The following is a 1153433-nucleotide window of genomic DNA, read 5'->3' as shown; positions in this document are numbered from 1 at the left end:
CAAGTCAATGCAGCCTCTGCCTCACACCCTGGGACACATGCTTGTATACCCCTGAGCCGCCACGTAAGAAGCCCAACTAGCTCAAAGCGACCACGGTGTGAAGAGTTCAAGAACACATAAAGAAGACACCTAAACAGGCTTCAGTTGGCAGCCCCAGCTGAGCTCTCAGCCAACTGCCAGCAAAACCTGCCAGCCAGGTGGGTGAGCCACCTTGGCCATCCAACCCGATAAGCCTTCATAGTGTCCTAGTCGGGCTATAATGCAACCTCAGGAGAAACCTCAAGTGAGAACTGCCAGGCAAGCAAGTGCTTCTGAATTCCAGATGCACAAAAAAGATGGGCAAAATAAAATCGTTGAAGTGTTGGATCATTCATTATGCAGTGATCAAGAACTGGTACACAATCTTATCCCAAATCTCCACTCTGGGATGGAGCTTTTGGGTGAAATGATTCCAGTAAAGGGGATCTTCCCTCATATGTTAGCCATTTTTTGGATAACTATTGTGTTCCTCGTGTTAGACCAAAAGTGTCATCTCTCTAACTTCAAAGTAAAATTAGGGATTAACCTCTAGTTCAGCATAAAACAAATCTGTTTTCTTCAACATGAAAGCTTGCCATGTAGACAAAAGCACTCTGCTAATATCTTGTTGATCTTTTCTCTTACAGGAAAATGATGCCCCATTCTTTCAGACTTGCCTCAAAAGATATGATTTTCAGAATTCCGTGTGCCTTCCTCTGAACAGACCTCAACTGGAGAAGTCTGTCTTAAAATACAGAGCAAAAAATTTGACACATTATTCTATGTCAGCTCACTAGAACAGAATTTGGTGAAACTTTTTTTCTATTGCCTCTGTTGTGCTAGACACACTAATTCATTAATGCAACTTACAAATGCATTAGTTTATTTTTCAAACAGCCACATCACACTATTGGCTTACAACATTGTTGTCATCAAATTTTTGTCCCAGAACTTTTCCATCTGTACTGTGACCAAGCCAGCTCACTCTCATGCAATTGAACATGAAACTTTCTGAACCTAAATAGAACTTGCAGTTTGTTTCTGCTTCATTTCATTTCATTGGTTTTAGACCAATGTGTCAACTGACATCACCTTCATTCTTGAGTCTGTCACCTGTAAGTTTTAGCTATGCGTCCCACCTACGCATCCTCACTTCTAACTCTATCAAAGTTATATATAGAAATATTGAACCAACAGGGCTAAAAGTATAGCCTAGTCAAGCTCTGCTAGCAAACTACAGAACTATTTACCAACACATAGCAGGCAAAAGGCACTCAGTAGCAATAGCTCTGTCATTCAGTGTACTTCCTACCCATGATGTTCTTGCAAAAGATATTGTCAGAGGTGGTGATGTAATTGAAATAATCAAAATGCATTTTATCCATGGAATTTTCTGCTCTCTAGAGATTGTAACAAGGGAAATCACATGAGTTTAGCATGATTTATCTTGAATAAATGTATGCTGGCTCCTGGAATTTATTATAGTATCTTCCAAGGTTATGAACTATGTGTATGGTAGTCCATTCTAGAATACTGTGTTGAACTAAGGTAGAAAAGGCAATAATGTCCATAATAAGTCTTTGTCACCATTTTTAAGGCCAAGATATAATGTTCCTACTTCAGAAATCTTATTTTCTGATAGCTCTTGAAAATTAGAGTGTAGCTATCTTACACTAGCAGCTAACTTTTATTAAATGAATGAAATGATTAATAAGTGAATGTTTGTTCATGAACCATTCCATTCTTGTTTTATTTTCTTTATAACATCACTCTATGATGTTACATTGTTCATTTATTGTTCACTTTATTTATAGTTCTCTGTCTACTCCTCGCTCCTAAGTGCAGATCTCATCTAACTTTCTCAATACTGTGTCCACAGTGCCTAAATTAGTGGCCCCCTGCCACTGCCCACCCCAACCCCCACATAATATGCCCACTGAAGGAATAACCCATTAAGCCATTAAGGCCTCCAGGTTTAAATTCACTAAATTACTCACTCAATATTGCAGTATTCAATCTACTCCTCTGGGTGGAAAAACCTTTTTCTTATTGAAGAAGACTGATACAAAATAGCAGCTCAGTTTTTTTCTCTCTCCCTTAATGGATTTCCAAGAAACACCAACTTTGTTCTCATTCTTATGCCAGATATTCTTACAAAACTAGGTATTTTCAGTAGGTTCCCCCAGAAGCAATATTCCAGTGCAAGCTGTTTATTTTGGAGGTGACGCCAGAAACCCTGGGAGGGAGGTTGGGAAGTAAGACAGACAAAGGCAGAACAAAGAGTTTGATGTTTCCACCCACATGGAAGAATGCATCCTTGGATCTCTGCAATTGGAACAGTCATTCAGAGCAACCTCAAGAGCTTGGTGGAGCAACGCTTTGCTGACTTTGTATGTTAAGCATTTTCCCCTCTTTTCAAAACAAAGTCATGTTCTCTCTCCTTCAGCACTTTGGGAAAGACTGAGTTGCCCCACACATACCTGCAGGTTGACATAGATTGAAATGGAACATTTATGTATATCTGACTTTTACATCTCTTATTTCCCCCATTTTGTCTTGTGATTTGTTGAAGTACACATGCTTCTGGAATTAGCATATTGGAATTAAAATGTAAATATGTACACAAATGTATATCACTCTCAAAAAACTTGATAATCATAAATATCCATTCACTATTGTATAAAATAACTATCAGACATTGAATGACATAAAAGTGTGACAATTAGTTTTTACCATAAAATGAAAAACAATTTCAAGGAAGTATATATAATATGAATTTATTTTTATAAAAATGTGTGCATGTGCATCTGTGTGTGCATAAACATAATCCAGAGTGGTATAGATGGTAGGATTTGGGGTGAGTTTTTGTTCCTTCTTTTAATTATCTATGTGTGTTTTTCAAAAATACATCACATTTGGCAGAGCCAAGATGGTGGCATGAGTAGAGCAGCAGAAATCTCCTCCCAAAACCACATATATCTATGAAAATATAACAAAGACAACTCTTCCTAGAATAAAGACCAGACGACACAGGACAACATCCAGACCACATCCACACCTGCGAGAACCCAGCGCCTCGCAAAGGGGGTAAGATACAAGCCCCGGCCCCGCGGGAGCCGAGCGCCCCTACCCCCAGCTCCCTGCGGGAGAAGAGCAGGCAGAGCGGGAGGGAGACGGAGCCCAGGACTGCCGAACACCCAGCCCCAGCCATCCGGGCCAGAGCGCAGACACAGTGCATGCGTGGGGCCCTGGTTACTAGGGAAACAGGGCAGCAAGACCAGCGAGAAAGTATCGGAGGCCGGCGCCGGAGAACAAAAGGAAAGAAAGCGGCCATTTATTGTTGTTGTTGTTGTTGTTTTGTTTGGGCGAGCGCTTTTTGGAAGTCTTAAAGGGACAGGGGCCCCAATACTAGGGAAACAGGGCAGCAAGACCGGTGAGCAGGTGCCCGAGACTGATGCCGGAGAATAAAGAAAAATGAGCGGCCTTTTTCTTTTTTTCTTTTTTTTTTTTTGTTGTTGTTTTGTTTTGGTGGGTGCTTTTTGGTAGTCATAAAGGTGCAGGGCGGGACACTTAGTCCAGAGGTAGCGAATCCAAGGGTCTCTGGGCACTCTAATCACCTGAGCTGCAGGGAGCACTGAGGCCCCTTATGGAAATAAAAAGCCTCCCAGCCGCTCCTGCTCCAACGCGACTCCACCACTTTGGAGCCCCTGCCGGAGCCAGGCCACGCCCACAGCAACAGCGGAGATAAACTCCATAGCAGCCAGGCAGGAAGCAGAAGCCCTGTCTGCGCGCAGCTGCGCAGCACAAGCCACTAGAGGCCGCTGTTCTCCCAGGAGAGGAGGGCCACAAACCAACAAGAAAGGAAGTCCTTCCAGCCGTCACTCGTCCCAGTTCTGCAGACTATTCCTATCACCATGAAAAGGCAAAGCTACAGGCAGACAAAGATCACAGAGACAACAGAGAAGGAGACAGACCTAACCAGTCTTCCTGACAAATTTCAAAATAAAAATCATAAACATGCTGACAGAGATGCAGAGACATATGCAAGAGAAATGGGATGAAGTCTGGAGGGCGATCACAGATGCCAGAAGGAGATTACAGAAATGAAACAAACTCTGGAAGGATTTATAAGCAGAAAGAATAAGATGCAAGACGCCATTGATGCAATTGAAACCAGAGAACAGGAATGCATAGAGGCTGACATAGAGAGAGATAAAAGGATCTCCAGGAATGAAACAATATTAAGAGAACTGTGTGACCGATCCAAAAGGAACAATATCCATATAATAGGGGTACCAGAAGAAGAAGAGAGAGGAAAAGGGACGGAAAGTATCTTGGAAGAAATAATTGCTGAAAACTTCCCCAAACTGGGGGAGGAAATAATCGAACAGACCACAGAACTACACAGAACCCCCAACAGAAAGGATCCAAGAAGGACAACACCAAGACACATAATAATTAAAATGGCAAAGATCAAGGACAAGGGAAGAGCTTTAAAGGCAGCTAGAGAGAAAAAGGTCACCTATAAAGGAAAACGCATCAGGCTAACATCAGACTTCTCGACAGAAACCCTACAGGCCAGAAGAGAATGGCATGATATATTTAATGCAATGAAACAGAAGGGCCTTGAACCAAGGACACTGTACCCAGCACGACTATCATTTAAATATGATGGTGGGATTAAACAATTCCCAGACAAGCAAAAGCTGAGGGAATTTGCTTCCCACAAACCACCTCTAAAGGACATCTTACAGGGACTGCTCTAGATGGGAGCTCTCCTAGAAAGAGCACAGAACAAAACACCCAACATACGAAGAATGGAGGAGGAAGAATAAGAAGGGAGAGAAGAAAAGAATCTCCAGACAGTGTATATAACAGCTCAATAAGCGAGCTAAGTTAGGTGGTAAGATACTAAAGAGGCTAACCTTGAACCTTTGGTAACCACGAATTTAAAGCCTGCAATGGCAATAAGTACATATCTTTCAATAGTTACCCTAAATGTTAATGGACTGAATGCACCAATCAAAAAACACAGAGTAATAGAATGGATAAAAAAGCAAGACCCATGTCTATGCTGCTTACAAGAAACTCACCTCAAACCCAAAGACATGTACAGACTAAAAGTCAAGGGATGGAAAAACATTTTTCAGGCAAACAACAGAGAGAAGAAAGCAGGGGTTGCAGTACTAATATCAGACAAAATAGACTTCAAAACAAAGAAAATAACAAGAGATAAAGAAGGACACTACATAATGATAAAGGGCTCAGTCCAACAAGAGGATATAACCATTCTAAATATATATGCACCCAACACAGGAGCCCCAGCATATGTGAAACAAATACTAACAGAACTAAAGGGGGAAATAGACTGCAATGCATTCATTTTAGGAGACTTCAACACACCACTCACCCCAAAGGATAGATCCACCGGGCAGAAAATAAGTAAGGACACGGAAGCACTGAACAACACAGTAGAGCAGATGGACCTAATAGACATCTATAGAACTCTACATCCAAAAGCAACAGGATATACATTCTTCTCAAGTGTACATGGAACATTCTCCAGAATAGACCACATACTAGCCCACAAAAACAGCCTCAGCAAAATCCAAAATATTGAAATTCTACCAACCAATTTTTCAGACCACAAAGGTATAAAAGTAGAAATAAATTCTACAAAGAAAACAAAAAGGCTCACAAACACATGGAGGCTTAACAAAATGCTCCTAAATAATCAATGGATCAACGAACAAATTAAAATAGAGATCAAGGAATATATGGAAACAAATGACAACAACAACACAAAGCCCCAACTTCTGTGGGATGCAGCGAAAGCAGTCTTAAGAGGAAAGTATATAGTGATCCAGGCACACTTGAAGAAGGAAGAACAATCCCAAATGAATAGTCTAACATCACAATTATCGAAACTGGAAAAAGAAAAACAAATGAGGCCTAAAGTCAGCAGAAGGAGGGACATAATGAAGATCAGAGAAATAAACAAAATTGAGAAAAATAAAACAATAGCAAAAATCAATGAAACCAAGAGCTGGTTCTTTGATAAAATAAACAAAATAGATAAGCCTCTAGCCAAACTTATTAAGAGAAAAAGAGAATCAACACAAATTAACAGAATCAGAAATGAGAAAGGTAAAATCACGACAGACTCCACAGAAATACAAAGAATTATTAAAGACTACTATGAAAACTTATACACCAACAAGCTGGAAAACCTAGAAGAAATGGACAACTTCCTAGAAAAATGCAACCCTCCAAGATTGACCAAGGAAGAAACACAAAATCTAAACAAACCAATTACCAGCAAAGAAATTGAAGCAGTAAAAAAAAAACTACCCAAGAACAAAATCCCCAGGCCAGAAGGATTTAACACAGAATTTTATCAGACATACAGGGAAGATATAACATCCATTCTCCTTAAATTTTTCCAAAAAATAGAGGAGGGAATACTCCCAAACTCATTCTATGAAGCCAACATCACCCTAATACCAAAACCAGGCAAAGACCCCACCAAAAAAGAAAATTACAGACCAATATGCCTGATGAACGTAGATGCAAAAATACTCAACAAAATATTAGCAAACCAAATTCAAAAATACATCATAGGGATCATACACCATGACCAAGTGGGATTCATCCCAGGGATGCAAGGATGGTACAACATTTTAAAATCCATCAACATCATCCACAACATCAACAAAAAGAAGGACAAAAACCACATGATCATCTCCATAGATGCTGAAAGAACATTTGACAAAATTCAACATCCATTCATGATAAAAACTCTCAGCAAAATGGGAATAGAGGGCAAGTACCTCAACATAATAAAGGCCATATATCATAAACCCACAGCCAACATTATAATGAACAGCGAGAAGCTGAAAGCTTTTCCTCTGAAATCGGGAACTAGACAGGGATGCCCACTCTCCCCACTGCTATTTAACATAGTACTGGAGGTCCTAGCCACAGCAATCAGACAAAACAAAGAAATACAAGGAATCCAGATTGGTAAAGAAGAAGTTAAACTGTCACTATTTGCAGATGACATGATACTGTACATAAAAAACCCTAAAGACTCCACCCCAAAACTACTAGAACTGATATCGGAATACAGCAAAGTTGCAGGATACAAAATTAACACACAGAAATCTGTAGCTTTCCTATACACTAACAATGAACCAATAGAAAGAGAAATCAGAAAAACAATTCCATTCACAATTGCATCAAAAAGAATAAAATACCTAGGAATAAATCTAACCAAAGAAGTGAATGACCTATACTCTAAAAACTACAAATCACTCTTAAGAGAAATTAAAGGGGACACTAACAAATGGAAACTCATCCCATGCTCATGGCTAGGAAGAATCAATATCGTCAAAATGGCCATCATGCCCAAAGCAATATACAGATTTGATGCAATCCCTATCAAATTACCAGCAACATTCTTCAATGAACTGGAACAAATAATTCAAAAATTCATATGGAAACACCAAAGACCCCGAATAGCCAAAGCAATCCTGAGAAAGAAGAATAAAGTAGTGGGGATCTCACTCCCCAACTTCAAGCTCTACTATAAAGCCATAGTAATCAAGACAATTTGGTACTGGCACAAGAACAGAGCCACAGACCAGTGGAACAGACTAGAGACTCCAGACATTAACCCAAACATATATGGTCAATTAATATTTGATAAAGGAGCCATGGACATACAATGGGGAAATGACAGTCTCTTCAACAGATGGTGCTGGCAAAACTGGACAGCTACATGTAGGAGAATGAAACTGGACCATTGTCTAACCCCATATACAAAAGTAAATTCAAAATGGATCAAAGACCTGAATGTAAGTCATGAATCCATTAAACTCGTGGAAAAAAACATAGGCAAAAACCTCTTAGACATAAACATGAGTGACCTCTTCTTGAACATATCTCCCCGAGCAAGGAAAACAACAGCAAAAATGAACAAGTGGGACTATATTAAGCTGAAAAGCTTCTGTACAGCAAAAGACACCATCAATAGAACAAAAAGGAACCCTACAGTATGGGAGAATATATTTGTAAATGACAGATCCGATGAAGGCTTGACATCCAAAATATATAAAGAGCACAATGCCTCAACAAACAAAAATCAAATAATCCAATTAAAAAATGGGCAGAGGAACTGAACAGACAGTTCTCCAAAAAAGAAATACAGATGGCCAACAGACACATGAAATGATGCTCCACATCACTAATTATCAGAGAAATGCAAATTAAAACTACAATGAGGTATCATCTCACACCAGTAAGGATGGCTGCCATCCAAAAGACAAACAACAACAAATGTTGGCGAGGCTGTGGAGAAAGGGGAACTCGCCTACACAGCTGGTGGGAATGTAAATTAGTTCAACCATTGTGGAAAGCAGTATGGAGGTTCATCAAAATGCTCAAAACAGAATTACCATTTGACCCAGGAATTCCACTCCTAGGAATTTACCCTAAGAATGCAGCAATTAAGTTTGAGAAAGACAGATGCACCCCTATGTTTATCACAGCACTATTTACAATAGCCAAGAATTGGAAGCAACCTAAATGTCCATCGGTAGATGAATGGATAAAGAAGATGTGGTACATATACACAATGGAATACTACTCAGCCATAAGAAGAGGGCAAATCCTACCATTTGCAGCAACATGGATGGACCTGGAGGGTATTATGCTCAGTGAAATAAGCCAAGCAGAGAAAGAGAAATAACAAATGATTTCACTCATCTGTGGAGTATAAGAACAAAGGAAAAACTGAAGGAACAAAACAGCAGCGGAATCACAGAACCCAAGAATTGACTAACAGGTACCAAAGGGAAAGGGACTGGGGAGGATGGGTGGGTGGGGAGGGATAAGGGGGGGAGAAGAAGAGGGGTATTAAGATTAGCATGCATAGCGGGGGGTGGGAGAAAGGGGAGGGCTGTACAACACAGAGAAGACAAGTAGTGATTCTACAAAATTTTGCTATGCTGATGGACAGTGACTGTAAAGGGGTTTATAGGGGGGACCTGGTATAGGGGAGAGCCTAGAAGACATAATATTCTTCTTGTAAGTGTAGATTAAAGATAACAAAAAAAAAAGAAAGAAAGAAAGAAAGTGAAGGGGAATTACTCCCTGATAGGATGAAACCAACTGTAAATCAACGATTAATGCATGCTTTAAGTATCCTTAATTTTGATCACTTAAAGGGTGTCAGATGATCGGCTATGGAGGTACACTTTTCTGATAATATTCCTTTCTCTTAGAAAAAAAGCAGTTCCTGTGTGGTGACCTCCAATGAGATCTACACAATGGTATAAAGGGCATATCAAAGTGTGGGCAAAGGGTCTGTTTGTGTTTACACAGAGGATCAAATCCTAATTGGGCTACCCAGAAAATGAACTAAGATACAATATGAAGAAGAACTTCCAACATCAGCACTCTCTGGAAGAGTCACACCAGAAGATGTTCATCAAAAAACCTCAACAAAGATCCAGGCGATGCTGCAGTTGTAGCTGCATTCATCCCACTGGTTCCTGGACTTGCCATTGGAATGAAGAAGGAGATATCTAAGCTGGCCTGTGCATACAGTAAAACAACAAATTTGACTGGATCTATACTGTTGGAACTCAACCAAGAATTAGGAGAAGTGCAAGTTGTAGCGCTCCAAAATCTTACAACTACAGACTATCTACTGTTAAAAGAACATATGGGATGTAAACCGTTTCCAGGAATGGGTTTTAATTTGTCTGATTTCTCTCAGACTGTTCAAGTTCAGTTGGACAATATCCACCATATCATAGATAAGTTTTCACAAATATCCAACATATCATAGATAAGTTTTCAGTCTAGGATGCCGAACTGGTTTTCTTGGTTTCACAGGAGATAGCTGGTAATTATAGGTCTGCTTTGGTTATGTAACTGTATTATTATTATGTTAATATGTGTACACAATTTAATTAGTAGTTGAAAACCTATACATGCTTAAGTTACTCTACAAGAAGATATGTCAAAGAAATAATCAATCTTCCCATGTTTTCTTCCATCTGATACTCCTCTAGCTTTTCTTCTTCCTTCCTAATTACAACCCTTAAATAGAATTTGTGCCTCAAATCGAATTTACCGAGTATCATAATTCTTTCAAGTGGTAAAGATACCTCAAGACAAATGCTGGGCATAAAAGCCACAGGGCATAAATCTGCAAAGAAGTTAAAAGCTAACCATTTCAAACAATAAGGCTTCTCTCTCACTTACCAACTTCACATTTCCCTGTATGGCCCAGGAAGATGACTGGTTAGCCAGAGACGGGTAAGATTCCTCAAGGGAGGAACAACCTAAGACAGGCACAGTTGCAGGGGGGCCATCAGGTGAGAAATTGGGGATCAACAGAGGTGAGGCTTAGAACCTCACCCCCCCTGTTTTGAGAGAAATCTTCTGCATCTATGGATGTTTTATTGCCCTTGTCTAACTTGAATTAACACTTAGTCTACAGGCACACACCTGATCATCTACATTTGCTCTCTTACAGCACTAAACTATGTTTTCTACCTTTATCTTGCATCTACCTACCACTTCAGCATTTTATTAAAAATAACAATAATAATAAAGGGAGAAAGGTGGGATTCACATATAAATCAAGTATAAAAATCAAACGAATATTCATATTTGACCTGATTATTTATAGTTCATAATGACTGATCAAAACCGAAAGTTTCTGTGATGACTGCCCTTGTACTGTTCACCATGTAAGAACTTATTCACTATGTAAGAACTTGTCCATGTAAGAACTTGTTCATTATGCTTCAGAAGATTGGAGACTGATGAGAATTAGGCTTGGGGTGGATTAATGATTGTGCATTGAGCATTGACTCCCCTATACAGAATTTTATTGTTGTTAACAACCATTTGATCAATAAATATGAGAGATGTCCTCTAAAAAAAAAAAATACATAGCATTTTATTTTTGTAATAAGCAATAAAAAGTTTGGTAGTTGGTATAAACAAATATCCAAAATAAGAAAGTAGATAAATTAAAAGACAATATTCACAGATACCTATGTGACAAAAATGTCCTTACTTTATCAAAGAACATGTCGTCCACACTGATTATTTTCACAATAAGTTCTCATCACTTTTTCTATTAAAATATGGTTAGATGGTCCCAACCATATATGGTCAATTAATATATGATAAAGGAGCCATGACATACAATGGGGAAATGACAGCCTCTTCAACAACTGGTGTTGGCAAAGCTGGACAGCTACATGCAAGAGAATGAAACTGGATTATTGTTTAGCACCATACACAAAAGTAAACTTGAAATGGATCAAAGACCTGAATGTAAGTCATGAAACCATTAGAAGACATGAAAATTTAGAAGACAACATAGGCAAAAATCTCCTGAATATAAACATGAGCAACTTCTTCCTGAACGCATCTCCTCAAGCAAGGGAAACAAAAGTAAAAATGGACTCAAAGGACTACATCAAACTAAAAAGCTTCTGTACAGCAAAGGACACCATCAACAGAACAAAAAGGCATCCTATGGTATGGGAGAATATACTTGTAAATGACATATCTAACAAGAGGTTAACATCCAAAATACATAAAGAACTCACATGCCTCAACAACCAAAAAACAAATAACCCAATTAAAAAATGGGCGGAGGATATGAAGAGACAATTTTCCAAAGAAGAAATTCAGATGGCCAACAGACACATGAAAAGACGCTTCACATCACTAATCATCAGGGAAATGCAAATTTAAACCACAATGAGGTATCACCTCACACCAGTTAGGATGGCCAGCACCGAAAAGCAAAGAACAACAAATGCTGGTGAGGTTGTGGAGAAAGGGGAACCCTCCTACACTGCTGGTGGGAATGTAAGCTAGTTCAACCATTGTGGAAAGCAATATGGAGGTTCCTCAAAAAACTAAAAATAGAAATACCATTTGACCCGGAAATCCCACTCCTTGGAATTTACCCAAAGAATACAACTTCTCAGATTCAAAAAGACATATGCACCCCTATGTTTATTGCAGCAGTATTTACAATAGCCAAGATATGGAAGCAACCTAAGTGTCCATCAGCAGATGAATGGATAAAGAAGATGTGGTTCATATACACAATGGAATACAATTCGGCCATAAGAGAGAAACAAATCTTACCATTTGTAGCAACCTGGATGGAGCTGGAGAATATTATGCTCAGTGAAATAAGCCAGGCAGAGAAAGATGAGTACCAAATGATTTCCCTCATTTGTGGAGTATAACAACAAAGCAAAGCTGAAGGAACAAAACAGCAGCAGACTCACAGACTCCAAGAAGGGACTAGTGGTTACCAAAGGGGAGGGCTGTGAGAGGGCAGGTGGGGAGGGAGGGAGAAGGGGATGGAGGGGTATTATGTTTAGTACACATGGTGTAGGGGTCATGGGGAAGACGATGTAGCACAGAGAAAGCAAATAGTGAATCTGTGGCACCTTACTACACTGATGGACAGTGACTGCATTGGGGTATGGGTGGAGACTTGATAATATGGGTAAATGTAGTAACCACATTGTTTTTTTCATGTGAAACCTTCATAAAAGTGTATATCAATAATACCTTAATAAAAAAAATATGGTTAGATGGCATAAGGTAGGACTATTTTATATGTATTTTAAATAAAGTTCAGGTTGCAAATTTTAGTCTACCCATAATTTTCACGTGTAATATATTTGAAAATCTTAGATGAGGTAGAGAACAGAAAAGGTGTAGGAATTTCTAGTAATTCATTCCTAGTTCCCTAATTTTCCATGTCTGCTTGGATTAAATACCAAAAAACATACAGGAGACTAGGTGAACTTAATAGATTAGTTTGATCCAAACATAATATCATCATCACCACCATCACCACCATCATAAATAAACAACAAGAACAACTAAGTTTTCAGATGACAAAGTATAAATAGCTTATGTTGGCATACATTACTTGGAAATCATCCTGAGCATACACTTTAGTGTGCAGCCACCCAGTAAGATGAACAAAAGAAATAAGGTGGCAGCTGGCAGGGCCAGTACCTTTCTGGAAAGCAGTCACCTGGAGATTCCAACGCACTGGATGATCTATTTCTAAGGGACCCACTCAAGTACCTGCCAGTTGGTTCATCCAGGCCACTAGTGTCCTCACAGCATGGCAGCTGGTTTCTGGAACCAAAGATCCCAGCTGTTGAAGCAAAAGTGGTAATACCTTTTATAATCTAGCCTTGGATGTCTCTCCCATCACTTGTACCATATTCAGTTGGTCACACAGGCCAGTCCTGAGTAATTCAGTGTGGGAGAGGGCAGCACCACAGCATGAATATTAGGAGACAAAGATCACTGGGGGGCCATCTCAGAGGCTGACTGCCACACTTAGTAGTGTTTCCAACTAAATTATAGGGACCAATAACCAGGAAGAGAGAACATAACCAAGAGGAATGCAGTCACACTGTCTCTGGTTCCTGAGCATGTTTTGCCTAGTGGTCCCAAGAAATCTGATGTCTCATTCACCCCTTGAGCTTTCCTCAAAAGATCAAGATGCTGGAACTCTTCTTGTTTACTGGCCTTCCCCATGCAAAACATAAATTCCATGTAAGGGGAGGAAACTCTCCAAACTTAGACGGCAAAGCTTCTGAGCCTTTAGTCACAAAATAGAATGATTGGAAGTCTTGGAAAACAAAAATAAAACCTGATACCAGAGTTCTAATGTTATTGGCCTAGGTGCAGCCCAAGAGGCAAAATTTTAAAAGCTTCCCAGATTATTCTAATGTGCAGCAAAAGTTGAGAACTAAATGGAGGAAACTACTTCTGAATGACATCTGTCCTTCCTTAATCTCTCCATCCCGATCTCACAAACCTTATCTTTTAAAATCTGGCTCCTTATTTCTAAACGCTATTCCTGGGAAAACTCATAATTTCCCACAGAATTTGGAGAATTTCTTAGTCCCTTTCAGTGTCTACTTAGCTCCATTAAACCCAAGATGTTGGCCCTTACAAACCCCTAAAGGGCAGGAATTGGCTGTATTCCCAAGACCAGGAGAGAAAGTGGAATGTGTGAATCCACTTCAGGCTCTTGGCTGTGGAGGCTGCAGTTAATTTCCTCACTAATTACCTGAAACACATGCACAACTTATCCAAGGGAAAATTAGAAAACAAATTCTCCCTATGAATGTGACCTTGACTCCATTCCTTGTGAGAATAAATAAAATAAATAACCTCAGCATGATTGTGTAAAGGCACATCCCTTTAGGATGTGACATAGAAGAGCCACCATACTGGTAGAGAAAGACTCCTATTTTATCCATTTGGACTGGTGCTTAACAGTTCTACCTGATGCTTTTAGACCCTCTGTCTCTTCTCCAGGAGGAAGGAGAGGGATGTCTCACTTTACCACATCATCAAACAGTCAAACTCTGCATGCTCACCTCCAAAGGCATTTACAGAAGAAAAAACTCTATATATCAGCAATTCTCAAAATTTAGCACAAAGAGTGGGAGCCAAGATGGCAGCATGAGTAAGGAAGTGGAAATCTCCTCCCAAAACCATACATATTTTTGAAAATACAACAAATACAACTATTCCTAAAAGAGAGACCAGTGGATACAGTACAACAGCCAGGCTACATCTACACCTGCGAGAACTCAGCACCTCACGAAGGGGGTAAGATACAAGCCGCGGCCCAGTGGGACCTGAGTGCTCCTCCCACCCCAGCACCCTGGCAGGAGGAAAGGAGTCAGAGTGGGGAGGCAGTGAAATTTCAGGACTGCTAAACAACCAGCTCTGGAAATCCACACCAGGAGCGCAGACTCACCCTGCGTGGTGTACTGGATAATAGAGAAACAGAAAAGCAAAATCTGTGAGTGGGTCCCCACAACCAGCTCCTCTGGGACAAAAGAAAAGTGAGTGCTTTTTGTAAGTCTTAAGGAGACAGGGGCCTAACAGCTGGACAGAAGTATCCCAGCACACTCAGCCTAGCAGGTTGGGAATCCTGAGGAACATCAGGCACCCCAGCCACCTGGGTGACAACACAGCCCTGAAGCCCCTCACAGTGATAAGCAGCCTGCCAGTCATTCCCCTGGCTGGTGCAGCCCATGACACAGTGGACCAGTAGCCGGAGAGCAGCTGTTCATGCCTGAGGCAGCAGTGGAGCAGCTCAGGAGAGGCCCGTGGCAGTAGCAGAGCAGCCAGGGAGAGGCTGTGCCCCCACCAGCTGCCCATAATATGCTCACTGTGCACAGTCACCCAGGCCGGACACAAAGGCCACTGCCAGCATGCAGCTGCCCGGCGCAGGCAGAAGAAACTGGGGCAAGGCACAAAGGGGTGCCGCTTTTTCAGGACAGCACACCTGCTGTGCGTGCTACTCCCTGCAGGGCTCTGGGCTACCCTGAGGGCGATCCCACCCATGGCAGCTTAGGAGATTAATCCAGAGGCTGCTCCAGGAGAGCGGGTAACCGACACAGGAAGTGGAGAAAGGCAAAGTGACCAGCAAACAGGAAAGGACTTTGTTCTTCCAGCTGACACACATGCTACCTGCCTATGGCTACCTCTATTGCCATAAAAAGACAGAAGAATTTGGTCCAGTCCAGAATTACCCAGAAAACACCTGAGAGAGGGTCTGGGGAGATAGATTTAACCAATGTTCCTGAAAAAGAATTCAAAATAAAGGTCATAACCATGTTGATGGACCTGCAGAGAAATATGCAAGAGCTAAAGGATCAAGTTGGGAGGGAGAATACAGAAATAAAACAATCTCTGGAAGGACTTAAGAGCAGACTGGATGAGGTGCAAAAGGCCATTAAAGGAATATAAATCAGAGAACAGGAACACAGAGAAGTTGACACAGAGAAAGATTAAAGGATCTCCAGGAATGAAAGAATATTAAGAGAACTGTGTGACCAATCCAAACAGAATAATATTCATATTATAGGGGTACCAGAAGAAGAAGAGAGAGAAAAAATGGATACAAAGTGTATTTGAAGAAATAATTGCTGAAAACTTCCCCAAACTGGGGGAGGAAATAATCGATCAGACCACAGAAGTACACAGAACTCCCAACAGAAGGGACCCAAGGAGGACAACACCAAGACACATAATAATTAAAATAGCAAAGATCAAGGACAAGGACAGAGTATTAAAAGCAGCCAGAGAGAGAAAAAAGGTCATCTACAAAGGAAAACCCATCAGGCTATCATCAGACTTCTCAACAGAAACCTTACAGGCCAGAAGAGAATGGCATGATATATTTAATGCAATGAAACAGAAGGGCCTTGAACCAAGGATACTGTATCCAGCACGATTATCATTCAAATATAAAGGAGGGATTAAACAATTCCCAGACAAACAAAAGTTGAAGGAATTTGTCTCCCACAAACCACCTCTACAGGATATTTTAAAGGGACTTCTCTAGATGGAAGCACTCCTAAGGCTAAATAGATGTCAACAGAGAAAATAAAATCACACCAAAGTGCTTTCTTTGCTGGTCTGCTTTGACCAACAAAATACTAAATAAAGGCAAAAAATAAAATCAACTACTCACAAAAGTAGTCAAAGGAAACACAAAACAGTACAGAATAAAACACCTAACATATAAAGAATGGAGGAGGAGTAATAAGAAGGAATAGAAATAAAGAATCATCAGACTGTGTTTATAATAGCTTAATAAGAGAGTTAAGTTAGATGGCTAAATAGTAAAGAAGCTAACCTTGAACCTTTGGTAACCATGAATCTAAAGCCTGCAATGGCAATAGGTACATATCTTTTAATAATCACCCTAAATGTAAATGGACTGAATGCAGCAATCAAAAGACACAGAGTAAGAGAATGGATAAAAAAGCAAGACCCATCTATATGCTGCTTACAAGAGACTCACCTCAAAACCAAAGAAATACACAGACTAAAAGTCAAGGGATGGAAAAAGATAATTCATACAAACAATAGGGAGAAAAAAGCAGGTGTTGCAGTACTAGTATCAGACAAAATAGACTTCAAAAACAAAGAAAGTAACAAGAGATAAAGAAGGACATTACATAATGATAAAGGGGTCAGTCCAACAAGAGGATATAACCATTATAAATATATATGCACCCAATACAGGAGCACCAACATATGTGAAACAAATACTAACAGAATTTAAGGAGGAAATAGAATGCAATGCATTCGTTCTAGGAAACTTCAACACACCACTCACTCTAAAGGACATAACAACCAAACAGAAAATAAGTAAGGACACAGAAGAACTGAACAACACGTGAGAACAGATGGACTTAACAGACATCACCAGAACTCTCCACCCAAAAGCAGCAAGATATACATTCTTCTCATATTGTCTGAGAAAATAAAATCACATGGAACATTTTCCAGAATAGACCACATACTAGGCCACAAAAAGAGCCTCAGTAAATTCAAAAAGATTGAAATTCTACCAACCAACTTCTCAGATCACAAAGGCATAAAACTAGAAATAGATTGTACAAAGAAAACAAAAAGGCTCACAAACACATGGAGGCTTAACAACATGCTCCTAAATAATCAATGGATCAATGACCAAATTAAAACAGAGATCAAGCATTTTATGGAGACAAATGACAACAACAGCATAAAGCCACAACTTCTGTGGTATGTAGTAAAGGCAGTTCTAAGAGGAAAGTATTAGCAATCCAGGCCTATTTAAAGAAGGAAGAAAAATCCCAAATGAATAGTCTAAAGTCACAATTATTGAAACTGGAAAAAGAAGAACAAATGAGGCCCAAAGTCAGCAGAAGGAGGGGCATAATAAAGATCAGAGAAGAATGAAACAATAGAAAAAAATCAATGAAACCAAGAGCTGGTTCTTTGAAAAAATAAACAAAATAGATAAACCCCAAGCTAGACTTATTAAGAGAAAAAGAGAATCTACACACATCAACAGAATCAGAAATGAGAAAGGAAAAATCCCGACAGACACCACAGAAATACAAAAAATTATGAGAGAATACTATGAAAATCTATATGCTAAGAAGCTGGAAAACCTAGAAGAAATGGACAACTTCCTAGAAAAATACAACCTTCCAAGACTGACCAAAGAAGAAACAGAAAATCTAAACAGACCAATTACCAGCAAAGAAATTGAATCGGTAATCAAAAACTATCCAAGAACAAAAGCCCTGGACCAGATGGATTCACCACTGAATTTTATCAGACATATAGAGAAGATATAATACCCGTTCTCCTTAAAGATTTCCAAAAAATAGAAGAGGAGGGAATACTTCCAAAGTCATTCTGTGAAGCCAGCATCACTCTAATACCAAAACCAGGCAAAGACCCCACCAAAAAAGAAAATTACAGACCAATATCCCTGATGAACGAAGATGCAAAAATACTCAACAAAATATTAGCAAACCAAATTCAAAAATACATCAAGAGGATCATACACTATGATCAAGTGGGATTCAAGTCAGGGATGCAGGGATAGTAAAACAATCGAAAATCCATCAACATCATCCACCACATCAACAAAAAGAAGGACAAAACCACATGATCATTTCCATAGACGCTGAAAAAGCATTCAACAAAATTCAACATCCATTCATGATAAAAACTCTCAACAAAATGGGTATAGAGGGCAATTACCTCAACATAATAAAGGCCATGTACATCAAACCCACAGCCAACATCATACTTAGCAGCGAGAAGCTGAAAGCTTTTTCTCTAAGATCAGGAACAAAACAGATGCCCACTCTCCTCACTGTTATTCAACATAGTACTGGAGGTCCTAGCCACAGCAATCAGACAAAACAAAGAAATACAAGGCATCCAGATTGGTAAAGAAGAAGTCAAACTGTCACTATTTGCATATGACATGATATTGTACATAAAAACCCTAAAGACTCCACTCCAAAACTACTAGAACTAATATCTGAATTCAACAAAGTTGCAGGATACAAAATAAATACGCAGAAACCTGTTGCTTTCCTATACACTAACGATGAACTAACAGAAAGAGATACCAGGAAAACAATTCCTTTCACAGTTACATCAAAAAGAATAAAATACTGAGGAATAAACCTAACCAAGGCAGTGAAAAACCTATACCCTGAAAACTACAAGACACTCTTGAGAGAAATTAAAGAGGACACTAACAAATGGAAACTCATCCCATGCTCTTGGCTAGGAAGAATTAATATCATCAAAATGGCCATCCTGCCTAAAGTAATCTACAGATTCAATGCAATGCCTATCAACATACCAACAACATTCTTCAATGAACTGGAACAAATAGTTTTAAAATTCACATGGAACCACAGAAGAATCAGAATATAGAAATAAATACAATAGCTAAAGCAATCCTGAGAAGGAACAAAAAAGTGGGGGGTATCTTGCTTCCCAACTTCAAGCTCTACTACAAAGCCACAGTAATCAAGACAATTTGGTACTGGCACAAGAACAGACCCACAGACCAGTGGAACAGAATAGAGAGTCCAGATGTTAACCCAAACATATATGGTCTATTAATATATACTAAAGGAGCCATGAATATATAATGGGGAAATGACAGCCTCTTCAACAGCTGCTGTTGGCAAAACTGGACAGCTACATGTAAGAGAATGAAACTGGATCATTGTCTAGCCCCAATTTACAAAAGTAAATTCTAAATGGATCAAAGACCTAAATGTAAGCCATGAAACCATAAAATTCTTAGAAAAAAACATAGGCAAAAATCTCTTGGACATAAACATGAGTGACTTCTTCATGAATATATCTTCCCAGGCAAGGGAAACAAAAGCAAAATGAACAACTGGGACTACATCAAACTGAAAAGCTTCTGTACAGCAAAGGACACCACCAATAGAACAAAAAGGCATCCTACAGTATGGGAGGATATATTCATAAATGACAGATCCAATAAAGGGTTGACATCCAAAATATATAAAGAGCTCATGCACCTCAACAAACAAAAAGCAAATAATCCAGTCAAAAAATGGCCAGAGGAACTGAACAGACAGTTCTCCAAAGAAGAAATTCAAATGGCCAACAGATACATGAAAAGATGCTCCACATCGCTAGTCATCAGAGAAATGCAAATTAAAACCCCAATGAGATATCACCTCACACCAGTAAGGATTGCCACCATCCAAGACAAACAACAACAAATGTTGGTGAGGTTGTGGAGAAAGGGGAACCCTCCTACACTGCTGGTGGGAATGTAAATTAGTTCAACCATTGTGGAAAGCAGTATGGAGTTTCCTCAAAATGCTCAAAATAGTCTTACCATTTGACCCAGGAATTCCACTTCTAGGAATTTACCCTAAGAATACAGGAGCCCAGTTTGAAAAAGACAGATGCACCCCTATGTTTATTGCAGCACTATTTACAATAGCCAAGAATTGCAAGCAACCTAAGTGTCCATCAGTAGATGAATGGATAAAGAAGATGTGGTACATATACACAATGGAATATTATTCAGCCATAAGAAGAAAACAAATCCTACTATTTGCAACAATGTGGATGGCGCTAGAGGGTATTATACTCAGTGAAATAAGCCAGGAGGAGAAAGACAAGTATCAAATGATTTCACTCATCTGTGGAGAATAAGAACAAAGAAAAAACTGAAGGAGCAAAACAGCAGCGGAATCACAGAACCCAAGAATGGACTAACAGTTACCAAAGGGAAAGGGACTGGGGAGAATGGGTGGCAAGGGAGGGATAAGTGAGGGGAAAAGAAAGGGGGCATTATGATTAGCATGCATGTGGGGGCACGGAGCATGGGGAAGGCTGTACAACACAAGAGAGGAAAGGTAGTAATTCCACAGCATCTTACTACTCTGATGGACAGTGACTGCAATGAGCTATGTGGGGGGAACTTGGTGATGGGGGGGAGTCTAGTAAACATAATGTTCCTTATGTAATTGCAGATTAATGATACCAAAAAAAAAAAACTTTAGCACATTTATATAAATTACCTGTCTTGTTAAAATGCAATTCTGAACCTATAGTGGGGGTTGCAATTCTGCATTTCTAACGAGCTCCTAAGAGAGGTGTATATTGCCACTCCATAGGTCACACCAGGTATAGATATTACAGAAAAATAAAAATGATGACTACAGACCACTTTCTTTTTTTGTTTCCTTCTTTTTAAATTGAAGCATGGCTGACATAAAAGCATATTGGTTTCAAGTGTACAATATAGTGATTCAACAACTCATATGCATTACAAAAAGCTCACCATGAAAAGTGTAGTTACCATCTGTCACTATGCAAAGGTATTACAATATTATTGAATATATATCCTATGCTGTATTTTTCATCCCTGTGACTTATTCATTTGGTAACTCTTTACCTCCTTCCATATCTCCCCTTTGATCTCATGCTTGCCTGCAGGACTAAAATAGTTTTATCCTGCTCCTCTTTTTTTTTATTGACATAGTCTATAATATTCAGAGAGTTCTATTATTTTTATACTTCCAATTTCATCTGTTTTTTTATGGTAAAAAGCTCTCTGAACATCTTTATGTTAAAGATTGTAGATCATTTTGTGAAAGAAGGACTGAGAGGAACAAACTTGTATCCTAATAAAATTTGTTCTGTTTCTAACAAGCCTTGCTGTATTCATGCAGCAATTAGCCATACCAACTCCAAGTCCTTTCTCTTCACTCTTTGAGAAAAAAAAAATCCCATAAAATATAAGTAAATCCACTTTACCACCCAGACTAAATATTGCACAAATATGTGCTCTCTTAGAATTGTTACCATAAAACACACAGGACATAATACTTACACTACCGACATGACTCATGCCCAGTGATATTGTGGTTCCATGTTAGCAGGGAGTACACTGAGCTGTGTTTCATTACTTTATCCCATTAGTCAATCTATTATTCAGGTCTTTAGGACACGGGAAAAAAATATATGTTCATTTGAAACAAAGTACCTCTTAACTTTGGAAGAAAAAAACTTGTTTTCTGATCAGCTATAGTCACTTATAGGAATTGTCCTCATTGTTCTACTATTTCTTTTAAGCAGCTTGTGACATTATGAACCTTTGGCCATTCCAATGTGTTATATTCAGTAATAAAGCCAATTCAGAGATCTTCTTTGCCATCTATAAAATAGTGCCAGTTCAAAGTAAAAATTACTAACATACTTCAAATAGTCATTTCCCTGTGTTAATAACAAGACAGTGAATAAGATTATGGCTTTCTTTTGGTATTTGTAATTATAGAGAAAAAGTTCACTGTAAAAAGAAAGAATAAAATACCGAAAACAACTCAAAGGACACAGGATGTGTCCTTGTAATCCTGGCTACTCACTACAATTAAGTCAAACTTAAAAAAAATTCTACTTAAATCCAAAACCTTTCTAACTGTGTAGAGGCACCAACCAAATATGACTCACTATCAAACATATTCTATTGTTCTTGAAGCTGTGTTGTGTTATTAGCATTACTCTAAACTGTTTTCAATTAATATTCTTATATCAATTCACATTTAGGCCCAAAGGGAAAATTTACCCCCCAAATTGCTATAAAAGTAGTTCTGTGTATATTGAATCATTATAGAAGAAAAAAAATCTCTGCTTCTTTGCCTGCATGGTGCAGCCAGCCGGATCATATGATATTTCCGAGTTCCGCCCAGCCAGCCCAGAATGAATAAATGTATGAGATGACACTGCAACTTGGAAGCCCAATATTTACAATAGCTGACTACTACACAGGAGTCACCCTCACCACAATCTTTACCTTGGAAATTACATCTGAAGTGGCTGAAGCCATCCCTTCAAACAGCATATGTTGAAATTTAAGTCTAACTCCATGGTAACCATAGCAATGTTTATTTCATTACTAACTTTCATAATGAACATAAAGAACTTTGGACATAAATGTTTGGCAGCAGTAATGAAATTGCCTAACTCTGGGGCTGTTGTTCCACTGGCTCCTGGGAGACCATAGTGAAATATAAAGATCAAGTCCTCAACCAGACTCCATAACTAAATTGTGGTTTAATGGGGCGATTTCCATTTGCCTAGAATTTCAAAGATGTGTGTTGCTGTCCTGCTTTGCCACTGACCAATTGTTTGAATTTATGGATAAGAAGACCAATTTAGCCAAGCATTAGTCAGTTTATCTATAAAATGAGAAATGATTTCTTTAGCTATCTCTGAAGTGACTTTGATCAATATAAATATAAATTATTAGTCCAATTATATTTTAATAGTGAAAGAAAAACTTGAGCCAAATATTAAACCTTTTTGGAAAATGTCACCCACAAACTTTGAGTCACTAATTACATTCCTGGCTGCCCATCCCAGACAAAGGAATATACAACAGCCTACAAAAGTGCAGGCTAATTATTAGCCAGCAAATATTCACTGAGAAGCTTCTAGAGATGATGCTACATAAAACTGATTAGTATTTGAGCTCCACTGAGAACAAACTATGGGGAAAGTGGGTAGTGGTACTTCCTTTAACTGGGAATCTGATTAAACAGTGAAGCCCGTAAGTGACGATCAAAGCAGAGAGATGCAGAGTCCTCTTAAAGAGGAATCATAGCCCTCCAACTAAGCCTGGGTAGTAACCAGATGGAGGTGTTAGCATATTTGAAAAAGAAAACTGTGTCAAAGCAAAAGCATTGGTCAGCCTTAGAAGTTTAGAGGTACAACCTTGAGAACTTATCTCTAGGATCTACAAGCACCTCTTAAGAAAGGTCCTCAGAAATAGAAGAGAGATAACTATCAGGCTAAATGGTTACTTTCTGTCAACTAATCCCACTTTCACTGTATCCATGCCACTAAACTACCTTCTGATTCAAATCGGACTTCCCACATATCTATCACTGTCAGGCAGGGAAAATTTGGACTCACTCCAAAAAGGAGGTAATATTTTTTTTCTGAGTGGGATTGTTAGCTCTTAATGCACTGATAAATCCCATTCTCTGAGCTTCTCAAAATGTTGGGGCAGGGGGAGGTATAATTGCTTCGGCTATTGGTAGACTTTCCCAAGGAACACTGTACATCTCAACTGGGCTTATTTCCCCTCATACTTCCATACATTTACTCTTTCTGTCTGTCCTCCTCACTGTAATCCTCCTTCTTCTCTTCCAATAAAGATAACGAACTGATGTGCACCTGAGTTTTAAAAATGGTGGAGACCAGACAGATGCTAGAAGATGGAATTTCAGAGAGAGGGGTGATTAAAAGGAGGTGGGGAACTAAGAAGACCAGACCAGCCAGTTTAAAGAGGAGTAGTAAGGCCAGGTGAGATGAGACTAGAAACTTAATCTGTATTTGGATCAGGAAGACCTCCAAAGAGCATGAAGACACCTTGTCCTAAACAGCTGACTATGAGAGCTCTTAGGGTTTCTTGAAAAGTAGTGACATAGGTAATTTTGAATATTAGGGAGATTGTGCATACTATATACAATCATTCATGAAGGAGTCACACTGCAAACTGTATTTAACACAAAAGTATCTAGTTTGGTACTTTGAACTTCAAAGACATCACACATTCCTCTTTGGCACATGGAGGTAAGACACTTGGAAGGAAATGACTAATGTTTATTCACAGGACAACTGGGACTCGGGGAGGGATGTGGGTCTATCCATGAGTAATGGAAAGAAGAAGGAAAAGAAAAACTGGAGATCCCTCTAATTCATCCAGCATCTTTCTTCAGGGACAGAGTTTACCTCCAAAATGACTGGCATGTCAACACTGGTCTCAACTCAGCCACCACAGCAACATCCAGGAGCTAACAGAACCACAGCACACTTTGAAACACATGAGTCTGGGTTTCAGTGGTATTCCCAAGAAATGTCTGTAGTGTTCCCCCAAAACCCCCTTGTCTGAGGAACGGGAATTAGTGTGGCACATGGCAAGAAGGGACAGCTGGACACGCTGGCTGAATCAGAACATCTGGTGAGGACCTTCCTGCTATCGCAGAACCTGAGAGATGCTCAATAATCATTCCAGCTTCCCAGGGTAGGTCGTTCTGGGAGAAGGTACAACAGCTTCAGAATTCCAACTCAGGCAGAAATGTGTTCGCATCAGCGTGAGCGAAAGGAAATGTGTGTGTGTGTGTGTGTGTGTGTGTGTGTGTGTGTGTGTGTGTGTGTGTGTGTGTGTGTTTCAAGCAAAACATGAACACAAAATCACACGGCCTTCTGGTGTGATGGGCTCTCCTGGGCCGAATGTTTCAGTGATGTAGTTTGGCACGGGGGCCTTCATCTGAGCTGAGGTTCCCTCCCTGTCTTTTTACTTTAGCTCTGTGTTTCGCTTGAATCTGAGTCATAAACTCCTTAAGCTGGCAGGAAGCAGGGAGTCGGGCTGGCAGCTCCCTCTCCCCCAAACAGAGGGGAGTGTCTTGGCTGACACCTAAGCAACCTTTTCCATCCCCAGACTCAGGAACAGAACCAATGAACATTAGCAGAACGGAAGGCTGGGCTACATTCACAGAGCAGGAGAAAGAAGAAACCATCCTAGAGAAATCCATTAGCTCAAGCCGTGCTTAAAAACAGAAATGGCACTATGGAATTACCTCAGCCATTCACCAGACCCTTCACATGTTTTGCATTTATCCCCCAAAGCTGGCCTCTAGACACTCTTTAACTGAGTCCCCACCCCGACCCCACAGGACTTCTTTATCAAGCTCCAGCCTCCGTCCTTCCCTTTATTTCTCCTACACCACAGCTACTCTAACAGCTAAGCTCACATTCTCAGGGTTGGCCCACACTCATGTCAAAGCAATAAGCTGTAATCTGAAGGAATCAAGGAAAGGCTTCTTTCCTGCTTGGGGGGTTTCCTCTTTCTGTGTTAGGAAGAATATACATGTGATCAGAGAGGGAGGAAAGGCTGAGATGGTATCAGTCATTGACACCCTGGCTCCAATCAGCTGTCGAATTGGTTCCAGCAGAGATCAGTTAGGGGTCAAGGGCATGAGTAAAAAGGGCATGAGGGAAGGCAGAAAAACTGGGAAGAAAAGTTTGGAATAGGAAGGTCTCCAGTGATTACTGCAATGTGGGTGACGCCGTATGTGGCAGTTCAGGGGGAGGGGGAGGAGTCTGAACACCTGGATGGACAGAATCTGCCAAAAGAGCTACAGGGTGTCAAAAAGTAATGGCAGAAGGTTGGAAACAACCTTACCTCCTTCATAGTTTTTCCTTCAATCAACTTGCTAACTTAAGTTTAGGACTGAGCCTTGGCAAGTTTTCTGCATGCAGACCCTAACATAAAAACCCCGCCTTGCCCCATGCGGTGCCAACAATCCATAGTCCCCTCTCCCGACTCCCTCTGTCTTAGAGGTCACAACCTACCACAGTCCTTTCTCTCTCTGGCTCTCATCCACCTCATCTTCGGCCTCCTCAGATGCCACTTCTGACATATGGCAAGACTCCCAGGCCTGTTTTCTGCGCTGTGCTCCCATTCCTTCCTGTCTATGCCATTGCCTGATGCCATCTGACTGCTCAGACCAGGGCTCAGCTGTCAATCAAGTGCTTGACCTCCAGAAGGCAGTCTTCAGCCATTCAATTTAAAAGTAAAAATAGAACACGCACACACAAAAAAAATCTCTAAAATATTTGAAACAGGTTCTGTTTGGAAAGTTAAAATTGGTGAATGCTGAGTGTGTAAAATAACATCGCTCACTGTCCTAGAGAGAACTTTGCAAAGCAGCTATATTTCCTATATTAGAAATATATGCAGTTTTGTTATGAATTGAGCTCTTTCTTTTCACAGACACTAGTTCTTTGTTTATTTCTGATATAAGCAGCTATACAGCTGCTCCCCAGTTCAATATTTGCAGCATATTAGTTTTGAGAGATAACATTGAATTATTAATATAAATACTGTGCTAATACTGCCCCACCTGTATATGTAAAGGGTCTTGGAAAATAGTCTCCATGCCTAGTTGAAAACGACTTTTCATAGAGGAGAAGAGGGTACCTCATAACCACTCGAATTAAGTAAGTTCATTTCTCCCTTTCAGCTGGTTCACACAGGATGTGTCCTACCGTCTTTCTGTCCATGTGCAATCTGAACATTTGAATGCCAGTCTTCCTGCAGACAGTTCCACCTTAGAGCAACTCAGCCAAACTCGGGCTTGGTGTTTGAGCATTGCAGACCTTATCTGACAGCTTTGGTTTGGAAATATAAGGGATGGAAGCAATTAACCATGGAGCAAAGAATGTAATAAAGAAGGCTTGGTATGAAGTGCAAGACCCTGCAAGGAAACGTCCTTCACTCAGAGGAAAGATCAATCTGAAGAAATGTGACTTACAGAAGAAAGAGATGGATGGGAAGCCTCTGAGACTCTGAATGCTTGTCATAATTCTGTTTCTGAGATGGGTCACCTGAAGCAAGATTAAGTGTTTTCTCAAGTCCCATAATATGGGAAGTATAATGTAGTCCCAAGTAAACAGTGAAGACTAAATGTCTTCTGAAGTCCTATGATACATCATTTATTCTCTGCATCTCTCTGCATACAGGCTCAGAAAATGGTCAAATAGACCTAGTTCATGCAAAAATAGAACTCACAAAATAACCTAAATTATTCGGATTTTAAAAACTCCTTGAAGTGGACAGAGAGTCTCCTGTAATAGTTTAAGGAAAAAAATTTGTTTTTGGCTCTCATCCCCTGATTAAAGCACAGAAGCCATTCCCAAGGCACTTCCTGCAAAATAGCAAGAGCATATTGCCCTCTAAACCGCGTGTCCTCCAGGCATTTACCCCTTCTTTCCCTTCACCACTTCGTCACATTATAATGGCAATTGATTGCCTTTTGCTAATCCTTTCCCTCCTCTCCGCACCCGGGTCCTGTTCCTCTACCATCTTGTGCTAGTCCTCTGTCACAAATGCCAGCAGGGTGGGTCAGACCCTCCTCAGAGGGCAGAACTGAAGGGGCCAGAGTCCTCTTTAATACGTAGGGCCTGAGAAACAATGAACTTGCATGGAGGAATGGTTCTTATCCATCCCCTTTCAGGCTATGTTCATTTCCTAGGGCTGCTGTAACAAATCGCCATAAACATGGTGCTTTGAAATAACAGACATTTATTCTTTCACATTCTGGAGGCTTGAAGTTCAAATACAAAGTGTCGATTTGTAATTATCTGAAAGCAAAAATAGAGTCACATTTTATTCTAACCTACAGCACCTAGCTTTGTACTTTGCTCCTAAAATAAGCTCTATAGTGTTTAAATAAATTTTAATTTAATTGTAATGGTGAGGAGGATTTCCTATCAAGGTAATTTCAGTGATGGTTTATACATGCTTCTAAAGAGAAATGAGATGAAAAAAATACATAGTGCACACCAAATCCACTTCCAAATGGAAATTCTAAACTTTGGTCAATTACTGTGAAGAACTTACATTAAAGTAGATTGTACAGCATTTGATGAAAATTAATGCATGAGAGTTATGTGCATCAATGTACATGATTCTCATGCATCCTTGCTTTCTCTTCTGGTGCTCTCACCTTTTAATAACACCTTGGTCTCCACAGACTTTCACCTCTGTCTCCTCTACTCAGAGCATCTACCACGTTCTTCCTGGGTCTCCCCTCTGTGAATCACAACCTGGAGACTCTCTCAGGGAAGTAAGCCAGGGGACAGCCAGGGGGCTTGGCACACTTGGTCTCTGTCTCAGGTATCACTAATGGCCAATGTCCTACCAAAACATTTTTTCATATATTTTGCCTGAGTTTTTGGTTATTTCAGGTAAGCAGGTAAATCCATTTCCTCTGCATCACTCCAAAAGAGGGCCTACCAGCTACAGATTTAACGAAAATCCAGGCTGTATTTGGTAAGTTAAACTGCTAAAGATCTAGTTTCAGACTCATAATGCCCCTTCTACAGGTCAAAACCAAATTTCAAAAAAGATCTGATACACCTCATTATACTTTGTATTTTTAAAACACTGTACCACCCCTTTCAGGCTATGTTCATTTCCTAGGGCTGCTGTAACAAATCGCCATAAACATGGTGCTTTGAAATAACAGACATTTATTCTTTCACATTCTGGAGGCTTGAAGTTCAAATACAAAGTGTCGATTTGTAATTATCTGAAAGCAAAAATAGAGTCACATTTTATTCTAACCTACAGCACCTAGCTTTGTACTTTGCTCCTAAAATAAGCTCTATAGTGTTTAAATAAATTTTAATTTAATTGTAATGGTGAGGAGGATTTCCTATCAAGGTAATTTCAGGCACCCAGTTTTAAATGTAGGGCTTTCTAAAAACAGTGCCAAGTATGCAATTATAATATGCTTATAAGTGACAGTTGGCTTAGAAACAAATAGTATTTTTTCCACTTGTGCAGAAGTTAGTGGAACGCCAAACTAGAGAGCTTTCACTATTATATATGCTACAGAGAAAACAAAATGGTCTGTATAAAACTATTCATTAATGCCACAATAACATCAATTATAAAATGCATCTCTGACTTCATAGATAATTAAAATAGGAAATATATTTGTTTAGAATCAGATATATCCCATGTGGGTTTGTTCTTTGAAACATGTGAGTAAATGTTAACATGTTTATGTGCCATAGATATTTCATGGGGTTGCTGTCTTGCAAGTTACCATTTAACCTGTGCAGAAAATTTCCCCAGCTTCCTACATTCTGAGATTTGCCCATCCCCAGCCCCACCTCCTCAACACATCCAGCCACCCTACAGCCTACTGGCCCAATCTTGCTTGGCCAGTCATACTTCAAACTTAAAACAGACGTACCCAAAGTTGGGAATCTTTGTAGCCAAGTCCCATTAACAACAACCGTCTGTCATATGGTGTTTGGATGTCTCATAAATTTCCTTTAGCCTATCCTTTCCAAAGACCTAGGGTTTAATCATGCTTCAGTTCCACAAAATACCCCAATTTCCTTCCAGTAAATTCCTTTTTGTGGCTTAAGTTAGCCGGAGTTTATTTCTGTGGCCTGAAACCAAAAGAACCTTAACTAATGCAATGCCCTAAGAACACTGCTGGAAAGATACACGAGAAATTAATACTAATTATCTCTGAGAAATGGATGGGACTGTGGGTCCAGAAGGTGCAGAGGGGAACTTCCATTATTATTTTATTACACACTGTACAATTGAATGGTGTGTTTTTACCGTTTGCTCTAGCTGGGTCTGGTATGTTCATTTTTACAACATGAGCATGTGTGACTTGCATACTTTATTCCACTAGGTTTATTTCTTCTCTTTCTTTTCTTTTACTGCCACATTTGGAAAGGAATGATATGATAATAGCTTTCTGATTTCTCACAGCCCACCTTTACCTCTACTCTGTTTGAGCCCCATCATTTCAGGGGCCTGCAAACTGAGCCTAGAATAGGCATGATATGCAAACTATTTCATAGTGATCAGAACCATGAAGTCTGTTTTTTTAGACCAGTCCAGAACTGTTCTTATCTTGTCATAGGGTGAATAATGATTTTATTTTTAGGTGCAGTAGATACTAACTGATCAAACATGTTCCTGTTAAGCTGTTTTAAATTCTTTGCTTTTACTTAATATCCCAAATTTATTCAATTTCAGATTCTTTCTGGTTAATAATTTCCTATTTTCAGAAGAACATCAAGCTTAGATGGGTTGGTGACTGATCATTTCACCCTTTAACGTGAATTCTCTTTATCAGGTTAAATTTAGTCAGACACTTGGATAAAATCACTGACTGACTGAGCTGGGAATTCTGATGAACAGTGGTAAATCTAGAATGTTGGGAGTTACATAAGCATACTCTTCTAGCTCCCTCCTCCATCTTTCCCCAGGACTACTACTTAAAAAAAAATTAATACTGTCAGAAACATCTCAACCCCCTAGAGAGGAAATTAGCACAAGTCAAGACAAATGGACCAAATTAGCCATCTGCAGAAACAACCCGTCCTGGGAGGTGACCTATAAATGCCTTGTCGATGGGAGCAAAGGGTTTCTAGTCCTGAGAAGGATCAGGAAAACAGGACTGGCATGTAATAATTATCAAGCAGACAACAGCAGTCATATTTTACCTTGCTTTGAATGATGTCATGGTGCTTTAGCCACTGACTTTGAAATAAGAAGCAGAGAATAGAAATGTGTCAGTGTTCGTACAGAACTGTCTTGAAAATCGGAGCACCTCCAAGGATCACTCTGATCCTACCTGAGGGATCACAATGCTTTAGACAAGCAGCAGGTATTTCCTAGAGCATCAAACTGCGGGGAAACAGGGTCACAGAGAAAGAGAGAAAGAAGGGAGGAAGGAGAATGTGGAGGGAGGGGTACAGGAAGGACGGAGGAGTGGGGAGAGAAAGGGAAAGGATTAGGGGCAAAGGAAAGGGACAGAAAATAAGGGAAGCCCCCTTCTCAGAAAACGAACAAACAATTTGGCCAATCCAAGTGTCAGAATGTGTTTTTTGGGGTGGGCGGTGGAAGCTGAAGTCAGAATTCTTTTCTCCCTATCCCACCCCATCTACTGTAACAGCATGTTAACTGATTTTCCTGATACGGATTTACATTACTTCTGAGTGTGATCTGAAACACTGAAATTATTAGCCATCTCCTGCTTAAAGCTCATGATTAGTCCTCTTCCTCCTTTGGCATAATATCGTTTATCAGTTAATGCTGCGTTCCCTGCCTCAGGAGCCTCACCTCCCAGCCACACTCTTCCCCAGCGCCCTATTTTTTTGTTGATACCTGCAGTTCCCATAAATATGTCTGCTTTTTTCACACCCATGAATCTTTCCATCTTCTGTTCCCTCTAGATGGAATGGAAAGCCTACTTTCCAGCCCCCAGCCATCACCTCTCTTTTTTCCTCGTTTTTTTTTTTTTTGCTGATGAGAATTTCAACCAGCGGGACTCTGCCCAAACAATATTTTTTCAGTAGGACCATGAATGCCCTTACATAAGAGAATGACGTATTAAGGCTCCACTGGCATCTATCAAATGACCTGCAATTATCTGAGTACATCCTTTTCCTCCACCTAAATATCGAGCTCCTAAAGAATAGATATCACATGCTCACCTGTGTGCCAGTCTCTAAGACATGCTCATAAGAGACCTTCAAAAATACTTAGATTAATAAGTGAAGCAATGAAAACTCTTGTCAGGAAAATTTATCCAAGACTTGGAAATGATTTTTTAAAGGTTATTTCTTGGCTATTTTATAATTCTATTGCATGGGTGTTCATTTGTAGAAAAGAAGTAGCAATGTGAATGACTCATGTCAATCACAGTACAAATGAATTACATAAATCCCACTAGGTCAAATTCTCATTTGGACTTGTTTTAACATCTTTTTTGGTTCTCTCATTTATTAAGGAGTTGAATAAAATCTTTGACATGCATTCATTTTCTATTTGTATGAATAATGATTTTATCTTCTTGAAAATCATACCTTAATATTATAATAGAATCTCTTCATTTAATGTGTCTGTGCATAAACTACCAAATAGCATAGATTGAGTGTGTGTTAATAGAATATAAAGAATGTTTTCTGCTAAACAGCCTAACATAATAGTTGTAAGGCAATTTGAAAGTGAAATGAATCTATCTGTTAAAACCATAATACTAACTGAAAACACCAACAGAATAATACAATAGAGCCTTTTAAAGCCAATGGTTGCCTAATGTATATATGCATGTAATACAGAAACATATGCACATACATGTGTTAAAATGTAACTGATACATTGTAGCCAATCTATTTTCCATACAGTAGTTCTGAGTTTATAGGTTTCTTCATCACAAGTATGTATCACACTCTATTAAACATGTGGTCATAAGGGCACAATGTTAACTGTGTTGCTTAACTTTTAAAATCACTATTACTCACCCTTGCCTGATATTTGCTTTTCCATCATTCTCTGTAACTAAAGCTTATGTATCATCCCCCACCAGACGTGGTCCCACTCCTTTAAGTGGAAATAGCAGCTTTTCCCCATAAAGGCAGCTGAGCAGACCACATTAAGAAAAAGACTCCAAATCTAATGGCTCATTAGTCATAGTCAACTGGCGATCACTGATGACTGACCAGGTAACTGGGCCATCTAGCTCAAGGGAAGGGTTTACTAAGCCTATAAAGCATTTATTTGCCTGGGCCACTCAAATAGCCCTGCCCTACACCACCCCCAAACCCACACACTAGGCAAGATGTGTGCGAGCCGTAGGGCTGCCTACGCCATTCCCTAGAGTGGAAACACCTCTCGCTTTCCCAAATGCAAGTCCCCTGCTTCCACCTCCACCCACAGACAGACGACGGCCCCAGGAGCCACATGGCTCATCAGCTGGGCAATGCGGGTTTCTCCCGAAGATGGGCACACTTCGAACGACTGGGCACACACCCTCTTCCTAAGACTCAGACGCCCACTAAGAGAGGTCATTCATTGCAATGTTACTGGCCTAGCTCTCTAGTTAAAAAAAAAAAAGCACCACATCACTTTTTAAGATACACATAATATATGATTAGAATTTCATTCGATTTTTCTCCCTCTCTTAGATGGCATTCCTTGGGAGTGGAAAAAAAAATCAAAGGCATTCCCACACAAAAGTCCACATTGAAGTATGTTTAAGTGTCAGATTAAAATTAACAAAAGACAGGAAACAGAGAGCTAAGACCTTTCTCAGTCCTGAACTCACCCTATTGTGCCAGGTACCAAGGGGTCAGGAAAGATCTCTTAGATCCAGAATTAGCTGCTTCTGTTTCCTTTCACTGCTGAGATATTAAACTTCAAAAAATATTAAATGCACAAGAAATCCCCAAGCACTCATAACCCATACAGGGTGGTAATCCTTGCATATCTCTGACTTTGAAAGGCATGTTTCAACCTTATATTTTATAGAACTAGAAAAACATCTGTTCCCTTTGGTCCATCCCCTTTCCTATGTATCCATTTCTGGCTGTCCTGAGCCCTTTCCCTTTCACTAAATAAATAAATAGGAGAAGAAAAGATGCCAGGAATAGGAAGAGGCAGGGATGTCTTATCAGATAATGACCAGCAACTTATTTTTAGTTTTCTTACATGTAAGTTTAATATTCTAATCCAGGACGGCCTCCACTGCCAGGTATGATTCTGATTCCTCCTGCTCACTTTTCAAAGACATCCAACAGTAATAATTCTAAAATGTCTCTAGCTTATCTGCCAGTGAGCTGGCTCACCTTGTCCATGAAGACAGACTTCCCTTGGGGACTGCTGCTTCTTTGCCTAGAGTTTCCTCACCCCACAGCTGACATAGATGCTACTCGGGTAAGAATATGAGTCAGTTATTTGGAACTGGGAAATGCACTTTGTGTTTTGGGTAATGATAAGCCATAGTTAACACCCCACAATCCATAATATTGTGGAAGAAATGGTGGAAATTAACAGGAGTTACTGACATTCTAAGCACACGTGTAACGTAAGGCATACTTGGGGAGAGAAACTTAGAGCTCTAACAACCCAGGGTCCCTGGAACTTTTCCTGAATGCTCCTTGTGCTCTGTAACTTCAGACAGATGTTCTCACAGGTCTGTCTCTTGACCTTGATCAAGTTCAGACTGGACTGGAGTATGTCTACTGTCTCAAAAAATCAGTGAAGCCTCTTCCCCTGATGCATGGGAGGTCAGAGACTAGCTCAATGCTTGCCAGTTTCCTCTTGTGAGCACACAGACAAACTGCATTCCCCTGACATCCTGTATTTGGGTGAGGACGTATGACTGGTTCTTGCCAATGGAATATGAATGGCAGACATCCCTTTCGGTCTAATGCAAGGATCAGCAGACTATAGCCTACTGACCAAATTTGGCTCACCATAAGTCTTTGTAAAGTTTTCTTGGAAAATAGCCACCTAGGTTCATTTACATGCTGTCTACTTTTACACTGGAATAGCAGAATTCAATAGTTGTAACAGGGAGTATGTGGCCCACAGAGCCTAAAATATGTATTATCTGGTCCTTTGCAGAAAAAGTGTGCCAACACTTGATTTAAGGCATCTTAAAGTTAAGTGCCTATTGCACTCTGTCTTCTACTTACTTGCTATCTAGAAGGTGTCAAAGCAATTCTGAAACCTGAAAAAACTTGGGTCCTTGAATGATTCATTCAAGGACACTCCTCAGCATGGAGCTGAGGCCCCCTGTCCAAATGACTTCTTTGGGACTCATCTTGAACCATGATATGGGTAAAAAATAAAACTTTATTGTATACTGAGATCTGGGGCTTCTTTGTACAGCAGCTAACACTGATTACAGTGACTAATATAAAATGGGGAAACATAATACGCTGTACAAATAAGATATTACAAATTGGGGTAATCATAGCATAGAAAAATTAATGCATTGACCCAAGGCCTATATCAAAGATGGGAGAGACAGAAGTGGTTACCATTACCCAGTTATTGAGATGAGATGAATTGGCAGAGACCCACCACAGACCAAGTCCAGCACTGACCCTAGGGCCTTCCCCACGTAATGTGACCTGAGGAAAATTGGAGGTTCAAGCATAAAAGAATATCTCCCTGGTGACTTGTCACTAATGTCTGCCTGATTCATTATCAAAGGCTGCTACATTTCTGTTGAAATAAATATGAACATCCCAGAGAAGAGTATACCAAAAATCATTAGTTACTCCCTGTTAAGAAAGATGTTATTATATCCTTTCATAAGCAAAAATAGATAAACGAGCCAGAAATATGACTATTAGAACCCTAGGCATCTGAAAGAGAGGACTGTGAAAAGAAAGGTGATCCTAGACATCTGAAAGAGAGGACTGTGAAAAGTAGGTGATTTTTGGGAAAATGGAAGGTTGCCGAACTTTGCCCTCTAACTGGTTCATGGCATGACTTTGGACTCTGAGATATCTTAACCAGGTATCAGGAACCTAGCAATTGTCTTGAACTCAGAAGCCACAATGTTGTCCTGCCCACAGTTTCCTCTGTCCTACACATGCCTTGTCACCTCTTCTTTAGGGTCACTTCCCCTGGTAATTCTTCCCTGACCTATCCAGATACGTCCTTTCTTTTGCCTTATTCAACCCCTGCAATTAATAGATGCCTCAGGAAAGCATGAATCATACTGCATTACAAGTATAAATTTACACATCTGTCTCTTCTACCAGGTGTCAGGCTGGGGCCACTCCCTAGCATAATTTCTACAGAATATGCTTCATACAGAATATGCTTAATAAATATTTGCTGAATTAACAGGAAACTGTTGTCTAGGCCAATGGGTTTCCAAATCTGCTCAAGAATTAAAATCACTTGGGAAACACATAGAAATATGGATTCTCAGTCCTACTGAATCACAACCTCCATGGCTAAGACTACAAAACTGCAGTATTCATACAGTCATTGTGGGGCACTGCGTCCCAGGCTTCAATCCCTCTAGCCAGGAAATCTCCCAATCCCCAGAATCTAGTTGAGCTGCAATACTTTTCTTTGGTGCTCTGCTGGGGTCTTACATCATGCAAGTGAGTTAGGGATAATCATTCATTCATTCAATCACGGCAACTGAGTGCCTCCTATATGTGGAGCACTATTCTAGGCTTTGGGATACTGTAGGGAATAAAATGGACAAGGATCTCTGTCCTCATGGAAGTTATACTCTAGGAAGTTATGGGGGATGACAAGCAGGATAAATAAGTACAGGTTATATATGTTTGTAATAAGCACTGAACAGAGAAATTTAATCAGGAAAGGAATAGGAAGTGGTTAAAGAGGAGTTCTATTTTAAATAGAGCTCCAGGGAAGGTCACAATAAGAAGGTAATATTGTAAGTAAGAAGGTAAGATAAAGATCTGAACGAAATGAAGAGAATGGTATCTGGGCAGGGAGCATTCAAGGTAAGGGAAAGTGAACAGATCTGAAGGTAGAGGACTTCCTGGCAGGTCTGCACAAGAACAGAGGGCCCTGAGTGATGAGAAGTGACACAAAACAGGGTCCCAAGGTGAGGAGGGGCCACATCACACAGGGCTGTGCAGGGTACTGTGAAGTGTTCGTCCTTCTTCAGTGCGAGATAGAAAGCCACTAGCGGGTCTGGGCAAAGGAGTGACAAGGTCTGACTTACCTTTCAACAGCTCACTATGGCTTCTTTGCTGAGATTAGATTGAAGTGGGGACCAGCTTGAAACAGCTAAACCTGTTAGAAAACTCTTGTCCGAATTCATGCACGAGACCACAGTGGGTCAGACCAGGGTATAACAAGAGAGGGGCAAGAAGTGATTAGATCTGAATATATTTTAAAGGGAGAGCCCATGGATTTTGCTTGTAAATCAGGTGTATAAAGTAAGAAAGATGGATTAACACATAGTCTACAGGCACACACTTGATCATCTACATTTGCTCTCTTACAACACTAAACTATGTTTTCTACCTTTATCTTGTATCTACCTACCACTTCAGCATTTTATTAAAAATAATAATAATAAAGAGAGAAATGTGGTATCCACATATAAATCAAGTACAAAAATCAAATGAGTATTCATATTTGAACTGACTGTTTATAGTGCATAATGCATGAGCAAAACCGAAGGTTTCTGTGATGGCTGCCCTTGTACTGTTCACCATGTAAGAACTTATTCACTATGTAAGAATTTGTTCTCCATGTAAGAACTTGTTTGTTATGCCTCAGAAGATTGGAGACTGACGAAAATTAGGCTTGGGGTGGATTAATGATTGTGCATTGAGCATTGACTCCCCTATACAGAATTTTATTGTTGTTAACAACCATTTGATCAATAAATATGAGAGATGCCCTCACAAAAAAAAAAAAAAGTATACACTTCCAATGGTAAAATAATAAGTAACCGGGATGTAATGAATATAGTCAAGATATTGTAACAGCTTGGTATGGTGATAGCTGGTACCTAGAATTGTCATGTATATAAATGTTGAATCACTGTGTTGTACACCTGAAACTAATGTAATGTAATACTGTGTGTCAACTACCCTTCAATAAAAAATAATTATCTACAAAAAAAAAAAAAAAAAGTAAGAAAGAGTAGAGTCAGGGACAACTCCAAAGTTTGGGAGCTGAGATCTGAAAGCATGACACTGCCATAACTGAGACAGAGAAGATAGAAAACTGAGCAGATTGGGAGTGGATATCAGAAGCTCAGTGTGGGATTTGAAACATCCAAGTGGGGATCTAAATGAAGATAGAGAATCCATCCTCACCAACCTTCTCTGGCTTGGACCTCCAATGCCCTAATCAAATCTCCATTTTCTAAGGAAGTGGATAATTACATACGTTTGTAAAAGTGCTCTGTGAAACCATGAAGCACTATAAAGTGAACGTTATTACTGTTTATACATGGAAGTCCCAGGATGATGCCATCAACCTCAAGAAGGGCTTTTTATTTGGCCTTCAGAAAACCAGGCTATAGGAAACATACTAGAGTCCAGTGCTCCTAATGGTTTTGGGGCCAGAGGAATACAGCCTGGGTTATTTGAAAGCAAATATAGTGCCTTTTCTGGAAACCTTCACATTTTGCTAAATGATTGGAAAATTAAACACCCACCATTAAATCATACCCTAAGGGGACATGAAACAACAACTGACCACGTACACCCACCTCTTCTTGTCCAGGAAATAAAAGCATTGTGTACAGCTAGAGGAAATATAAGTTCAGTTGAGAATATCTGAAACCCATGGATTTCCTTTTTAAAGAAACCATAGTCTATTCTTTCAATCCATCTCCCACTCCCATCCCATCTTGCAACCGCCGGCTCTGCCCTCGCTCCCACCCATCAAATCTTGGTAGAAACAGCTGTCACCACAAAAGTCATAGCAGGGCCAGGACGGCCAGCTGGCTCTGTGATTCACAAACAAATTAACCTTGGGATTTTATTTTGAGCAAAGGGGCTTCCTATCCTATGTTCTTAGCGGCCATCCATATTTTTGCTCTTGGATAAACAAACACCAACTCCGATGTCACATAAGGTTGAGCCATATTGTGGTTTTTCGGTGCCACTGCCCACTACTGCTTTTTAAATGTTTGCTTTTTAATCAAAAGCTTTTATCTCTTGACAACTTTTCCAATGAACAAAGTATACCTAGTTTAAAGGACTGATCCATGCCTGGGGTTTCACTTCTCAAAGAGGAAAGGGATGTGAACAGCATTGTTCTATTAACTATATAACAATCATTTCTCAAAGTATAGGCAGAAGGCATAGGATTAACAGACGACATAATATGATATTTAAAAGTTTTAAGAAGCTAACGTATATATGTGCTGCAGCACAACGCCATCTACTGGCCAAATAGGGAATGAATGTAGACAGACCAAAGGGCGGAGAGGGGGAGAGAGAGAGAATTAACAGCAGAAGAGAGCGAGCGTGAGAGGAAGGAAAGGCTGGAGGGGAAGCGGAAGGGAAAAGGAAAAGAAAAGAAAGGGAAGGAAAAAAAAAACAGACTTTGCATTTCCTCTAATCCAATTCCTCATTCCACAGAAAGAAACTGAGCTCAGAAAATTTAGTTGAATTCACTAAGGGTGCAGAAGACTCTCAAGTCATCTAATCAGAAGAAAAATCACTTCCACATTTTCAAGGTTTAAAAAATAATTAGCCTGCTGCGGTACTGGAGAATGAATAGACATTATAGATCAAAGGAACAGAATAAAGAAGCCAGAAATAGACCCACATATTGAGTGTATTATTTTCTATAAAGGTGCAAAAGCTATTCAATAAAGAAACAATAATCTTTACAACAAATTTTGCTGGAATAATTATACAAAACATACACAACCTCAACCTGTACCTTGTATCTTATATAAAAATTAACTAAATATGGATCATTAATCAAATAAAAATCATAAAACTATAAGATTTCCAGAATAAAACATAGAAGAAAATCCTTATGACTCTGGATTGGGCAAAGAAATCTCAGATATGACACAAAAAGCACAATAATTAAAGAAAAAAATATTAAATGAACACTATCAAAAAGTAAAAATTTCTACTCTTTGGCAGATACTGTTTAAAGGATGAAAAGCAAACCAGAGACTAGGATTAACATTTACAAATCACATATCTGATAAAGAACTTGTACCCAGAATACATACTGAATCAAAAGAAAAGTAGTAAGAAAGCATTGAACTTAAATGATCAAAACACTTGAATAGACAAAAATGTTCAGTATCAATGCTCAAAAGGAAAATTAAAATCACAATGAGATACCATTACATAGCTATAAGAATGTCTGAAATTTTTAAATAACTGAAAATACCAAAGGACACAGTGATAGGAAATCTTTTATTTTGCCAATGGGAATAAATATGGCACAGCCCTTTTGGAAAACAGTTTGGCAATTTTTTTATACAGCTAAATAAACACTTGCTATATGACACAGCAATCCTACATTCAGGTATTTATCCAAGTGAAATAAAAATTTATGTTAAGAAAAGCTGCGTAAGAATATTTGTAGCACATTTATATTCACCAAAAGTTGGAGCAAACACAAATGTTACTTAGGTAAATGGATAAACAGTGATATAACAGAATGTTACTCAACAATGAAAGTGAAGGAATTCACAATGAACCAGGACATCTATATAGAGCCTATGGACATTAAAAGGGCAATAAAGGAATAACATAAACACCCCTATGACCACAAATTTGATAACTTAAATGAAATGGGCCAATTTCTTGAAAAACACAATTTGCCAAAACTCATACAAGAAGAAATTGACAATCTTGATAGGCCTATATCTATTAAAGAAATTGAATCAATAATTAATAACATTCCAAAACAGAAAGCATCAGACCCAAATGGGCTCACTAGTGAATCCTACCAAACACTTAGGAAAGAAATTATGCCAATGCTTTATAATCTCTTTCAAAAGATACATGCAAAGGGAATACGTCCTAACTCATTCTGTGAGTCCAGCATTATCCTATTTTGCTAAAACCAGACAAAGACATTACAAAAAAAGAAAACTATATACCAATGTCTTTCATGAGAATAGATGGAAAAACTCTCAATAAAATATTGACAAACAAATCTAACAATGTATAAAAAGAATTATGCACCACAACAAAGTGGTCTCTACCCAGGAATGCAAGGCTGGTTCAACATTAAAAAAATCAATTAATGTAATCCATCACAATAGAATAAAAATGAAAAATTATACCATTATATCAATAGAGGCAGAAAAAACGTGATAAAATGCAACAGTCTTTAATGATAAAAACTCTCGTAAATTAGGAATAGAGGGGCACATCCTCAAACTGATAAAGAAAACCTACAAAATCTGTAGTTAACATCATACTTAATCATGAGAAATGCAAAGATTTCCCACTAAGATCAGGAACAAGACAAGGATGTCTTTTCTCACCACTCCTTTTCAACATCATACTGGAAGTTTCAACTAAAACAGCAAGACAAGGAAAGGAAATAAAAGGCATACAGATTGGGGAGAAATAAACAAGATTATCATTGCACACAGATGACATGATAATGTGTGCAGAAACTTTGGAAGAATCAACAACCAAAAAAAAAAAACCTTAAAACAAATAAGCAATTATAGCAAGGTTAATACACAAAGGTCAGTTGCTTTCCTATATACCAGCGATGAAAAACAGAACATGAGATTAAAAACACAACACCATTTGCATTAATACCCCAAAAATGAAATTCTTAGGTATAAATCCAATAAAATATGTTCAAGTCCATATGAGGACAATTACAAAACTCTGATAAGTAAAGCCAAACAAGAACTGTATAATGGGAGACAGTCCATATTCATGGATAGGAAAACCCAACATTGTCAAAACGTCAATTCTTCCAAACTTGATCTACAGATTCAAGGCAATCCCAATCAAAACCTCAGCAAGTTAATTGTGTGGTTACTGACAAAGTGATTCTTTACATGGAGAGGCAAAAGACCCAAAATAGCCGAAGTAATATTGAAGAAGAACAAAGTTGTAGGATATAACCAGACCTGAAGACTTACTATAAAGCAGCAATAATCAAGACAGTGTGGCATTGGTGAAAGAGTAGACAAATATATCAGTGGAGCAGAATAGAGATCCCAGAAATGACTCACATGCAGAATCAACTGATCTTTGACAAGGGAGCAAAGACAACACCCTGGAGCAAAGACAATCTCTTCAACAAATGGTGCTGGAACAACTGGACACCCACATTTTAAAAAATGAATCTAGATGCAGACCTTATACCCTTCACAAAAATTAAGTCATAATGAATCACAGACCTAAATATAAAAAGAGAGACTATAAAACTCCTATAAGATAATATATGAGAAAGTCTAGGTGACTTTGGAAATGGAGATGACTTTTTTAGAAAAATACCAAAGTCACACTCTGTGAAAGAAGTTGTTAATAAGATGGACTTCGCTAAAATTGTAAACTTTGGCTCTACAAAAGTCAGTGCCCAGAGAATGAGAATACAAGTCAGACAGGGAAAAAATATTTGTAGAAGACACATCTGATAAAAGACTATTACCCAAAATGGAGAAGGAGGCGAGGGAGGACAGGGAAGAGGAAAGAGGAGGAGAAGAAAAGGAACAACCTGGTTAAAAAGTGGGCCCAGCACCTTAACAGACACTTCACAAAAGGAAGACATAAATATGGCAAAGGCATATGAAAAAGATGGTTCACACCATGTCATCAAGGAAATGCAAATTAAAACAATGATATACCACAACATACCTATTGCAGTGACAAAATTGAGAATACTGACATCATCAAATACTGGTAAGGGTGTGGAGAAATAGGAACTCTCAGTCACTGATGGTGTGAAAGCAAAATGGTATGGCCACTTTGGAAGATAGCTTGGCAGTTTCTTACAAAACTAAAAATATATATATATTCTTATCTCACACTCCATCAGTTGTGCTCCTTGATATTTAGCCAAAGGAGCTGAAAACTTATGTCTACTCAAAAATTTGTACATGCATGTTTATAACAGCTTTATTCATAAGTTCCAAAACTTGAAAACAGACAAATTGTCCTTCAGTAGGTGACTAAATAAGTAAGTAGTGGTACATCCAGACACTGGAATATTACTCTGCACTAAAAAGAAATGAGCTGTGAAGCCATGAAAAGACACGGAAGAGCTTTCATTGCACATCCTAAAGTGAAAGAAGCCAATGTGAATTGGCTACAGACTGTATGATTCCAACTACATGACATTGTGGAAAAGGAAAAAACTGTGCAAACAGTAAAAATATCAGTGTTTGCCAGGGATTGGGTGAGGAGGACGAATAGATGGAGCACGGATTTTTAGGGAAGTGAAAATACTCTTTATGATATTAATGATAGACACATGTCATTATATATTTATCAAAACACATAGAATGTACAACATCAAGAGTGAACCATAATATAGACTGTAGACCATGGGTGACAATATGTCAAAGTAGGTTCATCAATTATAATAAATGTGCCACTCTGGTTGAATGTTGATAATGTGGGAGACTATCTATGTGTGGGGCAAGGGGTTTATGGAATATCTCAGTACCTTCTTCTCAGTTTTGCCATAAACTTGAAACTGCTTTAAAAGCATGATATTTTAAAAAAATAAATACTAGAAGAAAAATCCTACAGAATTGTTCACAACATGGAAAGAAAAATGAACTAATGATTCATCTAACAACATGAATGAATCCCAAGTGGATTATGTTTAGTAACATAAACCATTATCAAAGGGCTACATACTACATTATTCCATTTCATGATATTCTGGAAAAGTAAAACCTATTGGAACAGAAAATATATGAGTGGGGTGACCAGGGTGGGAGGAGGTGACTACAGAAAAGCATAGGGGAATTTTGGGGCACGAGTAAACTGTTCTATACCTTGATTGAGGTGGGAAATATAACTAAATGCATTTGTCAAAATTCTCAGATCTATAAAATAGAAAGTGGATTTTAGGGTATGCAAATCACACCTGAATACAAAAATGTAAAAAGTAATTAACCTATGGTCCAATATATGATTTAGGTTGAAACTAAAAGTATTTTCTACCCTCATACACTATTTTTTAAACAAACCCATTTATTCTTAAAAAGAAAGCACTTGTTAAATAAAAACTAACCCTGGCTCCTGTATAAAATATCCCACATTTTAAAATAATGGAATCTGAATTGGTAAGTTTTTAGTGTAATATAAACAGTTATTTATTACCCACATTTTAATGAAAAAAACATTATAAACATTATAGAGAGTGGATTATACTGGCATTTAGTGCAATCTCTGAGGACACTTTTAACCCAAATGTTTATCTGCATGATATGCCTTCAGAAATTCTTTCTGGTAATTTACACTGTATGAATAACTGAATACACAGTTCTGAATGCTGTCCCTTTCTTTTCAAACTCCAAATTACACTCTGACCTGCCTTCCTGGAGCCAAACAATTCTTCTCACAACCGAGGTGACTTCTTAGCCACAAATAGAAGCCTTCGAATGTTGCCACCTAATACATTGTATTGGAATAATGATGCCAGGAGTAAGGGTCAGCCAGAGGAAGAGGAGGGATGGAAAAACTCTTAAAACCCTCATTTTTCCACACTGACATTCACTTCATCAGTGATTTGTTTACTGCTTCTCTTTAGAAACTTCATCTACGTATATGATTCTTGGGCTATATAAAATTCATTTACTGAACAGTTACTTTTTGTATAGCTGTTATGTAAGCCACACTGCTAAAAACAAACTCGGGGTGTGGTGGCAAAAAGAAAGACCAAGAACCTAGTCTAAGACAGCTTGCCACATTAGGGAAGATATAGACACACAAAGTTGGAAACGACAGTACAGTAGGCTCAGAGCATGATGGGAGAGTCCAGGAGTACAAGAGAGGAAGGTGATTCAAATCAGGGAAGGGTGCTTAGGAAGGAAAAAAAGTTATGAGGGTCTGGACACTAACATTTTAATGCCTTTTAACCACCCATTAACCAGTTTGACTGGGGAAGAAAATATGAATGAAACTCTAAAGGCTTAGAAGTCCGTGGCTTTATATAATAATGTAATTTAAGTTTTTCTATGTGGTAAGAAATGCTCATAATGAAGATTCAGTACAAGTGCAGAAAATTTTAAATCTCTGATTTTTAGGTATCTAATTGAAGTAATCCAATTGATATGAAGTGGAAACAGAAGAAATAAATTTAATTCAGAGAAAATTCTATCCCCAAATAGCACAATTAATTTGTATTTGATTGGTAGAAATATTTTAACATTAGAGTAATTTATTCTAGACAACTGAACTCTCATAGAATGTTGTCAGTCAAGCAAAAAGCAAAGTGCATTAAACAGTCTCCACTAGTCTTTCTCGTTCTGAATAAAACTAGAAAAAAAATGAAGAAACTACTAATTCAAATACACTTGGGGAGAGTCTGACCAGAATGATTTCTGATAGATGTTATTTTAGAGATTGATAGTAATCTCTTATTTTATTAATTTCCTGCAACAAAAATGTTTTGCACATTTAATTTTGCTTTTCCTTTGCATAAAAAGTTCATCATTCACAGAAAAAACATTCATTTATTCAACAATCTTCATATAGTTCCCACAATGTGCCCCGACCCAGAATCCTCATTTGTGTTATGAACTTGAGTAATTGCTCTCATCAGTCATAGAAGGTCTGAAGATACACATAAAATTACTTAACCAATAGCTTAAATGCTTAGGTCAAGTCCCCCTCAAACCTCAAAACCTATAATAAAATGAAGGCTAATATGTCACAAACCTAGCCATATTTTTTCAGATAGAGTTTCAATAAATATTATTCCTTTATCATGCCATAAATTTGCCTTTCTATAGTTTCAAAAACTTGGTCATAGTTCTCAGTTTTATTGAATTTGTCCATGCTCAACCATCAGTCTTTGCACTTTCAAAATACTCATAATAAATAATTCAGAAATAGCATCTCATTTTTTTCCTGGATAATATTCTTTGTATACTGCTCTTATGTTTTCCCCTTCTCCTTTTTTAAGATCTTATTCTCCCTTCATTATGCAAGGAACATTCTGATATTTAATTATGGTAACTTAACAATATAGGTTAAGGTCACCTTTTTGAGGGGGTGGCCTGATCCTTTAAACTCTGGCTGGCATTTAGAAAGAGTTTAAGAATTACCAAAAAAAAACCTAGCACCCCGATTGTTTTCTCAACAAACTAAGTAATAGTGGAAAGCTTTCTCCTCTTTTCAAGCTCCTATAATATTCTGCAAGATCCATTTATACCATTTAGCTGGAAACCATTCCTTCAAGTCCCTGTTTCTCCTAAGCAATGATACGAGGTGGACTGACTGAGGCATTCTTTCATGTGGGTAATGTATTGCTTCAGGTAGAAGAAAACACTCCTCTAATAAATTCTCTGGGGTGACTAGCTCCACAAGGGTCTTGAAAAGCTGAGAAAAACAACAGAAGAACCAAATGTGAAAGGTGAAGCAGATGTCACTGCTCACACATGCAGTTACAAACACTCACACTGTTTGCCATGCGTACCTGCTCAAGTTAGCAAATTGACTGAGTTCTCTTTTACTCTTTTATTTTTATAAACCAAGAGAGGAATACAAGCAAAAGATCTTACCTTTATGTTTATAACCCAAGAAAGGAACTCAAGAAAAAGTGAGTTTTGCAGATTACTCACTATTTACTTTGGGCAGTTATCATTAACTCCTAGAAGTTAAGTCAAAAGAAATACAGTATTTCATCAAACTTGGGCAGGGCTAGAGAATATTCACCCCATGTCTTTGGCACATATACGCAAGGCCCCTTCAGAATTAGACATTCTACCATCTTGGGAAGTAGCAGGCTGAGACCCTGCTGAAGGGAGATCACTTATTACACCCACCTCATACAGTATCTACAGATATTTTGTTCATGTCCACTCTGCTAATTTCTAACTTATAGGTTGCTACCCAATTTCATCCAAGTGTTAATACTTTCTTCATAAATCTGCTTTTAAGTTTTGATTTGTGCTGAACCTACATGCCATAGCCCTTAAGTCACACTACAACTAAGAACTTTATGTGGAGGATGAAATAAATACCTTCCCTGAAATTCCCACCCTCAATCCCACATCTAAAACAGTCTCTACCGATACCGAGCGGTCACTTAGAGATCTGGTCGTAGGAAGCGACTGCTGCAGGGAACACAGCTGGACTTCATCCGGAGGCCCTTGAATTCCCTGTGCCATGTCTGTGTGACCATCCACAAGCTTTGGAGGGCTCTCTGCATGAGGCCTGCACCTGTGACTCCCTCAGAAGGCTGACCTTGGACCACTGGGTCCACTTTGCTGTCCAGAGAGCCAGAAGTGCTTGGTAATTTACTTCTTTCAAGAGTGACCAACCAGCCCAGTTTGTCTGAAGCTGAAGGGTTTCCCTAGGTGAGGGATTTTCAGTACTAAAGCAGGATAGTCCCAGGTCAACTGAGATGGTTGGTCACCCAATGCACTCCCAATACCACTAGTGGGCAATCCTCAGCCGAAATCTGACTAGCGCGGGTGTATGAAAGCCCATTTGCCTGGCCTTGTTAGGACAAAATTTCAGGCACAATTATATTCCAGAGCTCATTGCAGCGGCCAGCTGAGGCTGGAATTTCCCCTCCTTGGTATCTTCGCTCTGTATCTTGTTTCCCTCCTCTCACGTTCCATGTCTCCTGGAAGGACTTTCTTCATAAATCACTTGCATCTCGTTCTTATGTCAGTGAAACATTTATCCCCACTGAAGACTCCTGCCTTTCCAGAGTGTTAGAAAATCACAGTATGTGTCTGTCACGGAAATCCACAAGGTGGTCACAAAGTTCATTTTAGCCAATTATTTGGGCCTCCTCTCCTGAACTAAAACTAGTAATAGAGATAGCAGCAGGTGGGAAAAATCTCTTATCTTCGTGAGTTTCCTTGTCTTGTTTCCAGAGTCTTGGATCAATTTGGAAGTGATAAAAAGATGGTAGAAATGGCAGCAGATGATAAAGGTGGCTCTGATAGGCAAAGAAACAGTTAAAAGGAGGGATGTGATATTTAAATAATAAACCCCCAACTGATTAAGAATTGATTATTGCTAATACTATGGGGCTCAAGGGGTATCTTTCCAGAAATAAAACTAAACTATCCATCACATTTTAAGAAAACAATTTCCTCTACTATGATATCAGTAATTATATTATTTATATATACTTACAGATTTTTTTTTTCTGAAACTGTAACTCAATAAAATATTCGCCTAGCCTGGAATTGTCTTTTAAAAAAAAAAAAATTTAATGCTCTACTTCACTGACTTGCTCTCTTTGAATCATTGATGTTACTGTACAATGAGGAGTGATTTGTAATAATTTGTCCCCCCCAAAAAAGACTAATAATAAGGTAGTTCTACATCCTGTGTGTTTGACTGAAGGAAAAGGGCTTCCTTTTCAGGACCCCATGAATGTACAAAGTTCAAACAAAGTGCGGGGCGCTAATGAACAGACTGTTTTCCTGTGCAGGGCCCCTGAACAGAATGACTTCATTCAGAGCTCCTGCTCGCGCATGGAAAGTGTTGGTAAAAAATCCCACAGAGTTCAGACGACCTTTTTCTAACTTTCGTTTTTTTTTCCCCTGTTTGTCTTTCGGGTCTAAGCCAGGGATAACATAAATATTCATCAGCTGATATTTGCAGTAGCTGTGAAGTTATGAATGAGGCCATGCGGCTTCCCTCCTAGGCCATCTATAGCAGGGCAGCTTCTCCACTCAGCTCCCAGCCAAACAACACTTTCCGAAATCCCCGAAGTGTACTAGTAGGCTTTTCAAATTCAGTCTTTTTTTTTTTTTCTTTAATGCTCAAAGCAGAAATGCTGTCTGCTGAATATTTACCCTGGGATTATAGAAGAAGAAAAAGAAAAACATTCCGTTGCCTAGCTTTAAACTTTCAGATGCCTTGACATAATAGGCAAACGGGTTAGTAGCTCAATATATGGGTAGCATATATCAATGGTTATGATGGCTGCAGGTTTCCTTTTTGTATTAAATAACAGACAGCTACCTGAGGCATTTATTGTGTGAAAAACAAGGGGAAAACCACAGCTTTGATCTGTTTCTGCTGCTTTGTTAGTCACCTGGGCAGGTGTTGGAGATTTTGGAAATACTTTTGAGTAAGACAATTTCAAATTGGTCCTCAAGGCTGAGACATAAAAACATGGAAACTGTGCTGTCATAGGGCCTGGAATAGAGTTGGTCTTCCTGTAATCCAGATTTCCCACAAATCATCACTTTAGGATCTGGATTTTTTTTTTTTTTTAAATCTCCCTGAGCCTCTCATTCAAATAAAACCTAAATAGAAAGCAAGTTGTAAATGGACACAAGAGACTGTGTGGTAGCAAACAGCAATTGATGAATCAATCTCTAGCAGTTAATAAACATAAATAAAACATGTCTTTATAGATATAGGGTCAGCGTTGTCAATGTACAATATTCTCTTTTTGACCTTGCTTACAGTGCGTTTTATTCAAAACCCAACATCTGGTGTGTTCTTGTCTCTTATGAAATGCTACCTACCTGTATGAGTTAGCTGGGTAATTATGGGATATGAGGATCCTTTTTAACAAGTGTTATTTCAACTGCCATACTTGGAAGAATCTTCCTGGGAATGTTCTGTATTTCTGAACTTTAAATAACAATGGCAGAGCCAAATCCCCTATAATCACTGTTCTGTATTTTGCTGGTTTCAGCCATCTTACATGGAAATAATTCTCTAAGCCACCAAATCATAGAGATGAAGAGGAGGATCTCAGGTGTTCACATAAGGGCCAGATCCCAGTCTGGCAAGAAATCCAACTGGAACAGACACTCAGGCTGGATTCCCGCCTCTGTCTTCATCCTGGAGTCTCCCTTTGCCAGGACTAGCATGGACGCCAGAGGCAAGGGCTCAGCTGTGTTCTCCCTTGCTCCAGTCCTCCCCAGAACAAGACCTGATGAAGAGCTATTGGAAGTAGTCAAAGGCAATGACCTTCTGCAGGAAAAACTAGACAGTGGGCAGGAATGATGGATTGTCACATGTGCACAGACATTTGGGAGGCCAGATGAATTAGAGCAGGCAGGAAAACATTTTCTCTTCTTCTCGTCCTTTCCCAGTGCTGAGCATTTGACCTGGAATTGGTAGAGAGGAGAATTAGATGTTGATCCTTTTCTATGAAACTCTTCTTTTTGAAGAACCTCAAATCACAAGGTCAAAAATAATTTCAATTAAATATTCATTTCTCTCATGTTACCAGGCTCAACAGTGGCCTGTAAAATCTTATGTACAAGTGATTTTGTGCTTTGATCTTGGGCACAAGCAAGCAAAGGTTTTTGTTTATTTGCTTGTTTTTCTTTGGTTTTAAGGGACTATTTGCATATTAAAGATCACTTCCTAAATTCTATCCTTTCTTGATCCTTCTTGCTTCTTAAGAAACATTTTCCCTGCCAACACCTCATCCATTCAAGTACACAGCCAGAATTTTCAACAGTATAAGGGAACTTCAGATCAGTTGAGGCATATCATAAGTGTAGTTCATACTGTTCCATCATAGTGGCCCATGTAAATGTTATCCAAATTGGGAGAGTTTGGGTATAAGTGGGGCATTTACACTGGGAGAATGGGTCTAAAACTGGGACTGTTGCAGTAAACTGGAGCATATGATCACCCTACACACACAGTCTTCTAGCTGATTCTCTCTACTTTTATCTTCAGTCTCCACTTTTGTTCCCTGGATAAAGAGTTGCTTTCCTATTAGGTGATTTAATGCCACTTTATTTGGCTGCTATGCCAAATTAACATTGATATACCTTACTCATCCTGCATCCTTCTGAGGTCGCTTTGAGAGATGTCATCTTCCTTCTATCTTCCCCTAGATGATTTTAATCATTTTTAAAGCATATCGTATAAGCAGCTATGACTCTGCCTGTATGTAGAGCCAGTACTATCTCAGGAAAAATAGAAGATTAGATTGTTTATTTCCCTTACCTCTTAGAGAGGATATTGACTATCCAATTGTTGGTTCTCTATACTAAAGTATGCTCAGCTCCTGATAACAGCATCTAGACATTAACAATGTATGCAAGGGGCTCAGACTATTTCCATGGGGTCAGTGTCCATTGATGATAGAAAAGAGCACTTTGATAAATTGGCAACTTCAACACGCTGCTTTTGGCTTCAGGGCTCCATAATACCAGCTGATTTCCAATTACTCTGTGGTGAATTCCTCTTACTGCTTTGTGATTCTGAAGCACTACTGTACCTCTCTTGCTTTCTGTATTCCTTCAGCATTGCTAAGTGAACAATAAAATTGTACCACTTCAAAGTTCATACAATTTTTTGGTACTAATTACCTAAAGTCTGCAGATGCTATTTAGACTGACGAAGAATATTCCAACCAGGATTTGCATGAAATATATTTTCTAAAAATTTCTGGCCATTCAACATTGAATTATTTTGCTATTAAGACTTCATTAGTTCTCTCCACTCTGATACTGTTATTTGACTGATCTTGGGTAAAACATGATTCTTTTGCATCAGTTTCCTAAACTAAAGATGAAAGGGCTGGGTTTTTAACATATCTCATACTGTGTTCCACAGAACTTGGGTTCTTTATTAATTGTAGACATGCATGAGGTATTTATGGAAAATACCTGGTTTAGTAAGGTAAGTAGATTTATTTAAGACTTGAGATACATTATAGGCAGATGTGCCTTATCAAACCACAAGACTAAATTTTAAATTTGTATGATTAAGTTGTGCACTTCAACAATAAGGCAATCATGAAGTTAAATTTGCAAGAATACACATACTAGCTTTGGAGTAACAGGTAACATTTTGTGGTCTTACGCTGACAGTATGTCCTGGTCTTTGCATGGTCAAGCAAAGTAAGACCCTATTCACAGTAGGATTTCAGGCAATTCTCTGACCAGCATCAAATTTCCCAGTTGCCAAGTGACTCTGTACCCTTCAAGTGTTATAAGATTAAGGTTAAAGAAATGTTTCCTAAGTTCCCTTTCTTATGAAAATATGACTGGAAAACATTGTTAATTTGTAAGGAGACCCACAAAGTTAGCACACACATATACACACAAAATATAGAGTACCAAGTTAAATTTGAATATCAGATGAACAAATACTTTTTTATGATAAGTATGTCCCAAATATTGAATGGGATATACTTATACTAAAAAAGCATTTGCTGTTTCTACGGGGAACACCTATTATTTGGTTCCCAATAAAAGTTCCTCACTCTGGAAACAGCAGTATCCTCCTCTTCCCTCTTCTCCACACTATATGATACACAGTAGCCCTGTATTCACATTGTACCTTTTCTCCCTGACCATCTTCGGTTGGTTGAGGGCTGCATAAGTGATCCAATTAGAGTTCTGCTCTTGAATAATCTTGAACTGCAGCTGGAACAAAAGCATGAATTCTTGGTGGCAGAGCTAGGAGATATGAATCTAGGGAGCTCCAGGAGACCCACTAAGTCTGGTCTGCAGTGAGAAAGCAATAAAACCAACATTCTGGGAGATTCAAGGGGAAAAAAGCAAAATGAGTCCTTATTGCTTTCAAAGCCCTGAACCCAAGTTTCCCAAGGTCCAGCTGCATTCACATTCTTCCTGCGGCTTGGTGGTCCAACACTCTGTGATTCAGCGAGATTCTAAGAACCCCTCCTTTTACTTGTCCTAATTCAAGTTGTGCTTTTTTTCTTTCCAAAAAAGGGTTGTTAGGTATAAAATCTTAATGGGACATTGTTCAAGATGCTTAAATAAAAGTTAATTTTCTTAGAAGGACTGAACAGTAATCAACTACTGACCACTCTTTAGGGACTAACTATTGCACAATTGCAACATGGCACATACACATTACCCAGCTTACGTGGCCACAGACCCATTGTTCAGAGAGCAGATCATAGGGCTTGTCCATAGAATACATGTGGCCAAACAGGATGTGACATATTCTAAGCAACTCTAAAAGTCTTTGACTTTGTGACAATTTATCATATTATCAATCTCAATTTGGTAGTTATATGCTATGAAATCATAATCAAAGAAATTTTTAAATAATGAAATCTACCCTTGGGAAAATTATACTTCTTAGTATTATAGTAATGTCCTCTTTTTATTTCTGTTTTGAAAGTCAAACACAATTTCACAATAGCAATTATGATTATAAAGTGCTCATGTATAAAATCAGAGTTCTTAGAATTTTCCATTAAATATTGTTATTAAAATTTTCTAATGGAATGCTTTAAATATTTGCTATATTTGATGCCAAACATAGAACATCACAGTTGGTTCTAAAAAAAAAAATTCTGTAATCCCTGACAAATGTTTAGCAATTAATTTAACAAATATTTATTGACTAACTAGTTGTTCATGGGAGGTGGTAGTACAACAAAACACAAGGCAGACACGACAATCCAGCTTCCAGCACTATTTCCTCAGAAATTTTCCTTATTGGTATTTGTTCTTAGTACACCATGGTGTAAGTTTACCCATATAAACAGTTAACAGCGAGTAAGAAAGTAAAGACCACCGCATGTCAGCTCCAGCTGGAGTAACCTGCATGGCCTGGTGGCCAGCACCTGCACCGTTGCGTAGTTTCCCCTGAATGCTCTCAGTGTGGCCATAACACGAAGCAAGGCAGCAGAGCAGAGAGAGCACAGCTGAGGCGGACTCTATTGTTCCTGACACTACATTTCTGTTAACTTATTAAGGAATTAATAAGTATTACCATTACTGATAATAGAACTCTGCCCTTGCTGAGATAAATATTCAAAGCACCAAAGAGCACTACAGAAAACAGTGTGCCATACAGAAAGAGGTCTCTGTCAGGAGCCCAGAGATCTGGATGGCAGCTTTACTCCAATAGGCAGCACGGCAGACCTCAATGCTTAGAGGTATCTGATGGCATCTAGGCATCCTTTAAGATATTAAAGGTTATGTCTGCAAAATTCCAACCATTTACTCATTCACACCTTCCACATGGAATTGGTTAAAAGTTTTTTTTTAATCCTGTATTTTTTTAGTTACTGATGTGTTACCAGGTGCTAGCCAGTGACAAATATAATTATTCATTTTACTGAAATGCTTCGATAGCCCAGGCAAGTCTGATTATGAGCATTTTCTAACAGGGTCTGATATTTTTCAGTTTCATTCTTTTTTTTTGCAGTTTTATTTTTTTTTAATTTTTTATTAAGGTATGATTGATATACACTGTTATGAAGGTTTCACATGTAAAAACTATGTGGTTACTACATTTACCTATATTATCAAGTCCCCACCCATACCTGATGCAGTCACTGTCCATCAGTGCATCAAGATGCCAGAGATCCACTATGTGCCTTCTCTGTGCTACACTGTCCACCCCGTGATCCCCCACACCATGTGTATACTAAACATAATACCCCTCAGTCCCCTTTTCCCTCCCTCCCCACCCACTCTCCCACACCCCTCCCCTTTGGTAACCACTAGTTCATTCTTGGAGTCTCTGAGTCTTGCTGCCATTTTCTTCCTTCAGTTTTGCTTCATTGTTATACTCCACAAATGAGGGAAATCATTTGACATTTGTCTTTCTCTGCCTGGCTTATTTCACTGAGCATAATGTCCTCCAGCTCCATCCATGTTGTTGCAAATGGTAGGATTTGTTTCTTTCTTATGGCCGAATAGTATTCCATTGTGTATATGTACCACATCTTCTTTATCCATCATCTACTGATGGACACTTAGGCTGCTTCCATATCTTAGCTATTGTAAAAAGTGCTGCAATAAACATAGGGGTGCATATGTCTTTTTGAATCTGAGAAGTTGTATTCTTTAGGTAAATTCCAAGGAGTGGGATTCCCAGGTCAAATGGTATTTCTATTTTGAGTTTTTTTTGAGGCACCTCCATACTGCTTTCCACAATGGTTGAACTAGCTTACATTCCCACCAGCAGTGTAGGAGGGTTCCCCTTTCTCCGCATCCTCTCCAGCATTTGTTGTTCTTAGTCAGTTTCATTCTTAACCCTAAGTTTGATGGAAGCAAAAATATAAATGTAACTAGAAAGGGAAATCATGTTGGCTTCTTACATTAGATTGGACTACTAAGAATACTGGATTTATGCATCACTTCTGATGAGATTTAAAAACTCAGAAGCAATAGCTGTAAATAAACTGAAATTGATGTGAGCAGTTGGATTCTTGCAGGACATGAGTCTTATTTTGTCATTGTAGCTCGATCTTCTCTCATTCTCCTCTATCAGGTTCTCCTCTACCAGGTGAGTAAAAAATATTGGAGGAAAATTATTGGAGACTAAATAATTTTAATTAGTCCATCATATATCATTTTTAATTAACTTTAAAAGATCCATGTTGCTACTTTTTGCTTTTCTGATGCCTTTGAAGAACTTTGGAATTAGGAGTGTTAATGGAGAGGACATTTAGTAGAGAAGAGATTCTCATTCCTGAACTCCTGGGAGGAGACATCTCAGATGGGAGGCAGTTTGGGCATTAGCCCCTTTTAACCACTCCCTTCTTGAGAAAGGGCCAACAACTGTGCAGAGTGTCTTGCTTTCCAAAGACCTTTCTTTCTATGTTTATTTGCTTGCACCTACATCATTTTCTCCATCATATGCCTGCCCAACAAAGGATGGACAAGAGATGGCCAAAGCACTGAAAGCCAATCAAACCATTCTGGATAAATTGTTAACAGACCCAGAATGAGATTAGCCAAGAAACGTTTAGCTAAAATAGGGCTTGGGGGGAAATCTACAGATTTCATTTACATTGTGTTTACATGGCAACTAAGCATTTGGTTGATTTGGTGGTAAGTAGGCTGTTTATGCTGTTGTGTAGGCAAAACCACCAGTTGATCCAATGACTGCATTTTCAAATTTAAAGATTCTGGCTTTCATATATGCTGCCCTGCCATAATCATGAGTGTCTGATAGTTGCCTAAATTACATCTGTGTTTTTTCTTTTTTTGGTAGATTAACAGTTTACTAATGCCTGAATCTTCAAATAATTCTGTTGGTTTCTCACGTGGTTGTAATTTTTCCTATATATGCATATACATATATATGTGTATATATATATATATACACACACACACACACACACACACACACACACAGTTGGGAGTGTTTCATACACACACACACACACACACACACAAAACATATATATGTGCTTCAGAATGTTGGAAACTGAATTTTAACTTTATTCAGTGGGATTATTGAATACTTCTTTAAAGAGTTCCTCCTGACTGCACTTTTTAGTGCATTAAGAAGTCCCTACTTAAAATAGGGATGCTCACATTATGATAAATTACTATTATTCAGAAATTCAAAAAATTGGAGCAATATTGCTCACTGATATTTAAACTAGATGGTGTGGTTATAACGTCAACTAATAGTCAAACCAAAAATATATTCTTGACTTGGGCAAAGCTATAGTCTACTATTATTCAGAAATTTCCAAAACCTCTGAGAGGTTTGCTCATCAATATTAAAACCAGATAACACTGTATCAACCGTCAAGGAATATCAGAACCCAAAGTGTGTTCTTGACTTGGGCAATGCTACTTATTCATATGGCAAATAAATTTGTGGTCCTGGATCAAGGAGATGCCAAAGTTCCTTAGAGAAAGACTCCTTGTTGGTGCCAATTGGCTCTTTAGGATAAAGGATTTTGTCTACAGGACATATTGCACTATGTCTAACAAACTTTACTCAACCTTTTCAGATATCCAATATGTCAGCCATTATACTACATGTCATATATTCTTGTAACTATTATTTTTATAATAGCTTACATATATATTATTCCTTACTGTTTAAAAGGGCATCACTATTCATTATTACATCCCATTGATTAATGATATTAGTATTCTACCTAAAGGTTGAAAATTAACATTCAATATTATTTCTCAGTATGTATTCACTTGGTGGTTTAGGCTGGGAAATGAACTCAACAGTTTAAACAAAATTCTTGGGATCTTCTCAGTAAAGCATAACTGAAAAGATTAATAATAAAACAAAACTTCTTTAGACCAATATAGTATTCTCCTTCAACATGATTTTAAACATTATTAAATTTATTATTACAGTCAATGTGCCTACCATACAGGTAAGAGCTACTATACGATTTTATGCTTTAAATTAGAAAGCTACATTGAAAAGATTTTATGTGACTTGTCCAGGGTAACCATGTAGCAAGACTGGTCTTGAGTCTATTAGGTAGTTTCTTCAGTGTCTTCAGTTGCTCTGAACATCCAATCTGTGCTGTCCAATATGGTACAAACAGGCCACATGTGACTACTTAAATATAAATCCATTAAAATTAAATAAAGCATTCAATAGTAGGCACATTTCAATTGTCCAATTGCCATATGTAACCAATGGCTACCACATTGGACAGCACAGATACAAAACATTTTCATCATCAAGGAATTTTCCTGGGAAAGGGCTCAACTGGATAATAAGAGTCTTAAAAACTTTGTTTTAATGGAATGTATGTCCAGAAATTTATAATAACTATTGAAATTACCATTGTTATAACATTGTTGGTAAGGCTAACAGAAAAGTAGAGGGCAATTCATAAAAATATATGTTAACAATTGATATTAGTTAAGTTTTTTTTTCACTTGTAAGTTAAAAACAGAATGTGCTAGGTATAGTTCTGTTTTAAAATTATGAGTCATATGATATGTAGCATTACTTCAACTGAAGTTATTGAAATTCACAGATAAGGAAATAGTTTTTCAGCTATCAGATTTTTTCGGGGGTGAGACGACTTTACAACAAAAGGAGGAAAGCAGGCCAGTCTCTCATTTCTCCACATCAAATTCAATACCAGATGGCAATCCAAAATGTCTGCATAAAGAAAGTGTGACCCCAAAATTATATACGCATCTAAGCTGCCAAATATAAAAGCATGTGCAGATTTTTTAACATGCACAAACTCCAGGAATATAACTATATTCTTGAAAATACAATTTACCAATAAAATCCAGGGAACCAGAAGAGGTGAATCAAAGTTGAGGGCTAGTATTGGAGAAACTATGAAGATTATGATAAGTACTCAACCCATGTCAGTGGAAGCTAATATTAAACAATTCCAGAAGTTGTAGTTACAGAGGAGGATGTTTTATACCTTGATGATATAAAAATAATAACATATTAAGAAAGTTGGGAGAGAAGGGGAGTAAAAAAGGAAGGGAGGGTAGATGTAAGAAGCTAATTTCTTCATTTTTTATAGCAATGAGTCAACTGATAACTGTCTAAAATTGAAACACATAAATTGAAAATTACTACAACTTCTTAGGTGTTTCATAACTTTAAAAATACCTTAAGCAGGCACTTTTACCCTCTTTTTGAAAGAAGCATTTGCCTTAATTTTAAATAATTCCTTCAATTTCACTTTTTCTTCTACTAAATTCAAGTTAAAACCAAATAGAATATTTACTTAAATGTAACATCTATTGTGTAGTCCTATTTTAGTAAAGCCATTTCTATCTATCCAGCTGTTGTTTATTACGTGTATACAACATATACAGAAATATCTGAAATGGTATTCACCTAATATAAATAACAATTGTCTCTATGTGGTAAAATACAATTTTTATTTTTGGAAATAAGTAATGTAAAAACAAATACATTTTGGAACTTGTTATATTATCTCTCCTGACAGTAATTATTATTAGGACCTTGAATGTCAATTTATAATTCACAATACATTCTCACATGTTCCACCATGCCGGGTCCTCTTTCCACAGCTGAGAATCTGAGAGTCCTCAAGTTAGATAATGTTTCTTTCACTATGCTAGTCACTCAGATCTTCAGGATCATGAATCCATTGCTTTCAGGCAGGTGGATCTGGACTTTAATTCAGCGAGGACAGTAATGGAGCTCTAACATATAATGTGAATCGTATTACCATGAACAACTCCATCAATAAGAAGACCATAGTGTTAGAAACAGGCTAAGGAGTTTGTCATGGAAAACAAATCAGTTTTAAATATAGATGATCTAACCAGAGAATACAGGTAGCCAGAAAGTTTTCCCTAATGATGCTGAATCAAATCAACAAACAAAATAAAATTTACTGCTCACTTGAATTCCATCCCTTATTTTGGCTTCATTTAGGGTAACAGAACTCATGGTTTTCAGAGGAAAACCTGGAGAAATTTCAGTTGAACCTATGCTCATTATCTAAAATGATATTCAGAAAACTAACAGTAGAGAAACAAATAGATAACCGGATAAAATGAAGCATTTCTTATTTTGCTCAGCCAACTGTAGGAAACCACATGAGGGAGGAAAGAAGGTATCTGCTGCTCAAGTTAGATTTGGATAAGGACAGGAAATTGCATCTTTTAAAGTAGATAATATTTTCCATTACATAAACATATAAATAATAGCCTTCTATCCTTTCGGCTAACATTTATTTTACCTAAAATAAACTCTCATCCTGATGTCATTTTATAATTGGCATGTGACAGAGTGTACAATGAAGCAAATATAAATTCAGAATGCATCCTCTACCTTTATAAGAAACCTTCAGATTTTCCTAAACAGACAAACTTTATTTTGTTGCTATATAACTGATATGCAATACAGTCCATCAGACAGTAAATAAATTATGAATTTTACAACAAAAAGTCTTCTCCCCTGTTTGAGAACAAGCCACAACATCCTTTCATGCTATACTAATCTACCACAGCTCTGTAAAGCTGTTTCATGAATGCTAGTATTTTGGCAAGATAAATAAATGAATGAATAACACAGCAATGACACAGATGCAGTTTGCGAACTTCATGCCAAGAAGCCTCAATACTGTCTGATTCACTCCTACAGGCCTGGGAACCTTGGTACCCCAAACCTGGTAGAAAGAAGGAAGTTCATTGCACACCCACCCACACTCTTCAGGTAGCAGAATATAAGCAAGTTTAAACAAAAGAGATTCTGACAAATTCTGCTGGCAGGCACCCACCAGTGTTACATGTCTCAGGCACGATTCTGTGTAGGGGCCTAAGACTGATTTTAGCCATGAAGGAAACATCAGTGAGGACAAGATATTACAGGTGATGAGAACCTGTGACTCAGGTGCCACAGCCATTCTTAACATGATCTGCTCCATGTTCAAAACGGTATTTGCTAACATTTACAATCTTTACAGAGCAATAGAGATGCATGCTTAGCTTTTCTCAAAAAATCAGAAAATAACACTGAATTTTAAATTTTTACAAAAACCAGTTGGAATCAGCTTCCAGCAGAAAAACTGCAAACAACCAAAACATATAACAGTAAGAGAATGGATTGATAAATTGTGGTACATTCATACATTGGATTACTACAGAGTAATAAACAGAACAAACTACTTATATACTCAAAACGTGAATGGATTTCACATACCTTATGCAAAAGAAATCAAAACTCAAAGTTTCTGCACAGTGCCATTTGAATGAAATTCAAGAACAGCCAAAACTAATCAGTGGTGATGGGAGTTAGCATTAATTTTCTTCTGGTAGAGGGAGTACTTCTGGGGATGAGGGACATGCTCTATATCTCAGTCTGGGTGGTAGTGGTCACATGGGTTTATACATAAAGTGTATCTGTCTATGCACTTAGGTTTGAGCTCTTTACACACCTCACTGTAAGAACTTTATATCTCAGTAAGAAATAAAATTCAACAAAAGACCCAACTGACAAAGGAGAAGTTGGCTTTTTCAGGTGGAGCATGATCCACACCCAACAGCTGGCTCGTTACGGGATCCACTTGGCAAATCTGAAGCGCTGCTTCTTGCTCTAGACTAGAATGGTGGTCCTCAAAGTATGAGGCCCAGATGAGCCATATCAGCCTCACCTGGAAGTATGTTAGAAAAGCAGATTTCCAGGCCCCACCAGAAACCTGCTGACTCAGAATCTGTGGGCACAAGGCCCAGCAACATGTTTAACAAGCCTTCCAGGAGATTATGATGTACTCTACAGCTTGAGAAGCACTACTCTGGAGCATTCGATACATTAAATAACATACAAGAAAAGCTGACCTGGCCTATATTAACCTATCCATTTCCTATTACCCCTTCTCCCAATATATTTCAAGGAACTCCGAACAGAAGTCAACTGGCTGCCTCAAAGAACTGTCAGGTTCAAGCAAGAAAATCCCCAGAAACAGATGTGCAACCAACATGCCCCATTCCTTAGCCTTCTGAAGGCAAAGCTATCTTAGCCTTTAGACAGTTCTGGTTTTAGGATTGTTACAATGGGACTGGAAACATTCTCCAAAAAAAGTAAAAACAACTTTATATCTTTGTTTTGGAATCAATATATATCATAAAGCATTCAGCTATATCACAATTCTAAAGAAAAAATGGAAATCTACTTTCAAGAGATAGCATAGCTCTAGGTGTTATAAAAGTGTCCAGAAATGCACAGATTAAGACCAGTGATCCCCATTCCTACATAATTTACATAAAACTTAAAACACTAGGTGTGGATCTCTGTTTGCTGGAAAAGTTATCAACTTTTTCGCAAGGCACCACCCAACCACACAGTATGGTGTAGCCAAAGTGGACAGTCTTTGCCAACAACAAAGGCATTTCTGAATCAGGGCCTCAAAGAAGTGTTTATTATATACCTATTAATTGATTCATATAAATTGAAAAACTATACAACAATCACATGATATGATCGTAACATTCCCTCTTTGCATTTGGAGAAAAAACTGAGGGACAGCTATTCCTTCTTACAAGATTAAGTAATCCTTTTTAAAATCAGTTTAGATACCTAATTTCAGAAGAAAGATCTATGTTGGTGTCCATCATAGTATTTAAGAACACCCTAGCATCTAAAGGAAGGGAAAGAAGGAAGGAGAGAGAGATGGATCTGAAAATAATAAAATGTAGAAATAAAAGAGTAAAACAAAATACAGCAATCATATTTAAAGGAAGTAATTCTCTCAATTGCTTCATTCAACACCTCATAGTGGTGGAACAACCAGAGAGATGGTGAAAAAAATCAATTTCAAAATTCCTTTGGCTACCCAATGCCTGGTTTGGAGACAAACCTGAAAGTCATGTGCCCAGGGCCTTGTGGACATGCTACCAGTGCAGTCGCACAAGCCTCCATGATCAGAATGGAGCCTCACCCTTGGGTTGAACGCTCCGTGGTTGTTGGCTTGGAATTCTTAATGATTTTATCTTTGAGTTCATGTTTTGTAAGTAAAGGCCAGTGGGACAGTGGAACATGTTGTGGAGGCTTGGAGCCTAGAGTCACACATTGCCCCATCTCCCTCCATCTTCCTACCTCCCCTGAATGGGTCCTTGGCTGCTGGCTCAGCCACCTGCCCAGTGACAGCATTGCCATCCACCCTTGGCAGCATCCAGGACACAGGTGCAGAAGAGTCAGGGCAGAAGAGCACAGCCAGGGTTCAGGCACCTCTGCAAGTATACACTTGCCATGGGAGTATCCTCATACCTAAGAAAATATGATATTAAGTAGCAAATAAAGATACTATAAGAGAAACACTGTAGAAGAAAGGAAAAGGCCTTTCTCCTGCCTTCTGAACAAGGGGCCCACATTTCATTTGGCATGATCCTCACAAATGATGTAGGGGGCCCTGTATATAATGGTAAATGGGAAAGACGCAAAAGAATACAGAACAGGAACAAGGACATCTAAGAGAAATAGTAAGGTTATGAATTAGGAGAAAAGGGAAGCAATTAGGGTTCAGAGATTAAAATGGTTGAGTTCCATGTTGTTATAAATGGACCAGATAAATTCTTTTCAAGAAGTGCTTTATTTCTTTCCAATAAAAAAGCAATATATTGTAAAATATCAGTATATTCAGACACTAAAGACGTGAATGGAAATCTATATTCAGTGAAGTAGCATAGCTCACGGTGTTAAAAAGTATCTAGAAAATGACAAATTACCACCAATGCATCCCTTCTATCAAATGCCACCTCCTCAGGGTTGCAAATCCAAACAGGCTATTTCTCCAGGCACATCCAACCTTTTGAACCTGAGCTTACAATTTTGGAACACTGTTTTAAAGATGTGCCAACACAATGCAGGTCAATAAACAGTGAGGTCACTATCTTTTCACCTCAGCCTTAGCTACCTCCAATTTTACCCAAGGATATCTTTTGTGTTTCAGCACTTTAGCCTGCCAGGGGGTGATGTTGTCTAAACACATTTTCAATGTTTTGTTTTTAACAGTTAATATATTTCCAGGATGCAAGTCCATTTCTTTCTAAAAGGTTCCTAGGACACCCATTGAAAAGTCAAAAGCAATGAACTAAAAGGGATTCTATTTTGTTGGAGAAGAACGACACCCTTGTATCGAACTGGGGAATTACAGACTGTGGTCACCCTCTGCACAGTGTCTCTTTGTCAAGTAATACATGCCGAAAAAAAAATAATACAGATGGGAAAATATTGTGCACTGTCAGATCTTGGAAACGGCCAAAGGATTTTTCCTCACCAATGTCTTGTCGATGACTTTCACATTCTGGCACCCTGAAAAAATAATGCACACATTTAATATGAAATGAATGCAATAATAATCAGGCAGGTAATCGTTTTCCCAAGGAATGTAAAACTTGACAAATGTAAGGTTTATGATTCAAGGTAGGCTTGCCAAATCTTATGTGGCATGAGACCATTTTTATTACCTAAACAGTCCTTAACACAAGATGACTGGCACATACTTTTATTAACACAAAGAGTATATTCTTTCTGCCACATTTAATAGAGAGTCAGTGGCTGAAAGCTCTCTTTTAGGATATGTCTGTAGTGAATTGAAATGTGTAGCAAGGATTCACAGAAGGCATTCTTCTCACTGAGGCTGCATCCACACACATTCAGTATTGATCCCGGGAAATCTATCTACAGGGACAATCTGGGTGATACGGAACAAAGAAATGGAAACCCCCATTACCTTCAGAAGTGGGGAAGTTGATAATTAACTCAAGGACATTCTTGGCATCTAGAGGTCCATTCTGAGTCAAATTCAAAACAATCACTAGTAATAATGGTTCACTATTTATTTATTCATTCCTTCAGCAAATATTGTTTACGTGCCAGGCATTCTAACTACTGGGGAGGACTGCAGTGAAGAGAACACACAGTGCTTCCTGCCTCATGCTCACACCCTAGAGAGGAAACAGGTAATACAGAATGTGTGTAATTTGAGAAGTAAATTATATGATAGATGATCTATAGAAGGTGATAGCTGCTATGGAAAAAGAATGAAATAATAACAGGGAAAGAACACTGGAAGATGAGTGGGAGGAGAGAGGGTGGATGGCCATTTCAAACAGGGTGCTCAGGCTTTCACCCTTTGAGAAGTACGATTAAGTGAAGACTGGAAGGAGGTAAGGGAGTTAGCCTTGTAGGTATTTGGGGAAAGAGCACCTGGACAGATGGAATCACCAGTGCAAAGGCCCCAATGCTGAAACACATTTGACATAGTCAGGGAAGGCAAATGTGGGTGGGGTGAATTAAGCAAAGGTGACAGTAGTAGGAGTTGAGGTCAGAGAGATGACAGAGGTCAAACCACATAAGGCCTCGTAGACCATTGTAAGGACTTTGGCGTTTACTCTGGGTAACCAAGAGCCATTGGTGACTTCCAATTAGAAGAGTGGCATGATCCGAATTAATGTTTAACAAGATCATTCTGACTGCCTGACATCCTTGCAAACTTTCCCGTCACCCCACCCATCCTTTTCTGTGGACAGAGCAGGTTTAACAGGAAAAGTTAGCAGTTTAGTTTTGGACAGGTAGAGTTTGAGATGTCACTTAGACATCCAAATTAGAGATGCTAACTAGCCAATTCGTTTTACTGTTCATGTGTTATAAGATGAAGAAGAGTAAAATGTAGCATTCACCCTTTGGTACTGATACTCACCAAAATGTCCCTGGTAAGATTGTCAAAGACAGAGGCTGTGTGACTACTACAGATTATGCACACTGTAGGGTTCCTCAGTTCAGAGAGTGCTCTGCACCAAAGTTGTAAATAGGGAGCCGACCTCAAATTTAATTACAGCCCGAATGATTCCATCCTCTTCCCCTCAAGTTCCCTTCTCCTCCCAGGGAGCCTGGCTTAGCGACCAGTAGGAGAAAAAAAGTTATCAATGAGATGACAAGTCTTACCACTCAGACCCATTGCCAACCGGAATTCTTCCTTCAGTATCTCAAGGACATTCTGAACACCTTTCTCTCCCTAAGCAAGTAAAAGATACAGATCTCTGGGGTAAGTCAGTCTGACTTGATTCACATATTTATTTCACTGTCAAATCATCCTGTGTTACACATTTATTTCTTTGTCCTCCAATTACCTGCGAAGCCAAGCCCCAGATGACTGGCCTCCCCACAAACACCGCTTTGGCTCCCAGGGCCAGAGCTTTCAGAACATCGGTGCCTTTCCGCACACCCCCATCCAGGAAGACCTCCACCTTCCCTTCCACAGCCTCCACGACTTCTGGTAGAGCATCGATCTGTGGCAAGAAGAGGTCACGACTGTGACAGATGCATGGTGCATTGTTACCCAACTCAGTCTCCACTGATCATCCCACTAACAAGGGTTTAGAGTAAAAGAAGCTAAGTAGGTATGGAATCAACAGTAAAAGACTTCTCTCCTGAAGGAAAAAATGGTGCAAATGTTAGTAACTAAAACACTACCTGAATTTGGAATTGAATGGTTTATTTTTCTTTCAAAGTCTGTTTCTTTTTTACTTCCTGATAGTCAAATTCAAAAATCCTCATTTAAAAAAATTAAACGTAATTTAAAAACACTTGATGCACTTTTATAGCTATCTTTTAAAAGATATGTAAATGAAGTATCTTGCTCATATAAATTATTCTGAACATTATTTACTCACTGAAAATCAACTGTTAAAGTCCGTGCTCACTTGATAGTGGAAGCAGTAGTGTATAAAAATGCAAACACAGCTAGTAGTGAAAAACATCTCTCATATCCCTGTCCAACATACTTTGTATTCAGCCATACATTCGAGAACTCTCCATGGAAATATTTCTCTTGCTTTTAAAGGAATATGACTATATGGATCTAGCAGGTCCACATCTTGACTCGCAAATGATGATGGGTTTATATCAGCACTAGAGAATGTAAGATCCTCGTAGAGGTTGATCTAGTAGGTGGGGTCGTTGTTCCAGATCCTTCGCAGTGCTCTGAAGCCACTCCATTTCCAAGGCAACTTTGCAGAGTTTCCCACTAAAAGAGGGTGCTTGCCCACTCCTTGACATTGACCTTGGCCTTTGCAACCCTACTTTGACCAGAAACATGTATAGAGGTGGCAGAGTGCTTAAACCGGGCATAGACCTTAAACGACCTCACGCATTTCAACTTTCTCTTGCACCTGTGCCATTTTCCATGAGAGGCGCATCCTCTGGGCAGTGCTTCCCTGTTAGCTGGGGCCCCAGGATAAACATTCAGGAAGCAAAGCTAATCCGGCTGGACACGAAACCTGGAGCACAGCCACCTAACCAGTACCAAGTCCAAGTTGACACAAAGCTTTATGGGACAAAATGATTGTTGGTTTCAATAACTGAGTTTGGAAACTTTTGTTTTACAGCAACATGTGGCAATAGCTAATACAGTTAGCTAATAGCCAATACCATTAATAACTAATAGCTGATATAGTTGGCCACCTTGATGTAAATCTTTGCACTTGGGAATGGAAACCATTCCCACCATGATCTGTAGGTCAAAATCTGTAGAAATTACCCTGTGCATGTAAAAATCATCTCAAAATATTTAAATACAAAATTAAGTCCAACCCCTTTTAAAATGCATGCTGAAGGAGCTACTATACCCCTGAGTGCAGTTTTTATTTTTAAGAAATAATTGTGCTCAAATCCCTCAAAGGCTTTCCTGCTTCTCCCTTAAAATTTTAGAACCTAAACTTAAAGAGAGTTTTATGTAAAAGGCTGAAGACCAAACCCGGCTACAGATTTGGAGGAAGTGAAGGCAACATTTGGCACACGGCCTTTAAATGTTTGGCAGGTAATGTGATTTTCCCCTTTCCCTTTTGGCTTTTCTGCCTTGCCAAACATGCCTTGGATCCATTTACATATGTCCCTTTACCTATACATAGTCCTCTTTTTACAGTCAGGCAAGTTACATCAACATATAAATGTTACAATCTCCAAGCGATGATGCAAGCTATAATTAAGCATATTTCCCCATTTGAAACCAGAACCAAAGAAAAATATTAGCTAGCTTGGGTTCAACACACATTTTCGAAGTCACGCAAATCAAGTCTGTTTAGGTTGTTTCCAGTGACCAGCCTGGCCTAAAAGGAAACTAATAAGGATACTTAAAATGTGAATCCTGGGTTGTAAAACAGAGACCATATTGGTGTTTCATGTGTCTGTGGATGATGATATTTTCTGTCTGTTACTGAACATTTCTACCTTCCCCCTTTTTCCTTTTGAAGCAGCAGTTTTACTGGCTATATATTTTGGAGAATAATTCTGATCAGAGGAGATTTAAAAAATAAACATACTAAACAAATTTACTATTTTATGACTGTTATGTTTCCTCTTTTCAGTTTGCTACATATCTAAGAGACCATTCATTTTAGCTGTTCTTTGCTTAGTGGTTCTTCAGACAGTTAATTGTGGGCTTACTCCAGCAGGGTTCATCTACAGGCAAAGACGGTAAGATCCCAGTGTACTCCTGCTCACTCATCCATCCATTCATTGACTAATCAAACTTTACTGAGGACCTGGTGTATTCTAGACACTGCATCAGGCAGTTTAAGGGATCAGAAAAAAATATCCTACAAGGATCCTACTCACAAAGAGACTCCTCTTTCCTGTTCTTGCTCAAGCCACACTCTTTCCAGGACGCTCCTTGTCCCACAAAACTTCTACTCACAGGGAGCTCTTGCCTTTCTACCTTCCCATAGCATCCATTGCTGTACTACTGATTTCTGACATATTAAGCATAGAACCCTTCAAAGGTTTCAAACCAAAGCACCTGAACATAAAGAAAAGCAGATAAAGCTAGAGCTGCTTTAGTTAAAATTAAAGAAGACAGAGTCCAGGACCCTGCCTATAAATCTTCCTTTTACCCTCTACCCCACCCCACCCATCACACTTCACCAGGAAGTCCTGTTGTGGGGGTTCTACTGGGCAGGCTTAGAAAATCACTGGTCCACACAGGCTTGGCTGTGTGTTTGCAATTGCAAAATGGCTACAATTATTTCCCTTCCTATCTCTATTTCTTTGAATGTGACATTTCAGCTCTTCCTATCATGTGGGAGAAATGGGCTGGAAGAGTCTATTTTCCCACCCCTTGAACCCAAACTAGCCTTGTTACTGGCCATCACCAACAGAATGTGAGAACAACAGTGTGGTTGTTCTAAGCCTAGATCTTAAGAGGCCTTGCATTCTTGCATTTACTTCTAGGAAACCTGCCACCTATGAGAACTAGCCTGTCTAAGGCCCTAGATGTGAAATAATGCAGAGCTGTCGCTGCTGAGGCCATCTTACCAGCCTGTCCTAGTAGACCCAGCAGCTGACTGCAGAGACCTACAGTTGAGCCCAGCCAAGAGAAAAAAAATGCCTTCTAGCTGATCTCAGCCCAAATTACCAACACCCAAAATTCAACATGAATTAATGGCTATTGAATTTTGGCCAGTATGTTTCAGTTGTTACATAGCAAAAGCTAACTGATACATCAGGTGTTTCTCAAAGGTAGAATTGCATGGATCTCTTTTCAAAGGAACAATAAAATCTCTTAGATCTCACAGAACATGCCAAAGGACTCAGTTTTGGAAACATCTGACTTAACAACACAAATACTTATTTTATGAGTTTTGCAGGTGAGAATTTTCACTGGGAAAGAATGTCATATTTTTAAACTTCAGGTTGATTGGGCCCAACTAGCATCAAAACAAAAAATAAAAAGTGGAAGAAGAAATGCTTCTAGATGGTTCTAGAGTTCAAAGACTCCAGGGAATTTGTCTTTAGACCCCAATTTGAGATGTTCCAGTACTATGGATTTGGGAAATTGATTCCATTCTGTCATATTGTTCTTGAACTACTTCAAGACCAATCTTGGCCCCATGATTAACTTGAAAGTAAAGACCTTGACATAAACTTAATTTTTAACTTTCTACCACTCACCTCAAAACCCACACACTAAGGGAAAAACATCTTCACCATAAACCAAAGCCTTTCTCACATTTCTGTCACGATCATTGGTCTTAAATTTGCTCTAAAGTAGGAGGCAAAACTCAAGCAAGCATCTCCTCTCTCACACACAGCATGCAAAGGGGAGGGTCATTATTTTTTTAAAAACAGTCTCTGAGACCACAGCTCAAAAAGCCTTTTTAGATAAGTTTCCATATCCCCTCAGCCAGAGGGAAATAAACCACAGCATTTAGATATTTTCCCCTTAAAACCTAGTTAGATTTGATTTCAGTAGATTTAGATTTTATTTTTAGAAAACAAACTTAATTTGACCTGCACACTAGGTCTATGTGTCCATGCACAAGAGACATATAAATCTGCACAGAGGCCTTGGGATGTGACCAGCTTCTCCCTGATGCCCAGAGGAGGCCTTCGTTCTCCACCTCTATTTATTTGCTGGCAACATTCAGTATTAATTACAAAAATGGGTCTCTATATGTAAAGCTGAATTGGGAAGGCTTGAAAACCTCCAGTTTTGTCATTGAAATTTTTGACTCTGTCATTCCTCAGTGTGCACAGATGAGGTTCATTCCCACCACTAGTGCCTTAAGGAAAAACTGTGGGTACAAATATGGATGCCAAACAGCGCCCCACCATCAGTTAGTCTGCTCTAAGACCCACACACCTGGTCTGTGGATTCAGGTAAGTCAACCTGCTATTCCCATGAAACAACAATCCACTCCTGCTTGACTAAATTATTTGTTCTGCTCTACTTCCAGTTGCTTGAATAAATTCACTGGTCATCCTGATTAAAGCCATCCACTTACCATGACTGAATCATTCTGATAAACGGGATGAAATGCGTAATGATGATCCAGTTCAGAGATGGTGGTATGGAAAATCCATCCATATTATTTTGTAAATACATTTTTCAAGTTTTGTTAGGTGATGCTAGCATACTTTGCCTATAATAAGTTGGATTCTAGAATATTGGTTTGGAGTGGAAATCGATTCCCTCTGCTTTGTTGTAGTTCAGACCCCTCTTTCTTTCTCTGTCCATCTTAATTATCCAGACCACTTAATTAGTCTTCCTGCCTCCTGTTATGCCAAATTCCTATTTCACTGCTACTAAATCAAGGCTTTTTTTATTGCATATCGAATTACTTAAAATATTCAAGAAACCCCCCCGTTACCTGTCTGAGCAGACACATTCCCCAGGACTCCCCTACCACCACCAGACACCACAAACCAAATTGATTTCCCAAACACATCCAACTCTTCCTGGTACACATTTAGGCCACACCTCTAAAAACAGAAGGTCCACACAGGGATGGAGCAGAGGTGAAAGTCAGCTGCAACACCAGTGCCTCATCTAAAATGATCTTGGTTAGCCAAGGTTAGGTCCCCACGGTGGGCAGCATGTAAGGGAACTACTTTTTAACCCCACCTACAGCTCTTGGCCACTATTCTGAATCATGGATCCATGAAACCCTCTCTGGGATATGTGTCTATCTCCATGACTTTTGATCCATTTCTGGGCCCCCAATTCCTGATCTTAAAATCTACCCCAGTGCCTCTGTTGGTCTTTGTGGCTCATGGACCTCTTGGGGCTAATTGCTATCCATTACAGGTTTTATTCAGTCCCATACCTTTCCAGCCAACTTAGTTTACTTTTATATCTAGGTTCTGGATTCTGATTCATTTAAGAGTGTGTGCATAGTGTACAAAAATCATAGATTCACATTGGAATCTTCAGGGTAGCTTTAAAAACACTGGTGCCTATGCCGGCTTCTCCCAGAGAGTCTGATGAATTGATCTAGGGTATAGCCTAAGCGTTAGGACTCTTTAAAGTTCCTCAGGTAATTCTAATGTGCAGCCAAGGTAGTTTACAACTCAAGCCGGGTAGTGTATGTGCAGTGGACCTCCCCTCACCCAGGCCACAGGATGTCCATCGCCTTTCCCCACCCACCCACCTGCTCTCTGAAGCTCAATTCCCACATCCACAGGAATTCCTCTTTCCCTCATTTTGGCTTCTTGTGACAATTGTACCAATGATCTCAAACTCCAACTAAGCCTTTTGTAACTGCAACTGTCTGTTAGCAACTCTTCTTTGGGCTCTCATGGCATAAACACTTCTTTCTTACTCCAATTTACAGTATACATATTGAACAGAAGAATAATACCTACCCACAAATGACATTATTTAACAGGGACTCTTACAAGTTTATAAATAAATGTGTTGGACTAATAAAGGATCTGGCTTAGGTAGTTATATGCCACTAAATTTAAAATCCAAGATCTCATATATTCACACATATTTTCACCTTCAGTGTTCACACAAAAATATTCACGGAGAAGAGGCAGACACAGAGATAGTCAAAACTGATGGAAATGGGAACTCCAAAGAAAAATCCCAGCATTTGCTGGAACTCACAGTGGCTGGCACTCCATCAAGTTGTCGAGCCCCATGATTCGACACCAAAATCCCATCCAGACCATGTTTAACTGCCTCCCTGGCATCATCACCTAGAAAAAGCAGGACAACCATCATATAGAAAAGGCTACTTAACAGAAGGCTTGAGTTTAGAGTTAGAACATTCCAGTCAATAGGAGCCTGACTTCACACATATATATATTGCTCAGAACCTTTAGCATAGAAATACACCCATGGGTTATATCTAGGATAGTAGTGATGGTTTGTTTCTGCCAAAGAAAATTAGTGCTTATGACTAATTATGAAATAAAATTACCAATAGATTGCAAATTGACATGCAGTTAAAATTTATTTATGCTCATAAGGAAGTACTCCTGCTTAGTATTTTTATTATTATTATTATTAATGAGATCATACATATCATTTAGCATTTACCAAAATTACTCCTCTATAGTTGGGATAGCATAAGAGCATGTATAAGTAGCAAACCCTTTAAGTGTAACAGGTAATGAACAAGTCTATTTCAAAAACATTCTTTAATACAAAGTTACAATTTCAGTAACCAATTTACATTGTTTTATAATTAAATTTATTTCACCCATTGAAATATATAAAAAATGTAGTATTAAAATTATATGCTTCAATCATGTTTCAAATTATGCTATAAAATATATTGGGTTCTGGAAATGTATTTTGAAAATAGATTAAAGTTCTCATAAATTAATTTTCAACCAGCTTTTTATATTTTATATTTAACCTATTATTTTCAGCATGCTCCAAATAGCAAACCATTTGCTAACCGAATCATGAAAGTAATACTGATTCTCAAATTTAACACTCAAAAATAATTGGTTCAAAGTTGTAGGAAAAGGCAGATTTTGGACACTTAAGCAGATGGATAGGAAACATGGCATATTTATAAATTCAGCAATGGTGAGCAAAGGCTGGGGTGACTAAGAATAATGAAAAAAGATTCACTAGACAATTTTTAATTCTGATTGTTCAAAAATTTTGTGGTAAAACATTTTCAAACTGTGTTTCTTGAAATACTAGTTTAAAAATATTCCCATTTTTAAATATGATGTTATTATTTTTCTTCTAAAGTTATATGAAAATGTTAAACCCATGTTTCATGGACTGCATGTTTGCATCCTCCCCAAGATCCACATGTTGAAGCCGTAACTGGCCATGTGAGCCTATTTGGAGATGGGATCTTTGGGAAGTACTAGGATTAGATGAAGTCCTGAGGGTGGGACCCTCATGGTGGTGTTAGTGCCCTTATCAGAAGATACCAAAGAATATACATGCTCCCTTTCTCTCTCCATACTCACACAGAGAGGTCATGTGAACACACAGTGGAAAGGCAGCCTCTACAACCCAAGGGAAGAGCCTGCACAAGAAACTAACTATGCTAAAATCTTGGATTTTCAGCCTCCAAAAATGTGAGAAAATACACTTCTGCTGTTTAAGCCACCCAATCTGTGTTATTTTGTTATGGCACACAAAAGTTGACTAAGACATCATGTCATGATGTTGTTGTTCACATTCATCTTTAAGGAACTCTATGACAAGCCCTAAAGTGCAATGAAGTAGTATGAAAGGTGTTCTGATATATGAATTGTCAGTGCTTATCAACAACCTACTTCGTATGTTATCTATTCACCTGTAAGCCTGTGTTGCATTTTGTTATAGACTCAATATATGACTGATATTCCATATCTATTTCATATTAAGATATAAAACATAATGTTTCTATGATGCTATTTTTGGTCACCTGTTTTAATCCAGCATGCATTCTATCCTGTGGGATCTAAATGGAAACTTCTGAGTCACTTGGAGGAAAAAGGCCCTAGGTAGTATCAAGATTGAAAGATGACTTTTACCCACCCCATTGACTGATTCACATTTTACAGTTTAATCTTGCTTCATATTTGGACCATATGTGTTTTATTATACAGCTTTCTCCCCCTGGATATCTAATTGTCTTTCTTTTATTTTCTTTGTTCTCGATTTATTATGAGACTTTAGAGTATTCTCAAGTTCTTCAAACCTTTCAATTATTCCATCAAAGAATTCAAATCATTCATTTTCCCTCTGGAGACACTCCTCATGAGCCCTCTAACTTCTCATTCTACACTGCCCTGGTTACTCTCAATACTGACCTTAATCTTATAAGATTTCTCCTACTCTCTCTAGGGTTGACTTTATCATAGTTTAATTTATGACTTCATTTGGTTTATGTTCTCATTTGTTTGTAGTACATTCCTTTGTAACTTCATTAAAAAGGCTCCATGGGAGGTAAACTTACAGGACACTTAAATGACTTCTCCTATGTCTGATAAGTGGCTTAGATGTAATATTCTAGGTTGAAAAATCCTTTGCCTTACAACCTTAAAGACATTACTCCATTGCCTTCTAGTACCCATTGTTGTTGACAAGATTGATGCCAACTGACTCCCGTTCTTTCATAAGTAAATTGTGCTATGTTTTCCTCTTTTTATACACATTATTTTTCTGAAATTACATAAGGGATGTAATAAGCTATGATTTGTATTTTCAGTGTAATGGCTTATGACTCCAGAATTCAGACTGTGTCTCTCCCTAATAATTTCCTCTCTGCCTCTTTCTTTTATTTTCCACCCTGAAGCCCCTGTCAGTTGGATATTGGACATTTTAAAGGGACTGCCAGACTCTCTTTCATTTAATCATAGTTTTTCTTTTTGCTTGTTGTAGCTTTATATTTGGGAACGTCATTTACTCTATTGTTCAAACAATATTTCGTTTTTATTCCAGAAATCATGTTTTTAATCTTTGGGAGCTCTTTTTTATATTTTGATTTACTTTTTATGGCAGACTCTTCTTATTTAGGTATATTTTCAACTTCTCTGGGTCTGTCATTTGGAGTGCATAAGGTTCTTTTTCTTGTTTTATCTCTTTCCCATTCTCTTCCCTGGATTAATTTTGGTCTTTTACATTTTGTTGTTTCTGATATGCCCCATGATGCTCAATTTTCCACTTATATTTAAGGAAGAAAGACTGCTATAGCTACCAGGGCTGTTTTGCAGATCAGTTTCCTTCCTTCCAAGTGTTTGCTTGGAGTAGAAATTCTTTCTTGGAGCTCCATGTGGGACAAAACAAGAAATGTTAAGTAACGGTTTATTGGATTGTTTGTTCCTCAGTGTCAGAATGAGGACAGCATTGTGTCATATTGTAAATGTTATCCACCCATAAATTGTCCAGCCATCTATTCACTTCTTTGGACAGACCAAACTACTTTGCCAAGTAACTCATGTTGCACAAGAGGTGAGGAAGGGAGACAGGATTCCTGGTTGGTATAATAGCTGCACAAACAGAACTACAATTAATTCCCTTGCTTTCAGCCTCCACTTCTCATCCCCCGTCTCTGTCACACTTGCAGACTGGCAGCTGTGGCTTCTCAGACATTCCATTATATAATTTGCCCCTGTCTCCTCTAGGGTTCCCCTTGAGCCTATCTTGAGGGGCAGTTTTCTTTATATTTTCTCCTGTCAATATGCTCTCATACATTTTGTTTATCTCATAAATTTTTTGAAGAATCTCTGCTCTTTGTGCCCCTCATCTTCCTTTGCTTTACTGTCATAAGTCTTATGTATTTTTGTATTTCTGTACCTTAATTTCAGTGGTGTCTCAGGTTTGATAAGAGGCTATGTAAGAGGTACTCAGTCTGTCATTTTGAACCATAAGGCCAATACATTGTCATTTTAAACTGTTCTTGGAAAAATGGTTCCCTTTAGATACAGCCTTAATACAATGTAAAATGCATTTGACATTGGTAAGGTTTGCTCTGGTTATATGTATGTATGAAACCAAACATCAAAAGTCAAAATATATATATATGTAGTTCCAATGTGTGTTTTGAGAAATTGAATATTATCAATAAACTGATCCTATACAGTATTAAAAAGTGATTAACTGCTTATGCTTACTGGTCAGACCTCCTGGATTTGAATCTCCTATCTGCTACTTGCTTCCCATGTAAGTGGAGAGTTAGCTTCTCTGAGCATCAGTGTCCTAAACCATAAACTGGGGATAATAATCCATGTAAGATTGGCTTGTGGGTTAAATTAATTGATTGAGGTTTAGAAGGTGCCTGACACACACTGAGCACTCAGATAAATATTAACTATTATTATTGTTTTCCACTGATGGTGTGGGGAGTATAAACTAAGATGAGCAGGTGTAGGAAAATTCGTTTGCTGGATGCTTTCTGCAAGTCCATTTGAATTTTGTTTATAACATTAAATGTTCATCCTAGTGAAGATTACCTTTATAAAAAGCCTTTCACTTGAAGTCAGTGCTACTTAAGTAACAGTTTGTTATCTTCTATCATTTCAAGTGGTTTTCCATGTGTTTCCAGGCAGTGTTGGGAATGTAGGGGGAAATGGCAGAATGGTTTGCTTGAAGATAGGATCATGAATATCTAGGGAAGCCAAGAGTAAGAATAATTCATAGCCAGATATGAGCCCTCTTCACTAGCTGATTATGAAACCTTGTCTGAAGTTTTACATGTTGGAGAGAAATGCTTTTTTAATAGAGGGGTCAAAATGTTCTGACTTAGCAAAATGTTCATGAATTATGAATTAATTTCCATTAAGCATTAAGCATTTACTACTATGGTATTCCAAAATGGTTAATTTGCCAGTTAATATATTAAATGATAAATACAACTGTCAATAGGGAATAGCACTGTTTGCTACCTTATTAATACATATTTAATCTAAATTACCAAAGTGAAATATAAGTACTCAAGATTTATTCTCAAGCCCTTGGAGCCCTTGACCTAAGACAGTGCTATCTTACAGGAGTTTAGTAACTAAATCCTAGATATCTGGCAGCAGTTTTGAACACAATCTGAAACACTGAGTGAATATTCTTTGAGATATCTTGGAAAACATATATATAGGAAAAGAGTTAGTTAGAGAACAATTTCTGAGAAATGAAAAGCCACTGGATGTGAGACAGCCTAATTTAAAATTTTTTTTAATTTAAAAAAACTCTAAAAAGCACTGTGCTTTTGCTCAAAAAGTCATTTGTTAGCATGAGTTCTGGTGAAGACCAAATCGGGTCTCAAATATTTGTTTGGGGTTGGTGTTGAAGTTTTCCAAGGGCAGCATTTAACTCTACAGTAAAACATTGCATCTTGCATTCCAATTTGCATTCATTAAAATACAATTCTTAAAATGGTGGTAAGGGGAGCATGTTTCATTGAGGTCTTTCCAGTTTCTCAGGAGTTCATGTTCCTGAAGATCTGTGAAAGAGTGACAGCTAGATTTCCCAGAACTTGCCCTGGCACTTGCCCCTCCTCCGTCTCCAGACTGAGCATATGCGCTACGTGATGGCTGTTGTCATAGAGATGATTCTTGTTTGTTAAATAAATGGAACAAATAGTTACCAAAAAAACTGGACAGTGTAAACTGCACATGGATAAAGAAGTTACTTCATTTCAAATGCCAAATGCCCCATCTCTCTTTCTCTTGCTTTTGAGTTCTCTCCAACTATATAGATGTGTATAGTTTTCACTGAGGGTTTTATTCAATAAACATTTGGGCTATCTGCTATGTGCAAAACATTATGAAAATCTGTAGAAACAAGTCACATGACCGATATGGATGAAAAGAAAAGAGAGGCGATGGAGGTGGTTCTAGGTAAGACGGCCACAGAATGAAGTTCCAGAAACCAAAGTATTTTTCAACTTGACACATGATGGCAAACTTTAATTAAATAGATTTTTATCATATCCAGAGGACAAAGTTGTGGAAGATGATATATATTGGGAATCTCCATTGAAAAGTTGGTTGAGTTATTAAATAACCTCATTCTTATATTTGTTCCCTATTTAACTTAGACAAATATGGGACTATACTACCATTTGATTCTTCCTTGGTGATTGAAGCCAGTTGCCTGGGGCCACCTCTGGGATGAGAGTGATTTAAATACTTGAAACTATATTAATTTTCTAATTCAAGTACACCTGCTGCTACTCACAATCATGCCTTGCCTAGGCAACAAGTGTTTCTTAAATGTCCTCCCTGACCACCATTTTGCCACCTCCATCCATTAGGCCTATTATAAAATGCATGATTTTTTTAAAATGCTAATCTCATGAGGTTGCTTCCCTGATCAAGATCCTTAATGATTCTCAAACATCTTATAGTCTACTTCTCTACTATGACTTATATACTTTATAAATTGTTACTCATAAATGCTTTATTCTGCCACATTTTCAGTCTGAAAAGAGTCTCTTGAGCCGATATCGTAGCAAAACTCAAGCATCATCTTTCATTCTGTAAGTGAAGCCTTCCTAATCCACTCATAAGGGCCCATGCCCAATTTGAAGCCCCATTGATACATTGCATAGACTCCTATCTCAGCACCTGTAACATCTTATTGCACCCAAATTCTTGTTTGTATGTCTATCTCCTCTAAGAACAGGCTCTCCTTTTTAGCCAAAGACGTCAAATTCCTATCGTTATTTTTTCAAATTTAAGCACATGGTAAATACAATAAATGATTACAAAGTGAACAACTGAGTGAGCAAACAAGAGAACAGATGAATGAATGAGTGAGTCAGAACCTTCAGGTTCACGTTCTTTAGTACCTACCTGTGAAATACACAGAAAGTAGCACTAACAATCATGAATAACCATATAGGTGTGAGCAAGGTAAGTGAAATCCAACTTGCTTAAAGGCTTCTGTAATGCCAGGATATACTCACTAAAGTATAATCCACAAAAATTTTGAATTAGGACAATGATCAACAGGATAGAGTGTAACAATATTTTTTAAAAGCACAGATTAAGATAGATCTGGACTTAAACAAACATATCTCCACTACTTTAAAGCTCTGCTGTGCCCATTCTGTTACTTTTATTCACATCATTTCTGTGTACTTAAGATGAAGTAGATAAGGCCAGGGGCATACCTATAGCTTTATAGTTAGGGGCCATGTGACTCACACATATTCAAGTAAAATTTATGAAAAAGTTTTTATTCTAAGTCATTGTTAACAGTGAGATGAGTTAATAGAATCTCTCACCCTAGATGCACTTACTTAAACATTCCCATTTAAAATAATGTTTTTGGCAGTTATCTATAAAACCAGTTTAAAAAAATGTTTTCAAAGGCAAGAAAACATTTTTGTGGGTGAACACATTTACACTCCAAATTATTATAGACATTGGTATCTCCCTGTGGGATCTGACTACATGTTGAGAGCTAGGAAGTCGTTAAGTTCCTTGATATCCACCTCATTTGAGGATTTTAATGTCCTAGTCAACCATTCTTTACAGGGAGGTGATGTGGGATTCACCACACTCAAAATTCAGTCTTGTCATTGGTACTTGCAAGGAACAGGAGAAAAATAGAAAAGTCTCTTAAAATGGGTCTGGCTGTCATAATATCACTGTTGGGGATTCTTGGGCTGAAGGCTGCAGCTCGAAACCTCAAAACTTCTACCTAGATCTTGCCAAGCTCCATGATTCAGTGACAGCTCCAAAATAAGGCCAACAGCATCCCAATACTTTTTAAAAAGGTGATTTCTTACCTCATGAAAGCCCAGCTCTTCTTCAGTATATTACCCAAGAATGAAAAAATACTTACTCCCTACTATCAAAAGGGAGAATTGAGAGACAGAATCTCTCCTTAGAGTTCCATGTTAATTTTCCCTTAAAAATATCATGATCTAGCCACAAAGGATCATAAAATCAGTGTGAACTCAAGTGGAGATATAAACAAACCTCTCAAAATGCCTTTTGCTACAATTGGTAGTGATGTCAGTCCCCTCAGCCACTTGATGTCCTCCCAGCTGATCGATGGGTCTATTTCTTTGGCCACATATGCAGCAAGTCCACTGGTATCTCCATAATTTTTCTTAGGAGAAAATGCTAAATTACTGGTTTCAAAATTTTTCATTCTGAAATAAAGACATACTAAAGTGAAAAACTTCCTAAAGTTAGAGGTACCTTTACAATGGTTCATTCAATGAAAAAAGGAAAGTTACCCTTTTCATATCAATTAGATGTTCATTCCTCAACTATCATTCTTCAACCACTTGGCTGCGTGCATATTTTCCGTGTTTTGATGTAGGATTCTAGGCTAAATGTGACAATCTAGTGGACTTAATTGGTCATTTAAAGTTTATTTTACATCTTAGGCTGTGTTTATGTCAGTAAATCAGTTTCAAGGAAATCAGGTCTCAGTTGAATCCTGGCAGTTGCATTTGACTTCAGGAAACCTTCCAATGTCCTCTTGGAAAATTCTAGAGGGGAGTGGAGCAGTAGTAATATGTTAATACCTTCTGCCCTTTGCCACTGTAGACCTCTTTGCTACCCTACTATTGTGGTTGGGGTTGGGGTGGGCATGGGGAGAAGAGGCAAGCATTTCCCAAAAGATGAGTTGTCCACTCTGTCTTTTCCTCCTCTATTTAGTTATTTTCTCTTTGCCTGTAGTGTGATGTCTAATTTTATATATCGAGATCATTGGATAAGGGATGCTTAGAAAGCTGGTAAAACATTATTTCTGGGTGTGTCTCAGAGGATGTTTCTAGATGAGATTAGTATTCACAACAGCAGACTGAGTTAAGATGATAGCCCTCATCATTGTGGGTGGTATTGTCTAATTTGTTTAGGTTCCAAATCAAATAAAAAGGTGGATGAAGTACAAATTTGTTCTCTCTGCTTGAGCTGGGATGTCCATCATCTGCTGCTTTTGGACATTGGAGCTACTGGTTACCAAGCCTTCAGATCTGGAGCAGGATTTACATTATGGGTTCCCCAGTTATTAGGCCTTCAAACTCAGACTGATTCACATCATTAGATCCCCTGGGTCTCAAGCCTTCTGGTTTGGACTGGACCTTCACTACCAGGGTCTCCAACTTGTACACAGCAGGCTGTGGGACTTCTCAGCCTCCATAATTATGTGAAACAATCCCTCATAATGAATCTCTCTCTCTCTTTAGGAGAGCCTGAACCACCACCAGCATGGCAGACTTGAAGTGTCACAGATGGTGGTGTATAAATACCCCAGCTCCCTCAACCCTAGGCAGATTAACTCTGAGATATGTTCTATATGATCTTCCAGAATGTCCCATCAGGATTAAGCTTCAGTTGTCCCCAGCTGTACCTGTTGATAACATGCCTATTGTTCACACCTTGCCTCCCTTGCATCGCCTCCCACTCGTTTCCCTTGGTCTTCCAAAGGAATTACTTGCACTAAAACCACTGGCTCGCTGTGCGCTCCTAGGGGAACAGACACAGCTCCTCTGAAATGTTGCCTTCCTCTGTGTCTAATTTTGTTAACCAAGCTTAGACCAGCATTTCTCTAGCGAACCTGTAAGACTGCTACTGGCTCACTCTGCACCCAAAGTCTTTTCTCTTGGTCTAATATCCTGATATCCTGACTAGATTTTGGCAGTTGCCCAAATTAGGGACAGTCTTTTCTGCCTGCCTCTCTGGTCACTAGCTGCACCTCTGGCCATCTGAATATACAACAGCACCAGCCATGTGACTTAGCTGCTTACAGACCCAAATCCAAGTACAAACTTCATTTCTCTGAAAGTCTGAGTGATGACAATGATCTGGATTCACCTTTTTCTTCTGCACTTTATAAATTACCCTGCAAGGCAATCTCCTCTCTGGATAAAAGCACAGCTGTATATTGATCTCTAGCTGGGTCACAGCTCTTTCTCCCTTTCCACTAGCTCTCCCACTGAACATAGAAAAGATCTTGGAACCGTGACTCTAATGATAAATGATTTTTATATAAACCTAGAAGTACATAGGCACTCAATTTTAAAATTATTTTTTAAAAGAAACATAAGACTTTTTCATTGCTAAAATAGCTATTAAAATAGCTGGCATATATTATCATAAGGATATGAATATTTACATCCCATGCAGTTTTATTCAAGCCATTGGCAATGTGTTCTCAATAAGGATTGAACAGTTAGTCCCACAGTTTCATTGACTCAGGTGGCCATTAAAGATCACAGAAAATTCCAATTTTATGAGAGGCATACTGATACCCATCTATTTATTGAGCTGTGGTCCAGATTTTAGCTGAAATAATTAAGCATTTCTAGGGTTGTACATTTTATCATCGAGTTTAGTCTTCTGTGGTCATCCTAATTTGAATTAGGCTTACCTTCTGGTCAATAAACACATCCATATTATGGAGGCCTATTCCATTACTTAGAAATGATATTAAGTGATATTAAATTGCAAACTTTTAAATAATATTGTTAATAAGAAAAAGGTACGGTCTGTCTATTCCACAGCAAGACCAGGGGGAAAAAAAAGAAAAACATTTGTACTTGTATATACCCTGCATAGCACCCCACCCCCATCCCAAACAAGCTACAGTGTTTCAGCAGGGGTGGGGTGAAAGGGTGAAATGGATAGGAAAAAACAGAAACATGGATAAAATTATATAAATAACTGTTGTTATTCTTGGAAGGTGAAATGCAGATCAACACTTGAATGAATGTTGCCTTACAGAAATTTCAGTGCACAATGAAGCCTTGTTGTTACTCTAAAACGTTGTTCAAAGCCAGAAGCCAAGAAAAAGTTTTCAGATATCTTGACAGAGACCCACGATGGAGTGTTTTACCAATGGCTCCGAAGGAAACCTCCATGAATGCTATTTTTATTCGAATTATGACATATACAAAAAAAACACTTGAAGTGGCTTCTGATAACCGAACTATTCCATTTCATATGGAAGGAAAAGAGCAACATCAAAATAATAACATGATTACCTAGGACTTAATTCTCTGACTTCCAATCTGTTTTATGACCCAAAGGCAAGGTATAAAATTTCTTCTTTGTAAGAGACTCACTGTGCCTTGAATATATTTTTAAATCTAATATAGAAATTTTTTTAGCTTTTAGAAAGTTAATATTATGAGAATAGCAACAATTACTAAAGAAAGTTAAACATTATTAAACAACCAATAGAAACACTAATAGTAACGAACATCATGAGAAATATATATTATTTGTTATAAGTACGGATAATGTGATATTAAAGATAAAGTTATATATCTCCATAGTGGAAAACAAAACATAAAATAACAACCAGTAGGGCACATGATATCAACAAAATATGAGAGCAATAGATTCATAATACATATAGGAATTGGTGCATGGGCCACAAGCCTTTAATTCTGTGGTTAGGAAAACATAGCCCTGCTAATTTCTTCCACAATTAGAATGAATATTTAGTGCACAGATTTTAAGTTTGAGCTCACACCGTTGTTCAATTTACTAGTCATGTTTAACTGGGTAAATTTCATCTGACCTAATAAATTTTTATTGATTGATTCAACATTACTTATTGAGTACCTACTATGTGCCAGTGTTTTAGATGTTCAGGATATACCAGTAAGTAAAAGAATCAAAAATACCTGGCTACCTAGGGTTGACATTCTAGGTAGGGGAGACAGAAAATAAACAATAAATATGATCACGAGGTAATTTATGCAGCATGTTAGAACATAAGTACCATACAAAATAAAGAAAACAGTGAGCAGAATGAGAGGGATGGGAGCTGGTAGAGGCTTAACTTGAAAGTGTAAATATGGTCGTCAGACTTGGCCTCACCAAGAAGCTACCTCGAAAGGAAATGAGCAGAGCAATGTTATTTCATTTGTTTCCTGTTGCTTCTATAACAAATGACCACAAACTTAAAGGCTTTAAACTAACACAAATTTATCATACTGAAGTTCTAGAGGTCAGAAGTCCAGAATGTATCTCACTAGACTAAACTCACTGTCAGTAGGGCTGTGTTCCTTCCAGAAGCTCTCGGGGAAAATCCATTCCCTTGCCTTTTCCAGCTTTTAGAGACTCCCTCCATTCCTTGCCTCCTGAAGATACCCTTCCAATTTCTACCATCACATCTTTAAGTCTGACACTCCTGTTTCCCTCCTATAGGGACCCTTTTAATGACATTAAAGTTACTGGGATCAGCCAGGATAATCTTCCATCTCAAGGTTCTTAACTTAATCCAATCTGCGAAATCCCTTTTGCCATGTAAAGTAACATATTCACAGGTTCAAGGGATTAGGATGTGGACATTTTGGGGAGGTCATTATTCTATTTAATATGATTATACTGTGAATGTTTTCATAACCAAGAAATTTACAGGCTATTGGGCCATGTACTTCACAAATCTTTCTCTCTTGTCTCCGCCCCCACCCAAGGCTCTCCACACATACTGTGTCCCTATTCTGATCTCTACTGTCAATTTTTATTCTGGTGGCCCAACGTAAAGACGTGAAGATCCCTCCTTAATGTCAAAACATAAAACTAGTGAAGAAATTAGTTGTCCATTGATTTGGGGAAAGAACGTTATAGGCAGGGGAAAGAGTCAATTCTGAGGCTCTCAGGTGGAAGCGTGCCTGGCATGTTGAAATTAGGGAAGCCGGGGCAGCTGGGAGGAGTGAATGAAGATACGGGTGCAGATGATGGGGTCAGAGAAGTAAAGGGGGCCTGTCATAAGAGGGCCTCACAGACTAGTTTTTTCAATGAGAGACCTGGGAAGATAATGGCAGTCTGATCTTTTTGTGTGTGATCTGCCCTGGCTATTATGAGCCCACGTTTCAAGGCAGCAAATCACTAAAAGAGTAGATATTATGATTAAACTTGATCTTAGTCAGTGACTGGAAGTTTCTTTTCCTCTCTTTCAACTGTCCTGGTGCTGCACTGAAGAGAGAAATCTTCACACAGAGCAAATGAACCATCTCCATAGGGTACAGAGAAAGAAAAAGACCCCTGTCTCAAAGCCTCACAAATCACTCTGGCGAACTAGCTTCATTCCTTGCTGCTTCTCAGAGCAGATGAGAATTCTCCTTACTCCTGCTCAGTTTCTGGAACCTGTGTGCCATTACAATTCACACACACATGTGTTTTGTGTATAGACTGAGCAGAGACTACCAAACCCCTGAACTCTGGCTGGTCACAGGTGCCAGGAGCCGGGACCCTGCCCCCCACCCAGGCAGAGGAAGCAGCCAGGGCGGGAAGGAGCCGCTGCCTTACAGACTCATTCTCCTCTGGATTTCCTGCCTCCCTCGCCTGCCAAACCTCACTTCTGAAAAGCCCCGCTTCACCTTCTATGAGTCAGGTCAGCTGCGGAAAAAAACCTGATTTCATATCAGGCGGTAACAGATGCGTATTTGGTTGTACGCAGCCCGGAGCGGAAGCCTGGGCCTCCCGTTCGTGTGCCCTGCCTGCAACTGCTGCCCATGGGCTGCTTTGGAGCTGACAGAGGGCACCGGCCCGTCCTGGAGTCAAAGCAACAAACAGGGCCAGCGTGCGTGCGCTCTGGGAGCCGCGGCCCGGCTGCAGGGTGTGTCCTGTGTTCCCCCATCACCTGGATGTGTTGCTCATTATTTGATCATCTTCAGACGGGAGATGTGACACGCTGGGGAGCTGTGGCCACTGCTGGGAACATCGGCAGCTGAAAAGGGCCTTTGTCTCCTGGTCCTTCGCGTCACCTGGGCAGGAGCCCGGGAGCAAAAGGGGGAAAAAGCAAATTGACCTTCCGGCTCCTGAGTGGCGCTGGCACCAGGGAAGCAAGTGATACCCGCCCGAACTGTGTCATCTCCGCACCTAAGGCGAAACACGTTGTCATCCAGAGCAAGGAAGCACTTCCTAAGCTGCAACCCCCGTCCTGTATTATTTATTATGATTGTGGGTAGTTGTAGTATTAAGGAGGAGGAAAAGGAATAGCAAACTCCTTTCCAAATGGCCAAAAGGAAGTGTGAGGAGGGTTTCCTATCAGAAGTCTAAAGAGTGGGAAACTATTTTAGCAAGTCTAAAAAATAAGAAAACCAAAATAGAGAAATAATATGAACACAGATTTCATATTAAGGAAATTGGAAGCCATCTATTTTCAGATCAGCTTGGCAAGAAGTAGAAATATGTCAGGGACTTTTGTTTTTGTTTTTGCTCATACAAGGTGTTTGGGTAACCGTGTCTGGGATACAGGCTAATGGACAGCTCTGTCAGGGAGAGCATTTGTCTTCTTGTCATTGGGCCACTGAAGGTACCACATACAGAAATAATACCCTAAACCTGTCTGGAAGTATCAAGGATATCATCACACAGCTAATTTAATGGTTCAACGGCAAGATTTATGCTCAAAAGTTGATACTCAAATGGGTATGTGCACAGCAGAGTGATACAACAGTTTTGTGACACTTATACGAGACTGTATGTGGACTTCTGCAGTGGGTGGCATACATCCCACCCTATAATATATATGGAATTCCTGACTTCCAACAATCCTCCTGTCCTTCTATGGCATGCTGGTTTGATTTGAATCTTTTACATTTTGGATCTTATGGAAAGGTTAACTCTATATACAGACAGAATAAGCAATGGCCCATGTGAAATGAGGTCTGGGGTCCAAGGAAGGCATCCCTCACCATTCACATACTCTGATGAATGCTTTGAAATTCCACTATCAAAATGTCTTACATTTAAACTAAGATTCTGATGCCTGTTCAAGCAGTTTAAGCCCTGAAGTCTCTCAGTCACACACTGGTATGAAAAAAACCTAAGAGCAGATTTTGGTGGGAATCAGGAGAAGGAAAACACAAAGGAGAAAAGAGGCCAGTAGCTCTGGGAGGTTGGGGTCTTCCTCGGTCAACTCCAGGAGTTCCTAGCTTTGACAGAAGTGGATTCAAATCTGAAAGTGTTATGGGGAAAAGGACAATTCCCTGGTAATAGACAGGCTAAATGACCTGATAAACCATCAAAGGTCACTTTTAGTTCTCTAGATATATTGTTTGGGTTGAGCTGAGTGTGTCAGTGAATCAGTGAATGAATTAATGAGTCTTGATCCGTGGAGGAACCACACTGAAAGAGGAACATTGCTGAAAGAAGTCAGCAGATGAGGGAATCAAACACGTGGGGTCTTAGTCTCCATTCTTTCAGATTTCTTCAATCTTCCTAGCTACAGTTGTTCCAAACACAATTAAAAATAAAATTAAAAGGTGGCTCTTTGATTTCAACAAAGAAAATGGGTATTGGTATAATAATAACCAACAGTATCTTCTATCTATATGGCAGTTCATACTATCCATGGTGCTAATGCGCTTGGTGCATCAATTTCTCTGACTTCTACAAGTATATCAACAATTGCTCTCTCTGTCTCATAGCTTGAGAACATGACACCCACAAAAGGGGTGTGATTTGCTGCAGGCCACGTGGCTATCTGGCAGTGATACTATCTCTAGATAGTATCCCAGGCTTTATCATCCCTAGACAGGTCCCCATCAAACATACTTTGGGACCAACATTTGTGAAGACCTAATTCCCCAGGGCACCCACTTGGAAACTGGAGAAAAACTGTTGGGGCTGGTATGTGACAAGAACAAAGAGGACTAGAAAAGCAACTCGGAGCCCAGGTAATCGGAGACCCATGGTTACCTGAGATGAGGAGGCAGCTTGAATCTGTTACGCACATCATCGAAGCGGTGGCCGAGGTAGGGGGTGTCCGCTGTCAGGAATATGGCCTTGTAGCCCATTCGCTCAGCCCGACGCACTAGCTGCTTGGTGACCTCACGGTCCTTGTAGATGTACAGCTGCAGCCAGCGGAGTGCTTCAGGAGCGGCCTCTGCCACTTCTTCAATTGAGGAGGTGGCCCAGGTACTCAGCATCATGCCTGTTCCCAGGGATCGGCAGGCTGAGGGAGAAAAGAGAAAAATCAAGGCAAGCCTGGAATATTCCTTACTCCAAATCTTCCTGGTTTTAGTTCAAGTGGTAAAGACATCCATTTAGTGCAAGGGCATTTTGGTAATAAGAAGCTAAATCTTTAAAAGTTAGAAATATGCATTCCTTCCCAACTTCTGTGAATTGATCTTGAAGACAAAAATGAGTCAAACAGCCAAAGATGTACTCTGTGTAAGGATGAAAAACTTGGGAACAACCTGAATCTCCAACCTTAGGAGACTGGATAAACTGCAGTAATATTTTTGGGATGATTAATTTTATGTGTCAAATTACCTAGGTGATGGTCCCCAGATGTTATTCAAATATATCTGGATGTTGCTGTGAAGATATATTTTAGGGAAGATTAGCATTTTAATCAGTAGATTCTGAGTAAAGAAGGTGACTTTCCATAATGTGAATGGGTCTCATCTAATCAGTTGAAGGCCTTAAAGAAAAAGACTCAGCTTCCCTGAGGAAGGGATTCCTTCAGCAGGCTGCGTTCAGACTCAAACAGCAACATCTACTCTTCCCTGGGTCTCCAACCTGCCATCTTACCCTGCAGATTCTGTACTTGCCAGTCTCCATGACTGCATGAGCTAATTCCTTAAATCACCTCCCCCTCCCCTTCCTCAATATAAAAACATAAATATGTGTATTTGTCCTGTTCTATCACAGTTATAAAAGAATAATACTAACAGACATAAAAATGTTTGCAAGATACATTGAGAACAAGTCTACAAAATGACATGTGTAACATGATTCCGTATTTGTACAAATGTGATTATTGATATACGAACCTAAAACTAATGAAAGAAATTCTGCAAAGTATTGTCCCACAAACCACATTTTAAAAGTAGTAACACATGAACATCTGAACCACTGTCTGATTTTCATTAAAATTTGTAAGTATGGAAAATAGCTCCAGGTCATCCATCACATTTGGAAGGAAGACAGGGGACATTGATTGCTTGAGTCAGAATCCCCTAACTATCAATATACTATAAAGAAAATATGTCCTGAAGTGGCTGTGACCTAACTAAGGTCACACAGAGGGAGCAGCTGAGTGAGATGAGAATGCAGCATGTCTGACCACTCACCCAGGGCAATGATATTTCTAGAACTCCCAGATGCCCCAAGGACTCCACTGGTATCAAGCATAGATAAGTGCATTCCCCCCAGTCCTTCAGGCCATGACACCCAAGGGAGCAGTTCTGCCATGTCCCTGAGGAATGTCGCCATGCCAACAACTCTAGGAAGACCTTGAAACTTGGGAACCAGTGGGCAATCCTTAGAAAGATCTCCTTGAATTCATAAGAAACACCTACAGACACTCCACATACTTTGTTAAAAGGCTACAAACTGATGCACCAATAACATATACCTTACCTAAACTATCAACCTCACAGACGTGTCGGCCTTCACAAACATTTTGCCCATTTCGCTTAAGTAGGTATGCGCAGAGACAAGCAAGATCAGTCCATGCCATCTATATCTGGAGTCTGCCAGTTCCAATACTAATGGCTTCTGATGTTATTGGTGCACAATGTTTATATTCCAATGATTAAAGCCCATGAGGCTGAATTTTTGGATTAGGGCCTCCCAAATTCTAAGTTACCATTTTATCCAGTTGTGGGCATCAATAAATATTTGGTATTTTAATGAATTTGTTCCAAGAGTCTCCTGAATGCAGGGACTATCAGAGTCTATACTGACATTTTATGAGTTGAGGCTAAGATATTATTCCCAGGGGAGACAGAAGCAAAACATAGGCAGCTCCATGCTCTTTGGAACATATATTACTGACCACTGTGATCCTATTCACCTGGGATTATTCATTGTGATAAAGGAACATTACTGTTGAGTTATATCTATTGTTTCAACAGTATTATGTTAGAATGAGATAAGGGAGCCTGAGCTTTTGCAAGAACCACTCAGACAATCACAAATTAGCCTGGTCCTACTGAGGACATATTTTTGGTTAAGTTGGTACACACCAGTATGAAAATTCTGCTTGCTAAAATATTGAGATTCTTCCATCCCAATTGGTAAATAACCATGGCTCTGAGTAAATGATGCTCCCCTTCCTGAGTCCCTTCAAAATGCCATCACTCCCTTCTCTCTCCAAAGAACCCCTGGACACCTCCACACACACACACAGAGTCTGACAATTTAAAGGTTCAGGCTTGGCTAAGCTGGGGGCATCCAGAGACTAAAGACCAGCATCTGAGTATCTCTTCTAACTGGCCAAAGTCCTTCGCTGTATGTGTTGCTCAATATCTCAACTATCATCTTTGCCTGAGAGATAAAGCTACACACCTGTAGCTCACATCACTCTTTGGGGGACAAAAATTACAAGCTTTTACATTTTATAAATACCCTGGCATAGTCAGACTTCATTCAGAGATTCTAATTAAAGTTATCCTAGTCTAGCACTTGAAAGCACAAATGTATTTTGAAATCCACTTTCTCTCCCTATTCATTTTCCACAATGGAACTCCAACCTTCTGCTCCCAAAAGCAGCAACTGTCAGATTTCATTCTACAAAGGACGGGTATCAACTTGCAAGGAGCCCTGTTCCTAACTTGTGGTGCAATAACAAGACTCCAATATGTGTTGTATTTTTGCAACTTCTGGTAAAAACCCTGAGGTGATACTACTAAAAAGTCAAGACTTGGTTCTTGCCCATGACCAAGGTCCCTCATGTTGATCCATATCTAAAAGTTTTAGCCTTCATAGCAGCAGTATATCCAAGAGACAACATATCCAGGAGGGTACAGCATCAGGTAAACACGATCCCATGAGACATCCCAGGATTCTGTTTCTTTGCTTTGACTCACTCCATTTTTTACCCCTAAAATACATCTTCAAGGATACTCACCTAGACTTTTATGCTGTATATATATATTCAGACTTTGTTTATATTTCTTTCTTTCTCTCCCTTATTTAGAGGAAACATTAATACATTATGCCATTGCTATATGAAAAATGCTTATGAGAGACACACACATGAATCACTAAAAAAAACCCTAATAGGACTTGGGTATTGAAACATCAAAGATAAAGCCTATAAATGACCTAGGTGATAATATCTGCCTTGCAGAAAGACAGCAGGATAAATGCACTGAGAGTCAGAAGGCTTGGTCTACAGTCCCCACCTTGCCATCCAGGACGCACATTTCATCTGCAAAATATCTTCAACCGTGGCTGTTTCCCTGTCCACTCAGTTACTGGATAGTCCATCGAGCTGTTTGTGAACATTTTCTGTATAAGTTCTGAAGCCATGCAATTGTAAAGGGTTAAGTAAGAGAATGCCTAATACTACTGGCGGGGATGGGGGATTGAGGGAGAAAGTCCTAGATAGCTTTTTAAATGTTCAAAATTTTACCAAGGACCTGGATTTCTTATCACTAGTCATAATCTTCTTGACACCCTGCTTTCTTCTGCAATGATGTAGATACTCAAAATACCCATTCCTCTTTGAAAATGGAGTGTTAAATGCTCACCACCTTAAGCAAGAAAGCTCTTAAAAGAGAGGAATCTTCTTTAGGCCAAGGAATTCTGTACTAGGACTGATACAGGGAGAGGATATCAAAGGAGTTAATTCCTACATTCCCAGGATGTACATCCTTTTGGAAATACAAGAAGACAATAGCAAATAATCCAAGACGTGTAATAGGAACATGCCTTCCCCTCCCCGACCCCTACACCTTATCTGTCTAGGGGTCCATGGTAGGAATTGCAGAGTAGATCTAATTGTAAAGAAGAAATTTGCAGAAGAAAAAATTTTAAATCCTTACTACATATTTGTTTCTCTAGTCTTTTGTCATGCAAATGTATGTATAATAATATGGAAATAAATGAGCTTAATATCATCCTTCACTATCACCTATAACCCCTCCATTCCACCCCAAAATGAGCTATGGGCTAATAGAAAACATTGCATTCTGTTTTAACAAAATAAGTTATCCTCACACCTACCCATAGTAAATTTTCTTACTGGTTAAGTCACTTGCCCTAGGGTGGGAATACGCTACAAGGGTCTGCAATAAACTGGCAGAGGACTGGGCATAGTTCTGCCTCCCAGATAACAATTCAATGAGCATTAACACAATTTCCTACAATATGGAACCTGTAATCACCTACTGACATTTACATCAACTCAGATATGAATGCCACCACCTCTGAGGTTGATGCAAATCCTAAACTCCAATGTACTGTGTTTTAATTGGGCTAGAACAGGTAAATAGCTTTGTAAAACAGCCAGTACTGGCAGAATCCTTCCCATGGCTAAGAAATACAATTGTACTTCTAGATTTTGGCAGGGTTTCACTTTATATCAAGCCTTAATGGAAACGTTTATATCTGATCCAGGCAATGTGGATGTGGAGGACAGAAGAGAGGAAACCTATCATGGACACTAAACCTATCTAGGGGACACTAAGTCTGCTGGTCCCAGTTGTTTAATTGAAAACTACTTTGTATACATCTCTCTCATTTATTTAGAATGCTTCTTCCTGCTTATTTCAGGGAAGCATCCTGGTATCAGCTCTCAGATCTTAGAGGGTCATCAGATGGAAATGATATTCGTGCCATATCTAACACTCTTTCATCTTTGAGGATTTAAACTGTGTGTTTGGCCGGGAACCACCAGGAGCTTTTATTCTGGCTCTGTTCCGGTGTTTCACAAGCTGTGATGTGCATAGGAATCATGTGGGGATGTTGATAAAATTTAGATTCTGATTCAGTAGGTCTGGGGTAGGGCCTGAGATTCTGCATTTCTAACCTGTCCTGAGTGGCGATGACTCTATTTTGAGAACAATAAGGTGGATATTTTCTTTCTCAAGGACTCACCCAAGTTAAGTAGATATGTCTGATGGCCTAAGGAAAGATAGGAATGTATAGAAAATGGGAGGGAGAAACATGGTGGTAGAGTACATAGCGGCTTGCTTGCGGCTTGCCAATTGCTAATAATGAATCTGTCTTTCCCCTCCCTTGGTGTCCCTCTGGAGAGCGACACTGCACATTTTCTTATGCATTCATCTCTTACTAGTTTTGAAGTCAGGCAATGAAACTGCATTACAGTAATAGCCCCTCAGCACACTTAAACATTGTTAGATCTATTTAATAACCTTGCATATCTGGGATTTGCCCAGCTTCCTAGATTTCAGATTCCAAGGGGAAAAAAAAATCATAAATAAATTAATTAATTAAATGGTAGAAGATAAGAAGAGAAAGAGGTTACTTAAAGCTAAGAAGGTACAGCTTATCAATTATGAAATAGCTTTTGAATGTTTAATGTCAGGTCCAAGCATCTTACACATAACAAATAAGATGCCGAATCGTCAAGTAAAACTAAAGTTCATCATGCTGGGCTTGACAGGGAAGGGAATTATCACACATCTGAGAATGGTGTTCATTCATAGCCATTACACAGCAACAGCCACAGAGGAAAATACAAACTATTAGTTATCAGTGGGAGTAAATGTCTATTATTTGGACACTAATTCATGTGGGGCAAATCATATACCCAGATTAGGGCAGAACAATTAAGCAATGTGCTCCTTTGGGTCCAAATTATTTCTTTGAAAATGGCTTTCCTTTATGGGAAAGGTGAGTTAAGTTTCCAAAATTATGTGTCTAAAGGAAAAGGGATAACATGATGAAAGAGCCTAACATTTATTTTAGGTACATTTGATTAAAGAGCTTCTGCAAAACTTAGTCACCAAAACAGCTGCACAGAAAATTCTGTTGAGAAAACGCATTCTGTCCCCTGCTCAGGAAGCCATTCTGTAATGTGGAAAATATGCGATGACAAAGTACTGAGCCGTGGTGTGATTCTGAACTCAGGGTGACATGCTGAAGTGCCTGCATATACATACACCCCAACATCCCCTGAGCATGTCAGCCTTTCTTCATGTGGAAACCATCACTATACTCATTCATTAAAGACACAAACAACATTATTGTCTGACTGTCTAAAATTACTATTGTGATTACTCAGAAGAATAATGTTCTGAAATCAGTAATCTAAGAGAAGAATAAAACGTCCACTACAATATGTGTGAAAAACTTAGAAGTGGCCAAACAAATCTTAACAATTCTAGGGGATGTAACCAATTTAAACACTGCCAAGAAAGGCCAGGGAACAAGATTTCATCTTTCTAGTGCTCCAGTGATGGTTTGTTGTCTGAATTTGGAGCATATAATCTTGAGCGATCACACTGTCACTATACCTCAAGAACTCCTTTTTACTGTGTGGAAATATTTTCATGGCACAGTTAGTCGCAATGACATCTTAGCTCTCCCTTCCTTGCTTCAATTTCACCTCAGGGCTCTGGGACAGAACTCTGCAATAGACCGTAACATTAGCTTTACTGTAATGATTCCCAGGGTATTAATCTGTCACTTTATTGAGCAGTCAGGTCCTGATGTAACTGGCATATCGCAAGGAAATCACACCACAGTGAGATGCCATTGAATGACAGTTTCAAGGAGTATCAAGTTCGCATGTGATGACTTCAATCAACCTCCCTCAGCTTAACAACCATGGTGTGGGGATAGGCATGTGAGCCTCTGATTTTCTACCTTCGCACTTTAATGTCATTAGGCACACTAATAATTTGAGAAGGAGCAATCTCCTACTCCCAAGAAAGCTGCCCAACAGCTTAAATTTTGGTGCAAAATCCTAGAAATCCTATCAATCTGATGTTGGTCTCTGACATAGCTACAGTCTAATTTTTTAAAAGCTGTATTTGATTAATGAAGTTTGTCTCATTGAAAAATGATTTCAATGCTGAATCTATCATGTTCTGAAAATTTTTATATAGGAATTATGCTCTTTTATATGTATCTATGCATATATATAGAGGTCCATAATCTTTTTATATGTATATTGTGTGTGTTGTGTGTATATGTATGTGTTTATGTATGTATGCACATACATGTAATGTGTATGAGTGTGTGTAGAACGAGTAAGTCCATCCACTTTTGATTGTTGGAAAAAAACATCTGAAACAAAATTGAGCTGAGTATATATGTTGAAAATAAAGGTGAGAAAAGTTGTGAATTGATTTTTTTTTAACTACAGGATGCAAAGAGCTTTTTCCTTCCAAATGTTTAAAAGACATAATTTGGAGAAAGTTTTAGTGAACTGTCCTTTCTCGTTTATCTGCCTAATTTTGTTTCTTCTCAGTAATAATGAATAAAATAATGGAAGAAGACAAACAAGTAGGTGAAACTCTAAAGTGAAACATGTTTTGGTTCAAACCCCATCTTAACCATTGATCAGCATAGACCTCGGTCAAGGGCATCCTTCCCCGCTGCTGAATGAGGAAAATGATAAACGAAAATCACCTCACAGGCCTACTGTGAGGATTAATGACAGGGATGCCAAATCCAAGGACCTGGTGCAAAAAAAGGCACTCACTTCAGAAAGAGTAAAAAGTTTCATTTAGAGTAAATCTGGTGCTTTTCCTGGATTTCGGTAAAATTGAGAATAATGGGGATATTTTCCTCACAGGTAAGCTGAAATGTATATCTACTCGGTCATCTAGTACAACACATAAATATATAAGTCAATAAAGCTTTCAAAAAATACATCGTTTGAGTCTGGAGCAAAGGAAATGACAATTTTTCTTGCTGAATGGTCTTTCACTCAATATTAAGGTTGATCACTTAATCTCGGAAAATCCAGAAAATTCAACAGCTAAAGCTCTCACCTACACCCTAATTCAGTTCTTTGGGGTCTGTATGGCTCTTTGTGTTACTCCACAATCTGTTCCACCTGCACCTTAATAGGTGGTCAAATCATAGCTGAGTCCCAAAACTTCACTTTGGAATGTTCTAGCCTTTTAGGCTCTAAAAGAAAGTGTTTAGATTTAATGGTTTTATGGCCCATCAAATCCTGTGTGGTAGCCTCTAATTGCATCCAGGGGCAGGAATTTCTTTAAAAAAAATTTTTTTTGACAGTTTAATAAGAATTTGCTAATATGCTGAGCATTCCTGGAACGCATTAAGTGGGTTTTAATTTCTCTCCATTTGAGGTCCCAGCACTCCCTCATGTGGTCCTTGTCCACATAACAAGTCAGAGCAAAAGGATAAATGAATATTTAATCATTTTTTTCCTTTTCATTTCCCATGTTTAAATGTAGCAAAAGAGCTAATGTAGCTCCACGGAGGATGAAATAAAATTTTATTACGGCCATTGTGCATAAAACCAGAGAGCTTTCCACGATAATGTTCTAAAAGCCTAAGTGGAATATTAAGCATTTTATTAATTGGCTCTTTGAGAAGTCAGAGATGCTCTACTTATATTGCAAGATGGGAATTTAACCTAATGAGACCACCTCTCTTATATGCTACTAGTATTTATTTATTATTGCTATTTCCTTCATCATGTTAAATATTTGCAGAAATGATTCTGTGTTCATCCTTGCAGCTTATATGAAGGATAAAACTTTAAAAATCTAATAGAGTTTCAAATGGATGTGGCATCATAGGTAGAGGTATTTGTATGACTGTTCAAATATTATGACAGTATCAGTTATTAAAATGTTGACTGAGCCCTCTACTGCAATAAATCTCTAATTCATAACACAATGTACAGCAAACTGCTCTCCACTCGGTGTTGCCCTGTTATTTTCCTTCCATCTTGAAAGAGTTTTAGGAGTTCTAATATTTGTTGTTTAACATTCAAAACAATTGTTAAAATTTTCCACCTAAAGCATTATTTATGCTCCTAAGTTTTGCACAAGGCTCACGTTTCCTAATGAGTTTCATATTCTGTGGCTTATTCTATCCTTTCAAAACTAAAAGGATAAAACTATAAAAACATAGAAAGTTTGCAGTTACTATTCCAAGACTGTAACATAGAGCTTGTTTTAGGGGCTGGCTGCAGTTGGTAACATTTGGGAAAGTCAGTAACTGACCAGGATGGTATAGACAGCATTGCATAAGTGATTAATAACCTGGAGCATGGTATTTAACCTCTCTAAGCCTCAGTTTCTGTAGCCATAGGATTTAGAGAAACAGCCTTAGGGCTTTGGACTCACACATTTGAAGATGGTAGTAAGAGATAGACAAGTTAATGACTGCAAATTGCCTGGCACAAATTCATTGTTCAATAAATAAATAATAATTTTTCACAAGAGTTTGAGGTATCACCTTTTACATTTATGTAGCACTTACTGAGCATATATTTATGTCTTCAGCAAGATCCAGAAATAAACACATATCTGCTTGCTCTCATCTATTCCAAGAATGCAGTTATGAGAAATGAAAATCAAATGCACATAAACCCTCACACGACTGTATTCTCCAGGGCTGGCATGAAAGATAGAAGGTAGAGGAAAGAGGAGGGATTTCAGAAATTTAAGGACAGGCAGTTCTCTTCTCTGAATGTTCCCTTTTTGTATTTGAAAAAATTACAAATGGGGACAAACCACTTTTTCATATACTGAAAAAAAAATTGCAAATATCTTCTATCCCTGATGGGAATTTTCTGATTTTGTTTTTCGAGTTTTCTCATTGTGGAGGTTTTTCCTTGTTTCTGTCTTAGCAGCAGAACTCCTTTAAAGAACTGTCCTTTGAATCCCAACATGTGACACAGTAGCTGTGTGCACGGTGATGCACCAAACCTTCCTAAGCAACCTAGGAAAAATCCCCACCTCCTCAGAACTGGGTAAGCCAACCACTCCTCTTGGTTAAGCAGCTCACTTTATCAATGAGGAAATGTAATCCTCCTAGAGAGTGCAAATGACCTGCCACAGAAATGAAACTAGAAATGAAACTAGTCAGTGGTGAATTTCCACATAAATCAGATGTCCCAGCCTGACACCCCAGGGGACAGTAGGAGCCCACAAAAAGTATTTACTTTGGCCCACACATTGTTGCCCCAAACAGTGTTTTAAAGAATTCTGATTTATTTGCCAAGATATAAAAACCAGGAGATTACACATAAAAATCAAGGTTTTGGCTTCTCTTCAGTTTTTGAAGTTTTGGCACCACCACATCCTCATTCCTTTGGGGCAACAGCTAGCTGGCCTAAGAGGTGGCTGCCCCCTTAAAATGGAACCTGCAATCTCAGGTTCACTCAGTCTCCACCATCAAGCTTGGATTGTTGTTTTCTTAACGTCATCCCTCTTTGGAGATTTGTGTTACCAGTCTGACCTTTAAAGCCATTTCTTTTTGACTGCATAAAGCCATTTTCTTTGACGGCATTAAACTTAAAACAAAAATATCTTTAGCAAAGTAAAAAGAGGCTTTCATTCCCACTAAAATGTAGACAGATGTACTTTTTTGAAAGTCAGTTTTTTATGTGGAAGGGAAAGATCTGGGGGACTTTGGACTCTGAGGGACCAATAAAATGTATACCCCATTTTGGGAAGTTTTTCCTAGCATTTGTCTCATGTGATCCTCACAAGAACCCCTAGAGGTAAGAGCTTTTATTCAACTAGGCTTACCAGATACAGCAAATAAACATAGATATTCAGTTATAAGTGATTTGCAGTTTTTCTGAAACTCAGATATAACTGGCTCCCTGTATTTTATTGTCATCTTGAAAATGGAGAAAGAGTAGTTCCGTTGGTCGCTCTGAAACCACCCAGCTGTTCCAAAGGTAGACCTCTGTTCTTGGGCCCGTTGGTCCTGGGGATGTGTTCCACAGCGGTGAGAAGAAAGGCCAAAAGACCCTTGAAGCAGGACTCTGAGGACATCTGGAGAGCCAACTGGGAATGTGAGACTGTGGTATGGTGGCAACTTTCAGAACTTTCTGGATGTTCATTCTAAATTTTTCAAGCCGGACCATTCCCTGATCTGAATGACCTTCACCTACTTTTACTGACCAGGCTGATGGGGATGCTTTCTGCAGAGAGCACTGCTAACTAACCCCTGTCCTCTGAACTTGGCCTCACCTTCTTCTAATTGGGGGCTACAGCTCTGGAAACAGAAAATCTTGATTAGGAGCCAGATAATCAAGAGGGTGGGAAAAAATGACCTTCACAACAACTTCCATAGATTTCACCATCTCCTCAAGGATCAGGCTTGCTTGAGAGAGGATTTCCATGTTTTGAAATTATAGGGTAAATTGAGTATCAGCTGCATAATTCCCATGTGAATTTTTCTGAGTTTTGAGAAAAAAAGCAATCACTACCAAACAGAAATGTCCTTATACTCTTACTTAAATTTGTGTGTGGCTATATATAATCTTCAGCTAGCCATTATCTGGTTTGCATTTTTGCAGAAGCCAACAATGAGACAAAAATAGGAGTGCAGGCTTTTAATGGGGGTGATCCCAAGGCGAGCGGAAGGAGTAGGAAAGTGAGAGAAGGATGGGAAGGCAGTCAGTGAAGGGTGTGCAATAGGCAGGTAACTTCTGAAGGCAGAGAAGGATCAATCCCACTGAAGAACACTAGGTGATAATATTTAGAAAGTGCCTTAGTTACCCTGAGCAAATAGAGCTGAAGTATTTATCCATTAACACTGTATCATTAGCTGAGGGGTCCCCTCCAACTCACCCACCCACAACCAACCCATCCATCAGCTTCTGTTGCCAGAGAAAATGGGTCAGGCAAAAAGTTGCAGGTTCTGGTAGAAATGATAAATAACAAAGGAGGATATTCAGAGTATGAAGGGCAACTGCTCCAGGCATATATGCTTTCCTTCCAAGTAACCTATCTGCCCTACAGCCAAAACATATCAATCAAGGAATACTCCTGGTTACGAGCTGATCACCACAGTCTTTCAGGATTTATCTAAACATTAAATAGGCTATCAATCCATAGCTGGTAACTGTAACATAGCAGAATATATTTTAAATGTTGAAATCCTTGATGGAGGTTTTTACTATAAATCTGCTTATAAACTGATATTCCATACAGAAACCTGATCCAGGAACTTAGATTCTCCAGGGCAGTGTGTACAACCTATCTCCGTGTTCTGTGTCACCACACTGTCTTTGCTTTATCTGTTCTACTTAATCCTGATGTCTGTCATGTATCTCACTTTCCTGGGGGCTTGCTTTGCATGCACCAAAGCCATAAATTAATAACTTTTAGGGGACTGTAATTGACAGATAATGGCTTCCCCCTCATGACATTTGATGGGATTTTCTGGCTATTAAAAGCAACACAAGGTAGTGAGCCAAGACTACATAGATATGAATCCCTGTCTGTCACTTATGAGTGTGATCCTGGGCAACTTACTCATCTGCTGTGTGCCTCAGTTTCTCATGTGTAAAATGGGCTTAATAATAGTACTATTCTTTGGGGTCCTCCAAGGATTGGATGCTTTCATACCTGTAATATATTTAGAATGTGCCTGGAACATGGTAATTGCTTCTTAATGTTTATAGATATATCTAGAGGAATACTCCAGCAGGTGCTTAATAACACCTCATGGTTAGTGCCAGGAGGAAGTAATGTTGGATAAAATAATCCTGCACATGCTATCCACTTAGTTTCCATGCAGGGTTTCTTCTTATTTTTCTTTCCACCCCATCCCCCCAAAAATAAGGAGTCCTAATCATGGAACCATTGGGGTAAGGTGGAAAGAAAGTCTGTCATTTACTTACTAGGGAAACCTGCTTTCTCTGGAACTCTGGCTCTTTGCCCACAAAATGGGGACAGTGACAACTGTCAATATCAAATAAAGTAACATATAGATACATAAATAATTTGCAGGCTTCAGGGTACTGAACCAAGTGAGCTCTGTTTATTGCACCCCCCGTTTTGTTTTTACCTCCTCTCCTTCATTTCCATTCTTTGCACGGTCCCTTCTCCATTTTTCTCTCCTCCTTTAGGTTCGTTTCTTTTTGTTTCCTTCTTACAAAATAATTCAAAGGAAATTTTATAAATATGGACCCAAAATAAGAAGAATACAAAGACAGGAATAATCATTCATAAATAAATACTTGTTAAATGTAGTCTGCAATCTTTGTCTTTAAAAATAAGTGTATTTTGGGACCTTACTATTGTTTGTAACTGATTATTAAAAATTAATATATTGCAACATCTTTCCATACCACTATAATCTTTTCTATGACATGATTTTTTAAAATTTTATCCCATTTTTAATGTGCTCAACTTTTGCAGTGAGTCTCCAATTATGGGACATTTGGGTGCTTTTTGTCAACTTTTCTTTCATTAAAAATAACAAATGCATCAAAATCTTTGCAGAATTCTCATTCCTCAAAAACGTAATTATCAACTTGGAATTCATAGAACAGATGTTACAGCATTAGGTGGAATTCACATTTTTAAAGCTTTAATACATACACCATCCCAAATTATTTTCTAGAAAGATATTTCACTTTACACTCTTCCTCTCAGCATTTGAAAATGCACATTTTCCTTCCAACCTCATCACACTGTATAATCTTAAACTAATAATTTGATATTCAGAAAATAAAGGATATAGAATAATTTACATTTATTTGATACTTAGTGAAATTGAATACTTTTCATATATTAGACGTTTTTATGTCTCCATTTGTAAATTTCCCACAATTGCCTTTTTGTTATTTTATCTATGTCTTTTTTCCACTTATATCTTCTGCTCTTTTTGGGGTTATATATTATTTTATTATTCAAATATGAGGGCTCTTTACATACAGAGGACAATAACCCTTTGCAATCTCATAATTTTTTAATTTTTTTTTTAGTCTGTCATTTTGTTTTCAATTTTATAGAAATTTGAGAGCATGGAGATTTCCATTTTTTGTGTTGATTTGTTTGTTTTTGTTTTAATGTTTGTTGTCTATGGCACACTTGGGAAGGCTTCTCTTATTCCAGCCCTTTCTGTACCCATATTTCAGAATTACTTCAGACAAATGGCTGGGGCCACACACTTCTCTGTGTGTGGTCCTAGTACTAGGGAAGCCCCAGGCTCTAACCTATGTCTGTCCAGCACAACCTCCCATGTCATGCTGATATCTCTGGCAGAATTCTGTGGAAAGACCTGAATTTCCTACCCTGCTTAGCAATCAAAGGAAGTCAGATAGAATTCACTCCCAGTGTTTATAGGAGTTTCTGAAGCAGAATGTGGGGAAATTTATCCCTGTGCATACCCTTTCCAATGTTCATAGTTCCTAGAGGATTGGGAGTTCATAAATTAGCCCTAGTAAGGAATTTCTTTACATCATATTTGAATTTCTCATCACTCACTCAGTTAGAACATATTCTATTGGGTAGTTAGAAATGTCCTACTGGGGATATAACCTATTTGTAGAAAAGAATCATGGATCAGAACGATGGCAGAAAACCCAATACTGGGTCATTGCACTGGCCTCCACTGTGAGAAGCACATGAGTCTGGGGAGCAGGAAGGGTTTTGAAATACAGTAGCCACAAGGTTGAACACCATCTCTGCAACTACCTAGGCTGTATGACCCTGGGTGAGTCAGTTTCTCAAACCTCCATTTTCTGAGATGTTGGTCTTACTACTCACAATAGAACCAAATGTTATTGAGCCACTACTTGGTGCCAGGCAGTGCTATGCACTTTCTATGTGTGAACTCATTGATTCTTCACAGTAACCCAAGAAGGTAGATGCAATTCTTATTCTGTTTTACAGCTGATCAAACTCAGGCACAAAGAGTACCTTGCCCACAAAAAGCCAGCCAGCCAAAAAGCAAAGGAGCAGGATGTACAAGAACAGGCACTTGGGTGGCAATCAATGATGAGCTTAATTTGGGGGAGTGTAAAAACATCCAAGGAAGTGCTTGCTTGATGAATACAGAGTAAGGAGTCACCAAATGTTAGCCCTCTTCTGTCCCTTCCGGGGCACTTTCTGCCTACCTCTAGCAGTTGCGAGCTCCCCATCCACGTGAGCCATGCACTGCATGGCCGTAGCCCCAGCACATATTGGCATGCTGATTCTCTGCCCCAAAACCGAAGATGACAGGTCTATTCCAGCAACATTCCTGAGCATCCGTGGATACAGCTTCCATCTAGAATTTTAAAAAGAAAGGTTTTACTATTCCAAAAGCATGACCAAAGCTTTGACATTATGTTAAAAAGAGAAAAACATCTCATAGTTTTTACATCCAGCAAATTACTTGACAAAGGTAAGGAAAAGAGGCAAATTTAATGTTTGCTAAGATGGAAAGTTAACAATAAGATACTAATGAATTTCGTAAGCCATTTTCTCAGTAAGGTATAAGCAACACATAGTAGAATTCCCCCATTTGAGTGTACAGTCTTGTGTGCTTTAACAAATGCATATAGTTGTGAACTGCCCCATTAACATCTAGGACAGTTTAAGCACCCTGAAAAATTTTCCTGTTTCCTTTTGTAGTGAAACTTTTCCCTCAACAATCCCCTAACAACTGCTAATATATTTTTTGTGTGTGTATCATTTCTCTTTGTAAGAATATCGTATAAATGGAATCATATAGCATGTAACCTTTTCAGTCTGGCTTCTTTCACTTAGCATAATGCATTTGAGATTCATCCACATTGGTGTTTGCATGAATAGTTTGTTCCTTTTGATTGATGAATAGTATTCCATTGTATGGAGGCACCACGGTTTGTTTATCCGTTCCCAACTAAGAGATACTTGGAATGTTTCCAGTTTGTAGCAATTATAAATAAAACCACTATAAACATTCACTCCAAAATTTTTATGTGACCATAGCTTTCATTCCACTTCCTCCAAGCCATTTTGAAGGTGGAATACAAAGACATGAAGATTAGACTATAGTTTAAGATCTGTCTACTTTGTCTTTTTTAAATATGTATTACAGACAGTAGCTTCAGACAATTACTTTTAAAATTATAATGTAGTCTCTTTAAAATCCTTAAGCTGAATTCTATATCCATTGAAGTGTGATGATGAGGAAAGATAATATTTTTTTTAATTTAATAGAGCATTTTCCTCAAACATGTTGTTTGGCAGAGACTGGACTTTTCACTTAAAATTTTTTTGATTCCTGAATATTATCTCAAATAACATTTTTTTCAATTCTTTCAGGTCGTAATGAAAACTACCAGCAAACCAACAACAAAAAAATGTCCTGTAAAATTTACAGGAGAACTAGTTCTCTTTCCTCTCAGCAAAATTTATATCTCCTATTTGTTCAGGATTTTTCTACTCCTCAGTAGTAACTGATTAAAACTAAAGAAAATAAAGCCCTATTTCTAATGAACACAAAGACAATAGTGTGTAGGCACACACACACACCTAACCAGCACTCCCCTTTCACTAGCTGAACTTAGCACTGCTTCCAGAGAGATCGAGATTTTTAGTTAATACAGCGAAGTGTGATTTGGGAATGGAGTCACCATAATAAATTGAACGTCCAAAGCCTTAATTGAAGCCTACTTCCTGCAGCGGAAGGAGAAATTCTGCCTTCATGTTGCTTTGTGGAACAGTTAAGGGTCTGTAATCCAATCCTTCCCTACACAATAAAGTGAAAACAGCTAGCCCCTGGAAAGCATAATAAAGAAGTTTTACTGTGCGATTTCTCTGCAGTTCCTTTGAACATCATAATTGTCATTATTTTCTGTCACACCACATGATCTACCGCTGGAAGTCTTTTCTTCTCGACTGACCCTCACAGCGTGGTTCTTTGATCTCCATTTTGAAGGGGGAGAGGCAGAAGCCTTGAAGAGAGTTTTTATTACCAATTATCTCTAAGTGTATTATTAGAATGAGGGAAAAAGATTTTAATAGCAGTCGCTCGCATGCTGGCCTTGGAAGGCATTAATATTTACATAGAGCTGAGGAAACAATGAAAGCTTTTATGAAGAGCACACGGAGCCGCGGGGCATCAGCTCTGTGTGTGTGTGTGTGTGTGTGTGTGTGTGTGTGTGTGTGTGTGTGTGTGTGCCGCGGGGCATCAGCTCTGTGTGTGTGTGTGTGTGTGTGTGTGTGTGTGTGTGTGTGTGTGTGTATGTCTGCCTGACTGTCTGTCTGAGAGGCAGAAAGGACATTTTCAAATCTCCAATTCCCATTTATAAATAGGCAAGGCGCAATCCTATCTCCAGGCAGTAGCTTTAGGCTTGTCCACATGGTGGCGCAGTTCCTTTAATAACGGTGTGTTTTGCTTCCCCTTACACATTTTCTGTTCTGAGGATGACATTACAGACTTGTCAACCAGTGCACAAAATGCAATTCTCAGGCAAAATTAGGTAAGAGCAATGGAGTGGGAAATGGATTTTCTCAAAAAGTCCTCCACGTTTTGATATTTTCCAAAGGGTAATTACCGCAATCTTATCAGGTCGTTCCAATAGCTTTCCCCACCTGACCCCACCCCCAATCTGAGTGATCTTCCCAAATTCTGCGTAAAATAATAGCTGACTATATATAACCTTGGATTGTGCTTTAATGGGACCTCGACTTTGGAAAAAGCATGTGAGGGTTGCCAAAACAATTGAACCAATGAATAAGAAACCTTTTTCAAAGAATGGAAAAAAAGATGCCTGAGCAAAGGAAGTGGGGAAAGGTGGGAGTCCTTTCACAGGGCTCATAATGCACACTTCACATTTCAACAAGGGCCTCAAATTTAATTAATCAAAAAGCCAAGTGATGTCCACACTCCCTAAGACAGGGTACTCCATTAAAGGAAGACAGTTACCACATAACTTTAAAGCTGTGTGCGGTGACTGAATCTGAATACCACCAATTGAGCACAGTAAATGAGTGTTGTATAAGTTCTGTAAGATGATCATATTGCATTCCAATTTCCCCACATTTGTTTTTTATTCTAAGAACTTAAAACACATAAAATACATGCATATATGTACGTAAAATATACCACAACTTTTGTAATCTTATTTTTACCGTTCATTATAATATTGTGCGACTTTAAAACATTTAACTAGGTTACTATCAGCCTCTGAATCACCCTAGTAAAAGGAAGAGGCTGGTAGGCATTGAAGTCTGAAAAAGGCATAGCATGGTAATTAACCATATTTAAACAGTCAAACCACTTTTTGATTGTCTTGGTGTGTAGGTAGGCTTCAGAAGGCCCAAGAACATCCTGAAATGGCATGTGTGTGTGTGTGTGTGTGTGTGTGTGTAGGTTTGTCAATATTTGTCTGGATAAACAAGCACAGCTTTGGGGTCCAATACAGGTAGGATGGGGGAGGGTGGAGGGAGAAGGAGAGAAGAGGAGAAAACAGAGCTGGGATATCTGGGATATGAAACCTCTTCCCATGTGAATCTTCAAAAGCAAGAGACAATTAGCTGCTTTTCATAACACAAGAGCAAAAAGCAGCGTCCACCTATTGGGCACACTAGCTGAATGATCCTGTGACATTTACACCCATGAGAATATAGAAAATGCCACCAATGAGTTTATATTGCTTCTCAAATATGGAAATGAGAGAATGATAGCACTTTTACCATCTGTTATTGAAAAGAAAACCATGCAATTTTCAGTGTAAGTGATGCAACAGGAAAAAGAAGAGCTTCATTTCCTAATATCATCAGGACTTCTAAACACCCAAATGGTAGAATTACTTTCCAACAATGACAATTTCACAAGAAGCCACAGAACACACACAGGCTGTGTTTTAGAAGGATACACTGAGTTAATGTGTAAGAGACACAAAGTTTGTTTTTTAATCAACTCCAATCAGGTCAGACCATGCAAACTGTAGCAAACTGATATTTGCTCTATTCTTGTGGTGTTTACAACAGGAAACAATGTTCTTTTGTGTGGTCCCATTTGTTTGACTTCATTTGTCTTTTGCATTTTATTTTTAATTTTCATTTATTTTATTTTATATTTAATTTTTTAGTCACAACCATAATAGAGTCCCAAGTCTTATCCAGAAATGTCTCCAAGCAACTGCTGGGTCATGTAAGTAAACCATGCCCCCAGAACTCCAAAATGTGGTGGTCAGAGTTGAATGCTGAGATAAAAGCTGTCTCTGTGAATGACCCTTTATTGCACTTATAGGAGGGGAAGGTATACACATTTCATAAATGTCTTTTAAAATACACTGGCACTGTGTCATAGCAGGTTATCTGAGGTTTGGTCATTCTGCAGTATTTATTTGAAAAGAATGAGAGATTTCAGATTCATCTCCTTCGTTCCATCCATACAGAGCCACCACAACCCTGGAAGAAAATGCATTCTTAGTTTCATGTGACCAGCTCGATGATACAGGGTGAGGAATGAAAGTTCACCTAGCAAGTTATACAGCAAAAGAGGAATGAAAATCTCACATAGGCAATGCCTCCTAATGTTTGCTGCAATAAAAACTCCTCAAGTGGTTGATAGTAAGAGTTTCAGCCACCCTCCAGAGAAAGTTGACTAATCCATAGATTTTCCCTTTTAAATCTGAACAGAGAAAGGTGACATTGCAAACTCATTCTCATGATCTGTGTCCTGTCCCAAAGTTACTCAGTACATTGATAGCCGGGGAATGCTCAGTGGAGTCCTGTGTCTTTCACACAAGGAAAGTCACTCACACAGGAGTCACTCACCCAGCTCACAATCTGGAAGTCACCACAGGCTTTTACATCTTGCAAAGTGTGTAGAATTTCTAGGGTTGCAGAGGTAGGTGGTCTGTCTGTTTTGCTGTACCCCTTTACTTCCTCTTTGAGGCCTTCACTGGGCCAATTGTTTTGGAATCATTTTGCATCAGTTCAACCCACCAGCATTATGGATGCCAAAGATCAGTGTGCATCCACTGGAGTGTGAGCTCCTGTGGACAGGAATTGTGTCTGGCTCACTGCTCTGTCCTCAGCATATAGGACAGAGTTCAGCCCACAGAGATTCCTAATTAAGTATCAGTTAATGAACTAGTGTTCAGAGAAGGGGGCTAGAGGGTAGATGAGGAAGGCTATATATAAGTGGAATGGGTGGTCACCTGAGCATGTGACCTGAGGAATGCAGAGACACCCACTCCATCAGCTTGTCAAGGGCCTGACATTTCCTTAGTTTAAATAACCAGTTTGGGCTAAAGTATTGTTTTCAGGAGACTACTAATAGGCAAACCACATTACCTAGTGAACAGTTGCTATGGGTCCAAGAAGGGGCATCTTACAAGAGCAGAAAACTTTGAAGGGGCCCAAAATGTTAAATAATAATGGAAAAGGCATTCAGAATTTTAAGCTCCTCCACTCTCAGCCAGCTTTTTCCTTTCCATGGCTCTTTCAGGATTTTTTGAGTTAATTTAAGTTCCAGGGAAGATCTGAGACAAAGTCAAGGCTTTTAGGGGCTTGGAGAAGCCCCACCCTTTGCCCCAGTCTCAGGTTCCTATGGATGAATTGGTGCCGCATGCCAGGGACCACCTTGGTTAGAATGATTTCATTTTTTCCAGTTTATATACAGAAAAGTGATCTTGAGAGATGTTACTCCAGACTAAAGAAGAAATCAAAAAGGCAGATTCTTTCCCATGGATAATTTCTGCTTTTTTTTTTAAGCATATCACCATCAGTGAGCATTCACAACCCTCATCAGCTTTACTAAAGGCTATCATGTAAAATGGATAAGCCTGGAAGAGTATGATGTATTGAGGGCTCTCCTCCCCTACCCCAGCAAATAAACTGTTTTTTGTAACTGTGGAGAGAAAAAAAACTCCTTCAAAGTTATTTTGTTTCTTATTTTTATTACAAACAGAAAACATAAACCATGACACCCACCATCTTGTGCTTTGAAATATGAAAGTCAAGGGAAAATTAATTTGGGGAAAGAGATGAAGCGCTTTGGAGGACAGATGAAACAGCAAAGTTGATAGATTAACATCAGATAGACAAATGAAAAATCTGAAGTGAAAGTTTAGACAACAGTAATCAAAGTGAGTGATCATGGAAAGCCAACAGGATGGAAACATAGGAGGCAACAATTCGATCTGATTTGACCAGATAAGGTGGCTATCTTGTATTTGATGCTGTTTCCACACAGTAAACACAGACCCTCAGTATCAGACTCAGAAAATGGATTCTTTTCCCACTATCACTACTTATCAGAATGTATCACTATTTTTATATGTAGTGAGATTAATTATCCACATAATTCCCAGTGAGGAAAATTAGGGTTGGTTTTTTCCAGCCAACTGTTCAAGATTCCTAGGCTTGGATGATTTTTAAACAATTTAAATTAAAAGCCCAAGATTACTCACAGCCTGAGAATTCTCCCCCTCCCTAGATTGTATCTAAGCAAATAATTTCACATCATCAACATTCGAACTAGGAGATCTTATTTTGGTAGAATGCCTTCATGTAATTTTAAAACATGATGTAAAAGTTAAATTTTCTTACCTGGAAAATGCTGCAACATTATCAGCCAAGGTTTCCTGATCATTTGCCCCAGACCTGTAATAGTCATAAATAGACTTTGGAAGTACTGATTTAGCGTGTTGTTCATAATCATTGATACAAACTAGCTGGGGGAACATCTTCACAGGTGATCACCACCCCAGGTCTTTTTTTTTTTTTTCCCTGCACTGCCTTCTACATCCTGACAATTCCATTATTTGTCAATTATTAACAGGCTTCCCCAAGGATCAGATTTAGTTCTCTGACACATTAGGTGAGCAAACATATGCTTAGACTTTGAAATTTCATTTGCAGCCGTCTGCCAAAGAAGAGCTACCTCTAAGCCACAAGAAGTTAGGGTTGATGAGGCATTAAGAGGGGATTAATTATCTGTCACATTAAAAAAGGCAGATAAATGAGTCAAAAATGAACAACTTCAGAGTAGTATTTGCATGGAATCACTCCTGGCTCTGCTCTAAGGCTGTTGCTTCCACACAGTATGTACCTTTGCTCTTTGCTTGGTACCCAGAGTGGGCTGCCCACTCATTTTTCTTCCACATTTGGATCATGCACATATCATGTGACAAAGAGCTCATGAAATGAATGGGTATCCCATAAATACAGGTGTCTACCCAATATGAAATTCGGCTGATTATAAACCTTTGGCTTTAACAGGGAACATGAAGGCCAAATTAACAGCTAATTCTTTTAAAAATCTTATCTGGCACTGGAAAGGATGTAGGCAGGCGTCATTCCAAAAGACCTTGTGGTCTCAATCTAAAATTTCACTGCATCATGGAATACCTGGGGAAGATGTGTATTAATAAGACATGATTGAGAAAACAATGGTTCTGACATCAGTCAGACCTGGGTCTCAGTCTAGGAGCCTTCACCTAAAGCTACTCACCAGCTGTTCAGCAGCTGAGTTCCAACTGCCTACATCCGAAGGCATCTGTAGACTGTTTCCTTGAGCTTGGAGCTTGCTTTTCCACCCACATGGCACGCTAAAGTGCTGTGGAATCATTGTCCCAGAGAACAACCCTCAAGCAAGGACTTGAGAGAGTTGGTTTTAAATACCTTCTTGCCAATGGGTTTCAGCTCCAGGCAAGTTTGCTATGGTTTCAATGTGACCAAAGAATGACAGTAGAACGTTGTTGGGGTGACAGGGTTTATCATCCGGCTTGTTCTCCCAGCGGTAGGTTGGGCACTAGCATCTCTGCCTCCACCCAGAGCACTGGGCCAACTCTCTATACAGCGCAAGAATAGCTTATTACCTAGGGTGTGGAAGCAGTAACCTAGCAACAGGCCAGTTACATCAAGTGGTTTAAGTTCAGTGAGGATCCTGGCCATAGGAATGCCAACTTCCCCACAATACCCCAGCTCCCTGACTCCTCTGCTGGTTTGCTCCTGGATGTATAGTCCACACCATGGGCTCCAGTTGCCTACAGCATTAGCTGGGCTGATAACCTGCCCTGTATTAGCTGCCTTCATTTCCAGTCTCACTTCCCTGATCCTTAATTTGATAAAAAAGCTTTATGTTGGTAGATCAGCATTGAATTAGTTTTATTCCAAAAGTTCACAAAATGTTTACTTTTTGCATCAATATGGTGATAGGTAACATGACATGTAAAATTGCTTTTGGAATGTGAGAATCTGTTAATATAATAAGGGAGTCCTAAAAAAAAAAAAACAGATTTCATAGTTAACAAAAATCACTGTGAAAGTTGATCTAAGGAATCTTAACTGCTGCTAACAACTGATTCAAAATTTGCAGATTAAAGCCTGACCTTTGTCTTGCCTGAGGGTTTCAGCCCCCGGCAAGTTCATTATGGATTTGGTGAGACCAAGAAATTATAATGGAACATTCTTGAGGTAAAAGGGTTTATACTGGCTTTATTCTCATTCTCACTGTAGGTCCAGCACTAGGATCATCCAGCAGTTTCTAGGTCTGTAACCCTCCTCTGCCTGCCTCCTGCAGGGCAATGGGCAGAGCTCTTTATATAGTGACTCAGTCAATAACAGCTTTTGCCTACGGTTGTGGAAGCAGTAGTCTAGCAGCAGGCCACTTACATCATCAAGTACTTTAGGGTCACCTGAATGTCCATTTTCCCCACAACCTTTTACTTAACATATTCACTTATTTGCAACTTTAACAATTAGTAAAACTGTCAGCACCTTGCAACTAATGTAATTTTGATGCAGAGGAAATTTAATATTCTAGAATGAACTTTCAACAGGTCAAGCCCTGGTGAAAGTAAAGAAGATAAAGGCCAATGCTTCTTAAAGCGTGGCTCTGGACCAGCAGCATCAGCCTGACCAGGTGTCTTGCCAATGGGTTTCACTGTGGATTCAATGTGACCAAAGAAATGACAGTGGAACATTCTTGGGGTGAAAGGGTTTATACCCAACTTTATTCCCACGGTGGCAGGTCATTCACTAGAATCCCGTCCACTCAGAGCCAGTCTGCATGCAACAAGCTGGTCTCTGCCTCTGGGCCTCTCTGCCCCTGCAGCTGTCTCAGCCTCTGTCCTCAGCGCTGCCACCGCTGCAGTCTCTGCTCTCCTGCAGCTGTGCAGCCCTGCCCCTGTGCAGCCCAGAGCAATGGGTGGAGATCTTTATATAGAGTCAATAACAAGGTATTGCGCACACGGTGAGCAACCGATCAGGGCCAGGTGAGCATCCTAGCCACAGGAACCTTCACTTTCTCCACACCAGGGAACCTGTTAGAAATGCACATTCTCAGGCACCAGCCCAGTCTTGCTGAATTAGAAACTCTTCAGCCATTTGTGCTGTAAGAAGCCTGACATGATTCTAGTGTACAGTAGTACTTGAGAACCACTGCTCTTGGCAAGATGGAGAGTAAAGGAGGATTTTTTTTTTTAAAGAGTCTTGAATTTAAAAAAGAAGTTCCACTCTCCTCTATACTATTGTGGCCCAACAAGCTGATTTGGAATACCATCTCAGTGGATAAACTTGCGTTGCTTAATTACTGTGGTGGCAAGAACTAAAAGAAGTGGTTGGAGTTCAGAACAGTGTCTGGATTAATTTGTGTTAATTACATTGTTTAAATACCTCACATTCTTTCAGAGACAATAGTGTTGTGTAAAACTCCTCTCCAGGCCTCTGTGAAGTGAGGGGCTGAGGGCGTTAACAGGACAGAACAAGTTCAGAGTCTTCAAGCTGCAGGGAGCCCACTCGCCCCGGCCCCTCCCGGTCTGGGAGTCCGGCTTGTAAATGCCCATGCCCTGGCCTCAGGAGGATTGGGTTGCTCCCTCCTGCACCCAGCCAAAAGAATGGGGACCTTATAATGTTTGAACACTGGACTTCATAAAATCTCAATTCACTTCCAATCCGTCCTAATATCCCAATAAAATGGTCAGCTGAATAATGCCTCACCATCTCCACTACCCTTGGTATTTTCCAAACCGCCGGGAACTAACTCTTCTGTCTCCAGCGCTGAGGAATATGTGAGCATGCGCCGGAAAACTCCACATCCTCCTCTCGGTCTGTCTCATTTGTCTTGAGAGGTGATTAAAACTACTGCCTGGGGAAAGTCTTGTTTCTTTTTTTACCCTTCCCAGAGGCTTTTCAGTTTCAGTGAGGGGTAGAGTTAGTGAAATCAGTCGTCTCCACCATTCTAGGCTCCAGAGGAGGCCGTGTTTACACCTATAGACACCAGGGTACCCAGGGCAGCCAGAGAAGTCCCCTCCAAGGGTAAAAACCATTTCATGGCAGTTTAGCTTTGCAGTTCCCTGATGACTAATGGATTTGATCATCTTTTGTAAGTTTATTCATTGGCCTTTTATTTTTCCAATTTGTGAAATGCTTACTCATGTCTTTTTTTTCTCTCTCTCTTAGATTTGTTGTTACTGATTGGCAGAATTCCTTTATATACTCTGGACACAGATCCTTTGTGGGTATATATATGTATATATATATATACATATATATACATATATATGTATGTATGTATGTATCAGGCACATTTTTACTAAATTCTTGGCTTTTTTCACATGAAAAGTGCAACATCAGCCTCAAAGCTGTATGACTGACAGCATGTGGTTTTAGATATTCTCCATTTTCTTCCTTCATTCCTTCCTCCCTATCTCCCTCCCTCCCTCTCTTCCTTTCTTTGTGTCTTCATCTTTTACTTAGTGTCCTCTGTATTTTCTTCTTCCCCTTCCTCTTCTTATGCCTCCTCATTTTCTTATAATTATCCCTCCTTTATTTTTCCCTCCTTATTCTAATTAGAGCCAAATTCTAGAAAGGCAAGTTGCCTCTAGGTAGGATATTATTTTCTGGTTCACCCACTAAATTGGTTACTCGCTGAGGTCCTGGCTTTGAGCTGGGATGAAAGGGTATGTGAATGTTACAGACTTCTGGAAACCTTCCCTCTTTCATGCAGTGCAACAGGGCGGGAATTTGCAAGCAGTCACCTGGGGGTGTTCTGAAGATGGAGATGAGGGGTACAAAGACTTTACCTGGGCTTCTCCACTACTGGTTGACATCCTTTTCAGTATCCACCTTAGAGCAATACAGTTTGTCTTCAGTTCCCCAAAGTCCATGAGGTTATTAACATAAAGCTCCAAAACTGGGTTCAGCGTGTATATTTTTATAAACTCTTTGAGCCTTTAGAAATACATGTTATATTTTAAATAACTAAGTTATTTTTGGCAGGATGATTGAATTGACATATTTTAGATCATGCAAATGGTAAGAAGTGGGCAAGAAATCATTTGACTACTCACTACACATAGAAATTACTGTTTTGTTTTTCCTACTATCCCAGATGTAGTCTGTGGGAACAGGACATTTCCCTTTGGGTCTTCCCTTGCAGGAAGAGATGGGGTTTTTTTTTTCCCACCACTATCCTTCCACTGAGGTAGTGGTTCCCATTTTTATACAGGTGTCCGCATGGCTTTCTCTCCTCAACTGCAGAGCTACAAACACAAAAACTCTCAGTGAATAGAGCTTAGTACATGTGCTTCGGGCAAACCTCAGCTTCAGTGTCATTTACCAACTTTTGTTTGTGAGTTTTTGTTTTTGTTTTCTTGCTGTGTTTGCTTATTTGATTTTTCGAGACTATCCATTCCTTTCTTGCCATTTCAGCAACACATTGAGAAATATGCTTTTAATATTTTTCTCACATCCATAGGTGTTCTATGAGAGACCTGTTCTCAGTAAACCCAATCCACAGTATTTTCAAAAAACTGAAGTTCATGATTTTTCCTGAATTATTGGTCTTCCACTTTGTGGAAATTTAGATTTTAGGATGGAGTCAAGTTTATCAATAATTTTATTGGTTTGGGCTGAAGTCACAAATGCGTTCTCCCATATTTTCTTCCATCTGGCACTGGCCTTTGCGCACTGTGGTAGTCATTACTGCTCTTCAGCAAACAGGTCTTTCTGTCAATAGGCCTTCAGTAAATAGGCCTGTCTTAGGATTGCACGCCCTGATTTGCCTGTGGTACGTTTGGGCCATGAGCCCTGCTCTGGGCAAAGAATCATGGGTGGAAGTATAGTATGTCATTTCTAGGACAGAGAATTTAATTGCCAGCTGAAACCCTTTGGTGCTCTCTTTTCTTTGCCTCAGCAGCTAACAATGTTCCAGAATGGCTGCCCCATCAGCCTGAGCTCCCACATATGGGCATCATGGAAAGTGGTCCCTACCAGATCAAAATGGCTTTGTAGTGTAAGCAAGAATAAACTTTTCATTTTAAGACATGAAATTTTGAAGCTTGTTACTGAAGTATAATCCAACCCACCCTGACTAACTTTAAAAAATAGTATGAGAGAGGGAGTAAAAAAATATTTATATTGGGTATTTGGGTAGGGAGTGAGTGGTAGGAAAACTGTTGAAGGCAGGGAGGATGAAAATTCATGTCATGCAGGGGCAAAACCCTTTTTATTTATGTCATTTGCAGTAACAGAAGGTGCATCGTGTACTTAATGGACACGTGCCCCCAAGGGAAGGAGTTGGAACATGAAATATGTACTATGAGTTGGCTACTATTGTCTGTATTGGGTGAATTATTACAAGAAAACTAAATAAGCTCACAAAGAGTTGGCTGGCTTATGCACAGGAAAAAAGATTCCCCAGTGGGGTATCCAAGAGATTCTCCAAAGAGAGAACCCAGAAATGTGGAGATTTAAAAGGCTTGGAGCAGCTACTGTTTCCCAAATCCTGTCAATAAAATGTAAACTTTAAAAGATATTTGAGTGATAAAGGCCATTTCAAACTCAGTTCAATGTAGGCTCAAATCTGGGGCATGGAACTCACACTCCTTGTTAACACAACTGAACGAAGTAAGCCATCTCAGAGCAAGACCCGTATAAGGAAATGACACTCAGTAATCTTCTCGACTGGATAAACGGCTTGTGGAAAAGAATAAAAACAGGTAGCTGCTGCACCTGAGGTCTGCTGTTCGTTATCCAGTGCTATATAGCAGACCACCCCAAATCTAGTGACATAAAGCCAGATTCATTTTTGTTATGCTCATGGATTCTGTACATGAGGAATTTGGACAAAGCAAGCGAGGACAGCTTCACTCTCTTGATGTGTGGCCTCAGATGGTATGACATGAATGGACAGGGGCTAGAATCATCAGAGGCTAATCACTCACATTTCTGGCACCCTGGCTGGGATGTCTCAAAAGGTTTGGTCAGTTGGGACAGCCAACCAGAATACCTACCACCTGAAGCTTCTCCATGTCACTAGGACTTCTTCACATCATTATAGCCTCAGGCAATGGGCCTTCTTACGTGAAGGCTAAGCACTCCAAGGTGAATGTTCTAGCAAACAATGCATAAGCGACAGTGTTTTATAATCCAGCTTCAGAAGTCACATAGTATCACATGCTCTGTTTTTGGTCAAAGCAGTATCAAGTTCACCTAGATTCAAAGGGAAGAATATAAGACTCCAATTTTTAATGAAATGAGTGTCAAAGATTTTGGCCACCTTTTAAAACCAACCTAAATACACAATGAGGTTAAACAAAAGAGAAAAAGAACAGCAAAGGAGCAAAATACCAGCATCTTCCTATTTATTAGCTCTCAGGAATCCCTTCGTAAAAATTTGAAATTCTACATTAAACTGCAAATTAGAAGCCTACTTCCTATTATTTAATGGGAGGAAATTATAATACATTAAACGCCAATGATACTCAACCCTCAATCAATTTCCTAAAAATAGAACCAAAATAAAGAATGTAAAACATCTACATGTAAGTTCTAAACTATCATGTCAGGATGTAAAATGCTTAACATATCACTTCTTGATGCTCAAACAATTTAAAAGGTTGTAAACAATCACTCTGTATATGCACTAAGAAGCCACACATCTCTACATACCCTCAGCACACTTTTCAAAACCTCTGCATGTGTTTTTGCCATTTTACAAATTGTAAACAGAAAGTAATGCAACATTTTTCACCCACGTCATTTTGTTTAAAATGTCCAATTTTATTTGAGGGATATAAATATTCATTTTTGTGTGTGTGCATTGTCCAAATAAACAATTGAAATCATATGGATGGTTTGTAGCTATTAAGAATAAAAATTTGTCTTATTAAAAACTAAGATAGGACATTAGAATTACTACAGACAAATGCCTCCTGAAGACTCTTATTCCTTCTTCCCCTTTATGGCAACTCTGTTCCTATTCTGTCTGCAGGACAGTGCTTAGCAACCTTTTATCAGAATCACTGGGGGATTAAGCACAGATTCCTAGGCTAACCTCCAGCATTTCTTATTTAGTAGGTCTGCAGAGGTCTGAAAATTTACATTTCAAATATTGATGCTGCTGATCCACAATTTGAGTGGAGTAATGCCTCTATAATGGACAGAAAAGGTGTAACTCCAGGGGAAAATCCCACGGCAAAATACCTTTGAGACTGAAATCAGTCAAAGGGAGAAATAAAGTTTAAGAAACCAGTTTATTTCTTACAAGCAGTCATCCTGTCTCTCTCTTGACCAGGCTGCAGCAGAAGAGAGCTCCACCCAACCTTTCCAGTCCAGATAAACCCTCACATGCTGTGGATAAAGTGAAGGCTCCTATGGACAGGATTCTCAACCTAGCCCTGGTTGGCTAGCTTACTACACACATGTGGGCAATACGTCATTATTGACTCTATAAAAGAGCTCAGCCCAGTGCCCTGGGAGACACCGTGGCTCACCTCCAAGGCTGCAGGAGAGATGAGACTGGAGTGGTGGCAGCACCAAGGACAGAGATTGAGATGACTGCAGGGGGTAGAGAGGCTCAGAAGCAGAGGCCGGTTTGCTGCATGCAGAATCGCTCTGAGTGGTTGGGATTCTAGTGATTGACCTGCCACTGTGGAAATAAAGTTGGGTGTAACCCTTTCACCCCCAAGAACATTCTACTGTCATTTCTTTGGTCACGTTGAATCCATAGTGAACTTGCCCAGGAATGAAACCCAATGGCAAGACACACACCATTGTATTTACCTACTGATATATACTACGTTTCTCCACCCCTTGGAAACACCTGTTGATATGCAGATGCATGCACTAAAGCCAGGTGAGAGATTCTGGAAATACCCACAGCCCATGTCTCCAGAAATCTCGCCTCACAGTCTACACATTTCCATCTTCTGCAACGGCTCCTGTGTGAGAAAACTGGAGCACTGTAATCAGGCTAATAACATAAAATAGCAATAGCAATAAAATCATGATAATCCTCAAACTGGAAGCTTCAGCTAGATTCAAAGTCCTAGGCAGATTAAGTCCATGGCTCACCCATTCCACAGGCAGTCAGTAGCTGAACAGGTAGGGAGTTCAAAGCAATCATCACATGGCAGCTGCAGCCAGGGTATGCATACAGGACACAGGGACTGTAGAAGAAGAAAATAACCTTAAGGGTGATAAGATACATGTTTGACAACAGCATAGGCAAATCTTATCCATCAGGTAGGATACATGCAAGAGAGTGGTCTTATGATAGGACAGTGGCAGGAATGGGATCTCATCTTGGTCTAGTATACTGGACTTTCACCACCCTCCCTGTGGGAGTTACAGATGGGTCAATATATAGGGTTATGGGAGGTACATGCACTGGACATAAAGATAAAACAAAATTTCCTCGTAAGATGCTCTTACCTCCTGGACGTTTTGGGTACACTACCGTGATCTTTGGGGGCCACTCTGCTGTTACTCCAGGAATACACACAAGGCCAGCTTCCAGGCCTTTTCTCCAAGGTACCAGAAGGGCAAGCCATCACTGGTCCATGTGTCAAAATGTCCCAGGCCACATCCATTCAACAGTGTCTCCAGGGTTGAATGCAGCTGGGGCTGGCAGCTGTATGTTGCTCTATTGGCCATATCTGGGCTTCAATAATTCCTCTTTGGTTTGCACATACAGTTGTATAGGAGAGGCAGTGAGGTGTGTCAGCATATCCACAGGGCTCAAGGCTCCTTTCTGGGGCTCCTCATTCAAACGCTGTAGCACTGTCCATAAGTGAACTGACCAGCCCTGTAGACTGGTGGTGTTTGACTTAAGGCCAGATTTCAACAAACCATTGTACCTCTCTATCATTCGCCCCAGCAGGGTTATATGGTACATGAAACTTCCACTTTATTCCTAATTGCTACACCCATACTTGTACTGCATGCCCAGTAAAATGGGTGCCTTTATTGCTCTCAACCACCTGCAACCAGCCATAGACTGCAAAGAGACATTCTAGGCCCCTCTTAGTGATTTGCTGATCTGCACAACATGCAGGAAAAGCAAACAACAGGTCAGTAGCTGTATCCATACAAGCTGTGGAATACCGATATCCTTCTGATATGGTCAAAGGCCCAATAAAGTCTATCTGCCACCTGACAAGGGGCATTGGCCCCTTTATTATTGTCCCATGTTGCTGCGGGACTTGGTGTAAGTCCCTCTTAGAGCACACAAGGCACTCCTTCCAGGCTCTGCTGATTTCTTCAAAGGTCAATGACAAGCCACACTGATGGACTACAGCCCACATTGTCTTTTGCCCTATGTGCAACAAATGCTGATGTAACCACTGAGCTACATCAGAGGCAGGTTTCCTTCTAGCCAATGCACTTGGGCCAATATGTCTGCTTCATCATTCCCTGGGGATGCCAAAGGCAAATGGCCAGTCACATGATATATATGGTAACAGTCTTAGTCTGACCAGAGGCTCATAGGTCTTGCCACAACTCTTGCCCCCAAAGGGGCCAGTGATCAACCATCCAGCTGGCATGATACCATGTCAGTAGCCACAGGGTCAAGCCCCAACAGATGGCCCAGCTGTCAGTGCAGGCAACTACAGGGGAGGGCTCCTAGGTGATCATGAGCCATACTGCCTGCAACTCAGCTCATTGGCTGCTCTTCCCCTCTCCATCCTCCATCCATATTGTCTCAGAATTAAAATGGAAAGCGACAGCCTCCACTTGGGGGCTGCCCATGACTGGAGCTGTCTGTATACCAAGCATCTTCAGGTATAGGGGCTTTTCCCTCCTGATAAGTACTCTTGGCTACCAATGGCTCAAAAGCAAGTTCTTCCTGCTTTCTACTGGTATGTGTCACTGACCCTAGTAAGTGTTGGAGTTCTCCATTTAAGGGGCTAGTAGAGAGGGTGCTATGCTGCTGTAAATATGCACCCCATTTGGCCAGTGTAAGTGTCTGTGCCATGACATTCTGGGGCCTTTGGGTCCAGTCTCGCACCCACCCCTCAATGGGATAGGTGGTTATTACCTTCGCTGGAGCTGTTCCAGTGATGGACTCCATAGCCACCAGGTATGGTACACAGTAGCCAGTTGCTTCTCTATCAAAGTGTACCAGACCTCTGCTCCTTTCTAGAGTTGTGACCAGAATCCAATGGGTTGGTGTGTCCATTCAAGCCACTGCCAAAGACCCCATCCATAACCATCTTCAGTTACATGAACATCTAGCTCACAGGGCTCTGATGAGTCCATTACACTCAAGGCCTGTACAGCCTTGACTGACCACTTGGCAGCAGTAAAAGCAGCTGCATATGTCTCATCCCAGTCCCACCTGATGCCCTTTCATACAAATTGGTTGTAAGGGCTACAGGATTTGTGCCAACTGCAGGACACTCTCCAGTAGCCCAAAAGACCCCAAAACTCTTGTAATACTGCCACAGTAGTAGGGGTAGGGAAAGCCTGGACCTTGTCTATGACTGCTTCAGGAATAATTTTAGTTGTAAAATTATTGTCCAGACAACCCCCAAGAACTTTACAGACAAACCAGGTCCCTGAACCTTGGTGCTGTTCACAGCCCATCGTTTCTCCTGTAGATGTTGCAGCAGTCTAGGAACTGCCCCTTCTACATCTGAAAGAGAATCAGATGTGAGCAGAATCTGCACTGTTTGCGGTTTCCTCCATGTGGCCAAGTCCTGGGCTACAAGTCCGTGACAGATGGTGGGACTGTGGAGGTATCCCTGTGGAAGGACAGTGAATGTCCACTGCCGGCCTTCCCACATGAAGGCAAACTGTTCCTGACTTTCCTGTACTATGTCAATAGAGAAGAAAGCATTAGCAAGTCCACAACATAATGATACATCCCCAGTTCACAACTGAGGGTGTCCATAAGGACTGCTATAGAGGGGACAGCAGCATGCAAAGGGGGTGTGACTTATGCAATTCCCTATAGTTCACAGTCATACACCAGGAGCTGTCTGGCTTTTTCACTGGCCACACTGCAGAATTAAAAGGACTATGAGTGGGCTTTATGATGCCCACCTTTTCTGACTCCTGTAGAGTTTCTCCAATTTCCTTGTGCCCTCTAGGCAATTTATACTGCTTAGTATTTGTCACTCCCCTAGGTACAGGCAGAGCTACAGGTGGGTGCTTAGCATGTAACCTCAGTCTAAACTCACCTGCAGTGGTCTATAACCACAGATCCTGAAAGATATCTACCCCCAAAATATATTCATGGCTGGGAGAAATTACATGGTATACTCCTTTGGGGACAAACAGCCTATCCCAATGGGATTTGGGTTTTCTTCACTCTAATCGCCTCACCCCCATAGCCATCTATTACAGCAGCGGTCCCAGGAAACCGCTCAGGATTGCCATACTTCAAAGAATATTCGGCTCCAGTGTCCACCAGTGTCACGACATGCTGTACATTCACAGGGGACCAATGACTTGCTAATTCTCTGGGTCCTTGAGACCATCACAGGGCACTTTGCACCTCTCCTTTCAGTCGTAACCTGAACTTCCTTCCATGCTCTTATTGTTTCAACCTCCCCCAGATCTGCTAAATTACAAGTGGCTTCACTTAGGGGTTGCCCTACATGGGGGGGCAAAAATAGTCCCTAGGGACCCAAAAAAGAGATTTGGGAGCTGTATGCAGCACCATACTTCTCATTCCTATGGTGAACAACTCATGGGAACCCTGGGCATCCATATTACAGATGAAATTTTTTCATGTCCAATTCCCGCAATACCTGTTGGAGCTCTGCATATATTTTCCAGCTGGTGGATAAGTATGGCAAATCACCCTGATTAGGCCAAACTGCCCTGATGGCTGCTGTCAGCCAATCCAGAAGCACCCGATTCCCTGAGGTGTGATGGGCACTTTGTAACCGCTGCAGTAGGGAAGGGTGAGTCATCAGGGAAGCCAGTCTACTCATTTCAGAACCCGACATAACAATGTTTTCCACCCCCATATCCTAGAGATGCAAATGCCATCTAGGCGGAGGTTCTGATGGCTTCTCTGATACTGGACACTCATGTCCACCAGCTCATCCTGGGTATAGGGGTAGAGCATGGAGTGCTCCACAACCTGGGAAGGGGGCCACTCCTCCACCTCAGGAATTCACTGTTGTGTTTTTACTTTCTTAATTACAACAGTTCAGGCCTTTAATACCAGAGAGGCTGGTGCCTCAGGCGGTGGACTCGGCAACAAATTGGCCCTCGGCCCTACCCCCTCATCCTCTCCCAACACCTCCTCCACCATCTCCACCTCTTCCACCATTTCTGGAGCTGAAGGCACTGCTTTTTCCTCCCCCTCCCCTATGACTTTCTGCAAAGCTGACTCTCCTGTTGTCTCCCCTTCACTGCTGCTAAGGAATTTTCCGGAGTGTGACCCAGCCTTTCAATAACTCTCTCTCTTCCTTAAGGGCATCCCATAGATCATCACCCAGCTCCTCCAAGAATGCTGAAGTGTGTCTCTCTCCTGCCGAAGTCTCTCTCTCTCTCCTCTAAAACCCTCTCTCTCTCCTCAATGACCCTCTCTCTCCTCAGTAATGTTTTCCACTCTCTCGACAAAAAGAGACCCTACATTGCCAGCTGCCACACAGCCATTCAGGGCCTCTGAGTAGTCTTCTCTGATGGAGGACTAATTCTGCAGCTTCTGGAGTCTCCACCCTTCCCCAATTCCGAGAAGGTCCCACCCCTCTAGGAAGTGCTTTACCCTAGACCAATTTCCCACTAGAGGCTCCCCAATTGGAAGCCCCACATATAGGGGATTCCTGAGTAAAGCTGCACCCTTTACTGCTACAGCCATTGTGGGCCTCCCCATCATCCCTAGAGGCAGCCCGCCTAAGAGTTCACACCCATTTAGACAGATTTTGGGTTCAGAGGTCCTACCAACTACCACCAGATGTAACTCCAGGGGAAAATCCTGGGGCAAAATACCTTTGAGACCGAAATCAGTGAAAGGGAGAAATAAAGTTTAAGAAAACTGTTTATTTCTTACAGGCAGTCATGCTGTCTCTCTCGTGACCAGGCAGAAGAAGAGAGCTCCACCCAACCTCTCCAGTCCAGATAAACCCTCCTCTCCCTTGTAATTACCTATTGATATGTAGATGGCACTCTTCTCCACCCCTTGGACAAACACCTATTGATATGCAGATGCACTAAAGCCAGATGAGAGATTCTGGAAATATTACAATTTTACCCACAAAAGGGTTTTTGAATTTTTTTTTTTTAAGTTCATAGATCTCCATAAAAAGGGAAACCACATTCCAGCCCAATTTCCCATGCATCACCTCTGATGTCAAAACTTCCCCACAACATACAGTAGATATTCTGGAGTCTGAGCTGAATGCCATTATTAAATGGGATTTTGTTTCCTTTCCCTTGGCAAGGGAATGAGTTCATTTTGCTTCAGGAGGCAAACTGAGCCAGATATTTAGTTCAACAAATATATCCAGTTACTCCCTTCAGGGTACATGACAGTGGTGCATGCTCTGATTCCCTTGTGGATGGGTTCTACTAGTTCTGGGATGTGTAACTTGTTCTGGCCAATGAATTGTTAGGGGAAGTGATTACTTTCAGTTTGGGTTGGAGAACTTGAGACTCTTCCTACCTCTCATGTATCACAGCTGGTAATATCCTAACAGCGGCTACCTCATCAGCTTGAGTCATGGACTGAAGGTGATGTAATCACAAAGTACACCTTCATTGTTCTAAGTCATATATTGTATCCCAATCTTACCTTATTGATACACTGTGGGTAAAACTGCAATATTTCCAGTATTTCTCACCTGGCCTTAGTACATCTCCATATCAATAGGTGTTTTCAAGGGGTAGAGAGAAGTAGTCCATCTCTATATCAGTGGGTAATTACAAGGGGGAGTGAGGGCATACCTGGACCCAAGAGGTTGGGTGAGGCCCCTTTTTGCAGCCAGGTTGTGAGAGACATGGGTGAACAGAAGTGGAGAACTGATTGTAGGCAATAAATGGGCTTCTCCCACTTTATTTCTACCTTTGACTGATTTCGGTTTCAAAGGTATTTTGCCCCAAGCTGTGAAAATATTTTCCCCATTGAGTGACATATACTAATATGTGCATGCATGTGTGTACATCCTAAGGAAGGAATTAATTCATTTTTTCAAATAGCTAACCAATTGTCTCACCATCATTTATTGAATAGCTCTTTATCACTCATTAATAATATGCTTTAAGGAAGAATGTCATATTTTACATAATAATCATTAGAACCTAAAACTTATCTTTTCTATAACAAAACCAACTGAATGCCACACTATTTCCTATATAAAGATATTCCCCAAGGTTAACAATGAAAGAAAATGGATAGTAAGTGCAAAAAATTATGCTTTCTATAAGCAGTGTACAGAAAGGTAAGCCAGCAATCTTCAGAGGCGGTCCTCTTTAAACACAGCCAAACTTGGAACTCTTGAGCAAAGCAGACTGACTATCCCGAGATGGCAGCCTCTTTGACTTTAGAGATTAAGAATCAGAATTCTTAAACAGTGCAGTTTTATTTAGATATAGTCTTGTAACAGAAGGAATAAAAACTCTGGATATTTAAAACACGACACAGTTTCTTCAAGAAGGTAATTTGAATTCATACAAGAAGGATAGCTCTGCCTAGAAGGGGATGCTGAAAGGAAATTGCTACACTCACAGGCCCATCCTGGATTTGGGTCCGATCCTGCAGGCACTTGGTCTTAGAGGTTGAAAAAGAGAGAGATGTATATACTTGTTCTATATGTTCAACTATTTGAGACCCTTGAGAATGTTAAAGATGAAAATAAACTGCATGTTCCCTTTTAAACGATTCCCAATCAGTAAGGGTGAAAGTCACATTTCCATGTATATGTCAAGTGAAAAACTCCTGTAAGCATATTTGAAAAGTGGAAAATTGTTGGAGCCAACATCTTTTGGAAATGCTAAAATAAAAGAATTACTTTTGTGAGAAATGTGTGTGGGAATTATGCAAATGTACTAAAAGCAAATGAATTTGGGAAAAGGAGCAGATTAAATAAATTTCTGTCCCTCCTCTCTCGTTCTGCTGATAGTGGTAAGAGTGAGATTTTTTAAAATAAATAAATAATGACTCAGGTTTTTGGAAGAATTGTAAAAAGGTTTTTTATATGTTGCTACTTTGACTCAATATGATACTAATACTGCTGAAAATAATCTTTTGTGGCAAGCACAGGTAGCTTCCTATCCACAAAGGATAGCATAGGAAGAAGAAAATATTTAACTTATCACTTCTAACTTATTACCATCATGAAGTCTTATTACTGGATGGAGTCCAAGCTGAAGGTGGCAGGGCAGAAACAGACAAGGAGGCCGGGCAGTCCTGAGGCCCACAGAGATGCCATGCCAACTGAAAACCCCCTGCCTCCTGACTTTCTTCACATTCTAGAATATAACCCTTTTTCTTATTCATGTTCTTTATGTTGGGGTTGTCTTTGCTAGCATCCACATACAGCTCCTCAACAACCTAGACCTCAGTTTATCAGAATGCCCAGAAAGGATGCAGTAAGGTAATAATATGATACATAATATATTATATACACACACATATACTGTATATTTACGCACAATATTTTGTATAGATACAAATACGTGAATTGCACTTTGCCTTATATCTTTGCAATTAGTTGTGAGTTACAGTTAGCAAATAATTAAATGTAGCTTCATATAGTATCTATAGAACTAGAGATATTAGAAGTCATTGAAATTAGTCTAAGTACAATCCCAGAAATAATCTTAAAATGTTGGTTCTTGTTTTTCTTTTCTACAAATTTATTGGGATGAACATGGGTATATGTGTGTAGGTGTGTGTGTGTTCTGTGATTCTGACATTGAACATTGAAAAGAAAAATCTTGATCTGAAGATTCTGTTTTGACTCTTAATCAACTGCAATTTTCCCATATAATCCAACACTATCAATGAGGGCAGGACAAAAAAGGATGAGACTACTCATAGTGCCCAACTGGAGCTTCTAATGTCACAAGAGTAGAATGACTGACTCCTCCTCCAGTGCCCTTATAAACTACTTTTTTAAAAAACCAATATGCCCCCAAACTGGAAGGCCACATAGTTTCTTAGACTGAAAACAGATAAAACATCATGTCACTTGGCTTCAGAAATCCCAACAGAAGAAATTGCCTGTTCTGTAAAAGACAGGTAAAAGACATAGATGCCGACCTGACCCAGCACCCCAGGAAACCCTCACAGCTGAGGCAGGGTGGCACTAAGATGATGTTGTCCTCAGTAAGGCCCTTGTTTCTTGATGAACCCATCCCACAGCTATCAAGTGCAAAGGAAGACTCTTTGAATCGACTGAATGAGACCTTTGCTTGGTGAGCTCTCTCCTCAACAATAAACAACAACAGAATGTTCTATAGGTTACTATAAATGTACCTCAAGCCAATAGCTCATTATAATCAGGAAAACAAAGGATGCTTGCAACTCCTGTGCAGCACCTGAGTACAAGTCAGCTCATTATAGAAAATAAAAGCAAACAACTTTTCGGTGTTCAGTTATAACTGCAAAGTCCCAGCGATGGACAGTCCCTTGAGTGAAAAGATAAATCAGTTTTTTTGTGCTCGCTTTCCTTCCAAGCTAGAATGAGATAATGGTATAATGCTGAAGCTTGTGGCTCATTTCTTTTCTGAGCCTTGCTTTCAGTTGAAAGTTAAAAAGATGTGTGTTTAAGAATCCCATTGCACCCTAAGAGAGAGAAAAACCACACACACACACACACACACACACACAGAGGAATTGTTGAAAAGAATATGGTGAATTTGCAGCAGAATGACAACTGGAAAAACACATCTTAACATTCTCTACAACAAGTCGCTTTCGAAAATTATTCCCTATGAGCTCTTATGTCACTTCTGAAAACAATAATGATGAATTCACCTCTGGTGTTTTCTTGCAAGTCCTCAGCACACCCACATCTACCTTTTCCTCCTCTTAGTGTCCACATTAATCTCTTCAGTTCAGTTAGACAACATGGGAACCAGGCCAGTTCCATAATTCTCAGCCCTTTTATCTTAATAGAATTTTCGGGAAATCATGTGGATATGGATCATACAAATTATTCTGCCCCTTCATCCATCAGTAGCAGGAAAGTGTCTTAGTTAATGAGATTTCAGTATTGATAGACATCAACATTTTCCAGAAAGGAGATGGCATCATTTTCAATGTGCAGGAAACAATTTCTCAACAGATAGCTAAGCTCAAAAAACACAGGAAATAGAAAATGATGGATGTATAACTATGGTTATATGGGAAGGTCATTAATTTTTGACCAATATTTCTCAGCAGAAATATTTACCATTTTTAGTAATAGTATTTTTACTTTTCGTCCAGGCTGGAGTCACTATCTACTGCTACAAAAATCAATTTGATAACACTAAATAATTCTTGTCAATAGAGGATATGTAAATTCTCAAAATGTTTGGATATATATAAAATGAACAGTACCTGGAGTTCAACTAATGAGACACATAATCTATTTTGTATGTGCCTTTTTTCATTTCCCACATTGACAGAAAGGCAGCAGCTTCTAAAGTCATTTCCCAAAGTAGATTCCATGGATCACTAATAATATTTCTTGACAGAAATGTATGTAGGAAAAAATTTGTGCTTCAGTGTAGAACTATGATTGTTTAGATGATACTCTTCCAGGTTATCTGATTTTAGTCCCTCATTGTGTTTGAGCTATTTTGCAACTTTGTAAGTTGTAGCATCTGAAGGAGATGCAAAATAATTCGTGTCTTCAGACAAGTAAATTCAGTCCTGTCCTATAGATCAATAGACTTCCCTCTCTTCTTGTAGAAACACCAATATTGCTTCCATTTGCATATTCATCTTAATGCTGCTGATCTAGAAATCTGTTTTCAACCCTTTCTGTCTGGTTTCCACACTGATCATGAGTTAAATAAAAACTTTAACACATATTCGTTTTTACATCTAGGATCATTGTACCCCCTTATCTTTTTACATGTGTGTATATATTTTTAAGAAGATAATACAAGTTTGGGAAAGGCTGGCAGAGAGGACAGTGCAATGAGCTGAGACTCTTGAGACCTGAGTACTTTTCCAAACTGCATCAGCCGTAGGACAGCTATCTTGTTACTTTCCATTATGGAACGTTTCAAACAGATTCAAAAGTAGAGAGAACGTTATAAACACCTTCCCTCCGTTTAACCACTACCCAGCTTTCCAAATTGCCAACTCATGCTCAAGCTATCTTCTTCTATCTTCTCCCCACAGCTCCCTGTGGGATTATTTTGAAGCAAATTCCAGTATCTCTAAAAGATAAAGGCCTTAAAAAAAAAAAAAAGCTTCAATACCACTATCATACCTAAAATTTAACAAAAATTCCTTAAAATCATCTAATGTTCAGTTACTGTTCAAAATGCAACTTACTGACAAATCATTTTCTGGCCCTTAACAGCACTTCCTTGGCAAAGGGAGGCAGAACATCGAAGACCCGGTTCTTGTCTGCTGTGCTATTTGAGGTGCAGCTTCTGGGGAATCTTGGTTTTATGCAGTAGCTGAGCTTCTGAAATACTGAGCTTGGTCTGCAACTTTAAAAACCTTGTTCAAATGTGCCACAATTAATTACTACCTAAAGGAGATGAGCAGTAAATAGTTCTGAATGAGCATCTCCTCTTAATGTGTTCATATATCTAGATTTTTAGGTGTCAGTTTTCCTCAAATGAGGCACTTCTTACCAGATGGTCTGCAATTGGCTTACTTCAAAAAGTCTTATAAAATGACTATCCTTCACAAACACAAGCCATTACTAAAATAGGATCTTTGAATACCTCTACAAGATCATGAACACAAGAGGTATTCTTCCTATCTTTAGATTTGCTTCTAACAAATACGCCAGTCAGAAGCACTCTGGAACCAGAGATGGAATTGTCTTCACTGTCAATGGTTGGGAGCAGTTGGCTTGGGCTGCTTTAACAAAATATCACAGATTGGTGGCTTAAGCAGAAATCTGGGTCACAGTTCTGGAGGTAGGGAATTCCAAGATCAAGGTGCTGGCTGCTCTGTTTGGTTCCTGGGCAGTGTTCTCTTCCTGGCTCGCAAATGGCCACTCTTCACTGTGTCCCCACATGGCAGTGGCGGGGTGGGGTGGGGAGGTGGAGGGCAGAAAGAGCGAGCTTTGGTATCTCTTCCTTATCTTAGGGTGCCAGACCTATCACATCAGGGCCCTGCCCCTAAGACTATCTAAACTTATCACTGCCTTACAGGCCCTAATGCCAAAGAGATTCATACTGAGAGTTAGGGTTTCAACATATGAGTTTAGGGAGGGGGGCACAAACCTTCAGTCCATAGCAGTAGTTAATCCAGTAATTCCAATTTTCATGCATTATTCACTTAGATGTTCAGGCCAAAAATCTAGGAAACATTACTAATTCTTCTCTTTCCCTTTCACCCTCCACTTCCAATCCAGCAGCAAGCCCTATTGGCTTACATTAAATTACATCTCAATTCCCATTATTAATCAACACCTGTATTTCAATCACTGTGGTCTGTGCCACCATCCTCTCACTTGAACTGATGACCAGAAGATTAACTTAAAAACTTAAGTCAAATCATATTACTCTTCTGCTTTCAACACTCTAGTGACTTTTCGTCATACTTGGAATAAAATCCATAGTCCTTATCAAGTGGCCTTCTCAATGTTATTTATACAGGCCTGCCCTCCCACCACATGCATGCTATATGCCCCATCTCCAACTATTCTCCCTTTATGTTTGCTTGAATATATCAAAATCATTCTAGATCCAGAGCCTTTATAATTGCTTTCTTCTCCAAGAAACACTATCTTCTAGATTTTTCTATAGCTTATCCTTCTTATTCAATAAACTGTTCAAAAGGCACCTTTTCAGAAAGGCCTTCTTTCATAGTCCTATTTAAAACTGCATTCTCCTTCCCTAACCCTGCCCCTTATCCTGCTTTATTTTCTTTATAACACTTATGAAAATCTGAAATTAATTAATTCACTTATTAATATTGATGCCCTCTACTAGAATGTAAACTCCTCATAGTCTCACCTCTCTCTTACATTTGAATCTCCAGTATCCAGAACTGAGTGTGTCCTGTAGGATGCTTGGAAGGCTGCATAACTGCCCCCAGGGTCCCCTTCAAGATGCCCACCTTCTAATCCCTGCAATCTGAATAAATTACCTTGAACAGCAAGGGGTCTTTACAGGTGTGGTTAAATTAAGGATCTCAAAATGGGGAGATTATTCTGTTTTATCTGAGTAAGCCCTAAATATAATCATAAGGGTTTTTAGAAGAGAGAAGTAACAAGGTCAATAGGGGAGAAGGTGGTAATGTTGAGGCAGGAGGTAGCCAGTGGGGTAGGTAGAACAGGACATGTTGCTTTGGCAGAGATTGGCCAAGTGGGAAGCTTACGCACGGCATCGTAGTCAGCTGGTCAAGTGGGGCCCTGATCAACAAGGCCTCATCCTGAAAGAACTGGTACAGAACGCCAATACACCATGCTCAACCCTAGCAACAAGCCCTGGCCAGCTCCTAGCAATGAGCCCTGGTAAAATGTGAACTTCCTTCTTTTAGTGCTTAGAAACCCTTAAGCATTGTAGCCCTAGTGGCCTCCTCCTTGGAGCCCCTCCTGATTAGCAGGAGCCTTTTTCTTCTCACTCTTCATTGAAAGCTTTGCTGGTTGCTCCATACTCATCTGTTGGCTTCATTCTTTGGCACCTCCAAGACAGCACGATCCTGGGCAAAACAGCATCTCAGCTGGTTAACAATGTGATGACAAAAGTAGAGATCGGAGTAACATGGCCAGGAACCCAAGAATGCTGGCAGCCTAGAGAAGCTGGAAGAGGCAAGGAAGCAGACTTTCTCCTGGAGCCTCCAGAGGAAACAGCCCTGCTGACACCTTGATTTTAGTCCCCTGAGACCCATTTTACACTTCTGACCTCCAGAACTGTAAGAGAATAAATCTGTGTTGTTTTAAGCCATGAAATTTGTAGTAATTTTTATAGCAGCAGTAGGAAACTGAAACTGAGTGAGATGTATTTATAGATATTTTCTTAATGAATCAATTCCTTATAGAGCAATAAAGTTATGATTGAGAACATAAACTGTAAACTAAGACTTCCTGGATTCAAATCTAACCTCTTAGATTAAGGAGACAGTACATGTAAAACACTTTATACAATCACTCAGTAAATGCAGCTGTATTATTATTATTATTACTGTGTTTTTAGTCCAAAGACAAGTCCTCATACTAAAATCACTTGACGAGGTTTAAAATGCTCATGCTTTATCTCCCAAAGGCAGGGCCAACTGTATAATTTGCAGGACCCCTTATTCATAAATTATTAAGAATTTCAAAACAGCAACAACATAGCATTTAAACCAAGATTTAGGCCCTTGTAAGCATGTATGTTAGTCAGTCCTATATGACTGCACAAGTTTCATCCCCATGGAACTCCTTTGTGCAAAGGTTCTAAAAGAATTTATCTAAGGTAGTGTTCTGGTGTGTGTAACATTTACAGTCAAGTTACTCTAATATAAAGCCACAGCTGAGATCACTGATATAGTCCAATATCATTTAATAAATCAAAAACACTGAGACGTGTTCCAAAGATGGCACCCCAGAATATCACTAAGACAACCTGTTGCTAGGACAAAACCGAGTTTATTGCTTACTACAATAAGGCCAAGCACTACCTAACACATTCTTAGTAATGTATCAGAGGGGGCAGGGCAAAATTGGGTACTGATTAAAATTTGGAAGTCTCCTTTTAGATATTTGTTTTCCCATGAGTGAGGGCAGACTTGGTGAGGACTTGTTAAGAAGCAGGGCACAGTTAGGTTAGGATCAGTAAACAATAAGCCAAAAAAAAAGACTTGAAAACTGTCTTTTGATGCCTTCTATTGAAGAGTCTGATGGGCCTTTTAGAAAGTTTCTGGAAATAACATATTATAAAGTTCCTTGTAACTTTTAACTTCCTGTGCAAGTTTCCAGGAATAGTAAAGTTCAACTGATGAAGACAGTAAAAATAATGAAGTTGTGTTAATACAACAGTAAACTGGGTAGATTGGCTTCTCTCCCAGAAGGATTAAATGATTTGCATAGTATCATCCAAGTTGTAGGTGAATCAAACTAGAACCTAAAGGTTCTGATTCTAAAGATAGTGCTCATCCCACTTTACAGGCTGCTTTTATAGGACACATGGGATGCACAGCCATCTAATTAAAACCTCTTGAGTTACACAAAGAATTTTCACAAAACTGCAATAAGTATTAAACGTCCAAGAAAATAGTAAAAGAGTAACTTCCAGTTGTATTATATATCAAAAAAGCTGAAAGTATTAATTTTCATCACTACAAAGATACTATTTTCAAATCTAAAGGTAATTTAGGAGCACAATTTTGAGGATTTTTTTAATTGTTAGTCACATATGCAATACATCTGTAAATCTTACAGTTACGTTTGTATCAGGGAATGCTGAGCTGGTTCAGAAATTGGGTTTGAGAAGGCTTCACAAATGATGATTTCATCACTATTACTGTAAACTGAAACATATCTCAGTCTTCCATCTAAGTTTTTCCCTTTTTTCAAAGGATGCAGTACTGTGTTTTAGAACCTTTTACAAGAAATCCTCATCTCCCTTTTCACTGAGTGACATCAAGCAGCATTTGCTGGATTCACCTAAATTAGAGAAGTGTTGTTCTGAAAAAAATCAGCCCACATTTTTTGCAAACTTTTATAATAAACTCTTTAATTTCATTTTGGTATTAGCTATTTTGCTAAAAGAAAAGTCATCAATAATATTTTCTTTGATGGAGAGATTGTTTCCTTGAGTTGACAATGGTATATTGCTGAGAGGAATGTAGTCCTCTGGAGAGATTTTTACGTATAAAATTAAATTACATAAAGAAAAATGAACAAACATTGGCCATCGCACATTCTTTGTGAGGAACTTAATGATGATAACCTGGAGGGAAGGAGAGAAGCAGGGGAATTATTCTTCCTATACTGGAACGGTAGATGTGAGATTTTTCTTTTTCTACTACCTCAAGGCTAATTTACCTGTGGGCTAACAGAAAGGACTGAATGGAATTAGTATGACCAACTTGTGAACTCATTATAACATCTTTCACTCAAATGTGAAACATGGTATAAGTAAATGTTGGGGAAGGAATAAAGGAAGAACAATAGTTTTATTTGCAGTTTTAGATTGAAGACTCAAAGTGTCAGACTCAGAGAGATAAAGGGGAGAGGGGAGCGGGAGGTGGACAAAAACATGGTCCACTGAGGCAACAAATTATATCAGCTTAGTTTACTATTCTTACACTGTAACGAAACAGGGACCATACATTAATTTATGAGCATTTGATAATTCTCCCAGTGAGGAGTAGCACAGCTGCATCTCATTTCTTCTTTCGTCCTCCTTCCCCCAGACCTTATAATACCGACTCAGAGCAATCAGGCAGAGACAGAGGACAAGGGAAAATAAAAGATAAAACAGATTTGTAGCAGAAAAGCGTGAGGTTTTTTTGTGAAAGGAGAAATAAAGAGAGACGTGGAAGGAAAAGGGAAGGAGGAAAAAAGCAGGAGCTTATGCAAAGGGAGCCCCAGCGTAAGTTTTTGGGAAGAGAGTGGGAACGAGAGAAGGTGTGAAGGTGAAGCGCAGCCTCGGGTGCCCATGTGTGAGGTGGTGGAAAATACAGACAGGGTAGCCTACAGAGTGAACTGAACCCTCCTTACTCTTTTTCCAGAGAAAGAATTAATTATTAATGTTTCTGGTTCCTGGGCTGAGTTGTGTAGGATGAAAAGACTGAACCGTGCAGAGTCAGTGAATTTAGATGGCTTATATTTTGAGAGTGAAATCTCCAAGTCCTAGGATTTGTGACGTGACAGCCAACTGCATCTTGCATTAAACTATCTCCTGAGTCACTAGTGCATTTTGGTAATGAAGGCCAGAGTCTTGGAACAGAAATGAAGAGGTGGAAACTGAAGAGTGGGCTCTTGACACAACTGCAGAAAGCCAGAGTGATGTGGCTGAGGATTTGCTGAAATGAATGTTGTAATTGGAGGGGGGAAGGAAGAATAATTCCAATTTGGAATTCAGATTTATGAAGCAAATATAACGAAATCAATTGAGGTTGCCTTTAAAACTTTCCTGTGAAATTGCAAACTGGACATTAGTTTTAAGACAGCTTCAATGGCCATCTAACTTCTTAAGAAATTGTATTCCTCTCTTAACAAAGGAGGCCTATATCAATCCTGCCGGAGCCATGAAAAGCTGGTACCCAGCTTCACTGTTGGTGAACACATTCATTCCAGGGGGATCTGGCTGCTGTGTGGATGTCAATTTCAAGCAGACTTCAAAATCACCGGAACAGAATAATAGCTCCCAGAAACTTGAGAAATCTGTGGGAAGGGCTAAATAAAAAACACTAATTTGACCATTCCACCAAAATGGTAAAGATGCACAGACACAAAAATAAAGAGATGCTAACATCTAACATTCTACACCAGGGGTGACTTATGAAATCAAAGCTAGAAAAGCTGTCATTAATGTTTGGGATGGTTTTGAAAGGATGTGCCCATAGGAAATAAACAGCTAGAAGAATTCCTAAGCTGGACTGTCTACCAGGAGTGATGGAATGAGGCTTGGCCAATCTAATGGTTGAAGCAACTAGGTGAGTGAGCCATGGTTTTCTGAGTTTTAATCCCAAAGCAAAGCCTTATGAATTCTCACTACTGGAGAAGCAGACCCAGACTGAGGATGAAGAATGGATTGTAATGGTTTTCAGGATCACCTCATGGAGCTCATGCCAGACACCTTGAACAGATTAAAAGAACTGGAAGTTACAGCAAGGTTATACCATTGTAAGTCTTCTCAGGTGAACAGGAATAGGATCCAAATTCCAATCCGGGACCCAGAGAGACAGCTCTTCTTGCACACTGGACACCACGTTGCTTCCCATACAAATAAGATTCCTGCGATGAGAGGACATTGGAAAGAACCAAGCATACGTGAGTCCGTGCAGGAATCATCCTTGGCCTGCCTGGTCAAAACTGGAGGGCTGGATTTGCCCATTTTGCTTCTGCTGTAGAGAAGAGGAGATAGAGTAGCCTTCGCCTTGAGGGTGTTTATCAGATGAATCATCTTTTGATACATGAGGCCTGGAGACTGAGGAGACAAGGGGAGATTCTTGGGGGTAGGGGATGTTGGGGATGGGGAGGAATTCAGTACTAAATATGACACGTTGGCCATGGAATGGAGGATTCTCATTCTCTGACTCCAATGTTTGTGGAAAGGTCAATGATGCATTTTGGCAGAGGCAGTGATCCTGCCAGTTCCTCCTGTCAGAGATACCTGACAGGGATTTGATCTGCCCAGAACAAACTAGAGAAGTTGGGGGACAGAGATGGAAAGTGTAATAGGAACACAGGCACCCTTTCTTTTGACACGTGGGCATTCATGGCCTCCCTCCTTCTCAAGGAGAACTCTGGCAGTGTCATTTTGGTATTTACTACTTTCCTGTGGCTCTGTGGCCTAATTGGGCAGTGAAAGAAACTTATAAACCAAGAAGGGGTACCTGTTGCAGAAAGGATCCTTGGAAAAAGGATGTTTCTCCAGAAAGAGTGCAAATGCAGAGGTAGTAGGTAAGAGGATAATGGAAGGGGAAAGAGAGCAATTAATGTTCACATTTTGGGGATGCCATAGAAAATTTTTCAAAGATATACTAAAGAATAAAAGGAGAGATAGTGCTGGCTTAGGGAAGGGATTGCTCTGGGGACTGAAAGATGCAGAGAATGAAAAGAATATAAGGAAATCAATGTTTACTTTTGATTGCAAGATTATGAGGTGTTTTGAATACAATAATTCACAAAAACAGGACTATATGAGTCCCAGGATTTACTTAGATCATGGAATCCTACCTCATAGAAAGTAAAAATGCCAGAGAATTCACCACTCAACTCAATCCAAATTTGTCTGTAACTTCATTCATGGGTGTGGAAGTCCCTTCCAACCCCCACTGTAAAGAAGTTAGGCAACTTGCTCAAGTTCTCACCGCTGGTAAACGGTGGGCCTGGGATTCAACCCCAGAAAGACCTGCTCCAGCACCTGTTTCCTCAAGCATCTGCTCCCTGCAAGGGTGACTGACATTGCCTTCTGGTGGTAGAAAAAATCAAATCTTGGAACACCCTGAGGAACATATTTCTAACACTTATTCCAGTATTTCAACCAAAGATTATTAGTAACGCAGTCCTAGAAATGTCTCATAATCAGAAGATTCGAAAGGCCAGACGAGAACCCGAAGAGTTTACAGGTCTTTTAACACAAGAATGGATAAACAATGTGTTGTATAAGCATACACTTAAATACTACACACCAATAAAAAATATGGAACTACTAATACATGCAGCACAGACAAATCTAAAACACATGATTTTGAGGGTAAAAAAACAACCTTACTTTTTGTTAATAATTTTTTGTTCCTTCACTGTTTTTTTTAAAGTTCAACAATTTATTTGATATTATTATTATCCTAAAATTAGGGCAAACCTAATTCTGTTGTCTGATGAATAGCTTCCATGTGTAATTTGTAATTGTATATTGTGAGTTCACCTTAGGTGGGACTTTTTCTATGGGCAACTTTATGTCAGGTTGAGGGTGTTTTTCAAGAGCACTTCATTTTATGCTTGCTTCTGCTAGTATGCCCTCCCTCCTTCATTAGCCTCATGAGAATTTCTTGATTTGGGACCTTTTGAGACAATGAAGCTAGTGTAAATTCAAACTTCAGCTTTTAAAGGTCAGGCCTGTGTTTAAGATTTCTTAGGAAAATCTATTGTTTTTGAACACATACACCAGATCAAGAAAGATAAGCCTTCCTATAGTCTCTACTTGCCAGTGAGCAGATTTTTTGTTTAACTGAGTCTGTTGCTTGGAATTTCAGTTTCAACTTCCCATCTAACTACAGTTAAGACCTTGTACCCTATACCTATGTGGCCAATAAAGCACACACTCCCTGGTTACGTAAGGCAGCAGTTCTCCACCCCAATTGGGGCAGTTCCAATGCCAGGTCATGTTTGTTTACGTCATGGTTTGGGTCCCTGTAAATTTTTCTTTCTTTTGCGGTCAGCTATGTCTTTAAGAAGGTATCAGTTGTATCGTAGTCAACATTTGTAGTTTTTGTAGTGGAGGGTTTTCAAACTTTGCGTTGCACAATAATTCTTTGTCAAATAAGTTTTGGAAATGCTAGACTAAACTCCTCCTTGGAGAGTCACACCACACGCCTGTTAAAAGCCAACAACTTAACTCTTTTAGAACACCATACATTAAGATCTCTCCTGACCTGGGTTAACCTCTAAATCACCACTTTGCATACTATCAATGTGGCCGTTCTTCCTGCTCAAGAACAGTCATGGGCTTAACTCTTCCTTGAAGCCACTACTTTAGCCCATCACTAGGACAGAGATGTACCCACAGGGAGGGGGTCTTGTCTTTCTGCTATAGCCTGAGCAGACTGGCAGTTCTAAAACAAATGCCAGTACTACTCATCTGTATTCAAAAGCAAAGAAGAGAAAAAAAAATCACCCTATTTTGTGGCATTTAATAGGACAATTTGCTTTGTGAGGATGTATTCTTACTTGTCCAGTGTCAGTAAAATAAAGGCTGTGAAGGGGGTCAGATGTCTTGATACGACGGTATAATCAGATGGCTTTGCTGTTTCCCATCTGTGGAGCAGTCAAGGATATGAAAAGTCGTAGAACACTCTGTACAATATTGCTATTAGTCAAAAAATTTTAACTATTTTAAAGATCAATGGTCAACCCTGCAGGTTTCTAATGCTATTTATTAGGTTGAGGTTCATGTTCAGAATGTATTGCACAAAGAGCTAAAGTTTGAAGGACAATCCCATAGAGTGACAGCTCTGTAGTCTTGTGAACTTAGCACACTGTCCCTTTGGGAGACAAACATGCTTCTGGGTCTATCCTATGGTTTCTACCAAAGCAACTAATTATAATAAATAATTTTAGGAATTATATGCCTCAGCAGCAGAACACAAAGAATTCTGATAGCATACATCTTCCAAAGTGTAATTTTTAGGTTAACATGATTCATCAGATGTCTATTAACCAGAATCAGGTATAGAGATATTTATGGAATTCATAAATTATTGATTAAATAGGAAAGATACTGAAATGGGAGTAAAAACTCATATAAAGATCAGTAAGAAACTGTTCCACTATCACTCCATCATAAAAAAGGAAAATAAGGTCCCAACCTTCCCTGGGAGCTTGGCAAAGTACCTCCCGTTGACATAAATATTAGTCCTACTTCTCCGTATGCGCAGCTTCCAGGTTGTTTGGATACATCAAAGGGGTCCCGATTCCATCTCTGCCTGAGCAACCCTAATCCTGCTCTCCTGGTCACATCTAAACTCTCAGTGTAGATCAACTTCCCTTTTCATAAGCTCTCAAGGCATCTCAAATTTTTCCATTTGTAATTCTTGTCCTACTTATTAACATCCATCTTCCCAAATAAAACACAAGCTCTATGACAGCACACCACTCATGGTTTGAAAATAATAGCAAAGTTCAGAAGGACAACCAGCACTGGGCCCAGCCATACTCTTCCGTCTCCTGCCACCTGGGCATTCCTGCCACCACCATTTCTCAGGCACTTACTCTTCAGGAGGCACTGGGGTTACAAAGGTGGATTAAGATTAAGTCACCATGGCAGAGACATGAGCTCTCAAATCTCCCTTTGTTCTTAGCACACGGCAAAATGATATATTTCAGTCTCCCTTGCAGGTGGGTGACACTGGGACTAAGTCCTCTCCTAGAAAAATGAACAGAAGTGATGCATGTGTGCCTCTCCACAGCCTGACTTTAAAGTCTCCCCCCGGTGTTCCTTCATGCTCTTTCCTCTCTGACTGGGATGCACATGACCAGTCACCTCAGAAGCCATGTGTCAGAGAGCAAAGCCAACCTTGACCTGGGTCCCAGAAAAACCTGCATGAAACAGAGCCCCTCCTGTCTGTGACACCTAACCTGAAAGAAGTGAAACAGTAATAAAATTCTCAGTCTTAATAAAGCCTTGGAGATTTTGGACTGTTAACACAGCCTATACTAGCCTGACACAGTTATCAGTCTCAAGAAGTTCACATGTCCTAGGAAGGAATTCCTATTACTGTGGACTATGTTCCCAAGAGCCTTTGAGACTCTGGTGGGGGGCTGTGTTTTGCCAATTCAGTGATGCTGGCTTCAAAAGCTGCAGGTTTGTTCCCATTAAGGATGGATGGCCAAGTTCATTTAGGCTGAGATACTGCATAATGGATTATTTTTTTCTATACAAACAAGCATTCTGAACCAGTTTTTCTGAGGGAATAATTTGGTGGTATGTAAGCTCAACTGTTTTCTTCTCACTACTCATCCCCCTACCATCTTTCAAAAGTGAAAAATCCAGTAGCCATTATTTCAGCCCCTGAGTAAGAGTTCTCACCTCCTTTGTGCTTTTGCACTGCTACAGTGATAGGCAAGGTTCGGTGCAGATGGGTCTTCCAAATGCCCTAGGAGACGAGGCAGGCCAGTGTCTTGAAGGATAAGCAGGATCCCTTGCCGTCTGCTCCAGCCCCGGCCACGTCTAGGCCTCAGGACAGAGGGAGACCTGAGAAGTGAGTGCAGTGAGTTTCTACAGGCAACACAAAGGGAAGCCTTGAATCTCTGGATTTGTCCTTCGTCTTGGGCACTTTACAGAGCAGCTAAAAGGCACAAAGTTTGGATTAAGTCAAAGAGGAGAGGAAAAAAAGAGGGAAAATGATCAGACTGGACGGAGGATGGACACATGAAAATTATTTTTTAACAAAATAACACTTTTCACTGCTGAGGCAAATGGCTTTTATAAAAGTGCTTAATGAAAAGCAATATATTATTTTGTTTTTACTTATCACTATCATCATGTTTTGATGCAAACAGATATTTACAATGAAACCAAAACATGTTAAGATCAAGGATTATGTACAATTTTGTGAAAAGATGATTTATAATCAGGCAATGTACCACTTGAGACTCATTCTAGTTGCTAGAGATGCTATTTGAGGAAGCAAAGAATACATAGGTGAAGAGAAAAATAATTAAGTATCACCGGGCTAAATAATTAAGACTATTACAAAGAATATAAATAACAAATTTATAATGTTTTGCAATACAAATAGACAGTATTTGTAGTAGAAAAATTGCATTTGCACCAAGCTATTTAAAACAAATAGGATTAAACTACATCAGAAACATGTTAAAGGTACATGAGTCACACATATACACTGTCACAGTTCACATGAAACTTTATTCACATGGCCATGTGAGGGCCATGCCCTGGTCTGAAACTACCAAAAGGCTTTCAACCAAACCTCCTGGTTTGGGAAAGCTGCTCAAAAAGCTGCCCAACAGGGCTCTTCAGATTTGATGACTCCATGTTTGGTTTTTCAAAAGAAGCTATAATGTTCTAAGGACAAAACATGTAGGACTGAGGTAAAGAGATACTAAACAAGAAGGAACTTTTCTGTTGGCACAAAAGTTTTACATGAATACTTTCCAAAATGTTGTATATTTGACAGGATGGGTCAACCACACATTTGTAATACCAGCAGAAATAACACTTCAATATTGAGGACATAAATGAACTATTGATGCACATTAGCAAAAGCACCAATCTCTCCCTTACTTCTCTCACTTCATGCTAAATTAAGGTTTTATGCTGGAATCTCAGGTGTACCTTACCATTTCTATTTTTTTTTAAGAGTCTTTAATATTTCCCATCCTACAAAGCAGCATACAGACTCTGCTCTTGAAGGACATGGTAATTAAGTCACATGTGAAGTTATTTGCCTTAAAAGACATTTTTATCATCTACCTCAAAGGTGGTACAGGATGCAGGCTCTGTAGGTTTACATACCCCCACATCAGGTAGTAACACGATATCTATCAACAAGGGTTTGGGCCATAGAAAAGTCAAAATTTGGCTGTTTCCACTGTCACAAGGCAACCCCAGGCCAAAGGTTGTTTACTTCAGATTACAGTCATTATTTGGGTTTCATAGTTAGAGAGGCCTGTGCCTAACAGGGATCATCCACAGGAGAGGTGAGGTTGCAAGGCCGTAAGTACTGTGGCGTGGCCTGGGAACTGCAGGACCCTGCTTCTCAGCCCAGGCAATGTGCACTTCCCGAAGGGAAGAAGTGCGGTTGCCTCAGTGTTGCTTCACTCTGAGATCTAAGCAGGTCAGGGTGGTTTAGTAGTTCTGGCAAGAGATGAATAATAAAAGAAACAAAGAAAGAGGTTCCAAACTTTCCTTCTAATCAATGAAAAGTCACTCTGCTCCCCCTACTCACACACAAAGCCCTGCCCCCCATCCTAAAATCCACACTTTTAATTGACCTGATTTTGACTTGTATCAAATACTATTTTGTAATTAAATAACTGATATTGCAATACAGGGAAGCATGGTTATTTTTAATTTTTAAAATTAAAATCAAGTTTCCACGCACTTGACTTCTAGATCAAATATATTCTAAATAGGAAAAGTCCATAAGGTCTTACTGAAATGTTTATTTGTTAACAGTAATGTATTAATTATTTCAGGTTGACTTTTTTCATTTAGTTTAAATTCAGTAAGTAGTGAAAACAAACAAAGTCTCAAGTGGAAAGAAATTAAATTGGATGAGTATTTGTCAGGCCATTTAGTAAAAACCCCATCTTTTGCCAGGATATTAAAAAAAAGGGGAAAGCAGAAAAATGGTTCCCACAGTCAGACACTTCCATTTTTAATGGGTCCTCTTCTCCAAACTGTTTTCCCCTCTTCTTCCAATTTTTTTTTTAAGTATTGCTGAGAAAGAAAATACATTTTTCTTATTACATAATTAGGTACTATTTGGGGTCCCACTGGAAATTGGCCTTACATTTATAAAAAGCCAAAATAGATTTTATTTCTTCATTCTTTCCTCTCTAGTCAACCACTCAACTTTACAAGAATATATGAATATTTTAATACAGCAGGGGCATTATACAGAATACCCAAACTCTGAAATCTTTCTTATTCCATACCTCTGAACTTAAACTTAATGGACTTTGAAGACTCTGTTACAGCTGATTATATAAGAAAGAAATCCGGTGACAGGACGCAGACCCAACTCAGGAATGACCCAGAAAAGCTTCCTAGCATCAGGGAGATGGAGTCACTGCCTTCAAAACCACGGCACTTCCAATGAGGATGTGTCAAGACCTACATGCGGGAGTGGCAGAAAATGAGCCAAAGTCAAGATTTCCCCAAGCTATTGGTTCTGCTCATGGCCTCAAATTCTAGGTTGTGTTATAGAAAGAGAAAGTATTGGTGACTCTTAATGAAGAACCTCAGTGTAGTGGGGGATGAGATTGTCAGGCAACTGAGTTGAAAGATGAAAAATAACCACTTCTAAAAATTGGATTCTATCAGAATAAAAACTCCCTTTGTATGAGGCTTGCAACAGGCTCATTCAACCAGGCCAGGGTAGTTTCAGAACCTCCCCCTCCTCCAGTGAGCCATGTTCAAAGTTAATACAATGCAAGGGTTATCTAAACAGCCAGATAGGAGTATACTGCATACTTCTTCTTAAAGATGACAGAAACTCTTTGAATTTCATAAACCTATACTAACTTGTTATTCTGTCTGGACCCAAGGGGTATAGGATCAACTTTAGCCATCTTACATAAGCTTGGAATCTAATTTTATGAATTTATTCTAAGACATAAATCAGGTAAGGCAGAAGTGGACGGATGTATTTTTTGAAAGAAATTGAGCCCCCAGGGTACATTTAGTAGATTGAGTATTGAGAGATTTACAGGGATAAAAATCTTTATAAGATTAAGGAAGAAGGAAACGAAACCAAATCTTTCATTTTCAGATACTCACTTCACTAATTCTTTCACCAAAAGCACATCACTGAAGGAAAACCAGAAATGGTTTTTCAGTTATTATTAAAGTGGTTCAAGAGCCAGGTAACCCTTTGAGACCGGATATAAAATAACAGTTTCAAGTTTTCTTCACAAGACTACCTTGTACTGGCAAGACTTAGGGGACTTCTGGCTTCAAAAAGAATATTGAGAAAGCAACTTAAAAAAAAAAGTCACTACATTTTGGCCAAAAAACAACAACAAAATTTCTCCTGTAAAATACCTACTTCCTTTTGAACCTCCAAATGTTAGATTTTACTTGAGATGCTTGGCAGTCACAGCTTCATGGGCTATGGTTCTTGATTTCCTAAACCCTTAGGTCAGAAAAGCACAGCTGATGTCACCCGGCTGCTGTGTGAGTCCTCTCACTGAGGATGGACTGTGAAGACAGCGGGGAGCCTGCAGGTCCCTGGTGGGAACTCTGTGAAGGTTACAGGTAATAAATAAAGCATGATCAAGGAAATTCAGAGAGCTGGGATGACTTCCAAGCCCTTTTCTGTAATCATTTCCAAGGCTCTCTCAATCTCTCTCTCTAAAATGTGTCCCTGTACTATGCACCTGATGTTTCTTACAATTTGACCAAAATAAATACTTAATCCAAGAAGAGGAAGCAAGACTTCTGCTACACTTTGGGGAAGCTCTCAGGCTGCTTGCTTTCATTTCATGGAGGCTGCAGCCCTTTCCGTGAAAGGTGCTAATGAGGGCCTGGGGTTGTTTCCTTTGGTCAAAGCCCTCTGGCCCCAACTAAATGAACTTGCGCCCATCCCAAGTCCCAGAGCATAACCATGTTTGTTTTTCTGTACCCTGATTGTCATGCCTGAAAGATTCTCAATATACATGAAGCTTAATGCCATGAGACTACACTACTAGCAACTGTTTTATAAGAGAAGCTTGCTCATTCAGGAAAATATAAGGATTTGGTCTAATCTGCACACCAGAGGGAGGCTGACATGCGTTCCGCCTTACTCTATGAAATGCTCTCATTAGGCTGATGATCCCTATCAGCACTCGGACTCTTGCGCTGCCTCAGCGTGTCTCCGGCCACCTCTGTGCCAGCCGACCGGGGCTGCTCAGGGGCAGCCTCTTCAGTCTCATCAGGTCCCACGTCCTCCTGCGTGTCATTCCTCTCCTCATCCACACCAACAGCCAGGCTGTCCTCCTCCTCTTCCTCCTCTCCTTCATCCTCATCACCAAGGTCTTCCTTCTCTTCATCATCATCTATGAGGCTGTCTTTGTTTTCTTCTTCATTTGAATCATCTTTTTCCTCCTCTGCATCCTGCAACTGTTCGGCCCTCTGTGCTTCCTCCGACCTCTGATTCTGCTCTGTGCAGGGGAGAGAGGGGAATGTCCTCTGAATAAATATTGGTCATTTAAGCGCATCCAGGCACAGGGCGGTTTCCTTTACTTTGAAACTGTTGCCACACAGGGCAGCTCTCTGGTCAGTGTCCTGGCCCCATCAGGCTCCTCCATCCCTCTCTATAGAGGTTTCACTGACCGTGCTGGCTTTGGCAGAGTACAGGGGTCAGGAAGATGAAGGTCCTATAATGCTTTGTATTTTGTCCCTTTCAGAAAACTCAGTGACCCATCCACTGGCCATGGTGATTGGTTCAGAGATGTGACTTCAGCCAGGCCAAGCAGAGCACTACCCAGGAATTTTTGGTCAAGGTCTGAAAGAAAAGCTTTCTCTCTTCTACAGGGGCCACTACCCTGATAAAATGTGAGTTGGGGCTACTGACAGTCATTGAATCAGCCACACAGAAACCTAACATCCCTTCGGCTGTGCTTGAAGCCAGAACATCCCTGGCCTTTTCAGTTATGTGAGCTAATAAATTCTATTTTTTTTCCTCCTGGGTTTCTTTAAACTGGGTTTTTGTTACTTTAGGAATTCTAAGGAACAAAATACATTTTATAATTATCTATGGAAATCTCAAAGCCTTGAAAACTTCAAGAACTAAAAAAAAGATGTTTATTTAAACTCCCACATAAAATTGAACATTACAAACTCTCATAAAAATCTTGCAAAGTCTCAAAAATAGCAGTAAAACCATGTAAACCCAGGGCTATTTGGTCCCAGAAAAAGTGTGGAGCAGTTAAAGAACTTAGGACAGTTACTGGTCCTCAGGAGAGATTCCCTTCCCTCCCTTCTCGTTTCAGTGTGATTGAAAGAAAAGGTGTCAACTGATAATGAAAGGCATACACTGTATGGGAAAAAGCCACTGCCAAAGTGAAATGTTCCTTAATTGAAGAGAGGAAAACCAGAATTTGTGTTTAAGTCTGTCTGGAGCATATATTTTAAGTCATCTGGTGGTGGTGATAGTTTGATCAGGTAGCAAATCAGGGAAAGCCACTGTCTGTAGGAGCACAAAAGGGCACACCACGGAATTCCAAAAACACTCTATTGCGTGAGTTTATCATACTTACCAGAACCTTCAGATAAATGCCTTGGAAGGGGCACAGAGAAACATTCTGATATTACCACCAAGACCTGGAGGGAAAAAAGTGATTTTACAGTGAGTAGACAAGACGTTTATTACCAAAGAACCCCAAAGTTAAGCCTTGCCTCTACACCCAGATATTCAAAGCCAACTAACTAGTCAGCAGTTAGTCAAAAGTACACAAAAAAGACGAGGGTATAATTAAGAATTACCTACTTTTCAAATGACATAATGTAGGAAAATACTATTAATTTAGAACAGGGGTCACAAGCTCAAATGTCTACAGAGAGCCCACTAAAAACAGATCAATTCAGCAGGCATACGAAAATAGATGCTATCAGCCAAGCTGTCAGCCATCAACAAAGACCTTCTTCAAGACGAACAAAACTAGTTTCACAAGGGACTGCCCTCACCAACGGGTAGCCACCAACTGAGCTGAAGAACTTTTCCAAGTCTAAAGTAATAAGAGTACCATAAGAAATTTCTACAGGTACACTGTGAGAAAAGTCACCACGGTATGAACTAGATGCCATTTTGGACAGTGACTGATTGGCTTGGCTTCCCCTCCGACCTTGGTTGTACTATGAGCCACTTTCTCCTTACTGTAAGCATGCCTTTCCCTTGAAGAACTGCCAGTTCCCTAGGAGCAGGTTCACCCCACGGCGATGAAGCTGACCAGCAGGGGCATCTGGGCCGCAATGAGCTGGAGAGGCACTTTCTGCCTTCTCCCAGAGCACCACACAACACAGTGATCCAGCATACGAAGAGGCGGCCCATTGCGAAGGGCTGTAAATTGTTTTTTGTACCTAAGTCACTCCCAACTTTGTTTCACTTTGAATAATTGCCCAGATTTTAAAACAGGCATACATTAGTGTTTTAAAGGTGCTCTAAATTTTTAAAGAACCAAAGGCATAACCCTTTTGATTCGATTTTATAAACATTACATGAGTACCTACTTTGTGTTCAGGATTATTACCCTCTGTATATTTATTTATTTATTACTTTACTCAATATTTGGTTCTTTAGGTTCAAGGTATCATGATAATCTCTATGGCAAAGGATGAAAAGGAGAAACAAATTGCAGCTTAATTCTAAAGCAATATGAAACATGAGTTTCCTAAGAAAAAATAAGTAAAGCACTTTGCTCCATATTTCAGAGATACAGAGATTACAGGCAGTTTTGGGACTGGGAAGGATCAAGGATGACCACTTGAAGGTGGTGGCATTTCAGGCCCTGGGCACAGTCGGAGGAGAAGCGTAGCAACAGCTGTCTGGCTCAAGTGGGGCAAGGGGATCCGGGAAGCTCTGTGGGTTGGGGAGGGACAATTTACAAGCCATTGAATTAATCTGAACAACAAAGTGGTAGATAATCCTATCTGAAAAGCTAGAGGCTGAAAACTTACATTTTAAAGGTGATAGTCATGTGTTTATTAGCTATTCACAGATACAATTTTTTGTTACTTTTTTTTTTGCTTTTCTTAATGGAAGGGAAAAATTTGGTCCTGACATATTGCAAGGGAAAGAAGAAACACCTGCCAGTGACAAGAAATACTGGCATTTATGATGAAGGCTGGGAGGAAGTCAACCATACCTAGTAATGGTTGAAATATTTTAGTAAATGTTATTTTTCACATGTAAATAAAAGGCTCAGTTTTAGAAATCAAGTATGTATTTTGCATTTTAAACCAATATGGGGAAGATCCCCGAGTGCATAGCCTGTATGTGAAATCACTCTGGCAGGAGCATTTTTTGCCATCAGCAACTGCTCTGAAGGATGGAAGACAGCAAAGCTCTCAGCAAGCAGAAAAGCAATGAAAACACAGGCGGTGTTTTAGGACATCAAGGATCTAGAGGGCCAGGTAGAGAGGGTATAGAACAGGCTTGTGGAACACTAGCCTCAAGCTTGTTCCTCAATTGCTGTGTGACCCTGGACAAGTCACGTAACTGCTTGCTCACTTGTACCCTCTTGAAAGGAAGGGTTTGGACAAGCCTATCACCAAGGTCTGTTTTATGTCTAATAGTACACAATTCGATTACATAGTCTTCTTTTTCAGAAACTGGTTGGAAAACCCTCTCATTCTCAGTTCAAAATCTATTTTCTGGTCTAGAGAACCATTTCCCTGGAATGGGCCACTTTCTCAGCTACTAAGAATGGCACTGTTTAAAAACAAGGTCTATAGGAGAATTGGTGCCCTCCTTTCTATCTTCCTTTCCAGGAGTGCATCTTCAGGCTTCAGCTTTTACCCAGGCGGGTACAAGATAGTTAAGCATCTAACTGAGGAGAGCACATGGATTTGCCATATTTCATAGACAGTGACATCTACTCCTCCTCATGCTGGAGGCCCTCCTCTGTAGGAGGCTCTGTGTTAAGCACCAGTCAGCAGCGTGCAGAAAATAACAGCAAAACTTAGTGTCTATTGTTACCAACCGCAGTGGAGAACAGACAAGAGGTGCGAGATCACTGCCTGTGTGTGTTTTCATTGCTTTCCTGCTTGTCGAGAGCTTTGCTGTCTTCCATCCTTCAGAGCAGAGTCGCTGTTGGCAGAAAACGCTGCTACCAGAGTAATTTCACATACAGGCTACGCACTTAGGGATTGTGGGTAAAACTGTAATATTTCCAGAATCTCTCGCCTGGGCTTTAATGTATCTCCGTACAATAGGTGTTTCTAGTGGGTGGAGAGGACTAGTCCATCTCCATATGAATAGGTAATTACTAGGGCAAGCGAGGGCTTATCTGGACCAGAGGTTGGGTCAGGGGCTCTTCTGCAGCCTGTTTGCGAGAGCAGAAGTGGACGACTGCTTGTAAGAAATAAACTTTTATTTCTCCCTTTGACTGATTTCAGTTTCAAAGGTATTTGCCTGGGATTTTCACCCTGGAGTTACAGGGATCTTTCCCATATTGGTTTAAGATGCAAAATATATACTGGATATCTAAAACTGAGCCCTTTGTTTACATGTGAAAAATCACATTTAGTAAAATACTTCAACCATCACTAGACTCAACCAAGAAAATAAACAAAAATCAAACTACCAGCCTTGTTTTGACTTCCCATCTTCTAAAATTGGGAAAAAATAGGAAACTTGGTAGTCAGGCTTATGGGAAATGATGACTTGATCAGGAAACCACTGCTCTATGGAAAACATCCTGCCCCTTCTGAGCACTGTCTAACTTAAACTCTGTGAAGACTCATAAAGGCAGAGAACCTCCAAGGTCAAGCTTCGCATGACTGTATGTCTGGGCTCTGCTTTCAGTCCCAGGTAATGGCAAAGGTACCACAGGGCACCGAACTGCACAGCTGGAGGCCTCCCTGAAGGCAAAAATTCCAAGTGCTGTGTATTTCTTCCAACACATACTACAGTTGTAGAAAAGGCACTTAGAGAAAAAAAATTCCAAAAATTTGCTACTTTATGGAAATGAATTAACCAAAAATTTATGAGCTTATTATTGCTTTGAAATTATTATTTTGTTTAAAAAAAGTTATCTTCCCCATTTTATATAAAGGAACAACATTGTACATCAATTAATCAACTTGAACAGTCAAGAATCAACTCTCTTCTTTCTTTAGGCTAAATCTATAATAACCTTCCTGTACTGATTATTTGAATCTAAGGTTCCAAATGAACTGTTTTCTTAGAGTTAAAGTCCATCTCAAAGATAAAATTCTAAAAGTTTTCATGCTGAGAAAAGTTTTCAACCATTTTCCAGGAGGCTCACACTCAACCTGCATTCTCTGTAACTACACCTCATGATTGCCTAGGATCTCATACTGTTCCCCCTCCAAGAACCTTACATTCATGTGGCTCCAGAATACACTGCTAGAAAAATCCAACACTAGACAGTAGATGAGAGAAGTATGTTTATATACAGTCAAATTTAAAATGAAAGCTAAATCCTTGTAGGCCAGAGCATCAGAGACATGTTAATTAGCAGTAAGAGTAATGCGACAGAATGGGACACACCCAGCACCCAATGAATGACATACCTAAGTTCTACTCCCATCTGTGAACTTAACACCAACAGTCAAATCTCAAATATAAACTATAATATGAAGCAAGCATGTTCATGGCAAAATAAAATCAGGTGTCTTTGGCTCTTTGGAGTACAAATTTGTTACCAAGTTATGATTGCTATAAAGGCTATTGCTAACATTGTAAACTTATTTTTAAAAAGACTTTGCTGAAAAGCCAAAATTCATTATAAAATGTAAGGATAAACTAAGATAATCTCACCTAAAAGTCTGTCCTTTCTATGTAAATTTTTAGTGTTTATCAATTATTCCTATCATACAGTGTTTAGGAGCTATGTGATTACTATAGAGTATAATGGCTTTTAAGAACTTCTTAAGAGTCTAAAGCTCTATCAAATTGATCAAGTGTAAGTAAAAAGATTAAAAAATGATGTCAAGAAATAAAAAATGCCATAACACATATAGTTGTTTATGTTGTTACGCAAATAAATTTATTTTTATTCAAACTCTTACCAAAAACACCTAGGGGGAAAAAGCAGATACCTCCTAGATCATTGATTTTCAAACCCAAAGAAGATACAGTGATGTGTTTTGCAACTTACTTTTTTCCATAAAAATGGCTGTGTTTTTTTATCTACATTAACTTACAAAATCCACCTTTGGGAAACCAGAGTGTATGTATAAGCAGCTGGTCAGGATGTGAGATTCAAAGGGAGGACATGAAGAAGACAAAATCATCTTGTTCCCCAAAGCTAATGCTTTGGCCTTATCACCACAATGCTCTAATCCAGCAGGCAATGTGTGAAGTCACAGCTGACTTGGTTGTCTTGGAAACTACCAATTCAAGTAAGTAAGTTCTCTATATTCTAGGCAGAACACATCTTTAGAATATTTAAGGGACAGAATCAGGAGTTAATAATTTAATGAATTTTATATTATATCTCAAATTACAGCTGAAAGCAGTGTAAAATTTTTTAACTGCTTAGGTTTCACACAAAAAATTATGTTTGTTTTTTGTGCTTTTTCTTTCTTGGCTGCATAGTAATTTTGCATGAGATCCATTTGACTTTAAAGACAGGAAAAAAGATTGGCATTATCGCTTACCAGACCCATGAAAAGGCCAAAAATCAAGGTGGCTATGACGAAAAAGACATAGGAACACCAAGCAGGAATTCCAAGGGTCACTGTGAAATAGTTGTGAAGATGCTGTAGTCAGAAGAAAAAATGGAGGTGAAATATTAACTTACAATGAGGACCAAACAAATGTTCAAATCTCCCTCTCTAGCTATAACTCAAGTGTGAAAATTATTTCTACATATATGAGCTCCCACAAAGGCCATTCAGTGGTTTTTGCATCTATGATTCTAAAAAAACTCATCAAATTTTATAATATTACAAATCTGAGAGTAAAAAGTCATATCTACTAGTAAGAGTTATATTTCTTTGTTCATACTACAGAAGAACTCTGACAGAATTGTTTTTCTAGTATTTTTCCATTTTTTTAAAGTGTATATATTTATTGAAGTATAGTTGATATATAGTACTATATTGGTTTCAAGTATACAACACAGTGATTCAACAGTTACACACATTATTAAATCCTCACCCCAATAGTACAGTTATTATCTGTCAACATAGAAAGATGTGACAGAATCATTGGCTATATTTTCCATGCTGCACTTCCATCCTGGTAACCAATTTCTATTATGTGCTCTTTAACCCCTTACCCTCCTGACCCACCCACCCCAACCTCTCCCCCATGGTAACCGTCAGTCACTTCTCAGTGTCTATGAGTCTACTGCTATTTTGTTCATTTTATTTTGGTTTTAGATTTAACATATTAAGTAAAATCATATGGTATTTGTCTTTCCTGCCTGCCTTATTTCACTTAGCATAATATCCTCTCCATCATGATAGATTTTTTTTTTTGGTCATATTTCCCTAATAATTCCATATACCTCAATTTTTACTTGCAACATGGCATCCATAAAAATTTAACTTCTCAGGCCTTCACCAATTTTTAAGTAGAACTAAATTATTAGTTATGAACATCAACCATTTAAAATCTCTCCATTATTCCTTTTTCTAGCCAGATTCTCATTGCTCTATGCCCACTTAAAATTTCCCTAAATCATCATAAAACTAAAATGTAATAGTAGACAAAAGAAAGTTTCTCCAGTTAATTCATTATGAGCATATGAGATTTCATCAGTCTTTGAGTACACATCCCTTCATACTTACTATTCCCTGGGGCTCTGTTTGATGCCAAACACTAAAAAAATGAGTGAAGAGATACAATCTTACATAGAAATTAGTTACATGCCAAATCATACAGGAATTACAGCTATACCCCTGCTAGTCTGGAGTGAAAGCCCCCTTAGCTGTGAACTTGCAGGAGCTATGCTTCCTCATGATGGTTTAGTGATCATCTGTTTAAGGCCCTTACAGCTTCAAAAACAGCCATTCATTATAATCCAAACAATTACTGACACCATGAAACGACTCCAAGCTAATGCCAAAGCAGGCAAAGATAACGACTAAAGTACTTGCCCAGAACTGATGAGGTTGCTGAAAGTAAGTCTAACTTGCTATTTTAATGTTTCTGAAAATCTAAATTACTCAAGTATCTCCACTGGTTTCTTGGTTTATAAATACCAATATAATGGAATAATATATTTCATTCTGGCTAAATTCTCTGAATGATAAACAAAAAGCTTGTTACCTGATCTAGCATAATCTGAGATCTCCAATTTCTTTTTCAGCAGAAGAGAGAGATCTAAAGACTCAGCAAGTATTTTAAACACTGACACATGTAATCAAAGTATTTTAAAAATATTTGTTAAATAAGGAAAAGATACTAGCAGATCTTCCAACTATACATAGGAAATGCAAACAACTCTTAATTTGAACACTGTCATCTGTTCTCTACTGATGCCACTGCGTCATGGGCAACTGTTACTAAGAATAATCTAGCATTCTGCAACCCAGCAAGCAAAAGAGGTATATGGGATATCAAAAGGTTGTTTCATTCAAACTCTTTTCAATGGAAGTTCTAAAATATATTGTACAGGTCCTTACTTTAGAAAGTTCTATGTGTTGAACATGGTATGCTTTTCTTGATGATTCAGTGACATCATCAGGATTAAAGTCTAAAAGGTGCCAAATAATTAGAAGATATGGAAGCCAGTCTGCCTTTGTGCTGACCCATGGATGTATGTACTCTGGAACCTGGGACTTGTTTTATAAATAATATATGTCCATTTAGATTACTCATATAGTTAGAATAAATAATGCACAGTTACAAGTCCTTCCAGACAGTACCTTATGTCCTTTCTGTAAAATAAATGATTAATGTAGCCCTCAAGAAACTTTGTAAGTTATTTTTTAGAATTCAGTACTTATTTGCCTCTGAAATAAGTGCATTCTGAGTCACACACTTAGCACATTCAAAATATCCTTTTATTTTAATAAGCTCCACTTCAATTTTCTTGTATAAACTTATTCTTTAAAGGATTTATTTCAGCTTCTTAGAGAAACCCTGCCATCTTGTGGCCTTTTAGATAATTATTATAAAGCCTCATTATTCAAGTTGTTTTATCACAACTACAGACATAAATCTGTACCTGTTAACTTTATCTGAGTACACAGTGGTTTTAGAACACCTTAAGAATATTAGGGTTCATGGTACTAGGTACTTGAAGTTTTGGTGTATATGTTCCCAACTAATAACTTGATTAAAACTCATCTAGATTTCTGTGTTTCTGTTTCTTTAAATGCCAGGGCAAGTAATAGTTTTCATTCGTGGGAAATACTGATCCTTGTCAATATTTTATGCACACATTACAAGGAAGCATCCTACTCTGCTTCATTAAAATACACAAAAATGTTGCCTGATGGGCCTACTTATACTGTTACACAGTTGTGACAGATGACCAAGATAGAGCTATTTTTTGGTATACACAGATTTGAGTGAGAGGACTAAATGAAGGCACCATTACAGCAGAATAAATGAGAAGAATATTCCAACCAGTGGTCAGATGGATTTAAGAAATGGAGCCTGGACAAGGCATCCATGGATCAGAGGTAGAGCCTCCCCTCCCCAGGAGGCCAGCACTCTCTGTTGCATCTGAACTACTGCAGGTCAGGTTAAACACAGCCCAGTGTTGAACAGTCTCATTCAGAACTGTGCTGGCCACAAAGGACAGAGATCTTTTTGGATTTAGATCCTACCTACAGCACAGGATATACTCTGAGGAATTTTGGGACAAGTCCTATATCCTTTTCAGACACAGATCAGATCGTAAAACTATCTTTGCATGGGAGCAGCTCAGAAGACTTCTCCATGACGGCGAAGGGCTAATTTACCCTTCCATGTTTTAGCCTCTCCACATCTGCAACATGACACAAACTTGTAGCCTCTTACAATATAGGCATTACAAGAGGTACCTGTGACCATACACCATCTATCTCACTGTAATATTTTTCTAGATATTTTTACAAGGAAAAACAAAAACTAAAGTAGTAAAAGAAGAAATATCAGTATTTAAAACAGAGGGATGTTTTGGAGTTTTAAAATACACTTTTGTTATTCTCTAGTCTAAACACTCATGGCCTTTTCCTCATAGTGAGATAATTATAAAGCATTAAATCTCCATCATACGGATTGTCCTCCCAAGGATGTAGCACACCTTTCTGTAGCCAAAATTTGCCACATGCTGCATCCTTTCATAATAGCACATCCTTTCACAAAACTAAGGAAAGGTAAGTTACATATTAGCTCAGCAAGCAGCACAAATTCACCAAATCAAAAAAAATATTTAAAAACATTCAAATGCTAAACCTAGTTAGCAAAACTGTACACTCTACAACAGCCACAGAACCCTATTTAATCCTGCTATCAGCCTTGGTAAAAAAAGAAATAAATAAAAAGTATTCCTTCTTGCCTAATAGAGGGGAAAAGTGAAATAGTGATGACAAAAATGATTAATGAATATACCTAACAAAAAACAGTTTCAAGTATATAGTAGGTACCAGGTTCTATGCTAAGCATTCACAGTGTCCTAGTAACTACAGTGTACCGCAGGGAAAACACAGGGGTTCAGACATACACACAAGGTGGAGAACAATGACTTCCCTTGTCTCCCTGCATCACTCCAGCCAATTGGGAAGAGACGAGAAAACAGACAAAAGGAAGTCTCTCCATACATGAGCCAGATAAAATCTTATTCCAAGGACTCCTAACCCTGGCTGTGGCACCAGTACTGACAGCAGTGCTTCCCAAGTTCCATCTTCTGCATATAGGTTTCCTGGCATTACCTTCACCTTGTGCTATCCTTTAAATTATTAACATTTTTCATGACACGGAGTCACTTTCTAAAATTGAATGTAATTTTTAGGAAATTTCATATTGTTACTATAAGTTGAAAATAAGTATCAATTCTGTATCTAGAAGATACCTACTCTTTGAGAAACTCCTGTAGTTATACGTCTTCTAGGCTTCAGGGACACTTGTGAGATAGGCAGAATGTGCAGACTGTACATGAGGATAGGTATTGTAGCTAAAGTGGCAATGACTTTTGTGAGTTTAAAAATTAAAATACCTAGAGGTGGATACCATCATGACTGGATTAGAAAGACAATTGGAATTTTGGTGGTAGAATGCTTAAGATCGTCTTCCCTTCTCTTACTTTGTAGCACAAATTAGCTATCAAGGATCCCTAGGATTCCAGGTGGCATCAGGAAGCACACAGTTTTCCAATTTATAAGACTATTCAAGGGACCTCCTCAACCCAAAAGTTTATTCAAACAAGAACATGTGGCTGGTGGGCACAGAACTGTTAAGAAAGCCAAATGCAGACCGAACAAATTGCAGACCTGAGCTCACAGGAACTCAGTTGTGTGGGTGTCTCCTCGCCAAGCAATCCTGACATCCTGAGGACCAGCTTCTGTCTCTAGAATTCCAGACCCAGAAGGCTGGCTTCAATCCTCAGGTAGAAACTCAAGGACTTTAAGGAATCACTAGTTCAGTAGTCTCTGATCTTCTAGATATTGCTTTTGTTTTTGTTTTCTCTTTTTCATTACAGAAAAGTTAGAAATACAGAGAAAGATAAGAGACTTTTTAAAAAGTCAGCCATAGCTTCAACATCAGAGATAGCCATTGTTGATAACTGATTAATCCCTCTACGTACTTTCCTATATACATATAAAACTTCCATATAAACATAACAGTACATAAATTCTTTTGTTATCTTTTCCCCTGCTTAATAACATGCAATTTTCCCTATCCAAGTGTTTATATCTAACTAGCTACCCATCTAGGGCAGACAGTTGCTCAGGAAAGACTAACTCCTATCTGCTCACATACCTATAAAATCTCTGCAGAATAAAAGAAATTGGGGGTGGGCATCAACAAGCTTGCCCCACTGGCATTAGCCCCTTGTGTCAGTCCTTCTTCCTGTTTTGATCTTATTTCTTGGAGACTTTACACTCTGTTAGTTCTAACCACGCTCCTTCTCCTACCTTGGGCAATGCTGCTTCTGTTCATTATTAATATGGTTGCACTCTAGTTTTATATTGTCTAAACATGAGTTAAAAATGGATTATGTTCCCTACAATTATACATTCAACACTGATGGGAAGATCCCAGGCAGGGGAGAAGAGTTCCCTGATACTGTCTTTGAAAGTAGCAGAAGGAAACTATATGAAACTAAAACTATCTGGAAAGAGGGAACATGATAATTATTGTCTAATGTGATTCTTAAAATGCCAGAAAAGTAACAAATGTTAACCAAAAAAGATTGAATCCAAGTCACCAATTCAGCTTCTGTTTGAAAAAAAAAAAAATTCCTGAAATAGGTAATCTATCTCACAAGACAGAAAATATAATACAACTGAGAGACAGGGACACAAAAGGTTTTTCTTATATTTCCCTCAACATATATCAATGTGTATGAGAAACAGAAAAGGAGTTTTCATGAGCTCCTTGAATATTAAATTCAAGTTATGCACCATGACCTATACTCATAGCTTAGAAAAGACAAGTATAGGGGGGACTCACTCCTAAAGATTTTTTGAAATACTTTTAGAATACATATTTAATTCTATCATAATTTTGTTAAATCTGTCAGGATTTAGCCCACCCTAAGCATAAAGGAGAGGAAAGGGTTATAAGACACATTCAAGTTCATAGTTCAACATTTTAACCTAATAACGGTTCCATCTCACTGAAACGACTCAGTGGCATGGTACAATTGCAAATAGCAGGTAGCACAAACTTTTCCCGATAGGGTCAGATAGTAAACATTTTGGACTCATGGGCCTATGGTCTCTGTCACAACTACTCAAGTCTACCATTGTATCATGAAAGCAGACATAGAAAAGAGGTAATGAATGAATGGCTGTGTTCCAGTAAATCTTTATTTACAAAAACTGGAGGCCAGTCCACAAGCTACAGTTTGTTGATCCCTAACATAGTCACTTTCAGGCTTAGATAATCTTGATTTTGTGGAGACATATGACAGTGGGAAAATAAGATTAAGTAAAACCACATAAGCCCTTTCAGCTTTGATAAAGGAATTCATCACCAATCTAAGACAACATGATTGACACAGTAGTTACATATCCTTATTCAATTTATGTCCTTCTATACAAAGGCATACTTCCACAGGGACCCCACATCATAGTTGTATGGCTTAAGAACAAAAGTGAAATTATAAAAGTTTTTATAAGTGTTTTATCTTCCCATTGTTTAGAAGCCACATTCTTACTCTTAAAAAACCCTCTGACAAGACAATCGCAGGGGGTGTATTTAAGATTACTCACCCATATCTTGCCAGAGATGCTAAAAAGACCAGCCATTCCAGACATCCTTAAAAAAAAAGACAGAACCACTGGTGATACATATGATGAAAAAACTAAACAAAACTTGGGTCATAAAGTTATCTTCCCCTCCACTTCCTGAAATACACTGTTCTCTCTCCCAGATTCACTTCTTTTCCTATAGAGTTTAGATTCGAGTGCCATCATTTCAATCACTGCTGTAAATACATTCAAATCCCCTGGCCCTTTCTCCCACCGTTGTACATACCTGGAAAAACCCCAACCCTGAGCAGCTTCATGTTTCTGGGGAGAAATCACATGACATGTCTCTCTCCCCAGTCACAAACCCCAGCAAGCACTCAATACTGCAACTGTCCAGGCACTAGCTGAGATGACAATGATAGCTCACGGTCTTTTCCTCTCTTCAAACCTTACAGACCCTCCCCTCCCCCTGCCCTCTCAGCTAATGGACACTCCTTGTGTGTCACTGAGGAATCAGAGGCCATCATCTGATCTCTTATTGTCCCACCACCAAATCTGAGCCTAGGTGGTTGATACCTGATTAATCTCTCTACGTACTTTCCTATATACTTCCTTATAACAGAGAAAGGCTATCTGCCCGACCACATTCCAACCCTCCACGTGTAACTTGGATCCCATCCCCCTCATCTGGTTAATGACTTGGTTCTGTCATCCCTCTTCCTGCATTTGCAATTTCTCCCTCTGCTAGGTCATGCCAGCCCCATCAGAAAATGCTCTACCCAACCCCCCTCATCTTTTAAAGAGCATCTATGGATCTCACGCGGCCCCCCCATCCTCAGACAAACTTCTCTGAAGAGCAGTCCACACTTTGTTTCTTCTTCCTCGTCAATCTTTAACCCATTCAGATCTGGCTTCTGTCCTCACTACTGCTTCACCAGTACTTGTCCAGGCCACGGTGACCTCACATTGCTTACTCAATGTCCATGGCTCAGACTTGGTCTTTCTTCTTCTTGGTAACATGGGGCACAAGTGAATACTCCCTCCTTCTCGAACACCACTTTCTTGGCTTCTAGAAACTGCACATTCCTGTTTGTCTTCTGGCCTCACTGGCACTCATTTCAGTTTCCTTTAGCTGACTCTGCATTTCTAAGCCTTTAAACACTATTACATGCTTTGTACTTGTGTTCCCCATGGCGACCTATCTCCATGCATCGAACCTGACAGCTCTACAAAGAAATCTGCATTCAAGCTTAAAATGTCCAACACTGAACCCTTGATTTGCTCTTGCTCAAATCAGTAAGTGGTACCAAGACCCACCAAATACTCAAACCAGGAACCCAGGAGTTTTTATTTGGTAATCTTCCCTCTCCTTTTCCTTTGCTACATCTGTCTTCAAAAGATAGTTTGAATCCACCCATCCTCTCCATCCCACTGCTGCCACCACCCTGAGGCTGGACACCCCAACAGCCTCCTAACCACCTCGCCTCACCCATTCTGGAGCTCTCCAGTCCCTTCTCTGAAGAGCCACCTTCTCATCGTCTCGACTGACAACATCCATCTTCTTCCCTGTGGCCACAGTCCCTGTGTGATGTGGCACCAGCCTGTCTCTCTTACTTGGCTTATGCTGCTCTCCTTCCTTTTCACTGGGCTCCACCCTGGTCACCTTTCTGTTCCCCCACTCACTACACTCTTTCCAGATTGGGGCCTATGCATACGCTACACCCGTTCACAGAAATATTCCCCTACTACTTTTTACCTGGTCAGGTCCTTCTGGACTTTGCATCTCTCCTCAGAGCCATCTCTCCTGGTCCCTCCATCTAATGTAGGTCCATGCCCCCACAGTGATTCCCTTCTTGGTAAATGTTTGTTTGATTGTTTTAAACAGACCTTATCCAGACTATGATTCTCTATATCCTGGTTGTCTTAATCTGTTTTACTCTTAAATTACAGGGGAGCAAAGGGACTATGTCTGCCTGGTTCACTATTGAATATCTAGCATCTCAGATAGTATCTGGCATAAAATCAGTACTCAAATATTTGTAGAATGAAATGCCAGAGGTGAGCCACCTTTAGGGTTAGCTATGTATTTCCTGGGTATCACACAGGTACCAGTAGATGATTTATTTCTTAAATATTGCATGCCTTGCTCCTATTTCAGAAGAAATATTCCTTACACTTGTATATGCTAACAGAAAATTAATTACAAATAACTCATTCAAAATTAAAACCAACTGTATAAAAAGTTATTATTTGGCCTCATCTCCCTAACCAAGTATTAGAGTTTGCTGTCATGGCCAAAAGCTATCCCCAGCAGTATTCTGCTAGGCAGCCTCAGACACCATAGGTTTTATTTTCCACATAATATACAGTAGCAATTCTTTCATGAACTATAATTCAAGAGTTACTGCTCTATCAGGAAGAGGAGTGGTACATGGTGTTCAACACCCTATTTTGTAAAAAGAAAACAGCATGGCTTAGTGCAAAAGCCAGGGAGAGATTTTCTGTAACCCACCCAAATCTGGCTACTTAACTCCCAATACGCTAGTAACTAGCTAAAACATATGGAGGTCATAAAGTCAGAAACATCAATTTATAAAGCATGATCATGTGTAGCCTGCATATCAAAAGTGATTATGAAGAAAAATGTAGACTTTAAAGGCCCATGGCTGTTACCTTGATACCTCCTGTTTTATTAATAACACCTTGTCATTAAAAAAAAAAAACAGCAAATTACGTTAGAGAAGCTGGGGATTTCCAGCCAGTCAGAGGTTCAACTGATTGCCATTTCTTCTCCAAGATATAATTCTGCAGGTCTTCATAGACTCCTGGGCCACGGTAACGGCGGAATATCCCATCCTTTGCACTATAAATTATGAAAATAAATCAATTAAAACATCAAGTGCTACAGATAATAAAAATCAAAATAATTATTGGTTATACATGTGAACTCTACTCCGATTTTAACTTTTCTCAAATTAAGAAAAAAATACTGTTAGGCACAAATCAGAAAACATGCATAAATATTAAACTATTACAAATGAGAAATTCCAAAACAGAGAGCATTAAACATTCTTTTTATCACTGCACAATTTGTGATTAAAAGCAAAGTTCTTGGCAACGTTTCATCTGCCATGTCACTTGTACCATTTTTGCTACCAATTACTTTGACTTTCCTTATAACAGAAAACAGCACTTGTTATCAAGTTTTAAAAAATTAAACCCACATTTTCAAATGTATGTCATTCAAGTCGTCCCTCTTAAAGTCAATAAAACACCACTTAGTCTCACGTGCTCCTTCAGTCTTCCCCCCCCCTCTTGCTTCTTGCCACCAACTAAGCTTCCTAAGGAAGAGTCTGAACTTGCCATGTTCTCCTCCTGTATTACTCATTCACTACTTGGTGTGATGAGGAGATCTCCAATGACTCCTAAGTGCCATATCCACGGAGCATTTTCTGCCACTTTTCCATCATCTTGTCACTGGCCCTGACCACTACTGAATGCTCCTTCCTTCCTCCACTCCCTGGCTTCTGCCATGACATTAGCTCCCTGGACTTCTGCCGACCACTCTGACCATCCCTTCTCAGTTCCTTACTCCCCATCTTCTTTTGCACATGTCCTAATGTTGGTCAACCCTAGGTTCTATCCTTGATCTACTTCTTTTCCCATTGCATATGTTCTGTCTAGATATAGTTCAACTGTTACTTACCTTGAAGCTGAGGAGCTGCCAATATGTATCTCCAGTCTAGATCTTTCTTCTGAGCTCTAGATCCTGATATCCAACTGTCAACTGAATTTCTCCATTTGGAATTACCACAGGCACTTCACACTATTTTCTCCTTTCTGGTCTCTGTTGCCCATCTTATTTTAATGGCTCTTCAAAGGCTTTTTCAAGTTTTACATGGCCTGTTGGTAGTCATCATAGGCTTGTCCTTCCCTATAGCTCATCAGTCATCAAGTTCCAAAAATCCTATTTCCTAAGTATTTCCAGAATCCATCCCTTCCTTTGTCTTTTCCGTCACTGCCTGAGCCTCTCTAGCTTCATCACCTAGAATGATCCAGCTGCACCCTGTGGATAGCCAGCCATACAGAACTACAGAACTAGTTACAGTTCTCAGAGGGTATCTCATTTTCTCCTGGCTTTTCCGTGACATCTCCTCTGTTTGGAAAGGCCTTCTCCACCTTCTCTGCCTAAATAATTTCTACTTATCTATTAAGAATAATTCCACCTTTAATATCATCAGGAAAATCTTCTTTGATCCCCCCACCCCTAGCTATTCACCGCCTGAATCAGGTTCCTTTCTCTGTGGCATTCTGGGCATCCATCTCTGCTAATAGCTGTCATTTTTGCAGACCAGTCTTTCTGCCTTCAAATATTAAACTGAATTAAGTTATGGAAAATAACTTAAAATTCCTTGTACACATCTAATAATTTCTAATTTTGAAAGACCAGAAAATTATTTAACTTACTGAAAAAATGCTGGGAGAGTGGTGACAAAGAAGCGGCCACTCAAACCTACAAGAAACATAAACGAAAAGTTACAAGTCAGACTCAGACTGACCCAAGCAACTAACTTGAGTTCTAAGAACAAGCAGACTTGAGCTTACTTTCACAAACACATTATTAAAATCATTACAATAACTGAATCAAATTTCCTATTTACTTTTTGACTTAGGGAAATTTTGTTTTACCCGTTTTTATTTACCTAACACTTTCTAGTCACTGACAGGCAACTTGTTTATCTTCTATGTATTACGTTAGAGTAGTCTGGCTTGTACATCACCTAGAATCATATGATGGATGAAAGGATAAGTTTTAGAGTCATGCAAACTGGATTAAATACCAAATTCTCCACTTACTAGCTTTGTGATCTCAGAAATGTTAAGCTCTCTGAGCCTTAGTTATCTCATCTGTAAAATGGGTATAAGAAGACTAACTGAATTTTTTCCAAAGTTAGACTAGATCAGTATGTTAAGTGCTTAGAACACAGTATACAGGACTCAGTAAATTAAAGGTATTACATTAGTTATAGGTTTAAAAAGAATATGGAATATGAAATAAGATCATGTGTAATCTTTGCACACTTAAAAAATTTGCAAGTACTGTCAAGGGCCTGCAGATTTTTTCAACTTGCCTTAGGAAATTACTAGACACTAACTACATACATATCAAATGCTATGCTAGGTATATGTGAAGACAAAGATAAATATTTTTTTAGCATTTAGTTAGTGCTTATATTTCAGACACTGTATTAAGTGCTTTGTAAATATAAAATGACACTCAACAAATATTTACTAAGCTCCTTCTTGTTCCAGGGACTGTGATAACTGCTCAAGAAACACAGATAAGCAAAAACATGTATAGTTTCATTCTCACAGAACTTACAGTCTAGGGGCAAAGGAAAAGAAGTTACTTTAACCAGAGATAGATGATATCAAGTAAGGGGCTTGCAACAAAAATCTGACTGAGACTATGAATAAAGAACAGATCCCTGCTCTTCAAATGTACACAAATAAATAATATTTACGTGGGAACTCAGAAAGGGTTAGCCCAGTTCTGGCAAAGAGAAGGAAAGATAAAGGAACCGTGGCCAGCATGGAAAGACGGTAGAAACATTATTTTAACAATTCCCATCACTTCTGCCTTTCCCACTGAAGAACAATCTGGAAAAAATCAAATATTCAAATAAAGTTGCTCAAATTTTACATCTTTGGGTTATCTGCAGCGTAAAATACTGAAGGTTCTTTCAATAACATGGGAAATTTGTGTATCACCCATTTTGTAAATTAAATCTATATTCAGCATATGATGCCTTCCCAAAGAAGGATTTTCTATTTTTCTCATGTCAAAACAAGTAGACTTTAAAACATTCCAGTGGTGGTTAAAAGAAAACACAGTACTTCAAAGGCAAAAAAAATCAGTGTCACAAAAAGAAACATTCATTACATACATTTTTCATTATATGTACATTAAAAAAAAACACATTGTACTGGCAGTAACAAAAACACAAGTGACGTGAGAAGTCCACTGCAGATTCTAACAAGCATCTCTGTTTACAGGGCATTTTCACCTTCAACATTGCTTAGGATTTCACCCTAACAGTATATTTTCAACTCTAAATCACCGGGGGAAAACTACTGGTAATTCTAAAGGCTTAAAAATTATTATATGCTTTGGCTTAAAATAACCATTATAAACAGTCTCATATCTCACTTCTTTCCTAGTTATAGGTTCTAATGACTGCCTAAAATTTTATCTAAGGAGAATTACAGTGTTTGAGAATTATGTTTTAATTATATGGCCTTCTAAAATGGAATGAACGAACAAATGACATCCCATCACTTCTTCAAGTTTCCATTTATGTTTTCTTTTTATCAGAATAAATAGATAGAACTTCTACTAAATACTAGGTATCAGTAAAGGCAGTATTTTTAATTTGTTCTTTAAAATCCTTCATATGTTTTTATAAAAATATTTCATAAAATTCATTAACTTACACAATATGCAAAACGGAATTCCCAGATTCACATGCCAGCTTGTTGGGAGTTAAAATTAAAACTAAGAAGAAGAAGTAGGGCTTAAGTTTTGGTTTTAATTCATTTTAATCTGGAACATTAAATTCAAACTCTCCAGGCTTCAGTTTTCTTAATGGAATCATAGTTTCTGTCTCATCGTATTTTAGTATTAAATCATTTTATATTTACAAAGCACATAGAACATAGTGTCTGAAATATAAGTACTAACTAAATGCTAGCTATTACTTCCTATATTTTAATCTCTGATTCAAAATTAGAAGAATCTAAGAGGATATAACAAACAAAAACTAATTTAGTGTTAAGTGCTTTGGAAATTATACATTATCATGGGTAATACAACTTACATCTTCACAAATAAATGTGCCCATGAAAATCAATGAGTACAGAGAAAATAAGAAAAAAGAAACAGTGACAGATGGTCTCTGAGATTTTTCTGCATCTTTCTGGTTCAGGCTAGAAGGTATAACATGACACTCATTCCCCAAATTGCTAGATTAAAGAGTGTAAGAATTTATGGCTCTTGACATGAATTACTGGGTCATTTTCCATAACTACTGTAAGAATTTACAAGACCATCAATTTTGCTTTCATTTATGTTTCCTTTTCAATATTTCTTCAAATGACAACCCATGTGGAATATTCATAAGGTTATAGCATCTAACTTACATATGAATTCTGTTTGTTGTCTGGAATAATATACTGGCACTCAGAATGTATTCAGAAAATTCAACAACAACAAAATTAAGAGCTGCCAATGTAGTCCTTATATTGTGACACATTAGTAAACTCTTGAAGATCTGGAACCATAGGAAATTCCTCTCAAATAAATGTCACTTCTGAGAGGCTGACAAGAATCAGAAGGCTTGGGGTCTCATGTCAGTGCCCCACAGCATGCCTTCTAACCTTTGATGCTGATGCTGTAATGTATCAAGGAGGACTTTCATTGCCTGACAAGTTACATCATCATCACCTTAAAACAGAGAAGCACAATCAGAGTTATAGACTAAGGACTTAAAAACAACAAGTTACATGTGGATCTTAACACAGAATTATAACAGCACACAGCAGCTCACTTCACGGTCTGTGTCACGGTTCACTGCAATAAACTCCAGCAAGTGCAGAAGAAACTAGTACATTCTTACACCTTTAACTAAAAGAGAGAAAGTTTGACCACAAGGTCTCACAAAACTCCTGCATATTTTTGCTTTAAGAGTAACTTCTACTAGTGCAAGTTGCAGTGCTCCAAAATCGTGCGACTATAGACTATCTACTGTTAAAAGTAACATATGGGATGTGAACAGTTCCCAGGAATGTGTTGTTTTAATTTGTCTGATTTTTCTCAAACTATTCAAATTCAGTTGGACAATATCTATCATATCATTGATAAGTTTTCACAAATGCCTAGGGTACCTAACTGGTTTTCTTGGTTTCACTGGATATGGCTGGTAGTTGTAGGTCTGCTTTGGTTATGTAACTGTATTCCTATTATGTTAATGTGTGCGTGCAATTTAATTAGTAGTTTAAAACCTATACATGCTTATGTTACTCTACAAGAAGATATGTCAAAGAAATAATCAATCTTCCCATGTTTTCTTCCGTCTGCTACTTCTATAGCTTTTCTTCTTCCTTCCTACCTTTAGTAGAATTCGTGCCTCATATTGAAAATTACCGAGTATCATAATTCTTCCAAGTGGTAAAGATACCTCAAGACAATTGCTGGGCATAGAAGCCACAGGGCATAAATCTGCGAAGAAGTAAAAAGCTAACCTTTTCAAAGAATATTGCTTCTCTCTCACTTACCAACTTTACATTTCCCTGTATGGCCCCGGAAGATGGCTGGTTAGCCAGAGACGGGTAAGATTCCTCAAGGGAGGAACAACCTAAGACAGGCACAGTCGCAGGGGGGTCATCAGGTGAGAAATTGGGGATCAACAGAGGTGAGGCTTAGAACCTCAACCCCCGTTTTGAGAGAAATCTTCTGCATCCGTGGATGTTTTGTTGCCCTTGTCTAGCTTGGATTAATACTTAGTCTATAGGCACACACCTGATCATCTACATTTGCCCTCTTACAGCACTAAATTATGTTTTCTACCTTTACCTTGCATCTACCTACCACTTCAGCATTTTATTAAAATAATAATAATAGTAATAATAATAATAAGGGAGAAATGTGGGATTCACATATAAATCAAGTATAAAAATCAAACGAATAATCATATCTGACTTGATTGTTTATAGTTCATGATGCATGATCAAAACCGAAAGTTTCTGTGATATGACTGCCCTTGCACTGTTCACCATGTAAGAACTTATTCACTATGTAAGAACTTATTCACCATGTAAGAACTTGTTCATTATGCTTCAGAAGATTGGAGACTGTTGAGAATTAGGCTTGGGGTTGATTAATGATTGTGCATTGAGTCCCCTATACAGAATTTTATTGTTGTTAACAACCATTTGATCAATAAATACGAGAGATGCCCTCTAAAAAAAAAGAGTAACTTCTACTTTAAAATGAAGACTATATTGCAACATAAAAGGGGCATTAATCCAAAATGCAGAAAAAAAATTAATTTCTTATTAGCAACCTTATCTTAAACACATACAGCAAAAGAAAATAATTAAAAGATAAGAGAAAAAACTTACGGCATGGAACTATATTTTTGTATGCAAAAACACAACAGAAATTCTTGAAGTTCAACATTGAGAAAATGGGGAGAGCTATTAACTTCTGTTCTGACATTTATTAACTGTGTTACCTTTGATATGTTACTTAACATCTTTGAGCCTTGGTTCTCAGGGTAATATAAACAGTTTGCTTTCCTAGGGTTATTAGGAAGCTAAAATGTATGTAACTGCTTAACACAATTAGAGGCTGAAGTAAACGCTTAACTGAATGCTAGTTATCACCAAAGAGAGAAGCACAAGTTAAACAATGAAAAAAAGTAGAACTAGCCTTATCTTTGAGGTTTAAATGAAGCTGTTAATATAAGAGAATACAAGTAATTTTTATAATTATACAATTAAACTATTAACACTAATTGAGGTATAGTAAACTAAATTGGCTTCTGTAATACATCAGTGGTTTTAAACACAATGCTTTTTCTTGGCCATGGTCGGGGTCTGGTTGACCTCTACTCTAGTGAAATAGCCATCACCCATGGCTTCTCTATGAACAGCTGCTGTTTCCTGTCCTTGATAACTAAGCTCATGGAACAGAAGGTCAAGTACGTACTCATTAATTTCCCAAAGTCAACTCAACTGGAACATCACCTGGTCTATGCAGTATTAAGCAGGCAATGTAATGTAACCTAATCAAAGACCTGTCCTTTCCTTAACTCCTACAGCTCACATGAAAAAATACAACGTGTTTATCATTACCTTTATTATTCTGGCACCTTACTGTCTGTTTAAAATACTTAAAAAAATCTTTTTGGATCTACCAATAGAATAATTATAGGCGTAACTAGTATGCACGAACACTTCAAAAATTCTTGCTTTCTCTTCTTTTTAAATTTTACTTGCAAGAAAAGAAATGCAATTATCCATTATTAGGCCTCCTGTGGCAAGACAGACATGAAGAAAGAATATACTAATAGAGATTTGTAATCAAATATAAATCTGCACAGAAATATCTAGTAAGTGCTCAACTGTGGAAAAAAATAGTATCACTTCAATGGTTTCCCAATGCTGATTCAGGAAGTTACATTTTGTAAAAATGAAGTAAATGTTAAAATAGCTTCCAAGAATAGGAATAAGCTGCCCAGAAGCTTGCCAATAAGTCAGTGCCACATAAAATACCCTCTCTTCATCTGGCTTCCAGGATCTGCCTACTTCCCCATCTCTTTCTTACCTCACCAGCTTCTCCTTTTCCTCTGTTGTAACTGTTTCCTTTCTTCTAAATGTTAGCATGCCCTGGTTCGCAATCCTCAAAACACTTCTCTGGCACATACTCCCTAGGTAACCTCAGTTCTTCCCCAAGTTTTAAATACCATTACACTAATGGTATAGTAGTGTAACCTCTAGCTCCTCCAATTGGATTTCTATTAAACCTCCTGAACTTAAGCCCTGTCCCAAATCTGTTCCTCCTCAGCCTTCTGCATCTTTCTCTCTTTCCATGAAATACTAACCACCAATCTCTCAGAACTCCTTTTGGATATTCCAGCTGACATAGTATCACAAATCCAGCCACTAACCCCTACTGCTACTAGTCCAAGACACCATCTTTTCCACTCTGGACTACTTACTGCCTTCACCCCTTAACCTCTCTTCTTGCTTCCACTTCTGTCCTCCTATAGGCAATTTTTCACATAGTAGCCAAAGGAATTCTTTTGAAACATGAATCACATAATGTCATTCCCTCGCTCAAAATCTAAGAGTAGTTTCCTTTCCACTCCTCTCCAATCCCATTTATCCTGAGTACCCATTAAATCATTCCTCAAATGAGCCAAGCACACTCCCACCTGCCCATGGTGTTTGTTCTGCCTGCAGAGCTCCTCCCCTAAGGCATGTTGAAATTTACTTCCTCAATTTGTCAAGACCCGTAGTCAACAGACCTTCCCTGCACATCCTATTTAAAAGGCTCCCACCCTTGTCTACATTTTTACCCTGCTTTCTTTTCTTCATTGCCTTTACCACTACGAAACATGATTTTCCATTTTCCTTTTGTTACTGTTTAATCTCCTTCACTACAACATAAGCTCAATGAGGAGCCAGGTCTCCATCTTCCTTATTCACCTGTATCATTCATCTGTATCATCAGGACCTGGAACAGTGCCGGTGCATGGCAGGGACTCAAATATTTGTTGAATAAACATTACTTCTAACCCCTATTAAAGGATTAATTGAAGGCACTGGGTTTGTAATTTAAAAGTATCAAGATAAAATAATATAATCTGAAGTGAATTCTCTAGGCTATTCAATCATGTGTATAGAATTTTGTCTAATTTTTATTTATGAATTAACAATTTTTAAAGCTTTTATCATTTAAAAGAATTCTAGAGCCTCTACTTTTAACAATTATTCTAATACCTAAAACAATTACTACTTTTCCTTCTTGGACTTTCTTTAACTATTTCTATAGAATCCTAGACCAAAGACTTTCTTTCTTCTTTGATAAGTATTTCAAATACATAGTTTATATTTACATAAATACTATGAGTCAATGATAAATTTGTTTTAAAAATATTTTACCATAATGAATTTCTCTCTTCATTATCAAAAAAAGCAATCCAGTCACAATGGAAAAAAACAGCTATAAATCTACATTTTAGATGGAACTATATTCAAATAGACTTTAGATTTTTGAATCCATCATAAAGCTAGTATTTAATTTTCTTCAAATCATGCTGTGAATTCACAGCAGGCATATACCAAGAGACTTAACTGTGACTAGGCCAGCTCTATTTCTAAGAAATTCATTCATAAAATGTGTCTGATGCCCACTAACTAATAAGGCTTAAACCTGATTTTATTGGACTCAAACTACTAAAAGATGAAAACAGGTTTACAGCAAAATGTAAGTGCAGTGACTTGACCTCCAAATAATCCCCAGAATAAGACATTATAGTCAAAATCATGAACTAACAACTATAATTGTCCATCCCTAAATAGCAGATGGACAGAAGGGGCTTTGATTAAAATACTGAAAAAGGTAGACCATTGAGGACTTAATGGCTTTTAACAGAAATCTCTCTCCATGGTTTGTCAACCCAACAGTCTTAACAGATGCCATTATTCTGTTGTCCAAGTAATTGGTAATTCATTACTCTGTGTTTTTTAACTTACAGTTATAAGAGAAAAGTAATAGCTTCACTTCCATATGTATCTTCTTTTTTCCCTTGTAAAGGGATACAATAAGTAGAAATTGAATGTAGACAAGAAAAAATAACTAATAATGTTTGAAAATAGTCAAATTTGAGATTTGAATCATAAAAACCCCCCTTTTCTTCTCAATTTTACAGAATTTTTTAACTACAAATATAAATTAATTGTATGTCTCTTTTCAGAATTCAAGTTTCCTTTCTCTCTTTTTCATTCTTGATAAATTATATCATAACAGCTAATAAATGTAGATGAAACACAGAATTAGAAACTCACCATTCTGAAATCCAGAACAAAATACTTAATTCAAGTAAGATCATCATGGATCTTAAAATTCCAAAGTATCACCCCACAGATTATTTGCTAATCACAAAGTTGGGTCTTTTCTTTAAAACTGAGATATTTAGTGTCATGACCTTATTAGCCAAGTGCTCAAATTCAATACCACAATGGTGAAAATGTACGTCTTCTGATAAGATATAAGTAAAGTCACAGCCTCGAGTCACTGTTGCTATAAATGTCTAACCTGAATCATGCCTCAAGACTAAACCTCAAGTTTACAGAAATGCAGAAAATGTAAGAATAAGTTGAATGTCACCATGAAGAAACATCTAGAGCAATCCCTGGCCTGCTCTCTTCAGAATATCGATGTCATGAAAAATTGGGGGACTATTTTCTAGATTGAGGGAGACTAAAAAGACATAGCAATCAAATTCAGTTGGTAAGCCTTTACAGATTCTGGTTCAAAAATTATAAAAAGACATGTGGCAAATAATTAGGGAGTTTTTAACATACTGAAATATTGAAGTAGCTATCATGATGTCTACAACTTTTTCAAATAGCAAACCAAAAAAATAATAAAAATATGAAAATAAATACATATATGTTTATGAAAACACAAATACACATAGGCCCAGATATGCCAAAATGTTATCTGTGGATTCTAGGTGGTCAGTTCAGGGGAACTCAGTATCTTAATTATTCAACTATTCTACATGTTTGAAAAACTTCAAACTAAAACGTAACACACTTTTGTATTTTATTTTATTTTTAGGTATCATTAATATACACTTACTTGAGCCACCTTGTGGTTACTAGATTCCCCCCATTATCAAGTCCCCATACCAAGTGACTTAACTGTGAATAGGCCAGTTCTATTTCTAAGAAATTCATCATAAAATGTGTCTGATGTTCACTAACAAGGCTAAAATCTGATTTTACTGGACTCAGACTACTAAAATACCCCATTACAGTCACTGTCCATCAGCATAGTAAGATGCTATAGAATCACGACTTGTCGTCTCTCTGCTATACTGCCTTCCCCGTGCGGCCCCCTTACATTATGTGTGCTAATCGTAATGCCCCTTTTTCCCCTTATCTCTCCCTTCCCATCCATCCTCTGTAGTCCCTTTCCCTTTGGCAACTGTTAGTCCATTCTTGGGTTCTGTGAGTCTGCTGCTGCTCTATTCCTTCAGTTTTTGCTTAGTTCTTATACTCCACAGATGAATGAAATCATTCAGTACTTGTCTTTCTCCACCTGGCTTATTTCACTGAGTATAATACCCTCTAACTCAATCCATGTTGTTGCAAATGGGAGAATTTGTTTTCTTCTTGTGGCTGAATAGTATTCCATTGTGTATATGTACCACATCTTCTTTATCCATTCATCTACTGATGGACACTTAGGTTGCTTCCATTTCTTGGCTATTGTAAATAGTGCTGCAGTTAACATAGGGGTGCATGTATCTTTTTCAAACTGGGCTGCTGCACTCTTAGGGGAAATTCCTAGGAGTGGAATTCCTGGGTTAAATGGTATTTCTATTTTTAGGTTTTGAGGAACCTCCATACTGCTAGCCATGATGGTGGAACTAATTTACATTCCCACCAGCAGTGTAGGAGGGTTCCCCTTTTTCCACATCCTCACCAACACTTGTTGTTTGTCTTTTGGGTGGTGGTCATCCTTACTGGTGTGAGGTGATATCTCACTGTGGTTTTGATTTGCATTTCTCTGATGACGAGCGATGTGGAGCATCTTTTCATGTGTCTGTTGGCCATCTGAATTTCTTCTTTGGAGAAGTGTCTGTTCAGATCCTCTGCCCATTTTTTAACTGGATTATTTGCTTTTTGTTTGTTGAGGTGCGTGAACTCTTTGTATATTTTGGATGTCAACCCCTTATCACATATGTCATTTATGAATATATTCTTTCATACTGTAGGATGCCTTTCTGTTCTACTGATGGTGTCCTTTGCTGTACAGAAGCTTTTTAGTTTGATATAGTCCCACTTGTTCATTTTTGCTTTTGTTTCCCTTGCCCAGGTAGATATGTTCATAAAGAAGTTGTTCATGTTTATATTCAAGAGATTTTTGCCTATGTTTTGTTCTAAGAGTTTTCTGGTTTCATAACTTACATTGAAGTCTTTGATCCATTTCGAGTTTACTTTTGTGTATAGAGTTAGACAGCAATCCAGTTTCATTCTCTTACATGTAGCTGTCCAGTTTTGCCAACACCAGCAGCTGTTGAAGATGCTGTCATTTCCCCATTGTATATCCATGGCTCCTTTATCATATATTAATTGAACATATATACTTGAGTTAATATCTGGACTCTCTCTTCAGTTCCACTGGTTTATGGGTCTGTTCTTGTGCCAGTACCAAATTGTCTTGGTTACTGTGGCTTTGTAGTAGAGCTTGAAGTTGGGAAGTGAGATCCCTCCTGCTTTATTCTTCTCAGGATTGCTTTAGCTATGCAGGGTCTTTTGTGCTTCCATATGAATCTTAGAACTATTTATTACAGTTCATTGAAGAATGCTGTCGGCATTTTGATAGGGATTGCATTGAATCTGTAGATTGCTTTAGGCAGGATGGCCATTTTGAAAATATTCATTCTTCCAACCCAAGAGCATGGGATGCATTTCCATTTATTAGTGTCCTCTTTAATTTATCTTAAGAGTGTCTTGTAGTGTTCAGGGTACAGGTCTTTCACTTGGTAAGGTTTATTCCTGGGTATTTTGTCCTTTTTGATGCAATTGTGAATGGAACTGTTACCTGATTTCTGTTTCTGCTAGTTCATCATTAGCATACAGGAATGAAACAGATTTCTGTGTATTAATTTTGTATCCTACAACTTTGCTCAATTCAAATATTAGTTCTAGTAGTTTGGGAGTGGATTATTTAGGGATTTTTATGTACAATATCATGTCATATGCAAATAGGGCCAGTTTGACTTCTTCCTTACCAATCTGGATGCCTTTTATTTCTTTGTGTTATCTGATGCCTTGGCTAGGACCTCCAGGACTATGTTGAATAAAAGCAGGGAGAGTGGGCATCCTTCTCTTGTTCCCAATCTTAGAGGAAAAGCTTTCAGCTTCTCACTGTTAAGTATGATGTTGGCTGTGGGTTTGTCATATATGGCCTTCATTATGTTGAGGTACCTGCCCTGTACTACCATTTTGTTGAGAGTTTTTATCATGAATGGGTGTTGAATTTTGTCAAATGCTTTTTCAGCATCTATGGAAATGACCATTTGGTTTTTGTCCTTCTTTTTGTTGATGTGGTGGATGATGTTGATGGATTTTCAAATGTTGTACCATCCTTGCATTCCTGGGATGAATCTCACTTGATCATGGTGTATGATCCTATTGATGTATTTTTGAATTTGGTGTGCTAATATTTTGTTGAGTATTTTTGCATCTATGTTCATCAGAGACACTGGTCTGTAATTTTCTTTCTGTGTCTTTGCCTGGTTTTGGTATTTGAGTGATGCTTGCTTCATAGAATGAGTTTGGAAGTAACCCCTCCTCTTCTATTTTTTGGAAATCTTTAAGAAGAATGGGTATTATGTCTTCTCTAAATGTCTGATAAAATTCAGCGGTGAATCTCTCTGGTCTGGGAGTTTTGTTCTTGGGTAGTTTTTTGATTACCAATTCAATTTCATTGCTGGTAATTGGTCTGTTTAGATTTTCTGTCCTGGGTCAGTCTTGCAAGGTTGTATTTTCTAGAAAGTTGTCCATTTCTTCTAGGTTATCCAGTTAGTTAGCATATAGATTTTCATAGTATTCTCTAATAATTCTTTGTATTTCTGTGGTGTCTGTCATGATTTTTCTTTTCTCATTTCTGATTCTGTTTATGTGTGTAGACTCTCTTTTTCTCTTAATAAGACTGGCTAGGGGTTTATCTATTTTGTTTATTTTCTCAAAGAACCAGCTCTTGGTTTCATTAATTTTTTCTATTGTTTTATTTTCCTCAATTGTCCTTCTACTGACTTTTGGCCTCATTTGTTCTTCTTTTTCCAGTTTCAATAATTGTGAATTTAGACTATTCATTTGGGATTGTTCTTCCTTCTTTAAATGGTCCTGGATTGCTATACTTTCCTCTTAAAACTGCCTTTGCTGCTTCCCACAGAACTTGGGGCGTTGTGCTGTTGTTTTCATTTGTCTCCATATATTGCTTGATCTCTGTTTTAATTTGGTTATTGATTCAATGATTATTTAGGAGCATGTTGTTTAGCTTCCATGTGTTTGTAAGCCTTGTTTTCTTTGTACAATTTATGTCTAGTTTTATACCTTTGTGATCTGAGAAGTTGGTTGGTAGAATTTCAATCATTTTGAATTTACTGAGGCTCTTTTTGTGGCCTTATATGTAGTCTATTCTAGAAAATGTTCCGTGTGCACTTGAGAAGAATGTGTATCCTGCTAATTTTGGGTGTGGAGTTCTGTAGATGTCTGTTAGGTTCATCTGTTCTAATGTGTTGTTCAGTCCCTCTGTGTCCTTACTTATTTTCTGTCTGCTTGATCTGTCCTTTGGAGTGAGTGGTGTGTTGAATGCATTGCATTCTGTTTGCCCCTCTAATTCTGTTAGTATTTGTTTCACATATGTAGGTGCTCCTGTGTTGGGTGCAGTTGGGTGCATAGATATTTATAATGATTATATCCTCTTGTTGGATTGACCCCTTTATCATTATGTAATGTCCTTCTTTGTCTCTTGTTACTTTCTTTGTTCTGAAGTCTATTTTGTGAACAGGTGAGCAGCACATGTTCTGCCATAAGAACAAAGCCTTTGTGCCTCCCAGACTCTGTGCCAGTCTCCACTGCCTGTGCTGGTCAACTGCGTAAAGGAAGCAGCCTCTGGGTCTGGGCCAGTTAGCCACGCACAGGGAGAAGCCTCTGTGCTAAGCTGTGTGGTTGCTGTAGGTGGTGCTGCTCCCGGGCTGTTCCATAGCAATAGCTGCCAATGGGGAGCGGAAGGAATGGTATGCTGCTTATGTCTGCGAGGGGCTTCAGAGCTGTGTTGCCACCCAGGGGGTTAGGATGCCTGAAGTTCCTTAAAGTCCCCAACCTGCTGGGCTGAGTGTGCCAGGACGATGTCCACCTGTTAAACCCTTGTCCATTTAAGACATTTAAAGCACCCGCTTTTCTTTTGTCCCAGGGCAGCTGGCTGTGGGAACCTTTTTGCAGTCTCAATCTTGGACCTTGCTTTTCTGCTCCTCCAATATCCAGTGCACCATGCAATGTGTGTCTGTGCTCCCAGGGCAGACCACCAGGACTGGTTATTTAGCAGTCCTGTGCTTCCACTCGCTTCCCACTCTGATTCCCTTCCTCCCGCTGGTGAGCTGGGGTTGGGGGAGTGCTTGGGTCCTGCCAGGTCACGGCTTTGTATCCTACCCTTTTCCATGATATGTTGGGCTCTCACAGACGTAGCCTGGCTCATGTACTGTATCTTCCAGTCACTTAGGAATAGTTGTATTCACTGTATTTTCAAAATATATATGGTCTTGGTATTTCCACCACCCTACTCACGCTGCCACTTGACAATCCCTGTATACTTTTGAATTTAATGGTCAACATTTACAGTACCTGGTTCTTGAATGACATCTACTTTCCCCACACTGATCTGAAGTATGTCACCATTCTTTGCAAACGTCTCCCATTCCGAATCAGTCTGCTGGCAGGATGGACACCAAGGGGCATAACTATAAAAGAAGAATAGCTAATCAATATAAACATATGAAAAAAGTACCTGTACAAGGCAATAGTCTTAAAAGGAAGCACAAAAACAAGCATTCCCAAAGTCATCTGATATAGAAAAACAGAAGCATATTTCCTTCCTAGAATTTAATTTATGAATATCAATTCCCTGGGAAAGAATTAGCCAAAATTTAGTAAGATTTTCACAAATTATTGTAATGTACAAAATATTTTATTTCAATGTTATTACAAATAACACAAAATTTTCACTTTCCAAATAGCTTTTGATTATTGAGGGTGAAGACTGGTTTGAGTGCCCCACTGAAGGGCAATTTTCACAAGGGTTTCCCTAAACTAACCAAACCAGTTTCAGATCCATCAAAGCTAGATCTGACCAGATGATCTGCTGCTAGTGAGTCCCCAAGAATGTGAGCCATTTCCAAAGATACGTGGCAGTTCTGAACCATTCTAAGTAAGAAAGTAAAACCTACAGGGTAAACCAGTGCTCCCTAAAACTTTCTTAAATAAATGAGGAGTGAGAAATATCTGGGATCTTCCAACAGACACACGAAAAGATGCTTAAATATCACTATTCATCAGGAAAATGCAGATCAAAACCAGTGAGATATCACCAGTCAGAATGGCTAGATTCAAAAAGACAAGAAATAACAAAGTGTTAGTGAGGGTGTGGGGGAAAGGGAACCCTTGTACACTGCTGGTGGGAATGTAAATTGGTGCAGCCAGTATGGAAAACAGTATGCAGTTTCCTCAAAAAAATTAAAAGTAATAATATCATATGCCCCAGTAATTCCACTTCTGAGAATTTACCCAAAGAAAACAAAAGCACTATTTCAAAAGATATATGCACCTCTGTTTATTCCAACACTTTTTAGAGTAGCCAAGATATGGAAGCAACCTGCATGTCCATCAGTAAATGAATAGATACAGAAGATGTGATACATATGCACAATGGAATCTTATTCAGCCATAAAAAAGAATGAAATGTTGCCATTTGTGACAACATGGATGGACCTAGAGGGTACCGTGCTAAGTGAAATAAATCAGAGAGAAAAATAGATATCATATGATTTCACTTAGATGTGGAATCTAAAAAAATAGAACAAATGAATAAACAAACAGACTCATAAATACAGTGAATAAACTGATGGTTGCCATAGAAAGGGAGTGGGGACAGACAAAACAGGTGAAGGGGATAAAGAGGTAAAAGCTTCCTCCAAAAAAAGAAATACAAGGGCCTTCAACGAGGACCCTGCTTTTTATGTTTACTTTTTCATTCAATGAACATGAACTGAGTAGCATACTAGAAGCTGATGCTAAAACTGTGAACAGCACAGATGTGGTGCCTCTTCTCCTTGTTGTTTGTATAATTCAGAGATGAAAAGATGCCAGCATAGGAGTAATTACAATCCAGGAGGCAAATGCCATGACTGAGAGTGGGGAACAGAAGTTACGGAGACATGCAAGGGCTGGGTGATCTCAGAAGGGTCCACAGAGAAAGAAGCATCTGTGCTAAGATCCAGTGTAGGAGTAACAGCCAAAGAAGGGTGAAGGAATGTTCTAACCTAAGCAGAGAGAAGAATAGTTAAGTGTGAAGACATCTATAGTTTTTTTAAAAGTTGTATAAGGAGTTAGGACTTTATTCAAAGCTTCATGGTAAGCCCCTAAGAGGTAAGAGAATTACAATCAGTTTACATTTTGGAAAAATCCCCTGGCAGCTCTGTGGGTAATGGTCAGGGAAGAATGTGATGGAAGCAAAGAGAAGAATGGGAAAGCTGGGCCATCATCCTGACAACAGGCTAAGTGGCCTCACTTTGCCCTTGAATGTCCTGAAGAGCATCACAAATAGACCATAAATTCTGAAGTGGTCCAGCATTCCATCTGCACGTGTTAAAATGGGAATCCAGTGAAATTTGCTGTTTGCAATGTACAGTGGATACAACAGCATTCCTTAAAAAAGATATGTCCATGCCCTAAGCCCTGGTAGCTGTGAATATGCCCTTACTTGGAATAAGAGTATTTACACATATAATTAAATTAAGGGTCTTGGAATGAGCTTGTCCCAGACTTAGGGTGGGTCCCAAATCCAGTGACTAGTGTTCTTGTAAGAGAAAGAAGAGGGAGATTTGACCGAGACACAGGAGGAAGACCATGTGAAGATGGCAGAGACTGGCATTACACAGCCACAGGCAAAGAATGCCAAAGGCTGCTGGCAGCCCCAAAAACGAGGAGAGGCGCAGGCTCTCACAGGGCCTCTGGGGGATCCCAACCTGCCAACATGTTGACTTGGGATTTTTAGTCTCCAGACTTGTGAGACAATAAACTTCTGTTGTTTTAAGCCACTGAAAGTTTGTGGAATTTGCAGTAGCCCAAGGAAACTAATAAAGGAAGATAACATATGAATTAGAAGGGAGAGATCAGATAAGCCTTATGGAGACTTAGAGTAGGTAGGGCTGTGCTTAATATAAAATATTATGAACAAACAATACCATATGCTGGAAATTCATTTAAAAATACTATCATATGACACAGTTAAAAGGAAAATTAACATTTACAGAACAATGTGACAGAAATGCATTAGTACAATTGGAGAGACATCTTGTTTTGCTTACTAATACCCAGAAGGAAAAAAGCAGAAAATAAACAAGTTAATCAAAGCTTGTAAAATAGAACAGGGTAACTCCAGGGGGAAAATAATCACCAGGCACTCTGCATTTCAGGAAGCCAGCAAACTAGACCTGATATTTTAAAGATTTTCTTACATCTGCTTAAGTTACACTTTAGAAAGATCCTTAAGTCAAAATACTGAGGGCATAAAAACAATACTTTTAAAAGACTGATATCACTGAATCATTTACATACAATGGGTGAATATTTATAGTATGTAAACTATACTTGCCACCAAGGGGTAGAGGGCAGGAGATACAGGTGAACCAAGATTAGCAACATGTTGATAACTAGTGGAACTGGATGACGGAGGATGGGGGCTCACCATACTACTACTCCTAGTTTGGGTAGGTTTGAAATGTTTCATAATAAATAGTTTTTGTTTGCAGTATAACTGCATGTAACACTATATTAGTGTCAGGTGTATGACATAGTGATTAAACAGTTTTTTTCTTAAGACTTGATAAAATGGGAAGATACAACAAGTTCTGGATAGGCAGGCTCAATACTGTAAACTGTCAACTTCCTCCAATTTATTTTCCATTTCTGAATTGTTTTTATAAAATGTGGCAGCTATTATTTTATGTCGAGAAGATAGATAGGAAAAAATACCTCCCAAAAGAATAATACACACACACACACACACACACACACACAGAAAAAAGCCTTGGGAAAGTAAAAGGGGGAAAATTGTTAAACTGATCCAATTCTCTAACAAGATTTGTAGGTTCAAAGGTCCTGTCAGGTCATCATTACAAGTCCTTTTCTCTTAAACTGTGCAGAAGCATTTATATAAGTGCCATTCAAAACTCAAGGCAATGATGCATACAAACCAACTTTGCTGAATAACAACAAAAACACTGAAACTGGGCAAGATTTTGATCTTTTATATTATGACCAGGTTGGGGAGGGGGTGGTTAAAAAGTCAAGTCTAGGGAGAGGAATGCATTTACTTCAGGAAAACTATTGAGATTGGGCACAGCCCAAAAGAAAAAGGGATGCGCAAGGCAAGGCATGCATTTCTCTCTCCAGCCAGGTCCAGAAGCAGCCACATAGTAAGCCTCTCAGCCTCACACTCAGGTCATCCTCTCAATGCCATCTCTACAAAGAACCTGTATCAAGAAGTCCAAGATCATTCTAAAAGGTCACTGATCTTTCCATTACAGCTCACTGTCTAATCCCTGAAACTCCTACGACATGGACAAGACAAGAGAACCCGTTCTAAGAACAATCTGCTGACATCTTTGAACACTGCATTTTTAAAAGACTTGTTATCTCTGCATTTCCAGGGCAAAGTATATTCCTGGGACAGTAAATGCCCAATAAATGTCTGCTGAATAAATGACCAAACTTTAAAGAAAATTATATTCTTTTACTGAGAAAAGAGTTTTTTCCTATATATTTTCTACATATCCATATGGCAGATGAGACTGGAACAAGCAGTTGGTAAACTTTAGGAAAAAAGGAAATATTTCATATTAAGTACACTTCAGTATTTCAGTATATTGGATAGGAGTTCTGCCAGAGGACTCAGGAAGACCAACTACAAACTAACCATGCAACAACTTTGGCCCAGTTAATAATCACTCCATGCTTCTGCTTCCTCAACTGCAAAACAGGATAGTAACAGTAGATACCTCAGATGGTTATGGGAGATGAGAGGACATATGAGAAGCTGGCGCAAATTAAGAACAATCATTAATACCAATTACATTTGTAACTGCTTTGTTTCAGAGACACTTTTATGATGCATTAGCTCAACTGAACCTCACAACCTCACTGTCAAAAACAGACAAGGCAGACTTCGAAAGACTTACTTAAGGTCACCTAAGACCTACACAGAGCTAGAACACAGAGAGAGGTATTTATGTGATAAAAATTTACAAGAAAAAGAAGATCCAACATCAAAAAAGGGAGAGACATACAGATAGAAGAGGTAAGAAAGAAATCATCTAAAATAAGGAAGAATCTTAAAGTATAATTTAATGAACTCTAGATCCTCTTTGTTTTGTTTTTCTAGGCCTCTGTCTTTGCATGTAACTCAGACACATGTGCTACATCAGCAATTATTAAATCATGCAAATTTCATCATTTAAAAAGAAATCCCTAATCTCTAGACAGGCTATTATATAAATTGGGTTTTCGATGATTCTGATCCTCAGATATACAAATGTCCTTGAGGTAATTTTAGATATTCCATTTTCTGTGTAGCTCGTCTCTGGGACTGTTAAAACCATTATTTCTGAAATTTAATCAAAGCTTATTGTGTTGGAATGCACCAAGATTATCACTAACATACTGGAGGCGGAGTTAGCTCCAAGGGTCAGGTATGGGAACTGGTCCGTTGTTGCTTCAGGTTTTTAAATTATTCGTATTCTTTTGTACCTAAAGAACAGTAATTTAGACTAATTTAGAACCTGCTATGAGGAAAATACCTCCAGGGGTCAAATGAATACAAAGAAGGAAAATCGTATGATTTTCATTCTCTTCTCTCTGTCTGTATAATTATGCATAAATGTAATTTTTATGCACACAGGGATAAATAAAATTCATCTGAAAGGACTAAACATGATCTTCACTTATATTATTTAAAACTAGTTCATAGTGTCAGTCTTAAGCACTAGATAATAAGAGTTCACCTGCCTCTAAAAAAAAGAGTAATTTGTCTTTTACATTCAAATTAATCCTTTGATTAAGAGAATCCAAGATGAATTAAAACTTTTATTATCATGGAAATTATATTATCTTTCTATTTAAACATTTTGCAGGTGGTAGCAATATATAAAATGCTTCATAAAGGCATTTGGAATATATTCCAGATAGCTAAAACAGTTAAATTACACCCAACTTGGATATCAGTCCAATGTTTTTAACCATTTCTGGGAAACAAACTCAATGGCATATGTCTGTTACCCATGTTAGTATTCAGGCACAAATTGCATTTAGATTCTGCTATGTGTAAGGCGGTTGAAGGCCCTTAATTCTCTGATTACATGCCATCACTGAATTTGGTGTGAGATTTCACTAAGTGTACTAAACACTTCAGGGGAAGGAGTTACATAAGTATATTTCCTAGAAATAATATTTTATTAAAAACACATTTTTATTCACTAATAATGGACAATTTTTCTTCTGCCATGGCTCAAATTTCATCAGTGTTTCCCAGTACCTTTTCTTATCTCTGCAGAAATAAGATGGACAATGACAGACACAATCAATTTTCACGTAGAACATATTTTGACCAAAACAAAAGAATCTGACAGTGAAGATGAAAGACATACACTAGGTTCATTTTTCTATGACTTAATAAATGAAACTGAATCAAAATGTCAACAAACTTAACTACATTAAGTGTTATTCTGCTTTCTGGAATATCTGGAAAAACTTACTGACCCAAAAGCTGGAAGCCTTATGCTTAATTCTATTTATTTAGAAGATCATTTTTAGAACATGTTATCATAAAATATAGAGGAAAAATAAAAACTGACAGCTCTATGAGAACAATGGCACTTGCCAAAGAAAATGGAATTCACTACTTTCACCAGAGTGGACGCTCCACAAGGAGAGCTGGTACCTAGAACAGAGCCTGGCAGGTCTTAGGCCACAGTAACTATTTATTACATTAATGAACAAATGGGAGATGGGAATGACAGTGATTGCCCTTAATACTTAAGAAATACATACAGATGTTTCCTTTACTGATATAGTTGAGGAAGCTCTTGATTAAAGGAACAATTAGTCTTATTCATTCAGTCCCTTAGTCAAAAAGTATTTACCAAACACCTAGTAACTTGAAAATTATAAGACTCTGGAAATAAATAGGAATAAGAAAAAATTCATTTATTTAAAAATTTATCATCTGAGGAGGAATCAGACAACCACCTAGCACAAAAGCATATATTAATTAACAATTTTAAGTTGTGATAAGGGCCATGCTAAATACAAATGAGACACAGTGAGAATTTTCCTGGGAAGCTGGAGTATAGGGGAAGGCTCAACACATGTTTGATAGTAAAGAGTATCAAGAATGAGTATATAGCTATAGCGTTCTTCATGTGCAGAAACTAGAGAGATGATAAAACCATGGATGGGCCTTGAATCCTTCAAGGAAAGGCCTTCCCTCACGTGGGTCTGGGTGCTAACACGTTTCTCCGGGTTCCCTTACTGCCTAGCTACTCTTCCAGGCTTGCACTGGGGACTGTAAAACTCATGCCTACATTCTAGTTCTGGCCTTGTCCACCACTTACTAAGGATGTGGCCTTGGCCAAAGCTTTAACCTTTCATGTTTTCATGGTTAATGAGAATGACAATGGTAATTCCACACCAGATTGCTGGGACAATCAAATAAAAAAGCATTTAGAACATGAGATATAAGCAATGCAACTGTTTACATTGTTTAAGATAATGATAATGATGTTGATGATGGAGATGGATGTGGATGATAACCCTTTGTAGAAACAGAAATCAAATACTTCTATATGTTAGTTTGTGAGCTCTCTTGCATGTTTTTAAAACCCAAAACAGTACCTAGGGCAGTGGCATTTTCAATCAGAGGCATTTGGAATGTGCATAGAAGATGGAGATTGACTTTTTTTTTTAATGTCACATGACTACTAGAATGTAATGGGCAGGGACCAGGGATGCCAAAGGTTCTCCAATGGGTGGGTCATTCCCATATGTCAAAGAACTTTGTCCAGCCCAAAATGCCAACAGTGCCCTGATGAGAACCACAGCTGAATGGTTGACAGAGAAGTATTCATTAAATATTTGCTAAATAAATGAATGCTATATATGCTATTTCTTTCTTTCAGTGGACAGTAAATTGTCAGTCCCTTGAAATCAAGGACTGTAGCTCATTTTCGTTTTCCCAAGACCCAACCCTGAACCTGACAGGTTATAACATTTAACAACTATCTCTTAAACATTCAATCAAGAAATCAAGACAAGTTATTAAACTGCAAGAAATTATAACTATTTGATTGGACAAGTTAAGGCAATGATGTTTAAGACTTTTTCCTTAGGTATAAGAAGGATACTGGAAATATAATACTAAAGAGTTTAAAACCTAAAGAAATAAATGAGACTTTCCTATACCACCATATGACTAATTTCAATTGTGAAACATGATCATCTCAAGAACAGTCACAAAAGGTAGTGCTTCATAAAGATCTATATGCTTTACAGAGATAAATTAATTCAACCCAAAGACATACTTTTCCCAGATGTCAGTTTAAAAGTAAGGTCAAAATCAAACAACTTGGATACCTATTTCTTTTGGGGAAAAAAGCCACCAGAACAGTATATAGAATACATTACACTGTATACTTTTGTGTTTCAAAATAACAGAAGTATTACTCTCAAGGACTGATATAAGGGGAGCCAGGCAAGTTTAAAATAGCAAAAGGTTACAACACAACCAAATGAAGGACAGTATGAAACAAAACAACTAGGAAAGAGAAAACATCAGAAGGCATTTTTAAAATTAGATAATCTTCCCTAATCTGAAAAAGGATAAACTTCATCAGAGGTTAAGATGAAAAATGTACAGCAAGTCAGTTTTAGAGACATGGCAAAAATGGGGGTAAAAATCACACAACAATGTAAGAAAGAAAGAAGAAGGGGAAAACTAAATATATAATAAGTTTATGGAGCATTAAAGAAGTAAGTCATGGGAGAATTTTTCAGATTTTAAAAAAGTTTTCATAATAGAAATGAATTGGTACAAATGTGTTTTTCACTGATAAGACTCTTAACAGAGAAGTACTTTTTAAACTAATAATTCAATTGCAAGGGTCTAAAAAATTGACTGAAAGACAAAGAAAATATAAAAAATTAAATATTATAATAGGAGCTTTTCAAGTTTCAGAGCAAACACTGTCAGGTCCATAAAAGTACATTAAATTATCCATACCAATATAATTAGGAATTGCATCATAGGAACTTGGTATGAAGTGGAATAGAAGAGAAAAACTTCCCCGAACAGAGTAGCATATAAGCAAATGAACAAGTAATGAACTGTCATTCAAAGTAATGTCTTCTTAATACTATGAGAAAGCCTCCTAACCTGCTCCTTTAGAGAAGTTAAATACATCATCTATGGACCCCTGACTATCTCCATACACTATGACCAGTTCACATGAACAAAGTGTTCACATGCGAGCTAGTCATAACACATTTTGCTTTTCTCTGTTACATTACATACATCAGAAAAAAATACTGATAATTTATTAGCTTGTTTGAATGAATTCTTAGAAATTTATGGTAGACTTTTATAATGGTACTGGGAATATAATCAATCATATATTTTTGAAAGTGCTAGACTTTATCAAAAGGAGGAGAGGGAATATCACGAATAGACAAGAGACACAGTATTTCTTCTTTACGACGAGCACCTAGCTTCTGGCATACAGGAGAAAGTTGGATGTAATGGTTCAAGTCCTCTTTCCTTTATAGCCTTGACCTATTCTGAAGTGTAGTCAATGGAAAGAGAACGTCTATTAAAACGATCTCAAAAGTCTACACTGCTTCCAGGTTACAAGTCCCATCATGCATCACAGGCCAAATATATCCCAGGTAATGGATGCATGGCAAGCTTAGAGCAACTGATGTTTAGGGAAGTAAAACTTGAACTGTCAACATGTCCAAACACAGGAACTGCTGACTGTTGCTCATTTAAAAGCTTAATGTGACTTACACTTACCTGAGCTTCAGTTTTCTTTTCTAATGTTTTTTTTCCCCTTTACCTATTTCATTCATCCTCTGATCCCCTTCTCCTATGGTAACCACCAGTCTGTTCTTTGTATTTTAGTTTTGTTTTAGTTTGTTAATTCTTTGACTTAAAATATTAAAAAAGCTATTCCAAAAGGAACTATAAAGGAGTTGAGGCCTTTCTGCTTTGACCTTCATCAAGTAAACACATAAACTCAGTTTTAATCAGAAAACTGATATCTAGAAAAACTCCATTGTATAAGCATCTACTGAAAAAAAAGAATTTCTGTAGTACTAGCTAAAAGAATGCAGTCTAAAATTCATACAATTATTACAAACATGACAATCTTAAAGTTCCACTTACTTTACAAGTTTCTCTTACAAATGGAAAATTGCCTCACCTTCATCCAAAGTAATTAAGTAACTTCATAAGTGCTTCATGTCTATAGATCTCTTTAATAATTTCACTGATTCATTATTATACTAAAGGAATTTTACTTTGAAGTCTAAAATAGCTCCTTTGTGAATAAAAGGTAAATGCATGTTTGAAGGAGTAATGTGTATTGTGTTCTTTGAGCAATGGTGACTTTTAACTTTGGCCCTGATCTCACATGGAGGTTCGCACTGCACAGGTATCTGCTTGCAATCTAAATTCAAAGAATCAAAATTCGGTATTGGACAAATAAAGGGAAGATCCAATTCTGTGTGTCCTCAAGGTCAAATTAATTACCAAATAGTAGTGATGGAGTATGCATACTGCCTGAAACCAAAGGCTAATGAGATGTGGTCTGGGTGATGATGTCTTTAGACGTTTGTCATTTTCCCTGCAAGCCCACCATAATGGTCTCTCAAGCCTATTCAGACACCTGCCAACTGTCTACGTCAAGACTTCTTTCAAACGATCACTTCCTTCCTATAAGTTAATTTTAAGATATGAACAAATCCCCTCCTGCACCTAACTCAAAACTATATTTTCCCCTCTCCTTCAAGCAAAGGCACTATCCACGATTTACATTCTACAATTCAAAAGGGGCAATTTATTAATGTTCTTTTCTTTATGACGCTAGCACAATTAAGTTTTATCTACCCAGAAAGACCCACAGCTAAAAATGATAATATCGACATTTATTTGAAAAATTATTTTAAAACTTCAAAGTCATCCCATCTTTCTGTTTTATTTTTCAGTGACATCTCGGGATCTTCAAAATGAAAACTAAGACACACTGTACAGATTGGTCTGCCCTTCACCAAACTGCAATTATTCATGTAACAAATACCTTGCTTAGCCTAATACGTACAAAAACGTGTACTGTACATAAATGTCACTGAATGACGCCCTTTCTCCTCTACATGCACACCGGTGTCAAAAGCACGCGATTTGCTTGCGTACTTTCTCCATTCCCCTTCATCCCCTTGGTAAATCGCCCACCCCACCACTAACGCACTTTTCCCCAAAGCAGCGGATGAGCGAGGCAGGGGATGGGGATGCGCTCCACCCGCCACTGTCACCGCAGCGAGCCTGATGCGCGTGCGCAGGCGTGAGCCATCGGGCCCGGCGCCGCAGGTCGCAGGGAGGCCGGGCCGCGGCCCTAGGTCGGGCCCAGCGGGCAGTGAGGGGTCCCTCGCGGCCCGCGCGGTCTAGGAGGGCAGCGCCCACGCGGGCAGGGTGGCATGCGGGGCAGGCGGGTATACTCACAATTTCAGCATCCACTCGCCCTCCATCACCAGCGTCCAGTTGGAGGCGGTCATGGGCAGCACCCGGCTCTGCTCCTCCGGCGGCGCTGCCTGCTCGGGGCCGGCTTCCGCCGCTGCCGCCGCGACCTGGGCTGCCAGGAGCGCAGTCAGCAGCGGGCCCCAGCGTCCGCCCGCCATGTTGGGGAGCGGGACGCGGCCTCCCTGCAAGAGGGTGTAAGGAAAGGAAAACGGTGGGCCCGCAGGGCCGCTCCCGCCTGATGGGGCCTTTCCAGGTAATCGGAGGAGATGCCAGGCCGCCCCGCCTCCGCCCGACAGCGCCGACAAGCCGGGCTCTCGACACGGGCCAACACCGCCTCTTATCGGCCTGGGCTCGCCGAGGCCACGCCCCCAACCGCCTCAACTTGCCGTTGCCCGGGGTGTCGGTTGCCTTGGCAACGGCCGCCCTTTCTGCGTGACCCCTCCCATCACAGCTGAAAATAAACAGATGACCCAACGTTGCTTAAGTTAGATCCTGGTCAGCATGTGCCCGGGCTCCGGTGAAGGGGGGGGATTGACACGCGTGGGTGCTTGCTTCTAAAGGGAACCATGGCCAGTAATTGAAAAATTCACCCCCTAGGCAATGGTAGCAAAAATGATAACGCACTGCAAAGCAAATCTTTTTAATGAAAAAATGGAGGGCAGTGTGCGCATCTCCTGATGAAAAGGAGAGGAAAATTTAAGTACTCTGCCTGTGTGTATTGAAGTATCACTGACTAATGTGGAACTAGTCACCTGGACTAAGTGAAACTAGACTATGCACTTGTATTTTTTACAAAAATTTCAGTTTCACAAAAACTTAAAACATGGATACATCGAGTTAAAAAATGAGTATAAAATAACAATGAGTCAGTTAATAAGAATATTGCCAGTTGGAATAAAATGGGCCTTCCCTTGGCTACAGTTTTTTCAGGTCTAAAATGAGAGTAGCCTTAAGTGATCTCTACATCTCTTTCCAGATTCATATTAGATGCATTCTGTACCTTGAGATCACCAAGGCACCCTCAGTATGTATGACTGAATTACAATATAGAGGATGGGTGGGCCTTTTCAAAGTGTGCTTTGTAAGAATTTATTAAGTGTGCAAAGCATAAAACTGGTTAATGTGGTCAATATGTCCTGAAAAAGTGTGGTTTCTGTCCTGGGCTTAAAACAAAGACAGCTATACAACTAAAAGGATTGTAGGGCACATGAGATCAATCTCCAATCAGTATGTACAGGAAAGATTAATTTTGCCTGCAAAGAAGATCTTATCTGAATTGGTGTTAATTAGTAGTAGCTCAATTCCATGTGGAGCCAGTCCTTATCATCAAAATATGAGACTGAAATATAGAAGCTACTGTAAATTTGGAAAGTGTCCTAATAAATATTACTAAGAGTCACTGTTAATGTATACAAAGCAATCCTATAAACTCATCAAAAACATTTTATTTTGCCTATAAGAAGAAATGATGTTTACAGGAATTCTATTATTCTTTCAGTGCAGCTTTGTATATATGTGATTGGTAAAAAAAAAAAATTCTTAAAAATAATGATCTACTATTAAGGAAATACTATTAATTTTGTTGGGTGTGGTAATGGTGTTATGATTCTATTTCTATTTTTTAAAGTATTGGTTTTGGATAGTAAAATAGTTATGGGTGAAATAATATGATATCTAGAATTCACTTTAAAGCGTTCCAGAAATAAAATTTGGGGAAAAGACGGCAGATGGATGAAACAAAAGTGGTACAATGTCAATCAGTGTCGAAGCTAAGTTCATTTTTGCTATTCTCTCTACTTTTGTGTATGTTGGAAAATTTGCAAAATGAAAAATTAGAAAGATCATATCTGAGGCAGAAAGAAAACTCATTGCTATAACTCTTCCTATGTCTAATATAAAGTATATGTTCAAGGATCACATTTCTTGGCCTTCAGACTAAGGTCAGTAGAAAGGAATATCACAAGAATGTGTGGGAGCAAGTGTGTGGAGGGGTTGGCACAGATCACAGTGTGGGAGCGGCTGCCATCAGACCATGGTTGGTATCTTGGTCCTGACACTTCCTACCTGTGTGACTTGAGGGTAAAACTACTTAATGCCAAGGCTCTGTTTAAATGCAGATAATAATACCGCATAAGGTGGCTGTGAAGATTAAATGAGATAAATACAAAGCCTAGCAAAAGGTATGGTTAACAGAGCTTATATATTATTATTTGGTGGCAACAACATGCTATAATGCTTGTACAGTTCTCTGTTTTCCCTAGATTAAAGCCAAATTAGCTTATCATGGTACACAAAAGTCCTTCATAATCCAGCTTCGGTTTTGCCCACTTTACATTCCACCATTCCCACATCCGCAAGCTCCAGTGACACAGAACAACTCCCCATTCATTGCCCAGGCACAGGATGAACACTGGTGAGATCTCTAAGAGTGCCATGAGGTCGGGTCAGCAATGGTTTCCCACCCTGCTTCCCCTTCTCTAGCATTGAAGAGGGAGTTAAAATCCAAATGCCCTTTCCCTACACCCACAGATCTGCATATTTCTCACTGATGTGTCACATTTCTGTGAGAGTGTCCGTTCCCGAATTTACTGTGTCATCCACATCACATTATTTCAGTTACAGTCAGGTGTCCATAGAAAATAGTATGTTGACATTTGTTGAACAAAGAGTTGACTCCTTTTTTTTTAACTCTTCCCCCACCATTACCTTCTCCCTGACACCTCTTCCCCACCATTTAGGATGACAAAGTGTTTAAACAGAATAATGGGTGGGTCTCTCTGACTCCACAGTACAGCAGCAAGTGACAACCAAGGAAGCAGTTTGCATGGCTAGAAACCTCCCAGAAAAGCAGGGAGGGACACCCAGCTGTAACAATGCCACAGCCACTGTCTCATTAAATCCATACTCTCTAAACAAACAAAAAACCCAAGGTGCTTGTATGCCTTCTTGCTCCTTCATTCTGCTTATGATACTCTTACCTAGTGAATCATTATTCAGCCTCTGTCATGTAGCTCACATTGTACCTCCAATAGCTGTGCTTAATTAGCAGCTATCTCTCCTTACATCCAATAGTTCTTCTCCATACTCTACCACACTTCTTTCCTATTCTGAAGTAATTACACAGTTATCATCCTTTCCACTCACTCCTTCAAACTCCTCTGGGAACTCTTCAAAATTAAGGGCTTTGCCTTCTTTAATGTTGTGTTTCCTGCATGGTGGAATTCCCATACCATAGGGGTACTGGGGGGCAGTCTCCCATATGGCCCCAATATCCCCACCTCCTGGGGGTCAGACTGTTGTATAACCATCTCCCCTTGAGTGAGGGCTGGGCCTAATGACTTACTTCTAATGCAGATATATGGCAAAAATAATGGGATATCACCTCTTTGATGAGGTTACAAACAACTGGGACTTCCATCTTTCTCTCTTGCTTGCTCGCTCTGAGACACTCAGTGCACTACTCCATGTGATAAGGAACTAAGAGCAGCCCCGGCCAACATCTTGTGAGAAACCGAGGCCTCAATCTCAGCCCTGCAGGAACTGAATCCTGCAAACAAAAAGCCATGGGAGTGACCTAGGGACAGATTCTTCCCCTACTCTTGAGATGACTGAACCTTACAAGTGACCCAGAGCCAGAGGGAAAAGCTTACCTGGGCCCTCTAACCCACAGATACTGAAACAGTAAGTGATGTTTTAAGCCACTAAATTTGCAGCAATCTGTTATACAACAGTAGAGAACTAGATCAGTGCTTTAAATGCAGAATAACAATTTTAAGAAGATTGGTACAGGGTACTACAAGAAAGAGCTTTTGTCCCTAGAGTAGTTTTCAAAGGTGACACTGTGGGGCTGCTATGATCACAAAATACATGGTTTCTAGTAGGAAAAAGAATTTCTTGAATTCTGATGATATAGCCAAAGAGAGGGGAAGAATGTGGTAGATGCATATCCTGTTCCCTCATTTCCCAGCCTACACAGGATTATGCTTCTATACCTCCTTTGAAGTTAGGCAGGCCAGTATAAAAGTGTTCTCTTCTCCTGCTATGAATATTTTAGAGAAAAGATCCTGGTCTTGCAGTCTACGAGACTACAGAGAAGCCTGGATTGCTGAGGTGTCTCATGGAGAACCGTTGTCCTGGATGGTCCCTTGGATTCTCAATGGACTTGGCATCGGCAAGAAATACATTTTATTACGTGAAGCCTATATGGGTTACCTGCATAGCTAACCACTCCCAATATCGTGTCTCATGATTCTGGGGGTTGATGGGCTCAGCTGGGCTATTTACTTTGGCCTGCATATGTTCACAGACATTTGGAGGCTAAGGCTAGAGTTATTTGAAGTCTTTTGCACTCACAAATCTGGCACCTGGTGGAGGATATTTAGAATGGCTGGAGACAGGTGCTGCATGTCTCCTACGTACCTGGCCCCTCCGTGTGGCTCCTTGGGCTTCCCTTCAACATGGCAGTCTTCACTGTCATATTTACTTTCTCCTGAGTGAGAGTTTCCAGAGGCCTACAAGGAAGCTGCACTGGTGCCTAAGATCTCACTTTAGAAGCCTGAGAATGTCACTTCTACCATATTTAATTGGTCAAACAAGTTATTAAAGGCCAGCCCAGGTTAAAGGGAAGAGGAATTAAACTTTGCCCCTTAACAAGAAGCAGCAAAATAAATTGTGACATTCTTTCAACTATCAAAAAGCCTCTCTGAAAAGTTGTAATTGTCACTGGAGCATCATCTAGCCACTCTAACTAACCCACTGTCTTCCACTGATGACTTAATTAAGAGTAGTCTGGGAGGAGGGGGAATATTGGGAGGATGACATTTCCAGAAAGCAGAGTGGGAACTATATGTCTCCCCTTTTACCTTTAATGCATAGACCTGCCCTGCCAAGTGCCTGTTTGGGCAGAAAGTATTGGAAAAGATAGTTTTCAAGCCTTTGAGCAGCCACCTGCTTTGACATCATGACATTTAAATATACATGGGACCTCACAGGATTTTTGTTAAACTTGTTGCAAAAAGACTTAAAAGGATGTGGTAAGATTTATTAAGATTTATGTATAAGGATCAGATATCTGTCTTTTGTACTCTAAATCCTTATTACACATTGAATAATGGATATAACAAAACAAATCATCAAACGAGACAAGAATTTGTATTCTAATGGTAGGGACTTTTAATACACAGTAACAAACAAAGACCTTGATGAAATTGACAACTTGGGACTTGATATTAAGAAGATAATAAGAGAAGGAGCTTGTACTCAGATCACAAACTCTATAATGATACAGTATAGAAATAATATACAATGTTTACTGAAGATGGTGAAACCAATACGGAAATATTAAATAAGCTGCACAGTGCTGTGAAATTAGTCCATAAGTAATAATAGTAGAGGAATTTAATTGCACAAACAGATTTGCTAAATGCCTTACAGGAACAAGAGGTATAAGAAGAATTTAAGTAGGACACTTCCTAGAATAGATGGTAGAAGGGACCACAAATGATGGCAACACACTGAATTTTCTCAGGCTAGTGACTAGAAACAAATTCAGAAGGAGACTTGATCAGACTCTATTAAATAGCAATCCCAGAGCCACTTCTTGGTGAAAAAGAATCAATTAATTGTTCAAAACTAGTAAGTAAGCTCAGAAAAAGCTGCTTGTAAAACAAATATACTCAAATAAATTATCTTCTTATATACCAGTTAAGAATTCATTTTGAAATGTGAAATAGACGAAGATCTCATTCAAGAGCAACAAAAACTACAAAAAAAATTAAAGAAATATGCAAGACACATGAAAAAAGGTAGACATGTGGTGATGTCAATTTTAGCAAGTTAATCATAAATATAATACAATATGATTCAAAATCCAGCAAGGTCTTTTATATAGAATTCTAAAAAACTATCTTAATAAGTGAGTGCTAAGACTAGCCAACAGGATTTTGAAAAAGAACAATGATGTAAATCTTGCCCTCTCAGGTATTAAAGTCTGTAATAAAATTACAATAAAACATGGAGGAACTGGTGTAGGAAGAAGGAAATAGATGGATCAGAGTAAAGGCTCAAGAAATAAAACTATGTGTATATGGATATTTATATACGTTAAAGGTGGTACATTAGTCAGGATGAGGTAGACTTAGGCTGCAGTGACAAACAATCTCAGAATCTCAGAGGTGTGACACATAAAGCTCATTTCTCTGTCATGCCCCCAAATCCACCTCATATCTAAGAGACTTTCTAGGAAAACTGAGCACCAGGGTCTACACAATACAGACAGCTTATGGCTCTGCCATGCCAACATGAGGTCTCCTCCATGATCAGGAAAAGAGTAAAGTAAAAAGCTTCGAGGAGCTCTTGGCTTCTTTAGTCCAGAAGTAGCACCTACCAGTTCAGCTCATAGTCCACTAGCCAGAACTAATCATATAGCTGCCTAACTTATAGTAAGGGCGGTTATCCATGGGAACTGAATACTGATGAACAGTAATAATGTCCACAAATGGCATTTTAAATCAATGGGAGGAATTAGACAAATGCACAGTAGTGTTGGGACAATTTCCTCTTCATCAAGAGGAAGAGTATTTATTTCCACCTCAATCTATACACCAAAATAAATATCAGATCCACTGATGAAAAAGCACAGAATAACAAATGCTCTTGGAAACGTTTTGGGAGAATACTGTTACAATTGCCTGGTGGGCAAAGTCTTCCTAAGTAACACATGAAGCACTGAAGCCATTAGGGATCCTGGTAAATTTAACACACCACAAAAAGGTAAATTAAGTAAAGCCAAAGCATGCAAATGACCTGAAATACACATGATACACAAAGATTTCATATTCCTGAAATTCAAGAAGTCCTTCTAATAATTAGGAAAAAGATATACAACTTAACAGGAAAATAGATTATAAATGCCCACAGAAGAAAAAATACAAATGGCAGATGAATATGTAAAGTTGCTTGTGCATAATGCTGATCAGGAAAGTACATTTTATGGGTAGTAATGCAGTTTATCTGATGATTCCCTATGATTCCCCTCTGGGTTCAAACAACTGTGATTAGGACCCCAATATAATAAAATCTTCAGTGGACTCTAAGTACAACAGCCCCAATTCTGTAACTACTTGACCCCATCACTTGTAGATTATATTGTCTGATTACATGATATTTGGGAACTTAGCATGTGTGTATCAATCTTAAAGTAGGATTAAGTAGAAACTGAAAAGGAGGGAGACATAAATTTTATTCTACCACAATAGTGTATCACAAATATGCCAAGTTATATATGAAGAGGGAAGAAAACTTCAAAGAATCAAAATGTCAAAAGTATCAAAGTTTCTTACAGTGTTTGGTGATCTCTAATGATCATCAGGCCTTGAATATGGAGCTGTTGTCTTCATTTAATTCAACAAATTTTGCAGAGCTTACACTGTGTGCAGGCCTTATGCTAGATTCTGTTTTTAAGGAGCAAGGCATTCATTGATAAAGCATTAAATAATAAAAGTTAAGTCATGTTCAGACAATACTGTGTTGGACAGTCTGGAACATTTCAGCATAGGAAGCCTGACAGCTACTCTAATACAGAAGTAGGAATAGAACCCATCAAGAAAACAGGCAGAGAAAATTCCAGATGGAGAATGACACAATAACACGGAAGTATAAAAACCTCAAAGTTTAATCTAAACCATGTTTATTATGAACAAATATCTGTGGTCTTATGGCATTTGAAAGTTGAGGACCGAGGAATTGTATCTATGTGCTCTAACATATTAAGTCAAATTAATTTTTATTGTAGAGGAAACTGGAAAGGAACAGAGATGTCCATTGAGTGTATTGCTCTGTTCCAAGACAATGAAATGTGTTAACTAAATGTGTTAATACTCGTTTTTGTGTGTCTATACAAGAATTCACTTTACAGATCTCATTTTAGTAACTATTTCTTGATATTTGAGCCAAATATTTCCCAAGATATTTAAATCATTTAAAAAATTATTTTGTTTTGTTTACATTTCAGTGAACATGGAAAACGCCACTTAATAAACTGAATTTTATGCTCCTATGTTTCATTTTTGTTCATTTATTTCAAGCTCTACTCCCTTTTTCACCATATAAATTATTGAAACTAAAAATTAGATACAGATAAGCATTAAATAATGTAGGCCAAGAATTCAACATCTTGCATTTTACCTAATAAAATGCTTTAGGATAATTGCTAGGCAGTAATTTATAAGTTCCTGATAGAAGCTGGAAAAACAATTCATACCTATTCTGTAAGAGAAAACAGTACTAAAATGGCGCTAAAACAAAAATCCATATTTCACATAAATCACTAGTACAGTTTATCAGTAAAGTATAAACATATAAAATTATAAATGTAACAGGACAGATTCTATGGAACACCATTTTAGGCCAAGTTCCTGTGGCATGATGGTAAATATTTAACAACACACATCCCTGAGTCCAGGAAGCCCTGGTTTGCTGAGTTGGCCAATTTCTGTGCTCTAAGTACTCCCACCATGGCTGATTTCCAACTACTAACTTGATGTCTACCAGCTTGTAACAAATCTGAAAATTCATTAATTGGCTCTTATAATCTTGGGCAAAATGACTCCAGCATTACCCACTGCAAACACCAATAATGTGCTTGCCATTTATTTATTATTCTAAATACTAAAGAGATGGGTTTAAAACTGTAAAATACTTTTAAAATAATGAATATAGAGGTGTGTGTAAGGGTTTTGCATATTTATGAACTTAGAATGCTACAGTACATTCAATCCTATGCTTTTGACACTTTATTAAATTTCCTTGAAGTTTCTTTTAAACATACCAAAGAATACATGTTGTCTAAGATGAATTCTTACACATAAGTTTAAGATGAATTCTCACACACAACCATAAGTTTAACTGGTGCCAAGTTCCTGCTTGCGTCTTTTGCTCTGCACACACATACACCCACTCTTGAGTTTTTAAATGACTCGATTTAGTACAGATGGTTGGACTGTGGCAATGATCCTCTTTTCAGCATAACCAAATGACATTTTCCCTATGTCCCTTGACAGATTTATGACACTGCTTAAGCCCTAATGAATTACAGCATCAATTTTTTCTCATATGCACTTACTTAAAAGACAACATGTACTTTAAAGCATCTGTAATATAAAACATGCACCATGTTGTCAAGTAATTTTAATGTCTACCTTTTTTGACCAATAAAAATGGAAATAAATCTAAGTAACACTTAAAAATGCTTATTTTTGCCATACTAATGGGTCAGAAATAGTAACCTAGTTTTCTTTTCAGATGTTTCATTTGAAAGTATAAGACTTTCTCCATCGATCTTATTCCATGACATACAAAAGAGAATTTTCATCACATCACTGAAAATGATGAAAAAGTTCTCTTCTATCAACTACTGGCCCCTAAAACTCTCATAGGATAAAGGAACTAAGAAATAGAAGCAGCCTCAAACTCAGGATTTGGAAGGATAACTGAAAACATTCCTTCTGGAGAAAGGTACACAAACGCCCTACATTTTGTAATTATGTTCAAAGGGAGCAGGTTTAAGCAAAATTGTGTTGGCTCTTGTGAAGAGTAAGAGCCATTCTTGTATTAGTGGCAATTTTCATTGGAAAATTACTGTGTCACTGGTTCTCAATGAAGGAATGGGAGGAGGGTGATTTTGTTCCCTAGGGGATGTTTGGCAATGTCTGGAGACATTTCAGTCATCACCACTGCAAGGGGGGAATGTTACTGGTATCTAGTGGGTAGAGACCAGAGATGTGGCTAAATTTCCTGCAATGCTCAGGGTAGCCTCCCACAACAAAGACCCAAAATGTCAATAGAAACCTTTCACTATCCCCAAACATTTACACACGTGCATGTTCACCCAGGTGAAGAGATGGAATGTCACCAACACCACTGAATCTCCCCACCCACAACTCCCTCCACCCTCTCTAAGAGTGACTACCTCAATTTATGAGGTAATTACTTCCTTGTTATCTTTATAGTTTTTCTATGTATGCATGCACCACTAAACATGAGAATGAGTTTTGTCTGTTTTGAGTTTTATATGAATACAACTTTGTACCTTCATCAGGTATTTTTCTGCATCATACTTCACTTGTCCAACATTCTATCTATGAAGTTCATACATTTTGTTGAGTGCGGCTCTGCTATCTTCCTTTATATTGCTGCACATGATTGCACTGTATGAACAAAACATGATTGAATGATCCAACTTAATGCAGATCGATGTTTCCACTGTTTCTAGTTTGGGACTACTGCAGACAACACTGCCATGACCTTGGGGCACATGTGTACTTGGGGGCACAGTTGCTCTAAGTTCCATGCAGAAGATTGGGATACTAACTTCCAGGGTATTATGTGTTTTCAGTGTTCTTAGATAGTACCAAATTCTCTTCCAGAATGGTTATACCAATTTATAGTTCCACTAATATATGAGAATCCCTACTGAATGACATCTTCTCCAAAATTTGCCATTCTCAGACTTTTTAATTCTACCAGTGTGGTGGGTGTGTAATATTTCATTGAGATTTTAATTTCTATTTACCTGATCACTAACAAAATTGAGAACCTTCACAGATATTTTTGGCCAATTTTTCCTTTTTAATTAAGGTCCATGTTAGGTCTTTTTCTCACTAATTTTTACTAGGTTGTCTAATATTTTTTTTATTGACTTGTAGACCTTCTTTATATCTTCTGGAAATTAGTCTTTGGCCAGTTATGTGTGCTTGTTTTTCACTAATTTTATTGTATCATATTAATTAATTCAAATTTTTACATTTGTGGCAGAGTTGTATTTACCTACTTTCCCTTTTTGTTAGTGCTTTTGTGTCCTATTTAAAAGATTTCTCTTAATATTAGACCATGAAGCCATTTTTCCTATAATACCCTCTAAATATTTCCCAGTTACACATTTAATTGTTATGCCTTTATACCCCTTAAAATTGTTTTTAGGAAATAACATATATGTGATTTTTATGTTGTTGGTAATTACAAAGTTACACAAGCTTGTTTTAGAATGTTTAATACATGAACTTGTATTCTAAATGAATAATGAGTTTAATGTCTTCCTTTTCAGTTTTTAAACCATTTATTTCTTATTTTTTCCTTACTGCTCTAAAATCTCTAATACAAAGTTGACTAGAAATGATGGTAGTAGCATTATTGTCCAGGTCTTTATATCAAAGGGAAAGTTTTCAATGTTTCAGTATGAAGTATGATATTTACCATAGGATTTTTGTAGGCAGTTTAATGTACACTATATATTAAGCAACTCCTGTTAATCCCTAGTTTGCTAAGAATTTCTTAAAGAAATGGATGTTGAATTTTATCAAACACTTCTTCTGCACCTTTAAAAGTATCATACTATCTTATCCTTCAAATGGTTAATGTGTTGTATCATACGAATTGAATTCCTAACATTCAGACGACTTTCATTCTAGGGGAGGTGGGGAGAGAAGAGAAATTTAGCCATGGTGCTGTAGTTTTTAAATAAATTTTTGGATTCTCTTTGCCAATGTTTGGTCTAGGATTTTCACATCTATATTAGTAAGTGAGAGTGATTCTGAATTTTTCTTTATTTTTCCATCTTCTTTGTGTTTTGATATCAAGAAGATGCTAGTTTGTGCAATGAGTTCTCTGAAAGAGTTGTGTAAGATTGCATTTTTTCCCCCTTGATTATGTTTAAGAACTAAATGGTAAAGTGTCTGTATCTGGAGGACTACTGAAGGATTGGTTTTAATAGTGTCTTCAGGTTGTCAAGATAGACACATTAAATATGCTAACAGAACACTCAAATATACTAAGCTAAATTTGCTCTCAGTTGATTACTGTTGTAGAAACATATCCACAGAAATTGAATGAGACTCTAAATCAGTGCTTCCTGAACTTATGTGACCACTAAACACTCATGTAATCTTAATTTGTGAAATAGAGTATATTTTGTTAATTTAAAACTTACTTTCAGTAAAGATCCAACGAAAAGAATTCATTTAGTATACTGTTTCATATACACTATATCCTAAATAATATGTCAAATATGTGTGAAATTTAAATACTAAATTGTAATCAATTAGTTTATGATACATTTATAAAATGCTTTATATCATTAAACATATTTAATACATAATAACATATGCATTAAAGCTCAGATTTTTCATTCATGATACACATACAGCTGTCAACCATGTGGTTCCTGTTTTGATCAAGAACACAAAGTAACACCAAAAGTAATGTCAAAATAACCTTATTTGTAGTTCTCAGGTCTTATGAAAGGGACACTTAAGCCACATAGTGCTTCCTAGAGGAATAAAAACATAAAAATGAAATTTGATTTCTCCCACTAATTCCTCATATATCAAGAGCTACTCTCGTCTCTTGCTCACACACACACACACACACACACACTCACAAACACCTGAAAAATCTATCCCCCTTTCTTAGACCTTGGCTTCCTGTTCCTTTCTTCCATCAATAAGAGCTCCTAAAGTTATAGATTCACTTAAGGATGGGAGAGAAAGCAAGCCTGGAAGGAGTTAAGGCCAACCTTGTAAGAATATATAATTTATCCTCCTTTTGCCCCATGGTCCCAAGCACATAAGCCGGTGAGAATTATGCCTGGGCTTGCCTGGGTTTACCCTGCCTTATCTCTAAACATCCCCACCCTCCCCCAAAGCAACAGGCCAAGCTGATCTGCCACAATAAAAGGCACCACGCTGCTGCCCTCTCTCTCTCTCTCTCTCTCTGTGTCTGTCTGTCTCACTGCTCTCTCTCTCTCTGTCTCTGTCTGTCTCTCTGCTGCCCTCTCTCTCTCTGTCCCCCTGCTCTCTCTCTCTCCCTCTCTCTCTCTCTCTCTCTCTGCTCTCTGCTCTCTCTGTCCCACTGCTCTCTCTGCAGCTCCCTCTCTCTCTCTCTCTCTCTCTCTCTCTCTCTCTCTCTCTCCCTCCACCTCCCTCTGGGGCAGCCACTCTCTCTTTCAGATAATAAAGTCTCTTGGGTGGGCCCGTGTCTCCTGAGTCATTCTGGTTAAGGAGGGTCGCGGTGAGATACCCTTTCATTGGTGCCGTGACTTCGGATGAGGCTCTCCCATTGACTTTGATCTTCTTCTGGGAACCTGAGTTGCTTTGGGAACCCTCACTGCCCGATCCTCCTCCACAGGCTCACCATCCACTTCCCTGGTCACTCGTCTTCCTGCCCAACACTGGCCTTCAATTTGGTGAGTCTCCCCTTCATGGTCAACTTAAATGTCCCTTTGGAACCTGGGAAGTGACTGTTGAGGGTCTGGCACCCCCAAGGGCTCCTCTGGGACAGGGGCACCCCCAACCACGACTTTCAGAGTCAAGGTTGATCCCCATAGTTGACCCTTCTCTGCCTCCCCATGGTGAGAATCCTCATCGACTGAGGCCAGATCTCCCTTTATCTACGTATCTACTCGACTCGAAAACTCCTGGTACCAGGTACCGAGCCTCCCTGGCGTTTTCGCCTCGACCCCACAGTTAGAGGTGGTGACGACCCCCTAACTGTGCCTGGTCTTCTCCATGACCTTCTCAATTGCTCAGGGACGCCTCAGCGACTTCTGAACAGTCTCGTTCTCACCATGGGATCTGGCCCCTCCGTTCCCACAGATTCACTGCTAGGGTGCTTACTCAATAATCTAAAGCCCCTCCACCTCACTCCAGACCTCAAACCTTTTCGCTACTGTAGTGAGATCTGGCCACAATATCCCTTAGGCAATCAGTCTAAATGGCCCCCCAATGGCTCTTTAGATCCTAAAATTCTCCGTGACTTATACAACTTCTGTGAACACACGGGCAAATGGAAAGAGATCCCGTATATCCAGGCTTTCTCCTACCTCCAAACCAAGCTCTCTCTCTATCTCCCCTGCAATCCTAAACACCTACTACTTGCCTTTAAAGTCCACACCCCTAAGCTTTTTTCAGGTTCTCAAATATCCTCAACTGCCTATAAAACTCCTAGGCAATGCACCACCATGGGCTCTCTTGTCCCCTCCTGGCTCATGCCAGGAGCTCTGTCCTCTCACTGTATCATTACGTCTCAATCTGTATGTTTGTCTCTAAGTGTGTAAATGAAAAATTTTTTTCTACCTCTGGATGGTATTAATAAAAATTGACTTAAAGACAAGCGCTTGTAAAAATTGGGCATTCTAAAATTTCCAGAAAATTCTAATAGAAGATATTAAGCATTAATGCTAATTTAAGTTGAACTGAATAGACATGTCCTTATAGTTATCAGCTGCCTGAGTTTACCTAAAGTCTTTTAAGTTGATGGTATCTGTTAAATCTTTCAAAGAAAAATGCTTAAAGTGAAGTGTAGTTTTGTCTAATGTGAGTAACTATTTAAGCAAGTGCCTTAAAACTTTTAACAGCTTCCCAAAATCAAATTCAAAAAGGTACTTTTATCTCTAGTTAACTCTGATATTTTCCAGAGGGCCCCTGGAACATATTAGAGGAATTTTTCTCATTGGAGAAAATATTTGGCTAATTTGGCTTATTTACCTGCTTAATTACCTGGAAGGAACTATCACGGAGAATGATGCTAAACTTTGTTACTAAATGTTTTATGTAACAGAAATATCCAAATTTCCTTATGTCAACTGTTTTACAGTAAGCTCTCATCAGATCTTTAACCATTGTCATTTGTAAGTCTTTTGTCATCTATACTCACTGTTTTATTACTCCTAAACTAGTAAAAAACTAGATATCAGAACAGGTATTAGTTACATAGGATTAAGTAGACTAAGGAAGATGATTTGGTGGCTTTTTGTTTCAAATGTTGCTGATAAAGTGTTTTAAGCTTTTTCTCTTAAGCTGACAACAGTTTAGTAAATGACTGCCTTTATAAGCAGAATTGAAACTTTATCTTTCTCTCTACCTGATCCCTCCAGAATTTAAAAACTCTCAGTGACTATTTTTATATTTCATGGCAGTATGTTTATTTGCATAAGTTCAATAAGAATCTGCTTTCCTTGTAAGAGGACTAATTAAAAACACTGGTTATATTACCAAGGCTTTGACTGGAACATCATACCTGAGAGACACGAGTGTAAACTCAGATATGAACACACAGCTTTAAGGAACTAAGATTGACTTTATAAAGCCAACAAAGCTCCTTATAAGAACTGGCCTGGTACCTTCCTTACAGAGTTCCCAGCAGCCTTACCAGGTGAGTAAGGAAGGTCACTTCCTGGCAGGTGCAGGAACCTCAGGAATGTCTTGGGAATCTCAAGAAGAGAGGAATTCACCCAAATCTACAGGTACTGCAGGCACAAGCTGATGGCAAGTCTGGCTTGGCTTTCTGGCCTCAAGAAGCCCTTAAAAGTTCAATCTGAAATTCCTTACAAAAAGTTCCAGCAAAGCATATTTAAAAGAGCCTATGTAATCTATTGCTCTTCTTGCTGCACTTATGCAAATAATCAAGCCAAGTGTTGCTTATTTTCTTAACCTGGTTACTTCTAATAAAAATGAGGGTGAATTAAGAGAAAAGTATTGTTTCAATAATGCAGTCTTATCTATACTAAATCCTAGTACTAGTCATTTAGATGTAAACTCAATCCAGAATTCTAGTTTCCCCATGATACCTGGCTATGATTCTCAATTAGACTCTTCTTATTTCTAGTTCTCATATTCAGCCATGCATTCTTAATCTCGTCAAGTTTGTCCTTCCAGAATGGAAAATCCAACTCCAGATGTTGCTAGTTAACCTAATAACAATTTGTTCTACCTTGCCTAGAAGCCACAAAACTGCAAATAGTAATAGAAATGAAACCCAGAATAGAAGCGCTAACCTTCCGAGGCCCTCTCAACTGACCCGTGATGGAGACCTAGCTGTACCCTTTACTGTGCCCCCTCTCAGCATGAAGCAGCCAGAGCGGTCATCGTCTCCTTTCCTTAGCAGCAGCTAGAGTCTCCATCTGTAGAGGGAGTAATGAGACAGGGACCATAGGCTTTAGAATAAGGTGAGAGCCTCTGGAGAAAGCCAGGCAGGATATTTGCAGTCAGAGCAAAATAACTACATGCTAGGAATACCTCCCCACTAAAACAGTTGAACATTCTTCAGTGAGATCAGTTAATGTTCCCCAGATAAAGAGGAGTAGCACATGTTTTATTATGCTAATCATTTGTAACCATGTGTAAGATTCACTTTAGCATACTAAAAAGCCCAGGCCTATGTGCTGTCTTTCCTCCTCCAGATCTGACGAGGTAATTTTGCAAACTGAGCAACTAACTTAGCATGCAGACCCAGCTGTAGACGGCATAGTAAAAGGCAGGATTCTTTAGCAAATAGACAATGCCTTAGCCCACCTTGGGAGCTGAGCAGGCAGCCTTTTGTTATGCTCCCAGACCAAGATGCCAGTATCCCAGAGAAAAATCAAGGCAGGAAATTCCTTATGTTAAGTTAATTTTTAATATTCAGAGAACACTTAACAAGTCCTTCCCCAAGGCTTTAGAGATAGTCCCCACCTTTTTGGACAGGCTCTAACACAAGACCTCAAATCCCTTACTCTCTCGAGCTCCACCCTCCTTCAATATGTAGATGATCTTCTCCCGTGCAGTCCCTCCCTACAAACCTCACAACAGGATCTATTCTCCTTTTAAACTTTCTCTCAGAACACGGCTATCGAGTTTCACCCTCCTAAGTTCAGCTGTCTGCCGCTCAGGTCACATACCTGGGATCCCGTTCAGCTCTCCCCGCGCTACAAGGCCATTACCATAGACAGGAAAAAACTTCTCCAAACCATTCCCATTCCAAGACCAAACTCCAGAGTCTTCCCCATTAGATACACAACTCTGACCTTAAGCCGTTTGTCTCAGCTTATTCCCCTCCCACCAAGTCTCCCACAGGTTCCTACTCCTCCACCCTGACAGGACCTTTTACTCCCCGCATTTCGCGCTGCTCATCTCCGCTTCCACTCATCACTGAAGAAGTTTCTGCCCGCACGGAGTCCTAAGACCTCCCTTACAACGGCCATGTGTCATGCTTCAGGATTATTAACCCTGGTCTCAACACTTATTCTCTCACCAGACCTATCTTCCCAACACCAGCCCTTTCTTCTCTTTCAGACTGTCCAAAAGATTGCACCATCAAGGATTCCCTTTGCCCTACAGGTCGCTTTTCTGCCTACACATATTTCCCCCAAAATGCTATTAATTCAGCCACCCTATGTAAACATAGCAATCAGCCCAAATGCAAAAAATTTCTAACCAAACCTTTAACCAGCTTACATTACAGGATTACCAACCCCTCTCCAAAGACGATCATCCTTATTGAATCTGGAAAATGCCATCACCACTGCATACCAAGGGCTCATCTGAAGACCGCCCCCCATCAGTACAAAAATGAACTTCATCACCCCTAATCAGCAAGAAACAGTTACTGAAGACTAACCTTACCCCTTCCCAAATCCTCTACCATTTATAAAACAGAAAAGGGAGGAATGTAAGAATACATATTTATCCTCCTTTTGTCCCATGGTCCCAAGCACATAAACCGGTGAGAATTATGCCTGGGCTTGCCTGGGGCTTGCTGGGCTTACCCCGCCTAATCTCTAAACATCCGGACCCTCCCCCAAAGCAACAGGCCAGGTGGATCTGCCACAATAAAAGACACCTTGCTGCTGCCCTCTCTCTCTCTCTCTCTCTCTCTCTCCCCCCACCCCCCTCTGGGGCAGCCACTCTCTCTTTCAGATAATAAAGTCTCTTGAGTGGGCCCGTGTCTCCTGAGTCATTCTGGATAAGGAGAGTCACGGTGAGATCCCCTTTCAAACCTCACTTCAGCAGACAAGGAGAAGGCTGGAAACTCATTATAAGCCATGGGCTTTATGTTACACATTGACAGACCACTCCACTCATAAGGACCAATCATCACATGCTAACAAGAGCAATTATATGTATATGCTTGGTAATTTATTTATAATTTTAAAGATTTTCTAAGAAAAAAATTATTCCCTGTGTTTGGTTTCCTTGCTTCCAATAGTATTCCCACCAATTTTCTATGGAATACTAGATTTTGGAGGGAGAAAAAGATGGCAGTGTGAGAAGTGAGGCAGAAATGTCCTCCTAAAACCACATAAAACACAAAAATACAACTATTCTTGAAAGAGTGACCTGAAGACTTCAGAACAAACTGCCTATATCTGGGGGAAAAGAGACCTCACAGAAAAGGGTAAAATAACAAACCTGTGATCTGGCAGGACCCAAGCCCTCCCCCGCTCCCCAGTCCACAGATCTGAGGAAGAGAAATGGAGTGGGGAGGGAGTAGAAGCCCAGGCCTACTGAACACCCAGCCCTGGAGATCTGCTCCAGGAACATGAACTCACATTAGATGGTGCTCTGGAGATTAGAGGGGTTGGAAAGCAAAGACAGGCAGAATACTTGGAAAGACAGATTTTAGCCACTTGTAGAGAATAGGTACTCACTACTGGCCCCTGGGACAAAAGAAAGGTGAGCAGTTTGAAAGACTTCCCAGCAGTGAAAGGGGTGTTAAAGGGGCAAAGATCACACAGAACTTGCTGCTCAGGAGAAAAGGCAGGTGGACAAAATCATCTTGGCACACTCAGTCCAGCAGGTTGGGAACTCGCAGGACCTTCAGATGCTCCACCCTGCTGACTGGCAATGCAACCCCGAGGCCCACCACTGAGGTTCACAGCCTGCCGCTCCTTCCTCCCAGCAGGCACTGGTCCTGCACACCTGCTGCCCCCACCATCAAGGCAGGCCAGTTGGAGGGTGGCCACACCTATAGCACCTACAGGGGCATAGCACAGAGGCTCTCTCTGCATGCTCAGCCCACTGGACCTGGCAGTGGAGGTAGGCACTATAGCTAGGAAGACAGGAAAGAGCTCTTTCTTCCCAATAGATGCTGGTTCTGCTTACCTGTGACCCCAGACATTGCTGCAGGTGCTAGGACCCTCCAGAGAGTAGAGCTTCTGGGCACTAGGGTGCCACCTACACAGTTATTATTTCATAGGAAACACTAAAAAAATGAAATGGCAAAAGAATTTTGTCCAAACAAAACCGCAGGAAAAAATACCAGAAAGAGATCTAAGTGAAGCTGAAATCACCAATCTTCTTGATAAATATTTCAAAATAAAAGTCTTAAACATGCTCATGGAGCTACAGAAAAATATTCACTATCTCAGGGAGGATTTCAACAGAGACAGAAACTTTGAAAAATACAGTATCTGAAATGAAATGGACAATGGAGGACTTTAAAAGTAGATTAGATGAAGTAGAAGAAATGTAAATGAAATAGAAATTAGAAAACAGGAATACAAAGAAACTGAGGCACAGAGAAAAAAGGATCTCTAGGAATGAAAGTAATAAAAGAGCTATGTGATCAATCCAAACAGAACAATATTTGCCTTATAGGGGTACCAGAAGAAGAGAGAGAAAAAGTAATAGAAAGTCTCTTTGAGGAAATAATTGCTGAAAACTTCCCCAAGCTGGGGAAGCAAATAGTCTCTCAGGTCATAGAACTGCAGAGATCTCCCAACACAAGGGAACCTAGGAAAACAACACCAAGACATATAATAATTAAAATGGCAAAGATCAAGGACAAAGAGAGAGTATTAAAAGCAGCCAGAGAGAGAAAGAAAATTATGTATAAAAGAAAGCCCATCAGGCTATCATCAGACTTCTCAGCAGAAACCTTACAGGCCAGAAGAGAATGGCATAATATATTTAATTCCATGAAACAGAAGGGCCTCAAATCAAGAATACTCTACCCAGCAAGATTATCACTTAAATTTGAAGCATGGATTAAACAATTTTCAGATAAGCTAAAGTTGAAGGAATTCACCACCCACAAATGGTCTCTACGGTGTATTTTAAAGAGATTGTCCTAGATAGAAGTGCTCATAAGGCTAAATAGCTGTCACCAAAGAAAATAAAACCACAGTAAAGGAAGCAGACCAATTAATTACTAAACAAATGCAAAATTAAATCAACTACTCACAAAGTTATTCAAGGGATATACAAAAAGTACAGAATATGACACCTATATATAAAGAGTAGAGCAGGAAGAAGAAGAAGTGGGGGGAAAAGAACCTTTATATTGTGTTTGAAATAGCATAATAAGCAAATTAAGACAGACTGTTAGATAATAAGGAAGCTGCCTTAATTATTTGGTAACCACAAATCTAAAGCCTACAATGGCAAAACCTGCATATCTATTGATAATCACCCTAAATGTAAATGGACAATGTACCAATCAAAGGACAAACAGTTACAAATGGATAGAAAAACAAGACTCATCTATATGCTGCCTACAAGAGACTCATTTCATACAGACTAAAAGTGAAGGGATGGAAAAAGATATTTCATGCAAATAATAGGGAGAAAAAAAGCAGGATGGCAGTAATTATAAATCAGACAAAATTTCAAAACAAAGAAAATAACAAGAGACAAAGAAGGACATTATATAATGATAAAGGGGTCAGCCCAACAATAGGATGTGAAACAAGCACTAACAGAATTAAAGGAGGAAATAGAATGCAATGCATTCATTTTAGGAGACTTCAACATACCACTCACACCAAAAGACAGATCAACCAGACAGAAAATAAGTAAGGAAACAGAGGCATTGAGCAATGCATTAGAACAGATGGACCTAACAGACATCTACAGAACACTCCACCCAAAAATAGCAGGATAGATGTTCTTCTCAAGTGCACATGGAACATTTTCCAGAATAGATCACATTCTAGGCCACAAAAAGAGCCTCAGTAAATTAAAAAATATTGAAATTATGCCAACCAGCTTCTCAGACCACAAAGGTATGAAGCTAGAAAAAAATTATGCAAAGGAATACTAGATTTCTAATTTTCACAGAATATATTGGTTGTTAAAGCCTCATTTAGTTTTTAAATGTCTTTCTTAATCATTTCTTTCAAATGATCATTTTTACAGTGACTTACATATGTCCTTATTGAAAACGTACTAAAAAACAAAATTGGTAGGTGCAGTATACAGCCCAGTGTCAGCCATATAAAAGATACTCAGAAATTGTTTGTGGGCTTAATTCATTAGAAGCCATTATCACTTTTAACCATGTGAGTTTATGTGAATAGGTTCAGCTACACATGTCACATCATAGATCCTTCACAAGCTCAATTTGTAAATGATCAACTTATAAGAGCAGTGTAAAATAAGTTTCAGTTAACTCATCAGAAATTAGTCATGATTGGCCCTTTATTGCTAATGGAAAATATTTTGCAATCTTTAAAATACAAAATTTGTATTTGTTAAAATGGGAATTTATTCCAAACAGGACTGATTGTGAATTCATGAACATGTCGGGAGAGAACAGATAGAGATTGCACAGATGTTTTGAGGTGGGTTTACTCATTTTGTGGTAATTCATTGAGCTATATGCTTGTGGTTTGTCAGCTTTTCTATATGTATGTGTTTAATTAAAGCATTTGAACATTTCATATTCTTGTGGTTTATTTAACAAAGTTACATTGATCAAATTAGAGAATATAATAGGTTATGAATGAACACATGTAATATATCATATTGGAAAAATACAGAAGTGTACAAAAAACCCTTTAAAATATAAATATCAGCAATTTCCTAGCAGTTAATAAAAAAGAGTTGCCATGTGGAGCTGTGATGAATATAGTTTATAGATAGTGCTATATCAGTATAAAAGAGCTTCCTTATTTTTTTTTTTACAACTTCAGTGTTTCTGCATAAGTTAATCAGCTTTCTATTGATGGCATTTAGGTTATTTCTAAAATTACTCTCATGAACAGTGTTGCAATGAATAATCTTGTACACATAATGCACTGCATATGTGCATGTACATCTGTGGAATAATTTCCTAGAAGTAGAACTGCTGACTTAAAGGAAATGTGCAGTCATGCACATTGACAGTCATGGCCCAATGGTCCTTCATAAGGCTATCTCAATTTATGAAATTGAGACATAAGCAATGTATGAAAGTTCTCATTTCCACACATCTCTGACAACACAACTTGAATTTATTCCATTTCTCCCAAAAAAACTTGCTTACTGCAGAAAATGTAAAAGCCACACAACAAAGTATTTTGGTGGTATTATAAGTGATTCCCTCTCCTTTTGTTGTTTTGCTTTGCTTTTTTTAGATTTTTTAATTACAGGGGAAAAAAATCAAGTTACAGAACAGTATGTATTATATACTACCAAAGATGTAAAAAATGTTAGAAAAAGAATAGAAGTTTGTTTTTATGTAAATGCATGAAAGTTGAGTAACACGTAGACTCCCATATTTCCCAGTATCAAGTTTTATTAAGAATGGCAAGGGCCTATGCAATTGAAATGCTCAGATGAAGCAAAGAGAGGTCTGTGAAGTCATAGAGACTCTCCCTCACCACCTCCCACCATCTAGAGATGTATTCTTTGTGTGCGGTTCAGAGGATCACCTCTCACAGTGGGAACATTGATTTATGAAGCATCTCTATTCCAGGTATAGTCTACCTGACATTCTCCCAGGAGGCCCACCTCAGTGAATCTGGGTTCCATTTATTACAGGCTATCCTTAGCCAAGGACTGCCTACTAAGGGTCTTTTAAAAACCATGTCTTTTCCTCCTAACAAATATCAGTACATCTATTCATCTGGAGGTCCAGACGAGAGAAGCTAGACCAGTTTGAGGTGGGTTTATTCATTTTGTGGTAATTCATTGAGCTATAAGCTTGTGGTTTGTCATGAGTAGATCTCAGGTAGCTAATTTAACTCCTTCCTCCCAGAAGGATATACCACAGTGTCTTGGGGAAGTTGGTTAGCTAAGAATGGGTAAGATGGAGATTTTAAACAAATCCTTTTGGTCCATGTGAATGTATTACCTATTAAAATTAATTGTATAAATACAAAAAGTAATAAAAACATGCAGCTTGTAACAGGTGGAACGTGATATTTCTGGGATTCCTATTTTGTTTGCATTCATGGAACATGCTTCTATGCTATGCTTAAACATTGCCAATTTAATTTTGTTAATGGAATATTTGGCACAGGAAAGATTGGGAATGAGGAAGAGAGTGTAATAAGATTAAAATCCTTTGGCTAAGCACAGCACAGATCTTTATGTTTAGCTTTGGAGCTCTGCCTAGTAACAGTCTATTTTTTTCCCTCCTGAAATATATTAGTGAATGTTGTATGCATTCTGAATTTATTAATTAAATTTCCATTTTTAAGTTTGACCATTGTGTTTTATTGTGCTCTATGAAGTAATGGCAAGGCTTCAGGACATTATCATACTAGTGCTGTGTTTGTTACTTTATTACCTTAGCAAGACACAACTTTTTTTGTCTTAGGTGCAGATATAGTATGAAGCAGACCTAGAATCCAGGCTGGATTTGGCCCGCCACTTGCTATTTATGTGACTTCAAAATTATTCAGCTTCTCTGAGTTTCACTAATATTATCCCCACCTGTAAAATGGGGCTATCAGTGCTTACTGCTTCAGCCCAGATTTCCTAGAAACTGGAGCCTGAGGTCAGGGAAAGTAATGATACTTAATTTGAGGCATGTATGTATGAAAATCTGGAGTAAAAGAAAGAAGGGAGTGAAGCTCAAAGAGGTACAGAGCCATGGTAATCAGCCTATGTGCCCACCTGGCTTGGCATATCCTGAATTGCTCAAAAAATATCTATACCTCAGACCAGTCCACCAGAGGGAGGAAATCGAAGGAATATATCAGCTGGGCTCCACACATCACCTCTTGCTCACTGGTCAAAGTTGGCATTAATAGAATTTTATCCCCCACACTGCCAAGTGGCATCATTTGGCCCTTTCAACTGCCATATGGACCCAAAACACATGGTATGATATTTGATTGAAATGCTCAAATGGCTGGAGGAGTCAGAACTCCAGATGTGCCTGCCTGGCTGCTTTGTGGTGGCCATGAGGAGGGTTCCAGCCTTCATGGGACAAGTGACTGTCATTCCTGAAGGTGACATGAGTTTGAGCAGAGTTGGAATGACATGGAAGGAGGTGACTGAGGTCCCTGGTATGGGACCTGATATTCATCCTAATATTTTGTGCTGACAAAAGGGTTGTTTTTTTCTTCCATAAGCAAAGCAGCCAATGACTTACATGATACAATTTCAGGACATTAAACAAGATATCTTAACCTGTAATAGTGCCTGAAATTCCAACATTAGTTACTCATTTGCTTGGTCTTAAAAGGTTTTTGGTCTTTGAAGTTCTCAAATTAAAATTCAAATATTCCTAAATATTGAAATATCTTAAGGCATCATCAAAGAACATTTTAGAAGTTGAAAACTAGACTAGATCAAATCTTGAAGGAAGGCACCCCAGACTAGCTGGATATGGTAGTAGAGTGCAGAAATGAAGTAGAAGGATGCCTGAACCAACTCTGCCTGCTATATAACTCTTTTATAGTCACTGTCAGAAATCACTAGCAAAAGAACTCCATTAAAATGCACTCTTGTTGGGGAATGCACTATCTTTTCTTAATGAGTACTACAATGAAATGATACCTGTGAGTCTAAGGGTCATGATTATGCACTCTGCAGCCAGACTTCCTGGCTTCAAACCCTAATACTTTCTATTGCGACCTATGAGACCCTGGTACAGTTGTCCAGCTTCTTGGTACAGCAGTTTTTTGGTCTGTAAAATGTCTTAATATACACTAAATTAGTCAATGTATGTAAAACTCTTATAACAGTGCCTGATACTTTGGTGGACACCCAACAAGTGTTGGCAAACGATCCATCAACTTTCAAATACTTTATGTACTGCAATTCTGAGTTTAACTTCCTAAAACTTCCTTGTGACTGGGCCATCAGGATCTTTGAGTGAATAGACTCACTACTATATAAGTTACATACTTTTTATTACAAATGATTTTATTGGAGATATCTGTGCTCAATTTGATTGCATCAGGTCAGAGGAGATATGAAAATTCAATACTTTGTGAAATATTACTTGATTGTATCAAAAAAACCTCTACAGTTTTACCATCATAATTATGGCCAATGTCTATACATTTCCCCATCACTGCTGTGTTCTATAAAAATTATAAGCTACCAAATTAATAATTAAAATCTCTTCTAAATTTTTCCATAGGTCTTTGAGGTAATTCTTTCAGTTATTTCTCTATCCATTAAGTCAATTATCTCTGAAGGAAAAAAAAGTCTGCCATGATTTATTTTTAAATATTAGAATCATTTAAAAATAATAATTCCTGGCAATTCATAAATGCTCTGATATATTTTCAAATAATATTGAAATAACTGATTGTATACACATTTTCCTTGTCTCTGTGAAATATATTCATCATATTAGACTGCTGAAACATGTTCTCTCTCTCTCTCTCTCACTTTCTCCCTCTCTCTCTGTGTATGTTTCTGTGTGTGTGTGTCTCTCTCTATATATTTTACATATCCTTCTTGACCTGTGAGACAGTACAAGCCAGTCAGATATATTTCAGTTCTAAGTCAGCATATGAGCAGTAAGAAAATATGAAGAAGGCATGATTCAAAAGACAAGCTAAAATGCAATACTAACAAAGCCCATTCAATGGGGAAAAATTACCTTTTCAAAAAATGGTACTGGGAAAACTCGTTATCTATATGCAAAAGAATGAAGTTGGACCCTTACCATATACAAAAATTAATTCAAAATGAATAAAAAACCTAAACATAAGAGCTAAAACTATGAAACTCTTGAAAGAAAACAGGGGGACAACTTCATGACATTAGTTTGGCAATGATTTACTGACTATGACATCAAAATCATAGTTAACAAAAGAAAAAGAAGATAAACTGGACTATATCAAAATTTAAAACTTCTGTAATCCCGAGACTCAATCAACAGAGTAAAAAGGCAACCCATGAAATGGTAGAAAATATTTACAAATCACATATCTGATAAGGAGTCAATATCCAGAATATATAAATAATCTCCACAGTTTAACAGCAAAAAAAACTAACAACCCTGTTGGTAGCCGCACCCAGAAAATGGCACCCAACGTGGAGCAGCTGGAAAGCCCCGTACGTTCCGGCGGGAAAGTACCCTACGTCATAAAGCCGCATGCAAATCACACCTCAACAAGCGCACCAATCAGATTCACTAAATAGGTATGCAAATTAAGCGCTTAAAGCAGTACCAATCAGCATAGAGCATGAGACCTATATAAGCTAGCCCCTTTTCTCCAGTCGGGGTCCTGCCTAACACACTTATTCACAAAAGAACTGAAAATAAAGCTTTCTGCAGAAGAATCCTGCTGTTGTTGCGTGCTGTTCTTGCTGGCGAGGATGGAGCGCGCGAAAATTGGTGCCGAAACCCGGGATCCAGAACATCGCCGGCACAGGGCGGACCCTTCAGACATCTGGAGAGGATTCAGAACTGCAGGTCAGAAGAAAACCCGGAGAGGTAAGTTCCGAGAGACGCGCTTTTACGGGAGGCGGCTGATGGTTCTCTGTAAATAAAGAGGCACCATGGGGAATGCACCATCATTGGTCACAGCACTCCAGGCAGCTCTTAAAGAGCGAAATCTGAAGGTCTCCACCAAGGTTTTAAGATCGTTTGTTAAAGAAATAGACCGTGTAGCTCCTTAGTTTATCTGTTCAGGGTCCCTCTCCATCCCGAGCTGGGACAAGTTGGGGAAAGACTTTGATAGAGAGGAAGAAGGGGGAGGCTTGAGGGGAGGCACTAGACCTTTATGGAAACTGATTAGAGCTTGCCTACAAGACGAAAAGTGTGAAAAGGTCTGATAAAAGCAGGTCAGAGAGCTTTGACAGACCTCCAAGAAAGCATGTCAGAAACGGAACGGGAGACAGAACGAGCTCGCGGCCGTAGAAGGGCCACAAAAATGAAAGTAAGAAACCCCCAAAGTGAGGGAGAAAGCCCAGCCAGGGCCAAAACGAGAGAGCCCCGAGAAGCAGGTGACGACCGCCTCGGAGAAGGTAGCAAATACCCCTGGGAGGAGTTGAGAGAACTCCAACTCTCCAATAAGGAATCAGAGGATGAACTAATGTCCTCAGGAGAGGAGGAAGAGAATAGAACCACAGGGTGCGGAGGCAGGGAATGTAGCAAAACTGAGAAGCAGACCAGAGAGAAAATGAAAGCAGGGTGCACTCCAACACCCTCGGCTCCGCCACCTTATGTGAGCGGCGCAATTTCCTTTTGCCACCCTGATACTATTCAAGCAATTAGACAAATGTTCCCTGTGTTTGAGGACAATGGCATACGCTCTCACCAGCCCCTGAGTCATAAACAAGTTAAGGATCTAGCAGAATCCGTTCGGGCTTATGGAGTTAGTGCCAACTACACCATAGCACAGATTGAAAGGATGACAGAGACAGCTATGACACCCACAGATTGGCAGTATGTAGCTAAGGCATGCCTTTCTAGTATGGGACAATATATAGAATGGAAGGCACTGTGGCATGATATTAGCATGGCCCAAGCACGCGCAAACACTGCTGAAGGACAACCCGCGTGGTCATATGATATGCTAACGGGCCAAGGACAGTGGGTTGCTAACCAGACCGCCTTCCCCATACAGGTATACGCACAAATAAATGCGTGCGCTGCCAAGGCATGGAAAGCCCTCACTAACAAAGGGGAAGTGTCTGGTAATTTGACGAAAATAATTCAAGGGCCGAGCGAACCATTTTCAGATTTTGTTGCTCGCATGATGGAGGCCGCAGGTAGAGTCTTTGGAGATCAAGAGCAGGCTATGCCCCTTGTGGAACAGTTGGTATTTAAGCAATGCACCAAAGAATGTAAACAAGCAATAGCACCGTGGAAACAGAAGGGGATACACGCCTGGCTAAAGGCCTGCAGGGAAATAGGGGGACCCCTCACTAATACGGGTCTGGCCGCAGCTATATTGCAGAGCCACAAACAAGCTAGAATTACTAGCAAAAGCATTAAGTGCTTTCAATGTGGAAAAATGGGTCATATAAAGAGAGAGTGTAGAAGCTCGGCTCCCGAGCCGATGGCCCAAAGAACCCCCGGACTATGCCCTAAGTGCAAGAAAGGCAGGCATTGGGCTAATGAATGCCGATCCACTAAAGATATGGAAGGGAGACCTTTGGAACCGCCAAAAAACGCCCAGAGGGGCCCTCGCCACCAGGGCCCACAAATATATGGGGCAACCAGCACACAAGTGGCATTCGGGAGCAAAGCCCCCCAAGGAGAGCCACTCCAGGTTCCGCGGGACTGGACATCCATGCCACCACCAGAATAGTGCTAACACCGCAGATGGGAGTTCAACCTATCCCCTCAGATTTGAAAGGCCCCTTACCACCTGATACAGTTGGGTTACTCTTAGGGCGCTCTTCTACTACCCTGAAAGGCCTAGTAGTCCATCCCGGAGTGATCGATCAAGATTATGAAAGACAGGTAAAAATCATGTGTTCAGCCCCCAGAGGACTCTACCCTATATCCCCAGGAGACTGTATAGCCCAACTCTTAGTATTGCCTAGTCTCCATGCCAATTATCCAGCCGCCACCACTGAAAGAGGAGAAAAGAGCTTTGGCTCCTCTGATTATAATTCAGCTTTCATAGTATTAGATTTGGCAGACAGACCAAAATTAACTCTTAAGATAGAGGGAAAAAATTTTGAAGGAATCCTAGATACTGGGGCAGATAAAAGTATTATTTCTGCAACATGGTGGCCCTCTAAGTGGCCCGTGACACAATCCTCACATTCACTACAGGGTTTGGGATACGAATCTAGCCCTACTATTAGCGCCAAACCATTAAAATGGCGAGCTCCCGAAGGACAAGAAGGCACAGTTACCCCTTATGTGCTCCCATTGCCAGTTAATCTATGGGGAAGAGATGTCATGCGGGACCTAGGCCTCAAACTCATTAATGAATACTCCACCCCTGCCCAAGGCATGATGATGGATATGGGATATATCCCTGGTAAAGGTCTAGGAAAGCACCAACAGGGACGCACAGAGCCTATCCTACCCAAAATAAAAAATGACCGTCATGGCCTGGGTTTTTCCTAGGGGCCATTGGAGATGCCTTGCCCATACCTTGGCTTACAGAGGAGGCCGTATAGGTACCCCAGTGGCCTCTATCCTCTGAGAAATTAGACGCAGCTCACCATTTGGTACAGGAGCAGCTCCAATTAGGACATTTAGAGCCCTCCACATCCCCATGGAATACACCTATATTTGTAATCAGAAAGAAATTGGGATCATGGAGGTTGCTTCATGATTTGAGAGCAGTTAATGCACAAATGAGAATGCTTGGACCCGTTCAACGGGGACTTCCACTTCTCTCCGCATTATCCAAAAAATGGAAGGTAATTATAATCGACATTAAAGATTGTTTCTTCTCCATTCCCCTAAACTCCAAGGATAGAGAAAGATTCGCTTTCACCCTACCAGCTGTTAATCATGAACAACCAGACACTAGATTTCAGTGGAAAGTCCTCCCTCAAGGAATGGCAAATAGCCCCACCATGTGCCAGCTATATGTTCAGCAAGTACTAACTCCGATTCGTAAACGCTACCCCAAACTAAAAATCGTTCACTATATGGATGATATCCTTCTCTGCTCCTCACAACCAGCAGAAGTAGAAGAGGCCTATATAGACCTCACTAAATCCCTAGGAACTTGGGGACTGAATATAGAGAGTGAAAAGGTCCAAAAATCTAGTGTCAGCAAATTCCTAGGAGCCACCATATACACAGATGTTATTTGCCCCAAAAGCTTGAGATAAGACATGATCAGCTACGGACTTTGAATGATTTTCAGAAACTCCTAGGAGACATTAACTGGCTGCGGCCATACCTAAAGATACCAACCTCTGACTTAAAACCGCTGTTTGAAATCTTAGAAGGAGACCCCCAGCTAACATCACCACGCTCCCTTACACCTGAGGCGGTGCAGGCCATCCGCAAAGTGGAACAGGCCCTTATGACAGCACAATTGAATAGGTTGCAACTAAATGAACCCTTTGAGTTGTGCATCCTTCCTACCCCCGGACTGCCAACTGCAGTCCTGTGGCAACAAGGTCCACTGATCTGGATCCATCCCCAAGCCTCTCAGGCTAGAACAATAGAATACTACCCGGCTGCTACAGCCAGACTCGCTCTGCGGGGAGTGAAAACCTCCATAACACATTTTGGAAGAGCTCCGGCGACCATCATAACCCCTTACAACATGGAACAGATACAAACGTTATGTGCTATGAATGATGATTGGGCCATACTCGCTTATAGATTCCCAGGAACCTTTGATAATCATTTCCCAAAACATCCCCTCATTAATTTTGCTAGGAATCATCCCCTAGTATTCCCCCGGGTCACTAGCCTAACCCCATTGTCAAATGGAGAAACAGTCTACACAGACAGATCCAAAACAGGTACAGGTGCCTATGTCCATGATGGCAAGGTTGTGACAAGAAACTATACACCCAATACCCCACAAATAGTAGAATGCCACATAGTTTTAGAAGTACTACAAGCCTTTCCTGGGCCCTTAAATGTTGTGTCAGATTCTTGTTATGTAGTCAATGCAGTTAAATCTCTAGAAGTGGCCGGGCTCATCAGAACCTCCAGCACAGTAGCCTCCTTATTCAAGCAGCTACAATCAGAATTACTTAATAGACGGGCACCATTATATATAACCCACATCAGAGCTCATTCAGGCCTTCCCGGACCTATGGCCCGGGGCAACCAACTAGCAGACCTCGCAACTAGAAGTGTAGCCTTCCCTCTGCTAGACCCTGTCGCTACAGCTTCCCAATTCCACTCACAATATCATGTCACCGCTGAAACACTGCGCCTGCGGTTCTCTATAACCAGAGCCGAAGCCAGGAACATTGTTCTTAGTTGCCAACACTGCTGTAGTTTTCTCCCCGCCCCCCATGTCGGGATTAATCCTCGTGGTATTAAGCCCCTACAGGTCTGGCAGATGGATGTGACACATGTCTCTTCCTTTGGGAAGTTGAAATACATACATGTATTTGTGGATACTTGCTCAGGGGTCATCTTCGCCTCCCCATTATCTGGGGAGAAAGTTTCCCATGTCATTCACCACTGCCTTGAAGCCTAGAGCGCATGGGGGCTGCCCCAGATTCTCAAAACAGACAACGGCCCAGCCTATACCTCTGCCAAGTTTGCTCAATTTTGTCATCATATGGACATAAAACATGTCACTGGTCTGCCATACAACCCACAAGGTCAAGGTATCGTAGAGCGCGCGAACCGCACTCTCAAATCCTATTTAGTAAAACAAAAAGGGGGTATTGGGGACATACCCCCCACACCTAGAACAGCAATAGCCCTAGCACTTTTCACTATAAATTTTTTGAACCTGGATGCTCGAGGCCATACAGCAGCGGATCGCCATAATCAATGGCCAAAAGACCCACAAGAACTAGTAAAATGGAAGGATGTATTGTCTAACCAATGGAGGGGCCCAGATCCAATTATCATAAGATCCAGGGGAGCTGTATGTGTTTTCCCCCAGGGTGAAGAAAACCCCTTCTGGATCCCGGAGCGCCTGACAAGGAAGGTCCTGGACAAAAGAGATGACCTCCCTGTATCTGCTGACGCTGCTCCTGTCACTGGGAATCTGGATCCAGGGAGTATTAAGATGGGGAATATTGTCAGCCTTTCCTAAGCCCATGCCCGTCAGATTCAATGCGGCAGTTTTCCCACGCTTTTTTACTACCAACTCTAGCATAAATTTGCCCTACCTAGCGAAGGACACCCTGACAGCCCCTTTGGGAGAAAACCGATCCTTCACAGTTAATGGATCTCTATGCTTCACCACTCAAGGCCTCCCAAACTGCTTGTCCCTGAAACAGCAAAGATATGGCTGGTTCAGTGACATCATCTTAGAGCCCAGTGGCACTCCCCTTATATCAGGAAAATTTGAAGGGACGTCTACTTCGGGGGAAACCTATAAGAACCTAACTATCCACCGGATAGTTCTCTGGATCAATGGAACATTTGTAGATCCTCCCAGAGACCATAACTCAACCACCAGCCCCCGGCAACCCAAATATGCCCCCCACTGCTTGGGTGAATATGAGGGAGAGCCATGGCCCTGGACAGACTGTCAGTCAGCTATAGGGACATGGGCAGATAATAGGCATGAGTTTACCATCTCTCCAGACATGGCTGGGCCCTCAACAAAAGATATGTTGAGGATGACACAGGGAGAATTCCGTCAACAACTAAGCATGAACCCATTTCATAAATAGATGTTATGTGGAGTTAATGGCTCGTGTACTGACCTTTCCCCTTTTTCCGCCCTCCTGAGTGGAGGAATCGGTCTAAAGAATGTCACCTTTCTATGCGATAACAATTCCACAAACAAAAGCATGGTCATGGTACACGAAAATAAAAACTTTTCATGTGAACTTCAAGCAGCACCAGATGCCCCCGATTCCGGGTTTCCAACATCCCCAGTATGTGTCTACCCCCCATTTCTGTTTGTCTTGTCTAACAGTAGCTTTGACTCTTGCTCCAATGACACCTGTTTCTTGTCTCAATGCTGGGATGCGCTGAACTTTACCAATGCTATGGTAGCCCGTATTCCTCGTTGGCTCCCCATCCCAGTAGACACACCTGATACCATGACTCTGTTTCGAGGGAAACGCGACTTCGGTGTCACAGCCGCCATAGTGTTACTAATCTCCATGACCGCCGTCGCAGCCACCGCAGCTGGCATAGCTTTAGATACTTCTGTCAAAACAGCCGCTGAGCTCAATAACCTTGCAGGATCAGTAGCCTCTGCCCTTGACCGTCAGTCCACGCTTGATGGCAAGCTAAAAGGGGAAATATTGGTCCTCAATCAGCGCGTAGATCTAGTAGAAGAGCAATTAGATGTGCTCTGGCAGCTGGCCCAATTGGGATATGAACGAAAATTTCGCGCTCTCTGCATTACTAGCATACAATATGAAAACTTCACATGAGCGGCTAATCTGTCGCGAGATCTGTCTCAATATCTTTCAGGAAACTGGTCCCAAGGTTTTGATGGAACGCTGGAAGAGCTACGGCGAGAAATAATCCACATCAACTCCACTCGGCTAGATATGTCCGTGGTGGAAGGGCTCTCCTCCTGGTTCCACCGAGCTCTCTCCCACGTCAAAGAATGGGTGGGCATGGCTGGGACGAGTGTATTCATGCTTGGAGGTCTCATGCTCCTACTCTGGTTGCTCTGCAGGCTCCGTGCCCAACATAAGCAAGATAAGGTGATCATTGTTCAAGCCTTGCTTGCGGTAGACATTGGTGCATCTCCCCAGGTATGGCTTAATATGCTCAATAAGGAGGCTCAGCTCTAGCCTAAGGTAGCCCTTACACCCTGAGCCCTTGCGGCATTGCACCAGGCACGGGTACCTTATCGCTGGCCTGCAGCTGTTTACTAGGATACCCGTGATGCAAGAGGGTCAAAGAAAAGGTCCAGACCCTTTGCACCAGGCGGTCCCGACGCCCGCTAGAGGATGCGAGGCAAAGCACTGCAAGAGGTTTTGGACCCCTCTGAGAGACACGCCTGACTGCATAGGGGTGGATGCCCAAAGACCCCTCTCCAAAAAAAGGGCATCAAGAAATGTTTACTGGAGGTCAGGCCTCTATCTCCGCCTCAGCGGGCATGTTCCGTCCCGGGTTTTCAATCAAACAAAAAAGGAGGAGGTGTTGGTAGCCGCACCCAGAAAATGGCACCCAACGTGGAGCAGCTGGAAAGCCCTGTACGTTCCGGCGGGAAAGTACCCTACGTCATAAAGCTGCATGCAAATCACACCTCAACAAGCGCACCAATCAGATTCACTAAATAGGTATGCAAATTAAGTGCTTAAAGCAGTACCAATCAGCATAGAGCATGAGACCTATATAAGCTAGCCCCTTTTCTCCAGTCGGGGTCCTGCCTAACACACTTATTCACAAAAGAGCTGAAAATAAAGCTTTCTGCAGAAGAATCCTGCTGTTGTTGCGTGCTGTTCTTGCTGGCGAGGACGGAGCGCGCGACACAACCCAATTTAAAAAATGGGCTTAAGTAAATATTTGTCCAGTGAGGATATACAGATGACCAATAAGCACAGAAAAGGTGCCTAACGTCAGTAATTATTAGGGAAACACAAATAAAAACTACAGTGAAATACCACCTCATATCCTTTAGGATGACTACTATTAAAAAAAAAACAGAAAATAACAAGTGTTGACAAGGATGTGGAAAAATAAGAATCTGTATGCACCATTTGTAGGAATGTAACATGGTGTAGCCACTGTGGAAAGAGTATTGTAGTCCCTCAAAAAATTAAAAATATAACTACCATGTGATCCAATCATTCTACGCTGGTTGCATATACAAATTAACTGAACACAGGGTTTCAAGAAGATATTTGTACACTCATATTCAGAGCAGCATTATTCATAATAGCCAAAAGGTAGGAGAAACCAAAGTGTCTATCAACTGGATAAATGGATAAATATGATATGATATATATACATATGCAGTATTACACAGCCTTAAACAGAAGGAAATTCTGACATATGCTACAACATGCATAAAGCTTGAGGACATTATGCTAAGTGGAAAAAAGCTAGTTGAAAGACAAATACTGCATGATTCCACTTAAATGAGGTACCCTAGAATAAAACAATTCTTAGAGACAGAAAGTAGAATGGTGATTTCCAGGGCTACAGAGAAGGGGGAGAGGGGACTATTTTTTAGTGGGTACAGAGTTTCAGTTTTGCTAGATGAAAAGAATTCTGTACTTAATGACACTGAACTGCACACTTAAAAATTATTAAGATAGTAAATTGTATGTTATATGTATTAAAATAATACACAATTGAAATAATATTAATAAGAAATAAGTACAAATGCAGTTTTGAAGAAATAGGAACACCTGTAAGTTTGCTGGTGGGAATATAAAATGTTGCAGTGCTATGGGAAACAGTTTGGAGTTTCCTCAGTAAGTTAAATATAGAATTATCATATGACCCAGCATTCACACTGATAGGTATATACCCCAAAGGTTTAAAAATGGTGACTAAAATGGATACTTATGTGTGAATGTTCACAAAAACATTATTCAAATAGCCAAAAGTGGAAACAACCCAACTGTGCATTAACAGATAAATGAATAAGCAAAACATGGTCTATACATACAATGGAATATTATTCAGCCATAAAAGGAATGAAGTCCTGATACATGGTACAACATAGATGACCCTTAAAATGATTAACATAAACGAAATAAGCCAGACACAAAAGGACAAATATTGTAGGATTCCAATTTTATGAAATATCTAAAGAGGCAAATTTATAGGGACAGAAAGTAGGTTCAAGGTTATCAGGGGCTGGGGAGGGAGGAATGGGAAGTTAATGTTTAATGGGTAGAGTTTCTGTTTGGGGTGATGGAAGAGTTTTGGAAATAGATAATGGTGATGGCTGTACAACATTATGGGTGCAATTAATGTCACTGAATTGTGCACTTTAAAATTATTAAAATGGAAAATTTTATTTTATGTATTTTACCACAGTTAAAAAATGGATATTAAAAATAAAGAATGGGGTTACTGAGATTTTTCTGGCCAGTTTTAGGAAGTGAATGAAAGGAAGGAATTGGTGAGCACATTAAGATTTCATAGACTGTGAGGCTATTTGTGCTATCAATATAGAGCCCATAGAGGGATGGGAAATGGGACTATGAGAACGAGAGGGGGTCTGCTCATTGGGTTTTGATGATGCTCAATTTGAGATTGGTTACAGGGTATTGGGAATACGATCCAAACCGTGTAGAAATACATTTGGAAATCAGTAGCATTTAGTGGTAGCTGGGGAAAAAAATGGCCTAATAGTGATCATTAAAACTTGAGACAGTTTTAGGAAAATTTAAGCTCCTCTTCCAGTCTAATAAATACAGCTACTTTATACTTAAAAAAAAAAAAAAACAAAATAAAACCAGAAAATAGCTTCCTAAGTTCTTAACCCTAGTCATAATTCTCTTTTTACTTTTCTCAACATGGAAAAATTAAAGAGTGAACATTGTTATATCACCTCATAGCAAAAACCTAACTTAATTTTCTTTTGGTTACTGCTGAAAATTTGATTAGGTACATAACCGAGTCATGAATAGTTTGTCTATTTATTCTAGGGGACAAGTGGACTTTTGAAGGCTGGTTCTGAGAATCCACTTACTTAAGTGCCCTGTGCCCTCTGTGGGAGCTCAGATTGTTGTTAAGACCCCAGATACATGAATATGGATATTGTTGGAAGATTAATGGGCTCTACCATGGAAGGACCTCACAGTGATAGCACCCTGAGCCAAGGTTCAGAGTAATACACAAGAAAATCTTAACATAATTTAAAATTATATGTAAATATCATTTATTATTATTGTAAAACTAAGGCTGAGTCAGTGGATCAATGCATTATTAACACGAGCGTGTTAAAAGGGATGTTAGCAGCGTGATGATTTTTTTATGTGTGTGTTATATTAGTTGGTTGGCACTAGACAATTCTGAAACAGTTCCTTAACTAGTTCCTATAACACTGTGTCTTCAGTGTATTTAACATTATTAATGTTTGGGACCAGATCATTCTTTTTGTGGGGCTGTCCTGTGCATTGTAGGAAGTTTATCAGCATCCCTGGCCTCAATTCAATAGATAATGGCACCACCTCCCCAGTTCTGGCAATCAAGTATAACTCTAAACACTGTCAAATGTTTGCTGGAGAGGAAGCAAAATTGCCCCAGGCTGAAACCACTGCAGTGTATACAGGTATTTACATCTTGACTCATTTATAACAAAGATAAATAGTACTCAAGAACAGGGCTCTAACTGCCACCTAATTGAAATATTGCCCTTGAGAGATGCTAAGTGAGAGATGCTTAGCTACTGGAGAGTAGGGGAGTTATTCGCAGAGCAGCCGTAGGTACCAGAGCCCTAACAGCATGGGGCAAGTGGAGCAACCAAGTGAAGGGAGGGCAGGGCGAAGAGGTGACATTTCCCCATGTCCCTGGAGGCCTCATTCCTCTCTGCATCTCTGGTTTCACTTTTTTAGCCCTATCCTCTCCCAAAATAGCCACTGACAATATAGCACCACCATCATAGAATAAGTCACTCTGAGGAAAGGGTGGAGTTTGCCCCACTTAGGGAGAGATGGGTAATGTTTTTCATTATTTTTAAAATCAGTTTCTGAAAAACTGATAGAATCAAAGTAGCCATAAAAACTCTAAAGATAACCTCCCTCTTGGTTGTCTGGTGTGGGCAAGAACACATGCTACACATTTGTGGATAATATATATTTAGAAAGTCTCAGTGGTTTTTTGCTCTTCTTTTTTCTCTTCTCAAAGTACAAATGTGGAATTTGGTTTAAAGTGCGTGAAAAACCAAGGAGCCTTTTCATTACTGGTTAAGTAAAAAATAATAAGAGCTAATACCAGCATAGGATAGAACTCTAACAAAGAGAAACTAATGTTTAATACATACACATACAGACATCCATATAAATGCACAAATTTTATTTTGAAATCATTTTAAGTTTACAGATAAATTATTTTAAAAATACAGATAGTTCCTATTCACCCCTCACCCAGATTCCCCTAATGTTAATATCTTACAATTATCAAACCCAGGATAAGAAGATTGGTACAATATTATGACCTAAGCTGCTTTATTTGAAGTTTATAAGTGTTTCCACTAATGTCTGTTTTTCTGTTCCAAGAGCTAATTCAAGATCCTACATTGTATTTAATTGTCCTGTCTGCTTGGTTCCTCCAATCTGTAACAGCTTTTCAATCTTTCCTTCTTTATCATGGCTGTGGCAGATTGAATATTCTTTGATGTGGATTGATGTGATGTTTACTTGTGATTAGACTGAGCTTCTGTAGTCTTGGCAAGACCACCACACAAGTGATGTTCTCTGCTTCTATCAGGCGGCTTTTGGTGAAAATGTGTCTTGTCAACGACTGTTATCCTTGTTCACCTGGTGAAGGTGGTGTCTGCCAGGTTTCTGCTCCATAACTTCACTATTTTTCCACTTAGCAAATTAATTACTGTCTTGGGGAAGATGCTTTGAGACTATGCAAAAATCCCGCTTCTCAAATTTGTGCCTACTACCTTTAGCGTTTACCAGTGGTTCTTGCCTGCAACGATTATTTCTGTTGTGTTTGCCTTGTGATTTCCTCTTCCCTCATTCTTTCTACATTTACTAATTAGATTTCTACTCTAGGTAGAAGTTTCTATTTTCCTCCACTTCTTTATTTATTCAACTATCTTTTTTCTGTCAGCATGAATGCAAGGTTATTTCTTTTATTCTCTGGGTTATAATACAATGTATAAGCATTTATTAAGTTGTTCATATGACCTAGCTTTGACTGTAGGAGCCTCTTTGAGTTGGTGCCTGTGTTGTTTCAACATACCCATCCTTTCCCGAGCATTTCTTCCTTAGATTCTCATTTTTGTTTTTGTTATTTTAATCGAATCTTCTCTTTCTTCTCATTTTCAAATATAGGAAGAAAAGGATTTTTCATGCAATTAAAAAAAAATAACTACAACTTACAAAAGCCAAATACTTATTCTAAAAGAAAAAGCATTTAATCTCTGAAGAGGGGACAGAGTGTAGCTTTTGAGAGGAAAACACAAAAAGAACATACAGAAAAGCAGTGAAAATGTGCATGAAGGAAAGGGGTGAGCTTGAGGAGAGAAACAACATAAGTGGGAACAGAGGGAAAGAGTCTTTAAAGCACTCTAAAGCACAGTAAATAAAAAAAAGAAAAGGCATTGAAAAAGAGACATGCAATGGAGATTTTTAACGAAGAGTGATTCACATTTGACTTTATATGGCATTGGGGCACCTTACAGTATTAAAATTAAATACTTTGTTTTTTGCAATAACGTTTATGAAAGTTGGGGAAATACCGCAATCCCCAGTCCTCAATTGCTCGAGTTCTTTTGGTTATAGAGTTTGTTAAATTCGTGGATGATTCCCTTCTCTGACATGGAACACACATTGATTGCCTTTTTTGTTTTTCCCCAAAAACTGTGATGGAGGAGACAAAATGATCACGAAATCTCACATGCCCTTTCTTTATTATCAATTACAAGGCCACGTGTTGGTTAGTTTCCACACGTTCTGCTTTTGGGCTTCTCCCTGAAGAAGGTGATCTTAAGTTCTGTTCTGGGCTCTAGAGCTGGTGTTGATCCCCCCAGTCATCAGGAACTGACTGCCCAGAGGCTGGTTTTGCTGTCTCAGTTTTGTGTCTGCTGCCTCTCTGTCTACACTAGACTTCTCCCTATGGTAGGAACTCTGGGATCTAGGTGAAATCCAATTTTTATCTTCCTTCTGTATCAGTTGGATATAAAAGGACAGGTTCCCCTCTACTTTACTCAGAAAACATATATAAAAAAGAATCAAACTAACAAGGCTTTCTGGCCCCAATCCCCAACCTAACCTATTGGCCATGACATATAGCAAGACCAATAGATTCGAAAAATTAACCTCAAATCTCAGAAATATCTGAAATAAATAAAATATGCCAGTTGTCTTGTGGTGTGTAATGAACAACAATGGTGTATTACTGCTCATGAGTATGTGGGTCAAGTGGGAAATTCTATAGTAATTTGCTGGTCAGCCAGGGTTGGCCTGCCAATGCCCTATCAGACCACTGGTACTGACTGTCAGTAGAGACAATGGGGTGACTGGCCAAATGTATCTCATCACCCAGCAGCTCCTAAATGTATAAATTTCTGGAAAAAATACAAAATGCCAAAATCAGCACAAATAAATAGAAAACTTGACTAAAAAATAACCACTAAGAAGCACTAAAAATGCCCCATGATTTTCAGGTGAGTTATATACATTTTGAGTGAAGAGATAATCTCTGCTTTAGAAAAGAAGCTCTGTTAATGTTTTTCAAATGTTCATCCTCCCTAACTTACTCTAAAACCTCAAAGAAATTCCAATCAAAATTCCCATAGGGCATTTTAAGAAACTTGAAAAGTTAGTCTTAAATTTACATGAAAGAATTGACCCATACAAATGATTAGGTTGATTTTGAAAGAGAAGAGCTAACAGGGAGAACACGCCGAATTAGCCATGTGTCTGCTGTTTCAGAAGGGTCTCTGTTCTGGGTAAGTGTTCTGCCATGGGCAAGGGCACTAGTCTCAGGTGAAAAGCCCTTTCACCAGAAATAAGATGTGCTACAAAGCCAGAGAAAAAAGAACAAAGTCCTGGAACCGTGTAGCAAGCTTAAAAAATGGATTCATGTATGTATGGAAACTTAGTATAGGATAAAAGTCACATCTCAAATCAGTAGGCAAGTAATAACTTGTTTACTAGAAGGTATAGTGCTGGGAAAACTGGATAAATGTGTGGAAGTAAGGTTGGATCCCTTCCTCCCATTGTATCATCAGGGAGTCTGGGGCAGGTAAGAACTTCTTAAGAAATACTCCAAAAAGCCCAAACCGTAAGGTAAAAATATGGATGGATTTGCCTTGCAACGTAACTAAGAGTTGTTCAAAGCAGGGCATCATGGACAAAATTTGGGAGCAGTCAAATGCCCTGTCAAATACCTATTGATACTGATATCAATATAATATGAAAGGACACAAATAGTGGACATCCAATAGAAAAATAGACAAAAAAGAGAAGAACAGGCAAAATACATGAATAAATCATTCGTTGTAGAAACAAAAATGGCTCTTCAAGGACATGAAAAAATACTTCACCATTCTAGAAATCAGATTAATGGAATGCAACAATAATGACCCTATCTTTTTGGCAAAAGCAAAACAAAGAACAGTGATGTAATATAAAGTGTTAGCAAGGCTATGGAGAAATGGGAGCCTCACGCACTCCAGGTACAAGTTTGGACATTGCAGCATTAGGAAAAGAAATAATTCACTTTTTAATGAAATTGTATCTGTAAAATCCCTATAAATTGTGCCTGAGAATATAAAGCACGGTAATTCCTGCATGAGGGTCATATGCAAGGATTCTTACCTAAGCATTGCTTATAATACCAAGAGTAAGAAGCAATCTGATAGCCTTTCACTAGAAAAAAAACGGAACCAAGAAAAGTGATGTGAAGTTAGACACAAATAACGAGTAGAAACAGCAAAGAGAGGATCCTCAAAAGAGTTTGGGGAGAAAATAAGTAAGAAATGGAATGGTATCTAGAGATAAAGTAAGATAAAATAAGAGAGGGACTTTGTGTGAAAAAATGATAGTGTCCCAAGAATTGGGTGCATGATTATTTTAACTCTACACTCAGCTGAAGCAAACCAAACATTTTTGCACTTTTCTCTACTGCAGATATGCAACCTGTCTTATTTAACATATCCTTTGGTCTGGCTTCTACATGATAAATAAACATTAAGGTCAAGGCCAAACTAAGTTTATATCTTTATATATCTCCTGTTTTTATACTCAGCAAAGTTTTTTAAAATCGTTTTTATTCTATGATCAACACACATACTTATAATTTTAACATAACTTAGAAAACACTAGTAGAAACATTTATTTACTCATGCATGTGGTCTTTCCCACAAGGTTGAGTTATGGGCCTTCAAAAGCTTAACTGATATGTCTCCTTACTGTGATGTCAAAATAACCTTAAAAAAAGAATGTATTTTGTGTTTACTTTACCTTTTAGGTTGATGATTTTCATTGAATCTGATGATCATTCTTCTAATTGTTATCAAAATCAGGAAAATAATGTGCAGAAAAAATGTCCTATAACTTCAAATAGTTTAAATAAAAATGAAAACGAAGTTCTACGCCTTCAAATAATTTAAATAAAAGTCATTGAATTTTCCTATTTTTATTTAAAGGAAAATATTGTAAACATTACTTCTGAAGCAACAAATTCCCTTCATGTACTAAGGAAAAAATTAAAACTTTTCCTAAAATGATAACTTAGTCTTTTTGACAAGCGAAATAACACAAACATGTTTTACATTCCATTGGCTTAATTTCTCCCACTCCTTTCTTTTAGAGTCTAAACAAAGAAGCCTATAACTAATATATTAACACCCCACACCACTCACTCTTCTGCATTCTGGCCGAGAACAGAGAGAAAAACACATTCTATGGCCTTTGATTCCTGAGAATGAATGAAGCTGGAGGCTCCCCGGCAGGTCCAATTGTAAAACTGCTCTGCTGATTGGTTCTAGCAGGTTTTTAAGATTTGTGCCACTAGATGGTGATAGAGTTTCTAACTACGGAGCCAATTCTTTTAAGTCATGGTATCTTAGTGCTCTACTATTCATGCTTTTAATTTATTTTAAATGATTCTTTATTATACGAATAGAGATACTGCTCAGATAAAATTATATAGAATGGTAATACATATATAAATATATAAATGTAACAAACTATATTATATACCTAATATAAATTATATGTATATTATATGTAAATAGGAAATTTAACATAACAGCAACATATGCACCTTTGCTCACTGTCTTATAAAACTTAATCCCAAGACTCGCCAACCTTCTTCACACTTGAAACAGCAATTCTTTGTTTACCCATTTAGTAAAGTCTGACAAACAGCAAGAACTTTATCAAATGAATGATTGTAGTCACTCGGCTCTTGTCTTCTCCATTCTAATTAAGCTAATAATCATCATTTCAAATATATGTTACAGCCTTAAAGTCAAGATTAACGACTATTCAGTCTGACAGTTGTACAAGAGCATCAGACTCAATTATTATACTGAACTCAGTCTCTGCTGCATCTCCTAAAATAATCATACTTTCCTATACTTATTTTTAAAGTTTTCCTGTCATAGAAATCAAACACACCAGGAGGAGAAAAAACCATCATTTTTTCATATGTCTAAAATCGGATGAACCTGAAAGGGATCATACAGTCATAAATGAGAGTGAATTCCACATCTGCTCTGCTCGCAACTTCCTGTGTTACTTGGAAAAGTCACTCAATATCACTTAATGACCATGTAACAAAACAGGCTCACTCAATTAAGTGAGAATGTGTATGTACCATGTGTTCAGTCAAGAGCTACATTTTTTCTATATTGTTCTCTCCTCCCCAGAGAGCAGGCCATTTCTGATCCATTCCTGAATGTTGGAGTGAACTTTAATATGTGCCTAAGTTCTTCTGAGTTGATGGGACCTCTACTCCAAGCCCAGAGACATCACCACCAGCTGCCATGTGCCATCTCAGAGGTCTGGGTGCCAGCCTTCTGCCCACTGGACTGGGCACCTTATCCATGCCCAACTGGCCAGTACCACCTTCACAGATGTCTGAGGTGCAGCTCCAGAGTCCCTTCTCTAAATTTCTCATTTAAATTAATCTAACACTTCCCTTTTTTCCCTTAGTCCATGGGGTGCTAAGTAGTGATAACTTAAAAAAAAAAAGTCTTTAGTTCTGGGTTAACAATTCCTTGAATTCTCTGTCAACAACACTGTCAGCAGCCCTGGTGTAGTTTCCATCCTCTGAGTAGACACACTAATAAACCCCTCTGTTGGCCTGAACACTCCTCAGATCTGCTCTGTTGCAATCTCGGTAAATGTCTCATCCAGGTTAAGAAGAAGTGAACTAGACTTAGGAAACATTCATCTTTCTTCTGAAATTAAAATAAGACTCCTAATGGAAGAATAGAAAAACACCAAGGGAGAGTGAGCAAACGTGTCATTATTTTGGCAAAGTATATACCTTGGTTCTACAGCGAAAACGTATCATTACAGATATTACTACTTAAGCTGACTGAAACAAACAGAGCTCAATGACTTCAAAAATGGGAGGCCACTTTGGCCCCGAAACTGGAAACAACAGTATCCCATCAAATAGTGAAAGAAAACTGCATATGCTTAAGGAATTTTATTACATTGTCCACAAAGTTAGTAACAGTTTGTTTTATGTAATTTGTTGCTTCTCAAAGAGGAAGTCACTTGGACATTTCATTCTCATTCATCAGCTTGCCTTTCTCCAAAGAGTAGTAGTGCTTTAATTGGGAAGAAGTTCTATCAGAGGAAAATTAGCCAAGATTAAGTCTCACAGTTTATTATTTCTTATCTATTCTGATAACTTCTGTTTATCTGTAATATTTCCAAGACAATGGACTAGGATAGGTGGCTTAATTTTATTTTGTTTTGTTTTAATGAGATGTCCCAGGATGCTTTTCTTATTACAGTATATGTTACTATGGCTACTGTGTTTTTGAAGATTCAGTATTTTCCTTGTTATGAGCATGCTTTTATTAAGCTTCTTTTTTCCAGATTACATAAATAATACTTGCTTTAAAAAAAATCAGAAGGTACATCAAATTATATGAAGTAAAATTAAGTGACATTATATTAAATAATATATTATTTTATAATTTTATAAATTAAGTAAAAATTAAATGAAAGTAAACATCACCAAAATCTCACCACCTTACTTGTTATGCATTGACATTAATTTGCCTACTTTTAGGTAAAACTTATGGTAAAAACTTCTTGTTATATACCACTTGATAAAACTATTTGGTGTTCTATTATAAACCTAACCGTATGCAAAGCCTACAACCTAACAATTCCATCCTTAGGTATATATATATACCTGAGAAACTCTTGTTTATAAGCCTCAGGAGACTTACACAGGGGTTTTAAGATGCATGATTAGCTCATGGACATCACCTGATTGGCTGAGCATTAGGTCACCAGAAGATAATTCGAGAATCTTAATCATCAATCTTCTGGGGTCTACATGCTTGTGTTGAGCATGGGGTCCATATGGTGGGGTCTCGGCTCCTGGGAAACAGCTCAAGGACATGGGTCAAGACTTTACCTATAGTTTTCTAGGGGCAACTGAAGTCCTATGACCTCAATTTACATCCAAGCTAAGGTATTATTACTCTTGCCTAATATTTTCCTCTGCTGCTGAATGTACCCATTGCCTTAATCAGCATTAACTATCTAGTCCAATGCCCACACCCTGGCTTGGAGGGCTCCAGCCTTTAGTGGAAGAAAAGGCTGAGGGGCATCACTGAGGAGGGGGTACTTGTGCAGTTTCACTAAGAACATAATATTTGAAGGAGAAAAAGCAATTTGCAAAAGAATACATACAATATAATTCTATTTTCTATGAAGCTGATAAGCAAGGGAAACTCAGTTTTGTTTAGGGATGTGTGGTTCATCTATTAGTAAAAGTAAGGGAATGATAAAGCCCCATAATCTTTTCCTTTTTTGTTACCTCTACCCTCCCACCAACTCTCCAGTCTAACATTTTCACTCCCTATCAAAATCCTGGCATACGTGCTGTCATGGAAGTACACTGCTTGGATCTGACTTCAAGAAAACTCACATTCAGCTGCAAGGAACGCAGTCAGCTGACCGCCTCCAATGGTTAGGGCTTTCATGTCCACCTCAGCTTTTCAGTTGATACTACACTTTTCTTGGGGTAGACCCCAACCCATGACTGGCCATTTGTGCCCAATGTGGACTCTTCCATTGGGAATTTTTGTTCTAGAGCTTCCTATTGGGCTTTCATGTCCACCTCAGCTTTTGAGTTGATACTACACTTTTCTTGGGGTAGACCCCAACCCATGACTGGCCATTTGTGCCCAATGGGAATTTTTGTTCTAGAGCTTCCTATTGGGTTGAGCAAGATTTTGACCTAGCTGAATCATAGTCCATGGCTCACTCTATCCTATTCTACCTCCTCTCCCTTTTATCTTTCACAGGTATTGTCCTCCTAAGAACCTCTTGTACCCTCCAATCCATCTCAACAGCTGCTCCCCAAAGGACCCAACTGAAATACTCACTTTCTCCAACTGACCTAATTATACACAAATGCATTAGAAAGTTCAGCATTGTTTACACAACTGTGATAATATTGCATACGATTCTATTCATTTTGCTTTCTTCACTCTACAAGAGAGTGTGGCTATGGCTCCAAGTCCACTGTAGAGATCTAGCTCATCATTTAATGGTTGTATAATGTCTGAGGGCATTGATGTCCTTCAGTTTGTCAGCTAACCCACTGATAAAATTTTTGTGTTCAACCTTTTTGCATTTCAAACAATGCTGCTTTCATCACAGTTGTATATACAATCTTATGTACCAGACTTTTTATTTCAGTGGGATAGATTTTCAAAAGTAGGATTTCAGGAACTATGAATATGTGTATTTTGAATTTGAGTAAATATTGGCCAAGTGCATTCCAAAAGGCCCTAAACAGGACACATGCACATCAGCCAAGGGAAAGGATCGTTTCTCCTCCTCTCTGCTGGTAGCAGGTGTAACTACACTCATGTTTTCTTCCAGTCTGAGAATAATAAAGTTATAAAGAGTTATAAAGAAATAAAATATATTTCTATTCTTTAACTACTGGGGAAACTGAGCATTTTTCCCCCGTGTTTGTTATTTATCTGTATTTGCTTTTCCATAGATCACCATTTCATATCACCAATCTATTTTACTATCAATTTTTTTCTTAAGAGCTCTTTGAATGTTAATGTTATGTGGTATAACTACATACATTTTAAATTTGTGTAAGTCAAATATGTTTATTTTTCTCATACAGTTTCTTAGCTTTCCTATCTTCATTTAAAATGTTTCCATAACTCCTTTTTTTTCAAATTGTTTCCTAAACTTCTTTCTATAATGCATATTGTTTCCTCTTTTCTTTTAATATTTCTGTATTTAATCCAACTGAATTGATTAAGCTACATGATATAAGGTTAGGGTGAATCTGTCATTTTCAGATATAAATCAACATCCATGATGATTTTTTAAAAACATCATGTTTCCCACATTATTTTCAATACCATCTTTGGTCATATACTGAATTTCTACATATACAGAGATGTGTTTGGAAGATTTCCAGTCTATTTTATTCTATATATTAGTTTGATTATAGTGGCTTTGGAGTAGGTCTTAGTACTTGAGAAATCAAGTTCTAAATCAGTCTTCTTTTTCATAGTTCCCTGCCTGGTTTTAATACTTACTCTTTCACATGAACTTATTTTCTATCTTTTGATAAAATTTTTATAATTTTCTTCACATTAGTCCTTTACCCTTCTTTTCAAAATTACTCACAAGTATTTTGTAGATTTTGCCCCTAATATGTATATTTTCCTACCTTCTTTTTCCTAGTTTACTATTTCTGTTATCATAAACTTATCTTCTAATTAATTATCTGATTTCTTTAGTAATTCTGTTAATTTTTAACAGGATCTCTTGCTTTTTAGGTAAGAAGATATTAGTACATATTTTAAAAATAAGATTTTACTTTCTTGCTTTTTAAAAATTCACTACAATGTCCAAAGTAATGGTAAATAATGACCATAGCAGGCACCTCTTCTAATTGCTTATTTTAATGGGATGGATTTAGTGCTTCATTAATCAGAATGTGACCTTTAGTTTTTGAAGGCAAAAATATTAGTTTCTTTTTCTCCGTATTTTACTTAGATTTTTATTGTCAGTGACTACTAAATTTTCTCAAATCCCTTTTCAATATCTATGCAATATATTTTTGCTTTCTTTTTAATTTATTGACTTAATATAATAAATGGATTTTTTTATTCATGTATTAGCATTATTTGAGTATGCCTGAAACCCACCCTAGCTTTTCCCCCTTTTTTTACAGTGTATTATTTTGATATGTTGACTTCATATAATGAAAAGAGGAAGCTTTCCAAGTTTTTTCCTTTACTAAGGAGTTAACATTAAAATGATCTATTGTGAAAAACAGCATTTATTTGGTTTTAGTGCCTTTCTTATGTTTTTAAAAGGCTAATTATGTTTTCAACTTGTTCTTAGGCAATTGACCTCTTCATGTTTGGTTTTTACAAAGTTGGAGTCAATTTGGGGAATTTTCATTTTTTGTAAGGAAACATGCCATTATTCTCTAAAATTTCAAGTTTTATATCATAGTGCTGTATATAACCATTTCTTTTCCTTTGTTTCATCTTTCACTTACACAGCTTCTTTTCCATGTTATCAGTGAATATTTTTAAACTTTCCCCTCTACCCACTAAATCATATTTTAGGTCTGCTACTTTCTCTAATTTTCTATTTTTAAAATTTCACTTTATATCTTTATTCATCCCCTTTCCTTTTGCATTTTCATTTATGTCTGTGTTCTTTCAACTTCTTAAGATGATTTTTAACATAGTGGTTTAGAGTGTACATTGGGACGAGACTTCTCTGGCTTTGAAGCCTGGTGCTACCAGTTGCTAGCTGTGTTACACTTGTCAAACTGAGTAACCTCTCTGTGCCTTAGTTTCCTCATCTAAATAATAGGGCTAATAATATCTACCTGTAAAGATTTTTGAGATAATTAAATAATTTGATATATACATAAATAACATACAATGTTATCTAGCATGTAGTAAGCATTCTAGAGTCATGGGATTTTTTCCTGAAAAATCTTTCTCTTTTGATAACAAAGACATTTCAGACTGCATGTTTTCCTCTAATTACACTTTAGCTATATCTCAACTGATGTAAAATGTTTTTTTTATAATCCTTTATACGTAGATTTTCCTGTTGACTTTGTTTTGCTAATTAACTCAAAGGTCATTTGGTGCTTTTTTAATTGAAGTGTACTTGACGTACATACAATCTTTTTTTTTTGTAAGGGTATGGCTAGATTTAGAATGCTAAAGCCAGCGCTTCATTGTCTTCAAGCCTCTAGTTTATTGTTAAGTCCTATGCTATTTTAATTCTTTTTATTTATTTATTTATATATTTTGGTATAATTCATATACAATTACATGAGCAACATTGTGGTTACTAGATTGCCTGCATTATCAAGTCCCCACCACATACCCCATTACAGTCACTGTCCATCAGTATAGTAAGATGCTATAGAATCACTACTTGTCTTCTCTGTATAATATACAATCTTATATTGGTTTCAAGTATACAACAGTGGTTCAACAGTTACCCATATTATTAAATCCTCACTCCAATTAGTGTAGTTAATATCTGCATCATAGAAAGCTATTACAGAATCATTGGCTATATTCTCCATACTGTACTAACATCCCCGTGCCTAACTTGTATTATGATTGAGAATTTTTGTGCCCCTTTATCCCCCTCACCTCTTCCACCCATCCATCTCGGCCCCTCCGCGATGGTAACCACCAGTCACTTCCCACTGTCTATGAGTCCACTTCTGTTTTCTTCATTTTGTTTTGTTTGGTTTCTAGATTCCACATAAAAATGAAATCATATAGTATTTGTTTTTCTCTGCCTGCCTAATTTTACTTAGCATAATACCCTCTCACTCATCCATGTTGTCACAAATGGCAGGATTTCTTTCTTTTTTGTGGCTGAATAATATACCATTCTGTATATGTACCACATCTTCTTTATCCATTAATCTATTGATGGACATTTTGGTTGCTTCCATATCTTTGGTGCTGTTTTAATAAACTTACCTACCAGAAACTTTCAGCAAAAATCGTACTTATTGGTGATATATATAAGAGGCATGCCTATTAAATTCTTAAACAAAGCATGGGTAGCTGCTATCATGGTTGATGCATTGGTGGTCATAACCAATGTACTAAGAAAAAGAAATTAAATACATTGATTAGAAAGGAAAGGCCAAAACTGGCATTATTTACAGATGACATCATCTGCTGAGAAAATCTAAGAGTGAAAATCAAAATATTATTAGAACTAAAACACAAAAATTTAACAAGTTCAGATGTAGGATTAACCTACAGATCTCAGATACCATTCAAAAGTAGTAATAAATACTCTAAGACGTCTAGAAACAAACCTACCCAGAGAAGAAAATAATGCATGACTATACAGAGAAATATTCAAAAGTCTGAGATGAGAAAATTCAATACTGTAAATATTTCAGCTCTTCACACATTAGTCCTTAAATTCAATGCAATAATAAGTAAAATCCACACTGGAATTTTTTATATGAATTTTTATATAAACTTGAGAAAATATATTTAAATTTCATCTGAAAGTGGAAAAACAAATAAATATGTAAATAGAAGAACAGCCAATATACTTTCATAAAACGTAATAATAATAATGAGTCAATTGCCTGGCCTGATAACTGAATTTATTCTAAATCTACAGAATTAAAATAGTGTGGTGATACTTTCAGAAAATATAAATAGAAGAGTCAGACCGTAAGGCCATAAAACAGGTCTTTGTTCAATGGGAAATTCAGGTTATGGCAAAGGGGACACTTTACATCAAAAGGATTAATTGTTCAGTGTAAGGGAGTGAGATTATGAATTAGGCAATTGGAAGAAAAATAAATTCAGTAAGGTCAAATCTGTTGCAAACTAGGCTCCCCTGGAAAGAGTTTTTGAGACCTGTTGGCAGGTAGTTTTGAGGAGTTGCTTATGGATCAGTACCTGAGGGGATGTGAAGGGAAGTGATGGACAGAGGGAGAAATTGAGCAGCAATTAGTGTCAGTGGCCTCAGCCAACCATAGGGGGAGCTCTGCAGCTGGGATGTCCCTGTCGAGCTGTGAGCCCTGGGGTCAGGTTGCTGGTGTGTCAGTCCCACATGGGTAAGTCACTGGATGTGGGCTGCCCCCAGGAAGGAGGTGTGACCTTGAGCAAGGCAGCTCTCCCAGATGAGGGCAACTTTCCAGGGTGGGTTGACACTACAAGAATATTCACAAAATGATTTCCAGATGTATCTGAAAACCAGTTGTAAGAAACTAAAATATGGGATGTGAATTTCAAAAAAAAATACATTTATAAACTTAGGGTAAGAAGACCCTTCTAATGGTAGATGAATTTGATGACTTAGAGTTGAGAACATCTATAAACATATTCTAACATAAAGAAAGCCAAGACTGGGAAAAAATATCTGCAATGTGTTTTAACCAATGCATGATGTTTGGGATATAACAAAATATAATTTTACTTTTGTCTTCCAAATGACACCCTACAAACTATTTCATAAAAGAAGCTTTAATAGGCCCCATGACTTTTCTGTGCTATGTTCGTATTAAGTTAAAAACGTGCTCTTTTTTCAGTCTGAGATATTAATCAACACTTAAAGCTTCTTTCTAAGATAAGATTCCTTCTCCTCCTCTCTCACCCTGTGCTGTATTTTGTGGGCCCCCGGTCTTCAGGGAAGGGGATGTGGTTAGTTTCCGTTCGTTCTTTATCTCTTCTCCCCTCACACTCTCTTGCTAGCTGTGGGTTTAGACCTTGCTTGGTGGTCAAGGGTGAGGAGAAGGAAGGGGACAGAAAGAGACAGCGCAGGAACGTTCCTGCTTAGCTGGGGATTGCCTCTTTCCCAACTGACTTATGCTCTGGACCTGGCTGGTGTTTAAAGGGAACTTTCGTAGGGAATTTAGTGAGGTCTTTGGAGACCAGATGATCCCCCTCAGTTCCACCCAGAGCATTCACGTTCATTTGGTTCATGCCTCCAGCAAGTGCTGAACCACTCCTCAGAATAGTTAGTGCTATTAATGTTACCATATCCTTTTAGGTAGTTTAGGACACAGTTGAGGAAGACCACCACATTCCTGGACCCCTGTGAGTGGGAAAAGAGTTACCTCCCTTATGTTGCCCTTTACATTCTTTCTCATGAGTTTATCTGTCTGCCACCTTCCAGATATCTTGAACAAGAAACAAACAGGAATCCACTTTTCCCCAGCTGCAACCCCATGGAGAACTTTGCTCACTGAGTGTAGAGGAAAGGGAGAAGCATTTCAGCTTGCAGAGGGGCAAGGGCTGGGGTGGGGTTGGAACTCGCACTGAGCAGAGGCTCTCAAGATTTAAGAAATCCTTTATAAATCCCTGCTCATCTTCTCAGCCTCTTGTGGATGAGATTGTTTGTTGGATTGTTTTAGGTTCAAATGCATTCTTTTTGAAAACATCTTATCACAATATATAACAGAAAAGTGATTAATATCCAGAACACCAAAAGAGTTTCTACAAATCAATGCAATTAATTTGCAGAAGACAAATACAAAAGGACAATTAAACAAAGAAAAGATACTCAAACTCATCGGTAATCACTAAAATAGAATTCAACTCAACCGGCACTAGGATTATCATAAACAAAGAAACTCAAAGCATCTAGCTTGGCAGAGATGTGGGGAAGGGATATTCTCATTCACTGCAGTGAGAATTTGAATTGGCATTTTAACAAGGACTGTTAAAATGTTGGAGGGTAGTTTGGCTGTATAATTAAAATTTTAAACCCTTACACTCTTCAATCCAGCAATTCCCCACAAGTGACTACATTACATTTTCCAAAATGAGTAAAAATGTATCACCAGAGATCAAGAAAATATGCGTAGTGGTAAAATAGAGATTTATGTTTATACACATCTGATTTGTGGCTATCAAAATTATATCTGCAGCATATGCTTATTGGAGTTTTTACAAGAATACATTCCTGTTTTTGCAAGGATATATTATCCACTTAAAATATTTTAAAGAGATCATTTCAGTTTATTATTGTTTGGCAATAATTTAGCTCCATAACTACAACATTTATTTCATAAGACAAAAAATGATTTCATCAATACACTCTCTTTTGCCCCTGTCTAGGCTACTAGCTTCTGGAAGGTAAGTAACACTTTTTTTTTTTAACAAGCATTTTTTTGCAGGGGAATAATTTTAAAGTGGCAGCATTAGAAGAGCAAGACATTCCTTTAAGCCTTGGCTTCCCAGTTTCACTAGGTCATCTCCTACATCTCTTAAGATTGTAAACATCAGATACAACTCTAATTTGCACAATTAAAATTGTCTTTAATTGTTTTCTTGAGTTATCCTATTGGCTTCCCAATTTCTCTTTTCTAACTCTAGTTCGAAGCAAATTTCTGCTTTTCAAAACTGAAAGAGCTCCAAACAGTAAGGACCACATTTCAAACATTTTAATTACATTGAACCCTACATAGGTTTTGTCCATAGCAGGCTCATCTACAACAAAACTGCCCCTTGTTGCTGCAGAAGAAGGCTCTGACCTCCACTGCCTCTTACCTCACCAACCACAGCCGCAGGTGACACCTTTAGCTCAGCAGGAGCCTGAACCACAGCACTTGACAGCACACACCACAGCATGTTGCAGGGAGAAACACAAGAGTAGTGTGCTGCTCGTTTAACATAAAGTAGAAGGAAATGAAGTTTTCAACCAAGAACAGTTTTTGAAATAAAGGTTATTAATGTATAACTTACACACCATAAATTTACCCTTTTTTGGTATGCCATTCCATGAGTCTTGACAAAATACCCTATATAATCATAGTTGTATAATCACCACCACCATTAAGGGAATAGCACAATTCCATTTCTTCGCATGACCTCTACCATGCCTTTATAATCAATTCTCTTCAACTCATTCCCAGCCTTTCGCAAGTACTGATCTCACCTCTTCTCTGGAGTTTAGAGTTTTCCAGGAAGGGGTATATATGGAATCATACAGTGTACAGCTCTTTCACCTGCTGTTAATGGATTTGAGGTTCATCCATGTTGTTGCATTTATCAGTAGCTCATCTCCTTGTATTGCTCAGTAGTTATTCTATTACAAGAACATACCACAATTTTAAAAAACCATTCCCCCATGAGGGAAATTTGGGTTGATTTCAATATACAATATTGTACATATAGCAGAAAAGAATAAGAATGAGTCTTGTCATAGAGTCTTAATTTCTCAACTCTACATATTTTCAGGTCATTTTGAGTTTCTTAGGAGCAAAAGTTAGAAATCAGCAGTCTGATATGAAACATGCAAGTTTTGAAGGGGAGCAAGGGTCTCTTTCTCCTCAAGTGTTTTTCCACTGTATTCTTTTCTGGTTTGATGCAATTCAAACGGTATGTTTATGGAGAGTGTAGAAAGTGGATTATGTTCCAAAGGGTAACAGCTGGCCTCATAGCAATGGGATGACAAAAGGATGATCCAACTGCGTAATTTGTAAAAATTGGGCCAGGAGCCAGAGTGGAGGCTGGAACACCCTCTTGGGCAGACTTTAAAGGCTCGGGCCCTCAGTGGTGCCGCTGATCAGGCAATCACAGGCTTTCTGTGCGATGGAGAGTGAACAGGTAAGTGCAGTAAGCGCTCCATGAAGAAAGAACATGGATGTCTCTGCTCTTCCCATTACCCAGCATCCTCTCAGGGATACCGCAGAGCGAGTCATTTCACATGCTGTGCAAGATTTCAATAGATGAGACACTAATTTTTTTTTTGAGAGGGCATCTCTCACATTTATTGATCATATGGTTGATAACAACAGTAAAATCTGTATAGGGGACTCAATGCACAATCATTAATCAACCCCAAGCCTAATTCTCAACAGTCTCCAATCTTCTGAAGCATAACGAACAAGTTTTTACATGGTGAACAAGTTCTTACATAGTGAATAAGTTCTTACATGGTGAGCAGTGCAAGGGCAGTCATCACAGAAACTTTCGGTTTTGATCATGCATCATGAACTATAAACAATCAGGTCAATTATGATTATTCATTTGATTTTTATACTTGATTTATATGTGAATCCCACATTTCTCCCTTATTATTACTATTATTATTTTTAATAAAATGCTGAAGTGGTAGGTAGATGCAAGATAAAGGTAGAAAACATAGTTTAGTGCTGTAAGAGGGCAAATGTAGATGATCAGGTGTGTGCCTATAGACTAAGTATTAATCCAAGCTAGACAAGGGCAACAAAACGTCCACGGATGCAGATTTCTCTCAAAACAGGGGGGGTGAGGTTCTAAGCCTCACCTCTGTTGATCCTCAATTTCCCACCTGATGGCCCCCCTGCGACTGTGCCTGTCTTAGATTGTTCTTTCCTTGAGGAATCTTACCAGGATGAGACACTAATTTTAAATCCATTAAAAATGAGCCCATATCAGCAATGTCTCCATGACCCCGTGCCTTTAAGACAACAGAGAACAATGCTGCCTCACTGATTTTCTCATGCTATTGTATCATTTGCATAAAACAGATGTGCCGCAAACGTTTCACTGCCAACTCGACATAATCTGCCCGCACGGTTCTCTAATTTCACTGTCAATGCAGCCATCTTCTCTCCTCTGTGAAAAGGCTCCCCAGACCACTGTAATGCCAATGCATACCGAATTGAAGTCAAATAATACAGTTGCCTTTCCCACTAACTTTGCATCTTGGTAAAGCAAAAAAAAAAAAATAGAAATGGGTTTTGGAGTGAGACACTCAATACTAAATTTGTCTGGTTTTGTGACAGCCAGTATTTCTAAAAAGAAGAAAAATTATAGGAAAAGATAAAAAGTTCCCCATCATGCTTAAAGTCTCAAGTTACATGTTTTTATTATTTATTTACTGTCAGTCCCTTTCATTGTATCACAGACCTTTCCTCTGAGGAGTTTCCATTGAGAAATGAAATGAGTGTGCGCTTACACGTACACGCCGACCATCTTTTCCTTTTTCCTCTCCCAGCTAGTTTCCCGCTCATGCTGCTTTCTTAGTAATACTCATCAGCAGTGTCCTGGGCATACATGACTGGACACTTATAGTTATTCACAGATACTTCTACCAGGATCACAAAATACACACTTATTTGTCTACATTGATCATTTGTGTACAATGACTGGGAATTAAAACAGATTTTATTATTTTTATCTCCCATGAAATGGGTATGTATAAATAAATTCCTATGAACAATTACATAAATATATATCTGGACTCCTAAAGTGTATATGTGATGAAATACATATATACAGATGTACACATACGTGTATATGTGAGCATATGTAATACATGTGTATAACTTCTCAAATAAAAGTGGGCCCACAGAATTCCCAGCTCCAGCACTCTTTTGACCACATCCCTTACCTTCCTGCTCTTGCTTACTTCACTCTGACCCCACACATCTCTCAGTTTCTTAAGCACACCAAACGAATTCCCACATCCTGGTTTTTGTCTTGTGCATTCTCTTGGTCCCCGAAAGCTCTCTCCTGTGAGGCCAGCAGGACCAAGCCCCTCTACCTAGCATATTTCAACTTAATATCACACTCTCAGAAGGATATTTCTTGGCCAGTTTAGCACAGCTACTGTGTCATTGCAATTAGCTATGTTTCTGTTGGCTTTTTAGTTCCAAGTGGTGTGCTGTCTGTCCCTTTGCAGCTGAAGGTTGTCCCTCTCCAGTTGTCCCTCTTTCCCAGGCTTCCCTCTTAGCCCTGTGGCCCTAGCACCTGATCCTCCCTCCCAGGAGCACACTCAGCCTGCACAACTGTGCAGGTCAAAGAGCACCAAGTTTCCCTTCCTGGAGCTTTCAGGATGCTGTCTGAAGGCTGATGGAAACTTAGGTGGGATGACACTGAGATGAACTTTGCAAAATATATCAGAAATCCTGAGCAACATTGAGCCCCAGTTGTCCGAAGCAGTATCAGCTCTTTAACACACTTTCATAATCTTCCTTCTCTTCCCTATTTTCCTGCCCCTCTCCACATCATCTCTGAAGTAAACCAGTTGTGTCCATGTTCTTGTTTCAGGGTCTGCTTCTGAAAGAACCCAACCTAAGATTCTCCCTCAACTGGAATGTAAGCCCCACTAAAAGCAGGAAACATCTGACTTATTCACTATTATACACCCTTCCCCCACCCAGGTCTGGCACACGTGGAGCACGTGATAGTTATTTGTTAAATGAGTGTTAGGACATAATTTGGATATCTTAAGAGGTCCTTCTCCTGACTCTAAGACCTTCCTATCTCCTAACATAGGAGACCTCTTTATTGCCGTGGGGCCCGAGTATCAAAGAGAAAACACAAAAGCATGAACAGGAAGTGAAAAGACAATTTGGGACTTTTGAGGTTTTAAACGGATGTTTAAAACTGTGTCTGAAAGTCGAGCATTTGATTTTTGAGAGGAGAATTTTTTGAGAAAGAAGACGTTTTCACATTCTCATTGTGAAAGGTCCCAAATTAAACTGCAGAGTAAGGTGGATGGTTCAGAGAAATCTAAGAACACACCAGCCTGCAATTGCCGACTGGCACTTTTCTTCTTTAAATTAGCAGAAAAAGGGAAATTGGATTTTCTGGAGATTGTCTTTTTCTTTAACAAAGTCATATGTTACTATTGTTCAAACATAGTTGTCCTGCACTCTACTATTCAATCAAACATAGTTGTCCTACACCTATGCATATTTTCAGGAACTGTTTTAGGCATTGAGGTTATGACTATGAACAAAATAGCACAAAACACCTTCTCTGACAGAGCTTATATTTGAGTGGACAGAAGCAGTTCCATGAGCAATTTTTTTTTAATGGATAGATAGTAATATCAGTGTTGAAAATAAAGTAAGGTAAGGTGGTGGAGAGAATGTTATTTTATATGTAGAGGTGGGGGCAGGTCTCTCCAATGAGATGACATTTGAGCAGATGTCTTTTGCTCAACATTATATTTTCAAGATACATTTGTATTGTTGCATGTAGTTGTATTTTGTTCATTATCTTTGAATTATTGTGTATGAATTACTTTGGGTGACTATCTTACAATTTATGTATCATTCTGATATTGGCGGGCATTAATGAAGGGGAAGCAAGTTCTGCAGATTCCTCTGGAGGGAGAGCATTTGAAGTAGATGGAATAGTTCAGGGCAAAAGCCATTATTAGGCAGGAGCATGCCCGGCATGGTTGAGTTGCTGCAAGGAGACTCTGAGGCTGAGCTGGGTGAAGGAGGAGAGTGAGGTGCAAGGTTGAGGCCAAAGACATAGCAAGGAGCCTCTGGTGTGAAGTATAAACTCTCCATTATTTCCAAATCATCTTTGTTTGACCTGAAGTCAATTAATTTGACAATGGTGTGTTATCGGAGGGGCTACTCTACGATAAAGCTGCTTCATGGTCACAAGATGGCTGCTGTCTTCCAGCCTTAGGCCACAATGTTAGCAAAAACAGCAAATGTTAACTTATATGTATAAAATCCGATTGAAGGATAACATGGATATTGAAAAATGCAAAAATTGTAAGTGTGCGTCTTGATGAATTTTCACAAACAGAACACATCCATGAAAACAACATCCAGAACAAGAAATAGAATGTTCCTTAACCTCCCAAAGGTAACCCTATTCTAACTCCTACCACCATGGATTTTTTGCCTCTTCTTAAACTCTATATACATGGAATCAAATAGTACGTAATTCTTGAATATCTGATGTCTTTTGCTCAACATTATATTTCAAGATACATTTGTATTGTTGAATGTAGTTGTATTTTGTTCATTATCTTTGAATTATTGTGTATGAATTACTTTGGGTGACTATCTTACAATTTACGTATCATTCTGATATTGGCGGGCATTAATATTTTTCAGTTTGGGTTACTACAAAAAAGTGCTATTACTATTCTTTGCCTGTATCTTTTGGTGAATATTTCTGTGGGTATTTAACTAGAAGTTGAGTTGTTGGGTTAAGAAACATGCATCTTTTTTACTCAGCTAGATTCTGCCAAACAGTTTTCCCAAGTGATTGGCCAAATTTTTCTCCCTTTGGCAGTGTTTTAGAATCTCAACTGGTCCATCAGACAACTGGTATTGTCTGTTTCATTTTAGCCATCCAGTACAGAAATATTGGGTTGTAATTTTAAGTTACATACTCTTGATTATTAATGAAGCCTAGCTGTTTGTATTTTGCTGGCAATTAAATGTTTATATATTAAAAAGCAGCTTATAAGTCATTCCAAAAATAGTTATGCGAATTACAAATGAAAATAATAATAGTATCCGCATTACGGGGTGGGAGATAATTGCATGAAAAAGATACATGTACAAACATTCATTATGATGCCTGGCAGAGAGTAAGAGCACAATTCATTTTATGTATTGTTATCATTATCATTATCTTATATGATTAGAAAACATAGCCTAAAAAATGTGATGATCTTTTTTGCTACTACGTATTCCATTTGAAAATGAAATCCAGAGGCACTGCCGAGTGAAAACAAGTAAAGATAATTCACTTTCATAGAGCCATTAGAAACAAAAGGGCACTGGAATCAAACACCAAGCAAAGTAATTTCAGAGGCTGCACTCTTTTCATTTCAGTGGTAAATACAGTCTTAAACATCAAAATGAGGGTCACAATAATGACATTAAAAGGCTCCATTTTTAACAGCTTTTACGTCCTTTAGGTTTGGTTATTGACATGTCTCACTGATGGTTAGATGTTTTTATCTTTGGCCTGTGAATTAATGTTCTTTGAAGATTTATAACAGGCATTTGGTTATATTCAGCACAACTAATCTGAGGTTTGTTTTCACGATTATTACCATTAGGTATCAGCTGAGTCATCAAGTGGACTCTGGACTGAGTTAGGGCCAAACTAAAGCCTACTTAGAAGAAACAGAAATAAACATGATGGAGCTAACATCTGATCTCAACCTTAAAGGATGAGGAGGACTTAGGGAGTTGAAGGCAAGAAGAATAAGAAGGACTATCAAGCCATTAAAATAAGAGCAACAGAAGAACTGACAAAATATCGTACATGTTATGTTCAGATGATCATGAGGTCTGGAAATGCAGATATGCAATAAGCAAGCAGGGGGATGTAGGCTGCAAAGATTATGATCTTGGTTATCAAGCTAGATTTGGTTCTGTAGCCTGTAGGGATTTGTGAAATGATTCTGAATTGAAAAATTACATGCCTATATTCTGGGAAGGTCACTTGAAAACAATGGATGTGGTGACATTAGGTTTAGGAGCAATAAAACCCTGAAGACTTTTATTAGAGAAGAGTTGGTTTATCGTGAGAGCCCAGCCATAGGTGATAAAAGAGAAAAGGCACAAGAGGTGATTAATTTGAAATATACTTTTGAAACAAACTTGATTGAACTCAATGACCTCTTGGGTGAAGAGAACTAAGATGACATTGAGGATTTCGGTTAGTACTTGTACTTTCTTATTCTAAGTATTAATAGGACTGGATGGAGACCAAATCTGAGAAGATAATGGGTTTAGTTTGGGACTTTTAGACATTGGTAATTCAATTCCTTTGCATTTGTTAATGTAATGGAAACAACAATAAAGAAGAATGGAAAATCAAGGGGAGAAGCATTTGTTTTGGGAAAATAAATTACAGGAGGGAGTAGAAGGATAAACAGTAAGAACTCTGGGTAAATTTATGAGACAAAAATTTGAACAATGAAATGACAAATTGGGATTAAGTATGGCATGACGTATGATACAAGTCTAAAACATAACGCAGATTTTTCCATGAATACATAGACCCTCCTCCTTAGTATCTTCCCACCAACCTTATCCAACTGAGGAGTCATCAGCACTACAGTAAGAGAGTAAATAAGAGAAATCATAGTAATTAACCTTCATGTTTTTTAATACTCTTAAAATTGGGAAACAGATCTTCCAAACAGGTTGTCTTTTAAAGTTATTCTTTTATCAATCTTTTGTATTATTATAACTCATTCATGGCAAAGTATGTTTTTTAAATTCTGTGTTGTAGGCACTGTTACATAAGCATTGGGATATAGCAGTGCATATAATGAAGCCCCAATTTCAGTCCTTTTCGAGAACCTTTTAATTGTTATCCAGAAAATAATCCCACCCCACAAAAATGAACAGCAACTTCTTCTCTATGTATTTACTTTCTTCCTCCTTTCCTGTCAAAGGCAACCACAGCCAAACAGTCTCACGATTGTAATATGCCACTTCCATTACACTGGGCAATTGCAGTGGACCGAGTGACATCTGTCTAATAGAGACGAGTGAGTATTGTGATTTCAACACAACTGTGCTGCTCACTGTAAAATGCTAAATAAACATTTACTGTGCCTCCTATAATTCAGTAAATGAAACTAGTGTTTTATGAATAGATATTAATCCATGTTCATGACTGTTCTAATTTTTTCACATCCTGAGAGCTTTTGACATTACACAGTTCATTTTCCCAGAAAGGACAGTGAGTCCTTAAAATAATTATTTAACTAACCTCTGAGTGAACTAGCTCTGCTGTCACTGTGACAATTTGAATGTATTCATTGTATTAATAGTCTTTGGCTCATTTCTGCTTCTTTATTTCCACCTTGAAAGAATGGATCTTGCACTCAGTGGTCAACATCATGAAAAGATAAAAGGGATATTTTAAATGAACCCTACTGTTGCTTTTAACTATTATTTCCCCTTAGAATTTGTTTCTGGAATCCCACATAGTTAAATCATAAAATAGAAGACATTGAGAACACTTCATCATGAGAAATTACCTTATGTAATGTTGGTTCACACTATTAAAACTGGCTGATACGTTATCTTAGTCCCAGAAAAGTTCCCAGGACTACCAACATGTTAGTAAATGCATTTTAAAATAATATTTGGGCATGTTTTTATCCTATTTGAACTGTGGCCTCTGTGTAATATAAATTTTGCTTTGAAATTCATTGCTATAGTTACTTATTTTTGCTGCTTTGATTAACACAATTCAAGATGCACAGATGTACAAGTTGCCTGAAGTACTAAGACTTCATTGACATAAAGCAAAACATTTCAAAATAGCCAAGGAAATCCGGAATTTAGGAAGATAGTCTCACCTTGAATGAGCATCATTTTTTGAATAAAGAAGTTCTGTTCCATTGTATTTAAAAATTTTGCAGATGCCTTGAAATGTGTTTTTCCTCTGAGAGAATATAAAGAATCTAAATATCAGCAGGCGTTCATGAGAAAGTACATCTTAAATAAAACTATCTATGCAAGGAGGGAGAAAAAAAAGAACTGAATAGATTTTTATTTTTATCAACACTGACTGGTTTTTCCTGAAAAGGTTCCAGTAGGGAAAAATCATAAAATAAAATTATAAATAAAATAGCTTGCTAAAATTATTATGTGTCAAAAACTTCCTCTAGTATGTTCTAAGATGAAAGGAATTTATATCCATATTTCAGTGTTCTTCATATATTCCGTACATAAACTGTTCCATTTCATTATGAATTCTCCAGTCTTTAGAGTAGATCTTGAATTGTTTTATACATCATACCTCCAAGATTTATTTGGAGCATTGACTTGGTTTTTCAAAACATCTGATTCAAATGGTTTGTATACATTTTTATTTTTACCACCACGCTAAGTATCTTTATAGGCGTGCCATGTCTATATATGTATAGTTTGCATGAAAACCTTTGCATGGTCTGGATTAAAGGAATGACATGCAGTTTCTCTCTCACTCTCCTTTAGGTCAAAGTTTATTTCTCACTCCACTGAAGTTCGAAGTTTATTTCTTATTTTGCCGAAGTTCTATATTACTTCTCACTTTACTGAATACTGCAAGATAAAACCAAATCTTTAAAAAAAAATAAACCACCGAGAGTGTGGTGGAGATGAGCAGCATGGTGGTATTTCTCTGAGTGACAGCCGATTGTGCGACTAGAGATTCCATGGTCTTTAAAAACAAGCTGATTGCATGTGCTGTTTAAAATGTCTGAAAAATATTGAGGCACATACCTTTTGACTATGCCTTTGGATTTTAAGACTAAGTGGAAACAATCCTAGTTGTATAAATAATCACTTAGGTTGACTGAAGCTGCCAGAAGGTGTCCCAGAGTTTATAGTTCCTGGGAGGCCAGGAATATTTCCAGGCTGCAAAAGCCAGGTCAGCAGCAATCCGGTTACACCAGAAGGAGAAAGTCACAGGCTTCCTGGGCATGGGAGGTAAGGTGGTGGGAGTAGCCCTGTGTCCATTTATTCTGAGGACTATGACAGTGCCCTTTAAACCACATCACGGCAGACAGAAACCTTCAGACTTGCTTTTTACCAGAGTGTGGAAACTGGAGCAAGGCAGCCATAAAATGACATTGTAACTAAAGAGAATGACCTTGGAATGAAAGATGTTCTTCCACTGCCATAAAATTTGAGAAGAAATAGATTTAAGTATAAAGGCAACATTTTCAGTTTTTAACTGGCTACATAAATGAGTAAAATTCAGCAAGTAGATGAAGATACATTATGTGAGAAGCTTTAAATAAGTAATGCATAGCTGAAAAAACGTATTTGTGCATTCTTCCTTTTGGAAAACTCTTATTTTTCATAAAATAGTTCATAATGCTGCCATTCATTGTTCATTTTATATTGGCTTCCCTATTTTCTAAGGACCCTGATTTTTTTAAATAAAAATTAAGGGCAAGTAAATTTATAATTCTTATATGTTAAACTTTGGGAACCAGCTATTTCTTTTTTTTACAGTAAGATAAGCAGAATGTTTTTGAATGTCCACTAAGTGCTAGGTACTGGGAATTAGAAGTATGTATCAAAATGTCAGAAAATGAGTGCATCACTATATAAACACTATTACAAAGTAGGATATAATTATTCCAAGTAACTGGTACAGACAGGAAGTACTGTGCAGATTTAAAGGAGACAGATTTCTTGAGATAAGGTTCAGAGAAGGAACTGAAGGGAAAACAAATAATTAAAAATATGTTGTGATAGATTTTATGTGATAAAGGCATATACAAAAGTTTTGGCATCACTATAAGAGAGGTCTTCCAGGATGAAATTTTCAGTGAACTGCCTTGCTTCTCATTTGTACTTATTCTAGGACATCTTAAGACATGACTGTGTGGATTGTAGAGTAGATGCCATCGGTACTCCATCTGCAGCCCTCAGGTCTGTGCCCTCCTGTATCTACTGGCCTGCTTTCAAGACCAAGTATGAACATCACTGTGCTGAAGAGCTTTCACTTTAAAATGTAGAAAGATGTAGTCTGAAAAAAACAAACAAAAACCACAATTCACTTTGTATCGCTTTTGTTGTCCAGCATTGCCAAGCTGAAGGTGGGATATGATGACTGAAAAAGATATATTCAAGAATTGGTGGTGGGAGAGAGCCAGTAGCACAGGGGAAAAGCCATTTTCCATGTGTTTGGGTTTTTCTGTAGTCTTTCTCTTTCAGCCCGTGGATTCCCAGAAAATCACCAATTTGATTTTCCAAGAATGATCTCAGATTCCACTTAGTAACACTATTATTTTATTTTACTTTTTTGTGAAATGATAGCAATTCCCTCATCTCTTGTTAAAATGAGGAGAAAGAAAATGGAATTAAAAACAGAAGCTCTTACAGGGGCAGATATGAGAAGGCATGTTCAGTGGTCAGAGTTAATTATAACCTGTGGATTCCAGATTACATAATTTGTAGACAATAGACTTTCAGTCCAAGAATTAACCTCATCAAATTATATTCCCAAGTTATATTTACTTACTAAATGAAGCTCCCATTCATTTCAAGTCACTTTATTACCAGCACTTTGCAGCTCCCTTAATACAAGTCCACGTAAGAGTAATGTGCAATGAACAGAACTTCTAAGTGCTGGGAAACAGACCACTTATTAAAATGATCAAAATAATTAAAAGTATGACTCCTTTCCTCAGGGAAGGTGTAGAAAGATGATCCATAAAAAGTTCAGCGACTTCCTTCCTGTCCTTGGAACATCAAGAGTATGCCTGTCGAAAAATTGGATCGGAGTCCTCCTTAGCTGTACAATGTAATGCCTATGTCAAATCAAATTGTGAAGAAGCAATTTGCAAATATTAGTAATTCATACATAGCATTACCTAATTAAAAAACTACTTTCAGGAGTGAGCCATATCTGTCAGAGGTCCAATTTTTAGAGTTGCTATAACTAGTTTCATTTTTTAGAACATGAAATAGAAAAGTTAAGAAAGCTCTCCTAAAACTCAAAGCAGGCAGGTCTGGATCGAGAAACTGCCCTTTACCATGATGCTATAGCTAAGAAGAAATAGGACCCTGGATAAATGTGACATGAAATCTATTAATTTGAAAAAGTGAAGATTGGGAACATGAGGTACTGCCTTCATAGGCTGCTACAACTCTTGAACAGAGAAGAAACCAGTCTTAATTTCACCAGATTGTTCATAATTTATGTAGTATTCTCAAATTGTTATTACCCTTTGAAATTACAAGTATTTTTACTTCATTTGTTGTGTCTTTATTCTGTGGCCAATTTTATATAGTTAGTGGGAAACACAAACAAACAAGGGAGGTTTCATTCCAGAGACTCTCTGCTTTGTTATTTTTCAACCTTTCATTACTTAAGGTCAATCTTGAAAGGAAAATATCATCTGATCATATGGGAATTTTCCATGTTAATGAATTGATTGTGATAATATCTAACTAATCATCAAAAGGGACAGTAGCTCATACTTTTATTTAGTTCCAGTCTCCTTTGTCTTCCATTATTTACTTGGCTATATCTTTGAAAGATAAATAACTGGGAAGAAACATAAGGCATGAATGCCCTGTAAATCTTTTAATGATATTATTTAGTTCCTGTAAATAGCAACAGACTGTAGTCAAGTTGTGCCAAACTTACTGATTAAGCTATATCAAAATTTTAATAAATTCAGGTAACTTTGTCTAGCAGTAGCTACATACTCATCAAAGAATGCAAAATATCAAAGTCATTAAAGTTGGAACAACGACATAGGCCTTTTCCTGGTAACTTTTTTTCCCTGGAGACAGGAAGACTAAGTCACTAAGATCCTTGTATCTCTCCCCTGACCAAGGGTACATCTCAGCTAAGCCATGGGATCAGCAAATGACAGAAGGCCAAAAACTGGGCTGAGACTGAATCCTATTAGTCAATGACACTTCTCCAGAAGCAATCCTAAGACCAGGATACCTATGCAAATGACTTATTAAGTGAGTGTTCCCAGGGAAACCAGTAAGACACAGAATAGGGAGGGGGAGAAAGCTAAGTAAAAGTATGATTCCAAGTAAAGCCCCATCCTTGACTTAATCCACTGGGAGCTCTGGAGCAAAAGTCACACATTAGAGTTTGTTGCTGCTCAAAACAAATGGAGTGGCTTTTATGCTCCTGTGCCAGTCAGTCACTGGCTACAGATTGTCTCTAGGGAACATGAAAACCCAATTACTTCTGACTGTCCAAGATCCTGATGAAATAGCTTAATGTTGGTCCTTTGAGGAAAGTTGGAGCTAAGAATTGTTAAGAACAAAACATAAAATCAGTGGCACAGGTACACAGAACCGGTACAAGGTGGGGCTAGAGGTGGGAATGGTCATAACTCCTACTACAGATACAAGTGTGCAATTCTAGCACATTGGACATGATAATACTTGTCACTGTGACCATTCATATTTAGGATTAGTTGTGTTACATTAGCCAGCTGTTTTGGTTAAGTAAGAAACCCAGTTTGGCAACCTTATTTCAGGAAGTGCTGGATTTGGCTCATGCTCTGGGCCATAGTTTGCTGATCCCTGAACAAGATTAATGGTATAAGATAAACATTCTGCACAACCATACCACTGTTAATACTAACATCAAGACCTACTGCCTAAGCTGAAACAAGGCAAACTGACTATTTTTCCCCAATGCTGGAGTATTATCTATAGCACCAAAAATAGAAATTCAGTCCATAAAGGTGAAAGGAATCCTTTCATTTCTTTTTAAAGTATCCATATTCCCAATAGCTCTGCATTTTCCTGTACTCTCAACAGGATATTTTGCAAGAGAAAGAGTTTCAGAGTCAAAGTGATAGGGAAGCAAAATAAAATACACGTTTCTACTGTAGGACTTTGTAGTCTCTTAATGTATGTTGTAAATCCCTAGGAAGGATGTCATTAAATATGAAATTGTCATACTGAAAAAACTGTCTAAACTTTATTGTCTGGGGCATTTTTGAAAGACTAACATTCACAGGCACACTCTAGTGAATTCTGTTAGGAATGAATAATGTAGAAAATTTATAAATCCATTTGGCTCATTATATATTATCGATGCAAATATCCTAAGTAAAATATGTGTATATGAATTGAATCAGTGTATTTAAAAATGATGATACGCCACGACCAAATGAATTTAAGCTATAACAGTGTATATATTTCATCACACAAAGAGAAAAACACAGAATCATTTTAATAGTTGCAGATAGGCACTTGCAAAATATATGCCCAATCATGATTTTAAAAAAGCAACTAATTACTCTAGGAGTAGACGGAAATTTTAAGTTCTATCAAACATTAAAAAAAAAAACCTAGAGCAAACATCATTCAAAGGAGGAACATTTAGAATATCCTCTTTAAAATTAATTGTAAGAATCTCTACTATAATTAATTTTACTAATTGTATTGGAGGTCTCGTCTAGTACGGTAAGAAAAGAAAAAGAATTGAGATAAAAGCATGTGAGTATAAGAATTACATCTCAGTATTGCATGGGATGCTTGCTGACATAGAAAATACAGAAGAATTCAAAAACATTATTAGATGTAAAATAATTTATTAAGGTGGTTAGTTATAAGACTAATATTCAAGTCATTTGCATATTTATACAACAATGTAAACACTTAGAAAACATAAGAGAAAAAGATACCATATACAATAGCATCAGAGAATATCAAGGACCCAGGAATAAATTTCAGAGAAGATATGTATGAACTACATGGGGAAAATTAAAAAATTGTATTAAGAGATATCAAAGATGATATAAATACATGGAGAGTGATTTATGATTAAGAAGACTTAATGTTATAAATATCCTGATGTTTTCTCCAGTGAACCTATGGATTCAATGCAATTCCAATTAAGATCCTGATAGTGCTATTCTTGGAAAGTGGTAAAATAATGCTACAGTTGACATGGATGTATAACAGGCCAGGAATAGTCAGGACCTATTTTGAAGACCCTTTTGAAGCAAGGAGAGCAGACTTGCTGTACCAAGAATCCAGATACATTGTGAAACTATGGAATTCAAAACAGGAAGGTAATGACATAGGAAAAGAAATATTAAACAAAGGAATTTAACAAAAACACAGAAAGGGACCTCAGTAAGTAATGAACTTTGGTCTGTAACACAGGAGAAATGGGTGGATGTTCAACAGCAGAACTTGGGAACATGGTTAGTTGTTTGGAAAACAATGAAGTTGGATTTCTGTTTCACACCATATTAAAAAATAAACTGCTGGGTTAAAGTCTTAAACGTTTTTTAAAGTTTTAAAAGTTTGAAAGCTATAGGTAAATATTTTAAGGATATTGAGTCAGAAAGAGGAAACCAAGGGACTTACAAATGCAGGATTCAGGATGATGATTATCTCCAGTAATGAGAGATAGGATGAGATTGAAAGAGACCTCATTTATATAGGTTAGTTTCAAAACTTTAGCTTTTACTGTGGCTGGTTAGCTGATGAGCAAATAGCCTATTATTTTTAAATAACAAATCAAATAAATTAAGTAATATAGCCAAAAAGTAGGCTATACATTAGAATTACAAACCAAGAGTTGTGACTAATCCAATTTTGTCTAAATTTCTCATACAAAATATATATATATATATTTTTTCATCTTTAGTATATTTATGTTTTATGATTCAAAATATATGAGCAAAGGAAACATTATTACACAATGTTTATGAGCATGAATGTCAGTCAAGGAAACATGGGTTTACATCTTGATTTCACCCTTTAAATCTAACTAATCCTGTGCAAGTTTGTGAAGTGTTTTAAAGCCTCAGTTTTCTCATCTGTAAAAAGTGTGACAACATCTTTACCTGGAACTGGTTTCAGATTTTAAAGACAAGAACATATGATCATTGATGCTAGTGATTCCCAAGTACTTCACACAAGTTTTCCAGATAGAAGAGAAGAGTGAATGGGTATCTCTGGATAGAAGCAAAAGCCATCTTCCACAAGGATAAGCTTTCTTTGGGCTCTGGTCTATTGTCTCTAAAATTTCATGCTAGTTTTGACAAATTTTAGGTCTCCTTATGAAATGTTTTAAATCATTTATCATCAGTGAGCATGGGGAAAAATAAAACTGTCACAGAAGACCCAGTGAAAACTCAATTTGTAAAATTGTGTGTGTGTGTGTGTCTGTGTTTGTGTGCTCATGCTCGTGCTCGCTGTAGCAGAAAGATCCCACACTTGGCCCTGGGGGCAAGAGGTCAAGAGCTGAGATGGGAAAAAATATGAATTCTCCAGATGAGTCCACCACTGGAAAGGTGGACAAATTTTTAACGTATCTAAAGATAGGCTTGTCCACTTGGGCCATCAGATCATGCTTTGAAGTTCTATGGGAATTTAATAAACTCTCAGAGAGTCAAAAAGGGAGACTGGTGTCAATTTTCTATGTCTCACTAGAACATATAGAGGGAAATGCTTTGGAATTTCTAAGGGGTGTGTCCCTGCAGTTAATTACATCTGCAGTAATAGGGCCTTTGGAGAGAAGGACCTAGTTTGGAGACCTAAGTTAAGAGATCCTGACCTTGGAAGAACATAAGTCTTTGCAGGGCCAAGAGAATCCCAACAGCGCACGGCTCAGCAGAATCAGCAAGAAACCAGAGGCGATCTCACAAACGAGTGCATTTTGCATCAGGGAAAAACAGAAGCAAGAGCCAAATTAGAGTTTAAAACACCAAGATTCCTACCCATGACGGAGTGGAAGTCTGAGATCCACAGCCCTGGAATGCTTAGATGTGAAAGCAGCATGAAGCTACAGGAATTTGATACTGGATCTCCATTAGAGAGGGCCTAACACAAATTCTAATATAATTTTAGCAACAAATTAAAATGATACTCCTTGAACTCACATTTTCATGGAACAATTCTCTTTCTGTCAAGTTAATGGGAGAAATTATGTTGAACCAGTCTTTCCACACCAGAAAATGGGGCCAAACTGAAGAGTGAGGAGATCTGATATCTGATAACATGTCTCTTTTACATGTTTGTAGCCCAAAACTGAAAGAACCCCAGACTTTATTCAAATAGAAGATTGGGAAAGTATATATACATAAGATATAATTCAGAGTGGAAACAAAAACTACTAGTACCATGAATAAATCTGAAAAAGAGCTGTGGCAAGCCCTTTTTGGGGAAAAATTGTTTAAAAAATGATAAAAGGAGCAAAGAAAGGCCTGACTAAATGATGAGATATATCATATCCTAGGTGAAAGAATTCAGTATAAAAAGATGTCTATTCTCTCCATGCTAGCCATAACAAGGAATACAGTCAGTTCCAATAAAACAATAAACAAAATGTATCAAAGAATTTGACATACTCATTCTTAAACTTGTTTAGAATAAACAAAACCATTTTGAAAAAGTTAAGATGACTTACCAATTATCAAAATTTGTGATAAAACTATAATTATTATGAAAATGCTTTTAAAAAAACTGTAGTAATAATGTCCACAATAGTTAAATAGACCAATAAAACAAAACAAAAGGAAATAAAATCATGCAAAGGATACTGATATATGAAATAAATGAGGATCTGAAATTTGTTGGGGACAGAATGGTATTAAGATATTTAGTTTCCTATATAGAAAAAAGTCATCCAAAATTCATGTCATAAAATACCACAAAATAATTACAGATTAGTTTTGACAAAAAAATTAATCTGTAAGTTAAGAGCATAGCTCATTGTCTTTACTACCTCAGAATACAGAATGATTTTTGAACAAAGAGATGAAGGAAAGTGTAAAACCATGAACAAAAGACTGTTATCCTAATAGATTGATACATTGAGTTACATCATGTTTAAAAGCTTCTGTACAAAAAAGACAGTGCAGTAGGCAGATTCTAAGATGGTTCCCAGTTACCCCTTTTGCTTGGCATTCATGACTTTGGGTAATCCCTTCCTCTGGAGTAACTTGCATTTAACCCATAGAATACTTCAACATAACTTAAGGTTGTGTCTTCTGTGGTTAGATTACAAGAGGTTCTGACTACAGTCTTGCCACCAAGACTGCTTGCTTGCTTGCTTTGATGCAACCAGTTACCATGTTGCTTTTCCAAATGCCACCTAGGAAGTGAATCCCTCAGTCTGGAAGCCGATCCTTCCTCAGTTGATCTTTCGGTAGGACCCTGGCCCTGGGTGACACCTTGACTGCAGCTCTGTAACAGACTCTGAAGCACTGGGCTCAGTTAAGTCATGTCTAGATTCCTGACCCAGAGAAACTCTAAGACAATAAATGTGGGCTGTTTTAAGCTGCTATGTTTGTGGTTTTGTTTCACAGCAATAGACAACCAGTACAGATACCAGGAACAGATAGACATGAGCCAGCCAGAGTGGGATGAGCTATTAGAACATGTATAGTTTAGTATTCAGAAAGGGTAGTACATAAGAAACTCATACAAGTTAACATAAAAAGATCATTCAATAGAAAAATGAAATGATCAGGTAATTCACAGAACAGAAACTTGCATTGACAATAAACATGAAATGATGGTGATTTTTTATAGCATTCTGGGAATGAAACTTGAAGAACAAATAATATTTTATATCTGTTTGATTGACAAAATCTTTAAAAGTTTAATAAAGTCAGGTAAGACCTGGTATCTGGAAATGGGAAATTCACATGCACTGCTGGTAAAAGTGTAAATTGTCACAACTGCTCTGAAAGTCAATACAGCACCACTTCAGAAATTCCATTTCTAGGTATAGTCTCAAGAAGATTTGAACAAAGATAAATAATTTGGTATTTTCATAATAGTGAAAAATAGGACACAGCACAAATGTCCATCAGTATTAGGATATTATAGTTATGCTTTGGAATTATATATAGCACTTAAAATGAATTAATTAGAACTATATTTAGATAGATCTCAAAAAAATTTTAAGGACAGAGAAGTTGAAGAGCATAATACACAGTATCATGTTACTTATGCAGTTCATTAATAATATAATTTTAAAATGCCATTCAAAAATATGGATTAAACAATAACATATAATAATTATAAATTAATATTATTATTTTAAAAGTTGACCAAATATACACTAAATTCATGATACCATTACTTTGGGAAAGGAGAGAGGAAAGTGGTCCCAGGGGAAACCAAATTCTATTATTTAATTTTTATATCTTTTTATTATTTTATTTCTTCTAACAAATTATAACTATGCATACAAAATATAAACGTGTTTAAATTTTGGGTGGTGGGTACAAAGTTGTTTGTTACCCTTGTTCTTTTTGGTATTATTTTACAAAGTAAAAAAAGAATATTAAAAGCAAAAATGATTGTGTGTGCCAATTATTTTATTGCCTGAGTGATGCCCAGGGGAGTCACCAAGAGATTTTCAGTGAACTGCCTAAATTAACATATGACAGCCTTTCTGACTATTGTCAGTCAACATGTTTATGGAGAAATCTTGCTTCAAAGTCTTTTCACATGTCACATATGTCAGACTGGAGAGGTGGTATGAGTTTTGTCTACTAGAACATTAATGTAGTCATTTTCTTCACATATAAATACACTGCATGACTTAAAAACAAATAATTGCCACTGTCAGCTTTCTTTATTTAACTCATTACTTCATAGTTCATTGTAGTAACCTGATCACCTACTGTATCACTTGCGGCTGTGTTAAAAAAATCACTCTGAATCTTAGTGTTTTAAAACAACAGCCGCTTGTTATTTCTTATGGGTGTATGGCTCAGTTTACTGTTTCTGCTGATCTTGGCCAGACTCATCCATGTGTCTCAGGTCCACTTTGGAGTTGGCTGGGGACTGGATGGTTTAGCATGACTTCAGTGGGACAATTCAGATCCAGCCCACGCGTCTCATCCTGCCGCAGGTTAATCCAAACATGTTCTTATAGTAATGGCAGGGGTCTAAGAATGAAAGTAGAAATACGTAAGTGCTTTTTCAAGGCTCTTATCTAGTCAAAAATCACCTTTCCAAAACCAGAATCAGTGCAGGAGAGGAATACCGAAATGTGTAGATGAAGGAAGTGTGAAAAATTTAGAACATTAACAGAAATCATCTCATACTGGCTTATAAATAGTCATGGTTTTTCTTAAAGCTCTTTTTAAAACAGTGATTACATTATGAATAGATATACATTATGAAATGCTCACCATGATAAGTATAGTTTCCATCTTTAGTTCTCTTAATGAAATTTATTAAATTGGCCAACTTCAAAATCCATATTATTATTAAATTCATAACTCTATATTATTTGTGGTACAAATAACATTTTTCATGGAGTCCCCAGACTGTTACTTTTTATTCCCTACTTGCCAATAACAGAAGTTCTGAAGGTGATTTTATTTCCTTCCTCAGTTTGAGTCCACTCCATTAGAGACCAGGAACCTAGGAATGCTCATAATTGAAAGAGAGTGCAGTCCAGTCCATTTTGGCCTTACAGTGTTAGAGGGGTGCTGGCTGCCAGGAGAAGCTACTGTCTCCTAATTCTGAGGCAACCATGGATGGTAGAGTGGTACCTTGTCTGGTGCTAGATTTTCCTCAAGGTTGAGCTGACCCCATGAGGGAGGGTTGGTGTTCATTCATCCTCTTATACATCATTTCCAGGTGCCGTTAGCCCCCAAGAGATGGAGAGGGACAGGTCTGGTGTCTTGGTGGAGATGAAGATTGCAGTGTAACAGAGCTTCCAGGGGCCACTATACCTTTAATTGTTGACTACAGAAGGCTGTCCCATGGGCAGATGAAATGCTGTTTACATTAGTGAAAGATCTTTGCTGGTTGGAAGAAAACTGGTGAGAAGAGACCCCTGTTCTGCTGCTACCATCAAAGCCACAGCTGAAACACATTCTTGACTTGGCAGGATCAGTGGAGCAGAGACTTAAATTCTGGCTATTAGAATTCTCTGTGAGCAGCCTTTCCAGTCATGCACAGTGACTTCATTGGCTGGATGAAGGCATAGTCTTGCTATTTATATAACTCTTACGCCAGAGCAGGTAGATTCCTCCACCAACCGTTGCTAAACTCAAGAGTTGGAGCTGACCTTGGAATCCATTTCACTTCAGACTTGCAACTTAATTTCAACTTAACCTACAGCTCCTCCTTGCCACAGGCTCTCAGTGATTGTCAACATGGTTGGTTCAGCCCTAAGAATCCTTAAAATTTTGAACCTCTCTTAGCAGGAAATGTTTGGATTCCTCCCAGGAAACCCAAGGCTCCTTATACAGACCGGTTTATCTCCTCCATCTGCAAATAGCTCTGGCAACCAAGTGATTCTCTTCTTGCAGTACCTTCCTCTGACTAAGCATAACAAATTTGCCTAAATAAGGAATATTTAGAACACACTCTTTAAAGGCCATGTTTTACCACCCCAGGTACTGGATTGGCAGAGAAAACCAAGTGCCAGGTTCCCTGAAGGTTAGATGTTTAACCTTCAGAGAACTGAAAGAGCTTGATACAGTATCCAAAATTAGTCTTATTATATATGTGGTCCTACATGTCCATACACAGATGTCAGTTCATACAACATGCACTAGAAACAGAAGTGAAACATAATAATATATATACATGAATACATATGACTACTATATATCTAGCATTAATGCATTCATGAACAACAGTAACCACCTTGTGCTAGGCACAGTGCCAAGTACCAGGGACAGGAAGACAACGGCATGGCTGTTGTTCTTGAGCTTCTGTACAATTTTTAAGCAGGAAAAGCTGTAGAAAAAAATGAGAAATTTTCCATGTATATATTACTTCTAATTTTACACAAATATTAAACACAAATATTTACACAAATATTAAACACATAAAATGCACAAATGATAAACACTCATTGTGCATTATCAGAGCTCAATAAATACTCATTGTGCATTATCAGAGCTCAGAGTAAAAACATGGATAAATTGTGTGTGATTCATAAGTTAATATAGTTTGCATGCCTACAGGAATTCTTTAAATAAAAGTAATAAAAGTATCAGAATGGAATTTATCAGAAGCAGGCCTATTGCATGCTTGGAAAAGATAACCAAGGTTAGTCAACTCCTAGCTTTTTCTTTTGATGTAACTCAGATGATTGTGATTTTGCCAAAGTTATAAATAGCCAACAGGCCCTTGGAACACATATTTCTTTTTTATCGTGAAATATAAGTTTTATATCTTCTACTTTGGCAAATTTTGCAAATGACAACAAGCAGCAGCCATTTTGGAGAAAAGCCATGGATGTCTGCTTTTTTGGGGTCCTCATTGATTGTGCCTTTTCTGTTATATTTTTGGAAACTCTCCATATACATAGTTATTAATTGATGGAGTGTCCTTTCAACTGATGTTTGCATTCATAACTTAAAGAATTATTAAATAGTTTCTTCCCTGCCTTTATTTTCCAATAGTGACTTTTACTTTGAGCTAGGCTTGACAACTGTAGAAACAATTGGGCATTAGTACATCATTTCACTTTCAATAATTCAAAACATGGCGTGAAATTAATTTCCATTTCCATGATGCATACTCAGATCTAAGTGAAAGAGAGAGAAGTAGAGTAAAACAGAGAGAGAGACTGAAAGAGAGAAGGAACAAATTTCCTTTCCAGATTCCAAAAGTAGAAACAGCTTAATTCTCTGATGATATTAGCAAAAATAACATTTTATCCCATCTTCACTAGAGTAACCCTTAAAATATGGAAAGAATACATTATCATTATTTTAAAGGCCTGAAGCACAACAGTATATTTAAAAGCATGTATCTAACACTTTTAGAAAGTATGAGACATTACAAAATCAAGTCATAAAGCAGAATTAACTTTTCAATATTTAAGGAATTGATTTCAAACATTTAAGGAATTGGAAACTGGTATAAATCAGTCCCCCCAAACTGATAATGTACTTGGCAAAATGGTTTAAAAAAACAGAAACAAATAAATGGTTGAGGTCACTCCACCATGGGCAATTTTATTTGGTCAGGAAGAGCAGTAATCTTCATTATGCTAAATAGTAGATCTGGCCTACGTTTTAAGAGGGGCTTTAACACATGGTTTGGTATTTCACACAGAAATTTTTCAAAATGAATATGATAATTTTCCAGAATGAAAATAAAAGTAATCACTGACTCTATTTTTATATGTTTGTTCAGCAAGCAATAGGAACAAATATTGGGAATTAAGTCATTGCACAGAATGAATTTTTGTCATTGAAAAGACATTCCTTTATTACACACAGATTTTAAAAAGAGATCTTCAGTTGAAAGGATGGCACTTCAAGCCTATTTTTGAAAATGGTCAATTTTCTAGTTAATTATTGGGCAAGATGTGCTCTGCTGGTGGACACTGGTCTTAAGCTCTTTGACTCTCAGAGAAGAGAAGCTGCTGCATTCCTGGGTCTGTCTAGCCCTGGGAAATCACTGACTGGAGTCAGAATCATGTACAGGGAGTTATCAAGAACCTTAAACATTGGGCGCAGCAGGGGCAGGGGGCGGGGTGGGGGAGAAATCTGATGTGATGAGTACTCTGTACATTTCCCTCTTTCTGGAAATGTCTGTCTGGTCTCCCATGGGCATGCCTGGGAGGAAAATGAGCAAAAGGGATTTTAAAATTTGTTTAGGAGAAGTAACACTTCCAATTAATTTATATGCCTGATGGCTTTTAGATTAATTAAATTGATTTTATTTTCATTATGTGAATTAATACATAGATTGTATTGCCAAATTTTGCGTTCAAGACAGCCAACAAAATGAAAGCACTTTTGAATAGAGTATTGGCAATACCTCATTTTTTTCCCCTCCTATTTTTCCCTCATTTACTTACCCTCTTTACTGTCACAAAGCTAACACTTTCCTTCTGACACTTCTAGTCACCAGGTATATGGAGGTGTTTCTCCGCACCAAACAATTCTCCACAACTCCAGCTAGGTATCCTATAATGTAACTCGATTCTGACACTATCTACCTGGAAATCTCACAGGTTAAGGGTTGCAAGACTGCTCTCACCCTACTTCAGATGCCATTTGCAATAGGTAGGTCCCTAGGACACCCACAACTTCTGTCTGACTGTGCTACAGAACGGAGGTTGCCACAAGCCCCTCCTTGGTTTCAGTGAGTTTGCTAGAGCAGCTTACAAACTTTTCCTGACAGTTCAGGGAAACACTTATGATTACCAGTTTATAAAAGGATACAGATGAACAGCCGGTTGACAAGTCAGATAGGGTGAGGTCTGGGAGGGGCCTGAGGACAGGAACTTTTGTCCCTGTGGAATTGGGGTGTCTCACCTTGCCAATATGGGGCTGTGTTCACCCACCTGGAAGATCATATACATAGTTCTTGTTCCAGTACCATACTATTGGCATTTTTCTGGAGACTTCGATCATTAACTTCATTTTCAGCCCTTTTCCACTTTAGAGAATGGGGCAGCAGGGCTGAAAATTCCAAGCTTGTAATCATGGCTTATTCTTTCTGGTGACTAGCCCTTATTCACCAGCCATCCAGAAGCCCACCTGGAGTTGAATCATTAGAACAGAAGACGCTCTTAACGCCCAGGAAATTACAAGGGTTTCAGGAACCGTCAGGAACTGGGGGCAAAGACCAAATGTTAGAACAAAAGATGCTCCTACAGTCCTTATCTCTTAGAAACGTTGAAGGGTTTTAGGAGCTCTGTATCAGGAACTGAGGGCAGAGACCAATATAATATTTCTTACTATAATTCACACTATCACACATAGCCACTAATCCTAGCCCCTCTACTGTGTATCCTTTCATGTTTTTGTATGTGTGTATCTGGGTGTGTGGATATGAACATGTGCACTCAGTTATAAAAATATAAGTAACACGTGTAGCTTAACATAATTTCCGTAGTTGTTGGTCACTTGCCTTCCCTCCTCTATGAATTTCCTATCTAGAGAACATAAAGAAATATAGAGTTGGAAATACAAAGGGATTTTTTATATATGAATGGTTTTGTATGTACCACTATACAGGCCACACAGGGATGTTTAGATAGAGATCTTTCCTTGTCAGAATGTATAGAACTACTAATTTCTTTTTAACTGCTGTGTATAGTTACATCAAAGGAAAGATTGAACAGGTTTTATTTAACCATGCCCTCGGATGTGCCTCTCTGCACACCTGTCAGGCTTTTTCCCTGCATAGCCAGAAGCAGAACTGTTCAGTCAAAAGGAATATATATTTTAATTTTTAAGGAATCCTGCCAAATTTTCCTCCAAAATGGCTGTGCCAAATTATTCTTATCAGTCATGCATGAAAGTTAATGTATCTCCCACCCTAGCCAATACTTGAAGTTAACAAATGTTTTAATTTTTGCCAAGTTGATACAAATCATTGCATCAAATTTGTTTGAATTTTCAGTTCCCTGGGTGACAAGTGCATTTTCAATATAATTGAATTTTCAATATAATTGTTCGTCAGTTGTATTTCCTCCTTTTGAATTTTACATTTATGAAATTCAAAGAAAAAATGCAATGATTTTGTTGCTTAATATAATATTATGTTTAATCTATCTCTTAGCTATATGTTGTGAGAGCATTTTCTCATTGAATTGGAAAGTTATATATCCTGGGTATCTACTGAATTTGTGTTATGAAAGGTTTCCTCTATTTTATTACTTGTCTTTTAACTTAAATAATGATATATTTGATACTTTTATTATAATTAATCTTAATATTATATGGTTTATTTTTTTTCTTTATGACATTTTCATGACTTTCCCAAAGTCATAAACATAATCCCTCACTTCTGTGAAGGTTTTGTTTATATATTTAGATTTTAATCTGGAATTAATTTTTGTGAGTGATGGGTGGGAGATAGGGTTTGAACTTTATTTTCTTCCAGTTGGAAAATCTGTTGCCTCCATATCATTTAGTGGGTGTTTGATTTCCTCACTGATAGGAGACACCACCTAATTTTTATGTGAAATTTTCATAGAAACACATGTGTTCTTGCCTCTCTAGATTGTCACTTCTAAAACTTCAAAAATATACCACTTATATATACCAGGAAGTTGGCTATTATTGGTAACAATTAATTATGGTCTCTACTTATTCAGCAGTGTTCACTGAGTGCCTATTATGTGCCAGTCACACTATTCTAAGCCCTGGAAGGAAAAATGGAACTGAGCATGCCATGTCCTTGTACTCATGGCTGTTATGTTCTGCACTGGGGGCCAGGCGCTGGAGGACACCACACAACCAATAGGTATAATACAGTTGATCTGCAAGATGTCAAGTTTAAAAATAATTTACTTTCTCTTTTATAGTATTAAACAATATAGGTGCATTTAAGCTACACCTAAGTAACCATAAAGTATTTTTTGTTTGGTCTTGTTTTCACTGACTCAATGCTAAACTACCCATCAAAGACAATATTCAAAACTCTAAAAATACAGCAAGTATTTTCATATGGCAAGTATTTTCAAAGCATATGGCAAGTTCTTTTCCCTCAAAAAAATTTAAAATATATGAGGAAATGAGAAATGAACAGTAAAAAAGAAATGATACAGACAAAAGCAATAATCAATGAAAGGCTTCAAGACAGTACAGCATTAGTTTTCAAAATAAGTTAAACCATAAAAAGCATGCCAATCTGCGGGACTGTGATGTGGAACAACTGAGCTAGATTCTGAAGGCAGCTATGGAAATGCAAATAGTGGACACAAAGGGCATGCCATTCTCAATCAGGGGAATTCCTCAATTCTTTGTCAGTTTTACTGTGGGAAAAATTGCAGTATTTCCAGAATCTCTCGCCTGGCTTTAGTGCATCTCCATATCAACAGGTGTTCCTAAGGAGTGTAGAGAGGCAGTTTATCTCCATATCAATGTGGAATTATCTGGGTGGGGGCTAATCTGAAACTGAGAGGTTGGGGGTAGTATTCGCTTGCTTCTGTCTCAGCAGGAGAGAGACACCAGATGGCTTTTTGTAAGCAATAAACTTTATTTCTCCCTTTGACTGATTCCGGTTTCAGCTAGGTATTTTGCCCCGGGATTTCCTCTCCCCAGATTTACATTTACTAAAATGGAAAAAAAGGAGCATGTGTGTGGATAAAGTGAAGGTTCCTGTGGCCAGGATTCTCACCTGGCCCTGGTTGGCCAGCTCACTACACACATGTGGGCAATATGTCATTACTTACTCTATATAAAGAGTCCTGCCCAGTGCTCTAGGCGACATGGTGGCATGGCTGCAAGGCTGCAGGAGAGCAGAGCAGAGGCTGGAGTGGTTGCAGCACGGAGGATAGAGACTTGGATGGCTGTGCAGGCAGAGAGGCCCAGAGGATGGCTGTGCGGGTAGACCCCAGGCAGAGACCGGCCTGCTGCATGCAGACTCGCTCTGAGTAAGATTTTAGTGATCTATCTGCCACCATGGAAATAAAGTTGGGTATAACTCTTTGACCCAAGAACATTCTACTATCATTTCTTTGGTCATACTGAATCCATAGTGAACTTGCCCAGGGCTGAAATCCATTGGCAAGACAATGTGTCATTAGAGAATGGACTAAAAGAGCACTGAGAGGGCTTCAGATGAGGAGCTTTGATTTTATGTTACATGCATCAAGGGAAATTAAAACAAAACTTTTAAGCAGGTCATGGTCAACATGTGGTTTCAAAAAACTGATGGTCTTAGGAACCTTAAAGAGAGGATTGCCATAGTCAAAAATCTATCTTTATTTCAACTCTCCTTACGGAGTTCCCTCTTCTCCCCAAGGTGCTCAGTGTTAATGGGCTGACCTTTTCTCCTGTGGCAGGCTACTTCAAAAATGCCAAATATTATTCTCCACTTCCCAACCACCTCCATGCTCAATTAGATGTTTGAGACTCCAATAATATTCCTGCTAATGATGATCAAGTCACACTTGAACACCTCTCATGTTCTGAACAGTTTCCTACAGTTAATTTTTAGTTGGGTTTGGAAATTTCCCCTGTAATTGTTATTTGATGGTGATGCACATTTATGTCTCTGTGCTCACCTATCATTTAATATTTATTTCTCATGTGGAATAAGAAAATTATATTATTGGTTAAGACTAATAGAAAACATGTGTTATCTAGGTCATATATGTGATCTAGTGAGTCTGTAGTCAAGTTTCCTGTGTAAAACACGTCATCTCAGAACACTTAAATGGACAGTGGCAACACAATAGTGCTCTGAAACCATAATAGTGTAAAATGAATTATCAACAGTTATAATAAATACACATAACTTTTTTTAAATGAAATATGTGACAAATTGCAGACATGTCAATAATTTGGCTTCTTCAAGAAGAAAATCTGTGCAATAATAATCCAGCTCACAAGATTACTTTATGAAGTTCTCTTCATTAACCACAAGCATGGGTCAGCTGTAATGTGTCTCATATCCCAAAGCATTTCCCAACTACTTCGCTAACAAATGGAAGTCATACACCCAATGTGGTGAAGCTAGCCGTTCAGTTGAAGCTGTGAAAGAATGGTCAGCTTAACTAGACTCTGAAGGTAATTTAACTGGCAAGGAAAACTGAAAAGAGGCAGCATTCCTGCATGATTTACGTCACTGAAGCTATTGAGAGCCCTCTCTTATCCCCTTGGGACTCCTCCCTACTTTGTGAAGGCTGCTTATTACAAACACCTGCTGCTCTCCTCCTGTGAGCTTTCATTCTGGCCCATACTCAGGACAAACTGGAAGTGCTGGAGGGAGGATGATGTTCAATGTCAGAGCAGAGGTTGGAACCTAGATAGGCTATCTCCCCTACTGCTCTGTAGGCATAACTCTAATGCATGTTGTACACTGTGTCTCAGAGCTCCCAGTCACATTTAAGCAGCAGTTGCCCACAATGGTAACTTGTTAGATAATGGAACTTTTATTACTTGATTTCTCTTCCCTATTCCACTACCAGTGTTTCTTGAGATCACTCCTAGTAACTATCAGTATCCCAGGGGTCACCCACATAAAATATTTGGACTCAAATCCATGTCTCAGGGTTTGGTGGCTAGTTGGGTTCAATGTCTCAGGAGCCGAACCTTAGCTCACTTGGCAGTTGCACATTCAAATCAGATATCACACTCTTAAAGAATCTGGAGTTTTATATCCACTGAAATGCTTAATAATAGTGCACACAAAACAGTAAGTTTTCTTGATTTAGGAGCCAAAATCAGACCTGGGATATCACCTTAATGTAAGTTATGAATTATTGCTACATTTCTCTTTCCTATCTCAATTTTGAGGCTATGCCAAAAGTCTATGTGCTTTTCTTACAACAAAGATTTCCAACATGGTGTCCAAAATTTCATGAAACACAAAGTAACTGGTAGTACTTCTCAACCCAAGAAGACGTGGATTCATAAAGAAAGACTCACAATACAATAATAATCCTACCCCACTGACTGCTACCTACAGGTCAGGAATGTATTTTTGCTATTCTATAGTCAAAATAACTTTAAATTTAGGTACTGTACTTAATGTGTTTTCTGTAACAAGTTTTTGTTGACATAAAAACTGCAGATACTTACAGTGTACAATTTTATGTCTAGACATATGTATACTCCTGTGAAACTATTACTATGATCCAGACAGTCAACATATCCATAACTCCCAGAAGTTTCTTTGTGATTTTTTGAAATCTTTCTCCATTTCTTACCTTTTCTATGCCCTCCCTCCATCCCCATGGACTACCCCTTCCTCAGAAGACTGTCGCTATTGAAAGGGACTTCGTTTTTTCCTCAGGATTTAATTTTATTTTTAGACGCTCCCTTAGCATGTATCCACAGTCAATCAGGATCCAGATCCTACTGCAGCCAATCAGGACCCGGATCCTACCACAGCCAATCGGGACCTGGATTCTCCCTCAGTGAATCGGGACCCGGATCCTACCGCAGCCAATTGGGACACTGATTCTCCCTCAGCCAGTCAATTGAGACACAGATCCTACTGCAGCCAATCGAGACCCAGACTCTCCCTTCACCAGTCAGCAAGAAGCCCACCAACTCCCTAGCCAATCAGACAGAGCCACAGCCATCACCCCACCAACTGCCCCTAAACCCAATAAAACCTTTGTATTTTTTGAAACTAGCTCTCTCTGGCATCTCACTGCTGCGTCAGTGTAGATGGGAGATTGAAGATGGGAGATTGAGCTTGAGCTAGCTGGAATAAAGGCTCTGCTTTTGCATAGGTGTTGGCTCCTCAGTGGTCTTCTGGGATTCGTGACTTTGGGCACAACACAACAGATTAGTTTGCATTTTCTAGCATCTTATATAAATAAAATAATACAAAATTTACTCCTTTATTATCTAGCATCTTTCACATAATTATTTTGAGATGTACCCATATCATTGTGTACATTTAAAATTCGTTCCTTTTCATTGTGGAGTTTATTCCATGTATGGACACCATATAATTTGTTTATCCATTTGCCTGTTGTAGGGAGAATGGAAGTTCCATGGCCAGGATCCTCACCTGATACCCATTGTGTACATGTGATGAGGTCATATGTCAGCCTATTGCGCAGACACATGCTTGAATACTAGTTGGTAATAACCACTACTGCCAGTATTGCTGTAAGGAGAATTCCACCTACTGCCAGGGGCAGATGGAAGCAGGGAGCAGAGCCTACAGAAGAGCTGAGATGAGGGAGAAGAGAGCAGAGACTGAGACAGGCTTGCTGGTGCAGAGCCAGATGTGATTCTAGCGCTTTACCTGCCATTGTGAGAATAAAGCTTGGTATGCTTTTACCCTTTCTACCCCCAATTTTTTCTTGGGATTCCATTGGTCTATACTTATGTATTTTCAAATTCTGTTATTAAATGCATAAAGTAGTAGGGTTATCATGTCCTTTTGATGGACATAACCTAAAATCAAAAGATTTTTCCTCACTGTAATTTAATAAATGAGAAATTGAAACAAAGGGAATAACTTGTTTGAGTGGTGAAGTCAGAATTCAAACATAAAGTTTCAATTCCAGAACATTTGTTCTTAACCACCAGTCTCTACAATTTATATAAATCCTATTCCAGTCCTTGCCACCTAGTTAGGACTCAACAAATTTATTACTTATTTTAATATAGTAAGAGGAAAATTATTAAATTGGAGAAAAAAATTGAAATGGAACTGGAATTTTTTTCTAAGGATTAGCTTACTTACAAACAGCCAAGGAGTTCTAGACCACACAAACTAATTATATGAGATACAGAAGTTATTCAAATGTAGACATCAAGGAGTTATTTTCAAATAGCTAAAGTTAAACAAAAAGAAATAAATCTGTAGCCTAACACAGTAGATTCATATTAAACTTTAAGAAGAAATTCTTACTTCTGAACATTTAAAAACCCTTTACTTGGGTTACCAAAAGTTCAGAATTGGCAATTTGACCGAAGAAAATGACAGTAAAACGTTCTTGGGGTGAAAGGGTTAAACCCAACTTTATTTCCAGGTGGCAGGTCAGTCACTAGAATCCCATTCACTCAGAGTGAGTCTGCATGCAGCAAGCTGGTCTCTGCCTCTGGGCCCCTCTGTCTGCACAGCTGTCCTCTGGACCTCTCTGCTTGCACAGCAGTCCCACACACCCGTCCTCTGGGCCTCTGTCCTCGGTGCTGCCATCACTCCAGCCTCTGCTCTGTTCTCCTGCAGCCTTGCAGCCCTGTCACCGTGTCGTGCCCAGAGCACTGGGCACAGCTCTTTATATAGAGTCAAATTGCCCACAGGTGTACAGTGAGCTGGTCAACCAGGGCCAGGTGAGAATCCTGGCCACAGGAACTCTCATTTTATTCACACTTGGCCACAGCAATAATTTCATTTTGTGTATATATCAAATCATACTATTGTATAACTTAAATAAATAATAATTTTAAAAGAAAAAAAAAGTTGAGAATCGGATATGCATGCAAACATCAATAAGGGCTTTCTCCAATGAGTATCCAGAAACCCAATAAGTTAAACCTATTAAGTGTTTTTATGAAAAAAAAATGGGTTAACATTTCTAATTTTCTGGAGATATGTGAATGAAAACCCTGGATTATTATGTATCAGAGTTAAGAAGAGAAAAGAAGGTAGACCTTATCAGTCGTCTATTGTCACATTTGTTTTATTTTTTTAAAGGGGCATCTTGATCATTTTGTTTTGATGCATATATACATGTATGTACTGAACTAGCATATATATTTCCAAGTCTGCAAAAGCCTGATAAACCTAGAAGTGATTCTTACAGTCTTTCTCAGCCCTAGGATTTTATCTAGTGAATGCCAACCACTTCTCTTGGATTGCACTAGCGGGCGGGTAGTATTCTGCATTTGCAGCTGAGAAAGTGATTTTTCTTATGAAGCTTGAAGTGGAGAAAATACTGAAGTAGCTCCCCTTTATCCTATCTGCCTCCATACAGCTAAAGAGCCTGGCATGGTGACTGGTACAGAGTAGGTGTCTAATAATTGGCACTCCACGTTTTTATGAATGAAACCTTTTGGGGATAAAATATTATAGAGGGAGAGAATAATGAGGAATTTAAGTGACAGGAAAAGAGAGAACAAGGGAGGGCAGCACTGTGGCAGGGCACTAGGAATAAAATTCATCCATGCAGAAACAGGAAAATGGATGGAAGGTATAGGTAAAGCAGTGAAGAACATAAACAATCATTTTTAATTTCAGATCAAGGCCAAGTTCAGAACTTATCCATAGATCCTAAAAATGACAAAGTGCTAAATAAGCATGGATGACCACCATCTCTACTGACTCCAGGGATAACCTTTATTTTGAAAGGTATTTTAAGGCTACTGAATCAAGAAAAGAAATGTAAAGCTGAGGGTTTCAACAGGGGTGGAGAAATGGAGAGGGGACTTGTATTTTAAAGGTAGATATTTCAGGATAAATGGTAAGTCAGCTTTGGAAGACAGATGCCTCCTGCACTATAATGTTTGCCCATCTTTGGTAACTCCATGCTGACATTAGTGGCTTTATTCTAATTTGCTTACTAATACTTCATATTTCAAAAAAATGCTTAGCCAATTTAACATCCTTGAAACAGTAATTAAATATAAAAAATTCTACAAATACTTACTAAAAATATTCACATATTTTATCAGATGATTATATACAATGAAGTAAACCTCCTATTAGTTTTCCTTATTTAAAAAAAAATCTTTCCTACTTTCAAATATCTCATACCTCAAATTTTTCAGCTGAGCTGTGTGCTTTTCTTTTGCAAATTATTAGTAGTTTTGCTTCAAACCCACCATCCTGAGTTTATTTTCATTCATATCTGTGGTCCCCTCATATTTTTTCTCTTCACCTTTCAGACAATAGAAATATGATTATTATAGGTAATGGTTTGTTATCTGCAACTCCCAGAAGACACAGTTCCTTAGATACTCTAAGTATTTCATCACAGGCTACAGCAATGTACATTTAGGAACAAACTAGAAAGAACTGAGTGTCCACTTGTGTAAAATATTTCTGTGGCTGCAAAATTATTCTGGAGAAATTACATTTTGCCTCCTCCTTCTTATCATTTAATAGCATGCTTTGAAGTGCATACACCTTCAGGGGAGATATGCTCTTTCCCCAATGGGGTTACTGACCCTTTTCATCAAACCCTTTTTTTTTTAGACCCAGTTTTTTTTTCATATATGTATTTAGCTCTCAATTGGAAAATAAATGGTATCCAAGGCTGAGTGCCTTAGCAAACGAATGATGCATGGAAATTGCATAGCCATCTACTTTCTAGAATTGTCTCACAAAATTGGTGTAATGAGATGGAGAAGAAAATTAACTTTTTCCAATTATGATTTCTCTAATTCAACATTCCATTGCTGAGTGTCAAAGAGAGCTCCACAAATAATCCAGAGGTCAACAATTAAATGCCATGATCAGAGTTTCAGTGATCTCATTTTCTCTTTTAAAATGAATGTTGATATTCCTTCAATGAGACTTCTTTCATTTCAAAAATATTCGGCCTGTGGGCAGTTTGCACCTTTGCTCCAAAAACACAGGGGAAAAATTATTTTTCAAAATCTGAGGGCATCAAAGAACTTCTTTAACTAAATGGGAAAACCATAGTCTAAGAGCATGCTGTTGGGATAAAAAAAACTGGATCTGAATGTCGGCTCTTCCTTTCCTAGTTATGGGATATTAGACAAATTGCATAGTCTCTGGTTCCTTTCTTATGAACTGGGAGTATTATTAGCTATTTTTTTTACAGAGTTGTAATGAGAATCAAATGGATTAACATATGTAAATTACCTGACAATAAATATAATTTCCTTATATTTTCACGGTAAATCACAATACTGTGAGTTCGAATCTTGTTAACCACTGGAGGTAGAGAAATCAGGGAAGTATCAATATTTACCTGCCAGGATTTATGGCTTACAGTAATATTTGGGCCAGTTTAATAAAATAAGTAATCTTGTCCTCTCTCAGCAGATTTTTCCCAAGGAATTTGTGTAGTTCATCTTAGTATTTTTCAGCTGTAGGTAAAATTGCAATATTTCCAGAATCTCTCACCTGGCTTTAGCACATCTCCATATCAACAGGTGTTTCCAAGGGGTGGAGAGAAGTAGTCCATTTCCACATCAATGGGTAATTACATGGGCAAGTGAGGGCTTATCTGGACTGGAGAGGTTGGGGAGAGGATTTGCTGCCTTCTGTTGCAGCAGGAGAAAGAGACACGGGACTACTGCTTGTAAACAATAAACGGGTTTTAAACTTTATTTCTCCCTTTGACTGATGTCAGTTTCAAAGGTTTTTTGTCCCAGGATTTCCTGTCCCCGGAGTTACACCATTCCATTGCAGTCCTGAAGGCAACTAACTGCTGTGGTATATGTAGGAAAACTGATGGTTTATGCAGAGCCCAGCAAATTCTTTAACTCTACTAGCCTACTATAGAGACAGATTCTGATTCAACTCTACTTTGATTTTCTAGGTGCCTTAAAACAACACCTTATCCTCTAAATCTGTGATATCTGCATTTTGATCCCCAAGTGCTTCAGTAAAAATAATCATGCATACTATAAGTAAGTATATTAATAAATGATAAGTACGGCCTTCTTTACTAACACAGTTCACACTGTTTAAAACACAGACAAAACAAATAGAAATAAAAGTTCTATTATTTTCTTGCCATGTTGCAGTATATCATCTTTCACATTCTTTGGTGTCCATTGCCTCTGAGACAGGATGTTCTTCCTGTTGAAACTTGCATGACGGTTGGGAATGAACGAAGCAGAGCGGCTGTTGCTAGAAACCAGCACTGCTCCATGTTGGCCAAATCTGTGGTATGATTGATTCTCCAGATATCATTTTACAGGTAGCTGAGTCAGGGTCCTTAACTTTGCCAACAAGGGCAGGAGGAAACCCTGAGTGCCAGCCAATCCTTTTGCTAGCTTTATGCTTTTCTAATCAAATATTACATTGTGTCCTTTGAGATTTACAAATTGGCTTGAATCCCCACCCCGAGTCCTGTGCAAATTTTCTTGCTCTCTGTAAGATTTCTACAAGTTGAAGGGACCCCACTCATAAGATGGTGAACTTCCTGCTTCTCTTCCGGGTCCTCGGTTCCCGCCGGCGCCACCTGAAGCCCAATCACCTCTCTCCCCCCTCCCAATCCCAGCACCTAGCCAATAGCCACCAGCCCCGTAGAAGTAACACCACAATCACCACATGCCCCATCCTATATAACCCAGCACCTTTCCCTAATAAGGCAGAATTCTCCAGTGAATTGCTGCTGTGTGTCGCTCCTTTCCTTTCATTGGTGCCGAAACCTGGGAGATGGGACACCCCAACTGGGCCCCGTCTTCCCCCGACACCAGCAGCAGCTTGCCCTCGTCCTCTTTTTCCGGCGCTGGCTCCTCACACTCACCACTCCTCTCTGGCCTTTGGGTAAGTTTTCCCCCAGAGTGGGCCACTCTTCCCCGAGCTATCGCAGCGCCATTGACCGTGATCGTCCGGCAAGGCCCTGACGCTCGGGGACGAGGAGGGAGCTCTCCCCGCCTTAGGTCTTCATGGCTGCGGCGGACACTCAGGCCCCTCCTCCAACAGCCATAAACGAGGTGACTCCTTTGTGGATGAGAACGCTCCCTTCCCCCCACCCTCCTCTTTCCGTTCCTTCCGCCGAAAATTCCTTCTGCCGAAAATTCCTAGTACTAGGTACCTTGTGACTCTGGCACTCTGCCTTCTTAGAGAAGTCTGGGTGACGACCCACACTTCCTAAGAAATTCCAACTCATATACGAGTTTCCGCAGACCACCAGGGATCATCGGGGACGCCATTTGTCTCCTTGCGCTCTGCTCCCAGTCCGAGGGTCTCCGTTCGTCTTCCCCTGTTTGTCTCCTTCTCTGTCCTTTAGCCATGGGAGACTCCTCATCCCTCCCTGAAAGTTCACTTCTTGAATGTCTGCTCAAGCATCTAACTACCCTCTCCCTGACACCTGATATAAAACCAAAACTTTTCCATAAATACTGCTCCCAAGATTGGCCAACATACCCCCTAGACAATAACAACCAATGGCCCGCAGGGGGAACTCTTGATCCTAACATCACTCGCGATCTCTTTAACTACTGCCAGCGCCTGAAAAACTGGAAGGAGATTCCCTATATCGAAGCTTTTCGCCTCCTAGCTCAAAATCCCAGCCTCTGCACCACCTTTTCCCGCCCCAAGTTCTCCTAGCCTGCAAGCTGCCTCCCTCCCCCCCCCACACTCCCAGTCCCTCTTTGATTACCTTTGACCCGGCTGACGAACCTCCACCATACAGGCTTCCCCCTTCAGCTCCCCCTCCTACAAACCCTCCACACTCTTCTGCTGTTGCCGCCGCCTCCCCCTCCTCTCCCACAACAGCCCCTCCCCCTTCCTCCACCACCATCTCCTCCTCCATCACACCTACTCTGCCTTCTTCCCCCTCACCTGCCCCTCCCCTTCAGATTGAGCCTGAGCCTTTCAGCCCCCCTTTAACTAGGTCCCAGGGGCATCCTCTGTCTTTGTCCTCATCACCTGTTTCTCCCCCACAGACTGAGCCAGAACCCTTCAGTTCCCCCTCAGACTCGGTCCCTAGGGCCTCCCAAAATTAACCCCCCCCCCCCGCCGGGAGGTAGCAGGATCTGAAGGCATCGTGCGCGTTCACGTCCCTTTCTCCTTAGGAGATTTAGCCCAACTTGAGAAACGCCTAGGTTCCTTTTCCACTGATCCCACGACATATATCAGGGAGTTTCAATGGACCCTCCAGTCATACAGCCTCACACATCATGACATTTTCATGCTCCTGGCCAATACCCTCCTTCCTGAAGAGCATGGACAAGTTTGGGACTTTGCCCAAACGCACACTAACGAAACCCACAGGACTGACCCCACCTACCCCCCTGGCCCCACCGCTGTCCCTGAACAAGACCCACACTGGGATTATAACACCGCCGTGGGTCTCCGCTCTCGAGATATTTTCACCTCCTGCTTAATAGCAGGTCTGAAAAAGGCAGCTCATAAAGTAGTCTCGAGAGATATGAAGGGTACTGTGGGGGGTCGAGGACCCCCCATAGTAAACTGAGGCTGTGACTCCAATGGCCCATCGAGAGTTCCAGGGATCTGGGATTGATAAGGAGAATGAGCTGTTGGGATATTTTATGAAACGGTTAGAGGAGTAATACTGTGGGTACCGGGAGTTACCCATGTAGTGAATGGCGCAAGACCAGTAGGGACATCTCTGTAGGTGTCTGGCCATCGCCTGCAACAGGCTTGTTTTTGGTCATAGAGGAAGCAGAGGTAGGAGAATAAAGGTAGCTGCTAGTGAACACTTCGGTGGAGGGAGGAAAGTGGAGGTATAAAGGCTCGGAGCAGCCTTTCAGAGGGCAGTCTGATGTGGCAATGAGGGCAGTAATTTTTGATGCTGTGTGTAAGTCTGTCTGACTTTGAATCTCCATAAAAAGGAGGCTGGGGTGGCGGGGAGGACAATAGGAATGAGGAAAAAAAGCGAGAGAGAGCGAGGGAGCAGTAAAGGAGGAAAAAGTCATGATTCGGTATGGATGGCAAAGGGGGTGAATGGAAGATGCGGAGTTTCAAGGGATCAGAGGGATGAGGCGTGGTAGAGTAGACAGCGTCTTGGGCTGTATCTGAAGGACTCTGGATTGTGACTGATGGGTCTTGGGTGTCCAAAGAAGGTGGGTCCTGGGTGTTTGGTTTCAACCTGGAGATATGAATCCAAGGGGTGACTGAGTTATCAGGCAGTAAGAGCTTGGCGGCCGAGGGGGTGCAGAGAATAACTGAGTGTGGACCTTCCCATTTTGGGGTGAGAGAGGGCCAATCCTGTAAGACAGGAGGATTTTGGGAGGCGGATGCATCAGGAAGGAGCCAATCCTGATATTTCCACAATTCTGTGCAGAGGAGAGAGAGTAGCAGAAGGGCCATATTGGGAGGAATTGGTCCTTTGTGGGAAGGGAGCCCTGGGGGTAGAATTGGGCGGCCGTACATGATCTCAAAGGGTGACAAGAAGGAAGGCTTCTTTGGGAGGGCCCGAATGCGGAGTAGAGCTAAGGGAAGTAAGCGAACCCAGTCAAGGTGTATTTCTAGAGATAGTTTGGTCAGGATGTCTTTTAGAGTCCTATTGGCTCTTTCTACTTTTCCTGAAGCCTGTGGTCAATAAGGACAGTGTAGATGCCAGGGGAGTGAGAGCGACTTGGAGAGGTTCTGAATGATTTGGGCAGTGAATTCAGGGCCGTTATCTGATTGGAGGGAAGTGGGCATCCCGAACCTAGGAAAGATCTGGGTGAGGAGGATAGAGGCAACTGCGGATGCTCGTTTGTTAGTGGTGGGGAAAGCCTCGACCCGTCCTGAAAATGTATCTACTAACATGAGTAGGTATCTGGTACACCATATGGGGGGCATGTTAGTGAAGTCTATTTGCCAATCTGCAGTGGGGACATTACCCCTTGCTTGATGAGCCGGGAAGGGTCGAGCCTTGAGGGGGGTATTAGGGTTAGTGCGTAGGCAAATGGTGCACCTGCAGGTGATTTGGTCAAGTAGGGTTTTGTCTTCAGGAGAGAGAGAGAAAAAAAGGATTTAAAAAAATGGATTAAGGATTGGGGGCTAGAATTGAACAGATCGTGTAAGAGGCGGAAGAGAGACTCTCTGTCCTGGGAACAGAGGGTGTCTTTTGATAAAGCTAAAACCGCAGGGGCAGATGGATCACTGTCTGGTGCTTCTTCAGATAGGGCAATCTGCCGGACTACTCTGTCAGCTTTATTGTTACCTCTTGTAATGGGGGAGTCATCCTTTTGAGGTGATTTGCAGTGGACTGTGCCCAGTCAGTGTGGGAGTTGTGAAGCCTCTAGAAGTTTAGTAATTAAGGCTGAATTAGTGATGGAATTTCCTATTGTGGTGAGGAGGCCTCGTTCTTTCCGTACTGCTGCGTGAGACAAGAGAATGTGGAATACGTATTTGGAGTCAGTGTACAGTGTGAGAGACGTGTCCCGGGCCAGAGTGCAAGCTCTGGTGGCTGCAATGAGTTCAGCCTGTTGATTGGTTGTACCGGGGGGTAGGGTTTATGCCTCGATGACGTCTTCGAGGGAGAACTTCCTGCTTCTCTTCCGGGTCCTCAGTTCCCGCCGGCACCACCTGAAGCCCAATCACCTCTCTTCCCCCCCACAACCCCAGCACCTAGCCAATAGCCACCAGTCCCGTAGAAGTAACACCGCAATCACCCCATTTCCCTTCCCATATAACCCAGCACCTTTCCCTAATAAAGCGGAATTCTCCGGTGAATTGCTGCTGTGTGTCGCTCCTTTCCTTTCACAAGTTCCAGGAAGGGTTTACATCCCCATGGTTACCTTCCCCTCTAGTTTCTTATTCTTATGGAATTCTCTATCTTGTTTATTCTTGCCACCCTGCAGGAGTTCTGTCTCTCACCTTGTGTCCACTCAGGGGATGAATGTGGGGCACCAGTATAGGACATATTGTAACAGCTAAGATGGTGTTACAGGACTGAGGAGCAGATATTTACAATTAAGTAGTGCTATCCTGTGATCTTTATTCTTTCAGTTCCCCAGTCCTTATCTGACTCTATGCTGAGTTTCCACTTAGATGTCCCTGAACTTGCCCTCTGATGATATGCCAATCTCTCTCAAGATTATCCATCTGTCACCCACTATCTTGGGCAGTTTTTTCAAAGAGGTGAATTCTAGGACAAGGGGACCAACCCCAGACCAATGGGACAATATTTCAGGTAACAGCTGTTGATCCTTGTGTCCCTTCATTGATTGATTGTGTCACAATCAATTTTGAAATGTGATGCAAGTAATTTATCATTATACTGTGAATCCTTTTTATTTCTAAATATGTGATTTCCCAGGCTAGGTCATAAAAGGACATCCAGGCTTTATCTTGTTTGCTGAAACACTTGTCCTGGTGACCCTGAACCACCATGTAAGAAGTCCAGATACCCTGAGACCACCATGCTGTGAGGGAGCCCAAGCTGTCAGACACCGTGATCCTTCAAAAGTCCCAGTTGAGCCTAGCCTCAGCACTAGACATATGAGTAAAGAGGCCTCAGATGATCCCATATCTTAGCATTTTGAGTCACTCCCAACTATTTGAGACTTTCCAGTTGAAGATCCAGGTATTATGGATCAAAGACAAACCATCCACTGTCCAAATTCCTGGCCCATAGAGTACACAAAGAAAATGTCCATTGTTTTATATTACTAGGTTTTGTAATGGCTCTTAATACAATGACAATCTGAATAGCAAAATGCATGAATATATCAGTACATATTAGTAATTTATAAACAGTTCTAAGTTGTGATGGTAAATGGAAAAAATAATTTTTACTGATGGAATTCAAGGTCAAGAAATATGAAGACTGTTGAGCTAAATATTAGACAGTGATCCTAGGGCAAATAGAAACTAAAGATAAAGACAATAAATTTGTACAACCAGATGGCCTTGTATGATCAAGTATAGAGCTAAACAGCAGAGAAAAAATACAGTGTATTAGCCAAGCAAGTGGTCAGCAATCAAATTTACCAAATGTAAGAATCAAATACTCCACAGAGATTAGGTAAAATCCAATTCCATAGGTGAAGTAGGCCAAAGGAACTCAGATACTTTGTGATGATCTAGAGACCCACAGAAAAATTTCAGTCCCATTAAGAACTTCCATAAACTTTCTATTAGGGTAGAAAAATCTTCAGGCTGGTAGTCAGCAGAAACAGGTGAGTGTGTGCACCAAACTGGAAAGAAGGATTGAGGGGGACAGCTCAGAGGAGAATCCTGGTAAGTTAGGATTTTCTTGACCAGCAGAAGCATGTTACTTTCTCTTAGGATTGTATATATTTCCTTTAAAATATTGAGATATAATTCACATATCATAAAATTTACCTATTCAAAGTATACAGTTCAGTGGTTTTCAGTATCTTCTCAAAGTTGTACAGTTATCACCACTAATTGCAGATTATTTTCATCATATCACAAAGAAACCTTCCTAAAAGTATAAAGTGGGAGGAATTGGTCTATTTGATTTCAAGGATTTTTATATTTTTATATAGCTACAGTAGTCAACATTGTGGTATTGACAGAGAAACAGACACATAGATCAATGGAACAGAATAGAGAACCAAGAAATAGATCTACACAACTATGCCCAAATGATTTTTGACAAATTTGGAAAAGCAATTCAATGGAGGAAGAATAGTCTTTTCAACAAATGGTGCTGAAGCAGTAGGCAAAATAAAATAAAATGAAAATAATAACCTCAAACTAAACTTCATGCTTTATCTTAAAATTGAATCAAAATTGATCACAGAATTAAATATAAAATGTAAATCTATACATATTCAGTGAAATAAGCCAGGCAGAGAAAGACAAATACCAAATGATTTTACTTATTTGTGGAGTATAAAAACAAAGCAAAACAAAAGGAAAAAAACAGCAGTAGACTCATAGACACTGAGAAGGGACTAGTGGTTACCAAGGGGAAGGAGTTGGGGAGAGTTGAGAGGAGGGGGATGGGCATAAAGGAACACAATAATTTGCAGTCACAATATAGGTTGTTCACAGGGATGGTAGTAGAGCACGGAGAGTACAGTTTATGATTCTGTAACATCTTACTACATTGATAGATATAACCACATAGAGGGGGTGAAGATTTAATAATATGGGTAACTGTTGAAATACTGTGTTGTATATTTGAAACCAACATAAGATTGTGTATCAATGATAATTTAATTTTTAAAAAGTAAATCTAAAAAAATTAATGAGTCAATAAAATTTTACAAAGAAATTGTAAGAGAAAGTCTTTGGGATCTAGGGTTAGGGAAAGAGTTCTAAGACTTGACACTAGAAGCATGAATTAAAAAAGGAAAAATTGATAAATTTTACCTCATCAAATTTAAAAACTTTTATTCTGTAAAATTCTTGCTAACAGGATGAAAATACAAGCTACATAATGGAAGAAAATATTTGTAAATCACATGTCTTAATCCATTTGGGTGACTATAACAAATTATCACAGACTGGTGGCTTATAAACAACAGACATGTATTGCTCACAGTTTTGGAAGTTGGAGGTCCAAGATCAGGCCAGTATGGTCATGTCACATATCCAACAAAGGACCAGTTAGTCTGTAGAATACATAAAGAACACTCAAAACTCAACAATAAAAGAATAAGCATCTAAGTAGAACCTGGTCTAAAGATGTGAAGAAACATTGTTGGTTTATAAACTTGTGAGTTTCCTTGGTGAAATTTGAAACTGGTCCTGGTATGCAGAAGGCAAGAAGAGACTGAAGAAAGATACAGACCAGGCCAGATAGGTAGGTTTAATAAGCAAGGGAAATTATATGTGAGGTTTGTCTTAGGTGGCCTCAAGATGAGTAGATTTCTATACCTACTAGCCAGAATCTTAAAAGTTTATATAGAGGCCTTAATGGGGTTCAGTCACATATCCAGTCCAGATGGTCTCAGCAACACATTTTTCTCTCAAAGCTGCATCCTTGAAGTGGCTCCTTGTACAGAAACAGTGGGAAGATTGTACATTCCAAGAACAGGGCAAGGGGTGAAGGGCCTCCAACTGCTCCAGTTCAGTGGTCATGTCCAATTGATGACATCCTCCAACAAATATTTCATCAAAAAAAATATGTTGATGTCAAACAACCACATAAAAAGAAGTTCAGCATCATTTGTCATTAGGGAAATACAAGTTAAAACCCCAATAGATATTGCTGCATACCTATCATAAAGGTTAAAATTAACAAAATTTGGTAACACCAAATGCTGGCAATGATGTTGAGAACCACATCACTCTGAATGGAATGGAAAGTGGTAAGGCCACTCTACAAAAAAGTTTGGCAGTTTCTTAAAACTAGTTTTGCTTTTTCTTAAAAAACTAAACATATGACAAGCATATAACCCTGATACTGTACTCCACGGGTGTTTATTCCAGAGAAATAAAGACTAACATGCACACAGAAACCTGTACACAAATGTTTACAGCATCTTTATTCATAATAGCCCAAAGCTGGAAACAAACCAGATAGTCAACAGGTGAATGGTTAAACACTCTGTTAAATATCCATACTCTGGAATACTACTCAACAATATAAACAACTATTTACATATGAAACAACTTGGATGGATTGCCACAGTATTATGCTGAGTGGAAAAAGCTAGTCCGGAAAAGTTTTTTACTATGTGATTCCATTTTTATAACATTCTGGAAATGACAACATTGTAGAAATGGAGAACAGATTAGTGGTTGCCAAGTTTAAGGAATGAGTGGAGTCAGGAGGTAAATGGGCATGCCTACAAAAGGACACTCAGAGCGATTCTTTTGGTGATGGTTCTGTACCTTTGTGTATCAATGTCATTGTGATATTGCACTGTGATAGTGCACTTTTGTTTTCCAAGATGTTATCTTGGGGGAAATTGGGTAGAGCATAAACAAGATGTGTCTATATTTTTTTGTAAAATTGGGTATGAATTTACAGTTACCTAAAAGTAAAAGGTTACATTGAAAAATATAGATAGAAGTGGAACTGACTTAACACAACTGAAGCATTGCAGCCAGGATTTGATCGGGATTACATCGGGATGGCATGATGCTTATGATTTGTTACTACAGAATAATCCATTGGACAAAGAAGGACAACAAACTAGGCTTTCAAGGAAGTGTGTAGTTGGTAATAGGTGGCCTCATGGTGCAAGACTTTTGTGAGAACAAAATGGACTTTTTTTCTAAAGATGCAACCCATTGGAGCACATAGCTAGGCAAGGGGATAATGAAGTGGATTTTAGTCCCGCATAGCTAACCACCTGAGGAAAACTAAAATCTTTCTGATCTTGAATGACTTGGATTATAAACAGAAAAAGAGAAAGAGAGGTCATTTTCAGTCAAAGAGAATGGCTAGTCAGGAAAGTTTTGCAAGGGAAACAAAATTTCAGGGTATTGTTGGTTCACATTTGGCCAGGACAGTGGAACTAGCCACTATGTTCCACATTGCTTCACTGAGCAGTGCACTTGTCTTGGACCCCTGCAAGGGAATGTGTTTAACTATTATGCATCTTTGGTTTTAGGGTGGGATTCAGAGGGGAAAAATGGGAAATTTATTATTGTTTGGTTTTTACCAGATTCACGGTGCAAATACTTCTGTGGTGTTATATCTTGTTTTTGCTATTTTAATGGATTTATTCCCAAGCCTAGTTTTCCTCATCTGTAAAAATATGTAAATACCTCAATATGTAACTACCACATAATGTTATTCCCTCACAGTGACTGACACATGGCAAGTTAGAACTTTCAAGAGATCTTCTCTATTTATGACCTTATCATATTCAATAACATTTTGATCTCTTCTTTGTGAAATAATCTTCTACAATTAACTGTGACATGAACAATAGGTGATAGGGTATTATATGTATCTTTAAAACCTGAGTGGTGATAGCTGCAAACTCATAGACTTAATTGCAAAATAAATTTGTTATTAGCTCACATAACTAGTTACGTCTGCGTTGCTTGCCTATTGTATTCTAGGCAGCAACTTAACTTTGGAGAAAAGACACACCTTTTTAAAAGACAGCGTTTTCCCAGCACAGTAGCCAGAGTGAACCAGATTTAACATAAGTCAGATCATGACAGTCTTACTCAAACCCTACACTGGCTCCTCATTTCTCTTGAGAGTGAAACAAAGCCCTTGCAATAGCCAATCAAATCCTATATGATCTGCCCCAGTACCTCTTGGGCTTCATCGTCTACTACTCTTGCCCTCACTTGTTCCAATCCAGCCACACAACCTCTCTGCTTTACCTCTACCTCCCCAGAAGGTACAGAGATTTTGTGCAAGGTTTTCTTTCTCCCTGGACCTCCTGTTTCCCTCCAGATACTCTGTTGACCCAGTTCCTCGTCTCCTCAAGCCTTCGCTTATATCTTAGTTTAACAGTAAGGCTGGCCCTGATGGTCTCCTTTAGGTTCCAAAACTTGCCCTCACACAGTATTCCTGATGTTTGTTTCCATGCTCTCTTATTTGTTATCTAACACTCTGATTTTCACTTCTTTAGTGCATTTGTATTTATTGTCTAACTCCAACAGCTAGAGGTCACTCTGAAAGACAGGACTTTGTATCTGTCGCCACTGGTATATCCCAAGTACCTAGCACATGGTATCAGAACTGGACACATTGTAGATATTTAAGTAGCATTTGTTGACTGAATAAGTAACTTTATGCCCTGGAAAGTTAAGTGATGTGTTTTCTTCCAGCTCCTCAATTAAACATTTTATTCAGAAATTCTACTTTGAATTTATATGAATCACATTTTTTATCAACATGTTCCTTGATCGTAGCTTCCTTTTATTTTATAATGTAAAGTCAATCATCTTGACCTGAAAATAATAATTAGCATACATCTAAGTTATTTTTTTCCTCAAATTTTCATTAGAGAAAAGGGGAATCCTAATTTCTAATTCATCCAGCCATTTTCATTTTAAGTAGTGCATCAATATGCACTATTTAAGGCTTGATTTTCAGTTCCAGATACTTACATCAAATTAGCTTAAGCAAAGAAAGGATTTTTCTTCCTTTTCTGCTGATGTAATGGAAAAATTCACAGGTAGATCTGTTTTAATTTATGGGTGAATCATCTATCTTACCCTCCACCTTTTGGATAGGCTTTCCTCATGATGAGGAAGATGTCCATTCTATTAGTTTACTAACCCCAGTGACACGCAGAAATCTTTCCAAGTATATGCAACAGAGTAGTTTCAGTGAAGATTCTGATTGGCCCATGTGGGGTCATATGACTAATCTTAAACTAAACCTCGATAGCTTCAGCTAGAAGGTTCAATATACAGAACACCATTTATCTTCAGAGAAAGCTGAGTACAACCAGCAAACTATTTTATTCATTGTTTTTTAAACTAGTTTAAGCAGTATTTTTAAACTCCTATCTGGGCAGTTATTTATGGCTTAATAGAATCATCAGGATTCCATTAACTTTGTGACTTCATTTCTATAGTCTTTCATAAATACCATTTAATGAATATGAGATTAAAGTTCATTAGATAAGATGTTCAAGACATTTATTTATTCTTATCTCTTGAAATTCATGCTAGGCAAATGTTTTTCCCAGAGAGAAGTAATACCTAAGTTGCAATAATGCCAGAAAGGAACAAACACTATAATAAATTAATGTTAAAAGGGTAAGGAATAAAGCAAGTAACATAATAATGTAATAATAACATGATAGTAATACTTCTACCAACAATAACCTTACTGTTGAATATTAGTATTTCAAAATATTCATCTATATTGTCTAATCACTTGTTTTCTCATCTCATGAAATTAGCAGGATAGATATCATTGTGCTCATTTATCAAACAAGAAAATTGAAAGTCATTGAAGGCAAATACAGCATTTATATAAACTATCACGTAGCTTTTATCAGATTGCATTAGAGACCATTGTTTATGTCTCTATATTATCTGTTAGGATTATGAGCTATATGGGGGTGGATATCTTGTATTATTTATTTTTGTATTCCCAGGTCCTAGCCAGTGCCTGGCACATATCAGATGATAAGATAAAAAAGAGTTTTCAAAACAGAATTTAATTGCCTGTGGTCACAAAGCTAAGTCACATATGGTTGGGATGAAAACCAAGTTCTTATGCTTTTCAATACAGCATGTAGATGGCTCACTAAAATGCAATCAATGTGTCACATGTGTTTTTAAGTACATGAACACAATAACCTTGATGGAACTAGTGAGATGCCATCCAAGAAAGTATGAGTCAGGGGTCCCAGATGATACACTTAAGCTGGGTAATTGAAAAAGGTTAATAAAGGAACTATTATAAAGTTTAGGGATGGAAATGAGATAGAGCAAGAACTTGGGACTAGTAATAACAGCAGGAAGCTGCCACCAGTCCTAGACCCAAAGAGGTATAGAGAAGAGGTTCCCAGAACCCATGGACAGAGCCATAAGGGCAACTCAATAGGAACTGGGGTCCTCGGTAAATGGAATCACCTAACTTTAAGAGATCCAGGAGGCAGGAAGCCAGGAGAATAAATACCACGCCTTTACCTTCCCTCTTTCCTTCCATCTCATCTTGATGTACCCCAGGATTGAAGCCAATCAGAAGAAAGAGAGCAAGATACTCCTATTGATAAATCCATCCAGGTAAGCATCCCAGGGGTCAGGGCAGAGAGAAGGGTATAGGATGGAGAGTGGATCTGGAGGGGCCGACAGAGACAACCAACACAGAGAGAGTTTGTTACCCCAAGCCTTAAGTGATACAAGTGAAAACTTACTGGAGTACTTAGCCTGCACTTGACTGGAGACTGAGGAAGCTAATGTACTTGGAAGGACCTGATGTGCTAACGGGGCTGCTGCCAATCTTTGGAGGAGTTTCTTGTTTTTATCAAGAAGCATGAACAGATGGGGTCCACGGTTTCATTCACCACTTACACTGTGTGCAGCTGTCAGTTGTGGATTCCAGAGGGTTGCAGGCTGTAATTGGAGGATCATGGGTACAAGAGAACAACTGGCATACTCTTTGCACAGTAAGTACAGGCTCAATCTATCCATGCTGCTAGTATCAAACGATATTCTTCATTAATTGAATGTGACAGTTCATGTACCCCTCCTTTTCTTAGAGAACAAAATACTGATTCAAAGATTGTTCTGACTATGAACTCCAAAAAGCACACACACAACAGAAGTCCATGAATCAGTTTGGTCTATTTCTTCATGAATAGTTTCTTCTGTGTGGTGTGTCTGAGGGAGTCCTAACTTGCAAAATCTCAACACAACTCACCCAGCAGTCATCTCTCCTTTTACGTACTTGGCATGGCTTTTTGTCTTGGGCCATGATGATCTCAACTCTAGTGGTGTGCAACTTGTATACACACAGAATATTAAGGAAATGACCTGAATAAATCTCTTTCAAGCAAAGGGTCAGACTCAGGCTTCTGGTATTGCTATCTAAAAATCTGGATGAACCACATCTGGTTCCATCATCATATGACCCTGGTGAACTTGTTAATCTCTCTAAACTTTGCTATTTCCATCTATCAAAGGAGACTTCTAACTTCCCTACCTACATCCTCAGAGTTTTGAAATCTCTGAAGTGCTACCTAATTGTAAGTTACTAAAATCACCTAATACATAGTTATAAACATTATATTAATATTAAATACTTGAAAGGAGTTACATTTGCCATTTGGTTCTGCAGAATAGTTTAGGGGGATTAGGAAGTAGCATGTCTTAGTTGTAGTAGAGCAAAATCACTTATTGGTTTTTAAGATTCAGATTTCCTGTGTGAGAAATGGGGATGATAAGAATAATTACCTCCCAAATCTTCTCTGGAACTAAAAGAATAAGCACTTTTAAAAAAATCAAGTGTCATAAAAATGAAAGTTACTCCTTAGGTTAGTGTAGGGGATGAGTCATAACATTTGATACGTCAATTTGTTTCCATGTTATGTAAATAGACTTTTATTACTCTTGACTAATACTAGAATAAGATTTCTAATCTGTGAAAATGGGATTTTTTAGGATTTCTGCAAAGAACATACAAAGGTCATGACCTGAATGGCTTTGGTCAAGTGGAAGCAAACCCTGAATTTGCAAAGAGAAAGAATACTAATGAACTGATTCTGAAAAAAGAAAAAGTCTGTATTATAAGTTTAGTAAGATATTGGCTTATAGATAGATAAAGGCATACTTGTATCACTCGTATCATTTATCTATTGCTGAAACAATGCTGTGCTATAAACTACTCCCAACCCTGTGGTTTTAAACAGCACACATTTATTACTGCTTATGAGTATGCGGGTCAAAGCTGGACAGGTCTTCTGGTACTGGCTGGACACACCCATACATTTGCAATCAGTTGTGGCTGGGGAGGCAACGCTGTTGACCTTGGCTGGGCTCTCTCACATACATGGGGGTGGGTTGATTCTAAGCTGTTTTAGGATGGGTTCAGCTGGAATGGTTAAGCTTCTCTTCTCTGGGTTCCCGCATCCCTATTCCCACATGAGAATAAGGGGTTATTCTCATGGTGGCTGGGTATGGTTGAGGCTTAGGCTCAGAACTGGCATACTGCCCTTCTGCCCCATTCTTCTGGGTAAACCAAGTCACAACACCAGCCCTCATCTGAGGAGGTGGCAAAGACTTCACTGCTGGATGGGAGAAGTTGCAAAATCACATCGCAAAGGGTATGGAGGCAGGAATAGGTAGCATTTTTGCATTCTACCACACTATTCAAATTTCTTATGGACAATAGTCAAAGGCTTATAAACATCTGGGAAGCTTTAAAAATTTGGACATTGCTACACCAGCATGCCACTACAACAAGCAGCCTGCATAAAGCAAACCATATTTGTACTTAGAGGGATCTGTAAGACATGCCAATTAATTTTATGAATGTACAAGCCTGACTGACATACATTTTCTGTATACAATATCTGTAATGTCCCATTTGTGCTACTTGAGCAAACAAATCAGATGCATTAGCTGGTGGTGTAATACCCTTCTCAGCCACTCTTACAAACTTGCTTATATTTTTAGAAGGAGGAAAGTTATCTTTACTTCATCATATTTGGAAATTATGGGCAATTATATAGAATATTTACTTATCTGTCTTAGTATTTAAATACCAAAAAGTATGGTGTGTGGTGAGGGGCTGGGGAGGGAGTTACAATCACTTGCTTCTGTAGACTATTTCTCCATTTAAATATGGAGCTTTAAAGAGGAATTTAGATCAATGATATTAACATTCTTTTGTTTGGCCTTTTAAAGTTTTTTGCTTGTATAAACATTGAACATAGAGAAAATAGAATTAAAGGATGTTACTAGGTAAGACCAGATAATTAAGATATTACTTAAATTTCTACAGAAAATGTAAAATTATATAATTAAGGAGATGGTGACTGGGGATGGGTGAAATGCATAGAGTCAAAAGGTATGAACTTCCAGTGATAAAATAAATCATTCATGGGCTATAATGTGTAACGTGGTGACTACCGTTAAGGATACGGCAGCATATATTTGAAGGTTGCTAAAAGAGTAGACCTTGAAAGTTCTCATCATAAGAAAAAAATTGTAACTCTGTATAGTGATAGATGTTAACTAGACTTATTGTGGTGATCATTTCACAATGTATATAAATATTGAACCATTATGTTGCACATCTGAACCTAATATGTTATATGTTAATTGTATCTCAAAAAAATAGAATAGTGACTATAACCCATTGATGGTTTTAGATATTTCAGAATACATATAGCAGAGGCAGCTACCTGGCCATGTTTATACTTGGAGAATGCAGGAAAGTTATAAAATGTAGGAGTAATGCATTTAGAGGAGTCAACAGCTTTCTAAGTAGTCATGAAGTTGGAAAATAATCTTTACAAATAAAGTCTGCAACCTGCAATGTTTTTACTAGCTTTAGTCAGTTTTAAAATGTCAGCTAATGTTTAGAAAATGTATGTAGCAGGAATTATTTGGGAAAACGGCTATTACTCCAATAGTTCATTGTCTAAAGTTCTAATTAGAATGCTTCTTTCTTCCAAGTTCTCATTCTTTTAAGCCTATTGAATTGCTCTTGAACCCAAAGCCCTGTGCCACTTTACATCTATGTGTAGAGACTAAAATCTTGTCTAACTTTGGGGTGTCAGAATTCTGTTTTAACTTTTATTTACCCAACATTACTGATTATCTATTGTAACTCTTGTTCACTGAATTTATGTATTTATTTAAGTGGGATATTGTAATATTTTAAAATAATAATCATTGTTAAGCCAATGTTGAGAAATCTTGAGTTTTGGATTCAAATCCTGGCTCCTATATCACTATTTGCTATTGATAAGGTGGTAGTTCACCTCTCTAAGCCTCATTTCCTCAACTTGAAATTGGGGATAATAATGTTGCTTATCTCAGAGGATTATTACAGTGATACAGGAGGTAATGTACATATTGTAAACATTTAGTAAGCATTTCATAAATAAAGATAGCTGAAAGGTCACACTTACTTTAAAATATACTGATACCATAACCTGTGGAAGAATCTTTGCTGGGAAAAATGACCAACATAAGAGAAATTGATATTGAAAATATTGATATGGAAGTTACCCAAGGAAATAGCCCAGTCTGATTACCATACCATGTGAGCTACACTTAACTAGGCTCTGCCCAGGTACTTAAAGCATTCAATTAGCCTTTTTCTTGCTGCATTCTTTAAAACAAACCAGTAGCCAAGGATCACCAGATATTTGTGGGGCCTGTGTGTTATGAATAATAAAGACAAAGCAAGCAGGAGAAAGCAAACTGGTGGGAACCAGACTAGTCATTAGAAGGAACTCTAAAAATAAAGACTTTTAACATTATGAAGAGAATTGGAAATGACATGAGAATGCTGTAAAAATGATCACTCAGAAAACAAAAAAAAAGAGCTCTTCAAAATTAAAAATGTGACAGCAGAGAGGAAAACTGAAACAGAAGAGTTGGAAGGTAAAGCTAGAAAATTCCACAGGAAGTAGAGCAAAAATAAAGACATGAAGACAGGAAAGAAAAGGTGGGAAAAATTAGAGGAACAATCTAGAAGGTCCATTATCCAAAACAGGAAGTGCTCCAGAAAGAGAGAAATTAAGGAGAGGAAGTAATCAATAAAATAGTTCTAGAACACTGACCAGAATTTTAAGACACAGTTTTCTAAATTAAAAGAGTCTGATGACTGCCCAGCACAATGAGTTAAAATAATCCAAAACAAAGTCCAAACTTTAGGAAATTCAGAACACTGGGGACAGAGAGAAGAAAAAAAATGTGTTTCCGTATAAAGGATAAAGACAGAGAATCAGATTTCTCAAAAGCAAGGAAGCTGAAAGACAATAAAAGAAAGCCTTCCAAATTCTGAGAGAAAATCATTTTTAAACTAGAATTTTTCTTTCAACCAAAATATCAATTAATTGCAAAGGGCACTTTCATACATGTCAGCCTCTCAAAAAATTTACTTTCTTAGCACACTTACTCAGGAAGCCACATAAAGACAAAGTTCTTGAAAATAAGAGGATTAAGCAAAAATGAGGAAGACAAGCAATCGAGAGTTCCAACACAGCAATGAGGCAAAGGGAATCCTCGGTTTGATGAAGGGAAATCTCCAGAAGACAGTGGTGAGGGGACTAGGAGGACAGAGAATCCAGATTGGAGAGGGTCAGGAGTATCAAGGAAGACTTTTTCAAGAAAAAGAGACTGAGAGAATACGCAACATGTTTGCACATATCACAAAGAGATTTCAACAAATCTCCTGGAATCAGGCTGTCTGCAATTAGTAGTTAAGCACAGAACAAGCTAATCAAATGATAAAACAAGTCAAAGGGAATAAAACATTGTGCAGAAAATGAAAATTATGACAGTTGCATGACTCAGCTATGAATAGTATATGTGCATATATAATGTCCATATATACACATTGTTATTACATATATACATGGGTGTGCTGTACATATACATATATGTTTGCAGGTATATATGTATATAGTAATAACAATGTGAATATGAAATCTAGAACTAACCAAAATTAAGATAAATCTACATCCATGGGGGGATTATGAGGGCAGTGGAAAGATGGGGAAAAGATTTTGAAAAAGAGCAAATTCCTCATCTTCCATAGTGAGAAATCAATGGGTAGTGAACAGAGTGAATTACTTAGGAGTAATCTAAATATATTATTTGAGGATATGGAGCCGAATGCCAAAAGAATTAGGTAAAATAATTGAAACTACTTATATCTGAAGAGAGGGAAATTGGATAGGGTTGGGACAGGAGGCTGTTTCTATTTATAAGAAGCTCTGTAGACTTATTTGGCACTTAAAAACTAAGTGTTTGTATAATTTGAAGAAAATAAAACCTAAATGTTATAAACAATGTATCTATAGCATTGCTTGTATTGGTTCAGTGTTTTGAATAATGAAGACAAATATTTCCCAAAGTAAAGTTATGTGAGAGACTTTAAACATGAAAACATTCACACACACACACACACTGATGTCATCACTATCACCAGCCGACTAGATGTAAAGCCTATTTTTCCAGTTTGTGAACACTGCAGTTGTCTCTCTTTTAACTTTAGATTTAATCTCACATTCTTGAGAAACCAAACTTGTCAAGCAACTTTACGGCTAAGGCTAGTCAACAAGAAAGCAGTGACCAGCCTTCCTTCTCCTTCTGCTCCTTCCTTTGGAATAAAAAACAGATATACAAATATAGGATATATTTTATTACTAAAAAAATAATGCTTCTAAAAATGGACCAAGATGATAACTGGTCTTATCAACATTTACAAGTCTTTGACTACATGAGGGACTGAATTAAATATACATAAAGGAGACAAATAATTATATAAATAGATAATATGAATATTTACAAATTCAAGTATCAAGTATTAGCATCTTAGACTCATGTCCTGTCCTTTTTCTGAATAGCACTGGCCATTGGACCATGGGGATAAAATCAATTCTCTCAACATTCAGGGATGAGAAGTGGAAAGGCATTAGGGCAAATGAACTTTCTGAGATAAAAATTAAGCAGTACAGTGGTCCCCCCCTTATCCACAGTTTCACTTTGTATGGTTTCAGTTACTCACAGTCAACTGATGTCAAGAAATGGATCACCTTCCTTCTGAAATATTGTCAGGAGGTCAATTGTAGCTAGTCATGCTACATCACAATGCCTGGGTCATTCACTTCACTTCATCTCATCACATAGGCGTTTTATCATCTCACAACATCACAAGAAGAAAGATGAGTATGGTCCAATAAGATATTTTGAGAGACCACATTCACATGAAATCTATTAAAGCATATTCTTTAATTGTTCTATTTTATTATTATTGTTGGTAATCTCTTACCGTGCCTACTTTATAAATTCAAGTTTATCAGAGGTATGCATGTATAGGAAGAAAACAGTATACATAGGCTTTAGTACTACCTGTGCTCTCGGGCTTCCATTAGGTGTCTTGGAACATGTCCCCTATGTACAAAGGGGGACTACTGAATGTTACCATTCTCATGTGGTCAGTATGATTTTTCCACCACACACACACAAAACATAACTAATGTGGGTAACTGGCTTATCAATATGTTTCCCATGGGGTGTGGAGTCCATGTATATTTTCCCCCACTTCAACAGTCCATCAAAGCTTAAACTAAGCTACTCCACTATACAGAGTTGGCTTCAACTATTCTGTGAAGAATATACATTACAGGAGATGAGGCTTAAGATACATGCCTAGAAGGCATTATGATTATTTTATTCATATTAAAATAGTTGGATTCTCCTCAATGCCAAGATAATTCTTGAAAAGAAATGAGTTCTAAAGAATTTGGAACCAGGACTCTAGGACATCAGAGAATCATTTACTTGACTGCGGTCCTAATACATTACATAGATACTACTCAATTCTGGTGTGCACACCTTGGGCTTTGGACTAAAGTGCGTCCGCTGATGCAGCAGGTCCAATGGACGCTAATGCCACTGGTCTGTGGATTACAGACTGACTAGCATGGTGCTAAATGATACCAGAAACTTCATTTACTAGATACTAGGTTTCATATATTTGCATAAAAGAGAAAAATCTAACTATAGAGGTCAATAGATGATCTATCACACAGCGGAACTCAATTAACATCTTTTAAAAGACTATGCTATCCTTGGACAAGTATAGAGTTAAAGTTAAACCCCAGAGAAGATACCTGAGCCATTTAATGGGAGCTCTGCTGTCATGTATATATACTTGGTACAGTTTTATATTTCACTCAATACAAATAATGAGAAAGGCTATTTTAATAACTTCATTCCTTACATGTTTTCAGGAGAGGTTAATTTAAATAGTTGTAGATTAGATACACCAATCATTATTTTATGGAGAACATGCATTTTGCAAGATGATTTCTTTAGATTTTTTTTATTGTGGGTTTTATTGTTGCCAGGCTGTTTTTGTTGCTATGCAGTTGTTATGAGCCAAATTTTTTTTTTTTTTCTCATTTATTTTTTTTAATAATTATTTTTTATTGAAGGGTAGTTGACACACAGTATTACACTACATGAGTTTCAAGTGTACAACACAGTGGTAGAACATTTATATACATAATTCTAGGTTCCAGCTATCACCCTACCAGGCTGTTACAATATCTTGACTATATTCCTTATGCTATACATTACATCCCGGTTACTAATTTATTTTACCATTGGAAGTCTGTCCTTTTTTTTTTTTTTTTTTTGTTTTTGTTTTTGTTTTTGTTTTTGTGAGGGCATCTCTCATATTTATTGATCAAATGGTTGTTAACGACAATAAAATTCTGTATAGGGGAGTCAATGCTCAATGCACAATCATTATTCCACCCCAAGCCTAATTTTTGTCAGTCTCCAATCTTCTGAGGCATAACAAACAAGTTTTTACATGTAGAACAAATTCTTACATAATGAATAAGTTACATAGTGAACAGTACAAGGGCAGTCATCACAGAAACTTTCGGTTTTGCTCATGCATTATGAACTATAAACAGTCAGTTCAAATATGAATACTCATTTGGTTTTTATACTTGATTTATTTGTGGATACCACATTTCTCTCTTTATTATTATTATTTTTAATAAAATGCTGAAGTGGTAGGTAGATACAAGATAAAGGTAGAAAACATAGTTTAGTGTTGTAAGAGAGCACATGTAGATGATCAGGTGTGTGCCTGTAGACTATGTGTTAATCCAAGCTAGACCAGGGCAATAAAACATCCACGTATGCAGAAGATTTCTCTCAGAACGGGGGGGTGAGGTTCTAAGCCTCACCTCTGTTGATCCCCAATTTCTCACCTGATGGCCCCCCTGCGACTGTGCCTGTCTTAGGTTGTTCCTCCCTTGAGGAATCTTACCCGTCTCTGGCTAACCAGTCATCTTCCGGGGCCATACAGGGAAATGTGAAGTTGGTAAGTGAGAGAGAAGCCTTGTTGTTTGAAAAAGTTAGCTTTTTACTTCTTTGCATATTTATGCCCTGTGGCTTCTATGCCCAGCATTTGTCTTGAGGTATCTTTACCACTTGGAAGAATTATGATACTCGGTAAATTTGATATGAGGCACGAATTCTATTTAAGGGTTGTAATTAGGAAGGAAGAAGAAAAGCTATAGAAGTAGCAGGCGGAAGAAAACATGGGAAGATTGATTATTTCTTTGATATATCTTCTTGTAGAGTAACTTCAGCATGTATAGGTTTTAAGCTACTACTTAAATTGCACACACACATTAACATAATAGGAGTATAGTTACATAACCAAAGCATATCTGTAATTACCAGCCATCTGCAGTGAAACCAAGAAAACCAGTTAGGCACCTTAGGCATTTGTGAAAACTTATCTATGATATGGTGGATATTGTCCAAATGAACTTGAACAGTCTGAGAGAAATCAGACAAATTAAAACAACCCATTCCTGGGGACTGTTCACATGCCATATGTTCTTTTAACAATAAATAGTTTGTAGTTGTAAGACTTTGGAGCGCTACAATTTGCACTTCTCCAAATTCTTGGTTGAGTTCCAACAGTATAGATCCAGTCCAATTTTGTTGTTTTACTGTATGCACAGGCCAGCTTAGATATCTCCTTCCTCATTCCCATGGCAGGTCCAGGAACTGGTGGGATGAGTGCATCTACAGCTGTAGCAGTGCATGGATCTTTGTTGGGGTTTTTTGATGATCATCTTCTGGCATGAGTCTTCCAGAGGGTGCAGATGTTGGAAGTTCTTTTTCATATCGTATCTTAGTTCATTTTCGGGGTAGCCCAATTAGGCTTTGATCCTCTGTATAAACACAAACAGACCCTTTGCCTACACTTTTATATGCCCTTTATACCCTTGTGTAGAACTCGTTGGAGGTTACCACACAGGAACTGCCCTTTTTTTTTTTTTTTTTTTTTTTTGCTATCACTAATCTACACTTACATGACGAATATTATGTTTACTAGGCTCTCCCCTATACCAGGTCTCCCCTATAAACCCCTTTACAGTCACTGTCCATCAGCATAGCAAAATGTTGTAGAATCACTACTTGCCTTCTCTGTGTTGTACAGCCCTCCCTTTTCTCCTACCCCCCCATGCATGTTAATCTTAATACCCCCCTACTTCTCCCCCCCTTATCCCTCCCTACCCACCCATCCTCCCCAGTCCCTTTCCCTTTGGTACCTGTTAGTCCATTCTTGAGTTCTGTGATTCTGCTGCTGTTTTGTTCCTTCAGTTTTTCCTTTGTTCTTATATTCCACAGATAAGTGAAATCATTTGGTATTTCTCTTTCTCCGCTTGGCTTGTTTCACTGAGCATAATACCCTCCAGCTCCATCCATGTTGCTGCAAATGATTGGATTTGCCCTTTTCTTATAGCTGAGTAGTATTCCATTGTGTATATGTACCACATCTTCTTTATCCATTCATCTATTGATGGACATTTAGGTTGCTTCCAATTCTTGGCTATTGTAAATAGTGCTGCAATAAACATAGGGGAGCATCTGTCTTTCTCAAACTTGATTGCTGCATTCTTAGGGTAAATTCCTAGGAGTGGAATTCCTGGGTCAAATGGTAAGTCTGTTTTGAGCATTTTGATGTACCTCCATACTGCTTTCCACAATGGTTGAACTAACTTACATTCCCACCAGCAGTGTAGGAGGGTTCCCCTTTCTCCACAGCCTCGCCAACATTTGTTGTTGTTTGTCTTTTGGATGGCAGCCATCCTTACTGGTGTGAGGTGATACCTCATTGTAGTTTTAATTTGCATTTCTCTGATAATTAGCGATGTGGAGCATCTTTTCATGTGTCTGTTGGCCATCTGTATTTCTTTTTTGGAGAACTGTCTGTTCAGTTCCTCTGCCCATTTTTTAATTGGGTTATTTGTTTTTTGTTTCTTGAGGCGTGAGAGCTCCTTATATATTCTGGACGTCAAGCCTTTATCGGATGTGTCATTTTCAAATATATTCTCCCATACTGTAGGGATCCTTCTTGTTCTATTGATGGTGTCTTTTGCTGTACAGAAGCTTTTCAGCTTAATATAGTCCCACTTACTCATTTTTGCTGTTGTTTTCCTTGCCCGGGGAGAGATGTTCAAGAAGAGGTCACTCATGTTTATGTCTAAGAGGTTTTCGCCTATGTTTTCTTCCAGGAGTTTAATGGTTTCATGGCTTACATTCAGGTCTTTGATCCATTTTGAGTTTACTTTTGTATATGGGGTTAGACAATGGTCCAGTTTCATTCTCCTACATGTAGCTGTCCAGTTTTGCCAGCACCACCTGTTGAAGAGACTGTCATTTCGCCATTGTATGTCCATGGCTCCTTTATCAAATATTAATTGACCATATATGTCTGGGTTAATGTCTGGATTCTCTAGTCTGTTCCATTGGTCTGTGGCTCTGCTCTTGTGCCAGTACCAAATTGTCTTGTTTACTATGGCTTTATAGTAGAGCTTGAAGTTGGGGAGTGAGATCCCCCCTACTTTATTCTTCTTTCTCAGGATTGCTTTGGCTATTCGGGGTCTTTGGTGTTTCCATATGAATTTTTGAATTATTTGTTCCAGTTCATTGAAGAATGTTGCTGGTAGTTTCATAGGGATTGCATCAAATCTGTATATTGCTTTGGGCAGGATGGCCATTTTAACGATATTAATTCTTCCTAGCCACGAGCATGGGATGAGTTTCCATCTGTTAGTGTCCCCTTTAATTTCTCTTAAGAGTGACTTGTAGTTTTCAGAGTATAAGTCTTTCACTTCTTTGGTTAGGTTTATTCCTAGGTATTTTATTTTTTTTGATGCAATTGTGAATGGAGTTGTTTTCCTGATTTCTCTCTCTGTTGGTTCATTGTTAGTATATAGGAAAGCCACAGATTTCTGTGTGTTGATTTTGTATCCTGCAACTTTGCTGTATTCCGATATCAGTTCTAGTAGTTTTGGGGTGGAGTCTTTAGGGTTTTTTATGTACAGTATCATGTCATCTGCAAATAGTGACAGTTTAACTTCTTCTTTACCAATCTGGATTCCTTGTATTTCTTTATTTTGTCTGATTGCCGTGGCTAGGACCTCCAGTACTATGTTAAATAACAGTGGAGAGAGTGGGCATCCCTGTCTAGTTCCCGATCTCAGAGGAAATGCTTTCAGCTTCTCGCTGTTCAATATAATGTTGGCTGTGGGTTTATCATAGATGGCCTTTATTATGTTGAGGTACTTGCCCTCTATTCCCATTTTGCTGAGAGTTTTTAACATGAATGGATGTTGAACTTTGTCAAATGCTTTTTCAGCATCTATGGAGATGATCATGTGGTTTTTGTCTTTCTTTTTGTTGATGTGGTGGATGATGTTGATGGACTTTCGAATGTTGTACCATCCTTTCATCCCTGGAATGAATCCCACTTGGTCATGGTGTATGATCCTTTTGATGTATTTTTGAATTCGGTTTGCTAATATTTTGTTGAGTATTTTTGCATCTACGTTCATCAGGGATATTGGTCTGTAGTTTTCTTTTTTGGTGGGGTCTTTGCCTGGTTTTGGTATTAGGGTGATGTTAGCTTCATAGAATGAGTTTGGGAGTATCCCCTCCTCCTCTATTTTTTGGAAAACTTTAAGGAGAATGGGTATTATGTCTTCCCTGTATGTCTGATAAAATTCCGAGGTAAATCCATCTGGCCCGGGGGTTTTGTTCTTTGGTAGTTTTTTGATTACCTCTTCAATTTCGTTGCTGGTAATTGGTCTGTTTAGATTTTCTGTTTCTTCCTGGGTCAATCTTGGAAGGTTATATTTTTCTAGGAAGTTGTCCATTTCTCCTAGGTTTCCGAGCTTGTTAGCATATAGGTTTTCATAGTATTCTCCAATAATTCTTTGCATTTCCGTGGGGTCCGTCGTGATTTTTCCTTTCTCGTTTCTGATACTGTTGATTTGTGTTGACTCTCTTTTCTTCTTAATAAGTCTGGCTAGAGGCTTATCTATTTTGTTTATTTTCTCGAAGAACCAGCTCTTGGTTTCATTGATTTTTGCTATTGTTTTATTCTTCTCAATTTTATTTATTTCTTCTCTGATCTTTATTATATCCCTCCTTCTGCTGACCTTAGGCCTCATCTGTTCTTCTTTTTCCAATTTTGATAATTGTGACATTAGACCATTCATTTGGGATTGCTCTTCCTTTTTTAAATATGCTTGGATTGCTATATACTTTCCTCTTAAGACTGCTTTTGCTGTGTCCCACAGAAGTTGGGGCTTAGTGTTGTTGTTGTCATTTGTTTCCATATATTGCTGGATCTCCATTTTGATTTGGTCATTGATCCATTGATTATTTAGGAGCGTGTTGTTAAGCCTCCATGTGTTCGTGAGCCTCTTTGCTTTCTTTGTACAGTTTATTTCTAGTTTTATGCCTTTGTGGTCTGAAAAGTTGGTTGGTAGGATTTCAATCTCTTGGAATTTTCTGAGGCTCTTTTTGTGGCCTAGTATGTGGTCTATTCTGGAGAATGTTCCATGTGCACTTGAGAAGAATGTATATCCCGCTGCTTTTGGATGTAGAGTTCTATAGATGTCTATTAGGTCCATCTGCTCTACTGTGTTGTTCAGTGCTTCCGTGTCCTTACTTATTTTCTGCCCAGTGGATCTATCCTTTGGGGTGAGTGGTGTGTTGAAGTCTCCTAGAATGAATGCATTGCAGTCTATATCCCCCTTTAGTTCTGTTAGTATTTGTTTCACATATGCTGGTGCTCCTGTGTTGGGTGCATATATATTTAGTATGGTTATATCCTCTTGTTTGACTGAGCCCTTTATCATTATTTATTGTCCTTCTTTATCTCTTGTTACTTTCTTTGTTTTGAAGTCTATTTTGTCTGATATTAGTACTGCAACCCCTGCTTTCTTCTCACTGTTGTTTGCTTGAAATATGTTTTTCCATCCCTTGACTTTTAGTCTGTACATGTCTTTGGGTTTGAGGTGAGTTTCTTGTAAGCAGCATATAGATGGGTCTTGCTTTTTTATCCATTCTGTTACTCTGTGTCTTTTGATTGGTGCATTCAACCCATTAACATTTAGGGTGACTATTGAAAGATATGTACTTATTGCCATTGCAGGCTTTAAATTCGTGGTTACCAAAGGTTCAAGGTTAGCCTCTTTAGTATCTTACTGCCTAACTTAGCTCGCTTATTGAGCTGTTATATACACTGTCTGGAGATTCTTTTCTTCTCTCCCTTCTTGTTCCTCCTCCTCGATTCTTCATATGTTGGGTGTTTTGTGCTGTGCTCCTTCTAGGAGTGCTCCCATCTAGAGCAGTCCATGTAAGATGTTCTGTAGAGGTGGTTTGTGGAAAGCAAATTCCCTCAGCTTTTGTTTGTCTGGGAATTGTTTAATCCCACCGTCATATTTGAATGATAGTCGTGCTGGATACAGTATCCTTGGTTCAAGGCCCTTCTGTTTCATTGTATTAAATATATCATGCCATTCTCTTCTGGCCTGTAGGGTTTCTGTTGAGAAATCTGACGTTAGCCTGATGGGTTTCCCTTTATAGGTGACCTTTTTCTCTCTAGCTGCCTTTAACACTCTTTCCTTGTCCTTGATCTTTGCCATTTTAATTATTATGTGTCTTGGTGTTGCCCTTCTTGGATCCTTTCTGTTGGGGGTTCTGTGTATTTCCGTGGTCTGTTTGATTACTTCCTCCCCCAGTGTGGGGAAGTTTTCAGCAATTATTTCTTCTAAGATACTTTCCATCTCTTTTCCTCTATCTTCTTCTTCTGGGACCCCTATAATACGGATATTGCTCCTTTTAGATTGGTCACACAGTTCTCTTAATATTGTTTCATTCCTGGAGATCCTTTTGTCTCTCTCTATGTCAGCTTCCATGCGTTCCTGTTCTCTGATTTCAATTCCATCAATGGCCTCTTGCATTCTATCCATTCTGTTTATAAACCCTTCCAGAGTTTGTTTCATTTCTGCGATCTCCTTTCTGGCATCTGTGATCTCTTTCCGGACTTCATCCCATTTTTCTTGCGTATTTCTCTGCATCTCTGTCAGCATGTTTATGATTCTTATTTTGAATTCTTTGTCAGGAAGACTGGTTAGGTCTGTCTCCTTCTCTGGTGTTGTCTCTGTGATCTTTGTCTGCCTGTAGCTTTGCCTTTTCATGGTGATAGGAATAGTCTGCAGAACTGGGACGAGTGACGGCTGGAAGGACTTCCTTTCTTGTTGGTTTGTGGCCCTCCTCTCCTGGGAGAACAGCGGCCTCTAGTGGCTTGTGCTGCGCAGCTGCGCGCAGACAGGGTTTCTGCTTCCTGCCCGGCTGCTATGGAGTTAATCTCCGCTGTTGCTGTGGGCGTGGCCTGGCTCGGGCAGCTACTCCAAAATGGTGGAGTCGCGTTGGAGCAGGAGCTGCTGGGAGGCTATTTATCTCCGTAAGGGGCCTCCCTGCTCCCTGCAGCCCAGGGGTTAGGGTGCCCAGAGATCCCGGATTCCCTACCTCTGGATTAAGTGGCCCGCCCTGCCCCTTTAAGACTTCCAAAAAGCACCCGCCAAAACAAAACAACGACCACAAAAAAAAACAAGAAAAAAAATTTTTTTAATTAAAAAAAAAAATTTTTTAATTAAAAAAAAAAAGGTGGTCGTTCGTTTTTCTTTATTCTCCGGTGCCAGCCTCAGGCCTCTGCTCACCGGTCTTTCTGCCCTGTTTCCCTAATATTGGGGTCCCTGTCCCTTTAAGACTTCCAAAAAGCGCTCGCCAAAACAAAGCAGCAAAAAAGCAAAAAAAAAAAATGGTCGCGCGCTTTTCTTATGTCCTCTGTCGCCCAGCCTCCAGTGCCTGCTCACTGTTCTTGCTGCCCTGTTTTCCCAGTATCGAGGGCCCTGCACTCTGGCCCGGATGGCTGGGGCTGGGTGCTCGGCAGTCCTGGGCTCCGTCTCCCTCCCGCTCTGCCTGCTCTTCTCCCGCCGGGAGCTGGGGGCAGGGGCGCTCGGCTCCCGCGGGGCCGGGGCTTGTATCTTACCCCCTTCGCGAGGCGCTGGGTTCTCTCAGGTGTGGATGTGGTCTGGATATTGTCCTGTGTCCTCTGGTCTTTATTCTAGGAAGGGTTGTCTTTGTTATATTTTCATAGATATATGTTGTTTTGGGAGGAGATTTCCGCTGCTCTACTCACACCGCCATCTTCCGCCCCACCTCTATGAGCCAAATTTTTATATTAACTTATATTCACCTAGTTCAGTTAGTTGCTTGTCTTCCTACATAGAACATATCCTGCTTCAGATCTGCTGTATATGTGGGTTTACTTGTTTATGGTATACTAGTAGAATTAGTTGAAGTTATACATTAGATGCCATGGAGCAATAAAGAGGCAATAAGTGCTTAATTACTTTAAGGGAAAGGTGCAAGAAATATGAACTGATTTCTTCTTGTAGAAAAAGAGTTTGCAAACTATAGCCTATGGACCAAATGCAGCCTGCCACCAGTTTTGTAAATAAAGTTTTGTTGGAACACAGGTAGGTTCTTTCATTTACATTCTAAGGCTGTTTTCAGGCTACAGTGGTGAAATTGATTAGTTGCGATAGAGATCATATGACCCCCAATGCCTAAAGTATTTACTTTCTGACATGACATTTTCTTAAACAGTGTGTGCCTATTCAGCCATACAACTGAAGGCTATATTCTTTCTAATAAGTTCATTTGAATAGGTAACAGGAAGGAGCATAATGTGGGACAGTTGGAAACCTTACATTGTTTCATCCTTTGGAAGACACAGTGGCAACCTAACTCAAATAACATAGTATATATCATTTATTGGAGCTGGAGAGTTTCTTACTGTCTTTGTTTACAATTTTCTTTTACAGCCACTCCCCAACAAAAGTGACTACTTGTTTTTAGGGCATTTTCGTATTTTCCCCCTCTGTAGTCATGAAAAGGGAGTATCTTTGCATCTTTGTATTGATTATTTGAAATGTTTTTACTACAATTTTAAGTAAACCATTTTTCCAAGTTATTTTTCTTTTTTAGTTTGTAACATGATCACTGCCATCTGTTGCTTGGCTTAGTTGTTCTCTGCTCTTTGTACATGTTTTTTATATGGAAATCTGATATTTAATATGTACCCATGGAGGTAATATTTAACAGGAAAATGCATATATGTTTATAAAATAACTGCATTTACCCAACATATATCCATACAAATTGTTCAGTTTTTCATCTGCCTTATAGTTCTAACCTGGTACTCTTTTCATGAATGCAAAATCCCAGGTCAACGTTATTGTCCATCAGTATGATTAAGTTTGATATTACAAAGTTGGGTCAATAGTAATATGGGATTATTTATTTACATCAGACTTTAAGATCTGTTGTTAACTGGCATGTATTTCTTTCCTTTGAGTCAGGCTATTTAGTTCAATGAAGAGTGAAATTGTCCAAACTCCTGTTCTGTCCATTCCCTAGCATATCACAATGTCAACATTAATATAAAAGATGGTATTCAAGTGAGAAAAAGCAAAACCTCACAATCTCTGTAAATCATCATAAATTGTCATACATCTACCCCTAATTATGTAGCTGCTACAGTGGCATTGGGATTCTTTTTTTTTATTTTTTATTGAAGGGTAGTTGACACACAGTATTACATTAGTTTCAGGTGTACAACACAGTGATTCAACATTTATATACATGATAATTCTAGGTACCAGCTATCACCACACCAAGTTGTTACAATATTTTGACTATATTCCTTATGCTATACATTACATCCCGGTTACTTATTTATTTTACAATTGGAAGTGTATATATATATATATATATATATATATTTTGTGAGGGCATCTCTCATATTTATTGATCAAATGGTTGTTAACAACAATAAAATTCTGTATAGGGAACTCAATGCTCAATGTACAATCATTAATCCACCCCAAGCCTAATTTTCATCAGTCTCCAATCTTCTGAAGCATAACGAACAAGTTCTTACATGGAGAACAAATTCTTACATAGTGAATAAGTTACATGGTGAACATTACAAGGGCAGTCATCACAGAAGCTTTCGGTTTTCCTCATGCATTATGAACTATAAACAGTCAGTTCAAATATGAATATTCATTTGATTTTTAAACTTGATTTATATGTGGATACCACATTTCTCTCTTTATTATTATTATTTTTAATAAAATGCTGAAGTGGTAGGTAGATACAGGATAAAGGTAGAAAACATAGTTTAGTGTTGTAAGAGAGCAAATGTAGATGATCAGGTGTGTGCCTGTAGACTATGTGTTAATCCAAGCTAGACACGGGCAATAAAACATCCACGTATGCAGATTTCTCTCAGAACGGGGGTGGGTGGGGAGGTTCTAAGCCTCACCTCTGTTGATCCCTATTTTCTCACCTGATGGCCCCCCTGCGACTGTGCCTGTCTTAGGTTGTTCCTCCCTTGAGGAATTTTACCCATCTCTGGCTAACCAGTCATCTTCCGGGGCCATACAGGGAAATGTTAAGTTGGTAAGTGAGAGAGAAGCCTTATTGTTTGAAAAGGTTAGCTTTTTACTTCTTTGCAGATTTATGCCCTGTGGCTTCTATGCCCAGCATTTGTCTTGAGGTGTCTTTACCACTTGGGAGAATTATGATACTCGGTAAATTCGATATGTGGCACGAATTCTATTTAAGGGTTGTAATTAGGAAGGAAGAAGAAAAGCTATAGAAGTAGCAGATGGAAGAAAACATGGGGAGATTGATTATTTCTTTGACATATCTTCTTGTAGAGTAACTTAAGCATGTATAGGTTTTAAACTACTAATTAAATTGCACACACACATTAACATAATAGGAATACAGTTACTTAACCAAAGGAGATCTACAATTACCAGCCATCTCCAGTGAAGCCAAGAAAACCAGTTAGGCACCCTAGGCATTTGTGAAAATTTGTCTATGATATGATGGATATTGTCCAACTGTACTTGAACAGTCTGAGAGAAATCAGACAAATTAAAACAGCCCATTCCTGGGAACTGTTCACATCCCATATGTTCTTTTAACAGTAGATAGTCTGTAGTTGTAAGATTTTGGAGCGCTACAACTTGCACCTCTCCTATTTCTTGGTTGAGTTCCAACAGTGTAGATCCAGTCAAATTTGTTGTTTTACTGTATGCACAGGCCAGCTTAGATATCTCCTTTTTCATTCCCATGGCAAGTCCAGGAACTGATGGGATGAGTGCATCTACACCTGTAGCAGTGCGTGGATCTTTGTTGGGGTTTTTTTGATGATCATCTTCTGGCATGAGTCTTCCCGAGAGTGCTGATGTTGGAAGTTCTTTTTCATATCGTATCTTAGTTCATTTTTGGGGTAGCCAAATTAGGCTTTGATCCTCTGTATAAACACAAACAGACCCTTTGCCTACACTTTTATATGCCCTTTATATCATTGTGTAGAACTCATTGGAGGTGGGATTTATTTTTTATAAAATGCTTTACTGTGCTAACTCCCTCATTACTTACCCTCACAAATACTTTGAGTATACTCCTTTTCCATGAAAACCAGTATTTCTGTGTGGATCCTGTGTTGAGGGAATGACTGAGAACTAGCAATTTCTTTGGGAACAAAAATCCTGTAGAAATTCATAGAAAAAGACATTATTTCCTAGCCTGCTGGTATAAAGCATTGAGAGGTATTGGAAAACTGATGTGAAAAAAAATAATAGTACTAGAAGCCACCAGAATGTTCTGTTTGTTTTTACTTCAGTTAGGGTTCATTGTGACTATACAGGCTGAAAACTCCCAATTATAAGGGTTTAAACAAGATAAAAATCTATTTATTTTTCTCATTTAAATCCAGGTGATCCAGGGTGGTATGGTCTTTGGAAGACCCAACAACTTTTATCTTTCTGTTCTACCAGCTAGCTCTCGGTGTCCATTCTCAAGGTTATCTCATGTTTGGAAATTCACCTCAAGGCCGGAACTTCAGCCATCAGGTGGGCATTCCAAGGAGCAAGGAGTAGGAAGGAGGGATAGTAAACACAGCAAATTGCTATTCCAAATTAATTTGGAGTATGTTGACTGAGGTCATCAATAGGACAAGACTGCTGGTTGACACAAGAGTTGGGTCTGGGCAATTGGAGGCTCCTCATCCCCGTCCTTGGAATGTACATTTTGCCCACCATTCCCATACAAGAAGCCATTTCAAGTATGCAGCCTTGAAATAGTAGGGTGTTGCCGAGACCACCTGGACTGGGTATATGACTGAACCCCATTAAAACCTCTTTATAAACTTTCAAGATTCTGAGCAGTGGTGTGGACATTACTTTTCTTGCAACCCACCAGGACAAGCCTCAGAAGTAAGTTCCCTTGCTTATGAAAACTGCCACCTACCAATCTGGATGGGGTTGCCTCTTTCTTTGGTCTCTCTTTGACCTCCTTGTATGGGGACAGTTTTGAATTTTCCCCTCAGGAAACTCCCGAGGTTTCAACCAACAGAGTCTTGCTGCTAATTGACTCTGGGAGAATAGACACTGAGTAGGCAACGTGAGCCTATGTAACAGCCTCTATGAAAAGCAACTTTCCCCCACTGCCTTTGTATGTTTTAAATAATAAGAATAGTTTGCTCTTATATCTGTAAGGTGGGGCAACTGTAGTGAAATGAACGAATCCCAGAAAAGTCCTGATCTGAAACAAAGCCATGTACTTGTTTGTTAAAAGCCCAGGAAAATGAGAAAAGCTGTTTTTCCATATTTTATAGCTATTATAGTTATCTGTAAATGGTGACCGACACCTTTGAATAAGAAGTACAGAATTGTAGAATTAACTTCAATTTATTTAAGGAGAGGATTATTACCTGAAACCAGTATGCCAAGAGATTTTTTTAAAATGTGAATCTATGCATAATGTTCTAACACTCAACAATAAAAAGACACTTCCTTTAAGTTCTGTGGAGATATCACTAGAGACCCAAGGCTTGGTGGTTATATTTGAAGTGTGAAAGGATTACAAGTGTGCTGATGTTTATTTTTACAGTACAGGGAGGACACATTTTGGAAGATGATTATATCTTGACCCTTGTGTGTCTCAAGTCACTATGTTGGATGGTCCAAAGATGGCAGGAGGGAAGCAGAGTGAGATGAAGAGTTCTTTCCACAAGCTTCTTATCCATCCTGAGGCATTGTTTCTGTGGTCCTCACTCCCTAATACCTATGTTTTCTGGGAAATCTGGATTCTGCTGAGCATGTCTCTCTTTAAGCACTTTTGGGTCTGTCCTTCCAAATTATTTTTTTCAAAATGGTGTTTAAGGCAATCAGCCAGATTTCAATGAAAGCTTTTGCTTTAAATGAAGGATAAAATAGAGCTTCCATGAATATCAGGTCATTTTTCTTATTTTTCAAGAAGAAAAAAAGAACCCCACCATTTTTGTAACATAACTAAATCAGTTTGAAAGCCTTTTTCTTTTGTGTGATAAAATTTATAGAAAATGCATTGTGCTATTAAGAAAGGGTTCAAACAAGAGACTCTGGGAAAGGAAAAGTAAAGCTCTTTCCATGTGCTGCTGATAATTTTCAATTGTCTTCTTCTGTGTTTTTGTCTATCTCAGTGTTTTACTTGATTACGGACTTCACTGAGTCACAACTTGGCAATTCCATCACAATGCATGTTCTTATTTACCATCTAAAATGTATGACCCTTATCTCTTACACTGATGTAAAATATAATGATGATGCTAATGATGCTAGTTTCTAAAAGTGTACTCCTTGTTCACATAACTGTAATGGGCAGGTAAACAAGTACTCACCATGATGACCTTCACCCCGCAATCACTCATGGACCCAGGCTAACGGAACTGCCTTCTTTAACAGATGCCTGACAAGGTCACTGAAGAGATCATCTTATTCCAGACAGCCAGGCAGGGAAAGGGTATGGAACAGCACATGTAGAGGGTTTTATGTGCCAAAGACTGTTTAGTGTAACCCAGATGTGATTTTTATAAAGCTGGCTCTGGGCAGTTTTTCCCCATATCTCTCTGTTACTTCAAAAAAGATAGAGGAACCCTGATGCTTAGACGTAATTAGAACTCATTTATTCATAATGGAAAAGAGCTTTAGAGTTCTAGAAGGTTAGAGATGAAAATGGCTATGATTGAACTTCATAGAATCAATGGAGGCCAAAAAAAGTTGACTGACTCACAGACTACAGAATTAGGATGCTGCTTTTGAATACTGCACATAAAAGGTTATTCTAGGGCACATAAAGGCAATATAGTACAATTAAAAAATAATTGTAAGTGCATTAACTACTATTGATTATCACAATGTAACAGAGACTTACACAGAGGATTTCATTTGATCTTCACAATAACTCTTCCGTATAGTGTAGTGTGGTAATCAAATGTGCCAATTAATTAAACAATTAAATGACCAACTGTCTGGGTTTGAATTCTGGTTTTTCTACTAATTAGTTGGAAAATCTTGGACAAGCATTTAACTCTTCCTTGACTCAGTTTCCTCCACCATAAAATGGAGATAATAATAGTAACCCAGTTCCTAGTATTAATACGAGGATTAATTCATTAAAAGTGTAAAAACCTAGAACAGTGACTGGCATGTAATAAGCTTTCATTCTCATTAATATATTAGGCTATTATATTTCAGAAGGGGTAAGAGACTTTCCAATAGCACATAGCTAGTAATTGGTAGAACTGGCCGTTAGAAAAATATGTTCAAATCAGAACATCTGTCCTTCCCGTCCTTCCCGTGATGACAGGCCTCAAATGCATGATGAAGTGATAGAAGATGGGTAGATATCACAATCAGTTCTCTAGGGGAATTAGGAATATCTACATTATAATGTGGTTAAAAGTCAGGAGAAATGGCTCAAATCTGAGTTGTAAGTTCTAGAATTGTTTAGCATGGTGGCTAGAGTCAAGTTCTGAAGTCAGAGTTTCTAGCTCTCAGTCCCTGGGTCCAATTGTGTGACCTTGGGCAGGTTAATTTACATCTCCAAGATTCAGTTTTAAAATTAGTAAAATGGGGGAAATAATATTGCCCACTGGATTAGCTGAGAGTAACAATAAGGCTTAAGCAATAAAAACATGTATTACCTCATTTATCAGGAAGTTTAGAAAAGGCTCAAAGGATCAACAATCTCATAAAGGACAGACTCTTTGCATCTTTCTACTTGGCTATCCTCTTTACATAGCATAACAAAAAAAACACAATAAGAAAAAGAAGAAGAAAAAAGAATAAGAGAGAAAGAAAGAAACGTTTCCTTAAAGCCCTGCCTCCCTTAATTCATTGGCCAGATTTCAGTCCCTTAACCACTGTCTAAACCAATCCTAGATAAAGAAAAATGGGATTCTATAATTGGTTTAGATCCATAGACCAATCACAGTTTGTCCTCTGGGCAGAGGGAGGAGCCACACCATCTGTAAGTACTTTTGCCACCTAAACCAAATCACGGTTTGCTTACAAGAGAGAGAGGGTGGGAAGGTGCTGCCCAATAGTAAGGATTATGTTGAGTATCTGGGAAGTGCTTAGCTTAGTGCTCTGGCTTATATTGAATACTCAATAAAGGTTAGCTTTGCCAACTCCCTGAGGCTGACATCCTGGAGGGCAATTTTGTGCTGTCACAAATAACAGACCTCTCTATTGTTTTAAAACCAGAACAGAGCACTGAACTTGACGGATCACAGGCTTGGCTCACACAATTTTGGATGTTCTTACAGGTCCGTTTGCATGGCAAAAATTCTCATACTTTAAAAATGTTTCTGTCTTGTATCTTTCCTAGAGAATTGTAAAAGAGGAGGGTGTTGACCCAACCTGCCTCAAGCCTCACCCTACATATTGGAGGCGTTTATCCTGCAGTGCTCCTGGATCAAACTGCATTCCTTTTCTGGCTGTGGAACCTTCCACAACCCATATTTGTCTTGAAGACAAACACTGTTCAGATTTCTACAGCTTTATTCTCCTTCTTACATTCACATTCACAGCAACAGCTGGGAAGGATCAAGAATATCAGATGAATGACTCAACCATCTATTGCTACAACAATGGTATGTTACAAATGACCCCAGCTCAGTGGCATTCAACAATGAGCATTTATTGTCGTAAGTCACAAGTGCTCTTAAGTCTGCAGGTTGGCTGGGTTCTGGCAGATCTAGGATGGGTTTGATTTGTCTCCACTTTGCAGACTGGGTCTGGGTCAGCCCTATATAGCTCCCTAAAATATGCTAATCTCATGTCAATGAGAAGAATCTGAAGAGATGAGCCCAGTCTCACAAAGCATATTTCAAGCCTTTGCTCATTTCACGTCTTCTACCACTCCATTGGCCAAAGCAAGTCACTTTGGCCAACATCAGTGGGGCAGACAAATACATAGTGTGTTTCGTTGAAAACCACAGGTCACATGGCAAAATAGTGGATGCAGAGAAGGGCAAGGAAATGAAACAGAACAATGATGTAATGGCCCTCATGATCAGGCTTGATCCACCTTCCCATTTAGTTACAGCTATTTCAAGTCCTCCAAATTCTCCTTCTACAGGGCACATCTCTTTCCTGTCTTGCTTTCCTAAGCCACTCTGGTGGGGTAAACCTATTTGATCAATAATCTTTCTAGTAGATAACCAAGGGATGGCAGGGGGAAAGAAGAGACAGAACAGAAAAAAGAACAACCCTGGTAGGATCAGTTGCAAGGACAATTAAGAAGGCTGGGACCCCTGGAAGTCCAGTTTTGTTGTAGTCCTCTAAGTAAAGGAAAGCAATGGGAGAACATAACTGGTGCCTTTTGTATGGTAATTAGCAGGCCAAGGCTGCTGATTAGAAGGTCTATTGACAGTATACTCAGGTTTTGGTTTAGAGTCATGTGATCAAAATGAAACAAGTCAGTCTTTAAAGAGATTCTTTGTAGCACAGGGCTCCCAAGGATAAGGCAAGGTCTCCAAAAGAGAGTAGGAGTCAGGGGTGGTGGTCACCAGGTTATCGGTGGTGATTATCACAGTGCCTAGCATATAGCTTGTGGATCAAATGTGTTTTTTGAATGCATTGAAATATTTAATAGCAAATCATCCCATCTGATTTTTAGTAATATTTTGACTGTACTTATAAACATTGAGCCTTGGAAGCCTGAGGGCAGAGGTTAGGGAGAATAAACACTTAAGAAAAGGAGTTTCCCTCATGCTCTCGTTGTTCATATTCCTTTTTCTTGTTAAAAGTCAGCCTTAAAAAGACATAATTTACTTACAATAAAATGCACTCATTTTAGCTGTACAGTTGTATGAGTTTTAACAAATGTGTACATACATAATATAGAACATTCCTGTCACCCCCAAATTTCCCCTGTACTCCTTCCCTGACAGTTCCTGTCCATTCTTGGCCACAGGCAACCCCTGAACTGCTGTCAATATAGGCTGATTTGCCTATTCTAGAATTCCTCAAATGGTATCATGCAGTAAGGAGTCTACTGCTTCCAGCTTCTTTCACTAGGCTTAACACCTGTATGATTCATCCAAGTGGTTCCATGGCCATTCCTTTCCATTACCAAATAGCATTCTATTATTTGGGCATATCACCATTTGTTTATTCATTCATTTGCTGATTGCCGTTATGGTATTTTTCGGCTATTACAAAGAAAGCTATGAACACTGTTGCATAAGTCTTGTGAACGTGTGTTTTCATATCTCTTGGGCAAATACCTAGAAGTGGAGGTTCTGGATTTTAAGAAAAGTCAATGTTAAACTTTATGAGAAACTGTTCTCCAAAGTGGCTTTACTTACTATTTTACACTGTCCAGCACCGACTGAGAGTTCCAGTTGCTATACATCCTCTCAAGCGCTGGTATTATCCATCTTAAAATTTTTCCCATACTGGTGGGGGTAGCTCATATCTAATTTTTTAAAGACCTGAGAAATGTTGGTTGACTGGAGACAATCATTCTTAGACTTTTGTTACTAAACTGGTATTGGTAAGACATCCACTTTCTCTGTCTCTCTCTCACACACACTTGCACATCCTACACGGAGAGGAGTGGGGGGGCCTATAAAATAAAATAAAAGTGTCGTTGCTCTCAGGATAGGCTTTCTCTCTCAAAAGCACAACTTAATAGCATGCCCAGGCTTCAAGACCAGCGTGTTGAAAACTCTCAGGCGCGGCGAGGTTTCCCCAAAGAGCTCTCGCTCCAAGCTCTCAACGGATCTCTTCTCTACTAATAAATAATAATTGTCTTTTCAGAAAGCTGGTTTGTGGCCGGCGCTGGAGAGCTCCGGCTAGAGGGGAAAGCGGTGGTTGCCTCTCGGATCTCGCCCGATAGCTGCCTTTCCCTACCTAGTCTGGATGCAAGCCCACTCCCAGGCTCCAGCTCAAGTTCCCCAGAAAACCCCAAGGAACGTCCGGTGGCTGGACTACCCCAGCCCCCCTGCGCGGCAGGGCGTGGGGCCTGCTCGGAGGGCGCGCGGGAGGCGCCGGCTGCAGTGGGGCCCAGGAGCCGGGAGGTGCCGCTGCGTCCCCGCTTCCCGGCCCTGACCCAGCGCGCAAAGTTGGGCTGGAAGCCGCCGGGGGAAGGAGGGACCGAGCGAGCGCGGGTGGCGGGGAAGGGGGGGCGGGGGGAGGAGGGAGGAGGGGAAGAAGCAGAGCGGGGGGGGCGCCGAGCGTGTGTCACTCGCTCTCTCCCTCTGTGTATAGAGGATGTGCTGAATGGTGCGCTCGGAGGCGGCGGCGGCTGAGGAGCGGTATCCGGCGGCAGCTGGCAGCCTCGGGTGCCCGGCTCGGCTTCTCCTCGCCCTCCGAGGCTTCGCATCCACCGCGGGCGCCCGACCCCGCGTCCCGCCCGGGGCATGGCCGGGCGCCTGGCCCCCGCGCGCCCCGCCTGCTGAGCCGCGCCGGAGGAGGTGCGGAGGCCGGGAGGCCGGGGGAGGCCGGCGGGGGAGCAGAGTCGAGAGCCTCCAGAGCAGAGAAAGGAGCCCGCGCCCGGCGCCCCGTCCCTGCCGCGCTCGCCCGGGCCGCCCGGAGCCCCGATGAGCCCAGATGGCCGGGGCTCAGCCCGGAGTGCACGCTTTGCAACTCAAGCCCGTGTGCGTGTCGGACAGCCTCAAGAAGGGCACCAAATTCGTCAAGTGGGATGATGTAAGTCCCGGGGCGGCCGGGTCGGGGCGCTGGCGGGGGCCGGGGGCCGGGCGGCGTGGGGGTGGGGCGAGGGGCGCGTTATGCAATGGGCGCGCGGCGCGCGGCTGGCCGCCTGGGCGCACAGGTTGGCTGCTGCCGCGGCGGGTAGCAAAGCCCGGGGCTTTGCGCGCGCCCCTGTGGTCTCGGGGTTTCGGAGGTGACATCTTCGCCGAGTCTGGCAAGCGCCCCTCGAGGGTCTTAAGTCTTTTGGGACAGCGGAGCATGAGGGGCAGTCTTAGCCCGGTGCCGGGTCCTGAGAGTTTGGCAAGTGGGGAGAGCTTCAAGTTGGGACCATCTGGAAAGCGCTGGGGTGTGAGCAAGACGCGCCCCTCTCCTCCCGCAGTCGCACCCCCTGTTACCTCCTTTGCCCCGTTTCAAGGAGGAACAACCCTGAAGTCCGAAAATGTCCAGTGATTGCTAGCCCTCTTAGCTCTTTCATGGGAGCCCATGCGCCTGAGGATACAGCGGCCCAGCCGACAGGTGGTCGCTGATTCCAAACTTCAGCGCCCGGCTCCGGAGTGAGGGGCTCTTTGAAGGCTGGGGTGGACGTACCTGAGGAGGGCTAGAGAGCGGAAGGAGGGCACTGAGGGGTCGAGGAGGGCTCAGTGGACCTGTAGGCAAATGCGGAGGGCTAGTTTTTGAGAACTGAGTGGGCAGGAGTCTTCAGATTAAAATAGACACGTGAAGACATCCCCCCACAACTTGCCAACATCTTTTGCCAGGTGGCGCCGAGCTTAGCCCAGCCCGGATCTCCAGTGTTTCACACGAGCCCTGGACTCTAGGACTTCATGTAAACCCCCACCCGGATTGCCTTCAAACACTTAAATTAATATCTTGCTGAAATAGGGGAATCTTCAGATTGAGGACACTAAACTATCAATTTTATGTCCCGGGTGTCATCGGAAAGGTTTGAAAAGAACAACCCACTGGAATAAACCTGAGCTATCAGGATCTAGGGAAATTTAGGTCCGACTGTCGAAGGCATCTCTTAAACAGGAGGAATTAGAGGAGAAGGAGGCATTCTTGCTGAACAGATTTTCCACCTAGTAAATTATAGCCTATTATTCTCCAGGGTATTTTTCTTTAATCTTCTTAAGCCATTTTCCAGTGTCTGAAAACAATTTAAATATTCCAGGTAACGAATCCAATTATTTCGTGGAGTGGATCTGTGTCTCTATTTTGTCCAGTTGGAAGTGTGATCAGAATTTGGAGTATGAGCCACAGCTTCCTTGAAAGTTCATACCAATTGTTAAATGCTGTATGGGAGGATATAAGCATGTGTCCTTTTATCCTTCTAGTGTGGGCTTTATACTTTTTTCCTGTGCCTGTCTAGTGACCGAATGTTTTTGTAAATGGAATAGAATTTAAACAGTAAGTTCAGACACAGATTAAATGCTTCGCTCGTGTCAAAGGAGAACACAACACAACAAAACAAAACAAAAGGAAACGAAAAAAGAAAATGCAATTCAACAACAAATAAAACAGTCTTGCCAATCCTGAGATCCTAGGCTAGAGAGCTAATGTTAAGATGAATTTTCTGAGGAGAGTCAAGGGCAGAAGGAAAGAGAGAGGAGACTTTGCAGAATTAAAAAAAAAAAAAATTCTAGCATAAGCTCTGAATTTATTCACAGAGATTTTAAACTCGATTTTAAATAATTCTCCAGAATGTCTTGTTTGGAAGAAACTATCCAGTGCCACTTTGAAAAGGAAGGTCTTCTGTGGAAACACAGTTTGATACATCCAGGTAGATGATTTTTATTATGTGCATTTATGTCACAAGTATTTCTTCCTCACTCACTAATGCCAGGCCTGGGACTAGATCCTGGGATCTGGTAAGGAAAGTAAACAAAATCCCTGCTGTTACAGACCTTACACGCTAGACTGAGGAAGTGAAAAATTATCAATAACACCAGTGATTTAGAGATTATGAGTGTTGCCCTGAGAGTAAGGGAGAGGCCGATAGTCAAATCATCTGGAAAAGGTGAGAAAAAATTCCTCTGAGCACTGTGGCAGGGATTTTCCTGGGAAGCCCTACAGAAAGGATACAGGCAGTAAGGAGAGGGCCAGTAGAATCTCAGATTTTTTATAGGGGAGAACCAGTCTGCACCCAGGAGCTGAGTTACCTGGAATATGGTGAACTCTCCTCCAAGTTCCTTGGCTTTCTGTCTCCACCATCATCTGTGGACTAAAAGGGATCCAGACTTTCTTAGATTCCTGAGTCCTCACCAGGTGCCACCCCTCTCCTCTTCCTAGTTCACATTTGCCCTTCTAGATTCAAGTGAGTTTAGGTGATCTGGCTAATATATTGCATCTTATTGAGACTGTGTTGAAGACAAAAGAGACCTAGATCTTGAGTCGGAAAGTCTGGCCTTACTTGCTAGTTTATTTTGCCAGTCAGCTGTGTGATGTTTGGTTAATCACTTAACCTCTCTGAATTTTTGCTGCCTCTTGTGCAAGACTGTAAGAATGCTCCATTTCCTGCCTGTTTCATCTCTTGTTGGGGGTAGCCAAATGGATAAAGCAGTACCTCCCACATTCGAGCCTGCATCAGAAATATCTGGAGGGCTTGGTAACTTGAAGCTTGCTAGGTCCCACCCTGTTTGCCATTCAGAGGGTCAGAAGTGAGGCCAAGAATCTGCATTTCTACCTGGATCTTGTGTGATGCTGATGCTGTTGGTCTGGGGAGCCACACTTTGAAACCAATGAGATATGGTTTGTGAAAGAACCTGAAAAATATGGTAAGATGGTGAGCACACTCTTACTAGCCTGTGTAAGTTTTCACTGGTTTGTGAGTTAAATTTTACCTCTGTATTTGCATTTTGAGAAATTCATGCAATTGTTACTTTTCTGCATAAGAGGCACAAAGACCTCAATGACATAATCATGAACAATCATTTTGGATCTTCTGGGCTATTTTATGAAATATTTCTGATGCCCAGGCTGGCTTAACTCAGATTCATACATTCTTTCGAATTTCTGACATGCAATGAAAATTTTTCAGCATTTTTGCCTGCTTCTAGTGGGACTATTAAAAGGAGTGAGAGAAGAGTTTTGAAAGGCTGTCTAGTTTGACTTCATGTCTTTGAGCAGGAGACTGTTGTGGCCTCTGACTTTGGGAGGTACTTGCTGCCCCCTGCCCCAAGGGTGGGTCCCCATCTGCTTGTCCACTTATTTAGATAAAAAGTGAATAGCTGGAGATAACTTCAAAATCTTTCAAATATCTTATCTCACTTAAATATTAGAGCATCCTGCTTCTCTGTCTTTCGGATGAAGTATGGACAACCTCATAAAACAGACCCTCAATGGCCCATTTGAAAGCATTATGATACATTTGAAAATGATGAGTTTGTGGCTATTTAGAATTGTGAAGAGATTATCTCTTGTTCCTTGAGTAGTTAAAGCGCCATAATCACCACTCCCATTGTCCCGACTACCATGTGGACTAGAAGATGTCACTCAGAAGTGCAGTGCCCTGCATAAGCTGTTGGCTACCTTCCAATGTCATGGTGAGGCTGTGGATGCTCTAGGGTGGTAGTTAAAAGCTTTGACTTAGGCACTAACTTGACAAAACAGACAACAGGTGGGGTGTGGAGCTGGAGCAGTTTCCATAAGACACTGTAGCACCACAGCCAGACACTAACCTTTCTTTCACCCAAACATGGGGAGTTCTGGGGGTCCCCAGGGATTCTGGGAGCATATGGAAGTATTTCAATGTTGGAACAGCTAGTGATGGGTGGACAGACAGTCTGAAGATCAAGGTCAAACTTCATCTTCTAGAACTTGGCCAGCAGCTAAAGGACTAACCTATTGTTGTTACCTCTTTCCCCAGTGTGGGGAAAATGGAAGTTCCTATGGCCAGGATCCTCACCTGACCCTAAACTACTTGATGATGTAAGTGGCCTACAGCTAGGCTACTGCTTCCACACCCATAGGCAATAAGCTATTACTGACCGAGTCACTATATAAACAGCTCTGCCCCAGAGGTAGAGATGAAGGAGGATTACAGACCTGCAGACTGCTGGATGCAGACCTGATCCTAGTGCTCCACCTACCACCATGAGAAAAAAGCCAGTATAAACTGTTTTACCTCAAGAATGTTCCATTGTCATTTCTCATTCCATTGTCATTTCTCGGTCTCACTGAATCCATAGTGAACTTGCCTGGGGCCGAAACCCTCAGGCCAGACACCCAGTGATATCACAGGATGCAGCTTTATCCTTGCTTTTAGTTTGTATTTGTATATTATCAGGCTCTGCTGCTCAGAGGTGGTTGTACAGGACTGTGGGCATTATGGACAGTTCTGGTGACATGGACAGTGGAAGAGGGTTACTTTCTCCATCTCAGGGAGCTGGGGAGATTGAGAGTCTGGCCCATCTCATTTCTGTTTCTGTGTTTGGCTGTACTCTGTATTGGACAGGATGTGGAGGGAACAAGGATAAAGACCATGTAGTAGGCCCCCAACCCCTGGTTTGCCCCTGCTTGATATCTCAGGACTCTTCTTTGTTTCCCAACATCTGGAACATGGAAGACTTCTCAAGGGCTTGTTCTTTTTCTCTACTCTCGCCTTCCAAATTTAGATCTGACTGTGGGAAGTTACTTAATACATCTCAACCTCAGTTTCCTCATCTGTAATGTGAAGATTGTAATATTTCCTGCTGCACAGAACAGCTGTAAAGTGAGCAAAGGTATATGTGTTGTTTTGCATAGTGCTTGGCATACAGTAAACTCTGGAAAAAAAAAGCAAACTATCTTTTTAAATGTTATTGTCTCCCCAGTAGTTAGGGAGCTATGGATTTTATCAAAATGCTCAGTTTTTGTTTTTTATTTTACAACTGGGAAGATCCAGACCTTCCTTCCATTTCCTTTAATGTGTGTTTTGATTTTCATATTTTATAATTAGAAAAAATCAGTTTTTTACCCCTTTAAGAAGATTTAGGTGTTTCAGTGAAAGTGAATCTGCATATAAAGCAGGACCCATTTTCTTTAAAGCAAGTTAATTTACAAAGCAGCCAGAAGTTTTATTTCTACTTAAATTCCTTCAAAAAAAAAAATGTACACGCACACATGTAGTAGCTGCACAGGTATCACGCATGGAAGGAGGAAACAGTCAAACAAAACTCTTGTAATTTAGCAAGGATTCATATATGTAAATAAGTATATATAAAGACAATCTTACATCATATATCCTGTCTCACAAACAAATCTAACATTCAAAGTTGTAATTGCTGTATACATGCTACACTCTGATAAAAAGCTTAAAATAACTTTACCCAGTTTTGAAAAGTTGTACTTTCACATTTGTGTTAAAATGGTTAAAGACTGGCTAAATTGAGAAGAAGGCTGAAGAAGTGCAGAGGTTTGGCTTTGCATTAATGCCCTGTAGATTTGAAAAAAATAACTCCCTCCTCCCTCTCCATTACCTCCTCCCTATCCCATGCCAATGGCCCCAAAAGCCCTACAGCTGAATCAGCTAATAATACTAATAATGAAACATGCTAGTGTATTGCACATTTCCTAGCATCCTACACAAAAGCTTTGTTAGTACTTTTACATTATGTAGAATCTGCAGTTACAGTTTCCGAAATGATAAGAATATGATGGGAAGACAACAGATTAATGAGGGAGCAGATGGGAAGGGTTTATGAGGTGGGCATTGAACAACATTCACTTTGAGAAGGTTATGGGAAATAGGGAAGAAACAGCTCTGGTTGGTAGGTGGGGGCTCCACAGCAAGAGGCGCAGGTGTCCTCAGAAATGCCAGTTAAATATGCCCACTTATTCATGTCTATAGAGCTTTTGTTGAATTTCTTATTGACAATAATCACTTTAATCCAAATGTGAAAATACAACTTTTCAAAAGTGGGTTAAGCTCTTTTAAGCTTTTTATCAGAGTGTAGCATGTACACAGTAAAACATGCAAATCTTGTGCCCAGCTGGGTCTGATTTCACAAAATGAATGTCCCAGGTGAGCAGCACCAGATCAAGAAACAGTCTTGCAAGCCCCACAAGTCCTTGAGTACCCTGTTTCAGTCCTTACACTTCCTCCCAAGGGTAATGGTTATCCTGCTTTATAACTCCTTAGATTGGTTTTGCCTGTTTTTTATCTAATAAAGCTATTTTTTATTTTCAGTGAAAACAAAAGAAACCCTCTTCAGCCTAAAGCACTTTTATCATTGCAGAGTGAACCCCCTTGAACAGTAACAGCAAAAGTGACTTATCTTCTGTTTAGATGGCACTTGATTAGGCCCTTATTTGCCCTAAGGTGAAGTCTGGGAAGTGAAGCAGGTGCAAATGCCCCAAAGGAGGAAACAGTTAAACAGAGCTCTAGTAATTTAGCAAGGAAATGAAATGCCTACAGGCTGTTATTGGCATAGCAAAGCAGACTAGTGGAGTGCTGTTTCTGGAATATACTTTCCTTTCATAGGTTTTCTATCTTATCTCGCCTGACTGTGATATTCCTACTTATGGCACATTAGGATAATTTGCTCTGGCTATTAGCATATCTCAAATACTTCCCTTGAAGGTTTAGCCTCTCAATAAATAGCTTCAAGTTATATTTACCTTCAATGACGTTTAAATGGGACAGGAACATTTTGCTTTTTTATGTTGAACTTGTAACCTGTAGCTAAACATTTCTTTATCAGGATTGCTTCCTGTTATCATGAACAAGGAGTGCCAGCAGAAAATGGAATGGGATTGATTGTGAATTGGTGACTAATGCTGTGGGTCTCACCTAAATAACAAATCCTTGGTAACTGAAAATGTGAGTTTTCCTATTAGCCGAGCTAATACTAGGTTCATGCAAGCTTTTCAGATTGTGTTATAAATTTCATCTGCTCAGATGGATTTCATAATGCTCCCCTTTCCCCATCTATGCCATAACTATGTGCCCCTGTAGATCAGTAGGGAAAGGAACTAGAGACATGTTTCTGAGAACAGTTAGTTATACATGAGATCCTAAGGAAGGCATCCATTTCTGGAAAAACTACCTTAAATAGCTTAAAAAGAGGGCTAGACAATTTAAGTCTTTCTGGTTCTCCTCTGATCTCTTTAAGTTCTGATATTTGAATTTATTATCTTCCCATGTTAATTTCAATTTTTGGAAATTTTTAATTTGTATTTTGAAAAAATGGTTAGGTGTAGGTATTAACTGATGTCGATCAAATCTATATCTGGCAAGAAACAAAATTACTGTCACTGGGGGAACAGACTATTAAGTAAAATAAGAAAAATTATATAGTATTCAAACAGAATTAAAAGCATCCTACATCTGTTTTGTATTTCAAAGATTCTTTTAGTCCACAATATTTTCTTAATGTTTTTGTTTTTTTTATTGCACTGAAATTTTATACTCAGGTTTCAGAGAAAATGGAATAGTTAGTAAAGAAAGTTCTTTTACTTGAACTAGTTTGGTGGGTATCATTAAATAACTGATAAGTAGGAGGTCAAGAGATAATTTTGCTGTTAAAAAACAAACTTTTTGGAACTTGTTTATGACTCAGGTAAGGGAAAGTTACTTTTGTTCATTTCATAGATGAGGCCATGGGATCTCAAAATGGAGATCAAAGGCCACAGAGCAAGTCAGCAGGTGGTTCAGCAGATTAAAAAAAAAGAAAGTGAAGGATATTATCCATGATGCTCTCTGAGGTGTGCTGTCTTTGATATAGTTGCATCTCACCTAGCATCCATTCCCATGTCCTCTTAGTGAGACTTTTTGTAATAAAGTCTGGAAATCTAAGGCTTCATTTGCTAGACTCCCATGAGGTGTCTAATATCCTGGCTGCAAAATTTATGTTCTGCCGATATTAGATGCATGAGTGTGAGATTTGAGGAGGGGACGGAAATGTGAAAGATTCCACCTTTCTGCATTCTGTGGGTTGTTTCTACAGATACGTGAGATGTTTAAGGAGCAAGCATGATGTTCTGTGGTTGTTCTCCAGGGCCTGGTGCCCAAGTCCATGGGCCTAAGGAGGCGGCGGTGGTGGTGGCGGCTGCTCCCTTCCCAGATGACTCTTTTGTCTTCTGTTAAGCTGGTGTGTTTTTGAGGCCAGGAGTTCCTCCTTTATTTCCCACCTTTCTGAATGTGATGAAGGCGATGGTTTCTCTCTTCAAGGGTCAGTGCTGTGGTGTTCTGGGGTCATTCACGGTGGCCCAGCCTGAAGCCCACTTCTTCTCCAATCCTTGTGATTCTGTCAAGTGCATAATTACCTGTAATTGCATCCCTTTGGGGTCAAAATGTCCAGAGGGGCTTTTGTTTCCTTCACTAACCCCTGTTTTCTATGGCTTTTTATGGTTCTAAGACTTAATGACTCTCAGTCCTACTATGCAGTAACCATCTAGACATCCTCTGTGATTTTCTCCTTCAATATTACATTTGAATAAAATAGTTTTATATAATGTTGCCTCTGGGGTTCAAAATTGAGAGGCCTAATGACAGGCACTTATACTTGTGAAGCACTATATTTATTTATATCCACCCCCCCATTTAGTCATCAAGTCAACAAAGTAACCACCTTGAGTAACAGGAAAAAAGCAAGTGTTACTATTCCCATTGTACATACAAGCAAATTGAGGCTAGTGGGTTGTGATTTGCTCAAGGACATGAGGCTAATTAGAGCCAGAATCTAAATTTTAAACTAGGTCTTCTGGTGAAATACAGCACCCTTACCTGCCTACCCTGGAATGCCCAAACATCCCCTTCAGTAGAAAAGACTTTTAATGGAATCTAATTGAATACAAATGGAAAGGATGCATTGACTTTTCCAAAGAATCTCCCTGATTTTTAGGATTCACACAAATGAGGCTTAGATCCCTACAAACTCAACCCTTTTTGCTAGTATCTTCAAGACCAGCTGTTTTTATGGCATAGATACAAAGTCCATTTTTGCCTACACTATGCAGGATGTGGAAACATAGGAAAAATTCGTTGATGCTTTGAGGCACAGAGGCCAGTGTAAGCTCTAGTCTACATATGGTTTTACATCAGTCAATCAGTGTAGAAACATGCACGGAGGAAGATATTCAGGAATGGCGTTAAAACAAAGGTAACTTTTTTCATTGCCTAGTAAGTAACAGTTTTGTTTTAGTGAGACTCATTACATGTGCTTCTCTGTCTTTTTCTTCTTCCCAAAAAACTTGCAAATGTCTTTTGTTGGATGTCCATTAAGACTGGGCCCATCCCATAGCTTCTTAGGGAAATCATTGATCTTGAAAAATTAAGGATTTGGTAGGCATAAGGGAAATGTAAAGGATGAATCATCAACTGCCAGGCAAGATGCAGACCTGCTTGGAATTCAGGTAATGTCAAAGGCGAGGCCAGATCTGGATGAACAATGCAGGAAGGTGCATAGAGGAAGGTGAATATGCCTTGTCTAGATTACAGTTGACCAGGGCTCCTGGAGGACTTGTTATTTATCTTCTTTCCCAAGGGGAGAGCATAGGCCTGGCACTCAGCAGGTGCTCAGGGAATGTTTGTGGCATGAAGGATGTGTCTGATGTGTGTCTGGCTCACAGAGAGTTCACACAGGGGAGCATGCAGTCTTGAGGCAGACTTGGAGAGGGTCATGTTCTGAAGAGATCTTTGTGACTCACTGCCTGTGGCTCTGGTTAAAAACCATGCTCCAATCCTTCCATTCCATCTGAACCCTCCCTCTGTGGCCTTCTTAAATCCGGGTTTTCCATGTGAATTTGAGAAGCAAAATGTTTATTGTCAATACAGAGCTGACTGCCATCACAGCACTAATTTCCTGTACCATCTAAATGTGGCTTAGGGTTGAGTGCATACTCACATTGTGACTCCATATTGGTTAAAAATTATGATGCTTAATGTATTTGCACCTCATGTTCTGAACATTACCAGTGGCTTCTGTTTTCTGAAAAAGATGCTCACAAATGTACCTAGATATTGCAATGAAAATGTCCCTTAAAGGCATTCAGAAGTGTTAGTAGTGACAGAACAAAAGACTGATGGTTGTGAAAACATTTCCTTTATTATGGTAATGATTCATGAAGACTTCCTTCCTTCTCCACTCCTGGTTTAATATGCTGGGGCCACCTACATTCTCTCATCTTCCCTCTTGTCCCTGGAAATGCTACACTCCTCTCTGGAGCCCATGCTCCCTGGTGTCTCTGGATCCTGGCTTTAAAATTGTCCCTTCCTTTGACAGTAATGGTGAAAGTTTTCCCTCTGTTGAAAGTCCTCTAAGAACTTATCGATATGTCTTCTAGTCCTAAAAAAAATGCCCACATAGAATTCAGCTCCATCCTTCCTTCCTTCTGTACTATTCTCTCCCTCTTCTTCCTGCCCCCTGTGGAAGTGTAGCTTATACCCACCATCTACATCTACCTTTTCTCACACCCTACCCACTGCTCAGCCCTCCAGTGCCTTGTTCTGCCTTTACCACTGCTTTGAAATTTCTCTTGCCAAGGCAGCTGTCAGCCTGTGAGGTGCCAGCCCCCCCACTGATACTTGGCAGAGTCTTCCCTGCTGCCTCTGAGTATCTTTCCCCCCACCCATTCAGTACTCATCATTTAAATGTGTATCGCTGCCTCTTACAGACTGGACATTTTGTGAGGGATGTGGATTTATGATGCTAAATGATTTGGTTCCTACCCTCATAGTATTCTACTGGGGTAGACAGATGTTAAACAACACACATATAATTATTTCATTATAACTGTAGTAAGTGTTACGGAAGAAGGTACAGAAATACAAGTGATTATAAGAAATATGGAGGGTGTCCCTGGAGAAATTTCATTTATGGAAAGAACTGAGTTTTAAGTAGGACTTAGTCAAGCCAACAGGAGGGAGGGGGAGTGTGTCAGGCCGAGGGAACAGCACTTGTGGGCATCCCATGGAGGAAAGCAGTGGGCAACCTTGAAGGACAGCCGAATAAGCAAGTAGGGAGCTTGTGGCTCAGATAATGCTGGCAGGATGGCAAGGCTTGCATAGGTGTTGCTTAGGCCACTCTAAGATTTTATCATAAAGTCAATGGGAAGTCATTAAAAGTATGTTTCTCAGCCTGGGCACTATTGACCCTTGGGGCTAGGAAATTCTTTTGCCATGTTGGGGGGCCGGCCTGCACATTTTAGGATGTGTAGCTGCATTTCTGGCCTCTATCCATTCGATGCCATTAGCAAAAACCCAGTGTTACAAAGAAACAAACAAATTGTCTCCAGACATTGCCAGAATTTCCTCCTGGTTCAGAACCACTGATTGAAATTTAAACCACTGACTTAAATCTTAAAAGATTATAAAGAGTGTTGGGCCCTTGCATGTGTACACGTGCACTCATACGCCCACACGTGGTCAGTGAGCACATGAAAAGATGTTCAACATCATTAGCCAGTAGTCATCAGGGAAATGCAAATTAAAATCACAGTGAGATGCCACTTTACACCCACCAGAGCTCTAGCCTGCTGAAATGATCATTTACTCATCTGATGTCCCCACTAAGCAGTGAGCACCTTGGATGCTTGGAAATCTGGGTTTTCATTTGAGTCCCTACTTTCACTGAAGTAAACTATAAGATATTTGAAGAAACATGCTTCCAGCTTTTCCCTGTTTTGTGTTAGGAGATAGTTTTACATCTGTCAGTAAAAAGCAACTATCTTAATAGTGTTTCTTTCCACTGTTTTGTACCTTCTCTTTTGGACCCTCTTTCCTCCTCTGTTTCCCTTTATTTGGGGAAATTTCAGACTGGACCGGCCCTTGGAAGAAAATTCTCATCAAAGCTGATGCACGTGGAAGTTCTACTTCACTGATACTAATCTAACATCCTCTCCTCTAAGACTACCTTTATTGTTTTTTTTTTTTATGGTCAGGGCTGCGTCACTGACATTTGACATTTGACGGGCATCCTGTCTGATTTTCTGTGATCCTTTGAGTCCATTTTCCCTTACGCAGCTCTTTCCCTGCAATGTATGTATTTGACATCTTTGCCTCTGCTGCCTCCTGATGTGATCCTGAGCAATCCCTGTGGACCAGTGCTTGTTGTTTTCCCTGGCTGTCTCCGTAATATTGATTAGAAGCACACGCCTCTAATCACGTGTTCTCTTATAATAGTCTAAGAACACAGAATCACCGTGGAGTCAGTTCCGTGGCCAACGATGGCCAGCAGACTTCCTGACAGTGGTGCTGAGGAATGTGCTGTGAGTCTGTGGGCCAGTCCTTGACATTAACCTTCAGGTTTAGGATTATGGCTTGTATTCGTTTTCCAGGGCTTCCGTACATACCATAACCAAGCACCACAGACTGGGTAGCTTAAACAACAGGAATTAATTTTCTCACAGTTTGGAGGCTAAATGCTAGCCCTGGGGTTTAGTGTTGGCAGAGTTGGTTCCTCCTGAGGGCCATGAGGGAAGGATCTGCTCCAGAATCTCTCTGTGGCTTGTACAGGGCTGACTTCTCTCTGTGCAGTCATATCACCTTCCCTCTGTATGTGTCTGTGACCAAATGGCCTCTTTTTATAAGGATACCAGTCCTATTGGACTAGGGCCCACGTTTGGATAATGTTTTATTGTAATCAGCTCTGTACAGACTGTCTCCAAAGAAAGTGATCGTTAATTTGAGCTACTAGGGTTAGGACTTCAACACGTGCATTTTGGGGGGACACAATTCAGCCTATAACATACCTCAGTGTTGTGAACTGTAGCTTGGAGCATGGCAATGTGATGGCTCTATTCAGATATTTGAAGAATTGGTACTTAGAGAAGGAACTAAATTTATTTTGTACTACTTAGATGTTAAAACTGGATGGTAGCTGCATATATGGAAAAAACCCTAGGACTTTCTAACTAGAATCCTCTGACCAAGTTTGCTTTGTGAAAAACATTTTCCTGTTAAGGAGGAAACTTATTTCTCCATAAAGGTTTAGAGCTGCACTGCCCAGTAAAAATGTAATGTGAGCCACGTAGGAAATTAAAATTGTCTAGTAGCCACATTAAAACAAGCAGAAAGAAAAACAGGTGGAATTAATTCTAACACTGCAGTTTGTTTAGCCGAATATATTGATCTAAAAATACGGTCAATAGCAAATATTGTTGGTGAACTATTTTATATTCTTGTTTTCATTCTTAGTCTTTCAAATCTTACAGCACATCTCCATCAAACTAGGCACATTCCAAGTGTTCAGTAGCCACAGGTGGTGAGTGAATCTGTATTAGAGCAGATACAAGACATGCATTCTCAACTGGGCCCAGATCCCCTCAAAGAAATGAAAGTAGGTTCTTGAAGGACAAAAAAAAATCTTAATCTCTCACTTTTACTTTGTATAAAGCACAGATATACATAAAGCATATAAGTAGGTGTTCAGCGTATATGTGAAGTTAAAATTTCATGAAGATTGGTTAGGGAAATAAATGTCTAAAAAAGTTCCTTATTAGCAGGACAATAATGAAAAAACGTTGAGCAGCACTGCTGTACACTATGTACTTGAACATTGTTTCCAGTGCTTCCCTTATTAGCTTAGATGGGTTCCTTGGGCAAGGAACTCAAGCCTTATTTAACTCAAGCCTTATTCTACGTATCTATAAAATGGGAATACTAATAGCATTAAAGAAAAACATCAACTTTATATTATTAGAGGCATTAAAGGAGAAAATCCATTCAAAGTTCATATTGCAGTGCTTGGCTCAGAACCAGTGTTCAAGATGTGCCCATTGTTATTCTGTCAGGGGTTTTTGTAGAGAATATTCTGGTATTAGGAGGGAGTTTGGATTATGAGTGCCTTTGTCATTTCCTCCCATTTCTTTAGAACATGGTATTTTTTAATAGCCATTTATTTTCACGTTTCGTCTCTTTTTATTGAGATGTAATTGTCATGTAACATCATATTAGGATACATTATCTATTTATGTAGCACATTGGTGAGAAGTCATTGTGATAGAGTTATAGGGTTTTGTAACATTGATGCCATATATAAATAGCAGCTTCTTATATCATTACATTAGTTCTTACTATTGATGAGATAAGGATGAGAATAAAATGATTTCTTTCAAATAAAGAGAAGTAAATGGAAATGTACATAGTCATCCACTAAGACTAACTTAAGACAGGTAAGTTTATTAGTGTTCTGTTTTTTATGGTTGATGTCTATTGCAAAAAACACCATGTAAGTTTAAATAAGCAAATGGAAGTTGAATTCTTAGAGGCAGTTTGTACTTACAAGACAAGGTTTGTCTACATTTTAAGCTCACACTCCTTGAGCCTTTATATCATTGTATTTCTGACCCAAAGCCTTCCATTGTAGGCCTATGTTAGTGGATCTCAAAATGTGGTCCCTGGACCCAGGAGTACTGTGAGTTTATTAAAAATGCAGATTCTCGGATTCTATCCAAGACCTTTTAAATTAGAAACTCTGCGGGAAAGGCCCAGCAATCTGTGTTTTAACAAGTCCTCCTGGTAAATCTGATGCACACAAAGGTTTGAGAACTACTACCTTATGGAATACACACCATGTAGGTATGGATGGAGAGAATAAAAAATAGACTGTCTAATAGCTGTCTCCACAATTCTGCAGTAAAATGCTACAGGACTTATAAACCATCTGCAGTTGTCTTGGAAATGAAGGACGATCCTATACTTCAAACCAGAGCATATGTTCTGACAATGAAGAATACTTGAGACTCTGGGTTGAGTAGCTACTTTGGCGTGAACAGAATACGGACACTTGCAGCTATGTGGGAGGTGGGGAAAAAGCAGGTGGAATTGAAAATGGATATTTATGTATTTCTGGGTCAAATCCTGCCTTGCATGGCAAGAATGCCAAGTTCTAGCTGATATTGGAACGCTAGAGGTGAAATGGAGAAAGCAGGCAGGGAGCTGAGATAAATGACCATTTAACAGAGGACCTTTGGCCAGAAGAGGGGGGCCAAGGAAATATGGAACAAAGGAGCTTTAATTTTGAAGGGGAAGGAATAAGCTAGAAATAGCAGTGTCTGAAGCAAACGAGTTAGCCTAGCTCAGTGTTCCAAAATACACAGTTGAGCAGTTGTACTTGGCTGACTTTAAATATTTGACTCTCTGGAATCTTTGCAGTGAATTGTCACCAAGATTTTGATTAGAATCTTGTCAGATGCTCTTTTCAGACATTCTGATAAGAAGAGGAACTGACTTCAGAAGGATAAGTTACCCCTGTAGGTTAATTCCACATTTCTGGAAGTGGGAGTGAGTGCTGTGTGCAGGTTGTAAACTGTTCCTTTGCCTAATTCTAAATGATTAGGTGATGAAACAGAACTGAAAATAGTGCTATGGTTTATTGGAAATAAGAATCCAAGTCTTTTTTGCATGCATTATTATTAGAAGCTTAAAAATATTTAAAAAATATCTACTTTCATTATAATATCAAATTTGTTTCCAAATGTCTGTTTTCCCATTTATAAGTAATTTTGAGATTTTAAAATTCCAGCTGAAGTTCTATGCAATAACACAATCCTTGTAAAATGTATTTTTCAAACTGCATGTTAAGAATGAGTCTTAAGACTATCAGGATAAAACAGAATAGCAGGTCCTCAAAAAAGTAAATGTAAAATTATCATATGATCCAGCTATTCTACTTCTTAGTATAAAAGAGTTGGAGCAGAGTCCCAAACGAATATTTTTGTAAACTAGTGTTCATAGCAGCATTATTCACAATAGCCAAAAGGTGGAAACAACCTGAATGCCCACTGACGAATTAATGGATAAACAAATTGTAGTATATATACACAATGGAATATTATTCAGCCTTAGAAAGAAGGAAATTCTGACACATGCTACAACGTGGATGAAACTTTAACACTTTAGGCCAGTCACACAATAAGCCTGTTGCAAAAGAACAAATATTACATGATTGCATTTATATGAGGTACCAAGAATAATAAAAATCAGAGACAGAAAGAAGAATGGTGGTTGCCAGTGGGGAGAAAAAGTAGAAAGTTAGTGTTTAAATGAGTGTGGAATTTCAGTTTGGGAAGATGAAAAAGTTCTAGATGGTGGTGATGTCAATACCTTTAAAAACTTGTCTTACTGAATCTATGTATCATTGGCCTTTTCCTTTAAAAGTGCAATGTGAATGTACTTAATGCCACTGAAATTGACACTTAAAAACGGTAAATTTTATGTTTTGTATATATTTGCCGCAGTACAAAAAGAACGCTGTGACAAACTCATTTATTATTTTAATGAATCAGTTTTTAAATGTAATCCACTAAAATAACCATTTTTATGAGCCAAGCATTGGTCCAAATGCTTTACCCAAATTATCCTATTTCATTCTCACAGAACCCCTCAGAAATAGGTATTATTATCATCTAATTTTTTTTTCAGTTGTGGTTGTATAAAATGAGTCACTGAGAGGGACCAGGTATCCCCTATGGCTTTCAAACTCAGCATTGCAGTGAGAATTACCATGTGGGATAAAACCATCATCTGCTTTACCCTCAAGAAAACAATCCAAATGCCAAAATTATCTCTGCAAGTTCTCATTTTCATTACAAGTCTTTTTGATGAGATAGAAGATATGCCATACAATAGTTATATGTGTATGAAAAAGTCAAAATAAACTGATAATTTATGTCTCTTTTAAAAATGAAATTCCACATATTTCAGTGTAAAATCCATTCCAGTGACATGTGTTTTCTTGTGCAGATGGTATGTGCCTTTCTGCAAACTGCCAGAAGAAAAGAATACATATTTTAGAAATGTTTAATATTATATTACAGTACATGCTGTCTTTGCTTTGTAATATGCAAGCTTTACACTCAGAAGACTATCTATGATGGTTTATCATGTGAAATTTAAATTTGCAACCATTTTGTGTATGTCTTTCTGAATATGTAGACGATGGCCTTATTTACTGTTACCTTGGAAACAGCAATGCCCAAATGCTATGTTTACCCATTTTGGTACAATTAAAAATCATTTTATAGAGTAAATGTAATTTCAGATATTATCCTCAAGCATGGATTTTCATCAATTGTAATCATATAAAATATGTAATGATGTTTAGTATTAAAATTATGTGGAAAACTAGATACAGCTTTTTAATAGAGAACATGTCAAAACCTTTAAAAACTTGTCTTAATGAATCTGTATCATTGGCCTTTTCCTTTAAAAGTAATGCACATATATTCTATTTATTAGTAAAATACTTAAGGTACATAATTAATAATGCTATAAAGTTAAAGATGCCATGTGCAATTGAAAAAAATAAATTAATAATCAATGACCTTGGAGAAACTTTTAAAAAATTATTACTTTTGTTGAGTAACCCCCGACCGAGTAGGACTTTTGACAGTGGTGTAAGTTGATACATGCTTTTTTCTTTTATTTCTAGGACTCTGCTATTGTCACTCCAATCATTTTGAGGACTGATCCTCAGGGATTTTTCTTTTACTGGACAGATCAAAACAAGGTAAGAAGTAAGAGATGTCTTTCTTACAATTTTCCAGTTGGTTGTTGATTAGCAAAGTATCATACCTACATAAAAATATCCATTTCTTGGTATACTGGACGATCTCTAGTAATTTATTTAAAGATTCTACTTAAAAAGAATGTCTAAGGTGGGTATGTCTTAGGATTTGCCAAGGACTCCAGTCTAAAATATTAGATGTGCTAAATCCTAGAACAGTTGGTATGTTTAAGAACATGGAAATGTGGGTTAAATTTGTAGTAGGAGAAAATTAGCTGGTATTACAGATTTAAGCCCCACTCTGACTCTCCCTGTAAAGAATGAGGAAAAATGATAGAAAATTACTTTTGACCCTAATGACTGTAACTTTGGCTTTCCCTTCATCTTCCTCCTCCTCTTTGTTGCTCTCCCAGCCTCATCAGGAATTTGGCCTTGATCATTAATTCACATTAGAAAATCAAGAATAATATCCCTTTAGCTTATACCTTCAATTTTTCAGGAATTCCTTACCATATTAGCTTTCTGCCTACCATATCATGAATTTAGGATCTCATTTATTATGGAACCAATTGAGATGATTCTCCATTGAATTATTAAAAAGTAGAATGTCTGCAGTTCATAAGACTTATTTGGAGTTTAATGGGCATTTAGACAAGACTATTCATGGAAAGTGGTTATTATTTCAAGAGACAATGCCACAGTTCTATACTTAAACCTGCAAAGCCACAGAATACAGAATTTTTTGGCCCTATTAAGTTCTGATATTTGGAGAGATGGGATAAGATAGGTTTTGTCGAGAGTGCTAAATACATGTTGAAACCAATAACATACCTGACACCAAATTGCGAGGTGCTCTTAGCCTTTTCCCATCGCCTGTGTCAGGTCCCTATATCCAGGGTTCCTGCGGTTTGTCAGCTTGGCCTTTTGCCTTTGGGCAATCTTGATTTGTTTCCCCTGTGAGGAGTGGTATGGCACTAGCCCTGTGCATTTGGGGCCAGGGTAGAGCCTGCGGGAAACTCTAAGGGTGGTAAGAAGTAATATCTGGCTCCCAGGGCAAATCCTAAATGGGCCTTTTTACACATTATTCAAAAGGCAAATTTTAACCTCCTGGCTCTGGAGCTACTTTCTGAGTATGAGTGCCCTGGAATCATCTTGGGCCACAGATGTGGTGCTAAACCATAGACCCTAAACTCATGTCAAAAATGTATTTGAGTTAGATTTCATACTTCATGTTCATGTTTATTACTGGCCGTGTTAATCATTTTGGCTTTGACATTCTGTTTGGTTTCCTGCTGTTACGTGTAAAACAATGGCTTTGAAGAGTTCTTTTTTTCTCCTAAAGGCTATTTTTAGAGCTGTTGAAGCTATATTCATGAAAGATATATTTATAATATGCCTAGAGCATTTTTAAAGGTTGGGTATTTGTACATGGGACTAAACTGTCAGTTTAATTTTTCAACTTGTAAATCAAGCTTCTATAAAAGTAACAGAAGGTATTTTGGGGTTTTTACATAATTCATGGCAACTCAGTTAAGCTCTCTTCTAAGACCAGTCATAAATATTTCTTTAAGAAAGAGAAAGTGTTTAGGAACGCAGCTCTTTGATGTACCTCTATTGTTCTGTGAAACAGTATTTTGACTCATGCTTACTTTCAAATGTAGGAAGAATTCTTTCAAGTTATATACCAACCATTTTCTTCTGGTTGTAATGTTGCTTATGACCAATTGAAACAAATAATGTGGTAGCAATTCCTTTGACCTCTTCAATACTTTTCACAGATAGAAATGGCTAGAACTTTTGGCTAGAACTAGCCAAAAGATAGTACATTTCATTTTTCACTTTTTAAATACCTCAGTCATATCAGATTTTGGAGGTTTATTTTTTAGTAAGTGATCGTATATCAGTATCCAAAAGATGAGAGGATTTAAGAAAAAAGAAAAACATTAAACTTTCCATGCTTCCAAGGTTGATCTTTTCTTCTGGCTTTAAGCCCCGTCCTGGAAACAGCAGGGTGACAAATCCATTTCCAGGAGATGACCTTCCATAAGTGATATAATAGAGTAAATGTATGCTGCAAGAAATGGTGAGATGGCTGGCATGTCACACTTTTAGTCCACGTTTTTGCCTAAGATCATTTGAAGACACCTGGTGAATGGTGCAATCATGATGCTACTTAGAGGCCCACCTGCCTGAGAATTTTTTTTTTTCTGACAGTTACTCTCAGTGATGTGAATCTATCACATGTATTACAGAGATCGTCCATCAGAGAAAAAGATGATACTTTGAAGTTTATCCCTTGATTTTACACACTGTGTTTTCCACTGGTGTGGGACCTTTGCATTGGTATTTATTGTTATATGCCTGTCTTCTTCTTTGGGCTTCTCAGCATAGTTTTCCTTTGTCCATGAAGCCTGTACCAGAGCGATCTGCTTAGAGGCAAGCTGAGTGTCTGTAAGAAGTTCTTGGTAGAGAGTAGTGTTACAATAGAGAGGAAAGAAAGATTAAAATAAGTGCACAACTGGTGCAAAATAAGAAGACATCGCTTAAGATGATGTTCATATTTATCTGCTTCTACCAACCCCAGATACTCTTTCAGTGTTTCCCCAAGGCACAAGATCTTCCTTTTTATAGCACATTTTGCATAATGTGTTACCCATGTCCTTCCTCTCTGTTGTCGTGGCCACATTGTACCGCTGACCAGAGCCACCACTTTCACCCTGTGTAAACAGTGACATGTTTCCTTCCCTAACCAGTCCTTGAATCTGTCACCATAGAAATGACAGGTGGCACAGATGATAGATGTAGGAATTAAATATCCGAGCTACCAAGTAATTTTTAGGTAGCAGACTTGTGCCTTGGTGAGACATTGAAAGAATATTTGGGGTTGGTGGAAGCAGATAAATATGAACATAATATTAAGGGATAAATCTTACTTTGTACCGGCTGTGGACTTATTTTAATTGTTCCTTCCTCTTCATGGTTGGCTCTGTAAATCTTATTGATTGTAATTAGCAAAAGGGAGTTTCTGAATATAACTATTTTAAGTATGGTGTTGTTTCTTATCTCAGTGTATATTATGTGAAGAAGACTATAAAAATCCTATCCTGCTACAATATGAAACAAAGTAGGCCTTTGCCTTGCAACTCGATGCCCTGCTTGTGTGCCAAGGTTGGTGTAAAAATAAAACTAATCACCGCTAGTTCGTATCCAAGAAGTTCAATATAGTTCAGTAAGTTCTTCCTTGTATCTTGAAACAGGAGCTTCGGGGAGAGGTGAAAAGGAATAGGAGGAGAAGTACACATTTTAAATGATTACTTGCTCTTTTTTCTTTTTTACATATTTTATTTATGTTTAGTTTTGTGGATAATATATAAGAATATTCTTTGCATAACAGAGTAAAGTGGAATAATGTCCTTACCCCCTCCCCACCTTTGACCCCAATAAGAGTACTCTCTTCAGAGTCTGCTACCAGTAACAGCTTCACGGAACTTTCCAGGTCTCTTTTTAATAAGTTTGTGCATGCATAACTATGAAAATGTTTAATTTTGTTTTGTTTATATCTACTTGTATCTTAGATAACATTCTATGACTTTCACTGTTTCACAAACTTGCTTTTTACTTTAGAACTTTTCATGTAAGTACATGTATATATGTCTCATTCTTTTATTTTTTTATTGAAGTATAGTTGATAAACAATATATTGGTTTCAGCTGTACAATACAGTGGTTCAACAGTTACCCACATTATTAAATCCTCACCCCAACTAGTGCAGTTACCATCTGTCAGCATAGAAAGATGTTACAGAACCATTGGCTATGTTCTCCATACTGCACTTACATTATGATTACCCATCTTGTTCTTTTATATTGCTCTATCATATCCAAGAAGTTCAATGTAGTTTAGTAAATTCTCCCATGGAATAGATTTTTTAATGTTAAATGAGTTTTATGTAACAATAACATTTTCTCATTCATGGACTGCTGGTGATTGTGCACTTATAATTTTGGGCTACACAAAGCAATCCTCTGCTGGAGGTTAACAGTCAGCCTTGTGTATCCCTCTCTGGGTACATGGATCAGGGGTTTTCTGAGGAAAGTTGTTCCAAGTACAGTTGCTGATTGAGGGCTATGCATATCCTAAATTTTAGTTAATAGTTGTGCCATTTTATAACCTTATTGATTTTGTGTGAGAGGAACTGTTTCCTTGAGCCCCACCAACACAATAAAAAACCATTTTAATTTTTGCAAGTCTGCTGCAACCATTGTATCTTTGTTTTAATTTGCCAGTGACAGATTTGCTAGTAAGCTATGTGTATTTTAATACATTTATGAACCATTTCTGTTTTCTCTTACCTGAATAACTTCCTTATATCCCTTGCTTTGTGTTGAGGGTTCTCTATATATTCTAGATGTTAGTCTTTAGCTGTTAAAGATGTTGCAAATACTTCCTGTCTGTGGCTTGCATTAAATTTCTTAACTTTTAATGTATGCATGACAAAAGATGATGTTTTCAACTTTGATGTGTTCACGGTTCTGCCTTTTTGCTTTTAGGCCTTTTTTATTCATCATCCTCATATTATTAATTGAGGTTTTTAATCCATGTATAATAATTTTAGTCCATTTGGGCTGTGATAGCAAAACATACAGACTGGGTAGTTTATAAACAACAGATATTTATTTCTCATGATTTTAAGGCTGGAAGTCCAAGATCAGGGTCCTCGCCTGGTCAAGGGAGGGCCTTCTTCCAGGTTGCAGATTTCTTGTGTCCTCATGTGGTAGAAGGGGCTAGGGATCTCTCTGGAGCCTCTTTTAAAGGAACTGATTCCATTCATGAGGACTCTGCCCTGGGAACCTAATCATGTCCCAAAGGTCCCACCTCCTTGGGCATTAGGTTCTCAACATAGAATTTGAGGGCTGGGGAACACTTACAGTCAGATCATAGCAATCATGTAATGTATTTTGAGGACTGACTGGTGTGAGGTGGGGCTCTACCTTTAATTTCTTTAAATGGGTAGTTCTATGTGTTGGGGGCTCCTGTTCTTTTTGGCTGGTGTAGCTATGATGGTGCTCTCTCTCCTGTGGCATTCTTCTAACTCAGTGTGGAGGGTATGACAGGTAGGACCTGAGTTGATGTGACCCATTCCACTCCTAGAGCTGACACAGCCACCACCTGGTTTGATGGCTCATAGATCTACTCCTATGTTTTAATGCCTGTGGGTTTTTGGGATGTCACTTCTTACTTCTTTTTTATTCCATTTATCTTCTGACTTTCATACTCTGTGGTTCAACGGATGTGACCCATGATATGAAATTATAGGCATAAATTTATACCGGCATATCAGTCATTTCCAGGGATTTAGGACAGGAAGGATTGGTTCTACCATCTTCATGTGCCATCTTGTTCTGGCCTGTGATTCTGCATGAGACAGCATTTGAAATCCTTGTACAGAGCAATGATTATGTTTCTATTAATGGCAACTATAGACTGCCTTCTTTTATGGTAGTCTTAAGTTTCTATACAGAGTTCACAAACAAAGTTTAAAAATTAAATATTGACCTAGATAACAATGATATTTTTTCAACAGAGTCCGGAGTTCAACAGTATTTTGAAAGATGCATCATAAACTTTCACAAGAAAATCTAGGAATATCCTATTATGAAAATAGCCTGGCTTCCCCTGGGCCCCACACATTTCACTGGTCATCCTTTAGCAATGGTGCTTCTTCTTTGGGACACGCTTCCTAGTACATTCCAGAAACATCCATGTTGACTTTCTTGTGTGTGGTAAATGGGCTAGGGCACTCAGCAGATGGTTGCGTGTGATTATGTGGTTATACATTAGGAAGATGGACTCTATTCATTTTCATTTGGTAGCTTCCCCCAAAGTCTGAAATAATAACTGAAATCACCTTAGAAAACAGCAAAAGCAGGTGAGGATTGCTTCCTGAGGGCTGATCATTCTTTGGCCTGGTGCAGTATACCAACTACTGCAAATGAATCAGCAGTATCTATGGACTGTCTTTTCCTTCAACTTCCCTGAATTTCCTTCACTGTTATTGAAGACTAATGCTAGAGCAGATGTGGCAGAAGCCCATCCCCAAGTGCTCGCTACTCCAGCGGCCATGGACTGGATCCCTGTGGCCAGTACTTGCATTCTTTTGCTTTCTCTGGTCACCAGAGCTCACTTTACTGCCCAGACGCTGCCCGGACGCTGCCCGGAGGTTCCTGGGAATTAACACCCACCCTGACACGAACAGTTTAATAGGTAAATATCATATCTCCCTCCCCTTTTGGGTGGGATACGTCAAAGGTGCAAACTTTATGTCCCGTTCCCCCCACCCCCCACCCCGCAGTGCTCTCCAGTGGGTTTAAGCCCATTTACCCACAGTGGTAAACATACCCTTTATGGACTTCCTTCCTTTTCTGGCTTGATTCCTCACTCCTGATATGTTCTGGAATCACCTCTAAAGAAACCAATATTCCCTCAATCTGTGTCTAGGAACTGCTTATTATAGAGGCTCAATGCTTTTCAACTTAATATTGATCCCCCCACCCCCCAACCCCAATTAAGGGCATTTAAAGCATTCTCAGTAAGAGGCATTAGAACCTATTCTGTGAATACTTTGTTTTAAGCTGGGGTGGTTTTCTTAAAACAGTCCTAATTTGGGAGGCAGAAACCTGGTTAAGAAAACCAGCTTTGAAGCTGGTCAGATGTAGATTTGAGTTCTTGCTATACCTTGTGTTAAATGAGTCACCACAGGTGCATCTCTTCAGCGATCTAAGCCTTGGTTTCTTCATGTAAGATGGTATATTATTTTCTTAGAGTTGTTGATAAATATGATAGATGACGTGCCTAACGCAATGCCTGGCACTTATTAAACTCTCAGTTCTTTGTGGGGCTTGTTTTTAATTAACATTTTAAAATTAAATTGTATTTTTAAAAAAATTTCAGCTTTACTGAAGTATAACTGACAAATAAATGTTTGAGATATTTAAAGGATACCTCATGGAGATTTTTTATGCATATACATTGTGGAACGACTCCCCCAGTGAAGTTAATTAACACATGCTCACGTCACATATTTACCTTATTTCTTGGTGTGTGTGAGAACATGTAAGTTCTACTTTCTTAATATAGTTCAGTTATATAATATAGTGCTATCAACTATAGTTGCCATGTTTTTATATTAGATTGTCAGTACTTATTTATCTTAGAGCTGAAAGGGTGGTATCCTTTTACCCACCTCTCCCTATTTCCCCTACCCCCCAGCACCTGGCATCTGCTTTTCCACTCTCTGTTTCTATGAGTTTTCCTTTTTAAAGATACCACATATAAGTGGTACCATGCGGTATTTGTCTTTCTCTCTCTGGCTTTTTTCACTTAGCATAATGTCCTTAAGGTCCAGTGTGGTGGCTTTCATTATTGGCATATAATAAACAACTAGCCTCTGCTAAACAATTAGTCCCTAGCTGATTGTTTGAGACCGCAAAGTGCTGTTTTGAAAGCCAAGTGACCATCTGTTTATGTACATTTAAGGTATTTTTTTCTTTTTTTTCTTAAGGATAAATAGTGGTTATTTTCTGTTTGGACTGAGCTGTCATCTTTTCATCTAAAGCACTGAAGTTTAAGTCTGTTACGGCAAACAAGGTGTTTGTTTATGTATTTCATAATGTTTTGGGAACAGAGCCACGGAGAGCAAACAAGAGGATTCATTGTTTAAAAGACTTTTCCTCTTAGGATAATTCACTAGTAAATACTCCATCACAGGTGAAAGTTTTTTGGATCCCTGGGAATCTGGAGCATCTTATAGAATACGCTTGAAGATGATCTTGGATAGTAGAAAATTATCAAGAAGAAATAGACTCCACTATGGTTGTTTGTTGTCTTTTTTCCTAAAATAATTACTTTAGGATTATCATGGCTATACTGGGATATATAAAAAAATGTACCTCACAGGTGGCTCCTCCCCTCCTCATCAAATCCGCTTTCTGATTAAGCTCCATTTATTCTCGACCATGCTTTCATTTTTGTGCAGGAGCCCCAAAGTTTTTGCCTTAATTAACTCTAGCTAGTGTAGGACAACTAAATGTTATGATTGCTTAGGTGGTATAGATGTGACATAAGGTTAGAGTGGAATCTCTTACAAGTACTTCTTGAAGGTTGTAATTCCTGGATTTTAAGTAGAATCTCTAGTCAATGTGTACCTTCTTGAAATGTGTTTTGAAGTCAGGCTGATTATTAGGAAATGGCATCACTGTGATTTCTTTGGAATCACTTTTAGGGTGCAAGTGCATTAATATGATTCTCATGTCACCATCGCTGCACTACAGCATATAAATAAGCCCAGCAACACTTGTTTGAATACGTTGTAACCACAGTTGCAAAATATAAAACACCCTGGCTTTAATTCAAAATTCATTACTCCTAATATAATTTAATTACAAAATGATGCCTCGATTTTATGAGTTGCTTATATTTAGCTCTTTCTAGTGTTGTCAGAGAAATTAAATTGGTTGCTTTCCATGCTGTGAAGCTATTATAATGAGATATTTGTACCTTTTGATACCAAAATTAGTTTGAGACCCTGGATTGGAGGAATGGGTGGAGGAAACAGAGGAAATACGTTATGTATATTGTTCATGATTTTATTTCCTGTTACGCGGAAAACCCATTTGCCTTTGTAGTGAATTGAATCCCCAGATACTGGGTGTTGACTCCTCTGTTTGAGTTGCAGATGTTGTAGATAGGGTGAGCAGTTTTGGTGTTCTGTAGTTCGTTTTCTTGTCAATCCAAGATTGTTTGATCCTACTGATGAGGCCCTTGTTAAGCTCTTTCTGTCTTTAATCAGCTCTTTTTTCCTTGTGATAAAATGAATTTAGATGGATAGTTGAATAATTTATATACCACAATAAAAATAAACTAAAAATAATTCCTTTTTCCCATTTTTCATATTTTCTCATTGTTTGTTTTGTTTAAATAATTAAAAAGGCAAAACCACAAACTTTGATCAACCAGTTTATTAGGTAGTTGGTGTTCACATACTATAAATACTTTTTTTTAATGTGCACTAATTCCATTTGCCCATGCCTTTTAATTATTGTTATTATTTCGTGGTTGCCATCATTAGTAATGATAGCAAACACATATATGGTGTTTTCCACATGCTACTGTTCTAATAAACCTGCATACATATACACACATATTTAATCATCTCCAGAAGCCTCTGAGGACAGTGCCATGAGTATCCCCACTGACATGTACGCAGAGGTTAGTCATGACCCCTGGTCAGATAGTTGGCTACTAGCAGAGGCAGGAGTAGAATCCACATTGCCTGGCTGTAAGTCTTGACTCTTAACTTTTTGCTTTTTTTAAAGAACCTGTTTAATGTGTAAAGTTAAGTTGCCCTGTGAGTTTTTTTCCCTTAGATTTGTCTGAAAAGAAACCTCAATAGGCACATTACATTTGTGAGGAAGAGACAAACAGCATGAAGTGATTCTCAACATGGGCTGCCCACTGAACAAACCTTTGAAAAATGCCAGTGTCTGGGCCCCACCCCAGAAAGTCTGATTTAATTGCTCTGGTGTATGGTCAGGATATTGGAGTTAGCTGTTTCTGAAAGGTCCTTTATCTGATTCTAATGTACAGCCAAGGTGAACGCTGATAGAAAGCAAGCCGACATCACAAATTAATTCAGTGAACTTCCTGAGAGGATATGCTCACTCTACCTTCCCTGTCTGTGGCCTAATTTCTATCACAAATCATATTCAGCTTGAGCACACAGAGGCCATACAAGATTCTGAATTATTTGGCTATGATGGAATAATATTCCCTATGCTGTACTTAGGAAGGCAGGAAACCACTAGAATTTTTTTAGAAAGATTCTCACTATCCAAGATTAAATCAAGATAGAGATATATATTTTTTATATTCTTTTGATTAAAATTCATTTAATTTTCCATTCGCTGAATGTTCCAGGTATTAGCTATTTGTTTTGTCTTTACCGAGCATGTCCTCAGCATTTAAGCTCTATTTATTAATCTTTGTGTTTCTAGTTTTTTAGATCCTCTATTAGACCAAGTTGCTGTTTGAATTCCATATCTGATTAAATTAGCTGCACTCTTGAATAAGCAAGTGTGGTTTAAAAAAATGATTTTCTAAAATTATTTCATTTTATATCTTAAATTTGTACTATGGATTCGAAAGCAAATATCATTTTTTTAAATTATAGCATTATGTCATTTCTTACTAATTTGTGGGAATCTACACCATCAGCAGTGATGACCCTGAAGATTTTAATTTTCAGTAGGTCAGACTTTGTAAGTCTCTACCACAGGGTGCAAATTGGAGGTTACCCTTATTCACAGACAGATCCTGCTTAGCCTGCATGAGGCATTAAAAATGCAAACATGAATGTCCAGCATTTAACACATAGACCCACCAGGGAAACCAAAGAGCAAGATCATATGCAGATGTGATAGGAAGCTTATGATTTAATCACCTCTGCATAATACATTTGAGAGTGTTAAATTCATGTTTCTCCCATTACAATTTTTGGTTTTCAAAACTGTCTTCCATAGTGAATGTGGATTGCAATGAGGATGATTTTGCATGAGATTTCTCATCAGCATTGCCCCAAAACTCTCTGCTTCGTTAGGCACTGTGGTTCTGGAAATTGTATTGCAGCATGGATTGAAGGCAGTGCACCTCTTTGAAGTGGATGCCTCAATGGAAAGTTTTATGGGGCAGAACTAGTTGCTATTCTAAAAAATGAACTACCGTGCTGGCATACATGATGGAGTCTATTTTTAGATGAACATTTGTTCCTATAACATGGCTTCATTATGCAAGAGGGCAGCAGTTCCAGCACTGTATTGTGAATATTGGGATATTAGAATGCCAGAGTAGATGCCCCTTTAGACTATGTTGTGACTTTTTCATACATTTTAGCCTTGACCTATTTCATTACTAGAGGGAAAACCATTAAAAGCAAAACCAAGCAAACAACTAAAACAACTTCAAGTTTCTGACATTTGTAGGTTGACTTCTTCCAACAGCTGACCCCAGGACAAGGATTCAAGTTCAAGTGGTTTGTCTGGAAAGTAAGCCCAAGAAGCATGGGCAGGGCAGTGGGGAAGTGACAGGCACGGGAAGGCAGCCTATAAAGGGTGAGTTATCAAATAATTTATACTCTGGGCAACTGAGGCTCTATCCACGGGGGATCTCTGGGAGGCCTTGTGAAGCCCACCTCAGAATTAACCCAGTTCAGAGGGGCCAGGGAACTATGGTATTTACCCACCAGTTCCCACCTGTCAGTGCTGAAGGCAGCTCTCCTTGGGTTGTTGTGTCCTTAGCACTTTTAGCTCCTTTGGATGGCTGAGGGGTCTCTAATCAGCAGGCACCAGGCTTTCAGAAAGCCCTCAGACATAGTTGCAGTCAGAAGCTGTCAGTTGGCATGCATAGGAACATGTGGGCACCATCAGCGGAGTTAGCTTGAAGACTAACTTTCAGTAGGTCAGACTTGTAAATCTCTACCACAGGGTGAAAACTGGAAGCTACACTCATTCACAGACAGATCTTGCTTAGCTTGCATAATGCATTAAAAATATAAACATGAGTGGCCAGCATTTAAAAATGTGGGGAGTTCATATATAGATCTGGATTTCTCATCCGAAGGCATGACATCACTGGCTGACATATGCCCATGGCTGGAGCAGAGCAACTGCTGCCTACTTCAAACAGGGCATGTGGTATCCACTTGGCCACAGTCCCCACCAGGCCAGCCTACCTCATTTTGCACCACTTCTTTGACTCATTTAGACTTTTGAGTATCAAATATTGGGCCTCTATGTTAACATTCTTTACTGGCATCTTTAATATGCTAATAATAAGAAGCTTCATGTGGAATGAAGTTACTTCTGTCTCAGTGGGCCTGCTGGAATGCTGTGGCATGAAAACTGAATTTTGCAGTGGAAAAATGGCTGAAGGTCAGCATATCCAGGCCTGCTCATAACTGCCATCGGCAGAGCAATTGATGCTCCAAGTCCATTTCTTCTCTGTGAAATATGAATCTGAAGTGTGCAAGCCCTGAGGTTGCTCTCAGCTTTAAAAGGCTATTATTCTAAAGTGATTTTCACGTGGCATTGTGCTAGGAAAGATTTATAAATATTACTTCTTGGCAAGGGATTTCATGTTAAATTGGGCCATTAATCTATGGGAAATAAAAACGGTGGGCTCCAGGACACCAGGCAGAATGACTCTCCTTTGTGGAATGAATGGGATTAATGTCTTCCCCAGCTCAAGGTTGTGGGTACCGAGTAGTTTAGCCAATTATTGTTACCTACCTTTCCCTCATTATAGAGTTGTGCTGGTCAATACAGTAGCCTCCAGATTCATGTTCCTTTTTATATTTAAGTGTTAATTAATTAAAATGAAAATCTTAAATGCAGTTCTTCAGCCGTACTAGCTACATTTCAAGTGCTCAGTAGCCATGTTTGGAAGGTGCAGTTAGGGAATATTTCCATCATTGCAGAGATTTGGAGCCAGCGCAAAGTGAGGGTTTGCCTGTTAGAGAAAGAACCTTTCTCTCTTTTGCTGGGTCATGTGCTGTAGGGATGTTATGAGGACCTGATTTTGTTACTTTGTTTCCACTAGTGAAGATACTGGGATAGTTGGGATACCACTGTGGGAGCCTAAAGCATAAGATAACACTGCAGAAGACAAAGCAGAGAAGAACCAAATCCTAGGTAATAACATTTGAGATGCTGCTCAGGCCATTTCTGTTCCCTGAGCTTATCAATCCCCTCCAGTGTTAAGTCAGTTTAAGGTGGGTGTTGTCCATTTGTAAGCAAGATTGGACATCCGTTTAAAGGAAGGCAGGGACTCAGCCATTTAGGATCTAGCTGTCTCTGCCCCATCAACATGAAAGAAAAATAAAAGAAGCTATAGAATTTGCAATCTTCATAAATGGAGTGACTACACTTCCCTATACAAGGCATTATTATTAGTTGTTTTAGGTGTTTTTCTGAGTTAGACTTTAGCTGTCAGGGATCATTTAATGGCTTCTAGCCATTGTTAAGGAAGAATACATCTTAAGAAACATAGGAAAAAATGAAAATTTATGCAGAAATAGAAGTTTATGGCAACGTTGTATGTTAACCTAATAGTCTCAATTGTACCAGAAGGATTTCTGTGTAAGGAAAATAGAACTTACTGGTAAACTTGTTCTGTTACAGACATCATGCCACAGTGCCTTAAATAGACTATCTTACTAATTAGTCAGTTGATTGATTTTCCCCATTTTGGATGGGGGAAACTGAGGCTGTACCTAGGGTGGTGATTTCTCTGGAAGGCCTTTTCTAACCTTGCCAGTTCAGAATGGATCCCCTTCTATGCTCCTAGGATACCTCATGCTTTCCTTCAATTCACCTTAGCACGTTTAATGCTGTGTTAATTTTATCTGACTAACTTTACTTGCCCAAGAGATGATGAAATCTTTGAACTCAAGCACTTTTTCCAATTTGTTTGTCATTTCTAGTATACTGCTAGTATGCAGTAATTGCTCAGTCAACACTGGTCAATTGAATGGAACTTAGGCTCTGCCTCTTGTCTAAGGTTATAGGCTACTAAGTTGTAGAAAGCCAGGCCTGTCAGGATCCAGAGTCACTGACTTCCTGCTGTCACTCTTGCATTAAAACCTTCTCTTTCTTTCAGTCTCCAGCTGCCTCACTCCCAGCAGTTTGTAGTGACCTCCTAGTTCCTAGAGGGGAGAACATATTGGAGGGCATCTCTACCTCCTCCTGCCACCAGCCTCAGAAGCCTTCAGCTGCTCTGTCCTCCTGTTTCCCTTCTTTCCCAGGCCATCCCTGGATCTTGCCTTCTCAATGATTTGAAACTAATATTTAGCCATTCCTTTCTTGTGCTACCAATATTTCCCCTTTAACCAGATCCATACAATCAATATTAAACACAAAGAGCCTGTCCGCTCTTAAAAGAAAACCCTATACCCTCTCTTGACCCTAACTGGCTGCTTTCTTTTCTCCTTTTCATTCACCGCAAACCTCTTTAAAGACTTGCCTGGATTCCCTGCCTCTCTTCTCACCTCTCACCAGTTCCTCAGTCCATACCAGCCTGGATTCCGTACTCATCACTTCTCCAAACGATTGTTTCTAATGCCACCAATAACTTTCATATTGCCTAACGTATTTGTCATTTTTAGCTTTGTGCTTGATATTTTAATAGTATTTTACACTGGTGATTGCCCCATTGCCCTCGAAACATTTTCTTTTCCTGACTTCCCTGCTCTGCCCTTTTCCCCACCTCCCCAAGTGCTCAGTTTAGTTTGCTTCCTCTAACTGGAAGTCTTCCCCACTCACTGGAGTCTCACCTGCACTTCCAACTTCATCTATCAGCTGGACACAGTGGCCCCCAGTTTTACACCACGATCCAATCCCCTGCCTCTGAGATTCCTGAAATCCCAGCATTTCTGCGACTGGCACCATTTTGCCCCTCCTCTTCATCCCTGGCCTGGTCTCATTGCCTTATTAAAGGTACCGTCCCTCACAGAGTTGCACATGTGAACCCTGAAAGTCTTCCTTGACACCTCCTCCTTTTCCAGCTTCCCTGCAAGCTCTTGGCCCCTTGCCCTGTGTGCTCTAGCCAAACAGGCTGCACGAACCTCCCTCCATTTCCTTGGACATGTATATTCCCTTTGCCTGAAGTAGTCCCCGTACTTTCCATTTGTTGGTAATATGTGGTGTTTCCCTAGGCATTACCTTCTCCCCTGCTTCCCCGCAGTCCTCACAGTTGTAATCAAGTATTTTGGGCATAGTTATGTAATATCTAGCACCCCTAACTAGAATGTTGACTTAATGAGAGAGGAGTCCGGTATTATCCTGGTACATGCTTAACAACTGGCTCTCCTGGTAGGAAAATAATTTGTTGTGTTTGCTGATTTCCATGGTGTAAAGACTCCTGGTGTGTCCGATTGCAAGCTACCAATGCAGTTGTCACTGAATACAGATTTGGGAAGAGAAGGACTCAATTTGTTATCAGAGGCTTAGAAGAAAGTTTTAGCATACCACTAGTACATGACTAGGGGCAGTGGTGGGCACACTGAAGATAATGACTCTAACGTAGAAGGTTAAATTCCAGGCAAGAAAAATGCAGTGTTTTTATTCCATCCAAATGTAGTGGTAAAAAAAATGCTAATGTTACAGACAAAAATGCCATAAAATCCTTTATTTTAGAGTTGGACCAGGCCAATATTTAATGAAGTAAAAATTTCACTGTCATAAAAAAAAAGAATTGAAGCAAGCTTTAAAGTTTATTACATCCAGTCTTTATTTTTCTCTGTTAGAACTGAGGGCCAGGGAGCGGGGTCTGTCATACTCACTTAGTTAGCTGTTAAGAGTTAAAATACTCACCTCTTACTTACCAACCTACATTCCTTCCACTATGGCACATTTGTTATGTCCAAAAAAAGGTAAATATTTTTGGATACAGTGATTTAATTTAGGTTGTCTTATTATATAGTATTATAGTTGAATATTTCATAAATAAATCTGCTTTACAAAAGAAAAAAGTAATGTGTGATTATTCCTTTTCTAATTTTGAGTTGTCTGTGGAGAGAGATTTTTTCCTTTTCTCTGCCCCCTCCCTCTTAATTATCTGCTGTGGTTATTTGTAGAATAAATGTATTAGTCAGCCTTTGCTGTGTAGCAAACCATCCATCCCAAAGGTCAGTGCCTTAAAACAACAACCATTTTTTAGACCCCTCTTCTGTGGGCTGACAGTCTGGTGCAGGCTTGTGGATCATTTTTCTGGGTCAGTGGGGCTCCCCTGGCATCTAGAGGAGATTAGCGGTGGGATGGATGTGAGTCCGAACTGATGGTGCTGGCCTCTCCTGTCTGAGGCTGCAGCTAGGATGGCTGAGCTGACTTGGATCTGGCCTATGTCGACATCATCCGCTCAGAGGCGAGTCCAGCTTGTTCTTGTGGTGGATTGACAGAGTTCTGAGAGGGAATGGAAATTGCCAGACCCCACAATCAAAATTGTCATGCTGACAAGTCTGCCAATTTTATATGCCAAAGCAAGCTATTCATAGGGTGGGGAAACAAATGCCTGCTCTCCACAGCAATGTCTGCAAGGCCACAGTGACGAGGCATGGACACACAGAAGGGAATGATTTTGTGGCTGTTTTTGCAGACATATACAGAAGAGTTGTTTCCTCAAAGCATAGAAGATTTTATAATAGTGGAGTGTGTCAATGGGGCAGAACTGACCAGTGTCCTCCTCGTCTTCCTGATGTGTGAGACAATGCTAAATACCCTAGTCAGATGATTGTGGTAATTGTGTACACCCAACATTAGAGCCCTTCCTCTGCCTTGAGGTGGGGGTCTTTCTCCATACCCTGCACTTTCAGGTCCTTGATTGATGTTTGGAGAGGAAAGGTCCCTGTGAGGTCTTAGGGAAGCAGAGCCACATTCTGACCCAGGATGCACTCAGGCAGCATCTTCTAGCAACGGCCCTTAAAACCAGAGAGTGTTCTCAGATGTACATAAAAATGAGGCTGGGTGGGGGCAATTGTAGCAAGAGAAGGTATGCTTAATTACTCTTCAAAGCTATGAGTTTGCTATTAGCAATCTCACTTTTTTTGTGCTACTTTTTTCTCTTCCTAGAACATCTTGAAGGGACTTTTCTGTACCCAATAGAGACTTTTCTTCTTCTTTTAAAAAAGGCGTTCCTATGTTGGGAACATGGAACTAATTCAAAATCTGTAAGAACACTGGGACAGTGGAAATTAAGCCTCAGAATTCTTCAATGTAGGAAAATGATCATGAGGAATTTTCCATAGTGGAGAGGTGGAAATCATTCCAGATCTCCTCTTCTAGCCTGTACCACAACATGAGTTTTTCTGGGATGAGAAACACATGTGTTTGACTGAGGGTATGTTTGGTAGGTTTTGTCAATGAAGCATGGGAAGGGATCAGTCCTTACTCTGAGCTCATCTTTTTTTAAGCTGAGTGTGCTCTGGGAAGATGCAGGCATCAGCATATTCACATCAGACCGAGCCAACAGAGCATGCAGTGAAAGGAAAGGAAGGCCATTATCTAGTGAATATATATTGGGTGGGGAGCCACTGAGGTTAAAACATTCAGTCTATTGCTATTGCTTTACCTTCTTCCTAGAATTAGTTCATGACCTCTATAATTGTCCTTTTGTAAGATAACCTGTGTGAGATCATGAACTCTGAAATTCACTCCCTGAGTTTGAAACCCGGCTTAATCACTGTATGTGTCTCTGAGGAAGCCATTTAACCACTCTGAGCTTTAGTTTCCTTTTCTGCAAAACAGGAATAATAAATTTACATCATACAAATCTTGTGAGGATTAAATGAGATAACATGTCTGAAATACTTAGCACAGCATACAGAGTAAATGCTCCACACCTGCTGGTATCTATAATAGAAATTTTAGTGCATTCAAAAAGTATATATTGTGTGAATTTGAACTATGGCAGGTGTTCAGGTACTTCTGGTTTGTATTTTAAATCTTTTTGCACTCAGTTTGATTGAAAAGTTGGGGTGCCAAAAGAATGTCAGTGTCTCGGATTGCAGATGTATTCCTGAGGAAGTGTGGATTGAGGGGGTGGTTAGGAAAGAATTAATGCATCTAGTAGATTCTTGGAGCTCTTGAGGACGGATCCAGATGCCTGGACTTAGAGAGGACATGGAGTAGGCAACCTACATCAATATGTGAATCTTAGGAATGGTCCTTTTCCTGGTCAGTGCCCCTCAGGTTTCCTGGAACCCCAATCCTTTTTGAGTGCCTGCAGTGGTCTCTTCCTTGCTGTATCTGAGAACTCTGGTTGGAGAGGCCTGGTAAAATTAATAAATTATTTTATCTGTCTTAAGGATAAATAAAAAATCTTACTCTGGGAAAAAAATTTGCATACATTTCTTTTTCAGAGAGGATCTTAAAGCCTTAAATATTTACACTTTGATATTTACAAAACAGAAGTAATGAACTCTTTAAAAAACTGAGGTAAAAAGGGGGAAGCATTTGAAAGTAAACTTTGGAGTAAATCATACATAGTTCCATTCAAATGTAAGTGAAAAAATTGAAATAGGAAATAATACCATTTGCAGATTTATTTTAAATCATATTAAAATTTTTAGTCTTGCAAGGTCCGGGTGGAAAAAAGAGTGTATAGTTGCACAGAACTTCTTAGGAAAACAAGTCAATACATCAGTAGGAAAAGGCTATGCAATGGGCATTATTCTGATTTCTGCTTTCTGACTTGGAAGAAGCATATTATATTAAAAGGGTGTGCTAGGTATGTATAATCAAGGTGACCTTTAATCTCTGGCTTTATGTACACATAAAAATCATAAATAGAAAAGACTAATTCTAAGAAGGAAAGAAAAGCTGTGAATCTGTTAGTCTGAGCCATACGAAATTGCCGTTACTGTAGGTCAATGTCAAACATAGGCAGTTTCACATAGTTCAACAATTCAGTCATTTGGAAAGAGCAAATGTTACTTCTGCTAAATCGGCCATAGAATGATGACAGTAAAGAACCTGACAATGATGTGGCAAATGAGTTAACTTCCTCAGTTGTTAGTGGTTCTGATTTTATTCCAATACATTAGTATTCAGTGTAGAATTATAATACTATAGCAGAAGAGAACATGCTACTTTCAAAACTGCGTGTGGTCTTCTCAAATTTAATGATATGTGTTTAATTGAGTGCGGGTATAACTTTTACTTAGGTCAGCTTCAAATTCAAGTTTGGGGAAATAACTTGGAATTAATTTTGAGCAAATAAAATGATAAATATACATCATTTTATTTGCTCATGAATTATTTTCTTATTTGTTGTTGTTAGGTGCCCTGCTTTAGGTGGATTCTTTTATAGTATAGACGGTGGTACTTAAAAGCACAGACTCTGAAAGCCATCTGCCTGGGTTTGGATCCCAGCTCTATAACTTGTGAGCTAGCTGTGTGACTGAGCAAGGGACTTAACCTCTCTACCTCAGTTTTCACATATATAAGAAGAGGGTAATAATAGCACTTCCTCGAAAGGTTGTTGTGAGGAGTGTATGAATTAATAAAATATTTGTGATCAGTGCCTATCATGCTGGAAGCATTGTGCAAGTGTATATTATTATTATTTTTCATTGTAATCTTCTTTATGAAACTTGTATAAATGGGCTGTCTGCAGAGTGATTACTTGTCTTCAAAGTGAGAAGCTTTATTGATTTTCCTCTACTATCAGAAATTCATCTATGCGAGTATCACTTTGTCAATATAAAGTCCACATAAGCCTGGTGAGCCTACGGGGTAGGGCTTGCTTAACCAGGTTACATTTAGCGAGGATTGGTTGGTGGGAATAAACTGCTTCTGACTGTTCACCTGGCTGGGAGCCATCCTGCCTGCTGTTGCTTTTTGTATGCTCAAGTGCAATTCCTGTTCAGATGTGTTCTTTCCCACAAAGCAATTGTAACCATTTGGAACCACAGTAAGTGATGGTTGGGTCTGTGTATATGAATGTGCATCCTGTTATTAATTCATGTATCAGCACAGTTTTATTGAGCACTTACTAGGTGTGAGGCACTCTTCTGAATAATACGCAACTGTCTAATGCGTAGTAAACCAGATTGTGTGCTATTAAGAGTGGGAAGAGGGAAGGAATGGTAATGACTGTAAGTTCTTAGGGAAGACGTCTCTGAAAAGCTGATTTTTTGAGCAGAGATTTAAGGTTGCTGAGGGATGAGCCATGTGGCTATCAGCAGGAAGAATACTCTAGGCAGAAGAATTAATAAGTGTGAAGGTGTACGACTTCTGGGGTAATTTGATGTGCCAAAAAGTGGCTATTTGACTGGAGCAGAATAAATCGGGGCCTGGGGCAATGATAGAAGACAAGGTCAGAGAGGTCACTCTAGGTCAGGGGCAAATTATATTGGGTTTTCAGATCATTTTAAGGACTTTGGCTTTTCTTGGAATGAAATGTGAAGCTGTTATGAGATTTTGAACACAAGTATGATGTAAACAGACTTGTGTTGAAAAAAGGATCACTCAGACTTATAATTCAGACAAGATGGCATGGATTTTGTTTTTCTCTGCTCTTCCCCAACTAAGTAATACAAGAGACAACCAGCAGAGAGCTCCGAAAGGTGCTAAGAGGAAGGCAAATGGATTGTGACATTGGGACCAGAGGAACAGCTCCAGTGGCAGTGTATCTGTGTTCCCACAACCAACCCAGGAAGAAGAGATCGAGGCTCAGTATTTCATGGCCCCTGAAATCGGAAGTGGCCCAGAGAAGCTCCTTCCTTCCACAGATCTAACCGGAAGTCTTTCCCTGTCACCAGCAAAGCCCAGCACCGTTGTCAAAGGGAATCATTTTGAGATCTCAGCTAACAACAAGTGGCCAGGAAAAATGCTCTGCTTCTGCACTGATCCTGAAATTTCTCTCTTCCAAGAGGTCCAACATGGGGGTTGCTGACTGGCACCACAACAAACAGGCTGTTCTGGGAACCTCTTGCTTCCACGCGCCTGCGGCTTCCTTCCCCTGCTCAGAAACAATAGGGACCTGAACTGGAGAAACCCACCTGCCCCCTCAGGCACAAGCATCTGTAGGATTCTCAGAAGCGTCAGATAAGCCAAGCAGACTAAAATAATACAGCCACGGCTCTGAAAATTAAACTGTCACTGGAAACATAGCCCAGAAAAGTACACCAGGGCCCACATGATAAAGACAGCAGAGTGACTGCCTGCTAAAATAAAAGATTTAAATAGGATTCAAAGACTTGTAACATAATAGACAAAATGTCCAGGATACAATTGGAAACTGCCCATATGCCAAGAACCAGGAAAATCACAACTTGAGTGAGAAAAGACAAATTAACTGACACCAACACTGAGATGAATCAGATGTTGGAATGAGCTGACAAGGGTTTTAAAGTAGCCCTCATAAAAATACTTCAAAATTCAATTGAAAACTCTTTTGAAACAAGTGCAAAAGTAGAGATCTTCAGCCCAGAAACAGAAATTTTTTTTAAGGAACCAAATGGAAATGATAAAGCTGGAAAGTGCATTGGCAAAAAAAAAAGTCCCCCACATATTTTAATACCCACGCACATATATTATAGTAGCCAGATCAACTGTGATGAAAACTATACAGACATCCACTTAAAATACATGTAAAGATGGAATCCTAAAAAGTGTTCAAGTAACCCCAAGAAGGCAAGAAAAGGAAAATAGAGGAGTGAGAATCAGAGTAGGCAAATAGAATGCAAATAATAAAATGGCAGAGTTAAGGTCTAACATAACAAAATTACCTTAAAAGTAATAGCATAGGAAACTCAGAAATACACCCACACAAATATACCCAACTGACTTTTGACAAAGTTGCAAAATATATCTACTGGAGGAAAGGATAATCTTTTAACAAATGATGCTGGAGAAATTGGACATCCATAGGCAATCAGTCAATCAATGAGTCAATAAAGAGAAATGAAACTTGATCTAAATCTCACACTTTGTACAGGGACTTAAGTGGATCATGAGCATAAATGTAAAACATGAAACTATAAAACTTTTAGGAAAAAGACATAGGAAAATCTTTGGATCTAGGACCAGGCAAAGAGTTCTAAGACTTGACACCAAAAGCATGATACACAAAAATAAAAATTGGATCTCATTAAAATTTAAATTTCTGTCTCTTCTTAGAAGGTTCAACCTTCATGACCTAATTACCACCCCAAGTGCCCCATCTCCAAATACCATCGTATGAAACATTTTTTTGTTTCCTGGGTCATTCTGTATGTTTAAATTTCCTTATGATGACTTTCTATTATTTTCCAAACCAGAAAATAATACAAATGTTTATGTTTTAGAAAGGATAAAAAAATTTGAGCAAAGGGAAAACCAGTATGCGAGAAAAACGATGAAACCAGAGGTAGTGCTGGTATGCCAAAAAGACTTTGCGTAATTATTCAAAGGGATTCACAGTTCGGCTCTGGGTTTCTTAGCAGTGCATACAAAAATTCTTAGTGTTGATTAGAGAAAACAGATGAGCTGTTCAGAAGTCTCATGGCTACCATAGCCGCTAATAGAACTGCCATTGGTACTGACACCTCAGGGATATCTCCAGTGTGTCTCTGTACGAAGCAATAGCATTCACAGAGTTTGTTTCAAATCATTCTGGAACACAGGTCAAAAACTATTTGGTAATCACAATTCTCAGAGAAATAAACCATGTGAACCAGTTGTATAGCAGGTATACAGTGACTGGTATGGAGGATTAGTGGTCCTGATTTTTCCCTTCCTTATATCCACATCTCTTTGTAATTTCACTTTGTAGATCCTCCCATCAAAAGGTAAAGATTATTTCCTGATCTCTTGGGCTGGGGCTGGCATTGTGTCTTTCTCTGTCCAATAAAATGTGATAGAAGTGGTGGTAGGTCACCTCTGAGCCTAGAGCTGAAGAGGTCTTTTGTGCTTCTGCTTCATCCTCTGTCAAGGTAACAAGCCCAGGCTAGTGTGACAGAAGATGGAAGACCAACTGGAGCAGAGATGAGTCCCGCCACTTGACTTGTTAACTTGTTAGCTGGTCACATGTACATGAGGGAGACAAGCTGAGTTCATCGGAGGCTGGCCCAAGTCAGCAGATCCATGGATCTGGCTCATGAGAAAAGATAAATACATATTGTTATTTTTTACAATAAATACATACTTTATACACAGAGATAAAAGTAATTTGTTATGCAGCACTACTGTGGTAATAGATAACAGATACACCTGGTTTCATCCATTGTAGAAAAAGAGATGGACTTTATTCCGGTCCTGGGTTTTCATTTAACTAGATATATGATTTTCAGCAAATATTTAACCTAAGTGGCATATGTAAAATGGAAATGATTTTCTGTCTACTTCACAAAGTTGCTAGAGTGAAATGAAATATTTGTAAAAAAGACTATTTAGTAGCTGTGAAGTACATTTAAACTGAGGTTAATTTAAAACTCTCTGCTCTATAAAAACATACCATATTTAGGTTTTTTCAAATGCAGCTGCTCTTTCAGCTACTAACCAAAAAAAAACCCATAAAGATCATTTTAAGGCCATGCCAATCACTGTTAAATTGATCCAGCCATGTTTTGATATTCCAATATCAAATTAGAAATTGCTAAAGAAGAACACTTTTTATAAATATGGCTTAGAGAAGGGGGTCCTTAAATTTAAAAAAGCAAAACAAACTTTGAGTTATTCAACCAACTTTTTAGTTAAAATGTCAAATATGACTGTCAGTATCTAGACACATCTGGTGCCATACTGATACATCTTGGGAGTAAAATTTGCATGATTTAACTACGTAATGGCATGTGCAAAGGTGTAATTCCTGGTGGGGGGGAAATGTTTTCCCAGCCTGGGGCAAAATACCTTGAAACCAAAATCTGTCAAAGGGAGAAATAAAGTGGGAAAAACTTGTTTATTGCTTGTAAGCAGTCGTCCTCTTCTGCTCGCCTGTGTCTCTTGCCACCCGGCTGCAAAAAGAGACCCCACCCAACCTCTCTGGTCCAGATGGTCCAGATATGCCCTCCTCCCCCTTGTATTACCTACTGATATGGAGATGGACTACTTCTCTCCACCCCTTTGAAAAACCTGTTGATATGGAGATCCACTAAGGCCAGGTGAGAGATTCTGGAAATACTGCAGTTTTACCCATAAAAGGGATAACTATAAATTGGCTCTATTTAAATACATTTGCACCTTTTTGTTTCACAGCTCCGTGTATGATTTTGAAATATAGGAAATAATTTCTCAAAGTAAATCTCATCAGCATTCAGAGTTACTTTATTTGCAGCCACAGAGATAAAAGTTGACTCTTGATATCTCTAACTAGCTTATTTTTAGAATAACCAAAAATATTATTCTTTTATTCTTATCTTTTCAAGAAAGAAAAATCGTTTTCATAGTTGGGCTGTAAATTGCATTCTTTGCATATATCATCTTGAAAATTCCAAATATTGTCTAGTTTTTAAATAATGTGTCTTTTGTAATAATGATTTGTAGTCATAAGATTTGAAGTTCTAAAACTATAAATGAATAAAATAAAAATTTTTCCCAGAAACACACACTGTTAATTTGAGAGAATATAATTTCAGATATAGGCCTATGCGTCTATACATATAGAAAGATTAGGCATAAATAGGAAAACTTTTTAGACCTGAAACATATGATGCATGCTAATTAACATTTTACTTAATTTTTACTTGAAATAAAGTACAAAAAAGAAGCTGAATGTAATCTAAACTCCAATAACAGTTACATTACATGATAAATTGTTTCTAAAGAATCCCTCTAAAGTGAAGAAAAAATAATTATAAAGAACTTGAAGTTCAAGTCATTACTATGTAAAATTTTGTTTAACTGTATCTAATTTACTGTGAATGATGAAGCTAGATTATATTATGCTCATTCTTCTCTTTACTATCTCAGCCTCTACATGTATTAGTTATAATGTTATTTAAAAAATTTTAAGGCTTTTACCATGCCATGATACTTTGCAGTAATAATTCCTAAGATTGTTTAAAATTACCTCTGTCAGAAAACCAGTAATCTAATTAAAATGGGAAATGCAAAAAGTGCTTAGATATAAAAATGGTAACCAAAACTCATTCATAATTGTAGAGGTACAAATTATAACCACAGTGAATTTCCATCTCTTACCTATCGGATTGTCAATAGTCTAAGTCTGACAACCTCTTCTGATGGTGAGACCATGGGGAGATAAGCCTTTTCATTCATTGCTGGGAAAAGTGCAATTAAGCACCACTTATGGAGGGTAATTTAATAATATCTACTAGAACTACAAATACATTTATCTTTTGACCCAGCAATCTCTCTTCTGGGTATTTATATTTTTATGTGTATCTGCAAAATGACACACACACATGGTTATTAATCTCAGAGTTGCTTATAAAAGCCTATCTTAGAAACAATGTAAGTGCCCATCAATAGGGGACTACTTGAATAAATTACAGACATTCCTACAGTGAAATATTTTGCAGCTAAGGAGGAGCAGGAAGAAAAGGAGAGAGAGAAAGGAGAACTCTTTGTATTCATGTCCAGAAAGTGTGTAATAAAGGGAATTAGTGATATTATACTTGTTTGTATTTACATATATGTATATATATATATGTGACATTAATGAAAGTGTTTACCTTATGTGGGAGGGGGCTAGGTCAGGAAGAGGCTCTGGTAGACTGGTTACTCTAGTGCTTTAAATTATTTTATTTTATGAATGTGTAACCATTTGCTAACCAAAAGAAAATTTAAGCATTAATTAGATGGATTTAATTCTCAACAGAACTTCTTTTCTCTCAGACTCTCCATTTGTGACTTTTTAAATTTGGTTCACTTTTTGGTTAGCTGGATTTTGACATCTAGCTAATTGTAAAGGAGGATTCATGAGTGTTCCATTTCCCAAATTGCCATATGAATGAATAGAATAGGACAGATGGGGCCTGCCACTCCATTCGTAATATTAGTGACTCTTAGGCATCTCTCCTTGTCCTGGAATTCTCATTGCTGATCTCCTTTTCTGCAGTTCTTCAGCATTTATACTTGCAGAAAAGGTCAAAACCTGCAATGATGGATGCTGGCAGAGTAGTGTCAATTTTTCGACCTGTGCTGGTCACACTGGTATGAATGATAGATAACATTTTGTGATCGTAATGTTTCAGATAGCAGAGCCAGCAATGCCTAATCCCCAGAGAGTAATGCAGAAAGTATCAAAAGTGGGTAACTAACTTAGTACATGTATAGGACCATTAATATTTTATGGTACTGGTGGTGGTGTGTGCATAAACACATAGATACTATAAAGCTTTACATAATTGAATATTACATCAATGAGTTATTTGTGTAACAGACAACCACAGAATCTCTGTGGCAGACAACAGTGATCTTTTATCTATGGGTTGGCTGTGGTTTGGCTGATCTGACTAGGCTCAGCTGAGCTTGACTTCAAACTACATACTCAGGTCTTGTCTGCTTCAGGCTCTGGCTGTGGATTAGACTCTGGACTTCACTACGTGTGTTCATCATGGGGCTCAGGCTTAAGAGCCAACAGCCGTCTGGAGGAGGCTCTTCTCATGGTGATGGCAGAAATGCTAGAAAGCAAGACCAAATGCACAAATACATTTGAAGTCTTTGTGTCATGTTTGCTAATATTCTTCTGGCCAAAGCAGGTTGCATGATCAAGCCAATATCAAAAGGTCTAATGAGAGGCACTGTAAAGGAAGTAGACACAGGGAGGGGTGGAGTCCTGGAAATAATAATGTAATCTAATGCAATTGCAATGATTGCTTTCCATAAAAAGAAAACAAAACAAAACAAAAACTTGAACTCTGTTATGTGTATAGGTCTTTCATGTTGTATGTTTAATCTCATTAGGAGGGAAGATGCATTTTCCCTTGAAAGTTAATTGGAAACTAAAAGAAGGGTGATGTGGATTTATAGACCAAAGGAGATTTATGGCATTATAACATGCTAATCCTCCGATAAGAATAACCACCCACTTATAAACAACTTCCACATATTTTTGGAAGCTTCCTGGGAATTGCCCATTTTGGCTCACGTTTGCAATCCCTGACCTATTCAAAGAGTGAAGTATAGTGTGATGTTTTTCACTTTCAAAATGGTTCTTAACCAACTATGTTAGGGTCTCATAAAATGAACAAAATAGTCAAATATTAACATATAAGCACTGAATATACCAGTTCCCAGAAGAACTGAACTTCTCTAAGTATTGGGTAGCTGGCTATTACAAGTAGTATATGATTGGTGCTTTTGTGATTTGATTGGTCATTCAAGTATTTTATACATTTTTCTAAAACTTTTTTGTCAGGTTTCTAAAGTATTTTGGAAGAGGAGGATTCTGTAAAGTGCATGAGTTACAAATTAGAATGAGAAGTATCCCAAGAGGTGAGATAGTTTTAATATTTAAAAATAATGTGGCCTAAATGAATATGATATAAATTTCTTTTGTAGACACATTTCCATTTGAATTCTATATAGAAGTAAAAAGATAATACACAAGGAAAATGAGTCTCTCATACTTCTACCCTGGAGATGTTAGCAGGTATACCCTCATCCAGTCATAGGAAGCACAATGAACTTGTGGTTGAATGTGCTAGAATTTTCTATCAAGTTGTAAAATTTGTCAAACTGCAATACATTATCATCCATATATTCTTAAGAAACATGGGTATGATAATGTCTTTAATTTTCAGTCACTCAAATTTTTATAGTTGTATTATTCATGGTGAAATTCATCCAACAAATGTATCCGTTTCCATCTAGAAGGATTCAAGAACTGACAACTTCCCCCTCTTTGATATTTGTCATCCTCAGATTCCCTTAGAAATCTGAATACTTAACCATTTACCATGCTTTTAAGTACGTGTTTTGCTGGGCAAAAAAAAAAAATTTGCAAAAATGTGAAAGAAAAGAATATAATTTATACAGAATATTCAAGAAAGCGTCATAATGTAAAAACTAGATAGTATGTCCCTAGCATATCCTGAATTAACAGTGTACTTGTGGCCTCACTGACTTTCTTTCCCCATATGCTGATACATAAATACATGAGAAATAAAGAATTCATATCAAGCACCGAAGTCTGAGTTCTTAGGTAAGTCACAAGCTTGGAAAAACTAAATTCTAAAGGGCAAATGACACCAGTACCAGCATGTTACTGAATTATGGTCTGCATTCCTCATTTTTTTTTTGTAGCATACATTTCTAATCCCCTTTTTGTGAAACCTGTTTAACTGTTCAACAGGTCAGAATTTTTGTATCATCTGAAACTCTCAAATAAGTACTTTCTTAGTAGCTCTTTTTGTATTTGCTGTTTAAAATTAAACAAGCATTATTTTTGCTTGTTTAGGTGAAATTATTCATTTTCCACTTCACATTTAAACCACTTGTTCCTAAGTAACAATACTGTGATTTTGATGTTTGAAATGCCTTCACCCTCCCTGTCATGGACAAGTTAGGTTTTGTAGTTAGAGCTCCCTACCCGCATACAGCTCTGTATTTATGATGGCACAGCAAAGTGAAGATTTCAGACAATTATCTTAACAGGCCTTCAGGTCAGCTGGCTGCTGTGTTTATAAGCAAAGCAAGTTGGACGTTGGGCTGTCCACAGATAACCTGCTAAGTACATAATGCTCCAGTTACCTTCTCTTCTAAAGTCATTTGGTGTAAGTTGGGTATTGAAGAATGAACATTAACTCTCGTGGCTCACCAGGGAACCATTTAATAAATAACTAGAGTCCTGGAGATGTTCGTGTATTCCTCTAAGTGCCTTGGTTTTTTTTACTGATGCAGTTCATTGAAGGTCACTCCACAGTTTCAAATATTTAATGTACTTTCCCAAGTGAGTGACCCGGGTCTGGTAGACAGGCTGGCTGATCAGTTATTTGTAGCCAGCCAGTATATAGTAACCTAAACAAGTTCATAATTATTATATTCTGGCAAGGAAAAGCTGATCAACAGATGTTATAAGAATTCAGAGAGGCTACAATAAATATGAGTTATGATAAAAAACAACCTCATTAGTTAAAATATATATATGCATGAGGATGTTGGTTTTTATTGTGGGTAACTTTTATTTTGATAGATACCAAATGAGAAGTATCCCAAGGAAAAAAGAACACCTCTACATCTTTTACACTTATTCACTGATTGTTTATGATTTTTCCCACTTGTTTCATCATTCTATCTGCTAAGATATTGATCCATGCAATTTTATTTTTCCCTGAACTATTTGGGGGTAAATTTCAGACAGGGTGCCCCTTGACCTCTAAGTAATCCAGTGTGTGTAGTCTAAGAACAAGGACTTTTTTTTATATAATGACAGTGCATACTTACCAAAATTAGAAAATTTAATAATGATATGTGCTGTGAACTAACTGTGTTTTTTTAAACAAACTATATACAGAGAAGAGAGAAATTGAAAGGGAATGACTTCAGGTCCCAAACACTATCATATTAGTTGCCCTGGGGTAGATTGTTCTGTTTTATGACTGTGAACTAAAGCTGACTTAATTAGTTAATAATCACATGGTAGGCTAAATTTCAGTTGTAAGGTTGCTAGATGATCCAAAAGCCAGTTAGATGAGGGTCACTTATTCAATAACTCCTTTGCATATTTTAGTCCCTTCAAAGGTTTCTTCTTTTTCCTAATGATTTACCAAGGAGTTTATTGGCACTTACCCAAGTCAGCTTTCACTTCGCATTTATAAAGCGAGTTTGAATTAAAGATGCAAGGAAGGTTGACTTTGGCCTTAATATTCAGCCATCACTACACCTCTTTGGAGCTGAATTTTAGGTGAACTTCATTGCTGGCATCCTTGAACCTGATCACTGTGATGTTAGATTTCTGGTTTTAGGTATAGACTCTAGTACAAATATAATTAAGATGTAGTAAAAGGCTGACAAAACCCATCTAGAAAAAGAGAACTGTTAATAATATACCTTGCAGGGGAGTCAGTATTACCATATAAGTAATACAGACAGGGCACACTATTTGGATGTCAGATTTTTAAAAATGTCATCAATTTATTCGGACTTTCTAATGTAAAACTATCATAGCAATAGTTAAAGTTCAATCTTTCTTCCTGAAGACTTTAGGGAAGTGCCTTCCAATTAGGATCATCTGTTCCCACCTAACTATTTCATGTCCATTTCTACGGAATGTTTCAAGAAGTGGTGTTAAGCCTGGTGGAGTTCTATTGCCTTAGAAACTATATATATATATATATATATATAAGACTGACTGTGGACTGCTAAGGTGTGAGGTTAAGAGAACACTAAAGGATAACATAAAGGGCATGTGGAGCCAGTAGGATCACCTGGTAGGTTAGAGGTGTGGGAGGAGAACCCTTCTTCAGCTGTACCTCCTGAGTATCTTAACATCTAAGCCTCTTGGGCAGCATTGAAATATATTAAAATAATGCAGTGTCACCTGTATCATTAAGTCAGTTATGGAGCCCTAAGCCAAGTATGGAGGCAGGGCTGACCTCATGTCATCTACAGGAATAAATGCCACATGAGTGGCATCTGTGGAAGTACTTAAGAATTCAGGAGATGAAAAGATATCTTAGAGACAAATAGAAAAGACAGGAGGAACTGAATATATACAAAGGCAGGAAGAGAACATAATAAGAAATGGTGTAAATAAAATTACATAACTATGAAAAAGCAGGTAGCTTATCTGTGGTCAGTGGGGGCTGGGGATGAATGTGTGTGGCAGAGATCTCTAGTTCGTTGTCAGTTTGCATGAAAATAGAATGCATGCTAAGGAAATGGTCTCTAACATCCAGTTAGTAAAACAGACTGTCCTTTATAACTCTGCTAAAACATTTGTTAACAAACATTTTACTGAAGTGAAGTCCAGCTTGGGACTCTGCTTTTGTGTATAGAATTTATGACATAAGTACGATAAGAGGCTGACAAAGAGCATCCAGAATAAAGAGGACTGTTATCTTGACACATCTTTTGCAGGAGAAGTTGTGGGAAAACAGGTATGTTCACACATTGGTGGTGGGACTGTAAATCATTACAACGCCCATGGAGAGCAACTTGGTGATATCTATCAAAATTACAAAGATGCCCTTTGCCTGGCAGTCAGCTTCTGTAATTTTTCTTACAGATTCTCTTATGCACAATACAGAAGAACTTATGTGCATAGTTTGTAGCAGAGAAAGATTGAAACCCAAACCAAATGATTGAAAACGGGGACTGATCAAATAAACCCTGGTAGATCAGGCATGGAGTAGTATGCAACTATAAAATAAAAATAATAAAGAAGAAGAGTAAAGACGTGCTCTGTGCTCTGATTTGGAAATAACTTTAAGAGGGAAAACAAGAATAATCCCATTAGCATGTATTTGCATAAAGAAACTAGAAGGAGATACAAAAAAATGAATAAAAATGTTGTGTGGTGGGTGGAAACTGACAGATGGAGACAGGGTGGGTGTGAAAGTCTTCACTGTGTAAACCTTTTTATACTTTAAGATTTTTGAACTGTGTTCATGTGCTAGTTAATGAAAAAAATCCAAAAGAGGATTATTGCATTCCTATAGGAATGGCAGACTGTTAATTTTCTATCCTGACATCTATCCTCCTAATTCTTTTTATTTTAAACAAGAACATTGTACTCTAGACTTAAAATAAAAATTTCCCAGCTTTACTTGCAGCTAGGTGTGGCTCTGAGACCACTGAAATATCACGAGAATGGTCATGAGACATCTTTTTATGTGGATCTATTCAGGCATCATGGCATTTATGCCTTGCTGTCTTCCAAAATAAAGATTTGATGCCCAGAAACCCAGCAGACATCTTGGACAGTGAAATGACCTTGATATTGAAAACCCTTTGCTAAGAGAGCAAAGCAGAAAGATAGAATCATAAATCCCTGATGGCACTATGAGGCCAAAATATTGGCTGCTTCCTGGTTTCTCTTACGTGAAAAAACAAACAAAAACAGTCCCTATCTTGAGTGCACCACTCTCATTTTGATTTTTTATGTTATTAATTATACTTTGGAATCTAACCTAGTAAGTACCCTCAGTGTAAGGATTATGTTTTTCTTTAAGATCGTTTCTTCTGTGAACTTGGCTAGGGCATTCTAAACCTCTGCCCTTATCTCGCAGCTAGTGCCTCTTTGGGTTGATCAAGTTCCAGTGCAGCTTGTGTAAATGTTTCCAGAGAATCATGAGATAAGAATATTATCTGTCACTGAGTTTTGCAGTCCTAACTGCCAGTGTTGGAAAAATTCCCATATATGCATCATGTCACTTTTCTTTTTAAAATAGATGTTACAGCCACATTTCTAATATTTAATATGCAGTTAAAATAACCATACTTAACCATGTCAGAATAAATGTCCAGATTCTCGATCATGGACTTAAGAATGTGGAAACACATTGATTTTAGGAGATGTACATGTCTGTTTCATCGCCATACCTATAATTCAGGCAAAGCAATATTATTAGTAATAGAAAAAAGGACGTGGGGACCTAGATGAAACTCAGTTTTTAGATTCATAGGATATTTGTTGAAGTGGTGGTGGGAAAGGCTGATGGATTTTCAGCCAAGTCATGTGTTAAAGTGACTGTAATAAATAAACCATATTAAATAAACATTCATTTTTTTTTTCAAAAAGATTTGATAGCAAAAAGATACAGTGCTATCTCATTGTTAGAAGACTCACATTTTTTCATAATTAGAATGGGAAGGGAATTCCAACAGTGGTCACACAGTACTTAAAGTGTCTAAACCAACTTTTACTCACTGAAAAGTGATGGAATAACCCCACTAAACATCAATCTTAATAGGATGAAGAAGCGAACAGATTCAACTGGAGTTTCATAATAGCTAATTTCTTTTAGACTTGGGATGACTTGTTTGGGACCCCCTATGCTGATTCTAATGTATAGATCCAATTTAGAGCCTCTTTCTCTAAGTAGAAAAATACTCAAAAACACTTTTTATATAGTTATTCTACATTAGGAGCTGGGCTTTCCCACATGCTAATAAGTAGAAAATCTTTTAGGGGCAATAAGAAACTGCCAAAAGGAAATTATCTTTGGAGGGAAGCCTGGAAGATACAGCAATAGTTTGCCTTTTAGGCTCCTTCTCCTCATCATAACATAGTAATTTATACATATAGAGGTGATATAGCCTTTATACTAAATATATTCTTTGTTTGTTTTTGTATTTATCTTCTGAAGATATTTGTTGATCATTTACTTTGTGCTAGAGCCCTGGAGCTGCAGGTAATGGAGTTGGTCCGAGATGTCACAGAGCTTTGTAAGGGGGGATTACAATGAATGAATTTCTCAGCAAGTGCTGGTGATCAGCAATTGAGATTGGTGCAAAGGAGGGAGAGTAGGCCGTTCTGAAAAAGTCCATGACAAAGGACCTGATTTAAGCAGTGGGCTCAGAGTGCCCTGAAAAAAGTGGGGGCTGAGGTCTAGGTAAAGTGTGGGTGCAGGTGTGGGTGCAGGTGGGGGTACCTCATGTTCCAGGTGAGTGAGTCCTACGGAGTTTTGCAACTAGGGAAGCTTGACCTCTGCTACCTGGTAGCTTTGCAGTGTGAGGCCAATGTGGGGGTTTAGGCAACAGGAGGAAGAGACAGGTTAGATAAAGGGGGAGAGGTCACTGGGGGCAAAACCACTTAAGGTCTTAAGGATTTCCTTCTTTATTCTGTGCTCAGTGGGAATCCATTGAAAGGTTTTTGAGCGACAGCCAGTGGGAAAGAGAAGGGTCACAGCAGTCAGAGTGGATGCCAAAAACCAGTAGAAAGAATAAACAACATGGGGGCAGGAGGGTAGGAGTGGTGGTAAACTAGGGTGGTGTCAGTGGAGATGGAATAAAAGTACGTATTTCAGAAAAATTTAGAAGAATAAAATCAGTAGGAATGGATGGTGTGGGTTGGATAGGTATGTTTTGGTCATTATAGCAGTGATCAGAAAACAATATTTCGTAACCTTTTATTTTGAAATAACTCAGATTTATGTAAAAGTTGCAAAAATAGCACACTGTTCCTGTGTACTCGTCACTCAACTTCCCCTATTGTTAACATCCTACATGACTACAGTACAATTTAAAAAACCAGGAAATTAACATAGGGACAGTATCATTAATCACTAAACCACAGACCTAACTGCAACACCACCAGTTTGTTAACCGATGTCTTTCTTTTTTGTGCCAGAGTCCAGTCCAGCATCCCATGTTGCCCTGAAATCTGTGACAGTCCCTTCATCTTCCCCTATCTTTCATGTCACTTGATACTTTTGAAAAGTTTTGGTCGGTTATTTTATAGAATATATCTTCACTTGGGTTTGGAGATTTGAGACGTTTTCTCTTGATGAAGTCAAGGTTATATGTTTTTGGCAAGGACACCAGAGAAGGGGTGTCCTCTCAGTGCATGATAATCAGAAAGAAAATGTATATTTTTTAAAAATTTTAATTGAAATACAGTTAACATACAATACATTGAACAAAGGGTATTTTGAAGTATCACTTGGCAGTTCGCTGTTTGGCCAGTGTGCCTCTCATCTGAGCTCTGTGTCATTGTTCGGCAAGCCTTTGATGGCTTGGGACCTTCAGCACCCTGTTTTCCTTTCTCCTCACAAGTGTATAGAGTAGGGAGGGAGAGGTGGAATTACTTTTACCATTTAATCTGATTTTTTTTCTATATGTGCAGAAATAGGAAATTAAAATTCCACATCTGAATATTGCCAGTGTTCTTAGAAGCTGGGTTAGGAAGAGGGTGATGGCACTTGGACTGAGGTGGGGTTGAGGAGGAGGGGTGACCCTCAAATGCACCTCCCTTCTAACAGCCTCCAATGTATTCCTTGCAACCTTACTATAGGTCAGAACCTTTGTTCCTCTTCTGGGGAATGTCTTCCTCATCCCCAGTTGCTGAAGCTGGTGACACAGGGTACATACGTAATCGTGATATTGGGGTTCTCTTACCTGTGCTTGGGAAGAGCCTTACTTGGTAACTCCTGCTAAGAGGAGAGAACCTGTTTGTAGGCTGAACTATTTTACTTTTTGCAATTTTTCCAGTAATCTTAAACCATGTAAACTCAAGCCATCAAGGGAAATGCTCTAATTTTCACAGATCATACATCTTTTCTTTTCTTTTTTTGGCCACTTACTGCCTCAGCAAATGTATGGAACTCTTGCTCTCTCAGAAGAACCTAGATCTTTGACAGTGGCCCTAACAGTTGGTGCCTGCATTGATCCACCTATCATTCACATCCAAAGAACTGAATGATAGTCTCTTTATATATTTTTCAAATACAATTACCGGTAATATCGAGCAACAGCTTTTTATTTTATGACTATATGAGTAATAATGAGAACATTTCTTAAAGTTTCCAAAACATGGAAATGTGTGAAAAAGAAAGAAAGAGAGAGGAGAGGGAGGGTGGGGGAAGTAGGTGAAGGTGAAAAAGAGGTACAAACTTCCAGTTATAAAATACAGTAGTCATAGGGACAGAAGTGCAGCATAGGGACCATAGCCAATGATATTATAATTCCTTTGTATGTTGGCATATGGTAACTACACATAGAGTGGTGAGCATTTAGTAATGTGTATAACTGCCAAATCACTGTTATACATCTGCAACCAATAGAATACTGTATCACAACTAAAATTTCAATAAAAAAAATTGAAAAGAAAGAGAGGAGACAAAGAGACAGAAGGACAGACACAGCAGGGCTCACTATCTAGACAGAAACATGTTAACTTTTAAGTGTATTTTGAGATGTTTTTCCTACATGCCTACATGTGTTTATTGATAGACACTTTTATTTATTGCAAATGAGATAATGTGTGTATGAGTATATATGTGTGTGCTTATTTGCTTTTAATAACAATAGAAATATTTTCTTTGACTATGAATACAAAACCATATTACTCTTTTTCAAAGCTGCACACTATCACCTTCTGTGATCTATTTTGGCTTTAATTGGTCTCATACTGATAGAAACCAAGTTAAGGAAGTTCCCCTATACCTGATGTAGCAGAGGCATTAGAACAATCATTAATAGGTGTTCAGTGTTGTTTAGTGACTTTTCTGCATATTGGAAAATGAGCTTTTCTAGTCTCATATGTTAGAATAAACACTACTTGCTCATTGCTAAAGTCTGTTTGCTAATATTTCATTTTGCTTCTATACTCACAAGTGAGACAGATCTAGAATTATTCTTTCTTACGCTTTCCATGTTCAATATCAGGCTAGTATACCTTCATAAAGTAAGCTGGAGACATTTTCTTTTTTGTTTCATCATTATTTGTTTAATGTTTTTTTATGTTCCCAAATCTTCTCAGCTATTTACTTTTAGTCCCTGTCTTGTGAGTTATTAAAAAAAGGCTCCCTTGCCAACATTATAAAAATAGTCACCTCTCTTTTTCTTATATTTCAGATTTGATATTTTATCCTGTTAGCCTTTAAATCTTAAATAGATAACTTAGGGTTTGCCCTTCCACATATGTCATCAAGATGGGGTTATGCTATTCTTAGTTTAAAGCCAGATAAAAACTCCTAAAGCTGTTTTTAGTAGAACCCTCACATATATTCTTTATGGTACCAGCTGGGGTGCCCAAGAAAACTGATTATGTTGCAGCCTTAAAATAAACCCATGTCTCTTCCTAGTTCAATAGTACGATTCTGCCCTTAATGCAGAAGTAAGTCTTCATCTCAAAACATAATTAGAGAAGAAAATCTACTTCAGGAATTGTTGCAACTTACATAGATTGTTACTTAGGCAGAGCTAAGGATTTACTTTAGCAAGCAAAAGCAATTGGGATTCCCAACCATACAGGAGCAAACTGAAAAGCTAAATATATATATATGTATATTGGACCTCTGGATCAAAATTTTGGGATTTGCAATCAATGATGCTATCAATGACATGATTTTAGATTAATGTTGAATAGAATTAAAAGAAAATGACTTTTTAAAAATGAGCAGAGGCATGAAGAGTGCAGTTCATCTACAGCATGGATAAAGGCAGAGTTTCTACCCTCACTGGGTTTTGTAAGTCCTTCTTGATCTTTGCTCATATGTTAGAATGAAAGTTTCCAAACACAGTTAATCTTAAGATTAATTTTTTTCTCAACCATTTTATTCAAGAAGGCAATATTTTGGGATGTTGTTCTTTTCTTTTTGGCATTTGCTTACTTGTTTTTTACTCTCATTAATGTCAATATTATATTGTTTGGAGCTTTGGCCATTGTAATTATTGTGTGTGTGCCATAAATGGTCTGTTTCTACAGTGATATTTCTCCTTCTATAGGTGCTTGTAACAGATATGCTGACATCGAAATGCAGAAGGCATTAAAGTATTTGCTTGACATCGGAAGGAAGGTTGCTTGTTTGTTTAATTCAGTGACGTATATTGAGAGTCCATTGTGTGCAGTGCAGTACACTGTATTTTGGGGTTTCACGCATACATAAAAACTCACAGTGGGTATAGGGAGACTGTCTCCAAAAATCAAGTAAGATAATATGATAATTGATGTTCCATTATCAGGACCGACATGTTGAGGGAGCACAGGGGTGGAGTCGATCTGTTCTTCAGGGTTTTGGGGTAGATGTGGGGGCAAAGATGAGAAAGGACAGACAGAGGAGAATTTGGAATAAGTTTTGATGGGAGGTGTATTTCAGGTAGAAGGGGGCCAAAGCATTGACACGTGGGTACACTTGGCTTCTTTGAGGAATGGTAGATAATACAGAATTTTGTGGTGAGCAGTGAATGGTCAATAGGGAGCAGAAAAGGTTAGGCTGGATGGGATTATCCATTGTGGTTTTTGTGTGGGTTAATCTGACAGTTGTACGGAGGGTGATTCGCAATGTGGAGAAAGTGAAGATCACTACAGAATTGAGAATGCAGTTCAGAGTCTGAACTGGTAGTGGTAATAAAAACAGGAGAGACACAGAGAGAGATGCAGTTGATGCCAAATTTCACATGGAAAGCAAAGATTAGGTAGAGGGGTCTAGTTTGAGTAGCTAGATGGAAGGTGATGTCATAATTGGAATGGAGAATTAGGAAAGAGAAATTGTTTTATATTTTATTCTAACAATTATTTCCAGTGTGGTGATAAAGAGAAAAAAAAACTAGGAGTTTGGTTTTGAACCTATCGAATTCAGGAGCCTCCCTAACATTTAGGTGGAGATCTCAGTGTGCGATTGGGAAAAGGAGTCTGGAGCCTGGAAAAGAGTGAGAAGTAGGTACCACCAGGACAGGACTGATGGCTGAACAGGAGAGGACGAGCTGGCCCAGGGAGAGATGCATAGGAAAGCCAGATTCCTGAGCAACAGAAACTTTTAAGGACTGTGACTGGGATGAGACATCCTCTTCCTGAAGAAATGGTCAGTGAGATGTGAGAGAAGAAGTAGAAAATATTTTTTCAAAAATTGGAGGAAAATTGTTTTCTAAAGGGAGTCTCCAACAAGGTTATGGAAGTGAGTTGTTTAATACACTTCCAATCTTCCTCGCCCTTCCATTCATACAATCCTGAAGCAAATTCCACACAGTCTTCAAGAATTTCCTTGCAGAATTCAGACCCAGTTGCCCATGGAGAGTCGCTTGTTCATTAGAACATCTTCCGTTACCTTCCCTCCCTTCACTGTCTCTTTTCTCTACTCCCCTCTCTGGACTCATTTCAGAATAACCTAATAGCAATCAAATTCTTGAATCAGGGTCTATTCTGGGGGGAAACAAACCTGAGACAAAATGGAAGTTCATTTTATTCTTCCTGAAAATGAAAGCCTAGTATGGGTTAAAGCAAAGATAAATCGTGGAAGAGAGAACTTGGATGTGATAGGCTAAAGGAACGATTGAGTAAATAATCATCAGAAGAACTAGAGGAGGATCAGGGGCTCTTCATTGCCTGAACCACACGTGAAGAGATTAGAATGAATAAAGTTTGAGGTGTGCTCATTCCTGATCATTCATATCTTATCACTTCCTGCAGAAGGAGACAGTTGTGTACAGTCCGTTCGTCCTAAATCTTTCGTCATTATTCATTCAACAAGCAACTGTAAAGCACATACTATATGTCACATATGCGATTTTCACTCTGAAATGATAGGGTCCCCTTCTGTTGTTTTTTTCTTCTCCTTCGCCACTATCTGGCAATGCTGGTTTCTTCTATTTTCCTGCTATTGAGCTCATTTACTCTTAAAATGTTTTTGCCATCTATGATAGTAAATTATTATCCTAGAAATATGCTTTGAGTTTAGATTGTATATCCTTGTTGAAGTTGCCTTAAATTCTTTGTAGTAAAATCACTGATCATCATAATCAGGAAAGATGAAGTGAAAACAAAGTGAAATTACTTAAAATATTTGATTAATAATGTTGCTCTGAAGTACAGCAGGACTATAGAAGGTACTTGTGTTTTAAAACTTGCTGAAATAGAGCAAAATGAGTTTTTTCTTTTCTGACTCTCTTATCTGGTTTTTCTCTGACTTTAATTTTATTAGCATGCACGTACTACATGTGTATAATTAAAGCTCTTATTGACACACTACCTATGAAGTAGTTTTGCTAAAAGAAAATCCTCAAATCTGACATTTATGAAGCCTCTGGGTCCAACTACTGACTTATTGGAAATACTGAAAAGAGAAATAGATAACTAGTTCATGGGAACAGAAGGCACAATATATAGCATAGGAGACAGGGAACTCTTCAGGACTGTCAACCTGGTCTAGTCAACAAATAAATTGTAAGCAAAAAATAAGACAAAAGGGGAAATTATAGTTTAAAATACTTACCAGCCATTTTAACCAATTGCAATGTATGGCCTTTATGTAGGTAGTGGTTAAAAAAAATTATGATATTTATGAGATAATTTTAACATTGAATATTTGATGATCTCTAGGAATCTTTTTTAATTTTAAGGCATTTTTGTTATGTTAAAAGATAGAATTCACACCTGTAGAGATGCAGTCTGAATTTTTTGCAGCTGTAATTATATGGTATCTAGACCTTAACTAAAATGGAATAGAAGAGTGGGGGAACAGAATGCATGGAGATGGGAGAGATGGGCCATGAGGGGTGATATTTGAGGTGGTTTATAGCTCTGAGTGTTTGTTTTAGTAGTTCATTTACTTTTTGTGTATGTTGAAAACTATCCATTATAAATGCATGAAAATTAAATTGATATATGGATAGATAATCTTCAGTTGAGGAACAGGACATGGCTTATGTTTGGATTAAAATGTTTTATTATATAAAACCATGGTTTCTTAAATTCATGTCTTTGATAGAAATAAGGTTAAGCCAGTTCAAAAATCAATTAAAATCATACTACAGTAACTTTCCTTGCAAATCAAGCTTTGACCTTTGCTTGCAGAAGAGAATATGAACAGAATACCTCTGTGCATGTTTCTTCCCTTATCCATGAGGTGTACAGATGGTTTTTTTTAAAGCTGAAGGTTCTTGCAGTGTTTTTCACCCTTCTCCTATCTTCTTATTATCATTCTTTGTATTTTAATCATTAATGTATATGTTGCCAATATTATGTATAAGTCTTATATACTGTCCCTCCATCAAATCTGCTGAGTTTCAGAACTGCAGGATTCAATAAAATCAGGCAGGAATGATGGGTAATTTAATAACAAAGTACGAAGTTATTGTCATACATCTTCATATAATGAAGTAATTTAATAATGAAGTATGAAGATATTATCATATATCTAAAAATGGAACAATAATGTTTCATTTTTTAAAGGAAACATGCTCAGTCGGACTTGGAGTCATTACAGTCTCTTGTATAATACAGTAATTTGGTAAAATTAATAACATTTATTTTTGGAGCTGCATCTAGATTTTGCTTCTGCCTAAAATAATATGAAATACACAACAACTAATACCTTGTACTGTGTCTTAGCTAACACACTGAGTTTTTAATTATTTTTATTCCTTAGAGTGATTAATATTAAGAATTATCAGAATTGCTATGCTGAGTCATATAACTGTATTCCAAAAATTCTTTTAAAAGAAAAAAAAATTAATGTGCAGAAAGTTAGTCACTATAGTATTTTCAAAACTAAAAAAATGTAGACATGAAGTGAATGATAAAAAGCTGCAAAAAGTAAAAGTCAATCATGGTATTTGAGCAAAATGAATTATTGAACTATGAGAAATACAGTTTAAAAATGAAGCAATATGGAAATATTTACATATAGAACTGGGAAAAATACAAGCAGAATAAAAAATTATGCTTTCACTCTGATAGTAAATATATAAAATATGTTAGTTTGTAGATAAAGACTGGAAGAGGGTGTTTAGAAATGAGGCCAGCTGTTGCATTATAATGGTGGTATTAAGGCTGATTAATTTTTTCTTTAAAATTCCCTTCTGCTCTTATAATGATATTTATAAAATGTAAAAAAGTTGCAGAGAAAAATTACCTCTGTCATAGAAAGCTCTAATTATATTGAGAATACAGTCCTAAAGGGAGGAAGATAGAGTAATTTTAAGCTAACCCTAAGAAATACAGTGAATAAATTGCAACGAATTGCTGCACATTTTGAAGTCTAGTTTGCATTATAAGAGACAATGCAGGGCACGTCACAGCTCTGTCTTCCTTAAACAAGAAAGAAAGATGGCACAGTACGTATCATGAAGCATTGCATCTCTAAGAAGATGAGTTCAATCCATTTTACCCTCCAGGGTGACCCAGTGTCAGGGCAGTGCCTGGCCCCAGGTGGGAACTTACAAAACACTAACGGAATGGCTAAAGGGATGTTGTTGAGTATCTATCTCACATTCAGTGCTTTGCAAAAGCAGTATTTTCTTTGACAGTGTCACATTTTATTTCTCTTTAATACTGAGTTCCTTTTTCCATAACTGCCTCCCTCTCCCACCTGTATTACAACTTTGGAATTGCAGATAAATGTTTCAAGAGCTAACAATGAGTCCTAATTTTCCCATATTATTTAGGGGTATATGCATGCTGGTGGGGAGAAGGTTGCCTTTTTGTTAGAGATTATGTATGGCCTTGGGAGGCATTTTCAGAACACCTGGATGTTTGTTTCCCATTGTTAGGATCCTAAAGAATAGACAGGTATTTGAGCCAAACTCTAGGTAACTCTTTCTCCTTTTTCTCTCTTTTTTCCTGAGACACTGTAGTCCTCTTCTAAGATCCCAAGGATTTGTTCCATAGACTTAAAGAAATTCTCAGAATGTGTGATGAGACGGCAAAATCATATAACAGGATGGAGTTTTTCTTTAGCTAATTCCTTTTAACTCTATAATTGGGTTAAAGTTCAAAACTGAAAAGCAGGCTGCTTTGTGAAAGGAGATTATGGACACCACATTTGATAAGGGCTGGCAATGGAAGGGGAAGGGAGGAGGTGGTCATTTTTCTATATATTAGTAAACCATAGACATGCTTGGTTCATTCCATCACTTTGATAGTGTTGCTGGGAAGCAAATACTACCCCATTTCTTGTTTATGTACCACATTCATTTCAATAGTGAGACAGGTATTATCTCACTAAACACATGGAAGTCTTTTTGGTTTTCTACTGAAGTATAGTTAGTAAACAATCTTATGTTAGTTTTAAGTATACAACTCAGTGGCTCAACAGTTACCCATATTTTCAAATCCTGACCCCCACTAGCACAGTTAACTGTCTGTTAACATAGGAAGATGTTACAGAATCATTGGCTATATTCCCCATGCTGTATTTCCATCTCTGTGACCAACTTATATTATGATTGAGAATTTTTGGGCCCCTTTACCTCCCTTACCCTCCCCAAACCCCACTCCAACCCCTCCCCTGTGGTGACCACCAGTCACTTCTCAGTGTCTGTGAGTCTACTGCTATTTTGTTCATTTTATTTTGTTCTGTTCTAGATTTCACAAATAAGTTAAATTATATGGTATTTTTCTTTCTCCACCTGGCTTATTTCCCTTAGCATAATACCCTATAGGTCCATCCATGTTGTCACAAATGGCAGGATTTCTCTCTTTTTTATGGTTGAATAATATTCCATACATATAGTATCACATCTTCTTTATCCATTCATCTACTGATGGACATTTAGGTTGCTTCCATATCTTGGCTATTGTAAGTAATGTGGCAATAAACGTAGGTGTGCATGTGTATTTTTGAATCAGGGATTTTGTTTTCTTCAGGTAAATTCCTAGAAGTGGAATTACTAAATTGAATGATATCTCTACTTTTAGTTGTTCGAGAAACCTCTATACTGCTTTCCACAGTGACTGCACCAAATGACATTCCCACCAACAGTGTAGAAAGGCTCCCTTTTCTCTGCATCCCCACCAACACTTGTTATTTCTTGTCTTTTGGATAATGGTTTATTCTGATGGTTGTGAGGTAACATGTCATTGTGGTTTTGATTTGCATTCCCTGATGACTAGTGATAGGGAGCATCTTTTCATTTGCCTGTTGACTATCCATATTTCTTCTTTGGAGAAATGTCTGCTCAGGTCCTCCACCCATTTTTTAATTGGGTTATTTGTTTTTTGGTGTTGAGGAGTAGTGAGTTCTTCATGTATTTTGGATGTTAATGCCTCATTGGATAAATCATTACGAATATATTTTCCCACACTGTGGGTTACCTTTTTGTTTTGTTGATGGTGTCCTCTGCTGTACGAAGCTTTTTAGTTGATGTAGTTCATTTTTGCTTTTGTGTCCCTTGCCCAAGGAGATGTGTCCAGAAAAAAACTGCTTATGCTTATGTTCAAGAGATTTTTTACCTATGTTTTCTTCTAAGAGTTTTATGGTTTCATGTCTTATGTTTATGTCTTTAATTCATTTTGAGCTTACTTTTGTGTGTGGAGTTGAACAGTAATCCAGTTTCATTCTCTTGCCATGTAGCTGTCCAGTTTTCCCAACAGTAGTTGTTGAAGAGACTATCTTTTCCCTATTGTATATTCATGGCTCCTTTATCATATATTAATTGACCATATATGTGAACACACAGATGTCTTAATGAAACAATGACATATGCTTAGTATCATTTTATCTGCTTTATAGATATCCTGTGAAGTGTTCTTGGAATACAAAAATATGGTCTGTCCTGAGAAGTTTATCTGTACTTTTTGATGCATATGTTGTATAGATAATCAAATATGAGGAAATTTGCAAATCAAATTAGAAATGAGGACTCAACCACTGGTTTTCATTTATTTCAAGAGATTATTGAAAATGATTTAATAAAAAATGAGAATACTATTGCGGATAAGCTAGTGTAGAAAATATGCATTTTATTGATGGATTTAATTTGTTTAACCAAAGCCACAGATCAGTTAGTTAAGTTAAATAAAAGGTTTCGGTCCTGAATAATATTAAAGTTTTCCTCAGGTTTTGTCTGGGCTTTTTTTTTTCGGCATCGTTAATGTACAATTACATGAACAACATTATGGTTACTAGACTCCCCAGTGTCTGGGCTTTTTTTAGTGAAAATTATGGTCAGATAGTCAAGACTGAGTGAATGTTTGTTTCTAAAAGTGCTTTGCTGGTAGATATCTTTGGAGAGGATGATTAATAGTAGCAGATATAACATTAAAGAAAAACTGGTTATAAGGACTGTGCAGGTGGTCGTCAAGGGATGGCCACCCTGATCATAGGGACTCTTGACTGCTCTTGATTAAACTTGAGGGCAGAAGAAAAGGGCCTTTTTTTTTTGAAGCAATTTTGAGGTTACACAACGTGTTTAACCTTGAGGTTTGTCAACAGTTGAGAATAAAATGAACAGTTTGCAGGAACAAACCAGTATGCCATTTTTCAGTTCAGCCACCAAATGATGTTTCCATTGTAAGTGAAGTAGGAAATAACTCTCCTTGGCAAATGTAGCATTTGTTCTCAGAGAAATTAGGTACTGTCTTAAAACAATGAGTGTATGTACATACAATTTAGAAAAAGAAAAAGGAATGTGTAATTTTCTGATAAATTTATTGTGGTATGCTATATTGTTTTACTTCTCAAAACTCAAGGACATGTTTTTGTTATTTCTTTTAAATTACAGAAGCAGTACTTGCTAATGAAAGAAGTTAATGATTTTCAAATTCCAAAGTCATAATCCTTGTTGGAAAATGCTAAGTGTATCTGTATTAGAAGTTTGTAAAATAAAAAGTATAGCTCCTTCTTTGTTCCTGATCTACCCAGAAATGATCATTGTGATCAGTTTGATGTGTTGTCATACAAAGTATTTTATTCTAAGTAAGAACAGCATTTTATTAACATTTTATTCTAAGAGGAAAATATACATATCATTATCATATCTAACATTCATGAGTGTTTATCTCAGCCCCACCTCTATTTAAAAGCTTTCATACATATTCACCATTTAAATTTTACAACCCTTTATGATATAGGTGCTGCTATCAATCCCCATTTTATAGGTGAGGAAATGAGGCAGGGAGAAGTTAAATGTAACGTGAGCAAGTTCTCAAAGTTAGCACAAGTCTTAGCTGGGATTCCAACCCAAGGGTGTGTTCTCTGAGCCGAAAAGCTTAATCATCACACATAACCCTAAATAAATAAACTGAATATCTGTGTTTGTCCAGATGTGTAATTTTTGTTTATTTTTAAAATAAGGATTTTTCTACACCTTCTGCATTTTCCTTTTTTTGATTTAACAATAAATCAATTCCATCTTTCCATGTCTGCATATATAGCTCTATCTTCTTGTTGCTACAAGTTTTATGACTTTTAATAATTCTATAGTTTGTATACACCATCATTTGTTTTAGAGATCTTCTCTTTATTGAAGTTATTTAGATTGTTTATTCTTTAGTCTAATGAACACACTGGTAGACATTCTTTTACATACGTCTTTGTGCTCGTTTTGAGGAATTAATGTAGTATAGATTCTCAGAAGTAGTTGTTGGGTTAAAAAGCATGTTGATTGGAAATTGTGAAAGATACTGCTAAATACTCTGCCGGTTAAAACTCCCTACCAAAAAGGTCTTTTGTAATGAGACAGAATGACCCAGAGGAAAATATAATCATTTTTTCAGTAAGTAATTGAGTTATATACCATGCATTCAGGAGTACTGTTACAGAAGAACAAAACATGATCCTTTCCCACTGGAAGCTTCTGATTCATTTATGTAGACCAGAAATACAAAGTCAAACAGACAGAGGCAAATTGTGCAGAAAGGAAGTCTGTAGTTAATGATATTTCATGCTCTTTTAACTTTGACCTACTTCTCGGGTCACGTGTTACAGGTCACAGAGACATGAACCTCTCTTAGCCTAGTATTTTAGATCCAAGGTGATCAAATGTCTTAGCTAATATACTCCAGAAAATAATTTTGAAACTCTATGCAAGTTTACATAGATAACAATTGTTTATGTTAATATCTATGCAAGTTTACATAAATAACAATTGTTTATGTTAATATGTACATTTTTTTCATCTGAAGTTTAGAGCATTACAAGAGATATGAAGTCTGGCTATATTATAAATACACATTAAAAAAACTACTTGATCCCTTAATATGTCTCATGGAATCCAAACACCGGAGCTATTTCATGCTAACATAATCCAATTAGAAACATATAAATAAGTTCTCTTTTTAAAATAAATTTATGATTGTTTTGGCTTTAACTTGAACTTCTATGCTACTTCTAACATAGTTTTAATCTAACATATGTGTGCTTGAGATTCTTACACTGATTATTTTATCATATTTTTCTGCAAAAAAAGTATATATGCATGTGTGCATTGTAAAAATATTTCTATGACTCTAGTCTCTAAGTATAGAAAACGTTATTCTGAATGGAATATTTTAATTATTATTAGTTACAATCGACAGAACGATTGTTCCTTGATAAATAATTATTAAATACCTATTGTTTAAAATTCTCATGTTATAATAATTTTAATATAAAAATTAAAGCTTTATTGGAAGTATATCTCTTAATGAGAAGAAAAGGGCTGTCTTTTAAAAATTCATGTGTCTGGGGTGAAAATTAATGATTGCCAAAATGAAATAGGCTTCATTATCAATAGTGTACTTTTATTAGTGTACATGCTGAGATGTATGCTCACATAAATAAATGGATGGTAATGGAAGTATTTTTTTATAGCAATGCCCCTGAAGTCTTTGAACTCCTAAATTATATACCAAATATAACATTACTGATCTATCACCAAAGGTCATTTTATTAATGTATAGCTGAGAATTTAATTAGGCTTTCCTTCAATTTTGTTGAGGAATTGGAAGTAACCTGATTTGTGAAAGATCTGTTTACCAGAATTGAGGTCTTTTATTCTCTCAATGTCTGGGAAAGACATCAGGAGATAATTCTCTGTACCAATGAGCCTTTCCTGAAGAGGCAGCATATGTAACTTAGAAAGCTATCAGAAAATAAGAATATTGGTAATTTAAATACACTTTGTGTGATAATTTCTTTTGAGAAAAACTTTTATCATCATTTTATGTCTATCTAAACCTTGGACCTACAGTTTTAACTAATTCAACTGATGGGAATGTTCATCTTATCTAATTGGGAAATCTAGTCCTCATTGTCAGAAATAGCCTGGTTTCATTTTTCAATTCAAATCAACATGTTAATACATACTGCCACGATCCCCATCTCATTTCTGAATTCTAAGTGTGAGACAGAAGAGGCATGAAGTTTTGCCATGCCTTTTTGCCTTGGTGAAGGAATACTGCTGTCAAGATGTTTTTCCCCTTTGTTTCCGTTTGTCTCATGGGAGATTCAGGATCGTTGCATTCATTCTTAATAGTAGGGGATGGAAGAGGCCAGTATATTAAAATTTGTTAGCCTTCCCATTGCCTTGCTCTACAGTTTATCTGCACATAAGTACTTATGAAGGATGCAGAGGAGACCCAAAGTGCCATGGCAAGCTTATGATGCCTTGGATGAAGAAGGCTAGTATACCCTTCACTTGGTGCCCCAGAGGATTTTGCTCTTGGGATAATGCCCTTTAGTAAGATTCTGGTTGGATACAGGGCATGGTTTGCTTTATAACAAGCCAGAAGGGTCCCAATAAAAAGGTGGGTTAGAAGGAGCTGTCAGCATTACTGCAGGTGTCTTCTCAGACTGTTAAGACTTAGAAAAGTGGAAAACTTGATAGAATCGAATTCGCTTAAAACTCCCCATGCCCATGTTCCTCCTGGAAAATGTTGGCATAACTTCATTATCTCCCTTGGAGTGACAATATTCTAGATCATTTAGATGGAACGGTTGGTTGGTTACTATGAGAATAATGCCAGAGATGAGCATTAGCAAATTTTACTGAATTTGAGTTTTTCGATTTTCTACACATATTATATTCAAATGAAAGTGTAGGGGGTATGGATTGGTCTATGAACATCTTTAAAAAGGGAAAGGATGCAGAACAGTGGGTATCAACGATGAAGTAAAATAGGAAAACATCAGCCGTGTTGTTTTTGGTTGCTGAAATTCTTTATGTAAATTTTGTATTTTACAGAGGATGAGGTGTTTATTCTAATTCGTTTAAATCTATTGCTGTTCTTCCATGAATTATGATCGGAAAAGATTGCAAAATCACTTGGTGTATCAATTTTCCTAAAATAAATTATAAAGAAGCAGTTCATTACCTATAATTCTATCCTGAGTTAAAATAAAAATCTGCTTTCTAGGTCAATCTTCATTAAGCTATTAATATCCTTTTCACATTATAAGACTTCTTAATTTCCTTTATTAGCAACTGCAAGCAGCTGAAATATGAATGCCATTGCTTTGAGTAGTAAGTGATATTTGAATTCCCTTTGGCAGTTTTGCTATGATGTCAGCAACCTTCATTCTAATACACAAAAGTACAAGGTCTATATTTACTGAGCCATATTTATATTTCTACTTTTACTTTTATTTATGGTAATAGACATACCTCTTTTCTGTCATTTCCATGGCAGCAAAATTCAAGAATTGTCACAGAGACCCTAAGTTACTGGTACATTTGGAAAAGCTTGAAAATTTATTCTGCTCTATTTTTAAGACCATAAAAATCTTTGAACGTAAGTAAATGAGAAGTCAACTTACAAAATTCAGAACAGTATATATGTTTTTTTGGTCCATCATATTAATTGTTATGTTTTCCTCGAAAAGAACATCTAAACATTTTACATACATTATTCTAAATAAAATTCACATTGAGGACATAGGATTGGTGGAAAGAACATGGGAGTTATGAGTTAGTGACAGACTTCCTTTTTGCCCTGTGACCTTTGCAAATAAATCTGTCTTTGATTCACTTTGTTCCAATTCATGAATTGAAATGGTGGAATCATCTTATTCCATACTCTGTTTTGGAAGACACCATGCGGTAGTAATTTTAACGGCCATTGTGTTTTAGGATTATAAAAAGAATATAAAATAGAAACGCAAACCATATAGATATACATAACACAAGAGGCAAACTATCTTCGCAATTTCAAACCCTGGCAAAAGGCACTGTTGACCGTTTGCTGAGTGCCTGAATGCTCTGCCCTTGTGTGAGTACCATTGTTCATTACATATTGAAGGATACTGGGAGCACTTTTAAATTCCAGTTACATCCTACAGGCAGAGACTCCCACAGAACATTCTTGTATGTATTTCAGAGTTTTTATGTGAAAATACTTCATCAAAGTATGTGAAAATATAAGTTTTAACCTGTGCCACCATAAAAGCTAAGACAAAAATGGTTAGTTAGTGTGGATTTTTAAAATTTCTTTGCAAATTTGGAAGTTGTGAATGAGGTCTCTCCCTTTTTGAGTTCCTTCCTCCATCCATTAATGCCTCTCCAGGTACATCTTATTTTATTTTATTTTTATTGTTGTATAACTGGCATAATATTATATTAGATTCCAGTGTATACAACATAGTGATTTGACATTTATATACATTATGAAATGCTCAGCATGATAAATGTAGTTACCATCTGTCAGAATACAAGTTACTACAATATTCTATTTTCTCTATGCTATGCCTTTCATCCCCATGATTTATTTAATGTATGACTGGAAGTTTGTACCTCTTCATCTCCCCTTTGCCTGTTTCTCCTACCCCTTCTTCCTCCTCCCCTCTGCCACCTTCCAGGTGCCCTTGCTGGAAGCTGACAGCCCTATCTTTTCAAAGCTGTATGATGATACTAATTCATCCAAGAATTTATTGGGCCCAGTTTTGCACTGGAGGCTGAGGCTGCGGTAGTGAACAAAAGCAATATCTTTCATACTTGCATTTATGGAGCTTACCATCCAAGTGGTCAGGGACAAAGATGTCACTTAGGTAATGGCAGGGATGTGTGTGTTTTTCCTAAGGGAGGAAAGCAAGCTGTGAGTGCAGGACATGGTCAGACTGATGGTGGCAGATGACAGGGAGGGAAGGCCTTCAGGAAGGGCTCATTGGAAGTGAACTGAGCTCTGAAGACGAGTAGGAGCAAATTGCTCAATGAGGTGAGGATAGTCAGTGGGCTGGGCAGAAGAGCTTTGTAATCAGAGGAGACTGACCATGCAAAGGCCCTGTGGCAGAAGACAGCAAAGCCATTTCAAGGAGAGGAAAGAAGGCCTGTGGCTGAGCCCACAACACAAAGTGAAGTTTGGTGAAAGGTAAATCTGAATCAGGCTAAAACAAAGCTGCTGTGTTGGCCAGATTTGGTTCCATCTTAAATGCAATCGGAAGCTAGTGAAGAATTTAAGCAAAGGTGGAAAGTAGAGGTGGTGATGGTGTGTGTTTGTGTGTGTGTGTGTGTGTGCCCACAGGCAAGTAACAGGATCGGATTTTCATTAATGTAAATTGTAATAGAATGTGAAAAGAATGGTCAGGTTTAAAAGTTTCGTTCTGCTTTCCTTGTTCCAGTTGCCCATTTAAGCAGATAGTTCAGAGCGGTTCTCTTCACCACTGCAGTTATTTCTTAGAGTTCAGCAAGGAAATACAAATAAAGTCAATTTCCTACAGGGAAGAGAGTCCCACTTCATTTAGTATCCCCAGCTAAGAGTTAGCATATAATTCAGTCCTTAACTACTTGACCGAAACAAGAACAATAGCAAATTGTTTTAAAAACCCTCCTGATTAAGGCTGCTAAAAAGCAAAAGTCAAATCTAGGCAGTGGAAGTAAAGAGCGGTTTTCAATGTAATGTTTCAGCTTTGGGAACAATGTACAAATAATGATTTAGGAGAAATGAATCCAATATGTGCTGATGAAAGCTGCGTCTTCATTCATTACAAGCCTACAGGAATATGCCTAATACTACATCTTACAACCTTGTGTTCCCCCCAATTAGGACTAATTTCTTTTGTTTTAAGGACTAATGTAGTCTCGTTCTTTTTTCACGTGACAATATGGTTGCTCATTAAGCAACCACGATGTTGGGATGGTGGTTTTGGGGGTAATGTGCTATTTAACTTTCCTTTTTTTCCTCTCAGATATATAAAGGGCCCAGGCACCACTCTTAACTTATTTCAGAGACTGTACTTTCTTGCTTGAGGATCATGTCTGTGGGACTGCTTAGACTGCAGGAATAGTCAAGCGAACTGGAAAATGGTACAGTTATTGTTGAAGTATGTCTCCTGCCATCTAATTCCTTTGTATGCTACTGGCTCAGTAAGTCTTCTCCCTCTCAGCTGCACACCAGCTTTGTTAGGAATGAGATTGGTTTGCACAGCTAGACCTCATGCAGAAGCTTTGTGTTTACCCTGTGAGTTCGAGGCCACTTAGATTATTTTGTTTTCCTGGTCCCTTGACCTCCTGAAGGCTCCTATTAGCCCTTTCTCCTCCCACCTGTCACCACTGTAAATAAAAGTCAGCCTGCAGGCACCCAAACAGATATGTCTGGTTCTTACATTTATGAATCAGTTCATTCGTCTCCAAAGGCCATCACTAGCAGAAAAGAAAGGGATCCACCAATGTCTGGCTGACTTTGAAGCTAAGGTGCTTTGGGGAAGAATCTGTGTTGCTTGTTGAGGGATTAGAGAGGATGAAAGTCATGTCACCAAACAGGACATGGGGTAGTTTTTGCATTAGAGCCAATCAGGAGTCACACTCTGTTTTTGTAAGATGATGAAGGTCAGTTTTCCCCCTTCAAATAGCTGACAGTTCACCCCTCCCACCATCCATTGAAGTGCTACAGTCCTAGGTTATCCAATCCGCTTGGAATTCTCTTGTAACAGTCTACTTTGAGGCAAAGGCTGGGTTGTAAACACTGAGAGTGTGGGGGCTCTCCTGACAAAGTTGAATTCAGTGGATGCTCTTTGGCCACTGGCGGCATTGTTTCAGTTATATAGTCCAAGTGCTCTGGGCTCAGATCCAAGGCTTACACAAAATGGTCAGCTCCAGGTGGCAGCCTGAAAATCTTTGCAAAGTACTTGAATGGGGCAATATGTTAGATGACCTTCCATATTTAAAATTTTATATGTATGTACATATTTACATATATATTTTTAAATTGACAGACAGGAACAGAATGCACACCATGAGTGAAAAAGGTGTCTACATTATGCAGAATTAATTGGATGATATTCTACTTCTCAATAATTTGATGTTGGGTTTTTAAAATTTCTTTTTATTTAAAACAGCTATTTGTATCATTTTGAGGAGTTTGTTAAAGTTAGCTGGTATTTTAAGATCGCTTTGACATTTTACATGATTACAGGACATGGGGACCTAAGTTCAGGAAGGCTCTCACAGTTGAAGAACTGCCATATTTGGGAGTTCTTGGCAAAGTTTTATGTAAACTGTATGCTTTTTACTTAGGGAGTCTTTATAGTGGAATTAAAAGTACTTACCATACTTTGTCCATGGACTTCTAGTCACTGAATGAATTTATTAGCAAAGCTTTTGTGCAAATGTAATTTGAAGCTAGAGAAAGAATATGGAACACCAATACAGATCTAAAGGCGTTATAGATCTCAGACTGAGCACCAGGCTGCATGATTCGCTACTGAGACTTGAAACAAACAGGAATGTGGAACTGTGGCTGGAATTGTGAAGTTCTTTTGAAAGCCAAAGCTGAGTTTTTCGTGCTCTGTTTTGGTTTGCATAATTTGAGAGAGACTCCTAAAACAGAATTCAGAGATAAATTAGAGTTTAAAAATACAATTCTGAGTAAGGATAGAAAGTGGGTATATTTAAGTAAAAATAGAAATCTGATTAAGATTCAGGGTGTCCACCCAGCTCAAGGTGATTTCCTGAGAAGTAAAGATCCTTGCCCTCAAAGAGGTCGGGGAAAGTGCCTCACAAATTCTCATATTTAAATATAAATTACAGAATCACACACAAAAAATGGTAGTGCATAAGAGAGAGAAATTCATGCCATTTCCCTCAATATACATGAACACAAAAATATTTATCATCTACTATGGCTATGTGGAAACCTAAGTATTTAGAACACTAAGTCTATTAATAGGACATTCAGAAGCCTGAACAGCCAAAATGATGTCAACCAGCTTCCTTGACATGACTCCGTTTACAGCAGAGACCCCTGTCCTCTTGGGCACTGACACTCGCCCAAATGTGTCTTCTGTACACGACTTGCTGCTGAGGTGCTTTGATTCACTCCCTTTCTCTATATAGTTTTACTCTACCTGAAGGTGAGGGGCTGTGGTGAAGCCTGAGTATCTCTCCTTACCTTGTTTTAAATCCACTTTAGTGGAGGTGACATTATTCAGAACATGTCCCTTCTGCACATCTCCTTTTTACCGCAGCCAGAACCTTGACATAGAATCTAAAGTGTGTTCTGTAATTCCTAGTCAAGATCCCCTCAGATAAGAGGGGGCTCAGGTTAGTGGTAGGATAGGGTCTCTGCAGCAAGTGGGGGTGCAGAGACAGGGTCGGCGTGTTAGGAGATGGTAGAGTTGAGAAAAGATCAGTTGACTGATTTGTTGTCAGGGAAGAAAGCTCAGAGGATTCAAATGGATTGAGCCAGGAGGAAAGGATGGGACACCCCATGTTTCACTGGGAGGGAAGGAAGGCAGATAGAAGAGCACCCAGAAACTGCCAGTTGTAGAGATGGGCGGGGCTGTGCAATAAACTGGATGAGATAAGAAGGCATCTGTGGGAATTTGAAATCAATGACAAACTTCTTACCAAGGTAAGAAATGAAATCATCTGCCAGTAGTGTGATGCACAGGGCTGGAGGCCCCAAGGAGACATGGAAAGGGTTGGCCTAACAATTCAAGTGAATTTTGATCCACATGTGTTCATCCATCTATTCAACTGTATTTCGATTGCTCTTCATTATATTTGTGAGGCCCCGTTAGGGCAGGTGTGGTCCCTGTTTTCAGCAGTGGGGAATATAGTGGTATTATCCCAAGTACAGTGCACAGATAAGCAGCATCTGCGTCACCTTGAGGAATGTGAGAGATGGGATCTTGGGGTCTCTGTGTACATTCAAAGTGAGAAGCATTGGTACAGGATATAGGGTTCATTCTAGAGCCTAATAATAATAATAATTATAATACTTACTTCACAGAGTTGTTTGAATATTAAATGACTTAATATTTATAAAATGCCTTGGTACATAAATACTGCATATGCATTGATAAATAACAATAGGCAGACAAAATCCCGACTATAATATAGAACAGAGAGCATGAACTAGTGGGTCTCCAGAGGAATAGTAGCATTCCATAGAATATGTTTTAGAATTTTGTAAGGGTTTGGCTGTTCCATTGATGGGCAATATGGTAAGAAAGGCCTAGCACATCCTGCACAAATTTCCTATTTCTCAGTAGACATTTATGTAGGTAGGAAAGAAAGCATCTTATAAAAAAAAAAACAAAAACAGTTTTCCATCTTACATGTAATTGCAAGAGTTACGTATTTCAGAGTTTTATTATACACTGAGTTTTCCAGGACTGCAGCTGCCTTGTAAATTGAGGGATGATTGTACTGTGGTTCAGAATGTCACCAACAATTATTCACCATTTCAGAATGTCACTAGAGCCACACCAGTCCCAGCGTTCGAGTCCCGATGCCATCCACCTCGGTCAGCATGTGGGACTCACTGTGGTTCTCCTTATTTGTACACAAATCCAAAAACTTCCCCTGTCTTCCAGTGAGGCTGTGGCCAAGCACTGATAGATTGAAATGCATGTGCTTTTAGAATAATTCACCTTCTTTTTATTTCTCTGTATTAACAATTTGGGCAGTATGTTGATTTTTAAGACATTTTATCAGTGGGGAAATAGTTTATATTATCAATGGATTTTATTTTCTTCCAAATATTTGTTAGACAGTGGCAGACTTGGTGCTGATGTGGGTGGGAATGATTGGAACAAGCAGATGCCCTGGGATGTGCATCAGTCAGAGGCGTGGAGCCTGGGCAGTTACCGGGGGTTGGACAGTGCCTGCTGTTTGATGAGGAAGGTATTCATTAAATGGGCACAAAGTGTCACATGAGGGACTTAGTGTAGTCTTGGCTGGCCAACCTCTTACTCATGTAAGATACTGACAATTCTCTTTAGACTTTTGTAAACAAAGTAGAAGTTAATGTCTTTCTCAGGGAGAAGAGCCTACAATTAAACTAGCATGGAATGTATGCCCAAACCCATTCACCTTCTCACTTGTGATGCTGAGCTCAGTTACTAACAGGAGAGTATTTATTCCTTGACCCCATCCTTGTCCACGTGATGGTGATTATTAGAGGGATAGATGAGAATTTGAATTAAGCTATATGTTAAAAATGGAATCTTTCACAAGTTTGATACATTGTTATTCGTAATAAGTATATGTGGCCAGTTTAAACAATCTGAGGGTTTCACAATATTGATTTTTGATTTTTTTGAAGTTGATTTTTTTCTTCTAGATTGCAAACTGTTTGGAGACAAGGAGTTAGTTTTGAATATCTTGGTGTCCCTGGTTAACTAAAACCATATCTGGAATAAGAATGCATACATCTTTGATGAGCAGATGAACCATTCATTGTGTGGGGGTCTGGTAGGTTTGGAAAAGTTATTGGGTTGAAGTCATACATTCTAGGTTCCACTTCCAGATTTGTCGTGTAACTGTTTTTTGAATTTGGATAAGTGACTTAAAATCTTGGTTTCATCACTCAAAAAAACTGAGGTTAATAATGCTGGTCCAGATTATGTATATTGTTAAGATCAAGAGAGAGAAGTCAGATGAAACTTTGACCATTTGAAAGCCACAAAGGCCTAACCAAGTACAAGCTTTAGTAATTCCCACAGAGAGTGTTGAATCAGATTTGGGTTTATTCATAGAGGAATGGTGCATTCAGGAGGGGTGTAGTGGACTGAACAGTGTCCAAATTCGTGTCCACCAGGAACCTCATGTAATTAGTTAAGAGGAGGTCAGACTGAATTAGGATGGGCCCTAAATCTAATGACTGGTGTCCTTGTGAAAAGAAGGGAGGGCACACAGAGAAGAAGCCCATGTAAAGATGAGGGCAGAAATTGCCATGGTACAGCTACAGGCCAAGGAACACCAAGGATTGCCAGGGGCCACCAGAGGTAAGGAAGAGGTGAAGAAGGATTCTTTCCTAGAACCTGCAGAGGAGCATCACCTCACTGACACCTTGATTTTGGACCACTAGCTGCCAGAACTGTGGAAGAATGAACTTTTGTTGTTTAAAGTCACCCAGTATGTGATACTTTGTTAGACACATAATCATGCTTTCCACTTGGGAAGAAAGGGACAGGATCAGAGGTGAAATATTGCTTCTGGAAATCTGCCTGGTGTCCTGGCCTTATTACCACTGGCCAGACCTTCTTTATAGGAAGAGAAGCAAGTAACAAGGTTTAAAAACATGAGCTTTTTGAGACAGACATAGAAGGGATCCTGGTTCCATTGGCAACACTTTGGGAGCCTGGGTATAGTCCCCATGCCAGCTGTAAAGTCCAGGTGATATTAGTTGTATCCCATTCATGGATCTGAAGATTAAATGAGGTAATAATGTATGTAGGTTGGAATATATGTGTACATATAACTTAGAATAATTCCTTCTAAAGGTGACTGGTTAGTACTATAGACTATATAGACAGGGTAACTTGAGGCAACCACAGTTCAGTCCCAGACATTTGTACTTTATCAGCCTATAAATGAGGAATTAAAAAAATGACATTTTCCATTTTGGTTCAGGGTTTTGATCATCACATCTTCCTCAAAGCATCGAAATTCTCCTTTGTCATGATGACAGTAACCAAGTGGTCAGTTAACTTCACTTCGCTGACTTCAATTCCATTTGTAAATGTCTTTTCATATTTTTTTAAGTGCCACTTTTTGCCGCTATTTAATAAGAACCCAGAAATGGAAAGTTATGAGGATTTTGAAAAAATTCTTGAGCCTTGCAATTGCTTCATAGACTCAGTTTACGCTTCAAAATAAAGACAAAGTTTTAAATGTCATTTATCATGGGATGGCTCTAGACTGCCTGTTTGCCAGTGCATTTGATGAAGAGATGAGAAGGCCAGACCATCCTTACATACCATCACTGTCCTCTGTGAACTCAGACTGGGCTCTCCTGTCTCTGATCAATGAACAGTTCTTCACTTGATTTAAAATCTCACATAACAGCCCAAAAGCATTAACACATAGTATTATGAGAGACTTTCAGAGAATTTCAAGGTTTAAGTTAAAATTCACAAGTTTCAACATTTAAGGGACCTGAAAATTTCATATTCCATAAGCTTATGTATTTAACCATACTTCTGTAACTCCAGGGGGAAAATCTGTTTCTAGCCCAGGGCAAATAACCTTTGAAGCTGAAATCAGTCAAAGGGAGAAATAAAGTGGGAGAAATCTGTTTATTGCTTATAAGCGGTCGTCTACTTCTGCTCACCGGGGTTTCTCACTACCCAACTGCAAAAAGACCCCACCAAACCTCCCTGATCCAGATATGCCCTCACTTCCCCTTGATATGGAGATGGACTACTTCTCTCCACCCCTTGGAGACACCTACTGATACAGAGATGCACTAAGGCCAGGCCAGAGATTCAGGAAATACTGCAGCTTTACCCACAACTTCCCAAGTATCTGCTTGCATACTTTGTTAGATTGAATTGAAGCAAAAAGAATCAAACAATCTGTAAATTTAGGCTTAGCTTTCCATTACTTTCTTTTTTTTAGAGTTTAAAAAAAAATTAAAGTATCATTGATATACAATCTTATGTTGGTTTCAAAAGTACAACACAGTGGTTCAACTGTTTACCCGCATTATCAAATCCTCACCTCCTCTAGTGCAGTTACTATCTATCAATGTAGAAAGATGTTACGGAATCATTGACTATATTCTCCAGTGCTGTGCTACCTTCATTCTTGAATGATATTTTTTTCGGTGTGTAGAATGCTAGGGTGTTTCTTTTTGACGCTTGTCCTCTTCTTGTACCCATAGTGGTGATTCAAATCATTGCTTGACTGTAGATAATATCTTGTTTTAGTAGCAGCTTTCAAGAAAAATTATCTTTGGTTTTTAGCACTTACACGAAGAGTCTGTGCTTTCTTTGCATTTATTCTGTTTGAGTTTTACTGAGCTTCTTCAACCTGAAATTCATATCTCTTACCAAATTTGGCCATTGTTCTTTAAATATTTTCTGTTCCACTGTTCTCTCCATATGGGATTCCAGTTACATGTATATTAGACTTTTTTATATTGTCCTACTCTACATTATTTTTAATAATTTTATTCAACATACATCTTCAATGTTGCAATCATACACAGACAGACTGGCTTTCTCAGCTTGGTTACTTTGGCATTCTCTGTGAAAGAAGTCCAATCTTTCCGTAATATTTTTTGTATGGGTTATTATTAATTGTTTACAAAAATACTGTCCAACTAACCAACAAGTATATGTAACCAGGTATTTATGTAAATCCATTGGAGCTATTGTGTTTGATTAGCTAAATCACGATTTTACTCATGGGTGATGTACATATTTCAATATTACCGACTATTCCAAATCAAACAACTCTGTCCAGTTTAATGATCAAGTTTCCACTGACAGGTAAGTATTCCAACCTTACTGTAGTTCTAAGCAGTTCCTCTTTTAAGTGGAATTCTCTTCTGCTGCAGCATTGTTAAGCTTTCTTGTTTATGTCCCATGTAAGGACTTGGTTGCATTTCTGTTATAGGAACCATAGTGCAATTCTAAGGAGTCTTGCCCTTTTAGGGAATTCGTTCTTCAAATATATTGCCAAAACCCAGGCCTTCTTTGAACATTATATTGTGTCACAGTTCTATTTAGAACAGGCTGTAAGACCTCTCTGTCCTTGAGCAAGACTTAAAGACTCATTCTTACCATCACATTGGTAAATACCCTGTAAACCACTCATTTGGAGGAACCCAAATTGAACAATCAAGCCTGAAGGCTGGGTAGAGTCTCAACACTGAGCTTTTCAGTCTTTCTTTCTTAAGACAATAGAAGAATGGCTGTTTACTATTGATTGTAATGTGTATCCAACTTTTGAAATTAAGCAGTTGAGCCATAAACTTGTTTTACTATGCACATTTGCTTTTGTTGAATTAAGTCCAGGTCTCTTCATTTCCCAGGGCATAAAATCTTGGTTAAATTCCATGGGAAAAGATTATGTTCTGGGTATATAAACATCAAGCCAAATACTTGTAGAACTCAGAAACATTGTCCATTCTTAACAGTGACTCAATTCAAACACATCCATGTAGATTAAACCTCTTCAAAGAGGCATATTGTGTTAACAGTTTTGAAAATGGCTTTTCCCAGCCTGATTCAAAGAACTCCCATTATTCAGAATCAAATATACCTTAAGTTCAGGTGGGAGAATTAGCTTCACCCTTAAAGTCCTTGCTTGGAGGGAGACTATTAAGGTCTAGGAAGTACAAGCAGAATAGAATCAATAGGTGAATTATAGGAAGATTGGGCATGTGTGAAGTTGATGGAATTTTTTAAGGTAAACTTGCTTACAATTTCAAATTGTTTTCCTTTTTGAGTTATTTTGGTTAATAAAAGGTCCCAAAATTTAACCGAGCAGCCTGCTCTCTGTAAAATAAATATGTAACTTAATTTGCATATCTGATGGATACTTCTTTTGGAAATCACCGTGGTGATGTAGAAATAATCACATAGGCTTTCTGAATGTGGGTTGAATCCTGGACGATTAGCTCTGAATCTTTGGGCAAGTCACTTACCCCCTTAAGCTACAATTCCTTTTCTGTAAATTAGAAATGACAATATGTATCTTTTAGGTGGCTTAGGGGGTAGAGATTCAACCAACACCCAGTGTGTCTTCAATAGATGCTGTTATTGGAAATAGACAAGAAAAGGAAATAGACAGAAAAGGAAAGCATTTTGTTTATGACTAATAATTTCTAGGCAACGTTTACATAGTGGTGTTGCTGGTTGAGACAATTGAGATTACATTTTAAAATCTTGTTATTATTAAATATGTACCACATATACAATGCATAAGCTATAAATGTGTTGTTAATGACTTAAATAGTAACCAGTACTCCGTATAAACTTTTTAAAAAGTTCCAAAAAAGTATTTTATGGAGTTACACAGGAGAGTACAGGTAATGAGTGTACAATTCAAAATAACTTAAATAAATTGAACAAATCCTTGTAACCATTGTCCAGATGAAGAAACAGGACATTCCCAGCACCACCCAGAATACCCATGCACTTGCTTCATTATCTGTCCTCACCAAGGGTAACCACTATGCTAACTGCTAATACTTTAGGTTAAATTTGCCTGTTTTTTAGCTTTATATACATGGATTCATCTAATTAATGTCTTCCCTCTTAAGTCTGTCTGCTTCAGCTCAGTATCATGTTTATGATAATTCATTTTAAAACCTTACTATAGAAAATTGAAGCATACACGAAGGAAGGACAATGAACTCTACCAGGTCCACTACCTGTTTAAAACCATCCTAACCCATAAATACTTTTTTTAATCAAAATACCCACCTAATTCCCTGCTGCCCTCAAAGCACTGGCTGATTTACCCCAAACAGCCTATCATTACATCCATTAATATTTCAGTATGTATCTTGAAAAAAAACATTATTTTGTCACAGCTAAAAATTTAGCAGTGATTACATAGTATCAATATCCTGCCAGGAGTCATCATTTTTCTTTTATTTCAGAACCTTTTTTTTTTTGCAGTTGGTTTGTTCACAAGAGGGTCATGATAAAGTCTGCACAAACCCTCATTTAAGTGCCCAGTTGTAAGGTTGGAGACTGTGTTCTATTTATAGATGCTGAGTATTTGAATGGGTGTGCCATTATTTATGACATATATAAAAAGAATATTCTGCATATTATTCAGTTAGATCTGTTGGGGTTTACAGTACCTTAGAGTCTTAAAAATTGAGAGTCTTTTAATTTCCTGATGTCTTGTGTCTTGGCATACTTCAAATCCCTTCTGCCCTTTGAAGGTGAACTTTTAGCCTGATCTGTTTTTTTTTTCTGTTTTACCCCTTTATTTATCTGCAAAGTGACAAGCACAATGGGTTCTCTTACCTAAGCTTGTCTGAAGAAATTCATCACTGAGACCTGAGAACATTCCTTGAATGGGGCTGTATAGAGAAAGCCAAAGTATTCTCACCCTCAAATCCTCGCTTCTGCCAGTGGGGCTGGAGAGAATGACTTTATGAATATAGCAGTAAGTTGGACACAATCAGATGTTTGCTCAATATTTTTTTTCTTCTATTTTACTTTATTTTCAAGCTATTAATATTCCTGATCACAGAAAATATTTGATGTTTCCCATTAAATATCAGTCTTTCCCACTTTGAAGCTTCTGGTGACTCTTGGTCTTCTGAAGTTTCTGCTTCCGTACCTGTCACCTGCTCTAGAGTTTTGCTTTTTGTCCCTTCCATCATCAGATGGCACCTGGGTACATGAGGAAGGGCATCTTGTCCTTGCCTCTCAATGGTGACTGGTTCATCATAAGTTCTGATGCTGTTTGCTGTCAAGCCACGTCTTCTGGGGTCACTGAGAATTCTCTGTCCTTGGGAGGTCATCCTGGCACACACTGTTGATGACCTCCACCATTGCCTCTGGTCACAAGTTGGACTCCCACTAGGAACAGATTACCCCAACTGCAGATTTTCTTCTGTCTGCTGATCCTGTTTCTCCCCATGGGGCTTGTGCCCCACTGGCTACTTTCTTTTCTCTCTTCTCTCTGTAGTGTGCTGGACACTGTGGGCCACCTCACCTTTGATATGGTATTGTGCTTAGATCATTCTGAGTACCCTGTCATGGTGATGGCTGAGCTGAGCCTACACACGTGCAGAGAAGTAGGAAACCCAGAGCAGTGGTATTGGAGTCACTGAACCAGAAGTGAGTGCTTTTCTCATATTTTGTGGCTATTCCCTGGAGGGCTTACCAGGACTTTTTGAACTCTTTCCTCCCTACCTCCTTTACATTATAATCTACTTTTTTGGTCCCATGGCTTGCTGTAAAACTCTGTGCTTTTAAGTCTTCCAGGATTGATTCAGTGCCTTCCTTTAAATGACACTGGTGATGTGGAGTTGCCATGTTACGGAAAAATAAAGAAGCAAAAGTCACTTAAAATATTTTTATGTAATTTAATACATCCAAAATACTGTCATTTCAACATGTGATCGATATAAAAATTATTGAGATATTTTACATTCTTATTTTTTTTGGCAGCACCAGTCTAGGCAGTCCAACATCCTATATGGAAAAACCTCCAGATCATTTTAAAAGAAAGACAGTAAATAAATAAACTAAACCCTTAGAGTGGTTCAGTTTTGGCTGCCTCCCTTGACTTTTATTCTTAGCGAGTACATTTTAGTTATCCAACAGCAAATGCCTTTCCTTCTCCCCAAAACACATGATTTCAAAGTGCTTTTCGTATAAAGTTACTACAGCCACACTTTTAAGAACATGTTTTCATTATGCAGGGTTTAGGGGTCAAGAAAGAAAACTGGAAGGTGTGCAATAAAAATGGAAACTATAGAACTCAAGTGACACATGTCCCTACAGATTTAGGAATGACAGTCAGAAATGGTCACTTCCTGTACAACCCACTCAAAAGGATAATATCAGTGGAAAGGTGAGGCTCATGTGACTCCAAATCTTATATAAAAATATGTCTGATGATATATGTCAATGATACATGAAAGTGATCATTCTTTTTTTGTTTTTATACTTTTTAATTTTATTTTGGTATCATTAATATACAATTACATAAGCAACATTATGTTTACTAGATTCCCCCCATTATCAAGTCCCCCCCATACCCCATTACTGTCACTATGATCAGCGTAGTAAGATGCTATAGAGTCACTACTTGTATTCTCTGCGTTATACTGCCTTCCCCGTGCCCCCACCCCACGTTATGTGTACTAATTGTAATGCCCCTTATTCACCTTATCCCTCCCTTCCCACCCATCCACTTCAGTCCCTTTCCCTTTGGTAACTGTTAGTCCATTATTGGGTTCTCTGAGTCTGCTGCTGTTTTGTTCCTTCAGTTTTTGCTTTGTTCTTATACTCCACAGATGAGTGAAATCATTTGGTATTTGTCTTTCTCTGCCTGGCTTATTTCACTGAGCATAATATCCTCTAGCTCCATCCATGTTGTTACAGGATTTGTTTTCTTCTTATGGCTGAATAATATTCCATTGTGTATATGTACCACATCTTCTTTATCCATTCATCTACAGATGGACATTTAGGTTGCTTCCATTTCTTGGCTATTGTAAATAGTGCTGTGATAAACATAGGGGTGTGTATGTCTTTTTAAAACTGGGCTCCTGCATTCCTAGGGTAAATTCCTAGGCATGGAATTCCTGGGTCAAATGGTGTTTCTATTTTGAGCTTTTTGAGGAACCTCCATACTGCTTTTCACAATGGTGGAACTAATTTACATTCCCACCAGCAGTGTAGGAGGGTTCCCTTTCTCCACAACCTCACCAACATTTGTTGTTGTTTGTCTTTTGGATCCTGGCCATCCTAACTGGTGTGAGGTGATATCTCATTGTGGTTTTAATTTGCATTTCCCTGATGATTAGCAATGTGGAACATCTTTTCATGTGCCTATTGGTCATCTGAATTTCTTCTTTGGAGAAGTGTCTGTTCATATCCTCTGCTCATTTTTTAATTGGATTATTTGCATTTTGGTTGTTGAGTTGCATGAGCTCTTTATATATTTTGGATGTCAACCCCTTATTGGATCTGTCATTTACGAATATATTCTCCCATTCTGTAGGATACCTTTTTGTTCTATTGATGGTGTCCTTTGCTGTACAGAAACTTCTCAGCTTGATATAGTCCCACTTGTTCATTTTTTGCTTTTGTTTCCCTTACTAAGGGAGATGTGTTCATGAAGAAATTGTTCATGTTTATATTCAAGAGAGTTTTGCCTACATTTTCTTGTAAGAGTTTAATTGTTTCATGACTTACATTCAGGTCTTTGATCCATTTCGAGTTTACTTTTGCGTATGGAGTTAGACAGTAATCCAGTTTCATTCTCTTATATGTAGCTGTCCAGTTTTGCCAACACCAGCTGTTGAAGAGGCTGTCATTTCCCCATTGTATATCCATGGCTCCTTTATTGTATATCAACTGACCCTATATGTGTGGGTTTATATCTGGGCTCTCTAGTCTGTTCCATTGATCAATGGATCTGTTCTTGTGCCAGTGCCAAATTGTTTTAATTACTGTGGCTTTGTAGTAGAGCTTGAAGTCAGGGATTATAATCCCCCAGCTTTATTCTTCCTTCTCAGAATTGCTTTGGCTATTCAGGGTCGTTTGTGGTTCCATATGAATTTTAGAACTATTTGCTCTACTTTGTTGAAGAATGCTGTTGGTATTTTGATAGGGATTGCATTGAATCTGTAGATTGCTTTAGGAAGGATGGCCATTTTGACAATATTACTTCTTCCACCCAAGAGCATGGGATGAATTTTCATTTGTTAATGTCCTCTTAAATTTCTCTTAGAATTGTCTTGTAGTTTTCAGGGTATAGGTCTATCATTTCCTTGGTTAAGTTTATTCCTAAGTATTTTTCTTTTTGATGCAATTGTGAATGGAATTGTTTTCCTGATTTCTCTTTCTGCTAGTTCATTGTTAGTGTGTAGGAATGCAACAGACTTCTGTGTATTAATTTTGTGTCCTGGAACTTTACTGAATTCAGATATTAGATCTAGTAGTTTTGAAGTGGATTCTTTAGGGTTTTTTATGTACAATATAATGTCATCTGCAAACAGTGACAGTTTGACTTCTTCCTTACCAATCTGGATGCTTTTTATTTGTTTGTGTTGTCTGATTGCTGTGGCTAGGACTTCCAGTACTATGTTGAATAAAAGCAGGGAGAGTGGGCATCCTTGTCTTGTTCCTGATCTTAGAGGAAAAGGTTTCAGCTTCTCATTGTTAAGTATAATGTTGGCTGTGGGTTTGTCATATATGGCCTTTATTATGTTGAGGTACCTGCCCTCTATACGCATTTTGTTGGGATTTTTTGTCATGAATGGATGTTGAATTTTGTCAAATGCTTTTTCTGCATCTATGGAGGTGATCATGTAGTTTTTGTCCTTCTTTTTGTTGATGTGGTGGATGATTTTGATGGATTGTCAAATAAGGTACCATCCTTGCATCCCTGGGATGAATCGCACTTGATCATGGTGTATGATCCCCTTGATGTATTTTTAAATTCAGTTTGCTGATATTTTGTTGAGTATTTTTGCATCAGTGCTCATCGGGCATATTGGTCTGTAGTTTTCTTTTTTTATGGTGTCTTTGCCTGGTTTTGCTATTAGAGCGATGGTGGCTTATAGAATGAGTTTGGAAGTATTCCCTCCTGTTCATTTTTTTGGAAAATTTTAAGGAGAATGGGTATTAGGCCTTCTCTAAATGTCTGATAAAATTCAGTGGTGAACCCATCGGGTATGGAAGTTTTATTCTTGGGGAGTTTTTTTATTACTGATTCAATTTTATTGCTGGTAATTAGTCTGTTTAGATTTTCTGTTTCTTCCTATGTCAGTCTTAGAAGGTTGTATTTTTCTAGAAAGTTGTCCATCTCTTCTAGGGTATCCAGTTTGTTAGCATATAGATTTTCATAGTATTCTCTAGTAATTCTCTGTATTTCTATGGTGTCTATCATGATTTTTCCTTTCTCATTTCTGATTTGTTTATGTGTGTAGATTCTCTTTTTTTCTAAATAAGTCTGGTTCAAGGGTTATCTATTTTGTTTATTTTCTTGAACCAGCTCTTCATTTCGTTAATTTTTTCTATTGTTTTATTCTTCTCAATTTTATTTATTTCTTCTCTGATTGTTATTATGTCCTTCCTTCTACTGACTTTTGGCCTCATTTGTTCTTCTTTTTCCAATATCAATAATTGTGAATTTAGACTATTCATTTGGGATTGTTCCTCCTTCTTTAAAAAGGCCTGGATTGCTATATACTTTCCTCTTAGAACTGCCTTCGCTGTGTCCCACAGAAGTTGCTGCGTTGTGCTGTTGTTTTCATTTGTCTCCATATATTGTTTGATCTCTGTTTTAATTTGGTCATTGAGCCATTGATCATTTAGGAGCATGTTGTTAATCCTCCCTGTGTTTGTGGGCCTTTCTGTTTTCTTTGTACAATTTATTTCTAGTTTTATACCTTTGTGAACTGAGAAGTTGGTTGGTACAATTTCAATCTTTTTGAATTTAGTGAGGCTCTTTTTGTGGTCTAGTATGTAGTCTATTCTGGAAAATGTTCCATGTGCACTCAAGAAGAATATGTATCCAGCTGCTTTTGGGTGGAATGTTCTATAGATATCTGTTAGGTCCATCTGTTCTAATGTGTTGTTTAGTGCCTCTGTGTCCTTACTTATTTTCTGTCTGGTTGATCTGTCTTTTAGAGTGAGTGGTGTGTTCAAGTTTCCTAAAATGAATGCATTGCATTCTGTTTCCTCCTTTAATTCTGTTAGTATTTGTTTCACATATGTAGGTGCTATTTTTTTGGGTGTATAGGTATTTATAATGGTTATATCCTCATTTGGACTGACCTCTTTATCATTATGTAATATCCTTCTTTGTTTCTTAAGACTATCATTGTTTTGAAGTTTATTTTGTCTGATACAAGTACTGCAACAGCTGCCTTTTCTCCCTATTGTTTGCATGAAGTATCTTTTTCTATCCCTTCACTTTTAGTGTGTGTATGTCTTTGGGTTTGATGTGAGTTTCTTGTACACAGCATATAGATGGGTCTTGCTTTTTTATCAATTCTGTAACTCTGTGTCTTTTGGTTGGTGCATTCAATCCATTAACATTTAGGGTGATTATCGATTGATATATTCTTATTGCTACTGCATGCTTTGGATTTGTGTTTACCAACTGTTCAAGGGCAGCTCTTTTACTATCTCACTGTCTAACTTAGCTCATTTATTATGCTATTATAAACACAGTTTGATGATTCTTTATTTCTCTCCTTCTTTTTCTTCCTCTTCTGCTCTTTATATGTTAGGTATTTTATTCTCTACTCTTTGTGTTTCCCTTTACTGACTTTGTGGATAGCTGATTTAATTTTGCATTTTGTTAGTATTTAGTTGGTCTACTTCCTTTGCTGTGGTTTTATTTTCTTTGGTGACAGCTATTTAGCCTTATGCATACTTCCATCTAGAGCAGTCCCTTTAAAATAGCCTGTAGGGATGGTTTGTGGGAGGTAAATTCCCTCAATTTCTGCTTATCTGAAAATTGTTTAATCCCTCCTTCAAATTTAAATGATAATCTTGCTGGATAGAGTAATCTTGGTTCAAGGTCCTTCTATTTCATTGCATTAAATATATCATGCCACTCTCTTCTTGCCTGTAAGGTTTCTGCTGAGAAATCTAATGATAGCCTGATGGGCTTTCCTCTGTTGGTCTTTTTTGTTCTCTCTCTGGCTGCTTTTAATCCTCTGTCCTTGTCTTTTTTATTTTTTTTTATTTTTTTTATTTTTTTATTTTATTTTATTTTATTTTATTTTTTTTTAGATAATTATTTTTTATTGAAGGGTAGTTGACACACAGTATTACATTACATTAGTTTCAGGTGTACAACACAGTGATTCAACATTTATATACATGATAATTCTAAGTACCAGCTATCACCATACCAAGTTGTTACAATATTTTGACTATATTCCTTATGCTATACATTACATCCCGGTTGCTTATTTATTTTACAATTGGAAGTGTGTACTTTTTCTTGGTTGTTGTTGTTAGGGCATCTCTCATTTTTATTGATCAAATGGTTGTTAACAACAATAAAATTCTGTATAGGGGAGTCAATGCTCAATGCACAATCATTAATCCACCCCAAGCCTAATTTTCGTCAGTCTCCAATCTTCTGAAGCATAACGAACAAGTTCTTACATGGAGAACAAATTCTTAGATAGTGAATAAGTTACATGGTGAACAGTACAATGTCCTTGTCTTTTATCTTTGCCATTTTAATTATTATATGTCTTGGTGTTGTCCTTCTTGGGTCCCTTGTATTGGGAGATCTGTGGACTTCCATGACCTGAGAGATTATTTCCTTCTCTATATTCGGGAAGTATTCAGCAATTGTTTCTTCAAAGACACTTTTTATGTCTGTTTCTCTCTCTTCTTCTTCTTCTGAAGAGAATGTGAATATTGTTCCATTTGGATTGGTCAGACAGTTCTCTTAATATTCTTTCATTCCTAGAGATCCCTTTATCTCTCTCTGCCGCAGCTCCTCTGTATTCCTGTTCTCTGATTTCTATTCCATTATCAGTCCCTTCCACCTCATCCAGTCTGCTCTTAAATCCCTCCATTGTTTGTTTCATTTCTGTTATCTCCCTCCTGTATTTATCCCTTAGCTCTTGTATACTTCTCTGTAGCTCCATCCATATGCTTACAACTTTTATTTTGAATTCCTTTTCAGTCTCACCAAGCCCTCTTTCTGATGTTTGAATGATTTTGGATTGAACAAGTTTCTTCTTCTGCCTTTTTTTGGCAATGGGCATGGTCACTGGCGAGTGGCACATCTGTCAGCTGGGAGAACAGTCTCTTCCTGCTTGCTTGTCACCTTGCCTTTCTCCGCTGTGTGTGCTGATTAACTGCACACAAGGAGCAGCTTCTCGGTTAATCCCCTAAGCTGCCATGGGCAATTTGACCTTGGAATGGCCTAGGACAGTGGTGGTGGTTGCAGACCAGCAGTGCTTGTGTCTGCTGCAAGGATAAGGCCCCTTCTTCCCTCCCGGTCTTTGCGGCTGTCTCCTCTGTGCCAGTCAACCGTGTGCAGGGAGCAGCCTCTGGGTTAATTCCCTTCGCTGTGTGGGTGGAGCGGTACTTCAGGTGGCCTAGGGTACTGGCGGGGGTTGCAGGCCAGTAGTGCATGTGTGTGCTGTAAGGACAAAGCCTTTTCATTGCTCTTGGTCTCAGCGCCTGTCTCCACTATCTGTGTTGGTTAGTCGCATGCCGGGATCCACCTTTGGGTTAATGAGTACCTCCCTTACCTGCCATGCGTGAGGAGGCCCTCGGAATGGCCTAGGGCACTGGTGGGGGTTATAGGCAAACAGCACGTTTTCTGACATAAGAACAAAACCGCTTCATGCCTCCTGGTCTCCCCACCAGTCTCCGCTGTCTGTTAATCCTCTGAGCTACCTTAGGCGGGGTGGCCCTCTGGATGGCCTAGGGCACTGGCGGGGGTTGCATGTGAGCGACATATTGTTCTGCTGTGAGAACAAAGCCCTTTCATGCTTCCCGGTGTCTGCACATCTCTTTGCTGTTTGGTCTGGTCAACCACATGCAGCAAGCAACCTTTGGGTCTGGGCTGTTTAGCTGCTTGCAGGATGAAGCCTCTGTGTTAAGCTGTGTGGTTGCTGTACCTGGGGCTGCTCTCCGGCTGGTCTGCAGCTATTGTGGGGATCACCGGTTTGTTTGCACATGTTGGTCGAGAGAAAGGAACGGCAAGCTGCTTATCACTGTGAGGGGCCCCGGAGCTCTGTTGCCAACCAGTGGATAGGGCGCCTGAGTTCCTTAAAGTTCCCAGCCTGCTGGACTGAGTGTTCCAGGACGATTTTGTCCACCTGTTAAGCCCTTTTCCCTTTACGACTTTTAAAGCACCTGCTTTTCTTTTGTCCTGCAGCCGACTGTGGGAACTGCTCACAGTCTTGGTCTTGGATTTTGCTTTTCTGCTCCTCTAATATCCAGAGCACCATGCAATGTGTGTCTGTGCTCCTGGGGCAGATTACTAGGGCTGGTTATTTAGCAGTCCTGTGCTTCCACTCCTTCCCCACCCTGATTCTTTTCCTCCCATCAGTGAGCTAGTGTTGGGGGAGTACTTGGGTCCTGCCAGGTCACTGTTTTGTACCTTACCCTTTTCCATGAACTGTTGGGTTCTAGCAGATGTAGACTGGTTGGTGTACTGTATCTTCTGGTCACTCTTTTAGGAATAGGTGTATTTGCTGTTTTCAAAATATATATGGTTTTGGGAGGAGATTTCCGCCACTCTACTCATGCCACCACCCTACTCACGCCACCGTCTTTTCCTCTCTCAAATGTGATCATTCTATACAAGTGTTTTCTAACAGATTGAACAAATCTAAGTAAATCTGCTACATTCCTTATAAGTTAGGTATATTACTCTAATGACAAACTGTTGGAGATTTAGAAAGGTGTGAAAATAAAAAAATGATGAATAAAAATTGGCCCATCTTTCTGCCCCAGGAAGAGGATTCTGGGTTAATGACTAGCATGGGTTACTGATGCTAGCACCCATTCCCTCCACCCATACACATCTTCTTGGCCATCAAGTCTTGTGAGTTATCCCCTTGTAATTCTTCTCTGTACCCATTGTCCCACCTGGATTGCTGGAATGGCCTCCTGGCACATGTCTTTGCTTTCGGTCTGCATCCCTATTTCACATTTGTCTCTAGGCAGTATTTCACAAATGCTCAGTGGAGAAGACCACATTTTTTATCCCCTCAATCTATTGTAGACTAATATTTTGTAAAATAGTTCTATTTCATAAGATAAAATATCTTATTAAATATAATCTAATGAATTACTAGAAAAATTAAATAAAACAATTCCAGAATGCAATATTTGAGTCCATTAACAAAATTATTAGGTTAAATAGACCTGAAATTGTTCTCTCACCTTGTTAGGAAAGTTTCTAAATGTTTATTCTCACTTTATGTACTTGCTTCCTTGTAGACTGGTAAGACAACTTGACATTGGGTAGCAGTGCTCTAGATCTGCATGATCTAATAGTTTAGCCACTAGCCTGTGTGATTTTTTCCATTTCCTTTTCAATTGATTGAAATTAAATTAAGTTAGTTAAGATTCACTTCTTCAATTGCATTAGCCACATTTCTGGTGCTCACTAGCAACTTATGACTAGTGGTCAGTACGTTGACATTGCAGATACAGAATATTTCCAACTTTGTGAGAAGTTCTATTTGGCAGCGCCGTTTTAGATCCTTGCTGCTCAAAGTGTATTTCCTGGCTCAGCAGCATGCGGTTTCACCTGGAAACTTGTTACAAATATGGAATCCTAGGGCCAAACCTACTGAAAGAGAACTTGTATTTTAGTATTTTTTCCCCAGATGATCCATATATACTTTAAATTTAGAAGTTCTACTCCAGGATGTTTCCAGGGTCATCTAAAATCCTCTGATCAGGAGAATAGTGGTTATCCTCATGTGGCTATTTAAATTTAAATTCATTAATATTAAATAAACTTGAAAATTATTTCCTCCATCACATTAGCCACACTTCAAGTATCCGTAGTCAAGAGTGACTACTGTTTGGGGCAGTGCAGAGACAGAATATTTTTTTTCTTGGGCAGGGCTGATCAAGACTAGTTTAGCATCCAGGGTTCTGCAATCATTACCTAGCCCTGCCTACCTCTCAAACTTAAGATCTCTTGGTGCCCCAGGTGGACCCTCCTCTCTAACATGAAAGGTCATATAATTTAGTTCCTGTGTGCCTGTTGTCCATTTGTCCTGAACACAATTTGTTCCCTTTCTTCCTGCCTACCCACCTCTCCATATTCTTTAACTACTCTCTGTGACAAACTCATCTCATGGGTCAGCTGCTCCAAAAAGTTTTTCTGGAAACCATCCATATACCACACACACACACAATTTAGATCATCCCTTTTGATTCCTTAGGTTGAAGCCTGTACGTACATGAGTTATACTCTTTGTTGTTATTGATTTATTCTCTCCCTTTAGATCGGTATTTCTCAATCTCAGCACTCCTGACATTTTTGGGTAGAGAACTCTTTGTTGGGAAAGTAGGGGGTTATTCTGTGTATCATAGGGTACTTAGCAGCATTCCGGACCTCTCTTCAGTGGATGCCAGTAACACCCCCAGTTGTGACCACCCAAAATATCCCCAAATGTTGTCAAATGTCCCCTGGGGCACAAAATCAGCAATGGTTGAGAACCACCACTTTAGACCTATATATTCTGTAAAGGGAGCTCTCTCAAGGTCTGTGAGATGCTTTGAACCCATAACACTTCAGTCTGTGCACACAGTTGGCACTATGTTGGTATAAATGCTGAATGGCTGTTGGGAAAGTCTCTCCTGTTTCCTTGCTTCCTTCCTGTGTTCCTTTGTTCCTTCTTTCTTTTATTCTGCTTCTGTGCACAGTAAGCAGCATGTTCTCATGTCTCATTTGTATTTCCTGAGTGAACCCACTGACTGAGAGAGGAGGCCCCACAGGAAGAACAGTTGTGGGTTAGACAAGTCTCCCATGACCAGTCATTTTTGTTCCCTGATCCATAGTAGATGGACAGACAAAACTGTCAACCTCATAATCTGAAGACTGGGGAGTGAATCAGAGGCAACAGCCTCCCTGTGATGCTTAGTTTTATTGTTTTAACTGAGCTGGACTTGCCAAATCTATCAGCTTTTCAAAATCAGCACAGGGTTTTAGAGTTTGTAGGAAACCTAAAAGATGGTGTGTTCTGGCTTCTCCCTTTTATCCACATGTGGACAATTTTGTTAGGTCTTCCTACAGTCATTAGTCTCTTGGGTGAACAGACAGTTTTGAGGCTCCATCATTTACAGCCAATCAAAATGAAGTTATAGGACAATGAAGTTCATGGTTTGAAATCCATAAGCTTTGTAATCTGCTGCTCTGCTGCTCTCCAGGAAGTCTTCCTGGCACTGGAGCAACGTTAGGGGAGAGTGACCCAGATTAACTTTATGCTACTCCTCCAGCCAAGGAGAAAGTACCCAGAAGTTATATTCTAGGTCAGTGGCAGCTTTGGGGTGTGTCTAGAGTCATCTCAGAAGACTGATATCTCCCCTCCACATTCCGAAAACCTGGACCTCATCACATTTGTCCTCTCACTGGGCACCATTTCCCCCTCCAGGTTTCCCCTGTGTCTGTATGCCAGGCTCTGATTGTCAAGGCCTTGACATTCTCTTGGTTTGTACTGCGAGAGAATGGTTTCCTCATCTCTCCTGCCTTCTTCAGCCCTTTGCCAATACCTTCCTAGAGCTGGACCCACAGGTGCAGTCTGATCCCCTTCCAGCACCTTGTGCTGGCATCTCACCTTGACACTGCTGTGATGTTACAGTCTGGGCTCTAAATGGAAATGTGTGTATATTTCTTTTTTGTGTACATAAAATATACACAGATGTACATAATACAAAATTTACTATCTTTACCATAAGTTCAGTGGTATTAAGTCCATTTGTATTATAGTAAAACTATTATCACTGTCCATCTCCAGAATTCTTTTCATCTTGCAAAACTGAAACTTTGTATCCATTACAGCAGCTTCCCAAAATTCCCCACTCTGCCCAGCTCCTAGCAGCTACCTCCATTCTACTTCCTTTATTTTTTAACCTCCACTTTTCTCCAATCCCCCAGCCTTTGGTAACCATTCTACTCTCCTATTTCTGTGAGTTCAATTTTTTTATTATTAAGATCATTGATATACAATCTTATGATGATGTCACATACACAACACAGTGGTTCAACATTCATCCATACTATCAAGTCCTCACTTCCTCCATTACCATCACTGTCAACATAGTAAGATGTTATAGAGTCATTAATTGTATTCTCTGTGCTGCACTACTGTCCCAGTGAGCTACCTATACTGTGATTGCAAACTGTAGTGCCCCTTAATCCTCTTCTCCCTCCTCACCCACTCTCCCAAACCCTCCCCTCCCCTTTGGTAACCACTAGTCCCTTTTCAGGGCTATAATTCTATTGCTTTTTTTGTTTCTTCTGTTCTGCTTTGTTTTTATACTCCACAAATGAGTGAAATCATTTGGCATTTGTCTTTCTCCACCTGACTTATTTCACTGAGCATAATACCCACTAGATCCATCCATGTTGTTGCAAATGGTAGGATTTGTTTTCTTTTTATGGCTGAATAATATTCCATTGTGTATATGTACCACATCTTCTTTATCCATTCATCTACTGATGGACACTTAGGTTGATTCCATATCTTGACTATTGTAAATGGTGCTGCAATAAACATAGGGGTGCATATATCTTTTTGAATCAGGGATCTTGTTTTCTTCCGGTAAATTCCTAGGAGTGGAATTCCTGGGTCAAATGGTATTTCTATTTTTAGTGTTTTGAGGAACCTCCATATTGCTTTCCATAATGGAAAGCAATTTACATTCCCACTAACAGTATAGGAGAGTTCCCTTTTCTCCGCACCCTCACCAGCATTTGTTGTTTCTTGTCTATTGCATGTTGGCCATCCTAACTGGTGTGAGGTGATATCTCACTGTGGTTTTAATTTGTATTTCCCTGATGATTAGTCATGTGGAGCACCTTTTAATGAGACTGCTGGTCATCTGTATTTCTTCTTTGGAGAAGTGCCTGTTCAGGTCCTCTGCCCATTTCTTAATCATGTTATTTGTTTTTGGGGTGTTGAGGCATATGAGTTCTTTATATATTTTGGTTAACCCCTTATTGGATAAATTGTTAATGAATATATTCTCCCATAATGTAGGATGCCTTTCTGTTCTGCTAATGGTATCCTTTGCTGTACAGAAGCTTTTTAGTTTGATATAGCCCCACTTGTTCATTTTTGCTTTTGTTTCTCTTGCCCAGGGAGATATGTTCATGAAGAAGTTGTTCATGTTTATATTCAAGAGAATTTTACCTACGTTTTCTTCTAAGAGTTTTATGGTTTCATAATTTACATTCAAGTCTTTGATCCATTTCGAGTTTACTTTTGTGTATAGAGTTAGACAGTAATCCAGTTTCATTCTCTTACGTGTAGCTGTCCAGTTTTGTCAACACCAGCTGTTGAAGAGGCTGTCATTTCCCCATTGTATATCCATGGCTCTTTTATTGTATATTAATTGGCCCTATATGTGTGGGCTTAAATCTGTGCTCTCTATTCTGTTCCATTGATCTGTGGGTCCGTTCTTGTGCCAGTACCAAATTGTCTTGATTACTGTGGCTTTGTAGTAGAGCTTGAAATTAGGGAGTGTAATCCCCCCAGCTTTATTCTTCCTTCTCAGGATTGCTTTGGCTATTTGGGGTCTTTTGCGCTTCCATATGGACTTTAAAACTATTTGCTCTAGTTCGTTGAAGAATGCTGTTGGTATTTCGATAGGGATTGCATTGAATATGAAGATTTCTTTAAGGAGGATGGCCATAGTTTTTTCATTTTTTCTAACTTCTGCCATATAAGTGCGATCATGTAATACTTGTCTTTCTGTGTCTGGCTTACTTCACTTAGCATAATGTTCCCCAGGTTCATCCACATTGACACAAATGGAAGGAAGTCCTTCATTGTTAAGACTGAATAATACTCCAGTGTGTGCATGTGTAGCATTTGCTTTATTCATTCATCTGTCAACAGACGTTTAGGTTGTTTCCAAGTCTTGGTTATTGTGAAGAATTCTGCAGTGAGCGTGGAAATGCAGATACTGCTTTGAGATCCAAAGCAAATACAATCACTGTATTAAGGACATGTATACACATCTCTTTACTGCAAAGGGGAGCTCTGTCACCCATGCCATGAGATGCCTGCCTCAACCATAGTACACTCTAGGCCCTGGGCAGCTGCTTTTAGCTTCCTTTTTAACTCAACCACATGGTCTGTTAGATGGACTGAGATAATGACCACCAAGTCACCTGAGACCCTGATAATCACAGAGTCATGGAGCTTTGTTACAGACGTTTATTCAGTCCCATCAAATATTTATCAAGTACTCTGTTCTAGCCCCTGTGGATGCAATTAAGATGTCATGTGTTTCAAGCTGCTGGTCATCTAGTGGGAACGGAAATGAAGCAAAAACATGATTATAGTGTAGTGGGGAATGAATATACAAAGTGATATGGTAACACAGATAAGGGGCTGTGTTAAGAGTCAGAGACTGATGATAAAATAAATAGTCTTTTGTAAAGGCATAATTTATTTCAGGCACCATACTGGTGATTTTTTATACAGTTTACACTTCTATTCAAAGTCTCACAACCATTTGATTAGGTGGACAGGTATCTGAGATAGGAGGAACCTTTCTTTTTCTTTTTAAACTTTTAACATAATGTAAAATAAGTTAGAAAAGTATACTCTTCCTGAGTGTATAACTCAGTGAATTTTCACAACCTGAGCACCTCCATGTAACCAGCACTCTGACATCCAGATGAAGGAACAGGACACTTCTAGCATCCCAGTGGTTCATATCTCTTCCTGTCCTGCTCTCTTCCAGCTGCCCTAATACCCAAAGATAATCAATTGACTTTAATGGCATAAATTAGCTGAGCCTATTTTATACTTCATATCAATGCAAATGTACAGCATGTACTCTGTGTCTGGATTCTGTTTTACTCAACCTGGTGTTTCTAAGACTTATCCATATTGTCACATGCAATCATAATATTCTCATTGCTATATAATATTCTGTTGTATAGATGTTCCAACATCTGTGTATCCATTGTACTATTATGGGTATTTGGCTAGTTTATAGTTTGGAGCTATTACTAATGGTGTTACTGTGGATTTTCTAGTGTACACTTACATTGCATATATAAAAGCATGTGTAATGGACATGTACCTCAGAGTGAAATTGCTGGTTTATAAGCAATTGTCAGTTTGAATGCAGAGTAGAGGAGAGATGTGTACAATTGGCTCATCAATAAGTGGGGGCCAGCCTGGCACATGGCTGGTTATAGGCAGTGCCTGTATCCAGCTTTAATAAATGCCCCCAGTTTTCCAAAGTGGTTTTATCTATGCTGAATTTGGGGAACAAGTGAGAGTTAGCCAGAGGGTTGAAAAATAAGCAGGAGTGTTTTAGAAATGTGTAGTATATGATTATCAAAATTGGTTGTTACTGGGTTAGCCATGTGCATGAATTTGAAATCCTGCCATGAATTCACCTTGCTTAGTCTTGCTTGAAATTTCCAGCCACTAATGGAATGTAACACTTTACCCTTTATGAACTTAAGCTTTCTCAACTCAATCCCACTTTAAAGGTCAACTGTAAAATTTCCACATCCTATTAAATACTGTCCCTAGAACTGGATATAATATTTCAAAAATGCTTCTCCTGTTCAAAGACATACATACATGTACTCATAAAGGGAGGAACTAATGAGCATGAAATTTTGTGTTTAAAAAATCCAGATTTTGTTTTGGCTACAGTTGTCTTTGCTTCCACTTTGTGGATCTGGCAACAATTGAGACGTTGTTTTGGAGTGAAGGATTACTAGATTAAAAACAGTTTTTACTAAAAATAGAGTCCATGGCTGATTATTAGTGTCTCAAGAGACCATGTAAGTGTTTCTATTTACCACAGTGTTGAGTATCATCTAGAATGTAATGCTGATTGGCCTACCTCTTTTTATTTATGATATTATGGTTAGAATTCATTTTTCCCTTTGTTACAATCTACATTTTTGGGGTTCAAATCATATAGTGTATGTGCCTGATGAGTAGTGATTTCTGAGGTAATTATTAAAAACGTCATTTCCCCTCAAAGGAATCATAGGAGTGCCCTTCTGCCCAGCCCAATTTGTGTAACTTCTTTTTGGGTTAGGGGGTAGCTTATTAAACATTTCTTGGAAAATGTTACCTAAGATAAATTTTATAGACTTTGTTTCAACCATGTAGAAGTACATGTGGAGTTTTGAGAAAATGAAAATATTATGTGCATTACATTAATTCATACAATATGTTCCATTTATAAACAACACTGCAGAGTTATTCTATTTGGTGAATAAGATTGAAGATATCTATAGATAAAATCTGGCAATATAATAAAAATAAAACATAGAGACTGAGCCTGAAATGCAAGAATATTCTAATATTAGAAAACTTATCAGTGTAATCATTATCACAACAGGTAAGAGAAAGACCATGTGATCATACTGTTAAAATGACAAAAGACATATGGTAAAATTCAACATCCATTCCTAACAATTTCTAAAAAGTCTTACAAATCAAGAATATAGGATACCATCTCAAACCGACAATGGACATCATACATGAGTAACATTCTGGGGGCACTCCCTTTATATAGAGAAGAAGCCAAGGACTTTCACAGTTGCTCGTAGTCAGGAACACTGGTCAATAAAATGAAATAAGCACTATAAATATTAGGAAAAAAATTAGCCGATTTAAAATTTGCTTATGACATGATTGTCTACTCTAAATACATAAGCTCAATTAAACAAATTAATCCTCATGAAAAGTTCAAAAAGGAGAATGTTTCCAAAATAAATTTATGAAATGAGAAGTTTCTTTATGTTAGTCAGCTAAAAGATTGACATTCAGAACAGCAACTCCATATTTAAAAACCTTATGGAGTTTATGAAATCCATATGTTTAAAAAATCTGAAATGTTCTCAAGGGAATCAAAAAGAGTTTTAAATAAATAGTGATACCATACTTATAGATAGAATAATAATATTTTAAAGATACACATTATTTCCAAACTGAAGCAATGCAAATTCAAAGTTAGAAAGTTATATTTTAAAATGTGGAGAGCAACTCAAGTTAATCTGAAGTGTTTTGAAGAAATTACTTGAGAAATATTAAGAGGAAATTTTTGCTAATCAAAATTTCAAACATAGAATAAGATGACTAATATGGCATTTTATTGACCTGGAAACAGACACATCAGTAAAACAGAACAGAAAGTTCATAAAACACCTAACTACTGTAAACAAAAACCAAACAGGTAGTAAAGATACTAAATCAGTTGGAGAAGAGTGGATTTTTCAATGAGAGGAAGAATCTACAAAAGGAAAGTAAAAATACATTTTTTAAATAAAAATAACTTATTAGAAAATACTTCCACATAAGATAATTTGCAAATCAAAAGAAAAAATGCAAAGGCAAAATAAAGTACACAAGTAATACTTTTAGCAAACTGAAGGACATTGAGAAGCTTTAAATCCTTATTCTGTAATTAGAATATAAGAACTGGGCAAGAATGTGAATGGGCAATTAACCAAAAATAAATAAATGAAAGAGAGGACAGAAAGGAAGAAAAAAAAGAAAGGAAATACAAACATAAATAAGTATAAGAAAATTATTAACTTCACATTAACCAACAAAAGAAATGAAAACAATTATTTTCACCCATAAAGTTTCTTTCTTATTAAAACTAAGAGATCTGGTCCTTGAGGGTAGTTACCAGACTAAGCTGTTTTGAGGAGAATTTAAATTGGTTCAGCTTTTCTGGGTAGCTTTTGGTAAATTATCATGAAAGTGAACAGAATTTCACTATGATAATAATCAATGATATAACAAATTGGGAAAGGAACTGTAAATATTCAGTAATAGGAAATCAGTTAATGTGTCTCTACTGGAACTTATGCAGGCAATTAAAAATGATACTGCCAAATTAAATAATACATAAAATGTTCATGTTCTACTGTCAAAAGAAATATGCAGACTACAAAGGAAAATGAGCAAAAAGATCTCATTTTTTAAAAAAGGGAAAATGCCTAGAAGCTCTATGGATAAGCACCAAAATAACAGTGGTTTTTTTGGCTAGTGGGATTCTGAATGATTTTAATTTACCTATTTGTACTTGCGTCATACTTGCCATTTTTTTCTATCCAGAAATACATAACTCATAATTTGTCATAATAAAATCATTTTATTTTACAAGAGATGTATTTTCGATTTTTGAAAACAGAAATCAGAAATTGAATGATTAGAACTCTGTATTAATTTGGAATAGAATTGGAAAATACTTCCACATAAGGTAAGTTTGGAAGAGGAATCTCTACTCACTGATTTTTCCATTACTAATTAATGGAATAATCTAGCTTTTTCATTAGCTCCAATGTAGGCATAAATTGAATCCACAGTATAATCTAGGTACCAACGATGGGATTAATTAGCTAACTAATTATGTAAATTGGATCCCAGTTTCAACAATCATATCTGCAAAGGATGTGCTTTTATTTGCAAAATCACTGAATTACCATCTTTTAAAATTAATCCTGTTAACTTGAAAACCCTTGTGTCATGTCCCAGGAAAGATTTGGAATATACAAGTTAAAGATGACCTGATTTGAATTCAATATTTACCTCTTCTCTAAGGATTTAGAATTATTCTCAGGAAAGAAAATGCATGGTTTGAAGACTTGACAAAATCTCTTCCACTCAGGATGGCCCGTCTAGGAATTAGATAGGTAAATAAGTGATGATTTGTACTTACTGGTAGGAAAGGTGGCTTGAAGGGTATTGGTGAGAATGGGCAAAATAGGACAGTGATTTAGGTAGGATTATTTGAGGAGCTGGCAGGTTACCCTGGTGGAAAATGCTCAGCAGGCATTTGGGATGATGGCGTTGGCCCCTGAATCACGTGGATCAGTGGGGATGGTACTGATGTGGGAGTCACATACCCAAATGACAGCTGAAGCACTGGAAAAGCATGAATTACAGGTGAGTTCAGAGCCCTTGGTTGCACAACTCCAATTCCAGATAATGCTCTTGTCTTCTATTCTTTGAAGTTATGCTCCAGGGCAAATCACTCACATCAACTACTGTAAGAACAATGCTCCTTCCCTCCCTGCATCATGCGAAGTGGCATAAAATAGCTGAGTTCTCTCAGCAGAGCAAGACAGAAGAGGTGCAGGGATTCAAATGTATGTGTGCAAGATGAGAAGCCAGACAGAAGATTGCAAGGACTCCTGTTTAAGTGTAAAAGTGGAAAACAGGAGTTAGGAAACTGGTGAAAAGAGGACAAATGATATGGGGGAAAATTTCATGGAGTGTTTGGCCCATAGTGTCAAATGCTATAGAAAGATTTAAGGCAGTGAAGAACTTTTATTTGTTTAGACAACCTGAGCGTGATTCTCTCTTGAGCAAAGGGAATTGGGAGTGGGGAGAATTGGAGGTACAAGAGCAACAGGGGGTGATTAATACAGAGAGTTCTGAGCACACAGGATGGGATTGGCCCTACAAAGAGACATAATACCCATTTCTCAGAATTAGACTGAGGTGGATGAGGAAGTTAACTCCTTCAGAGGAGAAACGGGTTAAGTTATCGAATCCAACTTAAAATCTAGTTGGAGTGTGGAATAAAGGGAGAGACTCAAAGTCAACAACAAGCCCCATGAGTTTACTTAATCATTCATTTTTGCTATGGTAGATAAATACTTTAAGCCATCTTATGCAGAAAGCATAGGGGACTCATGTGGAGATTTTGACAAAGAGGCCAATGATGGGCATGGATAAATTGAAGGTAGTGCCAAATGCAGTTTGCAAAAGTATTAAGTTTTGTTTTTAGTAAATTGCACTTAGTTTTACCCAATAGTGCTTCCGTGTTTTCTATAACTGTGTTTCCTCTTTCTAATACTTGAAAGAAAAGATAAAGCCTGTCCAGGTATACTCTGAGATAACTCTTGAAAAAAGAATGTTGAATGGAATACTGAGGTTATTGGTTAACACTTTAGGAAGATATGATGCTTTATAGCAGATCCTTTTCATTAAATGGAAAGAATAGCATTTTAGAATATGTCTTAGAATTTTTGTGTTGTATTTGGCAATAACAGTACAATTTGAGCTCTTCCAGTTCTGAAGAGCAACAGTACTAGAGGCACTGATGCACTGTAAATATCCTGCCCACAGCTCTAAGGATTTGGCTACTCGTCTATAAAGCTATTTCACATTTATGTTACTTCCTCTTGAGGTGATAGGCAATTCCCAATGATTTGTTTATAAATCAGATATGGTTGTACAAGATAGTAGACTAAGGGATATTAGTCAAGTTTAGATATGTTAAGACATTGGATATTAGTTTAGATTTTCAATTAATAAACCAGCCATGATTTCCTAATAAACACGGAACTGGGAAACTTAGTAAACATAAAAACTCAGAAAGATATCCTAGCGATTATTAGAAGATGACTCTAATTTTCTAAAAATTTATTGTAATTACAAATGTTCTCTGTGAATACCTTCTCTGTGCAAAAATTGAAAACAACAGAAATGAGGTCAATGTCCCTTTTGACACTTATATCTCCCAAACAAGCATGCGTTAACTATGTTCTCAGTTTGCTGTGCAAACTTTCAAACTTTTCATGAACATTGACATACAAATACATACAGTATTGCAAAAATGTGGAATATTGTTCGGTGTATGTTCAATGCATAGCACCATGTTTTATGTTAATTGCTTTTTATATTTACTGATATGTCTTCAAGACTTTTGTATATTCGTAGACATAGAGCTAGCTCACGCTTTTTATGCATAGTATTTCATCACATGGATGCTGCATAGTGTAATGTCATTTTCTTTGGATGGACATTTGGCTTATTTAAAAAATTTCCCCCCTCCATATGATGCTAGACTATACACATTTCCTTTTGCTGGCTTTCTCTAGGATACACAGAAGAGAGAATGCTGGTCCAGAGGGTACATGTATTTTACATTTTAATGGGCATTGCCAAATTACCCTCCGAAGGAGCTGCACTAATTTTCTCTTCTACCAGCAACCTTTTAATTTTAGGAATGAGGAGAGTGAGGCACAGAGATTAAATATCATGAAAATATAGCTTGCTAAATATCATGAAAATCCAAGGCACAGGAATCAGGTATCCTGTCCCCCTGCAAGACTAATGCCTATGCCAAATTCTCTCCAAATTTATAAAAGAAGAGAAGAATGTCTATTAACCTAGCCCCCTTGAACCTTTGCTTGATGTTTTTCCTCTCCTTTACCAACTTTGCAAAACCAATTCTGATTGGTTATTTAAATCAGCAAGTTGAAGAATAACAGAAGAACAGTTATCAGTTTAGAGGTTACGGGAAACTATTATAAACACAAGATTCTTTACTTGTCTGTTTTAAATTATTTTTCCGGGTTGTGTGATCCTGTAATCTTACATCTGCTAAAATTTTCATGGTTGGGGTGTTTCCTAATATAATTGATATTTTCATGGTTTAGAAATTTCTTTTTCATAAACTTATCAACAGAATCATCTTTATTTCTTCACTTGATGTGTTTCCAAATGTAAGAAAATATGCAGAGTGAATTGGTGAAAAAATACAAGCCATATATGTGAAAATTAAGTCTTTACTTTCTAGATAAAATAATATTCATGGAGTTAGGGTTCCCTGTCCATGAGCTGTTCCATATCCTGAGGTCAGGTTGTATCATGAATGTCTGGTGACCCAGGCTGGGTATTCAGTTAACCTCCTTTGGGTTCTCTTTGCCTCTCAAATTGGAAGACTACCTCACTTGAACTCTTCCATACCTGAAGATAATTGGCTCCATGTTATAGGTATTTCTGGATAACTGATATGTCTTTGTAGCCACCTGGTATCAGCTTGATGTTGAAGCCAAGTTCTGTAGTAATAAAAAAAAAATACAAGAAATGCAATGAAATATTCAGTGGCCACTGAGTTAGAGGCAAAGAACTGGGCTAGGGCATTTCATGTATATTATCTAATGTGGGCTCCCAAGAAACTCACGTGTTAAATTTTATTTTACAGTATTTCCGTATCAGCAATGAAGGCTGGGAGAGGGGAGCACTTATGTAACAAGTAAATACAGAGGTTTCCAAACCTTCCCTCTTTCTACCACACTGCTTCCCACTTTGGCAGAAACCAGTGAAAGCTGGAGCAAAGAGAGCCTCTTGGAAGAAGTGGAGTTTGAGCTAAGTCCAAAAAGGTGGCCAAGAGTTAGATGAAGAGGGAGAGGGTGTAGCAGTTAAGGAAGGGGAGGAGTCTGTCCAAAGACATAGACGAAGAGACGCATGGTGCTCAAATGCAGCTAATTCAGAATTTTACAAGGAACAGAGCTTCTGTCTAACTGGCTTTGGGCGGTATAATTTTGGAGGATAAAAGGCTTTGGCAAGAAACTTACAGGTACCTCATGAAGAACAGAGCCAGAAATTAGGAGTCAGGAGCTAAGATGATTTCCTGTGTCTCTCTAGAGAACTTAGTACTGCTTGCTTATTTCTGTGGACCTTCCTGCTTTTGTTCTCTGTCTGCAGAATGGCTTGTTTGCTGTGCCCAGTGTGTGGCCACGCCACCACAGCAGCAATGTGCTAGCGTCACTGAGCCTCAGTAGCAGACTCCAAGGGCCAGATGTCCACCCTTGGTCCAGTCAGGTGTGATGAGGAGAATAGCTTCGAGTGCTCACTCACCTTGGCCTGGGAGCAGGGTCTTGGTGGTGTGGCACAGGCAGCTTCTCTAAGAAGGAAATGATTGGCATTTGAACCCCAAGGAGCAAGAGAAGTTGGAGGTCAGACTATAGTGCATCTAGAAGGCCAGTGGAAATACATGCGCTTGATCTTCTGATGGAGAGGGAAAGGGTTGTAAGGTGAAGGGGTTGGTGCAGAGTGAGCTAAAAGGGTGGAGAAACTGAGGCACAGCAGTGAGCTAGGAAACAATGGCATAGGGCCTAATAACAAGACTTAGAGGTACAGGAGAGGAATGGCAATTGCGGAGGAGATGGGATACTTTGAAGGAAGGACAACAGGGTTTATTGACTGGTTATAAAGAAAAGGTATCTTTCAGACACAGGGATAGGGACATACTGTATGAGATAAAGAAAGGAGAGGGAGAAGGAATCAATCTGTCAGGAGAGAGAGAATGCATCTGTTTGAGGGAATATTGTCTCAGATTCAACTTGGTATGTAAACACTGGCCTTAAGGCTACTAGTGGGGTGTGCAAAGGGAATTAAGATGAGAAACCATGTTAATTTCAAATTAAAGAAATGAGATAGGGGCAGGGCTTTGGAGGAAAGCAGGGAGTTAGTGGCCAATAGGCTTTCATCCAAATTTGTATCATTGTAGGACATGCTGTCCATCTCTGGGTTTTTGACAGGGTTTCACTGTACTTCAAGGTGGCTAGGTCAGGTCATGAGGTGATGATTCAAGACTGAAACACCAGAAAAATATCATGACTTAATAATGTGCTGAAAGAGAGTAATAATAGATGAATTCCCTCCAGAAAGACAAACTCTAGAAGCCATTCTGCTGTTTACAGTGGATAAGAGTGACACTGGAACCTGCTTTAAAGCCTGTGCTAGGCTGATGGCCAGTGATTCCCGTAGAGGGCCTTAGATCACCAATGCAAGTAGGAAAAGGTTAACTTTTCAAATATGGGGATAAATATTTCTTCCACTTATACTAATGGGACCTAGCCATTCCCTAATGCAGACAATGTTGGTTTAAAAGGATGGTTTTGTTTTGGCCAAGCCACAAACTCCCTTTTGAGACTCTGCCAGTTCCTGGTGGAAGCCAGGAAATATATTTTTAGGCTTCTATAACTCCAGCTTGGGGAACTGTGTACTGCCTAATGGTTGTCATCCAATGTATATAAATAGAACCTTTACGAAGACAAGCCATATGCTTTGTAGTGGTTACTTTATTTAACTCCATATCTGATTTGCAATCACTTTAATTCCTAAAAACCACTCTATTTTATTCATTAAGACTATGCCTTGCACGTAGGAATGCTTTGTAACTTGCTATGGAATCGGAAACCTAGAAAAACCTGTCTTCCCTAAGACTTGTAATAAGGTCAAACATTAAAGGCTTATAATAACTGTTTTTTGCTGCTCTCTTAGAATTGAACACAAATGTTTTCTAGTGCCCCCCAAAGTAGGGTACTGTTAATAATATATTTGTATCATATAATTTTAATTTCCTTATTTTTGTGGTTACCTCAATATTAAATGTATCTTAGTTCTCTAATTTTTGAATTTTAGAACTGGGTTTTACTAATTAAGAAAAACTGATACTCTTGAATCAGAAAGTTTTTCTGGTAAAAGTCAATAATGCTATATATTTCAAACCAGTGTAAAGATATACTGCATGCCCACCAGAATGATGAAAATTAAAAAGACCAGTGATACCAAGTTCTGGCAAAGAGGTAGATAACTGGAACTTTCATTTGTTGCTGGTAGGAGTGTAAATTGGTTATAGTCACTTTAGAAAACTGCTTATTAATATTTATCAAAGCCATTCACGTGTCTACCATATGAATTGAAGGGAAATGAGCATGTATGTTCTTCAAAAACAGTTAGAAGAAAGTTCATAGCATTTCTTGTTTATAATAGCCCCAAACAGCAGAGAACCCAACTGGCTATCAACAAGAGGTTAGATAAACCCATTGTAAAAATGAACTATTAATACATGATACAATGTGGATGAAATCTCACAGAGATCATGGTGAATGAAAGAAACCAGACACAAAAGATACATATGATTCCTTTTGTATAAAGTTCAAGAGAAGTCAAAACTGATTGATGCGGACCAAGATCAGAAAAGTAATCCAATTTCCTCTTGGAGAGAGTAATGTGGGCAAGTGGCACCTAAGAATTTTGGGGTGATATAGAAATGTTATAGATTTTGGTTTGAATGGAGTTCCCATGGGTATATGCATATGTAAGCATTCATAGTACTGTGTACTTAAGGTTAGATAACCATATGTATGTTTTACCTTGGTAAATGTATGAAATATGCATTGTACACCTCAGAATGATTCACAAGAAATTATTTTATTCTCTCCAATTCCACAGAGAAGGGAGAGGCTAACTCTAATGCAAAAGGTTGATCTTGGGCCAAACTGTGGAGGAGATGATGCAATTTAATACTGAGAGAAATGCAAAGGGGTTTTAACTTTCCTGTATCTATTACAGGGGGTAAATTTGTTCTCTGTACTGTGAAAGTAGTAAAACAATGTGGCATAGGACAGATCCCATTTTTATTTTTTGGCCTATAAAACAAGTGATAATATTTTAAAATCACATCATATTAGACAAATTAAAAAAGAGAAAATTTTCAATTTTAGATATCTTTTTGTTTAAAAAATATTTATATCTTTATATCCATATCACCATTCCTATAACTTACAGGATTATGTATATGCTTATGGGGGATTTTAGGGTTTTCCCTGTCTTACTCCTTTATTGTTACAACCTCTTATGTGTCCAATGTACATTTTGAATCTCACATAATAAGACATAATTATAATTTATACAAAGATACATGTATGGACATGTATGTACATGTACATGCATACATACACAAATGCACACACACATCCATAGGTAACTACAAGTTTCTTTGTGCAACAAAAATGTCATTATATCATACATTTCTGCATCTTGCTTTTATTCTCCCAATAAAACTCCATGGAAATCCCTGCAAGTCAAGTAGTAAGTCCTGGTGGCCTTCATAGACTATAGTGTGGATATGCTATGATTTACTCAACCTGTCCTTTGTGTGTGAGTTTCGGTTGGGCAAGGTATTTTAGCGTATTGCAGGGAGAGAGTTTTGAACTCAGAAACAGCAACCAGGATTATGTCACTTAAATTGTCTGAGCCCATGTTTCCTCATCCATAAGAAAGGGATAAATTCATACCCTCCCACTCACATTACAGGGCAGCTATCTGAGATTCAAGAAGATGGTATGTAGGAGTATACATGTCTGTTATGATGGGAAGAATTTTGCCATTGTTAACCATCATGGCTCATTTGTGTTTACTGTGTCTGAGGCACATTATTCATTTAATCCTCACAATAACCAAATGAGGTACTGTGTATTATTGTTTTTCCCATTTTCCAGATGAGAGAAGTTGAGGTAACTTACTCCAGATCAGCTCAGCAGGAGATCTAAGATTCAAATCTGTCCTATACCGCTTGAGAACCTGTGATGTTTATCTACCATGCCATCTTGCTTCTCAACTATGATGTTCACTGGCCATTTTACTTTATCCATGAATATTCGTAGATAACAAAATAGAGTGGTTCTTAAGAAAATGATGTAATTACATTGTCAATCATAAAGAATATTAAAATTTAAAAATGAAAGAAGAAATGTATCTCAGATAGCTATTTATGTATGAGAAATAATCCCAAAATGTGGTAGCTTAATATACAACACAGAGAAGACAAGTAGTGATTCTACAGCATCTTACTATGCTGATGGACAGTGGCAGTAATGGGGTATGTGGGGGGGACTTGGTGATGGGGGGAGTCTAGTAAACATAATGTTCCTCATGTAATTGTAGATTAATGATACCAAAATAAAAATAATAAAATAAAAAAATGTAGTAGCTTAAAACAACAACCAGGAATTTTGGGTCATGATACAGTGAATCAGCAATCTGGGCTGGGCTCGGTGGGGTGGTTCTTCTGGCTGTGTCTGGGTCTCCCTCCACATCTGTGATTAGCTGCTGGGTCAGCTAGGCAACGACTGCTCTGGAGATTTACTGATTTTAACTAGGGTAACGGAGACAATTGGACCATGAGGCTCTCATCCTCCAGCAGGCTTTTTCAGGCTCATGCACATAGCAGAAGTAAGGTTTCAAGAGGGAGAATGAAGCATAAGAATCCTTGAGGCTTGGGCTTAGAACTGGCATACCACGGATTCTACTACATTCTTTAAGTCAAAGCAAGTCACAAGGTTAACCCAGATTCGACCACATTATGGGAATTACTGCCGAGTCACACGGCAGAGAGGCAAAGACATAGGGTGATAAATGGTTGCAGCTATCCTGTTTAGCATGGAAAGGAAAGAAAAAAATTGTTCTACTTTAGTTCATTCCATAGAGCCCTGATACTAAGAACTTGTTAGTACTGTGTGTATGTGTGTGTGTGTGTGTGTGTGTTCTACTGAGAGTGCCTCCCATATATTTATCCTTCAGTTTGCAAAAAGCTGGTTTTCTTTTTGGAGACATTTCTTTCTGAGATAGTGGCTCATTTGCTCTGAATATTTAAGCTGAATCAAATCTCTCCATACTTTAAAGCCATCATCATGTTCTTGAAGTCCATTTGTCTTGAATGACTTTATTCTATATTTCTCAGGCAGCCAGAGGACATGACATTATGATGTGGTTTTTCAAAGGAGCAGGACTATTTTGTTACATAATCAGTCTATCAGAACCAAATTCTCTAACTCAGATGGCTTATGTGTGTAAGTGGTATATTTCTTGAGAAGCACTGTCATGCCTTCTTTCCAAGATGGACACCTTTCCTACACCTTCAGCATTCTACACCTGAGTAGTCTCAATTTCCAGCATCCTTATCCCATTGTGCTAAAGAAGGACACATATTGAACAGATGACTAAACTCAGGCACAAGAAAATATCAGTTTTACACAGGGTTCACGGGCTAAGCTGCAAGTGCTTCTCATTTCTTGGCCCTCAACTATATACGTGGTCTTATTTGATTTTCAGATTGTTCCAGATTTTTCTGGTGCCAACTCTATTTCTTTTGAAGGCTTTAAGTGCATATTCATTAACTCATCCTTTCAAAATGACATTCTCTCTAGGAGGCCTAGCCACATAGAAATTATGGTGTTTTTGTGTAAGGAGCCTTAGAAAACCATGTTAAATTAGATGTTTAATGAATGTTCCTTTTTCTGTTTATAGTCAGATGGCATAGTAAATGAAGGCAGGTACTTAGGAATTGGCCAGACTGGGTTTATATTCTAGCTCCGCAACTGTTAAGATGTCTGACCTTAGGTCATTTAAGACACTACGCACATGCATAAACACACACACACACACACACACACACACACACCTGGCACATTGTAGTAAATGCTCTATAAGCATTCATCATTATTACTCTTGTAAACAACAGGCAGAAGGAATTTTGACATCCTTCTTTTGGGAAATGTAATATTAAGAGTTTCATGCAAATAGGCAGAACAGAGAAGTGACCTTGTTAGATCAGTAGCGGGGACTACAGGACAGAGGGTCACTTGTGTGTAGATGTCCTGTGCTTCTCCACTGTAGCGTTCAAGTTTTCTTTACGGTGTTCAGATGATACATGCATTACCCATGGGTAAGATCCAATGAGATAATGCCTGTAAGTGCCCAGTGTGGCTCTGGAAAGAGTAAATGCTCTGTAAATATTAGCTTCCTTCCTCTTCTCCTCCCTCTCCTCCCTCTGACCAAACATCTCTTACACCAGCCTTCTGTCTTGTCTGGGTTCCCCAGAAGCAGACCTTGAGCTGCAAGTTGTGTATAGATGATTATTAGGGAAGGTTCCCAGGAGAGAATGGCAAGGCAGCCGTGGGAGCAGGCCAGGGGTAGGGGGACAAGCCAGATAAGGGTTCCATTTCAAGGAAGTCCCACCTCAGCATGACCCTACAGAGTGTTTTGGGGCATAAACATACCCCAGAGTCTGTCCTTCCTTTAGGTGAGGGATCTTTCCTTTCATATTCCTGCACCAGCCCTGGGGTGGGGGTGGGGTGGGGTGAATTCCCAGGCCCTTCCAGCTCCCCATACTGACAGGTGCTCCAGTAGCCCAAGGAAGGAAAACCCCCAGAGGAGGCTGTGCATACAAGCAGTTGGGTACAAAGCATGTAGAAGCTGACTGTGGGTGTCTGGAACCTGCAAAATGAATGGAGGTGGCCGATCTGGGTGGGCAAGAGCAGTTTTCCCTGCACCTTCTCCGAGTTTGTAGGGATCAGGTCAATACATCTCTTGATATATGGTGGTCTTCTGGTGGGAAGAGCAAAGCTACCATTTAGGTCAAAGTCATGAATTATTTTTGTGAGCAGCTATTAAAGTAATGTCAGCCAACAGAAACAAGTCCATCTTTGATCAAACACCAGGAAATCTGTGTCAAGCTTCAGTGTCCCCAGTTAATCTTCTGCCAGACATAATCTGAATGTGGCTATGGGTATTTGATTAAAGCATTAGTGATGAAGGAGGATGGTATTCAAGAATCAGCTTTCCTATTATCCCTTGAAAAAGAAACATCTGTGATTTATTTTCCTGCTGTAGAGCACTCTTCCTCCCAAAAGGAATGGTTACACTGAGAGATTTACTTCTGAAATGGCACAGCGTTTTTTTTTTTTTTTTTAACTAGTGTTCTTAGGAATAAGCACTTAGGAAAAAAAAAGCAAAGAAGATGTCAAGGAATTTTCAGAATTCAGAAGGAATTTTGAAATTCCTCTTGTAGGAAATGTACTACTAAGAATTTCATGGATATTTGTCAAAATCAAAATGAAATATCCTCGCTGTATAAATAATCAATTATAGTATTTTAGTTAAGGAAATGTAATAACAAAAAATATCTGAGGGTTTAGTTTAAATAAGAAATAGTAATTAGAAGTGACAAATGTCCAAAAGGTTGTTCATGGTCTTTGACATACTATAAAAGGTACTTCTATTTGTGAAAACCAAACTATTTTAAGATGCAATTATTTCTAATGTTTCTTATTTTGGGGTCTTGTGAGAAGCTAGAAATTACTAACAAGTAATTTTGAATATTTGGAGATAAGTCAATAAAAGCCTTTATCTGTGATGGATGGCTTTTCATACTTTTTACATTCTTGTCTGCATTAAGGACCGATCCATCATTGGAAGCAATTGGAAAGAAAGCTTTGCCTCAAGCTGCCTGAGAATTAGAACCAGATTCATAAATGTTGAATGGTGGCAAGATTCCAAATTAATCATGAAGGTTATTGAAGTGATGTGGCATCTTTTAACCTATTTTGAGTGACAGAAAGTGTCATAAATGGAAAACTCATTATCCATTTGCTGTGTGCCTCCCTGTGATTTTAGATCACATCCACTCTGCAATCTGTGCCTCCATCAGAGCCATGTTTTCAGTGTATGTCGGTCTGAAGAGGCAATAATGAAGAGAGCCTGACTGTGTGCATGACTGTTGAGTCCCATACCCACAATGTCCTTGAGCCTCAATTTGTTTCCTTTGATTACTGGCTGATGGTTGTCTGTGCCACGTCTCTGATGTGACTGAGCATATTAGCTATGCCGTCCCTTAGTTGTTCATGCTTCCAGTGTTACCCATTCAAAATTGATGCTCATAAGGACTGTGTATTAGAAGCCTGAGGAATCAAGGCTTCAATCTGTGCTGGAGATTTACTGTCATTGTTTTAGGTGCAAAGTATTAGAAGGTGGGCCAACTCGCTTCACTTCCTTCCTGGCTTGCACATTTAGTGTAGACTTATCTGAGAATGAGTGCATTTTCTCCAGTACAGCTAGGATATCAAATACACAGAGAGTTGTTAAAAACTTGGATTTAAGCTTAAGCCTATCATTCCATACTTGACATCTCTGGAAGCCTGACTCTGGGGATGCACAGGGTGACTGAGAAGGGTGCCTTCAAGGTGTGTGTCAAAGGCAGTCTTACTCCTTTAGTGTTCTCCATTTAACACTCTGCAATTTTTCATTAACCGATTAAAGAGAAAATCATGTACTAATCATGTAGTATAGTTTCCACTATAAATACCTCATCTTCTGTGTTACAATATTTTATTATTTGTGATCTCTTGGCTTTTGTGACTTTGTGTTTCAAACACATTTGCATCTGCCAGGTAGTTGGTAATTAGATACACTTCATGTATCTTAAAACAGTGTAGTAAATATAAGGTGCATACTCTGGTGAAGGCCAGGTATAGTGAAATCCTCAGGGAGGAAGGCTTTACACCTGTCAGGGAGGGTAGGGAAGGTAACCTTGGGACTGAGGCTTGGTGCACAGAGAAGAGTTTGCTTGGTAGCTAAGAGCATGGAGAGGCATCAGAGCCAGGGGAAAGAACATGGCCAAAGCATAAAGGCCTGCCAGAGCTCCCGAGGTCTCTAGTGACTCTGCATTACTGGGGAGAGAAATGTCTAGGCAAGACGTGGCTGCAGCTGAGAGACATGGTTGGGTGGAGGTGAGATCATAAAGAGCTGTATGTGCTACTCAGAGTGGTTCATATCCTACCTGCCTGCCAGTTGTTAGAAGGATATGTGCCCTTCCAGAAGCTGTCTGTTAAGAGAATAGGAAAGAGAATTTTCCAACAATACAGATTGCATACTTGTAAGTGAGACTCAAAACCAGATCTTCTTGTCCTCAACACTTCCAGAGTTGGAGCTGATTCTATGATGATGAAGTTTGAGGTCGTGTCATATGTTTGCTGCAGTAAAGATGATTGGAGTTGAGTATGTCCACGAACAAAAGACATCTATTGTCCTAGACTTAGGGATGTAGGTGTGAGTATTTTCTGTTTGGTGGGTCAACACTGACAACTGCCCTCAGCAAGCTGTTTGAAAAGGCAGAAGTTCTGAGGGCCCGCAGGATGTTACTTGAGGGCTTAATCAGAACTTCAGATATTCAGGAGCAGAAAGCAGGTAGTAAGAAAATCTGAATGATGAGAGTGAGTTTAGAGTGGTACATCCACTATAGACTGAAATGGAAAGAAACTGAAGGGAACTTGGGGACCTCCAGATAGAGGTGCCCAAATAAGCATAGAGAGACTGTCCTTGGTCAGGTCAGACTCCCAGGGGGCATTTCAGACTGCAGGCGGCTGCTGGTCTAGACATCCAATGGGAGTTAGCATTTCCTGTTTGTAATGAACAATCACCCAGGTCTCTCAGATGGTGTGAAACTGCTGGCTTCTTTTGGGAAAAACATGTCTAAATTTCAGTGAATCCTGTTGGAACTGTGCAGGGTCACTAACACCAAGAAAGTCTTATATGGCACCTCCTTTCTATAACGTCTGCAGGTGTTGGGCTGGAGGAGAAAGGGATGAAAAGCAGGTACTGTAAATAGGTAATGGCTAATTCTAGTCCAGTGATCCCATATAATATTAGGGTAAATGTGAGCTTTGTTTTGGAGAAAGATTTCAATTTTAAAAATAGCTGTTTCATGTATAAGCCATACAACTGGACCACAGTATTCTTTTTTTTTTAATTAAGGTATCATTGATATACAATCTTATAAAGGTTTCACATGAGCAACGTTGTGGTTACGACATTCACCCATATTATCAATTCCCCCTTTCCCCCAACATGCCCCATTACAGTCACTATCCATCAGCCTGGTAAGATGCTATAGAGTCACTACTTGTCTTCTCTGTGAACCACACTGTTCTTAAGGTTGCTTTTTGTAATACCTCATGAGGCACAAGAAGGTAAATTGAATCCTTGATGAATCCTTCCACCATCCCTCATTTACCTCTGTAGTGTAGAGCACTGAGTGTAATTTCACTGGCCAGTCTTCTTACTATTTTATGGAGAAGTATAAGGAGGGAACAGACCTTATCTACACTATCTTCCTTTCAAGGCTAACAGTATGAATTCAATAAGCTTGAGATAAAACAGCATCTATGGTGACATTATCATTTTATTTTAACCTGTTTCTGTTTAAGTGACCACATGTCCAGGTTATCTGGGATAGCCCCCTTTAAGTGACATTTTATGTGTGGGTCTGTTTTTGGACTCTCTTCTGACCCATTGATCTACCCTTATACCAATACCAGACTGCCATAATTATCCCCAGGTGACTATAATTTTGCCATCCAGGTTGAGCATCACTAGTTCAGACAAATCATGATTCATTGCCTAGAGCTGAATATATTGCTAATCTAAATGAAGTTGGGATTATATTCACAAAGAAGGGATGGATATTGAGTCATCAGATAACAGTGTCTGCTATATATATATATATATATATATATATATATATATATATGTTAAGGTATCACTGATATACACTCTTATGAAGGTTTCACATGAAAAACGTTGTGGTTACTACATTCACGCATATTATCAAGTCCCCCCCCCACCCCACTGCAGTCACTGTCCATCAATGTAGTAAGATGTCACAGAATTGCTACTTGCTTTCTTTGTGCTGCACTGTCTTCCCTGTGACCCCACACACACCATGTGTACCAATCATAATACCCCTCAATCCCCTTCTCCCTCCCTCCCCTTTAGTAACCGCTAGGCCCTTGGAGTCTGTGAGTTTGCTGCTGTTTTGTTCCTTCAGTTTTGCTTCATTGTTATACTCCACAAATGAGGGAAATCATTTGGCCCTTGTCTTTCTCCACCTGGCTTATTTCACTGAGCATAATACCCTCTAGCTCCATCCATGTTGTTGCTACATATATATTTAAACATGTATTATGTCAAGCCCTGTGTTTTTTATGAATAGTGCTTTACTCCTACTCATTTCATAGAAACTTCTTTTTTTCCAAAATCTTCACATGACTTTTGGACACATTGCCTTTGTTACTATGGGAGCATTTTTGGGAGTCATGTAATAGAGTCTTGCAGAATAAATCATATCCACTTCTACTTACATTGTTTGAGATGCTGCAGTCTTAGAAACCCTATATGATACAATGACTGGAAAGTTTAGCCCAAGCCATAGTTTCCTTTGCATAAATTAGGATAGTTTTCTGGTCATAAATCTTGCATATATTAGGGGAATCTATGAAAACACTTATCATATTGATTTTTAAAGTTACCCTGAAAAGGCCCCTTTAAATTATGTACATGTGCAGTTGTAAGATCATACCTACCTGGGAATTATTTCTCAATCTGTGTTAATTCTTTTTTACTTTTTATTATACTACTAGTGTTTAAGTAAACCAGTATAAGTATCCAAAGGGATTAATTGAGTTAATTTCAGGCTAAGATATCTTCCTCAAATATTGTCCTGCTATTCATAATAATCAGGAAAACTCAAGTAACTTGAGTGACTTTGTTAGGACTTAATTGTAAATCAGGCCTCTTTTCTGAGGATATTTATAGAGAAAAAAAAAGTCTTCACTTATATATAGGTTTATGTATTTGTTTTCTGACTACACATCTTTTTGGTTTTATAACTTCTTTTGAACATAGCTCAAGGGGGTAAACTTTAAACAATTTGAAAACTGCAGTCCAATATGGTTGACTTATTTTATATGCCTATGAGAAGCTTTTTGGCTCAAATAATGTGTACGTTTCTCAGAAGATCCCTGCATATCACACATTCAAAACTAACTAAATTACTAGGACATGGGAAAGTGGTGTGATGTGTCTTACTTGCTGAAGGTTCACTTTATCTGGAATAATAAAATTACAGATCTACCTAGAATTGAACATAATTGGACAATATTGTGTTTCCTTTGCCAATTAACCCAATGGAGGTTTGAGGTAATATGTGTGAAAAATGCTTTGTAATCTCAAAGCACAAAGCAGTTGTAAATCGTTATCATTACCATATTGGAAAAACTACCTGTGGCCACTCAGAATGGAGAAAAAGTCTTAACTGTGAACAAAGAACAGCTTAACCCTTAGGCAAGTACTTTATCATCAAACCAGTTTCCAGTGATTGTGATTCATAGGAGATAAAAACTAATTCTGAAGTAAGTGTTTTTCAAACTAGAGGTCTGGACCCATAAGTAGGTTGTGAAATCAGTTTATTGGTTGGAGACCAGCATTAAAAAAAAAAAAAAAGAGCAGTAGAATACAATATAATAAGCAGTATACTAGAAAATACTAGCAGTAGTAAAAATAGATACTGTTTTGGAAAGTCTTCCAGGCACACGTGTATATAAAGGCACATACATTTACACATTGGGTGGAAATGTAAAATGTTCTTATGGTGAATCACTGCTCAAAAGGAAAACAAAACAAGGCCAGCAACAGTGAATGTTGTTGCCCTGATGCTTATTTAAAAATTTTAAGAACACAATAGTTGTCCTTAAATTCAGCAATTATTATATTAAATTTCAATTGTGACAAAAAATGGCAAGGACTTTATATATCATATGTTTATTACTCCTGAATCCAAACAGAGCCTAAGGGTTTTTCTATTAATATTCTTCTCATAAAACATTCAATTATTAAAGACAAGCTGATAACCAGTTCAATACATTTTTTTGAGAATTAGGAATGTATTAAAATAAATCAAGGAAAATAAGATGATGTAATTATACTGTATATTAAGTAACAACTTAATTTCTTCTGTGGGATATAAATACCTCGTAAATAAAACAATAGATTTTTAAAAGGCTGATACAAAATTTAAAAGTATTATTTGAATTACTTTTACATATGTTTCCCATAATAGAGGCAGTACCAGTTAGCTATTGCTGTGTAACAGACCACCTCAAAAACATCATGACTTAAACACTAGTCATTTATTCAGCGTGAATTCTGTGGGTCAGTAATCTAAACTGGACTAAGCAGTCTATTCTGGGTTGTTCTCTGGTCTCGGTTGGCTCCCTCGTGTGTATAATCCGTCGAGTCCGCTGAACTGCTCTGGTTCTGAGTGTTGGTTGGCCATTGGCTGGGGTACTTCAGCCCTCCCCTTCCCCAGTTATTTCTTATTCTCAATAGGCTAGGCTGTTCGGAGGACAGAGACAGGCTCTGAGTGACAGAGAGATGGAGAGAGAGACTGAGGGAGAGAGAAAAAGGATGTGTGCAAGGCATGTTGTGGCCTAAATTAGAACTGGCACAGTGTCACTTTGACTGCATTCTGCTGTCTAAGGCAAGTCACAGGTTAGCCAGATTTAAGGGGAGGGGAAACAGATTCTATCTACTTCATGGTAGAAGAAATGGCAAAGTAGTCAGGTCAGTCACAGGGCAAAGGCCAGAGAAACAGGAGGCTGTTAGTCAGGCCCATCAGTGCGATCAACCTAGCAGTTGTTTTTTTCCTCCCTATCCTTTTCTTTGGAGTAATATAAAGGAATCCTTCGGACAAATGACCATGTAGACCCTGTTTCCTGCTTCTATCTGAGCGTCTAGTAAAGAGAAGATGGATGTGGAAATCAATCCATGCATTAATAAGTAGAGCATTTACTTAAACTGGTCAATCTTTCTCTGTTTGATTATAATAAATATTATGCTTTTAAAAGTCTAATATTGTGAACAGAAGGATTGTGTTTGCTCTGAGAACGTTATGAGGCATCCCTTACTGAATAAACACTTTCTGAAAAGTGTGTGGGTAAATAGAATTTTAACTCAAACCAAATTTTGTTTATTGAGCCTAAAATTTAAAGAGATCATTTTATATGTATTCTCTTTCCATAGATGTCTCTAAAAGTCCTAGTTTTTAGATGCAGTGTTCCTCAAAATGACCTTCACCTGTAGAACATAATTGCTATATTTAGTCCAACTTGGGCCAGAAAGGCTAACATGTCATTTAAAACTTGCAGATAAAAAGAACATAATCTGCTGAGAATAGTTTCATCAACTAAGTCTAGAAATAACCAGGTACTCGAGTGGTTTTTACATAATCATTTGTTTCATTTTGAACAAATTAGAAAGGAAATGAGAAAAAAAATTTAAAAAGATAGTGCTGAATATCTACACATATGGTAATCTGTAAGGCAAAATATGGCATTTGTGTGCTTGGGTTTGAATTTAAACTCCATTGTAGTGTTATCAGTGTGTCTGACATTATTTAACCTTTTTACACCTCCCAGTAGGATGGGGTGATAATGGTAACCTGCTTCATAAGTTCTGAGGATTCAGTAAGGCAGTATGTGTGGAATACAGAGAACAGTGACCATGACTATCAATACTTATGGTTGGTTTTTATTTCCACCTTCATGCATTTTCCTGTATCCAATCCAGACCTGTTTGACCTTCTGCATCATGTGCCTATGCTGGGGGCCTGGAGACAGAGACAGAGACTAAGGCATTGCCCCCAAGTAGCTGGAAGTATTGAATGAGACCCCTGCAAGACATACACAGGTACACACATGGTGATGCAAACCATAAAAGGGATATTAAGCTTAACGGTCATTCAGAATGTCCATGAGACTCGTTTCTTTTAAAAATAATGATTTTATGTCTACAATTCCCTGCACAATTTTAGCTATTTGATAAAATGTATTGAATTAGCTGAATTTACTCAAGTTTACAATGGACCTCTGTATTTCTCAGAAATATGCAGAAATCATATTATTAAATATATTAAATAATTACACAGAAATTTCCCAAAATTATGTAAGGCATACTTTTTTACATGGAGTATACCAAGCCTTGGAAAAGTGGCACATTCATCACTCTTGAAGCATTTAAGCATTTTAATCTTCATTTGGTGGTTTCTAATAGTGCCCTGAAAATGACCCCTTGGAGCCAACTTTAATACTGACTGAGTTCTGCCACAAAGAAAAGGAAGTGATTATAATTCTTTGCAAAGGTGCTCGGACCCTGGAAAGCATTGTATTGGTGTGGAGCTTGACTGGAGAACAGGTTGTGTCAGTACCATAAAACCTTTGCTACTGACTCTGCTACTCTTGATTCAAGTCCATCCCTTTTCCTGCCATGGATTTACATTTGCTTTGGAAGTGGTGAGGAAAAAGGGTGGTGTATGAATTTCATTCACTCATTGAAGGAATGGGTCTTGAGTTCCACCTCTTTGTGACAAGTGCCAGGCCTGTGTCAGTCCCAGAAATGTAGAGTCGACAGAGACCTCCCATCACTGCGCATCTGTAGAAAAATCAGAATAAGAGGAGCTCAGTTTGGCTGTTACTTGCTCCTGGGTAATTAGAACAGGTCCAGCACACATAACGTCTGAGCATCTTTCATGTAAAAGAAGTGATGGGACCTATTGAAACAGGTATTTTGTTGGGTCTGATTTTTTTTGGACAGATAATTTAAATGTATTTTCAGTAAATATTCTAACAATCTCATCTGCAAGGATTGGTGTCAATTAATTATGAGAAGAATTTATCATAGATTAAAATTAATGTTTTAGGAGAAAATATTTGGAAGTTTCTGTTAGAATTCAAGATTCTGGTGATTGCAAATCAAAAATGGGCAGGAATTTTTAGTTATCAATACATGGATTAATTTTGTATTTAAGTTTAATTGTTTTTTATTTATAACACATTTTTTGTACAGAAAGTTTATTGCTATGCATCATTTTTTAAAATTTAGGTATAATTTGCACAGACTAAAATTTACCTCTGAGTCTACAGCTCTGTAGGTCTCCATATATGTGTATAGTCTTGTAACCATCATCACAGTCAATATATTGAACAGTTTTATCATCCCCCAGATTCTTATGTACCCCTTTTGTAATCAATCCTACCTCCCAAGTCTGAAAGAAACACTGATTTGTTTTCTTTCTCTAGAATTTTGCCTTTTCCAAAATGTCATGCAAATTGAATTACACAATATGTAGCCTTTTTAGTCTGGCTCCTTTCATATAGCATAATGCATTTGAGATTCATCTGTGTTGTTGGACCTGTCAGCAGTTCATTCCTTTATGTTGCCAGGTAGCATCTCATTGTATGGACACAACATGGTTTGGTTATCCATTCCCAGGTTGAGGGACATTTGTTTTTAGTATTTACAAGTGTAGTCACTTAGTTATGTTTTTACTTGCTTTGGAAAAGGTCAAATAAGATGGTGAAAGAAGTATTTTTTGTGTGTGTAGCAGGGAAGGGGTAGGAAAATCTTACTCCAAAGGTGTTCTAGAACAAGTATCTGCTGTTAACTGGTATAATCAGGCACAATCAATGATCTCAAACTATGTTCCCAACAATCACCTTTGCTCATTGTTGCTTAAATCCAAGATATGCCAAAAAAAATTCTCAAATTTTCACAAGTAAGTTAATACATTACACTTTAAATCTCAAATTTTTCTCTAACAAACTGTTTGAAGAACTTTGGTATCTCACAGAACAGAAAATGGTACCTAGTTTGAGACAAACTCATTACACCGATTTTCCTAAAAGTCGAACCAAGTAATTTTGGGGGATATCACATCATCATTTAATTTCCAGGTGCTGTATCTCAAAAACTTGACAAATGGAAAGTATTCTAAATTAACCTATCAGGATGTTAAAAAAGGACTCTTCTTTTACCAGTTTTGGCCAAGACATGAAGACATCGGCTGCTACATTTCTTCATGAAGATCCCCAGGCGCAGATGGGGCTTGGAGATGTCAAGAAAGTGGGGAGTAGATCTGGGTGGATTGGCTTTGGGGAGAGCTGATAATGCTCTCTGATTTCCTTGATACACCTCTAGTGTAGTGAGACAGGCCTAAGAGGACCAATTTTAAGATAACTTGTAGCCAGCGTGGGGTCTACTTACACCCTTTCCAAGAGACTACCAGCAGGGGTGAGCAGAGCCTAGCAGAGAAAAGCTAGGACTGTTGATGCTGTAGTGCTGAGGAGGTAATAAAAAATGAGGAAATGGCATCATGTGCATTGAAAGAGCTACAGGCAAAAGGGCTCTACTCCTGGGAGTGGGTTTAGCAGATGGTGTTAGTGCTCTGTCCTCACCTTTTTTTCCTGAGGAGGCGCATCCACCCCCAAGGTGCTGGGAGTACCATCTTCACAGCTGCCCCCCATCCTGGAGGATTGTTTTTGACTGACAGGAGCCCCTGCCCAGAGATGCCTTGTAGTTTATGCCTCCCACCAATCTGAAGGCTGCCCATGGCCAGTAACTGAAAAATGGAGACGTATAAAATCTTAGGCCCTTTGCCTCAATGCCTAACTACGTCTGTTGCAGTGCATACTCCAGACCTCTGCTTGGGGCCAGGCCAAGACTGTGCTTCAGCTGAAACAGCATCTTTGCCAAACTCCTCCTGTCCCATCCTGATTCTCTCCATTCCGAAGAGGTGTCTTCTGAGAGAGCTCTCCCTCAAAAATCATTTGCACAAGACTCTCTGTCTCAGGCTCTGCACCTAAGGCACCTGATCTAAGATAGAGATCTCTGAAGAATCCACAAAAGTATGAGAGAGAAAAGGAGAGTGAGAGAGAGACAAAGACGGAGAAGTAGCTTACTGTTTTAGAAATCACGTAAGAAATTTCTTTCCTACCTTCACTTATCTCTTCACTAAGTTTCTCCAAGCATCAGAAGCCATGTTAGCAGAATAAGAAGGAGATGTCTAACCAAGCTATTTAGGGAAGGAGAACGTAAGTCAATCACACTCCTTTCCTTTCTGTAAGATTCCAGCTTTGTAGCTGGCCTGGAGCCTTATGAGAGAAGCCTTAACATGATACCAACATGACTTTCCCATGATACAAGACTTTAATTACTGACTGGGGAACCTGGGAGAATGTAACCAGAAGATTCACAGAGCCTGCCAAGTGCTCACCTAGGAGTCAGAGAACAACCAATCCACCAATCCATTTAACGAGAGAGAGGGGAAAAGGGCTGGATGATGATGTGTCATGAGTCTTGCCTGTTTTGTTTCTTGTTACCCTAGATCACTGAAAGGACAAAAATATATTAAAATGCTTGATCTTGACAAAGACAGAAAACTTTCTTACGCAGAGGGCATGTGTATCCTAATTAGAACTGGGATTAATTCTCAGTGAGATATGTTCTGGTAAACACACAAATCTTAATGTGCTGGTTATCCTGTCAGCCCCACAGACATCTCTGAAAGGAGAGTCTTTTTTTTCAACTTAACTAAGGAATAATTGACAAATATAGTTGTGTATATTTAAGGTGCATGACATGATGATTTGATTGCCATATACATTGCAGAATGATTACCAAGATCAAGATTATTAACACTGCCGTCATCTCACATCATTAATTCTTTTTTGGTTGTGGGGAGAAGGGTTAAGATCTACTTTTAGCACTTTCAAGTATTCAGTGCTGTATTCACTGTAGTCACTGGCAGGGCACTCTTAGTTTTATTTTTCTTGATGCAGCTGGATCTTGATAGCAGCTGGAGGAAAGGAAGAGTGGAGAATCTATAATCCATTAAGTCCTTATTTTAGAAAAACTCCAACGAGGGGAGAGAAGCAGGAAGACACAATTTATAGCACAGGATCAAATTTAGAGTTGCCTTCAGTCATTGGAAACCCCTCAGTGTGACTGGTTCTTTTAGGTACCTGATGCCTGGTTTCATTTTTTTGAATTTCTAATGGTCCCCCAAATTTGTGGTCCTAACTGTGCTATAGAGTTCATAGGTTCAGTATTGTGAACTGACTTCCTAGTGACCTTGCACAAGTTATTTAATCTCTCTAAGCCTCAATTCTCTCATCTACTGAATGGGGATGAGTTAGTTAATGTCTCCAGCACCTAAAAATGTGTCTGGCACATATACATATTCAATGGCTATTAATCATTAGTCTGAACTCTAGAGTAGTTAATTGAGGAGTCAAAATTACTTCATTAGTAAGATGCTGAACGTTTTATTGTCAACAGAATATTCAGTTGGTCTAATATTTCAAATTGTGCAAATTATTCTTGGTTTTGCATGCTGAGGTTTTTTCCCTCAAATATGACACATCAGTTTGCTCAATTCAACTCAGTAGAAACTTGAGTGTCTATGCTATGTAATGCAAAAGTTGAGAATTCAGCTCTTGTTTTATATATTGTATGGATATTATGGTGATTATGTATTTTTTTTCTTTTTCATGCTTGATTGATTGGGATTCTTCATTAATGTGACATAGAAGATCGATAGTTCTTAGTGTCAGAGGGTGTTGTCACCTTAGCAAGGGACAGATACGAAGTTTCATTCTAAAGATCTTGGTACTTTCTTCCTATTGCTTTGGGGGGAATGTAGGAATTCTGCATACCTCTCAAACATGCATGGTTGAGGATGTATTATGGGAGGGGGAATGGTAAGTGAAGAAGTCTTCAGAGCTGGACCCAGATTCTCCAGCTCTTATCTCAGAGAGAAAATTCCTCAGAAGTCCAGAACCTGGTCTTGTTGAGAATCACTTACCATTTGTCTGACATTGTACGTGATTCTAAATGTTTAAGAGCATAGGCTTTAGTGGCAGACATACTTGGGTTCAGTCCTAGCTCTACCAATTATACCAGTAATTAGATGTGTGACTTTGAACAGTCTCAGTTTTCTCATCTATAAAACAGGAGTGAAAGTATCTATCCCATAGGACATTTGTGAGGATTAAATGAGCCAATGCATATAAGATATGTGGTCCTGAATTTGGCACACGGTAGCACTAGGGTACTTATTATTGTTGGAATTGTCTAACTCAAAACATTTTCATTTTACAAGGGAATGTTGAAGTGCCATTTAAGACTTGCCAAAGGGTGGGGAAGCTATTTGTTAGCCAAATAATGATATCACTGATAATTTCTAACTAAGTTGAGGTCATTACACATTTTTAGCTAGAAGGGAACTTTTATGGAATGTGGAAGCCAGAACTTTCACAAGCATTTTCATTCTTTCATTTATGCTTTCAAAAAATGTTTTTGGAGCACCTACTATTATGGGTTGCTAGGTATATTCCAAGTTTATACCTATCTTAATGTCTTTTACTTTCTAACCTTACTTTTGATTCTGTACTGTATACACTTCAAGTCATTTCTAAAAATAGAGAATTGTGGAGCATAAATACACATCTCCTTTTTCAAACTCATTTGCTAAGTTATTACAATATTATTAACAAAATCACAATATTTTCACTGGCAACAGTTAGTTAACAATAAGAGCATGTGCTGAGAGAGCAAGAAGAGTATTTAGTGATTTTTGAACCATTGTTTTATCATTTTAACTTTTTTTCCATGATGGCCATTAGGAAATAATACAAGTATCATGGTAGAAATAAATCACAGGAGTAGGGTGCAGAATTACTTTTTTTATTGTAAAATGAACCATATTGACCTGGATATTTATGCAGAGTCTAGGTAAGAGTATCTAAATTCTTAAATTTCTTATTTTATTTATCTAATGCTTGTTAAAGTGCTGTTGAGTGTCTGGATTCTTCTCAGTCAGCCAATGCCCGAGGGTTTGTGTGTTGGCAACTTAGAATTGTGGATCAGTTGAATGTTGCCATAACGATGCTATGTAACAAGCCACCTAAAAAATTTATGGCTTAAAACAACCACGGCTTACTGTTTCTCACCATGTTTGTGGTGGGTCTGCTGATCTGAGCACATCTCAGCAGGACTCATTCATGTGCCTGCAGTCAGCTGTGGGTTAGCTAGGTGGTGTCATTGAACTTGGCTGGGCTCTGAGATGAGAGGACTGGGCTCTGCTCCACATGGCCCCTCATCCTCCAGCAGGCTAGCTCTGGCTTTTTCTTAGGTTAGCCCAGTCATATTCTCATGGCAACCACACAGCAGCAAAAGAAGGAAGTAGAAATGTTCAGTTGCATCTCTGCCACTTTCTAGTCATGAGAAGTTAGGTAGGTCATCTAACTCTCAATATCTTCACATGCGAAATGGGAATAATGCTTCCTATTGTGAGAGTTTATGTTAAGAATTGATTTAATGGCTAATGTATGTCAAATGGCTTTGTTAAGAGGCTACAGGGATACTATTGCTATTTGTAGAATGACAGTAAAATAGAGTAGTGGAGTAATAGAGAAAACTGATTTTTCTGCTTACTACATTTTTGATAGTGGATTTTGTTGCTTAGCATTTTTTTCAAAAACTGATTTTGTCACTCACTATATCTATCATTTGGTTGAAACTGAAATGTAAGTTTTGTATCTCTATCCAGAGGATCTGAAGACAGATTTTTGGCCTTCATCACATCAGCTCAGTAAGATAAAGGAATGTTCACTTCATTTTAACATTATATTTTGACTTCCTCTTCTAAACACCACTTCAGGCATATGGCAAAATACATTTTCAAAATTAGTAAGCTTTGAGGAATAAATAATGATTTAAACATTTTTCTCTTTGTCAAATGTAGATAATTTTCTGGAAAAAAACACACAGCTTATTTTATTTAGTTCTATGGAGCAATAGCAGTTCTTGGATATTATGACTGACAAATTGTAGATTCAGGTTGAAAATGATGCTTTTCTTGGTACCATATCAATGGTAAAATTTACCTGTATTTTGGGTTAGTCCAGGGTTGAATTGAAAATAATGCCCTTTAGTGTTATGTAAAGGGTTGTGTTTGTTTATTACTAAATAATGTCCACCAGACAACCATTTCTTCTTAAAGAAAATCAAATGTTGCTGGGGATTTTACAAAGGTCTGTGAACGAGAATCATACACTCAGGCTCTGAATGCCAGTGTGCACAAACAGATCATTTCTTGAAATCACTTTTCTAATCATATTGCACTGATGTCACTTCTGTCTTTTACTGTCCCTCTACTTGCTGAAATACACACTGTGTTTCCTTCTTTACAATTTAAGAATTGTTTTTGTTCAAAAATAATTTTCTTCAGGAATTTGAAAAATTCAGGAGAAAGCAAAAATGTTTTGTTCTCATTATTATATTCCAGTGAAGGATGACACTGATTATCATGATGTCGTGGTGGGTGTATGATAAATGGGAATGAAAATCTCAAAAATTGTTGATACTGGTCAACATTTGGAGAACTTCTGGCCACAGATGTTCACCTATGTTACTATACCTTCATTTAACAAGGAGAACAAAACATGTTTAGATGGATTGATTGATCTTTCACCAGATTGATTAATGTGGGGAACAATAAAAGAGGATGAAATTCTGCAAAGAAAACCTAGTGATAAGAATTCTTAAGATTAAGATTCTAAATTCCTGTTTCCTTGATATTTGCCCTCTGGTGTGCGCTAATCCTGAAACCTATGATTAACATCCAACTTTTCTATTTTTTGCAAGTGAAAGCTTGTGGAAGATTCTTGTTTATTTCTGTCAATAATGTTTGGAATAAGTGATCTGTCTTCTGATTAAATGTCTCAGTCATACTGCAGAATTTAAAAAGTAGAGAGCTGCTGTTATGTGATTGGCCTCAATCACATCTTGTACCCCTTCTGCTGATACAGCAAAGCAGACCTACGCAAATATGGAAGAAATTATCCAAGTAGATACCAACCCCTATGCCACATAGTAGAATGCATTGTTTTACCTAAACTCAAGATGAAAATACTGAACATTCTTCAACCAGGGTCATGTGCTAATTGCCATACCACAGTGTATTGTTTGCTATTTAAAATTTTTTCTTTATGATAAGTTTTGCTGAAAGTAGTAGGCATCATTCCTTTCACACTTTGGTTTGCCTGGAATAAATGTGAGAATAAGAAAATGGGGATGATTACACACCGCCTTCTTCCCATTTTTCTTCCTGGGGTTTAGTCTAATCTCATCATTTTTGTTGATTTTATGTTAACATGTAAGGCATTAAATAGTAGGTTAGATGATTTAAACCACTGGCCTTCTAACTAATCTGTCTGTGTTCATGAGATTTTTGTCCACACCCTCCCCAGTATAATCACAATATTGCTAGATTTCCATCCTTGATAGAATTAGAAGTCCATGTTTGAAAGTAATGAATACCTTAAAATCAGATTGCATTCATTTTAAGGAAAACAATTTATATTGCTTTACATTTATGGGTATTTTTTGTTCCCTACATTGTTATGACTTTCTGACTCTCTTTTGACCTAAGGTAGAGAAATTTCTGCTTAAGATTATCCAGGAAATAGAACATATATATTAGCTGGAGCAGAAGAGAGTTTGACTTATAAATTGTTTGATTAGTAGAGAAAAGAGGCAAGACAGAGTGTCTTGTATTCAAAGATAATGTCCTTAAAAGCATAAAATTAGAGCTCTAGTGTCTTGTAATCAAACAAGACAGAAATAAAATTAATATTTATGTAGGTGTATGGGCTTAAGCATCCTACAACCAATTACATAATAGGGACAAAATTAAGGTAACCCTGGTATAACATCTTGTAAAAGAAGTGAAGTTATATAATTAGTGCATTTATCAAAGAGCACATTCCACCTACACAGGCTCTGAACAAAGAGGGAGGAGGTGGGCAGGGAAGGTTTTCTAAGGAATAATGACTAAGAACAGTTTGGTTTATGCATTGATATCATCTTTTCAAACTTTTTTTAAAGTCATGCCTAATATCACTCAGGTGCCTAATGACCTACAGTTTTATTTTTTAAAGACCTTGCTCAAACCAATCTTTGGGGCAAAAATGTAAGCTCAGTGATTTGAGAATTAGCCAATGCTTGCCCTTTAAGAACTGAGTCTAAATAAAGAGAACAAGAACCACTAACATGTTTGTTTGGATAAATTATTCTCAGAGTTGGGAAGTAGAGTTTTTAGGTGTATAGAGAACATCTTTTGTGCCTTGATAAGTGTGAGCCAGAAGATTGGACTATTGCAACATTATATCAATGTTACAGATAGTGTGTTGTGTTTTGTTGGTTGGACAATGTCATCGGAAGATAAAAAAAAAACAAAATAAGAGAGAGAAAGAAAAGGAAGAGGGTTATAAGGTTCTTTATTATGGTATCAATGGTTACGGTAGGGGCAACTGATACAGCAGAATCATACCAACCACTATGCCTGCGTTTGTTCCTGTTTTTCTTATTCAATAACAGTCTTAATAAGACTTCTCGTGTCTGTGCTGTTAAATCTGAAACAACAGTAATTCCTGATGAAGAAGAATTTTTTGTCCTAACTGTCCTTGAGGACACCCAAATTGGAAAATTAAACTCTGAACCAATTTCCTAGATTGTTTTCTACTATTTTTCTACGAAGTTGGAATTTCTGGATAGTGGTGAACTAGCTAGGACTATGTCCTCATGTACCAGCTCTATGAGGCACCAGAAGTTTAGTGATTTTTTTCTGGTTTCAAATTTGGGGTGACAATTTTCAGTTAAGTAAAAAGTTGAAGTACCTGTTAATGTAATTGTTGAAACCACCACCATCGTATTCAACACATAGTTACGCCGCTACCATTTCTGTTTGTACTCCCTCTGAATGCCCAACATCTGGTGATGAAGGTACAATGCATGGGTGACTTCCCTGATTTCAATGGAATTTTGAATATCGTTCAATGATAGAATTTTGAAACTCAGTGAACAAATAGAGTTAAACAGTGATGACAGACATGTAACGATGGTTTCTGAAACAGGCTGATTAAAGTGGTAGCAATAAATGGAAAACAAAAGACTGTCAGAAGAGAAAAATTGCCTCAATTTCTGCTCTTTAGAAATTACCTTCATTAATGTTGGATGAACTAAATTTTAACAAGGGAGGTTGGCAAATAACCAAGTTCATATTTAAAGATATTTGTGGATAAATTAATCATTTCATGGTATTTATCTCTCATTTTATGACTTGGCTTTTCATTTCATTAATATTAACCAACATGTACTCACTTTTGGCTCTGATGGACTTAAATCTAAATGCCTCAAAATTGAAATTGGCAAGAATGAATTGCTTTTTAAACTCCTTTCTGATTGTTAATTTTACTTGTTTTAAGATAGAAACTATACTTCTACATATACATCATTTGGCATCAGAAATTTGCTTCAAAACTTTTATGGTGGAAAATAAATCACCAATTTGGTGGTAACCTAGGCAGCCACTAAATCAGTGAAATGCTCCTGCTTTACTGCTTCAAATCATCCAACCTGAGAATGTTCATAAGCAGGCAGATTTCCCACTGACTGAGCCAAGGTGAAGAACTGCCTTCCACCTGTTCCCTTAGATAGGAATTTTTCAGCTCTCCTTGAAAATACTGGATTTTAAGGATGGTTATTATTTTCATTTATTCCAAGAAGTTGATTCCCAGGAGACTTTGAAGGTATTACTTTTCTACATGGATTAGTTTTTTAAAACAGAGTAAGAAAATAAATTGTTCCTAAAATGTGGTGTAAATACCATGAGCACTGGTTTGAGACAGATCTGGGTTCTCATCTCTCCTTTTCCTCATAAGGTGTATTTAAGCAAAGCTCTGTAAAGTGTTCCATGCTCTATTTGTTTTGTGCTCTGTAAATTTCAGATGATAATGGTTCATAGCGGTAACAACATAGAAGATGTAAACATATCTCCATATATAAACACTGTTGAAAGCAATAGGAAATATAGGAGAAAAATATCATATTCATATTAGTAGATGTGATGAGTAAGGACAGGAGAAACTGGGACTTTCAATCTAAGAACTTACTTTAAATGATGGACAAACAATATTAGCAATATTCCCTGTTTGCTTTCAGTCTTTTTTTAAAGCATGGCACACACTTAATGTCTGTATGTTTGTATGTTTATATGTCAGATAATCAGAAATCCTGCCTCCCAGAAATATATCATCATAACATTGGGTTAATGTCATTCTAAATAAATGTTGAAACATATATGTAGATATAAATATAGATGGAAGGATTAAAAATAGGATCATTCTGCGGATACCATTTTAACCTGAAGTCTTAAAATTTCAATTTTATTGTTGTCGCTCTATGAAGGATGAGAACATTTACCACCTGGTATATCTCTCTCTGTCCACCTGCCTCCATGTCTTAATGTTTGTTATTTGTGTTAATATTTTTACATTTTTCATGCTTAAAAACTCACATTGCCCTGGAACCATAATTTCTGTATTTGATTAGTGTTAGCACTATATTTCAATGTTCTGCATGCACTAACTACCAAAGCTTTGCATTCCTAAATTGTTTATCTTGCTGCTTCTCTAAATTAACTGTGTTTAATTGTCAAAGTCTATTTAAAAATATAGCTTTTAGGAAGGTTCATAGGTGTGTGTATTTCATGAGGTCCTCTATGTTTGCCAATCTCACTCTTTTAAACATGAAAAATACTTTAGGTCAAGGCAATGTCCTTAGGTCTCATTTGTAGCCATTGCTCCACGGTCTCCTAGCCCTGAATGCTGCTGTGCAGAAATCTACGGAGAGCCTGATCTTTCCTTCAGATAGATTATTTATTTTTTATGCCTGGATGCTTTAAAAATTTCTTTCTTTCTTTTCCTCTAGACTGGCACATTTTGCAAAGTTGCTTTGCCCTTTTTTCCGTCTTGCTTCGATGGCCCTTCTCAAACATTCTGCTTCCTCTAATGAAGTATTGGTGACTCCCTGACTTTCATCCTTTATCTGGGACCAGAGTGTTTTCCCTTCACAGGCTGTGGTTTGAGAGTGTTTTAAGTTCTTGCTGTTTCTCTTTAGAAGGAAGGCTGGAGAGAGTACTGATACCATGTACATTCTTTCTTAGGATGTTGGGGTCTATTTTCTCTTGACATTTTGGTAAGTATCCTGTACCAGGTTTATAGGTTTATATCACCATGTATGTGCATGTGTGTGTGTGTGTGTGTGTGTGTGTGTGTGCATGCACATTGTGTTTAGGGGAAAAGGGGTGCTTCCCCTTCCTATAGAGAGACATCCTCAGACTGGATAGCTTTCTCAACTCATTCTGAAGTATTGGACGGTTTCCACCCTTGCTTCAGTGAGAATCATTCTCTCCCATTTTACTCACTTAGAGGCATTTCTGCTATTTCTCAGACAAGGAAACCATAAGGACACCTATTTAACTTGTTTCTCTTTCAATGTGTGATTATGGACCAGAATTCTTAGGCAATTTGGACTCAGACATTGGTTTGGAGGAGGGATCAGTGTTTGAAGTCAAACAGTGACTCAGAGCAACTCTCTGCCCCAGAAACTTCTTTTATTTTCTTAGCTGTCAGAGTTATTGCATTGGGTCAAGCTTCATTTCTTATTTGTTTTTGTTTTATTTTTTGTTTAACTGCTTTTGCTCTTTTTTTTTAATGTAGTCTATGAGGCAGTTTTTCCATCTTAACCTGAAAATCAGTATAGAATTTTTACCTAGGTTCAGAAAGTTGTTCCTCTGGCCTTTGGAGCTGGTGTGTGGTCCCTGTGGGGAAGCTGTCGAGGGGAGTCCAACCGCTGTGAGAGCTAAGCCTGTGAGGAAGGTATTTAACTGAATATGCTTTTATTTTTGTTACTCTTCATTCTTGCCAGTGTTAAAGGTCATGTATTTTTCCCAAGTTGTTTGTTTTGTTATTGTTACCACTTAACAGCTGAATAAGAAAGACGATTCACACCTCACTGACTTTCTTGTTGTTGGGAAATTCTTATTTTTTCCTTTTGATTTATTTTTTCTTCCTCTTAAGAGATTAACAGAACTGAAGCCAGAAGGGAGCATTCAGATAAGACACATGACCAAGATTGTTTTAAAACCCCAACATCTTTCATGGTTTGAGAACAAAACTTAATACAAGAAAACAGTAGCTAAAGTTAAATATGCTTAAAATTGGGAGGTCCTCTCCTTTCCAAAGTGTGCTTCTGCAGAATTCTTACTGATTTGAAAGGTAGAGTTACATTGGATTAACATCTCCAGGTGAAGAGCTAGCTTTCTGTTTTACTTTCAAATTCGATTACTAATTAAATAATACTGACTTTTTTTTTCTGAGTGTGCATCCTGTTCATGTGTGAGAATAGCAAAATATAATTAGATTTTCCTGCTGTATTCTATATTCTTAACTGTGCAGAGCACTGCCTGAGAAACCTGCCCCATAGTGTGGGTGAGAGGATTAAATGAGCAACTAGACACAGAGTACTTGGTAAGGGCTTAATAAGTATAATGTGCAATGCAGCACATTATACCATATTATCGTCCAGTGAGAATTTTCTCACTTGGTTTTGTTCTTACTGACCAGTCTCTTTGTGATAATTTATGCCTTAAATGATGTTTTGCATAGTATTTTAAGTAAAAACTCCATTGTGTTTTTTCCATTTGAACTTTTGCCTGGAACATGTTGGTTTCATTGGTTAAAACATGTTGTAAGTGAAGCCCCTGGACTTTGATGGGACAGGCCTTCTATGTACCCTCTATAATGATCATAGGCAGCAGTCTTCTTGGCCTGTGTCTTAGCCGCATGGCCATTATTAGTAAGTCACATATAATAGCACATCATAGCCCTTCCATGGGAAATGCCACTGGAATCGAGGATTTGAATTGCTACATCCTTGATTTCAATCTTGACTTCACTCCTGTGTAGCTTATCCTTCATCACGTTGCATTTCTCTGAGAGTTTTATTGCCTTTGTGCACATAAAAATTATATGTTGTCATTTTTTGATGAATATGCTGTCATACTGAGCTCCCTGCAAAAGAGAAGGTATTTTGAACACAGCACCCTAAATCTGGATTATTTTAAATAAACGATTATTTTCCTTGATGATTTACTTTAAATTTCTTCTGTAAGTAGTGTGAGTGTTTCATACCATCCATGCTACGTAAGTGTATTCTTTAGATTGCTTCTTTGGCACCATGTGAGTCTTTGTTAGAAATGCAGAATCTCCAGCCCCAGTCCAGACCTACTGAACCAGAATCTGAATTTCACCAAGATTGCCCAGAAATTCACATGCATGGTAATGTTTAATGTTTCAGTATGATGTAGCTGACATTTCCTTTGATAGGGGAAGCCATAACACTCAGAAGTAACATTGATGTTAAAGACCTTTAAACATATGAAACAGAAGCTGCTACTCATAATACAAAAAATGCAATTTAAAACTACAACTCAATACTTGTAATAGATTGGTAAAAATTCATAGGGGTGACAGTATGCTTGTGGGTTGTGCAGGAACAGGTGCTGGAATTGTTGGGATTTGGGGGATGGGTGGGAATAATCCATAAGGATTTTTGGCATATCTATCAAAGGTTTACCCTTTATACCAGCAATTCTACTTTCTGGCATTTTTCCTAAAGATATGATTGCAAAATGATATATATACAAGGATATTCATTGGAGCATTATTTATATGCTGTACAGCATTATTGACAGCGGGGGCTGTCATGTAAGGTAGTCCCTGGGTCAACAAGAACTGGTGCGGCAAACAATGGTATAATCACACAATGGAATATTGTACAGCTATACAAAAGAATGAGAAAACATTCCTTATACTGATGGGGGAACTCTTCAAAATATACTGTAAAGGAAAAAAAAGGGCATAAAAATGAATAGAATATTTATTATCTTTTATGTGCACAAATAGATAAAAACAAAAATAAATATTTGAATTAGCCTGTATGGGCATCAAAAAACAACTCTGCAAGTGCACCTAAGTAACAAATTAGGTGTTTGCAATACATGTAACCGAAGAAGACCTTGCCTTGACAAGCCCCATATATGGGATTCTTAAAACTCCTGAGGAATATGACAGATGATGCACTGAAGAAAATGTGGACAAGATTGCTGAACTATTCATTATTGAATAAACTGTTCATAAAAGAGGATATCAGATAGCCAATAAATATATGAAACCTGCTCAGCCTCATTAATAATAATGAAAATTCAAGCCAAGAGTTGTTATCACTTTACACCTACAGCAAGTGCACCAGATATTTGGATATGTGCTGGTGTGGTGTAAATTGGGAGAAACACTTTGAAAAACTCTGACATTTTCTATTAAATTTGAACATGCTTATGTCATATGAGCAATCCCAATTCCAGGTATATACCCAATGGAAATGTATTGTCATATGGTCTAGGAAATAGGCATAAGCATTCTCTTATCAGCATTGTTTGTTACAGCCTCAGACTGGAAACAACTCAAATGCCTACCACCAAACATCAAAAAAACATGGCTGTCATTAAAAGAAAACAGAAAATAGTAAGTGTAGATGAGGATGTGGAGAAATTGGAACCTTTGTGCATTCTGGTAGGAATGTTAAATTGTACAGTCTCTGTGGAAAACAGTATGGCAGTTTGTCCAATAGTTAAGTATAGAATTACTGTACCATCCCTCAATTCCACACTCAGGTATGCAGCCAAAGGAATTGAAAGCAGAGACTCTAACAGATACTGTTTGCCATTGTTCATAGCAGCATTGTTTACAGTAGCCAGAAGGTGGAAACAACCCATGTATCCAGCCACAGATGAATGGATAAGTACATGTAGTATGTCTATACAATGAAATATTTATCAGCCTTAAAAAGTGATGAAGTGCTGACATAGTTGCAACATTGATGAACCTTGAAAACATTATGCTGACTGAAGTAAGCTGTCCCAAAAGGATAAATATTTGTACGATTCCACTTATATGAGGTACCAAGAATAGGCAAATTCACAGAGTGAGAAAGTAGAGATTATGAGGACCTGAGGGGAAGCAAGGATGGGGAGTTATTGAATGAGCAGAGTTTCTGCTTGGGATGATGAAAAAGTTCTGGAAATAGTGAGGATTACAATACTGTACATATCTTTAATGTCCCTCATGTACACTTAAAATAGTTAAAATGGTAAATTTTATATTATGTGTTTTACCATAATAAAAAATAAAATAATAGTAGAGTCACTGAAAAGAATATTATACAGTGATGAAAATAAACACAGTAAATAAGACAAATATATCAAATACAATGTTGTGTGAAGGAAGCTTACACAAAATAATGCATAACATTAAATGTATTTAAGTTCGTTTATGTCAATGACAAAATAGGCAAAACTGAACTATAGAGTATAGGGAGGAAAGTGAAGTGCTTAAGGCAAAAACATAAGCACTGATGAAATTACCAGAGAAAGAGGTTGGTAACTGGGGACGGGGATCACCGGGGCCAATGAGGGGTCTTTGGGGATTCTGGAGTTCTATTTTTTTTTTTTATCCAGGTACTCACTTTATAATAATTTATTTAGGGGTAGATTTTAAATGCATTTTTCTGTATGTGTTATATTTCACAATAAAATGTTAAAGAACATGGAAGTGGCTATGTGTAAGGATGTTAGTGAGAGAATGGGGTGTAGTGGCATGATTTTCTTAATTTTATATCATTTCTGTTTGATTTTTTAACTGTGAGGTTATCACATTTATTTTTTAACATTTGAAATACTATGCCAATAAGCTATCAAATTACTGAATTAGATAACTGGGAAAAATGCTGATTTGCATATTTAATATAGTCTTCGAGAAAAAATTGTTTGGTGTAAATATAAAGACAAATATATCTCTTTTTTTTGGTATCATTAATCTACAATTACATGTAGAACATTATGTTTACTAGGCGCCCCCCTTCACCAAGTCCCCCCCACATACCCCTTCACAGTCACTGTCCATCTGCGTAGTAAGATGCTGTAAAATCACTACTTGTCTTCTCTGTGTTGCACAGCCCTCCCTGAACCCCCCACGCACTATACATGCTAATTGTAATGCCCCCTTTCTTTTTCCCCACCCTTATCCCTCCCTTCCCTTCCATCCTCCCCAGTCCCTTTCCCTTTGGTAACTATTAGTCCATTCTTGAGTTCTGTGATTCTGCTGCTGTTTTGTTCCTTCAGTTTTCCTTTGTTCTTATACTCCACATATGAGTGAAATAATTTGGTACTTGTCTTTCTCCGCTTGACTTATTTCACTGAGCATAATACCCTCTAGCTCCATCCATGTTGTTGCGAATGGTAGGCTCTGTTTTTTCTTATGGCTGAATAATATTCCATTGTGTATATGTACCACATCTTCTTTATCCATTCATCTACTGATGGACACTTGGGTTGCTTCCATTTCTTGGCTATTGTAAATAGTGCAGCGATAAACATAGGGGTGCATCTGTCTTTTTCAAACTGGGCTGCTGCATTCTTAGGGTAAATTCCTAGGAGTGGAACTCCTGGGTCAAATGGTATTTCTATTTTTATTTTTTCTGAGGAACCTCCATACTGCTTTCCACAATGGTTGAACTAATTTACATTCCCACCAGCAGTGTAGGAGGGTTCCCCTTTCTCCACAACCTTGCCAGCATTTGTTGTTGTTTGTCTTTTCAATGATGGCGATCCTTACTGGTGTGAGGTGATATCTCATTGTGGTTTTAATTTGCATTTCTCTGATGACAAGCGATGTGGAGCATCTTTTCATGTGCCCATTGGCCATCTGGATTTCTTCTTTAGAGAACTGTCTATTCAGCTCCTCTGCCCATTTTTTAATTGGATTCTTTGCTTTTTGTTTGTTGAGGTGTGTGAGCTCTTTATATATTTTGGATGTCAATCCTTTATCGGATCTGTCATTTATGAATATGTTCTCCATACTGTAGGATACCTTTTTGTTCTATTAATGCTGTCCTTTTGTTCTATTAATGGTGTACATAAGCTTTTTAGCTTGATATAGTTCCACTTGTTCATTTTTGCCTTTGTTTCCCTTGCCCAGGGAGCTATGTCCATGAAGAAGTCACTCATGTTTATGTCCATGAGATTTTTGCCTATGTTTTTTCCTAAGAGTTTTATGGTTTCCTGACTTACATTCAGGTCTTTGATCCATTTGGAGTTTACTTTTGTGTATGGGGTTAGACAGTGATCCAGTTTCATTCTCTTACATGTAGCTGTCCAGTTTTGCCAGCACCATCTGTTGAAGAGACTGTCATTTCCCCATTGTATGTCCATGGCTCCTTTATCGTATATTAATTGGCCATATATGTTTGGGTTAATGTCTGGAGTCTCTATTCTGTTCCACTGGTCTGTGGCTCTGTTCTTGTGCCAGTACCAAATTGTCTTGATAACTATGGCTTTGTAGTAGAGCTTGAAGTTGGGGAGCGAGATACCACCCACTTTATTCTTCCTTCTCAGGATTGCTTTGGCTATTCGGGGTCTTTGGCGGTTCCATATGAATTTTTGAACTATTTGTTCCAGTTAATTGAAGAATGCTATTGGTAATTTGATAGGGATTGCATCGAATCTGTATATTACTTTGGGCAGGATGGCCATTTTGATGATATTAATTCTTCCTAGCCAGGAGCCTGGGATGAGTTTCCATTTGTTAGTGACCTCTTTAATTTCTCTTAAGAGTTTCTTGTAGTTTTCAGGGTATAGGTCTTTCACTTCCTTGGTTAGGTTTATTTATTCCTAGGTATTTTATTCTTTTTGATGCAATTGTGAATGGAATTGTTTTCCTGATTTCTCTTTCTATTGGTTCATTGTTAGTGTATAGGAAAGCCACAGATTTCTGTGTGTTAATTTTGTATCCTGCAACTTTGCTGAATTCCGATATTAGTTCTAGTAGTTTTGTAGTGGAGTCTTTAGGGTTTTTTATGTACAATATCATGTCATCTGCAAATAGTGACAGTTTGACTTCTTCTTTACCAATCTGGATTCCTTGTATTTCTTTGTTTTGTCTAATTGCCGTGGCTAGGACTTCCAATACCATGTTGAATAACAGTGGGGAGAGTGGGCATCCCTGTCTTGTTCCTGAAGACAAATATATCTTAAATATATATGTATTACATTTGATTTATCTTCAAAATCCAATGTACTGTATTAAGTTCTACTTTGAAACATTAGTTTTTGATGTAGGTCATTAAGTGTTAGGGATTTAATTATTGCACATAAAAAGCAAAATATGAAGGATGATGGATTTCTGTGTTCCTTTTTCAAACTGAACATTGCTTAGCCAAAGCTTGAATCAGGGTAGCAGCTCTTCCCACAGAGAGACCCCCACATAGCAAGCCAAATTAACCTCTGTGTTTGGAATCACACATTCAGTTACTGAATAAAGCCATTTTCCTGCAGAGAATCAGGAAGCATTGGTGTGCAAGAAGATTAGGCTTCTGTGTGGAGAATATCCCATTACCATGGCCCATTGAGTGGCTTCTTCTTCCCTGGTCTGTGAACCCTCTTCATGGATGCACAAAAAATTAATAACCCCTTCTAAAAGTCAAAAGCTTATTTTAGGGTAAGGTTGCATTGGAAATGGAATAAGAATTGGGATAAATAATGTCAGCATGTTTCTTTCAAACCTTTGCATTTAGCTGTCGAGGCAGTGTGATGCTGGAGATTGGTAAAACAGCTTATTAAACATAGCTTAGGAAAAGGTATGTTTTAGGGAGCACATGGTTTGGGCAGCCATTCTTTACTAAAAATCACTGGAACTTCTATTTAATGTTAAGAAAAAGTCATGTAAGTAAACCTAGCACTCTTTTTAAAGCATTTTTCCTTTTTTTCTCCCTTGCTATTTGTTTGATTAAATTATTTTTAAAAATCTTGTTATTGTAGATACTGTGCATTTTATTCAGTAAATAAATCAGAGGCAAAGCTCAGACTTTTAAAAGTACATAGAAAATGAAGGTGTTTGCTTACTAGATCCCTTTAAACTTTCAGACCTACCCATTTTACCAATCAATCTTTATACACCAAAGAACAAAGATATTCACAAATAGTTCAATTGGGTGACCCCATCTCTCTGCTCCTTAATGCATTTCCAAATTGACTTTTTGATTTTGGCCTAAAAAATTCTCAGCCATGTAGACAGAATTTATATGCAGATGTTTTCTAGTGTTATTTACTTGGTATAGTTATATTTTAATTTTTGCCTTTCACTTTTTTCCTAATTAAATTAGCAAATTAGCAAATAATCATTGATATCCTTATTACTTAACAAGTAAATATGTTTCCCTTTAGGAGTCTACCTTCCTTTTATCCTTTAACATATAGTTTAAGAAAATATAACATATCTACTGCAATAACATGCAGTATTCTACATACTGTCTAGCGAGTGATTTGAAAATTTAGGGACGTTTGATTTTTTTTTCACTTTATTGTTATGTATTCCTAGTATATTTTGCAGCTACTTATTTTCATTAGAAAGAAAAGTTTGGATGAACTATTATAGGAAAATCTGACCTGGAACATTTTTAAAAACTGAAAAAGTTTTAAACACTATATATATATATAATCAAGCTCTCAGCCTTGTAATTTTTACATACTTTGGTTTGTATCTAATATGGGACAGTGTGATCTCCTACTGAATGTACTGTCTCTATGTACTGCAGGTTCTCCAGCTGCACAGATAATACCTACTATGGAAATATGCTGTATGTCAAGCATTAATGTTCTACTTGTCACTGGTTTTAGCTTCTAATAAAAAGGGAACAAGTATAAAGATGAAACAGAAGCCATCTAAAGTGTGTAAAATCATGTTTTCTCCCTTATTATCCTAATCTTGACTTTTATTGCTTAATTGGGGGACAAGTTTCTATATACCCACACTTGTAAACTTAAGTTAGGTCAGCTGGCCATGTTGGTTAATAGATAGCTCTTGACTCTCTGCTTTGAAGGCATCTGATGTTTTGCATTTGCTTTGGAAGGCAAGGAAGGAATATAGTCAATATGTGCTGTTCCTCTACATGTTCAGAAGGAAGGTGTTTTATGTCAACTCTTTGTTCCGATTTTTGGTCAATAATGAAATAATCTTCGTTTTGTGGGATATCCGACAAAGGAAATGACAGTCATATGGAGACAGGGTGTAAATAGATTTTATTGCCTCAAATCCACTCTTTAAAAATTAAACAAGGAAAATAATCCATCAAAAGGATTGTAGTTCATTTTGCTTTGTTTCGTTTGTTTTGTTTTCACCATGTGCATCCACATTAGGTCCTGGTCCAACTGCTTTCAGTTAAACCCCCATTTCTCTTTCTTTTCATACTATTTTCTCCAATAAAATTAAGAAGAGATCATGGTAGAAATTTTGGAAAGTATGCATATTAGTTATTGTGACAAAGTCAAGAGTCATGTGATGCCCTTTGGGGTCCTAGACCTGGACCTCTTCCATGTTTTTAATGCTTCTATCCTCCAACATTGCTTTCACTTCATGGTCTAAGATGGCTGCTTCAGCTCCAGCTTTCAAAGTCACTTTCCAGCAATAAGCAGAAAAAAGAAAAGAATATTCTGGACATCCCCAGAGGTCTTATTCATCACTTTCATTTAAATTCCATCAGTCAGTGCTCTCATACAAGGGAAACTGGAAAGTTTAGTTTTAATTTCAGATAGTCATATGCTCAGGTAAAATCAATAATTCTATATCATAGGAAGAAAGGAAGACCAAATATTTGTGTTCAACTATCAGTCTTTGTCACAAGACAAGAAAGTATAAAGAAGAAAATAAATATAATCCATAAACTCACCACCTAAAAATAATCTCACCTTTAACTTTTGCCACATTTCCTTTCATTACTTTAATACATTCAATATTATAAAGAAGAATTTCACTACATGTTAAAATATGCTATTTTTGTTTAATGTTATAATATACACTGAACATTTCCCCCAACATTTAACAAACTTTAAAACATGATTTTAATGGCTACACAAGATTGCATACTATATATATATTGTATGCTTACTATGTATGTATTGTAATGTGTGTGAATTCATACTTTGAATATTTTTTCTAAAGATATCAGTGTTAAGATATCTTATAATATATTAAGGTTATTAATAATTTTAGAAAAATGATACAAATTTATACTACCACAGTTATGTCTGAAGTAGTTACTATACCAAATCTTTTCACATTATAAGTAGTTTAATTTTTAAGATTTGAGAGTTAACAAGTGGTCTCTTATTATTTTAATTTCAGCTTCTTTGACAATGAACATTGACCTCTAAAAAATAAATCTTGACAAATTCATTTATGAAAGCTCTTTGAATGATAAGGATATTAATAATTTTTATTTAAATATGTTCAAATATTTTCCTAGTTGTGGAATTAGTCTTCTGTTTCAATAATTATTTAAATTCTTGGAGATTTGCTCTATTACCATATTTTTAATAAATATTGTATTTAGTAAACTATCAGTAAATGTTCATTTATTGAGAGATTGAAAGAATAAACAATTAGATTTTTAAACACATTTTAGTGTACTTACTGCCTACTGCTAGTTTTCTCTTCTTTTAATTAGGATGCCCCTATCCTGATACTTTTTGATTTGTATTTTGGTTAACTGGTGTTTATATTTTAAAGATACTTTTGAGAAAGATTTCATGCATAATGCGCTCATACATATCAAAATATCATTCTATTGACTTTACCCAGGTACTTAGATGATTGTATACAGTCCTTCATCACTGCCATTTACCTTCTTGTATATGATACGAGTGGTGAGGGTCTCCTGTGTTTTATTTCTTTGTAAGAGATTGTTGCTGTTTTTATTTTCCTGAGCACTGAGGATTATTTACTCTTCCCTTGAAATATTAAAAAGAAAATCAACTCACTATATGTGTGGACATTGATAATGTTTCGTAAATTTTGCTTGGACTCTCAGGAATTATTTTAGACAGACAGATTTGGAAATGTTTCCTTCTCTTTAATTCTTATTTCTTTGGGATCTGTCTGACCTCATTCTCTCGAGTATCACTTTGCACCATTTGGGCTTACTTTTCACATGCATTATCTTGTCTCTCATTGTTTTTAATCTTTTTTTTTTCCCTCTCTGTTCTGGGAGAGTTTTAAAGGTTTGTTTTTGTACCAATGGCTTGACTTTCCTGCTCTGGCAATCCTATGCCCTATTTCTAATAAAGATTTTCATTTTGCTATGATGTTTTTCTTTCCTGTTATTGTCTTCTTAGCTTATGCAGCTCTTTTTTTTGTTTCTGCCCTTGTCTTAGCCCCTGTTTTATCTCATTCTCTGGCCTTATCTTCTCATTGTTTATATGGTTCTTGTTTCAAGGAATTTTATTAATCCTATAAAGCAGATACTTCACTTGTTTTGCTATTAATCTTATAAAGCAGATGCTTCGCTTGTTTTTCTGTAGTAAATATTTCCCCAAATGTATGCTCCTCCTCATTTTCATTTTCCTTTGTTTTTAAAAATATAATGCATTATCTTTAGGGTTCAAGCTTTTAAAACATTTTTATTCCTTTTAATAGTTCTTCATCTTTGAAGAAAGAGTCATCTCTGTTGTAGACCTGACATTTGCCCATAACCATGAAATAATGGTAGGGTTCAGGGTTCTTGGATCCTTTCATGTCTGTATATTTTTTTTAAAAAAACTTTTTTTTTTAGGTATCTTCTCTGGATGTAACATTAATATATTTATATTTCTAGTTTGGTGACCTAGCCACTTGAAGGCCATGGTGGTTTTCTGTATTTACCTTTCCTCCTGATCTGACCTCCTTATCAAGTACACAGTGTGATCACAAATGACCTTCTACCTGCCGTATCATCAAAACACACTCCCGGTTAGGAAGATGATTGTGAGTTTTATTGGATAGCTGCCTCATAAGACCAGGGCCTCTCCACTGGGGCAGGCTACTCCTGTGGTCTTCTCACCTATATCTACTACCTGGGTAGGGGGGTTCCCAGGATTCTGCAAAGATTGCTTCCAATCATGTTGTGTTTATGTCTCAAGAGAGAGGTATGCAAGGGTGCCCTTGATGTTTCTCTTCAATTTCCCTTCTCATGAATATGTAGCAGAAGTTTGATGTTGAATATCGCTGATATTGCTTCAGGTCACATGTATTATTCCCTGCATATTGTAGTCCACTGGTCATTTTAGAAAGGATCTAAGAGGCATACCATTAAAGGGTAAGATACGATTTCTCAGGCTGCCATCTAATGTTTAAGTGCCAAGTTTGTATTAATGCCAGTAACTTAGTCTATATAGTTTTTTACAATCTCCATAGTATATAATGATCATATTCCCATATTATTTGGTATTCTGGCAAAAAATTATTTTACCAATTTCCTCCCAGTCCTTGGAAATATCATAAATTATTTTTCTACTTCCTCTTGTTGTCTGGTCTCCTCCTACCCGTTAGAGTCAGTGACTTGCTGAGGCTGGCTGCAGGGCAGACCTGCAGCTTCCCAGGTGAGGTGGCTCCCATTCGGATGAAGGCAGTTTTCAGAAGGGGCAGCTATGAGCTGTTAGCAGCCAACCTTACAGGAGCTGGAAGATAGGGAACAGGCAAGGCTTCTATACATACAGGACATGAATTCTGCACATTTCCTTCCATGTGAATTGTATGTGTGTGCTCTTTACCCATTTTCCCCTTTCTTAATTTAATTAATTGTTATTTATTGAAGTTATTAGTATGTTATTTATTGAAGTTATTAACTATGAAGTAATAGTTATTGAGTGCCTATTTCATGTTAGACCTCTTGAATATTTCTCAGATTTCCTTCAGTGAAACCCTAGAGATTCATTTGCCGGAGCCCTTTATATTAAGATCTCTTCATCATAAGACCATTATCCTTTTAACTGTTATATTTGCAACAAAATATCTTTTAGCTTCAAGGTTTCCTTGTAACTACCTGGGATAGTTTTGGCCTGAGGAAGTTGAAGTCTTACACTGTTGAGATTATCCATGGATTTTTAAAATAATTGTTCCATTTATTTTACATATTAAAAAAACCAAGTCACCTATAAAGTTGATAACCTTTTAAAAAATCCAACAATAATTTATTTGGAATGTAATATGTTTTCTTCAGAAATCACTAGCCAATTTTTACAGTGCTGTTTATTAAATATTTCTTATGCGTTCATGTGTGACCTTCTTTACCCTATAGAAACCCTATAAATATAAAATATGTATTTATATATGTATGTATTTGTATAATATTATATAATACAGCTATATATTATTTATAATGTAATGTTATTTGGTTTTAGCATGAATACAAATTTACATATTTGTATATATATGTATGTGTATATATATATATATATCTGTAGCATAGTGTTTCAGTTGTCAGGGATGTTTCTTAATATAAAATTTGTGATTATAATAAAGAAGGAGACAAGATGTCACCCGCTTATCGATGAGAACTGCCACCCAAAATACTTCTTTCTGTCCCCAGGAGGCTTGCTGGGCATGTGGGGGAGGCACAGAGAGCCAGATGGCACTTGTGGTTCCATGTCGATGATTCCTACAGGGATGGAAAGCAATTACTCAGTACCAGTCCCCTGGGAGGGTGCTGACAAGGCACGCATGTTCCCTGCATTCATCTCTACAAGGTGTAATAATTAAGCCAACAGCATCCTAGCATCCACCTGATGGATGTGCAGAGAATCAGCATGGACCCTCTTGGCTTGTTCATCACCTCAACCTCACCCTCACAGACTAGTAATTGCTGAAGAAATTTATGGCATTTACATGTGACAATAATCTTTGCTTCATTACTGCCTCAGAAACCTAAGGTACAGTGAGCAGTGAAAACCTGTTCATAACCAGTGAAGCTTAAGCGTTGAAGGTTTAGGTTGCTTTTAGTGATGTCACCCTTAAGAAAGATTTTAGATATGTGCCTCCAGAAGAGAATGAAGGTATGTGCTGGATTTGGCCATGTTAATTCTTCTAGTTGGCAGCAGCTTATTAAGTGCACTATAAATGAGATGATTTCTCTATTTGAGATGTAACTCTACCTTGTGTGTCTCTCCATGACTTAGACTAGTTGTCAGTAAGCTGGACAGCAGATGACCCTCCCACCCAGTACATCGTGAATTCTTGGCAAATCTTGAAATTTGTGTTTGAGGTTTGTCCTTCTCCCATCTTGCATTCCCATCAGGCAGCCAACGAAAGGGGAAATGGGGCTTTTTGCTGCTCTGCTTCCCCCTGGAGAGGGGGCTGGAGGCTACAGTGAGAAGTGGCTGCTCATCTAGAGGGCTTGAACTCTGGCAGATGCTGGCAGGGGAAGAAAATTCTGGAGAGGAGAGAAATTAATATCTATTGTAGGGTTCCCTGCAAGCGAAGCCAGAGATGGGGATTCTGGTGCAAGGGATTTATTGAAGGAATGCCCTCAGGAGGAAGGGAATGAGGGAATTAGAATAGGAAAGGGCTACAAGGTAAGTAAAGATGGAGCAGAAGAGGTCACACCTCAGCCTGTTCCCGTGGAAGCTCCTCCCAGGGGTTGGTGCACAGCCTTGCAGCCCCCTACAGTATAGGTGGAAGCTGTTAGCCCACGCCTGCAGCTTCTGTGCCGCGGGGACACCAGCCTGGAGATGGGGGCCTAAAAGGGACACTGAAGCATCAGTTCCAGTTTCTGACTGCCTTCTTTTTGTTCCGCCTAGCACCCATTATTGTTCTGTTTCTTATAGTTATAGCACTTATAACTAGCTGGAATTAATCTGATATATTTGTATGTTTGCTGCTTGTTATTTGCCTCTTCACTAGATTTCCTAGGCGCCATATCTCATCAAAATACTGTATCACCAGCTTCTAAGAAAGTGTATGGCACACGGTAGGAGCTCAGGACATGATTTGTTGAATGCATGAGCGAATGAGTGGAGCTAGATGAGGCAGGATGGCAAACAGGCCCAATTTAGGACCAGAAGACACCTGCGTAGCACCCAGCTCCAGTGGACACTGTCAGTGCCCCGTGCAGGTCACCTGGGATCCCTGCTTTCCGGTCCCAAGTTCCCTTCCCCCAGCTTTTGTTGCTTTGCTCCTAACACCCGCTCCGTTTTTCAGAAGATGGTCCTTGGCTATTCTGCCAAGGTGCCGGGAAACCTGGGAGTTTCCTCATGGGAAAGTCTTGAGCCAGTACTGGCTGGGGTGGGATTGTGAACGTCCTGCTCGCTTGCCTTGGAGCTGGAGACACTGATACAGTTTACCTGGAGGTCCATGGGTTGAGACTGGGGCTGTGCCAGAGATGGTAAAACGCTAGGCTTCTTACCCTTCCCTATGCCATTTTGTTTGCCCTCTCCACACTCTGTTTCTCCTCTGAACACTGTTAATAAATCACATCCTTATGTACCTTCCCCTTAGGGGTCCGATTCTGGGGAATCGGTTCTGTGACACCATTTACCGAGTGTATAAAAAAGACATGAATCAAGTAACTATTAAAAAATGTGACAGTGTTACTGTGGCTTATGCTGCGAGAGGACGGTATTACAGGAGTACTTACTGATTCTTGGAGATCGCGAAATACTTTCCTGGGGAAGCGTCTCATTAGCTGAGCTAATAATCGCGGAAATTGATTGGACACTTTCAGCTTGCCAGGCTTTACTTTAAGCATTTGACCTGTGGTAAGTCAGTGCCTCTCAGACTTTAATGTGCGCACACCCCCCCTGGGGATCTTGTTAAAATGCAGACTCTGGTTCAGTGGGTCTGGCATGGGGCCTGAGGAACTGAACTTCTATTAAGCTCCCTCTGCCCAGGATGTTGATGCTGCTGGTCTCCAGTGTAGCTCCAGTGAGTAACAAGGGGTTAACTCATTAATCCTCATAATAGTTCTGTGGTACAGAGTCTAGTATTTCCATTTTATGGATCAGGAACATGAGGCACGGTGAGGTTAAAAGTAATTTGCTGAGAACTACATGGCTGGTGAGAGGTGGAATCAGGATTTGAATTCAGGCAGTCTTGCTCCCAAATACATCATCTTAAATGCTTATGAAGGAAGGTATCTGCTGAAAGGTGAATTTATAAATGGGGCTGATCACCAATTTCAAAAAGACATATGCACCCCTATGTTTATTGCAGCACTATTTACAATAACCAAGAAATGGAAGCAACCTAAGTGTCTATCAGTAGATGAATGGATAAAGAAGAGGTGGTACATATACACAATGGAATATTATTCAGCCATAAGAAGAAAACAAATCCTACCATTTGCAACAACATGGATGGAGCTAGAGGATATTATACTTAGTGAAATAAGACAGGCAGAGAAAGACAAGTACTCATCTGTGGAGAATAAGAACAAAGAAAAAAACTGATGGAACAAAACAGCAGCAGACTCACAGAACCCAAGAATGGACTAACAGTTACCAAAGGGAAAGGGACTGAGGAGGAAGGGTAGGGAGGAAGGAATAAGGGGCATTACGATTAGCACACATAATGTAGCGGGGGAGGCACGGGGAAGTCAGTATAGCACAGAGAAGACAAGTAGTGATTGTGTTGCATCTTACTGTGCTGATGAATAGTGACTGCAGTGGAGTGTGTGGTGGGGATTTGATAATGGGGGATATCTAGAAACCATAATGTTGCTCATGTAATTTTATATTGATGATACCAAAAACAAACAAATAAATGGGGCTGATCAGACCGATAAACAAAAACAGTGCATCTCTGTGGTTGCTCTCAAGACGAACAAAGCCTCTATACTGCTCCAGGACATTCAGTCCTTAAGTATGTGTGGCTCAAAGCAGGACGATTCAGTCAGTTTCCCTTCTGGCCTCCCCTGACTCTGGAACTTGAGGCTGCTGTGTTCTAATAGTGTTTCCCAACTGCTTTAAAATAACTAATAACCCTAATAGAGGTAAAAGTAACCAGTCCAGTGCCTGATAGAGGTGAATAACAGTTGCAATTCTTCAAAGATCATTTGATTTGTCTTTTGTGATATTTTAGCATGTAATGTAAAACAGCAGGCAACTGGAGATTTATAACCAGATTCACTCTAATCGATTTCTTGGCTTCCTTGGATCCAATTAATTTTTCCTGTGTACCCTAATATGTTGCAGTAGGCTTCCCAAAAGCTGTGAAAGGGCAGCTGGAGCACAGTTTATGAAAGAGTGAGACTTCTCTTATATTTGGTAGGTAAATAGAAATTGATTTTGCTGTTGAGGTCCAGACATACAGCAGGAAAACTGACTCCAAAACTCCACGAAGCACCCCAGATTACCCTGTCTTGGTTTGAGTTCTCCCAGGAGGAGACTATGAGACAAAGCTTTCTGTGCAAGTAGGTTTTTGGAAGTTGGTGCCCAGAAACCCCTGTAAGGAATGGAAAGAGAAACAGGGAAAGAAAAGTCAGTTAACACTAGTGGTACATTATCAAACCTAGTTGCTGCCATGGGGGCTCCGTCTCTGGGGTTCTCTGGGAGACAGAGAATATCTGTCCTTCAGAGTAATTCCAGCAAAGGAAACAAGTCAGCTGTGGTATTTATTCATCCCTCCCATCAGTCAGAGGTGAAGGGCTGCTCCTTGGGGGCAAGGACATTGAATCCTTAGCATTCTGAGCACAGGCCTGGCAGGCTATGTGCCAATGAAAGCTCTCCGTCAAGGAGATGGAGGGACTCTGCACTTGTAGCTGTAAGGATGGTCCATGCCAAGGGGATGTGGGCAGGATGCCTACAGCCTCTGTTACAATGTCTGTGTGCAAATTGTGTTGCTTTGATCTTCTTTCATGCACCAGCAACGTCCCTCCCAGTTGCCAGGCTCTTGCACCTATCCTGCTGTGGGGCCCATAACCTAGACTACCTATGCCATTGACTTGGAGACATTTAACTAAGGCAGTTTTCCATCTTATATTTATAAGACAATACTGTATCTCAATTTGGAAGACTATAAATCAAGCTAAAACTATTGATGGGATTATGCAGACTATAAAATGCCTTGGGCTTTTGTTTATCCATTTATTCAGAATGCCTATCATGATGGTGACTTGGTTTTGAGAGGACTCTCTGTCATAATTTTTGAAAAAAGAATGCCCAGCCAAACTGAAAATGGAATAGAAGCTTCTGTGTTGCAACAATTTTTTTAATGGTTTCAAAAATTAATCTTGAAAATGCCACATTTATGTTTAGCACTGTCAGAGGCGAAGGAGGAATAGCAAAGTGCATTCCAGGCCAACAATAAATTTGGCTCCTTCCCAGGGTCTGCTACCTCCCTAGTGCCATTACCTGGGTCTTCTGACTGTCACTCCACAGACCATCTTGCCACCCCACCCCCCCCCCAGGACCCAGCTGCTGTTTGCCTACCTGTGTGCCTTCCTCCTGCCCATGGGGAGGAAAACAAAACAGGAAAAGCATGATCACCAACACCAGGTTGAAGGTTCGAGAAAGGCTTTCCCCTCTGGTTCTGTTGTCCCTACTGTGAAGCTGTTCACAGAGGCCTGGACCAACTGGTTATTAACTTGTACCCCTCAACTATTTCCTTAGGAATAGTGTGACTTTAGGGACATTACAGACTTGTAGAATGATTTCAAGACCTATCTCTGATTTACTCTTTGATATTTGGTAACACGTGTCTAATTTTGTGTGTTCCATTGTGTAACTCCATGGCACATTTTCATTTTCATTTCATTATAATTAACAATGCGTAGTGTTCACCATATGCCAGATAATACCCTAAGCCCATGGCATATTAACCTCATTTAGCCTTCATAACGTTGCCATGAGATAGGTGCTGTTTTTACCCCCATTTTACAGATGTGAAATTCGAAGCACTGAGAAGTTATCACAGTGGTCTTCTCATGCAAACAGCATCAAGATTGATGAAATGTGTATATTAACTAATTGTGATTCCTGGGTCAGTCTTCCTCCCTCCCTGCTTCCACCCTGCACGGCTTTAGAAATGTTTTTCAATATATGTTGGAGAGTTAATCTGTGTTCTCCTGGGATTATTATAAAAATAATGTAGACCTGGTTTTGTTATAGTATAGGATAGGTTGTAAAGTCAGTTCATAAGGGAGAAAATGCCTCCGCTTCAAAATTGCCCTTGAAAAGGCTTTCCAACACTTCCCAAGTATTGCTATGTGAATGTATGTGTATAGTTCTCTGTGGTAATTCTCAGGTTGCTGAAGTTCCAGAAAATAGAGCCTGAAGAAAGTCTAGACAGATGTTGGGGTTTTCAAATCTGCAACTTTTCAGACAAATGTCAAATCTCCAGGGATAATTGAGGATTGGATGAATGAATCAAAAAGGTTTTGTTTGCCTGTAAAGTTGATTCCTTTTTATTTTCACATCAAGCTTCTAAAATCTTAATGAATGGTAATTGGCTTATTTTGTTACCTTCAAGAATGAGAACACAAGCTTGGGAGGTGTATGGCCTAATGGCTGAAGAAAAAGATCTCAAAGAGCAGAAGGCCTGAACTTGACTCCCATCTTCTTCTTAGATATGTAACACCGACAAATTACATAAAGTATTTCAACCTCAGTTTCCTCGTCTGAAAAATGGGCACATAATCTGTACCTACTCTATAGGATTAGTTCAAGGATTGAATGAAGGTCTTTGAATGGTGCCTGGCACTTAGGAAGGATGTTCTGAATGTCATATATATATATATATATAGTCAGAAGGTAATTTAAAGTGTATGAGATTTGACTGTATCATATTTTACTGTATAAATAATACCATGGTGAATGGGTTTAATAAGCACTTGGTCCCATTACTAGTGACCTAATCAAGTTACTCAACATTTCTGTGGCTCAGTTTCCTCACTGCAGAATGAAGTTATTAATACAGCTTTTCTCAAAACATTATTATGAGCATTAAATTAATTAACATGTGAAAAACTCCTAGGAGAGTGTCTGGGATTTTTCTCTATTGGTAATCACTATGTAATCCCAGAACCTAGCACAGAGTAGGTGCTCAGCAAATACTTGATGGTGAAATGTGTGAATGGACCATTAATAGCCGCAGTAGGGAAGAATCTCCCGCATGCAGTGTCATCTTTTGGTTGGTACTCTAGTTCCAAAGATAAATTATGTGGTCTTAGTTTGAATTGATTTCATATGTGGTCACATTCATTGTTGTTACCACTGATCTCATCAGAAAAGTCTGTAAGTATTGAGAAGCTGTCAAGCTCATGGGGGTGGATACAATGTTTCCGAAATTCTAATTTTTGCTTGAATGCTTGAGTTTTATCATTGGCAACAAATACTGTCAGTTATTTACCTCCAAGTCACAGACTCCATTCATTTTCAAGAAAATGTCTACCATGTATGCAAACCTGAATAATTATAGTTTTCCTGTCATTCTTTCAAGTAAAAATGGTGTTACACAGGGAGAACAACTCCTTTAGTTCAAAACTCAAACAATTCTCTAAGTGCTTCAGTAAACTGCAGGAGTAATACCTCTGCATGCTTCCCATTTTGCCACACAGAATAGTAAAAAAGCATGCTTCTTAGAGTCAAGATTTAATAACATTGATAATTTTTACCTCTTCGAGACAGACATTCTTATGTGTATTTTTGCTAACAGGGAGTATGTGAGAATGAAGAGTCCAGTGACATCTGGTATACCAGACATCTGGGGCAATTGTCCTGATTCATGTGATGGTACCACCGGTTTTAGCCACCGTTGCTTTTGTGCGAGAAAAAAAACAACTTCTTACTATCATTATGAAGTCCTCTTGACCTTGGGGATACTCTGAAAGGGTCTTAGAGAAACCCAATGATCTGTGGACCACACTTTGGAATCCCTGAGCTATAGAAACATCCAGTAGATAAAACTGGCAGGACTCTGTGGTTAGTGAATGAAGGCATAAAAGGGATAGCAGTCAAAGATGACTTGGTTTTCCATTCTAAGAATGTGAGTGAGCTCAGATGCCACTGCAGAGAAGGGGGAGACTAGAGGAGGAGTAGGTTTGGGGCAGAAAAGATTATTTCCATTTCAGGCATGAGGCGGCTGGAAGATATCCTATTTGAGTTATTCATCTTAGGACATCTTGTACAATTGCTCATTCAAGAAAAATTTATGCAACACTCACCGTGTGCCGGGGACAATAAGAATGTGTTTCATTTCAAACATTTTTCATGCTGGAGCCATTTTCTCAGTGAAATTGTATGCCTCCTTAGAGGATGACCTAAATTATATATTTAGAAATTTTTTTTATAAGCCTAATGCAATGCAAGACAATGACTAGGTATCCCAGTTTGCCAAAGATGACATTCTCTCTGCTGCCTCCCACAGTGACAGCCTTTCCTGTGTTCTTTATTCCTGGTGAGACTAAGATACACAGTCATTCTAACCATCATTAATCAGGAAAATACAAATTAGTATCACAGCAAAAAGTTTTATGCCGAATCGATTGGTGAAAATGAAAAAGTCTGACAAAACCAAGGGTTGGAGATGATGTGCATTTTCAAGAGTGCTTGTCATAGGCTAGTTGAGAGATTGAGTTCATACTACCACTTCACACTGTTTTGTGAAATTCAGCATTATACTTCCTACAGCTCAGAAAATCCATTTTTAGGGCTATACCCTACTGAAAGTATAGTCCAGGTGCGCCATTGATAACTCCACAATAAAATGGGTGATAGCATGTTCAGAATGGCAAATAAATAAATAAATAAATAAATAAAATAAAAGGGGGGCCATTAAGTGGAGAATAAATTGATGGCATAGTTTTACATTAGAATACTATACTACAGTGAAAATGAATCAACTACTACATGAAATAACATTTGGAAATCTTAGAAATATGAGCTTCAAAGAAAAAAGAATACTCCAAAAAGCTACCTACTTCCTGATATGCTTTTTATAAAGTTCAAAGCAAACATAATTTAAAATACCATATTTATGGATATATGCCTATTTGATAAAACTCTACAAGAAATCAGACAGGCCTGCAATCAGCTAGAATTTTAAGGAAGTGTTTTCTTCTGGCAGGTTATAGACAGAAAGATGTAGTATGGGGCATGGGTAACCTTCTGTGTTTTAAACTGGAGAGGTGGGTAAATGAGTGTTGATTTTATGATGATGATTTAGAATATACACATGTATATGATATGTAATGTATTATATTTGTAACCAAATAATATTAAAGTAAAAGGAAAAGTTTCCTTAAGGCTTTTATACTTCAAAATAAAGGCAGTTTTGTGTTTTTTTCCTACTGTATTACAAATATGAGTTTATGTGCATATTTCCTGATAAATATGGAGCTTTCAGGGCAAAGACCTCATTCTAGTCACATTTATATCCTGCCTTAAAAAAAAAGAACTTCTAGGATATATTATGCAGTAAATCTGTGCTTGCTAACCAAAAAGAATTAATCTAAATAAATAGATAAATGGAATCTACTTTCTGGATTGATATATAACCAAGAAATTCACTGAATTTTCAATTATGTTTTTGACTTAAAGACACTGGCTAGCATTTGGCCATTAATCAGGATATACATAAAATCTCAATATCTTTCCTGTATAAGCTTTTAGTTAAATAAATACAAAATATAATCTGAAGATTATATTTTACACATACTCAAACAAAGCAGTAGGGAATGTCTTTTTGTATTTGGCTTAATACATGTTCAACATAAAAAGACGATGATAAGTTTTACTTTTTTTTTTAATAGGAGAAAGATTACCGAGCCTATTAGGACTAAGTTTATTGAGCAAATTAGCCTCAACTCAATACCACAGGGAATTGACATCTATGCTAACATAGTTACTGCAGTTGTTTTCGTGTTAAGACCAGCTGTCAGAACAATATTATATTTTAAAAACTAATATATGGTTTTCTATGAGTTATTAGCCACTGACTCTGTCAATTTAATCACATCAGTTAAGCCTTGCTGTAGCTTGTCATGAGAAACTTACAGATTTATTTAGTGCAATATTGTCTCTTAAATGTGTGTATATGTGTATATATATCTGTAGCGTGTATACATCTATCCTGCAAAACAATCTGAAGTCATTTCCTATATCCCAGCAGTGTTGTTTAGAGAATCATGTGAATTATTGGCTGTCATTGTTCTCATTTCCATACTGTGTCCTGCCCCGCCTTAAACCTGTGTCCTGCCCCACCTTAAACCTTCAAACAGTCATGACAGTGGGCAGTAGAAACGGGTGTGTGTTCGCCGAGAACTGGGAGTGCTCTCTATCTTGTCCAGCAGAGTTAATAACACAAGTTTATTGGCCTGGGAAACTTCCTTTAGGGAACTTTATAGTTGTAAACAATCGTCTTGAGGTTAGGAGGAAAAGATGATTTGAGGAAAACGAGGGAGGACAGGAAGGAAACACATGCATAGTTATTTTCTGATGAATTACATCTCCTTGTTTTATGTTCCTTCCTGTGAGTATTTTGTTAAGTCTACCAAGGTGTATCCAGCCTTTATTGATCCTGTTCTCCCATCAGTGAGTCATGGTCCTAATGGAGCAACTCTGGAGCTGTTGGAGAATCTTCATAAAATGTGGGGCAGGTAAGGGAGGTTATAAAAATGCACAATAGCTTTGCACATGCCTTAGCTTCTTCCAGACCTTATTTATATATGATGAAGCAGCCATATGCTTGAGGAACCATTTACATGGAAAGTGAGAGAGTTTAAAAGTTCATATTTGACATAATTTCTAATGTGATACAGCTAGTACTATTGGTGTATCATCTTTTCCATTGTTTTGAAAGGACTTGGGTAACAGTGAGTGTTTATAATATATATACACACGTATGTACATATATATATGTTAAAATACATAAAAATCTTATATATTTATTATAAAATCAAGGCTTAGATGGTCCTTGCATGGACCTATATATATCACTTGAGGTTTTTCCCTTATATTGAAAACTCAGACTTTTCCCTTTTCTGCAGGGCAGATAAATTTAAACTCAGAAAAGGTGATTAGTCATGTTCATGATAATAATAATATAGAGATTAGCTGAGTACATTGGTGACTACAATAGCCAATACCAAGTTAGTATAGGAAAAAGTCCCTAAATAACATGTTCTCCTTAATTGTTTATTGATAAAAAATCCAAAAGGGAATAGGGAGAACATGGGAAGGGCAATTTAGTGCCAAGTAATAATAATTATAACCACTGAGGGGCAGCCAAGAGTGGGTGCTGTTGATTGGCCACAGAAAGCTTTCCTGGGATTCTAAGGATGTTGGTATCATTCATGCACCACCATTGTAAGGATTTTGAAAGGTGAAATACAGACACTGCTGTTAGAAATAAAAGCAAGACTTTTTCCAGCGACATTCATGGCAGTCTGGTCAGTCAAGACCTATTAATTTCCATACATTCTGCCTCTATAATCTAAGCAGCACCCCAGAGGGTGCACTTTCTATCATAAACCTCAACGTTCATTTGTTGTCTTACTAGCTTTGCAGCTTTCTCTTCAGTTTTGTTACCAAAAGCTTCCCCGCATGATTTTGCAGGTTCACACGCTTCTCATCTGCCATTTTAAATCATGGTTCGAGCAAATGCCTGTTCTCTGTAGTAAGATGAAGTAAGAATTTGAATCAAGATCATAAAACTGAAAATCCCAGAAGAGTCATTGATAAGAGTCCATATTCTCCTTTCAAGAGCCCTTGTGACTCACAGAGGCCAAGAAAAACCAATTCATTGTGTGTCCTTGTTCCTCAAACTATTCATTATTTTAAGAAATACCACCTTGGTATATATATGTCAAATATTTACGTTTTCAACTGATATACTTCAAAGTAAGTATACTGAAAAAGGCTTTATGTAGTGACTTGTCAGAGTTCCATTTATAAGTGGGAATCTGGGCTTTGTTTTTGCCTTGCCATGGAATGAGCCAGTTGATGTGCTAATTCTTTATTCATTTGAGTATTTGAATCTTGCTTTGCTTTTGGTTTTTTGTTTATATGTGTTATTTATTTTTGCTCACAAAAATAAATAATTGAGTGTAAAAGCCATTTATTCTTTAATTTCAGACCTCTTTATTCAGCACTTCTTGTATTCAAAGCTCTGATGGTATTACACAACACACGGGAATTTAAATGCAACAGAACATCCAAAACAACCAGACAGATGCATGGGGCATATGTTATGCTAATAGGAAGATGTCTAAAGTACCACTCTAACTATAAACATGTTTTATTAAAATTAGAGAAAGAGAGAGAGAGGCAAAGAGGGAGAGGGAGAGGGAGAGGGCAAAACTGTATTTATTCATTTATTAATTTTTTACTGAAGAAGTAGCAAAAGGTAGACTGTTAAACTTCCTAAAATCCTTTTCAGGCAAAGTCCTGCTCTTATAGCAGCCTTTCTTCACATGCTTCATCCCACATCTACTCCTTTTTAGATCTCATTTCTTCCAGGTATGTGTCCATGTCTTTTCTGTTGGAAATTAATTTGGACTTTTTTCTTGGGCTTTTATACGCATTACTCTGACCAACATATAGAGACTCAAGAGCCAAGCAACCCAATACCTACACCTCAGAACAGTGTTTTTGAGTTTTTTGTTTGGTTCTTGCTTCTGATAAAGTCACATAAAACTTAGGTTTTATTGTGTACCTCTGCATACAAATAAACATCACACACACACACACTTTAGGACCAAGCCCTTTTACATTCTCAACTAAAATTTTTGCTCAAGGTCATATCATTCAATATCATGAAATATACCTGCTTTCCACTCCCAAATTCTTATCACCATTCCTTCCACATGCTCCTTTTGATTTTGAAGCTGGATGTCTGGTATTACCACTTCCATGTCTATCATGTACCCTGATTCCCTGATTTAGGGATGAGTTTTATTTATTTATTTATTTATTTAATTTATTTTTATTTTGGTATCATTAATGTACAATTACTTGAACAAGATAATGGTTACTAGACTCCCCCTATTATCAAGTCCCTGCCACATACCCCATTATAGTCTCTGTCCATCAGCATAGTAAGATGCTATAGAATCTGCTTGTCTTCTCTGTGTATACTGCCTTAGGGATGTTTTTTTTTAACTCATTCACGTGACTGGTGCTCAACTATCTGGGGCTTCAGCTAGGAGTTCTCCTCTGCCTCTCCTCCTCCAGCAGGCTAGCTGGAGAGTATTCTCATGGGGATGGCCTAGGCTCAAGAGCACAGGTGGAGACACCAAGTGTTTTCAAAATGCAGTGGTATGTCACACTTCCTAACATACTATTGGCTGACCCAAATCATGTTTCTGAACTTGGGATCAAAGGCAGGGTATTGCACTTTGCTACCTAAGTGGAGATCTGTCCTAAGCTAGGGTGCTGTTTACAGCTTCAGAGAGAATAAGAACTTTAGGTCAATAATTTGGCCTATCTACCATGAGGCCCCTGATATCTTGAGCCTTTTGAATGATGCCCTAGTTCCTGTGGCTATGGCTGTGATGCACCGCTTTCCCTGGATCAGTGTTGGGGGCAAGAGCCAGTACCTTTAGAGAAGTGTTCTCTGCCTGTTTCTGCCTGCTTGATTCTTGCCTGAAATCACAGGAACCAGTCAAAGGAGCTGGAGAAACCCTACCCCATCCCTGGAAACTCAACTCTCCTTTCGAGGAATGTAACCCAAGACAGTGCATACCCTGCTAATGGCGTATTAGACAGTGTCATCTTCCATTATTGTTAGTAAAACAGGCCCCTTTCAAAGAGCTAAGTTGGGTACCTCACAATATAATAGTCAAGACGTTTGCTGTCTATTGCAAAAAGTTTTCAGGATAATTCATTAAGAACTAGGAAGCCCTGAAAGATCCATAATACTCTTTTTTCCCCTACCAAATAATGAATGCAAGAATGATTAGTACAATTGAGTATAACTGCAAGGATTATAGAAGAATCTAAATTGTTTGAGGAAAAAGACAGCCAGAAGACTGGCGAGAGAGCCCCACCCACTGCTCTGCTGAGACCTGCCATTATGCATCCCTCCCATCCTCTGCACAGTAGACAAATGCAGCTTCACGCTGCTGCTGGATCATGAACTCCAACACCCTGCTGCTCCCACTGTTTCTGCCATCTGGAGTACCCTCCCCCAGCTTTCCTGCCAGTCCAGAGTCCTCTCAACACCTAGGCATTATGTCTTTTCAAAATCTAAAATGTGCATGTGCCTTGACACAGTAATATTTGTTTTGAAGGATTTATTCTAAGGAAATAATTGGAGCTGTGTCTGAGATTGCATGGCGATACTCCGGAACGTTAGCAGTATTTATGTCATCTCCACGAGTTGGGATTTGGAGGTCAAGAATGTGGCATTGGCATCAGATTGCCTGGATTCAAATCCTGGCTTCGTCCTCCACTTACTGGCATTATAACCTTGGCCACACCACTTAACCTTTCTGTTCCAATGGTCTCATACATAAAAGAGAGTTAATATTAGCAACTACCTATGAGGGTTGTTAGGAAGATTAAAAGTGTCAGTAAACATGATGTACTTTGAACAGTGCTTGGTGACCAGTGAGAACTCAGTACATGTGAGCACTTACCATTTCAGATGTGTTTTCTTTAGAGTGAGTTTTCTTCCTTTTTTCTTGCTGTAGTTGCTGTTAATACCAGAGTTAGACCCTTCTCTTGGTATTCTACCTGGTGCTTGAGCTACTTCAATGTGCAATTCTTGACCTGTCAGGAAAACTAATTTCTTTCAGAGGAACACTTGCAACTCTCTATTTCAGGGAGCAACTCTTCTTTCATGATCACATCAGCAGATGTCCTGACTGTCAAGATCCTGGCAACGTGATAATACTGCCCAGATAGGTGGCCAATTTAAATTAGCTATGAGTCCAATTTAAACAGCCTTGATTAGGTCAGGATTAACCTTTTAATTATACTTTATCTAACAGGAGTCAGTGTTGTGCTTCAGCTGTTTAAAACTTTGGCTTTCAGTTAGAAATTTAATAGCAATGTCTCCCATCTTCTTGTTGTATGTTTCCAATGTTAATTGTCTAGTTTCTTTCCTCCTTCCATTAAAGAGCCTTCATATCAAGGCTGCTGGTAGAGGTTGCTAATTGTAAGAGCTTTATTGCCCCTTTGAACTTTGAACTTTTTATTTTTATTTTTTAATGTGTGTCTTTATCCAAATACAAGAAGACAAATTATTCCTTATTTTTCATGAAAAAGTAGGGTCCTTTTTTATTTTCCAAAGAACAGTTTCATTTATTAAATATCATATTGCATCACGAATATAACTTCTGGACACTGGGATGGAGGCTTGAAGATGGTGAGAGACAATCTTGGTATAATAAGATTTAAAAAACCAAATAGACAAATAGAATTACAGCAAATTATATTTGTTGCACTGCTGTGCTGCCAGGTATGAAAACTTGGTGTACTTGGAGTGTCTTGGTTGTCTCTAGAAGGAGAACAAATAGAGGCAACAATAGCCTTTCCTTATAATGGCAGGATTGACTCTATCTTAGTATCTTGTGTGTATCCCTGAAATAGAAGGTCTGTTTCCATGAGCAGCTCCTGAAAACAGGAGAAGAGCACCTGAGCTGAAAGAAGGTTTCCTATTTCCTCTTTGTTACATTACTCTTTATATAGATCTGGGGTTTCAGAGTCAAGGTCATGATTTTATCTTCTCAGTTGTTTTGTCTCTGGGCCCAGTTTGCCTTTACAGCAAGGGGAGCTGCTAGTCCTTGATACACCAGAAGAGCTCTACTTACCCACCTGAGCAGATGGAAGCTAGAATAATGCCACAGAGACGGATATAGGTTTTAAAAGGGGTTTGGGAGAGAAACAAAGGAAACTCATGAGTGATAAATCATTAACTTTTTACTGTCCTTCGTATATGTGGTACATTACTTCTTTCATAAAGGGACTAGAGAAGCACAATATGAAGAGGGTAATTTTTAAATCTCCAAACAGTGAAAATACTCATTTTTTTCCCCTTCACATTGGCCTTTTATGTCCAGTTCTAGGGAGACTTTTTTTTCCTGGCAATATCAGCAGGAACTTCCAGGTGGCTGAAATCCACCCTGTGCCTTGTTGCAGAGAACATTTATAGCACATTGTTCAGAACAGAATAGCTGAGAACGACAGGGGGCCCTTCAAATGTGCCTCATCGAGCCCCAAATTGGAGACATGTTTTTGTCATTTCTAAGTTTCGACAGTAGGGTCTAGGATTCAAAGCAAACACAAGCTCCTGCTGAACACAAGCCTTAATTAATTTCCAGCAGGAGATGAGTGATTGCCAATAGCCATGAATTAAAATGGAACAGTGTACCAAAGGCCACGTTCTCATCTCCAGTGAATAGCATTTCTTGCTCTTTTCTTGAAAGATCATCTCAAACCGAGAGGTGAGCAAGCTTTTGCTCTAGCTCTCTGACTGTAAGGGGCGAATAGTTGGGGAAACGTAAATCAGACGTTCTGGCCCAGCAGATAATGGGGACCAAATCTGATGGACTTAAAGGCATTTTGTCAATGTCCCCAGTGCTGAGGCTGTCAATGTCCCCAGTGCTGAGGCTTTATGGATTATCAATTTGCCCGGCTCCATTATTTCTTGTAAGCATCATAAACCTTGGTCTTGGGAGGGTTTGTAAAGGTTGGCTGTCCCCATTGCTCAGGTGATCCTTGTAGGGGCCACTTCTAACAAAGGTGTGTCCAGGTGCTGTTTGAACTCCTCCTGTGAATAGACTCCCTCCTCCCGGAGCAGCCAGTTTCATCTCTGAGCAGCTCAGCCAGTTTCCGTTTTTTCTTAAAATCAAGCCAGAACGAATCCTCTGCTGCTTTGATCCATTGAGGCTGATTGATCCCTGAGGGCCAAATGCAATGAATCAAAAACCTTCCTGTGCTTGATAGCTCTTTAATAAGAGAGAGGCAGGACTCCCACTTCCCTTGAGGGGTCTTTTCAATGGGGAATACATTTCTGAGTCTTTCAAACATGCTTCATTGGGCATGATTTGTGTGTGTGTGTGTGTGTGTGTCCACTTGCTTTTCTGCAAAGGATAATAAGTAACTATTATTATTATCATCCTAAATAACCAATACTTGCAGAGTGCTTGCAGCAGGCCAGGTAATGTTTTAAATGCTCAAATAATTTTCACAACCATTTGAACTGATTGCTAGGATTATCCCATTTTACAGATGAGGAAAAATAAGGCTGCGAGGTTAAGTCACTTGCGCACCAGGATTTGAATCCAGAATTCACACTCCTAACAAGAGATTTTAATGCTTCTCATGTCTTTCTTTGTCTATTTCCACAATAGCTGTTTCTTTCTAATTTCCTGTGGAAAATTGACATTTCTAACATGTACTCGTACTGGATATTCATTGGCAACTTGAAATTGTTGTCCCGATTAATCCTCTCAACACTCAGTGAACATTGCTGGCTGTGCTTTTCTGGTGAGAGATGGGCTCAAAGTGGTAAAAGGTAACAGAAAGCAGCAGAGTCACGATTTGAATCCAGTCACTTTTGGATCAAAACTGTGGAGTTTCCATACTACCAATGCGCCTTAGGGGCCATACCCAGTTGAGGCCTTGCTATAGATGCCACGAACCAGGGTGAATGAATGAAGAGTTGACTTCCTGCCAGGCAGAGCCCTGCTGGCTGTAACTAGTGCCCTCCAGGGATATGAGAATGGAGTAAAGCAAATTCTGGTTAATGGTTTGACCTCAAGCCTTCAGAGGCAAAATCACCACATAGCTTGTTCCCTGAACCCCCTTTGGCCTTGGTGTGTATCTCTTCCTCTGAAGCCCTAGCCTCACAACTGTTGCAATATAGATTCCGCCTTTAGCAACCTGATACAGTTATGTAGTGAAGCACTCATTTTTGTGCCAGTGCATTGGTGAGCTCTGATTTGTATAGCTCTTCCTGCAAAGAAGAGAATCTGAGACTAGGAAACTTGATTTGTGGGCTGCTGAAGTAAATCAGATCCATGCATGCAGCACCCTAGTGATCAGGGGGTGGAAGTGGAGGGTGGGCAGGGATGCTTCCTGGAAGGAGCTCTAGGAGCATAGGGCCTGTTCTTTTACATCTGCCACCGATGGGATGTTTAAGCATTTGTTGAGATTAATGCATTCCTCTTTTGAAGTGTAAACACTCTCAGAGGATGGGAAACTGGTGGATAATTCTCATTATAGAATGAATTGCTATAGTGGGTTGCAGTTTGCAGAGATGGCTGCAGGGAATAAGTGATTTGTTGGAAAATGAGTAACTAGATTGGATGGAAAGAGCAAAAGCTCAGCGTCTCAGATATGTCTCTCTTTTGGCTTTCTCCATCTTAATTATGAATACATTAGGAAGGTCCCAGGTAGATTTCTGGAGATATGTAGAAGGCATACCCTAGGAAAACAACTGGCAGTTCACTCGTCATGTTGAATTGTGGAATCTTCTTGTGGATAAAATGAAGGTTCCTGTGTCCAGGATGCTCACCTGGCCCTGGTTGGCTAGCTCACTATACACATGTGGGCAAGAGATGCTAGTGCTCAACCTACTGTCGGGAGGACGAGCATGATAATAAACCCTTGTACCCCAAGAACATTCTACTGTCATTTCTTTGGTCTCACTGAATCCACAGTGAACTTGCCCAGGGCTGAAACCCATTGGTGAAATTTGCTTATGTTTTGGATTGTATCCTACATCAGTTTTCACTTTGGGTGAATTCCTTAATGTCTGCAGACCTCAGTGTTAGTAAGTGACGTTAATAATACTTTTTGAGACTCTTTTAGGGATTAAGTATTACAGTGTCTCACATTATCAGTGAAGTACTAGTGCTGATGCATAGTAGATGCTCAATAAAATAGGATACTATTAAAATTATTGTTCTTTTCATGTTAGGTTGTAGAGTTATTGAAAAATGAATGAAGAGTACTTTCATACAGTGTTCTCTTCAGTTTTTTATGGGATTGTTTGTGAACACTTGATCTGGAAACAGAGCACTTAAAAATTTTACAGCGGCTTGTTATCATAAGGGAAGAATTGGCTCTGCAATTTACAAGCGTTAACCAAGTCCCCAAGAATTATACTAGAATGGAGTGCATTCTTCCCAAGGCAGTGGGGAGTTTTCAGAAACATTTTTTTTTTTTACTTCAGCTCATTTGCAAATACTTATCTCTGATTTAAATCATTCAAATGACTTCAGAAACACAATGGAAGCAGAGCAGAACTAAGTGTTTCCAACTGTCAGGTCTGGTGAGGGATGATGTAAAATGGGACATTTAGTTGGCATCCTGCATGGTCTCTAAATAGATTTAACAAAAGCATCCACATTTCAGTGGTTAAAAATAGTGTTCGTTTAAATGCAGCTTGCCTGGAGACCTAAGGGTGGGAGTGGGTGCCAGTGGGTGTGGGTGAATGCACTCGCAGGCAGATGCACTCTGATGGGTCAATTAAAAGGTTCTTAGTCTCTGGATTCAACTTTAATTGGACCCATAAAAGTGAAGCAAAAATGGCCTTTCTGCTCTTTTTAGTGTCATCTTCAAATGAATTATGGACTGAATCTGCAGAGGTAAAACTAGTTGAAAAATTGCAAAATCCATTGATTTATTACAGATTATTTATTGGAATAGTCAGTCCAAGAACTGACAGTTCCCCTTAGCCTTTAGACAGTATTTCAACATTGAGTTGTTTTTTTTGGGGGAGGGGTCCAGCAATTTCCTCACTGTACCCAGTTAATCATTAATTATCTTGTTAAGTTAGGAACACGAATACTTGACTCACGGTGGTTTATTTCTTTTCTACAAATTACACAGTAGTGCTATTTATTGTCTGTGTTATAAGGAGCTTTAAATAACAGTGATTAATCCTGAAATTTTTTACTTGAGTTGAACAAGCAAAATTCATTGCTGCTTTATGTACAAGATCTTCTTTCAGTAAGGGGACAGATTTTCATCCAGCAATTAAATACCATATGGCATAGGAAGACTATAACTAAATTCTTTCCGAGCAAAACTTGCTCTTAATTTATTATTCAGTATGTGCATATATAGAACTTACCATCCACCAGGTAATCTATATTATTTGTGAACATTAATTTAATCCTCATAATGACTCTGTGGGTGAAGTATTAGGAATATTGCCATTTTACAGATGAGTAAACAGAAACACAGTGAAGTTGAGTAATTTGCCCAAGATGACGTAGCTAGTAAGTGGAATAGGTGGGATTTGAACTCAGGTAATATCTGTGAACTTAACTCTGTCAGTACCTTTGGTCTACCTCTTAATTAGATGCAAAAAGAAAAAAATAATAATAAAGCCTGTTAACATTAGTTTTGTATCTCTTTGCTTTTATAGTGCTATTCATTTTGAATTCCAGGTAAGAACTCTCAGATATTCTTTCTTTCTAATATTTTTAAAAGTGTCAAATTTGCTGATTTAAGATTAGAAACCAAATAAAATATTTTAAGAATGTGGATATAGGGAAAATGGAAGTTCCTATGGCCAGAATCCTCACCTGACCCTAAACTGCTTGATGATGTAACTGGCCTCCTGCTAGGCTACTGCTTCCCAACTCGTAGGCAATGAGCTATTATTGACTGAGGCACTATATAAAGAGCCCAGAGGCAGAGAGGTGGATTATGGTCCTGCAGACTGCTGGATGCAGACCTGATCCTACTGCTCAACCTACTGCTGTGAGAATAAGGCCAGGTATAAACCCTTTTACCCCAAGAATGTTCTGTTGTCACTTCTTGGGCTCATGAAATCCACAGTGAACCAGCCCAGGGCTGAGACAGTGGGCCTAGAACTGAGTATTATTGGGAGAAAATAGTGTGTTTAAGTAGGTAGTGTGGTCCTTGGGATCATCACCTGTTAGGTTTGGGAGGCTCAGTATTTCCTTTTCCCTCTGGTTTTGGAGCTGAAGAACCTGAGATGGGAAAGGGAAAGTGACTGGACCAAGGTCACAGGTCCCACTAACAGTGGGCCATCTGCACACATGGTCCCAGCTTCTAGTCCAGCTCTTGTGCTGAACCATTTTCCTGAAGTATCTTCATGTGTCACAGCCCAGAAGACAAGCCAATGACATATGGAAGTTTGACCCCTGAAGATGCCCTGGTCTTTTCTGTACTCCCCAAGCAGCTGCAAAGTTTATCCATAGCCCTTCCACCCAGCTTGCTATAGGTCCTATCTGACTCCATGGCAGAGAGGTGCCATCTGTCTTTTTAAAAGATGGATGGTTGATTGGTATCACCTGGACTTGCCTTGTGTAATTGACCATTAGTTTTTTAAGGTGGTCCAATTTCAGTTTCCTCACTGATAACTGCTCAAAGGAGCCTGACCTGGTGCTTGATTTTCAAAAACCAGAGTGAGGACACCCTTTGATGGGACACAATTAACCTATGGCCCTTACTGATTTTCAGAGGTAGAAAAGGCCATTGCAGGGCTGGAGGCTCCAGTGCTGTCCTACTCCAGTGTGGGATGTCACCTTGCTTTAGCTGCCTGGGGGCCTTGCAAGGGGTCCAGGCATTCCTCCCATGTGTCTTGGGCTGGGGAGTTGGTGTCACGATGAGTCTTATGAGTATGTGGGACTGTGATTGGGAATTGTCCACATGGAGTGGGTTAACTGGATGGGTTAATTTTGGAGAGATTCTCAGGGCAGAGATGTGGACGGTTTATTTGCCCTGGGCTGATTGTGGATGCTGGGTGGCAGCTCCAGGGTCTGTCTGGTGCTGCTCTGGCCTTCCAGCAACTCTACTGTGAGGGCATTAGGGGCTCCTAACCTCCTTTGAGGTACTGACCCCTTTGTCTGGCAGACTGTAGAGACTTTAGAACAAATAATACTGTTGTCATTTTCACTACGTTACTGAAGTAAACTTCCACTTATTAAAATGAACAAATCTTATGTACAGCTCAGATGTGACAAAGGTACACATAGCCACCATCACCCAGATCCTAGAGACAACCACTTTTGGTTTGTATCACCATGGAGAGTTTTGAACTTTGTATAATTGAACCATATTGTAGAGACTGTTTTGTACGTAGCTTCTTTCCTTCCTTATAATGTTTTTTAATTTAATCATGTTATTATGCAAATAGGTTGTTGTTTTTATTACTGCATAATTGAATAAGGTTCTTAAGTATAAATTTTGTACATACAAAGGAAACTATTTTAAAATACAGTTGTTAGCATATTTTTAGAAAACATTTGTTATATAGTTGAGTATATGTATGTGCCTTGTTATTAATGCAGTAATGGCAAGCTCTAGCAATGGATCTAATAGTCTAATAACTACTTTAATTTTGAAGTAGTTGTGAGCATATGTGATAGACATCTACATCTGTAATGTCAGGAAAATGTAACTTTTTTCTTGGTGCAAAATAATGAATATTACCAATATTAATATGATTTATTATCTATATCTTAAATTAATGTAAATGTTTAGTTAGAGGCTAGTAAAAATAATGCTATTTTGTGCCATCCTAGTTCACACACACCCTGAATTCTGTGGACGCCAATTTATTAACCCTCATAACTTATGGTGGTTACATGGGATGGTTCTCCTGGCTGCATGATTCCTTGGCTTCTCTCTCTCTCTCTCTCTCTCTCACTTTTTAGCCCTTCAAATCTCTATAACAGTCTTCGAGGGTCAGACAGTTGGCTCTGTGGATCGCTTCTCTTACAAGGGCATAGGAGCTTTTAGCCTAAGGGTCTTTTTCAGCCTCTGGATTCATACAACAGTAAGTTGCCTGTGGCTGTCTCTCGGAGTGGGCTAGGGAAGCACCCTGTGGCTGTCTCTCGGAGTGGGCTAGGGAAGCACCCTGTGGCTGTCTCTCGGAGTGGGCTAGGGAAGCACCCTGTGGCTGTCTCAGAGTGGACTAGGGAAGCACTCAGAAAGAGAAGTGTTTCTGTGAACATGAAGGTTGGTTTTCTAGGAGTGCTTTGGTTAGTCCTTGGAAATATCCCTCCATGAGACATTAAGAAGGAAATTCTGCCCCCAAGAGAATGCCCAAGATGATTCTAGACTGCAAGGGTCATGCAAATTAAAACCAAGGACAAGATAATACCTGTGCCCACATAATGGCTGACATAGAAAAGCCTTCATTTTATTGTTTGGATAAGAAAGTAAAACATTTTGAATATTTCTAGAAACATGTTCCATATAATTGGAAATAGCTAAAATAAATGACACACTTTGATGTCTGTATTCTAAATAGCTAAGATTTTTGTAGTTGGGGCTATGAATGAGATTTAGGGGCCCCATGATGACCTAGGCCATTGAAGTGTCAAGTTTAAGTCTCCTAGTTACGAATTAAAGAGAGCCATAGGGTGAGAAGCAACCTGTGTCCACAATCCTGTGGACAACATTTTTCTCCAGGCTTTGATTCATAGCTCATCTGCTCCCTGCCAGTTGCCCTGAGCTCAGCATTGCCATGCCAGTTTCCATGGTGCTGATTTGCATACCAAACCAGGACTTGTATTTTTGTGTTTGCCTCACACATTTCCAGTGCTAAGTGTTCTTCTAAGAAAGGGATTAGCATGGTAGGCAATTAAGAGCTTGCCAGAAATAAAGCACCCAGGGAATTATTCTTCAAGTTATTACTGCTCCTGCCATGCCTAAGACTTGACAAATATGGTTGATAGGTTTTTCTTAAGCCAGTGCTTAGTCTTAACAATAAAAATTTCTACAGTGAGGTATGTTCATTTTTTTCCTTACTTTTCTTATTGTATCTTTCAAGCAACTTATAAGTGATTAAAATAAAATGTGTGTGTGGTTTTATTGTGGAGCAAGAATAGATTTGTGGGAGTTTAGCTTTGGAGATTTTATTTTTATTGCTGTGGGTCTCCCAATGGAGAAATTGTGTCCCATTTCACTGAGAAATATTTCATTAAAAGATAGCATGTTTTTAAGAAATTATCCAAATTTTCTAAACCAGAACAAAAGCTGTTCGGTTCTAAAATTTGCCCATCAAATACTACTTAGCAACACAAAGGTATGAAGTACTGATACAGCCACATGGATGAATCTCAAAAACATGATATTGAGAGAAAGAAACCTTACACAAAAGAGCATATACTGTTTGATTCCATTTAGATGAATTTCTGGAACAAGGAAAATTAATCAGTGGTGAAGAAAAGGAACTGTGGGTGGCTCCAGGTGGTGGGGACAAGGATTGGGCTGATGAAAATGTTCACTATCTTAATGGGGTTTGGCTTACATGTGTATGCATTCAAAACTCATGACTGTGTACTTAAGATTTGTGCCTTTCATCCTACATAAATTTTAGTTCAGAAGAATTAAAGAAAACACTGTTCTCCATTGCAAAAGCTAGGCTTTTGAATCAGATATTTAGAAAAAGTAGATTGAAAAGTGATATGATTAGTGTTAAGTTCAACAGCAGTATTTGGAAATTATGTGTATGGATATGTCCATTCTGTTATTTCAAATATTTACCTGAATCTCTACATCCTGTACAAAGGTGTCTGCTTCCAGCAAGTATTGCCTTGATTTATATAGTTCTATGCTGTTGTCAATTATTTGATTGAGTTTAAAGTGGATCATTTGGACTTCATTTTGATCCATCTTCCTTTTTAGAAATTAGAGGAAAGGCATCTGTGATTGTGGCTTTCTATGGGTGGCATTTGATAATCTTGCTTCTCTGGGCAAGCTTAGTTTTTATCTCTGTTGAATGTATCAGTTCTCAGACATTGGTGTATTTGATGTTTCAGAAAGTCTTGGCTTTCTGAAATGCTACTATGACTTTGTAGTAATCTTTTGCCCTTAACCAATGCTTTGACTTTTCTGAGTTGCCACTTGAACTTGGCTAGGAAGCTGAGGAGGAGGTCCCTGCAACAGGTGAATCTTGGGGAGGGTGGCTCTGAATACCTGTCATACAGTTATGGTTGGTCCATGTTACACAGTTGGCAGAAATATGCATGTACAGATGTAGGCTTAGAACATGAGCAGTGGAGTTGACCTTAAGTAACCTTAAGTAACTCAGGGGAATGAGTCCTTGATCTCTACCTGCTTTGTGGATTTTCTTCTCTATTGATGCCCCCTCTCTCCTCTTACTGCTCAACCTCCGTGCATACAACACAGTCAGCTGTGGAAGACATTTTAGGCAGCCTACCCAGGTTCCCATCACCTACTGGGCATCTAGATCCCAGCTTGGCTGATGGATGCTGTTTGGTCATGGAGGCTACAGAGCCACCCCCCTGACATACACACAGCCCATTCTCCCCTCTGTCCCCAGCCAACAGTCTTGTCCTATTGCCACAAGCAGGGACAGCTCTGTAGTTTAATTCATGCTCCAGAGCTCTCAGTAGGGTCAGGCCAAAGACACATCAGACACTAGTCTTCCTGTTTATCTTCCCTGAGAAAATGGTGAATATCCTCAGCAGAAGGAGACCAAGACACCCACCTTCAGACATGATCAATAACTGCCTCTAAGATGAATTTATATGTGGGTATATGGGTACATGTAATTAGGTATTGGCTGTTTTCATGTTTTGTTCTCCTCTGAAACCAGCTGCATGTTGTGCTTGGTATGTGTGACTCCTCTTGTAGGAAATAGTACCAAGAGCAATTACCCTTGGGAAGGAAAACAGGAAAAAAGCAGGGTTTTAACATTTTACTCTTCTTGCTTCCTTACCCCATCTGAAAGGGCTAATTTATACACATTCCATCTGTAGAAATTTCAACAGGAGGAAAACATGTACAGAAGAAACATAAATCCTAAGGTGGAGTCACTGGGCTATGGCAGAGACTGTAGCTCCTGTAAGCCAGGAGGCTCTGTGTTTTCTCTCTGGGGGGAAATGACTTGAACCTTTGGTTGGCTCTTGTGTACTTGAAAGTGCTGTCATTTGTTGCAGAGTGATTTTTCTATTCAAAATAAGTGGGATTATAGAGTCACAGAAAAAGTGTAACTATTTACTCTGCTTATTTACTTACATTGGAAATTATGTTTATGCATATTTGTATTTTAATGAAATGTGAAAGGAAGAAAAAACTATTTCTTTCTTGTTAGAGTAAAATTTTGGTGCCATGGAGGTCTTTTCAGCCTGTGTGCAGCATATGTTTTATTTAAAGCAGAAAACACTAGCATTTTTTTAAAAATAGGGGAAACAACACAAAAGAGCTGTAGCAATTATCTATTTGCAAAATAGTGCTGTGTGATGAACCTCCTCAAATTCAGTTGGTTTAATTAATTCAGGAGTCTGTGCTTCACAGCCCAGTCTAGGCTCATCTGGTTTTTCTTCTGGTCCTGGCTGGGCCCACTCATGTGCCTGATGGTCAGCTGGCTGTTGTTGGGGGCAGTGGGGACAGCTGAGCCATTTCTCTCATCGTCCAGCAACATAGCCTGAACATGTTCTTGTGATGGTGGCAGAAAAGCAAGGATGAGAGAGTGTAATATCATTTACCCAAACACTTTTCAAGCCTCCGCTTGTGTCACATTTGCTAAGATCCCATTGGCTAAAGCATGTCACGTAGGCAAGCCTATGGTCATTGTAGGAGAATACTCCAAGATTAATAGTCAAACGTGTAGATACTGGGGGTACAAAGAAATGGAGACATTGAGGCATCTACTTTGCACAATTTTATCAAGTGATACATATATATTTCAACAGGAGGAAAACACATACAGAGGAAACATAAATCCTAACCTGGAGTCATTGGACTAAAATTTTATGTAAAATTGATGTGTAATTTTATCAAGTGAAATATGAACCTCACTAGCTAGAACCCACAAGTTCCAATTATAACTTCATATTTTCTTCCTGTTTTATTGTCTCCAGACCTCTGCCTCTACTCATTCTAATCTTTTTCACTTGTCATCAGAAATTTTGTACCCATCATTTCTCCTTCTTGGAATATCTTTTTTCTTTTCCCTTTATCTATCCAAGTCCTAAGTATTTCCCCAAACCCTGCTCATAAAACTCACACTTTCCTGGAAAGTTAATGCCTGTTCAACATTTAAATACTACCTTACAAATGTCTTGTTATTCCAATAGCATAAAGTCAGGGACCATGTCTTACAATTATTTGTGTCCCTCAGATGGGTTTACTATATAGTAAAAGCTTAATAAGTATGTTCATTGACTGGCAGTCACAGAAAACAGAAAATTCTGTGCTGATGTCTTCTTCCTTTTTTACTGGCATTATGTGCTTCTACGTTTGAGTTAGCATCTTGAGTGTCTTCTTCCGTCAGGCACTAACAGCTGCCTTAGAGTACTGTATGGAGAACAACTCTGCAGCCATAACTGGGAAGAGCTGGAATGAGCATCATCATAGATTAGAAATGTTTACAGTGGATGCGAGCAGGGGATAAGCCACGCATATCTGGTGCCAAACAGTTCTTAATTCCTCTTTGAGTGTCATTATGTGACATAAGTTCTGGAGGAGAGTAGTAGTGATTTTCATTGAAGGGAAATTGGTGATGCCAAAATAGAAGATTTGTGAGAAACCATACATTCAAGCAAAATCTCTTTATATGAGGTAGTATAGCACTAAGACTGGGGCCTTCAGTCAATCAGCCTGACTTTCAACTCTGGCTCTGCTGATTTCTAGGTCTGTGCCTTAAGGAAAGCTATATAAACTTTGCATGAGTTTCCCCATATGCTGAAAAATGGCATATGACACAAAATGCTTAACAGTGTTCATGGCCCATAGTAAGTGCTCCATAAACAGTAGCTACATTATATTATTAAGCAGTAGTAAAAATTATGAACAAATAAAACATACCTTTATAATGAAATAAACTATAACTCTAGAATTTGGAAATCTTAGATGATAGCAGTTAATGAGAAGAATAGAAGGTTAGTGACCCCGGAGTCTAACAGTGGGATAGGTCATTCCCAGGATACCAATGATTCTATCAGCCAAAGGCCCCTAATGTCAGCTCAGTTCAGTTTGAGATGGAGAACCACTAATAAGGATTATCTACACGGGTTTGACTTTATGCAGTTGTGGAAGCTATTAAAGCTGTTGTTTTTACCTGTGAAGCTTGAAGCCTGAAGGGAAGGGAATATGGACATAAGGTGGAGAAGAGCAAAGACAAGTCAGAACTCATGAGCTGGAATTGGGCCCGCTGAAACCGACTGGACTTGCATCTGCTCTTGCTTTTCCTGACCTTAACAAAGCAGGTGGCCTGCAGGAGAAGCTTCATCAGGGGGCTGAACACAGGACTGACCAAGGAGGTGGAGGACACGAGCGCAGGAAAGGCGGCGTAATCGCATGCCCAGTAAGTGACCATCTGTGGCAGCGAACGTGAACTACACAGCTCTGTGTGACATCCCAGTGTGAAGAACAGTATGGCTGCTGCTTCACTTCCTTCTTCCGACTTCCCCACAAAATGTCTGTGGCTCACCCTAATCAGAGACAGGCAAGGAAGGAAACTGGGAAATTTTAATCAGCCCATCTCAGCTGATACGGAGTCACCACACACCTTTAGTGAGCATGTTCTATGCCAGGAAGAGAAGTAGCCTTCACATCGGGAGATCAGATGGTGCAACTTTGGGCAAAACCACTTCACCTTTCTCTCTGGGTTTCAGGGCTTCGTAGCTTCGTAGTCTCACAGATAAAAGGGAGTGTGGGGTGGACTCAGTACTCCTTCCAGCCCTAAGTCTATGCTTTTGTTATCTTCCCATCTCCACTGAGTTTCTCCTGTCTGTCATTCTTGTTGACATTATTTCCTGCAGTTCTGTCCTGAGGCGGTCAGCTAAGCCAGAATGAGTGCTAGGCAAGTAAACGAAGCCCTGAGTGTTTGCCTAAGCTCTCAGAGCTGCCGAAGTAAAATGCTGGGGGCAAAGGGCAATCCTGAGTGATGGAATTAAATATTTACTGTGTTAACCGTGAGCACTCGTGGATTTTAGAGAAAGCTCACTATATTGGCTGAAATGTTTCACTCCAGTTTTTCTAATGATATGCAATCTTGACTAAATTTGCCAACTCTCAGGGGGCTGAACTCTATTCAGCAACATTAATTTCTTTGCCTACTTCCAGTTACAAGCAATTATAATCTTGGCAGTTTTACTCTCCTTGAATAAGCACTTGTAGACTTTATTGATATCTGGCAGGCTGATTCCCTTCATGCAAAGATTCACTTACGCTTTGAGATTAACTCTACAAAGTGCTTGATCAACATTGCTGGGTGTTCTGGGGGAAGATGTTATCCCAGAATACTCTGGAACAGAAGATTCCAAGAAAGCTGAAGGAAGTTGTTTTCATGTTCTTACAGCACACACACACACACACACACACACACACACACACACACACACACAATTGGTGAATTAACCAGTGCTGGTAAGGCACCAGATACAGGTTCATAATATCTTATTGATGATTCCCTCCCTGGGAATTGATGTGGTCTAGAGAGAGCAGGCTTGCTTATAGTCATGCCCCCTTTGTGCAGGACACATCCAGGGAAATTTGATTCCAGTACATAATACTCAGCCCCTCACCTCAATTCAGGATAACTCTGTAGGGCCATCTTAATTCAGAGCTCCCCTGGGGTTGGCTGAGAATGCTTTAGCAGTTGTATCACAGCCTAACTTCTCTCTCTGCTCCTTCCCTTCCTTCCCTTCTATAGGTGTTGATCTGTAAGTATTCCCTAATAAGTGCTTGTGTAAAAATCTCTATCTCAATGTCTACTTTCTGGGGACCCAGAACCTCTATTATAGTGATGTGGAGAGAGATCAAAGTTTGGGAGGCAGAAACACCTGGGGTGGAAGCTACCAAATAACTTGGGAAGTTGAGTTTCTTTTCCCATTTATAAAATGTTTTTTTGGGGGTATATTAAAGGCAGCTCAGTTAATATAGATCTACAGTCCCTATTGGGGACATAAACATTCTCTTTTTATCCCCTCACAGCATTTATAACCTTCTAGCCCATGTAATTTGCCAATTTATTATGTTTAATGTTTTTTGTTTACTTTCTGTCTGCCCTCCCCTTGCCCACACATGCACAAACAAGACTGTAAACCCACAAGGACAAAGATCTTCATTTTGTTCACTAATATATTAAAACACATAGTAGGTATCAGTGAATGCTAAAAAAATGAATGAATGAAGGAGTGAAAAGACAAATAGAGGCAGGGAAACCAGTTTGGAGTCTGTGACAGTGTTGAGCTGCAAAAGAGGCTGAATGAAATGAAAGGGTGGAGATAAGTCGAGGTAGATAGATTCTACGCATTTGGGGGAAGTAGACCACACAGACGTGCTTGGAAAACCCCCAAATTCTGAAACTTGAGGATGCATCAGATTCCCATGGAGGGTTGTTAAAACAGATGCCTGGGTCCTGCTCAGAGTGTCTGATCCTGGATGTCTGAGACAGAGCCTGATTATTTGCATTTTTTTTAAAGATGCTTCTTATGTCTATTTTATTGAATCAATTTAAAATATACAGTGAAAAACAAGGGAAAACAAAAGAGGCCCAATTGGTGGAAGGTGCCTGGGATTAACATGCACGTGACCTATTGGAAGCAGGCAGCAGCATGTCCAGAGCTGTTGTTCATAGGTGACCTGCTGAGCAGCCATGACTTTTACCTGCATGTCTTAGGCAGGGGACTCATGGGCCAGAATGGGTGTCATCAATGGGGGGCTGATGTGGGGATGACAATAAGAAGCTAACATAATCTATGACTCATGAATAAGGTTCACTTGGCCCTTCCTTCCCCTTCTATCTAAAGTTAACACTGGTTTTTCCATCATTTCCTTCTATGTTCACTACACATATGCTCTGTTGATTACTCTAACATATCTCACAGTTTACAAATTTACTCTCTATGTAAACTATTTTTTATTAAAGTATCATTCATATACAATCTTTTGTTAGTTTCAAATATACAACACAGTGATTCAACAGTTACCCATGTTACTACATTCTCACCCCCTCTAGTGCGACTACTATCTGTCAATGTACAATGTCAAGAATCATTAACTACATGCTCTGGGCTGTACAACTGTCTCTGTGACCAACTTATATTGTTATTGCGAGTTATTGTATCCCTTTATGTCCCTCCCCCCCCCCCACCTTCCCCGGTCTCTCTCTCCCCATTGGTAACCACTAGACCTTCTTAGTGTCTATGAGTCTACTGCTATTTTGTTCCTTCTGTTTTGCTTTTATACTGCATATAAAAGTGAGATCATTTGGTATTTGTTTTTCTCCTTCTGTCTTATTTCACTGAGCATTAATACCCTCTAGATCCATCCATGTTGTTGTAAATGGCAGGATTCTTTTTATGCCTAATACTCCATTATTTATATATACCACATCTTCTTTATCCATTCATCTATTGATGGACACTTAGGTTGTTTCCATATCTTGGCTATTGCAAACAGTGCAGCAATAAACATAGGGGTACGTATGTCTTTTTGACTCAGGAATCTTGTTTTCTTCGGGTAAATTCTAGAAGTGGAATTACTGGGTTGAATGGTATTTCTATTTTTAGTGTTTTGAGGAACCTCCATATTACTTTCCACAATGGTTGAACCAGTTTACATTCCCACCAACAGTGTAGGAGGGTTCCTCTTTCTCTGCATCCTTACCAGCATTTGTTATTTCTTGTCTTTTGGATGTTGGCCATCCTAACTGGTGTGAGGTGATACCTCATTATGGTTTTAGTTTCCATATCCCTGATGATTAGTGATGTTGAGCATCTTTTCATGTACCTGTTGGCTATTTGTATTTCTTCTTTGGAGAAGTGTCTGTTCAGGTCCTCCACCCATTTCTTAATCAGGTTATTTGTTATTTGGGTGTTGAGTCATATGAGTGCTTTATATATTTTGGATGTTAACCCCTTATTGGATAAATCATTGGTGAACATATTCTCCCATACTGTAGGAAGCCTTTTTGTTCTGCTGATGGTATCCTTTGCTAACAGAAGCTTTTTAGTTTGATGTAGTCCTATTTGTTCATTTTTTATTTTGTTTCTCTTGCCTGTGGAGATGTGTCCAGGAAAAAGTTGCTTATGCTTATGTTCAAGAGATTTTTTGCGTGGTGGGCATTTCTAACATGTTCCCGGGTGATGTCACTGTGCAGGTCTTGGATTCACACTGGCTTAGAAGAATACACCTCTGGCTCTCACCCAGGTTTTCAGCCTTATCTTCTGCCATTGTCCTCTATACCCACCCTGCTCTGTTCACAAAGTCTCTTTCTAAGTCCTTACATTCATCAGTGTCTTCTTTGACTCAGGCATTTGGCATGTGCTGTTTTTCCCTTTCTAACTCTGGCTTTAAGGTTTTGTCTTACCTGGCAAGTCCTTGAGGAACCTTCCTGGGCCTCCCAGACTAGCATAAGACCCCCCTGTGAATCATTGCAGTAGGCATTCTGTACTCAAAGCCACCTTTGGGTAATTATGTCTCCAAGGAATGTTCATCATCATAACTTGTGATCTCCATGGGACTGCTTCACCCTCAACACAAACTATGTCCCATCACTTACTGAGTACTGGGTATAAGTGAGGACTCTGCCAGTATTTATTGAATGAGCAATTTTACCACTTGAGGACCCATGCAAATAAGTGACATTAGGGAATTTGGGAATCTTTCTTTCTTTTTTTTTTAGTAGATAATTGTTTTTTATTGAAGGGTAGTTGACACACAGTATTACATTACATTAGTTTCAGGTGTACAACATAGTGATTTAACATTTATATACATGACAATTCTAGGTACCAGCTATCACCATACCAAGCTGTTACAATATCTTGACTATATTCATTACATCCCGGTTACTTATTATTTTACCATTGGAAGTTTGTACTTTTTTTTTTTTTGTGAGGGCATCTCTCATATTTATTGATCAAATGGTTGTTAACAACAATAAAATTCTGTATAGGGGAGTCAATGCTCAATGCACAATCATTAATCCACCCCAAGCCTAATTTTCATCAGTCTCCAATCTTCTGAGGCATAACAAACAAGTTCTTACATGGAGAACAAATTCTTACATAGTGAATAAGTTCTTACATGGTGAACAGTACAAGGGCAGCCATCACAGAAACCTTCGGTTTTGCTCATGAATTATGCACTATAAACAGTCAGTTCAAATATGAATACTCATTTGATTTTTATACTTGATTTATATGTGGATACCACATTTCTCTCTTTATTATTATTATTTTTAATAACATGCTGAAGTGGTAGGTAGATACAAGATAAGGGTAGAAAACATAGTTTAGTGTTGTAAGAGAGCACATGTAGATGATCAGGTGTGTGCCTGTAGACTATGTGTTAATCCAAGCTAGACAAGGGCAATAAAACATCCACGGATGCAGAAGATTTCTCTCAGAACAGGGGGGGTGAGGTTCTAAGCCTCACCTCTGTTGATCCCCAATTTCTCACCTGATGACCCCCCTGCGACTGTGCCTGTCTTAGGTTGTTCCTCCCTTGAGGAATCTTACCCGTCTCTGGCTAACCAGTCATCTTCCGGGGCCATACAGGGAAGGGAATCTTTTTTATCATAAAATGTAAATGCAAATCCCAAGACATTCCTATGCCCCATTTGTGACCAAATTTGATATATAAAGATGAGCTCAACACCCAACCTAGATTATTGAGGAAGCTGTTCAGTGTGAGGACCTTCAGCCTCTGTTGGTGCCTGCTTTTAGTATTCATAACTTACCCACCTTGGTTCAGTTTAATGAGGTTTTTGGTTATTTTATTTTTCACAGAAATAATGAGTAAAATGTTAATGTTCATCTTTTAACAATAAAACTTCATAGTTTTAAAGGGAATTATTAAATAATTCACTTATCTGTCCTCTTTCAGTTTGTTTGAAACTCACTATTTCTTATTTCCTCTCTAGCTCTATTGGCATTATTTTCCTCCCATTGAGAGTACATTCAGATTTATTTCTTTTCTTCTTTTTAAAAAATCTAGCATCTAAATTTCTATATTAGAATGTGGAGACCAACACTAAGCTTAGAATTCATAAATAAAATGGGAGTTATAACTAGACATTATTCCTTTAAGCTCTATTCCTGCATTATGCACTAGTGTCCATACTAGGTCTTTAATCAAAAAAATTTTGTAAATTTTTATATAGTTTATACGACCTCCCAGATTAAAAAAAATTCTATGATCACATCAGAGGTATGTATTTGTACTTTTTCCTGACATTATAGTACTTTGACTTAATTATTAACAACCGGCTTGATTTTCTTAAGGAAAAAACTTTTAATGACTATAATGTACTTGAATTAAGACCATTTTGATAAGTCAAATCTTGTAGGTCTTCTGAATCTTTCATTTCAGAACATTCTTAATGTACTAAGCTAAATATTATCTTATAGAAACTGCTCATTAAAAAAATAATAATCATCTGTGTTGCTAATCAGTTACACATACATATAAACCAGGAATGAGTAGATGGTGTTTTATTCATCCTGAGATTCCCAGAAGTTAGCACAGTGCCTTCCACATAATAGATGCAAAGTAAATGTTTATTGAGTGATCACCACTAAGAAAGTTTTATTAGTATTCCTTTACAAAAGGACACTGTATTTTCTTGTGTGTCTATTTTGTGGGTTTGAATGACAATATAATGTTCCTTGGGAAGCAGATTAAAAAGAATTGGGAAAGTAGGTGTTTCCAGTACATTTGTAAGATGCTTATCTTTGTGTATATTTTTGTGGTCTGATTTCCAAATAGTATGAGCATCAAAGAGTAAAATACTTAAAAGTAATGATTGATAATCCATTAAGTATTAAAAGTGTGAGTGGTGCTTTCTCCTTGTTTTTATAAAATTGTCATTTTTTTTTTTGGTTTGGCCAAAGTGATAAATTTTACAAGTCCTTCCTACAGCTAATCCCTCTCACTTAAAGTAGACTTTATTTAGCTAATTATATCTATATCTTCTCAACATAATGTAACTATATATTATATATAATTATATTTTAATTATGTGATGTATTTTAAATTATGTACTTTTTAATTATGCAAAATTGTTTTAATAATGTTTTATATTTTTATGCAATAATGGCTTTTATATTTTATATTATGCAATAACTCCTTTTTTATAGCTCCAAAAACACAGGTCTTGTAGTCACAAAAACTGATGTAGGAATCTCGCCTCCATTTTGTAACAGGTATCTGTTGCCAAGTAATGCTGCTTAACAAATTGCCCTAAAACTTGATATCTTAAAACAAGAAGCATTATTTAGCTCATGTATCTGTGATTTGGAGACGGGCAGGGATCATCTGGGCAATTCTTTTGGTCTCATATGCCTGGTGGTCAGCTAACTGCAATGACAGGGGTGACTGGGTCATATGTCTCTCATCATCCATCAGGTTAGGCCAGGTGTGTTCACACGGTGGCTGGTCAGGATTCCAAGAGAAAGAGTGGAAGTATGGGTCTGGGCTCCACATGACATGCTATCATTTCTGGTGCTTTCTGGTGGCCAAACCACAGGTGAGGCAGATTCAAGAGGTAGGGAAAGGGACTCTACTTCTTGATGGCATAGAATATGGGTACAAAAGTGTGAATTGGGGCCATTTATGCAGTTTACCATGCCTGTTCACAAGCCAACTTTGAGCAATATCCTATAGCCTCACCTAGGTAGGGGAAAAGGGCTCACACTTTCCTTTTCTTTACTGTGACCCCATGAATGATGCACTGCTCTGGTGAAGTAAAGATGCTACAGACTCACAATTAAGGCACTTAGTGGGCCACATGCATACTGTCATCATGCCATGCTGCAATGGAGGTAGCAGCCTTACAGAAAGTGTTAGCACCAGGTTTTCAGTGACAAGGGTGAGCTGTGTAACATAGTATCTTGGCTGCCTGTATGCACTTAAATTTATTGTGATGTATGAACTTCTTCAGTAAGTAATGATGTATGAATGAATGTTCTCTATGTATCATTATTGTGTTGTAATAAATAAAGTTAAGTGTGCTTTCACTTTGGGATTTTTCAGAGTAACATAGACACACATACATATGAAACTGAGAATTGTAGGAATCAAATACAAAACATGAGAGTGCACATGTGGGGGAAAATGAAAATTCCCATAGCCAGGATCCTCACCTGACCCTAAACTACTTGATGATGTAACTGGCCTGCTGCTAGGCTACTGCTTCCACACCTCTAGGCAATAAGCTGTTATTGAGTAAGTCACTATATAAACAGCTCTGCCCAGTGTTCTGGGCAGAGGCAGAGGTGGAGGAGGATTATGGACCTGCAGACTGCTGGATGCGGACATGATTCTAGTGCTTGACCTATCACTGGGAGAACAAAGCTGGTTAATAAGCCCTTTCACCCCAGGAATGTTCCATTGTCATTTCTCTATCTCACTGAATCCATAGTGAGCTTGGCGAAACCCTCAGACCAAGACACCATGTGATAGCAGTTAATACTTGCTGACTGTATATGCCAGACTCTGTTAGCATATAAGAGGAACTCCCTTCTGTTGGCATATTTGATTTTTAGGGGATAGGTATTAAGCACTTTGAACTTCCCCATTTTTCAGATGAAGAAATTCAGGTTCATATACATCATTTTGCTCCAGATTTCACAGCTAGTAAATGGCAAGGTTTGTCCTCAGGCAGGGTCAGTCCAGGCTCAGAGGCCTAAACCATTTCTCTGGAGCTGCTCCTTCAGTTAAGACTTCCATATGTGGTCACTCCTATTATTCTGGCCACTTTTCTTTAAGCCAACCCTCGGGGAAACTAAACCATGACCAGCACATCATCCCATGAACATTTTTCATCCAACTCTGGAGTTATCTTGACACGCACTCAGACACCCACTGACAAATAAGATTTTCCTTTGCCAGCCATTCATGTGTTATCAAGGAATACAAAACAATTTTAGTGAAAAACATTTTCTTTTCCCGCTTTACTTAGGTATGATTGATAAATAAAAATTGAATGTATTTATAGTGTACATGATGTTTCAATGTACATATGCATTGTGAAATTGTTACCATAGTCAAGCTAATTAACAAACCATCACATCACATAGTTTCCTTTTTTTAATGGTGAAAACATTTAAAATCTACTATTTTGGCAAATTTCAAGTATACATTTGTCTTGCCAGTGGGGTTCAGCCCCGGGCAAGTTCACTATGGATTCAATGTGACCAAAGAAATGACAGTGGAATGTTCTTGGGGTGAAAGGGTTATACTCAACTTTATTTCCACAGTGGCAGGTCAATCACTAAAATCCCATTCACTCAGAGTGAGTCTGCATGCAGCAAGTTGGTCTCTGCCTCTGGGCCTCTCTGCCCGCACAGCCGTCTCCGTCTCTGTCCTCGGCGCTGCCACCACTCTAGCCTCTGCTCTGCTCTCCTGCAGCCTTGCAGCTGTGACACATGTCATGCAGAGCACTGGATGGAGCTCTTTAGATAGAGTCAAATACAGCATATGGCCCACATGTGTGTAGTGAGCTAGCCAACCAGGGCCAGGTGAGAATCCTGGCCACAGGACCTTTCATTTTATCCACAACATTGTTATTAACTATATTCACTGTGCTGTACATTAGGTATCTCTCCAGAATTTATTCATCTTATAACTGGAAATTTGTATCATGTGATCACTATCTTTTCTCCTACCTTCTAGCCTCTGGTAACCATCATTCTAAAAAAAGTATGAAATGAAGTAAGTAAAAAAGGAAGGAAAGGAAGAATAAAAGGAGAGGAAAGGAAGAAAGGATAGGAGTAGGGAGAGGAAAAGACAAGGAAAGGGGATTATGGTATTTTTCTGTCACCCTCAATTGTTGGCTCATCCACCCATCATTCTCTGTTAGAACATATCATCGAAATACATTATTTAGGTAGTAAGCTGATTTTGCAGTGTCGAAAGAAGATGGTACACAATACTAGCAACTCATAAAAGTATTCTCCTTGGTGTTTTGTATTTGCTTGGGTATATACTTGTTCCCTTTTATGGGAACACATGTGAGAAAAATTCTGATTCAAAATAGTTTAAAGCAGGCAGCCCATCACTTGCTTCTAATTGTTATTCGTCAAACCCCTTATTGTCCCCCAAGCACTTCATAAGTTTGTTTTTTAGTCCTGTGTCTCAGAACATGTAAACTTTCATGTTCTGCTGCCTATGTGTTTGGTTTATGTTAATGAAAATCAACTTTTTAAATAAACATTCTTGCTGCCCTGGAGGTTAGGAGAGACTTTGAAGAAACCGGAGGGGTGATATGGGTCCTGGGATGGGAACAGTAGACTTTGGATAACAAGCCAAAGAGGGTAAGGGGTCATTTAAATAATTTATCAGTATGCTCTCGTTCTAAAAAAATCACATATAAAAAAACTCCACTGGTACAGGATCAACAACAAAATTTGACTGGCTTTGATAATAATACATGGTCTAAAACTGTGTTACAATGTCACTAAGATGTCTCCAAATAAGTAAAAATCCCTAATTAAGACCACCACCATATATCTGCTGTGCCCTGAGCAGAGTGTTGGGAAAGGACTTTGGCTACTGTGGCAGACATGTCCATGCTCCTGCAGCATCCAGAATGGGCTGCTAGCTTCTTGCTATAAATACTTGACTTTCTGTCTAAAAGATCTCTCTGGCCTCTGGAATGTTCTCAACTATGTACTGGGCAAGCTGAAAGTGTCGAGGAATTAAAGCCCCAGGGAGCAGCCCTCTACCAATTACAAGTTGGGCTTTGACAGAAAAAGACTCCTAGTCCCTCAGCTTTCAGCTGAGATAAAGCTCAGACATGTTTTCCCCAGCAGGACTGAGCCCCATTACCATCAATAGTTATCTGCTTAATAATATGCTTCCTTCTGGCTTGCTTGCTGCCTTGTATTTCCACTCACCTATCATTTCTTCCCAGAATCATCTTTCCTATATAAACTCCTTGTACTCCAGCCTTTATCTCAAGTATGTTTCTGGGGGAACCTAGCTGAAGACATCTACCATTAAATTCCAGAAGTTAGAATACGGAAGCCATTCTCATTATTTTATTGAAATAATCTTTCTGTCCTTGTCTTTCCTCTGTCAACTTTTCTTCATTTCTCCTTTTCTCCTGCCTTCTAAGGTTATATAGACCATAAGACAAGGTAAAGTTCTTTGAGGTAATGTATGAAGAAACACTACCAGCTAAGGAATAGTATAAACAATAAGAGAATAGGTAGGTAGAATACAGTACTGGGATCTTAATAAGTCCTGCTGGTGGTGCCCTTAAAAAAAAAGCTTATTAACTTCCAAGATAGAAAATGATAATAAAAATAAAATTAAAAGATGCGAGATAGTCTACAAGCATTTCTTAAATTGGTTTTAAAGAGCCTTAGATCATCAGACGTAAAATAGAAACACACTTACCAAAATCAACACAAGGTATTTCTCAAAAGATAGAAGAGACCAAAAATTTACTTCAGTGTTTTGAAATAAGAATAATAGATGAAGGCATACATTTTGGGAAAGCTTCCTCAGAATTCTCCTTCACTTGGTAGAGTGGGCAGCCTGCTTGGTCTGTCAGAGGGAAGGAAGTAGCCGTCACTGACCAGACTGTGTTGGATTGTTTGGGGCTGTACTGCATGCCAAGGTTTGACAGAACTGACATAAAAAATATACCTCACATTGTGTTGAAATTGAAAATGGCTCATGTTCATTAGAAAGGCAAAGCTTTTCAAAAAAGCCACCTGCTGCAGTCAGATCTCCATCCCGCAGAGTTAAAAGGGTTTCCAGTCAAACCCAGTTCACTGATTGCTTTGGAAATATAGTCCCAAGAGGGATTTGATGCCAAAATGAACTTTGTTACAAACACACTTGCAGAATTTGGCCATTCTTTTCTTTCTCAGATATTTTATATACTTTTTATCTATCCATAGTAATGGATACTTTAAGTTAGATATAAAGTCTTTGGAGGGAAATTTATTTATAAGGTATATAATGTTGCAGTTATCTATTGATGTGTAACATATCACCCCACACTGAGTCCTGTAAAGCAGCTAAGTTGTGATAACTCAGGTCTGCAACATCTGGGTCTCATGGGCTTGTGTCCCTGTCACCATCTACCCTTCCCACATGGTCTCTCCAGCAGGGTGGATGCAGAATAGCTAGGCTTCTCACTGGTGCTTGAAGGCCCCAGATCCCTAGAGAGAGAAAAGCAGGCAATGGCTTTGTTGCCCTTTATGACCTAGGCTTCTGTAATATAGGTGCAAATCACTAAGACACGTATGTTTAAGAAAGGGATGGAGACTCCACCTCTTGATGGAAGGATTGTCAAGGAATTTTCAGATTGTATTAAAGTACCATATTTAATAATGATTCCCATTCATAATTACAGGTCCTTATCAATATTTGTCAGCCAACTGTATATAGCCTAATACCATACTCAGTCATTGCTGAAAAAAATATTGGCCAATTTAATATATCAAAATTCTAACAGCAGTACTTTTGCTAATTTTATGTGCTTTCCATCTGTGTTCTAGTAGTATTTATCTAGAAGGAAGGATTAAGTGGAAGAACTGGAGATTCGGAAGGAAGATGTTGAGCTCTAAATCAAGAAGAAATATATACTATTGTTTTTTCATTGAATTAGCTGGTGTCTAAAGTGACTGCCATAAGCATAACAGTATGCTGGGCTGCTGTGACTAATATTAATATTAATTTACATCAACATATTAATTAGTATTAACATATTAATCAACATATTAGTTAATATGATATAATACACAGGTAATACCTGTATAATATATGGATTAATACGTGGATTAATATTAATATAATATTCATTAATATTAATAATAAAATCATGAGCAGAACTTAGTCCTAGGTCTTTCAGGAGCTCATAGTCCCTAAAGAGTATTATGTGTGTGTGCACGCACACATGCACAAAATTCATTGACAAGGATTATGTACCTATCCTTGCAGAAGTTGCACTAATGAAATGTTACAGAAAGTCGTGTACTCCGTTTTGATATTCTGCAGAAGTGTCAGCCAACAGTTCCTATATTCTCCCATATCCATAACCAATTCAGAGGAGACAATAAACACCAGGCATTGTATAGAGAGAGTACAGAAAATGTCCATCACATTAGGCAATAATTACCTGGTTGGTATTTTTTCTGTATCATAAATTATGATTTGTGTATTGCAGATATTATGCAACTGTTTTTTCGAATGACTGAAACTTTACTCAGTGTCTTTGGGCAAAGCCTGCCATTACTGGATTTTCTATTGGGACTTCCTGAACTATTTTGAGATAGAAGTGTTGAAAGAGAATAAGAAAATTCATTTCCTTTCACTTTCTTTTAAAAGTATAATAGAAACTAAGAGGCCCTTTCTTAGTGGCCTTCAGTGTTATTTGGTGTCATGAGTGTGTAAATGTTAGCTTCCCAGCCTATTTCCAGAATCACTTCTCAGTGTTCGGACACAGGTTGTGTTTGTTGGGAATCTTTCCCCTAATTCTTAATTTAATTTACTGTCTTGAGTTTATACCTGGGCATAAGATTAGCTATAGGTAGTGGATGCTTCCTGGGGCCCTACCTGTATTCCTCAAGTCTTTCACTGTGCTGTAGCCTATTTGCCACTGCCAGTATCTTCAATATCATCTGAATGCTGCTCCTTTTACTTTTTGATGAAACTCTAAAGGCGACTCTACTGGAGTGTGTGGCAGCCAGATGTGCCCTAGAATGTTAATAAACATAGGGCGATCCTCAAACAATGACTTTTGTGAATCAGTGTATAAAAGCTTTGGCTCCCTGCTGCCTTGGAGGTTAAAACTTTGACCAGTGCTTTACTCTGCCTCCCACCCAGAGGGTCTACAGAGCTGCCTTCCTTGAAATCACACTTTCATTGGTTTTCTTTCTCTCTCTCCCTCCCTTTTGCGTTTCCCCTGTTGTTCCAGGATTTTCTGAAGTTACCCTGCAAGGGAATTCCTTGTGCTCAAATCCTTGCTCCTTGTGGGGAAACCCAAACTAAGATACTGTGACTGGTGTGCTGGGTATTTACCAGGTGCTGATATGGACTTTCCACTTGGGAAAAATTTCTAAATAATTTCCAAAGAATGAAAATGTCAAATGAACATTTTTTATAATATTAGATGTTATCAAACAGTAATAGATACAAACAGATTTTTCTGGTACTTTTCTTGTAAGATGTTACATTTAAACATAAGTTTTTTACTTGAAATAATCATGAAAGAAGCAATTAGAAGATACCAACCACTCACAGGAGTTGGCAGTCATGGGAATTAACAGGTGAGACTGAAAAGAAAGGACATTTCGGAAGGGCTTTGTAATAAATAAATAACTTCAAACTAAAACATCGTTTTTTTTGGTTAGATAAATTGCATATTCTGGAAAACAATGTTTTAGATTTCAAGTTCTACATTTTCAAAAGGAAGGACTAATGTTCTGAGCTAAGATTCTTGCATTTTAGTCCATTATTCTGGAATCTTCTCTGGTAAGCCGTTCAGATCATTTTAATGGGTTGTGACCATCCCAGCATTTCATGAAGTTGTTTTCCTTGGAAGAATTTTAAATATTTTAATACAATATTTGCTTGTAAGAGTCATACCATCCTTGAAGTTGGCCTGCTATGGCGTTAATCCACTTTTCTGTTAAAACAAGTTTTTGTTAGGCACACATGGAGTCAGGAACTGACTTGGAAAAGCAGTTATATGGTGCTTACCAAAAGCCCGGCAGTGGTCTGAGAAATATATTATGTATTAACTCATTTGATCCTCAGAGCTGCTTATTTAATAATTTCACACATTTTAGAGATAAGGTGCAGAAAGGTAGCAGGCCTAAGGTTATGTGCATATGTTTTGGTTCGAGGTAGGATTTGAACCTTGCTTGTTCTTTGAGTCCATGCTCTTAAACATATGTGAGTCTCCATGTATGGCTGTTTCCAAAGAATTCCCAGTTAAGTGGGAAGGCCTGTGGGCAACCAAATGCTTATGGGATTAAGTGATATGGTAAAGTGTTCAGAAGGTGCTAGAAAGCATAGAGGATGAAAGGCTTGACTTTGCCTTGGGGATTTGGATGATCCACAGAGGACAGCACCCTTGAGCTAAATTGGGAAGGACATAACCCATTGGAAAAACTATTGTTTCCAGGGAACAAAATGTTTTAGAATATTTTGAAAATCAGTTTGCTACAAGTATTCTACCCACTTTTTAAATCTAATTAAGTGTAACTAAAAGGTTATTCTTTTAGAAAAGATTTATCTTTAAAGTTGTTTAAGTAAATATTTTGCTCTCTGTTAAGTGATCCCAGTTGGAAGTGTAAATATCTGCTAATGTGTTTACCTGGGTCTAGCATCAGAAATACTCCTATTTTCTTCAACTCTTGGTATGAAATATTAATTCACTGGGAAATTATGGGTGATATATGGACCTCTACAGAATAGATTTTTTACACAAAGTAGCTTAGGTGGTTTTAGTGTGTTGTTCCTCTTGTGTCCAGCTTGTAAGTGTTCATCCATGTAGAGTACAGAATTCTGGGGCTGGACTGTTTGCCTGTCAGTCCAGCTCCCAACGCTGTAGCAGAACAATGGTGAAAGCCAGAGAAGGCAATTTGCAATTGTTTTAAAGCTTTCTAGGAATGATAGGTTATGATTTTCCTAGGCTTGTGATTTAACCAGTCTTAAAAATACATTTCTTTCTCATGACTCAGGAAATTTGTTCTTTCTGTAGGTTATTTACTCCTTCAAAGCTTTGGTGGTGACTAAGTTCAACTATTAATCCATGAAATTTTTAAGACACAAAGTGCCTATTACTAATCATTTCTTCTGTCCAAGTAACTCCAATGTCTTTTCCTTTTTCAAACAAAATTTAAAAGTCTTAGAGCTAGGTTTTATGTTATGTTTATTTTACTTCTGTGACCTTCCAGAAGTTTCTCAAATGTATACCTGGTTATCAAGAGTGAAGCACAACACTGAAACAAAAGGTGATGTTTGCCAGAATGTTGACGTGGCTACTTTTATGGGGCCCAAACAAAAGATCTAAGTAAGATGGATGATTTATTTCTTTTCCATGTTAATGTCTGAACCAGTGGTCAATTTAAGGTGACCCTGCTCCATGTAGTTATACAGATATCCCAGTTTCTTTGATCTTGTTTCACCATATGTATGCTAGAGCATTCATATAGCTGAACATGGATCACAGCACCATGTCCTCATTCCAGCTGTGGAAAAAGAGAAGAAAGTGGAAGATGCGCAATTTACTTTTAAAGACACCATGTAGAATATAGCTCATATCCTATTGGCCAGAACTGAGTCAGATGACCATGCTTAGTTGCAAGGGAAGATGGGAAATGTAATCTCTAGTTCAGTGGCCAGGAGTCCAACCAACAGTTAGAGATCGCTCTTATTAAAGGGAAGAAAGTTAGCTTGGATCATGGAGAACAACTAGTAGTCTCTATCATAGAAGTCCTCCTTGTGAGAGTTTAGTTTGGTGAATATAGGTATCTTCCTAATTTTACTTCATGCCCAATTTTGTATTCCAACTTTTAAGTGAACTTGTAGTTTACTTAGGTGCCCCCAGATATTTTTATGAGGCTTTTTGGATGTGTAAATTATTTCATGTACCGTTGGAAAGTTATATTGTCTTCTAATTATCAACATATAAAACTTATCTTTAGTTCATTTCACTAAATACAAATATATTATGTATATAAATACACACTTATGTATGTACTTTTATATATAGTAATAGTGTTATATATGTATGTATACATACATATACATAAAATTTTGAAGCCACAAAGTGCATATTACTAGTCATATCTTCTGTCGATGTTACTCCAATGTGTCTTCCTTTTTAAAACAAAAAAATTTTTGTATATACATATACATAATTTTGTATACACAGATAAAAATCATACATATACGTAGATACATTATGTATATATATATAATGTATATACTGACATTGTCCCATGGCAATGATAATGCCACTCAGGACAGTGAGATCTTCTCCTAGTGGAACCCAAAGCTAGATTTATAACGAGACTGTTTAGCATTGTTCCCTTATTAAAATCATTTGATTTGGGCTGTGGTTCACTTATTGAGTCTGTGTACCTATGTAATAATCAGAGCTATGCTCCAGCATGTTTATAAATTAGAGTTAGATCTCTTTAACTTGAGAATGGCTCACCGTGGTGCCACTTCATGTGGACGCTGCCTTTTGAATGTCATGAAATCTCCTACACAGCAGAATGTGCATTAAAATAAGCACAACTTGAATGGTTGTAAAGGAGCTGTGTTTTGTATTTCCTCTTGTCATTAAATGCTGATATATTTTGTACTTAAAATGGGAAAATAAGTAGTTGACAAGCAGGTCTTCAGAAATAATTCTTTCCTGGAACACAAACCACTTAGTCAAGGTCCCCCTCCCTTTCTCCTGCTAAAAAAGGTTGGCTACAACTATGGTACCTTAAAACGAATGGAAACAATGGTATTGAGTAATAATAGCTATTACTTATTAATTACTTATCATGTGCTGGGGCTCTTAGCACTTTACACTGTATTATCTCACCTAATCCTCACATCAACTTTATGGGGGCAGATATCACTCTCACTTTGTTTTATAGATGGGAAGGTGGAGCACAGAGAGGTTGAATCACTTTCACTAAGTCTCACCGCTGTAAATATAAAGCTGAGATTGATTTTAGAGCCTATATGTTTAACTATTGTACCAAGAACACAGTTCTTCCAAGTGTTGCATATAAATGTTGGAAAAGCTGAATTTATACCATGGAAGAGCCATACTGAGTGTTTCTTGGAAGGTTCTCCAGTGTTACTTTAGCTCACTGGGTTGGGTTATCTAGCCTTCTTTTATTGGTTCCATTGCATCAGACTCATACCTCATATTTCATGTCCAGCAATCAGCTTTCAGATCTGTGATTTTGATGAACAGATGTCACTTTTGTTCCTGTAGAAGAGACTGGTTCAGGACTTCTATTTTCTTGATAGCATTCAAGGTTTCCTGCAAAGCCAGCAGAGGTTTCTGCAAGTCTGTTTTGAGAACAAACTTGTTGGCCTGTAACAGATTCTGAAAGACCGCTTCTGGGCATTTTGATGGTATTTGTTAGTGGTGGAGTTGAAGAATATTATCCGGATCTATGATTACAGCATCTAGGTCCTTTGCTGTGTCATAAAGGATGGATATAAAATAGAATGAACTATGAAGGAGGGATATAGGAAGTATGTTGTCACATCCTCTCAGGGCTAAATTAGGTTTCAGGGTATGCTGCATATTTAATATATACTAGGCACTTCTTGAATATATGAAGTTGAACCCTATGAAACAGCCATTTTTATAGGTCAAAAACAGTCAACTAGCAGAAATTTTGTGGGCACACACATATACATATGCACAGATTCACATGGACATGCATATCTAAAGATATGTATGCAGCCAACTCAGTCGGTAAAACAAAGTTCAGAGTTACCCAGAAGAACTTTGTGTGACTGAAATTAGGATTGGCTCTGAAAACCCATTCGTAGGGTTCTATCAGAGAATAATGTTTTCAAGGCAGAGACTTGGTTCTGGAATATCATGCCTGCCATGATATTCTCAAAGCAAATTTCACCCTGAAAGAATGAGACTCAATCCATGTGAATTTTTTTCCCTATTAAAATTAGTAGACGCATGTTACCTGGAGCTGACATTTTGAGTATTTTTTTACACGAAGCTGCTGAAGGTGGGAAGCCTCTTCTCTTGACAGACTGATGCCTTTCAGAAGGTTCTGTGTTTGGGGGCATGTCTGTGCTGAGTGACGTGTGTGGGTTTTCATTCTGCATCTTTTTGACAGAAATCGCTGTGTGTGGTGTCTGCATCTGCCAAACCATCACATCTTCAGTTGCTTTGACCCGATGGAAAGAGGGGCTTTGCAATATTTTGATCCTAAACAAAGAGATTGTTGTTGGAGTAAAATAGCCATTCCTCTCCTTTCCTTTCTTTTCTCTTCTCCATTCTTCTTCTCTCCTTCCTACCTTTCTTTCTTTCTGGAACAAGGCCCAGTGCTCACAGAAGGTGGAACTCACCTTCGGTTTTGGGGAAATATCTCTTAAACTTGAAGAGATGTTTGTGCGTAAGAAAATTTGGTAGCCTGCAGAAAGAGACTCGGTAAGCATTTGTGTTTGCCTCACGTGGCTGCTAGCCCTTCACTCTGTAGAATTAAGAAATAGAAAGTAATACACCTAGGGAAGCAGTACAAATAACGTACTTGGCTTCAAAATGAACAAACATGGGTTTGGGACTTGTGTTTCCTGATTAACCACGGACCTTGCTGGGTCTTTGTCTCCTCATCTCTAAAACAAGATGATTCAAAACCATGAATTGAATAGTGACATTGGATACTGGGTCTCTATTGGCCCTAGAGTTTCTGGCTGCTGAACTAACAAAAGGATGCACAGAGCATTTGTCCTTGCTTCCATCTTTTATAATGCTTCATGCTGCCCTTGGTATTTAAATGAACATGATTCTCCTGACTTGCTCTCAGTTCGGCTTACCCTCTGGGATGCTGTCCAGCAGTGGGTCTGTATTTATGCTGAGTCATCAGATTCATAGACACCTGCTTTCCCAGATGCCTCCTCTCCCAGTTTCTGCTATAGAATTGAGCAAATCTGCTGAAGTCAAGAGTTTATTTGTTCTTTGTAAAAAGGATAATGTGGAAAAACTTACACCCCAAAGTAGAACTTAAGTGTGATTAATATTTGCCAGAATGTTCTTTAAATTTGTAGATCATGTGTTAGTTATTTCTTGGGGCATAACCTTAATAACCAAAATTTATTGGACTTTGTTTCAAGTACTTTCCATGTATCATCTCATTTAAACTTCATCACCATGCTGTAGTGGTAACTGTGATTATCCCCAGATGTGAAATGAGGGCTCTTAGGGACTAAATTACTTGTTTAGTAACATAAAATTACTCAGTGGCAAAGCCATGACTTGACCCAGTCAGATTCCGGAGACAGCGATTATAACATTGTCCCTCTCTTTGGCTAATGGCACTCTTTACACTTCTGAATATGCGTCACCTGTCTGCTCAGGTAGGAGCTCTCAGCTCAGAGTCAGAGTGTGGGCTTCCAGCCCTAAGACATCAATCCCAGGTCATTTAGGAATGAGAAAAGAATGTACACCCAATGGACATCATATTTGCCTAATAGCATTCTCATTAGGCTGAAATATTTATGTAGCTGTTTTGAAAAGTACAGAACTATGGCACAGATGGCTAGAGAAACACTAAAAATGCATAGGCTCCTTCCAGAGTGTGGGGTTATTGCTAGAAAAAGTTGTCCTAGTGAAGGTCTACATGACCATTTCTCACCAATAAAACCATGCTGGTGTGGTGACATAGAGGATGTGCCCTCCTCACCACCTTTTTCCCACCCCTGGCTAACTGGAAGGAAGTCCAGTCAAATGTTAAAGGTGGAACCAAAGACTTAAAGAGTTCCTCGATGAACACCTGATAGGAATGAACACCAGCACTGGGTTGTAATGTGAGCAAGTGATAACCTTGCAATTAATTATGGCAATGAGATTTTACCTGTTACAACAGCTAGATGGCCACTTACCCAATGACTACTGAAAGCACAGTACAATGATGTTGTGCTTCAAGCTAGGTCCAGAGTAAAGAACTGAAGATTCTATTACTGCCTAGCCTTTAAATTGCTGAGGAAGTCATCAACTTTAAGCAATGCCTTACAGAGCTCTTCAATTAAGAAAATATTTATTTCATGGCTTTACAACAGTGTTTCTGGATGGGGGCAATCTTACCCTTCCCCACTGCTGGAGGCCGTTGGCATTGTCTAGAGACATTTTTGGTTGTCATAATTTGAGGGTTGGGAGTTGCTGGCACCTAATGAGTAGAGGCCAGGAATACTGCTCAACATCGTACAATATGCATGACAGCCGCACAACAAAAAATATGATCTGGCCCACAAAAGCAACAGTGCTGAGGTTGAGAAACCCTGCCTCAGAAGCACATCTGGAGCCATAGATACGACCACCTTCACAGTGCTCTTGGGGCATGACAACAAGACTGTCGGGGCATGACAACAAGACTGTCAGTCTTCAGGTAGCATGTTGTGGTGGAATCAACATTGCATGGAGTAGAAAATTTTGCCTTTAATGCTACATCTTTCTGTTGATAGCTGTATGCTCTTTGACAAATGAACAGACCTTCTTAAGTTTCATTTCTTCCATCTGTAAATGGGAATAATATAGGTTTGTTACTGCTTACCTACCTCCTAGGTTTCTAAGCATTAAATGGAATGATGCACATTAAAATGTTTGTTACAATCTCTGACATAAGCACTCAATGGAAATTTGCTTTTTCCTTCCCAAGACTTTGTAAAGGTGACAAAAATAATTTGGTAACAAGATCTGAAAACATATGGTGGAATAAATTAGAAATAATTTACTGAGTGGCATTATGTGCTAATTCATGTGTTTATATATTATAGATTTATTAGTTGAGTAAATAACTGGTTTCAAGTAAAGCTAAAGTTAATATGCAGCCCTAACTCATAGTTCCAGTTTTAATTCCAATTCAGTCATGACAAAGAATTGCTAAACCTTCTGCCATCAATTACTTAAGGAAAGGTTACTGTCCTGGTACAGGTCCAGGTTTGTTTTTCTGTGGTCATTCTTGTTCTATGTGGTCTTTTTTATTTTGTTTCTCTCTCATATACTAAGTTACTCTATACCCCACACCTACCTCTGCTCCATACTTTTCCATGCATGGCCACTCCTGTCCTTGTATCAAGGTTGTATGACATTGCAGAACATTCTCATGTGCTCTTTGCAATGGCTTGAAGTTTAGACATTGAATTGTAGAGTCTTCATCAACTTCCCTATAACCATAGCTATTTCCGTACCAAATGGTGTCAACACAGACTAATGCAGTGCCAAACCTTAATGAATGAGGGTCTATCCACCCCTCCTTGCACTATAAATGCCTTTTTCTGTTGCCAGGGGATATTTTCTTTGCTTCACTTCTGTGAAATACTCAAAATAGCCTTGGAAGTTGGCAGAAAAAATATCTTTATACCAGTGTTTCTAAATAAATATTTTTCCTGGGGACAGTGGCATGGCATACATAGGAAACATGCACTGTGTTTGTAGACCCACTGGCACTAGAGGACCAGCTATTTTCTGTGGACCAGGCCACACCCAACTGTGCCAAGAGGCAGACCTGCCATGTCCTTTCATGATGCACTGACTTGTGGGGGAATCTCTGTTCCTGGCTGCCTTGGCACTGAGCTGTAAAAAAAACCACAACACATTTTTAAGACAGAGTTCTATCTATCTCCTTCTAGCCCTCAACCCTCTAAATAGTTCCCACTTAAGTTTTGTCCTTTGTTTTTATTTTCTGGGTTAGGATATCAGTTGCCACTTTATCTGTAGGAGCTCAATTCAAGATTCAAGATTGTTCCTTTGCATGCACATGAGCTGACCTTTCTCTTCAATGTGTGTTTTCCTCCTCTTGGGAGTTGCTTGGTGCCCCTGCACTGACATCCTTCCAGTACTACCCACACGATAGTTATTCTTTTGCTTCAGAAGTGAGTATTGAGGTCTGTGTAATTAATGCCATTCATTACAAGGCTCTTCTTAGCATCTCCTGTATATTTGGGACAGCTCAGAAAAAAAGCACTGTAATAATTTATGTGATTTAAGAACTAATTTCTTCCGTAACTTTTTAAATGACATTTCAAAATGAAGAAGTTATTAGCCAAGAAGAAAGCACTCCTGGAGATCAACTGATTACTTTTAACAATGCTGGTCAGGGAGAGCTGGGTTGTGGCACCGCGTCTAAGAGATGCCATGGGGTATCCAGAAGGGTGAGGCAAGGGTGGAGGAGCGGCAGGAGCCAGTGGGAGCATTTGGAGCCTTTAGCCTGGAGAAAAGAAGTCCAAGGGGAAGCAGGAAGCTATTTTCTGTTCTCTGAGGAAGAATTAATAAAACTGATTTTGAATTTCCAACTGACAGAACTAAGACTAAAGGGTAAAGAAGTAGTCACATAAGAAATTTAAACAGCATTAGGAATTGCTTACTCATGTCAACAGTTGGGTGTTATCTTTCCAGAAGTTTTTCTATGTAAATGTAAATGTAAACCTATATACATATGTACATATTTTATATGGTGCATCTATATTTAAGCATATTTTTAAAAACCTGAGATTGTGGCTTATATATATATTTTTGAACTGGGAGTGAAAGTTGGACTCCATATAATAAAGACATGCTGAGAATTGGGAATATTTAGTAGTGGAACAGCTGCCCCATGAGCAGGGAGTTTGCCATGAGTACAAGTAATTAGAATAGTAGAGGCCAGCATGTCTCCCAATTCAGTATGCATGCAGATCTCTTGGGAATCTTAGTAAAATGCAGATCCTGATTCCCTAAGTCTGGGGTGGGGTGTGATTCTGCATTTCTAACAAGCTCTCAGATGGTGCTAGTCCTGAGGCCACACTTTGAGAAGCAAGGGTCAAATTGAGCCTTTCTAGGCATGCTTAGAATGGATGCCTGTCTTGCGTTGGGATAAAAAATTTCTAAGTTACCTTATAGGTTGGAGGTATTTTTATCTTGGGTATATATACATCTATGGAAAAGAATGTTGATTATATGTTGGTATTTTCATTTGCTTTCTTACCATTACTTATCAGTTCTTTCTTTTTCTCTTTTCTCTAGTGCAACTTTTCTCTTTTCTTCTACAATACTATGATAACTATGACTACAACCTTTTCTGTTTTAACATTCAAAACAAACACTTATAGTCTCTAACTTTCGCAGGTTCTGTATATCTTTATTTAGAAAAACATGTATCTATAATTTTTAGGATCATTTTTATGTGTCCAAGCTAGTTCTCATAGTAGTAGAAGCATTATATTTAAATGATGTCCCTAGTAATTCTAACAGAAAGAACCAGAAAAAGAAATTATAAGTAATGGCTAAGAACAATTAAGCACAGTTTAAGTGCTAAACACCGTTCCCAGGTTTTTATATGCATTAAATGATTGAATCTAGAGTACAGACCTACGAAATAGTCATTATCATCCCATTTTACAGATAAAGGAAGTGAGGTATAGGGAAATTAAGTAATTTGCTCAAGGTCACCCAACTAGAAAGTGGCAGAATTGGGATTTGAGCCCAGGTATGCTGGCTCCTGAGTTGGTGATCCCAATAGTTATAGTCACATTGGGAAAATTCACTGAGATGATACAAAATAAGATAGTAACCTAAGCTTATAACCAAGTCTGGGTTTTCATTTTTTATCATGAGGGCACCTTTGTTCTCGTGATGATAACCTAGTCTTGTACATAAATATTCCTTAGCCTTTGAGAGTATCCATGCTTCATTTTGTATGTCCTAACTTTTTTGTGGAATTGTCTTAGATACATGGAATCTGTTGGAATAGTGAATTTCATGAAATAAAACACAATAGATGCATATGAGACTTATAAAAATCTGTAATTATAATTTTATGGCATTTGCTAAAACTGAAGGAATTTCAGTATTAGTTTGAGTAATTTATTTTTTTTTTGCAAAAAATGATGCCTAACGCCTGAGGTATTCCACACTATTATTAAAAGGGAAGTCAGATACATGCTTTCTTTTCCAAGGAGGCTTATTTTCTTAGTAAGCAAACTATACTTAAAACTTAGTAAACACTCTTTGAGGTGTTTTTCTGTAAGCAAGATGAGAAAGAGTAATTCAGTGAATAAGAGAATTCTCACATCCCACGCCACACAGTTGTCCGTAACCAGGGCATTCATCCTCACATTGTGGCTACTGCTACAGGTTGGAAAGGAAGAGGAACAGTGAAGTGAGTGGCAGTGAATGTCCAAAAAGGTGCCTGTGATGAAGATCCTGGTGCCCAAGAAGCAAGAGACACCAGAGTGCCAGTGAAGTGGGGGGCAGTGGTGGTTCTTATGGGTGAATCATAGTTCTAAGAATTAGCAGGGGCTGTTTGCTTCTGTTTTCCAAATACTTAAAGTTATGACATCTTAATAATAGATAATATATATATACACGATATATCAAAAATATAATAGATAATATATGTATACATGATATATAAAAAATATAAAGGCAGGATTTCAATAGTGAAGCATGTTAATTATTCATGGAGCTCAGCGCATTCATAAGGGAATCTCAAGTACTGTCCTATTTCTCTGAGGGAGTGAACCCTGCCAGTGGAGCTCCAGCATTATAATTATTTTGTTCATGTTAGTGGCATGTACATCTTCTTATCAATGTCCTCTTTCAGGAAGAAAGCAATACAGTAGTCCAGGACTGGGATAATTGTTAAGTAGAAAGTATGGCTCTCCTGCAAGTTCTCTGTTTTCTTGATTCTTTCTGCATTTTATGATGTGTGGTGATGGTCAAGAGCCCAGTTCATAGAGCTGGGATAAGGATTATAAACTTCAAAGTCATCAGTGAGAGTTTTCTTTACCCAGCTATCAGAACAAGGACAATTAAAAAAGAATTTTGTACATTAATGGTACTTCTTTGAGACATACTTTACATACAGTAAAATGCATGAATCTCAAATATATCTCTGAATGAATTTTGACAAATGTGTACACCTGTGTAACCAGAGAGTAGTCAAGGCAGAATATTATCAGAGTCCCAGAAAGTTCTCTTTTGCCCTCCTTCAGGCAGTATCTCTCCCCACTGCCCCTGCACACACATGAATACCCAAGACAACTGTTCTCCTATCACCAGCTCAGTTATAACCTGTTCTTGCACTTGGCCTCAGTGGAATCACATGGCATATTTTTTGTGTGTCTGGCTTCTTTCACTTAACATACTGTTTTTGAGATTCATTCACCTTGCTGAGTATTGTGCTGTTCTTGTTTTTGGCTGGGTGATACCCCTTTGTGTGACTCTACCACAATCAGTCCATTCTTCAGGTGATGGATGTTCGGGTTGGTTCAAGTTTTGAGCTGTTCTGAATAGAGCTGCTCCCAACAAGCCTGCCTTTTTGTGGATGTGCATTTTCATTTCTCTTGGGCAATTACCTAGGAGTGGGCTTGTTGAGTTATAAGGTGGGTGTCTATTTAACTTTATTTAGAAACTCCCAGTTTTCCGAAGTGTTTGTGTCACTTTACACCCTCACCAGCAGTGCATGAGAAAATAGGATGGGCCTGATCACAGTGAGAAGGTGTGACCCGCACCTTCTGTGGGCAGCTCTGAAATCATATGTATGTTACTGAGCTGGAGAGAGTAGGAGAGTGTCATAGGCTGGGGAAGGGAAACAATGGAATCATAGAGCGAGTGCACTGGAGATGTAATGCTTCCTTCCCCTTGCCAGCAGGACAAGCTTATTTGCTCCCAGAACCTCTCCTCAGCTCAGTGATGCCTGCCAACCTTCCATTAAGAGTTACACCATTGGCAGCCTGGCTGTGTTACAGAATTAATTCCGGGACTGGCTTCCAGCCCACCTGCACCTTGACCTCGTCTCTGCTTGTTCCCTCCACACCCACACTGCAATCATCCTGCTTTGCAGACTCTCTGTCCTTCTGTTTATGGTGATTTACTTGGTTGGTCCTTTTACCACTGAGGCTTCATTGTCATGAGTGCTCTCACTTGATAACAGGTGCTTAATTTGGGGCAAGTTACTTCATATCTCCGAGCTTCTGTTCCCTCAGCTATCAAATGGGGTTAAGAATGCTGGGAGCATTAAAAAGTTAAGGCAGCTGTGAGTGCATAAAAAGGGCTCTGCACAGGGCCTGGTGCACGCAACAGATGCTCATGAATGTTGACTGTTCTGTTCCCAGCGTGGCCCCTCCAGATGTACTTCTTACATGATTGTCTCTCCATCCCCTGGGTCTCCTTAATTGATAATTCTGGTAAAAAAAAAAAACCCTCCTTGGAACTGCCCTAGGAATTCTTGCTTAGATGTCTTCTCTTCCTAAGGCTAAGTTTCAAATTGTTACTCCGAGAACTAGTTAAAACGACACAGGAATCATTTCTACCGCAGACTTTAAAGTTTCTGCCAGTTTGATCTGGGGCCCGGTGAATTTCCTTTTCTGTAATTTCCCAGGATGAAGATCACATCATAAGGGTTGTATGTTAAATATAAATTTCTGTTATGCATTTTAAAGGATTTTAATGTATTGTTAAACTCTAGTTTTGACACATTAAGGGTACCTGCTCTTTAAAAATGAGTTGCTAGCACGTGCTGAGTACCCAAGTGGGATCCTTCTTCCTTCCTGATGTGCCTCTGATCTCATTCCTCTGACAGCTAGGGTGCCTTTCCCATTCACAGCAGAGAGGACACAGTGAATCCTGGGACCAGAAGGGTCGTTGTCTTTATCCCAACTTTTACCATCTAATAGCTGCTCACCTTCTTCCAAGTTCTTCATCTTGAAGTGTTCAGGCAGGATGCCCAGGATGCTGAGTAGCTCCTGTCGCCCACTCCCTGCTGCTTCTCACTTCAGTGTTGTGCTTGGGAATCTTACATAGCATGTAGGCCTCCCTCCTTGCCCGTCCCACCGTGATCCTGCCTGATCACTTGCATCCTGATGCGTCTTGACTTCATGCCTTACTCAACGTTAGTACTTCCTTTCACCAACTTGAAATCACTGCCAGCTACACACTCCTGACTTTGCAGCTCCCCTTCACAGTGACACTCTTTTACAGAGTGGTCTTCGCTCCCAAGTTCTGTCACAGCTGCTGAAGTGCAGCATCTAGTCAGCTGTCTTCATCTCCCTTGGCTCTGTAAGCAACACTGGGTGTGGCCAGCGGGACTACTTCTTCCTGGAAGTTCTCTCTTCCTGTAGTTTTAGGGACACCATGTGGCTTTGTCCATGTGAATTCTCTCCCAGATCTTCACAGCCTCCCAGTCCCTGATGGTCTTAACCAAAGCAGCTTCTTTTATCCCCTCACCTGACTTTCTAGCTTTTTCTTTTTAATAACAGCTCTAATTCATGTCTGAAATCTTCATGTATTTATATACATGTTGCCATTTCATAGTCAGTAACTATCAAATAGCACATTTATCAGTAATGATAGTTGTCATTTATTGATGACCTTCTAACCCTAGTTATTGAACTAAGCACTTTGTATACATTAGTTCATTTAAAACCCAGGATAACCTTATGAAGTAGGAACTATTGTCTTCATTTTATGTATGTGGAAACTGAGGTACAGAGAAGTTCAGTAATTTGCACTTCATCCCCAAACTGCAGGTATCAGAGTGAGGATGTAGCCTTGGCCATTCTGACTTCAGGATCTGTGATAAAAGATCACTGAAATGAAAACCATTGAATTATGCTGCATCCCCATGCTTTCTTAGACTACACTGAGAGATTGGATGGGACGGAACATCTTCAAATAATACCACTGGCCAGAACTAACATTTTACGTTTCCTCTGGAGCCCTGAGAATTTCAAGGTTTGGCTTTGTGACTACTCAAAAGCAATAGATCAGACACAGTTAAATATTTATCTCATTTTATATTGAATGAGACAAGTGTTTATTAAATTATGAAGAAGTGTGTTATGTCTTCTGTAAGTCGTAGAGCAAGAATATAAATTTCTAAACCTCAGAGTTTGTAAGTAACGAGGTATATGTTAGTTTATTTAGTAATGAATCAGTAACCTGGGATGAACCTGAATTAGTTTCCAATTAAAACAAAATAAGGAAGATGAGTTGCTCTGTATTTTCCTTGCTTTGATTCTCCATTTAATCATTAAAGTCAAGGCCTTCATGGATTATTGGCAAGGGAACGCAGGTTGCAACAAATTCTGCAGCTAGAAGGAACAGGTGTTTCCCACCTGCTAGTTCAGCCTCCCGGGCTGAACTTTGTCTTCTGTGAGCTTGTTAGTGCTCCTGTAAACTGTTCATTTGTTGTTGACAAACCTACATAGCCTTGAGCCAGAGCCAGCCTGCCCAGAAACCCTGAACCAGTCCTAACCTGTTTCCAGCAAATCCCATCTCTTCCTGTTCCGTGGCTGCCCAATGCACCCTCATCTTCTGCCTGCTGCTTCCCAAAAGTGAGACCAAACACTCATTGGAAGTGTTACACTAATGATATCATAGACAGTACCCCACCTGCCCCCAGAAATGCTTGCTTTTGGAGGACAGTTAGAGAGGCTGACATGGAGCCATACAGGATGCAAAATCTTGGTTATTCAGTGGCAGTGGACCCGACCCTTGGGGCCTGCAAATCCCAACAGGCCAGTGAATCTAGTCCATGTGGTCCTCCTGTCTGCATTTCCTCCCCATTCCCACAGCAGTTCTCTCTTTTAGGGTCTTATTCGTCTCTTCATCTGTTTTTTCAAACTCCAGTGTGCCTACTAAGCACCTGGGCTCTGGATAATATGCAGATTCTTACTCAGCAGGTCTGGGGTGGGACCTGAGGGTCTGTATTTCTCACCAACTCCTGGAGAATGCCAGTGCCACTGGTCCCCCAGGTCACATTTTGCAGAGCAAGATCCTAGGCCAGCACTTTCCAATCCAGAGATGTGCATCAACCCCTCCCCTGCCTCCACGATGGTCTTGTTAAAGCATGGATTCCTGGGCTCCACTGAAGGACATTCCAATTCACGAGGTCTCGGATCAGGCCAGGAATTTACACATCTAGCAAGTTCCCAGTGATGCTGATAACCACTAGAGGTGCCCACACTTTGGGAACCTCTGACCTGGGTTGTTGTAGGAGGCCCTGGCTTGCCTCTCTACTCCCTCTACTTCATTATTTTTCAACCACCAAAATTATCCTGAAAATTCTAAAAATGACAATTTTGTATACTTTCTCACCTTGTTTATAAAGCTGCCACTGATTCACAATGGGCCATTTAATACACTTCTGCATTCCCTGGCATGTTGTAACACACAGTTAGAAATAAGCATCCCTAAGGCAGAACCTGGCCTTGGGCCCAGCTCTCTGGTAATTTGATGACAACTACTGAGACACAGTCCACCCAGTGTGCATACCTGTTTCAATAGTGATTTATTAAGTGTTTCATAAATGAATCACATTTATTCAGTGGTTATTTCAGAGACGTAGGCTGCAAAAGCATTTGTGGAGAACTAATAAACACACAGTACTGAATGTCTACAAACTTTTACATAATCCACAACGAAGATCTAAAACCAGCTAGGAACCCATCATGCTATGCATCAGAATTCCGCCATCCACCCCCGTGTGCACTGTTTGAGGAACTGGCCCATGTCAGCGAGAGAGGCTGCTCTACTCTGTGCTGACTTGAACAGCCCTGTGCTCTGCTGTAGTCGTGCTCATTCTCTTCCGTGAGGCCCATGCTGTTTCTTTTCCAGGCTGCTAGTTGCAAGCTTTGTTTGTTGCTACCGATGTTTATTTTGTTGTGGGGATCCTGGTCCTAATTCCTTTTCTTTGAATTTGTAAATACTCCAAGTGCAGTCCACAGAGAGGCTTGACTCGCCTCCTGAAGGCCCTGCCAGACTCTGGCTTCCAGCTTCACTGACCAACGCGAGAGGTGGATCTTGTGGGTTTGTTTGGTCTCCTAGTTGGTGCCAGCTGGGCATCCTGTCCTTAGTCCACCTTCTTCTTTGCACACAAGTACACAAGGAAGCATTACTCCTCTCCCTTGAGTAGGAACAGCCACTTTATTTATAGGATTTCAGTTAAAACTTGATTTCCTCATTGCATGATGCTCTGGCTTTATGTGTGGAAATCCACCTCCTTTGATATTTTGCCATTTGAGACGCTCAGCTTCTTCTAGGCTCCTGGTGGCATTTGAGCCCTTTGTGGCCTCAGTCTTCCTTTCCAGCTTCAACTCCTGCCCTGTGGCCCCCCTGCTCTGGCAATTCCCCGTGGAAGCCATAAACTCACTGGCCTCCTTACTTTCGCCTAGTTCTCTTCCCCAGATGTCCTCTGCCGTGTCTCTCCCGGTTCCCACCCCAGCCCTGTAAGCCCACACATGCAGGCCTACCCAGATCGTACATCAAATCTGGTTAAGCCCAATGAAAATCAGGTGATGTGTCCCTAAAAGGCAGTTGACTCTAACTTGTCTCAGTTTTCCTTTTGTCTGATTTTCCTAGGAATGGATGTGAGGGAGGAAAGCGGTATTTGCTGCAGGCAGATGTTTGAACGTTCAGGCAGGGTTAGAGGGAGAAGGATAGAAGGCTGGTAAATGCGGGCACAGTGGATGCATATTTGGCTTGCTGAAAGGAATTTCTGCCTCTTAATGATCTTGGCTTGCTTTTTGTAAGACCTACGGCAATTAAAAGCAGAAAACTACTCTAACCAAACTGACATTTGTTTTTTAGTATGCTTGGTACTGTATACTCTGCATAGTTTTAGAGTTTTTGAAAAGTCAAGAAGATTCAAAACTGTCAAAGTCAGCTATTCTTCCCTTTTAACTGTGTCTTGGTAGGAAAAAGGAAAAAGCTGGGCTGTTTGCTCTGGGGTTTTATGTGTTGGCACAGATGCATTTGAACGATTTGAAATGGACGGCAGTTTGAATCTTGAGTTCCTTTAGCTCTTCATTTTCTGTGGTGTTTTCACCCATTGGTATATAGATGAGTATTTTATATTGTTCATGTCAGGGGACAAACGACGGGCTTAGGACTTTGATGTTCTTGGTGAACACTGCTGAATGTCCCTGCACCTAAAACTTTGTCTGGCCTGCGTTTAAAAATAGTTTAGTTTTAATGATGAACGTAAGAATGGGTGATAAGCTTCCTCTTCAGGACTGTGAAATCGGAAGCCTTGAGTCACAGATGATGTCAGTTGCCTGGCCAGACCACCTCCAGGTCAGTGCACCCAACCTCCGCTGTCACAAGTGCTGTGCTGGGCACTGGAGGTTGTCCAGCACCACTCCTGGCCTCTACCCACTAGAAGGCAGGAGCACCCCACCAGACTGACACCCGAATGTCTCCAGGCTCTGCCAAATGCCCAGGCCTGGAATGGGGAGCCGCGGGCAGGTGGCAAATGACTCTCTCTAAATAACCATTGATTTATTGAATCTAAAAGTGATCTGGGCAAAAGCCACATCTCTCCCTAAAACTTTTCCAAGCACAAAAGAGAATAGACATATTCTGCGCAATAAGGACTCAGTTATTTTCCTGATATCACCATTTTCCATGCCCCTAATTTTACCCAAACTTTTACAATGGAGTCTTCCTCAAGCATCTAAAATGGGAGAAGAGAGAAGATGCCATCTGTCTATTTTGGAGAGTTCAGTGACATTAAGCATGGTTCTGGTTTAAAGCATAGTGGCCAAGGACATTCATGTTTTATATAAAATTGTGGCAGGATTTAATATCAGATTTGATAATGTCTCAGACATCCATTACATTTTTAAAAAGAAAATAACTTACTGAATATAACTGCCTGACATTATAAAATGGAGATATTAAAACTATTCAAAATGTTACTTCCAGATCACAAGCCTGACTAAACTAATCTTAATCTTTTCCTGCTGACGAATTTCACCCTTCATGTTCTTCCTCAGTTTTTCCCAGCCTGTGCAACTCTCACCTTCATATTTATCCATGATAGAAGGCCTACGTGTGATAAAGATAATTAAGCCAATCTGATTTTCAAGGCTTGAATAATTAATGACTGTGATTTTGACATTTTAAGAATGTTATGTTGACCTTGTTGTTTGCTTAGTGATGGAAATTAAATGCAAGAGATGTGCATCAGAGCAAGAACCATAGTGTGATAAAGACTTAATTTATAATGTTTCCTGATGTTCTATTCTTTTTAGTTTACAGAGCCTACATTGTGCTTTTTCCCAAAGTAATCATTAGTTATTATTTAAACTATTAAACATATACCTACTTAATCTTGTATTATGTTGTTGCATTAATTAAGGCACCGGCAAGCAAAATTTTGTCCCAGAACTCTTAACCTGCTCTAAAACAAAACTAATGTTAACTTTCAAATGAGCCATTAAATAAATGCACTGATGTTTGGGGTGGAAAGCATTCTCCTGTCCCAGGAGCTCAAACTGCACTTGATAGTTGCCTTTGGAATGCAGTTCCCAATGAGACGAGCAACGGTAGGAGCTGTGCTCCTAGAAGGCATCTTCAGTTCCAAAGGGCAATTTCCTTCTTCTTGAGAAGGAAATCAAAGAGGAAAGACAGGAAGCCTCTGGAACTCAAGAAGAAAAGACAGGCACAGCTTGGTAGAAAGCCAGCTAGCTGTGGAGATAGATGGAAGATAGAGAATTGCTGGAGAAAGGGGAATGTTCAAGTGTTTGTTGGGTGGAGGAAAGATGACTGTAGACAAAGCCAAGTGCTAAATATAGAAACTATGGAAATAAATAGCCCATGCTCCCTGGATAGCCTGAGCTTTGATGTTAAGCAGCAAAGCAGCTCCAAAAGGTTCCCTGTGTAAAGCTGTAAACAGGAAAGGATTAAGAATGTGCTGATTAAGAGAAACAAATATGTTTTACCTCTGGATTTTGCTATTTACGAAATAAAAGGCAAGACTGTCAGAGTCAGCATTTTGTATAATTAAAATTTTAGACTGTATGGAGGGAAAAAGGCACCCAGTCCATTGTATTGAAATGTCTATTACATAATTTGTTGCAACAGAGCTTTAAAAGGGTAGGTGTCTTATTTTAATTATACTTTACTATTAAAGGAACCACGAGAAACCATGGACGTGAACTCTGATGAGTAGGACTGAAATCAAACCAGAAAGCAGAGGAGGGAATGAAGGGAGACTCTAATTGGAGCTAGATTATGTGTCTAAAGTATGTGTCATGACTGCTTTTCTTTTTCATTTCCTTGGATCAGTTTTCATGGAAATTTCCATTAGTTGGGTGATGCTGGCTACAGAATGGAAAGAGGTACTTAGTTTATTTGCTGGTAATTTGAAAATGTGGCAATATTAGAGGAGCTGGAATGGTCAAAAAATATAAGTGGAACAGTCCATCAAAATATTGTTGTACCTACTGTCTCTTTAAAGCTATTTACAACATTACTATTACAGTGGATGGACTTAGATCTTAGAGCTAAGACAAAACAGAAGGATGATGAATTTTTCAAGTTAAATTTCAATTTAATTCTATGAAGAACTATCTAAGGAATCTCAAGCTTGCTTTAGTTTTAAGTAGGTAGAAGACAAAAAGGGCCTAACTTCTTAAGAATCCCGATAGTAAGATGGTAAATCATTCCATAGGAGAAAACGATAGGGAATGTTTTGACAGGAGATGTGGTTGTAGACACATAACAAATTTCTGTTGAAGAAGAGGTATGTGCAGCGATGACTGAGAGATAATATTCTGGAGCAGGTATAGGACAATCCCAAAGAGAGGGAGAGTTATTCATGCAGTGACTCTGTTGTCTTTCAGCAAATGGGTATGTGATTATTATTGCGCATGCAAGTTGTGGTGATATACACATGTGCAGAAAGAAACATTCTTCCTCTAGGTAGAGGATGCCAGCTAGCAAGTGAGCCAGGATCCATTCTCCCTTTATACTTCCCAGCATCCTTTGCAGCTAGGTGAACCTCTGGCGAAGAGGAATAAACAGAAGCCTGTGAGACTTCTGGAACATTATCTTAGAGGGAAAAGCATGTTCAACATTCCTCTTTGCTGACGTAGATGCCACATGTGGACAGTTGAGAAACTGTAAGAAAAATGCAGGACCTAAACCACCTTGTGATGCAGCCCTACTAGGGCTGGGCTCCTGTTTCCAGGTTTCCTTTATCTGGGAGAGAAATAAAATCTCTATCCTGTTCGGCTGCTGTTATTTGTGCTTTTTTTTTTTAACTGATAGCTGAACATAAACTTAACTGATAATATTTACTGTGATTATAAGTAGAATTAAAAGATGTTTCATTCATATTTAGAAATTTATATTTTTCCTCAGGTCATGCTAAAACTAGGGTGGTATCTTTGCTTGAAAACAGGTATCAACCAAATGTATGTGATTGTATATGGATTGCAAAGAAGTATAATATGGAACTTGGCCTTTGAATGACTTTCTTTAAAGTAAGGAAGAAAGGCATTAAAAAAATGTGCACACGCACACATACACAGATGCATACATACAAAACATTATAAAACATTCCATTGTGTAACAGTTCAATCCAGTAGAACCAGTGGAGGATAAAAGATCAAAAGATTAGACTAGACAATACCCTCAGCAATTCAGGGGAAACAGTTAAAGAGACTAATGTAGATTTTAAAGATTAGAAGGTAAGTTTAGGCAGGTGACACAAAGGATAAATGGGATGCAGTGAATATACAGTCAGCAAAATGGAAGAATTTTAGGTTTTATCTTAACATGACATATTTGCAGTAAAAAAATCTGGTGAAAGGCTCTTTTCCAATGCTTATTTCTTTCTGCTGGTCTGGGTGGGATGCATAAGCTGCCATGATAGACCACAGAGTGCCACTGCTGGAATTTTCAGGAACACTACAATTACTGTCTGAATATTCTCTATGAAGAATCCTTACGGGTTGTATTTCAATTAGCAATTCTGTGGTCAAAGCCATGAGTGAATGATTGCAGAGTGGTGGTTGTGTTCGGAAGGGAGAAGAGTACAGCAGAACTCTACAGTTACTGCTGGCAGCCTTATCAGTGGAAATTGGAAAGTTATGGTATTTACAAAGGTGAAGTGAGAAGAGCTAATAAGTAAGATGGAGAAATGTGACAGGAGGTTTGATAGAATTAGGTGGAAGATCAATATTCAGGAGAAACCTGTGGGTTGGAGTGCACTGTGGAAAAAGTACCAAACATGGTCCAGTTGAGGAGGAAGAGAATCAGTGAATTAAACATGAAACAAAGAAATAAAACTGTCTTTACTCGCAGATTGCATGATATTTTATGTAGGAAATAACAAAGAATCTATCCAAAAAACCTTGTCTGGAACAAATAGAGTTCCTGTAAGATTGCTTTTCTGTATTCCAGCAGTGAACAATTGGAATATGAAACTTAATAAAAATACTGTTTATAAATCACACCAAAAATTCAAATATTTAAGGTTAAGTCTAACAAAATATTCTAAGGATCTTTCATTTGACGAACACCAAAACACTGATGAATGAAGACAAAGAAGATCTAAATAAATTGGGAGATATTCCATGTTCATGGATGGAAATGTTCAATATGATAAAGATGTCAGTTCTTCCCAACTGAATTATAGATTCAATGCAATCCCAATTAAATTCCCAGAAACCTTTTTTTTATATCATCAGTTTTAAAAAGTTATGGAAATACAAAGAACTGAGAATAGCCAACACACATGAAAGGAAGAGCAAAGTTGGAGTACTGCCACTATCTGATTTCCAGACTTAGTATAAAGCCACAGTAATCAAGACACTTATGTTAGAGAATACTTGCTGTACCATCAATGGGATTCTCTCTACTTTGTCAGATAATTGGATAAAGTCAGATATGTTGAGATATCTAGGGTATTAGAGCCCACAGTCATTTAGGGGTTTCAGTTTCACCATCTATAAAATGGGGATGCAATTAGTTCTTCACTTAAAATTTTCCCCTTTTTTACTTCTTGTGTATGTGTTTTCAGGGTTGTCCAGAGAAAGAAATTTTGCTCTCTCTCTCTCTCTGACAGATTTATTACACAGAATTGGATCACACAATTATGGAGGCTGATGAGTTCCACAACTGGCTTTCCAAATCCAAAGCCCTGAGAACCAGGGGAGTTGATGGTGTAAGTCCCTGGGTGAGAGCAAGAGAAGACTGATGTCCCAGCTCAGTCAGGCAGGGTGAATTCTCCCTTCCTCCATCTTTTTGTTTCTTTCTACCCTCAGTAGACCGGTTGATGCACACCCACATTCAGGAGGAGAGCCCGTTTTTTCAGACTACTGATGCTAATCTCACCTAGAAACACTCTCATGGAAACATCCAGAAAAAATGTTTGGCCAAATATCAGGGTACACTGTGGTCTGGTCAAATTGACACATAAAATTAACCATCGCAATGTACCTGTGATGTCTTATGATCTGAGGTAATGGAATTTGTCCTTTTAAAAAAGGTTATCTAAGCACATATTAACTGGAGTCTCCGAACTATTATAAAAGATGAACTCTAGAATTTCAATAGCTTAACACAAATATTTTTCATTCACTTCAGAGTCCAAGGTGGGTGTTTCTGGTCTGAAGATGACTTTCTTCCAGCAGGTGATTCAGGGACCAAATCTCTGTCTGATCTAGTGGATCCAATATCTCTTAAGGTCTCCTTGACAACTAAGTAAAGGAAGGAGAGAGGAGAAGACTCAGAAATAACCCTCATCTCTTCCATTCCCATTGTGTTTATGAGAATGAGTCACATGACTCTTCTTAAATGAAAGGTGTACTGTGAAATGTGCTCCATGATTAGGTAGTGATCTTTCTGCAATTCTCTACACTGTGTATGAAAAAGTGCATATTTTGGTGGTGAGTTAGTCCCCTCTGTTTTCATGTCTGCACCACCCCTTAATGCTGAAGTGCACAAACCTCTCACCTGTTCAGAGAGAAGAATGGTGCCTTTATAACACAGCACTCCTTCAGTAATCACGGAGTGTAACAGTCATCATTAACCCCTTAGAGGTCTATGCCATTTAAATGATTCAATAACAATTCTATCACAAAATCTTTTTAAAGCACTTGGGAATACTTATATTTGATAATATTAAAGAAATCACTGTTACATAGAGTCTGAGCATTAAGTGATCTTTATGTCACAAGGATCTTCTTTATGCTGTATTTTTGTTCTTAATTTTAAAAATTGGCTTGCAGAATGGATTTGACATAAAGGAAGAACCACAATGTCTGGAATTTTATTTTTCTTTGTATTCGCACTGATACATATATTGTTCTCTCTCTCCTTTCCTGCCTCTCTCTCACTCTCCCCATTTCTTACTTTCCCTGTCTTCTTCTCTCCCCTAGCATCTCAAATTTCAGTTACTCACGTATTTTGTTTAAAAATAGCCTCTGATCATCATGAACATCAGTATTTTTTTAAAAAATAAGATGACATGCTTTTCCCATGTGCTTTAATGTAGATATTGTGTTTTTAAGTGAGGGACTTTTACGAATAAGAAAGCCTGGTATATCTACGAGCTCTTTGTTAACAATCTGTAAGTGACCATTCTAGTGGTTCTCAAACCTGAAGAGTATATTAGTATCATCTGGACAGCTTGTTGTAATAGCTACCACTGGATCCCACCCCTGGAGTTTCCATTTCAGTAGGTCTGGGATGGGGCCCAGGAATTTGTGTTTCTGACAAGTTCCCAGGTAATGCTGGTATGCCTGGTCCAGGGACCATACTTTGAGAACCACTGAGCAATCATTCTCTCAAATCATATCAAAAGAAGAAAAGATAAGTGTTTTAAATCTATGCAGTTTCTCAAAGGTTGGACTATTTGATGTGTCCCAGCTTTTGTACTGAAAAAAAAAAAATGCCGAAAGACATACAGTGCTTAAGACTCAAGTTAATTTAATTCCATAATCATAAGGCATAATAGCACCAATTTTGGTACGTGAAGATTTCTGTACTTAATTTTGACTGACCCACATAGAACAAGTGTGATTCATCTAACTTAAAATTGAAAACCCAAATAACCTAGGTTTGAAACACCATAGTTTTTGTGATGGGGCCTAAAAGGAGACAAATTGGTTATTAGAGTCATAGGATTGATTAGGCTGAAGTTACACAGGGAGTAAGTTGCTCAGATATTAAGGAAAACAATGAGAAAAATCTCAAAAACTTTATAATCAAGGTAGAATATTTTCCCTAAACATGAGTCCAGGGTCTGGACTATACAGATAAAAGATTTTTGTCCTGGGTGTTTGCCATCTTAATAATGCAGGGAAGTAGTTCTGAGGAAAATTTATTTTTAAGTTTAGTTTCATCTAAGCAAGAAGAAATATATTGTGCAATAATGAAAAAAATGATCTGTCCTCTGGGTGTTCAATGCTCATGTTAAGGACTCATGAGTTATTTATTTAGAAAGATTATATAGCCAGGGATGGTGACCCTGGTCAAAACTTAGGCTTTATAAGAGATTATGAAATTCATTTTTTCTAGACTCTAGAGAAATAACTTATCATGACATGAAAAATTGTGGAATGAAAGAACAAAATTTACAAAAAGTTCCCTTTTTGAAAGTGTGAGGCCTGGCCAGGAATCAGCAGATAAGACTCACTTCAAAAGGTGAACAAGGATGTTGATCAACAATGTTATGTTTTGAGGAGATGCTCTGGAATAAGAAGGTATCTCACACCCCAGGAAGATAATCTTCAAGTGGCTAAGGAAGTTAGCGACTATTTCTTCTGACTCTTTTGCCCTTGATGAGAAATTCTAATACAATTATTTTCCTTCAATGATATTTACAAAGTAGACATTAAAAATGAGGATGTCTTAATTTGAAGGAAGCAGAGGATACAAAGAAATTCTGCTTTGCCTTCTGCCAATGACGGTCTTATTTGGGAGCAAGTCCACTCTCAATTGCCCCTTATTTTATCACCCTATTTAATATTTTGGAACAGTTATCCTGGGACTGGTTTTTGTGCTTGCCTTTCTTGGCATCATTGTATGTCTTCTCTGTTTTCAGAGTGCATTTCTGCCTTGAGAAGGTGAAGTTTGTGACTAAGCGTGGGCAGCCATCCAAGGTCAGAGCCCTCAGAGTGAGTTTTCAGGGAACTGTGTTGCCACAGCTGCCAGCATCATCAGGCATCACCCTCCAGGAGATAGAAGGAAGAGATGTGGTCCTGGGTCTCTTTATTTCTTTATTTCATTCCCCATTTATATGGTCTTTTGTTCCTGTTTCCTGCTCTGACTCTGTCCAGGAATGGCCAGTCTATGAGTTGACCCCAGCATATCTGCTTTCCTTGTACTCTAGTGTCATCATCTCACAGAACTGCAGGATGGCATGCCCCATGAGATAGCATCCTTCCCTCCCTCCCTCCCTCCTTCCTTCCTCCCTCCCTCTCTCCCTCCATCTTCCTTCCTTCCTTCCTTCCTCCCTTTCCTTCTTCTTTCCAAAAATATCTTTTTATCTGTAACAGAAAAGTATAGACCATAATAGGGGGAAAAAAAGTATCTCAAAATTTCCCTTTAATTTTTTCCATTATCCAAGAACCTACTCCATTCATGCACTTTGGTTTTGGTGCACACTTTTATTCAGTTACTTTGGTCCCTCTGTCACTTGCATTAACATCGTCTTTCCTTACTTTTGTTCCATCTTATTATCATTTCCAATTTCCCACCCTTGAATTTTTGAAAGATTCTGTAGTTCTCACCTATTTACAGACATAAACTGCATTGTGTTGCCACTTTGCAACCTTCTTCATAAAGGAAGTACATTTTGAATTCCTCAGGGAGTTTCTCATGAAGGTCAAGACAAGGATGTGTTGAAAGATAAATGTCTGTTAGTTGTCCTTTGTTTTGTTCCTACCTTTGTTTTTTTTCTGAAGATGTAATTGGAGCAAACATAAGACCTTATAAAACATTTTTCACATGATACTATTTCCTTTCTCCTTGTTAAGGATTGCGAACATGAAGCATGTAGGTGTATTGCCCCATTGTTCCCTTTTTGGTTCCAAGCTAAAGAATTCCAATAAGAGGATTTACTCAAGCTTCCTCTTGACAAGTAAGCCCACTGCCCATGTCCCAGATCTGTCTGCATGTTACTCCGGCAACTTAAAATCTTGCACTCTCTCTTTAAAACATTTCAGTGTTTGATGAACTTACAAAGAGGTCATAAATACTCCCTCCTTTCCACATTAGCTACTGAAGTCTTATTTCTATAAAATTTTAAGTCCCAATTTCATGTCTCCTAAATTCATGCCATCTCTGAGTTATCCCAAGATTCCTGTTGTGTAATTTATTTTTTAAATTTTTTATTAAGGCATTATTGATATACACTCTTAAGAAGGTTTCACATGAAAAAACAATGTGGTTACTACATTTACCCATATTATCAAGTCCCCACTCATACCCCAATGCAGTCACTGTCCATCAGTGTAGTAAGATGCCACAGATTTCACTATTTGCCTTCTCTGTGCTACACTGTTTTCCCCACGACCTCCCGTACCATGTGTCCTAAACATAATGCCCCTCAATCCCCTTCTGCCTCCCTCCCCACCTGCCCTCCCACGTCCCTCCCCTTTGGTAACCACTAGTTCCTTCTTGGAGTCTGTGAGTCTGCTGCTATTTTGTTCCTTTAGTTTTGCTTTGTTGTTACACTCCACAAATGAGGGAAATCATTTGGCACTTGTCTTTCTCCACCTCCACCTGGCTTATTTCACTAAGCATAATATCCTCCAGCTCCATCCATGTTGTTGCAAATGGTAGTTTGTTTCTTTTTTATGGCTGAATAGTATTCCATTGTGTGTATGTACCACATCTTCTTTATCCATTCAGCTACTGATGGACACTTAGGTTGCTTCCATAACTTGGCTATTGTAAATAGTGCTGCGATAAGTATAGGGGTGCATCTGTCTTTTTGAATCTGATAAGTTGTATTCTTTGGCTAAATTCTAGGAGTGGGATTCCCAGGTCAAATGGTATTTCTATTTTTAGTTTTTTTGAGGAACTTCGGTACTGCTTTCCACAATGGTTGAACTAATTTACATTCCCACCAGCAGTGTAGGAGGATTCCCCTTTCTCCACATCCTTGCCAGCATTTATTGTTCTTTGTCTTTTGGGTGATGGCTGTCCTTATTGGTGTGAGGTGATATCTCATTGTGGTTTTAATTTGCATTTCCCTGATAATTAGTGATGTGGAGCATCTTTTCATGTGCCTGTTGGCCATCTGAATTTCTTCTTTGGAGAAGTGTCTGTTCATATCCTCTGCCCTGGTGTGTAATCTTTATGCAGTTACTTGACTTGTTCTTGAACTTTATCCTTGCAGTAAATGTTTGTTTGGTCGCTTAACGATTATCAGGTCTTTTCTTCTTCCTCTTCCTACAGGGTTCTCCTCTTAAGAGCTGTAGCTTTGATTTCACAGCCTTCCCATGAATTTTCTTTCAAATCTGTCCTCCTTCCACTTTGAGTCTGGCTATAATGGCTTTTCATTTACTACCTTTTCATTCACAGAGGGATGGTAATACTACACAAGTAGTGTTTGTGAAAATAGCTAGAAAAGTGATGTTATTTATATAAAAGCTTTAAAAGTCACCTGTATTCACTTTTTAGGTAAAGTTTTGATGACATTGGGAAATGAATTCTTTCTATTAATCTTTGGAGTAAAGTTCATATGTTCCCTTAGGAATAGTTTTTTTTTTTCCTTTTTTAGAGATATGAAGCCTGAGTAGGTGGTTGAAAATGGAATAAATCTTTACCAAAAAGAAAGTGACCTAAAATATAGTGAATATGAGATTATTTCTTGTTAGCTCTGAATATAACAAAAATGAATTCTGTTTTGGGAATTAGGTAAGCTGATGCTTTTAATTTTTTTTCCAGTAAGAAATATTTCTCCTTTAAAATTGGGTAGTCCCTCTTGGATTATGATGTGACAAAGCTTTTGAAAAACCTGTTTGCACATTAGGTTAGATGACATTTGCTCATATGTCTATTCTATTTCCCAGGAAATGTTCAAATTTTTAAAAAATATAATTAAGGATGCTATGAAATAAAGTACAGTGTACGGTGGCTGAGAACTCACTGTCTCAGAGAATGATCCTTTAGTGGATATATCATAATGATTAAGACTATTTTCAAAGAAATTAGTAATTCCAGAAATATGTAGAAGTATAGCAAAAGCTAAAGAAGATAATTAATATAAAATGTGATTTTTAAAAATAATGTTTTGCAATTCAGAATACTTTAAATTTTACATTATATTCTAAGTTGATTATTAACTAATAATATCTGTCTTGGATCGTGTTCTCCAGACTCAAATACACATGGCTGTATGCAAGAAATTTATTAAGGAGGGATTCCAGGAGACAACAGTAAGAAAGTGGGGAAAACAGGACAGTGGAAAGGAAGAAGCCAAGTGAGGTCCCAGCCTTGGAGTTTGCTGTGCTCAGGCGAGGTTGCTGGGCTTTCTTGGATCTGCACTTGTTAGTATGTGCAATGCACTCTCTGAGGGAAAATAGCCTTCCTGGCACTTCCTGCTCTTTATGCATCTGGGTTGAGTGGCTCCAGGAGGCCAAAGGTGGTCAAAGACCATAGGTATCAATTGTTAGGAGAAAAGTGTGCAGACCCTGGGGATGGCCAATAAAAGGAACAATAACGATACAGGTGCACATCAACAGAGTTACCTACAGTAGCTTTATGAAAATCTCCTGAGTAACTGGAAATGATCCAAGATAAGTAAGCTTTTCAATCATATAGTTCTGGGTATGAACAGTGAGCCTCATTATGTGTACTTGCATTAGTTTTGAGGCTGATCAACAGTTGAATGAAAAGGAGTTTACTTCTGGTGAATTAACAGCACATGGGCAGGCAGGGGTTGGGGATAATTTGTTGACTGACTCAGAATGTTCTTCTTCTAGAGAAAATTTATTAAGCATGATATTCCCCATTAGACATATCCAGTCCTTATTCTTGCAAATTAACATTGGAAAAAACTCCACTGGGTTCCTTTCGTCTTGCCAGAAAACAAAAAGTGACCAAAAGAAACAAGTCTTCTTTGAAAAGAAAGAAAAAACAACAACAACAATGTTAGTGCACACTTGTCAATTTAAAATACCTCACTTCGGAAGACAGATTAGCTCCTTGCATATTCAGGATGTGAGATTAAAAGGTCGTCATAATCCTGTGGTTGGTGCATTTGCTGAATCCCGTAAATTCTGGTATACTGTGTTTCCATTTTTGTTTGTCTTAAGATATTTTTTAATGTCTCTTCTGATTTTGTTTTTGACCCATTCATTGTTCAAGAGTGTGTTGTTTAATTTCCATGAATCACAGGGTTTTTTAAAAAAGAAAAGCCTTAGAATGTCCTTGATGAAGCAGTAAATATTCTGTTAAACCTTTCAAAAAATCCTGTCATTGTCAGAATATAGGAAGAGGCTTAGCAGGAGAAAATGCAAACCTTTTGGCAGAAAAATGTGTGCTATATGTTGGAATAAATAGCTAACGGAGAAAAATGAAGCTATCTGGGTGGATATTACAAAGTGGCTACTAGGAAAGGAAAGAATAAATACCATTTTTATATACTTCATAAAATTTGGAAGTTACCAGACATGCCATGATTGTGTGATTAAGTAGAAAAGGAGGTACATCAGTTGCCATCCCAGATGGCTCATGCAGAGTTGAATCCGAGTATCTGGAAATAGGCCAAGCATTTCTAGAACATGTCTTGACTTTGTTTAGTGTCTAGGGTCCAATGTGGAAATCATTGCTTTAACCTATTGTGACACTGATGCTATTGATAAACATAGTAGTCTGAAGAAGACTTTTGTCAGGAAGTCATATTATCAGTTCTTTCGTTGCTTTTACGGTTCTAATGCAGTTATTTCTTAAATAAATCTAGGAAGTTTGTCCAATATCCTACAGAATGTCCTGTAAAATGTTCTGGCCCTGCTTCATTAGCCTTTTCTATGGACCACTATTGTCTCCATTTAATATCTAGTACTCAGATTCTCAAACTTCAGAGTGCATTTGAATCACCCCAAAGGTTAATTAAAATGCAGATTGCTAAGCCCCACCCCAGAGGTTCTGATTCAGTAGATCTAGAGTAGGACCTGTGGATTTGCATTTTTCACATATTCCCAGGAGATGTTAATGCTGATACTATTGGTCCAGGGACCACACTTTGAGAAACACTGGTCTAGGGAAATGAAATAATTTAAATCATGTAAGCAGTGTGTAATCATGTATAAGTGGTGTGTTCAAATATTACCTTAATCAACCATTAAGGTAAGATTAAGAGTACTAGAAGTAGCTTGCACTACCAGATATAAATGGTTGGCTGGCTGTTCAGCCATAGTGAAATAGGTGTAGACCAGAAGATAACATTTTAGGTAATTTAAAGGGGGAAAACTGGCTATGTTTCAATCATGTGGAATTTTCAAGTGGAAATAGCTTGTTTGCCTGATTAATCTATATTATTTCCATATTTCTTTTCAAGAGACCTTTTATAGAAATTGGATTACCCAAAATATTTTATAGAAATGCTTACCCAAAAAACCCACAAAGATAGTTTTCAGCATTTATGAAATGATTTGCCTTTTGATGGATGATGCTTCCAGTTAATCTGATTAGCCCAAAATGAGGACTTTTGCTGAGTGAAGGCTTAACAAAAAACTGTAACAATGCAGCCTTTATTACTGTAGTAAGCAATTAAAAAAAAACCTCTAAAGTCCTTAAAAATGCAATATTATTTGCCCATAAAAGTGTGCTGTGTCCCTTTATGGGGTGTCTGTTAATAAATAAGAACTAGGAAAATAAAACATTTTGGTCATAAATATCCAATATATTACTGATTTTATTCATCTTTAGAATATAGATAGATTTTTCATGGTGATTACGGCACCTTTTTTTCTCAGTTTTTTTATAATGTCAAACCAAATAAGGTTAAAATAAAGATAGTTATCATTTCACCAGTTTTAAAAAATTGCCAAGAGATATTTCCTGATATAATATGCTCTAGAACCTTGAAATCATGTGTGGCATTACCCCCCCCCCCCAACATCCTGCCCTGTCATAAATGTGTCAGGCTTATAAACATAAATGCTGTGAGAATTAAGTTTAATTAATTTTATGTCTTAAGATAGCCTTGGTGCTATGGATATAGTTTTATGTGTAGCTGCATTAACTTTCAACTTGCACAAGTTTTTATTACTGAATGAATATATAAAAGTTTCTCAAGGAGCTGAAGAAGGAAGTAAGAAGGAGAAATTTGGCTATTGCATGTCCAGGGGCTGACCTATCTGGTTATCTACAAAGAAAAAATTAACTAGGTGTTTGCCAATATACTTGACATGGCCATGTGGGGACACAACCTCTTAAAAGCAGTGTTACATTCTACTTACCATATTTTTTCTTATACATAAATTTTTTCTTGTACAAAAATAATTCTTTAGGGAAAAAAATGAGTCTGTGGGTTTAAGAATTCTCTTTCTATCCTGCACTTAGTCTCAGTGTTCTTGGATAATTGATATATTTTCTCCGGGACTCAGTTTCCTCATCTGTGATCAGTCCCAGCCCCAGAAGTCTATGATTCCACTCATAATTTTTTCCTGTTGGACATAGTCAGAAAAGATGGCATTGCAATCATTTATGGTGGGTAGAGTGCCAAGATATGCATATCTTTACGTTCCTCTTTAACTAAATGCTTTAGAATGGACAAACAATGGGGGTAGTGTATTAGTTATCTATTGCTGTGTAACAAATCACCACCAACTTAGTGGCTTCAAACAACAAACATTTATTATTTCACAGTTTGAATGGGTCAGGGTCTCTCCTGCTTTCACAGCCTCCGTTAAAGCTGTGTGCAGGGCTGTGTTCTTCTCTGGACCTGAAGTCTCTTCAGAGCTCATTCAGGTTTTGCACAGTTCAATTATAGGTGATTATGGACTTGAGGCCTTTAGCTCTTAGAGGACTTCGATTTTCACGGGCATTACGCAACATAGCCAGCAGGTTAGCATCTCTGCTGCTTCATGTCTCTCACTTCTAGATCCTCTTTTTAAAGGTTTACCCAGATACTGCTCTTTTGTTAAACTGAAGTCATCTGATTGGAGACTTTAATTATACCAGCAAAAATCCCTTTACCTTTGCCATACAAGGTAATATAATCATGGTAATAGTCAAGGTAATGTAGCCCATCCCTGTTGCTGTATTACATTGGTTAGAAACAAATTGCAGGCCCTGGCCACACCCTGAGAGATACTGGGGGCCAAGAATCACAGTGGTCCTCTTGGAATTCTGCTTACGATGGGTTGGCAAAAAGTCAAGATTTGTGATGCAGTTGTACAAGTGACTAACAGTTGTGATTTAACTTCTTTGTTAGTTCTCTCATCTGTAAACTGGAGGAATATGATACTCATATTACAGTGGTGGTGTGAATTAATTCTTACAATTCTTGGCCCACTGTTGGTTCTCTGTTGTTCATAGTTATGATTACCATTGTGTTGTTATTATTAATTATATTACTTGACTTTGCCTCCTTAGGTGGTAGAAACTTCTAATCTGATCACAATAATAATTTCAGCTTTTATCTTACTGGTTCAAACTCTGTCATTACTTATAATACAACCCATAACAGATAAGGTATCTCACTGCCTTTTCTCTGTTTCAAACATTAATCTTACTTTGTGTGTTTTGCATTATGTCTGTGAGGCATAATACTGAAAATCAGTTCCCTCTAGAAGTCCCCTCTCTTATTTTGGTTTCAAGGTTTTATGAAATATCTCTAGGATACTAGACTTTCAGATCCTTTTTCTTTTATTTGCATCCCATGTTTCTCTTCTAAATGCTTTACCTATCCATTCTTGGCTTTTCTTCTAGAATCTTTTCCCTTTTGCTTGGAATGGGGGCTGCTGCAAGCAAAAGAGTTTATGTGGATGCAGTACTTAACTCCTTGCTTGTTAAGTGGAGATCTTAGTTTAAAATCTCAGTTGACTGAACAGCAGCCCCATGAGGAAGGTGTTGCGGGCATCTGTGTGGCTGACCGATGAGTATACAAGACACAGACATCTGCAGTAACTGCCTTAATAACGCATAGATTACAGATGGTGATTCCAAGAGTTTTCTGCCTTCTAGTTCCATGAAATGTGTACTATATTAAACCTGAATTTGTTTACATAAAGGGATCCAGGTGGATAGCCTTTCTCTTTTCTCTGCTATGATTGGCACTGATGACCTGTGCATCTCATTTACATTGGTGTTTCCTACGTGGGGGCTCCATTGCAGACTGTGGGAAAAAACAAAAAATCAGAGCTAGGGAACAAAGGAAATGAGACCAGGTGAGAGACAGGGCAGGGATTCTTTTTTTTTGAGAAATATACTACACAAATATATCACTCCTTCAGAAGTGGAGTAAAGTTAAGGAACACAGAGTTGAGTCTATTTCATTTGCTTCCATGTAAATTAATACCCTTGATTAAAGGTCTCTAAAATATATATATTTTTAAAAATTGGGCATTTTAGGGAGGTTTGGCAGTCAAATAAAACATACTAATATCTTCTGCTTTTGGTAAATTGAGGTTGAACAACTTAATGAATGTACCCCATGGGGAGGTATGCGTAATCACCCCCACACCCAGCCATTAATATCTTCACTGTGAAATGTTTGTGATCGTAATTGCTGCTCTGATTATATATTGTGTGAACTTGAAGCACGTTATTATATTGGGTGACTAATGGAATTTGGTGACAATGCCCCAAAATTGGTATTCTGGAAAAGAGTTGAGTTTTATATTGTCTTCTTTCCTGAGTTTGCAGTGCATTTCACGGCTCATCTACCTCGCAGTGTGCTTGTGGCTGATGGATTGAAATCTTGCTGCTGAATAGTAAACATCAGAGACAATTTGGTCTTCCCTTCACTGCCTGTCTCTGTTTTCTCATCACTCATTCAAGATATCAAAAATACATCCTTGATTACTGTTAATTCATTTTTATCCATATTGACCAAGGGAGAAGGTACATCTGTTGCACCCTGGTCTATGTGTTGGGGTCCTTTCCAGGCTTTGCAGGAGGCCATGGTGTGCCCTGGAAATAGAGGGGGCCTGTTAGTTCATTCTTCTGTAATGGTCTTGGTAGCCCACAGACCCTTGGGCACTCCAGTCCCCTTTTTACTGTTGGGTGGGCTTCAAGGTAAACAAGTACAAATTTTCTTCTTCCACTTTTCTAGAGGTGCCTCTAATATTATTCAGTGAGATGCCAAGGTTATAGAGTACAGCCTTTTTTTCAGCAAATGAAACAATTTCAATCACTGCTGGAATTTCCAGAGACATTTACTTATATAGGGTAACCTTTCATGCTAATGATAGTAGAATAGGAGTCAATGGCATTTGTCATTCCATAGCTTTTCTTCAATTAAATACAACTTAATCCTAGATTATTCAGCACTAGACACACTTGTGCATTTAGTAGGTGTCATAAATTCATGTAATGTTTCCTTATATACAGAAATGACAGTTACAAGATTCTTCATATAACATAATACAACATATAAATAATGTACAGTTTTTGTCAGTCATGTTCACCTAAAAAGCAGTATAATAACAGCCCTATGAATGAGTATATGTATCTGTGCTTGTCAACGTAGGGTCCCTAGTCCAGCATCATCAGTACCACCCAAGAGCTTATTAGAGATTCATATTGTCATGTCTAGCCCAGTCGTATTGACCAGAAACCCTGGATGGCTGCCAGCCAACCTGTATTTTAACAAATCTTTGAAATGACTGTAATGCAGGCTATGGTTTGAGACCCACTAGGGTAGAAAATATTATCATTCTCATTTTATAGATGGTGAAATTGATGCTTGGTGTGGTATAGCGATTGGCTGAAGATATGACTGGTTAATGTTGGGGCCCTTAGTTAAACTCAGGGTTTTTGCCTACAAATCATGTGACTTCCCTCCCTTAAAGAAAGGAGTAAAGGAATAGTGGATTCCAGGAAGCTGGAAAACAGTATCTCTTAAATGAACTGAGAAAGTGACTGTTTCACTGCTTTCTAATAATGAGAGTAGATTGTTAAAACTATTAACACAAGAAAATTAACCTAGAAAAAGTTTTAATGGCACAAACAACATTTTTTGGTCCTGTGCATTTGGTTCCTCATTTCCTTTTTAGTGGAGGAGAGAATGGAATGTACTTAAACCCAGAGGGGTGGCTATTGCATGTTTAATAGAAGCTGAAGGCGCTATTTTAATTATCGCTCTGTAGCTAAACGAGTCCATGGACAGCTTTTCCACCTGGGTTTTTCCCATGCCACATTACCCACGATGATGGTGCCCTGTGGTGGTTTTCCTGCACACTCAATTCTACACTTGCATGAGAGAAGTTTCTTAGTCGCTGTGGCATCGGAATGAATCCCCAGGGCAGCTGGTGTTAACTGTCCTTCTGTGACTTGGGGAATGAATGTTTCCTCTGGAGCTGAAAATAGAAAACAGGATCATTATCTGTAATATAAAAGGCTATATAATGATGCCTACCAAGATCTAATTCTTTGTGAACTCAATTTGGGCTTGGTGTGTATAAACAAATAAGTAAAGTTTATGTTTATTGTTTGTTCTACTGGGAGGAATTTCCTTGAATAAAAAATGTTGCTCTAAAATTAGGCAAATATATATTGTGTGTGTGTGTGTGTGTGTGTGTGATTTCTAATTCATGTGTATGTAAAACATCGTGCAACATATATAGAAAAGCACGTCAAAGAAAATGTCAGTGTTTTGGGAATAAATGTAAAGAAATCACACCCACAATGACCAAGAGTGGAGGTGATTGTGGTAACTCTCCATGCACCCCAGCTGTGTACCCCAAGTGACTCGTAGTTTTCTGCCCACAGTTTGTGCAGAAAATTGTCTCTGCATTTGTACCTGCTGTTTCCTCTCCCTGGAACTCTCCCCTCCCACAAACACACAGGATTATAAGGTTGGCAAACTCTTCATCCTCCTTGTGTTCTGGCTGAAAAGATGCTCTATAACCCTTCATAGTCCACATCTGAATGCACCTTGAAGGGCTCCTTTAGAGTATATGCTCTGGTTTTGGGCATGAGCTCTCAAAACAGATACCTCATCTTTGTATTTTTTTTGGTGTCATTCCTCAGTATGTGGCCTGTACCTGACACATTGCAGCATTTGATAAATAATGCTTGGGTGAATTAATGACTGGCATTTCCACTTGTTCAAGCCCCTCAAACTAACATCTCCAAAATGCACTGTCATTTTGCCCAAACATCCAAGTCCCAGTAAAGAAGATGGAAAGCCTAGAGCTGTTTATGACTCCTCACTTTCCTTTAGGCAATTCTACCTCCACATTATCACTCTCATCTTTCTCCTTAATACTTCTTCCTCCAGTCCCCTGCCTCTCAGATCTCCACTTATACCTGGTCTTCTAGATTAAGCTTCTAGATTCAAGCTTGGTTCTCTTCCTGTTTTTCCTCTTCCAACAACTCTTTTGGTTGTTGTTGCTATGGAGATAAAGAAACCTGGGTCAGGTGCCCCACTTCCTCATGTCTGAGGACCTTAGGATGCATTCGCTAAGTGTTGAGGCTGTTAACATTCTTTCCTAACACTCATAAGGTGACCTTCCATATTGTGGGTGGTGCAGTCTTAGGGGACCTATGGTACCATTTACTCTGTCCTGCAAGATCGTTGCTGGGTTTCTATTTGTCAAATCCTAGGGTTTGGATGGATTTCCACTGAGTCACACACAGCAGGGAATGGGTCCTGTAATACAGTAAAATAGGGAAAAGCAGACTTACAAGAGCAGTGTGAGCAGCAGAAAAGAAGGCATTGTTTCCTGTTCTCCCTTCAGCCCACGGGAAGGTGGGCTAGGGCCTGTGGTCTGTCAGACCACTGTGTGGGTTTGCATGCCAATGGACAGACTCCACCTCTTCTTTGACCCTTAATTATACTGCAATTGTGAGTCCAACCTTAAGACAGGAAAATAATCAGACCATTTTGCACCAAACATTTAGAATTGGTGGCAACTGTTTGCAGGAATTGTTTGGAAACCTCAGCTGCTAGTGCTTGGAGATGTTAAGACTTATGAGAAGTTACAGCCAGTCCTGTCCAGAGGGCCTTTGAGCAGCTGAATTTTGATGCAGTGCCTCCTGCAAGGAGAAGGGGGTTAGATACCCACCTAGATCCAACTGGGTTACTATCTAGAAAACGGGTTGGATGGCTGGAGTCACCAAGATGACTCTGCTCACTGTGCTGCAGTCCCACCTGGCTGGTGATCGAGTTCGCCATAGAACTTGGTGACGTGGGTGTCACAAACCTCCTGGCTCAGTGTCCTTAGCCTGACTTTCAGGATTTCCATCCTTCTGCCTCTATCCCTTTCTGGCGTCATCTCCCTGGACTGTTTTTCATATGTTCTATGGTCCAGCAATGGCGTCATTGAATATAGCCCATGGGCATCCCTTCTGCACTGCTGTTGCGCCTCTGCTGGTGCTGTGCCTTACTCCTGGGAGCCTCTCTACCCCTCTCCTCCACCCTACCCACTCCTCCTGCAATGTTCTCCATCTCTAAGTGTATAAAGGCTGTGATTACCTCAAGGTTCTGCCCGAAACTCTGGGCTTTCCTTGTCCGGTTATTTGCTCCTATTGGACCCTCCTAATGGGGTGAGAGCCTTTCCTCCCACTTCTCTTCTCCATGCTCAGTGACTCCTCCGTGGACTTTTCCCTGAGCCCATAGGGGAAAAACTATCTTTCCTCTGTTGATTCCCTCCCATAGCAGTTAATTTTAAATTTGGCATTAGCACACTTTCCCTTGTCTTACACATAAAAATTTTTTTTGTTCTCCTATTTGATGGCAAGTCTATCCAGAGACTCTGTCACATGTTTTTTGTCTTGTAACCTTGAGTAACTTGCATATAATTGTTCAGCAATACAGCATAAGTAAAGGGAAAGACCAGGGATAAGGCTGTGTGCAGAAGGCTGGGGTGAGGGTGCTGCAGGTTGTGGAGTCAGATGCATGTCTACCTTGACCAGGTGAGCTGGGTATTCCGTGTGCTAATGGGAGCTTCTCCTTCCACTGCTGCTCCATAATCCCACCTCCCACAACCATAGGCTCACTTACACTCAAAGTGACTCTCAGGATTATTTTCAACAATGGATCAGGAAGGCCTCATTCATCATGATTTAGGAATGGCTTGTAGGACAGACTGCAGACCCGAGCCACACACATTGTACTTTCAAAATGTATTAGAATATATATTGAACAGAGCAGTTAGCTGTTAGCTCTCTTTTTGTTTCCATTCCAATTTGATTGATAAGCGATGTAAGAGGGAAAAATATCCCCACTGCAGAGAAATCTTGAGGCAAGTCTCAAGATAATACTATTTTTTTAAAAGTGATATCAATGATAGAAAACAAAGACAAGCGATCTGTGTGGATGTTTAACGATTTTACATGTTTGCCTTCCAGGAGACGGAGCTGTTAGATCTCAGTCTTGTCAAGGATGCCAGATATGGGAGACATGCCAAAGCTCCCAAGGTAAGAAGCGGAGTGCTGTGCTCGCACCCGATGCTCCCTTGGTTCTTTAGCCATGTTACGGTATCAATTAATTGCCCCAATTACAAGTTTCTCTGTTATGGATGTTGTAAAACACAATAAAACAGCTGGTCCTTCCAGAGGCCTGTATGCCCTAAATACTTCCACTTTTCTTAAAAGGATGAAACAATGAATAAACACAGAGGCAGTTGGACATTGGGGCTTGCTTCATGCCCTCTAGATTTAGTTTTGTTTTGGAAAAAACATAACAATGGCAAAGTTACTGGATAATTAATTCTAAATAGTTAAAATGTGCTTGAAATTATTTGAAAAATTCCTGGAGCCTCATAAACGTATATGAATTAACCTTTAGACATGATAAACAAGACCCTATAGCTCAAATGTTTTGCAGCTGAAGTCAGTCCTTCCATGACGCCAAAGGGTGGGGAGTTTTCTTTCTGCAAAACTGGCATACTTTGGGATCCATGGTGTGGAATGTCAATTTGTTTTGGTTTGGAAAAGCTACTGAAGTAATATTCAAAGCAGTGTCCTCAGTTTGTTTAAATAAAGAACATACACATACTTTTAAAACTTAGGTTATTTGGTTAGGTTCTAATGGGAAAATGTATTGATTCACCATCAAAGTGGGGAACTCTTGATCGTATTTAAATTTCAACACTTTAAATACTACCTTTCTCGCAAAGGTAATATTGGCAATTAGGGAAGTACAAGGTGCCACTCAAGAACTTGTGTGTCTTTCCATAACTGATATAAAACTAGCGATTTTCTATTTGAGTTTCTGCCTGTAACTTTTGTTTTATTCTTTAAAAGTCAAAATGCTTTCTTTTACATCAAAAATGATCTGTTGCTGTGGAGATGCAGGAAAAAAAAAGATCACCTGGAACGATTATTCTTCAGGTACATAGCAGGGCAGCAGTTGCTGGCAAACTCTGCCGTACAGCCAACACCCCAAAACTGTTTTTATTGCTGAAGGGGTCAAAAGGATCTACAGGAAAATGTGAAAAAGAAAAAAGAAACACCAGAATTGTAAGAAGGTTTCTAGAAGTTTTCATGTAAAAGCAGTCTATTATTGACATTCAGCTCTTGGTGCTATAGTGGAATTTCCATAGGTTGGCCTCCAGTATCAAGCTTATCATTACTAATGCCTTCTTGATGCAGAGTTGTTCAGTTTTCAATGTGGGAGAGAATTTTTTTCTTCCTCTTCTCCCAACAACATTTCAGCCTTGTTTCATGTAAACCTGTTGGTTTCAACACAATTATACAGTTTGTCTTTTAACTCAAGTTTATTGGCCTAACTTGAAATTTCATTTTCAATATTGAGTAAAGACAGCTGCCTATACTCTATCAGACCCACCTTTGTCTCCAGGCATTGGGAGTCAAAGTCAGAGTTTCTTTCAGGCTTGAATCTGTCTCTTTTATTGCAATGTACAGCCTGCTTATCAATTATAAAGTGTTTCATTGGTGGGTGCAGTTTGGTAAATGTCTATTGACTGATGATAAATAAACAGAAGTAGCATCTGTACTGTGTGCAGCTGATAAGTGACTATTAGGTCCTAAAAGGCTTCTCTTGAGGGCAGGCATGGACTCTGAATACTCTTACCTGTGTGAACTTCCTGAGACCCATACTTCTTCCTCATTAAACAGTGATAATATTGATGATGATATGATTGAGCACTATCTTTCCTTGCTGTAGGGATTAAGTGAAATAAAAAAATTCATTAACAAACCTTTAGCAGAGGAGGGTTCAAATTTAACTGCTTGTGAAATCACCTACACAGCTTTAACAAGCACTGATGCCTGTTCCCTACCCCCATAGATTCTGGTGCTACAGGAATCTAATTGGTGTAATTGTGGCGTGGACATCAGTGTTTTGAAAAGCAAATTTAGAGCAAAATTTGAGTACCACTGCTTTAACTTATTATCACTGTATAATAATCATTCATTCCATACTAGCCGCTATTACTGGTATTACCACCATTACTTTTGTATTTATTATTATTTTAAAAGCCAAGTCAGATTTGTGGGAAGTCCGGTTTCATTTCATTCACTTAATTTGGAAAAGTTAATGTAAAGAGAGACTGGAGGAGGGGCTTGGCCGACAGGGGCTTTGTGGATTCCCAGGGAGGAATGAAGTTGGTATTAATATCAGTTTAAAAATCTTTAAGTTGCAAAAGAAAATGTCAGCTCCAACTGGATAAGTTAAAAACAATTTATTAAAAATGATTGCAGTGTATTGAAAATTTCAACAAAAGTGCAGGTTCAGGTGAAGCCTCATTCAGCGGCTCCAAAAATGTCTCTGAGGTGTATGCCTCTTTCTTTCACCAGTCTGACTTCCAAGGTGCTGGAGGGATTCCTCCTCCAACCTCAAGATTCTCCGGGTGGCCAGCCTTCGCATGCTGTCCCTGGCAGCTCCCGGCTTCCCTCTATAGCATCAGGTCTGTATTTCAGGGACCAAAGGAGACACCTGCTTTCTCCAAATTATTCCAGAATGATTATAGTGTAACCACCTTGTAGCAGGAGGCATACAACCTGGAGGAAGAAAAGGAAATAAAAGGAAACCAGTGTGCTGGCTAGAAGAGAAGCAGCAGGAGTGAGAGTAGAACATTAAAAAGTGTAAAGATATCAGTACGAGTGAGAAAACCTTGGAAACTTGGGACAAGAAGGCAGTGTAACATGAAGACAGATTTCGTGGAAGACTTTCTGCGTGGGTTTAGAGACCATAAAAGGAGGAGTACCATGTGTGGAGCAGATATTATTTATCAAGATACCCAGGCACCCCGCAAATATTTATCTGCATATTCATATTATTTTTGTTTTTCACAGAATCTCATTACATAACAATTCATGATCTGGTTGAAGATGAACAGTTTTCTATGCCTGCTGTGATTTGAAATAACATTTATAAGAAATGGAAAAGCTTCCATGTGTTGTCCTGTTAATGAATTCTAAATGTTGACTCCCACCACAATTCATACAATTCCAGATCTGCTTTCCTGTATACAGCCTTTGTTCAAGTTACCAGCTTTGAAATTTCTCACTCACTGGAAAGAAATTAGATTTTTATCCAAATGTAAAAAGTAAATGAAAAAAAAAATCCTGTCCTTTGAAAGATAAATGTATTTATGTTTCCTTTCTTGTTCTCATTTTCCCTCCCTCCCAAGTTTACGAAGTGTGTGTAAACGCAAGGTACTGTGGTATAGTCATCTTGTTTAGACTAGAATATACTCTCTGGATCTTAATTTCAAAAGGTCTTTACTTTTCAAAAGAGTGTTCATCACTGTGGTGCCTGATCTATTAGTGGTTCCTAACCCAGCAGATAATTTAGTGGCTCATGGACAGCATTACTAAAATGAAATAATCTTGACTAGGGTGAAAGCTATCAGCATCTTGTACACAGCAAGTTGTTCTGTGATGCTTTCTTATGTATGTGGATGTAGATCCCAGGTCCCAATAAAGAGTATAGTTTTTACTATGGGCCAAGAATGGTTTCAAACTGTTGCTGAAAAAGATATTTTCTTTATCTTCAGGATTCTTAGAAAGTATTTCATCCGCTGGTTTATTGAAAAGTAGATGGCATTAAAAAAGTGTAGATGTTGGTTTGGGTGACAGCCCTGCCATTAATGAGTGTCTGTCTGTGCAATCTATGAAATGTGGTAGAAGAAGGGCACATGATTTTAGGTGTGTCAGTTCACACAACCCTTGTTTCCAGCTTGTAGAATGGGAAGTTATTAAGCCAAGGCGTTCTATCTTACAGATGATATAACTGATGTCAAGCAGATTTACATAGATTGGAACTTCTTACCTTGGTCAGAGAAAATCAGGTCATAATCTAACCAAGGTAAGGTACAATGTAAACAAAAATAAAAGAAAGCCACTGCTGAATTTTATCAAACATTTAGTGAAGACCTAATACCCATCCTCCTTAAAGTTTTCCAAAAAATAGAAGAGGAGGGAATACTTCCAAACTCATTCTATGAGGCCAACATCACTGTAATACCAAAACCAGGCAAAGACACCATAAGAAAAGAAAATTACTGACCAATATCCCTGATGAATATAGATGCAAAAATACTCAACAAAATATTAGCAAACCGAATTTAAAAATACATCAAAAAGATCATCCATCCTGATCAAGTGGGGTTCATCCCAGGGATGCAAGGATGGTACAGCATTCGAAAATCCATCAACATCATCCACTACATCAACAAAAAGAAGGACAAAAACCACATGATCATCTCCATAGATGTTGAAAAAGCATTTGACAAAATTCAACATCTATTCATGATAAAAACTCTCAACAAAATGGGTCTAGAGGGCAAGTACCTCAACATAATAAAGGCCATATATGACAAACCCACAGCCAACATCATACTTCACAGCGAGAAGCTGAAAGCTTTTCCTTTAAGATTGGGAACAAGATTAGGATGCCCACTCTCCCCACTTTTATTCAACATAGTTCTGGAGGTCCGAGCCATGGTAATCATACAACACAAAGAAATAAAAGGCATCCAGATTGGCAAGGAAGAAGTCAAACTGCCCCTTTTTGCAGATGACATGATATTGTACATAAAAAACCCTAAAGAATCCACTCAAAAACTACTAGATCTAATATCTGAATTCAGCAAAGTTATGGGATACAAAATTAATACACAAAAATATGTTGCATTCCTATACATTAATGATGAACTAGCAGAAAATCAGGAAAACAATGCCATTCACAATTATATCAAAAAGAATAAAATGCCTAGGAATAAACCTAACCAAGGGAGTGAAAGACCTATACCCTGAAAACTATAAGACACTCTTAAGAGAAATTAAAGAGGACACTGATAAATGGAAATTCATCCCATGCTCTTGGTTAGGAAGAATTAATATTGTCAAAATGGCCATCTTGCCTAAAGCAATCTACAGATTCAATGAAATCCCTATCAAACTACCTACAGCATTCTTCACTGAACTAGAGCAAATAGTTCTAAAATTCATATGGAACCACAAAAGACCACGAATAGCCAAAGCAATTCTGAGAAGGAAGAATAAAGCTGGGGGAATTACGCTCCCAGACCTTAAGCTCTACTACAAAGCCACAGTAATCAAGACAATTTGGTACTAGCACAAGAACAGAGCCACGGACCAGTGGAACAGAATAGAGTCCAGATATAAACCCAAGCGTATATGGCAATTAATATATGATAAAAGAGCCATGGATATACAATGGGGAAATGACAGCCTCTTCAACAGCTGGTGTTGGCAAAACTGGACAGCTACATGTAAGAGAATGAAACTGGATCACTGTCTAACCCCGTAAACAAAAGTAAACTCAAAGTGGATCAAAGACCTGAATGTAAGTCATGAAACTATAAAACTTTTAGAAAAAACCATAGGCAAAAATCTCTTGGACATAAACCTGAGCAACTTTTTCATGAACATATCTCCCCTGGCAAGGGAAACAAAAGCAAAAATGAACAATTGATAATGAAAAATGAAAATGATAATGACTATATCAAACTAAAAAGCTTCTGTACAGCAAAGGACACCATCAGTAGAACAAAAAGACATCCTACAGTATGGGAGAATATATTCATAAATGACATATCTGATAAGGGGTTGACATCCAAATTATATAAAGAACTCACCCAGGCCAACAAACAAAAAAACAAATAAGCCAATTAAAAAATGGGCACAGGAGCTGAACAGACAGTTCTCCAAAGAAGAAATTCTGATGGCCAACAGACACATGAAAAGATGCTCCACATCGCTAATCATCAGAGAAATGCAAATTAAAACCACAATGAGATATCACCTCACACCAGTTAGGACATTCAACATCCAAAAGACAACAACAACAAATGGTGGCAAGGTTGTGGAGAAAGGGGAACCCTCCTACACTGCTAGTGGGAATGTAAACTAGTTCAACCATTGTGGAAAGCAGTATGGAGGTTCCTCAAGAAACTCAAAATAGAAATACCATTTTACCCAGGAGTCCCACTCCTAGGAATTTACCCTAAGAATGCAGCAGCCCAGTTTGAAAAAGACATATGTACCCCTATGTTTATCACAGCACTATTTACAATAGCCAAGAAATGGAAGCAACCCAAGTGTCCATCAGTAGATGAATGGATAAAGAAGATGTGGTACATATACACAATGGAATATTACTCAGCCATAAGAAGAAAACAAATCCTACCGTTTGCAACAACATGGATGGAGTTAGAGGGTATTGTGCTCAGTGAAATAAGCCAGGCAGAGAAAGACAAGTATCAAATTATTTCACTCATCTGTGGAGTATAACAACAAAGCAAAAACTGAAGGAACAAAACAGCAGCAGACTCACAGAACCCAAGAATGGACTAACAGTTACCAAAGCAAAAGGGACTGGGGAGGATTGGTTGGAAGGAAGGGATAAGGGGGAAAACGGGGCATTACGATTAGCACACATAATGTAGGGGGGTAGCATCTTACTATGCTGATGTACAGTGACTGTAATGGGGTATGTGGGGGGGGACTTGATAATAGGGGGAGTCTAGTAACCATAATGTTGTTCAAGTAATTGTACATTAACGATATCAAAATTAAATTAAATTAAATTAAATAAGGCAGGAAACTGTGGTTGGTGGCTTGTCCAAGGGCACGCAGGAAGGTGGTAGCGCTTCCTGGATGTGAGGTGCCCAAACCCCTGTTCTTCCTGCTACACTGGACACAGGGGAGTATTAGCTGTAACTGATTCTTGCCCATCTGAGTCTTTTGCAAATAAACTGCTCAAGGACAATTTACACTGTTCTGTTGCTCTCTGTCATACCTTCTTAAGTAAAACATACTAAGCACATGTCAACGCTTTCTTTGGACTTGCTGTTACCCTCAGAGCCATGGATTATTGTGCAATCTGTCCATCCTTTATGTAAATAAAAATCTGTGATGTCACCGGGGCCTAAAAAAATAAAAGAAAAGACAGCCTTTGTCAAACTTGGCATGTGGCTTCTCAAAAGTAGTTCTAGGATTGCTTTGGACAGCAGAGGAAGGTATCCCGTGGTTATTTGGCTCTCCCGGGTTTTAGTACATGAAGACCGTGGGCTGCAGACATTCAGCTCTCCATTATGCATGCAGCAATATCACTGAAAAATATTTTTATAGTTTAATTTCAACTTTTGTAGAGCCTAGTGGAGTAGTTCTTGTGATAAGATGAGGTCATAGGAATAGAGATATTAATTAAGGAAGTGAGGAGCATTCCAGACAGAGGACACAGAAAGAGCAAAGGCCCTGAGGTAGGAACATGCTTGGCATATTTGAGTAATGTCAAGGCCAGTGTGGGTACAGTGGATTGCAAGAGAGAGAGGATGATGAAGGCATAGAGGTAGGTAGGGCCCACCTTATCCTGGGCCTTGTAGGCCATCCTAATGACTGTGGCTTCTTCCTCTGAGAGAACTGTAAGGGGTCTGAAAGGTCTGAGCACAGGAGTGACAAGATCTCACTTGCTTTTAAAAGCATCGCTGGCCACACTGTGTAGAAGGTAGACCATAGAGGACAAAGGACTAAGAGAGACTACATGGGCAGCTGGGCGGCATTGATGACAATTTTGACCAAGCAGTGAAGAGGTAGAGAAAAATAATCAGAATTTGAATAGTGAATCTACAGCATTTGTGAATGTGTTAGATATACAGTGTGGGGAAAAAAAAAAGGATTCAGAACAACTCTTAGTGTTTTGACCTGGGAAGGTGGAAGAATTGAGTTGCCATGACTGAGATGGGAAGGAGGAAAGAAACACAGTTAAATAGAACAATTCAGAGTTTGGTTTTTCTGGATATTTAAAAACTTGAGATGCCTGTTAGAATTCTATCTGACGATGTCCTATTTGGATATAAAATTTCTGGTGTTCAGGGGAAATGTTGGCCACAGAGTTTTAACACTGAATATTGAAATCTCAAAGCCAAGTAAGGTTACCTAAAGAATGTAAGTACAAAATAAAGAGGGCTAATGTCTGAGCCCTGGGAACTCCAGCATTTGGACTTTGAGGAGGTAAAGAAGACACAGCAAAAATAGACAAAGAATGAATGGTATATATCCAAAAGAATTGAAAGCAGAAACCTCAAACAGTACGTGTACACCAGTGTTCATAGACGCGTTCTCAATAGCCAAGAGAGTGGAAACAGTTCAAATGTTCATTGATAGATAACTGGATATACAAAATATGGTAGAGACATACAATGAAATACTATTCAGCTTACAAAGGAATGCAATTTTGATACTGGCTATAACATGGATAAACTGAAGACATAATGCTAAGTGAAATAAGCTAGCAGTAAACTGAAGACATAATGCTAAGTGAAATAAGCTAGGCAGGAAAGGACACATATTGTATGATTGCACTCATACGAGGGCCCTAGGGTAGTCAAATTCATAGAGCCAGAAAGTAGAGGCAGCTTCCAGGGGCTGGGAGGAGGGGGAAATGGGGAGTTGTTTAATTGGATACAGGGTTTCAGTTTGATAAGATCGAAAAGTTCTGGAGATAAATGGTGGTGATGGTTACAGAACACAACAGTATATATTAATGCCACTAAACTATACACATGAAAAACATTAAAATAGTAAATTTTATGGTGTGTATATTTTGCCACAATAGCAAAAGGAAGAGACTGAAATGGGGAGGGAGAAGAATTAGACGAGAGTATATCCTGGAGAACTAAAAAATATTTTAAGAAGGAGGGAGGAGTCATTTGGGTAGAATAGTGGAAACTTCTAGGTTGTTTCCACTTTTGCACACTTATAATTTTATGGAAGATACCATTTTATGTATGCTTTAATTTTTTTCCTGTATCATTAGAATTTCCTTCTAATTTAAAAAATAGTTTAAGCACTATCAAATCTCAAATAGCTCATTATAGAATCTGGATGCCAATATATAAATCTCATAATGAGCTGTAATTTTTATGTTATACAACAGTAGTTTCAATGAATCATCTATGAGGACTGGAGTTGAAATGAGAGCTTTATTTATTGTTCCCTTTTGCTGATTATAAGCTATTTCCCTGACTTTGTACAGATTACACCATTGCGTGAAGCCACAGTCACAAAATTTGATGTAGGTATTTGAGGTTTAGGAAAGATGAAGAAAAACCCTTTATACAACAAAATTAAAATTTCTCTCTTAGCTAAGGAGATCTACCTTTGGCCTATATTCTGAGTTCCAACTATTTCTTAGTTTACCTGTCATGGAGTAATAAATAGTTTTTTGTTGTTCTTTGCTTGTTTTTTTCATTCTTGCACCATAAATGTGTTTATTTACTTCTGTACTAAATAGAGAAAAATAACGCTAAAAATTCACAGAATTATCTGCATGTGCTATGCTTTTGACAGCTCTTCGAATTTATCTCCAGATGTAAATTATATGGCATAGTTCCTTTTTTATGTTCATTAAATTCCATAGATGTCAGTGGTTTCCTTGGAAACAAAAACCTTTATATAACTAGTCAGAGACTTGGTAGCAGAAATATCAGGATGCTGAGGGAGGTAAGGAATGGTTCCCTTGGTAGGTATTTGCATTTAAAACTCTGTTGCCTTTTCCACTGCCCCTCACCCTCCTGGCCATTTTCTACCTGCCCCTCACCTCATGGCCATTCAACACTGAACAAGAGATTTTTTAAGCTACCATTGAAGTATAGAATATCTAATCTAATGGTTAAAAGCTTTTTTTTTTTTTTTTTTAAAGCAATCATAGATAGGCTGTCTTTTCTGGGATGTTGGTGAACATTCTCAAATTGGAGAAGAATATGTCTCTTATCAAGAATTAAATTTGAGCATTCAAGCAATACTTATATTATTCAATATATATGTATGTCCATTTGTAAAACAATGAGTGAACAAATGTGTGGCTGAGTAAAGATCTATGTTTTTTGTAATAGTGGTCACTGGTCTTAGTGGCCAACTGTTAGAGTTCAAAAGATCCCTGAAGAGTTGTGGAGAGGGGAGGTGGAGGTCGTGGTTCTGTCAAGGGGTAATAGCAGGTGAAAGGCAGGGCCGCCAAGAGCATGCTCACTGTAGACAGAGTGGACCCCTTGTAGTAACCTGAGTTAAATAAACCTCAGGTCATTTCAGAGGGCTGTGACTCATTTTTATCATCACTCCTGTCTGGCGTAATTTTTTTCAGTCTAAACCCAATTTGTTCAACATGCAATGATACAGAGTTGCATGTTGGAAACACTTTTCAATTTTAATTCTCTCAAATGCCATGATACGCCATCTTGTGGATATATTTGATACTAACTTCTTAAATTGTACATCGTGAACCTGTCGCTAAGCCAGGTTCAAACTTAGGTTCTAATGCAGAGATATGAGAAGCACTCGGGGAGCTTTTAAAATCTTGATGTCCAGGCCACACCTGGATCAATGAAATCAAGATGTCTAGTGTGGGGATCAAGCACCTATATTTTCTTTGAAGTTCCCTAGGGAGTCCTGTGTTCAACCAAGTTTGAGAACCACTACTCAAAGTAAAGAGTGCTAGCTTAAGTGGATGGTATCTCTTTTTCAAAATATGGATTTTATTTGACTGTCAAAAATATTACTTTTCATTACAGTCTTCCTTAAACTTGACAGGCTATACTTACTTTATATAAAGAGAAAAGTATAGTAATTATATTACTTTCCTCTGGCTATGATTACAAAGCACCACAGACTGGATGGCTTAAACAACAGAAATTTATTTCTTCACTGTTCTGGGGACTGAAGACTGAAATCAAGGTATCAGCAGGGTGGTTTTCTTCTGAGGCCCCTTGGCTTGTAGATGACCCCTTTTTCCTGTGTCTTCATGATCCTCTGTATGGATCAGCATCCTAATTTCCTCTTCTTATAAGGATACCAGTCATATTTGTATTAGGACCCACCCTAACAGCCTCACTTTAATTTAATTAGCACTTTTAAGGCCTTATCCCCCAACACAGTCAGAATCTGATATACTAGGGTTTAGGAATTCAATATGTGCATTTTGTAGGGACATGCGTCACCCCGTAACAGTGTTGTCTCATCACATTGCAAAGCTAAGTTTATGATTTATTTCCTTTTAGGGAGTAGAACTGTAGGGTGATTCCACAATTGAGCTAATACAGATAAGTAGATTTGTTTTCTTTTTATAATCAATATGATTGGTGAAGTGGATAGAAATAGGTAGTGGATAACATTTCAGAAAGAGACATGACTGCTTTTGCACAGTGCCTTTATTGTAGATATGTTGCTTTCAGGACATTTGTGCTCACTTTGTTATACCCCAGAACACTCAACTTGGGTCTTGGTGCATTAGAAGTGCCTAACAGGGTGTCATCACTAAGTGTACAAGCTCTTAAGGTCAGATGGCCGAGCCTCAAAGCCAACCACTAGCTGTGTAACTCAGCATGTTATTCCACATCTCTGAGACTTAGCTTCCTCATTAGAATTATGGAAATAATCTCCATGTGTGTCTTATCTGGTTACTTTACAGACTCAATGATAAAAGCATATAAAAAGCACTTAACACAGATCTCACATCTATCGGATATGTTAAATCCATTTTAGCTATCATCGTTAATGATGTTTAGGAAGTAAATAAGCTGTATAACTGATGTCCACTGTGAAGTATTGTAGCAGGCAAAAGCAAGCTATAGTTGCCTAATTTATCTATTTACAGTAGAATTCCATACATTACTATGGATTACTTCACACTGAGAGATTTATACTTTTGTAGCTCTGGTATTTCGACCTACCTATGAAAATCTATTTTTTATTTATTAACTGTAGAAAAATGAACTTTAAGCACATTTGTCTTGCAGCCAAACACCTACCCGCAGAGGATCATCTGCAATCCATTGTACTAAGACAGTTCTTTTTTAGAAAACTGTCTAGATTTGCAGACAGCTGAATAGATTTTTCCCAGCCATCAAAATAATTTTAGATCAATTTACTTTCACTTAAGAACATATTGGCATCTTTTCCTGCATTATGAAGGATTGAAGCAAAGCCTGAAGCACTGTTTTGAAATAAAAAAACAAGGTTTGGGGGCAAAGAGACCCAGATTCAAATTCCCAGTGCACATATTAACTGAGAGAGAGAAGGAAAGAAGGCTTCTTGGTTTCTCTGGGGGAGTGATACCTGCCAGTTAGAACTGTCTGGTGAGTTGGGTTATGGTTGGTAACAAGAACACAAATCAGGTGTTGGACACACTTTAGGAGCTCATTCCTGGTTGCTTAACTCCCTACCTGCCTTAGGTTCACTTTCCAGTTTATTCTTCGTAGCACCCAGTGGGGCTGGTAGATAATTAAGCATATGTGTGTGTGTGTGTGTGTGTATATACATTAGTTAAACTACCTTCTTTTTGGAGATTAGGTTCTAAAGTAATTTGGCATGTAATTTGACACACAGTCCAACAGGAGTAAAAACAGGAGTGTAATTTGACGTAACATGTAACAGGAGTAAAAGTCTGAGGAGTGAAGGTAATATTTATGTCTATCGTGGAGGTATTGTGACAATTAAATGATGCACGTATATGAAATGGCTTTGCCAGCTGGAATGTGAGAGACATTAGATGACTTTGTGAGGCAGGTTGGCAGAGTGGGAGAAATTAACTGTATGTGCTATTTTATTCTGATAAATTCAATTTTCTCATCTTTGAGGAATGGCTGACAATTCCTACATTCCTTCCATTTACCATAAAAATGTGAGATCCTAAATTGCAGACTTTGGGTGTGATACCTGACACACAGTGGGTATTTTCAGGGATGAAAGAATAGTTTCACTGCCATTTTTTTCTCTTTCCCGAACATGAATGCAATTAACATTCTTAGCTGTCTAAAATGTGAAATTTTGTGTACCCGAAGAAATAGCATTGATCTTATGAAAGACTGGCAATCAAAAGTCAAAATAATGTAGGAAAATATTTGCTATTTGACAGCTCTTTGTTAATGGCAGAAATAAAATTCTCTAAGATGACTGAAATTAACGTCCATAGAGGTTTCTAAGAGATGGAATAATGGAACCAATTAAGCAGAATATTTGTAGGTGTTTAACTGTGGAACAGGATCATTGAGTTGAACAGTTCAGAATTCACCTTTCAGCCTCACACACAGCAAAACATTTTCTCTGTGCCTTTTGGTCCTTCGTCATCCAGTGCTTTTTGACATTTTAATTTGTATTAAGAATTACCGGTTTCAGGTAAGAGCGATGAGGTTGGAAGAATTTGCTGATCACTGTTGTTGACCTTAAGCAGGAGTAACCCTATGAATAGCCACTTTATTTTCTCTCGGGAACAGAGAATACTTTTTCAAAACAATAACTCAGCATTTCTCCAAGTGAGTTCTTTGGAATACTAACAGGTGTTAGGAATGTTGTGTTTGGTCAAATAAGTTTGGAAGATGCTGGGTTTCTTTACAATAGGACTTCTCAGAGCCTTTGATGTGTTGGACCTGGATGGGGCTTTTTGACAATGGGTGTCTTTGTCAAGCACATCTCATAGACTTAATATTCTGCTGAATTCACTTGGGCAAATGCTTCTGTAAACTGGTTCTTACAAAGTTAATCACACTCACATTGGGACTAGGATACCAGTGTAAGAATGATGCTTATTCCCACAGTAGCGCAAATACCTAATTAAGGATAACAAAGACCAAGTTCTCTGGTGATCTAAACCAGGAAAGTCCTTCTTTAGGTAAAAATCCCTTGATAATATTGTACAGGTGAATTTTATCTTGTATTATATCATAGATCATTTTTAAATTCTATTAGCGTTAGTCCCACTTTTTCTTTTCTTTCAAATTTAGACTTTGGCTTTGTCAGAAAACCATTGGTGTCATCAATATGTCATTCAAAACAGAAGAATTTCATTTATTTCCACAGTAACTGGACTGTAGTTTGGCAGTTAGGCCAGTTTAATGCCTGCTGCACTGCTAGAGTGGGATTCCAGGTCTACTGATAATTCTTTCTGGAGAGCACTTTCCTATGGCTTTGGATCTTATCACACTGATACCACTTGGCCTGCCTGAAAGGCTCTTAAGTCAAGATAAAGCTTGAACTGAGGTTAAATTAAAAGTGGATAGACATTACTTGCAGAGTAGTTATGTTCCAAAGCCATAGCTTCTTCCTGGTTCCCTTACAGGTGTGTTTGTGGTATTGCAACCTCATTTTGAGGGGACAACCGTGGTTGAGAGGTGTCACCAGTGTTCTGTGTTGTATGGCCACAGGCAGTTGCTTAACTTTTCCGTATCTTGAATTCCTTATCTATAAAATGAAGTTCATAGTACTACTTCTCAGGTTATTGTGAAGATTAAAGGCTGTAATTTGTTTCATAGTTGGACTCCTTAAATGGGCCTGATGTTATCCCTAAAACTTCAAGCCATTAGCTCATACATTTCATCGACATAGTTGAGTTCATTATTTGACAAAGTAAATGCTTTGTTGCAACAGCGGTGGTTTCAATTTTTTCCCCTTGTATGTTTGCATTTACCTATATTATGTAGGTTTCTCAGTCTCTGGCAAAGTTTTCACTTTTAATAATAACTTGAGCAACGTTTTTTAAAAAGAGGTTTGTTTGCTCATTATTCATATTTCAGAAAATGCTAAGACAGTGTTTAAATTTGTACATGAAATATTTCCTTACCAGGAGATTTCAGGATTTGTAATATCTGGTTAAAAATTGTTTGCCGAACATACTTTCACCTTTTACAAATATTTAAAAAAATTAAGTTTTGCTGTCTTTAACTGATGTTAAGTAACTCATTTTGTATCTATGTATGATTTACGTTTACTTTCATCCGTACAGTACCTTAGTGCGAATTTAATAAGAGTTAAAAAGGAAGTTTCATGTGTTGGGGCACATACAAATGATTTGGGAAATTAACTATTGACTTGATTATTTTTGCCACTATATTGTGTAAGTAACAGAAAACTACACTCAATATTTAACTTTACGACTAGCTGCTCAAAATTTCACGGTTCCAGTTGATTGTTTATAATATAAATCATTTATTTGGAGGGTATTGTAGAGCATTTGACCTATAGAAGTATGACTAGAATCCCTATATTTTATTTAAAAAAACAAATTATTATTCTTTATGTAAATTATAAAGTCATAACAGAATGATTCTCTGCTATGTAAATATTTACCCCCGATACTTAACTATGTTACGTTACCCTAAATTCAGTAAATTCTTAGAAATGTTTCAAGTAAACTAGAAGTTCATCAAGCTTCTCTTAATTGTGTCCTTAAATGTTCTGCTTTTAATTTGCCAATATTCATGCCCAGTTCAAGATTATGAATTAAGGAGCTAAAAAGTTGTAAAAGAAAATTAATATATCAAACTGAACCATGCTTTGCCTTTGTAAATTGAGCTAGTTTCTCTGACAAGATGTTAAGTGATAAATCATGTTATCTAAAACCACATAGTTGCTGAGGCAATGGAAAATAGGAAGCTCAGGAGTGTCATCTGACTGTGTTGATGGCATCTTTGCCACAAAAACTAAGGTGTGGTATTGTTGACTCAAGGGCAGACATTCAGGCTGTGGTGTCTCCAAGCCCATTCAAAGTATTTTTTAATCCTAACAAAACATATTGCTCTAATAGCATTTGTTGGTATTAGTTGAATGTGGCGAAAATTTCACGCACTATTAATCTTAGCACTACATTGAAACACTAGAATTATGCATCCATGGCTCTAAATAAATCCCATTGGCTGTATGACTGAGAAGAAAAAACCAATTATTTAGGGGCTAATCTTGAATTATTGCCTTAATAAAGGTTCAGTCACCAAAAATGGGAGCTTGCATAAAGAAGAGTTCAAGAGCAAGGTAGGCAGAGCAATAGAAAGGGATTCTGTCTTTAATTCTAAGCACAGCCATCATGCAAATATCTTTCCTATATATCAGTTTATGGCTGAATAATAATCCATTGAGTTGAAATTATATTAACTCTTTACCATCCATCTCCTATTGAACAGTGACACAATTTCCTTTTATTTTTGCTGTTATAAGTAACTCTAAAGCAAAATCTGTCTTCATTTAGCATTTTTCTCCTTTGTTGTTTCCTTAAATTATAGTCCTTGCAGTGGGATTACCTGTCCAAATACATCTGATTTAATCCATGATCTTGGGTTTCTTGCTCATTTTTTCTCCTTCTGTATATGCATTTCTTTCATTCTTTTTTTAAGTAGTGGCAGTTCTGGTTCCTTACCACATTGTAATATGAACTTCTGTGTCACAGGTTACACAAAATAATTCCAGAATAAATAAACTAGTCACACTAATAATAAATCTACTAGATAAATTTGAATCTTTCTTTGAAGATCTCTTTATCTCTCAGGATATTTCTAAGAATATAGGTCCAAAATTTATTAAATTTATGTGTTTTCTGTGAACTAGTCTGCCACGCAGTTACATTCATTTTAATTATATCCAATTTTTGAGATTATTGTTCTTTATGTTTTGATTAAGTTTACATTTTGAACATATAAAATGTTTATGTGTTCAAAGTTCAAGATTAATCAAAGGCTCACTCCCATCCACATCCTTCTCACCTGATTTCTACCTACCTTCTAGTTTTATCGTCTAAGGTTTCTGTTTGCAAAAATAAGGAAACACACACACACACACACACACACACACCACTATCCAGTCCCATCCTATCATTTAATAAAAAGCTCACCTTTTCCCTGTGGTCTTAGATGCCAGGTTTTCAATATATATATACAGAATGTCCTTATGTTTCTTAAACAGAATGTAGAATTTTATCATGTGCCTTTACAACTTGTCTTTTTTACTTAATATAACCTCAAACCACTCTTGTCGGTCCTGGGGATCCTCTACATTCTTTGATACAGCAGCGTATGACTACACCACCTGGTGTATGTAGTTTTTTAAACCAGTCTCCCGAGGATGAACATTTAGGTTGTACTGATATTTTGCTGTATGTATGAGGCTGAAATAAACAAAACAAAAATGACTTTATGTATGTTTTGCCTTACATGTACAGAGGTCCAGTTTCAGGGCAAATTCCTAAGACCGTTTGCTAACTTCTCCTTCAAAGGTTTCTTGCTCTGTTCTGTTTTGCTTTTATCATTTTCTCTTTCCCCTGTGATGTGCAAGATGCTCTTTGCCCCTCATCACAAAGTGTGTTGTCAAGGTTTTTATTTTTGTCAATATGGTAGGAAATGCTACTAATATATTTTTAACATGTATCTCTCTTACTATGCATGAAATTAAGCACCCTTTCTTATATTTAAGTACCAGGCATATACATTTTTCTATGAGTTTCTGCTCATGTGTTTTGCACATTTTTCAATCTGATGTCTGGTCTTTAATTTTTTTAGAGCTCTTCAGAAGGATTAACTCTTTATCACAGAGCTGCAAAAATGTTGTCCCAGTTTGTTTTCCCTTTTGAATCTGTTTATGATGTTTTCTAGCATGTAGGCTTTCTTTTGAGTTTTTATGTAATGATCCTATTAGTATTTTCTTTTATTGCTTTTGGATTTTGAGTACCAGAAAATCCATTTTCCATCTAGTTTATAAAGAAATTCACCCATACTTTTTTCTAGCATGCTTTCTAGTTTTTACATTTAGATCTTAGATCATCTGGGAGAGTTTTATGTTGCATGTTGTCAGGTGTGGATCCAATTTTACCTTTTTGTAACTTGATATCCTTTTGTCACAACAGTTATTTTTTTAAGTTCATCTTTTGCCCTAATCTGGTATCTAAGGGTCCCAATATAATTTATTGAAAAATTCAATTGCATCTCTTTTCAATGGGCTATATAGTTGTGTAAATGCTATTTATTAAAAAGTCTGTCATTTGCACCATTTAAGAGTTCAGTTTTTTTGTCCTAGTGAATTCAGATATAACCTTTTTCATATACAATCTTTCCATTTATACCTGGGACTATTTCTGGATTATTTATTCAGTTTCATTGTTCAGTCTGGCTATTAATGCATACTGGAATACTTTAAATTCAAATTCTACAAAGGAAAAGTAGATTTTTACAGTAGAATAAGGAAACAATTGGAAGACATGATTGTTTTTATCAACCCGTTATGTCTACTAAATTTGGCTATCAGTACTAGTCTCTCTTTTCCTCTTACCAGCCACCTCCCATAGAAAAAAATTATTCTCCTTCAGGCAATTTTGGTTTGTTCATGTATATTATGTAGCTATAGCATGTCATTTTCTAATTAGAAAAAGTTTTTTTAAGTTTCATTTTTCTAATCCCAGAAAATAAAATACAAAATCATTCTCAGTTAAGCAATTGGCCTTATCTTGTAAATTTCCAGGGACTAGAAGATAAAAAAGTAACACTTGTGGTTACTCTGTCTGTCTTGTAAATTTGACTTTCAGAAATCTATGCTATCATCGAGTTGTTCATTCTATAATTCCTGAGCACATTTCATGTAAAAATAACTCCTGTGCATTATTCATGTTGGCAGGCCCTTTAAATAGCCATAAAACACGTGGGAGCAGATTAATGTTGCATCTGCCCTGTGCTTTTTAAGTCTATCAGTTTTATAGGATAGAAATCTTGCATAATGTCAAAAGTTTTCTTACATTCTCAATTGCTTGCAGTGGCACAGAAAAGTACCTTAGCTGCATTATGTGGGTGCAAATGTCACCTTTTCTGACTGGGTTTTTATCTAAAGAAGGTGAGAGCTGTCAGTTTCTCTTCATGGTTGTTAGAAAGAGGTTCCAAGCTCAGTAAGTTTTCTTTCTAAATGAGTATCAGGAATAGCAACTGTCTGTTTCCTGTCTATACTCCAGTTTGAACCAGAATTTTTCTTGACAGTGATTATCAGAAATAAAACATTGTTGCCATTTATGATCTATGGGACATGAAAATTCAAATGATATTAGCTATTTGGATAGCAGTAGAATTGGTCTGGTTTAATGTATTAGAATTGTTTTTATTTTTTGAAAAGGTAATTCATGTGTCTACTAAAAAAATTAATTCTAACAGTGTTAAAGGATATTATTCAAAAGTATACCCTCCCATTCTCATTTTATCTTTTCCTTTACTAGACACAACAATTCATGTCATTTCCTGTTTCATTTCCCAGGAAATCTATGCATATATCAGCCCATTAAAAAATTGAATGCTACATAAATGATGGCATACTATCAAATGCTATTTAAACTTAACAATATGTCTCAGAAATTATATCATATTAGTACACAGGTATCTACTTCATACTTTTTTTAGAACTGTACAGTATTTTGTTTTGTATATGCATCAAAATTTATTTAGGGAGTTGCCCCTTACTAGGTATTTTGTTGTTCTCAGTTATTTTGCTGCTTCAAACAATGCTTCCATATGTACTTATAAATATGTATTTGAACATCATATGGGCATATTTGATTTTCCTATGACTGAAATTCTTGTGCCCAAATGCATATGCATTTTAAATTATAAAGTATATTGCCAAATTGCTCTACAAAGAGGTTTTAATGTTTTACTCTTCCATCAATAGCATTTAAAATTACCTCTTTGTTCACACTCTTACCAATAGTGTTTCATTTAAGCATTTTTGATTTTTGTAAATGTAATACATGAAAAATTGGTAGGTCTTTATTATTTAAATTTGTATATCTTCAATTACGAGTGGAGAGGAACCTTTTCTCCTGTGTGACATATTTGTATTTCTGACCGTATCCTTTGTCCATTTTCCAATGGATTGTTGTACATTTTTTATTTTATAAGATATTTTGATACATTAAGAGCTGACACTTCCAAGCTGATACATTGAAAAGGCTTTCTTGATTCCCCAGCTCTTCTGTTCTCTGCCATAGCACGTGCAAAAGGCACTTGTTGAGGTAGCAGAGCCCAAGACAGAATCATCTTACATTGCTTAGGGTGGCTTGGGATACTTTTCAGACCTTCAGCAGACTGCTTTAGCAAGAGAGAAATTTTTGATGTCTTATTCCACTGACATTGAGGGATTTGTCTGTTATCGTGGACTACCATAGCCTATCCTGACTAATAAAGGTCCCTTTGTCCCAGTCATAACATAAGGTCCAGACGGCTCAAAGATACAATAATAAAAATTAAAATATAAACATGCTGGAAGAATTCACAAAGTCATCTTTATTATTTCAGAATGGATAGGTCTTCTAAGCAGCACTGCAAATTAAAAATTCACAAAGGAAAGGATTAATAAATGTGACTACAAAAATCTCTGGAAGGCAAAACTTCCACAACGTCAAAATAAAGTAAAAAGCTGGAGCTAATACATGACCAGGGATGGAGGGATCCTTACAGAATTTTTCTTGTGATGAGAACTTTTTGTTTGCTTATTTATTTGTTCATTTGCTTTATTTTTAGATTCCACATGTAAGTGAACTTGTATGGTATTTGTCTTTCTCTGTGTGACATTGTACTGAGCATAATGCCCTCTAGCTCCATCCATGTTGTTGCAAATGGCAGGATTTCTTTTCTCCTTGTGGCTGAATACTATTCCATTGTGTGTATGTGCCACATCTTCTTTATCCATTCATCTGTTGGTGGGTACTTTGGTTCCTTCCTTACACTGGCTACTGTAAATAATGGACCAGTAAACATAGGGGTGCATGTATCTTTTCAAATCAGTGATTTTGTTTTCTTCCAGGTAAATATCCACAAGTGGATTTATTGGGTCGTATGGTATTTCTATTTTTCTTTATTTGAGGAACCTCCATACTGCTTTCCACAGTGGCTGTCCCAATTTACATTCCCACCACAGGGCACAAGGGTTCCTTCTCTCCACATACTTGCCAACGCTTATTATTTCTTGTCTTTTTGATATAGCCATGCTAAATGGTGTGAGGTGATACCTCACTGTGGTTTTGATTTGCATTCCTCTAATGACTAGTGATGTTCAGTGTCTTTTCACATGTCTCCTGGCCATCTGCATGTCTTCTGTGGAGAAATGCCTATGCAGGTCCTCTGCCTGTTTTTAAATTGGGTTATTTGTGGGGTTTTTTGGTATTGAGTTGTATGAGGTCTTTATATATTTTGGATATTAACCCCTAATCAGATGTATCATTTGCAAATATGTCTCCCATAAAGTAGGTTGCCTTTTCATTTTGTTGATGGTTTACTTTCTTATGCAGAAGCTTTTTTAGCTTTATGTATACCTTTTGACTCCCTTCACTCATTTCTCCTCCCTCACCTGCTTCTAGCAATCATCCATCTGTTCTCTGCATCTATGAACTTAGGTTTTTTTGCCACATGTAAGTGAAGCCATAGGGTATTTTTCTGTGTGACTTATTTCACTTAGCATAATGTCCTCAAGGTCCATCAATGTAGTCACAAATTCATCTTATTTATTCTTATGTATTCTGTTGGCTCAGTTTAAGAAGGAAGATATGTGGTTGAAGTGACTGCAGAAACTAAATTTTGTAAATGTGTAGTTTTAAATCAGTGAAGGCCATGTCGATAAAAGCTGCTTCTCTATTTTACTAGTAAACTCAAATGCTTATTAGTGAATAAATTCATTCAACTTGTGTTAAGGTACAAGCCCAACCCTAAGTAAACATTGGGGGACAGGTAGGTAGTATTTTCAATGATAGCCACAGTCATAAAAATAGGGTGCATACATTCAAGAAAAATTGCCTTATGTTGAGTGTTTTCAACACTTTCAGGCTGAGTTTTATGTCTTAAAAAGCAATGAGAGGCAAGTGAGGCACTATGTTTTATCTCCTTGTTAATGGAGACTTATTTATTTCTGAATCAGATAGTTTGACTTTTGCCCTCCAATATTCCATTGCAGCAAAAGGTCATTCCATATACACAAGAGCCTGTTAAGCAGAGAGTCTTTTCAGAAAGAAAACTCACTAAAGAAGCACTAGATCAGGGATAAAATGCAAAGAGTCAGCCTGCTCAAATTCTGTTCTTTGGTTGTTCCAGCTTCACAATGAATTCCCAAAGAAAGTAGTTCCATGTGAGGGATCAGTTTGGCTGGGCTGTTCCCTATGTTTTAAATCCATTTATCAGGGGTGTTTTGATGAGTTGTTGAAACACAGTACTGCACGGTAGGAACTTAACATAAATGATGTACCTCTATTTCCAAACTCTGATGGCTGTAAGTCACTTTATTAACTTACGGTCCATACCCTCCTGCTATCTTAATTGTTACAGATAACCAATGGGTGAAAGCTAAAGTGAATCATGTGATACTAGAATGAGACATCAGTGTGAATCTGTTAGACTTAATAGAGATACACATGGATTAATAGAAAATAATTATAGATATGTATACATGCACAGGTTGTATATACACATTTATTTTCAAGGTCTGTTCACTAACAGAACCTAGAAATAACAACACGTCCAGGAAGCAATAAGCACTCCCAGTGCTCAGATCTTGATTTCTAAGACCATTCTCCAATAAAAAGAACCAGAGCTTCTTGGAGAAATGGCTGATTCTGGGGCTGTGGCAGGGAATTTACAAGATAAACCTGGTCCATCTCATAGTTACAGAGAATAAGGAAGTACTCAAAAAACACAAAAATCAGAGTATGTCCAAGGGACACAGGAGCCAGTGAAAGAGCTCATAATGGCCATGCTGGAACCATTTGAGCAAGAAAATAAATAATACTACTACTGCATTAGAACCTAGAGTATAAAATAAATATTCTTGAATCCATACTGATATAATTAAATGATTAAAATAAGTTTTTAATTAGAAAGAATAGACAAATCTCCCATATAGAAGAATCCCAGATAATTTATGTAGATAATGCACCCTCAGGAGGGTAAAACATAGTAACTCCAGCTTGCAAATGTGAGCTTCCTATAGTGAATACCTTCCAAAGAGAACAGTATGGAAAGGGGGAAAAAGAGTAACTTTACAGTGGGAAAACCTGAAAATCACTACCTCAGCCAGGTGATCAAGGTAAATATTATCAGTATTAAGTTATGTTGACGATGTGTAACTTTCATATGATGTCATGATGACACTTGGGATTGTGGTCTTCCTCCCCAAAACTGATAATTCCCATCAAGTCATGAGAAAAAGATCAAGCAAACCCAAATTAAGAGATATTTTGTAACTGCCTAAACAGTACTTCTCAAAACTGTCAAGTTCATTGAAAATAAGGAAAGTCTAAGAAACACAGTACAAAGTACCCTAAGGAAACATAAAAACGATATGTTATGTACTATCCTAGATGGGATTCTGGACAGAAAAAAGGCATTAGTTAAGAACTAAGGAAATATTAATAATGTATGGACATTAGTTCACAATAATGTATTAATATTAGTTCTTTGGTTCTAAATAAATATATCATGCTAATAAGAAGATAGTAACAACTAGAGAATTTAGATGTAGAGGGTAGGAGAATTCTACTATCTTTGCAACTTTTTTTTGTAATTCAATTGATAAAAATCTAGTTTAGTTGCTGTAAAAATATTCCAAATTGGAAATTATTATTTTTAATTTTATTAGTTTATTAATTTTAATTTTACTATTGATATTACATTAGTTTTATCTGTACATCATCATAATTTGTTTTATATATATATATATATATATATATATATATATATATAGTGAAAGAAATTTATTTTCTAAAAAATATTGTGATGACATAAATATTAGACTTCCCTTACCAAAGTTTCTTCTATTCTAAAGAAAATGCTTGTATATGTTACAGTGTTTGGTTTTAAAGTGAGGTTGCTCTAGTGTAAATCTGTAGGTAGTAGATTGCAATACATCCTTAGTACAGCAATTCTTGATTTTGGAAAGCTTTACACCTTTAAGCAAATTAACATTTTTATCTAAGTAGCTAACATCACCCTGTAAAAAAGTCAACCATGTTAGGGTCTATTCCTAGCTGCACCACTACCCACTGTAGCAACTGAGACAAATTACTTCATCTCACACTCATCAGCCTTTCTGATGCCACACACATATGACTACCTGTACAGGACATTTGAGAGCTATGTATATCTAGTCATTGTAATAATTATTATTTTTCTATTGCTAATAATCATGTAATTTCATTACTAATATTAATCCTTCATATTCTGTGTGAATAAGCACTCTAAAATCCAAAGTACTGTTGATTTTCTATTAAATAAGTCTAATTTTGAGTATTTCACACAGTTTTGAGCCTTGAAATTTTAATTTTTCAGAAACAACTAGCATTTCAGTGGGTCATAGATTGATAGATTGATAGATCGCTCACCGTGTGGCCCCAGCTAAATTAGCCAAGGTGCTAGAATCCAGCAGACATGAAGTTGGAGTCAGGGGAGTTTGTATAGATGGAGTTTTAACCTAGTAGAAGAAGGACATTCCTACGCAGCTGCCATCATGCTCTTTCCTGACAGAATTAAAGACCGTAACTGGAACTTGCTATGCTACAAATTTTTTATATGTGAGACTTATATCCCCAGTCAGGATAAACTTACTTTAGCCATCAGAGAGGTCTACAAATATTGTCTTCTTGAACTAAACTTGACATCTGTAAGGTCAGACAAGGGTGTTGCTCACATGTAACTTATATTCTCTGAAGAATGGGAGTTGACAAGAGGAGAGAATGGGTACATGAACAAATGAACAAGATCAATTAGGGTAATATGCACTAGGAAGAAAAATGAAACAGAGTAATGGGACTAGGAGGATGGGGGACTGGACCCACCCCTTGAATCTGATCTAATACACTTTGATTAATAAAATCTGTAATTTTATGCAATAAATTCATACTTTTTATATCTGACTTTTTTCACTCAACATTGTTTATAAGATTCAACCATGTTGTTGTGTTTAACTGTAGATTGTTCATCCTCTTTGCTGTGTAAAATATCCCAGCATATAAATATTCTATAATTTAGTATTCCTTTATACACTTGATAGCCATTTGAGTAGTTTCTAGTTTGGTGCTATGACAAATACTGCTGCATTCAACAACCTAACACATGCCTCTTGGTGAACACAGACACCCAGGAGTGGAGTTGCTGAGTCACAGGGTGTGTGCCGGAGGACCAAACATTCTCCCAAAGAGGTTGGTCTAATTTATAGTGTAAGAGGAATCTTGGCCTCCACATCCTTGCCAAAAGTTAATAATGTTCTTTTTGTTTTTCATTTAAGTCCTTCTGGTGGGTCACATTATCGCACAAGAAAACTGGTTATCCTTTTATTGTTATTTATTTCATTAAATTAACATTATTTATTTAAGTATACTGAATTTCATGTGCATATTGTGATAGTTATATGCCTCGATTTAAGAACACACTCCACATTGACCCATGCACAGTCTTCTTTCATTTTGCTAGCTTATTTGTTATTTTTGTTGAGTTTGTGGAGTGGTAACCCTAAAACAGATCTGTCCACGTCCTAATTCCTAGAAGCTATGAATGTTACCTTCACAAAGGGTCTTTGCAGATGTCAGTAAGTGTCTTGAGATGGAAAGATCATCCTGGATTATCCAGGGTCCTAAATCCAGTGACCGGCTTTCTTGAAGAGACAGTCGAGGGAAATTTGCCATAGATAGAAGAGGAAGAGGCAGTGTGAAACAGAGATGAGAATAGTGCGGCTACAAGACAAGGAATGCTTGGAGTCCCCAGAAGCTGACAGGAACAGAATCTCCTCTAGAGCCTTCTGGAAATGCACGCCCCTGATGACGTCTTACTTTTGGACTTTTAGCCTCCAGAACTATGAGAGAATAAAGTTCTATTGTTTTAAGCCACTAAGTGTGTAGTGACTTTATACTGCAGCCACAGGGAATTAATACATGAAAACAGGCAATTGATTAGGTCATTTAAAACCACATCATCCAATATGGTAACCACCAGCCATATTTGAAATGTGGTTGGTCCAAACTGGATGTACTGAAAGTGTAAGATGCACAATGAATTTTGAAGACTTAGAGAAAATGAATGTAAACTATTTCATTAGGAACTTCTTATATTATTAAGAAGGAGTTTGGATATAGAATACTGATTTAGATATATTGGGTTAAAATAACATATATTCATAAAATTAATTTCACCTTTTTACTTTTAGCTTTTTTTAAAAAAAAATGGTTACCAGAAAATTTAAAAGAAGGCATGTGGCTCATATTATAGTTCTGTTGGTTAAAGCCACTCTAAAAGAACAGTGAAAATAGAGGTCTGTTTATAAGAAGTACAACCTGCCTGCTGCCAGTTAACCATAAAGTCACCCTTTTAGCCTTCATTCAACCTCTGTTAATAACAGCTTAAGACTTTTATTATGTTGCTGTTTCCAAGTCCTATTGAAAAGATTGTTTGGGGTACAAATTTCAGACATCCTGTTTTTCATTTCTGTAGTTCTCTGAGTCAATACAAAAGATCCTTTTAACAAGAGAGCACGCAGATTTGTTACCTGTCAGAGGCATTTTCCTTCATGAATTTGTGAAGCAGAAAGACACTTCGCTCATTAAAAAATGGACACATTTAACTTAAAAACTATGGGTCAGCTTACTCAAGTTATTGCATGTTAATGAATACATTACAAGGCATATTAGTTATTCCTGTAATACAACTGAACTAAAACCCCTCAAATTCAATAGTTTACCAAACATGCATTCTTTTCTTGTTCAGGGATGGATGGTCAGCTGTGTTATGTATGCTATGCTATTCTGTGTGATGGGTGAGTTTGGCTCAGAGCTCACATTGGGTTCAGATTTCCTCTTCTGGTCTCTGTAATCTCCTCAAAGCAGCACCTGTCTGAGGCTGTTTTTCCAAGACAGTGACAGGAAGTCAAAAAATATGTACAATTCTCCCTCTCTCTTAAGCCCTTGAGTCTTTCTGGCATGCTCCTTCTTCCAGCACATTCTATTGGTGAAAACCAATCACATGGCCAAGCCCAATCAGTGGGGCAGGGATGGACATTCTACCTACTGGACCCCACTATAGGGTCCCAGGAGTGAGGAGGTGAAGAATTAAGAGCAATAACCGCACACACTGCACAAGACAACATTGTTTTCCTCTTCTAACTCACTTTCATTTCAGTATCAGGTTTACATTAAGTGACTCTCTAATATGTAATCAAACTGTACAGTAGGCAAAGTGGGAAGTCAGAGATGAGCAAATAGCCAGGCCTTGTCTTACAGGATTTTATAGTCTAGTAGGGAATACAGTCCCATTATTTAACACCTGTGCTTGCTCGTCTGTAAAATAGAGATACCACTATGCCTTTCTTGTATGGTTATCACAAAAATTCATGAGAGGTAACACACTGAAGGGAAGCCACAGCGTCTGACCCATAAAAATTCCAGCTATTGTCTGTGCCTATCTAGTTATCCATTCAATTTGATCTTAGTTTTTAAAAATTAAATATGTCTATATTTATATGTATGTTACAAAGAAAAAAAACACCTTGGCATGTTAACAGTGCCTATATTTGGGTTTTGGCATTACAAAGGATTTTTTTTTTCTCTTCTTACACATTTTAGTAGTTTTAAAAATTTCTACAGGGATCACCTGTGATTTAAAATAAAAGTCAATATACATTTTAAAAGATCATTTAGCCTGTGTATTGGATCAGATTGGGAAATTCCAGCTGCACCTTTTGTTGGTCTGTTAAAGATTTTCACCAAATTATGTAGATAATTATGCAAACATTAAAGCTTATTTTATCTTCATAGAAAGCACTTGGAGTTTTCTAGAAATATTTTGTTTATATATTTATGAATTTGGTTTCTATTAATTGATATGAATTTTATATTAATATTATACTGTTTATACCTATAACCAATAAAATCATCCATTTTTTTTTCTTGCCTTAGCCTTTTGTTTTTAAAATTGTTATGTATTACCTGATTCCTTGTCAGGGACACAGTTAGGGTGTGTTACCATAATAAACGGAGGGTCTCCAGGCTTATTTTTAATTGCTAAACTTTGTGTTTAACAGCGTGAACATAGAATGGTGAGCATTCTAGGTTTTTCTTTTCTCAAGTTGTCAGTGTAAATATGTGAAGGCATTTTAAAATATGAGGGTCTGCTTCCATTAGCCGTCGTGATTATTAATGTAGAGAAGGCTCATCAAACATTTGAAATAAGCTGAAGATTCTGAATTTGTCACACATCTTGGAGTTGAGTCAGTCACTCACTGTTCCTTTTCATAGACTTCGACAAAAACTAGCCTGGCTAATACAAAAGGACTAAGATCAGATGTTTCTGATTGCTGCTATTTGACCATAAAGTAAAGATCACCCTGTACACAGCATTCTGGATCCTTCTCTATTTGCAGTATCAGAAGCATTTTAACATGTGCTGAGTCTTATTTTTTTGCAAACTTCCTCATCTCAAATTAGATTTAAAACTCAAGAGCTAGAATGACTGCCCTGGTACCATCTCTAGGGTGTCCCATAGTAGCGTTGCCTACAGTGTATGCTGTCATCAACTGTAGTTTTCTAAACCAAATTGCATTTAATGATGATCAAGCAATTCAGGCTGCATTTGAACTTTGGATATACTTTTATTTTCCAGAAAGATGTTTTCCAATAGCCAATCCTGACTTTCTGAGACTCTAACAGATTGAGAGGCAAACAAACATATTTCTGAAGCACTTTCGGGTATTAAAAAGATAAATTACTATGTGAGTCAATAAAAAGTGTCACTTTTATGAAAATGTAGATGGAGATAGCACTATCAGGACAAAACCCAGAAATCTGTTTTTTATTAGAAGTGCCCTGCTTGTGTAATCTTGATACTAAGAGATGAGTGATAACTACACATAGTTTTATTTTGGTTGATAAAATTGAGAGAGATTATTGCTATAGCTAGTATTCTAAAAGGACATTTAAGCCACATCAGATTTAGTAGGTTTGCTCCAAACTATCTGATTACTTATTATTTATCTAATCTACAAAAAAAAACATATTAGAAATAAGGATATTTATAGATGATACATTGTCTTGATGGTCTGTGGAGTTTCAACCAAGTCTTTTAGAAGAAATGTATCCACAAGATGCCTTAGGGCCTCCCATTTCAGAATCCTTAGGAAAGTATAAGAGAAGAAAAAAAAACTCCACAAACGTGGGGTAGGGTATTAGAAGCGAGTGAGGAATGGGGAAACTAGGAGGAAGGAAAGACTAAAAGAATACAAAATCAGAACAGTAAAATATCTGTGAACATTTGTCCAATGTTTAAAACAATTCTATCCAATAAAACGTTTTGCCTTGATGGAAATGCTCTATGTCTGTGCTGTGCAGTGTGGTGGCCACTAGCCACATGTGGCTATTGAGCATTGGAAACATGACTGATGTGACAAAGGAAACTGAATTTTTTGTTTTATTTCCTTTGAAGTTTAGATAGCCACACGTGGCTCATGGCTGCCTTATGGGACAGCACAGGTTCACAGCTTGAGCACTCAAAGTGTGGTCCTGGTAAGAGCAGCAGCTGGCAGCTTATTAGAAATGCAGAATCTTGGCGCCCATCCAGACCTACAGACTTAGAATATGCATTTTAACAACATCCCCAGGCAAGTGGTATGAAAGTTGGAGAGCCACTGTCCTAGAGCAATTTTCACTTGCTAATTAATCACCCATTCAAAAAAGCTGGGAATTCTCTATTTTTATCATGGGCTGGCAAACATTAGCAGCACATTCATTTTATCCACAGAAGAGTATTTGATGCAGTAGGAGTGAGTCTTAATGGTGCTTGAACTGCTTACTCTGAATCTCTTCCAAATGTGAGCGAGGTGTACCCCACTGATTGATCCTTTGATTCATCCATTCATGAAACACAGAGTCCTTCCATGGCAGGTGCCCTCTGAGGTTTATTGAACATCTGTAGTTAAATTTGGACGTGTGCTTTTTTTCTCCGCAGTGAAGGGAAAGGGAAGGAAAGAGACAGATTACTGGGTTCAGTCTGGGGACTAGGATTAAAAAATTATCACTAAAATTTTTTAAAGCAAGGAAATGTACTGAAAGCTAGAATTGGAGAATGAAGTTGATAAAACAGTTCATAGCATTTGTCCCATTACCATCTGTCTTAATTTTGATTCCCCCCAAATCTGACTCTGAGACAAGACTTGGGTACAAGAGGTCTATACGGCAGTGATTCTAAGAACACAGTGAGTGGGGTGAGGATAGTGAAGCAGGGATGAGAAGGTCAATAAAGAGTACATTGCAGAGTGTGTCACAGATGTGGGATCTGGGCTCAGTCCCTCTTAGGGACACCTGAGAGACTGTGGGTGTTGGAGAGAGAACAATGCTGGCATGTGTGGAAACTGTCCACCTAAGTTTCAGGCGTCTTCTTATAGTGGTGGATAGGACACCCATGGGGTCTTCTACACCATAATAGAAATTACTTCTGTAATAAATAGGATACTACCCTGCAGAAAGATATCAAGGGCTGTTGGAAAGAGAGAGCTGTGAACCGGGATCCCAAATCTGACCTAGGTCTCCTATTGTTTAATTATTTGGGTTAGGTAAATTGCTCTGGAAGTGGAGTACTGGACTTTTAATCAGAGAGATTTTGCCCTGTTCTAATGTCTATGTTCCTCTGTACTCCTCCTTACCACTGTTCTGAAACTTTCCCTTTCCTGCTCTTTCCTATTCCTCAAGAGAATACTAAAAATAATCTATAAACTAATGAATCTCCCAAACACAGGTACGATTTGTTTGAAATTCTGTTTGGCTACTTCTAAGTTCAAGGTTTTGTGAGTATTTGAGTTATATTTTCAGAACAAAGAAAATGAGAGTGCAGGGTGTAACAAAGGAGGTTTTCTGTTCTTTGCGTTTATTTATGGTTTTCTCAAAAGTTATTTAAAGCAACTTACATAGGTACATAGTACACTAAGTTCTGGGTGAAGAGAAAACATGGCTAAGTATAAGAAAAGTCTTTTAGATGTAAAAATATTACATTAAATCAGATTCAGTTATATATTATGAAGTTGACTTTCCTACATAAAACAGAATTCTAAAGGCTCTGCAGAAAATCCAAGACACACGGTCACTCTAACTGCACAGGATGCCAAGGTATGTTCACTTACCTCAAGCAACTTTATGTCCCTTTGGGAGGTAAAAGATAGCCCCAAGAACAGGTAAAAATAAGCTTATAATAAGGGAGCACATTTTATGTAGTCATATGAGTAGAACTGGAAGGAGATTCTGTGGATATTCAGGAGAATGTGTGCGTGAGAAAGAGCAGAGGAGACACCTGCTGTAATTTAGCATGGTCAGTAAGGTCTTTAGCACTTGAACTGAGTCTTAAAAAATTAAAGATAGGTGTAGAGACCTTCAGTGAAATTATGCAAATAGAGTTGGGCATGATTGTGTTGGGTTTAGGGGGCCATGTGTACATAGAAATAAAGAAGAATATTTGGCAGATAAGGAAAGATACAGTTAGAAATAACCAGGGCCAGGCATAGAATTTTAGGGGCATAATCTTTGGTGACTCTTCTAGAGCTGAACAGACCAGATTTGCTATACATATATTTTTTTTACAAAGTGGAATTAATCATGGCAATAGGATTTAATTGCTCCAATAGTTCACTTTCTTTTCAGTTCCATAGAAAAACAGTTTGGGTTTATTCATTAATGAAGTCATGCATTTATTTGCTTTTGTTGAGCGCCTTGTACTAGAACTATAACACTGAACAGGACATGTTCTCTCCTTTAGAAGAGCTCATGCTACGGGTTGACAGACAGTTACAATTCAATGCAATAAATCTTAATAAAAATACCCATGAAATTATATACAGTCTAATGAGATATTCCAATCGATTTGTTATTTAATTCCTATTTTCAGTGGAGTCCCATATACTTTATAAGAAGACAGAATGTCTAAGGGGAATATCTTCTGAGAGAAAATCCAATTTGTCAAATATGAGATGCCCATATTTTATTCATGAATAATAGTTCCGTCTGGCAGGATGTCCTCATGCTCACTGAAATGGGCCTATTGACCCATTCTAAGAAAACCAGGCTGCTCACAAGCATTATACATAGGTTGTATAGGTTGTCATCTGCTCCACAGTCTCCTTGCTGGGATGGAGCAGTAACCTGCTTCTCTCCTGTTAGGTCCCAGCCTGAGGCTCTTGTGGGTACTTCCCCAGGAAGGGTGCCAGTGTCTTCTGCAGGTCAGCTAAATTGTCCAGGCTGGAGATGGTGAGAGTCAGACTTAGGTTCCCATTTGCCCTTCCTCTCTCCCCATTCATGTTCAGCTTTCCTTCCTAACAGCCGGTCCTGACCTGTAGTCACTTGGGTCTCACCAGGAAATGCAATGGCACCAATCTTTCATAGACTTCTTCACCAGCCTCCACAATTTTGTAAGATGAACTTGCTCTAATAAACCCTGATTCTGTGTCACCCTGGGTGGCTCTGCCTACCTGATCATGTGCCGGCTCGCTGTGCCCCAGCCATCGGGCCACCTCCAAGCACCACACATGACGTGATCAAATCTGTCACTGAATATCTTCAGAACATGCAGATCGTGGCTTTTTGTTCACTTACCCTAAAAAGGCCTCAGAAATGAGCACACAATTATATGTAAATTCTTATTTTATTCAGATCTGCAGTGAGTAATGAATGGCAGTCTCTCATCTATTTATGGAGCACTTTCTAAAAGCTTTCTTTGTTCTTCCTTTTTCTTTACTTTTTCAAAGGTGATCTTTGGGTTTTGCAAAAGTACATTGTAATGAAAAAAAATCAGAATCTTTACATTTTTAGAAAAAGGATAACTACTTTTGAATTTCTTATCCAGCTATAGGCTAATTCCCATACAATTACTAAGTTTTCTAGATGCTCAAACACACCATCCTGGAGAGAGACTGGATGAAATGATGCCCTTTCCCCAGGGCTTCTGGAGCCCCCTGCCTACACAGATGAGCAGGGAAAATGCTGCAACTTCTCAGGGTCCCAGGAGAACCCTTCTTTAAACCCTGTCTGTATAAAATACTTCTTGTCTGTTTCCCTTAGCTCCTTAATATAATTTTTACGTGATTATTGCAGCTAAGCTCATTAATGTAATTTTCACATGATTATTGCTGCTAATGATTATGTAAGCACCCCTGATCATGTGGAAAATTAAAGATGTTAAATTAAAATATTGACACTGATGTTAGTAAGTAATCGTTGTTTAAGATGTCTATGTTTTGAAAGCTTTTTTTAACTTAATTTTTTGAAAATCAAAGTTAACATGTCTTTGGTGTGTAAAATTACACCAGCGACACATATTTTGAGCTTCACACAATGCTTAACAGATTTTAGAATACTTTTATGTGGTGCCTGCATTTGGTAGGTGGAAGTTCTTTATATTTTCAGAAATGTGACTTTAGTCACAGGCCTGGGACAGTGCTTGGCCTCAAAAAAGCACCCAAAAAATGTTAGTTATAGTTATTAAGATAATTTTGCATCGAGGCAATAGTGGGTAATGGGGCCATTTATTTGAATGAAGAGCTTATTTGCAACTCAGATGTTTATGTATCCAGTTTGCTTATAATATTTGACATTTTTAAGGTAACTATATTATTAGCTGTTTTAACATTGTGGTAAGTTTGTCAATGTCCTTGATTTGCAGGCCTCAAATATCTATATGTGCAGCAGTTTGTATCTGAAATTATTATAAATGGATTTTTCTATTAGAAATGAGCCTGTCAAAGTTCCATTATTAAATAAGGTCACAGCAGTAATTCTTATTAATGGAGCTGATTTCTGACAGCTCTGAGGATACTTACAAGATATTTATAAATACTCACTTTCATAACAGAAAATGCCCTTGATTTCCTTACCTCTAATATCTGCACTGTGGATTGTAATGAATATGAGAGAAGGTCCTGAATAAGCTAAATGAGAACAACCAAGCAGAGCTGGGATGTCAACTAGTCACTGTTGCTTCTCTAGGCAAGCTGCTCCTATCTATGATCTTTGCACAGGACCTAGCAGAAGTTTTTAAATATTCTGTGGACCCTCAGGTTTGCTCGGGGTTATTTGAGACCATAAATATTAAGTCTAAGAGTGGTAAAATGCTATTGAATGGCTTACAGAGCATTTTTTAAATGTTGTCTTTTTCAGCAAATACAATTTTGAAAGCTTCAGCCCAGTACGTGAGATTGGTGCACTTAAGTAGCTAAAACAAGAATGTCATCACACAGTGCAAGGCTGTACCTCAAAAACTCCAGGTGTAACAAAAACATCCAAATCAGAAAGAAATTTTTCCCCTGTCATTCAGAATTAAAGCTTAGTGGCAGTGCATGTTTTGAATGTCTGTTTTTGTTTTAGGTACCTGATGGAATAGACCAGTTTGACAATCTGAAAGAGAAATCTAAAAACTCAGCTGTCCAATGGATACCATATCCCTAGCAAGAGACATACTAAGGGAAGGATGTAACTCAGAGAAATAAGACACAGGATTCAGCTTTCCCAGTTAAGCTAGTGAAATGAAGAAATAGCATTGTTACAATGTGGGAAAAATGAACCCTACAACCTTATCATTATTTGTGGCAGTCAATGATGTAACGAATTTGCTTATGTAGTTTAAATGTTAGGCAGTTTTATATGTACCCACATTGCCTTGCCTTTAGGCAGTAAATTGCAAATAATGTATAACCTTGACCTTCTTGCTCTGAAAATGTATGGGACCTGTCATTTCAGACAGGAGCAAAAATAAGGGGTATAAAGCAATGGGCAGGGTTTTTTTGGTTTTATTTCACATTTTTCAAACCCTTGAAAATCAAACCCATGGAAATAACAGAAGTTTAGGTTCGGAAAGGGTCTACAAGGTTCTTTCACCCTATGGGGCAACAGGCCCATCAGACGCTCTGCAAAGAAAATGTTCGATGATTTAATAAACTTGGGAAGCTTCATGTGCCATATGGCATTTTTGAAGAGTAACAATTCACATTAGCATGTTAAAGTCCAGTATTAAAGAAACCATTTCAAGTTACACCCAGTGAAGCCCAAACTTACTTGACTAGAGATCCCTTTTATGCCCTAAAACTTTTGCACACTGGTAAATGTTTATTTAATCCAAGCTTGAATTTGTCCCGAGTGCTCAACCCATGGTCCTTGGACCAGCAGCACCATCACCACTCAGGCCTCGTGAGAAATTCAGAGTCTCAGGCCCCAAGATCTGCTAGACCAGTGCCTGAATTTTAGCGAAATCCTCAGCTGGTCCACAGGTGGGTTCACGTTGGAGAGGCATGGTCTAGTATGCACTCTAACTTAACCACCTTCACTTCTATGTAGTTAATGTCCTGCTGAGAAAATATCTCATGCACAGAATTTAAATTACTTGGGTACCCTGGAGAACTCATTGAACCCAAGCAGTGTCTTCATGTGCCTCCTCTCTAGGTCCTGAGATGTTGGGAGAGGTCTTTGAAAGCCTGAAAGAGCCTTTACAACCTGCTCCATTGGTTTTATCAGTTGTGGGTGATGAACCTCTAGATTATAGACAGCAGACGAGCTAGCCTGTCCCTTTTCCTTGGCACAGTGTCAGCTGCTGGAGTTTATAGAACCAGATCTATTTAACAGAAATCAGAGCATGACTAACACTTCAGAAGGTCTGCATATGTGCAAATAGGGCAGGGAAGTGCAGAATTGCAGCTTGCTGTTGAAAATTGCCATTGATACTGTAACATTCAAATATGATTATTGGTTTGTTATGACAGGTGAATCACTTATGAGAAAGCAAAACACGGCTCATTATGCAAAATGTTCGAAGAAATATCTCTACTAGAAGCAATGAAATGTACAGTTGACTGAGAGGTGGCAAAAGAGACCTTCCTGGGGCGATGGAAGTGTGCCTGTATCTTGATAGAGGTTTCATGGGCATACACATTTGTCTGAAAAAAATGTAAAATATTTTGTCTTATGAAATTTAAGTATGGTTGATATTAGGTGCAGCAATACAGGCTGTCAGGGTTACTTTATGAAAATGTGCAATTGGAAATGTGGAGAGTATTTTATTGGATGACATCTCCAGGTTACTATGTAGGCTGGTTTACGCTGACCTCATAGGCAGCCCAATCTGCAATGCCAGCTCTCCAGAAAAGCCATGCCTAGGGGAGCCGTAGCATGGGCTCTGGATGTAGACAGTCAGGGTTCAAATCTCTGTAGTCCCCCACAATCTGGGGCATGTGACTTGACCTTTCTGTGCTAGTTTTCTTATGTGCACTTAGTGATCAGTAAACAGTTTACTGAAGCTGCGGTGTCTGGTTTAATAGAATCAAGGCTGTCTCTTGAATAATGAGAAAGAGCCAATAACTGGAAAAACCAAGACAGCATTCCAGGTAGAGGAAACAACAAGAACAAAACCCTGAGAACTGAGAGGTTGCAGCATGTCCCAGATTCTGAATGAGGTGCATATATCAATATTTATATTAAGATTTTGTCTTCATAGAAACAAAAACTTCTGCATTAAGAATACTTAAAAGCTTAGCTAAGACTTTTATAATACCATCTGATTATACTAGATTTACCTTTTCTCCCTTTAGGATAGTATATCAACTCAGATTGAGCAATTCCTATTAACATTGGGATGAAAGCCAAATTAACAACAGAAAGACATGATCTTCAACTTTGGCAGGGGCTGTATTTCTGTTCACCCCTGCACCTGGCCAACTCTATGAGATAGAGACCTAATAATGTTCACTGATATATCTCTTAGAAGCTTCCCAGAGTACCTTGCACTTAATAAACACAGTTAATATATAATCAAGTGAAATGAATTGAATTTGAAAGTGTGGATCACATGCACGAGAGCTTGAGATCCAGCATTTAAAGAAAGGCTCAGTGTTTAACTAAGACTGCCAGTCACCCACACAGTTCAGAAGCTGGGCCCACTCCTTATCACTCCCAAGTTTCTTATGGCATTGCTAGGCCTGCAGTTTGTCCACCCCCAAAACAAAACAAAACAAAACAAAACAAAACAAAAAACATATTACAAAACCACCACCAACAGAACACCAAAATGTAGTAATGAAAACAGACTTGCTCCCACTACTGTGAGTTCCAAGATAGGCTGCCCACAGCAAGAGTTTACGACACTGCAAAATATCTGGTGAAGATTCACATTTGAGTCATAGGACAGGAATTCAAATATTTATTTCTAAGGGGCTCAGATAACACACATTTACATTTGATAGATGACAGGGTATTTGTTCAGTCACATGTCCAATATTTGTTATTTTTATCAAGACTAACAACTTTCTCTGCTTTCCACCACAGAGCACTGTTTTCACACAGAGGGGCTCACTGAGCACTCGTTTTTAGTTGAAAAGTGTTTGATTCAATACCAGACCAGATGGTGTCTCTTTCTGTCAACTCTCTCCTTCACCTGCACACTGGGATTTCTTCTAACATCAGGATACATTAGCCCTCTGGCTGCCTTCTGCCTCTCCTAGCATCATTTCCGGAGTGTGAAGTGAGCACAGATGGGCCAATATGCACATGATGGGTCCCTCCTCCACACTTACTCATGCTCAGAGATCCCTAGTCAGGGCACCTGGGCCAGTGCTTCTCAAACTACCATGTGCATCCAGCTCCTGTGGGGAACCTTTTAAAAGGCAACTCCAATTTAGCATGTCTGGGAGGGCCTGAGATTCTGCGTCTCTCAAAGGTCCCAGGTAATCCCAGGTAATGCTGTAGACTACGCTCTAAGTAGCAGAGGTCTAGAGGGAATTACATTTGTCACTCTTCTGGAAATGCATCCTCTTTTTGTCTTTCTTTTTTTAATCTTTCTTTAAGAAATCCCATTCTCATCCTTACTTAAAACATAATTGCATATCCCTTGCCTCAGAAATGGGTGGATATAAACCTTTTAGGCCATGAGTGTAAAACAAAGCTAGTATTACACACCATCGGCTGTCATGTCCACTATGTTGAGGCCTTAATTCCTGGGTTTTCCCTCGCAGTGAGCTGGCGGGTTAGGCCTAAACTGCATTCAATTTTGTTTCAAATGCTTTTTCATGAGAGAGCACTTCTGTCCTGCTTTTATAGCTTCCTTCTCATTTTTCTGGTATCTTACAGCAGGCAGTGGGAAACCTGCTTAAGCTCACCCCGCTTTTACTTTGAGCTTTATGGTGACACTTTTCTGGCACCACTGTCAGCAGATTCTGCTTTAATGCGGAGTTGAAAGGGCCACGGGAAGTACTGCTTCATTTCTGTCTGGGAAAGCCAGGGACTCGCTGACAATGGGGTTTCTTCCCCTGAAATGTGGAAGATGATTAGCAAAAAATGACACACAGCACAGCCATCATTCTTCACTCGAGTTGCATGAGCAATGTGATACTTTAACTCTCTGTAGTGTCTGGACAAGGCCTAAAATAAATCATAATGCTAAGGGAAGAAAAGTTCTATTTCTTTCCAAGGGTGTTTGAGAAAGTAGGAAATCCATTACAATTTGATTTTCACTCCATTCATGAAAAACCAGACAAGCTAACTAGCGTGTATTTGTTTGCACACACATATGCAAGCATATGCACACACACACCCGCAAACTTGAAGCTCAGAATAGAAAATTGATGAGCAAAATGGAATTTAAATTTGAACCCTTCTTTGTGGTCTACGTTCTAGACCTTCAAAAATACAGGATGAGCTGTTCAGAACACAGAGGGAAAAAGATGAACTGGGTGGAGGAGGATGAGAAAGTGCCGAAAAGTGATTGAAGATTATTATAACAAAATGATTTTCTAATAACGAAGAATTTGAATCTGGACATACCCAGATTTATAGGTTAGGCTCATGGAAGATGAAAGCCCAGTTTGTTCTCCCAACCAGAAAGTCTAAAAGGAAACTGGACTTCTGAGGATTGAAGATTTAAGCCTTGAATTGTGGTTCTCTAATTGCAGTTGGTCTTAGCTGACTTGGAAAATACAGGCATCAAGTGGAGCATAACGTGGGGGTAGGCTGCACAGAGCTATCTGTTGAATGAGACAGTAAAAAGACTGTGTTTGAATGATACAGAGGAAAGTGGATAAAACCAGGGGTGGTCCAGACGACAGGAAATTCTCAGCTGAAGCTTCCATGACCTAAGTCTCAAAAAATAAATCTGAAGTCAACTTGAAGAGTTTGTGTGGCTGTGTTTTGATAACGGAAAACTGAACAGGAAAAAATGTGTAGTGTCAATAGGATGGGCAGGACTGTTCACTCCTGGTTTGTATACCTGAATCCACACCAGCTCCTTGTGGGTTCCTGGACCCACAAGCACTTCTCGAATGCCAGCAGGGTATCTGAGAATTCAACTCAATTCTGATGCCATCTGCCCAGAGGCAGCACGAGATTCCCCAGGTGAAGGACTCCATCCTGCAAAACTGCCCTCCACCCCCAACTCCAGATGTCAGTTGCAACTGTTACCTGTGCTTCTAACTGCCTACAGATGAGAGGTTCCCACCACCTCCCCTTTAGGTCTAATTAATTTGTAGAGCTGCCCACAGAACTCAGGAAAACACTCACATTTACCAGACTATAAGGGATACAAGTTAACAGCCAGGTAAAAAGATACATATGCCAAGGTCCCAAATAAAGAAGACTCTATCCTTGGGGAGTCTGGGGCCTGGCTTGCTGGCATACGGAAGCATTCTGTTACCCCAGGCATGGAGGCTTTCTCTCCAACAAGGAAGCAGTAAAAAGGGTGAGATATACTCTTCTCCTGGGTTTTTGTGAGGTCTTCATTGCATAGTCACGATTGACTAAGTGGTTGACCCTTGGCTGATTCAACGTCCAGCTCCCTCCCAAAAGTCTCTTATTAACATGCCAAGACACCCATTTCACCTTTAAGGCTCTTGAGTATTTTCAGGGTCTGTAGATGAAGACCAAAAATACCTGGGAAATCTATATTTGGTCATCGGAATGTCAAAATACATATTTTTTTATGACATTATATCACAATACTCTCTCCCCCAAAACCACTATTGAACTGCAAAGCCATACGAAGTGTTATGAAAGAAAGTGTAACAGACTAAATAGAAAGTTCCTCATTGCTGGAGATGAATTCAGAAATGTTCAGGGAGGCAGATGGCTGTGGGCTCAGAAAATCCAGACCATCTTTGAGAGAAACTGTCTTTGACAGAAGCATTGACAAATGATGGAGAACGAAAGTGGTGTCAGAAGTTAGGAGCCTCTGTGACTTCGTCTAGGACTTTGCTTGGTGTCTTTGTCAAATACTTATTGGAAACATTAGAATTAAGGAGAAAAAATTTTCATTCTGTCCCGTGGCAGTTAGCAGAGAACCTGTTGTGGATCGTGGATTAGATATGTAATTCGGCTGCCATCAGTAGTTCCTGAACAAGCAGGGCTTCTTAAAAGCCTTTGCAAAACTATGTATGTCCAGAGGAGATGAGGAAGTTCCTGAATCTATCCACACATTGTCTGCGGGGCCCTTTATTCCCTTGTGTCGTATCTGGTCCTTCTCTGGGGACATGCTGCAGAGTTTGATTTCCAGAGTAAGAACAACTGACTTGGATTTTTTTTAACCTTCTTTAACTTTTTAATAACTAAATGAAAAAACTTATGGTGGGAAGACAAGAGAATTTCCCAGTAGACCTTTTGAACTAGAGTTCATAGGTTTCAGTGACACAATGATATTTTCTATCAATCTTTTTTGTTTGTGACCTTTATGTGGGTTATGGATTCAATTTTGTAGATTGGGAACTACAATTTTAAAAAAATGAAATAGAATATAATAGAGCCAAGTACCTTACAATAGAAAATGTCAGAGCGTATCAAGCTAATAAGGTTAAATGCTGGCTTGTGAAATGTGTGTCTCAGTTACATACATACATACATGTATCTATGAGATTGTGAGTGGTGATGTCAAGTGCATTACAGCTGGAGGGCATGACCAGAAAAATGTAAAGCCATTGATCAATATCAATTTATCTCTGTTAGGAAGATTTTTCCATGAAGCTCTTTATGGTAAAAGGAAGGAAGAACACCAACACCTTTGCTGATCCAGTCTGCATAGGTATTTTAATCCTTTCAGCCTCCCATTGAAATAGTCATATGTTTTGCCATGTTTACAGATGAACTCTCATTGGTTTAAAAAGGAGAATTAAGTTTCAGTGACTTTTACACATAAATGGAGTCTTTCTAGTTGTTTGTGTCAGAGCCTGAATTTGAATATGGATCTGCATTAGTCACACCAAGTACATATGTTTGTCAGCGTTCAAGGTCAAGCAACAGAAGGGCAGGCCAAACTGGAAACACTAGAAGTGTATTCCAGGTGCATGCATGCTGTGTGATGAAGGCAGAGTCTGAATCTTTGAGTAAAGCCAGGGGTTTGTTTTATGGTTGAGCATGTAAGAGTGTGAATCTGAATACAGGTCTGAAACTAGAAGAGAAGTCCATGGGATAAATAGGAAAGTATGCCATGAATTTCAGGAACATTTGCAAAAGATCAAAGCTGAGTCCAAGATGGAAGAATTTCTCCTTAAGTAGAGAGAGTGAAAATGATTAGCAAAGACCTGGGAGACGGGAGAAAGGCTGTAGGTGATGTGAACTCCAGACAGGTTTAGAAGCGAGCAGAACAGGAAGTAGGTTCTTCCAGGTCTGTTTTAAGGCTGAGATTACTTTTCAGAAAAACTGGGTATGTGGTTGGAAACAACAGGGCTGCAAGCTGGTGTACCCCTGGACTGCTGGTCTCAGCATGACACTGCATGGGAGCAGGATGCACCCAAAGCCAGGCTGAGAACACAAGCTGCATGTGCGTGTTTGATGACCCTCCCTGAGAGGCTTCATGAACGTTAGGATTCAGACTGGTTCTAATGTAAGTTTCCTTTTCAAGGCATAAGCCACAGAACTACAGCAGCACTGATGATGGAAATTTCTATTTTTATTTTTCATCAAAAGAGAGAAAAGAAAGTGGAAATTAAATAGTGTATTTCCATCGGTTTGGAAATATAGTTTATGTTTATATTATGTGTGAATATATAATTATATATTGATTTTGCATGCATTAATATCATATTATACATGAATAAACTTATAGTGCTGTCTTATTCAATTAATTCTAAGCTCCAAATGAAGTGGAAAGAACACCAATCAAAAAACTACTTGCATTCAAGCACTGTTCCAAATGTTGGAACTCTATGTGAATTAACAAAACCTCTAAAATTAATATCAAGGGGCTGTTTTCACTATATGTGGTAGACAGCAGGCTTGAATATCGTCATGATTTGAATAGATAAGTTATATTAGAAGGGTGTTTACCTTCATGGAAGCATCACCCTTATTGCTTTTTGAAAAAGAAACAGAAACAGAGGAGAAGCAGGAAAGAGAAGGTGAAGAAGAGTTCTTTCTAACAAATGCAATGAATGTATGAATCCTCATGTGATTTTTCAATACTATAAATTGTTTCACACCTTTTCTCAATAAGTTTTGCCATCAAATGTATGTGCTGCAAACTCATGAAGCGATTTGTGGTTTTTAGAGATTTTAGGATTTCCAATTTACATCCCATGCTGTTAGGAATTGTAGGCTTGTATTTGGTATATTCAGTGTCATATCTACGAGGTATGTAAAAGTGTATACAGGGACTTCAGTGTTCATTCTCATGGTCCACATCTCTGGGTTTCTTTGTGTGTAGGCACATTCTACACAATTGTGTAAAGGTCTCCAGACAATTTAGTATTAACAAAGATACTTTGCAGTCTGGATTTTCATGTGAGGGTCTTAGAAAGGACAAAATGTTAGCTGAAATTTAATTAAAAAATTTGATTTGAAAGGGCTTGGATGCTGTATTAGTCTGCTCAGGCTGTCATAACAAAATACCAGGGAATGGGTGGCTTAGACAACAGAAGTATATTTCTCTCAGTTCTGGAGGCCGAGACATCCAAAATCAAATGATCCAAGGTGCCAGTGAGGTAGGTTTCACTTTGAGGCCTCCTCTCTTGCTTCTCTTGTAGACAGCCACCATCTCCCTGAGTACACATACGACCTCTTTTTTTTTTTTTGCAACAGGAAAGAGAGAGAGGGAGAGAGCTCTCTGGTTTTTTATAAGACCCCTAGTCCTATCATATCTGGACTCCACTCTTAAAACCTCATTTGATTTTTGTTACCTCCTTATAGGTCCTGTTGCCAAATACAGTCACACTGGGGTAAGTACTTCAACATATGACTTTTGGGGAGATGCCATTCAGTCCACAGCAGATGCTAAAATTCAGAACTGACTTTCGCTGCTTCACCAGATCTTTATGTACTGTGATTTGTGGCAGTTTTTTTTTTTTAAACCCAATTTCCTTTCAATTCCTTGTTTGTTTCTTTTCTAAGAAATTCTCTCCTGCATGATCAAAGTGAAAGGAACCTAGAAGTGGCATTTGAAGTTGCCAACATTAAACCTTTGATCAATGGAGCCTAGTTGCCAGCAGAACAAGGAGGAGAGATATTGTTCATCCATCTCAATTCACGACTCAGAGGTGCAGAAATCCAGCTGGCATGGAAAATGTTTCCTGTCCTGAGTTAAATTGAGCACTGAACCCAACATGCCTGGATGATTTGTCTTGGCTGCTCTCACAGAGGCAAGACAGTGTGTGACCTCGTCTAGCTTCACTATCTGCAGGTTTCTCCATCACATACGGGATCTCTTCACCAGTCTTGGCTAGAACCATTTCACCAGAGTCAACAGATTCAGCATCATTGGCACAACCAGCTGAGGTTACCCAAACTTCTAATTAGTCCCAGGAAGGTTTACTAATACAATTCGCTTTACAGAGGAGAGTTAGAACAGGAAACAAATTCCCTGTAGCATCCTGTCCTTTTTGTTTAAATACATGCTAGTTCATCAAGAGGAAAACTTCAGACTCAGTATCAGCAATATAATTTTAACAGCTGGAAATTTAACTTTCTAATAACTGTGAACTTTATAATATTGTAAATAAAACTTGACTCTCTAGTAACTATAGAGCAAGAATGGATTCTAGAAAAATAACTGGGAAATCGCTAATGAAGTGCTGAAGGCTTTAAGTTTGGGGGAGAATATGGCTATTTTTGACGTACCATGTGGAAGCCATTTTTGCCCACAGTCTCTGAGGGTCTCCTGTAAACATGGGACCTATGAATTGCAAGGCTAACCACCAGCTGTGTAGTGAGATTGCTGGTGTCCTGTCCTATCTAGGTGACCTTGGCAGGTGCCCTAATTACCTGTGCCTCACTTTCCTGGGCAGTAAAAGGAAGTAGTAAGCACCTGCCTCACAGAGTTGTTGCAGGGATTAAATGAGAAAATACATAAAGCACATGAAAAGGGGACTGGCACCAAGTATATTTTCAGGAAACGTTGGGTATATTGGCAGTTTTCATCATCACCATCTTGATCCTGATCCTGATCATCACCGCCGTGGTCATTGTTAATGGTTTTTATCAGACAATAAGGGTTGTGTCCATCTGATAATGCCCCCCTGCTAGTTGTCCTGGGAGTGGTGTGAATGAAATCCGTTTTCCTGTGGATGTTGAAAGAGTTTACTTCTAACAGTCTGACACCTAGAATAGTCGTGGGTAGCATCAGGGGATAATCTGTTTCTCTGGAAGATGGTACACTTTTTCCCATTGAAAAATATGAATGAGTCAGCCTGTCATAATTTTTTTTGCCCTTATTACCAGAAAATTACAAGATGATTTTCATTCACAGTGACTGTTAGTTTCTGTGACTAATATGTTTATTTCTTTCCTATTCTTATGACTTTGATTTTTCTATTCTTAAGCTAAAAAACATAATAGGTACGTTTGTGTATATCACCTTTTAGAATGAGACAGGAAGTTAGTTGACAAATGTTTAATTCATGTATTCATTGCAGGAAGTTTGTGTATGCATTCTGAAACTTAAACATTTTTTAAAGCATGGTCTCTATCTTATTATTTTTCATTTTTTCATTCATATAAAATTTTACTGACTGCCTACATGTGTCTAACACACTCAACAATAAAATTGCACAGGTAAGTAAGACCTGGTCCCTATCTTTATTGGTATGAGTATATAGCAGGGGACAAAACTATAAAGTAATAGTAATAATAACCCCTATGTAAGATCAGAAGATTGGGAATTTCTTTCTTCTTTACTGCTTTACCTCTACTCCTGGAACAGGTTGGATGCTCAATGACTATTTCTTCAATAAATTACTGTTCTAGGCATATTACATATACTAAAACTATTAAAACTAATATTTATTGAAAACTCATACTATGTGCCAAGCACTGTACTGAGCATTTCAACAATACCATGAGCCAGAAACAATTATTGTTATGAAACAGATATGAACATTGAGGTCTAGAGAAGTTGTCCATGGTGATATACTTGCATGGTAAGAGCTGGAAATATGTCTGCTTGGTTTCAAAGCCCATGCCCTTAACCAATACCCCCAACTCTTAAGATGGTTTTGCCCTAAAACTGCAGAGGTGGAGTGATAGTTTCCCCACTTCATAAGGAATGAAACTCAGATTTCATAAGATAGGATCTGCTTCATGGAAGGAAGGCTCAGACTGACAGTATCAAGACCCCAAAGTATGGAGTTCTGCATACACTGTCCAGCCTCTCCCATGCATAGACAATCAGGCATATAAATGTTCTGACAAAAATCTGTATACATTGTACTGGGACCTTGTCATGCAGACACGGTCTGTGATCCCATGCTGTATGACATGTCTGAAGTAGAATACCTGTTGAAATGAATTGAACCACAAAGGTTAACCCGTTAAAGACTCTTCACTACACTGCTTGTTCTTGTGTAGATAATACTATAAACATTAAGGCAGTTTTTATCCTTACCATACAAAATTATGGAATATGGATGTGGTAGACAGAATTCTGAGATGGCCCCCAGGATCCCTATACCCTGGTATCCATGTCCTCTATAGACCCTCCCCTTGAGTGTGGGTAGAATGTAGGCCAGGCTTCCAGCCAATGCAATTTTACACATGTAACTAAAGCCCCAAGTCAGTTGATTTTGGGCTAATTAACCTTGGGTAATCTTGATTAGGTGGAAGCCCTTAAAAAAAGAGTAGGCACTCCTTGAAGTGATAGACCATCCTTACATTACAGCTTGATGAAGTTAGTGGCCATGTTGAGGAACCTACATGCAACGGAAGTATGGTGGCTCTGGAAACTTAGGCAGCCTCTCTTATCTAAGGCAGCCAGAAAAGAGCCAGGGGCCTCACTCATACAAGTCAAGAAACTGACTTTAGCCAACAACCTCAATGATCTCAGAAGAGGCTTATTCTCCAATTAATTCTCCAGATGGTAACAGATTGGCTGACACCTTAATTCAGCCTTGTAATTCACTGTCAGAGGGCTTGGCGAAGCTGGTAGATGCGTTGTAATCTATTACACACTAAACTTGTGCCTTGGTGACACATCTGTTGTAACTCCAGCAGGTTAGCCAGTGTCACCATTTTGTCACCATTCTTATTCCTGCAGTTCTATTTCTTACAGGTAAGCTTTTGGGTTCACTTAAAAGTTAATATCCCATTACCTCATCAGATGCACTAAAAAGGCAAAGAGTTTTTCAAGGAAGCTGTGACTAGTTTAAGTACCTTTTGAAATATCATTATCATGGTTGACTAACTCCAGGTGGAAAGATGAACTATAATGAGAGTTCAAACATCTCTAATGATGACTTAAAATAATGCTAGGTGATCCCTAGCTAAGATAATGCTAAATTTTCTCTCCATGTGAGGAAGGTAATGGTGCATTCTCTACTTCTTTGTAAGTTCCATTATTAAGAATACTGAAAATGTGCATAGTTTTTTTTTTTAGCAACAACTATTGCTTTCTCACTAAATCTAGAAATCTCACTTTGTGTTCAGAAAAACAAACCAACAGGCAAACACACATTTCAAGGTAAAGCTTTTACACTGTTACTGCATGGAAAGACATTAAGACATTATTAATTTAAAAAATTTGTTATCACCTAACAATCTTCTTCTCTCCATATCTTCTCTCATATCTTTGGATCTTAATGTCTATTCATTCCCCTCCACATAACGCCCACCCCCTTGCTCTAGGCTTATAGCCTTTTAGCAAAAAATTCAAAAGAGAGCCCTACTTCTATTTGTTTCAGCAACATCCCTGGTGTACCTTTCACCGGACCAACTTATATTGTAGGCTGACCCTTGACTTAGTCACTGTGACCCTGGACTTTAATGCTTTTATGATCGGGAAGACCAGGTCTGGAATTTGTGCCCCTCCATATAACCACAAGCAAGGTCAATCAGAACTTTGTGGATGGGAGTTCTGTTTTCAAAAAAAGGGAAATGGATGAGAAATGTTTTTTACCAAGAAGACCTCCAACAAAAGGAAATTTTAGATAAATTTAGAATCATCTCAAGATTAGAGAGAGTTTGGGCAAGGAGAAAGAACATTTTAAGGCACCTATTTATTAAATATAAACTACTGGAAAGGAATAGACAACTAGATCAGTGGACTAGAAGGGAATAGGAATTGTTCAAATAGGCATAACTCATTTAGAATGGCTGCATGAAATGCTATTTCATTATTGTTCTATCATTTTAGAGATGTTACTACTAAAGTCCACGCCAACATATAAACATAAATCTTATAGTACTGAGCAATGCAGTGGATGTGTATTTCTTAAATAGCCTATCATCTAGTATGGTAAAGTGACATCCTAATGTTTTCAGCATCAATTTGTTCTCTGGTGTGGTCTCTCTATTTCTACCGGTATTTTGTATTACCATAACATTTCTGAACCAAGATGGCGGACAAAAATGTGCATTTGTTAGTTCTGTCAGTGGCCCAAGAGTGGCAAAGAAAAATATCCTGTTTGATGTTGAAATGCCACTTTTACTGGAGCTTTGGGAGCTCTCAGGACATTTATCAAAGAAATGTTAGCTAAAAGTACCCATTATGTAGTTGTTAGGTATTGGGAGATATCTTCGAAAACTTAGTGGGTCACATCTGCATTGCTGCAGCCTTAAGAGATTGACAGCTGGAGGAAAATAAATTACCAATAAATGATACTGAGAATTTGTGTCCTTATAGACTGCACCATAATGAGGCAGTCACTCCCTCAAACATCAATAAATGAACACGAATATATTTTATACATGACATTTATAAATGTTTTATTTTATATAATTATTTTATGTTATATATTATATACTTAATTTTTATTTTTTGTTTCTATATTTATTTTATATGTTTATACATAATTTCATATATGCTTATTGTTGGTAATTAAGCATTAGTTATAAGTGATATTTCCAATTAATCATGAAATGGTGTCTTCTGTGAAGGTATTGGAACAGTGGCTATCCATATGTAATGTAAGTAATTCTGGCACCTTTCTTCACACTATATAAACAAGTAAATTCCAGATGGACTAAACTTCTAAAACCTTGAGGAAATCCAAAATTACTGGAATATGGGAAAAATACTGTGGAGTAGGAGAAGACATTTTCTAGGCATGATACAAACCCCAGAAACCAGAAAGGAAAACACAGGCAGATCATCTACTTAGAACTGTTAAACTTCTGATGGTCAAAAGACACAGTAGACAAAGGTAAAAAAAAAGTTACATGTTTAAGGAAAACACTTTATAGATAAATCAGAAGGAAACTAAATATACATCATCCCTAACATGCAAATGACTCTTACACATCAATAAGAAAATGAGGCTCTTAGGCATCTCTGGAGACAAGTCCCCCTGTCTCTTGGCCACAAGATCTAGAGTGCTTCAGGAATCACTGCCTACAGCACCCGGCCAGGAGCTCTGGGGTCCGCTGGACGGTGTGCCTCTATGGCTTCTATACAGCAATCCCACGAGTTCAGTCCCTTTTCCAGAGGAACCTTGGAACCCAGTTCATTGCCACACTTCTGGACACAGCCACAAAATCCTTGGTCCTTACTCCAAACCACAGGGAGAGTATCTCCTTACAACTGGCCACAGGCTGTCCCACCTAGCCCCATGATGAAGGAAGCCACACACGCTGCTCTTCCTTGGCTGTTTGGAGCACATCTGACATTGCATGTGCCCTCCAGGCACTGCTTTTATTTGCTCTTTGGTTGTTGACTTTACTCCAAAAAGGGAATTGGGAGGAGGGTCAGGAACCTGCTCTTGGAAAACCATCTTCTCAGAATCCCTCTTTAGTTATTTTAAAGCAGCTCTTGAGAGCCTCCTACACTTTAAGGTTCCCTTAATCTACCTTTGTATCCCCAGTGCTTTGCTCAGAGAGGGCATTCAGTATATTTTTTGTTAAGAGTGAGCAAATGATTTAGCAGTTGGCAGAGAGCAAATTGCCCATTCGCTTTATCGTTCCCATCCACAGGATTCAGGGTCAGTGGCTGAAGTAGTTGTAGTAAATTACTAAGCTTTGAGCATCTAATGGGCATTACCACGCTGAAGCATTTCTCATGACTAACAATCTTAAAAAGAAACCTCTTCTTTTAAAGGCTTCAATAGATGACTGGATGTATTTTTTTCCCTAAAATCCATAAATACAAGTAGTATAAACTGTTACTGTTTCCTAAGAAAAGCTGAGCTCCAGAAATATTCAGATACTTAACCAAGTTGGATTTGCAGTTTCATATGGGCTCATACTATTCAGACCACATCCCAGATGAGCATCTGTTACTTTTTGAAGTTGTGTGGTATTTGGATATTTAGATTTATGACATTTAGTTATTTAGATAGGTGATATTTGGATGATATATGGATAGCAGATCTGTAAATAAACTGGGATCTTTTCTAATATTATGCCCCATCTACTGTATTTTCTAAAATCTGCCTTATATATGATTTAAACCTTTCCCCCTTCCTTTGAATGGCTAGACTTTCTGTTTTCATTTTGCTAGATGCTTGACCTTTTGCAGGCATAGACTCCTCATCACATACCGAAGTTCTTAAAGTTTTTAAAAACTTCCTTTGACTAAGTCATCCCTTGTCCTCTTTTGAAACTATTATAGCCTCTACTTTGTATTTTATTTTAATTAACAATGTATTATGGGTTTTCAGGCTTAAATGTGGGTGCATATATATTATCTTGCTATGCTTAGAGAAGTGAATCATATGAAAGCTTTTCTTAGCTTCAAATAATGTTGAACTGCAGGAATTTAGATTCCTAAATAATAAAATTTCACACCTTCAAAGCTTCTCTCATAAGAGTGTTTGAAATGTAAGCTGATCACATCAAGGTCACCATGAAATGGATGATTTAAACTAGTTGCATTTGGACAGAAATACTTACAGTTTGAAAGCCAGAAATCAGTCAGTGGCTGGAAAGCACATCTGTAAGGCTGGAAAATCATTTAAATGGTAGCCAATATACTGAGGGCAAAAAAAGGTTTAAATATTTGTGAGTCCTATAGCCAGTATTGGCATGGGTGATGGGAAATAAGAATATATTCTTTTTATTGTTCTGTTTCCATTATTCAGAAACCTTTGGATTTTTTAATTCATATATTTATTATCTAAGAAAACTGCTTACCAGTTATAACTGGAACATTGTAAGGAGAAGGGAATCTCAGAGCAAATAAACTGACTTCAGGAATCACTGCCTACAGCCCCTGGCCAGGAGCTCTGGGGTCCGCTGGACGGTGTGCCTCTATGGCTTATACAGCAGTCCCACGGGTTCAGTCCGTTTTCCAGAGGAACCCTGGGACCCAGTTCATTGCCCCACTTCTGGACACAGTCACAAAATCCTTGGTCCTCACTCCAAACCACAGGGAGAGTATCTCCTTACAACTGGCCACAGGCTATCCCATCTAGCCCCATGATGAAGGAAGCCACACACGCTGTGATTCTTTATGGTCCCTGGACTTTCTGCAGGAATTGATTGCTATATGTTATTCCATCACACACCTTTTAACCAGTGCAGTGCTTGGCTTTTCAGGGCCTTCTGTAGCTAGCACATAGCTAAGAAGTTAACCCAGCCTCACTATTTTATGGTAGAGAACTTGAGGCAGAACAAATTCAAGAGACTTTACTGCTGCCATTCAGTAGATTAGTCTTTTCCAAAAAGCAGTTATCACAAGAAATCTCGTTATTTATCTGCAAATAAATAGCTATATTTCTTGACAGCAGTTCCAGTTATTATCACTGTGTACCATTAAAGTGAAATCATTGTTTCCAACAAGTGATATTCCACTTAAAACAGTGTTGTTTCTTCATTGGCATCAAGCATCTATGGTTAGTTCTATAGAATTTGAGTGAGAATCTTACCAATGTGATTCTCTATATTAAAAAATAAATTAAGAATCACGTGGTTATCGTTGAAACCTCTCTGAGAGTATCAGTTTTCAACCTTATAGTCTGTAATAGGATTCTTACAGAAAGGCCATTAGCCAAAGTTTTCCTGCCTGTGATAGGAATTTCTGAAAGGTAGAGTGGTTGCTCCGAGAGAGACTTGGCTTTGAATGAATCTTCCAGCCAAGGGTTTGCATACCTTGCAGTGGACTGGTTGCAAAAGATAATCTAATCATAAAATAAGACATTTGACCATTGTGACTCCAACTCATGTCAATAGAAATAATAAATAGTCCCTATTCTGGGACGTTTGCTGAGTGACTTAATATTTATTTAAATGTGGGTGGTTTTGCATGAACACTGGGATGGAACGAAACAATGGTTGCCTACCAGTGAACCAGGCAGATATTATGAGATGTGACTAAACTGACCACAACCAAAGTTATCTCTGAAATTATTCACACTTCCTAGAGAAGGATTCCTATGGAGAGATGGGGACGAGGGAGGAGTAGGACCCTCTTCATTTTGTCTTTAGGAAATATGACCATCCAGCTTGCCTTGCCCAACAATGAGGCTTTTGAACACTGGGATGGAACGAAACAATGGTTGCCTACCAGTGAACCAGGCAGATATTATGAGATGTGACTAAACTGACCACAACCAAAGTTATCTCTGAAATTATTCACACTTCCAAGAGAAGAATTCCTATGGAGAGATGGGGACGAGGGAGGAGTAGGACCCTCTTCATTTTGTATTTAGGATATATGACCATCCAGCTTGCCTTGCCCAACAATGAGGCTCTTTGTGTGGCCAGTCTCCTTAAACCAGTTTAAATATCAGTGCGGGAGGATTAACTGAGCAACAGCAAGACGCCTTACCATGGAACTGTTCCATAATTTTTATAAAGAGGCATTCTCTCAAGATAAATCAATATAAACAGGAAGGGTTTGGTTCAAGAAATATACTATTCTAGTTTGGATTTCACATAAAAGAAAAAAAGGGGAAGGCACATATATAACTGAATATAACTGAATCCAGAATATTTGTAGAAATAAAATAACTGAATACATTCAGCTTATGTGTGTGTGTGTGTGTGTGTGTGTGTGTGTGTGTGTGTGTGTGCGTGCAAGATATAGTTTAATGATTCTGGAGACTTGTTTTCATTTGAAAATTTTATGTGTGTTAAGTACTTAATTTTACCTCTTTATCTTTTAGAGAATTTTCCTAATTTAAAAAAATTTAAAGCCTAGTTCAGTGAATATCTACATAGTGAAAGCCCCAAACTAAAATTATCTTCTTTTGCAAGTAACTGAAGTGGGTTTTTCTTGATATAAATTATCAAGATTTACAGTACCATTTATTCACTTTTTCTTGGTTTTATTAATAAAACCCAGGGGGTTAGAATGCCTTTGTCATGCTGTAGAAACTAGAAAAACAGCCAAACATAAAAACTGAGCATGCTGGAATAATACTGTTTAATTACAAAATAGCTACTGAGTCATCCTATTCTTTTGAACAGTAGTGCAACTCAGAAAGACTTAGTAAAGCCCAGTTTTCTGGAAAGTAGAAAAAAATTGCATTTGACATTTTGAGTATAAAAGTATATTGTGATGTTTAATGCAAATGGTACTTGATTGTGGGTCCTGGCCTTGGACAATATTTTTCCCAAAAGTAAAATTATTGTCTAGTGTGGAAGTGGCTAGTTCCTCCATCTTGATGGGATTAAACCCCTGATTTTTGTACAGTAATGGAAGAATATGCCATTCAATATCAATTTTAAATTGACTTTTACCAATGTGGAAAAAAGATATTGGCAGGAAAGCCTACTGACTATTAGCCAAACTGGAGAAGCGATACATGCGTATTTTTCTGTTTGCTTCCTGACCACCTCCCACTCCATCCCCGTCTCCTCCAGTGTCTTATCTGCTCCTCGTTCTGGAATGGTGACTCTCATGGCAGTTTGAGCTTGGCCAGGGGGAGGCTGTCAGAGGCAGGGGCAGAGAATGTGAGGTGCTCATCTCCTACCTCCTCCTCCCTCAGCACCACATTTCTGGCAGTTGCTGAATTATCTTCCCAACTGCAACTTCCAACACTCAGCCCCTCTTTTATAGCTCCAGCACTCACCAATTACAGTATTTCTTTTTCTATCACACCCTGCCCTTGACCCCACCTCTTCAGGCCCAGGGGCAATGGTACCTCCCCACAGTGGCCAAGCCTGGGTGTACCAGCTTCCTTGTTGCTTCTCCTAAACTGCCAGCACCTCTGAGTTCTCCCTTCATGAAAGTCTCCTCACTAATTTATCGGGTTTGAATTTTTTGGGGGGAGACTGATACATGGCTTTTAAGCCCCTAGTTTGCAAATCCTTAGGCAAGCATAAGGTGACCATTAGGAGTCTGCATGAGTAGGTTGTTCAGTCAAGAAAGGTAGTATCCCTTTGCATCCTCACATAAAAAGTTGTTTTTAAATGAATGGGTGTTCATGATGGATTATATCTCAGTGTTATATCCTTTCTCTTCTTCTGATGAATTATTTTTATTAAGAAAGTCCTGAAGCCATCATAGAAGACGTTATTTTCAAAACTTATTTGATGTACAGCTTGGAAACATATTTAGTTCATTGACCAATAGTATCAGGATTCAAAGAGGTTTCAGTGATCTGGAATCCTGGGTATATAGAACTGGAGTTTGAAAATTGCACACAAATCACAGTATGCATTTATGAATGGATATACATCAAAGGTATATATGATTTGGTTTGATCCTAAATTCAGTGTGAAGCAACATTGTGATTTGGCTGCTAAGAAATATTCATTGCATTTTGGACCTCATTAAAAGAAGTCAAAGGCCAACTATAGTCTGTACTAGTCAGACCACATCTGGAGACAGGCTTGCAGTTTTGGGCACTTCCCTGGACAGGTCAACAAACAGGAGAGTTATGTGGCAAATGGTTCCAAGCACACAGGGCTTTTGAGTGCTGGATTTTAACTGCTTGAGTTTTATTCTCAATTCTTTCACTTGTTAGCTGTGAAATGTGGGCCAGTTGACTACTCAAATTCCTCAGCTCTGTAATGGGGACCCTAAGCTCTTGGGAGTATTCATTGAGAGAATGCCCGTAAAGCAGTGCCCCAGCATATTTCAAATACTTTATGAACAATGCCTAGAATGCTACTAATTACTAGGCCTGCACTTGTCTGGAATCCAATTAGAAGAGTAACAATCTAGAGTAACAGTCTAGGGATGTGCTGGCGAATAGAGTAGGCTTCTTTGGCCATGTGAGATTGTCCTCTAAGAAAGTGAATTGACCAGAGAAGTCAGAAGGAGACACTCAGAGGAAATTACAGGAACATGTATTTTGGCACAATATCAGAAATACTTTTCTAGTTTCTAGAAGTCCCACGAGGAAACAGGTTAATGAGTAATGTCTTTAGTCATTTGTTAACAAAAGCTGGATAATCACTGTGTGGAATAAGATTTCATCAGGAACTCTTGCAATAAGGGCTGGGGTGGGCGAGGGCAGGACAGAAGGAAAAGGTGGCAAAATGACCTTTAATTTCCCTTTGGGACTAGATGATTTCCGACTCCATGTGTATGTTGGACAGAATATCAGGAAAATGGCTGCAACCTTTGTTTGTATTCATGTTGCTCTCTTTCAAATCAGCCATTTGGCCGTAGCCCTGAGACATGTTGTCCCAACTGGATATTGACAGTCCCACCTTTACTTTCCTGTTAAGGTGGTTTTGCCTGCCAGAGACTCTGGGTAGCACACAATGGCTCCTGGGTTGCCAGCTCTGCAGACTTTTTTCAAGAAACTGTTTATCAGATAGGAGTTTACGAATTCGACCAAATCCCTTTCAAAAGGGATTCCTTCTCTTGACCAGAATGAAAAATGTATTGAGCAGGGGAAGCCCCTCAGGGTGTTTGTCTTTTGGCTCTGCCAGTTATTTTTATCCTAACTGAGCAGGCTCTGGAAACCTTAAGCACCCATCAGTCTTGCACCCATTTCTGTTTATACACTCATAGCTGACCACTGAGCTTCCCAAAGACACTCAGCCCAGAACACGTTTTTGGCAGGTGCAGAGCCTCTGTGTGGGAGAACGGCTGATACACTTGTAAGTAAATCTTTGGATGTGTTATGCTTAGAAGGCAGCAGAGGAAGCCCGAGCTGGCAGGGGAATTGCTGTCTTAGGGTGCCACTGAAGACAAATAACATGCCCAAGACTGTGAGAGTCCCGCCTTTATAAAAACTTGTTTTGACATCAGGGCTCCTACAGGGATGAAAATAGCAGTGTCCACCATTTTCAAGCAAATCTGGAGAAAAGGTCCATGTAATATTTCAGGGATAATTCATTTTTGAGAAATGAGCATCCTTTCTATGGACTCCTTTTTTTTGGAGGAGCATTTTTAGCTTTTCAAAATTTGCTTTGCTCCTCCATTTGGATTTTTGCTGTTTGTATGAGGGGTGATGAAAACAAAGTAAAGAAATGGGTCTCACACAAATCATTCTCAGTTGTTAAGGTTGCTTCTAGTTAGGGAACAAAATCGCACCTGCTGAGAGGCACGGCCCAGGCGATTGAAGGGGACACACCTGCAAGTCCCTTCCAGTCCCGATGTTTTCTGAGTCCGTGAGCACCAGTGAATGTGACATTTCATAACTCATCAGTCAGCTATTTTAAATGCCAGCTAACGTGACAAAGGGAATAAAAATGTTCTTAAATGAAAATTCAGTGAAAAGACTAAGAGAAATTGGATATATGTCTTTGGTTTGGTGAACAAGGCTGGCAATAAGAAAAAATGTTTAGAAATGTTTAGGAGAATGAAAATAATTTATTTTTATTGAGTGCTTATTACATGCCAGGTCCTCTATTAGGCATTTTATCAGCATTCTGGATTCTGTTATTATCACCATTTAATGGATGAGGAAACTGGATTGTAGATAATCTGAAGTAGTGTCATGAAGCCAACAGTAAACAAACACTCCATTATCACCGTGCTTCTCTACAGCAGATACTAGTGATTCACCATATGGGGCATCCCCTTGGTCCACCGGATTTCAGAGCAGCTGTCATAGACAGTTCACTGCATGTTGCCAGGACCTAACTTCAGTGCACGTAGCAGACAAGTTGGAAGACCACTCAGGTGTAACATAATGATACAGGGGATGTAACATACTTGAGGGACAGCCCTCAGTCAGTGAAATGACAGAGGGTAGTGTCTGGATAAACATGCGGCTTCTCTATCCCCTGGGAGGACAGTTCTGAGGCACCATTCCTCAGAGTGCCCCCAGCAGGACTGAGCCCCATTCAATGCAAAGTAGTAACAAACATTGCTGTATCCTTTATTAATAGCTCTTCCTTCATTATCTCATTATCCACACTCTTCTGTTTCTGGGATCACCTCCCAAATAAAGTACCTGCACTCATGTCCATGTCTGAGGTGATGTTTTTTGCAGGGGGGGAGTCAAACTGAAACACTCCCTAAGAATATTTAACTGCTTTGCTTGTTTTAGGGGTAATCCGACTAATGGACTACAGCGGCCATCAAACCTTGGGGCTATCACAAAACCCAAGTGTATTAGGGAATATTTCTGTGGCATCAAATCTCTAATGACATAATGGAACTTAATGAGAATATATTGTAATTTGCTCTTTGGAATTCAATTATTCAGTAAAATAAAAGAGAATCTCCACGCACATTCACATGGCTCCTTTCAAGTCTTCAAAAAGTCTAATGATTTAGCATGAATATTTCAAGATCATTTCTCCGAGGCTTCCCCCCATCCCACTCCTGGAAGTGTCTGCTATTAATTTCCTTTGTGGTTTTGCATGAATCAGAGATTGTAGATGAAATAATTGTGTTCTCATTCCTTCTGAAAAATTTCATGCTAGATCTCTTCCCGTCTACTCCAAACCTAGTATTTAGCTCTAATGGATTAAAGCAGCTACATCAGCTTGGGGAAGAGTTCTATTGAATGCAGTCAACAAAATCGTCACATACATTTTTCTCTCAGTTTCTCATCAGCCCCTGAAATTAATGGACAAGTAGAAGCACGCATTAGTTGGGCCCATTTTAGGCAATGTTGTATATGTGAGAACAGTACAATTCTGGAGGCAGAGACTTCCCTACCGTTGTCACGTTAGAATTCTCCCAATGTACTGCTGTTTTCTCTATGGCTCTGCTTTCTTGCAACTCTTCTCCTCAGATATCTGGGTGGCTTTGCTTCACGCCTCAAGCAGAGTACTGGAGCACACATACCTTTTTTCTTTTGCCTTATACAAGGCAAGATCCCTTTTCAAGAGCTCTGTTTTTAATACACATCTACCAGGGATTCCACACTCGGCACCAACAAAGAAACCTAACTGGAGGGTTTTTTTTGAGGAATTCTACCATTCATGACATATGACAAACTCAACAAAATTGGACTGAAATTAAAAACTGGTTCCTGGAAGCTCATACTACCTCTGACTGTCAACAACAATTTTGGGAAAGGACTGTGGTGTCAGAGCAAACATCAAGTAGATGTCTCTGCACTAGACCTCATCACCTTGCTGTTAAGTTGTAAAGAGTGGGCTTGTGCTTGGTGGAAACATCTGGCAAATGTGTATGGAATGCCAGCGAGCAATGCACAAAATGGCAAGATGATAAGATTCCCACTGCTGCTGTGCTCCTGAACAACACCAGCAGCAGGAGGAATGCTCACTCTTTACAGTAATACAGAAACTGTACGCTTGTGTTTATCACTGACAACATGTTTTTCATTTTTGAAACAAAGTGTTTGTTCATGGATCCAAATTCAGGTATGCCTATATAGGTCCGTATCACAAGGTTATTATCCTATTAAAAATTCACCCTTACCTTGTGATGAGAAATAAAAGAACTAGTTAAAAAAATGACAATTTGTATTTGCACAGAAATTTTAAATGGACTTGTTTATTTCTGACATATTGTGTGAACCCCTTTCAGCTTGCCTTATTTTAAAAAGTGTATTAAAATTACTTCTTATGAACTATTTCTTTCCTCCCTCCTTCCCTTCCCCTCTCTGTACTCTCCCTCCCTTGATTTTCCTCTGTTTATTTCTCCTCCCTTCCCTGTCTGCCTCCCTCCCTTCTTTGCTTCCTCCCCTCCTTCCCGACTTTCCTCCTCCTCCCCATGCCTCCAGCCCCTCCTTCCTTTCTCCTTCTTTGCCTCCATCTCTCCCTCCCTCACTCTCTTCTGTTTTCTTTCCTTCCTTCCTTCCTTCCTTCTCTCAGTCATCCAAAAACCCTGTAGTGTAGGTGTAGGAGGGAATTGTTTTAATTGATATGCACTGCAAGGTTCCCTGGAACCCAGTCTTGGAATTCTGCCCTGTGTTGAAAACTGCTATCAACCATACAAAGAGATCCACTAGGAAAATTTGAAACGATTTCATTGATGGATATTTTGTTCAATGGTAATATTCATGAAACAACTGTACTTCAGGCAGTTTTCAATTTGCAAAATGTCATCCTATTTTAGTTTTCAACTCTCTGTTCTAGTCCCTCTGCTAGGAAATAAACACTTTCTGGTAGAGAGAAATTACTCATTTTTAAGTTTTCTTTTCTATTTTCATTTTTGTTTAATCTCTTAACCTTTCTGCCAAAGCCAGAAGTTCAAGAGAAAGGTGTGTAAGCCACTCCTGGGAATTCGTTAGCTATGTGTGAGCATACGCCAAAATGCAACACGATCTACTGGAAAAACATGGAGATTTTAGGGAGAAGAATTAGATTCACCTCCCAGTTCTGCCATTAGCTAATTGCCTTGGGCAGGCATCAGGATCCTCATTTGAAAATTGAAGTTCAATTTCAAAACAGTTACCGTGTCCCTCCAATGTGCTAAGCATATGCTGGCATGCTGGTGATGCAAGATGAGTGACATACAGGTGAGGTCTTTGAGGAGTGCCACAGAAGAGAAGGTGATCTACAACACGTAACGAACGGTCTGTGTGCTAAAACAGAGCCAGCTTCTACACTGGGAGGCTCTATTAACACTGCTCAGAGAACCATGAAAAAGAAGCATTAGTTTCTGTCCAAAGAGACTGGAGGGGGCAGAAAAAGCCAAACAAAGAAAAATGGTACTTGATTTGGTTTTTGAGGTTTGTATACAGGTTATTATACCAAATGCATACATTGGAGGGGTAATATCCTGGTCAGTACAGTATGAGTTAAATAACTGCAGGACTCAGGAGGGGCCTGAATGGAATGTTGGAGATGGAAAGCGTGGGAGATGGCATACCGATGACCTGTAAGTGACAACACCATGTTTGCTTGTCCATTCAACGTCACTGAGTTCACCAGCTGTCATGGACACCAGAATTCCAGCTGTGAGAATTTCCTCTGTTCATTTTAAACCCAGGCACAAATCCACTCACCTTGAACCCTGCTAGACTTTTCATCCTGGTCTCCTCTTCTTCTCTGCTTCTTGCAAGTGTTATAATGCAGTCTGGAATGGTAACTCTGTTTCTGGCACTGCGTCAATCCCAGGGTGCGCCCTCCTGCCACTACCCCTCAGCTGCAATCCATGGGCAGGAGCCCCCTGCCTCTGAGTCTGGTGTTCCCCTCACCAAGCCAGCACAGTGCCCTGTAGGTTCTCTTGCGAGCTGAGCAATAACAGTAGCCCATGTCATCACTTCACCAGGCTGTTTTGAAGAATAGAGATGATAATATATGAAACATGTGTTCATTTTTGAAGAAAACAGGGCTTAGATTTAAAGCCTGGCTCTGACTAGGGAGCCAACGCAAATTATTCAACTTCTCTTGGCCTCAGTTTCCTCATCTGTATGATGGGCTGGTAGTACCTACTTAATACAACTGCTCTGAGAATTTTCACTCAACAAATATGAACCCTTGCTATATATAGGTTGCTATATATAGGTTACTATTGAGGGGCCTGGGGATACAGCAGAGAACCAAGTCCCAGTCCCCTGGGATTCAGAGAGGAAGGAAGCAGTTAATATCAGGTAAGGATTGGAGGCTCGATGAAGAATAACGAGAGAGAAAGGGAGAGAAACAGAGTAGTGGTAGCAATATTGTCAGGAGTGTTCGAGGAAGGCCTCATATCTGCATGAAGTGAAGGAGCAAATGATGCAGAAATCTGGAAAAGCATTTTAGAAAGAACAGCAAAGAGGCTCTGCTATGGACTGAATTGTACTCCCGAAATTCATAGGCTGAAGCCCCAGCTTCAGATGTGACTATGTTTGGAGATAGGGCCCCCAATGAGGTGACTAATACTGAATGAGGTCAGAAGCGTGGGACTCTAATGCAATGGACTGGTGTCCTTAGAAGAAGACTCCAGGTCTCTCTCTCTTTCTCTTTGCACATGCCCAAAAGAAAAGCCACATGGAGACACAGTGACACAATGACACAGTGAGAAAGCGGCCACCTCCAAGCCAGGTAGAGAGGTCCCACCGGAGGTCTCTGTGAAAGTGCCTTGATCTTGGACTTTCAGCCTCCAGAACTGTGAGAAAATAAGCTCCTATTGTTTAAGGCAGCCAGTCTGTGGTATTTTGCTATGGTACCTGAGTAGATGAAGACAGGCCCTCAGGCTGAAATGACCTTGGCATGTGGCTTTAGACGTGGAAGTGTTGGGAGAGGGTGCTGGGAAATCAGATGATGAGGTAGTCAGGATCCAGGACACCTTTGCTATGATGGGTCAGGATTTTATGTCAAAGGTGATAGATGTCTTTGGAAGGTGAGCTTCTAGAAGTGTCAGGCTAAGACATGCTTTTAAAAGGCCAGTCTGGCTGCTCTGGAAAATGGACTCTGCCTAAGGGAGGCATGCCTTGGGGAGAACATTAGATGGATTTGGGGAAGAGCCTGTAGTGGAAATGGTGAGCACTGGTGGGGATGAGTTTTTGGAAATGAACCTGGCAAACTTGGTGGTGGATTGGATGCAAAGTGGGACGAAACAAGTCAGGATGCTTCACAGGTTACTGGCCGAGCCACTGGGTGAGTGGTGTACTTTGTGGACACTGCTGTTCACACACCTCTACTGCTCTTCTCCAGCCTCCAGAAGGGCTCACGGCCCCCTCATGTAGGCCTTAACTCAAATGTCACCTTCGCATCCAGGCCTTCCCTTACCTCCTACCTAAACTCACACTATCTCTCCATTTCTCTTTCATGCTTTACTTTTCTCTATAGCATTTATCCTCATCACACATAGTATATATTTTACGACCCATTCTGTTTATTGTCTTCCAGAATGTATACTTCATGAGAGTATGCAGCATGCATGTTTGCCTGTTTTATACTGCTTTTGGTGCATTGTGCCTAGAACACTTTCTGACTTGTAACAGGTGAACAATAACATTTGTTCAGTGTTTATTAAACAAATAAATGAATGAATGGATGAATGAATGAATGAACCTGAGGAGGGGAGTCAAGAATTTTATGAAGATGTCTCCTAGGCAGCCAAGTGGAAATATCTAGCAGGTCATTGTCTATGCGATTAGATGAGATAAGATATAAACAATGACTAGTATCTTGCCTGCCACTTAGTAATGACTATTATTATCAGTGTTACCCTATTTCTAAGACTGCGGCATCCACCTCTAACTGCAGTGTGGTTGAAATGATCTAAGACCCATAGTTCTTAGTTCTGTGGCTCTGTGGGGGGAAGGAGGCGAGGGAAGTGGCTGTAGCCCAGCTTTGTCCTTCTGCAGCCTCTCACCATCGTCACCCAGATGGACACTTATGCAGATTTCTTTCTTTCTTCGTAAGATCTCATCTTTGTGCTGAGTATTAATTCCCATCTGTGTTCAAGGACTGTAATCAAGGGCAGTAATCAAAATGATGTGTACAGCAAAATCAAAGCTTTTCACATCAAAATCAAAACTACACAGTAAATTATAGGAAGATGTGTTATGGTTTAATCAATGACTCTGATCTTGCCTCCATGATTGATGCAGAGAGAAGCAAGGTTTTGGTTTAAAAGTAACCAAGAGGAACATATTATGAATTTATCTCATAAACCTTAGTATGTTATGGCTTATTTTTTAAGCAGTAAGATTTTGATGTGTGTCTCACCACACTGCTATTCTCTTTTGGCACATGAGGACCAAAAAACCCTTTTATTATTTGCCTTTATAGAGTGATTTGCAGACTGATCTGCCCTGTAAAAAGTTCTTTACAAGTGTGATGATACAGGCATGAGAAAAAATGGTAATGCACTTGTACCCTGCAGTGTTACATATTCCTGTCTTTGCTGTGTATTGCAAGGGAAAGGTTTGGGGTGATTCCTCTGTTTCTCTCTAAGAAGTGAAATAATTGTTAGTATTTTTGGTGGCATTGTCTTTTTTTTTTATCTTCACAAATTACAGATTTGATTTTTTTTTTACACCATGCCCCTTCTCTCAATCCTTAATAGTAGCAGTCAAGGTGTAGGTTTATCTTTTAAGGCAACAATTTACTAAGCATGTAAGTTACATAAGGAAGAGTAAATACAGTTTAATGTAACAGAAAAGATTTAGCATGCATAGAAGGTTAAAACGTCCTTTTTACCTTATTCACTGAAGGCACATTTTATCCAGAATTATCCTCCTTGGATTTTGGTAGAGGTAGTCAGATTTTTTAGTCTACCATTCTTTTATACAAGAGCCGATTTTTATGTACACATAATCTCCACCTGCAAATGGGCCTCCTAATAAGGTCATGCTTCTTTGAAATGTCCTGAGAGTTCAAGCTGATAGAAAGTTCAAGTATTCAGCACTGTCCACTGTCATTCAGGATCTACCTGGGCTGTGGCATGTTCAGTGAGAATACCTTGAGCTTTCCAGGCATCAGGGTGTGTTCCACCTCCCCCACTTAGCAGCTGTTTTAGTTGGTATTTACTTCCTAACCTGTTCTCCATGAGCATGGCACCCAGAAACCTGGAGAGATTCTCAATTCTTCTCTTGTCTTCCTCTCACATCATGTCAGATGTGTTTAACTGTTGCCTCTCTTTTTGGATCTTCATTTCTGTCCCCACTGCCCATGCTTAGGGTTCCAGCATCTTTCATCTGGACTGCAGTGATGATTTCCTAGTAGGCTCACCTTGTGTATTTCCTATCGTCCATCCATTTTTTATCCTGCTATGAAAGTAACATTTCAAAAATCCAAATGAAATCCTGTGAGCCCCCTATTTAAATTTTTTCACTGTTGCGCATAACTAGAGGATAAACTTGCAAGTTTGCATTTAATGTTCTTCATGAGCTTTCTGGCCTTTTGTTCAAAGTCATCTTAGGTTTACACTCCCAAGTACACACAGAAACACGTACAGAAACACACACCACCCTGACCTCCAGGTACACTCATGCTCATCCTGTGCATAGCTCTCACCAACTTTCCTCTTCTATAAAATCCCCCTCTCCATACTCTTACTGGGTCACTTTATACAGTGTTTTTAGTGTGTGCTCATAGAAATAAATGAAGGCCCCACAAATTAGAATAAATAGAAGCTCTTCATTTAGAGCTTGCAAGGGAGTCAGTCACCATCACTTAACATTTGGCAAACACTCAAAGGCAAGCAAAGAATGGGAAACCTTTGTAGTAAAACAGAAGGGAAGTGTGGGGGTGCTCTGAATGTAGGTTGTTGGTATGGGGAAACTGGAGCTCTGATAACTAGACATGCTCATGTTATATGATTGGTTTGGGAAGCATATTTGGCTTTCTCTGGTTGATCCTGAGTTGGAAGGGAGGAGGGGGTGGTAAAAATAGGGAAAGTAGAAATCATTGACTAACTCATGGCTGTCTTGTACTGGTTGCTGCAAAGCCTCTGGCTTTGCTTCCTGGTCCAGTTGCTGGGCGGTTGTGGTTTGGTTTCTGGCTAGTTACTGCAGAAGCTGTGGTCAGAGTTCAGTTGCCACATGTGGTCTGGCTGTTACTCATTTGTATATCCAGTCTGTCAGGGCCAGTGAATGTTTGTTGAATGAGAAGATGAAGATGTCATCTTAGTAAATGTCCATTCCCTCCTCTTCTACCTAATGTGCCAGCTTTTGTGTGTGTGTGTGTTTCAACAAATTATATGTCCCTTTTCAATGTAGAGCAAAGGGAACTTCCACACTGGTCTCAAAGGGCTCATTTCAAGAGAAAGCAGATTTCCTTGCCCAAATAAACTTCCCAAGCCTTTAACCTTAAACACCATGCTATACCACCATATTTAGATGAAACAGAAACTTGGGCATATGTGTTCTGTCATTCTATACAGTCAGTTCCTGTTGCATATCCAATTTGGCCTGCTTATCTTATTTACATGCCTGGGATAAAAAACAATTAAGGTTGCAGTTCCAGACTCTTCTGTAAGTTTTTCCTTTGCAGGTAAAGAAGCTGACCTTCCAGGCTAACTTTTCTCACTTAAGAACAGTAATAATAACATACCATCCACTCCAAAATTATGCAGATGAATGAGATCATGTTTGTACAGTTTGACACTCTACCAAATATTCTAATAACATGATGTCTACTTTATGAAATGTTTAGATTCTTCTTTAATAGAATTAAAAGCCAATGTAGAATAAAATGTGAATTGCTCATCATGGTTTTACATGGAGGCATAAAGCTATACTGATGCCATTAGACAATTTAAAAGCTGGATTCTAGCAGTTTCTAAAGGATATGATTGATCTGGAGGGATGGAGGTGATGTAGTATTTATTCATATGCATCTTAATAGAAAAGCAGTGGGCCACAATGAGAACCAAAAGCATTTATGCATCTAAATCACAGAAATCTGTCTACTCATCTCCAAGGGAGAGTTTTGGCTAAGCAAGTTAATTTTGTCATCCAGCATTTAGTAATTGTATTGGATCTGAATGTGCATCTGCATGAAAATCATTTTTTTTCTTTCAGTCATATTCTTTGGACAGGAGTTAATGTGGTCCCTGGAGCATCATTATATAATAAATTATAGATGCTGAATGCTTAATTACTTTTATGGTTTGTTCTTTATAAGTTGATGCCTGAGACCTGCTTACTCTGTAATGTGTTGAAGCTGTCTATTTTGTTACCAGATAATAGTCATTTGAGTTTTATGGCTGAGTTTGGTTTAAGGGTACTGATGAATGCCTTCATGTGGTGTAGGGCTTCAAGTATTATTAGGGAATGATAATCAAATATACTTGATGTAAAAGAGGCATGTGATGTTGTTTAAACTAATATTTCTAATAGGCCTGTTGTGGTGTTCATGAAAAATATGACCATGTAACTTATTTAATGGGATTCTTCCAGGAACCTCAGATGACCTCAGATCAACCATGGATGCCAGGACATTCTTCATTTCCCCCACAGTATTCAAGGTCATGTCACAAATTACCACTTTGCATGGCAACCACCAGAGATTCTAGAAATTACCTGGGTATGCTTAATTCACCAATAGGATTGCCCAGAATCAGTGGAAGAGGTGCAGTCAATTTGCTGTGTAATATATTCCCCCAAAATGATGAATGTCAATATGTGATAGTTGAATATGTGCTCATATTATGCCAATTTCAGTGGCAATTTTTAGCTTAGAAATTGTTTGTAGACTAATTTTATCTTCCTGAACTAGTTTGGTCTCTGTGGATAAAATACTTTTTTGTGCAGATATGAGAACTTGTTTTTCTTTGTTAGTTGAAAAATGGTAGAAATGATTCTACTCTTCTACTAAGTGCAAGATTGTAATGAGGTGGTGACATATTAACAGGTTGCGTTCTGTTTTCTGGTACTTTCTTGAATCCTTCTTAGTAATTTATAACATTTTTCTAGACTTCTTGGCTATAGTTACAAGTTGACATCATCCAGTATCAATCAAAAGGGACTCCAGGACTACTTTCCTGGCATTTGCCTAAGAGCCGGAAAGACATCCTCTTATACATGGCTTAGAATATCATTTATAGATATGTGACCATATGCTTGTCTATACTCAGTGTGTCTACATCAAGTGCACCCAACTCAGAGCTTTGTGAACTCCTCTTGTAGATTATTCTGCCTGCTCAGGGTTCAGTGGAAACACTCCCTGTTCCCCAAAATTTATCAAAACATGAAGTGAAGACATTATCAGCACCAGTCACTATTCAGAATTCTCTGTCCAAAAGGAGTGTTTACTTTAACATAAGCAAAGTCTCTGTGTGGTGCTTTGGCATCCATATTTGATGGCGATTATTTTTATTGTTGACCTTTTAGTATTTATCCTGAATGTAAAGTTCTATATAGTCTGCTAAATATTTCTCCTTGTTGCCCTCATCCACCCACCAGCCCAATTTGTGAGTGTTTTAGGAAAGCTCTTGAAACTTCTCTCTAAAGCACCCCATTTAAGATTTTAACATGCGTATCGATCACCCCAGGCTCTTGTTATTGTTTTGATTCATTAGGTCTAGATGGATGCCTTGGATTCTTCATTTCTATCTAGCTTCCAGGTGAGAGGGTGTTGCTGAAAGCACACTTTAATAAATAGGAAGGCTCCAGAGCAGTGCTTTCTAATAGGATGTTCTGTGTGATGGAAATGATCCATATTTGCACCACCCAGAGCAGTGGCCACTTATCACAAGTGGCTGTTGAACACTTGAAATGTGGCCAGTGTAAATGAGAAACTGTACTTTAAATTTATTGAATTTTAATTAATTTAAATTTAGATAGCTTATTTGACTACACTAGTGGACTTAATGTAAAGTTTTTATAGTTCCCTGGCTTTCCCTGTCTCAAGGAGGGTGATCTCAAGGTCAAAGGCTTCTTACTTATCTCTGCACTTGGGGAATCTTGTATAGGGCCAAGATCATTATAAGTGAATAGTACATGACAGTCCAATTAAGAGATCTAGTCTACAGTTATGGGAGCAGATTCACAGAACTGTCATAGACTTTAAAGCTACAAGACACGGTGTGTAGGTAGTTCTACCTCCACCGATTACAGGATAATTTCTGACAAGTCACTTAATCCCTCTAAGCACCAATTTCCTCATCTCAAAATAGCAATCATGATTATGCTAATACTTACTGCACAGGATTGCTGTGCTATTCCCATGAAATTTTTGCCAGATCATTTTTTCAAGCAGTACTTGCTCTGCAAATGCTAGTTTTTTGTTGTTATATCAGTGTGCATTCTTTCTTTCCCCTAAATTTTATGTTTTTGCTGAAACAATACAGACCGATGCTTAATGTGGACACAGTTGCAGTCAAATTGGGAGGTTAAATAATAACACAAAACCATGTGCGGTTTTGTATGTTTCCTCCTGTAGAGAAAACGGTTCTGATCGTAGAGGAAGGCTTTAATAAGTCACTTTTATTTCATTGCATTGTGTTTTATTTTAGATGGAAATAAACAGAATATTTTTGATTTGGGATTTCATTTGATTTAATTTCCTCATAAAAACGTGTCAGAAATGTTTTGCTAAGTCTGATTGTCATAGCATAAATTCATATCATCTTAAAAATACCCTGTTTCAACTTGCCAGACACCTAATTTCCCCCTTGTTTACAGTGTTAAAAAAAATAAAGGACATATTTTCTTTATGTTTTTCTTGAGCAGATTTGCTGAGCGGTCACCTTTTAAAAAATTTCATTATGAAATATATGTATGTGTATATATATTTATCATAAACATTGCCTGCTTCATGAACATAAGAAAAATCACAACAAGTATGCAAAGCCTATTCTAAACACTGTACATGCATAAACTCATTGAGGTGTCATTGAGAGTGAATAAACTTTTAAATTCTTTTACTGTTTGTTGATGTACTGAGTTCTGAACATGTTGATAGTCTTCTTACTCCTGGTGATGACATGGAGCAGCCATCTAGTGACCTTTGTGTAATCATAATTTATTAAGGGGTTGAACTAGGAACTTCACCAGAATAATTGATTAAAACAAATCAAGGCATTTCTGAAAGGGCACAGATTGATTTTATGTTTCTTAGTTAAAGTGTTCATAGCTTGTAATGCAGCTGTCTGATTTTATATACTATTAAACTCCATAGATCTGATTAAATCACTTAACTGTTTTGTTTAAAATTTGATATTGCAGTGAATCCAAGTTCCTATTTTCATTCATCAGTCTTTCTTCAGATTTTACCTTCATTCTAGATACATTTTAAAGTAAATCAACCAATCTGGACAAATGTAAAATCCAACATGTATGTTAATTGTTAACAGTCTCTCAAGACAGAGTTCTGTGTTAGTTCTGAGTTTCTGATGCAGGAAAGTAGATCAAAGTTTAGACTGACTCTCACCACCTCTGCTGCGTGCTTTCTCCGTTGCCTCCCTCCACAGTAAAGCTTGGGTGCAAAACTCTTGATTTTTTTTTCAGATCACTCTAACTTGTGTTCTTAAAACAGGGTTTCTACAAATGTATGCATTTTTCCAGAAATGATTGGACTGAGCTGCATATTAGTGTGTGTGTGTATGTGTGTGTGTGTGTAAATGTTTTAAATTGTGTATTGATACATATTAGTATTGATAAATACTAAAATGTTGGTAAGGTGTGTTAAAGATACAAAGAGTAACAACAAAATGAGTATGCAGAAGATTACCACCGCATTGTCCTACCTTAGGAACGCTTTGTGTACCTCAAACTGATCTTTTCTGTTTTTCCCCATCAAAGTAACCACTTCTCTGAATTTTGTTCTTATTTTCCCCATCCTTCTCTTTATGGTCAAACTACATACCAAACAGCTCTAAAAATATATTGTTTAATTTTACATGTTTTGGAATCCTTCAAAAAAGAATCATAATGAGTGTAGGTGGGGTCATACTGTACACATTCCTATGAAATTTGATTTTTCTTTCATTAACATTACTTGAAATTTATTGATGTTGATATAATTAGCTACAGTCTTTCATGTTTCACTGCTTTATGTTTGTCTCAATTTTGCCAAGTTTAATTTTTTTTCCCATTTTTCTCTGTTGAACTAGTTTGGAATTATATGCCATACTCTTTTCTCTAATCTCTTGGTTACTCCAAAAATTTTAAATGTATACTTAATTTTTATTGAATCAAATCTTTAGGATTCTTTTGAATAACAGAAACAAGTTAAGCATTTAAACCTCAGCTACTGTTGTTCAGTATCTTCTTTAACCACACAAAATACACATTTTAATACAATCAGTGCTTATTTACATTCCCCATGTTTGCTTGTGTCTTGATTTACTTCTTGCATTTCTGGCCTTGCATATAGGATTATTTTCCTTTGCCTGTTGTGTGTTCTATAGGAATTCCTCTAGTGATGATCTGTTGATAACCATTTCCCATTTCTGTTGGAATGAAAATGACATTCTTGTCCATCCTTTATATGGAAGTTAGATTCATTGAGATTTAATTCCAGGTTGGCACATGTTCCTTCTTGGCACATTGACAGGACTGTCCCATAATACTGGTACAGCAACAGTCAGCTGTCAGTTGAATTGCTCTTCTTTTGAAGTGATCTTTTCTTCTGGATGCTTCTAATACCTCCATGTGGTCTTTGGTGTTCTGCAATTTCACTGTTACACCTCCCGGTGTGGGATTCTTTTTAAGTAACCCACTCAAAATTTGCTCAACTTTCTAAATGTGAGGACATGTTAATCAGTTCTCAGGAATTTACAGCTGTCGTTTCTTCATTGCCTGTCTCCCATTTCATTTCTCTTGGGTGTGTACCAAGAAGTGGAGTTCCTGGGTCATCTTATAACTCTATATTTAAACTTTAAGGAAGCTTCAGACTGTTTTCTAAAGAGTTGCAGATGTTTTGCATTCCTACCAGCAGGGTATGATGATTCCAATTTCTCCAGATCCTTAATGACCAATATGCATCATTATTTGTCATTTTGCTTATAGCCATTATAGGAGGTGTGAAGTGGTATCCCATTGCAGTTTTAATACGCATTTACTGAATTTCGGTGATGTTGAGCATCTTTACATGTGCTTATTGGCCATTTGTATATCTCATTTGGAGAAATGTTTATTGAAATATTTTGCTCATTTAAAAAATTGTGTTGTCTTTTTATTATTGAATTGTAAAAACTGAGTCTAAATTTTTGTAGGTGTGATTGTTTCACTCTTGTTTTGTTCTATTATATTAACCCTTTGCTATTGGTTAAATATGGATGATTCCTGAAACGGCCATCATGAAAAAGAAACTAAAAGGAAGGAATGCAGGGAGAGAGAATCAAATAGTGTGGAATCTTTGCAAAATGATATAAGGTTCGCTAACTTTGAACAGTTTGGTACTTTATTACCAGTTTAGGGGAGGAAAAAATTTTCTGTGCCTCTTCTAGAGCACCTGGCTGAATCTGAAAATTAAACTGACAGAGACCGAGACAGGTTAACAGGAGAACAAGCATACAAATTTATTTAATATAAGTTTTACATGTCATAAGAGCATTCACAGGAAAATGAAGACCTGACATAACAGGTAAACGTGAGTATTTTTATGCTAGCTTTGAAGAGTACACAGTTGTGGATTGCTATGCTAGGTCAGGAAGTACAGTAAGTGTCATAAACTGGGGGAAATTTGGCAAGGCCTGTTTGTTAAGAATCCTTTGGGCATCCCTTTGTCTTCAAGAGAAGGATATGGTTTCTTTTGTCTATAAGGACAGCACCTCTCACATGGGGGCTTTATGACCTGCTTCATGAGAGAAGGGCAGAGTGACCTTCCTGTTTTTGCTGTTTACTCAAACTCGTTCAGTTTATGATATTGATGATACCAAGGTATAATGCTTTGGGGTAGTATTTGCTGAACCCCATCACTAATTAGAAAAGATATCATGTGCAATCTCCATATTGGTTTTAATATAGTAATTAATTTATGTTTTTTGGGCCATATTTAATATCAACATTTCCCACATCATTCTATTGAATGTTGTTAATAGGTATTATACCAAAAGGGGTTTGTGGCTTAATAAATCTGGAGAAGCTTAGACTTCATAAATGGAGTACAGTTTCTTAATTAAATCTTAACTAATGGGCTTCCTTGAGCCTTTAATAAGTAAATGAACATTCTAAGTGTTCAGGAGAGGAGGCTGGGTGTGAATAGAAAACCCCTTTCTTTCCCAAATATGTTCTTTAGAGAATTGTTCTCTACAGGACACATCAGCAGAAGCATTGTGTTAAAGATTTTCATTTCTCTAGCAGAAGAGTATTGCTGTAGAGAGCTCTGAATGTGACCGTGAGTCAGTGTGAAGGCGGGATGGAGAAGCAGAAAATGGTCAGTTGCTGGTTACAAAGTCAGAATTGTCAGAAGGAGCCTGACATTTTATCAAATGAAAAATAATATTAATTACGCAAAAAGAAGAAAAACATGGGAAGATTTGAGACCAATAGTTGGTGATTCCTCTCAGCTAGCTGGGTGAGTTTCTCTATCATCTATTAAATTAGAACAGTATCTTCTTCCATGTAGCCAATTTAAATATGGAAATCTTCACATTTAGGTAATATTTGGTGAATCTGATGCTTTCTTATAGATTTCAAGAGAGTGGAGCTATGTCTGGAAATAGGAATTGAGAGTTTAGTTGGCTCTCTTACTGCCCTCTCCAGAACCACAAAAAATAGCCTTTGCCAGTTCCCATTGCTTTACGTTGAAGATATAAAAGATTTTAAAGCTATTCCATGTTCATAATAAATGCAAAAATGATCATTTAAAAATTTTTCTCCCAAGGGTACTCATAATGTGTTCAGTAGGAGATTTAGTTCTTACTTTCTGGGGTTTTTTTTTGGCAAAGTCGTAGAACTTTTGTTTCTATGCATTTCTCTGGCAAATTAAGCATAGATTGTAAAGATATTATTATTTGCAGACCTTTGTGGAATTTATTTTGGGCCAAGTTAAACCACTACATATAACTCAAAGAATAATCCTTTTCTTTCATAGTTATTTCATTTTACTTAGTTTATTTTATATATTTTATTATTTATTTTGTTTTGTTTCCTTTTTATTTGCCCCTGGGGTTAGTTAGTTTTAAGTAGTTAAGTAGAAGGCAGATGATGCTAAGCCAACCACTGATAAACTAGTTAAAGCTGTCTCCACCAGCTAGACTGATAGGATGAAACTTAGCCTGACCGCAGATATACCATCAGCTTTGGAGAATGACTCTCTCTGGAACAGAAAAGTTCTCCTCATCATTGAGATCTTACAGTGATAATACAAGTATTTTGGATAATTGAAGAATGATGGATTAAAGTGCTAGTTAAACAGACATGGTTTAAAGAGAGGGGCGAGGAAGCCAGAGAGCATCAGCCTCTTGGTGCTGGATACTGACAGAGATAAATCACCAAATCTCAGTAACCTAACACTATAGAAGTTGTTTTCTTATTTACAAAATGCACCTTAAGGTGGACTATTCTCTTTCAAGCCATGGTTCATAGGCAAGGATCCTTCCAAGTGCAGCCCATCATTCTCAAATAGGAACTTCCAATGGGCCCTGCTAGGCTGTCTCAAGCCAACAGAGGGAAGATCATGGAGGATCAACAGTGGAAGGTTTCTGTGCACATCTACCTTGGCTCTTACACAACTGGCTAGATGACAGTCACATGGCCACGTCTTACCTCTGGGGACAGGTCTTCTGACTGTGCCTAGAGGATGAAATGGGTTTTTTTGAACATGTAACTCTCTCTGCCACAGCTATCTCTGGATATTTGCTTTTTTATATTTATGATGTTGAAATTAATTTGAATAATGAGATGCAGTTCGTTATTTCCAAAGGAAACCAAATCACCCATGCACGTTAATTATATATTGAAATCCCAGCCTAATAATTAATATGTCAACATTTTAAGTAATTTTCTTAATAAGTTCTCCTCAAATTAGTTCAAAGATGTTTTCAGCATTCCTGGAAGGCAAATTGTATTGAGCAAAGGATCTGTTCTCAATTTACAAAACAAATAACCAGCTCATCTTTGTATCTCCTGAATCTTTTTGCAACATCAGACTGAGTAGCTAAGCATCACACATAGCCAGAAAATAGATTTGGACAGCCCAGCCTTATCAGATATCATTTCAACAGGTACCATTAGCTTGAAGATCAAGCTGCCTGCCGGAGCTCTAGCATGCTAATGGCAAGGAAATATCTATCCAAACACCCAGCCTCCTTTTTCAAATAGAAAATGACATCATGGAATTGATTTTGTCTGAACTGCTCAGTGGGTGAAAATGTGATTCAGATGAGTTGAGGCGTGATGTCATCATTCCCAAAGCAGATTCTCAGGGAGGCTGGGCACTTAGCTGGTCACTGGAGTCAGCAGCAGTACGTAAACCTGGTATAGAACTTTAATCTCATTTGGACAATGTAGTGACTTTATTCTCAAATGGAAACATGACAGGTTATTTTTAAACACAGGAAATGATCATGTGCCCCAGAGTACCACTGATGCCTCTTGCCTCTAAGAAAACTTACTGAATAAAAGACTTATCTCCCTTAGTCCTGACTCCTGTTGGTCTCTCACCTGAGTATGGGCTGTAAATCAGGTAGGAATATCATGGTGGCCTTCAGCTCGTTCCCAATCCCAAGTGGCAAAGAAGGGGCAGGACTTGGTGATGGCGTTTATTTATTTAGTAAATACTGACCACCTGCTATATACCTGTTAGTGATCTAGGTGTTGGAAATATGGCCAAGAAGAAAATAAAATTCCTCTTCTTGTAGATAATAAGCAAACAAAAATATAACCTAGTGTTGGGTAGGCCTAATAGCCACAGAGAAAGTAAAGCTGGGTGAAGTGCTAGAGAGGGATGGGATAATGGCATGTCATGGAGAGGAAGTGAGGGAGAGAGTCACGGGGGCATTTGGAGGGAGAAGAGTATAGATGGAGGAACAGCAGGAGCACAGGCCCTGGGCTGGGAGCATGCTTGACAAGCTTGTGGATTGGCCAAGTGAGCACAAGGGAGAGTGGCCAGGCTGGGAGCAAAACATGGAGGGCATGGCTGTTGACAATCAGAAGAGATTATCTGTCTATAGAACCATAAAGCTACCGTATTTAAGGCTCTCCTTTTGTGGCTGAACACTAGGACAGGACAGACAATGCTTTGTAGAATTGGAAACTGCAATTTGCCATTTCTGGGTCTTGGTGATGGGCAGTGACTGGGAGATTGAAGGTTCAGAACAAGTCTTCATCACACCCATGATACTTTGTATTAATAATCCCATGACTTACAATCACACAGCTGGCTGCTTCTCAACATTTTTTCAGGGACAATATCTACACAATGTCATGTACCACTGCTTCTCAAATTTTATGATACATATGAACCTCTTGGGAATCTTGTTAAACTGCAGATTCTGATTCACAGGTCTATGGTGGGGCCTGAGATTCTGCATTTCTAACAGGCTCCCAGGTGATGGAGATGCTGCTGGTCCTGGGATCTTACTTTGAGTGTAAGGCTGGTGTAGTCATTTCTGGCACCAACCAAAAGCTATCTTGGGCCCCATCCTTCTTATTCATTTCTTTTGCAAGAGTGTTTACTGGGAGGACCTTCTGGTAGAGCAGTGTACAGAATTTGAAGAAGGTATAGAGTGAAGGTAGAAGGGATAAAAGGAAGAAATGAAAGTGGTACAATGGATTCTACATCTCATTGCCAAGAAAACCACAAACCAATCATTTGCTCCTAGGCAGGTCAGCCTGATTCAGCACAACTGATAAGACACATGCTCATGCAGCAAAGCTGTTGGTCACCTTGAAGAATGAGCATTTTGCTCTTTGGTGTTACCTCAGTTTTAATCTTGCTTAAGCAAAACAGAATCCAATAGTGCATTCCCTCATATGATTCATTCTGACTGAATGCCGATGTTAATTTTCCTTAGTGCTTTGGACACTGTATTAAAATTATTCTTTTATCAAATGGTTTAATGTGTATTTTTGAAAACATGCAAGAAAATATCTTAATTAGAGAAAGGCTTTTGAAATTTTAATGAGCACACGAATCACTATATTAAAAATATAAATTTTGATTTGGTGGCTCTGGGTGGGGACTGAAATTTTGCATTTGCTAAAAGCTCCTAGGTGAGGCTGTATGTGGGTCCTTGGGCTGTTCTGAGTAGAGAGGCCTTAAAATGTTTAAACTTCTCTTGCATTAAGCAGTCACTGCATGTGTATGAAAGAGAAAGACAGAGAAAATCAAAGAGAGAGATTGAAATTAGTGAGGAAGTTTACATTGACAATAGCTTGAAATGATGGAAAGGAGGAATTCAGCTTATCCTATAGGCCAGTGATCAAAGATTCCACAATCATAATGTTTCTTTACCATGAAGAACTATTCAAACACCAGCTGTATAAAAAAATGACTTTTGTCATTAAGATGATGGCTCATTCTAGTTTTTCTGAAATCAGGTTCTGTTTTGATCACTCGGCAGGTTCTAAGAGCATAGATATTCAGGGCCTACCCCAGACTGACTAAATCAGAACCTCTGGGCACGGATCGAGAGGAATCAGAACCATGGATCTAGAGCAATCTCTAGACCAGCAGCATCAGCCATTCCTGCAAGCTTATTAGGCATATAGACTATTAGGCCTTATCCATATCTGCTGAATCTGAATCTACATTTTAATAATATCCCCAAGCATTCCAGTGCATGTTCAATTTCAAGAGCCACTGCTGAGTGGGAGACAAACCTGGATAGTCGCTGCAGCAACATCATTGTATATTATCAAATGCCTCCTTTCTTCTTTGTAGTTTGGGCCTGTGCCTGATATAGGACCAAAACAAGACAGACTGTGAGCCCATCCAAAGCCTGGTGTGTTAACTAAGCCTAAAGTGTCTAAGATGTAAAATAATAGGGAGACACAAAAAATTGTATCCATTCCATGTAATTAGTGCTTTTCTTTTATTAGGGTATCATTGATATACAATCTTATGAAGGTTTCACATGAGCGACATTGTGGTTACAACATTCACCCATATTATCAAGTCTCCCCCATACCCCATTATAGTCACTGTCCATTAGCATAGTAAGATGCTATAGATTCACTACTTGTCTTCTCTGTGCTATAGTGCCTTCCCTGTGACCCCCCTACATTATGTGTGCTAATCATAATACCCCTCAATCCCCTTCTCCCTCCCCACGCACCCTCCTCAACCCCTCCCCTTTGGTAAATACTAGTCCCTTCTAAGAGTCTCTGAGTCTGCTGCTGTTTTGTTCCTTCAGTTTTGCTTTGTTGTTAAACTCCACAAATGAGGGAAATCATTTGATACTTGTCTTTCTCTGCCTGGCTTATGTCACCGAGCATAATACCCTCTAGCTCCATCCACGTTGTTGCAAATGGTAGGATTTGTTTTCTTCCTATGGCTGAACAATATTCCATTGTATATATGTACCACACCTTCTTTATCCATTCATCTACTGATGGACACTTAGGTTGCTTCCATATCTTGGCTATTGTAAATAGTGCTGCAATAGACATAGGGGTGCATCTGTCTTTTTCAAACTGTGCTGCTGCATTTTTAGGGTAAATTCCTAGAAGTGGAATTCCTGGGTCAAATGGTATGTCTATTTTGAGCTTTTTGAGGAACCTTCATACTGCTTTCCACAATGGTTGAACTAATTTACATTCCCTCCAACAGTATAGGAGGGCTCCCCTTTCTCCACATCCTCACCAGCATTTGTTGTTCATTGTCTTTTGGGTGTTGGCCATTCTAACTGGTGTGAGGTGATATCTCACTGTGGTTTTAATTTGCATTTCTGTGATATTAGTGATGTGGAACATCTTTTCTTGTGCCTGTTGGCCATCTGAATTTCTTCTTTGGAGAACTGTCTGTTCAGATCCTCCACTCATTTTTTAATCGGGTTATTTGCTTTTTGGGTATTGAGGTATCTGGGATTTTTATGTTAAATCCTTGTCAGATATGTTGTTTACAAATATATTCTCCCATACTGTGGGATGCCTTTTTGTTCTACTGATGGTGTCCTTTGCTGTACGGAAGCTTTTTAGCTTGATGTAGTCCCATGTGTTCATTTTTGCTTTTGTTTCCCTTGCCTGAGGAGATGCATTCAGGAAGAAGTTGCTGATATTTATATTCAAGAGATTTTTGCCTATGTTTTGTTCCAAGAGTTTTATGGTTTCGTGTACATTCAGGTCTTCGATCCATTTCCATGTAACTAGTGTTTATATCAGCAGTTCTGTGTATCTTTAGCTCCTTTGTATCATGGTTTTTCTTCACCTTATTTCCAGAAATTCTCATTGCCTTTTGCTTGCAGGTTTAAAGCTATTGAGGTAAAGTTTATCTGAAGGAAACCGAATCAACATTTCATACCTGGAATTGCTTGAGCACAGAGAGGGCTGTGCTCACGTTCTTGCTACTTTGCAGTGATGTCATATGACTGAGCTAAAACTCAGGCAAAGAATGAGTGGCCAGGCATTTACTGAGGAACTGCTTTCTGCCCAGCATCATGCTGAAGATCGTGTGACAAATAGAAAGGGTTAGTTTCTTCAAACTTGTTGAAGATAAATGTATTTAACTCATAGGTAATACACAAAGAGGGCATTGTTAAGTTCTGAAGTGGTGAAAAAACATAAAGGCTTAACAGTGGAACATAGTCTGAGAAAGAAACAGAGACAGGAGATGTCAGCATGAGGTGAAGCTTCACAAAGTCAGTGAGACTTTGGGAGACAGAAGGTGTGGGACGTTCCATTTAGAGACAACAGCTTGAACAAAGGCAAAATAAATGAAACAGCATGAAGATGACAGAAGAAATAATATGAGCGCTTGCTCTTAACTGTGCAGTGCTATTTTTTATAGCTTGCATTTTTCATTTTGGGCATCAAATTTTTCATATGTTGGGGAAATTGTAGCAGTTTTTCTAATTCTTACTAAGGAAGGTAGTTATAAAAGTAAATGTATTTTAAATAGTTATAATTTCCATTATCTTTTTCCTCAAGGGTATGGATTATAGTGTTTCCGGTAATTTTTGCTAACTTCAAAATGAAAGCCTAAAGGATTTATGAAATATTAATTCTGAAAAAAAGTTTCCTTGCTAGTAATGATCTGAAAACTGTAAAGTGTCAATTTGAACAGGTTCTTTCCATTAACTAAAAATGTCCAGAATTTCTTGGATCTTATGTACTGGTATTTCATGAACTTCAGTCTGTTATACTTATAAAATCTTCACTATGTGGTTTATAAAGCCATTTGCAGTCTGGAAGTTATGCCTAACTCTTTAGATAAATGCTGTTTGGAATTCTTCTTTTCAATAACTCTTCAATGTGGGAAATGAGATTTATAACTCCTATGTAAGTAAGTACTCTCTATTTTGGGGTAATAATATTAATGTGTTAATAAGAAGTGCATTATGTTCAAAACAGTGCAGAATGATACATTCAAAGCAGTGCAGAATGACATGCCCAACAAATTCACATGTTTATTTTATGTTTACTTGTTATTATCAGCTCTGCTTGTTTATTTCTTTTACTTTACCTTCTTCAAAATGCTAATTGATAACAAATTACATCATCATAGAATAGGTGTAGGCCATCAGTTGCATCATTATGTGAACATTTTTATTTAGATTAGTGATAAATGCAGGGTATTCTCAACAATAAGACAGTGCTGAAATATATTCAGAAGGTACAGAATTTCTAAAACTTATGAGAACTTGTAAACCACTAGCTTACATGAAATCATTTCCATGCTATATAAGCTTTGCTATGATATAATTTATGGCTGTTAACTGACACTGGAAAGTTGTAGAAGGAAAATGGTTGTGTGCTCTATCTCTTCCACTAATATAAAACATTATAGTATATACAGATCTTATCAGGCCATGTCTTCTTTTACGATATAGCCATATCATGACTCCAGCACCCATTTACATAGTATATTGTGCTCACAGTTCTTCTAGTGCCCCCCATCTTTGCTGTGGTTGAATGTGGGTAGAGTGAAAAATAGTTGACCCACCAATAGTGCAGGTCCTGCAGACCCCAATCTATATCCACAAAGCACCTTCCTTTGCTTTCATGCTATCATCATTCAAGATTCTGTCATATCTTGGTTCTGGGATTTCTGGGTACAGGTATCCCTGGAGTTGAGCTCTAGCATATGATGGTGGTAGTCAGATATCTAGACACTGGCTTTCTAGAGGTTTTCTGAGTATTGGGACAGTAGTTAAAAATAGAGAAATTTGCTAGGCCAGCAACCTTCCCTATCTCTGGAGTTTCCAGGAAGTAGTTCATAGATACAAAGGTGCTGCATTAGGAGGCTTCCCAAGCCAGCAAGGTCAAGTGCTACCAGAATACTCCACAAGTATGACTTGGTGCCTGCGTGAGTGTTGAGCCATTGTCCCCATCCACTGCCCAAGCTTGGCAGGGGGTACAATCAGGGTTATGGTTAAGTTCATATCCAGAAGTTCAAAATAAACAGGAAAATACCAACACAAGTTTGTTTGACAAGTGGTAGTTCATGGAATGGAAAACAGATTGGAAAACAAACAGAAGCACTGAGAAAACATCAGTTGAAACTGATGGGGGATTGAGGTGGAGTTGTTCCACAGGTCATGGAGAGATACTTATCCTAGAATAGGGGCTCTGGGATCTGCTTTTTGGGTAGTTTTGGTGTGGACAGATTACAGGTTTAAGTGTGGCCAGTGTCACAAAGGTGAGGAGGATTCCATATCTACCGATAACTGCCATAGAAGGATGGCTTTCCTGTCAAGTCCTCTAAATTCTAACTAGGTAATTATTCCAGGGAATCTGATGATGGTTGGTTTGAAGGAACCTTCTAAAGACTAGATTAGTGCACAGTTTGAGAGCTATCATATTGTCTAGTGTTCAGGCTGACTTTAACAAGAGTAAAACAGGAGACTTATAAAACTGCCTCTCTGTTTTGGGAACTGAAGCAGAATGTTTACTATTTCATATAGAGAAATTTTAAAAGGCATTTGTTATTTTAAAAAGTTAAGTTACAGTGTATTAACCTTCAGTAATAAGTTTTTATACTATGTTATCATCAGGTGGACAACAAAAATCTCCCACTACTTTCAGAGTGTCTTGAGGTATCTTCCGAAATATTGCTAGTAAGTTCCTAGTTAAATAGCACAAGTTTGAAAATATGAATTTTTGTGAATTTTTGTGATGACTTCTGATGTATGTATTTTATTTTGAAAGTATTGCTTTTTTCTCTAAGAATACTAACAATATATACATTTTATTTCTTATTTATAGATGATTATTGTGTGCCCTTTGTCCTATACTTATAAGGCAGGGCATTAGCAAGTCCTGCTAGCTGGTGGTTGTACGTAGTTTTACCTAATGGAATGCCTAATAAACATTTCATATTTGTCTTTCCTTGGCTGTATATTTAATTTAGTTCATTTCAGTTAATTTTCTCAAAGCGTATGTGGACTAGCTTGTATATAATATTCCATCATTATCATTTGGAGGGAACTACTTTTATATACTAGTTGTTTTTCCCTCATGAGGTTGTGTGAGCCTTCTCTATCCTTCATCCCTTACCTTGATGACATTACACTGAATGCCGTGTAGTGGATACCAAATAAGTAAATAACTTGAATTGGTTCTTTGATTTGAAACTTATACATGATGAAAGCAACCAAAGTCAATGATTTCTGTGAATAGTGACTTTTTTGTTTTGTATTGTTTCTTACCAAGTTGGAGTTGACATCTACTCTAAGTATCTCTCTCACTAAAGAGAAAAAATTAAGTAACACGAAAACTTGTAAGCTTAAAATAAAAACTAAGGAAACACTTAATAGTGATGTGAATTTTTATGAATGCCCACAGCCTAAAGGATTATTTTAGTATGTTATGTATTCATAGTTTATAAAATCTGTTTTCTAGAGCTCAGTGTACAGGCAGATCTCATTTTACTGTGCTTTGCAGGTACTGCATTTTTAACAAATTGAACGTTGGTGGCAACACTGCCTTGAGCAGGTCTATCAGCATGATTTTTCCAATAACATTTGCTCACATGGTATCTCTGGGTCACATTTTGGTAATTCTTGCTATATTTCAAGCTTTATTATTATATTTGTTATGGTGATCTGTGATCAGTGATTATGACTCACTGAAAGCTTGGATGATGGTTAGCATTTTTTAGCAACCAATTATTTTTTAATTAAAGTGTGTACTTTTTTTATAGAAATAATGCTGTTGCACACTTAACAGACTACATTATAGTGTAAATGTAACTTTTATATACACTGGGAAACCAAAAACTTCGTTTGACTTACATTGTTGTAATATTCATTTGATCACAGTAGCCTGGAATCAAACCTGCCATGTCTCCAAGGTGTGCTTGTACTTTGTGCTTGAAGGAAATTATTTTAAAAGTGTGATCTGTAAGCCTAAGGTGGAATTTTTGTCCATTAACCTATAGCAGTGAATGAAAAGGATATCTGCCCCAAAACATATTTATATAACATCTGTAATATCCCCCTTATTGAAAGTAATCAGAGAAATATTTTCAAAAGTACTTAACTGTCTAGTCAACCCCTTGCAGTCACAATTACAGGAAAATAGATTCCATTTTTTAAAATGCTCTTTGCAGTTCTCATTTACACTTAGAAAAATAAAAACCAATTTGATTACAAAGGACTCGATTTTATATACTGAAAAACATATAAATACAGATGGCCTGCCAAGTGGGACTGTGCGTATTAAAGTGGGTTTTGAAAACTTGTGCTCAAAACATAATCAGAAGGTCACAGAGTGTGAGGCTGTTATTAATGGCAAAGAATTATTTGGCAGATGTATGCAGGGTAGGCTGTCCTTATTAATTCTTTTTACGTCCTTTTCTAAATGTCTTCTACCAAATTGGGGGTTGTTATTTGGGGGTGGGGAAAGGGTGGTGGGAAAAACTGTGAGAGAAATTTTCTCTCCACTTATATGAAATCTTTAACATCATTCTATTCATCTGTAGAAACTATGGAAATAAGTGAGACAGGCTACATAAAGCTTTAGGTGATTAACCAGGCCAGTATTATTTGAGAATATCATTCTCTATACCTGCCCACTTTTTCTATCTAATAAAGATTAAACTCAAGTGAATAAAGACATGTTTCCTCTCTCCAGTTTATGGCAAATTCCATAAGACAGAATCTGAGTCTTCCATTTTGTCCCCCTAACTAACCGTGGATACAATATTCAGTGCATAGAAGGCCCTCCGTAAATGTTTTGTGCTGAATTTACTGATCTTATTTTTCCAGAATTTGTGACTGTGATATTTAACTGGCCTTAAACTTCAGCCTCTTTAATCCTCCTGTGAGCATAGCAATTCCACCTGCAGTTGTACTGCAGCAAATGGGTGCAAGTACCTGGCAGAGCAGGGCTCCATGGTCTATGGACCCTCCATTTTCAGCCTCTCATTTCCTGATTTTTCCTGTTCCATCCTTTGTTTCATCTTTTGTACTTCATAGTGTGGCATTCACATATATGTTGTAAATGCACGTGTATTTCCATAGTTTCATTAATCACATGCCACACGGTAACATACCAGTTTCACATTGTTTCACCAAATCTTTACAGTTGACATTAGTGATATGAAGTTGGTCCTCAAGAGTCAATGTTTAGAACACAAGTTTTTTTTTTAGTTACTTAGTGTTGAAAAACATCCTCCTAAATATCAGCCAAGTTACTTGACTGATTAGCCTTTTTCTCCCTCAAATTATAAGTACTTAAACAATAGTTCTTCTTTGAGGTCCTTCTAATAAAGGGTATTGAGTTAATGCCTTATACAGGCAACTTTGGGGCATTTGATTTGAGTTCAGTTAAGAACAATACTTTCCAATAGAAATATAATGCTATCCATACATGTAATTGAAATTTTTCTAGTAAACAATGTTGCAGAATACTCTAACACTTTAAATGAAGAATTAGTATATTGCTAAAATTATTTAATTATTTTGACTCTGCTTCATTCCATGAAGGATAAAAGACAACTAAGGCAAAGGATATACAATAAAATAATGGTATGAAGAGGCACAAACTTATACTTATAAAAAAAAGACATGAGTATACAATTAAAAAATAATAATAACTAATGCAAGCCTCTCAGCTGTTTCTTAAGCTGTTCCTTCAACTAATAAAAAAAAGTGAAAGACATAACTGTCAAATAGAACATTGCATAGGAGACAAATTTACATGGTTCACATCTGGAACTTTCTCTTACACTGGATTCATCTGACCTTGGATCCTAGATTATAGGCGTAGATGATCACATATTTCTCTATCAGTCCTCCACAAATCTCATTTCTCTTCATCAGGTTTTTTTTTTTTTTTTTTTGGTATTGTTAATCTACAATTCCATGAGCAACATTATGGTTACTAGACTCCCCCATCATCAAGTCCCCACCACATACCCCATTACGGTCCACCAGCATAGTAAGATGCTGTAGAATCACTACTTGTCTTCTCTGTGTTGCACAGCCCTCCCTGTGCCCCCACCACCACCACATTATGTGTGCTAATTTTTTCCTGTTCCATCCTTTGTTTGGATGGAACAGGAAAAACAAAAACAGAGTTTTTCAAGAAAGTGTTTAATTTTTTTTAAAATTTCCTTTTCTCCTTGTGTTCAGGATTGGTTTTTAACTTCTCAAATCATAAGCTGCTTAAAGTCAGTAACTGTAGAATACTTAAATATCTCTTCTTATTCCTAGGACATAAAATAGTGACTATGCATGACAGGCATTCACTAGGAATCAGGGTTTAGTGATGATGACATTACATGGTTTCATTAGTCACCTAGAAATCCATTATGTGCATAAACCAATTTTATTGTTCCAAATTCTTTCAAGGAAAGTTCTGAAAAACATTAGTCGAAGTTGGGCACAGAACATCAGAGGCAGACAGCCTCATCCAGTGAACTTGGGCCTGAATGAGCCCAGCTGATTATGGGCAGAGCCTACTCATTCTTCTATACCAGTGATTCTCCAACATGGCAGATATCTGGACTCCATTGCAAACTCCCAGATACAGAACCTACAGAGGTGTTATTCAACCCTTTCTAGGTCTTGGCAGAATACACTGAGCTGCAAGAGAGTATATGAGGTATCTAAGGGACACAGAGAAGTCAATATGGAAAGATCCAGTTAAATATGCATATAATAAACCATTCCAAAACTCAGAGGCTTAAAACAACCATTTTATTGTTGTTACCACCATCGCCATGGGCACAGCATGGCAGACAAGGCTTGTCTCAGCCCCACAGTGACTGATCACACTGAGTGAGGGACTGGGAAGAGCTAGGGGTGATCAAGCATCTCTGCCCGGAGCCTCAGACCTCCCTAAGAGTGTTGCATGACCTTTTCAGCATGGCGAACTTGCTGCAGTCGGGGTAGTTGGACATCCTTTGGCTCCCGGTGTTGTTCCTGGGATTGGAAGAGGAAGCTATCAATCCCGTAAGGCCGGGGTGGGGCAGAAGCTAGCACATCACGTGTGCTGCATTCTATTGGTCAATGCACTTTCAGAGCCCATCCAGAACTGAGGGGAGGAGCATACACCCCTTCGCTCTATGGAAGGAAGGTGTGTCAAGGAGTTCTTGACCTTCATCAGTCCACCTCAGGGATAATACACTATTGAGTCTTGGGAAATCCCGGTTTGACATAACAACTTCAGCCGTACTTTTTTCCAGCTCACCAAATAAAGAGAAAGGGATGAAAAGTTTTCTAATAATATAAAACATTGATTTTATGCCATAAACCCTAGAATATGTGGAATAGTTTGGAAGTGCTTTTAAAATTAGAAAAGTTTAAGAAATTTTTTTTGGGTAAATGCATGTAAAATAGGGTTGGCAGGATAATTAGTCCTATGTTAATTTTTGATAGATTTATTTTTATATGAATTTGTAGCAGGGAAAGAAAAATGTAAATGATAACACGATATTTCAGTGTTGTGTTAGGAAATGGTTATTAAAGTAGGTATTTTAGGAAGTGTTTGATATTACCCCCCCACCATGAAATGTTATATATGTTATGAGGGAAAAAATACAGAAATTAAACTTTATTGAATTGAATGCAAATGTCAACACAATGTTTATAAGTGTCAAGTGGAAAAATGAAATGGGTGGAATTAGAAAAATTAATTTCAGTGTAGGAACAAAAATCTCCAGAGCATTTTATGCTGAAAATAAAATGCCTAAAGCAATTCCAGGCCATTGAAAATGCCACTGTTGCTGGCTTTTGTTTTCTACCCTACTCACTTCCCTAACTACCTTAGATCTACAGTGTTATTAAGAGTTTTCACAAGCTTGAATAATCACCTATTGTCATAAACTTGCGGGACACTTTGAACTAAGCAGAGGGTCCTGTTAGGATAGCTTCCCCCTTGCTATTGCAATTTCTTTGAAAATTAATGCACTTTTTCCCACAGTTGAATCTTTTATCGGATTAGTCATCTATAATGGGGAGGTTTTGTTTTGAATTTTTTTTTGGTTGATATTTCAGTTCTTTATTTAAGAACATAATTTTGAGCGCTCTTGAATTCCCAGTTTAAAGTGCCTGACTCACCGCTTTTATATTGTTCTTGTCTTTAACTTGAGGCACCTTGTATGGTGTATTGTTTTGCTTCATGCTGAATAATAATGGTTTTGTAACTGGCAGAGGCTTACTCTGTGGTTTTGAAATTAAGAACCAGATAGGGAGCCCTGAAGTGGACTACTTATGGGGCTAAGTCCAAAACAGTCATTGTTTCCTCTGGAAATGCAATCAGTCATAGATTGTTACAAGAAGCTTCTGTGTACTACTATTTATTTCTTAAAAGTGGCTGTTAGGAGTACTATTTCCAAATGGCCGCCATTTGGAAATGAATGACATTGTGTTATTTTGTAATGCAGATGAATTTTTAAATGAGGACATATTACTTGATTTAAGAAGCATCAGTATGTACTGACTCACTATGAAATAGGTGCCAAACACAGTAAGATCTTGATTGTTCAAACTGAATTATCGCCATAATCTGTAACAAATCCATCATCTCTAGCTGGCTTCCCATATTACCCAAAACTTTTTATATTGCCTACTGCTCCTTCAGTTACTTGGTAATGAACAAGTAAACTATTGTTCACTTTAAGAGCATAAACTAAGCATGTTCTCCAAAGATGTACAATTGCCTCCTATGGAAATGTTAATAGACTGGGCTTATGCCTAAAAGACTGATCAAACCCTCTGTCCTCAAAACCTGAAAGGCCGTCAGATCATGCTGATTGCAATCCTATCATATACCTTCTATTTGAAATATTAAAGGGGCTGTGGGTTGTTAGTCCCGAGGTTTGTCAGTAGTGGCATATTTAGAAGGATGCTTCTTTTGATGAATAATGAAAGTGGAACTTCTGTTCTCTGTAGGAATGAATAAAAGAGAAGTAGCTTAATGGTGTCTATATATCCATTATTTTGAGTTTCTGAATGGCTTTCTTGGAGCACTAAAAGTCTGTTATGAAAGTAAATAATATATCCTCACCTGTTTACAGCAAACCACTGTAATGTGCACTCCGTAAAGCAGGGTCTTTATTTTGTTTAGTGTGGTATCTCTAGAACTGGAACTAATGTCTGGCACATAAGAGTTCAGTATCTATTGGATGAATGAATGAAACTCAGTGTCATTGCAGTGACAAAATAAGAGCATTGGCATTCTAACTATATAATTTAGCCAAGTGATGAAGCAAGAGAAGTGGATTAAGCTATCTTGGTTCACTAAATAAAAATAATCTTAATCCATTCAGGACAAAAAATGTGGGAAAAAGCAAACTCCACTCAGTTAAGTATCTTAGATATTTGTGCTTCTAACCCATTCAGATGTATAAACCTGCCAGATGCCATAGTCATTTTCCCAGTTTCCACTTTCAGCTTGGAAAAAAATATGAGACTAAGAAAGATAAAATATCACCTATATATTAGGTGCATTTTTCACTTTTTCTCTCAGTTGCTTTTGTTCCAAAATCTTGATTTGCTGACGCTCCTGCAGGTATGTAAAAGAGAAACTGTATTTGTTCATTGACATTCTCTATCAGAGTGCCTTCTGTGCACTTTTGTACTTCTGATATGAGCAATGAAAATTTATCATTGAATCCTAACCAAGACAGGATGCAAGTGACAGAAGAAGATTTGCTACTTTATGAGGTCCTAGCTCATTTAACTCCACCGTGGAAGGAACCTTGCTGGATATGCAGCAGTAGAAATCTTGACAGGAATGTGAATGTTTCAAATGCTTTATGTTCACATATTATTCCTAGTATTTCTCTCTTTTTCTATTACAAAATATGAGCCATCTGCATTGATGTGCATGAGATAGAGAGCATTTAGTTATAAGATAGAACTGGAATGTGGAGTTGTTAGTAATTCTCAGGTTATATTTTTATTTGTTCAGGGAAATGCAATTTTAAGCCATATGACATAGCACTACATGACCACCAGAAAGGAGAAAATAAAAATGACTGACAATACCAAGTGTCAGTGAGGATGTGGAACCACTAGACCTCTGGTACATGCCCCGTAGGAGTATGAAATGATATGAAGTACACTGTGTAATATTGTTTGGTAATTTCTCACCAAGTTTAATATATATCTACACAGTAATATAGGTATTTTCCCCAAGAGAAATAAAAACAATATCCAAAAGAATAAAAGAATATTCAGAGCAGCATTATTCATGATAGCCAAAAACTAAAATGCCCATCTACAGGAGAATGGATACACAAATTGTAGTATGATCAGTGACTGCTTAGCAATTAAAAAGGAATGGACTGTGATATGCAAACAATACAGATGAATCTCCAAAACAAGAAAAAGAGGTTAGCCACAAAACAGTAAATACTATTTGACTCCAATTATGAACTCCAGAACTGAAAAACTATATTACAAAAAAAGAAATAAGAACAGTATCTTTGGGTGACAAATATGAGGGCACTTTCTGGAATGATGGAAACATACTATATCTTATGTTGGTTACACAGATACATGAATTTGTCGAAATACATTAAACTGTACACTTTAAAAAATGTAACTAGGATAATGTTTTATATAGATTTTTGTAATTTGAGTTTTCCTTTATTGTAACATGAAAAATTTAACCTTTCATCAGAAATTCTTTCTTACATTAATGTTTATAATTTAACAATATGATGTTTGAAATTTACTTAAGAATAATCAGAGGGGAGAAAATGAGGTATAGATAAACTAGTGTTTAGTTGATATTTGTTGAAGTTGAGTGATGAATACTTATGAGATCTTTATGTGTTTCCTCTATATACCTTCATATTTGATATTTTCTGTAATAAAACAATTTAAACCCTTATTTCTAGTAGTTACATTATATTTCAGTTTAGATGCTTATTAGAGATTAGATTGTTGATAGGTCCTTTCCTGTAACTAGCACTGTGATACACCGAAGGAGGAATTCAATAGCCAATGTGTTGCTCTGTTGCCTGTATCCCTTTCACTAGGCTGGTCCACTGAGCCCCAGCTGCTGTGTAAGCTGGCTGCTAATGACTCACACTTGAGATATCTGGAAGATCATGTTACATCCCGCCCCTGGGTGACACCACAGACAGTGAATGATTGTCTTATATAAGGGTGAAAATGTGCAACTGAGTTGTCTCCAGGTGAGACTTTTGCTGCAGAACTCCTCAGTTCTGTTGTCGACTCCAAATCTTTGCCTGGCTTCTTTCCGCACCCTGCCCTGCTTCAGTCACTCCTTTACAGGTTTCTCCTGAGAACCCTCCCTTAGTAAATCACAGGCACAAGACTCTCCATCTCAGCCTCTGATTCTAGGAAACCCACCAACCAAGATGAAATAACTAATACGGGAGCATCAGATAATCTGAATACAATCAGGACCGTCTCTTAACGGAAAGGCTCATGCTTGAAATGACCTGAAAGTGCTAGAATAAGCTAGTTTACCTTTTTTTGGACAAATTGAAATTTCTCTAAGAAAGCTTTAATTCACTTTAGCAATGATTAGCATTTTGCATTCCTAGACCCACCCGGATTGTTTAAATCTTAGTTGCTCTGTAAGTGACAAATCGGCATTTTTAGAATTTTTCTGTCTTATCATAATAATGTAGTTTCAAAATTTATTGAACTGCATTTGGTAACTGTATTTTTGCTATTAAAGCACAGTAAAACTCCAAATAGAGGAATTCAGTAAATCTAAAGTTCCTAGATTTAATGACTGTCCTGGACAGTGTTGTCATAGAGATCAACATTTAATTGATACCTTATATTATGAAAACTACAACCTAGCAAAGCTTCATAGTCCTGTTTAATCTCAGCAGTGCCCATGCTAAGAAAAAATAAATGGGGATTAGAAAACATTTTCTAAATAAAATAACCTCACTTTATGTGGTACTGATAAACAGTGTTTACAACATTAAATAATTTAGTCCTCGTACATTTATTGAATACCTTAAAAGTATGTGCAACTCTGCTACAGGCTGGGAACCCAGAGTAGTAAAATGTGGATCCTGCTCCCAAGAGCATACCAAAGTTTATTGTGAGGAGGGTAAGGAGGTTGAATGTGGGCTCAGATCTGTGAATAACCTATCAGTAAACATCCATACAAGAGACCTGTCTATAGCATGGTAGAATACAGGATACTACTTTAGCAGTGGGATGAGCAAAGTACGAAGGAAACTCAGAGGAAGCTCTGCTGGGAGCTGAATATTATTTTCTTCATGAAAGGGGAGTATTCCATAACTGAAATATTTCAGCTAAATGATCTGGAGAGACAAACAGTCATAAGAAATATATTCATGTCTTTATATAACTGTTCATTTTGTAAAAAGCATAATTTGGTTGCATATCTTTTCATATTCTCCATTTCTCCATAAATTCTTGGAGTCTGAAAGGTATCTTTGATTTAGTAGATTTTTCAAAATGTTTATGTGGTATCAAGTTCTGGTTTAGGTCAAGCAGGTGATGCAAATTGTGACAGCCTTCAGAAATCAGGTGGGTCCACACCATAGAAGCAGCATAGGGCTTGGCAGAGTCCTTGCAGCCTAAGGTCAGCCAGAGTACAGACACCATGCAGGCAAGTCATAGTACCAGGATAGCTCTACAAAGCTCTCACTTTTTGGAAGTGCTGATTTGAGAGACTTGTTAGCCTGTTCACGTTCACCCTGGAGAATTCCACATCTGAACTAAAGGGGAGTGTCCTCCCTGCAGTTTAGGGATCCTCTAGGCATACTTCCAAGGCCCCAGTGGTTCCATTGGGTTAGATCCTTGGCTTATATAATGGAGAGCCCTTCCACCTTGTGTTATTTGAGGGTGAAGTCACAGCAATCCAGTCATCTCTGAAAGCAAGATAGAAAGAATTTAGGTAGAACACTATGTAAAATGTTCTGAACCAGGAAAAAGGATTCTAGTACTGTGGTAGGTTGTATTATTGTCAAAATATTTCCTGCCCCTTCCCCTCTGTCGTTCCTTATTGAGTATCTCCCTTCTAAAGGATTAATCTTTCCTGCCCCATTGATGGCTAGAACATGTGTCTTTTTTGGAACAGTAACGTGTTAAAAAAAAAAAAAGCAATTCATTTCCCAGCAGAAGTTTTAAGAGGCATTGAATGCTTCAGCCAGGCAATCTAAAGTCATCTGGAGATTTAGAATCAGTTTGTCAATTTCTACAAAGAATTTGGGATTTTGAATGGCTCTGTGTTAAGTATATAGATTAATTTCGAGAAAATTTGCACTTTATAAAATACTGAGTTGTTCAAACCATGAACATGGTAATCTTTCCATTTATTTAGTTCTCTGATTTCTTTCAGTGATGTTTGTAGTTTTCACTGTATACGTCTTTCACATATTTTTCCAGATTTAGCCATACACTTCCATATTTTTATGCTACTGCTTTTTTCATTTCAATTTCTAATTATTTGTTGCCAGTATATAGAAATAAAATTGATTTCTGTATGTTGATCTTGAATCCTACAATTTTGCAAAACTTGTTTATCATTGTAACAGCTTTTAATATATATATTCCATTGGATTTTCTACAAATCAGTCGTATCATTCTTCTTTTCTATTTGCCTTGCCATACTGCACCGGTTATAACTTCTAGGGCCATGTTGAATAGCAGTGGCAAGAGTGGAATACATTTGTCTTATTCCTGGTCCTAAAAGGAAAGCCTTTAGATCTTCAGATTGTCATGATTAAATATGATGTTAGCTCTAATAGACTTTTCATGGATTCCCTTTATCTAAATAGGAAAGTTCCTACTTTACTGAGAGTTTTTATCAGGAATCTAAGCTGGGTTTTGACAGTTCTTTTTTTTTTTTTCATCCATTGAGATGATCATGTAATTTTTCTTCTTAGTTTGTTATTATGGAAATGTTTAATTTCCAAAAGATAAAACCATACTTGTATTCCTAGGATAAAACCTTCACTTGGTCATGCAATATTGCTCTTTGCATGTATTACTGGATTCAGCTTGATAAAATTTTATTTCCAAATTGACATCTATATTAATGAAGGATATTTGTCTGTGGTTTTCTTTTCTCATGGTTTTGGCTTATTTGGGCATTGGAGTAAATCTGGCCCCATAAAATGAGATGGGGCATTCAATTTTCTTTCCATTTTCTATAAGAGTTTGTAGATATTTAGTATTATTTCTTCTTTGAATGTTTGGTAGAATTTACCAGTGAAACCATCTGGTATTGGAGTGCTCTTTGTGGAAGTATTTTTTATCTAATTTTATAGTTTTTATTTCAATAAGTTTTATCAGATCTTTTTTGTATCCTTTACATCTCTGCTTAACTTTTCATACATATGTAATATAGTCCAGAAAACTGTTTTAATATCCTATATCTAATTCTGATGTCTGTGTCAGTTCTGAGTCAGTTTCAATAGCTTGATTTTTCTCCTCATTATATATTGTATTTTCCTATTTATTTGAAAATTTGGTAATTTTTGCTTGGATACCAGATATTGTGAATTTTACATAGTTGAATGCTGGATATTTCTCTATTCCAATATTTTTTGCTTTGTTCTGGACACAATTTAACTTATTAAGAAAATGTTTAGTCCTTCATGGTCTTGCCTTTAAGATTTTTTTTTGACCACAGCAGTGTTCTGCCCACTGTTAATTATTCCATTACAAGAGCAAAACCTTCTTGTTTTCTCTACCCAGTACCTCACCAATGAGCTTTTCCAGTATGGTTAGCTGGAATTGTCAATGAGCTTTTCTAGTTTCGATGGTGGGAAAAGGTGCTATTCCAACCGTATGTGATTGCCAGCCATCATTACCTCTAATCCTCATGCCGTTCTTTCCTGAGCCTTGGGTAGTTCCTTTCATGCATGGTCTGTACTTAGGTGAATACTCAGTAGGGTCATGTACAGATTGCCAGAGTTCTTTCTTTCTGCAACTCTCTCTTCACCAGTGCTCTTACCTTAGTCTGCCTGGATTCTCAGGTCCATTTCCTTCATTCAGAGAATCACTAGGATCTGCATGAGTTTCCATCTCCCTGCACCATGAACTTCCAATTTTCTCTAGTTAATAGTTGGATTTTATATAGGAATCCCCTCATTTGTTTACCATCACACAGAGATCACTGTTCTTCATTATTTGATGTTCTATGTTTCAAAACAGTTGTTTCATATATTTTGGTTATTGTTGTTTCAGGTAGAGTGGTAATTCTGATCCCTGTTATTCCATTTTGACTAGAAGCAGAAATAACTAAATTGATTTACAAATCAGTACATTTTCTTGGTATGAGATATGATGGGCTAAAGAAGTTGTCTCCAAACTGTATTATTTTTTTTGGCCACAGCAATTACTAGTAAACCTGCTCATTTTTAAGAATGGTTTCTTTGCCAACTAGATTTTTACAAACACCCTGTCTCTATTTGCTAAAATATAAAAAAAAGTTGTTGCCCACTTCCTACTGACTTACATATAATTCTTTTATTTAGGCTTCTTGAAATATCCCTTCTGACATGTAAAGGACTTATTTGACTGTATGTGTGAGTCTCTCACTTTTATGTAGATGAATAACTGCATCTTCCAAATGAAATTCTGCTGTTGATGATAAACTTTTCAAATAGGTCTTCTGTAAGTTTGTATCAAATAAAATTTTATGGAAATGTTTGGCATAATTAAGTTTCTTTTCTTGCCTTTTAAAAATAACAAGGTATAATGTTAAATAATTTAAGCGGGAAATGTTTGTTTTTATTGAGTCAAATTTATCCTATACCTGTGTTGGGAAATAATTTAATGACTTACATTTTCGGTGTGATAAAGTGGGGAAAAATGATGCACTTTCTCTATGCCCAAAAGATAACACAGACCTACTTCAGGAGCTAAGAATGTCTGCCTTGGAATATGTAATAGGATTAAACCTAAGCAGAAGTATTCCCTGGGAGATATCTCTCATATAATGACATAGTCCTGAATTTGGAAATTTGTTTTCATGCCTTGATTTCTATGATGCAAAGGATATTTTATATATGTTCTTTTTTCTTGAGTTATTTTTAATTATCTAAGTGCATGAGTAATAACATTTTCATTGTAAAGAAGTCAAACAATTCAGATAAAGTAAAATTCCCCTGGTATTATTTTCTTTCTCCAATCTCTTTCTCTCCCAGGAGGTGATTATTGAAATGAGTTTGATCTAAGTATCTCCCATTGATGGCCCCAAGATTCTCTTCTGCACCCCATACCTGCCACCTTTAAGGTTTGAATACTCATGGGCAGCTCTCTCCTTCTGTAAAAGTCTACCCCTGAAACTGTGATTTTGTTTCAATTGATCTTAGATTCCTCAGAGTTTCTGGTCAGCAAAGGCATTACTTCTTGTTCTTTTGTTTGAATGAGAAAGTGGTAAAAAATGAGCACTGACTTTTAAAAAACACTTTGTGCCCCAAACTGTTTCTGAATGTAGAACAAAAAGAAATAGATCACTGGTTAAATTTTCTTGTTTAGGTTGTACACTGGATTTAATTTTCATCTGATTCCAAGGTTGTGATTATACATCATTAGATTTCTAACTAATGGTTTGATTTTATGGCAGGCTTCAAGGGTAATGCTAGTAGGGTATATGAAGGCCTTTATTTGCCTTGGGTCTCTGGAAAAGTATTAAATTAAATCTCTGTATAATTTTCAGAACCTAGCAAATAGGAAGATTGTGACGCTTCATTTTTCTTCAAGCTTTCAGAGTGCTGCATGCTTTGATGAAAAGGTTAACCTCAGATAGTCCTTCTCTCAGCACAAAGATCCTGCGTTTCTACCTTAGAAGATTTTGAAAAGGAATTAATAAGTAGTATTTTGAGAATATGAAAAACTTGAAGATGATAAGAAAAATATTTTGTGATACTGTTTTCCTTCTGCTTTTTAAAGGTTTCTATTTCTTTGTCTCTAGATTTTTCTGTAGATGTTCAGAGGTATTTTAGGTTGAACTATTATGTGTTTAAGGATTCTAAGAAATAATTACCAGGAAATTAACTCAAATTACTTAAGAATGTATTCTAGACAAGATAGGTCTTATAGTTGTAGTGGGGAAAATGTCATGATCCATCACAATATTTCAAAATTAGTAATGTATTTTAAGTACTTAAACATTTTCTTTCATTTCAGAAGCTAGTTTGTGCCTATATCAGAAAACAAAAGCCAGCTGCCAGAATGAATGAAGTGCTTTAAGAAATACAGAAGGAGACGAAGGAGACTTTTCTCAGTTTGTAATTCTAGACGCTCTTTAAATATGTCAAAATGCTCCCCTCCTCAGTTTTCTGTGTAAATTTCTACTTTCCTTATTGCTCTAAAAGTTCTATAATTCTCTTCCCTCCAACATGATTAATTCACTTACGTCTCCCTTCTTCCCTCTTTCTTTCTCTTCCTTCCTTCCTCCACCACCTGTGGTTCCTATACTAACTCTACCACTGGATTCGTTTGGACCTTGGGTAGTAATTTAACTTTTGACTTTCAGTCTTCTGATCTGTAAAATGCAAATGATACTTATCTCTCTCCCAGGGTTGTTATGGTAATGATTGAGATGTAATATATGAAAAGGCCAAACATCATGCCTAGTACCTGAATAAGCGCTCTTTTTCTTTTTTTGTTCCTGTTTTCTTGTCCTAGTCTGAGGTCTTTTTCCCCTGACTCTGAAATTTAATTCAATATCTTAAAAAAACACCTTATGGAGGAGAGGAAGAGACATGAATCCATGAGCATGAGGAGAATACCACCACCACCAACACTGAACTATAGTATCAATATTTTTTGAGCACTTATGACAGCTAGTTGCCATTCTAAGCCCTTTATTTGCATAAATTCATTTAACCTCTTTTCAATCCTATGAAATTGAAAGACAACCTTTTATTTAGTGTCATGTTTATCATTATGTCCATTTCATATGAGCGTAAGCAGGTCTTAGACAGATTAAGCCAAGATTGGGCAGCCAGTATGTAATGGGGTCAAAATGTAGACCTCAACATTTTAGCTTCAGATGCTGCACTTGTAGCTCAGCTAGTATTTGGAGCAGCACAGATAAAAAATGTGAATCTGGTTGTACTTGATCTAGCCTTACCTGCTTTTCTTATCAATCTTACCTGCATTGGTCTCAATACCCAACCTCTTTCCCACTACTTTGTATACACTATTCCGTTCTCTCTGCAGTTTTTTCAGATCTTCCCAGCTCAGCAAAATGTCATTTCCCCAAAGAGACTTCTATGATCAATCTATTCAAAATAATAGAGTCCTTTCCCGCACACCACTCTTACGCTTCCAAGGTTTACTTTATTCAGAATATTTATTGTAATAGGAATGTTGTCATCTGTATTTATTCAGTTTTCTTGTTTTCTGTCTGTGCCCTGAAGGATGTAAGCTGTAACAAAGCATGGACATTACCAGGTTATTTGCTGCTCTATCTTCTGTGCCTAGTATTATTCTTAGTATATAATAAATGTTCAGTGTGAATGACTGAATGAGAAGCTTGTATTTTATACTGTGGTAAAGATGTGTCCCAGAATTAGAATATTAAAAAAGAATTTACTCTTCAAAAATTTGGAGTAAATCATATATATCCCACCTTTATATGGTTAGGACCTAGGGATTTTTTTATTCTCTCTTTCTTGTGAGCCTCTTAAGGAAGTGCTGATGGACAGGTCAACAGACCTAACCTTAAAGCCACTTTGCAGGTAGATTTTCTCTCTAGGGTACTCTTTGGCATGGAGTTGGCTAAGAGCATTCTGAAATGCTATCTACCATTAATGTAAGTTGGAAATCAGCCAGGGAAAGACTGTGGAAGAGTGGACCCCACGTTAATGCATGAATAAAGTTGACCTGTATCCCACAAAATATAGTTCAGTGGTCTATCTAGTACCAAACATTCATATTCCTATTGATACTTTAAAAATCAGCCTTCATGTTCATTTTTATAATAATGCTGAAGGCTGGGACAGAGATTACATCCTCATTTTATAGATGAAAGAACTGAGTGAAAGAAGTAAGGAACTTACATTAAAAAAAAAAAACTAGCCTGTATGGGGGTCTGTGTATTAGGTTTGAACTATGAAAATATTAGAAGCTTACCTGATACAAAATTTTAATGGATTTTATTATTATAGTGAATGGTATTTATAATATATGTGTGTCTTTGGAATCTGATAATCATACATTAAAAATGCTAATGAATAATTTAATTTAGAAATGAAGGCAAAATCTATAACATTTTTATTTAGGTTTATGCATTTTATGTAGGGAAGATAATGAAGTTTGGAAGTAAACAGCAAATCTGCATCTTATTTTGTATATAACTTGCCCATATATTAATAACAATATGTTTAAAATCTTTAATTTATTAAATTCATTGTTGAATAGTTGAAAATAATCTGACATTTGTTATTGAACTTTAAGATGATATATGAGGATTTAGGTAAATACCATCTGTATAAAAGTAATTTTGGAAAGTAGTTCAGAAGATAGTATTTTGAATACAGTTCTGCCAGCAATTGTTAAGTATGATATGAGGAAAAATTACTATCCAAATAACCTGGGTTATCCTTAGCATTTTTTGAAAAACAAGACAATTTTTTTTTGTTCTTTTGGCTTGTTTGTTTTTGAAGGCTACACACAGCAGTTACAAGCCAATTCATTATAAAAGATTTAACCATGCTCTTGACCATAAAATGGATTGTCTATAGCTTCTGGATTATAGTTTTAGAAGATTTTAGTAGGTCCAGGCATTACTTTGACTTAGTGATGGTTACACTGAGTATCTGTATGAATAATAAAAAGAAAAAGAGTAAAGATTAATAAAAAATGTCTTTTCTTAGTAAATGTACAGACTATGTTTTGAATAAGTAAAGTATGGAAAGACACCTAACTCATGAATTTTTTCAATTGGTCAATAAGTAGTAAACCATCAAGAAGCTCATTAACTACAGAAATTTAGCCTTATTTATTAGAGAGTATTTTCTGTTAATTACTGCATTCATTTGCAAGTCTAGTGCATAACAGTTTTTCATAGATACTTAAGATCCACATTTGTCTTTTTATGTGATAATGACTTTCTGAATATTGTATTTCTTGGCCACTATTTATATTTTAGAAAATAAAGCCAGCAACAAAAATCGAATCCTAAAGTAAACTAAATGCTAAGAATGGAAATACTCATTTTATAGATTATTTTGTTTAACCTTCAAATGAATTATAGGAAATAGATCTGTTTGTTCACTCCACAAAAATTTATTCAGCAACTTCCAGGAGTTTGGGGTTCATGGTAGAATAAAGTTGTCGAAAGTCCCTGCCCTCATAGAGAATACATCCTTAAGGCAGACAAACAACCAGTAAAGAAGACAGTTATAGTTTGACATGCATTATAAAGAACCTGTGACCCTGTGACACTGATAAGCGCTAGTGACAAAAGGTCAGCTTTTGGTGCCTCACAAACTACCCCAAAATTTAGTGATATAAGAACCCTGAATTGAGTCTCATGTTTCAGCTGGTTGCAATTTGGGCTAGGCTCAGCTGGGGGCATCTGCTGATCTAGGTCAGGCTAAAGCTGATCTCAGTTGGAGCAACTTGCGGAGACACTGAGCTTCCAGATGGGCTGGAGGCTGGCCAAGGGTTTCCTCAGCTGAGGTGGCTCACGTCTGCTTCACGTGGTCTCTCATGTCCTTCAGTTGAGCCCAGATTTTCCACGTGGTGGTGGTGACAGGGGTTTCAAGTGCAGCAGGGGTTTTGGGGAAAGCAAACTTTTAAAAACATTGTTTGAAACAGAAATTTATTCTCAGAATATTACATGAGAGCACAGGGTGAGGCTCCTCTCCGGAGCCTTAGCCCCCTTCCTCCTCTGCCTCCCCTCCTTTCTGTGTACCAGAGAGATCACAGTTCACCCTTGGTTCATTCTTCTGAGTGTATGTTGTATAAAAATCGACCAGATTCTCAAATCTTCCAGTAATACTTGTCAGGGTTGCAAAGCCATGAGAAAACTAAAACTCATTCTGCTTATGGAGTGATACAGTGAGCTTTGTGAAATCTACTCTCATGCAGCATCTAATTTTGAACATATGTGTGATTTTCATTCAGAAATGAAGTATTTTACTATGATCTCCTTAATTACTTAAGAACTACACCACCCTAGGAACTTATGGGATTTTGCAAATAAGGGAAAAATAATAATAATTCTGAGAAAAATATGAGTATTGCTTTTTAAATAGTATACTCCTGGTTCCTGCTTTAGTACATGTCTAGGAGAGATGCCTTCCCATCTATTTCCCCTGGCCAGTTGAACACAGTATTAAAGGAAATTAAAGGCAACCATTGAGCAGGAGTTGCATTAGGGGAGGTCAAACAATTATGCAATTTTTTTTCCTTTGCTCATTAGGAAGCCAGAAAGATATATAAATCAGTGTCAAATATTTTGTGTCAGGTGTTCAGTGAAGATAAGGTAATGAGGTCATAGAGCAGAGAACCATATTACTATACTCTGGTTCACAAAATTTAGGACATTTCGGTTATTTAAATTCATTTAATATTGTTGTATTTTTGGTATGTGTACCAACATCCATTATATTAAAGTAGTTCAAAAGAAGTACTTAACTCTCCTACATTTGAAATAAAACAATAGGTATGTTAATTTGCTACATTTTAATAAAAATAAAAATGTAAAGGTACTTTGGAGATTTCTATGTGATTCACAACACACAGATGGTTTTCATTAATTCACTCAACAAATATCTATTAAATGCTTATTATGCACTGGGCTCTGTTTTAGGTATACTAAAGGAATTCAGAAAAGATTACATGATCGAACTGTATCCAGTATCCCAGTGATTTGTTTTTAGCAGTGTTCTAATTTAGGGAAAAGTCATTGTGATTGGAAACATCCATAAAATCAGTCTATGAGGTATAACAAGCTAAAGAAAAAGCAGAATCTAAGGAAGTACACACAGAACATTTTAGATGCTTTTAAATTCTCTTTCTTACCATGTGAATTGGTTTCTTGGTATTTCACATATTTTACAGCTAAGAAAACAAATATTTTGGTTTGGGTTCTATATACTATCTAGTCTCTAGAATTGTGAAAATATTTAAGACGTCAGCGAAATCAGTTATGCCTGAAATGTCAACATCTCTGCTGAGAGTCTGGAGCATTGCATGTCCATTGTGATATGAGATGTGTTGGTAGGAATCACAAAATGATGGGGATCACAGAATCATAGCTGATAGTTTAGTTTGTGTGCAGATGGTTCACACCATATTCAGGTATTGTATTTTTCTGCAATTTAGGTAAGTAAACTTTTACCAAATCTTTGTTGCTCATTTTTGTTATACATCCCTTATTAGGGATTACAAGCCCACACTCAGATGTCATTCTGACTGAATCCAAGTCCTGGAGTCACTCTTACTATTTTTATGGCCCTGAGCATATGATTCAGCATCACTAAGACTTAGTTCCCTCCTGAGTAACATGGAATGCATGCGTGTAGTAGATCCTAATTTGCTCATAGGGTGATCATGAGGCTTAAGTGAGATAATTCCTGAAGCAGTTTACAGTGGTGCCTGGAGCATCATAAGTGTTCCCCAAGTCTTGGCTATGGATAGTCCAAGTCTTTGATTTCCTATTTGCATTGGTTCTATTAAATATGTGTAACATGTGCCACTGTTTTCTCATGTGTTCTGAAAGAAGGGTTTCCTCTCTTTTTCCTTTCCTTAGTTCAGGTCCCAGCCCCTTACACACAATGCGTGTTCTCTTAAGATTTCTGAGATACCCTAGTAGTTCACATCCAGATGGAACCATGGGTCCACCTGTGTCTGATCCACAGTCCCCCTCCCCCTCCTCATGCTGCCAGCTGCACAGAGAAACCCACAGTGGGAGCATGGACCGACCAGACAGAGGCTATGTTCTGTTCATGGCCAGGGACAGATAATGCTTTTCCACAACAAAGACCAGGCTCTGCCAAACCAGATCACTTGTACAATTTCTAACTCCAAATGCATTTCCTTTGTTTGCTTAGTTACTCCGTCCTCAGGGGTCAGGCCAGACTGGGAGAAACTGCAGATGGGGCCTTGCACATTCCCCTGGCAGGCCCAATGCGTGATGCACGGCGGGCCTGCAGTGTGCTCGTTGAAGAAACAAAGACGCAAAAGTGCCCTTTGCATTGGAAGCAGTGGGCTCCCTACCCATCTCCCCACCGTGCCTTCCTATGGGGATGTGCTAACTCTGCCCCACCTCTTGAGTCTGTTCTGGAGAGAAGATTTTGCCTTTGCATGGTCCATTCCAAGCTACTGGAAAACAGCCTTGGCTGGACTAGATTTTCAGGCTGGGAGAAGCAAAATGATAGTCTGTATAAATTCCATGCAATGAGCCACAGGAAACACCCTCATGCCATGGTCCTGGCCTGTGTACCATGTTTCTGTGGAATTGAGTTTCCCCTAAATTAATAGCTTTTGCTTTGTGTTGTGGAGTCTTAAAGTCTTAACTGGTATTTATAAATAGTTCCCCTTTTTTTTTTTTTGTCTTTTTTTGGGGCTTTATTTTATTGGACTGATTGACATCTTTTTATTTTTATTTTTATTTTGGTATCCTTAATATACAATCACATGAGCAACATTGTGGTTACTAGATTCTCCCCATTATCAAGTCCCCACCACATACCCCATTACAGTCACTGTCCGTCAGCATAGTAAGATGCTATAGAGTCACTACTTGTCTTCTCTGTGCTGTACTGCCTTCCCCGTGCCCCTCCCCCCACATTATATCTGCTAATTGTAATGCCCTTATTCCCCTTCTCCCTCCCTTCCCACCCACCACCCCAAGTCCCTTTCCCTTTGGCAACTGTTAGTCCATTCTTGGGTTCTGTGAGTCTGCTGCTGTTTTGTTCCTTCAGTTTTTGCTTTTCTTAGGCTTCACAGATGAGTGAAATCATTTGGTACTTGTCTTTCTCTGCCTGGCTTATTTCACTGAGCATAATACCGTCTAGCTCCATCCACGTTGTTGCAAATGGTAGGATTTGTTTTCTTCTTATGGCTGAATAATATTCAATTGTGTATATGGACCACATCTTCTTTATCCATTCATCTACTGATGGACACTTAGATTGCTTCCATATCTTGGCTATTGTAAATAGTGCTGCGATAAACATAGGGGTGCATATGTCTTTTTCAAACTGGGCTGCTTCATTCTTAGGGTAAATTCCTAGGAGTGGAGTTCCTGAGCCAAATGGTATTTCTATTTTTAGTTTTTTGGAGGAACCTCCATACTGCTTTCCACAATGGTTGAACTAGCTTACATTCCCACCAGCAGTGTAGGAGGGTTCCCCTTTCTCTGCACCCTCGCCAGCATTTGTTGTTCCTAGTCTTTTCTATGTTGGTCATCCTAACTGGTGTGAGGTGATATCTCATTGTGGTTTTAATTTGCATTTCCCTGATAATTAGTGATGTGGAGCATCTTTTCATGTGTCTGTTGGCCATCTGAATTTCTTCTTTGGAGAAATGTCTGTTCATGTCCTCTGCCCATTAAATAGTCTCCTTTTAAAAAGATATTTAAAAGGGCAGCAATGTGTATCATATGCTACCATTTAAAAAAAAACATACATCCTTTGGGTTTTTCTTTATGCCTGTGCTATATTTTATTTCTTCTAAGGTTGGTACTTTCTTATAAGACACGAGGAAGGCAATTCCCCAAAACAAATACTCAAATAAAGAAATAAAATTTAGAGTCACAAAATTTAGCCATTTGTTGAAGACATTTAACATATGTCTATTTTTATTATTAAGATTATTTTCCATTTTTAATGTATTCAATGACAACTGATTTTTTTAAATGCTGTTGTGTAAACTTAAAACTGAAATGGAGCAGTGTTCCATGGGTAGGTTCTAAAGATAGTATAACTGAAAACTACATATTCTTAAAGCACTCCAGAAAAGCATAATACTTGCCATGAACTATTCTGACATTTAAATCTTTTCTTAATTCCTGTCAGCACTGTCACAGAAATGGTAAAGGTGGTATTAAATAGCCATACATTTTTCTGAAAATTAATTTTCTAACATTTTTCACTTGACAAGGCAGATGGACATGTTTGTAGTTTGAAATCTTTTATTGTATTATTTGCATAGATATTAATATACATGTATTCTTGTTTGGAAGAAATAAAATGTTTATTTCTTTTCTGGCACGTTGATTTGCATTTAATTAAGTACAGTTCTTTCCTGTCTAAGTGCATTTACCCATTGAACATTTTCCAGGTCTAGTTATTCTTTGAGCAACTGCACTTTCATAGATAAGAAAATTTCCAAAGGTTTGCTGGTTGGTAAATAGTAACTTCATTGTTGGAGTTAACCAGTTTCTAGTGCTTGTTTCTAAATTCTTGGAGAAAATGTTCTCTTCTGCATGCATTTTTGCAGAGTTCTTGGAAAATTTGCTGGTAGGATAGTTGTGTAAAACTCCAATCCCAGATAATCTTCTTGCCATTTTGCTGATAATTCCTAGAGAGAATACATGTGCAAAATTATTTTAGGCTATTCCTGTGTCATGTCTTCCCAACTTCTTTTTCCAAGTCATAGAAAATCCATCAACCTTGGGCAGACTTAATCTTCTCCTCTACTCCATTCCAGCTAATCATGCTTCTCCTACAGTCCTGGGCATGGGTGAACAGAAGGAGGAAGCACGTCATCCTTCCACTGGCCCACTATATGCCGTGACATCCTGTCATCTGAGTTGGCCACTATCTGGACAATGACAAAATGGGACCAACTGTAGAGGTTACTGTGAAGATCAGATTAGTTAATAGTGGAAGGTACTTAGGGTAGTGAATCACAAAACCCACCAGTGGTGGTAGAATATTAGGAACTAATCTTTCTAATCGCCAATCCAGTCAAGTGTTTCCTCCAACATAATGTGTCCAAACTCGTTAGAATGACATTTAGATCTCTCACTATGGCTGGTGGCTCCTTGGACTGGCTATTTCTTCTATTTCTCAGAGAGACACTGCCCTTGGTTTTTCCCTTCCCTGGGATTCCTGGCAAGATGCCTCTGTTCTCTTCTTACACCATTCGTCACCTCCTCCTTGACATTGCTCCTTCCCTCTACCTATTTCCATTTCTGTCTTACCTGAAGGGTTAGCAGACACCCTTCTATCTGCTACATGAATGTACATGAACCTTACTTCACAGAGTAAGATTTTGAAGATACCTTCAAAAAATATAAATATTTCTTGCTTCTCCTTTCTTTCTTATTGAACACTGCAGTCACATAAACAATTTATTGAATATGGAGAGAAAAGAAAGTTACTTTATTTCTCATCTCACAAACTTTTAATAAAGTTGTACTGATTTATTTTCCCCTTTCCTTTATAAATCACAGTGACTTAAACTGGTGTCACATACTTACAGCCCTTTTTCCCCAAGAGGGTATTGTGCTAAATAAAGTAAGTCAGACAGAGAAAGACAAATAATGTATGATTTCAAATATATATGGAACCTGAAAAACAAAACAAATCAACAAACAAAACAAAACAGAAACAGACTCAGATACAGGAAACAAACTGTTGGTTACCAGAATGGGAAGGAGTTAAAGGGTGGGAAAAATAGGTGAAGGGAATTAAGAGTATAAACTTCTAGTTGTAAAGTAAATAAGTCATGGGATGTAATGTACAGCATAGGGAATATGTTCAATAATATTGTAATCACTTCATATGTTGACAGATGGTAACTAGATTTATCATGGGGATCATTACATAAAGCCAAAAATCGAATCATAACTGGAACTTATAAGATATTGTATGTCAGCTATTCTTCAATTAAAAAATTTTTAAGTATGATAGTATGTATAGTATGCTATGATTAAAATAAAAGATAAATATTTGTATTTCTTGTACATTTACTAAAAATTTCTGGAAGCATTACACGAGCGTAATAAAAAATGCTTAGAAATTGGGAATTAAGACATGTACTGGTAAGACTGGGGGTTTTAGAGAGTTCTTTTCATTGTATACTTGTTTTTACTTTTTAAATTTTGAATTATGGGAGTGTGTTTCTCACTTAAATATTAGATAATTTAAATAAGCATTTAATAATCAATTTTTAAAGTCTAGGAAAGTCAAATGTAAACTTTTCATCCACTCAACTAATTTTTAAATTACCTAACTCATAAACTTATAGGGGAGAAAAGAATGTGGCTGGCTTTGTCACTCTTTCCACCCCTTGTCTTTCTATTTTTCCTACATTCCTCAGCATGGTGCTTCTGACATCCATCGGGCTGGAGTGTGGATAGGGAGAAGACTCAAGAGGCATAAAGATTTACTTGAAAGGCCTAGTTTTCATTGGGTATTGACAGAAGAGCTTAATAAGGAAAAGTGAATTTCTCAGTCAAGCCCCATTGCTATCAAGTTCCTTGTAGGCAGTGGAGGATGCTCTCTTTATCATCTTCACTCCGAGGTCCATATGACGGAGCAGCCACCATTTGTTGCTTGGCCACTTGCTGTGGCAGAAGTAAAGGGCATGTGACAAATTATGTACTGGTTCTTAAACTCAGACATGATACTCAGAAGTGACACAGGCCACTTCAGCTGATATTTCCTTGGTCAGAAAAACCCCACATAGCCACACCTAACTTCAGAGTAGCCACAGATGGGGAATGTCCCTATGTGTCCAGAAATACCAAAAATAATGACAAATAGCACTGACAAATGTTTTTTGTGAAATATAACCGAGAGTGGAGTTCCTTTTAAGTTTTAGTTTAGTTGTAATCTAGGCCACAAGATGTTTTGGGTTACATATGAGATTCACAAAACTACAATCATAGGTGGCCATGCCTCAGCCCCCTGCCCCAACTTTCTCCTCTTCTTCTGTTCAAGTCTTCTTCCTCTCCTGTCTCAATTATATTTTCTTTTGACCTCACTCCATAAACACAGCTTAACCCAGAAGTCACCAAAAAAACAAATCAAAACAAAATAAAAGCACCCTGGTGCCCTTGGAAATATTTAGTTTCTAAAAATATACTGAAAGCAGAATACCACTGAATTGTCTAAGATTGCCAGTATGGCATTGCAAAGTGAGCAGCTGTGCTTTTTCGTAGCTTTTGTTTTGAGAAGAAAGGCATTGGTAGTTCTTACTGTAACAAAGAAACAACAAGCCCTTTTTTCAAAGAGAACCAATGACAATTCTTTTTGCCCTATGCTTCCAGCAATGACTCTTTCAGGGCCATTTTGGTTTCTTCAGTCTATTGCTTCCTCTCTGACTGAGCAGAAAGCACTCTTGAGACTGAGTAGCTTGCTCCATGTCAACCCGTTGGGACTAATAAAGACACAGAGGTTGGGATGCAGGGAATGGCTATTAGTTTTAGTTACCCCACCAGAGACATTTTGGATTAATGTGATTGGTGAATAAAACAATCAAAATGTTTATGACCTTTTCCAATCAGTGGAGGAAAGGAGTAGAAAGAATTGAGAACTACAAGTCTACTAGTCTGGTGTTTATTTTTAATACAAATTTAGAAGTGTCTAAAATCTTTGCAGTGACAAATTTCTCATTACCGTCATATCAAGTGATATGCTCCATGAAATATACCATTTTGCTAGATGTGATGGGGATAATTTTCTGAAATTGTCAAATTGTGCAATGAGATTAACTCCTGTCCAAGAGACCACTGGAAATTTTAGCATCTAAATGAGAGAGGAGGGAAAATACAGTTGGCTCAGTTGAGCAGCAGTCCTTTGGAGAGAGTCATTATGTCACATCTGTTTGGAGAAAGAAGTTGGCCTTTAAGGGAGTGAATGGCATAACAATTTAATTAAAGATGGGTTAGATTACATGCAAATTACTTGCTATTATTATTGGAGGATTCTGTCAAAATGGACAACTGGGAAAGCACTGTTTCCTATTTTTCTTGAGGGAATAACTCTTGGCACAGCTGAAGAATTATCTTGCTTTTTTTAAAGTAAGTTTTAACACTGGTGCATGGAGAGAGATAATTTGCACGGGTCTGCGCATCCCTGAATTCTCTTTCCTTCTTGCTTTCTAACTCAGGTGCTCATCATTCATGACATGCTTTAATGTAACACTCGAGTCAACACAGCTTTGTCTGGTTTTCAGTTGCCTTCTATGGATTGCAAGAATTTTAGAAGCAGTCATTTGCCTTTCAAAAATAAAAGCCTTCATTTTAAAAGAGTATTTGTTTTATAGCATTTGGCCAGTAATTCTTACCTAATATTTTTTAGCTCTGTTAACTTGAACCTAACTCAACTGGACTTACTTATATCTAATAATAAATATTTTTCTCTTTCTAGTATTGTCTGGGATACTGGGAAGTTTTATAACCCATTCTTTCTCATTGTGGAATACATCAACCTTTTTGATGGTGTTCTCTACATTGAACATGGAAATTCCATATTTTTATTTGCCAAACAACTAGCAAAGAACTTCTCCATGAATAATGAACTTGAAAGTTATGCCTTTTAATAAGCTGAAGCACCCAATCGGAAAAAATCAGAGCCTTTAATGATGCTACAATTATAAATGTGTTTAAAAGAACACCATGCCAGTTGTAAATGAATATCTATGTGTTTGCTGGTTATTCATAATAATCAGTCCATGTAACTTACCACAACTAATCTAAAAATACTTTCTGTAAGCCCAGGACAGTTATGAAAAGAGTGACCTTCTACCCCATTTTATCTAATAGAATTGCAGACGGCATCTACTGTTCAGTTTATCATTTGCCCCAGATTTTTCATTTGTAATAGGATATTATTGGAATTTTTTCTTAAAATAGTTTTAGTAGAACTATTATAGAGGTCTGTTAATATAATAGAACTAATTTCTTAATCAAAAACCTTTCAGTCTCACAAGCGTCATGGTTTGAACAATAAATTGTAAGTTCTTGTTGGTCACACTAGGTAGAAATTTGTTCTTTTCAATAAACTGGACATTATTCAAGACTGTCAGGATCTGAGAAAGTAACTGAGAGGTAACATATTACCAAGGTCATAGTAAGTAATGAGTTACAAACCCTTTAGGAGAAGAGACTATAGTTACACTTATATATACACATATATACATTAATTATATATACAGATATATAGACAGAGTTATATTTACATATATACAAAATGAAAACTATACAGTAACCCCAGCTATCATGTAAAAGTAAAACCAACAAAAGATTATTTATTATTTTTCAGGGTGTAGGATTTTATTACTGTCATCATTGAGAATTTGCAGGGAAGGAGGATAATAAAAAGCAACCAACTTTTAGTTAAAATTTTTAAAAAATTCTTTCAGATAATGAATTTCCTTGTTACCTGCACTTGAGCCAGACAACTCCCTTCACCTCCACACTTGTATATGTTATTGCCTAAACAGTCTCAAATTTTAATTATATTTTACCTGTAATGTCAATAAAAATTATAATCCATTGGCCATTAAAGCCTAACCCTTCTCATTAGTAGCAATTCAATGTTAAAACTTCACTAGTATCTAACAATATTTGGGACTTTGTGCTATACCGCTTCAGAGAGAAATCATGCAAGTCCTCTGACTGGATCTGACTGGACTACAGAAAAATGGTGCCTTGCTTCAAAATGCTCGCTAAACCCATTTCACATGAGAGAACACTAATCCTTATGAGACAATCTGGAAATGAAGTCATCATTTTGAGCTGAAGTAGGGGACATTATTTAACATATTTTCCATGTGCTTTAAAAATAAACACATTCAAATGAAAAATCCTTCAGTGAGGTCCAATCAATCCAAGGTAGAAAGCCAAGTCAGCAGATGTTGACAGTTTTGTCTGTCTTCTAAAACAAAGCTCCTTAATGTTATTCATCCAACCAGATTATATTCCTTATGCTTACAATATACAATGAAGAGAAAGTATAGACAGAGTGAGTGATCACATCAGTTGATTAATCTAAAGTTGTTTTAGTGTTTAGATGATGACAACCTCTAGTAGAGACATTGGCATGAGAGAAGCCACTGAAAATATGAGAGGTTAATAAAAAACTTACTCTGGTAGTATTGACTGCTGAGGTGGCTTTAATCTAGGCTTACTTCTGAAAATTCAGGAGTGACTGACCATTTTACAAATGACAGCTCGATGTGAAATTACTCCACCAGGCCATTTAAAGACTGGTGTGGTCACAGATAAACATTGCCATCTGCTTTGTTGCTTCTAACCTTCTTATATGTCTGCTTCCTGTTGAGGGACAACATTTTAAATTACATTTCACCATCATGTCTGGCAATGACTGTAATTTATGACCTGCATTGAAAGACTGCATAATGCCTCCATGGATTGGTTGATTAATATAGATTTTGTGGATAGCAAAGGTCAAAGAGTTCAAAAAGTTTTCCTAGAAATGTAAAAGTCATCATTTTGTCTGCAATGTATGAGAACCAAAGAACATCGTACCAATAATTTTAGAGTGACTCAATTGTCAACTATAATGAGAAGCTTGACTATTTTATTAACCAAATGATTTCAGAACTTGGTACAGGTTATTTTCCATTTTAGAAATTTTCTACTAGCCCAATCTAATCCTCTGTATTCATAGCAAAATTAATTGTCCAAGGTTTTTTCTTTTCCTTTTTTTTTAGGATAGTACTGGTCTTTTTAAACTGTAATTTAAAAATTTACTATTCTAACAGAAACAGTGAATTGATTTTGAGTTACTGTTTTGAAGAAGCTAATTAAACTTCAACCAGACTATTTCTAAAGGATAAATATTTTCTTTATTTCTGTATATTCACCTAAGACTTTTCAGATAGGACAACCATTACTTTAAGTGGGATCAAGAAAAAAGTTTTATATTCCAAAATTTCAGCCCATATGATTGAAATATTTATCAGGTTTGGGATTAAATAATCAGTTCTTTTGGAATTAAATTATGATGAAGTTTTAATCAGAAATATGTCAAGTTAAGTTTGTGGTCATCACTTTTAGGACATTTCTGAGTCGTTGAGGTAGTGTGAGAATTTGAGAAAAACCTACATGTGTAAGTCAATATTTCAATATCAAAAATCAAGATTTAGACGTAGGTGCTATATTCTAAATTCCTAACTTCTTTTAATGTGTTTCTTATGTTTTAAAACTATTACTAAATAGGTTAGTTCCCTTTTTGTTTTAGTTCCCTTCAATGTTCCCTGGATTGCATTTAAGGTAGGTATTGAAGCTTTGCAAATAAAAACCTGCTAAAATTTCTCCAAAATATGTTTTAGTGAAGTATTATAGGTTCTTGGGGAATTATATGATTTCAACTTTTCTCTCCTTTTTTTTAAACTTTGAGGCTTCTTTCCTTTTTTTTGGTGCATGTGTGTTTAAATAAAAGAATTCAGTAAGTAAATATAGACACAAACAAGTACATTTTCTGTCATTCCATGTATATGATGTACAAGAACAGGAAATATTAATCAAAGAGAAGAGACAATAGGAAACATTCAGAGGTAGTGGGCATATTCTTTCTTTTAGGAAAAGGTTACACAGGGGTATATCTATGAACAAATTCATTAAGCTAGGCACTCAGAGCCTCTCTGGCTGTGTATGTGTCATGCAGGAGCACACACATACATTCACTCATTTACACTCAGGACAAGTAATCTATTAAGTGACATCAGGAAACAGAATAAACTCTGTTTTCATGGTAAGATGCAGTAAGACAAGTTTTATTTTATTCCAGGTGTAAATAGTTACCTTCATTTAAATGCACCAAGTGTATCGTAACTCACTGGACAACTCAAAATGAAGAAATACCAACATATATAGCAGGTGTTGAACCCAAACGAGTTACATCCCCATTAAAGTATTATAAGAATTCTATTGCCTTTTTACCACTTGCTATCATTAAATATCCCCTGAAATAAGATAGTATTCCCTAAAACCTACTAGATGAGGATGGCACCAAAATACTTTTGGATGAAATGGTAGAGGGCTAGCAGAGCTGAAGAAACAAAAGCATTTGAAATTTTGTCATTAAGAAGAAAGATTACTGTAATAAAGCAAGAAATTCTATCCTTAGCCAGTACTCCATAGAATAAAGCCCTTTCTATTCTTTTACAAAGAAAACCATGGCTAAAAATTAAAACAATGGATTTTAGTTAACTTCACAGTATATCCCATATAGTGTGTATGAATGAATATTTTTCTATTATTATCTTTTGCTCATATGTAAAGTAATTCCTTAGAAAGGATGTCTTAAGAGCAGTCCTCCTCAAACTTTTAATATTCACAGATCACCTGGAGACCTTGGTAAAACCAAGCTTCTTCCGCAATAGTGCAGAGGTGGCCTGAGATCCTGGGTTTCAAACAAGTATCCATGTGAGGTTAAAGCTGCTGATCCATAGACCACATTGTGAGTAATAAGACTTTAATTCAGTTCTATAGAAATGCCTCCAGGGTTTTACCATAGAATTTTGGATATTAGATTGTAATGCATATTCTTTATTATAAGAAGGAACTGACTTTTAGAGGAGTGTTTTGCATATTTTAATATGCATATGAATTACTTGTGGATCTTGCAAAAATGAGATTCCGATTTTTATTCTGCAATTCTGGGTTAGGACCTGATATCTGACTTTTGAGTAACAAGGTTATGTTTAAAGTTATTTAGACACACTGAAATTGATCAGTTTATAAAAGTCAGGGCGGGAGTGGGGAAATGTGGATGAAAGGCAAAATGTTAGTCAAGGCACAAAGTATTGTTTTATAGAAAATGTTAGAAGTTTCAACACATTCAACCCTGGAGGCTACTCCTCACACTTTTAACAGTATTACCTCCTATTTACTGTTTCTGCTTTATAGTAACTATAATAGCCCTTCAATTAGAGAGCATTTCAGTAATAGCATCTGCTTTATTAGAGCAGCAGTTTTATTAAACTAACAACTGCTAGCGTGAAGATATCATTACTGTAGATTCCATTTGTAATTAGGACACTAAATATACTCAGATAGTATGCAATTATTAGATAATTTATCCTAATCATTCACCTCCCCAACAGCTTTCTTCCTGTCACATGCACTCTGTGAATTTCTGTCAAGGTATGCAAGCTTTCATATGCAGCTGTGTGCCTGTATCCCAGTTATTCAAACTGATGCATGGTCTGTCCAGAAATTTGTTAAAAGTTCAGAGAGTAGGTAACTGAAACTCCTTTTACAGCCTCTGCTTCTTACAGTGCAGGCCAGTTGATTGCTTAATGCCTCAATCAGAAATAATTTGCTGGCCTGGCTTTGAAGGAGGCACAATATAAAAAAAGTTCATGTAAGAAATATACACATTAAATATTGATACGTAACAAACACCTCAAGTGCAGTGGCTTAAACCAAAAACCATTTATTATCACCTCTGTCAGGGCAGCTGGGGGTGCTTACCTTGACTCAGCATATATGGGTGGATTAGGTGAGGCAGCTGTGCTCCACATGTATCTCATGTATCTCATGTACCTCTTCTGAGCCCATGCTGTCCATCTAGTAAAGGCCCAAACATGAAAGAGCAGATTATATCATGGAAGCACATTTTAAGCCTTGACTGCATCATATCTACTAATATCACATTGGCCAAAGTCAGTCGGACAGTTGAGCCCAATGCCTAATCAGTCTGCTTACAATGAGGCAAGAGTGAGTCATGTGGCCACATCCAACTTACAAGGAGCAGAGAAGCGTCCTCCTCTCATGCACATAAAGGGGAATGTGTGATCATTTCAGAGTAGCAGCCTAATATACCAAAGGCAGTTTTCCTTTTATATGTATAGGTACAAGTAAGGTCTAAAGTCTGGAAACTGGTTATTTTTATAACATGTCAAATAGCCATAGTTATATTTAGTCAAATTAGAAACATTGGGATTGCTTTGTTTCTTTATGGATTTAAGGGTTTTCTATAAAAGTGAGTAATTACGGTCCTAGTATCCACTTAGACATTATTCTTTTCAATTTGTTTGTATACAGTACTAGTCACATGTAAGGGTTTTACATTGCAAAAAGTCCAGTGACTAAAGTCTCAGGAAAGATAAATGTAATAACTGAGTCACAGTCAAGGTGGCAAAGCATTCATTAAACAAAACCACCATTCATCAAAGATTTTCCATGTGCTCTTTGTTATGGCCATGGAGGTGAATACACCACCATTCCAGGCTTTACAATTATTACAATGTCTACAGACAAATAAAGGTCCTATATCTAGGTGCATGCTGCTTCTCACAAGGAGTAAGTTTAGCGACAGAAGATGGGGTGCTGAATCTGAATCTTGAAGCATGAGAAAAAATTCATTAGGAGGGAAGAGGAGTTAGGCATTCTGCATAGAGAGGAGACATCACACTCCGTTCAGCGAGCTGCAGGTGTTGTGTTTCTCCCTGACATCCTGTACCCAGGGTGCTAGACCCTGAAGGGGCACATGTGGTGAGCCTAGGGCCTCATCAAGATACAGGAACAAGAAAGGATTTACTGTATTTCAGAATGATGTGAAACAAAAGTAGTTGCTCTGAGAATCCTTGTCTACATTTGAAACTGGAACCCGTTCCAGGCTGATGATATAACAGTAATCAGTCAGTGCTGCTCACATCTGATAACAAGTGAAAATTTATTTTCTACTAGTAATATTTATCTGATTCAGGGTGGAGGGAAATGAAGGAAGAGGATCCAACAATCCCATAGCAGAAGCTCCAGCAGCACCAGCAACATTCATTTCTTTCCTCTTTTTCCTGGGCACACAGTAGACTGCATTGTTCAGCCTGCCATTATAGTTAGGGAGACATATGCCTCAGCTCTGGTCAATGGAATGTGAGTGGAAGAGGTGTATCCCACCTCTAGTCTCAGCCCATCTGCTCATTACATGCAGAAGATTGCAAGACCTAGAGAAGAGCACAGGTGTAAGATGGAAGGAGTCTGGGTCCTTGAACAACTGTGCGGAGAAGAGGACCCACTTTCTCAACCCACTTGGACTGTAATGACAGCCTAGGAATTGACTTTCATTATGCCACTTAGATTTGGGAGTTGTTTCTTCAGCATTATAATAAAGTCAGAAGTGCTGAGTTTGGTTATCATTACCTTTTCTCTTCCAGTTTCAGGGATATTGTTTATATATAAAGAACTTTCTCATAGCTCACAAAGGATTCTCAGAGAGGTGGGATGTAGATTGAACTGAAAAAAGAAAACCCTACTGAGAAGAAAATGGCAAGTGGAGACTGGGTGTCATGAAGGGGCATCTCTACTCTCCACTAAGGGAGCAGTTAATGTTCACTTCACAGTTTAAGTTCAGAACCATGTCAGTTTCAGAGGGAGGTTTCATTAATTCACTGGTTTATTCATACATTTCAGCTAGTTTATTGAGTATCTAATATTATATATTAGGCAATATGTATGGAGCTAAGGTTGCAAAGTGCGCAAAAATAGACACCATCCTTGTCTTCTCAGTAGTTTATAGTATGTAGAGTATGAAAGACATTACAGCTGTGTGGAGTACTACAAAGAAGAAATAACAAGTGATTGCATTTCATGTGAAGGGGAAGTAGCCTGTGGGAGGGGAAGAAGAGAAAGCTCTGATGCTCATAGAACAGTAGAGGTAAACTAGATGAACCCGGATGGGAAATAGGGAGTAGGAGGTACTAATACAAAACAAAACAAAATATAAAATATCATTAATAACAACAAAGCCCTCCTCATCCTTTGCAACCTCTTCCCCACCCAAAGGTGATTAAAGATTTGGGGAAGAATGTTGTACATAAGGATCTAAAGACTTCTGTATAATTGCTTCCATTTTTTATGATTACCTAGCTTTACTAGAGCAAATAAAGACAGAAGACACACAAGGAACCAAACACAGAACTCTTCACCCCAGAAACACCCACCCCAAATGATAAACAAATGTTACTATACTGATGGTTTGCTTTTTTCCCAAAAACCTCCATATGAAAATTAATTATCTCTATATATACTATCATTTAGCTCAATAATTTAAAGGCACTTATAGGACATCATTCATTAAATCCTGAAGCATGTTTAGCTTTTAGATTTCTTGTTGGATGTTTCCTGACCCATAATGTTAAAAAGGATGTGATATTTGGCCAGAGCAACCACTTAATATATCTCTGTCTCATAAGACAACCTGATTCAGCTATTTAATATATAGTTTCCTTTTAAAATCATGATTGCTTTAGAGTTAGTTCATGTTTTAGTAAACAGGGAATTCAGGTTTTCTCAAACCTGGTAGGCACAGAGAAAACTACTTAGAAAATCACACTTAGGTGATAGAGTGATAAGAAAAGCCCCTGTGGGGGTTCTTAGCACTTTGCCTGAAGGAAAACTGTTGGTGAATTTTAACTTTTTCAAGTAGAGAGGTAACACTGTTGAGAACTTCTTGGTGAGAGCAAGACTTAATGAAGGAAGAATTTATTTTGAATCTCATTTTAGGAATTTCACCATATCCCAGAGGTTAATTTAAAGTTGGCCCCCAATTTATAAAGACAGCAGATTGTTATTGCAATTCCCACCTAGTCAATACCTGAAGTCTGTACTAAGTGGTAGGAGAAAGACTGGAGTTTAGATAAATTATAAAAAGATACAACACTTTTATCTAGCTATTCTTCTAGTTTTACATACCCAGCTCTTTTTTTCTTCCTGTGTTAACCTCTTCAAAGCTGTGTCCAAGAGCCAAGTAACAACCTGTGCATCTTTTTGCTAATAATACTTTATTAAGGTATAATTTACCTTTGGTAAAAGCCACAAATGTTAAGTATTCAGCGCAAAGAACTTTGACATGTGTGCAAACCCATATACAATTTACCCAGTTCAATATAGGGAATATCACCTCCATAAGTTCCATTGTTCCATCTCGCTCTATTCCAGCTGACCCCCTCCAACCTCCAAAGGCAATTACTCAGTTTGTATGACCATAAACTCCTATCCTTGAACTTCATATCAATAGAATCATAGAACATATAGATATAGTCTATGGGTCTGACTTCTGTTACTCAGAATCTCATTTTTTTAGCATTTCTGAAGTGTTACGGAGAGGCTAGGGCTTCTCTAAACATTGGATGGATACACAACTTCATCTATCTAAATTCTACCAGAATTAAACTAATACTTCTTAACCTAAAACTTTCTGATTTTGATGAAGTGTTACTCTAGGCAGGGATTGTGTTGTTAACTGTACACTATCAAAGAAAACTATCCTGAAACAAATTAAAAATATAAGTAAAATTGCAGGCAATAGAAGATAATGTCCAACTTTCTTAGAGATAAGCTCATCTTAAGTACTGTTCAAGTACAAGAAGAATAGTCTAATTATAAATTATTCTATCCACTTATTAATTTGGTCCCTTATTGGCCCCTTAAGGGCCAGTTGTGGGCAATGCTTCATTAATCTTGTATTAGTTACTTCAAAAACTCATTTTCTCAATAATTTTCATTAATTTAATGAGAACTTTTCATGAATTCAATCAGGCCCTCCTTCTCATTTGTAAAACTACTAACTCTAAATTAGTAAGGTGCCAGTCTATATGTGGAGTTCTGGAGATTCAGCTTAAGACCTACTAAAGGGAAGAATGAGACAGAGAAAAAGTAAATGTATTGAGGTCTGGGATGTGCTGATGCCCTGAGGTACTTCCTCCTTTGTAAATAAATCCTTCCAATAAATTATGATACACAGAATATAACACATCCAGTGGGGTACTAGTTACAAACACATTGATTCTGAAAGTTAACCTCTAAGTAAATATTTTACCATTGAAACAGATGTAAGTAAAGAGTACGTTTCTAGAATGGTCTCTATAACCTGATAGGTATATAATATCTCCTGTGACAGATCTGTTGACCAATAAAATACAGAGCATTTTATTATTCCACCATCCAATGCTTCATACTTCCTCCTCTGATGTATGCACATGGTCAAAGCAAAATGCAATTCCTTTTTCTTGGGACCAGCAAAAGGCAACTTAAAGAAAATGATTTTGTGATGATGAAACAGATAGTCTCCTGTAAATAGGAAGCAGAATCTGCCATTTTAAGTGTGAGTGATTGAAAAACAAGGTTTAAAAATTCTTAACCACAACAGATAAGAGTAAATCTGAAAAGTAACTGTTCTAAGCCATGAAAGAGGCCAAAAATATTATTGCTTGTCCATTGTTCTAAACGTAGGAGAATAATTAAGAAGAATACAAAAGGAAGGCTTATATTTACCTGAGATAAATCTACTTAAGCAAGAAAGGTAAGGGGACATATACACCTGCCACTCAAATGAGAAGTCTCAAATTAAAGCAAGGCCAAATCAAGCTGGCATTTTAGTCAAACTGACTGGCTGCAATGTACAGACCAAGCTATCAAATGGAATTTTGGTCATAGAGCAGAGATCATGATCCTCAATGGAATAGGCAGTTCAAGCTGAGATTATTTTAGATTACCACCATCCTCTACCAGAAGAACATGGTCCAGTGAGATATACTGACACATTACCTCTTTGAAGGGGTCGTATAATCCCTGGCAAGGAGGATAGGATGACTGTCGTGCGTCATCCACCAGTCCAGTGTTATTGAGTGCCTGCTCTGTGCCAGGAACTAGTCTAGATAACTTGTGAGAAAGAGGATGGATAAGACCCAGGAAGCTAGGGATTCAATAAGGATTCAGAAAAAAGATAAGCATGTCCATGGAACAAAAATTTGATTCAAGAGGAAGCATTTTAAATTGTTCCAATCCTATATATATATAAGAGAGCAACTATTCAGTTACAGTGATAGCATCAGTGAACATTATTTGAGCAATTAAACCACAGTTTTAGATACGTGGAAAGGGGACAAATGGGATTTACTCAGCATCTAGTGGACCAAGATAGCTTTCAGATCAATGTGGAGTGGGAGGGAAGGAGATGCTTGTGCCTTGGGGGAGTTTGTGGTGAGCCCTAGAGGCTCTGCGTTCCTGAGAGATGCCCCGTGGTACATAGAGGAAGCAGCGTGGAGAGGTCTGGAAACTATGCTGGTGGCTTCTGGCCCCCAGAGGCCAGCATGCAGAGCACATATTATATAGAATAAAGCAGGGCAGTGCTAATACTCAAGATTTCACAATAGTTAATTAATTCATTGTTTAATTAAGTTTTTAAACACCAGAAAACTTCCAACGTACATTTCAATGTTTGGTGTAGAAGTTGAAAAATAAAAATGACAGCAGCAACAAAACAAAAAATATAAAAGAAAAAAAAAGCTCAGTGCCTTTCAATGCCATGTATGAAAAGCGTTTGTATCTCAAAAGTGGATGGTTACATTCATATACTCCATTTACAAGTGTAATGTTCTATAAACTAATATTAGAGAAGACATTAAAGAAAAACTAATATTTAAATACAACTCCATGACTTTGGCAATTCATAAAATTCAGTAAGTCATGAGAAAAATTAATCTCTCTGGGGTATTTTGGGAGGGACAAGAACGCTGCATTTTTTAAAAATTTTCTGTGCACTACCTAAGCCTGGGTCAATTATTTTTTAATAACTCAATTTTGCTAATCAGTTCTGGCACTTGCTTCCCTTCTTCAATGCATATCAGGATGACAGTAACATTATAAGTGTGTCTTTGTTTTTTTCAAGGTCATGTTTGGCCAAGAGTATCAGCCAGGGATTCTTTTTCCTGTTTTAAGCAAGCAGCAATGATCTGATTAAATATTTATAAGTCCGGCTGGGTAAAGTTAAATGGAGCAGGAGATGCAATTAAGAAGTAAAACCAAGTGTCACACTGTACGGTCTACTTAAATGATGCAAAATGTTGAAATTGTAAAACTTCTCTTGGGCACTGTAAGCCAGAGTTGAGTTGGGTGGTATGGCAAGTGAACAATGCTTTCTAAGATTTAATCATTGACCAGAAGTCATCTAAAAACATTACCTGAGTTATTCACACCCTTTCCGTTTTCTTCAGAAATAGTTTCACTATTCCCCGTCAGCCACGGGAGACATATAGGAGAAGAGCCAGGCAGCACCTGTGCGGTTACTGTCACAGCTGTGAACATTGCAACACCCTCGTTGGAAGTGCCATCACAGGCACCTTTAGGGCTTGTTGAGAATATTTGAAGAGCTGTGAGCGGAGCTTAAATGTTCAACCGCTTGCTTTCAGAAGACAAATAAATAAACAAAACGTTTAAAAGAAAATTATGATTAGCAACCTACATCCCTCCAATTGCTTTTACCAAGCCTTGTGTTGTATGGAAAGAAGCTGCTGACAATGACATTTATGTAAAGGAAAAAAAATTAATCTTTCAGTCTCAGATCAAAGGCTGGTAGATGGAGAGAGGAACATAAATTCATTATAAAATATCCTCTTAACCCATACGGAGATAGAAAAAATGGAGCCAACGACAGACCAGTTATGGAAGAAGCTTAACCTGGACAGAAGTGCATTCTGATTCAGTTAAAATTAGTATTATGTATTCAAAGGCATTTTCAAAGTTTGCATTTATTTTTAAGGGTTGAACTGTCATAAATTTTTGCATGGTAATATTTTTGTTAATTTGATCATAATGTTGATAAGGTCAGGTAATCCATCTCTATTAGGCTGGTTAGTTTCACACTATAAGAAAGTGTGCTGAGGGGGCACAGTTCACTCCAACTCTAACCGATCATGTTGTACCTTTGGACATGGAGAGATCTTGAAAAGCTGACCTCAGGGAAATAACTCCACACAGACACTGGAAAAACTACCTCAATGTTCATGGCCTTCCACCAGTCTGTTGTGTTGCTGTTATATAGGTCAAGTAGAACTTCAAAGAAAAATAAGCTCTGTTGTCCATTAATAACACTATATTAAATAAAGTGAAATACAGAAAAATCAGTAAAAACTGAGGGAAAATCAAATTTTCTTTTTACCTGGAGGCTGGAGAGAGATGTTGGTCTTTCTTCAGTAGCTCTAACCTGTTAAATTGTTTATGACACTTGTTCAGCTCCTCAAATGCAAATTGGAACTGGATAAAAATTTTAATTGCTGTTTTTTCCTGCAGCATTAGTATATTTACTTGAGGTCTTGCATTACTATGAATGATTATCCTTAAGGTGAAAATTATACTAGTGGTAACTTCCGGAGTAGTAATGAGGATGGGGCATATGGGTAGCTTGTGGAACACAGTAAATGTTCTGTATGGTGATGTGGGTGGAGGTTACATGTTATGTTAACTTGCTAGTTAGTGCACTTATGATTGATGCACATATAATTTTACCTTTTTAAAATTCCAAAGTTTTTAAAGGCATTTACAAAAAAACAGTTGGGTTCCTATATTCATGCTTATTTATAAATGAAGTTGCCACACAGATCTGAAATTTTATTTAACTATTGGTTCCATCACTGTCTTTGATGATGATATGTTTCCCGGATGCATGAATTATTATCAAATGTATGCTGCCACCTTCCTTTGTTTTTTGTTTTCTTTTTTCAACTGAGACCTTGTTTCTGTAATGCAAAAGCCTATTTGCAATTCCAATACACTATACAAATGAATATCTTCTTCCCAGTTGGGATTGGAAATTTACTTGGATTAAATGGTACCCATGCTTCCAGTGGCCTGCAGATAAAAGCCCTGACTTTAATTTAGCTTTCTTGTATCCTTTTCTGGTCAGTGAATGTCCTTACTGTCCTCCAAAATGGTAAAATATTCAATGTTAAGAGTTGTCTTTGCTCACGGTAAGTTTCTGAATCTATGCTGTTTTTCCAGCACTGGCTACTCTGTTCATTACATTCTATATAATTTTGTATACTAATGTCTGGGGGCAATATTGCATTTTAATGAAAAAAATGGCCCCTATTAACATTAATGTGACCAGCTGTGGGTGGCAGTGTTAATATACACCTACTGTTTCAATTTTCTAGTAAAGCTGATAATGACTGAAAAATATTGTTGATTCAGAAATCATGCCTGGCAAATGCATCTCATCAGTTGGCTTTTGATCCTTCATCTTAGCAGCTTGCCTTTAGCTTTTATTAAAGAGTAGAGAAAAGCAGGGCCAGTAGAATCATCCTCTGAAGCTGGTTTAGATCTTTCTATGTGGTGATTAAGCACTTGCAATTCTAAAGCACTAGCTCCAGTAATAGGTATAGGCTGTTATAGCAAACACAGTTGGGTGATGTGAGACATACCTGAGTATGAATTCTTGATGAGTCACATACTAACTTCATGAGCCTGGACAAGCTAATTTCAACTCTCAGCCTCAGATTGATTATCCAGAAAATGGGTATGAGTATATCTTTTTCAATGGGTTTAAAAAGATTAAATGAGATTATGAATGTAAATCCCTTAGGTAGCACCAGGTGTACATTCCAGAGCTCAACAAAGGAGGACCATTGTTGTTATTAAATATATTTCAGCTCATTCTCATTAATATCAGAAATTAGGATTGGATTTAGAACAAAAGCTCTATTTTGTCTTTTAAACCCTGCATATAAGAATGCATGAGAATGCACTGTATGATTCAATCTGTATGAAGTTTAACATAAGCACAATCATTTTATGGAATCAATATCAGAATAGTAGGTCCTGCTGTGAAGCATTGTATAGTCTGGGAGAGGTACCAGGGTTTCTAAGGTGCTGAAAAAGTTCCATTTCTTGGTCTAAGCCATAGCTATTGAATTTTACATACATAAACACTCATTGATCTGTACACTTAAGATCTATGCACATTAGAACCCAGTAAAAAGAAAGAAGGGGCTAAAGCTATTTTTCTCAAACTTACTGAAGAAGTAATAATTGCTGCAGACTTTTTGGAAAATAAGAAGTCATGACAGCTCTCAGTAACTCCCCTTCTATTATCTCAAGTAAAAAACTTCGATGGCGGAAATATTATAACAGGTAAAAGTCATTTTCATGAAGGTTTTCCCTAGAGCATTTCCTATTTAAAAAAAAAACATTAAAAACAATATAAGTTAAATGCCCAATAATGTGGAAAAATTACATAATTGATGATGTATCAATTCCAGGACTAGGCAGTTATCAAATATAACTATGCAAAATGGTGCAGCCATTTTAGAGGACTCCTTGGCAGTGCTTTCTAAAGCTAGACATACACTGGCCCTATTACCCAGCAATTCCACTTCTGGGTTTTTACCCAATATAAGTGAAGACATATGGGTCCACACACAGGCATATACATGACTGTCCATGGCAGCCTTAACCATACTAGCCTAAAACTGGAAACAATTCAAATATCCATCAATAGGAGAATGGATTGAAAAAATGGAGGTATATTCATACAAATTCATACAATGCAATATTACTCAGCAATTACCACAACATGAATGAATCTCAAAAAAAAATGGTTGAATATAAGAAGCTGTACAAAATATTACATACTGTATGATTTCATTTACATGAGATTCCAGAAGAGTCCCAGTTAGCCTATGGTGATAGGTACAACAACAGTGCTTGCCTCTAGGAGGGAAGTGGGGAATTGCCTGGTGAAAATAGTCTTTATTATGTTTGGCAGGATCCGCAGCAGTCATATTGTGACCTTGAGGGTCTGCCCTGTAGAGCTAAGACATCAGTCCTATAATTCTTGAGCTGGTGAACCAAGGCCAGCACCCACTTATGTCCATATTTATGTAAAATAACGTAAAGTCCTATTAGCTGATAACATCCTGTAAGAGAAGATTCAAAGAAATGCTGCTGTAATTGTGTCAGTGTAGAAAGGAGTTATTAATGAGAGCTGCAAGAATTCCAGAAGCCCTCTGGCACTCACCTCTGGCATTACAGAATGTAGGCTTGGAAGGGACATTTATGGAAAATGATGCTGAAGCCCAGAGAAGTTGTGTGTCTTGCTCAAGGACACATTGCCAAGATTAGATCATACACATCCAGTTCTCCATCTCTTTAATGAGAAAAAAGAGGTAAAAATGGGCTGTGACATTTCCCATAGAAATTGAATGCTAAAAGAGCACAAAATATAAGAAAGCTTGAAAAGATGCTGAAGATAAGATGCATTGACAATGAAAATACTGTTCTACACAAGAGCCTCCTAATAGTTTGTCATTGTAGATATGTAGGCAGTTTGCATTTCCTGTCCCTTCATTATGAGAGTGTTTGTCATATATCAAACTCACACTTGATGTTTTTTCCTTTCTATTTAATTTTTGTATTTGTTTGTTCTTGTTCTATTTCAGGAAGTGTTGATAAATTTTGAATTGTGTTCTTATGAAGAAATTTATGAAAATCTGTAGTAATTTCATTATTATATTTAATTATACACTCATTTATCATTTCCCAAAAGAGTAAAATATGCAGAAAAATGCCCTTCTGTGTTCTTTATGACATTAAGAGTTTCATATATCTATGAGAAAAAAATAATTTTAATTGTCTCCCATGTTATTTTAAATGTATTTTACTTTCCTTCTCGAAGAGGGTGTGAATAAGAATGCTTCCCCCCACAACTTCTCACATATGCCCAAGGAACAATTGTAGGGGTTTTAATTGCTTCTTGTGATATGTTTTTACAGAAAAGGAAAAGTTTCATCTTTTAAGGAAATGCATTTCCATGGCATTGTATAAGTCATTGACATTTTGGGTTGAGTTTCTTGACAGAGTCTTAGTGAATGAAAATGAACACTGGATGGTTGTGTTATTGTTTTAACATTATTTTATTTTATCAATAATTAGATGTAAGCATTGCATTGCAATCACAACATTCACGAAAGAACAAATAAAGAGTGAATGATAAAAATCAGTCTCCCTCACATCCTTCTCCAGCCATCTTAGTCTCTTACCCAGAAGTAATATTTTCATATACTTCAAGATAGAAAATTATGGAATGATAGTGAAAAGCACTCTCTTATTTGTCTCCCATGCACCCTGTTTACTTACCATCAAATGATTATCTTAATTTAGCATATACTTTTAAATATATTATATTGAACTGATATATTTAAATATATGTTTTTCATCCTATTTTTATACAAATGTTGACATGTCATATACAGCATTTTTTTTACTTAACAATGTCTTTGAGGTCTTTATGTATCAATTCATAAAGAGCTTCAGCAGTCTTTTGTATAGCTATTGTATTCCATTGCATGGATAAACCATAACTTACTCAACCAGTCCCTTAGTGATAGTATTTAGATGTTTCTAGTATTTTACTATTACAAATAGTACTATAGTGAATACCCTTAGATATATATCATTATCATATGTGGGGGTATTTTTGCAGTGTTTATTCTTATAAGAGTATGTGCTTTGGCAGTTTTAGTAGACATTGTCAACTTTATCTCTGTAGAGGGATTCTGTGGTAACAATGGATGTTACTAGAACCCTAGACGCTTCCCATGGACTCCTCCTAAAACACATCCCTGACACTCGTTCAACTCCAACAGGGCAAAATCTGTACTGAATTTTTTTATGATCCCCCTTTTCTCTTTATGCTTTTACCATTTCCATGTATGTAAAGATTCCTAAATAGTGTAATTATATGTGTATAGATTTCTAAATAGCATATTACTTTAAACATATGCAAATGGAGCCATACATTGTAAATAATTCTGTGATTTGCCTCTTCTTCAGAAAATTATATTTTTGAGATCACCCATAGTTGATCTCATAAAAAGTGCCTCTGTCATTTTCACTTGTGTGATGTGCCATTGTAGGTACACAACTGCAATTCATTTACCTATCATAGTGATAGGTGTTTTTGTGACAATTTTTTTATTGAAATATAGTTGATATACAATCTCATATTGGTTTCAAGTATACAACAGAGTGTACAAGTTCATAAGTTACCCATATTATTATATCCGCATCCCCACTAGGGCAGTTACTATCTGTCAAGGAAGGAAAATGTTACAGAATCATTGTCTGTATTCTCCGTGCTATACTACCAACCCCATGACCAATTTATATTATGATTGGGAATTTTTGTGTCCTTTTATCCCTCTCACCCTCCCCACCAACCCCTGTCCCATGTGTCTATGAATCACCCTCCCCACCAACCCCAACCCCAGTGTCTATGAATCTACTGCTGTATTGTTCATTTTGTTTTGTTTTGTTTTCAGATTCCACAAGGAAGTGAAATCATACGGTGTTTGTCTTTCTCTGCCTGGCTTTTTTCACTTAGCTAATACCCTGTTTGTCCATCCATGCTGTCAGAAATGGCAAAATTTCTTTCTTTGTTATGGCTGAATAATATTCTACATGTATATGTACCACATCTTCTTTATCCATTCATCTATTGATAGACACTTAGCTTGCTTCCATATCTTGGCTATTGAAAGTAATGCAGCAATAAAAATAGGGGTGCATATATCCTTTCACATCGGGGATTTTGTTTTCTTTGGGTAAATTCCTAGAAGTGAAATTGCTGGGTCATATGGTATTTCTATTTTTAGTTTTTGGAGGAACCTACATACTGCTCTCCACAGTTGCTGCACCAACTGACATTCCCACCAATAGTGTAGGACAGTTCCTATTTCTCACATCCTTGCTAATACTTGTTTGTTCTTTTCTTTTGGATAGCAGCCATTCTAACTGGTGTGAGGTGATAACTCATTGTGGTTTTGGTTTGCATTTCCCTGATGATTAGCAATGTGGAACATCTTTTCATGTGTCTGTTGGCTATCTGAATTTCTTTTTTGGAAGAATGACCACTCAGGCCCTCTGTCCATTTTTTAGTTGGGGTTTTAGGTGTTAAGGCTTATGAGTTCTTTATATATTTTGGAGGTTAACCCCTTATCAGATAAATCATTTATATTCTCCCATACTCTAGGTTGCCTTTTTGTTCTGCTGATGATGTCCTTTGCTGTACAGAAGACTTTTAATTTGATATAGTCCCACTTGTTCATTTTTTTTCTTTCCCTTACCTCAGGGGATGTGTCCAGAAAAAAAATTTCTCATACTTATGTTCAAGAGATTTTTGTCTATGTTTTCTTCTTAGAGTTTTATCTGTCTTACATTTAGGTCTTTGGTTTATTTTGATTTTACTTTTGTATATGGAGTTAGATAGTAATCCAATTTCATTATCTTGCATATAGCTGTCCAGTTTTCCCAAAACTAGTTATTGAAGAGACTGTCTTTTCCCAATTGTTTATTCATGGCTCTTTATTGCATATTAATTGGCCATATATATGTGGGTTTATATCTGGGCCTTCTGTTCCACTGATTATAGGTCTGTTCTTATGCCAGTATCATACTGTTTTGAATACTGTAGCTTTATAGTATAGCTTGAAGTCAGTGTGCATAATACCACCAGCTTTGTTCTTCTTTCTCAGGATTGCTTTGAATGTTCAGGGTTTTTTGTGGTTCCATGTGAATTTTATGATCATTTGCTCTAGTTCATTGAAAAATGCCATTGGTATTTTGATAGGTTTCACACTGAATCTCTAAATTGCTTTGGGCAGGATGGCCATTTTGACAATATTAATATTCCTGTCTGTGAGCATGGGATAGATTTCCATTTATCAGTATCTTTTAAAATTTCTTTCATGAGTGTCTGATAGTTTTCAGAGTACAAGTATTTCATCTCCTTGGTTAGGTTTATTCCTAGGTATTTTATTCTTTTTATGCAACTATAAGTGGAATTATTCTCCTGATTTCTTTCAGGTAGTTCACTGTTAGTATATAGGAATGCAACAAATTTCTGTGTATTAATTTTGTATCCTGCAACTTTGCTGATTCCAGTTACTAGTTCTAATAGTTTTTTGGTGGAGCCTTCAGGGTTTTCTATATATAATATCATATAATCTGCAAATAGTAACAGTTTAATTTCTTCCTTACCAATTTGGATATCTTTTATCTCTTTAGCTTGTCTGATTGCTGTGGTTAGGACCTCCAGTACTATGTTGAATAAAAGTGGTAAGAGTGAACCTCCTTGTCTTGTTCCTTATCTTAGAAGAAAAGCTTTCAGCTTTATGCCATTGAGTAAGATGTTAGCTTTGGGTTTTTCATATATGGCCTTTGTTATGTTGAAGTACATACCCTCCCTACACAGTTGTTGACAGTTTTTATCATGAATGGATGTTGAATCTTGTAAATGCTTTTTCAGCATCTATTGAGATGATCATGTGGTTTTTATCCTTTTTTTTTTTTTTTGGTTAAGATGGGGTATCACACCAATTGATTTATGAGTATTGTACCATCCTTACATCCCTAGAATAAATTCTACTTGGTAATGATGGATGATCCTTTTGATGTATTTTTGAATTTGGTTTGCTAATATTTTGTTGAGGACTTTTGCATCTATGTTCATCAGGGATATTGATCTAAAATTTTTTTTTGCAGTGTCTTTGTCTGGTTTTGGTATTAGAGTGATGCTGGCCTCATACAATAAGTTTGGACATAGTCCCTCTTTTTTCTACTTTTTGGAGTACTTTAAGAAGGATGCATATTAGCTCTTCTTTAAATGTTTGGTAGAATTCAGCTGTGAAGCCATCTAGGCCTGGACTTTTATTTGTTGGGAGTTTTTGATTACCAATTCAATTTTGTTGCTGGTGATTGATCTGTTTAGATTTTCTGTTTCTTCCTGGGTTGTGAAATTAATTTTTTTACTATTTTTGACAATGTTGCCATGAATATTCTTGTCAATATCTCCCAATGTCCATGTTTCAAATTATCCATAACCCTTGAGTATATCTAGGAATGGAATTTTGGTATGATTTATTATGAGTATTTTCAACCTAGCTATTTAATTATTAACTTTCCAAAGCAGTGTTATAACTTAGCATCAGGAGTAAGTGTTGTTTCTCCACATACTTGCTAATACCAAGGGTCTAGTTTTTCAATTAAAAGAGTGTGAAATCATATCTCACTGTGCTTAAAATGTGTATGTTTTGGATACTTATAAAATTGATCATATTTTCAGATGTTTATTTAGGTTTTTACTTCTGCAAATCATCTCTTCAAGTATTTCTCCCATTTTTTTTTTCCTTTTGGGTCATTTATCATTTTTTTCTTTTTGAGTCATAGAGTACCCCTTTACACTTTGGATATAGGTATTTGTCCCTTATATTTTTTAAATCCCTAAATAGGATTCCACACTTGCCAACTTCAAACATTTCTTATTTCCTTTAAAGTATTGTTTTAACTTCATCTTACAAACTGTGGCGCATAATACAAATTCTATAATTCATTTCTTAATACAGTCTAATTTTGATTATTATTTCTGCTTTCACTCATGTATTGTTTATAAGGGTATTTTTGTATTTATAAGAAATATGGGGTACTTCTTGAAATTTTTTATTATTTCAACTAAATTGCATTGTGATAAAGAATGTGTTCAGTATGATACCAATTATTTGAAAATTGATAACACTAGCTTTATTGCTATAATGTGGTCAGTTTTATAAATGCACATACATGTTTGAACATAATGTAATTCTCCACAAATCAAAATTGGTGATTTTACTATTCCACTATTTTATACTTATTGTTCAACCCATCAATTACAAAAGAGTCTTAGGTATCTATTACTAATTCTTCCTGTTTTTATATTCCAATATTTGGTTTATTCTGGGTTCATTTTGATGTACAGTGTGATCCATTTTTTTTCCAGATCCCTGTTGTAACAATCGCTTTTATTGAATAACACATCTTTCTCACTATCAATTTGTTATGTCACTTTTATTACAGACCAACTTAGTGTATTTTTGGTTTATTTGTGTATTTCTAGCCTATTCCATTGATCTGTCTAGTCATATAAAGATGAGACTTCTTGATTAGGTTACAGTCTGTGACAAAAATTAAAACTGGGTCCTGATGAATGATATACTCAGTGAATGGCTCAAGTCATAAAATGGAAGCAGAGACCTTAGAAAAATGGATAGGGTAATGATCTTTTTGCCTAATAAAGAAGAACGTGTGATTAATGAATGAAGGTGCAAGTTTCAACAGGGGAAAGTGCACATTGTTAGCAATAATTTAAACCCATGTAACAAAGGACTATACAGTGCTTTGCTCTGTAAAAGGCATTATATTTCGGAGATAAACATATGTCTTGCCAATGGGTTTCAGCCCCGGGCTAGTTTGCTATAGATTCAATGTGACCAAAGAAATTGACAGTAGAACGTTCTTGGGGTGAAAAGGTTTATTACCTGGCTTGTTCTCTGGCGGTAGGTAAAGCACTAGCGTCTCTACCTCCATGCAGAGCACTGGGCCGAGCTCTCAGTATAGCACAATAATGGCTTATTGCCTAAAGGTGTGGAAGTGGTAGCCCAGCAACAGGCCAGTTACATCATCAGGTGGTTTAAGTTCAGTGAGGATCTTGACCATAGGAACCCCAACCTCTCCACAACATACTTGCAGTACTTACTCTTTTCTCTAGAGAAATGGGTGAATACAGGTAATGTATGTTTCATGGTGTTTTGACTCAAGTAGAAATCAACTAGATTAAAGAAACTGACTTTTTTGAACAAAAATGGCAACACATAATGTTTGCTATTGGAATGTGATTTAAAGTTTATTTATGTATTCCTTCTACCTAAAGAACTCACTACTAGTAAATTCAATGTTCTATGTTTGTATTTATAATCTGTTTGCCAGGATATATGGAGATCACACAAATTAAGCTCACTTACAAAATTTCAGCAATGTTTCTTTCATGTTTAGATCTTCAGTCCTTATGCATTTAAAATATTTGTCCTGATTACCTGAGGAGATTATGGGTAGATTAGAAAGGGATAGAAAAATTAGTTCACCAAATTTTACAAATTCTTTTAGATTAAAAATCTCTGCCTTGAAAATATTGAGATGATATTAAATCAAAAACAAAATTGTTTCCAGTCATCCAAAATTTTAGAACCCATGAATTTTTAAAACATAAGTCAGTTTGTTCCATAACTTTCAGTTTAATTTCACTTGACCTTTTTTTAAAAAACTAGAAATGAAAAAATATGTATATACAGCAGTACAAAAATTATGAGTTTAGTGGTGAAATCTGAACTACCAAGCTCTGTTTAACCTATTACCCAAAGCCTAAGTAGTAAATAAGTTGGGAGATGGAGAGGCCTATTACCTTCTTCAGGCATTAATATTTTGTTTCCTACCATAGTCTACAAAGAACCTTATTTGCCAGTATGTTTTTTGAGCTAATTCTATGTTTCCCACATTTTGAGAATATTTCTATTTAAAAGAAAATGAGCAATTATATTGAAAAACTGTTCAGTTCTTCTGAGCTATTGGTAATAGCAGATCCTTCGGAAAGAAAGCTATTTTATCAGTTACTAAGTACACAGGCACTGCAGTCTTGCCCATTAATAGCCAGGTCAGGTACACATTTTGGTTGCTAGGCAGCTGTTGGGGAAGCGATACCTTCCAGACCTGTGGCTCCTGCCACCTGCATTTCACGCCAGCATCCCCAAGCTTCCCAGGGAGTTGCTAGAGAGTTCTCATGTTCCTTTCTTTGTTTTGCATTTCCCTGTCATGAGCACTCCATTTGTGTGTCAGCTTTTTATCAGGCACATTTCTGGGAGCTAAATATGGTTGATTTATATGAAAGGATTCTGAAGATTCACATTAAACAGAAATAGAATGAAGCTATAAAGCCATTTGTGGAATTCGACAGTGTGGATGAGAATATAATAAGATTAAAGGACAATCCCTTTTGTACTTCTGTTTTCATGAAGTTTGGTAAAAACACTTTGGAGGAAAAAGAAAAACTAGGACAGTGAGAGGGAGAGAAGAGAGGGATTGAGGAGAGAACAGGGAAGAAGGCAGGGAAGAGGGGGAGAAGCAGAGAATGAAAGGAGGAAATGCGGTTTTATCACCTTGAAAAATGTTGTATGTGAATGTGAACTGTCCTGGAATAGTCCTTGTGTGACAAACTTTTTAAGCCCTTGGGCCACCCGTACTGTCTGTTCCTCCTCCAGCTACAAACCCAGCCCTTCTACTGGTTTGGGGCTTCGGCTCCTTAAAAGCAAAGCCTGTTGGGGTTGCCAGCTGAGAGAGATCTGTCCTACACCTTAAACATCGTGCACCTGGAATAAAACAACAGGAGACAATGTTTTCAACCATCTGACAAAGAGGGTCAGGATCAAGAGTTTTCCCTTAAAGATGGGCTGTTCACAGCAGGTGTCAGAGAAAGCAAAAAGCCATTTTTCTAGATCCTATTCATGACACAAAACAACCGAGATCTTTGTTCGTCTTTGGGGGTGTGGTTTGGTGCTTTCGTAAAGAGGTGACAAACGCAAAAGAGGGAGGCAGTCATTTGGCCATAATGACAGATGTAGACAAGACTGGGAAGGTGCTCAGACAATAATTAGAGTTTATAATATACTAGGTATATATATAGTTTAAATATACTATTTTGTTTCAATTGATTATATTTAATATGACATTTTAAGTTTATCCAAATCTATGGGAAGATGGGTTGTCCTATAGTTCAGATGACTGTAAGCCTTTTGAGGAAGGAAATTTAGCAGCTTACATCAAAAGCCATGTAATGCTATTCTCTTTAACATAGCAATTCCCATTTCTAAGATTTTAACTTAAGGGGAAAAAAGTTAAATAAAGTGATATTCATGAAAATATTTTTCAATTAAGATGATGAAAATGGAAATGATAGAAATAACCAGCATAGGGGATTAATTAGGTGGTGGCTCTTTAGGAGAGAGACTATTTTGCTCTCCAGGAGGCATTTGGTAATGCATAGGATGGTCCCCTACAATAAAAAATTTTACCCAGCCCCAAATATCAATAGTTTCAAGGTTCAAAAAGCCTACATTAGGACAATTAAAGTATACTGACTCAGTATAAAAATATGAAATCTTTAAAGCTCATATATTAAGGCTAGGCTTTAACATGAAAAACTATTTTGATGTAAGAAAAGAAAATAATAGGATGCAAGTTTGTATATGCAATACGGTCAACTGTGATTTACCGTAAGTCTCTTAGAAAGGTTGTAACTGTGTGTTTTGTTTATATGGTTGTCTGATTTCCATAAACATTTTCTGAATAAGATTATTTTAATTTTGTCTTGAATTGAGAATTTTCTTTCTCCCCCACTTAACATATACAAACTCCAGGCACTACAAAAGTAGATCCACCTTTGGTTATAGTATTAATGAAGTGAAACATAATATACATGATCAAGAAAAAAAATCTGACAGGAAATTACCAAATAGCTGGCTGCAATAATGTAAGGATAGTGGACTCATGCGGAAAGGTTTTCTCTTCTCTAGTTTCCAAATCTTTATGTTATATTTGTGTATAGTGGAATGATTATTTTTAAGAGAAAAAGTTTAGAGATTTACCAGAAGAAAAAATATGGAGAAGAACCACCATATTAAGCCCCCTATGAGTTTTTTTGTGGTTTACAACTTGATCTTCTTATGCTGTTTTTTCTGGCTTTGTAGTTCATCCTGGTCTTACAGCTCTCTGTCACTTGTACTAGTGTTCAACTGTTTCTTGAAGAGGGCATGTGTTTCTGTCACCTGTTGCTTTATAACAAACCACCCCACAACCTAATGGGTTGACCGGGCTTTGATGGATGGTTCTTCTCTGGGGCTTCTCTCACAGTTGCAATTAAGTGGTACTCAGAGCTGAACTCATCTGTAGGCTCCCAGATGATTGTCGGTCCTGTGTCTGGTATCCCAGTGCTCCTGCCTCAAAGCAGAGTAGCCTGGCTTCCAACGTGGCAGCTCAGTACAATATTCCCCCCTTATCCGTGCAGGATATGCTCCAAGACCCCCAGTGCATGCCTGAAACCATGGATAGTACTGAACCCTACATAAACTATATTTTTTCCTATACATACATGGCTATGATAAAGTTTAATTTATAAATTAGGCAGAGTAAAAGATTAACAATAACTAACAATAAAATAGAATAATTAAAACAGGATGCTGTAATAAAATGTGCATGTGATCACTTTCTTTCAAAATATCTTGTGCTGTACTCACCCTGCTTATGATGATGATGTGAGATGACAAAATACCTACATTACGAAATTAAGTGAGGTGAATGACGTAGGCATTGTGATGTAGTGTTAGGCTGCTACTGACCTTCTGATGACACAGTGCATCAGAAGGTGAATCATCTTATTCCAGACTGCAGATGACTATGGGTAACTGAAACTGGAATGTGAATCCGTGGAAAGAAGGGGACTGCTGCACTCCAAGAGGCAAGAAGCAGAAAGTGCCAGCCCTCTTAACAAGTAGATCGAGAACTGGGGGCGCATCACTTTTACCCCACTCTATGGTTCAACGTGGGCACAAGCCATCCCAGATTGAAGATGTGTAGAGACCTTCTCTCCACGGAGTAGTGTCATGCGCATACAAGGAAGGGCAGTCATCTGTGAACACGGGACCATGGCAAGGGACTTTCAGTTTCTGGAACTGCCATAAGGTGGGGAGGGTATGCAGTATAGAGCAGACACTCTCGCTGCAAGTACAGCTGTGATGAAAATGCCTACCACGTGGTTATATCCATATACCTATGAACTGTGAGTGTACATAGTTCAAAACTTCTCTTTCTTAAGTTCAGGTGTTTAAGAAAAACACAGGATTAGGAATAACCTTAATAAATGCCAGACTTCCATTCATATTGCTTCATAAGTTTGGATGGTCTGTACTCTGAAATATCACCTGTTTCAGCACTCCTAAACCCACCCATTTCTCCTTTCCCAAAGTAAGGCCCTTACTGCTAGTAAATGACTTCCACAGCTGGTCACAAGTTACCTCTACTCATGCCAGTCATATTGATTCTGTTCATAAGCCTGTGTTATACTTTCATTGCATATGAGAAAATCTTTAAAAGTTAATGGCTCTATTAGAAAGGAAAGTAGAAGGGTCTTACACAGGAATTTATAATTTCCCCTTTTCTCGAGTGTGAGGGATTTTGACTGATGGGTATTGCAGATTCACTTTGGCATGAAGAGTGAATAATTATATGTGGGATTGAACTGCATTCACAAAAAGCAGTGTCAGAACATATCCATACCTATGACATGGAGAACATCTGAATAAAGGAGGCAAATTTCTGATAAACACCTACAGAAAGTAAAGCTTATAGAAGCAGCATTTCGCCAGTTAGAATGCTCTAAAAAAGAGGACCTTCCTAAAATCCTCCAGTGTAATTTTCTGTTATGGAAATTGATCAGCATAAAGCAGTGACATCTAGCTGAAATTTTCAAATATGTGTTAGTAACACCATTTTTATGTATTTTTAAAAATGGACAATAATGCATTTCCCTGTATGGCCCCGGAAGATGACTGGTTAGCCAGAGACGGGTAAGATTCCTCAAGGGAGGAACAACCTAAGACAGGCACAGTCGCAGGGGGGCCATCAGGTGAGAAATTGGGGATCAACAGAGGTGAGGCTTAGAACCTCACCCCCCCTGTTCTGAGAGAAATCTTCTGCATACGTGGATGTTTTATTGCCCTGGTCTAGCTTAGATTAACACATAGTCTACAGGCACACATCTGATCATCTGCATTTGCTTTCTTACAACACTAAACTATGTTTTCTACCTTTATCTTGCATCTACCTACCACTTCAGCATTTTATTAAAAATAATAATAATAATAATAATAATAAGGGAGAAATGTGGGATCCACATATAAATCAAGTATAAAAATCAAACGAATATTCATATTTGACCTGATTGTTTATAGTTCATAATGCGTGATCAAAACCGAAAGTTTCTGTGATGACTACCCTTGTACTGTTCACCATGTAAGAACTTATTCACTATGTAAGAATTTGTTCACCATGTAAGAACTTGTTCATTATGCTTCAGAAGATTGGAGACAGACGAGAATTAGGCTTGGGGTGGATTAATGATTGTGCATTGAGCATTGACTCCCCTATACAGAATTTTATTGTTGTTAACAACCATTTGATCAATAAATATGAGAGATGCCCTCTCAAAAAAAAAAGGACAGTAATGTTTGGATTGGAAATATTTTGAGAAGAAAAGATACAAACTCCTTTCAGCTGAAGAAAGTGTCTCATGCTAAGAAGACTACCTTTCCATGATGGTGGAGTGATTGGTAAAGCAACTAAGGAAGTGAATGAAGTAGAACTTACTGGAGGCCTTCTGGGTCAGCATTAGGTTAATCAGAATTAACTTAATTGGTAACTCATTAGCATTCCTCCTTGCTGGGTAACAAATTCTTATTCTGTTTTTCAATGTATGAGTGAATGTCCAGAGCTGTTATTTGCATTAGAGGATTGATATTCCTTAGATTCAGTCAGTCTTACTTGTAATTAATGAGCAAATAGTCAAGATAATGAAACTATGTACATATATTGTGAAATAAAGAAACATTTGCAAATAGCAACACAGAAAGAAGAACTCAACCCACTCATTAGAAGCATGCTGACATGCCACAAATTAACCAGCACGAAGCATTAGTTTATTTCTTTGTCCCATTTCTTTGACGTGATACTTGCTACCTCTGACATTTCATGTCAGAGATATCAAACAATTCTATTTCTTGATGTCAAAGTGCCTCAACTCTGTGACTAGAAAATGAGAATAAATTAGAACTATCTTATACTTCCAGTCCCTGTTGCCTTTTTACAGCTAACTTCTTAACCACCTCTTCCTAAAAAATATCACCAAATATTTGCTCCATACCCTTAATTCTCATTTTTAGTCTATGCACATACAAGGAAATATCATTTAGAATTAATATTGAACAGTTTCTTCACTTAAGAGGCAAATGGTAGCATTTATAAGAACACTGGAACCTGACATCATGAAGACTAGAGAAATGCTCTAGGGGAGATCATTTTAAATCATTTGTCTCTGATTTTTGATGCCTTTCAAAAATTAACTTGTGTAATGTTTTTCCAGCCTCTAACATACCGATTCATATCCATTTATTCAATTTATGTCAACCCAGTCAACACACACTTAGTGACAGGATGCAATATTGTTCCTGGGAATATAGAATTAAGGGTAAATGGCAATCTCTCCCTTAGACTACAGGCAAGAACTTATTTGCTGGAATATATTTTATCCCCAGTGCCTAAGGTTATGCTTGGCATAGAGGTAACTCACAATTGTTCTCCCTTCTTCCTTCCTCTCTTTCTTTCCTTCTCTTGTTTGCTTTCTTTTCTCTTATTTAAAATCCAAAAACATGAACACCAAGGGAAATAAGCAGAAGATAACATATAAAGCTTAGTAGACTGAGATTTGACCAAATGTTCTTCCATATCTTCCATATCTTGGCAACCATTGTAGGGTTACAAGTTATCGCAGTCTTATTCCCCTTCAGCGTTAGCCCAGTGAATTAATGAAGGAAGTAATCAATTAATAATTGATCTCAAAATAAATGATTCAGTATATTTTCCACATAGGAGAACATAGTCATTGAAGCTCATAAGAATGACAGCAGTTTGTCAAGAAAATATTAAACGATGCCCTTGATAGTCTACTCATGAAAATAAAAAGGTTCATAGCTCTTATTTTTCATTTATCTGGAAAATCTATTTCTACATTTAGCTTGTTGCCTGATGAATGAGCTATTACTTGATATTCTCTTGCTTTTTCAAAAACCTCCCCATCCGGAAAGCAGAGTGGAACTTCCCATTTCTCTAGCTTTCTTGATGTGGTGGAGCCTCTATCGAAACAGGGTGTTTCACGGGTAACACACTAGAAGTTTGCAGAGGCCCAGAGTGGGTGAAACTAACCCATTTGTAAATCACAGCATGGAAAGAGCCTTGCATATTTTAGAAGACAGGAAAGGAAATAACTTGTCAGCCAGTGATCAGAAGTACATTGTATCTCATAAAGCCTGCCCCTTGTACCTGTTAGGCTGAAAGGGTCCTTTTGCACAAATCTTTCCAGTTCATTTGGAACCTCCAAACAACTCCCTCCCTCCTGTCTTTCAAATTACTCCACAAATCATAGTTTTCCTTTGAAGTGTTTCCAAACCACTGGAGCACAGCTCATCATAGGCCTCCACTGATGACATGTAGGATGGAGGTCGTGTCAGATATAACTAATGATTAGAATTATTCCACCTTTTCCGTGTTGTTGACAGACAGCAAATAAAGGTAACATTGTTACACCTACAATTGATCTATTGAAGTTAGGATTTGTTTTGACTCATGAAAATACAACGTTTTCCAGGCCTGTTCTAAGCCAATGATTTAAAGCCCTGATTCCCTGTATTTACTTTTTTTAGTAATTCTCCCACTGCTCATGAAATGAGGCATATTGTGTACATTTCATATTATTGCAACTGCTTGGCTCTGCACAGTGCAAGTGTATCATGTGGACCACCAACACATGGAAAGAGAAGGCATACAGGTCCTACATTAAAGTTGAGAAGGGAAAGATGTCATAATTGTTTTCTACCATCTCTTCTATTGTACATAGTGAGGATATTACCTCAGTTAAGCATTTCTGGAGTCAGCATAGGTTGTATGAGAGGCTGTATGAGTAGAAAATGAGAATTAATAAGGCTTAGAGCCAAACCAATCTGGGTTCATATTTGCGCTCCACTGTAGAGCAGCTTTGTGACTGCTGGTAAACCACTAATCTCCTTCAAGCTTTAATGAAGATTTGAATGTGATTCCGAGACGTTTAGGCTTTCTTCCACATAGCTCTTGAAGGTTGTGGATCAGAGGAGGAACATGGTAGGAGATAAGCTTCAAGATGAGTTGCAAAGGGGAGCCGTTAATGGCAAGGAGTTGCTCGCTAAGCTCCATTTTCTCTCTGGACACAGAAGTGCTCTCTTTCTGATACTGTCAATTCTCCTAGTCTTACAAATAGTGCTGTAAAGGCTGTGAGGATTGAATGATTGACTGACAGACAATGTAAAGAAAGAAAGATGATGACGTGGGACATATTGACTGAGCAATGGTAGTTCAGGAGAGAGTGCATGATGTATTTATCCTTTGAATCATTTATATTCACTTTTGGAGTATTGGCTCAGTAAAATACATTATTTACTCCATGTCCCCACATAACAGTTTGATAATTAAGTGTCAAATCAACATTAACCTTTAAGGCAATGTCTCAAATCTGGAAGCCACAGAGACTTCTGAGATGTAACTTTCCTTTCAAACTTCTCTCCCTTTTTCATTTGCATAAGATTTTGAAATAGCAGTACAATTTAGATCAGATAAAGAAGAATGATGTGGCATCAGCTAGCTGCAGAACATAGATGTGACTTCATCACCCAGCTGTGAGTAATTTTCCTCCCAATCGGAGGTAGAATTTTGAATAGAATGGAAGCACATTCTGTAGCAGGAAGACTGCTCCCAGGATGTTGTGTCAGTGCGTGTGCTCACTCATTTAACTGTAGCCTTAGACAGACAGCCTCTTCTCTCTGTAGTGCTCTGCTCTCTCTGAATGGCCAGGTAAATGGTCCAGAAGTGAATGGTCCCCAGCTCCTGTCTTTCCATGACCTATTCTTTCATAGGCATGAACTTGGCCATGCCAGTCTGCTCATGCTTCAGGCACTCCTGTAGCCGTTACGTAAGCAGAAAGGCCAGAACTTCTCAAACCCAAGCAAGTGAAGTGCGAAAGCAGGGATCAGTGGGAAGATTGGCAATGGGCTAATGAAACTGACAGCCACTTCTGATCATTTTAAACAATATGTGTGTTCCCTGGACATCTCCACATGAACAGCATACTCTTGTCAAAAGACTCACAGGGGTATTACGTCAATATGCTTAAGATTCCTCCTGGCTGTAAATATGGTCTGGGACCTTTCTTTCCTTTTTTAATCCTCAACAGACAACTGTTCTGAAATCACATGCTGGAAGCTCTTGATTAGAATTGTTAACGGGGAAAGAACAACCCTTTAGAAAAAAATAGAAGAGCAAAACTGTCATTTCTGATATGGCCTTTCTGTCTGATTTGGTTGGAAAATTATTTCTCAGGTCCTAGGGAATTATTGTTTCTCACGCATTACATAGAATAATATACTTGAGCCAGAAAGGACCTTAGAGGAGGTGTTCAGTGATCTCTGTGCAGATCAGGAAATGAGGCCCAAGTTAACTGACTCACCCCACAGTTGTGGCTGCAAAGTCAGTCACTGCAAACAGAAATTCCTTAGAAAGTTTTGCTTCATTTCCTTATATTTAAAGTTCATTCATTCATGTAGTCATTTGACCATCAGCTTCCTTTTGAGCAGCAACCTCGTGGCAGGCACTGTCTAGGCGCTGAGAATACAGAGTAAACAGAACAGACCAAATCTCTGCCCTTATGTTTGCAATAAATGTCCTAGCCTCTCACTAGTCAAAATGCATCAGTATTATCTAGGAGTTTGTTAGAAATTCAGAATCTCATGCCCCACTTCAGACCTACTGAATTAGGATATCTTTTTAAATGGTATCCTCTGAGATTTCCTATGCATATTCCAATTGAGAAAACATAGGGAAAATAATTTAAAGAAGGGACATAGGAAGCATCTGGGGAGAGTAGTGGGAAGTGAGGTAATGGAGACACGTGGAGGTAGAGGATCCAGGGCTCTGTCGGTCTTCCGAAGGATGTGGGCTTTTGCTCTAAGTAGGCAGGGAAACATGGAGAGTGCTTTGAGTAGAGGCATGACATGATTTGACTGAAATACAATTATATGTAGCACAGCTTTCAGTGTTCGAGAGCAGATCAGTGGTAGCTTGGCAATGGTGGATGGGCTATAAAGGAACAGAAACAACTTTTGAGGGTGATAGAAGTATTCTGTATCTCGACTGTATTGGGAATACACCAGTGAATGCATTTGTCATAACCCATCTAATGGTGCACTTAGAATGAGTGCATTCTGCTATATGTGTTTTATCTCAAAAAGTTAAAAAGAAAAAAATACACTAGGTACATCTTGACCAGGAATATGTTACATTATAAAAAGAAAGAAGCAGATGAGAGAAAAGCTGTTGCAAAGTGTAACAGTTAAAGCCAACTTCTCTGCAAACTAGGGGAGAAATGGGGATATGTGGCATGTACAATATTTGTACTGCAAAAGATCATTCCAGGGTTCCCAAAAGCTTGGGAGTTGGCATAAGAGAAGAGTGTAGAGTCCTAAGTGATACTTAAATGAGGAGATACTCTGTCAGCATCTAGAAGAGAGTTTCTCTTTTTGCTTCCACGTCTATTATTCCTACTTTTGTGACCTTGGGCAAGTCACTTATTCTTCTTGGGAAGGCAATTTTCTTTTTCAAGTAATCATCAGAGCCCCTGTTCCCACTTTGCTATTTAAGGGTCAAATGCATAAGAGCTGGGAAAGTGCTTTGATCATTAGAAGGCAGTTCCTAAAACTTCCTTCTCTGAGTTGCATTCATATCAATGAGGCCAAGATGCTGGAAAGGACTTCAGTTATCAGGCATTATTAACAATGACGCATTTCAGGATATAGTCAACTTTTGCAAATGTTCATTCAAAATTCTATTTATTGTATGTGCTAAAATATTCCAAGGTCCCCCTACCATGTACTTCTAATATACCTTTTTTGTAGAATCTTCTCAATAAAAGACATAATGATGAAGGCAAAATATGTTTTGTAAAGAGAAGGTCTACAGAACACAACTGAAAGTCACAAAATAGATTTCATAAAGATTTTTATATCATGTATCCAATAATATTTTCTTGAGCATCTGGTACTGAGAAGGGCAATGAAGAATATACAAAGATAAATAAAACATGGTCTTCATTGTCAAAGAGTTGATAATCTGGAAGATGATATGTCTAAAAGTAACTGGAATGCAAAACCATATGTGGTAAATATTATAATAAGTATTTAGTGCAATAGAGTTGGAAAAGCAGGTAAACATTTGTCTCTTGGAAGCCTTCATGATAGAAGTAGTGTTTGAAGTGAGCATTAAGGATTGAATAGGAATCCACTGAAAACAAGAAAGGCATCTCAGGTGGAAGGATAGATTGAGCCAAGTCATGGAATCAGGAAAGCACAAAGCATTTCTGGAATGATGTGATGGCCAGTTTGGCTGGCGGAAAGCTTATGTTTGGGGCAGTCATATGGAAGAATAGGCTGAAGAAGATGAACTAAGAACAAGACCATGGAAGGCTGTATGTGCCAGGTTTTCTTGGCTAGAAATGAAAAACCATTGGATGTTTCTGAGCAGGATTGTGGTATGACTTGAAGTGTGTCCGTGGAAAATGAATTTGACTGGTTTACTGTGTATGTACTCAGGCTGGGAGAGACCAACGTTAGGGAGGCCAATTAGAAAAGAAATCCAGTCGTCAAGGGGAGAGAAAAGGAGGATTTGAACCAGTATGGTAGGTATAGGGATAGGAAGGTAAGTGCAAAGACAAGTAACATTCGTATAAAAAAACTGGCTGGATTTTAAAACCTGTTGGATGTGAGAGGTAAAAATGAAGACAGTATTCTTTAATTCTCAAATTCCCAGCCATATGAAAAACCTTGGAAGATTTCATTGGGTGAAAGCTAACAGACTTACTTTTAAGACATACTGAGTTAGTGGTGCTGCTGAGATAGGTAACATTAGTGGGTGTTTCTTCGATACTGTACACATTTACATGTGTTATCCTATTTAATCTTCAAAATGCTTTTGTGAGACGAGTAAGGTCATACAACTTTTATAGATAGAGAGATTGAAGCCCACAAGGCAAAATAACTTGCCTCAGGTGGCAAAATCATCATTCTCAAGAACAAGTCTCAATGTGTTCTATGTATAATACCACTGCAAAAAATCTAGCAGACAACTGAACATGGAATCCACACAGTGGCCTTATCTGAAGTTATTGAATAAATGAATTTCTTCCCTTCCCTGATATATTGCAGAGCACTATAAAATCTAATCATTATGTCTGCATATTCTACCAACTCTAGAAGTAGGGATGATACCCTGATCCAGTGACTATTTCTAATGGATACCAATGAGTCATTCCAGGATATGTTTCAGTAGTGTTTTGCTAACATATGATACATTCACAAATTAGTTCTTAAGCTGTGCTTTGTGAGTATGTCATGATTGAGGATTTTCTCAAGTTGCCAAGAATGCCACTCCGAGTCTACATGGAAACCTATATCATACACTTAAGATCTGGGGGAGAGAGGATGTAATGAAGCCTGTCTTTCAAAGTTCACTTTAAACAGACCTTGCTGCAAGAATAAGTATTATCAGGACATGCCTGACAAACCTTAAATCTGTGGCTGAAATTAGCAGTTGATGATATTCTAATAAGCACCGTTACCATTGTCATGTTCTGGCTGTTTCTTATTCAAGTTGTGTGTTTGTAGTAAATGAGTAGTATCATAAACCTTGCTGACAAAAATCACATTTCTATTTTCCAAATAAGAGTTTTTTAATGCTATAATAAATGAGTTTGTATTTTGAATTCAGCTGTGCTTTTCTAAATATCTTCTGGCAATGGCTTTGCTTTATCTCCATTCTGCTGTTTCCAGATAGCATATTTTGCTATATGTATCCAAACCTTTATAATTGCACCTCCAAGTTGGAAATCAAGGGTTTGCATTAATTAGCAGTTACTGATGAAACGGCCAACTGATAAAACAAATGCATACATTTCCAGAATAATAACTTCAGTTCTTCTCTGAAGAATCTGAAATGGCAGGCTGTCACTTCATGGGACTTTCTCATTTCCCAAAACCTGCAAAAAAGCCAGCTCATTGTTTCTTCAGGCTACTAAGCATGAAGCAGTCTGTTTTCTGTGCTCAGTCTGTCTGCTCATGGCTCACTCTTGTGTTCACCGATGTCCTATGGCCGACTCCAGGATGTTTTTTTTAAAATAATCATGGCAACTTTGAATATGGATATTATCAAATGAAGGATCTAATTGTCCATTACAGACTGGACAGGGCAGTTATTACACATAAAACCTAAGGTTGAGTCTCAGGACATTAGTCTTGTATGAGGAACATGTCAGAAGATAAAGTATCACCTCCTTGATTTAAATTGTGTCACCTCCATCCATCCAGTTTTGCAAGCTGAAAACTTAGGAGTCATCCTTAGTACTTTCTTATTCCAACCCATTTCCAACCCATTCTATGTTCTGAAGTATTCCTTCTAGAATCCATCCTGTTCTGTCCTGGGTGCATTCATTTTTCTCATTTTTGACTTGCCCACCTAGTTTATCTACCTTGATGTTTTGCACTACCCTCCTAACTGGTCTCCTTACCATTCACTTGTGCTCCTCTCTAGTACTTGGCACACTGTAGTAAAGTGATATTTTCAGAATAACTAGTATATCAAGTCAGCCCCAGGTTTAAAACTCTTCAGTAGCTATCATTATTCTGAGTATCAAGACTGAAATCCTAACCGTGGTTTGAAGACCCTGTATGCTCTAGCCCTACTTATTTCTCCAGACTATTTGTTACTACTCTTTTCTCCACTGGGAGGAAAGGATCTGCTCTGTTGAGACTGCTTCTTCATTCCCATGTCTTCTTGTGGTTAATTCTTTTCTCCCACCTTTATATCTCAAGTGCCACTTCCTCAGAGAAGTCTTCCTAGCCACCCAGCACCCCTACCTCCAGGATCAATCTTTTATTTATCTATCTGTCTATCAGTCTATCTGTCTGTTTCCTTATCTATCAATAATTTCTCTACCGGCTATTATCTATCTATATCTTTCATCATCTATCCTCTATCTGTCTGCATTTATATGTACATTTTCAGTAAAACTGAATCCCTGCTCTTCAGAGCACTTAATTCCATTTGTAAATTTATATATATTTGTGTCCATCGCCTATAAACTCCATGTGTCCACAAGACTATAAACTCCATGAAAACAGTGGTTATGTCTGGTATTGCTTAACTTTATATGCTCCACACCTAATTCAATGTTTGGCACAGGTGGGTCCTCAAAAAATATCAGTAGAATGAGTTGAAGTGTTTTGCTGAGTTCTGAATGTTGACAAAAAAGTAACCACTAGCATAATAGTAGATGCCAAGAAAATGAAGTATTTAAATATTTCCCAGCAAATGGTTTTCAGTGAAGCAGGGAGGAAAGGAAAGACATAATTCTTGAAGACCAAAAGAAATGAAAAGTGGAATGTGGAGGAAATGAAGCATATAAAAACAAACCCCTTCCTTCAGCTCCTGTTACATTTGAAACAGATAAAGTGGAGTCATAGAAGAATGTCTAGGCCCACATTGCCCGTGCTTGCTTAAGTATTTTCACTTTTTTTTGGCCAACTAGTAGTTAAACAGCAGAGGACCAGTTTGGGGCCCATTGGAAAGTCCAGATGACCAAGGGACTGTGCAGGGTTTGATTCTGGTTACTAAAATAAGCCCTAGCTCACACACTTCCCCAAACGTCCCTTCATTCTCTGGGCCATCACTGTGCCTTCAATATATTCTTAGAATTAAATTTTAAACCAGGTTACTTTGCTTTCAAGTTTTTTCTTTGGTTTCCTTGCACCTTCCATGAAATTCACCAGAGAGAATGAACTAGAAGAACAACTTCCTAATGTTAAGAGATTGGAGTGGAGGATCCCAACTGAGGACTCCCTCTCTCTCTCTCTTTCTCTCTGTCTCTCTTTCTCTCTCTCATTCTCTTTCTTTCTCTGTCTCTGGATAATAAAATTTTTAACAGGAACAAATTAAGTGGTATACTCATCACTCCAGCAATTTAGATTCTTTAACAAGGAATGACAAGTGGAGAGGACAAAAACAGACACTAAGACATTGCATCATTTAAGGTCTGAGGCTAATTTTCTTGTGTTCCTAAGGCCCTTTCCACCTATTAACAGGAATAATTGAATGTCACATCCTAAAATGCTAGTGACTGCATTTCACTACATCACTCATAAACTCCTCTTTTGCTAAACTGTGTGTTTTCAGTTTGGTATAACAGAAGGGTGGGAATTTTACCTTCAGGTTGGCTATAGCCAAAAAGATGGATAAAAACAAAACAAAACTCCTTCTGCTGGAAGAGATCCTCTTGGAAGATCTCTTTCCCCTGCAAGATCAGAGTAGCACAGACTGGTTTGAAAAGAGCAAGTGTACTCAGACTTTTATAATTTATAAGAAGTGGTGGCTGTGTTTACGGTACTTACTCAATTTCTTGGCTTCAGCTAAAATATATACTCAGCATTCCTTGGTAATGGTCATCATTTCTTCTAAAGGCGTGCGTGACAGGGGTATTTTATTCGGAGGGTGTGATCCTTACTGTCCTGTGCCACCTGCTGTTTCCCCGCCTCTGTATCTGGATCCTTTGCCAGAGGGCTTTCTCTCCTAGTCTGTGTTTGGGTGGGAGGGAGCACTCCCAGAGGCAGCCCTCAAACAGTGATCTCTGGGGGTTAGTGGATAAATGCCAAGCTCCTCATCCCCTAGCTTGCTAACTACACCATTGCCAGGGGGCTCCTGCTTGATGAAACCCCAGTTCCCCACAGTAGTAACTGATCAGCAATACAGCCTTCTCTTCCTTTTAAGTCCCCATTTCCCTACCAGCATTTTCCAAAATCACCTACCAAATAAACTAATTATGCTAGATTTTTTGTCTTGGGCCTTAGATTTTTCCATGAAAGGGAATGACTTTGGATTTCTGTTAAGAGGGTCTGCTTCCAGAGAGGGAACCCAAACTAAAAGAGAGGGCTTTGATGTTAACCGTTTCAAGTGCCCAATTCAGCGTTTTAGTACATTTCCTATGTTATGCAGCCTTCAAAACATTTTCATATTCTTTCTAGTTCCAAAACGTTTTTCATCAATCCTCAGGAAGCCCGGATCTGTCCTGGTCACGGCCACACCCCTCTCCCAGCCCCTGGTTAACCGTTCATGTGTTTTCTGTCTCTGGATTTGCCTATTCCAGACATGTTTTATAAATAAAATCATACCATATGTGAGGAAAAAAAAAAAAAGAGGTCTTTGGTATTCAGGAAAGGCTGTAATTAAAATGAGAGTTAAGGCTTACATCCAGGCTTATGAGACTGTTGTCTAACCAATTGCTGAAATATTGAAATGCTTGCATGGCAGTCAGTAAAGAGTCACTTCTCAAAAGCCTGTACAGGGCACCACCCGAGTCACCAGTTGCTTCCCTTGATTCAACAGCTAACGATTAATCCTTACATAACAGGGCCCTTCCAAGATCCTCATCTGGTGTGACAGGCATCAACTGTTCTGAATGACCCATGTGCTGCCATGTGGGTTATCAAATCTTTTAATATTCTTTGTGGTTAATTTGGCACCTGCCAGACCCAGATTTAAAGTACATAACTCTTTGATTACTGTGTAGAGAACTTGGAATTCTGTTCTCCTAACTCAGTCTTTATGAGTTCTCTGCATAGACATCCCTGGGCTCCTGGTGTCTGACTGATACAGGCTAGATTTTTAGGGAAGTGAACAGAGGAAAGAGATAAAAGAAGGAAGAATGGAGAAAACAATCAATTTCTGATGAATTTCTGGGAAATTTTATCAGTACTTCAATTTGAACTGGCTCTACAAACAGATCATTTCCTATATGGTAGCCCCACTGCACTTAGAAACAATGGGAAGCCTGCTAGAGTACAATGGATCAGGATTAGATTTCCCTGAGTTTATACTGACATTCCTGCCTCCTCTGGCTTTTGAACCTTTTCTAGATTCAAAAAGTTCAAGTTCATGAGGAAAGAAATGTAAGACCAAGCATCTCTCTCTCTCTCTCTGTCAATCACACACACACACACACACACACACAATTTATTAACTGTTTGGTCAGATACGTGTGGTGGATTATGCTCCAGGCCCAGAACCAGATGCCAGAGCCACCCCCCCACATTGCCACCCCCAGGCATCAGACATTTAACATCCGGCCCTGTACTCCCAGCTCCCCTTCCAGGTTGTAAGTTTTATAGCTGGCAAAGTGTTTTCACGTTGATTTCATGGTGATTACACGTTAATCACCTCAGGGAGCTATTAGAATGCAAGATAAACTTGGGTTGGTGACCAAGAAGTATGTGTCCAAATGACAGTTATTCCTCAGCTGCATTCTTCATAGACTTCACGACCCCAGATACCAGTCCGATTTACATTCATAACTGCGTTCCAAAGAGGACGCAGAAGCTTCAGAAGCTCAGTTTTCTCACAAATACCTAAGCATAGTCTGAAGATAAGTCAGATATCAGAATCAGAGTGATTTTATAACCTGCATGCATTTTATTGCTTCTTGTGACATAAAAATCATAAAATTCAAAAGGCACACTCTTACAAGTGTGAAAAAAGGCAATTTCAGGGTTCCTTCTGGTTTCTGCTGCAGCAAGGCAGGATTTAGATACCATTTCTCACTATTTAAAATTGTGATTGAAGTTTTAGTGGAATGCCAAAAATTTCAGTTGGCAAGTGTCAGTAAGTGATGTCAACACAGCTCCAAGTTCAAGGTGGAATTCTTTCTTGAAATAAAGCAAAAATTTGGTGCCCAGAAATCTTATTTGAAGATCCACAAACTTCTCAGTCCTTGAAGTCTCTTTATTTAAAAAAAGATAGATTCTTATATACGTAAGCATACAACTTTTCTCATATATGTCTGTTTCTGATATATGTACACATACCTAGTAAATATTTCAAATGCTCTTTTATTTTTGTCCAGTACCTGCTGATAGCATTTGGGGTTGGAAATGTTTTTAAAAATTGGAAAATCAAGTAAAGAAAAATTCAAGCAAATGAATCCAGAAAAATATATAGGAGCCTTAATAAAATCATTTGTTGAACCTCCGAAAAGCCATTCTGCAACTGTGCACTCACTAAAATAGCTAAAATTTAAAAAAATAGTAAGAAAAACAAATGTTAACAATAATGTAAAATAACTGACCTCTCATGCAGTGGTGATGGCAAGTGGTACAATGACTTTGGAAACCTTCTTGGCAGTTTCTAATAAAATTCAGTATATACCTACCTACACATTGACCAGCAATTCTGCTCCTAGATATTTACCCAAAAGAGATAAAACATACATCCACATAATGAGCTGTGAAAGAATATTCATAGCATCTTTATTCATAATAACCCCTAACTGGAAACAACCCAAATGCCCATCAGCTGTTGAATGAATAAACAAATATTGTGTATCATATAATGGAACATTACTCAGCTTTAGTAGGAATGAATTACTGATACATTTTTTTAAAATGCAGTGAATCTCAGTCTTGTTTTTGAGAGTTAAAGTAACACAAAGGATAATATACTCCAGATTCCATTTATATTAAATTTAAAGATAAGCAAAATACTCTATAGTGGTAGAAATCAGAATAGCACAGTTGACTCTGGAGTGCTGTGGGATTGATTAGAAAAGAGCATGAGGAGAACTTTCTGGAGAGAGGAAATGTTTTATACTTTGGTCTGGGTGATGACTGCATTGTCATTGATAACTGCCAAATTATATGGACCTGTATGCTTATTGCCTTATCTGTATATAAATTATACTTCAGTAAAGTGCTGTTAACATTAATGAGAGCTATTGGCCAGCTCTGAGTCCCATTTGACAATATTAATATCTGTTGTTTTTCTACATTAGCTCAGAAGCTAAATTCAAATTCAGCATATGGCAAGATCTCATTCATGTGAAATTACTGATATATGTACTCTTCTGTTTTTGGAAACTCTCCGGAAAATTGAAACTTTCCCCTTCAAATGCCAAAACTTAAAAAAAAAAAGAAAGTTAACCAGTTTTTTGGCAAAGTCTCTTTTGATTACCTTCTTATTTTGGTAAGGTCTCATATTGGTCTCTTCTGATGTGGCACTGACAAAACTTTTCCCACAGATTAAATATTCTTTCAGAGTAACTGGATGAGTACTTTCTATATACTAAGACATTCCATATATTAGAAAGATTTTCATTGTGTGGAATATTTCATGATTCCATTCTCTTGTGTCTTTCTCTAGTCCTATTCAATAGGGTCAATTCATTAATGCCAACTAATAGGTGAGATTCTTTGGGATTTGAGAAAATCAAAGTGATTAAACTGGGGGAGAAGAGTTGGATGTAATCCCAGAGTCAGATTGAGGAAAGCTGAGGGACACTTAAGTGATTAGACCCTCTAACTCTGAAAGAATTTTCTAATGCCGACATTCACCTAGGTGGTAGGTCTTTGTTCATGCAGAATCGGGCTGCCCAGCAGATCATCAGACATTCATGGTCACTTACTAAATTTTTTTTCATTTAAAAATCATTCCTATGACTCACTGTCTCTTTCATATAATTTCATTCAGGTTTGGGAATGACTTAAAAATTCTTTCTGAAAAGAATATGCTTATTTTGATGAAATAGATAAAATTGGCTCCATCTTTATTGGTAGGAATTGTCTAAGTTGTCAGTGACTGATTATTTGGGGCAGACATGGAATTATAGTCTATTCTCCTCCAACGCAAGCAAATTTTCTGAGCTTTTGATGAAGCCCTGACAACTAATAGCTCCTGTAACATTGGTGATAAGAACACATTCCATATAATACCCTGACATACACATTGGGCCCTACCTTATCATTAAAACAAAATGTTTCCACTTGCTTTTTATTTGAAGGAATCACTTACGAATTGAAAGATATTTCTGTAAATCTGTAGAAAATGAAAATGTATGACCTTTCCAGAGAAGACTTAAGACCAACCAAGACGGGTAAAGTAAGCCTTCAGTGGTGCTTTAATCATAGAATCTGCCTCTAGAAGCTTGAGCCAAGGTTCCATGGAGTGAGGACCACATTCCAGGTTGGGGTGAATGATCTTAATCTGTGAGTTGGTTTTCCTCATGTTTCCAGATTATGTAAATGTAGGAGGGAGGGGAAGGAGAGAGGGAATGTGTGTCCAGATTGAGTCAGAACTGCCTCTTTCACTTCAGGCAGCATACTATTTGGCTTGTCATCATGACCTTTGTCTGCCCTGCCTTTTGAATCCCATTCAACCCTATTAAGGGTATATGGTTAAGAGTGTGAGGTTTGGTGGTGAAGCCAGCAAAACACGGCGGCATTGGGAGCTCCAAGGGTCCATCTCTCCACAGAAACACCAATGAAACAAGCGAGAACCATCAATCCACTCTATCAGAACTCCGGAAAATAGAGATTTAAAGCCACCAAGAAAATGCTAAATTGAGAAAACGGTCTTTTAAACACATAAGGGGTATGCCACATACCGCCTCCTCAGCATGGCAACAGTGATGACCGTGGCAGACTTGCTCCCAATATGTTTCTGGAAGGAACAGAGTGACTCTTGTTATCAGGAATGTGTTGGTCTGTTTTGACCTGCCTGAGGGTTCACTGAAGTAAGGACCTGTGGTGCTTGCCTTTCTTATGCCTAACTCAGAATTCTCTCAAGGCAGAAAACAAGCTGCATAGAGAGTATTCCTCAGAAACCTTGAGGAGCAAATGAACAAGCTGCTGCCAATAGGGACAAAAGATTACAGTTGGGACAAACAGTAAACATGCCGAAAGCCTAGGAGAAAAAGCTGGGGTAAGAGTTACTTCAGAGAATAATGGTTCTCAAAATATCCCAATATAACAAGGAATCTAAAAAGCCATGTACATGCCCAGGGTAGGACACATGCTCAAAAAAGATTTGAGGAGACCCAAAACTTTCACTTCCCAGCTGGTCTTTTGGTTCCATGCCAGGAGGAAGTGATGGCTAAGACAGAGCTGTAAATTGCCTATTTGAACACTCAAAGAGTGCCCCAACACAAAGCCAGTTTACAAAGTGCAAGAGAATCTTTGTTTCATTTTTGTTTAGCTGTAGACAGTTAAAGCTCAAACTACAAGCTACCCACAAGCTAATGGAACCAGAGATTCAGAGACCACATGCAACAAAGAATACAGTTTTTAAAAATAGTTTAGAAAAAATTGTAATAAAGAAGATGTACAAATGTCCAATAAGCACATAAAAAGATGCTAAACAAACTAATTATTAGGCAAATGCAACTCAAAACCACAATGAGATACCACTTCACATCCGTCAGGATGACTATTATCAAAAAGCAGAAAATAAGTGTTGGTGAGGGTGCAGAGAGTGCTGGTTGAAATATAAAATGTTGCAGCCACTGTATAAAACATTACTCACAAGGCTAACCACTAACAAAATAACTAAAAATGTATAAAGAAGAAGAAATGAGAAGGGAATCTAAAGGATACACCTGAAAATCAATGAAAAACTAAAGAGTAATGGTGGAAATGAGGAAGAAAAGTAGATGTAAGATAGATAGAAAACATTTTGCCTCATCCTTCTTCATCCATAATTAAATGAATTAAACTCTCCAATTAAAAGGCAGAGATTGGAAGAATGGATTAAAAAGAAAACAGACCTATCACAAACTCACTTCACATGCCAAGGTACAAATAGGTTGAAAGTGAAAGGACAGAAAAAGATGTTCCATGCACATTGCAAGAGAGCTGGAGTAGCTCTATCAGACAAAATAGACTTGAAGTCCAAAATTGTAAGAGATGAAAAAGGACTTCGCATATTGATAAAGGAGTCAATTAATTGAGAATATACATGTGGGGAAGTTGGGGTTCCTATGGCCAGGATCCTCACTGAACTTAAACCACCTGATGATGTAACTGGCCTGTTGCTGGGCTGCGGCTTCCACCCCTTTAGGCAATAAGCTATTACTGCGCTACATAGAAAGCTCGGCCCAGTGCTCTGGGCGGAGGCAGAGACGCTAGCTAGTGCTCGACCTACTTGCAGGGAGAACAAGCCGGGTAATAAACCCTTTCACCCCAAAGAACGTTTTGCTGTCAATTTCTTTGGTCACACTGAATCCATAGCAAACTTGCCCAGGGCTGAAACCCATTGGCAAGACAGTACAACAGTTGCAAACACACACAACCTAAGAAAGTACGGTTTGATGTAGAAAAGGGAACGAGTCTAGGTCTTGTCCTAATGGTATTCACTTCACCTCTCTGAGTTTCATTGCATATAACCTTGGGAATGCCTTGTCGTATAAAACATGCATTCCTTCCTTCCTTCTTTCCCTTCTCCTCTCCCTCCCTCCTTTCCTTTAACAGGCAAGTTCTGAGTACCCTTTAGCCAGGCTTTGTGTTAAGTTCTTGAGATACATATGTAATAATTACAACTCCTGTAATCCTAGAGGGTATATAGTCAAAGTCAGTGGTTCTCAAATTTTAGTGTATGTCAGAAACCCCTGGTGAAGACAGATTGCTGGGCCTCACCCCCATATGTCTGATTCAGTAGGCCAGGTGTGGCTCTGTATTCTGCATTTCTAACTTCCCAGTGATAAGGATGCTGCCAATCTGTGCACCACATTTTGAGAGCTACTGGCCTAAGTCACAGGTTCTCCACCCCGATTGCACGTTGACAACACCTGGGAATATTGATAATTCTGATGCCTGGGTCTCATCCCCAGATATTCTCATTTAAATTGCCTGGTGCTGCGTGAGCATCAAAATATTTTAAAGCTCTTCAGGTATCTCTAATGTTGAGCTAAAGCTGAGAACGACTGTTGTAAGTCACTGATTCTCATCCCAGCTGGTCTATTGTAATAACCTTGGGTAGGTTTAAAAAAAAAAATACTGATGTCCAGGCTGCATTATGGACCAAGTCAGTCAGAATCTCCGAGGATGAGGCCTGAGCATTAACTAATTTTTAGAAGCTTTCCAAATGATTTGCATGGTTAACCATGGTTCAAAAATATCAGCCTAAGCAAAACTAACATGCAAAAAAGTGAAGGAGAGAAGTGTGTAATTTAAAATATGACTTTTCCCTTTTAAATTATTATAAAAACATATGCAGGAATATAAAAGGAAAACAGATCTCCCATCACCTACCACTATATTATGCCTATTATAATCACATGTTTTTCTGTTGGATCTTTGGCTACATGGGTATTTTTTATCCAAATCATATATGTGCAGCTTGAGATTCTACCAAAAATCTTCAAGCCACAGAATGATCTTCTAAAAAATAATAACTAGGAAACAGATGGCACTGTGAGCTTTTCTCCATGTTCACCGAGGAAACACAATACAAATAAGCTTGCACATCAGCAGGAAAATTCAGGTTTGTCTCTGGAAAGATCTTCCTTGCCAGTAGAGTTAAATTGTTCAAAGGAAGAATGTATTGATAAATGAAGATATGAAAGAATCTCTTACTAAGCAGGGTCCTGTCCTAGAGGCCAGATGATGGGGAAATGGGCTTGGAGAGATCACCTGGGATTTGTCAAGGATGTTCCAGGTAGAATGCTGAAGACTGTAAATAGGAATTATTTGCCTATTCTATGTATAGTCATCCTTCTATGTATACATTACCATCGTGTGGTTTGTGGATGTATTTTCTAGACTAAAGGAATAAATGGGACTACACTGATATTTCCCATTGGAAAATTTAGTATCTTTAACTTAGAACATAATATAATTATGACTCATGTCAATAAGATTTGCAATTTGAGCAGAAGGATGATATGTCATACGAGGACCCTCAGTCTGTGCTTCTAAGACAGTTGAGACATGTGCAGCTTGAAAACACTTCTCTTAGTTCACTTAAATAGTGCCAAGGCCCAAGCTTCAGAGAACTGAAATCCAATGGGTTTGACATCTCAAGCAGAAGTCTAAGACCCCTTTCTATTCTGTCTAGATATGTCTCATTGCAATAACTGCTTTGGTTTAATTTTACCAAGTAAAAGGTTTCTTCCCCCTCCTCATTACCTTTCCTCATTTGTGTTTGGTAAATTTGCTTAAACTCTTCAATTTGCATGAAAATTAAATTACATTAACAGATGCAATTAGAGAGTGCAGTTTATAGAATAAACTTGCTTTATACCCTAACCAAATGACATCAAGATCATCAATGTAATTGACTAGGTATCCTTTCAGGAAAGTCAAGCCCACAGTTAGTAGAATTTTTTCTATAAAATTAAGGACACTCACCACAATCAATATATATGAACTAACAAGTTTAGCTCCCCTCTACCCCATCATTCGAAATTATAGAACTGCTATTCTTGTTATTCTTGCAGCAAGAAATTCTCCCTGGCATGAGATGGAACAAAGTCTGGTTAAGCTTGCTTGCCATTTCTCTTTCACCAGATCTTCTTTGCATGAGGAAAAAGATAAAGGGAAAGGAAAGGTTTTGGCTAAGTTCACTCCCTTCTTAGCCACATTCCTTCACAGCTAAGTACAGAGGGGCTGCCTGTGTGGCAGACATTAAGACCTATACCTACTTAGATCCTACTCACATCTTGAGCCCTGTCTCTTCAGAGCAGTGGTTCTCTACCTTGGCTGCACATCAGGATCAACTCAGTTGCCTTCAAAATTCTATATTCAGGCCCCATTAGGATTTTGATGTACTTAGGCTGGGGTGCAATCCAGGCACTGGGAATTTGAAAAACTGCCCAGCCACCTAAATGTGTGGTCACATTTGAGAGCTGCTGCTTTATAGGAAGCAGTGCTTTACCTGTGGCCAGGTAAAGCAAGGATGTAGGTGGGGAGACTCTGGGAAAGGGAAAGCGGTTATCTCAATAGGAACTGAAAAGCAGGCTAAGCGTCCTTTGTTCCTTGAAATATTTCTCCTTCTTGTTGCATATTTAAGTAGTAACTGTGCCAAGGCAATCTCATTTGCTCTGGTCACATGCTACTAATGTTTGTGTGAAGCCAGCCTGCTGAATAGAATGGTGTGCAATCTTGCCAAACAGTACTCCAATAATAAAATTGCTCTTTTTAAAAATGGGTGGCATTTTTAATAAGCATAACCCTAATTTAAATATAATCCATTGAAATTGGTTCTAAGCAGTTAGGGAATGTGGCTTCACATGGGGGTAATCTTAACATTAATAATACCTGAAATGAAATAAGCTTGAGAATATTTCTAAACTCAAATTACTACCTTTGGTAACATTTTGGATGGTACATTATTTTTGGTAACTAGAATGAGTTTTAAACCAGGAAAAGCACATAATCCAGATCTGGCTTTTTGAAATAAGCAGCCTCTCATCTTTATGAGATGCATGTTGCTGACAAATATGGGGTCATGAGTGGCATTGCCTTTACAACTTGCCTGAAATCGCACCTTCTGGGTGGTTCATAGTTTATAAACCCGAGACCTAAGAGACTGACAGCCCCCCCCAAAAAGGGGTGTACATACTATGTTAATCAAGCCATAGGATAGCAAGGTGGCCAATTTGTAGAATGATCCTCAATTGGAACAGTCCTTGTGTGAACTGGCAAATAAGACTTGCATTCATACAGCAAATTGAAAAGTTTATTTAAGAATTAGAAAGCAAATGATTGATTTTCTTGAAGTGGCATGGGGGGAGTGGAATAGCTCTATCAAGGGGAAAAAACAAATCACGTTAAAAGGTCTCATTTGAAAAATAATTTAGTTCCCATCCGCAGGGGCTCTGGCCTTAGCTAGAGCAGGAGAAATAAAGCCCCATCATCTTCCTCTTCCCCACCTTTCAGTCTCCTGTTGGTGTGTGTCCTTGTCCAAATTCAAATGGCAGCAGGTCTGAATAGGCAAACAGGAAATATGTAGTATATTTGTTCAACTCGTATTCTTTCCTTCTGATTCCTTCAGTAACATATGCCATGATTAATCCTGGTGGCAATGTTATCAGTTTAAAGACTGGGTTTGACCAATGTGCCTAATTTCTGACCAAAGCTGTAAGGTGGAACTTTAAGGAAGGTTTTTTTCAAGAGGATATAGACAGCAAGGCTTGCCTTTTGTCCTCCCTCCCTTTCTTCCTGATGCTTGTAATGCAGAAGTGAAGACTGAGTCTCCAGCTGCCATTTTGTACCATGACGCAACCTTGTAGTTGAAAGTCACTGCTAAGATTGAAAGCAGAAAATTATAAGGGGTTTGAGTTCCTAGTAATTGAAGCCCCACACCAGCCCTGGATCCCTACTCTGGGCTTGTTCCATAAGAAGGAAACTTAATCCTTATATATTAAAAAAAACCCCAACAATTCAAAGGTTTCTCTCATTATTTACTTGCTACCAATTATATAATTCAACTATTATGTAGGTTTTTTGAAATGATTACTTTTTAATTTTCTTAAATTAGTTTAAGCCCCCAACCTGTTTGTAATTTTACAGAATATATTTGAGTGCCTTTTAATAGGCCATGATCTGCTGATGTGCTGTACTATTTGAGATGAACTTGTGCCTTATCAATAGATGGAGACATCATTCGATAGAAAGAATATCTGCTTAATGTGTCAAGTGAATAGATAAACAAGGTACCCACATTATGTTAGTTTTTCAGCATATGAGCCAAATGCATACTTCATCTAAAAGTTGCTTGTTCCAATAAAACATGACAAACAGACACCCCAGCACTTTGAAAGTCAAACAGGGCTGGGAAGTGATGTGTGACTTATCCTTGGAAATGTGAAAGACAACATTTATTAGGAATCACAGGACTATGAATGAGATGATGATCATTATTTAACGATCACCAAAAAAACATAACGGTTCCACTGGACACCTTTTTTAGCAGTTGGATTTTCCATGGAATGTATTTTAGCTTTGTTTTGCTTGGTTGGTAATAATGGCACTAAATTTAATAAATAGATATTATTGAATTTCCTTGGAATGTTCCTGGAGATGTAACATAAATTTCGTGCACAATTAGCTGTGATACATGACTGTTTATCTATGATATTTAAGGGTGGTGAAACTCGTTTTAGATTTTCATGACCTTGGTTACCTAGCCTGAGCTCTCTTAAGACTAAAAATCACTTCTGAGTTTTAAAAACCCTACATTCAGGAGACAGAGCATCTATATAGAAGGCTTCTTTGGGGATCCTACCAGCATAAGAATATGTTGATACAACAGTTTTGCAGTGTCATTTGTACATGGGGGTTCCTCAGATTGGTATGGAATAGACAGTTAACATAGAATTGCTGGGAGGAGAGGAAACACAGAACTTGCAATTCTGGCCCCCCTGTGCTGGTTAGTCGGGTCACTTGATCAGAACACATTCTCAGTGAAGGTACTGTTGGCATTTTGGTCATTAGGTGATGTTGACCTGGGAATTGGTCTCATAAGCATTGGAAAGGAGTAATGCTTTCACCCAGCTGAAGTGGTAGGGCCTTCCAGGGTAGTCTCATGATTTGTGTGCTCCTAATCTTGAGCTCCAGGGAGGTTGGACCAAGTCTGGGAACAGGTATTAGAAATTCAGAAAGGTGACCCACTTAAAGTAACAAGGGGGGAACTGCCAAAATTTTGACGTTGTATAATTCTGTGGTGACTTAATTGCATTTCCCCTTCTCCTTTGATTCCTTCCATTCAATTACATTAATAGTTCTTAGTTTAAATTACCCATGTCCCTACTTCATTTTTCCCCCTATAAACAGCCTGGCTCTTGAAGAAGCAATGTTCATAAATTGAATATTCTCTAATAATATCAAGATCTTGATGGAAGATCTCTCTAAACAGTGATGGATGGCAAAATCTTCCTTCCAAATTCCAAATATTCTGAGTGAACATCAAGATGCCCATGAAACGGTGACTTCACAGGCATCAGAAACTATTTGATGGTACTTTTAGTTAAAATGGGTCAAGCAATTATCATTATTAGTATGTGATGTGTGCTCCTACTCTGCTTAAAAGCAACCAATGCTGAAGTCCTTTTGAAGTTGTTAAAATTTTCTAAAAGACATTATTTAGAAGTGGTGACTTAGCAACTGGAACTGTGGCTTTGAAGGAAATTTATACTTTAAAGGGAATTTATGATCAGTTGAATTTCAGATCTTATACCCAGATTGGAAATCTGAAGAAGATAGAAGCTCTAAAATGCAATGTTTGGAAAGAACATGCATGTATAACTCTGTATTGTCTTCACAACAAACTTTCTTTTAAAAGAATTTCTTCTTACATTATCAGTCCCTAAAACAAGAGGTCATATGCCCTTGGAAAACAGGCTATTTGTGCAATCTATAAAACACTATATAAACTCCAAGTGAACTTCAAATAGCCCAAACCAAATATATGCTGGATGAAGTGTATTTTGGTTGTTGGAAAACTTTAAAATACGAAAAGTTCCCATTACTCTTGGTATTTTACCTCTGAGAATTTTCTAGTCAAAGTTCTATTTGAACTGAGGTCAAAATCAGTTACTGTGTGGGCTTTTCCTAAGGGATAAGTTTAATGAAAGGGCCTAGTTATTTCAACATATGCTGCCTTCATTTCAAAAGATTTCCTTAAAGCATGATGATTAAAGCCTAGGGAGGAAGAAATTTGTACTTTTCAAAAGCTCTAAGAAGTATCCCACAGAAAAAAATCTAAGTCCTGAAGCCACATATCTAACGAATAAATACCCCTTTTAGCTTCAAAATCATAACGAATCCTTAGTTATTTTTTTCTCCTTTTTCTTGAAAGGGTGTTAAGAATTTTAAAAGGCTGGTGTATATTGTACAGAGCACTTCTGTTTATTTCCAAAGGAAAGTGAAATACTTCATTGTGGATGTTTCTTTTCTTTTTTACATAGAGTAGGGAGGATTTCAAAAGTTCAGAAAGTATTTTTAAAAGCCTAAGTCATTACACTATAGTAAATCTCATAGGATTACTGTCTTAAGTCAGATTCCCTAGAGACAGAGCCTGAGAGATGGTTTTGGGTACAAAATATATTTGGAAGGTGATGTCAGCGAGTACCAAACAGGCATGGGAGTGATATATAGAAGAGAAGGCAGCCAATCTAATGTGAGTCATCAAGCAAATTACCACTGTGGACATGTGAAACTTAATTTCACTAGGGTGTTCTGAGCAGGAATGTAAAGCATAGACCTTATTGTTATCCCACATAAGGGGTAAGGGAGCTGGAGTCTTTATGCACCAACTCCGATAAGCCTGGTGGGCACCAACTACAAAGTTCTTAGGTGGAGAACTTCAGTTGTTTGCTGTGAAGGCCATTGGTCTCAGTGTAGAGGAATGATGAGAGCTGAGAAGATAGTACCCTGTGCCCAGTTTGAGTCTAACTGAAATCTCATGCATTGTGGATCCACAGGAATTGTGTGTTGGTGGCCATCGCAAATATTGTATGTGTCAGAGCAACAAGGAGCAGTGAGCATTCGTATCACATGTATCTTGTCTACTGGTATGAATTCATCATTGTCTCATTGTACTCCAGCTGCAAAACACACATTCAAAGATAAAATGATGAAGAGTTTCAGGATGATGACTGTAGAACATTAAACCAAGCATGAATCCTTCTGAGAACAATTGTAGAGGGCCCTACACTCCTAAAGCTGGTCCTGCATTCATGTGGAAATACCTAGGAAGTAGTTGTTTGAGTCTGGTGTTGCGGGAAAAGGTCACTGTTGGAAAAATAGACTTAGGAATCATTAGTGTTCATGTGTTAAATGTCTAAGGCCATAGATAGAATGAGACCAGAAGTGTGCAAATAGAGAAAATGACTCAGGAAGGAATCTTAGACATTCTAGTCACATGAAAGGGGATGGTCCAGTGAAGTATATTGAGAAAGAATGTCTATTAAAGTAGGAGAAACAGGAGGTGCAAAATCCTCAAAACCATCATAAGATCATATTGAAAGCAGAGTCATGGTCACTTATATGGGAGCTGCTGAGCAACCACGCAGGATGGGAACAGAAATGTTATTGGATTTGGTAATGTGGAGGTCACCGGTGACCTTAATGGAAGCAATCTCTTTGGTGCAGGGGAAGAACTATTCAACTGAACATTCAAGAGATAATGTGCCATTAGAAAAAAGACAGCAACACAGACAGTTTTTTCAAGAACTTTTGCTAGGAAAAGGAAGAGAAATGGGTCTGTTTTTGCAGAAGGATGGAGTATGAAGGAAATGAAACTGATGTGTACGGCTGCAGCTCATTTTAGTGCTGTATATTATTCCATTCTATGAACCAACTGCAAGTTTTACATATCCCTTCTAAATTATTGGCCATTTGGACTGTTTCTAAATACACTTTGCACTTTAAAACAAACTTTTTACAAATGCTTGTATATACATCTGTTTTCCAAAGTGGTTTTACCAGTTTACATTCCCATTAACAGAGAAAAGAGTTCCCAATTATTCAAATTCTAACTCATGTATGTTGAGGCTCTGGCCAAGTGATCCTCCTGACCCCCTCCTCTGAAAAAGCCTAAGTTCTAAATGGTCTCAAGTTGAATTTCACAGTTGATCTCTGCTAATGATGCTTTACTCTAAGCTCCCAAGGGCATAAAGAGCTTTTAAGTTTTTGTTATTAATTTCTGAGCAGGATCCTAGAGTATCCGTGGGTGATTACAGTGATAGTGGCCACAGATCAAATGAAAACAAAACAAAAAGCCAAGAACTCCATGCTTCTTTATGCCTTTTGTTTCAGGGTAATTGAACATTTGCGTTTTGTAGTCTGTAGTTGATGAACATCATTTCATGGGCAAAAGAGGAATGAAATAAATGTAGATCTTTTTTAGAATTTCCACTGAGACTTTGTTTTTAAAGCCTGACTCACATTTGAAGCATATCGATTGGATCTCAATAGTTTCTAGTAATCAGTTTACACAGCAAAAGAGAAAGAATTAAGAGTTAGAGAGCTCTCTGAATAAAAATGTTAAGGTTAAGACTAGGGAATCCTAAAATTTTAGGATTTTAGAGTCACTCGAAAAAATAGAAGTAAGAAATATCTATGATTCTTAATCATTTTTCCACCTCAGAAAACTTAATGATAGATGGTATCTTATTTTGAGTAGGCCAGATGCTGATCCTGAGTCAAGGATTTGAATGAAAGTAGTTTATTTTAAAGGATTTCCCAGGAAATTGCATTAGAGGTATAGGGAGGTGAAATGGAAGGGATGTAGTCAATAACGGATGTTATCAAGCCAATTACCACAGAGTCAGTCCCACTGGAAACTAGGAGACAGGATCAAATACAAGCCTTGGAGTTTTCCCACCTGAGAAGCAGGCAGCTGGGGTGTTTATCCACCAATGTCTTCAGTCACTTTGTTGAGAGCTGTATCCAGTAGACACTATTTCTGTGGTACTTCCAGCCTGCTAGTTCCTAAGCAGACTCTGGTCACAGAAAAATCACCCTAGCCAAAGATACCAAGACTGGCAACTGGAAGTCAAGTACAAATGGAATGAAATGGTAAGGGGGGATGGGAGCAGGGCACCAACAGAGACTTGGGTTGGGGAGACATAACAGTAGTTAAAACAAATTTCCTCCAGTCCTTGTTTCTGACACTACTCCAGATGGAGACCTCCTAACCCCTTTGGAAACCAGGCACTGGATCTCACCCATTAAGCGACATATGAAGACATGGAGGCTCAGTGACCTATTCGGTGACTTGCTCAAAGATGCACAGATGCAAAAGAGAAATCAAACATCTTGATGTACTTATATATGAGTCTGAAGAACATCAGTAAATTGTGTGTCTTCAAATATTTAGACAGAGAGGAAGAAAAGATCTGTCTTGGACATTCAAATGAAACACTTCAAAATGGAAATTGCTTATCTTATGTTTAATCCCAGCCAGCCTCCCAAACAGACAAGGACACTAGACTAGACAACATCTAGGATCCTAAAAGGAGTTGTCCTTTTGCTGTGGAAGTTATTGTGCCCACAGAATATGTAGCACAATACATATACAGAAAAATGTATAGACATAAATTTGGCAAAGGAGAGTCATGGGAAGTAGGCAGAACATCCCTTTTGTCCTTTGGACTAGATTAGGATCAAGCAGTGACCCCATTTTAGCACTTCATCTGTAGATAAAATTCTCTAGGTCTAGGGTATTGGTCATCCCTTTGTTAGACAGGTTTGATTCTCTATAGTGTGAAAACTCCTGCCTGTTTCTTAGCTCACTCAAGAGTGCTAACAAAGGAATTCATGTTGATCTGACTTGTATACACAAGTTGGATCAAACCTCAAAGTGGAATTCGAATTATAATCATCTTGATATGATTTCCCTTTGGCCTAATACCATTTAAGAGTTTAGAGACTGTAGTCTCTGCTACTTGTTCTGTCCCTTTATTTTATACCAATAACAAACTTAGACACATATATCAGTTATCATTTGAAACTGATCAAATTGAAGAAACAAACCCTCCTGCTTCATGGAGGTTGCCTAGTCTTCATACATTTGCATATTAAGTCATAAATTCAATAGACTAATTCACACAATGCAATAAAAAAAATCCCAGTTAAAATCATACATACTTGCATATATTCAGGTGCAGTATGCTTTTTAAAAATTGTTAAAATGTGCCTTTTCTTTGATCTTATACTTCGCTGTTGACCAAATTAAGATTTGATAGCCATCTGATAATTGGTGGGCATTTCTGCCTAATTTTCATTAACGGCAGTTGCTTAACCTGTCCTCTGAAGCACTTAACCTGATTTTATATCTTAATAAAAGAATGCTATTTAGGAGTTCAGAGTGTACTATGCTGTTAAAGGCATTCCTAAGAGCTCATCTTTGTTATTAATGAAATTCCTCCAGTCTGGGATGAACAAAGTGTAAAGCAATAAATAAGAGACCAAGGAAAATAAGGGAACTTTCTCTGACCAGACGTTCCTAATTCTAAATATAGTTTAAGAATCTCTATTTTCACTTTTAGTGAAAGATTTGGTGATAAAACTTAACACTGACACACTTTCAGACAAAAATTTAAATTTAGTTTTTTCCAGTCTTTAATCTAACATGTGTGTGTACTTAAATGATAGAATCTGATTTGGAGAATATGTATCTATGAAGAAACAGAAAACAATTCATTACTCACCTCTCCTAGTAGTATTTTTAACCGTTCAATTGTTTTTAATTTTATCTAGCTGAATTAAAGTTAAATGTGTGATTATGTTTTCTGCTGTTTATTGTTTTAATATTTCTAAGTTGTAGCCATCAACAAATAACGACATAATAATGTGTATGTGACCTAAATTTCTGAGATTTTAAAAGCTCTGTGTGAGGGTGAGTGAGACCTGTAGTTAATATGAGGAGCAAATAGGCTGACTTTTAATTCTATAGAGGCAGGTCCAGGCTAGGGAGTAAATAACTCCAACAGAGGAGCTGGGGGTAAAAGAATGAAAGTCAATCATAAATACTTTGAAGAAAATAAACCAACAATCAAATCGTGTGTCATCTGTAGATATATCAGAGATAAATATGAGTCTTGAAAGCAGCCATGTTGAGTCCTCAGTTTCATATATTCTTTGATGACCTTCTAATGTAAGCAATCTTAACCTGGCAAAGGAAAAAAAAAAACACTAAAAATCAGTACTTTGGTTTATAAGCCTTAGTATCTAAAGGATCTGTTGAAAATTTCATTTAAAATTTTCAAAATAAATTTTAAAAGCTAAAGGTAAATCATGGACACTAAACCATGCTAATTCTCTTCTTTTAACTAACTTATAGGTTATCAGTTACTTTTAGCCTCTTCCCCACTCTGTCTTACTTGGTTTGATTTTGTTCTTAAAGTTAAAATGCCAAGGAGCTCATTACTGTTTACTGTACTTGGTTATCCTGCAGAAACCATTTGTGCTTTTATATATACCAGATTCTCATTATAACTGGGTCCATGTAGTGTGGGCTGAGAGGCCTCTGCCTTTGTGAACATGTCTTAAAATACTTGCTCCGATAACTAATAAACCTGACCCTTTTAGCCCACAGGGATCTCTTTCATCTCTGTATTCTAATAAAACTTACGAACAATTAAATCACCGTGTTAACCTCTGGAAGTCTTTGTGATTTATTTTTGGTATATTCATTTCTCTGTCTTGACTGATTAATAGCTTAGTTAGGGCAAGGATAATGCAAAGTTTGTGTGTGCGTGTGTGTGTTTTCCAGACACCAACCTGGCCCTTGGAACATATTGTATCTGCCATTAATATTTTTGTTGAATGAACCGATTTCCTTTGGATGGGCACAAGAGAGCCACTGCTGTATACTACATTATTCTACAGGGGCGTTAATGGATTATTTCAGTGCATGAAGTTATGAATGATCAGATCTGAATAGTCATTGATGAATTGAAGCTCACTGAGTGAAGGGAACAAAGCTGTTGAACCATAAAAATTAACTAATAAAAAATAACTTCTCCTAAATAAGAAATGAAATACAGAGGATATATTGATTAGTCAAAGGGTCATAATTAGAATTTGTCATGGAGAACACATCTAAGTTATTTGTAAGAGGAGTGAATATATTACAGATAGAAAATTCTATGGAAAGATTGTTCCAACCAATATTTTCCAAATGACTCTCCAGAGTATAGAAATTAAATTCTTGGGAGAAAGAGCCCTTCCCTTTTCCCCTCTTACTTCTCTGGGTTTTTAAAATACTACCCTTGTCTTCTTTGTCCATCACCACTCAATGTCATCAAAAAGAAATCAACCATGACCTGAATTCCTGAGAAATAAATCACACTGTGTCTTGTCATCTTCCAGTATAACTTGAAGCAATGATACGAATTCCCCTTTAAGTCTATCATATCATATCACAAGTCAGTAGATCAATAATAAGATGGGCATTCATATATAGACCTGAGGGAATTTCTTATATAACAGTCATAGCATCTTGCTAGGAATAAATATTAGTTCAATGGGAATATTTTTAATCAATATACATCCGGATTCTGAGCATTACGACAGATGATAGAACATTAATCTAGTTTGTTTTCAGCATTTTCCTTTAGGTATACCTGCTGGTATATTTACCTTGCTGGAAGATCTATTGTTTTACTGACCCAATTCTTCACCACCACTCCTGCCCCATGCCTTGTAACAATGCCCTTAGACATATAACTTTATAATTGCTTTCTGCTCTGACTTCGGGCTCAGCGGTGTCACTCACACTGGCAGACATGGTGGCAAATGGGACATTCACAGAGACATGGAGAGCTGTTATGCGACTGGGCTTGCTCTTAGAGTGCTCTCTGATACTCCCATGAGGAGGATATGCCCAGGCTTACCTGCCAGAGGAGGAAACATGGGTCAGAGCTGATTCCCACTGTTGTCTCAGCCAAGGCCATCCTATGTCAGCCAATAGCATGTTGGCATGTATGTGAGCAGCCCAGTTAAGACTGGGAGAACTGTTCGACCAACCCACAGAAGTATAAACTAAACAGCTACCTATTGTTTTAAGCCATCATGTGTTGGGGCACTTCGTTACATGGCATGAATGTTCAAATGCATAATTGTTTGTTTTGCAAATACACAATTGTTTCTTGTTCAGCGTAAGTATAGAAGTATATGAATAATAAATAGTAATCCCTTGAATATGTCCATGCTTCTATTCTGGAGATATGGTGTCAAATTAAGTTAAAAATACAATGGATTTGTTTTCTACAAAATTCTGAGAAAATTCAAACCATGATCACTTCATTTTTTTCTATAACAAAGAATTGTGCAACGACAGAGGAATCCAACTGGCCAATATCTTGAGTTCTTTAGAATTATGTAAAATTTTCCCAACTGATAATATGACAATATATTTCAGAAATGCTCTGGAAGGCACTCCCCTCAGCTGTGTATAATAGAATGAAACAATGTTTATTATTTCTCACTATTCTGTGGGCTGACTAGGCCCACTGGTATGGGGTTGTTCTGTATCAGCTTGACAGCCAAGAGGGCCTCAGTCATGTGTTTGGGGCCTCAGCTATGATAAGCTGAGTCTTCCCTCCAAGAAGTCTATTATTCTCCAGTCAGCTGGCCTGAGCCTGTTCACATGATAGCAGAGGAGTTTCCAGCAACAAGAGAGGTAAGCCCCAGTGAACAGACACTTTGAGCACCACATTTCCTGTTGTCCCTTCAGCCAAGCCCAGAGTCAGTATTAGGCCATAGCGGTGGGGTGCAGGCCTCACAGAGGCCTTGTTGCAGAGAACAGATCTGTGGCAGCTATGTGGCAAAGTCTCCCTCTTATGTCATACAGCTTTTTGCTGGAGGAGCTATTCCCCTGGCCCATGGAAGACAATTCTACTTCTGTTTTAAAATGTAGATTTTATTATTATTCAGGTATGGTGGGACCAGTCAATCAGGAGACAATGGCCATTGTGATAATTTGCTACTCACAGTTCCTAAGAGGAGGAGACATATCATTCCCATAGGGGGAAGCGTAGGGTCAGTCAGGAGGTAGAAGAAATGAGGGTACAGTGTAAACAAGAGCCATTATTATGGTTTCTACCATAATAGAATTACCAAAGCAGGGTAAACAGGCTTGGAATTGGCTGGTTTGAATAATTTCAGGAGACTGGCATAAAGGTTTGGCCCTGGTGGTTTAGGGCGAGGGAGTATAAGAGCCTAATAGAGAAAGGGACGGAGAACGGTTCTAGATTGGTTAGTTTACTTATGAAACTCTAGCTTGAGCTGTTTACTACTGTAGGAATGAGCTGGCCATGGGAGGGTCAGTCCCTTCAGTCTCAGCAAGGCCCTAGATGTCAAAACATCAGAATACAGAAAATAAACAGATGTGATTAATTCAACCCCCCCCCCCCCCATCAAAATCATATTTCTAAGGCAATGATACGATACTCTTCTAAGGGAGAGAAGTTCAGGGAGTCCAGACTTCACATCACAAAATCATATAAATTGGTCCTGCTGATGATACAAATGAGTACAACATTCTCCAAATATTTTAAAAAGGATTTCTCAGTACTATCTGAAGTGTTATAGCATTAACTTCTTGCTATACTGTCCCCTTTCGAGGATTTTCTTTCTAGCGTTCAACATTAATTAATGTAGGACCATCTTAGCATTCTGTTAAGAGCCCACTCTAAATGTGTGAAAAATATATGGCATGCTGTCTGAATGCATGGAATTTTTTCAGGGGAAGCAGTCTGAGATAAATAGAAGGCAGTGTCAACTTAATGAACTTTTAACAATGATTTGTTAGACATCTTCGATGTGCCAGGTACCATGATAGGTGCTGAAGGATTTTAATCAAATGCCATTTATGCTCCCAGGGGACTTGTAGTTTAGTGATTATAGGGAATTATAGGAAAACGAATGATTGAGGTATTGAGCTATTGTTAGAAATCAGTTCTGCTGAGGTGAATCAAAGACAGCTGCAGGGAGATCTTGAAGGCAGGACTTCAGGGATGAGCTTGACACGTGGCTGTCGGTAGCATCTCAGGCAGAGGGAACTGTAAATGCAAAGACACAGAGGTTGCAATTAAAATGTCATAAGGAACTGCAAACTCTTCCTGTGTGACCTGAGCCTGGGATGCCTGTGGAAAAGTGGTGAGAAATTTGTCTAAGCAGGCAATAGATCCAAGGAGGATCTTAAATGCTGTAAGATCCTCTCTCTCCCTTAGAAGAGTTTCGTATCATTGCCTTAGAAATATAATTTTGAAGGGGGTGTTGAATTAATCACATCTGTTTATGTTCTGTATTCTGATGTTTTGACATCTGGGGCCTTGCTGAGACTGAAGGGACTGACCCTCCCATGGCCAGCTCATTCCTACAGTAGGAACTGGAGTTCTACTCCACCAACAGTGAGGGGCAGTTTGTGAGTTTTAAGTTCTCTATTTTAAATGGAGAACTAATATGAGCAACTTGCATTTTACAAAGGTTATTTGGGCTATACTGTGGAGGACTGTTAGCACTCCTAGCTATCTTTTCACATCTGTACCCCAGCTCATAGTAAAGGCCCTGGCCCATAACGGGTATTCATGTGGCAGAAACCATTTTGCTAATTAAATATTACATATGCTTCCCTATAGCTTCCAGGTGTCATTGCCTTGGAGCTCTGTGACTTGTTCTGGCCAATAGCTGTAAACAGAAGTGACTTGGTTACTATTTAGATGTGGAAGGTGCAGATGAGAGATGAATGTAGGATGACTCTCAGAATCTTTCTTGGCGTGTTCCAGAAATGGTTATAAAAGATAAGTTTGAGAAGAAAGATAATTGGCTCATTTTGCATATCCTGAGATCAAGATGACTCTGAGATGAAGTTTTAATTGGAAAAGAGCTAAATGCTACAAAGTGTGATACAGGAAGCTATTACCATGGACAAAAGATAGAAAAAGTGTTCAAACATGTTGCATCTTATGGGGTGTGCTGAGTGACCCACCATCTAGATGGCCAGTCCTGGATTGGGCTCCCCAGGATGCAGGAGGGAATTCAGTGCCAAAAGTGAGATAGCTCTTGGCCAACCAGGGGTCACCCTAGGTCTGCTATGTCATACCACCAGCAAAGAATAGTTACTGAGTATTTCTCCTCTGAACTCAGAAATTTGAATTAGAGAGATCTGGACTTCTCTTCAAAATTCGGTATCTCAACTACCATCCAGTTATGTTGACAGTCCTGATTTCCCAGAAGAGACGAGCAAGTATGGGTTACTGTAAAGCTGGTGTGGTGCTGGAACCAACTCAAACTAGCTTGTAACAGCCAATTGTGCTCATTTCTTCCCGATTCCACTTTCAGTAAGTCTCACTAATAGATTGAAATTGGCCACGGTGGGAGAATTTACATGGTGGAAATTGGCAAATACTATATATATCAGGGCTTCTCTCCCTCACCCCCACCCCCAGAGCTGGTTTTTAAACATTAACCAGCATACCACTGGCATTAGCTGACTTAAATGTTTGGCAGACATTGCATTGTGGAACCAGCCCAATGCAGACAGCGGTGACCCACCCAGTCCCTTTACTGAGGCAGTGAGTCTATCCCCTAGATGCTGTGTGTGTTGGCTGCAAACAACTCGTAGCCACCCACTTCTGAGAATTTTATTCAGCTGACAGGAACTGCCTTGCCTGGAAATGCCTCTGAGGTAATATATCCAGTGGTGGCCTGTAGCCAGTGACTGACTCAGAGTGATATCAAAGTTACCTTTGTGACATTATCCCTCAAGTTGGGACAACACTGTAGTACCATACACATTTCAGAGCTACTCTGGGAATCAGGCTGAGACTAGTTTCCAGCTAAACCCTGCTTCCCTTCCTTATCTTGCTTTTCTTATTCCCTTGTATGTCCCCCAAGAGCCTCCTTCGATAAATCACTAGCGATTAAGAATCAGCATTTTAGGCTTTGCTTCTTGAGATCGTGACCCAGCATCACCAGCCCAGGAGAATTTCCGTGGCATGAACATATATCTCTAGAATATCTCAAATGCTAACTATTGAGAGAACTTTAGGATCTTTGTGCTTCCTTTGGGCAAAGAGCATCCCTATGATTCTTGAGCTTGCTGGAATATCATAATGTAATTCTCCCCCAGTTCCTTCTGTGTGACTAGTAGTAAGTTCAAAATGCTTTCAAGGGGAGTTCTCATTTTGCATTTTAAACTTTGGGTCTTCCTTTATTTAACTAAGTTGAGAGAAGGAGAAATGATATTCTAGTGTATAAGCATGGCATTGAAAGTAGAAAAATTTAGTGGCAGTGGGCAATTGAGGAGCAGCCATTTATGGCTGAATTATACCATTTGTAGCTACTTAACATGCTGAACCACTCCTCTCTGTCTGGAAAAATCATAAAAAGGGGTCTGTCAGCACTCTGAGTCACTGCTGAAAAGCTTATGCATCCTCACACCTGAATTTAAATGAGTGTTTCCGGGGCACAAGTATAAGGACCTTAGAGAAATGAAATGAAGCACTTTAGCAGAGAAAAACAATATTGGTTTCCATCTGCATTTGTAAATTGACTGCAGGAAGAACACTTCTGGAATTAGTTTATTAATAATGATCATTTTGAATAAGTTTTTAATTTCATGTTTTTTTTTAATGAGGAAAGATCACACAAGAAGGATTATAATCAAGTGGCAACATTTGATGATATCCAAAATGTGGAAGAATAGTAATTGGTATTATTCTTTGCACCAAGTAGGAATTCTATAAATATGTGGTGAATACAGAAATAATGTCAACAATAGGATTTAGAACCAGGAGTTGTGAATACTTCATCTTCAGTTTCTTCTTTCTTAAACTTTTGTATTAAAGAATAACTCACATCAAATACAGTGAATAAATCTTAAATGTACATCTTGATGAATTTATAGACATATACACATGTACCCACACACACAGAAATAGAGCATATCTATCTATCTCAATTACCTCCCTGCCATTCTGACCCTACACCGAAGAGTTTCCTAGATTTTCTTGTTTCTGTGCAAGAATTGTTTCCCTGTATAGCTGCAGGAGTGATCTTGTCAGAGAGTCCCTTGCTGCCTATGTAAAACATCCCTTTAGTCTACCAGGATCCCAAGAAACCGTTAGCCTTTAGCTATTTATACTCAGAAGAACTCACCCTCCCATGCTGTGGCCAAGTTCTTAATGTGATTCTTGGGGCTTTTGCCCACTTTCTGGGGCAAAATTCTTCCAGGGCTCTCAGCACTGTTGTTGTAGGTGCCAGATGCATGTCCTAGGACCTGTATCTAGATCTTTCAGGTATCTCTCACATGCCAGGGGTAAGACTCTGTGCATGTCCTCAAGCCAGTGTTTCCATGCTGTTAGAAGAGCATATGGCAGGGACAGATTCCATTGTCAAATGTCCAGTTTACTGACCCTTGAACATGCACAGCTCAGCAGATGTCACAGTTTGGACCAGCTTCTTGCAGAATTGCTCAAGATGAGGTGGGGTTGACAAGAACTACCACCTCTTCTCTGCATGATACTCTACGCACATTTTACCTCATTAATATGGAACAGTTTTTAGTTCTGGTATACTCTGTCGGTTCATGTCTCCCTGCCTTTGATCATATTTTTACCTCTTTTTAGAACTGTCATGTTTTTACCTTTCTGGACCTGGATGCTTTTTCTTCCCCTCAAGTCTCATCTCAGTGGCCACATTCCAGAATCACAAGTTCCATTAAGTCCCTGTCCTCAGGGTCCCCATGCTAATGTGCTTCTTGAACATTATTTCCATTGTTTCCTAAATTTGCTGTGACCCCTGCTGCTTGCCAATGCCAAATGTCCAAATACTATCATTCTTTAAATTCAGACACTATTCCATTTCTTCTCCAGTGAAGTTTGTTGCTTCCTCTATACAAATTTGACAGTTTGTTAATATCTCTTTGTGGTTTTCACATTTTTCTTTCTGCTAGTTTGTAAAAACTCTTTGATAAGAGGGACCATGTCTTACTCAGTCCTGGATTACCATCTGCTCCTGCTTGTAGCTCAGTACCCCAGATTCAGTAAATGCTTGCTGAATGAATGCATGCAGATGGGAGTGAATAAGCCTCCTTGATTAATCACACCACTCAACTTGGGTCAAAGACTTTTGATTCTATGGGTTCCATTATCTGACTTTGGAAAAACACATAACCTACAGAGTTGATATACCCTTGATAGCCCAAAGGCCACTCAAGAATCATCTTTCTGAGCCAAGTAACCAACTCTAGCCTTTGGCTTTCATTCCAGGCATTTTTACAAAGAAACAAAGTTGTTTAGTGATGGTAGCAGATTCGCTACCAACATGATATGGAAGACAGAAAACAAATTTGTATTTAACAGCAGATACTGGGCCAGTGGGTGGACCAGGCTTGCTAATTGCCTCACTCCCTTATGGCCTTGCCAAGTGTGATATTCACAGTGAAAAATCCCAGTGGGCCAGAGATCTTAGTGGTCACTCCCAAGTAAGAAATACTTAGAATATTTACTTTGCAAACTCAAAGAGGCGCTTTGGCACATTTTCTGCAGAATTTATTTTGATGTAAATCAGATTAAGGACAATTTAAATTTCTTGTAGATGCACACCATAGTCTATAAATACAGCACTGCCTTCCCTTCACCTTTATGTTTGGGCTCACAGATTTTAATTTCAAAGTCCAGAACTGTGGTATTAACTCAAAAGTCTGTGCTACAGCAACTGGGACCCTCACAGAAACATGGTAGGATCTTTGACATAGAGATTCCCAACATCGCTGCTTCAGTTTAGGAGCCCGTAAAAGGGTAGAGGATGAACTTTTGCTGTAAGTTATATAACAATGATATTTTTATTAAATTTGCAGGCCTAAAAATATCTCTTAGTATATGAAAGAATTTTCACCTACCAGAAGTGTCACATAGTTTGTAAAATGGTGCCAAAATTTTAAGAACAAAAAATGATATGCTTTCTTTGTGATTGCAGAGGAGTAATGCCACGTATAAAAAACATTTAGAACTCAAAAGAGGGGATGATGTAGCACCTGCTTAACTTTGAGCAGTACTAATAGAGAATTCTCCCAGGGCTTATACTATATAAGTTGGGTTATTATTCATTAGTAGGAATTAAAACAATTATGAGAGCACGTACAGCACTGTTCTTAATGTAGCCTGTTTAGGGAGCCTCTTAAGAGGGTGTGTGGCTGTTTGACTCTGCTTTCTTTTATAATATCATATTGTCCCAAGCAAGGTGTAATTCCAAAAAGAATATATACCAGCACATCCATAAGAGTCCCCCACGGCACTCCAAGGAGTTAAGGAAAAATAAGAAAGCAGACATAAGAGCAGAGCCATCCTACTGAAGATGTCATGACTCTCCACTTTTTCTGTTTTCCAAATTTTCTATTTTCACAAGTACTTGCATTCATCCTGCAAGGTTTCCTGGGGAAGAAATGACACAGTTATTCATAATTCGTTGCCACCGGGTCCCAGATTATAGCTCTTTTATCTGAGACGATAAATTTTTCAAATTAGTGGAGTATTAATACAGAATTGCTTATACTGAGATTTGTATAAAAAGGAACATAAAACCCAAGAGACAAGGAGCATACCAAGTCAGACGTCGTGGGGTCTAGCTTTTCCTAGCTGGGGGCCACAGATTAGTTATTAAACATTTCTGAATGTTCCAATCCACTACTGTAAAATAGAACTTTTGAATCAGGTGACCTCTCAGGCCACTTCCCATTTTGCAACTATAAGATTTCATATAATCTCCTCCCCCAATCCTCACCAAAATAAAATATTCTGAAACTAGGTTTGCAGCAGATCATCCTGTGTTGGAAATGTCCCTTTGGTTTTAGAGTGAATGACCATAACTACAAGTTACTATAAAGGATAGTTGAGACTTATGTAAGATATGAATCAGTACCTGCTGATTGAGTATATACCTTGTGCAAGTCTCTGCACTGGGAATTATAGAGAAATTCAAATATATATAAAACCTAGCTTCTGGAATATTATCTAGTCTGAAAAGGCCTCCAGGGGAGGTGGGGAGATGAAAGAAATAAGTATCAAAATAATTTTGGGAAATGGTGGAATATGTCTTCCCATCAGATAGTACTTTTAAATTGCCTTGGTTTTTGTTTCTAAATTGATTATTTTTTAAATTTAACTTTGAGCAGTACTAATAGAGAATTCTCCCAGGGCTTATACTAAATAAGGAACCAGGACTCATATTTTATTACTTATGTAATAGATGTTACCCACTGAACTGTATTCCCCAGAATTTCATATATTGAAGCCCTAACTCTCACTATAATTGTATATGGAGATAGGTCCTTTAAGAGGTAGGTAGGTTTAAATGAGGTTTTAAGGGTGGGGCCCTAGTCCAATAGGACTGGTGTCCTTGTAAGAAGAGCATGAGATACCAGGGATTCATGCCTTCATAGCAAGGGCCATGTGAGGACACAGCTAGAAGGCAGCTGTCACCTGCATGCCAAGGAGAGAGACCTCAGGAGAAACCCAACCTGCTTATGCCTTGATTTTTGGATTTCTTGTCTCTAGACCTGTGAGAAAATAAATTTTTGTTGTTTATGCCTCTGAGTGTGATATTTGATTATGGCAGCCCCAGCAAACTAATACAGCTGATTTCATTAACTTTCATGTTTCCTACACTAACAGGTTTCTGATATTTACAATCCCTCCATTCCGTTTCAGTCAGGAAACTGGAATGTGTTTCTGGGGAAACAACACGTGTCCCCACCTCCTGCTCCAGCATAAACAGCCTACTACAAATAGATACCCAGACAGCCAACATTTGATAAGTGTCTTGTGCACGAGGTCAGGCCTCATGATAGGTCAGCAAGGGGTGGCTACTAGGCATCTGAGTGCTCTGGACAGTGGAGCTAGACCAGGTTAACTTCTGTCACCGTCTTCACCTTTGCACTTAGTTGTACTGTCCTCTCTAACTTATTAGGGAAAATGGGTCAAGGCACGAAAATGCTTTGAAAACCATCCCTTCTTTGGCTCAACAAATAATTGATTAAAAACTGTGCACTGTTCTAAGTGCTTGAATTGCATTAGTGGCCAAAACACACCCAAATCCTGCCTTTCTGGAACATATACTCTAGTGGGAAGAGAATAAGACAGTCCCGGCCTTCAAGTAGTTTAGCATGTTGTGGGGAGATGGTCTTTTTTAAACTGATGATTCCTATCAAATTATAGAAGTAGAGAAAAGGGAGCCTGAACAGGAAACTTTGGGAGGGCCTAGAAGGAGCCTAGAGATGACTGAGGTCAGGCATCTTAAAGATTTCCTTTTCCAATACAGAGAATATAAGAGCAAACACCAGCCCAATATGCCTATCGTAAACTCTGAAATACTAGCTTTTTAATGAATTCTTTTTTATATTCAACTCATACAAATGTAAAATACACAATAAACTTCAGGTGAGTTATTTTTGGCTCTTTTGGTGGGAATTTAATTATTCATGTAATAACTAAATATAGTCCTATAGAAAATAAAATTGATATAGGCTTTTTCTTTGCTCTTTGGTTTTTTTTTTTCTTTCCTTGTTGCTAGCTGCTTTAGACTTTTATTGTTGCTGGGACAAATTGCCACAAATCTAGTGCCTTCAAACAGCACAAATTTATTGTTTCATAATTCTGTAGATGAGAAGCCTGACACCGGTCTTCTTGGGCTACGGTCAAGGCCCAGCAGGATGCATTCCTTCCCTATGCAAAAGTCTACTTTGCTGCCTTTTCCAGTCTCTACAGACCTTCTGCGTTTCGTGGATCATGGTCCCCTTCCTCTTCCTTCAAAGCCAGTAATGTGAACCAAATCCTTCCCACCCTGACTTCTCTCTGGTTCTCTTTTGTGATTCTCTCTTCCACTTTCAATGAATCTTGGGATTACACTGGGCCTTGAGTAAATCAGGTTAATTGTCCTATGTTAAGATCAGCTGATTAGCACCCTTAATTCCATTTGCAACATTAATATCTCTGCCATGTTGCTTAACACATACACAGGTTCCAGTGATTAGGACGCAGACACGTTTGGGGAGCCATTACAATGTCTACCATACTACTTTATTTAATGTATTCTGATCACCGGGAAGAAAGTAAATAAAAACAAACAAAAAAAAACAACTAAAAGAAAAAGAAGTTTTGTCTATCCTGCAACACTGGAGAACAGAGAAAACCAAAAAGTTTTGTTCTTCATCTCAATCATAAGTAACTTAGAAAGTACATGAAAGGGGAACAGGCTTTTAAGTACAATTTAAATTCTGCCCTCCCTCAAGCAGTGTTTAGCTGTATATATGGGGTGGGGTGGGGTGGGTGTTGGCAATAATAGTGAGACATTACCTTCTGAGCACTTGCAACATGTGTGCTGTACACCAGAGGGCCACATGGGAATCCCCACTTGAGTGGCATTTATTGTCACACCCTTTTCTTACCTGTCTCCATCTCAGATTGTATGCTCTTCAGGGGCAGGTTTTAGAATTGTGTGCAGTTCTTGTATACTTGGGTGGGTGATGGAGAAATGCATTTCCTTAATGCAACTTGATAGCCACCCAAAATATTATGGTAACAATAACCACTATCTTTTACTGAGCTACTACTGAGGACCAAGACTCAGTGCTAAGTGCTCAACATATATTATCTCATTTTAACATCACAGCAATGCCTCAGAGAAGGCTCTGAAGCAGCCATTCTCAACCTTGGCTGCCCATTAGAGCCTGGGCAGCTGTGCAAGACTCCCAAAGCCCAGCAGCCCTCCAGCCAATTATCGGAATCTCTGAGAGAGATCCAAGTGCCTTATTTTTTAAAGTTTCCAGGAGATTCCAATATGCCGTCAAGGTTGATCTTCGGTCTATTTGATGCCAAGTCCAGATGTTTTCATCTGCCAGTGAGCAGCTGGCCTCTCCCACCTTTTGCCACCACTGTCTCCTCTTGTACTCTTTCTAATCTCTGCTGTGTACTTTTTTGCTTCCAGTGAGATTCTTGCCCACCAAATGAAAACTGAAAATTCTTGAAGTTTTAGTATGATCCCAATGAGAGTATGACATTGCTTCCACCTACAACAAACTTTACTATTATTGGTGCTTTTTGAGTTTGAGGGTTTTCTGGGAGGGGAGTGTCTTTGCTAGTAATTTTGCAAAATTAATTATGTTAGCTAAAAAACAAGTTATTTTATGTACCAGGGTTGTTGATGGACATCACATGGCTTCTTGACAACCATTTTAAGGGAAGGTTCTATTATTATGAGTAAAGAGAGGCTTACCCAGAGTGACACTGCTCCTTGGGGGCAATCCTGACATTCAAGTCCCTGTCCATGTTATTTCAGAATATCACCTTGGACCCTTCATTTAGCTTTCCAAACTTGACTGAAAATAAATCTATCTTGAGAAACTTGTTTGCTTCTTGAAAATTTGCATTAGGTAGTCTGGACTGGGACTCAGGAATCTGTGTTTTTAAGTTTGGTCCTTCCCTGGTGTACCAAGGATATCCTACCATACAACAACGTATTGCTCAGGTCAGACATTCATGAACACACAAGTCATTTGGAGAATGCAGATACTCATTGAGTAGGGCAGGTGGGGGGCCTGAGACTGTGCATCCTACCTGGATCCCAGAGGATCCAGTGGTGCTGGTCCACACAGCGCACTGAGTCACAACTTGATACCTGCTAACTAACGTAAGCTTTCTGAGAACACTTGACTTTACTCCTTATGATGTCCTGTTTGTACATTGATTTGCAAGAATCCCCTAATTTGTCTATGCAGAAACAAAAGGATAGTACTTGTTAGACAATGACATCAGTAGGAGCTCAGCATTTTCAGTGAATTTTATAATTATAACAGAAATAAATGACCTCTTTTAGAAATGAGACATTTAACCCAGGGTGACTTGTATCCAGTAGACCTTATGCCCGCGTCTGATTCATTCTTAGAAAATAGAGTTCTCACCCAATTCGGGTTCTTAAAAAGGCATTTCTTAAAGGAATAAAATTTTATCTTAACATTGTATTTGTTTTAAAAGTAGGTCTTACAATTTATATCCCATATCCTAGTGCCTACATACGTTCTTTTAGGCTGTGTCTATAAATTTCCATTCAAGAGTACATATATCAATCTCCTAGGTGCAAAATAAAAGCACAGAATTTTTTTAAAGGCAATTAATTAGCCTGTACAATATATGAAGAGAAAAAGTAAACTTCTAATGAGACTGAAGCTAACCTAAACATACCAAATAAAAAAGAGAAAATAGAGAAAACTGAGTTGGATATTAGCTCCCTTTCCAGTGTTATAAGGCCCAGTGTGAAGATGTATGTAACCACTGATTTTTAAAAGAATTATGATGACAGCAATGTCAAAGAAAACCAGAGCCAGACAGAAGTTAAATTGGTGAAAACAGGTTTTATTCAGAAACTATTGCAAAAGAGGAAAGGAGACCTCAGTGTAGAACAGGGCTCAATTCTGAATACAGCAAGTGGGGATTTGTAGCCAGGAGCCGGTGGAGATCAGGGGATGTAAAATGACTAGAAGGAACCATCAGGGGGAAGGGGAATGCTGGTTAAACTAATTTGGTAGGATTTCTGTTGAAGCTTCTTTGGGTGGTCTGATGCCAAGGGCTGAGGATGAGGAATTTGATCATATGTTGAGGGTGAACAGATATCGAGGGTGGGGAGTTCTGTCTAGACCGACATAGCAAGATCCTAGCTACCACTGGGCAACACAGGGCTTGGAGGAGCCGGACCAGACCTAGGTCAGGGAGGGCATCTTGTCACAGGCGATGTTAAAAAGTAACATTTATTGAGCATTTCCTTTGTACTCATCACTATGCTAAATGGTAAGCCTCCCAGCTAAGTGCTCTTGACCCCTTGTACAGATGAGGAAATGGAGAAGGTGAATACCTGCCCACCCATACATGGCTAGTACCTGGGGAAACCAGACTCAGGTTGTTCATCCCTAAGCCAGAATGCCTCCAGGCATGTTTTTGTTGTACTTAAGTAGAGTGGAGGGATTGGTATTTGTTGGAAGACATTTAGACTTCTCCAGCTGATGGAAAGCCAAGTTTGAAACAAAAATTCATCTAAATCTCCTAACATGGACTGGTGTGATGACCCCTTTGAGACATGGCATGCCCTGAAAAGAAGTAACTGCTTGCTTCCCCAGTGCTGTTTCTCTCTCCCGTCCTCCTTCCTCTGCCCAGCATCCCCCCCACCCCCCACACCAGTGCCATTTTGTCTCCAGGACTGTGTGAGTTCCAGGCTTCAGGCACTTCCTGAAGTACATCTAATGTCACTTAACACATTCACGGGGCACCACCTTTCCTAAACTCCAATCAGTTAAAAATTCAAGTTCTCTGATGAGACATGTTTGAAAGCTGCTCATAAGAAACAAAGTATAATTTCTTAATATCCATAAGGATGCCTTATATAAAGGAGAGTGGTTGATACCAAGTTGTGTTTTTTGGTTTTTTTTCCATCAAACAAAGACAAGGTTGGCACTTAGAAATCCCAAAAGAGGAGCTCTTATAACAGACTTTAAATTGCCTTAATTTAAAGCAGGCATATAAAATACAAAATGGTATTTAAAGAGGTGCAGAGATTTCAATTAAAATGGACTTACTGAAATGCCAGGGATGTCATCACTTCTGAAAACTGAATTAAACGCTGAATGTCAATGGTGAATTAACATGAATAGACTTATCTATCCCTGTCCAAATGTATTTTACCCACCAAAAGTGTAGTACATGACAATTAACTGGAGGTTATGGATTCTAACTGAAACCCAATCAAATTCTTCAGAATTCTAATAGAGGAATACATTCAGGTCACAGAACATTAACAGAAAAGCTTTCATCGCTGAAAGGGCAAGCAGAATGAGTTTTTAAAGAAGTGCTCAAAATTATGCTTAATTGTTCTCTTCTTGATCTATTGTTCTTGATGATTTAGAAAACCTGTGTGCTGCAAGTAAAAATACTCATTACAGTCATGTCAAATATGTAGGCCTTTCTTTGAAAAAAAAAGGTTAATTTCTGTGGCTTATGTAAGTCAGAGAAACTGAAAGCATAGTTAAAAAGCTGATAACAGTCAAAAACTTCCCTTGTTCTTCCCAAGCAACAGAATATTTTGAAATGTTTGCCTGATGGAGAGCTAGGGTCCAAGGGCAGTGGAAGCTACTCTGTTAGTGATCCAATATCCAGAATTTTTGTTTGTTTGTTTCGTTTTGTTATCCTCTGTACACCTTGCTTTCAAAAGACCCCAGGTGCATAAAACTCACTGATAAATTATTACCTTGTTGTAGCAGGACCATTTGCACTATAGTAAGGACTCTGAAACTATAGAAAATGAAAGAAGATTTGTTGTCTGTGATAAACAGGATAAATGTTCTAGCAAAAGTAAATTAGATTCTCACCCAAGGTTTAAGCCCTCAGTGCACTTGTTATTTAAGGAAATGAAATCACTTTTTCTTTTTCTTATCAAATGAATGCTTTTCTTTGCTTTACTTTTTCTTCTTTGTTTCTTTTTTTGCTCATTGACTTTAACTCACTATGAATGGAACTTGTCACTAAAAATACATTTCAGCAATCAACTGCCCTCCTTTTGTATATATTCCTCTAAATCTGTCTAAGCCCCATGTTTAAGGTTTTCAAAGTGGCTCCCATCCAAAATCCAGTTAACATTTGCACTTTCCCTGAAGTTGGACTCCAAGATACAGTTCAAACAACCTTTTGTGTAATCCCTGCTGGTAAGCTTTAGCATCACCAACTGGCTCCAAATGGCTCTACAAAGAGGAAGGAATCTTAAGCAGAATCAAAATCTGTCAATGCAGCTGTTACTGAATTCATAGATCATTGGTCACCAAAGTGTGGTTCCCAGACCAGCAGCATCAGCATCATCTGGGAACTGGTAAGAAACACAAATTCTCGGGTTCCAGGCTACCTAAACAACACGTCTGGGGTGGCGCCCAGGAATGTGTGTTTTAACAAGCCCTACAGAAGATTCTGATGCACCGGAATGTTTGAGGACCACATTTGCACATACTTGCTTGAACCTGTTACTAACCAACAATTCTACCATTTAGCATGAGCAGTTTTCATTTATGATCATTTATACTGGGCAGGTAAAAGTGAATGATCTCAACTGCTTAATGGGCATCAGGTTTGTTTTAGGAGTATTGCAAATCGTCTAGAGCTAGATAGAGGTAGTCATTGTGCAACTTTGGGAATGTGCTGAATGCCACTGGATTCTTCACTTTAAAATATGGTAACTTTTATGTTCTGTGAATTTTACCACAGTTTTCAAAACAGATATAATTTACTTGAAAGCACTTTGAAAATTAAGACAATAAATCTACATATTAAAAAATTTCTCCAACCCCTGATCATTCATATTTTTCATATATCTTCATTTATCTTCATTTTTTTTCTAGACACATATGATGTATTTTAATTACACAAGGAAAGTTTTCCAAGTCTACATGGAAAATAGAGTATCTATAAAACTGTAATTTGAATTCTAGTCATGGAAAGTTCTCATAAGAATTTCTTGATGAGTCAAGCAGTTGTTTTCAACTACAAACTGAACAAGAGAAATTAGTTGTTGCCTATCATTGTTAGAATGAAGATTATAAAAGATGCAGAAAGAATGAAAGTCAACCCTTTAAGTTAAATTTTAGGAAATGTCTTATAGCATTCCTACCCTCATACTGCACAACTCAAGAGGGTCCATTCATATTGTGTTCCATAAGTAGAGTTTTATTCCTTATGGAATATATTATAGGATGTTTTATAAAATATATATACTATATGGAGAATATACTTTACCATGTAGAGGTGCCCCCTGAAATTGTGCAACACAAAGGTCTTGAGTATTGTTCTTTGTGGGTGGAAGATTTGTTATTGACTGAAAATATTTGTTACAAATTTCGTTGGGGAATTTTTTAAAGTAAATGTACAGAAAAAATGATTTTATGAAGATTCATTAAATGTGGAAAACAAAAATAAAGGCTTAAAATAGCATTTTATTTTATTATATAAACTTATACCAACCCCTCCCAATTACAGACATAATGCATTACTATATAGTATATTGGAAAACACTAAAAAATATATAAAAAACAAAAATTTCCCACATCCTCACAACTGAGAAATAACATCTACTCTACTGTATCTTATGAGTTTGTGTCTGGAAGTGTAAACACACATCACACATGCATGTGTAGACTTCAGTCAATAACACAACATATTCCATTTTGAAACCTATTTTCTCCTTAGCACATCATATTTACCATAGCAAGAAGTGGCCTTCTACAACATCAAGGCCATTTGAAGGGCTGCATAGTATTCTGACTTATTAATTAATTTACTTGATTAATTAATTAGTTCTTCATAATTGGATATACCAGTTGCTTCTAATTTCTCATTAAGGTATACATCACTGAGACCACCATCCTTGCATGTATATTTTTGTTCTTTGGCTGATTATTTTCCTATTACGTTGATTTATAATATATCTGTTTATACTAAAAACATCCACCTTTCTCTTTGTCAAATATTTTCCCCAGTTTGTCATAATCTTTTTAATTTTGTTGTAACAACTATTTTATAGTCAAGATTTTCTTTCCTGGTATTGTCTTCCTGTCCCAATATTATGTAAAAATATACCTGTAGTTTCATCATAATGGTTTTATTGTTTACATTTAACTCATCAGTTGAACTTAATTATGATCTGAGAGGTGGGGAGAAAGATCTAAATAAAGTTTTTGAAATAGTCAAAAAATTATTTCATCATCACTTATTGAACAATACAACACTTTCTTTGTAGATATGGAAAAAAGCTTATCATACTAGGTATGGAAACCAAGACAAGTTACTTAATTTCTGTCTACCTTAATCTCCTCCTCTGGGAAAATGAACATACAGCACCTTCCTCAAATGGCTAGTGAATCCTACTGCTAGGATTCTTACTATTTAATTATTATTGTCCTCTCCAGCTCAAGATACTAGTGTTCTTTTTAGGATATTTGTATTTGTATTCTTAAGTGAGATGATCCATGTTGCTTGTGCTTATGTTAACTTTTCCAGGCTTTGAATGAAGGACTTGATAATGTCATGAATAAAGTTCTACGTCTTTTTAATTCTATATTATTAAGTGTGAAATGTATCTTTGCTGTGATAAATGAACAGAATCCTTCTCAAGCCTTTATGAGCTCTGAACCTTTCTTTAAGATTTAGAAAATCATTTCTGGGTTTTCCTTGATTTTCAACCTGTTCAAAAAGCTCCTCTTCTTTTGGATCCATTTTGTAAGAGCAGATTTGTCTAGAATGAATTCTTGGTAGCACACCTGAAGGCAGACATCAGTAAGGAAGTTGTTCTAACAGTGTGGGAAGGAGATGTTGTAACTCACCCCTTTTCCAGTAATCTCAGGCTCAATAAATAGCCACACTATCTTCCCTGTTGACTGGAACTCCCTCCCGGCGAGGCGTCTTCCTTAATTCCTCCCTGTCCCTCAGCTCCACCTACCACCACCCCCAGATTCCATGCAACAAGACTCATTGCCTCCATGTCCCAGTTACACCTGGAATGCACCCACTTCCATCTCCACTGATTCCACATTAGTCCAAACACCATGAAATTGGCTTTGAAATAGCTTCCTAATTGGCCACAGTGCCTCCAGCTTTGCGCACAGCAAAGTAAACTTCCAAAAATATAAATCAAACCATGTCACTCCCCTGTGTGAAACCTTAAAACTTTTCTTTGTGTTTCAAATAGAAATCCAAGGTCCTTTCCCACAAGAGCCCTGTGACTTGGCCTTGTATTCGCCCCCTCGTCCTGCCCGCTTCATCGCAGATCACCCTCCCCTCTCTTGCTGTGTTCCAGCTTCTCTGTTCTTTGTGGTCCTTGAATAAGCCAATGCACTTCAGGGGCATCAGTGCTGCCTGGAACATTCTTCTCCAGACTTTTGTGTGGCTCTTCCTTCTATAATCTGAGTTTTATTATGTGGGTTCCTCCCTTACCATTCCATCTAAGTTTCTCCCTACCTACAAGCCATGTACTGTTTCTCTTGTCCCCATTTTATTTTCTTTATCTATTTAACAGTTTCTGAAATTTTCTTGTTTGTTATAGTTGTTTGCTGATTGCTCTCCTTCAATGTAAACATGTGTGTTGTCCACATTTGCCTGCCATGTATTTGCCACCATTAAATATATACTGAATGAATGAGTGAAGCAGTTGGGATGATAAAAAATGGGTGGATTTAAGAGGGTGAAGAATGAGAATTTTGAAAAGTGAGATATAAAGGTGACTAGAATATATGTACATCAAGCTGTATGATTCTGTGCTCTTTAATGCATGTATGTTATCCCTTAATAAAATAAATCCATAAATATGTTTAACTTAGCTAGAGAGAGCACAAAATTTAAATCATATGCCTAACTTAAAAGCTTCCTTTTTTACATAGTCTGGGGCCTAATATCACGTGCAAATTAAATATTTCTTTGACAATGAGCTTTGGGATTTTTCTTAAGATTTTGGGCTCTACAACATGGTTGATAAATAGAATTGCTCTCTTCATTCACGGTAGTAAATGGACTTCAAAATGAGCTGGTAATCATTTTTGGCTTAAAAGAGAAGGGTATGCCCACAGGGCAGACTTGTTTCAGTTCAAAAACACTTCATCATGCTCACGTAAATTAGACAGCTTTACATTACCATGTGACATTTGTTAAATATCCAAATAAGAAAATATTTCCTGATGTTTAGAAAATGATACTTAGATTTACAGGGTGGTTTCTTCAATAAGACACTAATGCCTTTCATAAAACCTTTCCTAAATGCATTTTATAAAAACACAAATATGAGTCAGTTGGCATAGTGAATGTAGAAACTCAAATATTTTTTGAATAAATAAATGAATGAATGAGGATACAAAATTAAAATATTGGAGGAAATTATTTTGAGTTCCAAATAAAGCTTTGTATTATTGACAGATTCTTATATTTGCATGAATTTAGGTTTTTATCGTAATTAGAAAACTATAACACTTATCTATTAATTGTATGACAGTGGTGAGCTGTGAAATTCAGTACTATTTGCTCCTAAAATGTTTTGAGACATATAAATATAGACACCCTAATGTTTTAAGTGTACCCTAAAAAAAAACCAGAATTCCTGGTTCCTTTCTCTTATTCCCTGCCAAAATAAGAAAAACTTTTATGATTTGAAATAGTCCTTTTCCTTCAACTTTTTTCCCTGCTCATTTTCACTCATGTACACAGAGGGCAGGTCAGTAACGCCAGAACAGGTTTGGCTACTGTGGATTAGGTCACTGATTTTAGACAGACTTACGCTGTTACTGTACATTTCCCAAAGAAATTAGAACTGGTTCAAGCATTTATTATTTGTGGCTTAGAGCACAAGGACAAGGATTTTTAAAGTTTGGAGACTCCCCAGCATTTGGAAGAAGTGGGAATGACGAGATTCCGCCAAAGAGTTAAGAATGAAAGATTATTGTGCTAGGCTATTAAATGTATCCTTAGAAAGCTGCGCATATTATAAATGCTGACTCCAGTGTGTCCATCCAATCAGCCTCTGCTGTTTCCAGCATCTTCTTTCCCACCTGTCATTGGGCCAAGAAAACTCAGTCACCTACTAAGAATAAAAATATTTTGAAGTTCTCTCCAAAAACACTGAATTCCATGATTCACCCATGTCTTCTGTCTGAAACAGAGAGAAATCCTTTCACCACATGGTGAGGACTTGCAAGTGCCTTGGGGAGCACATGGACGAGCCTCCTTACTCACACACCAGGAGGTCAACCCTTCAGTGTTGTACAGTGCAATCAATGGCTTTTAGTCTATTCAGAGTTGTACAACCATCATCACTATATAATTTTAGAATATTTTCATCACTCGAAAGAGAAATTCTATACCCATTAATAATCACTCCTTTTCCTACCATGCTCCAGACTCCAGAAACCATTAATCTACTTTTTGTCATTAGAAATTGCACTATTTTAGACATTTCATGTAAGTGGAATCATACAATATGGGATAGTGACTGACTTCTTTCACTTAGCATAATGTTTTCAAAATTCATCCACGTTGTAGCATGTCACAGCCTTCGCTGCTTATTTTAATTACTATATAGTATCCTGTTACGGAGATAAAACAGTACTCACTTTCCAAGATTTCAGTTACCCCTGGTCAACCAAAGTCCAAAAACAGATGATCCTGCTTCAATTGTAGGTCAATTATAGTCTAATGCTACCTTGTTGATCTCTTACTGTACTTAATTTATAAACTAAATTTTGTCAGGCATGTATGTATAGGGAAAAACATAGTATATATAAGTTCTGTGCTATCGGTGGTTTTAGGCACCCCTGGAATTCTTGGAATGTATCCTCCTTGGATAAGTGGGGCCGACTATACCACACTTTATTTATACATTCACCAGTTGATAGACATTTGGCTTGTTTCTGTTTTTTGGCTGTTTACAATGATGAGAACTTGTTATGAACTTCCATGTACAAGTTCCTGTTTAGACATGTTTTCATTTCTCTTGGGTATGCATGTGGTATTGCTGGGTCATATGGTAACTGTGTTTAACAACCTGAGGAAGTAAAAACTGTTTCCCAAAGTAGCTGCACCATTTTACATTCCTGCCAGTGGTGTTCCTCATCTGTCCCTTCTCAGATAGAATTTGCAAATATTTTCTCCCATTCTGTTGGTTGGCTTTTTACTTTCTTGACAGTGTCCTTTAAAGCACAACATTTTTAGATTTGATGAAGTCCAATGTATCTCTTTTTTCTTTTGTTGCTTATGCTCTTGATGTGTAAGAAACCACTGTGTAACCCAAAGTCACAAAGATATGTACCTGTTTTCTTCTGAGGCCTTTGTAGCTCTAGCTCTTATCTTTAGTTCTGTAATTCTTTCCAAGGTTTTCTTTTTTTAAGAGAGTGAGGTTTGAGTCCAATTTCATATGATAATGATAAGAAGTTTCATTTGAAGTGTCTTACTTTTAGAAATTTGCCAATTTTAAAGAAAAAGTGTAAACAAATGCTAAACAATAAGCATCTAAGAAACATGCCATAATATTTTTCAGGTTTTCTAAAAAAAAATCAATCTAGGTTCCATACTACTGAGGGAATTTATATTTTAAATCTTTATTTTGTTTATTTTTATTTTAATTTGTGGAGGGTAAGAATGGACTTCTTGTACATATATGTGCCAAGCTCTATGTGAATGTAAAAACTTATTTTAAAATAAAAGCCTTTGTGTTTTCAAGGTTAAGGAAACATGTATGCAGAATGGGCCCTTGCACCCCATCTTCTTGAATTCTTAGTTATGAAATACTTTGGTTTTGATAAAGTTAAGCTTTAGTATTAAAAATTCTTTCATCACATGAAAAATTAAAAAATACATCAGCATCTTTAACAAAAGGGATCACCAACCAGAGTTCCCACTGTTGTCAATTCATTCACATCAAGTTCCCTAGTTATCGGTCTGCATAATCCTAAATGGCTAGAAGCCTCGATTCAGACTTTATGTTGATAATAAATAAATAATGAGTTCCCCAATCCCTGAGAACATGACATCCATATGTTGTTCACTTCTAGAAGTTGTAAAAGCAACTTCTTGATGAGTGATAGGATTACCAGGTGGGCTAGTACCTGGGCTAGAAGAATCCTTATTGGCTGAGTTTGCAGGAAATAATGATGCTGATCAACTCTCCTAATGTTTCTATTGGTATTTTTGAGAATGTTTCGTTTGCACAGTTTATGTGTCTGCCAGTGCTTTAGAGAAATAGTTGCCTCAAGTTTTCTGTGTTGAAAAATCAACCAGCTTTACAGCTCACCCTTTTTAACTTCTTAAACACAATGAGGTGACCTTCTTCAGTGCTCCAAAAGCACTTACCCCATTATACTCAGATGGCCTATGTTACTTTTCCTCTACCAGATCTTTAGAACCTTGAGAGCAAAGACTGTGTCTCCTTTATAAACATAACCCTAGCATACAGAATAGAAATAAAAGCATAAAATTTGTTGAATGAATGGAAAAAAAAGAAAAAGAAAAAACACATAAAAGAAGTATTTTTAAAATTATATTTGTAAAGCTCTCAGAATATTCACTTGTGTATGGGTGAATCAGTTCTCGTGCTAAGGGTCATTTAAGTAAACATTCAGAGTTTTCCTGGGATTCTTCAATAAAAAGATCCTTAAGGCAGTCCTTAAGGCCTCAGCTATGCCATTCATTATGGGCAAGGTAAGGAAAGAGTGGTATGAAGGGATGTCTAGTTGCCATTCCTCAACCGAATGCCCTGTAGCATTTCAGGTACCCTCTTTTCATGGCCTTATTTGCCTATATTCTAATGCCCTCTTTTCCAGCATAACCTGTTGGAATTCCAGAGATTCCACCCAGAGGCCCCATTCCTCTCTGATTTACATGTTCCAGAGGCATTATATGGCCTGTGCTTTGGATGAGCATGGACCCACAGATCTGTCAGGTACTACAGATCCTTCTGCTCCAGTTGCTGACTGGGCCTCATGTCTCAAGATTATTTGGGTCCCCACAGACTCCCCTGTTCCCTAGAGGGCTTTAAGCCCCTTCCCAGCATACTTTAATTACACAAAAATGAAACTCCCAATCTAAGCAATGAAACAGCCACACTTTCTTCTGTATGAAGGGCATCTTCTGAGACAAATCTGGAGAAAGTTACCATCTGTTAATGACTTCCCAGGAAATATTTTGGTTCCTAAATGGAAGATCACGTTTAATTTTTGTCTCCTGGACATGCATAACACACAAGTCCCTGAAGATCTGGATGTGAGATGCATGGATGCAAGACCATTCTTCTGTTTACTTTCTTTTTAACAATAAAGCAATAGAGCTTAGAATTGTAAATGTTGGCTCTATTGCATATATTTAATGTCTAAGCATGCATCTGTTTATTTCTTTAAAAGGAAAAAGGAAGACACTGAAAGGCTTTCCAAGGAGTGTCCAATACTGTCCGGTACTATGCTGAATTTGTAATTGCCCTTGTGCATTATAGAGCTGTGTGCCACAGAAATAGCCAAAATAGCAGACATGTAAAATGACCCCGTGGCCACTGTTAACGATGGCATTTTTGGGGGGGAGGAGGGGAAGAGTTATTTGATTTAATAATCTTGTGTCTTTACAATTACACATATATATAATTATAATTATATAATACAATCTTTTTTTTAATATCATTAACGTACAATTACATGAGCAACATTATGGTTACTAGACTTTCCTCATTATCAAGTCCCCCCCACATACCCCATTACAGTCATGGTCCATCAGCGTAGTAAGATGCTGTAGAATCACTACTTGTCTTCCCTGTGTTGTACAGCCTTCCTCGTGCACCTCCGACATTATGTCTGCTAATCGTAATGCCCCTATTTCCCCCTTATCCCTCCCTTCCCACCCATCCTCCCCAGTCCCTTCCCCTTTGGTAACTGTTAGTCCATTCTTGGGTTCTGTGAGTCTGCTGCTGTTTTGTTAATGATGGCATTTTTATTCAGGTGTTAGAGCATAGCTATTACAGAGCCATTCTTAGGTCTTCTAGGAGTGCTAAATTCCACAATGAACATTTGGGTACTGACTGCAGGGACATTAGCCATGCCCATTAAACATACCAGTGAGCACTATAATAACCTTACAAGGGGAAATTCAGAACACAGGCTAGTAGCTGGCACCCTTCTGTGCTAGGATGGAACCTCCAGCCAATGTCAAGATGTTCTCTTATAAATTCTAGCTTTTGTAAATCCTCATCTGCACCAAACTATTAGCAAATATCCCCATTTAAAAGAAAATGATTTTTAGTTTTTTCAAAAAGTGATTACATTTTTATATTTTTCTCAATATTATGATAATACAGTAAGAGTGCATGGGCTTTGTAAACATGTTCTAAGTACATAAAGGATGAAGAGAAAATGAATTCTTATAAACTGAATATTTTTGTAATGTCAAGAAGGCCTTTCCACATGAAATCAGAAAAATAATTTAAAATATGGGTAGATTTCAATATCACAAATTTTTAAATTTCTAAAAAGGAAAAACACACCATGGCAAGCACAAAGACAAATTATACATTTGGAAAAAAATAGTACAACACATTTGCCAGGCAAAGCATTAACTAAAACAAAGTGGTCTTATAAATCAATAAGTAAAAAAGAAATATACTACAAGAATCAGGGTGTAAGAGCCTGAACAAATAGCTCATACTATAAAAGAAATGAATGCCAGTAAATGAGAAAAGATACTTACCATCACTAGTAATTTTTAAAATGCCAAAATTAAGATTTTTGTCAGTGGACTTCCAAAGATGAAAAAATTGTCAATAACTCATGTTTGTGACCTCATATGCTATTTGTGGGGCTGTAAGCTAGGAAAGACTCTATAGCCGGCAGCCCACAATATGTGCCACAAGTTAGCTTTGACCCTAGAGTTCCAAGCCTGGGAATTTATCCTAAGTAGCTCATCAGTCAAGTACATGAAAGTACTTGATAATATATACACAAAGATGTTCATCAAAACATTGTTTATAATAATAAATTCTGTTCAGTGATGAAAGGAACCATGAATATACAATGGGTAAAACAGCCTCTTCAATAACTGGTGTTGGGAAATCTGGACAGCTACATGCAAGAGAATGAAGCTGGATTACTGTCTAACTCCATAAACAAAAGTAAACTCAAAATGGATCAAAGACTTGAATGTAAGACATGAAGCCATAAAACTCTTAGAAGAAAACATAGGCAAAAGTCTCTTGAACATGAGCATGAGCAAGTTTTTCCTGGGCACATCTTCTCAGAAAAGGGAAACAAAATAAAAAATGAACAAATGGGATTACATCAAACTAAAAAGCTTCTGTACAGCAAAGGACACCATCAGCAAAACAAAAAGGCATCCTACAGTATGGGAGAATATATTCATAAATGATTTATCTGATAAGGGATTAACCACCAAAATATATAAAGAGCTCATACACCTTGACACCAAAAAAATAAATAATCTAATTTAAAAATGGGCGGAGGACCTGAACAGACATTTCTCCAAAGAAGAACTACAGATGGCCAACAGACACATGAAAAGATTCTCCACATCACTAACCATCAGGGAAATGCAAATCAAAACCACAGTGAGATATCACCTCACACCAGTTAGAATGGCCACTATCCAAAAGACAAGAAAAAACAAATTTTGGCAAGGATGTGGAGAAAAGGGAACCTGCCTACACTGTTGGTGGGAATGTCAATTGGCGCAGCCACTGTGGAAATCAGTATGGAGGTTCCTCAAAAAACAAAAGTAGAAATGCCATTCTATACAGTAATTCCACTTTTAGGAATTTACCTGAAGGAAACAAAATCCCTGATTCAAAAAGATATATGCATCCCTATGTTTATTGCTGCATTATTTTTGATAGGCAAGATATGGAAGCAACCTAAATGTCCATCAGTAGATGAATGGATAAAGAAGATTGGTACATAGACAGAATGGAGTATTATTCAGCCATAATAAAAAGAAATCCTGCCATTTGCAGCAATGTGGATGGATCTAGAGGGTATTATGCTAAGCGATATAGCCAGTGGAGAAAGACAAATACCGTATGATTTCACTTATTTGTGGGATATAAAAGCAAAACAAAAAAAAATGAGGAAATCAGCAGTAGCCTCATAGACACTGAGAAGTGACTGGAAGTTACCATGGGGGAGGGCCTGGAGAGGGTGGGTGGGAAGTATGAGGGGGACAAAAAGGCACAAGAATTCTCAATCATAATATAAATTGGTCACAGGGATGCTAATACAGCATGGAGAATGTAGCCAGTGATTCTGTAACATCTTCCTATGTTGAAAGAATAACCACACTAGTGGGGGATGAGGATTTAATAGTATAGGTAAGTGTTGAACCACTGTGTTGTATATTGAAACCAATATAAGATTGTATATCAATGATACTTCAATGAAAAATGCAAAAAGAAATAAAAAAGCAGTGTATGCCTGTGTTTATAAACATTTTATCAATACATTGACAAATGGAAAAGTTACAAATAAATGTATGTAGTTTGATCCTATTATACAGAATTGTGTGTGTGGTGTGTGTGTGTGTGTGTGCGTGCGCACGCGCGCGCACGTTCTATGGCTAATGGCTACCATATTGGAAAGTACAGATATGGAACAGTTCCATCATCACAGAAAGTTCTGTTAGACCACATTGGTCTAGAAAGAGGTTTTCCAACATGTTTATACTAGTTGCTTCTGGCTGGTGGGATTAAGGGTGTATTTCATTTTATCTTATGTCTCTAAATGACTTGAATTTTTTATGAGTATGTAACATCTTCATATTTGGAAATTTCTTTTATCTGAGGAAAAAAACATCCATTGTCTAATAAAGTAGAAGTAAGCACTGTGAATATTTTGTTGTATTTCCTTGTGGTCTTTGCTCTTCATACTCATAGTTGTACAGAATTAACATCACACGTACAAGTGTTTAGTTTTTCTTTTACAGCTAATATTATACCATAAGCCTTGTACTCTTGTCTTTAAAATTCCTTGTAAATATCACTTTTAAAAGCTGCATAGTATTCCCTACTGTGTACTTAAATGATTTTTGTTTTATATGTTGCCCTGAACATACTACTAAAATATTTAAGAATTTTGCAAATCATTTGGATTGCAGGAAATCAAACTCATAAGGAACACAGTGATTCATAGTTCTTTGGTTATGTGTAGAGAAAGAGCTAATACATTGCTCTGTTTTTTGGTTCTAAATCACTATTCAAAACCACCCTCATAGAATACAATAGCCTTAGAAATCTGTTTTTAATAAAGTACCTATATAATTCAAGTGCTCTTTCCACTACCAAATATAACAATGCACAGAAATCTTTGTTAAATTTGTCTTCTCTGGAGACTTATCCAAAATGTGTCACCTCTAAGTCCCTTCAGCTGTTTTTTAAATGTTCACACTTTCTTTGGCCCTCTTGGGCTACATTTTGATAAATATAAAATGACTTTAACATGGGAATCAAAGGAAAAAATACTTGAGGGATCAAAGAACAATGACTTGAAATTCGTGGAAGAGAAAATGTAACAAATCTACTTGACATCTTAACTCTGCAGGTTGCTTTGGCTGCATTTAGAATCCCATCCAGAACAAAACTGAAATCAGGGGCTTTGTTTTCTTTAGCTATTTCATGGTAGATAAACACCTTTCCATTAGATTTATGATCTGCAGTAGTCTCAATGGAACTTCAGGCTTAGCATATTAAAAACCAAACTCACAATCTTACCATTTACTCCCCTCAAACCTGTTTCCTCTCCAGGCATCCCTGTCTCTCTTGGCTACACCATTGCCTCAATTGTTCAGAACCTGGAAGTTATTGCTGACACTGTCATCACCTCAACCCCAATACCCAATCCAGCATCAGGTCAGGCTACCTTTACCTCTTCTGTGTCTTTCAAATCCAGTTCAAACTGTCAGCCTCTCCCACTGAAATGTTGCAGGTGCCTCCCCTCCAATCTGTTCTCCATAGTCTAGCAAATCCCATACTATCCTTCTGCTTGAAACCACTCAGTGGCTCCTCTTTGCTCAAGGGCTTAGAGCTCCTTAAGGACAGACCATACCTCCTAGTATAGTCTGGCCCACTACTACTCTCAGGTTCATTTCACCCAGGCTCGTGTACACCCTTTGAATTTTCTCTCATTTGCTCCTCCTCCTCCTACCACAGGGTATTTGCTTAAGTGATTTCCCTGCCTGAAGTGCTTCTTACTCCCCCTCCTTCACCTGATTAAGACTCTTCCAGACTTGTCAAATTTCAGTTTATCTAATACTTCTTTAGGGAAGCCCTCCCTTGTTCCATGAATTATGTTAGGCTCCCCTACTAAGCTTTCTTACATTTATTTAGAGACTCTCTGAGTAGTTTATGTAATGTTTGTTTTCTCACCAAGATTCTAAGCAGCACCAGGGTATATAGGATCTTTTTTGTTCACCAGTGTAGCTCCATCAACCAGCACAATGCCTTGTAAATAGTAGGTGCTCAATAAACATTTGTTCACTGGTGAATAAAGAACATGTAGCAGATGGCCACAAATACTAGAAATACTCTGAATGTTCTTTCACAAAGGAGCCTTTTGAGTGTCAGTCAATAGCAAAGCATCTTCCAAGAAGCAGATTCTCTAAGGAGCAGGAAGCCATGCACGTCATTATACTTTGGGGTTAAGTGCCCTTATTACATTTCCTCTTCGATTGGACTATATTGGACTTGAAGATGAGCGTCCAGAACCCAGCCCTATGGGTACAGAGCTCAGAAAGCCAGGATCTGTTCAACAGGACCATTCTTGAGGAGTCCCCAGAGTAGGGCTCTTGTACATAAACCAGATAAGCCCTGAGGACAGAGGTCTGTGGCAATAAAGCAATTGTGAAGCCATGTCCTGCCAGGAAGAAGAAAATCAGAAAGGAGCTAATACAGAAAAATTTATGCTTATAGGGATTTGGGACAACACCCTTCAAGTTGACACCATTTTCTATTTCCCAGTAGCACAGCAGTCTCTGTTGTTCAGTTTTAACTTTTACAGACCACCTATGGATCCAACCATCTATGTGCTGGAGCCAGCTCATACAAGTTCACGATAGTCAATTTCAAAATTTTTGGTAAATTTGCTACTGGTTGTTAAACACAGCTGTTATTACAAATTAAGTAATATGAATTGATAGCTAAAATTATTTTTTAAAACAACAGTAATAAATACTCAATACTTAGCACTTCCTAATTATTTTGATATCAGGATCATCTGTGATCTTGAGCCTGTTTGTAACTTTTGTATCTTTATAGTGAAATACTATAGAGTTGTGTGCTACTCATGTCTCTTTCCATTTCCAAACTTGGTGATGTCAAGTGAGTAACTTGAAGTTGGCTATGGTGGGAATATTTACTCTATGAACATCAATAAGTGCTACAATTCAGGGTGATGAGGATTTGGGCTCTTGTTATTTGTTTGTTTGGGGTTTTTTGTTGTTGTTGATTTTTTTTTCTTGAGGGCCTTAAATGTACACCAGCAGACCATGAGAGGCAACTTATTCTCAGTTCAATGCAACCCATTTTTTTGTACTTAATTATTGAAATTACCCAACAATCCTAGGAGATGACTAGATAGAAATGAAACTATGAACCAATCTTCCAATATCTTCTAAACTGTATTTCATGAAAAGGTATTGGAATGGAAATCATTAAAGAAAAAAAAAGGAAAATTATATGTATCCTTTTACTCCCACTTCAAATACTGCTCTGTTTCTTGAGTATCTAAGACAGTATTTGCTATAAATTAATCATAAAACAAATATTTGAATGAATGAGAGAACTTAAGAAGTGAAATAATTTGAGGTAAGCCCTTGACAGTACAATAATTTGAGTTCTCTTGATATGAAACTGGGTGACATTATATTCATCCTAACACATTTGATGGTTAAATGTTGTCTTCATTGTTTAATGTAAAAGCATTTGATCTGTCAGCTTCCAAAGGGCTTATAAAATTCCCCAGGGAAAACTTTGGTAACAGAGGGAAAAAGATGACAGAGGAAAGCAAGGAGGAAGAGAAAAGGTGAAAGAGGGTAAATGATATTTGAGAATGAAGGGAAAATAATTGCTTAAAAGTTAATTAGCATAGATCAACAAGTAAAATGCAAAGAAATTGCTAATCATGTGCTAGGAATACTTAAAAAAATTTGGGGGTTGCAATTAAGAGGGCTTCAAAATCATTAAATTCCCTTTTAATTCCTGTTTAGAATCGTACTAACAATTTTGATGATAGTGTTCAATGGCATGGAGATGTAACTAACCTGTCTAATCTTCCTGAAGAGACATATTTACATAATTCTCAAGATAATTTTTTCCCATTGCAAGTTGAGGTCTTAGAAATGACAACCTTGGCCTTCGTGTGTAACATTGGATTACTTGGATGGATGGAGAGTTAAGAATTTTAGAAGGTTTTTTTCTTACTTTCACAGAGAAACACACACTTAAAAAGACATATTTAAGACAGGGCTTATTGGAATGGTCCTAGTTATTTCTTATGAAAGTAGACATCCTACTTTCTCCTCCAGACTTGGAATTGTAAAGAGCTTTATATCCCTCTGTTTCTGAAGGAATAACACATTATTGATCTTGATGCATTATGGAATATAGTTAACTCATCTATCTAGAGGAATGAAAAATAAAAAAGAAGCAGGTAAAACGAAGCGTTCAGTCTGAAAAATCAAATACTATTTTATCCTGAAATATTTTTTGAGCCTTTAGCAAAACACATGTTCACGTCTATATTTACACACTTATAGATAAATTTTCAATTTACTTCAGACTCCTTCAGTTATGTGTAGCAAACTGATAGGAAAATTTCTTCCCTTTAAACTCCTACAATCCTTCATAATTTGAATAAGAGAAAGATAAACAGCTAGCAATTTTTTACTGCTGGTTTTCACGTCATACTTAAAATAAGTTAATCATGTCAGTCACCACAAAAATATATGAATTCTTTCTGCACATGTGACACAATACAGCCTCCAGATTTAATCTTGATCACCACACTAATGCTTCCAGGTGAGCAGGCACTATTAGCATTCATAGTGTATGGAAATTAAACTGAAATGCAGAGAAAACAAGTTGCTTAATTTTCAAAGCTAGTTAAATGCAGGTGCCAGAAACATAAAAGTTATAGAAATGACTTGCCGCTTAGCACTCTTTAAATTATGATTCCCATGGAGAGTAAATTAAGGAAAATATAAAATTAAAATTCATGTGTTGAGAATATAGTCAGTCAAATATGCACAAACCATAAATATATAAATGTAAATACAAATAAACATCTCATTTGGTAAGTCACAAAATAAGTTCATATAGATCAATACATATAGAGTAAAATGTCTGGTACCTATAAGAGACTAAATTATTCAGTAGATGCCCCCATACTGTCTTTCACTTTCAAGCTATTGATTTATTTTTCAAGGACTCACAGCCTGTCATGTGCTTTCCTGAGCACTTAACATACAATTATTCATTTATTCCCACAGCAGCCTTTTCAAAAGGACCATTATCTTCATCCGACAGAAAAAGAAACTGAGGCATACAAAGGTTAAGAAAACCTCACAAACTCACATTGCTTTTAATTGGCAGAAGCAAACTGAAAGTCAGACAATGCACAGTTTCTTCTGTCTTCCTACAGATATCAAAAGGCCTTAACATACTCCATTAGCATAGTCCATAGCATGAATTTTCTAGAAACTCCAACGGGAGCATTTTTGTGTTTGCCATTGTTAAGGAATTGTTGGGCCTTCTTGTTTGATATGCTTGATTTTAACTTACAGTCTGAGGTTCCAGAGGCTCCTTTGGTACCTTCTAACTGTACCAAATACCCTATGAAAGGCAGACACCACAACAAAATAAGAAAAATTAACCTCACCACTAAAGGACTCACTGGCCAGGGAGAATTTAGTTAGATACAGCTGCATTCTTTTAACAAGGAGACATCGTTATTTTTCTAAAACTTAGGCACAGAGACATTGAAACTTACTTAGAAGTGCCACTGCCCCTCAAGTTGAAGGAGAATGTAATGCATTTCACCCTCCCTAGGGGAAGTTTTAAACAGGAAAGAACATGAATTCTAATTGCCTGCTCTGCACAAACCATTACCCCTGGGGCATGTGGATAGTTAATTCACTGGAGTGGTAATGGTTGTGTGGATGAATTTTGCTGGCAGTTAGGGAACTGCCTGTGTTAAAGAAGACTTGGGGGATAGTTTAAAACATGAGTGACAAGTCATCCATACTTTAGAACTTTTAAGATTGACAAATACTGACTAGACGAGAAAGAGGAAACTAACCACCACTTTTCCCACTGACTTTTTCTTTAAGCTGCTATATATTTCACTCACTTTTACTTTCAGTAAGGGTGATCATACAAATGATGATTAAACTTGACCCTTTAACTTCCATTTTTTCCTGGGAAGACAAGTGGTGTCATTAGACCATATTTCTTTCCTATTTTAATTTCACTTTTGGATTATTTTGTATTTTAAGGAACTGCCTGAAGTATCTCTCTGGGATATGACTTGAATGGATGCTGATTTATTTAAGTTTTTCTGCCAGTTGAATTCTTTGCACTATTTTTACCGAACGCCATCACATTGGCTATGCTTTGTAATGCATTGTGTTATGGAGAGGGCTTAGACTTTACAATCAGATGTACTTGGAGTCAAATCTCCCTCCTCCTCAGTTTATAAAACTGAACAAATGACTTTACCTCCCCAAACTTCTGAGTTCTCACTTGGCAATTTGGGAGGAAAAAAAAGCTGCCTCTCAGTGTTAGTTTGCAGATAAATGGAGGGGAAAATAGAACAGCTAAGGCAGTGCTTGACACATATTAACTAGTTGTTAATTGTGCATATTGACACACTTCTAATTAGTTAAGTTACTAATTAGAAGAATTTATTGTAATTATACTTATTATTTTTATAGAGAACTGAACAGGTAGGAATCTCAATCTGTTTGCCCTGGTGAAAGTTCATCAAAAGTAGATCCCATGCATGAAGATTAATCAACATGAGGACAGATGTGTCTCATTTCCTACAGTTACTCCTTCAACAGTGTAGCAGACATTTTCTGGGCACGTATTACATTCCCCTGGTGCACCCTGGAGGCTACCGCCAGGTTCCCATATAACCCTGAAAATGTTTTATGGCAATAATGCAAGGGAGTTAGTACTAACTTGTGTACCAATGACAGATAGGGTGGACAGATCAATACTACGGCTTTCAGGCTCCTTCAGTGACATTCTGAGTGTGTTCTTTGTGCTCTCTTAGAGCTGCTCTGGTTGGATTAAGCCTCAGTTGTGCAAAGTGATGAGCCACTCAATAATGTACTCTTTATTGGCTTCTTTTCTCCTTGTCTCACTTTGCCAGTCTCATCATGCGTCCTGTGATCACCTCCAAAATAAACAACTTGTCCCCAGGTCTTTGACTCATGTCTGATACCAGAGCATCAAGACGTACATCCGATTAGCTGAGCGTGTGTATTGCATTTAGGAACCTAGCTCAAATAATGCAACTTCTTGAAATGTACAGCATTTACAAAGCTCTGACAAAGGTCCCTTGGATATCTCCACATTCTGGGACTAGCATACTTGTTCCCAAGAATCTGGACACTTTATTTTTATCCCCATTTTCTGCCTTATTCAGCCACCTGCATGCCTCCAGCAGCCTCTTCGTCTTTCTTTCCTTTCTAGCTTTTGAAACTACATTAAACCACACCCTGAGTTTGTTCATGGAGAGGAGGAACACCTTCAGCAGTTAAATTTTTAATTAGCCACTAGAATGCTATTTGGATATTCTCCATGAATTTTATTACTCTCTTCTCTGTGGCCATTCCCAAGGAGAACCAAAGTTTTAGCTGTTTGGATATTTCCATGATCAAGGGGAATATTCTTCAGGAAGGTTTACATTTCTTCAAAACTATTTTTTGTTCTTTTAGATTTGAATAGCATGTTAGTTTTAGCTCAGCTAACTCATGCTTGGCATCTTTAAGCCATTTTATTTTGAATGGAGATGCACAGTCAGGCCAACTAAATTTTCTCTTGGCCACTAATAAACTGCTATGTATTTCACTCACTTTTACGTTACGTTGGCTCTGCTTTGTGTCACATGTACATCTTCCCCTGTACACTGAGGCTCCCCATTTGTGGGGTGGAGACTGTCTCTACAAATTCATCACCACCCTATCTAAAACATATCTAAAACAAACACCACCATATCTAAAATATAAATTGATCTGTTTATGATCATACCACTGTGAGATGTAAAGGGCAGTACTCCACCTGCTCTTTTACTGCCTAGAATTTGCCCATGGTTGCTTTTCTTTGCCATATTCAGTCTACTTTTCCTTTGCTCCATCTAAAGAAATAGCTGACCCTCGAGCTCCCCCTCATCTGTCACTTACAGGAAAACGATGCATAAACAACACCCTCTAAGTCTTCCCTCGGTGTCAGTGAAATATGTCACAGTGACCATATTTCAACCTCCTGGGCCTTGCAAGTGGATGGTGTTTTTACTAAAAAGACTTGCTGGCTGTGGCACTGCCTAAGCTCCTGGTACATCTTGCAGAAGAGAATGGCATTCCTCATCATATGCATAAAAAAGAGAAAATACTTTCAAACGAGAGGTGTGTAGATAAGTATTGATTCCAAGGGAGTTTGTTAACCTATTTTTTATTTTTTGAGAGGCCAATATTAAATTGGAGAGCCTGATGGGGAACCATCCTGGACATAAGTCTATATCTTTTCCTTTATGACAAAACTTGAAAAAGCATACAAGAAATTTGCTCCGCCTTCCAAAATAAAAGGTAGTTTTATCCCTGCAAAGCTTGACCATACTAATGTCACTTAAGTTTAATGAGGGATCTATTAAAGATTCTGACTTTAATAGACTGCTCTATTGTACGGACTGTTGTACTATTACTAGAAAGACTTCCATGTACTTAATCTTTTATACAAATGATGGATTAAAGTTACATCCATATAAGTGTAATTCAGATTGAAAGTGTTGCACTAAGTGCTGAGAATAAAATTAACCTATTATACAAATTGTACAATAAGCCTAAAATCCAGTAAAGATATAGTCCATGAGGATGAAAAATGAGTAAGGTATATTTTCTGTACCAAAAATATTTCTAGTGACAAAAAAGAAACCTAAAATTCTTGAAAAGCTATTTTATTTTGTGGCTATCTGACATACAAATAAACTGACATTTAACTGTTTTAAAAATCATCCTTTAGCTTGTGTTTCTGCCTTCCATTAATTTTTAATGTTTTGAATGTTTTAATTAGAGTACAGAGTCCTTGTGTCACAGGTGTAAGACAGTTTTACCTTCTCCAGTGGTCTATTACCCGGAAATGGGAATCATTAACTTGAACAACTTCACATTCTTTGTAGAGGACATGAAGTAATTTAATCATGAATCCTGCCAATTGAGAGGAAGTGAGTGTATTTAGTCAGACAGTCTCTATTTTGTAACTCTTAAGGGAATAGAGATTATCTAGGATTTAACTTTAAAAGTGCAGTTAAATATTAGCTGCCAGGATTCTTATTGCTCTGGTTAATTCCAGCTATGGAACCTATCTAGGATATTCTCTGGGGAAAGCAGGCCTTGAGTGACAGCTTAGCGAAAATAAATTCCAAGTTCACTTTACCTCCTATTTTTTCTGAGCTATATTCTTCAGTGTTCTCCACCAGAGAAAGTGAACATTCTTACAGAGTTGTAAAGATAGCTTGTTTTCCTTATAAAAACTTCAAGGAATTTTTATCAACTTCAGGGGACAAGAACTGTGTTAGAGTCTGGTAGTAACCTGAGTAGGTAAATCCTTCTCTGTAGAGTCAGGGAGTTCAGTCAATGAGAAACACTCAGACAGACATAAGATTTCTTAGTAGAATAGGTCATGGGGAGGGAATACTTTTCATGCAAATTGTCTGTAGGTTTTATTATTGGTACTATTTTGATTTTGTTTATTTTTTTTTAATTCAGCCATTCATATCCCCAGACCTGAGATTAATATACCCCCAGAAACCACCATTTTTTAAGATACCTGTTTCCACTAAGTTCCTTCCACCTGTAAGGTCCTCCAAACACTTGATGCCTTTGCTGTTTATCCTTCCAGATAATTCTCCCTTTGCCTTTTCTCTGAGGGTCTTTTCTGCTGAAAACAATTCAATGCAACTTTTGATACTTGAAAGGGAAAACACCTTTCAGACTACACCTCACATGCAATATGCTTAATACTGAAGCCACCACATCAGCTTGGGATGTTGTGTTCGAAACTTAGAATGCAGGTAAAAAGAAAAGTGAAGTCTTTTCTTAAGGGAGAGAATTCTACCATTACCAAGTTTGATGTTAATAAAAATGAAAGAGATGAGGAAAAGATTATAGTTCTAAAGGTAAAATGATTAGTGATGGAAAAGAAAGTAAAGTATAATTTTAAAAAGTAGTATGATCCATCACCAAAACAAGAACATTCGCAAGGAACTTGCTTATTACATAGTTGAAATGCTTTCTGTTTACTACCAGCACTATGTAATTTTTAAATATTATGGTTTCTATTGAAAGAATATTTCTGAAATCTAACTGTTCCTCCAGTTCATCCTCAATCATGTTTTTTTTAATTGAATGTACAGATGTTAGTCACCTCAGAAGTTCTCTGAGAGACTTATATGAGAATTCTCAAATACCCCTCAGATTCAATCACCATCATCCTTTTGCTACTGCTTTACCCTCCCTTTCCCAGACATCACCTCTAAATACTTCATTACAAATTTATAATTACATAAGAGCCAATAGTTTTTAAAATATGTGTAAACAGCGATTAGTCTGAAAACTTTTACGGGGATGCCACAAAGAGTTGGTTATCTTATAAATTCCTGCTGACTATACCTATCGATATTGTTAGGCGCAGTGAGAATTCCAGAAGGCTTATTCCAGAAATGCTTTCAAATCTGGCCACCTCATCTGGGTGCTTTCCACTTGCCTTGAGTTCCTACAGCTCAAGGACAGCGCGAGTGACCTCCCTGAGCCACACACCAACCCCTGCAATTCTGAGAGTTTGTGCGCTTTAATCAATCAACTGTTTAGTAAGTGGGCAAAGTGTTTTGAATAGACATAAGAATTAGGCAGTAAAGTAGTACAGACTGAACAGAAAATGCTTGGGAGAGAAACATGTCCAAGGGTGAGTTTGTAGCTCCCATTGAAAGGAAAGAAGGGTCCAAAATATAGAGCCCATTCATTTGCAAATATTTTACAATTAAATATCGTAGAAGATACTGATGGACTCCACAGTCATTGATTTAAAACCTGTGATTTATAATTACAAGTTTCAGGTGGTTACTGAAGATTATTTTTCTCTTCCAATCATACAAAAAAAAAATACCATTTTCACTTAAAACCTTAACCCAACAGTGTTTAAAACTATGATGCAATTCATCCTCAAACAACAGCTGGTATCATTAATTAGTCTTCACAAAAAGTCCATTCTTCTCACGCATTCTCCTTTAATCTTTCAAGAATGCAAGAATACTGAAATTTTCCCTTTTATACTTTTATTGTTTACTCAATTTTTACTTTAGTTTTCTCCTTTTCTAGGACATGCAAATTGATGTTTTGTGATTAGCATTTCATCTTTCTGAGAGGCCTAATGTACTTGCTAAATTCTCAACTTGTTAGCCAAGCTGAGGTGCCTGTTATATTGGGCACACCTTTGAAATGGGATTTTCTCTCTTCATAACTTACCTGAAAATGTTCCTCTTTATGTGTCCAAACAAAGGGGAAAGCTCTACTAAGTAAAGAGAGAATTAATGGGACTAAGTCAAATAACTAGCTGGAATGGATTTTTTTTTTCTTTTTTGAAGTTTACTCTTTCTTTGTAAAAATGCTGTATATAAAAACTTTAGGAGGGAGATCAGAATAACTAGCCTAAACTGGCCCCATAGGCCCAACATTTAGCTAAATAAATAAGAATGCAAGCTTATTTCCTGCTCAGAAGTGAGCTGCAAATTTGCTAAGTGATTGATTAGATGGTGACTTTCTGCATGGACCTTTCAGTTACCCCAAGGCCTGTCTTATAAGAGGAAAATAAACTCAGCCAAGCTGACTGAGCTCTATTTTAGGTCATAACTTTGAATTTGGAAGGTTTAGAAACCTTTTCCTAGCAGCACTCTCTCTTCAAGGAATCCTCACTTGGATGTCTCAAACAATGCAACCTGCTCTGAAAAGACTGCAGAAGTGCTCTCTGTGGACAGAATTGAAATCCACATATTCATGGCATTTTGCTCACTCTAACATGCTGTCCTTTACATCAGCGCTCAATATTGGAGAAGATCCACACTAGGCCCGTCAGCTATGTTTCTGCCCCAGCCCTAGATGGCATTATCATGTTTTGATTCTACAAGCATTACCTTCTTTGTCTTAATGTGTCATGAATTGAGGAGAGGGATGAGATTTTGTATTTTAATATGCGATTCACAGAATGATTGAAAGAAATGAAGGGAGAATTGTGACACATAAAAATGTGTTCCTAAATGACCATATGGTAGAAAGAGGTCTTGACTGAAGACCATAAGCCTTATATTTTTTCCAGGCTTATTGAGATATAATTAACATATCATATTGTGTAAGTTAAAGGCATATAATGTGATGATTTGATACACATACATATAATGAACACCATTATAGCATTAACTAACACCTCCAATCAGATTGCATAATTACCATTTCTTTTTTGTGGTGAGAACATTTAAGATCTATTCTCTTGGCAACTTTTAAATATATAATAGTCTTTTTACCTGTATTCAGTCTGCTGTACATTAGACCCTTAGAACTTTATGCATTTTGTGTGTGGAAGTTTGTCCTCTTTGACTCAAATCTCCCTATTTCCCCCAACCCGGAGTCCCAGGTACCTGTCATCTTACTCTCAGTTTTTGTGAGTTCAGCTTTCTCAGATTCCACATATAAGTGATATCATACAGTGTTTATCTTTCTCTGTCTGACTTATTTAACTTACTATAATGCCATCAGGAACATAAGTCTTGAGTCAGAAATTCTCTCTCCACAACCTCTGGGCAAATCACTTCACTTCACTTCACCTCTCTTGACCCATCAGGGACTAGGAGCTTCAACTCCTTCCATTTTCCAGTAACAAAGGCAACTTTGTTTTGAGAGCTTCCTAGCTCTAATTTTTTTGAAATTGTGCTACCATGTTGGAATCTCTAGTTATAGACTAATGTTTTTCAACATTTTTTATCCAGGACCCCAAATTACGTGAGCTGTTGGATGTGGGGAACATCGGGCGCCTGGAGCATCGCATGATAACGGTGGTGTATGGGCCTGATTTGGTTAACATCTCCCATTTGAATCTCGTGGCTTTCCAAGAAGAAGTGCCCAAGGTATGGTGGATTGAAGATGCTTGCCACTTCTATCTGAATCCTTATGATATTGTACTGATGCTTGTGAAAGACCGAGTTTTTTAAAATGTGTTAAAATTCCATCTAAAAATAATTCAGCTGCCATGTAAAAGTATAATTCAAACACTTCCAAATAATGGCATCTACTAAGAATTATGAAGATGTTTTCATTAAGACTAAAGCATTTGATATAATTTCTTTGCAAAATAAAATATAGATAAAACCACATTTCATTTTACCTTAATGTCTCATCCCAGCTCGTTCTGCCTTAGCCTCACCCCATGCCCCTCTCCACTTCCATCTCCTTTCCAATTTTAGCCTGGAAGACAGACATCTTCCACACTTTTTTAACTCTCTATATGCTGCAGAGCACCTAGCCCACTACTGTGCACATAGTAGCTGCTCAATTAATATGAGTAAGAAAAATATGAATTTTTATATTAAAAATTTAAATAAATAACAACAAATACTATTTATCCAGCTATGGACTAGAAAGATGAATTAGACATGGCCTTTCCATTAAGTAGTTGCTGGTCTACCAAGGTGGTGGGCCTTTTAGATGCATACAGAAATAACTAGGATACAGATAGGACATATCAAACAAGAAGCTGTGAATGTCTGGGAATCCTGGACTCAACTTTGATGCTCTCTGTAGAAATGTCCAGTTGCCAATGGAAAGAGCACTGGAATGAACACATTGGAAAAAGAGCTTTCTTTATGCATGTTTATAGTTTATAAGATACTAGTGATGATCCTCAACCTTCCTCTGGTTTCCTTCAAGAGTTAAGAATATGCACCACAAAATACTGTGACATCTGTATATCATACCTGTGCCCTTACAGAGCTTCTCATACAGGGATCACAACTATGTGTTTAAGTCGAGCCAGGGCATTATGATCTTTAAATTTTAAATCCTCAGTGCCCTGACAGTTTTCTGAGCTTCACCAGATGTACTGACCAGACCTCTAATCCTTTAGTGATTATGGTAGAGATTTATTTCCAACATTTACATAACATCTACTTCAGTTCTTATAGGCAATGAATAAAATGCCAACCGGTTTTAACACTTTAAGGGATTTAGAAACTACTTTAGAAACTACTCCCCAAGACTGTGTCACAAACCTAATCTATATTCTTTCTTTAAGAACCAAGTCACCCATTACTTCTATAATATAACGCTTGGAGAGATTTCAGCTGAATAAAGCATTGTCTGCACAGCAGCAATGTACTCACCTAGCAATAGTTCGTATTCTGGTATCTGTTGGTAATATGCTGAGTTATATATACATCCCTTCCCAGCATGTGGATGGATGGTTGAATGGATGGATCAATGTAGATAAACACACTAAATATTTACAAAATATTTTTTAAATGTCTTTCCCCAAATGCAGCCATATTCAGCCTAAAATATAAGCATTTCATGAGATTCATTAACTCTCAATTAAAAGCGTGCAATAAACAACAGTGACTTTCAACTAAGCTTTTCCATTCTGCCTATCTTATATGCATTAAACCTTTTTGCAATTATGCTTAAAACATATTCAATTTCCTCCTCTCTGGGGCTCCTACCCACTCATTTTCTTCAAGGATTTTGATTTCTGAGCCCTATTATTCTCCATCAGGACTGCATCTATAGACATTCTCCAGCAGTTACTTGTTGCTCCTGGTATAATTAATGAAGCTACAGCATATGTTTACATTCCCTGGCCGTGATATTCTGTAGGGTATTTTTCCCCCCACTGAAATTGCTCAGGCAGATGGTTAAGATTTGTAAACACCATTTTATTCTGAAAATTTACATTGCATCCTTCTAATTATCAGTATTGTCTCATAGCATCATACCTCCTATTTAATCTCCAGGGCCAGTGTACATGATTCCTTCTGTAGTGCCAACACCAAAGAAAACATTCTCTCATTATGTAGAATGCCTGAGCCTCTTTGAAAGTCAAAAGTCTCCAAGAAGAAATTATTTACAAAGGGATTCTCGTTCGTTCACTCATTCAGCACACATTTGTCAAACACCTTGTCTGTGTCAGCCGCAATTCCAGTGTTAAGGACCCAGCATTCTAGATAGCTGAGAGCCAGCATTGTAGGGGAAATAAACAGATAAATCACAATTATGAAGTAAATGTACTATATTGAGATGAGAACTTGTGGGGAAGAATAAAGTAGGAAGAGGGAATGAGGGGACAAGTGGGTTATTTAGTTATGGGGTGCTCAGAGAAAGGAAAAGTCTGAAGGAATTTGCGTAATTGCAACAGTATCATAGATTTCTGAGAAACCTCATTGATCAGCTAAAAAATTTTAATCACAACCAGGACTTAAACTTTCTTAAATATATTTTTCCAGATTTGAATGTTTTCTTTCTTACATATAACAGTGAAATTGAAGTTTTTATTATTATTGAAGACCATTGACTCCTTTTAAGATAGATTGGGAAGAAAGCTATGTCTTTCATTTTTCCTCTCTGTAGTTGGACTAAAAACATGGTGTCTCTTGCAATTCAACAATTGTCATACTTTCTGTTACACAACATGATTTCCCAACCCTGTACCCAACCAATCTGCTTCTCCTGCTCCCTCAAGGGCCCCCTCCCTATAATGTACCTGGGAAATAGGTGTTCGGTGTCACACTGACCGTCTGAGTCACATACTTCTCCCAGACTCTCCTGCTCCCTGGGGGACCATGGGCACATCCACATCTACTTCCCTTGGGACTCCTGGACTTCAGTCCTGATCCCAGGATGCCCTGACCTCTCCTGGGAGCCACAGGGCAGATGTGGGAGTGGACATCACCATCCTTCCCTTTCCTCTCCCACTGTTAGTTCCCAGCAGCCCTCCACTCACGGCTACATGAGTTGTGGCAAAGCTGGAGGTGTCCTCAAAGCAAAGGCAACAGAATTGATTTCTTATGTTGTGTGCAGGTTTTTGAAGGACTTTGGTTTTTATTGTAAAGGAGATGGAAACCAGTGGAGGGTTTTGAGCAGAGGGTGGATATGGTCTGACTTAACACAGAAGTAGAAACAATCATGGAAGCAGGAAGACTACTTAGGAAACTGGAAATATTTTCAGTGAGCTGCTAGGGACATGGACCATGGTAGAGGTGTATAAGAGATGAGCAGGGGTCTAAACATATACATACAAATACATACACATATTAAGATGTGATGGAATAGAAGAGCAAGGATCCCCTGGGGTTAATTAAGACTGAGATGCCTGATGGCAGTCATGCCAGGGAAACCTTGTGTTCACTTCTCTGCACAAGGATTGACAGATGCTTCAATCCTTCTTTATACACTGAATTCTCCTAAGCATTTTTAAATATGAAAAACTAAATACACAAATCCATTTTTCTTGTTTAGTCATGCTACGAGCAAGAACTCAGTCAGATTTTTTTAAACTTTTGATTGACATACAATGTACAAAGAAAAGTACATAGATTATAACTGCATAACTCAATGGATTTTTTGAAAAGAGAACACACCCATGTAAAAAAAGAGAACACACCCATGTAAATAGCACCCAGATCAGGAAACAGACCACCACCAACACCTAGGTGTCTGTCCTTCTAACACACTCCTATTTGACCTCCAATTTTATAGATCAGTTTTACCTGTTCTTAAAATTTCTATAAATGGAATCATACAATCTGCTTTCCTTTTTGGTCTGACTTCTATTACTCAACCTTATATTTATGAGATTCTGATATATTTTGCATGTAATTATGGTTCGATCATTCTCTTTACCAAAAAGAATGCCATAACTTGTTTATCTGTTCTACAGTTGATGGACACTCAGGCAGTTTCCAGTTTAAGGCGAGTACAAATAGTGTTGCTACAAACATATGACTTTTTGTGAGGTATATAATGGCTGACCATAGATCTTCATATGTTCAGCTTGGATAGATATGGTCAATTTCCCAAACTGATTGAGCCAGTTGGGTTTTAATGTTTATTCACCCATGCAAACAAATGTCTGATAGAGGATCTCTGTATACTGTTACATTTTAAAGTCATTGAAGAATAAATGAGCTCTCCAGAAATATGTTCTATAAACAGCACATCAACCTTAATTGGCTGTTATTTTAGATTTTTTTAGGGAACCACTACCACCTCAGCAACTATAAGAGTCATAGAGAATCCAGTTCACTCATTTTGAAGATGTGATCAAAGATTTCCTGGAAATTGTCCTTATTTTATCCACACCAGAGGCTTGCCCACCATCTAGATGACTTGCAAGCTCTCTGAATTTCCTAATTAGCTCTAACATCCCTTTCCCCATTCCCCTGTCATCTTATTCAAATTCTTGACAGAGCTCCCATCCCCTGTCATCTTATTCAAATTCTTGACAGAGCTCATCTGTAGTGTACTTCTGTCTACTTTCCTAGAATCCTCTCTTTGTTCTTCAGCTCTACATGTCCATCTGCCTAAGAATGATCTTATGAAAGAAAATCCTCAAACTTGTTCATGCTTAAAATCTTTTTCATTACCTATTATCTACAAAATGAAGCTTCCTGGCTGTTTTATTCATTCACTCATTTAGTGAGCAGATATTTACTGAGAACCTTGTATGTGCCAGGTACCTAGCTGCACATTGGGGATTCATCAGTGAGCAAAACAAACATGGCCCTACCTTCAGGAGCTCATGACTCCGCACTTGGACCCTTGCACCTTCTGCAACTGCAGCTCCCAACTAGCTGTGATTCTTTCTGCCTTTATACTTTGAATTTTCATACCTTCAGAATTGTGTGCTTGCCCAAACTTCCCTTCATCATTTATGTCTACCAGGAGAATTTCTAAGCCTCTTTAGAAACTTAGCTTAAGTATAACTCATCCATCTCCCCCTCCATCCCATGATTCCCATGAGTAACTTATTACTTCCTCTTCTGCTCTTTGATGAACGCTGTGTATATATTTTCTATCACATTTATTACACTGTAATTGTCTGTCTATGTGTCTCGCACCATATCCTGGATTTGTGAGCTCCTTGAAGTCAGAAACAGTAGCTTAGTCTTTTCTTTGTTCCTAGGATCTAATTTAGTGCTTATTGAATAGTAAGTGTTCAGTAAATATGTGTTTGGGGAAGAAAGAAAAGAGGGAGATAAAGAAGGAAGAAGGAGCTTTTGAGTCCTTGAAACTAACTGATGGATCATGCTAAATTTTAAGCCATGGGGACTTTGGACATCATGTACTTTAATCTTCTCATTTTTAGTGTTGGAGAAATTGAGGCCCCTGAGATGGTTGCTCCAGGCAGCTTCTTCCCAGCACAGATCTCACTCCGCAGTTGGCCAAGATTCTCGGTAGGAGAACAGGGGCTTCTGTCTTCTTAATCTTTCCCAAGCCCAACCTTGTTTCTACCAATAGTCATTGTCACTTGCCTTCCCCAGCCTTCACTTACCACATGGTTTCTCAAAAAAATGAAAAATAGCTTCAACTGGCCAAATAGTTCAGGCCTTTGAGGTGAAGAACATGACAGAAGGCACCACAAAGAAAGAGCTTTTCTAAGAAAATGAAACTGTAGTCTACAAAAGGAATTGGAAAAGAGAAGAGAAAGAGGGCCCAGTGAAGGGACCTGCCATAGCCAATTCTGGCCATTCCTGATACAGAACTTGATTCATCAAAGACTTGGGGGATTTTCTTAGCCTACCTCCAAATTAATAGTATATTTAAAACTGACCTCAAAAGACATGAAAGTCTTGTATTTCTCTTTATTATAGGAAATATACATTGAAATAAGAATTTTTCAAACCCTAACAGATATTCATTACAAAATATGCAATTGATCTATATTCCTTTTTGAACTTCGGGCCAATTTATGCTGTATGTGCAATGGCTGTAAGTGTGACTTTTCTTTAAACAAAAATGATAAGGAAAAATAGAATAAGATACCATGTATTGTTTTTAACAATATATTTGGAGACATAATGGAAAACTGTGTGTGATCTCCTTGAATATAAACTAGATGTGCCAAAATGATTGCTATTTAAATAATAATAATAATAATAATAATAATAATAATGGAGAAATGTGGGATTCACATATAAATCAAGTATAAAAATCAAATGAATAATCATAATTGACCTGATTGTTTATAGTTCATGATGCGTGATCAAAACCGAAAGTTTCTGTGATGACTGCCCTTGCACTGTTCACCATGTAAGAACTTATTCACTATGTAAAAACTTGTTCGTTATGCTTCAGAAGATTGGAGACTGTTGAGAATTGGGCTCGTAGTTGATTAATGATTGTGCATTGAGTCCCCTATACAGAATTTTATTGTTGTTAACAACCATATGATCAATAAATATGAGAGATGCCCTCTCAAAAAAAAAAAAGATTGCTATTTACAAATGTGACTATTTAGCCCTGTTGGTTATTGTGTTTTATGAGTTCTCCATTCACTGCTATTCCTGACTTTGTATTAACAAAACATGCCTATATCATTTTAGGGTAGTGCCCCACCCGATCATAAATAAGGGCCAAATTCTTACTAAATCAATACACTGCACTATTAGTCTTGGAATTTTGCAGTTATGGGTGAGCTTTGTGGGAAAATGAGATTCGCCTCACATTCTGCACTTGAGTTTTGGATGAGTGTGGGGCAGATAAAGGATGCACATACTAAACTTTAGAGGTGAAAAGTTCAAAAGTCAGAAGAGAGACATTCATTATACAAAGGGGAGCAAAAGGCAACCCGGATGCTAACTCCCTTCTTACACCCAGAGAAGATCCAGCAGTGGCTATTTGTGATTGTGAAGGGAACTGCCCCGCCCTCTGTCTTCCAGTACCTTCTCTACATTCCTTAAACGAGAGCTTCTTTTGATCCAGGCAGTGTTCATGGTGCCACATAAATTAAGGCAAAACTAAAAGGAAAATATATATCCTGAGACCTAGAAGTTGTCATGATTTCGTACTGTGGGCTACTGCTAGTCTGACCAGCTTTTCCTCAGGAAGGGAAGACAGAAAACTAAACAGCAGCATCTCCTCTTTCCTTCCGTCCACCCCATAACACAGACAGACCTGCTTCCACCTGTTCCTCTGCCTTCTAAGCCCAGCGGCTGGTAACCCTGGTGTATTATCTGTGTGTCTTGCCTTGAAGCAGGCACATGGATACTTTTTAAAAAATCACCATGAGCTTTTGGAAGGAAGAAGAGCTCTAAGAAATTGTGTTCCCCTTGTTTAATTATTGGGGACAAATATCTGTGCTCCTTTGAGACTAGCGAGTTGATCTGTTTCTTCTGCCTTAATGTCAGTTGTCATCTTTATGTTCCCAAAGCATCAGATGCTCCCAATGAATAAGCTGCCCCAGGAATAAAAAATTTTTGTAAGACATTGTCAATAATTTTCCTAATGGCTATACAGTAATTTTATTTCATTTATGACAAATACTTAATTGCCTACTGTGTACCAGGTATGATTTTGAATGATGGGGATAAACTAAATAGACAAAAAGATTATGTCCATGAAGCCTACATAATGGTGGGCATAGGTGGACAATAAACAAAATGAATAAGGTCATGACAGGTAAGGAGAAATACAGAGAAGGAGGATTAGAAATGGTGGTGGGGGGATGTTTCGGTTTTAAATATATTGGCCAGATAAGGTCACACTGAGATGACTTTTGAAAAACACCTTGGAAATGATGGAGCGAGTCAAGTGGCTATCGTGGAGGAGACACGTGGAGCAGGCGTGTACCTGAGACAGGTGTGTATCCAGCATGTTTAAAGAGTGGCAGGAGGCTGAAAGGGAGTGATGAGCAAGAAGGAGGGCAGTAAGAAATGAGTCAGAGGGGTGGAGGATGGGATGAAGGGCCACCCAAATAATGGTGAGTGGCCACTGTAGTAGTATGGCTTTACTCCCAGTGACATGGGTAACTGTTGCATCATTTTGAGCAAGGGATTGATTTGATGTGATGTATTTTGGCAGAACTGCCCTGGCTGCTCTGTTGAAAAGCTTTGGTAGGGGTGCAGAAGCAGAAAGAGGGAGAACAGAGTGCTTGGGGTAAAGTTGGTGAGAAATAGTTGGGTTCTGGATATCTTTTGAATATAAAGCCAAAAGATACTTGCTGATGGATGAGACACATGGCATGGGGGTGGGGGTGTGCTAAGGATGATCTCAGGGCTTCGTAAAATTGTATTTATTTGAGACAGAGAGCCAATTAGGAAGGGGAAATTAGAAATTTGGTTTTAGACATAAAATTAAAAATACTATCACCCCCAAATGACAGAATGGACAGGTGTGACCTCTTTTCTCAAGGTACTGTGAAAATCATGTTAAAGGAACACATAAGTACCCAATGATGAAGAGAATGAGATAGGACACTAGGAGATGACAAATTTCAGTAAGTTTGTGAGAGACGAAAATAGAGAGAGGTCAGTGCCTGATGAAACAGGGTGGAGAAAACCAGTCCAGGTCACACAGAGATCCGCAGCCGAGTAAGTCACTGAGCCACGCAGAAGCGATTGAGAGAGTATCCGGACTTGACTACTACCAGCCCAGTGGAATATGACATAAGGATTGGGGGTAAAACCAAAGGCAAGGTAAAGGTATTGAAGGAATATGGACAAAACTGTCCGCCCCTCCACTCCCTGACATTTAATAAATAAAATCAATGAAAAGGGCTTGAAGTTCTTCTCCAGAAAAGATAATTAAGAAAGAAGGGATAAATATATAAGAAATGTATTATCCAAAGAAAATCTTTGCTAAGAGAATGCAGAATTTTCAGCAACTGGAGAAGCAGCCAGAAAAGGACGCATATTATCTCAGTGTGAGGCCTTTTCCCTTTTGAAGGCCATGTGGGTTCATGGTGCTGGAATTGTAGCAAGATAGATAATGAGAGCTTAACATGTGGCCCTGCAGAAAATTTTATTTTCACTTTCATAATCATGTACATTTTTATTGTATTGGTCTTAAACTTTTAGAATCAGCTTATGTGCAGGTAATTGAAGTCTATTATGGATACTGAACAAGATAAAAACATTTCAACGGTGACCATTTAAAAAGTAAATTTAAGCTAACAAGACTTGGAAATACAAAGATCGGCAAGTAAATATCTCCTTCCCCTAAATAAGTCAAGTGATACCATCCTTGACTGGTAGATTAAGAAATGGCTTAAGTATGTTGCTTGAGGTTGTAGAGGTGACAGGGAAAAAAGAACAGTAGTGATACAATTCAACCAGGAGGAAGGGTAAATGGGAGATGGAATAACAGATTTAAAGCTTCATAAGTATCAACAGTTAAATTCTAAAATCAATCAACAAAGGAGGGAACAGCACTACAAATACTTTGCTTAGAAATGTGGAAGTAACCCCAGAACCTTAGAAATAGAAATACTGAAAATAGTTACCACGAAGCAGAACCAGGTAAAAGAGCCACAAGCAATCATTGCCTTTTTAATAACCCTTAGAGATGAATTTTGAAAAACTATGCATTTCTTGGATAAATCATAAATTTTTGGATTATTACCTCTCAGTACACATTTGTTGTGACTGTTACTGGTCTAAGTATTTAACATGAACTGTCTCACTAAATTCTTACAACAATCCTGCGATGTAAGTCCTTTTATTACTTCCATTTTATGAGGCCAATGAATATTGGACAAGTTAAAAAAAGAAAATCTTGTCCACAATGATTCTATCAATCAGGGCCTATATTTGGCCTTGAGTAAATGAAAAACAAGCCAAACAGTAGCTTAGATAAATAAAGGATTTTGTTTTTTTTTTTCTCCTGCCATAGGCAACCTGAAGGTAGGTAGTTTCTGGCATTGACTCAGTGGCTTAAGGATAACAAGGCTGAGACCCTGTGGTTCTCACTGGCCTTTTACTCATAGATCAAGATGGCCCTGCAGCTCCAGCCATTTCATGTGTATTCCTAACATCAAAAAGAAAGGAGCCCCTACACCAGGAAGCCACATATTCCCACAACCCCTCAGCAGACATCTGCTAACATGTGACTCGCCATGTGTCCCATTTATACCTGACCTGCTGGAGAAGTTGGAAAATGTTGATTTTTCAATTATAGGTTGTGGACCAGAGAATTTTCAGGTTTCAATTAGGAGAGAAGGAGAAAATGGATATTAGGTAGCATTTAGCAGTGGGTTCCACAGGCTGAAGAGTGGTGGAGGGGAGTTCTGAAATCCAATTATGTATATTTTAAAATAAACTAGCAAAATCATCAAAAATATGAGAGTCAGTAAGAGCCATTCAATAATAACAGTATTTGAATTTTGAATTAGAAGACAAGCACAAATTGTATGCCTAAGATGCACCCTTCCATGTAGTCTCCACAGACAGTGGGAAATGACCAAAGGTGAGGCAATCAGGCCAAGGGCAAAGAATCATTCTCATAGCAGAAGACAGACTAACAAGAGAGAGTTGCTTACAAAGGGCCAAATACCCCTTCATTTAACAGGAAACCATCTAGCTTGCAAAAAAGGTTTAAAGTAAAAAGGGGGTATAATTAAAATATTTAAAACAAACTGACTTCCAAATGAGAAAACTATAATTTAGAAGTATTCCCCTATGCTGTTACAAGTTAATGAGGAAATACATTTGAATAATTTACTAATCAGTTTTCAAGGAATGCAGTTTTAATTTTGTCAAACAGATTTTATTTAACGGATAAGCAGCACCACCAAACTCCCAAGAAATTGTGATTGCTCCTCTTTTTCCGCTTGACATACATCTTACTGAAGAAATTCCCTGAGGCTGCTTTCTTTTAAAATCTTTTTTCATTTGCTCTCTTCCAATAAACCCTGCTTACATATATGTATTGTCTATAGTACACAGCAGTCCAGCAGATTCAACCAAAGTAATAATTAGCAGGGATACTGCTAGGCATAGAAGACTTAATAGAAAGTGTTTTCATCAGTGACATGAGGCTTTTGGAAAGAAATTTCAAGAAGATGGTGGATTGACATGAAAGCCATGGAAATGGAACTTTAGGGGTTACATGTCTTGGTGCTTGACTGACATTTTCTCAGTTGTACAAATGAGCAGTGACTCAGGAAACTAGCTGACAGAGGGGAAGGCTCAAAATACATCTAGGACTCACAATGATATAGCTGAAAACTTCCCATATCATGAAAACTGAGCCAAAGCAAGATCTTCCTTTTTCCTTCCATTCTGTGCTATGGATGGTGCTCTTTGGGATTAAAAAAAAATTTTTTTTTCCTTTGAAGAATTATCTTTATTTTAACTTGATTTTACCACTTTAAACTTTTACCAGTGGGCAGAGGAATGTCAAAAGGGTGGAAGAGGACTATGAATATACTAGGCTTACTGCCTCTCAAGATGTGGATATATCCACATCATATGCACCGGGAACTCTTCCCTAGACCATCAGGATACCACTTGGTACAGCAGTGCTTCACTTATCTGGGGAAAGATAATGGGACAACAGTTCTTCAGAATACAGCCCCAAGCATAAAGCATGTCTGTGAAGCCGACATAGATGCCCGATGCCCCAGTACTGAAGCTTCTGCACTTTATTAATTGAAGAACCCCTCAGCTCTGTCAGTTACACATGAGACCTCAAGTTCTTATAAGCTATTCCAGCATAGTTTAAATTACAATAGGAAATGAGTAAAGTGAGTATGCAAAACCCTGCAGGCAAGCATGGTGATTCAGTACTTAGAACAAGGAAGAAGACATAAAAACTAATTTCAATAAGCATAAATGATAAAGCATGGTGAACTTCTCTTTCATCTACACATTCATTCTTTCATGTAGTCAAGCCAAAAAGTATGGATTGCCTATTTTATAAAAAGAATGGGATGCAGAGATCTCACACAAATCATAGAAAAACACCCATCCTTTTCTTGCACCTGTTTTTCCATGGTACTCCAATGAAGAGATAGATACAGTGTGTTCTAGTCTCTTCCATCCCTCTGCTCACTGCTTGTCCCCCAGTTCCAATGACTTGGTTCTCATGGACATACTGAAAGTGAGATCACTCAGATTCTGTCCAGTGGGAGGAGTTACCACCTGTGACAACTCTTAGAGCAGTTGGTGGCCATGGAAAAGAAAACAGTCAGGAGGTAAAAAAAAGTAATGCTTGCAGGAGGTGAGAGCAGTGAAAAAGCAATGAAGAAAGTCCCCTGGCTTTCAGGCCCCAGTGTCCTGATGATTTTCTACTATAAATACATTTTTTTTTTTTGCTGCAGATTGTCCAATTTTTCCTTCCATTACATGAAATACCCAGTGTCCTTGGTAAATGCTTTTATTTACAAGCTAGTTTGAGTTGTACTTTTGTCAGCTGTAGCCTAAGACATTGGAATCAAATGGTCTGAAAATAATTTTGTGCCTTTCCTTGATATTACATCATTTGAGTAATAGGATTTTCTAGAGTCCCAGTACTGATAATATTAAGCCCTAATATGCTTTCTAGTTTTTGTTTTCTTTTGCTAATTATATTACATTTCACAACCATTTTTCTTTGAGTATGTGATGAACATTTTAGCTATAGAATGTAAGACCTTCATGCCACCTAAAGCAGAGAAATTACCAGAAATATTACCAAAATTGTATATAGTATCATGAATGCAGTGACTTCTCAGGCAGTCCTTTCTGCTTTTAATGAAAGTCTTTACAGCTCATATGCCATCTTTTATCAAGAAAAGATTCTTTACTATGCCATTAAGACAAATGCTCAGTAAGATGAAATCTGATGCATTCCAGTAGCTGATAATGTGCTCAGCCAGGCAGTGCAACTCTGAATGAGTTCTTACTCAAACCCCAATTTGCTACCTGCTTATGAGCAGAAGTAATGGAAATGATAACATTATCAGTGATGACATCGGGGGTTTAGTATCACTGATAATTTATTTATAAAAATAGGAAGAGAAAGATATTAAAAACTGTAAGGACATTCATATAGCTTACGAATATTAAAATATCTTGTTTAAATTTTATTTATTCCAGGAAATATTGGAAAATTAATTAAGCACAATATTTGAGGCTTCCAAATCAGGCACTTTGGAAATATTATGTAACTTCTTTTACTTCATTAGAGTAACTATTGACTCATAATAATTTTGTATTTATATAAATATATATTTTTTATATATTTATATAATTTATGTACAGTTATTTATATGTTTATATAAATAATTATTTATGTAATTATTATATTATATAAATTTCTCTCTCTCTCTAATATATATATATAATATATAAGGATTTTTTGTTGTTTTCCCAAAGAACTTGCTGAATGAATACATGTTTTTGAGAGCACAGGTTACACTCTGCCTTTTCTTTGTGACTCCAGCTTCTGCGTCTCAGGTTACAGTTATGGCCTAGGTGCCCTGCAAGCCGTGATGCCGCGGGTGCCATTTATAACACATAGTCACTATGTGGCATTTTGTTTCTAACAATAGGACTGATTCCAGTGACCTGTGTATGAGCTCAAACCCCAAACAAACAAACAAAACCCTTCCCTTTTTTAAAGACAATTAGCACAAATACCCTAGAAGAAAAATGGGTTAAAAATGTGAACAGAAAATTTGAAGAAAAGAGAAAGTGAACAGCCCCAACGTATATAAAACATTGTTCAATTATGCTTCTAAGTCTGCCACTTAAGACCACTGCAAGATCCTGCATTGCGTCTATGAGCTTTGCAAAAAAAAAAAAAAAGTCTTTAAATTTGATAATAAGTGAGTGTTTTTGAAAATGTGGGAAAATGCAACCTGTCCTACACTACGGATAGGAACATGGAGTGTCCTTACCCCTTTGATGAGCAAGTAGCAACATCTGGTACTGATGAAGGTGCATGAATTCTAAGAATTCATCATGATATTCACCCTAGAGAATCTTCTGGATGTGGCTAATGGCAGCAAGAAGTACAAACATTTTTAAAGGAAAAAACAAAACTGTCCATCAATAAAAGAATGGACTGATAAATTATACATTTCTATAGTATATTGTAGTTAAAATTAATGAACTAGATCTGCATGTAAAACCAAGGACATATTTTAAGGCATAATGTTGGTTGCAAATAGCCATTGGCCAAAGAAAAACACAATATGATATGATTTCTGTAATACTTAAACATACGGGGGTTCACACCAGGGACTGGGAAACTCTTTCCAGTGAAGGTCCGGAGAACAAACACTGCCTTCCAACATTCTGGAGTCTCTGCTGCAACTACTCAGTGTTGCCACTGTAACATGAAAGCAGCCATAGGCAATATGTAAATGAATGAGTATGGTTGTATTCCAATAAACCTTCATTTACTAAAACAGGTGGCAGGCTAGATTTAGCCCTCAGGCCTTAGTTTGTTGAACCCTGACCTATACTATTGTCCTCAGAATACCATATGAAAATAGGCATGCTATTAATATCTATCTTTCAAAATTGAGCTCGCTCCTGGGGAAAGGAAAAACACAGCATTAGAATTAATCTGCACTGCAACCTCTTGAGAAAGCACTAAATCAAATATGGCAAAATGTTGACATCTGTTTAATGTGGATCAGTGTTAGTTATACTGCTCTCTGTATTTTATGTGTAACAGAAATATGTAATCCTTAAAAAAAGAAAGATAAACTAAATACATTAAAATACTAATGATAACATGACTCAGAACAATAGGAAACAGAAACACCTGCAAGAATGATATTTCTCCCAGAAGTCTCTTTGTCTTTTTACTCCTTGCAGGCATAAGTTGGCCCAAAAGCTAAGAGGTGTGAATTGCCAATGGAGAAATTTCTCTGCTCTCAAAACTAGTTGTTGAACTGCTGCATGACTGGCATTTGGATCTAAGGCAACTGTGAAGTGTGTTAAGCTTGAATCTCTCTCTTTCCAGCGGTTAAAGGGAGTTTGAGTTTGTGAATGACCTCACCCCTCTCTCCATCTTTTCATTTCTCCTGTCTTTTCCTTTCTACCATCAATATCATAGCCTTTTGGTAAGGTGTTTACTTCATAGTTTATTTTGTCATCACGGCATCGTGGTAAGGTGTACAGACCCTGGAGGTACACTTCCTGGGTGCAAATCTCAGGTACGCCTGAAGCTAACTATGTGACCTTATATGGTTACTGAATGCCTGGGTGCCTCAGCTTTCTCATTTGAACAAACTGGGTGGGAGTAACAGAATTTGTCTCAGAGGGTAGTTGTGAGGATTAAATGAGTTAATTATTTGCAAAATGCTTAGGAAAGTGCTTAGTCCATAGTAAGTGCTTGATTAGCATTTTATACAGAATACAATTAAGTGGATTTGTTAATTTTTTTATGTTGTTGAATTGTATATGTCAGCCACCTTAACATTTCGAGAACAAAATGACAGAACACAGTATCTAAAAGTAAAGGTTTCAAAGCCCAAGAAAACAGTACTTTAATCGCAAACAGGGACTTTTATTAGTTCTGAGGATGTAAATAAGTTTTATAAGCACTTTGAAATTTTAAATCCTCATCTGTAAAATAAAGCTAATAATAGTACCTACCTCCTAAAGAGTTCTTGTAAGAATGAATTAAGTTATTGGAGGCCAAACCTTAGCTCAGTACATAGTAAATACTCAAACAATACCAAGGAGAATAATTGATAATTGTGAAACAATTGTTAGTAGTATTAAGCAAACACATAAATCCTGTGCCAAGAATGATGGAGCCTAAACTGCTTTAGAAATAAAAGTACATTAAGTTTGTGACATAATAGGAAAACTTAGTATCTTGAATGGCAGTCAAGACTGATAATCTCAGTATCTGCCCTGGAAGCTGGAGGGTGAGGGAATTTCAGAAACAACCTTGCAGATGTAAGATACAAACTTGGGCATTTAAATTCCAGATGAAATTCCATGTAAATTGATCTTTAGATCCATTTCCCTAGTTCTGGTCTCTGAGGGCCCCTTCATGAAAAGAGATTGGTCATAAAGTAGAAAATGCCTCCTACGAAGCTCCAGGGTTGAAGTAACAGGGGCTGAACCTAGTTTAGTAGCAATCATCAGAGCCTTCTGTCTGCAAGTAGGGGAAAAATCCTCCAAATTATTAAACACAAAGCTATCCTTCCAAACACCCTACTAACTAGGGCCCAGCACCAGGTTTATGAGAATACCAGCAGGGTAGGATCAGTCTACCCAGTTGCAAAGCATATGTTATAATCTCATGATGACCCAAGGCTGCTTAAGCTGCTTGGACCACATCTCTTTAGCCACGTTGTTCTTATTTATATCTGTAAGAGCTTTTTAGTTATTCTAGAACAAATAACCAGAGAAATTTGATTTGCTTGGGAAGTGAATATACAAAGATTAGAATAATGCTTCCTAAACCTTGCTCCTGGAACACCTCACTCCTCAAAGTGCTGTCCCTGGCCCAGCAGTATGCTTAAATTATGATAGGGTAAAAAACATAAGGGTTGTTTTCTTAAATACAGGTTGTGAGTCAGCATATCTGGTGTGGAGCTTAGAGTCCTACATTTCTAACCAGCTTTCAATCAGTGCTGCAGATCCACTCTAGAATCTTGCTTATCCATATAGCATGATCCAGCATAGACCTCACTTGGGATGCAGATGGGGGTGCTTTCCCCAGACCTTCTTAATCAGCATCAGCATTTCAACAAGATCCCCCAGGGATTTCCATGCATAGGAAAGTTTGAGCAGCACTGCTCTAGAGTGTATGTGAACGAATTTCCCCAAGGCTTGGGCTGTATGTCTCCCCACAAGTAGCGACTTGTGGTAGTGCCCAAAAGCCCTGAACTATGTTACCCTGCTGGAGCTGACTCTAGCAGTGCTCTGCCCATACCTCCTCCAATCCTTTCCCCATTTTCATTCACAATACCTCCTTGTGCTCTCACTTCCAACAGCCAGCCCCCGTGTCCCTTTATTGGCTCCTCAGTCTGCATGATGGAAGCCCCTGGGCATGCTATCATGGAAAGCAGGAAGTGCCTGGGGATGTCCATCCTCTCCAGTGGCCCTGAACCAAGGCTCACAGGCACAGGACTTGCATTACTCCAGCTCCCTTGCTCCTCCTCATCAAGAAAACTCAACTTTGAGGTGTGGTCTACACAGGGAGAGAGTAAGCCAAATTTGCCAAAGCTGTGGGAGTTTGCATAGTGTCTCACTCTTTTGCCTTCTTCCCTTCCCAGTCCTGTTCATGCCCCTATAATGTTGCCAGGAAACTGTGTAATAAACCCACTGCTTGTAAATCTTTGCTCTCAGGGTCTGCTTCTGGGGAACCCAAAATAAGGCACATGAGGTTTTCGCTCAGTGTGATACAGACTGAGAGTAGTACCCAACCAAGAGTTGGGTTATTTCCAAAGTTCCCTTGGCCACAGCTGTAGTCTTTGATTCTTTGATTCAGCTTGAGTCAGATCTTTTGAATATCTCAAAAGGCTGCAGGAGGCCAGAGGATTCTAGTAATTCCACCCTTTGAAATTTACATGCTCACATTCTAAGAATGTGGTGTAAATAAATCATGGTCTACTTTCTGAATAAGCTATAACTGCAGCTGTGCAGTGAAGGTGATGAAGACACTGTCCAACTGGCTTTAAAAAGGACCTGTAGAAAGAGCTAAGAAGCTAGAAGACTTGCACTGTCCAGTGTTGTACCCACAACCATCAACCAGCTGTGTGTGGCTGTTGAACACTTGAAAGGTTGCCAGATGGACTGTGAAGTGTAAAATCCACACCTTTTAAAGTCTAAGCATATAAAAAGAATACAAAAGAACTCAAGCATTTTTATGTTGATTATGTGATTAATAATACTGAAATCTTGGGTTTAGTAAAATATGTTATCAAAATTAATTTCACGTTTCTACTTTTTTTAAAAATGGGACTACTAGAAATTTTAAGTTACATATGTATGTTATATTTACATATTTATAATGAAAATAATACATTATATTTCTATTGGACTGGATACAATAGAGGCCTTAGCTTGCAACTTAAAAGGTCAGACCCAGTTAAATCACCCCAACTCTTCATAGTGTCTTAACTGTAACTATTTCTGGTGTGGAATTGGCCCCCAGAAAACATACAAAATGGTATATCGCCCTCAATTATAAATACTTTTGGCAATGCATAAAATTGCCACAGAGCTGGAAATGTCTAAAGCTTGCCACTTAGCCCAGAAAATATTATACAGGAAACATATTTTAAAAACAGTGCCAGTAGTTATTATTACTCTTAGATTAAAATGACCTAATTTGAAATTTTATTTTAAAGCTGCAGCAAAGTTATCCTGATGCTTTTCTCTGTGCATACTGAGTTGACGGTCAATTCCTTTGCTTCACTCACAGCTGTTCTGTGATGTGGCTCCCCAAGTGCTCTCCCGAGTGTACAGAGTTCAAGGCCTCCATACTTCCTGCCTAGACCTATGGCAGATTCCTAATTGAATGGCCCTTCTAGTTTCTCAGCCTCAAATCCATCCTCAACTTGGCTACCAGGTAATCTCCCCATCATACAATGTAGCCTTTGCTCTGCTCACCTCTCACTCTAAAAAAGGCCTTCAGAGATAGCACATCTGTTGCTAAACGATCTCCAGCTACCTAACCAGACATGAATGTTCTCCACATTCTGGTCCACTCTTATTTTTTTTTGTTTCAACTCTCCCTCTTTTCTCCAATTAGTATTAGACTTCTTCCCCTTCCCTGGAGGTCCTGCCATATGTGCCCACCTCTGATTCTTGTCCCAGACAGTTCTCTCCACTTAGAATGCCCTCCTCCCTCCCCTTTCACTCTAAACTCCAAGTCCTACCTCTAACGTTGCTACATTACGTGATGACTTATTATCAGTGCCTTAAGTCAGGAAGCAAACCACAAAAGACCAACAAAACAATAGTAGAGGTAACAAAACTAGGTGGGAAAGTTGCTGAACTAGAAAATGTGGTTTCATTGAAGAGAAAGCAAAGTCAATTCATTGGATTATTAAATTATTTAGCCTTCATGTCATCTTCTCTTACAAAAGAAATTTTTGGCCCAGAATGTTAATTGTGTGTTCTAAATCATCACCCAGAAAGATTTTCAATTTGTTTTCTTTGTAGATTTGCTCTTTTCTGTTTTATTGGAAGCCAAGTAAGATCTGGTGAGTGGTGTGAGGTAGGGATTAAGATTAGGAGAGTAGTGAGGGATTGACAGAGTTGGGGGAGGGAGAGTACTGGATTGTGTGACATTGTGACTGCAGTTGGTTTAGAGAACTTCTGGAATTATAATTAACGTGTAAAGATTTCCTGGTAGAGCTGCTTTGGCTTGGGTAGTAGAGTAGGAAGATTGTATTTGCAGGTGTGTTGAAAATTTATTTGACTATATTTTAAGCTTTTCTATAACTCTTTCTCTCTTTATAATGCTAAAAAATGGTAAAATGTACTTGATTATTAAAAGGTAACATACCACTTCCCTGTCCATAGAGATTTTAAAAAGGAAATAAAATTTTGTTTGTGTATAGAGAGCATTTCCTTAAGAAAGGAGTAGTAGTCACTCAGGGATTTGAATTTAATTATATCATTTCCATTTCCATCTTCTCCCCCCAAAAAAAGAAAAAATGAAACCCTTAGGCATACGAATTGAACTAATTTGTCTTCCTGGTAGCCTAGCTAAAAACATGCATCTAAGTACTGTGTTTTCAAGCTAATGCAAGTGTGATTTATGTTTTTCAGGAATGGACAAATGAAGTTTTCAGTTTGGCATCAAATCTGTTGGCCCAAAACATGTCCAGGGACGCATTTCTGGAAAAAGCGTAAGTAGCTCTAATTTTATTACTAAGGGTGTTGCTTCTTCTGAGTCAGTTTCCTTTCTCCTTTGTTAGTCTTTTGTTGATGCTGCACTGGCCTCTCACAATGATAAACATAAATTTCCCTTTGGGATTTGTTAGAGAACTTATGCTTCTACTCTTTGGAATCGGAAGACGTCCAAGAAAGATCACTCTTCCTCCGCGCTGCACGTCCGTGGTGGGCCAAGCTCCTCTGATGTCAGTGCCTTGGACACACAATGGAGACACTTCCAAACCCTGGCAGCTGTGCTCAGAACCAGAAATTATTCATTTCAGAGAGCCCTCCATTTCTGCATCTGCCTGGGTTGCATCAATTATTAATCTGAGAAAGAAAATGAAGAACATATGATACTCATTTTTCTGGTCTTGATCTCCAATAGACACTACAGGAACTTCCCTGCCCACTTAAATTAATAGGCTGATGTACTGATTCCTGCCTTATAGACAATCACAGCAAGTGTTAGAAAAGAGAGAGGAAGGACATAGACTAAAGAGCAGAAGGAAAAGGAAAAGGAAAGAAGTAAAACAGCATTACCCAGTCACTCTGGAATCAGCAGTTGTTCTAAAAATAATCTCATCAAGGAAAATACTGATTTCTGCCAGATGAGCAGCAAGGAAAGCTGGTTGTGTTCATTTTGGAAACTGTGGATGTTGAGAAGATAGGGAATCTTTGAAATCAAAGCCACAAGTGGAAATATTTACTGGGTGGTCCTCTATTTTATCTAGTAACTTTCTTTCTCCCCTGTTCTTCTGTAAGGCATACCCATCATTCCAGACCTGAGACTCCAGCCCACGTTTCTTTCTTATTCTTCTGTGAATTTCTTTGACTTAGTACCTTCCAGGTCTTCACTTAAATGCTTTTTCATATGATAATCTCATCTCATTAGTTTATCACCTCAGGGACCCCTTCCCACTTCCTTTCTTGTTCTTTTATATTGTCTTTAGGCTTTTTTATTATTATTGAAGTATCATTGATATACAATCTTATGTTGGTTTCAAATATAAAACCCAGTGGTTCAACAGTTCGCCATATTTTTTAAATCCTCACCCCCTCTAGTGTGGTCACAATCTATCAAATGTAGTAAGGTGCTACAGAACCGTTAACTGTATTCTCCATGCTGAACTACCGCCCCTGTTTACTGTCTTTGATCTTACTGTTCTTCATCTAAGAGGCATTTCTAGAACATCTGTTGTGCCAGGTAATGTAATGGAAGGGGACACAGAGATAAAGATGTTTTACCTGAAACATAGCACGCTGTAGCTAGTAAAGCATCTAGTTGGCTAATCATTACCTGTGGCAAATGTCTGTTCCTAATAGATGTCTCCCTGTGAATAGCTGCCACGGACATGCCTTTTGAAGAACATGTACACATTTGTGTCACGTATACATCTAGACACAGGATTGTTGGATTATAGTATGCGCAGTTTCCTAAAGTCGTAATCCCAATCTACACATCCATCAGCAGTGTCTGAAGGTTCTGTTGCTAAATCTCCCTATCCACACATCCACAAGCAGCTAGAGAGATAAACACAGTTGTTATATTGATACAGTGGAATACTATACTCAATGAGAGTGAGTGATCTACAACTAGAAGCAAAAAAGGATGGATCACAAAAACATAATATTGACTGAAAGAAGCCAGACATGTAAGAAAATGGTTCCAGTTATATATAAAGTGCAAAAATAGGCAAAAAAAAATCTATGTTGTTTAAAGGCAGAAAAATGGTTCCCTTTCAGGGGACAGGCTCCAGAAGGGGGAGTGAGAGGGGCTTCTAGGATGTTACTGAAGTGATAATGTTCTATTTCTTGATCTGGGTGACAATTTCAGAGACCTGGACAGTTTGGGAAACTTCAACCAACTGCACATATGCATGAGTCCTTTTCTGTATATTTTATTCTTCAATAAAAAGCTTTTTAAAAATTAAATACTTGCTTTTCTGCTTCTCCAACAGCTATACTAAACTTAAGCTGCAAGTCACTCCAGAAGGGCGCATTCCTCTCAAAAAGTAAGCCATGTGAGCATTTCCCATTGTTCATGTTCTTTTTCTCAGATATCTGAATCCATGCAACGACTCTGTTTTGTTTCTCCACGGGCCCAGAGGGAGCGCGGAAGTGTGTGGTGAGCCCATTCTCCCTCACGATCCATGCTCGTGTCAGTGCAGCTGGTTTCCTTGCAGAGCACGCACTCCCAAGGCTCCCGCTTCCTGTGGCATCATTTTCAAGAAACACCAAAGCAGGAAGGGGGTGGGAGGGCAGGGAGAGCCTTGCTGCTAAACCCAAGAGACTGTCTGGCTTCAGACCTACTCTAGGAATGGAAACTGGGCGATCTCAGTGCCTCTCTCTACCAAGATGATCCTGGTCAAGCTGGAGTCGCAAACTCAAACGTCAACAGGAGTCAGACAGGGACATTTCATGATGAACCAGACCAGGAGCAGTAAGAAAACTGGAGCAAAACCCCATCTAAAGAAGACAACAACTCAACTCCACTATATTCTCTGTGAGACTGGTGGGCTCCAGACACAAGATTTTCCAATGTCTCAATGGAATCCATAAATCCAAATTACTATATTAAATTGTGCAGTTCTTAAATTATATTTTTTAAAAACATATTCCTAACCAAAGAAAGTACATCTATAGACCATATTCAGCCAGAAGGCTTTGATTTACTAGCTACCAGTAAGCTCCTGTTCATAAAAATGTTAAATTATTAATAATAATATTATAATCAATCTAGTATTTATTATTAATAATATTAACAATGTGCACCTTAAGCACAAAGGGTAGCAGTAAGGGGGCAGACTGATCAAGGATATTTATTTTAGTGCTTAGTATTAGAGTCTATCTAGTATAATGTTTTATAATTGGGTCAGCACAATTGTCTCAAAATACTGATTTTTATATTAGACACTTTGATTTTAAAAAGTGCACACATAGATCTTTCAGAACACATATGCAGATGCCTGGAGCAATGGGTATCTTTTCATTCTTTAAAGATGAATGACAAAGATATTTGACTGAATGGACCTACATGTGTTGTGACCCATCTGCCTTTCAAACATCTCTCACGTGCTGCCCTTTTCACTCCACAGCATATACCGCTTGTTTTCAGCAGACCGGAAGCGAGTCGAAACTGCTTTAGAGGCCTGTAGTCTTCCATCTTCAAGGGTGAGTATGTTGCCTTTCTAAAATTAGCACTACTAAATAGCTCTGAGTAATCGTACTAAAAGATAGCTTGCCCCAGTATCATCCATTTTTTTTTTGATTAAGAAAACAATAGGACTCATTTAGTAAAATTTACAATATTCATATTCATTGTAATTATATATTTTTTACTTCCATAATCCAATATTTTCATCTAGAAAGACCCTCATCCTTTGTAAATAAAAAGCAAACACTAACCATCTAAAAGTATTGGCAAAATATATTAACGCTATCAAGAACTTAAACTTCTCATTAACAATAAATAATTTCTTGATGTCCCTTGAGATATTGGCTAATGGTTATGGATTATGATTAGGAAGATATTTGAAATAGTCATCTTATCCCATCCCTTTTAAATGTCTAGTTTTAAGGCTTGAAAGTTAATAAATGGTATGGTAGTACATGTTTAGAAATAACTATATTAACTTACCTGCAAGGCTGTGTTCAAAAAGTTTTTGCTGAGAGGGGTGCAGGATCAAAACAATTTGTGAACCACCTACCTTACTCAGCTGGCGGTAGAGTAGATGAGAAAGCAAGTATGTAACATGCTTCCTTTTACCCCCAACACATTTGTGGTACTCAATATACATCACCTACCTAAAATAATTTGCCTTCATTTTAATACATTTCTGTATACCTGGCTTTGAAATGATTTACCATTGTTTCTGGGAGAACTGAGTCTGTAGCATAAATCTTTTTCACATGCTCTATGCAAGAACTCACCTTTCTATTGCAAAGGCTGTTTATTCTACTATCTAACCCACAGATAACACTTAGACTCTAGCAAGAACCGTTGAGACTCTCGAAACACGCCAGAAACTTTCAAGTTGCACTGAAGGAAGTGGAGAAGCTTTTCTTAAGTTTATGATTAAGTTACAGAAAAATATCAAGTGCTATTATTAAATTCATCAGCCAATTCTTGTGAAGAAAACTTAACAATTTTGGTAGGTAGCAGGAAAAAAAAAAATGTGCTCCTCCACTCTCAATTTCCTGGGATTAGTGAAAGAAGCTGATGCTGTGAACACTGGGCAGGGCTGTGAAAAGGCTCCTGCAGACATTTCCACCTTCATTTGTATAAGCAAAATAAAATGATCAAACTTGCTTATTATTGCTCTTCAGTTAGACGCTTTGGAGCATGAGAGGTATGAGTTAAGGTCCTGCCATTGACTCAACAACTACTTCTTGAGCTCTTGCTATGTGTCCTTGAGGCCTGAGACTGTTGTAGTCAACAAAGTGAAGTCCCAGGATTCATGCCCCATGGAGTTTCCTGGGTGCTACTCAAACTCATCAACTGATGTTAAATCGGAAAGAATGCTGTGAGCAAAAGAACTAGAGTGCTGCCATTGAGAATAAGAGAAGCTCACTCCAGGAAAAAAAAAATGTGTATGAAGCCCTGAGGCTGGGAGCAATTTACCAGTTTAAGTGACTAAAAAATGCCTCCTGGATTTAAGTATAAAAAGAAAGTATAAGAGATGAATTTGGAATGATGCACAAAGAATGTTTTTCCTCTGCAATTGCTCCTGGTTTCCCTTTACTGGATAACATCTTGTGAATACAGTGATCAAAACTTTCAACTTATTATAAATCTAGGTAAGGGAAAGGAGGAAGAGAAAGTGAAGCTGAAGAGAAAAATCAAATTCATCAACCAATTCTCTGTAAATTGCTCTATTTCAAACAATTGGATCCTGACATTACAGTCAATAAATAGAAATTGAGTTTTACAATCCACTGCCTATTATGCATTCTATTATAGGGTCAGGATTTCAGACCAATGTCAACTGAAGACATTTTAAAAGGAATATGAGATTTAAATAAGAGGAATTATGTTTAAATTGAAGAAATATTTGCCTTCAGAAAGTTAAATGTTATGACAATTTTCTGAAAACAAATTGGAGATTTAAAAAAGTCATAATCAACCTCCATCATAAAGTTTTAAAAGATTGTTACTCATACGAAAGTACATTTTGCTTGGAGGACTTGTAGAATGTAAATGCTTTAAAAGGGCTAAAAACCTAAGACAAGTTTCGGAGCTAGGATATAAACGTTTTTGTGCACTGACTCTATTTTAAATCTCCATTGTCATTTCATATCTACAGAACAGTGGCTCTAGAAAATATCCACTAATTAGCGGAACGATTCTGGGTATACTGACGAGGTGTTTTAAACACTCTGCAGGAGAAAAGATTACATAAATGGTATATAGTACTGCATGTCTGGGAGCCTCATTTCATAGCCAGCAGTCTTTCAAACTAGATTTAATTGTGTTCTGTAAATAGATACATTACCAGAAACACGGTGGATATCCTGTTGAGATTTTTTAAACATTATCTTTGTGCACATTGTTAGGGATAATTAATGTACTTGAACCTGCATCCTGGCCAACATGATCCATTGGAATAATACATTCCTTTGGGGGGTACTCCTTTAGAGATTACAGTTGCTTGCCAAAGTTACCTTAATTGTTAAAAAGTATTACTGTATCTAAACTGAAAGACAAAGCAATTATTGTTCTTCTATTAATAATCCAAATATATTTTCCAGTGAGACCTTTGAAGATTTTTCCATATTCAGAACATTACCACTTTACCCACAGAATTTCTGAGAACTGTAAATAGTTTACTTGGACCGAGTCCCCTTTGATTTAAGGCTTATTAACTTGAAAACAGCTCAGTGACATTTGTAATTTTATTATTGTTTTGACACAGCACTGGCCTTTTAATGAAGAAGAGAAGGAATAAATCCATATATTTGTTTTAAGTAATGAAGTTTAGTATAGTTATGAATACACATGTAGCACCAAAGAAAACTGATTATTTTGAATGTCAAGAAAACCATAAATTTTACTAAAGAATACTATGAATAAAATTTATAGAAGAGCTTCTCTCAGGATAACTAATATGTTGCCTATCCCCTATGCCTTACACTGGAATATAAATGAGAAATGTAATCATTTATGCACCTGTGATTCTTAAACTCACTAATATCAAAATTCCATTTCAAAACACATTAAATATTCAATTCCTTATGAGTAGTTTACTTGTAATGATTTCATTTACTCTATGGCAAACTCAACTTTTGATTTATAGCTTTTGAACAAAAATATTGAGAGTAGGTTGAAACGCTGAATTTACTGGTATAACTTAATATGTTTTAAAATAAGATTTTCTGAATGTTAAATACTTGTTTATTATAGAATTAATTATTAAATCTAGAAATGTTTAAAGAAGAAAACACAAACCAGATCCAAAAAGTGATGTGAGCACTTAATTTGCTGGATTACAATGTGAGTTATGGGATTAAACTACCTGGATTCAGAACATAGCACCCTCCCTCCAGCCCCAACTTGGAACCTTAGACAAGTTTTGTAAGCTCCCATCTCCCTAGTGTTTGTATCTGAAAAAGGGGTCACTAATCATGCCAACCTCAAGAGTTGACATGGGACTAAATGAAAACATTCAAGTGAAATCCATAGAACCATATGCTTGGCAGGCAGTAAATGCTCAGTTAAGTGTTAATTCTTATTATCTTCTGAGTAGTTTTTCATATGTATATATATTATGTGGGGTATTGTTTTTTCTTCTTATTTTTAATTTGGGGTTGAATGTGTTATAACCAGCTCTGTGTAATATGAAAATGCAAGTGCCAAAAGTGCTACCATCAAATTTTTTTTTTAAACCTTTTCTCTTTTGAAATTCTTTGTACACAAGCATGGAATTGAAGCAAATCCACTTTTTAAAGTTTTACAATACTTTGAAGCTTCTGGACTAAATGGGCCTAATTCAGGCTGTATTGAACTTAATTCCCCCTCCAAAAAGTTCTGCTAACAAGAGCAACAACTGATCCCTGGAGGTCTGCTCAGGATTGGAGCCATGATGTCCTAGACCTAGTCTTGGACTAGGAGACAGAAGACATATGGTCTGACCCTATCTCCTGGGTTTATCCAACACACATTGATTAGGTGTTCATGAAATGCCAGGCATCATTCTGGGGACACAAAAGAATTAAATATGAGATAATCATTTCACTCAGAAACTTGCAATATAGTAGAGAAACAGAAATATAAAAATTAAGGGAAAACAGTGCAATCAGTGCTATAATGAATATAAAGGTGGCTGGGGGACACAGTAAAAGAACATGTACTCTCTAGCTGGTGTGGTCTGGAAGGAGTCACAGAAGAGTATTTAAACTTTGGATATGATCTTTAGAGTATCAGATCTTGAGCTTCCTTCTGCTCAAACAGGACAAAATGAATCTACTCACTGTCTACTCATCAAATCATGAGATCCAGGAAAAGAAATCCATGAATGACCCTGTGAATCTCAGCCTATGTAAGGAATTAGGAATTGTCCATAGCTTTTTCCTATCTTCCCTATACTCTTTCACTTTAGCTTTCACTAATGCTCATTTTAATTCATTTCTCCAAAATGTTTTTTCTCCTATTTTCATACATTGACCCCAAAGTCTTTCTGATATCCTCACCCATCAAGTTGGGAAGAGAAAGATGAGACAAAGAAAATCAGCTGTATTGATATATTTTCCTTCTTCTATGTGCCAACATCCAGCTGGTATTGAAAATAACATTGTGCCTATTTAAATTATCTCATTAAGTTGTCTCCCTAATTCACAGCTGGTAAATAAACAATGGTTACAGTTTAGTAAAATATATTGTTCTATGAAATTCTGTGTGTGGGATCTTATGCAAATGGCATGAATTGAATCTGATATTCTACAGCATATAACACGTGTCCTATCAATTTCTGCCCTTGTCATAAATTAATCATCTATTTAGTAAATATTTGTTATGTACCTGCTCTGTTACACACTGGAGGAGTTGCAGTTACCAAGCAGCACACAGGTCCTAACTTGTGTAGATCTACAGGTTAGTTAGCAAGGCATCAAGAGACTCTACAGCTGGAAGCACAATTTAACTAAATGAGTACTGAAATGAGACGAGATGTGTGATGGTAGCACAGAGTGCAAGACAAACCCAGTCCAGGAAGAAGAGATTTTAAACTATAACACAAGAAAGGAGAAAAAAAGGGGTCAGTAAGAGAAGGAAGACAATTATTATTAACCTTAGATAAAATCTGTTTATGTGGGTCCTGGGGGAGGCTGGGGGGATGGGATGGAGTGAGCTCTAAATGGTAACTACGTAGTAGGGAGAATGCAGTAACTCATTGGGGGTTCATAAAATCCAGTGAAGTCTGATGCTTGCATTGGTCATCGAGTATTTTCTCGTGACTGATTTTTAAATCTTTTCTTTCCTATGTCTTCAGCCAGAGCAGGTAGGGAGGGTCATCTCCACCTGTCTACAGAAGTACTTAGAGACACAGGTGTCTAACTCAGAGAGAGGGTTGCAAAAGTAATGGGCATTCTCTAGCCCAAGGAAGTTCTTTCATTTTGTGAATTAAATGGAATTTGAAACCTCTTTAGAGGTTATACTTGTCCCTGTTTTATGAGTGGCAAAACACCAATGAAACAATCCATGGGAATTTCTCATTATTTTTAGATTTGGCCCCGCTTTCATGCTTTCCAAGTGGGTGTCCAGGTACCTAAGCTTAACGGTGCAAATGCATCTTGCTAGGTTTGAAACATGTTGGTGGTCTCAAAATTCTATTTTGCAAAGTATTTTTTTTTCTGCACTATAAATGAATTCAGTAAAGGAAATATTATTTTCTTTGTTCATTCAACAAACATGGGACTCCTCTCTGCCAAGTGGTGAGCTAAGTTCTCTTATCGGTTAGCAAGCAGTGTGCAATTTCAGACAATCATTTTTAGCTATTTCTGTCAAAGTCCATTTCAAAACATATGCATATGGTAAAAGGAAGGGTGTTTTCTTTGGTTTAAGGGCTTGAAAATAAAAATAATCACATAAACACATACCTGAAATAGGAAAATGCCAAGAAGTATGTCCTTCCTGTTCACAAAGGCTTGACTGCATGCTTCCGGTTTCCATGGCAGCCCGACTAAACAGAAAAATAAGTCATAGAAGTGACTTTTTATATTAATGACTTGCATCCCAAACAATAGGACCAAGAGGGATCAGTGAGAAATAAGGGCTGGTGCTGTCCTACTTAGGAAAACTGTTTTAAAATTTATCAGATTATTTAAACCAGAAGGAACATTGTTTGAAAAGAAAAAGATGCAAAATGGGGATTTATGTGTTCATTCTGAAAATGTCTGTCTCTGGGTTCTTTACTTTAAAAAAATTATATATTCATTCACAGTCTGCTAAGTAGCTCGTAAACAAATGTGAATGTGTCCTTCATTCTGTACCCTTACAAATTACTAAAGTGGTAAATTTTATGTTATGTGTATTTTATCACCATAAAAAAACAATGAAAGGTCAAAAAAAAAAAGGCAACAAAAACAGCCTGTTTTCACTAGGTCTAACTTTAGTAAATGTACTTAAAATTTTTTCTTAACATCCCTTTGGAGGGGGAAAACTCTGAAGCTTCAATTCTAAATAAAAGCAAAAGAAAATAAGGCTTTTGATATCCCAAAGCCACTGTCCAAATGAACTCTACAGTTGGCCTCATAAATGGATTTGGAATGTTTACCCTGACCTCCTCCAAGAAAGAAAAGAGGAAGGAAAGGAGGGGGGGAGGGAATGAAGAGAGAGAGACAAAAACAGGAAGGGAAGAAGATAGACGAAGAAAAAGACCATTCACTGACTCTTGTTTTATTTCCCAGAATGATTCAATACCTCAAGAAGATTTCACTCCAGAGGTGTACAGAGTTTTCCTGAACAACCTTTGCCCTCGACCTGAGATCGATAACATCTTTTCTGAGTTGTAAGAGGAGTACCCTTAACTCACTTTTTTTCAGCTTGCAGTGGTACCCAGGGTGGCTGGGGCAGGATTTTGAGCCATAGAGGGAAATGGAGGGAACTCTTGGTCCACTGTGTCTAACAGCAGTGCTTCTGTGTAATTTGTTGGAGACGATCAGGCATTCCTGCCCCGGAGGTACAACTATTGCTTTCCATGAGTGAACGTTTGCTGAGTTTTTGCTGGGTGTAGTTGTTGTAGTATCCTCAGGGGGCTCTGTGTGGTTTTAAGATCATGTCCAGAACAGAGGCATCTTGGCTTAGATATAAGTTACAGAAGAACTCTGAACAGAGAACTAGTCATTTTACCTCTCCGAACTGCATTAGTGAAATGAGAAGTTTGGATTACTATGAATCCTCCCAGCTGAAACTCACTTGCTTTTATGTTGGAAATGATATAGCATTATTTGTTTCCAAGTGAGTGAAAAAAGAAAAGAAACAAGCCAAAAACACCAAGGCAAACGTGGGGAAATAGCAGTTTATACCTTTCTTGATACACTGCATGATGACAGAACGTCAGTCCAAAGTTGATAAAATAAGGATTTTTGCATATGGAAGACAGGCTAACAGTGCTGCTGAGAATGACATTAGATATACCCACTTTGTGATATTGATTGCCATCAACTTTTTATTGAACATCTACAATATTTGTACCATTGAGTTTGTTTTAGATTGTCTACAGGATTGAAATGGGAAGTTAGTAATAACATACTATGTTGACTAGTTGGACACTCTTGCTAAGGCATAACTTTAATGAAAAGAAAAACATTGTTAACTTTTTTAGTAATGAGTAATAAATACAACTTTAGATGATTAAGGGGGAAATGGGGATTGAATGACTAAACCAGAAGTTTAATGTCATAACCAAAAAACATTCCACACCTCTGTGTTCAATTTAGGATCGTGCATCTTTACACACAAGGTGCAATGCTTTCCTAGTTTGTATTTTCTTATGCATTTGGTATAGTTCAAGGGCATTGGGATTTAGTGGTGGTGATTGCAAAATACATTTGTGTTCCAAGGAGATAAAGTAGTTGTGATGAAACAGCGTAATGTTTTTAGGGCAAGATAAGAATTTCAGTATAGGATGTTCTGACTAGGTATGGCAGGATTTTGTTCCCCTGTAACTAAATGCAAATTCATGAATGAGATTTCATGGGAAAATGTTTTGATTTCTTGCTTTTGAATTGTTTTTAGTGGTGCCAAAAGCAAACCGTACCTTACTGTTGATCAGATGATGGATTTTATCAACCTCAAGCAGCGAGACCCCAGGCTAAATGAAATCCTTTACCCTCCATTAAAGCAGGAGCAAGTCCATGTATTGATTGAGAAGTATGAACCCAACAGCAGCCTTGCCAAAAAAGGTCAGTCCACTTTGTCCCACACCAGAGCGAAGCATTTGTTTTTAATTGTGAAATGGCCCCTCTCCCACCCCCATAGCTGGGACATCAAGGATTATGTAGCTCAGTTTCCCCCATTTGTAAACCTGCTTTCCTTTCTGACATAAATCACTGGTGGTTCAATCAGAAGTAGATTTTTAAAAAATATTGGCGTGTGATATTTTTGTTGTTTATATGTGTATGTATTAAATATAACAGTTTTTAAAATGTCTAATCATTCATTTTATTTTAAATTTAACCAGTGGCTGAATGCTTTTTTCTCAGACAGAAAATTCACTATCTTAAAGGTTACTTTTTTGGGTCTGTTATTAGTGCTGTGAACTGACCCACACTTTTTTTTTTTAATCTCTGAAACTGAAGAAATATTCAGTGCACTAGACCCTTACCTTATTCCAGTTTATCCTATTGATAAAATTTTCCACTTGGAGAAATATAAATTGTAGCCTTCTATGTAAGAAAAAAAATTGAGTGTTTGTAAAAAAAAAAGTCTAAAACTTAATATTGGAAAGAGCATTAAGTGGCCTGGAAATTAATAAGGAATGTATAGTTTTGATTCTGGAGAAATTAATTGCCAAAATAAGATCATGAAGATGTAACTGGCAGTTATGCACATGGCATCATTGTTCCTGACCAGGGTCTTCAGCTCTTCCTTTTGCTAAGGCCAAGTCTCATCTTAACTGAAATATCTTCACTGAGAAAAACTGGTGTGTTATCACTGATGTTACTGTAAATTGCCTAGATATTCCACCGGGAGGAAAATAAAGTATAATTAACCAATTATTAAGAAGAAATAAATGACATGTTAATATGCAGGCAATTTGTAAGTAACAGATAGAGCTGTAGCAAGTTCATAATTATTAATAAGTACAGTTATCATAAACGTAGATGAAAAAGTCTTCTAAGGCATTGTATTTATTCTGGACCTGATCCTCTAAATGAAAAATGAATTTATTAAGAATGTGAGTAAACTCTTATCATTAACTTTGTCCTGCATGTTATTAGTTGGAAACTTCTAGGCGAAATGTTTTTGTTCATTTTCTCGGTTGAGTGCTCAGCCTTTGTCGTCATTACTGTTGCCATGGGAAGGAGGTCAGCCAAAGGCAATGCTGGGCCACACCGCGTGTGTTGGCATCGCCAGACCTGCTCCTCCGACTCTGCTTAGACATGGTGCTCTTTCTTCCCTAGTGCCCCAGAGATGGGATTTCTCCTTATTAAGCAGGGGACAACTCCTTAGATATTTCGCCTGGGCAGCTTGACGGTTCCCTTCTGAAATCCGAACATTGCCAAAAATAACTAGCACAGTGTTATAACAAATCCATTCTAAAAATGGTTAGCACATGATGCCAAGAAAACAAAAAGCTTTTGTAAAACCAATGAGGCACATCAGAGCCTAAACTTTGCCCTTTTCTCTTTTCTTCACGCCACACTGCTGATGGCCCATGCTTCAGTCGGCATATGATGCCTCCATAGATCATACTCTGATGACTTGAACCAAATAAATGATACAAAGGGAAGAATTTACGCTAGGTTATTGTCAATCTTGGAAGAACCAGTTTTGATCTTAATGGAAATTAAGAGGATACCCCTTTGCATTTGCAAGTCCATTAAGTGCTATCATATAGATGTACCCCGTATGAATTCCATGATCTCAACAGACACACAAAATTCAGGTATATTTAAAATAGCAACTTTATTTTTTTTTGTAACTTAATATGATATTGATCATGAAGCCTCCATGTTGGCCTTGACAAGATTTTTTTTTTTTTAATTACAGAAGTCATTTCTTAACCCAAAAACTCAACTAAGAAAATGAACATGAGATGTTTCACAAGCCATTTTGTGTACTGATTTGGCTCCGTTTATGTGACAGAGAACACTAGAGAAATTTGTTTTATTGTGTTGACTGTTATTTTACAGTTAAAAGGATTATAATTTATTTGTAGCACTAAGAAATAGTTGGATTAGACCTCACTTTTTTAGTACCTAAGACTTTGAAATATTTTTTTTCTAGATGAAAATGATTTTTAAATTTGATTTTGCAGTTCACAATTTGATGATTGGCTGTAAGATTTTACAGGAACTCCTTTTTGCATCTTATTTATTAGGTGACTACAAGTAAAATCAAACAAAGTACAATATAAGAAAATATTGTTTGATTTCAATATAATGACTGGTATGGATCTGGAAGGAAATTAGCTTTCACTTATTTATGTAACTTTCTAAATATACATTATCATTTTGTAAAGAAGCAAACTAAGGTTTTGAGGTCAAATGACTTATCCAAGATCTCATATCAAAGTGCTCTTTGAAAAAGCAGAGTTTTTAACTTTTAGTCAACTAGCTAATACATTTTAATTAGCAAATATAAATGTTTGTTAAATGAAAATAATATAAATATGTTGAATGAAAATAGGATATAATAACATATTATGTTGTATTTATATTAATAAGTCTATGAATAAGTACACTTAAAATAAGTAATATAGAATAAATAGAGTAGAAAATAAGTATATTACATTGTAAATTTTTCTTCTGCTGCTTTCATTTAGACTAGTTCCTCAAATGTGCACAGCATTAGTTAAAGTGACCTACAAATTCAGTCTCATTTATCTGAGAAATATACTTTCATATTGCCTATATTTGTCATAAAATACTAAGAATAAAATACATACATAATATTCATATATAATAAATATACATTGTGATATCAAGAAACTTGCATTTTAAAGAAGGTATTAAATAAACAATACACAAAGTTGACATACGCTAAGGTTTAGTTTTCATATGCATTTTACATACTTTTTACAAAGAAGGTAATTTAAAATTAAATGAAAAGTTTTCAATATGGCCAAAAGTATAAATGCTAAAGCTGACCATACATTTACTGACTAAAACACACCATGTGGGAGTGTGAAATAAAAAGTCCAGAAGAAGTGATGGACTTTGATGCTTTGTGGGCCTCTTGTCATTAGCCTGTTGGCCCTATTTCCCAATGGAACTGCTGTTTTTTAGAGATGTATGTATCGGTCATAAATAACCAGAGAGTTTCTGTGCAGTCTAAGGCCAAATGTTCACATGTTTGGGTTCCACAAAGAAAAAGTTTGAATGTTGTTACAGAAGATACTGTTCTCGAGGGAGTTTGGTTTATTTTTACAATTTAAAATCACACGTTGAAAAATGCCTTGGCCCCAGGTCAGCAAATATTTCTTCCTTGCCATGCTGTTTGCACTGGAGATCTAAATATGCTTAACACAGGCCTACACAGTGACCTCTGCCTTTTCCAAACAAAAGGGTCATGAATGTCAGTTTGAAGACTAATGTGTCCTCAGCATTTCTTAAGCCACTTAAACTTTTTAGAAAAAAGGCAGTGAGTAAAATTAGCATGAAAAATAAAATAGTTAAATTGATGCCTTAGGCAGCAGACGTCAGATGTCTAGATTCAATGGATATGTGTGTACAAGAAGGCCAAATTTTCATTTAAATTGCCAAACCCCAACAAGAGAGTTGTTTGTTCATACTTAGATTCTTCTGTGAAGCACAGGTGTTTGTGAATTAAGCAATTAAATTAATACAGCAGATTATAATATTAGCAGATGTTTCAAGCTATGTTCCTTGTTCATCATCAGTTCTTCCTCTTACATTTTACATAAGCTATACAAAAGCTTCCCTGCTGTTTTGCAATGAAATCACAAAAATGAAGCTAATAATATCTTTTAACATTTGATCAGTGCTCACTGATTTAATAGTTTAATAGTTGAACTCAAAATTAATAATAGCAACGCAGTTTGGTTTTAAGTGACACAAATAGAAGTTCAGGTGCCACAAACATTTTTGCTTCAAATAGACCAAGGCTAATAAGATTGTATCAGTAGAAATAACCCTATTGTATTTTCAAGTTTTAAAAAATACTCATACAGTTGAACTATATTGTATCATTACTATCAATAGCAATTATTAAAAATGAAAGTATTTTTACTCATAATTCCATCACAAGTACCAGAAACCTAAGCCTGGCATAAGTTGCCCACCGCCACTCTGAAACTAGGACCCATATGGCCTTGAGGATAGAATGTAATAACTGGACAGACATAGGACGCATGACTCTCCCTACTGCCAATGAAGAGTCAGCTATCTAAAGCACATGGACTGACAGTGGGAGACAGATGGTTCCCTGAAATTCATCTAGGGTGTGCTTCCTAAAGAAAGAAGGCTCACCAGGCATGTAAAAATAGCAGACTCAGGGAAATGTGAATTAAAACCACAATGAGATATCGCCTCACACCAGTTAGGATGGCCAACACCCAAAAAACAATGAACAACAAATGCTAGTGAGGATTCAGAGAAAGGGGAACCCTCCTACATTGCTCATGGGAATGTAAACTAGTTCAACCACTGTGGAAAGCAATATGGAGTTTCCTCAAAAAATACCAATTTTAGGATTTACACAAAGAAAGCAAGATCTTAGATTCAAAAAGACATATGCATGCCTGTGTTTATTGCAGCACTATTTACAATAGCCAAGATATGGAAGCAATCTAAGTGTCCATCAGTAGATGAATGGATAAAGAAGATGTGGTACATATACATAATGGAATACTATTCAGCCGTAAGAAAGAAACAAATCCTACCATTTACAATAACATGGATGGAGCTAGAGGGTATTATGCTCAGTGAGATTAGCCACACGAGAAAGACAAGTGCCAAATGATTTCCCTCATTTGTGGAGCATAACAATGAAGCACAACTGAAGGAACAAAACAGCAGCAGACTCAGAGACTCCAAGAAGGGACTAGCGGTTACCAAAGGGGAGGGGTGGGGAGGGAGGGACAAGGGGATTAAGGGGTATTATGATTAGTACACATGGTGTGTGTGGGGTCACAGGGAAGACAGTGTGGCACAGAGAAGACAAGTAGTGACTCTGTGACATCTTACTACACTAATGGACAGTGACTTCAATGGGGTATGGGAGGGACTTGATAATATGGGTGATGTAGTAAACACAATGTTTTTCATGTGAAACCTTCATAAGTGTGTATATCAATGATACCTTAATACAAACAATAATAATAATAACCACAGGAAAAAAAAACAGAAAAAGCAGCAGACTCCCCCAAAACTGGGTCAGAAATCAACAATTCAGCCTCACTGTTTACCTTAACCTGCAGAAGCCATTTAACCTCTTTGGCCAGTACCCTCCACCTACTTTTCTCATCTTTGAAAACATTCCCTTAGAGAATAACTAGGAGAGTTAAATAAGTTGCTCATGATAACAAGGTTGCATATATTAATTATTGCCCAGTAAATCTTTGCTGACCTGAACTAATGAAAAGTGATAATTGGCATTTACACCCAATTATTTTGAACCATTTATGGGTCTGGAAGTGAGATTCAGAGTGTTGGGCAGAGGCATTCCTGAATGTTGTTGTCTCTTGGCTAACAAGCTTATGTAACTAATTGCAATTCATAATAAATTAAAACCATTTGAAGATGAATCCTGAAAAAAATATGTCAAGTTGTCTCTGTTCACAAATGTTCATTTTGGACTCAGTTATTCTTTTCACATATATTTTATTAAAATTGAATTATAATGATAGTGAAAATATTAAGATTTACACTGCAATCTTACTATTTACTTCATCACCTAATTTTCCTAGTAGGTGTTTAAAAATAAGAATTTTCCTAACACCCTTTATCTTTACTAGGGAGAAATTATAAATAATAAGATTACTTTTATTAATGTCTATTGTGTACCCTTGAGAGAGCAAATGTATCATAATTAAATAAAAAAGACCAGCCTGGTGTTATAGTCAAGCCAGTGAACCTCGGGCCAGTGACTTGCGTTGCTTGAGCTTTAGGTTCCCCATCTGTAAAATGGGATAATGGGATGATACCAATACTAGCGGGCACTGATGCTCTTCCCATATGTCTTGCATTCATTGTTCCAAGGCCGTCCTCTGCAGCTCTGCAGCACCCTAGGACTTTCTCTCTGCCCGGCCACAGCCAACCTACAAGTGCGCGGGATTTCACGGCCCCAGGAGTAGTTTTCATTCAGGAGGCACTGCCTCATCTTCCCTGCCCCTTGTGTGAGAGAGTTCTGATGTGTGTTTTCCACATTCTCCTGGAGCCTTCCTGTGGGACTGAGCCCTGCTTGCCCTCCACAATCATAACCTGCTTGAAACGTTCCCTTTCCTTTCCCTCTCATTTCTCCACTCCCCTACTGTTATTTCCTGGGGTCACCTCCCAAATAAGCTTCTTGGACTCCAATCTTGGTCTCAAAGCCTACTTTGAGAAGAACCCAAACTAAGACAAGCATAAGGGACCCTAGTAGAATTAAAAGTGAAAAATAAGTAAGGTCAGAGTAGCTGAGCATTGAGAGAGAAGGAAAAAGGAAAGTGGCTGTGCCACTGCTAAGGATGGATGCCCTTCCAACCTGTCACGTAGCTCAGTTGTTACCAAGGACTTCGCCTTTAAGCCCAGACTCTCAGATCATAGAAGAAGCAGCTAAGGAAGTGAAAATGTTGACACTAGGACCTCATTTTCTGTGTCCCAATGCCACGTCCTACCCACTACTCCAGATGCCCACTTGGGGCCTTCCATCAGAACGTGCTGAGAAAAGAGAGGCAGTGCTGGCTAGTTAGAAGTTGGCAATTGGCATCCATCCTTAGCAGTGGTTTTCAACCTTGTCCTTGACATAGCATCCTTTTATTTGTGTTTGTTTCTTCTAAAAGTCTCCCAAGAAAGGCCAATGTTTAGGAAAAACTTTAAAAAGCTACTTTGGTTGCCCAGAGGGGAGCCTAGAGTGTGGCTGGTGAAGGCTGCCCCGCTCCGGCCCCCTCTCCTACCCTATCTCAATCTCTGGAGGCACTTCTGCTAAAACCCCAGGAGAGTCAGGATGCTCAGTTTAAAAACCACTCATCTGGAGGAAATACTGACTGGTTTAATGATCTGCCTCAAAATTAAGGTGCCATCTGCTTAAATACTTTTATATAGATTACCCATGTGGCAATACAAGGAAAAGAAGAGCTGAAATGAATGAACAAAGTCAACTCAAACAAGACAGATTTTCTTCCCAAAAGACAAAGACAGATAAAAACTTTATGATGGAGCCAGTCCTCTTCATGCCTTAATTAAATTAGTTCACTGAGAAAGCTGCTGAAAAGCCAGTCTAGTATTTCATTGATTAGGATCCCATTTAAATTCCACCTATTGACTTTCTAGCCTCTATGGAAGGTCAGAGAGGAATGACATTTTCATCTGTGCATGTCTTCCAAGCTCTCCCTAACTCCTAACGTGTTTCACATGTTCATAGATTTCTCTGAAGTATTTTGGATTGATTAAAGTGAAAAAGAACTTTTTTCCAGGCTAGCCATTTTGAGTCCGTTGTTCATTAGTTGACTGAGTAACTTCCTTCACTCTCCCCTCCTTGATGCATTTCCTTCTTTCCCAGGAGGCAGGAATTGGGTCTGAGAAGAGGCAAATGCCCACCCGGGAGTCTAGGGTTTCTCCTCTCGTCTGTCCCCCAGTGACCTCAGTGTCTGCTCAGGGGCACAGTTCTTCCAGAAAGTCACAACCATGTCCATTCACAGCTGAATGGCATTTATTCAGAAAACAACCAATCAGAGAAAATATCAATAGTAAAAGACAAGGTCAACTGGCAGCCCCAAAGGCTGAGGAGAGAGCTTTGGTAGCCTAACCCAACCCAAGGCTTTCTTAAAACCCCTTTCCCTCATCAGACTACCTCTTCCCGAGATGCCGAGCCATTTTGTATGAAAACCAGGCAGTGGCTGTTTTTCCCCTAGATGTACCCCTCATCAGAACATGGCATTAACTGTTGCTGCCTATTACACCTTTCCCCTTCTCTGCAGGGGTCCGGTGGAACCATGGCTCCCCTAAAAGGAACAGCTTGGCAGGCTGCATGGTGCTGCAGAAAAGCCACAAAGCCACAGGCATCTGGCCCCCAACATCTATATTACCCAGAGTCTAGTTTTGTTAATAGTCGATTTCACACCAAATAAGTAGGAGGGAAACAGATCAAATGCAAAGAAAATCAACTCCATGGAAAACAAACCACAGGGAAGCCAGATGAGGTGAAATGTGGACTATTTACCCTAACACTTAACAGCAGAAAAATGTGCCAAGGCAATGGGTTTAATGTCAGAAAGCAGAGAATGACCTATAATTTCATGGATTTATTATAGAGATTATAGGAGCTCTGTCTTAACTCTGAATGACTGTGATCTGTAGAACTCCAGTGTGAAAGTAAAACTACGTACAGAGTAGAGATAACATTATTTTCAGAGGAAGCCTTAATTGAGGAGGATTGACAAAATCAACTTTCTCACGTAATACCCTACTTTATAGAAGATAACCCCCCATGCTTCTTATTAATGTCGCTATTTGTCTACAAGTACAAAGAACTTATTTGAGAGGAGATCCAAAAGAAGAGAAGGAGGGAGACAGCCGGTAAAGGCTGTGTCATCAATCAGGTTATCAGTGTGCATAACTGGAGCTCAGTCCTGGGGCAAACTCTAAAAACCAGCGTGGAACACACCTGAGTTTCCCAACCACAGTGCCTGCACGTGCTCTTAGGAGGTGTTCATTCTCAGGCACTTCCAGCCTGCTCTGTGTAAATTAAGCCATCAGAGAAAGAGATGTAGATGGAAGCCCAGCCTAACCATATCTCCTGGAGCACCAGTACAGCCTTACCAACAAAACAATATTCATCATGATCATGATAGTATGAAAAGGATTATTTCCACTCAGCTCTGCAACTAAAGTAAGAATGTCTAGAATGTTAGAGGAAAGATCCTCTAAGTTACCTGAGGCTCACTGAACTGTTCATTCTAACACAGACCTGATGCAGTTGCATGGACAAACAACATATGGCCCAACTAGCTTAAGAGCTACCAAAAGGAGGAACAAAGTCAAGATAAAGTCTTCACTCTCGAGGAGACTAGAATTCAGCAGGGAGATAATATCTACAAACAACCATTATATAAGATAGAATGTGATACACCTCCATTCATTCATCTAGCAAATATCTATGGAGTATCCTTGAAGTTCTAGGAAAGCCTGGAGGAAAAAGGAAGTTTTATTTTTTGAGGCACCAGGGAATATCAGGAATCACAGTGAGCTCTTTACCTGCCAATTATCTTGTATAAATCTCTGAACAAACTTTTGAGTCCATATTATTATCACCATTTTACAATGAGGAAAGTGAGTCTTTGAATGGTCAAGTAACTTTATTACTTTGTGCGAGAAGGAATTAGAAATAAGGCTAAAAAGGCATAGAAGCGTTGTTGCTACTATTGGCTTATTCATTCATTTATTTTGTCAACACATTTTTTGAGCCTCACTGCCTGTGTCCATCTTGAACTGGAGCATAGAAAGGCACCAATCTTCTCTTCGTCAGGCTCTCAGTGTAACAGAATCTCTTCTGTGAGGAAGGATGCCAGGAAGGTTTTTGAAGGGGAAAGTAACATTTGAGCTTCACGTCAGGAATTCTGCAGAGCAGAAGGCTGGAGGAGGGACAGACTAGAGGCAGATGGCATTTAAGGCATTAAGAGATAACATGTTCTAAGTAGTTCATCAGAAAGCATTAATGAGCACATATTCTGAGCCTGCCTTTTTGCTAGACACTGAAAGAGATGTTAACAAAGTGAAGGTCATGGTCCTTACCTTTAGAAAGTCAATGTTGAGCTTGACCATGACCCATGACATTCTGGGTAAGGATCTAAAACGTTTTTCCCTCCTTTGTATTATGGTCAGGCACCATTGTGAAGGGTCTCCTCTGATAGAACAATGTGACAGTACACTAATAAAATGCAATGAACTTGTTCCCTTATCCTCTGAGAACCTCTAACTCCTAATGAGCAATTAGTACTTACACCAACTGAGTGGAAAGACTCCAAGCCTGTGTTTAAGAGAGCAGGGTTCCTATCTAGATCCTGCCCTTATCAAGCCATGTCAACTTAAAAAGACTGTTTAAGCTTGTTTATCTGTCATGTTAAATAATAAAACTTTGTCTTGTCTACAAACAGAGCAGTGTGGAGTAAATAAACTTGCTGATGTGAGAATATTTTGAAAAAGGGAACGTGTTAAATCAAACTTAGGTGTTATTATTAAGAACTTTCACACAAGCCACATCAACAAGTTCAACAGTACAGGGAAAATTCCAGGGACACAGAAAGCCATGACAGTGGGGCGAGGGGTTAATCTGCAGAGGCGTTTAAGAAGATCACATAGCAGTTTAGTTGGCATTATCTCAGTATGTCATGGATTTGAATTTGTACATAATGTTAGTACAGTTTTTGCAATCTGGATAGCATAAGAATGTATGATGCTTTTCAACCTAAGATGAAATAATAATGCTTGAGAATCTGTATCTAACATACTAACTGCAGGATTAGCAAAGAAATCCATAAATAGATAAAGAAACCAGCAAAGGGTCAAATGTTGTCAAAAACACAGCTGGCAAGTGTAATAGGAAAGTTTGTGCCATGCAAAGATAATTGAAAAGGGAACATTTAATAGATTATTACTGCAAGTAGGCAGATAGATTTTGGTGAGCTGTGGGACATTGAAACCATCTGTACCTACTTTCTCTGAGCTGGTCTAGCAGAATTCACAAATGACTAGAGAACCAGGAATAAGTATGAGCCAAGGAAGTAACTTCTCCTTGAAAGTGACTTAAGTAGTTCCTAAGATGTTCGACCCGTAGTATTCCAACATGCTCTGCTATCATTACATTAAGAGTGGGGTTGGAATGATGATGAATAGATTCTTAACCCCCCTAATCTCAGTAACATCCAAATGCTTGAATGTCAGGTCCTGCCTAATTGGCATTTGGCTCAACAGAATGAGGCTGGTGGCCATGCTAGCTGGCAGACATGTCATCCAATTTGTCCATCTCAACTGTGTGATGACTCTTAACATAGATTTATAGGCCATCTGTTTTCAAGGCAGAATTTGTATTAATTTCTCTGTGCTTCCAGGCTTTGAAAGAGGTTATTTGCATGTGTTTCACTATTTTTATTTTTTTAAGCTACCCTACATCCTTTTTGCAAAACCCACAAAACAATGTCACATCTTCTGTTGAGCATTTCTCTTGTCCTCACATTGGCATACAAGTTTCCTGTTGTATTTTATTTTCTTCCTCCAAGTTAGACTCGTGGGCTGGAGAATAAAAGTGCTAGAGGATACCTCTAAATTACTTGCAGTGATTGGAAAGTAAATTAAGCCTGGAAAAGAATTTTAGACCTTAATAGACAAATCCAAATCAAAGAGCTAATCCTCACACCTCTGCCAGGTGGGTCATTTCATCCTGGCTGAGCTCAGCTTCTTTTAACAGAAAGATTAAAGTAACACATTTTAGAGAGAGAGATAAGTAAATCATGGGAGGAAAAAATTCTTCACTGGTCACATTCATGGCTATTTTTAGGGCTCATCCAGGGTGCCTAGATTGAAGCCAACTGCCGTGGAGGCAAGATGCTCTTCTTTTCACCATCCACGTCCCACATCCAGGGCAGTGCTGAGAAGGTTATGTGGATAGATATTGTCAGTCGCACTCACCACCATCTGTCTTTCCCCTGAACCACCCTGGGCTCCAGATGCAGCTCTTGAATGATTTACCTGAATGTCAGACAAGTTGCTTACCTCTCTAAGTTTCAGCTTGTTCAGCTGAATGTGGAATAGGATTTCCTTCATAGGATTTCTGTGCCTGGCTCAGTGCTTGAGTAATGGCAGCTCCTTCTTCAATGATGATTATGTTGATGATGATAATTCACTTTCTCCTTGTACTAGAGTATGTGTGGTGTCTTCTACAGCAGGATGGCATAGTAATTAATGGCACAGAACACAAAGTCTGACCTCTTGGTTTCAAATCCCATTTAGTCCATTTATAAGCTCTATGACCTTGGGCAAGCTACTTGGGGTTTCTTATCCATAAAATGGGCATAAAAGTGGTACCCATGCCATACAGTTGTTATGAGGGTTAAATACCTTAATATTTACATATAGTAAGCAATATATAAAGGTTTGTTAAGTAATATACTGGATATAGATTACATTCATGAAGTTCTTCAAAGGCTGGCTCTCTTTCTTCCTTTCCTGTCTTGCTTGCACTTACATATTTCCTTTCAAGTCAGAATCCATTATTTTTTTTAAAAAAAATAACTGTGCTGGTAAACACATCCAGCCACATTTTTTTCCCCTTGAATCTCTATGGCATTATTTTTTTTTGTTCAGTACTTCACTGCTGCTGCCTTACATCTGCTTTTTAGGAGTAAGATCAGGAGCAGTTCCATGTCACCAATGCTTTGATACCATGATGGGGTCGTTTCCAAGGTAACTATCCCAGTAAACAGCAAATACAAATAGGAAAAAGCCTCACTGGGGAACTTCCAAGGCACCTGCATAATGTGCATGCATTCTACTTAGAGATGAGCTTCTGGCCATGCCCCGCTGTACTTTTTCCTTCCCCTGGTCCTGGAGCTGTGTGAAGTATCATGAGAACATGGTGCTAAGGACTGACCCCAGGTTCAAACATTCCTGTGCAATGAGGAGCATCAGCCTGTGTTACCTGGCCTTCCCTGAAGTTTGTGGGTAGAGGATCTATGGATTTATTTCAGATACACTTCTTACTTGTGAATTCTACCAGGGCTGAGCAAAGAAGTGAAGAGGAACAGGTAATGACAGGGCAGGTACCTTGTCACTGCGATGTAATAAAGTACAATCAACTCTCCTATTGTTTGAGGATTGATTTTCCCTATTCTAAATTATCCTCTCCCCTTCCTCTGGTCTATTTTGATGGGTTTAGACACTTAACACTGTCTGATTAGTGCTTCTGCCAGGGATGAGGCAGAGCAAGGAGTAAAGACGGAGCTCTCCTGCTCCTCCTGGCTGCTGGGAAACAGCAAGAGAAGAGTAACTTTCTGGAGCACCTCTGGGGAAAGGAGCCACAGGCTTCTCTCTTCAGGACATCAAGCTTGTCTGGGACATCCCCTAGACTTGGGGACAGGGAACCCTTAGTAGCAGAGCGCCCTCAGAACCAAGCAGGAAAGGAATCCTTTAGTTCTTCCTTCTCTGCCATCTCTCCCTTCCCTGAGGCAAGGTTAGAATGCTTTGTTACTGTGTATATATTGGAGAAGGAGGGACTTGGAAAATATAAGAAGAGAGAAAATATTTCATCTGTTAACTACTCCTGACTCTGGCAGGATTGAATATACGGTTTATTTCAGCTGCCTTAGAATTTAGTTCCAGAAGACTCCTTAAATTATTTTAGATTTAATCAAGGTGATTTCTCCACCAGTGCTTTGAATGCAAATTGTAACCTTACATGAGATATTTGTGATGCACAATTACAAATCTGGATGTATTTTCTGCTGACTGAGTAAAGTCATGTGGGACACATCCCATGACCACTTGAAGGGAGTTGGACAACTCACTGGCACTCATAAAGTCAAAGGCTGGCTTGACTCAGTCATGACTGGCTTAGGAACCCACAGACATTGGCATCTCCCTAAACACACCCCCAGCCCTTGTCCTCACAGACAGCCTTGTGAAGTTGGCAGGAGAAGCCAAGGAGTCCAGGCCAAACTTCCCCCTGATATATACCTGAGAGCTCAGGCTGCCTCTGTTCCTATACTCTACCTGGGAAAAGATAGAGCCAGGAAAACTGACAAATTATCCAAATGGTGAGATCTGTAGTGAGATATTAGTCACTGCATAATTTTACTAGAAAATTTACATAAAAGAAAACCAGGGAGACCCATAATCCCTTATCATGCAAAGCAGGTCTATCACAGAAGACCTTCAGTTCTTCCCATCTGATTTAATTTTATCTAAAAATAGTAAGATCAAAAGATAAGGCATCTCAAATTGGACTTTTTAATTTAATCAACAAAAATTCTGCAGTCTGGTATAGTAGAAAAATCATGAAACATCAGGATAAATATGATGGTCTGAACATAATAATTTAATTAAATTCTTGAAACCACACCAAAATTGCATTAAAATAGTTTTTTTAAAGGAATAATATGGCAAAAATGGAGATAATAGGATAAAAGACAACAATTACATAATTTTGGCAACTGGCTATACATTTATAGCTATAATACATCTAAAAAAACTAATCATACATAGATCACCCATGTGAAAGACTGGGGGCCACCTAAGTCATTCCATGAAAGCCTTAAAATCTCAGAAATTGATAGTGTTAGGTTCCTCTAAAGTGGGTTTCGAAGTACAACCTAAAATAAGGATTTTTTTGACAGCTGTTTAAGGCATAGTTAGAACTCCCAGCTGGAAGTAAACCAGAGAATAATGGCTTACTCTCCGGAGAAAAGAAAACAGTCCCAGGTGAAAGCAGTGCTACCATTTTGAAAGCAAAGAGATAAAGGGGTCATTAGTGTACTGACTGCTGAGAACTCCAGCCTTCTTCCCCCACTTGGCTCTGGAATGCTGGCGTCTGGGTCTGTACTTTCCTGGAAAGTGATTAAACAGATCTTCTCTCAGGATGCTGATGAGTTTAAGAATAAAGACCTAAAATATTGATGATAAAGGTTATTCCAAAGAGATAAAAAACTGATCCCTCTTCAATGATTATCAATTCTCATACTTTTCATGTTCATAGTCAGATATCCAGATATGTTCAAAAATCCAGTCAGCTTTTCATTTCCCCAATTTGAAATATGAACAGACCATTACAAATTACTAGATATAAGAGGAAAATGTCCTTAAAAAGTAGAAATAAGCAGGGAAAAGGCAACCTTGGGGAAAACAATGACTATAAATTGAGAGAAAACTTTAAACATACATATATCATTAATATCCTTAGAAAGGAAACACATCATATCACACCGCTGAAAAAAGAACACAATGCTATCTGTTAAAGAAATGTTAGAGAACTTAAACTGGCTCTCAGACATTAAGAAGAAAGTAGCAGAAAGAAAATACTCAAAGAAAAATTGGAAATAAAGTTGAGGAAATCTCCCAGAAAGTCGAGCAAAGATATAAATGAAAAATTGCAGAATGTTAAAAAATGAAAACACTGGCCAAATAATATTCCAGAAAGAGAGAACAGAGGAAATTACCATAGAAGCAATTCATGAAAATGTTCCAAATAAAATGATAATAGCTTTCAGACTGAAAGGGCTCAAAGAGTGCCAAACACAGAGGATAAAGGTGACCTATATCAAAGCAAATCACTGTACAATTTCAAGAAACGGACTGAATGAGGTGCTAGAAATTTCCAGAGAGACAAAAAATAAAACAGACCACATGTCTATTTTTAGGATGATGAATCAGGAAGTCTTTGAACCTCTTAACAGCTACACTAGAAGCTAAAAGACAACAAAGCAAATTATCCCACAAAAATCTAAAGAAAAAATTTTTCCAACCTAAAATATTATATCCAACTAAGCCAGCCATCAAGTAGGCAAAGGTCATGAAGCCATATATAGATGCAACGCTCAAAAAGTTTAGCACTCATGAACGCTTTCTCAGGAAGCTACAGACAAATGTGGTTCTGCTAAAATGAAAAACCTAACCATGGAAGAAATAGTATACAAAAAATAAAAGCTGTTCAATGAGTAGAAGTGAAAGAAATGGAAACTGATCAATCTAGATCAGAGTAGGTCACACGACTCCGGGAAAGACTTCTTCAAGAAAATTAAACTGGGAGAACACTTGTGTTTGAAAATATTGCGAAAAGGTTTAGCTAACTGGTAGAGAGTTTGAAGTTGGATTAGAGATATGTGCAAAGAAATTAAGCAAATGACAAAACAAGAGATTATTAACTATAGGGAAAATTTTAAATTTTGCATGAAAAGAAAGTAATTGTTGGTTTACTTTATGACTCAGCCCTGAATAGAATACACAGCAATGGTAATGTAAGCATTGGATAGTGATCTAACTAAATTAAAACTGTCTCAGGAAGATGGGAAGAATGTGTATGTGTACTGTGGGGTAGGGAGAAGAACAAAATCCTCATCTCCCATAGTCATAAGTTAAAATAGAGTACTACAAACATATTATTTGATATATAGAAGTGAATACCAAAAACATCAACCAAGAGATTTGGAAACATTTACTTCTAATCAAGGGAAAATGAGGGAGCTTATTTCTACGAGTTGTGCTAGTAGTAATAATTCTGGAGTAGCTACAGAAGTACATCTAAATTTAGAAAACAACCCTTTCCAGTTGCTTCTGGACAATGCTGTTTTTCTCATAGTCATCTCCTATAGTAGTAACTTGCATCAAGAGCAAATCCATTGGTGGCTTCTTAACTGCATCCTAGCCACTCCAGCAATTGGCCATATTTAGCCTCTCCCCACTCCTTCCTTCCAAATTCAGTCCATCATCAACTAAAATAGGCCAGTTTTCTTCCATTTTCTGTCAGAACTTGGCAGCAGAAAGGTGAGAGAGAAACTGGAGCAAAATTGGACCAAAATGAATTGGACCAGAAGGCTCCTATGTGGCCAATATGAAGTTAATGTGTTTGTCTGCTAACTGGTCACATTGCTCCACTACAAACTCTTTAATTATGTGTGCATTAGGACACTACACTACACTAAATGAAGAGAAACTTGAACTATATATCAAAGGCATCAAGAAGAAATTTTACATGCCTTGTGTTTCAGGTCCTTGAAAGTCAGGACTCTGATGGACACATCCTGGTGATTCTTAACCCTTGGCACACACAGTTGGGCCCTCACTAAAAAAGTGCTCATTAATAACCACCACCAAGGAGAGCCCCAGCTCCAGGGTATGTTCAAGATATCTTTTTCTCCCTGGAGAGACTTGAGCTGAAAAGTCTTTTCTGAGATGCCTGGAACAGGAGGTGATGCTGGGAAGTTTTATTGGAAGTAGGTTTCAAGAAGCCAATAGATAAAGAGGTCAGAACCTAAGAAGATGGAAGAACCAGTCCACAAAGCTCTTAGATCAGTCTTCTGTTCTATTCTCCAGAGCTCCCTTTCTGGACACAGATGCTCCTCATTCTTAGTTCTTCCAAAACCCCATGGAATGGCTCCAGGTTTAGAGAAGGCATCAGAGTAGCTCATACCTCAATAAATATTCAAGTGCTTTTGCATGCACTTATAAGCATGAAATAATCCAGCTGAGTGTCACAGGATACACTGCATGGTTTTAAATAATCACTGGAAGGTCTTATATTATCACAACAGAATATAAAATTTCTGCTTCCCTGACATGCTCAGGAGGACAAATGTGGACCCTTCATCATTACCTACCCTAGGGGAGGGAGAGAGACAGAAGGAAGCAGAGGTACAGTTGCTGGCCATGGCATTTGTGCAAAGATGCCTGACATTTGAGAATTTCTTGGCAGCAAAGATATTGCTGAAGAATGATGAAACACAAACGGCCATTGGGGACTGTGATTTTGTCATGCCACTTTCCTCTTTTTGCAGTTTCTTCCTTCCCATGGAAGTCACATCTTTTCATTGTTGCATCACCAGTTTCCTTTTTCATTGAACACCAGAACTTCTTTTGAGTGGAAAAGCTTCACAGAGCAGTGCTTTCTCCATTTCTTGGAGGATTTATATTTTTCGTACTTTGGTGCAACATGGTTCAAATAATGTATATGCTTACAAAGATCTTTAGGTGTCATTAGATGAGTGGCATATCCAATTGGAAGACTACCAATCTTTTATTAAGAAAAAATGTAAGGGGCTTTATTTTTAGTCTTTGTCAACTTGCCATATCCTTCTGAACTTAACTTTTCTTCCTGTTGATCTTATTCCAGAAAATTGTAGCATTGCTTTTAATTGTGGTTTTATGTTTCACAATCTCATTCTAATATGGGACATTTTGTTTTAATATAGCTAGAAATCATCCCTAATATATTAAGCCATTTGAATTTATAGAATCTTAGAGCAGGAAAGAGACTCAAAAGCCCATTAGTTTACTCATCCTATGTTTGAAGAATTTGCCTCTGATCAGTTACTGCTGGCAGGAATGGAAGCTGAATTTCTTGTGCTGTTACTAATTTGTTTAGAAAAGCAACATTTCTGATCTTAATTCTCAAGGTTTTTCATTTTTCTCTGCCTCTTAGTGGCCTAGAAAGAAAAACTGTAATTCATTCTGCAAAAATAGTGCAGAGGTTGATGGAAAAGGACTGGTGATCCATTTAAGTCAACAATAACAGCACCATTCCAGCTGGAAGTTATGTAGAACAAAGCAAAAATCTGCTTAGGATCTGTTTTTCATCCCAAAGCCTTTACTAGACAGAATTATTTTTTAAACTAATTTATTATTCCAGAAACATATGCATTTTTGCAAATGAATGCCTGACCCCCTTAGCTGATACCTTGCAACTTAGAGACGTTATCTTCACTTTTTCACTGGCTTTCTTGCCTTGACAATCTCTGCCGTAGTCGTTTGTCCTTTAGTTATCCAAGAAAAGCTTTGGGGTTGAAAAGTTCCTCCCCATGGTCTGCTTTCTTATAGTCTATGGTCATATTCTGAACTGCCCTGCAAATTCGTTCTTGTTTATTATTCAAGATTAAGTAAATCCCTACACAGGGTATTTTTAAAGTATTTAATATAATTAAATATAAATAGTCCTCACAAACATGGATTCTCCTTATGTTTTTTACTGATTTTAATCTACACTAAAAATTTTGTTAAAATCTTCAGCCCCTATGAAATAATAACTAAGAGAAGATAACCCAAAGGTTATGTTTAATTGACATATATGACATTAATCAGCTTTATATCCAATATGATTTTTCTTTTAGGTTTTGGGGTTTTTTATTTGTTTTGGGGTGGAGTTGCTGACACACACCTATATGTATCTATCAGTGTTTCATGGCTTTCTTTGAAATGGCTTGACATCTTCCTGGTGTCCTCATTAATGAATCATAAAACTTTTTTTTTTTGGTATCATTAATCTACAATTACATGAAGAACATTATGTTTACTAGGCTCCCCCCTTCACCAAGTCTGCCCCCCACGTACCCCTTCACAGTCACTGTCCATCAGCATAGTAAGATGCTGTAAAATCACTGCTTGTCTTCTCTGTGTTGCACAGCTGTCTCTGTGCCCCCACATACACTATACATGCTAATCGTAATGCCCCCTTTCTTTTTCCCTGCCCTTATCCCTCCCTTCCCCATCCGTCCTCCCCAGTCCCTTTCCCTTTGGTAACTGTTAGTCCATTCTTGGGTTCTGTGATTCTGCTGCTGTTTTGTTCCTTCCATTTTCCTTTGTTCTTATACTCCACATATGAGTGAAATCATTTGGTACTTGTCGTTCTCTGCCTGGCTTATTTCACTGAGCATAATACCCTCTAGCTCCATCCATGTTGTTGCAAGTGGTAGGATTTGTTTTCTTCTTATGGCTGAGTAATATTTCATTTTGTATATGTACCACATCTTCTTTATCCATTCATCTACTGATGGACATTTAGTTTGCTTCCATATCTTGGCTATTGTAAATAGGGCAGTGATAAACATAGGGGTGCATATGTCTTTTTCAAACTGGAGTGCTGCATTCTTAGGGTAAATTCCTAGAAGTGGAATTCCTGGGTCAAATGGTATTTCTATTTTGAGCATTCTGAGGAACCTCCATACTGCTTTCCACAATGGTTGAACTAATTTACATTCCCACCAGCAGTGTAGGAGGGTTCCCCTTTCTCCACAACCTCACCAACATTTGTTGTTGTTTGTCTTTTCAATGATGGCGATCCTTACTGGTGTGAGGTGATATCTCATTGTGGTTTTAATTTGCATTTCTCTGATGACAAGCGATGTGGAGCTTCTTTTCATGTGTCTGTTGGCCATCTGAATTTCTTCTTTAAAGAACTGTCTATTCATCTCCTCTGCCCATTTTTAAATTGGATTATTTGCTTTTTGTTTGTTGAGGTGTGTGAGCTCTTTATATATTTTGAATGTCAATCCTTTATCGGATCTGTCATTTATGAATATATTCTCCCATACTGTAGGATACCTTTTTGTTCTATTGATGGTGTATTTTGCTGTACAGAAGCTTTTCAGCTTGATATATTCCCACTTGTTCATTTTTGCTTTTGTTTCCCTTGCCTGGGGAGATATGTTCATGTATAAGTCACTCATGTTTATGTCCATGAGATTTTTGCCACTGTTTTTTCCTAAGAGTTTTATAGTTTCATGACTTACATTCAGGTCTTTGATCCATTTCGAATTTACTTTTGTGTGTGGGGTTAGACAGTGATCCAGTTTCATTCTCTTATGTGTAGCTGTCCAGTTTTGCCAGCATATAAAACTTTTGACACATGTTCTTTGCAATGTTGCAAAGTATAACTTGACCTTATTTATAATATCCTCATTTTAGAATAGCAAATACATAGCTTGTGTACCCCACTTTTCTGTCCTGCACCCGTGACAGACAACAAAATTAATGACAAACATGGTTCAGAACCTTTCTCAACACAGGTGCCCAGAAGGCACTAGAGGCAATAAATGGGAATCAATGTTAAAGTTAAAATTAATTTGTCATCCTTGCCATATTGGCATATGTTTTGTTTTAATTGCTTTTAAAAGTTTCTGATCACACTAAAGGATATTTATTCCTGCAAGATAACAGACATAAACTGACTGCCTCAGGGTCAAATCTAGCACCAAGTAGAGGTATGCTGGTCACATAGTATTTTATTGCTGTCATTTGCATATCTTTAAAAGGAATGTATGAGTTCTCCATGTCCCACTTATGAAACACTTGTGAGTTTTCCACATCCACAGTTTGGTAGTGCACACATTATTACAGCAGTCACGTTACTTTCCTTTGCTGGCCCCTAAAGACACTTGCATTCACTGCTTCTCCTCTGAGGAATAGTTGTAGTTAGAGATTGAGTTGTGTAGAAAATTGTCATTTGCATAGGTTATAAATGCAAAATATTAATAATTTCATATGATTGGGCCTAATCAGATAAAAGAATCAAAATTATGCTATGCCTGGTGATCTTGCCATTTCAAAACAATTTATTTTCTCTTTTTAATCACTAATCATTGACAAGAAGTGCTGATTTAACACCCACTGTGCACAAAACATCATGGTAGAGTCCAGGGATGACAAAGACATAAATGCACACTCTGCTTTGGAGGAGTTCATGCCTGCTTCACATCAAGGTGTGAACACTCTTGTTTTCTATTAGATGCTGAGCTTTTTGAAGGCAGAGCCTGTCCTTTACTTTGCCATATTTTTCTGTGTGTTTGTCACATGGCAGACAGTCAATAAATTTTTGTTCATGAACGGAAGGTAATGAAAGAGGGAAGGAAGGTCAAGGGAGGGAGAAGTGGACACTAGTTTGGGAAGAAGCTGATAAGATGAACTTGTTGCAGAAAAAAAAGGAAGACTACAAATAAATTAGGTGTTTCTTAATGTCGAAATGAGTTTTATGCTCCAAAATATCTTTAAAGTCATTTATTGAAATAGCTTTGGTCCAAGTGGCATTGATTTTGGTTTGTTTCTAAAAAGTCAAAGCCAGCCTGAATGATATATGCATTCTACCATAAATGAATTTTTAAGAGAAGGCTTCAAAGTCAGTGACCAAAGTGTCCTCATCAATAACAGCATGATTAGAACAATCACTTTGTTATTTGATAGCTATTTGGTTATTCAGAGTTATAAACCATGGCATCTATTAAAAACTGATCATACAAAAATACCAATGTGAGGATCTTTATGTCATATTCTTTATTTCTAATGCAAGAGACCTTTTTAACACTTTTTTCCTTTTGTCATTATTGAAATGATGAAGGTTTATATTAGAGGTGATTTTTAAGGAGTTCATAGTGAAAATAATTATTCCTATTTAAGTTTGCTTAGGAAGACTTCTTTTTATAAAATTCCGCTCTACTTATCTAGAGCCAGTAACCAACTTTCTTTCTTTTTATCTATTTATTCCTGGAAAATCTTAAAGGCAATTTAACTATAATGTTGCCAGAATTGGAAAAGGTATTCATCAGTTATTTTGAGAAATGTATTGATGTAAAAATAGTTTAAAATACCCAATGCTGGTCTTATTTACAGATGACACACCTCTTACCATTCAAGAAAAATAATGCTCAAATCAATTAAAATTAGAACATCGTGTTTTTGTCTGTGAGTTCAGTGTAGAGATAAAGAGGAGGAAAACCATTGGTGAAAGAGTAAATGGCCATAACTTTAGCAGAAAGCAAATTATCTGTACTAAAAGCCTTAAAAATATGCATAGTTTTAAGCCAATAATTTATTTCTGAAGATGCACGCTAAAGAAATAATTAAGAGTTTGTACACAAAGATTTAACTACCAGAGTGTTCAATACAATGTCATTTATACTAGTGAAAAATTAGAGACAACTTTAATGTCCATGATAATGGAATATTACTTTGTCATGTTGTGGTTATTTATTTTATAATATATAAAACATAAATATTACATATTACATGATAATATTCATAATATGTTGTTTAGTTAATACAAAGGTTACTATGTCACATACATAGCATCTTCATAAAAGAATTATACATGAATCATACATACCTTTCTTTTTTTTCTGTAAGCATATACACCAAGATTTTAGCAGTAGTTATCTCTGAAGGAAGAGTTAGGTATGTTCAGAAAAGGTTTATTTTTCTTCTCTGCTCATCTTATTTTCTAACTTTTCTCCAGTGGAAATATATCAGTCTGATGTTAATATAAAACTGTGTCAACCAGAAAAAAGAAACACTACCATCCAGAATGTATCAACAAGGTCTTTACTACTTAAACATATGCTGGGGTTATTTTTTTTTTTTGAGACTTTGTTCATCAAGGCTCAAGAAACAAACTGGTGATGGACCAAAGGAATCTAGATGTGTCCCATAAAGATTATTACCATAAAGATAAGGAGTGATCTCAAAATTGGGCATTTGCCACCTCAGAAAAGTTACAGCAAAAGAAATATTCTAAATAGATAGACTCTGAGTAAACTCAGTAAAATATGAGCCACATTTCTTCATTTGAAGTAAAGTCATTCTAAATGAGAAGTTTTATGACCTCTTTTATGGGCATTTAATGTTTTATTCCTAGTAGAGATTCATTCGTGTTCATCTTTAGTTTCTGTCTCAGAGAGAAAAGTCATTATTTGTAAACACTTGCACTTCATTTTAAATAAAGTGCAATAAATAAATTATATTTATTAAATAATAAAACCACTTGTGAATAACAGTTTTGATTGTAAAAGTAACATATTCAGAATAGAAAATTCAGAACCTCACCCCTGGTTCTATCACCTAGGGTTAAGCATTGATAATACTTTTGTGTCCATCCATAAAGTCGATAACAATTCTTACATTTCAAAACAGGAGATTGGTGTTTAGAGTTCAATTTTACAAAAGTCGGTGAGGCTCACATAACTACTTTTTTCTGTTATCGTGGAATTTGGAGATAATTGTAGTGAACTAGCATGATCTTAGACTATGGTTTATCCACACTAAAATGCCATTCTGGCTACTGTCTTTTCCTTGAATGCTACCAGTGTTTCCTGGGGGTAAAAAATGAAAGCAACAGGATACCCGCAACCGTAAAGAGAATATACTCACAGTCCTCCTAACTCTTCACTTCATCCAGGACAGATATCAGTGGATGGATTTATGCGTTATCTGAGTGGAGAAGAAAATGGAGTCGTTTCACCTGAGAAACTGGATTTGAATGAAGATATGTCTCAGCCCCTTTCTCACTATTTCATTAATTCCTCACACAACACCTACCTCACAGGTATGGATTTATAATTCTTTGACAATTACTGTAGCCCATCTCACCAAATTTCTTCAACCTCTACTTTCTGTTGTCCAGAAGGGAAGGCATATTTTCTTTAATTTCCTCTGAAATGCCTCTGAGAACTGGAATTCCAGGACCAAAGACTCTGTCCATAGGCAGCAATATCATTTCTTCACATCGTATCTCTTCCTAAGTTTTCAACTCTTCTAAAACATATCCATGTCAGCTGTTTTCAGACCAATGGTATTTTTGTGTAACTGAACTCATTTTTCAGTGGACTGAAGCCATTTACAATCTTGCCCAGTTCTCTGGATGATTTCCATCTATAGAAACAGTTCTGAAGTCCTAAATAACTTATGCTCAAGGCAAATTGCTAATTTTGCTCAAGGGTGGAACAGGACTTTAGACATAAATTGACAACCTATACCTCATTGTAAACATTATAATAAATGGGGAAAAACCACCAGTGTGTTTCCTAATTTCATCCTAAATTGAGCATTGCCATGGTTTTTAGTAGATTATTAATTAGAAACATATATATATATATGTTAGGTCAACACAGTTAAGAATTAAGATTTGTAGTAAATACATATTTTGATTAGCAAAGATGTTTCTTAATGAAAATACATTTCTTGTAGAATACTTTCTGTATGGAAGATACCTAATTATCAGCCTTTGTAAAATTCTATTGGTTAAAAAACAAAATGCTTTTTAAAAACTGTGTCACTCTCCAGCTTCACACAATCCATCACCCAAATAGATATAAGATAGCCTGAACTTAAGACCCACAATACAACCAAAGTCTGGGATCCCATTTGGTATCTCTGATCTGTAGATGCTTGCCCTGCTTTGAGGAAGGTATTGATGTGCTCGTGGCTCATTGTCTAGGACTGTGTGGTGTCTGTTGTAGGGTAACCCAGCAGCACTGTGCACATAATGACAAAGGAGATCCAGGTCTTGAATAGGACATTCATGGGGGTGTCCAAGAGAATAGCACAGGGTTCAACCGTTCTTCCTTCTGAATTCCTTGAAGAGATTCATTCCTTCTGGCACAAATATACATTGTGTTTATATCAATTCCAGCATTGGCCTGGTATCCTACACTTGATGAAAACTGGCTTAAAATGGAAATGACACTCCTGGACAGAGAGCAGTGTGGCCTCCAGACAGCTGGAATGGGTTCTCTCAGGTGGATTCCGTGCCATCTGTGACCATCTAGTCATCATAATGTCATCTGAGTTCTGCAGTCAGCTGAACTTGCATGTTCTTCATGAAAATTAGATGGCTCTCAGGCCACTTGAGATGTTTTGTTTCACCTGACATTATCACAAAGAGAGATTCGTGCCATAAAACTAAGTAGATATGTGTTTGACTCATTCTAAACCGGATTCTGGTCATCTCTTGCTGCATAACAAATCACTCCAAAACACAATGACATGAAACAGCCACTGTTTTATTTGGATCTAGTTTCTGTAAATCAAGAATTCAGACAGGGCAAAGAGATGATGACTTGTCTCTGTTCACTGGCGTCTTGGGGTTCAGCTGGGAAGTGAATGGCCAGGGGTGATACAAACAACTTTGGTGGCTGGCCTCAGTACTGCTGAATAATAATAATTGCCTGTAAGAGGCCTCACTAGGTAGCTTGGGCTTCCTCACAGCATGGCGGCCCCAGAGTAGGTGGCCTTTTTACATGGCCCCTCATGGCTGCAAGAACGTGTACCAAAGAACAAGGAGGAAGCTTAATTGCCTTTTTGCATTCAGCCTTTGAAGTTCCACATAGTCACTTCCTTCTTTATTTGTCAAAATAGTCGAAGCCTACCCAGATTCAAAGAGAGGGGACATAGACCACAGCTCTCAATGAGAGAAGTATCAAAATATTTTTAACCCCATTTTAAAACTACTGTAGGTTTCACAACTTCAAGAGCAGACTGTCCACTTGGTCCACTCCCTTGGATTCAGTTTCTTAGGCCTACAACAAAACCTGTTCATCTCCCACTCAAAGTGTTGCAACTTTGTAAAGGACTTTTTTTCCTTCTCGCAGGTTCTTAATCTTGTTTGGTACTATTTGAGTCTGGTAAGGCCAGTGTACCCCTCTAAGAATAATGTTAAGTACATAAAATAATACAAAAAATTAAAAAGAAAGTAAATTCCATTGAACTATTTTTATCAAATGCTGAAAATAAAATTTGTGATAATATGCTATATATTTTTAACCCAACCTAAAAATTAGTATAGATAGTATGTTGTGATATTTACAACTAGATTTACAATTTACAACTAGAATTTACAACAATATCTGTGATTTCTGTGATGATAAAGTGGCAGGTCACTCTAGTACTACTGTCATTTGTGACCTACACTCGAAGCTGAAGAGAATGTTATGTTTCACATAGAGGTTTAAATTGAAGATGCGATCTTTTTTCTCATTCACGTTTGAAGAGGTCTGTAGAACTTCAGGTTAAGAATCTAAATCTTTGATTTGATAGGATTCTAGGAAATGTAACTTTAAAGACTTTGGTACATGATGGAATCCTGCATTTATCATATACTTAGTATCACAAGACTCTTAAAAGTACTTAAATGTACAGTAAGTTAAATTTTGGACATCATATATGGTTTCATCTACCTGGAAGTCACAATGTGCAGTAATTTTATCAATAGTCCTTGTTAAGTCCAAAAATGCCTTCCAACTGATGTATGATACTAGTATATTACATTCATTAGTATCCATATTATTTATCATAATAAGTGAGGCAATGATATCAAAGCAATTGAATAACAAGACTGATCAGATATACATTCTATTCTTTTCCCTTCTTTTGGAATATAGTAATTTTTCTGCATATCTTTATGGACTTTCAGTTTTTATATATGTTCACTCAACCACAACCACTATTTTTTTGATGCTCAAACTCTCAGCTTTGGTCAGTTTGTTTAGCTTGACTTCTCTACTCTTTTGACATAACCCCCTGATCTTTGAAAACGTCCTTCCTGCCCGGCCATAAAGATCTCTCAGGCTTACCTTGTTCTTTTCTGCTCCACATAGAATCATACTTTTCCCCCATGAGCCTTGGTTCCTTTGAATGGGAAAAGAAATTGTGTGGGTAACAGCAGTTTGGACCCCGTGCTATGGACTGTTGTTCCTGAACCATTTCAGTGAACAAAGCAAGAATAGATAGATATTCTTATTTATTTTTCTTGTTAAGGCATGAGTTCACATAAGTATTTCCACTCCTATCTTCCAATCTAAATTTCTGATTCTATAGTTGTGCTTTCCTTACCAATCCTAATCTCTAACAGATTACACAGTCACTCATTTGTTTATTGATAGCACAGCAATAGCTCTAATGAAATTACTTAATATAAATACAAACAATAAAACTACAGAATACTGTTCAGGTTTTCTCTGCAGTTCTATTTTGTTTTTAACTGCAGTTCACTAAGGATTTTTAGCCCAAATAATTTTTTCCCAGAGTCGCTCATTTGCTTCCTCTCTGAATAACTTGTAAATGCAAATACCATAGAGAATTTGGCTCCATTGTTATCAGTTTGGTTTGGGGTGTTAGCATATTAATGACAATAATTCTCAGAAAGTGGAACTTTCAGCTACTAGGAAAGAGAAGGGTCCACTCAACTTTTTTGATGAAGAAAGAACTCAGATAGCTGTCTCCAAATATCTGTACAATGGTTTCATATCACCACCATCTGATGTACTGGATTTCTGACCAAGGAAACCAATTCTTTCTGCAATTATTTAATTTCCAGTAGTATTAGAATTCACTTTTCTTTTTAAGTATAGTTGATATACAATCTTATATTGGTTTCAAGTGCAGCACAATGGTTCACCAGTTATCCATATTACCCAGATTGGGGAAGTTTTCAGCAATTATTTCTGCAAAGAGACTTTCTACCCCTATTCCTTCTGGTACCCCTATTATGCAAATATTGTTTTGTTTGGAGTTGTCTCTTAGCATCCTCTCATTTTTAGAGATTCTTTTTTCTCTCAGTTCATCAGGATCATTGTTTTCCTCTTCTCTAATTTCCATCTCATGGATTCTTTTTCTATACTTGCAGCAATCTGTTATTCATTCCCTTCATTGTATATTTCATCTCAGTTACTGTGTTCTTTAGATCTGAACTCTTAGACTCTTCTCTTTGTTGAAGTTCTCCCTGAGATCTTCAGTACTTTTCCACAGATCAGTGAGCATATTTACGATTGTTACTTTGAAATCTTCATCTAGAAGATTAGTGATCTGTTTCATTTAGCCCTCCTTCTGGTGTCTTCTCCTGTACTTTTGTTTGGAACATATTCCTCTGCCTCCTCATTTTGTCAGGGTTTCTGTGTTTCTGCCTTTGTATTAGGTGGATCCGCTATGCTTCCAGGTCTGGAGAGTAATGGCTCTATGAAGAAGAGGTCCTGTGTGCCCAGAAGCTCAAGAGTCTTTCCTCTACAGTGCTTGGTTCCCACTTGCGGTGGATCCCCAGCTGCTCTTAGTGGGCTTTGGGTGGGGCCACTTTTCTGTCTGTCTGCTCCAGTAGTCTATCTCAGTCTGCCACAAATGGCAGTTTACCTCAGCTGGCCCTTTGGCAGCCCAGCAGAAACACTTGTGCTGGAATCTTTGTGGGCAGAGCTGTGCTCTGCCTGCCCTGCAGTGGTGGGGGAGCTGTTGGGCTAATGAGATAGGCAGGGTAGGTGCATGGTGGCAGCTCATGTGGCCAGAGCCCAGTGTCAGGACTGGGCCACCAACAAGCAGGAAGGAGTGCTCTGAGCTGGCTTCCAAGGTGTGCCTCCCCAGTTGGGCTGACATAGGGCCCAGAAAGCTGGGAACGCTTCCCTCTGCCTGTCAGGCAGCAAACTATGACACGCTGGGCTGAGTGGGCAGGGCGGGCTGGGAGGCAAGTGTGCAGGGAAGTGCCTTGGGGATGAGCTGCCAGTGAGGGGGATGGGGCTTCTGGGGCTCCTGCAAGTACCCAACCAGTTGGGCTGATGGAAGCTGGGAAAATGTCATTCACCTGCCCTTTTTCCGGTGGAGAAAGCTCCATCCAACTCTCATCTCTCTGTACCCTTCCTGTTGCCAGTAAATCTTTCAAACTGCCATGTCTGTTTTGGGTCTCAGAGGGACTGCTGGAGCGTGCTGGTCCTCCACAAGCAGCAGGAGTCTCAGCCTCCAAGAGCGCCCCAACCCTCCCTGGTGTCCAGTCCCTTTAATCACCAAAGCCTGATGCAGTGTGAACTTGTGTTCCCAGAGCAGATCTCCAGGGCCAGGTGTGCAGAGTTCCTGGGTTCCCATCCCCTCTCAGCTCTGTTCTTCTCCCTCCCACTTGTGGACTGGGATGGGGGGAGGGTTGGGGTTCCCACTGACCATGACTCTGCCACCTTCCCCTTCTGTGTGGTCTTCTCTTCTTCACCAGGTGTAGGTGGTCTGTTCTGCGTTCTTCAGGTCATTTTTAGGGTTAGTTGTATTGCTGTAGTTTCTTCCTTGGTGTATGTGTGGGGGGAGGTTTCCACCTTGCCTTCCAACTCCACCATCTTTTTTCCCGTCTCCCACTTATTTTTGAATATTCAATTTTTAAAGCTCTGTAACTTTTTTCAAATCATGTTCTGATTTTTATTTTTTTAACTTTATCTTGCTCACCCTTCTGAGCTATGCATGATTACACCAAGGTTTATATTATATCATTCTCACAATATTACCTTTTCCCAGTACCAAAGTCTTCTATTTATCTGCAGGGCAGTTAGGGATATTTCCATATAATTTACCAAAAAAACACAAAATTTATATTACATATAAATTCTGTTGTAGGCTCTTGAAGTTTTGCCTGAAGTCCTTTTTTGATTTACAGGTAAAATTTGGCTTTATTCCATATAATATTATTAGTAAACTTCATTTAATTATAAATAAATCTAATGTAGAACTCCTATCTCTCACAAGCTGTTGGGTAAATATAAACATGTATGATATAGAAATTCAAACTTCCCAAAGCAAATTAAGAATATTATAAAATAAATTTATAACTGACATATAATCCAATAAGATCCAATTAAATTTTAAATCAATACATAGAAAATGAGTTAGATTTTATACCTTGCAAACATTTATAGAACAAGTAGAAACTTTTTTCTATGGACATACTACTTCATAGTAAGGGGTGTTTGGTGGAAAAAGGATAGTTTTCCTAGTCAAATGAATTTTAAAAGGCTAGATACAAAGGTTGGCACCAACTGCAGTGTTTCAAATGTAGGAATGTTTCAAATGTAGGAAAAAAGACCTGCAGATTCGCAATCATTAATGTTACTACCAACCCACCTCCCCCACCATCACCAAGCTACTTATTTTCTTGGACTGTTTTAAGAACCAGTATTCCTGAGAATTGCCAGTCTAAATTCAAATAAGGAGAACTGCAGTATTTGGAGCACTAAATGGGACTGTAAAAATTAAATATGCACTATGAAAACCAATCAACTTAGCAATGCATTGTTATTATTGCATCTTTTTCTCTATTCATTACTGCCCCTTTTTGACTGTCAAGACATCCAGAAGGAAAAATAACTTGGGTCATTGAAAGAAATATATGCACAGATTGAGTTGTTTTTTAATTACGATTGTCATTTTTTTTAGGATTTTAGAGAGTCTTGGCAGTAGTTCAAGTAGTGATTATGTTTTAAATTACTGTTTTTCCTTGAGGAATCTACCCTTATGACTCAAAACAGAATTCTCTCAGGATAGAACTGTATGCATTAATTTCAACCTATACTTTTCAGCTCTTCATAAATCTTCCCATTCTCCAAATGACCTGGGGGCTAATGGCTCCATATAGACAGGCAAGGGAATGGAAAGTGGTCTATCTCCAAATAATTAACATCCTTATTCAGTTTAGGAGGAAAAAAAAAAACCACATTATATCTGAGGTTTCTGTTATCCCTCTGATGAATTAAATTATCTGATTGAATGTATCAAAGAGGTATCTCTTCCTCTCCCCATCTATATGTTCCTGCTGCAGAAATGCTCAAAAAATGACTCAAGGCATAGTTTTATCCTTGTCAGTCATCCACTGCTAACCCAGACTGTCACTCCCTTTTTCACACCTATCCCCTTCATTTAGCCCCAGGCATGTGCATCTTTTATCATTTATTTTTATTTTAAAGCATATACAGAGCTTTGAAAGGTGGGTGGTAATATGAAAAGAAGTTGAGTTTACCAAATAAACTGACCAAATTTAAATTTACATTTAAGTAAATTAACTCTTATAAGTCTTAGTTTCTTCATTTGTACAACAAAAATAAGTTGAAATAGCCAGGGTATTTTTGGCTGTACAGTAGGATACTATTACTTAATGGCTTAAATATTAAAGGGTTTATTATCTCACACAGCAAAGAGGTCCAAAAGCAGAGTGGCAGAGGGTGGACTAAATCAGGAATTCACTGATGTCATCAGAGACCCAGATGCTTTCTATCATTTTGCTTCCCCCATGGTTTCAGGATGACTGTGTACCCCAAGTATTGCCTCCTTACGATGTAAGATCCACTTGTGTCACAAGGGAAGTCCCTGTCTTTTAGCCTTTGTATGAATGAGGTCCCCCCCCAACCCAGTAGATTTTCCTTTATGCCCTATTAGATATAGTAACACTAGACTCAGAGTTATATCACACAGCAGTGCCCACATTAAGCACTACCATGGGCCACAGAATCACTGTGACTGGCTGAGAAGAATTAAGATTTACCTCAGGGCTGGGGAGCAGACCCTGAAGAATATCAGAACCTAAACAGAATATTTTGTTGTCAAGAAGAAAGAGAAAGAAAGGGCCACCAGAAGTGTAAGATTGGGTGAGAGTTTGAACTCCGTGGCACAGAAGAACCTCCCCCTTTATTTGTACTTGCCTCCCACCTAGATGGCAAGGGTGAGAAATATGTCTTTTGTCATTTTCGTATCCACAGCAACCAGCATTTTGCCTCTCACAGAGAATGTGTTTTGAAATGTGCCCAGACCCTAATGGTGAGCTTCTGTAATCAGTAAGGCATATGCTGAAAGTTGTTTCCCCACTTTCCCCCCTAAGCTATCTCATGGCAATTAGATCTATGTTCAAGAAAGCTTCATGGTCTTCCTGAGACAGCAGGCAGATATTATGGAAGAATGATATCAGATCAAACTGAGGTCAAGGAGACCTCACAAGTTCAAGGAGAACAACACATCCCCTCAAGGGTGACTGTGAATTATGTGACCTATTACAGCATTGAAAGCAAGAAGAAATAGTCCCCATCCCCATTCATGGAAGGAGACAATGTTTATTGAGGAAGGACACTGAATTAACAAATGTATCACATTCTGGAATCTTCTTACCCTAAAGTTTGAAGAGGGAACAATAAATAATGATAAATATAAAATATAGATAATTAATCATGACACACTGCAAGATAAGAAATTTCTCAGAAGCCCGTGTTAATAAAGAGATTGTTATTTTCAGTGTTCTGGTCTCTTCCATCCATGGATGCCCTAGGAAATCTGAAACAAAGCTCAAGTGAATGAAGCCAACTGCCCAAAATGAATGCAGTCAAGTGAGAAGCTGCAGAGTTATGACTTGGGGCTCTATTATGAATTAATCTGAGCTGGAACTTCAGCTCCCAAATTCAATCATGGACTTGGAATGTACTCCAGAGAGTGTTCACAGCCAGGCAGAGATGATGTCAGATACTAGTTTCAGAAATAACAAGAGTTGAGTGACTCATGACATATCATTAATCCCAACCCCCGGCAATCCCTGGGCCCCAGACACTACATTTATTGGATCTAATCAAATGGAGATATGATGAGTGGGTGGGATATAATAATGAGGAGTTAACAATTTTAGTAAAGAAAAATAAAGCAGTTTTAGTCAGAAAAGGAGAGAATAATGGAGACTATTAATACACAAATTTGTAAAAAAATGAAGGAAAACACTCAAGGAACTTACTCTGCATTCCAAAGAACAGGACAATTATGAATGAATGGGAGTTTTCTCAAAACATGCTTTCTTTGGGAGATTTTCATTTCTAATAAAGATTATTCATTTTTAAGAATGAACAATGTTACCAATAAGTTATTTTGGGCTTAGGTATTGGACAATAAACACAATACCCACACACTCCTATTCTTTGGTTTTGTTTTTTCAGATTCCTTTGTATTTCACAAACTCAATCCCATGCCTTATTACCATGTTTTTCAAAACATTAACAGATGAACATTTAAAAAGTACTATCAAATTCCTTTTGTTCTCTGAATGATAAAAAAATTTTGCAAGCAAATCCAAGGCAGTGTTTCTAGAAACTCTTCGAGTCTTTATGACAAAACATAGTAAAGTGGGTTAAGTATTTATCTCCTTCAATCTACCATTAAACCGTATCTAGCTAATAAATCCATGGCAACATCCCTACTGAAGTTAGTAGCACTCAACAAAATATAAGGAAATAAACTCATAAATTGTACATTATGTAACAGTACTGGATATAGTCAGTAATATACTTCACAATTTCCTAGATATTACACAAGAAAATCTGTTCTACTCTAATAGCCATGCAATCTTCTGTGGGAGCTAGCATTTTTAAGGAGTCAACCTGATAATTATTGGAATTCTTCACTTCTTTTAGCTAAAGCAACCCTCCCTTAAGCTTAAGAATAACATGTAAATAACTCTCTTTACCGCTTCACTTGCACTACCCCATTTTCCTTTATGCAGCAAAGACGTTTATTACAACACATTGAGGAAATTATAAATGGCAAATTGATTATCTATCATCAGGCACTTTCTAGATTACTTTGTCAGCATTTTTGTTTTTGCAAACACATTTGTGTGTTTAAAATGCCCTATTTTTGCAGTAGAGAAATTGATTATGCAAACCTACTTAATCAGCCTTTTGGTTCATTTGCTAGGGCTATAGAACTCAAGAATGTCATTCTTAGGGTTATGCTGATGTTGGGTGTTATAACATGCATATAAACATAAGTTAAGCCAATAGCTTAATCCCATTTTGTCCTGTGTGACTCCCAAGAGGTAGATCTTGTCCATTGCAAAGTCATTCTGACAGTTTTCACGAATGTTATCTTTAAACTATTACAAAACATGATGGATAAATCTGAGAAAATCTTTAATGTGGAAAACCAAAAAAGTTCCATTTGTGTTTTGATGTTGAGCTGGTCTCAAAAGTTATTTACTATTAATCTTTTAAAAATAATTTATCATCAGCAGAACAAAAGGCATCCTACAGTATGGGAAAATATATTTGTAGAGGTAGAGGACTTATCCAATAAAGGGTTAACATCCAAAATATATGCCTCAAAACCCAAAAAGCAAATAACCCGATTAAAAAATGGGTGGAGGATATGAACAGATAATTCTCCAAAGAAGAAATTCAGATGGCCAATGGACACATGGAAAGATGCTCCACATGCTAATTATCAGGGAAATGCAAATTAAAACCACAATGAGATATCACCTCACACCAGTTAGGATGGCCAACATCGAAAAGACTAGGAACAACAAATGCTGGCAAGGATGCAGAGAAATGGAAGTCCTCCTACACTGCTTGTGGGAATGTAAAATAGTTCAGCCATTGTGGAAAGCAATATGGAGGTTCCTCAAAAAACTAAAACTAGACATACCATTTGACCCAGGAATTCCACTCCTAGGAATTTACCCAAAGAAAGCATGATCTCAGATTCAAAAAGACATATGCACCCCTGTGTTTATTGCAACACTATTTACGATAGCCAAGATATGGAAGCAACCTAAGTGTCCATCAGTAGATGAATGAATAAAGAAGAGGTGGTACATATACACAATGGAATACTATTCAGCCATAAGAAAGAAACAAATCCTACCATTTGCAACAACATGGATGGAGCTAGAGGGTATTATGCTAGGTAAAATAAGTAAGGTGGAGAAAGACAAATACCAAATGATTTCCCTCATTTGTGGAGTATAACAATAAAGCAAAATTGAAGGAACAAAATAGCAGCAGCCTCACAGACTCCAAGAAGGGACTAGCGGTTACCAAAGGGGAGGGATGGGGGAGGACAGGTGGGGGAGGGTGAGAGAAGGGGATTGAGGGGTATTATGATTTGTTAATGTGGTGTTGGGTGGGTCATGGGGAAGACAGTGTAACACAGAGAAGATAAGTAGTGACTCTGTGTCATCTTACTACACTGATGGACAGTGACTGCAATGGAGTATGGGGGGAACTCAATAATGTGGGTGAATGTAGTAACCACATTGTTTTTCTTGTGAAACCTTCATAAGAGTGTATATCAATGATACCTCAATAAAATAAATAAATAAATAAGCAAATAAAATAAGAATATATATTATGAAAAAATAATTTATCAAGAAATTAGTGCTTTCCATGGACTTCATAAGTGAAATAGCAATAGTTTGGCTTCCATTTCTGCCCCAAGAACTTCCCAGATGCCTTGATTATTATAATTCTCATTTCAGTTCTGTTCACAAAGATTTTTAATTTTGGTGAAGTTTATTTTTTCTTTTGTTACTTGTTTTTTTTGGTCTGTTTCTACAAAATCATTGCCTAATCCAGGTCCTGAAGTTCACCCTGTGTTTTCTTGTAAGAATTTTATAGTTTTAGTTCTTACATTTAGGACCTTAATACATTTTAGTTAACTTTTTGTATATGATGTGAGGTAAGGATCCAACTCCATTTGAGAGCTTTACATATGGCTATCTAGTAGTCCCAACACTATTTACTGAAAAGATTTTTTCTGTAAAGAATTGTCTTGGCACCTTTGTTGTAAGTCAGCTTCATATAAATTTAAGTGTGTATTTCTAGACTCTTGATTCTATTCCTTTCATCTGTGTGTTTCTCCTTATGCCAGTTCCACACTGTCTTGATTACAGGAGCTTTGTAGTTAAGCTTTGAAATTGGAAAATGTGAGTCCTCCAACTTTGTTCTTATTTTTCAAGATTGCTTTGGTTCTTTAGGGCCCTTTACATTTCCATATGAATTTTAGGATCAGCTTGTCAACTTCTGCAAAAACTCCAGCTAGGATTTTGATAGGAATTTAACATGTCTTATCACTTTGTGGATTAGTGCCATCTTAACAATATTAAGTATTCATTCCATGAACATGGGATGTCTTTCTATTTATTTAGGTTTCTTTAATTTTTTAACAATGTTTTGTAATTATCAGAATATAAGTTTTTCTTTTGTTAAATTTATTCCTTCAAATTTATTCCAGTTTTGAAAGAAAATGTTTAGCTTTTCTAAGCCTTCATGCTTTGTACAAACATGACAGAAAGATTGATTTGTATAATAGAATACCCTGTCAATAATATTCCCTCATAGGGAGGCAATTAGAATTAAAAGACTGAGTTTTAAAGTTATCATCCTGGATCTTCCATTTACCAGTTCGGAAACTTGGACAAACAAACTGCTCTCTGCCACTTTCATTATCTGAAAATAGCCATTGAAAAAATAAAGGTAGTTATATCAGAAGATTAAATGTAGCATAAACTCAATTCGATATGACTTATGTTTAAGAAAGAGAGAGTTTATTCATAGTGTTACTGAGTGTTATGGCCAGCAAAATAAAACAGGAGGAGTTTTGGTGAGCTGCTCTAAAACCCCTTTATTGGGAGATGTCTTAAAAACATGTTTTACATTAGAGGATACATGAATAAAAGAAGGTTATGTTTTATACAACTATCAAGCAGTGTGGCAAGGATACAGCTAGTTAGTGTCTTGAAAGGATCATGCTATACTCACTTCAATGTTATCTTCATGTGAGAGGAAGGAAGGGTTAAGGTTGTTACAATGTTTCCTAAAGAACTGTCTTTAGAACAGACCAGTTGATCTTCTTTGAGTATTCTATGTCATTTCTTCTCCCTGGCCCTGGTTGAGGTCTTGTGACAGTCTTGTAACACAGGCAAGGATAGCTGCAGGGCATTTTCACAGCACAGTGTGGGCTGACCTGGTTGCCTTGAGGCCTCGGCAGCTGGCACAGTTCCTCTTGCTTATGGGACCCCCGTGGAGAACCACAGAACTTCATGTTATTCCACAGCAGTAATACATGGGAAGTCCAAAGAACTGTAATTGGCACATGGTAAGCAGTTAACAAGCACAAATTATTGTTACTGCTACAATGCCCTTCTACTTCAATTCTTGCTTCCCCCAAACCACTGCTAGGGACCCACAATTACATTTTTGTGCCACTATCTTCTGGCATGTTGAGATTGAAGAAATGCTGAGAACAACTCCTTAAGTTCTTGAATCCTGTTTTCCTGATGAAGAACTTTTGTAGGAAGCCACCAATGTCTTCCTTGCTTTGTGGGATTCTGAGGTTGATTTTGTTGGTATTTTATAGCTGGCCAGCTAGCTGGAAACTCCTCTGTCGAGATGTATCGCCAAGTGCTCCTGTCTGGTTGTCGCTGTGTGGAGCTGGACTGCTGGAAGGGACGGACTGCAGAAGAAGAACCAGTCATCACCCATGGGTTCACCATGACGACTGAAATATCCTTCAAGGTAGAATGAATGAATATTGCTAAGAGAAGAAGCGGGGGGGGGACCTGACCCCTTTTGAGTAAAGCCTCCTAAGGTAGAAAATTCCAGTGGTTTCAATTAAGTCCATAAGCTATTAATCATCTTTGCAACTAGAGAAGCTAAAATTGAGAGAATAAAATTTATCCATGTGCAGTTGGCATGAGGTGAATTAGTTCATGCTAACCCAAATCTAAGAAAACTATTTTATGAAAGGAAGTATCAATTTATTTGTCTATTTAGCACTCCTTTTTTTCTTGAATGTTATCATTGTGAACTATACATAAAGAATACATACAACTTAATTTTGAAGTTTAATTAATGGATGTAAAGTATACACCCATGTATCTAACACCTAAAGCAAAAACGGAAACTTAGCGTCACTCCAGAAACCCCTTATGTACCCATTTCTGTCAGAATGACCTCCTTACCCCAAAGGTGACTGCCCACATTCCTGACTGCTGCACTGATCGCTACTTTGTCTTTCTTTAGAGCTGCACTAGTTTATATGCAGCCCCAAACAATGTGGTTACACTAGTTATCTAATTTGATGTAAGTGGATTAATCCTGGAGGAATTAGAATTTTGTGTCTTGCTTTTTTTCTTGCTTCATGTTGTTTGGGTGACTCATCAATATTAGCCACTTGCTGGGTTTTACATTTTGTATTTTATGGAGTTATTTGGTTTCCTCCCTCCCATTCTGTCATTCTCCCACTATCTTCTGGACCATCTTTTCCCTCCTTTTTAGCTCGTTTGCGCCAGTTTGTGTGCATCATTTTTCTCATGCACATCTAAGAGACTCATGGTGGGATGAAAACCGTAATGTAAATGATATAATAATGATACTATGATGGCTTCAGGGTCATTAGTGGCAAGGACTTCTTTAAGTGCATATGCTGTAGAATCGGGAAGGTCCCAGTGATCTGTGTCTTTTGCTTGTCAGTTTGTGTTGAACCGCAAAAGGTGTTGGTCTCAGGGAGACAGGGTGGTCTCTGGGCAGAAACTGGGTGGCCTGCCATCCTCCTTTCTCCCCTCCTGCTCATGTCTAACTGTCTCCTCTAACACAGTATCTCTAGCTTGTTTACTTCCTGGATTATTACGATGATGGTGATGAAAATGACATTAATTAGTACTATTTATTATATAACATTCCATTTTGTAATGCTAGACTGGAATATTGACTGTCATAGGTCAGCTTTTGGCATGTTGACACCAATCAACCACTGATCCCCTAGGAATATATCTTTAGTCAAAGTGAGGATTTTTGGCTTATTCAGGCAGGGAGCACACATGTCATGGGGAACTGTGGTGTCTGGGTAAGTGTGTTAGGGAGGACTTACAGGATCTGGGCTTGTATTAGGTGATTTGGGTGAAGGTTCAAGGAAGTAGTATTTTGCGCTTGTATTGAGTGTTGTCAATAAGCAGAAATAATCCTGTGATTGGATTGATTGATCTTAATAAATCCTATCTAGAAGGCAAGACTAAAGCTATAATTACCAGAGAGGAATCAGCCATTCTTATTAGCCAGAAATGGAGGTGTGTTTGGTCATTTCCCCTCTCTTTCCACCCATGTCCATCGCACATCATAAAGGACCTAATGTTTATGCGTATGGACACTCAAGCCCCCAAATCCAAGTTATATTAATATCTCCTACAAAGACCTTGGGGCCTTTTGGGTTGGGGAAATCTGGGGTACCAGGTATCCAGAGAGTGATCTAGAAAGAGGATATGTGGACTTTAGGGGACATGTTCCCTTGATTGATTCAGGCTTCTTACCTCTTTGGAAGGGAATCAGAAAAGAAGGGTGAGAAGATAGCCTGTAGAGCGCGGGTCCCAAAGCGTGAGCCCGCACCTGGTTACCTGGCTTCAGGGCAGAACTGACTCTGGCAACCAAGGAAGCAGAGCCTCAGTGTGTGGGTAGCTAAGGTGGCATGGGGACAAGGCTATTGAAATGCAGAGGTCAGAGGGCTGAGAGGCCAGACCATTAGATGGATTCGATGTTAGTACCAACAAGATTGGTGAATACAGGAAGCCATTTACGACAGTCTTTGCTCAGTACATGGCAGATAGGAGGAAGCTGGTTTGGCTGCTTCACGAGAACTGGGTTTTTGTGTTTTTTTTTAAATAAAAAAATTGAGAAGTAGTACTTTAGAAGTAGCATTGGTGGTAATTACAGGTATGCTTTGGTTAGGTAACTATATTCCTATTATGTTAATGTGTGTGCACAATTTAATTAGTCGTTTAAAACCTATCCATGCTGAAGTTACTCTACAAGAAGATATGTCAAAGAAATAATCAATCTTCCCAGGTTTTCTTCTGCCTGCTACTTCTGTAGCTTTTCTTCTTCCTACCTAATCACAACCTTTAAATAGAACTCGTGCCACATGTCGAATTTACCGAGTATCATAATTCTTCCAAGTGGTAAAGACACCTCAAGACAAATGCTGGGCATAGAAGCCACAGGGCATAAATATGCAAAGAAGTAAAAAGCTAACCTTTTCAAACGATAAGGCTTCCCTCTCACTTACCAACTTCACATTTCCCTGTATGGCCCCGGAAGATGACTGGTTAGCCAGAGACGGGTAAGATTCCTCAAGGGAGGAACAACCTAAGACAGGCACAGTCGCAGGGGGCCATCTGGTGAGAAAATGGGGAGCAGCAGAGGTGAGGCTTAGAACCTCCCCCCTCATGTTCTGAGAGAAATCTTCTGCATACATGGATGTTTATTGCCCTCGTCTAGCTCGGATTAACACATAGTCTACAGGCACACACCTGATCATCTACATTTGCTCTCTTACAACACTAAACTCTGTTTTCTACCTTTATCTTGTATCTACCTACCACTTCAGCATTTTATTAAAAATAATAATAATAGAGAAATGTGGTATCCACATATAAATCAGGTTTAAAAATCAAATGAATATTCATATTTGAACTGACTGTGTATAGTTCATAATGCATGAACAAAACCGAAAGCTTCTGTGATGACTGCCCTTGCACTGTTCACCATGTAACTTATTCACTATGTAAGAATTTGTACTCCATGTAAGAATTTGTTCGTTATGCATCAGAAGATTGGAGACTGATGAAAATTGGGCTTGGGGTGGATTAATGATTGTGCATTGAGTATTGACCCCCCTATACAGAGATTTGTTGTGGTTAACAACTATTTGATCAATAAATATGAGAGATGCCCTCACAATATATATATATATATATATATATATATATATATATATATATATATATATATACACACTTCCAATTGTAAAATAAATAAGTAACCGGGATGTAATGTATAGCATAAGGAATATAGTCAAAATATTGTAACAACTTGGTATGGTGATACCTGGTACCTAGAAATATCATGTATATAAATGTTGAGTCGCTGTGTTGTACACCTGAAACTAATGTAATGCAATGCTGTTGTCAACTACCCTTCAATAAAAAAAAAAAAAAAAAAAAAAAAGGAAAAAAAAAAAGAAGTAGCATTGGGAGCAAAACATCCCACTTTCCAGCTTTAGCCCCAAGGTGCTCGGGATGTAAGAAAATAAACAGTTACCTCTTGGGAGAACAGCAAAAGAGAAGCAAGATTTTGAAAGGACAGCCAGGTTTCAGTTGAGATAAATGGATTTCCTGATCAAAGGTATTGTATTTGACAGTAATAAAAATGTGTTCAGAAGTAATATCATTAACACCTTAAAATATGTTTACTATGTTGTGTTTAGGGAATTTGACTTCATAATTTCTTAAACTCAAGGTACAATAATTAGCACCCTTCACTAAATTTTACAATGAAGTTTAATATGGGATGGACCTTAATGCTAATAAAAAATCTTTAAAAACTGTACCTGCTCCTAAAAATTGAGCTCTCTTAAGGTCTTTCATGGTCTCCTACTGCCCCAGCTCCTGCCATTTGTCCTGCATCCACTATCTAAGATACCAACCCTAACCTGATTGGGCTGTTTAAGAAAAGTGGAGAACAGATGTTCTGATGTGGGGTGAGTGCAGTTTGGGCTCCTGTGTCTGTTTTGGGGTGGAGATGATTCTGGAAAGGGAAACAGCTCATCCTGATAGAGCCATTACTGAGCTCAGGGACTGAAATCCTTGTGCACTGACCCCCTGGCCAGGAGGGCCCATCCACCCCCCTGCCTGTGGTCCCCTCAAAGTTTGTGTAAGGAGCAATTTATATTCTTAAACATTTATAATCCTTACGGTTCTTTGACTTCCCATGGTGGTGAAGGGCAGGGGGGTGTTGGAGGTAAACACTAAGCACATTGTAAGGCACATTTATTTTATGTGGAGCATTAGCGTCCTGGCCTTGGCCTTGAAGTCAGTGTAAAGTGACTGACTCTCCCTGTGCACTTGACCGCACATCTGGTTCTTCGGTCACATCTGTGATCCCAGAGTCACCAGCTGATTGACATTTGGTCCTGGATGCTGGAAGCACAACTTTTCAACCGCATCCACACACTTGCTAACAGATTTAGAGCCTAAAAGACTATATCTAGCCCAGAATACTGCTTCCTCTGTCTGCCTGCTGGAATTGGGGGTGGGGAGTTGTCACAGAGAGCCAGAAACTCATCTCCCTGGGAGTTGGTTCATCCGCTATGCATCCTGCTAATCTGCAGGATAGATAATTGCAGAGATATGGATGGGTGAGTGGTGGTGGTGGTGAGCGGGGATGAATATGGTAAATAGAAATGCAAATTTTGCATTAGGCACCTCCCTTGCCTTACCCTGCTTTCCATGATTATCAGCATGTGGTCTGCTTTGGCAGAAACCACTTTGTACAGTGACTTTGTGAGAAAGGGTAAGAAGAGAAAATGAGGACAGAGGCCCTATGTGATCTCCCTCTGTCCCTCCCACTGGCCTCCATGCCGTTTCTTAACCATGCTGGGAGGGTCCCAGGTCATAGCCTTTGCATAGGTTGTTACCTCTGCCTGGAGTGCTTTTCCCCCAGGTATCTGCACAGCTCACTTATTACCTCCTTGAAGCCTTTCTCAGGTGCCACTTTCTCAGTGAAGCCTACTTGGACCTCCCTATTTAATACTGTAGTGAGCCATCATGCGACTCCCACACTCATGATAGATTTCCCACAACTGCTTTGCTTTCTCTGTTTACCAAGATGCACTTACCATCTTTTACCTGTCTGCTTTATCACTTCACTCTTATGTCCCTTGTTTATTGTCTGCCTGCTTCTGCTAGCATGTAATAAGCTGCACAATAATAGCCATCTTTGTTTTGTTTCCTGAACTGTCCCAAGCACTTCGGAAAGAAGTGGCATATGGTAGGTGCTCAATTAATGTTTTTAAAATGAATTTTCCCATCCCAAAGCAAACAAATTATAGCACAGCCTTCATTTTAAGTCTTTCTTGCCTCTATTCATCAAGTAAACAAATTTTGTTTTTCTCCATTTCCATGAGTGACAGTAGTAATATATTTTGTAATATTATAGGCAGTGAAAAAGATTCTTGCGGTGTTTGCCATATGGGGCTATCCCATGTATTTGGACCTGGCCTTCAAGGTCTAATCAGACTTGTAGTCTGTGGCCACAATGTGTATTACAGCAATGAAATAAACTGATTGCAAAAGTTCATCATTTTTATCTCACACAGTTTAGCTGCTCTCAGTCTGTGTAATCTGGAAAGCTTCTGTGCGATATATCCCCAAAAGTAAAAGTTCCTATCAGCATTTACCACTTATTTATTGTATGGGCCAAAATAAAAGGTTATGTTCTGGGAAAGGGGACTTGCTGTAATTCAGTCTTTTTATGGAGGGCTTTTTATTTTGCACCCTGGATTTACTTATTATTTATCTCATATATCTGCCCTTCTGCTTCTTTGCCTCATTGCCTCAGCCTCATGGTCATTTCCCACTTGCTCTTCATTCTCTCCGCTCCCCCTCAGTTTCCTACCTCCCTAGACTGGACACCCACCCATCTACCCCATCCCCCAAATTCCTTTTTCGCCCCTCGGGTAGCTCTTTTGTAACCAATGATTGTGCATGATTAAAAACTAGGTAATGTGATGAAATATATGATGAAAATATATTAAATTTGAGTTTTTGGTTAAATCTAGCATTTCTGAAAATAAAGCTGCATTTTCTGAGAGAAATAATAATAATTTAGGATGTAATTTAACTGCTACATAAATGCTCACATAAAATGACTAGCCAAATACGCCTGCTGTTGTCTGTCAAGGAAAAAAGATTTCAAGGGCAGTTTTTCCCACTGGAGGTTGGTAATTGAGCCATATGGTTTACAGATCATGGAACCCAGTGTTAGAAGCCTCTGAAAAATGGTTTTGGCTTAATAAGGAGCAATCGAGCAATATGGTACATTCACAGCCAGTATCAATGAGTGATAGCTTATATGAAAGGACAAAACTCAAAGCTTAAAACTAGTTTCCTCACCCTCAGGGATCATGTACACCATGCAAAGTATTCCAAAGGTATAAGAAGCTAAAGTCCTACCATGGAACTTCTGGAGTTATCAGGTGTCCCCAACTAAAATTGTTAGATGAAATCCAGTAAATGTTTTCTTTGATTTTAGAGGTTCCAAAAGGCTTCCTAAGCTGGTGCTAAAGGTGTGGCAGAGATGGGGAGAGATGGACACAGAGAGAGGAGGGACAGGATCGGAGGAAAAGAGGGAAAGAGGACTGCAGAAGTCCACACTGTACAGCTCTGGAGTGATGACCAGGGTTCAGCGCCAGCTCTCCCACTGACTGGCTGCGAGACCCTGGAGAAGCTCCTTACCAGACCAAGCCTATTTCTTATGGGCAAAATGGAGATGTTAATAGTGCTTCCCTCCTAGGGTTGTTGTAAGCATTCAATATCCCTACTTAATACACAGATTTTGCTTAGAATGATGAATGTCTCACTCTGTAAAAGCCACACTTTTGCTTTCTTTCTATAAATATAATAAGTGTGGTCAGAGTGAGGGGGGATAGCAGGTTGAATTAAGTCATTGCAAGACTGCTGTGGTAGAGATTGTGGGTGCCTTCCACACGCATCCCCTGTCATCCACCTCAGCTCTAGGAAGAGACCAGAAGCCCAAACTATGTGGTGAATTAAACACAGCCCTGCCTTTGTTAGATGCCCGACGGGAGTGGAGGAATGTGGCCCAAGTCAAGTGCACAAGACCAGTATCGCACAGTCCCAGAGGCAGGAAAAGGAGAGAAGTAGGAGATACAAGACAGGAACATTTAGGAACCTTAGGCCCAGCTGCAGTGCAGGCCACACCAGCGTCCCTTTCCCCCAACAGGAAGAAAGAACAAGACCCACAGAGCAAGGAAAAAAGAGGGGGGCAATGAACTCTCTACTAGTCTGATAGCAGGTCCAGAAGAAACACAATTTCCTTGGCCAAAGAAAAAGAGATGAGCCCTTGCCCTGGGGCAAAATATGCACTTCCTAAGGGACAGAGGGCAGAGTTCTCACTTACCTTCAGGCCTGACTCTCATTGGTCCAAATTGTGGTGGGGCAGGTCTACAGTCAACCATTCTTAAAGGTAGTTGGAGCAGTTCTCGAATAGTGAAAGACAGCAGTCATCCTCAGAAACGTTATCAAAGACTAATTATACTTTCATTTACATTTTTATTTGAAAGATGTTTTTAAATGTAAAACTCAACCTTGACTGGAATTTTTGGCAGTGAAAGTGTAAAGGTAGCGGCATTGAATGTGGAATCAACATTCAAACTTCAAACTTCTTTATTACAAAATTCCATTTGCCTTTGGTTACAATCAAGTTTTAAACTTTATTTCAGTCAATGACCAGATTAGTCCAGGGATTAACAAAGTGTCTTCTGTGGGCCACACTCAACCTACCACCTGTTTTTATAAATTAAGTTTCTTTGGAACATAGGGACATCCGTGTGTTTACATCCTACCTGTGGCTGCTTTGGAGCTGCAAAGGCAGAGTTTTCATAGAAGCCGTGTGGCCAGCCAAACCTAAAAATGCTAACTCTCTGGCCCTTTATGGAGGAAGGGTGCTGATCTTCAAAAGAGTCAATAGAAAAATAAATGGGAACACAACTAGATAGATGATGTTTCTCCTCTGTTAAGAATGTTTAAGAGTTCATTAGTTTATTTGAAAATATTTAGTGAGTATCTAAAATATGGCTTAGCATTTCCTAGACCCTTGGAAGAGAGCAGTGGAGAATACTGAGTGCTTGCCTCAAGAAGCTGACATTCTTGTGGGGAGAAATAGACCAAAATAAGCATAAAGTATGGCACGTGGAGATATGTCCTTAAAGGCAACATAAGTATTGAAGGAAAAGAGAGACTAGCAGTATACTATTTTCTGCAGGATGATAGTAAAGGGATTTTGGTTATGTGACATTTGTGTACAGACCACCCCACTCAAAATTAAAGGATTAAGCCTTGCTTCCAGATAAGCGTATTCCTGGTGTAAGTAACAAAGATGAACAAAGAAATGAAAGAGATGGCACCATGCCTAGTGTATCTGAGGAAAAGCGAGAGAATGTCAGTGGACTGTATCAGAGTAAGCAATGGTGAACTGGAAAAAGAGATTAATTTAGAGAGCAGGTGCCAGATCTGATACAGAATTTTGATATTACAGTGCAAAATGGAAGACCAATAAAAGGTTTACTCCAAAGGAGTGAAATATCTGACTTATGTTTAGGAACAGTCACTGGCTGTGGTATGTAATATAGGGGGCAAACACAGAAGCCAGGAAAGCCATTAAAATGCTGTGTCAGTCAGCTTCTGCTAGGCTTTGCTGCAGTAATGAGAACTCCAATATCTCTGTGATTTAGACAACAAAACTTTATTTCTTGCTCAGGTTAGATGTTGGCTACTGCTTTGATTGATACTGTCTATAATCTGTACAGGAAGAATAGCCCCAATCTGTGATATCACTGGGCTTATGGCTGAACCACATGGTGGCTCTAGAAGACTGCTCAGCAACAGAACATGTCATTTTCATGCACACTTCACTGACCAAAACATAGCACATGGCTATACCTATTATTAACAGATTCACAGGACGGGGTAGTGAGTATGGGAATGATGAGAAAAATCTACTGCAGCAGTTATTGCAAAGGTTTTTGGATCAGGATGATAGAGGTGGAAGTGTTGAGATGTGATATTCTGGATATATTTTGGACAGGATTACTGGTGAACTGAAAGATGTGAGAGAAAAGGAGGTCAAGAATGGCAATAATGTGTTTGGCCATGAGCTGATAAAATAGGGCCAAATTTATGAAATAAACAAAATTTTGCCTTTATTTATTTATTTATTTGCATTGACCATGCACTTCCTTTGTGATATCTATTCTCAGTTTTTTTAAGGACTTTGATCTCAGGTGGTTAAGGCCATCAGCTGCATGGAAGTTATTGCATTGGTTAAGAGCATAACTAGAGTCAGACAAATTTTCTGCAGTTTCTTATGTTCTCCTCTCTGTGACCTTGGAAAAATTGGATAACATCTCAGAGCCTCCACTGTATAATCTGTAAAATGGTGGATAATATTTTTCTTTATGGAATGTTTACAGCATGAGATAAGATATGCATTTGGAATGTAATAAATGCTCATTTAATGGTACCTCTTGTTTGTATTATTAAGGGTGCAAGAGGGCAGGTTTAGGGTAAGAGGGGAGGTAGGCAGAAGCAATTGAGCTGAGAATATATACCCATCATGAGCTGGGTCCTTTACCTTCTCTCACTGCATCGTCACAACTGGTTTGTGGAATGAGGCTTACCACACCCATTTTGCAGGTAAGCAAGTCAATGCACAGAGGGATTGAGTGTTTTTTCCCAAGGTCACACAGCTTATAAAGCTAAGAAGTAGGATTCAAACACAAGCCTGTTTCAATATGAAGCCTGTGCTCAAATAAATCAAATATAGGACTTAAAATCTTGGTGTTGCTTGCTATTTATAGTTCACTTATTTTTGATGGCATCAATTATCATAAACATTAAACTGATAAAGTATGAAAAGCAATCTGTGAATTCACTTCTAAGAAATGGTGAGAGTGATTCTTTTTCTCCAGACAGGCAAATCCTTCTCAGAGGATATATGCAAATGTAGTACAGAATTAGAAAGTCTTATTTATACTCTGGGACCAGGGAAATGGCTTTCTGGCATGGATATAAAAAAAGCTATGCATTGTTTAAGGCAGGTAGAGAAGATAGTGGAAAAAGCTCAGGCATTAGTAATGAGAGTGTAAATTCTTGAAAAGAATAAATGCAATTGAAAAACAAATGTGTGAGTATGTGAAACCACAGTAAGAGTGACAGTGATATAATTAAGAGTAAATAAGGTTGCACTTTAATACTAGTTCAATAAGAAAAATATTTTGAAAAAATGAGTAACGTCCAAAGCTGGCAAATGTGCACTGAAATCTGGTCCTTCATATGTTATTCTAGGCAATCTAAAATGAAAAGTAATCTGGAGAAACACAGGGGACTGTGAAAGTATTTACACTGTTTACTTCAGTAACTCCCCTTCTGAGAATTCATTTTAAAAAAATGATTCAAAATATTAGGGGGGGTAAATGAAGATGTTCTTGTAGAATTACTTGAATGATAGCTCTCAAAATATGTATGTCCATCACACATTGAGGAATGAAGTATTGATATATGTTACAGCATGGATGGCCCCTGGAAGCATGTTAAATGAAAGATGCCAGATATAAATGGCCACATATTGTGTGGTTTTATGTATATGAAATGTTTGCCGTAGGAAAATCTTTGGAGATAGAAAGTCGATTAGTAGTTGTTCCGGGCTGGGTTGTGTGGTGGAGGTTGGGAAGGTGGAGTGACTGCTAATGTGTACATGGTTTCTTTTGCGGATGATAAAAATGTCCTACCTTCCCCTCGGATGATGGTTGCATAACCATGTAAATATACTAAACACTATTCAATCGTACACTTTAAATAGGTGAATTGTGTCTCAATAATGTTATATCTCAATAACAATGTTAAAAAATAAGTAAATAATAGAATATTTACTGTAATTAAAACTAAGTCATGCAAGTACAAGAAAAACAACCAAGTAAATATAACCAAATGCCAACAGTGGTTTCATTCAAAAGGTGAATTTATGGGTGAAAATTTTTGCCTTTTCTTGTCCAAATTTTTTATAACATGACTAAATTTCTCTCATTATCAAAATGACTTAGATATAACTAGCAAATAGAAGGACCATTCTCCTTCAGAGCTGTGCCTCCCCATCCACTAAAATCTAAGTCTTCTTTCTTTTTGCTTTGCCTAGTTAAGTGTCAGGGAATTTATAGTCTGGCAGCATGCCCCACCTGCTTCTAGCCACTCCTGGCTATTTGATACAATTTTATGAATGAAAAAGGCAACCACATTAATGGATATAACCCAAAAAGAAAAAAATATATACACATTAAGATTCTAGCATATTGAATATACATGTGTTCTCACTTTTAGGAGGTGATAGAAGCAATTGCTGAGTGTGCATTTAAGACTTCACCTTTTCCAATTCTGCTTTCATTTGAGAACCACGTGGATTCGTAAGTATTCAACACATTCAAGGGGAATCTTTTCCCCAAATAGGCCATGTTTAATAATTATTTATCATATTTAAGATTATTTCACATTATTACTGATGTTTCTCAATTGTGTTTTATGTTAAATGGCAGGTTTTCATCCATATTTGATGGAATTCATTCAATTAAATCTCATTAACATTAGGATAATCCACTGAATTTGTGGAATCTATTTTCATACTATAGCAGGATTTTAAATTAAGGGCTCTTCTCTGTGTATATTTGTATGGAAATGTAGTTGGCATATACTATTATATTAGTTTCAAGATTATATTAGTTATGTATTATGTTTCAGCAATACAATGTTATATTACATTATATGTACAGTATAGCATTTCAACATTTATGTGTGTCACAAAATGATCACCATGAGAAATCTAGCTACTATCTGCCACCATACAAAGTGATTACAGTATTATTAGCTATATTCTCTATATTTTACATTACATCCCTGTATCTTATTCATTTTATAACTGGAAGATTGTACCTTTTAATCCTCTTCCCCTATTTCACCCATACCCAGCCCCTGCCCTCTGGCAACCACAGATTGGTCTCCATATCTACGAGTCTATTTCTATTTTGCTTATTTATTTGTTTTGTTTTTCATAGTCTACATATAAGTGAAATCACACCATGTTTGTCTTTCTCTGACTTACTTCATTTAACATAACACCCTCTAGGTTCATCCACATTGTCACAAATAGCAAGGTTTCATTCTTTTTCATGGCTGAGTAATATTTGTGTGTGTGTGTGTGTGTGTGTGTGTGTGTGTGTGTGTGTGTATGTATCACATCTTTATTCATCATCTATCAGTGGGTGCTTAGGTTGCTTCTATCTCTTGACTCTTGTAAGTAATTCTACAATGAACACAGGGGTGCACATATCTTTTTGAATTATTGTTTTCATTATCTTCATATAAACAAAAAGAAGTGGAATTGCTGGATCATCTGGTAGTTCTATTTTTAAGTTTTTGAGGAACACTATGGAGATGTTCATAATAACTGCACCATTTTGCATTCCCAGTGACAGTGCACAAGGCTTCCCTTTTTTCCACATCCTTGTCAGTATTTGTTACACTTTATCTTTTTGATAGTAGATATTCTGATTGGTGGGAGGTGAAATTTCATTGTGATTTTCATTTGCATTTCCATGTTGATTAGTGATGTAGATGCATGTGTTGGCCTTTTATGTCTTCTTTGGAGTGATGTCTCTTCAGATTATTTGCCTAATTTTTTAATTGAGTTAGTTTTAAAAAAAATTTTGATATCATTAATCTACAATTACATGAGCAACATTATGTTTACTAGACTCCCCCATCATCAAGTCCCCCCCACATACCCCATTACAGTCACTGTCCATCAGCGTAGTAAGATGCTATAGACTTGCTACTTGTCTTCTCTGTGTTGTACAGCAGTTTTTTTTTATACTGAGTTGTGTGAGTTCTTTATATATTTTATATATTAACTCCTTGTTATATTATTTGTAAATATCTCCTCCCATTTAGTAGGTTGCCTTTTTGTTTTGTTGATAATTTCTTTTACTGTGTAAAAGTTTTTTAGTTTGATGTAGTCTCATTTGTTTATTTTTGTTTTTGTTGTCCTTACCTAAGGAGACCAATCTAAACACTATTGCTCAGATTGATGTCCAAGAGCTTACCGCCTGTTCTAAGTGTTTAGGTTTCTAGCCTCATAAGTCTTTAATCCATTTTGAGTTTATTTTATAAATAGTTTAAGAAAGTGATCTAGTTTCATTCTTTTGCATATCGTTGTCCAGTTTTCCCAACACAATTTCTTGAAGAGACTGTCCTTTCCCTGATGTATATTCTTGCTTCATTTGTCAAAATTAACTGACCATATTAATGTGAGTTTATTTCTGGGCTCTAATTCTGTTCAATGGATCTATGTGTCTAGTTTTGTGCCAGTACCAAACTATTTTTATACCTATGGCTTTGTAGTATAGTTTGAAATCAGGAAGCATGATATCCACAGCTTTATTCTTTTTTCTCAAGATTTCATTAGCTATTCGGGGTGTTTTGTGGTTCCATACAAATTTTAGGATTATTTTGTTCTAGTTCAATAAAAAATGCCATTGGTATTTTGATAGGGATTACTTTGAATCTGTAGATTGCTTTGGGTAGTATGGGTAGTATGCTCCACAATAATAATTCTTCTAATCCATGGACATAGTATATCTTTCCATTTGTATTGTGTTCAAGGACGCCTCCTTTTACAATGCAATGGAACACCTTTCTGTACATAATACACACCTCCATTTTTATAATCCTCCTTAAGTAAGTCCCTCTATTGCATGCAAATTTAGAATCAGTTTTGCCACACTAAAATGACCAGTTCCATACATGTCGGAGCTGGTGGAGAGAAAACTATAAGTTCTATCCTGCCACTTTGCACTTACACAACACTCAGACCACCAAATACTCCTTCTTCCTCTTCCCATTGGTTTTCCTTATTTGTTAATATTTATAAATATTTTCCTATTTCAGAATAGCTTATACTTATCATTGAGTCACACAAAGAAAAGGTATTTTGACTTAACTCTTTTATATTCATTTTATCACAAAGTGCCAGAGTAAGACACACTTATATCTAAAATGTGGATATTAGTTTATCTTATACTTACTCAATGTGAAGAACTCCAAATGAAAGATTCTTCTCTATATTGAATCAAAACTCAAGAAACTAAAATTCTAGTCCATGTACTTAATGTTTGAGGACTATGTAGCAGTAATCTTCATTGCTCAAAAGAGCACCTGTGAAGCCCTTTCCTTCATTTCTGTTATGTAAGCCAGAGTTCTTAACTAAAATGTAACAGCACCTATCTAATTTAGCTCAAAAGTTCCTTTTTTTCCCCTTTTTCCTACTGAAAGTCTTTCCCAGGTCACTGCTTCCCTTTGTCCAACTAATTTGCAACACGCACTTCAATTTCACTTTTTAAAGAATTTACTAATCTTAAAGAAGCAGTTTGGCCACGACCAAATTCCAGCTTGAGAGATTTTGAAGTATTTAAATGTGATCATTTATTAATGTATGTGTGGAAAGAAACGTTCATTTGAAGTACCAATTTTATAATTGTCTGTACTTTTCATTTGCCCTCAGGAAATTCATGTTACATTTACCAGCTTGTAATCCTATTTCATTAGGAAAAAAAAATAATCCAATGAATGATATAACCATTTGGCATATAGTTCTTCTAACACTTGGAGGGTCAGTTGAAGAGAAAAGAATTTCTTCCGTTTCATTGCCATTTCTTTTCTGACTAAAGGGAGCACTTACTTAGCTTTTGTATGTAATATCTCATTTACTGTGACAGCTCTGATTTGCACATGACTTTCCTGGAGCATTTTCTCATCTCTGTCCATCCATTTGTAATTGGGTTATAACAATACTTTAGAACCTTTCTTTCAGACCCTATAATTCTCAGACCTGTTGATGTGTTATTTCTTTTTGGGAAAATATCTCCAAATCTAACACCTTTATTTTCTCCAAGGAATGTTTCTATGTAAGTTAGACAAAATGAAAAACTGTGGTTCCATACTTGACTGTCACACTTGCTAACCCTGAACTCTCCCATAGGAAGCCAGAGAGACATCAAACCACTGCCACCCCCATAAACATAACAGCTAATATTTATTGAATTTTTATTATGTGCCAAACATTTCAAGTGTAAGCTCTTGTCACCTTTCTCTCAAACTCAAACGCTCCTAAGAATAACTATTTTGATGATTATCCCTATTTTACAGATGTTGAAACTGAGTCCCAAAGGGGGTGAGTAACTTACCCAAGGCTGTCCAGATAAAACATTAAAACATGACAGAGTTGGGATTCAAGTCCAGCTAGTCTGGCTTCAAAACCCATACATTTAGCCAACACAATCCCCCACATCTAGGCAGAAGCACCATAAACCTTTGAAAATGAATTAACAACTAGAGCATCCACAAGGAAACTGCATGCGAATGTTCACATTTATGTGGCTTGTGATGCTTAGTCACTAAACCCTTACACAAAGACAAGAAGATAGGACCATAATACTGCTCTTTCTGGTGTAAAAATAAATGATTTATCTATTAAAAGTTCATTAATAAGTTATATGTCACAAAACAAAACAGAAATGCAACCTCCCCAGGGTGCCATGATATTCATCCCAAACTATTGAGATAATCTACTGGAAGTGAGAAACTAAGATACTGAATTCTTTTGTGGGAAGAAGTTGCTTGTTACATATCACCTTAGTCCTTGAGCTTCACATATGCAAATCTCTCAGATACTCTTCTTTTCTGGGGGGATGATCACACACTCAAAGAAAATTTGTAAACTTTCCCTGTACTGGTAAAACCTTGTGCCTGACATGTGGGCCACCTTCTCTCATTGGAGAACCCAGTGGCAGACATCGCACATCAGCTATAGCGCTCTTTCCCACTAAATATAACCTCAGAATCCTTCTCCACACCTTCTGAAACCTATTTGCCATCTCTAGCCAACCATTTTATTCTGCTGTGTGCTGCATATACAAGATGCCAGATTCAGAACTCAGGTGCCGGCTCATCTGAGCCACACCTCCGGAACAAACTCACACTGGAAGACATCCACTGAGTTGTCTGGTTTTCTCTCCTAATATTTGAAAGCGTGTATCTACGGACAACAGAAGGACATAGCTGCTGACAACTTTTCCTTCTCTACTAACTACATCAGAATCTCATAAAATGCAGATTCCTGAGCTGCACCCCAAGCCTGAATTTGAATGTCTAGAAATGAGATTTTGAAATCTTAAAAAAAACAAGCCCTAGTTAACTCTGATTCACCACCTAATTTGTTAACTAGCATTTTCTTTTGAAGCATTCTACACTGAATTCAAGCAAAATAATTCCTAGTGCTGCTTCAGCCACAATGAGAGATTTTGGGCAATTTTCTTGATTTTCATGGGTTGTAGCTCCTCATCTACAGAGATAGATGGGTTAGTTCAACTTAGAGGATTTATACCATCAAATGGGACATGTTCTTTGGTTAGAAAACCAGCCATGTTGCCAGGTGCCTACACTTTACAGATGCTTCAGTATGTCTAGGTGTTTCTCCTGCAGCCCGAAGCTGAGAGTGTATTTGTGAATATGTCCCCTCACTTCACCTCCATGGTGTCTGATGTTGATACTCTAAGTGCATCAGGAGTATTTTTCTTTTTTTTTTTTTGCTGTTTAATTGTAATGTGAATGCCATTTATTTCTGCATCTCTGACCTGCAGTTAAAGTTGCTCTGTTTTCCTTTGACTTTTTCTGTTCAGTTTGCTCTGTGCTCTGATTTGGCTGTTTGGCAGGTGGGCATGTATGTTATTGGAGAACACAAATAGCCTCCTTACCAAATTGCACATTTTACATTTTCATTGGCACTTACCTCTTGTTCTCTTCATTTCAGTTGATTTTGAGGCAGTTCTTAAAAGTCTCGGTCAAACTTAGTCCTCACTCTTCAAAGGGCTGTTGATCTTGGACCAGCAGCATTTACTTCACTGGAGAACTGGATAGAAATGCAGAGTTCCAGGCCTTACCCCAAACTGTCTCAGAATCACTGTTTTCTTAAGAACCCAGGTGATCTGAGCAAAGTGTTAACATGCTGCTCTAAATGCCATGGCCCATTAACCACCTGCATCATAATTACCTACAGGCTTGTTACAAATACAGGTTCCAGGGTTCCACTCCCAACTCAGTGATCAAGGGACTGGGGACTATGCCATGCCACCTGCAGTATTAACAGCTCAGGGGGTTCTGTAGTGGAATTAAGATATTCCCCAGCAAAATCCTTCTCATGGCCCAATCTGGGAACTGCCTGACTGATGGAGGACTCTGCCCTTCACCTCCTTGAGGACACCTGAACATCACCCCAAAAACCCTCAACTCATGAGAACATGGCTCCCCTAGAAATACCAAAAGCAGGACATTAGGTAAAAACCCTTCCTTTTCACTTCAGGTCTCTGATCAAATGAACATGGGGCTCCCAAGTTCCCACACTCCAGAAAAATGTCATTTACTTCAGTTCCTGTGGATTTATTTCAATCTGTCACAGTGGTTCTGACTTGAACATGCATCAGAATCATCTAACAGGCTTGTTAAGAGCCCTGAGCCCTGCTTCCCCAGAGATTCTGATACAGAATCAATGTTAGAGGCCTTGATGTCCAACCAGTTCCATGTGCTATTGGTGTTGCTGGTCCTCGGACCACACTTGGAGCTGCAAAGCTCTGTCTAACATTTAACAGTGACATTCTGTGACCATGAAATGAAGGATTTGGGCAAGTTCTTTCATGCAACCCGAAATGTGTGAGCCCAAGACAAATGGACTTGTCTCAGCTCCAGCCACCTAGCTGGCAGGCTTGGTGGAGCCCCTGGGCCGGTAATCCTTTGGGTGTCTGAATGGAGGATGCCCAAGGCTACTTTACCAAATTGGCCTTTTCCCTTGTTGCTCCCCACCTTCTCCCCAACAAGTTGTCCTTAAACAACCACCCCCAGTGTTTTCAGGATCAGGGCTCTGACTGACACATGTTCCTCTTTCTGATACTGCTGAGGAATGCCACAGGTAGTCTGAGAGCCACATGAGCCATCACTCCTACAGATCAAGGAGGACATGATGAGAAGGTGGGAGGTTGTTATGTAGGAATTTGCAAGTTCTGTGAATCTCTCCTTTGCATCTTCCTGTACTTCCAAGAAAGCAGTGACCTTGGGCTCATATTTGAACCTGAGAGAACTCACTTGGCCCCCCAAATATACACCTTTAAAAAAATAGTGATATAAAGAGTGCTGTTCCCTGTGGACCATTGTAATGTAATCTGAATCCCCAAAACATTACCCTTCCCAGGGAAAACCAGTCCATGATCCAGGCTTAACAGTCATGGAAAAGGGAATGAAAATAAGAATCACACTTTATAATCAATATGAATTGTGGTAAAGGAGGCTTTTGTCACCTATTTATTCTTACTGCAGCCCCAGTGTATTAACATCGCAGCATGTAGAGACAACTATTGGAAATCAAGTTCGATAGCCTGTAGATCAAAATCACAGTCCATAAAATATGGATGGAATCGGATACCTTTATAATGCTATTTCAGGTTCTACGGAATGAGAAAAAAAAATGTATTGGTTTTTGAAAGGTCAAGGGATGCAGGAGTATTGAAAGAATATGGATGCTCTCTCGTATCAGCTGTGCTCATGTGTCAGTGAGCACACCGGTTGTCTGGTCTGGCTGGCCGGCCCATGCTGCCTCCCAAGTCTGGGATCACCTTTCATCTGCCCCCTCTTTTGACATTGCAAAGGCGTCTGTCTATGTCCGTTACTTCACTTCATCCTCTCAGCATCCTCTGTCCCGTCCCACGCACAGTGATTATCTTCCTGACTGTGTAGATCTAGAGCAGTTGAGAGCCTGGAGCTCAGCTCTGCAAACCCTGCAAATCCAGCTTTTCCCATCAGATCAGGTTCCTACTGGCATATAGCCAGGTTGATGCCGCCTTTGCTTCCCTGTGATATGCACTAAGACAAGCTGCCTACTTCTTTTATTTCTCCTCCAGGTCCCCCCCCACCACAGTGGCACACTCTTTCTGCCCTTTCTCTTCTTCTCTTGGAGACTCTCTCCCTCCTCTCCGTCCACCTCCCTCCTTCCTACCTCCTCACAAGCTCTCCTTGCAGCACAGCCTTCTGTGGCTTAGAGAAATTTCACCCGAGAATTCACGTGGAGTTCTGCATGAGATCCACCTCCCAAAAGTCTTGCATTTGACTTAGAATCAGGAAACTGAACAAAAGGGACTGAGTCCCTAATTCTGGGACATTCCAGAATCCAGTAACAGGCAGATGACCTACTGTCCCGTCCATCTGTGTCTGTGCAGGTCAGCCTTGGGCACAGCTTCCATCATCACTTAGTGTGATATTCAAGGTCACATGAGTCAGAATAGTAAACGAGGGATTTAGAGCAATAAAAACGGATCCTGAAGGGTAGGATGAGGGAATTACCTCTTTCCGGAATGAATAACATGAAGCAATCCTGCCCAACCTCTTCGAATAAGCCTTCTTGCTTTCTTGTCTTTCCGTCTTTCCCTTAGCCCAAAGCAGCAAGCCAAGATGGCCGAGTACTGCCGGCTGATCTTTGGGGACGCCCTTCTCATGGAACCACTGGAAAAATACCCAGTAAGTGGTTTTGATCTTTCCCCTGGAAGGAGCACACATATTATTTATGATTGCATATTATTTGTGATCACAGCTGGGGGAGACTTCCTTATATCCTTTCTGTGCTTATATTTCTTGGGAAGATTAACACATGCCATAACGAACCTTTTGACCAGGAGGGTAGCAGCAGTGTGCCCCACCGGGGGTAGGAGACATGCATCTCTTCTCTTCCTCTGCCCACAGCCTTCCCCTCCCTCACTGCCCGGCATGAGCCGCTCATGCCCACAATCCTGGCAGTCACAGTCAGCCCGCAGACACAGTCCGAGGGGATAAGGCTCTGGTTATTACCTCCCAGGGAACCACATGAAAACCCTTTGAGAGAAACGAGTTGGCAAAATGGGACACTGCAGGTGGCACAATGACATCCTGGCCTGGCCCTGCTTGGACACTCCTCACCTCCTTGCCTGCGCCCTTTGGGGAAACAGAATTCATACCACATATTGCCGTGGTCCCAGCCTTGCTTCAGGAAGGAGAGCAGCAGAAATATCCTAAAGTCATAGCTTTTTCCCTCTTCAGCCCTTTTTCCCAATTTCCACACATCCTTATATGATTTCAAAACAGTCTCCAGACTCTATGCAAGGAAGGAATAGAGGACCAGTTTATGGGAGTTCACTAGACTTTCTGAAAATAGCTCATCGTGGGACTTACACACATCCTCTCTGATACAATATCTGATAATCCTCTCATGGGAAATTGATTTTCCCATTAGCAAGCTTGGAACACTAGAAATAAGGCTTGCAAAGAAGGGTAGCTTGCATCTCTGGGCTGCAAAGAAATTTGACGTCCCCCCACCCCCCAACCCCAGTTCCTTTCTGCTGGTGCCAGGGAGACATGCAGATTAACCACCTCGTGCCAGGATGGGGATTTTGCTGGTTTTAAACTGCATCTCAAAAGCTGATTCTGAAAGATTGCCTCGAAGCTCCTGCCCATCCTTACCGACTCTTCCTGGCAGACACTACACTCTGGCTGGCTTCCCCACTTTAAAAATCCAGGCCTAAATCAAGATGGCTGGATTCGTAGTGTCTATCAGAAAACTCATGAAACTTCCAGTTATCATTCCAGATATCCCAGTATGTTGCTAAGTCTTACTCTTGTAGATTTCACTGTGGGAAAATAAGAGTACAGTAATTAAAATATACTTTCCCACATGAAAACAGAAAGAGCTGTAAACCAGCCCCTGTACAGGACACACATAGGACAGTTTAATGAGCTAGATTGAAGGTAGTAAAGAATAATCTAGAATCTCTTGGTATCCAGTGTTTTCCTGGAGATGTAGGGAGGGAAGATGAAAAGAAGGAGCAGTGTTTTAAAGAATGTGCTTTTCTTTTCCATTAGCTGGAATCTGGAGTTCCTCTTCCAAGCCCTATGGATTTAATGTACAAAATTTTGGTGAAAAATAAGAAGAAATCACACAAGTCATCAGAAGGAAGTGGCAAAAAGAAGCTCTCGGAACAAGCCTCCAATACGTACAGCGACTCCTCCAGCGTGTTCGAGCCCTCGTCGCCAGGCGCTGGTGAGGGGCTGGCAGACTCATGCTCTCCTAGTTGGTGTGGGTTTAAGAGTTGCTGCTTTGAAACTAGTTCAGAATGATTTTAACATTCCTATTTGGCCACAGATGTAAACTGTGTGTGTGTGGGGGGGGTTCTATTTCTGCTACAAACTTGGCTTAAACTACATAAAAGTATAGTTCCCCAAATTTATAGGTCAAAGGCCCACGTGGATCTCACTGGGTTAACTCCAGGTGTCAGTGGGGCTGCTTTCCTTTCTGGAGGCCCTAGGAATCCTATTCCTTGCTCTTTCCAGCTTCCAGAGGCCACACACCGTCATTGGCTCATGGCCCCTCCTCCAGCTCCAAAGCCCACAGTGGAGCCATCTTGCTGCTTTTGTCAACCTATCTCCCTCTGACATCGGGTGGGAAACGTCCTCTGCTTTTAAGAAACATCATTACATTGGACCTTTCTGGATAATCCAGGATAATCTCCCCCATCTCAAGGTCCTTCACTTGATCTCATCTGCCAGGTCCCTCTTGCCATGTATTCAAAGAACATGGAACATATTCACAGGACATGGACATTTTGGGGAGGCCATGATCCTGGCTGCCACATAAGTCAAATAATCTTGGGAGGGACCACATGATTTTTAGCTTCTCAAGGGCAGTGATGCCTTGATATTAACTATAGGCCAGGACAGAAGACATCCACTGAACATATTCTTATTAATGATGTGCTAGAGGGTTCTGGCATTTCAGTTTATCCCTGTTTTTCAGAATTCTTTTAAAATGTGAAATGATAAAGTTACCTGAATGATCTATCAAAGCTATGAGGTGGTACTAACCATCACTCATTTTCCTTTTAGATTTAAGTTGAATAGGTTTTTGTGGCTGATGAGAAAAGAATTGAAAGTGGTCACCTGTTCCCTTTGGATTATTTGTCATGTAGTCTAATTCATTTTCCACCTTTAGTCAGAATCCTGGCAATCTGAAATGTGTATTATGAAGATCTCCCGAATGAAGGGTGAATTAAGTGGAGGAAATGTTAAGCTTGCATCTAGGAAGTTCTGCAATGAAAAATTTAACATTGGAATAATCATTTTGGAAAACTGGCAGAATCTACAAAAGCTGAATATATTCACCCCCTATATACCGGGGCACTCTATGCCAAGGTCTGTACCCAACAGAAATACGTATAGATATTCAGCAAGAGACAAGTACAAGAGCTGCTTAAAGTGGCACTATTCAGTGTAGCCAAAAACCGGAAAACAACCAAATGCCTGTCAAAAGATAAATGAATATGAATTGTGGGATATTCACACCATGGAATAAAAGACAGCGATAGTTATCTACAGCTGTATGGTTGTTCAGAGGCAGAATCTCAGAAGTAAAATGTTGAGCAAAAGAAGTCAAATACAAAGAAAGCATTTACTGTGTGATTACATTTCTGTCGAGTATGAAAACACACAACACTAACCTATGCTGTTAGGAGTCAGGAAATGGTTGCCCTTAATGATGAAGTGATCAAAGTGATGAAGGAAGCTTCTGGACACTGGTTACATTTTGTTTCTTGATCTGCTCTCTGGCTACTAAGGTCTGTTTAGTCAGTGAAAATTCATCATAATGTAGACATATGGTATGTGTACTTCTCTGTGTATAACAAAATATGTCTATTAAAAGATTTTAAAATAATAAAATATTTTAACTGTAAACTCTAGTGCATCAGGAAAAACAAGAGGTTGGCCAAGACTCTAATTTACCTTTTCTTCTATTTTTCCACCTCAATGACCAATACCTTTTAGTATTTAGGTTAAAATACTTATCATCAGATATTATAGAATTCTTGAAAGGCTTTTTTTGGGGGGGGGTTAGTTTTTAATGTGTATTTCAAACATTGTTACACAATTCTGATTCTTCTTTTACAAAAATAATTTTTGTGGTCAGTAAGAATGTCCTTTTTGAAGCTTTGGAACAAGTATCATTAACAGGCTGCCCATTTCTTAGCATAATTCTACCCCTCAAATCATCGTCAGTAAACCGTGTCTTTCTTTGCACATGGGAGCTTGTTTTACCATCTGCCTTTTCCCCCCTACTAGTCCTCTCCCTCTTATTAACTGGATGCACCACACAAATAACAGTTTTTGTAGGCATAAACATTATTGCTTAATACACAGAAAGCAGCAATCTGTTAGTAATTTGGTAGATTTCCTAAGCTAGTCCCATAGTCTGTTGTGCAATACTTATTTATTTCAGTGGAAATTTTTGGACATTTCAATATGTAGGTAGGTCCCTGAAGAAAGAGCACTGCTAATGTACCATTTGGTTTGTAGATGTTCTCGGCATTGGGACCTCAAGTAATGTGAAAAACATGAAATAGCTGTTATCTCAAAGCTGATTGACTTGTCACGGCCCCTACTGGCCAAGTGCCTCTTCTAGAACACAGCCCTTGGACAGTATGCTTGTCTTACTAGGATGAAGTGGTTTTGTTTGTTTGTTTGTTTTATGGTTCAACAAGGTTCTTCCAGGGTCCCTCCAAAGACTTAGCAGCGGAGAAGACAAATTATATAGGAAGACAAATTCTTCTTTCCCACATAAATGAGTGTATGACATGATTATTTGAAATAGCCAGTATATTATTGTGTTCTGTGAAGCATGGTGTAGGACTGGCCAAACAACTTAAGTTACTCGATTAAAAGAATCCCCTCTCTCATTGAAAAGCAAAAAGTAGTTATACGAATACAAATCACAAACTTGATTATAAAAAAACATAACTGCCAGTCTCCTAAAAGAATGTGTCACTATATCATATATGTTTTTATCCAAAATATAATTGATTCCCCTTGTGAACTAGCACAATATCAGCATCATGAAGTGGTTGTATGGGACTTTCTATAATAAACAAACCACAAATAACAAAGCTTGTTGATCCCAGAAATCTTTTCCCTCTGAAGATATTTCATGGATATATTGCTCACTACTATCATTCAGTAATTGAACTTCGTCAGCCAAATGAAAACATTTCCAAGCTTCTTGGAAGGCAGTGCTGTGGGCACCGTGGCATTGATGCAGATTTGAGCAAGCTGCTAAATTTCCGCAGGCAGGGAGGGAGAGGGACGTCCAAGGCAAGTTGCCTCATTGTTGAGCCGATATTGCCATCTACTGGAGGTGATATGCTACTGCACCATGTGATTCCTGAAGTAGTCAAAGCCAGCAGTTTGGAACTATGCCTTCCTTACTTTTTACTCGAAACTCTGTTTACATGACTGATTACATGGCATGTTAAAGTCAGTAATAGTTGGGTCTGACTTTTAAAGCCTAGGGCTGCAGAAGAATGTAATACCTCATACTCGTGTGAATATTTAAGCTGGCAAAATCATCCACCAAATCTTCAGGGAGAGAAACAATCCGTTACAATGACTATGTATTTGTTAACTATGATGCTGAATTGTGCCCGACTACGGTAAATTCCCATGCCTTTTCAAAAAGAATGTCACCTTTTTCTAAGATACATGCATTGTTTAGAGAACAATGTACCCATCGAATAAGCCTGCAGGCAAATCCTAGGATACAGCTCGTACCTCAGAGTTTTTGTGTGGTTAGGTGTGCTATGTACCGTATCCCCACTGTTCCTGCTCCAGCGCATGTCCTCTACCTTCACTTCTGAGAGGTCCTCGGGTGCCTTGGGAAAGTGGCTTCAACGTCACTCAGCGCTAGCCAGGCATCACATGGGAGTGTCAGGCTGAGAAAGAGGGAAAGATGGGAAAGTGATAGTTTCTCTCTTTTAGGGTCCCAGAGACTAGAGAGAGAATGTATACATCAAGATGGGATACATGTTCCATAGAAAGCTAACTGTATATGACACCGTATTGTCTTAAAAAAAACATTGACAAAAATGTTAAGCATTTTTAATTGACTTGGGAAATTTCAAATGGTATTCACAAATCAAATTTAGAAAAAGAATCCGTATTCCAAATATCAGTGTAATTCTAAGAATAATTATTTAAAGAGTGAGAGGCCAATTTCCACAGACATTTTTGGCCATGAATGTGTTCTTCAAACCCATAAATGTTAGCTTCATATTCTGTTATTAAAACTTGACAGGGGAAGCTGACACGGAGAGTGAAGATGACGACGATGATGATGACTGTAAGAAATCTTCAATGGATGAGGTGGGTATCTAGGACTCCTGTCACACTGGCAATTCCACCCAGTCCCGGCCGCACCTGCTGGATATAGTCCATGGTCCGCTTCTGCCATCTAGTGGTGGAAAGTGTCACCGTTCATTTTTAAAACTTGTTCACTACCCCTTTGGAGGTGAAGATGCAAACTTGGTCACTGATGGCATGTCCCTGAGCAAAGTTCTCCATACTGACCTGTGTTGCTGAGATTTCCCCCCAGCAAATGGGGTATCTAGAGTGTGAATTCAAAATTTGTGACATCTAACTGCCCGCTTCCATTTTTGAGGCAAGTAAATGGATTGCCAATTGGTCCAAAGCCCCAAGAAGACGTGAGGTTAAGAGAAATGTTCAGATGTATATTAATTCCACTGGAGTAATTTTGGAAACACTAGAGATACCTATGGATAGAAGCTCAAGCATCCCAAATGCCTTCATCAGCTCAAACATGTTCATTGCACAGAATCTAGAAGCGAATCAGAAATAGGTCAATTGGGATTTTAAAACTTTGTGTTAGCAGGAGTCTTGGTCAAAAAAGTTATATTGATTCTGCTTTCAGATACATTGGAAATACCTATTTCAGGGTTAAATAACAAATAATAAGCTGCTTTTACATGATGTTCTTCCTCTTATTTCCTTTAATGTAGTCTAAGTTTTTGATTAGTTATATTCTTCCACTAAATTTCCACTTAATGTCCAGGAGGAAGCCTAAGATTCCTAGTAGTTTCTTGCTAATTTAACATTGTCTTACTAATTGGGTGGCCCAAATATTGCAAATACCTCCCAATTATCCTGCTCTGGCAAGGGAGCTATAGTTCAGTGCTTCTCAAACTTGACTGTGCATTTGAATCACGTTAGTAAAATGCAGATTCAGCTCCCAGAGGCCTGTGGTGAGGGCTGAGACTCTTAACAGGCTCTCAGAAGGTGCCAATGCTGGTGGTCCCAGAGCACAGTGGGAGCTGCCCCCAAACCCCCGTCCCCCTCACTTGTGAAATGTCAGGCATTGCTTTTTCTTTCTCCCTTAGTGCATTTTCTATTGGCAGTAATCATTTTCAGACGAGGAGGGATGATTTTCTGCTCTCATGGGTCACTTGATCATTGCCCTGGGGAAATAGCCCTCAGTAATACAAGGCTGATTCTGGGCATGTTATTTTTATTCTTGCTTCCAGGGGACCGCTGGGAGTGAGGCCATGGCCACGGAAGAGATGTCTAATCTGGTGAACTATATTCAGCCAGTCAAGTTTGAGTCATTTGAAATTTCAAAAAGTAAGTTTTCCTTGGAGAACCTCCCCACCCAGTGCAGCATATAATGAATCTATTGTAAACACAAGGTAATTAGACCAAAGAATGTTACCCTTAACAGGACTATTTGGTGAGTCTTGAATATATATATATGAGTTGACTATCTGGTTTTTACATAGATTGTTTATATACACCTATAACACATATAGAATAATAACCATATGAGAAAATATTCCACGTTTCCCCAAAATACTTAACAAGGCTGTACATGGTTATCTGAAAGATATTAAACCAGAGTACAGCTAATTGAGACTTATACATTTGTTTTAATTTGCAGCAACAAAGTAGGGTCCATCCATTATATAAGCGACCTGGTTGAAACAAACTATGTGCCTATCCCTCAGAAGGGAAACAGCCTAGAGACTTGATCAGCACTGATTATTAGAAATAGAACCAATCAATCAATTCACCCACATTGCATTTGTGCAGTCCACGTTTTATATATTTAGGGACCTATAGCATTAACACAATTTTTTATTTTCTCTTCATCAAACTACTATTATAATACTATCTGTATTAGATGCAAAGAAAAGTTTCATTCTTCCACTTAGAGAGAAGAGCCCTTTTATGAATTTGCCCTTTATGTTTGCTTGAAACATAAGATGCTGTCAGGTTAAGAGAATGTTTGGGACATTTTAGCCACTTTTATAAACATGTGCTCTTAAAAGATGTACTTCTGTTTAAAACACTGCAGCCTTTTATAAAGAATAGTTGTTTTAAGTGTATCAAAATCCAAGTCTTTATATAACACACTTATGTATAATTGTGTAATTTTGCCAGAGAGTCTTAACATACTGGCATATGGTGTCTCGATATCTACAACAAAGAATAACTTCCAGTACAGTTTATAGATGAAAGGTTTCAACATTTTCTTTGATGTTATAATTCCTGATGCTTCTTACCACAAGTTGTTCAACTTGAAACATTCTAAAGAAGTTATTTTTATGTTAGCATAACTTTCATTAGCTATAAAATGAGTTTTCCTAATTCATGAGTGAAAAACTCCTAGATAAGTAGTCAGACTGAGAAGGAGCTGATGCATCTAAGTCCTTCAGAACCTGGTAAGAATGTCATCAGCCAAAGATTTACAAGCAGATATTTTCTTCTATGTGTTTTATATCACTCTATCACTTAAAAAAAAAAAAAAAAGCATACTGCCCTTGTTTTCCAAAGTGCCCCTTAAATTGGCTTAATTTTAATTAGCAATCATGCTTAAAACAAATTATATGAAAGATTTTTGATGGACCAAAACAAGGGAGCTAAGCATTTCGTTTAGAGCTGGCTAAATTGGGGAAGGCGAGGAGACAGATAAAGGAGTCTGGGAATGGTTAGGAAGAAGAAAGAGGTCTTAACTATGGAAAGTGGACGTCAAAAGAGAAAATGCATCAAAGGTAACTCCATCTAAAAAACTGAGAGCTATCTGACCACTTTGGATGACATTTGTCTTAAATATAACTATATAAAGCCAAATACACAATTATATTTACTTTATATAATATAGTTTTACCTTTATAATTATGTAAAGTTTCTTTAACTTTAAAATTTATAGTTGAAAGATTTTAACAACCTTATGTAACACAGTTCTATTTAATTTACAGTTATATTTACACTGAATATATTATATACAATTATATAACTGCATATAATCAAATTGTATATAACAATTTGAGTTTCAGTTGGGAAGAGGACAGAAAAGGCTTTTCATAATTAGTCTTTCTGAACTAAGATAACTTTGTTTCTCTCACTCAAATTGGAAGCTTGGATTTCAAAAAGCTGCTCGTGTGTTCAAGAATATTGAGGCCTCTAGTGCATTCATGTCCCTGGCCTCTGTTATCTAATCTGAAAATGAGGCCATCAGACTGGAAATTTTCCAAGGATCCTTTTGCTTTGAAATACCATTATTCCAATGCCGCATGAGTTGTTTGAACCAAAACAGTATATACAAACTGAGATGATGACAACGTGGGTCTAAGAGAGAGTCAGCATCTAGCAGAAATACACATGTGGTCTCTTCCGTTCATCCTCAGCAATGGCCCCAAGAATCCAGTCTGAAGGGATTGAGAACCAAAGATTCCTGCAGGGCCCTTGCTCGGTTGAAAGAACAGCTTCCATTGCCACACTGTCCACATCTAACATTCATTTCCCCATCCTCATGCCTCCATGCCCCGAACTTGCACAGCCACAGGCATATCTGACCCAGAAAAAGCAACGAAGCCTCAACTTGGGTGACAGGTAAATAGTTCACTGAAAAAAAAAAAAAAGAATATAAAAGTGATTTGAGGATTGATTTTGCCCTCCACCTCACTGAGCATTGGCCTACTACTTATGCTATCATTTATAATGATGAATTTTATTCCTCACATTTTTTTTTTTTTGGTTGTTGTTATCTCAGAAAGAAACAAAAGTTTTGAAATGTCTTCCTTTGTGGAAACCAAAGGACTTGAGCAACTGACGAAGTCTCCAGTGGAATTTGTAGAGTATCCTTGATTTGACGGGTGACTACCAAGTTAACAAACTGAAGTCCTGTGCTATTTGTTTAATTTGTGTTCTTAGTAAAGAGAAAGGTACATTAAATGACTTCAGTCTGTCTCCTGGGAGTAATAAATAGTTTCAGGTCTCATGTACAATAATGAATGGGGTAGCCTGGCAGATGGAAAGAGACCTGGCCTTGAAGTAAAGGAAGCCCAGATTCCAAGGTCATTTTCACACCATCAAGCTCTTTGTCCTCTGGCAATGTGCTTAATCCTTCTGACTTCCCTCCTCCGTAAAACAAGTAATGGTACCAGCTTTACAGCTCGCTGCTTAAGTTAGGGACAACATATGTAAAGATTGTGTTGTGTGGTGCTTTATACATATGTAAGATATATGTGAGATATATGCATTGGCATCCCCCATCCTTACATGTAATACATGTGTAATCAAAAAATAATTGAGATAATGATGATAATATAAATACATATTACTAATGATGGTTTTATTAATAATCCTGACAAAAAACCTTTTTATTTTTATCCATGAATCAAAATAAAATGAAACAGGCGTTCACATTTTTTTAAATAAAATGTGTACTAAGTGTCCAAAACAGCTCAATTTCATAGTTCTAGAATTTAAAAAAGTCACCTTTAAAACTCATCAACAATAAGAGAGGGAATAAATGTTAACTCCATAAACAAAGTCATACTGCAGAAGTCATGATCACTAGTATTTATTAATTACTGCCTTTGTGATGGACCTTTGGTGTGTCTTATGTCATGTAATCCTTGCAATAGCCCTGTGATGTAGGAATCATTCTGTCTCTTTTCGATCTCATTTTTATAAAAAGCTGAGGCACGGAAAAGTAAAAATTTGCCCTAGATCATACAGCTAGCATGTTTCAGAATTAAGGCTCAAACTCTGTTTGGCCTAACTCCCATTCCTGAGCTCAGCACCTTAGTTATTAATCTGTACCAAATTTGGTAATGGGAATAGTCAGTGGTATGTTAATGGCGAATCAGTGTTCAATAGCTAAAAGTTTCTCAGGATGGAAAGCTGATTACAGTAAGAACCAAAATACAGAACAAGGCCAAAACCTGAGCTATATTTACCTTGTTATCAATCATAAAAAGGACCACAGTCGTGACAAATAGCATTCCCACAGAAGGTTAAGAAAATGAGCAGACAGCGTTTCAAAAATAGCCACGTAGTTCATATCTGCTTCTTCCAAACACAGTCTCAGTCTCTCTCATTGATTTGACACGCTTGAGTTTCCTCATGTGTCTTTAATCATTAAGCCCATTCTTAATAATCGCCACAAAAATCACACTGACTTTGACTCAACCTTTTTTGCTACCTCAGTAGTTTTCACCACAAGGCTTTGTGGAAGTGATGCTACGTTTATATTATAAAAGTGTGTTTATTCTGTTTGTTCAGAAACCTTTTTAAAATTACATCCATTGGCCCAGTGAGGTCATCAATATTCAGTTCATTTCCCCCGTGGAGAACTACGGAAGGTGACCTCTCAGTTAATAGTATTGGCTCATTACTTTTATAATTGTATTCACTACTTAACATGATGGTCCAGATATAACAAAATGCAGCTTAGCAGGATATATCCAAAAGGAACACGTGTGGATTCATCCAACTATATGCCTCAACTCTTCTGGAATGCAGGTTGTCAAATGGTGGCACTGAATTTCCAAACAGTGGGTAAGTAGAGCTTGGCTCTGTTCTGTCATAAAGCCACATTTCCAAGTGCCCAAAAGCCATTTCCAAGGAGAAAAAAATTGCCACACTTGATTGCAAAAACTTGATTGTAAGAAGAAGTTTCAGTGAAGGAATTATCAATGCAAAAAAATAAAGTGAGTTTTAAAATGGAGAAATTGTCTTTTGTAGTTTATAAATAAGCCTTTATTTCTACTGGTCTTGCACTATTTTCAAACCAAAATGTTTATACTTTTTAAAGCAACATTTTTGTATTGCAGAAATTTTGGAAAATTCAAAAAAAAGTGTAAAGAAAAAAATAAAACTGCCAGGAATGTTACCACTCAGAGATTTAACACTGTTCATTTTTAGCTTTGTAGTCTAAGTTTTTTTGACTGTGGATATACATTCTTTTTCACTTAATTCCTTTTTAAAAATACACACATTTAAATTATATACAGAAACATGAATTTTAATAGCTGTATATTAAGCACATTTTACAATTCACTAAAACCCATTTCCTGTCATTGAACATTAGGAAATTTTTTCTACTATAAATAATGCTCTGGGAACTGTTTTGAGTATAAATTGTCAAGTCTGTCTCCCAATGTTCTTTTGGAAAAGTTCCTAAAATAGAAATATTCTGTTAAAAGATTTGAAAGTTTTAAGAACCTTTGTGCAGAATGCCAAATTGTCCATCACAAATGTTGCACTAAATGGCATTTATGGAGTCAAAACAAGGTAACTCTGAGCAAAGATTATAACTTTATAGAGATAATGGGGAGGCAGAAGGAATGGGGGCAGGAGTGAAGAGAGCTCAATCCTCATCTTCTGTAGAAGTCAACAGAAAAATAGCTGAACTTGGAAAGATCAAGAGACAGCAATACAAACATTTCATTTAGCACCATGAAGGGAAATAAAACCTATCAGCTAAAAATGCAGTGAGTGCTTGCTTTTACAGAGAGGTGGAAGCCTGCTTTTTTATAACAATTTGTGTTTCTCTTGACTCAGAATGTATGCATATATGAATCCAATAAAAATAGTTTAAAAAACTAAAAAAAAGTGTTGCATTAGATTTTTCCTCTATCAGCAATGTATGATGTGGCGTGTTCCTTCTCATTTGAAATCTTGGTTAAATATTATCATTAAATAATAATATAATAACAATAATAAAATTTCAGACAAAATATTATCTCACTTTTTTTAATTTCACTTCTTTGATTATCATTTAAAGTCAATAATGTAAATACGTGTTTTGAATTTTATTTTTCTGTTTTTATGAATTGCCTATTCAAGACTATCATCAATTCTCCTTTTCCTTTTTTTTTTTATTTTGTTGTCATTAATCTACAATTACATGAACAACATTATGTTTACTAGGGTCCCCCCTTCACCAAGTCCCCCCCACATACCCCATTACAGTCACTGTCCATCAGCATAGTAAGATGCTGTAGAATCACTACTTGTCTTCTCTGTGTTGCACAGCCCTCCCCATGCCCCCCCTCACATTATACATGCTAATCGTAATACCCCTTTTCTTTTTCCCCACCCTTATCCCTTCCTTCCCTCCCATTCTCCCCAGTCCCTTTCCCTTTGGTAACTGTCAGTCCATTCTTAGGTTCTGTGATTCTGCTGCTGTTTTGTTCCTTCAGTCTTTCTTTGTTCCAATACTCCACATATGAGTGAAATCATTTGGTGTTTGTCTTTCTCTGCCTGGCTTATTTATACCCTCTAGCTCCATCCATGTTGTTGTAAATGGGAGGATTTGTTTTCTTCTTATGGCTGAATAATATTCCATTGAGTATATGTACCACATCTTCTTTATCTATTCATCTACTGATGGACACTTAGGTTGCTTCCATTTCTTGGCTATTGTAAATAGTGGCTTTTGGATGTATTTGTTTTGAGGTCTATTTTGTCTGATACTACTGCAACACCTGCTTTTTTCTCCCTGTTGTTTGCATGAAATATCTTTTTCCATCTCTTGGCTTTTAGTCTGTGCATGTCTTTGGGTTTGAGGTAAGTCTCTTGTAAGCAGCATAGAGATGGGTCTTGCTTTTTTATCCATTCTATTACTCTGTGTCTTTTGATTGGTGCATTCAGTCCATTTACATTTAGGGTGATTATTGAAAGATATGTACTTATTGCCATTGCAGGCTTTAGATTTGTGGTTATCAAAGGTTCAAGGTTATCTTCTTTAGTATCTTATTATCTAACTTAACTCACTTATTGAGCTATTTTAAACACTGTCTGGTGCTTCTTTATTTTTCTCCCCTCTTATTGGTCCTCCTCCGTTCTTTATATGTTGGTTGTTTTATTCTGTGCTCTTTTGTGTTTCCTTTAACTGCTTTTGTGGGTAGTTGATTTTACTTTTTGCCTTTAGTTAGTATTTGGTTGGTCTGCTTTCTTTGCTGTGATTTTATTTTCTCTGGTGACATCTATTTAGGCTTAGGAGTGCTCCCATCTAGAGCAGTCCCTCTAAAATACACTGTAGAGGTGGTTTTGGGAGGCAAATTCCCTCAACTTTTGCTTGTCTGAGAATTGTTTAATCCCTCCTTCATATTTAAATGATAATCGTGCAGGATACAGTATTCTTGGTTCAAAGCCCTTTTCTTTCATTTCATTAAATATATGCCATTCTCTTCCAGCCTATAAGGTTTCTGTTGAGAAGTCTGATGATAGCCTGATGGGTTTTCCTTTCTAGGTGACCTTTTTCCTCTCTCTAGCTGCCTTTAAAACTCTGTCCTTATCCTTGATCTTTGTCATTGTAATTATTATGTGTCTTGGTGTTGCCCTTCTTGGGTCCCTTCTGTTGGGGGTTCTGTGCACTTCCATGGTCTGAGCGATTATTTCCTTCCCCAGTTTGGGTAAGTTTTCAGCAATTATTTCTTCAAATACATTTTCTATCCCTTTTTCTCTCTCTTCTTTTTCTGGTACCCCTATAATGCAGATATTGTTCTTTTGGATTGGTCACACAGTTTTCTTAATATTGTTTCATTCTTGGAAATCCTTTTATCTTTCTCTGCGTCAGCTTCTATCCGTTCCTGTTCTTTGGTTTCTATTCCATCAATGCTCTTGCATCGTATCCATTCTGCTTATAAATCCTTCCAGAGATTGTTTCATTTCTGTAATCTCCTTCTGGACATCATCCCTTAGCTCTTGCATATTTCTCTGCAGCTCCATCAGCATGGTTATAAGCTTTATTTTTAATTCTTTTTCAGAGAGATTGGTTAGGTCTATCTCCTTCTCAGGGTTTGCCTCTGTGATCTTGGTCTGTATCAAATTCTTCTGCCTTTTCATGGCGATAGAGGTATTTGTGGGGAGCTGGCGCATGTGTTGGCTAAGAGAAAGTCCCTTCTTGCTGGTTTGTGGCCTTCCTTTCCTGGGAGAACAGCGACCCCTAGCGGCTTGTGCTGGGCAGCTGTGTGCAGGCAGGGTTTCTAATTCTTGCTTGGCCACTGTGGAGTTCCGCAGTTGTTGTGGGTGTGGCCAGCCTCAGGCTGCTTCTCCAATATGACAGAGCTATGTCGGAAGGGGAATGGGCAGAGGCTGTTTATCGCTGTGAGGGGCCTCCGAGCTGCGCTGCTGCCCAGGAGGTTAGGGCACCCAGAGTTCCCCGGGATTCCCAGCTGCTGGGCTAAGTGTCCTGGGACGCTTCCGTCCAGCTGTGAGGTCCCTGTCCCTTTAAGACTTTCAAAAAGCACTCGCTTTTCTTTGTCCCAGGGGCGCCAGCTGTGGGGACCCACTCACAGGTCTTACTGTCCTGTTTCCCTAGTACCCAGCACCTCACACACTGTGTGTCTGCGTTCTCAGTGAGGATGGCTAGGGCTGGGTGTTTAGCAGTCCTGGGCTCCCTCTCCCTCCCCTCTCCGACTCCTCTCCTCCCGCCAGGAGCTGGGGTGAGAGGCGCTCGGGTCCTGCCGGGCCGTGGCTTGTATCTTACCCCCTTTGCAATACGCTGGGTTCTTGCAGGTGTAGATGTAGTCTGGCTGTTGTCCTGTGTCTTCTGGTATCTCTTTTAGGAATAGTTGTATTTTCAATAATATATATGGTTTTGGGAGGAAATTTCTGCTACTCTACTCACGCTGCCATCTTGGTTCTCCCTTTTCATTTTTAATAGCACTTTTTAAAATAATTTTTAATTAAGGTATTATTGATATACACTCTTATGAAGGTTTCACATGAAAAAAACAATGTGGTTACTACATTCACCCATATTATCAAGTCCCCACCCATACCCCATTGCAGTCACTGTCCATCAGTGTAGTAAGATGCCACAGATTCACTATCTGCCTTCTCTGTGCTATACTTTTTTCCCGTGACCCCTCACACCATGTGTACTAACCATAATACCCCTCAATCACCTTCTCCCTCCCTCCCCACCTGCCCTCTCACAGCCCTCCCCTTTGGTAACCACTAGTCCCTTCTTGGAGTCTGTGAGTCTGCTGCTGTTTTGTTCCTTCAGTTTTGCTTTGTTGTTATACTCCACAAATGAGAGAAATCATTGGCACTTGTCTTTCTCTGCCTGGCTTATTTCACTGAGCATAATATCCTCCAGATCCATCCATGTTGTTACAAATGGTAGGATTTGTTTCTTTCTTATGGCTGAATAGTATTCCATTGTGTATATGTACCACCTCTTCTTTATCCATTCATCTACTGATGGACACTTAGGTTGCCTCCATGTCTTGGCTATTGTAAATAGTGCTGCTGATAAACATAGGGGTGCATATGTCTTTTTGAATCTGAGAAGTTGTATTCTTTGGGTAAATTCCAAGGGGTGGGATTCTCAGGTCAAATGGTATTTCTATTTTTAATTTTTTGAGGAACCTCCATATTGCTTTCCACAATGGTTGAACTAGCTTACATTCCCACCAGCAGTGTAGGAGGGTACCCCTTTCTCCACATCCTCACCAGCATTTGTTGTTCTCAGTCTCTTCGAAGCTGGCCATCCTTACTGGTGTGAGGTGATATCTCAATGTGGTTTTAATTTGCATTTCCCTAATGATTAGTGATGTGGAGCATCTTTTCATGTGTCTGTTGGCCATCTGAATTTCTTCTTTGGAGAATTATCTATTCGTATCCTCCGTCCATTTTTTAATCAGGTTATTTTCTTTTTGGGTGTCATGTGAGTTCTTTACATATTTTGGATGTTAACCCCTTGTTAGATATGTTGTTTACAAATATATTCTCCCATACTGTAAGATGCCTTTTTGTTCTGCTGATGGTGTCCTTTGCTGTACAGAAGCTTTTTAGTTTGATGTAGTCCCATGTGTTCATTTTTGCTTTTGTGTCCCTTGCTCAAGGAGATGAGTTCAGGAAGAAGTTGCTCATGTTTATATTCAGGAGATTTTTGCCTATGTTGTCCTCTAAGAGTTTTATGGTTTCATGACTTACATTCAGTTCTTTGATCCATTTTGAGTTTACTTTTGTGTATGGGGTTAAACAATAATCCAGTTTCATTCTCTTGCATGTAGCTGTCCAGTTTTGCCAACACCAGTTGTTGAAGAGGCTGTCATTTCCCCATTTATGTCCATAGCTCCTTTTTCATATATTAATTGACCATATATGGTTGGGTTTATGTCTGGGCTCTCTAGTCTGTTCCATTGGTCTATTGTTTTGTTCTCGTGCCAGTACTGAATTGTCTTGATTACTGTGCCTTTGTAGTAGACCTTGAATTTGGGGAGCGTAATACCCCCAGATTTATTCTTCCTTCTCAGGATTGCTTTAGCTATTCGGAGACTTTTGTGGTTTCACATGAATTGTAGAATGATTTGCTGTACTTCATTGAAGAATGCTGTTGGTATTTTGATAGGAATTGCATTGAATCTGTAGATTGCTTTAGGCAGGATGGCCATTTTAGCAATATTAATTCTTCCTATCCATGAGCCTGTGATGTTTCCATTGATTGGTATCTTCTTTAATTTGTAGTTTCCAAAGTATAGGTCTTTCACTTTCTTGGTTAGGTTTATTCCTAGGTATTTTATTCTTTTTGAGGCAATTGTGAATGGAATTGTTTTTCTGATTTCTCCCTCTGCTAGTTCATCTTTAGTGTATAGGAATGCAACAGATTTCTGTGTATTAATTTTGTATCCTGAAACTTTGCTGAATTCAGATATTAGATCTAGTAGTCTTGGAGTGAATTCTTTAGGGTTTTTTATGTACAGTATCATGTCATCTGTATAGCACTTTTTATATAAAGAGCATGTTGTCTTATTTTGTGAAACAGATAAGATTGGGTTGATTAATGTTTTATTTTACAGAGTCTTGGTTTACTTTTATGATTATAGACTCCCCATCCAACGATCTCACCCATATTTATTCCTATTCCTATCGTGGATTCTTTTTTATTTGTAATTTAATCATTTTGTCCATCCATATTTAATTTTGATAGATAATCTCAGTAAGAGATCTATCCTTTTTACCCTAATCTGGAACTACATTTTAGTAGATGTAGACTATTTGTTGTTTTTATTCTGGGTCCATTTGCTCAATTTATATTCTTCTCTGTTCATAAATTTGTCTGCCTTCCTGCAGCTGATAACTATTATTATTATAATGTTTATTAATGTGGTTTAATAACTGCAAGTGGAAATTCATCTTCATCACCATTAATTTCAGTTCTCTTCTTGCCATTGCAGTGGGATTCCTGTTCCAAATGAATTTAGTTTGTGTTTCCCTATCCCCTACTGGAAAAAAAAAGAAGGAAATGTTGACTAAAATCACCCTGAATTTATAAATTGATCTGAAGAAAACTGACATCATTTAATTTTTAGTTTTCTTAGCACAGAAAGAATGTTCTGCTCTTCACTTTAAAAGTTCTCGTATCCACAGAATCACTCTTTAGAGGCCTACTTTCTTTGGATGAAGTCTTTTTAAAACAAATTATTTTTTCTGTAAATTATTTCTGTATAGTGATATTGTCTATTTTATAAATAAATGTATTTGGTAAATTATCATCTTCCTAAGCTCTTATAATAAACTATGTTGCTAGTAGATTCTGTTGGGTTTTTCAGATACACAGTTACAATAATCATATCTATTTTTTTTCTCGGTGCTTTGGACTATTCTAGAAAAATAGTAAATAATAGTATTAAGAGTCAGCACCTTTTGTTTTTCTCCTAACACTAGTGGGATTTCACCATTGTGATATTACTGAGTAGATATGGGCTGGGACTTTGAGACAGGTATTGTTTCACATGCGAAAGGAGTATACATGTGTCCTAACTGACTAATAATGTTTTAGGAATCTTTGTTGAATGTTATTAAATATTTCTTGGACATCTATTGGGATGATCTTGTGTTCATATCTTCTTTTGTGAGTAAAAGTGATAAATTATATTAATATTAATCTGCTAAAAGGTAATTATCCTTTTGTTCCTGAAATACATTCTACTTGCTTGCTGTGTATTATTTTTTAGAACATATGATTTGCTAATGCAATTTCGTAGAGTTAATATTTGCCAAGTGTGATTAAGTTCGCCATTTTCTTTTCTTGCCCAATTTTGGTATCACACTTATAATATCTTAATAACACTAGAGATGAAATTTCACTTGTTTTCCCTGCTCTAAAAGTGATTTGTTACATGGAAGTTTGAAATAATTCTACCATCACCTCTTTATTGTCCATCTAAATAGAGACGAGTCATGACTGACATAATCTGGAAAAAATAAGAGCTTCCCAGATTCCATATGGCTTTGAAATGTTTTTATTTTTAACCCTATCATTGCAATTAGTCTGAATCTTCATTTCACACACCCAGTCTTAGAAAAACTTTGGCCAGTAATCTCTTTCTATTAGACACAAGTCAGTGTGTAATTGGATACTGGTCGTAGGTAATCAAAGAGATGCAAATTTTAAAAAGGAAATATTTTTTCCTATAAATTTAGAAAAGGAAGAATTATAGCATCCATTATGAGTGATGTATGTGAAAAATATCCTCAAATGCATGTATTAGAGATTTAAAGTAGCTTAAGCTTTCTGAAGGGCATTTTAGCAAGACTTATCAAAAACCTTTTCCAACATGCACATTTTTGACCCAAAAATTCCACTGTTAAGAGTATTGTTAATGATGGCTTCAAGGATGTCACCACAATGACATTCATCAAAACATTATATGTAATGGTGAAAAATTAGAAAAGACATAAATGTGCCCAAAAAGGAGCCTAGTGTAATATATTTATTCAAATGTATCCATTCAAAAGAATTTTATACAGCTGCTAAAATTAAAGCAGACAATTAATGAAATGGACATTCTGCATTTTCAAAATACATTTAAAGTGGAAAAACAATAAACAGCAACCTGTGGGCAGTAGTTTATCTCTGGATTTGGAGATACAGCTCAATATTTTTTCTTATGTTCCCTAAATTTCTACAATGAATAAATATTTCTTTGTAAAGGGGGAACTAAAGTGGACTAGAATGTGATCTTACTTTCTTGATTCAAGTATAAATATAATCACAGTAAGGTTTGTGTGTTTGATATACAGACCTGGCTATGCAGATAAACATGGGAATGTATGAATACAATGGGAAGAGTGGCTACCGATTAAAGCCAGAGTTCATGAGAAGACCTGACAAGCATTTTGATCCATTCACTGAAGGCATCGTAGATGGGATAGTGGCCAACACTTTATCTGTCAAGGTATGTACACCTCTGTTACAGAATTGTCCCCAACAAGAGGGACCATAACCTATTTTGCATAAAGAAGTAGTTTAGTCATTGAAAATTTAGTTGCTATTTAAGTCTCCACTTCCTTCACACATTTTTTTCTTTAAGGACTGAATCCAAAATTGAAGTCAGAAGCCACATGCATAAGATAATGGCATTAAGCCCTTCTCTTTAAAAGGATAAAAATCAGACCCTAAATCAATAAAACAAGTTGGTGATACTTACCACAGCTAGTCCTTTCTTTTAGGGTAAAATTGCCACCATGATATTTACCAGGAAAATTAGTGACCCATGTTAGAAAAATCTTCTGGCCTTTTTTCTTCCCCCATTAGTTCTAGGAAAATACCCAAACTGAGCAAAATTAGAGGAAAAAAGTATTCTCTCAATAAATCGTTAAATATTGAATAAAATCTCTCAAGTTACTAAAGCAAGACTTTTGAAAATCTATCAGAGTATCCAGGGATTTAAAACATAGCAAAATATATAATTATATTAAATAAAAGAGTTGCTTTATTAAATTATATCTGACCCTAAACATTAATTCTAAAAAAGATTTCTACAGTCTTCGAAATTGATTACAGCAGGTAAAAATTTTTAGCTATGAGAAAATATTTTGACTACCATGAATGGGAAATCACTTTTATATAGAGCTTTTTATATGAATTCTATAAACCTTTGGTTTGTTGTACTAAGTTTCATTTACTTCTTTAAAGTTTCATTTCTTCTCTGTTTAACTGATTAACTGTAGAACTAAGAAATGTTTTTTATTAGATATAAATGCAATTTTCCAATTGACCCTAAATCAAAGGCATATAAAAAATCTATGTAAAGAATTTTCTGTCACAGTTTCACTAATTTTTATCTACCCTGAGTTGGCTGAGCCTATTTTTACTTTAAAATTTATGTCACTTTATATCAAAGATTAAAAATAAAATTTCAATGACTTGTCTCACAATTATACCTTTTGAAATTATTTTACACCATCTGTCTGAAGAATGGAGTTGGCAGAATTAGAGCTTCAAGATCATATTTATTTTAGGAAATTGTTTTCAACCAAGGATGTTTAATTCCTGTCAAGTGTGATTAAGGTAAACTCTTAAGCATCACACACTAATAAAATATTATTTTTAGAATCCTTCTCAATTGTTGTAATCATTGGGTCAAACTAATAATATTTTGTCCTTGTTTGCCAACTGCTCTTGTTTGCACATGTTTGCTCACTTATTAATTTTTTTCTTGAAAATTCCACCATGAGAGTACAAACAATTATAAAACAATGACATAGAGACAGGAAAGTAAGTTGAGGAGAAAGAGTCTCAGATAAATGGAAACTGTGGAGACACTGTTCTGGGGTTGCCAGTATTCCCTGCATGGCTGGGCCATGCTGCAGTAGCGTCCTGCTTTTAACATCACAGCTAGAGCAAAACGCAGTTCATATCCCTGGAGTGCCTCTGTTTTGATCCTCTGACATAGAATTTGTGGTGCCAGGATGGACTTGTGAGCTCGATGGTGTTCTGCCGTCCTATTTTGCTGATTAGAACATTGAGGGTTAGTGTTATTTTTGTTAAGGATTTCTGCTTTAATCAAACATCTTAAGCACACAAAATCTTCTGTGCATCTGAATTCCCAGGGTGATTCATGTAACTTAGGTTTCAAACATGTTCTAAAAATTGTCTGCTAAGCGGTTCTCATGTAGAACTTCAAATTAAACCAATTGTTGCTAGCAGGTCCCATCCACTCAGGCTAAAGAGAACATGTAGGAGAAATGAGTTGTCCCCAGGCAAATTCAGGCAGCTCTCCTTGGTGGCTTTCTCTCTAGCTTGTTTGGAATGTCTGACCACATCAGCTTGCAGCTGACTTTGGCCTTGCTTAGTCAGCCTCTGCTGGCCATTCTCAGGCCACCACTAAATCCAATTTCTGGCCCAGCCATAACCTTGGTAATTCTGTCCCCTTTCATGGGCTTTTCCCCTTTCCCTTTCTGAGTTCAGAGAGCCTTTGGCCAGCAAGGAGCTTTGTCAACCAGACAATCCATATTTATCAGGTTTGCTCCATAGGCACATGCTCTGCACTGCTCCCCTAGCTGGTGTTAAAGCAGAAGGACATCTCATTTGCCTTTATCACACTTGAGGATCCCTCAGATTTTGAGAACTGGGCCAGAAAAAGAGGTAAACATGGGAAATATTTTATGAATGTGTGATTTTGAAATCTTTTATCCTCACATATCTATTAATTTTATATAGTGAGGCCAAGGATACCCCTAACTGTGTGGATGGGTAACCAGGTGTGGTTAACAGTGGGAAACTGGGCTTGATGCTTTAAAATCAACATTTGTTTTTAGTTTTGCCTTTTATCATCATTGTGGCATTTTCTATAAAGTGTAACAACTTTGAGAATTGTAATAGTAAATGTTACAACCCCTCCTTCTGATTGCATGTTTTGAATAGGAGGAAATTTTTTAAATGCTAAGGTTTCTGCTATGTTACATGTTTGGTTGGAATTCTTAAGTGACTTTTTTATTTCATTTATAGTCACGTTAAAATGAGAATTTTTCTCTTGTAATATTTTTAAGTATCATAAAACCCTTGTCATTCAGTTGGCTCCGAATAGCAATCATTAACATTTAATAACTGTATCTCAAGTACAAAAGGTATAATCTCATCAAACTTTTATTATTTATTTATTTCTTCCTATACAACTTTATCCTATTAATTGGCTCTTTTTAACCTTAGCATTTACAATGTCCTCTACTAATTCTTGAACCTAAAGGTGAATCATATTTGTGCTTCTGTTTCATTTTGATTATGATTTAACATTCACCCTCAAACATTTATACCTCCCTAACTATTCTCTTATCTCTTATATCATTATCCGTTTATAACAAAAGTTCCTTTTTTATTGTTTCCTAGATTATTTCTGGTCAGTTTCTTTCTGACAAGAAAGTCGGGACTTACGTGGAAGTGGACATGTTTGGTTTGCCCGTGGACACAAGGAGGAAGGCCTTTAAAACTAAAACATCCCAAGGAAATGCTGTCAATCCCGTCTGGGAAGAGGAGCCCATTGTGTTCAAAAAGGTTGGTCTCATGTCTTTGACACAAGTTGTAACTGCACATTCTGTTTTACTCTGTGAAAAAAAGTGAAATGAGGAATTATTTGTTGCTTAGTTGGGGAATTTACACAGGTATAAAGCAATAGCATTTTCAAAGCTCTCTTGAAAACTATTTAAGATCTCTGTGAATCACTTATTAGGGCTTTCAGAATTGTCAATCAATTAACCCTAGTATTCCTCATTTGGAAGATTAATGACATAAGAATTGAACTCATATCTTCTCATGAAACAAGTGATAAATGATATATTTTCATTGTAACTCCAGTGAAGTTGACTGGGAGGTTTGGGATGATGTGGTAGCTAAGAAAAAGGAAGTCCATTCTTCTTTAGAAAAGAATATTAATTAAACTCCCTAAGATCTCTAGCCACTGGCAGCTGGTCATTCTTTTTTTTTATTTTGGTATCATTAATATACAATTACATGAGCAACATTGTGGTTACTAGACTCCCCCCATTATCAAGTCCCCACCACATACCCTATTACAGTCACTGTCCATCAGCGGGCAGCTGGTCATTCTATCTCGTCTGGATTCTGTCTGACGAAGTTAACACCTTTCACATTCGACTGGACCTTCTCTCTGCCTTCACCAAAAAGTAAATCTTCACACATAGTTGTCACACAAAGGAAGACAGTAAGGGGAGCGGTGGAAGCTAGAGCAGATTTTCTTACCTTTGCTTCCATCTAGCCAACATCTTGACAAAGACAATCTTTTGCAAAGAGAAAATCTATGCCAGAGGTCTCTGTGCTCCAGCTTTCTTTTCACATATTAATTGTATTTAATAATAGTGACTACTTCATGGAGTTGTTACAATATTCCCTGATACACTGAACACATTTATAAAATGTTTTCTGGCATGTTGAACATAGTCAATAAATGACAATTTTCCCTTGTTACCAAAAATAAATTTTTACAGACTTACTTGGTCTCATGTTCTTGTCATGGGACATAGCCATGTGCTCTACGGGTTTTATGTTGAGGGAAGAGAAAATGAGCAATTGTTTGTTGCTAATATGGGAATTTACAAATTTATGAAATAATCTCATTTTGAAGACTCTCCTGAAAGCTTTCGTTTGGAAATTTGTGCTTTTGCTTTGAAAGTATAAAAGTAATTTGCCTTGAAAATGTAACAGAAAATGCTCACATAATGAGAAGACCACCAATTCTTTGTTCTTAAATGCAGAACTTTTGTCATTTCCACATTGAGAATGTTCATGTCAGAAGTAAATGTTGAACAAATTCCTTATTAGGGCAAGGTAATAAAACATCAATGTCTAATGTTTTGAAAATCTTTTGAAAATACTATAAAGCAACACCTTGCAACTTTTTATTAATTAGCTAAGTCAAAAGTTCTACTTGAATTTAGAAAAGCAGGGCCTGTTTGAATACTACCTTTATAATTTTCCCTAGGAATTCTCCTTCTTATAACCATGAGAATCCTTAATGTCCCTATAGGTGGTTCTTCCTTCTCTGGCCTGTTTGAGGATAGCCGTTTATGAAGAAGGAGGTAAATTCATTGGTCATCGAATCTTGCCCGTACAAGCAGTTCGGCCAGGTGAGGATAGTGTGGTGAGAAGCACTTACCGGCAGTGTAAAGGGAAACCGTCACTGCCCTATGTGAATAGTTTTGGAAGCTATTTGCTGATTCGGTGTTCTGTTATATAACAAGGATTATACAGTTATTTATTTTAATCTGACAGTTTCATGTTTTTGTGACACACTATGGTGTATGAATCCTTACCAGGATAATTATGTGGAAGAAACTATCTGAAAACTCAAGCGGCTTTTGACAAATGCTTTATCTCATGCTCACAGTGTGTGGGTTGGCAGGGTTTACTGGGTGCAGCCGTGGGGCTGTGCTTTAGCCTGTGGGCTGGGGTTAGGTCTGTGTGTTCAGGGCCCTGGCTGAAGGAGCAGTGGCCCCCACGGTATGGACTCCTCATGACAACCCACCAGATGCACAAGGGCTAGACTGACACTCCAGGTGTATTTGAAGCCTCTGCTTGCACCATTATCACTAACATCAAGAAATCATGGGCGGGGCGAATTTGGACCAGTAACTCAATCTGTGACATATGGGTTTGAATTCTCTTGTTTGGGGAAAAACACAGATGGAAAGGCAAAAAAAAATCAGAATCAACACTGTTTTCCTACCTTATCACTCAAAATAATACCTTATCACTCAAAACCATGCAGTGAAAATGAGATAGACATGGCCCGTTTGTCATCCAAAGGCACCTAAAATAAACACTTCTGTCACATAGGTGTTCCTGTGTTATAACTAACATTATGAAGAAAATGTGTGTTACCTAGTATTATTGCCACCCTCCAGGCTATCACTACATCTGTCTGAGGAATGAGAGGAACCAGCCTCTGATGCTGCCAGCTGTCTTTGTCTACATAGAAGTGAAAGACTATGTCCCAGATACATATGCAGGTAAACAACCTAACTCAGACATTTCCATCTGGGGTCACCCATATTTTTGTGGCTTAGGGGGAGGAAAATTGGACCAAACAAAGGCAGAAGATACCAGCCTCAGAATCCCTTTCTATTTTTGTATGTAAGTGTAGAGGTAAATTGCTCCGGACTTTGTGAATAAAATTTAATTTGAATTAAGTCCCAATGAGCGTATTTATCAGCGGTATGCACTCCCATGGGTCCAGCATTCCGTAACCTTTGCTGCCTCATAGTACAGCAGTCTGTCTGAGTCTACACAGGGAGTTGGCCTTCAGCCAGTTTTAGAACCCTGATTTTTTTTCTGGATAGAACCCTAAGTTTAGAAGAATTGACTTACAGTGATGTCAACCAGGAGTCATCAGTTTAAGTGCTGAGAGTGCCAAGTGACCTGGCATAAGATGCTGAGAGGGACAGAGATGGTGCAAACGTGGAGAACATGCCCCATCCAAAGTTGGCAGCCACAAATCACTGCAGCTAAATACCATTGTGAGCGAGTGAGACCCAGATTGCCGCATCTTTGGGTTGTTTCAGGCTTTTTGAACTGTCTCCATTTACAAAACACCATTTGGGCCAAATAGAACAAGTACACGGGCCAATGCTGGACTGAATGGAACTCTTAGAAAGAAACCTAGAAAGCTAGAGTATTGCCTGCCCAGTTTGGCTTCAGCGCTGACCTCTTCTGAGTAGTTTTCCTGAGGTTTCAGCAGATGGTCCTCACTCTTGTTCATTTCCAGAATGTTGGATGGATGAGTGGGTAGTTATATGGGTATATGGAAGAATGGAATATGGATGAGGAGTGGTGGGGGGAATGGGTGATTGTATGGATGATGAATGAAAGTATGGATGGGTGGATGGCTGGTGGATGTCAGTGTCTTCAGGACCACTGATCTAAAATGCCTCTCTGCCATTTAGATGTGATTGAAGCTTTGTCAAACCCAATCCGATATGTGAATCTGATGGAGCAGAGAGCTAAGCAGCTGGCTGCACTCACTCTGGAAGATGAAGAAGAAATAAAGAAAGAGGTGAGAGGATGTTCAGTCGTATGCATGGCATTAAATGTGATTTCCACAATTTGTTACTGGCTTTGTCTATGTAACATCATTTGTCTCTGGAGAAGTGGGAAAACACTTTGATGGAGTTCAGCATCATCTCACAAACATCTAGATGATTGACTGAATTTTATATTTCATTCTTTTATGGCATTCTCTGGCCACCACCAGCATCTTATTTTGTGACAGCATTAAACAGAGCCCATCCTGCGTCTCAGGTGAAAGTTACTAGGTGTTATCATGTAGATTAAAGATGATTAAGGCACTTAAAAAAGAAGACAATCATTTAGTCATTAAATGACTAAATACAAGTTATTTAGTATTTTCCTTTGTTTTTAAAGTGCAGGATTTTCAAAGTGCTTTTGTGATTTCTTCTAATACATAAAGTATTCCACACAATATTCAGTGTCTAGTGAGGGCCATAAAGTACTTATTCTTATTCGTACATTGTATATTTATGTATTATAAAATATATTCCCAAAATAATTGGTACATTATTTTAAATTAGGTATCACAATGAAAGAATAATTAAGGAAAGGTCTAGAAATATTAGAAGTGAAGTTTAAAAATACAAAGCCTCTATGTAGATTGGCAATCCTTTGTTTTTTAAAAAAGTAAAATATAATTTAATGATTATTAGAGATGACACCAATATTTAAAACGGTGATAGAAATTATCTCTTTTCATATTCCACTTGAATATTCAGAGTGATAAACTCAGGGGAACCATTAAAGTTGATATTATTTACTAAATAATCTTTTCTTATTCCAAAAGAAACCTAGACAGACTTATCATAGCAAATTTTAAAAATAAAAATGAGGAAAGAAAACCCCAAAGATGTCACCTGTAATTCAAATACCCAAGCCACCCAGAAATAACACTGTAAATATGGGGTATATACAACAGTTCTTTTATACATAATTATACATTTTATGAAATGAGATATTTACAATCTGTATTTTAAATGTTTATTTTCACTTAATGCAAATATTTTCCATGTCATTAAAAAATTTTCTGTCACATGACTTTAATGACATCATAGTTTTCTAGCGTATAGCTATGCCATAATTTATTTTTTCCATCCCATATTATTGGCTATCCATTACTTTAAACAGATCTTCAGTGAATATCATGTAAATACATTTTTAGCACACCTGTGATTATTTTCCTGTTGTTTGTATAAAATTTTAGAATATTTTGGTCTAAGATGTTAACTGAACATGAGCAAAAATGAAATGAAATTACAGGAACATATTTAATATAAGAGTAAAGCTTTTCCAGGCTCTTGTTTTTGTATTTCGAGCATTGTATCCCATAAAAACAATAGGTACATCATCCTCTGTGATGAAATTTAAAGTTAGCCTGGAAAGTTTTGTGAATAATGCTTTTTGTGTTATGCAGTAAGTAGAGTTAGAGGGAAGTTTCACACTGCTAGAAAGTTATGCCTAATGTAAACATGAATATACTCCTCGTTATTGTGCCTCTAACATCTATGCTTAGCATCTTCAGAGGGAAAAAAGAAACAGGTGAAAAGTACGTGGGCTCCCTGCTTGGATGTGAGGGGTTAGTGTAGGCACTGGCTGTTTGTACAGGGCCCACAGAAGGAGGTGTCTTTACAGCTCCAAGCAGGTGCTGCCCAGATCTCCTTGGCGGGGCTGCAGCAAGGGCCGGCTGCAGACAGCTCACAGCCACCCACTTCTCCAGACTGGCTTGGGCCGCTAGGAGCTACCTTGTCTGGAGATGTCTGGCAGGTTATTATTGCAAGGGAGTAACCTATGCCCAGAGACTGAAAGATCAGGAAAATAACAGCCCAGGTTCCTTCTGTGATGCAATTCACACTCCGAAGCCCCGCGTGGGATCAGGCTGAGTGAGGCTAGTCTCCAACTGAGACCACGTCTTGGCGTATCTTCTTCACGTATCTTACCCTGCTTTCTTCACTTCTGTCCAGTTTTCTCCTAAGCGCATTCTCTCAGTAAATCCCGTATTCAAGAATCTCCGTGTCCAGTGCTGCTTATAGCGAGCCATGCTAAACAATGCTAGATTGCTGCAGTTTTATAATTAAATTCAAGAATGAGTACACTTAAGAATTTTTTGATTTGGGGAACGAGAATTTATGTTTGACAATAGTTATATATTTCATTCTCATGTTTCTTCAGGAATAACACTGTGTTTTTCTTTCTAGTGGCCTTTGAAAAGATTAAGTAAGATTAGACAATTAAAAGAATTTATCATTTTGCTCATATAGATAGACACCAGTATGAATTAGAGGCTCTCCTTAGACATCTACCAGAAGCTCTGAAATTCTATTCTACCTGCTTTAGCTTCCTACCATATAAACAAAATATAATTCAAGGTAAAGATAATTTGTTTAGATACAAATACATTACTACTAATGTCATTCTTCTCTAATTAGAAAACAGGAATCACTTTAATCAACTAGATGTATTTTATTTTCTAAGAAATAGAAGTTCAAAGAAAGCACTTTCAACTAAAAGTGTATGTGTTAGCACTATTTAGAAGTGATACTTTTTGTACCATCAACTCCTCCCTATTGTTAACAAAGCTATCCAAAAAGTAAGCACTCACTTGAAGAGAACATTTAAGAATAAACAATTATGGCTTCTAGGGTACAGCAATTGAGGTAAAATTCTCATTATGGAATTTTTACTGATGGCATCTGAGAGAGACTATTTCTCTAATAATTTCAAAAAAGTTCCTCTGAGGAGTGGGGACCTTAGGACCGTTGACATGACAGAGATCCTTGCACGTTGCTGTCCTTTCAAGGCTTATCTTTGCGGCACACAGCACATATCAAAAAGCTGTTTGGGAGAAGAATGCAACACCAAAGGATATAAAAATACCAAAGGAGAATTTTAGAAACTTTCTCTTTGTTTGTTCCCTAAAAATGATGATCAGAAAGGATTTTCAGTAAATGTATAATGTTGGTTAAACTTAGAGAACATTTGGACATGTTCAATTTAAAAAATAATTTTAGAGGCTTTGAATCACCTAGATTCCATATGGTCCAACAGAGAAAAGGTCATTTATTCCTTTGAAATGTCTAAACTCATAACTGACCTCATTTTTGAAACATAAGAAAAAAATCATTTGCCCTTAACCATGTAAAGCTAGGAAAGAAAAGTCATTTCACACCTTCGAACACCGTGTGCTCTTTATCATGTCTTGTAATAATGTAAGTTTGTTTGAATGAGGCCACTGAAAATAAGCAGCTATGGTTTTCTCAAAAGAAAATTCTATCTAGGACGTGGCAGACACTGGAGATGCTATTTTAGCACCAAAGACTCTTTTAGTATAATCCTTTTAACTTAGTAGTTACAAAGGTCATTTCTATTTGAAAATTAAAAACTACATTGGACTGCAAAGTAGTCTCAATTTGTAATCATCTAATAAGTTATCTTCATAGAGTAATTTGCAAACCAAATAAGTAACAAAGTTGAAAATTCCCCATTCTTTGAATAATAGACATTTATTTCAGATCACATGAATATATATATATATATATACATATATATATATATATATACATATATATATATATATATATATATAATTCCAACATATGTATGTTGAAAGTTAAGGAATTATAGATATTCGAGTTGCTGAATTTATTTGTTCTCTTTTAAAATTGTCATCCAGGATGGTGATAGGTTAGTACTAACTTGTAGAAAGTTACCTACTCTAAATCATAACAAAAGCTTTATAATAGTTCTAGCTATTACTCCAAATAAAAGGTAATATAAAAAATTAAAAACACAATAAACAAAAGAAACAAAAAAGTCCCTCAGTAATTTTGCAGATACTCTTAATTAATATTTCTGATGTATGTCCTTCTAGCATGTTTTCTATGTATGTATATTTTTTCTTCACAAACTTCTTAATTTTTAAAAAATATTTTGCAGCCCTAATGCTTTATATCATTATAGAGTTGCTTAATGACTCATCATTATACCCACCATAATAATAACACTTCTTATTTTCTATTTTAAAATATACCTGTAAAGAGAAAAAGTACCCAATGTATTGATTGCAAAATGTCATGTGATTACCATTAATGTCCAACAGCAGTATTCATACATGACTTGTTTTAGCACATCATGGAATGCAGAAATATTTCACTGAGTGCTTACTATGTACCTGGTACCATCCTGAGCCCTGTAGTGGATTAACATGTTAACTCTTACCTTATCTGTATGTCTTAATTACTATTGTTATTCCCATTTAACAGATGAGAAAACTGAGGCACTGAGAGATTCTGTTGCTTGCCCAGTGCCATACAACTAGTAAGGAGTGGAGTTGGGATTGAAATCCCAACAATCTGGCTCCAGAACTTATGTTCTACACCAGCACTTCTAGAAGTTTAGTCACAGATCAGGGCATATGATAAAATGCTGATCCTGGGGTGGGGCCTGAGGCCCAGCATCTCTAACAAGCCACAGGTGATAGAATAATGCTGTTCTGTGGAGTGTGCTTTGAGTAGCAAGGGTCTACACTACACCACATTGCACTAGCTCAATAACAAAACTAATTTTCTAGTAACCTTTAAAATGACTAGGCCTGCATTCATCTTTCTGTCCTCCATAGCAGGTTACCTGGATGACTGAGCACAGAATGTAAGACTTTTACCTTCAATTGTAACATCCTTTGAATGACCTTTTCATTAAATCAAATGCCAAAAGTTCCCCCTTTAAATCACTGACTATTATCAGAACTTCTTCAAGAGGTTAGGTTTACATATGTGGGTTCTGATTGATTAGTTTGTACACTGGCTGCTAGCCAAAATACATATCCCCCCCCCACTCAAAACTTCCAAGTTACAAAGGCTACATTCATTCGCCAAGCGTGAATTCCACCCTTAGGGAAAATTATGATCTAAGACAGAGTATCTAATGGTCTAACCCTTACTCAGCCCTCAAGGCCAAAATTTCTTTTTCAAGCATTCTCTCTGTGTGTGCATTATATGAATTAAGGTATTTTGAGAGGTCTTCACATCATTTTGATGTTGAAAAGGAATAGCTGTTTGCTGAAACTAAAATTTCATTATTCCAGATGCCTACTTTTTAAGTTGTCAGATGTGTTTTTATAAGTAAGCTGAAGTTTATCTAAAATAGTTTATTTCCTAATTCAGCATATAGCACCATGGGTGGCTTCAATGGGATTTGATTATTTTCAAAGAAAAAGGTCCTGTGGTCTGATGAATTTTGCCAGCAAGATAACCCAACAGCCAAAAAGACAAGTGGTACTCTCTAAAGGTTATAGCATTTAACTCAGTAATGCCTTTGGGTGTTATTTAATTTTTCTAAGGCAAATAGATGCTGGATGCTTCGTCCATGGCTCAAAAGCTTGGCACTAAAATCTAAGATGAGGTTTGCTGGTTATTTTGAATTCCTGTTAATGAGAATCTTCCTCCTCAAATAATAATTTAACAAAGTGCCAACTTACAGAAACAATAGTTTCTCACAATCCCTGAACTTGAAAGCCTTCAATAAAACAGGAAGAGAAAGTTTGCCTTTCAGAAAAAGGCCTTTAGATAATGACACTGTCCCTTTCATTTCTCTAGGGCTTTGAGGTTTACAGGGCACTTGTACTGGATGCCTGGGATAAAACTGGGCCCTGGCTAGAACCAACAGAGAGCCCCCATTTTCAGAAGAAGGAATAGTTGCTTATAATGGTAGAGTGACTTGCCTAATATCAGTGGATAAGTGGAGGAACTAGGGTCTTTTTAAATGAAATCTCAAGAGAAGACCGTATACTCACTTGATTTGAAACTTCTCAAAGAGTGGTTCAGTTCCACTGCTTTTACATACCTCCTCTAACCGTTTTTACAATTTCAGTGGATTCTAATGAGGGGTTTGGGTTCATCTGCCTAAAACAGCAATGAATCCAGTAACTTGAGTATTGTAATCCATACCATGCCAGATACAATAAGGGTTATAGAAGCATGAGTCTCAAGCCCAAGTTTTTCACTTTGCTTCAGAGCAGGGCTTCTCAGATTTTAACGTGCATACAGGTCACCTGGGATCTTGTTACAATGCAGATTCAGCTTTAATAGATCTGTAGCGAAACCCAAAATTCGGCATTTCTAACAAGCTTCCAGCTGATGCAGATGCTGATGGCCTATGGACCATATTTTGAGTAGCAAGGCTTTCAGACTTTAGACCTGTCAGAATTACTGGGATGGCTTCTTAAAGCACAGCGGCCGGGCCCCACCCCCAGAGTTTCGGAGTCATTAAGTCTGGGTGGACCGAATAATTTGCATTCCCAGCAAGTTTGAATGCTGCTGGTCCAGAGACCGCACATTGAGGACCATTGCTTTGGAGCTCTACATCTGTCTCTCACACGTGGCTCTCCTCCTGTGGAATTAACATGGAACCAAAAAGCCATTAATTCCATCTGCTCTAAAAATTGTCCGCTTAGTCACAGGTACCTGTGAAGGGCCCTAGAAGAAATTCTCTTCTCAGTGAATTGTCCAGAATCTGTTCTGTGAGTGGCTGACCATTTCACAGTCTATGTGAAATGATTTGGCTTAATTATTTTGAAAGATACATTCCCACAAGATGAATGTAAAGGGTGGTTGGTTTATGTTCTCTTTTAACAAGGAATCCATGATTTCTGTCAAACTGCAAAGAGGTCGTTTCTCCTGATTTCTTTGGAGACGGTATTAAAATATTGCTAGTAAATTAAAGTTTTTAGGAATGGTAACATAAGCGATACATATAAAATAGTCAGTAGAACTCTACCCTATCACCCTTTAGTCTCTTTCTAAATAAACTGTTGCAATTAATGAATTAAATCAATTCATTGAGTGGATATTAATTAATTTGTTTAATTAATTAATTAGAAAGAGCAGCATCTCTTCACTCATTGATTTATTCACTCAAAAATTTTTTTTTATTTTAGCATAACACTTAGGTGGTCCTTTAGTTTTAGGACTTTGTCATTCGTAGTATATTGATTACATATGAGCAGGAAAGAAAGTGGATTTCTTCATTCATTGATTCAGTGATTTTTTTTTTTTAACACAACTGTGTCAGTTATCATGAGAAAAATAAGAAACTCTCATAGGTTTTATAGTCTGGAGGAAGAGACTGACAATAAAAATCCACACATATATATGTAAACTTGCTTCTGTTACTAATATTTCAGCAAACAGAAATCATCAGAATGCTGATGATTTCTTTATATGATGACAAAAGCTGACATCAATAGATGAATTATTCAGCCCTAAAGCCCTGAAAGCAGTCTTTTGCTTCTAACTCCTTTTAATAGACTCTTCAAAATAATAGGAGTTTTGCCATAATTTATTTAAAAGATTTTCAAATGCACACAAATAATTAAATAATTGTACAAGTAACACCCATATATTGATCACCTGGATTCCACAACTTAAATTTTTTTTCACCTTGTTTTTAAGCCTTAATTTTTTTTTTGGTATCATTAATATACAATTACATTAGAAACATTGTAGTTACTAGATTCCCCTCATTATCAAGTCCCCGCCACATTCCCCTTTACAGTCACTGTCCATCAGTGTAGTAAGATGCTGTAGAATCACTGCTTGTCTTCTCTGTGTTGTACTGCCTTCCCCATGCCTGCCCCCCTACATTATGTGTGCTAATTGTAATGCCCCATTTTCCCCCTTATCCCTCCCTTCCCACCCATTCTCCCAGTCCCTTTCCCTTTGGTAACTGTTAGTCCATTCTTGGGTTCTGTGTGTCTGCTGCTGTTTTGTTCCTTCAGTTTTTTCTTTGTCCTTATACTCCACAGATGGGCAAAATCATTTGGTACTTGTCTTTCTCTGCCTGGCTTATTTCACTGAGCATAATACCCTCTAGCTCCATCCATGTTGTTGCAAATGGGAGGATTTGTTTTCTTCTTATGGCTGAATAATATTCCATTGTGTATATGTACCACATCTTCTTCATCCATTCATCTACTGATGGACACTTAGGTTGCTTCCATTTCTTGGCTATTGTAAATAGTGCTGCGATAAACATAGGGGTGCATCTGTCTTTTTCAAACTGGTGTATTCTTAGGGTAAATTCCTAGGAGTGGAATTCCTGGGTCAAATGGTATTCCTATTTTTAGTTTTTTGAGGAACCTCCATTCAATGGTTGAACTAATTTACATTCCCACCAGCAGTGTAGGAGGGTTCCCCTTTCTCCACATCCTCGCCACCATTTGTTATTGTTTGTCTTTTGGATTGTGGCCATCCTAACTGGTGTAAGGTGATATCTGATTGTGGTTTTAATTTGCATTTCTCTAATGATTAGCAATGTGGAGCATCTTTTCATGTGCCTGTTGGCCATCTGAATTTCTTCTTTGGAGAAGTGTCTGCTCAGATCCTCTGCCCATTTTTAAATTGGATTATTTGCTTTTTGTTTGTGGAGGTGCGTGAGCTCTTTGGATATTTTGGATGTCAACCCCTTATCATATATGTCATTTATAAATATATTCTCCCATGCTGTAGGATGCCTTTTTGTTCTACTGATGGTGTCCTTTGCTGTACAGAAGCTTTTTAGTTTGATATAGTCCCACTTGTTCATTTTTGCTTTTGTTTCTCTTGCCCATGGAGATATGTTCATGAAGAAGTTGTTCATGTTTATATTCAAGAGAGTTTTGCCTATGTTTTCTTCTAATAGTTTTATGATTTCATGACTTACATTCAGGTCTTTGATCCATTTTGAGCTTACTTTTGTGTATGGAGTTAGATATGAATCCAGTTTCATTCTCTTACATGTAGCTGTCCAGTTTTGCCAATACCAGCTGTTGAAGGGGCTGTCATTTCCCCATTGTATATCCATGGCTCCTTTATCATATTTTAATTGACCATATATGTTTGGGTTAATATCTGGACTCTCTATTCTGTTCCACTGGTCTGTGGGTCTGCTCTTATGCCAGTCCAAATTGTCTTGATTACTGTGGCTTTGTAGTAGAGCTTGAAGTTGGGACGTGAGATCCCCCCTGCTTTATTCTTCCTTCTCAGGATTGCTTTGGCTATTTGGAGTCTTTTGTGGTTCCATATGAATTTTAGAACTATTTGTTCCAGTTTGCTGAAGGATGCTGTCAGTATTTTGATAGGGACTGCATTGAATCTGTAGATTGCTTTAGGCAGGATGGCCATTTTGACAATACTAGTTCTTCTACCCAAGAGCATGGGATGAATGTCCACTTATTAGTGTCCTCTTTAATTTCTCCTAAGAGTGTCTTGTAGCTTTCAGGGTATGGGTCTTTCACTTCCTTGATTAGGTTTATTCTAGGTATTTTACTCTTTTTGATGCAATTGTGAATGGAATTGTTTTCCTGATTTCTCTTTCTGCTAGCTCATCATTAGTGTATAGGAATGCAACAGATTTCTGTGTATTAATTTTGTATCTGGCAACTTTGCTGAATTCGGATATTAGTTCTAGTAGTTTGGGAGTGGATTCTTTAGGGTTTTTTATGTACAATATCATGTCATCTGCAAACAGTGACAGTTTGACTTCTTCCTTACCAATCTGGATGCCCCATATTTCTTTGTGTTGCCTGATTTCCGTGGCGAAGACCTCCAGTGCTACGTTGAATAACAGCGGGGAGAGTGGGCATCCTTGTCTTGTTCCCAGAGGAAAAGCTTTCAGCTTCTCATTGTTAAGTGATGTTGGCTTCCACAACTTAAATTTTGATGCATTTGCTTTATAACATGTATATCCATCTATCCATCCCTCTGTCCATTATTCCATCTTTTTTTTTTGATGCATTTCTAACTAGGTTGCAAATATTAGTACACTTCATCCCTAAACACTTCAGAACACATACATCAGGAGAGAGTTTTTAGAAATGTTCAAAATGTCCTAGAAATGTGGGGCAGATACATTATCTAAGTCATTCAGGTAATGTACATTTAAGGTACCAATTGTACGTGTGTTTGGGGAAGCTATTACTTGAGGCAAAGGTTGGTCTGACAAAGCCACACCCACTGCCCACAACTGTCCTGAGTGGGCGGGATTCCTGCTGAAGAAATTATGAGCCTTGACTTTATTATTCTGAAAGAACTGATAATCTTTCCCCTTACCTATCTGGTGTCTGAATCAAGAATCTGTCATCCTGATGATGGCATAGAAGGAATTGTACTTTTTAGGTGACTCCATCAGGACAGCATGACCCAATACATCGTCACACATCTGGTGTTTGGAAGACCTTTACTTGCCATATTAGCTACCCAACTAAGTTCTCCAAACTCCGGTTCTTTATTGCTTGATCATCAGAACCAAATTTTCAGTGCCCAAGATGGAAATCTTTTCAACTAGCAGACCAAATGGCATCTCCTCCTTCTGTAACATTTGTCAAAATGGTTTTTCCAGCTATTCATTTACTGATCCACTTGTATTATATTTTAAAGATACTTTTGTTTGTTTTGTAAATAGGAAGAATATAAATAATATTTTTCATACAATCTTGGCTTTTAAAAGTCCACTATTCCATGTTTTGAAGGAAAAATTTTGTAATGCTTTCATTTGGCCACTAGAGGGCAGGGACCTACTTCTGCTGTAGTTCATTGTACACATTTTCCTCTACCCAGCTAAGCAAAATCTAATGCAGCCAAAATACAATCTTCTGGATTTTCCTTCCATGAAATTTGTTTAATTGGATCCGAGAGTTTCTGCTTTAAGTCGAGAAAACTGATGTTTCTAGTTCTTTTGTTTCCATTATAGTTTCCAGTATGATGAGAAATAATTTCATGCTTATTTTATTCTAACTCATAAAAAGAATATTTAGGAAAAGGCTGGGGAAAACTAAAGTCACAAGTGTTGACTTCTATTGATTCTTTGAGTGGGACAAGGAGTTTGGCTTTTGCATTTCTACTCACATATCCATAGAGTGGGAATTATTCAACTTTTTAGTTGATATAATTTAGGTGATATAAAACAATTTCATTATAATATGTATTATTATAGGTGCTTTTTTTGTTTTCAGCTATTGTGTTAAACTGTGTGATTTGACTCATTTATTTTTTTATACATTAATGCCTTTTTAGTGCAACCAAGTAAGGTCTTCCAGAATAATGTTTACATTTATACATCTCTGTATCTCAGCAAATTTAGCCATGCTGTTATAGACTACAGAGTGAACTAAGACAGTAGAAAAATACAGACTTAAGACTGCAACATATATTCAAACACCAGTCTCACTGTTAACTGTGTGGCCTCTAGCAAGTAACATGATTTTTAATAAAGTCTTCCTTAAAGACCTGTAGCAACACCTCCAATTTCTTTGCTTTTTAATGGAGTTGAGTGCACTGCCTAAGCGCAGACTGACTGCGATGAAGCTGGCGTATGTAGCAGTGTCTGTCACATGGTGATCTACGGCAGCATCTGTTATCCATCTCCATTAGGGAAATGTCAATTAAAAGCTGTATACACGGCCCTTAATTAGCAAAATATTTTAAACATCAAGTCTGGTATATTTGCCATTATAGATTTTCACTAAACTAATAAGTAAAATTTGTTTCCAGAAAACCATAAGAGGCCCCTGACAAATGTCCAACTACACAAGGAGTCCCAGAATTCCTTAGCCCAGCCTTCCAAGTCCTCCTTACCTGCCCTTGTCTCTCCACCTTTGTTCAGCCACTAGAGTGGTGAGGACTGGCGGACTGCCAGCCAGGTGGTCCCTGGCCCTCATTCCCCTCTCCCTCCATTGCTCCTGCAATGCAATCCCAGAATTCTAAGCAAACTCTATGTTTCCAAGCAGAGGGTAGTGATGGGCAGCTTCTGGCCAAATGCAGTCTGCAGAGGTTCCTTGTTTGGCTTCTCCATGATTTAAAATGGAGAGATTTCACACAAAAATTCAGTTTTCCAGTTTTTCTCAAAACCTGGGCAATAATAGGCTGACACTGAGTGGAAGTCACCCCCTTTTACAGGAATGTAGGGGCTTTGTCTTACATATCCTTGATAAGTAGAGATTTATTTTTCCTTCATCTTGACTCAAGTTGATTATTGGACTTTGTTTCCCAAGGGCATACAGCTACACGGGATATCTGCAAACCTGATACAAGGCAAAAAATAAGCTTTCTGGGTCCATTTTGAGTTACACCTCCAGCCTGGTACCCCCAGGACATTAATTCTAGTTGCTAAAAATAAGCCACCACCATTATTGCCTTCACACAAACTGACTTTCCATCACCTCCATTCTTTTCTCCATCAGAATTTTCTTTTCCCCCATCCTTGTCCAGAGGGCTAATTTGAGCCAGTTGTCACGTTAGGAAGAATCTAATTTATTGCCCCCCACCTGCCCAGAATTCCAGAAACCTGCCTGGATGTTATAGGGAAAGTCAGATGCCCAGGGAACAGGGGCAGCTTCCTTCCCTGTTTCCCAGGCAGCTGAGTTTGGTGACCACAGGCACCCTTCGAGCTGGGAGGCTGGGATGCCTTACCCCTACTGCATTCAAGCCAGAGGACCAGGCCCAGTGGATGGCTCTGCTGGTGACCCTATGTCTTTCCCATGTCCCCCTTACTTCACACCCCTCTGTACAAAATAAATGTGCTTCCTTTATGAATTTTGTGGTCAAAAATCTATGATATTTCAGTCTTCTCAAGCCATGTCCCACAAACCCAAATGCCTGAAGGAGAGAGGCAGGTAAATCCTGAATGAGTAAAGATGGAGCAGTCCTAAAGGGACAGAAACCACTTGGTTCTAGGCCAAAGTGGGAGGTAGGCCCAGTGTTAACTGATCTGCTTTTCTAAGAGAAATAAGGAAGGAATTTTATTAATGCAAAATCTCCCTAATTAAAAATTTGGCAACTGTGGATGAGCCAAAGAAAACATTTCCCCTCCAATTGCAATTTCTTGCTGATCAAAAAATAAGCAACCTCTCCCCTTGGCATAATGATCCTAGGGAGAATTTTCCTGATGGGTGTCACTAAGGAACACAACCATACCAGAATTACCCATCCAAAGTAGTCATTCTTCAAAAGACAAGAGCTCTACCACAGTGACTTCTGTTGGCTGCCTGGGTTAACTTGTCTAGATTCCTGCCTCTCCCTCTCGTCCCAGGCTCATCTCTTCCACTTTGATGCCACCAGCTCTGAGCAAGCCATGGTAGAGAAGCAGGGATAATTTGTTGAATTAAAATAATATCTTCAAGCACTTAAAGCAGTTTGGGAACTCATGTTTTAAAGATGCTTTGGGGACAGATTAAAAGCCACTTGTGACAATCAGTGATATTATTTTCATTCTTACATTTTATAAAATGTTATCATATGACACAATCAGCTGTCTGTAATTACATGAAAAACTATTACAGCGTTGAGCTCCAGATTACTTCCAGCTATTTCCTAACATCTTTTTTTTTAATGTACTACAAAGTAGTAGAACATGGGGATAGCCTCACTGTCAGTAAAATCTGCCATGAATCTGGAAGGCAATTCTAAGAGTTACAGAGCATTTAGAGAATTGAAAAGCATCACTGAAATGGTATGTAATTACCAAGGCAATTATTTTATAAAGACCAATGTTTACTCAACAAACATTTATTAAATGTTCACTCTTTGCAGATAACTAAATAGCTAGGGCACAGTGCATTAGCTGCTAGAAAGGAAGGAGTGGAGATTTCAGAAGTTTATTATCAATATCCCATTGCTAATAAGTGGCAGGGCCCACATTTGAACCCAGGTAAGTCTGGCTCCAAAATCTGCTTGTAACCACCATATCAATTAGCTATTGCTGCATAACAAACAACCCTCAGTGTAGTGGCTCAGATCATCAACAACTATTTATTATTTTTCTTGAGTCACTTGGCCATCAGGGCCATTTTGCTGATCCGGACTAGGCTCAGCTCATCTTAACAGGGCTCACTCATGTGTTTGTAATCAGCTAGGGCTGGTTGATCTAGAAGCTAGAAGATGCAGCTCTCCTCCACCTGTCTCTCATCCTCTATCACTATAGCAGGGATCTGAGAAGGAAGAAAAATTCACAAGTGCCTTTTCAATACTTTGTTTGCATCAAATTTGCTACTCTCTCATTTGGCCAAAGCAAATCACATGGTTTGGTCCAGCGTCAGTGGGGAGGAAGGGAGCACCACAAAAGGGCACAGACCTGAGCAGGAGTAGAAATCAGTGGCTTTAATACAATTAAGCTACCAAGATATACCATGCTGTGGTTACCTTGCTTTCCAGACAGTTTCAGATTTGATATTTTGATATTTCAGACTCCAAATGAATTGTGAAATTATCAAATGGAGACTTGCTGATTTAGAAAGTAATTTTTAAAAAAGCAGTAAGAGATGTGGAAAATGAAAGGATATTTATGATTTTAGGCTGATCCTGGGGAAACACCATCAGAGGCTCCGAGTGAAGCAGGGACAACTCCAGCAGAAAATGGAGTGAATCACACTACATCCCTGGCACCCAAACCACCCTCCCAGGCTCTCCACAGCCAACCCACTCCAGGTAAACACTCTGGAAAGAGCTATACCACATGACTAAGAGCCTCCAGTTTATTTGTGCCACTGAGGGAGGGTAGCATGAGTTGGTCACCTATAGCACTAAGTGAGCTTGGTCTTAGGAGGAATTGCAGAAATGTGTGATGAATGAATGAATGAATGCCAAGGGAGTTCCATGTGTGCTCATCTGGTTCTGCTGATAACTAATGAAGCCACAGTAAAACATTGCCCATATTTCCCATGTCTCTGCTTAGTGATGGACTGTGATCTATGCACTGGCAGGGGCTGTGGGGAGTTCTTCATGCAACTTATGAAGTTATGCTTTAGAAGTACCTTCTTGGTTCTACCTCAGTAAGTCTCTGCCAATTCCTTTCAGTCTTTCTGAGGTGACAAAGTACTTCTTGAAGACTACATAGCTAGTCAAGAGTGGCGTCAGGACTGACACAGTTCTCTGTGACCCTAAAATTCTTGCTTTGAGCTCCTGGACTCCTGCCAAAGCTACATTCATGTCACCCTTCTTGGAAAAATCCTTTGATTTCTATGTAGCTAACTTCAATTTAATCTAAGACTGCTTTGGGCAATTATCTCTCATAGGCATATCCTATTTCCCCAATAGACGATAGGCTTCCCAGGACAGGCTTCAGTTTGATGCTTCCTTTGCACAGAAACTTTATAACTTTTTGTTGAATTGGCTAATAAAGCACATGAAAGGGGAAAGGATTTCCTTCCATGAAGGTGTAGCTTCATGTCGCCTACCTTCCTTGTCACACTAAAGCATGGCAGGGATGAAATCCAGATTCTTATTTGGTAGGGAGAGGTGTTTCTCATGGGGGAGAGTGAGACATTAAAAAGAACAAATCATAATTAATTTGTGTCAAATGTTCATGAACCGGGACCTATGCTTTTAAGATTGTTGTTGAGCTCCATAATAGTAAGATAACGTCTTGATTTATAAAAAGAAATGATATCTTCAAATGAGGATTTTTATATACCAAGTACCAATATTTTGAGTGTTTCTGAAATATAAATAAGTCATTTAAATATGTGACTAAATATAGTCACATACCTTTGAGAGTAAAAGAAAATTCGGCATTTTAGCATTTGATTTTTTTTTAACTTGATGTTTTCAGAGAATTTGACTTACAGAATTATGTTTAAGATGGCACAGAATATATCGCAAGCATGGTCTCCTGTTCTTAGTGGTAACATCTGTCAGAAGCTTGGTGTGATCATCTGACCAGGAAATTAACATTGGCATATTGCTCCGAATTCAACTATAAACTTTGTTTGAACTTCATCTGCTTTCCACTGATGTCCTTTTATTGTTCTAGGTTCCAACTCAGGGTCCCACATTGCTTTAATTGTTGTGTGTCCTTCGTCTCCTTTAATCTATGACAGTCCGTTAGTCTGTCCTGTGTTTCATGACCTTGACAATTTTGAAGAGTACTGGTCAGTTATTTTTATAGAATGCCCCTCAGTTTGTGTTTGATGTTTTCTCATGATTAGAGTGAAAGTTATACATTTTTGGCAAGAACATCATGGCAGCAGTGCTGTACGCTTTTCAGAGCATCAGTTTTGTCTGGGTTACCTCTGTGGGGTTTTCTGATGTTGGACCACTTAATTGAAGTGGCCTCTACCAGGTTTATCCACTGAAAGTTATGATTTTCCCCTTTAGAGTTAATAGATATCTTGGTGGCGATACTTTGAGACTATGCAAATATTCTGTTTCTCCTGAAACTTTTGTCCTGTGGTTTTGGCGCCTATCAATGGATCTTGCCTGCAGCAATTATTATTGCCTGCCGGTCAGCATTCCATTTTTAAAAGACCACTTGCCATTCCTGATTTTGCCAGAAGGTGGCAATAGCATGGCCGAAACTGTTGAAAAGATTTGCAAAGCGGAATGGAGCATATAGACTCATGCAGGTTTGCTTCAAAGTTACAAAATGGAGACCTTACTTAGAATATTTTTTTAGAATAATTTTTGCCCATAATTGGTAATTTCTCCACGAAAACAATTAGACTCAAGGACTAAACATGTTTTACAGGAAGAATCAAATGTTTAAAGTTAAAGGAGCCTGTTTATTTTATCTTTTTATTTCAGGTTCTGTAAAGGCACCTGCCAAAACAGAAGATCTTATTCAGAGTGTTTTAACAGGTAAATACTACCTTTTTCTCTTGTAAGTGATGCAGCTGAATACTATACAGGGTACGTATTTAGAGGAAAGAAGACTCCCCTTCATCTCTGAAAAAGAACATCATTAATATTTTTTTTTCTAGGAACAGTTATGGATAGATGGTCCTAGTTTAAGCCATGCTATACAATGTGATCACAGAGAAGTAACAATGCCTGGCAGATAGAACCTTACTGGTATAAAAATAACATAATTTTACAAGCTAGCTATTTTAGAATCAGCGAATAGTTTCCTACTGGAAATGTGACCCATGAACAAGAATGTATGTCTTCCCAAAATGTTGACAATAAACCACACTTTAGAAATGCAGAATATGAACCATTTGTGACTGTAGGATATACAGTGTTTGAGGACTATGATACACGTTGGAAATATAAAGTATTTGGTGAATTCCTCAAACTAGTGGTACTAAAACTGTTATAAGCTTTCTTGAATACAGTTAGCAGTATATTGTAGAGCCTTAAAAATGTTTATAAAACTTGGCTCACTACACACAGATATTATACACATGTTCACACACACAGCACTATAAATAAGAACCCAAAACTGTAAACAACCCTAATGTCCATAAACGTAGGGTAGATAAACTGTGTTGTTGTCACAGAGTAAAATAGGATACAGCTGTAGAAATAAATAAATTACAATCACACACCACCATGTAGAAGATTCACGAGTATAATGTTGAAGAAAAGATGGTTACTGATGTTGAAGAATGTTGAAGAAAAGATGTTCACTTTGTAAAAATTTATAAGGCTGTATATTTGTGATTTATGTACTTGTATGCTTGGATTTCTGTTTCACCAAAATATCACCTAAACTATTAATAGAAATATTATTTGAGTAATGTACTAAAACATGTTTTTAAAGATTAATTCCACAGGAGACAATCCAATTTTAACACATAGGACAGGAGACAGAATATAAATTGAGCATGATTTCAATGTTATTTAAAAATACATAAATGCATAGACAAAAGGCAACAGTTGTGTATTAGTACATTAATAGTGATTATCTTCAGGTGGCTTGTTTATGAAAGGAAAGGAGCGACACACAGCAGTAATTTACTGGAGAATTCTGCTTTATTAGGGAAAGGTGCTGGGTTATATAGCAAGGGGCATGGGGTGATTGTGGTGTTACTTCTACGGGGCTGGTGGCTATTGGCTAGGTGCTGGGATTGGGAGGGGGGAGAGAGGTGATTGGGCTTCAGGTGGCGCCGGTGGGAACCGAGGACCTGGAAGAGAAGCAGGAATTTTGCCATCTTACGGGTGGGGGCCCTTCATTCCCCCCTTTCTCCTCTATGGGGTTGTGGACGTTGCTTTCTCTCTGACTGCTTCCTGCTGAACGGGGGTGGAGAAGGGAGTGAGGGCTTGAGGACCGGGAGGAAAGGGTTGATAGCACTCCCCACAGTAAGGACGAGTAGATGTGGACTTCTTCAGGTTGGAAATCAATGAAGGTTCCCTGTAACCATAGGTCGAGGACTTGTTGATTCTAATGGTGCCAAGAGGATACAGGTGCCAGAAGCCAGGCGTCTGCGGCCATTGTTTCCAGGAACAGTTTCCAGCGGAGAGAGGGGTCCGTCTCAGCGTGTGGTGGGGAGGTTATGTGAGGGTGAGGGACCTTCTGTGGCTAAAAGCTGGTAGTTCTTGAGTAAAAGCTGGTTGAAAGTTTGATTAGAGATTTTACTGACTTGGGATTTGATAAACTTTACTATACAAGGTAAGAAGGGACAGGCGAGAAGAATGATTATTATGGGGCCTGCAATGGGCCACAGCCAGGTGAGGAAGGGGTTTGTTAGTATTGAAGAGAATGGGTTGGAATTGGAAGCAGAGTGGAGGCTGGAGGCAAGGTCGGTGAGTTTGGTAATGTCAGTTTCTACAATGCTGTATTCGTTGATGTAATAGCAGCACTCTTCCCAAAGGAAGATGCAGGTGCTGCCCTTCTCGGCTGTAAGCAGATCTAAGGCCTGCAGGTTTTGAAGGGTGACTTTAGCTAGCAAAGTGACCTGTTTTTGGAGAGAGGCCAGGGAATCGGCAGTGGATGTCAGGGCTCCCTCAAGTTTGGCGTTGAGATCTCTAATTGCCCACAGAGAGTGACCCAAGGCTCCTCCCGAAAACCCTGCCCCAGTGGCTGAGGTGGTCAAAGAGATACCGACCATGACGGGAAGGAAAGCAGCCCTTTTTGTGCGTGAGGGCAAGGGAGGTTGGAGCTCAAGAAATTCTGCCATGCTGTAAAGTGTAAGCTGTGGGATTAGGGTGATGAGAATGCAGGGTATATTGGAGTTGGGAGGCAGTGAGTTGAAAAGACTGCCATTACACCAAAAGAAGTGTCCTGGTTGTGTAAAAGTTTTAGAGTCAGAGGTGGGGGTGTAGATAGAGAGGCAGTGAAGTGTGCTGGAGGGGGGAGGGGTTGGGCCTACACAGTGGTGGATGGTGAGATCATCTGTGTATTCTGGTTCCCATAGGGGTATGTCTGCCAGGGGACGGAAGGGTTGTCCTTCTGCATGGAAGGAGTAGTTGGAAATATTAAGGGGCACGGCGGCCAGCAGTGGGCGCTGTAGTGATGCGCACAAGAAACAATTGGCGGTGTTGAGGGTGTGGTTGAGAAAGATGGTGGTGTCTCGAATGAGCTGTAACTAAGAGTAGGAGCGGAGATAAGAAGATGAAGAGGTGCCATCCAGCGTTTGGACAATAACTTTTTCGAAATGTCTGATGTCTGATGCAACTTGAGAGATCTGGGAATGAGAGGGAACATACTCTCGAGAGATATGAAGGGTATCATGGGGGGTCGAGGACCCCCCATAGTAAACTGAGGCTGTGACTTCGGTGGCCCATCGAGAGTTCCAGGGATCTGGGATTGATAAGGAGAATGAGCTGTTGGGATATTTTATGAAACGGTTAGAGGAGTAATACTGTGGGTACCGGGAGTTACCCATGTAGTGAATGACGCAAGACCTGTAGGGACATCCCCCGTAGGTGTCTGGCCATCGCCTGCAACAGGCTTGTTTTTGGTCATAGAGGAAGCAGAGGTAGGGAGAATAAAGGTAGCTGCTAGTGAACACTTGGGTGGAGGGAGGAAAGTGGAGGTATAAAGGCTCGGAGCAGCCTTTCAGAGGGCAGTCTGATGTGGCAATGAGGGCAGTAATTTTTGTTTGATGCTGTGTGTAAGTCTGTCTGATGTCGAATCGCCATACAAAGGAGGCTGGGGTGGTGGGGAAGACAATAGGAATGAGGAAAAAAAGCGAGAGAGAGCGAGGGAGCAGTAAAGGAGGAAAAAGTCATGATTCGGGTATGAATGGCAAAGGGGGTGAACGGGATTTTGGAGGAAAGAGGACAGTAAGGTCAGGAGTCTGGAGGGAGGGAGAGTCTGTAAACTTTTGTAGGTTAAGAGATCCTTTAGGTGATGTGGGGACAGAATGGTAAGGGGTGCCCCGAATGTCAGTTTATGAGCTTCCTTCTGCAAGAGCTGTCCAGCGGCTAATGCCCGTAGGCAGGGGGCCCATCCCCGAACTGTGGGGTCTAATTGCTTGGAAAGATAAGCTACTGGGGCAAAGGAAGGGCCATAATATTGGCCTAGGACTCCTAGAACTTGACTGGACCTCTCATGAATGTATAATGAGAAGGGCTTCGACAAATCAGGAAGATGGAGAGCTGGGGCTTCTACAAGGGCTTGACGGAGCTTAATGAAGGAGTGTTGGGGTGAGGATAATGGTTCTTCAGGGGGGCTCTTGCTGAGGTCGTATAGGGGTCTTGCTAACAGGGAGAAGTTAGGGATCCATGCTCTAAAATACTCAGCCAGGCCTAGAAAGGAAAGGATTTCTGTCTTGGTTTTGGGAACGGGCAGGTCAGAGAGGAGCCGTTTTCTGTCTAAGGTAATGGACTTTCTTTGTTGAGATAGAAGGAATCTGAGGTAAGTGACAGAAGGGGAAGAGATTTGAGCTTTGACGGGGGATACCCGGTAACATCTGGAAGCTAGAAGGTTAAGTAGGGAGGCAGTGTAACAGCTAATATGGGGGTATTAAATGGGGAGTGAGTGGGTCTGAGGTAATTTTTGTTTAAAAGATCTTGAATGATGGGTTGGAGGCCTATGAGGGTTGAAGTGGTTAGGGGGTATTGGACCTGACAGATATACTGAGAGGGGTCACGTAATTTGATAGAGGCAGGAGGACATAGAGCCATGGAGGGGCTTGTAATGTCCCAAACTTTGGGATTTACAAGGTGTATGAGGGCGGAACTGGAGCTTTCATTGGGTAGAGGGGGGTCATCGGCTATGAGGGCCATCAGAAAGGGAGTACTGGGGGCTGTGGGAGTGGATATAGTTATGGAAACATGGAGGAGAGAAAGGATGTCCCGTCCTAGTAAAGGGATGGGACACTGGGGCATAACCAGGAAGGAGTGGGAGAAAGGTATGGGATTGTCTTGGATTGTGCATAAAAGGGGGGGGGGAGGTTTAATGGGAAAATTTGTTTACCTCTTACCCCGACTATAGGACTAATGGCAGGCGTGGTAGGGCCCCGGTATTCTCGCAAGACTGAGAAGGTGGCTCCTGTATCCAGGAGGAAGGAGATGGGGCAACTGTCTACTATTAAAGTAACCCTGGGCTCCTATTTGGTGATGGAAATGGTCGGGTGAGAAGCCCCTGGGCCCCGTCAATCTTCTTCTGCCAGCCCCACTACGGAGGGCTTAGGATGGGGGTTGTTTGTCCAGCCTCCCCTTTGGGTGGCTGGGCAATCAGACCCCCAGTGGCTTTTTTTGTGGCATCTGGGGCATGGGGTGGTAGGAGTTCTTGGGGAGGGGCACGCCCTTGACTAATGTCCCTCTTTTCCGCACTTGAAACAAGCTCTTGGGCGGGGCTTGTTTGTTGAAGGGTGCTCAGGTTGTGGTTTTATTAGCTGGGCCAACATTTGGAAATTGGCCTGATTAGCTTTTTGTTTACAGCGTTCTTTCTCTTCTTCTCGGTTATGGAAGACTTTAAAGGCCACTGTTAGGATCTCAGTCTGTGGGGTAGCGGGGCCCTGTTCTAACTTTTTGAGTTTAGCTTTAATGTCAGGGTAGCTTTGAGCTAGAAAGTATGTCATAAGGACATGTCTCCCGTCAGGCGTTTCTGGGTCCAGGCTGGTATACTGTAATAGGGCTTGAGTGAGTCTGTCTAAGAACTCGGAGAGAGTTTCTTCTCTCTTTTGAATTATGTTTTGGAGCTTTTGAAAATTGACTACTTTACGAGCTGCCTTTTTTAGACCTGCTATTAAGCAGCAGGCGAAGATATCTTGAGAGCGGAGACTCACGGCGGTGGGGGACTGAAGGGTTCTGGCTCAGTCTGTGGGGGAGAAACAGGTGATGGGGGCAAAGATGGAGGAGGCTCCTGGGACTTAGAGGGGGGCTGAAAGGCTCAGGCTTGATCTGCAGGGGAGTGAGGTGGGGGAGGAGACAGTGGTGGAGGAAGGGGGAGGGGCTGTTGTAGGAGAGGAGGGGGAAGGGAGTGAACAGGAGGCTTCTGCAGGAGAGACGGCTTGCAGGCTAGGAGAACTTGGGGGGAGGCAGCGGCGGCGAGGGAGGCGGGGGGAGGAGGGGGAAAGCTTCAGTATAGGGAATCTCCTTCTAGTTTTTCAGGTGCTGGCAGTAGTTAAAGGATCGCGAGTGATGTTAGGATCAAGAGCTCCCCCTGCGGGCCATTGGTTGTGATTGTCTAGGGGGTGTGTCGGCCAATCTTGGGAGCAGTATTTACGGAGAAGTTTTGGTTTTATATCAGGCTTCAGGGAGAGGGTGGCTAGACACTTGAGCAGGCATTCAAGAGGTGAGCTTTCAGCGAGGGATGAGGAGGCTCCCATGGCTAAAGGACAGAAGGAGACAAACAGGGGAAGACGAACGGAGATCCTCGGACTGGGAGCAGAGCGCAAGGAGACAAAGGGCGTCCCCGGTGATCCTTGGGGGTCTGCGGAAACTCGTGTACGAGTCGGTTTCTTAGGAAGTGTGGGTCGTCACCCAGACTCTCTAAGAAGGCAGAGTGCCGGAGTCCGAGGAACCTAGTACTAGGAATTTTTGGTGGAAGGAACGGAAGGAGGGGTGGGGGGAAGGGAGCGTTCTCATCCGCAAAGGAGTCACCTCGTTTATGGCTGTCGGAGGAGAGGAGGGGCCTGAGTGTCCGCCGCAGCCGTGAAGGCCTAAGGTGGGGAGAGCTCCCTCCTTGTCCCCGAGTGTCAGGGCCTTGCCGGACGATCACGATCAATGGCGCTGCGATAGCTCGGGGAAGAGCGGCCCACTCCGGGGGAAAACTTACCCAAAGGCCAGAGAGGAGTGGTGAGTGTGAGGAGCCAGCGCCGGAAAAAGAGGACGAGGGCAAGCTGCTGCTGGTGTCGGGGGAAGACGGGGCCCAGTTGGGGTGTCCCGTCTCCCGGGTTTCGGCACTAATGAAAGGAAAGGAGTGACACACAGCAGCAATTCACCGGAGAATTCCGCTTTATTAGGGAAAGGTGCTGGGTTATATAGGAAGGGGCATGGGGTGATTGTGGTGTCACTTCTAGGGGGCTGGTGGCTATTGGCTAGGTGCTGGGATTGGGAGGGTGGTGAGGGGTGATTGGGCTTCAGGTGGTGCCGGCGGGAACCAAGGACCCGGAAGAGAAGCAGGAGGTTCGCCATCTTGTGGGTGGGGGCCCTTCAGTTTATGAGTGATACTTTTTTCTTTAGATAAAGTGGACATTAATTTTATGCTCAAGTATATTCAAAGATTTTCATCCACATGTTGGAACATCTTGAATCTGGTTGCTAAACTTGTCATAGTTGGTGTACTGTACCCCATTTTTAAAGAGATGGGATTGAATCTGTCACCAAAAATGCAACATTTGCTTAAGATTACAAATTCTTAATATAAGTTACTATGCAACTGTAATGAGTCCATTTGGGCCTGAGGGAAACCATTAAATAAATGTACCTGATTCCCTGCCTGGCCTCTTTCTCAAAAGGAACTGACTGTCAAGAGAACAAACACATCATAAAAAAGGTGGTCATATTTCAATTGCTTAAAGACTTTAGGATTGAGGAACATTGACTATTATTCTGATTTGAGTATTTATCTACTAGGTACCTTATTTTCTATTCAGGTCTGCTGTTATTTATGGTATATATTATTTCTGTATCTCTCGACTGTTGCAAGTATTTATGATAGTGTATTTTTGTCCCTGGAAGCAGAAAGTTCAAATCAAAGGATGGATGCATAAGAACTATGACTTAATCTAGGTCCAAATAAATGACAATCCATTGAAGTTAAGACACCATAAATTTCAAAGCACTCCACTATTCATGGATTGCTAAGAAAAATGCAGACACACTGCAGCATGCCTTTGTCTATATGATGTATATTAAGTTCAGAAATATTAACATTTTTAATAATGCCTATTCTAGAATTGATGAACTATGTCAATAAAATACAGAATGTTTTAAGGTTAAGCTCTGTCACATTAAATGTTTTCTGGGCATTGGATGAAATACTATGCAGTAATAATTAAGCTACCATTAACTCTTGTGGCCCCTTTGAGCAAGTCACATTAAGGGACCTTCCCTCATTTCACTGCTTTATCCTGGAGCTGTTGTGAAAAACATGCAAACTTACAATGTGTATACTGTGAATACTGCCCCCTGGAGATGGTGCTGTAGAAGGTTCCCAATTATTTGTTAAGCCTCTATAGGCACAGTGCCAGAAACTGTGTTAACTTCTTTGCATAAATTCTTTTATTTCATCACCATAAATACCCTAGCAAGTAGGAGAAATATTTTGATCCTTAAAGTGGTTGGTCTCCACGTAGATTGCCTTTGCCATCTGGTCTGCTTACCTCCCAGCTGTGGTGAGCGTTGGCTGCTAACAGCCCATAGCATCCCCTTCTCTTAAAAACTGCCCTCAGCCAAAAGGAAGCCCCCTGTCCAGGAGGGTCTGCCTCCCTGTACTGACTTTCCCAAATATGCAAGAAGCTGACGTTCTTGCCTTAAGGTGAGAGTGACTCCGTAGTTACAGTTCACCCTCCAGAGCATCCCATGGGATCAGGCAGAAGCTAGATTCCAGCTAGACTACGTCCTTGCTTCTCTCTGTCCCCTTTGTGCTCTGTTGCACTCAACTCCTCTTCTCCTAGGAGCGCCCCTCAGTAAATCACATGCACCTTAATCCCACTCTTGGCTCTGTTTCTAGGAGACCCAAACTTTAAGAAAAATTATGAGTGAAGCAGTTGGGTCTTTGAGAAATTTGGGAACACAGTCACAAAGCTAGCGAGTGATAGAGCTGGATCCTGGATGTGTTTGCCATTAAATTTCTGTTTTGAAGCTCCAGCTGGCTAGGATCAAACAGATAATGCTCATCAAGCAGGTTGATACTCCTGTTTACATCTGTACCTCTAGTCCTTCCACATCTCTTTGCTCTTCTACTCATTTGTTGCAGATGTGGAAGCCCAGACTATTGAAGAGCTAAAGCAACAGAAATCATTTGTGAAACTTCAGAAGAAGCACTACAAAGAAATGAAAGACTTGGTTAAGAGACATCACAAGAAAACCACTGATCTTATCAAAGAACACACTACAAAATATAATGAAATTCAGAATGACTATTTGAGAAGGAGGGCGGCTTTGGAAAAAACAGCCAAAAAAGATAGTAAGAAAAAGTAAGTTGAATAAGTATTTTCTTGTTTGTTTTATACAGCAATAGAAGAGAGTCCTTTACATACTTTTGATGGTTTGTAGCATATCTTGGGAAAGCCACCCAATTAATTCCCTTCATTCTCTACAACTCTTGTATCACATCAGCTTGGTTGTGCTTGTAGACTGAATTTCTGTAACTGACCACATTCTGAGAATAGATATGCAGGAAATCCTACCCTTGAATTCTAACCTGGGGGTCCTAACACCAGTTGTCTGACCCCCTATATTACAACTGCCAATGTGGCAAGTATGAAATTTTCCTGTGAAGAACCTCGTTGAAAAGGCGACTTTTGTTAGAGAAGAGAAATCTCAACTACCCTTTGCTGCCCTATCTCAAACCTACAAAGCCTTGTACAGATCTAGGGATGGGGGTTCCCACATCCTCTGTATCCAGGCACTGATGGGAAAGAGCATCTCTCACACATTCATTCGATCTTTATCAAGTGCCTACTGTATGCCCAGGGGACGCAGCAGTGAACACTATGTGCACATTAACACCCAGAGAAGCTAACGTGGCATTTGGTGAAACCATGTGAGCCTGTGAGCTACCATTGGTGAGCTAAGAGTCAGACACCCTCCCTTTCACTTCCTAACTGAATAATCTTATCTCGATGCCAGGTTATAGAGACAGTTGAGAGGCATTTTTTTAGATCTGTATGGTGACATATGATTTAACATGTGCTTAGCTTAAAAGTGCTTGGGTTTTAAAAAGCAACAAAGTCATTATTTCTTAAGCTGGAGCAGCCTTAGAAGCCATCTAGGTGAACTGCCCCTTCTGCAGGAAGGAAGCTGAAAGCTAAAGGCATTAATAGTACCTGTGGTGACATAAACAATTCGGGCAAAGCTTGGCCTAAAACTTTTCCAAAATTCTATTTCAGTGATAATGTATGTAATCGATTATTTATTCACATATTTATTTACCATTAGTTATATCCTACAAATTTCCAGTAGAGTATTGAAGTAACTTATCATGGAAGACATATGTAAAAATGCCACAAAAAGAAGAAAAGGAAAACAACAGACACATTCAAACACACACTGAGTTATCTGGACCTGCCGTCCAGTATGAGAGTCACTAGCTGTCCGTGGCTTATAAGCCCTTGAAAAACCACTGAAACCAACGTGTGCTGGAAGTATAAAATGCTTACCAAAATTTGAAGGCTTCATTTAAAACAAAAAGAAAAGAATATAAAAAGCTCACTTTTATATTAGCTTATATTGACTTTATTTTAATTGCATGTTGAAATGATCATATTTTGTATGTGTTAGGTTATATAAGATATATGAATAAAATTAATCTCACATTTCTTTTTACTTTTTAAGGGAGCTACTGAAAACTTTAAATCACATGTGGAAAAACATCAAACACATGGCCCCATCATATTTCTACTGCACAGTACCATTTAATGTAATTTCTGTCCTTGAACACTGAATTTAGCTCTTAGCTTCTGAGAAAATGATATACAGATGGGTTAGATAATTCTCCTTATCTAATTAAAGGAAACTTGTTTGCCTTTCCAAGAGAGACAAACATTTTCTTGGTATTAAATTACAAAAGAATTCATCTCATGGATCTTATATAGACAATAATAGGCAACGGGATAATGTCCTCAACTGTGTTTTTACAGAAGATGCAGAAACATTGTTCCCTTGGTTATTTTTTTATTCTTTCCCTCAAAAAACAAACAAACAAAAATCTCTAACCACCTAGTATCAAAATATACATCAGGAAAAACTTTTTATCAAAGGGCAAAGCCACTGAGGTTTGATTAGGTGTGAACAGGTCCCATCTATACTGAGACACATTGAAATCCTGAAAACACCTCAGAGTAATAAATGGACATCATATCCATTCGATTCGTTTCTTACTTAGCTATCTGTGGTCTCAGCTGAGCATTGTGCATACTGTGAGGAGCAGCTCTTTCAAAGGTAGTTTCCCTCCAGACACAGGCATGCAACGATGCTGTGATTCTTAAGCGCACAGGCTTTGCCTCCCCTGATGTCTGTCCTGGGAGGAGTTGCCCTGCGGCAGGTACTTCCTGGGTCCTTAGGCAGATTGTCTCACTGAACTGGAGCTTCCTCGGTGTAAACTGGAGGTAGTTGTCCTACTCACTGGGTTACCATGAAAGCCAGCAGAAGAGAGTGGCCATCACATGTTGAGTGGTTGATCAGAGTTGATGTGTTGCCTGTGCCGTGGTGGTCGTGGCTGATTAAAGAAGCACCTTTGTGTTCTGGCTATACTGATTCCCTGCTACAACAGATGATCAATGTATCTCATTGGAGGTCACCTCCCCAACACCCCCTGACCTGACGCTGATGATAAATACCCTTATATTCATGCCAGGATGGAGGGCCACCTCCATGCTGCCATGTGATCCTGCCTTGCACATGCTCATTCCTGTTTGGCATTGCAAACAGAAACCTTTGAGGGAATTCCGCATCCCTTTGACAAAATAGGATCCTGATACCAACATCAGCCAACTGCCTGTCTGCATGACAGCACTGATGCCGGCACAGGCAACAGGAATTAGTGCCCCCTGAATCAGGAACCTTCTCCCTGCTCCACCTGGCCACAGGTAAAAGGCATGGGGGCAGAATCCCATGTACTGGGTGTCTTAGGTGCTTTAGTTTTCTTTCTTCAGAGGTTTCCACGGAAATGAAAAGAGCAGACCTGCTTTCCTATGGTGTCCTATGGCACAAAATTTGAGGGAATCACACCATATGTTTAAACCCAATAATGAGAGAGTGAGAACTGCTTTGATTTATTTCCACATCACTGCCAAACTTCTAATTATCTTTATAATTCTCTATAAATAACTCAAAGGAAGTCATACTTTGCACAGGGTAAGCACCCCATAAATATTTTGGAATGAACCAAGGCATCCTCCTTTCTCTTGTAACCTAAGTATTTCAAGGAAGCTGCTGTTTGGGAGTACAGATATCAGTGAAGTTGCTACAGCCCCCAAATAAATTTATTTTAATAATCTATCTTTGCTATTAGAAGATGTCAAGGGGCAGAACATGTCAGTTGGGAGGGTTGCCAGCACATGACATCTGCACACACTCTTAGTTCAACCTGCATCACCCTCTGCAAAACCTGGCCCTTCCTCAACTCCCCCAATCAGTGTAGAGTGTACTGAGGTTGTTATAGGAAAATACATGGGAATTACGTTATACATGCCACATTTTTAAGAAAAGATAAGAGCCTTTGCAAATCTTTATTAGACATTCTAAAGATAATCTAAAGGGGGGATTACATTCTCTCCACCACCGCCAGGGCCCCTGGTCTCTTAGCTGTCCTTTCCTGCCCCTACCTCTTTCTAGAGCTACACAAACTTTATCCACATAATGTGTTTGGAGCCCCTTGGTTGCTAAGCTTGTCCATAAGGTATCAACCTCTATTTTAAGTGGATTATTGAAATATTTATTCCTACACATAGCACTCTCTAGGAGGAACTGATGAACAACCTTGCCTTTACCTTGTGATGACCTGCATGTTTTGTGAGTTAAGCTCTGTGTTTCTGCAGATCGGAACCCAGCAGCCCTGACCATGGTTCCTCAACGATTGAGCAAGATCTTGCTGCCCTGGATGCCGAAATGACCCAGAAATTAATAGACTTGAAGGACAAACAGCAGCAACAGCTGCTTAATCTTCGACAAGAACAGTATTATAGTGAAAAATACCAGAAGCGAGAACATATTAAACTGGTAAGCCTGAGGAATATGACTTGTGTTTGTATAGCTGGAACCCCACTTTTCTATAAAAAAATTTTGATACTCTTAGAAGACTTAAAGGGAGATGGTGGCAGGTCTGGCTGGCACCTTCTTTTTTGCTTCCTTACCCAATAATCTTATTGTGATGCTAGATTTTAGAGGGAAGATGTATTTCTCAGATCCATATTGTGACATGGGATTAACATGTGCTTCAATTAAAAGCATAATCAAAATGCAATATTTGGGTTTTCAAAAGCAACAAAATCATTATTTCTTAGAACTGAAAATTGCACTGTCCATATAATGTCTACAATACTAAAATTTTATGAGCCCCACTATTCCAGCATGTTTACCAGGCTTCTCTCTGTTCTCTAATGAGACCATGTGTTATCGTTTTCATTTTCATTCACTTCGTTTTGGGTTATAACAGTTTTGGGGGATCTTTGAACTCTCACAAGGAATTAGAAACCAATTATCTTTGCTCAAGAAAATTAAGAACATGCTGCAAATAAATGTTTACTTTTTTATATCACTGGGCTTTGCAAGAACTAAAAAGTAATCACACAGTCCCCTTCTAGATATATTAGAAAATTCGGTATCTAAATGACCGATACGGAATGTTGTCTACTCAGCTGCTGAGGCTCCCTCTGAAAGGAAACACCATCATCTCTATTAGTGATCAGTTTTGTCCTCCATTCATATTTTCTCATGAATTTCAGTGACAGTCTCTCCATTGTTGCTTTTGCCTTGACACATAGTAGGATCACGATAAGTATTTGGTGACAGATTAAATGAATCAAACAAGAAAGAAGCTTTGAAAACAAGTTTGTGCTAAAACAAAACAAATGCATAGGCTGAGAGAAATTGAAGCTGTGTCCCCGGAGGAGATGGGTTCTGTTTGTACGATCTGTCCATTTCTTGGCCGAGTGCCTGTCCGTGCAGGAGGATTCTGAGGCCCTTTCTGCTTGTAGGGTTGAAATCAGTGGGTAGTTTAGCCATATAATTCAGTGGTTTATTGTGATGCTGGTGCTCTAGCACTGCTTCTCCAGGGACAGTGCACAACTGAGCAGGTCACATGAGGAGCTTATCAAGCATCGGATTCCACTCGGTCAGTGACTTCAGCATTCATCAGAATCATCTGGAAGGCTTGCTAAAACACAGGTTGTTGGGCCCTGCTCCTCATTTCCAGTTCAACAGATCTCTTGTGGGCCTGGTGATACTGGTGCTTCTGGTCCCAGGACTACACTTTGAGAACCACTGCTCGATACCTAAATGTGAAGCTCAAGAATTTATTTTTAACAGGTTCTGCCTGATTTTGGTGGTCCACCTTATTTATGAACTACTGAAGTAAGATCTAAGTGGTGAAAGAATGGCCAGGCAGGAGTTGGGTTTTGGTGAAAGGACAGAATTGCTTTGATCTGTGAAAGCAGAAAGTCAGAGAGAAGTTTAATGGGAGATTATGGCTTTGGGAACCAGCTACAACCACCATCATTTGACTTTCTGCAATACTCCATCCCTACCTAGGGCTCCAGAAAATAATAACCATAAATAAAGCTAAAATAGCAGCCAGGTCTTGAACACTCACCACGGGGCCATGCACTGTGCCAAGCCATTTACAGCAATTGTCCAGTTTAATACTTAACAACAATCACTGGAGTTTGGGGCTATTGTCTTCCCATTTTGCAGGTAAGAAAACTTACAAAGAAATGTAGTGACTTTCCCAAATTTCTACAACTAGAAAGTGGTGAAGTTGGGATTTGAAGCTTGGCCCTCTGACTCAATACCACCTGCTTTAAAAACATTGTGTAGATGCCTCTGCTGAGCTTATGGGCAGGAATATCTCCCCTAAAGGAACCCTGGAGTAGGAGATGAGGTGGAACTCCTCCTAAAGGCAATCCCACAACCATGTGCTTCCATTCCCTTCTAAGAAGGAATGAGTGTATCTATAATAAAAGTTTTGAAAAGTTTTGGAGAGTTTCCAGAGAAACACACAGGTAAGGCCAAGCCAGACTGGCCCTTTCAGGCCAAATATAAACTTCCTCCTCAAAATGTTCACCCCTTCACCATTGTGATTGTGGATTTCTGTTTGCAATAAAGCCCCAATGCCTTTGAGCACACCTGTATGGGCCTTTGTTAAAGAGACTAAGGCCCCATTGCCTTAGATATAGAACCTTAGATATAGAACAACATTTACTTTATGGCCATTTGGGGCCATCCACAATTTACACTACATGCCTATAGTGGGCATGTATCAGAGCTTTCTATCATCTACATTTGTGACAACCAGAGATTGTTCTGCCAGGAAGTCTTTTGACTGAAAGGCACCCAGAAGTGTCAGTTCTATCTTTGGTTGTGGTTATGAACAGGCCTCTCAGGCTAAATTAGACAAATGAAAGTGTAATTAAAAAGCGAGTAAGCCCCAGGTAAAAAGGAGTATTTGGGTGATGAGAAAAATTAACAGAAGATATTTCATCTCCCAGAATTGCTTTGGGAATTAAATACAAATATGTTTTGGTTAAGGACTGTACATTTCAAATACTGCCAAATGTTCACTAAACACTTAATATTTGTAAAACACTCTGATAGGCACTGGAGATAAATTTGAAGAAAGCATGATCACCACACACTCATTATCATAATTACAAACAGTTATAATACCATATGATAAATGAAATGAAAAGGTATCAGCAAATTGATATGAAAACCGAGGTGGAAACAATTTACATAACTCTGTAAATTGATAAACACCAAGAGAATATTTTTTGAGGTAATTCTTCATATTATCATAGGAAATATAAAATGTACACCAAGCTTCATAGACTCTATAGCTTCAAAGAAGATTTTAGACCTATCCAAAAAATACATTTATCCTTAAACTCTATATCCGTAGAGTTCTGCTGCCTGGTTATTCAAAATATGGTTCCTAAACCACTTGGGAGCTTGTTAGAGGGGCAGACGTTGCAGAGCCACAGGTGCAGATCCTGACCAGCTACATCACCATTTGCAATTTAATAGATTTTGCTATTCATTTTAATTGAAGAATCATGGCTTTAGAGCCATCAATTCATATCGTTGCTCAAAATTGGTTTTACAATAAGCCTAGATGGGAAATATAGAGTGTGCCCTGCTGCTCACAGCTTGATCAAGCTGGATGAGTGTCTATGGGTGACACAGGCACGGGTCCTTTCTGCCCATGTTCGCAGTAGAAGACAACAGTTGCTTTCAGTTAGAGGTCAATGAGAATTAAATGTAAGTTCCCTGACTGCATTCAAGTTCTTGCACCCCCTGAAATCTCTCCATAAATATTGTGGGGGTCTGTGGGCCCCAGGTAAGTACTTCTGTTCCAGGGAAGAACTATGGAGCTTGGAAATCTGCTCCAACTTGTTTTCCATCAACTGCCATAGGTTGACCAAGTTTTGCCATATCATTCGGGTGAGCTTTTAATTTTAAGTGGCTTTGGTAAGGGATGGACCATCTTAGGGGGGTCCCTCCGAGGGTTCTCGATCACTCTGTCATCAGCCCCAGCATCGCATTCAAGGCTCAATATCCACAGCCTAGTGAGAGGGGACTTAGTGGTGATGTCAGTGGGTGCTTGACCTGCCACTGTCTTCTCAACCTTTCCTCCTTTCTAGTGGCTTCAAGAAAATATTTCCTCATTTTCTGTCACTATCCTCTGTTTCCTTTTGTTGTTCTGCTTTGCTTTGCTTCCTGCCTTTCTCCTCCTTCTCTTGTTTTAAGTCTCCCACATGTTCCAGTTCCTTTTCTCTTTTCTTTACCTCGACCTTAATGGCTATTACTCTTCTTATGCATCTTCCCACCTATACCTCAACAGTCCTTCCTCAGCACAAGCCAGCATTGGTACACATTGCTCTGAAGTCCCCAATTCCCTGCCAGTCCTGGGGTTGGAAGTTGTGTTTCACAGTGAAAGCCCTGGGTGAATACTGACCAGCTACCAATGGAATGGCCCTCAGGGTGTGAGTGGGGGGTGACGGAGGATCTACAGTCAAATGTCATTTCTGGCCACTGCTCCCCTGCATGACCACTCTGAACTTCTGTTTTCTCATCTGTCCAATGGAAACAAGAATAATCAATCTTCACTTCACTGAACTATAAGGAGGAGTAATGAGATAATGTGCACAAATCATTGCTTTTAAGGAAAGCCTTTTTTTAAAACAATATATGAATCGACTAGGAAATCTTAAATTCAAATATAAATGTTCATTTGAGTGTTTAACATCTTGCTGCAGCCTGAGGGAGCTTGTCTTCCTCTTGATTTCTGTTGGTACCATTTGCGGTTGCAGCCTGTCTGAGAACCAGCCTTGAATTTTCTCCCTTCTATGGTCATCCAGCTGAAGTATATGTGCCGGGAGTAATTGGAGTGTCAGGAACCTTACTGTACTTGTGGCAGTGTTTTCTGTCTCCCTCCAATATTCTGACTTTACATAGAATCACTTTTCTTGAGAAATTAATGACTTAGCTTTTCTGAAAACTTTACATTGCCCACCTAACAAGAAATGACAAATAAATAAAAGATTTTAGTAGTGCAATAAAAGAATGAAATAATTTTCAAATGTGTTCTTATTTGTCAGTTTTCCTGACCATCATTGGGTAACTCTAATACAGTTTATGTTGTTCTTTTCAAGATTACATGCATGCACACACACACACACATACACATGTATATGTATAGATATAGAAATAAAATTTATCTTAAATTCTATTCCTTTAATTATGAGCAAAAATGAGCATATTTCTGTGTGTGTATTGTTCATTTAAATTCCTTTTTTCTACAAACTCCCTTTTTGCATCCATTGCCTACTTTGTGCTAGAGTGTCTTCTGTTCTTTTAACCCACAGATTTCATGCCATATCTTTTCATTTATTATTTTGGGAGGTTTGGGCAATTAAGCATAAATAAGCTTGTATAATCAATGATTCAGAAAAAGTTATTGAAGGCTTCCTGTGATCCTCATACTGGAGGGGGATTCTGGGTGGACCAGGCCTAAACGTGGTCCCTGCCCTCAGGGGCCGTGGTGGTAGAGTACAGATTGTGAAGTCAGACAGACCCACCAATAGTATGGACCATCTTTATCAGTTGGTTTTTTTGCATTACAAGCACCTCAAAACTCACTGCCTTAAAATGACAACCACTTATTTGGCTCATGATTCTGTACGTAGCAGCTTGAGCTTGACTCAACTGGATGGTTGTTTCCTCTAGTGTTAGCTGGGCTCATTCATGTGTCTTTGGTTCGCTACCACTCACCTAGGGCTCTGCTTCTGGAGATTGGCAGACTGTCAGCGGGCCAAAGCAGGTGACTGATGCACATCGCTCGTCACCCAGCAGGCCAGCCTAGGCTTGTTCATGCAGAAGTTGGAAAGGATTCCAGCCGAGAGCAAGTGGTAGTGGGCAAGTTCTCTTGACAGGTCTTATAACTTCTTCCTCCTTCTTTGGCCAAAGCAAGTCCTGAGACTTAACCAGATTCAAACATTATGGAAATAGGCTCTGTCTTGTGTAAGGGAGCTTCTGGTGACATTGTAAAGAGGGTGAACATGGGGAGTGGTGGAGATTTCGGGCCACTGTTTGTAAAAATCTACACACAGCCCTTGTAATTTGGATGTACAATTCAATAAAATAATCCATGGAAACTAAACACAATGCCTAGAACATGGTCATCATTCTTTACCAAAGGAATTTGCACAGGATTTAGAGGAAGGAGACAAAACATCCATTTTTAGTTATGCAACTCTAGCTAAATGATTTCATCTCTTTGCATTCTCATTAAAAAAAAAAATTGCACAAGAGTGCTTGTAAAGTCCCTCTCTGTAATGCAAGCTTCACTTAATTTAGGGAATACAGAGATGATCCAACTCTCAGCCCTATTAAAATAATGAATGATTTCAGTTTAAAGCGATGAACTTAAACTTTGGTTTTTCTTTTGTGTGTGCACAATATATCTTAAAGTACTTTTATGTGTTAGTTGGTAATTATTTAGGTAAAATTAAGAGGAAAAATGCCAGGAAACAGATCTATCCCCAAAGGCAAAGGAAATAATTGTTCCAATATGTGTCAACTTAAAAAAGCTTAGGGAACCTAAAAGATTCTGCTGAAAGGAAATTCCCAAAATAGAATCCACAAGTCTGATCATTTAGTTTCTGCCCTCTGGAATTGCAGGACTTACTGCATTCATCTGGCAAGTGAGGGATGCTGAAATGATATATTTTGCATTAAGGACGAAAGCAGCTGACATGCTGTGATATTTATCTTCATGGAAGCTCTTCCACGTCTAGCTTTCAAAATGGACTGTTGAAATATTAAGCCAATGAATTATTGCCCTATTTTAGTTACAAAGCACAGGGTGAATCATGTCTCTCTCCTTCAGTCAGGTCTCCTTTGCTAATTATTTGAAAACCTCCAGTTTGAACACTATGACTACTTCCCAATATCTGGGTGGTAAGTGATACTTACTTATTTTGTTGATTTTTAAATGAAATGATCTTTACATCTTTTAGAATCACGTGTAATGATCCTGACTACCTTGATCAGATGCCCTTTCTCCTTTTAATTGAATCAAGAAAGCCTAATTGCATCCTTTGTGATACTACATCAACTTCTCCATAACCCTTGCAAGTACCTTCATTAGCCTTTCTAATGCCAAAAGGGAGTTATTCTTTGGCCTGTTGTAAATTTTTACTTAAAGCTGTATATGAATCACTTTAAATGAAGCTTCTTTTATCATAAAGATGTTATCTTTTATCATTAAAATAAATATTTCATGGCCATAAATCCCTCCTTTTTACTATTTTCAGGATATTTTTAAGCCACTTTTGAATTCTAAAAGTACACATGTAAGCATAGAGCAACATAATTTTACAGTTAATCAAAGGAACTTTAGAGAAATTTAGATGCTGTATTTTACTGATGAAGAAACAGGCCCAGAGAATTGAGATGGAAAACCCTAAGCATCATCTAAGGTGATAAAACACCTCAGCTAGAACTGCCTTACCAAATTTCTTGACTTTGTTTTAAAGTTTGAAAATATTTCCAGTTGATAGCCTCATAAAAGAATACCAGGAATATCACTCAAGGGAGCATGTTCCATTGACACATTTATATTTCCCAGAAAGCTAAAAACTGACACTTAGGTTGGTATAATTTAAAAGTGAAAAGTCATTTTAAATGTTATAGATTCATTGGGTCAACTTATTGACACTGACTAGGAGTGTTGGTCAGATATTCACTTTCATTTATTTCTTTGCCCAGCAAGAAAAAAAGTCCAAGGGTCCTTGAAACATTTAGATCCAAGTAAGCAATGGTACATTCTCTTTAGTGATAGAAATTTTAAAAATAATTTCATAGGTATGAAAGAATATCTCAGAGCATGATCTGGATGGTTGCTCTCTTCATCCAAGACTTTCCCCCACCTTCTGAAAAGGGAAGGGAGCTAGTGAGAATTATCCGCTCCACATGGATGGGACCTGTCTATCAGCCGACAGCTGGACCATGAACACCAGCAGAGCATCCAGTGTTGGTTGAATGAAGGAATGAATATTTCTCAATTTGAATGGTCAGGATATACCCCAGGACAAACATGTACCTTGTTTTTAAATTATCAGTTAGTGCATTGAATCCATAGATCATGCCTCAGTTTGGAAGCATCATAAATGAATTCTTTGTAGGAGAAAAACCAACAGTTTATAGTGAAAACTCAGACTGGATGCTTTGACTAGCAGAAAAGGTACTGTCTTCCCTGGATATTGGTGGAAGGGGAAGGAAGATGGGTTATGCCTGAAGTGTGAACAGTCCATATGTGTCTTTTTGCCCATTTTCCAAAATTGTCCTTAGAAGAGATGCCAAACATGTCAGTTTCTGTCCAGATATTTTTTAATCTCCTTTCAGTTAGAATCAAGGAATTACTCTCTTCCATGGAAATTATTCTCTCACTCTTAAATTACTAAACCAAGAGAAATTCAGACAGAGTTGAGAACAAGCATGAAATTATATTCCCCTGGGGCTTTTCTTTTTCACTCCTTAGAAGGTTTGGAACATTTAACTAGCAGAGTTGTCATGAGTGGTAAACAAATAAGCTAAATAACTGAAATTTGTCCATTCCTTTGGGCCAGAAAAAAATCACACTGAAAGTTAAAATTAAATGTTGTTTCCTGCATTTGGTTAGCTTGTACTCTTGGCTATTTTTTTTACCCCTAGGAATTCTAAACTTTTCTATCTTCAGTGAGTTTTGTGGCTAATACATGACTGAATGGCTCTGAGTAGAGCCTGTCTGCTAATAAACACACCAAGAGTGAGTGTATCCATAGTTTAGTTAATAAGCGCTTCAATTATTGTGTGAAAAATCCCTTTTCTTGGTCCTATTTTCACATCTTTTGAAACAGAAACCCTGGGCCCATTATTTAGATGTTCCTTTGACTTATTTGGGGGTTAAGGAGTGAAATTTTTTTTATTTCTGATTTTTTGTTGTCTTTTAGTCAGGATTCTTTTGGTTGCAAGCAACAGAAACCCATGTTGGACTATCTTAGACAAGAAGAGTGTATACTAGAAAAATACATACAGTAGATCACATAAGAAAGGATTGACCATCCACATCAAAGAATGTGGGGGAAGGAAAAAATGGGCGCCAGAAACAACTCACGGCACTTTCTATTTCTCTCTCTCTGTCTCTCTTTTCCTCCCTCTTTTTATCTCTCCCTCTCTCTCCATTCCCTGCTTTTCTCTGTGTATTATACTATTCTTTGCCAAAGCAGCAGACAAGCTCCCCTTGTCAGAAAATATAGACATCGGTCCCTTCTAAGGTACATTGCTTTCTCCAAGGACAGGTTGCAAATATCTTGCAGAAAGTCTTGTTAGGATCTTATGATTGTCCAATCTTGCAACTTAGACCAGTCACCTGTGGCCAAAGATGTGGTATGACTGGTCCAACCTGAATCAATGCCTCCCGTGGGCCAGTTACTTTGGCCAAGGGATGGGGGTAAAGAATTCCACACTGAACACAGAGCCAGTTCTCAGAAAGCAGAGAAAGTTCTTACTGGAGAGGTTGTGTTGGGTAGAGGTGAGCCCCATACTCTCTCTTTTTAGGGTAGGAAAATTATTGCTGCATATATATAATCCCATTGCCAATTTCATGTGAGTCTGACATTAGTGACATATTAACAAAGTCATAATACTAATCATTCTGCCTTCTGGACCTTAAGGAGAGGAAATTTCAATGAAAACAGTAAATGTTGTAAGGGCAGAATTACAGTAAAAATAATGGTTTTTCAAAAATAGCTGGAAAGGGCAGAATGTTAAGGAGGTGTCTGTCACATGTCCAAGGGGAACAGGGTACAGCAAAAGGACATTTATGTATTTGTTATATTAAACACAGGGTTGCTGTCTTTTTTTAAACACATAGTCTTTGGAATTCTAGATAAACACTAGTTGCATGAAAAAGCCACATCAAAAAAATATACACCTGGATTTCACAATAAGACATTTGTTATATAATTTTGAAAGTATTTCCAGTAAGACAGCCCATAGCTTGGACAAGACACTCCATAGCTATCACCAAGGTTGGGGTCAGTGTGGTTTTAAAACTTAAAAGATTTCAGTCACAATAATTTTAACACTTATTTTGTGTAGAGCCTGGGGTTCCAAAAAATTTCAAAAGGAAATTGCAGTAATGACTTCTTTTATGGGAGCAATAATAAAGTATGTAGACACAAAGGTAAATACGTGTAGGTGATCTCTTACAGAAAGAGCCATTATAAGGAGCCAAGGTCAAGATTTATCTGGGCAATCAAAGGGGAGAATCACCAGAGGCTGATCTAGAAAGGGGCATGGACAAGGAGACCTTGGCTGGTGCCCACTCCTTTACCAGAAGCAGATAGAGCAAATGGAACTTTATGCAATCATGAGAATATTCTACATGCTGTCTCCCATTCAAATGGTAATACCATCAAGGTGGAAGAATAACATGAGAAAAAGTACAGAAGCAGGTGTGTGCCTGGACAGTTTGGAAAGCAAAATACTGCCCAGTTTGTTAGGTATGATGAGTGCCAATCAGGAAAGGAAATTGGGCACCGGAGCATAACTATTTGGGGATAGCCAGCCAGTTATGACGTTGGTACATACAAAAAGGAAGAATATTTGTGTTGGAATGGAAGGACTAAGGGTACTCAGAGTGCAAAGTCTTTGCACACGGAATTTTATACCTAGACAGCTTGACAAGTGACATTACAAAGCTTTAACATTTCTGTTTCTTTAATTGTGACGGTCATGATCAGGCAATCTCTTTTAAATGATCAAAGATAAAATTATCTTTGTTTGATCATTTAAATAAAATGAGTACGATACAAAAGTTATAACCAACTGAATTATATTTAATTGCTTCAAGGATACCCATCTTTGAAATCTATCTTTGTGTCCTTGGGTGGCTAACTTCCAAAGCATATCAGAAATCCTCTTCTGTGCTAACTTTGAATTTAGCTTATCTGAGCATCTCCATCTCTGGAAAGAGCGGTGGGGCCTTTCACAGGAAGTCCACACTATTTATTTGGTACTCCAGTAAGAAGAGTGGAGCCCAGCTGTGACTGTGGCCTGAGCAATAGCAGAAGGTTCCATAGGTTCTTCATGTGGAATAAAGAAAGAGAAGGAATTGGAGGGCAAAATGACCCTCGGAGAAGTGATAAGCATTTATTGAATACCTACTGAATGCTAGGAATTGTTCAGAGGACCAAGGAAAACACAGTTTCTGCCCTCTTGAAGCTTGGTTTAATAAGAAAATAGATGCAAGACAATAAAATACAGTCAACATTTAAACAACTTAGGTTTGCACTGCCTGGGTCCAATTATACATGGGCTTTTTCCAATAAATATATTGCAAAAATTCTTTGGAGATATTTGACAATTCAAAAAAAGCATTTCCTTTTCTCTAGCTTACTTTAGTATAAGAATACAGTATATAATACATAGAACATACAAGATACATGTTAATCAACTGTTTATGTTATCAGTAAGACTTCCTGTCAACAGTAGGCTATTAGTAGTTAAATTTTGGGGGAGTCAAAAGTTCTATGCAGGTGTTCAGCCGAAAGGGGTACTGGGGCTCCTAGCCCCTGTGTTGTTCAAGGGTCAGCTGTAATTGCCTTCATGGCCATGCACTAAAAATTCAATGTTAGCACAGAAGAAGATTTCTGATATGCTTTGGAAGTTATCCACCCAAGGACACAAAGATAGATTTACAAGATGGGTATCCTTGAAGCAATTAAATATAACTCAATTGGTTATAACTTTCACATCATACTCATTTTATTTTAAGCTTACAATACCTCCAAGAGATAAAGGCATTAATAATCTCATTTACAGCCAAGAAAATGTAAGTTTAGAAAATGTAGGCCCTTAACCAAGATCATACTTTTAATAAGTCATAGAGTAGGGATTGAAACCTAGGTCCATACCATTGGTTTGGGTTTTGAGGGATTTTTTTTTTTTCATCTCTGCACTGCACCAAGCTGTCATGCCCAGCATAATAATCTAAGGAATCCTGTTTAATTAAAAAGAGATGAGAAGAATTTCACATTAAAACCTAGATAATGTAATGGTTTTAAATTTTGTCCTCATTGCCTATGTTAGATGTCTGGTGATTTTCACTATTGTTAAGCATCAGTCACGGATTTCCTAACCACAGATACTGTTTGAGGAAGCCTGGAGAGACGGGGCTTTGTGATAATGTAAAACAGCAAACTGGCATTTTGTCTCCCCAGCTTATTCAAAAATTGACGGATGTTGCTGAAGAATGTCAGAACAATCAGTTAAAGAAGCTCAAAGAGATCTGTGAGAAGTAAGCCTCCATTCTCATTACAATAGACTTTGCATCTAAACGTATTAAACAAATTGCCATTTGATTTACCTTTTTCTCCTTTTACTTCCATTTTGACTTCAGAGAGAAGAAGGAACTAAAGAAGAAGATGGATAAAAAGAGGCAGGAGAAAATAACAGAAGCTAAATCCAAAGACAAAAGCCAGATGGAAGAGTAAGGAGAAAGAATTGCTTCTCCATGACCTTTTACCTGGGGATTATTTTATTCCATATCAGAATAACAGGTTCTTAAACCATACAAAGACCCATCTGTGACTTTTCTTCTCTAATTAACCTTATAAAATATCTCTTCTGTAAGATTTCTAACAGGGAACTCAAAGAGCAGTTCAATAAAGGTTTGAGACGCACCCAGGGCCTTTTAAATCAAGACTGATTAAAGAGCTTTCTTTGGGAAAAGGCTAAATCCTCACTTCCAATACTGTCAGGCAGACTTCCTGGCATTTAGTGAAAACAGAGCCTGCCCTTGGGTGGAACCTGACCTTTGTCCAGAGCTGGTCAATTGTACCTTCTTTGCAGCAGTAATAAGAATGTTGAGAGTTCTGTACACTTTCATCTGGAAGTCTGAGGTTCCCGTGTTTGTCCATGCCCAGTGAGCTCATATAATGATCTCTTTGCTTTTAGGGAAAAGACAGAGATGATCCGGTCCTACATCCAGGAGGTGGTGCAGTACATCAAGAGGGTATGTCGGTTCATCTTTCTTTGCTTTGCAAACGGTGTGTGAACACTTGACAAGCATAGAGTGAGCCTGTGGAGGGAAATGCCATGCCTTGTTGTATCTGTTTATCACCAGCACTCAGAAGAGCTCAGTCACAGAGCAGGCATCTGGAATCAATGTTTCTGCAAGTTTAATGACAAACCTGTATATAAAATAGCTCATCTAAGATAGACATTAAAGATTGTTTCCAAAGTCAGGAGCCTTGAAAAAATATCAATGGGAAATTCCCCAGAAGAACCTTTAGGTGTCATCAGTGGTGGAGAAGAGAGCAACCTCCAAAGGCACTTTTCTTTTTAATTGGTATTATGGAAATTTTATTACAGTATAATCCCCTCATTACCCCCACCCCCACCCCGTGGACCCATCACCCAGCGCCAGCACTAACCAACAGTCCCCTGTACTTACAAGGGCAGTTCCTGACGAGGATATGAAATGATAAAATGTATGCTCTAGATCTTAAAAGCTTTCAGTTTTTTTCTGAAAATACTCACTTGAATGCTTGATGAAAATGACTTTCTTTGTAATTTTCTTATAGTTAGAAGAGGCCCAAAGTAAACGACAAGAAAAACTCGTAGAGAAACACAAAGAGATACGTCAGCAGATCCTGGACGAAAAGCCCAAGGTAAACCGAACCAAATATCAATACACAGTAATTTCATTTTATTTCCATTCAATTAAAATAAGACTTCGTTGGTGCACGCACACCTCACACACAGTCTCAGATTAGTTCTTCCATGCAAAACTCATGTATTTCTCAACAATGGCAAAAATTTCTACAGCAATATTTTGTAAGCATTTATCATCAATGGGTGGTGAGCTTTAAAACCTGCAAATACATGGAACCCAGATGAATATATTTAGTTTCAGTTGCTCTTGGTTGTGGTTCAGGCATAGGTGTTTTTAAAACATCCCCCCTACTCCAAGCCAGGACAGAGAGAATTAGAGAAATTAGCCAAGACCCTTCAGCTGTCTCTCAGGTAATACTGTGATGGCAGACTCTGTCCAGCAGAGGACGCCCTGTACCAAAATCGCCCTGGTTTTTATCCAAAAAATGTTCTCATTAACACCGAAAAAAAGAAACTATTTTTCATACGATAGTATTTTATTGTGCCTTCACTTTAAATTTACCTTATGCTTATTGTTTGATCAAAATCAATTGATCATAAACAGTAACTTGAAATGAACTGGTCTTTACAAGTCAGATAATTGTCAGGTTAGAAAACAGCATCTTGTTTTTAAATCATTCCATACATTTTGACTCATCACCAAGTATTTTCCTGTTTGTGAAAAATATGCTTTTCAGTTTTCCTGTCCGTCTAGCTAAAGTTTAATATATCTACACTAAAAGGGTACTCCTATTTCATTCAAGTACTTTTTCAACCTGCCAGACTCAAAAGTATTAATTTTGTTACATTATATAGTCCTTTCATCAGTTTACTTCTTACATATTTTTATGGCTAATTCTAAATATATTTTTATGGTTATTTCTGTTCTTTCATATTTATTGGACAGTACATTTATTTAATATTTTTGACTCATAAAGTTTTTAGGCTGGATAATATAGATTCTCAAGCAGCAATGAAAATCCAAGAATTAATAATTACTTAGATATGATGCTATTTTTTATGTTTTTCATATAAATATACAAGTTAAATACTTCTAACCATCTTCTCTGGTTGATTATGCATTAGTAAAGTGGAATAAATTTTAACATAATTCCAGAAATTGCCGTACTTTCCATTTAGGATCTTTTAAAAATACTCAAATGTTTGGAGCAAAAAATCCAGGTTTGACTGAAATTTAAAGAAACACTTTAGCAATAATCAGTCCCAACTGATATATTCTAATGCATACATTTTTCAACCTATACTATCTGAATTCAAATTTGTCATTACTTTTTACAGTGACAATATATACTTAGTTTATACTAAGTGTAAAATCTTGATATCTCAGTTTTTATATTTCTAAAAACTCTGTCTAGAGAAATATTGTTATTCCTACAGAGTTTTATTTTGCTTTGTTTTGTCACAAAATGTCAACTACTTTACTCATAGATAAAATGCAATCTCAAATGTGTTTAAATTACATAACTCAAAGTATAAATACAAAGATTTTATGTTATTCTTCTAGGCCATCATGATTAACACCTACTGTTGAAGCACCTTTAAACTTTTTCCATTGGATATAACCAAACATTAGAAGAACTAATAATTACTGGACAATTTATAGTCAGGGTGCATTCAACAGCAACTTTAAAGAATGTGCAATTAAAACTGGCTTAAATAAAAATGAAATTTAGTAAGTCTCATTATGGTAAGAGGTATTATCACAGTTCAGGGAGTGGTTAATTTAGTAGCTCAACAGTCTCATCAAGATTCTAGGTATTTTCAGAATTTCCACTGTGCTATATGAGTTTGTCATCTTTAATTCTTAGGTGATAAACCCACAGTCACAAGATGACTGCCATAGCTCCATGCCTCACACCTTTTAAAGCCATGTCTTTAACAGCGGAATGTCTTCATCTTGTAACCCTTTATAGGATTGAGGAAAACCTTCCTAAATCTCCCCAACAGGCTTCACTTCATTGGATAGAATTACATCATATGCCCATTCCTAAACAAATCATGGACTTGCTAGGGTGATTTTCATGACTGGCTTAGAGTAATTAAGCCCATTCAAAAGGGAGGAGGGAGTTTGGATTCTCCTTAATTCCATGGTCACCAGGTACCTGAACAAAACTGATGTTTTTTATCAAAAAAGTAGGTAAGAGATAGCAACTGGGTAGGTAATGAACAGTATGGACTACTACCAAATTTATAACAATTTTCCATTGTACCTGAACAAAACTGATGTTTCTTATCAAAAAAGTAAATAAGAGATAGCAATTGGGTAGGTAATGAACAGTATGTACCACCACCAAATTTTTTTTTTTTTGAGAGGGCATGTCTCATATTTATTGATCAAATGGTTGTTAACAACAATAAAATTCTGTATAGGGGACTCAATGCACAATCATTAATCAACCCCAAGCCCAATTCTCAACAGTCTCCAATCTTCTGAAGCTTAACGAACTAGTTTTTACATGGGTACCACCACCAAAGTTATAATAATTTTCCATTTCTTCTTTGGCCCCTTGAAAGAACTCTGAAGTGTTTCTGAATTTTTAGTAGTTCTGTTGCCTTCATTTTTTACTGCAAATAGGTACCATTTTGATTTCTCTTTGCTTGTCATCCATGGTGTTGCTCTTGTGATCATCTTGTGTCTGGATTTCCAGGTTGCCCTTGAAGATTATTAGTTCCATGTCAAACTAAACCATTTATTGAGAGGTGTTCCTCATGGCTTAAAAAGTTTGTGCTTTGGAACCATGACTTTAATAATACAATAAGGAATCATGGCTGTCGATATTGTGGAACACTGTGGCTAATAAAGGGAAATGGCCATGAAAAGAAGGAGCAATAATAAACACTGGAGTGAAATAATAAGATCAAGTATAGGTCATATGGGGAAAGACCAAGCAGAGGGCAACAAATATAAACAAATGAAAGACCAGGCCAGCATAGCAGTCATCCATGCTCCTGTAATTATTAGATGTGGACCAGAAATAGAATAGCACTGGCTTTGAAATAATCCCTCTTCACATCCAGTACTGGAATGACCTTTGAAGCTTGACATAGATATGGGGAAATTAACAAACACAGAAACGAAATAGAGGAGCATCTCAGGGAAATGAAACTGACCAATAACAGTTATAAAAGAGGTTAACTGAGTCAGTTCCATTCAGTCAGAAATATGAGAAGGCAATGACTTTATGACATCTAGAAATTTATGAACTATTCTATCACTGAATATTGGACAAGGAAATTGAGTTGACACTATGATAATATTGAAGATAGTTGCGGTCTTATGAAGAGGAGTGCATACTGAACTTTGGCAGAGGTTACTGAGGGGAATAGTTATTCAAGTACTTTACAGGTGGGATAAGCAGTTTTTTAACTAGAAACCAATAATGGCTAAGCTTTTCCTTTCAGCCAAAAATATATACTACAATGCATCCTATTTCTTCCCATTTGTGAGCTTCTTTTACTATTTTGTCCAATATAATCACTTACTTCTTCATCCACTTATCTAATGTAATAATGTGTTATGTTGCTAACCTCTCCCTAAAGAGGGAGGAAGTTCTTTTTAATTGTTTTCTCTTAGTGTTGCTATTTTCAGCTGTTGTGAACCCAAACGCAGTCTGTATAATTTTCCAAGCCATTGGTAACCAAACAACTCCTTTAAAAGTGAACAGGCAAGTTTACAATTTTCTTTCAAAAAGAAATTTGAAACTCCAATTGCTAAAAGACAAAACAATTCTCCAGGAGTAAGGAGTTCGGTCTAGATTTAGAACAAGGAACATAACAAAGATTAATTCAAAGTATAACTTCCCAACCTTTTACTTAATTATGTGCTTATGATCTGGAAAGATCAACTCAAGTTTCCAACATTGTTACTATCATAGGTAATAGAACAGTCATAGGAGAATATGCAACAATCAAAACCAGGTTAAAAATCCATTTCATTTATACATGTGGACCAAGAACTTCCATCCCATTGGTCCATATTTGGGAACAAATTTGGATAGCCAGATTGTGGAAGTTTTATTTTAGAATTTCCTACTTTGTGATATGTATCAGGCCTTTTTCATGTGTCCATTTTTCCCATTAAGAAAAGAGATTCAATGATTCTATTCCTTTTGCATGTACTTTTTGAGGACATTGGGGAAAATGTAAGTAGGTGATCAACAGAGGCAACTTAAACAACAGATAAATATTTTGACCCTCAATTTGGCATAAAATTACATGGTGCATCCCTGCAGATAAATCCCTCTGAAATTAATTAAGCTTGAACAAAAGTAGACAATCTTAAGAGAGAATGTTCAACTCCTTTTCAGTAGAATTTTAAATTCTGGAGAAATGTTCAGGTGCATGTTTCCTAGCATTGAAATATTTGATTCAGCCTCTGAGTGTATATGTTTTTTCAGCTTTGTTCAAGGTATATCTCATTATGAAATCTATAGCTGCAGAGTGCTAAGATAGATGCAGTAAACCCTAGCCAATCTTTCAACTCAGTAACATAATTGGTTACCTTGGGATTTCCATACCTGGGTTTGCCAGAGCCAATAGGAAAAGGTTTATGTGTATTAAAGCATTAGAAATAACTCCCAAACCCAACTGCCAGTGGAGAGATATCACATCTTTTGTGATCATGGCCAACTCTGAATTGAGTTATTATAAAAAGGACTTTCAGCCTTTTTGCCTGAACATTTCAAAGAGATTTATTTTAACATGTTGAAACATTGTTAATCAGGAGTTACTCTGAATCTGCTGTGAATATTCCAATGTATATTGATCCCACTTATCCCACTTTGCAGCTACTGGCTGTCATTACAAGAAGAGTCATCTTTTGAGGGACTTTTAATGAACTGCTCTGTAACCTCATAAAAACAGTCGATAAATGTATAATTTACTTTTTTCTGACACTTAATTTGTCTTTGATGCTTCTTAGAACACAGATTTTTTTGTTTTAATATAGTTAATTGGCATGAGAGAATTCCAGGAAGCTTTAGGGCATTTCAATTTATAGCCAAAGAACATTTCATCATGTAGCTATTGGCAATTTTTGTCCTCCATCAGGGGACAAAATACAGACTGATTTTCCTCATTTCCCCTGACATTTTTGGAACAGGGTGAGTCATCTCTCTGGGTGAAGTTAGTCTTGACAGATCTACCACTGGGCCCTGAGACAGAACCCTAAATGTGGTTATTCCTGCATTCCCAGTGTTCAGGGAGGAAGAGACTAACTTGGGGATTTATAGTAAAAGCTGCTTTCTTGCATGGTACATTTGTGCCTGCTGTAATCTTTTGCCACTTGATGGGGAAATGTGGGTTCTCCCTGCCACTGGACCATCTCATAGAAGCCAGACTTCAGAGCACAAACTGACTGCCTATTAACCATGGTTTGCTCATTGTCAAGCCTTGGTTGACCCACCTACTGGTGTTTGTTTTAGTTTTTTCTTTGGAAGAAATTTCCTTTTCATTTTTATTAATTCCCATTTTATTGCCTCTTAATTACCATCAATTACCTTTTTAAAAAAATGTATAGTTCTTCATTATTTTGTTGAATGTAAAACATACACATTTACTCTCCTCTTGGACAATACTAGAATATTAGAACAGTTTGACTCCATTTGTCTCTTCTTGATTTATTTTTGAAATTTATTTTAATTCTACAGATTTCTAAACCCACAAGACATTACTATTCTGTGTAACATAGTCAGTATTCATTCAGATTTAGCTACGTATTCACAAGCTTCTTTGCTGAATATTCTTTCTGATGTCTCAGACTTCCCATTTGGAATCACTATCTTCTACATCCTTTAGAAGTTACTTTTATACAGTCTCCTGGTGGTAAACCCTTTGGGGTTTTGGTTTTGGTTATTTTTTTTTCTGAAAATGTCTTTATTTTACCTTCATTCTGGAATGATATTTTCACTAGGTATAGAATTTAAGGTTGGCAGTTATTTTCTTTTAGTGCATTAAAGATAAAATTCAGCTGTCCTCTGGCTTCTCTTGTTATTGGGAAATGAACTGTTAGTCTTATGTAATTCTTTTGGTGATAATTTGTGCTTTTCCTCTTTTAGTTACATTTTGTATTACTTTCTTAGGTTTTATGAAGTTTTCCTCTAATGTGCCTAAATATGTGTTTGAGGTGGCTGGATGGAACTTTCATCAGTGCTATAAAAACTCAGCTTTTATGTTAGCAAAAATGGCTTCCATCCCATTTTCTGAAAATTTCCTTTCATCACATTATTTACATATAAAATAGAATGGACCTTATTCCATCTTCTCTGTCTCTTAACTCTTTCTGTCTCTCTGTGCTATCCTGGGGGGTAATTTTTTTCTGACTCTTTTTCTGATTCACTAATTCTTTATTTACACTGCTATGCTACTCACCCACGAGTTTTTAATTTTACTTAATTCTAGAAGTTCTACTTGGTTTATTTTACAAATGTATGATTTGTTTGCCTGGCTTAACATAGGGAAGGTTTCCTGTGAGATCCTCCTTCTGAGTAAGCTATAGGCTCTGAGTTTTGGCCTCACCCTACATGGCAGTCAAGAGATGAATTAAAAATCTCCAACATTAACAGAAGCTCCTCAGCACAAAAGCAGCTTGCCTGCTTATCACCTGTCTAGGCTTGATGCCCCTGCTGTTCAGTCCTGGTCATTCTTTAAATTTTGTGGTTCCCAGGTTCTTAAAAGAAGGTAGTTTTAAAATCAAATCCAGCATTTTTAGTTGTTTGATTAGTTTAGGAAAGATGGTCCAATAACCTAACCAGCCATTACCAGAAATAGAAAAATCACCACATAGCGGTTCTAAAACGTTTGAATTAGCTAACACCTGTAGCAGTCTGGGCTCAAGTAGAGAAACAGAACCAGTAGGAAATGTATTGCAGGAAATTGGCTCTTGCCAATGTGGAGGCTGACTATGCAGTCTCCACAAGACTGACTCTCCATCTAATGCTGGACCCCGGAGGGCAGGAAGCCTGGAGGGGAAGATCACAAGCAGGCTTGTGACTAGAATAACATGCAGAAGCTGAGACTCTTTGTCACAGAGCTGAACACACACACACATTCTTTCCCAGGAGTCAGAACTAAAGGAAGACCTAAGAGAAGGGACAGTAATTAAAACCCCAGCTGCTGCTTTACCCCAACAAGACAAGTCAACAGATCAGCAACAATGCATATGAGTTATGAATACATGTGGTTCGCCCATCAGCCCTCCAACTCCTGAGAGAGTCTCCCTTGTAACCCACTCTAACTGGAAAAATACAGAAAGGGAACTCTGGTAAGTGTAATTCAGCCTCACCAAGTTGGCACATTATAAAACCATCACACTGTTATATAAAGATTGGAAATATTCTTATTTTTAAAAAGTATTATTCCTCTTTAAAAGTTATATTGTATGATTAAGGGAAGACAACTTGTAAACAAATCTCAAGAGCTGAGAAGAGGCTGCATGGCATTCCCCAGACTGCTTCATGGATTTCTGTTCTCTATTGGCCCCTGTAAGGCAGCTGAGGTTGAGATTTAGACAAAATTGGAACTGAGATTCACATGAAAGCCATTAATCCCTCCTCCTTTTCTCTACCCCTTTCACTCTCTTTCCTCTCCCTTTGTCCTCATTTTCCTTTCCTAACAATGAGAAAATGTGGGAGTATGGGGATGGATGTATTGGATGGAGGAGAGGGGATCCAAAGAGAATATTCACCTGCTAACACAGAGTATGTGTTGATGAGGTTCAGAGTCCTCCCAGAAGGCACTTAGTCTAACATCAGGAATAGAATAAGGTGGACCACCATCCCACTGACTTTCATCCTCCTGCCAACCATAAACAGAAAAATTCCCACAGCCATGGATGACCCACAAAGCCTTTGAGTTTACTTCTACTCTGTGTGCCTGCTTTATGCATGACTGATAGGAATTTGCCAGTACTAATAACATATTTTATTCCCACTGCATCTCTAGTTTGTTTTAAAGCCCTGCTTTAGTGTAACTAGAATAATGAAAATAGTCTAACACACATACCCTAAACACTTATTAAAGCAAAGAATGTAAAAATTTAATTGATCTCAGGAAACCACTACCTAGTTTTACTATGGCCTTCAATATTTTAAGGGGAACAATGGCCACATGAGACTGAGAGAAATATTTATCTGTAGAATATCCAAAGAGGAAATGTGCTAGTGCTTTGAGATATTTGATGAAGTGGTATATGGAGAGTAGAGAAAGGTTATTGCAAAAGAGGAAATGGTGACCACTGGGCTGAAAGAAATGCCAAAGGAAGTTTCAGTTCAAAATAGGAAAGCAGTTTCTAGGAACAAGAGTCACATTCTCTATTTTACATGTTTTATGCCTAAGGCTAAATTAGTGTAGTAAATCTACCACGCAGAGTCCTTATAATCTGCTGTCAACAAAGAGCAATTGACACAGTCTTCTGCATTTGTTATAATCACTTGCTGAGGATAATCTTTGACAAGGAGGTCTTTGAATTTATAGCTGAAACCAAGACTCAAATAATATTTTCATATTTGAAAGAGTTCTGTATTTCAAAGTTTTATCATTAGAAGTGCTTTTAACTTTTGCTAATGTTTGTGTAGAATAGTAAACAGTTCATGATGTTTCTGATAGTTTAGGTGATTTTCCACTATGTGCCCCATGTGACCATGATATACACACAATACCCATTCACACACACTCACAAATAACTTCATACAATTGGGGAGAAGCTCAGCATGGTTAGCCAGTTGGGCATCAAAATTTATTTTTGCCCTAGCTATGCTCGCAAGTGGATAATCATGTCTAAGATAGTAGCCAGCAGCATATACAAGTTTTTGGTGTTAGAATTATCATGTATATAAATGTTGAATCACTGTGTTGTACACCTGAAACAAGTTTTTGGTGACACGAAGAATAGAAAATATGCTGTCTTCTAGGTGTGGTTGAAAAGGATTTCTTTCCTTTTCCTTTGAACTATTTAATTTTTTTTAAAGTAGCTTTGAGGTTTTGGAAAGTACATAATGAACTATTGCAATTATTAGATTTACTATTGGGTCTTTGTTTTACGTGAAATCAAAAATACTCTAAGACTTGCAAAATATTATAAAACAAGATGCCTTTTCTTTTTTTAAGTTGATTTCATTTTATTATTGTTTTTTTTAAATTCTCCACTGGCATTGTACCCCCTGGCTGCCTGACCTAAGGCAGACCACTCACACCACCCTCTCCCCAGCCTTGGCACGCCACTGCCTAAGTATAGAATTGTACATTATATACTATCACCAGCAACACAAGAGAGTTCTAGTTGCTCCACAACCTCACCAACATTTGGTGCTGTCAGTCACTCTCATTTTAGCAATTCGGGTTGATATGACAAGATGTATCTTATTGTGGTTTTAATTTGCATTTCCTTGATGACTAATGATGTAGAGCACCTTTTTATGTGGTATTGGCCATTTAAATATCTTCTTATATATCTTGAAAGCATCCAAGTCTGTCGGTCACTTAAAAACAACTTTGAAATTATTAAGATGCCAACTACAGCACAATCACCCTAGCCAAAGCCACCACCATCTCCCACCTGGATTTCTAAATAGCCTCCTCTCTGGGCTTCCTGCTTCCATGTGTGCCCACTCACAATCTGTTCCCAGCATGGTAGTCAGAGTTATCCTCTTAGAACATAAATCAGATCACTTCTCTGTTCAAGACACTCCCATGGCTCCTATCTCTCTCAGAATAAATCTGTAATATCTGACATGATCTGACCCCACTTTGCTACATCCTCTTTATTTCCCAGTGGACCTACTCTCTGCTTAGGCCATCCTGGGCTCCCTGCTGGGCCCCCACAAGCCAGGCCAATCCCACTTTGGGCTGTTCCATGGACTATTCCTCAGCACAGAATGCTCATCTCTGGAGTGTCTACTTGGGCAACTCCCTACTGTCTTCCAAGTCTTTGCTCAAGTCTGACTTCTCAAAGAGGCCTTCCATGACCACTTCACTTAAATTTGCAACCCACCACCACTACTCTTCCATCCCTAGTGTCTCCTCTCCGTTCACTTTTTCATAGTATTTATCACCTTCTCTCATTGGTCATTTGTTTCTTTCTTAAATGTGTTTTCAGTGTTGGTCCCTCCCCATTAGAATGTAAGCTCCATGAGAGCAGGGGCTTTGACTACTTTGTGCATTGATGCTCTTGAGTCTAGGCACCTAAGAAAAGTGCCTAGCACATAGTTGGTGCTCAATACATATTTTTTGAATGAATGACTTATGTAGAGAGCTAACAAATTAACTTTGTGTATTGAAAACAAGTTTTCTTTCTTTGAGAGAGTGAAGTATAGCCAGTAAGCCCAGATTCGTTGGGCTGCCTTGTTCAACTGCTGTCAATAATTCAGTACAATCTTTTCTCAGGTTTCTTGACAGTAGTGGGATTTTGTGGAGAATATTTCAAAAGCAATAGTTGGATCCTATTTAAAGTTTAATCCCAACAAAAGGTAGGGAAGAACCGAGGAGAATTCAGTTACCAATTCTATTTTCATTTGTGTTAGGAAGTATTAGAGTAGATAAAGGAGTTGGAGGTCTTAAATCTCCATTCTAAAAGGTACTCCAAGAAAGTTCCCAGCCAAATAATTGAAACAACAGAGGACCAGAAATCAACTTCAATGCCACAAAAATGACAGCCTCCCTTTTTTTCCACACAGGGGGAAGGTTCCTCCTCTTTCTTGTCGGAAACTTGCCATGAGGATCCCTCTGTTTCCCCCAACTTTACTCCCCCCAACCCTCAAGCTCTCAAGTGGTGACCACCGTCCTTCCGGCCAGGTAGGACTGGATGGGAGGGGTCGCTTTTGAGAGAAGGGTGGCATGTGGCCGTTCAGTTTACAGGCATCACAGACTTGCTCCTTTGTCTTTTGGTCTCCCTGTCTCTACATTCCCATCTTTATCCTGCTACAGTTCCCAGCCACCATGATGGCCTCCTCTCATGACCTACCTTCCTCTGGTATTTTTTTCTTCACAGTTCTCTTCCTTCCCAATATAAATTCCATTCTTCCATATTGTCTTCTTCCCCTTTCTTCTTTTCATTTCTCTGTTTACAAAATTGGCTTCCTTTTTGACCTTGGTCTTTCTCTTTCACAGTTACACTACCATTTCCACTTTTGAAACATTAAAAAAATTCCTACTTCTGACAACCCTGCTTCCTATGGTCTTATTATTTTAAAATCTAATTGGATTAAATTAACTCTCAGAGAGTCTTCTTTTCCTTCTCCACCCAATTTACCACACCCCTCCTTCTAAAAATGTCACTATAGTCCCACATGGTATTTTGAGTTGAGGAGGTACATCAGCATTTCTTGATTCTCTAGAATCATGCACTCTTGAAAATACCTCAGTAATAGGGATGCTTATGCTGGGGTTATGTTTGGGGCAAAATGAAGCTTGAAAATTAGAGGACTTAAACTTGCTAGAGGAGATGCATCATGAAATCTAGTGAATTCTTTTGTTAACAAGAAAACTGGCCTACGCCATTCCAATGGGTGTGCATTTCAGGGAGGAAAAAAGGCGTATTGTGATATAAAGAGATCAATTTTCTATTCTGAGGTACTGAAGGCTTCTGGTGTCTTTGTCTTCATGCACTTGTTGATCTGTGAAGCAGTACAGTTTAGAAACATGTCAAAGAATCAGTGGAAACAACTCTACTGAGAAAAAGGTGTTTTTTCTCTTCCTCTGCATCAGTTACCACCTACAGTGATGCTCTGGTTAAGTGCTTTTCAAACATTAGTAGTATGTGAGTTATCTGAAGATCCTATGCAGATTCTGATTCAGGAGGTCTGGGCTGGACCTGGAATCTGCATTTCGAGCCAGCTGCTGCCACATGCCCATGGGCCCCATTTGACCAACAGGGATGTAGTACATTCTACTGCTGACCATGACCTAGAAAGAGAGAGGCAGAGAATGACATTTAAGAGCAAAACCACGGCCTGGCTGTGAATTCTATCCATGTCCTCCCAATGGTGACAGTCTTGTTCCTCCAGTGACCTTGTAATAAAGTGGACATCTCAAGGTGGGGTGGAGGATGGCTGCATAATATTGATTTCTCCAGAAAGCCATCAGGCAGACCTTGAAAAATGTCTTCTTCATTTGGCTGTAAATGTTTATGCTATCTTTTAAATCACCAATTATAAGCATCATTCATTGGCTTTTGTTGTTGTTGTATTTGTTCTTACTGTCCTTTTTTGAGAGTTACTGTGAAACATTTACTGTCATAGGTAGAATACTGAATTCTCTCAAAGGAGGTAAATGACAGTGGAACTTAGGACACATGACTCAGGTTTTGTTTTTCAAAACAGTTGCAATAGAGAAGTAAATGTTACATTTTTGTTGCTGTGCTCTACTAGGCTTGTGATGGCTTGTTCACAACTTGTATTCCCTTCAGACTGTCAACTGAGCTTCCTGCTTAGTAGATATATTTATTTTCAAAAGAGATAGATATTCCCACAATGCCTGGACATTAAAAGAACCTTAAATCAAAGAGTTAGTTTGGTCCCTTTAGCTTCCCACATATAAAAGGCAACATAAAAATAAACCAATTTCACACTTCCCTTGGAAAAATAGGTCTCATTGCTAAAATAGAAAAAAAATTACATGATTTTGTATTGGAAAAAGAACAAAAAGTCCTTCTTTTATGGCAGTATATGGAAAGTAAAATTTGTACTGAGTTTGATATTTCCACAAACGTTTCTTGTTCATCTTAAACATCATTGATAGACTATAGTAGAAAAGAAAATGCATGAATAAAAAGGATGAAGAAGATGTGGTATATACATACTGGAATATTATTCAGCCATACAAAAAAAAGAGAGATATTGCCATTTGCAGTATGTTCAGTGAATAAGCCAGGTGGAGAAAGACAAATACCATATGATTTTGCTTGTTTGTGGAATTCAAAAACAAAGCAAAACAGAATGATCAAAACAATACTAGACACATAGACACTGAGAAGGGACCAGTGGTCACCAAGGGGGAGGGGCTAGCATGGATGGGTGGAGAGGGTGAAGGGGATAAAAGGACACAAAAGTTCTCAATAATTATGTTGGTCACAGGGATGGTAGTACAGCATGGAGAATATAGTCAGTGAAACTGTAACATCTTTTATGTTGAAAACAGTAACCACACTAGAGGGGGTGAGAATTTAATAATATGTGTAACTGTTAAACCACTTTGTTGTATATTTGAAACCAATGTAAGATTGTCTATCAATGATTCTTTGATCAAAAAAAAGTGATAGCACATAAACAATCACACATTTGCCAGAAAAGAATTTTTTTTTTGGATGGATCCCAGGAATACTCATCACATAAATACTTGAAATTGCACATTTTTAAATTTATGAATGCAAACCTTCGTTGATGAAAACTATGTTCCTTGTTATCAGGTAGACATCAGTGGGAGATCCTGGGCAGTTTAGTCATACTTTCATCTACAGTAACTCCTATTTTTTAATGAAAACAAATCATTGTAGAGAAAAATTAAAAAGAAACAAAAACAGATGTTAGTTCATTTTCTGTATTATGAACCTTTATATGAAAAGCAATAGAATGACCAATTTCTAAAAATACTAATCATAGAACATTGGGAAATTATAAATATATACAAATATTTATGAAATGTCTGCTTTATTTTATGCTATGCCAGGTTCAATACGGAGCATGAAAGAGCAAAAAAACACAATTCCTATGTGCTCTGCATTAATAAAGAGCATTCGAGGCCATAGAAGGGCATCAAAATTTTTTTCCTGACACTTAAATAATACAAATAACTAGAATTTATTGAGCATTTACTGCATTGTCAAGCACCTTCAAAGTACATCACATGTATTATCTTATTCTCACCATTGTGCAACTGAAGAAACTTAAGGTTCAAAAAGTTTAATGAACTTTGCTAAGGTCATACAAGAAGTGCCAAACCTTGGAGACCACGTGTATTGTGCTCTTCAGCTTTCTTAGTAAATATCTGAAATCACGGTTTTATGATACAGGTGTCAGGGGTGTGATAGCTCTTTCTCAGCTTTCATGGACAGTAAGCAATAAGGTTACACTATCTGTGCTTCAGTATACTCATCTGTGAAATGAGGAGACAATCAGCCTCTCTGTTGCAGGAAGCAGATTTCTCTGAGTGGCTAGAGGGGAGAGACACCGGTTATGTACACTAAATGCTGTTTCATTTGCTGGTGGCATACCTCACGCTCCACAAGATCACAACCAAATCTCGCCGGGGACTTAGCCCCCAAACTGATCACAACAGCAAGGGGATTTAAACATCATAGGCACGACGTTCAAGTTTCCCCAAATCACTTGTTTTTAACAAATATCTTGGCAAAGATCATCTCCCAAGACTAGATGTTGGAAAACGTCCAGCCCTGTGGAATCAGGACTCACCTGCAGGAGACCGCTGTTGGCAGCATCTGTCATCATTGAGAAGCAGACAGCTGCTTTCTTTGTTCATCACACCCAGCAGGAAAGCAGTGCCAAGCAGAGAGGGGACTCAGAGATTTGGGGTGGCCCGCAGAAGCAAGTTAAAACGATTTTAATGCAACCTTCTCTGTCCATGGCTGTTAAAGGCTCATCTGCCTTCTCTAAAGCATCAGGATTGAGGATGGACACCCTCTACTCCTCCCAACCTTGCCTTTCTCCTCCCTGCCTCCTTCCCTGTTCACATGCCATCCCAATTGTATGTGTTGGTATTGAGTTCAAACTAGAGACTAAAGGGGTTTGCTCTGCCGCTACTTTTGTCCCCTTCTCTTCTTTCCACACTGTCCCCTCTTAAATCCTCCTCTCACAGCCCTAGAACAGCAGCCTTGTTAACTAAAACCTGTCTCTCCCACTTGAAAAGTTGTATACTGAATATAGGAGAGAGGACTTAGGAACACATTGGGCTGTGCACTAAGGTCTATTTTTAATTGTTAAGCAATTGTTTTTATGGTTTTCATGCAAATGATATTTACTCATCCCTAGTGTTTACCCTGAGGTAACTAGGACATCTAAAGGTCAGGTAATACCATCATGGCACAGCAGGGGCTTCTCCATAGCCGGTGACAAATGACCCTGTTCTCCTTTTGGTCTGGAGTTAGAGGGAAGGGAACTGCTTATGGCTCAGTGATGAAAGATTTAAACAAGAAACAATTGTTTCTGAGAGTAAGAATATCTAAGTACCTAAATAGATTCCCAAGGGTTATTGTGTCTTTTTTTTTTTTTAGATAATTATATTTTATTGAAGGGTAGTTGACACACAGTATTACATTACATTAGTTTCAGGTGTACAACACAGTGATTCAACATTTATATACATGATAATTCTAGGTACCAGCTATCACCATACCAAGTTGTTACAATATTTTGACTATATTCCTTATGCTATACATTACATCCCGGTTACTTATTTATTTTACAATTGGAAGTGTGTACTTTCTTTTTTTTTTGAGAGGGCATCTCTCATATTTATTGATCAAATGGTTGTTAACAACAATAAAATTCTGTATAGGGGAGTCAATGCTCAATGCACAATCATTAATCCGCCCCAAGCCTTATTTTCATCAGTCTCCAATCTTCTGAAGCATAACGAACAAGTTCTTACATGGAGAACAAATTCTTACATAGTGAATAAGTTACATGGTGAACAGTACAAGGGCAGTCATCACAGAAACTTTCAGTTTTGCTCATGCATTATGAACTATAAACAATCAGTTCAAATATGAATATTTGTTTGATTTTTATACTTGATTTATATGTGGATACCACATTTCTCTCTTTATTATTATTATTTTTAATAAAATGCTGAAGTGATAGGTAGATACAAGATAAAGGTAGAAAACACAGTTTAGTGCTTTAAGAGAGCAAATGTAGATGATCAGGTGTGTGCCTGTAGACTATGTGTTAATCCAAGCTAGACAAGGGCAATAAAACATCCACGTATGCAGAAGATTTCTCTCAGAAAGGGGGGGTGAGGTCCTAAGCCTCACCTCTGTTGATCCCCAATTTCTCACCTGATGGCCCCCCTGCGACTGTGCCTTAGGTTGTTCATCCCTTGAGGAATCTTACCCGTCTCTGGCTAACCAGTCATCTTCCGGGGCCATACAGGGAAATGTAAAGTTGGTAAGTGAGAGGGAAGCCTTATTGTTTGAAAAGGTTAGCTTTTTACTTCTTTGCATATTTATGCCCTGTAGCTTCTATGCCCAGCATTTGTCTTGAGGTATCTTTACCACTTGGAAGAATTATGATACTCGGTAAATTCGATATGAGGCACGATTTCTATTTAAGGGTTGTAATTAGGAAGGAAGAAGAAAAGCTATAGAAGTAGCAGGCAGAAGAAAACTTGGGAAGATTTATTATTTCTTTGACATATCTTCTTGTAGAGTAACTTCAGCATGTATAGGTTTTAAACTACTAATTAAATTGCACACACACATTAACATAATAGGAGTATAGTTACATAACCAAAGCATATCTGTAATTACCAGCCATCTCCAGTGAAACCAAGAAAACCAGTTAGGCACCCTAGGCATTTGTGAAAACTTATCTATGATATGGTGGATATTGTCCAACTGAACTTGAACAGTCTGAGAGAAATCAGTCAAATTAAAACAACCCATTCCTGGGGACTGTTCACATCCCATATGTTCTTTTAACAGTAGATAATCTGTAGTTGTAAGATTTTGGAGCGCTACAATTTGCACTTCTCCTAATTCTTGGTTGAGTTCCAACAGTATAGATCCAGTCAAATTTGTTGTTTTGCTGTATGCACAGGCCAGCTTAGATATCTCCTTCTTCATTCCCATGGCAAGTCCAGGAACTGGTGGGATGAGTGCATCTACAGCTGTAGCAACGCGTGGATCTTTGTTGCGGTTTTTTGATGATCATCTTCTGGTATGAGTCTTCCAGAGAGTGCTGATGTTGGAAGTCCTTTTTCATATCGTATCTTAGTTCATTTTCTGGGTAGCCAAATTAGGCTTTGATCCTCTGTATAAACACAAACGGACCCTTTGCCTACACTTTGATATGCCCTTTATAACATTGTGTAGACTCATTGGAAGTCACCACACAGGAACTGCTTTTTTTTTTTCTTTGTTATCATTAATCTACACTTACATGATGAATATTATGTTTACTAGGCTCTCCCCTATACCAGGTCCCCTCTATAAACCCCTTTACAGTCACTGTCCATCAGCATAGCAAAATATTGTAGAATCACTACTTATCTTCTCTGTGTTGTACAGCCCTCCCTTTTCTCCCACCCGCCCATGCTTGCTAATCTTAATACCCCCCTTCTTCTCCCCCCCCCTTATCCCTCCCTACCCACCCATCCTCCCCAGTCCCTTTCCCTTTGGTACCTGTTAGTCCATTCTTGAGTTCTGTGATTCTGCTGCTGTTTTGTTCCTTCAGTTTTTCCTTTGTTCTTATACTCCACAGATGAGTGAAATCATTTGGTATTTCTCTTTCTCCACTTGGCTTATTTCTCTAAGCATAATACCCTCCAGGTCCATCCATATTGCTGCAAATGGTAGGATTTGCCCTTTTCTTACGGCTAAGTAGTTTTCCATTTTGTATATGTACCACGTCTTCTTTATCCATTCATCTATCGATGGACATTTAGGTTGCTTCCAATTCTTGGCTATTGTAAATAGTGCTGCGATAAACATAGGGGTGCATCTGTCTTTCTCAAACTTGATTGCTGCATTCTTAGGGTAAATTCTTAGGAGTGCAATTCCTGGGTCAAATGGTAAGTCTGTTTTGAGCATTTTGATGTACCTCCATACTGCTTTCCACAATGGTTGAACTAATTTACATTCCCACCAACAGTGTAGGAGTGTTCCCCTTTTTCCACAGCCTCGCCAACGTTTGTTGTTGTTTGTCTTTTGGATGGCAGCCATCCTTACTGGTGTGAGGTGATACCTCGTTGTAGTTTTAATTTGCATTTCTCTGATAATTAGCGATGTAGAGCATCTTTTCATGTGTCTGTATTTCTTTTTTGGAGAACTGTCTGTTCAGTTCCTCTGCCCATTTTTTAATTGGATTATTTGTTTGTTGTTTGTTAAGGTGGGTGAGCTCTTTATATATTCTGGACGTCAAGCCTTTATCGGATCTGTCATTTTCAAATATATTCTCCCATACTGTAGGGTTCCTTTTTGTACTATTGATGGTGTCTTTTGCTGTACAGAAGCTTTTCAGCTTAATATAGTCCCACTTATTCATTTTTGCTGTTGTTTTCCTTGCCCGGGGAGATATGTTCAAGAAGAGGTCACTCATGTTTATGTCTAAGAGGTTTTCGCCTATGTTTTCTTCCAAGAGTTTAATGGTTTCATGGCTTACATTCAGGTATTTGATCCATTTTGAGTTTACTTTTGTATATGGGGTTAGACAATGGTCCAGTTTCATTCTCCTACATGTAGCTGTCCAGTTTTGCCAGCACCACCTGTTGAAGAGACTGTCATTTCGCCATTGTATGTCCATGGCTCCTTTATCAAATATTAATTGACCATATATGTCTGGGTTAATGTCTGGATTCTCTAGTCTGTTCCATTGGTCTGTGGCTCTGTTCTTGTGCCAGTACGAATTGTCTTGATTACTATGGCTTTATAGTAGAGCTTGAAGTTGGGGAGTGAGATCCCCCCTACTTTATTCTTCTTTCTCAGGATTGCTTTGGCTATTTGGGGTCTTTGGTGTTTCCATATGAATTTTTGAATTATTTGTTCCAGTTCATTGAAGAATGTTGCTGGTAGTTTCATAGGGATTGCATCAAATCTGTATATTGCTTTGGGCAGGATGGCCATTTTGACGATATTAATTCTTCCTAGCCACGAGCATGGGATGAGTTTCCATCTGTTAGTGTCCCCTTTAATTTCTCTTAAGAGTGACTTGTAGTTTTCAGAGTATAAATCTTTCACTTCCTTGGTTAGGTTTATTCCTAGGTATTTTATTTTTTTGATGCAATTGTGAATGGAGTTGTTTTCCTGATTTCTCTTTCTGTTGGTTCATTGTTAGTGTATAGGAAAGCCACAGATTTCTGTGTGTTGATTTTGTATCCTGCAACTTTGCTGTATTCTGCTATCAGTTCTAGTAGTTTTGGGATGGAGTCTTTAGGGTTTTTTATGTACAGTATCATGTCATCTGCAAATAGTGACAGTTTAACTTCTTCTTTACCAATCTGGATTCCTTGTATGTTTTTGTTTTGTCTGATTGCAGTGGCTAGGACCTCCAGTACTATGTTAAATAACAGTGGGGAGAGTGGGCATCCATGTCTAGTTCCCGATCTCAGAGGAAATGCTTTCAGCTTCTCGCTGTTCAATATAATGTTGGCTGTGGGTTTATCATAGATGGCCTTTATTATGTTGAGGTACTTGCCCTCTATTCCCATTTTGCTGAGAGTTTTTATCATGAATGGCTGTTGAACTTTGTCAAATGCTTTTTCAGCATCTATGGAGATGATCATGTGGTTTTTGTCTTTCTTTTTGTTGATGTGGTGGATGACCTTAATGGACTTTCGAATGTTGTACCATCCTTGCATCCCTGGAATGAATCCCACTTGGTCATAGTGCCCAATCCTTTTCATGTATTTTTGAATTCGGTTTGCTAATATTTTGTTGAGTATTTTTGCATCTACGTTCATCAGGGATATTGGTCTGTAGTTTTCTTTTTTTGGTGGGGTCTTTGCCTGGTTTTGGTATTAGGGTGATGTTAGCTTCATAGAATGAGTTTGGGAGTATCCCCATCTCTTCTGTTTCTTGGAAAACTTTAAGGAGAATGGGTATTATGTCTTCCCTGTATGTCTGATAAAATTCCGAGGTGAATCCATCTGGCCCAGGGGTTTTGTTCTTTGGTAGTTTTTTGATTACCGCTTCAATTTTGTTGCTGGTAATTGGTCTGTTTAGATTTTCTGTTTCTTTCTGGGTCAGTCTTGGAAGGTTGTATTTTTCTAGGAAGTTGTCCATTTCTCCTAGGTTTCCCAGCTTGGTAGCATATAGGTTTTCATAGTAGTCTCTAATAATTCTTTGTATTTCTGTGTGGTCCATCGTGATTTTTCCTTTCTCTTTTCTGATACTGTTGATTTGTGTTAACTCTCTTTTCCTCTTAATAAGTCTGGCTAGAGGCTTATCTATTTTGTTTATTTTCTTGAAGAACCAGCTCTTGGTTTCATTGATTTTTTCTATTGTTTTATTCTTCTCAATTTTATTTATTTCTTCTCTGATCTTTATTATGTCCCTCCTTCTGCTGACCTTAGGCCTCATTTGTTCTTCTTTTTCCAATTTCGATAATTGTGACATTAGAACATTCATTTGGGATTGTTCTTCCTTTTTTAAATATGCCTGGATTGCTATATACTTTCCTCTTAAGACTGCTTTTGCTGTGTCCCACAGTAGTTGGGGCTTTGTGTTGTTGTTGTTGTTTCCATATATTGCTGGATCTCCATTTTGATTTGGTCATTGATCCATTGATTATTTAGGAGCGTGTTGTTAAGCCTCCATGTGTTTGTGAGCCTTTTTGCTTTCTTTGTACAGTTTATTTCTAGTTTTATGCCTTTGTGGTCTGAAAAGTTGGTTGGCAGGGTTTCAATCTTTTGGAATTTACTGAGGCTCTTTTTGTGGCCTAGTATGTGGTCTATTCTGGAGAATGTTCCATGTGCACTTGAGAAGAATGTGTATCCTGTTGCTTTTGTATGTAGAGTTCTGTAGATGTGTATTAGGTCCATCTCTTCTAGTGTGTTGTTCAGTGCCTCTGTGTCCTTACTTATTTTCTGTGTGGTGGATCTGTCCTTTGGAGTGAGTGGTGTGTTGAAGTCTCCTAGAATGAATGCATTGCATTCTATTTCCTCCTTTAGTTCTGTTAGTATTTGTTTCAGGTATGTTGGTACTCCTGTATTGGGTGCATATATATTTATAATGGTTATATCCTCTTGTTGGACTGAGCCCTTTATCATTATGTAATGTCCTTCTTTGTCTTTTGTTACTTTCTTTATTTTGAAGTGTGTTTTGTCTGATACCAGAATTGGAACACCTGCTTTCTTCTCTCTGTTGTTTGCATGAAATATCTTTTTCCATATCTTGACTTTAAGTCTGTGCATGTCTTTGGGTTTGAGGTGAGTTTCTTGTAAGCAGCATATGGATGGATCTTGCTTTTTTATCCATTCTATTACTCTGTGTCTTTTGATTGGTGCATTCAGTCCATTTACATTTAGGGTGATTATTGAAAGGTATGAACTTACTGCCATTGCAGGCTTTAAGTTTGTGGTTACCAAAGGTTCAGGGTTAGTTTCTTTACTATCTTACTGTCTAACTTAACTCGCTTGTTGAGCTATTATAAACGCTGTCTGATGATTCTTTATTTCTCTCCCTTCTTATTCCTCCTCCTCCCTTCTTCATATGTCGGGTGTTTTGTTCTGTGCTCTTTTTAGGAGTGCTCTCATCTAGAGCAGTCCCTGTAGGATGCCCTGTAGAGGTGGTTTGTGGGAGGCAAATTCCCTCAACTTTTGCTTGTCTGGGAATTGTTTAATCCCTCCTTCATATTTAAATGATATTTGTGCTGGATACAGTAGTCTTGATTCGAGGCCCTTCTGTTTCATTGCATTAAGTATATCATACCATTCTCTTCTGGCCTGTAGGGTTTCTGTTGAGAAGTCTGATGATAGCCTGATGGGTTTTCCTTTGTAGGTAACCTTTTTTTTCTCTCTGGCTGCCTTTAATACTTTGTCCTTGTCTTTGATCTTTGCCATTTTAATTATTATGTGTCTTGGTGTTGCCCTCCTTGGAACCCTTGTCATGGGAGTTCTGTGTACCTCTGTGGTCTGAGAGGCCATATTTCCCCTAGTTTGGGGACGTTTTCAGCAATTATTACTTCAAAGACACTTTCTATCCCTTTTTCTCTCTCTTCTTCTTCTGGTACCTCTATAATGTGGATATTGTTCCATTTCAATTGGGCACTCATCTCTCTTAAAATTCTTTCATTCCTGGAGATCCTTTTATCTCTCTCTGCATCAGCTTCTCTGCGTTCCTGTTCTCTGTTTTCTAGTCCATTAATGGTCTCTTGCATCTCGTCCATTCTGTTTTGAAGTCCTTCCAGAGCTTGTTTTATTTCTGTATTCTCCTTCCTTAGTTCTTGCATATTTCTCTGCAAGTCCATCAGCATGGTTATGACTTTTGTTTTGAATTCTTTTTTAGGAAGACTGGTTAGATCTATCTCCCCAGATTCCTTCTCAGGGGAAGATGTAGCAGATGCTGAAGCTGTCTGGGTTAGTCTTGTCTGGATCATATTTTTTTGCCTTTTCATGTTGACAGGTGCTATTGACTGTCAGCTGGGAGGGCCAAACTTTTCACTTGCTACTGGCCTTTCTTTACTGGGACAACTGCGACCCCTAGTGGCTTGTGTTGGGTAATTGCGTGTAGGCTGGGTCTTTGTGTCTTGCCCACCGATATGGAGGGATCTCCCTTTCTGTGGGCGTGGTTTGCCTTAGACTGTTTCTCTGCTTTCGCAGCACCTGGAGGGGTAATGGACGGGGGGTGGGGGTGGCTGTTTGGCTGTTTACCTCTGTGAGGGGTCTCAGAGCTGTTGCCCAGGGGGTTAGTGTGCCCGGTTTTCCCTGTAATTTCCAGCCACTGGGCTGTGACCTGTGTTGTTTCCGTCCAGCTGTTATGTCCCTGTCCCTTTAAGACTTTCAAAAAGCACTCGCTTTTTTTTGTCACAGGGGCATCAGCTTCGGAACCCGCTCAGAGGTCTTGCTGCCCTGTTTCCCTAGTTTCCAGCCCTCCACGCATACACTGTGTCTGCGCTCTGGTGCGGGTGGCTGGGGCTGGGTGTTTAGCAGTCCTGGGCTCCCTCTCCCTCCCGCCGGGAGCTGGGGGGAGGTGTGCTCGGGTCCTGCCAGGCCGGGGCTTGTATCTTACCCCTTTCACCAGGCGCTGGGCTCTCGCACATATGGATGTAGTCTGTCTGTTGTCCTGTGTCTTCTGGTCTCTCTTTTAGGATTAGTTGTATTTGTTGTATTTTCAAAAATATATATGTTTTTGGGAGGAGATTCCCACTGTCCTACTCACACCGCCATGTTGGCTCCGCCCTATTGTGTCTTTTTGAAGATCTTTAAATGTGTCCACAAAAGGGCTGCCTGCAAGCAAAGTTGTATACAATTGGATGACCTTTTTCTGATGTCCTTTGAGTCCATGAAGAATACGATTAATGAAACTCAGAAGTTTGCCACTAAAATAATAGGTATGAGATCCAGAGAATTCAAGGTGTTGGAGGACTCATTAAATAGGGTTGCATAAATATCATGCTGAAAGATTTAATGAGTCCGTAGGGTCACTTATAGAACAATGGAGCAGAGATGACCTAGAAAAAATAAATTAGAATCGATATTGTGCTTCTGAATTAACAACTATAGATTGCTATATTAACACCTGGGAGATGAATTCTATAATTATGTTTTTAATGCATGTTGGTGTTCTCATCCCAGGGAAAATGTAAATTGCTCATTTTTAGTTTATTATTTATCAATAATGAAAATAAGTATATATGTGTCTATGTCTCCGATATCTAGGAAACATGGGTGCTTTAAGTAGCTACAACTAGTTAAATAGTGTTTCATTTTTCTTTTAATAATTTAATTAACACTTATGAATGCCTATTGTAGAGCAGGCACTAGGCTAGGTACTGGGAAATAATACAAAAATATGCAGTCTCACCCCCCACCTTAAATTCTTAGAAGTTTAATGCAGCTCTGTGCAATAGAACTTTGTGCAGTGATGGAAATGTTCCACATCTGAGGTCCAGTGCAGTAGCCACTAGCCACAGATGGTTATTAAGTAACTGAAATGTGGCTAATGCAAATGGGATATTGAATTTTTAATTTTATTGAAATTTTATTGAAGTTTAAATGTAAACCACCCCATGTGTCTAAAGGCTACCATGGAATGCACAGGTAGACAGTATGCTAAATCTTAATTTCTAATGTGTTATCCACCTTTCTTCAAAGGATTTCTGTTGGGACAAAACACTGCCCATCATTATAATAGAGCCATTTACAGGGGAGGAAGGGTTAACAAAATATTTGGGGAAACCAAAGAGAGCTTCCCAGAGGTGGTAATCCTTCACCTATGGGATTAAGGAGAAATTGATCAAGCAGAGGAGCAGACAGGGAGGAATTCCTGGGCACATTCCTGACAAAGCCTGAAGTGCAGGTATCACGTTACTGCTGTAGAACTGCATGCAATTTCATTATTTTTGTGTTAGTCAGTTTGGGCTGCCATAACAGAATATCTCAGGCAGGGTAAACTAAACAGCAGACATCATTTGCTCACAGTTCTGGCAGGCGGAAGCCCAAGATCAAGGAGTCAGCAGGGGTGGTTACTGTATGGCTTTTCTCATTGGTGTGCAGCTGGTGCCTTCTGGCTGTGTGCGTGGCCTATGACTTGCGTTCTTGCATGGAGAGAGCTCTGGTGTCTCTTGCTCCTCTTATAAGGACGCCAGTTTGGTCAGCTTAAGACCCCACCCTTACGACCTCATTTAACCTTAATTAAAGGCACCATCTACAAATGCACTCAGTGTGATGGAGCTTCAACATATGAAATTGAAGAGACACGTTTCAGTCTATAAAACATGTCATTTAATAAGCAAATATCTTTTTCTCCATGTTTTCTTGGGGGACAGGACGGAGAAAGAGATATATATCTCACGTGGCTCACACAAATTTAGAGAAAACTTTTATCTATTGATTTAGCATTGATTTGAATCTCTGTTCTCGATTTACCTATTGATAGATAACGTAAGGTTCTAGAAAATTAACAAGTATGAAAAAACACTGGAGCAAACTGTCTACATCTCAGAACTTGAGTACAACTCAATACTACTTGAGTAAACATTAACATTAACTTTCCTTTATTCTGTAAGGACAAACGAGTGGTGAGCCAGAGCTGGTCATACTAGTTTACAGGAACTCATTTTTAGATTTTGGGGAGATTCTATGAGCCAGTCATGAAAACATAGCCGTTATTAAAAAAGTGAATTATATAAACTTACAATTTAACAAATTATATTGAAAACAAAGGTACCAAATGTCCTAAACTCACCACTTGCTAATTATTTATGACATTTCATTACTGCCTGTGCTCTCAAGGTAATTTACGTCTAGTATATCTGTGGGGTCACTGTCATGGCATGCTTCTGCACACCTCTTCCTGCTTCTTTGTTCAAGATCATCCCTTTGGTACTTGGAATTGGCTGTCATGGGGACATACGCTATGGAAATCAGCAAACACTGCAAATAGGGCTCTCTTCTCCCAGGAGAGCTACCTATTAAATATTTACCAGCATGTCAACTGGCACAAACCTTAGTTTTCCCAGGATTTTTCCCAGGCAGAGTTCCTATTGCAAGTTACCATAGTTGAAAACATTATTACTCATCCTTTATAAACAAAAACAAAAACAAGAAAACAGAAAAGCAAAAAAACTTCCTGCTGAAATATAATGCATTACCTTTTTTGAAGTGTTTCCTCTGTCAGAAAGGGGCAGTGCTGCATTGCTGGCCTATGAATTCCCAAATCCTGCATATAAAATATATTAGGGTCAACAGAAAAGCCCCCTAAAGCACGAATCTAGCACTGATTGCCTTTTTCTAACCCACTCAGCAGTGTCTTCAACCTGAAAATTGCCTCGGCTGTAACCTAATGTCCCTCCCACTGTTTCTACTATACCACAGCTAATACTAAGCTAATACTTGCCTCATTTGTTTTAAAGAGACCACTTGTTTCCCTGCTAAAAGTTTCAAAAGACAATAAATGAAATAGAATAGAAAATGGCAGGAGTAAATAGCAGTGTTCAGATTAAATTTTATTTTTCTGTAGGCAACATTTCCTTCCAATGTTGCTTTTTTATGCCACTTCCAAACAAGTGAGGAGTGGCCCAGACTGTGAAAATGAAATGCCATTTAGCAGGATTCACACTCAATCTTATAAAGCTACCTGTGTCTTCCAAGTCTGAAGCCCAGGAAGTTAAAGTGACTTATGTAAGGTTACATAACAAACAAGGAATGGCCCTCAACTTCCAGCCCGTCTTTCACTTCAATCCAACACCACAGAACATCTTGCTTTCTGATTAAAACCCTGTTAATTTATGATTTCTCTTAACATTGTAACATTGTATGAAGGTAGTGAGAAAGGAAGATACTCAAGCAGAAAAGATTAAGTGATTTGAAGCTTTCATCCTTTTTCCAGATGTAATGCACAAAAATTTGAGGATTGTGAATCTAGACTGAATTTAAGCATCAGATGGATAAGATCCTTGGCATGTCAAAGGAAGAGAAGGGATTCCAGAACTTAGTTCCAGATAACTCTTAATTTTAAGAGGACTGGAAGAGGAGAAAGAGCCTGAAAGAGACAGAAAAGTTATAACCTGTGAGGTAGGAGGGAACCCAGGAATGTCAAAGAATCCAAGAGGAAGAAAAAACATAAATGTGAAGGGAATGAGCCATGGTTTCTATAGCAAATGAGTAATACAGATAGGTGTCCCTTGACTTCCATACCCAGGAGGTCGCTGATGCCTCTGTGAGGGGTCAATGGAAAGTAAGCGTGGGAGCTGGATAAACATGGGATGAACAGGGGACAAGGTGTAGGAGACAGCTTGCCTAACCCTCTTCCAGAAGTCCAGACTTGAAGGGAAGCAGAAATCTGGAATAGTAATGAGGGATGTGGGAAATAAGGGGAAAATCCATTTGAGAAGAGATGAATGTGTACTTTTTATCTTATAGTCCAGTCTAGTTTATCATGAGTACTAAATAAAATGATTTCCAGAGAAGAAAGGGGAAAAAGGAATCTCATCTATTTAATGGTTGGCAGCGTTGTGTTTTCTTCTGATGAGTCAATATTCAGGGGAAGAACAGTATCTTAATGAGTGTGGAGCATAAACTATCAAGAACAATAAATAAAGGGTCTCCCTAGACACTGTTTAAATGTTAGGTTATTTTCTCTTGCTATTTAGTACATGGATAATGGCACCAATAAAACTATCTTCAGAGCTGGTCCAGAAGGGCACCAACCCTGCATGGCTGGTTCACTAAAGCATCTATAAGATCAAGAGCCATCCCCATTTGTCATCCTGTCATTAGAATCCACTCTACCTTGTGTAGCAGTGAACTATTTTGCAAATAAGAAATGGATGTATTTTCTTTTCCCTTTAAACATCCTCCTGCCTTCCCCTCCTGCCAGGCTGAGTCATGGCTCTGGGAAAGGAAAGGATGGAACTCCCTAAGGGAGATGATCCTCATTACAGGGGCAGAAATCTTGAAAAATAGAGATTTCTAGAGAGGAAAGGATTTCTACAAATTCTTTCAACTTCTAACACCAAATCCAGGCCTCAGGGAATAGAGTCTTATATACACCCCAAAGTGACAGGACTCAGGGTGTGACCCAGAGAAAGAAGAAAGCCAGCCTCCTACCCCAGGACCTGTGGGAAGAAAGGGAGAGGGAATAGAGCAGGAGGTGAGATTTTTATGTACCTCTCTGACTTCTACTCTCCAGGCCCAAATCTGGAAGATTCTGGACAGGGCTCACGACTCTCAGGATCATGTGTCTTAGAAGGGACAGGAAAGTTCCTGTGTGCCCCAGTAATGGGACATGGTGGTGTGGAGGGGGCTGGTGGAAGCCTAAGAACAAGAGGAGGCTCCCCAAGGTCAGTTGGCCCAGACAATGGAATCAAGCAATGGCTGCCAATCAGTCACCCCAAATGGCCAACAGCCATTAGCCTGTGGAGAAATCCAGACCAGCCATCTCACAGCGGAGGCCTTTGAGGACACAGGGCCTTTTGGTCTGAGCCTGCTTCCTTTTCTTCTCCCACTTTGAAGCTACACTGAGAATAGACTTAGCTACCATTTTGGGGAGCTAAAAATGGTAAAAATGTCTTTGAGAGACTGAACATTACTCAGAGAGATGGATCCATGCAAGACACTTTTAAAACCCTTCTTAAAGGGAGTAGAACTTTGCAATTGTAAGGAAATGGTCTATTTCCCTTAATAGAAAGGCTAGGACAGCTTTCCTTTCCGTCATTAGAGGTGTGGCTCCTACACCTCCAGGGGGAGTGGTTTGGAGAAGTGTTTCCACTGTGACTTAAAGGACAACCATTTCATGAGCAGACAGCTCAGGGGCAGTGCCAGCCACTCCCAGTTGATTGAAAGGGAATGTGTCGCCAGGGAGTTTTCTAACCTGATTGCAGTGTTTCTTGGACACCATGTCCTCTTCCGACCCAACACCTGCTGTGCAGAGAGATGTTTGTAATGAGGTGAATAACAGTCTCATGAAGGTTGGGTCACATGGGAACAAAAGGCACCCTCGCCTGAGTGGAGGCAGCCTTTTCCTGTTTTCTCTTATAATTTTCTCTACCAAATAGAACTTGTGTCAAAAGCTCTGGCAGATTTTTAGTCTAAGCCTTCAAACTCAAGTTTTTAGAAGAAGAAATGTTTGCTTTTTGTGGCTGAAAATTATGCTCATTTCTGATGAAATTTATTTTTTTTAATGTCAGTTTCATATGTGAGTGATCAGCATATCCTTCTATTAAGATCATCTCTAAAATAAAATATTCTTAATAGACAAATTAATTAGACTGGTTCTTGACAGCCTCTTTCTGGTGCTGTTTCAATAGATTTATCCTGCAATGTGTTTTCATCGGTGAATGTATGCCCTAGAGAAGGATACAGGGACCAAAGCTTTCCGTGTAACCTGTAGGTTTTCTCTCTGTCCTGATGTGACCACAAGGACTGGGCTCATGTGGGGATTTTAGAAATAAATTTTCCTTTTCTTTTAAACCTGTGTCTAAATATATTATTTGGTGTTTTGGTCAGAGTTTTATTATTATCATTTACATTGCTACAATTCCTCTGTATTTAAGTCCTACTGGCAAACTGAAAAGTAAGAAAAGCTATTAAGCTGATGAGAAAAAATATGTAGGGTGACCATCAACTGTGATACATTCTGTCATTGTTTTGACCAGGATTCTGGCCTTTAGGAATATTCTGTCTAAAGATTAAAGCTAATTTATCTGGAAAATCTAGAGATTGCATACTGAGAACTATTTTATCACCTAGATTTCTAATCTTGAAATTATAGTACTCACTTATAAAAAAAGTAGAATAGAAGATAGGTTTTCCTCTTAACATCTTTTGTCTCTTGAAATTGGAGGGCAGTTGGATTTGAAACTAAGATTCCATCCTCCAACTGTCCATGCATCCATCCATGATACATATTTGCATATATAAATATATATATGTATATACACATATGCATATGTATGAACTATATATATAAACGTTTAAAAGGAAGATTTATTCTTTATTCATTGTTTTAGTACATGTCACTAATCTGAAAAAGCCTATTTTGGTGCTAAGTTGAGTATTGTCAATAAAATTGTATTACAATGCAATCCAGAGAGGGCATGAGTGCCCCTGAATAGCCTCTTGTCCTCTTTGGATTTTGCACCATTTGCATAACCTCTCTTTTAAATTTGTTAATCCACTCACTGTTTTCAAAATACATGAAGGTATCATTATGCATATCCTTCTAATATGACACCAGCACACAGATCCTCAAACAAGCCCACCTTCACTGTATCTTGCTGCACAGCCATCTCCACACAAGCCATCCAGGTAGAATGTCCATTACTTTGAAATTATAGTTGGTTTCAGATCGCAAGCCTCCCATCTCTATTGTGCAGATGTCAGGCAAATGTAATTTCTGCTCTATTGCACTGTTTGTTCCTCTATGTTTCTGCCTTTATTCTTTTTCAGCTGCTATTAATTTATTCACAGGTAAAGAGTGAGGGAAGCATATTAATTGGAAAACTGATTACATAGCCTTGAAGGCTTTGCTTTTGCTACCTCCAGAGTCCAGGAATGGCATTTCCCCAGGTTTATTTTCCCTTAATTAAAAATCTGAATAGAAGATTTTTCCACATGACTTCTGACAACATCTCATGTCCAGACTCTAGTGCCATTCTCTGCTATTTTCATTATTCACACAAAAATGTGTTGATGGGCCATGGGCAAATTAAATTTATAATCATCCAAAGGCAGGATAAAAGAACTACTGCTATCCTTGGCAAACCTAAGGTAGAAAATTGTATAGACAATAAGAGATGCAAAGGGTTTGAAATAAGCTGGGCTGACACCTTTACCTAGCAGATGTGAAAAGGGCTCCAGAGATCCACTTATAGGCAGTGGTAGGACCAGGCCAGAAATCTAGTCTCCAGCTTCCTTACTTTGTTCTCCCAAACCAGTGTCTTCATCCAGCCATATTCCAACTTAGTGAGTTACAGTAAAACACAAGGAAAGAAATAAGACCTATAAATATTTGAATATGAAAAAATTATCTGCTGTTTATAAGACAATTAAAAACTTACATAACAAAATAAATTTCATTAGGCAGTAGATGCAATTTAAAATCCAAAAGTCAAAAGTTTTCCTCTACAGAAGCAATAATCTCTCTTATATATATGTTTTATCTGTGTGTATGTGTGTTATGCACATATAATTACGTATGATATAAAATAACAGAAATCATCAACTATGGAACTCATATTTATATAACCTATAAGAATAGATATTCTTAAGGAGTCTTGTGTATTTCTGTAGGACAGATTACTAGAAGCATTATTTAAATGGTTTCTCATAAAATGATAATGAAGAGGAAAAAATATAACAGAATCAAAGAATACAAAAGAGAAGATAACAGTGTATAGGAGATCAATATATATATAATTAGAAGATAGAAGCAAATGGAAAGGAGGTAACTGAGCTTGCCAAAAAAGAAGGGAGAAAGCCAAGCCAATTGCCCAGAGCATAGGACCCAACTGAAAGGGTCACCAGAAAGAGGAAACTGAGGCAAGCAAATTATCAAAGAAACATGACAAGAAACATTTTCACAACTGAAGAACATTACTTACCAGACTCAGGGGTCAAACTGATTGCCCAGTAACAACAACAAAAAAGGTCCCCAGTAAGGCCCAAAGCTGGGAAATTTTGGAACACTAAAAGCAAAGAGAAATTTTTTTATGTTTCCAGAAAGAAAACTACGGGTCACAGAGGGAAAGTCAGGGTGGGATCAGGCTTCTCTACAGAAAATCTGCAAGTTTGAAGAGATTGAATCAAACTCTTCAAAATGATAAGACAGCTTCCTGGAGAACTGTGTAGCCAGACTATTAAACAGAGAGTAGAATTCAAAAACATGTTCAGTCATGCAAAAGACTGTACCATCTGTATTTTTTTATAAAGTACAAAACAAACTCTATGTTTCTGTCTGTATGTATGCATAGATATGAATATACATAAGAATCAATAGAGTTCTGGACCCGTATACAACATTTTTAACCTATAGTTAACTTGAGATAGGGTGCTAGGATTGGGAAAGTGGTCAAGGGGTGCTTTAAAGCTGTCTGTATTTTGTGTTTGCGTGTGTTTCTTGAAATGTGTATATTATCTGGGTGATCAAAATATTCTGAATAAAAAAATATTTTGAGTAAAAGACCCCATTGCTACCAAAAGTTTATATTAAATGGGAGATTGTTTGAAATTTTAAGTTTTTCTCCAACTGTTCATCTGTATCCACTTCTTTCAAGTGCCCTCTTTTTTTCTATTTCTAGCTTTAAAAAGTCCAATTCAGGAAAAAGGAACCATTATATTCCTTGATATCATCACATTTCTGTTAATGAGCTCTTCAAACTTGATTGGTTTTTAGTAGAACTACAGTGATTTGAAGCAATCCAGAAGTTACCTGTTACCCTCACCCATGTAAAAATCCTTATCTGTTGTTGATACGATCTAAGATATGAAAACATCAAAAAAGCAAACTGGAGAGACCTGAGTTTCCAATAAAAGCAAATAAAATCTCTAAAACTTTAAAAATGCATATAAATGCATGGGAAAAATTAAGGAATGCTCAAAGAACAAGATCCAAGTGCAAAACAGCATCCAAGTGAAAGAGAGGTAGACAGAGCAGTTAAGCTGTCTTTCACCTTGAAAAAAGGTCAACTTGGTATTGAGCTTAGATTTCTAATGATGTGTAGGTAGTGGGAGAACAGGAAATGAAGCCAAAGTGAAGAGGCTAATAATAGACCCACTACAAAAGCCTGGGACTGCAAGGGCGACACAACCCCAGAATATGCATGAATAAAATACAAACTCATTATCTCAAGGAACTACAAGAAAATTGTCGATCTCAAAATGTGGTGTTGTATAGTGGAGGAAAGAGTCTCCCAGAGAATTCATGGTCAAAAGCTTCCCTCATGAGGGTTTGAAGCCTGAATTTACACATCCTGAGAAAGTCAGTATTTAGTTTAAATCTCCCTCATCCTGGACATCTTCTGGGCTCCTGGTATACTTAATGAGTGTCTATAAGGAACCCCATCTTCAAACCATATCTTAAGCTATTACTAACATCAAAGTTTCCAAAAAAGATCAGTTCATGAAAGCAATTCCAATAAATACAAAGGAAGTGCATGAGTGACAACTAGCAGAAACAAAAGGCAGTAGAGTAAACCCTATGAAAACTTAATATTTTGGAATTATGAGAAAGAGAGCATTAAACAAATACTTTTAAGATTGACAAGAGGAGTAAAGAGCAGCTGACTATAAAAAATGATGAAGTATATTTGAAAACAAACTTTCTGTAAATGAAAATGTAATTATATTTAAAATTCAATGCATTGTTCTAGCTACAGAGAAAGAATTAGGAAGTTTTTTTAAAAGATCTATAATATTATCTAGACTATAGCACAATGTCAAAGAGATGTAAAACAATACAGAGGTTTGGAGGCATGAAGAGCAGAGGGAGAAGAGGTGAGAATGAAGACAGGAAAATATTTGAAGAGGTTATGTTTCAGAATTGATGAAAGGCACAAATTCATAAGTTGAGGAATCCCAAGCAAGATACATTTTAAACAATGCCATATCTAGATACACCATATTAAAATTTCATAAGACCAAGGACAAAGAAAATATCTTAAAAGTAACTAATTAGAAATTACTTTTAGAGAAATGACAGACAGAAAATTGATTTCTCAGTTGTAACAATGGAAGCAAGAAGACAATGGGATAATATCCTCAATGTGCTGAAAGAAAATATTTGCCAATCTAGAGTTTTATTCCCATAGAGAGTACCACTTAAGAATAAAAGCAATATGGACATTTTCAGCCCACCAAGGATGACAGGAGATGGGGGATATGTGTAGGGAAGGGTGCAGCAGGGAGGGCTGAATGTTTGCCACCATCAAAACTTCACTACAGGAAATCACAAATCTGTATAACAGTCAGAGGAAAAATTATCCCAGATGGAAAGTCTGAACAAAGAGCAAGAAAAATTGTCAATATAGCTAAATTTAAAAGAACATCAACTATATAAAATAGTAATAATATTTTATGGGATTAAATTAGAACTAAAATATAAGACAATACTTTATCAGTTAAGATGAAGTCACTGGTATTAAGGTATTTTAAGTCCTTGTATTATATAGCAAAAGAGTAAAGATATAAGTTAACGTAAACTTTGATAATATTAAAATGTTTAGCGCCACTAAAAGAATAAAGAGTGTATAACTTCATATGTTACAAAGGGAAAAAAAATATAACACTGGAAAAACTAAGCCAAAAGAAAGCAAGAAGAAAAAAAAAAGGGAAGTACAAAATAAGATAAAAACAACGAACTTATTAGTAATAATTACAACATATGCTAAAATGTTCCATTTATGAGTATCAAAGATTGCCAGCTTGTTTTTTAATTCAACAATATGCTGCTTAATATTAATGTTTTTTTGCCTGAATATTTGGGCAATGGAAACTTAGCATAGATAAGAAATGATAGATAGATGATAGATAGATAGATAGATAGATAGATAGATAGATAGATAGATAGATAGATAATAGATTAGATAGATAGATAGATAGATAGATAGATAGATAGATAGATAATAGATAGATAGATAGATAGATAGATAGATAGATAGATAGATAGATAGATAGATAGATATAGATGGTGGCAAGTTTTTTAATTTGGGAAACAATAAAGTTCAAAGAGCCATTCACTTCCATCATTCATTCAGCAAGAGTTTATTCATTATCTACTGTGCATTAGGTATTGTGCTAGATGCCACAGGTTCAGAGTGAACAGGAAGGTAGCCAGGAAGCTCATATGGGGAAAGAGCTGGCCTCCAGTTTTTAGTAGCATGGGCCTAAAAAGGTTAGGGTAAAATCAAGACCTTGGAGTCATGGAGGCCAGTTTGGAGGCCAGTTTTCCAAAGAGAAAGGTATGGGATTCTAGGCATTTCTTTCCACTGATTCCATAGTGATGTCTAGAGAGAGCATGGAGATTAAAGGATGAGAATATCAGAGGTAAGAAGAGCTTTAAGATACAAAGTCAATCATTGCGCCATTGTCAGGGTTTCTACTGGAAAGTAAACTAAAATGCAGCAAAACATGAGTTGCTGGATCAGTTTCTTAAACAATGGTCCTACGTCTCCCTAAACACATCCTCAGAAGTGGCATTGAAAACCCCAGTTGGGAAAACCCTTCTGAATTCCAAGACTTATTGGTGAAATAATTCTTTTACCTTGATCTGTTGCAATAAAATTAAGAAGTGAATGAGGTGGGGGGTGTGGGTGGAGGGTGGAGAACAGAAATATCTTTCTATATTCCATGATGCAGTATTGTATTAGCTTCATCATCAATTAATATACAATTTACTCCATTTTCTCTCATTCTGAAATATTAATATTTGACTCCACATGTTCATGGCCAGTTTTGAACAGGACCATTTTGAACCAATTATGTCTTGGTGTGGGGATACAAACCATGATTGCATCTTTGTTTCTATGGGATACTCTGATTTCGTTCATGTTTGGTTCATACCTTGTTTCCAACAGAGAACAGGCTCAGGCAGGGAGGCTTTTTACATAGGGATGCATTTAGACTCTACTATATCTCTTTTGGATTGTTCAGAAGTTCCTTGAAGGGCTAAATACTCTGGGCCACTTCCAACCATGTCATGAGGTCATCACAATCATCAGCTAGTGACATTGTGTTCCTGAGGTGCCTAAACTTGCACCCCTGGTTCTCAGTGGTGTTTGTCAGCAACTCATGGGTTGGCTATGACACCTACCACACATCTTATGACCAGCCTTGGGGAATCCAGTTTAGCATCTTATCTCCTTGTATGTTGGAAGTAATACTACCAGCATTCAGACCGCTCAGGCCACGTGTAAGATAACCAACAAACCAAATGCTTTTTTTTAAACTCAAAAGCTCAGTGCTTTTATTTAGTATTAAACCACAGATTGTTGGACCTGTAAGTAGGTCACACAATGTGTTGTGTGATCCAGCTCTGTCCTTTACCATCTGGCTGCATGAATCAATGTCAGATGGATACAAATATATCTCTGATATGGGACCTTGGGAAACAGTGTTGGTATACCAAGCACAGGCCTCAGCGCTGTTACCCACTCTCAGAGGAAAGTTTTCAAGGTAAACCAAAGACAACACAGTACAGATTAAAATACTGGCCATGTGATTTCACCATCTATTATTTTTACTGGATGCTAGAGTCTGAATGGGCCCTGTCTCTCCTCCATTTATCTTTATTTTATTGCATGCCCAAAAATTCACAATAATTCTGAGACAGCAGGGAGTGGGTGAGAAACAGTATGTGATAGAAACTGCATGGCCTTGAGGGCAAGAAAATAACAATATTGAGACAATGAGGCTTGTGTATCTAACTGGCTACTGGATTGTCACATAGCCACCAGAACTGGTTTTCAAACTGGATTTTGATCCCTATATTTAAAGGAAGTACAGGATTTTATAACATACAACTGAGGAAACCAGCAGAAAAATTTTTAAATGTTCATTGTATACAATAGTTTTCATTGTCCAATATTATGTTTTCATAGTAGATATTCAGTAAGAAGGAAAGATCTTTATTGATAAGCATGGATTTCTTCCTGTGATTATTTGTTCACTGAATTTGGTAGTGATGACATTCCAGTGAGTTGCATATGTTCGTGTGTACATGTGTGCTGTGTATTTGCACATTTACTAGGTAATTAAAATGAAGACATTAACTGTGATCTTCGCAGAATATCACTTAAGGAAGCCGAAGATTTTTGTTTTTCATTTTAATGTAGGCCAGAGATAAGAATGATTTTGTCAAGTTAATATGAAAGATCATGGAGCTGCACAGTCCAGCATAGCAGCCACTACCACAAGTGGTGACTCAAATTTAAATTAGTTAAAACTAAATAAAGTAAACAATTAAGTTCTTCTATCACATTAGCTGCATTTCAATAGTCCTGTGTAGCTAGTGTCTATAGTAGTGAATGGCACCAATTTACACCTTTTCCACCATCACAGAAAGTTCTATCAGATGGCTCTGAACAGGGATCAAATCCAGGCTGCTGCCCATTTTGCATAGCCCGTGAGCTTAGAATACTCTTTACCATTTGAAATGATTGACAACCAAAAGTAAAAGAATATTTTAGAACACATGAAAATCATTTGAAATTCAAATTTTAGTGTCCCTTTTATAAAGTTTTACTGAACACAGCTATGTCCATTCCTTGATGTATTGTCTATGACTTTTCTCACTGCAACAGCTGATATGAATAATGGTGACAGATTCTCTAGCCTGCAAAGTCTAAAATATTCACTCTGATTCTTTACATCAAAGTGTGCCAACCCCTTGGGCTAAACAAGGGAAGGTAGCAGTGTCATAAATCATTTTAACAGACTGTGCTATCATTTTAATAGACTGTGCTGTGTGGTTTTGGAGAAGGAAATCAGATAAGGGAAAGTGTATCCCGAGCTCATACCCTGATTTGATTACTCTAAGGTGCCCTGCATCATGAGATTTGATGGTAGATTGGGGTGAAGGCAACCAGAAATGTTAGAGGTAGACTTTAATGTGAATCCAAAGGGCTTCATCAAACCTTCAGCTATCTCACTGTCTTTTTGTAATTTTTAAAGATACTATCTAAAGCTCATTCCTCTCTTTAATCCACTGTTCTCCCCATTGTCACAAAGCAGACTAAGTTCTCTCAAAGGTTTGATAATATGAAAGAAGGAAATTCACTTACCCTCTTGACAACATTGCCAATTGTCTTCTTAACCTTCTCTTAGGCGAATGGCTGAGACAATGAAAATTTTGCAGTGGGACCTGAGCCAACTCAGTACCTATCTGCTCTCATTACTATCATCTCTCCCCATCTCTTTAGAATGAGCTCACTAATCAGAAAATGCCGTCTCTTTCTGGGCCAGGCTTAAATACATGCAAGAACTTCCTTAACTCATTACCTATGAGAAATGCCATAGGGCTATTGAGAATTTCTACAGGTCTAGGATTCTATCTTCAGTACCTATGAATTGACGGGTGCCAGGAGAAAGCACCTAGGGAAGCTCAGCCAACCTTTTTGGTAATGCTGATGGATAAGATTGTATCTGGGAGGAAAAAATCCTCAGGAAATGCACTTCTTATTTAAGCCTCTAATCCCTCAGCGTTAGCCTTAAGTCTAACTGATCTCAAAGGAGTAAAGGGGTAAATCATCATAAAAAGTCTGTGATCCAAAGGGTTGCTGGTCAGGTTTTCTTGGGCATGGCTCTGGTTCAGGCACAAACGCAGATTCCCACCTCGGTGATATGTGACCACTGACCCATGACAGCCGCACTCATTGGCTGCTAGGGGGTGATTCATGGTAACCCCATGGTGCAATAGAAAGAACATGAACACTTATACACTTCCAGTCTCTAATATTTCTGAGTCCAATCCCTACATACCTACTTTAGTTTGTATGGTCTTTCGTTCTTTACATCCTTAGGCATACAGATAAATTTTCATAGCATTTTGCAGGTACATTTGAGGACCTCTAATTGGTTCAGTTTGGAATGCCATGTTGATGCATGCCTGGAAGGAGTCATTGGACCAATACTTCCATAGTAAAAGGGAGCTGAAAATCAGTTATTTTGACATTTAGATTTCTCACTGATATGCATCTGATTTATTTAATTCAATTTAATAGTATTAAAGAATGGGGAGGACAGGACAAATTATTTGCAAGTGTATAAACCATTTTGTTTTTAAACTAAAAAATAAAACCACATACTTGAGTAAAAATTTGCATTACTGAAAAGGTTTTGAAATTATTAAGATCCCTGAAGTACACAATGTCAGTTTTAGAAGAGCTTGATCTTTTTTCACCACTTAGAGTATCTAATGTCAAATAGATGGTTTTGTCAGAAAATGTCATGAAACCAACCTGTCTTTGATAATTGCCTCAAATTGTCTACTTTATAATCCTAAGTCTCTTTTAAACACTTACACCATCAATAGTCTTTGATTTATAATAACTGGGCCAAGAAATGGCCCATTAAAAGTAAAACAGAATCTTAGCTTCACCATATGTCATTTCTAGAGGATATGAGGTCCAAGGTAATGAAAGACATGTGAGAAGGAGTAAGAATCAAGAAATCGTGAGAGGAGCATCCTGTCTGGGAACAGCAGGTGTGGCTGCCCAGAAGCAAGGGGACCACTGGAAATTAAAGAAGGAGGCTGAGGGAGAAAATGGGGGCAGAACAGGCAGGCCATTGCAAGAAGCAATAAGGGCTAGGAGCTTTAGGCAGAGGACAGTAGCAACCATTGAAGCCACATGGCTCAATTTCTGTTTTAGGAGACTCTCTCTGTGATGTAGAGAGTGAATTGCAAACAGGAACCAGGAGACCAGTTAGAAGGCTATATGTGTAATACGTAAAATGGTGATATTGTGTGTTTATGTCCTTGAGAAGAAAGCACATCACTCAACAAATGTTTGGTAGAATAAAAATATTCCCCAAACGATGATTAAGGAAGATAAAGAAAACAATTGGGACCACTAACGCATTACTTCCATTTTTCTGTTTGTGTCAGATCAAGTACCCCTTCCAAAGGAAACAACTTTATAGTCATTTTTAAATATATATATATACATATATATATTAAAAAGTCTCATGAGAACCTATTGACTGTGAGCCTCCATGTATTAACAGTAATTAAATCTATCCAAAGGCTGGTATCAGTTTATCTAGGTAGGGCATGTATTTTGGGAGTCCCAGATACAATCTTCACAAGCAAAACTGTTCTCCATGGGTAGCGACCTCCACTACTTTCAGAGTACATAAAAGTCACATTCAGAGCCACCTGGACTGGAGGGGGGCAGCCCTGCTTTCTTCCCGGCCCACACAACTATCTGCCACGTGATGCTCAGTCCTGTCAGGTTTCATTGCAGTGTTGACCATAGGTTGATCAGTGACCTTTCTTTCCCGCAATACTTACTAAAACCCCCTCTGCTTTTGTTTCTAACTGGTTGATTTGGCCTCGGCTCCCAGTGTCTTCAGGTCTTCAATAAGAAGATCAGGTCATTATGAAAAAGTCATTAGAATGACTTCAGGGCATATCTTAGCTATTGGGATGTTGAATAAATTCCACCAGTTTCTTTTATTATAATGTACCTCTTTTTCTTGAAAGCTAAACTTCAAAATTAAAAAAAAAAGCTTAAATGTCAATTTATTTTTTGATAAATTAATTTTTGGAAATAAAGTTCACAAATGCTTCCTCATTCTTCCAGTTAAAATCTAATTTTCAAGCGGTTTTAAAAGTCAAGTTCAGGCTTATAAATTCACGTAGCAGATCTTGCTTGCCATTTATGGATGACCTTTTAATAGACGTTTTATTGACCTAGGGATGGTAAGAACCAAGACTTAAGTGGTTTCAATTCTAACAGCAAAAAAGAAACTATTACTGGCTATAATAAAATTGAGTGGTCTTAAATTTTAAGTAGAATAGTTGTTTAGACTTATTCAGGGAAATAGAGAGTTATATAGGATATTTAAATAAATTATGGAACAATTGATCCTGAAAAGTACCCCTGATAATACTTAAAACACATTAAATTTAATTTTAAAGTTTCAGGTATCCCAAATGTCAGAGGAAGGTGAAAATGCAGTTACAGCATATCGAGACTAGCACCAAGAAAAGCAGCTAGAAATTCTGAACCTGGATCTCTTTGCATGTCCTTGAGTGGTGTCATTGCTTAAAAGATGATCTTGATGACTACTGACATTTTATAAACTTGAGTGCAAAGGGCAACGTATTCCTTTTCTGTGGGTTAAAGCACATGATAGCTGTTGAACCAGATTATAAGAAGTCCTATCCTAAGATTATGAGAAACACGAGGAACGAATCGGGATTGAAAGCCTGACCCACAGTCCCTTGTTTAAAGAGAATGTTTGATCTTGCTTTCAGCACATGGCTTTCTGAGCAAATATCTCCACTATAAAAAGGAAATTGTCTGCAGCTTTATTGCATGGATGAATCTGAGTCCTTAGGGAAACCCAAGAGGGTTTAGTTATTTGATGACAAAGGCCCACATCCCTTAGAAAGCACCCCATGTTGGCAGCTGGACAACACAGCCAAGAACTGTCATTGTGAAGTCATAGCAAACTCCAATTTTTATCAAAACTGTAGTGGGTTGAGTGGTGGTCCCCAGAAAGATATGTCCATGTTATAATTCCCTGAACCTATGAATATTACCTTATTTGGAAAAAGATGTCAGTTAAGAGTTTAGTGTTGAAGAGGGCATTTTGGATTTTCCAAGTGAGCCCTAACTCCAATGGCATGTGTCCTTATTAGAGTGAGACAATGAGAAATTTGACACAGACAAAAGAGGAGGCAATGTGACCACAGAGGCAGAGACTGGAGTGGTGCAGGCCCAAGTGAGAGAATGCTCGCAATCATCAGAAGCTTCTAGAGAGGCAAGGAATCAGTTCTCCATTTCAGACTTCTGACCTCCAGAACTGTGAGAGAATAAATTTATGCTGTTGTAAATCACCCAATTAGTGGTAATTTGTTACAGCAGTCACAAGAAACTAATACAGTAACAATAGATTCTATTCCCTCCATTTAGTGATACCTTTCCTAATGTCTGCTCTTCTGGATAAAGTATCTTACAGGTCTTTTCCCCTTCTATGCTCTTGCACATCCTCTGAAATATTCTTGGTGCAGTAATATAAACCATTACAACCACATGTCTTACAGATTGTATGTGTAAAATCTGCTGAGCTCAAAAAAAATAAATTACCAGTTCAAAAGTAAATTGCTTTCTTTTCAAGTTCATTCAGTCAACAAATATTTCTTGAGCATCTACTATATGCCAGACATTTTTCTGGGTCCTGGGCATACAGTGGGGAGGAAGATGGACAAAAATCTCTGCTTCCATGAAGATTTTGTAGGCAAGTGATAAGTGTAATGAAGCAGTAAACAATATAGCATGTTAGATGGAAACAAAACTTCAGAGATTAAAGAAAGAAGGAAGTATAGGGGGTAAAAGTTCTCTACTCTTTATAAGATGGTCAGGAACGCTTTACTGAGAAGGTGACCGTAAGGGGTGTTTCTCTAGAGAAACAAAACCAATAGGAAATTAAAAAAAAAAAAAGCCTATGAGGAATTGGTTTATGTGATTATAGAGGCTGGCAAGTCCAAAATCTGCAGAGCAGATGTCCCAGTTGAAGCCCAAAAGCTAGAAGCTGCTTTAAACCTGGAAGATGTTTCAGTTCAAAGGCTGTTAGGCAGAATTCTTTCTTACTTGGAAGAGGGTCAGCCTTTATTCTAGTCACTCCTTCAAGTGATTGTATGATCCAGAAATTCCAATAGTGTCTAGGTCACCACAACCACCACTAAATACACACACACCTACAGATGAAGAAACAGGGAGCTCAACACAGCCCAGGTGACAGAACTAGGCATCAGACATGGTTATGGAAGGCTTTAAAGTCTATTTTCTTCTCATTTTTTTTAATTAGATTTTTTTTTTCATTTTTAGTCCTTCTAAAAAAATGTGCTTGAGCTATGGACTCCAAAATATTCAAGGCTGATCTGTTTGTTGTTTTTCTTCACATATTTCCCCTACTGTTCTGTTCATGTGTCGTAGAACTGCTGAGAATCCTCTAGCATTTGCAGTGCTGCTGTGTGGGCCCCTGAGTACCTCACAGACTGAACTGAAGCAGCACTAATGAGTCTCCTCTTGTATGAGCCCAGGCCCAGCCCTGCCTCTCTGTCAGCCAATCCAAAAAGGGTATGAGCTTCTAAAGATGAAAGGACATGGTCCAAGCTTTCAGTTCACTGGTAATCTCAGAGAGATAGACCCAAGTGAAATGATGAGATAAGGGCTAGGCTGTGTGACATGAACCATAGGTACATGGGAGCTCAAAAGAAAAAAAAGTGATTAGTCTGTGAAAGCTACACAAGGGAAAGGTCAATGTGAGCTGAGTGGAAAATGATATTGCAAGACACCTACGGAAGGTAGAACATCTGCAGAGGGAGTGGCTTGAGCAGATAATCTCAGGGCAAACCATCCCTCTTCTAAAGTTCCGAGCTTTTGCAAATTCCCAGGAAGCTTAGCCAGTGTGTTTTGTTTTTGAAGGCAATAAATTCCCAAATGCTGTAAGAGCAGATTCCACATGGAACTCTCCATTGATTTCATTTTCTTCTTTAATTTGGTAGAGACATCTTCAGACTGAATCTCATCAATAATAATATGACCTGAGCCATTCCATTGTACTGAATGACTATCCTCTCTTTTTAAGTTTGAAATCAGTTTCTATTTTATATGCAGATATAGCATCCCAGAACAAAACTAATAAAATACTTTCCATCAGCATCTTCTATGATTGCAATCTATATGCAAAAGGAGCCTAGTATTATCTCACAAAGCAGTTTCCTTAAAATGTGTGAGTAATGGCTATTCAGTCATTTTATGGAGTAATTTCTTAAACAATAAGCTTTGTCATGTTACCTTAATTACTTTTAGTTGTGGTTGTATTTTAAAGAACAGAACCCCTTATTGTGACTGTTAGAAATATAGACAAATTCTTTTTCCCTTTGTGGGAAACATAAAGCTAATGTGTTTGCCTATCTTCAACTAAAGCAGACATTATTAAAAGGAAATCAGCACAATCATAGTAATTGAGATCAACAGCTTTTTAAATTCCATGTTCATTTGAATCCCAAGTTTTTTCTGCCTTCCTAGCTTTGTCCTCCTGTGAGGCAAATCCTTTTGCTGGCAAGGGCTTGTACTAATTGACAGCAGAATTCCAGGGTAAATTCCAATAAAGGAAATACTGAGCCACGCAGACCACAATTTCTGACAGTTGTGTTTACGTGCATGGGGCTATCAGGCTCTGCAGTTCCAAACTCAAGTCCTCCACTGACTCTGAGCTTGTGACCTTAAATGTGTGACTCATACTTGTGGTAACATCTTGGAGTCATTCTGTAGGGATGTTGAACTTGTTTGGAGAGGTTTTATTTTGATTCTTTAGTTTGTGCTAAGAGCTGGTTATGTGATGTGGTCTCTGTTTGGAAGTAACAAGGGAGTGAATGTAAATAAGACATTAGCATTGTCCAGATTCTACCATAGTTAGAATTAATAAACTGTGTCTGTAGTTTTGAAAGTATTTTGGCTTATGTGACCACTGTTGCAAATTGTAATAAAAGTTGGATAAAACAAGGAAATGATGATAACAGTGAAAATTAGAATGAAATTTGACCACTGTAAACACTATGCATAACAATATGCTGAAGCATGGAGAGAATAGTCAGGACTAGCTTATGCTTACACAGGGATGGACAGTTTGCTTCCCTAGAAAGTGAAGGATGATAGTTTTAATAGGTATTTTTAATATTTGGATCAATTTTGGTCTTCTTTGTTAACCATATATCAGATGAACAGTCAGAGCTATTTATTACCATTTCTTGCAAATGACTACTGATTTTGACCATTTATAAGTTTAGCCTTACAGTTTATTCAGATGTGTGGTTTTGAATCACATAAAGTACTTTGTGGCAGTCCAAACCCTTCTACTAAAGTGTTTTATAACAGGTACTGATTTTGGAGTAGCAACAGATTTCAGAATAACAGCAGGCCAAAATATGAAAGAGAAGAAATAATAAATTCTGAATATATTTTCTTTAATTGATGTTAACTTGCACATTAAGTTGCAAAAATACCAGAAAACGTAGAAATTTACTAAGATGAAACTATGAGTATCTGACCTTGGAGAACAACAATATTTCAACCTTTTTGTTTGCCCAAGTTATGAATAATCATGACCTAATAGCATAATCTAGACAAAGATTTTGAGGAACTTCTACACTATAAATTTATAGAAACTCTGTAGGGCAGTTTCAAAGTTAGGACCTCCTGGCTCTGGAAATTTTCATTTTGTGAAAATTAAAGTTAGACATTGACAACCCAATGACTTTACTTTCCTCCTGGAACAAAATTAAATATTAAGCCAGCAGTTTAAGGCAGTGACATCTAGTATTTTTTATTTCCTGCCCCTACACTGAGTATTCACTGTAGTTTTTATCTGCTGAGACATATTCTTTTAATTACTCATTTATTCACTGTATGTTCCATTAGACTAACACATATATTCATTACAAATAAATGTATTTATAATATATAAATATTTTAACATTATAGTGAGTTAATAATATTGTAAAAGAATGAGCAAAGATGAAGATAGTGTTTTACTTTTTAATGATTCAAAACACATCTTTGAACTCCAAGTAAGAACACGTGTTTGAGTAGACTTAATTATTTTAAAACTCTTGGTTTAACTCTTTGGTTCAGAAGTTCAAAACTCTGGCTCTAAGCTTAGTTGGTTTTTTCAGTACCTGGTTTTAATGACTGTCACTGCTGGAAAAAAAAGATTCCTCAAATAGATTTGAAGATTGAAATGAAAGAAGTGCATCCTTTGCTGCCGTTAGTGCATTATTATACCCCTGTTATTCAATCCCATCTACCAATTGTAAAGGGTTGACTATGATGAATGCTTAATTTTTAAGTACTCTGCTAATTATGACAACTTTGCACTTTCATTAACATGGTATACCCTCAAGGCAAGATTTGCTGTTAGCTCTACAGGAAGCAAATCCATATTTCAGTTGTCATGTAATATCTGATTGTTTATGCCTCATAATGTAGGAAAAGGGGAAATGTCAATTCTGCCTTTTTCTTTCAGTTTACCACTTGTATAACTGCTAACATAGCCCATTTCTTTGCAGAGGTTTAGTCCATTTGGTGAGGGTTTGCTTATTTAAAATAAGTAAAGTAGATTGGCAATCCACTTAACGCAGCTACATGTTAACTGAATGTGGTGCAAGAAGCCAGAAGTAAATGTAAAAGCAAGGCACCACTGTCCAACCTTTAAAATTGAGGAGCCCTCCTCTTTCCTCAGAAGACCTTCAGCATCATGTGGCACTCATAACCATCTGACAAACACTAACATGACACTAGTGTCAAACTTTATAATAGGTATTAGTAAAGCTAAATTTTCTTGCAAGTGGAAGGTCTAGTACTCTTTTCCCATATCCCAGTGGATCATTACTGTAGATATCCTCTGAGCAAATATATACTTCCTTGGAGGCTACAGGTTTAGGGCACTGGATTACTTTTTATTCCCCAAGAAAAAAAATCTTAAGTTCTCTTGGTAATGAGGGACTTCTGATATTTCTGATACTGAAAGTGCCCATGCTATAAGAATTATCTCTTTGAACATATCTGAGCATAGGAGAATGAAGTTAGCAATCAATAACAGAAAGAACTAGAAAAATCCCCAAATATTTGGACAATAGTCAACACATTTCTAAATAACCAGGAGTCAGATAAGAACTCAAAATGAAAATGAGAACATATTTTGCACTGAACAATAACGAAAAAATACAACATACTAAAATATATGGGATGCAACTTATTCAGTGTTTGGATGGATATGCATAGCTTTAACTGCATATATTAGAAAAATTAAAAGGATTAAGCTCAGTACTCTAAGCTTCCGTCTCAAGAAGCTAGGAAAGAAGCAGCTTATTAAACTCAGAAAGAGTTAAAGGAAGCAAATACTAAAAATGAGAACAGAATAGAAAAATAGCAAAATAGAAAATAAGCAGTAAATAGAATCCAGAAGGCTAAAAGTTTGGTATTAGTCTAAAATAATTAATATAATTGATTAAAAAAATATCCTGCAAGACTGATTTCTCTGTAATGAACTTAATTACATTTGTTTGCCCAGATAAAAAGTGAACTTTGAAACTAATTTGCCAAACTTCCATGCAAGTCAATTCTCTGTCCATTATACCAGGCTTTTTAAAAGCCTGCTTTTCATCAGTAAGTTGAATCATAATGATAAGAACATAATCAGATAACAAAAGTGCTGAGGGAAGGAAGACTGCTGAGACAAAGCAAACCTGTGAACATGTTGCACACAGGGGACATGACATTTAAAATGAACCTGTCTAGGGGCCTCAATGGATAGTGTAGGGAGGAAAGGACAATTCAATACTAATTTTTAAAAAGATGAAAAAGAGCATCTCTTCCATTTCACCTTCCAAAGAGGTAGGAGAAAATGGACAACAGGCCACAATACTGATTTTTATAGTAGGGACAGAGCAGAGCTGTTGGTACAGTTGGAGGATAGGTTTCCCTGTGGGGAGGCTTTGCTTCTAGAAGGCACACATCAGGGAGCATGTCCTTGCATTATCACAAAACTCATCCTCACTGGGAGCACATAAAAGGATCCCACAGTTTGCGGTTTGCCAGCACCGTCCTGGGATAACCTGCTAATCAGCAATTCTCAAATTTTTAATGTGCTTGCAAATCACCTGGAGATCCTATTAAAATGCTGGTTCTAGTTGAGTCAGTCTGAGTGGACTTGATAAGAAGTCCACCTTTATAGTCCAACTTTGTAACAAGGTCCCAGGTGATGCATGTTGCTGATCGGTGGACCACACTGAGGAGGAAGATCTAACTCAGAAGCCTAAACATCAAATCGTGGCAGTAGCTATATCGTTTGCTTGTATAGTGTTGATTCAGAGTATGGAATTAGCTACTAACATTTACAAAGTAGGAAATTTCACATAAGCACCTGAAAATTCTCTTGAAAGCTGGAGAGAGCTGGCCAGAGGGGGTAGGCTTCCGGGTATGGCAACAGCCAGCTGGAGAGGCATAAAGGCTGTCACTTGAGGAAGGCCATAATTCACCCTCTGCCATAAGCCCTGCCTCCGTCACCCTGTCCCCTGCCCACTCACCACACTTGTTTGTCTGCCTTCCTAGCCTCAAGGCTCTCGACCCTGGCTGAATATTGGAATCACCTGGGGAGCTCTGAGAAATACTGCTGCCTGGGCCCCACCCCCAAAGATCCTCATATCATTGGTTTGGGGGAGGCCTACGCATTTTAAAAACAAGTTGAGAACTTGTGTTTAAATCAATTTAGTGACCACCCCAGCGAGATTCTCAACCACCATCCTCAGAGATTCTGATTCAGAAGCTGAGGTCTACTGGCTTCCTAATATTTGCAGGATCTGAGAGGCAAGGAGACCCCAGCCCACAGCCTTCCTTCCCCCCGTCTCTTTCTACCCTCTACTCCACCCATGAAGGATCTTCTGTGCATACGGGTGGACATCCCAACACGTATGTCCAAGATCTATTCTCACTCACCTTCAAACGTCCATCCCTCGGTGACCCCTCCGACTTAGGTGTATCCAGAATGACTGCAGGGTCTGTACTCAGGAGATTTACCAGGGAAAGAACACTAGAGGACAGGAAAGCGGGCTTGGGGCCAGTTAGGAAGGGAATTCTGGCACCTTAGTTGGGTGTTTTCTGATACCACCCTATTTCCTGACACAAGCAGGGTCTCCTACAGTTCTGTTCAGTTCTGGTACTAACTACCCAGAGTTTGCACAGATTCCACAGCTTAGGGATTCTGTCCTACATTTGAGATGCTGGTCACAAGTCCTGGGCTACCACTTGGGCTGTAAATCAAATCAAGGGTTCCCACCAGCCCCTCTTCAGGTTTGATAATTTGCTAGAATGGCTCACAGAACTCCGAAAGGCACTTCACTTATGTTTACTTGTTTATTATAAAGAATATAAATGAATAGCCAATGCAGAGGTACATAGCACAAGGTCTGGAAGGGTCCTGAGCACAGAGCTTCTGTCCCCAGGAGTCGGGGAGTGCCACCCTCACAGCATGTAGATATTTTCTCCAACCCAGCAACTCTTCAAACACAGTTCTTGAGTTTTTAAACTGGGTCTCCAGTTACCCCTCCCTTTGCTGGATGCTGGCACGGGGGGCTGAAAGTTCCAGTCCTGTAATCAGTTGCTCCTCTTGGTGATCAGCGCCATCTGGGAGGCTATCTAGGGGCCCCACAATAAGTCACCTCATTAGCGTAAATTTAGATGTGATGAAAGAGTCTTGTTAGGAATGACAAAAAAGTACTCCTACCACTTAGAAAATTCCAAGGGTTTGTGCCAGGAACCAGAGACAAACACCAAATACATTTTCATGGTACCCCACCTGGGTACCCCCACATTCTGGAGGCCGTGTGTCCAGAGGAGCTTGCCCCATGAGGAATGTGTGCGTGAAGGAGGGCCAGAGGGAGTGGTGAGGGGCCATGGGTGAGCCCCCTTGCCCCTATCCAAGGGTGGTCTCCTAGGAGGTCTGGGGGGGACCTGAGAGTTTCATTCAGTTTCTACTGCATGATTCTGAGGCAAACGGCCTACAGGGGTCACTGGGAAAGACAAACTCTGCAAGGGAATCGAAATAGCTTCCCCTCTTTTCTCTCTCTGCCTAGCAGTCCTCACTACTAGTCTGACGCTGGAAGTCACACTTGGAAAGTCAAACCAGGAATTTGTCCTGCTTTTGCAGATGCATCATGTGTTGGGGGCTTGGAAACCAAATACTTGGAGTCTCCAGACAGTTTATCCCAGGATAGAATGGCTGCAGGCTTTGAGAAAACCGGAGAGAGATTTAGGCTGGCTGCACCCTCTACTTCTGGGAGCTCTCGGTGCCAGATCGCTACTGTCATGTGTGGTCTTAGAAATAAAAGAGAAGCCAGGCACTCAAGTGGGGGCTGTCTCCATCTGGGTTTTCTCCCAGAAAGTAAATCCTGCCCTGGCTTCAGGATTTTGAGACAGTAAGAGCTTAATTGATTGAGTTCTCTCTAGGTGCCCAAGTGCTGAGCTGTCTCCAGGAATCTCCCACAGTGTCCACCAGCTGAATGCTATGCAAGGAAACCGAATCACAGAGACTGGCCACTGGCTCACACTCTGGCAAAACAAAAATGAGAATCATGGCACCTGTCCTAGAATTCCTATTCCCAAACCACTACCCTACACTGCCTCTTTAAAACTCACGCCTGTAAATGTGCTATAGGTTTCAGATGAGGGCTGTGTGACTCCCAGCAGTTTCTTTTTCTGGAGTTCAAAGGAGGTGACTGCTGTGAATGTTAATGTTTGTCACAGCCAGAGCAGCTCGATAACCTCAGGGCGAACCAAGCTAAATTACCTGCAGGCACATCATTTTCTATTTCTGTTCACAGAGCCAGGGAATGTGCTACACTCTGAGGGGCTGTAGTTGTACGAATAGTGCTCAGGAATCACAAGGTACAGGAGCTTTTAGGGGCAAACAATCCTGAGAAACCAGACTGGGCTCCTGTCAGCTGGTCCAGGGAAGATAAAAGGCTCAACTTCCCAGGGCAATTGACTGGTGAATCTCAACCTAAATATCTGAAGAACTAGGAATGAAAATTGCTGAGCCTACTCCAAGAGCCTGTCTCCCGCAATCCTATTCCAAGAAAAATCCATAAACCAGAGGTTGCAAACTGACAAGAAGACTGAAATCACCAGCCAATACAATTTACTTCACTCATGCATTGTTAGAGTGCTTTTTCTTTACTATTCTTTATTTTCTTTTTTGAATTGGTTTCCAACTTTTAAAAATCAGGAGGTTTCTCATTTAAAAATGTTTTCTGGCTTCTTTTGAAATTTTGGAAGACCTAGGCACATTGGGTCCATGTTCCCAGTTGGCAGTAGTTGGCTGGACCGGAGGAGTGAGTTCCCCCTTTAGATGGGCATATGTGCTCCCTTTTGCCACAATCCCCATCACTCATTGTTGCCTTACAGCCACATACCACCACCACCCCACTGCTTTTTACTCCTAACTTTACCTCTTTTCTTCCTGTAGGCATTTGCATTCATTAACTGCTAATTGCCTGTTGTCCATGGTCCCTTGTAATTTATGGTAGGTACATTTGCATACGTAAACCTTGCTTTTAGCAGGTCACCCTAGACTGGGAGGTAGTCCATTGCCTGGGTCTATGCTGGGTTGCAGAAGAACCCCACATGGCCACCCAACCTTCTGTCCCCAAGTGCCTTATCATGAAGGCATAGTTTGCTTTTTGCATGTCACCTCCAACATCTGGTGCTAGATGCCTGGGACTTTATGTTGATAAGGATCCCAGGGCCATCTAGGCTCACCCAGAAAGACTGCCATGATTGATTGGTGATTCCTGCCGTGATCACCACAGCTGCTGCTCTATCCTTCAGAAGCATCAGCCCCAAGTGTCCATCTACATTTCCTTTTTTCTTTATGCTTCTTCTCTGCCTCTTAATCTGTCATTTCAGCCACATTTAGGATTACTAAGTGACATTCCTAAACTGTAACTACAGACATTAGTGAGAATCTTCTCATGAGGTCTCCCAAAGGAAAGGTTGATTATTCTTCTAACTCCTAATTGAAGAACTGGACCAAATTGCCCCATTGCAAAGTATTCTTCTTCATCAACAACAAAGGCATCCTCCAGGACAGAACCTAGGAAACCCAACTCCCTCCAACCAAGCGAGAGTCTAATGCCAGGCTTGGGGTCTCCCTCTGGAAGTGGGAACAGCTACTCTGCCTACCTGGTTCAGTTACCTTGTTCCCCTTGCTCTGGAACTGCTACCAGAACCTTGTCCCAAGAAGTGGAGGAGACCCTCACACGTGCCAGACGCAGTGTTCTCAGTGGTCTCAGGATGGCCTGTGGGCCAGGAAATCCCCTCTCCTCACCTTTCCCTGCTCTCAGAAGTCATATAGCGGAGGGCCAGTCAGACAGAGGAAACTATGAGAAAAGAGGCCCTTCCTTCATCTGGGATTGATGGGTTAAGTGTGAGAAGGGTCGCTTTTACAGCCTAAGATAGGAAAGTGCCACATGTCACCACAAGCTTTTAAAACCGTTGTTTGCTCTCCCATTTCCTCCACTTGTTCCCTTCTCTGTAATGTTTTCTTACACTCTCCCTGCTGTTTCTTCTCCCCAGTGCTAGATACCACAGGCAGTAGAAGCTTAGAACAAGAACACGGTCACATCCAGTCAGCCCCTGTCCAGCCTCAGCATCCTGGGAGGGAGCTCTGGTTTGTCACCGCCCCTGGGTGGTGGCCAGAAGTTACACTGTGTCACAGTGCAGTTGTCCATATGACTAATGGGGAGGTCCTGTGACCACAGGGCGGGGGAGGTCAGGTGGACATCACCCAGCTGGTGAGTGGGAGGCTCCCAGTGCCAACCTCTACTAATTACATTAGTTTAAAGATGATACAAAAATACATATAGAAGTTTCAGAAAAGTGTCTTATCCAGAAAAAAGAGTATTTATCAATGGAATGAAGGACATATAAGGAAGAAAGTAGATTGTTAGTCCACAGGTGAAATCCTGGAGGAAAAAAATTAAATACCCGAGTCCGAAGTGCACAGCTTGACAGATGTTCTTGATTGTTATGAAATTACCACTCTCATCAGATCGGAATGCTACCAGCATCCCAGAAGTTTCTCTCATGCTCCAGACCAATCAATACCAGCTCCACCCTGATAATTACCACCATTCTAACTTCAGTCAATAGAAAGGTTAGTGTTGCTAGAAGTTGTGGGATTTTACCTTATCAGAATCATATAGTCTGTAGTCTTCTGTCTCTGGCTTCATTTCTTTCAGGTCTGTAGCCATAGTTGGGTTGTTTTCATTGTTATACAGTATTTGAATATACCACAATTTATCCATCCCACTGCTGATATGTACTTGGGTTGTTTTCAGCTTTTAACTAGTATAAGTAGTGCTTCTATGAACTCTTGTACTGCAGAGACAAATGTAGTCTTAAGGATAACTGCCTCTTAAGTATAAATTCAATACAAGAAGGAAAGGAAAACATTTCCCTAGAAAAACTATCTTGATTCTGAATCTCCTAAACGTAGGCAGAATGGGATGCTTTCCGCCCCTCCAACAATCTTCTGTGCTGAGACATTTTATATGATTGCGTGGGCTCTGACCAAAACATTGTACAACAAAAATGCCCAAAATCTAAACATTTACTTGTTGTAAAGCATTTCTAGGACTTTAATGCACCGTTTCACCACTAGGGGGCAAGAATGGCTCCACGAAACTTGGCTTTGCCAGACCTGAAGTCCAAAGGATTAATCATGGTGAGGCAAAAGCAAGCCAGAGAGGAAAGGGGAAGAGCATGCCACGGCAAAATAAACATCCATACACTTAAACTGTTCTGGCTAGAGAAAGTATGAAAATGTCACCCGTGAGTCACTTTCAGACTTTCTTTATGTCTCTCCTTTTTCCTGCCGGTTTTTAAGCATCTATTACATCATAGTGTTGAAACTACCACTCAGTAGTGTGGGACGGGGTGAGACAGGTCATAGAGGGCATTTTTTTTGCACAGCCAAGAGCCTTAATTAGGGAGGAAGGGAAGCTTATAAACCCCCCAGCCCCAGGGGTGCTTAGTAAGCTCAAGAGAGTCCTGCCATCTCTTCTCCCTTAAAAGTAATATTCTTCCAAAAAAACCATGGGGTTGATTGATAACAAGGAACTGGTGGGTAAGGCTGCCAGCTGGGGCACCTCTCCTCTCTCTCCACCTCTCCCTCCATCCATCCCCTTTCCCCTCCCACAAACTTAACCAAGATCACAAACAGAGATGTGTTAGTTTTTTTCGGGGGAGAGAAGGGGTAGGGAAATTCATTATGAAGCTCAGTTGCCTTTCGACTATTTATAATAAATTTCTACTAGAAAAGGACATTTGGCTGACAACCGTTTTCTTCTGCCTCGGCATGACCAAATACAGTAAGAATTCAAGATGAAAACGGAAAAGCAAGGAAGAAGAGCCTCCAGCTGGAGCAGGCTGTTTCCACACCTCAGGCTGGCGCATGACGAACTCTCGTTAAGGGGCCTCCTGAGTATTCCCTGTCCCCGTTATCTCCTTTCGCTTCTCTGAAGGGCTAAGAAGCCTTCATTGTTAGCCAAGACTCCTTGGTGCTGCAGCTTAATTTTCCTTGCGTAATTTTAAATACAGATCATGTCTACAGTGCAGCAATTAATGGATAGCCTAAAGACTTATTATTTCAAACTAATTGATATGTAGGAAAAGTTTAAATAACATAACACGGAGAGGGGAAATTTTAAATGATGTGTGCACAGTGAATTTAGAATTTCTCTCTGCTGTGGAAGTAACAAAAACCTCTGATTAATGGGGGGTTGTGACCAAAATGTAGACTGGACGTGGAAATCGTTCCCTATTGATATTCTTGAGCATGTGATTGGAAGGGAGATTCAGATATTTCAGAAATGGGGGAACGGGGGAGCTGGGTCCTTCCCCCACCCACCCCACCCATTCTAGGGGATTGTCTCATAGAGAAATGAAGGCCAGAGTATATTTTGAGTTGTGCTCTTAAGTAAGCAATAAGAAATAGGAGAGCAATACCAGTATTTCCATGGTAACTCTGTGGCAAATCCCCCTCTTGATTTAGACTTGAGAGGGAAGTCTATAAATAAAGTCAACTTCACCCAGCTATTCAGAACTTACTCCAAATCACCAATGCTTCCTGACCCAGGGTTCCCTCCAACTTCTAAGAAATGTAAGAAATGTGCTGCAACTAACGACATTACTGGCAAAACAGAACAGAACAAGTAAAACAAAACAACCCACCTTTCTAATTTCCCTATTCCACATTCCAGCAAATGTAATAGGAAAGTTCGGAAAATTTATCTTAGGAAAGAACACTCGTTAAGTGGGAGAAAGCAGGAACATTTTATTTTAAGAGTATTTTTAAGAGCTATGATGCTACTCTATGATGGCAATGTTTTCAGCATTAAACTCAGCCTTTGAAAGGAAACAGAAGTCACCCAGCATAAACCATAGAGGAAAAAAACCCTGCCTTTAAAATATACTTCTTCACACTGGATTCATGTCATGTAAATAACTAAATGACTTTGTTCAAGTCTCTTCAACTTCATGGTCTTTCATCTTTTCAAATATAAAATTGCTGCGTGGATTGGTGACTTTTCAGGATCCATCAGTTCTAATCACCTACTTTATTTTAGGTAGCTCTACATATGTTTTAAGAGACATCAGGTGTGCAGGATTGAATACATAATAATCCTTAGTTCATGAAACACCCTTCTTCTTGGTCTATGTACAATATAATAGTCTATGTACAATATAATAAATATCCATTAAATAATTTCACAACATATTGGTCTATGTACAATATACTAAATATCCATTAAATAATTGCACAACACAATAACTGGAACACTAGTTTCTCCCCACTATTGTACCCCTGCCTCTCTGTCCCTCAATCCTCTATCCTCCAAGGTAGCCATGAATCTGAATCTTTATGTATAGTTCTTATACTTTTATATTTACACTGGCATAGATATATACATGTATTATACATATATATATAAGTACGTATATATATGTACATCTGCACATGCATGTCTACATCATATGCATATGTATTCCTAAAACACACATTTTATTTTTTGGTTTTAGTTGTTTTTAATTTCATAAAATAGCAACATCATGAATTTCAAAGTATATTGAAGTATGATAATATATGTAAAAGTATAACAATGATGTATTATACTATAGATAATATTTTGGGACCTATTTTTTCACTTAGAAATATATTGTTAAATTTATATATATATATATATATATATATATATATATATATATTGTTAAACAGAAATGTTCACATATGTTCACCAAAAGACATCTACTAGAATGTTCATAGATGCACTGTTTATAATAACCCCAGACTGGAACTGACCCAATGTTCATCAAGTGTTACATCAATATATAATGTGTGATATAGTCACACAATTGAATATTGTATGGTGATAAGAATGGACAGTCCACAACAAGCACACAACTCAATGGATAATTTTCACAAAATATTGCATGAGAAGAACCAAGCACAAAAAATGTATACCCAATATCACCGTATTACCACAGTTATATGAAGTTAAAAGCATAGCTAACTTGGGTGGGGTACAGGGTGGCCAGTGATTGGAAGGTGGTAAAAGGGGGACCCCTGAAGTGCTGACAATAATGTTCTCTTTCCTGATTTGGGTGCTGGCTAAATGGGTATGTTCACTTTGTGGAAAAAACAAACTTCCATACATGCACTGTGTCAGCTATTGTTGTATAACAAATATTGTTGCATAAAAATACTGCCCCAAATCTCAGTGGCCCCAAACAGTAAGTATTCAGTATCAGTCACTAGTTGGTGAGCTGGGGCATTCCTCTGGTCTTCATTGGTCTCACTGTTGTGTCAGCTGAAAGTCATATAGGCAACTCTTCTGACTTGGTGGGACCTTCTTTTTGGGGGGTCAGCTGGCTTCAGGCTGGTCTAAGATGACCTTCACTCGAACAGGAGGATCCATATGCTGTCTCATTTGCCAACGGCAAGCCCAGGCTTGTTCACATGCTGGGGGCAGGGCTCAAGGAGCAAGAGTGGAAGCACAGGAGGCCTTTTGAGAATCAGACTCAGAACTGGGACAATGTCACTGTTGCCATTTTCTATTAACCAAAGTGTCACCAGTGAAGAGTGAAGAAGTGTGCTCTTTTTAAAATCAATCTGCCACATTTATGATACATGTACTTTTCTCTATGTATACTCATAAAATTTTAAATAAAATTAACTCTATCTACATGTAATTGGTTTATGTTGTTGGATGTAGCCCTAATTTGTTTTGACGTCGAACATATTCCATGACCATATTGCAGTTTATTGATCCATTCTCTGGTTGAAGGGCATTTTAGGAATTTTTAGTTCATTGCTGTGATAAACCGATTGGCTATGAACATTCCTGCACATACCCCAGAGTATGCGAACTCTGTTCAAGAGGTCTTCACGGTTGTATACCAAAGTATGAAATTGCTGTGGCATAGGGAATATCAATCTTCAGTTTTACAAGGCGATGCTAATTGTTTTCCAAAGTAACTACCACTTTCCGCTTCCCTCAGCAGTACCTGAGAGACCCTGCAGATCCAGACACTTGCCAGCAGTTGATATTCAAGTCAGACTTCTTAATATTTTGATTAAGATTCGTATAAAATGATATCCCATTGTGGTCTTTATTTGAGAGAATGATCATCCTTTCATTTTTTGTTTGTTGTTCCTTTGATTTGAGCCATATGTGTGTGTCTTAAATAAAATGCCTATTTATATATTCTGCTCATCTTTTCAATTGGGTTATTTTTCTTGTCTTATTGCTTGATTGTAATCTTTATGTATTTTCGTTACTGTGGTTTTGTCAGATGCGTGTGTTGTGAACACCTTTGCCCAGTTCATAACTTGTTTCTCACTTTATTGAAGGGGTCATTTAATTAACAAATGTCTTATTTTTAAGTATTTAAATTTTCTTTTAATGTTTATCATTAGGTATTAAGGATTGTTTAAGATATCCTTAACTAACCCAAAGTCTGAAATATATTTATGGATATTGTCTTCTAATAGTTTCAAAGTTTTGATTCTGGCTTTTAGATCTTTCATCTATCTGGAGTTTATCTTTATGCATAGAGTATGGTGAAAATCTAATTTCATAATTATTTATATAGATAACCGTCTTTTAAAACTTTATTAAATACAACATTTAATATATTGTATATATTTTTACATATACATTATACCTTAAATCACTTTCTTTCTGATCTACCATAGCACCTTTTTCATGTGTTAGATTTCCATACATACAGAGCCCAGTTTCTGGGCTCCTATTCTACTCCTTTGGTTAACTTGTCTATCCTTGTTCTGTGCCATTCTCTTGTTTACTATAACTCCATAACAACTTGTTTCTGGTAACATACCCATCCCTATTCCTAATTGGTTCACCACTTCTAGGTCCAGCACTTAGGAAGAGTGAGCTCGTTCTTGACTGGCTCAGTAACTTTAATTCATCTCAGAGAAGACCAAATCTGGAACTTCCTTATAAATAACATCTGTCCACAAATGGAAAATATTTGTCAAATAAAATATTTCAAAATAGCACAGTCTAAACTTTCATAGCTTAACCTTTCATCTTCACATTAAGAAAATCAAAAGAAATATCTTTAAACCCATACTTCTCAAACTTTAATGTGCATATGAATTATTACCTTGTTAAAAATGCAAATTCTGACTCAGTGGTTCTGGATTGAGTCGAGAGGTAATACTCCTAGTTCTAGGATCATGAATGGCAAAGTTTTATGAAGTGATATGATTTTATCCTACACAGCTGAGTTGAAGAACATTTCCTTCTAGATGTGGCATTCTATCTTTTGAATACTTTTTGAAATTTTTTACCTTGGTCATCTGTTAATTCTGTTTTTCTTTTTTTTTCTTTTTAATCTCTCTGGATATTTTCAAAATCACTTCCAAATTCTAAGGTGTTGGTCAGATGTTTTTTGTTGAAATCTTTTTTCCAATGTAGACCATAAGTTGAAGTCTCTTACACCAAGTAAAATATTTTCAAAGGTTATAGATTACTCAACTGAATAAATGTTTACTTGAATGTGTTAAAACCTGAATAACACAGTGGGAATAGGGGAGGGAAGAAAAAAAGACCATAATACCTGTTTTCTACTCTACCTACTATGATAGTATATTTCAATTTTGCCTTTGTTCTTCCTTTATTCCACATTAAAACTTCCACCAACTTTTTATTCTAGTGAGTCATGGAGGGAATACAAATATGTGGGCTTCTTGCTACTGTTTGGTAGAAGAGGAGAGTATTATACATAATTGGAGACTGATTTGGCAATTCCTCTTGTGTGACTAGCTCATGTTATTATATAACTTTGCCTTGGCTAGCCAATTATATTTTAAGTATCTAACCCTTAAGAAACAACTGTTATACACTATGCAAGCAACTACCACAGAGCCAGCCATTTCTACTAATAGGTGCTCAATAAATATTCATCAGTCAATTCAATGATTAAAGTAATTCATACACCTCCACAGGAACTCAAACCAGGTGAATCAGGAAAAGCATCTTGAGGCCTATATACTAATTTCTTCTCAAGAAATTAGTGTATTATCACTACATTCACATTTTGTTACTTGAACATGATTTTCCTGTTGTAAAAAGAACTCACTCACAGGAAGAGCTCACCTACTAATAGGATAATCATTGATTAGTTTTCAAGTTTAACTAGAAACTAGATAATTCCAACAGTTGCTTGACTTTCAGTTCATTGTTTGACTTCATGGTAAAGACGACTTTCTCAGAAAAAGTTGATACCATCACGGTGTCCATGTTTGACATGACAGACTTATTTGCAATCTTATTATTTCATATGTATTGCAAGGAAGTTGGTTGCTGATTTGTTAAACAAATGTTACACATAATAACAATATTTTAGATCAATAGGAGAAGAAGGTAAATAGAAGTTTATGAATGAATGAAGGGAAAGAAAGCCAAACGACCAATTCTTTATTTTTCCCTTTCTTTATTTTTTTTTTATTTTGGGATCATTAATATACAATCACATTGGAAACATTGTGGTTACTAGATTCCTCCCATTATCGAGTCCCCACCACATACCCCATTACAGTCACTGCCCATCAGTGCAGTAAGATGCTATAGAGTCACTACTTATCTTCTCTGTGCTTTACTGCCTTCCCCGTGCCACCCCCCAACATTATGTCTGCTAATTGTAATGCCCCTTATTCCCCTTCTCCCTGCCTTCCCACCCACCTTCACCAGTCCATTTCCCTTTAGCAACTGTTAGTCCATTATTGGGTTATAGGAATCTGCTGCTGTTTTGTTCCTTCAGTTTTTGCTTTGTTTTGATGCTCCATGGATAAGTGAAATCACTTGGTACTTGTCTTTCTCTGCCTGGCTTATTTCACTGAGCGTAATACCCTCTAGCTCCATCCATGTTGTTGCAAATGGTAGGATTTGTTTTCTTCTTATGGCTGAATAATACTCCATTGTGAATATTTACCACAGCTTCTTCATCCAGTCATCTACTGATGGACACTTAGGTTGCTTCCATTTCTTGGCCATTGTAAATAGTGCTGTGATAAACATAGGGGTGCATCTGTCTTTTTGAAATTGGGCTCCTGCATTCTTAGAGTAAATTCCTAGGAGTGGAATTCCTGGGTCAAATGGTGTTTCTATTTTTAGTTTTTTGAGGAACCTCCATACTGCTTTCCACAACAGTTGAACTAGTTTACATTCCTACCAGCAGTATAGGAGGATTGCCCTTTCTCTGCACCCTAACCAGCATTTGTTGTTCCTACATTTTCTATGTTGGCCATCCTACCTTGTTTGGGGTGATATCTCATTGTGGTTTTAATTTGCGTTTCTCTGAAAATTAGCAATGTGGAACATCTTTTCATGTGCCTGTTGGCCATCTGAATTTCTTCTTTGGAGAAGTGTCTGTTCATATCCTCTGCCCATTTTTTAACAGGTTTATTTGCTTTTTGGGTGTTGAGGCATGTGAGTTCTTTATATATTTTGGATGTTAACCCCTTATCAGGTATGTCATTTACAAATATATTCTCCCATACTGTAGGATGCCTTTTTGTTTTGCTGATGGTGTCCTTTGCTGTACAGAAGCTTTTTAGCATTATGTAGTCCCATTTGTTCATTTTTTATTTTGTTTCCCTTGACTGAAGAGATGCTTTCAGGAAAAAGTTGTTCATTTTTTATTCAAGAGAATTTTGCCTACATTTTCTTCTAAGAGATTTATGGTTTCATGACCTACATTCAGGTCTTTGATCCATTTTGAGTTTACTTTTGTGTATGAGATTAAACAATAATCCAGGTTCATTCTTTTGCATGTAGTTTTCCAGTTTTGCCAACACCAGTTGTTGAACAGCTGTCATTTCCCCATTGTATATCCATGGCTCCTTTATCATATATTAATTGACTGGATATGGCTGGGTTTATATCTGGGCTCTTTAGTCTGTTCCATTGGTCTATGGGTCTGTTCTTGTGCCAGTACTAAATTGTCTTGATTACTGTGGCTTTGTAGTAGAGCTTGAAGTTGGGGAGTGTACTCCCCCCAGATTTATTCTTCTTTCTCAGGATTGCTTTGGCTATTCAGAGCCTTTTGTGGATCCATATGAATTGTAGAATGATTTGCTCTAGTTCATTGAAGAATGCTGTTGGTATTTTGATAAGGATTGCATTGAATCTGTAGATTGCTTTAGGCAGGATGACCATTTTAGCAATATTAATTCTTCTATCCATGAGCATGGGATGTTTCCATGTATTGGTATCTTCTTTAATTTCTCCCATGAGTGCCTTGTAGTTTTTAGAGTATAGGAGTTTCACTTCCTTGGTTAGGTTTATTCCTAGGTATTTTATTCTTTGTGATGTAGTGGTGAATGGAATTGTTTTCCTGATTTCTCTTTCTGCTAGTTCATTGTTAGTATATAGGAATGCAACAGATTTCTGTGTATGTATCCTGCAACTTTGCTGATTTCACATATTAGGTCTAGTAGTTTTGGAGTGGATTCTTTATTTCTTTTATTTCTTTGTTTTGTCTGATTGCCATGGCTAGGACCTGCAGAACTATGTTGAATAAAAGTGGAGAGAGTGGACGTCCTTGTCCTGCTTCGAATCTTAAAGGAAAAGCTTTCAGCTCCTCACTGTTAAATATGATGTTGGCTGTGGGTTTGTCATATATGGCCTTTATTATGTTGAGGTACTTTCCCTCTATACCCATTTTGTTGAGAGTTTTTATCATGAATGGATGTTGAATTTTGTCGAATGCTTTTTCAGCATCTATGGAGATGATCATGTGGTTTTTGTCCTTTTGGTTGATGTGGTGGATGATGTTGATGGATTTTCGAATGTTGTACCATCCTTGCATTCCTGAGATGAATCCCACTTGATCATGGTGTATGATCCTCGTGATGTATTTTTTAATTCAGTTTGCTAACATTTTGTTAAGTATTTTTGCATCTATGTTCATCAGGGATATTAGTTTGTAATTTTCTTTTTTTGTGTGGTGTCTTTGCCTGGTTATGGTATTACAGTGATGCTGGCCTCATGGAATGAGTTTGGGAGTATTCCCTCCTCTTCTACTTTTTGGAAAACTTTAAGTAGGATGGTTATTAGGTCTTCACTAAATATTTGATAAAACCCAGCAGTGAAACCATCTGGTCCAGAAATTTATTCTTAGGTAGTTTTTGATTACCAATTCAATTTCCTTGATGGTAATTGGTCTGTTCAGGTTTTCTGTTTCATCCTGGGTCAGCCTTGGAAGGTTGTATTTTTCTAGAAAGTTGTCCATTTCTTCTAGGTTGTTCAGTTTGTTAGCATATAATTTTTCATAGTATTCTTTCATAATTCGTTTATTTCTGTGGTGGCTATAGTGACTTTTCCTTTCTCATTTCTAATTCTGTTCATGTGTGTAGACTTTCTTTTTTTCTTGATAAATCTGGCTAGGGGTTTATCTATTTTGTTTATTTTCTTCAAGGTACCAGCTCCTGCTTTCATTGATTCTTTCTATTTTTTTATTCTTCTCAAATTTATTTATTTCTGCTCTTATCTTTATTATGTCCCTCCTTCTACTGACTTTGGGCCTCATTTGTTCTTCTTTTTCTCATTTTGTTAATTTGAATTTAGACTGTTCATTTGGGATTGTTCTTCTTTCCTGAGGTAGGCCTGTATTGCAGTGTACTTCCCTCTTAACATGGCCTTTGCTGCATCCCACAGATTTTGACTTGTTGAATTATTGTTCTCATTTGTCTCCATATATTGCTTGATCTCTGTTTTTATTTCCCCTTTGATCCATTGATTATTTAGGAGCATGTTATTAAGCCTCCATGTGTTTGTGAACTTGTTTTCTTTGTGGAATTTATTTCTAGTTTCATACCTTTGTGATCTGAGAAGCTGGTTGGTACAATTTCAATCTTTTTGAATTTACTGAGGCTCTTTTTTGTGGCCTAGTATATGATCTCTTCTTGGAAATGTTCCACATGCACTTGAGAAGAATGTGTATCATGTTCCTTTTGGATGGAGTGTTCTGTAGATGTCTGTGATGCCCATCTATTCTAATATGTTGTTCAGTGCCTCTTTCTCCTTACTTATTTTCTGTCTGCTTGATCTGTCCTTTGGAGTGAGTGTTGTGTTGATGTCTCCTAAAATGAATGCATTGCATTCTATCTCCCCTTTAATCCTGTTAGTATTTGTTTCACATATGTAGGTGATCCTGTATTGGGTGCATAGGTATTTATAACAGATATATCCTCTTGTTGGACTGACCCCTTTATCATTATGTAATGTCCTTCTTTGTCTCTTGTGACTTTCTTTGTTTTGAAGTCTATTTTGTCTAATACAAGTACTGCAACTCCTGCTTTTTTCTCCCTACTAGTTGCATGAGATATCTTTTTCCATCCCTTTACTTTCTGTATATGTCTTTGGGTTTTTAAGTGAGTCTCTTCTAGGCAGCATATAGATGGGTCTTGTTTTTTTATCCATTCAGTGACTCTATGTCTTTTGATTGGTGCATTCAGACCATTTACATTAGGGGTGCTTATCGATAGGTATGTATTAATTAGCATTGCAGGCTTTAGATTCGTGGTCACCAAAGGTTCAAGGGTGATTCCCTTATTATTTAACAATCTTATTTAATTCATTTATTATGCTATTACAAACACAACCTGAAGGTTCTTTTTTTTAATTTTCCTTCTTTTTCTTCCTCTTCCATTCTTTATATATTAGGTATACTTCTGTGTACTCTTTGTCTATCCCTTGATTGACTTTGGGGGTAGTTGATTTGATTTTGCATCTGCTTAGTAATTAATTGTTCCTCTTTGCTGTGGTTTTATTTCCCCTGGTGACAGCTATTTAGCCTTAGGAATAGTTCCATCTATAGCAGTCCCTCAGAAATGCACTGTGTAGGTGCTGTGGGGGAGGTAAATTCTCTCAGCTTTTGCTTATCTGAAAATTGTTTAATCCCTCCTTCAAATTTAAGTGATAATCTTGCCGGATAGAGTATTCTTGGTTCAAGGCCCTTCTGCTTCATTGCAATAAATATATAATGCCACTCCCTTCTGGCCTGTGAGATTTCTGTTGAGAAATCTGATGATAGCCTGATGGGTGTTCCTTTGTATGTGATCTTTTTTCTCTCTCTAGCTCCTTTTAAAAGTATGTCCTTATTCTTGATCTTTGCCATATTAATTATTATATGTCTTGGTTGTTGGGTCCCTTGTGTTGGGAGATCTTTGCACCTCCATGTCCTGAGAGACTATTTCCTTCTCCAGATTGGGGAAGTTTTCACAGCAATTACTTCCTCAAAGACACTTTCTATCCCTTTTCTCTCTTCTTCTTCTTCTGGTACCCCTATAATGCAAATATTCCTTTTGGATTGGTCACACAGTTCTCTCAATATTCTTTCATTCTTAAAGATCCTTTTTTACTCTCTGTGCCTCAGCTTCTTTGTATTCCTCTTGTCTAATTTCTATTCCATTTACTGTCTCTTCTATTACATCTAATCTGTTTTTAAATCTCTCCACTGTATGTTGCATTTTGGACATGGAATTTCTTAATGATTCAGTCTCCATCCTAAATTTGTCCCTGAGTTCTTAAATATTTTTATGTAACTCCATTAGCATGTTTATGATTTTTATTTGTTCTCTTTCAGGAACATCAGTGAATTCAGTTTCACTTGGCCCTTTTTCTTGGGTTTATAATATTTTTGTCTGAACCAGGTTCCTTTTACATCTCATATTTTTATGTAGCACTTCTAATGTCCAGAAGCTCTAGTCTCTGGAGCTGCTCAGGCCCTGGAGTGTAGTTGGAGGTTGCAGGGGAATGGTGCTGGTGCCTGGGTGGAGGAAAGGCTATTTCCTGCTTCCCTGCTGCAGTATCTGTCTCCACTGTCAGAGCCAGTGAGCTGAGCACACAGGTGTAAGCCTCTGTGCTTTGCATCTGTAGCTGTCTTAGGTGTGGCCTCCATTGGCTGGCCTGATGCCAGGGCAGAGACTGCCAGTTTGTGAGCCAGTGCCAGCAGGTGAGGAGGAAGGCACAGCAGGCTGTGTATCACAGTGGGGGCCCTTGGAGCTGTGTAGCCAGCCAGGGGGATGGAGTGCCTGAAGCTCCTAAAAGTTCCCAACCTCCTGGGCAGAGCGTGCCCAGACAGCCTTGTCCACCTATCCCTTCTCCCATGCAGCAAGCCCCATGCAAACTCCGCCCTTTCAGCAGCCCTCTCCCTGCTAGGAAGCCTCTCAGACCACCCGCCTTTCCTTTGTCCTAGAGCAGCCAGATGTGATCCCTGTCCTCCACAAATGGCTGGAATCTCAGTCTCTCCAAGTATTGCACTGGTCTTAGCTTTCCAACCCCATTAATCTCCAGAGCACCATGCAATGTAGGTTTGTGCTCCCAAAGCAGATCTCCAGGGCTGGGTGTTCAGCAGTCCTAGGCTTCCACCCCCTCTCCACTCCTTTTCTCTTCCTCCCACCATTAGCTGGGGTGGGGGAAGGGCTTGGGTTCTGCTGGATCAAGGCTTTGGTACGTTACCCTGTTTTGTGAGGTGTGCTCTGTTCTACAGGTGTGTAGTCTGGTGCAGCCTTCTTTCCTGTTGCTCTTTTAGGCTTAGTTGTATTAACTATATTTTTATATTATATGTGGTTTTGGGAGGAGTTCTCTGTCTCACCTCTATGCTGCCATCTTGAATTGACACTCCAAACCACCAATTCTATTTCTGATTACATTTTAATCCAAAAGACTATATTTTAAATAAGGTTTCATGTCTCGATTGGTGTCATATCTACTTGAAAATGGTGGTTGCATTTGGCTTTCAAGTATGGAATGCAAGCATACTTGTATTTATTTAATGACATGTGATGAAAGCACAGGATTTTTAAAATAAAGAATCATACACTTACTATGTTTGAGAAATAAAAGATAATTCATTAATTGGCGAGGTGGGTCATTTCCTTTGAGAGAGAGTATTTGGTTAGAAGACAGGCTAAAGAGAAAAAATGTCAATTAACTTATGACTTATTAGAGAAACATTGAAAATATACATTTGGACAGTTAAATATTAGATATTATTTTAAAACAGAAGCCTTTCCTTTAACCATACATTATATCTCTGGTGTTATCATTTAGGCATTATTTCAATGCAAAAGCCACTTTCTTAAAGATGTCATTATATTTCCGCTATTAAATCTAGTGTAGTAACATATTTCCTCTTGTGGAATACAGTTGGTTTTCTTTTGATGGGATAAACAACTTTTGAATATGCCCTTTATATCATTCATTATTTATTCATCTCAGTGTTCAACATAATTTTTCTTGACAGCCTTTCTTTCATTTGAAATGTTATGTAACAAAAACACCAGAATCAATTGGCATTTGAGTTTATTCCCTCCATTGCATATGCTTCTGGATGAAGAGGGAAATAAATACATATCATCAGTATGCTGAACACATTTCATCTACAGCCTGTCTTTTCTCCTATACATCAATTTCTTTTTGGCATGGAAATAATTTCACAGCAGTTTCTACTCCTGTTTCATTATATATGACCAGTGAAGTTAAGGTCTGTACCGCAGGGGCCAAAGATATCCAAATTTAAATTTATTTTGACTGTGGCTTGAATTTAATCTGCTTCATGACCAGTTAGAGCTATGTAGAATCAGAAAGGAAGGGATATTTTTCAGTCTAAATATAGGCATTAGGCAATCTATGATAGATCTTTAGCTCAAGTAGTTTATAAGCAAGTCAAATAATATCAATGTTCATCAGACACTAGGGCACCTCAATATAAAAACTGTAAAAAAAAAAAGAAGAAACAGACCCTCAAATTTACACCTAATATATGGCAGCTAATAAACTCTAAGTTAATGTCCTAGTCTGGGTTCCCCCACAAGGAGCCCCTGAGACAAGGATGTGAATACAAGTAATATTTCTAAGAAGTGATCCCAGGACACTGGTAGAGGATAGAGAAGTGAGGCAGGAAAGTGAAGGCAGACCATAAAAGGTGTTTGTTTTCATACAAGTTAAAACCATGGGCAACGTGTGCCCAGTCCTACCGGGGAACTCTGGGAGTCTATGTAGAATATGCACCTTAGAGTTAGTCCATCCAAAGGAAAAAGGAGACGCTGGCATTTCCACCCAACTGTGCCCCCCACCAGAGAAAGCAAGCCCTATGTGGAAATAGGGCCATCTGCATTGCAATGGTTAGTCCAAGGTTCTAGGCTGGGCAATGACAATCACTGCTAGTTAGCTTTGGAATTGAGTGAGAAGCCTCTCAAGATTATAATGCTATAATCATTATAATGATTTTATATATATATATAATATCAATAATTAAAATTTCAATGGCCTTGAACTCAGATACAATGGCCTTGTATCTGATATCAAGTGTGTTTAGGTCCTCAAAATGTTTTCCAAATTTGACGCTACTTTCTTGGCAAGACTTAATCATGAAATTTATGAAAGATTCCCAATGATTCATGTGATAAGAATCACCTACCAAGTTTCTTTAATTTCTAAATCAGTGGTTCTCAAACTTCAGGATTCATCAGAATCAGCCAGAGGGTTTAATAATACACGGATGAGGGAGCCCTCACCCCCAGAGGTTCTCATTCAGGAAGTTTGGCGTGGGCCTGAGCACTGAGATTTCTCACAAGATCCCAGGAGATTTTTGATGCTATATGTAACATCACACATTTTTCTTGCCCCTACCGTAATCATTTAGAAGGATGTGAACATTCTTTGGATAAATAAAATGTTAAGAGGCCTTGAAATACATTTTGTAATTCTAACTGGAAGAGTTAAGTAGAAGATTTTTCCACCTCTGAAGAAGTCAGACAACCCAACATTGGAGTCTCCCATTTACAGTTGAAAATTCTATCATATTTGCTTGAGTGACATGTACTAAAAGATGGTCATTCATAGTAAGGACTCATAGGTAAGGATTAGATTGTTAGGTTTTCTGAGTGGGATTTTTTATAGCATATGAAAAAATATGGACATAATAATGTTTTTCATCATTGCTAGGTCACTGATCTCTGCTGTAGCAAAATATATTTCTTACTTTTTGGTGTTTTGTTCTACTCAGCAGATAATTAGACAAAATAGTCATGTTTTTAAAAACAATTCCAAGTTCTTATTTTCCCTTTTTTTAGTTATTTTGGAATTTAATTGGATGTGCCACAGAGAGTTGTGGGGTAAGTGACATGGGTGGGCCCTTGATGAAATTAAGTGGCAGTGACATGGACTAGTGTGCAAAGGGACTGGGTATTAACAATATCCCGTACTTCTGGTCTTAAGTATTTCCTATTCTGTGATATCAAGTAGGGGTGATCATTCCTTCCTTTGTGCAACTAGTGTATGTTGCTTATAACTTTATCACAGTACTTCTCTCAGCATATCAGATTGTTGTTTTATGTTTCACATTCTCTCACTGATCTGGGGAGTCCTTGAAACCAGGGATGTTTTTCATTTGTTTCTATGCCTAGCATTAATCACAGTGCCAGGTACATGGAAGGGCACTTGATAAATTTTAGATAAATGAATGAATAAATCAATGAACGTATGAGGGAGGAAAGGCAAAAATTAGTGAGTAATGTAGAGACTAAGCCATGAATCAGTGGCATTTGGTATCAAGTACAGTATTGCAGGTATTGGGATATGGTCCATGATTTGGGATTAGGGTGGCTTTCTGGCTGGCAAGGCCAACTGATAACCACAACAGGCTTGATAGAACCTCATAGACTTTTATCCCTAAAGTCATTTATCCCTATGTAAGTAAGGATGTCTATGATCCATCAGAAGGGCTTTTAATCCCCTAGGTTTCTACAAATCACCCAAGTTTTTGGCAGCAGCCCCAGGATTATGAATGCCAGGGATGGTTAGCCAATGGAAAGTGGAAGCAGAAAGTAAGATTTAGCTTAATAGCTCTGCCTTGTTATCTATGCATAAGAAAAAAAAGCATTTTTAAATTGATTTGCAATAATAACTTACTTGAAGTCACCCAATCCTAACCTTACAAGAATAGCTACATTATAACCATACACTATAGGTTCTCTGTACACTTTATTCCAGTAATAACAATGAAAGGAAAGGGAGATTTTTTTTTTATTCTTGCATTTTCCTTGAAGAAGAGAAATGAATATAGACTGATGGAAAGAAATGATGCCCCTGGGTTTCATAACACTAGCTCTTATAACTATGAAGTAACTATAAAGTACTCAGGATTTATTGTTGGGATTATTGTCTAATTACACTTTAAATTCAGAATAACCAAAGCTCCAAGCAACTTTAAAAGGCCCTCTTTCTGGTATAAAAATTGGCTAATAAAGATGAGGGAAACACTCATTTATATCTTTATTCACATTCCCCTAACCATAATGTTAAATAATGCAACATAAATTATATATGTAAGAATATATTGGTTAACATAACTTTAGCTGCTATAACAAATAGCACCAAAAAAGTCACTGGATATGTACAATAGAATTTTGTTTCTTTTTCATGTAACAGTCCAATGTGGGTGTGTCTGGTTGATGGATAGCATGCTTCCACATGGTATTCAGAGAACAGGTTCTTTTCATAATGTGGTTCCATCATTCTCTAGGCCCTTGCTAGAAAAGGGAAAGAGCAAGTAGAGATAACCTATATGCCTCTAAAAATCCCTGCCCTGATATTTCATAGATAGGAACTGGTCCAATGGCTACCTCTGGGTGCAAAGATACTAAGGAGAGCTTATAAACATCATCCCTGCTTAGGCAGCTGTCAGCCAGGCAAAGAAGACACCAAGGAAGGGTGAATGTAAATTTGGAGGATAAGCAGTAATTTTCTGCAATGTAGACCAAGATAATGGAATTCAAATTTGCTATACCTAGAATTACTATAAGTTGACTGCCACTCATTTAAGACCCCAAAGATAAAGTGAGTAGAATAACTACTTTGTGTTCCAAATCACCTCTGCAGACCTCTTCAGAAAAGGGACCCATCAGCAGAAGGATTTGGCTTAGAAGAATTAGAAAAGAACATTTCTATAAAAATACCTTGCAGTTAGGTTTATCAGATTTCCCATTTCAAACCCTGTGGGTTTAGCACAGTCATATCAACACACTTTGATAAAAGAGGAAATGGAAAAATAGGGAGACATCCCCAATTATTTAGCAAGTGTCTTCCAGAGGAGCTGCCTAGAATAGTGTCAAAAGTTTATCCCAGGCATAAGTAAAGTGTCTTGTCCCTCTCAGTAATGAATACCTTGTCAAAGGTTGAGGACACAGGCACAATATGATTATGTGTCCACTCATACAGCAAAGATGATGGAAGCCAATCCCTGAGTGGGGAGGCTCATCTATCAAGTAGATCTCTTGGGAAGTTGGTCTATCAAGTAGAAAGACAAATCCATAGAGTCAAAAGAATACATTACCCAGATATCTCAGAAGTTGCAAATGACAGCACAGAGCTTTTTACATTTTGAATTGAGGTGTCAGCACTGACAGACCATGAGATTTAACATGAAAATGCATATTGCTGGCTTCTTCTGAAAACTCAGAAGATGTGGCAACCATAGGTAAACACAGGGCAGCCATCTAATTGGCAAGATTGGGTAGCTGCAACCCTCAGCAGGAACACCCTCTGCAATCACTGCAGTTCCTGCCCAGCCCCTGCCCCTTAAGTCACCTTTTTACCTGGCCTTGTTTCAGTTTGCTCTCCCTGAGAAATTCTATCATAATTTCCAATCTTGGTGGAGAATTCAAGAATGACCATCAGACTTCTCAAAATCCGTATGAGGCCCGGAGAACAAATGTCTGGTTTCTTCTCAGACCAAGTTGTAAACGTCCAATCCAAAACCACAGCAATTTAAGCAGAATACATAAACATCATTATCTAGAAAGACTGACTATATAATTTGGAAATACTCACTCCCTAAGCATCAAAATCAATGATCCTGATAAAACCCTGGCATGCTAACCACTCTTGAAATATACATTTATAAAAACAGAAAGAAAAACCAAAACTAATTTTAGGTATCAGGAGACTGGCATTCTCCAGGAACATGTCTGAGTTCATTCTAGGACATTTGACACAGCCTGTCTCCTGTGTTTTAAATGCACAGGCTTTAAGTCATAGAGTGGTTTTAGTTAGGACTCAAGTTGGGTAATTGCTAATGCTTGGTAAATCTTAAAGGGAGTTAAGACGAAAGTGTGTGGGTAGAGAGATTGTGATCTGAAGGGAGGCCCACACAAGGGCAGAACCTCCATGAAAATAAGTCTTCTGAGACCGCTTCTGTCATGTCTTAAAAGAACTTCAAAATTAAGTTATATGGTTAAATCTTTCCCTTCAACTTAGTATAAATTCCTAAAGAGAAACTTCTACTTATTAATATGGTTGCACCACTATACTAAAAGGCACCGTTTGTACTAAAGACATTTGTTTCTGTGACTTGGTATAGGACTTGAATTCATAATGTAAATTCAATTCTTCCCTGCTGATGGAATTCCATTTGATTGAAAGAAATACACACTTCATCTAAAAATTATTAGCCTTTGAACAGCCTTTTATTTCACTTGACTTGAGGCTTTTCATTGATTCTTTTAGGGTTTATGTGGTTGAGAGAATGGGATTCTTCTGGTGGTGTCTTTCCAAGCCTTTCTCCTGTGGACGTAAATCTCCATTTATTGTCATGCCCTTTCTCCTTTAAGGGCAGCTAAATCAGAAGGCACAGGCTGGTGATTTGCAGATGAAATTTATTTTAAACTAATATTTTTTTCCCTTTTATTCCAGTTTTCCTTCGGCTTATCCTTTCTTGTAATAACTAACTCTTTACAGAAATAATGTGATTAAATTAGATGACACTTAATGGCAAACAGGAAAACAGCCAGCTAACCAAATAAACAGATCCTAAGCTGAAGAATTACAAAGGGGAAGTGAAAAGCCAGTGTCTTCCAACCATGACAGATGCAAATAGAAAAGACTAATCACAGCTGTGTGAGAGTCCCTATTGTTTTCCATGAGCCTGTACTCTATTATTAAGAGGGCAATGAATCAGTAAGACCCTCTGCCATGGGATAACTTTTCAGTAAAAGACACTTCCCAATTATTTTGTGAAAGCAACTTTGAAATCCAAGGCATACAAAGAAAATACATTGGGTTATTTGTTACTCTCTCAACATACAGAATATTGGATCACTGAGATCTTCAAAAATCCTGTTTTTACAGAGTAGGGATTGGCATGGATGGTGGGGATGAAGCCCCCTGGATTAGGAGGCAAGAGTTTGGTGTTCAGATCTTGATTCTGCACTAAACCACTTGAGTGGTAGGTTTCAGTCTCCTTATTTAAAGAATGATCATTAATAATGTGCTGAAAGTATATTCACTCAAGTCTATAAAACAAATCTCTTAGCTTCCTTTGCCTAGAGCACAGGTCTTCAAAGATTCAGACCATGTTCTGGTATTTCATGGACAATAATAACATTCAGCTTAACAAGGTATCACTGGACTATGATTAATCATTTTGGTAAAATCAAAATAGTTTCCTCATTTGCATTCACTTTTATTCCCAGCTATGATAGGCCCCAGCTGAGTCTTCCTACAGAATACATCCAACTAAAAATAGAAAACTCATAGGCCTTAAAACTATAAGGGCACCTATAAGGGCAGAGTACTCCAGTGCTGACACAAAATTTTCAAGGCCTGGAACTTACATATTAGCTGGAATGAAGTAACTTGGCAAATCACAAAATTATTACCTTGCACTGTAGTATAATTTGCTTTTAGATGCTGAATGGTGGAGGTATCTATATAAGGCAACAGAAGTCTGGGCTCTTGGGATGTGGTGAGCAATTCATTCCATGTCCCAGCTGTAGAATTTCATGCACACTTTCAAGAGAAATTAGCGGGATCATAGGGAAAGGCTACAGTAACACTGCATAATAAGCACAACACTTCACTGGCATACAATTATAAATATTTATTTAGTTCACGAGTTTTCAAGGTTCAGCTGATCTGGGCTGAGCATAGCTGATCCTAGCTAGGCTTGTACATACACCTGTGGTTAGTTGTGGGTCAGGTAGGTGACTCTACTGATCTCAGCTGGACATGCTTTATCTCAGGTTACCAGCCAGCTGCTGGTTGATCTTGAAGGATTTGGGCTGTGTGACTTGGATGACTGGGATGACTCAGCTCTGTTCCATGTGTCTCATCCACTACCAGACTAGTCCAAGCATGTTCCCATGACCATAGCAGAATAACAGGAGTGCAGGATGAAATGCATATGTGCTTTTTCAAGCCCGTGCTTGGCCCATGTCTACTAACATTTTATTGGTTCAAAGTAAATGACACAATCATCTCATATTCAAGAAGTGGAGAGATAGCCTCTACCTTGTTAGTAAAAAGAACTTAAATGTCATAAGGCAAAGGCTGTGTATACAGAGAGAGGTGAAATATTGAGCATATTAATCTAGCCAGTCTACTGCAGAGGAGAATCAACTAGGCTCTGATCTTAGTTTTACTATTAGCAAGCTGTACCTTTGAGAAAGCCACTTAACTTATTTTGGCAACAGGTTTATACTAAGTAAAAGGAAAAGGTTTGACTATATAATTTCTAAAATCCCTTTCCAATACTACTAAGTCATGAAGGGGTTGACTGTTTAATTGCATATGGCCTTGCAAAGGTTTCTACAATAATCTCTAGATGCCTGTAAAATGATTACAAGAGAAATTTGGAAATACATTTTAAGAATCAGAGAAGGTATAAATTATAGGTTAAGCTAGGAAAACTGCAGCATTTCAAAAGAGGTATAGTAGAGAAAAGACAGAAAAGAAGGAATAGAGATGGAGCTAGGAAAAATGCCACAGGAATCTGATTATGTTCTTTGCTGTATTAAGAGCAGATTTCCTCTGTGGACAGGTTCATGGAATATAGAGATGTATTGAGTTTATATAAAAGAACTATGTCAGAATGCATTTGGCTTTTGATTTGAAATAAAATTTAAAATGCAAATGTGTGTTAGGAACTATGCTTGGTAAATCACATGATCTCTAGCTTCTGTCTTTCCTCTTTTATTGATTCAGCATTTGGATTTACTTAGCGTTTAGTATTTAGATTTTCTGCCTCCTTAATCCCTCCAACTTTCTTTTCTACAGACTTAGCAACCCTTATTCTGCCTTCACCCGGTAGCCTCCAACAAACACTTTGAATCCAAACCTGAACATTAGCCAACCTCGGAGGACTGGTGAGATGAAATTTACAAAGAGAATCATTTTACATAAAACTAGACTGAAATAATGTTGAGGAGGGACACATAAAAGGAGCACTTTGTTGGGAGCCCTTTGTCGAAAGTGGTACAATTCAAAAAATGGCCCTTAGACCAGCAACATCAGCATCATGTTGGAGCTTTTAGAAATGCAGAATCTCAGGCTCCACCCCAGATCTACTGAATCAGAATCTACATTTTTACAAAATTGCCAGGTATTTTACACGCACATTAACTTTTGAGAGGTACCAGTCTAAAGCTGGCCCACCTTATCACTCTTAACTTTTCCCTATCTTTTAAAGAAGTGTTCTCAGCCACAGAATGTCTAGTCTCTGCATTGTAATCTGTGGCTAATTATAATGAAAGAAATTTGCTAATGATTTAATTTTTATATATTACAGCAGTTTCAAAGATACTTGTATGTACTCTTACATAGAGCAAGGAAGAAGGAAAGTATAGCTAGAGAACTCTATCTCTTTAGTAAATGTCAACTATTACATGTCCCCTGGGGAGAAGTTGAAAGTGTCTGCCCCAGGATAATCATAATACCATGGGTATTGGCAGATGCTGTGAGGCCCAACTTCTTAAGTCTTACCTCCTTGTAAAGTATTTCCCATGTCATTCAAGGCCACAATCCACTATTCATTTGCAATATCTACAACACATCTTGTCTTAGCACCCATTCAGCCTGACTTGTTATTTTCCCATCCTGGAAGGATTCTGTGTTTCATGCTCCATGTCCCCAAACACAGGGCCTTGCACCTATCAGGGTATTCAAAATACTGTCTGTTGATAAATGTTTCAAAATCACCCACAACCCAGAATGTAGTCCAAAAAAAGAGATCTAACAAGTATCACAATTACGTTGCATTAACCAAATAATAACTCAAATAATATAACTGGAAAGAACAAAGACCACTTAGTGGACAGGGTTCCAGATGTTTTCAGCTGCAAATTCATTTTTGTCCCCTCCCTTTAGAAATAAAGCTATACAAAATTAATTAATAAGCACAATATGCCAATTACTTAACATGCACTATCTCCTTTAAATCTTTTAACAACCATCTATGGAAACAGGCATTATTATCCCCATTTTATATATGACATTATTTAAGTTTTGAGAGAGGAAATAAACTGCCCAAGGTCTTATTCGGTAAAATGCAAGCCCCTTTTGTGGAGAGAGAATCTCATCCATCCCTCAAAGAATTATCCATTTGTGAAGATATATGGCAAAAGCTTAATTTATGATTGCCTTCCTAGCCCTTTGCAGTGGCCTGTATTGCTATTAGCATTTGTTCAAAAGATGAAGCTTCATTTTAGTAAAATTTTCAAGCAAGTAGAATTGTTTAGAAAAAATCTGCCAAACATACAGGCATGCACCATACTCCAGCACTTGAGTGAAAGCATCAGGAATTCACACCCGTTGTAAATTAACTGTATTCTTCCACATTGCCATGAATGATCTAGTATATTTCTGTAGGTGTGGAGTCTTTTCCATTTTGACCTAGATATATACTGATCATCACTTTATTGATTTTCCTTAGATTTCAGTTGCCATTGGTAACCTTATAAAGCACAAGGTTGAACAAATGGTGCATTTTATTTGAGTGGTTTGGAATTTGGAATTTTAAGTTCATGTTCACAGGGAATTATTCATATGGAGGATCATTCCTGCCTTGGGTTATGGAGAATCCAAATGGTCTGAATTTGTTGCGCCTGTGTGAAGATTCCATGAATTTACCAATTTTTGAAGTTTCTGCTTTGATTTATTGGCACTGGGTACTTATTCACAGAGATAATAAGGATTTGGAAGCTGCACACACATGCGGTGCTGTTTTGGGTTTTTGATGCCTCTTGCTGACATTTTTCTTCCAATGGGCCTCCTGGATTACTCGCTTCCTGTCTTTTTCCTAAGATTGTGAATTGAGTCTTTCTCATCCCCACTTAAAGGGTGGAGAACCCTGGCTTTATGCAAGACTTTGGGGTCAGCACTCTTGACACCCCAAAGCCGTAGGCTTCTCTCCTATCCTCTTAGGACACTGAAATCCCAGCTCCCCAAGATGGAGAATCTGCTTTGCCTCCCATGGGCCTTTTGGCTTTGAGTCCCTTTATTATTCTGTGACTTAAGGATTTCCTTTCCTCATATTAAAACTCAACTACAAATGTACATAAATGTGTATGTTCTGCTTTATCCAATATTTCACTGTTTGGAGTAAAAGAAGGAATTTCCCACTGAGTTAGCCTTTTTGATTCAAAATCTTATTGCAATTTATTCTAAGGAAATTTAGAGGAAAACAAACAAACAAAACCTGGAATGATTAAAATATACATTGCAGTCCCATTTTCCCACATGCCATTTTCCAGCAATCCTCCGGTATCCTGAGTGACCTCACTCTCTAATTTTTATATCGTTCTGTTGTTTCTATTCTTGGTTAAAGTAAAAATTCATGAGATTATTCTAAAAATAAGATGAGGCTTTGCAAGGTTGCTCAGGCAAATTGTGAAACCACCCATTCTACGTATGTACTTTTTAATGCTTTTTCTATTGTTTTTAATAATCTCTCAGCTAATGCAGAGGTTAAAATACCATAGTCTCTGCAGTAATTCTTTGTAAAATTTTCCTGGTCACTCTAACCCACATTCAGGATTTTGCATTTTTGTTTTCTTTACTATGTTACAGGTTTTTTAAATTTTAGAATGCTGTTTTCATGCTAAAAATAATCACATTACCATAAAAATGAGAAATATATAAAATGAAAATATTCATAATTCCAACACAGTTCGTGTTTTAGTATTTCCTTTCCAAGTCATCCTGTATTCTTAGAAAATACTCTCAAAGTTACAATCATAGGACACATGCAACTGTATGTCAACTGTCAACTTTCTTCACTTATCAAAGTAGAAGAATTACTTTTCCCTGTTTTCATAGGCACTTACTGGTTTACATTTATTGGCTGCATTGTATTTAAGTGGAAGCCTCATGTTATTTTACAGAAACTCTAAGTTTTGTTGATGTGTTTTGTTTATTTTTATTATTTTTCCTAATCTTTAATAGTAAACTTCAAAATATTTTGAACAAGATAATTACAGTCCTATATTACTATACATATTTCCCAAAGACCAGAGATGTTTTAAAAAGGGTTAAAAGACTTTGAGGAATTACGTTTTTAAAAACACAAGAGATGCTCCCAGAGAAAGAAAAAAAACCTAAAGTAATCTAAAAAGGTCAATGAGAAAACAAACTGAAGCAAGTCCCTGTATGTTTATCAAAGGTCACATACCTATTCAAAGAATATAATTATTTCAAGTGAATTTTAGCAGAGTAATATAATTGTACATCCTTAGTGGGCTATATTCTGGAAAAAGAACCTCAAAAACATCTTAAGCTTCACATGGTTATTTTATTGATAGGTTGTCATGTTGAAGCTCTTCCCATATATTACTATGTGAAGGAAATAGGTAAATATGTTAATGTTATCAGAAAGCAAAATATAATACAAAATAAAGAAGATATACAAATATTAAATCAAAGAAGTTAAGAAAAAATTATATAATGTTACATTTAAATTTGAAATATCACTATGAACTAATTCTTCATAATGATTTTTCAAAATACATGTCCTGACTGTCCACTGTGATGGCCTGAATACAGTGACAGTCAGGTAGCAGTGAGCACTGTTAGCACCCAGAGCTTGGTGTTGATTAATGCCGTTTTCAGGAAAAAGTAGCAGATTCCAGGTCTGAGGCAGGGAAAGTATATGAGGTGTCTGAATTATCTTCTTATACCTTAGAAAAGCAAGCAAGGGTTCAAAAATGAGCATGTCATTTATGCCACTGGCCATATGTGGGACAATTTGACCTCAAAAATTACTAATGATGGCAACTGACATAAACAAAAGGAATAAATGAAAATGTGTCATCCATAGTTATTTTCAGAGAGAAAAGAAGAAAAAGCTCACTTGCCATCTTTCGAAGTAATTATTGCCCCAACTCCCTACTCAGAACATTTGTAATCAAAGGAAAGGATCTGAATGCTTACCCTGCCTTTTTAGGAGGAACTCTTTACCATTGCCACATAATGAGGGAAAGCTCTTTCTTACTGAAGAATACCAGGTAAATAAGAAAGAAAGAGAAAATTACCATTTACCCCCAAATAAATTGTCAATAATCAATTTCATAAATGGGTGCTAAAGAAGCTTTATATGGATTCTGAGTTTTATCCCATAGAATAATTGCCCATTGCCAAAGGAAAAACATGTCTTGACAAAACTGAGGTCTGTTATCTACCACTTTTACCCAAGAGATCAAATTTAGTCTCAGTAATAATGCAACACCTGACATTATGCACGCACTGATACGTTGCAGCGTGAGATATAAAAGAACACCTATCAACTATTATTGCCCAAACAAATGTTTAACCTTTACCTAACCAAGCCTATAGGCTTAACTTCTAAATTTAAAGGAAATGCAGGGTTTCCAGGACCAACTTAAATAACATCACTAGGAAATAATCAGACACATTCAGAATGCTTCAGGCATTGTATAAGAAAATTGAACAAGACTCTTCAAAAACTCCAAGTCATAAAAAAATTTAAAACAATAAATATTTCAAGTAAGGGAAAAAGAGAAAGACATAACAAACAAATGCAATGTGTGAAAACTTTGAATTTTGGTCAAAAAAAGATTATCTGGAAAATTCAGGAGGGGTAAACAGGGAAAATTTCAACATGGGTGCATGTTAGATAACATTAAGAAACCATCATTAATTTCTTTTAAATGATTACAGTATTGTCATGATGTGCGAACATATCTCTATTTTTAGGGAAGTTGTGGTATAGTATGTATGATTGAAATGTCATGATATCTGAAATTATTTTCAAATGATTCACCAAAAAAATACAGTGATAGATAAATGGTAATGCATATGTGGCATAGGTTAAAATTCATTAAGGTTGTTTCCAAGGTTTTTGTTATTGCGGTTGTTAATTCTGTTTTTATTTTTGCCTTTTGCTTCTGCAAACAATGCCACTGAAAGGATGCTAGTGCTTCCATCCTTCTATGTTGGTACTTTATTTCTCTGGGGTAGATTCCCAAATGCAGAGTTGCTGGGTGACAAACAATGCACATTTTCCTTCTTACAAATATTATCAGATTATTATCCAATGTTTGAAAATTTCTGTTTCCCACAAGATGTTATTACTCCTTTTTTTAAAAAAAAAACTTTTTAAACCAAAAATATCCCTTAAAAAGGTATTGTGCTAGTGCACATCCCTGATTGTTAATGAGAGTGAGCATATCCTCATACACATTTGATATTTGCATTTTTTTCTATGAATTGCTTGAGGTTTGCCCATTTTCTCACTAAAATTATTTTCATTTAAATAACTATGCCTAATAAATTTTGTAGCTTATAGGTTTTCTGTGTTGCTTAAGAAGGTCGCTCTGTCCCTTGATTGTGCAGTTATTCACCTAAGATTTTTACTGCTTTGTGTTCTATATTAAGGTCTTTAATACACTTCATTGGGCAAAGTGACTTGAGATGCATCTGAGGTCAAGTTGTGAAAAAATATTCCTAAAAATCTTTCTGTACATTCTCTGTAGCATCTTTTATTTAAGCTTTAGCAATTCTTCTGTCTTTGTTATCTCACTGTAGCTTTTTATTCTCTGATTCAATTTGGTTCCTTAGGAAATTGATTTTGATTCAATTCCCTTAAAAACTCAGTAGCCTGGCTTATTTTACATTTATGCCACATTTATATTATACTGAGCTTTTTTTTCCCTTTGTAAATGAACCTTCATGAGAAACTTTGCTTTCTCCTTGGTCTTCATTTAACATTTATGAATCTAAGGACCTTACTTAACTAGATCAAATCCCTGCTTTATTTCTTAAGGTGGTTGGAAAAATGTCAGAGGCAGAATGGCATCCCAGGTGCAAAAGTCTCTGATAATATGCACAGCAGGGCTGAATATATTTGAACTTGACTCTGTTGCCTTTTCCTGCTTCACTATCCAGAGTTCACAGAATTGATGAGTGGGTATTATCTTTGGAAAATCAAGTTAAATGAGAAATTTAGAAATTGAGTCTGGCTAGTCAAATTGGAGAGCTCAGCCCATAATAAACTCTGGCAATGATCTTATTTATTAATATGTGAATATAATGTAACAATTTTCCTTAAAATTATTATCATTTTATTTCCTTAAAATTAAAATCATTAACACTTGACCAGATTCAAACATGTACTTCCCTCTTTCTGCCCATTTTCTAAAAACAGATCTTAAAATTTAAGATCAAGCAAGTTCGTGTTTGCTTATGTTCTAGAAATGATCAAGGCATATCCTACAAAGTCAAATTATTTTATGATCTATCTGTCCTAAGATGATATTTCCCCAAGAATGTATTATGAGGCCACAATAAGGAAAAGATGGGGCCCACTGAATTAAATTATAAGTTTATGGGGCCAGGCCATATATGACACTCCTTTGAATACATTCCTCCACTATTTCAGTTAGTTATTGCTACAGTACTGCTGCCTAACGAGCAATCACAAAACTCACTATCATGAAACAATATGCATTTACTAAGCTTGTGAGTCTGTGAACTGCCTAGGCAGTGCTTCTGGTCTGAGCCAGGCTCAGCTGATCTCAGTAGCCTTGTTCCAGCCTGTATGTAGCTGCTGGGTCAGCTAGGTGCTGACTGGTTTATAATAGCCTTACTTTCATGTCTGATAGTCAGTTGAATGATGGATAGCAGTATAATTGCCTCCTCCTCCTCCAGCAGGCTAGCCTGAGCTTTTTTTCACATGCTGGCTGAGTAAGCTTCCAGCAGTGAGAGCAGAAGCACGTAAGGCCTTTTGAAATCTAGGCTCAGAACTGTATACTGTCATTCTGGCACATTCTACTGGACAAAGCGAATCACAAGGCCTCCTTAAATTCAGGGAAATTAAAAATATACTCTATTCCTTGATGGGAGGAACTGCAAAGGCCATGACTACAGGGAGGCATGAACAATTACTGTCATTTGTGCAATCAACCTAGTATTCCTACAGAAACTGCAGCTCAAATTCCACAAAGTAGAAACTCAACACATTTGAACCATGAACCAGAATATGGCAGTTATGCAGAATGGCACTGAACCCCAACAGAGAATGATCAAGGGCAAGCCCTGGTGTTCGGTAGAGGACCCCCTGAAGCTCAGGATTGTGGAGACAGACAATTAGGAGGGATCCAAACTGAAATTCCACAGGTGATCCAATCTCTCAATTCTTCTGGTTTCCATCAGATTTAAATCTGTTAAGAAAGAGGTTAGAAACTCTCCACAAGTCCAGGACTCATGAGTGTGGTTCAGATTGATTGCCAAAAGTGAAAGATCAGGAGATCTTACATGAAAGTCTAGATTTCTGATTTCTCTTGGAAAACAAGAGTCTGGCAAGCATCAGCCAGAGCTGAGTTTCTGGCACCCCCTTTAGATGGAACACATCCTCCCACTGCTCCTAATACCTTGCATTCAGCCTGCTTCTCTTATTATCATGACTTGCCTACCCCCGAACCATCTGAATTTGTGGCCGTCGGAGTAGAATAGCTCTAGACTCTACTAGATGGATGGAGGGGCCTTTTTGGAAACAGAGCCGGACTTTGCCCTGCACACTTTTCATATTTTCTTACAATGAACAAGTATAGGAAGAAAAAAATAAATAAAAATATGGGATCCAACTAGAAATGTAATAATAAATGCTATTTTTATTAATTTATTAATACCTGAATGACTTCTTAAAGGAGCTAATATGATATTTAGTATACATTAAATTGATTTTGTTTACTTAACTAATTAAATTATTTTAATTTAGTAAAATACTTTAGAATACAATAAAATCTACCACTAACCCATGATAAAAAGGAAGAGTCCACTAAATTATAATTTAGTCACAACTGGGTCAATTATTAAGAATTATTTAAAATAATTATTAAAATTAAATCAATATTATTGGGGTACTGTGACTTATAATAAGGAATGTATTTGGTCTTCATCTCAAATATATTTGTTCTTCATCCCAGTTCCTGGCACAGAGCTCCTAAACACTTGGAATTTCCTAAATGATGAGAGTGACTGGGGTGTCTTTTGTAATGTTAATGAGGCTGCTTTTCCAAAGCTCTTAGGTAATCTAAGTATGGGGCCTAGTTACCCACAGAATCAACCAGATGGTAAGAATCTTGAAACTTTCTATCCCAACTCCCTGACCACTGAAGAGGAAAGGAGAGCGACTGGATACTGGGTACAGTGACTAATGGCCAATGATTTAATCAGTCGCACCTGTGTCATGAACTCTCCATAGAGAACACCCACAGGGCAGGGTTCAGGGAGCTTTCTGACTGGTGAACTCATGGAGATTTGGGGAGAGCAGTGTGCTCAGAGAAAGGGAAGCTCCATGCTTTGTCCCCATATTCCTATGCATCTCTTCCATCTGGCTGGTCCTCAGTTATATCCTTAAATAATATACCGTGATCTAGTCAATAAAATGTTTGAGTTCTGTGAGCTACTCTAGTAAATAAATCAAACCTAAGGAGGGGATCACTGGAACCTTGAATCTATAGCCAGTCAGTCAGAAGCCCAGCTGACAACCTGGACTGGAGGTTGTCTTCTGAAGTGACGTAGGAGTGGGCAACAGTCTTCGAGGACTGAGGACCCAGTGCTATCTCCAGGTGTAAATAGTGTCAGAGTTGAGTTCAGTTTTAAGACACTCACCTGGTGTCACAGAGAATTGCTTGGTGGTCTGAGGAAAAAAACACAACAGAATTGGGTGCAGAATCATCATTATTAAAATTATTGAAAATTATTAGATAATATTAATTTAAGTACTTGGCATTTTCTCAGGTTTCACATTTTCTTTTTCTAATATGAATTTAAAAACAGAAACAGCACTATCAAATACCATGAGGTCTTGTCTACCAATGATCTAAGAGAAATTAATTGTGAGGTAACATACAATGTAACTGTAGCTCAAGGTCCCCTAGTCTAATTTAAATGAAAATAGCAATCTGCTGTTTCCTAAACACAGGGACCCCTGCTTTTCTCCCTTTCCCTACATTCCTTGAAAACAAAACTTTACTGCATGTGTTGCTGAGTTAAAATTGAGGCAAGTTGATGATTAGGCCTGCATGGTAGTAAATGGAAACTGCCAAACACTTGGCTAAGGTTTCACTCATGCAAGAGTGTGACAGTGTAAAAGCCCCACTCCCTTCTAACTGATTGAGACACCTGGGAAAGAACTGCCATTGTCCTCTTGTCTCTGATGCTGGTGGTTCACCTGGAAAGTTTCAGCACTGAGGATGGGGCCACGTGTGAAGGTGCCTTTGCTCTACAGAGCATGTGAATCTCAGGACCCAGGGGTACCCCTCATAGCACATTTCCTCCTTGGCTTATCAGAACTCCTGGGCGAGCACAACACATTCATAAATGCTCCATATTTTATATTTGGGGAAAATAACTGACTTCCAGCACTCAGGCCGAGCAGTTTTTATCAGGCACTTTTTGATGTGTGAAAAAAAAGCCCTTCAAACAGACCCATAATCCATTAATTGAGACTCTTGGGGCCTGTTGTTTTTCAGAATTCATCATTTTTCTGATTTTAGACAGGTAATACACATATACCATGAGCATAGTACACCGGGGGGAGTCACCCTCATAATTAAATGTGTCTAGAGTACCATGCACGGATATTCAAAGTGGGATAAATAAGGATTATAAATAGATTAATATCAGTTAATGTCACTGAGTTTGCCATAAATTTATTAAAAACTTCTGGATTTCAGGACTTTGGAGGTTTTTGAGTTGCAGTTCAGGGATTATGGATTTATATTAAATAACTAAGTCTTGGCAAAATCTCTGTGGCATAGAGGCACGAGTAAAAAGGGGTGAACTAAGGAGGATGTTGTCCTCAAGCCGCTGATACTGTCCGGAATACGAGTGAAGAAAGAGGGTCAAGACCCAAGGGGAAGACGTCCTGAGCGCTGGTCCATGGCCCAGGGCTCAGAGTGAGCACCAGAGCCCGCACTGAAGCTGCACGGGGGGACGGCGGGGAGCACCTGCAGCCAGGATCCAGACCAAAAGTAGAATGGGGAGCTCAGAGTAGAGACAGGACAGGAGGATAAGCAGGCTGTCCAAAGTGGGCCAGCTGCCCTGGCATCATCGGGGATCCTGAGGAACATAGTATCTTGGACCTTTCCCAGATCTCCTGAATCAGAATCGAAGTCAAGATCCCAGCTGGCTCGTGTGTACCCTAAAGTTTGAGAAGCACAAAAAGAAATTCCTTACAGGTTTTAGGGGCGTATCTTAAGAAAAGCCGCCTCAAGACTACTAAGAGGAGAAAAAACACTACAACACCATTCCTAAGATTATGATCGTGCTTACAATTCAATAGACAAAGAGGATTTTATTTAAAATGCAGGGTTTCAGCTGGACCCAGCTCAGCAGCGCTTCCCAGCAGACGGTGCTCGCCGCTGGCCCCACCCCTCACCCATTTCCACAGAAGACAACCAGATTTTCCTGGTTTTATGATCAGGGCCTCTATTTAAGTCTACATTTGAGGAAAGGGTTCTATGACTTTTGGAAGTCTGAAAAGTCTCCAGAGCATTCAACAGATGAGTTAGGAGACAGTTTATAAGGTAGCTAAAACAGTTTACAAGGAAAATAAAAGTAGAATGAGAAAATGAATCAAAATAAAGAGGTAATAAAAGAAGTCAAAACGGAAGTCAAAGTTGGTTACAGGAATATGTTTGGTTTGTAAAAACGCATCGAGCTCCTTTTTAGAAGCAATCAGAGTTGGCTTCCCAGCCTGTGGGTGCTTCCAGGCCCTTCATAAAGCTCACATTTAGCTGCTTCGTCTGCTCCACTCGGCTTCTTTGCTTTTCTCAACCCAATTCATGGAGACCTCGGCGCTCCCAGCTATCAGTAACTCCCAGTCCCTACATTTAAGAACTTCAGATCACTGCATATTATTTCTGTGAACTTTTTCAAATGTGTGTGTGTGTGTGTGTGTGTGTGTGTGTGTGTATGGATATATATATTTATATTATTGCTGGCCTTTAGCCCCATTATACCATATTAACATGACTCAGCTTTTAGCTATGACTAAATGAAGTGTCCAACTGAACTCTGTTTTACATCTTCTCTATAGGTAATCAGTAGCTAATACTTTAGTTAATTTATTCCTCCCCATCTTTGTACATCTCTTTCAAAGAGTCTCTGCATGGGTGGGTATAGAAAACTAAATGACCTAAAATCATGCTCCTCTCTTGATGTCTCTCAGCTGCAGATGGAGCTAGAGCAAGAGTACCAAGACAAATTCAAAAGACTACCCCTGGAGATTTTGGAATTCGTGCAGGAAGCCATGAAAGGGAAGATCAGTGAAGACAGCAATCACAGTTCTGCACCCCCACCCCTCACCTCAGACCCTGGAAAACTGAACCACAAGCCTCCATCCAGGGAAGAGCCGGAAGGAGACAACCCAGGAAAAGAGTTTGATACTCCTCTGTGACTGATGGTTCCTGCCAGGCCGTCAGAACACGCATGGCCACTCAAACTCCATTGGACTCTCTCTTACTACAAAGATCACTGCCCAGGAGCATCTTCCTGAGAAGCATCCCTTAGCTTAAAATCCACACCAAAGGGAGAGTTCCAGAAGGATCCATGTAGACATCCCCATGCCCAGCCTCCATGTGTTATATGGGTACCACTGCAGGTCTACTAGTGGAGAGTGCATGTATGTGGGATTTTTGTTTTCTTTCCAATAGTAAATTCAAAGCAAGCAACTTACAGGCTCCATGGCATTTAATGACAGACAGTGTCTTTGAAGAAAATCAAGCTCTGTTGTAAATTATTTCAAAGTAATAGAAATAGTTTGAGAAATGCATAGCACTATTGAACACTATTGGACAACTCACTTTAAACATTATGTTTTCCTAACTGCCCCTCAGCGACCATATCTTCAAGTTAACGTGCATATTAAATTGTTTCATCCTTTGCTTTGCAGGCACTGGCAGCTTGCAGTTTGCTAATTTATTTATCATAGAGGCATCAGTGTATTGGTTGCTGACATGGCCTTTTTAGATACCATAGTGAGTCAAATAAGCTGCTTTTCTTTCTTGAAAAAAATCACTTGATTGTATCCTTGCCCAGTGAAGCTATCCCAAGATTTGGCAATATGGCTCATACATATGGCTGCATAAGCAAGTTGGCCTCATACTTCCAGGCAGTGTGCTATCTGAGTTGATACCTGCACTCAAAGTCTGGGTATTCATTGGTTGTTGGCCTGAAATGATTAAACAACTACAAAGAGTCTGTCTAGTTGAATAATAATAGGTAGGAGCTAATGTATGTTGAGCAGAGATTCAATGACAGTGAATGGGTTTTAGTGGTTATTTTGCTTTCTGACATTTTTTATGGCTCATTTGTTTTTAATATAGACATAAAGATTGAATATTTATCTAAAGAATACATGAACCCACACATAAATGATCTATATTATCTACGTGTGTATATGTGCACACTCAACTATGCAAGTGCACACACACACACACACACACACACATTCATATGAGTGTAGATGTGTGCTTTTTAATTGGCAAAGGCTCAAATCTCTTCCATAAGACTTAAAAACAAATTCAGGGATAAACAGATAAAGGAGAAAGTGGTCAGACATCTAGAATATATGGCTATAAAATTACATTGAAAATCTAAGAAACAATTGATGGAGCCATTGATGCAAGTTGAGATAGATTTAGAACTTAGAATATGAATTTGATATATATTTTGCAGGATCAAAAACTGGATTTTAAGTATCAGATTTTAAGCTTGTATTAATAGTCAGAATATACAAAAAAGTATAGGACAGCAATATGGACATTTATTATATCTTCCATATTTTTTAAGTTTGATTCAATTTTATTCTAACATTGAAAAAATCTTTCATTATATATTTACTATGTACATTTACTTCACTTAACTGTGTCTTTTTGTTAAGTTCCAATATTAGGTGACATAAGAGAGATTATATCATGGTAAAACTGTTCAAAAATACGATTGGAAGGTCTTAAATAAGAGAATTATTATATAGAGGAAAATATAATTTAGAGAGCAACATAAAGAAAATTGACATAAGATGTTCACAGCTTTATTTTACTTTAAAGTAAAACTGATTGTAGGTTAGTAAAACATTTTAAAACAAAAAACAATTGTGTTCTGAAATTTGTGTTTCGAGAATTTAATATTTTTATGGAAATTATTTTATTTAACTTTAAGCAATAACTAGGGATCACAATTAAGTTTTAATCCAAATAGAAGCTTAGTTCAAATGTTAGGAAAAAGCATTTGATTACAAAAAACTACATCTAGTGAGACAAAAGGGGAAAAATCCCATCCTCTTTGGAGATGATGATTGTATTTTGAGCTAAAGGATTTGGGGTGTTAATCAGATGTTTAATAAAACTTAACTTCCACTGAAAGAGAAATCTTTTGTAAATCATTCTACTTTTGCACTTTGAAAGGGAGTAATTAATCATAGGGAAACAAGAATGGTCAAAATTGAATGTTGCATTTTTATAAACAGAATTACAGACTGTCTAAAATTGTAGAAGAATGAACTAATAGTAGCATTCATAACCAAACACAATGATGATTCTTAGAGAACATTGTATTCCATTTTAGTCCAGAGATAGACTAAGTTTGAGAAACCTTGATTTACACAAAACTGTTTTGGTAGTTGGATTTCATTATCTTAGTGACTCTGGTCATTTTACAATATGTTTGTATTTGACCATTTACTGTAATCACATTTTTATATCTGTACAGTGACACTTTTTGCAGTTGTGGGGTAGTGTGTAACACTGTCCATCTTGCATCATTGAAACTACTACAGTGATACTATCATTTAATAATATTAACGTTACTTGAAATAGACTAAGATAAAGAAAAAGGGTCTATATGGTGTGCAGTTTTGTGCCTTTATGTATTTGCCTTGTTCTTTGTTGAATGTGTGAAATTCTGTACTGTGGTTTTTCCTATAACAGAGAGTAGAGCTGTGTATTAAATTAGACTGTGCCCCTCTGATACCTTCACACTACTGAGAATAATGTGGTTTTGGCCATGTAAACCAATTTTTGAAGTTCTAAAGACATGCTGTATGTTTTTGGTTTTTAACATTTCATTTTAACATTTCAATATCGCCATACATTAATTGATACTCCTGTAATAGATAAGCAGTCATTAAATAACTCTGAAAGGGCCATTGCTTGTATTACTTTGAATTTAATGTTGCGCTTGTGCACTGTATAAATATTGTTTCTGATGGATTGGACATTGTGACTTGCTTTTTCAGAAGAAAAAACAGAGGTAGGACAAGTATTTGAAGCTCTTAAAATGTATATATTTTGGTTCTTCTATCTCAAATTATTTAAAATGCATACTTCACATTTTTGTAATAATTCTATGCAATTTTGTGGCATGATGTTTCTTCCACTTGTAATTTTATGTGCTTTCATCACAAATCCAAAGGAAACAATAAAAATTTCTTAACACAAGCCAACTGTTATTTCTTGGCATCAGAGCCACCTTCCTTTGATGGGCAGGTTGGTGGGAGTGGGCATAATGCCAGTTCTTAGAAACATCCTACCGACCTTAACAGAGCACATCTGTGCCTGTGCGGGACCTTGGGGGGCTGCAAGCTCGTGCCAGCAAGCATGACTGTCCTTGCTCCATCCAGAGGTGGCATTGGACTTGCCCATTACATCCATATTGGAGATTCCCCCCTTCCTTCTCTTTTCTTGGCTTAAGCTAAGAAAAGCAAAATAATTTAAGGTATTTTTACCATAATTGAAATGAAAAGAACTGGCCAAATGCTTGATGAAAGTTTTCTTATAAAACTGACTTTTAAAAATCTGTAACACTGATTTAAAATATATATATATGTGAATTATGAGAATGTCTCCTGGGTACCCCAAATCAGTGTTACAGTTATCTATTAATATGTTACAATTTAATCCAAAACCTAGTGGCTTTAAACAATAAGAACTATCACTTCTGTCTCACAGTTTTGTGGGTCAGGAATTTAGACAGGGCAGAGCACAGAGGGCATGTCTCTACTCCACAGGGTCCAGGGACTCAACTGGAAGATTCAAAGGCTGGGGGCTGGAATCCTCTGAAGACTAATTTACTCTCATGTCTGGTGGTTGATGATATATCAGCTGAAAGACTAGCTGGGAATCTGGGCTGGAACACTCACGTGTGCCCGCTAAACATGGCCTGGGCTTCCTCCCAATATGCTGGATCTCCCCTGAGAAAGCAGGAGCTGTGTGTCAGAATTTTAATGACCAAGCCTCAACGTTACATGCTGCCACTTATGCTGGACCCCATTACTTGGTTCTGTCCCAAGCCCCATTCCAGATTCAAGGGAAGGGAACAGATATAGACTGTGTCTCACCTTGGGATCTGTGTGGGTCACACTGTAGACTATGAGGGATGGAATAAATACAGGCACAGCCATCTTTGGAAAATGCAGTCTACCACATACAGCATGTAGTCGCACTCACACCTGCTCTGCCTACCTCCTTTGTTTCCTACATCAGTGAACAAAACCAGTATCAATTCAGTTACCCGAGCCAAAGGGTTGGCATCATCCTTGACAGCTCCCTCTAGCTCAGACTCTTTCCAATGAGTCACCAAGCCGACCCTGTGATAGCTCTCGATCTGTTCCCTTTCTGTCCCCTCTGTTGGTACCTGAGCTCACACCACCATTCACTCCTAATTGTCAAGGTTCTCCTGAATGGTCTCCATGCCTCTAGATCTAAATCATGTAACCATTTCACAAAAGGGTAGCTAGATAATCATATAAAAACAAACAATGGGATTAGTAGCCTTTAATTGGCCCCTGTCCTAAGAATAAATTCTAAACCCCTAATAAACGTTCAAGATCTTCCATTATTTGGTTCCTACATAACTCTCTAGCTTTCTCTCTTAGTACTCTTCTCACACACTATATTCCAGCCTTATGGGCCATCTCACCTCTCAGGCTTTTAAATCCTCTTCCCTCAACTACTCAGCTCCTTCATTTCTGTTTCTCTTTCTCTTGAACCCCTCCTCCAAACATACACACACACACACACACACACACACACACACACATGCTCAGGTTTTCTCCTTTCCCTGCTAAATTCCTATTTATCTTTAGGTTTATAGCATAAATGTCACTTCCTCTGGGGAGTCTTCTTTGATACATCAAGTTTCTGTTAGGTGCCCCTCCTCTGTGCTCATTGTATCCTATGTCAGTTATCTATTGCTGCATAAAAAATATCACCAAACTTAGTGTCCTAAGCAACCATTTACTATTCATTGTGGATGTATGGACAGGTGGATAGCTTTGCTGATCTGAGCTGGACTGGTATGATCTCAACTGGGCTCATCTGTACATCTGCAGCCAGCTATGACACATGTCTGGGACCTTGGCTGGAACTGGGCTTACTTGGCTGTGCCTCATGGGATTTCTCACTCTCTACAAGGCTAGCAATGACTTCCTCACATGTCAAAGGCAGGATCTGTAGAACAAACAAGTGTTCAGGCCTCTTGAAGTCTAAACTCAGAACTGTCACACCCTTACTTCCACCACATTCTATTGGTGAAAGTAAGTCATAAGACCAGCCCTGGTAAAGAATAAAAGGACACTACAGTATAATAGGGGAAAGAATATGGACACAGAGTGGTCCGTAAACCAGTCCACTAACACCTTATACATTCTTCCATCCCTAGAGTACATGCCAACCCTAATGTAACAGCTTTATTGAGCTATAATTCACATACCATAAAGCTCATCTTTTTAAAGTACACATTTCAGTGATTTTTAGTATAGTCAAAAGTTGCTCGTCAATTACCACTCCGTAATTCCAGCACATTTTCATATCTGCAAAATAAAACCCTATACTCATTAGCAGGCACTTCACATTTACCCTTTTCCACCTACCTCCCCTCCCTAGACCTCAGAGACCATTTATCTGTTTTCTGTCTCTGTGGCTTTGTCTGTTCTGGATAGGTCACAGAATTTTTATATAATATTTGGCCTTTTGTTTCTGGTTTTTATCACCTAGCATAAAGTTTTCAAAGTTCATCCATGTATATCAGCATTTCATTCCTTTTAATGGTTGAACAATATGCCATTGTATATATATTTCATTTATTCATTCATCACTTGATGAACATTTGGGTTGTTTCCACTTTTTGACTATTATGAATAATTCTGCTTGTACATTCATGTATAAGTTTTTGTGTGGAAATATGTTTTCAGTTCTCATGGATATATACATAGGAGTGGAGTTGTTGGTTCATATGGTAACTCTATCTTTAACTTTCTGAGTAATTGTCAGTTTTCCAAAGTGGTTGCACCATTCTGAGCAACATATGAAATTTCCAATTTCTCCACATCCTTGCTAACAACTGTTACTTTCTATCTTTTTGATTATTGCCATCCTAATGGATGTGAAATAGCATCTCATTGTGGTTTTTATTTGCACTTCCCTAATGACTAATGATGTGGATCTTGACCATATGCATGTCTTCTTTGGAGAAATGTCTATTAAAACCCCTTGCCCTTATTTTAATTGGGTGGATACCTATTTTAAAATCTGAGTCCCCTTTCTTGATTTTTGCCCGCCAGTCTCTTTGTGCCTGTCCATCCCAAAACTCTGTCTTGGGAAGGCTATTATTCAATTACTTATTTATTATTCTTCCCTGGGCCGCTGAATAGCTGGAGGTTATTTGGAAAATGGTGCTGGTTATTTTTTATGTGACTCTAAAAAGTCACTTGTCTGCTTCTTTTTTAGTAAATGTCAAGTATTTGTTTATTTTTCCAGATGCCTCTCTTCCTCCTAAAAACATGGTGTAAAGTAAATGTGATAAATGTTGATTGGATTCACTGGAATCAAGTGAGTTTCCTACAGAAAGAAATTTATTAGGGGCAAGTAAAGATTTGAATGTTTCCATGAAAATACTTGCTGCATGGCCTTTAAAAGTTTAAGTGAATTACCTAACATGTTATCAAACTTATGCTGTCAAGAAGTTTGATGTGCCAGTTAGAAATTTATCAGTAACAAGGAAAAAGAATCTTGCCAATTAAACTGACTTTTCTTCAAACATAAAGGCACATCTCAATTTCAGAAAGGTTAAAAGTAAAAATGTTATCTTAGAATTAATGAAATATCATAATTTTCTTTCTTTTTTAAATTTCAATCAAATAGCTATTTTATAATAACTAAGGTTGTACATAATTTATTTTAAACCAACCGAAAGTCCAATCTCCAGAAGGCATTATATTCAAAGTAACACTAGTCCAAGACCAAAAAATAATTGAAAAGGAGAGATAAATTTGTAATGAAATCTCCATAAAGATTTGATTCATAACATACTACAAAGTCTCTTAAATCTGCTTTCTCCATCTTCTCCCTCTGTATGTGATTGTTGTAGTAAAGGACAAATCCCCCCCAAATCTCCCTCAAACCCCAGTGTAAGCAGCCTCTTACCTTCTCTCTCCCTCACTTTCATCTCTGGATTTATCATATTTTCTTTAACCATCTTTAACCTTTTCAGTAATCCTCTAACCTTTCAAAGTAAGATCATTCTATCTTTCCTGAATGCTCTAGTGTTGCCTAATTCATCCCCCAAAGGCTCCCAAGCTAAGCCAGCAAGAACAGAAGTTTTCTTTTGCTGGGAAAGACTACAAATACTGCTATGTCAACATTTTTCCAGGAGCACATTCAGTCAACACATATTTAGTTAATAGCTGCCATGTTCCAGGGACTAGTTTTGCCTCAGTCAAGTTAGAAGCCCAGGTTTCTTGGTTACAATTGTGCCCAGATAAGTATATCTTTAAGGCTACTCTCTGCAAATGAATCATATTGCATGTCTCTACCCCAATACAGTTAAAAGGAAAGGTCTATTTCCCTTTTATTATGGCTGTGCTATTACCACACATGTGAATGATAACGTGTGAGCACATACACACACACACATGTACATACACACACATACACACAGTCTGGGACAGAGGGTCTTCAGCATCAAATGACACTAAACATGCTTTTATCCTCCAGGAAACTTATCTGCAGCAAAGGGCAACCCCAACCTTTTGAACGTAGGATATGGTCAATATGGAGAAAAGTTTCTGAATTCAGGTAGTTTATTTGGGAGATAACTTGTACTGATCCTTGTTTAAAATGTCAAAGTACGATTTGATTCACAATACACAACACAGCCTGTTAAAAATGCTTTTCCCATTTTTTTCGTTCCCTATGTATGATTATCGCACATAAGATATCTGCCCCCGAAACATCTCTCAGTTCCCACTTGATTTATTCTATGTCCTTTCTTTATTTCATCTTGTATCATTGAGACAAAGGTGTGAGGAAAGCCACGGGAAGTTATTTTGATGAGCAGATTATCACCGTTGAGGAACTGGACTCCTACAGAAAGACCCTCAGAAAGACTTTGGAGCACCCCTCACAACTGACCCACTCAGGCATGAACAACCTGGGATATTTATTCAGCAAAGCCCATCTTTTTTGGATTGAGAGTCTCTTCTGGGGCATTAGTTCCTTAGCACTTCAGGGCTGTCCCATCCATGGGCCAAACATGCTCCTGTGGCCAGAAAGGATCCTCAGGCAGAGCAACAAAATACTTTTCGTGTGGATAGAGAATGATCTCAGATAATCTCTGAGACAGGCTAAGGGCTACAGCCAAACACCCAACACAGGAACATAGCCTCTTTCCATCTGGAAGTAACATACACAGAAGAGGCAGGTAAACTGATCCTATAAAACTCCCTGTGAAGTAGGAATTATAACAGCCTTTAATTGGCAAACTTCAAACTGTGCCTTGCTTGTGTCTCAGACCTATAAGTGAACAGAATCCCAACTTGATTCCACTAGAATAGAATAGAATCCACTCCCAGGAGGATGGACCCAGTGCTAGCTCTAGAATTAGATTTGAGGGCATTTGGGCAAGAAATTATGGAATGCCAAGCATGGTCTCAAAACAGTGTGTGGCATCCCGGTTGGCAGGAGCCCTAGGTCCAGCAAGTGCCTCTTATGGGGGAAGTACAGCCAGAAAAAGGCTAGAGTGCAGCCCTCCAAAGCATGGTGCCCAAGGTGGGGACTCCCCTCAGCTGGATCTAGGGTAGTACTTCCTCCAAATATAAGCAGCTGGATGATTTTTAAAATATCAAATAATGTAGTGATTTTCTTGAAGTATTTTCCCCATTTGCTCTCCCCTTTATTTAAAAAAAAAATCTAAGCCTTTCTGTATTTCATTTCTCAGGGAAGGGGAGCAGTAAGGTAGAAGAAAGAAGTCTGTGAGTCTCTTTTCCTGGCCTTTGTCATTAAAAATCTGTACACTTGGCAGAATGGAAAGGATTCCAGTTATGAACAAAATTGGAGAAATAATGAGACAAAGTTGCTTTTGCCTGAGCTGGGCGAGAGGGCTATACTAAGAGTATAGGTGTCAGAGGAATACTAAGCAAAGACTTTTGCCCACTTATGCAAAGTGCCAAAGAAATAACAAGACCCCAGAGAGAGCACAGTCAGTCTTATCAAATTGCACTTAAAAAGCTTCAAGAAATTCCTATATCCTAGCATGTCGTGGAAACAAAAGAAAAATTTCAGGACTCTCTGATGGAACAGATGAAGCAGAGAGAACCATTCAATATAAATGGATCAAGAGCACAGGAACAAATCAGGACAACATATGACTCAGTAGAGGCCTGCATAGAGAGATGAACTGGAGACTAGGTGGTCCTCCTTCTGGCATATCTTGGCACTGTACAAACCTTCTGAAACATAGTTGTGACTGTAAACAATTTTTTTAGCAAATGGGTACTCCAAAAATGAACTGAATTGTATAGAAATAATGCATAACTTACCAAAGGCTTCTGAATTAATGAAGATAATTCTTTATACCCCAAAGTCCTGAGTTCATCCAAAATGTCCTTGAAGACCTGGAGGATTACATATTTTTATGATATGCAGGATAAAAGGTTGTTCAACTGGCCAACCATGGTGAAGAAAGAGCTTCTTTAAAGGTTCCCACTTTGACCATTCATCTTGTTCTCATTACTTGAAACTTTGGTGATACTGTCTCATTTAATCCCAAATTTTGCTCTTCTCTGCTTTTAAGACCTGGGCATACCAGATTTTAACCTGAATATGCTTGATACCACATTCTGCCTTTTCCGTTTCTATAGTTCATGGTAGTCTGTGGTTTAATATATTGACTATTCTATCTTATCATATGCTGGATTCTAATTCTGGGGATATAAGGCCATGTTCTATGCTGTTTATCTTACTTACTACCTGTTTAAGCCCCATATAACCCAAAGGGAGATTAGATAATAGCATGGCTTAAATTAGCTATTACAGTGTCCATACCTTCCCAAATTCTCTCTGCTCTTCCCAAGTTTCTTCCTGTCCCACTCAGGATACTGGTCATACAATGGACTCTAAGAAATTCTCATTTTCAACTTATTTCCTCATTCACAGTTCTTCTGACCTATCTTCCAATGCATTGGTCTTCTCTTCAGCTATGTTTAATCTGTTGATAAACTTGTATATTGTTTGTTATTTCAGCTACTGCATTTTAAGATTTCTAGATGGTTTTACTCATTCTTTTTTAAAACATTAAGGTTATTGTTCTCTAAAGATTATTTCTCCTTGTCTTTCTTCCTTTATGTATAGTCAATTGTTTTATGTATGTTTCACAGTGTGATTTCTGCTGGTTCTACCCTATGGTGATTTATTCTTTTGTGTGTGCTTAGTTAATTTTTACTTTATAATGTTTACATTCATTATGGATATAAGAAATGACTTATGGGCATTCTCTGAGACCTAGGATGGAGATACCTTCTGACAAAAACAATTGGTACTGTTAGTCCATTCTTGGGTTCTGTGAACTAACAATTACCAAAGGGAAAGGGACTGGGGAGGATGGGTGGGAAGGGAGGGATAAGGGGGGGATAAAAAGAAAGGGGTCATTATGATTAGCATGTATAATGTGGGGGGGGCACAGGGAGGGTTGTACAACACAGAGAAGACAAGTAGTGATTCTACAGCATCTTACTACACTGATGGACAGTGACTGTAATGGGGTATGTGGGGGTGACATGGTGATGGGGGGAGTCTAGTAAAAATAATGTTTCTCATGTAATTGTAGATCAATGATACCAAAAAAAAAAAAAAGAATTGGTACTGGTTGCTACATGGTGCCTAGGGAAATATCTAACCCATATACCTTTAGTTTTTGTTTTCTTAAATATTTTTGAAGTACTAATGTGTGTGACAATCCATTTTAGGGATAAAAATTCTTGTGAGGCTAGTTTGTAGATACACCCAGTTTGGGACTATGTTTTTCCTCCAGCTGAAAATCAAATAAACATTTTTAGCTGGTCTATAGTAAATGCAGAGCCAGGATTTTTTCTGGTTTCCCTTTACTCTAATGTTGAAATCTTTGGGGTACCAGCCTACTGGGTGAAGAGTCTCCTGTCAGATTACTGATTTGAATGGATTCACAGACTTTTGCTTTTATCTGTCTTATCTAGTTAGGTCATCAAATTTGAAATTCAAGTTTGCCTGAATAGGCAAATATTATCATGATAAAATTGGTTTCAGTGCTCTGTTTATTTTTCTGGATTCCACTTTTTCCTTAGGTTTTGACCTAGTAATTACTTGCTTTCTTGTCATCTCTTCATTACCTTTAAGAAAATACTTAGGTTTCCTTTTTATCTAGCATTTTAGTTATTCTCTAAAGGACAGTTACTCAATTTCTACTGGGTATATTTTGAAATTTTTAAGCTATTTTTCTGAAGAACACCATTGATGCTGCCTAAACCAGGTCCTGCATCTGGATATCATGAAAATATTACTATCAGTAACCTGAGAAAGTTGTCAGTCAAAGTCAAAAAATAAGTGGCTCACTTGTTATTGGGGGCACTATTTGGCCCCTCTCACATAAGACAGCTGAAATAGCAATGAGACAGGGAAATATCAGATAGAGATGCAAAAATTCTCCCTTTAACCTGAAGACCTTCAAGTTGTCAAATGTATGTATGATATCCTTGTGAGCTAAATTTAGAATTTAGAGCCCCACTTTCTCTCTGAGATGTGTAAAAACTCATCTAGCCTGACAGTTCCCTATTGGCTGCACCTCTAAAAAGTCAATTATTCTCACCAAAGACAATTTTAATTTATGCATGCTAAATTACTCCTGAATTTCTTATGTGATTTTTTATAGAAGGTGTAATACCAAATTTGAGGACTAATGGCTTTCAGGATGGTAATATAAAACCTGATCCTGAGTCACCAAATTGCCTAAAGAAACAGATATGTTGGTTAAACGATATTTTTCACCTAGGAATCAGTTTTTATTCTTTATTGCATTCCCAGAGCTTGAGGTAGCAAAGGGAAGGTACAATAGATGACCACCAACAAAGGTTGAATAAATGAACCTGTGATTGAAAAACAGCAGTAATTCTTCATACTCTCTATTTTTGTAATGTGATTTTGTAGATCCTGCCATCAAGAGGTGATCTCTCTTCTCTACCTTTGAATATAACCTGGACTTATCATGGACTTTTGACTAGTGGGGTAAAATAATACCATTATTCCAGTTCCAGACTAGACGTCTATCTTTTGGAACCCTGACAACACCATGAGACCAGGCTTGTACTAGCCTACTGGAGGGTGAGAAACTTCATGAAGCAGAGCTGACCTCATTTTCCCAGCTGAAGCAAAGCACCAGATGTGTGTTAGAGCCCTTAAAGATTAGCTAAGCCACCTAGCCAATGAGCAGCTGACCACGGATGAGTGAGCCCACCTGAGATGGCAGAGCAGGTCCAAAGCAGCAGAACAACTTGGCCACCCTGAAGACTTGTAAGTGTTAATTTTAACCACTCAACATTTGGGTTGGTTTGTTACAAAGTAGTAAGTAACAAACTGGTACAAAATCTTTGTTACAAGCTTTCCAAAGGGTAACTTAGTGGAGAGGATGCCAAGTTGGGAATAAGAAGTCCTCATTTTCAGTTCAATCTCTGCCATGAACTTTCTGATTTTGCACAAAACACTTCCTACTCTGTATGCCTCCTGTTTGAGATTCTTTTAAGTTCAAATCTTAAACATTGTGTGGAATCCCCCAAAATGATTTACCAGATAACTTCCATCTCTAAATAGCTAGAAAACTTGATGTTTTAGATAGTTGGGCATTTATAGAGTCTCCAGGGAATTTGCTTGTATATCAAGTATTGGAAATTCTAGAAACTTGAGCTGCATTTGTTCATACTCTAAGCCACCCTTGAAAGTATATTTTTACAACAAATCCTTATTAGGATCTTATTATGATTTTTGTGTTCTTTTATTTTTGCCATTCTATTCTCAAAGTAGAAGTTAAATGAACAAAATCTATTAAAATGTGTCCTTGTTAATCAAGGCTTTAGTGAACTTTGTATTCCATCATCACCCCAAAGAAGGACACAGGTTTAATAATGGAACAAAAGTACTATTCCAATATCCATCTGGATTTTATTTATTGATTATATTCCTGGAAAAGAGGGATGAGGATAATTGGACCTCACAATCCTCAATTCTGAAAAGAATTATGGATTCATATATATGGTTATATACATCTGTGTGTGTATATATAGATATAGATATATAGATACAGATATAGATGATATAGATAGAGATATACACACATGGACTCAATCACACAGATCTGTGTTTATCCAAGGGAACTTCATGTGACAGTGATTCTCAATAAGCAAAAACTGTGAACCTCTTTGAAGATTTGATAACAGCTAGGATCCTATGGTTCATAAAAGCACACATGTGTACGTATTCATATACGGACTTTTTCATGCTTTTTGCCTTTCCAGCACCTTATGGTGGTTAGATGTCTTGTATGGTGGCTCAGTGTCCCAGGTTACAAGGCAGAAGCTGTATTGCCTCATTTGACCTCGTCTTGGAAGTCACATAGCATCACTAGCATCTCATTCTATTGTTTACAGTATTGTAACCAATTGGTTACAGTATCTGGCTGCCCAGATTGAGGGCAGGGGACATAGATACCATCTAGAGCTGAAACACTGTTCTTATGTTTGAAGATTTTCTACAATGAATCTGCATATCCCTAGAGTAGACACTAGAAATTCACTTCTTAGAGTTGCAATTATGACATAGACACGTGGCCTAGGGCCAACCATTCAGGTACAAATGAACAAGATGTTTGGAGGCAGGCACTACACAGATCCCTCCTGGCGAAGACAAGCAAAGCCACTGAGGTTGCAGAAACAGTGGTGGCTGGGGGTGCTGGCACCCTGTGCTCCATGGCAACTGGGTGAGGTGCAATGAGACTCCAAGAGCAGAGGTAGCAGTTTTTCCCTGGAACAGTCCACAGTGTAACTTTGAAGTTGTTCTGAAACCTTTTGGGGATTTTGTGAACTATCTAATAATGCCCTTTAATAAATTCTTAAACAATGTCTACAACAGAGTTCTGACTGATACACACATAACAAACAGATTTTGCACATCATTCTAAAATTTTGTAAGACCTTAAGACCATTCATGGCTCTCTTAGAATATATAGGAGCTCACACGTTAATAATATAATACATACAATAACATAAAACATATAATAAAACAGGTGGAGAAGGAAAAACAAGGATGGAGGATAGAGGCAGATAGGGCTTCTTGAACAGAAGCATAAACAAAAGGTGATGTAAGTAGACTTGGCTCTAGTCTCTGTTTGCCACCACCAACCCAGTCATGCAGCCCTAGGTGCTATCTATGTCCTCTGTCCTGGGTCTGGGCAGCATTGTGATCAATAAAATGACATGGTAGTGATGTTGTGTGACTTCCAAGGCCAGCAAGGCAATAGTTGCTGTCCTGCAATCTGGGACACCTGAGCCATCATATAAGACATCCAACCACCAGAAGCTACCAGGCTGTGAGCAAACCCAGACCACATGGTTCAGCCATGTGAGATGCTCCAGACACACACAAAGCCAGTATCAATGGCCAGGGGGATCCTATAATTTTTCATGCAAACTGATAAATCAGCCCAGGACAATAGGCATCAACCAGGACTGTCCTGGGCAAAGCTGATATATGGTCACCCTATTGATCTTCTCTGAGATAAGCACTGGGATCTGGATTTCCTTAAAATAGAGGGAGGTTTGCTGAGCTAGTAGAAGTCACAAATCCCAGTGCTTAAGGAGAAGGCAAGTAACAAAAACACATGAGACAGTGGAAAATGAGCACTAGCACATGGCAGGGACTTCAGCAACCTAAAGAGCACATACCCAGTCTAGAGGGAAGAACTCAGCTTCCTTTTATATTACCAGAGAGAAAGGTGAGCTCAACATTTCCTGACATCCTGATTTTGTTCAAGAGGAGCTAGAAATATGAAAACCTAAGTTAAAATTTTCAACTTAAATTTAACTTAACTTAAAAATTTCAACTTCAATTCAAAATATTTTAGACATTTTAAAGGTCATCCCTATGGCCTTTAAATGAACTCTTCAGGCTTACTGGCCAAAATTAACTTAGGTACCCTTAAGTTAATGTTAAGTGGTTAAATACCACTCAGGTATCTGCTGATCCTGGCTTTACACAGGCTCACTTTAGGGGCAGCTGTCACCTTTGTTAGAGGATAGCCCATTGTGTCACAAGCCACTCTTTTCTCTTGTCCCGGAATTCTAGATTGAAGCTGATTTAGGTTCCCTTTCTATACCCTGTGGAAAAGGGGTTTTAACCTTATCATGCCAGTTTACATAAATGTCCACCCAGGCGCAGAAAAAAAATACAAAGAATTAGCTCCAGGTATTAGTCACCATGGTTATAATAATGCTATGTAACAAGCATCTGAACAGCTTATAACAGCAAGCAAGAATATCACAATCACAGATCTGGGAGATGCCTGATCTAGTCTCGGCTCAGCTGGATGGCTCCGTTTTCATCTGTGGGTCGTTAGACCAGACTGAATTCAGGATGACTCTTCCCAGGCTCCGCAGCCACCCAGAAGAAGCTCTCAGGGCAGATCACCAGAATGCAAGAGCCAGACTGAACTACACTAGTCCAGTTCAGGCCCCTGTCCGCCTCATATCTGCTAATTATTGGCCGAAGCAAATCACATGGCCAACTACAAAATCAAAGGCCGGGAAGTACAGTCCACCCACAGCAGGAAGGGGAGAGATGTGACTACTCACCAAAACTGAACCCAAACTCTCCAACCCAACACGTCTTTTAAAAAGCTAGTTTTCTTTCTACGTAATCCCCTCAACAACCTCTCTCCCAGGCCCTGCTGGCTTCCCGTGGAGCAGTCAGACTCTGGGACTGCACCACAAGTGGACTTTGGCCTGCTATAAAACACGTCGGGGGTGGCAGCAGATGTGAAGACTTGGAAGTTCTAAATTAGGAACAAAGCATTCTTTGGGCTACGTCAGACTTTAAAAATAAGCCTTTGCTCCATAGACAGTTAATGACCTGGATGAAGACATTCAAGATGTCTCATTTAAGATGTTCGAGTAATTACTTGGGAGCAGTTACCATAAGATTTTTCCATCCCATCTTGTCTTAGGTGCCTGTTTCCAGACAGGCAAGACCTCACAAAATGTGATCCGTGGGCCAGTTCCGGAGTTATAATTGATGCGGGCAACCTTCTCAGACACATTAACAGATGCCGACCTAATGTAAGAAATCTGCAGTAGGTTGTGCCTTGGGGGGTTTCTTTGCTATAAATACTGCTTATTTCCTCTGCTCTCTTTATGCCTTATAAGGAAAAAGTCCACCACTGCCATTGTGAGTTATTTCTTTAAGGCTGAGCCACAGGGGACCAGGGGATAGGGCACAATGTCCTTTAAAATATCCTTTTCTGAAGCAACCATGGAGCAAGGTGAACCTGTTGCCAATTCAAGTCTGACTGGAAGCATGCGCACATGTACCCAAATATACACACACACACACAAATACACACACACAAATTACCTAATGTTTTAGTGAAGTAGGAACTTAGATGCATGAAAAACCTGGCAAGTAAAAGATAGAAGTGGGTTGACAATTAGGCCAGACCTCCTCAGGCTCTCTGACTCCATATTTATTGCAGAACCTGGAGATAATTGGGCCATGTCACGGTCAATCTTGATACCTAGTCATGTTCCAAAGAAATACAAGTCCCTCATTTAAAAACAAAAAAAAACAAAACGGTAAATTAATTTAAATCTTCCAAGATGATTCAAGAACTATCAAAAATAGAGATCAATTTTATTGCCTAGCATGACACACTTGTCTTCCTCCATCTAGTTCCTCAAGGTCCTGCATATCACAGCAACTATTTAATCAGATTTATCCCAGTTCTTCTTATCTGTGTCTCCAAAAAGCACAAAAAAGACCTGGAACCTAGCCAAACAAGGGATGCCCTGGAAGGCAGAGAGGCAGTGTGTACATATTGGTTGAAAGTATGTCCTGGTCAGTTTCCACATCTCAGACAGGTGTTGGCTCTTACACTTGTGTCTAGAGCTCCCCTGGTCAGACATTATCTTCAGAGCCACACTATGTGATTCAGAAAACAGAACAAGGCCTAAAGATCTTGGTTCAAAGCTCAGTCCCGTCCCTTAATTAGTTGGTTGAATTTGGAAAAGTTTCTTTGTTTTTATTAACCTTTTTCCTCAACTGTAAAACAGAGATAAAAATTCCCACTTCACAGGTTCAACTTCAACCAGCCTGTGCCATTTCTGAAGGTTAGTCAGGGTTTTAAAGAACTCAGATCACCTGAAGATGTCATTTTGCAAATGTGTTTCTTCATTTATGCCTTGTTCCCTAGATATGTATATCCTGCCCCTAACTCAGACATGCCTGTCCATTGAAGTGGTCTTTGGGAAATGATACAGTTTCTATTGGCAGGACACTTAGTATCAGAGATTTCCTTTCCATATATTCGGAGTACAAGTTAGAGTTTAACAGATGACGGAAGATGAGTTGGACTGCCCTAGGCCATCCTTTCTCAGAAAAGAGTGACAAGCTCCAAATAACCAGGTAGGTCCCTGCTCTCTGAGACGTTCCCTTCACCCCTCAGTCCTCAGAGCTTTGCTGTGTTGGTGGCTGTTATAAACTTAATTGAGTGTCATTTTATCTTTTCCTACTTTTATTGACTGTCTTAACAGAGCTTGAAATGTCTGGCCCCCAAGAGTGTTAATCAAGCTACTTGGAGTACAGGATAGTCTGCCGTTTATCCAGCTTGGTGTCAAATCCCAGGGGGGGCTTTGGAGTGGAGGACATTCAGCAGTGCTGCGTGGACTTGTGCAGTCTGTGGCCCCCACCAAGGGGGTAATGGAGGGTGAAATTAAGCCCTGAGTCATGACCCAGAGCTGCAGTTCAGCGGAAGGGAGGTCATCTTTGTAACTCAACTGCCTGGAGGAGGTGAATTTTTTTGAATTCTCACAAAACTTCTAATGGTGCTGGCTATGACTCGGGAGTTTGACAAACCTCTGGACACTGATCAGAGAATATTAGAATGAGATTGACACTTATCAGAACTCCTTACAGGAAAGATGCTACTAGATCTTAATTGCTTAATGGTCTGTAATTGCTTTCAAGACTTTCCATAGCAGCCACTGCCTACCCAAAAGAAGGCTAATGGGCACTGATCAAACTCACATTTTGCAAAAGGGCCTAGAGAAAAAGAAAGAAGTGCACCATATAAAAACAACAGAAGTCAGTTTTCACAGGAGATTCAATCTGGCAGCTTGTCAAGAACTGGTGCTTTCATTTCACTCATTTAAACTATTTAACATAACAGGAATTCTGACTTCTTCTCACTGTCAGACAGTCTCCTGATTAAAAAAACAGTCATCTGTTGGAGTCATATGTTTACCAGGACAAGACTTCTTTTTCATCTTGCACCTGCATTGTTGAAAGTTTCAATAAAAAGTCTGTCAACAGAAGTGTCTTCTCAGGCTTGATAATGAGCCAAGACTCTTCCTTCAATATGGGAAGAGAACTTCAATAAAGGTACCTGTTAATAAAAGTTGCCACATTGCTTAGAAATTTATGTTTGTTTCTTGTATCAGACTCTGAGTTGCCATCTTCTGCCCCAGGGTGGGAACATTATCTTGTTTCTCTTCTAATGCCTCAGATACAGTGGACAATATGTTTGTTGATTAAATGAATGAATGAACTAAAGTTATATAGTTACTTTACATAGACTTCCTTCTCAAAGCTCAATGTGAAATTTGTTCTATATTAGCCTAGCAAGAAAGTGTAAAAAATATATTCTTGCTGGGTGAAAAATGTTTTATATATACACATGCATATGTGTATACTTTAGGTATATTATACTTTTTATACGCTATATGCTTTGCATGTATGTGTTATATATGTGTATATATATGTATACATATGTACACATATATATGTGTATAACACATACACATATGTACTAGAGAATATTTTCTGTTTCTTTACCAGCATCCGTAACAAATAAATAGTTTTATCTAGCCACTATTAAATACTGAGAAATGGATAGAATTTGTCATTACTTCCACTTTATGAGCCACAAGTTCCCAAGTATCATCTTTCCTGATCAGGCAGATGTAACCTGGTAAATCCATGCATTCAAAACAATGAGGACGTATCTCTAGACCCTTTCTCCCCAAGTGGGTTCTGTGACTATCATCTCGGGGGTGAACAGAAATGTAGAATGTTATCTCTACCCCATACTTCTTGAGTCAGAATCTGCATTTTAACAAGATTCTGGACTAGAAAACCGTGGTTAGCTCAAAGTTTATGGACCTCTGTGATGGACTGTTCAACTATACCTGGAGAGAGGTAACCAGGGCCTGAGACAAGGACATTTGGCTTCTAACAAAGAGGAAACCCTCACCATCTCCTCACAGCTCCTGTATCTTTCTCCCTGCACTTAAAATAGATGGGAGGCTGTCCAGTCCCAAACCCATTCCCTTCTCTCAGAACTGTTGTCTGTGGTGACGTAAGTGCTTTGGATAGAATGGGTAAAAAAAATATTGACTGTTCATGAATCTGAAATTATTTCATCTGGTGCTTTGTTTCCTGTGCCTTCTCAGGGTAGGATGTCTTTCTTACAATAAAGTAACTATTCAGCTTATTCTGTACTTGACCTTGCACAGAGCACTTACAAACATTTAAGTTTTTCATATTTTCTAAAGATGATAATAATAATGGCAGTGATGGTAATGATAGCTGAGAGCTCTTCAGATGCTTTTTCCCAATCATTTTCACCAATTTTCTCAGAAGTCTAAGTAACCAGTGATTTTCAAACCAGATTCTATGGAGTGCTCTGTCTCATTGGTAATGCAGAAGGAGAGGAGGGTAGCAAGTAAAGGCAACTGAGCGGTTTACCAAACCCACGAATGTTGAGATTAGCATCCAGAGGATGGGTGACATGAACTTAAGCATCTTTGCTTTGATTTCTTTTATATATTAAGATCTAATGATTTCTTTAACATAAATTTTATTTGGACATAAGATTCTCCTATTAAAACATCCATTGACCTAGATTATTACTGAGGTCCTGAAGTCAGTACATCCTGAAATACTTAGCATTAAGACTTTTCTAGAAAGGAAAGAGAAACAGTTAAGAGAATGAAAAACTACATTTTGATTTGAAGCATCTTTTTCAGTCCATGAGGACTGATAGAAATTGCATGTTTCAGATTCAGAGCTAGGTTCCACCAATACCATGAGATGTTATGACGAGGGAAATGCTAATACTGATACCATTAAAAGAGTTGTAAAGGTCCTGAATTCCATGAGTCTCTTTGTTTGGGTACATCTGGGCAGGGTGATTTTTTAAAATCATCTCATTAGAATGTGCTATATTCAGTTTCATCTGGAGTCAAAGGAATGTGCTAGATATTCCCCTGGGACCTGATCCACTATAGTAATTCTGCGACTCCTGAGTTTACATTTTTATTCCAGGAAAGGCATTTCAGTTCAGAGTCACAGACCTGGTAAGTTAAATTGTGTTGATAATAAACCCAACCTGCCAGTCTTTGCCTTGTCCATTCCTTTTCCCCTAACTCAGATTAATGATCTTGCAAAGTTTTAGAAACCCGCTGAAATAAGAAGAAACCAAAATTATGTTCTATTTCTGAATTCCTACTATGGGTGTGTGGCAGATTATATTTGGCAAAGATGTCCACCAAACAGCATTCCATGTGCTCTTCTTACAGTGTGGCGATGATATTCCTCCCATCAAGTGGTGGCACTTTGTCCTCTCCCCTGGAACGCAGATGGACCATCTGTGACTGCCTTAACCAGCAGAGTATGGAGGAAGTGACACGCTGTAAGACTTCCAAGACTAGGTCACAAAAATGGCATTTGCTTCTGCCCTGGTCTCTCGGGACATCTGCTCTTGGAACCTAGCTGCCCTGCTGTGAGGACATTCACACCATATGGAGAGACTGTGTGGGGGGGTTTCAGCTGACAGTCCCAGATGAGCTCCCAGGTGACAGTCAGCACCAGACACAAGCCCGAGGAGACCTTCAGAAGACTCCAGCCCCAGCCACAGTCTGACAGGAGCCCTTTGAGACACCCTGCGAAGCTGAGCCCAGTTAACCCTCAGAACCATGAAAGATAGAAAAAAAAAAATGCTTATGGTTTCTTCCAGCCACTGATGTTGGGGTTATTTATTATACAATAACAGATAAAATGCTCAACACCCCTGTGTTACCTAGGACAGAAGACCCTGTGATCCTGAGTGATCAACTGAATTTTCTGCCTTGAACAATTAATTCATCATCAGAAGTGAATGCTATTAATTTTAGGCTATATTATAATAGCTTTCATTTCCTAAGGGAGCAGTTGGCTTTTGCTTATAAACCAAACATATCATTCTACCCTCATAACCAATTTGACTAATTTCTCCATTTTCATTGTGACTAACTATTTGGTTATTAAGGTCTTCTGATACTTTGTATTTGCAATGTCTTCTAAATTCCCTCTTGCTATAATTTCTCTAGCAACCTTCAGCCTCTTAGCCTCATGCCTTCACACTCTCAGGCCTACACACTGCCATCAGATAACCTCTTTTAAAAAAATTACATTGATCATGTCATTCTATTGCCCCAAATCACCCCTCACCCCAAAATATTCCCACTAGAGTTGCAACTAATTTGCTGATAGTGGCCAGTCAGATCATGTGAATGGGTAAATCAGGCCAGGTGTAAGACAATGGAGAATGGTGAGAACTACAACCAATTGGATTTTTCAATTCTCATCTAAGAGAGGTAAAGCCACTCAAATGCCAATTGCTGCTAAGCAGAAATGCAGGCCCATTCTTCTATACCATCTGATCTTTTTCAAAGGAAATTTGAATTTCTTTCCAGATTTCTATGGTAAATCACCAACTTAATTTAATTTAAGTGGCTTAAAGCAACAATCTTTTATGTAGTTGACAGTTCTGCAAATCAGCCATTTGGGTTGGACTCAGCCAGCTAGTTTTTCTGATCTTTGCTGGGCTTCCTTATGTATCTGCAGTTGGCTGCCAGGTTGGATGAGGAACCAGTTTCTCTAGGATGGGATTTCTCTTATTTTCCTCCTTTCTCTTTTACATTAACCCTTTGTCTACCCAGTTCCATGCAAGTCTTATATTTGACCCCGTACCTGTCCTGCTCATTTTCATATTTGAACATCCACCTGGAAAGGCTTTTGTTGCCTCTTCTCTACTTCATATTCTCCTTTACTTGAAGGCCACCTCAAATCTCTAAATCTCCGTGAAGCATTCTTCGAGTATGCCATATTTATTCTCACCACACTCACTAATAACACTGTTTTCCTGCACTGTTATTTATACTTTGATTGACACTACTTCATATTGTTCTTCAACATTTGCATTGATGAATGCTTTGTTTTTCCCATCACAACTTTAAGTTTCCGGGGTAAAGAAACGTATCATGAAATTTTCTTGTATAGTAATCACAAACTGGATATGTATCATCAGTTAGCTACTGCTGCACAGTGAACCCCCAAATCAAGGGACCTAACAATAACAATATTTGTGTGTGCGTGTCATTTAAAAATAATCCCAGAATTAAGTAACTTAACAATATATGGCAAAATAAATAAATAAGTAAATAACCATATAATTAGCTCACAGTTCTGTGGGCTGACAATTTAGGGTAAACTAGGATGGAAATTTTCTGGTCTTGACCAAGCTCCCTCATAAGCTGGCTTTATTAATGTTGTTGTACTCTTATCATGTGTGTGAGACCTCAACTGGGACAATTGGACAGACATGTCTATGGCTCAAGTGATCTCTCTTCCTCCAGCAGGCTAGTCCTGGTTTTTTCCAGGACTAGTATGAATGAGAGAAAAGTAAGAATGAGAAAAGCGCATAATCCTTGAGCGTATGCTCAGAATTGGCTCGCTGCTGCTTCTTTGCATTCTACTTATAAGGGAAGTCGCATGGCCAGCCTAGATTCAAGGAATGAGGATATAGACTAGCTAATAATAGGAGGAGCTACAATGTCACATTGCAAAGGGGGGCAGAGACAGAGAATAGTTACAGCCATTTTTGCAAATAACCTGCCAAGCAATGCTGGCCTGGCTTCCTAAATATTCTTCCATGGACCACATCAGTTGATCCTTCTCATCGTGGAGGGTGTGGTTCCTTCCTCAGTTTGAGCTATGTCATTAAAATAGGAGTATTATCTTCCTCCATCATTAGTGCCTCCTTGGGCAAAATAACTGGATGAAGGTTGAGCTTTTGACCCAATACCATGAATCACAGCAACTTATCTACCATCTTCCCTTCCAATTCCCCTGCCAGTGATCTCTCAGACTGCTCCAGAGAAGGGCATACAACCCAGGTATTCTAATAATACCTCTTCAGGATTTTTATCTTTTGAACTGATGGTAAGAAGCTACTTCTCTCCTTCCTTGTCCTTAGACAAAGCCCTGTCTGCCAGTGCTCATGTGCCGAGCCACATGAAGAAGCCCACTTTCAGGAGGAAAGAATGAAACTAAAACACAGAGAAAAGCAAAGATGAAAGACCAAGGGAGTCCTGACCATGTCCAGGTCCCTACTTCAGCCTCCGTACTTGTAAGCAGAGCCCTTGACAAATACATTAGGGACATCCTTCAGAATCTAGCACAGTGCCAAGCCCACAATAGGTTATTTAATAAATACATGTTAAATTCAAATAGAAAATAATCAATGTGATACCACACAGCCCAGAAGAATCAATGGGATACTCAATAACTGAATTTTTAGAAGACAAACAATGTCAAAGTTGGCAAAGATCTGTGGTATTGGGACTCTCCCACAGTGATGGTGAGAATGAAAATTAATACAACCATTTTGGAAAGCTCTCTGGCAGTAAAACTGAATATGTACATATGCACCAAGACCCAGCAATTCCAACTGTTAAATATAGACACACTAGAACTGCAAATACAGTTCAACAAGACATAAGAGTCAGAAAATATTATTCATAATGGCCCCAAATGAGAAACAACTCAAATGTCTGAGAGTAAGATGGATACATAAGTTGTAGTGTATTCACACAATGAACTATTATACATCAATGAGGATGAATGAACTCAGGTTAATATAACAACGTAGCTAAATCTCTCAAACATAATGCTGAGCAGTAGAAGTCAAATAGAGAAGTGTGTACACAGCATGATGTTATTTATAAAATACAAAACAGGAGAAACTAATTTTCACTGTTAGGAATCAAAATACTATTACCTTTGTGGAGGATTTATGGCTGAAAGGGACACAGAGACCCTTGGTTTCTGCACTTTTATAAACTTTAATGAAAATTGTATTTAAAGAAGTTGGAGTAGAAATAGTTTTGCGGCTCTTTGGACAGTTGTATACTGGCCAGGTTCCTCATATCCCTCAGAGTCCCATGCCTGGCACATCCTTTCTCAGTAGTAGAGAGGGGAGGAGGTGAGAACTGTAAGAAGCACAGCTATCCCCATAAGAGAGTGAAGCCATCAAGAGAAAACACTTCTGTGACAAGGGAAAAACACATTCCCCAACTTTCCCCATCTGTCACACCATATGCAGCAGCTTCTGTCAACACCCAATTTGCTTTATGTAGTTGAGGACATTCCTTCCACGTAGGAGAATAACTTGCCCCAATTACATTTCAAGATTAAAGCATTTTGAAGCTTGATGCTCCATGAGTCAACTTACTATCATTTCAAGCAGCCTCAACTCAACAGAATCGAGTTCTGGATTTATCAAAGCCCTAAACTCCACACCTACAAACTTAAATTCCAATAACCCATCTCAATCCACAATTTTTCATCCCCCCCTTCCTCCTCCTCATTTTTCGACATTTTCACTTCATTTAGGCTATGACTCACAGTCCATCCTACTTTCAGGCTTTGTCTGAACACCTTCTATCTGTGGTAATTTCTTTAATGTGTCTTCAGGGGTCTAGTAATTCTTATTAGTTTAATCACTAATTTTTACTCTTTTGATCCTCAGTAACATTTGCCTAGAACACCGTACCCCCACCATTCCAATTGTTTTAAGCCTATAACTAATCTTTTGAGGTTCTATTGTGAAAAATCGCAATCATGTAACTACAAAGTCGTGGTCTCTAAATGGTATTGGGCTTCCTTCCCTGCCTAGTAATTCCCCATTAAGGCCACTATCAGTTGTTTCTCCAATTCCCCAAAAGGAGAATTCCAAATGTTTAACCATTCTCTCATTTCAGCTACCCTGGTGCCTCCTCTTCCAATATCCATGAGAAAATCCATCTAGTGAGATCTTCTCCTGCAGTGCCAGCTTCCCAGGCGTGCCACCTGTGTGATCACACAGGACCATGAACTTGGCATGATGCCCTGTTTCACTGTCTTGAAATTCTTAATAATTTGTGAACACAGAGCCCTGTGTTTTCACTGTGCACTAGGCTCCACAACTCATGTAGCCAGTACAGCCCTCTTGCCAAGTGGTAACATGTCATTAACGCTCTTGGATTCCTATCTTGGAGATTGAGATCTTTCCTTCTACTCAAGGGCCATTTCTTTTTCCTTCTCAAGCTTTTTTAAAAAATTGAGACATAATTCACATACCATAAAATTCACCCTTTTAAAAAAGTATACGATTCAGCAATTTTTAGTATATTCACAAAGTTGTGCAACCAACAGCACTAACTGGTTCCAAAAAAACAAAAACAACCACTCTATAGCATTAGAGGTCACCCCACATTCTCCGCTCTCATTGGCCCATAATAACCACTAAGCTACTTTCTGTCTCTATGGATTTACCTATTCCAGACATTTCATCTAGGCAGAATCATACACTACATGGTCTTTGAGGTCTGGCTTCTTTTCTGGTTGTTTTTAAGGCCAAGGTAAATCCTTGATTCCCTTCCTTGAACCAGCCCCTCCTCTTTTCACAAGTCCTTTGCCCCAGAGTCGATCCCACTCTTTGCCATTTTTTCTGCAGACTTCTGTCTGTGTAAAGTCAATGTCTTTAAATCCCTCCCCATCTTTACAACAAAAATCTTTCCTTACATCCCACAACACATTCCACTAGTCCTTGCTTTCTCCTTCCCTTCCTAGCCAAGCTTCTTAGCTCTCTCTGTTTTCTCATCTCCATTCTGCGCCCTGATTTTCTCCAGTTTGACTTCTGCTCCCACCTGACCAAAGAAAATGCTCCTGCTAAATACCAGTAGATTAATTACCGAGTCCAGGATGTTTCTGCCCTTGGCTTTCTTGACCACACTGCAAGGTCAAGACATGGCCGACCACTCTCTTGCTGATATTTCCTTTTCCACTGGCCACTTGCTTTCCCCCACCCCCAGACACGTCTTTGGCTATCCTTTTCACTGTTTCTGTTTTCAGCATCTCCACATTCCCCTCCATCTCTAAATTTCTGCACTCTTTAAAACTCTCTCCTTGGTTCTTTCTTATTCTCACTCTATAGATCATTGGGTTCTTCATCCAAACTGAACTATCAAGTGTTAAGGATTCCCAAGTCTATGTTGTCTCCGGGGTTCCAGACCCATATGCAGACATCTACCAAATAATTCTCTGCCTGAAAGTCTAGGTGCTCCCCAACCTCCTTAAATATGTTAATAACTAAACTCACCATGTTTTTCTTAACCTATGTAAGTGAATTAGGTCTTTGACTAACATCTAAACTATTCCACACAGCATCTGGGACTCACCATGAACTCAAAACTTCCTTCAGCCACACCCAAATAATTTCCAAGGCCATTCCCCCTTCTCCATCAACATCACCGAAGCATTGCATTTATTTCCATTCTCCTCCTTCCCACCCCTACATCACTACCAGGAAAGACCTTAGCCTCCCTCCACTTCAGACCAATCTGTCTGATAGTGCTGGCTGAATGAGTGAGTGAGCATTCTAAAACACGTATCTTATAATCACTTTGTCTTCCTAAATTCTTAGTTTTGCAAATAAAGCTCAAACTACTCTATGAGATTATCTCCCACATCCCAAATCAGAAACATGTCATATCATTTCACATCTCCATGTTTAAACACATGGTATTTTTCTCTTCCAGAATAGCCTCCATTTTTTCTCACTAAGTAATGCTCTGTCACTCTGCAAAAGATTTTCCCAAGAAAGAGCTCACCTTTCCCAGAAACCCTCCCTTGACCACTTGGTATAATTTAGATTCTCTTTTTTAGTATCAAATATGCACATCTGTCTAAATACATGCTGGTCAGAATCAATTAATTTATTTGCCTTTCTCCCCTACCTGAGTGCAAGTTCCTTGCCGATCATACCATTTATACCTTCATGCCTCAATGCCCAGTTGCTATGGTCTGAATATTTATGCCTACCCCCTCTGCAAACTTCATATGTTGAAGTCTAATCCCCAGTATGGGAGTATTTGCAGGTAAGGTCTTTGGGGGGTAATTAGGTCATGAGGGTGGAACCCTCATGAATAGCATTAATGCCCTTACAAGAAGAATTCAGAGTGCTAGCTTGCCCTCTCTCAGCCATGCGAGCATAAAATGAGAAGTAGGCAACCCAGAAGAGAGTTCTCATTGGAGCTTGTCCCTGCTGGCAACCTGACCTCAGACTTCCAGCCCCCAGACTTGTGAGAAATAAATTTTTTATTGTTTAAAAGGCACCCAGTCTATATAATCTAGTTATATAGGTTATATATATGCTATGTTATAGCAGCCCAAACTAATACTGCAAATGGCATACAATAGGTGCTCAATTAATGCTTAGTACATCACTTTTAGAGGTTTCATATGATTATCTGGTTCTTATTTTAGCTGATTTTTAACTGTTAGATTTAACTGATTCTAATTTTATATAAGAAGCATCAAAATACACCCAATGGGTTGGAGACTATATGAGAGGAACAGAATCCTATACACTTAACTGGCTTGTGATCATTGACCCCTTTCAGAATTTGATTAAATCTGGACTCTGTTCCTAAAGAAATGATCACACAGATCCAAGGCTTTCTGTGCAATTTGGTTAAGTCTTTAAAACTTATTCATAGGCTCTGGTTGAGATCTTAGCTTTTAAACTTGAGTTCCACATTCTCCTGTGCACTTCTGAGCAAGAGAGAATTCCTTCCAAAGATAAACAGACTAGCTTGAGGGCATAAGGATTTGAGTAAATATATTAACATATCAAAAGGAAGGATGTGAAAACAAAACAGAAGTAGTTTAGCCCTGGAAACACAGGAAAAAGGTGCTATATAAGGATAAAACTTGGCAGTGCCCGCTTTAGCACACTACTGGATCAAAATGGTGACGGGGACCAGTCCAACCCAAGGGCAGGAACTTCCCTAGTGTGAGACAGGGACTTCAGGGACCTTCTCTTGGGCCACTAATTCTAATTCCTCTTGATCAGATATTTACTGTTTATTTAATGTTTATTGAGCACCTAGTATGTCAACTACTGAACTGGGACTGGTGAAACAAAGGTGAAGGTGACAGACTGAAGCCTCGCTCTCCTCGAGTGTGACTATCATTTGGTTTCCTTGCTCCCTCAGCACTCTCCTGATTCTGATGTTGCAGCAGCCTTTACCAGGAACTTGGGCTATCAGAGATTACAATTCAGTTACTGTCTTCTCTTAAATGAGAGAGAGTTCTAGCTACTTGAGTATAAACCCCCAAAATATACCATGATCTTCTTCCATCAGTAAAAAAGCATATAAGTGGTGCCTTTCAATTATATAAATGGAGGATGGTTGGCACCATTGTCCTAGGAAAGGAGGATTTAAAATAAAACTTACTTGTATAGCTTTAAATAGGTATGGGGGTAGGGTGGGGGAAGACTGCTATATGCTCTGTGGTAAGAGATGAAGGGCAGGCAATGGTTGAGATTCCAAAGAGAGAGTGGTTCTACCCCAGTGTAAAGGGATCTGTGATCCTTGGGCTGGAACACATCTAACTGCTCAGAGTCCTTGGCTGAGAGACACTGGGCTACGTCTCAAAACCAGGCAACAGAGATTTACATGTCACCACCAACACTCCTGACCCGTAGTAATGAATGGCTTTGCCAGCAAGGATGGGGCCAGCCTCCATTGGAGAAACACACACAACCCACCCCGATGTTTTTCCTAAATTATCGTCTTCCGAATGCAGCACTCTTCCCTCCTGGCCTACAAGGCACCAAGGACCACATTCTTGTCCACCTTCCCAATCCTGGGTTGAACCCAAGAGCTTTGTCTGCTTGGCTGAGAGTTCCCTGCACTATGTTTTTACCCGTGCTGAGAAGCAGGCCACTCTCAGTGCTGTTCCTGCTGGGACAACACACTGGTACTTGGGGTTAATATGGAAGCAACTCCCTCCCACCCTCTACCAGCTTCTCTCCCCTTACCAATTCAGCAGGGACAGCTTCTACTGCACAAGTAGGTTCCCTTCAGCATAGTCTGGGTGCTGAGATGTCATGAAGGAGGGAGATAACAATTTTCCTCAGAAACAGCTTTAAGCATGAAATGACCCCTGGGCAGGCAGTAGGGAGGGCATGGGGCCCGGGAGGAGAAGAAAGGTGGCCATTGTTCTACTTACTGTGACTGGCACTTGGAGGTTTGCATCAGAGGTCAGGAAACTTTTTCTAAAAATAGCAAATATTTTCAGTTTTGTGGGTCATATGATCTCTATCGCAACTATTTAATTCTGCCTTTGAGTGGAGCACAGACCTAGACTCTTCCCGAAAGAATGGATGTAGCTGGATTTGGGCCCCTAGATGGACTTTGCCAACCCTGCTTGAGCACTGCACCCTTGGAAGCCTCTTGTGGGCACCCCAAGATGTGGGGACTCATTCCATCCTTCCAGCCACTTAGCCTCCAACTTCACTGTGCACAGAGAGAAAGCAGAAGCAAATGCTCTTTGATTAACAAACTTGGCTGAAATAAGCCCATGCCTGGTGATTAAAATCCATGCCTCACTGGTCTGTGAGCTTCAGAACCCAGGGCCATTTTGAACTCCCTGAAGTAATGAATGCCTCACATCAGAGGCCTCTTAGTGGTGGCGTGTCTTTATTTGTTTGCCTTTGGTGACGGAGTGCTGCAGGTGTAGTATGTGGACAAAGAATGAGAGATTAGGACTCACATGATATGGTGCCTGACTTCAAACCAGTGCCAAGCTTTGGGAACCACTTGGTCTTCCTTTTTAGCCCTCGCCTTCAATCAAGGGTTGAAGCACATGCCCTGCCATGCTGCAGAGCATCACATGACTTGAGCAGAGCACAGCGGAAATATTTGGTAAAATGGAGAGTTCTGCATCATATTGGTGGTATTGGTGATGCAGGCCCACTTTGAGAACCACCATTAGAGGAATGCCATGCATCTTAGCGGTAACATCTGGAGTTAGGATACATAGGTTCATATTCTGGCTCTGACATTTCCTAAAATGTCACCACAGGTAAGCCGCTAATCTACCCAGGTCTCTATTTCTTCATCTATAAGATGGGGATCATTGTGAGAATTTCATGAGTCAGAAATGAGAAGTACTTAGAACTATGCCTGGCACACAGTCAACACACGATAAATATTATTTATTGCTATTATCATTGTTTTCTTTTGGCTGGACCAAGTTTGTCCTTCCCTTGATCTTTTGGTTTGTAGTATGTTTGTCTTTAAAGAAGGAGGCAAATCTGACTGGACACCAAGAAGTATTCTAGAAGACAAATTACCCAGACATGACCTGTATCTTTGGAAGTTCTAAGTTATTAGAGATTCTCTGATAGTCTAGAGTAATTCTGACCAGGGTCAATCAAGAGCAAAGGGAACCAAATCCTCAAAAGATTTCCACCTGGGTGGTAACTGAGATCTAGAAGTTGGTGACAGGTAGGTAGGTTGTAGCTCAGCTTCTGGTTACACCTGGAGTCCTTCCAAACCCAGACTTCTTGGTGCCATATGATGATTTCTTTGAACAACGTTTGAGGAAATGAATAACCAACATTTTTCAAATTGCAGTTCGAAACCCAGTAGTGTCCCCTCACAATTTGTATATTGAAGCCCTTACCCAGAATGTGATGATATTTGGAAATGGAGGCTTTGGGAGAAAACTAGGGTCAGATTAGGTCGACGGGACTAGTGTCCTTATAAGAGGAGCAGGAAGAGAAAGAGATTGCTATCTCTCTGTCCTTCTCTCTCTCCCCTCCTCCATGAGAGATGGGCAGCCATCTGCAAAGCTGGAAGAAAGTCCTCTCTGAAAAACCGAATCAGCCAGGACCGTGATCTTAGACTTCCCAGCCTCCAGAACAACAGGAAAAACATTTCTGTTGTCTAAGCAACTGGTTTATGGTGGTTGTTATGGCAGCTTGAGCAAGATGAAGACTAAGTGGGTCATGGTATCAACTTAGTAGCTCACAATCAGCATTTTTAAAAAGGAAGAACAGCCTTTAAAATGTCAGAATGCACTGCATATAGTAAAGTTAAGCACTTTCATCATGTTTTGTCTGTATGTCTGACCTGAATCATGTTGTAAAATGTATTTCTTCTGAGAGTTGGTCAAAAGGTTAAAAAAGAAACAGTTGCTATAAACACAAAACTAACGTGACTTTCAGAGGCTAACCTGAGGCCCGCTGCTAGCACCTGAAAGATTCAGACCTGCATATCCTCCAGCAGTGGGCAGGGGTTCACGGGGCTGTGTGAAACCTGAGCCCAGCAGTGACACAAAGCAAAAGCTTTAGACTGGTCAAGACCTCCCCTCTTCTCTGCCAAGTGCTGACTCTTTTGAACTGACCTAGTGACCCATCTGTTACTTGAATTCTGAACAATCTGGGGAGGACAGCGAGTCCTCAAGAGGTTTCTTGCTCAGTGGGGCTACGACAAAAATGATATAATAATATCTCTATCTCCAGTCGGTTGAAAAGGTTATATTGGCTAACAAAAGACTTTCTTGAAGATCTTTGTAAGGAGAAACCAAAATCCTCAAAATTGTGTCAGGGAACGTCTTGTTTCCCAATACAAGTCCTCGCCCAGTGGAGGGAGCTGGGTGGCAGTGAGGAAGTCTACACTTCAGAAACTCAGAAAGGTTACAGGTAGAGATCGATTGATGACTCAGTGAGTATACCGCGGGAGGGGTCTCTGTCTTGTAAAATGCATGTCACACTGCTGTTTTTCAATAACCTTAAGATTTCTGCCCTCAATTCTATACCAGGACAAAGAGTGAATATGCTCCTTTGGGGGTATTGTACTGGCAAATCCAAACAAGGAAGCTCTTGTTTCAGCAAAGTGAGTTTTTTTTTCCCCTTTCTATCATTCTACAGGTATCACTTTCAGTACTGGTTGTGACAGCCCAGGGTTTTGTTCCAAAATAGCTCTTAAGAAGATCAGTATTAAAAGAAATAGTAGAGAAACCACTGCCTCAGTTAGCTTCACAGAAATTGAAGGAGGAAGGAGAGACGAGAAGGCTCTGTTGGGGGAGGTGCCAATCTGTCTTTTTCCGGATGACCTCCACTTTACCTGCAGTAGGTTCCCTCAGCCCTCATGGAAGTCTGGCGAGACCAGACACCACCTGAAAGGTCTTTTTCCCACATCACATTTCTGGGACTCCTCTCACCAAAAGGTGGGTTGCATGCCTTCTCCCCTGGCATCTGAGGGAGTCTTGGTGACTAGATTGTAATCAACAGAATACAACAGAAGTGACCCTGCTTCCAAAGCTGAATCAGGAAAGAAAAAGGCCACCCAGAAAGTCCCCACAGCTTCAGTTCCTCCTCTTGGGGTGCTTGTTCAGGGGAAGCCGGTTATCATCATGTGAGACGTTCAGTGACCTTGAGGCCCTCATGCCAGAAAGGCCAAGGGAAGGAGCCCCCATCAGCAGCCCACATGAGCTCCTGGCACTCACTGTCAGCCATGTGAGTCACCATGGACACCCCACCCAGCCAAGCCATCAGATGACGTTTGACTAGCCAGTCTTTGACTTCAACCAAATGAGAGGGCCCAGGAGAGCACTCTCCAAATTTCTGACCCACAAAATTAGGACTAAAAATTAAGTGGCTGTTTTAGCCTGACACATTTTGTGGTAAGTTGTTTCTGAGTTACTGAGACAAAACAGAGTTACTATGGTTAACCAGTTAAGAGTTAAAAGGAACACCCATTGTATTACCAGCAAAGAGCCCAGCCAGACTGTAAACTTTGCAAGGATAAATCCACATCCCTTGTGTTCCTTCTGGTATTCTCAGGGACAGGTCTGTAACAGGTGCCCAGGGAGTCAGTAAGCAGACAGTACCCCACTTAGGAATTTGAAAAATATCTTACTGGTCTTGTATTTTCAAATAAATTAACTTTATTTTTTAAAATTACAGAAATAGAGAAAACTTTATTAATATTTTATGACTGGCTATAAGTGGTAAAGTTTTCTGGTTAAAACTAAAACAAACACTACAAATGAGGACTTTTTTCTAACTACAGAGACCTCAGAACACAAAAAAATATATAAAAGCAAACAGTGGCTAGCTTAATAACAGGAACTATGCTTGCTTGGCAAATCCACTGATTAGAATCATGTTTATTCTTCTTTCAGCTACGATTATTTGTTTATTTGGATGGCAGATCCCCTTTGGTCTAGATTTAAGGATCACAGTCAGTGTGTGACTCCTCTCATCATACACTGGGACACCCCCCAACACATGCACACGCACACGCACACACACACACCTCAAAGTTTGCCTCAGCACTTACAAAGGCGCTTGAGGTAGTTTTAAAATGGAAAAAAAAATTGCCAAATAGCACAATTAGAAGGGCAGAAGCCACTTACAAGGAGCAAAGGGTGATGTGTGCAGGTGCAAGAGATGGGCTAATTGCCACCACTGGGAAAGAACCTGGTCCTGAGGTTATTGTCAGTTATGACAAAAAAAGCATGTCAGGTGTATGACCTGACACTAGTTTTGTCTCTTCAGGCAAACTCTTCCCAGGGAGCAAACTACTGTTACTCGGATATCTGTACAGTAGACAAAGTCTCCTCCAGCCACAGCTTTGCACAAGACATAGGAAGACATACGTCTTCCTATGTCTTGTGCAAAGCTGTGGCTGGAGGGTCATTTGTGTTCAGTCACTTGGGATGGCTGAAGACACAACCAGCTATCCAGATACGCAAGGGGGTGGGGGCAGGGAGGGCATGATAACCGGCACCATTGTGAACCTGCCCTGACGTGGTAGGTGTCCCAATGCCAACAGTGAAGATATTTTCAAGGGCACAGTTCCCTGGCAGCAAGCAGCTCTGTGCTCCAAGGGGACCTCCTAAGACAGCCCTCCACCTCCTCATCTCCAGCCCCCTAGGGCACACTGCAATGCCTCTGGCTGCTCTTGTCCTGCCTCCCTAGTGTTTGGGGTCATGCTCCCAGTCAGACCCGCACTGTACAGTTGGCCCACCCAGAAAGCCAAGAAGCTTCCCTGTGCCCTGTCATCTCTCACCAACTCTTTTAACCTGTTCAACAGGTCCAGTGATCAGAACAACAAAAGCAAAGAGCAGTCAGGTGCCGAGGGTGAGTCCCTCTTTCTTGTGAGCCGTTCTCGCATGGCTGGGGAAGGGAGAGTGCTCCTTCCAGTATCCTGAGGAAGGGAGTACCTCTCTACCTGGAAACCCTATCCCAAAGTCTCCAACAAATTCCATGAGCTCCTTTGATGTAGGCTGGCAGGAGGAGAAGGATGATAAGATTGGTTGGAGGAACAAAGCTGGTTCTGTCCCCTCTGAGATGTGTCTGGCAACACTTGAGTTTCTGGGTAGTATTTATCTGCTTTGGTCCATCATTCAAACACAACAGAAGCCTGTGTAACATTCTGCTTATTATACAAGAAGCCCCAGTTCCTCTCCATTTTGGTCTGCTTATCTGCCTCCACTTCCAGACAGGGACCTCCTTGAAGGCAGACATTGTGTTTTATCAACTCGCATCTAACATATTAATGAATATTTCAGTGAAAGCCATGGGGAGCAGAGAGATTATGGATTGTTTTCCTTTATTTCCCATATTTTCTGTTTTCACTACTTTTTTCCACTAAGTGTATACTAACTTTTGTAATAAAAGAAAGCAACAAATGGTATTTTAAAGGAGTAGAAATAAATCCACATGAATATTTAACTTATCATTTATGCCTGAAGATAGTAAGAATGAAAGAGATTTGACACAGAAGGAATTTGTAGAAGACGAGAAGGTTTACCAAAAGGGATTACTTCGTTTTGATGGTAAGAACATTCTTGGGTTGTAATCTGGAGGTAGATCAAGTAACATACAAAGAATGTGCACGTGTGTGTGTGTGCGTGCATGTGTATGTGCACAGTTGAAGTGTGAAAAAAAAATGATGAATTTAGTGGAATTTAACATGGCAATAATATATCGACAGGTAAGATTCCAGGTTGACTTTGTGGCTACCCTAAGTGATATATACCGTCGATATTTTTTCATGATCACAGGGATTAAGAGTTTAGGCTCTTAAACTGCAGTTCTTTTACTCACCAGCCATGTGACCTTGGCCAATTACTCAGTCTCTCTCAATTGCTGCTTCAGTAAAATGGGAATGATAACAGCACCATTCCCCACCCACCACAAGGAGTTGTTTTGAAGACTGAGTGAATATATGCAAAGCACTGAGAACACAGTCAAGCGTATACGAACAGCCCAGTCAAAGTTACCTGTTACTATTATTGTTAGTACAATCAGTTCCTGTAGCCGACCGCGGTGGAAAATCCTAGCCCAGGAGTCAAAAAGTCTGACCTCAAGGACAGACTGCACTTTATAGATGTGTGGTTTGGACCAAGCTCTTATCTTTTCAGAAACCTCTTCTGAAAGAGGCGACAACAACATCTGCCTCCTTTTCTTCATAACGCCATTGTGGGGGTCAAATAAGGTACAATTACTGAAAATCCTGATCAGTAGAAATAGGCTGGAGAGCTCCCATCCTTCTCTTCACGCAGATACAGTTTTTTCAAGACTCCCCTGTGTAAAGGATTATAACCTGGCATGGTAGGATGAGTCAGGGCTCTGGGATAATAACCAGGTGCCTGTTATAATAGCTTTTAAACTCTGTTACCAGCATGGTAGAAACATCTAGTGTGTTTAGAGTAGCTCATCTGAGAATCTGCTGTGGAAACATGGTACCCAGTACTTTCTCCTTTTCTATAATCAGGACAAACCAAAAAGCACTTATGTGCTCAACAAAAAGACTTGGTTAAATGAATTTCTGTCCATATGTACAAGAGGATGTTTTGTTAGTAGTAAAATAACATTTTAGATGTAGACGTAATGAAAAGGGAAATTGCTCATTACAGATTAAGTCAACAAAGCATGCACATAAAGACACATCTTCATAAATTACATGGTAGAATATATAAAGAAAAAAAGATACAGTTAATTTTTATGTGGGAAAACACATCTGCTGAAGTCCCGCTGCATGGAAAGGGTTTTGGAGGTGGTCTATAAAATGAAGTTAGTGTAAGAAAAACTATAATAAAACCCAGAGCAGGTAGAAGTCAAATTCTCTTTTAGCAAACTGGGCCAGAGCAATTTGTTTACTAGAAAAAACGTCATAGTTATATTGCCAGAAGGATTATGAATACTGCAGACAGACCAGATGGGGCTTTCAGAAGGAAATCAGCCTTGTAATGTGGGGTGTGTTTTCTTTCAGATATTCTGCTTGAGAACAAGCAGGCATCCAGAGTGGAAGTCCCTCACTGCTTCCCCCATCGTGTCATGGCTTCTGAGCTCGCCGGACCCCGTAGTCATCTTCAGATCCAGTGTGAGGAAAAAGATCAGGAAGCAACATGGTCCATTAGCGCACCCAGGGCATGCCCACTACACCCTGAGACCATACAAGAAGGAGCTCGGGAGGGGTCCTTGGTCACCTTGCTGATGGAATTTTTGCCTGACCCTCTGAATATAGAAATGTTAAGGCCTACTTAGACACAAGAGAGGAGTGAATTCCCATTCACTGGGGGAAAAGGGAAGGTGAGATAAACATTGGTAATCTACTAATGGTGGACATTTAGGCAGTAAGCGATCATCTACAATTAGAAAGCGGGTCTATCTGCCCTGAGAGGTGTTTATCTACCTTTCCCCTTTCCAGAGAGTAACTAGAGATTCATCCTGTGGGACAAAAGAGGCTGAAATAAATTGATGAAATTGATTCCAGAGGGATTAAGTGGATTCCCTGTTTTAATATGTCCAAATGCATCTCAGATTGAACTAAAATTTATTGATTACTATAGAAGACTGAATGTGTTAATGGCCCAGTTATTTTCCCTCTCTATATCCATGTCCCTTGCCATGTGGCTTTGCAATTCCTTCTACTAAAGAGGCAGTCAGCAACCCCAGTCATTAAATCTGGGCTAGGCTATGTGACTTACTTCAGGTAACAGAATGCAGTGGAAGTGATGGTGTGTTTTGAGCCTTGGCTTCAGAGAATGTATGTGTTTCCATTGCTCTCTTGTGCCTGTTATCACCATGACAACATTTTCAGGCTAACCTGCTAGAGAATGAGACATAAATGGAAAAGAGTTGAATCATCCAGTCATCCCAGTCAAGGTCAGCCTACATCAGCTGACAGCCAGCCTAACCCCAGATACATATATGAGTCCAGTCAAGATTAGCAGAGCAGTGAGCTGAACCCCAGCTGACCTCAGATGCATGAGTAATCAGTGTATCACTGTATGCCACCATGGTTGCATGTTTCTCTCCTATGCTGTGGTGTATTGTTGCAACCACAGATAACTGACATATTTACCTGCCTTCTCAGTGCTCAACTTATCAGCATCTAAACCCCCAAATAATTTGTAAGAGATGTATCATTATGTCTAACTCTGCAGATGAGTGAAATGAGATATAGTGAAATTAAGTGATTTGCCCAAAGTCACAAATATAGTAAAGCAGGGAGCTTTATATTCCAAGTTCAGGGCTATCTCCAACGTACTATAGATGAATTATGAGAAGGCAGAATATTAATATCATATTTTTAATTACTATGAATGTAGACTGACAGCCTGGGTTAAAATCCCAGCCCTCCCATTTACTAGCTTTAGAAACTTTTGCAGGTTTCTTAGCCTTTCTATTAAATGGGGATTATATCATCTGTCTTGAAAGTAATTCAAAATACTTCCTGAGTGACGTTTATGTCCCAAACACTGTTTTAAGTGCAGGGGGTCCATAACTAATCAAAAGTGGAATGGTCTAGAGGCAATAATCTATCTCTTGCATGTTTCAGGAATAGTCTAAACTTCATAAAAATAGGGAGGATTTGGGTTTAAACAAAACATCTTATTTGGAAACATGAAAGAAGAAAGATTTCTCTGGTTAATATTTCCAGCGGAACTCCCCCATTTGGGGTTAAGATTTGCAGAGAGGTGCTTGGGCGCAATTTTGGGATCTCAGAGCAAAGGAGACCAGCACCCTACTACCGAAGGACTTCTAGAGAATTCATTTATGGGGAAATGTGGGAAAATCCCTATGTCCTGAGAATAATGTGATGACATCACTAGATCTAAAGGCTATGACTTCTGTAGTGGACATCCCGTGAGAATTTATGTCAACAGTTGAACCAATGACAAGATTTCTGCCCTGCTTCCCAGCATCTTAGTAATTCATTCTAGAACTCTGGCATAAATTCTGGGAAGGAAACACCTTAGAGACCACCATTTAAATTACTCTGCTACTAGAGGGACAGAATGTCAAAATGCAAATTGTTCCAAGTTAAAGGAAATAAAATTACATATTTTTGAACATCCAACTTTGAAGCCTTAGATTCTCACACTCAAAATCCAACAAATGTTAGCTGTTGCTATCATTGTTTATTGTAAAATGTAATATCCAATACTGTCTATAGACTAGACAGCTAGCTCTCCACCAAAATGTGTGCTCCCTGCTCTGAGATATGGTGCTTAACTGGAAAGCAGTTGCCCAACAGGAGACTACATATCCCAGATCAGTTCCCACCCACTGAGTAGAAGCAATATGTGTCCTGGAGACCTAAGAGTCTTCTCTGTTTTTTCTTCCCTCATTTGCCATGTACACTGAGGAGGAAATGGAGGCTCCAGGAAAGGCAGAAGCACAAAATGGAAGGAAACTGAACTCCTGAATGTCATTTGGAACACCATCCTCTGACCAGCAACCCCAGCACTAGACTGTTATGTGAGTAAGAAATAAATGTCTTTGATGTTGAACCACTGTTTGGGGATTATTTATTACAGCAGTTAATATTACCCCAATTATTACAAAATTGCCCCCCACAAATTGCAAAATAACTCAAGCAAGAAGCAATGTCTAGGTTTTAAGAGACTAACTCCTAAAAGAATGAGTTCACCTTGTGGCAACATGTAGAGTTGATGCTGGATTAATCAGAGGTTTCTGGGGTAGAATTCTCCCTAAAATAGCACTGCATAAAGGTGTTTGTGAAGGAATCTAAAAATCATGTGCAGAGAATCCTTAGGTTTAACACAAAGTCCCCAAGTTTTATACAAAAGAAGAGTCAGCTAGTCAGATGGGGGTATAATTTATAGCCAGACATCACATCACAGCCTGTCCCTGCCCCAAACCCCTGTTGATGCCGAAAGATCTTTGTTTATTGCAGTTATCATTGCTGTTGGAAAAGAGTTTCTTTTTTTCAAACAGGTGTGAATTGTACAGATTCTATTTCTAGTGTCACTTGTTTTTTCACATAAAGAGAGTTGCCTCATGGCATGGCTTCTGAAGCTCACATGAACTTATGGTTTACAAGCCCACGAAAACTGTAAACCGTAATTCAGAAATTTGATTTGGTTGTTCCTGTTAAACCTCATGAGCACAACAATTTCTTTGGCTCAGTGTTTTCCTTGCCATAAACTTACCCTCATCAGGAACCATTGACATTTTTAGAGCTGTATCTCCATGGATACAGCCCAAAAGGACTTCAGTGACTCACCCAGGTTCATTAACATCATATAGATAGAGCCAACTCTGCATTTTCTCCTGATATTAAAGACAATGGTTGCCTTACAGAGAATCTCCGTTGTTGGAGATCAACAATAAGATCACAGTGAGCCTATATTTCAAAAAACCCACTACGTTGGATGCTTAAGATCTTCAGTAGACTGATTCCAACTAGAGCTACAAATTATTCATTAAGCCAAGTGAAATACTGTAAATCCATTGAGACCATCAATTGAAGAATGGATATAGTATAGCCACATGGAATATTATACCGCAATGAGGATGAACGAACTTCATTTACTTCTGACCACATGTACAACTTTCACAAATAATGCTGAGCAAAAGAAGCCGGAACAAAACAATACATGTTCAAAAACATGTTATTCATGTTATATGTTCAATACATGTTACACAAAGTTCAAAAACAGGCCAAATCAATCTATTGGGTTAGAAGTTAGAATGGTGGTCACCTTTGAAGGTTGGGTAGTGACTGGAGGTGAGTACAGGGGGCCCCTGGGGAACTGGAAAAGTTCTATTTTCACACCCGGGTTCTTGTTCCCCAGGTGTGTTCAGCTTTTAAAATTCACAGATCTGTGCTTAGTGTGTATAAAATACATCCATTAAATGTTTACTTAAAAATCTAGCAAAACACTTAAGGAAACCTGTAGAGATCCTCAAAGTTTAGAAATCCCAGGTAAGGAATCATTACCTTACTCTCTATATACTTTTGAAAAATTCCCCCTTGGATTTTGTCATATGTTGCCAATTAAAATCAACCAGGTTAAAACAATTTTCCAAAAGTGGGGTTTGGAGAGATGTATTTATAATTGGACTCCTCTTCTGCCTTTCTCACCCAGTTCAATTTTTAGTATAAGCAATTGTACCTAGTTTAAAGTGGTGGCTAAGGTTCTGATGTGGTCTGTACTTCATAAACAATGTACAGATGTAAAACCAGGCCTTGCCTGACAATGTTAAGCACTCTTGGTTGTTACGTGTTCAAAAAAATCAATACTGCATTTAAAATATTATCTCCAGCACTCCAGTGGGAACGAGAGGCAACTAAATCTTGGACCTCAACCCATTGCTTTCATTATGCTTCTTCTCTCGTGCCACAAATAAGTCACAATCAGTATCTGTGAATCTAACACTTTAAAGCTTTATTTCACCACCACCAGCATCCCTACCAGCCATGCTGTTATGGTTGCAGTAATAGTTGCTTGCTGTCGTGACTTCATGGTTCAAGTAATTATTGCTGGCAGGATCTCTCCATAACAAATTACCCCACAGCATAGCAGCTTCAGTTTTTTGCTCTTGATTTTGTGAGTCGGGAATTTGGAAATGACCCAACCAGGCAATTCTCTCTTGGGGTCCCTTGTGCAGTTGCAATCAGATGTTGGCTGGGCAGCCGTCACCTGCAGGCTCATTCACTCAGTGTGTGGCAGGTGGTGCACGCTGCCAGCTGGGTGAGGCTGATGATTCCATCTCTGACAGGTTCTGCCCCAGCACGGTGGTCTCAGGGCGGTCAGTTTCCCTACAGGATGCCTAACTCCTTGCTTCCCCACACTGAATGTTCCCTGAAAACCCAGAGCAACTGATGTTTCAGATGTCATGCAGCCTTGCTTCTGCTGCACTGTTTGTTATAAGTGAGACACAAGCCCACCCAAATTCAGGGAGAGGAGATTAGACCTCACCTTTCTTAATACAAGAAAGAGCAAATAATTTTCAACCATCTCGAAAAGCGGCCATACTATGTGACCAGGATAAAAAACCAAATGAAATATAATTGATTGCCTTGTTTATACTGATGTTCTCTGGGGGTCTTTGCCCAGCATGCTACAGGTAGTTATAGAAATGCAAATCAACTAATCTAATTCCTCCACTAGATTCTTTATCAAAGAAGCCAAGGATGCACCCATTTAATGAGAACAAATTCTGATATGCATTGATCCAATAACATTGTAGGAGAAGCACTGTCAAATCCACCTGCTCATCTGAAGAAACTGAAGCAGAGAAGCACTTGCAATCACCTAGCTGTTTTGTTGCAGAGCTAAAATCTGAACTTATGCTTTCTGACTCTAATTCCAGTATCTACAACTGTGACTCAGAAAGTTTAGAGTTTAAATGAATTTCAGTCATTTCAGTGACATATTCTGCATCAAGTACCTGGCTGCTTTAGAGATGAGTGTATCTTACATCCTAGCACTGTGTCCTGGGATGTTCCGACCCATTTAAGCCAGACATTGAACTCATGTCGACTAAGTATTTGCTGCTCTTCTGGGGGAATAAAATGGAATAAACAATATTTAGATTCTCAGAATGGCAACAGAACTAGGTACCCAGGAGGGAAGAAAATTTTATACTGGATTTAGAATATCTTTATCAATTGCCTAGATGAAAGAATTGGGGATTAATAAGGATTAAAAACAGCAAGCAAAATGAAACTAGATGGAGTTCCTGAGGGCTCAAGGAACCAGACTAGAATTCAATAAGATCCTGGGGAAATTAAAAAGACAGCTTGTTAGAAATGAGATATTAAAAAAATGGTGGAAGCAAATATTCATCTCAATGAAAACCCACATAGCTGCAAAAGTGGGTAAGACCACCTAGACACACCGCCGGGGACACTCACTCCAGAGCCAGAGAGCACCATGGGAGGCTGGCCATCAGCGACATTAATTTCAGCTTTGGAGCTCATGGGAGAGACTAGGAAGTAATACCTCAATATGTAGGGGGTTTCTCTGACCTGCCCCCCAGATTAGATCATTTACCCTTATAATAATACATACTCAAAGTTCCTTTATCTTTTCTTTAGTGGCCTTTTGTTACTATTGCAATTTTTTAATTTTGGTAAAAATTTTGGTGACTCATATTGTCTTTCCACTATGTCAAAATGGTCAGTTCCATGAAAGCAAGGTCTGGATCTGTTTCCATCATACATGCAGCACCTACCACGATGCCAAATAAGTAGCTGGTGTTTTCTCAATGTTTATGGAAGGAATAAATTAGTATTAGGGTGAGAATAATGTAAATCACGGGTCAGCAAACCATGGCCCACTGACCAAATGTGCCTGCCACCTGGTTATGTACGATTTGTGAACTAAGAATGGTTTTCACTTTTTTAAAAGGTTAAAAAAATTAAAAGAAGAAAAGTATTTTGTGATATGAAGATTACATGAGATTCAAGTTTCACTGCCCACAAAGAAAATTTGCTTAGAACAGCACTAGACTCATTCATTTACATATTGTCTGTGTAATATGTGGCTTTTGCAGTTCAGTGATCTTGTGCAAAAACAATAGTATTGAGTAGTTGTAACAAAGATCATGGTCCACAGAGTCTAAAATATTTACTACTTGACCCTTTATATAAAATATTTGCTGACCCCTTGATAAAATGAGGTTTTTATCATTCTTAGGGCTCCATCCACAGAGAACATATTCCTAAGCTTTTGGTTGAAACTCAATAGTTAAAGTGATTTTTGTGTCCCCCACATTGAAATATAGAAATAATCACTGTTTTCTAATAGGATGAAGGTTATAAAAAAAGAAACTGCTTAGCTCTCCAGAACTAAGGAAACACTCTGAGTACATTAGTTAATATTAGGATGAGAGTCATGTAGACTAGGGTTTGGCAAGACTATGAGGTTTGGAGTCATGTAGAGCTGGGCTCACATCCTCTAGACATGTAATCTTAGGCATTGTAATTCCCTAATCCTCAACTAACCTTTCTGTAAAATGGGGAAAATTATCTTCCTTCTGGGATGTCATGGTGCTTAAATACAATGTGATAGACACGTTTTGCATGTGCTTGCCTATCCAAAAATCCTTTCTCTGAAAGCTGTTCCCACACCTCCAAGAGCAACCTGTGCAGCCCTTTCTACCTTCTCTCCTCTGGTCACAACTGATTGCACAAAGCGGGGACACACCCAGTGCAAAGTCTGTCCTGGGCCAACTGGATCATTTCCCCTGAAATATTAAAAACAGGACATAGAAAAACTCTAGTTAGTTCATTTGAGGCATGTGGATTTGAGCTACCTCTTTGGGCCAGAAGCAAAGGTGGAGAAGAAACTGGTCTGCAGACTGAGCATAATGCATACATGCCAAGAGATTAGGTGGAGAGAATGAAAGTCATTCCTGCTGGGATGGAGCCCTCCTGCACCTATTCTGTGTGGCTGCTGGCATTCTCTGTTCATGAATGCAAGTCTGACATCCTAAGCCCTGCCCATGGAGCCACTTCATCTCCATCTCCAAGCTGGATACACATCTCACTCTTACATCTGCACCCTCTTATGGACAAGCCACAGAAACAGGAGAGATACGGTTCCCTTGTATGTCACTATTTGTGCTAAACATTTGCTGCCGACCCTTTTATTTGGAATTCTCCAGGATCAGAGCATGTGACCAGGACAGAAAACAACTACACACAGAGATGGGTGACCCCAATCCCATAAAACCAGAACTTTGGAACTTGAGCATCAGAACCAGCAAGTCTCAGGAATGGTGTTGCTCATAATAGATAGCTAAAAATTGAAGTTCTCATTGTGGTTGAGGTAACAGCTCCCTGACAGCCTACCCTCAGAGGTCTGAGTCCCTTCCGCAGCTGCAAAGTAGGATATATGCAGAAATTTATAAGAGAACAGAAGCAAAGGGGCCAGAGATTTCTTTTGCCACAGATTTGTCAGAGAAGCATGTGGCAGCTTGGAGAAGCCCCTAATGCTAACAACTTGCCATTTCTGAGTTTCACTGCCTTGGGTTCAACCTGACTACCTTTTTGCCCTTGGTTCAAGGAGGTATTTATGCCAAAGCTTGCTTTTAAGACCAGTTCTAACAGACTTCAGTCTCTTGCCACAAACATGACTGAAACAATTTGTAAAGTTCCTGGCATATAATTGTTCAACAATGTAATGATTGTTATTACTTTTTTTTTATTATTATTATTAATTGGCATTATTACTAAGAAGTCTAATGCCATAGTTTCTATAGATTGTAGACTGCAGTATGTAGCTATAAAATTACATTTCTGGGACATGCTTCAGAATAATTTCACAATAAAACCTTTTTTAAAAAACAGGAAAAAAGAAATAGATAAAGCAATCTATGCTTTGACAACATCTTGGTAATTGCTGAATCTTGGTGATGGGTTAGATAAGAATTCATTGTACTATTCATTCAACTTGGCATATATTAGAAAACTTCATAAGAGAAAAATCATATTAAAATTACTTTATAGAGTTAAAATAATTATCTTTTAAACATATTAATTTGCTTACACAAAGGCTTTAAATTCCAGTTCATCATGCATACTCTAAAGAAAACTTTAGAACGCTTTATTCTTTCAAAAATAAAGGAGACCTATCTTAGGTAATGTGGACTGACTGAGAAATAGGGGAAAGGGCCAAAGGATGGCTTCAGATCCCTGCTCCCCACTCCCTTGCCCCACAATACATTTTTCACTTTGTTGGAAATTGAAGTGTTCTCCCAAAAACGAAGGGCAAGATATTCTCCTTCCCAAGAATACTTAGAAAGCCATCCATAATCTAGAATGTGTCAAAGAACTGGGATACTTCCTTAGATCCCAACGTGGTAGAATGAGTCACATTACTGATTTCTTCTTTTTGCAGTGCAGGATGCCAGTAGAAATGAGTGATTGGGGGTCTGTGTGTTCGAGCATCCTGTTCTTTGGTGGGTAAATCAGCTTCTGGAAACTCTCTGGGTCTCCCTGGCCAGTTGCTGTCTGTAAGTACGGGCAACTGCCCACCAGTCATGGTCAATGAAGCCCAATTGCTCAGAGAGCTTCGGTCTTCCTAGTTTAGAAAAATGCAAGAAACAAAGACCAGATATGGGAAGTGTGAGGAAAAGAACAGCCTAAGCCAGCGTGTCACTTTCCAGCTGCAGATTTGAGACTAAGAAAGGGAAACATGGGGCGGAAGAGGCCAAAGTCAAAGGCGCCAGCAAACTGAGCTCAGAAGTCCTCTTTATGGCTTCAGCAGGAGGGGTTGCTGCCCGGCCATCCCTGAGGGAAAGGCAGCCCGAGGTCAGCACAAAGCCTGAGCAGAGGACGGGAGGAGAGATCTGGGTCCCTTTATTGGGGCCACCTCACAGCTATTGCCTGAAACTTCGAATTCTTGCCCATTCAGGCTGGAGAACTGACATGAGGAACTTCTACTAAAAGAAAAGATGTTTCTTGGTGGCAAGTCATCAGAAGTGGGTTACTGACAACCATCCTACAGAAAGGAGTAAGGTAGCACCTGGCCCAGAACCTGGCATATGGGGGGTTCCCCATAAATCCACTCCTTCATTAGAAAAAATGCCAACTGGGTACCAACTATGTGATCTGTGCTAGGAAATTCAGCCCTTAAGCAAATAGACGTAAGATCCTTGACCTCCTAGAACACAGAGTGTGTTGGGAGCACTGGTACTCCTGCATGTAAATATGCAATTACTAAGTGTGGCGAGCAGAGCAGCACCAATCTGAGGGGCTCAGGGAGTATTTAAGTGTTTTGTGCCCACAGGCACCCAGGGGCACGACAGTGTGGTAACTAGTTCAGGCTCCTTGGGTACCAATCCCATTTCTACCACTTCCTACCTGGGTGACCTTAGAATGGTTATTGAACCTCTCTGTTTCTCTGTAAAACAGTAATGATATCAAGAAAGTGAATATGAGATCCAGCTTCAGCCCAGCTCCATGCCCCATAGAGCTGATCTTCAATGACTGTACTATCCAGCTCCCTTGCCCTCTGGCGTCTGGTTAGATTTGGCCAAAGGGAAGCACATCCCAAAGCCATTGCCAAGTTCTCTTGTCTTGTGGCCCTTTTCCAGAACACTTACTAGCTTTAACATTCTACTATGTGGGGCCAGTGAGTGGCAAAGGCTGTTGCTAGCAGGGCAACTTCCCCTGTTGGTTTTCCAAAATGGTACCTCCGCTAAGCCTCCTTCAACCCTATGTTTTGAGCACACCATGTGCTATATCCTGTGACCCTGGCCAGAGCACCGTGTAACAATGCCTAGCCTCAGTAAACAGCAGCTAAAATTATCCAAGTAAGTCTTTGTTTTGGATTTGTGCCATGTCACCGAAAATGCCTCTGACCCACATTGAAAACCTATTACGAGGAGGTAGCCCAACTTTTCCCAAATTCTCCAGGAACACATCAAAAGGATAAAAAAAATTAGCAAATGCTAACATAAGGTAGCCATATGTGTGTGAAGCAGTAACAATTTTGATCACTCACAGCCTTTGCCTTGTTTTCAAAGGTCAGTGTTATTGTAAAAAATAAGAATGGTGTAGGCCCTTTGACAATGATGAGAAAGGGGAGGTTTTCCAGCAAAAGAAACCCAGCCAAATTTGAGGCTGTTATTTACCCACTTAAGACAGAAACTATCCTCTCTGGGCTCCTTGTGATCTAATCCTTTAAACCTTCTGCTGGCCCTGGAAACAATGTTAAGCTTCAGGATCAGGCCCTTTGGTTTTTTATAATCCATGGGAATTGAAAGATGATGAATTTGTGGAGAGGCTGAAAGTTTCTATCATGTAATTGGAGCCCAAGGGGAAAATAATTAGGATGGAGTCATGTAATTCCATAGACTCTTCTCGAAGCCTCTGAATTATATAAGCCCTGTGCTGCAGGTTACCTCTCTGCACGCCCCGTTTTGCCTTGGAACAGGGAACGAGGCACAGGCAATGAAAGAAGTGAAAAGAAAGATCTGTCCAAAATGACTGCCTATTAGCGTTTGCTATGAGAGGTCTGAGGTGGGAAAGAATTCAAACTGATGACAGAAACAAGAGACAGAATTCATCATTAAATTGAACCTACTCAGGCTTTCCTGGCCTCCCCCACCCTCGGCCACCCTTGCCTAGGATAACTGACAGCTACGCATAACAAGGAGCACATCTGGTCTGGTCTTATTAATACAGATTTGTGGGGGCACATTAGTCCTAATTTATGGCGGCTGAGGCTTCAACAGTGAAAGTAAGAGGAGGAACAGAAAGTTCCTCTCATTTCAGCTATAACTGTCACTGTAAATAAGGCATCTACTAAAAGAATGGACTTTGGGGGAATGTTCCAGCAGTGGTTATGAAAGGCTTAGCAAAACCTCAGAAAATGAATTATTTCGCTAGTTGTCAGAGGCACTTGCCTAAATTTGCCATCAAAGCCATGCCAGGAGGGGGGCCTGTGAAGAGCTGGGTGGACACAGCTGCTCATGCTGTGAGCACTGCTAAAGGGTGGGTAGCAAGGAGTGTGGGCAGGTGTCAGAAGAGAGGGACACCCTCAACACCTGGGCAGCGCTTGCATCCTGCTTCATCTCCCCTTCTCTCGCCTACAGGCTGATGAGACATTATCTGACTCATTTTTATTCCAACAGACTTTGTAGGAGCCTACGCTGAGCCAGAAAGGAAAGATCATTGAGAGCCACCCCTGACTTGCAAGCATGGATAGCTCTGAATAATATCTGGCATAGAGTGAGTGCTTAAGAAATGTTCTCCAGACTCAAATGAAGTCAACTGGCAAGTTTTTGTTGTGGAGCAGACCAGTGCATGCTGGCGTAGCTTTAACTTAAGATAACCAGCACCCTGGTGGGCTTTTAAATCCTGAGAACAGACTCAACCACAAGCAAAGGAAGAAAAGGTGAATTTAGGTATTTGAAGAATTACTGGGGCTACCCTATTTCCAGGCTCTTGAAATTCCACTATTGGTAAATCAATTCGGGGAGAAAAGATTGCCTGCCCCAAAGGACTCGTCTGGGCCGCCAGTCGGTAAGATCTCACATATTTACAGGACTTTGGGTTTTTGCGTGTTTTCTCATCCTTTAACTTACTTAATTCTCAAAATTGTGCTTCAAGCTAGGTGGGATCTTTATTGGTAAACACTGTACAGAGGCTCTGCCATTTTGACTTTGAGGAAAATGCCTTTCAAGAAATTTGACTCAGGCATTCAAGAACAGGAAGCATCAGAGTGTGAATTTATTTTGCAGAGAAGATCCTTTCCTAACTGGAGAGGTTATTTCCTAACTGGAGAGGTTAAACAGTGGGAGGTCTTGGGACCCCTGGGTTGGAAGCCAGAAGCAGAACCCATCCAAGTTCTCCAAAAGAACTTTGGGCTTCTGCTTATGGTACATTCCGAATATTTAGTAAATTATTCTTAAATTTGTGTCAAACAGAGTCCTGGAGTTCTGATACACAGTACAGTCATTAGACAACCAACTGTATTTTAAACTTCAAACTTGCTGAGAGACTAGATTTTATTTGTTCCCAACCATTTAAGAAATGATAATTATGTAACATGATAAAGATGTTAGCTAACATTACTATGGTGATCATATTGCAATTATAAACGTTGTACACTTTACACTTATGCAATGTTGTACTTCAAACACAGCTCGATAAAAAATTAACAACAACAATTACACAGCCTAGACCTGAACTAGAGAATGGATCTTAGGGCACCTCATTTGGGCAATGTCCATGCCCTCTGACAGAAGTGCTTTGAAAGCAGCTTTCTTTCCAACCAGTTGGCAGCAGTGTTCCATGTTTACATTCTCATTGGGAGACTATGCTTTCTGCCGATCCTGCCACCTTGCAGACAGACTTCAGCACTGGGTGTGACTGAATGTTCTGATTGGACAGTTTCCTGTAAAGTTCCTATGCAGAGCATGTGGGTACAAACCCACTTCCAAAACATTTATCTGCACATAGGCAGAAACCAGTGGGCTTAGAAGGCAGAATTGAAAGAATGATTGCCAAGTATAGCTCTGGAATTTAGCGGTTCATTAATTTAGAGGAAGCAGACTACATAGCTGTGGAGGCAGCACTTAAGTGTGCTTAAGAGGCATTCCTCCAGCAGCACCCGCTCAGTTAGAATGCATCTTTGGATCTATGCCTTCCAGTGTCCTTCACTACAGTTCACCCTTCGGCTTCTGGTTTGGATTGGCCTGGGTGAGTAATTCGTTTCCTCTGTCAACACTGTATCTTCAGCTTCCCCCACTGGGGCCTGCTTCCCCATTGCCTTCTTTCTAATGCTCACCCTGCCCCAGAAGTAACACTTCAGGGAAATTTCACCAGCCATTCTCCATTCTGACCCAGACCCTTCCCACTGTTCTCTTCACCTGTGGGCCAAGAAAGAGCTCTTGGAGGACCTCTGAACTCTGCTGATGGAGAACAGTATGCTCTATAAAGAAGGCATTAGAGTCAGAGGAAAACGTGCCTCACATAGCTTTTGTTTCTTGACTCCATCAGTTATCTATTGAGCAAAACAAACCACCCCAAAACTTCATGGCTTAAAATGGCAACCACTTTAGTTGCCAATTTTATAAGTTGATAATTGGGCTGTGCTCAGCTAAGAGGTTCTTCTTGTCTCTGTAGCTTGGCTCAGGCAAGTATAGACAACAGCTGATCACCTAGCAAGTCACAACTACAAGGAGCTGGATAGTCTAAGATGGTCTCCCTCATATATCTCATGGTTGGCTCATTGTTAGCTGGGGTTATGGGGGCAGATGAACCATGTGTTTTTCATCTTCTAGCAGGATAACCTGGGCCTGTCCATATGGCAGCTGGATATAGTTCTGAGAGAGAGGAGAAGTATGGAAAACCTCTTGGAGCCTTGGTAAAACTAGCATATCACTTTCACTGTAATTTATAGGCCAAAGAAAGTGAAAATAGCCAGGCTAAAATCAAGTTGGGAAAGTAGACTCCCTACATAGGGAGGCAGATATAGGGAAGAGTAAAGTATTGAGGTCATTTTTGCATGGCTCAGAGACAAAATGCCTCAAGAACAGACATACTGACCAAAGTCATCTTTTTCCTAACCCAATTTCAGCCTCCAGAAGTTTAGAGAAGTAAAGTCATCTAACACAATTCCAACTGTGTAAATCAGCAAAATGGGGGTCAGAAATACTGGCTGCTTTTTCATAAGGTAGCATTTCCCATTAAGGATTTCACAGGGTAAGGGGAGTTATGCACCATGCTGTACATATGTAAACAAACCCCCGATCCAGCCAGCACAAGACCCTGGCATTTAAGGACAAAATATGTGTTTCTTCTAGTACTTTGCCTTACTGAATAAGCCATTCTGTGCTATTGTCTTTTTGGTCAGATCCCTGTATTTGTGGTTCTTGCCTTCAGGGTCAGCTCATGGATGCCCATATCTTTAACCAAACTGGATATACCAGCCTATTGTTCAGTCTTCACAGAGACGTAGATGGAACAAAGACAGACTTTCAGGCCTATTGAGATTCTGGACATTTTGTGTATGTGTGCGTGTATGTGCTCCAAGGTACAGCCAATTGTGTTCTCAAGACTGATGAAAGATATTTTCCACAGTCATCTAGATTGAAGGAGGTGGGGAAGTGTATGATCCATTCTATAACATCCTCATGTATGCCAGTGACTGCTTCAGCATACTGATTCAGATGGGCCAGGCCCTTCTTCATTGGTACCAGAACTCTTTATATACAGTCTCCAAAACAGCATCCTTCATGCCATCTCCCTAAAGACAGTTCTGTGGCATTGCCTGGCTCTATGGGCTGCTGGACTAGCATGGGGAAAATGGAAGTTCCTCTGGCCAGGGTCCTTACCTGACCCTAAACTACTTGATGATGTAACTGGCCTACTGTTAGGCTACCGCTTCCACACCTGAAGGCAATGAGCTATTATTGACTGAGGCACTATATAAAGAGTTCTGCCCAGTGCTCTGGGTGGAGGCAGAGACAGAGGATTACAGACCTGCAGACTGTTGGTTGCAGACATGATTCTTATACTCGACCTACCATCGGGAGAATAAAGTTGGGTATAAACCCTTTTACCCAAAGAATGTTCCATTGTCATTTCTCGGTATCACTGAATCCACAGTGAACTTTTCCCAGGGATGAAACTCACTGGCAAGACAACTAGATAACATGTGACTGAAGCTCCCAGTTTGGTTTTCATTATGAGCAGTGTTACATCTAACTCCTCCCCACATATTTACTGTCTCTCGTCAGATGTAATGGAATAATCAGCCATTAGAATATTCCTCACACTTACATGATATTAATCTCTATTACTGATAATTTCTGTGAAAGAACACAATCCCACCTCCACACAGAACACTCCCTCACTCCATCTGGAGGTTTACCCCAACTATATGTGGTGACTCTGACTTTATTTTCATTCCAATTTCAATCCTTGTTCTCCTAAGAGTTAGTGAGGCTGTGGTTCATGCTCTTGGGTTCTGGTGAGAATCCTCATTGCATTCTTTCTGTCTTTAAACAGAACTTGAGTGGGTCTCTGACCTTTAAAACAACAAGGTAACTCCTAAGTCACTCCTCCCAATTACTATGGATAGGACAGGGCCCTAGTGGTTAATGGTAGGATCAGGGACTAGCTTTAAAATCTGTTAAATGGATATGGATGAACTCTTGAAAGGAAACCAGGTAAATAACTTAGATCAAGTTTTTTTATACCAACTAATTACATAGCATACAATTCTTCATGTAGAATAGGTTTTTAATAGAATTCTTCTTTACTTAGAAAAAATATTTATGTGCTTCAGTCAGGTTTCTCTGGTGATAATGCTCCATAACAAACAATTCCATAGTCTCAGTGGCTAAAAACAACAAACATTTATTTTACTATCACAGGTCTGCTGATTGACTGTGGTTTGGTCATTTTTGGCTAGACTGGCTGGGCTGGACTGAATGTCAGTTTTGGGTCTGTTCTATATTCTTATTTCCAGGACTTGTGGTTGAAGGAATAATAGCTACTCAGGGCATACTCTTCTCACAGCAGAGGGCAGGAATGTAAGAGGCAAAGGCAAACTACGCAAGCACATTTAAAGGCCTTTCATGGACATCCTATATCAAGTCTGTTCATATTCCATTGGCCAAAGAATGTCCTTGGGCTGAATCTGATTATTCGAGGAGAGGGAATTGTACTATGCCTACTAGAGTGGGAGGCACTGCACAACAGCAAAGGGCATGCATATGTCATTTTATTCTTAAAAGGAAGAAGAAAATTGGAAATCTATCACAATATGGACAATTTTAAACATATCTGAAAGTAGATGTAATCCCCAGTGCCCTGGTCATGCAGCTACAACAGTCATGTCATTACTGACCTTGTTTAATTCTTCTTCACTCCCTCGTATTTGCAAACCAACCCCAGAGATTGTGAATATCTTCTCAGGGGATAAAGTGAATCTCTACTTTTGCAGAACATGAGAGACTATTTAGAGCTTCAAAAGTATACAAAATAGTAAAAGGCATTGACTAGTAAATTAACTTGATGTGAAATGAAGCACAAGAACATATTCAACAACATTGAGAGTCAATTCTGAGATGTCATGGGCACTTTACACTGAATATTGAAAGTTTCATATTTAACTGCCTGGTCTAGCTGGAATAATGAATACCACCAAAAACAACAAGTAAACACCCACTCTTTATCTAGTTCATGAATCCCTAGTGACAGGAAGAAGAAGAAAATTTGAAGCAACAGATTTTTAAAATGCAAACCAGTTACTTTATCTGTGGATGAGAATTGTGCTGCTTCTGGCCAAAGCCCCACTTCCCCAGGATACTTTACTTTCATCTCCTGGAGCATTTTATAATATGGGACAATAACAAAAATAAACTTCAAATGAGTTACAAACATCAAAGAAGAACAAGACTTTAAAAAGCACAAAAATGAGAAATAATTCAGTGTGTTTATTAAAATGATCACCAGATACATTGATTAAAATATCATTTTTAACTTATATTTAAAATAACATCTCAGTTTCTGAAGTGTCCAATGGAAATAAGTTTTTGTTTTTGTATCATTAATCTACAATTACATGATTGACATTATGGTTATTAGACTCCCCCCATCATCAAGTCCCTACTACATACCCCATTACAGTCACTGTCCATCATCTGGAAATAACTTTTTTTTTTTAAGTTATGAGCATGATTATTGTGTTAGTAAGCTAGGGCTGCCGTAGCAAAGTACCACGACTGGATGGCTTAAACAATGGAATTGTATTTTCTCATAGATTGGAGACTGGAAGTCCAGGATCAAGGGGTTAACACATCTGGTTTCTCTTGAGGCCTCTCTCCTTGGCTTGGAGATTGCCGCCCCCTCACTGTGTCCTTACACGGCCTTTTCTCTGTGTGTGCACATCTCTGGAGTGTCTCCCTTTACTTATAAGAACACCAGTCATATTGCATTAGGATCCCACTCTTCTGACCTTTTTTAACCTTAAGTATCTCTTTAACAGCCCTATCTCCATATACAGTCACACTGGAGGTTTGGACTTTGACATACGAATTTGGGGGAGGACACAATTCAGTTCATAATCATTATTTCAATCAGTAAGTATTGTTATAATCATTCAGAACCAATACCACTACTAATAATAGTTAATTAGCTAACAAAATAACAACAGGTTATAGTAATAGTAACTAGCAGTATTAAATTAATTAGTAAATAGCAGAATAAAATAAAATAAAATAACAGATAATAGTAAATAGCAGTATTTAATTTAATAAAAAGTAAGTAGCATTAAATTAAATTAAATTAAATTAATTAAAGTACTAGAGCATTCACTGCATCAGGAACTCTTCTGTGCTCTTTATAAATATTAACTTCTTTTTAAAAAGTCCTATTTTGTAGGTACTGTCATTTATCCCATGCTACAGATGAGAGAATTGATGCACAGAGAGGTTAAATAAAGAAGTAGAGGTGGGGTTGCCAGTAAGCTGGATGCCCATGTAAATTTCAGTTACAGACCAACAATAAGTAACTCTTTAGTGTAGGTATTTTCCAAATATTGTGTATGACATGCTTATACTAAAAAGCGTGTGTTGTTGATCTGAAATTCAAATTCAAATATTTTTATTTGCTCAATCTTGTAACCCTAATTAGAGCCAAGTTCTGTTTTCTATTATATTGGAGCAGTATATTTTAAATACCATTCAAGAGTTCCTGAAACTTTCAAGAACTATTAGGAGCTTGCTTAGAGGGCAAAAAGATAGTCAGATCCCCCTTTCGAATACAGCAACTCCTTTTAAACCTCTTTTATGTACCAAGATTTCCTATAAATGTTCATTTGAGGAAAAAAATACATCCTTCACTGAAAAAAAATAAGTTTACAAAACCACTGCTTTCTTGATAAGCCAACATAACTTTTGGCATTGTCAGGGTTTTTGTTGTTCTTGTTATTTGTTTTGGTTTTAAGCCTTCATTTTTCTTTTCCCCAAAATTTTACCTTTGTCTTTTCCAACTGTATATTCTCTAACTCTCTTGCTGCAGGGAACCTGCCAAGACTGGTCCATTTGCTGGGAGGGCTCTAGAAGAAGGAACTGCAGCTGTGGCCAAACATCTACAGGATGCTGTTTTTGTAAAGAAAGTTCTATTATGAGCATGACATCATCCACTCCTTTGCATATTATCCAGAGCTGCTTTGGGGCTACTATGGTAGATGTGAATAGTTGAGACAGAGACTGTATGGCCAGAAAATCAGAAATATTTACTATCATCAGGCCCTTTACAAAAACACTTTGCCAACTCCAAGTCTATAAGAAACTGTTTCTGATGACTGCTGGCATGGTTTAGAAGTGGTCATGAAGATTGTTCTGAGTTTACAAGAGGTAAGATTAACTGGGCAAATTGATTTTCTGTGACAACTTTTAATTACTTTATGTCACTTGGAAAAATTGTCTCATAAAATAACGTAGCTATCAGACCAAGTGTTTCTATTGATGATGCAGTCACATGGATTGTTGCTGGTAATGACCTGTAATTCTGGAGAGACAAAATAGAGATTAAGCGTTTATTGGCACAAAGTCTATCAATATTTTCTGTACTGCAAATGCAGTGTATTTTGGCTCTTTTCAGAAAGGATCCCAATGATTTTCTTTTTTTACTTTTTTTAGTGAGGTACAATTGACATACAATGTTATATTAGTTTCAAGTATACAACATAATAGTTCAATCTGCATACTTAGTTAACATCCTTCCCCATTCATGGTTACAGAATTTTCCCTTTGATGAGAACTTTTAAGATTTACTGTTACCAACTTTCAAATATACAATACAGTGTTGTTATCTATAGTCACCACGCTGCACATTACATCCCCATGACTTCTTTCTTTTACAGTTGGGCATTTGTAACTTGTGACCCTTTTCACCTTTTTTGTCCACCCTCACCCCCTGCCTCTGGCAACCATAATTCCTTCTCTATGAGCTTGTTGTTTGTTGTTTTTTTGTTTTAAGATCAACATATAAGTGAGATCTTATGTCTTTCTCTGTCTGATTTATTTCACTTAGGATACCCTCTATGTTCATCCACGTTGTTGCAAATGGCAAGAGTTCATTCTTCTCTATGGCTGAATAATACTCATACACACACACACACACACACACACACACACACACACACCACATTTTCTTTATCCATTCATCTGTCGATGGATGCTTAAGTTGTTTCCATATCTTGCTTTTTGTGAATAATACTGCAATGAACATGGGAGTACATAAGTCTGTCTGAGTTAGTTTTTCACTTTCTTCAGATTAAATGCCCAGAAGTAGAATTGCTAGATTATATGGTATTTCTACTTTTAATTATTTTGAGCAACTTCCATACTGTTTCCACAGTGGCTGTACCAATTTACATTCCCACTAAAGATGCACAGGGTACCCTTTTCTCCACATCCTCACCAGCATTTGTTATCTCCCATCTTTGAGGTGATATCTCATTGCGGTTTTTATTTGCATTTCATCGATTAATGATGGTGAGCATCTTTTCATGTACATGTTGACCATTCGTATGTTTTCTTTGGAAAAACATCTATTCAGATACTCTGCCCATTTTTTAACTGGATTGTTTGTTTTGCTATTGAGTTGTATGAGTTCTTCTCATACTTTGGATATTAACCCCTTATATGATCTACAAATATCTTCTCCCTTGCAGTAAGTTGCCTTTTCATTTTGTTGATGGGTTCCTTTTCTGTGAGGAAGCTTTTTAGTTTGATGTAGTCTTACTTGTTTATTTTACGCTTTTGTTGTCTTTTGGTGTCAAATCCAAAACATTATTGCCAAGACCAATGTCAAGGACACCCTTTCCTTTTCTTCTAGGAGTTTTATGGTTTCAGATCTTATACTCAAGTCTTCAGTCCGGTCTGAGATAATTTTTGTGCATGGTATAAGATAGTGGTCCAGAGAAACCCAATAATTTCTTCCCTGATTCCAGATTTTTCTCTGAGTCGGTTCTCTAACAAGTTACAACAGTCAACAACAGCAGAATTCCAGACAAGACAGTCAAGGCCACTGGATGCTTACAATAATCTATAAGGATTTAGGTTGATAATTCCAGGATTAGCAGTGGAATTTTAATAGAGTTGCCATGTCTTTGAAGTCACATCTTATCAACACCTTAGTCTTTCTTCATGGTAAGTTATCCATAAAAACATTATTCCACTTGACCCCAGAGAACTCAGTTCATCATTTACTGCTTCATTTAGCATTTTAAACAGTTATTTTCTGTGGCTTCCCGCTTTGCCCTGAATAAGCAATTGTCATAATTATTCTAGGATCATGAGGAACTCAGGGGGACTAAAACCATTTAGAAAAATGTTCCTTTCTGAAGTTGAACTCTATACTTAGTACTATAAAAATCATACGGTTGATCTATCGGGTATGTTTATTGATGTTATTACTTTTTCTTGCCTTTTATTTATTTACATTTTCTTGTGATTTGGGTTATTTTTATGAAAAAAATTAGTGTCCAAACAAATTAAAAAATATTTTTTAAAGTGATGCTATAATTTGATTTTAAAAACTGCATGAAAAGACAGACATATATTTATATTAATTGAAGCATCAATTTTTGCACTATCATCCTGCTTTGGATTTCCTTTCCTTAGGAGCTTGAAAAGAGCTACATTAGTAGTAGGTTTCAAAACCATATTTATTATAAATGAGAAGACAATCCCTTTACATCTTTTATAACAACCACAGAAATAGGTTAGAAACCCCCTAGGAATGAGACTTCCCTTGGTCCAAACAAAGATCAGTTCTTTCAAAGACTTTTTGAATGTGTAAAAAATGTTTTAAACAGACAGAGTAGTTAAGGACACCCATGTCCATCTTGCTTGATTGGTACGACTCACAGTAGCCTCAGCCATGTCTACCTTGGTGACTCATTTGGGATTAACATTGGTCCAAAGATGCCTGCTCAGGATGAGGCCAATTGATCTATGTCCAGGGCTTAAAGACAAATTTCCCCGAAGGGTCACAGTAAGATGCAGGTAGATTTCCAGGTAGAAGTTGGGAAGAAGTTGCCCCAGGAGACACATCAAGAGGCTATATGTTTTCCAGAAGAATGAATCTCTACTTTCTTCCTCTACGAGTCATAGCAAGAAATAATCAGCTTGTGAGAATCAGCACTGACAGTGGATGGATAGGGACATCCAAATACCCAGACTCAACCCTAGTAAAGCCAGTAATAAGCTACACTAAAGACAGAGAGAAAGAACACAGTTTTCTTAAGATGTGAGTGCTCAGAGCCGCTGCATGCAGTTGTATGATTTGTTTACTGCGCAATGGCACCCAGCCAAGGGAGTGGGTGTGGCCTGGGCTGTAACATGGGCTGCTGTCTGCACAGGATACTCTTTCCCTAGTTTTACATACTATTTCAGAGCTTCTTCAACCCTCTGAAATCCAGCCAGAAATCCCCAGTTAAGAATCCTTCATTTGGACTGGTATTACAACTAATCGTGTCAGAGTAATTTTTAAAATATTAACTGTTTTTTTTCATTTGTCCTTTATGAAAGAATAATGCATTCACTCACTAAACAAGATGGGGATTTAGTACTTTCCAGGTAGCAAGGGCTGGGGTAACCATACTGGGATAGAATGATTACATTAGTGTCCTCAATAGTATACCCTCCCTGTGTTTATGTCCTTTGATATATAACTTTCTAGTCACCTGCTATCCCAGGGCTTGGTCAATGTGACTTGCTTTGGCCAGTGGGACATCAGTAACCATGACACAATCATAAGCTTGTAAAGTACTTGCTTATTGAAGCCTGTTCTCACTATTGCACCCCTACCACTGCCTTGTCAGCAAGCCACGCCCTCCCAGTCATCTGAATCACCCCAGCTGATGGCCAGCTAATGGCCAGATGTGTTAACCCAACCAATGTTGGAGGAAATGCACCACCACCGAGCATAACCTCAATTGCTAACATGCAAATGTATGAAGACAATGTTATTTGTTTATGACACTGAAATGGGTGTTTATTTTTGCTGTTTGTTGCACAACTTTGCTGTGGCAATAGCTCACTCATACACATAGCAAACATGACAGATAATGTCTCTGTTCTTCCAGGCTTCCATTCCCATTGGGGAAAGAGACAACGAATGAGTAAATGAATGAATGAACTAGAAAAAAAAAGTTAGTGGATATCAGAGAATTGTATTAGAAAGGGGCGCAAGAGGTAGGATTTGTTAGGATCTGCACAGCTGCAGGGTGGTGAAGGATGACCTTGCTATGGAGATGACATTAAGTTAATGAAATGGCATTTAAGTTAAGATCTGAATGAAGAGAGTCAGCCAGTCAAAGATTAGGGAAAGCAGCATTCTGGACAGAAAGACTAGACACTTTATTGTCACCTTCCAGAAAATTGTCATAATAAATATAAAAATGTACAAAAGCTAAGATGTGAAAGGCAAACCCTCAGCCCTTACGTTTCACAACCATGGGTGGTGATTCTTTCTTTACTCTGATTCCACATTCAGCTCTTGTTCTCCTGAGAATCAGTGAGGCCATGGCTGTGCTCTGGATTCTGGTGAGACTCTTCACGGCATCCTTTCTCCCCTTCCTAACTACTGTATAGACCCTAAAGAGGAATGAACTTGGAAAGTTCCAGAAACAGAGAAAAGGCCACAGGGCTCGGCGTGCAGGGAGAGATGCACAGAGGGAGCCCAGAGAAGGAGGCAAGCCCAATCACAAGAGGCTTTGTCAGTGAAACAAGGAGAACAGCTTTCATTCAAGTGCTGTGGGGATTCTTTCATTTTCATCTTTTAAAAATCACACTGGTTTCCTCAAGGAAAATGAGTTCTGAGAAACAAGACTGATGTAAGCAGACCAGTGAGGAGGCTACGTTAGCCCAGATGAGAGATGATGCAGTGTGGTCCAGACCAGAGGAAGGCTGAAATATGAGATGCATGCTGTGGGGGCAGAGCAGCTGGGACGTGGTAAGCTGAAGACTGGAGATTGTTGGGAGACAGAAGCACAAGAGTGGCTTTCCCGAGGCTGCTGTAGCTGATACATGCCCACTGCACAGTTGCTGCCCATTTGTTTGACAACATTTTATTGAGCTCCTTGCCTGTGTCAAGTGGCCAGAGAGAATAGAGTGGAAGCAAATAGGTGACTACACTGAGCTCCGACCTGGCTGGGGTTAGTTCTGCTGGGTGCAGGAGCTGTGCTCTGGGAAACGTCTGAAGAGGAGGCAAAGGGGCATGTGGGCTGGAGGGACTGGGTTTCCCTGAGACCCAAATCCACCTGTGCTTAGACCTCTTTTTCTCCCTAAAAGCCTAGGTGCAGGACCACAGTCTTGAAGCCCAGGACTTTGCTGCCACAATCCCCTTGAAAGTTCAGGGCTTGGGTCTAATGCTCATTTAATGCTAAGCTGGGGGGATCCACAGGGAAAGTGCCCGCTCTGCTCCCCAACGGCTGCTGCCCACCTGTCATTCGGACAGATTTCTGCAGTTCCCACACACAAGTCACTGGTGAACAGGGGCAGAGGGAGAAGAAAACCTGCTCAGACAGACTGTTCCCTTCAGGAAACTAGGGACAAAGGGCTGCCCTGAGGATACTTGGGAAAGTGACATTTCCTCAGGCTGGATGACATCAAGAGGCGACTTTCCAAAACACTGAGTTAAATTGGCCTGATTGTTTATTTTCTTCAGCTCTCTCTGGGATCTTGATATCAATGAAGAAGGCTGAGACTATTATCAACACTGATAGACATTTGTTTGGGATGACAGAAAACAGCAACACCACACATTGGAAAGAGCAACCACATGTGAACATTTCTCTGCCATGTACTTAAAGGCTGAATAATGCCAACCCCAGTTTTTTAGCACTTAGCCCTGAGAGAAAGAACTCAAGGCCTATCATTTCCTATGCATTTAAATGAAAACTTCCCAGGATGCCATTCATGAGTTTGGAAGTAAAATTTTAATTTTAGTAAGACAGCATGTTGCTGACACCCTATCACCCTATAATCTAGGCTGTGACATCACTTGTCAAGAGGCAGAGGTTTCTTTCCCTCTGTACAGATAGACGTTTTCTGAGACAGTGATTCTCAGAGTGTGGCTCCTGGACCCACAGCATCAGATCACCTTAGGAGCTTGTTAGAAGTGCAAATTATCTGACTCCACCCCAAACCTATTTAATTAGGAACTCTGGGGGTGCACCCAGTAAATCTGTTTTAACAATCCCTCTGATGCATGCTGAAGTTTGAGAAATACTGTTTTGAGGTCATCAGGAACTCGATTCTCTCTGGTGTCAGTTCAGAACTGAGTTCAACTCCTATTAAAACTTCCAAATAATAGTGATTTAAAGAAGGTAGAGGTTCATTTCTCCAACATATAAGGGAGTTCAGAAATAGATGCTCAGGGCTAGTATGAAGGCTCGTGGTATCAGATGAAACTTAAGTTCTTTCTAATTTTCTGCCCTGTCATCCTCTATATGTTTTTCAATCTCAAGATGTCTCCATGGTTCAAAATGGTTGCTAGCGCTCCAAATATTACATCTCTGTTCCAGGCAAGGAGCAGGAGGAAGGAGGAAAAGAAAGTAGGGTCCACTCTAGCTGTTTGTATCCCTCTAAAGGAGTTTTCCCAAAAATCCCACTCAACAGTTCTCACTCAGAGAGTTTTTAACAGAGGTTTGTGAATACAATCTTTGCTTAGATTAAAATTAGTTATTGAGAGGCAACTTACTTTCTCTGCCACTACAGTTCCAGACCCTTTTCCATATAAATACATACAATTGCACATATAATGCAAGTTCAAACCTTTATATCCCAAAGAAAGATCATATTTGATTATGACCACATTTTTATGAATTTTATGAAAGAACATTAAATCATCTGATCAGAATCTCATAGATTATCCTGTTCAAACATTTCACTTTAGAGTTGAGCAAAATGTAGCCCTAAGAGGTAGAATTTCATTCCATGGAGGACAGAGCCAATTAGGATCAGACCTGGGGTACAAGAACCTGAGGGAAATTGGAATAGATCTATGATGATTAATTTTATGTGTGCTTTGGACTGGACTGAGCCACAGGGTGCCCAGATATTTGGTTCAGCATTATTCTGGATGTGTCTGTGAGAGTGTTTCTGGATGAGATTAACATTTGAAATGGTAGACTCAGTAAAGCAGATGGCTCCCACCAATGTCGGTGGGCCTTAATAGAATAAAAGGCTGAGTAAGAAAGAATTCCTGCTCTTTGCCTGTCTTCAAGCCAGGGTGTTGGTCTTCTCCTGCCTTTGGACTTGGACTTACACTGGAGCCCTGGCTCTCCTGGTTCCCAGGCCCTTGGACTCAGACTGGGGCAGTACTAGCAGCTTTTCTGGGTGTCCAGCTAGCTAACTACAGGATCTTGGACTTCTCAGCCAACATAATCATATGAGCCAACTCCATGGAGTACATCCTTGTCCATCTGTCTCTCTATCTCTATCTATCTATCTATCTATCTATCTATCTATCTATCTATCTATCTATCTATATCTATCTATCTATCTATCTATCTATCTATCTATCTATCTATCTATCTATCTATCTATCTATCATCTATCTATCTCTCTACCATCTATCAATCCATCTCCTATTGGTTCTGTTCTATGGAGAACCCAGACTAATACAAAATCCAAGTCTTTCCAAAATATGTTCTGCAGTAGTAATCTCATGAGAGACTCCATGGAAAAGAATTCTCTGGTCAGGTGTTACCAGTCAAATTGGCAAAGAACTTGGAACCCACATAATTTTCTTAAAAAAGGTGGGATGGCGGGTGTTGCTCTTCCCAGAAAGGATATCTACATACTTGACAGACATACTGTTCATTACTTAGAGAGTGAGTTTGTGGAACAATAAAAAATAAAATCGTTGCATTGGGCATAAATTCTATCCTTAATTCTCAGGAATTATTTCTGAACTCTTGAGGCCTGCTTAGACTATCTCACTTCTCTCATGGAACATGGACAACCAGTTACGATGCCTGCGTTCTCAGTCTGAGGAGAGTGGACAAGGTGCAAAAGGAAAATGGGGTGGGAAAGAAGTGAAAGGAGAAGAGAAAAGTGGTGTGCTGGCCCCCAGACAATTTTGACATAAGAATACTGAGGAACTTATGCACTAATTAAGCCAGTTTCAGATTTGTACAGTCTGAAAGTAGGCCACCTTCCCCAACACGCAGTCACTCAAGGTGATTCTAAGACAACTCAGTCCCCACATCTAAAGGCCACTTGATGCTCCAGGGAGCCTCCCTGTGGGGTAACCACAGTGACCCTGCTCTGTGGATGTTGGTTCCCTCCCTTCCTCGCTGTGGACTCTTGCCAACCAAGTTGGAGCTCTTTGGCAGCTGTTTGAATAATCAGCTAGAACCAGAAGGCCAGGGCTGTCCTTTTGTTATTTCCTTGGGACTCTGTGCTCAGGAAAAAACTCCCCTGGGCTGATGGGTGTGGCCGGGGCAGGACATATGGAAATCAAAAGTGGGAAGGAAGGGAGCCACCTCAGGAACTTCACCTAAGTGAGATGACAAGTGGACAAGGCATTGGGTGGTGATTACAGGGATCCTTCGGGAATTTTGATTTCAAAAGCAGAAACCACTTGCTGTCCACAGCGGTCATGTCCAGCAACAATTTTAAAAAGAAAATGACATCAATATATATTGAAGGGATTAAATCCAACAGGATGCAATCTCTTAAGTGCAAGAATGGTATTATGGGAATGTCCATGTTAGACATGATCATGGAAGCTGTAGGGGGCACTATTGTGGTCCACCCTGATCTCCTTCCTGGGAGGCTATAAAGATTGACTATTAACAGAAAAGCTCCCTTTCTCCAGAGAATTATGCTGGGAAGAACAGGAATCTTGTTGCCCAGATGCACCATCCCCTCTGGGAGTAGCATTCAGTCAATGACTGATGGTGAGTGTGATACAAAATGCTGGCACTGTTGCCTTAAAGTGAGACAACTCTGTGGTAAGATACATGCTTCAGAGCTTCCTGTGAATCAAGCCAAAGTTCAACTTTGCCACAGGCTGCACCCTTGCTCAGATCCCAGCCTCATCCTGCTTCCCTCACTCCCCATCTCCTGAGAGGCCCACTCAATAAATCGCACATACCTGAATCCTTGTCTCAGGCTCTGCTTGAAGGAAACCCAATTTAAGTCCAAAAATCTTTTATGAAACTATTCTAAATCCCTCCTGCTTTACTTGAAGATGTTGCATGAATTTTTGTTTCTATTCTGTGGTCAGTACACAGAGTTAAGAATTCAGAGAAAGGTCTTCTCTTTTCATTGTATTTCTGCAACCTTGTGTTTACCCTAATAATTAGAGCTTGAAACCACCAGTGGTTTTCCCTGTTGAATCATGAACATCCTGAATCAATTTACATCTGCTTTTCAGTCTTCAGTATATACACACAGACTCAAAGCCATGAGGGACTAGAATATGCTGCTCTTCCTGAGCCCCAATTCTGTTCAAAGATTTTGGAGGTATAAAAGCACAATTTTATGTTAAGGTAAACATTAATGTACCATGGGACAGAGTTCAAAATTCACATGGATTTCTAGATAAAACAAGAGCCTTTAAAGAAAGTATGGACATTCTGGGAGCTGTTTTTGATTCTGTCCAGAAAAACCCTGGGAAGTATCCAAACATTTAAGATACGTTCTTTCCAACTCACAGCAATAAAAGGACTGCAAGGGAGGGAGACATAAGCCTACATTTTTTAGACAAAAAGTAAGAGGTCCTAAGGGATTGTTTCCTAAAGCTAAGCTTCTAAAATTGTAATGTGCTAGAAATCACTGGGGGTCCTGATTCAGCAGGGCTGGGTGGGTTCCAGGTTTCTGTGTTTCTAACAAGCTCCCAGCCACAGACTTGCCACTCTGCCCTGTTCCAGACTTTCCATCCAGCAGCATAGCTGGTCCACGTGAAGTTGCCAAATGGTCGGAATATCATCCCTGCCTACAGGAAAGGGAAAGTGGGACTTCACCCTCTGAGTAATACACACTTCAACAAAATTGACATAAAATTCACATAACATCAAGTTAACCATTAGCCATTTTAAAGTGTACAATTCCATGGTATTTAGTACATTCACAATATTATACAAGTATCACTTCTCTCTTGTTCGGAAACATTTTCATTACCCCAAAGGAAACCCCGTATCCACTAAGCAGCCATTTCCCCATTCACACCCCTACCCACCCCCTGGCAATCACCAATCTGCTTTCTTTTCCTATGTGTTTATCTCTTTTGGATGTTTCATATAAACAGAATCATAGAATATATGACCTTTTGTGTCTGACTTCATTCACTCAAATTTTCAAAGTTCGTCTGTGTCATAACATGTAGCATTCTTTTTTAGGGCTGAGTAAGAGTTTACCACGTGGATAGACCACATGTGTTTATCCACTCATCACATGAGGTACAGTTGGGTTGTTTACACCTTAGGCCGCTGTGACTTGGAAGACAAGTTTTTGGAAATCCCCTCAGAGCCATTTTTGATCTGCAGGAGGACAGTTCTGTCACCTATGTAAATTACCCTTGCTTTTTAGACGTGGTCTGAATTAACTTTTGGTAGCTCAAAACAATTCATTTAATGTTCAGCATATGAAAATTTTCTTGAGATCCAAATCCAATATTCTGTGGGAGCTGAAGGCAGTTCAGAAAGAGGAGCTTGAAAAATATCTGCCCAATGGCAGAGTTGGTGCCGGAAGTTAGTGAAATGAGGAACCTGCCTCCGAGTGGATCTGCTTGGCCCTGGGCTTGTCACTGGGCGAGTTCCTCTGCTATCCATCATAGTTAAAGCTCCTTTAGTACTTCCCTATAGCGGTTGTCTCATGCCTGCCTGCCTAAGTTAGCGTCCCCCTAAATCAAACCCTGAGATAAGAACTTGGGAGCAAGTAGTTTACTTAGGAGTGGATTTCAACAAGCACAAGGGAGGCCGTGTGAAGTGAGGCAGGGAATGAAGACAGGGTAATAAAGAGTGTATTAATGAGCAGGCCACCTCTTGGACACCTGGGGGCCCATCCGTCCATGAAAGCACTGCAGACTAATCCCGTCTGAATGGTTAGGAGAGCGAGGGGTTTATCCACGGACTCCCATCCTGCCTTGGCCGTGGGTTGCTCCTCGACTCATTAACTCCCTGGCTCATCCAGGCTGAGCACAGCCATACAGAGCACTTCCTCTGGCCAAGGAAACCCTTGAGGCTGTTAGTGTAGCAGGTGCTTGAGACCGGATGCTCTGCACAGGGCTAGAATGTGTCCCCCTGGACGGAAGCAGACCGTAGGCAGGGGACCCACAGCGTCTGTGGCAATGCTGAGCCATGAGCAAGATAGAAGCTGAGGGGAGAGGAGGACATGGTGTACACCAAGGCAGGCTGGGCTCAGTCATCAAAGAAACTCCTTGGAGCAGGGAGGCCCCTGCTGGAGAGGGGGACCTTCCAGGGAGAGCTGCATTGAGCAAAGTCACCACAGAAACAATTATATTTCACTTAGGGCTCACCACTAGCCATCCTAAGGGACAAGTCACAAAAGAAAATTCTTTGCCAGCAAAGGTGACAGTGGCTCCATAAAGGGTCAGAAGAGGAATTTCTTTGCTCTTCAAACAAAGGCATCTTTGTGGGATGAGGGTGGGCTGAGAAGGAAAGGAAGCCATTATGTCCTGCCCCTGGGGTACCCTTAAGGGACTTAATTGGAAACATGAAAGGAAGTTTGATGCCTGGTTCTGGGAGCAACGAGTCAAGTGGACTCCCAGCCCCTTGTTTTGTTACGATAGTCTCCACAAAGTGACTTAGGAAATTTTCCCTGATGTTGACATTCTGCCCTGCCAGTCCATATTGGTTTACTTCATGATATAAATTCAGTTACTTAAACTCACAATAGTTAGCAGTTACTTATTTTATTTTAATTTAAATCAGAATCTCTCTGCATATTTATCACACACAGTTACTGGCCAGGGTTCTAAGCTTTGTGGTTGTGCTGATGGCAAAGCCTACAAACCCCTTCTCAGAACAATGTGGTTGCTTGAACAATTTTATTGATGTATAAATTTCACACCATAAAGTCACACATTTAAAGTGTATAATTCAATAGATTTGAGTAATTACAGAGCTGTGCAGCCATCAGCAGAATCTAATTTTAGAACATTTCCTTTCCCCCAAAGAGGCATCATACCCATTAGTAGTCTTTCCCCCAGCCCCTGGCCACCACTAAGTTGCTTTGTGTCTCTATGGATTTGCCTGTTCTGGACAGTTCAGACGAATAGAGTCATAATTGAATTGGATTCTTTCATTTAACATAATGATTCTGAGGTTTAGCCATGTTGATTTTGAGGATGTAGCATGTATCAGCAGTTACTTCAGAATAATGTTTTAAATGCATAAAATAAAAAAAACATAGGATTACAAAGGAAAACAATTTTTTGAAGCATAGTCAATTATTTTTAAAATAAATTTATGATTTATATTTTATTTTATTCTTTTTATTACAGTTGATATAGCTTCAGGTGTACAATAGTAATGTGACCTTTGTGTACATTACAAAATGCTCAGCACAATAACTATAATTACCATCTGCCACCATAGCAAGTTATTACAATATTATTGACTATATTCCTCATGCTGCAACCTTGTTCCCTGACTTATTTATTTTATAACTGGAAGTTTATACCTCTTCATCTCCTTCACCTATTTTGCCCAAGCTCCATCTCTCCCCCTATGGTAACCACCAGTATTTTATTAATGCTTTAAGTTGCAATATGTAGTGGTAGGTGTAATAACTACTATAATTACTAAGTAGTGAAGAATGTAAACAATATTTGAAGAGTAGCCACAACTATCACATGATAAGAAAATGTCTCATGTCTACTGGTAACAAAGTCATAGATTCTAAATATCTCTGTGATTTGCTGCCTACAATCACAACCAAAGGAAGGGCTACAGTTAGGCTAAAAGTTACTGAAAGAGGGAATGTTTTCCCATCCCTGTAGATGGCCCCCCCCCTCCGAATTCTCTCCATGGACTCAGGCGGTTATGGATGCCAGGTAAGGAAGCTGGACTAAGAGCAGGACTTGGAAGCCACCACAGGCACTCTGCCTGGTCTGAAACCTGCTTCAGCATTCTCTTGACTGTATGACCTCAGGCAAGTTATTTAACCTCCCTGTGCTTCATTCCTCATTTGCAGAATAAGGATGATAAAATGCTTGAGAAGGTTAAATGCTAGTGCAACATTCTTGGAACAGTATGTGATCCATCCTAAGTGCTCAATAAATATTACCTATTCTCATTACGATTTGAGTTTCTATGCCCTAAGCTGATCTTTGCCCTAAAGAAGCTTATAGTATATTGGTAGGGTGAGACACGTAGTGAAGAGAAACTAGCAGACTCAGGGGTGGCTCTCAGAGTGAGTATTATTTGAAATGCATCTTAAAGATTAAGTAAGAGTTCATAAGGCAGAAAAGAATAGAGAAGGAATTCTCAGTAGCAGAATGTATATATCCAAAGATGCTGTTTGGAAGAACGTTCATTGATACAAATTCTAAGTCAGCATTCAATTTGTAAATGTTAAATAGAAAAGATGATGCTTATATGTATGCATTTCTTTGGGTCCCTATTTTGGAAAATTCATATGGGCTACCATAAGTGGGGATTCCGGGCGAAGTGAAGTGAAGGTACCATGGGCTCAGGGATAGATTGTGATGTGCACAGAACTACATAGACCTCATGGCACAGTCTCTGGTCCTTCTCACTGGAAGCCATTATTTCCATTGTAACTTAAAAAAATTTCTCTAACCTTTAAAGTAAAATATCCATGCCTTAGTAGACTATAACTTTCATAGAGTAAGGCTGAGTTGGGTTCATGGCTACATCCCCAGTAATGAGCACAGTGATACATCCAGTAGATGCTCAATAGATGACAGAGAAGATGTAGGGATCCCATTCTGGTCTGCTTAGATGCCATGAGGGACTGGTTCCAGAATATATTTGAGAAAATTGGAGCCCATAGAGGCAGTATATGAAGCCCCTTGGCCTCAGAGTGCAAAGGCCTCTAATGACTGAACTGTTTCAAGCATTATTGCCCACTAAATGACCCCCCTTCCAAAGCTCTGTACTCACTCTTCTCAGCCAACTTTCTTTGGTGGCATGGGCCTAGATGCTGCAATCAAAATGATGGAGGGGGCGTGCATCACTTTGTGTGGTCACAGTGTTCTCTCACCCTATTTGCCCTGAAAATTTCACTAAAAAATGAGTCTGTCCTCCAAGAGGGTAACATCCAAAATATATAAAAAATTCACATGCTTCAACAACCAAAAAGAAAATAAACCAATTAAAAAATGGGCAAAGGATATGTACAGACAATTCTCCAAAGAAGAAATTCAGATGGCCAACAGGCACATGAAAAGATGCTCCACATTGCTAATTATCAGGGAAATGCAAATTAAAACCACAGTGAGATATCACCTCATACCAGTTAGGATGGCCAACATCCAAAAGACAAGGAACAACAAAGGCTGGTGAGGATGTGGAGAAAGGGGAACCCTCCTACACTGCTGGTGAGAATGTAAACTGGTTCAACCATTGTGGAAAGCAGTATGGAGGTTTCTCAAAAAACTAAAAAGAGAAATACTATTTGACCTGGGAATTCCACTCCTTGGAATTTACCCAAAGAATACAAGTTCTCAGATTCAAAAAGACATATGCACCCCTATGTTTATTGCAGCACTATTTACAATAGCCAAGATATGGAAGCAACGTAAGTATCCATCAGTAGATGAATGGATAAAGAAGAGGTGGTACATATATACAATGGAACACTATTCAGCCATAAGGAAGAAACAAATCCTACTATTTGCAACAACATGGATGGAGCTAGAGGGTACTATGCTCAGTGAAATAAGTCAGGCAGAGAAAGACAAGTACCAAATGATTTCCCTCATTTGTGGAATGTAACAACAAAGGAAAACTGAAGAAAGAGAACAGCAGCAGACTCACAGACTCCAAGAAGGGACTAGCAGTTATCAAAGGGGAGGGGTGGGAGAAGGTGAGTGTGGAGGGAGGGAGAAGGGGATTGAGGGGTATTATCATTAGTACACATGGTGTGGGGGCAGTTATGGGGAAGACAGTGTACCACAGAGAAGACAAGTAGTGACTCTGTGGCATCTTACTACACTGATGGACAGTGACTTCAATGGGGTATGAGGGAGACTTGGTAATATGGTTGATGTAGTAACCACATTGTTTTTCATGTGAAACCTTCGTAAGGATGTATATCAATGATACCTTAATTTAAAAAATTAGTCTGTTCTCACCATAAAAATTGTTATAGCCACAAAGACAGCATGACCAATGAGAGGGAAGGAAGAGTTGGGTTTGGGAGGGAAGGTATCTTAGTTTTGTTTCTTTACAATCAGAGCCTGATATATGGGTTCAGGAGCAAATGATTTATTGAGAGAGTGTTCATAGGAGAAGGTGAGGGTCACCATATAGGGTAGAGGAAAGGGCAGAGCAAGGATGTGGACCCAGCTGGAGTTCCGTTTCAGTCTGATCCCACAGGAGTCCTGGAGCATGAACAGCCTCACAGAAGTGGTCCACGCTGAGGCAGAAGGCTGGCTTCCTGCCTCCCTGTGTCAGTCAGTCACTGTCTACAGGCTGCTGCAGGTAGGGGGTGACTGTGGGAGGGGCAACTCCCATCAGGCCCAGAGAAAATCTCTACAGAAGGGGCAGCTGTGAGTCACTGCCAATGAACTGTCACAGTAGCTAGAAGACAGTACAAGGCAGGTCCTGGAGATACAGGCAGAGCACCAGCAGTAACCAGTAGTGAGCTTTTCAAGCTTTGCTGAAGTGAAATTGCCAATTATGTGAGCTAATATGATGATTCTTTCTCATCTCTGAAATTATTCTTCTTTATATATAATATATACAGATACAGATACAGTAGTGACCCAAACAGTGGGTACATATGTATGTATGTGGGATCTTTGGTTACAAACTACAGAAATCATCTCTTTATAACTCATTAAATAATAATTCATTTGAGAGCTATGAGGAAACTCACAGATTATAAAGGACTCTGGAGAACTAGGGTGGGATACAGCACAGAGAAACAGAGCAACACTAGGCATCTCAGCAACAAAAACTAATTTCCTGATATGGATACTATATGTGGAATAAATGTGGGGTCTTGTTGTTGTGGTGGTGCTGGTGGTTGTGTTTTCCTTTAATGTTTTAGATTATCTGTTTTCTCCACCAATTGGATCTATACTGTGAGCCACACACAGGTTCTGGGAATATGTTTGGGAACCTTACAATACTCAGCCTTTGCTATGATTAGTCTGTGTAACAAGCATCTCCCAAATCTTAATGGCCTACAAAAGCAAAATTTTATTTCTTACTCATAGATTTGCAGTTTGGCCATGGAGTTTCTGCTCCAGGCTAAGAGTAAAATGCACATGTGCTCTGGCTTTTCTTCCAATCTTAAGAAATATTCACTGTCTGGAGCACACATTTTTCACAACAGAGGCAAGGAGTGCAAGATGCCAAGCCATCTTGATTATGGAAGCTCATTTTGAATGTGAAGGATGTCATGTCTGCTTCTATTTCCTTGGCCAAAGCAAGTCACAAAGGCAAGTCCAGCATCAATGGCATGGTAAAGTGTACTCTCTCATGGAAGGGGTAGGGGAGAGGGGTTATTTTCTAAACAATGGAAAACACAGGAATCCTCTGCAGTGAGATAGAGTTTAGAGTTCTGGCTCTCATCCAGGCTTCAACTAGAGCAATTTTACTTTGATCTGTTTTCTATCTTGGGTTTGAGTAATATTTTATTTGGAAGAAGTATTCAATTCCTTTAAGAAAAAAAGAGAGTTCGGATACTACAGCTTCCAAGTCTCTTATTTTACCAATGAAGAATCTAGGGTCAGAGGATAAATGCCTTGCTGATTTGTATCTGTGCCAGGATCCAAGTTATGGGATTTGAATTTTAATCCCAGATCTATCATTCCTAGCAGACATACCATGGACATCTTCCACCATCACAGCCAAGGGGTGGTCCAGTACCCTAAGTCCTAAGGCTCTCCCACCAGTGACCACACTGAAGAGTTGAAATGCACACCTGGGCTCTCCATGTGAAGTCATCTACATGCAGAATGATAAAGGCTGTGCTCAACCACATGCCTGAGATGAGATGGCAAAATTCACTGTTCCCAATGCTTATGTTCCTATAGGTGATATTGCTGAACTCTGGGTTTCTCACAGGGCCCTTCTCCCTCTTCCTCTTGGCAAAGTCAATGGTATATACTTGTCTCCCCAGTGGGGACACAGGCTCTTTTGAGAGTAAAGAGTTACTCTAATCATGTTTATTGCTACCCATGCCTATACCTCACACCTCTTTTTCACCCCACAACATACTATCCCCTACCTTTGTACAGCAGAGATGTTGTAAATGGTTATACATTAAAAATGTTTTATCTTCACAAGACTCAGAGACAGCTTTTGGGAGAAGACATGATTTCAGGAATGATCTCCCAGAAATTTTGAAGGTCCTTAAAACTAGAGGGAAAAATCTTGTGCTGTCTACAAGAGCTCATTGGCAGAAACTGGACCCACCCAAATGTACAGAAACAAAGAAACACTTAGAGCTCGTCAGAACTGTTAGGGCCTTTGGCTCTGATTTCACATAAGCAAAACAAACAAACTCTAGTCCAAGTAGGAACTATTTCTGCTGTCCTCTTCTTTTAAGCTTTCTGAAGCCAAGTTACTATGTTTGAATATTTCAGGAGTTTCCTTCTCGTGGATTTCCTTTTATTGCATGTTCCAGATGGCCAACGGTTCTTAGGATAGTAAATAGACATGCCCATTTAAAATTTTGACTTTATTTGTGTAGCACTTTTCTGGCATCACTTGTGCATATTATAGGGAAAAATATTACATTGTTCTATAACAAATCCAGCTTTTTTAAAAAACTCATGTTGTTACTCTAAACGTTGTGATTTCTGGTAACACACAGGTTGACAACAAGGGCAGCAGGTGTATGTGTATGTCTCCTCTGGCCAACACTCCTGGTAAGTAACCAAACCCATCCCCTCACCTGCAATCCAACAGCCTGGTGATCAAAATGGATGCTTTGAGACACAATGAAAGATTCACGTCAACCACTCTGGTTCTTAGAATTCATGGGCTCAGACACATTCATTTCACTATGCTGCACCAGGCTCTCTCCTTGTCTGCTTTTCTAAGACCAGGATAGCCGATGAAACTACCTTATTGACATCTAAATTTCACAATGTAAGCAAGAGAAAGAGAAAATCACCAGTGGGTCTCCTTCAACCCAGGCTGCTCTTCTCACCGCTGTGAAGATGGCTCAGATAATCTTTTCACAGTGGCCCCAAAGTGGACAGCACAGTGATGCCCTCCAGGACTGCCTCATGGCTGAATAAACTCAGAGTTTTTAATGAGTCAAGGAAAAAGCCTAATCAGTGCGGGTGAATTTCAAATATTGTAGCTATCAGGAAAGTAGGACACATAAATACCTACAACTTAATCCTTAACAGCTCAGCAACAGCAAACAAGACCGCCCTGAATAACTGAACCCTCTGCTCCAGCAAAAGGGGGGTTACCGCTTAGCTCTCCTTGCAGATTCAAGATGCTGGACTGAGGGCTGATCCTGCAAGAAGAGTCATCTTAGGAAACTTTCCCCTCCAAACTTGGCTTTCAAATCTCCGCTCAGATGTCCCCTTCTTCCTGAAGGCTTTCTCATTTACCCTCCCCAGACATGGTTACTAGTTTCCTTCTATGTTGTACTTATGAACTGCGTATATACTTCCAAGGCTGCATTAATCACATGGTGTTGCTTTTAATTTACACATCTCTCTCTTCTACTAGTCTCTGATCTCAAGGACAAGGACGGTGCCTAACCACCCAAAGAACTTAGTATCATACTTGTTCCTTAGTATAAAATTGTGGGACTTGCAAGTAATTTACATCACCTAGTGTTACAAGATTATTTTTCCCTCTGTAAACAGTGAAAACCAGGTATCAGTAATTCTCACCCCTCCTCTGAGGGATTATAACCAAAAGAAAGTGGACAAAACTTATCAGTGACTGATTCCATGGAATAAGGTATTACTCTGACTGCTTCTTCTTAGCTTAGTCTTAGCCCACCCTCCCCTATGCCCACCACTTAGCCATGGATGAAGGAGTAGGCTTCTGTTAATATGGGTACCCTAAATTCCTACCCTCCAAGGCCTCAGCTCATTGGATTAGCTTGGTCATTTAATCCATAAAATGGGAGAAACTGGATTATAGGACTGAGCACTTTGAATGTAGAAGCTAAGAAGTTGGGAATCTCTTGGTAATTAATAATCTTGTAGACTCAAGATGAAGCAGTCATTTACTATTTTTTGGCCACATAAGGTGAAGAATCATTACCTAAAGAAGCAAGACAATGAAGTGGACACACAGGGAGAAGCAGAAAATCACCTGTTTCATGTGTCTTCAGACAGACAAACAGAGACATATAGACAGAGGTTTATGTCTGTAGTTTCATTTTTCCCAATTCTTGTCCCATGGGAAGCCTGCTATTTTGCTGACTTTGAATTTCATGACCCATCCCTCCACCATATATTAAATATTTAGTTTGGTTAACTTGTATGGGTTTTAATTTCTCATACATAATAAGGCATCCTGCAAGACAATTCAATCTGGACCAAATATATCCATTATTGGAAGGTACCCATAAACTGGGGCTTGACTGATCATGTTCAAAGCAATAAAGAAATCTCCCCGCAGGGCTCACTCATGAATGCAGCCCTAACAACCATCATGTATTTGGTATCATAATCTTTGTAATGTAAAGTGTTACAGATTTATTTAGTCAATCTATTCTGGGTTCTAATCCCAGATTTGCTCACTTAATAATCAAGTTAATTTAAAGAAGTTACATAACCTCTCCTTTTTTAAAAAAAATTTATTTCTACTATAGAAATTTTCAAACACACCCAAAAGTAAAGAGAACAGTATAATGAAAACCTCAGGATATGTCACCCAGCTTCAATAACTATCCACATCATCTCAATCCAATCATGAGAAAACTTCAGGTAAACCCAAATTGAGGGACATTCTATAAAATAACTGGCCAGGAGTCTTCAAAAGTGTCAAGGACATGAAAGGATAGACTGAGGGGCTGTCATGGAGTCACAGAGACTAAGGAGACATGACAGTTAAGTGCAATGTGGGACTCTGGGTTGTATCCTGCCATAGAAAAGGGACATTAGTAGGGGACCAAAAAAAAAAGAGGGCATGGAAGAATAAAATCTTTGGGTCAGTAAGTGGTGTCATGTCAGTGTGAATTTTCCAGACTTGATTATCGTACCATAGGTATATAAGATGTTAACCTTTATATTGGGGTTATTAACTTATATATTACAGTAGGGGAAGCTAGGCAATTTATATTCAGAATCTCTGGGCCAAAAATAGCACAGATTTTCTGTAAGTCTTAAAGTGTTTCAAAATAAAGTTTAAAAAGCAATATTTATCAACATTCTCCCATTTTTATTTATTCTACTCTTCACCCACACTTTCTGTTTTCCTGCTAGAGTACTTTAAAGCAAATCCAGACCAGATAGAATTTCACCAATCCATCTCTGACTCATAAGCAATGTTTTAAAATGTAATTTGCAATAACATTACCACATCTAACAAAGATAGTAACTTTTCCTTCATACCTAACAGTCCATGGTCTATGTTACCAAATGTCTTTAAAATGCCTGTTCACGGTTTTTTGGTTTCTGTTTTTAATTTGTAAAATCAGGTTCCAAACCAGATCCTGATACTGCATTTGTCTGATAAGGTCTCTCAAGTAGTTTTTTTAAATCTATGACACTTTCTGCCCCTCCTCCTTTTTCATGCCATTTAAGAAACTAGGTCATTTTTCCTGTAGAATTTCCCACATTTTGCTTTGGATGGTTTTAAACTTGTGATTCAGTTCCTTATTATTATAAAATGGGGACAATAATCCTCACCTCAGAGGGTTTTTGTAAGGCTTAAATGAGAAAAATATATGGAAAAAAAATAGAGCATGAAGTAAATATTCATCTCTGATCACTGTTCTCCATATCCTCCTCCAATCCTTTCCAAAGGTTTACAGTTTATTTGGTTTTGAAGAGTCACTAACATTAAGTCTTACTAGGCTCACTCTCAGAAAAACATTCACATGGGCTAACAGATTGGTTTTCACAAATGATATAAATAACGACCTGACCCTAGAGACAAATGAGAAAGTCTTGTCCCACCTCTAAAAGTGACCCTGGTTTTGGTTTGATATTATAAAGATATAAAGATATCCTGGCTTTGGTTTGAAGAGATGTCTCAAAATGGTCCATGGACAAGTAGCGGTGCACCCTCTGGGAGGGAGCCTGTTAGAAATGCAGACTCTCAGGCCCCACCCCACACCTGCTGAATCAGAATCAGCAGTTTAACAAAATCCCCAGGGTATTTTGTATGCACACTGTAGACTGAGGAGCACCAGTCTTTTGAGTACTAAAATTATTTTTTGTGCAGAAACTGGGGATTCCCTTTCTTCACAGAGAAGTTTCTTTTCTCCCCTCAAACAGTGCAGGCTTTAGAAGGTCTTGTCTCCCTTCCTGCAACTCATCTCCCTCTTTAAACTTTATATGGCAATAGATTGTCACTACACATACGGTGGTGAGCATACATTTCACAAAATTTATAATTGTCAAATGAATGTTGTACACTTGAACTAATACTATATTGTATGTTAACTATAATTCCATTAAAAATATAAAAAACTTCACCACACCAAAAAAATAATAATAATAATGGAGGTAAAATCTATGTGCAGTGTGGAATAACTTAAATGTTGGATACTGTACATGTATCTTGATTCTAATAAATCTTTTGTGTTACAAAAAGAAATGTCAACATGGAGCTGGCCAGCTAGAGGACCTCTGGGCAGAGGCAGCAGGAAGTGAGTTCTTTCTTTCCCTTCTTTCTTTGCTGACTCTTTCAAAGGCATATCCAGAAAGAGAAAGGGTTTCTTAGGGGCTGCAGGCAGCATTTCAGTAAATGAGCTGGGAATTCTCCATTCCTCAGCTATGCAAGGAAGGCCTTTCAAATATCTCCCAAATAGCTATCAATTTGCCTGGAAGTTTTGCTCACTTCAGAGTTTCTAACCCAGAGGACCTCAGGATAAAGAGACCCTGACTTTGTTTTGAATAGATGTCTCCAAGTGGGACATATCAGATGACCCTGAAGGGTTTGCAGGGAGCATAAGCCATCTTGACCACAGTGGCAGTCTCCATCCAGAGGAGGAATGGAGTGGCTCAGTTACACTGGAGTTTATCATCCACATACATTCTGCATTTCAGAGAAACTTGTTTTGTTTTAACATGGAGTCACACTAAATATATATGAAGAGTTTTAGTCTTGCCTAAGACTCCAGAAGAGAACATATGTGTGACCTTACAGTCAGACCAAGTTAATGGCTCTGGGTATTACAGCCTTTGTTAAAAAAAATACCTTTCTTTAAGTTGCATAAATAGTATATGAAATCACCTGGAGTATGTAAAAGTAAATCCCAGATATCATATCTTTTCGCCCATAATCTCTTAATGAGTATGAATCTCTAACATATAAGGAACTTTTAAATAACCAAAATAATAGTTTCATGCCAAAAAGAATTTGCAATAGTATTTACTCTCATCTAATGTCAATTCATGTTTGATTTCCCCATTTTTCTCAACTTTTTTTTTATAATCAATTCATGAATTAGCATCCAAACAAGGTCTCATTGATTGCATTTGGTTAATACATCCTTAAATCCTTTATTATATAATCATCCCCTACCTATTGTTGTTGTTTAATACCATTTATTTGTTGAATAACAGGGCCATTTGCCCTATAGATTTTTCCCAATTCTGGATGAGATTTCCCCCAGTAGTTTCTTTGTGGTATCTTGTAATATATTTTTCTGTCTCTGTATTTCATGTAAATTGTTAGTTAGATATTATGTGGTTTTAAGTAAATAGCAGGCAATGCAAAATTACAGTACTTAGGGGCTGCCTGGACAGGGTGTGAGCATGGCTTTGAAGCTTTGGCAGAACCAGCTCTGCTCAGGCTCTGTGAACTTGAGCCTGTCACTTGAAGTCTTCACGCCGTGATTTCTCACAGGATGCTCCTATTTTTCATAACAATGATATGCAAGTCATTACCATGAAGATTAGATATTGGCAAAGCACTGATCTAGCATACAGTGGTGCCCTATAAATGTTTATTTCTCCTTTCCTCTCTGAGCCTCACACTTCCCAACAGTCAACTGTCATTGGACTGGATGGTCAATGCCTCCTTCCCAGCTATGAAATTCCATGACCTCTGTTAACATTTTATTTTTAGCATCAGAGAATGAGGACATGACAGAATCCATTGTTTGCTGATGCTCTCTTTCTGATACGAAAGGCTTAAAACTAATTTATTATTTTTTTCATTCAATAAACAGTCATTTGTCACTGACTGTGTCCAGAGACACTCCTTTGGAGAATACAAAGATAATCAAGCTATAATAGTTCTCCCACACAGGTGGCTCACAGTCTGGGAGAGGGGAAGATAAACATAACAGGCTAAGAGGCTATGCTAGAGGTCTAAGGGAGGTGTTTTCTCTAGTAGGGCAACAAAGATGACATTAACACTCTGCTTGCATTAAAGGAAATCTTTTCTGTCAATGGGGATGAGTTTGGGCTAGTCTAACTGCTATTATAGGCTTTCTGCCCTCCTTATGATCTAGGACAAGCTGTCTGATCTCTTAAGGAATAGGCAGCAGATGGAAATTAGGGATTGAGACCTAAGAACATAGTGTTTGCGGGGAGGCCAGAATCCTGTCATCTCCAACCTGGGGATCAGAGGGCCGCCTCTCAGGCTAGTTTTGTAGAGATGCCACTGAAGAAAGTTGGGACGGAACAGTTGGGGTTGGGGGCAATGAATAATACTTCAGGGCATTAGCCAAAAAGAAAATTCAGGAAAGAATAAAATGTGCAAGAAAAGCAAGAAATCTGCCTCTAAATTTAAAAGCAGACTGAGTAGTAAGAAATGTTTCATTTTACATAAGCAGCATTTTCTAAGCTGCACAAAGATTACAAAGTCGGTATAAACAAGCTTGGTTACATCAACAAACATCTGACCTTGACAAGGGGTTACCTGTCTCAAGGTCTTACCCTCAATTTTGTCTGTAGATAATTGCTTTTCACACACTGTATGACATACACACCTTCACACACCTACAAACACACACACACAGACATGGACAAATAGACTAAAGCTACTTAATATCTTTTCATGTATTATAATACTAACAGTGTGATATACATGTTGATTTCTCTAGAGCCAGATGTCTATGATATATACCTGTTATATAGTATATATTATTAAGTAGACTGGGACCCAAAGATCTTTAAAAAATTCTTAAGAGTTTTCTACAGTTCTTCAATCTTCCTAAGCACAGCATTCATAAATTATTATAGATGACTTGAGACAAATGGCAAATGCACAAAGGTGTCATAATGGAATTCTATCACTGACTTTTCCTGAATCAGAAAAGAAAAATCAGACTATAGAAATGGCATGAAATAATAGGACAATCATCTTAGTGACAAATGGTAGTCCTCAAAATAGCCGCCTGCTCTCCTTCCACATGAGTACACCATACAACCCACCTGAAAGTATTTCTTGGTACTAAGCAGGAAATATGAGCAATGTGCAAATACCAGGAGAGCTTTCAGACAAAAGAGAGAAGAGGATTGCTTATTCCATTTCAAAGACTTGATACTTTTTTTGACACATCATTTAAAGAGATCTTATTGGATTTGAGACAATGTTATCATAAGACAATGATAAGTTTAAATAAGAGCCCCCTGTGACTACCTTCTAGGGTATAAAGAACTTGAGTTTATCCATTGAGAAATATAACTTCTTCCCCCTAAACCAACAGGTTGGTGCCCAAGTAACTGAAACAAAAACCAGTTACAGAGGGACCAGGTGATTATCAAAAATAAGTACTATAACCCTCATCAACATGAAATGAGAACTTAAGGGTACAGTTGGAAAAAGGGACTAAGGCTTGTGAAACTTAAGCATGCATTTAAATTTTTGAAAGTCCTCTGAAGTTACAGCCACATGCCTGTATCTCCTGTATTAGAGGTAAAAAATATTTCATCTAAAGGACAGATAAATATTTTCAGCCTTACAGGCCACAAAATCTCAGTTGGTCGCAACTATTCAAGTCAGCTATTGTACTACTATAGAAAGTAGCCACAGAAAATACGCATATAAACAGACATGAATGTGTTTCAATAAAACTTTATTTAGAAACAGTTGGCTAGATTTGTCCTATAGGCTGCAGCTTGCCAACTACTGTCCTATGTAAGTTCTTATATTTTTCTGCTTAATTGGAAAAAACTTTCTTTTTTAATATGCATGTTCACATGAGAAAAATAAAAGCAAAAAAGATGAGTAAGGAGAGGGGCGGAAGATGGCGGCGTGAGTAGAGCAGCGGAAATCTCCTCCCAAAACAACATATATCTATGAAAATATAACAAAGACAACCCTTCCTAGAATAAAGATCAGAGGACACAGGACAATATCCAGACCACATCCACACCTGAGAGAACCCAGCGCCTCGCGAAGGGGGTAAGATACAAGCCCCGGCCCCGCGGGAGCCGAGCGCCCCTCCCCCCAGCTCCCAACGGGAAAAGAGCAGGCAGAGCGGGAGGGAGACGGAGCCCAGGACTGCCGAACACCCAGCCCTAGCCATTCGGGCCAGAGTGCAGGGCCCTCGATACTAGGAAAACAGGGCAGCAAGAACAGTGAGCAGGCACTGGAGGCTGGGCGACTGAGGGCATAAGAAAAGCGCGCGACCATTTTTTTTTGCTTTTTTGCTTTTTTGCTGCTTTGTTTTGGCGAGTGCTTTTTGGAAGTCTTAAAGGGACAGGGACCCCAATACTAGGGAAACAGGGCAGAAAGACCGGTGAGCAGAGGCCTGAGGCTGGCACCGGAGAATAAAGAAAAACGAACGACCACCTTTTTTTTTTTTAATTAAAAATTTTTTTTTTTTTTACATTAAAAAAATTTTTTTTTCTTGTTTTTTTTTTTTGTGGTCGTTGTTTTGTTTTGGCGGGTGCTTTTTGGAAGTCTTAAAGGGGCAGGGCGGGTCACTTAATCCAGAGGTAGGGAATCCGGGATCTCTGGGCACTCTAACCCCTGGGCTGCAGGGAGCAGGGAGGCCCCTTACGGAGATAAATAGCCTCCCAGCAGCTCCTGCTCCAACGCGACTCCACCATTTTGGAGTAGCTGCCCGAGCCAGGCCATGCCCACAGCAACAGCGGAGATTAACTCCATAGCAGCCGGGCAGGAAGCAGAAACCCTGTCTGCGCGCAGCTGCGCAGCACAAGCCACTAGAGGCCGCTGTTCTCCCAGGAGAGGAGGGCCACAAACCAACAAGAAGGGAAGTCCTTCCAGCCGTCACTCGTCCCAGCTCTGCAGACTATTCCTATCACCATGAAAAGGCAAAGCTACAGGCAGACAAAGATCACAGAGACAACACCAGAGAAGGAGACAGACCTAACCAGTCTTCCTGAAAAAGAATTCAAAATAAGAATCATAAACATGCTGACAGAGATGCAGAGAAATACGCAAGAAAAATGGGATGAAGTCCGGAAAGAGATCACAGATGCCAGAAAGGAGATCGCAGAAATGAAACAAACTCTGGAAGGGTTTATAAGCAGAATGGATAGAATGCAAGAGGCCATTGATGGAATTGAAATCAGAGAACAGGAACGCATAGAAGCTGACATAGAGAGAGACAAAAGGATCTCCAGGAATGAAACAATATTAAGAGAACTGTGTGACCAATCCAAAAGGAACAATATCCGTATTATAGGGGTCCCAGAAGAAGAAGAGAGAGGAAAAGAGATGGAAAGTATCTTAGAAGAAATAATTGCTGAAAACTTCCCCACACTGGGGGAGGAAGTAATCGAACAGACCACGGAAATACACAGAACCCCCAACAGAAAGGATCCAAGAAGGGCAACACCAAGACACATAATAATTAAAATGGCAAAGATCAAGGACAAGGAAAGAGTGTTAAAGGCAGCTAGAGAGAAAAAGGTCACCTATAAAGGGAAACCCATCAGGCTAACGTCAGATTTCTCAACAGAAACCCTACAGGCCAGAAGAGAATGGCATGATATATTTAATACAATGAAACAGAAGGGCCTTGAACCAAGGATACTGTATCCAGCACGACTATCATTCAAATATGACGGTGGGATTAAACAATTCCCAGACAAACAAAAGCTGAGGGAATTTGCTTTCCACAAACCACCTCTACAGAACATCTTACAGGGACTGCTCTAGATGGAAGCACTCCTAGAAGGAGCACAGCACAAAACACCCAACATATGAAGAATCGAGGAGGAGGAACAAGAAGGGAGAGAAGAAAAGAATATCCAGACAGTGTATATAACAGCTCAATAAGCGAGCTAAGTTAGGCAGTAAGATACTAAAGAGGCTAACCTTGAACCTTTGGTAACCACGAATTTAAAGCCTGCAATGGCAATAAGTACATATCTTTCAATAGTCACCCTAAATGTTAATGGGTTGAATGCACCAATCAAAAGACACAGAGTAACAGAATGGATAAAAAAGCAAGACCCATCTATATGCTGCTTACAAGAAACTCACCTCAAACCCAAAGACATGTACAGACTAAAAGTCAAGGGATGGAAAAACATATTTCAAGCAAACAACAGTGAGAAGAAAGCAGGGGTTGCAGTACTAATATCAGACAAAATAGACTTCAAAACAAAGAAAGTAACAAGAGATAAAGAAGGACACTACATAATGATAAAGGGCTCAGTCAAACAAGAGGATATAACCATTCTAAATATATATGCACCCAACACAGGAGCACCAGCATATGTGAAACAAATACTAACAGAACTAAAGGGGGATATAGACTGCAATGCATTCATTCTAGGAGACTTCAACACACCACTCACCCCAAAGGATAGATCCACTGGGCAGAAAATAAGTAAGTACACGGAAGCACTGAACAACACAGTAGAGCAGATGGACCTAATAGACATCTATAGAACTCTACATCCAAAAGCAGCAGGATATACATTCTTCTCAAGTGCACATGGAACATTCTCCAGAATAGACCACATACTAGGCCACAAAAAGAGCATCAGAAAATTCCAAAAGATTGAAATTCTACCAACCAACTTTTCAGACCACAAAGGCATAAAACTAGAAATAAACTGTACAAAGAAAGCAAAGAGGCTCACAAACACATGGAGGCTTAACAACACGCTCCTCAATAATCAATGGATCAATGACCAAATCAAAATGGAGATCCAGCAATATATGGAAACAAATGACAACAACAACACTAAGCCCCAACTTCTGTGGGACACAGCAAAAGCAGTCTTAAGAGGAAAGTATATAGCAATCCAAGCATATTTAAAAAAGGAAGAGCAATCCCAAATGAATGGTCTAATGTCACAATTATCGAAATTGGAAAAAGAAGAACAGATGAGGCCTAAGGTCAGCAGAAGGAGGGACATAATAAAGATCAGAGAAGAAATAAATAAAATTGAGAAGAATAAAACAATAGCAAAAATCAATGAAACCAAGAGCTGGTTCTTCGAGAAAATAAACAAAATAGATAAGCCTCTAGCCAGACTTATTAAGAAGAAAAGAGAGTCAACACAAATCAACAGTATCAGAAACGAGAAAGGAAAAATCACGACGGACCCCACAGAAATGCAAAGAATTATTGGAGAATACTATGAAAACCTATATGCTAACAAGCTGGGAAACCTAGGAGAAATGGACAACTTCCTAGAAAAATATAACCTTCCAAGATTGACCCAGGAAGAAACAGAAAATCTAAACAGACCAATTACCAGCAACGAAATTGAAGAGGTAATCAAAAAACTACCAAAGAACAAAACCCCCGGGCCAGATGGATTTACCTCGGAATTTTATCAGACATACAGGGAAGACATAATACCCATTCTCCTTAAAGTTTTCCAAAAAATAGAGGAGAAGGGGATACTCCCAAACTCATTCTATGAAGCTAACATCACCCTAATACCAAAACCAGGCAAAGACCCCACCAAAAAAGAAAACTACAGACCAATATCCCTGATGAACGTAGATGCAAAAATACTCAACAAAATATTAGCAAACCGAATTCAAAAATACATCAAAAGGATCATACACCATGACCAAGTGGGATTCATCCCAGGGATGCAAGGATGGTACAACATTCGAAAGTCCATCAACATCATCCACCACATCAACAAAAAGAAAGACAAAAACCACATGATCATCTCCATAGATGCTGAAAAAGCATTTGACAAAGTTCAACATCCATTCATGTTAAAAACTCTCAGCAAAATGGGAATAGAGGGCAAGTACCTCAACATAATAAAGGCCATCTATGATAAACCCACAGCCAACATTATATTGAACAGCGAGAAGCTGAAAGCATTTCCGCTGAGATCGGGAACTAGACAGGGATGCCCACTCTCTCCACTGTTATTTAACATAGTACTGGAGGTCCTAGCTACGGCAATCAGACAAAATAAAGAAATACAAGGAATCCAGATTGGTAAAGAAGAAGTTAAACTGTCACTATTTGCAGATGACATGATACTGTACATAAAAAACCCTAAAGACTCCACCCCAAAACTACTAGAACTGATATCGGAATACAGCAAAGTTGCAGGATACAAAATCAACACACAGAAATCTGTGGCTTTCCTATATACTAACAATGAACCAACAGAAAGAGAAATCAGGAAAACAACTCCATTCACAATTGCATCCAAAAAAATAAAATACCTAGGAATAAACCTAACCAAAGAAGTGAAAGACTTATACTCTGAAAACTACAAGTCACTCTTAAGAGAAATTAAAGGGGACACTAACAGATGGAAACTCATCCCATGCTCGTGGCTAGGAAGAATTAATATCGTCAAAATGGCCATCCTGCCCAAAGCAATATACAGATTTGATGCAATCCCTATGAAACTACCAGCAACATTCTTCAATGAACTGGAACAAATAATTCAAAAATTCATATGGAAACACCAAAGACCCCGAATAGCCAAAGCAATCCTGAGAAAGAAGAATAAAGTAGGGGGGATCTCACTCCCCAACTTCAAGCTCTACTATAAAGCCATAGTAATCAAGACAATTTGGTACTGGCACAAGAGCAGAGCCACAGACCAATGGAACAGACTAGAGAATCCAGACATTAACCCAGACATATATGGTCAATTAATATTTGATAAAGGAGCCATGGACATACAATGGCAAAATGACAGTCTCTTCAACAGGTGGTGCTGGCAAAACTGGACAGCTACATGTAGGAGAATGAAACTGGACCATTGTCTAACCCCATATACAAAAGTAAACTCAAAATGGATCAAAGACCTGAATGTAAGCCATGAAACCATTAAACTCTTGGAAGAAAACATAGGCACAAACCTCTTAGACATAAACATGAGTGACCTCTTCTTGAACATATCTCCCTGGGAAAGGAAAACAACAGCAAAAATGAGTAAGTGGGACTATATTAAGCTGAAAAGCTTCTGTACAGCAAAAGACACCATCAATAGAACAAGAAGGATCCCTACAGTATGGGAGAATATATTTGAAAATGACACATCCGATAAAGGCTTGACGTCCAGAATATATAAGGAGCTCTCACGCCTCAACAAACAAAAAACAAATAACCCAATTAAAAAATGGGCAGAGGAACTGAAGAGACAGTTCTCCAAAAAAGAAATACAGATGGCCAACAGACACATGAAAAGATGCTCCACATCGCTAATTATCAGAGAAATGCAAATTAAAACTACAATGATGTATCACCTCACACCAGTAAGGATGGCTGCCATCCAAAAGACAAACAACAACAAATGTTGGCGAGGCTGTGGAGAAAGGGGAACCCTCCTACACTGCTGGTGGGAATGTAAGTTAGTTCAACCATTGTGGAAAGCAGTATGGAGGAACATCAAAATGCTCAAAACAGACTTACCATTTGACCCAGGAATTCTACTCCTAGGAATTTACGCTAAGAACGCAGCAATCAAGTTTGAGAAAGACAGATGCACCCCTATGTTTATTGCAGCACTATTTACAATAGCCAAGAATTGGAAGCAACCTAAATGTCCATCAATAGATGAATGGATAAAGAAGATGTGGTACATATACACAATGGAATACTACTCAGCTATAAGAAAAGGGCAAATCCAATCATTTGCAGCAACATGGATGGAGCTGGAGGGTATTATGCTCAGTGAAACAAGCCAAGCGGAGAAAGAGAAATACCAAATGATTTCACTTATCTGTGGAATATAAGAACAAAGGAAAAACTGAAGGAACAAAACAGCAGCAGAATCACAGAACTCAAGAATGGACTAACAGGTACCAAAGGGAAAGGGACTGGGGAGGATCGGTGGGTAGGGAGGGATAAGGGGGGGAGAAGTAGGGGGGTATTAAGATTAACATGCATGGGGGGGTAGGAGAAAAGGGAGGGCTGTACAACACAGAGAAGGCAAGTAGTGATTCTACAACATTTTGCTATGCTGATGGACAGTGACTGTAAAGGGGATTATAGGGGAGAGCCTAGTAAACATAATATTCGTCATGTAAGTGTAGATTAGTGATAGAAAAAAAAAAAAAGGGCAGTTTCTGTGTGGTAACCTCCAACGAGTTCTACACAAGGGTATAAAGGGCATATAAAAGTGTAGGCAAAGGGTCTGTTTGTGTTTATACAGAGGATCAAAGCCTAATTGGGCTACCCTGAAAATGAACTAAGATATGATATGAAAAAGAACTTCCAACATCAGCACTCTCTGGAAGACTCATGCCAGAAGATGATCATCAAAAAACCCCAACAAAGATCCACGCACTGCTACAGCTGTAGATGCACTCATCCCACCAGTTCCTGGACTTGCCATGGGAATGAGGAAGGAGATATCTAAGCTGGCCTGTGCATACAGTAAAACAACAAATTTGACTGGATCTATACTGTTGGAACTCAACCAAGAATTTGGAGAAGTGCAAATTGTAGCGCTCCAAACTCTTACAACTACAGACTATTTACTGTTAAAAGAACATATGGCATGTGAACAGCCCCCAGGAATGGGTTGTTTTAATTTGTCTGATTTCTCTCAGACTGTTCAAGTTCATTTGGACAATATCCACCATATCATAGATAAGTTTTCACAAATGCCTAAGGTGCCTTAATGATTTTCTTGGTTTCACTGGAGATGGCTGGTAATTACAGATATGCTTTGGTTATGTAACTATACTCCTATTATGTTAATGTGTGTGTGCAATTTAAGTAGTAGCTGAAAACCTATATATGCTGAAGTTACTCTACAAGAAGATATGTCAAAGAAATAATCAATCTTCCCATGTTTTCTTCCGTCTGCTACTTCTATAGCTTTTCTTCTTCCTTCCTAATTACAACCCTTAAATAGAATTCGTGCCTCATATCAAATTTACCGAGTATCATAACTCCTCCAAGTGGTAATGATACCTCAAGACAAATGCTGGGCATAGAAGCCACAGGGCATAAATATGCAAAGAAGTAAAAAGCTAACCTTTTCAAACAATAAGGCTTCCCTCTCACTTACCAACTTCACATTTCCCTGTATGGCCCCGGAAGATGACTGGTTAGCCAGAGACGGGTAAGATTCCTCAAGGGAGGAACAACCTAAGACAGGCACAGTCGCAGGGGGGCCATCAGGTGAGAAATTGGGGATCAACAGAGGTGAGGCTTAGAACCTCACCCCCCCTTTCTGAGAGAAATCTTCTGCATACGTGGATGTTTTATTGCCCTTGTCTAGCTTGGATGAACACATAGTCTACAGGCACACACCTGATCATCTACATGTGCTCTCTTACAACACTAAACTATGTTTTCTACCTTTATCTTGTATCTACCTACCACTTCAGCATTTTATTAAAAATAATAATAATAAAGAGAGAAATGTGGTATCCACATATAAATCAAGTATAAAAACCAAATGAGTATTCATATTTGAACTGACTGTTTAGAGTTCATAATGCATGAGCAAAACCGAAAGTTTCTGTGATGACTGCCCTTGTACTGTTCACTATGTAACTTATTCATTATGTAAGAATTTGTTCTACATGTAAAAACTTGTTTGTTATGCCTCAGAAGATTGGAGACTGACAAAAATTAGGCTTGGGGTGGATTAATGATTGTGCATTGAGCATTGACTCCCCTATACAGAATTTTATTGTCGTTAACAACCATTTGATCAATAAATATGAGAGATGCCCTCACAAAAAAAAAAAAAAAAAAAAAAAAAAAAAAAGGACAGACTTCCAATGGTAAAATAAATTAGTAACCGGGATGTAATGTATAGCATAAGGAATATAGTCAAGATATTGTAACAGCCTGGTAGGGTGATAGCTGGAACCTAGAATTATGTATATAAATGTTCTACCACTGTGTTGTACACTTGAAACTCATGTAATGTAATACTGTGTGTCAACTACCCTTCAATAAAAAATAATTAATAATAATAAAAAAAAAAAAAAAAAAGATGAGTAAGACTCAATTAATATAAATTCAGTTGGTTTGGAATAAACAGGTAGCTTGTTAATTATTTTCATATTATTTTATTTGAGGGAATGATAGAAATGTGATTTCAAGTGGACTCTGGTCTATGAGATGTAGCCACGTGTTGAAATTGGAGTCGAATATAATATCCATTATCCTTGATATATTTTAGTGTGGAGAATTTCTATTCTTAACATTTGCATTCTGTTCTCAACTTTGGGCTTATAACACCAAGCAGATTTTCTTCTGAGTTAATAGAATCAAAGTCTATGATTTTATTGTTTGTATTTAATGAAAAGAGTGCATGAGATGACACTTTTTCTTTGATGTTTGCCTGTGAAATACCAGCCATCTGTGTGATGGCCTGGGCCCTAATGCCAGGCCGATAAGTAATGAACTTTTACTTCCCATTGTGATTGTGAACCAACTCTCTAACAAGGCTGGGAACTACCATTTTGCATAATGATGATACAGGACATAATGTAAAGGAGCTGTCGCACTTCGCGTTTCACTCTTGTTTTAAAAGCCCCATGAAGGAAGATCCAGTTCTGAGTCAATCGAGGGAGACTCACATTTGGCTGGGACTACGTAAATCTGGTACAGAACAGAGGCTCTCAACCAGGGGCAATTCTGCCCTCCAGGGGACATCTGACCAAGTTGGCAAGACATTGTCCAGAGACATTGTTAGCTGTCACAATTGGGGTGTTAACTGGCATCTAGTGGGTTCTACCCAGGGATGCTGCCACACATCCCTACAGCACACAGGCAGGACACCCCCACAACAAAAAACTATCCTGCCACACATATGTCAGTGCCAGAAGGTTGAGGTCTTTTCTGGAGCCACTTTTAGACTTGGCCGACCTGGGTCCCTGGCCTGGGCCCCAGGCCTCAGAGGGTTGACTCTTGCCTTCCTTTGATCATCTGCTCCCCATGGAACAAGAAGCTTAGGCCAAGAGGACAGGCCCACCCAAAGCCTACATCTCCTTTTGCAGACCGCACCCTGAGCACCACGAGCCCAGAAATACCTGCACAGGGCCTCTTCCTGCACTTGGCCTGTCTAAGGCAGACTTCTCTGGTAGCTCAGGTACCTGTAAGCCAACAAGTGGCACATCAGCTGTGGGAGCTGCACGCACAAAGCCCCTCACAGTGATGAGAAGAGCCTGGTGGGGGGGGAGCGGTTAAACTCCATTTGCTTTCTTGGCCCAAACATGCAATTATTCAAACTGGGCCTGAATAATTCATCCTGTGGCGGGCCTACAGTACAGGAGGACCACAGGCTTTGGGGTCCAAATGCCCGGGTACTTCTTCATCATTTTGTGTATACATATGTATTTGGTGGGCATGTACAGTGTTTGCAGGGAGTGCCAGCCGTAATACTCTCTCAGGCTAAAATGAGCCAATTAACAGTCCATTGGGTAAGACTCTGAGGATGGCAGAAATCCCCAGATAGTCAAAAGCCACAGGGGATTTTTCAAAGCATCCTGGACCCAACTGATCTGACTTCTGAGATCATCCTAGGCATCCTGAAACAGACCTAAATCCCAGGGCACAGATTTGCGGAAAGGAAAGTGAAGACCCAGCATCAGTAGATTACAAGCCTAATTTCCAAGGCCAGTGTTCTGTTTAGGCCCTAGTCTGCAAACCATTAAAGAGTCAAACTTCTCTATCCTCATGATGGATGGGCTGCAGGCCACTGTTTATTACAGGTAGTTGACATTCAAGTCTTCACTTGCTATTTATGAATGGGCTGGCCTACAGGCCAAGGTTGCTGAAAGCAGAAATGTTCTGAAAACAGAACTTGCAATGGATTGTTGGCAGTGGATTCCTGTTTAGGTGCAAACAGGGCTACTACTGTTTCAAGTAAGTTACTTATTGAACATCTTGGACCTCTAGGCTAATTTATCTAGTCTAGCTTTTCATATATGTTTGTTTAAAGCATGATATAACAGGGTTGTATAAGGATATTTTTAAAATAAATTTATGTATCCCTCTGCAGAATTCACCTAAAAGATATTTATCTTTTTTAAAGAAAAAAGTATTAAATACACATACGCACACACACAGACACATGCCTTCTATCCACAGAAACTGTGCCTCGTAAAGTAACATTTCCAGTGGAAATGCCTTTGAGACCACCTGAACTACTTTGTGAACTATAAAGTATTCTTTTTTGTTCTTAGAAAATGGTCTCTGAGATTGGCAGGAAATTCACCTTGCATGGAAATCATCATTAAACTGTCAAAATGAACTTTTAAAATATAACTCAAATTTTGTCCTGCCCCAGACTATGATACTTTGTGATCCCACAAGAAGCCAGCCGGTAGACCAGTATCTTGGGCACATCTATAACTCATTAGCAGCATCTGGTTGGGATGCTCTGACCCAGGGGAGTCTTGAGAATGGATCAGAACTACCCAAAAGGTTTGTTAAAACACAGATTATGGCCACACCCCCAGAGGCTGTTATTCCTTAGGTCTGAGATAGGGCTAGAAATTTTCATACTAACAAATTCCTAGGGGATACTGAATCAGCTGGTCTGGGACCACCCTTTTGACTTCTAGCAGGGGTCAGCAAATGTTTTTTGCAATGAGCCAGATAATAAAAATTTTTGGCTTTGCAAGCCATATGGTTTCTACCATACTACCCAGCTCTGCTATTGTGCCCCAAAAGTGGCCATAGACAGTATGTAAATAAATGGGTGTAGGTGTATAAACCTTTACTTCAAAAAAGAAAAATCAAGGGCAGGATTTGGCCAGTGGACTATAGTTGGCAAGCCTCTGGCCTATGGAATAAAGGGTCTTCAGGTGAGATCTTTAATCTCATTTTCCATTATCATTTTACACTGTATTCCAGACACAGCAATCTCCATGCAATATTCAGCCAGGCCCACCTCTTTCACCAGGGGGCGTATGTGCGTGTGTGTGTGTGTGTGTGTGTGTGTGTGTGTGCGCGCGCACGCGCACACACCTGCTCTCACTAATTCTATCAACGTACTATCATGTAGCAGGTATGGAAGAGAGAAAAGATGAGTGAGGAAAGAAGAAAGAGAATTAGCAAGCAAGAAAGAATTTTAGCTAACCAAAGTGAGTCCCAAACTAGAAAGGTTTACAAACATCTTTTAAATGTTTCTGCACCTTCCAATTCTCTTTCCTACTCTTCCTTCAGGGATCACACACCCTTTCTGGGAGAGCATTCTTTTGGGTTTCAGTGCATGAAGATATTCTTAAAGTATCAGTTTTCAAACCTCGGGGAAAAGCTTATCCTAAGTTATATGCTGGTGCTGTTAAGAGGAAGAAAAGTGGCTCCAAAAATAAATCACAAAAATTTAACAGAAACAAAGGGAGGCTGTGGAGTTTCTGTTCTTGAGGTACTTTGCTGTATATCTGGAACTCTACAATATTTTGAGTTTCATCTCCCAACCGCCCAAGAAAAAAAGGCAATTTTAGTTCCTCCCTTCTCTTTATCCTTCCATTCAAACAGACAAACAAAAACAAAGTAATTTTAGATAACTTGTATTTTGAGTTCACTGGAAGACTCTAAATCCACTGGATAAAGAGTCATACTTCAGTTTCCACAATTCCATTTCCATTATAAAGGAAAGACAGAAGTGAGATAACCAAACGAATTATTCATTTCTGTGACCAACATCAGTTACTTGAGTACTCTCTCTCCTCATGCCATTGTCATATAAAAATAGTGTGAAATTGTTGTGAATGGTTTCACTAATTTTTCATTAAATAAAAAATAAAAAATACCAATGTTATCTTCCCAGGAGAGAACCAACTCAACAGCAAAAGAAAGGGTGAAAAAAGATTAATAAGAATACTTCAAGCCAAGTAAAATTTTGTAATTTCCTTTTCATGACACTATCTCATGTTAAATTACACAGACAACAAACATGCTATATAGCATCTTCCTATGGCTTCAATCCAGAATGAATAATAATGTTCCCTGAGAAACGGCTATGAAGAGCAGTTTCCATCCCTCCTTTGATCAGGAATGATAGGCAGATAATTGAGAGAGTTGCCATTTCTCTGAATCTGACAGATACTTTGATAATTCAGTTGCTCACATTAGTACCAGCAATCAGAACAAATTCTGAGGTACTCCACACACAACCTTGAGTAACCAATACAGTTTTTAAAAACTATTAAAAAAAAACCCAGAAATGTCAAAGAAAATATCAAATCAAAGCAAAAAAATGCCCTGAAGGACACAACTGTAATGCAATTATTGAAATGTAATTAAGAGAGTGCAACGTGCTGAGGGGTAAGGAAGAAATATTTAAAATGTTGAAACATCACCTGTGTCCGAAAAATTACTTTGGAGCTCAATATTATTCAAAGACAGGAACAAATGCTTGATTCTTTCGAATCACATTACACTAGACTTCCACAAGACACAGAATAAATAAGGCAATTCCACACTTGAAGGCTTATAGAATAAATATTAACTAACCTGTTTCCCTCAGCAGCAGTTCGTGCTTCCCGGTCCATTAATCTGAAGAAGTCCAGAGATTAAGCATCAGTGGCAGCTTTTTGTCTTCCTTATCCATTTTGGTTTCATGTGTGTCTCTCATTTTGTTCTGAAAATCAAAATCCTTAAGGGGAAAATCCTCCTGTAGATTGATACTGATGGCACTACTCAGTGGCATTGCTCACGGAGCTGGGCAGCTATATATAAATGTAGCTTATCTGTGTTTTGGATATTGGAACGACTTTTTTCATAAGTAACATCCTTTTCCTTCATCATAATTGGGATTTTAGTTCTAAAGGGAAATCATATAAAAAGTAGGTTACCATATATCATTGTTCGTGGGAACTGTATAGAATCACCAGTCTTATTCTCTAGGTATGCAAGCAAAGTTGCTTTTCTTTTTTAGTATTCAAAAAATCTCTTTATTGATACAATTTAAATTTTATATATTACTTTGTTTTATTTCCAGATGTATGGCTACTCAGGATATGTTATCGATAGAACTGATCTGTCAAATGTGTTAAAATCCATGTGGTCTGTGTTTCTCAAAAGACCATTGAGTCCTAACCACAGCTTTGTGGCACCATAGGATTGACCTCAATTATATCAGGGAAGGTCTCAAAGCCCTAAATTCATTTATTTTCTCCTAATTGAACTATATAGTTCAATTAGTCTATATATATCCATATAGTACAGAATACATTGAAGGCAAACGGATGAGGGAATTTTATTAACTCCAAGCCACAAATTGACTTAATCTAAAGAAATCACTATCGTGTCTATAAATTTGAAGTAATGTCCATTCTCAGATCAGCTGTTTTAACAGCTATTTTTTCAATGTCAACAGATCATATAAAAAATTGGCCTATACTCTTCAAAAATATCAATGCCACATGAGACAAAACAAAGATTGATGATCTTTTCCAGATTAAGGGAGACTAAAAAGATACAACAATTAAGTAAGATGCCTGATCCTATAACAGGTTTTGGATGGGGAAAAATATTGCTGTCAAAAACAGTGAGGCAATTAGGAAAATTTGAATATATATTCTATATTGGATAATATTGTGTCAATGTTGAATTTCCTGATTTTGATCATTGCACTGAGGTTATGTAAGAGAATACACTTGTCTGTGTGGGTGCATGCAGAAATATTTAGGAAAAGGTGATGTCAGCAATTTACTGTCAAAGAACTAGTCAAATATATATGTATGTATGGTGAATACACACACAGATGGGTATATGTAAATATGTATATATATATGTATATATATATATAGAGAGAGAGAGAGAGAGAGAAAGAGAGAGAGAGAGAGAGAGAGAAGAGAAACAAAGAGATACAAAGTAAGAGAGGCAAAGAAGGGAAACATGTGGCAAAATGTTATTAATTGGTGAATTTAAGTGAAGGGTATATATGATTTTAAGGTACTATATCTTGAAATTTTGAATTTTTCAAAATTAAAGTTTTAAAATATCAGCACAGTTGAGAGGACTGATTTTGATGCTAGGCAATTGTTACTAAGGTGTTTTCATATGTATCTGAGTTTAATTTAAACAATTCTTCATTACAATAATATATTATAGTAAATGGTGCTGTATTTTTTTGACAGATAAGCTAAGCTCAAAAGCAACAGTCAGCCATGCAAAATCAGGGTCCATATTTTGGTGTTACACAGACGAACAGAGAGACTGACACTGCACCTTCCATCTGAAAATACTCAGTAACTGTTCTAGCCATGATGGTCTTTGTGAACATGGAAGACTTTCATAAGCACGGTGGCCAATTCCCCAACTGAAAACAGAAAATTACATAAACATTTATTCAGTGTGGAGAACTTAGCCTTCTGCCCACTTCAGCTACCAGGTAACAGGAGAAGCAGCCCAAGAAAAAAGACCCAAAGAGACCATCAACAGGCAGGTTTCCAAAGAAGCAGTCTGATTCTCTGCCAGCTGCACCTCCCTGTGGTTTGAGTGTTACCATCTTGCTGGAAGGCTGAGCAGCTTCCTGAGGTTTCAGACAAGGCTCCAAAGCAAAGAGCTGAAGACACAACTTGTTTCAGATGCAATTTTGTCAGCAAGATGGCTGAGCTCACACAAAACCACCCATGACAGCGGCCACTGAAATCAGAGGTGAGCCAAGCAGCGGTTATGAGGGAAACCATACTCTGTCTCTGTGCTGGCTTCTCCCTGCAGCTGGTAAGGTTAACCAGGTAGGTTTGTAATGAGGATAAAGAGGTCTTTAATTTAGTGAGAGGATATCTTTGGTTTAATGGATAGAAAAAGTAAGCTGAAAGGTCACCAGAAAAACCTACAGAAAAGCAGATGTTTACATTAACAAATATGGAATAGGAAATAAATTTGTTTAATATTATTTTTAAAAATAAAAAAGATACTGAAATAATGACAAACCAATAATACTATGCATATTTATTAATAGGCAGATTTGAAAAACAGCCTGAAATTTAATGAATGGATTAGATAACAGATTAAATACAGCTGAAAAGTCAAACTGATCTGAAGAAATTATCTAAAATGCAACTCATAGAGCAAAAGATGGAAATATGAAAAAGATGTTAAGAGATGTGGATGGTAGAGTGAGAACTTCCAATAGACATCTACTCAATTTCAAAAATAGAAAACCAAGTGAATGAGGGAAAGGTAATATTTAAAAGATAATGGGTATCATTTTCTAAAATTGACCAAATTTCATAAAGTGCAATAAATTTCTAGTATCCAGGCATATTTCAGTAAGTACAGAAGAAAATATCTTAAAAGCAGCCAGAAAGGAAAGGCACAAAACCTACAAATTAATACAATTTAGACAGCCAGTGTCTTCTAAAAAATGGCAGACAAATGTGAGAGCGAGCAGAAGTGTGAATATCTTCAAAGAGAGAAGATATTGGTCAACTTAGAATTCTACATTCATAAAACAACCTTTCAAGAACAAGGGCAAAATATAGGTATTTTCAGATAAACAGAAACAGAAAACAAACTGAGTGGGTGTTATTTAAACTTTAAACTACATGTTCCTTATATATAGTTTAAATTTTTCTTGAGAGGTACATATGCAAAAGTGAGAGAGTTTACTCACAATTCCTCTCTAAAGATCTCCTAAAGGAAGAAAGAAAATAATTCCAGAAAGGTAGATCTGAGATAAAAGAAGGAATTGTGAGCAAAGAAAATACACCGAATATGCAAAAAGCGTAATATATAGTGTAAATTTTAAAAATACAAAATTCAAGACAGACATAAAATCCTAGACAACAAAACATGTAACTTGAGTAGATGATTAAATTTTAAAGTATCTTAAAATTACTGTATTGTTTAGATGCAGCTGAGTATATTATTATTCATTTTAGGCTATCATTGGGTTAAATAGTGGTATTAAATTTCTTAGGGCATTTTCTAAAAGAAAATAATACTAATTATCAGTAAAAAGAAAATTAATATAGAGAAGAAATTCAGAATTAGGTGAAAATTAATTCCAAACACAACAATAAAGCAAAAGGAAATTGTTTTTAAGATAGGCCAAGTAGAAAGAGTAAAATTAATTGGAATGAATAAAATCAAATATATCAAGAATGACAATAAATGTAAATGAACTAGTTCAGGCAATAAACAAAAATGTTATCAGACAAAAAATATATTAAAAGAATTTTTAAATCAAATTTTCAGATTGACCATAGCTGAGTTTGCTTTGGAAAAAGAGAAAATAAATGGAAATTGAAATCCTAGAAAGAAAGGTGTGGTAAAGCCAAATCTTAAAATATTATTGCATCTGTTGCTTTTCTTTTGAGGCACTGACCACATTTTGACCCAGAAAGCCCATTTGAAACAATTTTCCCAATCTCAGTCTTTGGTTCTGTGCAGTGTGGCTTCTATGAAACTCAAATATTCAAACAGTTCCAAGCTGACCAGCTTGAGATAAACATGTTTGTGTGGCTCATATTTTATTCCTCCTACAAGTGGTCATTCCACACAAAGCCATTTAACCCAGCATGTATAGTATATAATGTTAATATTATTAATTGTTTGGCTTGATTTTTATGTTATCCACATTTTATTGGCCTGACATTTTTGAAAGAAAATACCACAGTGAGGTTTCTAGGAGTGTCAGCCCTAGAGTTTAGATGTGACAGAAGAAGGAGTAAGCAGTCTAACTCCCCACTCTCCACTCTGTCCCTATACCGTCTCTGGCATCTGAACACATCTCCTAATATATATGTGAACTGGTGTGACCATGAAGAAAATAATTTAAATTCTGCTTAGACTGAAGTTTGGCAACTAAAAATAATATGCAAAAATTTAAGTCTTACAGAGGGGAGAAAGGGAGAGGGTATGAATGGTGCGGGGAGGGGACAGTGCTGCCAGAAGCATAAAAAAACAAATTAGGCTAAGCCTGGCCTTGCTGAGGGGAGGCAGGGCCTGGGACCTCAATCTTTCATTCTTTTGCTCCAACCTTAAATACTTGGGAATGAGCCGATGTTGTTTTGTCTGGGTTTCTACCCCTGGTAAACCATCTCCAGAAAAAGCAGGTGAGGTTGTGGCCAAAGGAGAAACATGGAAATATATCAAAATGCCCAGTGGAAAAGCAAGGGTAAGCTGACTCCTGGTGGAACTCTCCCTTACTGGGATCTGAGCCACAACAGATCATACCTGTGCAGACATGGGGATTTCAGAAATCTGCATCTCAATTCAGGAGCACGCTGTGGATTTCTCCTATCTTGTGTAAACATTTCCATGGGTTTCCATATCCTTTGCGTTAAAGAAGGATTTCATTCTCTCACTGAGCTGGTTGGCAGCTTTCCAGAAACCGAACCACCACCTACACCCAGAAACCACACCGTTCCATCCTGACATCCACGAGGGATCTTGAAATTTTCTTTAATTGAGGAAGACCCTGTCATAGCCTACACTCAACACGTCCTCAATATAGAGAAAAGGCAGGGGCCTAGGTTTAGAGGTTATGTAAACAGGAAATCTGGAAAACTAGTAGTCTCCTGGTGCTTCAGTTTCCTTATCTATAAAATAGAAGTAATAATCTCTACATGTTATATAAACAAAAGTCTAAAACTATAGTAATTAAATAAAAAGCATGCTGACGGGAAAGAATTCATAGTGTTGCCTCTAGTGATTATTGTTTTATGTGGATGTGTACTTCAACTGGTGCCCCTAGGGCATCCCTACATGCACATGGAAGGAGAGAGTTACAGGGTAAAACTGAAATAACCATATTAATTTGAGGCCCAAACATCTCTGCTAGAGAGACTTAGCCTCAAAAGACAAAGTTTTTGAGAAAGTTTTTGACCACAGAAAGAAACAAACACAGGAGATTTGGGGGCATGTGGGACATAGAAAGCAAGTGCCCCAGAGAACAAACATGATTAGGGGCCCAAGAGTCAACCAGCACCCCCTCAGTGGTCCAGGCTAAGGACTGGAAGGACTGGGGTTAGAGTTAAAGTGTCAAGCTCTGGCAAAGCTGTTAATGTGACTATGAGTAGAAAAAGAGAGTGTCAAGCGATAGCTTGTATGTTTCATAAATCCATCCTTCTCCCCTTTGGGACTTACACAGAGAGCAGTCTGTGTGTCTAACACACTGTTGAAGTCATGCTACCTAGAATTAGGTGGGAATACTTAGATGGTGTGTGTGCTTTATAAATATACATGTAATTACATTAAAGAGTAGAAAATAATTTTCTGGTCAGTGCCAATAAGAACCCCTTCATTCTTTATTGAGTTAACGGAATAAACCAGAGTGTTTGTATTTTATGATCAAGGCATGAGTGTAAATTGCAATTAAAAAGCATTTGCTCTTATCTAGGGATGAGCAAGTGGTTTTCTCTATTATTTCTGGTATCAGAAATAATATTGGTAGAGGGTCAGGTTCTTAGACTCCCAGGGATTCATCTGAGATCTTTTGTGCATTCTGATTGATAATTGTTAATGGGGTGAATGGGTTCACTGTAAAATGTCAGACTTTTCATTGTTGGGTACTGAAGATTTCAGGTTTCATGGCTGCAGCTACTCCAAATCCTTTTCTTTTCTGATCATTTAATAAGAAGTAGGGAAGGAAGGCAGAGAACTGGATTGTTATGCATTTAAGTGTCCTGTAGAGGTACTTCCAAAGTCTTGGTCAATTGGAACAGTCTCTTGTCCCTTTGGGGACCCTTCCCCTGAGGTTAGTGATTACTTATTCTCTGACTGTATCAAAATGCCCTGGAGTAAAATATTTTGAGAACTACTGCGAAAGCCACCTCAGCTCTCAGCAATAACCACAGGCCTTCTACAGGGCAATGAGACCAAGCTGGTTATACACTTAAGTAATTGAGGCAATACTGTGTGAGTAGTTTCTCAGAATGTCGTCTCCAATCAGCAGCAGTGGCATATGGGAACACCTCAGACATGCACACTTCATTTATACTCTTTTGGGTTGGGGTTCAGCAATCTGTTTTATCAAGCCCCTCCAGGTGATTCTTATGTACACTAAAGTCAAAGTAATCCTGCTCTACTAAGACCAATTAATTTTAACTGTTAACTGAATTGACATACCATGTTCAGCTAGACCAAAATAGTGTTGACCTATCATCAAAATACCTGAATTATTGAAAAGTTCACCAACTGTAAAGTAAGTTTCTCAGGGGGACTAAATCTCTTCTATAAATTGGCACCCCAGAGCTGGAGATAGAGACCTAGACCCTTGGCAAAAAATAAAAATAAAAAATGAATAAAAAATCCACACTAATGCCAAGTCTCACTTCCAGAAATTCTGAAGGCATGGGTTTGGTTTGCTGCATAGGTATCAGGTATCATCCCTCATTGATTTTAACATGTAGCTGTGGTGGGCTGATTGCCAAAAACAGGCACAAGTTATGCCCCTCCTAGTATTCTTACCCTTTCTAATGTGCTTTTGCCATTCTTCCCATTGAGAAGAATCTGTTTCTCTACTGCCTGGACTATGACCTTGGGACAGGTAGCAAAGATGACATACGCAGAGACTTGGAAAGTATATGTGCACTGGAGCTTCCTCTCTTTGTTGCTTTTGGGCCTGAGACACCGTGTAACCCACCTTGGAGGATGAGATACCACGTGGAGAGAGGCCCCATTTGGCCTAGCTGTAACAACCATGATCATCGCAGCCAGTCCCAACCCACTTGCTGGCCATAAATCCATGAGCAAGCCCAACCAAGATTAGCCTGACTCAAGAACTGACTTGCCACATTATGACCTCCATAAATAGTGGTTGTTTTAAGCCACTAAGTTTGGGGAGTTTGTTAGATTATCCAGGGCAGATTGAAGATAATGCTCACAGTCCATGAGACGGCGACTCCTGAAAGAGAACCATCAAGCCCAGGAAATTATTCCAAACATCCCTAGCTTTAGGCTTGCTTGGCTCAGCTAACCAGGCCACTCTTCACTTCCTCCTTCTCCCTTTTGGCAAGACCACCAAGTTACCAGTACTTTTCACAAGTCTCTTGATTCATTCATCCATCAATAACAGCAGAAAGAGAACTAGACCATAAAAACATAAGGAGTTTGTAGAAATTCAAAGAAGATATGGCATAGAATTGTGTGCAAAATGTGTTTTTTTTGGTATCATTAATCTACAATTACATGAGGAACATTGTGTTTACTAGATTCCCCACTCCCCCCATCACCAAGTACCCCCCACATACCCCATTATAGTCACTGTCCATCAGAGTAGTAAGATGCTTTAGAATCACTACTGGTCTTCCCTGCATTGTACAACCCTCCCCATGCCCACCCCCACTATATTATGTCTGCTAATAGTAATGCCCCCCTTTTTATTTTTCTCCTTATCCCTCCCTTACCACCCACTCTCCCCAGTGCCTTTCCCTTTGGTAACTGTTAGTCCATTCTTGGGTTCTGTGAGTCTGCTGCTGTTTAGTTCCTTCAGTTTTTTCTTTTTTCTTGTACTCCACAGATGAGTGAAATCATTTGACACTTGTCTTTCTCTGCCTGGCTTATTTCACTGAGAATAATACCCTCTAGTTCTATTCATGTTGTTGCAAATGGTAGGATTTGTTTTCTTCTTATGGCTGAATAATATTCCATTGTGTGTATTAACCACATTTATTTATTCATTCATCTATAGATGGACACTTAGGTTGCTTCCATTTCTTGGCTATTGTAAATAGTGCTGCAATAAACATAGGGGTGCATTTGTCTTTTTCAAACTGGGCTGCTGCATTTTAGGTAAATTCCAAGGAATGGAATTCCTGGGTCAAATAGTATATCTATTTTGAGTTTTTTTGAGGAACCTCCATACTGCTTTCCACAATGGTTGAACTAATTTACATTCCCACCAGCAGTGTAGGAGGGTTCCCCCTTTCTCCACAACCAACATTTGTTGTTGTTTGTCTTTTGGATGGTGGTGATCCTTACTGGTGTGAAGTGATATCTCATTGTGGTTTTAATTTGCATTTCTCTTATGATTAGCAATGTGGAGCATCTTTTCATGTGTCTGTTGACCATCTGAATTTTTTCTTTGAAGAAGTGTCTGTTCAGATTCTGTGCCCATTTTTTAATTGGATTACTTGCTTTTTGTTTGTTGAGGTGCATGAGCTGTTCATGTATTTTGTATGTCAATCCTTTATCAGATCTGTCATTTATGAATATATTCTCCCATATGGTAGGATGCCTTTTTTGTTCTATTCATGGTGTCCTTTGCTGTACAGAAGCTTCTCAGCTTGATATAGTCCCACTTGTTCATTTTTGCTTTTGTTTCCCTTGCCCGGGGAGATATGTTCATGAAGAAGTTACTCATGTTTATGTCCAAGAGATTTTTGCCTATGTTTTTTTCTAAGAGTTTTATAGTTTCATGACTTACATTCAGGTCTTTGATCCATTTGGAATTTGCTTTCATGTATGGGGTTAGACATTAATCCAGTTTCATTCTCTTACATGTAGCTGTCCAGTTTTGCCAACACCAGCTGTTGAAGAGGCTGTCATTTCCCCATTGTATGCCCATGGCTCCTTTATCATTTATTAATTGACCATATATGTTTGGGTTAATATCTGGACTCTCTATTCAGTTCCACTGGTCTGTGGGTCTGCTCTTGTGCCAGTACCAAATTGTCTTGATTACTGTGGATTTGTAGTAGAGCTTGAAGTTGGAAAGCAAGATCCCCCTTGCTTTTTTCTTCCTTCTCAGAATTGCTTTGGCTATTTGGGGTCTTTTGTGGTTCCATATGAATTTTAAAACTATTTGTTCCAGTTCATTGAAGAAAACTGTTGGAATTTTGATAGGGATTGCATTGAATTAGTAGATTGCTTTAGGCAGGATGGCCATTTTGACAATATTAATTCTTCCTAGCCAAGAGCATGGGATGAGTTTCCATTTGTTAGTGTCCTCTTTAATTTCTCTTAAGAGTTTCTTGTAGTTTACAGAGTATAGGTCTTTCACTTCCTTGGTTAAGTTTATTCCTAGGTATTTTATTCTTTTTCATGCAATTGTGAATGGAATTGTTTTTCTGATTTCTCTTTCTGCTAGTTTTTCTGATTTCTCTTTCATCAATAGTGTATAGGAAAGCAACAGATTTCTGTGCATTAATTTTGTATCCTGCAACTTTGTTGAATTCAGATATTAGTTTTGGAGTAGAGTCTTCAGGGTTTTTATGTGCAACATCATGTCATCTGCAAATAGTGATAGTTTGACTTCTTCTTTACTAATCTGGATGCCTTATATTTCTTTGTTTTGTCTGATTGCCGTGGCTAGGACCTCCAGTACTATGTTGAATAGCAGTGGGGAGAGTGGGCATCCCTGTCTTGTTCCTGATCTTAGAGGAAAAGCTTTCAGCTTCTCGCTGTTAAGTATGGTGTTGGCTGTAGGTTTGTCATATATGGCCTTTATTATGTTGAGGTACTTGCCTTCTTTTCCCATTTTGTTGAGAGTTTTTATCACAAATGGATGTTGAATTTTGTTGAATGCTTTTTCAATATCTATGGAGATGATCATGTGGTTTTTGTCCTTCTTTTTGTTGATGTGGTAGATGATGTTGATGGATTTAATAATGTTGTACCATCCTTGCATCCCTGGGATGAATCCCACTTGATCATGGTGTATGATCCTCTTGAGGTATTTTTGAATTCAGTTTGCTAATATTTTGTTGAGTATTTTTGCATCTATGTTCATCAGGGATATTGGTCTGTAATTTTCTTTTTTGGTGGGGTCTTTGCCTGGTTTTGGTATTAGAATGATTCTGGCTTCATAGAATGAGTTTGGAAGTATTTTCTGCTCTTCTATTTTTTTGGAAAACTTTAAGAACAATGGGTATTATGTCTTCTCTATATGTCTGATAAAATTCAGTGGTGAATCCATCTGGCCTGGAGGTTTTGTTCTTGGGTAGTTTTTTGATTACCAATTCAAATTCATTGCTGGTAATTGGTCTGTTTAGATTTTCTGTTTCTTCCTTGGTTAGTCTTGCAAGGTTGTATTTTTCTAGGAAGTTGTCCATTTCTTCTAGGTTTTCCAGCTTGTTAGCATAAAGATTTTCATATTATTCTCTTATAATTCTTTGTGTTTCTGTGGAGTTTGTCATGATTTTTCCTTTCTCATTTCTGATTCTGTTGATATGTGTAGATTCTCTTTTTCTCTTAATAAGTCTGGCTAGGGGCTTATCTATTTTGTTTATTTTCTCAAAGAACCAGCTCTTGGTTTCACTGATTTTTTTCTATTGTTTTATTCTTCTGAATTTTATTTATTTCTTATGTGATCTTTATTATGTCCCTCCTTCGGCTGACTTTGGGCCTCATTTGTTCTTCTTTATCCAGTTTCAATAATTGTGACTTTAGACTATTCATTAAGGATTGTTCTTTCTTCTTCAAATAGGCCTGGATTGCTATATACTTTCCTCTTAGAACTGCCTTCACTGTGTCCCACAGAAGTTGGGTCTTTGTGCTGTTGTTGTCATTTGTCTCCATATATTGCTTGATCTCTATTTTAATTTGGTCATTGATCCATTGATTATTTAGGAGCATGTTGTTAAGTCTCCAAGTGTTTGTGAGCCTTTTTTGTACAATTTATTTTTAGTTTTATACTTTTGTGGCCTGAGAAGTTGGTTGGTAAAATTTCAATCTTTTGGAATTTACTGAGGCTCTTTTTGTGACCTAGTATGTGGTGTATTCTGGAGAATGTTTCATGTGCACTTGAGAAGAATGTGTATCCTGTTGCTTTTGGATGTTGAGTTCTATAGATGTCTATTAGGTCCATCTGCTCTACTGTGTTGTTCAGTGCTTCCGTGTCCTTACTTATTTTCTGCCCAGTGGATCTATCCTTTGGGGTGAGTGGTGTGTTGAAGTCTCCTAGAATGAATGCATTGCAGTCTATATCCCCCTTTAGTTCTGTTAGTATTTGTTTCACATATGCTGGTGCTCCTGTGTTGGGTGCATATATATTTATAATGGTTATATCCTCTTGTTGGACTGAGCTCTTTATCATTATGTAATATCCTTCTTTATCTCTTGTTACTTTCTTTGTTTTGAAGTCTATTTTGTCTGATACAAGTACTGCAACACCTGCTTTTTTCTCTCTATTGTTTGCATGAATTATCTTTTTCCATCCCTTCACTTTTAATCTGTGTATTTCTTTGGGTTTGAGGTGAGTTTCTTGTAGGCAGCATATAGATGGGTCTTGCTTTTTTCATACATTCTATTACTCTGTGTCTTTTGATTGGTGCATTCAGTCCATTTACATTTAGGGTGATTATTGAAAGATAAGTACTTATTGCCATTGCAGGCTTTAGATTCGTGGTTACCAAAGTTCAAGAGTAGCTTCTTTACTATCTAACCATCTAACTTAACTCTCTTATTAAGCTATTATAAACACAGTGTGATGATTCTTTATTTATCTCCCTTCTTATTCCTCCTCCTCCATTCTTTATATGTTAGGTGTTTTATTCTGTACTCTTTTGTGTTTCCTTTGACTGCTTTTGTGAATAGCTGATTTTATTTTTTGCCTTTAGTTGGTATTTGGTTGGTCTGCTTTCCTTGGTATGATTTTATTTTCTCTGCTGAAATCTATTTAGCCTTAGGAGTGCTTCCATCTGGAGCAATCCCTTTAAAATATCCTGTAGAGGTGGTTTGTGGGAGGTAATTCCCTCAACTTTTGCTTCTCTGGGAATTGTTTAATCCCTCCTTTATATTTAAATGATAATTGTGCTGGCTACAGTATTCTTGGTTTAAGGCCCTTCTGTTTCATTGCATTAAATATATCATGCTATTCTCTTCTGGCCTGTAAGGTTTCTGTTGAGAAGTCTGATGATAGCCTGATTGGTTTTCCTTTGTAGGTGATCTTTTTCTCTCTCTGGCTGACTTTAATACTCTGTCCTTGTCTTTGATCTTTGCCATTTTAATTATTATATGTTTTGGTGTTGTCCTCCTTGGGTCCCTTGTGTTGGGAGATCTGTGGGTTTCCATGGTCTGAGAGACTATTTCCTCCCACAGTTTGGAGAAGTTTTCAGCAATTATTTCTTCAAAGACACTTTATATCCCTTTTTCTCTCTCTGTTCTTCTTCTGGTACCACTGTAATGTGAATATTGTTCCTTTTGGATTGGTCACACAGTTCTCTTAATATTCTTTCATTCCTGGAGATCCTTTTATCTCTGTCTGCCTCAGCTTCTCTGTATTCCTGTTCTCTGATTTCTGTTCCATTAATAGTCTCTTGCACCTCATCCAGTCTGCTCTTAAGTCCTTCCAGAGACTGTTTCATTTCTGTAATCTCCTTCCAGACTTCATCCCTTAGCTCTTGCATATTTTTCTGCAGGTCCATCAGCATGGTTATGACCTTTATTTTGAATTATTTTTCAGGAAGATTGATTATATCTATCACCCCAGGCCCTCTCTCGGGGTTTGTCTGGGTGATTCTCGACTGGTCCAGATTCTTCTGCTATTTCAAAAAACGCTCGCTATTCTTCTGTCCCAGGGAAGTCAGCTGTGGGGACCTGCTCACAGATTTTACTTTTCCATTTCTCTAATGTCCAGTACACAATTCAATGTGTGTCTGTGTTCCTGGTGCAGATTACTAGGGCTGGTTATTTAGCAGTCCTTTGCTTCCACTCCCTCTCAACTCTGACTTCTTTCCTCCCACCAGTGAGCTGGGGTAGGGGGAATACTTGGGTCCTGCAGTTGTGGCTTTGTATCTTACCCCCTTCATGAGATGCTGAGTTCTTGCAGATGTAGATGTAGCCTGGCTGTTGTACTTTATCTTCTGGTCTCTCTGTTAGGCATAGTTGTATTTGTTGTATTTTCAAAAATATGTATGATTTTGGGAGGAGATTTCTGCTGTCCTACGCATGCCGCCATCTTGGCTCCTCTCTCAAAACATGTTTTTAAAGGAGAATATTGAATAGAATATTTATTGTTAGGCATCTGAGACAAAGCTTCGTTTCTGGTTCACCCCCATCATGAATTTTTAAAAATTTATGGGATTTATATATTGAATCATCACAAAAATGTGTCAGTATGTGTAAGGAGATGTATTTCTTAAAGGAGACTGGTAGGAAATAAATAATTATTGAACAAAATCCCTCATCTATAACGTATGATGCTTCCTTATTGGTAGAGGATCAGATTCCTAGACTCCCAGGGATTCATCTGAGATTACCTGTCCCAAGGTCATAGTCCAGGGAGTACAGAAACAGATTCTGGAATAAGAATTAGTCAAAGAATAAGAAGGAAGATATTTTAACTACGTTGTGTGTCAGGGGTGGAGGGTTGGAATTAATCTGAGTAACATCTTGTTCTTGGCTATCTGTCTACCCTCATTTGATCCTCATTCTCTATTCTCTGTACTCCCTTCTCCTGTCTAATTTTATTATCTTATTGCTGTTGTTTCTACTTGTAGCTCTAGTTCCCTTAATCCTTTACCAAACTCCTTATTTTCAAGTTTTATCTTGGATTCAACTTTTCCAAAAAGCCCATCCTAGACTTAGTGTTCCATTTTCTACTTGAATCCTTCCTGTGTTTACCTTTATCAAAATACTTTTCACCTACAATGAGATGGCACTACATTATGAGAAGCTTCTACATTGTTACATGTTGTATGGCAGGAAAGCATTTGACTGTGAGTGACAAAGGCCTGATTAGCAAGACTAATAAATAAAGGTTTATTCCTCAGCCCCACAGAATAAGAAGGAATCTGGAGGAAGGCTTCAATCTGGTGGCTTCAATTAATACTATTTCAGTTACCAATAGGAATTCTGGCTCTTCCTGCTTCAACGTGCTTAGCTCATGATTATTGTCTTATTATTATTATTATTATTATTATTATTGTCTTCGTGGGAACAAGATGGCTGCTGTGCTTCCGGGTATCTTGTCTACAATTAAGTCAGGAAAAGAAAAAGGAAATAACATCTAGGTTTATACTTTTTTTCATGAAAGCAAAATTATTTCCAGATATTGCACAAAAGAAGTTGTTTAGGTCTCACAATTTAGAAATGTGTCTTATGGGCATTCTTTGCTGCAAGAGCATAGGGTAGCAAATGCAGAGGGCTTGTTATGTGTGTTGCATGCATATTTACTGAATATATATGTGAGAGAATTGCATTTCAGATGAAAGAAGATAATACTTAGAGTCCTTTTCCTTTGAAGAGTCCTGACTCTTACACTATGAACACTATAGAAATATTTAGGCCAGAAGACTGTGCTACCTGACTTATTTGTGGCAATCCTAATAAATTTCATGAATTTGTGAGTTTAACTTTTTGTGGGACATGAGGGTCAGCTGTGCAAGAGGTATATATTATGGAATCCAGCCATACTATGGGTTAATTGAAGGGTCTTGTATAGAGGTTGACCTGAGAATGTTATCTCAACTTTAGGAAAATTCATGTTTTAATGAATTAAAGGACTTCAGTAATTCAGGGATATAAGGAATCTTATATTTAGCAGCCATCATTTTACCAACCCAAACTTGGAACCAACAAATAGATGCAGGCATCAGTCAGATAAAAATTGAAATGAAGTTTTTATGAATAAAAAATGCCAGTCAAGAAAGTGCCTTCTCTCTGCTATACAAGATGGCTCCTTTGACTGGAGCATACATCCCCCCCTAATGGGGGGATGCCCCTGAAAAAGTTACATTATGCAAGAGATGAGGCTGAATGCTCTTTGCTGGCAGTATTTGAGCCAAGTGTGCTCAGTTTTTTAACTCACCTCTCGGTTGAGTTTTTGCCGTTCATGAGGGGAAAAATGGAAAAGAATATAGAGAGAGGCTAGAGAGTTACCCTAATAGACCGCAATATGAAATCACTCTCTTATCTCTTTGTCCAGGTACATGGATCAGCTGTTTTTCTCTAACACCTGCTGCTAAAGTAGCCAGGTGCAAGGGACTTGCATCTTAGGGGACTCCATGGTAACAAGGATGGATAGCTCTGTGACAGATGGAATATAGCCAGAGAGAGTATTTGCTAGTGGAACCTTATAAAAAGTAAACAATTGGTGATGGTGGCAATAATGAAAATATTACTTATCCTGGAAGTTACTTCAGAAACAAGGAGAGGTGGATTTTACTTTGAGTGAAATTGGAAACTAAAAACCAGAAGCATTAAAGGATATAAATGAAGAGAAATACAAACGATGTAAGAGGATGGGATGGAAAAACAATTGGCCATGACAATTTGGTGCTGGCCTCCTCTTAGGACACTTTTTTCCATTATTGTCTCCCCTAAGGAGTCTTTATAGACTTGTTTGTATACCAATCTCCCCTTTCCTCCCCTATGAAATTCTAATATAGCAGATACATTGTATATCTTTCTTTGTCCTTCAGTTCTTTGGAGGACTACAAATCATTGTAACATCTCAGTTTTTTTCACTCCAGTCCAAGAACCAATTTTCTCCCCTTTGGGAAAAATTAATTTCTGGGTACATTCCTTTAGCACTTTTGGATTGAACACACATGATCCAGGAAGAAATTAAGAGCTGTGTCAGTGAAATTACCAGGTATTTTTAAAAAACGCCATGGATATCTATCAAAATATTAAAAGCCAGGTAGGTTTTATGTTTATTGAGAGTCAGCCAATTGTCAGACACTGCCCTAGCAACCTACACTTCTTCGTATTATCACTTTACACAGGGGCACACCATTAATCAGTCAGGCAGGCAAGCTGTCTTGAAACTTAAAAAAAAAACAAAAACACAAGCAATTAGAGTTTTATTTGGAACCCGGATTCCAAATTAACCATCCTCCAAAACCAACTGGTGCAAACTGTGACAGTTTATCAAACCCATAGCACCAACCCCTAAAATAAGATACTGTATCAGTTTGTTAATGTGCATAACAACATACCCCAAAATTCAGTATCTTAAAGTAACAAACATGCATTTTTGCTCACAAGTCTCCAGGTCAGCTGTGTGTACTTGAAGCCTTGTTTGGATTCACTCATGCTTCTGTAGGCAGTTGTAGATCCAGGAGGCAGTCTGCTGCTCTTAGCTGGGCTCTCTCACATATTTGGGGATTGTTTGGCTGAAGGCTGGTCTCAGACAGCCTCAAATGGTACAAAAAGGTTCTCTCCATGTGATTTCTCTTCTTCTAGCAAGCTAGCTTGGGCTTATTCACATCCTGGTGTCAGAGGTCCATGAGAGATAGCGGACACTGCACTAGGTAAACTGAGCAGTTTGTATGATCTTAAAAAAAAAAATTAGCAAATGGCAAATTAGAAATAAAAGAAACAAATGAAATGGCATTAACTCCCATAGTATTTTATTTCTTTATGAAAAAGTAAAGCAGAGTGGCATGGTGGAAAAGGGATTAAATTAATGATCAGAGACTAGATTTCTCAGGATATAGTTTTAGAAAAATAACTCTTAGTCTCTCAGGCTCAGTTTGTGCATCTGTAAAGTGGAAATACCTTTTCTTCCCATCTCCTAAGCTTGTTGTGATGAGCAAATGAGATGATTTTCAACTGTGAAGCTTTATACAAACATAACATAGTGTTCCCTCCTCTGTATATTTGCTACCTGGAATTCCTTTTCCTAATTGGTATGAATGAAAAAGCAGGGATTTTCTGTTACCTAACTAAAGGATAGAAGAAACTGTTCTACAGGAAGAATGGAAACACTTAGCTTTAATGTTTGGCCATGTCAGTAAAAAACCAGCTGACCTTGGAGAACCAATATGAACTTTATGGGAAGCCATGTGAGCTCTAGCCCTTAAATTTTTCCTAAGTAAAATCACTGTTCTAGATTTGAACATTCCTCAGATTTCTTCTATCACTCAGATTCTAAATGAACTAGTATTTCATTACAACAAGTAAAAACCTACTGTTTATGTTGATAAAGTTAGAAAAGAAAGCAGATAGAATTTTAACTGACCCAGGCATTCTAGTGGATTAAAGAGAATAAAAGGAATTTTCCTAATGGAGGATGAACCTTTGGAGATGAGAGGCAGGACAGGTGGACAAGGAGGAAAACAGGGCTGGGAAGGACAGTAAGGAGGGAACATGCTGAAGAGCAAAAATAACATGAATAATCTGTTTAGAGGATTAGCAGCATTATCTACAGACATTAAAAAGTTCTGCCAGTAGCACCCAGAATGGCTTTGTGAAGCCAGCAGAGTACTTAATTTTTTTAATGGAATGCCTTTAGTTGAGGTAAACTTTCTCCACTGGGCCACAGTTTCTGATTCCCAGCCCAAACCACACCTTAGTTTTACCTTATTGGCTTCTTTTAGGAATCCGAGTTTGCAATCCCTGGTTGTTAAAGAGAAGTAATTAAAACACAACTCCCGCCCTTTAGACAATAACAGGCTTTAGACTTCACGCGCCTCATACATACTTAGGGTTCCTTAGCCTCTCCATCTCTACTTCCTCTAAATTATAAGCTGGAACATCTAATTTAGGGGCTTTGATGAGAATGAATGGGGTTTGTGGGTCTGAAGTGCATAGCAAAGTGGCTGATGCATACAAGGTACTCATCAATCTTGGTCATTTTTCTTATCTCCCTTTCTCTCACTTCTTCCTCTTCTGCCCTTTTCATCCTATGTTTCTCTTCTTTCGTTCTCCTTATGTTTCTCCTCTCTTGTCTCCTGTCTCTGCCTCAGGGACTCACACTTTAGGGACTTGTGAGCTCAGCTCCTGCTCCTTAGGGGGACATGGCTTCCTCCAGGATTAGAACTAGACCCTGCCTCCCTCCCGCCCCCCACGAGTCTGCACCGGAGTCTACTGCAGGGTTCTCATCGCAAGTGACAAGTGGAAAAAGAGAGGCTGTCTTTTCTGGACTTGGAGCTTCTAGAAGCAGTTTCATGTCCATAGACAAAGTTTCCATTATAAAATCAGTACTCCAAATACCAAGATGTAGAGAACAAAAGTGATTTGAAAACATTTCTGCTTAAGAAAAACATCCAGCAACTGCCCCTACTTACCTACAATATCAAGGGAAGTTATTTTAATTACTTTACTCCTTCCTTCAGCTGATACTGTTTGGTGTGGCCAATACTGAAATATAAATGCAAAAGCATTGAGGGCTTTTGTGTTGTAGTGGTGATTTTCTTGAATAACCCTGCACGCAATGCCAGTTGAACTGTTTCATTCATTTCTTGATGGTGCTGTTCTTTACATAAAGTTAATGGTGTGAAGTGCATCAAAGAAATGCCACTTGGTTTCTTTTAACAGTTTCCAAAAACAATCTAGAAGATGGCTGTAACTGCTAATGAGACTTCTTTCAATTTTTTATTTAATGGGTTACCTATTCTCTCTACATAGGACTTTTCTGGGGAATCGATTACGTTATTTTCATTCCGCTTTAAGGTTGTGAGATTTACGCTTGTTCACACCATTTGAGAACCGTTTTTCTCCCTGTCATTTCCCCTTTCTCATTTCAGATGCAGACGTGTGCTCTTCTTAAAAAGAAAATTAATAAAGTTTGCTCAACATGTGAAGTATAAAGATGTCTTCCGAACACAACAGGATTGGCCTGGAAACTACAAGCTGACTTTGATACCCTCAGGGGCTAGAACCCTGCTACCCAGCCTAAAGTTCTGCATTGAAGTACTAAGATAAAAAACAGCCCTCCTGACAGCTAGGCCACATTGTTTCTCCCTGAACAAAAACAATGCTCACAGCATGTAATCAGGGCAGAGGCCAGGTGACTTGGCACCCACAGCAAACAGTTAGCCATGACCCTTCTTCTGACTGCCAGCAACAAATCTGGTTCTGCTTTAGCCTTCCCACCTCCTGGAGGAATCTTATTCAGATACCCCAGCTTGGACAACATCCACCCAGAACTGGCACCTGTTTCCTTAAAGCCACCTTAGAATCAGCCAACATAAACCCATCTCTGGCCAGAAGCTCCTCCTTCCAGCTTCCTGTTCTGAGAGGCCCCATGACACCTCCAGGCGTGTCCATCTCTGCTGCTGTCAGTTAAGTAAGTCTCAGTTTGTTTGTTTCAAGGTATATTCCAAAGGAGCTTTGCTCAGTGAGCTTTAAGAAAAGGTTATTAATCAATGCTTGATTTATGAATTTTCTTTCTTAAAAAAAGCAGCTAATTTTTATGAGCACAGAGATTCCTCCTTTCCAAACTCCTAACTCAGTGTCTATGGCACCATTCCCTCCTGACCTTCCTACTGGCCCTCATCTCCTTCTCTGACTCCTTCTGTGTTCCTTTTCCTAAGTCAATGCCATCCATTTCTCTTTTCTAAGTCAACAGTTTCTTCACCTATAAACAGATATACTTTATTATATACATTGTGGTAGACATTGCTAGTGTCTGACAATATCCATTCATTCTAACTTTGATAGAAATCAATTTAAAATTTTACATACTGATAATGTGAAACATACACTAACCATAGGAATTAGTATAATGACTTACGTACTTTTCACAGTTTTAATGATTATCACTTCATGACAAACCTGATTTAATCTGAATCGCTTATCCCAATTCCACCATATTATTTTGAAGCCAATCTCAGAAATGCTATCTATTATGTCACTTTAGTCATAAATATATCAGTATGTAATTCTAAAAGGTAAGCACTTTTCTCCAATGTATCACACTTCAAAAGTAGCAATAGTACATATCTTCCAGTATTCATCCTTGTTTGACTTTCAGTGTTTCCAAACTTTCTTTGTTTAAATCAAGATCCGGATGAGGTTTGTACATTGTACTTGCCTGACATAGTCTACTCCTTGAACTTTTTTACCTTCCAAAATTTTGTTGAATAATTCAGGTCTTTTATCCTGTTTTATTTCCCACAATCTTCATTTTGATGATTGATACCCACTAGGTATTGTTTAACATGTTCCTCTGTTCACTGTATTTCCTATCAGTAGTTAGACATAAAGACAAAAATGGGATTTTGAGTACCGCACAGTGGTGGTGTGTACTTCAATTAGGAAGTACATAATACTTGGCTTTTTTTATGATGTGAGCACATATTGATGATCATTGCCTAGATCAATACGTGATATTTAGGGATTCAAAAGAGCAGTATTCTGATGCTATTATTTCTTCTTCATTTGTTAGCTAGAATACGTTAGGAAGAAATACATCTAAAGAGAGAAACTTCCTTTAATCGCTTGGTGACCTTGAATATAGTTCATATTAACTTGATTTCAAAAAAACAATTTGTCCCCTATCATCCTGCAAAGGTAACCAAAGAGATGTTTTGTCCTGTTGCTATTTGGTTTTGGATTTTGAACTAACCGATGTCTTTCAATCCATTGCAGTTACCTCATTAATGGTCTGAATTTCCCATTTTGGGTCAATGACTCCGAGTTCACTCCTGAGACCTTTTGACATGCACTTAGTAGCTTTGATAGCTACTTGTTCCAGGCACATCATGGGCATTTCCTGCTCTTGACCCAGAACCAGCTTTTCTTGGTCCGTTTAGTGGAGCAAAGGCATTTAGAGATAAGATTATGGCACAAAGAATGTTTATGTTACTGAGTTATTCCTCATATCCAGAGCTTCTCAGTAGGGGGACCTAGAAAACATTTGTGTGCATGTGTGTGTGGATCTCTTTTAAAAAAAGAAAATACGTTATAAATTCATAATGAACCTCCTAATTCAAATTCAGGGCTATGGACTTTTTGGTCTTAACTTCATTGATTTTTATATCCCTACACCCTTTCCTTCTATCTAAAAATATTGGTTCTCGATGAAATTCAGCAAAATTTATTTGTTTTATTTCACTGTTCACAAACAGACTCAGATTAACAGTATCAACATGACCACCGATATATCATTACTGAAAATCATTTTTTATTAGAGCTTTATTTTTGTCCATAGGATACAGCTCACTAGGTCATACCATCAAAGTCTTGCATTTCAAAGTCACTCAAAATAGGATGGTATGTGATCAAATGATTTTGTAAAAAGATGTAGTTCTTCTTGCATTTGTTTTTTAGGAGTTGATTTTTTAAACTTTAATTCTCTTGTATAGTTGTGTAAAACATTTACAAAGTTGCAAATCAGCACACGATGTATTCAGAAAAGTCACTTCCATCCTAGTTTCTTCTCCTCCATTCCTTTCCTCCCTCTGTAGGATACTAACTTTTAAACTGTATGGTTTATCTTCTAACTTCTTCCTAAAAGCAAATGTATATATGTATTTATAGGCCTTCCCTCTCTTAGATAAAAGGTAGCATGCTTTTCTCTATTGTGCCTGTTTCTACTCATCCCAGAGATTCTTCCCTAAGAGTTTAGGAGCTATTCCTCCTTCCTTTCTACAGCTGTGTGGTTTCCCTGTGTAGACATTCCCATTTCCTATTGATGGACACGTGTTGTCTCCTATGTTGCTTTTACAGACAATGCTACAAAGACCACTCCAAATAAAGACTCACTTCTTGGAGCTATGGATTGACACAAACTAAGTTTCAACAATGGGCCATAAATGGAAGAGCCATATTCAGCTTCAGATCATAGCTTTAAGGGAATGGCTGTATTCCTCTGTCCTCTTCTCCCCTTCTTGCTGACTGGATGTAGGCATGGCAGTGAGTCCAAAGATGGTAGAAAAACAAATAAGAAGGACACTGAGTTTCTCATACCATGGAGCATCACACCTAGAGCAGAGCCTCCACCCCCAGCTCAGATTGTTGCATGAGAGAAAAACAAATGTGTATCTCCTTGAAGCCATGTTGTTTTGGGTCTCAGTCTCATATGGAGGAAACCATGTTCTAACTAGTGTCTTTAACTTACAGGGTTGTTATAAGTATTAATTAAAAGACACAGGTAGTATGCCTAGTAAAGGAAGCATATGTCCTTAGACCACCTTATCTGATGCAATGATTTCCTGTCCTATCAGCTGACAATTCCCCAGGCTCAATCATCAACCTAAATCTTTCTAAATCCAGTTTCTAGTTACAGCTCTACCTCAGACACAGTGTCCGCAAAGTGGACACTCTCTCCCCTTTCCCTCTTCTATCTGTATCTATGAAGAACAATCACCATCTGTTCAGTTTCCCAAGTTAGAAACCTAAAGCCTCCCTGTAGGTCTTCATCTCTTTCACCTCCTACATCCCATAGGTTTCCCTCTCTCATTATTCTACTCCTAAAAGGCTCATGCATCCACCCTCTCATATAGCCCACTCAGCCTTCACTCTCTTATCCTTTGCTTTAGTTCAGGCCTGCTGCATTTCTCTGACTCTTGCAATGAGTACTTGTGTCTTCCTTGCTTTCTGTCAGCCTTTATCGTACTTAAGCTCTTCTTGTCATTGTCAGATTGACTATTTCATTTCACATCTAGACTGGAAGACATTTGATGACAGTAACATTGTTTTCCTTCTTTATATACCTAGTACTTACCAATGTCATTGGCACACAGTAGTGACTCATTGATTAATACAAATCCAGAACACTTTTCACCAGGTATCAGGCACAAGTCTGAGAGTTGTATGTGCAGTGGCTTAATTCACCCTCACTGTTGCCATGTGAGGCAAGTGTTCTTACTATTCCCACTTTACAGAGTAAGAAGAAGCTGAGACGTAATGTGGTTATTAAATTACCAGATTTATTCAACTAAGAAGCAATGGACTCAAGAGTGAATACCAGGTGTTTGTGAATAAAGGAAAAAATAATTGCATGAAAAGATGGATGTATGAATGAATCAATGAAAAGAGATTATTCCCAGTCTTATGAGTGTCGAGTAAGCCTCTTCATCTGGGCTGATTTGCAAAACCTACTCTCCCACACTGCCAGAGAGGTATCTGGAGAAACCCACTGGCCCCCAAAATGCATTCTCTACCTTCTCCCTGGAGATGCAGATTTCACCGTCTCTGCTCTATCTTAAAGCTTTGCACTCACTAATGCACTTAAAAGAGAAACACCTTTAGTTACTTGCTATTATTTGTTCTTTGGTGTGACTGAGTGAAGGCTACTTTGGAAGGAGTTGGGATGGGAAGGATTATGAGGGTGGCGGTCATGTGGGTCAGGGTGGAAACATAGAAATACTTTAGAGTAAAATGACCAGCAAAAACAGATACTAACTTCCCCTATGTCTGGATTTTTATGAGTTTTATTGCTGAATGTTTATTGGCTTTTAGGTTTGTTTTGATTTCTTTTTAATAAAAAGGCTTGGATTGCTAGAACTGGAAATGAAAGGTGATAACACGGAAATCTACTGTGTCCATTAACCTGCCAAGGATGGAGGAAATCTCACAATGCCAGAATTTATGAGACCAGACAGGGCCTGGCTACCCACCAGGAACTTTTCATCCTCATGCCTAGGTGATAAATTACACCATCATTTTCAGGGACCATTTGCTATAGAAAAGCAAATTAACCCAGTAATTTTTAAATTATACCTCTGAGGTTTCATGAAGACACATCCAATCTGGTTATGTTTTGGTCCTGAGGCCCTAGCTTCCTGATTCTTCCCTAGTATGTCCTAACTCTAGTTGTTATTTAACTCGAAAGGAAGTTCCATTATTTTCACAGGCTTTAAGCCCATAACTGCAGAAAGCAAGGAATTATGAATGTTTTGACTACTTCTTAATTTTCTCATAACATTGTGCTCTACCTGTCAGTATTAAGTTTCCTTAAACTAAGTTGATCCTAAAACTTCTATGTAATTTAAGGATCTGGGATATTTGGTGTGATTACCTAAGTTGTATTCATGTCCATGTGGAAATTACAGCTTTTTTATGATTGTATGTTTCATGCTATTAATTGATGACTGTTGATAATGAATCAGTACTACATGGTTTTTAACTAATGTCTCTTTTTGGCTTTACTGAGGTGTAAGTGACATCTAAAATTGTAAGATATTTGAAGTGTACATCCTGTTGATTTGATACACATATCATTGTGAAAGGATTCCTCCCATTCAGTTAATCAACACATCCCTCATCTCACGTATTTGTCTTTTGTGAGGGGGAAGATTGAGAACATTGAGCTCTACCCTCTTAGGAAATGTCATTTATACAATACAATGCTAACCACTGTAGTTGCCATGTTTTACATTAGAACTTCAGATATCACTAATCTTACAGCTGGAACTTTACACCCTTTTACCAGCCTCTCCCTGTTTCCTCCACCTCACCCCCCAGCCCCTGGCGACCACTTTTCTACTCTATGAGTCTGACTTTTTTTTTCAGATTCCACATATAAGTGATACCTTGCAGTATCTGTCTCTGTCTGACATATTTCCCTCAGCAAAATAACCTCAAGTTCCATCCATGTTGTTGCAAATGGCAGGATTTACTTCTTTCTTATGACTGAAAAATATTCCATTGTTTATGTATACCACATCTTTATCCATTCATCCCTTGATGGACACTTAAGTTGCTTCTGTGTCTCTTCTATTGTGAGTACTGCTGCAATGAACACAGAGGTGCAGGTAGCTCTTCGATATCCTGTTGTCATTTGCTTTGGATAAATACTTAGGAGTGAGACTGGTGGGTCATGGGGAAGCTCTATTTTTAATTTTTTGAGGCACCTCTATATTAATTAATATTTCTTGAAATAGGGGAGTGCTAAAATATTCCCTGACTCCTCTGCTTAGCCAGGCATCCTTTCCTTGTAGTTAGATAGAGGAAAGCAAATTTCTTCCATGTGAGTCTTTGGCTTTTTGTTTCCCAAGTCATCCACTCACTCAAGCACCCATCCCATCACTCATTTATTCACTGGGTAAATAATCATTGAGCACCTACATGAAGCCCAGTGGAAGCTGTCCTCTCTTTCTCCTTTCCCCTTCTCCTCACCTTCTCTCTCCTATCCTGTGCTCTCCTCTCCTCTCCCTCTCTGTGTGTCCACATGATTCTGTCTTGGTCCAGATATGTTTCTTCAAGACAGACACCTATTGCCTCCTATGCATATTTTCCCTGCTTGGCAATCCTAGCAGAAAGAAAGCTTCTTTTTACTCTGTGCATGTATGAATTCCAGAAAGCATTCTAATGGGCCCTTCTTAAATCACATGTCCATTTCTTAGAGCTATCACTATTGCCAGTGCAATAGGGCACTATTTTTGGCCTGGCCTGATGCATATTATTTTCCATGTGAGGGTGGGTGAGCTATTATAATTGTTAATTACAGAGAACCACCCAGAATGGGGAACATCGATCACAAATTTCACTACGCTCTTTACTGCCTACTTACAACAACTTGTAAAAATATTGTTTTGGTTTTCTGTGAAATGCCGTTTCCTCTGGACGCTAACATTCATGAGAGTAGGGACTGTGGGAAATACTCTGCAATTGATGCTTGCACCCCGAAGTTTACATCCATATTCTGCTTGGATCCCATTTGTATCCATCCCTGTGTCCCTAGTGTTTTGCCCATAGTAAACATTTATTAAATTGCCATATGCATTTGCCAAACACTTATTAATTGCCATAGGCAATTAATACTACGTATTTGTTGAATGAGTGAATAATACTATTGATTTTTTCGACTCTCCTGGAATGATTGTGCTTTTTATCCATGAATTTTCTGTTTTAATTCTTCTGCAAACTTTGTCTTTTTGGACTCAGGTACAACAATGCAGTGGAGTGAATGAGAGAATGAGATGGTGGTGTAGATTCAGGCAGATGTGAGTTCGATTCAGAGTTCAGGCACTTCCTACCTGGGTGTCTGATACCTCCACTGTCAAATGAAGATAATGTCTAATTTGCATTGATAATTTTATAATAAGGTAATTATGCAAAGTGCTTATGATTGTGTCTTTAAAACTTGTCAGCAAATTCTTTCTCACTGTTTCTGTCATGCGATAAAAAACTAGTTCCCAAAAGACAGGCTGGCCTCCCTTTTAATGAACAGAATGTGGTGGAAGTGACCCTGCAAGATTTTCAAGGCTCTGAAGCCCTGAAACACATCTAAGAAGTCTGGCTACCTTGAGCCACCATCCTGGAGAGATCACACCGAGATAGAGAGATAGAGACCCACCTACTCCAGCCCACAGTGGGCTGTCTCCTCCTGGCCCAGGCACCAGGCACTTAAGTGAAGCTTGCAAGATGACTCCAGACATATCTGCAGCCTGGCTGCCCAGCCACGGTCAAGCTGCCATTGCACGACAGGCTGCTGAGAACCACTCTGCTGAACCCAGCCAATCCCCAGAACCAGGAGAGATCATGGTAAATGATGGTTGTTTCATGACATTACCGTTGAGTTGGTTTTCTATTCAGCAATTTATAGGTAATCAGAATAGTGACTTCCATAGCTGGTGGTCAATAAATGGCAATTTTAAAGTTTAAATCTTAAACCACATACCATTATCTCAAATATGGCATATATTACATACCGAACAAATGAGGCAGATATTAGAATTAGCTGTCTTTAGGAGTAATTCTCAGTTGCTGTAAATAAACTAGAGTTAACCTAATACTATGCATATTTGATGTAAGGTAATATATGCATGACCATGTGGCCCAATGGTTAAGGCCGTGGGTTTTGGAAACAGACCACTGATTTCAAAACTTACTCTGTTATTTCCTAATTGCAAGACCTCAGACCAGCTGCTTGTCCTCTGTAATACTCAGTTTTCTCATAAAACAGGTATTCTGGAAGTACTTTTGAATAAGCATAAAATGGAATGATTCACATAAACTTAGCCCACTGCTTGGAAAACAGTGGCTGATCAATGTTAGATTTTATTATGCTGAGAATCTACAACCAAGCAAATACAAGCTACTGGGCCAAATGGCCATGGACTTCTGAACTGTGAGAAACATTCACAAAGAAAACATTGAATTAATTAAGAATTAGGAGAGATGGGCAGGGGAGGGGAGTTTGTGGGGTTTCCCTTTGTTGAATAACTTCCTTTGTTCATCTACTTTATCAGCTTTCAATAGAACTGTTTTATTCCATGCAAGTGGAACAAAACTGGAGCCAAAAAAAAAAAGAAGCAAGACTTTAACATTGAAAAAAATCACTTAAGAATTGATTCCACTTAGAGATACAAAGCCATAACCTCACCAGATATCTGTGATTAGCCCCAGGACCACAACACTGAATGAACAGTCAAGGATTGTACCATTAATATTTCTGCACTCCTCCCTTGTACCGTGAATGTTCAGGAAAAACTTATGAACAACACACAACAGAGGGCCACTTAAAACCTTAAGCATCACTTGAGTAGAGAAAGCTTTATAATCTATTCCTACAGGACAAGGACAGAATTCTCAAAAAATTAATGTCCTATGACTCTGATTTCACCAATTTAAATTAAAGAATTTCACATAAATAAAAAAACATATATTTTGTTCCAGGAAAATGAAGATTCTACAAGTATAATGTGTGCTTGAATAAAATGGCCTGAGATGCCCAAATTACCCTAATAATTAATATTCTATAGCATGTTTTCATTATGCTTTTTATTAGATAATATTGTTGATCCCTAAGTAGGCATTCTGTGTCACATACTTCTGGCAGTGAATTTTCTTCCTGCACTTCATAAACTCTGTGAGTTACATTAAAATCTTCGTTTTCCTGGAACAAAATATATGCCCATGGTGAAATTCTTTCATTTAAATTAGTGAAATCAGAGTCATAGGACATTAATTTTTGAGAATTCTGTCCTTGTCCTGTAGGAATAGATTATAAAGCTTTCTCTACTCAAGTGATGCTTAAGGTTTTAAGTGGCCCTCTGTTGTGTGTTGTTCATAAGTTTTTCCTGAACATTCACGGTACAAGGGAGGAGTGCAGAAATATTAATGGTACAATCCTTGACTGTGAATTCAGTGTTGTGATCCTGGGGCTAACCACAGATATCTGGTGAGGTTATGGCTTCGTATCTCTAAGTGAAATCAATTCTTAAATGATTTTTTCAGTGTTAAAGTCTTGCTTCTTTTTTTTTTGGCTCCAGTTTTGTTCCACTTGCATGGGCAAAAACAGTTCTATTGAAAGCTGACAAAGTAGATGAACAAAAGAAGTTTTTCAACAAAGGGAAAACCCACAAACTCCCCTCCCCTGCCCATCCCTTCTAATTCTTTCTGTGACTTTGAGAGAATAAAAGTTCCATCCCTGTTCTGCTGCCTCTGTCTTACCCCTTAGTGTGTCAAATGAAAACCATGGCTTCTCTTGATATGCTGGGGTGACAGCTTTAGAAAGGTTGATGTTTCTGCAATCATTTTATGTGCAAAGCACATACCACACCATGTTCCTCAGGGCAGGAACCATATTTCCTTTATGAACAGGAGAGAGGGGAGAGGTTATTTTTCATTATCCTATATCAGGAGGCATTTTTTGAGTGCTTGTCATTGGGTAACATGTAATAGGAGAATAAGGTTTAAAGACAAAGCTACTGAGGTAAGGCTCCTGATTCAGACATTTCAGTGGAGGAAATCAGGGAAGACTTCTTGAAAGAGGTAACCTCCAATCAGCGATCCTGGGAAGACAAGACTTTAACTCAGGGAAGAGATGCTGAGTGGTGGCAAGTTTTGGAGGAGGAGAAGGGTCTAGATAAGGAGAGTGGCACATGAATCAGGCACTTCTCTTCCCATATATTTTTTTTTCAAGAGTTAAAAATGTTTTTAATATTTGAATATGTGTGTCCATTACTTTAAATAGGATTCAATAAAGCTAACAAATATTACCTTCTTGTTTTGGAGGGGTTATATGAATAGTAAAGATTGTGAAATAGCCATTCCTTTTTTTCCTTTTAATTTTTAGAATATAGCAAGTTACAGTGGGAAATAGATCTGGGTGGCTCTGTGTGTGTGTGTGTGTGTGTGTGTGTGTGTGTGTGTGTCTGTGTGTGTGTGTCTGTGTATGTGTTCTGTGTGTGTGTGTTTATGTCCATGAGTGAATTATTCAAAATCTATGAGAATTTTAACACCATTTTAATACCGTGTCAACCCATAAGGTCAAAACCCAGGTTGCATGTGTGAAACGCAGTAAACTAAAATCGGAATGGAGTCATGGAGTCAACATAGCTAAGGAAAACAAAATGGAGCCAGGAGGCCACTAAGGTAATGGGGTCTGCACATGGCAGCAGTTTCATATCTCAGAAGTATGTCAAACCACATGCCTGAGACCACCATTAGTTATGTACTTATATGGACACTTGCTTGCCTCCCATCATAGCAACCAATCAGAAACTGAATAATGTACAAACTTCTTTGCCAGCTCCAGTCACAAAACATTCTAAACTTATGTAAATAAATTAACTTCTTGCTGTTTGCCTTTAAAAACCCTAAGCTTTGCCAGCAATCTGGAGCATAATTTGGGTTGCTACCCAAGTCTGTCTTCCAGATTGCAATCCCTAAAACCCCAAATAAATGCAATTAATTGTTTTAGAGCTTTGCTTTTTTGGGTTGACAAATGTATAAATCAAAAAAAAATTTTTAAACATATACATATGTGTATATGTATTTATTTCCCTACAAAGGTATTCTGCCCCAACTAACTCTTATAAATATTCTTTTTTACATCATGAAAGGAACATCCATCATGTTGCTAAGTAACTTCATTTAAAAAACGCAGTTGTGCTTATCCTTGAGTAGTTATTTGTATACTATCACTAAACAAAAACTTCTTGTAATATATTTTCCATTTGTTTTAGTTATCTAAGTGGGCATTCTATTTTTCAATAAACAAAAGACCACAATGATAGTAGAATGTCATTTTTTGTGAATTTTTAAAGAATGCTTTTTGAAGTTTTAGCAAAGGCCATCAAATGCAACCAACTTCTTTCCTTTTTGCTGCAAAAGACTGCGCCAGTAAGAGCTGAACACCTTCTGGTCTGGGCTGGTTATCAGAACTGGAATCTTTGTATTAGGTCATGGTGCCAAGACACAAGCTGGAAAGCCCCAGAGCTGTATTCAGTAGGCACAAAGTACATGCTCTCCCATCTAAGGCAGTGGAGGCATTGTTTAACCTGGTAGCAATCTACTGCAAATTAACATGGCCATCTTAACATGATGTTATTCCCTTGGATACTGGGGTTTCAAGGAGACACCTTAACTACCTAAAGCCACAGAAACATCATCTAGGGTTTTTTTTAATGGCTAGATAATTTGAACTTAAAGAACCAGGCAGTGTAGCTACTGAATAATGCTGACAGAATTATGTTAATATATCCACTGTATTTTTCCATTCTGAAAGACATACTGGACATCTTGCTTTAGTATTTTCATCCAGCTCCCCACTAAGCAGAGCAATATGCAGTGCAATTTGGGGGAAGTCTACACCACTTATTAAAAAGAAATGAGAAAAATTTAAGAAAGTGAAAGAAATCATGACCACTAGCCAGACACTATGGAATAAATGTATTCAATAGGCTGAATTATATTGCAGTCTGTATGAATATTAAAATTATAGTTTCATCTTATTATTATGAAAAATAAAATTGTCAGTAAAAGCATGAAGGCGTGATGAGAAAGTAAGAAACCAAATTTACATGGTGGAAATATTGTTAGAAAAATTTGAAGAGTTTTTTGAAGAGAGATGGTTATGTTTATGTAGCACTGAAGGGTACCCTGAAATATAAACATGATTGTATTTTCTGGGAAGGCTTCTGTCTCACAATAAAACCCCAGGTACACTACAGTTTGTCTCACCAGATCTGGTTACAGTAGAACTCTGTGTCTGTGACTTCAGGGTTATCCACAGGGCATTATTCTTAATTTAACGGAAAGGAATACTGCCTCACTGGATGAATTAAGTCTGTAGATAATGGAATCTTCTCTCCCTTTCAACTACAAAACTGGTTTTTTTCTTTTCTTTTTAACCATGTTACTCTACCACCCAGAGATTCAATGACTCCACATTACTTGGAAATAAAAAGCCAAACTCTTAGGTAAGCTTGTAATGACCCTCTCACTGCCTTTCTAGAATCTTCTTTACCACACTTTAAAATCTCTGCTCCACCCACACACTTGCTTCCTGAGTTTGTGTATTTACTAATACTGGCTCCTTTTACTGAGATTTCCCCTCCTCACTCATTTAATCAAGCCTATATACGATCCTAAGTCTTCTCTGCCTGTTCAGTCCTGTTTCCCGTCTTCTCCCTCATCATGAGTTTCACTCTGCTTCCTCCAGACAGGGAAAGCAAAATTTGAGTGGGCATCAGATTGCCTGGAGGGCTTGTTGAACTGCAGAAGGCTGGACCTCACTCTCTGGATTTCAAGTCAGGGCTGGACAGGAACTTTGCCTTGCCAAGAAATCCCGAAGGCATGTTGATACTGGTCCCAGGATTATACTTTGAGAACCCCTGCTCTAGGAAATCACTAATTGCTCTTTAATATCTAGAAGACTGTAAAACCATACAACTTATCTTGCTAGACTAGAGCACCTAGCTAAAAAGAAACATCAAATGTGGGTAAAATTGCAATATTTCCAGAATCTCTCACCTGGCCTTAGTGCATTTCCATAACAACAGGTGTTTCCAAGGAGTGGAGAGAAGTAGGCCATCTCCAGATCAATAGGTAATTACAAGGGGGAGCAAGGGCTTATCTGGACCAGAGAGACTGGGTGAGCCCTCTTCTGCAGCTGGGTCGAAAGACCAGGATGACTGCTTGTAAGAAATAAACAGGTTTCTCCCACTTTATTTTTCCCTTTGACTGATTAAAGTTTCAAAGGTATTTTGCCCCAGGATTCCCGCCCCCCACCCAAGTTACATCAAGTGAGCTGTTATTCTACCTTGAAATACAGTGTTTGTGGATTCTGACTGTCAGCTTCAAATTTTTGCAGTTATCAACCTTGCAACGCTCACCAAAAGGACATCTTTGAGCAAGTGTTCTCACACTTTCATGTGCATAAGAATCTCCTGGGGAATCTTGTTAAAAATGCAAATTCTGATTCGGCTGGTCTGGGGTGGGATCCATGATTCGGAATCTCTAACAAACTCCCAGATGATGCTGACGCTCCTGGTCCACGGACCACATATTGAAAAACAAGGCTTTCAACACTTTCTATGGAGAACTGCATCCAAACCAGCTGTTGACGCGGTTCAAAAATAAGGCATCAAGGGGGCGGAAGATGGCGGCGTGAGTAGAGCAGCGGAAATCTCCTCCCAAAACAACATATATCTATGAAAATATAACAAAGACAACCCTTCCTAGAATAAAGACCAGAGGACACAGGACAATATCCAGACCACATCCACACCTGAGAGAACCCAGCGCCTCGCGAAGGGGGTAAGTTACAAGCCCCGGCCCCGCGGGAGCCGAGCGCCCCTCCCCCCCAGCTCCCGGCGGGAGAAGAGCAGGTAGAGCGGGAGGGAGACGGAGCCCAGGGCTGCCAAACACCCAGCCCCAGCCATCCGGGCCAGAGTGCAGGGCCCTCGATACTGGGAAAACAGGGCAGCAAGAACAGTGAGCAGGCACTGGAGGCTGGGCGACAGAGGACATAAGAAAAGCGCGCGACCATTTTTTTTTTTTTCTTTTTTGCTGCTTTGTTTTGGCGAGCGCTTTTTGGAAGTCTTAAAGGGACAGGGACCCCAATATTAGGGAAACAGGGCAGAAAGACCGGTGAGCAGAGGCCTGAGGCTGGCACCGGAGAATAAAGAAAAACGAACGACCACCTTTTTTTTTTTAATTAAAAATTTTTTTTTTTTTTAATTAAAAAAATTTTTTTTTCTTGTTTTTTTTTGTGGTCGTTGTTTTGTTTTGGCGGGTGCTTTTTGGAAGTCTTAAAGGGGCAGGGCGGGCCACTTAATCCAGAGGTAGGGAATCCGGGATCTCTGGGCACCCTAACCCCTGGGCTGCAGGGAGCAGGGAGGCCCCTTACGGAGATAAATAGCCTCCCAGCAGCTCCTGCTCCAACGCGACTCCACCACTTTGGAGTAGCGGCCCGAGCCAGGCCACGCCCACAGCAACAGCGGAGATTAACTCCATAGCAGCCGGGCAGGAAGCAGAAACCCTGTCTGCGCGCAGCTGCGCAGCACGAGCCACTAGAGGCCGCTGTTCTACCAGGAGAGGAGGGCCACAAACCAACAAGAAAGGAAGTCCTTCCAGCCGTCACTCGTCCCAGCTCTGCAGACTATTCCTATCACCATGAAAAGGCAAAGCTACAGGCAGACAAAGATCACAGAGACAACACCAGAGAAGGAGACAGACCTAACCAGTCTTCCTGACAAAGAATTCAAAATAAGAATCATAAACATGCTGACAGAGATGCAGAGAAATACGCAAGAAAAATGGGATGAAGTCCGGAAAGAGATCACAGATGCCAGAAAGGAGATCGCAGAAATGAAACAAACTCTGGAAGGGTTTATAAGCAGAATGGATAGAATGCAAGAGGCCATTGATGGAATTGAAATCAGAGAACAGGAACGCATAGAAGCTGACATAGAGAGAGACAAAAGGATCTCCAGGAATGAAACAATGTTAAGAGAACTGTGTGACCAATCTAAAAGGAACAATATCCGTATTATAGGGGTCCCAGAAGAAGAAGAGAGAGGAAAAGAGATGGAAAGTATCTTAGAAGAAATAATTGCTGAAAACTTCCCCACACTGGGGGAGGAAGTAATCGAACAGACCACGGAAATACACAGAACCCCCAACAGAAAGGATCCAAGAAGGGCAACACCAAGACACATAATAATTAAAATGGCAAAGATCAAGGACAAGGAAAGAGTGTTAAAGGCAGCTAGAGAGAAAAAGGTCACCTATAAAGGGAAACCCATCAGGCTAACGTCAGATTTCTCAACAGAAACCCTACAGGCCAGAAGAGAATGGCATGATATATTTAATACAATGAAACAGAAGGGCCTTGAACCAAGGATACTGTATCCAGCACGACTATCATTCAAATATGACGGTGGGATTAAACAATTCCCAGACAAACAAAAGCTGAGGGAATTTGCTTTCCACAAACCACCTCTACAGAACATCTTACAGGGACTGCTCTAGATGGGAGCACTCCTAGAAAGAGCACAGCACAAAACACCCAACATATGAAGAATCGAGGAGGAGGAACAAGAAGGGAGAGAAGAAAAGAATCTCCAGACAGTGTATATAACAGCTCAATAAGCGAGCTAAGTTAGGCAGTAAGATACTAAAGAGGCTAACCTTGAACCTTTGGTAACCACGAATTTAAAGCCTGCAATGGCAATAAGTACATATCTTTCAATAGTCACCCTAAATGTTAATGGGTTGAATGCACCAATCAAAAGACACAGAGTAACAGAATGGATAAAAAAGCAAGACCCATCTATATGCTGCTTACAAGAAACTCATCTCAAACCCAAAGACATGTACAGACTAAAAGTCAAGGGATGGAAAAACATATTTCAAGCAAACAACAGTGAGAAGAAAGCAGGGGTTGCAGTACTAATATCAGACAAAATAGACTTCAAAACAAAGAAAGTAACAAGAGATAAAGAAGGACACTACATAATGATAAAGGGCTCAGTCAAACAAGAGGATATAACCATTCTAAATATATATGCACCCAACACAGGAGCACCAGCATATGTGAAACAAATACTAACAGAACTAAAGGGGGATATAGACTGCAATGCATTCATTCTAGGAGACTTCAACACACCACTCACCCCAAAGGATAGATCCACTGGGCAGAAAATAAGTAAGGACACGGAAGCACTGAACAACACAGTAGAGCAGATGGACCTAATAGACATCTATAGAACTCTACATCCAAAAGCAGCGGGATATACATTCTTCTCAAGTGCACATGGAACATTCTCCAGAATAGACCACATACTAGGCCACAAAAAGAGCCTCAGAAAATTCCAAAAGATTGAAATCCTACCAACCAACTTTTCAGACCACAAAGGCATAAAACTAGAAATAAACTGTACAAAGAAAGCAAAGAGGCTCACGAACACATGGAGGCTTAACAACACGCTCCTAAATAATCAATGGATCAATGACCAAATCAAAATGGAGATACAGCAATATATGGAAACAAATGACAACAACAACACTAAGCCCCAACTTCTGTGGGACACAGCAAAAGCAGTCTTAAGAGGAAAGTATATAGCAATCCAAGCATATTTAAAAAAGGAAGAGCAATCCCAAATGAATGGTCTAATGTCACAATTATCGAAATTGGAAAAAGAAGAACAGATGAGGCCTAAGGTCAGCAGAAGGAGGGACATAATAAAGATCAGAGAAGAAATAAATAAAATTGAGAAGAATAAAACAATAGCAAAAATCAATGAAACCAAGAGCTGGTTCTTTGAGAAAATAAACAAAATCGATAAGCCTCTAGCCAGACTTATTAAGAAGAAAAGAGAGTCAACACAAATCAACAGTATCAGAAACGAGAAAGGAAAAATCACGACGGACCCCACGGAAATGCAAAGAATTTTTGGAGAATACTATGAAAACCTATATGCTAACAAGCTGGGAAACCTAGGAGAAATGGACAACTTCCTAGAAAAATATAACCTTCCAAGATTGACCCAGGAAGAAACAGAAAATCTAAACAGACCAATTACCAGCAACGAAATTGAAGAGGTAATCAAAAAACTACCAAAGAACAAAACCCCCGGGCCAGATGGATTTACCTCGGAATTTTATCAGACATACAGGGAAGACATAATACCCATTCTCCTTAAAGTTTTCCAAAAAATAGAGGAGAAGGGGATACTCCCAAACTCATTCTATGAAGCTAACATCACCCTAATACCAAAACCAGGCAAAGACCCCACCAAAAAAGAAAACTACAGACCAATATCCCTGATGAACGTAGATGCAAAAATACTCAACAAAATATTAGCAAACCGAATTCAAAAATACATCAAAAGGATCATACACCATGACCAAGTGGGATTCATCCCAGGGATGCAAGGATGGTACAACATTCAAAAGTCCATCAACATCATCCACCACATCAACAAAAAGAAAGACAAAAACCACATGATCATCTCCATAGATGCTGAAAAAGCATTTGACAAAGTTCAACATCCATTCATGTTAAAAACTCTCAGCAAAATGGGAATAGAGGGCAAGTACCTCAACATAATAAAGGCCATCTATGATAAACCCACAGCCAACATTATATTGAACAGCGAGAAGCTGAAAGCATTTCCTCTGAGATCGGGAACTAGACAGGGATGCCCACTCTCTCCACTGTTATTTAACATAGTACTGGAGGTCCTAGCCACGGCAATCAGACAAAATAAAGAAATACAAGGAATCCAGATTGGTAAAGAAGAAGTTAAACTGTCACTATTTGCAGATGACATGATACTGTACATAAAAAACCCTAAAGACTCCACCCCAAAACTACTAGAACTGATATCAGAATACAGCAAAGTTGCAGGATACAAAATCAACACACAGAAATCTGTGGCTTTCCTATATACTAACAATGAACCAACAGAAAGAGAAATCAGGAAAACAACTCCATTCACAATTGCATCAAAAAAAATAAAATACCTAGGAATAAACCTAACCAAAGAAGTGAAAGACTTATACTCTGAAAACTACAAGTCACTCTTAAGAGAAATTAAAGGGGACACTAACAGATGGAAACTCATCCCATGCTCGTGGCTAGGAAGAATTAATATCGTTAAAATGGCCATCCTGCCCAAAGCAATATACAGATTTGATGCAATCCCTATGAAACTACCAGCAACATTCTTCAATGAACTGGAACAAATAATTCAAAAATTCATATGGAAACACCAAAGACCCCGAATAGCCAAAGCAATCCTGAGAAAGAAGAATAAAGTAGGGGGGATCTCACTCCCCAACTTCAAGCTCTACTATAAAGCCATAGTAATCAAGACAATTTGGTACTGGCACAAGAGCAGAGCCACAGACCAATGGAACAGACTAGAGAATCCAGACATTAACCCAGACATATATGGTCAATTAATATTTGATAAAGGAGCCATGGACATACAATGGCAAAATGACAGTCTCTTCAACAGGTGGTGCTGGCAAAACTGGACAGCTACATGTAGGAGAATGAAACTGGACCATTGTCTAACCCCATATACAAAAGTAAACTCAAAATGGATCAAAGACCTGAATGTAAGCCATGAAACCATTAAACTCTTGGAAGAAAACATAGGCGAAAACCTCTTAGACATAAACATGAGTGACCTCTTCTTGAACATATCTCCCCGGGCAAGGAAAACAACAGCAAAAATGAGTAAGTGGGACTATATTAAGCTGAAAAGCTTCTGTACAGCAAAAGACACCATCAATAGAACAAGAAGGATCCCTACAGTATGGGAGAATATATTTGAAAATGACACATCCGATAAAGGCTTGACGTCCAGAATATATAAGGAGCTCACACGCCTCAACAAACAAAAAACAAATAACCCAATTAAAAAATGGGCAGAGGATCTGAACAGACAGTTCTCCAAAAAAGAAATACAGATGGCCAACAGACACATGAAAAGATGCTCCACATCGCTAATTATCAGAGAAATGCAAATTAAAACTACAATGAGGTATCACCTCACACCAGTAAGGATGGCTGCCATCCAAAAGACAAACAACAACAAATGTTGGCGAGGCTGTGGAGAAAGGGGAACCCTCCTACACTGCTGGTGGGAATGTAAGTTAGTTCAACCATTGTGGAAAGCAGTATGGAGGAACATCAAAATGCTCAAAACAGACTTACCATTTGACCCAGGAATTCCACTCCTAGGAATTTACCCTAAGAATGCAGCAATCAAGTTTGAGAAAGACAGATGCACCCCTATGTTTATTGCAGCACTATTTACAATAGCCAAGAATTGGAAGCAACCTAAATGTCCATCAATAGATGAATGGATGAAGAAGATGTGGTACATATACACAATGGAATACTACTCAGCTATAAGAAAAGGGCAAATCCAATCATTTGCAGCAACATGGATGGAGCTGGAGGGTATTATGCTCAGTGAAACAAGCCAAGCGGAGAAAGAGAAATACCAAATGATTTCACTTATCTGTGGAATATAAGAACAAAGGAAAAACTGAAGGAACAAAACAGCAGCAGAATCACAGAACTCAAGAATGGACTAACAGGTACCAAAGGGAAAGGGACTGGGGAGGATGGGTGGGTAGGGAGGGATAAGGGGGGGAGAAGTAGGGGGGTATTAAGATTAACATGCATGGGGGGGTAGGAGAAAAGGGAGGGCTGTACAACACAGAGAAGGCAAGTAGTGATTCTACAACATTTTGCTATGCTGATGGACAGTGACTGTAAAGGGGTTTATAGGGGAGACCTGGTATAGGGGAGAGCCTAGTAAACATAATATTCGTCATGTAAGTGTAGATTAGTGATAGCAAAAAAAAAAAAAAAAAAAAAGGGCAGTTCCTGTGTGGTAACCTCCATCGAGTTCTACACAAGGGTATAAAGGGCATATAAAAGTGTAGGCAAAGGGTCTGTTTGTGTTTATACAGAGGATCAAAGCCTAATTGGGCTACCCCGAAAATGAACTAAGATACGATATGAAAAAGAACTTCCAACATCTGCACCCTCTGGAAGACTCATGCCAGAAGATGATCATCAAAAAACCCCAACAAAGATCCACGCACTGCTACAGCTGTAGATGCACTCATCCCACCAGTTCCTGGACCTGCCATGGGAATGAGGAAGGAGATATCTAAGCTGGCCTGTGCATACAGTAAAACAACAAAATTGGACTGGATCTATACTGTTGGAACTTAACCAAGAATTTGGAGAAGTGCAAATTGTAGCGCTCCAAAGTCTTACAACTACAAACTATTTATTGTTAAAAGAACATATGGCATGTGAACAGTCCCCAGGAATGGGTTGTTTTAATTTGTCTGATTTCTCTCAGACTGTTCAAGTTCATTTGGACAATATCCACCATATCATAGATAAGTTTTCACAAATGCCTAAGGTGCCTAACTGGTTTTCTTGGTTTCACTGCAGATGGCTGGTAATTACAGATATGCTTTGGTTATGTAACTATACTCCTATTATGTTAATGTGTGTGTGCAATTTAAGTAGTAGCTTAAAACCTATACATGCTGAAGTTACTCTACAAGAAGATATATCAAAGAAATAATCAATCTTCCCATGTTTTCTTCCGCCTGCTACTTCTATAGCTTTTCTTCTTCCTTCCTAATTACAACCCTTAAATAGAATTCGTGCCTCATATCAAATTTACCGAGTATCATAATTCTTCCAAGTGGTAAAGATACCTCAAGACAAATGCTGGGCATAGAAGCCACAGGGCATAAATATGCAAAGAAGTAAAAAGCTAACTTTTTCAAACAATAAGGCTTCTCTCTCACTTACCAACTTCACATTTCCCTGTATGGCCCCGGAAGATGACTGGTTAGCCAGAGACGGGTAAGATTCCTCAAGGGAGGAACAACCTAAGACAGGCACAGTCGCAGGGGAGCCATCAGGTGAGAAATTGGGGATCAACAGAGGTGAGGCTTAGAACCTCACCCCCCCGTTCTGAGAGAAATCTTCTGCATACATGGATGTTTATTGCCCTGGTCTAGCTTGGATTAACACATAGTCTACAGGCACACACCTGATCATCTACATGTGCTCTCTTACAACACTAAACTATGTTTTCTACCTTTATCTTGTATCTACCTACCACTTCAGCATTTTATTAAAAATAATAATAATAAAGAGAGAAATGTGGTATCCACATATAAATCAAGTATAAAAACCAAATGAGTATTCATATTTGAACTGACTGTTTAGAGTTCATAATGCATGAGCAAAACCGAAAGTTTCTGTGATGACTGCCCTTGTACTGTTCACTATGTAACTTATTCATTATGTAAGAATTTGTTCTACATGTAAAAACTTGTTTGTTATGCCTCAGAAGATTGGAGACTGACAAAAATTAGGCTTGGGGTGGAATAATGATTGTGCATTGAGCATTGACTCCCCTATACAGAATTTTATTGTCGTTAACAACCATTTGATCAATAAATATGAGAGATGCCCTCACAAAAAAAAAAAAAAAAAAAAAAAAAAAGGACAGACTTCCAATGGTAAAATAAATTAATAACCGGGATGTAAGGTATAGCATAAGGAATATAGTCAAGATATTGTAACAGCCTGGTAGGGTGATAGCTGGAACCTAGAATTATGTATATAAATGTTCTACCACTGTGTTGTACACTTGAAACTCATGTAATGTAATACTGTGTGTCAACTACCCCTCAATAAAAAATAATTATTAAAAAAAAAAAAAAAATAAGGCATCATCAGGAGACTCTCAGAAAGGATAAAAATTTTGCAGATTAAAACTGTCCTTTATGAAAGCTTTGTGGCTGCTCTGTGCAATTATTGGAGGTGCTTTATTTTGCATGGTATGGTGCACATTCATGTTGTGGTCAAAATGAGGCGGCGTTTATCCACCAATTCGATCTCACAGCAAGTCCGTGAGTCAGTCGAGGGAGTGCCACTCCAGTAAGCCTCTCTTTCAGGGACAACAGACAGTTGCTAATGGTCCGTCAGCTCAGTCCCTGTGGGACTGTACACATCAAGAAGTTGGCTTGAGAAAACCAAACATTGCAGCCCACGCGCCCCCCTGCCCTCCATAGGTAAGATGTCATAGCATTTTCGAGGGAGTGGTCTCAGCAGACACCTGTCAGAGACAGAAGCAAGGATGTGGGCTCAAGAACGGTGGCCTTAATCTGACCAGCGGGGCTCTCGAGCATAAATTGGACTGCAGAGTTGCCTGACCTTGGGGCAAACCATCCTTTTGCACTCTCTGACTAGTAATTGGTCACTTGAGGGTGGGAAAATTAACCTACCAGGTACCTCCAGGCAAGGGGACACCATCAACCCCAGGCAATTCTACGGAGAAGTGTGCAGCTGTGAGTCAGCAGTGGTGGCTCTCACAGCAGGGATGAGTGCAGAGAATGGTAAAAGGCATCCACGGTAAGAATGGGTATGCTAGCAGACACAGATGGCTTTAAATGGGGAATCCTCTCCCCATGGGTGGATAAACAAACTCTCTCTCCACACAATGCGTTTATAAGGGAGACTGCAATTAGAGGCACCCAGGGATCCTGAGTCCCTGTTGGTGACTGAAGAAACGTTGGTACCTTTAGGACCCAGAAGCAAATCTGGAGCACCAGCCAGAAACTCAAAGAATGGGGAAATTGGGGGATGTCCTGGGTAGCTTTGTGGCTGAACAATGCAGTGGCTGTACAGCAAATGCTTCCCCAAGAGAAAGTTTGCAGAATGTGGCCCCTCTGTGGGGGTTTCCTTTCCAGCTACCTTTCCTCAGGCTTCACATTCTCCAAGTTTGTGCTCTCCTAGGAAATCAGAGAGGACTTCAGTCCTATCAGATTACGAACATCTTACCTGTCACAGCCCCAGAATAAGCAAATGCCAGACTTCCAGACTTTCCTAAATGAAAGATTCCAAAACCTGGAAAATCCTTTTCTGTGCTAAATAAAAGAAAAAAAGGACGACACTCAGTGTGTTTGTTTTTTTAAACCTAAGTGTCTATGCATTTCAAAGTTAATTACATTTATTTTTTCTATCATATATTTCTGGTTTTAAATGAACTTTTGTAAAAAAAAAAAGTCAACTTTATTTTTAAATGCCATAACAATAGGCAATACTTTGCCCCCCAGATATACACATTTCAAAAATCTCTTTTGTGTTAAAATTGTGTAATGGTTTCCAGTCTTGATATTTAAGTACCTTGGGGAACGAGCACAATGTATTCAATTTATTTACCACATTAAATTAAATTTAAAAAAAAAAAAGCAAAACTTCACTCACAAATATTAAAGATATTGTCTAGATAGTTTCCTTTGGGCAGAATAAACAGTGGCAGGCAGAGCTGTTGCTGTGCCCTCTGGGAAATAGTCATAGACAGCTGAGGACCTAGGAAGCAGGGTGGTGTCTGGGATCCGTAGCATGATAGAGCAGCAGAGCAAGGTCCAGATCATCAGCTTCTCTAGGTCCCACCGGCGGGCAGACAGTACTTACCGCTGTAATGACAAGCTCCTGTATCGATGAAGCTGGGAGCACATTCATCCTGCATTCTAGATTTGGACTGAACAGATGGCAGTGGAACTCCTGGCATCAAGAGGCAGATGTGGAGTGTGAGGGCTGCCTCATCCACAGTCTTGCCCACTTCGGTGGACAGACACTCCCTTAGTCTAGCTGCTCAGGCCAAGATAAATTCAGTACTTTTGCCTCTATCTTTTTCCTATAGCCCATTGCCTATCCATTAGCTAATGGGGCTGGAATTACCTCTAAAACCAGAATACGATCATTCACGCCACCTTCACTGCTATTGTGGCCCAAGTCTCCACCACCTCTTGCTGGGTCGCTAGACTATTTCCTACAGGGTGTCCTTGTACATCTTGCCACAGCACTCTTAACAGGGCAGCTAGAGAGAGGCTTTGACATATAAATCAGATCATGTCACAGTCCTCTGTTCAGAAATGTTGCAATAATTCTTATCACTCTTTAAAAAATTCCTAGGCCTTATAGGAACCACCCCTCACCCCCTACCCCACACCCACCCCATATACCACATTACTCTTTTAACCTCCTTACTCGTTCCTTCCTAGCATAAAGTCACAAAGTCACTCTGGCCTCTGGAAGTTTCTGGAACATTCCAGGCATGCTCTCATCTTGGAACCTTTGCCTAGAATACTCCCTCCTAGATATGTGCATGGCTAACTTCCATGCCTCAGCAAGTCTTTACTCAAATGTCACCTTCTTATTGCCTGACCTCCCTATTAAAATAAAAAACCTCTGCTCAGCCCTCACACTTCCCACCCTCCTCTTGATTTATTGTATCCCTTAATTCTTATCACCATCTTACATACTAAAAATTGTACTCATATTTTCATTGTTTTTTTTACCCAGTATAATGTAAGCACCATGAGAACAGTGATTCATGACTGTTGGATTCACATTGAGGTCCAGTGCCTAGCATAGCACTTGGCACACTAGGGGCCCAGTGAATGCTTACAAGAATCTTGCAGTCTGCCAATTACTCAGCCAGCCACTGTGCTAGGCCCTGAGAGTAGATAAATCACCAAGACAGAGAGTGCCCCTGCTTTTATGGGGTTTATAATTCAGAGTGGAATTGTCTAATATGGTAGTCACTAGTCAATGTGGCTATTTAAAATCAAATTTGTTAAAATTTGGCAAAATTGAAGATTCTGTTTTTCAGTCACACTCACCATACTTCAAGAGCTCAGTAGTGTCATGTGGCTAGTGGTCTATGTTGGACAGACCAGATGTAGAATATTTCCCTCACCACAGAGAGTTCTATTAGATAGTGCTAATAGAGATTTTTATCTCTTGATGGTAACGAAAGGTTCATATTATCCAATTTCCTCATTGACAGGTGAGGAAACCAAGGCTCAAGGAAACAGCAACATGGCTAAGATCACATGGCTGGTTCATAACACGTCCAGGATTAAACCCAGTTCTGATTCCCCAGGCCAGTGTGTGGATGATCATGATATTTAAATGCTATCTACTTCTTTTGACAAATGAAAATATGAAACAAACAAATCAAAATAGACCCCCTTGTTTAATGGTGTGAATATATTCCATTATAAAAACAGAAAATGAGGATTCTTTAATGGGTATTCATCTCTTTTTTCCTGCTATTGTCTGAACCTTTTCCTATTTGGAGGTTTTTGCCCTGCATGAGGCTTGATGAAAGTTAGAGATTTTAGAAGCTGGAGAAAACCAGATGGGTATTTTTCTCTCCTTCATTGGGTGGTTGGGTCGTGTATCTGCATCTAGACTTAGTTAATCAGATCCTCCTACCCTGGGCTTTTCCTGGGGAGCTACTCAACAGAAAGAAATCAGTAGCTACTTAAATCTGTTCAGGCTACTGCAACTGCAATATGGTGGGGCAGCCCCCTGACTTGCACTCACCTTGTTTCCTATCCATTTTCAAATCCCAATTATTTATCCTTCCTCCCATTTATGTGCATCATCTATTATCCCTAGTTTTTTTTGGCTCATATCAGCTGGAGTCCATTTCTGTTACTTGTAGCTTAAAAAAAATTAATAAAAGGCACCTGTCACATTAAAGTTCATTTGATTTTAAATTAATGTTTCCTGGTATTTCTGTTTATAGTGAACCTTGAACATCAGGCCATCCTTCTGGCTTACATGGAAGCAGTAGTTCATAGCCAAACAGTAACTGTAGGAAATAGCCTCCTCAGACCCTTGAGCTTCTCAATATTTTACAGGAATTAGCTGGTTCAACTGATTATATGTCCAATGATCAAGAAGAGCAAAATGTAACCATTTCCAGATTCGTGGGTCACTTTAGCTTAGGAAAGCTCTTCAGGGAAATACTTGTAAAGCTGAGGCTTAATGTGCTCTGTTGCTTCAGAAATTCTGATGATAAATACTTCTTTGTGATTTTTGTGAAATTAGGTATCAGTAACTGTCAGTCACTCTCATCTACTCAGGAAATCTGTCTGAAGGGAAAATGCAGTGAGCAATGTTGAGCTGGTGGGAAAACTTTCCACTAAAAAGTTTGAGAACATCCACAGAGTACCATTGCTCAAGAGGACTTTGGAATAAAATAGTCTTTTGTATGAATTTACCATATTTAATTTGCATTCCCCAAATGATTGGGCATTTAATTTTTTTCTAAAATGAGAGTCTATGTCAACCACACTGGCCTAATCAATATTTATAATTATTTTACCCAATAACTGGAAAATGCACATTCTTTTCAAGTGCGAGTGCTAGGCTCATCAAGAGAGGCCAAACGCTGGGCCATTAAAGAAGATCTCTCTATAAATTTCAACTGAGTGAAATCCTACAGAGTATATTCTCTGGACACAATGGAATTAGATTAATAACATATCTAGAATAATTTCAACTACTGGGAAATGAAGTAACACATTTATACATAACCCATAGGCCAAAGACAAATCATAGTGGATATTAGAAAATATTTCAAATGGAATGATAAATTTAAAGTCTAAAGAAATTCAAGTGGAAGAATCTTTTAACATCATACTCAGGTAAGAGCAGTGATTGAACCCACATAAGGTTTGTATAGCACTTCACAGTTTACATGTATTCTGACATTTCGTCTGAACAACCACTGCACAGATGTTAATATACATAGACAAAACATTAAATATCTCCACATTGTCAAGCAGTCATAAAGAGGCCTGTTGGTCGGTTGTTTGATTTATGGAGAAGTGATCTTGATGGCTATTCTGACTTCTAGCCTGGCCCCATGCTCTCTCCCAATCAGCCTCTGCTCTCTCTGCCCCTGAGTCTGTTGCTCTGCTTGTAATGCATAAGAACATTCAAGAACATGTATGCATGGACCTATGTCTGCCTCTTTGTTGAATAATGTAAACCCTCTGCTCCTCAGAAATGGCCAGCAGGCATCAATAGTCTCATGTGGTTAGTGGCTCCATGTTAGAGGGACCAAGTACAGAACAATTCCATCATCATGGAAAGCCCTATTGGACAGCACTGAAATTTTATCTCTCGATAGATAATTCATTGCAAGTCTGGTGCTTTGCCATGGCAGGAGGAGTGTGCTGTTTGAACATAGTTGGTACTGAAAACTTAATTCCACTTAAAATAGTGTCCAAAATTTTATAGAAAGTGCTAAAGAAAGGGTTTGATATTAAAAGAAGGCTGAGACATAAAAGGGGGAAATCACAAAAATAAATATATTTTGTGTATTTCTTTTAACTTAGGTTAAGCAGTAGTTTTGCACTAGTTATTAGAGCAGGCCATGAATAAATCAAAGCTAACTTTTTTGTGCATGTAGTTATAAAGAATTAGGTGTGATACAACATTCTTTAAGTCACATTTGACTTCTGTAGCATGATTGTAAAAGGGCTAATATTTTTTTTAATTGAGGGCTTCCCCAGTTTTTCCCAATGACTCCTTTCAATGTTTGATCTCTAAATTGTTCACCTCTGAAGTTCATATTTGATCAAAATCCTGTTCTTATTTCTCTTCTTTGCTTGGTATTCCTGTGAATTTCTCATTTATGAGATTTTGGAGGGTCTTGGTTCAAAAAGTTTATCAATATCACATTTAGTGACATCATAAAATCTAGCATCTTTTGCAACACTTTAAATTTCCCTTGGCAATTGTTTGTAATATATTTACATGATTTTATTCAATGTCATCCATCACATGATTGAGAGTAGAAGATAATGTTAACCAAGGAGGAATGTTTGATTCAGAATTAATCTTATATGTCATCATAGTGACTTCTATAATTGTGGGGACATGAATCATTAATACACAGAAAACAAGGATCTCTCCCCTTCCTCACTGCAACTATTTCAATACTAAACATTCAAAACAAAAGAAATATGTAATTTAGCTAAATGTTACATTAAATATTTAATTAACTATTGTCCTATAAAAATCAAATGAATGTCATCTCAGGAGTCAAACATATGGCCAGGACGGCTTGCACTCACCAATATCCACCTTCTCCTCTTCTTGTTAGGCACAACATCCTCCAGGCCCCCTTTGCAATTAAGTGGAGCCATGTGACTAGTTCTCACCAATGGGATGTGAGTAGTGTGATGTAGGTCACTTCTGAGCTAAAGTAGTGAAGAACAGGTGAATATTGTCCATGTTGTCTTGCTTCCCTCATTTGCCATCCAAGTGCAAAGGACCCAGTAGAGGTCTCCCAGTCTCTAGGGAATGATGGTCCTCTCCCTTAAGAAACAGACCTCTAAGGGATAAAGCACTGAAAATTTAGGGGGTTTTGTTAGAGCAATTAGTCTAACTTGAATAGTATCCTGGGTCAATCCAAACACTGAGTTAGTGTATCTATATGGTATTTCTATTAAATGCATTAAATGTGTCCTGGAACTTGGCAGATTTTGAACAGTTACAACGATCCCTGTAAAAAGATGTGTTGAATCCTTACTCTATGTTTAGCAGAGAACTGAACATGGCAAAAATATCTAGAGAGGAGAAGCTAGAAGGAGAGAATAAATAGTTCACCCACCAACATTTCCTTCCTGGATCATTGCTAAAGCCACTCACCACTCTTCCTGAGACTATAATGGCCTGAAGGGGATGTCCACAATCCATCCTCTGAGCCACAGTGCAGTGATTATCTCCAAAGAACTAATCTGATTGCTTAATCTTCACTTTAAGATCCTTCAGATGCCCCAACTCCCTTTGTTTTTGAGATAATGTCCAAATCCTTAATCATGGTATACAAGGGTCTCCCGTCATGATCTGGCCTCTGTTTGGCTCTCCAGCCCCTTCACTCTGTACTCCAGTTGTATTAGGAGCCATTTGCAATTCCCTGTCCAAACCAGACTCTTGGGAACCTCAATGCCTTTACATATTCTATTCACCCTGTCTACATTCTTCTCCTACTCACTGTGGTAGGCCTGAAAACTTTTGTGACTATTCCATTGTTTACTGTTATGGACAGAATGTTTGTATCCATGCCCCATCCCAAATTCATATATTGAAATCTAACCCCCAGTGAGATGGTGTTTGGAGGTGGGGCCTCTGGGAGGTAACTGGATCATGAAGATGGAGCCCTCATGACTAGGATTAGTGTCCTTACAAGAAGAAGCCAGAGAACTAACTTGCTGTCCTTCTGCCATGCAAGTGTACAAGAAGTCAGCAGGCTGCCACCTAGAAGAATCCAGAATATGCTGGCACTCTGATCACAGACATCCAGTATACAGAACTGTGAGAAATAAATGTCTGTTGTTTATAAGCTACACAGTTTATGGTACTTTGTTATAGCAGCCCATATTGACTAAGACACGTGGCCATACCTCACTTCAAAGGTGCAAAATGCAGGATTTCTGTGAGCCCAGAAAAAAGAGAAAATAGATTGGTGAACACATGATCGTTCTTTTGGTTCTCAAATGTGGCTTTTGTTTTCCTTCCCACCGGAGAACATGGTCCTTCCCCAAGGGAGATAACTTAAATCTCCTTTTAATAATCATTACAGCCAGCTCAATTCCAGGACCACAGGTGATGGCAGAGACCACTCCATCGAGAGGCCTCATGATGCAATGACCTATTATCTAAAATGACAAGTTATCTGCCAAGTTCCATGGCACACATTATACAACGGTCTGGCAGAAACCAAATAAACCTATTTGTAAAAGGCAATACTGCGAGACACACACATATCCAGTGTGAGATCCCGCTAGGCAGGCATCAGCTCCTCTCCTGCGAGTACCCTAAGGATGGGGGTGTACCTTCACAGACCTGATTCCGCGGCCTGAGAGCAGTTTCTTTGCCCGTGTTTCCATGTGCTCCAGTCTGCTCTCAGAGAGTCCTTTCCTTGTCCCTAAACCTCCATGGCCACACCCAGAGTGCACAGCAAGTATGTCTTCCTGGGAGAGCCACATCTTTCATAGGCAGATAGGCAGATTCTAGCTGGTGCAGCGGGCAGGTCTCTAAGGTTGTATTGTTCTGTATGGTTCTGCTTTTGTTTTGTTTTGTTTCTCTCAGCACATATTTACTAAGCTTATACTCTGTGTGAGACCCTGTGCTGGGCACTGGGTACAGCTATTTAAAAACAGGCCAAAAAAGGTCCCTCTTTGCAGTATCTTACATTCTAGTGAAGGAGACAGACTGAAGATTGTTTTGAAGTTCAAACAACCCAAACTTTTCCAGTCCTGGCTCACAACTTCTTTGGCAATGCAAGTGCTTCAAAAATGTAGTACACTCACGTCATTACATAGTTCTGATCCTAAACATAGATCTCAAATACGTTTTTTGTTAGTTTGTGTCCTAGCCCCCATGTCTTTCTCTTTAGCTAATGGCAGCTACTTTGAGGCCATGGAGAACAATAGGCTCAGGTGGGAAGAAAGTACAGCTACTTATCTTTGTCTCTGGCTGAATCACTTTGTTTAGTTATGAAATATTCCTGGAACTTTCTCAATCAAAGTCTCTTCCATCTTTGATTCCTTTGATCTCCTTTGATATTTGCTCTGAAACCAGCCATTTTTTGCTTAAGTCTATTGCGATTTTGTAAAATCTTGTGAAAAATCCATCTACAGTTGTCAACACACAAACATACTGACTCTTCCATCCACTTTCTATCCACTTGTTCTCAAAATTGGGTCCCCACACCAGCAACATCTGCACTACCTGGAAAGCTATTAGAAATGCAAATTCGTACCCCAGACCTGCAGAGTCCAGGAATATGAGTTTTTACATGCCCTCCAAGGTGAGTCGGATGCACAGTGAGGCTGAGAACCATTGCTCTAGAGCTACAGGGATGGGCTTTCCATGTATGACAGGTGGAAACTCATCTGGTTGGTGGTACCATCACACAAAATCACACAGAGAAAAAGAGGCAATCAATGATTACATTAAGGTGATGACTTTTGGATACTGAGAAAATCAACATGGTTTTTCCTAATCAAAATTTTTCAGGTAAGAATTTCAGGCTTTTTGAAGATAAACCTATTCTTCCGTGGTTTCTGTGCATGCAATTGGCATTATGGTTCACTTTAGATGACATCATTGTTAGGTGCTCCTCTTTCCTTTGGGGAGCCTTCTCTTCCCCACTTTACTGTCAATCACGGGATTTCACACCTTTGGTTACAAGGGAAGGTGTATGACTCACGTGAAACTGAATCTGGTAATACACCCATCTGACATTAGCAATTATTATGTGACTCAGGGACAGTCAGTTTGAATCCAATCAGAGCCAGTAACTAGGTGACACTTGGCACCAAAGGCCACAGTTGTCTGCTCATTTGTTGAGAAGCCTGAGCATAAAACCAGCCTGGCTCTTCTCAGTATCCTGCATTAGTCAGGGCAAGAAACTGCCTGTTGTAACACACAAACCTCAAATTTCAGTGCCTTAACACAAACAAAGGTTATTTCTTGCTAGTGCAAGAGCCAGGGGGAATGTTTTGGGATAGCAGAGTAGCCTTCCACAGTTTTTCAGAGACCTAGGTCCCTACCATCCTGTGCCTTTCATTATCCTCTTAACCTTGGAGTCTACAGCTTAGTCCCCTGTATCTGTTCGGCAGAGGGATGAGAAAGTGTGTAAATGATTGGGTGTGGGAAGTGTTCATAGACAAGATCTAGAAATAACACACATCACTGTCTTTCATGATCCACTTATCCAGAACACAGCCAGATGGCCAATCATAGTGCAAGATAGGCCAGGGAAGATAGGCCAGGAAAGTGCAAGATAGGCCATGACTTCCTATGTACCAGGAAGTCAGGGGAAAAATATTTGTCAACCCATAGCAGTCTATGCCACATACCCCACTCTCTGTGGTTGTTCCAAGCAGTAAACATGTGACCCAAGGCAGCCAGTCAGAGTTCTTTCGTGGCATTTACATATACTGAAATGGGGATGTAAAAAGTCCCGTCTTAATCTGAAGGTTATTAGCCAGGGTAAGCCTGCACTGGCTTGTACAGCAGTGTTCTCTTCTACCTCTTCCAAAAGAAAGAAACAGAGCCCAACACAGAAAGAATCTGTGCCAAAGTACTAAGTGAGTCTTGGCCACTTTGTTTTGAGGCCTGCATGAGTCACCTTATAGGTGAACTCCAAACTTACCTTTTCTAGTGACCTGAGTCCATAAGGTCCCTTTTCTCTCAAGCAATTTTGACTCCTGATATACAGAGCCTTGGTGAAATGTTTGACTGCTTTCCTGATACAGCTTATCAAGTCCTAGAAATGCATCTATAATATCTCTACTAGAGGAGAAATGGAGGTACAAGGCAGCCTTAGTCCAGTCTGAAGCAAGTATGTATTTCTTAGTCTTTTTTGTATATTTCTTGATAGTTTGAAAACACATGCATGTGTTATATAGATAACTTTAAAAATGGAAACATAAGAAGCATAAGATATTTAAAAATCAGTATCCAGTTTGCCACTAAGTCTTATAAAAGTTCTTCTGCTATTAGTGATTTTGGTAGCTCACCCAGACACCTGCCTGATGCAAGTGTTAGGTGCCCACAGTTCTCAGATGCACCCTTCTCAGGAGAATTGCTCTTAGCCTCTGGGAGCCACTTCACCTGGAATAGTCTGCATGGTTGTGCCTTTTCCTGTGAAAAGCCCCCAGTCAGTGTCTGCTAAGGTGGTAGATAAGCCCAACCCCCTTGTAAGACAAGCAGCATGTGACAGCATTCATGCTCTAGAGCTCCCCATAGGATCAGGGTACCTCAGGTAAAGCTGATTCTATCTAGCTTCTTTCCTGGAACTATTTCTGGTTTCTCCTGAGAATATTTCAGATTCTGCTTCTAGGGAACCTGACTTAAAGCATCACCTTTAGCCCCTTCATATTCCATATCCATTTCTTCCTTTCAATTTTGATCGAAACTACCTTCATCTTCCTGCCTCTCAAGATGTGCATCTCAAGCCGTTCCTGTCCAGAATGACCAATTTCCCTGCATAACACTCTTACTAATCATACTTTGAAGAACTGTACTCTGTTTAAGGGGTTCTATAGTACCTACCTGAATATTCATTCCCATCTCCCACCCAGTCCAGGTTTCTAAAGCACTCTGCTTTGCTCCATATTCTGCTTTCACTATAGTTAAGTACGTGCATGCCTGTTCCTTGAGAAGACAGTTTATCTTTCATCCATGTCTCCCAAAAGTATTTTTTTTATTTTTCCCTCAGGATACAAACCAAAAATACACACTGGTAAGGATGCCTTAGCTACAGCCCTAAGGTCCCTTAAATCCCCTCCGCTTATAGCAGGGCTAGCACAAGAGCTCAGAGTAGAGCAGAATAATCAGGTGATGAATTCACCTCAAGTGGCTATGGAGAATGTGGGGTCAAAGAGGACATGGAAAAGAGTCAATTAGAGGGAAGCCCTGATTTGCAGAAGCCTAACAATATGTTCATGGACAGAGAAGGCTTTTATCATATAGGAAAATGAAAGCCAGGTCTTCCCCTGTGTCAGTCAGGTGGCAGAAACATGGTGGCAGTAGGCAGTGCATTCGCTCAATGGTCAGGTCCTGATCAGGGTTAGGTTCTACATCTCAAAGCTGGTGAGGCCAGCTGGGTACATCAGATGCTGGTACAGTGCCCAGTCTTCTTCTTCCTGGATTTTCAGGGTATAATATAAAGTAGGAAACAAGTATCCATGAAAAGGTGCCATCTTGGGTTAGTAGTCATAAAAGGAAGCATAAATCAATTGGGTATAGAACTGTGACTGTGTCTGGACTTCCAATGCCCCATCAAGCAGGGACAAGAGGCAAATGAAAGAGGGTCCTTGGAAATTCTCTAGCATATTCCCAGTAGTGACTAATCAGGGCACTGGTATTTGGACATGGGCTGGGCAATTTTATATCACTTTTTGAAACATTATCTTGACCTGGAAGTCTAATATTACCTCACAGCTATGCCTTTGACTGTAAGATACACCATTACATTACTTCATGCACCTTTAAGGGAAGAAGAAACATTTGCAGTGAGACTTTAACACATCATTGGTTATTAGTTACATTCTAATTTCACAGACATTGAAATCTGAAAATATATGTATCTTACAACCAATATTGCAGGAGTATCTAGATATTGATTAAGAAATCTGACTTTGGGAGAAATGTTTGGTAGAAATAGTGATGTCAGCAACATAGAAGAGTAAGTAGTCCCTCTATTGTGTCCCCATCTCAACAACAAAAATTTGCCACCCACCCATGAACAAAAACACCTTTAGGGAGCTGTGGGATCCAGCACAATATGCCAAAGATCTGTGTATTGGGTAATAGGCATAGATATCATGGTCTCAGCTGTGGACCCTGCAGTGCTCCATGAACCAGCTCCAGCCCTTCTTGGTCATAGTTTGGGAGCCCTTGAAACACACTGTCTCAAACAGTCACTCACAGATGAAAGAGCCTTTGTGGAAGTCCAGGTTTTCAGTGGAGAATTCCAGTGCACCATTGAAGCCAAAAAATATGAGCTTGGACACATTGAAGAGGGTAAGAAGGATAACTTTTACTTTATCCACATCACCATTCCCTTCATGGTGGCACAGCCCAGGATCAAGAGATATCTCAATGTGTAATTTCTCCCACAGGAGGAAAGTGAGAGCCATAAGTGAACACTCAACTTTCCCAGCAATGTGGGCACTGCCAAAGTGGCCCATGTCTCTCTCAGCCCTTACAGAAGCAGTGATGACTTAATCATGACTGGGGAACAGGGAATGGCTGAGAGCAGCAAATAAGGTTCTTGGATAGCATTAAAGGAAAGGGACATAGTTGCAACAAACTGCATCCTGGATTCCGTCAAGAAGCCCACTGAGTCACTCAAAGAACCTTACTCACAGATACCCCAAACTAAGCCCATGAGTGACCCCAGATGCTGCACCCATACACATCTCCACCCTGAGGCCAGTTCTCTGTCTGCACTCTGGATGGCAGTGATGAGAGCGAGCTTTGGCAGATGGCTAGTGAGCATGTTCAGAAAGCCAGCCCAAATATGTGGGAAAGGAGAGATCACAAACTTGACTTTTAGTGCCACCAATGGGAAAGCAAAAGAGAGGCTGTCAGCACCTGGCCTGGTATGTTGCAGGATAAAGAGAAGGCATACAAGCCACAAGAGGGAGCAAGAAGCATGGAGCAGACATATCCATAGAAGGCCTGGGAAAGCCTCAGAATCCCTAGCAGAGTTGATGGAACGTATTTCTTTTCCAAAAGCAGATATCAAAGACTGGAGGAGGTAACTATTTCAAATGTGGTGACAGCAATGCAAAACTCAAGGAAAACAAAAAATCAAGGAAGCATGACACCATCAAGGGACCACAGTAATTTTCCAGTTGCAAATCCCAAAGACACAGAGATTTGCAATTCACCTGATAAATAATTCAAAATAGCTGTCTTAAAGAAGCTCATAGAGCTACAAGTAAACAACAAGAATTCAACAAAATCAAGAAAATAATATATGAACAAAATGAAAGTTTGGCAAAGATATAGAAAGCATAGAAAATAACTAAAAGAAATTCTGGAGCTGAAGAATACAAAGAGTTTAATGCAAAATGTAATAGAGAGAATGTCAACAGCAGAATAGACTAAAAACAAGTTTGAATCAGTGACAGGAATTTTGAAATAACCCAATTAAAAGAGAACAAAAAGAAACGTGGGAAGGAAACGAACATGGTCTATAGGACACTATCAAATGAGCAAAGATAAGAATCATTAGAATTGTAGAAAATGAAGAAAAGAGAAGAGGGAAGAAAACATATTAAAAGAGGTAATAGCTGAGAACTTCCCAAACCTGGGGAGAGATTTGGACATCCAAGTTCACAAAGCTAATAGCTCCCACACTACTATCTCAGTTCAAAACAAAGTTCTCCAAGGTATACTGTAATGAAACTGCCAAAAAACAAAAGACAAAGAGAAAATCCTAAAAACAGCAAGAGAGAAAAGATGGTAGCCTCCAAAGGCTATCAATGGATTTCTCAGCAGAAGCCCCATAGGCCAGAAGACAGCTGGAATGACATATTGAGTGTTGAAAGAAAAAAATATTGTTAGCCAAAAGTACTCTATCCAACAAAGTTATCCTTCAGAAATGAAGGAGAGATCATTTTCCCATACAAACCAAAAGCTGAGGGAATTTGTCACCACAGACCTGCCTTACTAGAAATGCTAAAAGAAATTCAAGCTGAAATGAAAAGATGCTAAGATGAAAACACAAAAATAAGCAGCACACTGGTAAATGTAAATAGTCAGATTTAGAAAACTCTAATTCTATAGTTACTGGTGTTTAGTATCTTAACTATAGTAAAAAGGTTAAAGGAAAGGGTATTATAATAATGATAGCTATTATAAATTTTTAATGAATGTACAATAGTAAAGGAAATAAACTGTGACAGCAAAAACATAAATGGAGGGGAGTAAAAGGGTAGAGCTTTGTATGCAATTGAAATAGGTTGCCATCAGCCTAAAATAGGCTGTTTTAAAATAGGTAAAATGTTTTAAATAAGCCTCATGGTAACCACAAAGAAAAATCCTATAGTAGATTCACAAAAGGTAAGGAGAGGGGTATCAGTGCACACCATGAAGGAAAATCACTAATTCACAATGGTAGGAAAAAAAGGGGAGGGTGAGGTGAGAAATACTGGAACTGAAAAACAGAGAACAATAAGACAGCCAGAAAGCAGCTAATAAGATGGCATTAGTAAGTCCTTATGTATTTAAAATTATTCTATAAGTAAATGGATTGAATTCACAAATAAAAAAGCACAGAGCTCGATGAGAAAAATACATGAGCTGACTTTGTGTTAACTACATTCCAGCTTTAAGGACATATTAGACTCAAAATGAAGGAATGGAGAAGGATATTCCATGCAAGTGGAAACCAAAATAAAATAGGGGTAATCATGCTTATATCAGCCAAAATAGTCTTTAAGCCAAAATTGGTAACAAGAGACAAAAAAGGTAATTATATAATTATAAAGGGGCCAATTCATCAAGAAGATATAATAATCATGAAATATATATATGCAACATTGGAGCACTTAAATATATTAAGAAAATACAAACAAATCTACAGGAAGAAATAAGACAAAAAAACAATAATAGTAGAGGACTTCAATATCCCACTTTCAGCAATGGATAGGTCATCCAGACAGAAAATTAGCAAGGAAACTTTGGACTGAGCCATACATTAGACCAAACAGACCTAACAAACATTTATAGAATATTCTTTCAAGTGGAAGGAAAATCCACAATCTTCTCAAATGCACATGGAACATTCTCCAAGACAGATCATAAAATAGGTCACAAAACAAGTCTTAACAAATTTAAGAAGAAAGTATTTTTTTCTGACCATAATGGTATGAAAGTAGAAGTCAGTAACAAGGAGAAGGCTGGAAAATTACAAACATATGGAAACTAAATAGAATATTACTGAATAACCAATGGGTCAAAGAATAAATCAAAAGAGAAATTTAAAAAATATTGAAACAAATGAAAATGGAAATACAACACACCAAAACTTATGGACTACTGCAAAAGCAGTTCTTAGCAGAAAATTTATAGTGCTAAATGCATATATTAAGAAAAAGAAAAATCCCAAATAAGCAACCTAACTTACATCTCAACTAGAAAAAAACCAAAACTATACCCCAAGTTAGCAAAAGGAAGCAAATAACAAAGATAAGAGCAGAATAAATAAAATAGAGACCAGATGAGCAATAGAAAAGATCAATGAAACCTGCAGCTGTTATTCTTTTTTTTAATAAGATAAACAAAATAGATAAAATTTAGCTAGGTTAACTCAGAAAAACAGGGGACTCAAATAAATGAAATCAGAAATGAAAGAGGAGACACTATAGCTGCTACAACAGATATACATGGGATCATACAGAGACTGCTATGGGTAATTATATGCAAACAAATTGGATAGCCCAGAAGAAACTGATAAATTCCTAGAAACAACTTACCCATATAATTACATGCAACAAATTGGATAACCCAGAAGAAACTGATAAATTCCCAGAAGCATACAACTTTATGAATACTGATTCATAAAGAAATAGAAAATCTGAACAAAACAATTATAAATAAGGAGATTGAATCAGTACTCAACATCCTCCCGACATACAAAATCTCAGGACCAGATGGTTTCATTGGTGAATTCTACCAGACATTTAGAGAAGAATTAACAGCAATCTGAAAACTCTTCCAAAAAACTGAAGAAGAGGGAGTACTCCCAAATTCATTTTAAGGGGCCAGAATTACCCTGACACTAAAGCCAGATAACAACAGTATAAGCAAAGAAAACTATAAACCAATATTCATGATGAATATAAATGCAAAATTTCTCAACAAACTATTAGCAGCCAAATTCAACAACACATTAAAAGGATCATATACCATGATTAAGTGGGATTTATCCTTGGGATTCAATGATAGTTCAATATATGTACATCAATCAATGTGACATACCACATTAATAAAATAAAGGATAAAAGAATAGGATCGAGGGGCAGAAGATGGCGGCGTGAGTAGAGCAGCGGAAATCTCCTCCCAAAACAACATATATCTATGAAAATATAACAAAGACAACCCTTCCTAGAATAAAGACCAGAGGACACAGGACAATATCCAGACCACATCCGCACCTGAGAGAACCCGGCACCTCGCGAAGGGGGTAAGATACAAGCTCCGGCCCCGCGGGAGCCGAGCGCCCCTCCCCCCCAGCTCCCGGCAGGAGAAGAGCAGGCAGAGCGGGAGGGAGACGGAGCCCAGGACTGCCGAACGCCCAGCCCCAGCCATCCGGGCCAGAGTGCAGGGCGCTCGATACTAGGAAAACAGGGCAGCAAGAACAGTGAGCAGGCACTGGAGGCTGGGCGACAGAGGGCATAAGAAAAGCGTGCGACCATTTTTTTTTGCTTTTTTGCTGTTTTGTTTTGGCGAGCGCTTTTTGGAAGTCTTAAAGGGATAGGGACCCCAATACTAGGGAAACAGGGCAGAAAGACCGGTGAGCAGAGGCCTGAGGCTGGCACCGCAGAATAAAGAGAAACGTACGACCACCTTTTTTTTTTTTTTTTAATTAAAAACTTTTTTTTTTTTTAAATTAAAAAAATTTTTTTTTCTTTTTTTTTTGGTGGGCGTTATTTTGTTTTGGCGGGTGCTTTTTGGAAGTCTTAAAGGGGCAGGGCGGGTCACTTAATCCAGAGGTAGGGAATCTGGGATCTCTGGGCACCCTAACCACTGGGCTGCAGGGAGCAGGGAGGCCCCTTACGGAGATAAATAGCCTCCCAGCCGCTCCTGCTCCAACGCAACTCCACCACTTTGGAGTAGCTGCCCGAGCCAGGCCACGCCCACAGCAACAGCGGAGATTAACTCCATAGCAGCCGGGCAGGAAGCACAAACCCTGTCTGCGCGCAGCTGCGCAGCACAAGTCACTAGAGGCCGCTGTTCTCCCAGGAGAGGAGGGCCACAAACCAACAAGAAAGGAAGTCCTTCCAGCCGTCACTTGTCCCAGTTCTGCAGACTATTCCTATCACCATGAAAAGGCAAAGCTACAGGCAGACAAAGATCACAGAGACAACACCAGAGAAGGAGACAGACCTAACCAGTCTCCCTGAAAAAGAATTCAAAATAAGAATCATAAACATGCTGACAGAGATGCAGAGAAATACGCAAGAAAAATGGGATGAAGTCCGGAAAGAGATCACAGATGCCAGAAAGGAGATCGCAGAAATGAAACAAACTCTGGAAGGGTTTATAAGCAGAATGGATAGAATGCAAGAGGCCATTGATGGAATTGAAATCAGAGAACAGGAACGCATAGAAGCTGACATAGAGAGAGACAAAAGGATCTCCAGGAATGAAACAATGTTAAGAGAACTGTGTGACCTATCCAAAAGGAACAATATCCGTATTATAGGGGTCCCAGAAGAAGAAGAGAGAGGAAAAGAGATGGAAAGTATCTTAGAAGAAATAATTGCTGAAAACTTCCCCACACTGGGGGAGGAAGTAATCGAACAGACCACGGAAATACACAGAACCCCCAACAGAAAGGATCCAAGAAGGGCAACACCAAGACACATAATAATTAAAATGGCAAAGATCAAGGACAAGGAAAGAGTGTTAAAGGCAGCTAGAGAGAAAAAGGTCACCTATAAAGGGAAACCCATCAGGCTAACGTCAGATTTCTCAACAGAAACCCTACAGGCCAGAAGAGAATGGCATGATATATTTAATACAATGAAACAGAAGGGCCTTGAACCAAGGATACTGTATCCAGCACGACTATCATTCAAATATGACGGTGGGATTAAACAATTCCCAGACAAACAAAAGCTGAGGGAATTTGCTGTCCACAAACCACCTCTACAGAACATCTTACAGGGACTGCTCTAGATGGGAGCACTCCTAGAAAGAGCACAGCACAAAACACCCAACATATGAAGAATCGAGGAGGAGGAACAAGAAGGGAGAGAAGAAAAGAATCTCCAGACAGTGTATATAACAGCTCAATAAGCGAGCTAAATTAGGCAGTAAGATACTAAAGAGGCTAACCTTGAACCTTTGGTAACCACGAATTTAAAGCCTGCAATGGCAATAAGTACATATCTTTCAATAGTCACCCTAAATGTTAATGGGTTGAATGCACCAATCAAAAGACACAGAGTAACAGAATGGATAAAAAAGCAAGGCCCATCTATATGCTGCTTACAAGAAACTCAACTCAAACCCAAAGACATGTACAGACTAAAAGTCAAGGGATGGAAAAACATATTTCAAGCAAACAACAGTGAGAAGAAAGCAGGGGTTGCAGTACTAATATCAGACAAAATAGACTTCAAAACAAAGAAAGTAACAAGAGATAAAGAAGGACACTACATAATGATAAAGGGCTCAGTCCAACAAGAGGATATAACCATTCTAAATATATATGCACCCAACACAGGAGCACCAGCATATGTGAAACAAATACTAACAGAACTAAAGGGGGATATAGACTGCAATGCATTCATTCTAGGAGACTTCAACACACCACTCACCACAAAGGATAGATCCACTGGGCAGAAAATAAGTAAGGACATGGAAGCACTGAACAACACAGTAGAGCAGATGGACCTAATAGACATCTATAGAACTCTACATCCAAAAGCAGCGGGATATACATTCTTCTCAAGTGCACATGGAACATTCTCCAGAATAGACCACATACTAGGCCACAAAAAGAGCCTCAGAAAATTCCAAAAGATTGAAATCCTACCAACCAACTTTTCAGACCACAAAGGCATAAAACTAGAAATAAACTGTACAAAGAAAGCAAAGAGGCTCACGAACACATGGAGGCTTAACAACACGCTCCTAAATAATCAATGGATCAATGACCAAATCAAAATGGAGATACAGCAATATATGGAAACAAATGACAACAACAACACTAAGCCCCAACTTCTGTGGGACACAGCAAAAGCAGTCTTAAGAGGAAAGTATATAGCAATCCAAGCATATTTAAAAAAGGAAGAGCAATCCCAAATGAATGGTCTAATGTCACAATTATCGAAATTGGAAAAAGAAGAACAGATGAGGCCTAAGGTCAGCAGAAGGAGGGACATAATAAAGATCAGAGAAGAAATAAATAAAATTGAGAAGAATAAAACAATAGCAAAAATCAATGAAACCAAGAGCTGGTTCTTCGAGAAAATAAACAAAATAGATAAACCTCCAGCCAGACTTATTAAGAAGAAAAGAGAGTCAACACAAATCAACAGTATCAGAAACGAGAAAGGAAAAATCACGACGGACCCCACGGAAATGCAAAGAATTTTTGGAGAATACTATGAAAACCTATATGCTAACAAGCTGGGAAACCTAGGAGAAATGGACAACTTCCTAGAAAAATATAACCTTCCAAGATTGACCCAGGAAGAAACAGAAAATCTAAACAGACCAATTACCAGCAACGAAATTGAAGAGGTAATCAAAAAACTACCAAAGAACAAAACCCCCGGGCCAGATGGATTTACCTCGGAATTTTATCAGACATACAGGGAAGACATAATACCCATTCTCCTTAAAGTTTTCCAAAAAATAGAGGAGGAGGGGATACTCCCAAACTCATTCTATGAAGCTAACATCACCCTAATACCAAAACCAGGCAAAGACCCCACCAAAAAAGAAAACTACAGACCAATATCCCTGATGAACGTAGATGCAAAAATACTCAACAAAATATTAGCAAACCGAATTCAAAAATACATCAAAAGGATCATACACCATGACCAAGTGGGATTCATCCCAGGGATGCAAGGATGGTACAACATTCGAAAGTCCATCAACATCATCCACCACATCAACAAAAAGAAAGACAAAAACCACATGATCATCTCCATAGATGCTGAAAAAGCATTTGACAAAGTTCAACATCCATTCATGTTAAAAACTCTCAGCAAAATGGGAATAGAGGGCAAGTACCTCAACATAATAAAGGCCATCTATGATAAACCCACAGCCAACATTATATTGAACAGCGAGAAGCTGAAAGCATTTCTGCTGAGATCGGGAACTAGACAGGGATGCCCACTCTCTCCACTGTTATTTAACATAGTACTGGAGGTCCTAGCCACGGCAATCAGACAAAATAAAGAAATACAAGGAATCCAGATTGGTAACGAAGAAGTTAAACTGTCACTATTTGCAGATGACATGATACTGTACATAAAAAACCCTAAAGACTCCACCCCAAAACTACTAGAACTGATATCGGAATACAGCAAAGTTGCAGGATACAAAATCAACACACAGAAATCTGTGGCTTTCCTATATACTAACAATGAACCAACAGAAAGAGAAATCAGGAAAACAACTCCATTCACAATTGCATCAAAAAAAATAAAATACCTAGGAATAAACCTAACCAAAGAAGTGAAAGACTTATACTCTGAAAACTACAAGTCACTCTTAAGAGAAATTAAAGGGGACATTAACAGATGGAAACTCATCCCATGCTCGTGGCTAGGAAGAATTAATATGGTTAAAATGGCCATCCTGCCCAAAGCAATATACAGATTTGATGCAATCCCTGTGAAACTACCAGCAACATTCTTCAATGAACTGGAACAAATAATTCAAAAATTCATATGGAAACACCAAAGACCCCGAATAGCCAAAGCAATCCTGAGAAAGAAGAATAAAGTAGGGGGGATCTCACTCCCCAACTTTAAGCTCTACTATAAAGCCATAGTAATCAAGACAATTTGGTACTGGCACAAGAGCAGAGCCACAGACCAATGGAACAGACTAGAGAATCCAGACATTAACCCAGACATATATGGTCAATTAATATTTGATAAAGGAGCCATGAACATACAATGGCGAAATGACAGTCTCTTCAACAGGTGGTGCTGGCAAAACTGGACAGCTACATGTAGGAGAATGAAACTGGACCACTGTCTAACCCCATATACAAAAGTAAACTCAAAATGGATCAAAGACCTGAATGTAAGCCATGAAACCATTAAACTCTTGGAAGAAAACATAGGCGAAAACCTCTTAGACATAAACATGAGTGACCTCTTCTTGAACATATCTCCCCGGGCAAGGAAAACAACAGCAAAAATGAGTAAGTGGGACTATATTAAGCTGAAAAGCTTCTGTACAGCAAAAGACACCATCAATAGAACAAGAAGGATCCCTACAGTATGGGAGAATATATTTGAAAATGACACATCCGATAAAGGCTTGACGTCCAGAATATATAAGGAGCTCACACGCCTCAACAAACAAAAAACAAATAACCCAATTAAAAAATGGGCAGAGGAACTGAACAGACAGTTCTCCAAAAAAGAAATACAGATGGCCAACAGACACATGAAAAGATGCTCCACATCGCTAATTATCAGAGAAATGCAAATTAAAACTACAATGAGGTATCACCTCACACCAGTAAGGATGGCTGCCATCCAAAAGACAAACAACAACAAATGTTGGCGAGGCTGTGGAGAAAGGGGAACCCTCCTACACTGCTGGTGGGAATGTAAGTTAGTTCAACCATTGTGGAAAGCAGTATGGAGGTATATCAAAATGCTCAAAACAGACTTACCATTTGACCCAGGAATTGCACTCCTAGGAATTTACCCTAAGAACGCAGCAATCAAGTTTGAGAAAGACAGATGCACCCCAATGTTTATTGCAGCACTATTTACAATAGCCAAGAACTGGAAGCAACCTAAATGTCCATCAATAGATGAATGGATAAAGAAGATGTGGTACATATACACAATGGAATACTACTCAGCCATAAGAAAAGGGCAAATCCAATCATTTGCAGCAACATGGATGGAGCTGGAGGGTATTATGCTCAGTGAAACAAGCCAAGCGGAGAAAGAGAAATACCAAATGATTTCACTTATCTGTGGAATATAACAACAAAGGAAAAACTGAAGGAACAAAACAGCAGCAGAATCACAGAACTCAAGAATGGACTAACAGGTACCAAAGGGAAAGGGACTGGGGAGGATGGGTGGGTAGGGAGGGATAAGGGGGGAGAAGTAGGGGGGTATTAAGATTAACATACATGGGGGGGTAGGAGAAAAGGGAGGGCTGTACAACACAGAGAAGGCAAGTAGTGATTCTACAACATTTTGCTATGCTGATGGACAGTGACTGTAAAGGGGATTATAGGGGAGACCTGGTATAGGGGAGAGCCTAGTAAACATAATATTCGTCATGTAAGTGTAGATTAGTGATAGCAAAAAAAAAAAAAAAAAAAAAGGGCAGTTCCTGTGTGGTAACCTCCAACGAGTTCTACACAAGGGTATAAAGGGCATATAAAAGTGTAGGCAAAGGGTCTGTTTGTGTTTATACAGAGGATCAAAGCCTAATTGGGCTACCCCGAAAATGAACTAAGATACGATATGAAAAAGAACTTCCAACATCTGCACTCTCTGGAAGACTCATGCCAGAAGATGATCATCAAAAAACCCCAACAAAGATCCACGCACTGCTACAGCTGTAGATGCACTCATCCCACCAGTTCCTGGACTTTCCATGGGAATGAGGAAGGAGATATCTAAGCTGGCCTGTGCATACAGTAAAACAACAAATTTGACTGGATCTATACTGTTGGAACTCAACCAAGAATTTGGAGAAGTGCAAATTGTAGCGCTCCAAACTCTTACAACTACAGACTATTTACTGTTAAAAGAACATATGGCATGTGAACAGCCCCCAGGAATGGGTTGTTTTAATTTGTCTGATTTCTCTCAGACTGTTCAAGTTCATTTGGACAATATCCACCATATCATAGATAAGTTTTCACAAATGCCTAAGGTGCCTTAATGATTTTCTTGGTTTCACTGGAGATGGCTGGTAATTACAGATATGCTTTGGTTATGTAACTATACTCCTATTATGTTAATGTGTGTGCGCAATTTAAGTAGTAGCTGAAAACCTATATATGCTGAAGTTACTCTACAAGAAGATATGTCAAAGAAATAATCAATCTTCCCATGTTTTCTTCCGTCTGCTACTTCTATAGCTTTTCTTCTTCCTTCCTAATTACAACCCTTAAATAGAATTCGTGCCTCATATCAAATTTACCGAGTATCATAACTCCTCCAAGTGGTAAAGATACCTCAAGACAAATGCTGGGCATAGAAGCCACAGGGCATAAATATGCAAAGAAGTAAAAAGCTCACCTTTTCAAACAATAAGGCTTCCCTCTCACTTACCAACTTCACATTTCCCTGTATGGCCCCGGAAGATGACTGGTTAGCCAGAGACGGGTAAGATTCCTCAAGGGAGGAACAACCTAAGACAGGCACAGTCGCAGGGGGGCCATCAGGTGAGAATTTGGGGATCAACAGAGGTGAGGCTTAGAACCTCACCCCCCCTGTTCTGAGAGAAATCTTCTGCATACGTGGATGTTTTATTGCCCTGGTCTAGCTTGGATTAACACATAGTCTACAGGCACACACCTGATCATCTACATTTGCTCTCTTACAACACTAAACTATGTTTTCTACCTTTATCTTGTATCTACCTACCACTTCAGCATTTTATTAAAAATAATAATAATAAAGAGAGAAATGTGGTATCCACATATAAATCAAGTATAAAAACCAAATGAGTATTCATATTTGAACTGACTCTTTAGAGTTCATAATGCATGAGCAAAACCGAAAGTTTCTGTGATGACTGCCCTTGTACTGTTCACTATGTAACTTATTCATTATGTAAGAATTTGTTCTACATGTAAGAACTTGTTTGTTATGCCTCAGAAGATTGGAGACTGACGAAAATTAGGCTTGGGGTGGATTAATGATTGTGCATTGAGCATTGACTCCCCTATACAGAATTTTATTGTCGTTAACAACCATTTGATCAATAAATATGAGAGATGCCCTCACAAAAAAAAAAAAAAAAAAAAAAAAGGACAGACTTCCAATGGTAAAATAAATAAGTAACCAGGATGTAATGTATAGCATAAGGAATATAGTCAAGATATTGTAACAGCTTGGTAGGGTGATAGCTGGAACCTAGAATTATGTATATAAATGTTCTACCACTGTGTTGTACACTTGAAACTAATGTAATGTAATACTGTGTGTCAACTACCCTTCAATAAAAAATAATTATTAAAAAATAAAATAAAATAAAATAAAAAATAAAAAATAAAAAAAGAATAGGATCATTGCAATAGGTGCAGAAAAAGCATTTGACAAGATACAACATCCTTTAAAAATGAAAACCCTCAACAAACTGGGTATAGAAGGAATATACCTCAATATTATAAAGGCCATATATGACAAGCCCACATTCAATAGTAAAAGGTTGAAAACTTTTCCTCAAGATCAGGAACAAGAGAAAGAGTGGGCACTCACATCACTCTTATTCAACACAGTACTGGAATTCTTAGCTAGAGCAATCAGGTAAGATAAAGAAATAAAAGATATCCAAATCTGAAAGGAGATAGTAAAATTAACATATAGAAAATCCTAAAGACAACCAGAAAACTGTTGGAACTAATTCATGAATTCAGTAAAGTTGCAGAATATAAAATAAACATACATTAGTTGTTTCTATATACTAACAATGAAACATCTAAAAAGGAAATCATTGTTCACAAATGAAAAAAGAACTCTGGCTTTGGAAGTTAATTTTGATTCAGGGTTTAAATTTTGGCTCTGTCATTTACTCTTTGAGTGACATTGAAGAATTTACTTCAACTTTCAGAATAAAATCTAAAATTTGAGGATAAAACAGCTTGTAAATCATAGAGTCATTGGAAGTATTTGATGAGTTGATACAAGCAAGATGCTCAGCACAGAGGCAGCATATAGTACGAGATAGTGACGGACATTGTGGTGCCTACCCAATAGCCTTTCTCTCTAATGAACAGAACCCCAATTTTATTAACCTGTCTCAGAGGATAAGGTCTATTAGAAGACCAGGATGCTCCTAAGCCCAAAGGAGTAAATCATAGTTTGCTTAAGTCAATCTGAGTTAAGCCCAGGTATGTGACATAATTCTGGCCAATGGGATATGAGGGGAAGTGTATCATGGAGACTTTAATGGGATACTTGATAGGGAAGTTTTGGAAGTTGTCATATGCATGTGAAGCCATTCCCTCAGATTGCTGCAGTCATCTTGGTAACATGAGATGAGCAATAATAACATGCTAAGGATGATAGGCAGAAACAAGGAAGCTCCTGGGTCTCTGGGGATACTAATGAATCACTGAGTTAATCAAACCTGGAATTTTTGCACAATAAGTAAGTAATGGCATCACTGAAGCAACTTCCATTCAATTTTCTATTATTTGTGGCAAAAGGTGCAAAATCAATGTCATGCTCAGTAATAGTAAACTCATCACAATTTTTTTCTGTTATTCTTTACCTTACCTCTCTGATCCTCAAGTTCCCCATCTTTCAAATGAAGGATAAAAGATATCCATTTTTGAGATCTGTCAATAGGATAAAAGAGATAATGCATATAGAGTGCTTAAACCATTGGCTCAGCCAAAGAAAGCACTCAACAAAGGACGTCTCTTCCTCTGCACCCTCCTCCTTCTCTTCCTTCTATTATTTTATTGTTGCTTTTATCACTGTATAAGCAATGTTATAAACTGTATTGTTTTTTTCCCAATCCTGTCTTTGCTCTGAGGTCATGTCATGGTTCACTATGAGGAGGGAATACTACTCTATACCAAACAGACTTTGGGCCTGACCATCTGTCTTGCTTTAACCAATGGTATGTGAACAGATATGAACTGTACAATGTCTGTTCAAAGGTTTTGAAGGTGCTCAGATACTTTGGCTTGCTCTCTTGTCCTCTTGTCATTTGCTAGGAGAATAACATGGCCCAAGAAGTTTTCATTCCTTCAGCCTGGGTTCTAGAATGATAGACAGGTAGAATAAATATAAACGTATACTGTGGTCTGCAGCAAACCTCATCCATCAGGTTCTAGGAGAGGAATTTGCTTGCAAAATGTTTGCTCCTCCAAGCCACTGTGATTGGGGACTATTTATTATGCAACATTATAACAGTGAAAAAATACAAACTAATATAGTCCCCTCCAAAATACCTAAAACAAATAGAACATCAGAATCTCCTAAATTTGTTGCATGGTCCAGAGAGACGGTAGCTTCTGCAGTAGGTCCTGAAACAGTGAAAGATGTTGCCTGAGCCAGTGGATTGGGGGCACTGCAGCTGATGATTATCTTCTAAGAGGTAAAAGGCTCAGGCTGCTAGACAGACCTCTTCATATCTTTGCATCACTATGCATGGTGCAAGTTCTTCTGACAGCAAGTTTCTTCAAGGCCTCCATTAATGATAATTGAGATAAAATAGGCTAAGGTAGGCTTGGGAGGAAGGAAATGGTTGGACACTATCACAGGCCTCTCCTGATTAGTCTGTGTGCCACATAAATTACTCCACAAGAAATGAGTTGGAGAAGGTGGAACTAGCACCAGGTGTGGAGGGCAGTCAGCTGGAGAGAAACAGGCATGGGAGACTAGAACAAGAACCTAAAGTGCCTGAGCAGAGGAAGGATAGTCAGACCTGTGGCGAGATGCTCCCAAACCACATGCTGGAGAAAACCCAAAGTTGAGAAGTGCTCAGAGGTCAGTCCTGGAGAAGAGGCGAGGCTGGGATGGTGGCAAAGGAGACAAGTAAGTGTCCATCAGGATCAACACTATGGCCCAATGTCTTGTCAATGGGTTTTGGCCCCGGACAAGTTCACTATGGATTCAATGTGACCAAAGAAAATGACAGTAGAACATTGTTGGGGTGAAAGGGTTATACCCAACTTTATTTCCATGGTGGCAGGTCAGTCACTAAAATCCCATTCACTCAGAGTGAGTCTGCATGCAGCAAGCCGGTCTTTGCCTCTGGGCCCCTCTGCCTGCACAGTCATCCCGCACAGCCATCCTCTGGGCCTGTCCTTGGCACTGCCACCTCTCCAGCCTCTGCTCTGCTCTTCTGCAGCCTTGAAGCTGTGCCACCATGTCACCCAGAGCACTGGGCAAAGCTCCTTATATCTAGTCAATAGCAATGTGTTGCCCACACATGTGCAGTGAGCTAGCCAACCAGGGCCAGGTGAGAATCCTGGCCACAGGAACTCTCATTTTATCCACACCCACTTTGTCTCATTTTTGGGCTTGATCCTATCTGCTTTTGAATGAACAATAGAGTCAAGAAATTGGGGCAATGTGCCATTAAGGTCCCTGGTGCTGCAAGAACAATGGTGACCCCTGAGTCTGTTTTCCTGGCTGGTACCCCTGTGCCTTGGGCACTCAACTTGAGAACTTCTCACCCTGTTCTGAAAACTGACTCTGCCTTAACCCTAAACCCCCAGTGGAGTTCCTGCTTCTTGGCACAGGTGTCTCCTTGTCTCATTGTCTGCATATTGCCTGTTGCCAGATCTCCCTCCTATCTGCCACAAGCCTCCCTGGCTTTGCCTTGCACGGCCTCTTCTTTACTGACCCCTGGGGGGAGCTGGACCACTAATTTCTTCTTGCTACTGAGCCTTCCCATCCTGTGCCCCTCCTCCCCCAGCTCTCCCAGGACCATCTACTGGATTCTGTCTAGTCCTCAGCTCCGAGCTTGTTCCTCACAGACGTTGCTGTGCTCTGCTGCTCAGGATCTGACACATGTAGGCTCGAGAAGTGCTTAGCACCTCCTTGAGTGACCTTCTCTACTAACTTTCTGATCCCTGAAATTATACTTTTATAGATGTGGTCCTTTGCTTCACATTAAAATATAAATTCCCCATGGGACAGACCCTATTAAGCCTTGCAGGGAATTGTTAATTTACATCTTAATGTGAATGAGGTTATTGGATTTTTTTCCCCCTTAGAGCAATCTGATGGAAGTAGGGGAAAGGAGAAAAAGCGTGATCACCATATATAGATGTAGGAAAGCCAGACAGATGTCTAAGGAAAAGAGAAAGGACACAAGAGGGGACGTTTTGGTCCACAGTTTTGTCTGTGGCATTTAGTGTGGATAATGGTTCCAGGTACTCCTCTTAACCTTGATGGACAAAGTTTTCTGTTTTGCTTTGCTGTGTTTGAGATTTAACCCTTACTGTGTTATTTCCATGATGCAGTAATATAAAACATTTGGATTTTTATATCTTCATTCTTATGATGAAAATCAGTCAGCATACAAAAGACCCTGAACAGGATGATGGATATAAATGAGTAACAAAACCGGCTATTTTGTCAACTGTAGCTAAAGCAACTCAAGAGAGTGGGGCTTTTTCTAGGAGGCTGATCTCTTTGCTTCACAGTACAGTGAGTATTTTATCTTGTCATTCCATTTTAAAGGTTGGTCCTAAGTGTGCATTTTCGGAAACTCAGTTTTGCTGGTGTATGCAAAGGAATAATTCCTAGCTCTCAAACTCAGAAGAGTATGATGAGAGGGAGACCTTTCTAGTGTGCATAATATTTTACATACTATCAGCACACCTGCTTCCTTGAATCAGGATCATTGGGAATCCAAATCAGTAGCAAGATAGTAACCTGGTGGAAATGAGTGGTGAAGAAAGGCTTACACTGAGTTCTTTGTGGCATTTAGTGTGGATAAATGTTACCTCACAGCTACCATTGAGTTCTTATAGGTGCCAGGAACCGTGCTGAGCACTTATTTCTCATTTAATTCTCAAAACGATCCACAAATGAATGCTTTTATTATAACAGATGAGTAAGTGAGGTTGTGGATAAAGTGAAGGTTCCTGTGGCCAGGATTCTCACCTGGCCCTGGTTAGCTAGCTCACTACACACACGTGGGCAATACATCATTATTGACACCTGCCCAATGCTCTGGGTGACATGGTGGCATGGCTGCAAGGCTGCAGGAGAGCAGAGCAGAGGCTAGAGTGGGTGGCAATGAAGAGAAAAGAGAGACTGAGACAGCTGGTGGGTAGAGAGGCCCAGAGGCACAGACCGGCTTGCTGCATGCAGACTTACTCTGAGTGGATGGGATTCTAGTGATTGACTAGCCACCATGGGAATAAAGTTGGTTATGAACCCTTTCACCCCCAGAATGTTCTACTGTCATTTCTTTGGTCTCGCTGAATCCATAGTGAACTTGTCTGGGGCTGAAACCCATTGGCAAGACAGAGGTTCTGAGAATTTAAGTGTTTCCCCAGGTAATTGGACTAGAAAGAGCCTGAGCCAGACTCCAAACCTGGGTGAGTCTTTAAAACCAAACCAGGTGGTCTTTGGCTACATGGAAGACTGGGAGGTGGATCTGAACGTGTAGGAATGGGCAAGACGTGAATTAGAAAAGGGAAAGGAAGACATCCAAGACACATGTTAACAGTGAGTCAACCAAATGGTCCATAAGTCTGGATCTCAGGGCTGGGTTGACTGTATAACATTGATAGATTAAGAAATGTTCTTGAGGTCAAAAAAACCAAAGTCCATTTTATTTATACATGTCTACATGTGTTCTGCATATGACTGGATAATTATTTGGATTAACTGGAAAGACAAGTAATAAAATAATAACGATATAAGCAAAATAAATAAATAAATAAATGTTCCAAACACCCATGTCTTGCCCCACTTCACATATTTCAAATAAAGAGGTGACAATTTGGGGGTTCTCTAAAGATGAATCTCTATTTTCAAACTTTTAGTGTTGAGAATTTTTTATTGTTTTTATTTATTTTGAAAAATTTAAAGTAACCTTTATAAAGTTTATTAAAAACTTTATACAAATATTTAAACATAATTTGAATAGAGCCATCAGAAAATGAGTATATTCAAAGATTGAATCATCAAGGTATCATTTTATGTTTAAAGATATTTTAGATATTTGGGGGGAAGATACTTCACAGAAAAAAACAAACCGAATAGGGTCTGTGTGCATCACATGGAAGAAGGCATCAAAATACAATATACACAGTAAATATCTTTATCACTTAAAAATCTTTCCCATTGCATCTCTTCTATTCACTGAGGTGACATGGAAATTCTCTATTAATTGGGGAACTGAATTCATAGAATTGTTCAAGCATGGCAATATGTCCAATAAGAAGTTAGTAAGGTATTTTAAACTAAGTTGATTATGTGTAATTCAGCAATAACTTCTTATAGAATTGACTAAAAAATGGAAAAATTAATCTCTCATATTTAAGACAAATGAAAAGACTCAACTGACAAGCAATAAAAGTTTCATAATCACATTTATGTCTTGGTGCTTATAGTCATCATTTTGCTATAATTGAACCTGTTCTTTTTTCCTACCTAGATTTCTGAATTAATTTTTAGAAATCAAAGTATATCATCTAAATATGTATGAATAAAAAAGAGCTCAAGTGTATGTGTGCTACCTGCATTAGAAGCATTCTTGCCATTTGCCACCATTTTACCTTAGTATTTTCAACGAGCTTTTCTATTTTAAACACAGTAAGGTCAAGAAAAACCCAATCTAGAACCTTCTGAGGTAATGAAATGTTCTGTATCCATGCTGTCCAATGTAGCCATCACTATCAACATGGGTTACTGAGCATTGAAACATGGCTAGTGTGACTAAGGAACTAAATTTTAAACTCTATTTGTTTTTAAGAAATGTAATCTAAATAGTTACATGTGACTAGTGACTACTGTACTGGGCAGTGTAGCTCTAGGGCACAGAAATATGCCTGCTTAGAGAAAACCAAAGTGGTGAGTTTTTTATATGAAGGCCTTTGTCATACAACATACATGAATCTTAGGTATTACTGTTCCCATTTTTCAAATGAGACACAGCTATTCAGAGAGACTAAGTGTTCTGCCCAAGATCTTATAGCTGGGAAGTGAATCCAGGTCAGAGACATCAAAAGACTAACTTTTTCAAAGAATCCATGCTGCTCTAAACATGTGAGATCCTACCTCTATTTTTGGACATTTATGTTGATGTCAGCTTTTTATGTCAGTTTTTATGTTATGTTTCAGAACTCATTATTCATCAAAATATATATTCTTGTATTAGTCATTGTCCTCGTAATGAATGCATATTTTGAAGAGACTACTATAAATGTATGTATAGTGATACAAATATTGGCAATTATTTTCAGGAATATTTATACTCCCACCAGCCAAGTTAGAGGGTGCATTCAATAAGTTTGGCCATTTAAGAATGTCTTTGCTGAGTCAATGAGTAAAAGATATTATCTTTAAAAAATTTTTATATTTATTTAATTATCACGAATGAGCCCAAATTTTTTCCCTTTTTCTTCTATAAAGTGTGTCTGTTCCTGTCTATTTTTTGAGACACTAATATTTTTTTCTTCTTCTGAAGTCTTCTAGGTTTAGATCTTTCAAGGTGACAGACTGTTGAAAAAGTGTTCAAGAGAAGCCAGCTCTTTATTGAGGCTTTTTCTCTTTTGAATTCTGAGGCATAACTTTAAAAAAAGGCACTGCTTTGGGAAGTTGCATGGGGCAGCTGCCAAATATTTAGGGACTATCCCCAAATTTTATGTTCTAAGTCCTTGGAAGTTCCTAAGAGTTTTTGGGTGCACAAAATGAAAACTAAAATCACTAGTACTACTATTACTACTACTAAATAAATCAGCAATGACCAGCTATTCTACTACATCATGATTAAAGATGAACTATTCTAGTTGTATGACTGAGACTGTAGAGTACAGTTCTCCAAAGCAAATGCCTTTGAAGGGTTTTTTTTTTTTTAAGTATAATTTACATGTGATTTTGTCTTCAACAACAGGAAGGAGGATTATCACCTGGTAGTGAGAGCTTCCGTAGGCTAAGATTGTTACTAAAGAGTCAGGGCTGATGAAGAATCACACAGACACAGCACATTTATAGACAGTCCCTTAGGGCAGCATGGTGGAGGAGAGATACCCTGCCTTGGGAAGAGCCCTGAAGCTGCATTTCTGTGGGCTGGAAAGAGGGAAATGCAAACTAATTTCCCAAAGACCTCAGAGAAGATGTCAGGAGGCTAAGGAGATAAGGTAAGAGAAAGAGTGAAAGAGAACAATAAAACCACAGAAATAAAGGCTACAAAGAAAAGCACAAAGACAAAAAGATCTTGCTGGGTAGCACAGTGGCAGACAGAAGATGGGATTAAGAAAAGTGAGTAAAATGAACAAGAGTTAAGAAGGATTAGCAAGAAAATGATATATGGAAGACAAGGCAATCTAAAGCATACATAACACTAAAATCTCTACAATAGAGAACTGAAGCAGAACATAAAATATTTAAAAACATAACCCAAGAAAATGTTCCAGACATAATAACTTTGAACCTAAAACTTGATAAGACATGCTGTCTGTCACCACTAAATATTACCATTGAAGCAAAAGTATTCTAGTTAGATTATTTTACTTCAAACATACAGATTTCTTTGGGAATGTGGGTACAAAAATTAATAACCTGTAAAGGGGAAAATATTAGGCTGGCCTTAGTTCCTCACTACAACAACAACATTATATCCTAGAAGCAAGGCCTACAAAGTCCTCGAGGAAAGAAAAGGTTAACCAAGACTTTTATGCAAAGCCAAATAATCATTTAAGTATACAGTGGACAAAATCATTAGGGAATATGGGGCCCATAATCCCCTTAAAAAGAAATTATTAGAGAACAAATGTCAGTAAAGTATTTTTGAGTGGAGAAAATAGAGCAAATGGACTACTAGTGAATCTATTTAATTTTAAGACTAAGACTAAATCAAATGTCAATTTGTAGGAATAATAATAAGGAAAATATAGGAATAATAGAGACACTATTCAGGAAAGGAAGGAGAGAAGGTGGAAAATAGTATAAGTATCAATAACTTTTATAGCCAGGTGTCAGAGATATTATTATGACCAAATAAAGCAAGTAATAAGTGATGATATATTTAAAGATACAAACATAAACACGAAAAAAAAAATGTAAGCAACTAAAATTTTGGATGGTGAGGAGGAGGAAGAGGAGTGGGAATGAGTGGAAATATATTATTTTCGTTATTTGCCCAGAGCAAGGAGTAGTAAGTAGTCCTCAGGATATAATAAATAATGACACATCCATGCAACGGAATGATATGAAGTCATTACAAAGATTAGGGCTGCTTTAGAGTTATAGATAGTATTTCCAATACAGATTACATTTAAAAAGCAGAATAGTGTGTAAGAAGAAGAAAGAATATGTTTCTAAGTTGGCATGAAGACTCAGAAGAGCATAAAGCACTGGAATATAATGATTTCCTCTGGGTACTGGAAGGCTTTGGGGTGGGAAGCAACCCTTATTTTGCATTATGTATCCTTTTTCCACCTTTTGAATTTTTAATCTTGTGTATTATCTATTTTAAAATATATGCTGTCACTTTTCTTGCAAGAAAAGAATGAGTTAGACACTAAACTATGTTCTCTACCTTTATCTTGTATCTATCTACCACTTCAGCATTTTATTAAAAATAATAATAATAGAGACATGTGGTATCCACATATAAATCAAGTATAAAAATCAAATGAGTATTCATATTTGAACTGACTGTTTATAGTTCATAACGCATGAGCAAAACCGAAAGTTTCTGTGATGACTGCCCTTGTACTGTTCACCATGTAACTTATTCACTATGTAAGAATTTGTTCTCCATGTAAGAACTTGTCTGTTATGCCTCAGAAGATTGGAGACTGACGAAAATTAGGCTTGGGGTGGATTAATGATTATGCATTGAGCATTGACTCCCCTATACAGAATTTTATTGTTGTTAACAACCATTTGATCAATAAATATGAGAGATGCCCTCACAAAAAAAAAAAAAAAAAAAAAAAAGTACACACTTCCAATGGTAAAATAAATAAGTAACCAGGATGTAATGTATAGCATAAGGAATATAGTCAAGATATTGTAACAGCTTGGTATGGTGATAGCTGGTACCTAGAATTGTCATGTATATAAATGTTGAATCACTGTGTTGTACACCTGAAACTAATGTAATGTAATACTGTGTGTCAACTACCCTTCAATAAAAAATAATTATCTACAAAAAAAAAAAAAAAAAAAAAGAATGAGTTAGACTCTTGATTTTGCCTTCTGGAGTTTCTCTCTCCCTTAAGGTGAAACAGACAAATGGAAAACTCAAACAATGAGGCAAGTATTACAAAATAAAAATGTGCAAGCTGCTTCTGGGTAACCTAAGAGGCTTAATTCCTCCTGGAGGGGTTAGAGAAGCTGAGGTTTGAATGGAAAGAGAATGATTTAAGGAGTATTTATAAAACTGAGTCCATCGATACTATTTAATGACAGCTCCAGGTGTAATGCGAGACTGCGGATTAAGTCAAAATGACTCACTGTTCTGGTTCCAGCCACTTGGTGGATTTCAGGGCCATTCGTTCTTAGTTCAGCAAACACTTATTACTACCTCCTTATGTTCCAAGCACCATGTTGAACCCTAGGGGTTGAAAGTTAAGCACGAAATGGCCCTTGACCTCAAGGAATGTGAAGTTGAATAATGCAATGGGGTAGCTGGCAATGATGGCCTCAATTACTGCTCCCTTTGCAACACTCTCTGACTGACTGCAGGCCCCTAAATTCAGGGCCCAACCCAGTGATTTGCTTGGGGCACTGAGATGTCAGCAAACATGATGCAGAGGTGTGAAATGAGATGTGCATTGCTGCTTGCTCTCTCAGGACCTCTGCCATTGCCATGAAGTTCAGACGGAACAAAGCCCTGTATGGACTGGCCAAGATGGACACACTCATTTCTGGTTGCATTGACATTATTTGAAACAAGGGTGGGGGCGGGAATCATAAATATCACACAGATCCTTTGCTGTAATCCATTTGTGAATCTGCTATAATTAACAGAATACTGGCTACATAAGAAGGGTCTAGTATATGCATCTGCCCCACCAAGTCAGGCTTATGCCATGACTGTGCAAACTTGAAAAATGGACCACTTCTCTGTGGGACAGTACAGCTCAGTGCCAGGCAGAAGGCTTGGGAAGGAGTGCGTCTTAGCTGCCACCTGCCCCACTGGCTGGGCATCCTTGTGCAGCGGACAACCTGTCCTAGCACAGGTGGTAGCTCTGCCTATGTCCTACATAGGGCTCTCTTTAGTATGAGAAGCTCACATAGGTGCCCGAAACTCAAATCTCATTAGTTAAGTGCTAGTGCATTTGTCAGCTCATTTTATAAAATCTAGAAAAGGAAATTTCTTTGAGGAAATACCTATAAAATACCAGGAGAAAAAAATGTTTTAGCCAAGAGGAAAACTCTAGGCTTTACAGACTTCTGTTAAACTCAATTAATCTTGTCTTGGCCCTGTGACTGGACTGTGTTGAACTGATTGTCTACAACTTCTGAGGTGGAAGTTGGGGTGACAGCATGCTACCAGCTGGGCATGCAACCTGAGTAAGTCACTTAGCCTCTCTAAGACTTAAAATATTCACCAATTAGTTGAAATGGTTGGATCACATGATTTCTAAGTCATTTGAATGTGAAAAATTATAAAAATCCTTTATTTTTATTTTGGCCAGCATGAAACATGAAAGTGAAAATGACAGAAAAAGGAAGGTCAGAGAAATTCATTTTTGTGTGTGGGTGAAAATTTTGGGGCTTCCTGAGGCATAGAGGAACAATAAGTTTAACTGAATTGTATTTTTGTTGTGATCCAACCACATGGAGTCAGTGAAGGAAAGAAAAGAACACTGAGCCTTGTTGAATGCGCAATTGATATTTATATCATAAATTAATGTATTTTTCTAATCTTGTTGCCACCTAACCGAGACGGTAGGAATGAATCATATTTATAAAACTGATTTGTTCACACATGAAGAATGGAGAGAAATATAAAACCATGCAATTAGGCCACCAGTTTAGCAGCCTTATTAAGTAGTGTATATATTTTCCATATGCTCTCATTTCATTTTATGTAATCTTGCCATAAACATCAGGTAAGTAGGAACAGCACACTCATTTGTAAATCATATCCAGTAAGTTAAATGCTGACATCCATGTTTGAAGCTTTCTAATTTTAATCTAACAGCATGTATGCCTCACACTTCAAGGAAATAATTACAAATGTTTTGGCATCAGAAAAAATAATGTAATTGTCCCTTGATTTATTTGGGAAAAATCCTTTATATTTTAATCCAGAAATATGTCATAATCTTATTTGTGCTTTATGCATAAAACACTTAGGAGAGCACTTAACCATGACACAGAATTCACTTTACTATGAACTTTATTTTCACAGAACAACCCATGAGAACAAGTATTATTGATTACTTAGTATACTCCATTGTACTAGTAATAGGGAATATACAAAGTAGTAGTATGAGAGTATAGGGCCACATTTCAAGGATTTTCAAGTGCTCTTTTTAAAAATGCTTCCAAAATTTTATCATCACAATAGATCAGATAGATACATTTTGATATATTTGAAAAACGATGTATTACCCAGCAATATAAATGAATAAACTGTCAATACAAGCTGGACAACATGGATGAATCTCACAGACATAACACTGAGCAAAAGAAGCCAGTCACATAAGAGTACATTCTGCATGAATCCATGTGTATGAAGTTCAAAAACAGAAAATAATTCTATGGTATTAGAAGAGTGATGAGCTATGGTGGTGGTGGTGGTGATGGTGTGTGTGTGTGTGTGTGTGTGTGTGTGTGTGTGTGTGTGTGTGTGGTATTGACTAGAAGGCAGCATGAGGGAACTTTCTGGAGTGCTGACAATGTTCTGTATGTTGATCCAGGTGGTCACACAGGTGTTTATGTAAGTGAACATTCCTCGAGTTCCCTGAAGGTTTGCATGCTTTCTTGCATATATATTGTAAATCCATAACAACAGTCATCATAGTTGCCACACAGCACATTTGAACCTCTGCCATCCAGTCATATCCTAAGCTTGGCTCATGCACAGAAAATTCTGTTCTTAAACTAAGTTGTTTGGAATGGAATTAAACTCTTCTCTGTTTTTCTTTGCTTTCCACTCTCCCTTTACACTCCAATCAACAATTGATTTAACAAAAATTTTAGTGTTTTCTTTCCCCTGTATTATGTTCTACATAAACTCAATCCTTGGGTGATTTTCTTCATTATCATTTTTGTTGGTTCTCAGTGCCTCTAACAAGTTGTTTTTTCCCTCAGTGCATTGTAGAACAGGACAAAAGATTAGGGAGGAGACACCCTGGGGCTGAGACAGCCCCTGTCAGGCTGGTCCTAGAGCTGCCCACTTTTCCAAGATCTATGTCCATAATTAAGGCAAACTGGGTCAGCATTGATCTTTTCATTTACAAACGACAGCAGGTAAAGATCTGGGTGGAAGCCATGATTGATGTATTGCTTTAAGTCAGGACAAGAGATGTACTGCCCTTTCTCTCAAAAGAAAACAATGTGATCTTCTGCCAATACAGTTGTGATTAGTAACCTAAAGGTCCTCATTGCCACTATCTTCCTTTCATATAAGGCAACAATAACGAGTAAGACTTTATAAAAATCCAAGTAAGGAACTGGTTGCAAGGATGGTTTGCAATGGCCTTTCTTGTGGTGAATGTTAATTCATGTAACAAGATGTTGTCCCAGAATTGACATCTAGAGCCTGAAGCTGAGCACAAAGAGGTGTTCAGGGATCCACATTCTAGAGAAAACCTCCATAACTGTGTCTAAATATGCTGCTTGTGGCAGACACAACTCCATCTTACCCTCTTCCCTCCCAGAACTTTAGCCTGGCTGGGATGGACAATTTTCTCTGAGCTTCCGGTGGACATTGTGGAAGACTAGAGGGCTTACCTTTCTTGTGGGAGCCCCATCAATAGGGTGGCCTCCCTCGCATGTGAGTCCCAGCAATAAGGTATGCTGGGCTGTACACAATATAGAGAACTGTGAACTTGGAATAAAAGGAGCCGAGCTGGCGAGTGGGGTCCAGAAGGACCTGCCAAGGGACTCACTTATGTCCAACATGGCAGGAAGTTCACTGCCACAGAAAAGCAGCCACAGTGAACTAATCGAGGGCCACATGACCACAGGGCAAAGGTGGATACACTTGTCTTTTTCCTTCTACCTCCCTCCTGCCCAACATGCCCGAGGAAACAGGCCTTGAAGGGCAGGGGACAAGAGAGAAAGTGCTTAAGGGTCAGGTTCTATGTCACCAACCTTCCACTTCAACAAGCAAGGGATCCAGCTGGAGCTTGCAAGGGAACAGAGAGGAGACTAGATTTAAATGGAATCTGAAGTTGAAGATTTAACATCGTTTGAATTTTAATACTGAAAATTATAAACTCCTCCCAACCGGAACCACTGCTGTATCTTTGTAACGGGCTTCCCATTGAGCTTTTGTCCCTATGGGCATTCTCAACATGAGCTCTCCAAACCATAGATCAGGCCATCTCCTCCCCTGCTCAGCTTCTTCCAGTGGACTCACATCACACTTAGCCTAAAGCCCAAAGTCATTTCTGTGGACTTTCTGGCCCCCTGCTGCCCCTATGACCTCAGTTCTGTCCACTCTGTGCTCTGCCCTGCCAGTCTCTCTTCCTTTCTATTTCTTGAACATGCCAACCACATTCTTATCTCAGGGCTTTTGCTGTTTCCTCTGTCAACACTGGTCCCCAGACATTTGCATTTCTCCCTTTATTCAGGACTCCACTCAAATGGTGCATCCTCTGAAAGGCTGTCTCTATGTCTAACTAACAGCAGTCTCTCCATCTCACCTTGGGAAACTTTTTGGTTTCACTTTGCACAGTCGTTCTCAGCACCACCCCGTGTTACAGACCTTTGATATGCTATTTATTACCTGTCTCCTCTGATAGTATCTAAGCTTCATGGGAGCAATGATTTTCTCGTCTGTTCATCTCAGCATCCTGGGCAAAGAACAGTGGCTGGAACATAAAAGGCTTCAAAAATGTTTGTTGAACGAATGGCTGTCTGACATGGCATTAAAGGGAGGGAAAGGGAACCTCAGCAGAATTGAATGGAACTTAGTACTTTGAAAAAACATTTTTAACTACTTAATGTTTCTACTGGACTGAGTTGAAATTCCTTAATAAACTCAGTATTAGATTGGAGGTCTAAAATAATAAAAGATTGCTGTGATCTGGCTTACAAATATTTAAAATTAAAGACAAGCATAATCGACAAAACTTTGAGGGAACCCTAAGGCAGAGGGGCTAGTTTTATGCAAGTATATGTGGTAGACTTGGGAAAAAAAAACAATTTTGCATTTCCTCTCATCAGAAGTGAAGTTATTCTTTTTTCCACAGTTTAAATCTGGACATAGCCACATAGCTTTCTTTGTTCAATAGGATATTAGCGAAAGGAGGTATGAAATGCTGTTTTAAATTGGCGTTTTTCCTCCCTTGCTACTGAGAACCAGGAGCTCGCCATATGAAGAAGCCATATGGAAGAGCACCCTGTCATCTGAGCCAGTGGATGATGCTGCAAGCACCACATGCCAGTGGGCCCAGCAGAAAACGGCTGAACTGCTCTGTTGATTCCAGCTTAAACTGCTGATTCACAGAATTGTGAGCTAATGAATAGTTGTTTTAGGCCATTACCTTTTGGTGTGGTTTTTACACAGCAGAGGCTGACTGATCCAATATGTTTGGATGTACTATGTACTAAATTAAGTTCCAGTGTTAAAATGGCCAGGACAACTTCCAGCTGGTATGTCTCTAGGTGATACTCCGGGAATACAGGCAAAGACATAGGACCTCCTGGAGAACTGAATTTGAAACTAGCTACTCTACTTAATTGGCTGTGTGTGACCTGGGACAATCTTCTTCGCCTATCTAAATCTTAGTTTTCTTAGATATA

At 38.5% G+C, this 1153433-nt stretch overlaps 3 protein-coding genes across 9 annotated transcripts; 1 reads left to right on the top strand and 2 right to left on the bottom strand.

Moving 5' to 3' along the window:
- Positions 1-61766: 61766 nt before the first annotated feature.
- Positions 61767-108633, bottom strand: HAO1 (hydroxyacid oxidase 1). The gene is made up of 8 exons (XM_036880099.2): positions 108453-108633; positions 102035-102186; positions 86962-87217; positions 79270-79445; positions 71495-71586; positions 65238-65396; positions 65053-65122; positions 61767-63417 (listed from the first exon to the last, which is right to left on the bottom strand). The coding sequence occupies exons 1-8, from the start codon at positions 108587-108589 to the stop codon at positions 63347-63349; spliced, it is 1113 nt and encodes a 370-aa protein (XP_036735994.1). The 5' UTR covers positions 108590-108633; the 3' UTR covers positions 61767-63346.
- Positions 108634-139001: 30368 nt separating this feature from the next.
- On the bottom strand, positions 139002-186181 carry TMX4 (thioredoxin related transmembrane protein 4). Its single transcript, XM_036880078.2, has 8 exons — positions 185764-186181; positions 174564-174679; positions 160821-160866; positions 159088-159216; positions 156375-156420; positions 149658-149759; positions 144572-144635; positions 139002-143473 (listed from the first exon to the last, which is right to left on the bottom strand). The coding sequence occupies exons 1-8, from the start codon at positions 185937-185939 to the stop codon at positions 143118-143120; spliced, it is 1035 nt and encodes a 344-aa protein (XP_036735973.2). The 5' UTR covers positions 185940-186181; the 3' UTR covers positions 139002-143117.
- Positions 186182-312733: 126552 nt separating this feature from the next.
- On the top strand, positions 312734-982279 carry PLCB1 (phospholipase C beta 1). 7 transcript variants are annotated; one of them, XM_057502746.1, is made up of 34 exons: positions 312734-312872; positions 330227-330304; positions 534373-534441; positions 725904-726008; positions 737413-737550; positions 757144-757223; positions 759210-759263; positions 760347-760422; positions 767152-767252; positions 768482-768648; positions 792272-792418; positions 805768-805925; positions 817355-817437; positions 825559-825643; positions 827018-827195; positions 831273-831340; positions 832516-832612; positions 835041-835125; positions 836709-836833; positions 845318-845472; positions 848406-848570; positions 850060-850159; positions 850937-851041; positions 851975-852084; positions 866419-866551; positions 868646-868699; positions 877155-877374; positions 880939-881119; positions 892882-892958; positions 893061-893150; positions 893618-893675; positions 894247-894333; positions 905008-905125; positions 979012-979146. In XM_057502746.1, exons 1-33 carry the CDS (start codon positions 312774-312776, stop codon positions 905104-905106), a joined length of 3627 nt encoding a protein of 1208 aa, XP_057358729.1. In that variant the 5' UTR covers positions 312734-312773; the 3' UTR covers positions 905107-905125; positions 979012-979146. The 7 variants fall into 7 exon arrangements, with proteins under 7 accessions (XP_057358729.1, XP_057358728.1, XP_036735975.1 ...); XM_057502745.1 differs by lacking the exon at positions 905008-905125 and having other exon boundaries at positions 979012-982279; XM_036880080.2 differs by lacking the exon at positions 725904-726008.
- The last annotated feature ends 171154 nt before the right edge of the window (positions 982280-1153433 follow it).

Source organism: Manis pentadactyla, chromosome 5 (assembly GCF_030020395.1).
Source record: "Manis pentadactyla isolate mManPen7 chromosome 5, mManPen7.hap1, whole genome shotgun sequence".
NCBI lineage: Eukaryota > Metazoa > Chordata > Mammalia > Pholidota > Manidae > Manis > Manis pentadactyla.
Note: the sequence above shows the minus strand (reverse complement) of the source record. Positions and strands in the feature narration are given on the sequence as shown.

What these genes read in the sequence shown, in the direction of transcription:
- HAO1 (XM_036880099.2), bottom strand. Translation starts at nt 108,589, where the DNA reads ATGTTCCCCCAGCTAGTTTGTATCAATGATTATGAACAACACGCTAAA. An exon ending in TCTGGGGCTTGGCTTCGCAG is followed by an intron (nt 65,123 to 65,237) that starts GTAATTGGAGGA and finishes TTACTTGCTTAG; the next exon opens with GGAGAGAAAGGTGTTCAGAA. An exon ending in GTTGGCAATGGGTCTGAGTG is followed by an intron (nt 63,418 to 65,052) that starts GTAAGACTTGTC and finishes TTATTTTTTCAG; the next exon opens with GGTGCCAGAATGTGAAAGTC.
- TMX4 (XM_036880078.2), bottom strand. Translation starts at nt 185,939, where the DNA reads ATGGCGGGCGGACGCTGGGGCCCGCTGCTGACTGCGCTCCTGGCAGCC. An exon ending in AGATGTCATTCAAGAACCAG is followed by an intron (nt 160,867 to 174,563) that starts GTACTGTAAATG and finishes TGTTTCTTGTAG; the next exon opens with GTTTGAGTGGCCGCTTCTTT. An exon ending in ACTCTCCCAGCATTTTTTCA is followed by an intron (nt 159,217 to 160,820) that starts GTAAGTTAAATA and finishes CATAATTTATAG; the next exon opens with TGCAAAGGATGGGATATTCC.
- PLCB1 (XM_057502745.1), top strand. Translation starts at nt 312,774, where the DNA reads ATGGCCGGGGCTCAGCCCGGAGTGCACGCTTTGCAACTCAAGCCCGTG. An exon ending in ACACAACACCTACCTCACAG is followed by an intron (nt 792,419 to 805,767) that starts GTATGGATTTAT and finishes GGTATTTTATAG; the next exon opens with CTGGCCAGCTAGCTGGAAAC. An exon ending in AAGAAGAAATAAAGAAAGAG is followed by an intron (nt 852,085 to 866,418) that starts GTGAGAGGATGT and finishes TTATGATTTTAG; the next exon opens with GCTGATCCTGGGGAAACACC.